At 39.7% G+C, this 1,153,433-nt stretch overlaps 13 protein-coding genes and 5 long non-coding RNA genes across 25 annotated transcripts; 9 read left to right on the top strand and 9 right to left on the bottom strand.

Moving 5' to 3' along the window:
* Positions 1–57,652: 57,652 nt before the first annotated feature.
* On the top strand, positions 57,653–58,923 carry LOC134215477 (uncharacterized). 2 transcript variants are annotated; one of them, XM_062694662.1, is made up of 3 exons: positions 57,653–57,782; positions 57,841–57,922; positions 58,010–58,923. In XM_062694662.1, the coding sequence occupies exons 1-3, from the start codon at positions 57,699–57,701 to the stop codon at positions 58,567–58,569; spliced, it is 726 nt and encodes a 241-aa protein (XP_062550646.1). In that variant the 5' UTR covers positions 57,653–57,698; the 3' UTR covers positions 58,570–58,923. The 2 variants fall into 2 exon arrangements, with proteins under 2 accessions (XP_062550646.1, XP_062550645.1); XM_062694661.1 differs by having other exon boundaries at positions 57,841–58,923.
* Positions 58,924–71,219: 12,296 nt separating this feature from the next.
* On the top strand, positions 71,220–71,628 carry LOC134215476 (uncharacterized). The gene is made up of 3 exons (XR_009980182.1): positions 71,220–71,307; positions 71,368–71,435; positions 71,498–71,628. It is a non-coding gene; the product is annotated as an uncharacterized LOC134215476 (long non-coding RNA).
* Positions 71,629–78,351: 6,723 nt separating this feature from the next.
* LOC134215475 (uncharacterized) lies at positions 78,352–78,693 on the top strand. Its single transcript, XR_009980181.1, has 3 exons — positions 78,352–78,439; positions 78,500–78,567; positions 78,630–78,693. It is a non-coding gene; the product is annotated as an uncharacterized LOC134215475 (long non-coding RNA).
* A 95,133-nt stretch (positions 78,694–173,826) lies between these two features.
* Positions 173,827–174,826, top strand: LOC134211190 (uncharacterized). Its single transcript, XR_009978962.1, has 3 exons — positions 173,827–173,928; positions 174,508–174,620; positions 174,695–174,826. It is a non-coding gene; the product is annotated as an uncharacterized LOC134211190 (long non-coding RNA).
* Positions 174,827–255,757: 80,931 nt separating this feature from the next.
* LOC134215473 (myrosinase 1-like) lies at positions 255,758–257,796 on the bottom strand. Its single transcript, XM_062694659.1, has 5 exons — positions 257,719–257,796; positions 256,883–257,663; positions 256,517–256,828; positions 256,220–256,458; positions 255,758–256,042 (listed from the first exon to the last, which is right to left on the bottom strand). Exons 1-5 carry the CDS (start codon positions 257,739–257,741, stop codon positions 255,796–255,798), a joined length of 1,602 nt encoding a protein of 533 aa, XP_062550643.1. The 5' UTR covers positions 257,742–257,796; the 3' UTR covers positions 255,758–255,795.
* A 41,572-nt stretch (positions 257,797–299,368) lies between these two features.
* On the bottom strand, positions 299,369–303,278 carry LOC134215472 (myrosinase 1-like). Its single transcript, XM_062694658.1, has 5 exons — positions 303,235–303,278; positions 302,858–303,056; positions 302,309–302,786; positions 302,156–302,250; positions 299,369–302,094 (listed from the first exon to the last, which is right to left on the bottom strand). The coding sequence occupies exons 1-5, from the start codon at positions 303,276–303,278 to the stop codon at positions 301,387–301,389; spliced, it is 1,524 nt and encodes a 507-aa protein (XP_062550642.1). The 3' UTR covers positions 299,369–301,386.
* Positions 303,279–314,216: 10,938 nt separating this feature from the next.
* Positions 314,217–316,186, top strand: LOC134215471 (myrosinase 1-like). Its single transcript, XM_062694657.1, has 4 exons — positions 314,217–314,437; positions 314,499–314,688; positions 314,746–315,318; positions 315,371–316,186. The coding sequence occupies exons 1-4, from the start codon at positions 314,397–314,399 to the stop codon at positions 316,151–316,153; spliced, it is 1,587 nt and encodes a 528-aa protein (XP_062550641.1). The 5' UTR covers positions 314,217–314,396; the 3' UTR covers positions 316,154–316,186.
* Positions 316,187–323,018: 6,832 nt separating this feature from the next.
* Positions 323,019–341,444, bottom strand: LOC134211178 (myrosinase 1). The gene is made up of 6 exons (XM_062687852.1): positions 340,912–341,444; positions 328,720–328,951; positions 325,150–325,722; positions 324,777–325,088; positions 323,449–323,687; positions 323,019–323,384 (listed from the first exon to the last, which is right to left on the bottom strand). Exons 1-6 carry the CDS (start codon positions 341,046–341,048, stop codon positions 323,138–323,140), a joined length of 1,740 nt encoding a protein of 579 aa, XP_062543836.1. The 5' UTR covers positions 341,049–341,444; the 3' UTR covers positions 323,019–323,137.
* An 80,397-nt stretch (positions 341,445–421,841) lies between these two features.
* Positions 421,842–539,708, top strand: LOC134211177 (neurotactin). Its single transcript, XM_062687851.1, has 5 exons — positions 421,842–422,524; positions 473,076–473,101; positions 491,158–491,233; positions 536,833–537,877; positions 537,946–539,708. The coding sequence occupies exons 4-5, from the start codon at positions 536,866–536,868 to the stop codon at positions 539,505–539,507; spliced, it is 2,574 nt and encodes an 857-aa protein (XP_062543835.1). The 5' UTR covers positions 421,842–422,524; positions 473,076–473,101; positions 491,158–491,233; positions 536,833–536,865; the 3' UTR covers positions 539,508–539,708.
* Positions 539,709–551,133: 11,425 nt separating this feature from the next.
* On the bottom strand, positions 551,134–564,613 carry LOC134211175 (E3 ubiquitin-protein ligase RFWD3). Of its 5 annotated transcripts, none has more exons than XM_062687850.1 (3): positions 564,448–564,613; positions 563,576–564,387; positions 551,134–552,903 (listed from the first exon to the last, which is right to left on the bottom strand). In XM_062687850.1, the coding sequence occupies exons 2-3, from the start codon at positions 564,153–564,155 to the stop codon at positions 551,387–551,389; spliced, it is 2,097 nt and encodes a 698-aa protein (XP_062543834.1). In that variant the 5' UTR covers positions 564,156–564,387; positions 564,448–564,613; the 3' UTR covers positions 551,134–551,386. The 5 variants fall into 5 exon arrangements, with proteins under 5 accessions (XP_062543834.1, XP_062543833.1, XP_062543831.1 ...); XM_062687849.1 differs by having other exon boundaries at positions 563,576–564,354; XM_062687847.1 differs by having other exon boundaries at positions 563,576–564,317.
* An 8,231-nt stretch (positions 564,614–572,844) lies between these two features.
* LOC134211174 (eukaryotic translation initiation factor 5B-like) lies at positions 572,845–1,065,368 on the top strand. Of its 3 annotated transcripts, XM_062687844.1 has the most exons (11): positions 572,845–573,357; positions 573,442–573,587; positions 644,410–644,532; positions 706,031–706,469; positions 706,531–708,887; positions 708,951–709,083; positions 871,571–871,647; positions 894,048–894,243; positions 896,836–896,943; positions 1,006,551–1,006,712; positions 1,064,737–1,065,368. In XM_062687844.1, the coding sequence occupies exons 2-11, from the start codon at positions 573,481–573,483 to the stop codon at positions 1,064,842–1,064,844; spliced, it is 3,810 nt and encodes a 1,269-aa protein (XP_062543828.1). In that variant the 5' UTR covers positions 572,845–573,357; positions 573,442–573,480; the 3' UTR covers positions 1,064,845–1,065,368. The 3 variants fall into 3 exon arrangements, with proteins under 3 accessions (XP_062543828.1, XP_062543827.1, XP_062543829.1); XM_062687843.1 differs by having other exon boundaries at positions 572,845–573,587; XM_062687845.1 differs by lacking the exons at positions 572,845–573,357; positions 573,442–573,587; positions 644,410–644,532 and adding an exon at positions 704,117–704,721.
* On the top strand, positions 575,044–579,058 carry LOC134215445 (uncharacterized). Its single transcript, XM_062694634.1, has 4 exons — positions 575,044–575,564; positions 575,772–576,122; positions 576,188–577,745; positions 577,811–579,058. The coding sequence occupies exons 3-4, from the start codon at positions 576,219–576,221 to the stop codon at positions 579,056–579,058; spliced, it is 2,775 nt and encodes a 924-aa protein (XP_062550618.1). The 5' UTR covers positions 575,044–575,564; positions 575,772–576,122; positions 576,188–576,218.
* On the bottom strand, positions 592,914–634,077 carry LOC134215425 (uncharacterized). The gene is made up of 3 exons (XM_062694624.1): positions 633,622–634,077; positions 633,099–633,370; positions 592,914–593,093 (listed from the first exon to the last, which is right to left on the bottom strand). Exons 1-3 carry the CDS (start codon positions 634,028–634,030, stop codon positions 592,914–592,916), a joined length of 861 nt encoding a protein of 286 aa, XP_062550608.1. The 5' UTR covers positions 634,031–634,077.
* On the bottom strand, positions 672,480–676,773 carry LOC134211173 (uncharacterized). The gene is made up of 5 exons (XM_062687842.1): positions 676,428–676,773; positions 675,377–676,367; positions 675,195–675,311; positions 672,802–675,011; positions 672,480–672,737 (listed from the first exon to the last, which is right to left on the bottom strand). Exons 1-5 carry the CDS (start codon positions 676,455–676,457, stop codon positions 672,660–672,662), a joined length of 3,426 nt encoding a protein of 1,141 aa, XP_062543826.1. The 5' UTR covers positions 676,458–676,773; the 3' UTR covers positions 672,480–672,659.
* On the top strand, positions 695,222–695,884 carry LOC134215470 (uncharacterized). The gene is made up of 4 exons (XR_009980179.1): positions 695,222–695,326; positions 695,387–695,452; positions 695,517–695,597; positions 695,791–695,884. It is a non-coding gene; the product is annotated as an uncharacterized LOC134215470 (long non-coding RNA).
* Positions 805,855–809,019, bottom strand: LOC134215469 (uncharacterized). Its single transcript, XM_062694655.1, has 3 exons — positions 808,899–809,019; positions 808,766–808,844; positions 805,855–808,707 (listed from the first exon to the last, which is right to left on the bottom strand). Exon 3 carries the CDS (start codon positions 808,610–808,612, stop codon positions 807,065–807,067), a length of 1,548 nt encoding a protein of 515 aa, XP_062550639.1. The 5' UTR covers positions 808,613–808,707; positions 808,766–808,844; positions 808,899–809,019; the 3' UTR covers positions 805,855–807,064.
* LOC134215468 (leucine-rich repeats and immunoglobulin-like domains protein sma-10) lies at positions 936,959–938,258 on the bottom strand. Its single transcript, XM_062694654.1, has 2 exons — positions 938,172–938,258; positions 936,959–938,112 (listed from the first exon to the last, which is right to left on the bottom strand). Exons 1-2 carry the CDS (start codon positions 938,195–938,197, stop codon positions 937,008–937,010), a joined length of 1,131 nt encoding a protein of 376 aa, XP_062550638.1. The 5' UTR covers positions 938,198–938,258; the 3' UTR covers positions 936,959–937,007.
* A 3,600-nt stretch (positions 1,065,369–1,068,968) lies between the features above and the next one.
* Positions 1,068,969–1,070,183, bottom strand: LOC134215467 (uncharacterized). The gene is made up of 4 exons (XR_009980178.1): positions 1,070,101–1,070,183; positions 1,069,748–1,069,971; positions 1,069,310–1,069,665; positions 1,068,969–1,069,198 (listed from the first exon to the last, which is right to left on the bottom strand). It is a non-coding gene; the product is annotated as an uncharacterized LOC134215467 (long non-coding RNA).
* Positions 1,070,184–1,153,433: the final 83,250 nt, after the last annotated feature.

Raw genomic sequence — 1,153,433 nt, 5'->3', positions numbered from 1 at the left:
TACTTACTATACGAGAAAGGCAAAAATATCCTACAGCTGCATATGCTAATATATTGTATAATTATATATACTTATGTAACCATTTTTGTTCAACTTTGTCTTTTTTCTTATTGGCACTACATCCCTCACTGGCGGCCTCGCTGCTTTGGGTTCATTCAGCACTCCCAAATATATCAACCGCAAGGTTTATAAGCCCCATTAGCGTTTTTGCGATCGTATATCATGCAGCTAACACGATGATATTTTAATGACCAGAGAAGTATACTAGACCCGGTATCGTATGCTGCAGGTGCAGGGGCTAAGGAAGGCCCCTTTTTGAACACTTCCCACAAATAATTATTTGTGTGCCTAATTGCAAAGATAAATTCGACAAAGCTTATAAATGTGTATCTTATTGCATCTAGCATCTAGCTGTAGGAAAAGTCATATTTTGCTCGTGCTCTCCTAAAGTTTCTTCACTCTAGTAAAGATTGCGCAAAATTATCAATTTGTGTAGTTGTGTATATATCGTACATGGTAAATGGATTTAAAACAATGTTACATTATCAGTGAATAAACCTTATCATTATACTTTGTTTATGGTTAATATAATGTTAATGTTTTATAATGTTTATAATTTTCTCATAATTCTCTACATGGGAAAATATAGAAATTGACCTACTTTCATAATGTTTCATTCATACCATATCACAAAGCTCTATTGGGGCTTCCGCACGCATTTTTTCCTGTCTATATATAGAACCATACGCGTATAAGCTCCAGCAGTCTCATGCTCCATCATTAATTATGGCATTTGTCACAAAAGTTCCAATTTATCATCGTAAGGAGATAGCAACGCTACAAGTGACATCTCACGCATCGTGTTCCACACATATGTATGTGATACGATACGGCAATGCAGAGAATCAGTTTTTCCTGCCAAGTATCAGAAACAAGTGGTTACCATCGTGAATAGCAGTTGCAGTGTAGATTGCAATGCAGCATTCATTCACTACGTAATATTACTAAATTTGGACTGTTTTATTCTATTCTGTCTTAATAAAGCGTATCCTCCGAAGAGTAAATGGGTAGATACTTTTAACGATTTCTACGTATCCTCATTTTCAAAAGCAGTACGTAAACCTTAAACGACACCAACAAAACAGCACAGGTCTCTTGCTACTTCAGGATTAGATCCGGGCTTTGTGTGGTGCCAATGTATAGCGTTTTCCTGTTATTCAATGAATACAGTGCAGCACATTGTGTACGATGCAATAGCACTTTATATGCGGATGTTTTGGCCTTTCGCAGCTTTCCTCACGCGTTTCGAATGCTGATATCCAACGGCAGCAAACATTGATAGCTGTTGACTATTGTACAGGGTGGGTATTTTTTCTGCAACGTTTTGATCTGCTAAGGCTCAACAAAGTATTCGTTGGATTGTCTGAAACAAAAAGAACATATGAAGTACCTGCCTAGAATTCGAAGGAATTATTATTTGCTCAATTTGACAGATTTTAAAACTTTGTTATAATCATTCTCCTATGGACGCTTTGTCGTTTCCTTAATGAAGGCCTTGTGCGTGGAATTTTTGACTTGTCGAGTTTCTTGGGGGTAGAGTCGATTATATTTGACCGTGCGAAAAGTTACGGAAGTCTGGATGAATGCCTTAATAATGTCGGTTAACCAAAAATTCTAGGACTCTGGAGGGAACCATATCGAAAAGAAGGGTTTGTTCTATTATTGTCTGGGGGTTTTTCTATAACTTATTATGCTCAAATTTGGCCTTAACATTATTTGCATTTCATTTTCATAAAATTTGGCCAACATTTCCCCCCTGAAAATAATAGAACAAAACCTGCTGAAGCCGTCATTTTCCCTAGCTTCTATAGACGATTGAACTAGAATTATGCTGTTCAGGAATTCTTACCAGTTTTATTCCTATTGGGCTATTTTGTGGGAGTCTTTTAAAGGATTAGTCTTATTCTTTATTTGGGTGTCTAATGGACACCGCTGGAATACAAAACATTGACATTGTGATCCATTCCGGTAAAGAAAGAAAGAGAAGGATCTTGAGATCTAAGTGTGTATAAGATTTTGACGTCATAGCCCTTCAAGTTGTCCTGATCATAGGCACTATTATTTTTGTATTTTTTGTATTTTATTGAGGGAAAAGCCCGCTGGAGTGGAGTTTGTCAGTTAAAAAAAACTCCTTCTCCAGTAGGCATAAAACCTCTTTTTTTTTCGGTATCAACAGTTAACAAACCAAATGATACAATGATTTCTTAAAACTAACATCATTATCACTAACACGTTAAAATCTTACATTATTATAATCACCTAACACTAAACAATAGTTATTGGGCAGAGGACAGATATCTGGTATACATTTTTTTCAGAGTAGACCGACACAAATTAAAATCGAACACATTATAACATTTGTTAAAAACTCTACACATACTGCTGACGGGCTCATTTTTACCATAATTTGTACGAGACAAGGGAAGACGAAAAAAGTTATGAGAACGGAGATCACGGAGACGAACATCAATATTAAGCAAACCGAGTAGACCACAACAATCAATGTTTGAGAGTAGCAGATCTGAGACGAATGATGCTTTGGCAACATCACGGCGTAAAGATAGTGGTTCGAGACCAATTAGCTTGCAGCGATCTTCGTATCTTGGTAGATTCTGAGGGTCACTCCAGGGTAAATGGCGTAGAGCAAAGCGTACGAACTTCCGTTGAATAGACTCGATACGTTGAATTCCGTTTTGGTAGTATGGAGCCCAGACTACAGCTGCATATTCTAAAGTTGATCGAACAAGTGAACAATACAGCGTTTTAAGGCAGTGTATATCAGAGAAATGCTTAGTGACTCTGAACAAAAAACCTAGGTTTCTAGACGCTTTGGCTGAAATAAAGGCTATATGATCCTTAAATGTAAGTTTCGAATCAAGCATAACTCCTAAGTCTTTCACAGTTGTATCTTTTCTTAAGGTAGTTCCGGAAATTTTGTAGTCGTATTGTACGATAGAGCGTTTACGAGCAAAAGAGATGACTGAACATTTTGAAGCATTCAGAACCATTCGATTAATGACACACCATTCAGCGAATAGATTCAGCTGCGACTGCAAGAATACGGCATCAGAATCACAATGAACTACATGGAATAATTTGAAATCGTCTGCATAGGAAACTTTGAGGCAATCGATAGAGAAATGTACATCGTTCAAATAAATTAGAAATATATACGGTCCAAGATGGCTGCCTTGAGGAATGCCTGACGTTACATCGAAAGAAGGTGAAAAATAATTGCCAATCTTGACAGACATTTTACGACCAACCAAGTATGAGTTGAGCCAATCTAATATGGTTCCATGAAATCCGAGTCGTTGTAACTTGGCAACTGCAATCCGATGATTAATTTTGTCAAAAGCAGCTGATAGGTCTGTATATATTGCGTCGACTTGTAGACGGCTTTGTAACGAGCGAGCGATGAACGAAGTACCTATAAGATCAGACCAAAGTGGAGGTCTATGACGCCGAAGTCTGATCAGAGATCAGCTAATGATCGATGAAAGCTAAATGCAGGGGAGCGATAGCGATGAGATAATGTCACGTCACGAGGTCACGAAAACATCGATAGAAGTTCGAATAGTGTATTCTCTAAATAGCTTATTTTATGTTCTGGTATAAGCTTCTCATTTATTTGATACGCGATTCCAACACTGAGCATTCTCCACTGTATGATTCCATGATTGATTTGGCTTTTAGAATTACAGCACCCGTCATTTTATCCCACCAAACATCTTTACATAAAACTTGAAAAGTCGAGAGCACTCTCATCACAGTGCAGTATGTCGTCGTTAGCGCCACACTATGGAGTACCTTGGAACATAATAACAAAACAACACGCTATGTACCTTCATAGACGATTGTCCATTTCGTTATGGTGTTTGGATATGGAAATAATGTTATTCTACCGTCCAGCCCCGAACCTTCAAGGAATAATAGCATTTTTGTGTCTCCACAGCTCGGAGAATAGAGATGTCGGAAAAAATGCAGTGATCCTTATTTATGCGCTGTTCATTCATCCGGTGGTGGTATGGCGTAGTTTTTATGTCATAAGAAGGCATTCAGTGCACCAGATGTACAACGAGGATTACAATCACTGGCCCATTCGAATGCAATGGCAGTTACCATTTGAATGCGATACCAATTACCAGGTGTATGTTATGAATAGCATTCTCCTTCTGAGGCAGCGGTTCACAACTTTTTACTTGAGAGGTACCCCTTCCAACTCGTGCTTTTATTGAGGTAACCCCTATTTTTCGCTGCAAATGATATATTAAAACGAACCTCAAACTAACGGGTAATATGGATTTCTAAAATTGTTTGACCCTTTATTTCTTGAAACTTACCAATTCAAATTAAGTTACAGAAAGGAGGCTTCCGAGCCTCTTGAAAGGCGGCTTCCGAGCCTCTTGAAAGGAGGCTTCCGAGCCTCTTTAAAGGAGGCTTCCGAGCCTCTTGAAAGGAGGCTTCCGAGCCTCTTGAATGGAGGCTTCCGAGCCTCCTGAAAGGAAGCTTCCGAGCCTCTTAAAAGGAGGCTTCCGAGCCTCTTAAAAGGAGGCTTCCGAGCCTCTTAAAAGGAGGCTTCCGAGCCTCTTAAAAGGAGGCTTCCGAGCCTTTTAAAAGGTGGCTTCCGAGCCTCTTAAAAGGAGGCTTCCGAGCATCTTAAAAGGAGGCTTCCGAGCCTCTTAAAAGGAGGCTTCCGAGCCTCTTAAAAGGAGGCTTCCGAGCCTCTTAAAAGGAGGCTTCCGAGCCTCTTAAAAGGAGGCTTCCCAGTCTCTTCAAAGGAGGCTTCCGAGCCTCTTGAAAGGAGGCTTCCGAGCCTCTTGAAAGGAGGCTTCCGAGCCTCTTGAAAGGAGGCTTCCGAGCCTCTTAAAAGGAGGCTTCAGGCCTCTTGAAAGGAGGCTTCCGAGGCCTCTTGAAAGAAGGCTTCCGAGGCCTCTTGAAAGGAGGCTTCCGAGGCCTCTTGAAAGGAGGCTTCCGAGGCTTCTTGAAAGGAGGCTTCCGAGGCCTCTTGAAAGAAGGCTTCCGAGGCCTCTTGAAAGGAGGCTTCCAATGCCTCTTGAAAGGAGGCTTCCGAGGCCTCTTGAAAGGAGGCTTCCGAGGCCTCTTGAAAGAAGGCTTCCGAGCATCTTGAAAGGAGGCTTCCGAGGCCTCTTGAAAGGAGGCTTCCGAGCCTCGTGAAAGGAGGCTTCCGAGCCTCTTGAAAGGAGGCTTCCGAGCCTCTTGAAAGGAGGCTTCCGAGCCTCTTGAAAGGAGGCTTCCGAGCCTCTTGAAAGGAGGCTTCCGAGCCTCTTGAAAGGAGGCTTCCGAGCCTTTGAAAAAAAAAGCTTTCATGCTCCTTAAAAAAGAGTTTTTAAGAATTCTTGAAAAGAGTATTCAGAGCTTCTTGAAGGAAGGCTTCCAAGCCTCTTGCAAGTTGTGTCTTCGAGGAGGGCAACTTCAGGTTAGCCAGTTTTGCCACGGCTCTGCGGAACAACACAGATTTCCGAGGGTGCCGATGCGTCGACATTGACGGCGGCTCCCGATAACCCTTCCGAATAGGAAACAAGGGGGGGGGGAGCTTCTTACGATAAACGCTCTTAAGATTTTCTCTCCGGATGCCAACTTTCCCTGCTGCTCTCGACAAGATCAGGTATCGCTTCCGAATTTACCATGGCTGGAAATGCTGCTACACAGGTTGAATTTAAATGACTTGCCAAAAGTTGAACAAGAACATGTTTTTTTCAATTTAAGTCGTCCAATTCGCGTTCAATTCAATCGACTTGTTTAATTCACTTGCGTTTTCTAAACTGAGCAGTTGAGTGAGTGGTAAGCGTGTATGCAAGACAACACATTTTTCGTCTTAGAAAATGCCGATTGAGGTTTACTCAAATGACATTTGAAAATGTCCAAAATATCCAAATATCTTATCCTCAAACTCGTCTCCGTCTAGTTTTAAACATGCCTGAGCTTACTGTTCACGCTAAAACCCAATTATTGCAGTTGTAGTAAAATTCTTCTTTATTTAAAACATTTTTTGTTCTACAATCATTTTTTACATGTACAGTGATCGGCCGGCTTGGCCCTCCAACTTCAATTTCAATTATTGTTGTTATTATTATTATTATTATGCTATTACTTAATTTTTGAAATATAATGTATCATGACGGCCTTTAGGAGGCGCTGGTGTGTTTTTTTTTAATTTGATAACCTAACTACTATGTACACTAATATTTACAATAAGAAATTTGATAACCTAGATTGGAACTAGCGCCCTAATTGGAGCCTGATCCGAATGCAAGCAACGGACCCTAAACTTTTCTTTACACTCACCAAAGCGTTCATGTAAGGTTTTTATTCCGCCCAGACGGTGGACCTCGGATGTTCTTGTCCTGGGAGGGGTGTTGAGGATCATCCTCAGGAATTTGTTTTGGACCCGTTGAAGTTTGAGGTGGTGGGTTTTAGCGCAGCTCTCCCAGACCAGCATGCCATATTCGATCATAGGAAGGATGATTTGCTTGTAGACAGCAAGCTTATTTTTCAGGGACAATGACGACCGGCGGTTGATCAAAGGGTACAGTAGTTTCAACAAGACGTTACACTTTGTCACCGTTTTGTCAACCTGTTGCCTGAAAATAAGCTTGCTGTCGAGGGTCAAGCCAAGGTAGCCGGCCTCATTGGCCCATTCCACGGTCGTGCCATTGAGGATGATTTTACAGTCCCCAGGCGGAACAAGTTTAGGGGATTTGGAGTGGGGGAAAATGATGACCTGGGTCTTCGCCGCGTTGATACAGATCTTCCAGCTGGTGAGGTACTCTGTCAGGGCATCCAGGCCTCGTTGGAGTTTTGCCACTAGCGCTCTGATCACTCTACCGTTGTAGACGATGGATGTGTCATCTGCGAACAGAGACAGAATGCCGCCTTCTGGAGGTTCTGGCATGTCGGAGGTGAACAGGTTGAAAAGCAGGGGCCCGAGGATACTGCCCTGGGGAACGCCTGCGACGATGTTGTGCGCATTGGAACTCGCTCCGCTGATTGAGACCCGGAATGTCCTTGCCGACAGGTAATTGTTGATGATTTTCACCAGGTAGCTGGGAAGATTGTAGCGTTGTAGTTTGTACACCAGGCCATCATGCCATACATTGTCAAATGCCTTCTCGACATCGAGTAAGGCCATGGCGGATGTTTTCGAGACAAACTTGTTCCGTCTGAGGACGTTGGTAACTCTGGTCAGTTGGTGTACAGTTGACCGGCCGCGTCGGAAGCCAAATTGTTCCTCGAGCAAGATGTTGAGATTTTCGGCAGACTCAAGTAACCGATGATGAATAGCTTTTTCGAATAGCTTGGATAACCCTGAGAGAAGGCTGATGGGTCGATAACTTTTGGGGGAGGAAGGATCCTTCCCAGGCTTCCGGATGGGGATGACTTTCGCTGACTTCCAGGACGATGGGAAGTAGCTAAGCCGGAGACACTGATTAAAGATCAGTGAGAGGTGCTCAAAGAACGGAGCACTCATGTGTTTGAGCTCGAGATTCAGGATGCTGTCGAAGCCTGGGGCCTTCATGTTCTTCGACGATTTGATATAGGCCGTCAATTCGTCAGCTGAGATCTCCAACTCCTCCGAGAAGTCGTTGGGAATCAAATGGATGTTGTTAGCATGCTCGTTGACGGCTGCTTCGTGTGGACTGACGATGTTCTGCCCAAGATTGTGTGAGCTGACGAAGTCGACCTATTTCAGCGACCTTCTCTGCAGGAGTTATCAAGCGATCCTTAGAGCCATTATTGTCTAGTGGGATCAAAGGTGGAATGGGCCGAGGCTTGGATTTTAGAATTTTGGTCATTTTCCAGAACGGCTTAGCATAATCTGGGAGAGTGCGGATCTTATTCGAGAAGTCGTTATTTTTGAGGTCCACCATTCTGGCCTTGATAATTTTGTGATTCGATTGCAGCGTGCCTTAAGCTCAGGCAGTCCAGTACGCTGAAACTGCCTGCGAGTGACATTCCGCAATCGAATCAAATCTTTGGTGAGTGTATCGATGTTTAAGGAGTTGCTTACCTGCCGAGCCGTCGGTACGTGTTGCTCTCGGGCCGCCGTGATCGCCTCCTCGATAGCGCACAGCTGGCGGTCGATACTTTCCGGCGTCTCCGGACGCACCTCGTAGTCGACGGTGTTATCGACGCACTGCTGGAAACGCTGCCAGTTCACTCGGTGGTAGTTCCGCCGTAACTGCTGGTGCCGATTGACCGAGGAGCCCAGTTCCGCCACCACCGGATAGTGATCCGAACTGAGCTCCTGGTATACAACCGGCTGCGAGACGTGGTCACTCAGGTTTGTTACGTAGAGGTCGAGCGTTGCGTGGGCACCGGACCGACTCAGCCGAGTGGGGGCATCCGGGCTCAGGATTGTGTAGTGGCCTTCCTCCATGTCGTTGCTCCAGATGGTGCCGTTTCGATTGCCGCGACTGTTGCCCCAGGCTTGATGTTTGGCATTCAAGTCGCCGGCAATGATATACTGGCCTTGCCTCCGCGTCAGCTTGACGATGTCCCTCCGAAGGGCAGCCGATGATCCATCGCCGGCTTTGGCTTGCGTTGGACAGTACGCCGCGATGAGCGCGATTGTGCCGACCGAAGTGGTGATTTCGACACCGATGGCCTCAATGACACTGAGCTGGAAACTTGGAAGCAGACGACAGTTGATGTTGTAGCGAAGAGCGATGGCCACACCACCTCCCCTGGTCGGCCGGTCGAGTTGCACGATGCGGAAGTCCGGGATGTTGATGTTCACCTCCGGTTTTAGGTGCGTTTCGGTGATGAACGCCACGTCTATTTCCTTCTCCTCAAGGAAATCCTTCAGCTCGATTGTTTTGCTCTTTAGCGAGCAAGCGTTCCAGTTGACCAGGCCCACCCTAGCAGCCATTTTCAATGATGAACATGCGAAGTGTGAAGACCTGGTCGAATCGGGTTTTGCAGCCGCGCAGTCGAGTGGCGAGCTGCGCGAAGATCGGCATCAGTTGCTCCGGAGTGTACAGCGGGGCAGATTCTTCCGGTGGGACGGCTTCGTTCTCCGACTGCCGACGGAACCCAGGAGGAGGAAGCGGGGGCCATTCGCTGGTGGATGGTGCCGACGATGCTGGAGCTTGGACCGATGCAGCTGCCGCTGCCAGTCGCTTGTGCGGCTGTAGCGGTGGGACTATTGGAATTACACGACGGGGAGCCGGGATAGCTGGAAAGTTCACCTCGTTGATTACAGGAACACGGTTCTTCTTCGGAATGGTCCTGGTGGAAGCCTTCTTCCGGATTTCCAGGAACTCGGCTCGCTTTGGGCAGCCCTTTGTGGTGGCCCGATGTTTGTCGCCACAGTTGGCGCATTTGGGATCGGCCACCTCCATTTTGTCGCACTCGTCAGTCGGATGGGGTTCGCCACACTTGTTGCAGCGCGGCTTCATGCGGCAGTTCCTGGTGCCGTGCCCGAAATTGAAGCAGTTGGTGCATTGCGTGACATCGCGGTGCACTGGCCGATATCGCTCCCAGTCAACGACGGTGTAATTTATAACGCCAACCAGCTTCAGGCCCTTCCAGGTAGTGGAACCGTGCTCCAGATGGATCAGGTAAAGCTGGTCGCGATATTTCCTCGCCTTGTCGTGACGAGCGATCTTGTGGACGGCTACTGGCTTCAGTCCGCAACTTTCAAGCTCTGCTTGGAGCTCTTCCTCCTTCATGTCGTGAAGTCCTCGCAGCAAGGCCTTGAGCGGCTTCGTGCCGGGGTGGTCATGAGTGTAGTACTCATACTTGTGGACCTCGAGGAACTCCACGACGGATTGATGATGGTCCCTGTTGGCCGGCATCACTTTCACGCCCTCGCTGCAGAGCCGAAAAGTACATTTCAGCCCCTTAGCGATCAGCTGGCGAATTTTTGGTCGTAAATCCGGCGGATCGCCCTTCACAAACACGAGCGGGCACTTCTCCTTCCGCTCCGGTTGCACCTGCGGCAGCTGCGATTGCTGCTTCTTCCTCTTTTTCGGCGGATTGCCGGCGTCATCAAGCGGCAACGGCGAGAACACGTTGCTCTGCAAAAGCTGCTTGGAGGGGTTACCCGCGCCTCCAAGAGCAGTGCGCTTAGGCACTTTTCCAGCGACCGAATCGGCCACCGAGTCTCCCATGACGGGTCCGGGAGAAAATAACGCCAACGCGACAAGCGAAAACGTAAACAGCGAAAGAACGAGAAAAAGAAAAAACACTTCGAAAAAATGCGCGAGCAAAAAACACGTCCGTACGTGTTGCTGTCTCGAACTGGAATGACCCAATTATTGCGAAGCAGCCATCAGTCTTATTCCCCAGTCTGCTGGCGATGCAAGCAACGCCCTTTTTTCCGAGCCTAGCATCATGATGACGACGACGATGACGAGGCGGAGCTTAGGTGCCAACCGTGTCGATGCCAACGCAAAGTGGCGCACGCCACGAGTGTTTTGTCAGTTATGTTTTGTAATTCAAAGTGATCAAACTAAAAAGAAATAGTTAAGAGGAAGAAAGTGGCCAGTCTTCTCCTTCATCAGACATCCTTCCAGCCGAGTTCATCTGAGCAGCAATCCACCCGAGGAGGAGCGATCCATTCAAGCCGGTAGCCGGTGTTTACAGTCCGTCGGCCATCGAGTTGTTGCTTCAGCGGACTTGTGGAACCCAAACCGCCCTTTTCAGGGCAAGGCACCTTCCACACGTTCCCGAGAAAAACATTCACCCACCCCGACGGCTTCCTGCTTGATCGACCACATTTTCTTTCCTGACGTGTCAGGACGTGTTTCTTTGTCGCGAGAGAGCAGGGAAGCAATTCCATTCATCGTTTGGTGACCGGATCGGCCTTGACACTTACCAAATAAACGTTTTGGAAATACAGGTTGTTGTCGCACGCTTTTGAGTTCCATCTAAATCAAAGGCCGAGTAAGTCAATCTGAATGTTTTACAATTACAATGTTTTTAACTTAAAAACTAAACTTAACTTAATTTATACTACGGGTACTATTCGTTACAATAGGAGCTATTCGTTACAATAGAAGATTGCAACGATTTTTGTCTAAAATTGGAAAATATTTTGTTGGACATTTGTTACAATGTCTCAATATTAGAAATTCTATTATTGGTATCATACAACGAAGGCAACTTCAGAATTATTTTCAAAATTTTATTTTGAATCCTCTGAAGTGCCTTCTTCTGGTATTGCAGCAACCAGTCCATATTGGCACAGCATACAACATGGCTGGTCTGTTTGTAAATCAAAAATTTGTTTTTAAGACAAATAAGAAGCTCTCGGCTTATGTGGGAAAATTTTTCATTTTTGCAAGTAAGTGGAGAAAATATTCAATCTTTTTTGTAATCTACTACAAATGACACGAAGGCTTCGCCCTTTGGCTGAAAGGCCCGTGTCATCTGCGAACAAAGATTTTTGACACCCTGTTGGTAAATCAGGTGAGTCAGAAGTAAAAATGTTATACAATATCAGCCCCAGTATGCTGCCTTGGAGTACACCAGCCTTTACAGGTAATCTATAAGATTTCGAATTCTGATAGTTTACCTTCAGTGAGCGATCTGATAAATAATTTTGGATGTACAGAGGAAAATTAACTCTATGGTGTCTCGACTGTTAAATATAAGTGATGGGATTCGGCTTTACAGTCTCAAAATTGTTCAAACAATAATGTGGGCAGTTAAAACATTATTGTTTGAACAATTTTGAGACTGTAAAGCCGAATCCCATCACGAGGAAAATGAAAATTCTTCAAATTTACAATCAAACCTTCATGCCAAACACTGTCAAATGCTTTCTTTATATCAAGAAGAGCAACTGCAGTCAAAAATCTTTCAGATTTGTTGGGTCGAATTAAATTCGTAACTCTTAATAACTGATGAGTGAGCAGCATAAATAGAATTGTCATTAATATGAAACATCATTGTATTTAAAATAATAATAATAATAACTATGGAAGTGCTGAATGGACACTAAGCAGCGATGCGCCAATGTCCCAGTGGGGGATGTGATGCCAATAAGAAGAAGAAGAAGATGAAATCGGAATCGGCTGGTCCGTTTCTTTCGTGGACCCATGGAATAGATTTTATTTCACAAACACATGAGATTTGATGAACTGCCTTAAAAACCGTGTAGAAAAGAAAAGTATAATGGAACATAATGGAGCTTTATTATGAAAGCCAAATGTCGGGATCTTTAGAGCCTTACGCGGAAATTTTCCAGCTGAGAAAAAATGGAGATGGCTTTTAATGTTAATTAATAATTCATTCTAAGACTGTGAACAATGGATTGTGAGCTGGGTGATGTTTTTTCATTCAGGGTGTCGTTAGAATACACATCGTAAGGAAGAACCAAAACAACAGGAAATGAAATATGAATTTTCTCACGTTAATTATAATCCTCAACTTAAGTGGGGGAAAATAATATGAAAACATTCTGATGTTTAATGGTGTGCGTGAAAGGGGCTATTCAATTACGCTCTGTCTCATGACTGGAACCATTTATCATTTTCATAGCGCACGTACAGGAAGTCAACAAGATAAAAGAAGCCACTTGACTTTCATATTCCATCAATCGTCGGTGAGCTCATGGTATCGAAGCCGCAGACATAAGAAAAAAACCCGGAGTGATCCCTCTGCAGTACGATTTTGATCTTTCATAAATAATAAATCGATATTTCTCTTAAAATAATAATCGCTTAACGTCATCACATCATACATATACGCTATAAATTTTTTGTAAAGGTAATTCAACTCCACACATGGCATTGGATGTGAAACACAAAATTATAGTCTAAATAACGTACCAGAAAAGCGACAAAAACTCCCCGAGATGCCTACCTCTATACGCTGCGTTTGTCGGTATCATATAAGCTATAACAAAGTGCATAACGCAAATTCTTTATCCTTTTTGGTTGTTTTCAATTGGCATACCTTCAAGATAAATGGGAAAACGCCAAAGTTGTTCCAATTTTGAAGCCGGACAAAAATCCAGCGGAGGCTTCTAGCTATCGCCCAATCAGTTTGCTTTCTTCAATAAGCAAACTGTTTGAAAATATTATTTCAAATAGAATGATGGTTCATATTAATGGCAATTCTATTTTTGTTGATGAGCAATTTTGTTTTCACCACGGGCATTCAACCACCCATTAGTTATTAGGAGTTACGAATTTAATTCGGCTCAACAAATCTGAAGGATTTCCGACTTACCTGATTTACCATTCTCCGAATGCTTCCAAAACTCAGTTTATAATTTTCCCACATAAGCCGAGAGCTTCTTATTTAAAACCTTCTAGCAGACATATGGTCATTATGAATGGGGTTCCAATTAATTGGTCTAGCGAAGCTAAATATTTAGGACTTCTGCTAGATCAAAAATTAACTTTTTAAAGTCACATCGAAGGCATTCAAGCCAAATGTAACAAGTTTATCAAGTATCTATATTCACTTATAAACAGAAAATCAAAACTTTGTCTTAAAAACAAACTTTTGATTTATAAACAAATTTTTAGACCAGCCATGTTGTATGCTGTGCCAATATGGATTAGTTGCTGCAATACCAGAGAGAAGGCACTTCAAAGGATTTAAAATAAAATTTTGAAAATGATTCTGAAGTTGCCTCCGTGGTATAGTACCAATGAACTTCATAGAATTTCTAATATTGAGACATCGCAACAAATGTCCCACAAAATAATTTCCAATTTTATACAAAAATCGTTGCAATCTTCTTTTGGAACGATTAGCTTCTTGTATCCTTAGTATAAATTAGGTTAAGTTTAGTTTAAGTTGAAAACATTGTAATTCCTAAATGGTTCAATTCAACCAGAGGAAAAATCCTGGCTGCCAGAGGCAATTGAAATTTATTATTAATAACTAAAAATGTTACATAGCAAATAAGGATGATAGTGTTAAGAAAACACGGACCACCTAGTCTAAAAGATGAATGCATGTATTAGATAATTAGCAAATAAAATTAGTTAAAAAAAAGTCAATTACTTATTTTAATAGCCATACAAGCTTAGCTTAGACTTACTGTACATATTAATGGTTGCTACTTTGTGAAGAATTACTTTTTTTTTCATAGTCAAAAAGAACTAAAAATCCAGATTTATCTACCAAGCAGTGGTAATGCCTTTTTCGTGAAATATGGAGGAAGTTTCGAAGTTGTAGGAAAAATCCAGTTCCCAAGGTCCATTAATTTCAAAATCTAGTTCCTGTGATGAGCTGGCGAATGAATCAAACTTTGGCTAAATGAAGCCATCGTTGGTCACTAGTTTGAAATCAAATAGATTACTTCCCTACCCTTTGCCGCGCTGATAAAAAATAAGCAATCTCCACGCTAGAGAAGGGCGGGCTCTCGAACTGATCAAAACATGTCCGGGTGGTAGGGTAAGGCACCCATAAATCACCTTGACGTCAGTTTTCGCTCATCTGCTTTACCACCTCCACTTTTCGCAAACTGTAGTTGTTGAGAACAGTATTTTATAATTGTTCAAGTATTTTATAATTGTTTAATAGTAGTATGAACGAGAAATTAAAATGGTATAGTAGGTGAGCAAAAATTGAGATCAGAGCCATTTATGGGCGTCTTCCTTTATTGAAAGGCCTGGACAGCCTCTAAGCTTTCTCGAAACAGGTAAATATATTGATCCAAAACAAGGAAAACAATGTTAACTTTAATACATATTATTTGCATTGATACTGTAGCTCCGTTGTTGGCTTGTACTTGTTTTGATCAGGCGCCTAGAAATGCATGCATGAATATTTGCCTGATACTCTACTGCCGATCGAAAAATACTCAAAGAAAATAATGGTAAACTAGGTACTTCTAAAATATTTATTGTGATAACTTTGGGTTTAATTCAACAAATCTTTTAATTCAAATTAACAGTTCGTTTTGCGGGAAAGATCAAAATACCCATTCAAACTTTGTTTCGCCACATCAATAAAAGTTTCGCAGAGACTTCTTTAAGGATCATAAATCAGAATAAGTGGAGTCCAAAATTCGATCAATCATCATGATAAAGAATATGACAGCGGGTAAAGCATGCACCCATAAATTCTGACTTTGATGTTATCTTGGGGGTCCATCGTTTCGTTAGGAAAGAATGGCCCGCAATAAAATTGATAACACCGGCATTGAGGCCATAACAATCCCGTTGCAGAAGAATTTTCTTGGAGCCTCGCAACACACATTATAATCTCTATCGAAAGTTGTCTTTTCATCGTTCAGATTCCATTGAATATATTTCCCACATAACATACCAAGGCTCGCAAGCTTAGCCCCAGAAAGCAACCCACGAGCCAATCGAGTTTGAATTCCACCGCCGTTGCCTCGCGGCATGAAGGCAGTGTAAGAATCGTCAAGAGCCATCAAATCAAGCTGAGCTATTCTCTTTAATTCAACGGAAGCGGCAGTTTCGACAAAAAATACAACCATGAATAAACGCAAATCTTGAAATTCACTTTGCCGCCCTCCCAAATCTAAATGGCATCGGATAGAAACAGGCAACGCCACTATGACAATAAAAGCTATATAATCCACCTAGGGGTAATGGTACTTTTTTGTAGTATGAGATAAACGTTTAGTATGATTGTGTAATTTGGGTTTTAGGTTTTAACTTGTACAACAACACAACCGTGTGTGAGGATTTATGGAAGTCTTGTTTACCATGCTATAAGACCAAATAATTGTATTAACCACATAAATATAAAATGATTATTGTAAAAAATTGGATGGAATTCAGAATAGTCACGAAACGCTCCAGAGTACAAAAATTGGTGATTTTCAAACCCCCTCCCCCTTCGTCACACATTTCGTAACAAACGTCTAATATTTTTGTATGGATCATCACGCCACCCCCTCCTCTCCCCTTGGCGTGACGTACTTTGTGAATGGCGCTCAAATATTTGTCATCATGACAAACAGTGTACTGATAGCTTAAGAATGATGCACGCATGCAATGATGGGAAGGACGAAATCCCCAGCGAACTTCTCAAAACTGGAAGTGGGCAGCTGTATCAATCGATTCACCGGACGAAATCGATCATAGAGTAGTAGTGAAGGCTTTAGATCTATTGAAGAGGGAAACGGCGAGAATAGGCTCAACCATTAACTCTACCAAGACAAAGTACATGGTTGCGGGTAGAGATCGAGGTAGACCTAGTGGCACAAACTAGTAGTGTTGGTGCTTGAAATTTTGGAAGAGTTTGTTTACCTTGGAATGCTTGTGACATGTGACTGTGAAGTGAAAAGACGTATTGCTGTGGCAACGAAAAAAATTGGGTCTGTATAAAACTCTGCACAGATTAAAATATGTTGTGATTTTAAATGTAATTTGGTGTTGCAATAAAAATAAATTTGCATAGACGTTACCGTAATTGTAACCTTTATTTTTCCACTCAGAAGATCGGGTACGGTTGGGTTAGAAATTCCGTTTGGTGCCTCTATTTATCAACAAATTTGAAAGCAAAAATTGATTTGTTCATGCTAGGGTGCTGTTCTTTTTGTATGTTTGTTTAAGTTTAGGTATAATTTTGGTCTAAGAGCATGTAATATCAAATGTTCTGTAACTTTTACTGTTGGTGTTGTGGTAAAGTTATATTGTATATAATTTGGTAATTCATATGTTTATATTATTGTTTGTATTTCATCAAACTCCTGTATGAAGGGCCAAAATGGAGTTGTTCCATTAGCAAAGATGCTTATGCGAATCCACGGGATGAGTAGAGCCCTCATTTCTTAGATTTGCCCAATAGATGTATAGAAGAGCCCGCCCTTTATCCACGAAATGTTAACAATAGAAGGTTGGCAATTCCACTCTTCCTATCCAAATTGCTTCAATCGCGTTATTGAATGGTTATTTTATATGTATATAATCATACAGTTACAATAAAAATAAAAATTCATATGATGGAATTTTATCACCAGATTTCCGTGCTTGAAAGACACATCTTTCATCGTTTTTCATGGATGAGAGTGATCCTTTCATCAGCATCATTATGTTTTGGAATGAATTGTTTTCTTCAAAATCGAGTCCAAAATATCCTGTTTAAAATCAGATGAGTTGTCCAAAGCTTGAACATGTAAATCTTGAATCCTAGGAAGATGGGATAAAAGAGGGAGCAGTATCAAACGCAATAATAAGCATGTTATTTTATATAACCTATTCTGCCGTTATACGCATAACTGTCCCATGTATATAGGAAATCCCAGCAAACATGGGAAAAATATGCGTATAATGGCAGTATTGCTGGATTCAGATTTTATGATACATACAAAATGTTAAATTGAGATATGCTAACCAAATTTATTATGTTGTAGATCGGTGCATGTTGATTGCGGCTGATAAAAATAAATTTAGAAGAGCGATCAAAGATCGTTGATGCTTTGAATGTAAAACGTGCCAAAGGCTTCGAATAACTGGATAAGTTTTTATCACTGGTCGTTGAGATAATTCTACTCCTTGCGATGCCGTTTTGTGCCGAATGTAATATGGATTATGCACAAAATCAGCATGTTGAACCGGCGAATCTTACGAACATAAAAAAAAAACTTTTTCCGTCCTGTTTCCTGTCTTTGACATTAACGTCAAAATTCGGACCGAAGTTGCTTCATGAAGATGAATATTTTATGCTCTGAAACAGATGAAATTGAAATAACCCGTGTAGACTCATTTTTCGTCCGATTGCCATGAAATTTTCAGAGAAGTAGCGTCATCATGTCTCTTTTTTGGTACATAACTTGATTTGACCATGGTGCTAATCCGGCCGGATTTATTAAGGGGAGGTCCTGGGTCAGGTGCAGTCAAAAATGGGCCATTTTTTTTAACCATTGATAAATGAACGAAAGTGCCTAGAATGTTGATGCAAACGTGGTCAATCATCATTGTTAAGCATCCGAAGTTAGTTTTGATACAATTGAATCACCAGGACATGGTTCCGGATGTTCCGGGAACCTGGTTCCCTGGGGTAGAGGACATTTTTCAAGTGGTGTAAAACCCAGTCTTGTGACATATCAAACTTCATAGTTTTGGAAGACAATCTCAATAGGAGGCATTCCACGGGGGCATGTCAGTCGATCCTGAGCGACCATTTCGAAAATATTTGAAACTCTGCACAGTTTTTCAATTTCATCTAAATCGTCATTTTTCGATATCAAATCTTCATATTGAGTCACGACTAACTTTTCAAAAGAGTGTATGTGAAAATGGTTCAAAAATATTTAAAAAGCTGCACAGCAAAAACGGAATGTTCGATTGTTATGATTTTTTCAGCAAAGTTAGACAACTAAATGGTGATTCTTAAGAAAATGTGCACAGTAAAAAAAATTTTTTGCCTTTAAAAATATCATTTTGTCACAAAAACTCAAATATCTCTAAACCCTATCTTTTTTCGAACATAATTTTTTAGAGAAAACGGTCCATTATATTAGCTATCTACCATAAAAATTTGGTGATGGTAAACTAATAAACAAAAAAGTTATGACATTTCAAACATTTCACAATTTTCACATTTAGTAAAAAAAAAAATTTTTCTGTGTAAGTTATTTCGAGAATTGCAGTTTGATGCAGATTTTATTGTTAAGGGACGTGATTTAAACAAGTTGTTTTCATGATATTTTGATTTAATTATTCATAGCATCTATAAGAAACTTAGACACGATCCAGTGTTGTGATCAAAAGTATTGATAGTGTCATAATTTTCATTGCACGTGACTGGCGAAAAATTCTTTTAATAGTGTTGAAACCTGTTGATAATAACGTTGATAGAAACATATCAGAATTGTTATTTTTAAGACAAAAGCTGCAAAATCAAAGATTTATATACACGTGTACGTCTATAGTTTACCTGCAAAAAATATACCTCTTAGAGAATAGACTTTATGATCGGGAGGAAACGGGTATCTTCAACAACAACAAATGCATGATAGGTACATACCATGACAATGCTCACGAAAAAGCAAAAAATTACTACTACTAAGGTTGTTAAAGATCTTATAGTAATTTTTTCTTCAGTCAAGCAAATGACACCAAACTAGTCAGTAAAAACTTAAAAGTGATTTTGTTTATTGAAATATTACGAACAACATGAGTAGCCGCTTTCTCAACTGTTGTAGGCCGTTTGATGGAAAAAAGTGTTCAAAAGAGTTACGAAATCTCACCGAAAGCACCATAGATAAACTGAAAGCGACTGGTTATGCTCCAATGTCCACATTGAATACAAATTTACGCATTTGCACGTCCTGCCGTCTAAACGTTGACAAAAGAGCAATCTGTATATCATCGGTTGAGCAGAGCGCAGGAAGTTCGAAAACGACAGCAACTGAGGAATTGCCAGATGTATCGACAACAACTGAGGAATTACCAGAAGTATTAAGTGCTGAGAGCCTTGCCACCGTACCATCAGCGAAATCTGTTTCAACAAATCAATCGGAAGATGAGTGTATCCAAAAGGTCAACATCGAACGCTTTAACGAGGGCATAGCTGGGATAAAAGTGACTCCGATTAAATGGAGTAAGATGGACTACGTTTATTACCCGGAGAAAAAATACCGTGAAATAAACGAAGCTGTACGAAGAAACCTCTTCAAATTAGGACCTGATGATGTGGAAAATACAGACTACGATGAGGTAATTATAAATATGAAGGAAAGGTTCTCGAATGCAGCCACGACAAGGAGAGAAAAATTATTGATTTTGTCGATGCTGCCAAGTTCGTGGTCTATTCAGGATGCCATTGATGAGTTCAAAACCAATAGAAATACAGTAAAAGAGGCAAAACAATTGAAGAATAACTGTCTTTCAACCAAAAATACTAGGTCTAGTACTGCATTAACAGATGAGACAAAAGAAATTGTAGTTCAATATTTTGAAGATGATGAAGTAAGTCGAGCTATGCCTGGTCAAAAAGATTATGTATCAGTAAAAAAAGATGGAAAGCGTCAAGCAATCCAAAAACGATTAATGATGACGACTTTGAAAGAAGCGTACACACGCTTCAAGGAAATTCACGATAATATTAAAATAGGTTTTTCCTCATTTGCAAGCCTTCGGCCAAGGCAATGTAAGCTTCTTTCCAATTCAGGAACACATAATGTGTGTGTGCACAACCCATGAGAATATTAATCTTATTTTACATAGTTTGAAAAGAATCAATTTAACAAAGGATATTAAAATGTTAACTGGTAGTCTTTTGTGTGAAAATACAACATCAAATTGCTATCTACGATCTTGTTCGGATTGTCCAGATTCTTCATCATTGGAAAATACTTTATTCGCTGAGTTTGAAGAAAAATATATTGATCAGTTATCATTTGAGCAATGGGTGACCACGGATAGGTGTGACATAGAAACTATTGTAAAACCTGTAGATGAGTTTGTGTCATATTTTTGCTTGAAATTAGAAAGTTTAATCCCTCACGATTTCATTAAAACAGAACAATCCAGCTTTTTAAAAAATACGAACAATACATTACAAAATGGTGAATTTTTAGTCATTTGTGATTTTTCTGAAAATTACAGCTTTGTATTGCAAGATGAAGTGCAGTCCCAATCACTGGAACGTACAACAAGCTACAATTCATCCATTCGTTATTTATTTTAATGGAAGTACGCAAATTGAACACTTAAGTTTTATTATAATTTCCGAAGATTTAAGACACTATTCAGTATCCGTAAACTTGTTCATTGAAAAAATGATTAACTTTTTACGCGTTGATAAGCATAAAGAAGTCAAAAAGATATATTTCATGTCTGATGGAGCAGCGTCGCAGTACAAAAATCGTAAGAATTTTTCGAGCCTATGTCAATTTAAATCAATGTACGGAATTGATGCAGAATGGCATTTTTTTGCTACATCACATGGCAAAGGTCCTTGTGATGCTATTGGAGGAACAATAAAGCGCATGGCCACAAGAGCAAGTTTAGCCAAAGAACGTGAGCATCCAATTAAAACTGCGAAAGAACTTTTTGATTGGGCAAATCGTAGAAAAGAAAAAGATTTAACCAAATTATCATTTTGTTTTACTACTACTGAAGAGTACGAAATAAAGGCTTCAGAGCTCAGCGAGCAATTTAATAACGCGAAAACGATCCAAGGAACCCAAAAATTTCACTGTTTCATTCCATTGTCGGAAAATAAAATTAAAGCAAAACTATACCGTGCGGGACCGAAACCCGTACAGCACCGAAATCCGTCCACCTCATGAGATATCAATAAATTAAAAGGGGTTAAAGGTAGTTAATGTAGAAATAATTTATCTTATCCTGTTCAAATTCTTGGCAGTATGCTTTTAGGGCATATCATTGGAAAGAAGGCTTTGAAATTAAAACAACAAAAATTAAAAACAAATCTCCACCCACCAAACGCGGAGTTTGTGCCGCCATTTTGTTTTCGGGTAGAGCATAATTGCACCAAAAGTAACTGTGTTTTATTGCTTATTGCGAATCATTACATAAGATCAGCGGAATACAAATCGAAGGGATCACTTCTCAAGGTACGTATCGAACTATTTACAGTGGTAGTTCAGTCAATCAGACTCTTTCAATTTAAATATTTATTTAAAAAATAGCTGTACGGATTTTGATCCTTTGATTCGAAATCCGTCCACGGTGGACGGATTTCGAATCAGGAGTAGTTGATTTAATACATTGTTTTATCATGTTTTTCGTAGTTTTTAATGAGTAAATGTGAAACAGTTCAAAAGTAGAAGCCTTCATGCTCCTATGTTGATGACAAATGTTTTATTTACATTCGATTCCTATTTTCTAATGAATTTTTCATATACTAAGGTGCTTAAGTGTACGGATCTCGATGCCCCACGGTACTCAAACTGTGCTGATAATAATTCAAAAGCGTTCGATATTTTAAAAAATTTGAATTAAAATAAATAAAAAATCAGTATTAATAAACTGTTTTCATGATATCATAACCCATACCAAAATTCAAACCCAAAACTCTTAGAGTTTCTATAACAACATTGTGTAACTGCCACATTTAATTTAATACTTAGGATAATATTAATTCATTTTTATTTATTTATACATATAATATTTATACATATAATATACATAATATCGATGAATACATAAATATGGAATATCATACAAACAACTTGTTTAACTCACGCAAGGCCCTTAACAATAAAATCAGCATCAAACTGCGATTCTTGAAAAAAATACACGGACATTTTTTTGTTTACTATATGTGAAAATTGTGAAATGTTTGAAATGTCATAACTTTTTTGTTTATTAGTTTACCATCACCAAATTTTTATGGTAGATAGCTAATATAATGGACCGTTTTCCCTAAAAAATTACGTTCGAAAAAGATAGGGTTTTGAGATATTTGAGTTTTTGTGACAAAATGATATTTTTAAAGGCAAAAATTTTTTTTACTGTGCACATTTTCTTAAGAATCACCATTTAGTTGTCTAACTTTGCTGAAAAAATCATAACAATCGAACATTCCGTTTTTGCTGTGCAGCTTTTTAAATATTTTTGAACCATTTTCACATACACCCTTTTGAAAAGTTAGTCGTGACTCAATATGAAGATTTGATATCGAAAAATGACGATTTAGATGAAATTGCAAAACTGTGCAAAGTTTCAACTCAATAGAAAATCATGAATTAAAAATTTTCTTAAATTTTGATGCTGTTGCTTGGAATCGCTCATAGATGAGTTTTTGAAAGGTTTTAGACACATTGGCCACGTCCGGAAATGTTCTCAGCTGCCTGACTCCTTCAGGGAAGCGATAAAATTTCGATTAGCACCGAAACCCATCTTGCGACTTATCAAACTCCATGATTTTAAAAGACATGCACAAAACATGAATTTTCGAGAGAATTTGGACACATTGACCGCGTTTGGAAGCGTTCCCGGGAACCTGGTTCCCGCTGGGAAACGGAAAAATTTCAATTAGCACCGAAACACATCTTGCGTAATATCAAACTCCATGGTTTTGAAAGACAAGCTCAATAGATGAGTTTTTGAAAGGTTTTGGAAACATTGGCCACATCCGGAAGTGTACCCGGGAGCCTGATTCCCTCAGGGAACCGGACAAATTGCGATTAGCACCGAGTCTCATCTCATCTTGCGACACATCAAACTCCATGGTTTTGAAAGACAAACTCAATAGATAAGTTTTTGAAAGACGCATTGTCCACATCCGGAATTGTTCCCAGCTGCCTGTTAGCACCGAAATCCATCTTGCGACATTTCAAACTCCATGATTTTGAAAGACAACTCAAACTTTTGGGCACATCGGCCACGTCCGCAAGTGTTTCCAGCAGCCTGAAGGAGCTCAATAGATGAGTTTTTGAAAGGTTTTGGATACATTGCTCCAGGCCGGAAGTGTTTCCGGAAACCTGGTTCCCTCAAAAAAGTGGACAAATCTTGATAGCACCAAAACCCATCTTGCGACATATCAAACTCCATGGTTTTGAAAGACAAGCTCAATAGATGAGTTTTTGAGAGGTTTTGGACACATTGGTCACTTCCGGAAGTGTACCCGGGAGCCTGTTTACCTCAGGGGAACGGACACATTTCGATTAGTACCGAAATCCAACATATCAAACTCCGTGATTTTGAAAGACAAGCACAAAACATGAATTTTTGAGAGATTTTGGACACATTGGCCACGTTCGGAAGTGTTCCCGGTAGCCTGTTTGCGTCAGAGAAACGGACAAATTTCGATTACCACCGAAACCCATCTTGCGACATATTAAACTCCATGGTCTTGAAAGACAAGCTCAGAGATTTTGGACACATTAGCCACACCCGGAAGTGTTCCCGGGAACCTGGTTCCCTCAAGAGAGTAAGTGTCCAAAACCTTTCAAAAACTCATCTATTGAGCTTGTATTTCAAAATCATGGAGTTTGATATGTCGCAAGATATGTGTTGGTGCTAGTCGAAATTTGACCGCTTCCCTGTGGGAATCAGGCTGCTGAGAACACTTCCGGACGTGACCAATGTGTCCAAAACCTCTCAAAAACTCATCTATTGAGCTTGTCTTTCAAAATCATGGAGTTTGACATATCGTAAGATGGGTTTTGGTATTTGGCAAGATTCGTCCACTTTCTTATGCTGGCTGTGCATGTGCTAAGACAAGACAAGACAAAATAGGCAAGATTTGTCCATTTTCTTGAGGGAACCAGGTTCCCGGAAACACTTCCGGACAAGGCCAATGTGTCCAAAACCTCTCAAAAACTCATCGATTGAGATTGTCTTTCAAAACCATGAAGTTTGATATGTCGCAAGACTGGGTTTTACACCACTTGAAAAGTGTCCACTACCCCAGGTTCCGGAAGCATGTTCTGGTGATTCAATTGTATCAAAACTAACTTCTGATGCTGGTCAATGTTGATTGACCACGTTTGCATCAACATTCTAAGCGCTTTCGTTCAATTATCAATGGTTTTAAAAAAATGACCCGTTTTTGACTGCACCTGACCCAGGACCCCCCTTAATAAATCCGGCCGGATTGGCACCATGATCAAGTAGACATGATGACGCTTCTTCCCTGAAAATTTCATGGCAATCGGACGAAAATGAGCCCACACGGGTTATCTCAATTTTCATTTCTAGGGCAGACCGAAACGGGTGGAGAAGAAAAATGTTTGGAGACTTAAACGGCCGGTACAAGCATAATTTCCCCGTGTTTGCAGGGTTTTCCTATATACATGGGACAATGCTCGTTTTTTCAACTTCCATCAAATGGACCCTCGCAGGAATTGCTGAATAGACTTTCCTATTTCAGCACCATATAAGGTTTTATAGAAAAATTGAGAAAAAAATTCAAGAAAAAAAGCTAGGTACTGTTGTAGCAATGTACTGCCTGTAATCGCATATTTGCTCCATATGGTTATCAAACCCAGTAAAGATTGGACAAATATGCGTTTACATTCAGTGTAGGGTTTTTTCGAAAATAAACCATTATTAATTTAAAAATGACCAGTGACTCGCGTTTCATTCTGAAATACAAGTTTCTAATGCTGCTGAATAGAGGCTAAAAGATAGTTCGCATGAACATTTCATCTTGAACAAGTCTTCATGGAAAAAATCGATGGAACCCCCCTTTTATGTTTTATCAGGTGTTGTTCCTCAGCGCATCCTTCATTGCATCTATCGATACAAACTTTACAAACAGCGAACGATCCATCGCTGTTTTATAAACCGTTTCCATTAGGGATACATCAGTAACCAACTGTCGCACAAATCCGGCAATTTCTACCCATGTTGGTCGGGGAGCGGTAGGCGGGAAACTAAATTGCACTGTATTGATGATCATTTCGCACATAATAATCGCCCGCAGTAGAGGGAAACGTACGTACGCAAACGATAAAACCAAAGCAAGAAACAAAGCTGCCGGGTAGGTACCTACTATGCCAGTTAGACGTCCGCGCGTGACGAGAGCAAAACAACAACTGACTGTGCAAGTTTTCTGACAGTACTTCTCATTCATTCAGTTAACTCATTTATTTAGTTAACATCTAAACAGATAACACTGAATCAACAATTTGACGCCACAATGCACGGTTCGAGGCCGCATCTCTCCATCCTCGGATACGCCCCACGCTCGCCAAGTCGTTCTGCACCTGGTCTGCCCATCTCGCTCGCTGCGCTCCACGCCGTCTCGTACCTGCCGGATCGGAAGCGAACACCATCTTTGCAGGGTTGCTGTCCGGCATTCTTGCAACATGTCCTGCCCATCGTACCCTTCAAGCTTTAGATACTTTCTGGATACTGAGTTCGCCGTAGAGTTGGGCGAGCTCATGGTTCATTCTTCGCCGCCACACACCGTCTTCTTGCACACCGCCAAAGATGGTCCTAAGCACCCGTCTCTCGAATACTCCGAGTGCTTGCAAGTCCTCCTCGAGCATTGTCCATGTTTCATGTCCGTAGAGGACTACCGGTCTTATTAACGTCTTGTACATGACACATTTGGTGCGGTGGCGAATCTTTTCGACCGCAGTTTCTTCTGGAGCCCGTAGTAGGCCCGACTTCCACAGATGATGCGCCTTCGTATTTCACGACTAACGTTGTTGTCAGCCGTTAGCAAGGATCCGAGGTAGACGAATTCCTCGACCACCTCGAAGGTATCCCCGTCTATCGTAACACTGCTTCCCAGGCGGGCCCTGTCGCGCTCGGTTCCGCCCACAAGCATGTACTTTGTCTTTGACGCATTCACCACCAGTCCAACTTTCGTTGCTTCACGTTTCAGGCGGGTGTACAGTTCTGCCACCTTTGCAAATGTTCGGCCGACAATGTACATGTCATCCGCGAAGCAAATAAATTGACTGGATCTGTTGAAAATCGTACCCCGGCTGATACACCCGGCTCTCCGCATGACACCTTCTAGCGCAATGTTGAACAACAGGCACGAAAGTCCATCACCTTGTCTTAGTCCCCGGCGCGATTCGAACGAACTGGAGTGTTCGCCCGAAATCTTCACACAGTTTTGCACACCATCCACCGTTGCTTTGATCAGTCTGGTAAGCTTCCCGGGGAAGCTGTTCTCGTCCATAATTTTCCATAGCTCTACGCGATCTATACTGTCGTATACCGCCTTGAAATCAACGAACAGATGGTGCGTTGGGACCTGGTATTCACGGCATTTTTGAAGGATTTGCCGTACAGTAAAGATCTGGTCCGTTGTCGAGCGGCCGTCAACGAAGCCGGCTTGATAACTTCCCACGAACTCGTTCACTAATGGTGACAGACGACGGAAGATGATCTGGTATATCACTTTATAGGCGGCATTAAGGATGGTGATCGCTCGAAAGTTCTCACACTCCAGTTTGTCGCCTTTCTTGTAGATGGGGCATATAACCCCTTCCTTCCACTCCTCCGGTAGCTGTTCGGTTTCCCAGATTCTGACTATCAGTTTGTGCAGGCAAGTGGCCAGCTTTTCCGGGCCCATCTTGATGAGCTCAGCTCCGATACCATCCTTACCAGGTGCTTTATTGGTCTTTAGCTGTTGAATGGCATCCTTAACTTCCCTCAAGGTGGGGGCTGGTTGGCTTCCATCGTCCGCTGAACTGACGTAGTCATCTCCTCCGCTGCCTTGACTTTCACTGCCTGTACTCTCAGCGCCATTCAGATGTTCGTCTGTCAAGATGCTCCCATCCAAGGATGTTAACGATCATTCAATATTTGCGTTCGATCATTTAGTAGTTTGTCAATAACTCATTCTAGAAGCTGAATTTCAAAATATGTTGTATGGTGGACTTCTAGTGCGCAGGTTTTTCTACAACTCTGCCTAATGGTTCGTTGTTTGAATTCCACTAGTAACGGAGTTATAGCTATAGTTTCAGTAACTTAGACTAAATGATAACAAAATTCAAATCATTTAGTCTAAGTTACTGCAACTAGCGCTCTAACTCCGTTATTAGTTGAATTCTAATAACGAACCATTAGGCAAAGTTGTAGAAAAACCTTCGCACTAGAAGTCCACCATACAACATATTTTGAAATTCAGCTTCTGGAATGAGTTATTGACAAACTACTAAATGATCGAACGCAAATTACTGAATGATCGTTAACATCCTTGCTCCCATCCTTATCCCGGCACATTTCGGCTCGCGGCACGAAGCCTTTGCGGGATGCGTTGAGCTTCTGATAGAACTTGCGTGTATCTTGAGAACGGCACAGCTGTTCCATCTCCTCGTACTCCGCTTCTTCCAGGCGGCGTTTCTTCTCCTGAAAAAGGCGGGTCTGCTGTCTCCGCTTCCGTCTATAACGCGACCGCCCGCGCTGCGTCCTTCTCCTCCAGAATCTGTCTGCACTCTTCGTCGAACCAATCGTTCCGTCGACTTCGACCCATATACCCGACGTTGTTCTCCGCTGCGTCGTTAATGGCTGCTTTAACTGTACTCCAGCAGTCCTCAAGAGGGGCCCCATCGAGCTCACCCTCTTCCGGCAACGCTGCCTCGAGATGCTGCGCGTATGCAGTGGCGACATCAGGTTGCTTCAGTCGCTCTAGGTCGTACCGCGGCGGTCGTCGGTACCGAACATTGTTGATGACGGATAGTTTTGGGCGCAGTTTAACCATCACCAGATAGTGGTCAGAGTCGATGTTAGCGCCACGATATGTCCTGACGTCGATAATGTCGGAGAAGTGCCGTCCATCAATCAGAACGTGGTCGACTTGTGATTCTGTCTGCATTGGTGATCTCCAGGTGAACCGATACGGGAGGCTGTGTTGGAAGTAGTTGCTACGAATGGCCATATTCTTGGAGGCGGCGAAATCAATTAGTCGTAGGCCGTTTTCGTTCGTCAGCCGGTGAGCGTATAACCCGCCAACCCGCACGTTTCCCGGGGAAATAAGATAGGTGGTTTAAGCACCACTCCTTTCGGAGACCACCTTCCAGATATAGGGCTGCCCGGCCGCTGAGACCCCCAGGGAATGGGTCTAATTACTCCCGTTTTCAGAGAGGGAACGAATCGGGTGACGTAAGACTGGTGGTGAAGACAATGAAGGGGAAAAGGGGAAGGGAAATCGATTTACTAGCGCAGGAATTAGGCGATTGCGAAACAATACTTACGACCTTTTATCATCACTGGAATCCTGCTATAAAAGAATAGGGAGTTATCGTGGTTGTTTCGGGGAACCGCCCCAGCAAAATATAATAAATAATAAAAATAAATTAACGACCGATTAACATGCTAAACTTTAACCAACTTTATTCTCGCATTGCATTCGGGATAGACTTTTACGAACAACGGTTCGCCTGCATTTATGCTACCAGCATTAACAAAACAACATATCACTACAAATGTTCAGAACAGATTCATTTCACATACATATATTTCTCTTCATGTTTCCATTCTCCTCTCTGCCTAGGCCTACTGTTTGCTTTCCCTTACTCTCTCTTTCTCTATCTAACCTCTGTCTTCATTCGGAGCGTGTGTTGAGTTCTATGCGTGCAGTGTGTTCATTCCGGGTCGGTTTAGGTGTGTGTGCTCAGAAGCGTGGCTGTCAGCGCAAGCGCGGGGACTAAGGACAGCCACGTGAAAGTTTCGATTGGCACGCTACTTACTGTTAGTTCTTCGGTAGCGGCGGGAACTGAGCCATGCGCATGGACTTATCTAATCATGCATGAGAGGAGTAAGGGAAAGCAAACAGTAGGCCTAGGCAGAGAGGAGAATGGAAACATGAAGAGAAATATATGTATGTGAAAATGAATCTGTTCTGAACATTTGTAGTGATATGTTTGTAACCCTAATTATCATACTTCTTCTCGTTTTATGGTGAGTGTGTAAAGAAATATTTTTACATCGTTTTGTATCATGGACAAATCCACCTAGCGGAGAATAGCGAAACACTTTTGAAATATTTCGGTATGAGGTGAATAATTTTAAACTTAAAAGTAGCGTGTTTAGCGAGAAGAGTAAATCTAGGCGAGTTAACCGAACTAAATTCAAAAAGTGGTAAGTGATGGAATTTTCCTTCTACAAATAATTACGCAATGCAGATATATTCAAACCAATGAAAAATCGTTTTCTCCGTGAGAAATTCTCTCCAAAGCTGATCATAAAAAAATACCTATTGTTTGAAAGGACAATATCAGGTAGTTATTGCGTATTAATTTTTAGGTTCAACCATATTCGTCTCGCGTCCGATTATTCTTTCTGGTGGAGTGTTCAAGCCGTTAAGACATTATTGTCGGAGTGAGATTTATATCAAAGTTATTTAAATTCAATTGTTCTACACATTTTATTACTAAAGTAGAAGTAAGTTCGCGATTTTAATTAGCTTTTTTAAGTAATTTTGTTGATTTTCCCAATAGTTTCCAGTAAATTTGGTGAGTTCGATAGGATCAGTTGAACAAGTTTTGAAAATTTGGTGAATAGAAAGGAAGTTGATCAGGTAAGCTGGTGAGCAATAGGCCGAGAGCCCATTTTGAAATTTTTCTACCACGTTGATCAGGCTGCCGCCCATCCAACGTGGGCAGTTTATCCAGGGTGGATTTTTCCGATCCAAGCCAAGGCAGGAACCAGTGTTTTTTTGGAACGAGCAACCAACGGTGAAGCTTTCGAAATTGTGGTGAATTCGGTGTGACCAGAAACTCGTCGCGCCAAGACGTGTGGTTTCGAGCAACGCATCCACTGCTCGACTCTCCACCAATACTAGGGACGTATTTACCCTATATGTTTCAACCCACGCACGAGGTGGTTCATCGCGTATCATCGCCATAAGCTCGTTAGGCCGGATATTTGCAGCGCCTGTTTCAACGAACTCGACATCGTCCGACGAGGGACAGGTTTTTCGACGAAGATCAAGGTCAGACCTATTAGTTCATACGTATGCGCAACGTATTAGGGCAAATTATTAAATTGAATAAAAAGACGTCTTCCGGTCCGTAGCCGGTCTATCTGATTGGAACCGAAATCTTTAGAAATCAGAACAAATTAAAGTGTAAAACTCATTAAATTTTCTTTTTGTTAAATAAGTTTTTTTGATTTCGTTGAAAATTGAATAAAATATTATTACTTCGAGTTTAGTTCGAACTTCTACCATACCGTGATCGTTCTTTGAAATTTTTGGAACGAAATTGTTTGAGTCTGAGATTAATCCTACGACTACCGCTCGGAGTTGGAGAGTGTTTAATAGCTAAATTTAATTTATCCTATTATTCCTAGTATTTTTGAAGTTGGTTTGGTTAATGTGCATCGCGTCGGTAGGGTCAAAATTGTACTTTTGAAGTTCTGATCAACTGTTTGGCCTGCCCTGATCAGGAGTCCCCATACCGGGTTATTGCAAGAGTTAGCGGCCCTTCAATTCGAAGGTGGCGCTTAAGCCGCTTACTTCGTGAAACAGAACAGATCGTTACATGTTGTTTTGTTAATGCTGGTAGCATAAATGCAGGCGAACCGTCGTTCGTAAAAGTCTATCCCGAATGCAATGCGAGAATAAAGTTGGTTAAAGTTTAGCATGTTAATCGGTCGTTAATTTATTTTTATTATTTATTATATTTTGCTGGGGCGGTTCCCCGAAACAACCACGATAACTCCCTATTCTTTTATAGCAGGATTCGCAGGTTCTTTCAGGCCATCCAGTGATGATAAAAGGGCGTAAGTATTGTTTCGCAATCGCCTAATTCCTGCACTAGTAAATCGATTTCCCTTCCCCTTTTCCCCTTCATTGCCTCCACCCCCAGTCTTACGTCACCCGATTCGTTCCCTCTCTGAAAACGGGAGTAATTAGACCCATTCCCTGGGGGTCTCAGCGGCCGGGCAGCCCTATATCTGGAAGGTGGTCTCCGAAAGGAGTGGCGCTTAAACCACCTATCTTATTTTCCAGGGAAACGAGCGGGTTGGCGGGTTATAAGCGCTGAACTTTCTAATAGTCGGTCTAAACTCCTCCTCTTGGCCAACCTGAGCGTTCAAATCTCCTATGATGATTTTGACGTCGTGGCTTGGGCAGCTGTCGTACTCACGTTCCAGCTGCGCGTAGAATGCGTCCTTATCATCATCAGTGCTTCCGGAGTGTGGGCTATGGACGTTGATTATGCTGAAGTTGAAGAACCGGCCTTTGATCCTCAACCTGCACATTCTTTCATTGATCGGCCACCACCCGATCACGCGCCTTTGCATATCGCCCATCACTATGAAAGCTGTTCCCAGCTCGTGTGTGTTGCCGCAGCTCTGGTAGATGGTATGATTACCTCTAAACTTTCGCACCATTGATCCCTTCCAACAAACCTCCTGCAGCGCTACGATGCCGAATCCACGGTCCTTGAGCATATCGGCGAGTATGCGTGTGCTCCCGATGAAGTTGAGAGATTTGCAGTTCCACGAACCGAGTTTCCAATCGCTAGTCCCTTTTCGTCGCAGTGGTCTTCGCCGATGGTTCCGGTCCGTACTCTCTTGTTGATTGTTCGTTGCTTATGGTTTTTTAAAGGCTGGCTTGCAGGGCCTGACACCAAACCCCCTAAATTTCCGGAGGACCATTCCTCCTTATTTCCGGTGGACCATGGTGCACAGTTTCTCTTAGAGTCCCTCGCTGGCACTCGGACGATGATCAGCCATCCCTAACATGGAGAACAGACGCTGTTGTGAGCCGATCCTGACATGGAGAACAGACGCTCAATAAGATTTGCACCTCCGGAGAGGAGCAACCCCCCCTTCCCTGTCAGCATACGACCATAGTTCCCACCGGGGTTGGTTACCCGATCTTCCCTAAGGTTGCTCGTATCCCGGCCAGCACCGCGGGGAGGTAGGGATAGGAGTTGCTGGGTAAGAGGCTAAGGACCGCGAGATGGGGTCTATTTTATTCCTTCAGGTACGCGAAGTACCAATGGTACGCTTTACCCAGCATTTGCCGTGCCTGACAGTACTTCTATGGAAACTGAATCAAATGCCCCCTAATGTCCAAGAAAACTGAAGCCAGTTGCTCCTTGTGTGCAAAGGCCAGCTGTATATCTGAAAAGAGCAACGCTAGGCAATCGTTCGTTCCTTTACCTTTTCTAAAGCCAAACTGAGTATTTGATAGTGATGCATTTTGCTCGACCCAATGGTCGACTCTTGAAAGAATCATTTTCTCCAATAATTTTCTCATGCATGATAGCATGGCAATCGGTCGGTATGAATTGTGATCAGACGCTGGTTTCCCAGGCTTTTGAATAGCTATTACTTTCACTTGTCGCCATTCTGGAGGTAATATTGTTGTACTCCATGAAACAGTTGTACAGGTCAAGTAATCGTTTTTTTGCGATATCTGAAAGATTTTTAAGAAGATTGAATTTGATGTTATCGCTTCCCGGAGCAGAGTTATTCGATGAAAGAATGGATAGTTCCAGCATTGAGAATGGTCCATCCAGAGAACCGGGATCAAGGGTTGATTCTCGAAATAGCGGCTCAGCTGGCACGGAATCCGGACAGACCTTTTTCGCGAAGTTGAATATCCATCGATTGGAATATTCTTCACTCTCGTTGGTGGAAATGCGGTTCCGCATGTTGCGGGCCGTTTTCCAAAGTGTTGTCATTGAGGTTTCTCGTGAAAGTCCCTCGACAAAACTTCCCCAGTAGCTACGTTTTTTAGCCTTAAGAAGATTTTTGAGCTTTCTTTCCTGTCTTAAGTACTCCTTAAACAGCTCAGACTTTCCGTTTTTACGGAAAGTCTTGAAGGCATCAGATTTCTCAGAATATTTAGTACATTCATCATCATCCCATCCTGGAGTGGCTGGTCTTCTTATGATAGACGTACTTGGAACCCATCGTTTCTGAGCTTCTAGTGCGCTTTTATGAATCAATTCTGTAAGAAATTGATACTCATCCAGTGGTGGAAAAACATCGGTTGACTCAGTACCAATTTTTACCGCCGATGCAAATTTTTGCCAGTCAATGTTTCTCGTGAGGTCGAAAGGGACATTAACTGGAGCTGATCTTTAATAGCCTCTTTTGATTTTAGTGACTATAGGCATGTGGTCACTACCATGGGAGAGGGATCGTAGCAAGCATCGAGCGCGGTTGGCTGCATTCAATTTCTTCTGTCACGTTTATTTTTTCCAAAAACCTAAAAATTTGTTTTTTCCAAACATCCAAAAATTTTGTTTTCATTACTTTACGGCAAACTAGAAGTGAAGAATTTCGTGTCAAATATATCATAGTGTACAGTGTTTAATCGTCCTTCCTGTTCAGAGCATTTACGACCCTGGATTGTGAAACGCACTTTAAGGATTCAATACTTATCCTGGCGTGAACTAGAAGCAAGATGCGCTTTCTTTCCTTCTTCTTGGAGAAGTATTGGATGTCTGGACATATCACTGTAATGTGTGCGGACCTGAATCATTTTATTTGCGGCAGGCACAGCAGCAGCCTCAAGCAGCCTGGACACTAACTGCTACAAGAACTTTCACAACAACGAACCCCACAAGAACCCCCGAATGAAGCAAAGGGGGATGAGCAGGGGGATTGAATGATGTCATACCTCGAATATTCCTGATGTGTCTTGTCCAAAACTGGAGCAATTTTGACAGTGGCTGAACTGGTGAGCACGTTCCAATTTCCTTTATCTCTTCAATTATACTTTATCAACTTAAAAATTGAACATTAAATACGTACAGGGCATCGTTTGCTTCTATTGCCGCGGATATTGTGGGAGTCCCAGGTATCCGGTTCACGCTTTAGTTAGCAACGGTGGCTCTTCTCGACCTTCTATTCCCCGAGTAGTTAGTACGAATAAGGGCGTCCTTGTGAAGTTTTGCTGTACCTGTTATGAACAACTAGCACATCCCATTCCCTGCACATTCTGAAGAAACCTTTCTTGCTTCAGAAGTGAATCCTTTTTGTAGTACTAGTCTTCGTAACAATAAGGGCACCATTACGGAGCATGAGATATGATCAAATTATTCGTAGTACTACTTCACCAACGCCCCCAGCTGGGTGAGGGGTAGAGGATAACACACACACACACATATAGGCATGTGGTCACTACCATGGAGATTTTGGAACGAACTTGTGTTGACTGGGTAGTTGAACTGGCATGTATTCATTTATTTACTAGTATTCCAACTGACTTTCTAATGATCTTATTGAAAAACGATTGAAACTGAAATTACTAATAACAATGGACAACCAACAAAAAAAAAGTTATGGAAATTATTGCATATGCCGATAGAGACTTGCCGGAGTACCTCTTACCTTAGATTCTCTTCAGAATTTCAGCGCTTTCAATATATTTTTAGGATTTTCTTAGGATTAGATTTTTCTTTTGTGGCTTCATATCGTTTCGATCAATTGCAAGCGAGATGCATTAAAATTCGGGGCCAAACGCAATAAAAAATACGACCACGTATCAACGAGGTTGAAAGCGAACCACGACAAGTCTAGGCAAACAGGCGTAGGAAAATGGTCAAAGCTAGATCGTAAAACTCGAAAGTCAAAGCTGACCTCCAACTCTGACTGTTTCGCATCGGTCCTGCACTCACTGAAAAGCACACAATAGTCTGCATGGAGCGAAAGAGTTTCAGTTGTTGGTATTTGTATTCATGATAATACCGTCCGTCCGCGTGTTTTAGTTGAGAAGCAATTGTCTGTAGATAGATTGCATTTTAGATTAGGTAGTGTACTGTTGGACTTAGATATATGACCATTCAGGAATTATACATCAGTCGAAAACTAATTAGGCATCTAATAAAAGTTCAAGTGAAATTAGTGAAATACTTGTTCTACTTTTTCTTTTTTCTTCTTCAGTGGTTCTACATTCCAACTGGAACTTGGCCTGCTATTCAACTTATTGTTCTTTTAACATTGGATGTTCATCATTTGAGTAGGTGAGTTTTAGCGTGTATTTTTATTACTCAAAAGCCTCCGTCATAAAAGCCTGTAGTCAGTTTTCTCCGAAAAAGGATCTATCGACAACGGTCGGTTCATTCTACCGAACGAAACGATATTTTACACGAGAAACAGATTGAATTCCGATGCAATGCTTCATATATTTAGAGTCATCAACATTCTCAAATAAATGAGTCAATGTCCGGAACATCTTAATGACGATGTTCACTGGGATCTCCTTCCCTGCGTGCAGCGAGAACCAAGATTTTTTTTATGTACAGGTTATCCGACTTGTCAATATCCCCAACATAGCCATCTTGGATTTTTGTATGGAATTTAGGCTCCTTTGTTTACGTTTTGCACTGAAAATGTATGTACCACACCCCCCCGCGCTGGTTATTCCCATCTACTGACGAATAACCTGTACATAAAAAAATCTTGGCGAGGACTATGACATGATGACGTTTTCTATGTCCTTCATAGAAATTATGTTCTTCTGTCAGTACTTGGAAAACACCGCTTTTCCCATAAGATATCATTAAACATTTCATCGACATTGACTTAAAATTTGAAAAAAAATATCAATGTCAAAAGAGCACATTTAACTTGGAAATACATTTCTATAAATCGTACGAGAAAGTCTTCAAACATTTCCAATGACTTCGTTCAAATGAATTTACTAAAGAATTTGGTTTCTTACTTCCCAACTTATCTGGAATTAAACAACAATTCGTAATGCCTTCAAAAAGCTTTTGACACGTTCAGTAAAATATTTATTTCATAAAAAAAGGTCGTTAGAAGTAGATGCCATTCCAACGCCATATCACCACAGCGGAAAAATTACTCTCCCATCATTAAACGCCAACTTGATTCGGATCTGTTTACACCCACGAAACATCGTTTCGAAAGCCATATATGCTCATCAGATCGTCGATTAACCACGCTGGAAATATATTTCCCAAGCTGTTACCCCATGAGCAGCACACATTAAAAGCTATACGATATCGGCCGGCCACAAGTATAGTTTCTTTACTATAGTCTGTCAGAAAAAATGCTGGAATTTAATTGAACTGCCATTTTTGTTATCCAATCGAGCATGACGCTATTGATTGGATGAAACGGCTGAAAAGAATCAAACCGGATGCAAAATAAATGGATAAATATAATTTCCGTAGTTTTGGTAATAAATCACATGTTAAGTAAGTGTATTCTACCAACATGCGTAATGGTTTCAGCAAATATCGCAATTGATGTTTCATAGCATTTTCTGGCACTGTTGAGTGTTTTCAAAATAGCAATAGTCAAAACGCCGAGATGGCTGTGGTGCTAAATGGATCCAATTTTTATCTGCCAGACTATAGTAAAGTAACTATAGCCACAAGCAGCAAATTATCACCCAGAAATAGTGCGAAAAAACAGCATGACCGGAAAATTCCAAGAAAAAAAACAACGGAAAGACAGACACAGCTATTTCCTTGTTTGGGAGGTGGATACAGATTCATACATATGTGCTTAAAGCTCCCATGAACGGGTCGTGTTATGTATCTGATGTCAGATCAATTGTCCCGTTAAAGAGCAACAGGCGAAATGTGTCACGAAAGTTCAACTCGGTATGGCATATTCCAGTTTCCAACGGTCTTGTCTTTCGAATGGTTCACTTAACCTCATTTTGACATTGTTTTGCACTAGATCTTGCTTTATCAATTTGCTTCAGTTGGATTGGTTTGGAAAGTAAGTGGAATTTGGAGAAATCGATGGACCCTACATTTTATGATTTTCGGATGATGAATGAATATATATTTTTGAGAGCTTAGGTCAGTGTTCGGGTTAAGGGACTAATTTGCAAATAGCTTTTATCCAAAGTCCATTACAATTCGAAATGTTTAATGAACATATAGCGCTTTAAGGATCCTATAACTTAGCCCAATTTTTAATGGAAATAATAGGAAACCCCACTGAATACAACTTCATTTTCATTTATTTAGTTTACATCTAAACAGATAATACTGAATCAACAAATTGACGCCACAATACACGGTTCGAGGCCGCATCTTTCCATCCTCGAATGCGCCCTTCGCTCGCCAAGTTGTTGTGCACCTGGTCTGCCCACCTAGCTTGCTGCGCTCCACGCCGTCTCGTATCTGCCGGATCGGAGGCGAACTGGTGTTTGCAGGGTTGCTGTTCGGCATTCTTGCAACATGCCCTGCCCATCGTACCCTTCCGGCTTTAACTACCTGTTGGTTACTGGGTTCGCCGTAGTGCTGGGCGAGCTCGTGGTCCGCCGCCATATCGTCAAAGATGGTCCTAAGCACCCGTCTCTCGAATACTCCGAGTGCTTGCAAGTCCTCCTCGAGCATTATACATGTTTCATGTCATGAAGACAAACGGTCTTAATAGCGTCTTGTACATGACACATTTGGTGCGGTGGCGAATCTTTTTTGACCGCAGTTTCTTCTGTAGCCCGTAGTAGGCCCGACATCCACAGATGATGCGCCTTCGTATTTCACGACTAATATTGTTATCAGCCGTTAGCAAGGATCCGAGGTAGACGAATTTCTCGATCACCTCAAAGGTATCCCCGCCTATCGTAACACTGCTTCCCAGGCGGGCCCTGTCGCGGTCGGTTCCGCCCACAAGCATGTACTTTGTCTTTGATGCATTCACCGCCAGTCCAACTTTTGTTGCTTCACGTTTCAGTTACAGTTCTGCCACCTTTGCAAATGTGCAGCCGACAATGTCCATGTCATCCGCGAAACAAATAAATTGACTGGATCTGTTGGGGGTATGTACCAAAAATGGGCGAAACTTTTTGCGCACACACATACACACACACAGACATCACCTCAATTTGTCGAACAGAGTCGATTGGTATATAATACAATGGGTCTTCTGTCTTCCTATAACGAATGGTTTGAGTTTCCAATCCCCAGCAGCTTAAGCGCCACTCTCGACAGGGAGAGGCTTCTGAGGCTGGTTTAAGAATCCGGCTGAGGCTCTTTCTTAGGGCGGGACAATAGACTTCCTCAAACACCCGAAATCACTCAGATCACTTTTGGAGTTATGGAAGAAACTGGCCAAATTAGAAACATGGCCAAAACCGGTACAGATACGGTTCCTATCTTGTGGTGACGTCACGCTAACGGATTTTCCTAATTCTGTTTCGTTTCCTTATAGCTAGATACAATATAATGAAATAGTCTGACCTTAGTTTTCTGCTTCAGACGGGCTCGGTGTAATAGCGTATCGCTTCGGATCCTTTTCAAAATTCACTAGAGATGATTTCAGCCTCAAGGGTACAGATGGAGTCTCACTCGTACTGATGGTTTTCGCACACGCTTTGACCAACGCACATCACCGTGACGTTTAGGCCCGTCATTGACGTTGGCCGATGATTGACGTCACTACGGAAAGCGGGGGGTGGTGTTACCGCATGGAAATCCCAATGAAAGCACGTTGTTAAGGGGATACTAGGGTACACTATCATTTTTGGGTTCCCAACGGTATGGTAACGGGTTTTATACACGCTTCGCCTGTTCAACGGTTATTACAATTAATGTCAACTACATTGCCTTTTGGAAGTAACTAGCTTACCTTCCTTAACTGTTAGTCACAAGCTGCACGTGACTTAGTTAATCGAAGGTACATACAAACTGACCTTACTGGAAACTATTTCAAAATGGTGACAAGAGATCACTCAAATTCTCATATTCAGCAGCATAAGTGCACTTACAATATAATCGTCACCGTTCTAGCTCACGTGTTAAGAGATAATTGCCAAATATTTCTGGTCAGTAAATTTAGGTTCGTTCAGGTCTAAGAGTCGGATAGAAATAGTTTGGGGCTTTTAAATTATATTCTGTCTACTCAATCCGCTATGTGACTATCTACTTTCAATATAAAATCGCTATTCTGTATTCACCCACCTCTTTTTCACACATTTAGGTCCCTCTCTGCTTCCCCCTTTTACTCCCCAAAAACCCAATATATTTCTTGTGTCGTATCGTTTTTTTTTTTTGACTTGGTAAGGCCTTGAAGCAGAAAATGGATTTTTTTAAATCCACTTTTAGACTACGTTCAGATTATGAGCTATATCACTTGATATAGAGCATCTTGACATCAGTGTTTGTACATGTAGTTTTCACTGGAAATAATGCATATGGCATCTCATGTCAAGATTCGCTATATCAAGTGATATAGCACATAATCTGAACGTACTATTAACTTATCTAAAAGAGATCAGAGGGGAGGTACTCACTTACATTTTTTTCGCGAAAGCTAGGTGGCCTCATTTCCCACAACGAGGTGGCGCGGCTGCATGCTGTTGAAAGCTTAATCAAACCAATATTAGAGATGCCTATTTTTTATTAGCTTTTATTCCTATAAAAAAATTGGTTCTGGATCGAACATAATATTATAGCCTTTACGTATACTTAGTACACGAGAAAGGTAAAAAGTAATGTGGTGGTTATACTTAAATAAACAAACAAACAAACAACTTTTATTTATGCCGCGAAGGCCATAATAAAATCGCTATTTTTAATAAAGATTCTTCGTAGGGGAAACTGGACACCCGTGATACCCGGGGACACAATAAGATCCCCCTGTTTTATCGAAAACTTATAACATTTTCACACAATATGAATATGAAATCACGAAACCCAGTGGTGCACTATTCAGACTAAGGCCGAAGTGGCCTGTGCGGTATATAAGAGTCTTCTCCATTCGGCTCGGTCCATGGCTACACGTCGCCATCCACGCAGTCTACGGCGGGTCCGCAAGTCATCTTCCCCCTGATCGATCCACCTTGCCAGCTGCGCACCTCGCCTTCTTGTGACCGTCGGATCGTTGTCGAGAACCATTTTCACCGGATTACTGTCCGACATTCTGGCTACGGGCCCGGCCCACCGCAGTCGTCCGATTTTCGCGGTGTGAACGACGGATGGATCTCCCAGCAGCTCACGCAACTCGTGGTTCATTCGCCTCCTCCACGTACCGTCCGCCATCTGCACCCCACCATAGATGGTACACAGCACTTTCCTTTCGAAAACTCCCAGTGCGCATTGGTCATCCACAAGCATCGTCCAGGTCTCGTGTCCGTAGAGGACTACCGGTCTAATGAGCGGCTTGTAGATTGTCAGTTTGGTACGGCAGCGAATTCTATTCGATCGGAGCGTCTTGCGGAGTCCAAAGTATGTACGATTTCCAGCCACTATGCGTCTCCGAATTTCTCTGCTGGTATCATTTTCGGCAGTCACCAGTGAGCCCAAGTACACAAATTCTTCTACCACCTCGATTTCGTCACCACCGATGCAAACTCGCGGTGGGTGTTTCACATTGTCTTCTCTTGAACCTCTTCCTATCATGTACTTCGTCTTCGACGTGTTGATGACTAGTCCGATCCGCTTGGCTTCCCTCTTCAGTCTGATGTAGGCTTCCTCCATCTTCTCAAAGTTACGTGCCATAATATCAATGTCGTCGGCGAAGCCAAATAGCTGGACGGACTTATTGAAAATTGTACCACTGCACAATAGGAAAAAAGGAGGTATTTTTGGCCAAATTATGAATCCTGCATAAAATGATGGTATTTATCATAATAACATAGATAGGAAAGAAAAATATTTTTTCTGAGCCTTCAATGGGGTATGGGACCAATTTTCGGCATAGTATTGATTTTTGTCATACAATATACAATATTCTACAAAACTAACGGAATTTTGTCACTTTTTTTGGCTTGCAATAAGCCCGTTAAATGCTGAATAAAATACTAATGGTCATATAAAGGGTTTAACTGTATATTCGTGTCACAGACAAATGGACGCAACACAGTTTTCCTAAAATGATCAAAAAAGCACTATTAGCTTCTGGTGTTGAAAATTCACTGAGTAGAACTTATTAAACCAGCAAAGGAGGGTAGAACAGATTCAATTAGCGTCATATTGTGACATCAACGAAATGGAATTTCATTTATTTGATATTTCATTAAGATTTCTTTCATAAATATAAAAACGTATTGTGACAAGGAGTTATTTAACACACTACTCATCCACCACGTTATGACACGTTATGGTTAAATCTATAATTCGCTTCTATAATGTAGTAATGTCAAAATTGTAAATTTTGAACCCCTTCCCTTCTCACTGCGTGACGCTTTTTATATGATAGTTGATTTTTTCTTGAATTAGGCGCAACGTTAAGACATAACCCTCCCCCTTAAAATGTTATGTAAATTGTGTTCGTCACCAATTTCAATTAAAGTGGCATTATTGAGTAACTCAGATGAAAATTGAAAAATAAGAAGTTTACCAAAACACCTGATTAATCCCCCTAGCGGTAATGTTATCTTTCTCGTACATTATAAGAAAATGTATTTTGGCCATAACTTTTGAGCCCATAGTCCGATCCAGCCTATTTTTATTAGGGAGCAATGGAACAACGTTCTCTGATGAATGAAACTCGTTGCGAGTAAATCGGTTAAGAGTAAGTGCCTAAAAAATAGTTAAGATAATTTTTGCTCACACACATACAGACATTCACACACACGTACACACAGACATCACCTTAATTCGTCGAACTGAGTCGATCGGTATACAACACTATGAGTGTTTGGGCTTTCTTTTAAATGCTTTTGGAGCGATCATATAGCTTCTACGTATACTTAGTATACGAGAAAGGCAAAAATAGGCATTTTTTAAAATTCATGTATCTTACAAAATGGTGAATTTGGGCAGAATTTTATTCATGGTCCTCAAAGCTTAAGAAATCAATAGTGTAGTGCATGATGTTTTACTGCGGGGTATTGCGGGGTACCAAACTGTTTTGTTCGTTAAATACTGCGTGAAATATGCTTTTACAAAACTACTAAAAAATAAATTCTAGACGGAGCTATTATTACATTATCAAGCCTATTGCATAGATCTGTTTAAGAGCTTTGTAACGATATATAAATATGTTACTTTTGAGACAAAAATATGGCAAAGCTGCCGGTTTTCCAAAAAAACGTAAAAATATCATTTCTAGGAGGGGCTAGTTTGAACGACCCCCACCCCTACCTAAAAAATCTAAAAAATAAAAACCGTCCTGATTATAAAAATATAGGTTATTAGCTGTGTGTTCATCACTTTTTACTCGCTCAAATCGAAAATTGGTCTTTTGGTAGTTTTGGCCAGTCAGCCAGCCAGTTTGGGGCTGTCCTATTGTGCACTGGTGTTAATTACTGCTCTTGGTAATGACCCAGTGCGGCGCTCTAGCCAGTGCCTCAACACCGTGTTTAAATAGCTCTCCTGATAGTAGGACAACCCCAGGGGCTTTGTTATTCTTCAGCCGGCCAATCTCCTTCTGGATTTCATGGAGATCCGGAGCCGGTAAAATTATGTCCTGCGCGAGTTCTCCCAGGTCCATCGCCATATCGCCATTCAGGTGTTCTTCGTAGTGCTGCCGCCACCTTTGGATCACCTCACGCTCGTTTGTAAGAAGGTTCCCGTTTATATCCTTACACATATCAGGCTGTGGCACGTGGCGCTTACGTGAGCGGTTTAACTTCTCATAGAACTTTCGTGTGTTATTGGCGCGGTACAGTTGCTCCGTCTCTTCACGGTCTCGATCTTCCTGATGGCGCTTTTTTCTCCGGAAAATCGAGTTTTGTCTGTTCCGCGCCCGTTTATATCGTGTCTCGTTCGCCCTCGTGCGGTGTTGCAGCAATCTCGCCTATGCTGCATTCTTCTCTTCCACTAACTGCTCACATAAGCCGTCATACCAGTCGTTTCTCTTTTCCGGAGGGCACCGTGCCAAGTGCAGCGGTTGCGGTGCTACCCATGGCGGATCGAATATCTCTCCAGCCATCTTTAAGAGACGCTGCGCCTAGCTGCTCATCCGTTGGGAGTGCCACTTCCAGCTGCTGCGCGTATTCTTGGCCCAATGTTAAGCCGCGGCGTCCGACTTCGACGCGTGTTGTACACCGTCGAGAGTTTTGAGCGCGACATACTGCAACGAGGTAGCGGTCGGATTAAATATTCGCACTGCGGCACGTTCGGACGTTCGTAATGTCGGAGAAGAATTTACCGTAGATTAGAACGTGGTCGATTTGGTTTTCCGTTTCTTGGTTAGGTGATTTCCATGTGGGCTTGTGGATATTTTTGCGGGAAATGAAAGTGCTTCGGACTACCATTCCGCGGGAGGCCATTCCGCGGGATTCCGCGAAGTTTATGCATCGTTGACCGTTGTCATTCGATACGGTGTGCAGACTATCCGGTCCGATGACCGGTCTGTACATTTCCTCCCTTCCTACCTGTGCGTTCATGTCACCGATAACGATTTTGACGTCCCGCAGTGGGCATCCATCGTATGTCTGCTAAAGCTGCGTGTAGAACGCTTCTTTCTCGTCGTCGGGTTTCCCTTCGTGTGGGCAGTGCACGTTGATGATGCTATAGTTGAAGAAACGGCCTTTAATCCTCAGCTTGCACATCCTTGCGTTGATTGGCTGCCACCCAATCACACGATGGCGCGTCTTACCCAGCACTATGAAGCCGGTTCCCATCCTGTCGCAACCTGCGAAACCTAGCGACTTGCAGTTCCATGTTCCAAGCTTCCAATCGTGATCCTTTGTTCGTCGCCTAGGTCTTTGCCGATTATATCGAGTCGCATTATCTCTTATATTGTTCGTAATTATTCGTTTTCCAGGCGGCTTATTGGGCATGCGCAAACCTCCTGTCTTGTCGGAGGGCCGTCGTGTCATGGCTGTTTAGCGTCCCACCTAACACCAGGATCTGGGCTTGTGCGCTTTGAGCGGCCACGGTCGCTTTGGTGGGGCCTATTTGCGGATACATGCAGCTTTTTATGGAGGTTTAAGGTCACTCCTGACGGAATCCAAAGTTCCAAAGTGCTCGCGTTTTCGGGGGCACATCACTCGATTCAGAGGCGGCGCACAACTGTCATTTTTGTTGATTTAGCTTTGCTGCGTCGCAGCATGCGTGAAATATTGAAAATGACAGTTGTGCATTGCTTCCGTATCGAGTGGTGTGCCCCCGAAAACGCGAGCACTTTTAATCTTGGATTCCGTCAGGTGTGACCTTAACAGGGCCCACTGTCAAACCCCACAACATCCTAGACAAGCCTCACAACTCGGAGATGGCCTGGGGAGGGATCATCAAGCCCTTGGACATAGTCCATGCTGCCCTGAATGGTTTGATGCAAGATTTAATTTTTGGGTGAACCTGCTTAAACTTCGGCAGTCCGATCAGGTCAAGTCGCCAAAAGGGAACGAAATCCTAGGATGATTGGTGATCGGGGAGACAGAGAAAGCTACCCAACCTGATATCTTCACGTGCAAGGTTTTGCTCAAATCGATTCACAGAACGATGAGATTTGTATTTATTTATTACATCCAACTGACCAAATATACTTGAGATCGTGATGTGACATTATTGAACAAAATACGTCTTATGCTTTATGTTCGTATCTCAGAGATATCTCCGAAACCCAATATCTGATGGTAAAAAAAATCAAAGCGTTCACTGGGAAAGCCATAGTTTTTATTCAAAGATGAAAGCGGATCACAGACGGCTGAGATTTTTATGTGACATTATTTTGTAAGTTTTCTATAAATACACTCAATACTCGTATTTCAAGAATATCTCTGAAACTAAATTTCCGATTGTAAAAAAAACAATGAGTTCAATAGTATAGCATAGCAAAGATCAAATTATGCAAATCGGTACACAGACGGCTGAGATCTAGATATGCCATTTTTGTAGAAGGGTTAAATTGGAATCTCAAGCCATGTTCAACTGTTTGTCTGGTACCATTCAACAAATAATTCATATTCGAAAGCTTCATTACTATTATTTTTCCAAACAATGTCATGTTTCTCAGTCGAACAGTAAATTCCGGTTATAGCTCATAACACCAAGACAAAAGGCCCATGTTAAGTGGACAAAAATCATTATTCAAGGTCCAGGAGTCGCAAAATTTTATTTCCGTTACATAAATAATTTATCGTTCGTATGAAATATCTTTCTCTCATCGACACACTCTTTTTACAAGCTTACAAGAATATATACTTCCGAGCACGCCATTCTAGTTATGTCAAATGAAATGAAATAGGCGAAAAAGAAATACCCCCATCATCAGTCCTCATCATAACAAATGACATCCCCCGTCAATCCGCTTTCGCAGTCCGCACGTGCTGCAACAGGAAACTCTCGGCCGGCGGCTATTTTTGGAAGCTACCATCACCAATCCTTGCAGTCCATCATTGTCCTTCCGCATGGCGGTGGTGGACGCTCATCGGCAGCGCTAAGCAGCGCTGGTCAAAGCACGCCCAGTTGCTGTAGACGCGGCCGGTCGATTTGTCATTTTTCGTAGTTCACACGACCGACCATACACTAAGCATGCTACTGATGGCGGCACTCTTGGTGGTCAGCGTCAAAATAGCACCATATAATGAAACATAACGCTTCAAAGGACACTTTAATACATAACTCTGTTGCCAGCTCAGGCCATTAGAGAATAGAGTCGATGGTCGACGTTGTATGATTTATGGCGTGTCCCCATGAAACTCCGCTCGCACACTTACGAAGACCAACCCAATTTAGTTCATGTTTCTGACACACCTTTACAAAGCATATTGACTGATGTTTAAATGTCATGGGCACAAATATTGTGTTGCTGTGATTGAATAGTGACAGTGGGTACAACTTTTATTTGGAAATGTTGACACTGGCACATGATATGGGCCTGGTCTAACTCAACCGGGTTGCAAACCGAGAAATAGGAACGATAATAAGGAAGTGGTTCACTGCTCGTTGAACATACAGTTTTCCGCAGCGTAACACCAACAACTAGTGGGGCGGGATGGGTGGCACAGTCATTGGTACGATGGAACGATTCTGCACTGCACTGGATGAGATGTCGCGTTTGATGTTAGAATACGTCTCCACTGCCGTTGGCTTCTGGTAGTTTCCCTTCCCGTGGAGGGTTTGAATGAATGGTGCCAATCTTAGAGAAAACACACATCCTGCAATTGACTGCCGCTCTAAAGGGTTTTGATATGCCAGAATATCAATCGTGTGTGCAATGTACCTCATTATGTGAAGCAGCGGGTTGGAATAATCTCAAATCTGAATTGCATTATTAGGATAAATTTACGCTGTGCACTTCGTTAAAGTTGGTCATGGATTAACAATGCCTATACAGTAGCATTAGGGTGTTTCGGGAAATTGACATTCAAATTTATCTCTCAAGCACACCACACTAGCTTTAAAGGATTCGCACATTTGCATTCGGATAAAGCATCGGAACAGTTCTAAACGGAACCTTCTCACATTAACCCTTTCCTTTCCATGGTAGCTGTAGAGCTCCATCAAATTTTGCACCTTCCAACTTTCTTTAAATTGCTTCAACAACGAAAAGTAATATTTGGTACACCTTTTTACATTCATTAGGCTATTATATAATCACGTTTTATGTAAAAATAGTGAAACTATTGAAAACAATCAAGTTACTTTTAATTTACAATCAAAAACCTTTATTTTAACGTTTTCCACTGATTTCAGCTATGTCAAATAACTTTTGTTCCAGCATTTTTTCCAAAGATGATTCCTTCTCATTGAAATCTGTTAAAAAAGTCGTGGGAAAGAAAAGGTCAATGCAAATTAATGGAAATAAACCACATGAAAAAAATATGTCTTGTTTTCATACAAAATGTCTGGCCGAGTTGTCATACACTTAATTAATTGGTTATTTAAATAAAATTCTGCTTTTTCATTTTACACCATTCAAACGATTTTATAATTTTAATTCACCAAGTGCAATCAATAGATGGATGTGTCACTTTTTAAAAAGTGTTTTCAATCCGTCAGAATACTGCACGCTAGAGCCACATAAAGGCGCAAAGAGAAATTTCACGGACGTTTTTTCTCTACTGGCCCTATGTGGCTCCAGCGTAAAGATTAAAATAACATTATTAATTTTTCAACCGGTGGCATGAGCGCCACTTTCGGAATTCTGAATTATGAAGAGAGTCGAGTTGCTTTTGCACAAATAATCTCGACTTCTCTTCTCAGGGGTCACTTAAACGGTTTCTGGCTGAAATCAAAGTTACGCAAAGTAAATTACCTTACTTAATTACCTTCCATCGATTACTCGACTAAAATTACATGATCACATCATCAGGATTATTGTTTTCTGGATGAACACAACAATGCAATGGTTCGGACGGTAACTGAAAAGCCTTGATGGCAGCAGGGACTATGCCCAAGGGCTTGATGATCTCTCCCCAGGCCACCTGCGAGTTGTTGTGCCTGTCTAGAATGTGGTGGGGTTTGACTGTGAGCCCTGTTAAACTTCTATAAAAAGCTGCATGTATCCGGGCTGCTGCATGGGCTCCGCCAAAGTGACCGTGTGGCGCTCAAAGCGCACAAGTCCAAGTCCTGGTGTTAGGTGGGACGCTAAACAGACCTGTGAGGACGGCTCTCCGACGAGACAGGAGGTTTGCACAGGCCCTATAAGCCGCTTTAAAAAAACAACCATTACGAACGACATAGAAGATAATACAACTCGATACAATCTGCAATTACCTGCAATGACGTATAAAGGATAAGGATTTTAAGCTTAAAACATGGAATTGCAAGTCGCTAGGCTTCGCAGGTTGCGACAGGGAAATCCATGGTTTCTCCGATGCATCCCTAGTTGCATATGTCATCTATGTTTGCTGTATTTTGCCGAATGATACGATCACAGTCAACATGCTCTGCAGCAAATCCAAAGTATTCCCGATTCCAGAAATGAGTATTCCACGTAAAGAGTTGCTTGGTCCCGGTTATTATCTCGTCGGCTCGTTAATGTACTGAACTATCCCAACTGCAAATATGTAACGTTAATTTATGGTGTTAGGTAGTGCTTGCTTGGTTGAAAAATCCGTTATCATATCTAGAAGTATTTGTGTGCAACCGAGTGACAGAAATATTGGAGAAAACCGGGATGTGCACATGGAACTACGTCAAGTCGAAAGAAAATCCAGCCGATCTAATATCCAGAGGACAAATCCCACTCATCTCAAGCAGCAATGAACTCTGGTGAAAGGGTCCATCATTTCTAAGCAAAGCGAAGTACCAGCCAGAACTTCCTGATGACATTTCTGATGAAGAACCTCCGGAAATAAGAAAGGCTGATATGATCGTCATCCCAGCCATCAAAGCAGAAACGTTAACTGTGTTTCCCAAGTTCAGCTCTTTTGAACAGATTCAGCGAGTGATTGCTTTACTCATACTATCGGCAAAAATCTAGCAACAATCGAATACTGCACCAACATCCTACAATTCAAGAACTCCGGTTAGCTCTCCATGTTATTATCAAGGTAATCCAGCATGAAGTTTTGGGTGATGAAATACATCGTGTTATATCAAATGAACCGTGTAAGAAGATCGCTGCTTTGACCCCAATCTACGAAGATGGCTATCCTTGTAGGCAATTATGTAGACTCACACGCATTCAGCTAGGGACTAAAGAGAGGTGTCACAAAAACACAGAGGACGTAACTATGGACGAACGTCAAAGACGAAACACAGAGTACACTGTGAAAAACGCATCATGCGAATCCATATAGGTGACAGACACAAAGTACATTGTAAAAATCGCATAATGCGAATCCATATAGGTGGCAATTTGTTGAAAATTAAGTAAAACACATATTCATAACCCCATTTTTATTGAACCTCACGTTGAGATTGAGCAAGAGTAGGCGAACCCGAACGTCAAGAACGAAACACAGAGTACACTGTGAAAAACGCATCATGCGAATCCATATAGGTGACAGACACAAAGTACATTGTAAAAAAAATGCATAATGCGAATATATATAGGTGAAAGTTTGTTGAAAACTAAGTAAAACACATATTCATAACCCCACTCTTATTTAACCTCACGATGAGGTTGAATAAGAGTAGCCGATTATCTCGAAGAAGTAAAAAGTCACCAAGCCATAGCTCCGGTTAGCACAGCGAGGGCTAAAATACTGTGAAGGGGGCCCTGGTGCTTCACAGGCTCCGTTTGCGGTTAGGTTCTTATTAGACCCTCCTAACCATTCATTCGTAGGCACGGTAAGCATAAAGCCGCATCACACCGATAATTAGGGGTCACCTGTATGGTGGATTTTTACCACTGGAACAGGCAATCCGTAATGTTATTCTTAGCCAGATAACCAGCTGCCGACACCACACGGCTATCTAGGCTGTTCGTGGACGTCAACTCTCAATGTGGCCGAACAGCCGGACGCGAGCTTTATCTTCTACTTCAAAACCGCAAGGCAATTAACGAAATTGTGGCTTCCTGCCAACCGAAAGAAATCTCCTGGAATTTCATCCCGCTCGAAGCTCCAAATTTCGGGGGCCTGTGGGAAAGCGCCGTGAAATCAGCTAAGTAAGGACTAAGAGGACACTGAAGACCGCTTATCTTTCTTTTGAGGAATACGCTACCGTGCTCAGCCAAGTGGAACCAGTAATGAACTCTCGACCTTTATGCTTAATATCGGATCCGGAAGCGGCAAACCTCTTCGCACTTACCGTAGTGCGAATATTGAATCCGATCACTATCTCGTTGCAATGTGTCTGCGTTCAAAACTCTCGACGGTGTATAACACGTGTCGGAGTCGTCCGCCGCGGTTAAACATTGGGCGGCTACAAGACGGTAGTCTAGGCCAAGATTACGCGCAGCAGCTGGAAGAGGCAATCCCTACAGAAAAGCATCTAGGTGCAGCGTCTCTTGAAGATGGCTGGAGAGATATTCGATCCGCCATTGGAAGCACCGCAACCGTTGCACTAGGCACGGTGCCCCCGTATCAGAGAAACGACTGGCATGACATCGAATGTTAGCAGTTAGTGGAAGAGAAGAATGCAGCATACCATACCATCGTACCAAACTGACTATCTACAAAACGCTTATTAGACCTATAGTTCTCTACGGACACGAGACCGGAACGATGCTCGTGGAGGACCAACGCGGACTTGGAGTTTTCAAAAGAAAAGTGCTGCGTACCATCTACGGTGGAGTGCAGATGGCGGACTGTACGAGGAGGAGGTTAATGAACCACGAGTTGCATCAGCTGTTTGGAAAACCATCCATCGTTCACAACGGAAAACCCGGAAGACTGCGGTGGGCCGGACACGTAGCCAAAATGTCGGACAGTAATCCGGTGAAAATGGAAACGATCCGACGGGAACAAGAAAGCGAGGTGCACAGCAAACAAGGTGCATCGATCGCAGACTGCGTGGTTGGCGACATGCAGCCGAGCTGAATGGAGAAGACTTTTATGCATTGCACAGGCCACTTCGGCCTTAGTCTGATAATAAATAAATAACCTTTTTATGTAATATTTTTTTTCGCCAAATTACGTTTTTGGGCAAATAATTTTCAAACTGATAACCAATTTTGTACAATTCGGTCCAAGCACGGGAATGGTTGACATTTCTTTTTACCATTAATTTTTCCATCCAATAACAAAAACCCAACTTAAGCATCACGAAACAGTGAAGAAAAAAACGATGAAGAAAAAAAGGTAAACAATATCGCGTACCAATTTTTTTTTGTTTTACTGTGCATGAAATTTGACTTGATAAAATGTAAGCAATCGAATCAAAGTGTTTTGCTGTACATTTCTCATCACTGATGCGGTCAAAAAGAATCCGCCTAGATAACTTTCGGCTTAACAGCATTTTAGGCCAATTGATCTATTCGTCCAAAAGGCTTTTTTGGCAAAATGACCAAATTAGCTGAACTATAGACGGGCTTGGTAGTCACACAGACAAACAGACGTAACACTAGAGAAATTTCCATCGACCATGACTTCAACGACCAATTTGAATTTGATCGATTGCGCATTTCACAACTAGAGGCGCTAGCGTCGTAATCCTTCGAGTTTGACATTTCACTCCAGCGCCTTCTGGTGACAATGTCATACGAAAAATTGTTTCGTGCAACATGCTCGCAAGATGGTGGTAGAGGAGCTGGGCGATTGATTTTTCTGAAAAATGTTCAAACTGTTACGTCTGTTTGTCTGTGGTAGTCATATGGCTACTGCTTCTGCCTCATACGCAGGAGGTCGTGGATTCAATCCCAGGTCCGTTTGATTCTCCTACTTTGTATCTTTCTTTAGACTTTTCATGTTCTAGCAATCGCTAGAAATGGAAATGGACTTCCATACCGTTTCCATTTCTATCCCCTACACGGAAGAAAAAAAGTACCCAAAATTGAGTATTTTTAAACTTACTTTTGAGTTATTTTTTCTCTTCTCTTTCATTCACTCTTTCTTTTGTTGTCAAAAACAAAAGAGCCAAACAATCCAACGACCCTAGTTCAATACGGGAAGCCAATTTTGAGTTTTATTTCCTGAGGTCGAAATTGAGTGAATTAAACTTACATTTGGGTAAATAAATTTTCCGTTGGGTACTTTTTTAACATGGGAGTAAAGGCAAACTACTTCGACCCCACTTACTCAATTTTGGCTTCCCGTACGGATGTTCGAGGTTGGGTGAATTAAACTTACTATTGGGTAGTTTATTTCTTCCGTGTATACCTTCAACTTGACATTCTAGCAGTAGCTGCTTGAATTGGAAATGAAAAAGCTTGTTTCCTATATCCAATTAAAAATTCCATCAGTTGCTTTCTTCTATCCTGAAAAACATTGGCAGCCCGGTAACCAAGACGAACCTCTGCCTTGAACCTAACCCAAAAATTCCAATAAATTCCGTATGATCTAGTGGCAAGTGCAGAGGTATATTCGGCTTGCAGTGGGCGAGTGATTACACCATCATTTCCTCCCCCTTCCCTACATTGACTTGCATTCTGACGTGGCAGGCGCCAGTATGACCTAAAAAATTAGATCACCAGTACTTGTACATTGAAGATGAGTGCTAGTCCCAAGCAAACATCTGTTGGTTCTCTGTGCAAGAACAGCTGATCTGGTCATAATGGAGTAGCAACTACGGGCAGTCAATCAAGCTCAAGCTCAGCAAGCTCAAATGACCAAATCAGCTGAATTAGAAGGTCGGCTGTATGCTAATTATTATTATTCTGTTCATGGCTTCAACAAACATTCGCTCTTCTGAGAAAAAAGCTCTTAGCTGGACCACCGAAGATGGCCGATGGTGATCGCATGTGACATCACCTCTGGCATACTCGGTACAATTTTAATAACAGACGTGAGGTTTCACTCGGTCAGCTCGCTGTGGGTGGCAATGTTTACATTATTTTGACAACTATTACAAACTTATAGCACTTTTGCCCACACCTTGGCTGAAGCATATCAGGAACAGCCTTTCCTAAATATTCGTGAAAATTGGAAAGAGATCCATTGCGCTCATTATTTTACATTTCAGGTCAAAAAAATGTGGATTTTATGTACAAACGATAGTTTAAACGACGCAGAATGCAATCGCAAAGTGACTCGAAAACAAAGTTGTATGAAACTCATAACAAGTTTCAAACATTAAATATTGAAATAAATTCATCTAACGCAATTCCCGGGTAGAGGTGAATGACAAACTAAGAACATAATAATAACTGATTTTGTTATGATATCTTATTTTGTTATTTTTGTGTAATTTGCAAATAGCTTCAAATATCATCTTAACATCTAATTTAGTTATGATAACAAAACTTGTTATTTCTTTGTAATTGCAAGGAACATCAGAATAACAGTTCAATAGCATATTTTACAATCATAACAAGTTTTGCTATCATAACAAAATTTGACATTCGTTACTTATTTGGATTGCCGACAGTTTATAATAAAACTTAATTGATTTTGATTTTCATGATTTGATCATGATTTTTACCATAATATGGTTCGTGGCTTGCGATGATTTTTTATTAATAGATAATAAGATAATAGATAAATAACTAGTCATTGCAGGCAGAAAAGACTCAACACATACAAACTTTTAAACTTACAGATTTTCTTTATTTCATAGTTTTCAACAATCATGTTTTCGATTTTATATGCATACAATATTTTACCTTGCTCTGCTTATAAACCTATAACAAATGATTAATCCACTTGTGTACGGACTTTACACTTCGATAAAAAAAAATATGAGTACTGCCAGGTAGTTTCAAGCACATGTTTATGCATTGTTCGATTGAGTTGTTTATTTTCATTACCTTGAAGATGTCGGTCAGTATGTAAGAATAAATGTTTTCGAACAACTTTTCACACACTAGCTGCTGACCAACAATATAAGTGGTATTGTCACAAAGAATTTCTATGATCCTATAAAAATCGCCGTTCATGAAGATCCACGAATCGTCGTACAAGAAATCTTGACATGTTCTACTGGTGCATAAACTCAAGCCCCTGATATGGGTTTTACTATGAGAACTAAATAAACTCGCGACAACATCAACATCAAATGTAAATGTGTTTTCTGGAATGTACACCATTTTAGCATCAAATTGAGCTACATTACGTGGCTTTGTCCACATTGTGTAAACCCATTCCTGAACACTTGAGTTGATATTCTTATTGGTACGATGACATAATTTGTCCATATAGTATTTGCGTTCAATCTGCACTCAAGGCTTTTTTGTTTCCAGTTCGAAAGCCTTGGAGCATTCCATTCCCTATCAATAAAAGAGAAAAAAAATCGTTATAATCATTAAAACAAAACTATTAAAAAAGAGTGAGTACCTGCTTCATAAGGAAACAACGAGAAATTATAAAGCGCTCCGAAGTTTCGAATAGCTCCGATCAAATGACTCAGTAAATGAACATTGTATGACATATTGGTTTTCCCGTATAACATTTCGAATCGTTTCAAAAACTCGTTCAGTTTTGCTTCACAGAAGGAAATAGTTGCATCGTTCAATTTTGGATCCAGGAGTTGGTAGATTGATGATGATAACAGCATACAATGATCCAAGTACTGTTGAGGCAAAATATCGATCAACGCTGGATATAAGTAATGGAGAAGGATGGGTTCCCATTCATTGGCTTTGTATTTCTTATGCTCCTTCAGCTGCCTTGGATACCTAGGAAAAGCAGTCGGAGGTTTGAAACTCAAAATGCGTTGCTCAATTTCTCCTAAATTGTTACCAACATAGAAGGGTTGCTTATGATTCTCACTTTCTGTCCACAAACTCCATAACTGTTTTATTACACCGAGCAAAACAGAGTGCATGTAATCAGGTGGGAAGCATTCAATCACGTCGAAATCCGAAAGAAATGTAAACACAGTTTTTCCCATGATTCCAAATTCTTCAACACCAGTGGCCGATACCTTGTCCTTAACTGTCTGGTTTGTGCGTCTTCCCGCATGGGACATTCGTCCAAGAAAGGATAACATCGCGAATGATTTGCTTTGATCTCTCCAGGATGCAGACAATAAGTGCAACCATACAATCCATTGTATTGTTTCATGTTCTGCACCTTGCATCTTGCTACTGAATCAACATTAACTTGTATTAATGAAACGGAATATGTGAAAGAGCCAATCGTGAGACCATCGTGTTCCAACCGCCGTAACTCGACACACAGATATTTGAATAATAAATTTGTATTGGGCTCGGCTTTTGCAAGCCACACACCTCCGAGAATCAGATTATGCTTTGAAAACCGCAAATTATTTAATGTAAGGCAGTTAAGGCAGATTATTTAATGTAAGAAATACGGGATACAGCGGTTTCTGAGTAGTACTTCGAAAAGTTGCTGCTCCATCGGTATTTGCACTCAAAGTTAGGCACGGTCGAATATCTTGCTGAATTATTTGTTGAGCAACTGCTCCTCGCATAGCATCTGCAATTTTATGCTCTTCTATGTAATGCTCGTATTCCTCAGTTGTTTTTGAATGTTCAATTACAAGCTCCCGAACTTGATCCTCAATAGGAATTGTAATGAAAAAATCCTTGGTCTTCGATCCGCAAATTGGACATTCTGAATCAGGTTTAGGCGATGTAGGTCCATAATCGAATTGGCAGTTGCTGCAGTAGACTATACGTGAAGAGTTGTAGGGGTTAGTTTGATAATGCGAAATGAACGACTGGAAAGTTTCAGGAAGCAATTTGACTCCAGAGATCATGTTGAGCAGTTTCAACAAATCTTCCACTGCGTTCCGTTTGCGTTAAGCTATGCCGTACATAGTAGTTGATAACCATAAACAGCACATCGTCTACAGTTAAGTTTGACTTAGCTGCGAACAATTTTCTGTTGCATGAGGAAATGAACTGAAAAAAAGTAAAACTATATCAAATTATTGAATTTCTTATATAATCGAATATTATCCTCATTAATATTAAAGTTTTATACTATACTAGTTACCAAGCAGTCTTGAAAAACAAATCGAAGTCTTCAAAACCGTAGATTTCATCAAGGCTGTACTGTAATCGTATGATTGTCCTACCTGTAATCGCATGATTGTCCTATATGAATAGGAAACCTATCAAAGATGGGACAACTATGCGGTTACAGGCATTGTAGTATTGTGCTTAAACACTAAGAATTTAGATTTGGATAAATTGTTAAAGGAATTTAATGAGTCATTCATTCTAGACGCGAATTTAACGTTCAAATTTCTCATTTTTTTGGTACGCCAAATAAATCGGCAGTTTATTAGTTATAAGTACAGATACTCACCTTGGGTAAATTTTCCGCCTCTTCAAACCCTTCACTAGATTGCTCATTTCCTGATAACTCTGATTCAATCTCAAATGAAACATACTCTGACAAATCATCTACATTCGTATCATTTCCGTGTTCATTCGATAAATCCCCTGTGATTGTTTCGACTGGTCCTGTACTTGATCCTCGATTAGCATCCACGAAATGATCTTCATTTACGGAGCGATCCTCACTGAACGCTGATGCAAAAGATCTTACTGCATTACTATTTTTGACTAGCTTTGGCTAAAAACATTTGTTGCGCATAATGCGCATCCAAAATTTGAACACTCATAACCGTATTAAACTTTGACAACCCTAAGTAAAACATAAGAGCAGAAAGTAGTGATCAACTGCTAGTGAGGAGGTGCACACAGAGTAGAAATTATTTGTTTCTATAATCTACCACCGAATTTGTAAGTTTTAAATGTTTGTAGCTGATTTCGTTTAATAAATTTAATTTTTTAGCTTTGTAGCTGACTTAAGACAATGTGCTTGTTTTTCATATCTGCTGAAAGAGTCGACTAATACTAAACCCTCCCACAACGGCAACAACATTGATGAACAAACAATAATATACAACAAATTGTAAGTCGTTGGTTTAATTTAAACGTACCTTTTTTACATATTTCTGACCATAAATTCCATCTACTAAATAAAACTGTCGTCTTTGCCTTGCACTCATAGCGGTATGATTTTTTTTCGATTCAATATTAAATAATAAATATGAAGATAGTATTTATTTCCCTTCTAGTTTTTTTTTACTCTTCAATCAGAACTCACTATTTCTAGTAGTACATGCGAAAATAATTAGATTTGAATATGAACACGTATGCTTTTGTTTACTATATAGCACATCACATTGTGTTTTCAAATGTATTTTAATAATGTCAAATAATAAAATTTATTGCTTTATTTACTAAGCAGTTTAAACTTTTTTTAAATTTATTTTACTAATTATAAAACTAAAGTTTTTTCAAAACCAAATTTCCATTTAGGATATTTTCTTGTATGCCAGCATACAGCAGACAACGATAATTATGCACAAACCACATAGTTTCTCAATGTTAAGTTGTTGGGATCTATAAACAAAAAAATAATTTTGATATTTTGGGCATTAGAGGTTTCGGCAATAATTTACCTTTCCCGTCAAACATTTTTATTTGCTCCATCGATTCTTCAATTTATTTAAGGTCATCTTTCCCAAAAAAAAACATATTTTTACCTCTCTAATTATTCTTTTTTAAAGTATAAGCAAATATAAAAATATAAAAGTCATAGACACAGACACATACGCACATAACCTCAATTCATACTTAAGACGATTGGTATACACTATGGGCTTCCAGTCTTTTTAACAAATCAAAAAAATTCTCGTCAAATTTATTCTTGCACTGATAATAACGATATCTGTGGTTTTCACCAACTCGAAAATCACGAAATAGATGGCAATAGTGAGCAAACGTCAAACCCAAACAAAACCGATTCGCAAAAAAGTGAACCCTTGGTCAACTAATGATTATTCAAATTAAGCTGTAAATCAACTCATATGTATAAATATATACATTAATGTTTTCACATTATGAGACACAGTACAACATTTCATCCATATACTATTTTCACATTTTTCCTAAGCTAATCGTGCTAGTGTAATCGTGGAGTACGGTTTGTTCTTCCGCATATCTGCATTTTTCCTTAAAATTCCGTTGAATTCTTTAGTGAATATGGGCCGCCCACGCAAAACTAAATCCCAGAAGATTGATGCTGAAAAAGCAAACGCAGCAAACATGCAAGATCTTGAGAAAATGGTAAGATTTTAAAGGAAATTAATTATGTTTAGAGATTCTAACCTCAATCATATTGTAGGTGAAGGAGCATCAGTCGCAAAAACCAGAAAAGAAGCGCCCCTGTTACAATACCAACAGAACACCGGCGGTGAAGCGAATCGGTAAAACTGATCCTAAAAAACTACTGCTACCAAACAATCCAGAGCAAATTGCTTCAACTTCTGCATTTCATGTACCAATGCTTCAAGTCCACATTTCCGATTCTCCATTGAAATATGCTGCACCAGCTGCGACAACTTCTGAAATTTCCGTCCATGATCCTCAAATCATCGCTTCTGGCAGCAAATCAATCGTAGTTGGTTCCGTTGGATCCGTATCATCGCATCCTTTGGAATCAAACAATGATGAAACTTCCTCCGGTATGGAAGTCGTGTTCCAAGGATTTTGTGAGGATCAGTCGAACGAGAATTCTGATCTCCTCGTCATTAAGAAGCTGCAGGAGGAAATCGATAAAAAGACAAGAGAAATTCGTTTGCTCCAAGAGGAAAATACAAAACGTCAATTCGGCAATAGTAACGGATCATCAATGACCAAGCAAGCCGGTAAACCACTTCCTAAAAAAGTTGTGCTATCCGATCCAATCTCGTCAACTGCTGCGTTCCATGTGTCAAAGCCTCAAGACTACATTTCGGATTCTCCATTAACTCTGCCCACTGCGACGGCATCTGAAATTTCAATCTACGTTCCTGAAACCATTGCTTCTGGAAGTAGGCCGATCGCAGTTGGCCTACGCATCGCATCCTGTTAGACCACCCAGCACTACTGTCCATAGTAATGACAGTTCTATAAGCAGTGAGGAAGCCATTGGGTTGTGTGACGAACAGTTAAACGAGAATTCCGATGAAGTAATTAGAAAGCTGCAGGAGGAAGTCCGGAAGGAACGTTCACTGAATATCCGGGTTATCCAACTTCAGAGTGGTTGTAGAGTGTTTACCAAAATTCGGATGACAGTGACTATCTGTTTACCAAGGAGTTGCTATTTCATTTATTTCCGGAAGGAATTGGCAATGCAACAGCGACTGGCAGAGCTTCAAACAACCCTAAAGGACGCTCCAAGGAAGCATCGGATCCTGAATGCAAAAATCAACCAACCGCTCAGCTAGATCCGGATAAGCTTACATACATTAGAGGTACGTCCTGAAATGCATTGCTGTACTAGGAATATTTTATTGATTCCTATACTGCCTGTAATCGCATAACTGTCCCATATGACTTTTCATCATTTTTAAGGTTTGATGACTAATGGTTATATGTTGGTTTATATTTGTATGCTTTTAAATAAAACTGTGTAATTTGTTCTAAAAATTTCGAAAAAAATGCAAAGTTGATTTGTCCCATCTTGAAAGTAATCGCATTTGAGTCCCATTGTGAAAGTAACCGTACAATATGTCCCATAAACATGAATTTTAACTGACTCTAATTCAGGAAGATTATCTTTTCTTGTTTTTATTATGACAAATGTTCTTAGAACTCTTATCTCGGCCAGCGGAAGATCAGAAAAATATATTAGCTCTTTTAGTGGAATGTATTCAACCGTCTAAGACGAATTAAGTACTCTCCATTTAATTCCACCAGTTAATTTTCGACTCGAGTCGAGACACTGAAGACGACCACACAGTTGTGGTCGAAATACGTATCTGCAAAGATAACGAAAATTAACTGGTGGAATTAAATGGAGAGTACTTAATTCGTCTTAGACAGCGGATGATGTTTAATGCCCGGTCATACCAAATTGAGATTGAACAGAGTTGAAACCCATTGGATATTATTTCCCAAAAGATTACTAAACACTTGATCTACCATAAGTCTATGCAAACACGTTGGGACAATGTTACATTATCTTTTGTGGATATAGTGTCCAGAGGATGGTTGACATGCTCTGTCGATTCACATGTTTCACAACTTTCAAATTCTCATTTCACGATCAAAATGAACATTTTTATAATTTGGCTATAAAACTATTCTAGAACTCTTATTACAAAAAAGTACGATGGCAATTACAATCGTTTTGGTGCATGTACACGACGGTAATGCGAAATACACGATTTGTAATTCTTGATGTAATTTCCTACAGAATTCAACGTAGTGGATATGCGATTACTTTCCCTACCAACAGATAAAGTAACCGTAAAAATAAGCTAAAATCATTTTAATAATGCAAGGCACAGCCTGTGTCTCATCGCGGGTGTTGTTCGGTAGTGCGAGTCTATTGTGTGGTGCCTACCTACGGATCCAAGGCGATCACTGTCGGCGAGCGAAGTAGCTGCTTCTGGCGACGCCAGTAAAGCAGGCTATTGTTTCTGCTGCTACCTACAGCAGCAGCACAGATAAGTGGCAGATTTTGTTTTATTGTTCTCCCTTTTGGAGCGGGACTGATTGAAATCAATTGAATTAGTTTTTTTTCTCATTATTTTTTTTTTCTGATTTGCTAATAGTTTTAAGTTAGTATAAGACAGAATTGTCCTTCCACCTCTCGGGGTGAGAATGGAAGCAGAGACTATGGGAGGTGGTGAGCCACCAAAAGAGGTTCGCACACGGTTTTACCAGGCATCTTCGCCTGGCCCTTGGGTTGTTTACTTTCGGCAGAAAGCGAAAAGCCTAGATTTTCTCGGCATCAAACGAGACTTGACGCGTCGTTTTACGAAGCTTGAATTCAGTCAAATCAACAGAAACAAGCTACGCATCACCGCACCTACATACCAGGTGGCGAATGAAATTGCTGGCGACAGGGCGTACAATATTGAATATTTAGTTTATGTCCCCTCGCGGGAGGTCGAAATTGAAGGTGTGATCAACGCAGCGAGCTTAACTTGCAAGGATGTACTTGCAGGAAAAGGTCGCTTAAAGAATGCTCCCGCAATCTACCGTGGATATCCTGGACTGCAAGGAATTGCATTCAGCAACCACAGTAGACGGTAAAAGGTATATTCTAAGTCAGGCTCGCTTCGGGTGACGTTCGCCGGTTCGATGCTCCCAAAATATGTAGATATCGAGAATATGTTGTTTCCGGTGCGTTTGTTTGTACCAAGGGTATTTAATTGTACCAACTGCAAACAATTAGGTCACACTGCCGAGTTTTGTGACAACAAACCACTTTGTGGTAAATGTTTCCAAAGACATAGAGGAGGATACCTGCCAGCAACAAGTCACAAAATGTGCTTATTGTGGTTTGGATCCTGCCCATGGTTTGCAAGATTGCCCGGTGTACAAAAGACGCACTCAAAAGTGAAGCGCTCGTTGGTACAGCGCTCCAAGCAGTCTTATGCGGAAATGGTTAAAGCGCAAGACACATCCGCCACTGCCACCGCAAAGACTGCTGCCGTTCAAGTAAGTGACTATTATGATTCCATCTCCATTGATGAATCGGACTCTGACGCAGCCGATATGGATGATTCTTCGAGGTACACGCGCCCGAAAAGAGGAAGCAACCGTCTTCCCCGGGATCGCGCCGAAAGAAATCAAAAGTCATCCATAAAGGCTTGGCAAAATCTGAAGGTAATGGGGGATTATTTAAAATCCCGAAGCAACCAGTCTTCACTGCAGATCCTTGCTGCTCTAAGACATTCCCGCCATTGCCTAAAACCGATGTTCCTAAGAAACATCCGGCTAGGAATATCAATGAAAACGAAAATGCTACTCGCACTTCCGAAAAGAGAATCTCGTCCAAGCGAGGATTGATATCCTTTAAGGACCTCGTGGACCGCTTTTTGAATCTTTTCAATATTCCGGATTCATTGAGGCCAATCATTGACCTCTTTATTCCAACAGTAGAAAGTTATCTGAAGCAATTGACTGTTTCATGGCCCCTTCTTGCAGAAATTGTATCTTTCGATGGATAATACGGCCATACAAGATACAATCACTGTGCTGCAGTGGAACTGTCATAGTCTAAAAAATAAATTGGACGTGTTCAAGTTTTTGATTCGCAATTCCGATTGTGATGTATTTGCTCTCTGTGAAACATGGCTTTCTTCTGAAGATGAAATCAACTTCCACGATTTTAACATTATTCGCCAAGATCGGGATGATCATTATGGTGGCGTTCTTTTGGGGATCAAAAAATGCTACTCCTTCTACAGAATTCCCATTCCGACTGTTCCCGGCTTAGAAATCGTCGCATGCCAAGTAAATGTGAAGAATAAAGACCTTTGCATAGCTTCAGTGTACATTCCTCCAAATACCTCTATTAATCGTCGACATTTTTGGAGCGCAGTCTCCCTTCTATCATCTCCAGTATTGATATTGGGTGATATGAACGCACATGGTATTGGCTGGGGCGAAACGTATGACGATTATAGAGCGCCTATTTTCTATGATTTGTGTGACGATTTCAATTTGAATATTTTGAACACTGGTGAAGTAACTCGAATAGGACCAAATGGTCAACAAAGCCGTATTGATCTGTCTTTATGTTCTAATTCACTATCGTTAGATTGCACGTGGAAGGTTATCCAAGATCCCCACGGTAGTGACCATATGCCGATAGCCACCACCATTAAAAGTGGCTATCAAGAATCTGAGCCAGTTAATGTTCCTTTCGATCTCACGAAGAACATTGACTGGCAAAAATTTGCATCGGCGGTAAAAATTGGTATTGAATCAACTGATATTCTTCCGCCACTGGATGAGTATCGATTCCTTACAGAATTGATTCATAAAAGCGCACTGGAAGCTCAGAAACGACGCGTTCCAAGTACATCTGTCATAAGAAGACCAGCCACTCCTGGATGGGATGATGAATGTACTAAGTTGTATTCTGAGAAATCTGATGCCTTCAAGGCCTTTCGTAAACACGGAAGGTCCGAGCTTTTGGAAGAGTATTTGAGGCTTGAAAGAAAGCTCAAAAATCTTCTCAAGGCTAAAAAACGTAGCTACTGGCGACGTTTTGTCGAGGGACTATCGCGAGAAACCTCAATGACAACACTTTGGAAAACGGCCCGCAACATGCGGAACCGCATTTCCACCAACGAGAGTGAAGAATACTCCAATCGATGGATATTCAATTTCGCCAAAAAGGTCTGTCCAGATACCGTACCAGCAGAACCGCTATTTCGAGAATCAGTCACTGATCCCGGTTCTTTGGATGGCCCATTCTCAATGCTGGAACTTTCTATGTCTCTTCTTTCATCGAATAACTCTGCTCCGGGATGCGATAACATCAAATTCAATCTTCTTAAAAATCTCCCAGATATCGCAAAAAGACGGTTACTTGACCTGTACAACTGTTTCATGGAGTACAACATCGTACCACCAGAATGGCGTCAGGTCAAAGTAATAGCTATTCAAAAGCCTGGGAAACCAGCGTCTGACTACAATTCCTACCGACCGATTGCCATGCTTTCATGCATGAGAAAATTATTGGAAAAATGATCCTTTCAAGAATCGACCATTGGGTTGAACAAAATGCATTACTCTCAAATACTCAGTTTGGATTTCGTAAAGGTAAAGGAACAAATGATTGTCTAGCGTTGCTCTCTTCAGATATACAGCTGGCCTTTGCGCACAAGGAGCAATTGGCTTCAGTATTCTTGGATATTAAGGGCGCTTTTGATTCAGTTTCCATAGAAGTACTGTCAGACAATCTGCACAGTAGTGGATTACCCGTTATTTTGAATAATTTCTTGTACAATTTGTTGTCAGAAAAACAAATGAATTTTACACTCGGCACTCTGACAACTTCCAGAAATAGCTACATGGGTCTTCCCAAGGTTCATGTTTAAGTCCCTTGCTTTATAATTTCTATGTTAAAGATATTGACAATTGTTTGGAAGGACAATGCACGCTCAGACAACTTGCAGATGATGCCGTGGTCTCTCTAAGAGGTCCAAGTGCAGCTGTCTTGCAAGGACCATTGCAAAGTACCCTAGGTAATCTGACTGTTTGGGCCAGACATTTGGGGATCGAGTTTTCACCGCAAAAAACTCAGTTGGTTGTGTTTACTAAGAAGCGGTACCCTGCTCAACTGAAACTAATGCTGTTGAATGATGACATCAACCAATCTTTATCTTCTAAATACCTTGGGGTCGTGTTTGATTCCAAATGTACCTGGAAACTCCACATTGAGTATTTGATACAAAATGCCGGAAAAGGATCAATTTTCTACGTTCTATCTCCGGAACATGGTGGGGTGCTCACCCGGAAGACCTCATCAAACTCTATAGAACGACTATTCTCTCTGTTTTAGAGTACGGCTCCTTCTGCTTCCTCTCAGCAGCTGATTGTCACCTAATTAAATTGGAACGAATTCAATATCGTTGTTTGCGTATTGCCCTTGGCTGTATGCATTCAACGCATAACATGAGCCTGGAGGTGCTTGCTGGAGTCACTCCTTTAAAGCACCGTTACTGGGAGCTCTCATTAAGAATACTCATCAAATGTGGAACAAGTAACACACTTGTCTTACACAACTTCGATAATATGCTTGAACTGGTTCATCGGTCAAGATTCTTAAGAGTTTATCTCAACTACATATCGTCAGATCTTTGTCTTCCATGTTATACTCCCCCTCGAGTTGACTTCACCAATGACAGTTTCTCAATTGAATACGATCTGTCCATGAAACATGCCATTCAAGGAATACCAGATCATCTTCGAAATCGTTCAATTCCTCCATTCTTTCTGAAAAATATGAACATGTCAATTGCAACAACAGATATTTCACTGATGGTTCTCGCATTAACGGATCCACTGGCTTCGGTGTTTTCAATGTAACTTCAACCACCTTCCGAAAACTTCAGGAACCGTGTTCGGTTTATGTTGCTGAGCTGGCAGCAATTAACTTCGCTTTGGGGATAATTTCCAATCAGCCCGTAGACCATTATTTCATCTTCTCGGATAGTCTTAGTTCTATCGAGGCACTCCGGTCGATGAAACCTGTTAAGCACGCATCTTACTTTCTTACAAACATAAGAGAGCAGATGCGTGTTTTGGTCGAAAGATCATTCAAGATTACCTTTGTTTGGGTCCCTTCTCACTGCTCAATCTATGGCAATGAGAAGGCAGACTTGCTAGCAAAGGTGGGCGCACAGGAAGGTGAGGTTTATGATAGACAATTCTCGAGCAACGAGTTTTTCCCATTAGTCCGTCAGAGTACTCTTCAAAGTTGGCAAAGAAATTGGACACACAACGAACTTGGACGGTGGCTATTTTCTATAGTTCCAAAAGTTTCTGGGCGAGCGTGGTTCAGAGGTGAGGACTTAAGTCGAGGCTTCATTCGCGTGATGTCGAGACTTATGTCTAATCACTATTCACTAAACGCACATCTGTACAGAATAAACCTTGTCGATAGCAACTTATGTAGGTGCGGAGCCGGTTATGATGACATCGATCACGTAGTTTGGTTCTACTCGGAAAACGACGTCTCCAGAGAGCAATTATTGGATACCCTAGTGGCTTGAGGTACACAACCCTTCCAGGAGATAAGAGGTGTTTTGGGGGACCGTGATGTGGTTTATAAATGCAAATATATGCAAGCCATTTATAGTTTTCCTTGTTCCTCTGACACAAAAGTCTAATACTTTTGTTTTTTCTTTTTCTTCAAAGTTTTTTTTTGTTTTGTCTCTGTCTGTCTGTCCCGTAGAGCGCCGTAGCTCTGGCCGTCCGGAAGATGCTCCCATTCGAACCATTCTTCGAGCACGACGACACACCACATCGTCCCCGACGCCAAATGACCGGATGAGCTGCTGAAATTCCTTGATTATGATGATTCCCTGATTCCCGAATCCTAATCCCCGTCCATCCTTAAACATTGTAAACCTAACCTCGAGTCACCACGAGTACGTTGGCTTATTTCCCTCTATTACTAATTTAATAATAAGATTATGTCGATTGTACATATCTCAAAGAAACGTGGCTCCGTAAAGTGTTATACACGCCTGAGCCTACCAAATAAACGAAATTGGAAAAAAAAAAAAAAAAAAAAATGCAAGGCACAGTAAAAGATACATATTTTTACACCACACTGGCGTGAAAAATGTTGCAAAAGCATTTCAATCAAGCAACGCTGAAGAAAATATTAATTAGATTTTTAATGATCTTTTCTCGATTTGCTATTTTTTCATATGGGACTGATATGCGGTTATAGGCAGTATATCTCTTTATATTTTTTAGATCGTTTTTACGAGCGGCGTCGTTTGCTTCAGGACCCAGTCGGCGTTGCTTTTGCGAAGGCCAAAACGATAAACAGGCTTGTCGCTACTGTAATTGCAAATAATCCATCATTGCGGAACAAGCAAAAGTGAAATCTTGAGATATGTGATCGTTTTGCTCTATTTGTGGCATTTTTAATGGATTCAAACTTTTTTTAACTTTGTTGTCACTAACGTAATTTGTTACATTTCAAAAAGATGTAAAGTCGACTGTTTTTTAATATTCATATAGGAAGAATAAATGAGATTTTCAAAAAAATACTGGTAATAACTTGTTTTATTATTGTTCAGTTATTCAAAACGAATAATTCAAGAAGCAATTATTTTGTTATTATCGAATAACTAAATTTGTTCTTATTTTGATTGTCCAGTGAACAACTAAATTTGTTTTTATTATGTTCTTAATTACTAAATAACAACAAAATAAGTTGTTCGCATTTTACAGGAATTTTGTTATTAGTTTGTTATTGCAATAGTAAAATATGATATTATTTAGTTATTTTCACATACAAAATTAGTTATTCATTTTGCTATTTTAGCACTTATATCAAACAAACTAATATCATATTGTGCTATTCAGTTATTCTCTTTTTAATAACAAGTTTTGCTATTCATTTGTTATTCTCTTCTATCCGGGTTCACCGCCACGCTACGTCACCGATCAAATGTTTTTCCCAGGAATTCGTTTATTGAATGAATTACCTACTTTGAACGTGCTTTTCAGTGGCGCATCAGGAGTAAACTTTCCTAAATAAGTATAGATCATTTATAATAAAATTTCACGAAATTAAACACTTTTATCGAAACAATATTCGATGGGCGTAGTATTGAACATTTCCTAGATAACAGGAACTAAATATTTTTCGAAAAAAGTTCATGCGTTTGAGGAAACTAACTAAATATAGATGTCCTTGGTAATACACATTTATGGATAGTTCCTTTTAGCTGTTTAGGCGTTTTGTTTGTTTTTCGAGTCTGTTCAAACAAAACACTAGTTTTATTGGCAATAGTATAGTGTATTATAGTGTAGAACATTTTCCACTAAAACTTTTGTAAAAGTTGAGTAGTATGTTTTGGTTTTTTATGGTATTGAAAAAATGTAGAAGAAGAAAATATGTAATATGTGTTATTTGTTTTCCGGAATAGTACATAGAAATCGACTATCTCGGAAAAATAATAATCTTTCAGCCAATTTATAACATTTGGAATTAAAGCAAAAGCCCCAATTCAAATAAATTCCAGATTTTTTTGTTTTTGACAACATGCGGTTAAATTTTGGTGAAATAACTCAATCAAAGCAATTCAGATAATACCCATTTCCCCGCCACCAGCGTATACAGAAAACAAGGTAGGCTCGTTAGAAAAATGACATTTCGAATGTGACGCATATTTTATCGCCACATGTTGGAGTACAAAAGTAAGCATGCTGCGACCGTAGAGTATCGTCTCGGTCCAGCTTATGCGAAGATAGCAGTGACGTCAAATGTTTACATTCAAAATGAATGTTTACATTCGTGATGAGCCTGCTGTTTTTTGTATGCAGTGCCCGCCACCAACAAATTTTCAGGATACGTCATTGTATTCGGATTATATACAAGAATATCCACAAATTACATAACTCGGTAGGTGTAGGTCAGTCCGAGCATCACAGCTTGTATAATATTTTAAACCTTTTCTACAGAATCCAGATCAAATGCATTGGCTTACGCAACAATTCTGTTAGAGTATACTATTCGTTATTTGCACCATTCTGTTGATTGTTTTCACAAGCTAAAATAAACCAACGCTAGTTTTTTTTCGAAAAGATTATTCAATCAATAACTGCTCCATGTGATATGTTCATTTGTCAGTGAATAAGTCCAGAATTGGCATTTATCCAGCAGAATCCGGCTTCATATATCTAAAACTAGAGTCAATACTTACTAATGTGTAGATGACGCTGGCATAGCTTCCTTTCCGAACTGTCCTATAAAGGCAACACGAGTGAAGAATGGCCATGATTTCCTCCCGTATCTGGTGAACGGAAGATTTTCCACAAATGCGCTGAACACAATGCCTCTCACACAATTTTCCGTTCACTAGGCAGCCGGCACTTCGACAATACTCCCACTTCTAAGAATTTTCTCAGCTGATGGTTGGCTTCAAGTGTTATTCAGCGGAATGAACGGCATCACTCAAAGCTTTCGCGGAACAAACCAAACAACTTTCACGCACGAATAACATCCGCTTAACTTTACACTCCGAATATTCACTTTGTTAAAATATTAAAGCAGCTTCCCCTCAATTGAAATTCCAGACACGTTGGGGATTCACGTGATTTCACGCATCGCCACTCCGTCGGAAAGGAGACTGTACCCTCGCAACGAACGGCTTTTGCAGCACTGCCAGTGCATATGCCGAAAGGTACCACGTGGTTAGTGCTGTTTGTGATGGTCTCACCATGTAAGCTTTTGAACGGTTCGGGGAACAGTTTTGCTACACGATTCCAAAGAAGCGGGCTTTGCCGTTGCCGTCGTTGCTGGTGAACTTGGTTGGTAGCAGCTGCAGTATCTGGAATAGTTGGGAAACGAAGTCATAGGAAACGCTTTGAGATGTTTGTTGAGTTCAGTTCTGCTAGGTGGGAAAATGTGTTTTTCATGAAATTTCTCCGGAACGTTGGCTACGTAGGTAAATACGGGTTACGAAGTGAATATAGAATTGCGAAAATTGAAACGTTTTTATGGTGAAAGTTATTACGGAAAAGTAAAACTAGTCTTCAACATATGTAGAAAAAAATCCTTTGATGACAACGTTAAGTGATACAGTAACATCAGACACTACTAGTTCCTTTTCCGGCGACTTAATCGTGTAATATTGTGTGCACCTCAAAGATACAGTATGTTGATAGTTGATTCGTAAGAGATATACCAACAATATTTCAAAAAATTAGGTATTTTACTGATTTATAATTGAACCGTTTTTGGCCAAAATGAGATTTTTATATATTCTAAATCCTTGTCCAAAAATTTGATTCTGGCAAAAAACACGAAAAAAAAAATTTTGTTCGGTCCACGCACTTTGAAGACCAATTATGGAGTATTTCTTACAATTTTTGCACTGGAAGTGTCCCAGGGTGTTGCGTTTTGCAAAAAAGTATTGATCAAATAATTCGAAGGATTCCGTTCCAATTTGTTCAAAAACAGTTAGTTGTTGTTTTCTCGGAATTGTGTAAAATGGATGTATGCAGTTTCTCAAACAAATGATTCATATTGGATATTGGAAAATACCAGATGTTGAGCAACGTGCGATTATATTTATTTTAGAATTATATAAATATGAACCACATTCTAATAAAAATGTGAACTATTCAAAATAAATTAGACAATAGAAATAATATATGTAGGTATGAAATGTTTGTAATAATGAACAGGGAATGCAAAACTACAATATTGCCAATGGCAACAACATTGTCCTTTCTTGTATGTGTCGGGACGAACAAAACTCGCAACAAGCGTTTGTCCAAAACTGCAACAGAATAGAACAACGATTGCCTCACGTGCAATCGAAAGTAGTCGCTTTTCGGTGATGTTAAAATGTATCAGTTATCAATTTTTAGACATCTGTTAACATGATTTATGTTTCACTTCTGAAATATACAAATTAGCGCAGTTCGAAAAGAGCACAATAATTTACCTTACCAACTATATTTGTTGCAGATAACATGGAATACATCATTGTCTCTATCCTCCGCAGATGAAGACAATTATCACTGTTCTCTTTTGTTGCTTGTTTTTTTGCATTTTTCAGCGATAATTATTGCAGGTTGCATTGAAATATGGATTATCGATGCCCTTCGACAATCACACTTTTTTATTGCGTATCATGAGTTGCCGAATTCCTTTTCTCGAATTCCACTAAACAATAATATTCCCGAAGGAAATAATTGTGTAAGCTGCACAACTGGCAACCTTGGCCACCATTTAGAAGGAGACAATAATGCAAGAAGTTGCAAAATGCGAAAATGTTCAAAACAAAAGCACGTGGTTCTCACACCGCTTGCATTCGTCTGGCATTCATCGTTGTCAAAATCCATTGGAATCGACACCGTTACACTTTTGATCACAGTTTGGAACCGTCACACTTTCAAACTGTGTTATTCGGTTTAGTGTGAACAGCGTAATACACTCTTTGATAATGGATCGTAATGTGCACAGATAGGCACACCAATGCCAGGTGGATTAATATGGGTTTTCTTTTTCCTTTGTCTTACTTCATTCTTCATTCTTTTTTCTTTCTTTTTCCTTTCTCCTTCCCCTTTCTTGCTTCTTCCTTCTTCACCTTTTTTATAAATCTTATTTGATCTTTTATTCTTCTTCGTTCGACTTTTTTCCTTCTTTCTTCGTTCTTCCTTTTTTCCTTCTTTCTTTTCCATCCTCCCTCTTTTTTTCTCCTTCTTCCTCCTTATACATCCATCCTCTTTCCTTCTTCTTTCATCCTTCTTAATTCTTCCATTTTCCTCCCTTCTTTTACTTCTTACTTCGTCCTTCTTTCTTCTTTTTGCCTTTCTCGTATACTAAGTATACGAAATGGCTATAGGACCGTTCCAAAACCGAACTTTTTATGGCTCGGAGACCCATAGTATTATACACCAATCGACTCAGCTCGACGAACTGGGGTGATGTCTGTATGTGGGTATGTGTGTGTGTGTGTGTGTGTATGTGTACAAAAAAAGTAATTCAAACTTTTTTGAACTTACCATTATCCGATTTTTCCACAACAAGTTGCATTCGACGCAGATTGTGGCCTAGTTACACCCTATTGAAAATTTAACCGATCGAACATTGCGTTCCGGAGTTATTAACAAAACATAGAAAAAAAATCGATTTTAGGGGGACCTTTGGTAAAATCTAAAAAAAAATCTAAAATCTTTTTTTTTCGGAATTTGCTGCAATGCATTGAAATTTTCCTGGAGTGCTATTTTGACCTATCTAATGTGTTTTTCTTATTTCATTTTATAACGCAAGAGAAAGGCATAACCAGCGCTAGGTGGATTAATCGGGGTTTTTCTTCCCTCTTCCTTCGTCCTTCTTTCTTGTTCCTACTTTCTTCTTCCTTTTTGTCCTACGCGCTACACGATCATAGGAATACATATGTTGGCAACCCGGCTCCTCACAATCCAACAGGGACCGACAGAGTGACATTCTAGTTGACAGTTGACATGACAGACCAATACAGTGAAGAATTTCTATGCGAGACTCTATGTTTAGACAGAACAAAACGTAACAAAGCAACAAGTTAAAAATTCTTATATCTAAAATTTGTGAATTTATTATTTCTAATTGATTAAAACCTATTGAACTGTAAGTAAAACAATGAATTAAAACAAAAACTACTATTAAACCTTAAAATTATACATGCAGATATAAGATAGACCCTAAAATATCGATTGTTACATTACGACGGAGAATACACGTGAAAGACTAATGTTGTAAGTAAACGAAAAATTAAATTATAACTCTAAAAGATAATTTAACTGTAATAAAATTACAGTTGATAGCATACTCCATTAAAAGACCGAGTTTGCTGTGAAGAAGTCCGAATCGTCTCCGCTCCCGTAACAAAACTATCAGAACATTATTGTTCTAACCTCACTTCCGTGAGCGGTTCGGGGTACATATCTGAAACCATGAGCAAAGTTGGTGGTGAGTCAACGGGTGGCAAAAATTGTCGGGGATGCAACGAACCGGATGAGGCGGATAGTCAAATGGTCCAGTGCGACGGCTGCAGTCACTGGTACCATTTTAGATGCGCCGGTGGGGGAAACAGTATTGCCGATGAGAGCCGAACATACATATGTGCCTTTTGTGCTGCATCGCCCGCACAGTCCGATGCCCCGTCGACTACAGCTAGTGCAAGGGAAGCCAAGTTGAGGCTCGAAATGCAACGTTTAGAGGAAGAGAAGGAATTGCGAGCTAGACTACTGGCGGAAAAAGAAAAGCAGGAGAAAGACATGCAGGAAATGGCAATGAGGATGGAGAAGGAAAGGAGGGAGAAAGCTATAGCCGATCTGATGGTCATGGAAAAGGAATTCCTCGAGAAAAGTACAGATTGCTGCAAGCTAGTTTGGAGGACGACGAAGAGGCGAAGAGCACCAGAAGTCATCGCAGTGTACGTCAGGGAGTGAGCAGAGTACAAGAGTGGATGAACGCACAGCCCGCAAAGACCCTGAGCTCCAATCCTGGGGGAATGGCCCCCACTGGGCTCACGTCCATGGCAACTAATGATGCAGATCCACCATCAGCACTGATGTTCAACCCAGGCAGCCAACCAGCGACTACAGCGGGTGAAATATCGCTTGTTACTAAGTATAAGGGCCTGATATCACCAGTGACAACGGTTCAGAACTATCAGCGAGAGGAAATAACAATATCTTCGAGAAGTGTACCACCAGCCCCCCTACAACAATCTACTCCTAGAAGTTCAGGTGCCGCTGGTTTGGTAACAACTATTACGGCTCAACCATCAGCTCCTAACAGGGTTCATACTAGCCTTCAACAAAGCATGTCTTACCCAGGTGCATCGACCAGTTCTGTAAGTAATCGACCATCTAATCTGACAGGTGTAGCCGGATATTTAAGCCATTTCTCAAATATGTAATACGTTACCCCAGGCAAGTGTAGCCTACCACCCTGTCTCTCAGTCTGTAATCCCAATTAATGTGAGTAGAGAGCCCGTTTCCGTATCGCCTAATCGTCCGTTGATACAGAATGGCATTTGCTATTCCTCTGCGCCTCAAAATTTCTCCACATTTTTTTCTGCTCCACAAATTGGTTCAAGACCGTTAAGTGCTCCGACAATACCGCAAAGTGGAATACCAGGTTCGTCTTCATTTCCTTATGGAATAAACTGTGGTGTGTACAATGCTTCTTCGCAACATTTTCCCGGGATAAGTGTGTCCAGTCATCAAGCACCCATTTTCTCCGTGTCGCAGCATTCCAGTGCGCCACTGCAGCTGCTACCAGGTCCAAATGCTCAACAACTGGCCGCTCGTCATGTGGTGTCTAAAGAACTCCCTACATTCTCCGGAAATCCTGCTGATTGGCCACTTTTCTGGAGTAGTTACGACACGTCCACCCAAATGTGTGGGTATACAGATGCAGAAAACCTTATGAGGTTGCAACGAAGTTTGAAGGGTGATGCTAGGAGAGCTGTTAGTTGTTTTTTGCTGCATCCGTCAAATTGGGGCCCTCCTTAGCCGTGCGGTAAGACGCGCGGCTACAAAGCAAGACCATGCTGAGGGTGGCTGGGTTCGATTCCCGGTGCCGGTCTAGGCAGTTTTCGGCTTGGAAATTGTCTCGACTTCCCTGGGCATAAAAGTATCATCGTGTTAGCCTCATGATATACGAATGCAAAAATGGTAACTTGGCTTAGAAACCTCGCAGTTAATAACTGTGGAAGTGCTTAATGAACACTAAGCTGCGAGGCGGCTCTGTCCCAGTGTGGGGATGCAATGCCAATAAGAAGAAGCATCCGTCAAATGTTCCGGAGGTGATGAACACACTGCACTCTCTATATGGCCGTCCTGACGCCATAATCCAAACGTTGCTGAATGAAGTACGTTCAACTCCAGCTCCAAAACCAGAAAGTTTGGAAACGTTAATCAACTTTGGATTGGCGGTGAGAAACCTTAGTGTACACCTGGTCACTACAAGACATGAGATGCACTTGGCGAATCCCATACTGCTACAGGAGCTTGTGGAGAAGCTGCCCGCAAATATTAAGCTTGACTGGGCTTTGTACAAGCAACGTGTACCAATAGCGGATCTACGAGCTTTCTCTGACTACATGAACGTTTTGATCACGGCTGCTAGCAGTGTAGCGACAATTGCGAATGCTGGTTGTCAGAAAGCTGATCGTTCGAAATGGAGGACGAAAGCGTTCGTAAACCCCCATTCTACGGAGGGTGCACGAGTAGAATGGCAAAGCAAGGAAGAAGGATCAACAGTAGGCGTGTCGGAAATAAAACAGGATCGTCCGTGTGCTGTATGTCAAGTTGCTGGTCACAAACCGAAGGATTGTGGTGTATTCAAACGAAAGAGTCTTGTTGATCGTTGGAAGTGTGCAAATGAGGCACGTCTCTGCAAAAGATGTCTATATCCGCACGGGAGATGGCCGTGTAAGGCCTCAACATGTGGCTTGAGTGGATGCCAACAACGCCACCATAGCCTCCTACGTCTGGAGGAACCACAAGTAACATAAACCATTACCTGCACTACTGCAAACACAGGAACCATATCAGTTCATCGGAATGCTCAAAAGGGAACCATCCTCCCGGTGCTTCTGCATGCTAATGATAAATCTATTCAAACCTTTGCTTTCCTTGTCAGTGGTTCTGATTCAACCTTGGTAGAAAGCGCTCGATTGGTGAACAACTTGGTATAGTAGGTAAACCTACGCCGCTATGCCTACAATGGACAAGCGGAGTAAAACGGATAGAAGAACAGTCACAGTGTGTTGAACTTTCTATCCCAGGATCGGGGTTAAAGAAACGATTCACTTTGAACGATGTGCACACAGTCAAAAGTTTGGACCTTCCTCGGCAGTCGTTGAGTTTCAACGATTTGCAAAAAGATTTTTCCCATCTCCGTGGACTTCCAGTGAAAAGTTATTACGACGCATCTCCTGGTATTCTAATTGGCTTAGATAATACCAACGTAAAAACCACTTTGAAACTACGAGAAGGGAAAACTGACGGACCAGTTGCAGCAAAAACCCGTATCGGTTGGGTGGTGTTCGGACGTAATCGAGAGTCCAGAGAAGAGCTTGGTTCTCATCGCGTTCTTCACGTATGTAGTGGACACAGCGATCACGGACTGCATGATCTAGTGAAGGATTTCTTCCGTGTTGAAGGCACGGGGGTCTCTACACCGAATGCTCTTGTGTCTACTGAAGATCGGCGATCAAAAGAAATACTCGAGGCTACTACCTTCCGTACAGCCAGCGGGCGATTCCAGACAGGGTTGTTGTGGAAATACGACCAGGTGGAGTTTCCCGACAGTAGGCCAATGGCAGAGCGGCGGCTACATTGCTTAGAGAAACGGTTACAGAAATCACCAGAACTATATTCCAACGTTAAGCAGCAAATCGCTGCATACCAACAGAAGGGCTACGCCCACATAACAACGGACAAAGAGCTGACAGAAACTGATCCAAAGCGGGTATGGTATTTGCCCTTGGGTGTCGTCATAAATGCTAAGAAACCAGAGAAAGTACGTGTAGTGTGGGATGCAGCCTCAGCAGTTAAAGGTGTATCACTCAATTCGGTCCTGTTGAAGGGGCCCGACCTACTCACGTCACTAACGGCTGTACTGAGTCGTTATCGTCAAAAACAGGTGGCCATCAGCGCAGATATAAGGGAAATGTTCCACCAGGTGGAAATCCGATCGGAGGACCGACAAGCACAGCGGTTTCTATGGCGAGACAGTCCGTCGCAGCCCATGCAGGTGTTTGTCATGGACGTGGCCACATTTGGCTCCACCTGCTCTCCATGTTCATTGCAATTTGTAAAGAACGTAAATGCAGACGATCACGCCAACGAATTTCCCAAAGCAGCAGAAGCCGTAAAAAAGAACCACTACGTCGACGATTACCTGGATAGTGCCGACACCGTCGACGAAGCGGTACAACTGGCGAATGAAGTGAGAGCAGTTCATAAAAAAGGAGGATTCGAAATTCGACATTGGCTTTCAAATTCAAAGGAAGTTATCCAAAGAATCGGTGAACGCAGCGAGGCCACGAGTAAGCAATTTGTTATCGATAAGTGCAGTGAGACAGAACGTGTGTTGGGAATTACTTGGCTTCCGAAAGAAGATGTTTTCTCGTTCTCTGTACAGCTGCGCGACAGCCTGCACCGTCTGGTTATCGAAGACGTAGTTCCAACCAAACGGGAGGCTTTGAGTCTCGTAATGAGCGTCTTCGATCCACTTGGCTTAGTGGCGGTGATTCTCGTTCATGGAAAAGTATTACTACAAGATATATGGAGAACTGGTGTTGACTGGGATGAACCCATCCACCCAGAAACGTTTATTCGGTGGAAAGCCTGGACGCAGATGTTATTGCGGCTCAATGATCTTAATATTTCCCGTTGCTATTTCCCCGGCTATGAATTCGGAACATACAACTCACTGGAGCTGCATACATTTGTTGATGCCAGTGAAGTTGCCTATGCAGCTTGCTCGTATTTCCGAGTTGTCGATGGAACCACCGTTCGCTGTTGCCTAGTTGCGGCGAGAACCAAAGTAGCTCCTCTCAAACCTTTGTCTGTACCGCGATTGGAACTTCAAGCGGCCATTCTGGGAGCTCGTCTAATGAAAACTGTTATTTCTAATCATACCCTGAAGATACGTCGGTCTATACTTTGGAGTGATTCCGCAACAGTACTGTCATGGTTACGATCAGATCCGCGGCGACACACACAGTTCGTGGCATTTAGAATTGGAGAAATCTTTGAAATAACAGACACCTAGAATTGAAGATGGATTCCGACGAAGTGGAACGTTGCGGATGAAGCTACCAAGTGGGGTGTGGTCCCAACATTGAACCAGACAGTCGCTGGTTCAATGGGCCCAGAATCCTATACGAAGATGAAACTCTCTCAAAACAAGAATTTGCTTCAGAGCAGTCTTCAAAGGAGCTACGAGCGGTGTTTGTGCATACTCATGTTATAGTGGAGCAAGTTATCAATTTCAAGCGTTTTGCAAAATGGAAGCGGCTGCTGCGAACGGTTGCTTACGTACGTCGCTTCTATAAGATTTTTCTGCGTAAATCAAGAGGAGTATCACCATGTTCAACACAAATTTTATGCCGCGAAGAACTGAGGAATGCTGAGTTCACCATATGGAGGTTGGTGCAATTGGATGTATATCCGGATGAATTTGCTATATTATCGGAAGCCCACAATGGACAGCTGAACCCGAAGTCGAAGATCAACAGAAGCAGCCAGCTTTACACCAGATCTCCAGTTATTGGTGAAGGTGGACTGATCCGGATGGAGCGTCGCATGAGAGAAGCTGATTGGGTTACCATGGAGGTGAAGTTTCCACTCATTCTGCCAAAATCAAACTATGTGACTTTCCTGCTAGTCGATTGGTACCATCGTTCATTTCAACATGCCAATGCAGAGACTGTGGTGAACGAGATAGTTCAAAAATACTCAATTCCAGCCTTGAGAGTGCTTGTGCGAAGCGTTAGAATTCGATGCAGTTGGTGCAGAGTTTACAAATCGAGAGCCGAAACACCGAGAATGGGACCATTGCCTGCGGTACGTCTAACTCCATATGTTCGACCGTTTTCCTTTGTTGGGCTGGATTACTTTGGTCCCATTATAGTGAAGATCGGTCGCAGTAACGCGAAACGATGGGTGGCCCTATTCACCTGTTTGACAGTTCGTGCGATACATTCAGAACTAGCCTCTAGTTTTTCTACAGAATATTGCAAAATGCTTATTCGGGCGGTTCATTGCTCGTAGAAGACCTCATATGGAGATATATTCAGAGCAGGGGACGAACTTTCAAGGCGCAAGTCGTGAACTTCGGAAAGAGATTCTAGCCATCAATAATTCTCTCGCGAGCACCTTTACTAATACGACAACACAGTGGAAGTTTAACCCTCCGTATGCTCCACATATGGGAGGAGCTTGGGAGAGGCTCGTGCGTTCGGTAAAAGCCGCTCTAAGCAATATGCCTGCTTACAGAAAGCCAGACGAAGAAACGTTATGTACCGTGCTGGCGGAGGCAGAAAGTATAGTCAACACTCGACCCCTGACCTATATGCCTCTAGAGAGCTGAGAGGAAGAAGCACTTACTCCGAACCACTTTTTACTTCTGTCCTCTTCCGGAGGAAGTCAACCAATGGTGCTGCCGGCGGATCCTCGTACTGCACTACGGTCCAACTGGAACCTCGTACACGTGATGTTAGATCATTTTTGGACACGATGGATCAAGGAGTACATGCCGGTTATTTCGAAGCAAACTAAATGGTTCGGTGAAGCAAGGCCTCTTCAAGTTGGTGATCTAGTTTTTCTCGTCCAAGAGAATACGAGAAACAGCTGGGTGAGAGGAAAAGTCGTGCGAGTTTACCCTGGGAGCGATGGACGAGTTCGGAAGGCGGACATTCAAACCACTACTGGAATCACTCAAAGGCCGGTGACCTGACTTGCTGTCATAGATGTTCGATACTGGTGAAGGTATAGCAGAAGAAACTTCGTGCAATACGGGCGGGGGCATGTTGGCAACCCGGCCCCTCACAATCCAACAGGGACCGACAGAGTGACATTCTAGTTGACAGTTGACATGACAGACCAATACAGTGAAGAATTTCTATGCGAGACTCTATGTTTAGACAGAACAAAACGTAACAAAGCAACAAGTTAAAAATTCTTATATCTAAAATTTGTGAATTTATTATTTCTAATTGATTAAAACCTATTGAACTGTAAGTAAAACAATGAATTAAAACAAAAACTACTATTAAACCTTAAAATTATACATGCAGATATAAGATAGACCCTAAAATATCGATTGTTACATTACGACGGAGAATACACGTGAAAGACTAATGTTGTAAGTAAACGAAAAATTAAATTATAACTCTAAAAGATAATTTAACTGTAATAAAATTACAGCTGATAGCATACTCCATTAAAAGACCGAGTTTGCTGTGAAGAAGTCCGAATCGTCTCCGCTCCCGTAACAACATATTTTGTTCAGCTTTGCTCGAGTGGGTTCTTTAATCAGCAATTGAAAGCTTAGTTCGCCTGACGAGCCCAATGGTCTACTGATAACCGCTTCTGCCATCAGGAGGTTGTGTGTTCAATACCAGGCTCATTCCTTTAAAAAAAATGGCATGGATTACATCACTTTTCTGGGTTAATTCTCGATCTATGCTTTAGTTTATCTGCCCTATCCAATACACAAAACTCCCTTCCCTTGGTACTGTGGGGATGCAGAGGTAGTATCGGTAAGGACTTGGTCGGCGCCGTTATTTATCCATATTTGTTAGCCGCCTAAAGTGAACCACACGGCCGGCTAGCGACGCTAATCGTCTATTCGCATGTGCTACGGAGTGTGGGTTCGATTCCCGGCCCGGTAAGGAGGAAATTTTCCATGATACGAAGAACTATCCACTGGCCCACTGGGTGTTATGTGTCCTGTCCGTTGTCTCATGCTAGGTGTTAAGAGTTCAGTCTGTACGACCTCTGGTCAGAGACGGTGTTTCTGTTTTTTTTTCTTTAAACGTGTACCTCGAGAATAGGTGGTAAATCCCAACCTATATTTACTTGGATCGTAGTGCAATTTACATCAGTTCTGAACAATCACGCAGTATCACCCTTTGACATGTACAAGTCAGTCTAAGCTAAGCTAAACTAAGCTACTCACTTCTCACTTCAAATATCTCACTTCTTACTTCACGTACTTCATAAAGAAAAAAATCAAATATCAAATCAAACTGCTTTCAGCCAATTGACCCTTTCGGCCAACAAACCCTTCTTTCTTCCTTATTTCTTCTCATTTCGTCCTACTTCCATTTCCTTCTTCTTTCTTGCTTATTTCCTCCTTCTTCCTACTCCCTTCTTCATTCCTCGTTCTTCCTTCTTCTCTTCCGAAGCTATTCACTTCTCACTCCGAAAATTTCCCTTCAAACTTCACACACTGAATTTGGAAACAAATTTCAACTACTACAACTACTACAATCAGCTTTCGGCCAATTCACCCTTTCGACCCTCTCCCTTCCGCCTTCGTTTTTTCGTTTATCTTCCTCCTTCTCTCTTCCCCATTCTACATTCTTTATTCTTCTTTTTTCCTTAATGTTTCCTAGTTCTTTCTTTTTCCTTCTTCTAACTTCTTGTTTCCTTCTCCTTCGTCCTTTTTCCGTTTTTCTGCTACTTTCTTCTACCTATAAATGCCGGAATTGAGCTTACCAATTTTTGAAAACTTGTGGATGTTTGTAATATAGTTTTAAAAAAAATACTTTTTTTCCACAATTTTTTTTCTGTAACAATTTACCTTAATTTGCATGTTTTGCCTTTCTGATACATTAGCATTAGCATTAGCATTAGAATTGATACTCATGTTTTACTTTTAAGATCCTTATCTAGAATGCTATCAGAAATTAAGAAGGGGAGTGGTCCTTGATTCCAGTCTTAAACAAAAATAACAAAAGCATGAGGATTACTACTCCTGGCCACGCCCATCTTCACCGTAACTAGGGAGAGGAAGGAAGTGTTGATGTGGAACTTACTTAACGAGACTTAGCGACACCCTCATAAATACCACGGAGTTGGATAATGAGGAAGGTATTCGTTGGGTCAGGATTTGCCTGGCAATGTAACACACCATGTAAAGGTGTCTACCCAGCGTTACGGGTTCATGTTTTGCCTTTCTGATACACTCCAAAAACAAACTTTTTATAGGAGACAGTTTTAAGTTTTATGAAAAATGAATAACGGACTTGGTGTAGGTACCGCTTCTGCTTAACTTTCTGTATGTGCTAAAAAAAACTTACGTTGTCTGTGCTCTGGAGTCATATTAATCCCAAATTGAAATTGCTTTAACTTTTTTCGGTTTTTGATTTTCTTTGCAGTATCGAAAGATAATTTAATTATCTTTCAGGACTAAGATTGATAATAGATTCTGTAAAAAAAGGGTGAAAAAACAGTGATTTTTATGTTAATTTTGCTTTTATCTGAAAATACTAACAATTTTGAAAAAGGTTATGCAGAAAGGGGTGTGCTTTGACATGAGGCATTGATTAGTTTAGAACTTGGCTGCTAGGACGTGGTAAATATGATATCATTATTTTAGACTAACTCAAGATATCCGTTGTATGGATTTTCTTCATTGTAAATATTACTATCGAACAAATTTGAAATTTGTAAAAATTATTTCTTTAGCAAAGTTCATCTGGTGGGAATGGACTGTCTTGTGACGGAAAAAAATAATAATAAATTTTACAATAAGGCGGCGCTAGTGTGCTTGCAATATTCTTGCAATGTGTGAAATATTATTCTAGCTTGAGATCCTTCGTACCAACACCCAAGTTGTATTTGGCAAAATTATCCAGGATGTCCAGGACTACGAAGCGGTGCTCAGTGTAATGATCACTTCTTCCAAGTGTCGGTGTTATTGAGCAGTTTTATTTGAGTATATTGTTCCATGTGAGATCTGATCTATTTTGATGCGAAGTATTTTTGGCAAATATGAATGTTGTGGTAGTAGACTCAAGTTTTCTTCTTTCTGGTTACACTTGTAGGTTCAAAGGCCTTAATTCCAAACAGTTCTTGGATGACGAAGAGAAAATATTCTGTGAACGCATTCTATTATTTGCATCGCTGTAGAAGGTTGAATATAAAGAAAAAAATTGGTAAACTTTACCACAACATTCATGTTTGCCAAAAATACTACGCATCAAAATACGTCAGATCTCACATGGAACAATATACTCCAATATAATTGCTCACTAGCGACGCCTCTTGGAAGAAGTGCTCGTTATACTGAGCACCGCTTTGTAGTCCGGGATATCCTGAAAAATTTGCCGAATACAACTTGGGTGACTATACCTGTGCGCCGGTCATATAATCGGCGGCGGTGGCGTTACGGCGGCGGCGGCAGCGGCGTGAACCGGCGTGGTTGAAAAAAAACAATGGCAAAAAAAAACAATTTTAATGCGGATTTTTGAATTCCCGTGGTTTTGATTCACACCGTACGAATCGCCCGTATTAAAATCGACTTCAGTGGATTAAAATTGTAATATTCTATGTTTGTCGATCATCAAACAGCACATTCCATAGTAAATTACCAGCGACACTAATAAATACCTAATCTCAAAATGTTATTTAAATTCAAACTCTTTTATTATTCTCTGATTTTGATGAATCAAAATTTAACAACGAATCCTGCTTCACTTTTCGTAACCGTTCGAGCAGTATTGAGAACCAGACTTCGGTGGCGTAGGACTAATTTGTTAATATTTTCTCTAAAAGTATTCCCAATTCAGGATTTTGATAAACTCCAGTCGATTTACTTATCAATATATCTACTATTCTTTGAGTTACATATACAATTGGCTGTTTGAGCGGCTGCATATCTGTATTGTTCACCTGATGTGACCCTTAGATCCTGGAAGGGCATTCACGATGGAGTCTATTTCGCGTTCTTGTATGCACAAATCCCAATAGATGATCAATATAACTAAAATGAGCTCTGGCTGAGTAAGACTGGGGCACGATGACCAACCAAATTGAATATTTTCTTCAAAAGTTGGTAAAATATGCCAAAAAAGTTCTTGGTGGAGTCCCTGAAGGGATTCGGAGGAAACTACGTTTTTTTCTAAAGTTCATTAGAAATTCCTTTGTAAAACCCTAAAAGAAATTCTGCGGAGGCTCATATAGGCAATTTTTCAAAAACCATTAAGGTTCTTGTTGGGAAATTCCTTTAGTAAAACCACAGGTAAAACCGTAGAATATTCTTTCAGGATTTCAGTCGGGAATTTATTAAGGAATGAAATAGCTTCCGAAAGAATTCCTAAAACAATTTCCGAAGAAATTGCTGAAAAAATCTTCGAAGGGGTTCAGAAAGCACTCTCTAAGAGAATAGCGAAAAGAGTTTATAAAGACATTTCTGGCAAAATTTTTTAATGAATTTTCGAAAGAACTTAGTGTAAAATACTTCTTCCGAACTTGGCCAACTTCACTATTGATCCCACGACTCACTTCCCATAAATCACATTAAGGAAATAAAAAACTTTGCTTAATGTAGACTCGTTTATTCGTCATAAGGAACAGAGGTTTGGGCACGCAGGCCTTGCTTATTATATGTATAGGTATTTTATAATTTTGCCCGGTAGAACCGACTTCAAAAATAGTTTACAAGGAAGGAATTCCCGCAGAAAATCAGAAAGAATCTTTTCAGAAAATTTCGAAGAAAATGTTCTTGGGAATTCCTAGAAGAATTTCCGAATGGTTCCCAAAAGCGAATTCCGAAGAAATTTTTATGAATTAATTTCTGAAGGGTTCCTGAAAAAAATCAAAAGAACGGAGAATGTTGTGACGGAATTATTGAGGGAAATGTCCCCCAAGCAAACTTTCAATGATTCCGAAGGAATCTGTAAACAATTTTCTGAAGGAATTTTTAGAGGGAATTACGAAAGAATTCATAAAGGATTCTATGAAGCAATTCCTAAAGCAATTTCCTAAGAAATTTTCAAAGAAATTTCCAAAAGAACGAATCCTAACGAATTTCCTAAGGTTTTCTTAAACAAAGGAATACGTGGAGGAAATTCTGACGTAATCCCTGAGGTAAATTTTAAGGAATATCCGAAAGAATGTCCGAAGAACTTTCTGGAATTCGTTTACGGAGGACTTTTTGTAGAACTTTTTGAGGTAATTTCCAAAGGAATTCCTGGACGAATCTTCAAAGGAATCTCTGGAGGAAATTGCGAATAAATTACTGGGATAAATTCCGAAGGAGTTCTTGAAGAAACCTAGGAATTACATTAGAAAAACCAGTAGGCATTTTCTCTGAAATTCTATTAGGATTTTCTTCGTAATTTCCTTTGAGAATTCCTTCAGAAATTCCATCATAAAATCCTTTAGGAATTCTTTTGGAAAGTATTTAACCACATTTAACCTTCAAAAAATCTTTTAGAAGTTCCTTTAGGAATTATTTTCGAAGATCCATACAGGTTCTCCCTTTAAAAGTGTATTTGGAAATTCCTGCACTAAACCCAACACAAATATCTTTAAAAACGCCTTAAAAATTTAACAGGGAACTCCTCCAAAATTTTATTTCCTAAATAATAAAAACATGCCGCCCGGAATTCATTCGGATATTCCTCCAGGGACTTCTTTAAAAGATTATTCGTAAAACCTCCAAGATTTACTTCGGATATTTCGCCAGATTTTTTTTCGGAAGATCTTCCAGGAGATCCTTTGAAATTTAATGAACATGAAGTTGTTTCCGATGTAGTTACTTATTGAATTTTCGAAAAAAAATCCAAAAATAAACAACAAACAAACAAAGACTTAAGGAAAGATGAAGGCATTTTCATGGAAATTCCTGCAGGAAGTTCCGGAAGAATTCCCGAAGCATGTTTTAAAGAAATTGCTGGAAGAAGTTCTGAAGAAATTCCTTAGGCAAATTTTGAATGAATTCCTTATGGATATCTAGAATAACTTTTCCAGCAATTCATGAAATAAATGCCGAAACAATTTCAAATGGAAAAATTTCCGAAGAAATTAAAAAAAAAATCCGAAGAGATTCTCAAAAGAACGAATGGAATTTTTTAAGGAATTGCTTAAGGTGACATGGGAAGCATTAACAATCATCAAATCGTCATCATTTTCATTATTTATTGTTTAACTTTTTTTTCTACAACAAATAGGATTTTGAAAAAGTATCATCGGCTCGTGCTTACTCGCAATCTACATGCTGATACATTTAAAGTTACATCAAACAACTGAGTCACCTTAAGGAATTTTCACAGGAATTGCTAAAGAAACATCCAAAGATACTTCTTCGAATATTCTCAGAAGTTCCAGGAATTTCACAATAAGGCTTTTACAATACAGTATTAAATAATTTCAAAACAATAAAATTAAATTTTCGTAATGTTTGAAAATACCAGACGTTTTAACTAAATAATTTGACAAAATACTATGCAGCGAGGCGACAACACCATAGGGTTACAATAGCTGTGAATAAGAAAATAAGAAGCGTTTTTAACTGATGCTCGTAATGTTTGCTCAGCAATATTTGCTTTGCTGATGCTCAGCAATTGGTTTTGTCAGTTATATTCAGAAATTGATTTCAAAATATAAATTACTTACTCGGGAGCCGGAACAAAAAATCGATAAAGCATAAAAATATTGTCAAAATAAATAATGTGCAACTTGACTTGAAATTTCTTAAGTGCAATAATTTTCCTGCACCAATGCCAGATCCTTCAAGAATGGGGACGCTTTGGGCATGTATTCAGGCCCCACAACAAACCCATTTTGCGAGTCACCTACAAGTTTGGGTGCCCGACTAAATGAGGCCTTGGCTTAACGCATTCCAAAGATCAGTTTAACAATTTATGCATTATTATACTAGATAGAGCCTCATTCAAACTCTCAAACTAATCAACCAACCTATTAATTAACCAAGACAATGTATGTCACTACACCGACTTAGAGACACCATCGCTTGAGGTAGATTTGAAATTGAATATTGACGAGATCCACCTTAACAACATTTATGAACTTCCATAAGACTAGTTTAGTACTATTCCAATTAACCTTACCACGCTGTATTTCTTCACAGATACGTATTTCGACCTCAATTATTAGGCCGTTTTCAGTGTCTCGTGCTTGGCTCGACTCGACTTAAGTTAATTGATTTTTTTTATTGCGATTAGTCACCGGCGTGGCAAAATTATGATCGGCGGCGCGCCGACCCAAAATCGTCGTCGGCGGCGACGCGAGTAAAACCACCGGCGGCGGCGGCGCACAGGTCTAACTTGGGTGTAGGTAAGAAGGATCTCTGGGGCCCTCCTTAGCCGTGCGGTAAGATGCGCGGCTTCAAAGCAAGACCATGCTGAGGGTGGCTGGGTTCGATTCCCGGTGCCGGTCTAGGCAATTTTCGGATTGGAAATTGTCTCGACTTCCCTGGGCATAAAAGTATCATCGTGCTAGCCTCATAATAATATGAATGCAAAAATGGTAACCTGGCTTAGAAACCTCGCAGTTAATAACTGTGGAAGTGCTTAATGAACACTAAGCTGCGAGGCGGCTCTGTCCCAGTGTGGGGATGTAATGCCAAAAAAGAAGAAGAAGAAGGATCTCAAACTTATAAACAAAAAAAGTTGTATGGGAAAAATCTTACAAGAGGGAGGGGGTTCGAAAAACCAAGAAAAAATACTTCCATAATTATTGAATGACCCCATAGCAATATTTCACACATGCAAGAATATTGAAAGCACACTAGCGCTGCCATACATTTGGTTGGCATGTGTACAAAAATACATATGAGAGAGTTAGTTCTGAAAATGTATTGCGAGCAGGGTAAAAATATTTCACAGTCAATGCAGTGAAAAACATGGATCTCAGTAAAATCTGCTGTCGCCTTCATCGCCGCCGTGGTGAGTGCGACTGGGTGCAGCCGAAAAATCATTTCCAACACCGACTATTCAATTTCGCATTCAGCCACTCACAACATGCTGACATGCTGCTCAGTTCGCGCCTTACCGTATGACTGTGAGTGGCCCATTTAAACGCGTGGTGATTTTTTTCAATTTGCTGGGTGAATGTGTACATTTTGCTGTGGTAAATTTCATCTTCGCGGCGCTGTGGGTGATGTGAGTTCTGTTGTTTACTTTTCTGCTTCTCCGGGAATGTGAGGTTGATTTCAAAGCAGGAAGAAAATAAAAAAATGATATAAAAAAACATCACCTTCATCCAGTGCTGCCGAATATTTACAACCCTGATTGCGAGAGATCGGCTGGTACCTGGTGCTGGGAATTTGGTTTCATCAGTAACCGCTAAGCTGCGGTGGACGAAGGAGGTCCTTCGTAGCTTAGTAGGGAAAGCACCTGTCATGCGAACTGGGGTCGTGGGATCAAAGCCCACCGAAGGGGTGGTTACCCTCCAATACCTTTTCCGAACTAAATCTATCACATGTTGTACATATGCATAATCAAGTTTCAGACAAAGTAACATTCAGTAGATTTTTCCCATATAAACTACAAGCTCGTTGATCTCTTACTTAGATAGACGGATCTGGCTGAACATTGTAGGGGAAGAGGCCCCAAAACGCCTTTCACCCCCCTGGGCAAAACGCCTTCTGGATATTCCATCATATTTATCGTATTTGGTATGGCCGTAACGAAACTAGACCTAAAATTATGTAGTTTAGGCAAAAAAAGTGTCATAATAAAAGATATGAAGGTTGGAAAGACCGAAATTTTCCACATTTTGATGAAACATCTAATATTTTGGCGAGGCAAAACGCCCTAAGTGGACTAACATACAATGTAATACGCGTCTCCACGCACTATCTACACTAGAATGCTGATTCGCCGACGTGTGGTGCGTTCTCAAAGAGCTGCCTGTTTGAAGATGTTTTGCCTCATGAGTTTTCCGTCAACGAAATATCATCACTTTTGTGGTCATATTATCAATATGATTTAGATTTTCCACAATTTTTAAATAGCATCAGCTAACTATATTGTTTAACTGTTGCATGAGGTAAAAATACCCATGAAAATCGTTAAGGCTAAGAAATTAAAGCAGTCTTTGCTTAGCTAGGGCATATAGTCTCTCCTTCCACTACTGCAGATTTTACAGCAGCATCTATACTTTCAGGGGGTATCAGTCTCTAAGAAATAATTTTAATTTTGGTCCACCTTAATGTAGATAGAATAATCAGATTCTTCTTCTTCTTCTTCTTCTTCTTATTGGCATTACATCCCCACACTGGGACAGAGCCGCCTCGCAGCTTAGTGTTCATTAGGCACTTCCACAGTTATTTACTGCGAGGTTTCTAAGCCAGGTTACCATTTTTGCATTCGTATATCATGAGGCTAGCACGATGATACTTTTATGCCCAGGGAAATCGAGATAATTTCCAATCCGAAAATTGCCTAGACCGGCACCGGGAATCGAACCCAGCCACCCTCAGCATGGTCTTGCTTTGTAGCCGCGCGTCTTACCGCACGGCTAAGGAGGGCCCCAGAATGATCAGATATCTAAATGAAATAGTGAAAAGATGCAACACTATTACGTTATTCAAACTATCGGTGTGACTAGAAGTGAATCGACAAAGATGGCTATTTCAAAAAATATCGATGTTTCTATTCAAGCTCTACCTAGTAAACAGCATTTAACAACAGTTAATTTGCTTTGTCAGTATGTTACACCGTACCTAGTTAGTCGAAGACACGGTGACAAATAAGCGACTTTTGTCATTGCAGAAGTTGAAATTGCTCCTTTATGATATGGTATGGAAATTAGATGGTCAACTTTGCAATTCAAAAAGAACCGATGACTGCTGCGCTCCAAGTCAAAGTTCCGAAAGGCTTTATTTTACTATTATGATCCCGTAAACATCAGCAGTACTTCATTCGACATAAAAGCCATTGTCCGCTGCTTTGATGAAGGTCCTATGAATCGGCAAATGAAGAGAATATACGACAACAGTATCTGATTTCAATAATTTAATCATAAGTGATGCCATAATTTTCTATCAAAAACTTCTATTTCCAAACAAATGAATGCAGAGTAGTTCCAATTGAGTTAATACATAGGCCGCAGCTCACTATCAACAGTTTGTTCATGGGACATTGGCTTTTCTCTAGGTCACGTAAAAACATTTCAACCATGAGCTATCTAACGGCTTGTATCAGTAAAAGCGGTATTCCTCTGGTGTTGAATATTTATAGCACTGATGAATCTTGAATTTCCTCGAAACACTCCAGCCGAGTAAGCACCCTAACCGGTTGTGCAAACATAGCCACTGTCATCGTGGGTTGTTTTTCAATCTACGAAAGCTTTCGGCGTGACCTTTTTTTCAAATCCTGTATTTTAAGTATCCTGTATATAAGCCAGAACTAACAGAGGGAGCTGACCATTCATGTAGAAAAAAAAGTACTCCAAGGGTGATGAACCAAATCAAAACAGTCAAACTGAGCCTGATAGAATATGGGATATTACACACATAAAACGTATATGTGGAGTGGGTGGAGTGAAAGCGGAATTACAGTTTGATCTCCTACTATGCGTATTATGTCATACTCTTCTAGGCATTTGGATGAGCTTGGATTGAAAAAATTTCTTCTATTGAATGTATTTGTCGCACACATAGTTTTTTCATATTTAAATTAATTGATGTTCGCCAATAAAACTTTATGGATTTTCTGCGGTGTTCCTACTAGATTACGTTATATTGTAGCATGGGCTAGCCATATGACGCTAACACTTCTGATTGAGCAGTCAATATCAACTCCTGCTTACTTTTTTTTATCAATCTTTCAAAAGTATATTGTTGCAACATGTCTAATTTGTCTTATTTAAAAAGTATCTGATGTCGTCCTTTAAGTGAGTTCGCCAGACGACAGTCGTCTGCAATAATGATTTTTCTCGAAACGTACATGTCAAAAGGGCATCCAAATTCGAAAATACATGTAAATTATTTATGCCTTCAATAATGGAAAGATTTTGTAGGGAAGTATTAAAAGAACAGTTTGAAAATCCGTTTGAATAAAAATTCGAGGGCTTTACAACGTCGTGTATTACGATATGCGACTGTACGGGAACCCCGTATAATAGGCTCTTCACTTCGCAGAATATTTGTTTTTTTAGTGTGAGCCAACAAACCAAAAACGAAGTGTGGGAGCGGAATTTGGTAAACAGCCGTGACAATAGACCTGGAGGGATTCATGAAAGAATATTTGCAGAAAATAATTACAGTTTGTTATTAAAGAAGAAGTATCAATAACATGTCCAAAATTCTATCAAAAAGCAATAACAGTGAATCAACTTCTACATAATAGGAAATAAAAACGATACTAAACAGACATCATAAATCACACAGGGAGACAGAGGGATTAGACAGGTTTGATTCTATTAGCTGGGATGGTTTTTTTTTTTATTTCTGAACCGTATGTGCTCAATTATGATATAAGCATTCATGAGCAGAATTGAGGAAAAAACTTTAACCCTTTATAAGGCAGAAAAAAATAATCAATAAATTAACAAAAACAACAATAAGACACAATATTCACATTGTGTAAAACTCAAATGAGTGTTTGAGCATGAGCATGAGCATGAGCATTATGACCGCACATTTCGTAGTTGCTACTCCGTGATTGACTAGAACTTGCGAAATTGTACAGAGAACACAATAAATGGGGCTTGGGACTAGCTACCCATTCTCAATGTACACGTTTCGGGAGCTCAAATATCTAAAGTCAATAACGGCGCCGGCCACGTCCTTACGGTCATATAGGAAGGGAAGGATTGTTAGTCCGACTCTCGTTGCTACTAGAGACCGAGAACACCTCTGCATCTCCACGATTGTCTTGGGATAGGATATCGTTTTAGTTACAAAGGATAATTTATCTGGATTCACTTCGGTAAGTGATGCGATCTATGGGATGGGAAATAACACTCTCGCTGTCTGAAACTTTCACTATCTGATTTATTCACTCACCCGCGAAAAGCAGAACAAAATTACGACGACCGGCCGATCGTTTTGCCTTCCGCACAAAGCAAAACTAAACTTCGACGACCGGCCGATCCGCTTACTGGAGAAACACGACCGGACAAGAAACAAACTTTCACTTTCTGATTTATTTACTCACCCGCGAAAAGCAGAACAAAATTACGACGACCGGCCGATCGTTTTGCCTTCCGCACAAAGCAAAACTAAACTTTGACGACCGGTCGATCCGCTGACTGGAGAAACACGACCGGACAAGAAGCAAACTTTTACTTTCTCTGTGTAAAACTCAAATGAGTGTTTGTTATACAAAAACAGTTAAAAACAATGAAAAATTGAAGGCAATACAGTTCCCACTGCCTTGCAAGCGAGGTTTTACCAACAAACATTTTAAATAAAAGATTTTTTCAAATAAGGTCTTACGTAGAAGAAATCAAAACGAAATGCGTTGCAGTCTTTCGTAAAGAATTTTATTTAAAAAAAACCCTATGTCATACAAAAAAAATGTTGTTTTTCTCCCAATGGGGGCTTTTGGAAAAAACCACGATGTCAAAATTAAAAAAAAAATAGCAAGAAAGGCAAATCTTTTTTTCAAGCATATCAATACATAATAGAGTGGGGCGTAGTTGTATGAAAAAAATAAACGCAAACCTCATCCAATCAAGTGAGATCAAGGTTTTTCTGAAATGTTTTGGAACTGAAAGATATCGAAAAACTCTGCTGAAAAGGGTACGTTGCTAGAACGGCTACAAAAAATGTTACAGCGCTCCGAAGATTGATTTTTCAAACCATACTTTCCAAATCAATGTTTCTGCCAGCACTACCGGATAATAACCTATGGTTGTTAGAGGGCAAAACTCTTCTTCCTTCTAATCCGGATTTTTGCTTTGAGAAATGATTCCGAATAACTCCCATTCGCTTCCCAGCCCTATAAGATCAATAATTAGGCCGAAAACTGTTTGACCGAATATACCATTTGGCCGAACAGACCATTAGGCCGAAAGTTAGCCGAATAGGTCTTTTGGCCGAATATGACATTTGGCCGAATAGTATACTTTGACTGTATACTATACATATTAGGGTGGCTCAAATTAGTATGGGAAAAACTTTTTTCAATTTTTTTGATGGGCCGCCCTCTTATTCGGTTCTATTTGATGCCCTGATGCTCTGGGCAAAATTTCAGCCAAATCGGTCAACGTTTGGGCAGTGCTAAACTAGTTAGAAGTTTATATGCAAAAATGTATGCAGAAACATCCCAAAACAGTGAATTGCAGTTGGAAGGCACAACTTACGATGAAGAACCCCTACAACACTCCAGTAAAATGCTAATATCTTTGCCTAAAAAACTCTAATCTTCTCGCGGTTTTCAGCATAACATTCTGTATTTAATTCTACAAGAACTGAATGAGTATCATGGTCCTTGATCGTAAATTGTACCGTCTAACTGCAAATCACTGTTTTTGGATATTTCTGCATACATTTTTCCATATAAACTTCCAACGAGTTTAGCACTGCCCAAACGTTGACCGATTTGGCTGAAATTTTGTCCAGAGTATCAGGGCATCAAATAGAACCGAATAAGAGGGCGGCCCATCAAAAAATTTGAAAAAGTGTTTTTTGAGCCACCCTAATATATATATATATATATATATATATATATATATATATATATATATATATATATATATATATATATATATACATACATATACTTATACTATACTGTATATGTATAAGTATACTTTGACTGAATAGGACATTTTGCTGAATATGACACTTATCACCTTGTGTATATATCAGTCAGTTAAAAATGTGCTCCCAAAACTGTATTACCTATGTCAATTATTATTGTTCAACTTTCGTTATTCAGTCAACGTCAAGCTGAAATTATTAGCAACCTGAATTGAAATTGTCTTCCCAAATTAACCTGGCTAATAATCACTGTTTTCCTATTCATTCCTCAGTAATTTTTTCTAGCAGTCCACACTTCAACCCCCGGGAACGGTTATAATGACTAGTTTTTTTTTCGACTTCTGAGTGGTAGCACTTCTAACGGAAAGCGCTACGTCCATTCAATGTTTGATACTATGTATACAAATGGCACAGATCATTCCAAAACCGTGGGGGTGTAGAAGTCGCAAAGTCAAGGTCAACCCACAAACAGTTGCGAAACGGGCAACACGAGAATATAGTTTGATAAGTTTCTATGCCGTTTCGGATAATTCACTGGCTGGCGGAAATTGCAAGCGACAGCTAGCAACGGAAGAGGGAGGTTTCGCTGAAATGGCGACCTAATAGCAAGCACTGTTAAAGCTCTTTTGTCGAAACGGACTATTATGGTGATGTAGCGAAACGGGTTCACCTTTCAGAAGGTGCACAACATATAAACGGTGGTGGGTTGTATTTCTTTTTTTGTTAGCCACTGTGATGGGAAATGTCGTTTCGTGTCATGCACAGATATATTTTGTAATTTTAAATGTATTTTCATTCTCATATTTGGGCATGCACGCACATAAACGTAATAATCAATTTTACATTTTTTGTTCAATCAAAATGGATTCAAACAACGCTTGCTTGTAAAAGTTGAAGCTATGGATAAAGTTATTAGCAAATTTGTCCCATGATACGAATTGACATTGATGTTTAGTGAAAGATGTACTTATTTATGATGTATAAATGTAGGGGAACTGCTCCTTGAATTCATACCACGTACCCAAATCAATACCATTCGAAAACAAAGAATCGGTGCGCAAAATGTTTTATTTATAATTTTTGTGATTTTTTTCAGCAGTGAGCACGCCGGATAACAACAAAACATGACACACATTGAGCCTAAATTGCCTGTTTTGCGAATGTTATTGATATAGGAGCATGCTATTAATAATGGAACAGATACCATATATAAGTAGTTAGCCACCATCCTAGCTGGCGTCTTGCTCTGTATGCGGTTCCACTAAAAAGTATGTTCAGTTTGCAATATAATTTTGAATTCAACATAATGCTTAATGAAGAACCAAAAATGGGGGTTGTGGACCTGTAAGCAGAGACTCTTACACGAAACCCAAAATGAGAAGCTCCGTCGACTGATTAACAAGTATTAGAGTATTGCTTTTATAATAGACGCGTACGACTAATACTTTTCTTCCTTGACTCCGATTGGCTACCACTTTATTACGCAGTTGTAAATACATTGGGGCCCTGATGCACCCTCCCAGCTCCATCTCATATATAAATATATTTACAGTCAAATCAGTAATAGTGTAAGAAAAATCTAGGAGAATATATGAAATATTGATTTTGCAGATAATCCTGGAAAGCTACTGTGCTCCAATACTTAAATTTGAAACATCAATTTCATCGTAAATTCAGATTATAAATAACTCTAGACCAACATTTGAAAAGGGCGTAACAGCCAAAATTTATTCTTTGCTATTCCTCGTCTACATACAAAGCTATATACGTAGAAAAAAATTGAAAAGAATATTTTTTGGCTGTTACGCCCTTTTCAAATGTTGGTCTAGAAATAATACTTTCTGCAAGCACAACATAATACGGTGGAGTTCGGTTTGAAGAATACTGTCCACGAAGTCGCCGACCCCTATCCGGTTCTCTGTTAAATATTGTTTTCGCTATTCTTTCTTCCGACATTCGCACTAAGTGACCAGCCCACTGAAGTCTGCCGTATTTTATACGATTCACAATATTTTCTTATATGTACACTTGATACAGCTCATATTTCATGCGTCTGCGCAACATATCATTTTCTAGCTTCCCTCCGAGTTTTGTACGCAGCACTTTTCGCTCGAAACCCCGAAAGCTCTCCGCTCAATGAGAAAAAAATTGTCCATAACGCGAATAAATTCAATATATCGGTTCTGGTACTGGTGGATTTGAAATTTTGACACAAATCGTAGAACTTTTTGAGGAATCGTGCAAACGTGGTTAAGTTCACTGTACAAAGCTGCAAGACCGCGCTTTAGCCTAATGCCTCTCATTTGTTATGTTTTCCGGAAGACCTTGGCATTTTGAGTAATAGATTGAAAATAATAGAACGTGGGGTAACATAACAGCAATGAACCGAGGTGTCAATAATTCTGCAACTTATCTTTTTTGTTTCTGATATGGAACACATTGAATTCTAAATCACCCAAGAAGTTTGATGCGTGGCATATTGCGATGCCACTGAAAGGGAAATGAAATATTCTGTTTTTGATACTGGCAAGTGGCTTTAATAAGACTCGATGTATTGCCAGTTATTTAAAAATAATCATATTTGGAATATGATGTATTAAATAGTTTTGTGAGAAAAAAACATAAAATGATTATTCTGATGAGTTTGAATGTTGCTTGGTGTTGAACTTAATCTAGAATTAAAAAAACACCTAAATAAAGAATAAAAAGAAAATTGAGTTTTGATCCTATGTTTGATTTTACAATGAATTGTATGTCTGGAAAAAATATGAATATTACAAGTTATTTGAAGTAGCATAATAAATATGTATGTATATGATGAAATGTTATTATTTGTTGCTATTCGTATCCTTTCTAAGTCTATGCCAGCGAAAATGGTACATAAACCGTTTTTGTCGATTTTGTGTTTGTTTCCACCAACGGCTTCTATTAGCAGAGAACTGGTAAAGGAATAACGAAAAAGTGATTCTTGACAATGACAACTAAATCTGGATTTATGCACTTTTTAATTTCTGGAATATATCACAACGGCAATTTCGTTGCAAGGAAAAGTGGTACATGTACAGTTTTACCCACTAAAACCAGCTTATTGAAAAGAAAATTTGACAACATGGATGTTTGCGCAAGGGATTTTAACCTTATTTTGAATTTCAAGATGGTTTACTGCCGAAAATAATTTTGTAAATGTACTTGTACCACTTTTACTGATACCTCCACTATTGGTACCGTTACCCTATACTGTCCAGAAATTCAGTAGTTTTTTTTTTTTACATTTCATATCCAAATTATTTCATTATTTGTATATCGCTAGAAACCATGTATCAAAAGCAAGTGATTCGGACAAGTGATGATATGTCAAATGGTAGACTCAAAATACGATAGTAACTTTGTAACGTAATTCAACGTTGTAGATTTGAACTAAAAACAGAAAGCTATACAGTATACGATTTTGTCACTCTCCGATTTTGTCTACCCCAGATTTTATCACGTTTTCGACCAGGTTTCATCACATTCCGATTTTATAACTTTTTCGACCCAATTTTGTCACCTCAGATAAAAATAGAAAATTTTAGCCGTTCTTTTTTGCAGTCTATTTTGATGTATACTTTTAGAAAACTCTAACAGATTTCGAACTTTGTTCGGAAAATAATTGAAAACAACATCAAGTCTATTTGTCCCATTGCTTAATTTCTACGCATAATTGTCTCGCGGTGATTAAATTCATAATTATGGCGGATTCTGTTATTTTATGTAGCAACACATATTGAAATAGCATTTTCTGTTTAGATCTTGCAATCTTAGCCTGTTGCACTGGTTTAATGGAAGGTTCACTTCCATAGATAAAGCATGTGGAGACATATGTCAATCGCAGTAGTCATTCACGAAATCATGCATTGAACGGGGCTGATATGCGTAGAAACCATAAAACAAGTGCTCTATTTCTCGGCATAACTGTCCCGCCAAACTATTTTCATGATCGTTGTCGCAAATTCTATTTGTGAGTGAAAAATAAGTATGATTTCAATGAAATGGAGTCTTCTGAATGGTTCTGTGATGTAATAATCTTATATTGCATTATGGTTATACGCCAGCAATGAAAATTAGTGTTCAATTTCAAATGCCATTTTCTCATTTGTCGTTTTTTGAAATTGTTACAAGCATGCGTAGAACGGCAGTATATTACTTCTACGTGAAGTTAAACGATTTACAATGATATGGAAATGCCAATATCATCTTCCAAACTTAGACGTACATGTTCCGTTCCGTATCCTAACGGAACTATCAATAATATACTTTCGCCGGTAATAATATGCCCCCCCCCCCTAAGGCAACTCCTTGATACCTTTTTTCTTCTCAACGCAATTTATGCAAGCTCTGTGTTATTTGGTAGTCCAGGAAGTCGTAAATGCATTGCCCGTGAGTGGTCATATAAAAATATTACAGATAACACGTAATAAAGCTTTTTTGAAAAGTCGTGAAAAAATGAATTTCAAAAAGTGCCTGGGCAATATGCCCTACCTCAACCAAAGACGTTTCGTAGCCCTTCATTAGTATTTTACCACTCCCATAATAATATAGTTACAAATCCTTATGCGCTTGACATTAAAAAACCAACATAGGTTCATTTAAACAGGTGAGATTAAATTTCAATATTTTCCATACAATTTGGAAGCAACTGCAGCAGGCTCGCTGCGCTTGTGTCCAGTTGGTAAGGGCATACCGTCCTGCCGACACTGGGGCGTTTTGGCCAGTGAAACATTTCAATTTCAATTTCCGACTTGGACGTTAATTTACAATGTTATGAAAACTCATATGTGAATATGTACGTTATGTGGAAGATATTGATTTGGAAAATGTATTGGAGGTAGTACTGTAGGGTCATGGGTTCGAGTCCTATCGAAGGGAAAGTGGTGATGTATTGGAGCATTTTCCAAATCAATATCTTTCACATAACGTACATATTCACATAAGAGTTTTCATAACAGTGAAACATGTTTTCGAAAATCGTAACATATTTGAAGATGGAAGCAATTTTATATCATATTAACCACTGATAAAAGTTATTTTGTTGCCCAACTGAGTGTTCCAGTGCAAGTTTTGCGGACAGATGCTAGAGTCACTCCAGTATGTTGAGCAAACATTCACATAGTATGATGGGTTTACAAATACTTATAGGTACCAACTGATTTTGACCCTTAATTAGTTATAGTTGCCTAGAAACCAAAGGGGGGCGTTTTGGCCAGGTGGGGTGCATTATACCGTCTTACCCTATGTCTTAGTTTGGAAGATGATATTAGCATTTCCATATCATTAAGAAATGATATGTTCCGTTCACGTATTGACGAATTTCGCGCCAACTCGACCAGCGGTTGGCAGCACCATCTCAGAATCGAATGAAACTTGGTGGGCATAAAGATATGGTATTTCTAAGCCAATCTGCATACTTAGTTTTTCGAAAGTCAAGAGTAACATTTGATGAGGGCCTAATTTTTTTTCATTATTTTTTTTTTAAATCGATGTAACTCTAAAATGACAAGACCTACAACAAAGTGTTGTATGGCGAACTATTGTGCAATTTCGTGAAGTTTTTTTTGGAAAAATATCCAAAACACAATTGAATGACAGAAGATCCGGACTAGAGTTCCCCCCGTAACGCCGGCTAGACACCTTTGCGTGGTGTATTACGGTGTAAGATCTACCATGGTTACAGTGTCAGCTACAGTCAAATCCTGACTCAACGAATACCTTCCCCAATATCTATTCCCGTGGTACTTATGAGAGTGTCGCTGAGTCGGGTGCCCCCATTAAGTAAGTACTACATCAACACTTTCTTCCCCTTCCAAGTTACAATGAAGATAGGCGTGGCCAGGAATAGTCATCCTCATGCTTTTGTCCTAGATTGAAATCAAGCACCAAGCCCACCTTGATTTCTGGTAGCAATCTGGGCAGGGATTTCAAAAGAAAAATATGAGTATCACTAGTGTCCAATCTACGAAGTACACCGTAACTATGCTATGTTATGCTATGCTTGAATGACAATAGTACCGGATTAGAGTGCCATGTCTAGGGACAAAAATGACCTATAATTAACCATAAATTGTTGTCTCTATCAATTTCTTTCCATTTTTGAGGCCAGCTCGACGAAAAAACACATAATTCCGTCTTCAAATTGGCAATCCTAAGCTTTTGCTCGCTTGGTTAACATGAGACCCAAATGTTGATAGTAGGTATCAAACTTGTTACAATCATTCTTTAACGATTTTCATGGGTAGTTTTACCTCATGCAACAGTTAATAAGAATTACTAGCTGACACCATTCCATTATTGCAATGATCAATTGTAAAGAAAGTGGTAGTATTATGTTACAGGATAACACTTTAATATAAAATGCTAGTTAGCTGGTAAGTTTCAGAAAACAACGCAGCACGCTATTTTTGATGACGATTTTTAATTATTTTTTTTCACATTTGCAATTCACTTCTATTTCTACTATGGCTCTACATTCCAACTGGAACTTGGCCTGCTTTTAAACTGAATTCTATTAGCATTTCCTCAGTTATTAATTGCAAGATTTTCTATGCCCTCCATTGCATGAGTATGTATCTTGTGTGGAATGGAAAGTACAATTGATACACTAAGCTCAGGGAGACGAGAATGTTTCCCACCCAAACATCCTAGACCAGAGCGACAATCGAACTCGCCATCTGCGGATTGGCAATCCTACGGCTTTGCTCGCAAGGCTAACTGGAGACAGCCCAATTCACAAGAAAGTAAGAAAAACTTCCCCTCAACTTACCCAGTTAGCACACGTTTTACTGTAAGATGCACCCAATCCAAAAGTTCATCAGCATTTAGCTTTGAAAAGAGCATTCCGAAATTCTTTAAAGATGTGAAATTTTTTGATTCTAATTCCATACTAGACGTACAGGCGGACAGTCCTACAAACTCAGGACGAAGCCTATCAACTGGAAACAAAATTATGCGCCATCTCATAAAAACGACTGACGAATGGAAATTAATGAATAGAAGAGCGTGTTGATGGAGGCAATGTAAATATTTACTTCCGTGTTTCTTTTTCGGATGCCACATCAAGGAGGAAAGCAAAAAGAGAAAAAACACGCTTGGTCCCGGAATCTGATCGGATTTAGTAGGGCCACCGACCGGGAGCACCAGGCATCGAATAGATAAAAAAATCGCTGTTTGCCGTGTTCTGTGCAAATATCCGACGACGATCAAGCAAAAACGTTTAGTAAGCAAGGTCGTTTGTTTTGTTTGTACTCCATCGGGGCGGTTTAGTTCAGCTGGAAATATATGCTGTCAGTGTTTGTAGCATAACCCAATTATCAGATTAGTAAATTTAAACAAAAATCTAGCTGAATATATTGTCTGAATTTAAAATTTAAAGACTTTTTCAGAGGGAATGGGGTGCAAAAATATGAATATTACAGGAATTAAATTCTCTCTAGAATACATTTCACAATATGAAATGTAATGTATTTTTTAGTCAACTTGTACATCCCCGAAAAAAAAAACATTATAACACCTTTATATTATATTATAACACAATCGCTATTTTTTACAAAATGGTCATGTTTAAGGCAGGATTGAAATATTTTACAGTCAATGCAGTGAAAAACATGGATCTCAGTTTAAACTACAGTCACATTCATTGTCGCCGCGTTGAGAAGACTTTTAGGTAGAGAAAAAAATCAATGCCAAAACCAACCATTCAATTAAGAATTCAACCACGCACAAGTCGCTCTGATACTGGGCTTTGCAGACGATATCGATATTATCGGAATTGATCGTCGTTCCGTTGAAGAGGCTTGATTGCTGAAGATAGAATTTGCGTTACTTGGAATTCTAGTGTCCTGCGTTAATGATGTTACTCGGGAGGTAAAAAGTCGAATCGCAACTGCGAATAGGGCTTATTGCAGACTTCGTAATCAGCTTAAGTCCTGTAGTCTGCGAGCGAAAACGAAATTTGCGCTGTGCCTTCATACGGCCAAAAAACATAGACGTTAAAGGAAGCTGATCAGAGGGCTTCCGGAGTGTTTGAGCATAAGGTGCCGCGGACAACAGTCGACGGTAAATAGGAGAATGACATTTTGTGGCGTCTAATGAATCACGAGTTATACCACGTGTATAAAGGGCTGGATATTGTTAAGCTTATACAACACGGCATATTGCGGTGGGTTGGATACATTGTTCGTATGTTGGAAGATCGCAAAGCGAAGATAATATTCAACAGAGAACCCGGAAGAGTCCGTAGGCTTCGTGGAAGGCTGCGTACACGATGGCTTTTTGCAGTAGAAGAGGACCTGAGGGCGCTAAACGTTCAAGGCGACTGTAAACGATTGGTCCAGGATCGAGTCCAGTGGAGGATGATACTCCATCCCGACTAGACGAGAATAGCTCAATAATATCAAATGTTGATAACATAGCAAAATGAGACATTGACATGATTGATATAAGAGATAAAAGTACGATAAGAGATAATAAGAGATAAAAGACGATAATATCAATATTTGATGCTGGGTCATTAGGCCGAAGGTCATTAGGCTGAAGGGCATTAGGCCGAATGGTCATTAGACCGAACGGTCATTAGGCCGAATGAGAACTGGGGAGTGAGAAGTGAGTAGTGCGAAGTGAGCAAGAAGTAGACCGGAAGAAGAAATAAGAAAAAAGACGGAAGATTTAAGAAGGAAGAAGGAAGAAGGAAGAAGGAAAAAAGAAGAAGGAAGAAGGAAGAAGGAAAAAAGAAGAAGGAAGAAGGAAGAAAGAAAGGTAGAAAGAAGAAGAATAAAGGAAGACGGGAGAAAGAAGGAAAAAGGAAGAAGGAAGAATGATAAAGGAAGAAGAAAGAAGGAAGAAAGAAGAAGGAAGGAGGAAGAAGGAAGAAGGAAGAAGGAAGAAGGAAGAAGGAAGAAGGAAGAAGGAAGAAGGAAGAAGGAAGAAGGAAGAAGGAAGAAGGAAGAAGGAAGAAGGAAGAAGGAAGAAGGAAGAAGGAAGAAGGAAGAAGGAAGAAGGAAGAAGGAAGAAGGAAGTAGGAAGTAGGAAGAAGGAAGAAGGAAGAAGGAAGAAGGAAGAAGGAAGAAGGAAGAAGGAAGAAGGAAGAAGAACCAAGGAAGAAGGAAGAAGGAAGAAGAAATAAGGAAGAAGGAAGAAAAAAGAAGGAAGAAGGAAAAAGGAAAAAGGAAGAAGGAAAAAGGAAGAAGGAAAAAGGAAAAAATAAAAAGGAAGAAGGAAGAAGGAAGAAAGAAGAAGGAAAAAGGAAGAAGGAAGAAGAAAAAAGGAAGAAGGAAGAGGAAGAAGGAAAACGAAAAAAAAGGAAGAAGGAAATTGGAAGAAGGAAGAACAAAGATGGAAGAAGGAAGATGGAAGAAGGAAGATGGAAGAAGGAAGATGGAAGAAGGAAGATGGAAGAAGGAAGATGGAAGAAGGAAGATGGAAGAAGGAAGATGGAAGAAGGAAGAAGGAAGAAGGAAAAAGGAAGAAGGAAGATGGAAGAAGGAAGAAGCATAAAGGAAGAAGGATAAAGGAAGAAGGAAGAAGGAAGCAGGAAGCAGGAAGAAGGAAAAATGAAGAAGACAGATAGAAGAAAGAAGGTGCAAGAAGGGAGAATGAAGAAGGGGTAAGGTGAGGAAAGAACTTCTCATTTTTCACTTTCTGCTTCGTTTTGCTAATTCGGCCTAATGGCCATTCGGCCTATTGACCATTTGGCCTACCCTAGCAGCACAATTCACGTTGATTTGGTTGAAATAACTCATATATGACCAAATTTAGTCGTATATGAGTAAAATAGACTGATTTACAACATGTGTGTTGCTCGGGTAATGACCGTTCGGCCTAATGGCCATTCGGCCTAATGACCTTCGGCCTAATGGCCTGACACCCAATATTTTGCACTAAAATATCATGAGGAGCTATTTTGGAAACTTTCAATAATGTAGGACTATAATTTAAAAAGAACTACGTGTTAGGCTATTTATCGAGGCATGAGTTTTAATTAACATAATTCAATGTTCATCTTGTTAATATTGAAGATAAACAAATTTCAAACCGATAAATCAAACTGTTTTCAGTTGAAATATATTTTAATGTTTCAATAAGCATTTTCAAATTGACATTCTATATGCCTTGGCTGGTGAAATAAAAAAATCATCACTCAGCCCCCATTTTGTTTGCGCTGCCGTCAGGGCCAATTATCTATATGCATTCCTTCACTGACATCGCTAAAAATATGTAGCTATCCAGCTTTTTACGCTAGCCATAATTTAACAAGGGGTGAATAGAATTTGACGTTTGCTGTGAACAAAATTTCCAATTACATCTTAGTAGCCATGCATTATTACCTTCCTACATTTCTGTCATATTTGTTTACTTCGTGGTGGACATCATTTGGAATACGAGAGGAATACAAAAATACGATATCATTTTAAAAAGTAATGAACTAATTTTAAAACTATTTCTAGGAAATGGAAACAACGCAGTCCAGCAGCCTCGCCAGCAGCAAAGAACTGCATATATTTTATTTGGAGAAAATTGTTATGCAATTGTTTACATTCCAGACATCCATCAGTTCAAACGATTTCATTCCATTCAAATGCAAAAATAACTCCAGCCGAAAATCCTTCCCTCTACCATGTTACCCTTACTGTAAGACTACTAAGCAACTTATAATGAAATAAAATGAAATATATTCATGACAGTGTTTATGAAACGAAACACAATCTCAAAGGTCTTTCGGAATATCCGGAAAACTTTCAAAATGAGAAATTTCTAGAAATCCTCATGACGTCTGAATAATTTCTAATGCTGAATGATTTTCTTTCAAAAACGTTCATTTGACCCTATGTGACACTTCCGAATATTAAAAAAATAGAAACAATTGTATTTTTACTATTTTTTGCCTTAGAGTAGTTTCATTGCTTAGAATAATTTTAATAGTATTCTAATAGTAAATAGTAGTATATGTCCAGTTTCGCAAGACACCAATGTTTGTAAAATCCTCAATCAATTTTCGTCAAGGACGCATAATTTGGCGCATAATCATTTTTTCATAAATTGTTATGGAAGACAATATAGCATAAAACCATGTGATTGTCTGGTTTTATTCATAAATTTATCATTTATCTTCGTCCTAGTGCCAGATGACTTCGACTTCACCTTCATTTAGGCCTTTGACTTCACCTGTAGCTTCTTATTAGGTGAAATTCTTAAAAATTCTTGCTACGCGAATATAAGTTGTCCTTGTTCCGGGAATTCCAGCCTGCCGTAGGCTGTAAGCGTATAAATGTAACTGGTATTCCCTGAACAAGTTAATATATTCTCAAATAATATTGAGGCAATGGAGCTCCAGACTGTAACATGACATTCGTGATTTGAAATTCACCGAGAGATCCATACAAACACACTTCTCAATGCCCAAAAAGCATATGCCAGAGAATGCCAGAAAAAATAAGAAGTTTTAAATGTATTATAAAATGAAAATACTAAATTCTTGATAGGAATTTTAAGGTGAACTTTCAAATTGATAACAAAATTATGACATTTCAACCAGCCACAGATTGCTAAGATCCATTTATAATGAAATTATAGTGGACACGGCAAGTGTCAAAAGGGGTGATTCAAAGCATTATGGCATCGTCGCGTAAAAAGCTGGATAGCAGAACGAAAGCAAGAAAATGTGCACAACACAAAGAATCTTGCGAGCAAATTCCCACCCACCCACGGATTAAAGATTGTTTCTCTTGAGATTATTTCAACCACTGTTACTTCCATTCAAGCTAACCAACACAACGATTAATTATAGATCATCCCCAACGATTTATTTATAGAACATTCCCTAATGAATTAATATTTCAGCTCCATATATATGTAAAATCTGCATACGAATCTTCAATCTTCGGTTTATGAACAGCAGCTAATATGAAGATCAAAAACGATTTCTTTGATTTTTTTTTGTTACAAATACCTATCTCATATTGAACCAGTAGTATCTTGTACAATAGACAACAAGTAAAAAATCCGTTGACCAGTTTTCATTATGGTCTTGGAAACGGGAAACACAGAATTAAAATATTGCTCGCGGTCTTCCCACTCCATATGGTCCATAGAACGATGACAAATGGCCGCCAGTTTTGAAATTTTATTCAAAACTGGTAGCGAAACCCGGGCACGGTTATTTTTCAGAACAAGGAGGTACACCCCCGAGCTTCTATTCACCATCCAGCGATTAAATAGGAATTGCTTTCCCCGGAAAATATCTGGGACATACTGGCGGACAGAGAGGAACAGTGTACGGGTCATTGCCTGCCATTAATCTCTCAGGATGAACATCTATCACCTCGGCTCTATACACCTTATAAGGTGCCCAACATTCAGAGTAAATAAGTACCGAGCCTTTGGTGGTTGGCCAGTCACTTATCAAAGTAAAGACTAAATGTTTTCTTTTTCTTTTCTGAGCTTTTTTTTGCATTATTAATTTAAATATTTTCAGGCATTTCGCTTCTTTGGATGCAAGATCCTGAGCTCGAGCAGTTGCTAGCACTTAGTTTTGATGTTGGATAATAGTGGAAACTATTCTGTTTTCTATTCTTTATTGTTTTTTGTCTGCAAATGCAGAAATGTTCTTAATATCATGTCTGTTTTTCTATGTTCGTCAGTAATAAGAAAATGTATTTATTTCAAAATATTTACTGGAGAATGAAAATTAATGAGCAAAAATACATAATGGTTTACGCACGGAAATAATTTCAACTATCTATTCCGGCAGTTGAGGTGTGCCTGGAATCCTAAGATGAAATACTTCCCCCAGTAATTAGACCAGACTTCCACGAACTTCGGCTGAGCCACCAAACATTCGCTTTGGCTAGCATTAACAGAAAATCTCTGTGCCATGTCGTGTACTAATAACCGGCGATTAACTATTTAGGAGGCAAAGTCACTGCTTTTGTTTGAGCTCTGCTGAACGATTGAGCCTGGCAGGAAATGTGTTGGCAGTGTTGTATAGCATAACCCGCATTCATTAGCTGTGGAACAAAAGGTTTTAAACGGATTCAAATAATCTGACTTAATATATTGCTGGCATCTATTTACTCAATTATGGTAGATGGTAGAAACTCAACATGTAATGTTCCTAGTCTTAATACAGTCGTGTTTCGCTGGTTAGAAATTTAATACATGGGTTAGTTTTTATTTAGGCCTCCGTCGCGTCTATTGGGCTACGACGCCCCATCTAAAAAGCACTGATGTGCCAACATTTATAGCAATTATTTAAAGCGAGATTTAGCATCATCAGACATATTTTGTAATGCCTTATTAGCAATTTACGTGATGACCCATCTGAAAAATGGTATTTGGTAGTTACGGCGAGTTAGCAGCCCAACTAGTGAAACACGACTGTACTATGATATGTTTTGTTAGGAGATTTATTGACTGCTGCAGCATTTTCGATCGAATAGACCTATGTACTGGGTATACAGCCACAGTAGCGTAAGCCAAACGGAAAAAAGATTTACAGATTATAAAAAAAATGGTATGAAATGAAGAAGATATACTAAACAACAACCTGCAACATGGAGAAGGTTAACAGATGCCTCGTCAGGAAGTGCAACGGCTGCCATCGATTTCGGAACCTGTATAGTAGGGTGGGCCACATTTATACGAAAAAAAAAATCAAAATCATTTTTTCGAGACGAAGAAAAGATTATAAATGTCACAAATGAGTGGGATTAAATGACTACGCCTTATAGAGGTAAAAGAGTAGAAAGTATGCATTTTTCCATATATTTAGTCGATGTTTCCCTTATAAACTTCATGCTTGTTGATCACCCACTAAGAGTTGACGGATCTGGCTAAAATTTCTACAGTAGCTTCTGGTAGCAAAAAACTTTATTTTCAGGGGATAAATCTCGAACAATATTTTGAATTTTTTCATATAGGGAAAACCGCTAAATATTGAACGGCTAATTTTGTCGCCTATTGTTGATCTCCCATAAGAAATGCACGTGCGTTCAACAATAGGCGAAGAAATTAGCCGTTCAACATTTGGCGAATTACCCTAAGTAAGCTCCACCTTACTGCATAGTCAGCCGTATTAGTATAGTATCTAGGTATCGAGTAGGGACCTTTATAAAGTAGTATGGCTGCAAGTCTTTTCTATACTTTAAGACACAAACAAAAACGATTACGCGTAGCGATAAGTTCGACATTTATAACGTGTGCAAATCCTTCAAATGTACAACCAACCAGCGGATGGCAAATTTTAATACAGTTCTGCATTTCATTCATTTATTTAGTTAACATCTAAACAGATAACACTGAATCAACAATTTGACGCCACAATGCACGGTTCGAGGCCGCATCTCTCCATCCTCGGATACGCCCCACGCTCGCCAAGTCGTTCTGCACCTGGTCTGCCCATCTCGCTCGCTGCGCTCCACGCCGTCTCGTACCTGCCGGATCGGAAGCGAACACCATCTTTGCAGGGTTGCTGTCCGGCATTCTTGCAACATGTCCTGCCCATCGTACCCTTCCGGCTTTAGCCACCTTCTGGATACTGGGTTCGCCGTAGAGTTGGGCGAGCTCATGGTTCATTCTTCGCCGCCACACACCGTCTTCTTGCACACCGCCAAAGATGGTCCTAAGCACCCGTCTCTCGAATACTCCGAGTGCTTGCAAGTCCTCCTCGAGCATTGTCCATGTTTCATGTCCGTAGAGGACTACCGGTCTTATTAACGTCTTGTACATGACACATTTGGTGCGGTGGCGAATCTTTTCGACCGCAGTTTCTTCTGGAGCCCGTAGTAGGCCCGACTTCCACAGATGATGCGCCTTCGTATTTCACGACTAACGTTGTTGTCAGCCGTTAGCAAGGATCCGAGGTAGACGAATTCCTCGACCACCTCGAAGGTATCCCCGTCTATCGTAACACTGCTTCCCAGGCGGGCCCTGTCGCGCTCGGTTCCGCCCACAAGCATGTACTTTGTCTTTGACGCATTCACCACCAGTCCAACTTTTGTTGCTTCACGTTTCAGGCGGGTGTACAGTTCTGCCACCTTTGCAAATGTTCGGCCGACAATGTCCATGTCATCCGCGAAGCAAATAAATTGACTGGATCTGTTGAAAATCGTACCCCGGCTGTTACACCCGGCTCTCCGCATGACACCTTCTAGCGCAATGTTGAACAACAGGCACGAAAGTCCATCACCTTGTCTTAGTCCCCGGCGCGATTCGAACGAACTGGAGTGTTCGCCCGAAATCTTCACACAGTTTTGCACACCATCCACCGTTGCTTTGATCAGTCTGGTAAGCTTCCCAGGGAAGCTGTTCTCGTCCATAATTTTCCATAGCTCTACGCGGTCTATACTGTCGTATGCCGCCTTGAAATCAACGAACAGATGGTGCGTTGGGACCTGGTATTCACGGCATTTTGAAGGATTTGCCGTACAGTAAAGATCTGGTCCGTTGTCGAGCGGCCGTCAACGAAGCCGGCTTGATAACTTCCCACGAACTCGTTCACTAATGGTGACAGACGACGGAAGATGATCTGGGATATCACTTTGTAGGCGGCATTAAGGATGGTGATCGCTCGAAAGTTCTCACACTCCAGTTTGTCGCCTTTCTTGTAGATGGGGCATATAACCCTTCCTTCCACTCCTCCGGTAGCTGTTCGGTTTCCCAGATTCTGACTATCAGTTTGTGCAGGCAAGTGGCCAGCTTTTCCGGGCCCATCTTGATGAGCTCAGCTCCGATACCATCCTTACCAGCTGATTTATTGGTCTTTAGCTGTTGAATGGCATCCTTAACTTCCCTCAAGGTGGGGCTGGTTGGCTTCCATCGTCCGCTGAACTGACGTAGTCATCTCCTCCGCTGCCTTGACTTTCACTGCCTGTACTCTCAGCGCCATTCAGATGTTCCTCGTAGTGCTGCTTCCACCTTTCGATCACCACACGTTCGTCCGTCAAGATGCTCCCATCCTTATCCCGGCACATTTCGGCTCGCGGCACGAAGCCTTTGCGGGATGCGTTGAGCTTCTGATAGAACTTGCGTGTATCTTGAGAACGGCACAGCTGTTCCATCTCCTCGCACTCCGCTTCTTCCAGGCGGCGTTTCTTCTCCTGAAAAAGGCGGGTCTGCTGTCTCCGCTTCCGTCTATAACGTTCCACGTTCTGCCGGGTACCTTGCTGCAGCGCAACCGCCCGCGCTGCGTCCTTCTCCTCCAGAATCTGTCTGCACTCTTCGTCGAACCAATCGTTCCGTCGACTTCGACCCATATACCCGACGTTGTTCTCCGCTGCGTCGTTAATGGCTGCTTTAACTGTACTCCAGCAGTCCTCAAGAGGGGCCCCATCGAGCTCACCCTCTTCCGGCAACGCTGCCTCGAGATGCTGCGCGTATGCAGTGGCGACATCAGGTTGCTTCAGTCGCTCTAGGTCGTACCGCGGCGGTCGTCGGTACCGAACATTGTTGATGACGGATAGTTTTGGGCGCAGTTTAACCATCACCAGATAGTGGTCAGAGTCGATGTTAGCGCCACGATATGTCCTGACGTCGATAATGTCGGAGAAGTGCCGTCCATCAATCAGAACGTGGTCGATTTGTGATTCTGTCTGCAGTGGTGATCTCCAGGTGTACCGATACGGGAGGCTGTGTTGGAAGTAGGTGCTACGAATGGCCATATTCTTGGAGGCGGCGAAATCAATTAGTCGTAGGCCGTTTTCGTTCGTCAGCCGGTGAGCGCTGAACTTTCCAATAGTCGGTCTAAACTCCTCCTCTTGGCCAACCTGAGCGTTCAAATCTCCTATGATGATTTTGACGTCGTGTCTTGGGCAGCTGTCGTACTCACGTTCCAGCTGCGCGTAGAATGCGTCCTTATCATCATCAGTGCTTCCGGAGTGTGGGCTATGGACGTTGATTATGCTGAAGTTGAAGAACCGGCCTTTGATCCTCAACCTGCACATTCTTTCATTGATCGGCCACCACCCGATCACGCGCCTTTGCATATCGCCCATCACTATGAAAGCTGTTCCCAGCTCGTGTGTGTTGCCGCAGCTCTGGTAGATGGTATGATTACCTCTAAACGTTCGCACCATTGATCCCTTCCAACAAACCTCCTGCAGCGCTACGATGCCGAATCCACGGTCCTTGAGCACATCGGCGAGTATGCGTGTGCTCCCGATGAAGTTGAGAGATTTGCAGTTCCACGAACCGAGTTTCCAATCGCTAGTCCCTTTTCGTCGCAGTGGTCTTCGCCGATGGTTCCGGTCCGTACTCTCTTGTTGATTGTTCGTTGCTTATGATTTTTAAAGGCTGGCTTGCAGGGCCTGACACCAAACCCCTAAATTTCCGGAGGACCATTCCTCCTTATTTCCGGTGGACCATGGTGCACAGTTTCACTTAGAGTCCCTCGCTGGCACTCGGACGATGATCAGCCGCCCCTAACATGGAGAACAGACGCTGTTGTGAGCCGATCCTGACATGGAGAACAGACGCTCAATAAGATTTGCACCTCCGGAGAGGAGCAAACCCCCCCTTCCCTGTCAGCATACGACCATAGTTCCCACCGGGGTTGGTTACCCGATCTTCCCTAAGGTTGCTCGTATCCCGGCCAGCACCGCGGGGAGGTAGGGATAGGAGTTGCTGGGTAAGAGGCTAAGGACCGCGAGATGGGGTCTATTTTATTCCTTCAGGTACGCGAAGTACCAATGGTACGCTTTACCCAGCATTTGCCGTGCCAGTTCTGCATAACAGTTCTGCATAAGAACATTATATAAACTATATAAAAATTTGGCATGTGCAATCACGGAAGATTTGCTTCCTAGAGTTTCCGAAGGAATTCCTTGAGGAATTGGTGTACGAATTTCCGGAGAAATTACAGGAGGAATCCCGACCAGTTATTCATAACAAAAATATATCACAATGTGTTACAAATAGGAATATTTGTAATAAGTTTGCTGTAAATTCTCTGTTCCGGATAAACACAATGTAATATAATTAATACGAACAGCAATACTTGTAACACAACCAGCAATGACTTTGTTCTTGTCAATCACATAATTTGGAATGAATTTAGTTATTTTCATCACTTCATATGTAAAACATCGAGGTATATTTTTGATTCAATTGAATATCTAGTAAGGTTTTTGTTCAAACTAGAAGCAATTTTCTTACAATTTTTGTTATTTTACCTACTAATGGTAAATGTTTTATAATAATCTCTGTTATAAAAATGCAATAACAGAATAACAAGTTCTGATATAAATTTGTTACCATCTACTGTTCGGGATGTTAATTGAAATACCTGAAGAAATTTCTTTAAGAGAATCCAGAAATGAATACTGAAGAAATTACTGCATTACCGGTGAAATTTCTCAAGAAAGTTACCGAGGAATATCTGAAGGTAAAATAAATCTGGCGTGATTTCTATTCATAAAGAAATTTCCGAAATAATCTCTAAAGGAATTTCGAGAAATTTTCGAAGAAGTTTTGAAAGGAATTTTTGAAGAAATTCGCAAAAAAAATCAGGGAAAATTCTAACCATACAAAATTTAGGAACTTTAGAATTCTTAGAATTTCTTCTTTGAAATTTCGAAGCATTATCTTTAGAAATTTCCCATGTCATTTCTGGATTTATTTTCGGAGTAAGTTCTTAATAGTTTTCCAAAGGAACATTTCGAGGAAATTCCGAAGATATTCTTAGATGAATGTCCAAAGGAATACTTGGAGAAATGTAATAACGTCCTTTTGGAATTCGTTCTTAAATTCCCAAGAAAATACCTAGAATCGTTGAGGAGATTCCAACGCAACTGCTGGATAAATTTTCGAAGAAATGGAATTTCCTATGAGGAGTTTCCCTACAATTTCTGAAGGAATTTCGGTATTAATTTTTAAAAGAATTTTTCGGAGGAACTTATTAAATAATCATTACAAGAATTTTCCGAAGAAATTCGTGGGAATTTTGAAGAATTTTCTGGATTAAATTAAGGAGGATTTTTCAGAAAATGTTTGGAAGAAATTTAGAATAAACTCATAGAGGTAATTCCGAAGGAATTCCTGAAAAAAATAAAGGTTTGTCTGAAAGAATGCCTGAAGAAATTTCTGGATGACTTACCGAATTCATTCATGGAGGTATTTTCTAAAGAATTATTTAAGGTATTTACGAGAGAAAAAATGTCTGGAGGCATGTCCAGAAGGAATTTCTGGATACATAAAATAACATAAATGTCTATGTACATTATGTGGAAGATTTTGATTTGAAAAATGTATTGGAGGTAACCACTTTCCTTTCGATGGGCCTCGAATCCACGACCCTCAGTCGAACTAAGGATCGTGGGTTCGAGTCCTATAGAAGGGAAAGTGGTTACCTCCAATACATTTTTCAAATCAAAATCTTCCACATATTCACATCTGAGTTTTCAGAACATAGTAAATTAATGTCGGGTGGTTCAATACACAGACAATTAACTTTGATTGAAATAAATTTCCAATGAATTGCTGAAAAAGTCCTAAGAAGAAGAGTAATGGATCGACTTTAATCTCGATTATTAGGGGAGTTTTCTTGATATGCAGTCGTGGCTCCAAAGTCTGAATACGGTTTTGTATTACTTTTCTCCTGGACTTATTCTGACATTATAGTTCTTATTACTGATTCCAAATTACAAATTATGAAAGAACCCATTACGCAAAAATTGCGGATACCCAACATTACCAAAACTCTGGCGCTGCCAGTAGTCGACCGGGAGAGTCCTGTCCTAAGGCCCGCACGTTGCGTTTGACAACTTGACACCAATAATGCTCATGGAGTACCAACGTGGCGGAGTAGTGGACGACCAAAATGCACTCGGAGTTTTCGAAAGAAAAGTTCTGCATATTATCTATAGTAAGATGGCGGGCGATACGTGGGGAAGACCACGAGTGGCATCAGCTGTTGGGAGAACCATTTATCGTTAAAACCACGAAAATCGGGCTACTGCGGCGGGCATAACACATAGCCAGAATGTCGGACACTAGCTCGGTGCAAATGGTTCTCAACAACGATCCAACGGAAACTAGAAGGCGAGGTACGCAACGTGCAACGAGCTTCCGTAGGCTCTGCGGTTGGCGACGTGCAGCCATGGACCGAGCGGAATGGAGACGACTTCAATGTACTGCAGACCACTCTAGCCTTATTTTAAGTAAAAACTGTAACGAAAATAAGTTATTCATTATCAAAGTGTTCCTACTCAAAAGCTCATGAGTTTGTTTTATCCTGCATTCGATATATTCACATGTCAAGTTTCAAATCAAATTTTATTGTGAGTTGAAAATTTGTTGTTTCTGATGTTTTGCAAATTGAAAGTGATAGTACAATTCGAGTTATGGACACATGGCTCCGTAAGAAGGGCATCGCGATGGATAATTTGACCAAGCGTGTCGCTATCCACCCCGCAAAGGTAAAAATTCATAGTAAACAAGCTTGGAGAAAACTACACGTTCGCTAACATGTCCGAAAAAGGGAAGAAAATCAAAATCAAGTGACCGGAATTTAGACCAGAAAGTAGTCAATTTTATAAAACGAATTGATTATATTATTATATTATATAATTTTATGAGACCTCTCACTACTCACTTCGCGCTTCTAACTTTTTACAGTGAGAAGTGAGAAACGAGAAGTGAGACGTCTCACTACTCGCTTCTCACTTTTTACAGTAAGCAGTGAGAAATGAGAAGTAAATAGTGAGACGTCTCGCTTCTCACTCAAAAAAGCGAAAAGCGCGAAGTGAGTCATTTTTGGCTAAATGGCCTATTTAGTCAAAAGACTTTTTTTTTGCAAAATGGTTCGGTCAGTTCCGTCTAGACCTGTATGCCGAAGTAGGGCCATTTTTACATCGGCGGCGGCGTCGACGGCAATGTTCGGAGACGGCGGCGGCGGCGTGAATCGGCGTGAAGAATTTTTAGCTGAGAAAATAAAATTCACGCGGCAAGGCATATCATGCCTTTTTTGAATTTTAGGGCTTTAATTCTACCATTTGATTGCACCTTGACAGATAAGTATTTCGACCTCAACAGTAAGGCCGTCTTTAGTGTCTCGTACTTATCTCGAGAGTGTCTCGTACTTGCCTTGGCGTCGAGTCAAGTACGAGACACTGAAGACTACCTTACTGTTGAGGTTGAAATACGTAAAGCCTGTCCACGTTAAATTTCGGACACCCATTATCCCACGCGATTTTTTAAAATTTTCACAAACCACTGAGGAGATCAATTTACACGACAGTTGAATCTCTCCGCTTTATGTTATTCTTTCATCGGGTTTTTCTTCTTGTCCAAAGAGATAAAATGGCTACAAATCAGTTGGACATTGTCTCAGTGTCCGAAATTTAACGTGGACAGGCTTTATTTGTCAAGATACAATCAAGTGGTGGAATTAAATGGAATTGTACAAACTCGTCTTATGGCAAGTTTCCTAATGAATTCCTTAAGAACTTCCTCCAAGAATACCCTTGAAAATTTATTTGAGTGTTTCTTTGATTTTTTTTCCGAAACTTCTCCAAAAGTTCCTTCATTAATTTAATTGGAAATAACTTTAGGGAAATTCTGTGCAACTTCCCTAACGGATTCTTTTGAGAATTTCATTCGAAAACTTTTTTAGAAATTCCACCACCCCGATGAATGAAAAATCATTAGGAGGTGTTTTTCATTAGCGTTTAAAATGATCTTCGGTAAAATTCAATTTTTTAAAAATCATCGAGGCTCATATATTTGGAATAGTATTTGTTTCAAAAGGCATGAGTTTTTCTGTTCATTGCCGATTAAAACGCCTGCCCGACTCTGCCCCATCGCATAAACGACATATGTGGGAAATACTATAAATTTGCCCTTTTTCCGCGATTAATCGTCAGAAATATTTTTTTCTAACTGGATCACCATCACGAATCGTGTATTTTGTCATTAGGATAATGATTTTGAATAATATTAAAAAGTAAAAGTGTTTATAAAATTCAATTACTAATCAAATTTCATTGATGGATCTTTCTATACGAAATAGACAAATAAATCATCACAGCAGGCTCTGGAATTTTGAACTTTTCAACAAGGTTTATCGAAATTAAGTGACGAACAACTTCTCTGAAGAAATCTCGCTTAACTTTTCAAAAGGTCCTAAGTAACATTTTTTCATGAATTAATTTGAATAGCGCAATCAATAGAACAACATGAAAGCTATTGATTGCAGTATTCAAATTAAGTCATGAAAAAAATGTTACTTAGGTCCTTTTGAAAAGTTAAGCGAGAAATCACGTTTTAAAAACGCTGTTTGACCGATTTGGCATATGGCACTTTTATGCGAATATCGCTTAAAATTGTGAATATTGACCAAAATGTCGGCATTAATGTATATCGGAGCTCCGGTGAAGACACCTATGGTAATTATTTCAATGACTGAGAGGTTTTTTTTTCATGTTTGGACAAGGGCGGCCCCAGTCAGTGTGTGGGGGTTCTCGTTTCTTGATGCACCTTCAAAATCACTTACCTACAGCAACCAATCGATTGTCCGAACCATGTGAGAATACTTCACTTGCTGCCGAATGGCTACACAATGGTGAAATTTTCACTTGAGTTCTTTGGATGCTGATGAAGGCCACATGATGATTAACAGCAAACCCACGCCCACGCCACGCTGAGACTGAATTATCGGCAGCAGCCACCACCGATGCTGATAATATTCCGTTGCGGCCGCTACCGGCGCCTTGTTGCTTATTTGTAACTCTCACCTGTACACGGATTGGAATCTAGAAACAATGGGAAGCAATTTGGTGTACCACATTATGCTCATAGGAGACCTCTGATTCCTTTGATAAAAACGTTATCTAATTGCTGCTTTAAATTTGGAATGACGTGCACAGAGTTTGCGAAAAGTTGATGACTTTCTTTTTGTCTCGGAGAGTCTCCGCGCTATATCTTTAGAAGCAGACAATTGAATAAACTTCCAAAATGTAGAAAACCTTCATATACCAAGCCTTAATATCCGCTAAGGTAGATACTTTCGGAGTCTAACTTTCGGATAGAATCCAAATGAGCATTTTGTCCCGGGGGTGCGTTGTGGGACATTTGTACTGTTATCTTGTTTCTAGTGAAGACTCACTTTGTCTCGCTTTTCCGGCTCAAACTTCCTCTATCGTATATTACACGGTGGAAGGGAAATCCCTGCTAAAATATGCGAAGAAGGTACACCAGGCTACAAAATTGTTGGGCTTTCTTTATGGTTTATTATCTGGTCTTTATGGTGCATTATTATCTAAACGCTAGTATGTCTCTAACTAACAAATTGCTGTTTTCGATTATTATTGACATGCTATGAATTTATGGAACGGTAACCCTTTATGTGGAAATGTGAATTAAAATCTTGCCCTGTACACCCGTGTTATCCATCCTCACGTAGAGCTGCAGAATAACATTCTCCAGGAAACGTTTTTCCGCTACCACACCGGGCTATAGCGAGCAGTGTTGTTGTTAGAGCATGGCGATGAGTGCGGGTGATGGGCTTAACTGTTTGTAGAAAACTTTTGAATTCGCTGAAAAGTATGACGAAGCATCATTGGAACATCGAGCGAAGCAGCTCCTTAGTGTGAATATCTTATTGAACGGTCATTAGTGCTAACGACTGGAGCGCGAAACTATTGCGGCAAAATTGACGCGCTGTGAGTTAGTGCTTCGTGAATGATTTATCGTAGAGGATATCTGTTTTGTTTCTTTAAATACTACTGAGATGATTCTTGGTTTTAAAGCGAAACGGGTTTCATGACACGGTTTAATGGTAGGGTAAGGGAGGTATTTTGGACCACCAGTTCGATGGCTCATATTTTGGACCACTAAGGGCAAATTCCTCTTGGTGGTCCAAAATAAAAGCCTTCGTAAGGGTGGTCCAAAATACATCCTTTACCCTAATTCGGAATTCAAACGTAATTTAACTAAATTATTCAAGTAATGATTGATTACTTCGTATTATGGTGTTCAAAGTTTGAAACATTGAAGTCTTTATATTTTTAGATTGTTGATTTTTTTTCGGTGAAAAACGACACGCACAATAACGTCAGTTATTGGACCACATTGGTAAACTTTTTTTTTCAATATCTGATGATGACTGAATGGAGTAAGCCGAAACGTTAATAAAAAACGGGAATTGTGTGTGTCGTTTTTCACCGAAAAAAATCAACAATCTAAAAATATATAAATTCACGGTGACCAAAATTCTACTAAAATTGAAGTCTTTTTCTTGGATAGAATTGGAATGGAATGGATTGGAATTCGTCTCATCGTAAAATACAGGATAATAACACACCAAATTCGTCGGTTCTCTTCACTGACATGCGTGCTCACAAAAACAAAAAACGTTCCAACTCACTTTAAATTCCCATGTTTGGCTATCCCAGGATGGCTATTAGAAGAACACCCGTTTTTTACATGGTTGGAATTTATTAATTTCTCGGTTAACCTGAATTTTCACTGCTTTTTAAGTATACAACCTGAGTTTTCTTTGACTTTCTTTATGTTTAAGAAAATTATTTTGAGCTTTTTAGTGGAATGTCTTCACTTGTCATAAGACGAGTTTGTACCTTCCCATTAAAGTCAAGACAAGTACGAGACACTGAAGATGACCTTACTGTTGAGGTCGAAATACGTATCTGTCAAGGTACAATCAAACGGTAGAATTAAATGAGAAGGTACAAACTCGTCTTATGACAAGTGTTTTATGTGTTTTTTTTTCGTGGGGTTAACTTTTTGTTTAATTAACAATTAAGGGCTTCGTGGCCGTGCGGATAGCGTGTTATGTGTCATGTCCGTTGTCTCATGCTAGGTGTCAAGTGTTCAGTCTGTACGACCTCTGGTCAAAGACGGTGTCCCTGTCTTTTAAGATCTCAATCGACTAAAACAGTTGATTCAAAAGTGTAAGATTGCTAGTGTCGCTTCTATTCCCGTGACCAACATCTTACTCTCATCGGCCTAGTAGCCAAAGAACTGGTACTATAAATGTCAAATTGATGTTGTTGGTGAAACAAAACACTCTCTACAACATGGAGACTAAAAACAGCAAAGTTCAGCTAATTGAAATATAATTTGGTGAAATACAATAAATGACTACAGCGCCACTAGCATTCTAGTACTCATTAGGTTGCCAATGAAAATGAAATTTTCGAATTTTAAAAAACGACATTGCTCACAAGTTTCATTACCCAAAAATATGACCCCATGCAAAATCGAGCATGATTTAGGGGTACCTAAAATTCATCAAAGTTTTGAAATTTTTATCACAAAGGGGAAATTATTTTTTGTTTTTTTGATGCCAAAGGACTCAAAATGCATGAAACTTTGAGAATTATTTTTTGGAAAAAAAGACTGTTTTAGGACTTCGAAAAAATGACTTATGGCGAAAACAATTTTTCATCGAATTTAAAAACCGGACGTTACGCAAACTCCATCGGACTTGATTTAGGGGTGCTCAAAATCTTGCTATCAAAATTTTGATTTTTTTTGTAGCTTGATCTTTACACGTTGTGTTTTGAATCCAGGCTGTAAAGCGTAATAATAACCGCGTAAAAATAAACCTCAGTGTAATAAGCAACCTCAGTGCCTAGCAATCCGATGATTTTCTCCGTAAAACTGATCTCAAAGGCTACAAAAAACTCAAAACTTTGATAGCAAGATTTTGAGCACCCCTAAATCTTGTCCGATGGAACTCAAATTTTGCATAGGGTCATATTTTAGGGCTAAGGAAATGTTTGCGTAACGTCCGGTTTTTAAATTCGATGAAAAATTGTTTTCGCCATAAGACATTTTGAGTCCTTTGGTATCAAAAAACAAAAAAATATTTCCCCCCTTGTTAGAAAAAAAAATTTGATTCATTTTGAGCACCCCTAAATTATGTCCGATTTAGCTCAAATTTTGCATGGGGGGATATTTTTGGCCACGAAAACGATTGCATATCGTCCGGTGATAAAATTCGAGGAAAAAAAATTTCATCTTCCTATGCAAAATTTGAGCTCCATCGAACTCAAATCTTGCATAGGGGCATATTTTAGGGGTTGGGAAATGTTTGCGTAACGTCCGGTATTTAAATTCGATGAAACATTGTTTCGCCATTAGTACCAAAACAGTCGATTTAAAAAAAATCTCAAAGTTTCATGCATTTTGAGTCCTTCGGCATCAAAAAAAAAAAAAAAATTTCCCCCTTGTTAGAACAAAAAAAATTCCGATTAACCCCTAAATCATGTCCGATTTAGCTCAAATTTTGCATAGGGCGATATTTTTGGCTACGAAAACGTTTGCATATCGTCTGGTGTTAAAATTCGAGGAAAAAAAATTTCATCTTCTGAAAAATATTCTAGGTCCAAAAATGTTCTAAGAGAAAAAATCAAATATTTTCAAAAAAAAATTAATCTCGCCGTTTCATGCATTTTTAAGTCATTTGGCATCAAAAACAAAAATTCGATTTTCTACTTTTATTTTGCCCCCCCCTTGGGAAATTTTTCATGGGTAAAAATTTCCAAACTTTGATGAATTTTAGGCACCCCTAAATCATGTCCGATTGAGCTCATATTTTGCATGGGGTCATATTTTTGGGTAATGAAACTTGTGATCAATGTCGTTTTTTGAAATTCGATGACATTTTTTTTTCCAAACATTCCATTGGCACCCTAGTACTCATGCTTCTACTACTAAACCAAAACAAACAGAACTTACAATTCATTGTAATCGATATGGTCACGTTGTCTTTGTCCAAAGAGGCTAATTTTTGAAAATTCAACACCCACTGAACACCCCATTGAACACCCACTACACGACAGCATAGGTTTCCCCTTTAACGTAAGTGCAATTTAAAAATGTCCTATCGGGGCTCATTTTTCCATACATTTTTGTTGGTGGTGAGTTAAGATTTATATGAAGTTAGCACAAAAAATAGCGCAAAAAATTGAAAATCCCCCGATAGAACATTTTAGTTCACCCACAACCTGCAAGAGGAGCTCATATAGGTACTCTTGCGTGGTGAGTGTTTCAGAGATACTACTTAAAACAAATCTCCAAACCACGTGTTACACATTAGACATGATGGCATTACTCTTTTTGAATTCTTTTATTTAGTAGGCTGGATAGCGGTTTTCCTAGCTCCATGTACTCATTCGACAATGAAACAGCTTGCATACCGGAAATACCAACGGTTTTCTTATGCATCACTACACTCCCTTAATTCCAAAGTGATTTGCATACATGCGTTTATAAACTAACATTTGGGTTATCGTTTTCCTTGTATGGTAACGTGTTTTTCCGAAACTTATTCCCGGATCCAGGATTGAGGAAGGTTTATTCTGTCGCATACATACTGCGATTTACTCAGATTGTTTTGCCATGAATCTACATTCTGAACATTTGTTTACAAAAGCACGTTCGCCCACATTGCAAATCACTCCGGAATTCCTCACTAAATGACGGTCCTAAATACTATCTTGTCGCTCTTGAACCACTTGACCATACCTACTCTGGTCAGTTTCACTCATCGGATGCCCGGCAATTTAAATTTGTTTTTAAACACAGCGATGCACTTCGCAGCCACCTCTTCGCACATGTTGTTTAATATCCATTAATTTTATTGCACTTTCTTCTCAAGCATCAACCCTGCAAACAACGCATCGTGGCACACCGTTCCCGACCAAGCTGCCCACCCATTTAAAAGTGCGCGGCAAACCGTGGCGTGATTTATCTCATCCCGCCGAAATCAGAACTCTATTCACACGAACGCACCGCAGCAGGACAGGACAGAGTGGGGCCGGGCGGCTACTGGACCGTTGCTTGCACGTGATGCTATTTTTCCTGGTACGGCGTCGTCTATTTTTACCACTTGTGCAACTGCACTCTACATGCACCTTAGCAGGTCATTGATGGTGATCCCATTTTTCCGCATTGCAAATGTGTCATTGTTTGTTTGTTTTCAATTTTGTGATTTATTTACATTATTCTTTAAAACACACTTCAAACATGTGTCTGATCACGGATTGTTTTCCCATGAGGGTGCGCGCCTTTGTTGATTTTTGCCTTCCGGGACGTTTCAGTTTCTCGAGGCTACTTTCCAACATCGAATTACATTCGAATCCACTTAGAGGATCCGATTCCAAGACACTGAAGAAAAGGACGAAACATCAATATTGCACAGTACGAACAAAACCTGTAAATTTCCGTTCAAGTAGATGTAACAAATCTGCTTCGTGTTAAACGACAGAAAGTTATAGGTTGTTTTAAATTTACACGTGCTGGAATTTTACAGTTCTTATTTTTATTTGAAAACAAAACAAAAGGAGCAGAGCATGGGAATCGAACATTGGTCTGCAGAGTAAGAGCCGAACTTGTTATCGTTTCGGGTATTTCCACTTCTTGAAATCGATTCGATCGTTTTGGTGATTTGATAATTCTTCATTAGGCTGAACGATAGCCTAAATTTACATGACACGGAAACTCCATCGAGACGGAATCGTTTGAGACTCAGTATGCTGAATGCATCACAGATTTCTCGCCGGAGGAAGCAAAAAACAAAGAGTTGCAGCGATGAAATGCAGCGTTATAAAGGCAGCTTTATTTTCATATGCGAAGATTCCGTTTAAGTTGACTCTTATATTAGTAAAATAGGTGCCAGCTGCGGTTTGCATGAAATGCAGTGAAGTTTGTTTTGATTTGTTTTGACAGTCACGTGCTCGCTCACCAAGGTTTCCGGTAGAGTCAAGTAAAATTAAGATATATTCAATTGAAATTTCAATGGATTTATCATTTACATCACAGAATCTTAAAATTATGATCTGGTACACATTCTGTTTCCGAATTTTACATTCAATTATAAATTCCGTCGTGGCTAATTTTCATAATGTTTTACTGTGTGGTATGTATAAAATGGAAGCTCCGAATGGAAATTTCGAAATGTTCCACGTAGTAAATAACCACATTAGTTTCCACAACATTATTGACAGTATACTGTATATATAATAATAATAATGTTTAAAACGCAAATGAAATAAATAATTTCCACAAAACAAAATAATTTTTAATGAACAAATATCCATTGCCCATACAAAGGAAAATTATGCTTTTTATGTTTCAAAGAAATTCAGTCTCTCGTACTTGAGTATCTCGTCGAAATACAAACGAAGATATCTGTAAAGTTACAAAGTTGTGGTATAAAATTGAACAGTGAATAAATGAATGAAAATAATATTATTAGGTTTCATCAACGCAGGAAACTCGTTGATTGAGAGTTTATTGGCTTTGATCTGTGATCGATACTACCTAAGCACAAAGTAGAAAAGAGCAATTTATGGAAACTGCATCTAAAGTTGTCTCGAACAAGGGACAAGCATGAAAACGTATAGAAGCTTTGAAGTAACCAGCGGGTCGTTGGAAAACAACATGAATTGAAATCATTGCACGGTGCCCTTAGACGCGAATATTATCGAACTTTCATGAACCTTCTTGGTGCTCTTATTCAAAGAAAGTCATAATAGAAATTTGTTGGCAGCACTACACACGTACATGTTATTGTTAAGCTTGTGTGTTAGTTGTTTGACAGACTGAGGAATTAACTGAATGGCAGTACAATCAAAACCATTTTTATACGGTCGAAATTGGATTGCACTAGTAAATTTTTGTTCACTGGAACCGAAAACAAACCTTCAAATTTGATTTTCAAAATTGACCGACATGATAGACTGACAACCACGAGTTGAGAGCCATAAAGAGCATCAGGTCGGTCGGCGGCCAAAAGGGCAGATGCGCACCCTTATTGATTGATTTTGTTGTCGTTTGATTGGAATGCCGTCGTATTTTAATTGATAATCAAATAGTTAAATTACTACACGTACAAAAAACGTGAACATTTACAAACAAATTTTCAAATTTGATCTAGACTATCTTTTGAAAAGGGCCAAACTTTTTTACTGATTTTTTCAAATGAATATACTCGAAAAACGACGCATTCTACATAAAAGTGTTATATGGGTGACTATCGCAAAATCAGTCAAACTTTCTAATAAAAATATTTACATACAATAAATAATACATACAAGACGAATGGCTGTCATTTGTAGAGATTGTAAACATGCAATAAATAACTAATCATGTTAGCCACTTTTTAATTGTTTACGTAAAAGTTGTACTGAAAAACGTACATTAACGACTATTTTAAGTTGATTCAAAATAATAATGGAATACGACGGAACAAAACAAAACATTGTGCATTCGGTAGCTTAAAACCGAATCTTTCAGATGGTGGCTGTAATGGGTCAAGTGATCATCACGACAGTCACAATGACACGGATATGACAACCACAACATCTGGAAAGTTTTTCTATCATTCATGCTGGTGATCACAGGCAAAAGAAGTGAAGTCATGGTGAGTGACCCAGAGCTAGTTGACACACTGTTCCACATTTGAGCATCACAATTGAGTACTTGACACATGACCTGGATTTTGTTATTGTTAGGCTTTGTAGGACTTCAACGGTGACACTTTGCAGCACTGTCCAAGACATTCCTGGTGTAAGGTCTTTCGTTCTACACGCGTAACAAAAAAAAAACAATTTGCCTTATTCAACGTCCTTCATACGCAGATTCTGTTATATGTACCACAATGGGTAAATTACAGGGATTTCTTGGATAACCGCGAACATCTTCCATACAAAAAATCTGTTAAATGTTCCACATTGGACCCATACAACGTTCAAAACAGGCCTGTAGATCATTGATAACGCGTGTAGATATGAAGGCCTTCACTTCAGGAGTATCTTAGATAACCGCGAACATCTTCCATACGCTGATTTTATTATATGTACCACAATGGGTACATTACATTTACAAAACATGCCTGTACATCGTTGGTTACACGTGTAGATTTAAAGGCCTCCACTTCAGGAATTTTTTGGATAACCGCGAACATCCTCCATACACATATTCTTTTCTATGTTCCACAATATACACACAATATATTCAGCACAGGTCAATATTAAATTAATTTACATATGTAACACGGTAGCACACCGCATAAAAAACGAATTTGGTGTACTTTTTTAAATAGTAAACCAATACCAACAGATTTGTTTGACAGCAATACATCGAATTTTGGAGTGGACGAATGAAAATTCTCATGGACGTAAACAGATTTTCGTAAGACTAATTTAAAAAAAATTAAGGGTATTTTTGATTGGTGATTCTCAATACACCATGATTTGTTCATTGTGTTAGTAGTACGCAATTAAAACTAGCAACTCTAAAATACTTGTTATATACAACTTAGTTAGAGTCAGTAGTTGGGCTAGCGTTTAAATTAGATTTTAAAACCACACAGCAAAAAAAAATTGACTTTTACTGGTAATGTAATCAACAAAACTAATGTAAATGCAGATCATATTATCGTTTTCTCAATGTAATTATGCGTTGAAAATCATGCACATAAACAGAGCATGAATTAAACCGTATAAATACATCACCATACCATTATTACTACACTCTATTAAAAACAATACTTTAATCACCCTGAAAATTAATTTATAGCCCATCAAGTTTACATGATATTATGTGAACTGAAACTAAAGATGGCCACGCTTGGAACGATCTCGGTAGAATGTAAACAAAACAAACAATTCCATCAAGGCAGCTGCAAATGCAGCGGGAAACCTTCGTTTTCGACCACCGTCATACTAAAGTGAAGATTTTTCATTACGACTACAAAGCTGCATTCATGATGCTGCATTTCATCGGTGTACTTCATCAGGCGTTTACTTAAATCGATGGAAAAACTTCAAATTCTTGCACTTCATCCAGTCAGATATTTCCCCTTGACGATGCGCATGCGCTTACTCAGAGCATGTAAATTTACATTACTTAGCCAGAACCCGATCACGACGGGTTCGATACTGTATGTTTGAATCGCCATAACTCAGAACCTGTTACTCTTTGGGCAACATTGGTTTCAAGAAGTGAAAACGGTAGAGTGGTATCAGAACGGGCCATCACTCTGCGGACCTGAGTTCGATTCTCATGTTAACCGTTTTTTATTTATATAGCATAAAATAGCACATGTAAATTTAAAACAACATATGATAAGTGATGTAAAGATAAAATGAAATGTAAATTTCTATCGTTTATCATGCTCCAATTATGTGCATGATATTTGATGTAAATGTACATGATTCGTTCGAACAGTGCAAGCACTACCTACTACGACGGTAATTAGCTCACTACCCTATAGGAAAAGGATACGTTTTTTTAATCTTTCATCGAGGAAATGTAATTTTTTTTCAGCAGTGAGCACGCATATTGACAAAAATAAGCGACGGGCCCTCCTTAGCCGTGTGGTAAGACGCGCGGCTACAAAGCAAGACCATGCTGAGGGTGGCTGGGTTCGATTCCCGGTGCCGGTCTAGGCAATTTTTGGATTGGAAATTGTCTCGACTTTCATGGGCATAAAAGTATCATCGTGTTAGCCTCATGATATACGAATGCAAAAATGGTAACCTGGCTTAGAAACCTCGCAGTTAATAACTGAATTAATGAACACTAAGCTGCGAGGCGGCTTTTTTTTTTGTTTCGCGATGAGATGAATATATGTTCAGTGAGATGGAGATTGGAACAGTTCCCCTACCAATTTGCGACAATATAAGTAGATTTCTCAATTGAGTATTGTATAGCCACCTACGATTTGTACAATCACATATGCTATGTTATGATACTCAATGGTTTAAAGATTAACCCATCACGGTAAATAAGGTGTTGTTTTCAATAGAGTGTAGTTAGAATGGTAGTGATGTAAAGTATTTATATTTATATAGCTTATTTCATGCTCTGTATAAGCGCGTGCTTTTCAACACACAATTACATTGAGAAAACGATTACAAGATCTACATTTACATTTGTTTTATTGATTACATCACCAGTAAAAGTCAATTTTTTACTGTGTAGTTAACCATTCACAAAACTGGTTCGCATTGATTTATATAAGCTTGAATTCCAATGTTTTTTCCAGCATTAAATTTTCCATAAAGCCAGTACATATGTTCACATATAAAAACGATCATTAACCCGATTGTTCTAGGGATGTTCGATTTATGTGAAGTAAACACATCTCGAGTATGAAGTACAAATCTGAGCTCTACATCATTCCGTTCATGTCGAGTGTATTGAGAAAATGCAAATAAAAAAACACTTCATCAATTACGTGCTGAGTCGCTTTCCGCGGGACGATCCGGGCAACTTTCCGTCATTCAGAAAGTACGGTGCATTGATTGACCTACAGTCATTCGTCATACCATCAAGTGACGCTTCGAAAAATGTTAATTTTTAACAGCATAACGTGCAATATCGATTGTGGTGAAAAGGTGGTGAAATATATACACGTTGGTTTGAAGCGTTTTCACTCAGCTCAAAAGATTAACTTAATCACGAATAAACATTATTTCAATAGATTCTCTATAAAATAAATTACATTCAAAATTTGGATATGCACGTAAAATTATCATACGTGTTTTTCAAAACTTATACCGTTTTGATTCATATCACAAACACTTAAGCATATTTTTTTCACTTATTATGAGACCTGAATTAAAATATTTTTCCAGGTCAATTGTTTCCATCGGGTAGCGAAAGAATAGAACTTTCATATAAGTGACTGATACTCATATTTAATGGATTGTAACTATCAATACTTAATAATTTGACTCTGCCAAACGTTGTCTCAAATGTCGAATACGCAAAGTAAAAACTGTCTAAAATTCCACTAAAATGCATTTCAACGTCATCTCATTGTCCTTGATCTGCACGCCTGCCGACGTAATTTTGCTTATTTATGCAATAAGATAAATCTCTCCATAAGACGAGTATTCGGTATATGAGTCTGTTCGGAATTTAAGTAAAAACGGTTTTTTTTTTAATCTATGATTTATTTGGAAGGCTCATTTGCCGTGAAGCGTTACGGAGCCGGAAGGGTTAAAACGGTAATTTACATTATTTCAACTGCAGATTATGAATGCTTTTTAAACAAAAGCTGGTGTATCTTTTGGAAAATTCTTGGTTATCAAAATAATAATAGAATAGAATCCACTTACCTCGGAAAACAACTTGCCACGGAGTTACTTATTTGAACTCACTACTCCCTCGCCCAACACTTTTCCGTTATACAACGTTTAATCCATTCAACTTGTCGTCAAACATCGAAACCATATACCTAGTTTGCATGATTCGCGACATCATTTCTATCATTCAGATAGTGCGTGTAACATCATAGCTCATCAACACAAAAACAGATCCGTTTCTTGTTCACAGCTTCCCAACTGAATTATCACTTTGTGCGATGGTCGAACGAGATAAGTCTCATATCCTCGCGAGGAAAATCACCACAATAGATATATAACATCAACTAACCAATATGACTATTCGAATCGAATCCCACGAAATTACTTCCGCTCGCTTTGGGCGCCACCGCTAGACTGACTGGCTGTGTGTGATTCAAACAGGAGACATCCTTGGCGTAGCGAGCGAGACACCGGCCGGGAGGGACACCCACAAAATCGTCACGTCGTCAACGCTATCACCACCGACTGCCATCACATAGGAAGCAGCACAAACGCAAACGCCGCATACAAAGCTTCCCGAATAAAAAACACCGGCTTTGTTTATCGGACCCGACGACGGAAACCACGACCTATCTACGAGAAGGTGGAATGCGATGGGAGCCTTAATTGAGGAAAATCAGCCATAAACGCGCGATAGCTCGGCTGCCGAATCAGAGAAAGGAATGAATTTTCCGGTCATGCCAGTTCGATGCAAACGTTCGCACGTGCAGAACATAGCTATCCAAAACGGAATGCAACAATGAGCCGAACAAATGGATGAATGAACGAATGCATCGCAACCGTCGGAAAAACTAAAGAGTGAAATGTGGAGGACTTGCGCAATAAGGACATGCATGAATCGTGGTGCTTTACATGTTCAATGTTCATGGCAGGGTTGAAATCGAAAATCGTCTTTAACAAACGGCAAATTCTTCAGTAATTAATTCAACTTCTTAATTAACTCGTGCTGAAAAAATCATCTTTTTGCAACTAGTTGCACAAACTACTATTGTATAATCTCAATATGTTTATAGCTCATGAATTATAACATGATCATGGTGATGACCTATTCACCTTTAATTAATTTGAATAACAGTAAGCCCGGGGGAATTTTTTTTTTTGATTTTTGGTTACTTGTTGTCAGACTTGTTTGCAACATTTTTTTCAGATTTTTGGTGACTTGATTTTCCACGATTTCGAATGCATCTCAACAAATTTCCGCAAACTGTCCGTCGTTACTGTAATCAATCTTGTAAGCTTCCTAGGAAAGCCGATTTCATTCATAGTTATCCAATGCTATCGTAGGCCGCCTTGTATTCGATAAACAGAACCTGTTAGCGCGAAAGTTAACCTGTGGTAGCATTTTTCAGGACGCATCAGGGAAGGTGATAGTTTGATAGCCACATGCTCTTTGTTGTTGCCAACAGTATCATAATTAGATTTTTTTTCAGATGGCAATCAGCCTGTTCTGTGAAACATTGCTGATTTTAATCTCCAAGACTCCTGAATCAACGGTAAATGTCAGTACTATTTGATTCCGAACTGACCATACCTACTACAAACTGTTTACATTCTTATGATAAAGTTTGCCCATTCCTTTCCTCGTTTATCCGAAAAAGTATTCGTAGTTCATTCCGATTTCCAAAAGAAACGTTCATTCCTCAAGTCAACCTAACTCTATCGCTGTAACTCTGATAGAATTCTCACAAAGAGATTATTAGTTACATTTTGCTACATAGGTACAAGTTAACGGTGCAAGCGCTATGCACACAAAACACATCACCACCACCAGTAAGTATTTCATTCTTTTGTTTTGGTTCCTCTTTGTGTGCTCTCGTCGAGAGCTGGGAACAAAAAGAGCTTTCCGCTTTCCGCGGTTCCATTCTTACCCATCTTGTAGGTATTTAGTTTCCGTGTATTTATGTTGTAGGGGTAGGTGCTAATATCGTCGTTTGTGAGTTCAAGGCATCACAACAACGCCAGCATAAACAAAGCTTCAATATAATGGAGCTGCGAACGGTAGCCGAAGCCAACTGGTGGACTATCAGGAGTGGTTGTATTCGAAAGCATTCCCAGTGGCCAGGTGATAATTCAGTTTTCCCTTCTTCGTTGGGTAACAAATTTGTGAATAAAATGGCTCGATATAGTTGAATAATTTTGAGCGAGCTTCCTTTGTTAATCTAACTGAAAAGTAGATAACAGTTCTGGATGCACGTTATTTTGAAGCTGCCACAGTATAAATTCGAAATTTGCTTAAACTTCCGTAACGGGTAGTTAGGAGAATCTATCGTAGAGTGCTTTTATGCCTTAGCTATGCCGATTTTCATGAGTGTTTCTACCTCATGCAACAGTTAAACAATATAGCTAGCAGATGCCATATTAAAATTTGTTAATTAAAATGAAAAGTGGTGATATTTCGTTGCCGGAAAAATCATGAGGCAAAACGCCTTTTAGCCGGCAGCTCTTAGGGAACAACGCACCACGAGTCGGCGAATCAGCATTCTGGTATGGACAGTGCATGGAGACGCATAGTACTTTATGGGTTAGCTCCACTAGGGCGTTTTGCCTCACCGGAATGTTTGATGTTTCATCCCGAGTACACGAAGATAGCTCAATATTATCAAATGAACCAGTGCCAGCGAAAGTGGTACATGTTACATTGAGTAAATTTTCAGGAGACGCATTTTCCCAAAAACATCTAATAATAAATTCATATTTGCAATTTTCTGCAGCTTAACTGCACCAACATGTTATGTCTGATGTGCCTGAAAATAGTAGTGAAAATTAATCGAAGTTTCTTGACAAATTTCAAGTTTATTGGAACAAGTTGCACATATACCACTATTTATGGGAACAAAATGAAACAGAAACCGAAAATCGTTGTCAGTAATAGTGGTACATGTACATTTTTCAAATAATTCTTAACCCTCAAAGATCCATGTCGAAGACCCATTTTTTTCAAATGGCTCGCATTCAGCACCTGATCGTCGGAATTACTCGCGGTTCGTTTGTGCTCAATGGGAATAGCTATATTTTTGCCCTGATACATTTTAAGACCGAAATTCTTGTTCAGGTCCGAATTATTGCTAAAAATAAGTGTGCGCGAGGGTCTTTTTCCCTGTAATTCGAACATCAACTCAATGTTCTGGCCATGTTTACGTCCGGAATTTACAAATCAACCATCAAACCATTTCTAAAACATATTTGACAAGAATTCTAGTCGATTTCGATAGTTTCATCATTTGAATAGGACATGGTTGACTAAATTCAGGGCCGGATTCAGGGGTCACAATGGTATAGTGTGGGCTACAAAACCAATTACAATGAAACATGCCTGCGGGAATTGACATGCAGCTATACAAGCTTTACAAATCAGGAGTTTTTAAATTTCCATTTTCAATTGAATGTGATCTTCTGAAAATCTTACCAGGGCCGGATTCAGGGGTCAAAATGGGGGACAGCAGCCACCATAGCACCAATTTCAATGAATCTGGCCATGCGACTGCTCAAACTTCATGAAAACACATTAGGAGCTCAATGAATTCTGTTTACAATAGCTATCTTGAAATTCAAAAAAGGATTAAAATCTGCTGCGGAAGCAATCATGTTGCCGAATTTTCTTTTTAATAAGCTGATTTTCGTTGGGGGGACTGTGCATGTACCACTTTTTCTGGCAACGAAATGACCATTGTGATATATACCAGAAAATAAAATGTGCATATCTTCAGATTTATCAAAAATCACTTTTTCGTTATTCCCTTACTAGAACTTTGCAAATAGAAGCCGTTTAGCTTGAGCTTGATTGACTGCTCGTAGTTGCTACTCCATTATGACCAGATCAGCTGTTCTTGCACAGGGAACCAACAGATGTTTGCTTGGGACTAGCACACATCTTCAATGTACAAGTATTGGTGATCTCATTTGTTAGGTCATACTGGCGCCTGCCACGTCAGAATGCAAGTCAATGTAGGGAAGGGGGAGGAAATGATGATGCAATCACTCGCCCACTGCAAGCCGAATATACCTCTGCACTTGCCACGAGTTCATGCGGAATTTGTTGGAATTTTTGGATTAGGTTCGAGAGGCAGCAGTCCGTCTTGGTTAACGAGCTGCCAATGTGATAGATAGGAGAAGGCAATTTATGGAATTTCTAATTGGATGTAGGAAACGAGCTCTATAGTTCATTTCCAATTTTAGCAGATTACTGTTAGAATACTGAAGTTGAAGGTATAGGAATAGTAATGGAAACGGTATGGAAGTCCATTTCCAGTTCTAGCGATTGCTAGAACATGAGAAATATAGAGAAAGATACAAAGTAGGATAATGGAACGGACCTGGGATTGAACCCACGACCTCCTGCGTATGAGGCAGAAGCAGTAGCCATATGACTACCTGCCCGATCGAAACAAGAGAAATCTCGCACTGAACTGGTAAACTTTATTACCGGTCGCGCAATGCAGAACACAATTATTCGGCCGATCGCGCGATCGTTCTGCTGTCCGAAACAAGAGAAATCTCGAAACAAGAGAAATTACTGGTTAACTTTACTAGAACTTTGCAAATAGAAGCCGTTTATGTAAAAACTCAAAATTGACAAAAATGGTTTATGTACCACTTTCGCTGGCACCGGTTCAAATGTCAATAAGAATGCAAAATGAGATATGAACCTGTTTGCAATAAGAGATAAAAGATCAGACGACAATATCAATATTTTAAACTAAAATATCATGAGGAGACCAAGTTATGCTATTTGTAATAAGTGAAGATTATTATGTGCCATTAGTATGTTCTTATCCATAGCATATCTTGATATTTAAATGATATTTTGGTGCAATTTTTATATATTGTTCACTGTTCTTTTAAGGTACACCGGGGCAAGTTGAAACGGTTTTTTCAAAGTTGAAATTCGAAGTGCTGTAAAAAAATCACCCTTCGATATATTTTGATTCCGTTTGCGGTATTTGCTAGTTCGGGCCAAAGATTATACATACAAAATAAGCAACCCCAACTAACTTTTTTATAAATATTTTGTATATTTGAATTATTTTTTATATACATCGTTTCAACTTGCCCCACGTATCGGGGCAAGTTGAAACACTGCGTGATATACAGACAAAAGCTAATTTTGCCTTATTAATAACAAAATGTATGTACTCAGTGAGACTCAAGAAGAACGAGGCTGTAAAGGTGACTATAATACTGCCAGGATTCGCATAAAAGTCCCATGTAAGTTTTTGACGATTTTGATTTTCTTTCAGTAATTAGCTTAAAATTGTCTCCTTTTTAAGAAAAACTGATAAAATAGTAGGCTTTGTTCTAGAAATTTGAAAACAAATCCCACTTTTGTTGTCTCATCTTGATATTTACTCTCATAAAAATCAGATTCCAGATTTTGATAGATATTCTTTTACACAAAAAATAAGCTTAAGTGTGGTCCATTTAATTGTGGGACAATTAACACGGATAAATACGGATCAAGAATATTATGTAAATTTTTTCGAAAGATACCAATTTTTTTCAATTTGTTAGATTTTTTTGTATTTCTCCATGTAAAACAAGTTTGATAAATTCAACGGCAAACTACTCAAGTCGGCAAAAATTACATGGGACTCTTATGCGAATAAGGGCAGTGTACAAAAAGGTCACAAGCGTATTTGCAGAGTGGAGAACGCACTACGCTGAAAATTTATCAAATTGATTTTCTCTACTGGTGTCCACTCGGATTACTATTCAGGATGCTTCGTTATTTTGTTCACTTGTATATTGCGCAGTTGATTAATTCGGCTGTGGCTTCTTCATAAATGCACATTAATTAACCAGCCATCATATCTCTCATAAACTCTTCGATTAGAGAAATAGACAGCTGGGGAAGTGAAAGGTGGAGTTAACGAAATGTTTACATACTCTATGTTTTATTTTTCTGAGAGTCAGTGCTCAGTAGATTAAGAATCTCAAAACTGCAGTTTAAACATGACCTCTTTTCATTCTAGTGGAGATTGTAGGAGGGTTGCATTCATGACGGAATGGGCGGAAATTTATTAAATTTATGTTCAGAAGTTTGCATGTTTTCATAAATTTATGTTTTTCGAATGTATGTATTTACGGACCGTGTTGAATTCTGAAAAAAAAATACTTTTAATTGCGAGGGTAACGTTTTGAATCGTTGTTTCAACTTGCCCCGCACCACGCATTTATATTTGCCCCGATGAGTTAAACATGTAGAGCAATATCAAACAATCAAAATACAAAAATTAAAACGGGTCTGTCATCGATTTTTCATAATCATTATGCTTATTCAACATTGAATGATTACCTACCGTGAAAATTTGATGAAAAAACTCTTCCAAACATAGTTTTGAGACCTGTTTCATTGGCACTTCAGATAGTTGGTTTGGATTTTGCAAAGGGCGAAAAATAAACAATGGCGGGGATTGCTTTTGAAAGCTGCAATCTTTCGGGAATGGCAGTCAGGAGGAGCGTTTAGGCGAGTAGTTTGTTGAAAAAAATAATCAGAGCATTCGGTCGTTTCCTATCTGAATTACAGCTTCCGTTTCAACTTACCCCGCATTTCAACTTGCCCCGGTGTACCTTATGTCTTATATCAATAAAGTCCATATCATGCTTTGTTATTTTGTTCATGGCTTCTGCCCGGGATCAACATGTGGAAAATTTCGGTCTTTCCTACATTAATTTATACTATTTTGACACTTTTTTCGCCTAACATAGGTAAATATAAGTGAATACACCAAAGTCGTTTTGCCCCCGGGGTAGGGGGGCGTTTTGGGCCGCTTCCCCTACAATCTTCGTATTTCAAATATTTACAGCCATGCGTTTATTTTGTTCTGCCTGAAATTCCTTTTCTTACCAGTTTCTTGCTTATGCTCTTTTCTTCTTCCTCACAGTATTCATAATTTTTCTTATACCTTTATCAATTTTCATTTTTCCGTATCCTTCAATATCTTTATTTCCCTCTCGGCCAATGTCCCTCTTCTTTCTTATGACGAAGGACTACGTCTGTGTTTTCTATACATTTTGCAATTACGAAAATTGGAGACCATCACGAAAATATGATAGACATTGAACGTTTAAATGTCAGCTGCTTGGATTTTGGATTAGATTTTCTATTTATTGGGGTCATTCTGATTTCCATTTATTAATTATAGATAATTGGTAAAAAGTTTAGAAATAGGTAAACCAATCAATCCCGTACATGCACCTCAAGGACAGATACCAAAATCAAGCAACTTGCGGGTTTGGATCTCATCCTCAGTTCGAACAAAATTTCACAAAGAGCGGACGCAGCCGGTCTACCAACGTTATCAAATTTTCTGAACTCGATGCGATTGTCTTTTGCACATTTTGAAAAGAGCTCTCAAATCATCCTCTTTCCCCATAAATCAAATTGTGATCCTGAAAACCCAACAAACAATTTTAGCTGAATAAGCTAGTTTTTCAGCTGAAGAAGACTATTTTTAATTGAATAAGCGCTCTATTAGCTTCCAATGTTTGTTGGGAAGGATCGATCTTCACATAATGATGCACATTTCATTCATTAATAGTAACCAAACAATAGCCCGAACCATATGTGAAAATTTTACTTGAATGCTGCCCGGCTAGAAGAGCATAACAGAAACTGGACACAATTTTAACATATTGTGATATTTATAACTTATTTTGATACAATTCTATTCTTAGTAGCCATTGTCTTTCAAATGTTCTAACAGGATTTTATCATAAGTCATATATGAATCGCCCACTACTTTTTGGGATTTCTAGACCCCCTTGCCTCCTCTGTCACGCTTTTTTGTATATCTGGTACACGTATTCTTCTTCTTCATCTTTGGCATTACGTCCCCCACTGGGACATTCCCGCGTAGCAGCTTAGTGTCTAATTTGCACTTCCACAGTTATTAACTGCGAGGTTTCTAAGCCAAGTTACCATTTCTGCATTCGTATATCATGAGGCTAACACGATGAAACTTGTATGCCCAGGGAAGTCGGGACAATTTCGAATCCGAAAATTACCTAGACCGGCACCGGGAATCGAACCCAGCCACCCTTAGCATGGTCTTGCTTTGTAGCCGCGCATCTAACCGCACGGCGAAGGAGGACCCCAACCTGGTACATGTACTGTCACAAAATCTTAGACCTCCTCCTAAAACCTTTGACATCATTTTTGAACGACCCCTAATATGATTTAAAAAATGCTCAACACCGAACTGCCCAACAGTAGGCAAATAAAATAGATGTAGCAAAGTCTCCCAGCCATAAATATCACAACGCTGATATAATTTGAAAAGGTTGGCTAATTTATAATGATGTCAGTTTCATGTTCTTGAAAAATATTCTTGTTCAGACAAAAACAAAAATCTCTGATTGTTGATCACAATCCGGAAGCCTATCACGACCTGTAAAAAAATCCAACTGAACATAAACAATATATTTTGTATCTGATTCTGTTGTAAATTTCTCACAAAATATGTTATTGTTATGATAAAATGGTAACTAAATTTGATAGTTTTTTTTTGTTTTCATTAGTGCAATTTTTGCACCATGTTTCTAACAAATTTTGCTATAAAAATGTAGTATAACATAATAACATATGCTGATATAACTTTTACTTAGCTCCCGGATAATTTGCTGGTCAGAAGTCATGCGGACCGATCTCATGAACCGATCTTTACACTCACTTGTAGCTTTTTAATACCGAGCAGACGGTAGACCTCAGAATTTCGTGTTTTGGAAGGAGTGTTGGGGATACTTAGCAACTTATTTCGAGCTCGTTGAAGTTGAAGATCGATCTGTGATCTGACCTTATCGTTGGGAGTCAAATGATTTGCTTCAAGCTTGCTTGCATGTAGATCGCAAGTTCATTTTTCAGGGACAATAACGACCGACGGTTGATCAAAAGTTACACTAGCCGGAAAACACCGGAAAATAAGCTTGCTGTCGAGGGTCAAACCAATATAGTCAGCCTCATTGACCCATTCCACTGCACTGACGTGCTGTTGAAGATGATTTAACAACCCTAAGGCGGAACATGTTTAGGGGATTTTGAGTGGGGGAAGATGATGACCTGGGTCTTCGCCGGTTAATACAGTTCTTTTAGCTGGTGAAGTACTCTGTCACGCCATCCATCCCTCGTTGGAGTTTTGTCACTAGCGTTTTGATCACTTTGCTTTTGTAGACGATGGATATATCTCAGAGACAATATGCTATCGTCTGGAGATTCTTGAGATGTTGGTCCTCGCCGACAGATAGATGTTGATAATTTTAACCAGACAGCTGGGAAGATTATAGCGTAGTAGATTGTACACGAGGTTATCATGGCATACATTGTCAAATGACATCGAGCAAAGCCATGGCGGATGTTTTAGAGGCAGACTTGTTCCGCATGAGGACGTCGGCAGCTCGGGTCAGTTGGTGCACGGTGGATCGAGCGCGTCAAAAACCAAACTATTTCTCGAGCAAGATGTTGTGATGTTCGGCAGACTCATGAAGCCGGCTGTGAATTGCCTTTTTAAATATATTTGATAACCCTGAAAGAAGGCTGATGGAACGATAACTTTTTGAAGAAGAAGAAGCCTTTCTAGGCTTTCGGATGGAGATGACTTTCGCTGCCTTGCAAGACGATGGGAACCCTAGCAGCGCATTCAAATTGCGGCACTAATTTTTGTCAAATGTGTGCTGCTCGGGAAGTAGCTTAGACGAAGACATTGATTAAAGAGCAACGAAATGTGCTCGAAAAACGGAGCACTCATGTGTTTGAGTTCGAGATTCAGTATGCTGTCGAAACCTGGAGCTTTCACGTTTTTCGATGATTTAATATAGGGCGTCAATTCACCAACCTGAGATCTCTAACTGTTCCGAAAAGTCGTTGTGAGTCAAATTGATGTTGTTAGCATTAAGCATATGCGGTATTTCGAAAAATTTCGTTTCAGGTGGTTCGAAACGAAATTCCGCGGAATTTCGCGGAATTTGAGCAAGGCGAAATCTGATTTCTTGATTTCGTTTCGTTTCGTAAAATTGCAAAAATTTCGCTAGAAAAAATTGGCTTCTAACGAAATTTAACGGAATTCCGCGGAATTTCGAAACAAATTTTAACTTAAACCAGATTTTATATTTAAAAAAAATTTTGGCTGCGCCGCCGAACAAAATCGTAGAATTGTTTTCAAAACTTTGGGTTTTACAATTTTTGCCTTTCTCGTACAACAAAGTTGTACCGAAAGGCTATAGGACTACTCCAAAAAACAACTTTTGATAGAAGGCCCGGAGACCCATAGTGTTATATACCGATCGACTCAGTTCGACGAATCGAGGTGATGTCTGTATGTGCGTATGTATGTGTGTGTGTATGTGTGTATGTGTACAAATTTTGTAGACACACTTTTTGGAACTTAGCATTACCCGATTTACTCGCAACAAGTTGCATTCGACGAGAAATGCGGTCCAATTGTTTGCTATTGAAAATTGGCCCGATCGGACATTGCATTTCGGAATTATCAAAAAATCATTGTTTTTTCTTCCTTGGATTTTTTTTTTCAAATTCGAAGATGAAAAAAAAAATTTTAGAGAATGGTGGGAATGCATAGTAATTAATGCAAAAACATGCAAAATGATAGAAAATATGCGATCTATTCCCCTAAAGTGCTTTTTTGACCTTTCTTATGTGATTTTTTCAGTACATTTCACGATGCACGAGAAAGGCATCATGGCCACTAGGTGGATTAATCTGGGTTTTTCTAATTTAGTCGACAAATACGTATGTAGTTTTCTTCTATAAAGCGTCTTCAGTGTTTCCAAGATTCAAATTTAAATTTGGTGATATTTTTTTACTATTTGTACAATATGAATGCGGAATCGATCGTTTGACGGCAGCTAGTCCGGGAGAACGCGAAGTTTCAAAAATCTACCTCGCGTTGCAGAAATTTGTTTAACCAGTGTGCAATCGATCGTGTTGATAATGATCACACCAGCCAAGGATGTTAACGATCATTTGCGTTCGACCATTTAGTAGTTTGTCAATAACACATTCCAGAAGATGAATTTCAAAATATGTTGTATGGTGGACTTCTAGTGCGAAGGTTTTTCTACAACTTTGCCTAATGGTTCGTTATTAGAATTCAACTAATAAACGGAGTTAGAGCACTAGTTGCAGTAACTTAAACTAAATTATTGGAATTTTGTTATCATTTAGTCTAAGTTACTGAAACTTAGCTATAACTCCTTTACTAGTGGAATTCAAACAACGAACCATTAGGCAAAGTTGTAGAAAAACCTTCGCACTAGAAGTCCACCATACAACATATTTTAAAATTCAGCTTCTGGAATGTGTTATTGACAAGCTACTAAATGATCGAACGCAAATTACTGAATGACCGTTAACATCCTAGTGTTGGGAGAACGTGTGGGAGAATGTGAAGTGATAAAACTAATGTCTGCATGCATCGAAGAGCACAAAATTATTTAGTGCGGAATCGATAGTGTTGTAAAAGCTTATTAAACGAAACACATTGATCTTGCGTTAGATTGATTTGAAACACAGTTTTCGTCTTCTTGTTTTCAAAATAACATTGTTTACAATAAATATTTAATCGCTTACCAAAGGGCTTCACATGAATTACCTTCTCAACTAACCTACGATTCCTTTCCCGTAGCACTCACGGAGATGCAGAGCATTCCTCGGTCTCTTATAACAATGAGTGTTAAACTAGTTTTCCGCTCCTAATCCTAAATTGACAGTAAGGAGCATCGTTAGGTATTGGTCAAGAATTGGAAACTCTGAAGCAAGTATACAATAAGAATAGCTTTTTTAATTTATAATCAATAAATTAATAATTTCATTTAATTTCTTAAGAATATTATTTAATTGGTGAGCTGTGCATATTTGCTGTTTCTCGGCCAATCATGATTAGCAACTACGATATGTACAGTTAATCAAGCTAAACTCTTCTTTGACTATTTGCACAATATGTAAGGAACATTGCAGATTTGTGGACATTTCTAGATCTTCGCATGGAATTTGCAAAAAAAAAAACCATAACGAGTTGAAAGATCATTAAAATTGATGAAAGCTGAAAGCTTTCAGCTCATACTGACCATAACAGCTGTTCTCATATGCCAAGGACACACAGACAATAGCTCAATTCGGCGAGCTGATTGTATATAAGACTATGGGTCTGTGAAATTCAGTCTGAAATACATATCTTTATGCATTTTAGAAAGGTGCACAGGATTCTTCTAATGAGCAAAAGTATGTTATATATATGTGGACGAATAAGAAGGAATCAGTTTTGGCTGTTACGCCTTTTTCAAATGTTGGTCTAGTAATATCAATTCTCAATCTGCGTATACGATACACCTGGCAGATGTGAAGACATAATTGAGTATCTCAATAAATAAAAACTCAGATAAATCCACCTAGGTGACGATGCCATTCTCGATTCAATCCCTTGGTTTTGCCTTAGTGTGATACACATCATAAATAATTGCCTACATTGCGGCTCTTTCCAACGCTGTAAGGCAAACAACCAGCCAACCCCATATGGTTCAACACACCATTTTATTCATAACTATTGAACGCAATGACCGATCGTGATTATATTCAATAGCGATCAACTAGGGTTTGTCCCCAACCCCGTTTTATGCAAATTGTTGCGAGAAAATCGGTTAAGAATTACTATATGGAGAAGTTGCTCATGTTTTTCGGTTATCGTGTGCACACACATACACACGGACAGACATGCATTTGTTCAGCTCGACGAGCTGAGTCGATTGATATATAACGTCATGGGTCTCCGAGACTGCTATAAAAAGTTCGATTTTGGAGTGAAATGATAGCCTTTCGGTACAACTTTGTTGTTCAAGAAAGGCAAAAAATAAATCTAAGCATTCATTTCCTAATTTTGACTTAGCTCAATACTATAAAACCATGCTGACAAGACAATATGTAGTAGAGTAGAGTGGGGCAAGAGTACGCACTTAGTTTTCAATCGATCATGTGGCCCTTATGAAGCAAGCTTCTGCATATCAAATCAGTGTCGATGATTCATATACTCTTCCTTTATGTTACCCAGTGGAAAAAATATTGAAATTATTGAGATTCGTTTTAGTAGAACCCTTATTGCAAGACAAGTGAAAAACGCACTCTTACCCCACCGGTGGGGTAAAAGTGCGCATCGGGTGGGGTAAGAGTACGCATTTATCCAATCATGTGCTTTAAGTATATATTAACACAAATAAGAGTTAATAACATTTAATTGATGTTTAATGAGCATATATTAGGGAATGTTTAAAGATAACGTAACTCTTAAAGGGGGAGGGGGTCCTAAAAATGTGCACCTTCATACGAAAAACCATTGTTTTTTTATATATACAAAAAACTACAGAGGTAAAAATATATATCAGGCTTCGCGTGGTGTATACAAAGGCATTTTCCTTAAAGAAAGTCCACCAATCACGTAACGTAAAATTTGGCTATTTCATCACCCCCCCCCCCCTTTTTACCACAATTTGTATGAATCCTCTAAAAATTATATGGATCGTCGCACATCTCACAACCCCTCCCAGCTAAACGTTGCGTAATTTATGAATGTTTCATGAAATTATCATTTAGATGAAATTGTGTTTTCGTACTATGTTTAGGTGTACAACAAGTCCTAAAACAATTTCATTATTTTGCTTCAGTGCTTTGTTCGCTAAGTCCTTTCTAACACCAAATTACTTTAACTTATCCTAAAACTTGTGATAATTTCAAATTCTGTCCCTTTTTTCTTAGTTGTGGATCTTTACGCTTTGGAAGAAGTCTTATTTCGGCCGGAGATACGGGTTTGACATCATAACTTGAAGATTCATATGCGTACTTTTGCCCCACCGGTTCCTGCGTACTTTTACCCCACAGTCCCAAAAACTATTCAAGTAATGGTTTTGACTTCTTGGAAAACCAACCGGATTGGTGTTCTGTACCATAAAGTACTCTATACAATAGGTTATCGAAATGGTATAATGTTCACCTGATTGAACGTATATATGGTAATGAAATACTAGTTGCGGAAATCCAATTATTTTTAGCAAAATGACCAAAAAGTTATCTAACTCCATATCTCCCTTGTTGTTTATTCAAATCGTTTACAATTACACATGATAATAGTTGGCCAGAATACCTGTCCAACTGATGCAGTGCTGCTAGTTTATCTTTTTTTATTACTTCAAAAAATCGAAAACGTACTCTTACCCCACGCGCACTCTTGCCCCACTCTACTCTATGCTTCAGCATAATTACATAATTCTTAAGTGAACTAAGGTTTTTAACGAAATTTTAATCCGTATATGAAAAATCCCACAATTTCTTTATTTTTATATACCTGCTGATATAAAACTGATATAAAATTGATCTGATTTGGGAGCACACGCTCCACGATGAATGCCTTTGAAAGCGGCACAAATGCTGGGGTATTGCTTATCGCCGATTTACCACATGCGGCGAGAATGCGGCGATTTATCACAGGCTGTCTCTTCTGTTATTATAACGCTATTGATCGCAAAACAGTTATATGACTTCGAGTGAAAGTGAAATCAGAATTGCGTATATAGTGTAAAACCAATTTAACAAAAATTCCGCGGAAAAAAAATTAAAATTTCGTTTCGTTTCGAAAAATTTCGAAATAAATGAACCTTGATTTCGTATCGTTTCGAAGTCTCGAAAGTTAATCTATATTTCGTTTCGTTTCGATCCGAATCAACATAGACATTTCAAATTTCGTTTCGTTTCGTTTCGTTAGGAAAAAGTGCGTTATCGCATACCCTTAGTAAGCATGCTCGTTGACGGCTGCTTTATGTGGACTGACAATTAACTATCAAGTTAACTATCAAGCGATCCTTAAAGCCAATGTTGTCTAATGGGAGTAATGGTGGTATGGGCCGAGGCTTGGATTTTAGGAGTTAAATTATTTTCCAGAACGGCTTAGCACAGTCTGGAAAAGCGCGGGTCATATTGGTAAAAATACCATTTTTGAGGTCCACCATTCTGGCCTGGATGAATTTTGTTAAGCGATTGCAATGTGCCTTAAGAGTAGGCAGCCCAGAATCAAATCTTTGGTGTGTGTATCGATGGTTAGGGTGTTGCCGAGGAGCCCACTTCCGCCACCACCGGATAGTGATCTGAGCTGAACTCCTAGTAGACTGTGAGATGTGGTCGCTGATTGTGATCTACAAGTCTATTGTCGAATGAACACCGGACTGACTAAGTCTAGTGGGTTAATCCGGGCTACGGTTCGTGTAGTGTCATTCCTGCATATTGTTGTTCCAAATGGTGCCGTTTCTATTACGGCAACTGTTGCCCCAGGCTTGATGCTTAGCTTTTTTTTTCTTCCTAAACAATGGAGGGGGAATCTGCTCAACAGACATCCTGGGTTGACCAGGAAGTGCGGGGTTAGGGATCACCGAGGGAGGCAGGACTACATTCCCGACCCGCTAAACCGTTTCCATTTGGGGCAGCAGGGACAGCAGGGACAGCATGATGTCCAAGGGCTTGACGACCCCTCCCCAGCTGTCTGCGAGTCAGGGAGAACTGCCTAGGGCGTGGTGGGATTTAGCAGTGGGCACCACAAGTGCCCGTAAGCGGACTCTATCAAAGCGACTGTGTGCCGCTTCAAAAGCACAAGCCCAGGGAGTGCCAATTGGCATGTGGAGTGTCCCTACTTCGGTAGGGTAGTGCGTGAGCTGCTTCGGCAGGGAGTGAGTGATCTGTTTGTGCTGAGGCAGGAGTGTCATAGCGCGTCACCGCTATTGTCACCTCGAAGCGCAGCAGAAGTCTGAGTATGCACTGCACATGCTAAGGTAAGAGTGTCGTAGCGTAGTATCGTTGATTGGTCCCTACATACCGCTATCGACACCTCGAGGCATGGCAGTGGAGTGTTAGAGTGAGTTGTGGAGTGTACCTACTTCGGTAGGGTAGCGCGTGAGCTGCTTCGGCAGGGAGTGAGTGATCTGGTTGTGCTGAGGCAGGAGTGTCATAGCGTGTCGCCGCCGCTATTGTCACCTCGAAGCGCAGCAGAAGTCTGAGTATGGACTGCACATGCTGAGGTAGGAGTCGAGGTACCCCATCGACACCTCGAGGCATTGCAGTGGAGTGTTAGAGTGAGCACCCGAAAAAGGGTCACATGGAGCGAATGGTCTTTGGAGAATCTGCTTCGGCGGCAGGGTAGCAGTGGGTTGTACCCACACACCTACAGTTGTGCACATGTGGTGCATGGGGAGTGTCCCTGCTTCGGCAGGGTAGCGTGTGGTCTGCTTCGGCAGTGGTGTGATTGATCTGCTCGTGCTGAGGTAGGAGTGTCGTAGCGTAATATCTGTAGGCCCAGGCAGTTACCGCTATCGACACCTCGAAGCGCAGCAGAAGTCTGAGTATGGACTGCACATGCTGAGGTAGGAGTCGAGTTACCTTCTCGACACCTCGAAGCATGGCAGTGGAGTGTTATAGTGAGCACCCGAAAAAGGGTCACATGGAGCGAATGGTCTTTGGAGAAGCTGCTTCGGCGGCAGGGTAGCAGTGGGTTGTACCCACACACCTACAGTTGTGCACATGTGGTGCATGGGGAGTGTCCCTGCTTCGGCAGGGTAGCGTGTGGTCTGCTTCGGCAGTGGTGTGATTGATCTGCTCGTGCTGAGGTAGGAGTGTCTTAGCGTAATATCTGTAGGCCCAGGCAGTTACCGCTATTGACACCTCGAGGCATGGCAGCGGAGCGCCCGGGAGAGCATCCAAGTAAGACTCAAATGGAGTGAATGGTGTGCGAGCACCCAAGTCAGTCTCGCGTGGGACGAGTGCCTGTGTGAGCGATAATGAGCGAGTACGCTTAGTACTGCCGTCCCCCCAGAAGTAGTACTGCGAGGTAGTTCCTGGGGGAAACGATGGTGGAGCCCAAGGGAGTTTAGTCGGTATTACCGGTATGGTGGAGTCCGACACTCCAGTACACTTCCGTGTGGTAGTTTGGCAACTACAATGCACGTGTACTGGGTTAGTGTGTAAATGCATTCTCCCTTGTAAAAAAAAACCGTTTCCATTGCCGCCAAGCCCATAGTCCCTTCGGTACAACCAGAAAGTAATGCTTCAAAGGGGGGCCAGTGCACAACGCACCCTCGAGGTTAGCTGCGTGTCCTTGCTGCACCGAACATCGTAACTCGCTTTTTTAGAAGAACACCATGGTATCGTGCCAGCGCGTTGCCGGCTTTCCAGGTGGCCTTACCACGCCCTATGTCCTCGGAAGGTGGGAAGGGTCGACTTCGCGCCTGCTTCCCTCTGCACGACTGGTATCAAGAATGATGATGCCGCGTGCACCCCAAATTGACCTTTCTGCGATAGGGCCTATTCGCCAGCACACAAAGGGACTTGCCGACGCGAGGCCTACGCCTGCCCCAGCCTTGACGAGGACCCCTTTCCGTCCTCGGGCTCGAAACCCGCCCGGTTGACCGACGCCGCGAATTGACGATACCATGTTGTTCTTCGCGCGGCCACTTGTTCGATAAAAGGATCGAGTTCGACCACAGAGCATGACCACCGGTATGACCCATGAAGTCGACTCCGATCCCTTGGACCACCTCTTATTTGCGCCTGAACTAGCCATCCTTGAGTCCACGCGCCACCTTCTGTGTAGCTCCGAGACGATTTGGGCGATAGCCGATAAAACGGTGTTCCAGCCAACTTCATCTTTACACATCCTCCGAACTAGGTTGTCCGGGGTAGTGTCCAGACCACATGTGGCAAGCATGTGGTCACGCATTGCGCGAAAACGTGAGCACACGAACAACACGTGTTCCGCCGTTTCCTCTAAACCTGCGCACACCAAACACTCGGGCGAGGCCGAGCAAGCCAGCTGCGTTACCTGCACTTTGATTTTGCAGCACGCTTAAACGCCGGGCACATCGAACCCCCATGGGGTGCTTGCTGTTCACAGCTTTGCTGGAACAAATCAAACAATTGGGAGGGTTCGTGCAGCATTGTGCCTTATGTCCCTCCAATCCGCAGCGTCGGCAGAGATTGCTTCTGTCAGGCCTTTGCAGTCCCATTGCTTGTGCCCCGGTTCCAGGCACTTGAAGCAAACTTCGGGTTGCTCGTATATGCCCACAGGGCATACCTACCATCCCACCTTGACGCTCCCTAACTTGACTACCTTGGAGGCGTCCGCTGCAGATAGCCGAACCAATGCTACCTGCGTCCCTGCCGCACCTTTCCGTAGCCGAACGGCTGCGGTGGTCGTCTCCACTTCACACTGTCGCCGCAGTGCCGTGACGAGCTCTTCGACTTCAGTGATCTCGTCCAGGTCTTTAACCCTTAGATTCACCTCCGTCGTGAGTGCCCTCACCTTGACCGTCTCGCCTAGGACCTCCTCACCCAACTTCTTGTAGGCGGCGCCCGTTTGCGAGACGCCCCGCTTCAGCTCGAGTATCATCTCGCCCATCCGGGTACGTCTTATTCGACGTACGTCGGCGCCGAGTTCATTGAGCTTGACGTCACTCCTCATCGCCTTCAAAACATCCGAGTACTTAGCCTCGTCCGCCGTGATGACTAGGGCATCGCCCCTGGAGCGATTGGCGCCTACCCTAGACCTCTTGCTACCCTCATTCGCCTGGGCCTTCTTTTCGGCCCTTGACGTCTTCGGTTTCCTCTTGTTCTTGACCAGGGTCCAGGAGGCGTCACCCCCCTCTATTTCCCTGGTCTGGTGCGGCTGAGAACTTTCAGCCTGCCGTAACCCCTTATCACCGTCTTTCCTGAGTGGACGGACCTTTCCAGGTCCTTCCTCCCCCGGTTTTGGAGGTACCTGACCGGGGTTCAGCTTCTCAGCCCCACTACCCTTGTTCGGGGTAGTAACCCTCCGCGTTTTGGAGCGGCCCCAGGAGCTCATCCCTGGAGACTGTCTCCCCTGTTTTTGTGGCTGCTCCGTTGGAGCAGTCACCCCGACGTACCCGCAAATACTTGAGCCTCAGTCTGGGTAGACTTTGGCACCACCGTCTTCGCTGGCACGCCTTCGGTCGATTCGACCTTGCCCGAGTCCGCGAATCCTTGGGCCTCAGTCTGGGTAGACCTCGACTCCACCGATTTCACGGGTTTACACTTGGCCGTCCCGACCGCCCTCTCCAGCTTGGCGTCCAGCATCGACTTTCGAAGTTTCTGCAAGCTCCTCTTGAGGTCCTTGCTGATATTATGCTTCGATGACGCAAAGTCGATGATGGCGTCCAGCTGTTCCGTCGCCACCTCGAAGGCCGAAAACCCATCGCGTTTGCGGTTCATCGCCTCCACAAGCCATGGGCCGTCAATAACCCCTACCGGCGTTTTTATAGCCGAGAGGAAGGTTGAGTGACCCACGCTGGCGCTGCGCACTGAGCTGCCGACTATTGCCTCTGGCCTCCTAGGCGGAGACCTGAACAACCCACCTCTTGCGAAGGGGTTGTCGCTTACACTACTACCACTAATTGAAGAATTGACTTGGTTTTCCATTTTGGTCCCACGAGTTGCTCGGGAAAAGAGGTCCACCACGCCAGAGCCCAGCATGACGCGGTAAGGGACAATTACTGTGGAGGGTGCCCAGGTACCCCACAGGCTCCGTTAAAGGCCTAGCTTATTATTTCACCCCCCTGGCCATGCATCCCCTCGGCACGGGTCGCTTGACGCCTTGGGATTAGGGGTTAGGGACGATGGTCGATGGTGCTTAGCATTCAGGTCGCCGGCAATGATGTACTGACCTTACCTCCGAATTAGTTATAGGCCATGTCCCTCCGAAGAGCGGCCAATGAACCATCGTCGGCTAAGGCTTGAGTTGGGCAGTTTGCTGCGATGAGCAAGATTGTTGTTGTAGCGAAGAGCGATGGCCACATCACCTCCCCTGGTCTGCAGATACAGTCTCACAATGCGAAAGTCTGGGATGCAGACGTGCACCTCCGGTTTGAGGTGAGTCATCTTGATGGTTTTGTTCTTGAGCGACCAGGCCCATAATAGCAATCAATTTTCGATTATGAACATACCAAGAGTGAAGACCTGGTCGAGCCGGGTTTTGCAACCGCGTTGCCGAGTGGCAAGCAGTAAGAAGATCGGCATCAGATTCTCCTAGGTGTATAGCACAGCAGGAACTCCACCGCTTTGGACAGTCCTTGGTTGTAGCCACAGTTGGCGTACTTGGGATCAGTCATCTCCACTTTATCGCACTCGTAGGTTGGATGGATTTCGCCACACGTGTTACAGCTTGGCTTGATGCGGCAGTTCCTGGTACCGGGCCGAAGTTGAAGCAGTTGGTGCACTGCATGACGTCTTGGTGGACTGACAGATATCGCGTGCAGTGTAATGATATAACACCGACAAGCTTCAAGTCATTCCAGTTGGGGGTTCCAAATGGACCAGGTAAAGCTGGTCGCGGTATCTCCTTGCTTTTTCGTCAAATATCGAGCAAAATGACGCGTGCGCGCGACAATCCAACTTGCTGTTATCTAGTAACATATTACCAATCGCCCCGCCCTATCAATGTTGCGAATTGGGTTTACCTTATTGAGAAATCATATAAATCATAAGAGGAGCGGCTTCGACTCGTATTACTTTCCTATGATAGCAGATTTTCCGGCGGCTGTTTCGGCAGTTGACGTAGCATCGGTGGTTGATGTAGTAGCTTGGTTGCTTTTAATGATTGAAAAGATGAAGTGATTCAATGGCTCAGGTATCAGGTATCAGAACGTCGGCTCAGGAGGCACGTCCCCTCAGTTTGGTAGATTTGTGCCATCGCCTTCACTGGCCTTTCTCATCATTTCTTCTTCTTATTGGCATTATATCCCCACACTGGGACAGAGCCGCCTCGCAGCTTAGTGTTCATTAAGCACTTCCACAGTTATTAACTGCGAGGTTTCTAAGCCAAGTTACCATTTTTGCATTCGTATATCATGAGCAATGATGTTATCGATCATTTAGTGATTTGCGTTCGATCATTTAGTAGTTTGTCAATAACTTATTCCAAAAGCTGAATTTCAAAATGTGTTGTATGGTGGACTTCTAGTGCGAAGGTATTTCTACCACTCTGGCTAATGGTTGGTTGTTTGAATTCCACTCGTAACAGAGTTATAGCTATAATTTCAGTAACTTAGACTAAATGATAATTAAATTCCAATCATTTAGTTTAAGTTACTGCAACTAGCGTTATAACTCCATTATTAGTTAAATTATAACAACGAACCATTAGGCAAAGTTGTAGAAAAACCTTCGCACTAGAAGTCCACCATACAAAACATTTTGAAATTCAGCTTTTGGAATGAGTTAATGACAAACTACTAAATGATCGAACGCAAATTACTAAATGATCGATAACATCCTTGATCATGAGGCTAACATGATGATACTTTTATGTCCAGGGAAGTCGAGACAATTTCCAATCCGAGAATTGGCTAGACCGGCACCGGGAATCGAACCCAGCCACCTTCAGCATGGTCTTGCTTTGTAGCCGCGCGTCTTACCGCACGGCTAAGGAGGGCCCCAATCATTTACCTGACGGAAAAGGAAGTGAAAAAGGGAAAGGAAGAGGAAGTCAAGTTAGAAAGGAGAATAAAACAGGTTTCTCGAGAAGGAGGATGCATTCAATAATACATACACACATTAAATTGTGTACGCAATGAAACGCGAAGCATAAAATATACTGGATAAATCACACAATGCGAATGCATATGATATACCATTTATAGGAAAGCCAATTATGTAGGCTCACACGCATAAAATAAGGGACTAAAGAGAGGTGTCACAAAAACACTGAGGACGTAACAATGGACGAACGTCAAAGACGAAACACAGAGTACACTGTGAAAAACGCATAATGCGAATCCATGTAGGTGACAATTTGTTGAAACTAACTAAAAACATATTCATAACCCCACCCTTATTTAACTTCATGTTGAGATTGAACAAGAGTAGCCGAAGCCGAACGTCAAATACGAAACCAAGAGTACATTGTGAAAAAAGCATTACGCGGATCCATATAGGTGACAATCACATAATACATTGTGAAAACGTATGAATCCATATAGGTGACCATTTGTTGAAACACTAAGTAAAAACATTTGCATAACCCCACCCTTAGTTAACCGCATTGAGATTGAACAAGAGTAGCCGAAGCCGAACGTCAAAGACGAAACTCAGGGTACACTGTGAAAAACGCGGAGAAGCAAAAGGTTAACTACGCCATATCTCCGGTTAGCGCAGCGAGGGCTCAATACTGTGAAGGGGATCCTGGTACTTCACAGGCTCCGTTTGCGGTTAGGTTCTTATTAAATCCCCTAACCATTCGTGATTGGAAAGACGTTTTGTTAAAATCTAAACTTTTTTTCAGAACTATCATGAAAGAGGAGAAAAGGATGGTGTGAAACTGATGTGAAATTTCACAAGCTAGGGTAAATCCGGGTGAGAAATCGATATTTCTTCAAAACAAACCGTTAAATTGAAACTCTAAATATTGTTTTTGATAGTTTGGGGATCCAACTACATAGTGTAGAAGTCATTTGCGGAACAACAAAAATCGGACTGTACTATTCACGATACAAACAAAAGTCAAATCCGGGTGAGATGCCACACCTCGCGGGGAGATGCCGCACGTGGGATATGTTGGAAAAATGGGATTAGAAATTTGTTTTGCGATAAACGATATTGTTCAGCAAAGCATTATCATTTATATTTGTATTTCAACCCAAAAAATAAACAATTTTATCACGTGAACAATTTCTCATTTTTACTGTGTAACAATACACAGTCGAGTATATTAGTCATTAATAGGATTTTATTTTATAGTTTTTCTCCCACAATCAATTGCACAAACCGTCAAAATTGCACATATTGTTTTTTCTATATTCACGACCTTATTTCAACTTGTCTAACATTACGATGGTCTTATATTCTTCGAAGCAATGTTTTTTATCCCTGGTTTTCTTTTGTAGTGTATCTGCTCTTTTATTTCTTATCATGTACTCATATTAATATCAATAGAAAACGAAGGATTGAGGAACAAATTGATCTATTTCTCATCATTGTGATGTTTTCAGTAGTGAGCGCGCATCTTCTTCTTCTTATTGGCATTACTTCCCCACACTGAGACAGAACCGCCTCGCAGCTTAGTGTTCTTTAAGCTCTTCTACAGTTAATAACTGCGAGGTTTCTAAGCCAAGTTACCATTTTTGCATTCGTATATCATGAGGCAAAACACGATGATACTTTTATGCCCAGGGAAGTCGAGACAATTTCCAATCCGAAAATTGCCTAGACCGGCACCGGGAATCGATCCCAGACACCTCAGCATGGTATTGCTTTGTAGCCGCACGTCTTACCGCACGGCTAAGGAGGGCCCCATGTGAGCGCGCATGATAATAATAAATAACGACAGAGTTTAAATCGAAATCGTTCTTTGTGCAAATATCTTCAATTTTGGAGCATAACATGAAAGGAAGAAAGAAGAATGAAGAAAGGAAAAAATATCCTAGGACGTCTGAATTGTCTGGGCAGAATATCCTCCTAATCCTTTGCAATATCTTGGTCTTTGTATTTCACATGATTTTCTCACTTAAAGTGCTGATAGTAGGTAGGTGCGGCATATCACCCTGATTTTCTCGCGGCATCTATACCGATTGTAAGGGATAGACACCACATCACTATAATTTTTACTAAAAAAGTAATTTGCTTAAAAACATAAGCTACAAGCGAGAGGATCCAAATAATGAAATAAACATGTGGGTTCATTAACATTTTCGCAAAACCGTACGAAAAATCATTATTAAAAATTGCGTTAGAAATTATCCGCATGAATAAAAGTGTGTGTGTCCTATTACAGTTTTGGCTGATAATAATGAGCAGTTACTACTTACGTTGTTGTTTTTACTACAAAAGACACACTTTCACATTTGTGCCAACAAATCAATTCTGTTCTACCAGATCTCTGAAGTGCGGCATCTATACCATTGCGGCATCTCACTCGGATTTACTTTAATTAAATTCAACCGCGTGATGGCAATTTTATTTGCATCGATGGCGCATGCGGTGATTTTGCGGTAAATTTTAGCGTGCCGTCGTCGACAACAGCACTAAAGTGATATCTTCTCGCATCATTCAGACTATCGCTTGGATGAAAAGGCACATGGCTTAAAGTAAATCAGTTATTTTCAGAAATGCAATTCAATAGAAAAAAGGGTGATGTTCCATGAATGTGATAATTTAAAAAAAAATCCGCGATGATTTCTAATCTAAAGCCTACAAAATTGCAAAAATTTATGTAGAAATAAAAAAAATGTCCTTAAATCAATGCGGTGCGGCAATGTTTGACGACATTTGATAAGCAAAATTACCGATCTCGAGTAACACAGGATCCGATCTACTAATAACAAATCCATTACATACAGCTGCGTAGCCCTACGTCATTTTCGCGTACAACCCTATCGATCCGCACCTTTGAGTTTTGTATCCCTTATTTTTACCTTTTCTTTATTTTGTTTGTAGCTTTCTTCTTCGCTTTTATTTTGTAATAGTCTACTCTACTTCAATGTATCAAAATTTCCACTAGTTTTAAACCAGCGTTAGAACAAAATTACTTTTATGGTTATGTAGCCACCAAACGATTCGTTCGGCCAAATACAACGAGGCCGTATTTTTACTCGTTTTTAATGTGTATTTGTTATATTATATGCATTCAAAACTATAAATTGAGAAAATATGTAAACATTAAAACAGTTTACACTGTCAGGAGGATGAATTCATGATTACTTATGATGCTGTAATACATTGTTCAACCAATCAATAAACCATCATGCTAATCAACCTTGTAACGAAGCGAACACCAACATCAATTACCATCCTCGATGGTTTACGCTGCCCTAAAAACCCATTCATTGTGAATTAGTGTCAGTTTCAATCCACCCTTGGCGATGATTGTTTCTTCATGCCTGCGATGAGCTTAAATTCCCATCGGGAAGGAAACGCTAAAATCATGGACTGAATCAACAAAGACCACGTTATGTCTTCTTACCGCCAGAACGTTTCCTCCCAAGTGTCAACGTGCGAAAAACAGAGCAAGGACGGCTTCATCAGTTATTTCAGCGCATCCCCATCCCCCCGGTCGGTGGCAGGGCGGCCCGCAGCAATAGCACCACCGCAAAAACTCGGACGTTGGTGCCGCGATAGTGTCGTTGTAGGATTCCGCCCTTTACCGAGAGCCCGCGGTTGGAATTGCATTATCCTTACTTTGTCCTTGTTTTGTTCCCGGTTGGTTTAGTGAACAGATATACTAACGGACAGTGAAAGCAGCAAGCGCGGTGGAGCACCGTGGCAGAGAGTTAATTAAAGCCTTTTTTATAGAAAAATAAAGGTCAAGACTATCGTAACTTTGAGAAATAATACTTCCCACTTGAAGATGGTGGAATCCATAGATATCTACAAACATGCAGTCAAAAATTTCAGCAAACAAGTTTCAATCATCTAAATAGGTAAATTCTATTCTAAAAGAAATTGCTCTATTTACATTTTCCACTCAATTTAGAAAATAAAATAAGAATGATTCCGATAACATATTATTGTTAAAATTAATTTCGTATACTGTGAACATATCGCATACACCCATCCAGTGACTGTTAGATTTTCTAACATTTCTGTATAAGAACCAACCAAAACCTGTATAAAAACTAGGCATATGCAAAATTGTTAGATTCTTATACAAAAATGTAAGTTTACAAACAAATATTGTAAGAAAAGCTTGCAAAATTGAAATGTCTCATACAGTATTTGTATAAGAATCTACCCTTGTCATAAGACGAGTTCTAGTATTTTCGCACATGCCCAGTTGTTATACAGGTTCTTATACAGAATTGTTAGAAATTCTAACAATCACCGGTTGGGAATTTGTTTAACACTTAAGTGTAGACATCTTTGCTTTAATCAAAACCGACTTAGCATTTTAATATTGTTTTGGCAACTTTAAACTTGCTTACAATAACAACATATTCTAAATGAATGCCAAATACAATCGTTGGAAGAGAATTGGTTATTAACATTTTCAGTTATTAAAATTGCAGATATTGCCAGGCTTGTATAAAGTTTACTCAACTGTGCGTTGATCATTCCAAGGTAAGTAAGCTGTTAGGAAAGCAAAAGTGACCGGTACTTTTACATGGACGCTCGCGAAACGTGCGTAGTAATCAGGGACGGATCTACAAGGGAGATAGAAAGCCGTGGCCTCGGATGGCATGATGTTCAGTGGAGACAAACATTGGTAGCAATTGTAATTATTAATTAATGCACAGTACTCGGATAAAGTCTGGCATCATAACAAAGGGGAAAAAAAAAATTGCTTTTCAAGGCTTGAGTCACATGCTGGGTTATGCACTATGGTGCCCTCAAAGATATTTTCTTTGGCATTTGGATGATTTGCTTATGGAACTTCATGTCACGATCAATATATTTCGTTCGATCCAGCTTCAGATTCGCAATGTATGCAAACTTGTGTTCATTTGATGATTTGTATTCAAACGTAAAAATAAAAAATAAAAATAATGCGTGAATTTTTCGATTTTTGTTATATTTTTGATGAAGTAGACCAAATTAATTCATTTACTTATCAAAGATCCGTTTAATTCATATTGTTCACAAAAAATAGAAGCTATTTAAAAGCCTTTTTTGCGAAGATCGCTTCTGAAATTCTTAAAATGTTCAAGTGTGCCTGTATTGCACGCTTATCCTTCTGGTACTTGCAGTAGTGATCCACCCACTTCATCGGACAAACCAATCCTCACCCTTACTGACTCCGCGAGTGCTTCGCAGCTCGCCAGAGTAAATACCTAAAGCACATCTGGATCCAAAGCGTCCTTGCCAATGCGTACCAGTCGACAACTTTTGTCTTGGTCCCGGGACATTGCGCTGTGCAGGCCAGCATGTCTGCGAATCGCTTAGCTAGAGTTAGCCACCAATGAAAGCGCTTTGCAACGATCAAGAATATCGTTAGCGAGGACTGGGAGAATCAGTGTCCGATTTCCACCCAACTGCGTAAAGTGAAAGGTACCACTGCACCATGAGACAATCTGTCACGTTAGAAAGACCAGAAAATTGACTCCAGACCAAAGACCAAATATCTCTCCATATATACGTACCGTATAAGGGAGGATCCATAAAGTACGTCACGCAAAAAATGGCGATTTTCGACCCCCCCTCCCCCCTTCGTCACACTTTTTGTATTAAACCTCTAAAATTTTTGTATGAGTCGTCACGCTGCTCGAAACCCCCCCTCCCCCCTAGGAGCGTGACGTACTTTGTGGATGGTCCCTAAAAAACAAACGCAATTCTGAAGATCTCATTGGTTTTCCTCGAGCCAGCTCTGGACCGACACAAAACCAGTAATCCAAACATTTATGCATCATCTGAATGGAGGAAGTGCAGAAATAATTCCCCTTACCAGTCACCAGAACCGTTCGTCTACTGTCGACCGTGTCCACACGACGACGTCACTATCGCCGTCACATCCGCTGCGGATGAGCATCTCTCGAGAGACATTTTGTTAACACTTTGTCGTTGTTCGTCGTCCTCGTACGTTAAGTGACATTGTATTTACAGAAGCATGTTGAGATGGTCACATTAAATGAATTTATGCTCGGCTAAATGGTTTCCCGTTACCCATTTGTGTGGCCTCGATTGCACCTGCTGCATTTAATAAGTTATATGCTGTGATGCTTTGGTGTCAGATATTTGGAAATTAGGCTAAACGTCTTTTGTTATTTGCTAAAGTGATTTCATTTACGGTCTTAAGATGAAGAGATGAATGAGATCACAAATGCATCACACGCATACATGTTTTGCCATGTTGTTTTTGGATACAGTGCAAATGTTTCTATTATGAAAATATTTGGGTAAAATGCCCAATAGTGGACCCCCAGGTAGCGGAATTTTGCTCTTCCTGTCATAAGGTTTAAAAATTTTCAACATATTAACTCTGCTTGATATCTAACAACAAGCTCTGCATCCCATTTTCACGATACATACATAAAACACCCAAATACACGACGTTATCCGTTGAAATTAACATTTTAAAGTCTAACTGAATTTGCCCTACACGGTTAGATGACTTTACCCATTAATGGGTACTGTGTTATTGTTGATATTATTCCCACCGTGAAAAATTCACCCATTTTCTTCAAAAAGCACCACTACTCATTAAAATGGGTAGTGGCACTTTTTCAAGAAAATGGGTGAATTTTTCATGGTGGGAATAATATCAACAATAACACAGTACCCATTAATGGGTAAAGTCATCTAACAGTGTATAGTAAACCCCCGGGGGGTCCATAATAGGAAATTGCTTCCCTATAGTCGACACTTCATTTGATTTTCATGTCCCGTTTCGGAACGTTCTTGGACCCCCCAAAATATTCCTATAATGGACACTCTCGTGTTTATTTGTTATAGAATTGTAAAAAATCATCTAATATTACTTTCCATAGCATTTCCAATGCATGTAATCAAATCATAGGACTGTAAGGTAGGTTCTCCCGATAGAATTTCATAGCAAAATGTTGACATAGTGCAGTAATCAGGGACGCCAATCTTGGTTTTACTATCAGTTGCATCGATGCTCAGTAGGCAGCTTCGTCATTGATTCGTGTTTGTTTTGATCAGACGCTCGGCAATGCAGGCACGAACATCTCACAGCATGCTGTCAAACTTCCACACGGTTGGAAAAAAGTACCTAATATTAGGTACTTTTCACTCAAATCGGGGGTTCAGTGTGGGAACCCAATAATAAGTAATTCTTTCTCGAAATTAAGTAAAATTAACTTAATATTAAGTAAAATATACTTAATTTTAAAAAGAAGCTAACCAAAAGTTAGTTAAATTTCACTTAACTTTTGTAAACATGAGATTACTCAACGTTGGGTTCCCACACTTTAATGCCCTTGTTGAGCGGTTTTGCTCTTCATTTTATGACAACAAAAGGAAGAGGGAGGGAGATGCAAGAGAAAAAAAGTACCTAAAATTAGATACTTTTTTCTAACCGTGCATACCAAATTTACCGCTCGATCCTCAATAGCCGTTTGATAATCGAGCGTAAAATATGAATATCTGCCGGGGCTGAAATGAATATTTTAAATTGCGGTTGATTTGCGCCGATAAATGATGACTTTATATACTAAACAGATATATATATTTTAGGATCTGACTTCAAAATGTTGAATCTATGCACCGCAGTATGAAATGATATTCATATTTTGAGATTTCAAATTGAATATCAATATGCCAAGCTGAAGATTCATTTTGACACCGCACAAAACAACGCTGACACCGAGAGTCGACGCTTGCTTCTGCTTGTGCACATGCCGTCCTATTCATTCGCACATTCAAATTCGGGAAGGACAAGCAACTTGATTGTGTGTTGGATGTCAGCTGTTTGAGTGTAGTTGAAATGACTTTTTCTGTCCCTGGCACTCTGGCAGTAATAATGCAAAAATGGCTGGAGGGTCCACTATTGGTTGGGGGTCCACTATTGGGCATTTTACCCTAGTTGTTCGTTCAACCAGAATGTAGGGGAAATTGGTGAAACAGGAGACGAATAAAGGATTACAATTGGAAGCTTGGAACATGGAACTGCAAGTCGCTAGGTTTCGCAGGTTGCGACAGGATAATTTATGGTGAATTACGTCACCGCAACTTTAACGCTGCAAGAGAATTGCTGAACAGAAACACAAATACCAAAGCTCTGGCATCAAAAACGAGCTGGGAACCGGCTTTATAGTGCTGGGGAAGATGTGTCCCGTTACGCTGGAATATGGATACTCTGACATAGTGCGTAACGGTATGAAATCGGTAATATCGCCAGACTCGGCACAATACTGAAACTGACAATATAACGATGACATTGATATTATCGCCCGTAACTTTGAAAAGATGGAGGAAGCCTTCATAACACTAATGGGTCAAACACAATAAATACGTTTGCGTGCGTTTTGACAGTTTTCTCATGGGAAAACTGTCAAAACGCACGCAAACGTATCAATTGTGTTTGGCCCATAAAGAGGGAAGCCAAGCGGATTGGACTAGTCATCAACACGTCAAAGACGAAGTAGATGATAGGAAGAGGCACAAGAGAAGACATTGTTAGCCATTCACCACGAGTTTGTATTATAGAAACTATAGGTTCCATAGACGAGCGCAGGAACGGTTGGGTTATTTCGATTAAATGTGTTTTTCCACTTTTTCACAGTGTACCACGCGAATTTGACGTCACACGCTGCGTTGCTTGGGTTGCAATAGTGACGTCATGCTCGTTTGGCTACACTAACTGACAGTTCGTTTGGCTACACTCGCCTTCGCCTCAGCTCGTCTATGGAACAAACATGTAGTTTGTATCGGTGATGACGAAATCGTGGAGGTTGAAGAATTCGTGTACTTGGGCTCACTGGTGACCTCCTATGACGATACCAGCGGAGAAATTCGGAGACGGATCGTGGCAGAAAATCGTACGTACTTTGAACTTCGCAAGACGGATCGAACAGAGTTCGCCGCCGTATTAAAATGGCTATTTACAAAACGCTCATTAGACTGATAATCCTCTATGGATACGAGACCTGGCGGATGCTCGTGGAGGACCAACGCGCATTTGGAGTTTGCAAAGGGAAAGTGCTGCATACCGTCTATGATGCGGTGCAGATGGCGAATTGTACGTGGATGAGGCGAATGAACCACGAGTTGCATCAGCTGTTGGGAGGTGGGTTAGGCGGGTAGACAGAGTTTCGGACAGTAATCCGGTGAAAATGGAAGAAGGCAACAAGCAATGTGGATCAATGGTTTGCGGACCCTCTGTAGACTGTATGGCTGGCAATTTTTAGACCGCATCGAACTTGATCTGAGAATATATAAATCGATACGTTGATATTCCTATGGATACCAAACGTGATATTGACAATGCTCTCGTATCTTTGACAAATTTAATTGTCGAAGCCATAGGCATTCCAATTCCTAAATTTGAAATTAAATTCAACTCCATTATTATTGACGATAACTTTGGCCAGATCGAACTATGAGCTTAAAAGTTATGGCCAAAACACATTTTTTAACCAAAAATGCGCAAAAAAATCACTGTTATCTGCGGAAAATGAGGCAGGTCGGAATACGAGTTCAGAAGTGACGGCCAAAATACAAACTTTTGTATGCAAAATACGACTCAAAATTTACTTATTTTACTTGACCGATTTCTTGTAACAAATTGCATTCGATGGCACTGTTCCATTGCTTTGTATAGACAATGATCTAGATGGGACCACAATCCTAAGAGTTTTAGCCGCAATATCATATTTCAAACTAAAACTATGTTTCAAAAACACATGTTAAAATAAAGATCTTAACAGGTTATATATTTTAAAGAATATTTTTGTGAATTGTGGATTCGCAATTTTTCTCAAAAGATTATCTGGGACTTTATTTTTGAACGACCCTTTAACCTGTTGATTGTTCTCTCCAATTATAATCAGCAACCGCAAATTAGAGCAACATTTCGGTAGCTCGGATGATGGAATTTCAATACTGTTTGTAGGGCTAATCTTTTATATAATAAAAATGAGTTGAGATTTCCTTCCTGACGATTTAACTCGTGAACGGGCTGACCAATTTGCAAATTTTTTTCCCTAATCGATTCGTTTTGGGATACGCAAGGTTTGTTTCTACAAAAAAAATGGTGAATTTAACGGGGAAATGTAAAAAATCATCTGAATACAATTTTGGGTCAGCTGTTGAGGAAAACAGAACAAACGCGCGGAAATTGATCTAGAGTGCGGCGCTGCAAATAGTTCATTGTGACATTTGCAACACCCGGGCAAAGCTGGGTCTCTTTCGCTAGTTAGACATAAATCAGAGTAAGCGATTCTTAGTCGATTTTTCCAGATTTAACCAGAACAGGTACCTATTTGGTATTTGGTGGAGTCAATACCGGTAAAATACCGGTTTTTGAAAATTTCAGGTATTCGGAGACGAGCCAGCCTCAGGCTGCCTAATAAAGACAAACAAAATCGGGTATTAAATGAAATACTTTTGATTTGGCCTTGAGGATGAGTAGACTTAACATACAAGTAGACAAACAACAAATGGCTCATCTCCCAATCCAAATTGGATTTTGTTGGCAATGTTGCCAACTACTGAAAATCCCCTCTCTGGTTCAACCGAAATTGGACGAATGATTCCAAAGCCGTCGAAAATCAGTGTCAAGTACTTACTCTTAATCCCTTCAGATGCATCTTCTTTGTACCGATCGTCAGTAATGGTCGTTGTCTCAGTTTCAACGATCGCATCAGGAATTTGCTTGCTGATCGACGCTTCAGGATTTCGTCCGCTAGCCTACTCAAAGTAGCTCTGGATATCTTGAAGAAAATCGTTTCTGATCAATTGCTTTACGGCGGAATTATTCAAAAAAGCAAAAAGATCGTGCAGAACCCACAGAAGCTTAAACAGGTTCGAGGGCTTAAATGATTTCCCCAGCCGTTGTTTGGGGTCAGCTACTAATTCAAATTCTTTTTCGAATTCAGAACGGACATATTTTTGCAGCAAATCGTTTTTCATAGGTGATCTCCGGAGAATAACTACTATGGCTCAGTGATGAACTCTAGTAAAAAGAAAAATCTCTTTAATAATTAAGCTTTATTATTACAATACTATGGCATGTACCTTTTTCACAATTTCATATATTGCGAGAGAATTCTGGGGGGGCATCGCACCCCAATTCCATTACTGTCGCCTCACTCGCATAGCCATTAATTCCTTGGTCTTTGAACTGCAGCAATGCAAGAACGAATATGTTGATTTCAACCATTTCAGTGCTCTAAAGCTGATATCAAGCGTTTTGATATTGTTTATTTCATTCTCCGGCGTTCTGTATACTTGTGACTATGGTCGGATATATTGGTACATCGTCGGAATTTCATTTCCATTTCGAATTCGATTCGGATGGCCACAGGAAATAAGAGGCTAGACCGCGACATTTGGGGTAAGTCTCCTGCCTCAAGCCATCTCCGGAGAGCAGCGCACTCAACGTCACGTGGATCTATTTTATTACTATCAAGGTTTACCTGGATTCTACGTGCTTCCTTTCCTGTAGTTGGATTATTTTAACTTTATTGTCTGTTATGTTACGTCATAGTTTCCTCTCGTCGACCACTTTTAGTCATTAACCACTTCTATTCTAATTTTTAAGTGTTAGTATTAGGTTTTAAAATGTTGAATTAAAATTTGCCATTGGAAGGTCCCACGACTGGACCTGAGGGTGGCCATCCTGCCCCTTCTCTCTGCCAAGTGCCCCTGGCCTTGGTCCTCATCGACGAGTGAAGAACTTGAAATTTAAAATTTCACATAAATAAAAGAAAAAAATCTTTTTTTTTTCGGTTGTTTCTTCCCATTTTTATTGCTGCTTTCTGAAGCTGGCCCGTCCACTGCCACCGCGATTGCGCGTTCTTCTGCTATTGTCTAGAGCGTTTCAAGCTGTTTGCTGTTTTGCCTAGTATACTATATATTAGGCTATATTTTTCTTTTCATTCCACGTTCAAGAAACAGGACAACAACTTTTCAAGTGTTGGTCTGACTTACAAGTAATGTTTTACTGAGCTTTATCCCATCGTAGTATACTCTACCTTTTCGATTACGAATGAATAGAACATCTGGAATTTCCACTTCGATATCCATAAAGAGTACACGTATTTCGGTTAGCATATCAAGCTTGAATTCTGGCGGAAATCGCTCTCTTACGGTATGTTTAATGTTCCCAAATTTGGATGACACAAATGTCAGGTCAGCATCGCTTCTTTGCTGTTGAAACGTATGAAAACAGACTTCTCATCAGAAATCTTGTATGCCACTTCCATCGTCGATCACCTTTGACCTTTGATGGATTTGATGAAGCTAACCATGTCTGCCACTGTAGGCTGAACGGCATCTCCTGGAAACACAAAGGCCAGCGTTTTTTACCGAGACAGTACTCGACATTTTGACCGGAGAAGAATACACAGATTCGATCAAAAACGGAACCGAAAACGATCTAACGAGTGAACAAAAACATCTTGTCTGATCAAAGTTTGATCGCTCACTAATGCGTGTTCGATTGTGCTATTTCTTAACCCCAATGAGAATCATTGGCTTAACCCCGATCAAACTACACGTTTCACCAGACATACCGTTTACCAAAATGAACCATGCTAAACTAACTACACACTAAATGTATCCAACATCCTAATGATTTCTCGTGAAAGTGCAGATGACTCGTCGGCTTCCATCAAAGCAAGTATCACGTCATAATTTTCCTACCCATTTTTTAATTGACCTGCATTTGGACATGGCCGGAGCTGTAATTGCTTAATTTTTGGTCACCTATTCTTACACATTGAAGACAATTTTAATCACAATAATCATCTGTTGGTTCTCTTCTCTGTGCAATAACAGCTGACCATGGCAATAACCGTGTAGCAACCGTGGGCGGACAATCATGCTTTGCTATCTGCTCTGTCTTCGCTTGTTTCGGTCTTCCATTGCAATCAAGGATTCCTCCCCTTCTGCATTTATGGTGGCAAACTGTATAAAAATTTCATACGAAACTTGAAAATCACTATCGTGCAATATTTGTAAATACTGCATGTCGGAGGATGAACCACTTCAGTTGTGCGCTGCGTCGTTAAAAATTTGCAAAATAATATATGGCGAGCCCACAACACAATAGAAAAATAAATGCCGCACCATAAAAGTCACCCTCGTTACCCAGCAGCATCATTAGTCAGCAGAATAACCGTTGTCATTTGTAGGGCAAAATTTTACACTCTCATAATATTAGAAAATGCTGGGTATCAAATTTGGCAATCAAATTACGCTGGAAAGGTGATAAACATTTATTTTTTTCTTCAGAGAAAAATGTTGGTATGCTAACCTGAACCCGAACCGAACAGCTTGTTTTGTTAGCAATTCTCCTACAATTTAGATTTGGCCAGTCCGAACCCAACAGATACATATGCTACATAGATATTAACTGTGAAGTATGTCTACCACGGATACAAATTTCATCCATTTGCTTCAAAAATATACATGTTTATTTCCAAAATGGTAATATGTTTGAATCAAACATATTTATTTTTGAAACTAAATTAAATCCCTGTTTGTATACATTCACTAGTGGGCAGCCCCTCGCTCGCTCTTGCAAAAGTAAACAAACACTCGAGTTCGGATCGGATCCGATCGGAAGCAGCAGAGGAGTAGAAGCAGATGTTTTCTTGCTTCCAAATTAATGATAAGGATGTTTTTTAGGTACAGAAAGGTAAGTAAATGAAATATGAACGTTTGGAATTGTGAAATCTGGTAGTCAAATCCTACCAGAATATGAAAATTGGTGGAATTGATATCAAAATATTATGAGTGGTCGAACCAAAACAATAATATCCATGTTTGCTTCAAACATTTAGCTGGTTGAAACAACTTAAAACGCACATTTGATTCAAAAAAAGTTTTCGTTCGCTTCAAATGCAACAATATGTTTGATCCAAACATATTTATTTTTGATGCCAGAACAAACTGAATTTATGTTTGGATTTACCTAGAATATGTTTGTTCTTAACGTAGTTTTTTCTGCGTGACATTTACATTCGTATCATGTGGCGACATATTATATGCTATAAATCGAAAAAATCTCACTCGAAAACTCCCAGACCACATTGGAAATCGAACTCATATTCACCGTAGTCTATTTTGTAGCTATCTAACTTTCTTTTGAGACACAGAAAGCTGCCATTTTCATTTAAGGACAAGCATCTTAGCGTCCACGAATAAATGCATTAGTATTGGTGCAATTAAAATTATGTTTGTGTGCGTGATGGCAAGATCCTTCGCCAATACATGTACAATATGCATCTGTCAAACATTATTTACATATCTTACCAAAAATCAATCCACCTATTAAAACCAAAACTCTTATTCAAAATTGTCTACCCAGACATTAAGGCGCATGTACAAGTTAAATTATATGGCAAATAATTGTGGTTCTGAACGAAAACCAATCCACCTAGTCAAAAAATACTGGAAGCAGCTGATAAAAGGCAAGTGCTTCCAACAAAATAAGATAATTTTAACGGCGAAAAAGTTGGAATGTCGATCGGTCCAGGAATTGCAGTATGAAATATTCTCGACTTATCTGATCTGATTTATTTATCTTTGAAAAGATGATATCAGAGATCGGTATAAAAGCGCCACTCACTCGTTTGAAACAATTTTGATTTAAAATATTAATTTTATTTCCCATTCGTTGACCGTCGAAATGGTGCCGGGACAAAAATTGGAAACAAATATTCTAACAGTTTAAAGATGTTTTTAATGGAAATGTTACATATTTAACATTCCAGATCACATTGATCAATAAATAAGTAAAACTACAATAAGGAAGAAGCTGCTAGACTGCCATGGTTCCAATCAGCACTCAAGATGGCTTCCATACATATCGGTTTGGGAATATGTGATACCAATGAAAGTTAATGGTAATCAAATAAACTTGATATTTCATTTTATTTCTGCTTTATTTTTGCTTTTTTCAGAAATGTCGTTGAATACATTTAGTGCTCATTCTAAATCTACTATAATAGGCGCAACAGTTCTAGCTTTTCATGTGAGTGGCATTTTCAAATACCCTTTTGCTCAAAATGAGTTTGAAAAATTCGGAAAATTTTGAGACAACATTTGAAAAAAATCGTCATCGTATTTGACCATAGTCTGCATGCTATCTGCGAGGTTGGTAGAATTACTGCGTAGCGGTACTGTTGTCTTCTGACGTGTCCGTCGAATGCGGGATGTGATCCTCTGGCCGCGTAGATGATACAAATCGGGATTCTATAAATTGTAACAATTAGTATGATCTGGAGAAAAAAAGCGTAGCTAAAATTAATACTTACTAAACAAAATCTGCCGTTCGTCTCTCAGTATCGGTAGTACCTCAGATAATGGTCGCTTATTGAATTCCAGCCGCAATGGTATTGGATCTAACGGGAAAGCGAGAACCAGTTCCAATGCAGGTGCGAATGACGAAAAACAGGAAACGTCTGTTCATAAAAACAAAACACATTATCCGCTTGCCACTATAGAAAATCAATTAGTTGTACTTACCTAACGGCATCAGATTTATTCAGCAGCATTCGATGAACTGAGGAATGAACAGCAGCAGGGCTTGGCTGGATATCCGCTTCATGCATCGCTGAGGGTTCCGGAGGCAACTGAAACTAATTTTCCAGCACAGCGATCTATGCGGTTGGTTGTGTGATATACTGCACTACCAAATGTTAACACACTTCACGAATGGTCCTCCACGGAGCCTGAAATATCCAGCCTAGTGGATCGTCGACACCGACCCATTTTGCTGACTGCAGTACTTTTCAACTAATATTTTGTTTACACTTTTGACTGATTGGAGCTAGCTAGGCAGTGTGTCCAGAGTTCCAGTTGTAAATAATTTCGTCTAAGAAAATATAAAAATATTCCGAGGCAAAACGCGTTTTCTTCACTTTTTATAGCATTCGCGCATAATCTGATAATCTGATATTAATATTGTTGATGTAAGCAGCCTTTTCTGATGATGCTTGAATATTTTAAATGAAATTAATTAGTGTAAATCTTCCATCACTGAAACGTGCCACTTTCCACCAATACCATTACAACAAAAGGGGACTGGCTATACTTGCATATTCGTCCCAAAGTAGAACGATCTAGCAAGGCTAAGTCTTTTAAGCGATCACTGGCAGTGCAGCTAACAAAGCAAAAATTAAATTTCGGTTTCGGCAGTGAAGAGAATAAATCGGCACGAAATGATTAAATTACGGCGTAAATCGAGTCAGTTTGTGAAGTGATCGATAGTTTAGAAGCATGCGATTGCTGAATATGTATTCTCGTTGTCAACGGAATAGTGAAAGTGGTTCAAAATAATGATTACATTTCGACTTTTCGTGCGGGAGTCTGGAGTGATGGAATGATGGTGAATCGATGACCTCATATGAATTCGCACAAATCAGAAGAAATATTGAACCGATCGGGGAGATTCGGTCATATTATGAAAGATGCGACATCTGAAAACATCAAATATAATACATAATGCAGTTTTATAGCAGGTAAGATGCTGAAATTGAGATTAAATTTGGTTACTCGAACTTGCAGTAAAGTTTTTGCATGTATGGGTAGAGTAGAGAAGGGTGAGGGGTGGTGAGGGGAAGCGATTCCATCTTGACTGCCATTATTGGACTCTGAGATGCTTGTCCTTAACGTTTTGGGTTTTTATTCGGTGTTCAACGAGGAAGCCAGTCACAACGAACATTAGGCTTTCATCACATCGGTACGGTAAATTGAATGAAAATTGGCTGCCGTTATCGGGCTCTATTGATTGCTTGAAAAGTTGCTTTCGCTTCATACAGTTTAGGCTTTCAACTACCTATATGCAAGGTAACATTAATTGTTTTATTTCTGTTGGTAGCGAGGACTAAATATCCTTAATTGTTACAGCTAGTGGCGCCGGGAGTGGGTGGGACAAGTAGGACATGTCCTACGCATGAAAATACCTGGGTAGGACAGTCCAAGCATTGTCCTACCCATGATTTTGGTAAGAACATATCATATGGATATAGGATCTAATTGATAATTTAAAATATCATTCAAAGGTAATCAGAGATTTGAAGGTTTCGAGGTGTCCGTACGGCCGTAATATCAAAGGAAAAAATACGAAAGGCTCCTCATGTGAGGATTTCTATTCCAAAAAATGCTCAATGATGTATTGAGATTTTCCAAGAAGTCTTGAAGTTTTTAATAGTTTCTGTTCTTCCATAAAATTGTTGAAAAAATTCTGCAAGTCAGGGAGTGTCAGACTAAGTGAAGTTATAAAATTGTATGAGATTTTCCAGAGCAGGTGAATTAACCAAAAGTTGGATATATAAACAATGATATAGCATAGCTTAATTTATCCTAGGTGGTTGTACTTGTCAATGGTTTCTACTCCGGATCAGATCAGAACTGGTGTAAATTGCACTACGATCCAAATGTATACAAATTGGGATCTACCATATTCTCGAAGGACACTTTTCAGCAGCCCTCAAATATTGAGCAATAACGTCGCCAGTCAGTTGGGAAAAGAGAAAAATGTTAGTCTATAGTTATTGTTGTTACTAAAGACCGAGAATACCTGTGCATCCCCACGATATCACAGAAAGTTTCGTTATTTGGTTAATTCGGTAGGATAGAGATCGATTATTCACTATGGAAAATGATGTATAGTCTATGCCATTTTTTTATAAATAGGGACGAGCCTGGGATTGAGTCCACGACCTCCTGGCTGTAGTTACTAGACTAGCGAACTTTTCCAAATGCTCAAAATCTAAACAAGGATATGCTAGGAAACCCTACAAATATGCAAATATGAAGTAGTTTATAATAATTGAAGCATATCCGGTTGTGTGGTCAGAGCTGGCATTTCCTCACACACTGCGCACAATGAGGAAACTTTAATACACACCACAGAGAGTGACGCTGATCCTCATCGTATAACAAAGCCAACACGATGAGTGAGGACGAAGATGAAGAGTGAGAGAATTATTCCGGTGAGAGTTGGACCAAAACAAAGTTGTGCCACTTGGTGCTATATTCTTAAAAATTATATTGTTTTCCATGATGCTCGCAGAAATACTTTGGAACACAAACATATTTCGGCGGGGTTTCAATGAAGTTTGGCGCTCCAAGCTAAAAAGTATAACATTGTCAAATATGGGTTGCATAAAGAAGAAAAAGAAGCCAAAATATGATATTTGAAAGGAATGGCACGGGAAAGCAAACGGTGAAATTTTGAAAACGCTTCTCAAAAATTCTAGAAGCAATTTAGATAAAAGCGGTTAGTGGTCGTTCACCTAAAGTGCCGTTCAGTGGGAGGAATAACATTCCAAAAGCCAGCTAAACCAAAAATATAATGTAGTTAAGTTTGGAAGATAATATTAGCATTTCCATATAATTGTAAAAAGCGTTTAACTTCACGCAGCAGTAATACATTCATCTTATCATTTTTAGCAAAAATATGTCATCCATATCTTATTACGCATAAATAGTATCAACAACTACGTTTAACTTTAGCAATGTTTACTTTTATTCTGTTCACCGTTCTATCAATACTCATTGAGGAACACGGTGTGTTTATTTCATTATTCATCCTCAACTCTTCGTGTCTGACAAATGCATTCGCTGCAGAGTCAAAACACAAAGAAGCCTCACTGCGTTGAGGAAGAGAAAAAATGAGCGATAATCGAAACACACTCTCTCCGGTCTTTTTGAGGAGTGCGAAAGACACGCACATTTCGACTACTCTGAGGAGTATGCCAGCCCGGTAGCAAGCCTATGAGAAAAACGGCTCTGGAAACTTGAAATAGTTTATTGAAATCTGTATGGCAATCACAAATATACCTACGATTTCATGAAGTATTAGAAGTTAAATATTTAAAATTCGGACAAACATAATTCTCGGGATTTCTAAAAATGTACTCAAACTTCTCAATAGTATTGAACACCCTGAAATATTATTGATCGTTCTTTCCTGGTAAATCGTAGCAATGTTTTTGGAAGGTACAAATTCCTAGAAGTTAGTAATAATTGCTTAATGATTAAATATTTTATAAAATTTACAGAAATCCATAACCACTTCTAGAAGTTTGTTAAGATGCTCGAAGATCTTGTTTTTTGTAAATGCTTTATAAACACTGGAAATGTAATGTTGCCTGAACCTTAGAGAGTTTTATAACTTATCTGAGGATGTTCGAGAAATCTCTTGTAATCCAAGATAATCTCCGGAAAGTCCATGAAATTCCCTAAAAGTATTCCATAGATTTGATACCTCAGTAATAGCTAGAACTTGTACAGCTCCGCTAGTTACTAGCTAGCGACAGTCTAAAATAATATTTCATCCAAGTTGAATAAGTCTTAAATCATTGGTTCAAATTTCATTTTTCTTTATGTCAGTAGGGTAGTTTCAACGTAACATAATATTTTTTTTTAAATGTATTTTCGACATGTAATGTGAAATACGAGAACTTTGTAATTTCTCTTATTTGATTTTTTGTCCTACCCACGTCTCGGAACGTGGCCGCGCCTCTGGACGGGATTGATTATTTTTGAATTTTTCACCCGGTTTGGAAATAAATAACATTTTCAATAGTTTGCCGTTGATAATGAATAGTTTTAATACAATTAGCAAATTGGTGGAAAGTTTCCGATTCTATTAATAACAAAATCTCGAAAATCCGTCGAAAGATAAAGTCGCCATTACCGTTTGAAATCTTACATGATTTCGTGACGGTCCCCAATTTGGAAATTTTCATTTTGCACCATGTATCCGAGGCTTCCCCTTAGACGTAGTTAACGTCAAAATGCGCGAACGAAAAACACGTCCGTACGTGCTGCTGTCTCGAACTGGAATGTGCCACGTGCGCGCGGGAGAGCAGTTTTCTTACAATCAATAAAGATGGCTCATTAGTCCCGCCTCTTTGTTGTCCGGTATGGCTGCAAATATTGTGTAACCGTCACACACTCACCAAAGGGGCGTGGCTACAGGTTCAACTTTATTGATTACAAGAAAACAGCTCTTCCGCGCGCGTGAGCCATTTCGTTCGAGAGCTCCTACCGTTCGCGGAGCTCCTACCGGAAATTTTATTCCCGGCGGTCGTCGTCATTAACATTAGCAGCTCTCAGTTTAAATTCTCTTGTATGATGTAGGAGGAATGACGGCTTTGGCAGGTTTTGTTCTATTATTTTCGAGGGGGAGGGGAGGGGGGAGGTTAGTTGGCCAAATTTTATGAAATTTGGCCACAATATTCTTTGATAAGCAAAGAATGTTTAGGCCAAATTTGAGCATAATTAGTTACAGAAAACCCCCTGACAATAATAGAACAAAACCTGCCAAAGCCGTAATTTCCCTTACTAACGATTGGCTACCATCAATGAAAGTAGCTCTTAAGTCACAACTTAAGGCGAGATGAATTTAGATCAAAGTAAAACTTAATTGCTTGGTGATAGCAGATTGTTTTCCGTCGGTAGTAGAATCACGAGAGCACGATTCAGATGAAGACTTATAATTTTGGTAGATAGTCATCCATGCGAAAACATTTTTGCAGCTTCTCCGTTTTACGCGCGCTCGTGATTCTACATACATACAAACATACAAACATACGATGATTCAACTCATCCATGAGTTTTTAGGTGCTGAAATGCCACGCGCGCGGGAGAGCAGTTTTCTTATAATCAATAAAGATGGCTCATTAGTCCCGCCTCTTTGTTGTCCGGTATGACTGCAAATATTGTGTAACCGTCACACACCCCCCAAAGGGGCGTGGCTACAGGTTCAACTTTATTGATTACAAGAAAGCAGCTCTTCCGCGCGCGCGAGCCATTTCGTTCGAGATGTCGCGGAGAGCAGACCGTGGTACCACACAGCAAAAAAAAATTTGTAATATCGCATCAGATTAGATGCACATCATCGCCGTCGTAAATCGTGTGTATTATTACATCTGTTTGGTGTAACAAAAAATGACGTAATTGGTATTTTGAAGCCAAAATGAAACGATGTAAGACGTAATATATTCGACGTAATGGAAAAAACGACGTAATATCCAGCCAGCAGAAACCTCGCATTCGGCGGCTGGATTAGGGGTGATCGGGAATTTTCTTTCATGATTCCAAAATCCTTTTTAAAAAAAGTTAAACTTTATTTTATTTTTTATAATTTTGCTCGTCAATATAACAAAATAAATAATTGAATTTGTATCACTATAACAAAGAATTTCTGGAAGTAGTAAAAGTACTCTATACAATATTGGCTTTCCGGTATATTCTTTTAGTTTTCAATTTTTATTTTTTTTATTCTTGGATTTTCAGTTTTCATGCTTAAAGAATAGTATTTTAAGATTTTTGGATTTTTAGTAGACCTGTGCGCCAAAAGAAATATTGTCGGCAGCGCAAAATTTCTTCAGGAATTTCTCCGGCATTTTCTCCTGCAGTTCCTTTCAAAATTCCTTCACGAGTTCTTTAGGAAAATCAACCAGAATTTCATCCGATAATTCCCCCAGGACTTCCTTTGGAAATTCTTCTAGAGTTCGATGAAGTATTCCTCCAGCAGTTCCTTTGGAAACACTTCCAAGAATTTCTCCAGAAATGCTCCCAGGAGTTCCCGAAATTTCTCCAGAAGATCTTCCGGAAATTTCTCAAGAAGACCTTGAGGACATTTCCCAGGAGTTCCTTCGACAATTCATGCAGAGTTCCTACGGCATGTCTGCCAGGCAATTCTTCCCGAAATTGATCCACGAGTTCCACTAAAAGTTACACCAAAACTACTTCGTATATACCTTCGCAAAAGCCTCCAGGAGCAGTCTCGGAATTCCTCCAGGAGTTCCTTCGGAAATGTCTCCAAAATTTACACTAGGAATTGCTCTAGAAGTTCTTCCAGGAATTGCTCCAGAAAGGTCCTTCAGGAATTACTCCAGAAATTTCTTCGGACGTTCCTCCAGGAAATCCTCCGGTCCTCCGATCTTCCAAGAATTCCTCAAGAAAGTTCTTCAAAGCATTTCTCCGGAAGTTCTTTCAGGAATTTCTGCGAGAGTCTGGAATCCTGCGGTAGTTTCTCCAAAAATTCCTGCGAAAGTTTCTCCAAGAATTCATGCTAAAGTTCTTCCATGAATTGCTCCAGAAGTTCCTCCAGTAATTGCTTCGGAAGTTCCTCCAGGAATTTCTTCGGAAGTTCCTACAGGAATTTATGCGGAAGTTCCTCCACGAACTCCTGCAGAAGTTCCTCCAGGAATTGGTCCCGAATTTTCTCCTGGAATTCCTCAGTAATTTCTGCGGAAGTTCTTGCAGAAATTCCTGTGAAAGTTTTTCCTAGAATTCCTGCGGAAGTTCCTCCAAGAACTCCTGCGGAAGTTTTATTTGTATTATTATCTTTATTAAGTAGACTTTCAGCCCTAGGCTGGCTCGCCTCCACGGAAGTTCCTCCAGAAATTCCTTCGGAAATTTCTTTTGGAAAACCTGCGGAAATTCCTTCAGGAATTCCTGTGGAACTGCCTCCAGCAATTACCTCGGAAATTCCACCAGGAATTGCTCCTGGAGGAAGTTCCGCGGAGGCGAGCCAGCCTAGGGCTTCTGGAGGAATTTCCTTAGGAATATCCAGAGGAATTTCTGAAGGATTCCTAAAAGATTTTCTGAGGGAACTTTTCGAGGAATATTGAACAGGGTACCTGAAGGAAATTCCCGTTTTTTATTTTTGAAGGAACTCATATGGAATTTTTTTGAGGAATTCGTAATTGATCTTCTTTTTACGAGAATCTTTTGAAGAATTCCCGAAGTTGAGTGGGAGGTGGTTTAATAGGTATTCCATGTAACTTTCCAAGATGTTTCTGTAGAGTACACGAGGTAATTTATTAAGAGAACTAAAAGAAAATTCTGGACCCTTCTGGAGGAATCCCTGGAAGAACTTCTGGAGCAATTCCTGAAGGAACTTCGGGAGCAATTCCTGGTGGAACATCCGAGGTAATTGCTGGAGGCAGTTCCACAGGAATTCCTGAGGAAACTTCCGCAGGTTTTTCTTAAGGAATTTCCGAAAGAATTCCTGGAGGAACTTCCGTGAAGGCGAGCCAGCCTACGACTGAAAGTCTCCTTTATAAATATAATAATGAAAAAAATCCGAAGGAATTCTTGGAGGAACTTTCGCAGGAATTCCTGGAGGAACTTCCGGAGAAATTCCTGGCGGAACTTCCGGAGCTATTCCTGGAGAAGCTTCTGGAGCAATTCCTGGAAGAACTTCCGCTGGAATTCTTGGAGGAAATTCCGCAGGAATTTCTGGAAGAACTACCGCAGGATTTCCTGGTGGAACTTCCGCAGAAATTCCTGGAGAAACTACCGTAAGAATTCCTGCAAGAACTTCCGCAGAAATTGCTGGAAGAGCTTCCGGAGGATTTTTTGGAAGAGCTATCAGAGGTATCACAGGAAATCCTCAAGGAACTTCCGCAGGATTTCCTGGAAGAAATTCCGCAAAAATTACTGAAAGAACTTCTTGAGGAATCCTTGGAGGATTCACCGGAGGAACGTCCGGAGAAATTTCTGGAGGAATTTACGGAGAAACTTCTGGATCAGTTCCTGGAGGAACTTCGGGAGGAATTCCTGTCGAAACTTCGGGAGGAATTCCTTGAGGAATTCGTGGAGGAAATTCCACATGAATTCCTGAAAAAACATCCGCAGGTATTCCTGGAGAAATTTCCGAAGGAATTCCTGGAGGACCTCCCGTAGGAATTACTGGAGGAATTTCCTGAGAAATTCGTGGAGGAACTTCCTAAAAAAAACTTGGAGGAACTTCCGGAGCAATTCCGGGAGGAACTTCTGGAGCAATTCCTGGTGGAACTTTCGGAGAAAATCCTGGAAAAACTTCTGGAGGAATTCCTGGAGAAACTTCTGGAGGAACTTCGGGAGGAATTCCTGTCGAAACTTCGGGAGGAAATCCTTGAGGAATTCGTGGAGGAACTTCCACATGAATTCCTGAAAAAACATCCGCAGGTATTCCTGGAGAAATTTCCGAAGGAATTCCTGGAGGACCTCCCGTAGGAATTACTGGAGGAATTTCCTGAGAAATTCGTGGAGGAAATTCTGGAGCAATTCCAGAAGGAACTTCTGGAGCAATTCCTGGTGGAACTTTCGGAGAAAGTCCTGGAAGAACTTCTGGAGAAATTCCTGGAAAAACTTCTGGAGGAATTTCTTCACGAATTCCTGGAGAATTTCCGCAGGAATTCCTGGAGGAGCTTCCACAGGAATTTCTGGAGTAACTTCCGTAGGAATCCCTTGAGGAACTTTCACAAGATTTCTTTGAGGAACTTCCGCAGGAATTTCTGGAGGAACTTTCACATGTATTTTTTGAAAAATTTCCTTGAAGACTTTTGCAGAAATTATTGGAGGAACTTCCTGAGGAATTCGTGGGGGAACTACCGAAGGAATTCCTGGAGAAACTTCCTCAAAAAACCTGAAGAAACTTCCGGAATAATTCCTGGAGGAACTTCTGGAGCAACTTCTGTAGGAACTCCTGGAAGAACTTTCGCAGGAATTTCTGAAGGAGCTTCCGCAGGAATTCCTTGAAGAACTTTCATAAGATTTCTTTGAGGAACTTCCGCAGGTATTCCTGGAAGAACTTCTGAAGGAACTTCTGCAGGAATTTACGAAGAAATTCCTTGAGGAATCTGAAAAATTCTTGATCGAATTTCCGGAACAATTCCTGATCGAATTCCCGGAGCAATTCCTGGAAGAACTCCCGCAGGAATTTCTGGAGGAACTTTCTGAGGAATTCGCGAAGAATCTACTGGAGGAATTTGTGAAACTTCCTCAAAAAACCTGGAGGAATTTCCGGAGTGATTTCTGGAGGAACCTCCCCAAGTAACCATGAAGCTATATATGCTTGTAAGAAACACAGCCCTAAAAGTTGACTTAAAGTGGAAAAGGGCAATTATAAGATCGAATTAATGACTCATTACTTTGACATGTTGAAATAAAGCATCAGTAGTGCATCGCTGCATTTGTAATGCTAATTTAGAGTATTGTTGTCTGACAGTTGATGAATAAATGCAACTTCGCATCGTTAAAACTGATCTAATGCAATTAGCATTTAGCATGCCGATTTGTGATTGATATATGTGCAATATTGTAATGCTTGGTGTTACTTGGGTCCTAGAGCAATTCCTGGTGGAATATTCGGAGGAAATTCTTGAGAAACTTCGGGAGCGATTCCTGGAGAATTTTTCATATTTTTCAAATTTCTTAAATTTTAAATTTTTCAAATTTTTAAACTTTTTAAATTTTTTAAATTTCAATTTTTAACATTTAAAGTTTTAAAATTTTTAAATTCTTAAATTTTTAAATTTTTAAATTTTTAATTTCTTAAATTTCTACTTTTTAAGATTTTTAAATCTTAATTTTTTTTAAGTTTTGATTTTTTTTAATTTTTAAATAATATTTTTTTTTTAATTTTAAACTTTTAGATGATTATACAAAAATGCCACAAATCGGCCATCTCGAAAACCAAGTGGTTTTTGCAATCATTTTATAAGAGGACGAATTTGAACCATGAAGCGGATGAGGAGTGAAACGATGGCAAATCATTTGTTTACTTATGTTGAGCAATCGACTTAAATTTCAGAACTGTACAAAAATGATTCCCCGGATAAAAATTTACAGTAACTTGTATGACATAACCCATTGAAATACAATAGATTGTGTGGCAAACAATACAAACTATTGTATGCTTATTGTAAAATGTTCACGGTTGTAAAAGATCTTTATTGTACGTACATTAAAATAACAATATATTTAAATGTTTCCGATATATTCTATTATATTTGTATTGTTCGCTTATGTTTAGTATTGCTCATCCAAAAACTAAACAAATTTTAAAAGTATGCGGTTTGGATGATCTGGAAATCCGTCTAATGTTATTGAATTAATATAATTTTGGAATATTTCATGGATTTATTATATTGATGAAATAACAATTGAAAACAATAAAATTACGATAGCTTTGTTTGTTAAATAAATTAAAATGTTATACCGATTCTCAAGTATATATTTTCATATTGCGAGTCTTGTTGCAGGTCTAGAAATGTTATGCAATACAATTTTGATTTCAAAAAAATGAAAGGGAACAAAAACTTTTGCTTATCATCTTATCATTTTACTCGGAGAATGGCTGGATTTATTTGAGCGTGTACAGTTTTGTTTATAATTAATGAAGAGATGAAAATAATGAAACTGTATGGTGCAGAAAGTGTCTTTTTCATTACAGTTTCTGCTGCTGGGCAAGCGGTAGATCACTATGGCTTCTGTACCGTGGTAAGTATCTGAAGTGTTGAAGCGCGTTAGAGCCACTTGACTGACACTTGTATACCTCCACCACAGTTCATTTCGTAGCCAACATAGAAAATTCCGCACTGACAGCCATAAGAAGAATCATGGGAAAGAAAGAGATAGATGCGTTCCACACTGACAGTTCCATAAACGACAAGCAGAAGAAACGAGTCTGCATCTACACTACGAAAACACAAGTGTAAAGTGTCAAGTAATGATACTGCTCACAAACGGTTTATACTCACCACCGGTAATCGTAATCTTATTCGCGAAGTCGAAGCAAATTCTGCTCTTCCCTCCTATGGGAAATCCCATTGCTATCTGTCAGAGTTTGAGTGAAACATGGCCGCCATCTCCTCCTCTCTGTTGCTCTACAGTAAAAACCCATAAAGAACTGTCATTGTTTGTGTGAAGAATTTTGCTTCGACTTCGCGAATATGTACTACAAAAGTTCAATGTACATAATGAACGCAGTGGTTCATCCCGAACAAAAAATAAATGAAAATTTTATCATCATACTACCTGATGACATGCCCGATAACATGTATCCTTGTTCCTTTACAGAAATGAAGCTTATGATAAATAAAATACTGCTGCTTGCTGGTCACTGATTCAAGATCGTTCAGTAGCTACCATTGGGCAGTCTCAACAACGCGATATAATAAGAACTGATGCAGGTATTTTTTTCTTTTCTTCTCGACGTATTTTTCTAATAAAACTGACATTCTTTTATAATTTACATTTTTCACAGGTTTATATCTATATGTATTGTCTATTCGGAACAAAGTTAGTACGCTTTTTAAACCGATGTTGGATTTTTCTCCAGATACAGGCAACCCACTTAACTTTGGAAGTAGTGCGCTGGGTTCGTCTAAAGATATGCTAAACAACCGAAGGAAAATAAAATAATTTGTAAAACAATTAATTGTATTGTATTTTTATTGTAATATTGGAGTATAATGTATTCTCCCGAGCAACACACATGTTCTAAATCAGTCTATTATACTCAAATACGACTAAATTTGGTCATATATGAGTTATTTCAACCAAATCAACGTTAATTGTGCTGCTAGGGCTAAATCCTGTTGTATTTCTATTGTAAAACAATAGAAACAGTAATTGAAAACATTTAAAACACAATGTTTTCTATTGTTTTGTCGCTCGAAATCATCCCATTAAAGTACCGTAAAATCAATTGTTTTGCTCCGAATTTTGTATGGAAAATTTTCGATTTTTTTATTGTAAAGATACATAACAACCCCCCTTTTTAATTGTAAAAGTCCCAATTACCATTCATTTTATCGTGGAAAACCATTATTTCTCATGTGATTTTATTGTCAAAATTCCATTACATTCAATGGTAAAAATTATGTTTTAAACGGTGTTGTAACAATAAAATTTATGATATTTTAATGATATTTTTTATCCGGGTCCGCCAAGTGTGGGCTTTTAAAAATGGGAGTAGAAAAACATTCACCACGGGATCAATTGTATAATCACCTTAATTTTACATTCTAGTTAATTATAATTAAATTTCCTTAAAATCTCAATTTATAATTTATAACTAGTGGACCCGACAGACGTTGTCCTGCATAGTAGACGAAAATGCGCGTTGTGAACTGCCTTTGCAAAATTCCAATACGAATCTAAATTTTAGATTTTTTCGATTTACTCAACCTTGCTCTCGATTTTTGCATGAGGAAATATCATATAAACCCGTCGGAAACTATAACGAACATGTCTGCAGAAGAAATGAACAAAATCCTTCCAGCCGTTTTCGAGTCATGCGGATACGAACACAGACCATTTCATTTTTATTATATAGAAAAGATTATCAATTTATATTATCATTCAATTATCAATCAATAATTTCCTTATAATTTTATGTATTAAGTAAAATAAGACGGCGAACTATACAAATAAGATGTAAGAATTTGGCTTTTTCTAACCGGCAAATAACAATAACAAATAACAATCAGGTACAAACTATTTTTTCACAGAGCCACAAACCATTGGGAAAATAACAAATAGGGGGAAAGACGGCTTTGGCAGGTTTTGTTCTATTATTGTCAGGGGAGTTTTTATCGACCAAATTTTATGAAATTTGGCCACAATATTCTTTGATATCCGACAATAATAGACAATAATAGAACAAAACATGCCAAAGCCGTCATTCTTCCTATATCTAGCGAATATTTTCCAAGTCAATTTAAACGTTTGTGCCTTAAGGGTGTTACCTGTTTTCTCGGATTGAAGCTGGTCGACATTGACTAATCGATTTGACTCGCTGTGCTTCACTGGGTCCGTTTACCGGTTCGGTTGATCATTATTTCACATTTTCCAGGCGCCCAGGCTCGTCAATGCGCTCCATTATTATTCTTGTTGATCTCGTTAATAATATAAATCACGAATGATTCTGGCGTATTTGTTCTGAAACAAGAAGCAACAAAAATTGAAAATGTGCTGGAGCTTTCGTGCATCGGAGATAATCTTACCTGTTGCTCTGTCTGGATTCGTTTGTTCTGGAAGTATTCCGATTTCTCACAAAACAGACTCCAGTCAATCGAGTGTCCGTGAGATGGCTACATGACGAATAGTCATCCTCAAACTTTTTCGCTGTCCAAAATTACTTTTTTTTTTCGAAGAACTCGGAACGAAATACAATCAAAATGGAAGGAAACTTATCGCCTGACTGAGATGACAGTTCTGATTCCGTTTCGTAATATTACATAGATTTAGCGCAATAATAATACATTTCAATGTAATATTTTGTTTGTTCTGAACAATAATGATGTGCAGCATTTTTAATGTAATAAAATACACAAGTAAAGAGGTAATTTAATGTTAGTTTAACGCAGCCATAAAATAATTTTCGCCAATTAGATTTTACGTTCAGCGTTGTACAATCCCATCGATATAACATGAAAATACGTAAAATATATTTTTACATCGAATTATTGGGTACGTCTTGCAAAGTTCCGTCACGGCATATTAATATTTTTTTTGCTGTGCACCTTCGGCATCGGCGGAGCTCCTACCGGAAATTTTATTCCCAGCGATGGTGTGGGTCGCGCGGTCGTCGTCATTAACATTAGCAGCTCTCAGTTTAAATTCTCTTGTATGATGTAGGAGGAATGACGGCTTTGGCAGGTTTTGTTCTATTATTTTCGAGGGGGGTTTTTGTTGACCAAATTTTATGAAATTTGGCCACAATATTCTTTGATATGCTATGATATGATATGAAATTTGATATGAAGTACTAACGATCGGCTACCATCAATGAAAGTGGCTCTTGGGAGCGTCCACAAATTACGTAACGCTTAGAGGGGGGAGGGGAGGTTGGGCGAAGTGTGACGACCCATACATATTTTTTAGATGCTTCATACAAAAAGTGTGACATAGGGAGGAGGAGGGGTTGAAAATGCCCAACTTTGCGTTACGTAATTAAAGGATCTTCCCTTAAGGGGACTCGGGGAGGCACTACACACCGTGTTATTTTTCCTATCATTTGTCTCTTTCTAACATTGTCACCTCGTAATTTTGGAGTGGCGTATTTCGGTTTTCAGTTGTTTGATGTAACTGTAAATGTATCAGCATGTAGCACGCGCTGGTGATACTTTTTCAAAATCATATTTGTTGTAGAAAAAAAATTAAGCATAATCAATAGTATCAATAGAATTGGCAAATTGCTGAAGGTTTTCCGAATCGATTGATAAGCAAATGTCGATAATAAGATTTGAGTCTTCCCCTTAGACGAAGTTTACGTCAAAAAACGAACAGTGGGTAATGTCTGTGACATAACCGCGAAGTGGACGTAGAACTTGACTTGACCGTGCCTTTGAAGATGTATAATATATCCAAATCTCTCGCGTCACCTAATTTGTATAAAAAAATCGGCAATAACAGCCCAAACATTATTTTAACAATTTTCATGAGCAATATAGGAAAAAATATCTCAAAAAGAAAAGCTCTCAATCGATTTTTCATCTAATAGTGGAATTTTTTGTGATTTATTTCATTATATGTCACAGTTCTTGTTATGTAACGGTTATGAAAAAATCTTGAAAATCTGCTATTCGCGTATAACATTTTATCTCTAGAGTATTTTAGAATTTTTAAGAACTCTTTAGTAAGTCTATCAATGGCTCTCAGAAGAACCGTATGCTTTGAAAATAAACATTTTCTATGTCCATCTGTTGCGTCATGTTGCAGTGGATTGTAAAACTAATGTTGGGTGCTCCGGGTGGAGCGCGAAACCAAAGCTGTCTTCATGCAGCGTATCCGCTTGACGTGTGCTGTTTCTTCAATGGAACCAGCGGGATACGAATTGCCTTAATGCAGCATGCGACGAACCAGTGACGAATGCCACCCAATTGCGAAAATTATTATTAACTCTCTTGGCCCTGATAAGGGCCGAAAATTAACTTCTTTCGGGGAACTGGTTGACCGAGGGGGTTTCTTTACTCGAAACCAAAACACACACACGCGATTTCTTCAAGAACATTGCAGTTCTTTCTCTTGATTTTCTTCAACTTGTTTCGGCCCGATACCAATGCCGGCCGGTCTCGGCTCTTCATTGATGCCGGCTAGTTTCGGCTCGACTCTGCTGCTGCTGCTGCCGGTATCTCCTCGGCATTTCTGCGGTGTCGGGTCTGTAGAATGGGCTGCTTCTGGAACATTTTCTGCGGCTCTACTGGCATGCTTTAGCTGATGGTGGCCTCGGCGCTGCCGGGCCGAAAAGCGGATAATGCTTGATGAATAGAATGATGTTCTGAACAGAATGAGAAGGAAAAATTGCGTCATCCTCTTTTATGGCTTATTTTGGTGCGCAGTTGCAGCTTATCCGCTAGCGTCTGCACCCATCAGAATCAAGCGAACAAATGACGCGAGGAACAAGCGGCACCCATATTTATAGGTTTCAGTGCAGTCGATGTTCTGCTTCGAAAACAGTTTTAGGCCTATTGAAACAAGTTTTTCGGGTCATATCAAGTATGAATATGAAAGGCGTACTTAAGATCTGTCGATTAAGGGGTTTTCCGAAGATATCCATTCACTGGGACAAACGCTATTATCATTCAAAATCTTTCAACACAGCGTAACGCGGTCGATTTAGAAATATTGAAATGACACCCGGTATAGTAAAGAGAGACGTAAGTCCTACGTCAAAATCTGTAGCAAACATCAATACTGACGCCATACAATTTTTTTAAGTCATAATGCGAATCAATTGTTTGCATGGTCTCCTTCCGATACTTGCTTGGGATTCAACTACCGACGTTAGCGTTGCGCTTTGAATAAAGTTCATCTCGGAACCGATTTCTTATTAAACCATCAACAGGAAAAATACGAAATTAGAGTCTCGCGGGAAAATTTCATGTTGTGCCGACAACATCCAAATCGTTGCAAACGCCACATTAGTGAATAAATTGCTGTAGCAATCTTCCGATGACAGCCTATGCTCGGACCGGCACTAATGCTATGGTTCCGTTACCGATGCCAAAAAATTCTCGCTTAACTTTTCAAAAGGACCTAAGTAACAATTTTTTCATGAATTATGTTGAATAGCGCAATCAACAGAACAACATGATAGCTTTTGATTGCAATACTCAAATTAATTCATGAAAAATATGTTACTTAGGTCCTTTTGAAAAGTTAAGCAAGAATTATGCTTTGTTCTATGAAGAAAGTTCGTCTAATATCAACGTTCTCAATCACTAAAATCACACAACTCCGAATTACGCTAGAAAATTTCACCGAAGAATTTTCCAGTTCCTAACGGTTGCACTTTAGGAAAATTATTTCAACTTAACCTTCCTCCCAAATATAATGATGGTCCTGAAAAGAACCGATTAATTGCCACTTATGTGCCTTATTAACAGCAGCCACTGGGCTGCGCGACCGTTATCTGATGATTCGGCTCAACGAACGCCGTCGATTGCCAGATCCGCCGAAGATGGGACACGGATGAAAATGATGTGCTGCTGCTTCCACGACCGCCACCACCACCGACCGAAAAAATTTCATCCGCACCACCACACCGCTGAGACAGCCGTTGTCACTGGGACCGCTTCTGGACGCCCTGGTCTGCTCGCCGTGACATCCAGAATGAAAATGACGCGCGCACGTGAAACACGGGGCTTTTTATACACAGGGAAAACGAAGCAGTGGATCAAGAGGCCTTATCAAGTACCTTACTGCAATCTGATGTCCGTGTTGGGGATTTATGAACGAAATTGAATTTTCCACCCGGTTTGGAAAGAAATAACATTTTCAATAGTTTAACGTTGATTATCAATAGTATCAATAGAATTGGCAAATTGCTGGAGCGTTTCTTAATCGATTGATAAGCAAATGTCGAAAATCCATCGAAAGATAAAGACGCTATTAGCGTTTGAAATCTATCCTAATTTCGTGACGGTCTCGAATTTGGAAATTTCGGTTTTACACCCTGTATCTGAGTCTTCGCCATAGACGTAGTATACGTCAAAAAGTCTCAAATTGGGAGTAACATTATTCTTGAGATTTCTGCAAACCCGTAAACAGTACTAAACATCCTTCAAAAATCTTGGACGATCATAACCTTTATTGGTAGATCATAGCGATGTTTCTGAAGATTTCTAAAGGTTCGAATTTCTAGAAGTCAGTGAAATTGCTTAAAACCATCCAATATTTTATAAAATTGATAGGAATCCATAATCACTTCTGGAAATTCATGAGAATGTTTGAAGACATGCTTTTTAGAAATGTTCGATAAACACTTGAAATGTAATGTTTGTCTTAATAGTTATATGGAGTAACTTATTTGAGGATGTCCGAAAAAATCTCTGAAATCCGCGAGGATCTCCGGAAGGTCGGAGAAATTCCTTGAAAGTATTATATAGATTTGAAAATCCAGTTTTTGTCCTACCCACGTCTCGAAACATGGCCGCGCCTCTGGTTACAGCTTATTGTTCTAGCTAGAAAAATGAATTAATCTAGTGCTCTGTTTGGTAGACGCCACGCATATGTCTTTTAGGCTGATACAAATATTAAAAAACAATTATGTCTCCCCCCTCAAATTTTTCTACCCAAAAATAATATTTTGAGGGGGCAACGAAAAAAAAAAATCGGCCAATTTTGAGGGTTTTCAGAACATTCTTTAACAAATCCGAGAAGTTTAAAAAAAAATCATTTTGATATTTATTTTTTACTAGTCGACCCGGCAGACGTTGTCCTGCGTAGTAGGCGAAAATGCTCATGTGAAATTCCCATACGAATCCTAATTTTAGTTTTTCACAATTTGCACAACCTTACGCGTAATTTTCGCATGAGGAAATATCATATAAACCCGTCGGAAACGGTAACGAACATATCTGCTGAAGAAATGAAGAAAATCCATCCAGCCGTTTTTGAGTTATGCGGATACGAACACAGACCATTTCATTTTTATATATATAGATTATCCCCCCCCCCTTGACCTTTCGGAAAACAGTAGAACATAATTTTAATTAAATATTTGTAAAGGTCTTATTTATATTTAAATTCAAGAGTGCATCGCCATGCTCCGACTCATCTAGAGTTATGAAAAATGTTAAACCATGTTAATGTCATTTACTTTTTTGGTATATTCTAGGTAATTTTTCTGTGCCGGTGTATTCCGAGGCACCAAAAATCGTCCGTCCACTTTTGTGACATATTGTAGACAAACACGTGATTTAGAATAAGGAGTCAGTTATTATTCTGCAATATTCCGGAAAACCGAGACCTTTGAAAGAAGGACTTACCAACTCTATCGCCTCATGCCGATTGCACGTGAGTTTTGAGGAAGGGCAGATACGATCTGTCGTAGTAGGGATGAGCATACCAATAGCAACATCAACAGAGATCAAAGAACTTCAAATAAATCTATACGACAAAAGAAAATCCATACCTTAAGCCAAAACTATTAAATATTTTGTTGTTCATTTCCTGTTTTCGAAACATCAGAACATGAATGTCAAGTTCTATTTTGCCGCATCACGATTTGCATCATTATATAGCACTACTGCATATGTTAGTAATCTTCATAAAAAATGTTAAGCATCATTGTCTGAGCTTGAGCAATATTTCTCGCTCAGTTTCTAGTAATATAAATTATCATCTTCCATGCCAGCTGGCCTCATAAAGAATGGAAGAAGCGTGAGTTGATATTTTAACCGTTGATCATTTGACATATAGCCCTATTTGTTTCCACGTTCATCCAACGTGTATATATTTATCATGAGAGTTGGCTCCATTTTAATCCTATGATTTACGCAAATCCTTATATTAATCTCATTAGTCGCCTTGATAAGAGCCGGTCGTAAACATCGATCGATATTTGTTTTCAATTAACTGCTCCTTTCTGTGGTATATTTTTTAATTGATTTATTTTTCATAGAACAAGTAGGTTATTACCATGTTTCTTTTTGCAAAAACTTCTGCAATGCATTCAAATGAACGCAAATAAATGTGAATTGATAGAAGCAACTGAATCTATCTTCCTAAAGTGAAGTTTTGACCTTTCTTATGTGCTTTTCTCGTTACATTTTATGATACACGAGAAAGGCACCAGCACCGCTAGGTGTGATATTCTGTTTTTTTTTTTATTAAAACCACCGTTAAATTAAAAGGATTGTATAGGCGTCGCATACTAATCATATTTCCCCTATTGATTGCACAGTCTTTCGCGGCACGAATTGGTAGGGCCTGCTTCCAGATGCATAAAGGTTTCCATAAAAGCTCAACATAGTCCACTGTCAAACCCAACTCATGGTTGGCAATCCCCAGCCCTCACAGTGCACATCACCAAGCCCATATGACTTATTGCCTTTGGCGAAAGTAATCTAACGTGAATTTCCTCACATATACTTATATTTTCTATGAAAGCGTTTAGTTTCTGAAAATTTCAATATACATTCTGATACTAAATCAAAAAATAGTTCTGCTTTGCTTTTGTTGAATTCATCTGAGATTTATTTTGTTGGAAATAAGAAACTCCACCTTCCAATAAAATTTGTAGAACAGCTAATCGCCATTCGTCAACATATTTTTGCATCGCTTTCCACCCGGTGACCATAAATCCGCAGTACATTCCAATGCAAAAGAGGACAATCTGCTAGGAAAAGAGTCATATCATTCCTACACTAACGATCGGATTCTGCCGATGGCCACTTTTCATTCTTTTGACGATGAGGACGACGATGATAGGAAGCCCCCAATCAGAAGAGCATCATCGAGCATGGTCCGTCCGGTGCTTCTGCGACCAACTATGCACGGTCGTTGTTATCATAGATACATCGTGCTTTTTGTTCGTGATGTGTATGAGCTGTGCTATGCACGGCCAAGAAGTAGGGATTTGCTAGCAAATGTGATTTTAATACCCGATTTATTATGCTGAGCACCAATGGAACAGACAGACGCTTTCCGGTGCAAACGATCGAAACATTCGCACTAAAGCGTTAAGCAGTGCAAGGAGTGATTGCGGAAATCTTCGATTTCGTATTTTGCAACACCGGGGACTGGTATGCGAGCATTATGATGGAACGACCATCCTGACGAAGTTCTTGTAAAATTGCTTTTCCTGTACTTTTTCTTACTTGATAACATCACTGGATCAATGCTGAATCTGTATGAAAACTTTTGCATTTATCAATTGCGTTTAAAGTTACTCCTATATTTTGTGTATATATGCCAAGAAGCTGACACATAGTTTGACGCACTTTATATTTGAATGTACACGCGATTTTTTCAATACATCGAATTTGGAGTCATCTGGAAGTATTCCTTTATCGGTAATTTTATGACCGAGATAGGTAACCTCAGTCCGAAAAAATTTACATTTGCTGGCATTAAGTTTTAAATTGTAATGCCTTAAACGCTCAAATGTTTTTCGTAAGTTATCAAGGTGATGATCAGCAGAACATCCTGTAACTACAATATCATCAATGTAGATGAACGCACATTCTGGAGTAAGTCCAGCCATTGCTATGTTCATCATTCTCTGAAAACTGTTGGGACTGATATTTAAACCAAAAGGTAATCGTTTAAACTGGAAATGACCCGAGGAAGTAGAGAATGCGGTGTACTTCCTGGATTCTTGGTCTAGTGGGATTTGATGGAATCCTGACATAAGATCAAGAGTACTGAAGTACTTTGCTCTTCCCAATTGGTCCAAAATTGTGTCTATGCGTGGTAGTGGAAATTTATCTGCTAATACCTTTTGTTTAGTTGCCTGAAGTCCACTACAAGTCTCCATTTTTTTGAACTATCATCAGACTTTTTCGGTACTAGGAGAATTGGGGAATTGTAAGAAGACACTGAAGGTTCAATAATGTCTCCATCCAGAAGTTTTTTCACCTGACTTTGAATTTCTTCTTGTTGCGAATGTATGGATTTATAATTTGGTATGTACACGGGTGAAGTATCCTGTAATGGGATATGCTGTGAATAAAAATTGTTGGTCGTCAACTTTTCTCCAGGTAAGCAAAATACATCAGAGAATTCATTAATTAAGTTTTTAAGTTTTGGTTTTACGCTGGGTAAGACTTGGTCCATGTTAATTTCTGAAAAGATTTTACTCAATCGTGTGTCCCGGTCCTTCTGAGGAACATTGCTCCCGTTTTAGGTTTAATGTAATCATCTAACAAGTCGATTTTTGGTTCAAAGTGTGTAATAGCCACTTGTTTGAAGGTGGTATTTACAATTTTTACATATGGAGCACTTTGTGAAACAATAGTGTTTGCACAGAACACTCCAGGAGGATTTCCTGTGATAATACTATTGATTCGGCTGTAACATTAAGATTTGGAAATTTTCTGACCACTTCGCATCTCGCTGGAATGATGATGCTGTTGTTAAATTTATCTTCGATTGGTACTGATACCAAACAATTATTGAAACTAAAGTTGAGCAACCAGTTCTCGTAGTCTAGGGTGCATCTATATTTAACGAAAAATCCCGACCTAATATACCGTCGGTTAATATCGGAAAGTCGTTCCCGACTATCTGAAGTGTATGTTCTAACGTTAAACCATTAGCGAAGGTTATACAGGTTTGAGCCTCGCCCACTGTATTGGTAAAACCTTCTGTAATGCCTGTCACTTTAAATATTTTGCAAAAATCAAATGGTTGCGTGGGGCTTAATTTTCTTTGTTTAATGATGGAAATTTCTGCCCTGAGTCTACTATAAATGTACATTTGGACGATTGGACAAACAGTGTCACAAAATTGGCTGCACTGGTGTTGATTGTGTATACTAATTTTGTGGGGTCATGAACTGACCAGGTGCCCTAAAAGCGTTATTTTGCATCGAGCCACCTGGTTGCATAACCGGGCCTCCTGGTGGCATCGTCAACATTCCTTGTTGTTGGTTTCCTACCACTGCCATCGGAGTATTGAATGGCATTGGCACTTGCATTGCTTGCTCCTGCGCGCTCGCTGTGAAAATGTTTCTCGTATTGAAATTTGATCTTCCGCGCTGGCAACGGTTATTATTATACCCGTAATACCGTCGTTGTGGCGGTTGATTGATTTGTGATTGATTAAATTGTGAGCGGTGTTGTTGCGGCCGACCGCCTCTGAAACGGTTGTTCGAATAATTTCTAGGGTAGTAATTTGAATCTCTATTGCTGGAACTTTGGTTTCTGTAGTTTCCGCGGTAGTTCCTAGAGTGTTGTCCTTGATTACTATGTGTATTGGCATCGCGTGTGTTGAACGAGAGTACCTGAGCATGTTGGTTGTTATTGTTTGAATTTTCCAACATTTTTTGTGTCGCATCTTTTATGTCATTGAAAGTCCCTGCTTTCAATATAATTTTATTATCCTGGGAGTTGGTACCATTAATTAGGGTTTCAACGCCCGTTTTTGTTGCCATGCTGTTTGCTAATTGCACGGGAATACCCTGCTCGATGTAGACCGCCTTCAGTTTGTTTGTAAGCGTGTCTACTTCGTCGCAAAAATTTTCTACAGATCCTTTCTGCTTAACCGCTCTCAGTTTTGCCACCACATTGTCTGGTGTGATTTTGCTAGCGCATCGTTGTTTGACGTTTTGCGCTAGTTCGTCAATTGTGTTGAGGTTTTCTGGTAATCCCAGCCTGGCTTTGCCAGTAAGACGTGTTTTCAAGAATTTTATGGCCCTGGGTACCATATTGTTTGCTGTTATCTCCTCTAACAAGCTAGTGGCATCCAAAATGCGTCCAGCCCTCGGCAGAGCTGTCGTACGGCTGCACGAGTGCTGTAGCAGTTTTGATGTCAAAAGTTTCGTTAGGTGTCTCGGAAGGCATGATTGAAATGGTGGTAGGGTTCTGCTTGCTAATTGGGGTTGGATTAGACGTGATGGAAATGGTGGGGAATTTTCCCACGTTCTGAAGTTTCCACTTAACCTTTTACAAAAAATTATCGAGTTTGCTACAGACTTTAGAGTAGGTTTGGACGGAGTGGAAATTTGCGTATTTTTCAAAATTTGTGTATTTTCTAAGATTTTGTACATTCCATGTATCGAGCCTTTAACGCTTGGTAAATTTTCACTTCGTCGTTCCACTGTGTATCCGAAAGACAACGCCTGTTTTTGTTTAAGACCGATTTATATTCATTTAAAAATCTTTGAGTATTTCGCCCTTTTCTAGTATTCCCTGTAGAGACCGAGGACGTTTTATATTCTTCAACAAATTTGTATGTTCCTTCTAACGTACTCATCTATCATTCTTAGTCTATTCATTTACTTTCAAATAAAAGTATTTTACATTTATCACAAATTTTTAATTGTCGTTGACAGAATTTTAGTATTGTTTTTCCACATCACACTAGTCCATCATTGCTTATCATATGAATTATAAATATATTCTAGCACTTTTTTTTTTTTCATACCTGTATGTTTTTCACTACTTCGTATAACGGTATCACTGCTACCACGGTTGCTGGCACCGGCAGTCTTCAGGGTGGTCAGGTTTGACCGTTCGTCCCTGACAATGTGTGATGTCTCCGCACTCGTTGTAGCGTCTCGTAGGGTGGTCTGGCTTCGACCGTTCGCCCCTTGTTGTGATGATTGGATGTTGCTAACTACGGCTGGCTTATTGCATTTCACTATCCTTCACCGCGCTGGCTTGCGCTGTCGCTATGATTATTTTGATCAGTTTTGCTTGTTCACTTTTCTTCTTTTGTTGTTTGTGTTTGTATAGCGCAATGATGATTGTGCGTGTGCACTTTTGTTCTCACTGTGTGCGTATGTTATTTAATTGGATCTCCGCCTGGGCGGCTTGTCGGATTTTCGCACTTGTGAACTTATTGTGGGCGCGTATACACATGTAAGCGACCAGTACGCCTAGCATAATAACAAACGTGCCCGCTATCACTCGCACTTCGATGGTGTTCTCATTATGGTTGATTATCGTGTCACCGAACCACATTTTCAGGCTTTGATTTCACTAATTTTCCGCTGATAACTATAGGTTGCCGATTATAAGTCCGGATCGCACTGAGCTACTTAGACACTTTGTACAAACAGCAAAGGCTAGATCGCCGATTAGAGTCACGGTTCGCCATTAAGTGGGCTCCTGCACGGGTGGTGATAACTTGAACAGATTCACAACACATCGGACAGCATGTCCGTCTGGATTTGACTTGAGTAAGAATGAACGTCGTTTCTTTATTGTATCTTTCTTAAATACTAGTTTACAATTGTCTTCTTGCGTTCAGGTACGTGACCCAAACACGTGAGTAGGTAAAATAATAATATAACGGTGTGGTGTCTGACATTGGAAGTGTGCTTAAGGTTAAGGCGTTTATTGTTGATGTTTATAATGTGATGTTTTGGGCAAAACCCGTTAGTGGGTTTGTTTTAGGTAAAACCGTAAAGAGTACTTTTCGTAGACAAATGACAATGACAAGATAATGGTAGCTAATTAGGTATTCGATAATTTATGCTAATGGGTTTATCCTTATTGCTGATTGTTGGATTTTCCTGACATGATATGCTAGTATGCTACACTATCAAGTATCAGATTGAATAAAGTTGATCCAATTAAGATCCCGCTCAAACAAAGTTCTCCTAGATTCTTGTGCAGTACGTTGAGATATAAGTATACACGAGCATCTGGCGCCCTGCTACTAAATTAGGAGAATATACGATAATGGTATAATTTGGCATCTTTTTACAAGGGTAATAACACTTTCTTCTCAATTGACTCTTGCACTCATATCCGTTGATGCTGACGAAGGTTGTTTATGTGGTTGACCGCATTGGAGGTTCCTTTCAAATCGAAAACACGATTATGGAAAGCTACATTGTGGGTGACTCGCGAACCTTTTCTGGGGCTAACTGCCAGTTAGTGGGACAGATTGATAGGTTCATTATGAAGTTTAATTCGAACCCAACTGGTCAATGCAATATTTTACTTAAAATTCATTATCCGGCATCATTTTACTGGAACGAAGTAGCATTCTTTATTCAATTCCCATTATGGGTTTCGTCTTCTATGTGAGTCCCAACTGACCAACAGAGCGATTCAAAATTCATCCTTTTCCCTACCTTACATCTTATTGACGACATAAAACGGGCTTGGAAGTCATATGGCCACTGTTTCTGCTTCATACCTGCGTATGATTTCCATACCCATTCATCAACGGAAAATACCGTTCGTTCTGATGACTCAGCTAGCATGTCTGCTTCCGACTTTGATTTTCTAAATGAACAATTGCATCACATGATTGATGCAATGTTCAAAGCAAATACCATACCTGAAGCTGTTCAGGTTGGTATAAAATTTACTTAAAAATTGTTATTGGACTTCGTTTTAATGGATCGAAATATTTTTTTTGAAAATTTTGAATTGGAATGCCCGTTCTTTAAAGGCTAAGGGAGGTAAATTATTCAACTTCCTATCAGTTCATAATGTGCACATTGCCATTATGACTGAAAAATATTTAAAACCTGGTATTTTCATCTAAAGAGATCCACATTATTTTATTTACCGAAATGATCGTCTTGACAGCACCTGTGGTGGGGTCGCCATTGTCATTAATAGACGTATCAAACATAAATTATATTCTTCGTTTGAAACCAAAGTTTTCGAAACCTTGGGAATTTCTGTAGAAACAAATTTTGGACAATTCTCCTTTATTCCTGCCTACTTGCCTTTCCAGTGCAATGGGCAGCAAAGGAATTTGTTGAGAGCTGATCTTTAAATTCTAACTCGCAACAAATCCAAATTTTTCATAATTGGTGACTTCAATGCCAAACACTCAAACACTCAAAGCAATTCCAATGGTAAAATTTTATTTGAAGATTGTTCTGCGGGATATTATACTATTCAATATTCCAATGAATCAACTTTTTTCTCTTCCAGTCGAAATCCTTCGACAATTGATTTAGTTTTTACGTATTCAAGTCAGCTGTTTGGCCAATTGGTAACTCATGCTGACTTTGACTCTGATCACCTTCCTGTGACGTTTGAAGTCTCACATGAAGCCATTAACAATCCAATCAGCTCTACTTTTAATTATCATAGAGCTGATTGGAATTTTTATAAAACGTATATCGATAGGAATTTTGAAGTTGATATTCCTCTTAATACCAAATCGATACTCGATACCTCTCGAAGCCAGAGACATTGCAATTCCTAAAGGTGAAAATAAATTCAGCTCCATTATTATTGACGACGATCTTCAGCTACTGATCCGTCTCAAATAGTGAGGCGAAGGCAATACCAAAGAACTCACGATCCCGCGTTGAAAGTTATTTGGCGTGATTTGCAAAATGAAATTAAAAAACGTTTCACTATTCTGAGAAATACCAACTTTGAGAATAATGTCTCGAAGTTGGATCCTAGTTCGAAACCCTTTTGGAAATTAACGAAAATTCTTCAAAAAAAAAAAACCTAAAAAGCCAATTCCAGCGCTTAAAGAGGGAAATAAAATTTTATTAACAAATGGCGAAAAGGCTCAAAAACTTGCTCAGCAGTTCGAGAGTGCCCATAATTTTAGTCTAGGTCTCACTAGTCCAATTGAGGATCAGGTTACACGAAGCATCGAAGACATTCTCAATCAAGAGAATGTGTTTGACCCTTCGTTTGGAACTAATTTGGATGAAGTGAGATCTATTACAAGAAAATTTAAAAATATGAAAGCCCCGGGCGATGATGGTATTTTCTACATACTTATCAAAAAACTTCCTGAGAGCTCTTAATCCTTTTTGGTTAATTTATTTAACAAATATTTCAATTGGCATACTTCCCAGATAAATGAAAAAACGTCAAAGTTGTTCCAATTTTGAAGCCGGACAAAAATCCAGCTGAGGCTTCTAGTTATCGCCCAATAAGTTTGCTCTTCAATAAGCAAATTGTTTGAAAAGATTATATTAAATGAAATGATGGTTCATATTAATGACAATTCTATTTTTGCTGATGAGCAATTTGGTTTTCGTATTTGGTTTGGTATTCAACCACTCATCAGTTATTAAGAGGTACGAATTAAATTTGACTCAATTTTTTTTAAGGATATTCGACTGGAGTTGCTGATATAGAGAAAGTATTTGACAGTGTTTGGCATGAAGGATTGATTGTAAAGTTGATGAATTTTAATTTTCCTCTGTACATTATTAAACTGATCCAAAATTATTTATCAGATCGCTCACTGCAGGTAAACTATCAGAATTCTAAATCTGATAGATTACCTGTAGGGGAGACTGGAGAAACTTGATCCCCTTTCTGATTTCCGATGTACCACAGCAAAAAAAAATGTAAACATACGCGATTTCCACACAGACTCTCTAAGAAAAATAGTATTTAACTTTACTGATGTATGACAGTACTTAAATTATTGTTGATATTGATACACAATCGAATTTTTGGAGTGCTATCAAAAATCGACTTTTTAAATATTCGGGGGAAATTGATCCCTCTCCAAGTACTTACTTTGATAAAATTAGAAAGGTGCCTTTAGATTTTTTAAATAAATTTCCATCAAAATACGCCGAAATTTCGAATTGCTGTGCGTATACATGAACGATTTTTGTTATTGAATTCGACAGCACACGCAATTTTGTACTTTCACTTGATTTCCTTTCTATGATATCTACGCATATCAATCATCAACTCTGTCAAATCTAAAAAAAAAATAGAAGCCTGGGAACTAATTTATATTTTTTTGAATTTGTGACTGTATGGGTGACTAATGGGGGAACAAGCGGCCCCATATTGAGGCAATAACTTCAAGTCCACAAATCCCAAAACTTTGATGGAATGTTGACATTTTCATCAGTACATTAAGCATATTTATAGGATTGTGCTGTGAAAAAACGAAAAAATTTGGTCATTGTTATGAAAAGTTGTTCAAATTTTGCGTGTCCAATAACAAAATCTTTAGGAAGGTCAAAACATACAAACCGCCCTGCAGAATAAATAAGGTTGTCAATTCAAAAAATAACTCACCATATAAAGGTCATTTGTCTAGAGGATCTATGCTAAAAAATACACTAGAAAAAAACTACTTTAGTTCTCGATAAAACCGGGGGTGATCAAGTCTTCCCGGGGATCAAGTCTCCCCACCTTACCCTAAGAGCTGATGTTCCCCAAGGCAGCATACTGGGCCCCATATTGTACAACATTTTTACTTCTGATTTACCTGATTTACCACCAGGGTGTCAAAAATCTTTGTTTGCAGATGACACGGGCCTTTCGGCCAAAGGGCGAAGCTTTCGAGTCATTTGTAGTAGACTGCAAACAAGTTTGAATATTTTTTCCACTTACTTGCAAAAATGGAAAATTTCCCGAATGCTGTCAAAACTCAGCTTATAATTTCCCACATAAGCCGAGAGCTTCTTATTTGAAACCTTGTAGCAGGCATATTGTCACTATGAATGGGGTTCAGATTAATTGGTCTAGGGAAGCTTAATATTTAGGACTTCTGCTAGATCAAAAATTAACTTTTAAAAATCAAATCATTCAAAAATCACTAATATTGAGACATTGCAACAAATGGGGCCCTCCTTAGCCGTGCGATAAGACGCGCGGCTACAAAGAAAGACCATGCTGGGGGTGGCTGGGTTCGATTCCCGGTGATGGTCTAGGAAATTTTCGGATTGGAAATTGACTCGACTTCCCTGGGCATAAAAGTATCATCGTGTTAGCCTCATGATATACGAATGCAAAAATGGTAACCTGGCTTAGAAACTTCGCAGTTAATAACTGTGGAAGTGCTTAATGAACACTAAGCTGTGAGGCGGCAATGTCCCAGTGTGGGGATGTAATGCCAATAAGAAGAAGAAGAAGAACAAATGCTCAGTAAAATAATTTCTAATTTCAAACAAAAATCGTTGCAATCTTCTATTGCAACGATTAGCTCCTTGTACCCTTAGTGTAAATTAGGTTGAGTTTAGTTCAAGTTTTAAACATTGTAATTCCTACATGGTTCAATTCAACCAGAGGAAAAATCCTAACTGCCAAAAATAACTGAAATGTATTAATAATAACTAAAAATGTAACATAGCAAATAAGGATGATAGTGTTAAGGAAATACGGAACACCTAGTCTAAGAGATGAATGCATGCATGGGCGTAGCTAGGATTTCGAGAAGGGGGGGGGGGCAACTTTTTTGGTCTTCTAAATCGTAGTTTTATAAAAACACATGAATATTAACACATGAAACCAAATCCAAACCAAATCGAAACAATAATGGATTTAAAAATGCGTGATTTATTGCTCATCAGATATTTTTAAATAAAGTGAGAAAAATATTAACGAACTTAGTATTCAGAAAGAATATAAAATCGGCTATAACAATTATTATAAAAATCTGGCATTCTTCCATAAGTTTAAGAAAACTAGAACCATACATCTGAATTTCAAAACAAGTCCTCTCTGAAATAATATTTATTATAAAATAGGCAGAAAAATCAATATGCAAGCTTTCTCCAGGAATTCCTTCGACAATTGCTCCTGGCAGTCTATCCGAAATTCTATCAGGGATTCTTTAGGAATGCCTCCAGCAACTTCTTCGGCAGTGTCTTCAGGAATTCCACCATAAATTTTGCCGGGAATTGATCCGAAAATTCCACCATTATTTACTCCAAGAAAATCTTCACGAACTTCTTTATAAGTTCTGCAGAATTCCCTGCAATAATTCAAATAATTTCGTGCTGTTTCCCATAATTTCCAAGAATAAGAATATTCCGTGGAAACTCCGCAGAATTGCCAGTAAACATTCCTGAGAATTTCACGAAAAATCTTCAAATTTCTTGTGTAAATTCCATAAAATTGTCTGTGAATTGTTTCGAATAATTTCTTGTGAAAATTTCAAAGAATTTCTGCAGAAATTCCACCGGAAATTTATACAGAAAATGAAATCAACAATGAAATTTTCGGAGGAATTCCTAAATTAATTCGCAATGAAATCCTGAATGAATTCAGGTGGAAACTTCAAGATTTCCACTGGAAGATCCTCCAGGAGTTTCTCCGAAAATTCCTACTGGAATTCTTCCAGGAGTTCCACCGGCATTTCCACCAAGAATTTCTCTAGGATTTCCTTCGAGAATTATTCCAGTAGTTCTATCGGCAGTTCTTCTGAAAATTCTTCCGGGAATTTCGGCAGAATTGGAATTTATTTTGGCTTCTTCAGGAATTTATTAGAATTTTCCACCAGAAGCTCCTCAGAGAATTTCTCTGCGAGCTCCTCAGGGAATTCTCCGGGAGGTCCTCTGATAATGATGATGGTCTAGCTGCAAACCCCAACAAAGGTTTCAGCTAGACGAGATTTGTCTATAAGATGAAATCTTTTGTTTCCGAGAATGTTTCTGGTAGTTTCCCCGGGGTTCCTTTGAAAATTCTCCCGGGAGTTTCTTCAGAAATTCTTCCAGAAAATTCCTTCGAGAGTTCCTCCGAGAATTCCACCAGCAATTCATCCGGGAGTTTCTCCGGAAATTCCTCCGGGAGTTCCACCAGAATCTATTCCAGGAAATTATTCAGCCTTTTTTCAAGAAATCATTTAGGCTTTCTTCAGAAATTAAGCTGGAAATTCCTCCCGAAGTTCTTCCGACAGTTTCTCTGGGAGCTCATCCGGGAGGTCCTCTAGGAATTCTTCTAGGAATTCCTCCTGAAATTCCTCCGGGAGTTCTTACGGGAGCTCCTCCGGCAGTTCCTTCGGGAATTCCTCCGAGAGATCCACCAGCAGTTTCTACGAGAATCCCTCCGGGAGTTTCACCAGCAGTTTCTCCGGGTGTTTCTCTGAAAAGGAACTCCCAGAGTAATTTCCGGAGGAACTCCCGGGGGATTTTCTATAGGAATTTCCGGAGAAATTATCAGAGGAATTCTCGGAGGAACTGCCGATGACACTTCTGGAGGAATTTATTGAAGAACTACAGGAAGAATTTCCGGAGGAAATCCTGGAGGAACTCTCGTAAGAATTCTAGGATGAACTCCCAAAGGGACTTCCGTAAGAATTCCAGGAGGAACTCCTGGAAGAATTCCCAAAAGAACCTCCCGGAGGAATTCCCGTAAGAACTCCCAGAGAAATTCTCCGAGGAACTTCTGTAGGAATTTGTAGATAATGCCTAAAGAAATGCTAAATGAATTCCTGGAAGAAAGCCTGATTGAATTCCAGAAGGAACTACTGGTGGAACTTCAGAGGAACATCCGTTGGAATACCCTAGAGGAAGAGAAAAAATATTTCTGAAGAAACTTCCGAAATCCCATTTCCCGTGAAATTCCTGCCAAATATCGTCCAGGAATTCCTGTGAATTTCCTGGAGGTATTACCGGAAAATTTCTTGGAAAAACTCCTGGAAGAACTCCCGGAGGAACTCCCACAAGCACTTCCGGAGGAATTCCCACATGGAAGTACTGAAATAATTGTAAGAGAAGTTCCTAAAGGATTTTTTCGAAAAAATATCTGAAGGAATTCCCAGAAAAATACCAGGACGAAATAAATGCAGAAATTCTCAGATGAAATCCTGAAAGTATTCCCAGATGAATTGCTGAAGAAAATCCCTGCGGATTGTTCCGAAGAAATTTCTGGAAGAACTCTTGGCAGATATCCGAGTAAATTCCGAGTGAAGTCCGGAAGGAATTCTAGTACACTTCCGCGGAAAATCTCCAGGAAAAATTCCTGAAGGAATTCCTGGAGAAGTACCTGAAGAAACTCCCGAAAAAATACATGAAAGAATTTCTGGGGAAATACTTGAACGAATTCCAGGAGAAATTCATGAAGATATTTCTAGAGGATTTCATGAGAGATATTCTGAAGTAATTGCGAAAAGAATTCCAGATTGGAATGCTAGATGATTTCGCTATTGAATGTTTGGAGGTATTCCCGGAAAATTTCCTGGAAGTAATCCCGGAGGAATTAAAGGAAATTATGGAGCTAAATCGGAGGATTTCCGTCATAAATTTTTGAAGAAACTTTTGGTAGAAATTTGGGAAGAAATTCCGTATGTATTCTGGACGAAACTTTCGAATGCATTCCTGAAGGAAATGCCGGATTCTTACTGAAGAGAGAATAGCCGAAGAAATATCTAGAAGTAAATCTTGGAGAGAAGAAAAGAAATCTTCAAAGAATTTCCTCGTGAATTTCCTAAAAAAAGATAAGGAGGAATTACAATTACATGAGAAGGATTTTCGAACGATTTTCAGAGGAATTTGTGGATAACTTTCCGGAGGAATTCAGAAGTTCCCAGGGGAGCTTCTAGAAGGATTTCAAGGAGAATTTTCGAGCCCGAAATGTTTCGAGTTGTTTTGAATCCGGTGTTGAACTTGGTGTAGATTAAAAAAACACCTTAATAAAGATTTGAAAAAAAAAATTGTTTTGAACTTTCATATATTATGGATCCTGGATGCCCTAAGTTTTGGGAATCTTTTGAATTTCAACCACCTATTTCTGTATATGATTGGATCGTAAAGTGCACATGTTTGAGGGAATTCATTTCAGTACCCGTTCAATCTTTCCAAAATTTAGGGGGGGGGGGGCGACGGCCCCCCTGCCCCCCTCTGGCTACGCCCTTGAATAATGCATGTATTATCAAATAAAATTAGTTTAAAAAAAAGAGATGGAATACTGCGTTGAAATTGGACAACATTGGGGAACGGTTCGGCACTTCATCTCATAGCTCCCATTTCCATCCCATCAAAAACAAAGCAATAAAAAAGAATTTAATTACGAACATGGCCTGTGCCACACGGCGTCGAACATTTAAAGTGTCCAGTCCAAGCAACCGACAGCGGTTTTCATAAGGAGTGAAATGTTGGCCATCACGCCAAGAGAGATTGCGCAATGCAAAGCGCTCGAACTTTTATTGCACAGATTCGATCCTCGAGATCCAAGTGGTATGGTAAAGGCACCGGACAGAGACAGGAAATTCCAGTATTGATCGTACAAGCGCACAATATAGTGATCGCAGGCAATAAGGGTCACGAAATCCTTTGGCGATTTTTATTACTAAGCCAATTTGTCGGTTTGCCTTAGAAATCACGTTACCATAGTGGAAACGGAAGGATACCCGAGCAAAGCTTGAGAGCAAAACGATAACTCGTTTTGATGTTGTGAAATCACTGAATATGATTACTTAATTTGATATCTTTTTGGTCGTTTTAACGGTAAAAATAACAAATTGTATAGCAAAAAAAAGCTTACTGTTCCTATTCCTGCTATCAATGAGAGCAAATCGAAAATAAATGATTCAAATCGAAAAAATTTTGATTACAGCAAAATGAGATCAAAATATGTAATCAATCATTCTAATTTATATTTGAAAACAAATTATGATTTCAATTTGATGTTAAAATCAAAATGTTTTCTCTATATGTTCTCATCATGTTTTCAGACTTTGCTCGGGTAGTGCGTCGTCAAGTATAACTCATAAATCCCTGATGTGTTTAACTCGCTCAAGAACAGTCCCAGACAGCACAGCATGTAATTATAGATGATAGGTTTTCGTCTTCTGCTGATATTGTTTGACCTTTATGGATACTGGGTGACAAGCAGTTACACACGCACCACCCCTCTGAACGGGTTAAAAGCATTTGTAGTTGAACGGTACACCAGATGGAGTGACGAAGGGATCCGACTTTCACACACAATTTTCGATCCGTCAGGTAAGATCTAAACCAATCAACACACACAGTGGAAACTCCCAACTTCTCAAGTTTGCCAAGAAGAATACGATGATCCACTCGGTCTAAAGCAGCTTTAAGATCTAAGTATACCGCATCCACTTGCCGCCCATTGTCAAAAGCCTCAATACAAGTTGCTGTAAATAATATAAAGAATTATTCTGTCAAGTTCTACTGCCTACAGCAGGCGAAGAGCGTGTCGTTCATTATGATATCGAAAGCTTTCGAACAAGTGGAGAGAGTGGTTATTTCTACGATAGTTGCTCACGTCGCATTTGTTTCCTTTCTTATGAACTGGAAAAAGGTATGACGACTTCCAGCGCATGTAAAACGTTCTGGTTCGAAGTGAAAGATTGAAGATTTTTGCTAACGGTGTAATAAGAGCATTCGAACACCGGCGCAGCAAAGCAGCGGGTCCACAAGTCCACAGCACAGCCGACGTTATCAAATGAATTGATGCAATCCCAATCCATTGCAAGTAGCATTTCATTCAATGCAGAGTAATCTGCTTTTCGGAAATTATAACTGCTCGAATCATGTCCAGACTCAAAGGTAATTGGCGGTACATACGACAACTCCAAGGTAAGCGGAGGATAGTTGAAATCAACAGGTGTCAGCGGTTCAAGAGCAAGGCGTATTACACAACTAGGTAGCACTGCATCGTTTGCCAGAACGAGATCAAGTACACGACCATTTTAATAAACGATAGAGTTGATCTGCATCAATCCATGAAAGTTGAATCCGTCCAACAATGCGCAACTGGATTCTGATAGGCGAGAACGTATCAAATCAACAGACGGGTGAGAACTGACGACAGCAGATTCACGAGCACAATTGAACTTAGATAAAACTGCGATTAGTACACCACCGTCATGGGTTTTACGGCTATTCAAAGGATTGCGATCAATTCTGAACACCGAGTAGTGGCGTCCAAAAAGCTGTGCGAGTATGGCGTCGTCGAGTCAAGTTTCGGTTAAAACAACAACATCGAAATCTCCTTCGCATACCGCCAAAAAGAAATCGTCGATTTTGGTACGAAGCATGCGAACGTTCTGATAGTAGATGTCCAGACCACCGTTTTCGTTGCTTATGTGGGAGTGCAGAGTACTGGAATGTTGAGGAGCATCATTTTCAAACGAAAGAAACGTGGTCGCGAGTTGTCTAGAATCAGGAATCTTGTCAGGAGATGAACTGAACGTGTTGAATGGAAACTTGCCAGATGAACGTTGTTGGAATTAACTTCGGTTAATTATGCGAATAGTGCGAGTATAATCGACAAGTAGATGGACGAACTAAAATAGTTGGAAAGTCTGATTCTCGGTCCAGCCTAGGATGTTGTCTGATGCGAAACATTCTTGGCTTCATGGGCATAGTGTATCCATTGCACTTACCGCTCAAGAAATATGTGTACTAGATCTGTTCACCATTTTCAAAAGTATTTCAGATTCAAAGTGCCAGCCCCCTATTTCAATGAGTATCTTAAATGGAGTCTCCTGACCAATTTTCAGCCAAATCCATGAAGATTTAGAGGTGCATCAAACGAAATTTCTGATTTTTCAGACTTTCTCGTAAAAATATCAGCATTCAGCATCAATTTAACTCCACATAATAAAAGGATTAACCGTTGATAGCTTCTTTAGACTATTATCTACCACTTTGTCGTTGATACTAGGATGTTTAGAGGGCTTATTCTATGACTTTTTATTAGATTTAGCTGAAAAAAATGCCTGAAAACCAGAAAAATAATTTTAGGTGCTTCTGGGGGTAGTATAAATTTTCAATATGTGCTCAATTCAATTTTTCCTTTCATTTCCTTCGAGTGTTGCGGAAGTTTCGTTCATACATCACTTTATTCTGAAAAATAAGCTTCGGCATGTAATAATGCAGTTTTCATGAAATACTCAACATTTGAATAGGGTAGTCAAGCAAGACCATTCCCCCATACTAAAACAAAGTTGACCATGATTTAAGAGCAATGTCATCCAGTATGCTCGACCCATTCGTATGTATCTAGAGTGGGCTATGCGGTAGTGTCAGGGCCAGCAGATCAAGAGGTTCACAGTTCGAGGCGCCGAGTCGATAAAGATTTTTTCTTGTCAAGTCTTATGGAAAATGCCATGTTTTCAATGACCTTTTGGGGTTGTTAACTACATTTGAATGTGATTCTATACCCTCCTCCTAGTTATTGCATCACTCATGCCACTGACTAATTTCAAACAACCTTCAAGGATTGAGATTATAATAATGCCACCAATTGTGAAGTAATGGTTTGTTAATGGGAGGGATCGATCCGGTTTTGTTTGTGCCATGAGTGTGGTACAATAACTAAGGAGAGGATAACCAATAAATCAAGATGTTTTTCAAACTTTATAAGATTTTTTTTATCACGTTCAATTTAAAGGAAGTTCCCAACCGCGACAGATTATCGACAACATGGAATTAGCCACCTGGCTTGATAAATAAAATATAGCGCCTCGAACCGTGGACCTCTTGATCTGCAGGCCCTGACACTACCACATAGCCCACTCTAGATCCATACCAGTAGATCGAGCATACTGGATGACATTGCTCATAAATCATGGTCAACTTTGTTTTAGTATGGGGGGAATGGTCATGCTTGACTACCCTATTCAAATGTTGAGTATTTCATGAAAACTGCATTATTACATGCCGAAGCTTATTTTTCAGAATAAAGTGATGTATGGACGAAAGTTCCGCAACACTCGAAGGAAATGAAAGGAAAAATTGAATTGAGCACATATTGAAAATTTATACTACCCCCAGAAGCACCTAAAATTATTTTTCTGGTTTTCAGGCATTTTTTTCAGCTAAATCTAATAAAAAGTCATAGAATAAGCCCTCTAAACATCCTAGTATCAATGACAAAGTTGTAGATAATAGTCTAAAGATGCTATCAACGACTAATCCTTTTATTATGTGGAGTTAAATTGATGCACTCAGACGATATTTTTACGAAAAAGTCTGAAAAATCACAAATCTCGTTTGATGCACCTCTAAATCTCCTTGGATTTGGCCGAAAATTGGCCAGGAGACTCCATTTAAGATACTTATTGAAATAGAGGGGTGGCACTTTGAATCTGGAATACTTTTGAAAATGGTGAACAGGTCTAATGTATACTTATGCAATGACAGGCATACAAAAGCTTTCAATTAATAATTAAGGGAATGCATACAGAACTTGAAAAGCACGCCATGTTCCCGATGGATTATAGATCCATTGAAAAAGATGAAGAAGATTTTAATAAATACAGTTGTGGATCTTGAGTCGATTACCCCATCGATTTGCCAAGGAAATGGAACTGAAAATTTAAAACATCGTTTCCTTTATTTTCTACCCTACCTGATATGGCAATTTGGGATTACGGGAAGCAAGGATAATCATGTAATAGATTCAACTTTGCACAATATGAATTCAGCCATCAGAAATGCGCTTTCAATATTGATATACTCTAAAAGTAGGTGAAATGCAGATTTTCCTCTCGCAAAGAAAAAGCAAAGCAAATTTTGTTAAGATTACTGGTCATCTCTGATTCTGATAAATCCATGGCATGAAATGAAAAGTAAAAAAAAAAATCTAATGCAAACCTAGCTGATAACCGATTCACAAGAAGCATTGCTTACGTTTCGGATTTACTACTGCTGATGTCACTGATGGCTTCTATCAATGATGATGGTTGAATGAATTGAGATTTATTGCGGAAGTAGCTATTGAGTGCAAGTTTTTTCATCGTCGATAGATCAAAAGATTAGCAATAGGAAGCCCTGCATGGAAAATATTGATGAGTCAAGTTTACTCGTCCAGTTGAGCTTCCTCTACAGCACAAAGCTTTATTCATCGATACATTTAAGTATCGAATAAAGTGCCCTCATGCAAAAGAAGATCTGTGTTGGATGAGCCTAGTTAACAAAAAACAATCTTTATGGTCTGAAACTGACAGTTATTTCTTTTTCAGATTACCTCCATTTCGGAAAACTGTATATCTGATATCGTAATTTGATATTGTTGGTTTCGTTGTTAAAAAGTATTGTACAGTTAATTACCAAATGCATATTTTACATTCTGAGTATTATCTCCCACATGGAAAAGAAAAATGGTTGTAACTATGCAATATATTTTTCCGTTTACAGGGCAAATAATCTAGTTATTCAACAATAGGTCAACAGGTCTTATCTAGCGATTTGTTATTTTCAAACATTGCAGATTTACAGATTTTCAGATAAATAAAGTGCATAATTCATAAATTGGCAATTTCGTTCTATTGCAAATATACAGCATTGACTGAATAAAAACGTTTCTTTAGAAGTGCTGATTTATGTAATAATTTGTGTTCTATACAGAGAAATATTTATTTAAAGATATGCTTATCCTTTTGAACTAAAACATTTAGTACACAAGTAAGCTAATGGATCGTTTTATTAGTGTAATTATCATTTCAATTTAATGTCAACAATGAAATTCAATCTGCTGTTTGGCATTGTGTGATGGTGTTACGTAGAGAAATACGTTCAGAAAGTAAAGGTAAATGCTTCAAATCGAGATACAATTATCGAACGATTCTTCCTAGCGAGTTATTATCAATTGATAATTTGGATACGTTATCGCGTGAGAGTGTTGTTCATCCTCGATTATTTGAAAATTTGATTTTTTCCATCCCTGCAACCTACTAATAATCTGCGGAGTTTTATGGTAAATTAAATAAAAAAACCCTGATTAATCCATTTAACATCAATGGTGCCTTTCTTGTGCATAATTTAAAGTAGTATTTCAGTTATGACTTTTGCGACCATCTTGCGATCAGAGCAGGGAAAGCAACTGCAATTTGACCCAGCATATTTGAGATCCTCCTTAAGACATTTTCTCACTCATTCGCTGGCTGCAAGTAAACAAGATTGCTGTGCATTTATGAGATATTAATGAAATCAATTTGTTCGAGATTGAAAGCGTTACGATGCGTTACGCTTCAAAGAATCTTCTTCTTCTCTTCTTCATTGGCATTACATCCCCACACTGGGACATTGCTGCCTCGCAGCTTAGTGTTCATTAAGCACTTCCACAGTTATTAACTGCGAGGTTTCTAAGCCAAGTTACCATTTTAGCATTCGTATATCATGAGGCTAACACGATGATACTTTTATGCCCAAGGAAGTCGAGACAATTTCCAAACCGAAAATTGTCTAGACCGGCACCGGAAATCGAACCCAGCCACCCTCAGCATGGCTTTGCTTTGTAGCCGCGCGTCTTACCGCACGGCCAAGGAGGGCCTCTACTTCAGGGCTTCAAACAATACATTGTTTAAAATCTGAATTTAAAACAGAAGAATCTTCTCATTGCAGCATGCGAATCGAAAGATAAGACTCCACCATTAATTAAAAATTGGACTTTGGCTGGACTAAATTGGTGGTGTCCAAAATGTGTACATTTGGGAGTCCAGATCTATTGCAGTGTCCAAAACGGAGAATATTTTCATTCTAGAAATTTCGATTTTTCAGCATTTTATAAACAACGTATTCTCACTTTAAATTTCTATTTCATAAATAAGACTTCCATCTGTGAAATGATGTGATTTACACTCATGTATATCAAACGTATAATTACAAAATATAAGAAAATATTGATAAGCACTTTCTCTAGGGGTCAAAAGTCGGACAATTGCCTTAATTTTTAAAAGCAATGGACAGGATTTCCTATCGAATGCTACTTGTTGCCAGCAAATCGGTTGAAAATAAGCGCCAAAAATTAATTAGTTTAGAACACACATACGTACACGCATTACCTCAATTCGTCGAGCTGAGTCGATTAGTATATAACACTACGGGTCTCCAGGCATCCTATAAAAAGTTCGTTTTTGGAGTGATCCTATACCTTAGCGTACACTTGGTGTGTACGAGAAAGGCTAAAACGATGTCGACATAACAGGACGGAAAAGCGTTAGTACTTGGATACACATTTTAAGGCGATGACATCCTAAAGCACTAACATAAACCTACGTAATGGCAGGAGGTGTGTAAATAACCGAACCGTCCTCCTTTGTGCTGGATTGAGAACTCTGAACGAGTCCAGACGACGCGTCCCACTTTCTCCCGAATGCATCCTTAATCTTGCCGTCATCAAGAAAGGAAATAATCTGAATCAACTAAGCCAAAGAATAGGATCTACGATGGCGGTGGATCAGCTGCAGCAAAATTGGTTCGTCTGCACTTTTTTTTTCACCCAGTTGCTTGTCCACTTCCTACGGATAGTTTATCGAAGGGAATCAATACCAAAAACTGTTTGTCGTTTGCAGTCGGTTACCACTGCTGGAACGTTTCGGTCGAAGTAGAGGACATTTGCCAGTAAGTGTAAGTATAGTACAAAGGAAAAACTTTTCGGTCACGTAAATGGAGAATGTTTGGTCATAACTTTTCCCGTGGGGTCTTACAATGAGCGAGTTGCTGGTTTCCACTTTCCAGACAGTGTGGGAGTTGGAGAGGTACTGCTTTATGATAATTTAATGTTGCTCTTTGTGACGACTGAACTGATAGATTTAAAGCGTCTGAGCTGTATATAACTCGCGTGAAACCCAACCGGCAATTATTCCCATTTAGAGTTATTAATCATTGTCACGTGGTTATCGTAGCATGACTGGCAATTATCCCCTAGAAGTTCTGATACGAATATATGTAGCTATTTCCAGACTATACATTTTTGCTTTTCTTGTAGAGCAAAGCTGTACCGGAAGGTTATAGGATCACTGCTAAACCGAATTTTTGATAGGAGGCCAGGAGATCGATTCTGTCTGTATGTATTTGTGCTTAAGTATGTATATGTGAATATTTACATATTTTGTGGATACTCATTTAAGAAACACGAGTTGGCCAATTCACTCTCAACAAGTTGCATTCGATGGGGAATTCGGTTCTACTGTAAGCTATTGATAATCGGCCCGAACGGACATTGCATTTCGGAATTATATAGTAACCCTGGAAAAAATTCTAGAATAGCCGTCAATACATAAAAATGAATGTAAACTGCCGGAAATAATGTTAAACAACAACCAAAAAGGCTTTTCCGATATTTCTAATAAGATTTTTCCAATGCATTTTAAAAAGCATGAGGCATCATCACCGCTAAGTGGATTAATCTGGGTTTTTATTTATTATAGCTGAGTATATAAGCCACCTCTGATTGATTTTCCAAGCATTATTGAATTATCAATATTTTATGAAACTAGTCCTATTTCATATTTGTATCATTGTTCCATTGGTGTTGATCTATTCGTGACTACGAAACTAGTTTCTTGACGCAAAACCTGATGGTTATTGTTGGGCTTTACCATGGAGGACCTGAGAGCCGTCAAAAACAAATTGGCACAGCGTTCGTAAATTCATCATTACCACGCCGATGGGTAAAAAACATTATTCATTGAAGCATTAGATTAATAGTTGCATTTTTTTGCACTATTGTAAATTTATAGCCACTATTCAGAAAGGTGTTTCTTGTCAGAAAAAGATATTTTCAGTCATGTTCAAATGACTCTATTACTATTATAATAAATAATGCAGCATTTATGATTATTTCCGATAAATTCTACATATGTATCGAAATCTTTGGATGACGACCTACCCACATATGCAAATAGCATAGTTATTTTAATGAAATTCATTTAAGTGATTTTTCAATTATTAGAGAGGCATTACTGTAAATACAATAAAACATTATATATTACTTATGTCGATCAGTTTTAGAATATGACAGCATGTTTTGGCATCTATTTTCAATTACGCATTTTAACCGTTCAGTTTAACAGTTTAGAAACAATGTTTATTATATGCACTTTGAAAGTTAATTTTCCTTTGCCATCATACAAAGCTCGTTGTGTGCTTATAAATAAACTTGTTAAACTCCGCGATTCAGCAATGACATTATTTAGAATAATTTTGATACACATAAAATCGATTCAAATGAACTACCTATTAACAATTAATTAATTTATTAACAAAAATAAATGTTTACACCCTATCGCGGCAGCTATGACAGAACACTTTATTATTGAAGAGCATGTTTGAATTTGAACCAAAGTGGCATTTTTGTTCAAAATTAACATCGAAATCGAATCGAAAATAAGCCAACAAATTTTCAAAGCAAGTTTGAGAAGATGATCGTGAATTTATACACATAGCAATGCTTAGAATGTTTGAGAAAAAATCTATTTTTTTGCTATCACTGAAATAGTGGAAAACGGGTAAGATTTCTCGCTTAACTTCTCAAAAAGACCTAAGTGACATTTTTCTCAAGAATTAATTTGAACATTGCAATCAACAGACTAATATGAAAGCTTTTGATTGCAGTACTCAAATTAATTTATGAAAAAATGTTACTTAGATCCTTTTAAAGAGTAACGCGAGATTTGCTTAGGCCATAAGTTTGGTTCACCCCCCAAGAATAGTATTTCCACTATATCCCACCCGTTTTAAATACAGGGAGCACATGAGTTTCTTTTTTTTCAACCATTTTATTTATTTGGTAGGCTCAGTCGTGTGTGACACATTGCGGAGCCGCAATTCTTAAGTATGATATCTTTATATTTGTATCTCCTTATCATTAACAGTTAGTAGGGAAGGGGGGGCGGTAAGACGCGCGGCTACAAAGCAAGACCATGCTGAGGGTGGCTGGGTTCGATTCCCGGTGCCGGTCTAGGCAATTTTCGGATTGGAAATTGTCTCGACTTTCCTGGGCATAAAAGTAGCATCATGCTAGCCTCATGATATAGGAATGCAAAAATGGTAACTTGGCTTATAAACCTCGCAGTTAATAACTGTGGAAGTGCTTAATGAACACTAAGCTGCGAGGCGGCTAATCTTGAATAGCAAAACAAGTCAACATCGTCAACAACAATTCAGTACATTAAGATTCCCAAAACCTTTCCCTTCCCTATATTTGTAATCCTTAATCTCGAGTAAGCCGCGAGTACGTCGGTTACCCTATCTAACTCTAGTATAAGTCTTGATAACTGTAATATTACCAATGTAAAAACAATCGTTAAAAAAAATCAAAAATTTCGGCTCCGTAACGCCCAATGGCAAATGAGCCTATCAAATAAACGAAAGATTAAAAAAAAAACAAATATCTGACGAGGATACAATGAGATACAAATAAATCCACATGTAATATAATGCTTTGAAGCTTATATTTTGAATGTGCATTGATGTGGCTGCCACTTTTTGCAACCTTGCGAGATATTTTGATGTAAAAAATCTGTATTTTTTTTGTGCGTAAATCTTGATTTTCCTTCTAACAATAGAAAATATTGTTATGATTTAGTAGCTGAATGCTTGATTTTTATGTGCTGAAAAAGTTTCTAGAACATTGGTAACCTCAAAAATTTGACCATGCAAAGTTATTCATTGTATACCAGCTATATGGTTAAATGACCTATTATGTAAAGTTGAGTCATATTTTGTTCGTTTCAATAGATAGACCCGTAGTGTCTTTGACAAAGTTTTTCTGTACATTATTTCTGACAATTTTTCCAAAGACGCCATTTCGTTTCAACAAATTTTGAGAAAAAAATTAAATTTCTATCTCACTAATTCACCAAACATATAATTTTCTCAAATGATACCCCTTGGTGTATGCAACATACTTGACGAACATACTATGCCATACTAAACATACTATGCCAAAAAGCTGACGACCACGTTTTTCTGGATTTTAACCACTGTGGGGTGTCGAGTAAGCTTCGAACCCGAATACATCCTAGACCGGACCGAGAATCAAACTCGCCATCTCCGGATTGGCAAACTTACGCCTTTGCTCGCAAGGCTTCTTCTTCTTATTGGCATTACATCCCCACACTGGGACAGAGCCGCCTCGCAGCTTAGTGTTCATTAAGCACTTCCACAGTTATTAACTGCGAGGTTTCTAAGCCAGGTTACCATTTTTGCATTCGTATATCATGAGGCTAGCACGATGATACTTTTATGCCCAGGGAAGTCGAGACAATTTCCAATCTGAAAATTGCCTAGACCGGCACCGGGAATCGAACCCAGCCACCCTCGCAAGGCTACAGGAGACCTATTCCTGGAGTAACTTTCGAAGGCATTCCTAGAGGACCTTCCGGAGGAAATCGTGGAGGATCTTCTGGAAGAATCCCTGGGGGAACTTCCGGAGGAATTCTTGGGAATACTTACGGAGGAACTCTTGCGATGACTTCAGAAGTATCCGGCGAACTTCTGGAAGAATTTCTGGATAACTTCCGTAGTATTCATCTGACGTTTTGGGCATATGTATTGTGTTCTTTCCGATGCTCCATTCTTTTGTAAAATTAGTCTTCAGTACAGATCCTATTTGTCACCGTAATTCGTTCCGTTGTGTGTGGTAGGGCGAAAATGTTAGTCGACCCGGCTTGCAGAAATGTTATGTGTACCTGTGTGTTTAGCGCAACCTGTACTATGATACAGCAAAACAACTTATACTGTGGCCTTTCATTTCATTTATTTAGTCTACATCTAAACAGATAACACTGAATCAACAATTTGACGCCACAATACACGGTTCGAGGCCGCATCTCTCTATCCTCGGATACGCCCCACGCTCGCCAAGTCGTTTTGCACCTGGTCTGCCGGTTGTCTCCTCGCCTCGTTCGCTAATCGATCAGCCTCGGTATTTCCAATCACGCCGGCATGTCCAGGGATCCAGCAGAATCGAACACGTTTGTTGCGGACCCTCTCTTCGACTTCCTGGATCCATGGGTGTTTTGATTTCCCGGACTCTAGTGCTAACAGGCAACTGGCCGAGTCCGTGAGAACCACGATCTCACCACCGACGTTGGGAATTGATACCGCTTTCTTCAAGGCATACACCTCCGCAGAGAAAATGCTGAATGCCTCTGGAAGGCTGAATATTCCTGCGAGGCCGGTCGAGTAAAATGCGGCTCCAACAGTATCTTCACATTTCGAGCCGTCGGTGTAGACTACTGACGACCTATGGAACCGGGTCGAAAGCAGCTGTTGAACAACTGGTCGGACTCTATCCGGCGGATCGCCAGCTTGCACATTTCTCTTCACATCCCACACAATCGACGGTTTTTGTGCGTGCTACACACGGTCGCTCTGCCTCACTAGTTGGCCGATAGCGGGAAACGCTGTTCTCGTAAGTTCGTGTACCCGGTCCGACGCTCGTCGGATTAACGGTAGAGTGCTGTTGTTGCTGTTTTTAGATAAAATCCGGATGGCCATCCTAGCGATGATTTGAACTGCCAGTAGTTCGAATGGAAGGGTTCCAGCTTCGGCCATGACCGAGCTGATCGGGCTGGTCACGAACGCTCCGGAAGCGTAACGAACCATTTTGTTGTATACAGGAGCGAGTGTCTGGCCCTCCTCGGCTCACTAGTCCAACTCCGTACGTCAGCTTCGAAGTGACTAGCGCCGAGCCGATCTGCAGTAACTTTGAACGATTGCCACGCGGCAGTTTTGTCCCGATCATCTGGAGAATCCGTAACCGGGAGTCGCATGCTTTCTTCACCGCTGTATAGTGCGGCTTGAAGGTTAATGTTCGGTCAAGAGTGACGCCCAGGATTCGCAGACGGTTGGTTTTCGGAATGGCAGTTTCGGAATGGCAGGTGATCTGCTTCTCTGGCTCTCGACGCGCGTTGGGGCTACAGTAAAACGTCTGCGATTTCGTCGCCGATATGGAGAAACCAACGCTCTTCGCCCACTTGTCCACAGCTTTAACCGTAGTTTGCAGTTTTCGGTATAAGCCTTGTCCTTTTGGCCCGCGTACCAGGATGTCGTCTGCGTACACAAGGATTTCGACGCCCACCGGAAGAACTCGAAAAATAGGCTGCATCGCAACGAGGAACAGCGTCACGGAAAGAACGGAACCCTGTGGTACTCCATTCTCCAGCGGATATTCTCCGGACATGTGTCCTCCTATAGACACCTGGAAGGTGCGCTCCGAGAGGAAACTCTGCAGTAGGTTAAGCATCCGACCACGTATCCACCAAAACTTTAAGGTTCGCAGGATGCCGTGTCACCAGGTGGTGTCGTAGGCCTTCGATAGGTCCAGGGACGCTATCAGACGTGTACTCTACACATGTGGAAGTATTGGCTTGAGAAATAGATTGCGAGTGATTTGACTATGCGTCCAATTTGGGAATCTCGAGCTCGTTCAGTAGCCGCTAGGTTGCGAAGGCCGACGGAGGTTCTTCGTAGCTTAGTTGGTTAAAGCACCAGTCTAGCGTACTGTAGGGTCATGGGTTCGAGTCCCATCGAAGGGAAAGTGGTTACCTCCAATACATTTTCCAAATCAATATCTTCCACATAACGTACATATTCACATATGAGTTTTCATAACATTGTAAGCTTTTCTCGTCTATAATTTTCCATAGCTCTACGCGGTCTATACTGTCGTATACCGCCTTGAAATCAACGAACAGATGATGCGTTGGGACCTGGTATTCACGGCATTTTTTAAGGATTTGCCGTACAGTAAAGATCTGGTCCGTTGTCGAGCGGCCGTCAACGAAGCCGGCTTGATAACTTCCCACGAATTCATTCACTAATGGTGACAGACGATGGAAGATGACCTGGGATATCACTTTGTAAGCGGCATTAAGAATGGCGATCGCTCGAAAGTTCTCACACTCCAGCGTGTCGCCTTTCTTGTAGATGGGGCATATAACCCCTTCCTTCCACTCCTCCGGTAGCTGTTCAGTTTCCCAGATTCTGACTATTAATTTGTGCAGGCAAGTGGCTAGCTTTTCCGGGCCCATCTTGATGAGCTCAGCTCCGATACCATCCTTACCAGCTGATTTATTGGTCTTTAGCTGTAGGATGGCATCCTTAACTTCCCTCAAAGTGGGGGCTGGTTGGCTTCCATCGTCCGCTGAACTGACGTAGTCATATCCTCCGCTGCCTTGACTTTCACTGCCTGTACTCTCAGCGCCATTCAAATGTTCCTCGTAGTGCTGCTTCCACCTTTCGATCACCACACGTTCGTCCGTCAAGATGCTCCCATCCTTATCCCGGCACATTTCGGCTCGTGGCACGAAGCCTTTGTGGGATGCGTTGAGCTTCTGGCAGAACTTGCGTGTTTCTTGAGAACGGCACAGCTGTTCCATCTCCTCGCACTCCGCTCCTTCCAGGCGGCGTTTCTTCTCATGAAAAAGGCGGGTCTGCTGTCTCTGTTTCCGTCTATAACGTTCCACGTTCTGTCGGGTACTTTGCTGCAGCGCGACCGCCCGAGCTGCGTCCTTCTCCTCCAGAATCTTCTGCACTCTTCGTCGAACCAATCGTTCCGTCGACTTCGTCCCATATACCCGACGTTGTTCTCCGCTGCGTCATTAATGGCTGCTTTAACTGTATTCCAGCAGTCCTCAAGAGGGGCCCCATCGAGCGCACCCTCTTCCGGCAACGCTTCCTCGAGATGCTGCGCGTATACAGTGGCGACATTAGGTTGCTTCAGTCGCTCTAGGTCTAGGTCGCGTCGGTACCGAACATGGTTGATGACGGATAGTTTTGAGCGCAGTTTAACCATCACCAGATAGTGGTCAGAGTCGATGTTAGCGCCACGATATGTCCTGACGTCGATAATGTCGGAGATGTGCCGTCCATCAATCAGAAGGTGGTCGATTTGTGATTCTGTCTGCAATGGTGATCTCCAGGTGTACCGATACGGAAGGCTGTGTTGGAAGTAGGTGCTGCGAATGGCCATATTCTTGGAGGTAGCGAAATCAATTAGTCGTAGGCCGTTTTCGTTCGTCAGCCGGTGAGCGCTGAACTTTCCAATAGTCGGTCTAAACTCCTCCTCTTGGCCAACCTGAGCGTTCAAATCTCCTCGTGGCTTGGGCAGCTGTCGTACTCACACTCCAGCTGCGCGTAGAATGCGTCCTTATCATCATCAGTGCTTCCGGAGTGTGGGCTATGCACGTTGATTATGCTGAAGTTGAAGAACCAGCCTTTGATCCTCAACCTGCACATTCTTTCATTTAACGGCCACCACCCAATCACGCGCCATTGCATATCGCCCATCACTATGAAAGCTGTTCCTAGCTCGTGTATGTTGCAGCAGCTCTGGTAGATGGTATAATTACCTCTAAACGTTCGCACCATTGATCCCTTCCAACAAACCTCCTGCAGCACTACGATGCCGAATCCACGATCCTTGAGCACATCGGCGAGTATGCGTGTGCTCCCGAGGAAGTTGAGAGATTTGCAGTTCCACAAATCGAGTTTCCAATCGCTAGTGCCTTTTCGTCGCAGTGGTCTTCGCCGATGGTTCCGGTCCGTACTCTCTTGTTGATTGTTCGTTGCGTATGTTTTTTTAAAGGTTGGCTTGCAGGGCCTGACACAAAACCCCCTAAATTTCCGGAGGACCATTCCTCCCGGTGGACCATGGTGCACAGTTTCGCTTAGAGTCCCTCGTTGGCACTCGGACGATGATTAGCCGCCCCTAACATGGAGAACAGACGCTGTTGTGAGCCGATCCTGACATGGAGAACAGACGCTCAGTAAGATTTGCACCTCCGGAGAGGAGCAAACCCCCCTTCCCTGTCAGCATACGACCATAGTTCCCACCGGGGTTGGTTACCCGATCTTCCCTAAGGTTGCTCGTATCCCGGCCAGCACCACGGGGAGGTAGGGATAAAAGTTGCTGGGTAAGAGGCTGAGGACCGCAAGATGGGGTCTATTTTATTCCTTCAGGTACGCGAAGTACCAATGGTACGCTTTACCCAGCATTTGCCGTGCCATACTATGGCCTTGTAACATGTTATTCGGCTATCTTGGTGAGCTTTCTTTTGTCGATAATTTGAATATCATGTTATTCAGGCTGTAGTGCGAACATAGTATTACGGTAAGAAATAGCTTCTATGCTAAGTGCGAAACCAATAGAAAGTATTTGGAATATTTCTACCACAAGTATGTACCATAAATGTATTAGATTTATTTCGATGGAGCCGTCGTTCCAGGATTCTTATATCTGCTCATCTTAAAAGTAAGTAAGAACTATATCTGAGATGGATTATTCGTAATATTCCCATGTTCTTTATTGTTTTTTTTTCTATTTTTTTCCTATTTTTGGTCTTTGCTTATATAGGCACTTGATTACCTTCAGCATTTTCACAGTAATTAAGGCTTAAACATTACAAGAACCTGCATCCAATAAGAAACATGGCCGTTGAAAATCTAAATCACTTTCTTCGGATTGATATCCAAACCCCTTGGCTCACAAAGCTAGCTGGAGAATCCAACCCATCAGCAGTGCTATTGTATAAACTCGACACGTTGTACAAATAAATCTCCGCATGATGAAACAACGACCATGCTTGGAAGGTAGAGACAAATACCTTCAGATGGAAATATGTTGCTTGTCTTAGCGAAGCACAGTGCTTGTAGATACTACACGCCTCGAAGGGAAAGAGTTTTTACCTATCTTCTTTTTTTCTAAGAAATTTTTGTCATTATGAATGAAAGCAATTCAATTCGCAGAAATTTGCTACCGAGTTAAAAAAATATTTGTGTTCAACTTAATTGAATGTATTTAAAGATCTTCGGACGTACATGATCCAAACAATAAATAAATTACTCATACTTGTTATCCTAACTCATATGCACATCTCTGAGCTTCAAATTGTAAATGATTGAATTATATTCAGACAGTCAACCTTACAGTCAATTCCATCGGTAGAGAAAAGTAACCTTATTCTGTCCATATATAAGCCTATAAGCCCTCCATATTCTAAAAAGAATTTAATTATAACCAATTATGTGCTCGATCTGAAATACATTCTTTGCAATCCACTGAGATGCAATAGCTTTATAGGCCATTTTTGTTAGCAAATTAAAGAACAGGAAAACGTTGAGACCAACTTCCGAAATTAATTTATCAATTTTGATCAGCTTAATGGCTGCGAATAATATATTATCCATCACTTTTTATTGATTCTTTTATTACCTTCTCACCAAGCCAACGAGAAGTCGAGCAGCGCTTTCGAACTTTAAAAATTCAATCCAGCATTATTTCATCGTATCATCGCACCCGATTGCTTTCCCATTGGACGTTTTTCAGTCAGTGGCTAAACGGACAATTTTTGGCCATCATCCAATTTCTCCATGATTGCCCATTCAGTTTCGTTTTATTGCAATCCAATGCTTCGCCCAAATGTGTCACACCAAACTGCACAGTGCAGCACAGCCACTGACTGCTGCGTAGACAAAGCAGGGGAAATAACTTCCGTTTTTGATTGCGCACAAGTTCGGAATAAAATATTTTCCTTTAATTGGGTTTGCAGCAACAGTTAGTGCAATTTCGCCTCATAGCTCCTATTGGTCAGAAATGCATTCCAAGTTGCCCCAAGCGGTAATAGATGGTTAGTTTTCTTAAGAAATAGTTAATATGGGTATGCGACATTACTAACCAGTTTGTATTTGTGTGCAAAAATCTGAAAATACTGTTTTCTGGATTTTTTTCAATACTGTTTATTCAGTAATCCCGCATCATACTGCTGAAGTATGGAAGGCCTCCATTATCATATCGCATACCTCAACTAGGTACTGCAGACAGATGCGAACAACTGAAAGTCAAAACCAACAAACACAGCCGCGCCACAGTCTAGACGTTCCAGAACGAGCGGTTTTTAGTCCCATCGAATCGGGTGTCGCCGGTGTCCTCCCGTGACGTTAGTCATGACTACTGCACCAACCAGCAGCCAGAGCTTGGGCAGACGAAAGAAAATTTACTACCCTACTTGCGACTTCTTCCTGCTGGTTGGGTGGCAAAACTTTCTGCCATTAGAACCGACGGAAAGCTTTCCGGTTCAGACCCAGACTGTACTACGTGAGATAAAATCCTGTTTTCTCCAGCAGTGCATCTGGTACTGTCATGCACCAGATTTCCGCATAACGAGAGAGAAATGCGGTTATGGAGTAGGGTTCAAGATCAACTATTTCCCAGATGCGGTTATATGCACAAGAACGCTTTACCTGTCGTGTTCGATCGAACTACTCTTTATACTCTCTTGCCAAAGAATGTATATTTATTAAATTGTAAAGCTTATGAGATTGCTTTTAGAGTTTTGAGAAATGTTTCAAATTTTTTCGAAACTTTACAACAACTAAGAATTTTCCTAAACAGGTGATCAATCAAGTTTAATTTGTTCCATCATGGCCGATTCATATGAAGCGTGTGTTGAAGCTCACTGTACTTGACAAAGAAAAATCTAAAACAATTCAAATTATCCATTTCCATCATGATTGTAGAATTTTGTGTGTTTTTCATTGGTAAAAACAGAAAATTGACTAATTATAGTACAGTGGATATGGCCTTTTGGGCTATCTGCGTGTGGTTTCATGTAAACAACAGCAGAGGGCAGCTGGTAGTGATAGTAGAAAAAAGTGCAATGATGGCAAGCAGTTTCGTTTATCAACATCTTTTAATAGCGTAGTATTTTTTTCGTAAAAGTTTATTTCCACATAGCAAACCCTATGGAAAAATATAACAGCGTGCGCTCAAATATGGATTTAACGTTCGAACTGAAATGTCGCACAGTTGTTATACCACCCGACAGGTTTCCGAAAAATTAGCTATTTATGTCCAGGGCTAATCAATACTCTTCGCTATACTAACAACACAGCACACCTTAATTCTTTTTAATTACCTTTTGGAGCGAATTGATTTATCGGAAAATAAGTGAAACGATGTGATGAAAATTTTAATATTTCCAACCCGAGTTTCCTTTCAGCTTGGTTAATTCTAAACATTGGTTTCAATTTTCTACCAATTGTTCACTTTGCTGGAATTTTGGTTACAGCTGACAGAAGAAGTGGTGTAGATGATAGCCAATGCAATGGAGCCAAGTAGTAGAGGAAATTCATAAAGGTAAATTTCAGCCAGCCACGGTTCCAGAAATTACAAGAGGAAAAATGTTTAGATTATTTGTTTATTTTCAAGTCAATCAAGTGTGTATGTATTTATGTATGTGTGTATGTATGTATGTGTGTGTATGCAAAAAAATGTGAAACACACTCTTTTGTATCAAGCCTTATCCGATTTGCAATTTTGACCTCTCTTATGTGCTTTTCTTGTTACTCTTATGTGTTTTCTTGTTTTATTGTTCTGGGTTTTTTATACAGTTTTAAATTAATATTTATATAGTCAAATAACTGCTTTGCAAACAATAGTATTTTAGTAACAAATGAATCAGACCATACAAAAACGCTAAATTTTTACTTCTACGTAGAAGTAATACTATTATTATTATTGTTTATTATTTATTCAGGCTAAGACCGAAGTGGCCTGTGCAGTAGAGTATTCTCCATTCGGCTCGGTCCATGGCTACACGTCGCCAACCCGGCAGTTTACGGAGGGTCCGCCAGTCATCTTCCATCTTGCCCACAGCGCACCTTTCTTTCTTGTACTCGTCGAATTGTTGTCTAGAACCATTTTCACCTGGTTACTGTTCGACATATTGGCTACGTGCCCGGCCCACCGCAGTCGTCAGAATTTCGAGGTGTGAACGATGGATGGTTCTCCCGGCAGCTGATGCAACTCGTGGTTCATTCGCCTCCTCCACGTACCGTCCGCCATCTGCACCACACCATAGATGGTACGCAGCACTTTCCTTTCGAAAACTCCAAGTGCGCGTTGGTCCTCCACGAGCATCGTTCAGGTCTCGTGTCCGTAGAGGACTACCGGTCTAGTGAGCGTTTTGTAGATTGTCAGTTTGGTACGGCGACGAACTCTTTTCGATCGGAGCGTCTTGTGGAGTCCGAAGTACGTACAATTTAAAGCCATTATGCGTCTCCAAATTTCTCTGCAGGTATCATTTTCGGCAGTCACCAGTGAGCCCAAGTCCACAAATTCTTCTACCACCTCGATTTGGTCACCATCGATGCAAACTCGCCTCACATTGTCTTCTATTGAACCTCCTCCTATCATACGTACAAGTAATACACTTACAGTAAAATCTCCATGAGTCGATGTTCTATAACTCGATATCGACTCATGGAAGCAAATTGTGCCACATTGAAAAAAAAAATGTTACTGTGATGGTTCCTTCAAACAGCTTTCCGAGTATTTTCTATTCCACATCTCGATATTTCCATGAGTCGATGGTCCCTTCAATATCGGCTCATGGAGGTTTGACTATATCATTAATAGTGTGCTAAATTTTTATTATGTGGGATTATTTAGGACTAGCAGCCGTTGTCCGGCATAATAGGCAGCCCTGCCATCCTGTTTAGTCACGCTTAGTCGACAACTAAGAAGCTTTCCCCTAAAGCAAAAATTTGTGTTGGTCTATTTTAGCTCATTAAAACTCAGATTCGCCTATATGGGTTTCAGTATGATGGTTACTATCAATTGTGTGTACAAAAATAATAAACCAATCGGTTGTTGTGTATCCGCGAGTACGACTTCGCACTTCCGGTGCTCATATGAGTCGCAGTTGAGCGCTGATAGGTGCCATTTGGCTGAAGGTCATTAGGACGAATGGCCATTTGGCAGAATTAGCAAAGATAGAAGTTCGTTCTTCACCTTACCCCTTCTTCCTTCTTCTATCTGTCTTCTTTTTCCTTCTTCTTCCTTTGTTTCTTTTTCGCTTTTCCTTCTTTCTCCTTTCTATTTCATTCTTCTGTGTTACTTATTTCTTCTCCCTTCTTCCTTCTTCTTTCTGCATTCTTCTTCCTTCTTTCTTCCTTCATTCTTCTTCTTTGTTCTTCCTTTTTTCTCTTCCTTCTTGATCTTCCTTCTTCCTCTTCCTTATTTCTTCTCCCTTCTTTCTTCATCCTCTTCCTTCTTTCTTTTTTCAACTCTTCCCCACCCTTCTTCTTTCTACTTTCTTCTTCTTGTTTCTTTCTTCTTCTTCTGTCTCCCTTCTTCTTTCTTCCTTCTTCCCTTTTCTGTTTCTTTTTTCTTTTTCTTCCTTGTTTCTTCTTCTTATTTCTTCCTTTTCACATCTTTCTTCTCAATTATTCCTTCTTTCTTCTTCATTTTTCCTTCTTCGCTTTTTCCCCCTTTTACCTTCTTCTTTGTTCATCCTTCCCTCGGCCTTCTTTCTTCCACCTTCTTCCTTCTTCCTTTTTCTTTTTTCCTTCTTCCTTCCTCCTTCCTTTTTCCTTCTTCTTTCTTCCTTCTTCCTTCATCTTTTTTCTTTCTTGCCCCTTCCTCAGCCTTCTTCCTTCTTCTTTTATCCTTGTCCCTTTTTCCTTCTTCCTTCTTCTTTATTCCTCATTCCTTCTTTCTTCTTGCTTCTTCCTTCTTCCTTCATCCTTCATCCTTCTTTTTTCATCCTTCTTCCTTCTTCCTTCTTCCTTCTTCCTTCTTCCTTCTTCCTTCTTCCTTCTTCCTTCTTCCTTCTTCCTTCTTCCTTCTTCCTTCTTCCTTCTTCCTTCTTCCTTCTTCCTTCTTCCTTCTTCCTTCTTCCTTCTTCCTTCTTCCTTCTTCCTTCTTCCTTCTTCCTTCTTCCTTCTTCCTTCTTCCTTCTTCCTTCTTCCTTCTTCCTTCTTCCTTCTTCCTTCTTCCTTCTTCCTTCTTCCTTCTTCCTTCTTCCTTCTTCCTTCTTCCTTCTTTCTTCTTCCATCTTCCTTATTCCTTCTCCCTTTTTCCTTCTTCTTTCTTCCATCTTCCTTCTTCCTTCTGCCATCTTCCTTCTTCCGTCTTTCTTCTTCCTTCTTCCGTCTTCCTTCTTTTCTCCTTCTTCCTTCTTCCTGCTTCCTTCTTCCTTCTTCCTTCTTCCTTCTTCCTTCTTTCTACTTCCTTCTTCTTGGTTTTTTATTACTACTTTATTTACCTGCTTCCTTCTTCCTTCCTCCTTCTTCTTTTTTTCTTCATCCTTTTTTCTTCTTCCCATTTCTTTCTACCTTCTTCCTTCTTCCTTTCTTCTTCTTCCCACTTCTTTCTTCCTTCTTCTTTTTTCTTCTTTCCTCTTCTTTCTACCTGCTTTCTTCTTCCTTCTTTTTTCTTCTTCCTTCTTATTTCTTCATTCTTTCGTTTTTTTCCTTCTTTCTCCCGTCTACCTTCTTTTTTATTCTTTCTTTCTTCTTCCTTCTTTCTTATTCCATTCTATTTACCCCTTTTGGTTTTCGAGACTATGACGAAAAGACAATAAAAGCCTGACATATTTAATATTAAATAACTGAGGAAATGCTAATAGAATACTAATTTGAAAAGTTAATTGGCCAAATTCCAGTTGGAATGTAAAGCCTTTGAAAAAATAGCTTTTGCTTTCGATATTTTCGTAATTTCACGAAACAAAATCAAAAAATCATATTTCTTTTTGCTCAATCACCTGAAACGATTTTTTTTTTTCAAAATACCGCATATTCTTATCTGAAAAAGATCGTTACTTTTGCTGCTCACAAGAGATTGGACGAAACATCTTTAGTAAAAATAAAACTGCTGTCAATGAGTGGAACTTGCAGACAACGTGCAATTGACCCCCAAAGATGTGGAACATCTGGCGATTTCCGTTAACACTAACTTTCCGTTTGCCAGAGCAAACGAACTTATTCTGGGGCTTAAACAAGGACACGAGGAAGTAGTGCAGCCTACAAAGAGCTGGCCAAGGGCGTGGAAGTGAGGTCCCTAGGTTCCGAAGGAGCTTTCCAGTGTAAACAGCTAGAGGAAGCTACGGATACAGAAGACTTTATCTCTGCGGTACGGGTACAGTACGGGGCAGGAATTGAGCGGGCTTCTGTACGACTTCAAAGGGGTCCTTTGGGCACACAGCTTGGTTCAAGTTACAAGTCCCAGATGCCAAGAAGGTCCTTGTGATCGGAAAACTGAGGTTGGTCAATATGCCCAGTTCCCGGTTGGTTTGTTCCAACCACCATCATTTAGTTGAAAACTATCAGCACTCAATCGAATCTGGTCACAAATCATGGAAGTGTAAGGGACCGGATCGTTGCAACCTTTGTCAGCGTTGCGGAGAAGAAAGGCATTTTCGCAAGCCGGCTGTTAGATAGCTTGGTGTCTTGTCTGGTTGGACCTACATGTCCTTTCGGTGGTGGTAATAAGAAGACGCGGTGCGCGTAGCACAGCTGAGTCTAAACCGTTGTGGAACTGCCCAGGAGCTGCTGTGGCAGTCGGTCTTTGAGCAATTTAGCAATCCGGTACGTGGTTGCTATGGTGTGCAGCAACCAAGGTTGATGAATTCCTGCCAGGTCCGTGGGTGGATGGTGAAGCTTTAGAGCCGATGCCCACGTAGCGGTTTTTCAACGACACGTGCACGCAGCGTTAAAATAACGCTGGTGTGCATCGGCGTGGTGACGCTGCGTTACCGCTTTTTCCCGGTGCACACCTGCGTCTTTTTGACGCCACGTGCACTCTGCGTTGAAATGACGCTACGTGGGCATCGAGCCTTAACCGTGGCTCTGGGACTGGAAGCTATCACCGGAAATCTTGCCAGTATGCAGAAGAGGGCCCTAGTAGTCCCTGACATGTTCAGGACAGCCATGTAAAAATATATCTGGTACGTGTAAAAGACTGAAACTGGTGCTATTACCTGAGCAAGAGAAGTAACCCGTCGATAGAGGATAGGCTGACCCCGTACCGTACACCAAAGGTACAGACGGCCTGTCAAGGTTTCGTGAAGGTAAGTCCACGGTGGACGCTATAACTGCAGAAGTAGCGATCCAACGATGTCGAGTATGCAATCAAAATCACAAGCTGGGATGCCAATCGTTACTGCGGTCGAGTATACCTGTGGGCCTTTATAACATTCTGGAACATTCTTTTTTTTTCTTCAGATTCGCGTACTATTATACCAGACCGATGTTGTTGGGAAGAGTAGTACTTCTTTCTTCCCAGGAGTCTAGTAGGGATCTATCCTAGACCCGTTTCTATGGAACTCCATGTCAATAGTCGAAGAGTCGATTGTCGAAGTGGAACTAATGGTGGCCCACGCGATCACCATAGGATGAGGTCTAGACAGCTGGGTCCTTTCTGGGCACTTTCTGCTCGTATGAGATATGCTTTTTATTCATTTTTTACATAGTTGTTTTAATTATGACGGTGATCAGTACACCCACCACCTTATTAAAAAACTGAAGGTTTAAATTTGAGCAAAAAGTATCCCAAAAATAACAGAATCATTAACTGTCAATAATTCATATCTATGAAAATAACACAGTTAGAATTTTTGTGCAAATTTACGTTTTTTTGTGCACATATTTAGAGCATCGAAGTACATACAAGTTAGATGCAGGGATTGAATACTTAAGAGAATGAACAAGTCTCTCACTTATCATCTCTGTATACATATACGATATGTAGCATACCGCGAGAGACTTTTTTCGCCAGCTGTCATGTTAGGGAACTAATTCGGGAGGTTATACCCCATGAAAAACGTCTTTTAGAAAGCTCCAAATGCGGGGACCACTGGCTCTGATGATGCATTTCAACTTGTTCTACACAGCTGTGCAGTAACCAACACGAAATGAGCGAAAACAAAGCGAGCGAAAACAAACCATTTTTCTGTGGGGGCTACCTATCCGATGTTTTTTGCACTTGTTTGTTACAAGTTTGATAAATTTGTTATCATGGCTTGTTATGATTCGGAACAGTTTTTGCCTCTCTTTTACCGTTGTTCGTTATCTATTGAAAGCGATTTCTGCAAACCCTGGTTAGATGTCAAATTTACATCACTTTCAAATTCAGTAAGGATCAGGGTTCGTAATGCTCACTCAATCTCAGGAGCACATGATGCTCCCTCACGAACATTTTCGGGGAGAAATCGCTTTTCGGGAAAGAAAAACAGCCTGGAGAGTTATAACAATTTTTCGCTCACTTCGATTGCCGCCACTCGTTGGTTTGCTCTTTTTCCTTCATATTCGAGTCTTTTCGTGGCATCATAAATGCAAATGGCAGTAGCTTATGTGGAACAAATAACTTAACGCTTTTATACAGATAGCGTGGGGGTGTGGCTAGAGTAGGCGCATCCCCACAGCTATTATTCTTACTATTCTGGGTTCGAATCCCGGCGTGGCCAAACAATTTTGTAATTGTTGTGCGATAATTCTCGCGAAAAGTGAGTGAGAGGTGAAAAGTGATGAAACGAAAAAGGTTTTTCATTGAATATGCAAGATTTTCGTTTATCTTCTAATGCTAAGTCTAAGGAAAGGTTGATGGGTGAAAGATGATTCTCAACATAAACAACGAAAATAGATTTTCCCATGGCCCGAAAAACGCTTGCTTTGGTCTCATTGAAACGAAAAGTCGAAACCCTGGTAAGGATAATTGAATTCTACACGTTTGATATGACTGACGCGTGTAATGGATGTTCGGCATTAGAAACAAAATTCGACAGAATAAAATCATTCAGTATTGATAGTCTCAATCAATAGAATATTAATATCAAGCGCTTAGATGAAAATTTAATTCTTTCGCTAGCTAATGGAAACTACTGATCTATTAAATGTATTTTAGTTCAATCAGTTATTGGCTTGAGAAATGGGTTGCGAGTGATTTGACTATGCGTCCAATTTGGGAATCTCGAGCTCATTCAGTAGCCGCTAGGTTGCGAAGGCCGACGGACGTCCTTCGTAGCTTAGTTGGTTAAAGCACCAGTCTTGCGTACACCCAGGTTTTTTTTACACGGTTGGAATTCATTAATTTCTCGGTTAACCTGAATTTTCACAGCTTTTTAAATACATCTTGAATTTTCTTTGATTTTTTGTTAATTTTTTCGTGGGGTTAATTCATTGTTTCATTGACGCTGAAGGTCTTAAACGACTAAAACCAAACCGTGTTAAAAAACCTGGGTGTACTGAGGGTCGTGGGTTCAAGTCCCATCGAAGGGAAAGTGGTTACCTCCAATATATTTTTCAAATCATTATCTTCCACATAATAATTATCGAATAACCCTGCTCGCAGAGCAAGATTACTTTTGACAGATATCGAATCTTTTCAAAGGATGTCTAATTGGAATTGCTGGGTAGCATCAGTCATTCTTATTACCGGGTGATTTTTTAATTTTTGAACTGTCACTTTTAAGTTTAATTCTCCAAATGAGACAGACCCTAAGTGTTCGGAATATGAATCAAAACGGTACTTACCTAAACAAATCAACACACTTTTTGGTTAACTATGAAAAAGATATATCAAGTTTTTCCTGACGAAGACCTTTTTTCAAATTCGTAATGTATGAAATGCAAGGTTTTTATCAACTTTTGTGATTGAAAAAAACATGGCATCGGTTTTTATTAAGTTACTAGCAGACCCGACGAACTTCGTTTCGCCTAAAATTGATTTATACTCTGCTTAGTTCTCGAGTTATGCACAAATTTATGTTTCATTTGTATGGGAGGCCCCATTTCCAAAAGAGGGAGGGATTTCGAACCATCCTAAGAACCTTCCCCGGCTCCAAAAACCCCTGCAAACAAATTTTCACGCCGATCGGTTCAGTAGTTTCGGAGTCTATAAGGTTCAGACAGACAGAAATTCATTTTTATGTATATAGATTTTAGAGGGAACATTTAAGTTATTTTAAGACTTTAAGTTGTATCAGTTTTACCGTCTAACGATACGCGGCGCTTTTCTTCATCGTAATACGTTTGGCTTGTTGTTTCCTTTTATGGTGCACCGTCGATCGTATTTAGTCTATAAGGAAATGTCTGCCACCCAGGAAGGTAGCATGTGCACAGTTTCCCTTGAACTTCACCTCGTGCATGTGCTTCCTCGCTGGTTTTGGTGTCAACGGGGGTGTGCGCTGCAGGCGAGGCTCTTCATGTTTATTTTTGCCATAGGATAAAGCCCTAAACATGCACACTTAAGATTGAATTTTTCTTCCAGCGACGAGGACGAATTGAACCGTTTGTCGAAAGGATATGAGGGATGGCTTGGGAGTGTGCAGATGGGTCTCGTGGTGGAGCACGTCCTAGCGAAAGGCAGCGTAGACAGGGAGGTATGAATCTTGTCATTATATTAATTTGATGAAGTCGGCGAACGTCGCAGACTTATGTCAGACAAAGGATCCGCTGACTTGTAGCAAAGAAAGCGTGGGAAACTGTCGCGAACGATGTTGAACGCTGGAACGAGCGATGAAGTATTTACGACGAGCATGTTGCATGTGCTTGAAAATAATTGCTGGGATTTATTATGCTCCACTGGCTACTGCGGAGAAACATATGTATCTTGGTGGCCATAAAACATGTGCTCAAGTGCTTCAATAAAGGGTCATTGCAGTACTGTGACATTAAATTGGATTTTAATGAGATTACCATTGTGCAAACATGACATCATATTCACAAGTGAAGTTAAAATCTCTAATGCATCTTAGTTTAACAATTAGGGATATGTTGAACGTAGCTGAGCCACACACTGTACATGGTATAGGATATACAGCCGTCATACGCATATTTGTCCCATGCTTGCTGGGATTTGCTATGTACATGGGACAGTTATGCGTATAACGGTTAGAGTGAGGCACTGTTGTACGAAAAAACGCAAACTTCATCCAATCAAGTTAGACCAAGATTGTTCTACAGCGTTTTTGACCCCATTTAGGTGCACAATATAGGCTTAATTGATTGCGTCGCCACTTTCTGCATTATGTTCGACATTTATATGAAGATTAGCATGGGAAATTTTTTATTTTTGCATAGAACATGAGTCCTAGTAATGGACCCCTTAACGACTGAAATTTACTTTAGTCGCTCCGCTGGATCAAGTCACTTAACAAATTGTAGTTCTATTGCACCAGATAACCATCAACACATAAGCAACGTGTTTCGTACATAAAACTAGCCAAAACATTCATTTTTATTACTAAAGCAAGAATTTGAAAATAATGTAACTTGTTTACGTATTATAGTTTCCCATTTGGTTTACATGTTCTATTTCCACGTGTTTCTTGTGCCTATTTCGAACCCCCTCTTGTGTGCTGGTAATGGACCCTTTAACGTATTTACATCTACAAATTATGTTGAGTCTTGGAATTAACCACATTTTTGTATCGCTGTAAGAATAATACACAACTTATATAATTCATTAAATAATAATTCATTTCATTTGAACATGTATTGGATTTCGGCTTATTTACTGTAATTGATCGCAACGGCTATTGTTTCCGGTTAATTCAAGTACTTATACATGTGTTTGTACGGGACAGGGTATAACATAGAAACGAATGAAATAAAACTCGTACTTGTAAATCAAACCACGAACCAAATCGATCTCGCTTGAAAGAACAAAGTTCACAATCGTAGTCTCGCTGAATATCGTCGAAGGTTTTCGCTGAAGAGAAGGTGCTCGTGGTCATCCAAAGGTCGTTCCAGGTAGCAGTTCCGCCTGCTCATAGTTTGCTAGAACAAATTAGTTAATATAACTAAATTCCTGTTTCCCATTTCATAACGAATGTATGGAGCTGCTGGCTTGTAACATGAAGCAGCTACATCCAACGGAAATTTGCAGGAAATAACCGTTTCCAGCGTTTAATGTGGGGCTTTGTCCAGGGGCTCCATTATACACACGGGGTCTGTTAATAGCATTCACTCACTCACTCCCTATTTGCTCCTGGTGGTGTAACGTTTTACGTTTATTTCGATGGAAATTTAAATAAAAATATTCAATTAGAACCGATAAAACAAAACTAAATTTTGAATTTTGTTTTAATTTGTGATCGTGTGTCGTGTTACATTTGTGTTCATAAAATCTGTTCGTTCCTGTCTCAATTTCAAGTTTATAGTATTTGTTATAAGCGCTCAACTCATTATGGCACGCATGTGAGCTGCAAATATGCGGCGAACTGGTGCCATGCCTCCGATCGCCATGCTAATCGGTTGACGCAATTTTATTTGAATAGGCTTTAGAATCAAATTGAATGACAGCTCAGATTTGAATAATTGAATAGTAAAATGATTTCAAAAGATTCAAAATTCGTCTACGGATCGGCTGGAGAGCAGAACTTCGCGAATAAAATACTTACGTTCAGTTCTTGAAAGTTTAAGATTTTGCTTGAGTAATTTTAGTTTAATTTGAAGGAAAAAATAGTGAGTGAGTTAAAAAAAAAGTGGTGTTAAATGTTCTGTGTTTTTCTTCCTAGCTTAGTGGACCGAGGTCCAATTGATTGCGTATTCTGCTCAGATATTTTTATTAAAGTGAATTAATACGAAAAATGCAATCAAATCTAATTTTGTTGAGTAATTCCTGAAATTTAATGTGATTTCGTGTTGGACACGCAGCGCCCTGCGCTTTTTTTTTCGTACGGCTGGATTTTCTGTCGCTAATCGGCGGCATTTATCGTCTCGTCGAGATTCCGTTCGTGGTACCATGACTTCGTCCGTCGACCGTCCGAGGACCGTCCGACCCATGTGCCAGCGACGGCCCGCCTCAAGTAGGTAGCCTAACGGAGGTGAGTGAGGTCGCTAAGTCAATCGTAGCGAATATTCCACGTCGGTCGTTAATTGCTGACAGAAAGGTCCATTCCGTTACATTTTCGGACCAGTGATATCATGAGTGTTAGTGTTTAGCGTGTCGTCAATTGCATGCCACGAACCTCGATCCTAACCAAAGGATAGATGATGCAACCCTCCCGCTCGGTGAACCGGATAGGTACGCGAAGCCGGGTCGCTTGGGTACGTCTATTTGGCGGAGCCGATCGTCCCGGGGAAATTCAGGACAAGTGCATCATCACTCTCTCCGATCGAAATCGGAAGCTTCCGTTCCAGCCGCCACTCACTCCGCACCTTTAGATCGGCCATATTGCACACGGGTCATCTCCATCGCTGCGCGCCAAATCGCAGTACGAACCCGCCGGTGGCCGCCATCGCGTTACCGCCATCATCGAGGAAACCGTGAGTAATTCTCGCTGAAACCGGGCCACTATTTGCACGAGGTTCTTAAAAATGCCTAAATTTATATTCTTTCGAAAGCTTTCGGCGAGTATATTAAGGATCCGAGTTAAATTCATCAGAAATATGATCCCATCTTTAGTTATACACGAAATCATTTTTATGGACCCTTCGATTTTTGTCAATTCTTGACTCACCAAAACTGTCATAACTCCAACATTTCTCAACCGATCATAGAGATCAGCATATCGTTGGAAAGAGGAAGAGTGTACCCTCAATTTGCAATAATAAAAATTCATGCAGTCATATTGAATTTGGCCTCCATCTTGGATTTCTTTTTAAAAACCATTTTTCCGCCAAGTTCGCAACCACCGATTTTTAATATTAATACATCGATGGAAAGCTTAGCTTATATTGTGCATTCTGTCTAAAAACCTCAGATGTATGTTTTTTCTATCAAAAGTTATGTACGATTTACCAATACCAAAACTCTTGAATTATTTAATACAATAACTTGAATACGGCTCCGTTATGCTCAAACTTTTGAGTTGAAGGGCTCATAAAATACTGTTATAGATATGCTTTTGATTTTTGAAACATATTTGGCTTAGAATAGTGTATGAAATCAAGGAACTGACGTCGTATTACCATATTAACCATAAAAATAATATTCGTTGGTCAGATGGCCCTTCAAAAAATAATTTGGGAAATCATACATAACTTTTGATAGAAAAAACATACACCTGAGATTTTCAGACAGAATGCACAATATAAGCTAAACTTTCCATCGATGTATTAATATTCAAAATCGGTGGTTGCGAACTTGGCGGAAAAATGGTTTTGAACAAGAAATCTAAGATGGCGGCCAAATTGAATATGGCTGCTTGTATTTTTATTATTGCAAATTGAGGATACACTCTTCCTCTTTCCAACGATATGCTGATCTCTATGATCGGTTGAGAAATGTTGGAGTTATGACAGTTTTGGTGAGTCAAGAATTGACAAAAATCGAGGGGTCCATAAAAATGATTTCGTGTATAACTAACGAGGGGTTCATAATTCTGATTAATTTAACTCGGATCCTTCATATACTCGCCGAAAGCTTTCGAAAGAATGTAAATTTAGGCATTTTTAAGAACCTCGTGCAAATAGTGGCCCGGTTTCAGCGAGAATTACTCCCGTCGCCATCGTCAAGACATTGAAGCCTCATCGCTCCCGCCGGCATCGAGTCATCGAGAAACCCTGTGCAGGTACGTTTCATTCATTTATTTAGTCTACATCTAAAAAGATATTTTTATCAACCGTTAGCAAGGATCCGAGGTAGACGAATTCCTCGACCACCTCGAAGGTATCCCCGTCTATCGTAACACTGCTTCCCAGGCGGGCCCTGTCGCGCTCGGTTCCGTCCACAAGATGTACTTTGTCTTTGACGCACTCACCACCAGTCCAACTTTTGTTGCTTCACGTTTCAGGCGGGTGTACAGTTCTGCCACCTTTGCAAATGTTCGGCCGACAATGTCCATGTCATCCGCGAAACAAATAAATTGACTGGATCTGTTGAAAATCGTACCCGGCTGTTACACCCGGCTCTAGGCATGACACCTTCTAGCACAATGTTGAACAACAGGCACGAAAGTCCATCACCTTGTCTTAGTTCCCGGCGCGATTCGAACGAAGTGGAGTGTTCGCCCGAAATCTTCACACAGTTTTGCACACCATCCACCGTTGCTTTGATCAGTCTGGTAAGCTGTTCTCGTCCATAATTTTCCATAGCTCTACGCGGTCTATACTGTCGTATGCCGCCTCAACGAACAGATGGTGCGTTGGGACCTGGTATTCACGGCATTTTGAAAGATTTGTCGTACAGTAAAGATCTGGTCCGTTGTCGATCGGCCGTCAACGAAGCCGGCTTGATAACTTCCCACAAACTCATTCACTAATGGTGAATGCTTCCTCCACCTTTCGATCACCACACGTTCGTCCGTCAAGATGCTCCCATCCTTATCCCGGCACATTTCGGCTCGTGGCACGAATCCTTTGCGGGATGCGTTGAGCTTCTGATAGAACTTGCGTGTTTCTTGAGAACGGCACAGCTGTTCCATCTCCTCGCACTCCGCTTCTTACAGGCGGTGTTTCTTCTCCTGGAAAAGGCGGGTCTGCTGTCTATAACGTTCCACGTTCTGCTGGGTACCTTGCTGCAGCGCAACCGCCCGCGCTGCGTCCTTCTCCTCCAGAATCTGTCTGCACTTTTCGTCGAACCAATCGTTCCGTCGACTTCGTCCCATATACCCGACGTTGTTCTCCGCTGCGTCGTTAATGGTAGCTTTTACTGTATTCCAGCAGTCCTCAAGAGGGACCCCATCGAGCTCACCCTCTTCCGGCAACGCTGCCTCGAGATGCTGCGCGGCGACATCAGGTTGCTTCAGTCGCCCTAGGTCGTACTGCGGCGGTCGTCGGTACCGAACATTGTTGATGACGCTGCGCCATTTTCTTGGAGGCGGCGAAATCAATTAGTCGTAGGCCGTTTTCGTTCGTCAGCCGGTGAGCGCTGAACTTCCCAATAGTCGGTCTAAACTCCTCCTCTTGGCCAATCTGAGCGTTCAAATCTCCTATGATGATTTTGACGTCGTGGCTTGGGCAGCTGTCGTACTCACGTTCCAGCTGCGCGTAAAATGCGTCCTTATCATCATCAGTGCTCCCGGAGTGTGGGCTTTGGACGTTGATTATGCTGAAGTTGAAGAACCACCGGCCTTTGATCCTCAACCTGCACATTCTTTCATTGATCGGCCACCACCCGATCACGCGCCTTTGCATATCGCCCATCACTATGAAAGCTGTTCCCAGCTCGTGTGAGTTGCCGCAGCTCTGGTAGATGCTATGATTACCTCTAAACGTTCGCTACATTGATCCCTTCCAACAAACCTCCTGCAGCGCAGCGCAGCGAGATGGGGTCTGGTTTATTCCTTCAGGTACGCGAAGTACCAATGGTACGCTTTACCCAGCATTTGCCGTGCCGACGATGATTAAAGATTATGATTAATGATTTATTCATTTTTATGATTACTGATTATGATTATCGATTCTAATATTTTTTACGGTGATTAACGATTATGATTAATGAATAATGATTATAAATAATCAAATTGAATTATTTGCATAGTGATCAATAATCTTGTAACCTTTTTTTCCAAATTGGGTTATTAAAAGGCATAAAAATTATATAATTATGATTAAAAATTAATGAATAAAATCAAAACATTTATGAATATGATTAGTGATTAATGATTAAATGTGAAATTCTATGATTAACGATTAAATCATTTGTTTGTGTGATTATGATTAATGAGTAATGATTAAATAACCCATTATTCATTCATCATGATTAAATCTATAATTTATCACTAATGTTCTGGTTTGAAGAACATCAAAGCCTCGCTCGGAAGACCGTAAGAAATTGGTTTGTGGTTTGCAAAATTACAATGCGCATCTGGAAGATCGGTGGAAATGGTTTGTGGTTTAGAAAACTATAAGACGTGTCTGAAAGGTGACCGAAAAAATCTATTGTAGTTTGTAAAACTACAAGGTGCGATTGGGGGAAATGGTTTACGATCTAGAAAATTTAGAAGTCCTGCGAGCATTGATTTTGATTAAACCAAATTTAGATCTCATGAAGCCACTTGGCGACGTGCATGAGATGATCAGTTGAGCTATGATACAACGAAATCTGATAGAAATTGAGAAATATTTAATGCTGTATTGTTCGAAACTGTTTGGAAAGCCAAATATATTATCTGGAAATTTATCTTGGAATGTACTGACTTAATAGCCATAGCAGGATTAGGTACCTGTAGGATCAGATATCTTGGTATTTGAAAAATTAATAAGGTTGCCGGATTTTACAAAGCTATTCGGAATTTCGAATTTATTATGCGTAATATTAGCTTAGAGTTATTGGCTAGCAGTACTAGTTGATGGCAAATGGTTGATGGTAGACTATACACGAAACTGAAAGTTAGATTAAACGTTCGGATTTGGATGGGATTTGGAATAGATTTGAATTTTGATTTGGATTGGATTAGGATTGGTTTTAGATTGTATTTGAATTAGATTTGGATTGAATTTACATTGGATTTGATTTGGACTAGCATGGATTTTCTTATCTTTATTATGTTGTTCTTAAATCTCATGAGTGATGAAGTTCAACACCGCTTAGTTTTGGATTGCATTTGGGTAAGATTTGGAATGTTTTTGGGAGAAATTGTCATTGTATTTGACAAACAAAAGAAGGCCATTGGTTATTCTCTAATCATCCAACGAAAGTATAAATCACTTTTTATCTTTCGCGATCCACAGTTTGGGAATCCACACTCTGAACTATTGTTTTTGCGTTTTTAATGAGAGAAGAAGGGAAATGTGCCACACAGAAACGATTGAGAATGTCCATTTTCTTATTAATAACAAGCAAAGAATGAAATGCTTCAAAAGATCTGACAGCAACCCAGCCAACAAATAAAATAAAACAACCATTAGCTTAAGGCAAAACAATGACATTTCTTCATTAGTATCAGACACAAAGCGCACCTTCCACATTGCACACTCCCACATTAGCTCCTTGCATCGGAAACACGACGCAGAGGGAATCGATTTTTTACCGGTGGTTGTTCAACTTAATCGATTTGCTTCCGTTGCTTACATTTGATACATAAGCTCATCAAGTCATCAGAGCATAAAAACAAGATCCCTCATTTTCACCGGTTAGCATCATACTATACAAATGGCACTAGAGTGACTCAAATTTCGACTTTTTCGACCCCTATGCTTAAACGATCACATTTGCCATTTTGGATAGATCCTGAACTCTGAGCTGATATTGTGGAAACTAATTTAACTATGCATACGTCATTTTAAGTGTCTATGAGTATTACTACGGAAATAGGTACTTTGGCAAAAAATAAACTTGTGAGGTCGCCCATTGACTATTTATAATAAATAAACTCTTCCTAAACTGAAAGACAGTCGTTGTTGCGGAGCGATCTTATAATTATTGAATGAGATATTAAGAAAAATAAAATGTCTATTTTATATATTGATGTTACTCTATTACGTGTTAATTTAAATTTACAGCAATTCAGTATTTTCTTGATAACTTTCTTTACAAGCATCAGATAGTTTCGCAACAACTTGGAAATTTTCAGTGATGTACATGTGTTCATATATTCTATTCGTTCAATGGGCAATGTTGCTGAACGAGTTTTCTCAGAAGTTACTATTACCATAGTCATTTTAATACTTACTTCAGATAGCTCAAAATCTAAGAAGACTACAGAAACGTCAAATGTTATCGTTAGAGAATAGGGGAGCGAAAAAGACAAAATTTGAATCACTCTTGTGCGCACTCACATGGTGACGAAAAGTGGAAACTCCATCGTTATCGTTCCCATTCGTCCTCTTTCAACTCTGCATCTTTGCGAGTAAATATTCATTGCGACTAGGCAACTTGTTGGCAGCCATTACCACAGGTGAAGAGTTGTTACCGGTAACACCTTTTCCAGTTTGAATTTCTCACAACCACTCAGCGAAGCTGCGATGCGGTCTAAAGTCCTTGCTACATACATATATGTATGAATAAGTAGTGCTTCTGTGTCAACAACAACTTCCTGTAGAACATGTCGAGTAAAGCCTCGTTCACCACGGTAATCATTTCGAATGTGCATTCAAATGCAATAACCATCATCAGTATCATATTTCTTTTCATTAGAGCGCCATATTTTTCCATGTTTTCCATCGTGGTTGTAGTTGTTAAAGAGACCGGTTCAAATGGGTTGATTCCCATACCGTATAGTTGAGAAATTAATTGCATTAATGTTTTTGTTAGTCTAATTACATGGATGATCAACATTTAAACTAAGATATTAAAAAGTGTTCACAAGTCAATTGATTCAAACACGAAGTAATCAAGGATATTTTTAATGACATAGGCAAACTATTTACGGTTCATTCAACGAGACAGTCTATTAGGCAACATGGTCTGGCAAGAACAGTTTGCCTTTCGAATTGAGTGCAGTTTGCCTTTTGAACTGAGTCAACACGTCGCTTGAGTTGTATCTGACATGGTGTATACTTTCTCTTTGTTTTGTAATTTTCCGTTTTGCAGAACCTGCAGATGGATGTTCCGTTTCTGGATGACTTTTTATCATAATCCGTGATTCTCCTCACTACCTGTTGTAGTTATCCGTCATAGAAGTTTTTTTTATCGATTGTGAGATACGTTTTAAAATCGGATAGAGCATGAACTGGATGACGATGGTAGGGAAGAATAGACCAATTTCTCACTTCCAATCACAGCCAAAAAACGAATAAATTTAAGCGTGTTCCGCACGAGCTCTCTGGGATAGACCTGTGCGCCGCCGCGCCACGCCGCCGCCGCCGGCACTTATTGACGTACGCCGACGCCGGTCAAGGTGTCGGCGGCGCGCCATACGCCGATTGGCTCCACGCCGCCGAATTTCGTATTTCACGCCGATGATTAGCCAACACAAAAATCACAGTATATAGTGCGTTTGCGTCTACCGGACCAAGGCAACCTATCAGGCATTGATTAAATAACTGTTATACCTTTAGCAGATTTATTGTTATCTCTGGCACTTTTACCGGCATTGGCGTGTTAAATGATAGGTCATCCAAGAACTTCTTGGCAACAGACCTCCGTAGACGAGCGTAGCGATGAACTCCTAATTTCATATGTAACTTCATGTGGAATAACCTCATTCTGGTCGCATTGGGTGGTTCATCATCTTTTTTAAAGATTTGAATATTACAGATCTTAATTGGTCTAGTACTTATATATGCGGCTACAAGTCAACACTATGAAAGTTGAACTTGGATTCCCAGTCTGGTAGGATTTTTTTAAACTTCCCTGAGCATGGAGTATCATTGTGATAGCTTCGTGATATGCGAATTCAAAAATGGTAATTTGGCTTCTGGAGCTGGAGCACGATGGGACACGTGATCCATCAAATTGAACGTTTCCTTCACTCCTCCTTGTACTTCAATTGCCAGAATTGTTCTAAAAAACGGGTTTTATTTATTTTTATAAAAAATTCCCAAAGACATTTCTTGGTTTTCCTGAAATAATGCCTAAAGGATATCCTGGAGGAAGTTCTGAAGGAATAATTGAAGAAAGTTCTTAGAGTTTTGAGGAATTTTTGGATTTATCCTCGTGGATAATTGCATGGAGAAAATTCTGAAGGAATTCTTAGAGGAATGTCCAACAAAATTTTTAAAGAAATTTAAGAATGTCGGCAATTTCTTTAGGAGTTCTCTTGAAATTTGTACGGAGATATCCGAAATTTCGTCCTAGAATTTTGGAAGCAAATGGCGGAGAAAATTCCGAAGGAAATACTAGACGAATATCCGAGGCAGAGTAGAGACACTTACGCGCAGATAGAGAGAATCTCCTTTCAACAGTGTAATCCAACAGACTAATAAATAAATACGCAATACTTTATTTTGATAAACAATACCCATATAATTTTTTTCCGAAGGAAGTCCTGGAGAAAATTCTGAAGGAATGAACCTGAAGAAATTGCTTAGAGTCTTGAGGAATTTCTGAATCCATCTTCGTAGTAATTTTTGGAGGATTTTCTGAAGGAATCCCTGGAGAAAATTTAGAAGGAATTCTTGGAGGAATGTCCGAAAAAAATCTTGAAGGAATCTAAGAATGTCGGTAATTCATTTGGAAATTATATCTGATATCTGAAAATTCGTCCTAGAATTTTGGAAGGAAATGGCGGAGGAAATTCCAAAAGAATTGCTAGATAAATTTCCGAGGAAACGGAATGCCTTATGGAATACCTGGAAAAGTTTCAGAGGAATTGTTAAAATAATTTCCGAAGGAATTTTTCAAAAGTATGTGTGTATGTACAGTTATCCATCATTCAGGCTTGAGTCTTGCTCTGCGTACGGCTCCACCCAATATTACAGTCGAATTTAAAGACCATTCTGCTTTCAATGCACTGCTGTATGAAGGGCAAAAAACGGAGTCGGCAGACCCGTAAGCAGAGATTCTTACGCGAAGCCCGCGGGATCTCCTTTCAACAGTGTAATCCAACAGACTATTAAATAGATTCGCAATCCTTTTTGAGCTTTTCGAGGGGTAACTTCTTTGAGGAATGGCGCGTCAAATCCTTTACAACTGTGGGGAGTGTACCCATCTACATGGGTAGAAATTTTTATTTCCAACTCCAAACAGATTTTTTGAAGCAATTCCTGATGGAATTGTCAAGATCAATCTTATTTAGAAGAATTTTTATAAGAACATCCAGAAGAATTTCTTAAGATATTTCCTAAGGTCCTAAGAAGTTCAGAAGCAATTCCTAAGGAAAATTTCAAAGAAAAAGCTGGTTTCATTTATGGACGTTTTTTGAAGGAATTCATGAAACAATTCCTGATGGAATTCCTGACAGAATTTTTGAAGGTATATTAGAATGAGTTTTTTGATGTCTTTCCGAAATAATTCCTGAATATATTTTCTTATTTAAGGTGTTTTTGAGAAAATCTGCAGAAATTTTCGATGGAACTCCTGCAGTAAATTCCCAAGAAATTCTTGAGAATATCCGAATATCCGCCATCTCGATATTTTGGTAGTTTTTCTTGGCATGTAGTCTTAATTCTGTAGTCAAAACTGAGTTTGTTTCACTACTGTCCAGATTTTCGAAAAAATTCTTATAGAAAATATTTAAATTTCAATAGCAATTTTCTTGAAACATCCACTAAAAATCCTTCATTTAAAATTCTGTTCGAAAACCTCTTCAGGTTCTCTTTTGGTTATTCCTTCAAGAATAGAGTCGGAATTTCCTCCAGGAATTTCTTCGAAAATCTCTTTAGAAAAGCCACAGGAATTTATATGGATTCAGGATTTATGGATTTATATTCATGCAGGGATTCCGACAGAAAACCTTCTGAAAGGCCTTTTATTTATTTTTCAGAAACTCATTTGGAACTTCCTCCAGGAAGTCCTTAGAAAATTCCTGCAGCAATATCTCCAGAACGAATCATAAGGAGGAATTTTTAAAGGAATTTTCGAAGAAACTCCTGAGGGAATTTGAGTGTTAAACTTATTGTCAATTTAAAAAAATAACACATAAACAAATATGTAAAAAAATGAATGAATTTACAAACAAAATTTCCGAAGATTTTCCAAAAGAATTTCAGAAGAGATTCCCGAAAGAGTTCTTAGACGAATTTTAAAAGAAATTTGCGGAGATCTATATGAATTTCTGGAAAAGTTGCTAAAGGAATTTCAGGGAGGAATGTTCGAAGGCATTCCTAAAGAAAATTTGGAAAAAAAATCCTGGAGAAAGTTCTTAATAAATTCCAGAGAGAAATTTCGAGAGAATACCATTAATATCTTCCTAAAGTTTCAAAAGAAATTGTTGAGGAATTACTGGAAGAATTTTTTTTAGCAATTCCAAAAACAAATTCTTGAAAGGAATTTCTAAGAAAAAAAATCCTAAGTCTAATTCCAAAGGTTTTTTTCAAAAGGGATTTCCGATTGTATTCCTAAATCAGTGTCCCTAGGTATTCTATAGTTCTTGAAAAATTTTCCATTGAAATTTCCTAAGAAATTCTTAAAGGAATTTTCAAAGGAACTCCTAAAAAAGTTTTCCAATGAATTTCTAAAGAAATTCCCAAAAGACTCCGTAAAGGAATTTCCGAAGCAATCCCTAAAGTAATTTCTAAGGAAATTTCTGAAGGAGCCTTTGAAGAAATTTAGGAATGAATTTACGAAGAAATACCTAGATAAATTTTCAAGGGAATTCTTAGAAGAAGTTCTGAAGGAATTCATTAGGGAACATCTTAATTAATGCTTAAAATTCCTTTTTCGAATTTTCTGAGGAATATATTGAGGAATTTCTGAACGAATTTATGGATTTGTATCCAAATTGCTTTCCAATGAACTTATGTGCTGTGATGCGACAATGTCCTAGTGGAGGATGTGATGTAAACTTTTTGCTCTGGACATACAAGCTACACCTATTAGGATGTTCACCCCATCAGTCTGACTGTAGCTAGTAATTGTACAAAAAATAATAATAAAAAGCATCATCTGGTTTGCTGCGTGAAACTTTTTTTCTCAACTCAAAATTCTTCACGCCGATTCACGCCGCCGCCGCCGCCGCCGGTGTAAAAATGGCCTTACGCCGCCGCCGTTCACAAATACTTCGGCGCACAGGTCTACTCTGGGAAAAACATAATACAACACTACTGATTGGGTGGGTCCCGTAGCGTAGTTGGCTACACGTTCGCCTTACAAGCGAATGGTCATGGGTTCGATTCCCAGCCCCTCCACCAAACCCTCGTCAGTCGCCAGATCCGCAGCCCATACGGTGGCGTTTGGGGTACGCGCCTTACCGTCACGGCTGCCTGATGACGACTGACAACTTGTTCTTCTCGGAGGCATTCCTCCAACGTTACCCGGATTAATGGCAACCGAACAATGCAACGAACATTGAATACACGACATGGACAAACGGACACAATAGACTCACGATGAGATGGACTGGCAACGACAACAATAATGGTAATGGAAATCTAAAAATAGATTCTGTGTGGATTCTGTAGAGCAGAATACCACAGTAGATCTCGGCACAGTAGCGGTTAAGTAACACAGAGTGCCTAATAAATAAATAAAGGAATAATAAAAAAAAAACACTACTGATATGCGATAGTCTATAAATTGTTGTAGTGATTGATATGGGTACAATTGATATAATGAAGTGCTGTCATTTTTTTTGTAATGAAGTAATATGGAAATGGTTGGCTACTGACACTACTGGAAGGTTGCAGCCTCACAGCGTAGTGTTCATTCAGCACTTCCAAAGTTATTACATGCGAGGTTTCTAAGCCAAGTTACCATTATTGCATTCGTATACCATGAGGCTAAAACCATGAGGCATTGCCTTTCTCGTATATCAAGATGTAACGAAAAATCAATATGGTATCCATGGAAACAGATTTTTTGATAGAAGACCCTAAGGGCCGATTTTCATATCTATAATGCCGTCAACCGTCAGTCCCATATGGATATGGATGCCGTATACAGATTGGATTGACTTGTCATTCCCGGCAGTATAGAGTAAGGGATGTATTTTCGACAAGGCGCCTGGAATTTTGCCAGAAACTTTTCGAAATACTCACTTTAGGAGTTTTCGGGAAATTCCAATAGAATGTTTTTAAACAAAATCCTGCAGGAACTTATGAAAAAAAAATTAAGGATGATTTTCTAATGAAAAAAATAGAGTAGTTCTCAGAGGAATTCCCGGAGCAATTCTTGAAGGAATTTTCGAAGAAATTCTCGGAGAAATTGTTGAAGGAATACCCAGAGGAATCATTGGAGGAATTTCCAAAGAAATTCATGTAGCAATTCCTGGAGGAATTACCGGAGCAATTCTTGCAGGAATTTTGGAAGAAATTCCTGGTGGCATTTTCGGAGGGCTTTCTGGAGGAAATACTGAAGGAATTTCCGGAAGAATTCCTGAAAAAAGTCCTAGAGGAATTCCCTAAGGATTTCCTGGAGGATTTCCCTGAAGAATTATTGGAATTACCTGAGGAATTCCTGAATAATATCTTGGAGGAATTCCCGGATGAATTCCTGATGGGATTTTCGAAGGAATTCCTGGAGTAATTCCCAAAGGAACTCCTTTTCATATTTCCGGAGGAATTCCCGGATGAATTCCTTATGAGATTTTCGAAGGAATTCCTGGAGTAATTCCCGAAGGAACTTCTTTTCATATTTCCGGAGGAATTCCCGGAGGAATACTTGAAGTAATTTCCGGAAGAATTCTTGGTGAAATTCTCGGTGGAATTCTTGGAGAAATTCTTGGAGGAATACTTGGAGGGATTCCTGGATGAAATTCTCGGAGGAATTCCCAGAGGAATAATTGGAGGAATTCCCGGATGACATCCTGGAGGTATTTGCATAAGATGCAATCCTGGAGGACTTTCGCGAGCAATTCCTGCAGGAATCGTTCTCGGAGGAATTATCGGATGATCTCCTGGCGGAATTTTCAACAGAATTTTTAGAGGAATTCCCGAGGGAACTCCTAGAGGAATTCCTGAAGGAAATACTAAGAGTATTCACAGAGCAATTCTTGGAGGAAGACTTAGAGGAATTACCAGAAGAATTCTTTGAAAAAAAAAAATCCCGGAAGAATTCCTGGTGGCATTTTCGGAGGACTGTGTAGAAGGGGCCGTCCAGAAACCACGTGGTCATATATGGGGGGAGGGGGGATTTGGAAAATGACCACGATAAGCCACATGGGGGGAGGGGGGTGTTGCTCTCGAACCACTTGGTTTTTTTTACACGAAAAACTTTTAATGAACAACAGGAGCGGTGTAAAAAATACAAATCATTAAAATTTAATCATTTAATCATTAAACGCAAAGCGCATCTTAGGGCCGATGCCCACGTAGCGTCTTTTCAATTCAGCGTTAAAAAGACGCAGGTGTGTATCGAGAAAAACCGGTAACGCAGCGTCGGTCGTAACGCCGATGCATATCTGCACTATTTGATCATCTTAGCCTTAGATCCTTTTTCCATAAAAAATAAACGAAAAAACAGGTTGCGATTCAGTCTCAATTTCCACAACAAAAATTTGGAAAGGAAAAATGGGAAAATATAAAAAAAATCCGCCGCGCCACGCCAACGCCGCAGATGGTTTTTGGCATCACGCCGCCGACACTTTTGCATCAGCGAACTGCAGCTACAAATTTGAAAAATATTCATGTTTTTACAATAATCCAAGAAAAAAACTTCAAAACAATTTCTTGTGGATATTCAGGAAAAATCCAGTAAAGAAATTTCCTGTATAAACTTTAACATTACTTCATATAATCCTGATAAAGTTCTGGCATTCAGAATGATTTTTGAACAATTCTCTCTGAAAAATTTTGCTACAAATTGTTAATGAAAAAAAAAACAAAACAACTCAGGTGTAAATTGCGAAAAATTTCCCTTAAAACTCCGAAAAAAATTCCATGTGAATTCTGTCTGAAAATTCAAAACAGTCCCGTGGGAAATACATATAATTTTCGGTGGAAAAAAATGTTCAAATTTTCATAATTTTATATGTATATATTTTTTCCTACTTTTTTACATTCTAATGAAATTTTCTACGACAAGTTCTTTCGAATCTTCACCAGAAATTCTTCTTTATTTCCAAAAGAAGTTTTTCGAACATTTTAAGGAGTGCACTTCAAAATGTTCAGTCTCCAGTTGCAGAGCAAAGGCATAGGGTTGCCAACCCGGAGATGACGAGTTCGATTCTCGTTCCTGTCTAGGATGTGTTCGGGTGGGAAACATTCTCGACATCCTAGGTATAGTGTATCCATCGTACTAGATACACAAGATATATAATCGTGCAATGGCTGGCATATAAAAGCTTTCAATTTATAACTAAGGAAATGCTAATAGAATATACTAAGTTAAAAGCAGACCAACTTCTAGTTGGAATATGGAGCCATAGAAGAAGAATAAGACTTCTAAATTTTACCTTTAGCTTTTTAATAAATTTAATTCTTCTGAATTTCCGAAAGATATTAAACAGCCAATGCCACATGAAACACTTTGATATTTCCGTTGATTTTTTGTTTTTGGATTTTTTTTTCAAATTTGGAATTCTGAAATGAAAATTCTTCGGAATACTTTTTTACGCCCTTTGTGAATTCTATCACATTTTTTAAAATTTTCCAAGTATTTTTTTATTCGAGGCATTGTTTAGAATTTCCAAGGAAGAATCTATGGATCATCTTCAAAAAAATCTTTGGATTTTCAAAAATAAATCTTTAGAATTCTCGAGATTGTTTTTTTAATTTGTACCATAAATTCTTCCAAAATTTCATCGGGAATTCATTCTTCTTCGGGAAGTCATTTTGATTTCTTTGTAGGTTCAGCTAAACATTGCAAAGATGCACGGGAAATGATTTAGAAATTTTAAGGAATTTTCACATCAGAAAATCCTTAAAATTTTGATTCATTTTTTTTAAGGAATTCCTTCAAAAGTACAATTTTTTCGTTATTTTCACTTGTAAAAACATCGGAATTTCCTCGGGAAATTCATTATTGGTGTTTCAGATGAACTATTTTCGATTTTATACTGGAAAATCTTAGGAATTTCCATCGGAAATATGAAAGCAAAACTGGAATTTCTACAGAAATGCTACTCAAAAGAAACAACAGTAGGAGGTTTTATTTGCATCTCTAAGATTACATATTAACTTTGTGATTCTCTGATAAACTTTTTGTTGTAAGAGTTCAGTTCAGATGCTTCGCTGAGGTTGATATATCTTAAGAATTTCCAGTACCTCCAGAGCTACGGAAGGTCCCAAATACTCTTAGGAATCTATAGGGATATTCAGTGATGAACTTTATAATTATTTTAAAAAATCACTGATAAAAAAATTAAAATAAAATAATAATATAGGGATGTTTTGGAATATTTCTAATTCATTACAATTTTTTCTCGGAATTTTTATAACATATTCGCGAGTCCACATTTTTTTGTATCCTCCTGATGCATCGAAGATGTACGAGTTCTAGATATCCTAATACCCGATACACATTACAACATGATAACATCATCAAAATGTTCGAATTCATGTAAATTTATGATTTCCATGCTGGATTTAGTTTGATTTTGAATCAGTTGAAATTGTCCATCTTCAAAATTGATCGGTTCAACCATATGTTTTAGTTACATAAGTTTTTTTTTTAATTTTTGTACTTGAAAAAAAAAACCACGTGGTCATAGGGGGGGAGGGGGGGTCTGCCAAATGACCACGATAAGCCACATGGGGGGAGGGGGGGTTGAAAATCTTCAAAAATATGACCACGTGGTTTCTGGATGGCCCCGAAGAAATACTGGTGAAATTTCCGGAAGAATTCCTGAAAAAAGTCCTAGTGGGATCTTTTTTTAGGAATTCCTGGAGGATTACCCTGGAAAATTCCTGGAGAAATTTCCTGAGGAATTTCCTAATGAATTCCAGGCGGAATTCCCTGAGAAATTCCTGGAGGAATTCCCTGGTGAATTCCTGGAGGAACTCTTGGAAAATTCCCGCTGAAATTCTTGAAGAAATTCCAGCAGAAATTCTTGGAAGAATTCCCGGATGAAATCCTGGAGGTACTTTCGGAGGAATTCCAGGAGCTATTTCCAGAGCATTTCCTGGAGTAATTCTTGAAGGAATTCCCTGGTGAAATCCTGGAGGAATTCTCGGATGAGAATATTTTCGGAGGAGTTCCCGGAGGAATATTTGAAGTAATTTCCGGAAGAATTCTTGGTGAAATTCTCGGAGACATTCTTGGAGGAATACTTGGAGTGATTCCCGGATGAAATACTTGAAGAAATAATTGGAGGAATTCCCGGATGAAATCCTGGAGGAATTTACGGAAGAATTCCTAGATATAACCCTGGAGGAGCAATTCCTGGAGGAATCGTTGAAAGAATTTCCGGAGGAGTTATCGGATGATCTTCTGGCGGAATTTTCGAAAGAATTCCTAGGGGAATTCCCTAAAGAACTTCTGAAGGAAATACTGGGAGAATTCACAGAGCAATTCTTGGAGGAATTTCCGGAGGAATACTTGGAGGAATTACCAGGAGAATTCTTGGAAGAATTCTTTGAAAAATTCCCTGAGGAATTCCTGGTGGGGTTTTTTAAGGAATTCCTGGATTATTTCCCGAAGGAACTTCTGGAGTAATTTCCGGAGACATTTCCGGAAGAATTATTGGAGAAATTTTTGGATAAATTCCCGGAGGAGTTCTTCGAGAAATTCCCGGAGAAATTCTTGGGGAAATTTCCGGATAAAATCCTGGAGGTAATTCCGGAAGCATTCCTGGTTGAAATCCTGGAGATCTTCCCAGTGCAATTCCTGGATGAATCGTTGGAAGTATTCCCGGAGGAATCGTTGGAAGTATTGCCGGAAGAATTATCGGATGATCTCCTGGCAGAATTTTCAAAAGAATTCCAAGAGGAATTCCCGAAGGAACCCCTGGAGGAATTCCTGAAAGAATTACTGGGAAAATTCAAAGAGCAATTCTTGGAGGAATTTCCGAAGGAATATTTGGAGGAATTACCAGAAAGTTCTTGGAGGATTTCCTGGAGAAATTCTTAGAAGAACTCCCGGAGGAATTCTTGGAAGAACTCCCGAATAAAATCCTGTAGGTATTTCTGGAGCAATCCCTGGAGGAATTGTTAGAAGAATTTCCAGAGGAATTATGGAATGAATTCCTGCGGGAATTTTTAAGGAATGCCTGGAGAAACTGGAGAAATTCCTGAAGGAATTACTGGAAGAATTTACAGAGCAATTCTTGGAGGAATTATCGAATGAGTTCCTGGTGGAATTTTCTAAAGAATTCACGGAAAGTTTCTGTAAAAATTTCTTTGGAATTTCCTGGAGGAATTTCTCAGTGTTATCTATTTAGATGTAAGCTAAATAGATGACTAAGATATATATATATATATATATATATATATATATATATATAAGTTACAAACCCTAATTCAACTGAAAACACTTCGACGGAAATCGCCGAAACATCTAGCTCATCAATAAACCAACACGAACAACAACAACAACAACAACAACAAGAACAACTGCAACATGCATCGGACAGACTACAGGAATTGGAGCAGCGGATCAAAGTACTTCGCGGAATTCCACATCAGCACGCGTCCGGTCTGTAGATAAGTCAGCACATTTCAGTTAGCAAGTCAGGCCTCTGTAAACCATTCGAAAATAAAATTAACTCATTCTAGTTTTACCCGTACCCGTGTGCACGTCGCGTTTTGTATTTTTCAAAAAACCTCTCCCGAAGTCCCTAAATGTAATTTATATATATCAACAACCCTGTTCTGCTCTTCTGGAGTCGTAAGATCCTGCAATATTGATTGGGTGAGTGTGATTTTAAAGGTTTTATTTCTTGAGAAATAATTTCTGTACGCAATCTGCAACGTATTAATCCATTTTTCAGGACATAATATACAGTTACCTCTGGTTGGATGCATGAAATCTCTGAAAATTTTAATAGCAAATGGTATACCGGATGTTATCCTTGTTATGGTTCTCCGAAATACCGAGGGAAAGATTTCGTCGTACGATTCCTCATTCTGTAAGCCTTCTTTGATAAGTATTTGGTTCTTGAAAATGTTCAAAGGTTTTTCAGTTAAATTAATCAAATTTTCGTTATCCGAATCTGCCGAGTGTACGGTGTCGTCGTCTGATGATGACTCTTCGTCCTCTTGGTCGTTTGCGTTTATTTCATGATTGTCATTATTTATGTTTTCTGGCATAATTCTAGACAATCCATCTGCAACGACATTCTGTTTTCCGGGTCGGTATTGAATTTCGTAATCGAATTCCTCCAACCTTAGCTTCCATCTGATCAATCGATCATTGGGAGTTTTCAAGTTCAGCGCATAAGTCAGTGGCTTATGGTCTGTATATAGGGTAAATTTACGACCGTAGAGATAGGGTCGGAAATACTTACATGCCCAATCTATGGCGAGAAGCTCTTTTTCTATTGTGGAGTATTTTTCCTCCGTTTTCGTTAGAGTACGCGATGCATAGGCGATTGGTTTATCCTGGCCAATAGGACCTTGGGATAATACTGCACCTAAGGCAAAATCAGACGCATCCGTCGTAAGAATGAATCTTCTGTTAAAGTCAGGATATTGCAAAATCTGACTGCTACTGAGAATATGTTTGCATCTTTCAAAAGCTGAAACAAATTCTTTTGTATGCGTAATTGTTTCGCCTTTACGAAGCTGTTGAGTTAAAGGCTTCGATATTTTTGCTAAATCCTTAATGAATTTTCTGTAATACCCAATCACACCGAGAAATCCTCGTAATTCCTTTTCATTCTTGGGTAATGGCCATTCTTGAATTGTTTTAATCTTATTTGGGTTGGGTTTAACTCCTTCGGGAGTAACCACGTGGCCAAGAAATGCGACTTCTTTGCGTAAGAACTCACACTTATCTAATTGAATTTTAAAGTTAAACTTTCGCAGTGTTTCCAGTATTTTCTTGAGATTTATTAAATGTTCTTGGAGGCTGGTAGACCAGACACCTGACGCCAATATGCTCCCTGAGGATGTTATCCATCACTCTCTGGAATGTGGCGGGTGCATTTTTTAGTCCGAAAGGCATTCGAACGAACTCGTAGTGTCCTCCATCGACATTAAACGCAGTTTTTTCAATATCTTTCTCGTGGACCTCTATCTGATGAAACCCTGAAGCAAGATCTAGGGTTGAAAAATATTGACATCTACCCAGTTTATCCAATATGTCTGTAATATTGGGTATCGGATATTTGTCGTCAATGGTTTTTTGGTTGAGCTTGCGATAATCAATCACAAGTCGCCATTTCTGTGTACCGGAAGCATCGGTCTTCTTCGGTACGATCCAAATGGGTGACGACCAGGGGCTACTCGACTGTCGAATGATTCCTTGGTCTAGCATCTTTACGATTTGTCGCTGCACCTCTTCCCTGTGGCAGAATGGGTAGCGATAGTTTTTAGAATATACTGGAAGATCATCTTTCGTATTGATTCGATGTCTAACAGCGTTAGAAAAAGTAAGCTTTTCATCGTTATCATGACATACTTCTGGGAATTGCGTCAAGAGGTTGATGAGTTTATCTTTTTCCTCTCCATTCAAATACTCTGTTCTGATTTTCTGTTTTATGGTTGGATCTGACTTTCTCTTCTTGCCAATCTTGTTGAGTGACTTGGAAGGAAGTATCTCCTCAAAATTGAGAAGTTCAGTAAACAAGGCTTCTTTATCGATATCGATATTTGCCTGTTTGTTATCCAGGTTCATCATTGGAAATGTAGCCGTACCGTTTTGAGCACTATGTACTCCAGACGGTATGATTATATTTTCACCAATGGAAATGTCATTTTCAATAAAAAAGTCTCCCTCCGTGGTTCTCACGGGTAGTTGCTTATAAATAATTTCATTCTCATGAAAGTTAATTTGTTCTTTCATTGGGAATTTTTTACTTAGGGGTATCCTTATGTCATTTATGAGCATTGTGTTGGATGCCGTTTCAATAACAGCACCCATAGATCTCAGTGATTCAAAGCCGATGAGGCCATCAAAGAAATCGTGAAATCTGAAAATAAAGAATTTCAGATTTGGTAAACCGTATATGAAATTTGCTAATGGATTTAGAAGCGTGAATTTGTCGGTCGTATGTGAACCGTTGATATTTTTTACCCTTTTCGGTGGTCCTAATTGAATATATTTTGCCGGGACTAATTCTGGTGCAATATAATTTTTATTGGCTCCCGTATCGATAAGAAATCTGTAAGGTCTACCAGTTTTCCTTTTGATTTCTAGATACGGAAGAAAGTTGTTGGTTATTCCTCTTCCTGTTTGTTCGTAGCTTCGCAAAAATTTAGCTCCTCTTGCGGTTCATCTGCTGGATCTGTTGCTGTAACATCACTATTATCTTCCTCATAGAGGTATTCGGCATATGGAAAATCTTCATGAATATTGACTTGATTTGGTCTTCTATAAGGAACGACTTGGTTTGAGAAATTTTGTTTGACTTGACCTGACGGATCGGGTTTAATATACGGCAGTGCCGGTCGAGATGGGCCCGGTAAAGCATGATTTACTGGCTTCGGTAAGTATGGCATAAAAGGTCTTTGCTGATTAAGCTGATTAGGAACAAATGATTTATTTTGTTGTGTTTGAATAAAGTTAGGCCTGTATGGCACTGCAGGCATAAATCCATACGGTCTTGGAATGTTATTATTTATATTTGGCGGAGGTTTTTTCAAAACATCAACTTGCTTTCTTTCTCGTCTTCTACGTAGCGCTGTTTCGTGCTCTGAAGCAACATTGTAAGCATCAGCGAGAGACTGAGGGCGGGTTGATCTGGTTAGATCGGAAGTTACGTCGTGGAGACCGTCGATAAACGCGTTAATCATGAGGGTGTCATAAGTACCCATGATTGCCTTTGCCTCTATAGGTGTATTGTTCAACAAGATTTTTGCGTTGATCTCTGTTAAAAGCGATCTGCAATTTTGATAAAATTCCAATACACTTTGGGCACCTTGTTTTAAATTTGTCATCCTCGATACAAGGATTGATAAATTAGTTTTATCTCCAAAATATTCAATGAGTGTTGATTTAATTTTGTCCCATTCTAGAGGTGTATGATTCGCAGATAAGGCATCATTTGCCTTGTCCTTGATTTTATCTCTTATTACCCCTAACCAAATGGGTACAAGAGGAGCATGTTCGTTTTGAGCTACACACGCCTTGGTCTCGTTAAGTTTTTCCTCAACAGAATCAACATGCGGTTTTCGTTGGGTGAAAGCTGTTGAGTATTCCTTTTAGCTATGTAGGTTTTATTTTAACCTGCGCTTAATCTTAATTTCAACTTAACTTAAACTTAAGTTGAATGATATCTATTTCTTTTGATCTAATATGCACAACACCAAAAACTTACACTAAATTGAAAGCATAAGGAAAGTCCATAAAATAATTAGGTTCAATCAGTCAATCTTATCCTTTTCGAGTAGGGGTGTACTGAGCTGAGTGCTGAGTGAAATTTTTCGGTGTTTTAGAATAAGTTGAATAATATAATCATCCTAAAAGCTTAAAAGGTGCATGTTGAACCATTCTCCCCATGTCATAGCGGTCCCAAGAAACGGTAATCAGACCAATGTTGTCACATCGCAGCATGCCTATGTTGTATACAAAAGCACAAGTTGTATTGCGACACAAATGACATCTTGCTACTCCCCTACAGAGGGCGACATAATGAAAAAGCTAAGGAATCAAACGCGGACAAATAAAAAAAAGCAAACTCAGTAATAAATTGAATTGTACAGAAGGTTTAATATATTTTTGAATATTGTAACCGAATGGATATAATTCTCGAACCTATTGGCATTGTTTTCTTCACCTTCGCTTATTCAGATTACGAGCGTTATGACATGATTAAAAGTAAGGGTATGCGATAATACACTTTTTCCTGGCGAAACGAAACGGAACGAAATTTGAAATATCTATGTTGATTCGAAACGAAACGGAACGAAATATAGATTTATTTTCGAGACCTCGAAACGATACGAAATCAATTTATCAATCATCAATTTAAATCCATTTATTTCGAAATTTTTCGAAACGAAACGAAATTTAACCTTTTTTTCGCGGAATTTTTGATGAATTGCTCATGTACGCAATTTAAATTAAATTTTTGGAAGTCATATAAGGCCGTTACTAAAATTTAATTCTATAAGTGAGCCAGCCTAGGGCTGCAAGCCTCTTTAATAATGAAATAAATAATAATAAAATTTAATTTAAATTATGCCCTACTGGTCTTCGAAAGATCGAGGGTGGGGGAGGAGCCGTGGATAATAGGAAACAATTAAAATGAAAAAAAAATCAAAAAACTCCTCGGATTTGTTAAAGAATGTTTTGAAAATCCTCAAAATTACCCGAATTTGTTTTGTTGCTCCCTCAAAATATTATTTTTGGGCAAAAACTTGTATTGGCCTAACTGTTATGCAACAAATAGAGTTTTAAGTAGTAACAGGAAAAGCAGGCGGTGAAGCGGTTTCAAAGGAGTTTATCGTGAAGCGTATGCCCTCGAATCAGTTTTATATCAGATATAATTCTGTTAAAACCCTTATTTCACCTTAAAATTAATTTATTATGCTAAAGCATACTTCATATCGTCATATAGAGGAGCAAAATGTATCGGCAATACAATCAGCACGTGCTATCAAAGGTTCGATAGCGAATCCGATCATCATCGACCGATCCACTTCAGAGGTGGCTAACCATCTGAAATTTGTATATCTCTCGCTTAGGATCATAGAGGCGTAACTGCGTTGATCGATGCTTTCTTTTTAACAACAATGCAGCGAATGTAGACCACAAACACTCATTCAAAACATACGGATTTGAGTAGTGGTTTGATGCCAATTTTTGTTCTTCTAAGTGCAAGAAACAGCTGCTATGGGCAGTATGAGCTGAACCTGAAGGCAATAATGAGTCTTTACTTTCAGAAATTCTACTGATCTTTCAATCCGTTCTGGACGTTGGCAAATTCCATACAAAGATCTAGAAATACCCACGACTCTGCAATCTTTCATTGCAAATAGTCAAACAATATGACAAAGTTCCAAACTTTATTAAGGACTGTATTTATATTTAGTTGATTGTTGAACTGAATATTGACTGTTATATCACAGATAAGTTATATGAAGTCTCTTCAATCCTCTAAAAGTTTTATTCTTACTTCAAATTGTAGTTTGAATGTAAAATGTTGCACATTTTGTTTTCCTTAGAGCCATCTTCATGCTTGCTTAACTATTGAACGGTGCTTACTCATGCGCTTACACTTGGTTTAAGGCCTAAGTGGAGGTGAAGGCCTTTTGCAAGAAAGAGGCGCCCAGAAAAGACTTCGTCAAGAGCGCCAGGAATCCACGACTTTGCCTGCTAGACAAAGTTATCAGTATAACTAATTCTTATTACGAACATTTACACTCTAAGCCAAAATTAAGTAAAAGATGCTTTTCTGTTGAACATTTCCAACAAAACACAGAAGACGTTTTCTAGAAGCAAATTAAATACATATTTGTCGACTCTTAATGTGGTTACGTAAATAGTAGGCGTCAATATAAAGAAACTTGTATTGGTAAGAAAATTATTTTAAGCGTTTAGTGGAATGTATTCACTTGCCATAAAACGTGTTAGTACACAGCACAAATTTGAAAACTGACAGCATGTGTTTAAATGGGTGTTGATACTTTTTAATCCGGAAAATTCCGAATTAGCGAGATCCGGACTAACGAGTCGTCGGACTAGCGAGGTCCGGATAAGCGGGGGGATACTGTATAGGTAACAAAATTTAAAAACAGCCTCTATGCTGTTTTTCTGCGGCGCAGCCGAAATTTTGAGTAATTTGAAGTATGATAATAGTTTAATTTAGTTTAGAAATTCCGCGGAATTCCGTTAAATTTCGTTAAAAGCTAGTTTTTTATGACGAAATTTCTATAAATTAACGAAGCGAAACGAAATCAATAATTTAGATTTCGTCAAGCTCAAATTCCGCGAAATTCCGCGGAATTTCGTTTCGAACCAGCTGAAACGAAATTTTTCGAAATACCGCATATGCTTAATTAAAAGTAGCTTGGTGCCATCGTTCATTCATCTCATTTTCATTTCATATGACATCACGTAAAATATTGTGATCCTATGTGGGCCATATTGTCACGCTCCATATCATTCTGGAGCAGGTCAATGAACTTCAAGAATCCTTTTGCCCTTTTTTTGGTTTTTATTGACTAAAGTGTAATGTCCAACAGTGGACACTCCAGCCATATTTACATTATTACAGCTTGAGGTGAAGGTTGGTTGAGTACCCAAAACAAAATATTGGAAATATTGGTGAAATAGAAACATTAATTTACTGCAGATTGGAGTCGTATTTATTACAAAATAGATTATTAGTAGGGTGGGTAAATAAATCGACCATGCGACAATACGTTCACTCCCACTCCATCGCTTGCTCACAGTGGCCGATGATGAAAAAACTTACTGAGCACAGACCGCTAAAAGCAATACTTCAGAGCCTTCATTCAACGAAAACCACGTCTTAGTTTATTGTTTAAACGATTAGTAATCGATTCCAATAAAAGATATTTTAGTTTCAAGATAAAGATTGTCGTTGTCGTCGCTGTCCTGACATCTTTTGCTGGCGAGGAAAAGGTGCTAAATGTCAATGAAGGAAAAATACATACGATTTGATAGTTCGGTACCCAACATGTTTCGGACAGCAGAACAAAGGGAACCGAAACGACAATCTTTATAATGTAACTAAAATATCTTTTATTCCAATCTATGTCGTAGTTTTCGCGTAACAACTAAACATGTAACAATGCTGATCCTTGTGTGAAAGATAGCACAAACGAAGTCAAGTTACTATGTTGCATTGCACGATTCAGAAGCTGGAATAAAATCGACTAATTATTGAAACGACCAATTAATATGCGATCCCTGTTGAGTGAAAGCTCCTGAATATTACCCCAGTCATATAGGCTTTCCCCTTGCTAGCACGCAGTGCGGAAGCGCCACAGTCAGTATTGTAGGATGCTGTTAACCCTTTATAAGGCAGACGAATCTTCTTCTTCTTCTTCTTCTTTCTTGGTGCTCATTTGGAGCCGTAGTGGGTGGCACAGCAGTCGCTATATTGCCACAGACGAATCTTAACAATCAATGAACAAAAACAACAATAAGACACAATGTTTACATGGTACTAAACTCATGAATGTATGTTTGTTATGCATTAATCAGTTCAGAAACATTGAAGAATTGGTGGCAATATAGTTGCCACTGCCTTGCAAACGGGAAACATTGGTGGCAGTATGTTTGCCACTGCCTTACGCAATTTCGGCAACAACAAAAAAAGTAAAAGCTTTTTAAAAATTAGGTTTTACGTAAAACAAATCAAAACAAGGCACAATACATTTTTAGTGAAGAGTCCTAGTTGGAAAAGGCATTATAAGTGAAAAAAATGTTTTTTGCGCTTTTGTTTCCTTGGAAAAAAAAGCAATTTCGTCAGAAATTCAAAAAACAAATATACAAGAAAAACATAAAAGTATCATCGTGTTAGCCTCATGTTATACAAATGCATAAATGGTAACTTGACTTAGAAACCTCGCAGTTAATAACTGTGGAAGTGCTGAATGAACACTAAGCTGTGAGGCGACAATGTTCCAGTGGGGGATGTAATGTCATTGAAGAAGAAGAAGAATTGATTTTGAACAAATATCGGGTCAATTTTTCAGGCCGATTCACACGTGCATTACATTTCCGGATTTTGTTTTTGATTTTTTAAATAGTAGGAGGCTTCAAAAAAATATGGGTTGTTTGGGAAAGTTGACCTTACAGGATATCTGTAAATTATCCGTACTACAAGACAGGTTTTTAAATATTTTTTGGAATAAATTAAAGAACCAGCATGCATTGCATGTTATTATAATAGGACTACATGAACCAAGCTGAATTTGTTCACATTAAAATGACCCCTGTATCCTGAGTTGTACGCCTTCGATCGTGTTGGAAAAAAATCACGATGGCCGCATGTTTCTATACAGATACTTTTCACACATTTTGACGATTGTGACATGATTTCAAATGTCTCGATAATATGTTCGGTGTTTTGAGGGCTGTTGATTTCAAGATAGACCATACCGAATGATAAATTCAATCCAAATCGGGTGAGTAGGAAGGCAATTCTTTTTTGTTCGGAAAACCGAAAAAAAGCATTCACAAAGAATTTTTTTTTTATACATGAAATTACGCTCAGTGTTCTCAGAATATACATCTGTTACAGCCTGCTGAGTTGTTACGCCCATATAGCTACCGATTCAGTCCATTTTTGTCTGTTTTTGATTTGTAGAAGCAAACTATCAAAATTTGAGCAAACTATCAAAATATTACACAAAGAATTCCTTCGAAATTTCTCTAAGAAATTTCTTCAGAACTTCATCCAGCAATTCCTTTAAAACATTCTCCGTGAATTATTTCAGAACTTCCTTCACGAGTTCTTTCCAAAAATCTTTCAGTAATAACATTCTTTCTGAAAATCTTTTAGTGTTTATTTTAGGAATTCTTTCAAAAAATTAATTAGTAACGGAAATAATTTTTAGATTATTTAAGAAAAAACTGGGAGAGCTCCCAAATGATTTTTGGAAGAGTTTTTGAAGAAATTCATGACAGATTTGGCGCAGGAAATTCAAAATGATTTTTTAATACATTTCCAAAAGAGAACCTGAAACGATTTTTGAAAATAGTTCCTGAAAGAAATGTTAAAAGAGTTTCTGAAAGTATTTCCAAAAGACCACCCAATCAAATTCCTTTGAAATTGTTTAGCAAATTCCATCAGGAATTGCTTGGTAAAATTCGTTGGAAATTCTTTCGAAGTTCCCTTCGGATATACCTTTCGAAAATCCTTCGCAAATTTCTTTTGAAATGTCTACAGAAAATGTTTTAAAAGTTTCTTCGAAAACTGTTTAAGAATTCCTCCAAACAAATTCTAAAAAATCCCTCTGAAATTCATTTACTGATTTCTTTGGAAATTTCTTTAGGCTTTGGAAATCTGCATAGAAATCTCTTCGGAAATTAATTTAGGAATTTCTTCGGAATTTTTTTTTTGAATCCCTTTGGATTTTTTATAGAAATAGCTTCGGAATTTTTTTTAGAAATTCCTCTAGGGGTTCCTTAGTAAGCTCCTTGACATTTTTTCCCTGAAATCCCATAGGAATTTTTTCAAACTACCTCAAGCAATTCCTCGGGTAATTCTCAGGGTAATATTTATAAAATTTCTCCAATATGTTTGATAACCTTATGAAGAATTTTTTTGACCATTTCCCTCAAGAATATATGAATCTCCGCAGAAATTGTCGTAGGATTTTACCAAGACGAGCTCGGTGGTTTTAGTAGGTTTCCTACTAATAATCCTTCCTCTTCTACAGCATTCGCAAGGACGTGGCCAGTGCAGATCTCACCTGTTGGAGAGTGCCTTGCTTTCATCTAAGATATAATGATTAGTCCCAAATCAATATCTGTGATAACGGATGAAAGTAATGCTACTCTCTTACAAAAGACTATGTTTGTACTACCTACCATTTGTAAGTATTTGTAAGTAACCCATGTAGGAAATTCTTTCAGGAACTTTACCAAGAACTAACTTTTTTGATTATTTAACCAAATTTCAGGAAAAATATTTAATTTGGAAAATATTCAGTCTCTCAAACATTGCTCAATTGTATATGTAACTTAAAAAAAGTACATACTTCAATTTTTTCTGAAATTTAGTGTAACAAAATCCTTTTGGAAAAAGTTATTAACTAATAAGTCCTGTGACACCAAAATCTAATTCTCAACACTGCTCAGGGGTCACGAAAAGTGAAGAAGAATTATTGATAAAATTTAATTCATTAAAATCAGGGAATAATAAAATAGTTTTAGTTTTAATAACATTTTGTAATCATTTACTGATTGGTGTCGTCAGAAATTGATGATCGGCAAACGTATAATATTGCAATTAACTGAAGTAGATTTTTATAAGGGTGATTATTTCAGTCATTGATTTTTTTCATACACGCCGGTTCACGCCGCCGCCGCCTCCGCCGATAAAAGCCAACGGCGCACCGCCGTGACGCCGCCGCCGGGGCAAAAGTGACCACCGTGCCGCCGCCGTCGATTATATGACCGGCGCGCAGGTATAGTTAATAGCTGCACGTCGCTACCTGTTCGATCCACTTTGCTCGCTGCCATCCTCCTCCGGATCGTTGTCGAGAACCATTTTCACCGGATTACTATCCAACATTCTGGCTACGTGCCGGTCCACCGCAATCGTCAGATTTTCGCGGTGTGAACGATGGATAGTTCTTCCAACAGTTCAAGCAACTCGTGATTCAATCGCCTCTTCCACCTACCGTCCGCCATCTGCACCCCACAATAGATGGTACGCAGTAAGCATATGCGGTATTTCGAAAAAAAATCGTTTCAGGTGGTTCGAAACGAAATTCCGCGGAATTTCGCGAAATTTGAGCATGGCGAAATCTGATTTCTTGATTTCGTTTCGTTTCGAAAAATTACAAAAATTTCGCTAGAAATAACTAGCTTTTAACGAAATTTAACGGAATTCCGCGGAATTTCGAAACAAGTTTAAATCTAAGCCATACTTTATATTATCAAAAATTTTGGCTGCGCCGCTGAACAAAATCATAAAACTGTTTTCAAAACTTTAGGTTATCAAAATTTTTCTAATAACACTTACTACATAACCCCATTCTAGGTCGACAAATACGTATGTAGTTTTCTTCCATAAATAAAACGGCTTCATTGTTTCCAAGATTCAAATTTAAATTTTGTGATATTTTTTTTACTATTTGCACTATGTGAATGCGGAATCGATCGGTGTTGCTGTTAATCATGGGACGGCAGCTAGTCCTGTAGAACGCGAAGTGAAAAAATCTACCTCGTGTAGCAGAAATTTGTTAAACCAGTGTGCAATCGATCGTGTGGATGCTGTTCACGCCAGCTAGTGTGGGAAAACGCGAAGTGATAAAACTAATGTATGCATCGAAGAGCACAAAATTATTTAGTGCGGAATCGATCGTGTTGTAGAAGCTTATTAAACGGAGCACATTGATCTTGCGTTGGATTGATTTGAAACACAGTTTTCGTCCTCTTGTTTTCAAAATAACTTCGTTTACAATGAATATTTACCAAGGGGTTTCACATGAATTACCTTCTCAACTAACCAACGATTCCTTTCCCGTAGCGCTCACGGAGATACAGAGCATTTCTCAGCCTCTTGTAACAATGAGTGTTAAACTAATTTAGTTCATTACTAAAAAGTTCATTAACTCATATGCTAAGGGCACACAGACAATAGTTCAGTTTGTCGAGCTAATTGTATATAAGACTATCTGTGAAATTCAGTCTGAAATACATATCTTTTTGCATTTTAGAAAGGTGCAAAGGATTCTTCTAGTGATATCTAGCTATATATTTGATATGCAAACTGTGAAGAATCGCGTTTCAAGCGACCGAATCGACGTGCAGTACTAACTTGCCCGATAACTACTGCATTTATAGAAGATCGCACTTGTCTCAACCGAATCAAAGCGCAATACAAGCGCATTATCCGCCGAATATCAAAAAGATATTTTTTTTCCTGTTCGAGACGTAGGTATAACACGCGCACTGCGCTTACTTTCTCGATGGCTACTCCGAAAAAGTGAAATCAGAATTGCGTTGCAATTTAATAAAAATTCCGCGGAAAAAAAATTAAAATTTCGTTTCGTTTCGTAAAATTTCGAATTAAATAAATCTTTATTTCGTATCGTTTCGAAGTTTCGAAATTAAATTTATATTTTGTTTCGTTTCGATCCGAATCAACATAGACATTTTAAATTTCGTTTCGTTTCGTTTCGTTAGGAAAAAGTGTGTTATCGCATACCCTTAGTACGCAGCGCTTTTCTTTCGAAAGCCCTCGTGTCCGTAGAGGACTACGGAATTGTGGATTCCAAAGTATGTGCGGTTTCCAGCCATGAAGCCATTTTTCAGTCCCAGAAACACACAATGTTTTATTTCCGTCCCACTGGTATTGCAATCTGCCTCTCAAATGACTTCTTGGATAATTGGGTTCAATATGTGGCATATAAGAAGCAAAACAGATTAGTTGCACAAATAAAATAACATTTCGATACACTACAGTTGCCGCAATGTTTTTGATATGTTGCAAAACACTTTGTGCTCAGCTGCAGTTCACTTTTATTTGCATTAGTCCCGCATATTCAATAAAGTTGTAGACAGAATTTCCAAAAGAATTGTTGGTGTGATAGTTAGAGTGAAAGGTATCAAATCTGAACGTCCATGATTTGATTCCTAGTTTATTTTCGTGTTTTTATTTTCGTTGTAGCCGCAAGATGTTGCAAATAGACTCCAACTTTTGCGCTTTTTGTGTTACAAAGAAATTTCACATACGACGCGCTGTGCATAATTCAGACCTTTGGTCACATCACAGTTACTGTTACTCATTGAGAAACAAGTGGTGCCGCTTGGGTATACTTAGATAAAGGCATAACATGTAAAAACCATTTAATGGCACAAATCGCGTGTCGAACCATGTATGATACTCTGGACCATGAGTCTGGTGGGATTTGAATCTCGCTTGATTTCAATCGTGTGTGTGGTTTGAGAAATTGAGTTTATCTCTTAATAAATTTGTTTAGCATTTCAATGAAATTGAAATAGCAAACTTATGTGCATAAACTGTGAGACCCATTATTTCGAATCAAGTTGCTTTAACTTTCAGTTTTAGTGCACTATAATAAGTGTAATTTTCATAATCTATTTATTACAAATATGTATGTATTTAGTGACTATTGTATAATGTATTGAGTTTCTTCGCTATAAAGACAAACACAATCCCTAAAGTAACAGCTACGAAATCGGAGTTTCTATTCCCATGTGAAGCAGGAATAATTACATCCGGTGCAGGTCTGTAGCTGTCATCAATCTTCCTAGTTTCGACGATCCGTTTGAAAACCTTTGCCGACATTTTGGCATATCGTGTTCGGTTTTGGCTTCCAAAGTCTACATAGTATAGTCCAAATTTGTACCTGCAAATAAACAAAAAGATAGAAAAAATATAAAAATATGCGTATCTGCAAAGTTGTTTGCAAGTGTTGTAATTGAATGAAATTTAAGAAATTTGTCTTCTACACTTCTAAAGTCAAACAAGATTTCATCAAATGAGACTTATAATAGATACGCGATGCAAGAATGTATTCACTTACGTGTATCCGTATCTCCACTCTAAGTTATCCATCAAGCTCCAAGCAAAGTATCCTCGAACATTACAACCCTCCTCTAGGGCATCCAAAACTGCATTCATATAGCCATTGTAATAATCCACTCGCTGAGTGTCTACGGTTCCAGCTTCCGTGCCGACACCATTTTCCGTTACAAAAACCGGAGGATTATTGTACTGCTCCTTAATCCAGACCAAAAGTTTTTGCAAACCGTATGGAACAACCTGGAACAGTTTAACAAATGTTGAACAAGATGTAACACAAAAACTTAAATTTGCATACACTTAGCCACGGGATCTGGACGATGGTCCAGCTTGGATCTACCGACACGTAAACTCCCATGTCATGCTCGTTCGATGGAACTGCGTAGTTGGCTCGATTTTGTTCGCCATTCTTGGAGGCCAACCTTGTAGTGTATGTGTTCAAACCGAAAAAGTCTGCTGTACCCTTAATCCGAAGAATTTCATCCTGTGTGAAAACAGGAAGTCTTGATTTTGCGAACCCTTGCTCTTTACTAAGCTTGGCAATTCGATCTTTCACAATGTGTGGATAGTCCCCTTCCGACGAAAATATAGGGTGAGAAAACCAACCAATCTATAATGAAGGTATTGAAATAATGTATTGAGCATGGGTGTAATAAGAACTCACATGGAATTGCAAGGCCCAGTCAGACGCCTCTAAATCATCTTCTGAGTCGGTGGCAGGCTCGTACCATCGAGTATCCAAAGAAATTCCAATAGATCCGTTCTGCTTCTTTTGAAACTCGTCCCAGTACAAATGAACTGCTTCGGCGTGTGCCTTCAACAGGTTATGGCCGCAGATGTAGTTCGCGATTCCGGGAATATTTATTGCCGGTGCTAAGCCATCTCTTCCATACGAATTTTCACAAATATGCCACGGTTCATTGATAGTTGTCCACCCGTGAACTCTGTCACCGAAATTTTCGAAAACTACTCTTGCGTATTCTTTGAAGTGATCCACAATATCGGACGTCAACCATCCTCCCAACTCGTGCAAACGCTGAGGCAAATCAAAGTGATACAATGTAACAATTGGCTCAATGCCGTTGTTCAACAGCTCATTGATTAGATTGTTGTAGTAGTCGATTCCCTTGCGATTCACATTGTTGCTCAGCCCATCCGGCAGAATCCTACTCCAAGCGATTGAGAAGCGGTAAACATCTACGCCCAACTCTTTCACCATCTCTACATCTCTCTTCCATAGATGGTAGCTATCGCATGCAACATCTCCCGTGCCCCCACCCACGATCATCTCTGGTCGATGATGCGTGAATTGATCCCAAATGGATTCCCCTTTTCCATCCTCGTTCCAACCGCCTTCGATCTGATACGCTGATGTTCCTACACCAAATTTAAAATCTGCAGGAAATTCCCGATCTGCAGAAACGTTTATCACTCCAGTTAGAAAACTAAAATAATAGTAAGTATTTTATTGGAAATTTTATAAAGTAATTCATCAGTTACCTAATAAGTAGTACTAGTATCATGGTGAAACTGCTTTATTGCTACACCGGCAGCTAACAACTGCCTCTTGACAGAGTGCTACATCACAGGTTTTATAATACCAGTGAACATAAAATAAACAAAAATAAAAATCGTTATCAGTATGGAGCTTGCAGAGATGTCAAGAGTGGGGCAGATGGCCCCCGCGGTTATATGCCTTTGCGGAATTCTCACATGTTAATTTTGTTTGAGCTAGCAAATCTTAATTGAATATTATGTTATGTAAAAGAAGTGTTGTAACGAAAAACAAAATAAAACAGAAATTTAGAATTTCACGCATACAACAAACAAATTATTTGCATCAAGCTTAGTCCATATGAAAAATGAGAAAACGGAAACGTTGTTTGTACTTCCATAATAAAATCCAGCAAACATGCGATCTCATGCTGTTTTTTGGCACCACAGCATCAGTTTTATTTTAATTAGTACACCCAACCAGCGTTTGTTAGATTTTCTTACAATTCTAATAAAAACATCATCTAATAGAATACCCTACGAGTTCATACAATCAGTTGATTGCAATGATCATTTAATTGTTGTTAATTGGGTTTCGACACAAAAAAAACTAAATAAACGTGCAAAAAACCATATTTAGTTTCGTAATAAGCCCGTAGTGAACACCAAACCATGCGGATGACAGATTTTAACAATTATGTATTAGAACCATTCAAAATCTATTAAGCTTTCTAATATTACATTGCAATCATTAATAGTAGTTTGTGCAACAAGTTGCAAAAAGATGATTTTTTCAGCACGAGTTGTACGTTTATCCAACGAGGCTTGCCGAGTTGGATAAATACAACGAGTGCTGAAAAAATCGAGTTTTGCAACGAGTTGCACACGCTATTTTTTGCAATGACGAAAAATGAACTTTAATTTGATAAATCTGTTCCAAAATTGTAGTCCACATGATCATTCTTGCCAATAAATTATGTTGCTCGGAGAAGAATCAGATTTCATGTTACCGTGCCACATTGCAAAGTTCAATGAGCCGTGAAGCGATAGATGTACATGCCTTTGGAAATTTTGGATGTCATGACCGCCAAACTATTCAATTTATTACGGGGCGCATAGAATACACTATTTGAGCACTTACCCAAGCTAATTTAACAAAATGTAGTCACGTAACGACTGTTCTGGTGTTGGTTTTTCATTATAGCACCCAAATGAGTGTTATAATGAATATTATGCAACCCATTTGAGTTGCATAATGTTCATTAAAGCATCCATTTCGTTGGTATGGAAAAGTAGGCCGTTTTATCACTCAAAGACGAACTGTAAACCAGATATTATGATCAGGAATTGCAAAAAAGATATTTTAGTTACCAGATAAAGATTGTCGCTGTCGTCGCTGTCCGGAACATCTTTTGCTGGCGAGGATAGGAGAGCTAAATGTCAAAGAAGGAAAATCCATACGATTTGACAGCTTGGTACCCCACATGTTCCGGATTGCAGAACAAAGGAAACCGAAGCGACAATCTTTAACTAACTAAAATATCTTTTCAATCATTGTAGGTATTAAAATCTTCCAATTCTTTTGTAGTTACAGTATCTGTATAGGCTGACCATACGTACCGTATTTAACGGAACAGTCCCGTTTTTTAGATCTTTTTGTGCTGTCCCGTTCCTTAATTTCCCCCGTTTTTTCATTGATTCTTCAAACAAATTCAATAATATTCAAACAAATTCAATATTTTGGCAGGAACCTTAAATCAAACATAGAAAGTGATTTTATGTGCGTCTTTATTCGAGAGATTTGCAGCCCTCGGCTGTCTCATCTCTCACCAAAGAAAGTAGACAAAACCCAAATGAAAAGGGGTGAAATGTTGCTTTTAAAGAATGCTATCTATGCCGTTCTGCATTTTCCTTTTATCGACTTTCCTTAACATTCCGCAACTCGCTTCAACTTTCATAACACGAGAACTCGCGTGTTGTAAAAAGTACAACAGTCCTAAAATCCGTTATAATGAAGCCAATTCAAATGATATCCACGTGATTTTTTCGGGAAAATAATGAAAGGGATATATACTCTCATTGAGGACATTTTTTAAGTCCAATGGATCTTCTGCTGGTCCTCCGGAAGATCCGGAACCAACGGAACACCGGTGAAAATAGTCCATCTTCTCAATAAATGGCGCAATGTTTCTTATAAAAATTCTAAAAACTCCGAAAAATAGTAGTGAAAAGAAAAGACGTCTAGCTTGGTCGGTGGTCCAGATGAAAAGAGGACGAGTGTTTATTCACTGTTTATCTCGAGAGCTCGAGGTGTTACATCAGTTACATTGTTTGACGTTTTATCAAGGTGTTTTAACTTAAGGTATGTACAATTATTAGGTGTTTGGTGTGGGTGACACAACAGCTGTCCCCCCTTGAAATTAATACAATAGTATTCATATAAAAAATCGGAACTTGAAATTATCAAATATAACCAAAATTCATTCGAACAATTCACTTTAAAAAAATTCATCACATCAAATTTTACTAAGAATAATCGAATTCCGGATCTTCCTTTCGCTGGCGAATCCTCTTCGATCGCCGTAGACACACGTTCGGCAAGTCTGCCGAAGTCGCGTTTCGTTTTCTGGCCTTTGCCGAAACCATAGGGAACCCCCTGAATGGTTCTTCATCAGAGCCGCTTCCAGCGTTAACTTCTTCCTTGTCCTCTTCGTGTCGTTCTTCAATTCCAGTTCGTTCTTCGACCGTAGCCTCTCTACCACCCGTACCGACTCCCAGCCACACGTTTTGTCTCGGCTGCGGAGTTTGCCCCTTGTAACACCTAAGCTGACTTCGGTGGGCCATGGTGAGAGCGCTTCCAATTGCTATCTGGAAAGTATTAATAGAAAAACGTTTGAGAAACGTTGCCTTAATCCATTTATTCGGTAAATGATGATGAAAATTTCGATACCATACAGTATCTCCTTTTGTCAGTGTGTCTAAACCGTCATTCGACTTTTTCGGCATATTAGACACATTTTTGTCATCATTTACATCATTTGGAGTCTGCGTTACTTGTAAATAGTTTCTATAGGTCTTTTTTGGATTCAAAAGGTCCAAAATCGTTTTTGGTTTGAAAAGAAATATTTTCTCTGAGGGAAATTGCCCATCACTCGATACTATATTATTTCTTTTATTCATTAGAAATAAGTTAATCTGATCCTCCAGATCAATATCTTGCAAGTCTGGTTCTAAAAGAAACTTTTTCAATACTGTTTTAACGGTTCTCACCAGCCGTTCCGCCTGCCCATTACTTGAGGGATTGTAGGCTGGACTTTTCAATACTTTTATTCCCTGTTTTTCAAGAAATGCTGTGAATGAGAATGAATTGAATGGAGGACCACCGTCCGATACCAGTACATCTGGTAAACCAAATCTAGCAAAATAAGCTACCAATTTCTTCACCACTTTTGCACAATCCGTGCCCCTCTTCATCCATTCTACTTCCAACCACTTTGAGAATGAATCAACAATCAGTAGAAAAGTGTGGTGAGAAAAATAAAAGAAGTCAATGTGAACTCGGCTGAAGGGTCTTGTTGTAGGTTTCCAGTTGGATAAAAATTTTGTTTTTGGTACTATTACCATACTTCCACACACATCACAATTCGATACATACTTCTCAATGTCTTTATTAATGCCAAACCAGTACACTTGCCTTCTTGCCAATTGTTTCATTTTAACTATTCCTGCGTGGTTGGCGTGTAAAAGCTTCAAAATTCCGTTTTGCATTTTATGTGGAATTACCACCCTGTTCTGGTACAAAATGCACCCTTCAACAATTTCCAAATCAGCTTGATTTGCAAAAACGTCCATTAGACATTTATCTAGCTTTTTTGGCCATCCATCACGCAAATATTTCATAAGTTGTTGTAAAAACTCGTCGTCCTTTGTCCATTTGGCAATCAAAACAAAATCAATGGGTAATTCATCACCAAAGTTTATACTTTTTATAAATTCATGATCTAACTCAATGGAACCTTCTGTTCTAATGGGAATCTCGAACAAAAATCCGCGTTTCCCATTTTTGCAGAAGGTCTGTACCGTATTTCAAAATCGTAAATCGAGAGTTCAAGTATGTATCGTTGGAGTCTTGTTACAAATATGGAATTTTTCCCTTCTTTGCCGAAAATCCCTATCAATGGTTTGTGATCAGTATAAGCAATGAACCTTTGCCCATATAAATATTTATGGAATTTTTTAATAGTACAAACCAAGGCCAAAGCTTCCAGATGAAGAATTGGGTAACCTTTCTGCGCGTCATTTAACGTAAAAGAAGTAAAACTAATAGGCTTTTCGATCCCTTCTATCACATGTGAAAATCACTCCTCCTAGGCCATAGCCTGAAGCGTCTGTTACTACTACAATGTCTTTTGATGGGTCATAAAATTCTAAAAAATTGGTATTAACCAGTGCGTTTTTGCTTTTTTGGAAAGCTTTGTCACAATTACCATCCCAAACAAATTTAGTATTTTTCTTCAATAGTTTATACAAATGGAATAACTTGATAGACATATGGGGCACGAAACGATTATAGTAGTTGATCAAGCCTAAATATGACTTTAGCTCAATCACATTTCCAGGAACCTTTGCTCTTTGAATTGTTGAAATTTTGTCTGGACTAGGTAGTAACCCATTTTCGCTAAGAATATGGCCCAAATAAGGCAATTCTGACACAAAAAATTTACATTTCTCAACATTTACTTTGATATTTGCATTTGCGAGTCTTTCCAAAACAAGAAACAATTTTTCACGACAAATCTCCAAGTTTTCACCTGCTATGAGTACATCATCAAGATAAACGTAAACGTTTATAATCCCTTCTAAAATTTGATCCATAACCTGTTGGAAAATCGATGCACTTGAGGAAGCCCCCTGGGGTAAACGATTATAGGTGAACAATCCCTTGATTGTGTTGATTACCATAAATTTCTTGGAACGTTCAGTCAATGCTAGCTGTGTATAAGCTCCCTCCAGGTCTAGCGTACAAAAAACTTTACAATTTGCCAATTTAGCGAACAAGTCGGCTGCCAAAGGTAAAGGGTAAGTATTTGGTATTAAAACTTTATTTATTGAAACTTTACAATCAATTACTAGTCTTATTTCATTATTTTTTTTCATAACTACAACCACTGGTGATGCCCATTCACTGGTCTTCACCGGTGTAATCACATTTTCTTTTTCTAGTTTTGTCAAATAATCCTGGACTTTTCCCCTCAACCGATAGGGTACATCATAGGCCCTTTTAAAAATAGGGACATCACTTTTTAACACCAAATCAGCCTCAAAATCTTTAATGGGCGTTGAAAAAATTTTCATAAAAACTTTCGCAAATTTGCTTTTAATTTCCCCAATAATACACTCTTTGTCCGTTGAATCTACCCTGTTTACAATTTGATCACTAAGAAAATTGTTCCTCCATTGAGGAAAGAAAACATCAAGCCAATTTCGGCCAAACAAGGGGATAAATTTAAAATCTGTGTTTAAAATTAAGAGATTTAATTTCATTTTCAATCCATTTAGATTCACTAAAGCATTTGTTTCCCCTTCAATTTTTAATTTTGACCCATTGACAACTAGCAGTTGCTTCTCACTCATGGTTAAAGGCTTTTTGAATAACGAAAAATATTGAGATTTTCCCATAACGGTTACACTAGAACCACAATCAACCTCCATTTGCACCAAGCAATCATCAATTGAGACATTTATAAGACATGGTTCACTTATTTTATTAAGAGACGCACCACACATACACTGCAAATCACCTGAATTCCATTCATCATCATCGCTGTCATTGTCAGCTCCCTGAAACGTCGACATTCTGCCCATTAAAGTGCTCAGGTCTTTCTCCGCGCTCGTACCCGGTTTCGCAACATCCACGAACTTTACTGCATCCCTTTTCATGTTCTTTAACCTAAAACATTTCCTTTTTATGTGTCCTTTGACCCCACAAAAATCGCACGTCATATTAGAGTAGTCTGTCCTACGTCTGTCATTGTTCCGGTAATTGAATCTAATTGTCTTTTGTGCATGATTGTTGTAATCTTGGGTACGTCTTATGTTAATGTATGGTTGTGTATTCCGGTTGTTTTGTCTGTAGGGCTGGAAACCTAATATTTCCCTAACTGGTATCCGAACTTGATTTGGGCGCTCCGGTGTTCCCACCGGACTGTCCCTTGCCGTATTATGAACCTGAAGCAGTTGATTTATCCGAGAACCCTGAGGAAACCCCGTGTTAATAGTTTTCGCATTGTCTTTTGCTATATTCCATGTTGTAATGAATTTGTCCATACATTCAAGGGTTGAGTTTTCCTCATTCAGAAGCCTTCGCTTCAATGCCTCATCTCTAAGTCCATGCAGAATTCTATCTTGAAGAGCAATGTCCTTAAACCCGCCAAAACCGCAAAATTTCGCTTGGAGTTTTACCGCTAAGACGAAATCCTCGGCTGACTCATCTGGATGTTGGACGCGATGACTAAACCGGAATCGCTGAACTAAATCTGGTTCGGTTTTGTCGAACATTTGTTTTATTTTATTCACTATTTCAGTGTAATTAACTGTCGCTAATGTTCCTTGCTGAAACACTAGTTTTAACTGGGAATAAACATAGGGTCCACACAAATTCATGAAATGCGACTTTTTTTGTACTTCTGACAATTCATTTGCCTCAAAAGAAAATTGCAGACGGTCAACCCAGTCTGAGAAGGAAGTTCCCTTGCGGTATGGTTCAATACTAGAAGCCATGCCGCCTGGGATTTGATTTGCAAACATGTTTAATTCTTTACAAAAGGAATAGAATGAATAAAAGAAATAAAATGGACAAAATAAATAAAATGAACAAAAGAAATATAAATTCTTCAATTATAGGCTCGCGCAATAAAAGGATCAAAAACGACTTACCCGTTCAGATGCTATTGGCTTTTGCCTAGGCCTTTGCCCGTGCCGACAATTGTCGCAGTTACCCTACACTGTGTTCTCCGAAAAACGACGTGACACTGATTTCCTACCGCGGAACTCCACCACTGCCTTTCGACGACAACGGTTTTTTTCTCCTCCGCAAAAACGTACGATGTTAAGCAAAACCAGCTACCACTGACTTGGTTATTCGGTGCCTTTGAAAACCAATTTGCAGATACAGTCAGCACCTCTCGCTATTGTTTGCCGCCGTTGCCGTTGCAGCAGGAAATTTCTCGAACAGATGTACAATTTTCGTCGTGTGGCTAGCTAATACCGTCGTTTCCGTCGTCGCAACGGCCAGATTCCGTCTTGTATGTCGTGATTTATGCCGTAGGCTGCCCTTGGCGTGCACCGAACAGAATTTTCAGCAAACGCTTCACTTGCACTTTTACAAAATGCCGGCTGATCCCGTTACCACAAGCTGCCGTCGACGTGCTTTTGCGTACCCGTTGTCGTTGATAAAAATCACACCCGTACTCGTAAAAGTGCCGCTTTGCGGTAATCCTTCAAACACACTTAAGCACTGCAATAAAGTCTATCTGTTGCCGTAGTATAGCAAAAACAGTAATCGTTTACTTAAACGGATTTAGCTTTTACTAATTATTCACTAGTCACTGTAAAAGTTTTCCCTCGTCGCCACTTGAAAAGAAAAGACGTCTAGCTTGGTCGGTGGTCCAGATGAAAAGAGGACGAGTGTTTATTCACTGTTTATCTCGAGAGCTCGAGGTGTTACATCAGTTACATTGTTTGACGTTTTATCAAGGTGTTTTAACTTAAGGTATGTACAATTATTAGGTGTTTGGTGTGGGTGACACAACAAGTAGTTTGTGCAACAAGTTGTTTTCAGCACGAGTTGTACGTTTATCCAACGAGGCTTGCCGAGTTTGATAAATACTACGAGTGCTGAAAAAATCGAGTTTTGCAACGAGTTGCACACGCTATTTTTTGCAATGACGAAAAATGGGTCAATATGGTAAATTTGTAGCAAAACGGTACAAACTGATTTACTCCATATGATCATTTTCACCAAATAAATCATGTTGCTGCAGAGAACAATCATATTCCATGTTATCGTGCCACATTACATAGGTCGACAAGTTTTGAAGCGATAGATGAACTTGCTTTTGGAAAATTCTGATGACATAGCCATCAAACTATTTCATTTATTACGCGACGCAGAGAATACACTATTTGATCACTTACCCAAGCTTGATCAGCAAAATGTAGTCATGTAACTACTGTTCTGATGTTGGTTTTTCATTATAGCACCCAAATGAGTGCTATAATGGATTTTATGCAACCCATTTGAGTTGCATAATGATCATTAAAGCACCCATTTAGTTGGTATGGAAAAGAAGGCTGTTTCATCACTCTTTGACGTACTGTAAACCAGGTAATATGATCAGGAATTGCAAAAAAATTCTTAATCCATCTATAATCCCATGCGTCAAGAAAAAAAATATTTAGAATTCTCCCACTGAACGGCGCTAATGTATATGAAAATACCAGTTTAGTTCGATATCTCGGGATCTGTGGGAATTAGAAAGTTGCCGTCTTCTACAAATTTGTTCGAGGATTGGAAACCAATATGTTGAGAAACTGAATAATTTAGAATTCAGCCGTCAGGCGGCGCTAGTGTATATGAGTTATTAGTTTGATTAGATATCTCGGGATCTGTGGGAATTATAAAGTTGCCGTCTTCTACAAAGTTGTTCGAGGGTTGGAAACCAATTTGTTGAGAAACTGATTAGTTCAGAATTCAGCCGTAAGGCGGCGCTAGAATATATGAGTTATTAGTTTGGTTAGATATCTCGGGATCTGTGGGAATTATAAAAATTGCCGTCTTCTACAAAGTTGTTCGAGGGTTGGAAACCAATATGTTGAGAAACTAATTAGTTCAGAATTCAGCCGTAAGGCGGCGCTATAATATATGAGTTATTAGTTTGGTTAGATATCTCGGGATCTGTGGGAATTAGAAAGTTGCCGTCTTCTACAAAGTTGTTCGAGGATTGGAAACCAATTTGTTGAGAAACTGTTTAGTTCAGAATTCAGCCGTAAGGCGGCGCTAGTGTATATGAGTTATAAGTTTGGTTAGATATCTCGGGATCTGTGGGAATTATAAAGTTGCCGTCTTCTACAAAGTTATTCGAGGATTGGAAACCAATTTGTTGAGAAACTGTTTAGTTCAGAATTCAGCCGTAAGGCGGCGCTAGAATATATGAGTTATTAGTTTGGTTAGATATCTCGGGATCTCTGGGAATTAGAATGTTGCCGTTTTCTCAAAAGTTGTTCAAGGATTGAAAACCAATATGTGGAGAAACTGTTTAGTTCAGAATTCAGCCGTAAGGCGGCGCTAGTGTATATGGATTATTAGTTTGGTTAGATATCTCGGGATCTGTGGGAATTAGAAAGTTTCCGTCTTCTACAAAGTTGTTCGAGGATTGGAAACCAATATGATGAGAAACTGAATAATTTAGAATTCAGCCGTAAGGCGGCGCTAGTGTATATGAGTTATTAGTTTGGTTAGATATCTCGGGATCTGTGGGAATTAGAAAGTTGCCGTCTTCTACAAAGTTGTTCGAGGATTGGAAATCAATATGTTGAGAAACTGTGTAGTTCAGAATTCAGCCGTAAGGCGGCGCTAGTGTATATGAGTTATTAGTTCGGTTTGATATCAAGGGATCTATTGGTTTTGGAAAGTTGCTTTCTTCTATAAAGTTGTTCGAGCATTGGAAACCAATATGTTGAGAAACTGTTTAGTTCAGAATTAGGCCATAAGGCAACGCTAGTATATATGAGAGATCAGTTTAGTTCGATATTTCAGGATCTTTGGAATTTAGAAAATTGCCGTCTTCTACAAAATTGTTCGAGGACTGGAAACCAATATGTTGAAAAACTTCTTCCGCAAGGAGGTGCTACTCCATATCCGTTCTTCGAATCTTGGGATCTGGGGGATTTAGAAATTATCCGTCTTCTACAAAGTTGTTCTGGGATTGGAAACCAATATGTTGAAATATTGTGAAGTTGTGATAGTAAATGTGAGACCACCAGTTTGAATATATAATACATAGTTTTTTTAGGTGAAATAGCTTCTTTTTGGCTAAATAAGACCTTTAACGACATTCAATGTTTTTTGAGATTGGCCACTCGTTATTATTATCAAAAACCTGATCATACTAGCCAGGATTCACATATATTTGCAGTACATCGAGTTTATTTATAATTTACAAATCTAAAGTGAAAGAAATATAAAGATATAAAGAAATTTAAAAAAACAATACATAGAGTAAGGCAACGTGCTCTGTAAGTACCTCAAGTAGGTATGGTACCTCATTGAGGTATTTTCAGGAATTCAGATGGCTATTACAAACACATCATACTTGTCGAATAACTTAACTCAGACAAGGTATTGATTTGGTATTCAATATCTCTCGAAAACCTGATGTGGTTATTATCATCAATGACTACTATTCAAGTATTATTATGATAGAATTTATCATTCACTGGTTTGCGTAATACATATATTTTTGGGCCATTATTATACCTTTGGCGAAAGTGGAAAATTCTATACAATATTTTATGGTAAAGAACATTGATTAACTTCCTGGTCATTATCAGAAATGGTTTAGAAGAAAATCGTTGTTCTAGGACGAACTGTACAAAACGACCATTCACGGACGTTCCATATTTGAGGAAAGGCTATCTGGTAGCCACATGCGGTTGATGCAGAGTAATAACTGTGAATCAACACTAAGACCACCATCAAAAATGTCAGCAAAAATTGCACTACTCTAGGACGGACCATCCAAAATGACCATTTTACGGATGTTCTAAACTATTCGGAAGGCCGTCTGGTGGCCACCTGCAGTCATAGCTGATTAAGACTTTGCAATATCTCCAAGATCACCGTCAGAAATGATTTAGAAAAAAAATTGTGCTGCTCTAGGTAAAACTTTCCAAAAGCACAATTTCTACGGTCGTTCCGGATTATCCCAAAGGCCATCCGGTCATAGCAGAGTAATGACTGTGAATTTCCTCCAAAATCACCGTCAGAAATGGTTTAGAAAAATTGCGCTGCTCTAGGACGAACTTCACAAAATGACAATTTTTACGGATGTTCCGAACTGCGAACTCCGAGCTCGAATATCACCGCCAGAAATGGTTTACAAAAAATTGCGCTGCTCTAGAATAAACTTTTCAAAATTACCATTTCTACGGACGTTTCGGATTATCCGGAAAGCCGTTTGGTGGCCACCCTCGGCCATAGGTAAGTGAGAACTGCGAATTAACTCCAAGGTTATTGTCAGAAACGGTTTAGAAAAAAATGCGCTGCTCTGGGACAAACTTTCCGAAATGATAATTTTTACGGACATTCCGGATTATAAGGAAGGCCGTCTGGTAGCCACCTACGGTTACAGCAGAGTAAGAACTGTGGAATATCTCTAAAATCACCATCAGAAATGGTTTAGAAAAAAATTAGCTGCTCTAGGACGAACTTTACAAAATGACCATTTTTAAGGACGTTCCGGATTTTCCGGAAGGCCGCTTGGTGGCCACCTGCGGTCATAGCATTGTGAGGAATGTGATTTAGACCAAACATCCTCATCAGAAATAATTTAGAAAAAAATGCGCTGCTCTCGGACGAACTTTCCAGAGCGACCATTTTTACGGACGTTCCAGATTATCCAGAAGGCCGCCTGGTGGCCATCTACGGTCATAAATGAATGAGAACTGCAAATTAACTCCAAGTTTACTATAAGAAATGATATAGAAAAAATCGCGTTACTTTAGGATGAATTGTTAATGAAATAAATAAATAATTCATTACTGGGCACTTTTCCCTGTACACCTGAGCCTTTCATTTAGCTATAGTTACCCGAGCCTTCTATAGAATCACTTTTATTATCTTTTCAATTGATGAAGAACTAATTTTTTGAGGAATACATGGTGGTTTGGTGCAAATTGGTCAACTGACTAAAAAGATATCTCATTTTTACTCAATGTGTTGTACCTACTTTTTACAACGGTGCGAGTCCCAGAAGGTTAAGGTTTTTAACAGTTTATGACAACAGGTGCTTTTCCGGGAGGTTTTACAGTTTCATTTGCATTTTTCATGATTTTTTCTGCTTATTCCGGAGGCATTGAAATTTGAATTGAACGGAATTAGTAACTTGGTTGCGTAGGGACAGACATTCTAATTTTCAGATTAAGTTCACTGCCGATTATTCTTTTTAAATCTTCCGAGGTAGGTAATTCTTTTTTGTTCAAATCTGCTTTACCACATATTTTTACCACATATTTGTTTGTCAATAACTCATTCCAGAAGCTGAATTTCAGAATGTCTTGTATGGTGGACTTATAGTGCGAAGGTTTATCTACAACTTTGCGGAATGGTTTGGAAGTCTTAGCAAGCTGCGGACAAGAGCAGACGTAAAAAATCATGCTGCTGTTGTCATTTTCGTGAATAATAACAAATGTTCAATAAAAGTGTGGCCAAATAGTTTGAGTGATTGGGCCAAAAAAAGCGAAGCTGTCAAAATAGATTCGAACAGAGAAAAGGAGGAAGAGCGAAAATTTCCAAGTGGTTCGAGTATACATTTGTCAAGCTATAGAATACATCGAAGATTAGTCTCACCAAAGGCCGGCATCGCGGCACGGTAGGAAGGTCTATATAGTGCTTGAATACCTTGAATACGGATCAAAATACTGAAGCTATGAGTTCAGGTGGACATCGCTATGGATGGCAAAAGGCTCGAAAGAAAAACATTGTAATATGTTTAACACCTTCGGTAAGTTCGTTCCTTTTTTCATGCATTGTTGGTCTGGCGGACTGTACATCAAAAAGTAGTAATCAGTAGTAAGCTGAAAAACTTTGTTCGCATCTAACGATGTTGGTAAACCTTCTAAATTTCTCAATTTTGGATACTTCCGTTTGCAGCTTGCACACCGTAAGCTCAATTTTCAAAACTCTGATCGTTTGCCTCTATTATCTCGCTTATCTTCGATATTTGAATCAGTATGCTGTTTTCGAAACAAACTTCAAACGGCCGTCTTATAAGCTCAAGTTTTTGAGTCTCGTACAACATCAAACGCATTTAAAATCGTGCTGTGCAACCATGTGGAACTACCTTTCGTAGCAAACATCGCACCAGAAATATCATCCAGTTATTCATAGTAGTAATTATGATGGGATTTGTCACGGATTTCACCATGAGTTCGCGTTCTCTTTATTGAGTATTGGTAAGGAATTCTTTAAGATATTGCCTCACAAGGTAATTGAATATTTCTCCTTTTTTATATATGAGACAAGCACTGCTGTAATCTTTATGACTTGAATGTCGGAATCCAATCGTTTTTCGAGTTCAAACTATCAAATTGCAAAGATATAGTTAGTCTCTTTGAACTTTGTGAATTACATTATTATCCGAAAAGTTTCACCAAAAAATAAAAGTTAATTGACCACGGAGGGGCTGCTGTTAATAATAATTTAGTTAGGCTTAAAATAAAATAACATGAAGAACATTCATTTAATGCATTTGATTCATAAAGAATAGGTTAACGATTTTAAAAACATTTCAAAGGACATCATTATCGCTACCTGTGCCATAGGCATGCCAAGATCACGCTGGAGGTGGCTGAGTTGTATCGCCAGTTCGGTTTAGGACATTTTTAAGTTGCATATTTTATTGGCATTCCTATGTGGGTGGTTTTATAAAGATATCATTGATTGTATTTACACAGGAGCACATTTCTTCTCTGAAGTTTTGATAAATGTTAGCGTGGCCCAATCTTTAGTGAAGCCTTCTGAAATTACGATTCTGATCATTGTTCTAGATTATTTCCCCTAGATAAATGCATGAAAGTGAGACTCATCGATCATTTCACATTCTAGTGGTTGATAAAAATAAGTGTATTTTAGGATTAAGTGCATTTGATGCATAGGACAGATGTATAATTTTCGTTTACTGGTTGACTGTTTTGAATTGTTGGACAAATTTGTTTTCATTAAATTCACGATGTTTCCATCTAAAAATCCAGACTCAGACTCTGATTCTGATCGTTCAGATTTTCTGTTTGCGTTTTATGTTGGTGGTATTTGACTTGACCAAATCTCTGAACGTTTTTGAAATTGATTGCCAATGGCAATATGCGACGATAAAATTCAACGTAGACAAAGTGTTGAATGGGTAATAAATTTCATGGTAAAATAGTTGTTTCTAATGAGTATGTTATCCAGTGCAATATCATAGAAAAGTGACTCATTTTTAAATATTGTAAATTCATTGAATAATTGTGCATTGTGTTATTCACTGATATATTTCCCAATTCGCGAAAAATATAGTGCTGGAATGTAGTGGATTATTGAAGGTTGATTGGAGCAAGACAAATCCGATTTACGAAGGTACATTTCACAATATATATTCATTCTGGCCTTTGCTTGCCTTCTATTTTGACTATCTTCAAATATTCCTTCTCAATGCCTATTTCAAATATATCTCTTTTGTTAAATATCTTCCTCTCTTTCCATTTTGTTAGTAGAAAAAAATTTGTTAAGCCTTTAACATAGCTGATTCATTGAAGAGTGGTAGAAATGTTAGTACCTATTAGGTTGGTAAGAAAATAGATCACAGTGAGTTTTTCTTAGATATGCAGATTGTTAGCGAGAATCAGAAGCTTTTGATCTGCTTGTGTGGTCGATATGTGAATAGATTTAATTAATCGCAATGCTGTACTTGAAACCATGCCTCAGAGACGTTTATTTAGGAGAATCAAATTTTCTGTCGGAATTGAGTGAAAAAAGTAGATAATGTTTGTTTGCTTGTTCCATGAAAGACAAATGTACAGCATTCAGAGTTCACGTGCAGTCGTGATTTATTTAGTAGGCAGAACGATCGGCCGGTCATCACGTAATTTGTTCTGCTTTGTGCGGTTAGCAGAACGATCGCCCGATCATCGAAATATGGTTCTGCTTTGTGCAAGTGAGTAAATTAAATAGAAAGTGAATATTTAGTTCGCGTCAGTAAGCAGAACGATCGGCCGATCATCGAGAATGTTGTTCTGCTTTGTGCGGTTAGCAGAAATATCGGCTGGTCTTCGACAATTTTGTTCTGCTTAGTGCGGTCGGTAATTCAAATAATTAGTGTTCGTTCGACTATGTTTTGAATTGATCAAACTACACGCTATACACGGCATACCGTTTACCAAAACGAACCCTGCCACAATGCCTAGCATAGCATAGCATAGCATATGTGATTGTACAAATCGTGAGTGGCTATCTTCTTCTTCTTATTGGCATTACATCCCACACTGGGACAGAGCCGCCTCGCAGCTTAGTGTTCATTAAGCACTTCCACAGTTATTAACTGCGAGGTTTCTAAGCCAGGTTACCATTTTTGCATTCGTATATCATGAGGCTAGCACGATGATACTTTTATGCCCAGGGAAGTCGAGACAGTTTCCAATCCGAAAATTGCCTAGACCGGCACCGGGAATCGAACCCAGCCACCCTCAGCATGGTCTTGCTTTGTAGCCGCGCGTCTTACCGCACGGCTAAAGAGGGTGGCTATACAATGCTCAATTCAAGCTCCATCCGGAATAAGGGCGAATGTCGCAAGAGAAGACTCTCCCCGTCTACCCCCTCCCCCTTAAACAAAAGTGACAAGCAGCAGATCTCTCTCTGGTTTATCACTTCAGAACGAAAGACAACAATGCGAACTTGCATTCTGAGGTGATAAACTGCAAAGAAACTCCCTGCCTGTCACTTTCATTCAAATGAGGGAAGTCGACGAAGAGAACCCTCTCCCGCGACACCCGCCCCCCCCACCAGACAGCTTGAATTGAGCAATCTACTGTATATTGTCGCAAATTGGTACTTGGGATTAGTACCTTTTCCTATACAGTAGCAGTTGTATACCTGGCCACGTCCTTACAATCACGGAAGGAAGGGAAGGAATGTTAGTTCAACATCTACTAGTGAAGATGCAGGGAACCCATACTACCTTCATAGATGTCTCGGGAAGGAAAGTTTGTGTTAGTGGGAAAGGTGAATAATAGGGAGCTCTATTCGACAATATAGAGCGTTTGTCAATAACAGTATATGCTGTAAAAGTAATAAAATATATTCATCAATTTACTTACGAACCGTCCTAAGGGAAAAACAAAACAAAACACAAAATTTCGGCAAATCGCGCGATCGTTGTGCCGTCCGAAACAAGAGCCAACACGCACTGAACTAATTAACTTTATTACCGGCCGCGCAATGCAAAACACGAAATTTCGGCAAATCGCGCGGACGTTCTGCCGTCCGAAACAAGAGCCAACACGCACTGAACTAATTAAATTTATTACCGGCCGCGCAATGTAAAACACAAAATTTCTGCCGTCCGAAACAAGAGCCAAAGTTCTGCCGTCCGAAACAAGAGCCAACACGCACTGAACTAATTAACTTTATTACCGGCCGCGCAATGCAAAACACAAAATTTCGGCAAATCGCGCGGTCGTTCTGCCGTCCGAAACAAGAGCCAACACGCACTCAACGAACCCTGCCACAATACCTACCCCATCCCAACATCCCAGTGATTTCTCGTGGAAGTGCAGATGACTCGTCGGCTTCTATCAAAGCGAGTATCATGTCAACATTTTCCTACCCATTCCTTAATTGACCTGCATTCGGACACGGCCGGCGCTGGTATTGCTTATTTTTGGGTCACCAGTTCTTACACATTGAAGATGATGTTAGTCCCAAACTTCATCTGTTGGTTCTCTGTGTAATTACAGCTGACCTGGCAATAACGGAGTAGCAACCGTGGGCGGTCAATCATGCTCATGCTCAACTTTGCGGAATGGTTTGCTGTTGGAATTCAACTAATAACGGAGTTATAGCGCTAGTTGCAGTAGCTTTAACTAAATGATTGGAATTTTGTTATCATTTAGTCTAAGTTACTGAAAATATAGCTATAACTCCCTTACTAGTAGAATTCAAGCAACAAACCGTTAGGCAGAGTTGTAGAAAAACCTTCGCACTACAAGTCCACCATACAACACATTTTGAAATTCAGCTTCTGGAATGAGTTATTGACAAACTACTAAATGATCGAACGCAAATTACTAAATGATCGATAACATTCTTGATTTAAAATGACATTTTAATTATATTCTTTCCTTGTACACATTCTTGTGATTCGCAGATTTTTGTCCATGAAAAAGGAATTTGGCACGGGAAATCAATTTTCCCACGCTATTGCTCTTTTCATATGTGCCTTATGACATTTTTCTTAGCCTTCTAATGTCCAAAACCGGCCTTTGGCAGGGTACTTTGACTATTGTTTGTTATTTTCAATTGTTTGGATTTTGAAAGTTTTTGATATTGGTCAATAATAAAATCCTTAATGCATATCTAAGAGCAGATCAAAATAAAATTTCACAACTTTTTTAAATATTGAAGGATGCGTAATTTTCTGTTCCTTCGTGGAAGCGGACAATCCTTTTGAAGAGTAAAATATTTGTAGTTCAATATTTTTCCACAACTTGATTAACTCTAAAATATTTGTAATTTCTTACACGGATGAAAATTAAGCCCCTAAATTTTGATTTCCGCAGCTCTTGAATTTTATCATAAGGTTTTTGACAAGCGCGTTTGACCCGTTTTTTTACCGAAATGATCTGATCAGCCTACATCTGTATAAAAAGCTTACTTTTTTGTAACGAAAGCAAGGATGTTATCGATCATTTAGTAATCTGGGTTCGATCATTTAGTAGTAAATCAATAACTCAATCCAGAGGCTAAATTTCAAATTATATTTCGTGGTGGACTTCTAGTACGAAGGATTTTCGACAACTCTATCCAGTGGAGGGGGGAGTGGACTTCACCCAACCCCTCCTCACAGATATTTTTTAGAAGAAGATTTTCGTTCAAACCCTCACTCGTAAAAAAAATCGGCTGCACCGCTAGATACAGCCTATAGTAATTACAAAACACTTTCAATGGACTAATGTAAAAGACCAAAATCCGAAACTATTTGAGCTTTTTTGGAGGTGCAGCCTATAATATATTGACTTTCAGTAAACAAATGCATCTTCATATCTTTAGCATTTCGTTTGATGTAATGTTGTCAACTGCTTATAAGGCGAGTTAGTGCTGTTTTAGATTGTAACCCGATTTGTCGCGTCAAGACCGAGACACTTAAGGTGAGCATACACCGAGTTCTTTTTTTACACGGGTGGGTTTTAGTCGACCCCATGAAAAAATTCAAGGAAAATTCAGGTGGTATTTAAAAAGTTATGAAAGATCAGGTTGACCGGAAATTAAAGAATACCAAACATGTAAAAAAATATTGGGTGTACTTTTATTGTGAAAATAGGGTAAATGATGTATTTTGGACAACTGAATATATTCTGCACTTTTGGCTATATTTTGCGTGTTTTTCTACTTAGCTCCCTTTGAATAAATAGGAATCATGTCTTCTTAACCATTTTCATTATCACATTTCTGATCATATTTACGTAACAAATTAGAGAAAATATAGCCAAAAGTCCAAAATATATTCAGATGTCCAAAATACCATCGTTACCCTACGTATCGTTAAGTTACAATAAAGTTATGGAATTAAAGTGCATTAAAGTCTTCTCCATTCAGCTCGGTTCATGGCTGCACGTCGCCAACAACGCAGTCTGCGGAGGGTCCGCAAACCGTCCTCTACTTAATCGATCCACTTTGCTCGCTATGCACCTCGTCTTCTTGTTCCCGTTGGATTGTTGTCGAGAACCATTTTCACCGGATTACTGTTTATCGGCAAAGCACTGAGTATCATATGCTGGCTCATGTTCTGTACATCAACCGTTTCCGATAACGTTGTGCTTTTTAGATTGGTTCAGTTAGTTTGAATTGAAAACGTTTTCAATGGTAACAATGTTCTAGGAAGATGAAGCAGAACTATAAACGAATTCACCCGACACAAAAATATTTGGAATCAAAACCATTTAAGGTACCATACTAATCATATTGCTTGATCATGACTTTAAACTACCGGGAAAATCTATTACTTTTATTTTAATTCAATGGATTTCCAACTAAATAGTCGTTTCTAAATTTATCATTGATGTGAGCAGTGAATATTTTGAGAAATTAAATTATTGTGTGACATCGAAAACGATTTAAAATTTTCAATTGAAGCCAAAATTCTGCAATTTTTATTTGCCCTTGGGCTTTAACATACATGGGGCAAGTGGGACATATTTGAACAACATTTTTGAAAATCTATTTTAATTGTTTTTAGATGGTTGTCTAGCGAAAAATAACTTCGTCATTCATATATCATATGGATCTGAATCAGATGCAGTTTGATTTCGTTGTTAAAAAGTATTGTACAGTTAATTACCAAATGTCTATTTTACATTCTGAAAATTATCTCCCCCGTAAAGAAGAGCAATGGCTATAACTATGCGATATTCTTTCGTTTACAGTGCAAATAATCTATTTATTCTACAATAGGTCAACAGGATTTGTCTTGTGTTTTGTTATTTTCAAACTTCGCATCAGATTTTCAGATATATAAAGTGCTTAACACATAAATTGGCTATTTTGTTCTGTTACAAATTAAAAACACTGCGCATCGCCTGAATGAAAACGTTTCTTCTGAAGTACTGATTTATGTAATAATTTGTGTTCTAAAAAGAGAAATATTTATTCATACGAAAACTGAATAAAGATTTGCTTATCCTTGCACCTAAAACATTTGATACCAAAGTAAGCTAATGGAAAACAAGACAACAACCAGATAAACGATAAATCGGCTGTTGTCTTGTTTTCATATCTGCTAACATTATAATCCCTTTCTTGTTGCAAAAATAAAGTTCGATATTCAACCAATCTCTATCCATGATCTGCAAATACTAATACTCAGAAATAATATGAACAGTATATTTACATTCCTCAAATAAGTTTCGTTCGACAGTAGAAAACAGAATAGGTCCCACTTGTCCCGTTTGAAGGGGTAAGTGGGTACTGAGGGTAAATTTACTACCAATATTTTTGTAATTGAATAAATGGCTTCCAACAGGCTTGTAAAATGTCATCTGCATGTCATTTGACTAATTTGTTCATAACTTTTTTCAGAAGCAAAATTTACTTCATATTTTTGGATGTACCCATAACGCTTGAGTAGGGCTATATTTTTGTCCAAGGGTACATTGCTCTAAATATAACATCTGAGGCTGGAGAGTGAAAACTTTCCAAAATGTCACGTGTCATTTGACATAATGTCATTTGAATGACATTTTGCCTCCCACGCCCCAGATTACATATTTACAGCAATGTCTTATTAGACAATGTTGTAGGCACATTAAAGGGCTATAAGTTAGACATACCACAAGAGCCGATAGCTAACTTCTGAACAAGTTCTGGAAATATTATACAAACGAATGCAAATGACATTTTACAACACTGCTTCCAACACCTCTACACTTCAACAATGGAAGTATATAATGATGTATCAGTGGTTAATGTTCGGAAATAACCTGTGTTCTAAGTATGCGTTAACAATTTTGCTGAACTAGCGTTTTTTAGGTCCCACTTGCCCCGGGGTACCTTAAAAAAAATTGGCGTTTTCTGAGCGTCTTTCTAACAAGTAATTACGCAAAAACTCTGTATCATTGAATTCAAGCGATGTGGGACACAAAGTCGGGCAGAAACAATGTTGAACGAACTCCATAACCAGCATCAGAGATTTTTTTTTAATCACCGTTTATTTGAAGGCTCAAGCGCTCGAAGGCTAACGGAGCCGAAAATCAATTGACATTTTTTTTACAATTTCATCTTTTGCTTCTTATGCTCGTATGTTAGTGTTGGGGAGCCGAAAAACTCGCGGCTTGGTCGAGGTTAAGGAGTACAGACAAAAAAATGGATGGGATAGGGCCTTGGGATTATATTGGTGTCCGTAGGTAGCGTTGACAGGGACAAACTGTAATGATACAAGCAAAACGTTTCTACCGAGCGGAGTTGGTAAGAACAAGGTGGACATGGCCCTACAAATCGGTAGAGAAGGGATTAAATAATGACGTTGATGCGCTTCAAGAAATTGTGAACAAAGGCCATGTAGGGGAAGTGGGGGTAACACGCCCATAGGGGTTAAAACGCGCCACCCCTGAATAAGGATAAATATCCCCATTGTGATTATTTTAAATAGTCTATACGATGAATCAACGAAAAATATTGCCATTGGATACATATATTTCATGATTTTTCTCTAGTTACACATGAAAAACTCGAAAAAATGCTTGTCATAAGACGAGTTTGAACAATCCCATTGAATTCCACCACTTAATTGTATCCTGACAGATACGTATTTCGACCTCAACAGTAAGGCCGTCTTCAGTGTCTTGTACTTGACTCGACGTACAAGACACTGAAGACGGCCTTACTGTTGAGGTCGAAATACGTATCTGTCAGGATACAATTAAGTGGTGGAATTCAATGGGATTGTTCAAACTCGTCTTATGACAGGTGAAAACATTCCACTAAAAAGCTCAAAATAATTTTCTTATCGAAAAAATGATTTTTGCGTGTTTTGATGCAATTCTAGCTCGGTGAAATTTAGTCTTTCTATCGCTGTTATTCATTGGTAAATTGAAAATTGAGCCATGAGCCATGCTGCTTACTCGTGTTCTTTATGTTCCACACGAAATCTTCGTCAAAATTGGTCTTAAAACGATTTGATGGGCCTTCAAACTTCTGAGGTCGGTGTGGGGCAGTACGCCCATGCTCATTTCGTTTGACCGAAACAGCTGAAACATTCGGTTAATTGCCTTAATGTAGGCAATTAAAATGAAAATCAGTACGATAAACACATGCGCGTTTTAACCCATCCACTGGCGCATCTCAACCCGCATGGTTTCAAAATCAATATTTTCGGTGCTTTTAAAAATCAAATTTCTGTGCAATAAAATGTACCATTAGATATCTGTCATCGGTAGTCAGTCGCAGATATGCTGTTCTTTACTATGCGCTGATGAAAACTGGCTGAAATGGTGGTTTTCATTGATAAAAATGGCATTTTCCTTAACGTGGGCGTCCTACCCCCAGTTCCCCTAGTCAAGATCAAGCTTTCCCAACACATCTCTAATGTCCTCATTTTCTAGCTTCCCTCGGGCCCGGAGGGATGCATATAAATGGAACCTGGCAATACCGTATTCGGGACAGTTCCAGACAACGTGATTGGTGTCCTGATAGCCTGCCTCTCAACCGCATCGATTGCTGTCTGCGAGCCCTACTTGATAGGAATGCGCGTTTAGCGAGTAGTGGTTGGACATTAGCCGACACATTACCTTAATAAAGTCTCGGCTAAAGTCCAACCCCTTGAACCAAGGTCTTTTCGAAACCTGCGGGAGAATGGAATGTAACCACCTACCCAAATCTCCTTCATCCCATTTTCGTTGCCAACTGAGCAAGACCTGCTGACGAGAAATTGAAAAAAAAATCATTAAAGGCGATTTGACGCTCGTATATATCACCTTCCATAGCGCCCACCTTGGCAAGTGAGTCCGCTCTCTCATTAACTGGGATCGATCAATGTGAAGGGACCCATACGAAAGTGATAGTGTAAAAGCGATTCGATAGAGCACTCAATGTGGATCGTATTTCGCTAAGGAAATACGGTGAGTGCTGTACCGGCCTCATTGAACGTATAGCCACTATTGAGTTGAGACTATCCGTAAAAATGAAGTATTGATCAGAGGGAAGAGAGGCAATTCGCTCTAATGCGTAGTGTATAGCTGCTAATTCTGCAACATATACGGAACAAGGATTTTGAAGTTTTCGAGCGGCGCTATGCAATTCGTTGAAGACACCAAATCCAGTGGATTCATTTATTTTTGACCCGTCGGTGAAAAACTTTTTTACGCAACTGACATGGCTGTATTTACTTGTGAAAATTGGTGGTATACACTCCATTCGGAGATGATCTGGAATTCCATTGATCTCTTCTCTCATGGTCAGATCAAAAACTACAGAAGAACTGGAGGAGTCTACGAAGTCACCACGATTGGGAACATTCGAAGAAGGGTCAATCTCCAGGCTCATGTACCAGTAGTACAGTGTCATAAATTTTGATTGGAAGTTTCGTTCGATTAGCTTCTCTATATTTTCAATGACCAATGGATTTAAAACCTCACACCGAATGAGGAATCTGAACGATAATTCCGCGATGCGATCTGATAAAGGAAGTACTCCCGCGAGTACATCCAAACTCATTGTATGAGTCGAGGTCATACAGCTTAACGCAATGCGGAGACAGCGATATTGAATGCGCTCGAGCTTCAATATATGAGTTTTCGCGGCGGCTTGGAAACAAAAACTACCGTATTCAATAACCGACAAAATCGTTGTTCGATATAGCTTTATCAGATCTTCCGGGTGGGCTCCCCACCACGTACCGGTAACTGTCCGCATGAAGTTGATTCTTTGTTGGCATTTCTGATACAGATGTCTAATGTGCATTCCCCAGATGCCTTTCGAGACCCCTAAGTACTTATGTGACATGCCTTTAGAGATTTTCTTACCCCTAAGATGAAGCTTTAATTTTGCTGGCGTATGCTTCCTAGAAAAGACAATCAGCTCAGCTTTCTCCGGTGAGAATTCGATACCCAGCTTCAAGGCCCAATTAGACAAATTGTCCAGAGTATCTTGCAATAGTCCTTGCAGATCGCCCGCCCCAGTTCCAGCAGCATCAGAGATAAAACATTGAAATTGCTTCATTGAACGCAATTCTGAAAGTAATCTCTGGAGTGAAGCCACAATCATGGGCGTAGCCAGGATTTCGAGAAGGGGGGGGCCAACTTTTTTCTAAATCGTAGTTTTATAGTAGTTTTATAAAAACACATGAATATTAACACATGAAACCAACTCCAAACCAAATCGAAACAATAATGATTAAAACAATAATGGATTTAAAAATGCGTGATTTATTGCTCATCAGATATTTTTGATTAAAGTGAGAAAAATATTCAGAACAAATATAAAATCGGCTATAACAATTATTATAAAAATCCTGCATTCTTCCATAAGTCTTATCTTATGCATTCTTCCATAAGTTTAAGAAAACTAGAACCATACATCTGAATTTCTAAACAAATCCTCTCTGAAATAATATTTATTATAAAATAGGCAGAAAAATCAATAAGCTTTCTCCAGGAATTCCTTTGACAATTGCTCCTGGCATTCTATCCGAAATTCTGTCAGGGATTCTTCGAAAATGCCTCAAGCAACTTATTCGGCAGTGTCATCAAGGAATTTTGCCGGGAATTGATCCAAAAATTCCACCATTATTTACTCCGAGAAAATCTTCACGAACTTCTTTACAAGTTCTGCAGAATTCTCTGCAATAATTCAAATAATTTCGTGCTGTTTCCCATAATTTTTAAGAATAAGAATATTCCGTGGAAATTCCGCAGAATTGCCAGTTAACATTCCTGAGAACTTCACGAAAAATCTTCGAATTTCTTGTGTAAATTCCTTAAAATTTTCCGTGAATTGTTTCGATTAATTTCTTGTGAAAATTTCAAAGAATTTCTCCAGGAATTCCACCGGAAATTAATACAGAAATTATACCGAAATCAACAATGGAATTCTCGGAGGAATTCCTAGATTAATTCGCAATGAAATCCTGAAAGAATTCCGGTGGAAACTTCAAGATTTCCATTGGGAGATCCTCCAGGAGTTCCACCGGCATTTCCAATTTCTCTAGGATTTCCTTCGAGAAATAATTCCGGTAGTTCTATCGGCAGTTCCTCTGAAAATTCTTCCGGGAATTTCTGCAGAATTGGAATTTATTTAGGCTTCTTCAGGAATTTATATAGATTTTCCACCAGAAGCTCCGCTGAGAATTTCTCTGCGAGCTCCTCAGGGAATTCTCCGGGAGGTCCTCTAATGATGATGATGGTCCAGCTACAAACCCCTACAAAGGTTTCAGCTAGACGAGACGAGTTTCTACGAGAATCCCTCCGGGAGTTTCACCGGCAGTTTCTCTCTGAAAAGGAACTCCCGGAGGAACTCCAAGAGTAATTTCCGGAGGAACTCCCGGGGGATTTTCTATAGGAATTTCCGGAGAAATTATCAGAGGAATTCTCGGAGGAACTGCCGGTGGAACTTCTGGAGGAATTTATTGAAGAACTACAGGAAAAATTTCCGGAGGAAATTCTGGAGTAACTCTCGTAAGAATTCTAGGATGAATTCCCAAAGGAACTTCCGTAAGAATTCCAGGAGAAACTCCTGGAAGAATTCTTAAAAGAACCTCCCGGAGGAATTCCCGTTAGAACTCCCAGAGAAATTCTCCGAGGAACTTCTGGAGGAATTTGTAGATAAATGCATAAAGAAATCCTAATGAATTCCTGGAAGAAAGCCTGACTGAATTCCCGAAGTAACTACTGATGGAACTTCAAAGGAATATCCGGTGGAATACCCTAGAGGAAGAGAAAAAATATTTCTGAAGGAACTTCCGAAATCCCATTTCCCGTGAAATTCCTGCCAAATATCGTCCAGGAATTCCCTGTAAAATTCCTGGAGGTATTACCGGAGAATTTCTTGGAAAAACTCCAGGAAGAACTCCCGGAGGAACTCCCACAAGCACTTCCGGAGAAATCTTCAAGGAATTTCCTCGTGAATTTCCTAAAAAAAAATTAGTGGGGGGTTTCTAGATAAGGTGGAATTACAATTACATGAGAAGGATTTTTGAACGATTTTCAGAGGAATTTGTAGATAACTTTCCGGAGGAATTCAGAAGTTCCCAGAGGAGCTTCTAGAAGGATTTCAAGGAGAATTTTTGAGTCCGAAATGTTTCGAATTATTTTGAACTTTCATATATTATGGATCCTGGATGCCCTAATAAGTTTTGGGAATCTTTTGAATTTCAACCACCTATTTCTGTATATGATTGGATCGTAAAGTGCACATGTTTAAGGGAATTCATTTCAGTACCAATCTTTCCACAATTTAGGGGGGGGGGCGACGGCCCCCCCCTGCCCCCCCTTGGCTACGCCCATGGCCACAATCATACAAGAAATTCCTGATGAAAGGCCTTCAAGGTCCACTCACGTACGCAAAAGTCTATCGACTAGTTCAAAAAATGGGACATACTCTTTGTGGGAATAGAATATCATCATAACATATATTCTGCGTTATCCAAGAAATCTTTGGAGTAAGGCCTACACGCGTAACCAAAGGTTTATCGACTAGTTTCAAAAGAGGTACGTGCACCTCGAGATCCTTAGAAAAAAATGTGATTCCAATATATGTTCTTTGTTATCCAAGGTCTAATATTGAACAAGCTATTTGTTGTATGTTGAATAGGGTCTCCAGCTAGCGTTGCGTACAAAAGCGTAGGATTGCCAATCCGGAGATGGCGAGTTCGCTTCTCGGTCTGGTGCAGGTTGTTTTCGGGTGGGAATCATTTTTGACTCCCTGGGCATAAAGCCTGTCCACGTTAAATTTCGGACACCCATCATACAATGCGATTTTTTTAAATTTTCACAAACCACCGAGAAGATCAATTTACACGACAGATGAATCTCTCCGCTTTACGTGATGCTTTCAGCATGTTTTCATTCTCGTCCAAATTGATAAAATGGCTACAAATCAATTAGACATTGTCCAAGTGTCCAAAATTTAACGTGGACAAGCTTTAGTGTGTTTATTGTACTTGCCACACAAGATACATACTCATGCATTGGCAGTCGTAGAAAGCTTTCAATTAATAACTGTGGAAATGCTAATAGAATACTTGAAAAGAATAGTTGAAAAGCAGGTCAAGTTCCAGTTGGAATGTAGAACCATAGAAGAAGAAAAAGTAGATGTTCTTTTCATATGTACAAAGCTATTCAAGAAATCTCTGAAGTAAGCCTTTAAGATTTATACTCGTAGCTGAAGATATGGCACATATTCCTTGTGGTACTTTGAAGAGGATGTGTTCAGAGCATATTTTCAAGGTCACATTTTATTCTAAGGACCACAAAGAGCATGTACCATATTTGAAACTAGTCGATAGACCTTTGATTACGCGCATAGACCTTAAGATCTCACTCCAGAGATTTATTGGTTACCGCAGAGCATACGGTGTGATCACGTTCTATTACAAGAACCACAAAGGGCATGTACAACTTTTAAAACTATTTGATACCCCTTTGGTTACGCGATCCTATGATCCTAAGGCCTTTCTCCAGAGATTTTTTTTATTTCTAAGATCTTACTCCCGAGATTTCTTGGACAGCGCAGAACATGTGTTGTGATCACATTCTATTCTAAGGATCACCATAGCATGCATGTGAAACTAGCCGTTAAACCGTTCGTTACGCGTATAGATCACATGGTCTTACTCCTGAGATTTGTTAGACAATGTAGACCACATGTTGTGATTACGTTCTATGCAAAGTTCCACAAAGAGCACGAATTACTTTTAAAATTAGTCAATACATTTTTGGGTACGCGTGTATACCTTATGGCCTTACTCTAGAGATTTCTTGCTTGTCCCAGAAAATATACTGTAAACGCATTCTATGCTAAGTATCACAAAGAGCATGTACCGTATTTGAATTTGGATAATAGACCTTTGGCTACGCGGGAAGACCTTGGGAACTTGATCCAGGGATTCCTTGAATGATTAAGGCCTTATTCCAGGGATTTTTTGGATAACTTACATACACTTTCTGTTCTCAGGAACGCTAAGAGCATGTAGCATATTCGAAAATTGTTGATAAGCCTTTGATATGCATGAAGACTTCAAGACCTTACTTCAAGGTTTTGTTGAATTAAAAATAGAAAGAAGCTGTAAATCTTGACAGGAGACAAAAATCATATGAGTTACCGTTTCCAAAACAGCCAAAATTATTCAAACCGGTTAAAATATGTTAAAGTTGTGAAAATATCAATTTCTGGGTACACATGTGTTTTTTATTTTGTAGGTAAAATTTGTTTTGCAATGTGTTTAAATGCTTTTGCCTATTTGCCTCCATGACATAAAATCCAAATTTAAGTGAAATCACATTGTTTGCCCTAAAAGCACAGATGGTTTTCAAAACATTGGTTGGTGTGATTCATTCTTTATTTCACCGTTTTTCTTTGCGACTGTCTGATGACTTTCGCTCGCCCGAAGATTCGTATGCTTTTGAACATGCAGCTTACTCTTCGCGAAGAACTATAATCATACTTACAACGAATGCAAGCATCGCATAGGTGACAAAAGCTATCTGAGACGCTATAACATGAAGTCTGTTTTCGTTAATACTATCCATTACTAGCGCCAAATTTGTAATTATGAACACACCAAATTTCTAATTTTCCATTGCTGTACTGCCTCCAGAAAAATCTGGATTACTGTAAACCCGATATTCTGTATTTATTTACTGATAGCTCAGTAAGGCACATGAGCTGTCAGAAGATGACAACTTAACAAATATTTGTTCTCTTCCGATAAGGATAAAACCGCACGTTGACAAAACTAGATTAAACTTATCGTTGATTAAAAAGTGTATATTTTTTAATAGTTGTGTACTCGGTTGTGTACACGGAGATCAATCTCCATCTATCTATCTATGTATCTCCAGTAGTGTCTGTAATCATGTAAGATTCAAATTTAAAGAGGACCAACAGCTATGTCTGAAAATGTAATTAGAAAATATCGAAAAAAAAATTAATAAAATTTGACCAATTCTTACGCATAAGTTGATTCATTTGTTAACTTCATTAGCCCTGAAGTACATCGAAATGGAACAAGTGTGTAGTACGTACCGAACCTTTTCGTCAGAGGCAGTTTGCGTTATCGCAGGGATGATTCCAATCTGCATAATCTTAGCAGAGGATATATAGTGCTACCAACGGAGAGGTACCAGAAATGTAAGGGAGACGGTGAGATTGGACTCTATGGTGAAGTGGCACCAAGAGTGGGACAATTCGTATAATGGAAGGTGGACCTACCGGCTCATCCCCAATGTGTCGACGTGGGTGAACAGGGAGCATGGAGAGGTGAACTTTCACCTTACTGAGTTCTTATCCGGACACGGTTGTTTCCGCCAATATCTGCACCGGTGTGGCCATGCGTCATCGCCATTCTGCCCGGCGTGTATCAACGTAGAGGAGACTCCAGAGCACGTGTAACTCGATTGTCCGAGGTTTGCGGAAGCACGTAGAGGAATGCCTGCCCTAAGGGCGGACAACATCGCAGAGCGAATATGTCACGATGAAGATACGTGGAATGCGGTAAGCAGAGTCGTGACGCAAATACTGTCCGAGCTGCAGCGTAGATTGAGAAGGGACCAGCAAATTAACGTCGGCTCGGATGAAAATCCAGCATAGTGAGCAGTGATTAACCTCGGGTCGTCGGAGCGCCGATGAACCGGAGGTCTTCTGCCAATCGGAATCATCGGACCAACCTCAGCACTCGAGCCAACCTGCTGAAGAAAGAAGAAAGAAGAAGGAAGTGCTTCGGGTATGTAGGGCACCGCCAGTGCGGACGTCATCCACCACCGGAGCTGTCGGACCACCTCTGCAACCCGAAGACGAAGTCAGCGCAATGCGCGAAAGCGTCCCCTGCGATAGCCGCCGGTAGTCACCGTCAGTGCGGAAGTTTCCTTCACCGGAACTGCTGGACCACCCTCGATGGCGGGGGAAGTCAGGATGATTCGAGTGAGGATGTTTGTGGCACGACCACCGAGGGATCGAAACAACGTGGCAGTGGATCTCAGCAAGCCAGTCGGCGAAGTAGCCTAAGCTAAGGAGAAGAAGTGCATGAGCACAGCCCCCCAATCCCAATATATTCTTCTATAAAAAGTTTGTTTTTGGAGCGATCATGTAGCCTTTACGTATACTTAATATACGAGAAAGGCACGAAGTAACCAACATTCTTCTACTGAATATTTGGGTTACATAACCGTCATGAAATAAACATTTTTCAGTCTTCAAGTTCAAATCTACTTTATGTGACCTTTAACATCTTTCTTTGCTTAACCTGTGAAACTGTCCTCTGGCAGTTACCATGTAATACTCTTGACATAGGAGCTGTGCCTTGGCTTTATGTTATATAGTCAATTATGACGCCACTAAAAAAATTACTTATGCGTGAGCAAAAGTTGAATTCAATGCTCCTCTTGCTTTGCAACTGATTAGTAAATGTCAATAACAAAATAAAGACGTGTTTACAAAACCGCATGGTTTTCTGAATTAAGGTGATTTGAAAGTCTAAAATAGTTTCCATCATCCAAGCTAGAAATATGTATAACATTACAAATAAGCACCATAGATACTAGAGAGTTTTCTAATAAAATTTCGAACATAATTTCAATAGAATTGAATTTGTTGAAACTGTACTGTGAGGCTTATAAAAATAGTTCTAAAATGCAGTATGCATGCTAGTGAGAGTTTAGTGGGTTCTAGATTATTAATATTTTTACTTAGTTCCTAGATATTTTAGGATTTGTGTCACCTGATCTAAGAAAGATGTCTTCTATTTATACATATACGTAATTCTGGAGGGATTTTCTTTCTTTTATGGTACTACATTACAACTGGAACTTGGCCTGCTTTTCAACTTAGTGAACTGTTACTTATTTATAAGATAGTCATTTAAAACACGCGCGTTTTTGCTCCACTAGTGGCGCGACTTATCTCGCATGATTTGACATTTTTCGGCGCACTTACCTCGTAAAAACATTTCCAGAAGGTTGTTCCCATTTGTATTCCTACGCAAAATGATCTATTTAACAATATTTGAATAGGGACACCACTCGAAGTGGAACCACAACCAGCATTAAAACTGGGTCTTGTCTCAAATTTCACATTGATCGGTTGGAATTAAAATGAGTTATGATTTAATTTGTTTTCGAAATTTGGCTTCCTTAAGAGCTTGGTCTTTTAAGTACTAATAAAAAGAGAACCGTATAACTTGTTGGTGGCAATAAAGTTTTGCACTGCCTTATAAACGGTTGATAACGTATATAAACATTTACAGTCCACGGTTTAACCATGCGTCCAATTTACCAAACCATATACGCTCAAATATAGTGGCCTTTAAAAATGCATATGCATTAGCAGGGGAAGTAAGATGTCCACGTTTAGGAAGATTTTATAAGACATTATTTTGGTTATGCTTCTTACTACCGGAAAAAGGTTATCAAATTGATCTTTTTCTGGCGTAGGAATTCAATTGAAAAGAACCTTCTGAAAAATGTTGTTTTTTTTTACGAGGTAAGCGTGCCGAAAAATGTCAAATCATGCGAGATAAGCCGCGCCACTAGTGAAGCACAAACGCGCGTGCTATGAATGATTGTCATATAAATTAGCTACGTTACACCCCGTACCCCACGCATTACCGGTTAGGGATCCTCAGAGCGTTAACGAATGAAGCTTTCAATGATTTTTTTTTAATTTGCTATGATCAAGGCATTCAACTCTTTGTTATCATTTTGATTGTAGTTCAGCAACTGGCAATAGCAGGTCATGGTAATAGTGCCACGTAGTGGCTTACTGTGCAGTGAACCTAATATTCTTCACCACCCATCAGCTTGTTAATAGTGCTGGAACAATTGAGACTACTGCAGTTTGCCACCCCACCCCCAACCCATTTGACAGTCCATCGTCTGACGAACACTGCACCGGACAGGTTGATTGATTTCGAGCCCTGATGAAGATCCAAACTTCCAGATCGAAACGTTAGCAAAGATTTAAGATTATAAACATTTTCATGTGACTGAAAGCCAAAAATCCTGATTCTATGAATAAAGATTATTATTAATTGTTGACAATAAATTATGATTATGGACACTGGACAACAAAATCAGAAGAAAAAATGTTTGTATTCACGATGCTGATATGTTGCATTTGTAGTTCTCGACGTCTAAAATCGACTGGTTACTGGGGTTTGCTGTTTGATTAGAAAAATTCCGAGATTATTTGGTCACAAAGTAGAAAGGGGATCATCGCTTCAACGGCGTTGAAGTCACTTGCATGCTTTCGTGTTCAGATTAGTTAAAATACACACAGTTATTACACACAAAAGTTCCGACTTCGGTAATTCGATTACCAAATTCTCAACAGCTGAACGGTCGGTAAAAATAAAGATTACCAGGCGATTTGTAAACTGCAATGGAAGTAGAGGCTGTCAAATTTACTGACGATTCAGTAACGTTTACCGAAATACTGACTGTAAAAGTGATAATTTTGCCAAAAAGTGTAAATTTTTCCGGACTAAATATTGGGTTTGTAAATTGCATTTTTTTATCTTTAATTAGAAGGATTTATTTTGATCGTTTTTTATTATCAGACTAAGGCCGGAGTGGCCTGTGCTGCACATGAAAGTCTTCTCCATTCAGCTCGGTCCATGGCTGCACTTCGCCAACCACGCAGTCTGCGGAGGGTCCGCAAATCGTCCTCCACCTGATCGATCCACCTTGCCCGCTGTGCACCTCGCCTTCTTGTTCCCGTCGGATCGTTGTCGAGAACCATTTTCACCGGATTACTGTCCGACATTCTGGCTACATGCCCGGCCCACCGCAGTCTTCCGATTTTCGCGGTGTGAACGATGGATGGTTTTCCCAACAGCTGATGCAACTCGTGGTTCATTCGCCTCCTCCACGTACCGTCCGCCATCTGCACCCCACCATAGATGGTACGCAACACTTTCCTTTCAAAAACTCCCAGTACGCGTTGGTCCTCCACGAGCATCGTCCAGGTCTCGTGTCCGTAGAGAACTACCGGTCATATAAGCGTTTTGTAGATAGTCAGGCGGCGAACTCTATTCGATCGGAGCGTCTTACGGAGTCCAAAGTACGTACGATTTCCAGCCACTATGCGCCTCCGAATTTCTCTGCCGGTATCGTTATCGGCGGTCACCAGTGAGCCCAAGTACACTAATTCTTCAACCACCTCGATTTCGTCACCACCGATAGAAACTCGTGGTGGGTGGCTTACATTGACCTCTCTTGAGCCTCTTCCTATCATGTACTTCGTCTTCGACGTGTTGATGACTAGTCCAATCCGTTTAGCTTCGCTTTTCAGTCTGATGTAGGCTTCCTCCATCCTCTCAAAGTTACGTGTCATGATATCAATGTCGTCGGCGAAACCAAATAACTGGACGGACTTCGTGAAAATCGTACCACTCGTGTCAATCCCTACCCTTCGTATTACTCCCTCCAAAGCGATGTTGAATAGCAGACACGAAAGACCATCACCTTGCCGTAACCCTCTACGCGTTTCGAAGGGACTCGAGAATGCCCCTGAAACTCGAACTACGCACATCACCCGATCCATCGTCGCCTTGATCAACCGTACCAGTTAATCCGGAAATCCGTTTTCGTGCATTAGCTGCCATAGCTGGTCCCGATCGATTGTATCATATGCGGCTTTGAAGTAGATAAATAGATGATGTGTGGGCACGTTGTATTCGCGGCATGTCTGCAATACCTGAAGTATGGCGAACACCTGGTCTGTGGTAGAGCGTTCACCCATAAATCCCGCCTGGTACTGCCCCACGAACTCTCTTGCAATTGGTGTTAGTCGGCGGCATAAAATTTAGGAGAGTACCTTGTAGGCGGCGTTCAGCAATGTGATTGCGCGGTAGTTGCTACAATCCAGCTTATCACCCTTTTTGTAGATGGGACACACGACACGTGGGACACGTGGCACGTTTTGATCGTGTTTTTTATAAATACTTGAATTTATACAATTGAATTTGATCATTGTTGTAATACATGGATAAAGTTGGCTCAAGTTGATATTATAAGGAAGGTTTCTTTCCATCCACGTAGGCTTCAGAACTTGGAAGCATTGGCACAACATAGTTATTGCAGACGCATATGGGCCCAGTTCCTTCCAACACCAAGCTCGACACATTTCGTAAAAGTCCACTAGATCGTCCACATAGTTGTTTGATAGGGCACCACTTGGTATAAGAACGTTGCCTTTGGAAACAATAGCGGGCTTGCGACACGTGGTGCCCCACATCTGGCTCCGCCAATGAGCTCGTCCACAAGAACCGAGCATCGGGGAACTTCCAAGCGCTTGTCGTTCTATCCATGCTGTTGAATTCAAAATCATGCCTTCAGAATAGCAACATGAAATACAATAAAATGTATACTTTACCTATAGAAAATGTAAAATACTTGCCATTTAATTGTCCGATGTCAGCTCTTCATTCCTTCCCGCACGACCGGCCATGAACAACGTGTAATATAGCATTCGAGATAACTGCACATTATCAAAATGGCGATTCTGTCATTTCACGCTTTGATGCGATGTTCAACAGCACCAATCGCCGAAAATTCAGTTGAATATCTTACCAACTTTGGTGCTCACAGTAATTCACAGAAATATCGGTGAAAATATTTACCGAACTCGTTAAATTTGAACTAATTCACATTTATTCGGTAATTTTTATTACAGATAAAAATTACCGAAAAAAATGTGAATTTCTAAAATACCGTCGAAATCGGTGAAAAAAATCACCGAACTTAGAACATCTATCTAAGTGTGTACGATAATAGTCTAAGTTATTACGATACTGAATGTCCCCATGAGTGTTTTTCAGGCAAAAATGGGCCTCGTAGGAGAAACGGTAGGGACACGGCAGGTATTTTCGTCTGTTCGTCATAGTCTCGAAAACCAATAAAAGAGACGCTTTTTTGTAAAACTCATACGTACCAAATCGTAAGCTCAGGAGAAACGTTCTGCTATAGTGGAGTTCTAGCAAATGTACGTTGCTTTCGTTGGTTTTAGCCCCTACGACGAAGGACGGAAATACCTGCCGTGTCCCTAGGTAGGGATTGTGAAAACTGTTCAGCAGCGTATAAGCAGTAAAACATATGGAGACGCATGGTTCATTTGTACGATGATTCATCTTGTGACTAAACTATTTACGCAAATGTCATCTAATCCGTTTTATTGAATAAATGAACAAGTGTGCAAGCATTTATATGAAACTTGTATTATGGGAAACCTGAACCAAATTGCATGTCGAGAAGTACATGTTCTTGGGTAACATGTCGAAAACTGCGATCAAGAAATCATCAGAAACATGATTTCGAACAGCAGGTTCCCGGGCATCTTCTAAGCGATTTTCACAATTTTTTCACGGTTGTCTTATCCACCTCGTGAAGTTTCCTGTAGTTTTCTAGTTTATTAAGTTTCTAGGGGCCTTTTTGCCGTTCGCGTATACTAAGTATACGTAAAGGCTATAGGATCACTCCAAAACCGTACTTTTGATAGAAGGCTCGGAGACCCATACTGCCGCTAACCGCAAATCGAGCACATCTGTATATGGGGCTCCATGTACAGATGTGCTCGACTTGCGGTTAGCGGCAGCATAGTGTTATCTACCAATCGACTCAGCTTGACGAATTGAGGCGATGTCTGTATGTGTGTGTGTATGTGTACAAAAAATGTGAGACAAACATTTTTGTACTTAGCATTATCCGATTTTCTCGCAACAGCATTCGACGCAGATTGTGGCCTAATTAGACCCTATGGAAAATTAGACCGATCGGACATTGCGTTCCAGAATTATTTAAAAAGCATTGTTTTTTTCCTCCATTTTTCCCAAGGGGACCCTTGGAAAAAAATTCAAAATATTTTTTTTTTTCAAAAACTGCTGCAATGCATTAAAATGAACGCAAATATTGAATTGATGGAAATAACTGAATCTATACCCCTAAAGTGCAATTTGTCCTATCGTATGTGCTTTTCTTGTTACATTTTATAATACACGAGAAAGGCACTATCACCGCTAGGTGGATTACTCTATTTTTTTTAAATCAGCTGGAGTACGGATGATTTCGATTTACAAAATTCAATATGAGTAAAATTTACCGATTAAGAGAAACTTCAAAACGAAAATCAACCCAGCTTGTTTCCCTAAAGCCCTTGCGTTTTTTATGCAGTCCAAATTAGTTTGATGAAGATGTTTTAGAGGTACTCCTAATTGTTTTGGAATTTAGACCATTTGGTCTGCAAGGTCAACTACGCCTGGTTTCAAACCAAAGTCAAACCCTGGTATCAAACCAAAACCGACGCTACACACGAGTACACGATGGTACACATCACGGAGCACGAGATTTAATTGGACAAAAGGTAAATATTCGGACAATCATTGTGTTCTACTGAACTTTTCCCAACACTGTTTATTAGCCATGCTGGGTTGCTTTCGGTTGGATACTAGAATGTGTTGACCTTGTAGACCAATTGAATTGAATTCCAGAGCAATTTAGAGAACGTAGAAAGATATGCTGTATTGATTTCAACTATATACAAAAGTTAGTTGAACAGGCGTACCAATTAATCAGAACTTCAGAGCAATTAGAAGAACCTAGATTATCTACATCAAACTAATTTGTTTTGCATATAATAGACAAGGGCTCTAGAGACTTATATGGACATTCTGGGTTGATTTTGATTGAATACCAGATGTAGTTGCCCTTGTAGACCAACTGATCTGAGCTCCAGAACAATTAGGAAAGTCTAGAACGTCTGCACCAAACTAATTCGAACTGCATATAATAGGCAAAGGCATAAGGGACTTGTGTGGACATTAGAGTGATTCAAATTTTGACTTTTTCGCTCCCCTATGCTTAAACGATGACATTTGATGTTTTATTAATCCTCCTAAATTTTTAGCTAATTTGGATGTAACTAGACTGAGCACGCGCAGTATCAAGTTTGTATGAAAATTACTATGAAAACAGTCACTTTTGTGGAAAACCGTTCCGATACGTTACTCATTAGGCTCTAAAAACATATAAATATGTTGCCAACATAGAAAATTTTGCAATGAAACTGATCGTCTTTGTTGCGAAACGATTCTATGCTTGCAAGACAAGTTATTAGGGAAATACTGAATCGTGGTAAATTCAATTTAACACGTAAAATAATAACATCAATATCAATAATGAGCATTTTTGTTTCATTAATAACTTTGCTTACAAAAGTCAAATCGCTTCGCAACAACAACTGGCCTCTCGCTTAGGAAGTATTCTATGAAAGCATCGTGTCGATTACATTTGAATAGTTAATGGGTAGCAACACGGAACAGTTTTTCACTTAAGTGGCAATTCCTATAGTAATTTCCATACAAACTTCAAACTGCGCGTGCTCAGTCTAGTTACATCCAAATTAGCTAAAAATTTAGGAGGGTTAATAAAACATCAAATGTCATCGTTTAAGCATAGGGGAGCGAAAAAGTCAAAATTTGAATCAGTCTAGTGGACATGCTAGGTTGATTTTGGTTTAATACAAGACGTAGTTGACCTTGCAGACCAATTGATCTAAACTCCAGAACAGTTTGGAGAGCTTAGAATATCTGCTTCAAACTGATTTAAACTGCACATAGTTCGTAAGAACATGCTGACTTGATTCCGATTGAATACCAAGCAGTAGACGTTTAGAAGTAGTAGACCTGCTAGACCAAATGATCTGAACTTCAGAACAATTTGGAGAACCTAGAACATCTGCATCAAACCAATGTAATACACAAGGACTTTAGGGACTTGCAGGGGCCCTCCTTGGCCGTGCGGTAAAACGCGCGGCTACAAAGCAAGACCATGCTGAGGGTGGCTGGGTTCGATTCCCGGTGCCGGTCTAGACAATTTTCGGATTGGAAATTGTCTCGACTTCCTTGATACTTTTATTCATCGTGTTAGCCTCATGATATACGAATGCAGAAATGGTAACTTGGCTTAGAAACCTCGCAGTTAATAACTGTGGAAGTGCTAATTGAACACTAAGCTGCGAGGCGGCAATGTCCCAGTGGGGGATGTAATGCCAATGAAGAAGAAGAAGAGGGACTTGCAGGGACACACTATGTTTATTTTCGTTTTGAAGTTCTTCTTAATCGGAAAAAAAATACTCATATTGAATTTGGTAAATCAAAGTTTTTTACATTTTTAATAATAGCATCCTTCCTCCAGCTTTAGTAGCTCAAATCAGAGCGATTTTAGTGCAGTAACAAATATATGATTGAATTTGGTTGTATATGACCAATAGAAATATGTCTATAGCTTGTGTGCTTCATGCGAGCTAATCTAGCATAAAAACCCAGATTAATCCAGCTAGCGTTGGTGGTGCCTTTCTCGTATTTAGTTAAGACACCAACCTTATATGGGGCTTATATGATTCGATGTACCATTTTCTTCATAACTTTTAAATGACCGATCGTTATCAAATTCAATAGTGATCAACAAGGGTTTGCCCCTTGTCGAATAAAACTTGTTGCGAGAAAATCGGTTAAGGATTACTATACGAAAAGTTGTCTAATGTTTTTTTAGCTTTTGCGCACACACATACAGAGATGTCTTACGCAGTTGGCAAAAAATCTGCTCTTTTATTTTTCACAATTTTTAACAATCAAATGAAATTCATTCAGTGAGTGCAACAGATAGATGGATATATGAGTTTTTTAAATGTCACTTCGATACGTCAAAATAATACACGCCGGAGCCAGGCGAGCGCGCGCACAGTAAATACACGGGCGTGTAATACACGCCGGTGTATTTGCTGTGCGCGCGCCCGCGTGTATTTGGCGTTCACCATTTTTTCAGATTGAAGTTACATTTCGAAAACTCAAATATCCATCTATTGGTTGCACTAACTGGATAAATTTTATTTGATTGTTAAAAATTGTGAAAAATAAAAGAGCAGAATTTTTGCCAACTGTGTAGGACATCTCTGCACACATACACACGGACAGACATGTGCTCAGTTCGTAGAGCTGAGTCGATTGGTATATAACGCTATGGGTCTCAGAGGCTTCTATGAAAAGTTCGTTTTAGGAAATGATAGCCTTTCGGTACAACTTCGTTATACGAGAAAGGCAAAAATAGGATCCCTAGAAACATAACAAATTAGCGAAATACAAGGAACTAGATGATGTAGATAAGACAACCGTGAAAGAATTGTGAAAATCGTTTAGAAGACGCCCGGGAACCTGTTGTTTGAAATCATGATGCTAATAATTTCTTGATCACAGTATTCGACATGTTAACCAAGAACATATACTTCCCATCAGGCAATCAGTTTCAGGTTTCAAGGTAATACAAGTTCCATGCAAATGGTTGCACACTTGTTGATTTGTTTAATAAAACGGATGAGATTAAATATGCCTAAAAATTCAGTCACAAGATCAGGGATTGAATCCAGAAGAGCATGGAAAAGTCACTCGATTTTCATATACGATATGTAGCATACCGTGAGAGACTTTTTTCGCTTAAATTTTTTTTTAAAAGCTCCAAACGCGGGGAGCACTGGTTCTGATGATGCATTTTAACTTGTGCTACACAGCTGTGTGTTTCTCAACCAAAATGAGCAAGAATCATTACTTCTCTATGGGGCTGCCTATCCGATTTTTTTTTCGCACTTGTGTACAAGTTTGATAAATTTGTTATCTTGGCTTGTTATGTTTCAGAACAGTTTTGACGTTGGACTACGTCTGTGTTTTTTATATTGAGGTCCATCTAAGCCGTTTCTCGATGGATTTTCAATTTTTTTGGACCATTCGATCAAGGATGAGTCAACGCTTCTTTGTATGTATTTGAAAATACTGATTTTTAACTATTTATTATCAATAATTGATAAAAAAGTTTAGAAATAGGTAAACTAACCAATCACGTACATGCATCACTAGCACAGACATCAAAAATCAATCACTTGCGGGTTAGGATCTAATCCTTAGTTTTAACAAGATTTCACGCAGAGCAGACACATCAAAGCGATCGCAGCGGCCCGAGTAGCACAGTTCACACTGATTTGATTGCAGCAACTTAAATGTGACCGAATCTGGTTGTATAAAAGTTACGTTAACTTCTCTACAACATGTCTGCTGCTTGGGGGAGCGGACACAGCATCACGGAGGCGCTAATAAAATTTTCAAAGAAAATCCATCGCATTGGTGGTGGTGCTCGATGTGTTGCTGCAGATCATTCAACCTCAATGAACCAGCATTTCATATGAAGAAAGGGTTGACTATAAAAATAGCACTGTTGCGATCCCGTGCCGCCAGTGCCGATGCTGAAAATTTATAACAAATTGTGGTGTCAGTTAGTTGGAAAGGAACATTGGGAAAAGAAAATTGGTTCTTCTCAGGACCAACATTTTATTAAAAGAAAGAGTTAATTGCGAAAATGGACTGTTTCGGTGGCATCGGGTTTGGCGTGGTAGTTTGGTTGCTGTTAGTGATTCCATCCATTAAAATTCACTACATCATCTCCCTCCGACGCGCTATCAAATTCGCTATTTACGATTGAGTTTTGCACTTTGAAGAAAGTTTATTTCGGATAGTCGGATCAACCTTCTTTTGTATAAAATCAATGAAGACGCCACCTCAGTGGAAACTTTCTACAGCAACCACCCATCGGTGAACGTCGCTCGGACAGACAGATGCCAAGAGATAATGTTTGGTAATATGGAGAAGCTTCGCCTTGAGTCAAATTTATGCTGTTATTCCTCGCAATAATACGCATCTAAGATAAACAACATCTCATGACCAAATTCAGAATCGAGAAAATTTCATAGGATTCTTAAAATTTGTCATTCTCCGAACGGTCCGTTGTCTGTGGAATCCCGATCGAAATGGCTCGCGCGCGCCGTAAAACAGCTTTCTTATATCTAATGAAGTAATTCCATTAGCCCCGCCCCTTCATTAATCGTTATGAGTGCACATTATATTTACACCCATATCAGCTCACAAAGAGGCGGGGCTTAATTTATTAAATACAAGAAAGCTGCTGTTCGGCGCGCGCGAGCCATTCCACAAGAGCGGTTCGACATTCAATGCAGCGGAGCGGACACAGCAGCACGAAGTGGGTGGCAGTGTGGTAATGCTGCAAATTTATTTCAACCTTTGGAGGCTTAGCGAAAAATCATCAAGTGGCGGTCGGACAGTCGCAACGCATGGTGTCGACAAGCGATTGGATGCAGTTAGTTATTGGAATGGGAATTGGGAAAAGAAAATTGGTTCTTCTCAGGACCAACATTTTATGAAAAGAAAGAGTTAATTGCGAAAATGGACTGTTTCGGTGGCATCGGGTTTGGCGTGGTAGCTTGGTTGCTGTTAGTGATTCCATCCATTCAAATTTACTGCATCATCTCCCTCCGATGCGCTATCAAATTTGCTAGTTACGATTGAGTTTTGCACTTTGAAGAAAGTTCATATCGGATTGTCGGATCAACCTTTTGCATAAAGACCTTTTTGGAGGGCATCATCCTCAAAAATTGACGAAATAAAGGAGAAATAAGTAGTGGCGTGAAACCAAACGGAAATACATTTATTTGCAACGTTTGGTTTTCGCCCGCGATGTAAGCGTACGTGGCAAAGTAAGGATTGTGATGTCCCCGACTGAAAGCCAGTCGAGTGCTTCAGCGGCCGATGAGTCATGTTAATTCCACGGTTAGAGACTCAAAGTCCATCCAACTGGGAACAACTATTCGACTTCTTGATTGAGTTGGCCTCCGAGCAGTTTGCTCAATGTTAATAAAACGAGACAAATTATTATGGCAAATACCATCATTTTCGAATAGCTACCTTTGCGTACAACCCGATTGGGCTGCACCTTTGAGTTTTACTTATTTTTTGTTTATATTTTTTGCTGGAAAGCGATGATAATTTGTATTGTTGTTTATATCTGTGAAAATAATCGGATGGTTTATTGTTTTGCAAAATCTGATTAAATTGATCACAATTAAATATCTTAAAGATAAATCGTCTAGCTCAAACCTTTGTAGGGGTACGTGGCGGGACCATCATCATCATCATCATCATCATCATCATCATCATCAGTAGCAAGCAATATAAAGCAAGATTATCTCTGAATGAAGAATAAACAAATAAGAAGGAAGGAGGATGAAGAAAGAAGGAATAATCAAGGAAGGAAAAGGAAAGAAGCATTTAAGAAGTAAGAAGAAGGAAGAAGAAAAAGGAAGAAATAAGAGGAAAAAAAGGAAGAAGAAAGAGGGAAGAGGAAGAAGGATGACGGAAGTAGCAACAACGAAGAAGGAAGAAGGAAGAAAGAAGAAGGAAGAAGGAAGGAGGAAAAAGGAAGAAGGAAGGAGGAAAAAGGAAGAAGAAAGAAGTAAGAAAGAAGAAGGAATAAGAAATAAGAGAGAAGAAAGAAGGAAGAAAGAAAAAGGCAGAAGGAAGAAGAAGATGGAAGAAGAAATATGGAAGGAGGAAGAAGTAAAAAGGAAGAAGAAAGAAGGAAGAGGATGAGAGAAAACGAAAGAAGGAAGAAGGGAGAAAAAATGAAGAAGGAAGAAGGGAGAAAGAAGAAGGAAGAAAGAAGAAAGAAGTAGGAAGAAGGGAAAATAAATAAAAAATGAAGGAAGAACGAAGAAGGAAGAAGGGAGGAGGGAGAAGGAAAAAGGAAGAAGGAAGAAAGAAGAAGGAAGGAGAAGAAGGAAGAAGGACGAAGGACGAAGTTCTCTTTTCTCAGTTTTCTTTTTTCTTTTCACTTTTCACTTCTTACTTCTTACTCCTCATTACTCACTATTCACTGCTTGCAATCTGAGGTAATTTTGTTTTTTAACTTTTCGGCCAAACGGAATTCGACCAAACGGAATTCAGCCAAACGACATTCGGCCAAATGGCCTGACACCATATATATAGTGCCGCCCTAATACTCATGTAGTAAAATATAAGTAACACAATAACCACTGAGGGTCGTGGGTTCGAGTCTCATCGAAGGAGAGTGGTTACATCCAATACATTTTTCAAATCAATATCTTCCAAATAATGTACATATTCACATATGAGTTTTCAGAACAATGTAACATAAAACAATAACCACGTTGACCAGCCGGTTCGATATTTTCTCAATGATATCAGCAACTGCTAAACCCAACCTGGCAATTCCGTGTAAGGCCGAGTACATACATTTAGTATCCTATAAACCCGTCGGAGATTACAATGAACAGATTTGCAGAACAAATGAAGATAATCCTTCCTGCCGTTTTCTAGTTACGCGGATACGAACACAGACCAACTCATTTTTATGTATAAGATTTTCCATCAAGTCTCGTTTGTTAAAGTTAAATGATTCATGAGTAAAAAACGGTATTTACAATACTCAATTTACTAGAAGAACTACTTAAAATAAAGTGATTTATTATTTCAGATAATGATGGACTCTAAGTGGTTATGCAGTATAGTTTTGTACGAAATATTTTTGAGGTAGCTCAATTTTGTTTACGGGACTCCCTCTTCCGTTTGACACCCTAATCAAAAAACTGTAATTTGGACTATTTAAGATGAAGAACCATGATATTGATTCAGTTCTTGCAGAATTAAATACAGAATGAAATGCTGAAAACCGTGAGAAATCATGAAGATAGAGCTAACACATGACACGTTACATGTTACATGCGTTACTTTGTTTTTAACAAGAATAAGATATCAACCCAATAATCACTGTCTGCGGTAAATTAAATGCAACATTGCAGACGTTTTAACAACATTTTACAATAGCAGATACTGATATAAATTATATAATAGACTAGACGATAAGCCAACCTTCATCCGTGCTGAATATTTAAGTCGGTAGTTTATTGATGTTCAGATGCAATCATTTCGACAGCAAAGTATCTGAGTATTGCTTAAATATAGCATTTGAATTGACAACAAACACTAACTGATAGCTAATTCTGTGCCATGCGCCGCCACTGATAACACCCTACACATTATCAGGGATATAAACCTCCGGCTCTGGCAAATATTCCAAATCAATTATTCTCGTTTTAATAATGTTTGCCAATACTTTCGCCGAGCTCTTTGCAATTCGTTTCCTCCCGGGGTCAGTGTAGTTCACATAGTATAGTCCGAACCGCTCAGTTAGCCCGGCCCGCCACTCGAAGTTATCCATCAAGCTCCACGCAACGTAACCCCTTACGTCGCATCCCTCACTCATGGCGTCCAGTATGGCACTCAAATACTGGTTGTAATAGTTAATGCGGGCCACGTCTTTGGTTCCGCCACGATCACTGACTCCATTCTCCGTGACATAGACCGGTGGGTTTCCGTATTCTTCTCGAATCCACGTTAACAAGTGGTACATCCCCTTTGGATAGACTTTAAGCCAATTTGATCCGGTATCGAGCCAGCTTGAGTCCTGATATCCGATTGTGCTACGATCATGATCGAATGATGGCACTCTGAAGTTGGCCGTGTTGTTATTATCGTTTTTGTAAACGATCGAAGTTGTGTAAGTATTGATACCGAAAAAGTCTGAAGAACCCTTTAGCTTGATGATTTCTTCGGGTGTGAATTTGGGGAGACGTGAACTTGCGTATCCTTGCTGAGTACTCAACGCATCAACTCGATCGATCATTACTTGGGGGTAGTTGCCATTGGTCCCATAAATTGGATGCATGTACCATCCGATCTGATGAAAAAACAGAAGGTAATGATGATTTACTTAATGCATACATACTGAAAATACTTACGTGAAATTGCATTGCCCATTCTGAGGCTTCTTTGTCATCAGAAGCGTCGCTTCGTGGCTCCGCCCATGATGAGTCAACCGTTATTCCGATGATTCCTAAATATTTTGAAGCAAAAATAATTATTGACATATCGAAATGATCTAAGCAAAATACCATTCTGAGATGATTGATATTGGGTTCTGTAGAGTTCAACAGCCTCAGCATGAGACAGAAGCAAATTGTGAGAACACAAATAACAAGGAACTCCGGGAAAGTCGTATCCCGGCGCCATTGAATCGTATTCGTAAGAATAAAGGCATGTTTGCAAAGGCTCGTTAAAAGTTGTCCACCATTTGACACGATCTCCAAAGCTCTCGAAGGCAACTCTCGCATATTCTTTGAAATGATCGACAATCTCTCTATTTGTCCATCCTCCCATTTCCTGCAAACGTTGAGGTAGATCCCAATGATATAATGTAACCATCGGTTCGATGTCATACTTAATTAGTTCATCGATCAAATTATTGTAATAATCGATTCCAGCCTGATTCACTTGATTACTAATGCCAGTTGGCATGATGCGGCTCCATGCCATCGAAAACCGGTACATATTAACTCCCAGTTCACGAATGATTTCCACATCGCGCTTGTACTACATTGTGAAACAAAATCGATGCATTTAACTTCCACTTCTCCACTGATTGTTATTCACATTTAACTTACATTATGGTAACTGTCACACGCTACGTCTCCATTTGTGCGATCAGCGATCTTTTCCGGGTAGTTGTGAACCAAGTGGTCCCAAATAGATTCACCTTTTCCGTCTTCGTTCCATGCTCCTTCGATTTGATACGCAGATGTTCCCACGCCAAATTTAAAGTTCACAGGAAACTGATTTTGACCGTAGACTACTGCAAAGAATCTTTGTATACAATTCGTGGACATATTAAAAGGAGTTTTGGGAAAAAGAGATTAAATACATGCAATTTAGACAAAAACAAATTTACTCAAAAACGTATTAAACATCGGATGTAAAAATAAAAAATAATAATATTCATCATTCGAATCAATGTGCCGAAGCTCAATAAGCAAGTACTCACAAACAACAACAAAACCAGAACAGCTCCAGTACTCTCATTCCCATATCGAGTATTAAGACTAAATGAAATTTATCAAGTACACCTAAATATAAAAGTGATAGGCTCAGCTATTCAATTGTGTGGAATATCTCACACGCTTGATTGACGCGCAATCTTACTATTATCATCTAAGAAACGGTTATAAATGCAAGATTGACATCCATGATTTGCAACACACGGTTTATAGAATGCAGTTTATTGATGATTCTGTAGAAATTATGTTAATTTAAAATATACAAATATTACAGTGCATATGGTCTACCATCACATTGCCGTTAACGACCTTATGAATATGTACATTTTTTAGAGGAAGCTTATCTATTATATGAAATATGGCATAACATATAAGACCACAGAGCGCATACTAGCACAATATATATGTAATCATGCATTGGTTGGTAACTAGTACTCTGAATTAGTAACAATGAAAAATGCATGCAGAACCCTTAGCTTACTGGTAAACTTTTTGAGAACCTTTCCAAGACATCAGAAAGGACTGTTTTAAACGATAATGTAAATTCTTTTGATAATCGACAAAAAGACCTATCTTTTCTAATTCAAATCAGCTTAACGATCGAGAATTAAAACCATAGAGAGTACGGTTTCACGCGGGGAAAAATATCGCGTAAATCAGTACGGTTCTTGAGATAATCACGGCGATTTAAAAAAAAACCGCTTTTAGTCCGACTTCAAAGAATATAGGATTTTCGCGGGAACAACAATCACGTTCTGGAAAACGTGACTGTTGTTCCCGAAACTGTGACTCAAAACACACCGTGGTCTTGTTAGCTCATGAATTTGTTAAAGTTTTTTTGCGTATGGACGTTTTTTAAACTTCTGGAGAGAATGAATGATTTTAATTTTTACTTTTCAACATCAATTCTCCTTCTCAAAACTTATCCTTCTTCTTTTTCCTTTTATTCTTCTTCTTCTTCCTCTTCTACTTCTTCAGGCCTTTGATGAAACCGTTGCATAATTCCTCCCAAAGCAGTTTGCCAGCCTACACGGAACATGTCGTCCAGGAAGACGCTGCGCGCTGTTGCGACTGAATCGAAGGAAATTAATTTCATAAATAGTCAATGAGATCTAATACTAACTAACTTCGTAATACTTCAAAGTAATTTTTGTCATTTTAATTTCATAATGAGCGCTCAAAATCTGCCAAAGTTGCCCAATGCTTCATCGTAGAAACTGAAAAGTTTTTTTTTATCAAAAATAAAAAAGTATTCAATCCCCGGTTCATGAAAAAGAAAAGTTTATAACTTTTAAAGCAGTTCTCCACCCGCACAAGGATCATGTCGTCCATAGACACTGTTGAACTGGCTCAAAAGACATTATATTTAAAATTTTGATAGATATTCTCTTCCATTATCTCATTCTTGTCTTTATGGTCAGAAGGTATGGTATGCGTTCGTTGAATTACTTTGTTTGTTTCATGCTTTTTGTACTATGTCAATATTATCAAACTCAATGTAAATTATGTCTTGTAAAAAGTGGAAACTGTTCGTGCATTCAAGTCTATTTCATTGTCATTTCTTTGATAAGGCAGTCTAAAACTATTATTATGTTTTACCAAGTAGCTTAATCGTTTCTAAACTAACTGTTATTTTATAGATATGTAATACTAATGATTAGTTGTGAGTCAGCTATAGGATTCCAAATGTCCTATTCGGTTGAATTACCCTTTCGGCCAAATGACCCTTTCGGAAAAATCATCCTTTCGGCCAAATGACCCTTTCGGCTAAATCATCCTTTCGGCCAAATGATCCTTTCGGCCAAACGACGCTTTCGGCCAAATGACCCTCTCGGCCAAATGACACTTTCGGCCTAATGACCCTTTCAGCCCAACGACCCTTTCGGCCAAACGACTCTTTCGGCCTAATGACCCTTTCGGACGAATGACACTTTCGGCCAAACGAACCTTTCGGTCAAAGGACCTTTCGGCCAAAATACCCTTTCGGCCAAACGACCCTTTCGGCCAAATGACCCTTTCGGCCAAATGACCCTTTCGGCCAAATGACCCTTTCGGCCAAATGTCCCTTTCGGCCAAATAACCCTTTTGGCCAAATGACCCTTTCGGCCAAACAACACTTTCGGCCAAATGACCCATTTAGCCAAATGACTTTTGGCCTCATGACTTTCGGCCTAATCGTCTGTTCGGCCAAACAACTTTCGGCCTAGTGGCATCCGGTCAAATGGCTTTCAGCCAAATGACTCTTCCCCTAGTTGGGATATAAGAAGGAATTCAGGCCAGAACTTTGGATGATGAAGGAGGTAGGAGATAAAACATAAATGAATAAATTGAGTTTTCTTTAGATAATATTCTGCTAACCAAAAAAAATCGAGTTCCCTTGCTTATAATTAAACTTCCCCACGGAGTTTCAAGAGAGGGGAAGCATAAGTGGAAAATAATATTCGATATCTCGTTAATCATTCGGCGGGGAATAAACAATCCAAAACTACAACTGTTTCAGTGCACAAAAGAAAGATGCCTTACCGAATAAGCACCCCTATGTCCAACGTATTAGTGACCTCTCCCCTGGCAACAGTTAATCGTGGGGATGCCAAGAATCTGGTGGGGTTTGACAGTGGACTCTGTTATAATTCTTAAAACGCTGCAAGTATCCGCAAGCAGGCCCTACCAAAACGACCGAATGCCGCAAAAACCGTGGGGTTGAACTCGACAGGACTGTGGTAAAATCGATTCCAATAATTATTAAATCCTTCCATGCCATTCAAATTATTAGACAGTTGGCTTGTTTGAATGATTAAAGTTAATTCAGTATACGTTGAATGCATGATTTTCCTCTGCGCGTTATTTTCGTGAAGCTATCCAAATTTTTCTTTTTCTCAGTTCTTAATAGTAAATTTTGCCATCAAGCTGTTTTTCGATGTTTCTCCATACATTTTTCCATAGAAACATTCAATGAGTTTAGCACCGTCTAAACGTTAACCGATTTGATGAAATTTACCAATTTTACCAAAATTAAAATAAATTTACCAAAAATATCAGTAAACGATGCCTTGTGCGTATTTAGTTTTAAACTATGCATACCTTAGACATGCTCACCATTCACCAATTCAATTTCTCTCCCTTTTTCCCTTGTCATAAGACGAGTTTGTACAATCCCATTGAATTCTACCACTTAATTGTATCTTGACAGATACGTATTTCGACCTCAACAGTAAGGCCGTCTTCAGTGTCTCGTACTTGACTCGACTCTCGGCTCGACTCAAGTACGAGACACTGAAGACGGCCTTACTGTTGAGGTCGAAATACGTATCTGTCAAGATACAATTAAGTGGTGGAATTCAATGGGATTGTACAAACTCGTCTTATGACAAGTGAAGACATTCCACTAATAAGCTCAAAATAATTTTCTTAACAAATCAATTTCTCTGTTTGCGTCTCTAACTTCCCTACCAAGTAGGCTGACCATACGTACCGTATTTACGGGACAGTCCCGTTTTTTAAACCTTTTTGTGCTGTCCCGTCGTAATCTAAAAAATCCTCAATTTGTCCCGTTTTTCATTGGTTCTTTAAGGCCGGAATCTGAGATCAAATACCTACAAAGAAAGTGTTTTTTTTTTATGTCTTTATTAGATAGATTTAAAGCCCTCGACTGGCTTATCTTTCAACAAAGAAAGTGGACGAAACCCACTCATAAAAATAGTGTGAGATGTTATTTTATTAGTGTTGTTTTTAAAAGAATTATATCTATGCCGTTTTGTATTTTCTATTGATCAACTTTTTTAAAGGTTTTTCACAGTTAATGACAATGTGAGCTTCTACGGGGGATTTTTTTCATAAACTTTCATTTGAATTATTTTTTCTGCTTATTCCGGAGGCATTAAAATGTGGCCAATTTCATTAGTGGATTGATCGAAATTAGTAACTTGAAAGGCAAGTATTTCCTGAAAATCCAGTCACACCTCAACGTCAATAAAATAAAGCGCAGGGAAAGACATTCTAATGTTCAGATTAAGCTAATTTCCGATTATTCTTTTTGAATCTTCCGAAGTAGGTAATTCATTTTTTTTTTTCCAATCTGCTTTACCACATATTTTTCAATCATTTGATTCGTTTCGAACAATTAAAGATTAGTCTTTCTGAATAATTTTGAATATTTCGAAATCATTCACTATAAAAAAACGGCGTCATAAAAAAATAATAGTATAAGGCAGTTTCAAACCGAGAAAAAATTTGGTCGGATTAAAGGCAATATTTATTGTCCGCACGTACTTTAAGGGTAGTTTACACATCAGGAGCTTGTCTCAAATTTCGCCCCCATGTGTATGGACGAGTTTTCTTTAGGATTCCGTTTATGAAAAATTAGAAATTCGACCTGTTTTAAAACACAATCAGGCGGAAATCTCCAAGAGTCCGAGCTGGAAACCAGACTATTGCCCATGTTTTTTTTTATCTTTCGCGACGAAATTACATGAGTCCCGACGAAATTGCATGAGTTTGGGAGCACATGGGAACAAATCAATGCACAAGATTTCCGAGGTGTGAGGCTACTTTTAGCGTCATTTAAATCAATTTTGATAAAAAAGGACTGTTAATGGACTAGATTTGACATCTTATGTGCCAATCATATTCAGGGAAATAATTCAAATTACATTTTATCAATTTTCTTTCCTTGTTGAGATTCTTATTATTCTTATCCTATGATTTGTGCCCACTTATATTTATGAAAAAGGGATTTGGCACGGAAAATCAATAATCCCACCCTATTGCTCTTTTCGCATTTGTCTTTTGGCATTTTTTCTAAAAACTATTTTTTCTTAGCCTTTAGCCTTAGTACTTCCTAAAACCGGCCATAAGCAGAATTGGAAAAGTTCTTGATATTGGTCAATAATAAAATCCCTAATGCATGTCTAAGAGTAAATTAAAATAAAATTTCAAATGTTGAGAGTTGCGTAATTTTCTTTGCCTTCGTGTTTTTGTCCGCGTTCCTCTGAAGAGTTAAATATTTGTAGTTTTTTCCACAACTAACCTTATGCAATATAAGGCTATGGTGGTGAATGATTCACTCTAAAATAGTTCTTATTTCTTACAAGGAAAATGAAAATTAGGCCCATAAATTTTGAAATTTCCAAAGCTCTTGGATTTTATTCAAGTTTTTTTTTTGACATGGGGACACGGCAGGTATATCCGTCCATCGTCGTAGTGGCTAAACTAATGTGAAGCTGCATTTTTCAACTTCGTTTTACAGATTTATTACAATTCATACAGCCTTACAAATATTTTCCATTTGTTTTGGGCTAAAATCTATGCGAAATGCATTTTTGGGAGATCCATTTTCCATTCCAACAAAAGCAACGTCAATCTCCTAGAACTCAACTATGAAGAACGTTTCTCTTGAGCTTACGATTTATTTTTGTTTTGTTTCCGATGCTATGACGAAAAAATGAAAATGTCCCGTTTTGCAATCGCGTTTGTCCCGTTTTATCACCGAAATGATCTGGTCAGCCTACTACCAAGGGAACTTTGATTATATCCCGTTTGGAATAATGCCGTTTGGCATAATGCCGTTTGGCATAAAGTCGTTTGACATAAAGTCATTTGGCGTAACGGTTTGCTATTAAAGCTTTGTGATTGATGAAAAACATGCAGCCATTCAGCTTAGTTGATTCTACTATAAAACTATAGACGCATGATTGTACAACGCAGCAAAAGAACAATAAAGAAGGTTCCTGTATAAACAGAAATATTTCAAATGTTGACATTGATGGCCAAAAGATATTTTAGTTACAAGATAAAGATTGTCGCTTTGGTTCCCTTTGTTCTGCTGTCCGAAACATGTTGGGTACCAAACTCAAATGGTATGTTTTTTTCCTTCATTTTCATTTAGCACCCTACCCTCGCCAGCAAAAAATATTCCGGACAGCGACGGCAGCGACAATCTAAAATATCTAATATAATAACTAAAATATCTTCTAGCCAGATACATTTCGAGCGCAAATAAATTAAACTAATAAATAAAACTTCCAGCATATTTACAACCCCAATGTTCCCAATATTAGAAAAATATAAGTCAATACCGTTTTTTCATAGTTGCTCTGGAAACTCGAAAATACCGTGGATAATCAAAATTCGGACACACTCAAACTTCGGACGCTTGAATTCGTATGGGAAATTTTCTGAAATATTTCATCGAAATGTTTCGTCAAGCTGGAACGGAAGGACTAATAGTTTTTGCTTGTTTTAGTATAGTTACATTTTAATAAGACATGTTGAAACAATGCGACGAAATGATTAAAAGACAGTCGGAGCTGTGCAGTGAGAATTGTTTTCAATAATTCTTCCCGTTACTGTGTAATCAGGTGTCCGAAGTTTGAATCTTTGTGTCCGAAATATGAATCCAACCCCGCCGGTGTCCGAGGTTTGAATCAAACAGAAGCCGGACATTTTCATAAATTGCAAACATTTTTTGCAATATTCTGCACGTATTAAATACGTGGTTCAAAGATGAATACTGATTGCAATATTGATTTAAACGGTGTGATTTAAAATGCGACTTAACAGGATGATTGTATATCAGAAAGTGCTTAAGCGTCCGAAGTTTGAGTTTGCACGGTAACTCAAATTCGTCTAGAGTGCTACTAAGTAGCAAATATAGCCACTACATGGGAAATAATTAGTAAAGCTTATGTTTATTAAAACAGAAAATTTGTTGGTGGCAATATAGGGAAACTGATCCGATCTGCAGCTCACTGAACATATATTCATCTCAACGCTAAATAAAAAAAAAATATGGCACCAATTCCGTCGCTTCTTTTTGTCAACATGCGTGCTCACTGCTGAAAAAAATCTCAAAATAATAAACAAACCTGATTTCTTTCCATTGCTTTGTTTTTGATGGAGCCATGAGATAAAAACAGGAGCAGGTCGCCTAGTTACCACTGTCTTATAAAGGGTAAATGCACTACACTTCACTACAAAGAACACTACACAGAAAAAAAAAACATAATTTTAATGAATATTTTGCCTCTGCCTTTCTACTGCGGATTTGTGGTTGCAAGAGTTTGCTGTGTCTATACATGAAATAATTGAACCTAGTTTTGACGATGCGTACAAGGTGGCGAATAATAATCCGTGTTTTTCTCTCAGTTCGTCGAAAAAGGCGCCAAAATCAACCCAACAGCCTTTAGGTGTTTATTATATGGTATTGCTATAGCGTAGTATCCTATATCTCCTGTTACCAAAAAGAATTGCAATCCTCCTATGCCACGATATTGAAGTGGTTATGCTTCCAGGCTCAAAACCCATCTGAGGATGGTTCAATCACGATTACAGAAAACCATAATCACAATGACATGCTAAATCACATAAAATGAACTGCATGACGCTAAAAATGATAATCAGAGCTAAACTTTATTTTTGTTTTGTATTTCAATCGAAGTTATGAACTCCGCATTATCAACGAATTGTTTGTCATCGACAGTTGATAACCTTCTCGCCAACTCTTGTCAAATAGCGTCAAAAATCCAATCGAATTAACTGGCGAAAATAATAACATATCATGATTATGAGTATAAAGGGTGAAAATTGAGCCTGACATTACGGAAAAATGCATAGGGTAAATGCCTTTAGAATAATTTATATCAGATATTAAATGTATAGGGTAAAACGACCTATTATGGAGGGGTTAAGCACCGTGTCAAAATAAAATTATTTAAAAAATTACCCGTTGGTCTTTTTCCATATTTCTGTAGTCGAATAGCATGCTCGTTAACTATAGTTTCGTAAACATTATGTCATTGTGCTGAACTTATGTTGTTTTGTTTTTATCACAATAGAAACAAACTACCGCAATAGTAGGACGCAGTTGCCTATCGTTGCGATATTTTTTGAAGGTCAGTCCTTTTGTTGCGGTATTGCGGTATTCTTATGAAGATCTATACCACGACAATAGCACTACCGCAATAATAGGCTCAAAGGATTCAAGTTTTCAATGAAAAATCTTGATTTTTCATCATTTTGAACGGAATTTTCTTAAACAAAAGCTGTTCTAGTTGGTAATTCAGAGAGTTTTAGCGTATCCACATTTTTTTAATGCTATTATATCTAGAATGGACTATTTCAACACTACCGCAACATAAGGATTAAGCATATGCGGTATTTCGAAAAATTTCGTTTCAGGTGGTTCGAAACGAAATTCCGCGGAATTTCGCGGAATTTGAGCAAGGCGAAATCTGATTTCTTGATTTCGTTTCGTTTCGTAAAATTGCAAAAATTTCGCTAGAAAAAACTAGCTTCTAACGAAATTTAACGGAATTCCGCGGAATTTCGAAACAAATTTAAACTTGAACCAGACTTTATATTATCAAAAATTTTGGCTGCGCCGCTGAACAAAATCGTAAAGTTGTTTTCAAAACTTTAGGTTATAATTTTTTTCTATTAACGCTTACCACATAACCCCATTCTTAGTCGACAAATACGTATGTAGTTTTCTTCTTTAAAACGTTTTCAGTGTTTCCAAGATTCAAATTTATATTTTGTGATATTTTTTACTATTTGGTCATGGGACGGCAGCTAGTCCGGGAAAACGCGAAGTGAAAAAATTTACCTCTCGTAGCAGAAATTTGTTTAACCAGTGTACAATCGACATTGTTGATGTTGATCACGCCAGCTAGTGTGGGAGAACGCGAAGTGATAAAACTAATGTCTGCATCGAAGAGCACAAATTATTTAGGAAACGGAAGCGATCATATTCTAGAAGCTTATTAAATGAAGCATATTGATCTTGCGTTGGATTGATTTGAAACACAGTTTTCGTATTCTTGTTTTCAAAATATATTTATATAGCGTTTACAATAAATATTCAGTCGCTTACAAAGGGGCTTCACATAAATTACTTTCACTACTAACCAACGATTCCTTTCCCGTAGCGCTCACGGAGATGCAGAGCATTCCTCGGTCTTTTATAACAATGAGTGTTAAACTTATTTTGCTCTCCTAATCCTAAATTGACTGTAAGGACGTGACCAGCATCGTTATTGGCCATGAATTGGAAACTCCGAAGCAAGTATAAAATAATTTTTTTTTTTTTGTAGCCCAAGAATATTATTTAATTGGTGAGCTGTGCCTATTTACTGTTTCTCGGCCAATCAAGATTAGCAACTAAGATGTGAACAGTTAATCAAGCTAAGCTCTTCTTTGACTATCTACACAATATGTAAGGAACATTGAAGATTTGTGGGCATTTCTAGATCTTCGCATGGAATTTGCAAAAAAAAATCCAGAACGGGTTGAAAGATCATTAAAATTGCTGAAAGTTCTTTACTTATGATTGTTTTCAGCTCATACTGACCATAACCGCTGTTCTCATATGACAAGGTCACACAGACAATAGCTCAGTTCGTTGAGCTGATTGTATATAAGACTATGGGTCTTTGAATTTCAATCTGAAATACATATCTTTGTGTATTTTAGAAAGGTGCACAGGATTCTTCTAAGAATTCATTTTCTAATTTTGACTTAGCTCAATACTATAAAACCACGCTGACAAGACAATATGAAGTATGCTTCAGCATAATTACATTATTCTTAAACGAAATTTGAATTCGTATATAAAAAATCCCACAATTTCTATATATTTTTATACTTACTGATATTAACTTGATCAAATTCGGGAGCACACACTCTACGATGAATTCCTTTGAAAGCGGCAAAATTTCTGGGGTATTGCCTTATCGAAAATGCGGTGGTTTATCACAGGCTGCCTCTTCTGTTATTATAACTCCATTGGTCGCAAAACAGTTATTTGACTTCGAAAAAGTGAAATCAGAATTGTGTACATAATCCGCGGAAAAAAAAATAAAATTTCGTTTCGTTTCGAAAAATTTCGAATTAAATGAACCTTGATTTCGTATCGTTTCGAAGTCTCGAAAGTAAATCTATATTTCGTTTCGTTTCGATCCGAATCAACATAGACATTTTAAATTTCGTTTCGTTTCGTTTCGTTAGGAAAAAGTGTGTTATCGCATACCCTTAATAAGGATATACCACAACGATGGGACGTTTTACCCTAGTACAAAAACGATCCGATCTAGGATATTTCCGAATATTTAGCATAGTAAAAAATATGACATTTAGGGTATATATGACTTAAACCTTGGCCTAAAATGCTGTGATTGAGCACATTTATCGTTGTAAAGCTTCATATATTAAGGCTTTAATAAGAAATTATGCCACAAGACTTGCACGCTATTGGTTATTACGCCAAGTAGTCAAAAGCAACAATAATTGGGCACTATCGCTTAGTTAAGCCACCAAAAATCTCAAGCGAAATGGACTTTATGTTCGGCAAATTTCTCTAATATTAGCTCTGGTGATGGATGCTTTTTCAGCCCATGAAAAGATTCCCTATATGCAGTAGCGTGGGCAATTATAATATGCTGCTACAAACTAAATTCGAATGACGAAATTTGGCATTAGGTGCTCCTAATATCGTGATCGTGTCCCTATACTAATGAAAATTGTGAATTTAATATGAATGCTGAAATAGTAATAGTGATTGTTATCCGTTCATCTAAAGCGTGAAATTAGGTAAGTGCAGAAAAACTTTATTGAGCAAAAGAAAAAACTCGTGCGCAGCCTGCTTGCTCAAGTGGCTGCTTAACAACCGAGTAAAAGTGATTTTTCACGCAAGTTTATTGTGTTTATCAGTTGCAAAAATGCATGAATCTAGCTTAATGTAACTAAAATACGCTTGATATACTTTTTTACAGAAGCAGTGGTAAATATCTCTCTATCTCTATCTATAACGTGATGAACCAACGTTACATCCCAGGCTAACATTACATACCGTTACCCTAAGAATAATAAAAGTTTAAAAATTCTTGGCACCACGGTGGCATTGTGCATCTTCGCCAATAATTAAAATGAAACCAATTTCTTTCATCAATCAACAATCAACGACGCTATGAATTAGCTGATACTGATTAAGATTTCCAACAATGGAGCAGCAGTACAAAGCTATCAGGCCGAGGCATTATTTAATTTTATCACGATTCCACGCTCCGTAGTAGCTTGTCGGATTGTCATTTTTTACTAATGATTTGTAGACCACCTGGTCAGTTGTGCTAAGACGGCAGCTCGGAGCGTTTGCGTTATGAAGTGTTTCGCGTTGGTCTGTTTGGTGCTGGCCGTTGGGTAAATAGTTTATTTAATCAATTTCTGCCGGACAAAATCGCTTTCAATGCTTCATCTTTAGCCTTGCCAATGGACAGAGAAAGTTTCCCGATGATTTCCTCTTCGGCGTTGGAACATCTGCCTATCAAATTGAAGGCGCCTGGGATGAAGATGGTAAGGGCGAGTCCATTTGGGATCACTTGGTGCATAATCATCCAGAAAAGATTGCCGATCAAACTAATGGCGACGTAGCTTGCAATAGTTATCATTTGGTAAGGTTTGAGATTATTTTTGCTTTTCATAGCGATAACGATAGTTTATATACACAGTGGCAGCGCGATGTTGAAATGATTAGTGATCTGGGCGTCGATATCTACCGGTTTTCATTTGCTTGGTCTCGTATCATGCCAACCGGAATAAGCAATGAAATTAACCAAAAAGGTGTAGATTACTACAACAACCTCATCAATGCTTTACTGGAAAAGAACATCACTCCGTTTGTGGTTTTATACCACTGGGATTTGCCCCAAAGGCTTCAGGAGATGGGTGGTTGGACTAACCGTGAAGTAATTGCACATTTTAAAGAGTACGCTAGGTTTGCTTTCAAAACATTTGGCGATCGTGTGAAATCGTGGACGACTTTCAATGAACCACTGCAAACCTGCCGACAATCATATGAGTGGGATGCAATGGCTCCAGGATATGACTTCCCGGGAATTCCGAGCTATCTTTGCACGCATAATGTACTGCTTTCCCACGCCGAAGCTGTTGAAGTCTACCGACAAGAGTTCCAATCAACTCAAGGTGGAATGATCGGTATAACCATTGATGCGTCCTGGTCGGAGCCCAATACTAATTCGACGGACGATTTGGAGGCATCAGATATTAACATGCGGTTTTTCGTAAGTTGAATCACATTTACTTTTTTCAATAACTTATATTTATCTGCATCAGCTCGGATGGTACGCGAATCCCATATTTTCCGCAGAAGGCAACTACCCGCAAGTGATGATTGATCGCGTAGGGAACAACAGTGTCGCGCAAGGTTTCACAAAGTCACGTCTACCGGTTTTCACTCAGGATGAAATAAACAAGCTAAAGGGATCTGCAGACTTTTTCGGTTACAATACTTACACTACTGCAAGGGTGTATAAAATTGATGACACTAATTCGGTTGGCTTTCCTGAACCTTCGTTTGATCATGATCGTGGCATAATCGAATATCAAGACCCTGAATGGCCGGAAACTGGTTCGAATTGGTTCCGAGTGTATCCACAGGGAATCTACAAAGCGTTAAAGTGGATTAACAAGGAATACAATAATCCACTAGTGTACGTAACCGAGAACGGTTACAGTGATCTTGGTGGAACCCGTGACGAGGGTCGTGTTAACTACTTCAAGGATTACATGAGTGCAGTGCTGGATGCCATCGAAGAGGGATGTAACGTCAAGGGATATGTTGCGTGGAGTTTGATGGACAACTTCGAGTGGCGAGCGGGGCTATCCGAGCGTTTCGGTTTGTACTTTGTGGACTACAACCATCCGAATCTGACTCGGGTTCAGAAATCGTCGGCCAGATTCTACGCCGATGTAGCACGAACGCATGTTATTAATATGGATTTGATGCCAGAACCGGAGGAGTACACTTTATATGATCCCGGTACTGGATCGATGATTGTCCCTACTGTTTCGCTGATTTTAACCAGCATTGTAGCAATGTTACGACATATGTTCTAGATAATTTTGTAAATAAATAGTTTCCATTTAAGACTTTGCTATATGTTTCGATTTTCGACAGTAACGTCTTCAACTATCTAAATTGATTAGGACAAATATACGAAATAAATACTAAGATAGTAGATGTTGAAGAAACGTTAAAAAACTTATTCTTCTTTCTGATTGATTGGTCCTTCGCGCTGCTATTGACATTTATTCAATATCCTTATGCTATAATGAATGCTTGGGACAGAGCAGACTATAGTCATTCTCGTCGTATGAATAAAGCGAAAATAATATGTGGCATTTCGTGCTGCGACGATGACTTTTGTCAGCCCTGCTTGGAAATCTTAATATGACCAATATCCTTAATTATCAAACCGACCTCAGTAAATATTTTCAACAGCTGATATATCGTTTAAAATATTTCCGCGAAATTACGCCGAAATTCGGTGGAATTATGGTTTTTCTCAAATATCCATAACAAAAACCGGTGAAATTTGAGGGATCTCAGTAATCGAATGCAGCATAATTGCCGTTGGTTGACAAACATTTGCGGATAGATCACTTTATTTACTAAGAGTGTTACGGAGTCATCAGCCAATAGGGCACTTCACGAACGAATATCTTTCTCTTTCGTTCTTCATGGAATTTGACGTTTACTGGCTTTGTTGTTTTCTAATTTCTTTGCAGCGAGAAAGAGACAAAGCAGTCCGTGCAGTGCCCTATGCGCAGTCGTTTAGGTGCTCCATGGTTATAGGCTGTCATGGCAGCCCGTGGTTTGCTTCATGGTCAATTGCACCTACCGTCGATTACAATTTGGAATAGTAACGGTGATTAGAACACATCCTTGTTTCACATAAGCCACGACCCGGATAGGTTCGGACAGGACCTCATTGTGCAGCACTCTACACGAGTCAGTCATACAGTCAGGTCATCCTTTTTGGCACCTTCACTAAGATACCTTGAATCCATTCGACCGAGAAAGTTGCAGTGTCCCGAATATTACAAAATAAACGATGCAGCAGTTGAGCATGGAGTCAGCTTTGAGCATCTCGGCTGATATGCAATCGACCGCTGGGACATTGTCGGGTTTCATGCTTTGGATGGCTGTTTGAATCTCTAGCAGTGATGTAGCTTTGATATTGACGCATCCCGAATAGACGAAAATAGCTCAAAAATATCAAATGTTGATAAGATAGCAAAATGAGATATGGACATGATTGATATAAGAGATAAAAGATCAGGCAACAATATCAAAAATTTGCACTGAAAAATCATTTAAATATCAAGTTATGCTATTTGTAATAAGTGATGAATATCATGTGCCATTGGTTTGCTCTTATCCATAGCATATGTTGCTATTTAAATGATATTTCGGTGCAAATTTTTGATATTGTAGTCTGATATTTTATCTCTTATATCAATCAAGTCCATATCATGTTTTGCTATTCTGTTCATGGCTTCTGCCCGGGATGTTATGCGTCGGATTAAAAGCAGATCATGTTGAGGTGGTAGTGGCCTGGCTGGCACTTGAAAAACTTGTTCGAAGTCCTCCAAGTCTGCGTAGCCGTTCTTAAAACCGTATTTTTAATTTAACTTTTTTATATATACCTCAAACATCCGGTATTCCAGTTGCTACACCTCTTAGCATATTTTTTTTCAAATTGCTTTCCTCCTCCCCTGGTCACGCCAATGCTAGTGAAGGAATATTACTTGAGTGCTGCTGCTGGCTGATCACACGATGATTAACCGCTATACTGCAGCAGACACCATCGTTAAGGTTGAATTCCCAGCACCAACCATTGGAAGGCCACCACCTTACTTATGGGTCCTACACCCAACCGGCGGTTGTTAGATTTTCTAACAATTCTGTATAAGAATCTAACAAAACCTGTTTAAGAACTGGGCCTATGCGAAATTGTTAGATTCTTATACAAAAAATGTAAGCTCTCAAACAAATATTGTTAGAAAAGCTTACAAAATTGTTAGACTCTTATACAATACTTGTATAAGAATCCAACAATTTTGCATATGCCCAGTTCTTATACAGGTTTTGGTAGATTCTTATACAGAATTGTTGGAAAATCTAACATCCGCCGGTATGGTATACACACCTCCAGTGGTGCAAAGAAACTTGAAAGATCTCCATCCTGAGCGATGTTCAGCTATCGCTTGAACCTGCGAATCCCGAATTCCTGTTGCTATCGGTCTCTGGTGACAACGACGATGGAGCTCGTTGTTTGAGATCCAGTTGTGAGGCCACCAAGCCTGAATTATATACCGCAGGCATATGCTGATGAACACCTGTAGCCGTTGAGTGTTCTCCATTGATACACACTATGTTTCGCTAGCGTATAACAGCATAGATTTCACGTTAGAGTTGAAAATTCGTATTTTGGTGCGATCACTTATCTGTCTGTTTTTTCATATATTTCTTAAACTCGCAAAGGCAGCTCTTGGAAAGCCACCACCGATGCTGATAATAATCCGTCGCGACCACTACCGGAAACTACTTAGCAAAACTGCTGTGTTCGCTGTGCGTGAAATTTTGTTTGAACTCAGGATTATATCCGAATTCGCATGTTGATCAGTTTTGATGTCTGTGCTAGTGATGCATGCAGAGGATTGGTAGAATTACCAATTTCTGAATTATTTTTTAATTATCGATGATAAATAATTGAAAAACAATATATTTGGAAAGCTATATGAAAGCGTTGACTCTTTCTTGACCGTCGGCCCAGGCGTCTATATCTTTCTCTGTTTAGCTTATAGGAAACACTTTTGTTAGTTTGTCACCAAAATACCAGATAAAAAGGCTCGAAATACATAGAACGATGATAAGTCTTGAAACGACTACTTCTTGTACTTCACTGCAATTCACGGTCTCTGACCGATGAATAACGCGTACTGAAGTTAATCCTTGTTGAGTGCACTAATGGTCTTCGCTGCCGCTGGTTACCACTTTGGGAGTTCAAATCTCTAGTTGTTAATCTCACCGGAGATGCAAACGCGAGTATAGAAGCATGCAAGGAGCATGTTTCAGCAGCAATCGCGCCGCATTGGCCAACGCTATCAACACTAGTCGATACCATCTCCTATTGAGCAGCAATCGCCATTCACAAGCTGATTTCAATCCACATTTGCATTGGCCGCAATCACCTTGTCGCGGCAATCAATCCGCTTTGGCTAACCGGCTGGCCGATGATGGTGGCCAGCCTGTCTAGAAATACTTGCCGGTCGGCTTAGCCAGCCACCCTTGTCCGCGACGGCATCGTTGCCATTCCCCATCGCCAGCGACGTTCGCTAGCCGACCGTACACGAGCCGCATTTGCCGGCCGCCATAGACAGTTGCTATCGGTAGATATCCTCGCCGGCCGGGATCACCAGCACCAGCAGTTTTCCGCAACCAAACGGAACTCATCGGTCGCATTCGCCAGACCTGTACCCCCCCGTTGACTGATCTGATATTGTCCCTGACGAAAGCGAGAAAACAAAATGGGGGCCGGTGATGCTTTTTATATTGAATCCTCTGAAGTACCTTTTTTCTGGTTTCTGGTATTGCGGCATCTAGTCCATATTGGCACAGCATACAACATGGCTGGTCTAAAAATTTGTTTGTAAATCAAAAATTTGTTCTCAAGACAAAGTCTTGGTTTTCTGTTTATAGTGAATATAGATACTTAATATATTTGTTACATTTGACTTGAATGCCTTCAATGTGATTTTTAAAAGTTAATTTTTAATATTTAGCTTCGCTAGACCAAGTAATTGGAACCCCATTCATAGCGACAGTATGTCTGCTAGAATGTTTCAGATAAGAAGCTCACGGCTTATGTGGTAAAATTAAAAGTGATCAGAATCGCAGATATGCTACTCCAAAGCATTAGCTTTTAGTAAGTGAACTTGAATTATAAATCGGAGAGAGATTTCTGATTTTCGGCCACCTGATTCCCCATAGTGCATAGAATGGAAGAGCAGAATTTACTCCGGCTGCGCGAATACACGTTAACTTTCATCTACTCAGTGACTAGGAAAAACTGTATTGCCTTACTTATATTCCGTCAAAAGCAGGATTACTTAAAACAATGAGTAGTCCCGCTTTTGACGGAAATTGGATAAAGTTGGATTCAAATTGGATTGGATTTAGATTGGATTTGGATTGGATTTGTATTGGATTTGTATTGGATTTGGATTGGATTTGGATTACATTTGGATTCAAATTGGATTGGATTTAGATTGAATTTGGATTGGATTTGGATTGGATTTAGATTGAATTTGGATTGGATTTGGATTGGATTTGTATTGGATTTGGATTGGATTCGGATTGGATTTGGATTGGATTTGGATTGGATTTGGATTGGATTTGGATTGGTTTGGTTGGTTTGGATTGGTTTGGATTGGTTTGGATTGGTTTGGATTGGTTTGGATTGGTTTGGATTGGTTTGGTTGGTTTGGATTGGTTTGGATTGGTTTGGATTGGTTTGGATTGGTTTGGATTGGTTTGGTTGGTTTGGATTGGTTTGGATTGGTTTGGATTGGTTTGGATTGGTTTGGTTGGTTTGGATTGGTTTGGGTTGGTTTGGATTGGTTTGGATTGGTTTGGTTGGTTTGGTTGGTTTGGATTGGTTTGGATTGGTTTGGATTGGTTTGGATTGGTTTGGATTGGTTTGGATTGGTTTGGTTGGTTTGGATTGGTTTGGATTGGTTTGGATTGGTTTGGTTGGTTTGGATTGGTTTGGATTGGTTTGGATTGGTTTGGATTGGTTTGGATTGGTTTGGATTGGTTTGGATTGGTTTGGATTGGTTTGGATTGGTTTGGATTGGTTTGGATTGGTTTGGATTGGTTTGGTTGGTTTGGATTGGTTTGGATTGGTTTGGATTGGTTTGGTTGGTTTGGATTGGTTTGGTTGGTTTGGATTGGTTTGGATTGGTTTGGATTGGTTTGGATTGGTTTGGATTGGTTTGGATTGGTTTGGATTGGTTTGGATTGGTTTGGATTGGTTTGGATTGGTTTGGATTGGTTTGGTTGGTTTGGATTGGTTTGGATTGGTTTGGATTGGTTTGGATTGGTTTGGATTGGTTTGGATTGGTTTGGTTGGTTTGGATTGGTTTGGTTGGTTTGGATTGGTTTGGATTGGTTTGGTTGGTTTGGATTGGTTTGGATTGGTTTGGATTGGTTTGGATTGGTTTGGATTGGTTTGGATTGGTTTGGATTGGTTTGGATTGGTTTGGATTGGTTTGGATTGGTTTGGATTGGTTTGGATTGGTTTGGATTGGTTTGGATTGGTTTGGATTGGTTTGGATTGGTTTGGTTGGTTTGGATTGGTTTGGATTGGTTTGGTTGGTTTGGATTGGTTTGGATTGGTTTGGATTGGTTTGGATTGGTTTGGATTGGTTTGGATTGGTTGGATTGGTTGGTTTGGATTGGTTTGGATTGGTTTGGATTGGTTTGGATTGGTTTGGATTGGTTTGGATTGGTTTGGATTGGTTTGGATTGGTTTGGATTGGTTTGGTTGGTTTGGATTGGTTTGGATTGGTTTGGATTGGTTCTGGATTGGATTTGGATTGGATTTGGATTGGATTTGGATTGGATTTGGATTGGATTTGGATTGGATTTGGATTGGATTTGGATTGGATTTGGATTGGATTTGGATTGGATTTGGATTGGATTTGGATTGGATTTGGTATCAATCTTTTTCGTAGTCAATAATAACCAAATAAAGGGACTCTTGGAATTTATTGACCAACTTCAGAATAATTCGGAGCATGGACATGTCCCAAGTAGTACACGCAACATCTTCCTAAAATCACTTTGTTTCTATTCAGTTTCATTAAAGGCATTGGAAAAACATCAAAGCACGAAAAAGTTGCATCAAGATGTCAAAAACGATCGAATTGTGATCAATGTTTCATTAAAATTGCAATGCAGTACGTGTTTGACATTTGGAAACAAACAAACAAGGAATACTGCACTTCATGTTGCAAACACGAAACAAAATCTATAAGTAGCATATTTTTTACCATGTAACTTCAATGCGTCTTTGAAAATTTAATTGTTTGTTAAAATTAAGTTGCAGATAAGTTGAATGTGTCTTCATGTTTAATTTAGCATCGTTCAACGTTTTGACAACTTACATTTTTTCCTGTGATGGTGCAATCAAGTAACAGAAAACCCGAGTACAAAACTTCATAATCGTATGGTTTTTATGGTGAGTCAACATGCAGTCCCTTCTGTGTGGCGCTATATGTAAATCTGACAGCACTGGTGATAACGCTTGACATTCACACCACCTACCACAATTATCCTTCATGCGTTACGGTTGTCAACGGCTCTAAGAGAAGGCATTCCATCGTCAAACGCGCGGCTTTCGAGTGGCAGCAGTGGAAGAGGTAAGACCGTGTGAACGTTGATGCGTGCTGGGTGATTCCTAGTTCGAAGCGCACACCTTCGAAGTGTTGAATGGTGCTGTGGTAGAGTGAAGGACTATCAATCACAAGATCCATAAATCGAATCCAGTTTTATATTTTTATTTTATTTTTTTTCCGCTGTAGAATTTTGCAACAATATTGCAATTTTACTGAAATCGAAGGATGTTTCCGTAGGCTCCACCTCTTGCGCTTTTTAGATTGCAAGAGAGCTATGTTTGGTGGCACATACGCAAAGATTGTTTCTTTCTGAATAGTTGCAACACAGTGAAATGTTCAGTAGTGAAACAATTTGTGCTGCTTGGGGTGGTCCACATAGGTTCTTTTGGCACGGAATATGGCCTGCAGCCGCCGGTGAAAAATTATTGATAAAAGCAAGTGGTTTTGAAAATAACTGATTTGTTACTTTTGTTCATGATCAGTAACGTATTTCTGTTCGGACGCATAAACTACACTATTCTATAAAAAATGTATTTTTATTGGAGATAAAAAAAATACACATAAATATGTACAGCTAGTTAAAAAACATGTCAAATACTGTCGCAGGCACAGATGAGATTCTCCGACTCAAATTACTTATTTGCTGTAAATCAGTTTCAGTGCAATTCCCACCATTGCCAGCGTCAAGTATATCACAGGGACCCTAATACTGCTATTTGACCGATAGGCCGATGGCGCTCTGATAATGACCTCCGGCGCTGGCCGGTAGCTCCAATCGATCCTATGAGTTCGCGCAATCTTTGCATAAACCTTAGCCGAAGCTTTTGGGGTTCTCGTTCGGTTAGGACTCGAAAAGTCCACATGATACAGTCCAAATTTCTCACTGTAAATATTGAAGATCAGATTGGATTTCGTTCACAGTCATAACTAAACAAAGCTGAACTCACGTATAACCAGCCTTCCACTCGAAACTATCCATCAGGCTCCAGGCTATGTACATCTGTACATTGCACCCGTCCTCAATGGCATCCAGCACAGCTTCCAGGTAGGAGTTGAAGTAGTCAATTCGCTTGACATCGTGGGTGCCGCCCCGGTCACTAACGCCATTCTCCGTAACGTAAATAGGTGGATTATTGTACTCGCGTCGAATCCAGTTCAGCAACTTGTTCATTCCCGTTGGTACCACCTGGCGAGGGAGGGTTAGAAAAAGAACAAATCCGATTCGGATATGAATGCCGAGATATGATAATAATGCGGTGCGTTTCAATATGGAAAATATCATTCGTTTGTTCAATGTTGCATCAGAAACATGCAGACGTAAAACTAATTAAGCAATACCGTCATCCATGAAAAACTGTCACGTCGAATTTTGTTGATTGCGATTTCAACAACTAGAGTAATACTCAACAATTAACATTTCACGCTAGCACCTACTGTTGACAATGTGCAAATTTATTTCAAATATTTTTTCTTGTCTATTTGTCTGTGCCTGTACTCTGCGAATAAAAAAATGTCTTGGGTGGTATTAAGGCAAACCACAATAAAGACGTAATTTGCCTATAAAATTGATTGCGTTGCTTGAATAGGATTGTAAACATTGATTGCCGCTAATTTGTTAATGCTTTTCGAGGCACAACAAGTGCTAAAATATGTATTGAGGGTAGGTATGTTGAAGAAAACAAGTTCTGAATGCAATTAAGGAAACCACGGGAACGTGTTTATTAAAAATTTCAATACAGGAGTGTCCAACAGCAATTCCTGTTATTCTTCTCTTTCGAACACTGCTACTTAGTTTTCTTTGGGGCTTTATTACAGTTATTAATTGAGAGCTTTATATGCCTACCAACACATGAATTATTCGTTTACTGCGGATTGATCATCCAAGACATTTTTATTGGTTCCACAACTCTTTATCAAGAAATCAAAATCGATTTTATTATCAAACTCTCATACGCGTGTAAGCTCGCCTGCGATTCGGCAGGGATACATCGTACTTGCAATTTTCGTGCAATTTTCAGCTCTTTTCGTTTTAAAAAGTTCATTGATTGTTCGAACTTTGACGAAAAGGAGCTCCCAAAACTCATGTGATGAAAGGGAAAAATACGATGGCATTTCTGATTGATGAGTTCGATTTATTTTATCGCGCGCTTGATTTGAATCGTTCATCAGTTTTGCATATTGAAGTTTTTCCTGATTCTGCATTTATTAGAAGCAATTCTGCAATTATTTAGAAGCATGGGGAAACGAAACGCTTGAAACTCGAGTATGTACTTACATGCAACCAAACAGAGCCGCTTTTGGGCCAATTTGGATCACTGGTCTCCACCACTCCCATGTCATGGTTAAACGATGGCACCGGATAGTTGGCCGAATTATTTCGATCATTTTTCCTCACCAGCACCGTTGTGTACGAATTGATACCAAAGAAATCGGATGTTCCTCTGATCATGTCTACTTCTTCTTGCGTAAATGTCGGTAACCTGGATTTTGAGTAGCCTTGCTGCTTGCTGAGCGCTGCTACTCGATCGATCATAATCTGAGGGTAGTCGCCAGTTTCGGAGAATATCGGGTGAGCAAACCATCCAATCTAAAAGTTCAAAATAACTGTTCAATGCGATGTAACTTATTTGAATGAGCTGTGAACCCACGTAAAACTGCAACGATTGCTCTGAAGCCGCTTTATCGGTATCACTGTTGGTCATAGGCTCCGGCCAAGAAATATCAGTTGTAATTCCAATCGAACCATGCTGCTTGGGCTGGAATCGTCTCCTATACATGTGAACCACTTCCGCATGGGCTTTCAACAGGTTGTGTCCGCAAAGATATGTGGGAATCCCTGGGAAATCCATAGCTGGTGCCATAAAATCAATCCCGTAAGCTTGCTCGCAAACGTGCCATGGCTCGTTAAAAGTGGTCCAGATTTTCACACGATCTCCAAATTGCTCGAACACAACTCGCGCATAATCCTTGAAATAGCCAATCAGTTCCGGGTTGGTCCAGCCACCCAGCTCCTGGAGCCGCTGTGGCAGATCCCAATGATAAAGCGTCACCATCGGCGTAATGTTGTACTTGTGCAACTCGTCAATCAATCTGCCGTAGTACCGAATGCCATTTTTGCTGACACTGTTTACGAACCCGCTCGGAAGAATTCGAGGCCAGGACAACGAAAACCGGTAAACGTCGACACCGAGTTCACGTACCATCTCAACGTCACGCCGCCACTGAAAGTAAACCACAAAACAAGCTAATTAATCACATCCCATTAGGCAAACCGCAGCGCAGCGCATATTCGCGGTAAACGGTCAGGGTAAGTCAACTCGATTAGACTCAACCTGGGTGCACTCGTAAATGGTCATAAAACCTGTCGTCACTATACTGACGAGAATGCCATTCATGACGCACTTAATTTACACACTTGAAATACCTTCCGTAGTGAGGGATGTAAGTGAGAAACATGGTCAAATTAAGAACAAGAAAAAACGTAGTGTGCTGTGGCCGCGAACAGACGTAGATTTTCACGACTCGTCATTTTTATCGGAAATTAATGAAAAGAAAATTTATTTGAAGAAAAATTAAGTTTCCCGGTCAAGTGCTCCCTAATGATTGGATAGTTTTTGTTGATCGCAATTACGAGCAACGTCTATAAAGGCTCTATCCAATCGATTTTTAATGCTACATAGCGAAAATGAATTTCACGGACATCGCGATACAGGTTCCAGGTGAGTATAGGATGCGTATCAGCAAATATCTCTCGAACCGGATCCATTGAACCTGTGGTCTGAGGATGACAATATTATCGCAAAGAAGGAAAGCCGTGTTTTGTATGCAGTCGAAATCTTGATTGAAGTGCATCCTAAATCAAGCGTTACACCTGATGTCCAACCGAACATGTCCATCGCGATGCAAGCATGTCCCATCAAGAGCACATTTTTAAGGGTAATTTGATTCCGTTCGTTGGTTGCGGAAGGAGATGGTATGTATTTTTGGGACCAAAGTAAGTACCTATTTCACTATTTTAGCTATATCACTGAATATAATGCCTCGATAAAAGAAAGTTGTAAAAAAAAAGATTGTCAAAAAATCCTAAAGAAAAATCCGCTCAATAAATCACAAAATCATAAATTGTGTGGGAACGAACTCTTAGTAGAAGAATTGTACTATAGTGATTGGTGGAAATAGCTGAATGTCTGATATATTTTTTCTACGCTGGGCCCAGTCGTCCAATGAATGTCAATTAAACGCTCGGGCTCGAAGATCTTCCAATACGCAAGAGACTTCCACCTGGACTTTTATACATGGAACATTAGGGCGGACCAGCGAAGCCTTCAGCATAATGTAGGATTGGTATTTACTGGCATCGAGCGGCGGATCATCGGAAGATTAAAAACTTGATCACATCCGTCTTCACCTATGTAGATAAGGAGGCCTTAGTAATTTTCATTCAAAATTATTCCGCTGAGATCAAACCATTATATTTTTGCGTTGTTAAACGTTTTAAGTTTGAATAATTTTAACAGACATAAAATCGTGTAGTGTCATTTCTCACTCTTTTGCATGATTCTATCTCAAGCGTACCATTTAAAACTAAATTTACTGAATTTTACTTTAAATTATTTTACCATTTTCATTTTGTGAATGGAAAATGGATGGAATGGAAATGTGAATGGAAAACTAACTGTGTTTATTAAAAAGGAAGGATTTGTTTTCTATTTTTTCCTATAAGTTACTATACTTCTGCTTTGCTGAATAATTTTACGTTTCACTCACTTTTTTGTAACACTGTAATACCTTACTCGAATTTTCACCGCATCTTAAAGCACCTAAATAATTTATACTGTCAATTACTATTATTAGCTCAAACCACTCAATTCGTTCTTCAAACCCTGAGCACGGTAAATAGGTAACGGGCGGCGGCTGAGTTTTACAGTATGTCAATGTATTATTTGTCAAATCCTACTAGAACCGTATTTGTCAAATTCCTCTAGTATCGTCGTCTTTTGAGGCGTTAGAATTATTTTACGTTCTATATTTGTATTTCCCTTTGCCCAATAAGTGTACACTTCTTCCAGCACTTATTTCTAGACTTATTTCTAGAGCGTTATACAAGTGGCGTGGCTTTATAATTATTTCAAACTGAAACAGGCTTCCGAAATGAAAATGCTTACAAATAATTTTAATTGATTGAAAGATTGGTTAATTTTGATATGGGGTAGGCGGTATTTTAGCTCGACTTTAACGAATAAGGGTGAATTCGAATCCTAAAAAATAAACGTTTTGAGTGGGTATAGAGATTCTTGACGTTGCTTTTGCTTTCGAGAAATTAATTAAAGGTATACAATTATTGGAAAATCTTTAAATATTCCATTTTTGTACGCAAAGCAAAATTTGATTTACAAATTTATATAAATGTTGTATTTTGTTCCCCCAAAAATGTTGTGATTTTATTAAAGCATACAGCCCCTATAAACACATAATAGCCCCATCTTTGCTGAATTTCCTATTCATTAGGAACAAACATGTGATTATGAGCAGTATGTTTGTTATAAAACGAGGTTGTTATCAGAACAAATAATACAGGTATTTTGGAATTGGTGAACTATCTATCGGAAGGATATAGATACTATAACATAATAATTTAACTTGATTAGGAAATAAATAAGGGGAAGGGGAGTGTAATAAACTTTCTTTTCTTTCTCGTTTCAGAGAGCGAGCATTGGCGCTTAAACCTAGGCTAATTAGCCAGGGCAAGTTTAATAGCTTTGCCCCATCCCAGGGAAATCATCAATGGAGTGACATAAATTTCTTAGCATGGTCACTTCCAACGTTCGTTCAATCTTATTATATCATTTGCTTATAATGATATTCCTAAACTATATCCCTACCCACCATCCAACTCCTTGACATCTATGAGGGCGTCGGTGAGTCGCTGGCCTCTCGTTAAGTAGATGTCATATCAACATTTCCTTCCCTTCCCTAGTAACGGAGAAGATGGGCGTGGCCAGCAATGATAGCTTTCATGCTTTATCATTTTAGACCCCCAATTGGATTGCTATTAATTCCCAAATAGTAATCCATAAGCAGTTGGGGTAAGAAAGTTAAAGAATATACATGACAGCTATCAGTATGCAATCTACGAAATACTCCGTTACAACGCAACGCAACGCAACGCAACGCAACGCAACGACATGGTCAAATTAAGAACAAGACCTGAAACTCACCTGGTGATAACTATTGGCACTGATGTCTCCATTACTACCATCTTCGATTTTATTCGCAAACTGGTGGGTCAAGCGATCCCAGATTGACTCGCCCTTGCCACCCTCGTTCCATCCGCCCTCAATCTGGTACGAGGAAGAACCCACACCAAACCGGAAATCGTCCGGAAATCTCCTTGTGAGTTGTGCATTTGCATCGCTACCGAACGATAAAAGCAACCCTATGGAGATCAATCTGAAATTGAAAGATTAGTTTTTAATCTACAGGGAGTTTGTTGTTTGCTTCCACGAAACGATCTACATCGGAATATCACCTCGAACGGGATCGGTTAATGCTATGTCAACAAGCTTCGACAAATCACTTTTAATGTATGCAACTGAATATGAGAGTGGTTCATGAAAGTCAGATTACCAATGATTACTTCTGGTCTTAGTAGTGATGAATAATAATGTTTGCAATGGTTTGAAACAGGTGTGAAATGTTGAACTGTTGAACAGGAACTATTGGTTGAGGGTTATTAGAACATCAGAACACATTCACACCCAAAATATTGTTTAGTCTAGTCTCGTCTACACATGCACAGCCCGTTCGTAAATAATTGCTGGTAAATGATAGTTTCATCATAAATACTTTTCTTGTTAATATTAATGACATATTCACACCAAAATATTGTGAAGGAAAATATCAGATCCTCCAAGTTAAGTGCTCTGCTATAGGCGCTTCAGATGTGTTACTACAGTGGAGGAAATATGTGTGTACAACATTTTCACTAATGTTCACACAAAAGCGGTGTACATATAAATGTGGTGTACGTTACAATTATTTCATGCTGAAAAAGTCATAAGCAACCAGAAAGCATTCAACTAACATTCATTGCAATGCGTTGGTTTAGCCCATCAACATCCATATGTTAGGCAAAGCTCGCTAAATGTTCATAAGAGCTTATTTATTTACTTATTGTTTATATTTCGTTCCACACCAAACAGACTAAAGTATCTTAATCCTATTTTTGAAGACAAGTTTACTAACAAGCAAGAAAAGAAACTTCGACACGAACATTATCAAATGGATTCACACCATGCTTGTAAAAAAAAATCTCTTCAGAGCTGGGAAGTTCGTCTCTTACAGTATGGGCAACAGGACCGGATTTAGCCGGAAGGGGGCCCGGGGCCGACGGTATGTGGGGGCCCCAAAATGTACAAAAAAGGTTGGTTTTGGTACATAACATGTGTGGTGGCCCGGGGCCACAGCAAACCGCCCCCCCCCCAAAAACCCGGCCCTGATGGGCAACAAAAGGTTGCCCTCAATGAGGGGTCCTCTCACCACTAATGTGGTCCTTAGTTGTAGATGATCTTCTAGGAAGCTAAGAAGAAGAATGTTTCGAGGTTGTAGGCTTTGCTGATGATTTTGTCATCATAGTGAGGGGAAAATTCGACAATATCATTTCTGAAAGAATGCAATGGGCTCTAAATTTTACCCAATCGTGGTGTATTCAGGAAGGAATTAGCATTAAGCCGTCCAAAATTGTAATTGTACCATTCACTAGGAAAAGGAAACTTGATCTAAAAGCTCTTGAGCTTGGAGGACTAGAAATTGAGCTTAGTGAACAGGTCAAATACCTGGGAGTCATTCCGGATTCTATACTGAAATGGAACGCTCATATTGAGTGTTCGATCGCAAAGCCAACTAGTGCCTTCTGGATATGCTCTAAAACATTTGGAAGAAAATGGGGCTTAAGACCAAAACTGATAAAGTGGATCTATACTTCCATTATTCGTCCAAAACTGACATATGCTGCTCTTGTATGGTGGCCAAAAACAAAAGAGGCTACTGCACAGAAGAAGCTAACAAAACTGCAAAGGTTAGTGTCCATCCTATAACGGGAGCGATGCGTAGCACCCCTTCAAAATCGTTAGATGCAATTCTAAATCTGCTACCATTGTATGAATTCGTGCAGTTAGAAGCGGAAAAGAATATGCAAAAACTTAAACGATTGAAGTTATACGATTAAAATTCTACACAGATGGTTCAAAAATAGAAACAAAAACGGGAGCATGAATCTTCGGCCCTGGGATAGCGATCTCAGTGGCAATGGGAAACTATCCAACGGAGATTTTTTTTTATAATGAAATGTGCTAATATCTGTGTAAAGAGGAAATATAGATATGCAAATATTTGTATTTTCACAGACAGTCAAGCAGCACTCAAAGCATTGAGTAGCTTTCAATGTACGTCAAAACTTGTCTGGGACTGCATTCTTTCATTGCGAAAGGTGTGCCAAGAGAACTCCGTAAATCTGTACTGGGTTCCAGGACACTGTGGCATTGGAGGAAATAAAAAGGCAGACGAGTTAGCGAAACGAGTTTCAAACGCACAGTTTATTGGCCCAGAACCTTTTTGCGGTATATCATACTGTACCATAAAAATGGAATGGAAATCCTGGGAAGCACAAAGGTTGATGACCAACTGGTTGGTTGCCGAAAAGTGTGTTCAATCAAAGAGATTTATAATTCCCAATGTTAAGGTAACCGAAAAGCTCTTTGCACCTTTACGGGCCTAATAACCGGACACTGCCCGAGCAGATATCACTTGAATAATGTTGGCCAGATTCAGTAAGGGAAGATGCATTAATTACGCAACGCAAAAATTGGGCATTTTCAACCCCCTCCCCCCTATGTCACACTTTTTGTATGAAACATCTAAAAAAATTATGGATCGTCACACTTTGCTCCCCCCTCCCCCTCTAAGCGTTACGTAATTTGTGGACGCTCCCAATGATATCTGTCGTTTCTGTAACATGGAACGTGAAACCTCGGAACATCTTCTTTGCAGTTATGGTGCATTGTACAAGGGTAGATCTAAATTCCTAAATAGTGGCTTTATGCAACCAGGAGATATTTGGACTGCAAATCCTGGAAAGGTAGTGGGTTTTTATTAACTTAATTATACCGGACTGGGAAAATACGCGTCTTAGGTTGTTTACTTGACAAATGGTGATCAACCTACAAGATGCGAACACATAGTTAATAGTAATCAGGGGTATACCACAAAAGTTGAACTCAATGGACGCAGCCCAACTAACATTTTAAGTTTTATAAAGGTCATGAAAACCATTATCTACCTAGTTCTACTTAGTTCGAATCGCGCCGGGGAATAAGACAAGGTGATGGACTTTCGTGCCTGTTGTTCAACATTGCGCTAGAAGGTGTCATGCGGAGAGCCGGGTGTAACAGCCGGGGTACGATTTTCAACAGATCCAGTCAATATATTTGCTTCGCGGATGACATGGACATTGTCGGCCGAACATTTACAAAGGTGGCAGAACTGTACACCCGCCTGAAACGTGAAGTAACAAAAGTTGGACTGGTGGTGAATGCATCGAAGGTAAAGTACATGCTTGTGGGCGGAACCAAGCGCGACAGGGCCCGCCTGGGAAGCAGTGTTACGATAGACGGGGATACCTTCGAGGTGGTTGAGGAATTCGTCTACCTTGGATCCTTGCTAACGGCTGATAACAATGTTAGTCGTGAAATACGATCTGTGCTTAGAACCATCTTTGGCGATGTGCAAGAAGACGGTATGTGGCGGCGAAGAATGAACCACGAGCTCACCCAGCTCTACGGCGAACCCAGTATCCAGAAGGTAGCTAAAGCCGGAAGGGTACGATGGGCAGGGCATGTTGCAAGAATGCCGGACAGCAACACTGCAAAGATGGTGTTCGCTTCCGATCTGGCAGGTACGAGATGGCGTGGAGCGCAGCGAGTGAGGTGGGCAGACCAGGTGCAAAACGACTTGGCGAGCGTGAGACGCATTCGAGGATGGATGGAAATTGTTGATTCAGTTTTATCTGTTTAGATGTAAACTAAATAAATGAATGAATACGGAAGGGATTTCTGTTGTCTGGATCACGAAAATCTGTGTGGCTCCCAAGGATGCAAGTGATTTTCAGATAGGGTCGGAGCTTTGTCTAACCCCATTCGGATAGTCGCTGATGTGAGGCAAGGATGCATTTTATCTTCATTGTTACTTCTCAGCGTAATCGATAAGATCTTGGTGGGTGCGATTGACTGTGAACCATTTATTGAGCTGCTTTGGCAGTTTATTGTTGTGGAACATCTAGACGACTCTGATTTGGCTAGTGATTACGAAACGCTTTATTAGTACTGCACTGTACTCTTTTATGCGGAGTGGGTTCAACGAGCTGACCGTATGCTTATTTGTGGCGGGTCTCACCATCAATGTCAGCAGGATCATGTGGCTACGTGTCAACGGGAACAGTCCCTCAAACTTTGCTGTAGCCGGACGATCGAAGGATATCAATATATTGACTGTCTGATATCATCAGATGGTGAAATTAAGATCGACATGGAAGTACGAGCCAGAAAGGCTGGGGCTACCTTCCGAGTTTTCGAAATATTTGGAGACCCAACCGGATTGATCCACACACACCAAAATTCGAATGTACTAATCAATCGAGAAACGTGTGGTGAATAGCCAAAGACAACGCAGATGATGTCTAAAATTTATAATTCGGACGGCCTTACAGCTGGATATCGTGTTCCGAGCAAAATAAAAGCCTTCAAATACCGACAGAGGCGCATCCACGTTCCAAGTCGTGGGTAGGACAAATACGAGAAATGACTATTAAGGCAACAGTTATGGTGTTGAAAAATCGATGCAAATTTTACATGAAATCAACTCTGAATATCGAAAATTTGGACTCCCGGGTAGAATCCCCATAAAAGTTGTGAAATTTTCGTTGGTCTTCAGGACAAACATAGTATTTCCAAATAGCAGGATTGATCATTTCACAGTTGCCAGTTGCTCTTTCAATTAAAACGATGATGATCACAGTCGATCACTCGCAATGTCCATTAAAAAATTGCAAGTTGTAACGATTCGGGAGCTATACTCCATGATAAGTGCTTTAAAACAACCCCAATTGCGGGGGACACTGGTTCTGATTATTAATTTCAATTTTTTTATACAGCTGTGCGAAAAAATATGGTCCTAAACGGAAAATGAGCGAAAACGAAGCGTTTTATCATAACTTTTCTGTGGGTCTGCCTATCCAATTCTGTTTTTCATGACTTACAATGATTCATAAATGTTTCTGCCTCTCTCGTTGTTTGTTATCTATTAGGAGTTATTTTTGCAAACCCTGCGTACTCCACATACCACAGAATCAAGCTTTTTTGATAGAAACGACGCGTACTACATGTGCACAACGATCCGTCAAGCACAAATTATTTAACTTCATTGTATCGTGATTCAAGACAAAAACAACCTACTCATCGCTTGCCCGGTGACTGCTGCAGTCAGAGTAATTAGCTCAAGAACTTTTGGAGAATACTAAACTAATTTTTGCTTTAGAAGTGTTTCCAAAATTATTGTTGAAATTTTTTTTTCTCAGTCATCATGTACATGAAATTAGGATTTTTTTAATTTGGTTCATTCGAATTTCTGTTCCTTCCATCTTTTGCCTATCCGACCTCTAGTCATTTCTCCTTCTTGTCTCCCATTTTCTTGTCTCACTGCCCATTCTGTAATGCTTCTGATTTTTGAAAATCTTTACAAGCTTCCAGCAGAGGTTATGGATCCCACAAATTTCTTCAAATCTTTAATGGTTTCAAGCAATTATTAATAATATTTGAGGTTTATTAACTTTCAAAATTTGTCATGGACCTTGACGATTCAATATCAAGAGATCATACCCCTTGCGAACCATATTCCATGCGGGCTTAAGGATGATTGTGATTCCATAGATTTCAATAAACCCTTCCAGGCTTCTTTTTCCCGAGGACTTCTAAAAATCCATTTAAACTAGATATGATTATAATAAAATGCTGAAAATGTTGTAAAATTTGAAAAAATCACATCTTTAGATTCCTATAACTTTTGCTAATCCTCCAAAAACTATGAGATACTTTTGGAATTAAAACGCAATTCCTGGGCTCGTTAAGAACAATCAGTGGACTATTTTTTAGGATCTTAGAAACATCTATGACTACGGTTTATAGTCTGGATAACTTTGGAACTGCATTTGTTAACACAAAAACTACATACCGTAAACTGTCTAACGTTTGATCAAATTTTTAAGACTTGGAAAATCAGACCTACCAGACAGTATTGCAACTAAATAGTTACCTAGGTGATATGTTCTTACCATAATCATGGGTAGGACAATGCCTTGACTGTCCCACCCAGTCCTACTTGTCCTACCGACTCCCGGCGCCACTATGTCTATAAATGATATATTTCGTACCAAGATAAAAACAGTGATGCATAAAATTGAAACAAATAAAAGTCCACGATAAAAAAATTTATGACGCGATACAGAGAATACACTATTTGAATACTTACCCAAGCTAATTCAGCAAAATGTAGTCATGTAACTGCCGTTCTGATGTTGGTTTTTCATTATAGCACCCAAATCAGTGCTATAATGGATATTATGCAACCCATTTGAGTTGCATAATGGTCATTAAAGCACCCATTTGGTTGGTATGGAAAAGTAGGCCGTTTTATCACTCAAAGACGAACTGTAAACCAGGTATTATGATCGGTATCGGCCTTATTAACACAACACAAATCAAAAACAAATCGCAATCCACAAAACGCAGAATTTCTGGCGCCATTGGTTTGCGTGCAGTGTTGGTAAAAACTCAAAATCTCAAAACTCATGAATGATTCAAATCAAGCGTGAGTTGAAACGCACACAACTCAGCTAAAATCTCATGGATAAGTTGAATCATCCATTTGAATCATCGTAAGTTTTCTTTTGTTCTCCTTCGTTAAAAACAGTGAATTGACGATTGTCGCATAAAATATTAGACACTCTTCCATTATAAGCAATAAATTTTGCGTTTAAGCACGAAAAATTCAAGCGTGTTGTATTCCTTTAAAATCGCAGACGATTTCGTTCGCACGGGAGGGCTCGTTGATTGAGATTTTTGAGTGATTTTACCAACACTGTTTGTGTGTAGAACATAATTGCACCAAAAGTAACTATGTTTCAACTGTAAATTGCCATTAAAAAAGTAAGCTAGGCAGAATCTAAATCAATAAGATCGCTTCTTAAGGTGCGTATTAGCCTATTCGCAGTGGTAGTTTAGTAAAAATTAATCTGCTTGAATTTAAAAATTTGTTTTAAAAAATGGCTGAACGGATTTCGATTCTTTGATTTGAAATCCGTCCACAGTGGACGAATTTCTGTTCAAAAGGTGTTGATTTAATTCATTATTTTATCATGTTTTCAGTAGTTTCTAATGTGTATATACGTAAAACTTTAAAAGTAGAAGCCTTTGTACTGCTGTATCAACGAAAAACGTTTCATTTGAATTCGATTCCTGTTTTCAATAGTAGTTTGTGCAACTAGTTGCAAAAAGATGATTTTTTCAGCACGAGTTGTACGTTTATCCGAGGAGGCGTGCCGAGTTGGATAAATACTACGAGTACTGAAAAAATCGAGTTTTGCAACGAGTTGCACACGCTATTTTTTGCAATGACGAAAAATGGGCTTTAATATGAAAAATCTGGACCAAAATGGTCTGATTTACGTTTTATCACAGAGAACAGACGTTCATCTTCATTCGCGTGCTTGTGTAAAAGTTTGAACTGGTCATTTTAAAGTATGTCGTTATGCCCCCGTTGCGCGGTGCTAGTGTGCTGGTAAATATGGTTGAAATTTGCCGTATTTTACTTTTTAGCGCAAGTGTTCACTCCGAATTGCTTCTAGGCTCGCTCCTAGATGGCAGCACTACATTGTTTATGTAGTGTATGCCAACGCCATCACTTAGTGAAATTGAGTTTTTATGTCGGGCAGCCTGCGTTGGCGGCGCTGAGGTGCGATTCAAATCTTTACACATGTTGTCAGCGCGAGATTCCACTGGACTGGCAACGCTTGTCCATACACTACCACATAATATAGATATAATAGTACCTAGAAGTTTCGCTCTACAGCGACCTGTCAGAGAGATGATGCGGCATGAGGAGAAGATTGAATGTCTATTGAAGAAGAATGAATTATATGAAGCTTGATTGAACGCACTAATTGCTACAATTTGTTATCCTAAAAATCTATATATCTAATGTTAGTAAAATCTTAATCTAGTGTTAGTTAACAGTTGAACTTGAAACATTTATCATTGTACGGTAAGAATTAATTATTATGAGTGAAGAATGCTGAATTTCTAATTAAATGTATCTCTCAAATTAGCTTAGCCTAAACAAGCAGCAACCGATTGATTACGGCCTAGTTGAACTTAAAATTATACGAAAAGTTAGTTGGTATGTACCACTCATCTACGTTCGAATATCTAAAGTTAGATCTAACAAGTGACCATGAAATAAAATGTAAATTTCATCAAATGATCTTCAGGTATCCCATGCAACATCTACCGTCAGAGCATCGATTGTTGCCTGACTCCAAGCGCGTAGTAAACGTGAGTAGAATAATTTCTAGCAATAGTATTTGTAAAGTGATTTAAAACTCTCTCCTCCTTATATTAGGAATTTTATAATCCTTCTTGGAATAAATATACGGATTAAAAATACGGAATCTGCTTTGTTGTATGGTGAGCCAACAACACACGTTTTAAACGAAATTTTGTTCGAGCATCCATGTCTGTTCTCTGTGGTTTTATGATAAATCTGGCCAAAAAATCATGTTGCTGCAGAAAACAAACAGATTCCATGTTATCGTGACATATTGAATGCTCGACATATGTACCATATAGCGATAGATAAATCTGTCTTTGGGGAATTTTGATGTCATGTCCATTAAACTATTTCATTTATTACGCGACACAGAGAATACACAATTTGAACACTCACCCAAGCTAATTGAGCAAAATGTGGTCATGTAACTATTGTTCCAATGCTGGTTTTCCATTATAGCACCCAAATGAGTGCTATAATGAACTTTTTGCAATTCCTGATCATAATACCTGGTTTACAGTTGACATTTGAGTGATGAAATGGCCTACTTTTCCATACCAAAGAAATGGGTGCTTTAATGAACATTATGCAACTCAAATGGGTTGCATAATATTCATTATAGCACTCATTTGGGTGCTATAATGAAAACCCAACATCAGAACAGTAGTTACATGAAACCATTTTGCTGAATTAGCTTGGGTAGGTGTTCAAATAGTGTATTCTCTGCGTCGCGTAATAAATTAAATAGTTTGATGGACATGGCATCAAAAAATTCCAAATTGCGGGTACATCTATCGCTTCACGGCTTATCGAACTATGCAATGTGGCACGGTAACATGGAATCTGATTGTTCTCTGCAGCAACATAATTTATTGGCAAGAATGATCATGTGGAGTAAAGTAGAGTGTACAATTTTGGTACAGAACTATGAAATTTAAGTCCATTTTTCGTCATTGCAAAAAATAGCGTGTGCAACTCGTTGCAAAACTCGATTTTTTCAGCATTTTTTCGGCAAGCCTCGTTGGATAAACGTACAACTCATGCTGAAAAAATCATCTTTTTGCAACTTGTTGCACAAACTACTATTATGCAACCCATTTGGGTTGCATAATGATCATTAAAGCACCAATTCCATTGGTATGGAAAAGTAGGCCGTTTTATCACACAAATGCGAGAGACTTTTTCATATACTAAGGTGCTTAAGTGTACGGATTTTGATGCCCCGCGGTAATGCAATGTACCGAACTTGGGAATCGTTTGAAGGTAGTAATCATCAACCATCATCAGAAAGCAAAGTTATGATTTTGAACAATTTGTTTTAATGTATCCTAACTTGAAAATTAAGACAATTATTCAGTATCAGAATATCTACAATTTAACTACAAATCGTACGTAATCAATTAGATTACTAAAATATTCAATATTCGGGTAGAAAAAAGGAATAATCACTGTGGGACATCAAAATCCGTACACTTAAGCACTCAGTACGTGAAAAAGGGTTTGGAAAATTGAAAACGAATGCAAATGAAACGTTTATCAATGATACAGGAGCACGAAGGCCTCTATTTTCAAACTGTTGCGCATTTTCACATTAGAGATGACAAATAATATGATAAAATAATGAATTTAAGCAACACCTTTTGAACCAAAATCCGTCCATCGAGGACGCTTATGATTTACGACGTTTAAATTTGGTGTTAGATTTGTTTGAAAATAGAAAAAAAAAAGCCCAAAGACACTAAATTGACTTGAGCCACCTAGAAATGTCATCCAAATTAGCTCAAAATTTTCCATAAGGCTTATTTCAGCATAAAAATAGTGATTTTGGGCTGACCGGTTGAACTTTCGATACTTCTTAAAAACATGAAAAAAACTCCGTCATGTTATTATAACGTGAGTTATTTTATTTATTTATTTTTGTAACGCGTTTCACCTTTAAAACACTGATCGGCAAAGATAAAAAAGTGGTGGAGAACAAATAACTGCAAACTCACCCACTCAGAGCAATGCCTGTCAAAAGTGGGTTCATGGAACTCGACATTATCGCAATATAGAACGCATGATTTATGGTGCGCCTCTGCAAACCTGCGAACTGATAAATTTTATTATGCGGACTGTCATGCGAAAGGCAAATCATTGTTTAGGGATGCTTGTCAGAAGCATTTATTTTGAATTGTAGTGGATGCAATATAATGCTTATATTAAACACTCAAACGCTAACAGGCTGCAATAACTTTTTCATTAGGAGAAGACTATTCGTTTATAGAGTCAGCTTTGAGTGTTCACTGAAGAAAGGCGATCTCTGCTAAACAAAAAACTAAAAATACCTACATAATTTTATCTCAAAGTAATTTAACTGGTAACACATATTGAAAATAGACAATTAACTTTGTTTTAATAAACTCATTATTTCAATCAAATAAGTCTAAATTGTTTTACAGAACTGAAAAAAAAAAACATTATTAAAATATGTGTGAGAACAACTACAGTGATTTTGAACGACTTTGAACGGCGCATATTGCATCCTTTTCGGAATGTAAAATTGGAAATAATGTTCGTGTTGTTCGTTGAACCTCATAAGACATGCATTCACTGTAAAAATACGCACTTCCTTTTTTAATTAATGATTCGTTCAAAGAGCTCAAAGAAAATTTAGTGTTGATTTTCTCGTGAATCAAATTTTATTTGCTTATTTCACAGAAAAGGTTTTTTTACACGGTTTAGTTTAAGTCAATTAAAACCTTTAGCGTCAATTAAACCACGTCACAAAAATATTCACAAGAAATAAAAAACAGGAAGCTGTGAAAGTTCAGGTTAATCGTGAAATTAACGAATTCCAATTACGTAAAAAACCTGGTGGATCGATATTGAGCATGAATTTTTTTAAGCTTTATTAAGGCGTTTTTTAATTCTAGATTAAGTTCAACACCGGAATTAAGCATGAAATATCGTGTTACTAAAGCAAATAAATGATATTTGTAGTAATGTCAGCATCTGCTTTCTGTCAAAAGATACGTTGGGGTTCCAATAACCTAACGGTGCCCACAACTAAAACGGTTTTCCTATTCATATACAGAATTTAGCAAATTGAGTATGTCCAACAAATATACTACCCACCAAGATTTAACATTAGAATTAATATCCCAAAACATTTATTGAAATTCAAAATAGATCTCAATGGCCTTATTATATTTTTTGCGTTCTAGCAAACACAAATTTTTCAATGTTGTTTCAATTATTACATATAAATGTTTTCTTACGTGACAAGATCGGATTTGTCTTGTGTTTCAGGTTTGTTTAAATTTAGATTACAACATATTCAAACCTTCTAAATCCCATGCCAAACTATTCCCAGCCACAAAGCCCCTTTCGTTTTCAATGGTTTCGACGCATGCAATTTATCTAATTTGTTCAGCCAGCAAAAGTTCCCATTCACATTCCACCCATCACGCAGAGCATCCAATTGTTTGCCCAGCCTAGCAGTCAAGTTCATTACCAATCAACCTGTTAAAACCACACTTAATCACTGACTGGTCGGCAGAACATGCACGTACACCTCCACACTACTAGGCCAAGTCCAGCAGCTAAGCGTCGCATCGGTTCAGAACGAAGAGACGCGTGCTACAAACCGGCACAATTATGTTCAACAAACACTCAGGTTAGCACTCGTCTGACCCCCCTCTGGGTTATGCCGCAGTGGCTTCAATTTAATTCAGTGGCAAGTTCAATGCGATTGCGTCCATCATCGCACTTACATCACATGGCAGTAGCACCAATCTGTTGTCACTTGCATGCTTGATCGGTGACCAAACCGGGATGGTAAACTCCGTAGACTTCGCCGGCGCTGAGGCTGCTGCTTCTGCGAGGAGGCACACTTCGTTAGACTTTGCATTCTACTTGTTTCGTTAGAGTTTGTAGAACGTGAGTACGCCAGCAATCAGTTCTATCACAGTCGTAAATCTTCTTCAAACACTGTCAAAACACTTGTTTTATGGCTTCTTAACACCTTAGAAGTTGGCACACATTCGGAATGAATATTAAACTATTGCACTTCTTTCACACCTCTCGTTTGAATTGGATCGCCACCGAGATTCAGCGATAACAAAAATCGTTGATATCAAAGTCTGCAACCGTGGAGTATTGCACTGGTTTGAGGGACGAACAAAATTTCACGGCTAAAACACACCGATGACGACGGCGGTTATTGCTCGCTCAGTGCTTATTAGTTAGGTGGGCTGCCCGGCACCTGTGCAGCCCAATAGATACGAAAAGATACTAAACACTGCGGCTGAACTCGATGAGGTATTTATATGACGGTTTAACCGAACGGTGATGCTGGAAGAACGGCTGTGGATTGAGATATTTTTTGCTGCTCTTGCTTTCATCCTATGTCTGGACGAAACAAACGCGTAAGGCTCAGAACGTACTGCCCACATGTAATAAGAATAAATCCTCGCTTCAAAGCTAAAAGATCAGTTCACCACAATGAATAACTCGTTCTCGGGGATATATAGAATACCAGTCCGTGGTTCTAAGCCAACGTCAACGGTAGCACGTGCTACTGGGAATGGGAATTTCAAAAGGTATAATCTGTGCTGTCGCCTTAATTAGTCACCATTACAAGGGTTTCGATCATCATATGGCCAATAGTGTTTCATATTAAAACAATAACACCGTATTGAAGGTCTCATCATACTTACAACAGAACTCAACACATCTGTCATGTAATTTGAGTCAAAGGTCAAATTTGCTGAAAAGCGACTTGATGTTGTAATCTGGGTCAGTATACGAAACTGATCGTAATAAGGAATGGTACACATTTTGCATTCCAGTTCACATATATTATTATGCTATACAATGCACAAATTCCTACATTTGGTGGGCATCGAAAGCTTCCAACTGTGAAAGTGCATGGTGAATACTCATGCGAGAGAGCAGTTGAACCGGTACCAGCAAAAGTTTTCTGCAACTCAATTGTACCGACATGTTATGAGTGATATGCCTAAAGAGAGTAATGAGAAATTATTTGAAGTTTCTTCACAAATTTAATGTTTATTAGAACAAAATGCCACGGAAACCAAATGATTCATGTACATTTGTAAAATGGTTCTAAATGGAAATGATCCATCGTGAAATTCAAAATAGTGTAAAAATCTGTTTCAGAAACACCCATATTGCCAATTTTTCTTTTAAATTAGTTAATTTGGATAGGTGGAATGCTTTAAATGGCAACGATATGGCCATTGTTATATACCAGAAAATGAAATGTGCATCCAATTGTAGTTATCAAAAATCACTTTTTCGTTTTTACCTTTGTAGATCCTTGCAAACAGAAGCCTTTTTTGTAAAGAAAATAAAAGTCAACAAAAATGCCAACAACGGTTCAGTAGATGAGGACATGAGAATAACGTTGCAACGAAAGGTATGGTAATGAAGAAGGAGATGGATTTTTGCCTTTCTCGTACAACAAAGTTGTACCGAAAGGTTATAGGATTACTCCAAAAACAACTTATATTTTTTGCAAGGGTTAAAGGCTATTGAAAAATCTGCGCGACAGACACCTGAGCATCCACACTATGCTCGAAGGCCGGGTTCCTACCCGACCTGCTAAAAATGAGCCTCCCGGGTCTCTTATCCTCCTTGCCTTGATCCCCCCGGGACCACGGGTTGCTGCGCCACCTTGAGGGGGGGGTGTGCTCATGCACTTCTTCTAAAATTCCGGCCCCTAGCTCTTGCTTAGGCTAGTTCGCCGACTGGCTTTGCGGAGATCCACTGCTACGTTGTCTCGTCACTCTTTTTTCAGGCACTTATCCTTAACCGTTTAACCATTCGACGCAGAATTCTGTCCCATCCTATTGAAAATTGGCCAGATCGGACCATGGGCTCGGAAGTTATGGACAAAATACAATTTTTTATTTGCACGATAACCATCGCCGCTAGGTGGTTCAATCAGGGTTTTTTAACATGGTTGCAATGCGTATTAAATTATGCGAGAACATGCAGAATGATAGAAAACATGCGATGTATTCCTCTAAAGTGCTTATTTGACCTTTCTAATGATTTTTTTTTCAATACATTTTATGATGTACATACGAGAAAAGCATTATCACCGCTAGGTTGATTATCTTGGGTTTTTATTCTTCTTTTCGGTGATTTTTTTTAATTTTTTCATCAGTCCCCTTGAAGATAATGGACAAATTCGCCAAAATGTTCTTAATGTAATATGTTGAGTGTTTGAATTCTTCAGAGGAAATCAACTAGACATAATACGGTTCGTTTAAGAGCCAGTTCGCGAGAAGCGCGACCCCCTTTCCAAGGGAGGTTGCAACGATGTTCTCCTATTTGGATGAAATTTTCAGGGTTTGTTCATATATGTAAGAGAAGGCATTTTGCAAATTTTCAGATTTTTTCATTGAGGGGAAGTGGGGTAAAACGGCCCTTCAAAATTATTGTTCAAAATCGCCAAAACCAAAAATGCAATAACTTTGGCAATGAGTGACCGATTTTATTTAAATTTTACACGCTTTTTCTACTCAATTAGTACTTTATACCAAGAGGTTAATAGGGTTATAAAGTTGTTTACTTTAGGAGAAAATGGACTTTTTCGATAAAAAATGGTCGTTTTTCCAAAGGGAATATTTTTCACCAACAGATCTAGGATAAAAAACTAAACCCGTAAGGCAATCAAGGAACTAAAGAGCTTTCATCTCATATATAATTCAGAAGCGCCAACTCAAGAATTTCTAAGAAAATCGCAATTTTCTGCAACACTGTTTATTCTTAAGAAAATTCGCACAAATTTCGACCCTACTTATGTTGATGTTTTCCGATCTGGTGAAAACTGTCCAAGCTTTTTTGTCTAAGTTTAAATTAAAAATCAGAATTTTCTATTAGGGGAGTGTAGAGTAAAATAGTCCTTAAAAATAAATGTCAAAAAATACATCATTTTTTATGTGAGTTCTAGCAGAAAATACATAAGTTTAAAAACACTATTTCTTCTTCCTTTCAATTCATCTATATTTTTCGTCTTAATAGATACGTATATCCTTCGCTGATCTATATTAGATAGCAAACTATTTGCAGAACAATTTTCAACAGAAGTAAAATAGGACCAAAATAAGTTCCTTAAACATTAGCACGTCTTTCGCAAACTGAAACAAAAATGAACGAATTCGGCGAACGTGCTTGTTGATATTTTTTTTAATAAGCTATAATTAATGTGGGTACCGGTAGTGATGTTGCTCTTACATCTATGCGAAAAAAAAACAATTATTCTTAACGACAAATGAGCAATTTCGGTAAATTGGGTAAAATAGCCTTGTAAAAATAAAATGTCAAAAATTCATAAATTTTTATATGTGAACTCAAGCAGAATATACATCAAACTTATTGAAACTTATTTCAATGCGCCGACTTAAGAACAATCCATTAAAATATGAGTTTCTGCACATTGCACTGTTTGTTTGCAAGCCAGTTTGTGAGAATCGCAACTCCATTTTATCGATGTTTCAGCATCTGGCTGAAACTTACAAGGTTTATTTCTATATGTAGATGAAACTATTTGGCAAAATATTGGGATGGGGAGAGAGGGGTAAAATAGATCTCCAAATATAAATAATATTACAAAACAAGATAATCGTAACCACACTTCTTAGATTTGATTATTCCGACCCAACTGGCAACTATTCTAGTGATTTTGCTAGTTTGCTTCGAAATTCTTCCAAGCTTAGTATTTTTATGGTTTTTTATCTGTCAACAATTAAATCCTTCACAATCTCTCAATCTCAAAAAATAACGTGAACTGGTTAACTAGTCATGTCATTTCTATAATATTCCGGCGGAGGTATTGTAAACTTAGCGCCGTCTTAAACTCCCGTTCAAAAATATTGTCCCACCAAAATATATTCCCACCATTTCCTCCATATATGAGTGATGTCTTAACTGCAAGAACGATGGTTCAAGAACGACGTAAAGCACAATCCAATGCTTTAGCTAGTTTCCATCCATTCGGAAGTGTGAACATTTGTTTTGGTACTTCAACACGATAGTCTATTTCTCGGTGAAAAAAGCAATACCCAAGTACTACTTCTTAGCAAACCACACCTTATGGTTGGTTGGAAATATGTTCATTTAAGGCTAGTAAAGATTTCAAGAGGAAAAGGCTGATATTTAAGGCATCCTTTTTACAATCAACTATACAGTCTTGTTGAGATACTCAAGCACTTTCAGGTGGTGTAAATTAAGCCGAGAATAAAACAGTTTTGCTTGGTAATCTTTTAATTAATTCATTAAGCGATCTACAATTTATATACTTTATCTATGAGTGTAGAAACGTGTATCCTAAAATTTGAAGTATTTTCATGAGGGGTGTGTTTTCAAATCGTCAGACAATTGATACTCTATCCTATTCAATAGTATACACATTACATTGTTACGCTCTCCGTGTAAAAAATCAGCTCGTTGTAGAAAAAAATGGTTTTTCCCGTATTGTGCCAAATGAATGCAACTTTGTTAAACTTTGGAGTGTTTTTCACACAGTTGTGTAAACATAGAATCGAGGGTATTCCATTACCTATGAGATAAAATTGTCCAACCCTTGAAAATATATACACCCAATTAGAACTGGTATAGTCCATTCAGTCAAACATTTCGTTTAGATTGTATCTCTGTAATATTAGCTAGCAATTTGAAGGTTAGTAATTAAAAATGTATGAATGGTACACGGTTTGACGTTTTTGCACAATAAACCTGCAGAATTTGGTTTAAATTGATAATGATGGAGGATGAAAGAGAGTTATGAATACCGCACAATCGTTACAAGCTACAAAAACAAGCCTATGGTAACCTGATGCAAGTAGGTACAAAAGAAAAATATAATCTGAGAAGCAGCTCCACCAACAAGCTATGTTTAAACGCCACGAAATTGCTCATTTGTCGCTAAGAATTTTTTTTTTGCGTAGCTGTAAAAGCAACATCAGTACCGGTACCCACAGTAATTGTAGCTGATTCAAAAAAAAAATCAACAAGCACTTTCGTCGAATCCGTTCATTTTTGTTTCAGTTTGCGATACAGGTGCTAATGTTTAAGGCACTTATTTTGGTCCTATTTTACTTCTGTTGAAAATTGTTCTGCAAATAGTTTGCTATCTAATATAGATCAGCGAAGGATATACGTATCTATCGAGACGAAAAATATAGATGAATTGAAAGGAAGAAGAAACAGTTTTTTTAAACTTATGTATTTTCTGCTAGAACTCACATAAAAAATGATGTATTTTTTGACATTTATTTTTAAAGGACTATTTTACCCTACACTCCCCTAATGGAAAATTCTGATTTTTAATTTAAACTTAGACAAAAAAAGTTTGGACAGTTTTTCCCAGATCGGAAAACATCAACTTAAGTAGGGTCACAATTTGTGCGAACTTTCTTTTGAATAAACAGTTTTGCAGAGAATTGCGATTTTCTTAGAAATTCTTGAGTTGGCGCTTCTGAATTATATATGAGATGAAAGCTCTTTAGTTCCTTAATTGCCTTACGGGTTTAGTTTTTTATCCTAGATCTGTTGGTGAAAAATATTCCCTTTGGAAAAACGACCATTTTTTATCGAAAAAGTCAATTTTCTCCTAAAGTAAACAACTTTATAGCCCTATTAACCACTTGGTATAAAGTACTAATTGAGTAGAAAAAGCGTGCAAAATTTAAACAAAATCGGTCACTCATTGCCAAAGTTATTGCATTTTTTTGGTTTTGGCGATTTTTGAACAATAATTTTTGAAGGGCCGTTTTACCCCACTTCCCCTCAATGAAAAAATCTGAAAATTTGCAAAATGCCTTCTCTTACATATATGAACAAACCCTGAAAATTTCATCCAAATCGGAGAATATCGATACAAGAGGGGGTCGCGCTTCTCGCGAACTGGCTCTTAAAGGTAGACGTTCGATTGATTTTATTTTTCCATTATAAGTTTACGGGAAACCTACTGGAGACCATTGAAGTTTACACCTGCGCATGCGTAATGTATTCGGTATCCAATCGGTGATCGATATGGTAACTGAGAGAGAACAGGAGAGTAATGATCGGAAAGTCGGAGAAGGCATGTATCGGCCGGGCCTTAGCAACTGGCATGAAACGGTCGATCTGAAATATGATCATGGACGGCTTTGGCAGACCATCCGTAACTGCGGCAAGATGCACTACGACACCAATAATGTTAGGCGACCGGTAATCTGCCCATGATTTCATAGTTGACGTATCAACCATTCAGAATTTCAGCGAATATGACTGACTATGCGTTTACAAGGGTAACTTAACCGCTGTAACATCGATCCGATGCATGATCCAAATCTAATTTAAGTGTCTACGGGTTCAAAGGCGTTAAATTTGTGATGTTTGTCCGTGAATCATTTCAATTACATCGGAAGCAATTGTTGATACGTCAACTATGAAATTATGGGCAGTTATGTTTAGCTGATATACAGAGTAGTGTTTATCCAAAGGAGTTTAACATTCACTGGAATGGTCAGACTGCCAGAGCTTGGCCGTTCTCGTAGAATAGTAGGCGTTATGAGTGGTGTCAAGGGCAAGATGTGCATAGCATAAAAATGTTACAGATGTAATGTAATGATGTAACAAAAAGGCTCCATTCGATTCATTCCAATTTTAGTTCACTTTTTAAAATTACGGGTCGTTATTAATATGGAGCTTGTATCAAATATTGCGTACAAGAAAAAGTTGGATGTAAAATTAGAGGCTATACTCCATTGCACAGTGACGTCACGCACGACTTTTGACAGGTACTGGTCCTGTTGTTTACAGACGACTTTAGATTAATTTTGAGATACTTTTATCATTCTTTGGATTTCCTGATCGATAATTACCTAAACTTATCGATAATTACCTATATTTGAATGCGGAATATACAGAATGTCTTCAACATCGTGAAATATGAAGATTTAATATGGATAAAAAAAGTCCGAAACGTAAACAACAGGACTAGTATCTGTCAAAATAGTGAGGTTAGGTTTGCCGCGCGCAATGACCTATCAAACGCAAAATGGTGGTGGTATTGCGAGTAGGTGCTATTATTCGTGTCGGGTAGGTACTTACAGTTCTGATTTTCGTAAGTAATTTACCTTTAATACCAGCTAAGGCCTATAGGTAGCAGCTGAGACGAAACCTGCAAAGACGCCTTTTTTTCCTTGTTTTGACACTTAATCTTCTTTTCATCACTGTTGATCATCGATTCTCAACTGCTTCCTTGAGTATTTCACCTGAATCCCAGGTAGAATCTCCTGAGCACAATAAAAGTGTTTGTTATTTATGGATTTGTAAACTTATTTTTATAAAGACTTACCTATCGGGAATAGAACACGTATTCATAGCTGTTCAATATTAAGCTGTCCGGCTAATCTAGAATACTTTACAAAGAGAAAAAGTACTCGTAAAACAAAATCATTCGGAATACTTTTTAAGGGATACCAATACTTTCACACAAAAAGGTGCTGGTTGCATCTGACAATTCGTGACAGCGCTTGCTGGTTGCAGATGATGTTACATTTTTTCCTCTTTGCAAGTCCCGTCCCAGGGTAGCAGGCACGTCGCTGTGTTGTCGTGGCGACCTCGATTGAGATGGTGACCGACAAAAACCGGTTGTGTGGGGGTGTCGAATGTCCGATACGACCGGTTACGGGATCGGTTAGCGCATCGTCAGGTCAAACGGAGAGAACGACACCGGAAATACCGGCTACCAGTCCGTTTTCTGGATGTTCTTTTGTGGTGGAAGTGGGGTGCTGATCAAGACTGGATAGTAACCATGGATATTGTTTCCCGGGCGTGAGTTTGGGCAATCACTCTGGCAATGGTAAACTTTCCCTTTGCAGATACTGCTCACTGTCTCAGTAACCACGTGTTGACGGATGGTGCTAGTGAGGCAGAGATCTTTTCTCGATGACCATGCACTCTGTGTAGGCCCTTAGTAGCACGCAGCTACGAGGCAAAAGGCACACACATGGGATCGCCCCTTCAGTCTGACCTGTAGCCGACGTATTAGGTATTAACTTCACTGGCTACGGTATGCACAGTAAGGTCGAAAATAGCTATACGGGTAAAAATCCGTTCCCGGAAATGAGAAAATAATTCATGATTTCATGAATCCAACACGTTTTCATTTTATGAAAATACACCATGAATATAAATCATGATTTCATGATTTATTTTCGCGTAACGCAACCAATGCGTTACGATTTGGTTGTTGAGATCGAAAAATAAAAAAAAAGTTCAACAGGGGTTTTGAACTCGAGTACACCGAGTGAGAGTCCGGCGTGTTACCTTTCAGCCATTCTCACTTCTTGGGAAGGGGGTGTTCGAAGTATAACCGGTTATAGATTTTGTCGACTGTTGAAGATTGCGTAGTACCATGAATAATGTTCCTGAAACCATGAATTATAATCATGATTTCATGATTTCATGATTTTTTATTCATGATTGTGGGTATGCATTTGTTTCCGTGATAGACGCCGCTCCTTACAGAATACAATGCTCTGTCCTTCCCCACTTCACCAATCTTCCACACAACGGTGGAACGTGGTCACGGCGGTGACTATAACATAGAACGAATTAGCATCCAATTATCACCACAAACCAATTATTTAGCTTTTACCTCACGTTTGACTGCTTTTCTTGCACCGTTTTTCTTCGGTATTTTGTTTTAATTTAAGACTCACTTTCCTAGTATTATCAATTACAATTAATTACATGTTTGCTTCAATTTTTTTTCTTATTGCTTAATTTGTACTAGTTTTCTGCACAACACGACTCACTATTTGTCAGCTCCAGAACCAATTTCTGTATTCAGAAAATAGCTTTCAGATAGAATACATTAATGTTACGAGGTGAACCAGCCCAGGGCCGAAAACCTCACTAATAAAGATAATAATAATAACATTTAACATGTCAAGTTTACTTTTTAAGATTTAATTCATCTTTTTCTTCTTCTTCTTCTTCTCCTTATTGGCATTACGTCCCCACACTGGGACAGAGCCGCCTCGCAGCTTAGTGTTCATTAAGCACTTCCACGGTTATTACAGTTTGCATTCGTATATCTTAGCCTCATGATATACGAATGCAAACTGTAATAACTGTGGAAGTGCTTAATGATACTTTTATGCCCAGGGAAGTCGGGACAATTTCCAATCCGAAAATTGCCTAGACCGGCACCGCGAATCGAACCCAGCCACCCTCAGCATGGTCTTGCTTTGTAGCCGTGCGTCTTACCACACGGCTAAGGAGATTTAATTTATATTACTTTTAAATAGGCTTTACTTTTCACTAATTTGGATCTGAACTCACTGCTAAGACTTTTTTCCTTTGAAATAGACTTTACTTCTCGGCGATCTGCTCGGGAAAGAACCCGAGAAACCTAGAAATCCATAATTTCATTATGCATTATGACAGATGACGATATACTAATGCTAAAACATATTATCCTTCCAGTAATGTTTAGTGTTTTTTTAAAGATAGATCGCCAATTTAAAACATACACGCAATATACCCCTAATCAAGCCTAAAATCAGATAACGTTAAATATTATCAAAATCAGTTTGTAACCTTAGTTAAAATTTATATTAGTGTAAATAACATGAATGCAAACACTAAATAATTTTGGTCATGAAATTACTTCATTTACTCCTATGTGCGTCGGCTGTTGAATATTTCAAAGTTGAAACGATTAGTGGCTCAGCCACTTTATCTAGCGATTGTAGCAACTAATCGTCAACATTTACTCAAACTTATACATACGCATACTAAAATTCTATCTCCACATGATAACTGGGAATATGCTAAAGAACGCATTGGTCATTAAGAAGTTAGCAACAGTGCAACCAAAAACATGAAAATCATCGTTCTTGGCTTCGCCCATTAAATGGAATTTTGCATTAATTTCACGAAAAACATAGCGACCAGGAGGGTGAAACGGCTGTCAAACTACATAGATAACCCATCTACCTCACATCGTTTTTGGTACTCTCGTTGTTGGTACCCAGTTTTTGGTTAGTTCACCCTAATAAATGGCATAATAGAGTAAACGAGCTCTCTGACCTAAGTGCCTATTTTCGATAACTATTGAATTATATACCATGATTTCGATAAAAACATGCAATTATGTTGATTTTTTGTACAGTAAACATTAGTATAGATGAAATGATGATCGATTCCATCAATTGAGATAATAAATCATCGAGGAAGATCGGTGTCGGTGTCGGAGGTCGGTGTTGACGGAATAGTCGGTGTTGGCGGAATACCTGTTATAGAAAACACATGTTGGGTACTGAATTTCAACGCAAAACATGGACTGTTTGATAAGAAAATTATTTTGAGCTTTTTAGTGGAATGTTTTCACCTGTCATAAGACGAGTTTAAACAATCCCATTGAATTCCACCACTTAATTGTATCCTGACAGATACGTATTTCGACCTCAACAGTAAGGCCGTCTTCAGTGTCTTGTACTTGACTCGACTTGTCGAGTCGAGTCAAGTACAAGACACTGAAGACGGCCTTACTGTTGAGGTCGAAATACGTATCTGTCAGGATACAATTAAGTGGTGGAATTCAATGGGATTGTTTAAACTCGTCTTATGACAGATGGACTGTTTGACAATTGAGTGACTAAAATGTTTGCGAATAAAATGAAAGGTCCACCCAACAGTTAAAATACGGAATGAGTTCATTTTAACTATTGTTATTTGAAACGAAAGACAGTGACTGATGTTGCATATGGGATCCCCAGCCGAATGGTAATAGAAGTACAGTTTTTTGACTTGTGCAATATCATTCGATAATTTATTCATTGATTTTGTTCGCATCAAAAATATATACACATAAAAAAACAATCATGATCTTCAATCTGGTCATTTCAGGTATTACAATATTTGATTTTGTTCGCATCAAAAATATATACACATAAAAAAACAATCATGATCTTCAATCTGGTCATTTCAGGTATTACAATATTCGTCGCCCGTTCGCAAGAGGCATTTGATTCAGCCCAGCTTCCAAATTCGGTTGAAATATAACTAGATTATCGCCGGCACCTGTTAATAGGTCTTGCTCCAAGCGTGCTTGAATCACTCCTACAGTATTGTCAGAGCCGAAGTCCGACCGAGTACAGATATTCCCGGAGGCATATTCACGTCGTGTATCGTGTGTTTCTCACATCCCGGAATGGCAACCGGCCGACACTAAGACACAAACTCGGTATCGCATCTTTTTTTCCGTTTCCGTTTCAGAAATCGTCATCCCTGAAGTGTCGAGAACAAATTCTTGCATGATCGCTGAAGAAGCAATCAGTCCTACACAATACTTCCATCCAGCGAACGTTTCTTTTGGGATTCGTAGGAATTCTGTTGAGACACAATTGCGATAAGAAATAGAAAATATCATAAAATGCGATGAGATGAATGTTCAGTGTTCAGAAATGTTCAGTGAGATGGGAGATTTTCAGGAGGAACTCACTGAAGAACATACTGAACAATTACTAAAAGAACCTTCTGAGCTCGCTTCTGAGGGATTCCTGGAAGACCTCCTTCTCGAATAACTTGCAAAAAAAGCAGTAGGATTTTCTTTCACGGAAAATCCATAAATATTGTGGGCTCCAGCGGGCGCCGGTGTGTATCGCTTCTCATTTTTATTGATCTATTATTGTAATTACTTCTATTTCCCTTGCTAATTGATTCCATACGCCGAAATTGTTCTAAAAAAACAGATTTTCTGCCATTTTTATCAATACTTAAGTGACCCTGTATAGAAATTTAGCAACCCAGTATGGGGCGCTAAATTTGGAAACTCGCGGCTAATTTTGAGTTGCGTTCTCATTTTACATTCCCCTTTAGATACTACCGGTGTAGAAGTGGGTCCCTATACAGGGCCCGGAAATAGCAATAGGGACCCAGATGGGGACTCCCGTGGAGGTGCTCTAACAGACCTAACTTACAAAATCATTCGATTTATGGGATATTTTTGAACAAACTTTATCACTTCAATTCAATATTACGTATTCATTATCGAACTGCCATGGAAAAATGAGGAAAATTTCTTCATTTTCACTTGTCATAAGACGAGTTCGTACTATCCCATTTCTTCGTTTTACTTAAATTTAACGATTTGAGATTCATTCACCATACCCGTAAAATTTCCGTTCAATCCGTTAAGACCAGAGCTTTAAATAATCGAATGTTTTGGGTGATGCCATTCGGCCTTCTTTGTCAGCCGCACTTCGTAACTAGAAATACTAGAATAAGAGATCGGCGAAGACGCCATTTTGTTTCCAATCGAACCGTCAAAAGCGGTTCCATTTCGACTTGTTTACTTTTTGCATCCATAAGAAGCAAGCAAAAAGTTCAAGTGCTGCCAGTATTGTTTTCACGATTTCATGCATTTTCATACGTTGCCATTTCGACAGTTTTTCACTCCGCCGGTCTCTGGTTATAGGGTTGCTATTCGTAACATATTCATATTCGGCTGAACACTAAAGGATACTTTTAGCGCCTAAATTCAATATAATCAAGGTTAATTATGTTTTACTCGAACGCAGTGACCATGCTCAGCACCAATCATTTGAATGAATCTCTGAAGAAGACAAATTAGTAGGTTTTGAATATTCATATTTGAATCATATGCTTGAGAAACTGCATGTATTTATTAACACAATTCTAACTATTTGTCAAAAAATGGCACCGAAGATTTAATTTCTTCGATACAAATCAATAGTTTTTTAAGTACTCGCGTTTTCAAGGGCACACCATTCGATACGGAAGTAACGCACAACTGTCATTTTTATTTTTTCACGCATGCTGCGACGCAGCAAAGCTAAATCAACAAAAATGACAGTTGTACACCGCCTCCGTATCGAGTGGTGTGCCCCCGAAAACGCGAGCACTTTGAAACTTGGATTCCGTCAGGAGTGACCTTAATGATCTGATTAAGACAAAACAAACAACCATGCGTTCGCCGCTATTTCACAACCCGAGCAGGAGAATTTGGGTCAATAATACCTAATTCTGTTATTGATACCATACGCTGTTATGGACTAACCCTGCATAAGAGGTAAAAAACCAAAGGAATAAAACCAAAAACTAGTATGCGCAATACTTAAGCCATAACATACTCAGTTATTAAATTGAATTTCAATACTAAATGCATAACCAATTATTATTCGTTTGGTATTGAAATATCTAAGCATGTTATGCCTCAAGTATTCTGCAAGTTTTTGGTATTATTTTTTGGTATTTATGCAAGGCTACTTCAAACCAATTTCTGTTATCGAGGTCGTCGCTCCTGCTCGGGACTGAGTCATTTTAAGGACAAGCCTTTCGGAATCCAAAACGAAATGCACTCGCGTTTTCAAGAGCACCCCATTCAAAACGGAAGCAACGCACAACTGTCATTTTTATTATTCTACACATGCTGCGAGGCTCCCGCAGTACCTTCCAGCGAAACGGAGTGGAATCGATAATAGATGTAACATTCTGCAGTACATGTTTGTCCGGTGTCCTGCAGTGGAGGGTTGACGATGGCTATAACCATAGTGACCATCTGGCTATCCAGTACAGGATAAACAGCGAGCAAAAGAGAGGAAGTCGGGGAGCCACTCCTCCTACAACCACTTCGACAGTAGAACCTTCAGTGAAGCTTTGCGCTTGGAGGAAAACACGGAAAGTTTGAGTGGAGATGAACTGGCTGCGGTTCTGTCACGAACGTGCGACGCTACTATGCCGAGGCAGGCATACTGGTGGAGCGAACAAATTGCAGCCCTTCGAGCAGCCTGCCTCCGGGCTAGAAGAAAAACGCAAAGGACACGCTCGGCGGAAGTGAGGAGGGAACGCATCGAACAATTTGAAGCAGCGAAACTGGCTCTAAACAAGGCCATCAAAGAAAGCAAGAAAGCCTGCTTCGATAGATTGTGCTAGAGCGCCAACTCGAACCCATGGGGAGACGCCTATAGGGTGGTGATGGCCAAAACAAGAGGAGCGCTGGCACCTCCCGAGCACTATTCCCGCACCACGGCCCAACCCATTGGCCGCCAGCAGCGAGAGTAGGAGCAAATGATGAAACAGTGGCGAGGGTGACGGTAGAGGAGCTAATGACGGTGGCAAAGTCTCTCGACTAGAGTAACGGACGGGATCCCGAACATGGTGTTGAAGGCAGCCATAATAACTAATCCGGACATGTTTAGGTTAGCCATGCAGAGGTGTCTGGACGAGCGGACATTCCCAGATATATGGAAGAGACAGCGTTTGGTTCTGTTACCGAAACCTGGTAAGCAACCAGGAGACCCCTCAGCGTACAGAAAAATCTATCTAATAAACACGGTAGGGAAGCTACTGGAGATGTTGATCCTGAACAGGCTGTCTCCGTACGTTGAGAAGGTAGGAGGATTATCGAGCGAGCAATTCGGCTTTCGGAGAGGCCGCCATCGAATGCAAGCGGCGTGGTATACGTTACTGCGCAGTAATAACACTCGATTTGCGGAATGAATTCAACAGTGCGTGCTGGATGGAGCTCGCGAATTCGTTGCTTCGGCTAGGAGTACCGGTAGGGCTGTACAAGATTCTGGGAAGTTACTTTCAGAATCCAGTATTGATCTACGAGACAGACGGAGGTGTCCCACAGGGATAAATTTTTTGATCCATTGCTGTGGAACGTGATGAACGATGGCGTGCTGAGGTTAAAGCTCCCACCAGGAGTCAAGTTGGTGGGATTCGCCGATGACGTAACCATGATCGTGTACGGAGAATTCATCGTGGAGGTTGAATTGACTGCAGCCTATTCGATCAGTCTTGTAAGGAATGGTTGCGCAGCAAGAATCTCCAGCAGGCGCAACATAAAACGGAGATGATAGTCGTAAACAACCGGAAATCGGTTCAAGAGGCGACAATTAGAGTCGGTGGCTGCGACATCACCTCCAAGAGATCTCTGAAACAATTGGGGGTGATGCTCGACGATAAGTTGAGCTTTAAAAGTCACGTCGACTACGCCTGCAAGCGCGCGTCGGCAGCGATAGCGGCACTATCGAGGATGATGGCGAACAGCTCTAAGCTGTGCTCCAGCAAGCGCAGGTTTCTGGCAATACTACGATACGAAGGTGCAGCCTGGCAGGAGCTAAATGGCACAACGAATAAGGTGAGAGTTGAATGGCTCAAGGCAATCGAAACTCGGTTATCGGAGTAGGCTAGTCCAACGCCGGGACCAGCTGAGTAGATCGTGGCGTGCGAATGCATCGGCTCCGGGTCGTCGGGGCACTATTGAACCGGAAATTATCTCCACCCGGAATCCTTGGATTGACCTCGGCACTCGTTCGGTCACCCATTGAGACGGGTCGTCGGTTAAGGGGGAGCTTCCGACGTCGGGGAACACCCCGTCGGAGTAGGACTGATTCACCACCGGGGACTATCCGAGTAGTTCGCGACCAAGGCGTGAGCTATATGACTCAACGGTTAAGCAAGAAGCTAAAAGGCGCAGTGCAAGGGAAATCGGTTAATCGGAGTAGGCTAGGTCCACCGCAGAAGACCAGTTGACTAGATCGTAGCGCGCGAATGCACCGGCTCGATCCGGAATCTTTGATCTGACCTCGGCACTCGTCCGGTCACCCGTTGAAGTGAGAATGTGCGTATGACTTGAGCGGATCTATGAACATGCTAACCAGGTGAAACGCACGTAGCCAGAATGTCGGACAGTAATCCGGTGAAAATGGTTCTCGATAATGATCCGACGGGAACAAGAAGGCGAGGTGCACAGCGGGCAAGGTGGATCGATCAGGTGGAGGACGATTTGCGGACCCTCCGCAGACTGCGTGGTTGGCGAAGTGCAGCCATGGACCGAGCTGAATGGAGAAGACTTTTATGTGCAGCACAGACCACTCCGGCCTTAGTCTGATAATAAATAAATAAAAACCAGGTGAAAGTATAGTGTTGGTAATGTAACAGCCTTCCACGGATGCGGGTCGTCGGTATCGGAGGAGCTTCCGCCGCCCGGGGACTCCCCGTCGGAGTAGGATAGATCCGCCGCCGGAGATTATCTGAGTAGCTTGCGAGTACGTTGAGAGCTAAATGGCTCTAAAAAGAAAAAGAAAATAGATGTGGTGCTGAATGGCACAAGGAAAAAATAAAGGGCTCATAGACTCAACGCTTTTGTGTGCTTGCTAGCACCAACAAGGGAGCCAAAGGGCTCAGACGTAGATCAAAACATCGAAGGGTAAATCAAGTAACTTTCTGTTACTTGGGTGGATTTAGTGGGTTCGGTGGTCTGGCCTTCTGCCTACCGCGTCAACTCCACTCCCTTAGTGATAATTTCAAGTGTCTGTATGCAAATTTGCCTTCATTCCTCTAAATAAAAAGAAACATGCTGCGACGCAGCCACGCTGGAATGATAAAAGTGACTGTTGTGTGTGGTTTCCGTTTTTAATGGGGTTCCCTTGAAAACGCTAGTGCATTTCGTTTTGAATTCCAAGAGGCTTGTCCATAAACCACGGCCCATTTGTAAACATATTTTAAATACGCTTGGAGTCACAAAACTTTATTATTTTGAATAGGAGATCATTGAGAAATGCAGCTGGTTTTGTAAATTTTTCTTCTGAACGATTAAATGGTTCAGTATTCTTGATAATATTGACCAAAATATTTGAAAAGCTCGAATGATGCATTTTAGACTGTTCTCCTCTACAAGAGCGCCATTGCTCGCTCTAGTGTGCTTTCTAATTGGTGCTGATAAAGAAACAATAAATAAGCCCATTTTATTCAAAACAAAGTGGTGTGTCGCTTTAGTAACTGATCACGTTTTCTACTGACCATTCCTAAGTTCTATTCACAACCGGTATGCAAATAAGCGGCAATTCCAGACATTTTTGTAGAGGTTTCCAATTTAATGGTAATACGATTTAGTTTTCTGCTAGGTTTTGATAGCTTTATAGCAGACTGGCACGGGAAACCTAATTTCATTTCGTTGTTCAACTTGACCAATGTTTTTTTTTTCTGGAAAATTACGCACCGAAAAATGCCCACGATTTGTTGTAAATCCATCTGGCGTTTTGGTATATTTGGAAGAATTTCCATAAAAACTGCGGATGGAATTCATGGAAACGTTATTTCCTTGATAATCGATACGTTAACACATCGTGGATACCATACTCTACGAACCGCAGCCGTCGATCTTTATCATAATGAAAATAATTTAAAATTTAACTGGAAAGTAATACACAAATACGGATTTCTCACAAAGCCAACAAGACCCATCAATATCTATAACAATAAATCTAGACCAACATTTCAAAAGGGCGTAACCGCCAAAATTTAATCTTCCCAGTTCCTCGTCTATATACATAGCTATTGGCTATTTTAACATAGAAGAAATGGAAAGACGATATTTCGGTGGTTACGCCCTTTTCAAATGTTGATCTAGAAATGATGAGCAATATGCGTCTCGCACGCAACATAGACACGGCATCGTTCATTCTCTCAGAATGGGGAATATGCGGCGACTAATCAGCCTAGATGCTTATTCGGTAGAATAAAAAAAGGAAGTTTTCTAATAGAGAACCGATCAATAAGCTAATTAAAATAAAATTAAAATAAAAGTTCAAAGGAGAAATATACGTAGCTGCTGCATCTCATGTTCAACTTTTCACTTTAAAGTTCTATCAACAACCGGTATGCAAATGAGCGACAGTCGCAGAGATTTTTTTTGAGGGTGACGATTTTTTGATAACCCAAAACGGTTCGGTTTTGTGCAATCTTCTATATAGCTGGGAATTCTTCTTAATACCTGAGCAAACTGCTATTTGCATTCGACAAGCAGAAATGCGATATAACCCATCCGAACTAATTCAACCTAGCGAACCATACCGGTTGTCGGAAATAAAAAAAATATGAATGAATTTTTAATTTCAAGTTTCGTTTCTGTTGATCGTGATTTTCACACGCCTGTGAGTGAACATCTAAACATTCCTAATTATCTCTACATTGACTTGGGTTTGCAGATCAAATTTTGAAACATTGTAAACAGCTGAAACTAAAAGCCGGTGATGCAGACAATTAACTTTGATTGATCCCTTAAGTGGTTTGGTGCCCGAGAAACATTCAAATGTTAAATGGACCTATTTTCATGAAATAATTTAATACAGAATATCAAACGTGCCAATAATATTACCATAATTAAATATACTAAAAGTAGAGTGGTCTTTCTTTTTTAAGTCAATAAATGTTCACCTGTAATAGCTTATGAGTGGCTACTTGAAATTTTTCCACTTTTTCCCTGGAATAGCGAAACATCATTAACATGTTAGCAGAGAAACGATGCAGTTGATCTTCTTCCTTTGAATAATGGCTTATATCCATTAAAAGGTGGTACATATTTTATCTAATTTAATGATGAAAAAGAACTGGTTCAGCATACTACAGTGCATAATGCTATGAAATCCAAACTGTTGGGGTTTTCCAGATCAAGTAATATACACAAGGAGACATCAGCATCCATAGCATGTATAAACAAAATAGATAATGGAACGCTTAAATTGATAATTTATAATGAAACACAACGTTGAGGCAGGTTGATGTAAAAACGGAACAAAGTTGCTTCAATCGTTCCCGCCTAAAACAAAGCACAAACATCTTTCGCTCCACACAGCTTCTCGCTCAGCAAAGTAAACTTATGATGCTTGAAACGTGCTCGCCTCAATCATCTTCCACCTGTCAACGCATTACCCTATAATCTCATCGAATTGACGAGTGCCGCTTCCGACCTTCAACACCTTTGCAAATCGCATGTCGTGGATGTTACGTACACTGAACCGTCGCACGCCGTAGTATCCGGCATGGAGAGACACAGCACTTTCCAGCTAGTATGTTATTTTTCTATTATGGAATCGATTAAAAGAACAATCATGTTCCCAAATTAACATCGATCGATATGCGGGATTGTGCCAGCTTTTGATCATGTCAGGCCCCAGTAATGTTGTGGTTCCGATTGTCTATGACTAGGCAGTTGTAGAGGAAGGCTCGATAATGAGGCAATTAAGTCAAGGCATGCCTTAGCCCAACGCAGCTTCTCCTTTATTCTCAATAAACATACTTCCCTACAAATAAATGACTACTACCCAAAGCGTTACTTCTTGGTTTTCTCTCACTACAAATTGATCGACATCCACAATTGTATTATTTTTTTAACGATGAGGAAACTTGTCAGCTGCCATTAGGTCTCCTGGTGGATTACATGCTATCCTAAACTAAATATACATAATCAACATGTTTAACATGAATTATTCGCATCCGTCTAAAGATTATTATTTAGTTTAAAAAAAAAGATCTTTTCATTACAGGCTGTGTAGACTTTTAAATAGGATATCACCAATAGGCTCTGGTAGAGCCCATTTGTCTAGCCTTCACAACGCAAATGTACACCCAACTCTATCATGGGAATTTTTGTACAATCACCTCACTTGCTAAACTGGTTTGCGGCTGTCAAACATTTAGAACATTTAATATTTCCACATAGTTTGGGTACTTCTGTTAATATAAAAGAATCACAGATAAAAATATTTTGTAATTTGAAATGCATGTTTATGCTTATACTATAAATGTAACATGCAATACGAACTTACTGCTATTAGAAGACAACACGAATTGAATTAACGCCGTTTGTAAAATACATCTTGTTAAATTTCCAACACTTTTTGCTGTGATAGCAGAGGTGGGATAATTATGAATATATTGCCTAATAGCACCTCACCAAACTTAATGAAGTAACCGGGAGCCGGGCTACAAGAAACTTGATATGCAATGACTGACATTGGCATAACTAGTGGGAGTTCTAAGGGGTAACTTGTGCTTTGCAATAATGGAATGATCAATTTTATATTGTTTCCCATGGGTCTCATAGATGAACAAAATGTATACAAATGGCACAAGCTAAGTATTTATCGCCTCACCTCACACCTCAACATATACGGAACAAAGACTTTTACGTTTACACTGAATCCAGTGGATAAAATTGTTTGTTGTTTTAATTTGTTTTTGATCCGTCAGTGAAAAACTTTTTGTCGCAATTTCAAGGATCTCTTCTCTCATGGTTCGATTAAAAACTACAGTTGAACTGGATGAGTCTAAGAAGCAATCACGACTGGGGACAGAATCATAAATTTCGATTGGAAGATACGATTCGCTTCTCAAAATTCTCAATTAATAATGGGTTTAACACCTCACAACGAACACGGAAACAGAACAACATTATCCCGACTGGGCCGGATAAAACAAGTACTTCCAAAGCATTATCAACCTACACATGGCTGAAAGGAATTGTCTACAGGGAATTCTGCGACAAAAGATCTGACGAAAATTTTTGGCCGTCGATCCACTTCCAAGGAAGTTTTGGTTATGGAGTAAGCAGTAGTCAAGCCACACCGGGACGTATACTTGCAGCAAGCTTCGAGGATGGCCCTATTCCTCTCACCACAGTCGAGCCTTCCCCGCCAGCGACAAGCAGCCGTCCCGGTCCTGTGTGTGAGCTGGGAGATGGGTTCTTCCGAACTCCATTTACAGGCAAGTAACGAATTAATTCATGCATTTCTGTCCCTGATGTAATCGTCGCTTCCAGTCGACGTCAATCAACAAATCACTCGTCATCTACCTCCATAAACTGTACATCTTTGGAACGCAATCACGAGGAAGACTTTCCCTTATCTGGCTTCACCGAATATTATAACGGCCATTTATCGTCCTGCTTTATCACGCTTGCTTTTTCCCATCGCCACCGAGCTGAAACCGGGACGCACATCTTCCGCAAGCCGTAAGGAAGCCCCTATGCATATCAGCGCCGTCGTACCTCCGCTGCCACTGACCTGCAGCCGTCCCGGTCCTGCGTCTGAGTTGGAGGATGGGGTCTTCCAAACACTGGTGTTGCTGGACTCCTTAATAGCTACAGCGTAGCCAGGCTAACCCAGATTAATAACGTATTGAACGAAAAGCTTCGCACGTTGGACCTGTGCTTTGTTTCCATCCAAGATAAAGCACCCTTTATTTCGGTTCGGTGGCACCTTGTCCTCTTGTAAAACATGTTCCTAGCTACCAAGATATTGGAAGCTTTCAACATTCTCCACTGGTTGCCCGGCTATTGTGAAACTGGAAGGAGTCACCGTGTTTACATCCAACGATTTGGTTTTGTTGACGTTGATGACTAAACCTGCCGAAGAGGAGCGCTCGGCAAGGTCGTTGAGCTTACTCTGCATATCAGAGCGCCGTTGCGCGAGGAGTGCAACGTCATCAGCCAATTCGAAGTCGTTTAGGTGCTCCATGGTTTTAGGCTGCCATAACAGCCCGCGGTTTGGTTCACGGTCAATCGCATCTACCAGAATCTCATCGATTACGATGAGGAACAGTAACGGTGATAGAATACATCCTTGCCTCACACCAGCTACGACCCGGATAGGGTCGGACAGGACCCCATTGTGCAGCACTCTACACGAAAAGGCCTCGAACTGTGCTTTGGTGAGGCCGATGATTTTCTCAGGAACCCCCTTGCGTCTCAGGGCGCCCCACATATTCTCGTGATTGAGACGGTCGAAAGCTTTTTCGTAGTCAATGAATACCAAGTAAAGGGACTCTTGGAATTCGTTGACCTGCTCCAGAATGATGCGGAGCGTGATAATATGGTCCACACAGGATCTTCCGGCACGGAATCTGCCTTGCTGCCGCCGGAGAGTCGCATCGATCTTCTCCTGAATCCGGGCTAGGATAATTTTGCACAGAACTTTGAGAACGGTACACAGCAACATAATGCCTCGCCAGTTATCGCATACAGTCAGGTCACCCTTTTTGGGCACCTTCACTAAGATACCTTGCATCCTGTCGAGGGGAAGTTGCGGTGTCCCAGATATTACGAAATAAACGATGCAGTAGTTGAGCGGATGTCATGGGGTCAGCTTTGAGCATCTCGGCTGATATGCGGTCGACCCCTGGGGCTTTATTCGATTTCATGCTTTGGATGGCTGTTTGAATCTCTAGCAGTGATGGAGCTTCGGTATTGACGCGTGTTATACGTCGGATCCTAGGCAGATCCTGCCGAGGTGGTGATGGCCTGGATGGCACTTGAAAATCGTATCGTTGACGGCCTAAGACTTTGGCTCCTCTGGTTTTCGCTTCTCCAGTTCTTCAACGAAGGACCGTTTCACCGTAGCATCTTCCAGTCGGCGTGTGTTGAATCGTCGTCCAACTCTTTCCTCCTGCCGACGAATCCGCGCAATGCGCAGGCGTATTTCGCCGATGAGGAGGTGATGATCAGACGCGATATCGGAACTACGTTTATTCCGTTCATCAAGAAGGCTCCGTTTCCATTTTCGGCTGATGCAGATGTGGTCGATTTGATTTTCTGTAAAGCCGTCACGGGAGACCCACGTGACCTTGTGAACCGGTCGATGAGGGAAGAGCGATCCCCATCTCGTTATTACCACAAAATTCTGCGAACAGCTCTCCGTTTTCGCTCATTTCTCCGAGACCATGGAGAAATGACCTCAGACCTCATTTCTAGGAGTCATCTAGGGCCTCTGATATTCCTGATCTTTTTCAACGATGTACACCTCGTTATCAAGCAACACATCTCATTCATCCTCGACAAAGCATCCAGAACTAAGGAATTCATTTTCAGAGTTTCAAAGAATTTCACCGACATATACTGTTTAAAAGCTCTTTATTGCTCTCTGGTGCGCTCGACTCTAGAGTACTGTTCTGTTGTCTGGAGTCCGTCTTACAACAACGGTGCTGAGAGAATCGAATCTTTCAACGCCGTTTCCTTCGATTCGCGATTCCTAGGCCACCTTGGCAGGATCCGTTTCGCCCACCGAGTTACAAAAGCCGATGTTAGTTGATCAACTTGAAGCTACTTCGCTCAAGGAGAGATGTCGACAAAGCCATTATGATCGCCGATACCCTGCAGGGACGAATCGACTGTGGAGCTATGTTGGAACAAATGAATCATTTGTTTGAGAAACTGCATAAGTCCATTTTACACTATTTCGAGAAAACAACAAAGAACTGTTTTTGAACAAATTTGCACCGAAACTTCGGATTTCTTCGATACAGATCAGTAGTTTTTGCCAAAACTCAACACCTTGGGACACTTTCAGTGCAAAAAATGTAAGCAGTACACCCGATTCTTTTTTTACACGGGGGATGCGTTCCGTGTAAAAAAAGTTTTCAGTTCAAAATTTGAAAATCCGTGTAAAAAAAGTTTTATGATTTCTCGACGAATCATGCAAAATGGAGCAACTTTGCAAAAATTTTGTATGGGATTTGTGTAAAAAAAATCCGTGTAAAAACAGAATCGGGTGTACTCCACAATTGCTCTTCAAAGTACATAGACATATGTAGTTTCTCAAACAAACGAAAAAAAAATCATACATTCCTGAACAAACATTTTTTTTCGTATTTTTTGCCAGAATACGTATTTTTGGACGAGGATTCAGAATGTATAAAAATCTCATTTTGGCCAAAAGTGTTTCATGCAGTTTCTCAAACAAACGGTTCAAATAGACCTGAACGTCCAGCTACACATGCTCCGTAACAGCCATATGTGAAGGCTGCCCTTTCGTCGTACAAATTATGGCATGCATGGAGCTATTTGTGGCCTACAGCGCGTCTTCAACAGAGTCGCATCACTCTTCGATGTCCATGTCACACGGAGCATCTTACGTCGAATATTTTCATCGTTTTTCGCAGACATAAACAGACGAAGACAATTGATTTTTATCTATTGCGTTTATTTGACAGGCTCAGGCGTGTATAACACTTAACGGAGCCGAGATTTTATGATATTTACAATCGATATCATCTTATTATCAACAGTTAGTAAAGGGAAAGGGTATAGACCAAGATACTCGTGGCGACTCAAGGTTAGATTGCGTAATTTCAGGACGGACTAGGTTGGGATTTAGGTTTGAGGTATTACAGCTGCTCATCCGGGTATTTGACGTCATTAACGGTATAGCGTAGCGTCGGGCTCGAGTTGTGGTTCGTCAGGGAGCATCTTCCGGATGGCCATAGCTTCGAATTACACAGAACAATAAGACAAAAACAAAACAAAAACGAGAAAGAAAAAAAATAGGGGAATTAGACTTTTATGTCAGACGAGCAAAGAAAGGCATAGATGGCCTGCATATAAACCACATCGCGATCCCCCAAAACACCTCTTACTTCCCTGTAGGGTTGTTTACCTCGGGCCACAAGGGTATCCAATGGTTGCTCTCTGGAGGCGTCATTTTCCGAGCAATACCAAACTACGTGATCGATGCCATCGTAACCGGCTCCACACCTACATATGTTGCTATTGACCAGGTTTATTCTATAGAGGTGTGCGTTTAGTGAATAGTGATTGGACATAAGTCTCGACATCGTGCGAATGAAGCCTCGGCTTAAGTCCTCACATCTGAACCATGCTCGCGCAGAAACTTTGGGAACTATGGAAAACAGCCACCGTCCAAGTTCATTGTGTGACCAAATCATTTGCCAATTTTGAAGAGTACTATGACGGACTAATGGAAAAAACTCGTTGTTCGAGATTTGTCTATCATAAACTTCACCTTCCTGTGCGCCCACCTTTGCTAGCGAGTCCACCTTCTCATTGCCATAGATTAGGCAATGGGATGGGACCCATACAAAGGTAATCTTGAATGATCTTTCGACCAAATCACGCATCTGCTCTCTTACAGTTGTAAGAAAGTAAGATGTGTGCTTAACAGGTTTCATCGACCGGAGTGCCTCGATAGAACTAAGACTATCCGAGAAGACGAAATAATGGTCTACGGGCTGATCGGAAATTATCCCCAAAGCGAAATTAATTGCTGCCAGCTCAGCAACATAAACCGAACACGGTTCTTGAAGTTTTCGGAAGGTGGTTGAATTTACGTTGAAAACACCGAAGCCAGTGGATCCGTTAATGCGAGAACCATCAGTGAAGTATCTGTTATTGCAATTGACATGTTCATATTTTTCAGAAAAAATGGAAGGGATAGATATTTGTCGAAGATGATCTGGTATTCCTTGAATAGCGTGTTTCATGGACATAGACGAAGACAATGACAATGCTTGTTTTAATGTTTTATACCTACTTTGCATTATCTTGACAACATCTTTTCATGTACACTTTTTTCCAAATACTCTACATCATTGGGGCCAAATGTAGCCTGTTGATGCAACAACAATAAAGAAAGAATAAAGTACTTCCAAACTAGACGTTGGTGATTAGCGGCAGCGTGGGTCGGCGTGGGCTTATTTTATGCATCAAAAGGAAGCTTCCAGGAGCTCCCCTGAAGTTCCTCCAGAATATTCTCCGAAAGTTCTTCCTGGAATTCTTCCGGAAGGTCCTCCAAGAATTCCTCCAGAAGTTCAATCAGGAATTGCTCCGGAGATTCCTCCATAAATTCCTGCGAAGATTCCTCCAGGAATCCTACCGAAGATTTCACTAGGAATTTCCTACTGGAATTCCTCCGATGATTCCTCCAGAAATTCATCCAGAGATTCCTCCAGGAATCCCTCCGGAAGTTCCTTCAGGAATTCGTACAGAAGTTCCTCCAGGAATCCTCCAGAAGTTCCTCAGGAAATTCATCCGGATATTCCTCCAGGAATTCGTCCGGAAGTTTCTCCAAGAGTACGTCCGGAAGATCCTCAGGGGATTCCTCCGGAAGTTTCTTTAAGAATTTCTCTGGGAGTTCCTTTAGAAATTCCTCCGGAAGATCCCCCAGGACTTTCTCCGGATGTTTCTCCAGAAATTCCCCCGGAAGTTTCTCCAGGAATTCCTCCGAAAATTCCTCCAGGAATTCCTCTGGAAGTTCCTCCAGGAAGTTCTCCGGCAGTTCTCCAGGAATACCTCCGGAAGTTCCTCCAGGAATTCCTCCCGAAGTTTCATCAGGAATTCTTCTGGAAGTTCCCCCGGTTGTTTCTCCAGAAATTCCTCCGTAAGTTCCTCCGAAAATTCTGCCAGGAATCCGAAATCTCCTCCAGGAATTCCTCTGGAAGTTCCTCCAGGAGAAAGTTACTCCAGCAATTCATTCAGGAATATCTCCAGAAGTTCGTTCATAAAATACTCCAGGGTTTTCTCCGTAGTTTGTTAAGAAATATTTCTGAAAGTTTAATCCGAAAGTTCTTCCAGAAATTGCTCCGGAATTTCTTCCGGGAAATCTTTCAGAAGCTCCACCAGGGATTCCACAAGGTTAGATTTTTTTTCACAGATACAAGGAATGTTATTGATCACTTCAAGAACTATCGTAAAGTTCCCTTTGAATCCCTCTCAAAATTCACGTGGAATTCCTCTATATAAGTTCCTTCAGGATTTCTTCTGTAAATTCATGAAAAAAAAAATTCGGGAATTTTTACAGTTATTTCTACATAAATTGCTTCAAAAATGGATTTTTTTCGTAGAAATTTTTTTCGGAGAAAAAACCTATGGAGGTCCTAAAAGATTTCATGATTTTTTTTGTAAAAAATGGTATTTTGGCCATAACTTCCGAGCCCATAGTCCGATCTGGCCAATTTGCAATAGGAAACAATGGGACAGAATTCTGCGTTGTGTTCTGCCCTATAGTTGCATATTAACATACGATCGATTTTATTTACTTCTGACCCCACCTGGTTACTCCGATGAAAATCGAGTCTGGGATCAGAATAAGCTTTGACTAAAATTCACATAAGACAGGCCTGAAAAAAACAGCATGTTATTGCTATCAAACTTGTCTAGTGCGAATTAATGTCATAAATTTAAAGGTTGATTAAGCAGAGTTGTTACTTTGCGAGCTAAACAAAAACCAACGAAGAATGCTCGCTGACCGAGGCGAAGAATGGATCACGCAGCACACTGGGAGCCCGTTGTCCCGGTTTAATAAAATATAAGGGAAGTAATGGCATTATAAAATACACTGCTTTTTTGCAAGTAAGCTTGGTCTTGATGGTAAAATACAATACACGTAGAACAGCTTCTTCAAAATAGGAAAATAAAATGGAGAAACGTGTTTTGTATGCTACTTTTTTGTGCCATTGTTCCGTTTCCCAAATGTGTACAGGGTGAGGAAATGTGAGCTTATAAATATTTTATCTCCAAGTGTCCTTCCTGACAATATAAGAACAAAATCTTAAAAATCAGAACCATGCATCGTTTTGATTCATATTCCGAACACATAAGCATATTTTTACTTCAGAGGTCTTTATGGCATATTTTTGTAAATCGATTGTAAGTAGGGTGACCATATGGTATCCTAAAGGAGGACATGTCCTCCTTTTTCAACAAAAATCAGATGTCCTCCTTATGCAATAAAATGTCCTCCTTTTTGGATATTTTGAGAAAACAATCGCATGGTACGTTTCTTGAATATGTGAAACAAAGAGCAGCCGCCATGCCATCCATAGAATGGATTAGAAATCTGAACAGTTTTGAGTTTCTTTAGTCTAAATATTTACAGTTGAGAACTTTGTGATACACTTAACGGTATCATTCTCATCTACATGTCTTAAATTGTGATTTTCAAAGGTATTCAAGAAAAAATTCTCCACTGGTCTACTAAGCATCTTGTGTTCTGTCCTAATAGAAACTAATGTTCGGTCCACGATCTATTGCTAAATGTTCAGAATTGTATGTGATGAGCTTTACTTGTTAAAATTCTGTGGATATACAAAGCTTCAGTCTGTACGTAAATGCCGAAGACGGTATTATAAATAAATACACGCAAAAAAAGCGTTCCCGAATTCGTGAACCAGCAGAAATACACCGTGATTTAATTCATGAATTCGGGAACACCAGTCACGTTTTTCAGAAAGTTCCAGAAAACGTGACTATGCTCCCGAATTCGTGACTGTTGTTCCCGAAAAAAATACACCGTGAACTCGTTAGTTCACAAATTCATGAACGCTTTTTTTGCGTGTATGCTGAAAATGTCAGCATAATAATATTCAGCATGTGTTCACTGTTGATTTTGAAATTAGTTGAAACTAAAATCTAAGTTGACGCTAAAGTACATGCAATTTAATAGTAATATTCTCCATCTGGAGATGTAATCCTAATAAAGTAGAAGAAAATATCTTGTTTTCTAGTTAAAACAAAATGTTCCAGGGGGAGACGATATAGCCATGCCATTTTGTAACTTATTTGCATTGATATTGTTTGTTGGGTTGCCTTGACCAACAAAATTCTCATCCAATAAACTTTAGTGTGCAAACTTCAAACAAATATAATATCCTTAATCGATCGATATTTTTTTATGTCCTCCTTTTTAACGAAATGTCCTCCTTTTTCGATACGATTCGGGTGAATTGTCCTCCTTTGGAAAAATTACATATGGTCACCCTAATTGTAAGAAATAAATCAAAAAAATAAGCAGTGTATTTTCATCCATGGAGGAACTAGGAGCCGATAATTACCTTAAACGATTGAAACCGTGAGCAGGGATTGAACTTATCATTTCAGTATCATTTAGTATTCACCCAAAAACTCATTCCAGTAGCTGAATTCCGAAATGTGATGTATGGCGGACTTCTAGCATTATGTTTCCTCTACGACTTTGTCTAACAGCACATTACTCTATGCCCAATATTTACAGCGTAATCACGGTATAAATATTAGCCATAGAGCAATGTACCCAGACAAAGTTGTAGAGGGAACATAGCGCTAGAAGTCCGCTATACAACACATCTCGGAATTCCGCCTCTGGAATGAGTTATTGGCTGAATACCAAATGATAATGAAATGATAAGTTCCCTGCTCACGGCATCAATCCTTTAAGGAAATCATCGGCTCCAAGCTCCTCCATGGATATGGTACAATGGCTCCTAGGTCTTCCAAAGAAAAGGTACAGCATGTAGCATTGATTAGACTGATTGTTGAATGATCTAACGATGTGTGTGGCTTAGTACAGGCCAAGTCAAGTCAAGTCATGACTAGACTTAGATGTAGGTCAGAAGAGTTTGAAACCCAATTGGGCAAAAAGTTTTGTAAAACCTGGTTCAACGTTCATGTGTTCTTTCTGGTAATTTATTTAAAAATGGTTGTCAGTACGAGGTTGGCAATATTTAATATGTACTGTGAATAAAACGAAAAATCAAGAATAAAATTTTGAAATCTAATTTATACGTCTATTACGCAGTGCAAGAGAATTGCAACCCCACGCTGATAACCGTTTTTAATTAAATTACTTCTAGAATTTTTGAGAAGTGTTTGAAAAATGTTCTCATATTCTTCCCCGTGCCAATTTTTCGAATGCGCGATATTCTGCTTCTTCTTTTTCTTGCAACGCCAAATCGCCAATCCTTCAACATACAAGAATGAAGCAACAGTTTCGGAGCTTCATTTAAACAAGCGTGTTTGCTGTTGAAAAATATTACAAAAATGTGAGCTATTAGATGAAGAAACAAAATAGTAACTCTACACGTAACTCATGTTCATTAAAACTCATGTTCATTAGAACTCATGTTCATTAAAATAGTTCACAAGACGCTGAACACTGAATTGATTGAGCATAATGATCAAAGTTTGAAGGAAACATTTACGAAAAATGAAAAACAAATAACCCTAATTGAAATGTGCTGCTCGTACAGTTTATCCAATGCGTACCACTCCATTTTTTATGTATATTTATTAGGCGAATAAGACAAAGAAAAATCCACTTTTAAGATTAATGGCTCCAACTCGGCTCGACTTTATCTGCAGAACTTTCAGTCCAACAGCACTTGTTTACGGGGAATTCCTTCTTCACACAACCGCAAAACAACTGAAGAAATAACAATATCGAGACCAAGGAACAACAGCGCGTGCTCACGGTAATTTACAATCACTCTGATTAATTTTGATTGCCAAAGGAGACCGGATGATGTTGATGCTGATAAATGGACATCTGAGGTTCATAACCGCCACTGATCCGGACCAACGATCAATTAACTGAAAAAAAAAGTTATGTATGACACTCCACTCCAGTTAGTCTTCCGAGCAAAGGCATAGGATTGCCAATTCGGAGATAGCAAGTTCGATTTTCGGTCCGGTTTAGAATGTTTTCGGATTGGTAACATTCTCGACTCCCTGGGCACAAGATACAAACACATGCAATGACGGGCATAGAAAAGCTTTTAATTAATAACTGACGAAATGATAATAGAAATAGTTGAAAAACAGGACAAGTTCCAGTTGGAATGTATAGCCATGGAAGAAGAAAAAGAAGACATTTTGATTCTCGATCCCGGTTGAAGATGTTTTCGAGTAGAAAACCTTCTCGTCCTCCTGGGCATTGTGTATCATTTTGGCTTACCATACGAGAAACATATGCATGCAGTTGCACGCGTAGAGAAGCTTTCTATTAATAACTGTTAGAATCCTAGTAGAACACTACTAAGTTAAAAAGCAGGCTAAGTTCCAATTGAAATGTAAGGCTATTGAAAAAAGAAGGAAAAATGCTAGAAGGAAACAATTTTGTGTATACGTTAATATCACAAACTAATGATACGTCACAGTTTCTAAACAAAAGTGATTTTTTTTATACATCGAATATTTTACCGCTGTGTATTTTTATTCACGACATAAATATAAATAAAAATAGTAAACAGATATAGGAGAAGTGATGAAAATATCTCATTGACGAAATCTCCTTCTCCATCAATCATAGACAGAATTTAATCATTCATTTTTTTTGAATCTTTGGCCTGAGACTCAAAATAAAACCGCGCTCACAATATAGGTTACAATGCTGATTGTATCGAAGAATAATATGAAGAAACTTTGTTTTAATGAAAGGTTATATCATCTGTTTTTTTTTTCGAACAGCAAAATTCTACTGAAATGCAACAATTTTTATATGAACACCAAAGTGATAAGTTTCGTTTTTTTATTTGATTCAGATCTATTAATTAAAATGAGGCGTGTGTGTATTTTGTTTTCATGCAGATTTGCATATACATAGTTACCTTACACTCTCACAGTGTTGTCATGTTTCTGCCTTAACTGATATTAGCCTATCAAGTAAGCATACGCTGGGAAAAAGGAGTTGACTGTAAAATTTGTTTAAAATCGGTTATAGTTGTCGAAAGTTATGACGAAACACACCAACGATAAATCTCAGTGTATTACGAGTAATATTAGATACATAGAATGAACAGCGCGGTAGAACAATTAGAATCATTATACACGTTGTCTATTTCCAACTGAGGGCATTATCACCAATAAATGGATAAATTGGGGTTCTAAATATTTGCAAAGTTTATTAATTTATTAAACCATTCAAATGAAATTACATCCGACTTCGTCATTACGTAAGCACGTGCATCGTTGCATAAAACCGTAAACATCCACCATCACGACTGTTGCTAATTTCCATTGACCCTTTGGAACGAAGTGTGATTTCTCAGCTCAGCTCAGTCCAGCCGTGGTGATGTAAAAGTATCGTATCATTCGGAAGAGCTTAGGTCACGACATTCAGGACATTCTCGCCGAAATAAGTGTCGCAATTCCTGTAGTAGGTACACCTGTTGCAGCCAGCTTCCAGGAAACTGGTTTAGCTCTTAATCTGCTGCCAATATCGACACCGGTGGTATAATTAAATTGATTTATTATAACGATAGGCACATGAAAAATTCATTATCCTCTCCGAGCTAACCAGGTGATAATTTACAAAGATCGGATACTTTTTGTTTGTCTATTAGCAGTAATAATAAATAATGCTTCTGAACGATTAAACCGGATCAAGTAATGCAAAACAGATTGTTTGAGAAAGTTGTCTAGTAAATGAAAAATCTTAGTTGAACACTAATTGAAGTAAATCGCCACCATCTCTACCGCAAAATACTATTAATATGGCTGTTATGGTTCCCATTTACAGCTTCCTTGATTATTTTAATACAGTTATGCTGTCCACAAAAGCACTACTGCCACATATAGATAGGTATTCAAACAAATATAGGACAGTTATGCTTGTTATGACAGTATGGAGGTTGATTGTTTTATGAACTTGGTAAATTAACCCTGAAACGGTCTACGTACAGTAAGGTTTTAGCAGGCGTGAGCTCTTGACTCACAAAGATGGCACCGTATATACCCACGAATATACAAACGTGACTTTTCGACGTGAAATTTAAAAGCCTTCAGAAACAGGGTGTTCGCGTTACGATGGAATTTTTTTCTTTTCTCGATTTTTATTTGTACAAGTGGTTTCTAGTTCCGTGGACCGGTAATACGACAGTTTTTAATCTGAACACTTTTTAATTTGAACCCCGTTTGTTTGAACATCATTCAAATTAAAAGTAGTTTAAACGTCATTTAGCACGTGGAATCGAGAAAAGAAAAATGGAACATCGCGAAACGGAACGCAGAATCGCAACAAACCAGCAAAAAGAGCAGCCAAAAACCAGTTTTTCTTATGCAAATAGAGTAACCAGAAATGCAAAATAAAAATTAAATGAATGATGTACCGTTCAAATTATCGGGGGTCGGTATTTAATTCCTTGTTCGCAAACTCAATATAATTGAATGTACATATTACGATAAACACCACATTAGTTTGGAATTCAACTACGACGCCAGCATATAAGAAATACCTTTTTGGCTATATTTCAAAATCCGTAAGTGGAAGTCGTGTACTAAGTTGTTCGGGCGATCAAAACATTTCAGATAGAGCTTAGACCGCAAGTCAACTCCGGTGTATAAGGAATGCCTGGTTGTGTTGGATATCTCGAAATCCGTTAGATTTAGAAAGTGGTATTCACGAGGGTTGTTCAAGTGGTCAATTGGAAACCATTTAAAGTGTTAGGGTCGGCGTAATAAAATTCCTCAAAATTTAGCTTAACAACGGATCACGGTCACCGTGATCCATAGACTCTTATTTGAAATGCCTTCAACAATTGATCCATTCCAGGTCAGACTCGAATCGAAGGCATTTCAAAAATAGTTCACGTCCTTTGTGATTCAAAGACCCAAACTGCATATACTTACTTTACTTATGAGTCCTGTGCATTCCAAGTGGTGCAAAGGGCCGATTTGAAAATTCCTGAGCGATGTTCACCCATTGCCTTCACCTGTTGCCAGGTTAGATTTCGATCGATATCTTTTATTTCTTCCTATTTTCCCGTAAATAGGCTAATTCCAGAATACGCTGCGTTAGATAGGCTGGAACAGGTATGTTGATAGTCAAGTTTGCATTTTTCATCATCAAAATTATCTTAAAATTTATTCAACAAGGCTAAATTTTTGTTCAACTATGGTTTTGCTATTGCTCATCTTTCTATTCTGACCTGGTTTTAAACGGAAATAGAAATCTGGAAGTGTAGAATCTTTGGTCTGGATCTACATGTATTCAATTGAATCTTAAAAATTGCATGTAACAACTGACGAATTCCACGCAGAATGACACGTAAATAACGAATTTTTAACATGATCAGAAATTCTTGCGGTGGATCCGAAGGCCCGTGATTTACATCGAGTATCCGAGTCAATAAGTCCTACGTCAATATACTGGAGTGTTTTCACTCTAAAGCAAGCATTTCATGAGAAAATTACGATATGTATCCAACAAAATAAGCTCTCAGAAAATGAAATTAGGGAGAAAAATGCTTGTATTCAACAGAATCGAATAGCAAATCAGTCTCGAAACATTACTTTGATAACGTAAACATTGATATGATAAAAAATTTAGAAGTATAATAACATCAGAATTCCTTCATTATAATTATAAATGACTACCTTATAAGTTTTAATCAACATTTCAAAACGACTTATCTGCTTTTGTAAACAAAGATTCAAACGTCGATTTGCCGAATCTGAGAGCACTCTCACGCAAACCAACACCATCAACACATAGGTTAAGGCTTCTGCTATCTGATGATGGTCTTGGTTTGCGTGAGAGTGCTCTCTAATTCGTCAAATCAACGTTTAAATCTTTGTTTACAAAAGAAAATTTTGTATTGATTTAGCCTTTTTGGATTTTGAGAATGACTTATAGAAATGCTGTGTTCTATCGATATTTAATCAAGTTTGATCGCTTTTTCAAATTCCTGCTTATTTTCGAGTGTATACACTTACCTCATTTCACCGTATTCGGTAAATTTTACCGAAATCTCAACAGCAGAACTGTTCGGTAATTTATTTTACAGATTTTTTGTATTTTTTTCCATTGCTCAACTGTCAAAATCACCGAAAATCAGTTAAATTATTTACCGAACAGTTCTGCTGTTGAGATTTCGGTAAAATTTTACCGAATTCAGCGATTTATTTTAAGTGTGTATGGTCAAACAGAAGTCGTAGGAGCTTTGAGCAATGTTCCTAAATTTTATCAGCAATCCTTACTGCTTTTACAATATTCTGACAATTTCGAAGAGTCCTACAGAATGCTTTCATATTTTCAGGAGCTTTTGTGAAGTCTATGCGAATTTTTGGGAATTCTTGGTAGCTTCCTGCAATTTACGCAGATTTATAGGTACCAGTTTACTGTCGCTTGTCGAATAATACTTAAATATTATGCATTTTAAACACACTAAACTGTAACAAAAAATGGACAGTTCAGTTAAGAAGCTTAAGATTTGCCAAAGTGCTGCAAAAATATAAGATCTATCGAATACAACTATGGAAGACCCCTTTGGGAAGATAGGTTTACTGAAAATAAAGTACTAGCTTGTCATTTTACAGCAAAACACTGTTAGATCTAACTGGTTTTTATTGCTGTTGGACTTGGTAGAGAATACATTAGACATATGGACATTCTTTAGGTAAAAATAGATAATGACTCATCAATAAACCACCCAAGTAACCAAAGGTTTCTTTAAAAGTACGTTTTTCGATTAATCAGCGTGACTGAAGTGGCTATATAGCATTCTAAGCAGCCTAATTTTTAAGTCGTTAAACGAACCTGAAAGTTCCTTCTCGAAGTTATAGATCCTTCTAAGCATCCCAAGCAGCACCCGCAACATCTTTCAAATAGCTGCCTGTTTCTAATATAATGCATTGAAGGCACTGTCAATACACCGAGTCACATTTTCAGTTTCAGAAACACACAATGTTTTATTTCCGTTTAAGTTGCGTTGCAACATGCCACGCATCTGATTTCTTGGGTGATTTGGAATTCAATGTGTTTCATATCAGAAAATAAACAGAAAATTGCAGACTTAATAACACTTCGGTTCATTACTGTTACGACAATGTCTCTGATATGTTGCATAACACTTTGAGCTCAGCTGAGCAGTATTTTATTTATGACACTCCCCACTTCACAAATTACGTAACGCTGAAGGGGGAGGGAGGAGGTCAAGCCGGGCGTTACGATCCATACAAAAAAAATGAAACCTCCCATACAAAAAGTGTTACGAGGCGAAGGGTGGGGGTCCAAAATGACCAAATTTAGTGTTACGTAATTTTAGAAAGAACCCTAAGGTACAATGAAGTTGCCTTGACTGACCTGTTTATGTAGTGCACTTGTAGCAGAATCTCTAAATAGAATTGATGGTGTGATGGTTATAGTAAATGGTTACAAATCTCAAGGTCAATGGTTCGATTCCCGGTTGGTTTTTGTGTTTTAACTTGCATTGTAGCCGCAAGACATTGCAAATAGGCTTCACCTCTTGCGCTTTTTGTATCACAAAGAAGTTCCAAATACGACGCGTTGTGCATAACTCAGACCTTTAGTAAGTCACACCACAGTGTTGTTGTTACTCACTAAGAAACAAGCGGTGTTGCTTGGAATAGCATTGTTACAGTGTACTTGGTAGATTGGACACTAGTGATACTCTAGTCATGTTTTTCTTTTGCTATACTTATTTAGTTTGCTATCAGAAATCAAGGTGGATGTGGTTCTTAATTTCAATCTAGAATAAAAATCACAAAAGCTTGAGGATCTTCACCGTAACTTGGAAGGGGGAGAAAGTGTTGATGTAGTACTTACTTAATGGGAGGCCCCCGACTTAGTGATACCCTTATAAGTACCACGGCATTACGTGACTTATGTGGCTGGTCGATGGAAAACACCTTTGTGGCTAATCCATCAACACTAAGATGTAGATGCGGAACGGTTTCTGTGCCCAGAACCTTTTAGAGATAAGAAAGAGCTGCAGGCGAAAGTATCTGTCAGTAGCCTGCCATGCAATAAACGGAATTCCCAAACTTTTGGCCGATGCATACAATGCACTTGAGTAAACATTTTGATTTTTTTAAATAAAACAATTTTTTTCCGCCGAAAAACCATAAATGCTCCTCAAAGATTATTAAAATTGGGTTCCATTTCACTTTTCATTTCGAAATTTTGTGGGCTCAATTTTGAGAAAAATCAACATATTTTTTATTACATATTTTAGTACATAAAAATCTACAAATCTACAAATCTACTCATATTATTTGTATCGAGCTAACAATACCCGAAATCGGATGTAAGACGGCGGAAATACGACCAAAAACTTTTGCCTATATTTTTCGAGGGTGAACCCAAACTATTGGCCGGGAGTGTGTAGTAGAAACAAGCTAGCTACAAATATTTAATTAACATTCTATCCTATTGGTCTCCGGAGTCCGGAAAGTCAAGGGAGGGATAATAAAAAATATATACACAGGATTCTGTTTTTACACGATTTTTTTCGCTCGTAGTTTTGATATTGTGACTTTAATGTGCCACCAAAGTCTTTGCAACATGTTTAAAAAATCCTAAATAATTTAAAGAAAAATAACATAATTAATATGCGATAAGCATTTAGGATTAGCGCAAAATGAAAAAATAAAAAAAAACTTCTCAGATTTGTTAAAGAATGTTTTGAAAACTCTCAAAATTATCCAAATAGGATTTTGGGGCAAAAAAATCCGAGGGGGGAGAGATATAATGGTTTTTAAATATTTGTATCGGCCTTATAACGCTTCGAAGATTAATTGTTCAACCCAATTGCAAGAAATCAGTTTTTTCCTGCCACTGCCACTGCCGTAAATATAGTATAGTTAGAGGGCAATACCCTTATTCCTTATCCAGATTTTTACTTGCATTAATGATACCCAGTAACCCCAAAAAGCACCCCAATCCAATAAGATAAATAATTTTGAAATAACATTCTGTTGAATTATTGGTTCAGGTACTTTGGCAGTGCTGGAAGAATAATGGATTTTGCATGTGGGTTAAACAACCAACCTGCGAAGCGTTTTAATACTTTTTTTTACGTTCCAGTAACGTATATTCTTCAGCAAAGTTTTCCGGAATCTTTTTTATACTTTCACGCAATGCATCACTTGTTTTACAATGAACTGGAACATCAAGGAGTAAAAATGCGAGAGTTTACGTTTTCCCATACCAATTTCCATACAAACGTCAAACGCGATGCAGAAAAATCCTTAATTTGATCTGTTGTTTCATTGATTCTCCAGAAGAGTTCCAATATTTATTTTAAGTGGACGGAACCCATAATAAATATAGTTAGATTTTTGCTATCTCTGCTGTAATATATGTTCCATTGATTTGATTGTCTCCAAATGTTTGACAGTTGATGAAAACAACAAGTAAAACAAGAATTCCTCAGGAATATTTTTTTCATCCAGGTGCAGTTCAATTAACTACTTCAGATTTAATTTTTTAAATTTGATTCTTTTTCGATAAATATTTTTCTTTAGAATCCTCCGGAGTTGATTACTTATTTTTTTATCTTCGTTCGAAATTTATAAATTCCACAGACTAATATTTAATTTAGGTAAGATAGTTAAGATAATTGTAAATCTTTTCAAATCTATCTAAATCAAATATTTTTAATTTTTTTTTTCTTTAATTAATTTTAAATATTTTTGAATCATTTACTGCGATAAAATCAACGATGTGTACAAATTTCAAAATAGAAAATTTATAATCAATTAAACAATCTCGAGTTTAAGGTAACCTCACAAGAAAGTTTCTGTCGACTTTTGTTTTTTTGTGTGCATATTTTGAAAAAAGGAAACATCAATAACAAAAATTTCCCATCACAATAAAAAGAAACAACTAAAAAATAAGAATTTGGCTCAGTATTTCCTACCTATTAGGTGATCAACAATTGGGTGATTTATTTGACAATTCAGTATGTATGTTGTCTTTCTTCAACGTTGCGATCCTTATTGGATCTTTTTCAAGGATTCTGCAATTTGATTTCAACATTATAAACATTAGCAACATAGTATAACGTTAACCCATTATTGAGTTTGCTGAAAGCATCATAGATTTCTCGTTGAAAGAAGCAAAAACTATAGAGTTATGAAGATGAAATGCAGCATCATAAAGGCTGCTTTGTTTTGCGAAGATATCCATTTTGGTTTATGCTTAGGGGAAGTGCACCGGTTTTGGCCAACTTAGTGCCTAATTTGAAAAATACATATTTTTCCAAAATAATCGATCAGTTAAAAGCAGCGTTGAATCGTGAGGGATATATCTCTTGTTGGAACTAATAAAATCCTCCCGAATTGCTTTATTTTTGGAGTTATTAGCAAAATTGGCCAAATTAGGAACATGGCCAAAGCCGGTACAGTTCCCCTATATGAATAAAATTAGTGCGAGCTGCAATTTGCATGAAATGCAGTGAGGTTTGTTTTGATTTCTTTTGACAGCCAAGTGCTCGATCACTGAAGTTTCCGATAGAATCTTGTAAAATTGAGATATATTTAATTTGATTTCATTCATGAATCATTTGATTCACAGAATCTTAAAATTATGATCTGATGTTGATTCTGTTTCTGAATTTTACATTCAATTATGAAATCCGTCGTGGCTAACTTTCATAATATTTTGTGCACACACACATATACACAGACAGATGGACATTTGTTCAGCTCGAAGATCTGAGTCGATTAGTACATAACATCATGGGTCTCCAAGCCTTCTATAAAAAGTTTGATTTAGGAGTGAAATGATAGCCTTTTTCGGTACAACTTTGATGTACGAGAAAGGCAAAAATGTGTTCCTTCCTATGTCAGGTATCCATTACAGGGTTCAATCGATATTTTCTGCCTTCAGGTCATGAGATGATGTAAGTCAAATTAAGAGTTGCATCATTTTTTGTGAGCGATTTCGTGTCGATTGACAAGGAACAAGAGCAACTTAGGTAGTCACGTTCTAATTGAAAATATTACCCAAGCATGATCTGCTGACATCATGATTTACCGATGGAATCGTTGCTATCCAATTTCAAGCGAATGTGACCAACATAGTTTATAGCTGCGCAACCACTACTGGTAGCGTATGAAAGCATACATATGTAGCGTAGCATGTACTGAAAGCTTCTCGATTGCATACCTTGAGGGAAACAAGCGAATTGCATGCAACATACATATAGCTATTCAGCAAAGCTTCGGACGTCTCTAATACACCCAACCAGCGGATGGCAGATTTTAATACAATTCAGTATAAAAACCTTGCAAAATCTGTAACAAAAAAAATGACATGTACCTTCAAATATTCAAGATTTCAAAATAATTGTATTTTATACAGTATTTGTATAAAAAGCTTACATGTTTACGTTTCACGTACAACAAAGTTGAACAGGTTGAACTGAACGGCTATCATTTCATTGTAAATACAAGCTTTTTATTCAACGCTCGGAAACCCATAGTATTATACGAAAATCGACTAAAATATTGCCCAACCTTTCATAAAGTAATTCTTAGCCAATTTTGTCGCAACAAGTTACATTCGACAACGATTGACGACAACGATGATAACGATTGACCACTGTTTTCCAAAGTTATGATTGAAATGGATTATTCGGAGGTAGAATTACTTATAGGTAAATTTTTATCAGAACCTTGCAGAAACAATAATGCCGAAATCTTGTACAGTGTAATTGTAAGAAAGTATGCTATGAAAGTTAAACGGCTCATTAAGGTGAAACTGTCCAGAATCCAGGAAAAAATCTCGAAAAAAATTACCTCGCTTTTTAGAGTCACCAATCCCAACAAAGAAGCAACGGATAATTGTTATGTTTTTATTTTGGCTTTGCTGCATCGTAGCAAGCATATTAATAGAAAATGACAGCTGATCATTACTACAGTATTGATAGTGGTGCCCATGAAAACGCCAGGTGAAAAAAATTTGGATTCCGAAAGAGTTCGTCCTTAAGCTGTTGAGAAATCAAAATTTGAATTTATTGTTATTATTTTTGGTGAAACCTGTGTACATTTGCATACATATTTCTACTCTTGTTTCTAAAGTAAAAAAAAATGGGTTTTAAACGCTCTTAGAGACTGCGATTCACTCTTCAAGCATGCTATAAAACTAAAAATCTATTGACGTTACTAGGGTATGTTAGTATAATTAGTTATGATTTTTTAACCGTTCTACCAATCAGGCAGTGTAACTTGCACCGGGAGTTAAAGCTTCCCGGAGAAAAAACATCGGTACGCATCTATACGGTATTGTTTGATGAAGGATTCACCTTTTGCCTGGCAATGCCCATAACACGCACAATGCAATTCCTTTCGTCCCCTTCTCGTATTTTACTCACTTCCTTCAATGTGGCACAAACATCTGCCTACCTATGGCCCAGCGCGTGTCGCAATGTCGAATGGCATAACCGAATACATTGCGTTTTATCTTCCCGCTGCTACCGTTCACGGATGGATAAAAATGATTTGTGATAAACCAAAATTAAGTTCAGCAACGCTACCATTGAGTCTCCAATCTATCATGTGATTCAAGAATCAAATTCTTTGTTAAAATTCAATATGTAATATACGTGGAAATCGTTCTTATAAGTCAAGGCAGATAGGAGTGTTATGCCGGTGTCAACCAGAAAAAAGCCCATGAAAATGTGGAATGACTTCCAGCATAAACTTAATCCCTTTTAACTTCATATCACATTATGAACAGACTGTTACTGCGACATGCAAGAAAAATTCCCTTTGAAATGTGATACTACACCTATCGTCTACTGCCCTAATTAACATTTGAAATGTACCAATCAAAAAAAAAATTGGCGCCTAGAAGACACACACAAAGCTATGGTGTGGCTGAATTTTAATACTTTAAATGCATTACTCTCACAGTTCAGCGGTAGAATACGTAGGATAAGACCATACAGAGAAAAGCTGGGTTGGATTTTCGAATCTGGTCTAGAAATACTCTAGATTTTCCTATCGACCAGCAGTTCTCAACCTGGAAAGCATGTAGCCCAGGAAATATCTTTGCTCTTCTTAGAAGCTACCTGAGTGGAACACGAATAACAGCCAAATGCCCGATCAGAAATGCATGGTTAAATTATAACTCAATTCAATCAGTGATTGTTATTAGAAACAACGTGTCTTATAAGTAGATAAAAATTTGTCTTTCGTCTGTTTAATTTCATATAAAAATCATAACTACATTAGTTACGCATATTTTCACGAAATAATACTATTTCAGAGATGACGAATCGTGGATGCAAGCAATATTTATGCAGATGTTCTAGGTTCTCAATACAAGCAAATGGCAACCCATGATGTCCATACAGGCCTTTAGAGGCCATGTGTATGATTTACGATCTAGAATTTAGATATTCCCACACCAGATGTTTTAAGTTTTCCAAATCATTCTGGAGTTTGAACCAATTGGTCTACCAAGTCAACTGGGCTCAATACAAAGTCAATAGCAATCCATGGGGTCCATACATGCCCTTAGAGCCCATGTGCATGATTTAAGAATTGTATATGTCCAAAACGGATTAAATAAGTTCTCTAAATCAATCTGGAGCTCTGCCGAATTGGACTTGGATTAAATCAATCTGGAGCACGATACAAAGCCGATAACAACTCATGGTGTTTGGTCATTGGTGATTCAGATATGTCCAAACCGGATATTCCAAGTTCTCCAAATCATTCTGAAGCTCAAACAAATTGGTCTACCAACACAACTGGGCTTGATACAAGCTTAGCTCAGCAGCACTAGTTCAAGTTAATTTCAACGCCAACGAGAATAATCGTCGTCTTGATTTTTGCTTCATTAGCGATCAAAGCAAAGCTATATCTTCATCGATTGCACCTGCGCCACTAGTGAAATCAGTGGCACATCACCCGCCGCTGCTCGTCATGGTAAACCGCGATTTGAAGCATGATTTCAACGACTCCCCCCAATGCCCCCTGGTGCCCCCAATACTTCTTATCTTTCAAGCATCTATCAACAGTGGTACATTTCCTGCTTGCTGGAAAACTGCGAATATGTTTCCGGTACACAATAAAGGCAACAAACGTGTCATTAATAAATAATTATCGTAGTATCACTTCTTTAAATGCAGTTTCAAAATTATTCGAGCTGGTGGTTGCAAACCATTTCTCAGCACCCGGGCGATCGACAGCTACTAACTTGCTCGGCTTGACTTCCTATATAACCGATAGTATGGTTCAACGTGCATAGACGGAAGTGATCTACATGAACCACGATATGATGAAGAAGTTCGGCATTAACGGTTGTTTTCTAAGATGGTTTCGTTCATACCTCACACACCGTAAGACTGTTGTTGCAATCGGAGATTGCCTCTAAGCCTCTTTAAAGTAGGCTTCTAAGCCTATTGAAAGAATCATTCCGAGCCCTTTGAAGGCAGGTTTCTGAGCCTCTTGTAAGGGGGCTCCCAAAACTCTTGAAAGTTGGCTTCCGCGCCTCTTGGTAAAAGGCCTCTGAGCCTCTTGAAGGAAGGCCTCCAAGCCTCTTTAATGGCGGCTTTTGAGCCACTCAAAAGGAAGTTTCCTTGAATGTTGAAAGAACGCTTCTGAGGCCTCTTGAAAGGAGGCTTCCGGGCCTCTTGAAAGGAGGCTTCCGGGCCTCTTGAAAGGAGGCTTCCGGGCCTCTTGAAAGGAGGCTTCCGGGCCTCTTGAAAGGAGGCTTCCGGGCCTCTTGAAAGGAGGCTTCCGGGCCTCTTGAAAGGAGGCTCTGGCCTCTTGAAAGGAGGCTTCCGGGCCTCTTGAAAGGAGGTTTCAGGCCTCTTGAAAGGAGGTTCCTGGCCTCTTGAAAGGAGGCTTCCGGGCCTCTTGAAAGGAGGCTTCCGGGCCTCTTGAAAGGAGGCTTCCGGGCCTCTTGAAAGGAGGCTTCTGGCCTCTTGAAAGGAGGCTTCCGGGCCTCTTGAAAGGAGGCTTCCGGGCCTCTTGAAAGGAGGCTTCCGGGCCTCTTGAAAGGAGGCTTCCGGGCCTCTTGAAAGGAGGCTTCCTGGCCTCTTGAAAGGAGGCTTCCGGGCCTCTTGAAAGGAGGCTTCCGGGCCTCTTGAAAGGAGGCTTCCGGGCCTCTTGAAAGGAGGCTTCCGGGCTTCTGGGCCTCTTGAAAGGAGGCTTCCTGGCCTCTTGAAAGGAGGCTTCCTGGCTTCTTGAAAGGAGGCTTCGGGCCTCTTGAAAGGAGGCTTCCAGGCCTCTTGAAAGGAGGCTTCCTGGCCTCTTGAAAGGAGGCTTCGGGCCTCTTGAAAGGAGGCTTCCGGGCCTCTTGAAAGGAGGCTTCTGGCCTCTTGAAAGGAGGCTTGGCCTCTTGAAAGGAGGCTTGGCCTCTTGAAAGGAGGCTTCGTAGCCTGTTGTAAAAGAAGGCTTCGTAGCCTCTTGTAAAAGGAGGCTTCCGAGCCTCTTGAAAGGAGGCTTCCGAGCCTCTTGAAAGGAGGCTTGGAGCCTCTTGAAAGGAGGCTTCTGAGCTCTTGAAAGGAGGCCTGAGCCTCTTGAAAGGAGGCTTCTGAGCCTCTTGAAAGGAGGCTCTGAGCCTCTTGAAAGGAGGCTTCCAGAGCCTCTTGAAAGGAGGCTCTGAGCCTCTTGAAAGGAGGCTTCCAGAGCCTCTTGAAAGGAGGCTTGAGCCTCTTGAAAGGAGGCTTCTGAGCCTCTTGAAAGGAGGCTTCTGAGCCTCTTGAAAGGAGGCTTCCTGAGCCTCTTGAAAGGAGGCTTCTGAGCCTCTTGAAAGGAGGCTTCTGAGCCTCTTGAATGGAGGCTTCCAGGCCTATTGAAGGGAGACTTCCAAGCCTCTTAAAAGGAGGCTTAAGCTTCTTGAAAGGAGGCTTCTGAGCTCTTGAAAGGAGGCTCTGAGCCTCTTGAAAGGAGGCTTCTGAGCCTCTTGAAAGGAGGCTTCTGAGGCCTCTTGAAAGGAGGCTTCCGAGCCTCTTGAAAGGAGGCTTCTGAGCCTCTTGAAAGGAGGCTTCTGAGCCTCTTGAAAGGAGGCTTCTGAGCCTCTTGAAAGGAGGCCTGAGCCTCTTGAAAGGAGGCTCCTGAGCCTCTTGAAAGGAGGCCCTGAGCTCTTGAAAGGAGGCTCCTGAGCCTCTTGAAAGGAGGCTTCTGAGCCTCTTGAAAGGAGGCTTCTGAGCCTCTTGAAAGGAGGCCTGAGTCTTGAAAGGAGGCTTCCGAGCCTCTTGAAAGGAGGCTTCCGAGCCTCTTGAAAGGAGGCTTCCGGGCCTCTTGAAAGGAGGATTCCGGGCCTCTTGAAAGGAGGCTTCCGGGCCTCTTGAAAGGAGGCTTCCGAGCCTCTTGAAAGGAGGCTTCCGAGCCTCTTGAAAGGAGGCTTCCGAGCCTCTTGAAAGGAGGCTTCCGAGCCTCTTTAAAGGAGGCTTCCGAGCCTCTTGAAAGGAGGCTTCCGAGCCTCTTGAAAGGAAGATTCCGGGCCTCTTGAAAGGAGGCTTCCGGGCCTCTTGAAAGGAGGCTTCCGGCCTCTTGAAAGGAGGCTTTCGGGCCTCTTGAAAGGAGGCTTTCGGGCCTCTTGAAAGGAGGCTTTCGGGCCTCTTGAAAGGAGGCTTTCGGGCCTCTTGAAAGGAGGCTTTCGGGCCTCTTGAAAGGAGGCTTTCGGGCCTCTTGAAAGGAGGCTTCCAGGCCTCTTAATGGGAAGATTCCAGGCCTCTTGAAAGGAGGCTTCCAGGCCTCTTGAAATGAGGCTTCCGGGCCTCTTGAAAGGAGGCTTCCGGGCCTCTTGAAAGGAGGCTTCCGGGCCTCTTGAAAGGAGGCTTCCGGGCCTCTTGAAAGGAGGCTTCCGGGCCTCTTGAAAGGAGGCTTCCGGGCCTCTTGAAAGGAGGCTTCCGGGCCTCTTGAAAGGAGGCTTCCAAGCCTCTTGAAAGGAGGCTTCCAAGCCTCTTGAAAGGAGGCTTCCAAGCCTCTTGAAAGGAGGCTTCCAAGCCTCTTGAAAGGAGGCTTCCAAGCCTCTTGAAAGGAGGCTTCCAAGCCTCTTGAAAGGAGGCTTCCAAGCCTCTTGAAAGGAGGCTTCCTGGCCTCTGGAAAGGAGGCTTCCGGGCCTCTGGAAAGGAGGCTTCCTGGCCTCTGGAAAGGAGGCTTCCGGGCCTCTGGAAAGGAGGCTTCCGGGCCTCTGGAAAGGAGGCTTCCGGGCCTCTGGAAAGGAGGCTTCCGGGCCTCTGGAAAGGAGGCTTCCGGGCCTCTGGAAAGGAGACTTCCGGGCCTCTTGAAAGGAGGCTTCCGGGCCTCTTGAAAGGAGGCTCTGGGCCTCTTGAAAGGAGGCTTCTGGCCTCTTGAAAGGAGGCTTCGGGCCTCTTGAAAGGAGGCTTCAGCCTCTTGAAAGGAGGCTTCTGCCTCTTGAAAGGAGGCTTGGAGCCTCTAGAAAGGAGGCTTCGTAGCCTCTTGAAAGGAGGCTTGTAGCCTCTTGAAAGGAGGCTTCAGGCCTCTTGAAAGGAGGCTTCTGAGCCTCTTGAAAGGAGGCTTCTGAGCCTCTTGAAAGGAGGCTTGGAGCCTCTTGAAAGGAGGCTTCTGAGCCTCTTGAAAGGAGGCTTCCAGGCCTCTTGAAAGGAGGCTTCTGAGCCTCTTGAAAGGAGGCTTCTGAGCCTCTTGAAAGGAGGCTTCTGAGCCTCTTGAAAGGAGGCTTCTGAGCCTCTTGAAAGGAGGCTTCCTGAGCCTCTTGAAAGGAGGCTTCCTGAGCCTCTTGAAAGGAGGCTTGAGCCTCTTGAAAGGAGGCTTCCTGAGCCTCTTGAATGGAGGCTTCCGAGCCTCTTGAAAGGAGGCTTCCCGAGCCTCTTGAAAGGAGGCTTCTGAGCCTCTTGAAAGGAGGCTTCCGAGCCTCTTGAAAGGAGGCTCCTGAGCCTCTTGAAAGGAGGCTTCTGAGCCTCTTGAAAGGAGGCTTCTGAGCCTCTTGAAAGGAGGCTTCTGAGCCTCTTGAAAGGAGGCTTCTGAGCCTCTTGAAAGGAGGCTCCTGAGCCTCTTGAAAGGAGGCTCCTGAGCCTCTTGAAAGGAGGCTTCCGAGCCTCTTGAAAGGAGGCTTCCGAGCCTCTTGAAAGGAGGCTTCCGAGCCTCTTGAAAGGAGGCTTCCGAGCCTCTTGAAAGGAGGCTTCCGAGCCTCTTGAAAGGAGGCTTCCGAGCCTCTTGAAAGGAGGCTTCTGAGCCTCTTGAAAGGAGGATTCTGGCCTCTTGAAAGGAGGCCTGAGCCTCTTGAAAGGAGGCTTCCAGCCTCTTGAAAGGAGGCTTCCTGAGCCTCTTGAAAGGAGGCTTTGAGCCTCTTGAAATGAGGCCTCCGAGCCTCTTGAAAGGAGGCTTCTGAGCCTCTTGGAAAGAGGCTTCCGAGCCTCTTGAAAGGAGGCTTCCGAGCCTCTTGAAAGGAGGCTTCCGAGCCTCTTGAAAGGAGGCTTCCGAGCCTCTTGAAAGGAGGCTTCCGAGCCTCTTGAAAGGAGGATTCCGGGCCTCTTGAAAGGAGGCTTTCGGGCCTCTTGAAAGGAGGCTTTCGGGCCTCTTGAAAGGAGGCTTTCGGGCCTCTTGAAAGGAGGCTTTCGGGCCTCTTGAAAGGAGGCTTTCGGGCCTCTTGAAAGGAGGCTTTCGGGCCTCTTGAAAGGAGGCTTTCGGGCCTCTTAAAAGGAGGCTTCCGGGCCTCTTGAAAGGAGGCTTCCGGGCCTCTTGAAAGGAGGCTTCCGGGCCTCTTGAAAGGAGGCTTCCGGGCCTCTTGAAAGGAGGCTTCCGGGCCTCTTGAAAGGAGGCTTCCGGGCCTCTTGAAAGGAGGCTTCCTGGCCTCTGGAAAGGAGGCTTCCGGGCCTCTGGAAAGGAGACTTCCGGGCCTCTGGAAAGGAGGCTTCCGGGCCTCTGAAAAGGAGGCTTCCGGGCCTCTGGAAAGGAGACTTCCGGGCCTCTGGAAAGGAGGCTTCCGGGCCTCTGGAAAGGAGGCTTCCGGGCCTCTTGAAAGGAGGCTTCCGGGCCTCTTGAAAGGAGGCTTCCGGGCCTCTTGAAAGGAGGCTTCCGGGCATCTTGCTTTCGAAATTCAATTAAATTTGACTGAATTTTACATGCAAGAACAATTTAAATTTATTTCGATTTAAATAAACAGTAAGATAGATTGATTGTTACGCTTATTTGCATGCTCCAAATATGTGCATGAAAATACATAAAAATCACAACATATTTTTATTTGTGAATGCTTCCGAGCTACTTGGAAGAAGGCTTCCGAGAAACGTAGAATCCAATCCTCCTGCAACGTGGCAACCGAGCTATTCGAAAAAAAGGCTTCATGCCTTTGGTGTGTGTGATGTCAAAATCGAATTTTCAAATATTTTCAAATCACTCAAGAGTTCAGATGAATTGGTCTACAAAGTCAACTCGATACAAAACCGATAGCAACCCATCATATTCAGGCTACTATCGGCAATGCTATAGATTTTGTTCCGACCATAGTTGACTTGCTAAACAAATTGGTCTGAACTCTGGTATGATTTTGTGAACTAAGATCATCGTTTTTTACACATATTTAAATCGAACACCATGGGTTGTTTTGATTTTGTACTAAGCCCAATTGACTTGACACTGGTCTGAGCCCCAGACTGATTTGAAAAACTCAGAATAATGGATTTGTAATATTCAAAATGTAATTATGCGCATGACCTTTTAAAGTCTATTGGGCAGGGTTTGCAGAAATCGCTCTCAATAGATAACGAACAACGATAAAAGAGAGGCAAAAACTGTTCCGAATCATAACAAGCCCTGATAAAGATTTTTTTTATGTATACAGGTTATCCGACTTGTCAATATCCCCAACTCAGCCATCTTGGATTTTTGTATGGAATTTATGCTCGTTTGTTTACGTTTTGCACTGAAAATTTATGTTCCCCCCCCCCGCGCTGGTTATTCCCATCTACTGACGAAGTCGGATAACCTGTACATAAAAAAATCTTGGCCCTGATAACAAATTTATCAAACATGTATACAAGTTCAAAAAAACAGAATCGGATAGGGAGCCCCCACAAAAAAATTGTTATTCTCGCTTTGTTTTCGCTCCTTTCGTGTTGGTTACTGCACAGCTGTGTAGAACAAGTTGAAATGCATCATCAGAACCAGTGCTCCCCGCATTTGGAGCTTTCTAAAAGAAATTTATCATGGGGTATAGCCTCCCGAATCAGTTCCCTATCATGACAGCTTGCGAAAAAAGTCTCTCGCGGTATGCTACATATCGTATATGTATACAGAGATGATAAGTGTGAGACTAATTCATTCTCTTTAGGATTCAATTCCTGCTTTCGGGACATCATGGGTTGTTACTTGTTTTAAACCGAGACCAGTTGACTTGAAAAATCTATTTGTTGAACCTGATTGCCAGAAACAATGGATTGCTACACTGCCGTAATCTGGAAAAGTGACGTAACAGCCATTTTACAACATGCATGTTTTCCATTTTTCTGTTAAAGAGCTCGATGAGTAGTACTCATTAACACCATTTTTGGAAAATGGCGTATACGTCACTTTTTCAGATTACGGCAGTACAGGGTACGTGCCAAGCACAGTTGACTTAAAGGATGAATTGGATTGAACTCCAGAATTATTTGGAGAACTTAGGATATCCGGTTTATACATATCTAAATCGTAAATCATGCGCATGGCCTCTAAGGGTTTGTATGGACGGACACCTTCTTCTGGATCATGGACATATCTAGAATTTAAATCATGCACATGGCCTCTAAGAGCCTGCTAAGAGCTGTTGGCTTTGTATTGAGCCGAGTTGACATGGTTGATCACTCAAGAATGATTTGGAGGACTTAGAAAATCCGATTCAGACATATCTGGATCGTTAATTTTGCGCATGGCCTCTAAAGGCCTGTATGAGCACCATTGGGTTGCTATTGGTTTCGTACCTAGTGTAATTGACCTGGTAGACCAAGGCTCTGAAATCCAGAATGGTTTGGAGAACCTAAAACATCTGTAGAAATATAGCCTGCATTCATGATTCGTCATCTTTGGAATAGTATTGGGTACATTTCTGAGAAAAAACAGAAATTAAATCGTTCATGCGCGATATTCGTGTGCAGTTTTCATCCATATGAAAGTGGCCAACTGACGATCCTTCCTCCGACGATTACAGGATGTCGGTGTGGCCGATCAACAATCTAAGGTCAGTCGAAAAATTTATGATCTGACGATTATTTGGGTATATAAACATGTGAATTTGGCTGAGAAATTCCTAAGATATTGCCAAGTCAAATCCGGGTCAAAATGACCCGAACACCATAAGTGTGAGTTATTTTGAGCACTGTAGGAAGGTTAAATGCGTTAGAAAGTCTTAAAAACTTAGTTGATTTGTATAGGAAATCATTGTGAAATGTAGCTAGTTTCGTGAATTTTGCATCTGCACGTTGAAATGGTTCGTTATTGTTGTTTATATTGGTGAAAACATCGAAAAGACGTAAGGCGTGCATTTTGGACTGTTCCACTTAAAAAACTGTACCAATCAAAAAAGGTTTGAGATCTCAGCTTTGGAGTAAAGCTACTTCAAAACATGAAGCGACAATAATTTAAATTTTTTTTTTGGGTCAACACGATTCATTCTTTTACACAAACTGATGAATGGAAGACTCGTGCTTGTTTTACAATCAATGATCTGTAGTAACAATCTGCCATTAGGTACTCGCATTATACATACCAACCATTTAATCATTCATTTAATTTTCACCAACCATCACGACAAACGCAACACCACCACCACTACTCATCATCATTGCCATCGGGCGAGAATTCAAATTTGGACCCTTTGTTATGCTTTAGGGATTTATTGTTGACAATCTCAACTGGGAATAATCGAATGGATGCTGATGACGGTGGACATATACAGGAACGGCATCGTTCATTGAAGTGATGACCGTGAAAAAGTGAATCACCGGCTGGGTCGGCTGCCTACACGCACTTCGCGTAGATTCATATGGGTGGAAAAGGGATTTCAATGCATGGGGTGAGGCATTATGATTCACATGCGATGAGATCATTGTGATTTACCAGAAGTTGTATTAGGGATATAAGATTTATCAATGATGTTAGATAAAACTCAAACTTTGAGAACCATGAAAATATTATGCTTTTAGCAATGTACCACACTTTTGCACCAATGAATACACAGAAGAGTATTTCATACAAACTGTTGTTTAATTCTACCATAAAAATTTCAATTTTTCAAATAAATTACCTTAAAAATTTCACTTTTAATAGCTTTAAAAGCCGCTGTCACACATGTAAAGATAACACTACACGCCAAAAAGCAATTAAATTGTTCACCTCTCCCTATACGAAATGGACAACCCATGAAAGTGCAATCGTCTGGTTGCAACAGATTTTTGTGCAAGGAAACCATAGCTAACCAATATTGGCCCAAGCCAGTTCCCGATTATTGTTCTTGACCAATGATGCATGTCTTTGCTGTTGGTCGTTCTTTATTCCACATTAAAGAGGTGCTTAGGTGCTTCCATAATATGAACCAGCACCACTCACAACGTTCGATAGACTTCGATAGTTTCCAGTTTGTTCCCCCCGGATGTTACACTTACTAATTTGTTTGTGTGTTGGCTCTTTGTCTCACCAACGAGCTCCTTTTATTCCCAACGGCAGAAACGCCCGCCCTACACAGTCTGTCGAATTGGGTGTTCGATGGCACCACCCGACCCGTCTAAACATCAATCAGGCAAAAATATTGGAATTGCTGTTTGAACAACGCAGGGTGCATGGCGGTGAATCATCATGGCAAGTGACCTTTAACAAATTGTTCCATATTCATATTAGCGTGGCGTTATAAGCTGTTCTAAGAAACCTAATCTTGTCCAATAAAATAAACGATGTTCAATACTGATAGCCACATAACCGGGAATCCAACAAAACATTCATTTCGCAGTAATATACGTCCACCATGGAATACTAATGCAAGTAGAAACAGTGTTCGATTGTACTCGCGGTGTTTTGAGATGGACGTGATGGATACAGTTCATTGTCACCATTATTGAATAGTGCCTGCAGGAGTAATAAAAATAAATGAAAAGAAAACAATAATAATGGCATATCTGATCGTGTCCCATAATCAATTGCTACGTGCTAATATAATCGAAATAATCGAAAAACGGCCTACGACTTATGATCAAGTTGATGGACCTCTAGAGGCATGTGGTATTCAAAATATGTTACTTTCCATTTTCTTTTTGTTCTATGCTATAAGATATGTCAGATTCAGCTTAGTTTGGATTGGTTGCACATATCTATTAATTTTTGTAGAAATAGTGTTATTGAATATAAATAGACTATAGCAACAAAAGATATTTTAGTTACTATAGATAAGGATTGTCGCTGTCGTCGCTGTCCGGAACATCTTTTGCTGGGGAGGATAGGGGATCTAAATGTCAATGAAGGAAAAATACATACGATTTGACAGTTAGGTACCACACATGTTTCAAACAGCAGAACAAAGGGAACCGAAGCGACAATCTTTATCTGGTAACTAAAATATCTTTTATAGCAACTAATTAGAAATTTGTAAGTAGGCCTTGACTTTAGACAGCTAAATAAATGACATTCTGTCAAAGACTACGATAAAAACTGGATGTTTTATTAGCTTCTACAATTTCAGTAGTGGGATAAGATGATTGTACGACAATTCCCCGAATAACAATTCCCCGAATGCAATTTCCCCGAATGAAATTTCCCCGAATAACAATTTCCCGAATGTACCAATTCCCCGAATGTAACATTTCCCCGAATTCTTTTTTGATGCGGCACAAGGCGATGGGTATGATTGCCGATCCGGAGGTTGCGAGTTCGATTCTCGGTTCGGCCTCAGATGCTTCAGGGTAGGAAGATACGGGAAAGCTTTCAATAACTGTGTAATTAATAATAGAACACTACGTTGAACAACAGGCCAAGTTTCAGATAGAATTTAGAGCCATTTAAGATGAAGACAATGCACTGAAAGAAGGCAATGCTTTCTATGAATGAACGCATTTGGTCTGTATAAGACGAAGTAGGAGATAATGCTTTCTATAATGAGTTTGCTCGGTATGATGAACGCATCTGCCCGGTTTAAAGCCAAGGGAATGTCTTCTTAAATAAACGCGTCTGTCCAGTATAAGACAACGGTAGGAGATAATGCCTTCTTTAGATGATAGCATCACCCGGTATTAGGGGAAAGGAAGTGATAATGTCTTCCTCAAATGAACACATTTGCCCGGTATAAGGCAAAGAGGATAGATTGCCCCTTCTTTAAATGAATTCGTTTGTCTGTAATAAAGTGAAAGAATGATACAATGCCTTCTTCAAATGATCGCGTCTGTCCGGTGTAATGAGAATGGAGGAGATGATGCCTTCTTTAAATAAACTCGTCTATCCGGTATAAGGCCTCTCGAGACAGAAATTCTGTCTGCAATAAAGAAAGAAGAGGAAATAATTCGTTTATTAAGCAAGTAGCTCGCTTACCAGGTATAAAAAATGAATGATATGGAGCAATTATATGTTTCAAACCTGCTGCTATACTACACCACACTTATCTAAGAAAATGCCCATTTGTTTAATATAGCATTCTGAAAAACAGGATTCTTCCAAAGGTCATTCTGAAAAAGGTATAATCCATCAAAAGTCATACCGCGAAAGTTACAGTACGCCTAACACTATATTTATTTTATAACACACTATATTTTATAACACTATATTGAGAAGATTAATTCGGCAAAATGTTTTTCGGTGATATATAATACATTCAATACATATGCGTAATAAGGGATCTTATATATTTTTTTCCTTATTCTGGCCGAATTCGCCTGCATCCAAATAAGAGATCAGATTAGCCCTTATTCTCATGCTCAATTTATTCATCTTTGCATTATTTCGAGCTAACGCCTATTTTTGAAGGACCACATCCACTATTTCCTTACTTCGTAAAAATTCCTTTTTTTAAAGAACATTCTCCATTATCATATTCAGGGCAGATATATGTTATTAAATAACGAATAACATTCATTATCTGGTGTAACACCCACTGAAGAAAAGACACATTTACCATTGCATTATTCCGAGCACATACATTTTTTTCAAAGAAGGAATCACATTCACCATTGCCTCATTCTGGGTAAACGCATTTTTTTGGTTTACGAGGATTTACATCTACCATTACCTTATATCTTTGAAGAAGGTTTATACGGGAAAGAAGTTTAATTCCGAAGATAGGAAAAATATTTACCAAAAGGCTTTCAATCGAAATTGCAGTTTGATACTATTTTAGGAAAAAAAACTACCCTAGAAAACACTGAACTCTGACATCTTTATAACTCAACAACACATCTTGGAGGATCAAGAACATCAAATACTACCAAAGGCTATTTAGCTGATAATCTCCAATAAAACATTCTTGAACGTATCTTTGAACGCATACAATGGATTGCGAAGATGTGTTTGCAAGAGGTATTTTATTTTCAGGGAATTGTTCCATTCGGGGAAATGTTGCATTCGGGGAATTGTTACATTCGGGGAAATTGCATTCGGGGAATTGTTACATTCGGGGAAACTACATTCGGGGAAATTGCATTCGGGGAATTGGTTTTCGGGGAATTGTCGTACAATCGGATAAGATCCAGAAATCGATTTTATGATAATTGATAATTGCGGCCATATAGGAAAAGATAAAACGATAATTGAAATTAAAACCCAGATTAATCCACCTAGCGGTGATGGTGCCTTTCTCGTTCGTTCAAAAGGTTTGGAAAAATCTAAAATAACACTAATATGTGGATTGGTATCATTTTTCATATTTGTTTATATGCATAGAAAAAATTCTCGCCAAACGCAATTTGTTGCAAACAAATCGGATGAGCATAAGAGCAAAAAATTGCATTCTATTTTGTAGTTTTAAAATTAGTATTTTCTCCATAACTTTTGACCCAATTGTACGATGCGGCCAAGTTTCTATAGGAAACAATGGGACAAGATTCTGCGTGGAATGCAATCTGTTGCGAGCGACATGAAAAGCACACATATTGCACATCTATCACAGTAACTTTTATATGACCGGATTCAGTTACAATATGGTTACTGCAACCAGATTTGTTGAACTTGTGTTGCTTGGGGAATAGATGAAGTCTAAGTGCTAAAAAGTGAGCTAGACTTTTTTGAACTCTTTTTCACAATAAATAGTAATTTCACCATAACTTCTAAGCCCATAGTCCGATCTGGCCAATTTTCAGTAAGAAACAATGAGACATTCTGCGTCGAATGCAATTTAATGCGAGCAACTCGGTTGAGGAAAAGTGCCTGAAAAATGAGTAACATTTTTTAGCGATTTTGCCATAAAAATGGTATAATTTTAGATCCCATAGTCCGATATGGCCAATTTTCAATAGGAAACAACGGGACAGGATTCTACGTCGAATGCAACTTGTTGTGAGCAAATCGATTGAGGATAAGTGCCGGCAGCCCTTACTTTGCACCGTTCAATGTGGAAAAACGATCCATAAAAAAATGAAAAACGATCCATAAAACATCTGAATGTTCCATAAAACGCTACCATAAATCCATAAAATAGTTCGAGAGATTCCATAAAGAATATTTTTATGATCCATAAAACTTTGAAAAATGATCCATAAAACTTTGAAAAATGATCCATAAAAACTATATATTGATCCATAAAATTTCTAATTTGCGCAACTTATATCCTGATGATGATCCATAATTTCAGCCATATGATCCATAATTTTGGTCATATGATCCATAATTTTGATAATGTGATCCATAATGCTTGGAAAGAAGGCCAATGAAACTATATTAATTGATCCACACATTTTATAAAATCTATGGATCATTTATCAAAATTTATGGATCATATCACCAAAACTATGGATCATTTGAACAAAGTTATGGATCAGATGGACAGAATTTTGGATCATATAACTAAAATTATGGATCATATCATATTTCTGAAATTATGGATCATCATCACAATAAAAAATGCGCAAATTTGAGGTTTTTTGGACCAAAATATAGTTTTTTTATGTATCATTTTCCAAAGATTTATGGATCATTTGTAATAGCAAGAATTGTATTGTTTTTCTTGGCCATGTTAATGGAACATATTTCCCAATTAATTGTGAATGAAAATTGAAAAAATGAGTGACATTTTTTACGCGATTTTTTCGTATGAATTTGTATTTTGGCCATAACTTTCGATCCCATAGTTCGATCTGGCCAATTTCAAATAGGAAACAATGGGACAGGATTCTACGTCGAATGCAACTTGTTGCGAGCAAATCAGTTCAAGGTAAGTGCCCGAAAAATGAGTGACATTTTTTAGGCGATTTTTTCGTATGAATTTGTATTTTGACCATAACTTTCGATCCCATAGTCCGATCTGGCCAGTTTCAAATAGGAAACAATGGGACAGGATTCTGCATCGAATGCAACTTGTTGCAAGCAAATCGGTTGAGGATAAGTGCCCGAAAAATGAGGAACATTTTTTACGCGATTTTTTCGTATGAATTTGTATTTTGGCCATAACTTCTGATCCCATAGTTCGATCTGACCAATTTCAAATAGGAAACAATAGGACAGGATTCTGCGTCAAATGCAACTTGTTGCGAGCAAATCGGTTGAGGATAAGTGCTCGAAAAATGAGTGACATTTTTTACGCGATTTTTTCGTATGAATTTGTATTTTGGCCATAACTTCTGATCCCATAGTTCGATCAGGCCAATTTCAAATAGGAAATAATGGGACAGGATTCTGCGTCGAATGCAACTTGTTGCGAGCAAATCGGTTGAGGATAAGTGCCCGAAAAATGAGTGACATTTTTAAGCGATTTTTCGTATGAATTTGTATTTTGACCATAACTTTCGATCCCATAGTCCGATCTGGCCAGTTTCAAATAGAAAACAATGGGACAGGATTCTACGTCGAATGCAACTTGTTGCGAGCAAATCGGTTGAGGATAAGTGCCCGTAAAATGAGTGACATTTTTTACGCGATTTTTTCGTATAAATTTGTATTTTGGCCATAACTTCTGATCCCATAGTCCGATCTGACCAATTTCAAATAGGAAATAATGAAACAGGATTCTGCGTCGAATGCAGCTTGTTGCGAGCAAATCGGTTGAGGATAAGTGCCCGAAAAATGAGTGACATTTTTTAGGCGATTTTTTCGTATGAATTTGTATTTTGACCATAACTTTCGATCCCATAGTCCGATCTGGCCAGTTTCAAATAGGAAACAATGGGACAGGATTCTACGTCGAATGCAACTTGTTGCGAGCAAATCGGTTGAGGATAAGTGCCCGAAAAATGAGTGACATTTTTTACGCGATTTTTTCGTATGAATTTGTATTTTGGCCATAACTTCTGATCCCATAGTTCGATCTGGCCAATTTCAAATAAGAAACAATGGGACAGGATTCTGCATCGAATGCAACTTGTTGCAAGCAAATCGGTTGAGGATAAGTGCCCGAAAAATGAGTGACATTTTTACGCGATTTATTCGTATGAATTTGTATTTTGGACATAACTTCTGATCCCATAGTCCGATCTGACCAATTTCAAATAGGAAACAATGGGACAGGATTTTGCGTCGAATGCAACTTGTTGCGAGCAAATCGGTTAAGGATAAGTGCCCGAAAAATGAGTGACATTTTTTACGCGATTTTTTCGTATGAATTTGTATTTTGGCCATAACTTCTGATCCCATAGTCCGATCTGACCAATTTCAAATAGGAAACAATGGGACAGGATTCTGCGTCGAATGCATTTTGTTGCGAGCAAATCGGTTGAGGATAAGTGCCCGAAAAATGAGTGACATTTTTTGAGTAGTTTTGCGCACACACACACACACACACACACACATACACACACACACACACACACACACACACAGACATCACCTCGATTCGTCGAACTGAGTCGATTGGTATATAACACTATGGGTCTCCGGGCCTTCTATAAAAAGTTTGTTTGGAGCGATCATATAGCCTTTACCGTATACTTAGTATACGAGAAAGGCAAAAAATATATTAGTTTGGCTCAGCAGCATGAAAAAAATGGTAAATCTTTCATTAAAAATTGTCTAACATGTTTTGCCTTTCTCGTATACAAAGTATACGGTAAAGGCTATATGATAGCTCCAAAAACAAACTTTTTATAGAAGGCCCGGAGACCCATAGTGTTATATACCAATCGACTCAGTTCGACGAATTGAGGTGATGTCTGTGTGTGTGTGTGTGTGTGTGTGTGTGTGTGTGTGTGTGTGTGTGTGTGTGTGTGTGTGTGTGTGTGTGCGTGTGTGTGTGTATGTGTGTGTGTGTGTGCGCAAAACTACTCAAGCAATGTCACTCATTTTTCGGGCACTTAACCTCAACCGATTTCCTCGCAACAAGTTGCATTCGACGCAGAATCCTGTCCCATTGTTTCCTATTTGAAATTGGCCAGATCGGACTATGGGATCGAAAGTTATGGCCAAAATACAAATTCATACGAAAAAATCTTGTAAAAAATGTCACTCATTTTTCGGGCACTTATCTTTAACCGATTTACTCGCAACAAATTGCATTCGACGCAGAATCCTGTCCCATTGTTTCCTATTTGAAATTGGCCAGATCGGACTATGGGATCGAAAGTTATGGCCAAAATACAAATTCATACAAAAAAATCGCGTAAGAAATGTCACTCATTTTTCGGACACTTAACTTCAACCGGTTTCCTCGCAACAAGTTGCATTCGACGCAGAATCCTGTACCATTGTTTCCTATTTGAAAATGGCCAGATCGGACTATGGAATCGAAAGTGATGGCCAAAATACAAATTCATACGAAAAAATCGCGTAAAAAATGTCACTCATTTTTCGGGCACTTATCTTCAACCGATTTACTCGCAACAAGTTGCATTCGACGCAGAATCCTGTCCCATTATTTCCTATTTGAAATTGGCCAGATCAAACTATGGGATCAAAACTTATGGTCAAAATACAAATTCATACAAAAAAATCGCGTAAAAAATGTCACTCATTTTTCGGGCATTTATCTTCAACCGATTTGCTCGCAAAAAGTTGCATTCGACGCAGAATCCGGCAGCCCTTACTTTGCACCGGGAAAGCGATCCATAAAAAATGAAAAACGATCCATAAATAACATCTGAATGTTCCATAAAACGCTACCATAAATCCATAAAATAGTTCGAGAGATTCCATAAAGAATATTTTTATGATCTATAAAACTTTGCAAAATGATCCATAAAAACTATATATTGATCCATGAAATTTCAAATTTGCGCAATTTATATCCTGATGATGATCCATAATTTCAGCCATATGATCCATAATTTTGGTCAAATGATCCATAATTTTGATAATGTGATCCATAATACTTGGAAAGAAGGCCAATGAAGCTATATTAATTGATCCACACATTTTATAAAATCTATGGATCATTTATCAAAATTTATGGATCATATCACCAAAACTATGGATTATTTGAACAAAGTTATGGATCAAATGGCCAGAATTATGGATCATATGACTAAAATTATGGATCATCATCACGATAAAAAAATGCGCAAATTTGAAGTTTTATGGATCAAAATATAGTTTTTTATGGATCATTTTCCAAAGATTTATGGATCATTTGTCACATGTTCATGGGAAAATAGCAAGAATTGTATTGTTTGTTTTGACCATGTTAATGGAACATATTTCCCAATTAATTGCTAAATTTTAGATTAGTTATGGATCGAAAAATTATTCTTTATGGAATCTCATTAACTATTTTATGGATTTAGGGTAGCATTTTAAGGAACATTCAGATGTTATTTATGGATCGTTTTCCAGTTTTTTAAGGATCCGTCTTTATCGTTTATATGCAAAAGCATGTTTTGCCGCAGAATCCTGTCCCATTGTTTCCTATTTGAAATTGGCCAGATCGGACTATGGGATCGAAAGTTATGGCCAAAATACAAATTCATACGAAAAAATCACGTAAAAATGTCACTCATTAATCTGGGTTTTTTATGGAAAATCGCTAAAAAATGTCACTCATTTTCCAGGCACTTTTCCTCAATCGATTTGCTCGCATTAAATTGCATTCGAGGCAGAATATCTCATATTTTCTTATTGAAAATTGGCCAGATCGAACTATGGGCTTAGAAGTTATGGTCAAATTACTATTTATTATCAAAAAGAGTTCAAAAAAGCCTAGCTCACTTTTTTGGCACTAAGACCTCATGTATTCCCCAAGCAACACAAGTTCAACAAATCTGGTTGCAGTAACCATATTGTGACTGAATCCGGTCATATATAAGTTACTGTGATTGATGTGCAATATGTGTGCTTCTCAGGTCGCTCGCAACAGATTGCATTCGACGCAGAATCTTGTCCCATTGTTTCCTATAGAAACTTGGCCGGATCGTACAATTGGGTCAAAAGTTATGGCGAAATATACTAATTTTAAAACTTCAAAATAAAAAGAAATATATACAATACAGAAAAAAAAACCTTGTATATATATTAGGGTGGCTCAAATTAGTATGGGAAAAACTTTGTTCAATTTTTTTGATGGGCCGCCGTCTTATTCGGTTCTATTTGATGCCCTGATGCTCTAGACAAAATTTCAGCCAAATCGGTCAACGTTTGGGCGGTGCTAAACTCGTTGGAAGTTTATATGGAAAAATGTATGCAGAAACATCCAAAAACAGTAAATTGCAGCTGGACTACACAAATTACTATGAAGAACTATGATACTCATTCAAATCTTGGAGGATTCAATACATAACGTGATGCAGAAAACCGCGAGAAGATTCGAGTTTGCCCGGCTAAGTTATTAGCATTTCTATGCAGTGGGGTTTGAGCAAATTTCGTTTCTTTTACCTTTGAAAAGAAATAAATTCACCCCTTCAACACTCCAGTAAAATGCTAATATCTTTGCGTAATAAACTCTAATCTTCTCGCGGTTTTCAGCATAACATTCTGTATTTTATTTTACAAGAACTAAATAAGTATCATGGTTCTTGATCGTAAATTGTACCGTCCAACTGCAAATCACTGTTTTTGGATGTTTCTGCATACATTTTTCCATATAAACTTCCAACGAGTTTAGCACTATCCAAACGTTGACCGATTTGGCTGAAATTTTGTCCGGAGCATCAGGGCATCAAATAGAACCGAATAAGAAGGCGGCCCATCAAAGAATTTGAAAAAGTGTTTTTTGAGCCACCCTAATATATATTTGTACTAGTCTACGTCGGTTGACGAAATAAATAAATAAATAAATTTAGATTTTTCCAAACCTTTTGAACGAACGAGAAAGGCACCATCACCGCTAGGTGGATTATTCTGGGTTTTTTTATAATCCTTCTGATAAAAAATTATAAATAGGGATAAAGGGAAACAGCCTTTCGAAACTTTGCAGATAGACCATTATGGTCCAGTGAAGTCACCATATTTACAAAAAAAAACCCAGATTAATCCACCTAGCGTTGGTGGTGCCTTTCTCGCATTTAGTTAAGACACCAACCTTATATGGGGTTTATATGTCGAGCTGAGTCGATTGATATATAATACTATGGGTCTCAGAGGCTTCTATAAAAAGTTCGTTTTCGGAGTGAAATGATAGCCTTTCGGTACAACTTAGTTGTACGAGAAAGGCAAAAACAACTTAATTCACCGAGTGGTGAGACTGCCTTTCTCGCATTTAGCCAAGACACCAACTTTATATGGCGCTTATACAGTTCGATTCCATTTTCTCAATAACTTTTAAATGCAATGGTCGATCGTTATCATTTCAATCGTATCGTATATCGATTCAATAGTGATCAACAAGGCTTTGTCCCCTGTCGAATGCAACTTATTTCGAGAAAATCGATTAAGAATTACTATATGAAAATGTAGCTAATGTTTTTCGGGTTTCGTTGCACACACACACATACACACGGACAGACAGACATTTGTTCAGTTCGACAAGCTGAGTCGATTGGTATTTAACATCATGGATCTCCGAGGCTGCTATAAAAAGTTCGATTTTGGAGTGAAATGATAGCCTTTCGGTACAACTTTGTTGTACGAGAAAGGCAAAAAAATAGCAACGGAAACCACAAATTTGGATGAAGTCATTTATCATTTAACTCAGTATATTCAATTTAACAGTAAACAAAATCGTGTAATAACAGATAGAGGTACTTGTTTTACTTCTGTAAAATTTAATGCCTATGTTAAACAAAATTGTATTGAACACGTGAAAACTGCAGTTAGGACACCAGAAGCAAATGGGCAGGTTGAACGAATTAATAAAACTCTTTCGCCTATGTTAGCGAAAATGTGTCAAGATAACTTTATGAAATGGGATAAGCATTTGACAAGAGTGGAATATGTTTTCAACAATACTTTCAATAGGTCCATTAAGAATTATCCAAGTGTATTGTTATTTGGGATCAAACAAAACTCTACTGATATTGAAAAGAACAATATCGAGTCGTATTGGCACGGCAAATGCTGGGTAAAGCGTACCATTGGAACTTCGCGTACCTGAAGGAACAAAATAGACCCCATCTCTTGGTCCTTAGCCTCTTATCCAGCAACTCCTATCCCTATGTCCTCGTGGTGCTGGCCAGAATACGAGCAATCTTAAGGAAGATCGGGTAACCAACCCCGGTGGGAGCTATGGTCGTATGCTGACAGGGAAGAGGGGGGTTGCTCCTCTCCGGAAGTGCAAATCTTACTGAGCGTCTGTTCTCCATGTCAGGATCGGCTCACAACAGCGTCTATTCTCCATGTTAGGGGCGGCTGATCATCGTCCGGGTGCCAGCGAGGGACTCCAAGTGAAACTGTGCACCATGGTCCACCGGGAATAAGGAGGAATGGTCCTCCGGAAATTTAGGGGGTTTGATGTCAGGCCCTGCAAGCCAGCCAAAAAACATAAGCAACGAACAATCAACAAGAGAGTACGGATCGGCGAAGACCACCGCGACGAAAAGGGACTAGCGATTGGAAACTCGGTTCGTGGAACTGCAAATGTCTCAACTTCATCGGGAGCACACGCATACTCGCCGATGGGCTCAAGGACCGTGGTTTTGGCATCGTAGCGCTGCAGGAGGTTCGTTGGAAGGAATCGATGTTGCGAACGTTTAGAGGTAACCATACCATCTACCAGAGCTGCGGCAACACACACGAGCTTGGAACAGCTTTCATAGTGATGGGCGATATGCAAAGGCGCGTGATCGGGTGGTGGCCGATCAATGAAAGAATGTGCAGGTTGAGGATCAAAGGCCGGTTCTTCAACTTCAGCATAATCAACGTCCATAGCCCACACTCCGGAAGCACTGACGATGATAAGGACGCATTCTACACGCAGCTGGAACGTGAGTACGACAGCTGCCCAAGCCACGACGTCAAAATCATCATAGGAGATTTGAACGCTCAGGTTGGCCAAGAGGAGGAGTTTAGACCGACTATTGGGAAGTTCAGCGCTCACTGGCTGACGAACGAAAACGGCCTACGACTAATTGATTTCGCCGCCTCCAAGAATATGACCATTCGCAGCACCCACTTCCAACACAGCCTTCCGTATCGGTACACCTGGAGATCACCACTGCAGACAGAATCACAAATCGACCACGTTCTGATTGATGGGCAGCATTTCTCCGACATTATCGACGTCAGGACATATCGTGGCGCTAACATCGACTCTGACCCGCCTTTTTCAGGAGAAAAAACGCCGCCTGGAAGAAGCGGAGTGCAAGGAAAGGGAACAGCTGTGCCGTTCTCAAGAAACACGCATGTTCTACCAGGAGCTCAACGCATCCTGTAAAGGCTTCGTGCCGCGAGCCGAATTGTGCCGGGATAAGGATGGGAGCATCTTGACGGACGAACGTGTGGTGATCGAAAGGTGGAAGCAGCACTACGAGGAACATTTGAATGGCGCTGAGAGTACAGGTAGTGAAAGTCAAGGAGATGACTACGTCAATTCAGCAGACGATGGAAGCCAACCAGCCCCCACCTTGAGAGAAGTTAAGGATGCCATCCAACAGCTAAAGACCAATAAAGCAGCTGGTAAGGATGGTATCGGAGCTGAGCTCATCAAGATGGGCCCGGAAAAGCTAGCCACTTGCTTGCACAAATTGATAGTCAGAATCTGGGAAACTGAACAGCTACCGGAGGAGTGGAAGGAAGGGGTTATATGCCCCATCTACAAGAAAGGCGACAAGCTGGAGTGTGAGAACTTTCGAGCGATCACCATCCTCAATGCCGCCTACAAAGTGATACCCCAGATAATCTTCCGTCGTCTGTCACCATAAGTGAATGAGTTCGTGGGAAGTTATTAAGCCGGCTTCGTTGACGGCCGCTCGACAACGGACCAGATCTTTACTTACTTACTTACTTATGGATCCTGTACACCTCCGGTGGTGCAAAGGGCTGACTTGAAAGATCTCCATTCTGAGCGTTGCCCGGCTATCGCTTTAACCTGTTGCCAGGTTAGATTTTGGACGACTTCTTTTATATCTTTATTGAGGCTTCGCCGCCATGAGCCTCTGGACCAGATCTTTACTGTACGGCAGACCAGAGCTTTACTGTACGGCAAATCCTTCAAAAATGCCGTGAATACCAGGTCCCAACGCATTATCTGTTCGTTGATTTCAAGGCGGCATACGACAGTATAGACCGCGTAGAGCTATGGAAAATTATCGACGAGAACAGCTTCTCTGGGAAGCTTACCAGATCAAAGCAACGGTGGATGGTGTGCAAAACTGTGTGAAGATTTCGGGCGAACACTCCAGATCGTTCGAATCGCGCCGGGGACTAAGACAAGGTGATGGACTTTCGTGCCTGTTGTTCAACATTGCGCTAGAAGGTGTCATGCGGAGAGCCGGGTGTAACAGCCGGGGTACGATTTTCAACAGATTCAGTTGATTTATTTGTTTCGCGGATGACATGGACATTGTCGGCCGAACATTTGCAAAGGTGGCAGAACTGTACACCCGACTGAAACGTGAAGCAACAAAAGTTGGACTGGTGGTAAATGCCTCAAAGACAAAGTACATGCTTGTGGGCGGAACAGAGCGTGACAGGGCCCGTCTGGGAAGCAGTGTTACGATAGACGGGGATACCTTCGAGGTGGTCGAGGAATTCGTCTACCTCGGATCCTTGCTAACGGCTGATAACAATGTTATTCGTGAAATACAAAGGCGCATCATCTGTGGAAGTCGGGCCTACCACGGGCTCCAGAAGAAACTGCGGTCAAAAAAGATTCGCCACCGCACCAAATGTGTCATGTACAAGACGCTTATAAGACCAGTTGTCATTTACGGACATGAAACATGGACAATGCTCGAGGAGGACTTGCAAGCACTCGGAGTATTCGAGAGACGGGTGCTTAGGACCATCTTTGGCGGTGTGCAAGAAGACGGTGTGTGGCGGCGAAAAATGAACCATGAGCTCGCCCAACTCTACGGCGAACCCAGTATCCAGAAGGTAGCTAAAGCCGGAAGGGTACGATGGGCAGGACATGTTGCAAGAATGTTGATTCAGTGTTATCTGTTTAGATGTAGACTAAATAAATGAAAAAATGAAATGTATTTTTGAAGATACGTATCCAACCACGGTGGTTAACTTTCTTCGCTATTCTGATACTTGCTTGGACTAGAAAAAGATCACTTACCAGGCATGACAGACTCGCATCAAATATCTACTTTCAGTTCGCACCAATGAAGTTATGATCATGATTATCCAATTCCATATACCTACCTCGCTTGTTCTCGCATCGGTCAAGACACAGTTGCAGTGAGCGATACCTACTTCACTCCATGGGCGTAGCCAGGATTTCGAGAAGGGGGGGGGCAACTTTTTTGGTCTTCCAAATCGTAGTTTTATAGTAGTTTTATAAAAACACATGAATATTAACACATGAAACCAAATCCAAACCAAATCGAAACAATAATGATTAAAACAATAATGGATTTAAAAATGCGTGATTTATTGCTCATCAGATATTTTTAAATAAAGTTAGAAAAATATTAACGAACTTAGTATTCAGAAAGAATATAAAATCGGCTATAACAATTATTATAAAAATCCTGCATTCTTCCATAAGCTTAACAAAACTAGAACCATACATCTGAATTTCTAAACAAATCCTCTCTGAAATAATATTTATTATAAAATAGGCAGAAAAATCAATATGCAAGCTTTATCCAGGAATACCTTCGACAATTGCTCCTGGCATTCTATTCGAAATTCTATCAGGGATTCTTTAGGAATGCCTCCAGTAACTTCTTCGGCAGTGTCTTCAGGAATTCCACCATAAATTTTGCCGGGAATTGATCCGAAAATTCCACCATTATTTACTCCAAGAAAATCTTCACGAACTTCTTTTTAAGTTCTGCAGAATTCCCTGCAATAATTCAAATAATTTCGTGCTGTTTCCCATAATTTTTAAGAATAAGAATATTCCGTGGAAATTCCGCAGAAAACATTCCTAAGAAATTCACGAAAAATCTTCGAATTTCTTGTGTAAATTCCATAAAATTTTCCGTGAATTGTTTCGAATAATTTCTTGTGAAAATTTCAAAGAATTTATCCAGAAATTCTACCGGAAATTTATACAGAAATTATACCGAAAATGAAATCAACAATGGAATTTTCGGAGGAGTTCCTAGATTAATTCGCAATGAAATCCTGAAAGAATTCCGGTGGAAACTTCAAGATTTCCACTGGGAGATCCTCCAGGAGTTTCTCCGAAAATTTCTCCTGGAATTCTTCCAGGAGTTCCACCGGCATTTCCACCAAGAATTTCTCTAGGATTTCCTTCGAGAATTATTCCGGTAGTTCTATCGGCAGTTCCTCTGAAAATTCTTCCGCGATTTTCGGCAAAATTGGAATTTATTTAGGCTTCTTCAGGAATTTATATACATTTTCCACCAGAAGCTCCTCCGAGAATTTCTCTGCGAGCTCCTCAGGGAATTCTCTGGGAGGTCCTCTGATGATGATGATGGCCCAGCTACAAATCCCAACAAAGGTTTCAGCTAGACGAGATTTGTCTATAAGATGAATTCTCTTGTTTCCGAGAATGCTTCTGGTAGTTTCCTTGGGGTTCCTTTGAAAATTCTCCCGGGAGTTTCTTCAGAAATTCTTCCAGAAAATTCCTTCGAGAGTTCCTCCAAGAATTCTGCCAGCTTTTCATCCGGGAGTTTCTCCGGAAATTCCTCCGGGAGTTCCACCAGAAGCTATTCCAGGAAATTATTCAGGCTTTTTTCAGGAAATCATTTAGGCTTTCTTCAGAAATTAAGCTGGAAATTCCTCCCGAAGTTCTTCCGATAGTTTCTCTGGGAGCTCATCCGGGAGGTCCTCTAGGAATTCTTCTAGGAGTTTCTCCTGAAATTCCTCCGGGAGTTCTTACAGGAGATCTTACGGGAGCTCCTCCGGCAGTTCCTTCGGGAATTCCTCCGGGAGATCCACCAGCAGTTTCTACGAGAATCCCTCCGGGAGTTTCACCTGCAGTTTCTCCGGGTGTTTCTCTGAAAAGGAACTCCCGGAGGAACTCCCAGAGTAATTTCCGGAGGAACTCCCGGGGGATTTTCTATAGGAATCTCCGGAGAAATTATTAGAGAAATTCTCGGAGGAACTACAGGAAGAATTTCCGGAGGAAATCCTGGAGGAACTCTCGTAAGAATTCTAGGATGAACTCCCAAAGGAACTTCCGTAAGAATTCCAGGAGGAACTCCTGGAAGAATTCTTAAAAGAACCTCCCGGAGGAATTCCCGTAAGAACTCCCAGAGAAATTCTCCGAGGAACTTCTGGAGGAATTTGTAGATAAATGCCTAAAGAAATGCTAAATGAATTCCTGGAAGAAAGCCTGATTGAATTCCCGAAGGAACTACTGGTGGAACTTCAGAGGAACATCCGGTGGAATACCCTAGAGGAAGAGAAAAAATATTTCTGAAGGAACTTCCAAAATCCCATTTCCCGTGCAATTCCTGTCAAATATCGTCCAGGAATTCCCTGTAAAGTTCCTGGAGGTATTACCGGAGAATTTCTTGGAAAAACTCCTGGAAGAACTCCCGGAGGAACTCCCATAAGCACTTCCGGAGGAATTCCCACATGGAAGTCCTGAAATAATTCTTAGAGAAGTTCCTAAAGGAATTTCCGAAAAAAATATCTGAAGGAATTCCCAGAAAAATACCAGGAGGAATTAATGCAGAAATTTCCAGATGAAATCCTAGTATTCCTAGATTAATTGCTGAAGAAAATCTTTGCGGATTGTTCCGAAGAAATTTCTGGAAGAACTCTTGGCAGATATCCGAGAAAATTCCGAGTGAAGTCCGGAAGGAATTCTAGTACACTTCCGCGGAAAATCTCCCGGAGAAATTCCTGAAGGAATTCCTGGAGAAGTACCTGAAGAAACTCCCGAAAAAAAATACTTGTAAGAATTTCTGGGGAAATACTTGGACGAATTCCAGGAGAAATTCATGAAGATATTTCTAGAGGATTTCTTGAAGGATATTCTGAAGTAATTGCCAAAAGAATTCCAGACTGGAATGCTAGATGATTTTGCTATTGAATGTTTGGAGGTATTCCCGGAAAATTTCCTGGAAGTTATCCCGTAGGAATTAAAGGAAGAGTTCCGAGAGGAATTCCCGGAGAAGTTCCTAGAAGAATTTCCGAAGGAATTTCATATAGATTTACAAGTGAAATTATGGAGCTAAATCGGAGGATTTCCGTCAGAAATTTTTGAAGAAACTTCTGGTAGAATTTTGGGAAGAAATTCCGTATGTATTGTTGCGGGAGCTATTGGCTGGTGGCTTCGAACCGATGCTTACAGCAAATAAAATACATATTTGTAATTCATTAGCTAAAAAGCTGAAATAATATATTTATTGATAGTTATTTACATAATTAGAAATAATGTAAACTCACAATTTCGGTGATTTGTCTGAAGCCGATTGCCTCCTTTCCAACAGAACCTCCACACTCGCTAAACAAGAGGTTTTGTTGTCATTCCTTACACATCTAAATTGGTTGATTTATAGCTAGGGGTGAGTATTATGCAATGAGGTGCGAAATGTAACATGTATTCTTGACGGAACTCTCGAATGCATGCCTGAAGGAAATGCCGGATTCTTCCTGACGAGAGAATAGCCGAAGAAATATCTAGAAGTAAATCTTGGAGAGAAGAAAAGATATCTTCAAGGAATTTCCTCGTGAATTTCCTAAAAAAATAGTTGGAGGTTTCTAGATAAGGAGGAATTACAATTAGGGGAAACCGCCAAATGTTGAACGGCTAATTTTGTCGCCTATTGTTGAACTCCCATAAGAAATGCTCGTGCGTTCAACAATAGGCGAAGAAATTGGCCGTTCAACATTTGGCGAATGACCCTACGTGAGAAGGATTTTCAAACGATTTTCAGAGGAATTTGGGAATAACTTTCTGGAGGAATTTAGAAGTTCCCAGGGGAGCTTCTAGAAGGATTTCAAGGAGAATTTTTGAGCCCGAAATGTTTCGAGTTGTTTTGAACTTTCATATATTATGGATCCTGGATACCTTAATAAGTTTTGGGATTTTTTTGAATTTCTACCACCTATTTCTGTATATGATTGGATCGTAAAGTGCACATGTTTGAGGGAATTCATTTCATTTTCATTTCATTTTCATTTTTATTGCTTTCCATTAACTTAAGACAATGTCTTTTATGTTTAAGATTTATGATGATAACATGAAGTGCGTCGTTTAGAAGATTTGAAAATAAGTTACTTCTTTGATTGACTTCTACATTGATCTTAACAGGATCAATTCACTAGCTGATAAACTGCTTTCTTGAATGCTGATATCGAAACGAGATTTTGTACACTTGATTGTAAACTGTTCCAATTATAAATACTTCTGACAAAAAAAGAACGCGAGTAGTATGCCGTCCTAGATCTCGGCATTAAAAACTTTATTCTTTCCACAATTTAGGGGGGGGCGACGGCCCCCCCCTGCCCCCCCTTGGCTACGCCCATGCTTCACTCCCACAAATTGCACGCCGAACGGTATCCCCAGCTGGTGAACCATCCAACGGGGCTCTTTAAAATTTAAATTCAAGTTAATGCTTCCGAAAACAAACGAAAACAGTGGGAAATCGATATTACTGCGACGCAGCCGGTGCGGTGTGTTCTGCATGTGCTTTCCAGCCAGGCTATTCGATCCGAAAAACCCCGTTTCTTAAGCATTTTCGCTTTGCTGCGGTGGTGCGAGGATGATTCACACAGAGCCAGAAACCCAACTGCCACTTTGCATGAAATGAACACCCCATGCCCGAGTATCATCGGCTAGTGGGCCAGTACATGGCAGAATAAGGTGTACTGAAAATACATTATATTGGAAAACAAATTTCTCACGTGACAAACTAAAGCACTTTAAACAATTTATTTTGAAGATTACTTAAAATGTTTAAATGTTATTAAAAAATAAAATAGGTGGTTGTCATTCTCCCTCAAAAACTTCCCAACAGTAAAGGTAAAACAAATAATTATGAGCTTTAATTTTGTTTTTTTCTGAATGTTTTTGCTCATTTCGACTGTAGGACAAAATGTCAAAATCTTCAATTTAATTTATTTCTTTTTATATAATTCAATTTTTTACAATTCTTTAATTTACAGTTTTTTTTTATTTTTTTAAACCCCAGGTATATTTAGTAGAGTGGGGAATCGCGGTTCAAATTAATGGTGTTTCGTAGTCATTCGGGGTCCAGAATTTAGGCGAATTTAGGCGAATCCTAGAGTTCTCAGTTCATCATAAACCAAGTGGCACATTGTGTTAAAGTATAACAAAATAATGCCGAAGGATTTTGCTTAAGAAGATACGTTTCTGGAAAGTCCGCAAAAAAAAATTATAACGCTTCGAAGTTTGAATGTTCAAACCATATGCAAAAAAAAACGTTCATTCTGCCAGAACTGCGTGGACCAATAATTTTACTGATTGTTATTTTAAAATTATTGATCTTATGGGGCTGGGGAATTAAATGGAGTTATTCCGAATCATTTCTCGAAGCAAAAATCCGGACAAGAAGGAAGAAGGGTTTTTCCCTCTAACAACCATAGGCTGCCTGGTAGTGCTGGCATAAACATTGATTTCTTGCACACGGTTTGAGCTTTACAAAATGTCAACTCTTCGACCTTTTATCCCAGTGACCTTTTGGCTTTCTAGCCTCTAAATACAAAATATATTTTCAATGTCCCCAATAATTTGAAAGTTTTCGATTAAAGGTACGCAATACCTCTTGTACTGACATGCCCTAACGTAGATGTACTGCGCGTCGGTATGAACATTGAACATTTTATCAAACCATAAAGCCAACACCAAAATAAAGCGTGGGTTTGTTTTTCTTTCTCGTGTAAAAAAAAACATAATAAATGCGATGTTGTGGCTTGTGGATAGAATCTGCCGAACATTAACATTAATAGTCCCACATACCAGGTTCTCTTGATATTGAATCTATGATCGTGTAATTTTATCTTAGATGAAAGCAAGTTTTAAATCATATCTCATTCACATGCCACATAGTGATGTGATTGAAATTATTAGAAGCCCATACGGGTCACAGTTTTTCTTACTGCGGCGAGTCACCCTGTCCGAAATCGTTCACTCATAGTGTCCCATCCACACATGGGGGAAATTGTATATCTCGTGACTCGTTCATAGCACACCAAAAGACCCGGTGTTTGATCGTTCAGAAATAAAACAATTTTTATGTTCCTATGAAGTTACCTTCCATCTCGTGCGTTTTACGCTATTCTTTTCCAATTTTTTTCCTTTGCTTATTATCCAAATAGAAAACCACGTTGTAAGTATTGGTACATTATGCTCTTTTCCTCCGTTCTGCTCTTTCTCCAGCGGACAATCTTCCACTTCGATAAACATTATTGCTGGCACAGCATTATGCTACAGGACGATCCAAGTGGTGGTGGTGAGTCCTGACAGTTCGTTATGCTGCAACAAAAGCGCAAAACAAACGCATCTCACCACGACTACCGCCCCAGAGTGGCTTGTGTTGAATAGATGTCGGTTGTACTTTCATGTGCTATGGTCGCGAGTTCCTATACCTGATCTTATGCTCTGCGACATGCTGTGGCAAGCGCGAGAGAAACGAAGCACATGGAAATTCATTTAGCATCGAAGCTTTCAATGTTTTGAGTACAGTTTGAAGGTGTGATGTACGTACAGTGAATATTTGTTTATGCGGCAGAGCCTAACACTGTTTATTTATAATTGCTTCAAAGGAAATGTAGTTTCTTTTTTATCAAAGTTCGTTATAAAAAAAACCTTTTTCCATAAATGGATCAAATGTTTTTTAGTTTTATTTACTTCAACTGTGCAACTCTTGGCTCATGCATGTTAACTGAACATTCATTGACAACATATCAAGTTGCCTAACAATGTTCGCTACTCCCTCACGTATAGTTGAGAGGAGCAAAATGGCCTCATTCATAAAATTACTCATATAATATTTTGTAGGACATTTATTAACAAATATTACCATTACAATTCAATATTAGGTAGTTATTCATTATTGAGCTGGAATAAAAAAAAGAACAAAATCCTTTCATTTTCACTCAAATTTAACGATTTGTAGAAATTTTCACTTCACCCGCCAGATTGTCGTTCAATTAAACAAAACAAACAACCATGCGTTCACCATTATTTTACATGCAATTGAGTCATTTTGCACCACCATTCGGGCGTTTTGCCCCGGGCCCATTTTTTAAGCCTATTTTAAATGGTTTTTTAAGTCATAAAAACCTTGTTGTTTTGAAAAGAAGATCATTGTGAAATGTAGCTTATTTTGCACATCTTGCATCTACACGTTGAAATGGCTAGATATTCTTGTTTATATTGGTGAAAACAGCGAAAAAGCTTAAGGGGTTCTCCCCTACTTTCATTTCATTTATTCAGCTTACATCTAAACAGATAACTGTAACAGATCAACAATTCGACACCACAATACACGGTTCGAGGCCGCATCTCTCCATCCTCGAATGCGCCCCACGCTCGCCAAGTCGTTTTGCACCTGGTCTGCCCACCTCGCTCGCTGTGCTCCAGGCCGTCTCGTACCTGCCGGATCGGAAGTCAACATCATCTTTGCAGGGTTGCTGTCCGGCATTCTTGCAAAATACCCTGCCCATCGTACCATTTCCCCTTTCCGGCTTTAGCTACCTTCTGGATACTTGGTTCGCCGTAGAACTGAATGAACTCGTGGTTCATTCTTCGTCGCCACACATCGTCTTCTTGCATACCGCCAAAGATGGTCATATAAACCCGACTCGAATACTCCGAGTGCTTGCAAATCCTCTTCGAGCATAGTCCATGTTTCGTGTCCGGACTACCGGTCTTATCAACGTTTTGTACATGACACATTTGGTGCGGTGTTGAATCTTTTTTGACTGCAGTTACTTCTGGAGCCCGTAGTAGGCCCGACTTCCACAGATGATGCGCCTTCGTAATTCACGACTAACATTATTATCAGCCGTTAGCAAGGATCCAAGGACTAAATCATCGACCATCTCGAAGGTATCCCCGTCTATCGTAACACTGCTTCCCAGGCGGGCTCTGTCGCGCGCGGTTCCGCCCACAAGCATGTACTTTGTCTTCGACGCATTCACCACCAGTCCAACTTTTATTGTTTCACGTTTCAGGCGGGTTGTACAGTTCTGTCTCCTTTGCAAATGTTCGGCCGACAATGTCCATGTCATCCGCGAAATAAATAAATTGACTGGATCTGTTCAAAATCGTACCCCGGCTTTACATCCGGCTCTCCGCATGACACCTTCTAGCGCAACGTTGAACAACAGTCAGGAAAGTCCATCACCTTGTCTTAGTGAGAATTTCGAACCAACTCGCCCGAAATCATCACACAGTTTTGCACACCATCCACCGTTGCTTTGATCAGCCTGGACAGCTTCCCGGGGAAACTGTTCTCGTTCATAATTTTCCATAGCTCTACACCAGCGGTTCCCAACCTGGGGTACATGTACCCCTGGGGTACCTTCGCTGGCCCTAGGGGGTACCTCGGACAAAAATGCGTAATGGCGGACATATTACAATTTCATTCAAAATTCATTGATAAAGTTTTGATAATTGTGTATTTTCTATTTCAAAAATTTATATTGTACATAATATGTAATGCGATTTGACAGCTCCTTATTATTGGTTGTTATTCCTTCGCGTGTAGTTTTCGCGCGACGTCGTCGCGTAGAAGCGTCTACTCTGGCCGGCACCTAAATCCCAATTGACACAACCAGCACAATGTATGAAGGGCTGCGGAACAAAAGATCAAACGAACAAAAAGTCGAATGAACAAAATGATTTTTTTTTTCACTATAACTCGGTTGCTTCGTTGCAAAAGGGTTAGAAACATCCTTTTACGCATCTCGGAAGCCTTCTTCTAAGCAGCTCGAAGGCTTCCTTTCAAGAGGCTCGGAAGCCTCCTTTCAAGTGGTTAGGCTGCTTTCTTTCAAAAGGCTCGGATGGCTCCTTTCAAGAGGTTCGGAAGCCTCCTTTCAAGAGGTTCGGAAGCTTCCTTTCAAGAGGTTCGGAAGCCTCCTCTCAAGAGACTCAGAGGCCTCCTCTCAAGAGACTCGGAAGCCTCCTCTCAAAAGACTCGGAAGCCTCCTCTCAAGAGGCTCGGAAGCCTCCTCTCAAGAGGCTCGCAATCCTCCTCTCAAGAGGCTCGCAAGCCTCCTCTCAAGAGGCTCGGAAGCCTCCTCTCAAGAGGCTCGGAAGCCTCCTCTCAAGAGGCTCGGAAGCCTCCTCTCAAGAGGCTCGGAAGCCTTCTCTCAAGAGGCTCGGAAGCATCCTCTCAAGTGCATTTCTAGATGCTCGAAAGCCTTTTTTCAAGATGCTCAAAAGCCTCCTTTCAAGATGCTTAAAAGCCTCCTTTCAAGAGGCCCCGAAGCCTCGTTCAAAGAGGCTTGGAAGGATCCTTTCAAGAGGCTCGGAAGCCTCCTTCCAATAGGCTCGGAAGCCTTCTTTCAAGAGGCTCGGAAGCCTCCTTTCAAGAAGCTCAAAAGCCTTCTTTTCTAGAGGCTCAAAAGCCTCTTTTTCTAGAGTCTCAAAAACCTCCTTTCAAGATGCTCGGAAGCCTTCTTTCAAGAGGCTCGGAAGCCTTCTTTCAAGAGGCTCAAAAGCCTCCTTTCAAGAGGCTCTGAAGCCTTTTCCAAGAGAATCGGAAGGCTCCTTTCGAGAGGCTCGGAAGCCTCTTTTCAAGAGGTTCGGAAGCCTTCTTTCAAATGGTTAGGTTGCCTTCTATGTTGCTTGTAAGCCTCCTTTCAAGAGGCTCGGAAATCTACTTTCAAGTGGTTCGGAAGCCTTCTTTCAAGAGGCTCAGCATCCTCCTTTCAAGAGACTCGGAGCCTCGCGTCAAGAAGATCAGAATTCTTCTTTCAATAGGCTTGGAAGCATACTATCAAGCGGCTCAGGAGCGTTCTTTCAAGATGCAACGGAAGCTTTCTTTTTAGTGGTTTGAAAACCGCCTTCAAGAGGCTCGGAAGCCTCTAATAAAGAGGCGCGAAAGCCTACTCTAAAGATACTCAAAAGCTTAAAGGAGCTTCCCTTCAAAAGGGCTCGGAATTATGTTTTCAAGAAGATTGGAAGCCTACTTTCTAGAGGGGATACCTCAAATCATGCAAAAGTTCGAAGGGGTACCTCTCAAGAAAAAGGTTGAGAACCGCTGCTCTACACGGTCTATACTGTAGTATGCCGCCTTGAAATCTATTAACAGATGGTGCGATGGGATCTGGTATTCACGGCATTTTTTAAGGATTTGCCGTACAGTACAGATCTGATCTGGTCGAGCGGCCGTAAACGAAGACGGCTTGGACTCATTCACTAATGGTGACAGACGACGGAAGATGATCTGGGATATTACTTTGTAGGCGGCATTAAGGATGGTGATCGCTCGAAAGTTCTCACACTCCAGCTTGTCGCCTTTCTTGTAGATGGGGCATATAACCACTTTCTTCCACTCCTCCGGTAGCTACTCAGTTTCCCAGATTCTGACTATCAATTTGTGCAGGCAAGTGGCCAGCTTTTCCAGGCCCACCTTGATGAGCTTAGCTCCGATACCATCCTTACCAGCTGCTTTATTGATCTTTAGCTGTTGGATTGTAATAGGGTAAGAAATATTAGAAATTGGGCAATCCACTTCCAGCGTGCGTTGATGACAGATATGCAAATACCATTCATATAACGATTCGGTAGCCAACATTGACTAGTGAATAGCAGGCCATGACTTTCTCTTTCTCCTCGTCGGACACGAACGGAGTTGCACGCTCGGTAGGACAGCACACAGTGGGGAATTAGGCCGCACATTTGGCAATCCAGCCAGGTTGTTGCTGGTTGAAAATTATTATTTTGTAAGTAGGGGAAATTACGGCTTTGGCAGGTTTTGTTTTATTATTGTCAGGGGGTTTTTGTTGACCAAATTTTATGAAATTTGGCCACAATATTCTTTGATATGCAAATAATGTTTAGACCAATTTTGAGCATAATTGGTTATAGAAACCCCCCCTGCCAATAATAGAAGAAAACCTGCCAAAGCCGTCATTTCCCCTATCCTGTGGGCGTAATTGGGAATTTTTTTCATCGGTTTCGACTTCGAATGTCGAAGACGCTCTAGAAGAGCGTCGGATTGAATGATTTGCTCATCGGTTTCGACTTGTATTGTCGAAGACGCTCTGGAAGAGCGTCGGATTGGATGATGTGCTCATCGGTTTCGACTTGTGATGTAGAAGACGCTATGGAAGAGCGTCGTATTAAATGATTTGCTCATCGGTTTCGACTCGTGATGTCGATGACGCTCTGGAAGAGCGTCGGATTGAATGATTTTTCCTTCGGTTTCGACTTGTGATGTCAAAGACGCACTGGAAGAGCATCGGATTAAATGATTTGCTCATCGTTTTTGGTTTGTGATGTCGAAGGCGCTGGAATGAAAAATATGGTGTTTCTCGTCGGTTTCGACTTACAAAGTCGAAGATTCTCTAGAAGACCGTCGATATAAGTTATTTGTTTGCTCATTAGTTTGACTTAAACGAGTTAAAGTGTCGAAAGAACTCTGGAGAAGCGCCGAAGCAAATGATTCGTTTTCTCACCGGTTTCCACTTGTAATGTCGAAGGTGCCAGATTGAAAGGTTTGTTGTTCTTATCGGTTTCGACTTAACATTATTTGTTTTCTTATTAGATTATCGGATTGTTGCAGCTTTTGATGGTGAAGGTTGTGTCGAAGAGGGGCGGATTGTTCGCGTCAAAGAGACGTTAATACGGTGGACCAGCAGAATGCAACTATTCAAATTTGAATTTCAAATGTGTTGTGTGAGAGTGCCGGACTGATTGGCTGATTAGTTTGGATAGCCCCTGATATTGTTTTGACTTTCCCATTGGAAGGCCATCAAATTGTATTGGATATGGTCTGCTGGGTCGAGTTCTATTGGTTTTGGATTGCAATGCTGGATATATTTGCAAAAAAAAAGAAAGAAAGAATACAGCTAGAGGATCATTTACATGAAATAGTTGACATTTCAGAAGGCTAATAAACCCAGATTAATCCATCTAGCGGTGATAGTGCCTTCCTCGTGCGTTAAAAAAATGTGTTTTGGTCATAACTTCTGAACGCATAGTCCGATCTGGCCAATTTTTAATAGGAAACAAGAGGGCAGGATTCTGCCTATTGTCCGACCTGTCCGATCCGACCAATTTTCAATAAGAAACAATGGGGCAGGATACTGCTTGAAAGCAACCTGTTGCGAAGAAATCGGTTGAGGGTAAGTGCAAAAAAAGTGAGCTAGACCTTTTTACGCGCTTTTTTATGAGAAAAAGTATTTTGGCCATAACTTCTAAGCCCACAGTCCGATCCGGCCAATTTTCAATAGGAAACAATGGGACAGAATTCCCCGTCGAATGCAACCTGCAAGTAAATCGATTAAGGGCAAGTACACAAAAATCAGCTAGACTTTTTGCACTTTTGGTGCGCACACACACATACACATATACACACACACACAAACACACACACAGACATCACCTTAACTCGTCGAACTGGGTCGATTGGTATATAACATTATGGGTCTTCGAGCCTTCTGTAAAAAGTTTGTTTTTGAAGCGATTATATAGCCTTTACGTATACTTTTTTTTTGACCAGGTTGAACCACTGCGTCCATTTCATTGAACTTTTGTAGTATACCCGTGTCATTTGTTGCCTTTGTGCATGCCTTTCTGCTCCATTTCTATTGAGAAGAAATGAAGTAGACGTTTTTTATTCATATATTTCTCAAGCTTAATGTAAGGCCTCTTTAGATTAAGGTTATACCCTTCGAAAAATGGCTTACACCAACTCTCAAAGGCGCGCCCCTCAATCAGTTTCGGCTCAACAACAAGCGGGATAATACTGATTTTGACCATGCATCGGTACTGAATTTCAAAGTTCAAGATTGAGTTACGTTTTTATAATTTACTTCATTGACTCCATCCAAAACTGTGCAAAAAATGGATCATCTAAAAGCAAATTATAGTCGTTCCATACTCTTCCGACCATCACTCATAAGTATTAACAAGAATACTTAGAACTAGAGCATAGTGTGGTAGATCTTACTCCGTAATGCACCACGAAAAGTGTCTACCCAGCATTACAGGCTCCGTTAACTGTCTGGCTAATTGTTTTACCCCCCCGGCCATTCATCCCCTCAGCACGGGTCGCCTGACACCTTAGGATTCGGGGTTAGGGACGTCATATTGTCAGCTTCAGTGTTATACCGAGCCTGGCGATATGACCGGATTTACACCGTTACGCACTTAGGGGCCATTCTCAAAGTAAGTCACGCTCTTAGGGGGGAGGGAGGGCTCCGATCAGCGTGACAACTCATACAAAAATTTTAGAGGTTCAATACAAAAAGTGTGACGAAGGGGGGAGGGGAGGTCGAAAATCGTCAATTTTTGCGTGACGTACTTTATGGATCTTCCCTTAGCTAGGTTACCATTTTTTGCATTCGTATATCATGAGGCTAACATGATGATACTTTTATGACCAGGGAAGTCGGGACAATTTCCTATCCGAAAATTGACTAGACCGGCACCGGGAATCGAACCCAGCCACCCTCAGCATGGTCTTGCTTTGTAGCCGCGCGTTTTACAGCACGGCTAAGGAGGCCCCCATTATGCTAAACTATTCCTCCTTATTTCCGGTGGACCATGGTGCACAGTTTTACTTAGAGACCATCGCTGGCACTCGAACGATGATCAGCCACATGGAGAACAGACTCTGTTGTCAGCCGATCCTAACAGGGATAACATCCCTGTAAGATTTGCACCTCCGGAGAGGAGAACCCCCCTCCCTTCCCTGTCAGCATACAACCATAGTTCCCACCGTAGTTGGTTACCCGATATTCCCTAAGGTTGCTCGTATCCCGGCCAGCGCCACGTTGAGGTAGGAATAGGAGATGCTGGGTAGGAGGCTAAGGACTGCGAGATGGGGTCTATTTTATTCTTTCAGGTACGCGAAGTACCAATGGTAGGGGTAGCGGGGGTAAAGTGAACAGGCGGGGTAAAGTGGGTAACGGCTTGTTTATCCCCTGTTTATGAATTTATCGTATTATTTTCCATGCTACACCATAAATTAAGCATTTCATGCTCTCCGAGCTATTTCAAATCATGAAATATCTATTTAGCAGCTAGATTTTAGCAAAATTCTGCGCGCTTTCGCAAAATGCTAGTTTGATGTAATTTCGGCACTGTTGCATTTAAGCCATGAAAACTCTGACTTAGTATTTCTAAACCAAAATATCGTTCACATCGTTCATTTTGCTTGTTATGAATCAGAACTGGTTGACGGAAGATAATTTAGGTGTTTAGGTGTTATTTGAAAAATATGTAGCTATGGGGTAAATTGGTCATGTCGCCTGGGGGTAAAGTGAGCAATGTTATGACAGAGAAATGGATACAAACTAGCTCAATTTTCAACCTTAATTGGTTCGATTGACAGTGGGATCATCAATCAGGGGGTTAAGAAAAGGGGGATCTGTTAATTTACGCTACACATACACATTTTCGTACAACTTCTACATTCCTGAGCGAATATTTCCATACGACGCACCTCGTTCATGGAAACATCCATATCTCAGATGTTTGTCATCCGATCTGTGATATCCATATATCAATAAACTCAGTAAAAGCTCTAGTTTCTGTAAAAGAGTATAACAAGGGTAAACATTCCATTCATTTGAATAATATACGCGCACAAAATCTAGCATTTTTTAATTGCCCTAAAATAGTCCAGAACTTCTCCTGCAGCCAGAACATGATTTTTCACCCATTTTTCAAAACTAGATGAATTTCCTGCCAAACCATGTCAAAACCAAAGGAACCTGGTAATATTTCACTGAACAATCGTCAATTGAATATTAAAAAAATTCCCGCCCTATAATTTTGACCAAGCCCGGTACGTCTGTTTGTCTGTGATAAAACGAAGGGTTTATACCTGTCAGGGAACATTTAGAATATTATTAAGAATATGTATCTAGTTTGAAATATTTTGATCGACTTATTTGCTTTATTTACAATATTGTTCACTTTACCCCACCGTCTGACCATTTTACCCCGCCCAAAATAAAATTGAACTATTTTGGACTAATTTTAAATGATCAAAATAAAATATTGATTTTTTTTTCAAATTTTTTTAACAACAGGCTTTGTTAACCAATAAGATAAACTTGGATACACCTGCATTGAACAATACAAATTCTTGATAGCCACTTGATAATCAGCAGCAGTTCTTAGGGTGTCCAATTTACCCCCACCACCCTACGCTTTACCCAGCATTTGTCGTGCCTACGTTCTTCATATTATGCCCCAAAACCCCATGTTTTCCACCTAGTTGCCTTTCTAGTTTAATCTCTGCTTTAAAAAAATCACAGCATTAGCCAAAATTCAATAATTTCCTTCTCAAAACAAAAGAAAAAAAAAATGACTTTTGGAGGAAAATACAAGCTTCCAATAGAACTTTGGCAATAATATGAATGCTTGGCGTTTACCTCAGATATAGAATCGAAAATTGCTTTTTTGGTATTTTCGAAAGGGTGTAAAGCAGTTTTTTATGATTTGCTCAACCGAACGCAAACATTTTTTTATAAAAAGTATGAATTTTGTACCTAGTGGGCCGCAAGCAATATGGGTTTCTGCTAGGTGTGTCCCATATAGTTTTGGAACCTTTGCTCTAGTATACTAAATACAAGCAACTTATAATAAACTTATGCCGTCCAAAGTTCAACCCTGCATTTATGACGAAGCTTTCGAGGCATCCTTTCGTCTTTACAATGAAAAGCTTCAAAGCATAGTCGGAGCATAAAAAGAGCAATCCTCCCATTTTCACTGAACATAGAGAGAGTGAGAACCAAGCATATCGATCCAGCAGGCAGCAACAGCTATGCCCAACGCATGCACTGCTCAATGCTCACGCTATACATTACTACCATCAAACACCCATCCGCCGCAGCATAGACAACGGGCGGCGTCGGTTTCAAGCGGTTTAGTTTATGTTTGAACGTTGTTTACTGAGGAACACGATTCTCCCGCGGTGAAACTTGCTCGCTGTGCTGTGCTCTTCCCCAAATATATCTTCCTGTCTGTATATGCTTCGACACTGTAGAGTGTGCACAGCGTGAGTGCAGTGGAGGAAAAACTTCGACGGCAATCGCTAGAGAAGGGGTCTAATTTTCGGGACGAGCGTCGCTTCCCTTTTTTTCGGGATTTGGTGGCAAAGCCGGAGGAATACTTATGTTCTTAAGGATTCCGCCGTTTTCGGCAAATCGTGAGAACAGCTAGATTTGTGTGTGTTTTAGATGAAAGGGGGGTGAAAAGGGAGAAAAGGATCTCTGGATTGGTACAGTGATGGAAAGTGTGCGTGTGTGAAAAATCCGCTTGTTTCACAGTTTTCTTACGATTTCGTTTTAAGAATTCACCTTTTACGTGGAAAACCAGTATTGAATTGCTTTTACATCTATCACTGATCAATTACAAAGTGTGATAAGAAGCAAAGTGATTACCATTCAAGTGAATTTTGCTGATACAGCTCGTTGTGAAGAATATTTTATACTCCATGCTGAACGATTTGCGAAAAAGGTAGTGCGTAGTACGATTCACCATCTGGCACCATTCGTTCATTCGGATACTTCCACTCGTAAGGGATTACTCAGCACAAGAACCGATTTTCCGGCCGGTAAGTACAGAACAAAGAGAAAGCTGATCCAAGCTTGGGTGCCATTGCCATGGAAAATAGTTATGAAATATTAGAATGCCGGGTACGCTGTTTCACCATGGTTACTATTTACCGAAAGGAATGAAATGTAAGAACGAGAGCGCACTGAAAAATCTACAATATTTTGACGATGGTGCAATTTGAGGTGCATTATGCGCAAAAGGCGCGCGCACGGGGTATGATTACATCGAGCTTCCCCGAGCGTTGCATCTTTCGGTCAGGGAAAAAGAAAAAAGGAATGTACCTATATTGCGAGGAACGGAGAGAGAATCAAGACATGGAAAAAGTGCACTTATCGATCGATTTGAGTGCCAAAGATTTCCCTCTGACATTTTTCCCTCACGTATTTACTGCTTGTTCGTATAGAATAATTACTCCAATAGCACGAATCTGTGGAAGCTATTGTGGGAAACAGTGAACCTGGAGTTTAAGATCTTCAACAATCATACTCCTAAGATGAAGTCCGTATTGTCATTTTGATAATTTGTCAAGCTTTAGGAAAATAATATTCAAGTTTCATTTCTGAGATAAAAAAAAAACTTTGATGCGCTTAACTAACAAACAACCTTCAGAAATGTTATATTCTAAATGAAACCTTAAATCCCATACTAAAATTATAAGTAAAAAAAATTTAGTAACCTTTTAAGAGCTTGAAATTAACCAATTCATCAACCAACCAGCGGATGTCAGGTTTCCTTACAGTTCTGTGTAATAGACCTTACCTGTTTGCAAGCTTTTCTGATACCTGTAAAAGAAGCTAAGATTGTTTGCATAAGAATCTAGCAATTCCACATTCCTTGTCTAATTATTAAATAAATTTTGATAAGCTCTTATACAGAATTGTAAGAAAATCTTTGGTTGGGTGTTTGCATATTTACATATTGTATGTAAAAACTGGCAAAACTCATATACTAACCCCACGAAAAAAATCAAAGAAACTTCAGGTGGTATTTAAAAAGCTGTGAAAGTTCAGGTTAACCGAGAAACTAATGGATTCCAACAGCGTAAAAAAGCTGAGTGTATGTATATTTGTTGTTTTTTTTTGTAAGTTTGATTTTCCACATATTCAAAATTTTATTGTCCAAATAAACGACAAAAAAAACTAAGACCATTGCTTATTTATTTAAGATTTTCTCAACTAACTGATAAGTTACTTTATAAATTAGCGAGTGTAGATTATCAGAAAACGCATTTCGTCCTACCACATTGTTCGATAAATTACTGTACATATTTGTACAGGTTTCCGTGGAACGTTCGGCTGCTGTCCGCTCTCATCGTTTTCCTGGAGGAATAGAAAAACTCATGAATCATCGAGCTCTGTTTGGGATATGCAAACGAGCGGCAAATCATTCGTTCGCGCCGGAAAGCACCCCAAGAACCAATTGTTGCGCGTGTCGAACTATTCAATACTAAGATTGAACCATTTCCAACATATCTTCTAAGCCTAGATACACATATTGGCTGCTATAAATAACAGCACCACACCAAAGAAATCGTTCATTTTTCACGATATGTACCGTGCCTTGGCAAAAACCAATCATGCTTCTGGGATTTCCCTACTCTCGGATTCCCTCTATCCTACTATTCAACACAATAATGCTCGAAATTAAATATTTTCATGAGATTTAGTTAGTGCACTGTTGATCATGCGTTTGGGAACGAAGATAAATAAACTGGCGAAGGAAAAGCTGCAGACGGTGGAGTCGTAGTCAGAGTGGAAAATAGAACACTAGTGCAATTGGGAGGCTGTAAAAAGTGCATAGAAGCAGTCTTTATTTTAACACCACTGAGTTTAGTTTTTCACGAAATTATCATACCATACCTTAGTTACCCTCGAAAAATGGTCGTGGTTAAATCGCATTCCCAACATAAGATAACTGATTAAAACTGAGCCTCGGGCTGCCCTGTTCCAAACATGGAACGAACCACTCAACAATTTACAAGAGAGGACAATGTTGTTGTCATAGGCAATCACTCGGTTTTATATTCGCTGATTAGGAGATATTGTTATTGGCATTTGCAAAGGCACTAAGTAAAACTCAATTACAAAAGTCATCTAAAATCATGTCCTTGAAAAAGTAGTTGTAGCTTGATCATGATATGACCGTACACTTCGTATTTACCACTCCGCGATATATTTTTTGGTTCTTCTTAGTTATTATTGGTTCAGTTCAGAGTGCCATCGTCAACGGAGCTCAGTATTCGATATCCAGTTGTGGGCCAACAATGCCACAATTACAGGTATACCTCGATTATATGGACTTTTTCGATGCAAAAAAGTCCATATAATCGAATTTTCCATATAATCGAAGCAAATTTTTTTTTCTCGAAATTTGTTTTACACGATGAAATAAGTCTTAAAAGTTGAAAGAAAATATCCATATATTGCCTTACAGTCTAATCCGCATGTTTGGGCTCATTTTATGATAACTCAGTAGATTATGATTTTCTATAAGAACGTAACCTTTTTCCAGCCGCTGGTTTCTAAGATTACGTTAGTAATGAAGACTTCACGCAGCTCCATGTGAGCACACTAATATACTTATTCACGAATTCTAACTACAGTGCCTTCCTGTTTCAGCAACAAAGCAAACACTGGGTGGTCGAGAAAGGTATATGTTAGATTCAAAAACTGGCTTTATATAGAAGGACTGACACTTGTCCTCTTTTGATTTGATCGCAGCAAATTGAAACCGATGGAAAATTTTGTCCTATTGTCTCCTATTGAAAATTGGCCGGATTGGATTATGGGCTCAGAAGATATCGTCAAAATGCATTTATTTATGCAAAAATCGCGTAGAAACAGTTTCACTTTTCTGACACTTATCTTTAAAGATCTCCTTGCAACAAGTTGCGTTTGATTGATATTCTTAAAAGAATTTAAATCAATGTAAATAAGGGCCCTATCCACGTATCAGTAGTGTCATTTTTGCAGAACCAATAGACATTTCCCGCCAAAAATGTATCTCGTTTTATTGTCTCAGTCAATTCTTTGACTTATTTAAACTCATATTTTAGAATAAAAATCGGAAAAGTGCCGCGTTTGATGAATTGGAATTGGCCTTCTTTTAATTCAAAATCGGGCGAATGTTAGCCAAGCTTGGAAACCAGTACTATTCGTCAAAAAGTATGGGTTCTTCGGGAAAGTTGTCAATTGAAAATTGAAAATTGAAGAATCGATTGAGCGAATAAAAATGGTTGATGGGAAAGGTCAATTGCACAGTGCACCTACACCTGCTAAGTGGAATATTAAAGGATAAATTGTTAGGGCTATTTTGGACTATGTTCGTATATTAAAGCAGGGCTGTATTTTGCAACGGGTTTTAAAATTCAAAACGACGCACAGTAGCGGACCCTCATAAAAATCCCGGACAAAACTTGAGATTGCATTCAAAATTTCACCACTATCGCGCTGTTGTACTTTTGTACAACACTAACGAAAATACATCGCTCACATTACACAGCATGAACGAGTTTGCATGAGCGTTTCAGGATCACGCTTTTGCTGAACGGTTTAGCAGCAATTGATTTAAGAACTGCTAACAAGAACATTCTAAAGATATTCAATTTCTTTTCCTACCGTTGAGCGTCAGTATAATCCTTAAGCCTTGTGCTGAACAAATGTGAATACCAGGATATTCGACAACATTTATTTAAACATAAAGACTGCTCGAAAAGTTTCAGTTTTTACATTCAAATAATAAATAAGTTCGTCCAGAAGAAATAATACCAGGTTTGAAAACCATTTGGAACTTTATGTATCACATATTAAAATAAACTCTTCCAGTTTCGTGGATATACCTAAAAAAATCAGTCCCAGTGGGTTCGACTTGCTGGATGATGAAGCATCATCCTTCTATACTTAATTCCATGCACCAAAAGCAAAAGGTTGGAAGCAAAGATCTAACAGCTAAATATGACAATCTCATCTTATCACTTGCTCCGCATACTGTCAGTCTGACAATTCACTTCACGTTTTCGTATGGCAGAGATCACCAAAAATACGCATTATTTTTCACCACCTTTTTGTAAGGACGTGGCCGTGGCTGTTGCAGATTAAAGAATTGTATATTTATCATTATATACAATGAAATTTTCCAACGCGAAAATGGTGAATCAATCAAGTCAATCAAACATATGACTCAGAGTGCATCTCCATATATAACATCATAACATGCCTTACGGGCCTTTATTTGTCCCAATGTACCATAATAAATATAGAATCAATGTGAAATATGACTTACAATATTCAACATCTTTTTAAAACCCCAAAACACAAAAAAAAATTGGGCGAAAAAAAATGTCCATAAAATCGAGGTTAAAAGTCCATATAATCGAAGTCCATATAATCGAGGGTCCATATAATCGAGGGTCCATATAATCGAGGTAAACCTGTATAGACCATAGACATTGTATCGAATATTGGTACGTTAACTAATGTTATTGGAGCTCCAAATGCATCATAAACTCGCAAAAGCAGTCGTTGCTTTCCTGATCCGTGATACTATGCCGATCTTAGTTCCATCATCTGTTGCTAGCTGGGTGCCAACATAGTGAAAGTTTATTCGACATTCTCCACTGCTTGCTTGGCCACTGTAGAATTGGAGTAGTAATACCTGATAAAATCCAACAAGTAAGCTTTTCTGATGACGTTGAATGTAAACATGCCACAGAGGTTCAGCCTGGTCTTTGAACTTACTATCCACATCAGTTGCGCTAGTAGGGTACCATACTCAACCGAATCGGAATCACAAGAATAATTTAACCATCGAATCAAAATCGTTCAGATGCTTCATCATAGTAGGGAAGACTCAGGAGACTTAAAACCCTGTTTCATTTACGATGTATTACAGACAAAAATAAATAAATTGATTGCACAAACTCTCTGGAAAACGATAGTCTGTGAATAGTTGTTCTTATTTGCACAAAATCGATTCCTGATCTCTCTCCTAGCCTAGTAGGAACTTGCCTGATACTAGTAGAAAGGTGCTCACTATTTTGAACAGTTTTTCTTCAATACATGTAGATTTTCCGACTCACTGTGCGTATCAATGAGCATGTTTTGTTATGGAATTCGACAGTACATGCAATATTTTAATTTAAGGTAGACTTGATCCTAAGTAATGATATCCATTCATACTTAGCTAACAACTTGAAACCTAAGTATTCTTAAATTTGGAAGCATTTTTATCAGTTTTGTATATTTACGGCTTTGTATTGTAAAAAAATGATAGTATTTGGTCAATGTTTGGAAAAGTTATTATTTTTTAAATCTTCATTAACGAGAATTTTGATATTTAGCCAGTATTTCCGAGATCCAAACAGGGGCATTAACCACCAGGGCAGTGCCAGAAAAATGAACCAAGGCCTAACCACAGGGAATACCAAATACATGTTATGTCTTAACCTTACCACAAAAATATCCAAAAAAGTGACTTGCACTTGAAAATAATTTAAAATTTAATATATGGTTGCTTATGGATGTGGCTTTCTCAGTCTGAGGATAATCAAAACGGCTAGATTTTGAAATTACCCGACGTTTCGGCCGAATGTATTTGGCCTTTTTCAAGGGAAATTATTTGTCAATCGAGAACGAAAAAAGGGTTGACAAATAATTTCCCTTGAAAAAGGCCAAATACATTCGGCCGAAACGTCGGGTAATTTCAAAATCTAGCCGTTTGGATTATCCTCAGACTGAGAAAGCCACATCCATAAGCAACTTTAATTCCAGTCGACAATTAACAATTTAATATATTGTTTGAAGTTAAAACAGGTGGGCATGGGGTCGAAGACATCATGACGATAGGACAAGCAAATAAAATTGAAAGTCCTTCCTTTATTGGCATTCGCCAATAGTACTATAGTGCCAGCGTTATCAGCTATGATTGAACGATCGGAGTACTTCGATTCGCAACTCAGCTACATAGGGCTTCCGAGTTGTCACCTATCTTGAAACGTCTCGCGAAGGAAGGAGTGCCAGCTCCTCGCCCCATAACAATGCACATTGGTCACTAGAAAGAGACAGGTGAAGGCCACTGTGTGCATAAGCTCGTCTTCAATAGCAATGGAGGTTGCTTTACGGCAGATGGTCACCAACAGTACAACACCTTCGAAAAAAGTACGCTTCTGCAACCGAAGCGACGGGACTGCGTGAGAGATCCAGGACCATACGATTCTCGGAACTCTCACTCACTCATGTATCCTCAGCACCCCCTAGGGGTACATAGGGCCAACGTAAAAGATCTCCATCCTGGCCGGCTGCTCGCTTCAGCCTTGGCCTGGGCCCAGGTCAGATTCCTGTCGACTTCCTTTATTTCCAAGTTGAGGCTACGCCGCCCAAGCCCCTGGGTCTGCCTCTGCTGCGATGTCCTGCTAGCTTCCAGTCCAGCGCTTACTTGCAGATTTCATCTCCGCTCTTTCGTAATGTTTTTCGATGGCATTCGAAATTTGGTGCGTTGACTAATCTGATTGGATCTCTATACATTTCTTAAACTCGCAAAAGCAGCCCTAGCCTTCTTGATCCGTGCTCCTATGTCGATCTTGGTTCCACTTCCTTCTCCGCTGCTTGCCCGGCTACCGTGAAGTTGGAGGGGTTGTTTGTGTTTACATTCCGTTCGGGCGGGTCGTTCAGCTTATTCTGCATATCAGAGCGCCATCTAAACAACTTCAATTTGAGCGATGTGCTAGTAGAGCAATATCATCAGCCAAATCGAAGTCGTTTAGATGCTCCATAGTAATAGGCTGCCAGAGCAGTCCACAGTTTGGTACACGGTCAATCGCACCCACCATGATATCGTCGATTACGATGAGGAACAGTAGCGGAGATAGAATACATCCTTGCCTCACTCCAGCGACTACCCGGATGGGGTCAGACAAAGCTCCGTTATGCAGGACTCTGCACGTAAAAGCTTCGTATTGCGCTTCGATGAGGCCGACGATTTTATCCGGAACTCCCTTGCGTCTAAGGGCGCCCCACAGATTTTCGTGGTTCAGACGATCGAATGCTTTTTCATAGTCAATGAATACCAGGTAGAGGGACTCTTGGAATTCGTTGACTTGCTCCAGAATGATTCGGAGCGTGACAATATGGTCCACACATGATCTTCCTAGGCGGAATCCTGCCTGCTGCCGTCGGATAACTCGTAGTATAACTTTGCACAGAACTTTGAGAACAATGCACAGTAACATGATTCCTCGCCAATTGTCGCACACAGAACGATCCCCCTTTTTTGGAACCTTCATTAAGACGCCCTACGTCCAGCCAGCCGGAAAAGTTGCGGTTTCGCAGATATTGCAGAATAGTTTGTGCAACATTTGCGCAGATAGCATGGGGTCAGCTTTGAGCATCTCTGCTGAAATGCGATCGACCCCGGGAGCTTTGTTGGATTTCATGCTTCGGATGGCTGCTTCAATCTCCTGCAATGATGGAGCTTCGGAGTTGACGCGGGTAATGCGTCGCACCCTTGGCGGCTCATGCCGAGATGTTGATGGTTGGTCGGGCGTCGAAACTTGAAGAAGTTGTTCGAAGTGCTCGAACCAACGTTTCAGCTGATCAGTTGGGTCGCGTCTTTTACCGGTATCCTGGGATTCATCCTTGCTCCACTCATGTGTCGTGAGATATTGTAGAGGAGGCGAATATCGCTAGTTTTTTTTTTTTTTTTTTTTAACTAATTTTATTTGCTAATTATCTAATACAGGCATTCATCTCTTAGACTAGGTGTTCCGTGTTTTCTTAACACTATCATCCTTATTTGCTATGTTACGCTTTTAGTTATTATTAATACATTTCAATTGCCTCTGGCAGTTAGAATTTTTTCCTCTGGTTGAATTGAACCATGTAGGAATTACAATGTTTTCAACTTAAACTAAACTTAACCTATTTTATACTAAGGGTACAAGGAGTTAATCGTTGCAATAGAAGATTGCAACGATTTTTATCTAAAATTGGAAGTTATTTTGTTGGACATTTGTTGCAATGTCTCAATATTAGAAATTCTATGAAGTTCATTGGTACTATACCACGGAGGCAACTTCAGAATCATTTTCAAAATTTTATTTTGAATCCTCTGGAGTGCCTTCTTTCTGGTATTGCAGCAACTAGTCCATATTGGCACAGCATACAACATGGCAGGTCTAAAAATTTGTTTGTAAATCAAAAGTTTGTTCTTAAGACAAAGTTTTGATTTTCGGTTTATAAGTGCCTAGGCACTTAACATATTTGTTACATTTGGTTTGAAGGCCTTCAATGTGATTTTTAAAAGTTAATTTTTGATCTAGCAGAAGTCCTAAATATTTAGCTTCGCTAGACCAATTAATTGGAACCCCATTCATAGTGACAATATGTCTGTTAGAAGGTTTCAAATAAGAAGCTCTCGGCTTATGTGGGAAAATTATAAGCTGAGTTTTGGAAGCATTCGGGGAAATTTTCCATTTTTGCAAGTAAGTGGAGAAAATATCCAAACTTTTTTGCAATCTACTACAAATGACACGAAGGCTTCGCCCTTTGGCTGAAAGGCCCGTGTCATCTGCAAACAAAGATTTTTGACACCCTGGTGGTAAAACAGGTAAGTCAGAAGTAAAAATGTTATACAATATGGGCCCCAGTATGCTGCCTTGGGGACACCAGCCCTTACAGGTAATCTATCAGATTTAGTATTCTGATAGTTTACCTGCAGCGAGCGATCTGATAAATAATTTTGGATCAGTTTAATGATGTACAGAGGAAAATTAAAATTCATCAATTTTACAATCAAACCTTCATGCCAAACACTGTCAAATGCTTTCTCTATATCAAGAAGAGCAACTCCAGTCGAATATTCTTCAGATTTGTTGAGCCGAATTATGTTTGTAACTCTTAATAACTGATGAGTGGTTGCATGCCCATGGCGAAAACCAAATTGCTCATCAGCAAAAATAGAATTGTCATTAATATGAACCATCATTCTATTTAAAATAATCTTTTCAAACAGTTTGCTTATTGAAGAAAGCAAACTGATTGGGAGATAACTAGAAGCCTCAGCTGGATTTTTGTCCGGCTTCAAAATTGGAACAACTTTGGCGTTTTTCCATTTATCTGGAAAGTATGCCAATTGAAAACATTTGTTAAATAAATTAACCAAAAAGGATAAAGAGCTCTCAGGAAGTTTTTTGATAAGTATGTAGAAAATACCATCATCACCCGGGGCTTTCTTATTTTTAAATTTTCTAGTAATAGATCTCACTTCATCCAAATTGGTTCCCAACGAAGGGTCAAAAACATTCTCTTGATTGAGAATGTCTTCGAAGCTCCGTGTAACCTGATCCTCAATTGGACTAGTGAGACCTAGACTAAAATTATGGGCACTCTCGAACTGCTGAGCAAGTTTTTGAGCCTTTTCGCCATTTTTTAATAAAATTTTATTTCCCTCTTTAAGCGCTGGAATTGGCTTTTGAGGTTTTTTAAGAATTTTTGTTATTTTCCAAAAGGGTTTCGAACTGGGATCCAACTTCGAGACATTATTCTCAAAGTTGGTATTTCTCAGAATAGCGAAACGTTTTTTAATTTCATTTTGCAAATCTCGCCAAATAACTTTCAAGGCGGGATCGCGAGTTCTTTGGTATTGCCTTCTTCTCACATTTTTAAGACGGATCAGTAGCTGAAGATCGTCGTCAATAATAATGGAGTTGAATTTAACTTCACATTTCGGAATTGCAATGCCTCTGGCTTCGACAATTAAATTTGTCAAAGATACAAGAGCATTATCAATATCACTTTTGGTATCGAGAGGAATATCAACATCAAAATTCCTATCGATATACGTTTTATATAAATCCCAATCAGCTCTATGATAATTAAAAGTAGAGCTGATTGGATTATAAATGGCTTCTTGTGAGATTTCAAATGTCACATGAAGGTGATCAGAGTCAAAGTCAGCATGAGTTACCAATTGGCCACACAGCTGACTTGAATCCGTTAAAACTAAATCAATTGTAGAAGGCTTTCGACTGGAAGAAAAACAAGTTGGTCCATTGGGATATTGAATAGTATAATATCCCGCAGAACAATCTTCAAATAAAATTTTACCATTGGAATTGCTTTGAGCATTATTCCATGAACGGTGTTTGGCATTGAAGTCACCAATTACAAAGAATTTTGATTTGTTGCGAGTCAGAATTTGAAGATCAGCTTTCAACAAATTCTTTTGCTGCCCATTGCATTGAAAAGGCAAGTAGGCTGCAATGAAGGAAAATTGTCCAAAATTTGTTTCAACAGAAACTCCCAAGGTTTCAAAAACTTTGGTTTCAAACGAAGAAAATAATTTATGTTTGATACGTCTATTAATGACAATGGCGACCCCACCACAGGCGCTGTCAAGACGATCATTTCTGTAGATAAAATAGTTTGGATCTCTTTTAATGGAGAGTCCTGGTTTTAAATACTTTTCAGTTATAATGGCAATATGCACATTATGAACTGAAAGGAAGTTGAATAATTCATCTTCCTTACCCTTTAGAGAGCGGGCATTCCAATTTAGAACTTTCACACAATTATTTGGATCCATTGAAACGGAGTCCGATAACAATTTTTTGTGTGTACTTTATACCAACCTGAACAGCTTCAGGAATGGTATTTGCTTTGAACATTGCATCAATCATGTGATGCAGTTGTTCAGTTAAAAAATCAAAATCGGAAGCAGTCATGCTACCTGAATCGGCAACATGACCGTTATTTTCCGTTGGGACATGGGTATAAACCTCATTTTGAGAAGAGAAATTTGGTCTACCAGCAGCGATGTTTGCATACGTAGGTACATTGGAAAAATTGGAATTTACTGAAGTGCTTGCTACCCGATGACGAGCGGCAAAATTTGTTTGTGAATTGTGGTGGGTATGAATTGCTCGACCGGTAACCGGTTTCGAAATTTGAGCGTTTGAAAAATTTCTACCCGTCGAATCTGGGATCCGATTGGAATTTCCGTCATCAATTTTGCACGGGAATAGAGATGTCGCAAATTAATCGATTACTTCGATTAATCGATTCATCGTTGTGATAATCGATTAATTTTGAATCGATTATTAACCAACGATTAATCGATTCAATAATCGAGATGAATCGTGAGTAATCGATTAGTTACTAATCGATTAATCAGAATTTTAAGACATCATAAGGATGTCGAAAATTAATTGATTATTTCGATTAATCGATTCATCGTTGTGATAATCGATTAATTTTGAATCGATTACTATACAATGATTAATCGATTCAATAATCGACAAGAATCAAGAGTAATCGATTAGTAACTAATCGATTAATCGGGATTTTACGACATCTCTACACGGGAATTCAAAACTTTTTTGCGTGAAGGGCATTCCCAGAAATTGGATTTATGATTGCCCCCACAGTTTGCGCACTTAAATTTATTGGAATCTTCTCTCACAGGACATGCGTCCTTGGCGTGAGAGGTTCCACCACAAATCATGCATTTAGCATCCATGTGACAATGTTTGGTTCCATGACCCCACTTTTGGCACTTACGGCACTGGGTAGGGTTTTGGAAATTTCCCCAGACCTGCGGAAATGTTCCCATGTAACACGGACATGAGACATAATACAGGCCTTTTCCAAACTTTTCATATTATTTAGTTCACTTTTGTTAAAATGAACTAAATAAAATTCTTGAGAAATGCCCCTCTGGGAAGTACCAGAGTGGGATTTCTTTTTCATCTTAATTACTTGGACTGGTGAAAATCCAAGTAATTGAGAAATTTCAATTTTAATCTCATCCAGTGATTTATCATCACTGGGGAGACCTTCAAGACGACTTTGAACAATCGCTCAGTTTTGTCGTCGTATGTGAAGAATTTATGGCGCTTCTCAGTTAAATAGTGAAGAAGACGTTTGCGATCGTCAAAGGATCCCGGCAAAACGCGGCAGTCACCCTTCCTAGCAATCTGAAATGAAACCTTGATCCCCTGAAGGTTACTCAAAATCTCATTCCGGAAGCCAGAAAACTCGGCAACAGATACCACAATTGGCGGAATCCTTTGCTTTTTCGCATGAATCGAATCACCTGGGCTAGAGGTAGATTCGATTTGCTCAATTTCATCATTAATCAAATCGAACTGATTGCTCAGTTCGATTGGAGAAGAATTATTTCCGATATTAGAGTTAGAAGGAATATCTGAATTCTCCAGCTTCCTTCTATTTTTTCCGCGCTTGGGCAGGACGGTCTTGAAACCTTGTTTCTTTGGAAGAAGCGGAGAATTCAGAGACTCCCCCTTCCTCTTGTTTTTGTTAATACTCATTGCTGAGCGTGGAGACGTGACCTTCTAAGAGGTTTTTTCCCAGAACGGTGTCCCTGCAGGATTACCACCGCTTGTCGGAATTTTACTTCCGCAAACGGGTCCAACGCAAAACGAAGGCACGGGTCCTTGCAAAGATCGTAACGGGATCAGTGGGTACAAATAGCGCTAAGAAGCACCGTTGAAATTAAAATAGCTTCGGGTAGTATTAAAAACTTCCTTCCGCAAAGAGAGAAAGAACCGCACAGCACGAAAGCACGATGCGGTCTGGAATATCGCTAGTTGTTGCAGCTTTCTCCCCTTCGTCGCGTCGGCCAGGGCATCCACCAACGCTCGATTGTCCCGTCTGCACCAGCGTTTAACTTCCTTCTGTAGAGCCGAATACCATTGACGGGACTCGTACTTGGCTGCTCTATCGCGGCCTTTGCTTCTCTGCGCTCCTCGATTTTCCGCCAGTTTGCATCCGTAATCCACTCCTTCCGCTGAGTGCGCAGCTCACCCAGGTTGTTTTCGTTTGTTTCAATAAAGGCATTCTTGATGGCCGTCCACTGCTCCTCTACGCAGCCACCTTCCGGAACATCCGCGGCCCGAGATCCAAGTTCTTCAATAACGATCTCTTCACAGCTGGATCTTCTAGTCGGCGTGTGTTGAATCGCCGTCCGAGTCTCTCCTCCCGCCGCTGAATCCGAGCAATGCGTAATCGGATCTCGCCAATTAGAAGATGACTAGCTGTATGTACCCGGCCTTGCTCGGAATTGCCAGTTTGATTCGCAGTTTTTTCACAATCGTAAAATGAATAAACCAATTGGTCAAAAGGATAATTGTGTTTTCTCATTGATACTTCATTATTTGATAAAAAGAAGGCAAATTTCATTTGAAAACATTGACTGATTTTGAAAAAGGGATCAAACCCAAAATCGCCTTATTCCGGGCAAACGTCTATTAACCCATCATCGTCGTCTTCTTAATATGAAGAATGTGTGTTCCAAATTTGACTGAAATCGGCTAAGGGGAGATCAGAAGTTACACTAAGGTGATTGATAGCTGAACAATGCCAGTCCCTCCACAACCTTCCCGTTTTCTAAATATCATATCAATAATGTTTGTTCCAAATTTGGTTGAAATCGGGCAAGGGGTACAGAAGTTATGTTGAACATTGGATCATTGCATACCTTGCTTTTATTCATTAATCTTTAATCATAATCATATAATTTTTATACCTTTTAAAATTTGGAATAAAGGTTTTCATTCATTCAATTTGATCATTCATAATCATTAATCATATCGATCGTTAATCATTAATCATACACATAGTGTGTCAACATTTGATCACGATCGGTAATCGTTAATCATACTCCAACGGTTTTTTTGGTCATTATTCACAATCGTTAATCATTGTCAAAAATGAATTTAATCGTTAATCATTATCAGTCATCATTGTCAAAAATGAATAAATCATTAATCATAATCTTTAATCATAGAGTTGAATGATTTAATCATTTAATCTGGTTGGAATTGGTCCTGGGGGTTAGGAGTTACACTGAATTGCTCGTTTTCTAAAGACAACCCCTTCCCCCTTACCCTCCCTCTTTTCTCAATGACCATTTCACCCCCTTTGTTATCTTCTCCTTGGGATAGAGAATGTGTGTAACAAATTTGGTTGAAATCGGTACAGGGGTTCAGAAGTTAAACTAAATTGCCCGTTTTCTGAACAATACCCCTCCCTCCAGACTCCCCCCTCCCTTTGTCCAAATTATTCTCCCACACACTGAGTTGCTCGTTTTCCAAAGACAACACCTCCCCCTATACCCTCCCCTTTTTCCCAATGACCATCCCACCCCCTTTGTTAAATTTTCCTTATGATACAGAATGTGTGTACCAAATTTGGTTGAAATCGGTACAGGGGTTCATAATTTACTTTGAATTGCCCGTTTTCTGAACAAAACCCCCTCCCTCCAGACCCCTCCTCCTTTCCCAAATCCCCTCTCATATGATCGCCTCCTCGTAGTGAATATGTGTACAAAATTTGGTTGAAATCGGTCCTGGGAGTTGAAAGTTACACAGAATTGTTCGTTTTCTGAACAAAACCCCTCCCACCACCCCTCCCCCTTTTCCAAATGACCATCCCACCCCTTTGTTAACTTCTCCTGAGGATATAGAATGCGTGTACCAAATTTGGTTGAAATTGGCCAAGTGGTTCAGAAGTAGTTAGCGAACATACATACATAGATTGGTTTTTATATATACAGATAACCAGATGCGATGTCAGCGCTGCGTTTATTCCGGACATCAAGAAGGCTCCGTCTCCATTTTCGGCTAATTCAGATGTGGTCAATTTGATGTGACTTTGTCCACTAGTTGATGGAGAAAGAGCGACCCTCCAATCACCATGTCGTTATTGCCACAGAATTCTGCCAACAGCTCACCGTTCTCATTCATTTCTCCAAGACCATGGCGTCCCATGACACGCTCATAGTCCGTGTTGTCGGAGCCGATCTTCGCATTGAAGTCGCCCATGTAGATTTTGATGTCACCATTCGAAACTTTATCCACGACGGCATTCAGTTCACTGTAGAAATTCTCCTTGTCCCGTAACTCGGCAACATTGGTCGGCGCATAACATTGGATTATCGTGAGGTTCCTTATCCGTGTTCTGAATCTGGCAATGATTATTCTCTCATTAATTGGTTCCCACTTGATGAGCGCCGCCTGTGCATGGGCATTAAGCAAGAAACCAATTCCTCGGTGCCGGGGAGCGTTGTTCCCTCGAAAACCGGAATATAACAATACCTGTCCCGATGGTAGCTTGTGATCTCCAAAGTTTGGCCAACGGACTTCACTCAGTCCCAGGATTCCGAGCTTCATGCGCCGTGCCTCGCTGGCGAGTTGTGCCAGCTTACCTTGCTGAGCTAACGTTAAAACATTCCATGTTCCAACGCGTGTTCTTTGTTTCATGCCAAAAGTAGTCGCCGTTATATCAGTTCTCGATCTTTCTTCGTTGGTTTCTCGAACGGTTTGTTAAGTTTCGGGAGCAGTAGGTTGTTAGCCTAAGGTCCCTATCCACCGGAATGGGGCTGCCATCTTAGATATAGCTTTCGGGGAAAAGCATTTCGTACTCAGCCGTTGGAACAGACGGTCGATCAGTCAGGTCAAAATTTGTTTAAAGTTCCACCCAACACCAGGACTAGACTGTATTAGTGATAAATATAAACTTCTAATGACTTCCAATTCGCCTTACGAGTAAAAGTGTAGAATTTCTAATCCTGATATTAGCGAGTTTGATTCTCACTAACGTGGTTACCTCCAATACATTTTCCAAATCAATATCTTCCACATAACGTACATATTCACATATGAGTTTCATAACATTGTAAATTAACGTCCAAGTCGGGTGGTTTAATCCCCGGAAATAGGCAATTAACTTTGATTGAACTCTCACTAACGTGTTTTCGAATGGAAACATTTTCGACTCCCTGAGAAACCATTGAACTTACCACACAAGATAAATGCTTTCATAAGCCAAATTATCTTTACTTGAGCTAAGTTTTTGGATGTAACGCTGGTTCGTCATGCAAATTTATCAATAATTCAGCGATAACATTGTTTTGTAGAAATATTTATCACTGCTTCTTTGAAAAAAAGTGCGTCAAGCATATTGCAGTTGCTTTACGCTAGATTCATGCACTTTTTCTGATAAGCCCAATAAACTTGCGTAGAAAATCACTTTGACTGTGCAATCATTTTTTCTGAACGGCCTTACCAATTTTCGCACATTACTTAGATGAACGGATAAAAATCATACTATTTTAGCATTCATTATTTACAATCGATTTAAAGTGAAAATACGGGTAACCCCGTTAGGCATAAGTACGTTAAGCATAATGGACGTTAGGCATAAAATGACCCAAAGAACAGCTTATGACATAAGGAAGGCAGAATTATGCCAAACGTCCATTATGCCTAACGCTTGTTATGCCTAACGTCCATTATGCATATCGTACTTATGCCTAACGTCCTTATGCCTAACGTCGCGGATCCGAAAAATACACCGACCTTCCATGGGCTGAAAAAGCATCCACCACCAGAGCTAATATTAGGAAAATTTGCAGAACATAAAGTCCATTTCGCTAGAAACTTTTGATAGCTTAAATAAGAAATTGTGCACAATTATGTTGTTTTGACTACTTGGCGTAATAACCAAAGGTAAGCTAGCCATCTGGTGGCGTAATTTTGGTTATATCTTCAATATATGAAGATTCACAACGATAAATATGCACATGCATAGCATATTAGGCTAAGGATTGACCCATATACCCTATTGTGAAAGATTCAATTAAAAATGTATTTAGTTAGAGATAGATAGCATCTGTGCTTATTAAGATTAAAGTTTATCATATGATAGGTATACAAATCCTTTAATTCATCCATGATTGTTCCAAATTCAGCTTTATTTGTGACAAAGTTCGTTGAACCCCCAACCGTTTTATGTCGGTCGGTTACTGAATAATGAGTACAGCCTCCCCTGTCCGTCTACGTGAGAGAAAAAAAAGAAGTAAAATTTGCGCAAAAGGGGAGGCACAACTCCTGAAACGACGAACGAGGGGATACTTACTTACTCGCATTACATCATCCACTGGCACTGGATATTTCCGATGGTGGCGGCCGGATGGTGCGGGGCGACGCGATGTAGCCTCCGGGATAATAGAAACGGAGATTCCTAGCCAGTGATAACATCAGTCAGTTAGTCGCTGGAGCTGCTAAGATCGGGGGAAGTCATCTTTCATTCCAGTGCGGCGTCCGCATTTCCCGAGCAAAGCAACAAGAATGGGGGAGAAGAAATTCGTTAGAGCTAGCTCGGGCCTGTGAAGTTTCAAATAATTACCGAGCCCAGTTGGGTGTCTTGGAGCTCTTTCTACACCTAATCAACAGCATTTTGGGAACAGCGGCAACAGCCGTAGTCTAATGATACAATCAACTACAATCTCGGACAAAACTATGTCAAAAGTTGTCCAAATAATGAGTAGGATAATGTTTGTGATTTTGTTTTGCTTATCTTTCAAAGTTAATCGTTGTGCGTTAACTATGTCCGTCTAAAGAAGAATAGATCGAAATCAGGTACAGTTTTGTGAAAAGTTTTTCAGCGGGCTGCATTGCTTTTAATGTTTACTACGATGTAACTGTCGTGGGCAGTTTTAATGTGAAATTTGATGATCGTATGTTGAAGTATCTTAACACTGATCTACACGTGATCTTATACCCAAATATCCAACTACATGCCTTGCGTAAGACCATGCAATTGTTGCAGACTTCAATTCGTTGAGGATCATAAATTTTAGAATGAATTGTAAAATTTGGTATAAATTAAAATTGATCATTCATATTAAGCCAGATAGTTGCATTTCTATTTCTATGTGTAAATTAAAATTGAATGATTTTTTTTAACTAAACTAGGCACAATCGAAGAAAGTTTACACTTTGGATCCGTAAACTTTCCTACTGTTGCTGTTACCTGAATTTAGAAAAATAATACAGGTAAACAGCATCTCAGACCTCGTATCGAATTAAATTTCTCCAACTACATCACGTTTCTGCATTATGCTTAGATATGTTACCTTTGCTTATCCTTGTTAGAGACACGACCATGAACCCAACACAAACAATCAGTATCAGATCGACCGACATCGAACTGAGGATTCTGTCCGAATGGAACCCTAATGCCACATACTAATGCGTTCACCCATTTTTTTTGTTGGTGCAACGCTCACATACACACACATACTCCCGAATTTGATGTGAAATGGTGTGTGACAGAAAGCCTAATAAAATTTAATGCCTCAACAGTCTGCCTGCCTATTTGTGGGATGCCTACCATGGCCTATGCATGGCAGCAGAGCAGAGAGATCCAGCATAGAGGCTGCTGAAAACTGTTGCCACAAGAAAAATGTGGTGCGAGGGGATACTATCCGGCTTCGGTCAGGATCAAGGCTATAAACATGGAAGGGAATGAACTAGGTGAGAGGAAAAAATCAAATTAAATACATGGACCAGAATTCAGAGTTTGAAATAATCGAAAATGTTTGGTGAAGTCCACCTTTCTTCACTTGTCAGCTCACTTCCAGACACATTCATAGTCGGCTCTGGGCTGTCAATATTCGAAGATTTATGAACATTCTGCAAATTAATAAACTATTTCAAAACTAAACACGATTTGAACGAGTATAGTAATGTAGAACTGTATCCGATTTTCAACACAGAGGCACTTCCAGCGGTAGACGACAATAGAAACGAGGCTAATATGTAATTGTTTTCTCTGCACAGAGTAAGCATTCTCAGTAATAGTCGAATTAATGAGTCGATGGAGTAGTAGTCTGATTGAGTCATTCTATGTTTAGAATAAACATCCGATGTTTTTAAAAAATCGCACCGGAGTAGATTTATTAAGTTGAATATGTTAAGGTCTGGATCAGATAGAACGAGCAATGTTGAAAATGAAAACGAACTAGATTCGATAAAGACAAGGCGACTTTAATATGAGTCAAAAATAATGTTTAGATGGACATAATACAAAGTTCTTCAATCAAATTTTTTTAGTAGTTTGATGAACTAGCTTGTGGCACAATTTGCGTTTTGTTACCAAGTTTTCTATGAGCAGATAAAACAATAAATCAATATTACTTTTTTCGTGATTGTGATTGTAATTGAACGAACAGGGTGATATGGTTAATACACATTTTAAAATGTTTGACAATGTAGATTTAATTGAAATTAAAGATTACACTGGAACCGTCTTTAACGCGCTTCGTTTTTGCTTTTGCATTTAATAAAAACATTCAGTTTACCCTACGGAAAATCCACAAAAAATCAAAGCAAAATCACATGATATTTAAAAAGTTGTAGAACTTGAAGTAGACTGAGAGATTGATTAAATCTATCCGCCTGAAAAGTGACCCTAGTGTAATCAATAGTGCTACGAAATATAAGAATTTAATCTTTTTATACAGATACTATATTAAAACAATATTAAATTGTAAGATTTCAATACAAAAATTGTACACAGTTTCCGTAAGTTTCTTATGCAATAATGTATGTAATGATATCTGCCATCCACTGGTCGGGTGTAGGTTCTTCGAATTAAATCTCTCACATGCTGTGGTCTAGAAGATGAAATTTAATTCTTCTAAGAGACGGGTTTCATGATTTCAGTTGAACTCCAAAAGTTGTGGTAGGTGTGGTGTGATGCATATTATCTACCAAAAAATATCACACGGAGAACCGGCCGAAAACAGAAGACAGAAAGCTACAAAAGAAAGTTCCATGAGCAAAAAAGCAAACGTCAAATTTTAAATGTCGGTTTGTTTCTCTCGAGCACAATCGTAAAAAAGGGTGACTGTAACCAAGTAACAAGCTCCCAAAAGGTCACTTGTAAAAATGCCATCCCGAATTTCACTTTCTTTTGTACAAATTGCTCTCTCCGGTCACGTGCAGGTAGTTTATTCAAAATTGACAAAAACAGCACTTTCACTTCCTCACCTTGATCCCGGGTTCCGCCTTCCAAAAGTTGTCATTGCTCACATTTTCAAATTGTAATTTCATTAGGTATCAACCGTGCTCGAGGGAGTTGTTTTAGAATCCATCATGACACGCTTTTCGCCACCTCCACCCCGTGCCGGACCACTATTTTATATTTGTGTATCCTTGACAGAGATTTTCACCGCGCCTGATCCACTTTGATACCGAACACGAGTGCTTGCAAATCCTTTGGTGCTGTGTCCTGCCATCATGGCATTGGGAAATTTGGCGGGAACACGATCTTCCAACGAGAAGCGCCCAGCAATGCAGTGTAGGGTTTCTCAAAATTTATGGCGGTGGGAAAATCCACCGTAAAGAATGCTCTTTAAATATTGCAGCATGTAATAATCGTTGGATTTCAATTCAACTCTCGGGTGCCTTTTATGCTAGTTCTAGTCCAGGACGACCACGATAAGGATTCAGCAGCGGCAGGGAATCCCTTTGATTAAAAATGTATTTCCCAAAAAGTTACCCCTTGTACGAGCAACGGTCGTTTGATGTGGGGTGCCGTTCTTGGATGGTAGAGCAATGCTCGCTGCGTTTGATAGCAGATATTTGTACTAATATTGTAGATCCCAATCTCCATCTAGTTTAGACTAGATGAGTGCATGTGATTAGATTAGATAGAACTTACCCTACTCTAAAGATAAGATCAAGAATAATATTTAGATACAAAAATCACGCAATAAAGAGCAATATTTATCGTTGTTGGCATAAGAAAAACAAAAATTTTGGTGGGATATTTCGAATATTGTGGTTTGTTAAAACCATTGAAAATAGGGCTACTGCTCCTGGACTTCATCTCATAGCTCCGATATTGGTCTCACAAAAAACGAAGCAATGGAAAGGTATTTGGTTTGTTTATTATTTTTGTGATTTTTTTCAGTAGTGAGCACGCATGTTGTTAAAAAGAAGCGACGAAATTGGTGTCGTCTTTCTTTGTTTCGCGATGAGATGAATATATGTTCAGTGAGATGGAAAATGGAACAGTTTCCCTATATATTTTAGAGTGTTTTAAATGTAATAATACGCGTCTGTTTGTGTTATTATTGTTCGACTGCCAAAATAATATTAATCTCGTGAAGTAACGCAGAGCCGCATACTGGCGGAACCAGCAATTATAGTGTGAATGGCATTTGTGTTATTACACCCAACCATCGTTTATAAGATTTTTCACAATTCTGTAGAACAACATTCCAAAATCTGTATATGAATCGGGCATATGCGAAACTGCTAGATTCTCATACAAATATTGTATGATACCTCATCTTTTTACCTAACTTTTCTTACGTTACCTGTGTAAGACCTTACATTATTTGTATAAGAGGTTCTATTACAGAGTTATAAGGAAATCAAACATCTGATGGTTGATGTATATTTATATCATCTACTAAATAAAGGTCTCGGAATCGCAATAGTTGCCTTAGATGTAGTAAGACTAATAGCCCTATATAATATGAATATTGAAAAATCTGAAAGATCTCACCAAATTAGTCTTCATTGTTGTTTTAGCAAATGTCAATGTTTGTTAGATTCGTACACATTTTCACAATTTTCATAAGGTAGTTTAACTAAGCGCATTGAGTTCTCCGTATATAATGTAGCCCATCCACGCAAATTGTTTATCAACCTAAAATGAAAAACCAAAACATATTTACAAACTAGTTTTAATTTTTTTAGATCATTACTCATTTTTCAGCCATACTCTTAGTCAAAAATGAACTTCAAATATCTTCACATTCAGAAATACCGTTTGGTAGCACAGCGCCGAATTCGTCCCGTCCGGTGCAATGGATAACGAGAACAAGAATTCACCCCAATCCTTATACATGCAACCGATCATAATAGTCTCATTGCTCACCAACACACTTTTGTGTGGAGAGACAAAAACACCCTTCCCGGTGATTAGGGCGCTCGCTACGTTCGCTTACCCAACGATACAAGAGCTCTTCTGCAGCGCAGAAGGGATATGCATTTTGTAGTTGGCTCAATCATTTGGAAATAATCGTTCCGAACGTTTTCCATTTTCCAGAAGCCTGAACGAGTTTATCGAGCACAATCAGGGTCGGATCCGAATAGTGCTTTACCTTTGACATCCTTGCTTGCTGCATAGAATGCGTCCGATATGCCACAGTGTCAGTCTCAGTAGCATATCTATGGTATCATCTACCGGGTGAGTGAGTATGGGGCTGTGGCTACCGGAAAGAGTTCAACCTTCTGGCATTGAAAGCCTTCCTCGAGAGGATAGCGTCTCGTACATAGAAGGGCTCTCAAGAGGTGGTGAAAGCTGACATTATTTAAAGTCTAGGCTAAACCACTTGGCTTCTATTCAAAACAAACAAAGTCTCAGCAATTGCTGGGATGAGATGTGTGCAGTGCTGTGCATCAATTCAGTGCGGAAGCACATCAATTTCAAAGGGAAAATACAGCCGATTGGCATTCTAGCCAATCAGGGTTTCCTTTGTAACACTCAATTTCATTTGATCGCTTCGAAAATTAAGATAACCTTTCTTAGATCTGTATATGTTTATTCGACTGGATTGAATCACATTTGCCTCTAAGGTTGGTGATAGCAAATATTTCGTAGAGCCTAATAATATATTTTTTCCAAGGATAAAAATCAAAGTTTTCGGTCTATTTTGTCAAACTATCGATCATCAATAATTATTGAAGTCTCCGCGTAGTAAATGGTGAAATGTAAGATGGATGAAAACAGCATTTTTCTTCCGTCAAATACTTTTGCCAGAGTCGCTTCAATATGATTCAAGAATGTGAGAATGGGTGACTCGTTCAACTACTTAGAATGCTTGTAGAGCAGATAGAATGTATTTGAAGACAAAAAATTAATAAATTATAAGAAACCTTTTTGGAGAATTTTGCTCTCCGACCTCCAGATTGTCGATGATCTGATCCATCGATGAGCGATGATCCATTCTCACCCTCTAGGCACATTGTCACCCCCGATGATGGTATCGGGAAATCTGCTCAATAGAATCAATAAAAGGTTCTTGGGTGATGCTGGACGAGGCATAAATATAAGACCTCACCAGGTTTTCGGAAAATATCAGTAAATTAAGATAAAAGCAAAGGAAAAGAAAGGTATCAGTTATAAAACAGGTCCGTCTATTAAATACTATCTATATGCCGAAATAAGCCTATTGTTCAGCCTGATAATTTGGATAAAATTTCAAGTCAAGTAGATAAACGCTCAAGTCAATTTAGTGATGTGGGACTATTTCAAGTTTGACAACAAGAGATATAGATGCCTAAAATTATCACAACCTGTAAATGAAAGCTTTTGGTGAACTCTTGAAGTTTTGAAGAATCACGTTTGCTTAACCTATACAGAAAGGTTAGGATCATTTTTGAGTGATTTTCAACATGTATAATATACATATTAGGGTGGCTCAAATTAGTACACCCAACCGGCGGTTGTTAGATTTTCTAACAATTCTGTATAAGAATCTACCAAAACCTGTATAAGAATTGGGCATATGCGAAATTGTTAGATTCTTATACAAAAAAATGTAAGAAAAGCTTACAAAATTGTTAGATTCTTATACAATATTAGATTCATATAGCAATTTTGCATATGCCCAGATCTTATACAGGTTTTGGTAGATTCTTATACATAATTGTTGGAAAATCTAACAACCGCCGGTTGGGTGTATGGACAAAACTTTTTTCATTTTTTTTGATGGGCCGCCCTATTATTCGGTTCTATTTGATGCCCTGATGCTCTGGACAAAATTTTAGCCAAATCGGCCAACGTTCGGACGGTGCTAAACTTGTTGGAAGTTTATATGGAAAAATGTATGCAGAAACATCCAAAAACAGTGAATTGCAGTTGGACGGCACAGCTTACTATGCAGAACTATGATACTCATTTAGATCTTGAAGAATTAAATACAAAATATTATGCAGAAAACCGCGAGAAGATTAGAGTTTGCCCTGCTAAGTTATTAGCATTTCTCTGAAGTGGGGTTTGAGCAAATTTCGTTTCTTTTAACATTAAAAAAATCACATTCCAGTAAAATGCTAATATCTTTGAGTAATAAACTCTAATCTTCTCGCGGTTTTCAGCATAACATTCTGTATTTAATTCTACAAGAACTAAATGAGTAATGAGAACTAAATGAGTGGGACTATTTCAAGTTTGACAACAAGAGATATAAATGCTGAAAATTATCTCAACCTGTTAATGAAAGCTTTTGGCGAACTCCTCAAGTTTTTAAGAATCACGTTTGCTAAATCTGTACAGAAAGGTTTGGATCATGTTTTAGTGATTTTCAACATGTATGATATACATATTAGGGTGGCTCAAATTAGTACACCCAACCGGCGGTTGTTAGATTTTCTAACAATTCTGTATAAGAATCTACCAAAACCTGTATAAGAATTGGGCATATGCGAAATTGTTAGATTCTTATACAAAAAAATGTAAGAAAAGCTTACAAAATTGTTAGATTCTTATACAATATTAGATTCATATAGCAATTTTGCATATGCCCAGATCTTATACAGGTTTTGGTAGATTCTTATACATAATTGTTGGAAAATCTAACAACCGCCGGTTGGGTGTATGGACAAAACTTTTTTCAATTTTTTTGATGGGCCGCCCTATTATTCGGTTCTATTTGATGCCCTGATGCTCTGGACAAAATTTTAGCCAAATCGGCCAACGTTCGGACGGTGCTAAACTTGTTGGAAGTTTATATGGAAAAATGTATGCAGAAACATCCAAAAACAGTGAATTGCAGTTGGACGGCACAGCTTACTATGCAGAACTATGATACTCATTTAGATCTTGAAGAATTAAATACAAAATATTATGCAGAAAACCGCGAGAAGATTAGAGTTTGCCCTGCTAAGTTATTAGCATTTCTCTGAAGTGGGGTTTGAGCAAATTTCGTTTCTTTTAACATTAAAAAAAAAATCACATTCCAGTAAAATGCTAATATCTTTGCGTAATAAACTCTAATCTTCTCGCGGTTTTCAGCATAACATTCTGTATTTAATTCTACAAGAACTAAATGAGTATCACGGTTCTTGATCTTAAATTGTGCCGTCTAACTGCAAATCACTGTTTTTGGATGTTTCTGCATACATTTTTCCATATAACCTTCCAACGAGTTTAGCACCGCCCAAACGTTGACCGATTTGGCTGAAATTTTGTCCAGAGCATCAGGGCATCAACAAGAACTGAATAAGACGGCGGCCTATCAAAAAATTTGGAAAAGTGTTTTTTGAGCCATCCTAATACATATGCTTAGCTTCTATTTTTTAAGAATTGAACAGTACTCAGCAATTCCATTTCAAATTGTCTAGATAAGAACAAGGAATACTAATATAATCAATTTGCGTTGATTCATAATAAATTCTAGAGTTTTGTAAAACCGACTATTGAGGAAAATAGTATTCTTAAGCACTTCAAAGCTTAAAAATCAATTGAACCTAAACAAAATGAAACGCAATGTTCATAAGACTCATAAAAAGCTTTCGTTCACAGATTGTTGCAATATTTTTTGGCGTTTATATCTCTTGTTAGATTTTTTCGAAACATGATAATAATAAGCTCAAAAACACAAAATCGATTTGGGCTACCCTGATTTTCAATCTATCCCGGAAAAATTCATAGCATTTCTTATACAGGGTGTTCAATAAGTTCGAATACACTTTCAAAAAATGTTTAAAAATTGAGATTAAATTATTTCTTTTTCCGATTGCATTTCATTGGAAGTATTGTTTATAAGGAACGTTTGTAACATTTCTTTTGGAATGACCTCTATTTTGTACTTCTTTACGAGCTTCAAACGTTTCTAAAACCCATCGCAAGCGGCACGCACGGTCCCCGGGTAGAAGCCATGAACAGAATAACAAAACATGATATGGACTTGATTGATATAAGAGATAAAAGAACAGGCAACAATATCAAAAATTTGCACCGAAATATCATTTAAATATCAATATATGCTATTGTTAAGAACAAACTAATGGCAAATGATATTGATCACTTATTACAAATAGCATAACTTGATCTTCCCATGATATTTTGGTGCAAAATTTTGATATTATCGTCTGATATTTTATCTCTTATATCAATCATGTCCATATCTCATTTTGCTATCTTATCAACATTTGATATTATAGAGCTATTTTCATCTACTCGGGTCTGCATGGGCATTTCGTTCCAGATTTTGAGAATTACGTCTTGAACTGGCCCAAGTTACTGACCTTGTATTCGTACAGCTTTAACATAATAAAGGACCAAACAAAAAAGTTACGAGGGTTCAAATCCGGGAAGCTGGGAGGTCGCAATGTTTTGTCCAAAAAGTCGATGAAATTGTCCCCATATTAGGCTAAAATCGCAATTTCCGTGTATAAAGGGTTATCGTCCTATTGGAACACGTAGGGCTCATCTCCGTCTTATTACCGGGTCACTGGGGGCATCAATCGTCCCCAAAACCTCAGTTTTGTAGTACGCCTCAATGATTTTGGCCTTCAAAAACGGCTATTTATGATGCCCCAATCCATTTTCAACGCGCATAATAAACAAACAACAAGTGACAGAATGTCAACACCACACACATCCGATAGCGTATATATACCGTTAACGCTGACACCAATACTTATACAAAATATGTACATTGGGCTTAATTGGTGGCAGTGCGTTGGTCAGAATTTTGGTCGGCAGCGGCGGCGTTTTCGGCGTCACGTCGAAAGCCATTTTAGCCGGCGGTGGCGGCGGCGTGAATCGGCGTAGCGATTTTTTTATTAAGTTTCTTTAAGATTTTTTTTTGCTTTTTTTCGGTATATTTTCATGAACATGAGCATTTGTATGATGTCCGTGCATGTCGTAGTTGCTACTTCGTGATTGATCAGAATAATCGTGATTGCACAAGGCACCAATTGATGGAAGCATGGAATTTGTTATCCAACCTCAATGTGCTCAGTCCGTGAGCTCTATTGTGCATTTAGACCAAAACTGTGTGTATGACGCTGATGAACTGGCAGCAAGGGACCATTTCCGACGAGATTCACACGGAAAAATGAAAAAATATGCAACACTGCACGGTGTTATCTGTCACAAAATCGAGCTTGGTTTGTCGCTGACAAAGGCACTAGCACCAAATTGAAGTTCGGAAGTCGATTTCCACACTTCCGAACGCTGTTCCGACAATGTGTTGGTAGCAAATTCAAATTTTGTTCTGGCGTTCATGATGTCGGAAGTAAGTTCGGAAGTAAAACGTTGGAAGTCGGAATACAATTTAGTACCGGCGACACAATAGTATTTTAAAAGGGCCGATAACGGCGCTGGCCACGTGCTTACGGTTTATCGGGGATGTGAAGGAATAGATGATGCAATCACTCGCACACTGCAAGCCGAGAACACATAGTTCGCCACTAGTTCATGCGGAATTTTATTGGAATTTTGGGTTAGGGGTTCTATGGCAGAGGTTCGTCTTGGTTACCGGATTGCCAATGTGATAATAATGAAAGAGTGTAGGTGGTGGTGTATATGCTTTTACTTTTTAGCTCATTTCGAATTCCACCAGTTGCCTGCTAGAACAAGTCAAGTTTGTAGGTATAGGATAGAAGATTGCTAGAACATGAGAAATATATGGAAAGATACAAAGTAGAAGGAATGGAACGTGCCTGGTATTGAACCCAAGACCTCCTGCGTATGAGACAGAAATGGTCGGGCTTCAGCCAAAACACACCAAGCGCCAATGAAAAATCACCGATTTTTCTGTCCAAACTTTCTTTTAGCAGATTTAGTTGATCGCAAATCGTATAAGATATCCCTCAACCCCATAACTAAGGATATTCTACTGCAAATGTACACTTGAATTGATATGAAACTATTTCCGTTGTCTTTTTACGAACAAAATATTACAAGTCAGTCGAAAAGCCGCTTGGTGCGGTTTGGTTGAACCCCGACCAAATGGTAGTCATATAACCACCCAGCCCATTTTGCATTTTTCCGGTGTATTTTCAATACATTAACGGACAAATCTTTCAAATTGAGCCTTTAAGTTTTACCAAAACATTAATTTGGAAATTATTTTCGGCAAGAGATTCTTTGGAATTTACATGAGAAATTGTTCCAAATTTCTACAGCAAAATGTTCGGAATATTCACAAAAGGTTCCTGTTGAGTTTCTGTTGAATATTTTTTCGAAAATTACACAGAAAATTATTCATAATTGTAGTAGAATGCGGCAAGTAGAATGGGTGTTCTAACGTTGGCTTGCTCAGTCTAGAATAATTAAGTCGGCTAGTTTGGCATGGCCATCGTTAAAACAGAAAGTTCTTCAGAATATCCGCCGGAGACTCTATGAAGTTTTCAAAAGAAATTCTCTGATATTTTCACGAAAACCGCAAGTCAATTAACTGTAATTCCATAGTTGTAACATTTTTGCAGCTATCGGACCGGTGCACTTCAAAACATTGTCAAAGTCGATGCTGCAAAATCAGGTGCACTTCTATTGCAGCTGACATCGACTGACAACCGTTTGATGTCTAGAATGCGTTGCAGTTATTGAACGGCACTAAATAACTGAAACGTAAACATGTTGCAGTTAACTAACCACTATGGTATTGTGAATAAGAAATTCTTGGGAAATTCCAATGGCTGAAAGCAAAATACGGCCGAACTGGTAGTTTGGCCGAAAAAGTCGTTTTTCCAAACACCTCCGTTGGCCGAAATGGTCATTTGGCCGAAAAGAAAATGCCGTTTCGCCTAAATGGTCGTTTGACAGAATGGGCCATTTGGCAAAAAATTTTGTATGGCTCAACGGATCATATCGCCAAATGTCAATTACTGAACGGTTAATACGGTCAAAAATGTCCACCTTATTGTCAAAATATCATTGAACGAAATTTCGTAACTTCTCTACTGTGTAAGTCGATTTAAGCCAAAAGTCTTCTAACCAAATCCCATTAAGCCGAATTGACCGTATATTCACATTTTTATTAGGACGAAAATAGTTTGTCCGTAAATGTAATTTGGCCAAAAGCGACATATAGCCGAAAGGGCCATTCAACCGAACTGTTAATTCGGCTGAAAAAAATCTTTAGACCGAATAGTTCAATTGATCAAAAATGCCGTTTGGATGGAATGGTCATTTGGCAGAAAGGGCATTTTCTGGCAAATTACCTGTTAGGGCAAACAACAAACAATCAAATTACCATTTTGGCCGAATGTTCCTTTCGGCTGTATGTCCCTGTCAGCCATACTATATTTTTGGTCAAACCATTTTCGACCTAACAATAGTTTCAGATAAGCCTGAGGTGATGCAGCCCAGGGTCGAAAATCTCAATAATAAAGAAATAATAAAAAAGGTTAAAAAATGTTGTTCAATTCTCATTTGACAAAAAAGTGTATTTACATATTATTCGTTCAGTAAATTACATTTAGCCGTATGCCTTATAACATTTTCGGCCAAATGGCCAAAAGGCATTGTCGCCTAATGACTTCTGTGGCCAAACGATCGTTTCGTCTTGTTAGGGCAAACGGCTTTTTCGGCCAAATTATTAGTTCGGTCATCTGGTGCTTTCGGCAAATCGAATTTCCCAAGAATTTCTTATGGACAATGCAAATAATTTACTGTACAAATCCAAAGTAAATCCTTTAAAAAAATCGAGCAGAGTCTACGTTTCCGGATTGGAAATTGTCTCGACTTCCCTGGGCATCAAATGTATCATCGTGTTAGCCTCATGATATACGAATGCAAAAATGGTAACCTTGCATAGAAACCACGCAGTTAATAACTGTGGAAGTGCTTAATGAACACTAAGCTGTGAGGCGGCTCTGTTCAGTGTGGCGATGTCATGCCAATAAGAAGAAACGATAAATCCTTCGCAATTTCCAGACGAGTTTTTTTAGTTTTTACGGAGAGCTTTTTGAAAGTTGAATAAGAAATTGTATGAAATTTTCAAGAAATTGGAATCTACACAAAAAATTCTCTATAGTTTAAATTTCATGATGTAGGGATCAATCAGGAAATTGTATGGCAATTCCACAGAATCTTCGGAATTTCCTTTGGCAATTCTGCGGTAATTCAATTTGAATCGGGTCTTCCAAAATTATAGATCAGCGGCGTTAAAAACTGTCGGCGGCGGCGCACAGCTCTAGCCCAGATGCAAAGAATAAAATATGTTCATAGTTTAACTTCTTGGTCATCCAAGAAAATCCTGGAGTAAGGCCTACACGCAATCTACACGCGGAGTAAGGCCTCCAGATCCATCGATTTGTTTTAAATGTGGTATTAACTCTAAATGGCACAAATATTTTTATTCTATGCACGGTTTCTTTCTAGGGTTTCTTGATCTGCAGCCAGAATTGGTTAGCAAACGAGTTCTAGTTTATGAGGAAAGCATTAAACACATAACGAAAGTAAACGTCACATAAAATGGCAAGTAGTAGACAAAAAAAGCATTTTCAACAAACCCCCGAAAAAAACGGAACATCTGTGGTACCGGTGAATCGATCTGGGATTTAGAATAAGGACAGAAAACTAGAAGAGTTCCTGCGTCCGCTGGTTCTGGTTTTATCAAAATCAAATAATTCCATGCAAAGTTATGCTAATATAAAATTCTTCGATTTTTTGCCTATTTCAACATTATTGTCTAACCCCTGTGCTTTAAGGTGCTATCGTCATGCTGATTAATTCACTAAATAATACTTTATCGGCAACGTCGAAGTGAACATCGCTTCTGCTTACGCTGCCACAGTCCAGTTGTCAACAACTGGAGTCCATTGTGTAAAGCCAGTTCAGTTTCCGTTATTAGGATCTTAAGATGACTACATCTGAGGAGGGCCATATGTCGCAGCTACTGATTGATGGTCGAGCGTTGGACAGACGTCCCCCGTAACACCAAACGTTGAGCACGTCTTCCAATGACTGGACGGACGAAGATTAGTGAGGATGTTGGGAATCGGACCCATGACCAAATTGAATTGAATCCTCTGTCCACGGCTGCTGAAACCAGATCTCTAAGTCAACTAATGGAATATCCGGTTGATTCGATTCCGCCTAGAGGTGCGCGCCACCGACGCCGATATGTTAGCATTGTTCAAAATCTGTCACGTCACTGACAAATTCAAATGTGTAGAAGTTCGATGAAATGCAAGAATAAATTCCGAAAAATATCAATTCGAAATTCCAGAGAAATTTCGTTGAATTCTCCTAATGATAATCCGTGAATATTTTGATGCTTTCCTTGAAAATTTCATGCAATATCTCGTTGAAATTTCGAAGAACTTTCAGTAAAATATGAAAAAAAAATCTCGTGAAAATTCTGAAGAATCATCCGTTAAAATCCAAAATATAAATTTCTGCGCAATTAAAAAAAAAACTCGTTTCAATATAAAAGAAATCTTAGGAAATTCCAGTGATCTTCTCATGAAGACTTTGGATAATTTTTCACGAAAGCTACAAAGGTTTACCCGCGGGAAACCCGAAGATTTTTTTTATTGAAATTCAAAGAAATTCCGAACTCTTTGCAATATAAGCAAAAAAAAAATGCTATGAAAAATCCGAAGAAATTCAGAAAATTTTGAATAGTTTCTTACGGAAATTCCGAACCGTTTCCTGTAGAGAATCCAAACGACTTTTTTGCAACACCTCCAACCGCCCTCCCCCCCTAAAGAGTCTACGTGGCTTAGGGACAGCCCTTTGTATATTGCATGGTTTCATTTCACGTCCACAAAAATTACCTTGAATTTCGTCTGCAATCTTGGATTCCAAAATAGCGTCAAATATCGATTTTCAAATTCAATTCATTGATCTCGATTGCTAAACATCCATATTGCATGATTTTATTGCTGAATTCCCTACGAAATTGCCACAATTTTTTTTGTTCGGCCGTCTTGGATTCCAAAATAACGTCGAATAACAATTTTTGAAATCTATTCATAAATCGGTAGACACCCATATTGCATGGTTTCATTGTTGAGATCACTGCGAAACTGTTCCAAACTTGAATTTTGGATTACAATATAGCGTCATATATCGACTTTTGAGTTCTATTCATCGATCCCGATGGTGGCGTGGTTATAGTGGGCGCTCTAAACATTTCAAAATTGTTTTGGGATCCCGTGGCGGTCCTTAATTTTGGGAACATGCTTATAAAATTTATTTAGAGAAGCGACGACGGGGAAAATTTAGTGGATCAAAATTAAATTATCCGGCAAGCCGGCGCTCACGAACTTATCACCCGTCATTTTATCGGGATAAAAATGTTGTGTGAGAATACTTCCTCACAGGGGAACATGCAAAATCGCACTCCACTCAAGGGATTAATCGTAGGTTTATATTCATATGATTGAGAATTCCGAAACCTGCAACAAACTAATTAGCATTCGATATGCCATTACATTTTACTGAATTTTACAATCAAGTACATTTTAAATTTATTTCGATTTTAAGTTTGATTGAATATTACGTATAATTGCATGCTTCAAATATGTGCATGAAAATACATTTGAATACATTACATTTTCACAATTCACAACATATTTTCATCTGTGCACTTTATTGTAACTTAGGTTCAATATGAATGATGAAATAAGATGAAGAACCGGAACAGTTACACAATAGTTCTCAATCTGACGATGCTCAGTCGGTAGCATTTAAATGTTACATTCGTCGTTATAAATATGATCAACTATCTAGACATATAACAGATTTTCTAAAAGCGAAAGGGTTCAACGACCGACATCTCCATACCCATACATGTAATGACCCAGACAACGTCTATGAAAAAAATATATACCAAGTTGGCACGCCTAGGCGCGAGAAAACTCACCATCATTCTTTAACGAGCGAAAGGAACGGTCAATCAAGAATGATTAATTTTACGATGTGCGACCCTCGCGTCCAATCCTCGGCTGTTCCGAAATCCATAATTGCCTTCAAAAGGCTGAACCTGAAAGTTTACGATAAGCGAAGGGGCTCCCAACGGAGGACGCGACGGTAGTTACTGGGTTGTTCGAGGAGGTTTTTGCTTTACGCTACACTTAGTCAAATTGGAATTAGCATCGTAATCTGATATTTTATGACCTTTGCTTCCGGGTATATGAAGTGCTACCGATAAAAACAGATCGTAAAACTACCGTCATCTGTCGGATGAGTTGACTATATCGAAAGAAAAACAGATGAATTGCGCATCCCATCAGAAATTGATATGATTTTCATGAAGAATTTTCATAAATGTCTTACTGTAAAATGCATTGCAAAACCAAAACAATCCAAAAATAATTCCCGAAAATTCTCAACACGTGGCTGCTTGCGCCATCCATCACCATCTTGCATATGCATCGTTAAAGGAAAAATATGACCCAGATCATGCCGCATTCTTATTGTATGTTTATCTACAATATTCGGAGCCAGCCGAAACCCGATCGCTACTAGGTTTGATGGAAGAATAACAAACAATCGTCACTTGGCCCGCTGCAAATAGACTTCCCATAGCCATGTGTGAGCCAAACTTCAATAGGCCGGCCCTACTCCAAAATGACTATAGGATCGAATGCATCTCTATTTTGACAATCCTCATCCGCTGTGCTACCAGAATCAGAACACTTGCCGGGAGCAGCGATAATTCTTGTTCTATCTCCCGAGATGGCAAGATTCCCGCTAAAAAGTTAAATGACACGTGACGAAAAGGGGTCACGCACCAGAGTGTTTTTTAGAAAATTATTTTGTTCGATGGAAACATGTTTGAGTAAATTTAAGGCGGAATATAATCAAAGTGTTGAAAAAATGAGATAAAAATTAATTAATTTTACACAATTTCAACGCATTGTGGCCAATGTCGTACTGAGGAGAAAGCGTGGCATGTTAAAAAGGAGCCAGTATATTTCGAATAACAATCACTTGAACTTTAAATAAAAATTAATTTCACAAAACAGTATCAATTCAATTAATTAAAATTTAAAATAAATAATTTCACAAGTTCGAAAAGTGAAGGTGACGTCAATATGTGTTTTTATCAAACAAAGGTTTATACAGTAAGGTCGATAAAAAACGGTTTTATCACGTTTTCGATCCGATTTTATAATGTTTTTGACCCGACCTTGTCACTCAAAAAATTGAAAATTAACTCGTTCTTCTTATTTTTGAAAGTAATTCTGCAAACAACAATAATTTACATGAAATTACTTTCACTCTACCTTCGCGTTCGAAAGTTATGGCAGAAACACTATTTTTAACATATAATATGGATGGATATATCGATATCATATTAGAATAGATCAAAAGATAATTCAATCTACCCCTATGTTTTAGTAAGCAAAAAGAAATATTGCGATTGTAGTCAATCCAATTCATATCTCCAAACAATAAACCCGGTTCGTGGCCCCTCATTTTCAAACGCACTTACATATCGGGTATTCCAAATTTCAACGGATCAGGTAAAGTAACTTCTCATTAAACAATTACCACACCAGACTGCTCGGTTTTCTGTTAGGCTTTCAGCAGGCAAAACGAAATGGAAACCGCTCGGAAACCCGCTGCTGTATAGGCTCGATAGAATTCAATCGTAAAATTGAATCAACCGTGTGCTCTCGCTACTCCCAGCATATATCAATTCCAATCAGCGTGTGATGCACGCCTGTCAGAACGAACGGGACTTTAATCGATATTACAGTTGAGCAAATAACCCAAGAATCGTTTTCCTCGTTCAAACCCGAGAAGCACAGATCGTGCTCATGTCTTTTCTCGACTGGTAATTTTAAACGAATTATTAAAATATGATTAATGATGTGTTTATGATCCAAGGTACAAGACGACGAACGTGCCCGGAGGAGTTAACCCTTTTGCGACGAACTTAAGAATTTCGGGGCTCAGTATAGCCAATGAATGTCAGGCAAATTTTTAAAATTTTAGCAGATAAACCAAAAGCTTTAAATTTGGTTTCTGACGTCAACGTCATTTTTTGTTAGATTTCGGATTTCATTGGAACAAAAAACTAGGTTGAAATATTTTTAATCAAGTGCATGACCAACGAGTATTCAAGGGTTAATTTACGCAACGAAAAAAAGGCAAACTCTTTCGAGACTAATGTCTGTGCAATCGAATGAGAAGATGATATTGAGAAGAAATAGAAACGAGAAGCGTTTCTTGGGTTTTTTTTTCTCGATAATTCACTACACAACTTACTTTTTCTCTTTTTATGTTCGACTTAATTTCTGGATCATCAGCTGGTATTAGGAATAAGTAAGTTGGTGGTAGGTACATAGTGCGAAGAAAAGAGCCCAGTAGAAGTGAAAAAAGGAGATGGTGAATTATTATCTCAAATAATTTCACGTTGATCCCCCGGCTTCCAGCACACATGAGAGTGAACATAAGAAAAGAAAAATTAATTCACCTACAGGGATGTAGTGATGGTTTTCTTATCCTGATTTACTACTCACTATGGTTTCATTGTATCACAGTCTCTTATTCAAAGGCGTTTTGTTTCAAAATCAATTCTACTCAAGGATTAACACAGAAAGCATTTTTAATTAAAAACAATGAAAATAATTTAAAAAAATAGTCGACTGAAATCATTCTCTGGAACATCCGGAAGAATAAAATATGCACTACGTTACTGAATTGCTCAAGAACCGTACCTAATCTGGTTTTTAGCTAAAATGGTCCTATATTCAAACCTTCTGTCTAAAATTCGATTTTCATTGAATGAACTTAGGCCTTTTCACTTCAGTTTCATGTATGAGATGGACCAAAAATGAAGCATAAAAACAAAACGAAAATAATGGCACAACAATACGCTAAGCGAACAAAAAGAAACGGAGAACGTGCAGCATTGCCGACATATCCATCGGATGTTCAGACGTACATATGTTATGTGCTGTTATGCAACACAGAGTTCTTTTAAGCAATTCCAAAATACGGACTGGTGGGCTCTTTAAAACCGAATCGTGACGCTCAATGTACCGAGAGGTATATGTAGCAAAAAAAAAATACAGGTAGGCTAAGAAATCCAGTGGATACAGAACACACAAGCTATGTAATTTAACAATTCCACCCCGTTTACGACCTGAACTGGATTTTATTGCAGCTGCCTCGCAGTACCGCCATGATCATCATCGCACTGCCTTTGATGGAATGATAACCCGAAGGTCGTGTCCACCGTCAGATCCCGTGCTCGATGGTAAGGAGGCTCATTGTTGAGCAGTTTATTTTTTGTTTTACCTGCAACCTGAAAAAAAGATATGAAAACAAATCTATACATCTGCCTGGAGTGAACTTGAAACGCTCTGGTTACTCCGTGAGTGCTCAGAACGCTCAGTTTGTATGAATGTTTAATGCGGTAGGAAATAGTGAGGTCTAGAGTGAGCAAAGGTATTGGACTGAAGGTCCGGCGGCAACGAGATCGATTCTCGGACCGCCTTAGAATCGGTGTTTTTCATCCAAATTGATGCTGAATCCATCAATCAATTCTAAACGTAAATGTTTTATTCAATCAAACTGAAATTTTCAAACTATTCCAAGTAATACATGTAACGAAATTATTGCTCCACAGCATGAACAAACCCACATGTTACGTAAGTAAGCTAATAGTGCATTGTATAATTTATTGCACTATAAACTACCAAAATGTACCCAACAGCAAGTTCTAATTCTACACCGATCATACCTTCGCGGACCCGATATTAGACACATGGCATTCAGCGAACGAACCTCCACCGTACGTTGTTGAGTAAACAACGATCATTATTTCCAAACATGGGACTCCAGTGGAGTTTTCGCCTTCCCAAATCACCGCTCACGACCATCACTCACACAAAAGCACGCCTCGGTTCAGAAAAAATCGTAATTCGTGCCAACTCTGACAGCCCGGCTTTTTACGTGCTCCCGGATTGGAACGGGTAAATGGGCAACAACAAGAACCAAACATTTTCGGTATGTTCCGAGTGCCGGTGCGGTGCCGGCAAGCAGATCAGTTGGGGAGAGCATACCTACACTAATGAGTCACAGATGGAGCTTACATTTGTCACGGTTCATGGTCCGCTGTGCACGAACTGTTCCGTTGGGCTGAAAGAGCGTGTGCCCGCCGTTTATGACCAAACCTGTGCGCGCCCAGCATTAACTGTCGGCTTATGGGCTAACTCGACCATCATCCGCCCGCCGCCGATCCGTTCGATGATGTTTGGATGGAATGGGGATTTTGTAAGTCGGTTTTGTTCTGACGTATCCTTGTGGGGCGAATGATGGCGAGAAACTGATTGATTGTTGCACAACGAGTGCAATATGTTTTGGATGAACCGTCACGTTAGATTAAATAATGGCTAGCTATTACCATTCGTGACTTTTCATTAAAAGCGATATAAAACATAGTGCTTGATTAAGGGAAAAGCAATATGCACCGTACCGTTAGAATAACAAAAACAGATAACCAGAATAAGAATAACAATGAAAACGATGTCAGAATTTGAGTAGCAATTTACGTCTATTTCAGCTATCTGGCACATTCAAATAGCACAGAGACCATTCAAGTAATGTTAATCGATTGCTTGAAAATTGCTACACAGAAAAAAAATATGAAAAGTAAACAGCGCGTAACATTTGCCATGCGGTAATTTACGCCATTCTTCGCTGAAATGGTCTTCTTCCTAAAAAGATTGCTTACAACTTGCATGCAATATAGACTATTCACGTTAAATATTGTATACATTTAGGCTATATCCCGTGTGGAATTACGCTAATAATGACGTTCCATTTATGTGCATGATTTTTGACGTAAATTTCAGTGGATTTTTCTATCTGTGTATGAACTAGCCGAATCAGCTCACATCCATGCTTTACTCAATATCATCATTATGGTGAGTAGTAAGGGAAAAACAACTTTTGGGAACATTACATGCAATTCAATTAGCCGACTATTTGATAGTTTGCTAATAGTTACTATAACAGTCAATATAGGCAAAATGTGTTATTTACAGGTATCTGGCAACCCCAATCCTACCCACTACGTTTGACAATAGCCAACATCTTTGAGTTTCCCATTGTTCTATTGAAATTGGGTTTCCCACTGCCAATCCTATTTTGTAAACAAACCACTATTCCGAAGTGATTTTTTCCAAATAGACGTAATTATTTTTCATAATTTTTCAAGAACTTGTGCGAAAGTATGAATGCTATTTTAACAAGAATATTGACGCCTTTAATAAATTTTCATATTTCAATGGGCATCAAGCGCTCTACTTCGCCAAAATATCACGATACTCAAAATACATTTTCAATGGCAGGTTTCAACGATTATGATTACGCCTTCGTATTAAATTAGTCGATGATTTTGATGCTGGCATCAGAAACATGGCCGCTTCGCAGACCCCTGGTTATTTACGAATAAGAACTATCAAGCACGCCCAGCTCCTACAAAATGTGATGCCAGTTTGTATGTTGAAAGCGGCGAAAAATTAGAGGTTTGTCATGACATGACTCTTTCCAGTAGAATGCAAATAACTTCGCCGGATAAACTACAATCTTCTACAAGCTGCTTTCAGCATACGAATATGTTAGAATTTTGTATAAGCTGGGTATGCTTTATAGTTCTTATTTACAAATAACGCTAGGAAGTTTCAAAATAACGATTCACGCTATATTTACTGGCTTTTTGCGTATACACTTCAAATGAGTCAATCAATACTCAAACGTTAACTGATTAAGATAAGTTTTGAACATAGCAACAAGAGGACGTCCCACAAAAAAAATGAAATAGTATTTTTTTAGCCATCCTGTTCATTATAGGGGCAGTGCACCGGTTTTGGCCAACTTAGTGCCTAATTTGGCCAACCCTGGAAAATACATATTTTTAAAAATAATCGATCAGTTGAAAGCAGCGTTGAACCGTGAGGGATATATCTTTTGATGAAACTAATGAAACCCTCGCGAATTGCTTTATTTTTAGAGTTATTTATTATTATTATTTGTTACCACCGTCTCGAAAGTATTAAAAACTATTCTACAGACTGCAGCTTAACCTAGAGCCACATAACATATAGGCATCTTTGCCGTGGAATGTGGTCCTTCCATAATTTTGAAACGCTAGCGAACCTAGCGGTGGAAGTCAAGCTTTACTGAACAACGCGCATTAGACAGAGCAGCATCGCATGCTTTGCTGTCTCTTTCTTTCGCCTTGGATATACGGGAGTGCCGTTCGTCGATTGTTGATACACAAAGAGCCCACTTCGAAACTTGCTGTTTGTTCTATCATGCCTATCTGTTTTGTGCTAGAGCCCTAATCATATTTTTGAACACATTTTTTGACATATTAAAATCAAAAACATCACTAACACTGTTGAACAAACGAAGACATTGATCAAATGGGTTGTTGTAACTATACATTAGAGTGGGGCGTCATGGTCATTTTTTCAAATCAATGGTTTTTCGAAGCCATTCTGGGTCCTGAACAACTGTGCAGAATTTGGGACCGATTGGTTGCTTCCTCGCTTTCCGCATCGCGTTTGAAGTTTGTATGGAAATTAGTATGGGAGAACGTATATTTTTGCATTTCTACTACTAGAGGTTTCAGTTCATCGTAAACCAAGTGGCACATTACGTTAAAGTATAACCCAAAGGATGCCGAAAAACTTTGCTGAAGAAGGCACGTTGCTGGAACGTCCACGAAAAAAGTTAAAACGCTTCGAAGATTGAGTGTTCAAACCATATGCAAAAAATCATTTATTCTGCCAGCACTGCCGAACTACGTGGAGCAATAATTTAACTGAGTGTTATTTCAAAATTATTGATTTTATAGGACTTTGGAGCTAATGGGAGATATTCGGAATGAATTCACAAAGTAAAAACTCCGACTAGAACGAAAATGGGTTTTGCCCTCTGACAATTACAGGTCGTCCGGTAGTGCTGGCAGAAACATTGATTTCTTGCATATGGTTTAAACAATCAATTTTCGAAACGTAATAACATTTTTGTAGACCTTCCAGCTGCGTACCCTCTTCGGCAAAGTCTTTCGGCATCTTTCAGGCTATATGCTAACGTATTGGGTAGCGTGATTGACGATAAATTGAAGCCGCTAAGAGAAAAAATGTAAAAAAGAACGTTTTCCCATACTAATCTCCATGTAAACTTAAAACGCGATGCGGCATGCGAGGTCGCAACCAATCGAGCCCATATTTTGCACAGTTGATTGGGGTCCCAAAACGATTCAGAAAAACCTTGATCTCACTTGAACTTCGGACGAAGTTTGCGTTTTCCCATACAACTGCGCCCCACTCTACTATACATGGTTCTGCGGCGTCTAACGAATAATAGCTCTCGCTCTCGCAGTTGTCGAGAAGGAGCATAAATAGCTACGTTATCCAATAATTGAATGCAGTCGAGATTTCCGTTCAACAAGTAGTAGATGAAAACTCGTTGCATGTTGGTTAGCCTTGCAGATAGCGTCTCCAATGCAATGAGTTTGCAGCGGGCCGTGTAGTCGGGCAAATTATCTGGGTTCGACCATGGTAGTTTACGAAGGGCGTATCGGATAAAGCTACGTTGCACTCTCTCAATCCGAATAATATGCGTTGTGTGATATGGGGACTACACGCATGCTGCATACTCCAAGATGCTGCGTACATATGAACAATACAGCGCTTTAACTGCATAGATATCATTAAAGCTACTGGTAATGCGTCGAACAAACCCAAGAGCTGCGAAAGCCTTTGCGATAGTAGTACTTACATGTGTATTAAACCGAAGCTTGCTGTCAATCATTACCCCAAGGTCATGAATAGTCTCGACGCGTTCCAAACTATCCAATCCTACCGAATATACAAAATCCACTCGAGACTGTCGACGAGTAGATGTGATTGACTCACACTTTTTGATGTTCAATTCCATCCCGTTATCGATACACCTCAACCTTAACTCTTCAATGTCAGCTTGCAGCGCGCAGCAGTCTAGGTGAGACCTTATGATTCGGAAAATTTGTAAGTCATCGGCGTATAGCAACTTTCCAATTTTTAGTCGAAAACATAGATCGTTAATAAACAAAACAAAAAATTGCAAAATTGGCCAAATTAGGAACATGGCCAAAACCGATACAGTACCCCTACATGTTTTCAGATCCAACAATTCCCCAGAACCAAAATCCCCAACTCCCCTAATGTAACAATTGTCCGAATGCAATTTCCCCGAATTAAACAATTCCCCAAAAAGTTATCTTTTGTCAATCATTGCGATTGACTAATGTGCGTCCGAATGTGATTCCTTCTTTAGAAATAATGCATCTGCCCAGAATAATGCAATGATAAATGTGATCCGTTCTTTATAAATAGGTGTCTCCCCAGAATAATGACACAGTAAATGTTATTCCTTGTGACGATTCATTTGTTTATCGGCTTTATCGGTAATGTGTGGCAGTGAAACAGCACTTGCCGTTTACTATAAAGAAAATATCCAATTGCTTCAAAACCATCAAAGTAGGCTCAATTAAAAAAAAACTACTGGCAGTCACATCATTAGCAATCAAAGCAATCGGACAAAACACATGCAGTGAACAATCAGTGCATTTTATTTTCCAAGTGGCTCCTACAGAAAAGATTTTCGATATGGTTTTGATGCAGAATTGATGTTGTGGGCCCTGGTAAGCTCTATCCATGATTGCTTGACCAAAATCAGTGAGTGATGTGAGTACTAGGGTGCCAATGGAATGTATGGGAAAACTTTGACCATCGAATTTCAAAAACGGGTAGCATGAGCATTATGACCGCACAATTCGTAGTTGCTACTCCGTGATTGACTGAACTTGCGAAATTGTACAGAGAACACAATTAATGGGGCTTGGGATTAGCTACCCATTCTCAATGTACACGTTTCGGGAGCACAAATATTTAAAGTCAAAAACAACGCCGGCCACGTCTTTACGGTCATATAGGAATGGAAGGATTGTTAGTCCGACTCTCGTTGCTACTAGATGCCGAGTATACCTATGCATCTCCACGATTGTCTTGGGATAGGATATCGTTTTAGTTACAAAGGATAATTTATCTGGATTCACTTTGGTAAGCGATGCGATCTATGGGATGGGAAATAACACTAATACGAGTTAAAAGCTAAAACATGCACGCCCGGTGGCATATGAAAACTGAGGAGATTCGCGTTTTGGACGGCCGCACGGAAGCGCAGCACTCTGTACTCACTTGCTCGTTACCTACAGCAAACTATTGAAGAACGCGCTTTTTTGACCGCGCGCGACATGCGCATGAGCCACCGAACACAAGATATATATTTTATTTCTTTCCCGACGACTAAAACACGCACTGCACTTACTTGTTCATTGGCTATTCTTATTACCGGCCGCGCAATGCAGAACACAATATTTCTGCCGATCGCGCGATCGTTTTGCTGTCCGAAACAAGATAAATCACGCACTGAACTCCATCGAATTTCGGGTAGTGCTCAAATGTTTCATCTCCACAAACAAAGTCCGCAGCTCAAACGGATTTCGTTAAGTGTTTGACCAAAGCGGTCAAATTTTAACTTTTTCTAACAGAGTACTTCGTCTCACTAGTCACTGTAGTGAAGTGAGTATGGTGCGGTTTCAACCAAAGTTAACGGGCCAATACTTTGGTTCCTTAATAGGCAAAAATAGAGCATTGTAGATCGACGAAGTACTCATGCCTTTTTTGTTCATAAAAAACCAATTAAAATAATATTTTTTTACAAATAATCCTGAGAAGAGGAGAAATGCATGGCAGTGAAACAGCATTTGGCGTTTACTCGGATTGTATTCTTTAATTTCTCGGTAAACCTAAACTTTCCCAGCTTTTGAAAAACCACCTGAATTTTCTTTGATTTTTTGTGATTTTTTTCGTGGGGTTAACTCATTGTTTTATTGACGCTGAGGGTCTTAATCGACTAAAACCAAACCGTGTAAAAAAAACCTGGGTGTAGTGCGATTTGATCATCAACAATTTATGCATGTTCATGCCGGATGGCTAATACCCGAAATGTAGGCAAATTACTGTTAAAGTGCAATTTCAACATTAACTGGCGAAATTAAATTTTCCAATAGTTAAATGCATTAAATCAATTGTTTACAATAGTTGTATATAATCTCATAGAGTTTACTAATCGATTCATATCAAAATCTCCGAAATCCGTTGAAAAACTGCTGGCTCGTACCTCCTGACCTCTTTTCGTTACCCTCCCAAATTTAAAACTTTGGAATGACCCCCCTATCGTACCGAAAGACGCAATTCTACGTCGAAAAGAACTGGGTGTATGAAGAAAATATTCAATTGCTTCTAAACCATCGAAGAAAGCCCAATGCTAACCACAACTGACAGACATTATCAACAATCAAAGCAATTAACAATCAGGCAATGTGCCGACAAAACACATGTAGTGAGAAATAAATGGCATAAGGTGTTCCAAGTGGCTCCCGCTTGCCAGCAATGGTTATAAGACTGCTCAAATCCGATAAACAAATTATCATCATCATAATCACGGTCGTAAAATCTGTTTAAAGATGTTATTCCTTCTGTATATTTATCGAAATATGACGAGGTTGTGATGCCTTAATCCTCTCATGAAGATTTTTTTTCCGTAGATATAATTTATAAATTTGCATTTTTTCACTGGATCCGGCCAAAACTATTTTTGTTCGGATGTTTTAGGTCTTTCAAACAAATCCTTGAATGTTTCAGAAAATATATCTAGAATCAAAATGACCTAAGCTGAGATATTTTTCCAAAAATGCATATCTAGGAGATCCTAGGTAACACAAATTAATCGAGTTTCGAATAAACGAAAAAAATTATTTCAAGGTCTCCAGAACGTCCTGGAGTACAGAACTTGCAATCTACCAGTGCATTCAAGCCCTGAACGATGTATCAGTGCATCGCTAAACATACCAGCAGGTCCATTGAGTTGATAAGATTTCACTTATAAGTGTTAAAAACTACTACAGACCTTTTCGGTTCACCAAATCGTCCTGGAGTTTAGAAGATGTGATCTATCCGATCAACCAAGTCATGTACGATATATCCGTTCAGCGCTAAGCATTCCGGCAGGTACATTGAGCCGACAGTATTTCACTCATTTCTTTCACAAACTACTACAGACCTTTTTGGTTCTCCAAAACGTCCTGTAGTTTAGAACATTTCATTCATTTATTTAGTTAACATCTAAACAGATAACACTGAATCAACAATTTGACGCCACAATGCACGGTTCGAGGCCGCATCTCTCCATCCTCGGATACGCCCCACGCTCGCCAAGTCGTTCTGCACCTGGTCTGCCCATCTCGCTCGCTGCGCTCCACGCCGTCTCGTACCTGCCGGATCGGAAGCGAACACCATCTTTGCAGGGTTGCTGTCCGGCATTCTTGCAACATGTCCTGCCCATCGTACCCTTCCGGCTTTAGCTACCTTCTGGATACTGGGTTCGCCGTAGAGTTGGGCGAGCTCATGGTTCATTCTTCGCCGCCACACACCGTCTTCTTGCACACCGCCAAAGATGGTCCTAAGCACCCGTCTCTCGAATACTCCGAGTGCTTGCAAGTCCTCCTCGAGCATTGTCCATGTTTCATGTTCGTAGAGGACAACCGGTCTTATTAGCGTCTTGTACATGACACATTTGGTGCGGTGGCGAATCTTTTTCGACCGCAGTTTCTTCTGGAGCCCGTAGTAGGCCCGACTTCCACAGATGATGCGCCTTCGTATTTCACGACTAACGTTGTTGTCAGCCGTTAGCAAGGATCCGAGGTAGACGAATTCCTCGACCACCTCGAAGGTATCCCCGTCTATCGTAACACTGCTTCCCAGGCGGGCCCTGTCGCGCTCGGTTCCGCCCACAAGCATGTACTTTGTCTTTGACGCATTCACCACCAGTCCAACTTTTGTTGCTTCACGTTTCAGGCGGGTGTACAGTTCTGCCACCTTTGCAAATGTTCGGCCGACAATGTCCATGTCATCCGCGAAGCAAATAAATTGACTGGATCTGTTGAAAATCGTACCCCGGCTGTTACACCCGGCTCTCCGCATGACACCTTCTAGCACAATGTTGAACAACAGGCACGAAAGTCCATCAACTTGTCTTAGTCCCCGGCGCGATTCGAACGAACTGGAGTGTTCGCCCGAAATCTTCACACAGTTTTGCACACCATCCACCGTTGCTTTGATCAGTCTGGTAAGCTTCCCAGGGAAGCTGTTCTCGTCCATAATTTTCCATAGCTCTACGCGGTCTATACTGTCGTATGCCGCCTTGAAATCAACGAACAGATGGTGCGTTGGGACCTGGTATTCACGGCATTTTTGAAGGATTTGTCGTACAGTAAAGATCTGGTCCGTTGTCGAGCGGCCGTCAACGAAGCCGGCTTGATAACTTCCCACGAACTCGTTCACTAATGGTGACAGACGACGGAAGATGATCTGGGATATCACTTTATAGGCGGCATTAAGGATGGTGATGGCTCGAAAGTTCTCCAGTTTGTCGCCTTTCTTGTAGATGGGGCATAGAACCCCTTCCTTCCACTCCTCCGGTAGCTGTTCGGTTTCCCAGATTCTGACTATCAGTTTGTGCAGGCAAGTGGCCAGCTTTTCCGGGCCCATCTTGATGAGCTCAGCTCCGATACCATCCTTACCAGCTGCTTTATTGGTCTTTAGCTGTTGAATGGCATCCTTAACTTCCCTCAAGGTGGGGGCTGGTTGGCTTCCATCGTCCGCTGAACTGACGTAGTCATCTCCTCCGCTGCCTTGACTTTCACTGCCTGTACTCTCAGCGCCATTCAGATGTTCCTCGTAGTGCTGCTTCCACCTTTCGATCACCACACGTTCGTCCGTCAAGATGCTCCCATCCTTATCCCGGCACATTTCGGCTCGCGGCACGAAGCCTTTGCGGGATGCGTTGAGCTTCTGATAGAACTTGCGTGTATCTTGAGAACGGCACAGCTGTTCCATCTCCTCGCACTCCGCTTCTTCCAGGCGGCGTTTCTTCTCCTGAAAAAGGCGGGTCTGCTGTCTCCGCTTCCGTCTATAACGTTCCACGTTCCACATCAGGTTGCTTCAGTCGCTCTAGGTCGTACCGCGGCGGTCGTCGGTACCGAACATTGTTAATGACGGATAGTTTTGGGCGCAGTTTAACCATCACCAGATAGTGGTCAGAGTCGATGTTAGCGCCACGATATGTCCTGACGTCGATAATGTCGGAGAAGTGCCGTCCATCAATCAGAACGTGGTCGATTTGTGATTGTGTCTGCAGTGGTGATCTCCAGGTGTACCGATACGGGAGGCTGTGTTGGAAGTAGGTGCTACGACTGGTAGTTTAGAACATGTGACCTACCGGAACAACCAAGTCCGAAACGATGTATTCGTGCATCGTTAAACATTCCAGCAAGTCCATTGATCCGATAGGATTTTAATCGTTGCTTTTACAAGCTACAGTGGGTCGGCTTATGGAGGGCCGATATCGAGTCGTGGGAGCAAACTATAAACAAAAATACACGGAAGTTTGCTTTCTCAGTCTGGAGAATCAAGAGTCGTATTGTCCAGAAAAAACCACAACCCACGTCGGTCGAAACGTCGGGCAAGTAAAAAACCATCGCCCTGTTTCTCCAGACTAAGAAAGCCAACTTCCTTGTATTACATCTTATCCAGTCAAAACACACCCTTCCAATAAACAAACATATTTTCTCGCTTTCGCTGCTGGTACCTCTTAACTATTTTCTGAGGAACTTCTGTTTTATATCTCGATATATGCTTAAGTGAATAATCCTTTCATTAGCGACTGGGGGGTCGAGGGTCGTCATTTTTGGTTCTTCAAAACGTCCTTGAATTAACCACCACTTTTATATGAAACTCCATAGAAGTTGAGTGGTTTTACAATTATTTCCAACTGAAACGTGCCTTTTCAGTAAATGTGCATACAAAAAATCATCATTAATTAAAAATTTGGGATTTTGAAATCGAGATTTTGATCCTCAAACATGAACATTTTGTACGAAAAACAGCGAACGCTTTATAATTATTTCCGGGGTTGTATCCATTGAGTTTACATGACTTCAATCATTACTTGTACAAGCTACTGTAGGCCGTTTTGGTTCGCTAAAACATCCTGGAATTCGTTATGTTGGATGTAATTATCCAAGTCCGTGAAGACAGTGGTTTTATGCCAAAAAATTCCGCATCTACATTCAAATGGACATTGCTCGACTCAAACACCTCCTTAGTCATTGTGCATCTGGTAGATATCATGATCTTTACTCACTTTTTATTGTTCCGGATGGGGCATATGCCGATGATGAGATTATTGCAATAGCCTTGGCTGATTTGCTCAATCGCCATCTCGTATTAAAAACAAATGGGTTTACGTTATGGACATTCGCTGATTAAACCCCCGATTCGGTAAATCGATGATGAGCACATGACAAAAGCGTTGGTTGGTGCGAGAGACACTTTATGTTGAGCTTGAGAACGTTTTGGAGTACCATGAACATCTCGTATTCAAGAAAATTGGGTAAACAACATGATACTCACATTCTTATTGGACCGGATTGTGTTTATGCCGATGAAGAGAACATAAATCGATAAATCTTTTGAGTACCTTGAACATATCGTAATCAAGAAAATTGGGTTTACATGTTACGCATATGCCTATGGGACTGGATTGGGTATATTCTGATCTAGTAAGTACCTTGAGCTAAACTCGAGAATGCTTTTGAGTATCTTGAACATTGCGCATAAGCTTATTGAACTGGTCTGGGTATATGCCGATGATGAGGAAACTGCATGAGGCTTGGTTGATCTGATAGATACTGTGGGCTGAACTCGAGAACATTGTGTAGAACTTTAAGCGTCTCGTATTCCTAAAAAATGGTCACTGGCTTAACGTTCAGGATGACTAAAACTGAATTTAAAATTACCAAACAAGATCCAAATATTTCAGCATGCTCTCATGAGCAAAATCTTCCCAAGATTTCGCGTATCTGGGGATCCAGGGTATAGTCAAACTTGAACTTCGATGTTTTTCCTTTGAAGCCGACATCCTAATGAACAATTTTGCTGAAGAAAGTGACAACCCAACTATCTTCTCTCAGATAAGTATGGTGTAGAATAGCAGCTTTTTTAAATTATAATTCCTTCATTCCAAAAGGATGGTGTTATACCCGGCAGACATGTGCATTTGAAGGCGGTATTACCACTCCCCTTTCACTAATGCCGGCCATGCTTTCTTCTACTACGCATTATACCGGGCAGACGTTTTCATTTGAAAAAGGCATTATCCCTTTTCTTTTTACTGGTTAGTCTGAGTAAATAGAAAAAATAACCACCATTGATAGAAAGTAAAGCCCTAAGTCCAAGTCCATAAGTTGATGTGTAATGTATAGAGGATCGAGGTGTTGGATTCTTCTGATCTTATCACTTATAAAGAAATACTTAGACCGACGAAAAATAAACACAAACTAAAAGAAAGCGAAATATCTGAACTGATTTCAAAGAATTTTATTATTAGTAATCATTTACTTAGTTTACTGCTCCTGGACTTCGTCTAAAAGCTCCTATGTTCATTGTTCATCCCATCAAAAACAAAACAATTAAAAGGAATATGATTTGTTTTCATATTGTGTGTGTTTTTTTTGCATGTTGGTAAAACGAAGTGTCAAGATTGGTGCTGTATTTTTCTCATTCGCAATGAGACGAACATATGTTCAGTGAGATGGAATTGAGAACAGTTCTCCTATTTGCAATTACACCCAGTTTTTTTTTACACGGTTTGGTTTTAGTCGTTTAAGACCTTCAGCGTCAATGAAACAATGAGTTAACCCCACGAAAAAAATCACAAAAATACGAAGAAAATTCAAGGGGTATTAACGAGAAATTAATGAATTCCAACCGCGTAAAAAAAACCTAGGTGTATTAGCCTTATGCAGTTAGTAATAATTTAACTGAAACATATCCAATTAATCTAATGACACTATTGAGGCATATTTTTCGAATGTTGGATTCATGTAACTTCACCAAATGTCAAATTTGAATGTTTGAATTCAAAAAAACATTAGAATATTATTTACCAAAAAGTGAACATGTTTCTATAATTGACAATGGTAATCTATTAGAATTAACAAACATAAAACTTTCAAAAATAAACACTTCCATTCGCCAAAAAAAATCACGGCTCTATGTACTGTTGCCAATCAAAACCAATCTATCCTAACAATACTTGAATCAGTAATTATGGATTAACTTATACCAGCCACAGGGAATTCCATTTAACAACTTGATAGAGTATCTCGGACTTATTCGCACGCACTTCCTCATCCACCGCAACCCACTTAACTTTAAATTCGAAACTACTGTTGGTTCCTAATGTTGCCCGACGGTCTGCCGATAGCGAATCGATTAGTTCCATCGAATAAGGTGCGTTACTATGCGGGACGGGCGGTTTCCACCGTACGTAGTCTTCCAAAGCTTCCCTATATCCGACCTCCTTCATTCCCAATCGGCAGTCGAAAAAAAACCAATAACGACATAAAAGAAGAAAGTTCTCGTTTGGCAAACAACTTCCGTTCTCGGTCGTCCACGGGAACACGCATACCAATCCCCCAATAAGCGAGCGTAAATAAATTGAATTTCCTCATTACTGGTGCAAGACGCTTCCTGTTAGACTTCCCCCCCTCGTATAGACAGAAACGAAAAAAAAACGAAAGAAAAGTTTTGGGGTCCCCCCTAACCTAGCAACGAAACAACGGCAGCGTCCCCCGTTTACCGGGTTCTTGATGGTCGCAGCCTGAACCTGATGCAATATACCCGACGCGACGCGGCGGTGGTGGCTTGCGGCGCTGACTGGGAAGAAGGTGGATGGAATCACTCAGGCGAATAGTCGTCATATCATAAGCATATAAAGGAACCACACGATTCCGACGGTTCACTATTATGTTATCGGATAGCGGGCGGGCCTTCCCCCACTTTGAAACGATTCAATAGGTTTCACTATGCTAGAAACCAGGAAGGCACTGAACCTGAAGTTCAGACGTGAACAAGGAACCCTTCTCCGCTTAGCTGCAATAATGGAACCAGTATGGTTCGATCGGATTCGAACAGTGCAATGAACATAAAGAAAGCGTCGCAAACCGTCGTCTGCAGAATAATGTTTGCCGGAAATGCATCAGGAACATTTAGTTAGATGCAAAAGCTATTCAATATTGTAAACCGGTGCAATCCATTGTTTAGCATCTGGATTTTGTAATACATAAATTTGCACATTCATATAAAAAATCTTGAAAATATGGATTGCTTTACAGAATTATATTTAAAAAGAACTTTTTTTTTGTTCTAGTTGTTTTGTATCTGACTTCTCTGATATTTAACAACAATTCAAATAATAATCATGTATTTAGTAACTAGTATAAAAAGTATAAATATTTAGAATAAAAAGTTTGCAAACTACAGGCATTTGTCGATAGATCGTATGAAAAATAGCAAAATGTCTTTTTCATCGTTTATTGCGTATTGTCTTCTGCAAAATTACTGCAAAAAACATGTCACAAATTATTGGGTATCTAGCTTAACGAACATTAAAATTTCCACCATAATTTCATGTTTACACAATGGCATTTCTGGCATTTAATAAAACACACATTTTGTAGTGTGTGTTGGCAAATATAAAATTCAGCTAATAATTTCTTTTTATGTGTCTTTTCAGAACCTCAACAATTGTCTTCAATAGTGGTAAGTAAAAATAATTGAAACTTTAATTTATAGTGTGAAAAGGGTTGACAATCAAATCGCATATTGCTACAAGAACGCAGAACAAGTAGAGTAAAATACCAATAGTGGATTTTTTAGTTGAATAATGAATCTCCTGAAAGTTTATAATACAAGCTCCCATGTCCATTGGAAAATAAATTAATTAAACTCCAACTATTGAAATGATTTGCACTACAAGGCATTCATAAAGTATTGAAGATTCAAGAAACACTTTCAGTTGAGGATACGAGCAATTGGCCTTATACTATGTAACCAGGAAAGTTGCATTTGCCATCTGTCTAACATTACGAAATTGTACACAGCCCCGCATTCAGTTCCGTTCAAAAAGTTCATTGAGCACCGTCGAACATGCAAGTCTTCATTAGCAGGGAAATGAGATTTCCAGACACGAGCTACGACCGGAGGGAAAGTGACAGCAAAACATTGCCTGATAAACAACATCGATCGTGAACGGCTTTATTGCATTGCCCCGTGGGTTATGCACAGGAGTAAAATCACACCCCACCAACCATATCGCGCGTGTCCATCTTCAACCGGCAAAGTCAGCAGCAACAAGGGAAAAACACAATACCGGCAAGTGCAAACGGCGATTCTCCAGTGCACCTGATGGATGCTGGTCTAAAATGCATTGCATGACCACAAATCGTCGGGCTTCCGGATATCTGTATGACAATCGCGATTTTTCATAGAATTATCACTAACATAATACAATTGTAATAGCACATGGTTAGAAACTAAACCTCTGAAATAAAATTCACATATAATATAATCCAAAAACGAAGCCATCTAGCCCAACTCTACTTCAGTTTGTCTGCTTGATGGTGGATTTCTTCATTTCTGTCGGTCAACAAATTTGGAAACCAGAATTTTATGAATTTTACAACAAACCAATCGTAAGCAAAAAATTGATCGACATCTGCATTTTTTAGTACTCATAAACCATTGTCCTCTGCCATTACAATTCAACCAAATTTTCACTTGTTTAAATCAAACATTTTTTGACATTATTTCAAAATATGGTAGACGCCTATTGGACCACCCACCCCCAGTCTAAAAGTCTACAGCCACACATGCAACCCGGCATGCGGCAAACGTAATTATTCTGACGGGACCGGAAAAAGGTGGAAAACTAATGGCCAAGTTCAACACAGATACAAAAAAAAGCGAAAATGGTTCAGCCACGGCGAAAGAATGATGATGGCGCGATGAAACGATAGAATGGGTTATCGCACTATAGGATTTCGGGCGGTCATTAATCGAAAATGTCATGTCTTCCGAATTATTTTAAAATATTTTCTCTCCATTGTCAATACTCTAATTAAGAGAAATTCTGAATTTGAAGTCTCTAGGTGCACTAGTTCCAAAGATATAAGGTGTCAAAGTCAGAAATGGGTAAAAAAGTTAACAAATTTCCTGAAAAATATTTTACTTTCAACTATTTATTGAAATATTTTCTTAATGTTTTTCTTTAATGTTAATACATCATTACAAAGGTAATTGTATAAGCTTTAAAATGGTATGCAAAAACTAATGGTTACATTGTGAAAAAAAAAATAAAAAAAAGCGGAAACAAAAATTTTTTCCCAAAACCACGCTATTTTCAACTTTGATAGTGAAGAACTTTTTTTTCCTCAGAAATCCCCGGGTTCTTTTATGATGCACATCAAGGACGAAGCTTCGACTAAAATTTCCCGAAATAATTTCTTGCCAGTATTTGCAATTAACAGAGTTAAATCACTTTGATTTTTTTTCATTTATTTTTTTAACTTTGTTTTGCCTCTCTCGTACTCCAAGGTTAATGCTCATTCCAAAAACGAATGTTTGATAGAAGGCCCGGAGATCCGTAGTGGTATATATCAACTAACTCAGCTCGAAGAATTGAGGTGATGTCTGTATGTGTGTGCATGCGCGTCTGTATGTATGTGCGCAAATCGCCATTTAGACGCTTATTTGTGTACGATTTTCTCGCAACAAGTTTCATTCGACGGGAAATCTAGTCCCATCGTTTCCTATTGAAAATGGGCCAGACTGAACTATGGGCTCAAAGGGTATGGTCAAAATACATGTATTGGTAATAACTTCGACTTTATTTATAACAATTTTTTAACTTTTCAAAGGAGTGAATGAATAAAACCCCCAATACAATGCAGCACAACGGTAACGGTAACGGAATTTATATATTTCCTGTCAAATTTTACTGGTTCCGTCGCCATTCCGCTGAATTGCGTTTGGGGCTTGAGTGGTTTGAGTCATTTCCTAAACCTATTTTTCTGAGCTATTCATTAGCTACTGATGGAGAACTAAATATGAGGTTTCATAGTATGTAAATATTTATAAATCTCATGGAATCAATAATTCCCGACATGTTTATTGCAAAAGTAAAGACGAACAATATCTTAGTTAGTACGGAGAGTATGAAATTCTTGCTAGTGTTCATGAATGTCTGGCTAAAGGTAGGGAAATATTTATTCACTCATCTACACTTTGAGGTTCACTGGCTGAACAACCAGCGGAAAGTCAATATAAAAAAGAAGAAATTTAGAACTCATAATGCAAGAAAATGATCAAGAGAGGCAAATGTTGACATTTTTCTTCGTGCCTTACATGAATCAGATCTATTTTAAGCTCGATTTGGATAACGAGGAGACATTGGAAAAAAATTCACTTAGTTATTCTTATGCCATGCGTAATTTTGTAATATTTGAAGATTTTTAAAAGTTCTTTATCCTCTGATACTTTAGATGAATTCATGTCATCTTCCATCGTTGATGGAATTGAAGAAAATATCATTAAAGATTTAAACCTTCACACAGAAAAGAATGATGCTATATATAACTTGTAGAAATCATGAAAACAAATCAAAAATAATTTAAATAGTGTTGTTATTCAAATTGAAAGAAATTTGCTTTTCTGAACAATGGAGCATTGTGGAATGAATGAATGTTCACATTTTTGAGAATATATTATTCTCATTTATTTTTGAATAACTTGTACAAATGTCATGGGATTGCGATTTCTAATTTGCTAATACCCTTTTTCAAAAGTTATTTCCAATTCTGATTCTTTAAGAAAATTGTTTAACTATTTTTTAGTGGAATGTTTTCACTGTCATAAGACGAGTTTAGTAAAATTCCATTTTATTCCACCAACTCGTATTAGTTCTACATATACGTATTTCGACCTGTTAGGACGTCTTCAGTGTCTCGTACTTTACTCGTTCTTGACTTCTGATTCTTTGATTAACATTTAATGCTTTAGGATCCTTCAGAACCTAGTACTTTGTCAAACAGATTGTTCTAAATACAAATTGTGAGGCATGAGAGTAAGAACAAAAAAATATCACCGAATGTCATGAAATTAATGTCTTTTAACATTAATTCGGTTCTCTCGCCGCCAACTTCAGATTTAGAGCAATGAAAAGTTATTAGATTTATTGGTAGGGGAGGCGTTTTGTTACTTTCTTCCCACAAAAATGATTACCTTCCGCAAAAATATACAAAATATATAGACGACAGTCCACAAATGAGGATGGAGAAGGGGGAGGGTTCATGATGTCCATAAATTGCTGTACTTAGTTTTTGTACAACCCCTTCCTTCTCCTCAAGAAAACATATAAAATTAAACTTCCTAAATTGGATTGCTTTGTCACGTTAATCGAATTTATGAAAAAAAATATTACGTAATTCATAGACGATCCCTAAAGGGGGGGGGGGTGTTAGAAATTATATATTCATGCTATTTCGACCATACACAGCTAAAGCAAAGTGGAAAATCACTTGAAAAGTCCAATTTTATTTTTGACCGCTCGCTTGTAAGGGGATCCCCCATAGTGATATCGGTGGGTCGCGTAGGAGGCGAATTTGCAAAGCTATGTAGGTACCGAGCCGCGTCGCGTCGTCGTGTATTGTGTTGGCATGGTTGACATCGAACTTGAATTAGTTCGATTGCGATGGGGCGGCAATGACTGCGACCTACGGATTGAATGGGGATTGTGGAAATGAGGGGGTATACGTAGTAGCGGTGGATGTTATTCAGAGTCGCGCAGTGATTTTTCGTGATGACATCTAATCCGAGCAACAAACACGTTTGTTTTTATCGCTCCAACTGTTGGTTGGCTGGTCGGGGTCTTCCGTAGTTCAGCGGTAAAACGTGCGATTCACAAGATGGTCTTACTGAAGCCATCTGGGTCTGAATTCCGGACCGGTCCAGAGAATTTTCGGAAGTTAATGGCTCAGAAAGTTCACAATCAAGAACTATGAGTGTTTAATAAAGTGTAAAAGCTACGGTACGGGAATCTCCTTGTTGGGTCGTCATTAAAAAGAAGGAGAAGTAAGAAAACACATTGGATGATCGGCATCGTGTTTATCGTCAACGTTGGTGGCAGTAAGTGCATCAGGTACGGAAGCAAATTTACCGATTCGACATGATATCGTTTGATCAAGGTGAGCATGGCAACAATGCTGAATTGCGAGGAAATTATTCTCAGTTCAACTAGTTTTTCATTGCATAGAAACTCATCAATTATTATTTCGCATAGAATATCGCAAAAAAAATTGCTACCGCTTATTAGGTATTAGTTATTTCCGGCCGGGTGTTCGTTAATTTAGGCACGATTATTCAAAAAGAAATCACAATCGAAATCAAAATCGAATGCTGCATATTTGTTCAATCAAGAATCGTTTCGAGACAAAACTAGTTTTTTCACCGGAGGAAACCCCGAAAGAAAATCAAAGGAATTTCTTGAGAGAAATTCCGAAAAAAAAAATTAGAGACAGATTTTTCTGAGGAAATTCCAAAGAAGTTCTCAAAGTAATTAAAAAAAAACCGAAGAAATCCCAAAGCATTCACCGGCATAAGTTCCATTTCCCGGAGGAATAATTTCCCGAACAAATGCCAAAGAATTTGCTGAATCAAATGCCCAGAATGAGAGTCCAAACAAATTTCCGTCGAAATTCCATAGAGTTTTCCGTGGAAATTAAAAAAAAATCCCATTGAAGTTCAAAAAATCAGGAGGAAAATCCAAAGAATTTCCTGGAGGCAATTCAAAAAAAATTCCCGGAGCAGATTCTAAAGAACTTTCCGGAGGAAATTCAAAAAAAAAACTTCCCGAAGGAGCTCCAAAAGACCTTCTCGGAGGAAATTCCAAAGAATTTCCCAGAGGAAAATTCAAAGAATTTCCCGCAGGAAATTGCAATGAATTTCCCAACGGAAATTTCAAATAAAATTCCTGAGGAAATTCCAAAGAATGTCCTGAGGAAATTTCGAAGAATTTTCAGGAAATTTAAAAGAATTTCCCGGAGGAAATTCCAAAGAATTTTCGGGAGGAAATTCAAAAAAAAAAATCCAACGGAAATTCTAAAAAAAAAAATCCGGTAAAATTTCCAAAGAATTTCCAAAGAATTTCCCCACGGAAATTCCAGACAATTTCCCGGAGGAAATTCCAAAGAATTTCCCGGAGAAAATTCCAAAGAATTTCCCAGAGGAACTTCCAAAGAATTACCCGGAGGAAATTCCAAAGAATTTCCCGAAGGAAATTCCAAAGAATTTCCCGGAAACAATTCCAAAGAATTTCCCGGAAGATGTTCCAAAGAATTTCCCGGAGAAAATTCCAAAGAATTTCCCACAGGAAATTCCAAAGAATTTCCCGGAGGAAATCCCAAAGAATTTCCCGGAGGAAATCCCAAAGAATTCCCGGAGGAAATCTCAAAGAATTTCCCAAAGTAAATTCCAAAGAATTTCCGGACGGAAACTCCAGAGAATGTCTCGGAGGAAATTCCAAAGAATTTTCCGGAAAAATTTCCAAAGTATTTCCCGGAGGAAATTCCAAAGAATTTCTCGGAGGAAATTCTAAAGAACTTCCCGGAGGAAATTCCAAAGATTTTTTTCGGAGGAAATTCCAACAATTTCCCGGAGGAAATTCCTAACAATTTCCCAAAGAAAATTCCAGCAGGAAATTCCAATGAATTTCCCAACGGAAATTTCAAAAAAAATCCTTCGGAAATTCCAAAGAATTTCCCGACGGACATTCCAAAGAATTTCCTGGTGGAAATTACAAAGGATTTCCCGGAGGAAATTCCAAAGAATTTCCCGGAGGAAATTCCAAAGAACTTCCCGGAGGAAATTGTGTGGCTCCAAATGGCTGCAGCGAAAATGCGATGACAGCAGCCCTCCATCGGTGCGTGTGCACGCCACCGAGATCGGACGAGAAGAGGACGAGTCATGGCTTGTTTCTCACCGATTGACACGCTGAGGTGGTAATATATAATCACACGATGGTAACTTACTCAAACCCCACATTCCCCTTCTTCTCTCTCAAAAAAAGGAACAAAAAATCCTTTAGCATAGGAAAAGTGTTTTTTTAAGTAATTTTCGTAAGACGAAGTTGAACGTTGAACATGTTTCATTTGAAAACTGAACTCCAAAATAAACTTGACTTAATTACGATTTTAAATTGCAGGACAACGTTGTTATGATATTGATCTCTCAAGACACGTAATAGATTGCAGCAATAATCCAAATAACTTATTCTGCCCAATTAGTCCAACTATCAGCCTCGTGTATAGTAACACCACCAAGCTGACCTCAAACATGTCGATGTTAAACTTCCGAACAACCGCCTAGAAAATGATATTTATTTAAAAAAGATAGCGATACCTCAATTTTAGATTTTTGGTAACAAGTACTATTATCCAACAACTCCAAACTAATAGCTTTGTGAAAGCTGGCAACGTTATTTTAACTTCGTGAATTTCGGATATCTGATTCAACGGGCAATTCTGCTATGACTACTAAGTCAGTGAATCTCAAAATAAACTTCAAGATATATAATCCATTTCGCTTTCTAAACATCTTTGTCGCATATTATAGTTCTCCATATCTCTCAGATTTCGTTAGAATAAGCTAAACTTGTGGTCTTATGTACATTGTCAATTGTATAAATTTATGTTAACCAAAATCTATACTTCCCGGACTCACCCTGGGATTTTCTAGATTGTCAACCCTTTTTTTCGGCAGTCTCTCAGGCGCGCTTTACGGTTTTCCAAGCCACAATCCATTTTCCAGCGGTCTCCCAGACGCGCTTAGTGATTTTCCAAACCATTTTCCAGCGGTCTCCCAGACGCGCTTTGTGATTTTCCAAACCACAATCCATTTACCAGCGGTCATCCCGACTCGCTTTGTGATTTTACAAACCACAATCCATTTTCCAGCGGTCATCCCGACGCGCTTTGTGATTTTCCAAACCACAATCCATTTTCCAGCGATCTCTCAAACACGCTTTGTGATTTTTCAAACCACAATCCATTTTCCCGCGGTCTCTCTAACACGCTTTGTGATTTTTCAAACCACAATCCATTTTCCAGCGGTCTCCCAGACGCGCTTTGTGATTTTCCAAACCACAATCCATTTTCCAGCGGTCACTCTAACACGCTTTGTGATTTTTCAAACCACAATCCATTTTCAAGCGGTCTCTCTATCACGCTTTGTGATTTTTCAAACCACAATCCATTTTCCAGCGGTCTCCCAGACGCGCTTTGTGATTTTCCAAACCACAATCCATTTTTCAGCAGTCTCTCAAACACGCTTTGTGATTTTTCAAACCACAATCCATTTTCCAGCGGTCTCTCAAACACGCTTTGTGATTTTTCAAACCACAATCCATTTTCCAGCGGTCTCCCAGACGCGCTTTGTGATTTTCCAAACCACAATCCATTTTCCAGCGGTCATCCCGACTCGCTTTGTGATTTTACAAATCACAATCCATTTTCCAGCGGTCATCCCGACTCGCTTTGTGATTTTACAAACCACAATCCATTTTCCAGCGGTCATCCCGACGCGCTTTGTGATTTTACAAACGCTTTGTGATTTTCTAAACCACAAACCATTTTCCAGCGGTCGTCCCGACACGCTTTGAGATTTTTCAAACAACAATCCATTTTCCAGCGGTCTCCCAGACGCGCTTTGTGATTTTCCAAACCACAATCCATTTTCCAGCGGTCTCCCAGACGCGCTTAGTTGAAATGGTTGTGATTGCTTTCAAACCATTAAAATTTGTTGAAATACGGCGTAGTTTTCACTCGCGAGGAAATCGCAACGAACCGTCGAGATCGCGATCAAAACAATAACAATCCGTCATTGAAGGATTGGTGACGTCTGTCAGGTTTGACAACTCGCCATTGTTTCTATCAACGACCAACGTGAGCCACTACGACTTGTATACAAGTATGGATGAGAAGCGCTATAAATGCTTACATGGAATATTTCATTGCGATTTGAAATACAGTGTTCCCAGTTATACTATTGAAATTATTTATCTAGTAGTCAATATGAATTAATATAAATCGCTATTACACTATGAACGAATGTAATGACCTGGCTTTAGAAATACACTAATGTTATCCACAAACCAAACCAAAAACTGTGTTGAAGTTTAACAAAATTAAATACTGTATCTTTTCGCATATTAGCCACTTGAATTCAACTCACCTTTTGAAATCAGCGTCAGGATACGAAAAAAAAACAACCTGGTAGGATCGCCAAAATGTGTGGCTCCAAATGGCTGCAGCGAAGAGATGACAGCAGCCCTACATCGGTGCATGTGCACGCCACCGAGATCGGACGAGAAGAGGCTTGTCATGGCTTGCTGATCACCGATTGACACGCTGAGGTGGTAATATATAATCACACGCTGATGGTAACTTATTCAAACCCCACAGAAATTACAAAGAATTTTCCGGAAAAAAATCCAAAGAATTTCCCGGAGGAAATTGAAAAGAATTTCTCGAAGGAAATTCCATCCCGGAGGAAATTCCAAAGAATTTTTCCGGAGGAAATTCCAACAATTTCCCGGAAGAAATTCCTAACAATTTCCCAGAGGAAATTCCCGCAGGAAATTCCAATGAATTTCCCAACGGAAATTTCAAAAAAAAATCCTGGGGAGATTCCAAAGAATTACATGGAGGGAATTCCAAACAATTTCATAGAGGAAATTCCAATGAATTTCCCGATAAAAATTTGAAAGAATTTCCCGGAGGAAATTCCAAAGAATTTTCCGACGGAAATTCCAAAGAATTTCCCAGATGAAATTCCAAAGAATTTCCCGGAGGAAATTCCAAAGAATTTGCCGGATGAAATTCCAAAGAATTTCCCGGAGGAAATCCCAAAGAATTTCCCGGAGGAAATTCCAAAAATTTCCCAAAGAAAATTCCTGCAGGAAATTCCAATGAATTTCCCAACGGAAATTTAAAAAAAAAATCCTGATGAAATTCCAAAGAATTTCCCGGAGGAAATTCCGAAAATTTCCCAAAGAAAATTCCGAAAATTTCCCAAAGAAAATTCCTGCAGGAAATTCCAATGAATTTCCCAACGGAAATTTCAAAAAAATCCTGAGGAAATTCCAAAGAATTTCCCGGAGGAAATTCCGAAGAATTTCCCGGAGGAAATTCCAAAGAATTTCCCGGAGTAAATTCCAAAGAATTTCCCAGTGGAAATTTCAAAGAATTTCCAGATGGAAATTTGATTCTAAAGAATTTTTTGATGAAAATTCCAAGAAATCTCCCGACGGAAATTCCAAAGAATTTTCCGGAGGAAATTCTAAAGAATTTCCAAAGAATTACCCGGAGGAAGTTCCAACAATTTCCCGGAGGAGATTCCTTACTATCATAATATGATTCATAAGTCTATCGGGGTTGGCTTGATGCAATCTCCGCTCATAAATCACGGCAGGGAGGCGTTGAAAATTCGGTGTTAATTGTTTTTCATCGGAGCGCGGTACGGTTAGAAACCAACAACGACGTACCTGCTAGTAGATAAATCAATCCCCAAACTAGATCAAATTTCTCCGTACAGTGTGGGTCGGTTTCCGGGGCAAATTACTTTTTTTTGTTTATGGAACGATAATAGGAATCGCCGACATCAAGCTGGTTTGATTGTTTATAATGATGGAATTTAGTGAGTCTTCAGATCTAAAATCATGTTGTGTCAACAATATTTCCTTAAATTTGGAACATTCACTTCTCCTTAGGAATCCAAATATAAAATGTAGCATTCCAGTAAATGAATTAAAAAAATTATATCGTACTTAACATAATTTCTGGCGCTATTGCAGCAAATGTTTGCTCAACCCGATATATATTTTTCGTGGCCTATTGTATATTTGAATCTATTAGTTGGCTTCAATGAAACACAATGGTCCATTCACTGGAACTTTGCAACAGGCCCTCAGCATGACCCCACCACAATAAATCACGTGACGCAGTATAGTAAACGTTTTCACTAAGCAGGCGGAATTCATAGTATACTTTTGGCGTTGGAGTGCAGGAAATAGCGCAGTGAAACTACATATCTCGCGCTTAGTTTCATAGGGGCGTAACTGTATTGATCGATTTCTCTTAATCGATTTTATATTTTGTTAATAACTCAATAGTTTCAAAAGCTACAACCGTGATTATTGATTCTGGTGCAAGATATAATCATCCTTTATCACACCAAACCATTAAATCATCTACAAACTAGCGCAATTTGGCACAATAATTAAAAGAAAACATCGACGAAGAGAAATCGATCTAGCCCCTATGAAACTAAGCGCGAGATATAAAGTCAAGTATCGAATCGTATTTTAGTATTGTAGTGGATTCCAGTCTAACACAAAAACTAAAAATGATTGATACCGGTTAAACCTATTTTTGCCGTAATATTTGCAAGGAATGAAGTATTGATGTAGTACTCAATTAACAAGAAACGAGTTATTCTTGGTTTTGCCTGTTCAATTTTTAATTAAAAAAATGCGGGATAAGCGAACATGATAGGCGATAGGCTCTACAAGTTAATTTTTATTGTAGGTCTTCACGAGAACAGTTTAAATCGATTCTCCGTTGTGTCATATTCACATAACCGGATGGATATGTTCCAGATTTATCAATAGATGGAACGATTTACCTACTGGATTTTCCTACCGTATTCAGTTGAAAATATTCGTTCTCGTGTTGCACCACTCACGTTGCTCCTTTCATCCTTTAATATTACTTTCCATCTGAACCATGATGAACAAATAATGGGAGAAGTTTCCACCGCCACGGATTGGAATAAAAACGCAAAGTTTTCACTTCTCTATGCTACAAGAACAGCGGTTCTCAAACAATTGAAACTTGTTACACTATTCCAAGTGCAGTGCAGTATTGAAATATACCACAAATATGCAAATATATAATCACATAGACTCCCGCTTATTCCCAACACCAACAAATCCAAGTGTCCATAATTCACAGATTGTGCAACACTGTCCCTCTTGTCTACCACATCTGGAGCTGACATGCCAGCAGCAAACAGTCAGTAGCAGTTGGAGCCGTGGCATACAATCATAAACTATACTTTTTTCTACTGGCTGGGATACAAACCGTCGTTGTCAGACAAACTGAGCCAGCCTCTGCCCTCCCCGTTCCCCCCTGGTAGTGACCGGGAACGGAGGAAAAATAAACTACTTCAACAGCTGAACCCGGGAAACAACATGCTTCCTCGAACCATAACCGCGCGACGATTGCCAGGTTGCTACAGAGCCGAGGTTGTTGTTATCTTTTGGACCGAAATGGCACAAATAGCAGTAGCAGTAGCATGAGGGCAGCAGCAGCACTCCACCGACCGCCATCAGAAAGAGAACCAAACCATATTTGCAGTTCGTGCTGCAGCAGCTAATGGTGTTCCTGTTTTTGCTCCGGGTTTATTGACCGGATCTTGTGGATTGTTTGTTGTCTTCGAAATCGAGCGCTTTCACGTGGCGGCTGGCTGGTGGAGTGGTGGCACAGCATGAGGGAGCTGCTAGTGATCTATCTTGGTTATCTTTCTTCTCTGGTTAATTTGCGAAGATTATCTCGGTTGATTTTTTTTTCTCTAATTTCCTAAAAAGGTAGACGAGTTAGTCGAGTTTGCCATTATTCCGGAATGACCTAATTATACCGAATGGGCATTAATGCCGTATTGATGTTTTCTATGTTACGGGTTTATTTGAATAGATCATGCAGGCTTAATGAATGTTGTATGCAGACCATAATGCCAATTCTTCTTATTATTATTGGCATTGCATCCCCTACTGGGACATTGCCGCCTCTCTACTTAGTGTTGGCCAGCTTGGCCACTAGATTCCTTGCTCAGACAAAACTTCAACATAATGTGTCATAACAAATCCACCTGACATTTACACTGACCCACAATCATGGGTCACACAAGTAGGGGGTGATTCAAACTATTTTTTGAGATATCTATCCACTATTTTTTTAGATTTAGTATACCTAGTGAGCGGCACCCAACCTTTTCCTTGAGAGGTACCCCTTCGAACTTTTGCATTCATTGAGAAACCCCCTATTTCTACCGCCGTAATGAAAATTAGCGTAACTAACAAGATATATAAAAAACGAACCAGAAAACTAACGGCATATGGCTTTCCCTCAAGGCCACCACGTAACCCTATGTACCAAAATCAACCTTCCGAGCCTCTTGAAAGGAGGCTTCCGAGCCTCTTGAAAGGAGGCTTCCGAGTCCAGGGTGACCACTCTAGTCGACAAAATAAATTCCCGGGGTTTTCCCGGTTTTCCCGGTAGGCTTTTCAAAATTTTCCCGGAAATTTTTAAAAGTTCCTGAGAGGGTTTTGATTATGTAAAACAGTGTATAAAATGTACAACATTATGTTTAAGTATCAATTCAGTTATTTAATAATAAGCATTGAATTCTAACATTCTAACAGGCTCTTGACTTGCTGTAAAGACTTCAAGTTCCAACTGCTGTTTTGTCCGAAAAACTTTTGAGATATTGATTGCACTCTAGAAACTATGTGGCAAGAAAATAATGAAAAGCGCACACAACGGTTTCGTGCAATACTGCCACAACTCAAAATACTTAATTTTTGACATTTTGATTGCAAAGCACAGAAAACAGTATAAAGTTTCACCTGACAAAGACCCAGGTCGCAATTCACAATGCATCAAAAGTTGCTTATTTTGAAATTTGACGATTTCTAAAAAAATGTACCTATACCTCAAATTTATTGCCTTTTTCAAGTTTTTCTTATTGAAACACATAAAAGTAATCCTAATGTATCAACACATGCAAAAATATCCATGGAATTCGAAATATTTACAAAAAAATAAAAGTTTTTTTTATTGAAAATTTTTAACGTTGTTTCTGAACATTCTCAGATTTCGAGTTGTGCCGGAGTTGTGCTGGAAAATATATTCAAACAATTACAAAATGGTTCATTGATGAGCCATTAAAAAAATACCTAAGAATGTTCATATGTTTAATGTTTTCTCTACTTTCTCGCATTGAAAGTCTAACCATGTCTAACAGCACCAACAGCCTGTTCGATCTAACAGTCTTTTGGTGTAAAAGGCAAGCTAAGACTTTATTGGTACCTGGAAATCTGCGTAAATGCGGGAGGCTCCCAAGGAATTCCAAAAATTCGAATAGACTTCATAAAAGTTCCTAAAATATGAAAGCCTGGAAAAGTCTGGAATTTTCGCAATTTTATCAGGATATTTATTGTAAAAGCAGTAAGGTTTGCTGATAAAATTAAAGAAAATTATTTAAAGCTCGTAAGACTTTTTTGAACAAACACTTGAAAATAAGCAGGAATTTGAAAAAAAGCAATTAAACTTTTTATAGCGATTGAAGACCTAGCATTACCGTAAGTCATTACCAAATTCCAAAGAGGCTAAATGTTGGTGAAAACTTATAAGAAAGTACCGCCATCGGGGGTGACAATGGGTCTGGGGGTGAGAATGGGTCATCGCTCTCACCGGCAGCCTGGAGGTCGTAGAGCAAAATCGTTCAAAAAGGTCTCTTATATTTTAGTCTTCTTGCCCTCAGATACATTTAATCCATACTACAAGCATTCTAAGTAGTTGAAATAGTGACCCATTCTCACCCCCGTTTGACCCATTGTCACCCCCGACGACGGTACATAATTAAAGGAATTCTAATGAAATTATACTACTAAACATTTAATCAAATCAATATTTACTTAATCAAAGCATTGTTTCGGGACTGATTTGCGATTCGATTCTGTAGAATGCAAACGTTTCCCCTACATATCGTTAATTTCTCAGAAAATGCTCGCTTTAGAGTGAAAATACTCCAGCGCTCCTGCGGCTCTGGCGTGCTTCTATTTGACAGATTGGTATGACCTTGAATATTAAAATTCAAATATCCCTCTATTCTTCTTCTTCTCCCTCTATTAGTTGCACTGAATGAATTAAGAATATATAATCGTTTAGATGGTGTAAAATCAAAGAGCAGAACTTTTTGCACAAAATGTAGGACAACATTGTTTGCCTTCCAAGGTTTGTTTACAAAATAAGTTACGCCCAAATCGCAAATCTGTCTTGGTTTGTAGATGCTTTTTTCTCATAATTCATTTCAAATATACAGCCTCGAATTCGAGAATTCAAGTGAAAGGAGGCTTCCGAGCCTCTTGAAAGGAGGCTTCCGAGCCTCTTGAAAGGAGGCTTCCGAGCCTCTTGAAAGGAGGCTTCCGAGCCTCTTGAAAGGAGGCTTCCGAGCCTCTTGAAAGGAGGCTTCCGAGCCTCTTGAAAGGAGGCTTCCAGGCCTCTTGAAAAGAGGCTTCCGAGCCTCTTGAAAGGAGGCTTCTGAGCCTCTTGAAAGGAGGCTTCCAGGCCTCTTGAAAGGAGGCTTCTGAGCCTCTTGAAAGGAGGCTTCCAGGCCTCTTGAAAGGAGGCTTCTGAGCCTCTTGAAAGGAGGCTTCCAGGCCTCTTGAAAGGAGGCTTCTGAGCCTCTTGAAAGGAGGCTTCCAGGCCTCTTGAAAGGAGGCTTCCGAGCCTCTTGAAGGAGGCTTCCTGAGCCTCTTGAAAGGAGGCTTGAGCCTCTTGAAAGGAGGCTTCCGAGCCTCTTGAAAGGAGGCTTCCAGGCCTCTTGAAAGGAGGCTTCCGAGCCTCTTGAAAGGAGGCTTCCGAGCCTCTTGAAAGGAGGCTTCCGAGCCTCTTGAAAGGAGGCTTCCGAGCCTCTTGAAAGGAGGCTTCCGAGCCTCTTGAAAGGAGGCTTCCGAGCCTCTTGAAAGAAGGCGTTCTGAGCCTCTTGAAAGAAGGCGTTCTGAGCCTCTTGAAAGGAGGCTTCCGAGCCTCTTGAAAGGAGGCTTCCGAGCCTCTTGAAAGGAGGCTTCCGAGCCTCTTGAAAGGAGGCTCCGAGCCTCTTGAAAGGAGGCTCCGAGCCTCTTGAAAGGAGGCTCCGAGCCTCTTGAAAGGAGGCTCCGCGCCTCTTGAAAGGAGGCTTCCGAGCCTCTTGAAAGGAGGCTTCCGAGCCTCTTGAAAGGAGGCTTCCGAGCCTCTTGAAAGGAGGCTTCCGAGCCTCTTGAAAGGAGGCTTCCGAGCCTCTTGAAAGGAGGCTTCCGAGCCTCTTGAAAGGAGGCTTCCGAGCCTCTTGAAAGGAGGCTGGCGAGCCTCTTGAAAGGAGGCTTCCGAGCCTCTTGAAAGGAGGCTTCTGAGCCTCTTGAAAGGAGGCTTCTGAGCCTCTTGAAAGGAGGCTTCTGAGCCTCTTGAAAGGAGGCTTCCGAGCCTCTTGAAAGGAGGCTTCCGAGCCTCTTGAAAGGAGGCTTCCGAGCCTCTTGAAAGGAGGCTTCCGAGCCTCTTGAAAGGAGGCTTCCGAGCCTCTTGAAAGGAGGCTTCCGAGCCTCTTGAAAGAATGCTTCCAAACCACTTGAAAGAAGGCCTCTGAGCCTCTTGGAAAAGGCTTCGGGTCTCTTGAAAAGAGAGTTCTGAGCCTCTTAAAAGGTTTTGTTGAAGACGGTACTTTATGTGTCATATGTTCTTGTTTTCATCCCAGTAGCTAAAAACTAAAACAATAAATTTGACATTCAAGGTACCGACCAAACCTTTTATGCAAAATCCGGGTTACTATGGTTAAATCATGTTGATCACAAATTCAGTATGGGATAACAACCCTAGTAACATATTGGTTTTATACTGGTTTTATAACACTCTTGTAGAGTAAATTTTGGTTTCCAAGAGCGTTATAAAACTTAAAATGTTACTTGGGAACACCTCTAGTATTGTACCGCTCATAATAAAATCTACTCCTACGCTTATTTTTAGTCGCAACGGAAAATGAGCGCAAGATAGTCGCCCAAGAAAAACATACCTCCAGAAAAAAGCTACTTTGATATTTTTGAAAATTTGGCCGCCACGTGGTGGATTCTGACGGTGAATGCTTTGATAGCACGTGCTATTTGTACTGCGGATAAATTTTACACATCTATGAGAGCCTTGGAAAATGATCACGAAAGTTGTCATTTTGTTGCAAGGCATAATATTCTAATACTTATGCATCTACTGTCACACTAATATAAATCATTTTCATTTGACCTACATGCAAAGTGGAGTGACTTATTATTGTTACAAACTGACCCAGAGGTCAGGAAACAATTTTCAGTAATTGAATGAACTGCTCTTAGAAAACCTAAAAAAAATCTTACTTCCGTCGATATTTCAGTTTGAAAGTATTTCAAAGTCTCATTTGTAGGTTTGTGTGGAAAATCTACATTTTAATTGCCTAAGACATTCCTATGAAAATACTTCTACTTCTAAAAATTCTTCTGAATTTCTACATGAGTTGTTTTATTAGGAAAATCTTCCAAAACTTTTCCTGTAAGTCCATCGGGAAATCCACCAGAAAATCTTTCAAGAATTTATCTAAAGATTGCTCAAGAGATTTAAACCAGTAATTCTTTCGCTAATTTCTTGAGGAATTTCTACAAGAACTTTTCCAGGAATTGCTTATCTAAATCTATCAGAAATTCCTTTGGATATTCGCACAACAAAATCCACCGTGACAACTGGAAAAGTAATTCGTCCCGAAGGAATTCTTGGCGAAACTTCCGGGAGAACTACTGATGGAACTTCCGGAGGAATCCTTGGAGGAACTTCTAGAGAAATTCCTAGCGGAACTTTCGGAAAAATTCTTAGGGGAACTTTCGGAGAAATTCCTAGCGGAACTTTCGGAGAAATTCCTGGCGGAACTTCCGGAGAGGAACTTCCGGAAGAACTACTGGCGTAACTTCTGGAGGAATTGCTGGATAAAGTTCCGGAGGATACTTTCTCGATACTTTCGGAGAAATTCCTGACGAAACTTCCGAAGGAATTCTTGGCGGAAATTCCGGAGGAATTCCTGGAGGAACTTCCGAAGGGAATTCCTTGAAGAACTTCCGGAGGGAATTGCTGGAGAAACTTCCGAAGAAATTCCAGGACGAACTTTCTGATGAATTCTTTCGGGGACTTTTGGAGAAATTCTTGGAGGATTTTTATTATTCTTTGTTAGAGTGTTTTTTTTCTAAAATTTTGAGTTAATCACTAAATTTTTGGAGGAACTTACGAAGAAATTTCGGAGAATTTTTAGAGCATGAAATAAGTTTACGCCGACCCATGCCACCGCCGCTGGCAGAAAAAGAACTATCACGCCATCGCCGATATAATTTACATCAGCGCACGGGTCTACCAGTAACACCACGAAAGTAATAACAAAATATCGACCTTTCATGACACACAAATGGTTTCAAGAAGGGTCAGTAAGTTGTCTTACAGATCAAAGCCTGATATAAGTGTGGAAAGTCTGAGAAGCACCGTCATGTTATGATAAAACGCCCCAAGCAGCATACTTGTTGTTAATGAGCTACTGTGACCTATGTACGACTGAATTCAGTCGTATATGAGTTGCTACAACCAAATCGGTCAAACTTGTGCTACTCGAGACTTTGTTCCCACTCTAATGCCATTGGTGCATTTTAAACCGTTCCCACTGCCAAATTTGCTTACCTTCTGGCTCACATGGTAGTGGGGTGCTCTCGAAGGCCTTTCTTCATAAATGTATTGTCAGTAAGGGTTCCCGCTAATGAGTGTTTGTCTACATCGGATTTTAATCATTTTCGTATCATTATTTTTCCGTACCTGCAACATTCAAAACTTAAAAAGTATTCCAAAACGAAACAATCTATTAATTTACCTTTTTCTCATCGTATATTCCAGGTTGTAACGGCTCTACGTGTGTCGATTCCGTGCGTTTCCGATACCGTGCACACGCACAGTCTTGAAAACTAAAAAGGTACGTTATAGCCAAATTTTCATTCGTTTTTAAATGGTAAGAAACCCCATTATTATATTCATCGCACTGGAAGGTTAGTGCCAACCACAAACCCTTCTCCACCCACAATAGCATCGAAATCCAAATAATTGATAGTTGTTGTGAAAGGGGCCCAGTTTTTGGGTAAATTCATTAACGTTCGACGGTTATTTTTTATTGCCACCCATTTCACAGGTCCGGAATTTGAATATCGTTCCTTTCTGCTAGACCCACAACCTAGATAACATCTATCGGTGAAACAGCCATAACTGCACGCACTGGGTTGACCACGATGATGTGGTAACCCCGCAGCCAGCCCAACTAGGGCTCGCTCGAAACTTGTTGACAGAAAGTAACCGATTTGAAGTTTATTCCAGTCGTTTCTTCCGAACAATGACCCAAAAAAAGTGAACATCTGTTTTGCGTCAACGAACACCGCGAGGGCAAGGGGGGAGTATTTTACGGTCGACGACGCGTCAGCTACTGCCCTAATAATGATGCCTTGATGGCCAAACGGGTACCTACTGCCAGGAACTGCGGGAAGCGTATCAAGAATTGTAGTGTTTTATGTTAGCTATCTGTGTTGAGGTACATGAAAATTTCTCAAGTCATGATGATGTTTCACACCTAGATTGAGTCGAAGGGTAAAAAAGGGAAAATCTATCAAACATAAACGATCTGTGTGTAATATGCATGTTCTCGTGCGTCAAGGCAGATTTACATAGAGTGAGGGTTACTTAATGGCATATAAAAAGCAATTAAAGAGCTAACACCGACTCTGGTGCGGCAGCTTATGTGCCAAGAAGGTGGTTTGTAACACGCATTTCTTATGAAACAACTTCCAAGTAATTCGACTAACTGTAGAACTCTCAACCATGATGCATCCACTTCAAGCGACAGCCCTGCGTGATGATGTACGCATAGGAGGAGAAAGCACCACAGCCAGCCTAGTAGGAAACCCAGTTCACGTCCCTCAGAGACTATTAAAGCATAATTGTAATGATTTATTCACGGCACTAGGTGTTGGCCGCGGCATGGTTGGAAGCGAGCCGCGCCGTACTTGAGCACATGCTGATGGCCTCCATGTGCGAGACAAACTCGAGGGAGTTCTTACTCCATACAATCTACATCGTCGTGCATACTACTATTACCGTAAAGTTACACTACAAGTTGTCGCCAGTTGTTGATTCCTCAGTCCGCCATCCTCGAGGCACAACTGAAACTTTCGGAACACTCCAATTTCAGTACAATATAGCGACAAGTTTTTTGCCTTTCTTTTACAAAATCATCATAATCACGCCATGCTTCTAATGGCTCCCAAGACAAACATGCCCCCCTACTCATGTCCGTATATCATTCAGATACCCACTATCCAACAACGGTAGACGACGGGCACGGGTGTACAACACGATAGTCAAGCAAGCCAGCGTCGTCGTACTTTTAGATTCTGCTTTTCGCGATTTCAGCGAAATACAAAACGTTACTGGGAAACGATTTGGATCGCAATCTGTTTGAGGTTGTCCGGAATATACCACACACATGGACTGCGGGGCCTTTGCATGAAGTAGGTACCTCATCCTACCTCCATCAGCCAGCCTGGACGGTATCAGTGTCACTTTGATGAAATGGGGATTTGTTTATGCGGTGGAATTTCTTAACGGACTTTTTTCTTCTTTAGGGAGCGTGTAATTTCCAGTGTTTACGTTGATATGTGAGGTCATTGCTTTGCACGCGTGGTATGCGACTTCTGGTGCTGTCATAAGAAAGCTATGTAGGCATTAGGAAAATTTGTTTTTCTTTTTCATGACATAGCATTACACCGTACTCATTACCTGGAACTGATATTGCAATCTAATGAAATAAGCTAAACAAAATGTAGATTTTTTAGTTCATTACGTCTATGAGATTACATTTAACATTAAAACTGGACAAATTGAGCGATTTAGATAAGATCTAAGAAATTGTTTAAATTAAATAAATTGTTCAATTGTTAAAATCAAATAAATCAGCCAACTACACACAACAACTTATTTTCAAATTTTATAGCTGTATAATTCAAAAAAATAATAGGTCAGTCAATTAATCTTAGAATTTATAATTAGATTGATTGATGATTAACCAATTATGTCAACCATTCGAAAAAAAACTGGCAAAATTTGTCATCTAGCTCACCCTTTTCTTTTTGTGTTTTGTCTCAATGTTAATAATCCTAATTTATTTCTGGAAAACATTATAAAATTTTCTTCTAGAAAATTATGCTCAAACATCATTGATTACTTTCTTCGAACTTATGAATGAATCATCCACGCCCCATCCGCTTCTACCGATTCCGGTTTTGTCAAGAATTCCAGATTAATAACCTCGCCATCCGCGGCGGCAAGGGAACAGCTTCACAACATAGTCAACAACAAAGCCCTTCCCGTTCCGCTGCACCACCTGACGTACATCCCAAACTTCCTTTAAAGTAGAGCTCTTTCTCTCTGCGCTTCCTTCCAATCCTTCTGTCGGGATGCCGCGCTGCCGCTTCGGAAACCAGTCTCAATTGATTTTGATTGCACGGTGTCGTCTTAACCCGTTTTCTTTAAATAACCATTTCCTCCTTGACTGTGTTGTCTGGCAGTTCTTTGTGCACTGGGAGTTCTTTTTTTTTCTCTTTCAACGTTCATGCATACCCATTTGATACATTCCTTTCAACCATTCAGCAAAAAAAAATATTTGCATGTTGGAGGTATGATCCCGGTCCCGGTTGCGCTGTCGTTGTTAGTGCTGCTCCGTTTATTGCCTTTATTATGTCGCGCGAATCCGATTTGAGTGGCGTTGCATAGGTATGTGGAAACACTCCTGATCATAAGACTGCGGTCATACTAAGAGGAGTCTATCCAACTGTAGTAATATCGTACAATACATAATTTACCGTTGATAGTGATCCAAGGTTTGGGCAGACGAACAATATTACGAATCAACGAAATAAGTTCTTCGAAATTAGTTCAACCAAGGTATGTCTTAATTGATTAACCAGATAATTACAATCATACAAAAGTGTGGTGATTACAAACTTAGGGCCATCACAGTACTACTACCGATCCCCATGTGGCAAAACAAGGAACCAGGTTAGGTCAGAGAAGAAAAAGATACGAGTGTCGACTTTTAAGTAACCTTTTTCGAGATTATGCTCTCCCGCAGCAACAAACATCCCCACGTGCCTCGGCATTGCATTGGTTCGCAAAATATGCTTCAAAATTGTCCCGGTATTCCAAAACTGGCAGAAATTGCACTGCCTGCAGCAGCGTGCTCTGGAATCCATAAAAGGACTCAGAAGTGACAGACGTGATACAATAAATATACAAACAGAAAAAAAACCCGCCACATCCAAAAATAAAACGCATTGCTCTGGGGTAATCTTGTCAGTCGGGTGACGGTGGCCTTTTGGGAATAATTTTGATCTCCTTTTATGGATGTCGTCTTCGTCGTCGTCGACGACGACGATGTTGGGCAATTTATGATATATATGTATGTATGAATGGTTCGCGAATATTAATGTGCACCAAACAATGTTGCTACACATGTTAAAACTACCCGAATCGGGTAGTTCCAATAATTGATCTACATTGGGTGCGACATAATGTGGCACATTTCTGTACTGTTTATGGAAACAGATACCAGTTCGAAGAGATAATCTTTTTTTATTTTTTCCTATAAGAAACACAACAAAAAGTTGCCATCGTCACACAAGCTGCACTGAAAACTTCAAAGATCACTCACAAGACGGGATTCACAGTACTGCATACAATTACGGTATCAATAGTGGAAGGTTTAGTAGATTCACAAAGGGATTTTTTTAAATCGTTAATTATGCGAAATTTGCCGATTTTTGATAATTAACTAATTTGTTAAAAAAATGAAATTGATGTTGTTTAACATCACCAACTACCAAAAATTGCTTGCACCACTAATGGGTACACTGTTCTTTTAGTGGTGGTAAAAATTAATTTTGAGGGTCTCCAGTAGCCCTGCGAGCAAATAAGGCGTAGGATTACCAATCCAGAGATGGCGAGTTCGATTCTCGGTCCGGTCTAGCATGTTTATCCATTGTACTTACCACACAAGATTACAATTGACAGGCATAGAAAAGGCATAAAAAAGATTTCAACTAATAACTGAGGAAATGCTAATAGAATACATACTAAATTGAATAGCAGGCAAAGTTCCAGTTGGAAAGTAGAGTCAAAGAAGAAGAAGAATAAATTTGGTTCCCATAATCGTGCAATCCATTGATTTCATATGAGACTTTCTACTATTAGTACAGTTGCTTCCCTAATAGGTACTATATAGAGATCAGTCGACCTTAAGGTGGTAATACAACAAAGCCACAAATCGGCCATCTTGGAAACCACGTGCTTTTTCTAGTGATTTTTCAAGAGCATGAATTGAGAGAACCACAACGCCCATGGAGATGAAACATCCGTGGATCGTTTGCTTACTTATGCTAAACAATCGACTTTAATTTCAGCATTGTACGAACATTATTACGCTAGATTTGAACTTTTCATTATATGAGTAGAAACCGTGTGGTGAATTGGAAATTCACCTCTTGGCTTAATTGTATAATCACCTTAAATGTCGCTTGGCCGAACCGAACGAGTCATTCGGCTAAAAATTACGTTTCGCTAAACAAGTCATTTGGCCAAAAATGGCATTTAGTGATACCACCAAAAAGCTCATTTGGCCGAATATGAAAGATTTACTAGAGGATTTTTTTGTGAATTTCTAATACAATTTCAAAAGGTATGTATTTCTTAAAAAAAATCCCATACATAAAACAAATCTAATGAAATTTCTAAACCCAAAAAAATCTAAACCTAAAAAAATCCGAATAAATTTCTAATTCTCGAAGGAACTTCCGAATGAAATCCCAAAATATTTTCCGTAGGTTCTAAAGGAATTTCGGAAGGTATTTCCTTAAATGTACACACCGAAAAAAAATGAGAGGTAAACAGCGCGTAAAATTTGTCATATGGAAACTTACGCTATTCTTACTTACTTACTTACGTTGAAAGGGTCCTCTTCCTAACAAAATTTCTTACAACTTGCATGCAAGATAGACGATTCACGTCAAATATTGTATACATTTAGGCTATATCCCGTGTGGAATTACGCTAGTAATGACGTTCCATTTATGTGCCATTACACCCGCACTTCAATTATTCTTATTTGTTCGTTTCACTAGAACTTATTTAAACATACTAGAATACATTTTAAAATGTATTCACAAACCGAACAAAAATTCACCTCGGCCCAAGAACTTCTAGCCGCACCGTGCTGCCAAAAGGCCTTCATCGTTAATAGGAAAATTGTCTAATATGTTGACGTTATCATGTTATTTATAGTTCTCTCGATTTTAAAAGGTGAAATAAATATTGTTTTAAAGTATTTGGAAGAAATCTGGATGAGTGTATATATCTTCGCAACCAAATAAAAATGATTATGAATAATACCATCTGGCATCTTGTTGTCGTGGAACGTGCATATTTTTGTTTACATCGCATTTTCTACCGTCCCGAGAGAGAATGAGAGTAAAATGTTGAGAGATTGAGTGAAATTTTGCTTAGGCCGGGAACTGGTTTTTTGTATGCCGGATTGGGAATCGCTATGACTGAAATGAGTGCTGCATCTCGTTAATTTAAATCAAATAAAAGCTTCTTTGAACGATATTTAGCACGAATAGCTATTTTTTAAGCAGAAGTGAACCCCAATGCAGTATTATACAGCCTACAAATTTCAGAAAAAGTTGCTTCCTGTCATAAATATCAATTAAATAATGCAGTCGTACGCATGTTAGGCCGGGAATGGGGTAAGAAACCCTATTCCTGAACGAATTGCCGATGGTTTTCATAAAGAATCTCCCGAAGGAATTTGTTGTGGAAGTTTTAAACTGATTTTTCGAATTTTCGAAGGAATTACCGGATTCATTTCCGAAGGATGTTACGAAGAAATTCATAGAATAATCATCCAAAAAATTTTGGAAGGGCTTTCAGAATGAATTACTGGAGAAGTTTTCAAAGGAATAAAACGTTAGGCCGTTACTGCCGAACCGAACGGGTCGTTTCGCTGAAAATGACCGGGCCATACCACCGAAAAATTTATTTGGCCTACAGTCGAAAGGGTCGTTGAGCAGTGAACAGCGGATTTGGTCAAACGAGTCACAAGGTCATACAGTCGAAAATGTCATTTAACCGAACAGATAGTACCCCGAAAAGGATTTAACAAAAATTACATTTATCCGATTCGATCGGAAAACTCGTTTAGTCGAAACGTCTTAAGTACATATCACTTCTCAGTTCTTACTTCTGATTTTTCATCGTGACGTGCTAGAAAAGATAAGTGAGATGTGAGTAGTGAGAAACAAAATGTGATAAATGAGAGTGTTCAACTTCTTCCTTCTATAGACACTCTCAGTTGTGGAGCAAGTCATTTTGCCGAAAGAGAGGTTTGGCGAAACAAAGTATTCGACCCAAAATGCTATGACGGGCTTGGTGGTCATATGGCTGTCACTTCTGCTTCATACGCAGGAAATCGTGGGTTCAATCCCTGGCCCGTTCCATTCATAAGAAACGCGACGCGAGCGAGACAAGACATAACACTTATAGTTCTTACAATCGTCAACAAGTTAAAATTTACCGGTCAACCGGTCGACAGATAAGGTAAATTTTAACTTGTTGACGATTGTAAGAACTATAAGTGTTATGTCTTGTCTCGCGTCGCGTTTTTTATGAGTGTCGTGTCGTTCTTACGTTATGAACAAACCATAAAAATTGTTGTTGCCCGTTCCATTCCTCCTAGTTTGTATCATACCATATACATATTTCTCATGTTCTGGCAATCGCTAGAACTGGAAATTGGCGTGCATACCGTTCCCATCTTCTGTCCCTATAACTACAACTTAATTAGTTCTAGCAGGTAACTGTTAGAATTCGAAATGAGCGAAAAAGCTCGTTGCGGCATCCAATTAGAATATACCACCCTTTCATTACTATCCATTGGCAACCCGTTAACCAAGACAAACCTCTGCCATAAAACGTAACCCCCAGATTCCAATAAAATCCCACATAAACTCGTGGCGAGTGCAGAGGTGTTCTCGGCTTGCAGTGGACGAGTGATTGCATCATCAATTCCTTCCCACCCCCGATAGATCGCGAGGACGTGGCCAGCGCCGTTATCGATCATATAAAATACTAGAGCTCTCGGATTGTGCACATTGAGGTTGGAGAGCAAATCCCATGCTTCCATCCGTTGGTTCCCTGTGCAATTGCGATTGTTCTGGTCAATCACGGAGTGGCAACTACGAAATGCACGATCATCATGCTCATGCTCATGCTCACAAAGTATTCGACCCAAAATGCTATTTAGTCGCAAATGACTTCTAGCCAAATGAGACATACGAATGAAAATGTCTTGTCACCAAACATGTTATTCGGCCAAAATGAAACTTTGCCGGGCCAAAATGAAATTCAGCCGAAAAGGTCATAAGACCAAATATGTCATTCGGGCGAAAATATTATTTCGTCTAAAATATAATGCCGAACTGGTCCTATAGTTGAAAAGGTCATTTGGCCGAACAGGTCACAAGGTAATACGGTCGGAAATATCATTTTGCACAGATCTACCGCTGAAAATCCCATTTAACCTATATGTCAGTTTAAACGACCAGTTCATATGGCCAAAAATATTGTTTGGACGAAAAACTAGGCGAAGAGAGAGCAAGAGATGTTTTGTCGAAAAAATCTGTTAGACATAACAAATAAAAACAAACCCTTTACAAATGATGTAAACTCATATAGAGCAGACTACACTAAATAGGCTAAACAAGTCAAGACAAGAAGTTTTGTGAACTTTGTACTGATAATTTTGAAGTATGTCGTTACATCCCTGTAACGTAGTGCTAGTGTGCTAAAAAATTGATAGAAATTTGTCACATTTTACGTTTGGCACTAGTCTCATGGGTGATGCGATAATATGATGCGTTGACTAATTTGGACCAGATCTTATTGATAGTTATCGACCTTCTTCACTGCTTGCCGACTACCGTATTAATGTTGGAGCGTTTGTTCGTGTAACGATCTTGTTAATGATGCCAGTTCACCGAATAGTTGAAAAAAAATTTCACATTGTGATATAATTTTGCACAAATGAGAAGTGAGAGTTAAATAATGAGAAGTGAGCAGATGGAAGTAGTGAAGTGAAGTGAACTGAGTGAGAAGTTAGAACTGAGAATTGAGATGTAAGACTGCTCACTTCTCATTTACCAATTATATAAGAAACCGCATTCGGCCAAATTTATCAGCAAATTAGCACTGGATCACGGGAATAAGAAGACATATGTACTTCAAAATGACCAGTGCAAAGAACACAAGATTATCGGGGTCGGGGTTCAGCCAAACCGCACCAAGCGGCTTTTTGACTGAATTGTGATATTTTGTTCACAAAAGGAGAACGGAAAGCATTTCAAGTCAATTCATGCGTAAATTTGTTATAGGGGATCCTCAGTTTTGGCGTTGAACGATGTCCGACGTGATTTGTGATTAAGTGAATTTGTTACACGAAAAGTTTGGCAAAAAAATTGGAATTTTTTTATTGGCGCTTGGTGTGGTTTGGCTGAACCCCGACCATTTGTTCTCTGCGATGTTTGCACAACTTGTTTTGTAATATGTTTGTTTTCATCTGGTCTGGACTAAATCGGCTTATTTTCGAAAAAAAAACTGAACGGCTTGAGTTGAAATAGATTATGCTGTCAATCGACCTATTTAGTCGAATTTATGGTCAAGGCTATACATTTGTTTTCGGCCAAATTACATTTTCGGCTATATGGACCGTTCGGCCAGCTAGCCTTTTGGTAAAATGGCTTTCTCCGGGTATGATTCGTGCGACCAAATATGTATGGCCCTGCGACCATTCCCGGGCAGAAGCCATGAACAGAATAACAAAACATGATATGGATTTGATTGATATAAGAGATAAAAGAACAGGCAACAATATCAAAAATTTGAACCGAAAAATCATTTATATATCAAGATATGCTATGGATAAGAACAAGCCAATTGCATTTGATATTGATCCCTTCTTACAAATTATGTCATGTTGATTTCCTTATGATATTTTAGTGCAAAATATTGATATTTATCTCTTATATCAATCATGTCCATATCTTATTTTGCTATCTTATCAAGATCAGTGTTGGTAAAATCGCTCATAAATCTCAATCAACGAGCGCTCCCGTGCGAACGAAATCGTCTGCGATTTTAAAGGAATGCATCACGCTTGAATTTTTCATGCTAGAACGCATCATTTCACTCATTTGCTAAAAAATCATTTTGGTTTAAAAACGCATTTGAAATCAATTTAGGGGCAATTTATTGCTTATACATAAAAGAGTGTCTAATATTTTATGTGACAAACGTCAGTTCACTGTTATTAACGAAGAAGAACAAAAGAAAACCTACGATGATTCAAATGGATGATTCAACTCATCCATGAATTTTTAGGTGCTGAGTTGGGTGCGTTTCAACTCACGCTTGATTTGAATCATCCATGAGTTTTGAGATTTTGAGTTTTTACCAACACTGATCAAGATTTGATATTATTAAGCTATTTTCGTCTACTCGGGTGTCGACCAAATGACCTGTTAAGTCATATGACATATGCAGGGTTGTTACGGAGATCCTGAAATATTTTCCGCGCCAAATCCGCGCCGACTAAAATCAAATCCGCGCCATTTTCGCGCGACATGAAACCCATTCCGCGCCAAATCCGCACGATCCAGATCAAAATTCTAAGCAAATACACGTTAAATGTCTTCTGTCTTCTGAGCGTATTCTCAAAAATTTCTTTTTTTACAATTATTACTGATTTTAAATATGATTTAAAACTGCAGCATATGTTTGTTTCAAAATGCTAATAGGACTAATAAACCGGCAGTAAATATTACAACCCTTCTGAATGGCCTTATTCGCCACTAGAAGTACTGAATCCAAGAGAACAAGAACTAAACAGTCAAAACTATTTGCATAAGCACCGCTTTTTGGATTAGATGATGGCTTTGGCATAATTTGTACCGTTATTATCAGTTTTTTTTTTTGTTGATAGAACTTTATAAAATTCTGCACAAGGTACGTTTATTACAAATGAATGTTAAGGCCAGATTTGATCATAATTGATTAAAGATAAACGTGCCAAATATTAAAATATCTGGCAAAACCGCAATTTTCTTTAAAGTAATTAATTAGGCAGCTTTGTTGTAGTTATTGATCACAAGACAAACTTGCTTAGATATTAAGGAATTAGACAATGAAGCTCCGTTTTTAAACAAAACTTCTGTGAAACAAATATTTGAATTCATATCAAGAAACAAATAATACAAAATCTAACATAGTTGCTCAAGCTCCGTTGATTTTTAAGTCAGAATCAAGTTTAAATTTCTTCCAGAGGAATATTTTTAGAAATTTCAGAAGAAATTTCTTTTGAAATACGGCAGAATAATTTGCGTAAAGTCCAACAGAAATTAGTCCGTTATTTCTCCTTCAATTCTTGTAACAAGCTTTTCTAAAAATTCACGCAGTTTTTTTTACCATTCTTACTGGAATTTCATTTAAAAACTCCGAGAACTCCTGTAGAAATTCATTTTTCGTGCGCCGATTCATCCCAAAGATTTCTGCGGGTCATCCTCCGGAAATTTTCATGGGAATGTTTGCCGAATTCCAACTGCCCTTGGATCTTTATCTGAAGTGCAGAAGTTGCTCCAAATTGTCTGTGGATATTCTTCCGAGAACATCTGTGGGAATTTCTCCGAGTATTCTTACAAAAATTCCCTGGGAAACTATTTTGTAATTCATTTGGGAAATTTGGCGTGAGTTCAAGTAAATTCTCCACAAATAACCTGCGGAATATCTTCAGAGCTTACTTGCAGAAATCCTTCATGATTCCTACGGAAATCGCTTTAGAAATTCTTGCAGAAATTGATTAGTGATTTCCTGCGGAAAACTCCAGTTCAATTTTTGAGCACTTATTAAAGAAATATCTGTGACCATCGCTATAACTCTTGTAAATTCAAGACGGTATTCTTTTCGATTTTCTATAGTCATTCCTGCGGTCACCGCTCCAGGAACCTCCTCCATATATATAATCTTTATAATTTTTCGGGTTTTTAATGCTGCAGAAATCCTCTTTACGCTGTGGAAATTTATTTGCAAGGAATATATACAAGGATCATCATAGGGTCCTTGTGGAAATTTCTTTAGGAAGTTTCTTCGTTTTCTTTTGGCAATTCTGTAAAATACCACCGGAGTTAACCGAAAATATCATAAAAAAAACCGCCAGAGCCCAGAAATAACTTTTGAGAATCATCTTCTAATTTTTGATCGACTTTCTGCGGAAGAAATTATTAAAATGAAGCATCAGCATTAAATCACAGAACATTTTTATGTTTTCAATTGTTGTATAAACCTTCATTCGTACTAGATGAATGTTATAAAGGAAATATAAAATATTCCAATATTATGAAAGAATTCCTGACGACTTTTGAAAAATGATATGCTGAGTGGTTCATCGTAAAATAAACAACCAATCAGAAACTGACAAATATCTTGGAATTACGAAGAAATTGACAAGATGAAAATGGGTGCTCATGTCCTTCAATAGACATGGTTTATGTGCGTCGTGTTTTAGAATGGATTAAAATGACAACAAGTGGCGTATCTCTCCTCATAACATTTGTTTAAATGATGCTTGAGAGTGTAATGCATGCCATTAAATAAGGACTTGGACATATCCAAAAAATAATGTTAATAAACTTGAAACGTAAATTTGTTCTCAACAACATTTGGTAATGAAAATAAAGCCCATCTAGATAGGCATAAACGTTTTTATGATAAAACTAATTTTCAAATAAACTTCCTTAGATTTTTTCTTAGAAATTTTCACCTAAAACTAAATCCGCGCCAAATCCGCGCGAAACCCTAAAATCGTTATGTAAATCCGCGCCAAATCCGCGAAAACCACGAAATCCGCGAAAATCGCGAAATCCGCGTAGTCGTAACAACCCTGCATATGAGCCGCATTTTGTACCAACCTCCTACTTACCTTAACAGCTAAGCGGCATGTTTGGCCGAATCATCTGTTCAGCAAAAAGACATATTCAACCAAAAAGTAATTTTCAATCAAACGACACAAACCTCTCTTTCGATTAAGTTTTTAAGATGACTTTCGGCGTAACGTGTTATTTGGCCAAGTGGCATTCGGCCGAATGACTTTCTGTCAAACGAACATTCCTTCATATGTATTTCGTAAAAAAAAGATGGAGATATGGCTTAGGTATCCAGATATATGTCCCCAGCTAGTAATCCTGAACCAGTTCGGGTGCCTAAAACTGACCAACAAGGCTCAAAATAAAATGAAAGGCAAACACAAGGGCAAACATGTGCTTGTATTTTTCTCGATATGTTTTTTTAAGTCGAACTGTGCGTACAACTAATACCATTGGTGATGTTGGACAAAAGACTCATAAAACAAATGTCAGAAACAACGTCCTTAGAGTTCCGGAATATTCCGGAAGTGGCCAGAGGAAGTCTCGACACAAAAAAAATATAATCCTACATTTTTTTCATGAAGTTTGATATTTCGCATGCTATGTTCTTTAGAAAAACTGTATACAGGTCTTTCACATGGTCTCTCAAGAATTGGTCCCGGAATGTTTCCCATAATTCCAAAGATATCCAAATTGATAAACTCTTAGTTTCAGTTTGACCTTCGCCAAAAATGCCGATGAATCATATGACTTATGCTATATTTGAAGATATTCTTTATATGTCCCCCTAGATATAGCCCCAGAATTGGTTCCAGAGTGCACAAACCTGATCATTAAACTTACAAATTCAAAGGACGATGTTGGCAACAAAGATAAACAAAAAAAGTCAAAAATTTCCTAAATAGCCACCGACAGACTCCACTGGCATTCCGTATTAATACGGAACCGTTAGACCAACATGTCCATGTCCTCTAAAACTGTAATAATGTTTGGTTTACGTCTGAAAAGTTCATTAAAATCGGTCAAATATTGAATGATTTAGATCAAAAACATCACCAACATTTGGATGCACAAAGAGGTTGTGGATGCAAAGGTTAATAATGAATATAAAACTTTTTATAATAACCTTCGAAGATATTTTTAAAGCGAATAAAAAACTTTGAAGAGAACTCATGGGAAATAAAATTACCCACTGCAAAACAAATCATAGATAATAATCGAATGAAGTCTCTGAAGGACTGAGGAAGCAAGAATCGCTGAATTTCGGTCAAAAAAATACCAAGATCTCGGCTGTTGGAATCTTGGCGAAAATTTGCTGAGGTCGGCAAAATAATTTGAGTGTATATTGAGGTTTTAGAAAAGGTTGTTGCCCTCAGTCTCCGAAGCCGCAACGGAGATGAGTACTACGTGATCCATCCCTAACGGCAAACCTGTTCCAAGCCTCATGTCATTAAAATATAACTTACTTGCTGGACAAAACTTTGTGGCCTCCTATCTCCCCGAATATGAATCCTTTCCACTTTTTTGTTTAATCCTATTAGATCTCGAAGTTCAAGACGAAGACTCTCAAAATCTTGGGCGAAATGTGCATGCAGTCTGTGTGTGCCGCTTACGACGGGTTCGAGAAGCTCATGGAGCGTAGTAGCGTATAACTTTCTTTTCTTGAACTAAATACCTTTGATGGGATTCGAACATTACATCTCTAACTCTTGCTCGCTTTATCCAGTGTTGGAAAAAATTCAAAAACGATTTAAATCAATCGTGAGTTAAATAGAAACGCACCCGAATCAGCACCTCAAAGTTTATACCTAAGTTGAATAACCCATTCGAATCATCGTAGGTTTTCTTTTGTTCTCCTTCGTTAGAAAACAGTAAGCTGGCGTTCGTCTCATATAGATATAACAATGGATACTATTGCGTTTATAAACAATAAATTGCCACCAAATTTATTTTAAACGCTTTCTGGAGCGAAATGACTTTTTTGGCAGAGTGAAATTAACCGTTTTAGCATGAAAAACTAAGGCGCGATGTACTCTTTAAATTTGCGCAAACGAGTTTGTTCTCGCGGGAGGACTTGATGATTGAGATTTGTGAATGATTTTACCAACACTGGTTGCATTAGTAATCCACTCTTTCCACATTCACCCAGGATGACCTTTAAGTAGTTTCATTTAATACTAGCAGACCCGACGAACTTCGTTTCGCCTAAAATAGATTTATTCTCTGATTAGTTCTCAAGTTATGCAGAAATTTCAGTTTCATTTGTATGGGAGCCCCCCTTTCCAAAGGGGGGAAGGGTCTCGAACCATCTCAAGAACCTTCCCCGGCTCCAAAAACCTCTGCATACAAATTTTCACGCCGATCGGTTCAGTAGTTTCGGAGTCTATAAGGTTCAGACAGACAGAAATTCATTTTTATGTATATAGATTCCGTCTCTAAGATTCCGTCTCCATTTTTGACTAATGATATTGTCGATTTGACTTTCAGTATGTCACCCACGAAAGACCCACGTGAGCAAGATTTCTTGGATGAAACTCTGTAAAACTTTTGGATATTTTTTCAAGAAAATTCCATTGAATGTCTTTCCTGCCTTCGAAGGAGACCTTGACATACAATTTTATATTCGCGGAATTTTCTGAACAACTCCTGAAAAAAAAGTACTTAGTACTTAAGAAAAATTATGTTGAGCTTTTAAGTGGAATGTCTTTACTGTCATAAGATGAGTACAATCCCATTTAATTCCACTAAAAAAAACTTGTAAATCATAAAATATGTAACAAGGTTTCTATGAATCCAATTCAGTACCCTATATAGTGTGAAATGATGTTGGAGTGAACCCACAATGATCAATTTTACTTTGCTGCTCAATTTGCCTCCGGATTATGATTGGCATTTCTTTGTTTCATATTATGTTTCAATGCAGCATCGGTGATTCATTACACATCTCTAGCTTGAAGTGAGTGTCAAAGTCAGCACGTCCGTCGTCGTGTTCTCGTTGCGTGCTGGAGTTTCTCGACACAATTCCCGGGAGCAGAAAGTGCCTTCTCCTCAGTTTCTCCTCCTTCAGGAACTTCAACCATTCCATACCCGGTTCAAGAGGCCCAATTGAGACGATAATTGCATTGAATGCACACGAGAGATGCACACGAATCATCGCGACTAAATTACAAGGCTGACTGCGGGCCGCGACTAGTGGATGTGTCATGGACGGTGCGTGGAGCTCCGATCGGCATCAACCGGCAACATTATGTTACAAAATCTTTTCCACTTAGCCGAGAGCGACAAGACGACATGCTGGAATAAATCCAAGTGCCGGACCGGGTTCGTCGAACGGTTATGAGACGAGCGGATCGAGTGTACACAACACAAAGTGTATGAATTAATGTGACTAAATTGTGAATGGGAGAACGGCAACGTTTTTTCCTCCGGATCCCATGCCCAGAAAGGGGTCCAAAATGCCATCTCCTCTAGGATGTAGGTTTCATGTTTCTCGATTGTAGTAGAAGGCCGAAATTCTGGGTCGGTGGGTAATAAATAATCGTAATTCATTTATGATTGCCCATAATTATGAGCTATTCTTGGCGGTCTCTATGTATAGAAGCAAGCAATGAAACGATGTTTGTTATTTGATTCAAATGGAAAATCTCAGCGTTAATGTGTTTTCTGTGCGGGCTTTGATTTCTCCCTGTGCTGGAAAATACATAAAATTTACTTAAACTCACATTTTGTTACACAGATAACATGCGATAGTTAGGTGTAAATGTAAAAACAGTACAGAGGATTCTGTTTTTACACGATTTTTTTTTCGCTCATATTTTTAATTGTGTGACTTCAATTTACCACCAAGACAGCATGTTTCAAAAAACCCTGAATAAATCAAAGAAAAATCACACGATAATTAATATGCGTTAAACATTTAGGAAGAGTGCAAAATTCAGAAAATGTTAATCGTGTAAAAACAGAATCCAAACATTTTTTATTTTTTATGCTTTCTGCCTTTTCACTGCAGTTAATTAATCAAAGGTTTAAAAAAGAATAACCGGTGTTGTTAGTGCTTTTTTTTATATAAAATGCATATAGAGTGATGACTGATTTAAAAACAGCAACTTTTCAAATTTTTAACGAAAGCCTGCTTTTGAATCTTTGATTTTGGTGGCGATTCTGAAACGTTGAACTTCTTATTGTTTAAAAAATCAATTACATTCAAAGTTTCTTTATGTAAGCCCCCTATGCTGACAACAAAACCCCATCATTGTCAACTCATCACTTTCATGCATAACCTTTTGCTCTTTCCACTCAAAAGAACTGAAAGTACCGCTCGTTTGGCACTGTATAGAATACGGTAACTGCAGCATAAGCATCGCCCGGACGAGTCAAAAACCTATCGAATTACCATACCACCATGAATGATCGCACCATCTCACTCGAGTCGTCCTCTTGTCTTGCGCTGTTTGTTGAATACGTACTCAATGAACGGCGCATCACCAACAACCGCCATATGCATCCATGGCATCGTCGGCTTGATGGATGACGGCACGCGCTCAAGTGAAACATTGAGCGTTGATCGTTAATGATAGTTTTCACACCCGTCCCCACCGACCCGTTATTGCAGGACAGGTCTCAGATCTCTGGATGATGGAAGTACGTAACGCGCAAAAAAGGGATTTCAGTTGTTATTAGTATTCATTACCATGCATGTGCCCGGCAGGATGGATCGCATGGATAAAAGAACGCGGTGAAAAAGCCATAACAGTCACCTCGACAGGTGTACGATAGTTTATGAACGCCGGCAACGGCGTACCATTAGCGGGAAATCGTTCCTCCGTTGGATCAGTGTAGCACAACATCGGAAATATGATATACCGGCAACAACGTTGCGAAGCACTGACGATCGACGGCGGGAGTAGATTTCAGTACAGCAAGTGTCCTAGATGTTTACCTTGGGGTGTAAGTACTGAAGACGACAAACTCGTCGTAAAATTGTAGTTCTTTTCCTATTCCTTTAACCCACAGATGAAATTCGATCCCAAACGAGTGGAACACGTTTCATTTTCCGTTCGATGTACCGAGCTCTCCAGGAATCGCCAAGCTTCTGGCTCAGACACGGTGTTGAGTCATTTACGTAGCTAGGTATTTCCTTCCTCAGAAATTGAAAGGAAAATAATACCTCAAATAATTAATGATTTCTTTGTTCAAAAATCACGTAGCATTATGTTTAATCCTGAGCTCAGACTGGCGAAATCAAAGATTTGTAATTTAATTGGATATTTTCATTTGGAGATCCATCAGATGTTGAAGCCCACAACGCAAAGAATTATGATACAGAAATTGCAAAGAATCGTATGCCTTCAATAAGAACCTACTTTCGGAGCCGAATTCCTACCTAAAATTGATGCATTTCAACTCAACAGGCGGACGTGAACCTCGGACGCTGAATAATTCGCGAGTAGAGTAATTAATCCTTAGCTGATTCATAAACGTGCGTCGAATGTACATCGTACTGCCCATGGATGCTGGATAACTCCCTAAGTCACGCCAATGAGCACTACCCAACTACACCGCTGTATTTCGCTCTACTGACTGACTGACTGACTAGCTATAAAACTAGAACCTGCTTCCCCCGTATTGTATGATCGATGCCTTATTGGCATTGTAACAAAACCGCATAAAAGAGGGAAACTACAAAGACAAGCCGACACCGAAACGCATAATGTTTCAGTGACAAATCAATGCTCATTAGTGGCGGTTAAAAAGCGCGTCCCATTCATACAATAGATGATGACGAATTGAAACAGTTGAACCATTGCATCGTATGATGACTATGGCTGCAAAGAATTCGAAACGACTGTCTCCTTCTAATATCTATTCATACATATGAATAGGTCACGAGCACAGTTTAATGAAATTTTAACGTCCCTCTCGTCACGAGGTCAGACTGGACATCGCTCAAGTTAAATTCCACTTTAGCCAGAGCTTGTAGTACACAGTACGTGGCATGTTCGAATGCCATTCAGTGACCACCCCGCGATACCAAAGCCCACCTACGTTCTGGGTACATTTATTTGTCACTTCCGTGAACCATTATTCTTCGTAAACTATCATTATCTAACGACGATCCCCAGAAAAAAAAACACATCCACATGTGTCGTCGTAGACATGTTCTTAAATCATAAATTTAATCACATAACATACCATTCCACGTATAATTCCTCTTTTCATTCGCGCTGCCATCCACCGTTTCGGTCCACTGCGATCATGTGGACCGATCGATGTTTAGTCATCCGAGAGCCTATTAAATTAGACAAAATTGCTTCCACTCCATTGTAAACATTCCTATATAATGCGATCGCGTTTTGACATTGGACTTTCTTTTACCTTATTTTACATACTCCTTCCTTCCTTTCAAAATAAGGGAACTAGTCCCCTCGGGCGAGCTTAATCGTTAACGCCACGATTAGCCGCATGGAGACGTGAGTAGATCCAGAAGTTCGAATGATCGGGTTTTCCTTCGCTTGGATGCGCTTCCGTAATATAGAGATTGATACTACGGTAGATCGTTGTTCATGATAAGGCGTCGTCCGGGTGTTGCCCGAATTTAGTGCGATACCATGAGAAATTGGAACAAATTCAAGCAAAAGATGCAATTAATGCTTCTTGAAACTATTGAGTAATTTATATAAAAAACGCTTGAAAAAAAATCCAGCAAGCATTGTAGGAAAAATCTTAATAAACACTTATCGCTTTGGTGATCAATATCATGATACCCAAATAATTTTAATTCGTTTTCTATTTATTTTCGAACGGATATTTGAACGATTCCCTTCGGTTTGATAATTCGTTTGGTTTGTACCTTATAAACCAAAATTGTTCCCTTTGATAACTGTAAATGTTGGATAGGTACACAAATATCCGTACTTCACAGATAGAAAAATCCACTGAAATTTACGCTAAAGATCATGCACATAAATGGAACGCCATTATTAGCGTAATTCCACGCGTGCTATAGCCTAAATGTATACAATATTTGACGTGAATCGTCAATATTGCTTGCAAGTTGTAAGCAAACTTGTTAGGAAGAGGACCATTTCCACGTCGAATAGTGTAAATTTATGCGTCTCAAGTTTTACGTGCTGTTTACTTTTCATTATTTTTTTCTGTGTTATTAAAAACGTTTCAAATACGGTATTGATTAGCAACTTTTTCAAAATAAAGGTTCCAGAAACACAGTAAGCATTAGTTATTATTTAACAAATAAGCTGTGCTTCTGACGTGACGGTAATGCATTTATAGTTATGGAAATTCTAATATCATTTTGAAAATTTCATTACCTACTATGATAGAAATAGAATATTAAAAGCGAAAATATAGTAGATTTGATAACTCCACGAGCGACAATTGGGAAATTTATGATTGGTATCGTCATAAATCAAATGACCATTTCTTTGAATCCTTTTGATCCTGGCGCGTATTTTGTTGTTAAAAATATTATATTCTCGCTTAACTTTTCAAAAGGACCTAAGTAACATTTTTTTCATGAATTAATTTGAGTACTGCAATTAAAAGCTTTCATGTTGTTCTGTTGATTGCACTATTCAAATTAATTCATGTAAAAAATGTTACTTAGGTCCTTTTGAAAAGTTAAGCGAGTATTCATAAATATTTGTATTTTGATTGCTGCTCTTTCATACCGTTTTAGCAGGACAAAATCGTATCGATCGCGCGAGCTATCGGCGCACTAATCAGAAACACGATCAATTGCGCACTAATTAATTTACAAACAGAGTATAATGGATCCATGTGAGCTGTTTGTGTGCTAAGCAGAAAGACAATTGAACGCGTACCTAAATTAATTTATATTTTATATTGCAAGTTTTGTGCCAAAATATGTTCGCATCAGTTTCTCCATAAATGGATGACGTCTGAACTGCAAGAAAGAGCTTTTTGGGGTGTGAAAAAGGTGCAAGAATAATGTTTTGGATTGTGCTTTTGCTAATTTCTATACAATTGGACGTGTGAGCATTTGTTTTGGTACTTTGACAAATTTACACGGTAGTCTATTTTTCGGTGAGAAAAGTAATAATAGAACAAAATTGGACTGCAGCCACTGGGTCAACCTCTACTGCTATGTCCTGGCGGATTCCAATCCAGCGATTGCCTACAGATTTCGTCGCCACTCTTTCGTATGTATGGCCGAGTCACGTCCATATACAGGGGATGGACAAAATAATTAGGATAGGCAAATTTAGGGTAAAATTAGATGTGTTGTAACTATCTTAGTTATCATCCGATTTTGACAATTCAGGCATGCCTGAACTAGAAAATTAATGCAGTTTGACGGTATGTCCATGGAACCGACTATGGCCACCGGATTCCGGAAATATTCCGGGTTTTTCGGAGGTAGGTTCAAAACCGTAAATTTGAGGTGGATATTAGCAGAAGTTGTGGTTAAAAATTGAATAATATTAGTAACCACAAATGAAGTAGAGCTCTTGCTGATTGGAATCATATATTAAGATTTGGAATCGGACCAGAATCAAGTGAGATATGGCCATTTCTTTAAAATCGGTTCCGATCGATACTTATCAAAGGGGTCAGGCCACAACTTCATTTGAATTTCGCTTTTTGATAGATCGTCTACTATGATTTTATTCTAGAAGGCCTTTAATGTGTCCAGAATGAAAAACCAATTGAATAAACGAATCCTGGAGTCGCTGGGATGTCCCCGGGGAACCTGTTGAAGGGGACATTTTAGTTTTACCACCAAAACCAGTCGTTCGACGGCTCTTTTTTCATGGTTTTCGATCAGGAAGCGAAGTATGAATATAAAATGTTCAATTTACGGTTCTGACCGCTTCCAGGACCTACGGATTGGCCCCGGGGAACCTGTGGAAGGGGACATTTTAGTTTTACCACCAAAACCAGTCGTTCGTCGGTTCTTTTTCATGGTTTTCGATCAGGAAGCGAAGTATGAATATAAAATGGTCCATTGACGGCTCTGACCGATTCCAGGATCTGCGGATTGGCCCCGAGGAACCAGTGGAAGGGGACATTTTAGTTTTAGCACCAAAACCAGCCATTCTACAGATCTTTATTCATGGTTATCGATCAGTAAGCGAAGTACGAAAATAAAATGGATCATTGACGGTTCTGACCGCTTCCAGGACCCAAGGATTGCTCCCGGGGAACCTGTGGAAGGGGACATTTTAGTTTTAGCACCAAAACCGGTCGTTCGATGGCTCTTTTTTCATGGTTTTCGATCAGGAAGCGAAGTATGAATATAAAATGGTCCATTGACGGCTCTGACCGATTCCAGGATCTACGGATTGGCCCCGAGGAACCTGTGGAAGGGGACATTTTAGTTTTTACACCAAAATCAATCATTCGACAGCTCTTCTTTAATATAGGCAAAGTATTAATATAAAATTGGCCATTGATGACTCTGACCGCTCTTAGGACCTACAGATTCCCCCCGGAAACCAGTGGAAAGGAACATTTAAGTTGCAGCACCAAAACCAATATCTCGACGGCTTTTTTTTCGTGATTTTTGGTCAGAAAGCGAAGTATGAGTATAAATTGGACCATTAATGGATCTGACCGCTTCCAGGACTTACGGATTGCCCCCGGAGAACTGTGGAAGGGGACATTTTAGTTTTAGCATAATGGTAATTTTTAATTCATATTTCGCTTCCTGGTCGAAATCCATGAAAAAAGAGCCTTCGAATGACTGGGTTTGATGCTAAAACTAAAATGTCCCCTTCAACAGGTTCCCCGGGGTGCAATCCGTAGGTCCTGGAAGAGGTCAGAGCAGACAATGGACCATTTTATATTCATACTTTGCTTCCTGATCGAAAAACAATAAAAAAAGAGCCGTCGAATGACTGGTTTTGGTGGTAAAACTAAAATGTCCCCTTCCACAGGTTCCCCGGGGTCAATCCGTAGGTCTTGAAAGGGGTCAGAGCCGTCAATGGATTATTTTATATTCATCCTTCGCTTCCTGATCGAAAACCTTGAAAAAAGAGCCTTCGAATGACTGGTTTTTTGGTAAAACTAAAATGTCCCCTTCCACAGGTTCCCCGGGGCCAATCCGTAGATCCTGGAAGCGGTCAGAGCCGTCAATGGACCATTTTATAGTAATATTTCGCTTCCTGATCGAAAACCATGAAAAAAGAGCCGTCGAATGACTGATTTTGGTGCTAAAACTAAAATGTCCTTATTCACAGGTTCCCCGGGGACATCCCAGCGACTCCAGGATTCGTTTATTCAATTGGTTTTTCATTCTGGACACATTAGAGGCCTTCTAGAATAAAATCATTGTGGACGATCTATCAAAAAGCGAGATTCAAATGAAGTTGTGGCCTGATCCCTTTGATAAGTATCGATCGGAATCGATTTTAATGAAATGGCCATATCTCCTTTGATTCTGGTCCGATTCCAAATCTAAATATATGGTTCCAATCAGCAAGAGCCCTATTTCATTTGTGGTTACTAAAATTATTCAATTTTTAACTACAACTTCTCCTAATATCCACCTCCAATTTACGGTTTTGACCCTACCTCCGAAAAACCCGGAATATCTCCGGAATCCGGTGGCCATAGTCGGTTCCATGGACATACCGTCAAACTGCATTAATTTTCTAGTTCAGGCATGCCTGAATTGTCAAAATCGGATGATAACTAAGGTAGTTACAACACATCTAATTTTACCTAAAATTTGCCTATCCTAATTATTTTGTCCATCCCCTGTATGTATACTCTCGAATTTATGTTGATGTCGGATTCTGAAAGCATCGTCGATGGAGCTCAGCATTCGAGCTCCAATTCTCGGTTACTTATTCAAAAGGACGTAAATGTGATTTTGTTAACAAAGATTCAAACGTCCAGGCTGACAGCACTCCCACGCAAACCAGCATCACCAACAGGTAGCTAAAGCCTCCCCTTATCTGTCTGTGGCAGGGTTTGCAGAAATTGCTCTCGATAGATAACGAACAACGATAAAGCAGACCCCACACGACGGAAAAAGTTTGACAAACTCTTGATTATTGAAGAAAAAGATTGATGGTGTGAGTGCGAACCCAAAATATTGAAGTAAATATTGAGGGAAATCAGAAAAGTTTGATATTCCTTTCAATATTTCCCCTCATCTCCCCCCGCAGTTTGCCCACAGGAGTCGATGACGGTTGAGTGTGTGCGTGTTTTGTGCGTTATACCGCTATTTGATTTGTATTAGTTCAAGAAAAAATTGAGTTTTTCTTCAGCTACGGCCATGCCGGCTAATCAGTGAAAATATTGAAGAAAAGTTTGATGAAAAGTTTGACGAAAAAAGTATTGTCAATATATGCCTCGTGTGGGGTCTGCTTAAAAGAGAGGCAAAAACCTCTTCGAATCATAACAAGCCATGAAAACAAAACTATCGCACTTGAATACAAGTTGAAAAAAAAAACTGATTCGGATAGGCGGCCCTACGATAAAACACGTATTTCTCGCTCATTCTATGTTGGGGACCATATTTTTTTGCATAGCTATGTAAAACAAGTGTCAATGCATCATCAGAACCGGTGCCCCCGCAATTTGGGATTAAGAAATGTTTCATGGGTTGTAGCCCCCCGAATCAGTTCATTATCGTAATGGAACATACACACAGTCAAGCAGTTTGACCAACATTGACTCCACCTCTCGTTTTTTGTTCAAACATGCATCAAGTTTTACCAACAGCGGCACGAACATTCAATTTATTCGACCAACAATATCACACACGAACAACCGAAGCGCCAACTTGAGCACCAACCATCAAAAAATATATGGGGGTTTGTGCAACTTCACTACAAATGCTCAAACAAGTTCGGCGAACTTTGACTCCGCCCCCAACAACTCAAACCAAAATCAAACCGTTTTAATTTTTTCCAACCGAGCCGCCAACTGTCAAATGGTTGTTCGAACAACTTCACACACGTTCGAACAAAGCAGCAACCGAAACGTTTTCTTGGGGGCGGAGTCAATGTTCGTCAAACTGCTTGACTGGTGTGTACGTTGCATAACAGCTACCGAAAAACGTCTCTCACGGTATGCTACCTATCGATAGTGTATACAGCCATGATAAGTGAGAGATTTTCTCATTCTTCTTTGGATTCAAACCCATCTGTGGTGATGGTTTGCGTGGGAGTGCTAGCAGATAGGTCAAATCGACGTTTCAATCTTGATAACTGAGCAATAGGCTTTTGGTTTTTGAAGCTTTTCCAGTACATTTATAAAAGGTTTATTGTTAGAAATAAGAGCGCTAATAAAAGTAGCTGGCTTTGGCGATTGCTTTCAAAAAAAGGCATTAGAAATTAAATTAAACATGTAAACCAGCGGTTCACAACCTGGTGTACATGTACCCCTGGGGGTACCTTCGCTGGTCATAGGGGGTACCTCGGACAAAAATGCGTAATGGCGGATGTATTACAATTCCAATCAAAATTGATCGATAAAGTGTAATGTTTTTAATTTCAAAACATTGGCTTGAACATAATATGCATGACGATCAATAAATCAAAGCCTATTGAATCCTGCCCACTACAACACGCTCAGTGGATGAAGGACTGTGGACAACATATCAAAAGCACAAAACGTAGAAAGAACAAATTAAAAAAAAAAGTTCAATGCTATCTACTTGATTGAAGAGCATAACAAAAACATAACACAATTTTAGCATATTGTGATATTTATAACTTATTTTTATACAATTTTGTTTTTAGTAGCCATTATGTTTCAAATGTTGTAACAGGATTTTATCGTAATATGATTTAATAAAAAATACAATTAAAATAGATGTAGCAAAGTCTCCCCATCATACAATATTACAACGCTAATATAACTTTTAAATTTGTAATGTTGTTTGTTTCTAAACAATATATGTTGTATCTGATTCTGTTATAAATTTCTAACAAAATAAGTTATTTTTATGATAAAATTGTAACAAAATTTGATAGTTTTTTGTTACAAGTTGTGTAATTTTTGATAGAAATTTAGATATTTTAACAACATCCTGCACAATGTTTCTAACAAATTGTGTTATAAAAATGTTGTATAACGCAGAGGTGAACCAGTCAAGAGCTGAAAGCCTCTTTAATAAAGAAGAAAAAAAAATGTTGTATAACATAATAACAGATATTGATATAATTTTGATATGACCTTCTAGTCGGGTCCTTTCAAGAGGTCCGGAAGCCTCCTTTCAAGAGGCCCGGAACCCTCCTTTAAAAAGGCTCGAAGCCTCCTTCCAAGAGGCCCGGAAGTCTACTTTCAAGAGGCCCGAATAGCTCTTTTCAAGAGGCCCGGAAGGCACCTTTCAAAAAGCTCGGAAGCGTCCTTTCAAATGGCCCGGAAGCCTCCTCCCAAGAGGCCCGAAAAGCCCCTTACTAGAGGCCGGAAGGCTTCCTTACAAAACGCTTGTAAGCCTACTTTCTAAAGGTTCGAAAGCCTCGTTTTAACAGGCTCTGAAACATTCTTTTAAGATGCTCTGAAGCCTCGAAAGCTCGAAAGCCGTTATTTAGGAGGATCGGAAGCCTTCTTTCAATAGGCTGGGAAGCCTCCATTCAAGAGGCTCGGAATGTTCCAATAGTCATGAGAGTCCTGAGGAAAGCTTAATCTATAAACTTACGGAGTAATAAAAATTTTACGCAACCCTTTGGAGAACCATAAATCCCGTTAGGTTTCAGATCCATTTTTCGCACATGTTATGAGTTATGCTTTTCAGCAAAAAACAATAGGGGGTACCTCCATTAATGAAAAAGTTCGAAAGGTTAAGAATCGCTGATGTAAACTATTCACAATTCATTCAAAGAAGTTATTATCTCCTCTAGTGGCTTTATAGTGTTTTATACCGGGTCCCTTTTTTGTGCTGGACAAGTTATTTGTGAATACTCCCGATTCTGTTTTTACACGGCCGTGTAAAAAAAATCCTATACAAAATGTTTGCAAAGTTGCTCCATTTTGCATGATTCGTCGAGAAATCATAAAACTTTTTTTACACGGATTTTCGAACTGAAAACTTTTTTTACACGGAACGCATCCCCCGTGTAAAAAAAGAATCGGGTGTAAATGTATTTTTTTTTGAAAAATGATACTCTCCGAAAATTCTTGGCAAATTTATTTTCGATGAAATGTAGTTTTCGGGCAAATGATATTTTAGGGGAAATGTTATTTTCAGGCAAAGGTTATTTTCGGAGAAATGTAATTTTCTTTCGGGAAATGTTATTTTCGGGGACACGATATATTTTCTAGGAAATTTTCAATTCTTTTTAAAGACAGGAGCACCGTCTTCAACCAGAGGTCGTACAGACTGTATTCTTAACACCTACTAATGTAATGAGACAAGGTACAAGACATTCAACACCCGGTCCGTTTTTCGATCACGAAAAGCTTCCACCTTTCCGGGGTGGGAATCGAGTCCACACTCCCTAGCACATGTATCTATAGATCCGTACTCTCTTGTTGATTGTTCGTTGCTTATGATTTTTTAAAGGCTGGCTTGCAGGGCCTGACACCAAACCCCCTAAATTTCCGGAGGACCATTCCTCCTTATTTCCGGTGGACCATGGTGCACAGTTTCACTTAGAGTCCCTCGCTGGCACTCGGACGATGATCAGCCGCCCCTAACATGGAGAACAGACGCTGTTGTGAGCCGATCCTGACATGGAGAACAGACGCTCAATAAGATTTGCACCTCCGAAGAGGAGCAAACCCCCCCTTCCCTGTCAGCATACGACCATAGTTCCCACCGGGGTTGGTTACCCGATCTTCCCTAAGGTTGCTCGTATCCCGGCCAGCACCGCGGGGAGGTAGGGATAGGAGTTGCTGGGTAAGAGGCTAAGGACCGCGAGATGGGGTCTATTTTATTCCTTCAGGTACGCGAAGTACCAATGGTACGCTTTACCCAGCATTTGCCGTGCCGTATCTATAGATATATGGTCTATAGACCAGCGGTTCTCAACCTGGAGTACATGTACCCCCTGGGTTACCTTCGCTGACCCCAGGGGGTACCTCGGACGAAAATGCGTAATGGCGGACGTACCGTGGACTCCCGGTAATATGACCGTTTTGAATCTGAACACTTTTTAATTCGAACCCCGTTCGTTTGAACGTCGTTCAAATTAAAAATGGTTCAAACGTCATTTAGCACGTGGAATCGAGAAAAGAAAAATGGAACCTCGGGAATAGGAACGCAGAATCAAAACAAACCAGGAAAGAGAGTAGCCAGAAACCAGATTTTCTGATGCAAATAGAGTAACCAGAAGTTCAAATTTAAAATGAACCCCGTTAATTTGAATGAGGTACCACAGATAAACAGACGTAACACTTGTGAAATTCTCATCGTTCACTAAATTACTGGTCAATTTTTTTAATAATTAGTTGGCCAATCGATAACTCGTGGCGCACTCATCAGATTTGCTCGAATTTGACGTATGCTCACTACCGCCATCTAGTTCATGATTTGCCTAGCTTAGTGAAAACAACAGATAGTGTGTATACGACGATGAATTTAATGAGTAAATGTTCAATGTGTTATGTCTGTTTGTCTGTGGAGGTACCGTTCAAATTATCGGGGGTTAACGGTATTACAATTCCAATAAAAACTTATTGGTAAAGTATTAATAATTGTATAAATTTATATTCCAAGACTTTGTTTTGATGCATAAAGCCTTAAAAAAAAACTCTTGAAAGCCTTTTCTACGCGGTTCGAATGCCTCCTTCCAAGTCGTAGGCCTGCTTTTGAAAGACTCTGAAGACTCCTTCCTAGAGGCTCGGAAGCCCTCTTTCAAAACGCTCAGCAACGTCATTTCAAGATGCTCAAAGCCTCTTTTCAAGAGGCTCGAAAGACCCCTTTCATGAGGCTTGAAAGCCTCCTTTTAAGAGACTTGGAAACCTTTTCAAAAGGCTCGGAAGCCCCCTTTTAAGTGACTAGGAAACCTTCTTTCGAGGGGCTCGGAATTCTTCTTTCTGCCAGCCCCCTTTGAAGTTATTCGAAATGCTTATTCAATTAGTGTACGACCCCTAACGTGCATAAGGCTTCGGAAGCGTTTCCGTATGAAAACAAACCCTATCCCGTCTGCACGCGTGCAAGAGAAAGATGATAAAAGTCAGATAGCCTTATTATGGCTAACGTCACGCAACTTTTTTTATGTCTTTGTTTACGAGACTTTCAGTCCTCGTTTCAGACCTCGTTTCGGGAATCACGCAAATTATGACATTTTATCCTGATTGTTTTTTGTTCGCCTTCCATCTCATTCGCAAAACTTTCGTATAAGAAAGATAGTGGGTTTATGCGAAATTTTGAAATATAATTCTATGATAAATTCCACAGAAGGGTATAGTGTGGAAAAGAGTCCACGAAATGAAATTGTATACTATGTGATATTGGGCGGTAGTTTTAGTTTTTAGTTTTAAAATTTTAGTTTTAAGACGCTAAAACGCTAGTCTTCGGAATATGAGTCATGTTCAGAATTTGACCCATTCGGAATACTGGCATTCGGGGTAGTGGAGTAGAATCAACGATGCATTCTAATATTAGTTTTTCAGATAATTGGTTCTATGATTTGAAATTCAACATAATTACGGATTCTGGATTTCTGTTCTTTAAAATACATCCAAGTTATAAATGAACACCTACGACACTAAGGAGATTATTTGTAAATTGAAGATAAAGGCAACAACAGACCTTATCTCAAGGTTCTTAGCTGAAGTCGGGCATATTTCGCGGCTTTTCGGGAATTAGATTTGAAAACTAAAACCTAATCGATTCATTTGGTTTGTGAATCATTAAAATCGATTGCGAATTATCATTTTTTTAATGTAATTTTGAGAGCATAAAATGTATAATTAACTATATTAGAAAAATGATGGATCATGAAGTCTGTACAGATTTTTGGAAGTACATAGAAAGCACAAAAATATATAGGATAGGAATTGGAACATTGGAACATAATGTTAAATACAATTTCAAAACCTTGTAAACTGAAGAGCCTTCCCCCCACATGCATTACCCAAAAAATCGATTTTCGACTTTTCCTTACAACTCCCCCTCCCTTGGGAAAATTTTCATGTGTAAAAATTTCAAAACTTTGATGAATTTTAGGCACCCCTAAATCATGTCCGATTGAGCTCAAATTTTGCATGGGGTCATATTTTTGGGTAATGAAACTTGTGAGCAATGTCGTTTTTTGAAATTCATGTCATTTTCATTGGCACCCTAATATGCATAAAGCATCAATCGAATGAATCTAGTTCAGTTCTGATGCTTTTTACCGCCGAACAGTCACTAAGTGTAGAAAGTGTTCATCACCCAACAATTAAGAGAAATCCCATATCCAAAAAAGAGGTTACAGGGTGCAAAACCAACAATGACACTATATGGCCCGCCTTGCCTCTATGGGGTAATTAAGGTTACACGACCCGCTTAGCAAGCAAGAAACCCTTCATCTGACACACTCTCTTAAATGTTCTGTACTTTGTCAAGCAAGCCCACAACGACGACGGCGAGCTCTTCTCTTCTGCACGAAGGTACGATTGAAGCTGGTACACTAACTCGAGGAATTCAGTGGAACCCACGCACTCTTCGTGCGAGGGTGGACGATCTTGAAGAACATGAAAAGAGGGAAAACTAATAAGAACGAAGTCTTTAACGGGGAGAAACGTATAAATTACGACTCGATTTGAGGTATGCGCGCTTTGTGCGGCTCCTAATGGATGCTTGGTATGAAACGTTGAATTCCTATCTCAGACTCCAATTTCCAAGCACGTTCGTAGGGAAGACGCAGGGCTCCGTAGTCGAGGTAATCGATTGAGTTATGGTCGATTTTTATAGACAGTAATGTTGGGTGATGTTGCGACATTTACGATGCTCGATTGAAATACTCCATGTCGACTGCAGCAAGCACTGGTTGTTTGATTAGTTTTCGAATTGAATGGGATGTTGGAATGGCTCAGAATACAATTGAGTACGGTTTACGGCTGAGGAAGTACGCAACGAAGGTTACTTAACTTTTATTACTCGTAATCCAATTACATGCATGGCTTTAGGATTTTTCTACAGTTGACAGATAAATGTGAAACAATTATTACCGAAGTCACCCCCTATCATGCTGACGATGTGTTAATTAGCCAAGCGATTTTACACCTTCCCTTTTACTCAAATGAAGCATTAATGCATTCATCGCGAATAGGATAAGCAGCAGCATTCACACTGGAAACATTCAATGCTAAATGCTACTCGAAATACTCTATGAATGTGCTAACGAGCGCAATTTCTGAACACGATATCACACAGCTTGATGGTGGAATAAAAAGCTTTTAACGTCTGTGCAACAAGATTTTTGTCATTCTTCACACGATCCGAAGACATTTGAAATTACAACAAAAAGACCAACCACAAAGCTGCAGTTTGCTGTTATGTAGTACAATGCATCTATGCAACCATGAATCGTTCCAACCGCATGTATTGACCAACGTATATGCATCCGGTGTGGCGACAGTTTCTCATGACAGCTCTCCTCCTCGTGCGAAGGCATCGTTCGTTAGAGGGTGCCGAGTCCCCAGCAGCCGGACTCAGAGAGCTGTCGATTGTAATCCAATTGAAACGTGCCGACTGGGCGATGAAGTTCATGGGAATCGGACGAGCTCTTGAAGATAATTGAATCACAATGGGTCGTATTTTTGGGGAGTCAAAGTTCTTGATCCGTACCAGTTGACCAGTAACGGAGCGGTCCAGCTGGGTGGAGTGCGCTGGTATCATGGTTGCTGTGCAGGTTGAATTATTAGTTTTATGACCCAACTGATCATTGAAAGGTTTTTATCATTGAAATTTGGTGGGCTATATGACGCAGCCGGGACTGATAAGCAGTCAAAGATGATGACTAAGGGCGCTGTCGTTGGATTGATTAATCTGTTTTTTATTCAATCAGTGCCTCATCACTCTGGAGGCAGAACACATGTGCTCATGAAAAGTGCTACAGGCGATGATACGATTGAATACTAGGTCCATAGAAGTTATGATTCAGAATGCGATGTACAGAAAGCCGACTATGCGGGTGATCTTAATTGAATCAATCAATAGCTGATAGATCACAACTTGTGATGAACCTGGTCGGATCAAGCAATGAACAAATTTGAGAGCAATGACGATAGTTTTATGTAGTTTTGATGACGCACTATGTATATAGTTGTAGTAAAACTAACGCCTAAACGGTTCAATAAGGCAAAAGTAACAAAAATAATAAAGTGATTCTGAAATGTTTAAAGAATCACTTTAATGTATGTGTGTGAACTATACGATATAATGTACCCACATGTTAAGAGCCAGTTCGCGAGAAGCGCGACCCCCTCTTGTATCGATATTCTCCGATTTGGATGAAATTTTCAGGGTTTGTTCATATATGTAAGAGAAGACATTTAGCAAATTTTCAGATTTTTCATTGAGGGGAAGTGGGGTAAAACGGCCCTTCAAAAATTATTGTTCAAAAATCGCCAAAACCAAAAAAATGCAATAACTTTGGCAATGAGTGACCGATTTTGTTTAAATTTTGCACGTTTTTTCTACTCAATTAGTACTTTATACCAAGTGGTTAATAGGGTTATAAAGTTGTTTACTTTGGGAGAAAATTGACTTTTTCGATAAAAAATGGTCGTTTTTCTAAAGGGAATATTTTTCACCAACAGATCTAGGATAAAAAACTAAACCCGTAAGGCAATTAAGGAACTAAAGAGCTTTCATCTCATATATAATGTAGAAGCGCCAACTCAAGAATTTCTAAGAAAATCGCAATTTTCTGCAACACTGTTTATTCTTGAGAAAGTTCGCACAAATTTTGACCCTACTTAAGTTGATGTTTTCCGATCTGGGGAAAACTGTCCAAACTTTTTTGTCTAAGTTGAAATTAAAAATCAGAATTTTTCATTAGGGGAGTGTAGGGTAAAATAGTCCTTTAAAAATAAATGTCAAAAAATACATCATTTTTTATGTGAGTTCTAGCAGAAAATACATAAGTTTAAAAAACTGTTTCTTCTTCCTTTCAATTCATCTATATTTTTCGTCTCAATAGATACGTATATCCTTCGCTGATCTATATTAGATAGCAAACTATTTGCAGAACAATTTTCAACAGAAGTAAAATAGGACCAAAATAAGTGCCTTAAACATTAGCACGTCTTTCGCAAACTGAAACAAAAATGAACGGATTCGACGAAAGTGCTTGTTGATATTTTTTTTGAATCAGCTACAATTACTGTGGGTACCGGTACTGATGTTGCTTTTACAGCTATGCGAAAAAAAACAATGATTCTAAACGGCAAATGAGCAATTTCGTAACGTTTAAACATAGCTTGTTGGTGGAGCTGCTTCTCAGATTATATTTTTCTTTTGTACCTACTTGCATCAGGTTACCATAGGCTTGTTTTTGTAGCTTGTAACGATTGTGTGGTATTCATAACTCTCTTTCATCCTCCATCATTATCAATTTAAACCAAATTCTGTTTATTGTGCAAAAACGTCAAACCGTGTACCATTCATACATTTTGAATTACTAACCTTCAAACTGCTAGCTAATATTACAGAGATACAATCTCAACAAAATGTTTGGCTGAATGGACTATACCAGTTCTAATCGGGTGTATATATTTTCAAGAGTTGGACAATTTTATCTCATAGGTAATGAAATAGGGGTCTCCAGTAGCCTTGTGAGCAAAGGCGTAGGATTGCCAATCCGGAGGTGGCGAGTTCGATTCTCAGTCCGGTCTAAGGTGTTTTCGGGTTGGAAACTCGAAACTCTCGATTCCCTGGGCATAGTGTATCCATTGTACTTGCCACACAAGATACATACTCATGCAATGGCGGGCATAGAAAAGCTTTCAATTAATAACTGAGGAAATGCTAATAGAATACTAATTTGAAAAGCTTGGCCAAGTTCCAGTTGGAATGTAGAGCCATAGAAAAAGAAGAAGAAGGTAATGGAATACCCTCGATTCTATGTTTACACAACTGTGTAAAAAACCCTCCAAAGTTTAACAATGTTGCATTCATTTTGCACAATACGGGAGAAACCTTTTTTTTCGACAACGAGCTGATTTTTCACAAGGAGAGCGAAATAATGTAATGTGTATACTATTGAATAGGATAGAGCTGATAGAGGGATAGAGTATCAATTGTCTGACGATTTGAAAACACACCCTTCATGAAAATACTTCAAATTTTAGAATACACGTTTCTACACTCATAGATAAAGTATGTAAATTGTTGATCGCTTAATCAATTAATTAAAAGATTACCAAGCAAAACTGTTTTATTCTCGGCTTAATTTACACCACCTGAAAGTGCTTGAGTACCTCAACAAAACTATGTAGTTGATTGTAAAAAGGATTCCTTAAATATCAGCCTTTTTCACTTGAAATCTTTGCTAACCTTATATGAACATATTTCCAACCAACCATAAGGTGTGGTTTGCTAAGAAGTAGTACTTGGGTAGTAACAGCTTGCAATACTTTTTGAGAAATCTATCTATTGCTTTTTTCACCGAGGAATAGACTACCGTGTTGAAGTACCAATGTAACAAACAAAGTACCAAAAGAAATGTTCTCACTTCCGAATGGATGGAAACTAGCTAAAGCATTGGATTTTGCTTTTCGTCGTTCTTGAAGCATGCATCGTTCTTGCAATTAAGACGTCACCATGGAGGAACTGGTGGGAATATATTTTGGTGGAACAATAATTTTAAGACGGAGCAAAGTTTACAATACCTCCGCCGGAATATTATAGAAATGACATGACTAGTTCACGTTATTTTTTGAGATTGAGAGATTGTGAAGGATTTAATTGTTGACAGATAGAAAACCATAAAAACACTAAGCTTGGAAGAATTTCGAAGCATACTAGCAAAATCACTAGATTAGTTGCCAGTTGGGTCGGAATAATCAAATTCTTGTATCTTTTTTCGTAACATTATTTATATTTTGAGATCTATTTTACCCCTCTCTCCCCATCCCAATATTTTGCCAAATAGTTTCATCTACATATAGAAATAAACCTTGTGAGTTTCAGCCAGATGCTGAAACATCGATAAAATGGAGTTGCGATTCTCACAAACTGGCTTGCAAACAAAAAGTGCAATATGCAGAAATTCATAATTTGATTGATTATTCTTAAGTCGGCGCACTGAAATAAGTTTCAATAAGTTTGATGTATATTCTGCTTGAGCTCACATATAAAAATTTATGAATTTTTGACATTTTATTTTTACAAGGCTATTTTACCCAATTTACCGGAATTGCTCATTTGTCGTTAAGAATAATTGTTTTTTGTTCGCATAGATGTAAAAGCAACATCACTACCGGTACCCACATTAATTGTAGCTTATTCAAAAAAAATATCAACAAGCACGTTCGCCGAATTCGTTCATTTTTGTTTCAGTTTGCGAAAGACGTGCTAATGTTTAAGGCACTTATTTTGGTCCTATTTTACTTCTTTTGAAAATTGTTCTGCAAATAGTTTGCTATCGAATATAGATCAGCGAAGGATATACGAATCTATTGAGACGAAAAGTATAGATGAATTGAAAGGAAGAAGAAACAGTTTTTTTAAACTTATGTATTTTCTGCTCACATAAAAAAATGATGTATTTTTTGACATTTATTTTTGAAGGACTATTTTACCCTACACTCCCCTAATAGAAAATTCTGATTTTTTATTTCAACTGAGACAAAAAAGTTTGGACAGTTTTCACCAGATCGGAAAACATCAACATAAGTAGGGTCGAAATTTGTGCGAACTTTCTCAAGAATAAACAGTGTTGCAGAAAATTGCGATTTTCTAAGAAATTCTTGAGTTGGCGCTTCTACATTATATATGAGATGAAAGCTCTTTAGTTCCTTAATTGCCTTACGGGTTCAGTTTTTTATCCTAGATCTGTTGGTGAAAAATATTCCTTTTAGAAAAACGACCATTTTTTATCGAAAAAGTCAATTTTCTCCTAAAGTAAACAACTTTATAACCCTATTAACCACTTGGTATAAAGTACTAATTGAGTAGAAAAAACGTGCAAAATTTAAACAAAATCGGTCACTCATTGCCAAAGTTATTGCATTTTTTTGGTTTTGGCGATTTTTGAACAATAATTTTTGAAGAGCCGTTTTACCCCACTTCCCCTCAATGAAAAAATCTGAAAATTTGCAAAATGCCTTCTTTTACATATATGAACAAACCCTGAAAATTTCATCCAAATCGGAGAACATCGTTGCAACCTCCCTTGGAAAGGGGGTCGCGCTTCTCGCGAACTGGCTCTTAAGCAATCTATCATAACAGGATTTTCAAAATAGAAATATGTAATACTAACCCAAATTCCAACCAATAAATTATAAATTTGTTGTATAGAAAATTATTTTATTTTTAATTCCTTATTAAAATGTTTCAAATGCGTATTTCAACCTCAGCAGACACGAGCAACCTTCATTTGAAGTCGATACACGTTTCTGTAATGTTACAATCAAGTGGTGGATTTAAATGGGAAGGTACTTAATCGTTTTATAACAAGATGTCAACGTTTTCATAAAATATAAAAACAAGTAGGTACATCGGAGTTTTAAAACGGGCTTAACAATGGTTATCAGTGGCGTAGCCAGGGGGGTGGTTTTGGGCATAAAACCCCCCCCAGAGACAAAATTTTCAGAAGAAATTTTTTTTCCGAAAAAAAAAATGTTTGGAAAACCACCCCAGACCAATTTTCTGGCTACGCCACTGATGGTTATTATTATTATTTATTCAGACTAAGGCCGAAGTGGCTTGTGCGGTATATAAGAGTCTTCTCCATTCGACTCGGTCCATGGCTACACGTCGCCAACCACGCAGTCTACGGAGAGTCCGCAAGTCAGCTTCCACCTGATCGATCCACCTTGCCCGCTGCGCACCTCGCCTTCTTGTGCCCGTCGGATCGTTGTCGAAAACCATTTTCACCGGGTTATTGTCCGACATTCTGGCTACGTGCCCGGCCCACCGCAGTCGTCCGATTTTCGCGGTGTGAACGATGGATGGTTCTCCCAACAGCTGATGCAACTTAACAATGGTTAACCAAACCCAAATCGTAATTGAGCAACGTCAGGTCCCCTTCATTCCCCTAGTTTACTATTTACATTTTTTACTTTATTGATGTGAAATTTGGTTTTTACAACCAGTTCTTCATCCGTCTGGAAAGCTAGACGGGGAGGGGCCCGTACACGCTAAAATCAAACTTGTGATCCCCGAATACAATGTATGTATGTATAATAAGCAAGGAATGTAATTGTCGCTGAAAAATGCAAAAAACAAGCGACAAAAGAGAATAACGATAACTCTTTGTCCCCATCTGCAGAGGATAAAGACATTGTTGCGTTCCATTTTATTTGCAACAAACATGAAGAGGTAATTGTTGTGAACTTTTCAAACTGCGATAACATGTTTATTTTAGAAGTAAAACGCAAATCATGTCAACAGATGGTTAAGTTTATGTCTAATCTATGATAACTGATACTAATTTAAACAAAAACATCATCGGAAACCGACTACTTCTCAAAATGCGTGGCAGGCGATAATTGTCCTATTCTGTTCGGTTTGGGACAAACGCTTATTGCGAGTTGAGTTTGTCCCAACATTTACAAGACGGGATAATGTCGTTGTCATTGGCAATGTTGTTATTTTACATTCCTTGATAATAAGACAATTATAGCTATTTAAATTAAACCCGACTAGAAGGTCATATCAAAATTATATCAACCTATGTTATCATGTTATACTAAATTTTTATAACAAAATTTGTTAGAAACATGGTGCAGGATGTTGTTAAAATATCTAAATTTCTAACAAAAATTACACTACTGGAAACAAAAAACTATCAAATTTTGTTACAATTATGTCATAAAAATAACATATTTTGTTAGAAATTTATAACAGAATTAGATACAAAATATATTGTTTCTGTGCAGTGGCAAATTTTTACAGTTCGTGATACGTCTCCAGATTGTGATCAACAATCAGAAATTTTTGTTTTTGTCTGTACAAGAATATTTTTCGAGAAATTGAAACTAACAAGATTTCAAATAAGGCAAAAGATTAATCTTTTCAAATTATATCAGCGTTATGATATCTATATGGCTGGGAGACTTTGCTTCATCTATTTTAATTGCCTACTGTTGGGCAATTCGGTGTTGAGCATTTTTAAATCATATTATGATAAAATTCTGTTACAACATTTGTAAGATAATGGCTACTAAGAACAAAATTGTATCAAAATAAGTTATAAATATCACAATATGTTAATATTATGTTCAGTTTCTGTTATGCTCTTCTAGTCGGGAAGGAAATCAACAAAATCAGCAGCTTAGCATTAACACTTAAAATTGTTCAAGATATTTAAAAGATAATAAAAGCTAAAAGACATGGACAATTTTTTTTTATTCGTATATTTGTTTGGTAGGCACTCTGTGTTCTTAACCGCTACTGTGCCGTGATCTACTGTGGTACTCTGCTGTACAGAGTCCACACAGAATCTATTTTTAGATGTCCATAATTCGTTGTTGTTGTCGTTGCCAGTCCATATCATCGTGAGTCCATTATGTTCATTTGTCCATGTGGTGAATCCAGTGATCGTTGCTTTGTTCGGTTGCCATTAATCGAAGAACGTTGGAGGAATGCCTCCGAGAAGAACAGTTTTGTCAGTCGTCATCAGGCAGTCGTTTTGGTGAGGCGCGTTCCCCAAAACGCCACCGTATGGACTGCGCTTCTGACAACTGACAAGGGTTTGGTGGAGGGGCTGGGAATCGAACCCATGACCATTCGCTTATGAGGCGAACGTGTAGCCAACTACGCTACGGGACCCCCCCCAACATGGACAATTTGTAGAGATAAAATGACCTGGTTACCGTTGGGGAATATTCCTGCAGAATCCATATTCCAGCAATCCATGGATTGATACGCTGACTCTGGGCCTGACGACTATTTGAGCGCTGTTTTCCGGAGGTTTGGGCAACGCTAATTTGAGTACAAGCTGGCCTTCAACTGCCTTGTTTTAATCGTTCTTGGTTTGGTTGATCATGAAAAATTCACTTAAAATCACACATGTCTGGACTAGTGTTCGGAAGCGTGAAGCGAATAACAGACCGCTTCCCGAATAATCCAAATATTTTCAAATACTTTAAATAAAAATTCGATTGGATGGCAGAAGTGGAATCTTGCGAAAAGAGAGACTATATTTACCTTTTTAGGGGGGCGAAAAAATGGGGCCCTTCTCCTCCCTGACCGTGGAACTGGAGTTGGACACATTTTCCGATCACTGAAAGGGTGGTTCTTAGAACCCCTGATGGAGGCCAGGGGCCCCATTCACATCCAGTGGTGGGACTTACATCCGGATTGGGGTGCACGGAAAGCACATGTTGGCAATTAAATTTAGAGGAACAGCCTCCCGTCCTGAAATAAGAAGACGAGGGCTGTTGGCGTCATCAGCCAGAGCGTCAGAGGAAATCCCATATTTTGATCAAAGGACGCCGTAGTTCGGAAATACGTGTTCAACGGAGTTTAACACTCCCCAGATTTCACAAACGATCCGGAATTGACCACCGCCGAAGTTGTGTGAAAAAGCGGATTTGGCCGGTACGGAGAAGGAAATTGCTATGGATAACGTACCAAGGTACTGTTTACCCTTTACTTTGCAAATTGCGTTTGTTTGGAAAAAATCCACTGATCGTCCCGGTCCTGGCTGACCAGGACTCCAGGATCTGCTCAGTTAGGGGAACCGAAGTGTTGAAGCGTTCCCCGGTATTCCACAATGCCCCGGGATCCTGGTTGTCGACTGGTTCGCGTTGGTAAGGATGGCCTGAATCCAGGGTTGCCTCGGGTGATCCCTTTGGAGCTACTTCTCTCCTAAAACGTCTCACAATGCAATTAAGTGATTTATGTTGGCTATGGAGAAGTGCCTCGCTCCTTGCCAGTGTACACGAGCCACAGAGAGGAAATCAACGCCGACCACAGTGTGCAGAATCCGATCCCCATAAAGAAGGAAAGGTACTCTGTTTTCCCCGGATATGGATACGGCGAAAGTAGCGACCGGTAGAGCTATACAGGTAAGCTCCAGACCGTACAGTAATCTGCTGTCGATGATTGCTTGACCGACCCTAATCCTACGACAACTTTCATTCACACACCTGAAGTGAGACAAGAAAGTTCGGCCCCTGTCGATGGACACTCCTAGTATATGAACAATCTTCTGTTCCAGAGGAACTTTCAGAGGAATACCCGGAGGAACTTCCGGAGGAATTCCCGAAGGAACCTCCGGAGGAATTCCCGAAGGAACCTCCGGAGGAATTCCCGAAGGAACCTCCGGAGGAATTCCCGAAGGAACCTCCGGAGGAATTCCCGAAGGAACCTCCGGAGGAATTCCCGAAGGAACCTCCGGAGGAATTCCCGAAGGAACCTCCGGAGGAATTCCCGAAGGAACTTCCGGAGGAATTCCCGAAGGAACTTCCGGAGGAATTCCTGGAGGAGCTTCCGGAGGAATTCCCGGAGGCACTTCCGGAGGAATTCCCGGAGGAACTTCCGGAAGAATTCCCGGAGGAACTTCCGGAGGAATTCCCGGAGGAACTTCCGGAGGAATTTCCGGAGGAACTTCCGGAGGAATTCCCGGAGGAACCTTCGGAGGCATTCCGGGGGGAACTGCCGGAGGAATTCCCGGGGGAACTTCCGGAGGAATTCCCGGAGGAACTTCCGGAGGAATTCCCGGAGGAACTTCCGGAGGAATTCCCGGAGGAACTTCCGGAGGAATTCCCGGAGGAACTTCCGGAGGAATTCCCGGAGGAACTTCCGGAGGAATTCGGAGGAACTTCCGGAGGAATTCCGGAGGAACTTCCGGAGGAATTCCGGAGGAACTTCCGGAGGAATTCCGGAGGAACTGCCGGAGGAATTCCGGAGAAACTTCCGGAGGAATTCCCGGAGGAACTTCCGGAGGAATTCCCGGAGGAACTTCCGGAGGAATTCCCGGAGGAGCTTCCGGAGGAATTTCCGGAGGAACTTCCGGAGGAATTCCAGGAGGAACTTCCGGAGGAATTCCAGGAGGAACTTCCGGAGGAATTCCAGGAGGAACTTCCGGAGGAATTCCCGGAGGAACTTCCGGAGGAATTCCCGGAGGAACTTCCGGAGGAACTTCCGGAGGAATTCCCGGAGGAACTTCCGGAAGAATTCCCGGAGGAACTTCCGGAGGAATTCCCGGAGGAACTTCCGGAGGAATTCCCGGAGGAACTTCCGGAGGAATTCCCGGAGGAACTTCCGGAGGAATTCCCGGAGGAACTTCCGGAGGAATTCCGGATCAACTTCCGGAGGAACTTCCGGAGGAACTTCCGGAGGAACTTCCGGAGGAATTCCCGGAGGAACTTCCGGAGGAACTTCCGGAGGAACTTCCGGAGGAATTCCCGGAGGAACTTCCGGAGGAATTCCCGGAGGAACTTCCGGAGGAATTCCCGGAGGAACTTCCGGAGGAATTCCCGGAGGAACTTCCGGAGGAATTCCCGGAGGAACTTCGGAGGAATTCCGGAGGAACTTCGGAGGAATTCCCGGAGGAACTTCCGGAGGAATTCCGGAGGAACTTCCGGAGGAATTCGGAGGAACTTCCGGAGGAATTCCCGGAGGAACTTCCGGAGGAATTCCCGGAGGAACTTCCGGAGGAATTCGGAGGAACTTCGGAGGAATTCGGAGGAACTTCCGGAGGAATTCCCGGAGGAACTTCCGGAGGAATTCCGGAGGAACTTCCGGAGGAATTCGGAGGAACTTCCGGAGGAATTCCAGAGAACTTCTGGAGGAATTCCTGGAGGAACTTCCGGAGGAATTCCCGGAGGAACTTCCGAAGGAATTCCAGGGAACTTCCGAAGGAATTCCTGGGAACTTCCGGAGGAATTCCCAGGAACTTCGGAGGAATTCCCGGAGGAACCTCCGAATGAATTCCCGGAGGAATTCCCGAAAGAACTTCCGGAGGAATTCCCGGAGGAACTTCCGGAGGAATTCCCGGAGGAACTTCCGGAGGAATTCCCGGAGGAACTTCCGGAGGAATTCCCGGAGGAACTTCCGGAGGAATTCCCGGAGGATCTACCGGAGGAATTCCCGAAGGAACTTCCGGAGGAATTCCCGGAGGAACTTCCGGAGGAATTCCGGGGGGATTTCCGGAGGAACTTCCGGAGGAACTTCCGGAGGAACTTCCGGAGGAACTTCCGGAGGAACTTCCGGAGGAACTTCCGGAGGAATTCCCGGAGGAACTTCCGGAGGAATTCCCGGAGGAACTTCCGGAGGAATTTTCGGAGGAACTTCCGGAGGAATTCCCGGAGGAACTTCCGGAGGAATTCCCGGAAGAACTTCCGGAGGAATTCCCGGAAGAACTTCCGGAGGAATTCCCGGAAGAACTTCCGGAGGAATTCCCGGAAGAACTTCCGGAGGAATTCCCGGAAGAACTTCCGAAGGAATTCCCGGAAGAACTTCCGGAGGAATTCCCGGAGGAAATTCTGGAGGATTTCCCGGACGAACTTCCGGAGGAATTCCCGGACGAACGTGGTTTTGATATCATATGTTGACGTTTAGCTGCTTTTTAATTGGGTTTCGCCCCAATTACCTAACCCCTAACGAAAAAAAAACCATCTAGCGAACGTGTACTGAATAAGTGTCATAAAAAAATTGTATTTAAAAAACTCACCAAATAAACGAAAGATTATTAAAAGGTATACAGCTGTTTGCGCTCCACGCTCGGCAAGTCATTCTGTACCTGAATACTGACATGTTGTGTTCTACAAAGTTGTAGCGCAGCTTATACCAATCAATTCTGCTAAAAAACTTTTTCGGCAGCTCTTAAGTTGGCTGCTTTAGAGAAATTTTACCTAATTGGATTAAAGTGTACCTCCAAAAAACGGTATTTTTAATCTACTTTTTTTGTTTTAGATTTCTTGAAAAAGTCGTCTTCAGGTGGCTTTTATAGCTCAAAAAATGCAACTTTTGATGGGTAAACATGTTCAATATCTTTTTCCGATCAAAAGTTATAATCGTTTTTCTGTCAAAATTACATGTTTTTCATAAGTTGATACCTCCAATTAGGGCAGACCAAAAAAAATTTATTTACACGGCATTTGAAAGAGAAATTCATATTCTTTATTATGCCAAAAAATGGGGATTTTTGGTAGCCTTATGATGGCCTTACTATTTCGAACAATTTTGTAGTTTCTTTCAGTTTTTTCTAAAAAAAATATAATTTTGGCGTAAAATTCATCTTTGCGCGTAAATCTGTATCCTGGACCATAGTGCAGTGCTTCAAGAATTGGTGAATTTTTTTCTCGTACATACAAATACCCACACAGCCTTACATAAATTCGTTAAGCTGAAGTAATAACAGAGCTTTTTTCTACAAAAATTCCAAAACAAAACCAGTTCTACATGTTTTTGGTATAAAAACAAAAATTAAAAATAATACGAAGTTTTTTTCGCTTATGCGAAATGGTCATAATGTGAAAAATTGAATCTATTATAAAAATGTCGGGTTCCACTCATGAATTACGTCATTCTGTAGGTGATAAAAGTGGTTAGATTGTGTAATAAGCTGATGCATCACATACATAAGTCGGTAATACGAGAGCAACCCACACTTCACTTACGTTTTCTTCTAACTAACGATTTGAATCAGTTGTACTTTTTATGAAAATCTTTGACGCATGAAATTCCATGTCATTGGATACTCAATGGATTTTTACATTTTTATTAGACTGTTCAAATGAACAAGTCCAACGAACCGAATTAGGTTCCTGGTCAAACTTCGACAAAAATCTTAAAATTCCAGTAAAACCTCATGCATCTAATTTTGTAATATCATAAAACGATCAGACCAATTCGTCAGCTGTGAGTCATACAATCATTGAGCTAAGATGAGAAGGTCAACGCATTTAGTAAAATGAACTTCGTATTCTGGAATTAGTGCTTTTAAACTAATGCATTTTCACATAACTCTGCTGTTATCATCTTCCATATACCCTGTCCATGGTCCGCTGTCCAATGACCCGGATGACCCCAACTAAATCTCGAAGCCACTACAATTCCATGTGTGTTTATTTTCGATTCTCATATCTAGGTAAACATACAAAGAACACATTCTGTGGCATCTAGTGAGAAAGTGTGAACGAAGCATAACAGTTTGCCCTGCTTGTCGGTTTAATTAGGGGATCATGGTCAAGAATGGGATCGTTGAATGAATAGATACTTCGATAGTAGACTATTGAATTTCTCAAACCTTCCAGAAAAAACTATTAACAAAACGAAATGGAATGTTTAATCCAAATCGAGCAATTGAGAAAATGTCTCGATCGAAGAAGTTTTCCCAAAATTAATCAATAAGTCCTGATTGTTAAAAAAAAATGATCCTTCGTAAACTTATAAAATTATCGTTTTGTTAGTTTGTGATAATTATGTATGAAATTCATTACATACGAAAATGTGTGTTGTACACACAATTAAAACTTCTGATTTAACAAATGAATTTGAAATACAAATTGTTAGTGACATGACCCGTTACTATCCCCTACATCGTGCATCGTAGAAGCAAGTTCCTTTTCATTTCAAGGAGCCCAATACGGCCGACCCGACCGACAGTCATTACCGCCTTCGAGACAAACTGCCTTTCGCCTTTCTCGGATTTGTTTTTCTCCGTAGTTTTTCCCAGCCATTCATTGGCCATAAACAACCACTTGAAATGGTTTATTCGGTTCTATAGAAACAAAAAAAAACCGTCGGCGTGCTGGAGGAACATGCCTATGCCATAAATAAACGACGAAAAAGACATCTCAATCGTTTAAAATACATCGCCGTCGTTCGTACCTCCGCATAAAAATGCTTTCCTCCGAACATATGGCCCCTATTCACTCACGTCGAGTGAGAAAAATGTTACCTCTTCCTATTTAGCAGATGATCCATTCACACTTCACCTTATTAGCGGCGAAACGCGCTCTCTACAAAAGTCGGTTAGCATAGGTGAGTGGGTGTCACCTCGCATGTAAAAGTAAAGTAGGTGGGTAGTTAGTCATTCCTTGGCGTCGATGCTCTCTTCCTTATGGGGGGGTGGTGCTTTCCCCGCCGACAATGACAATGGTAACAATGCACGTGTGAAGGGGACCAGGAAGGGGCTTGTGCTGAAATTAACGCCGCCATGCAATGCATTATTGGAGGAATGCTGGCTCCGTTTTCATTCTTGTATGTAAATTAACTCGTTGTCTTGTAGGGCCGCACAATAGATGGTGGTGATTGCCCTTTGTGCCTATTCGGGAACGGACAAAAGGTGTGAGATATGCGGTAGATGAAGTTCGTATGTCGAAATTTCGAATGAAGATAGGACAAGCTGTCACCAGTGAACATGGCAATGCTTTCATTTCTCATCTATTTACGGACATTGATGATCTATGTTCGTAGGAACACGCAGAGGACAAGGTCAATGAACTTAAACATGGTATTCAAGGAGTTCATGAATGATCGCATTTACTAATGGAAATTGCAATTGAATTCAGTTTTGGGTTTAAAATATATGGATCATTCGGCACAACTTGGCTATACCCGTGGCCTAGATATCCGACGTAAACAGTCCAGAGGTTTTCAACAATGTCATGATAATCGATTCCGCCACGAATCCGATTGGATTAATGTTCGCCATAATCATTGAGTTGAGAAACATTAACCAACTACCATCAGCTATTGCATTCTATAAAGCACGTGCGGAAGGTTTCTGTTGTTTCATTTATGAAAATAGTCACGATATTATGATGGAACCTTATGACTAAGTTCGCATCATAGAAGAGATTTTATGCGCCAGTGTACCGGTTGCCAATTGCCTGCGGAACCGGTAAAGGGTACTCAATTTAGAAGTTCGAGGCGTCAAGAGCAAGCTTGAGATAAATATTAAATTGAACTTCAACCGCCAGCTTGGTGGAGGACGGTAATTAGGGTTACCAGTGAAGTTGATCTATATTAATTAATTTTGTAGTCGTTGGAAATGAATAACAACTGCATCAGTACTTTAGTTAATAAAAAGATTGAGATAATTCAAACTATATGGTGATCTGGTCACCCGATTCTGGCGATAAATGGAGAAAGAGAAACAGAAAGAGTTGCACTTAAGTATCGCTTGCTACTGATTGCTTGGTTTATTCCTGGCTCTTCTTTATATTTAACAACTTGCAACTTACAAGAGCTCGGAAATGGGAGCATGCTAGAAAAGGCCATCAATTTACGTGCATTGCATCTTGCAGGGTAATCTGGAATAACAGTTATCAGCCTTGATTTTTGCCCTCGCTATCTTTCTTGCTCCTTGACTACCCGTGTATCGAACTGCCTTACACGGCGGAATCTATTGAAATGAACTACTCTCCAAATCCATTTAATTCATAACAAAACCATCGTCGACAGAACAGCTATATTCAATAAACTTTTTCCATTTTCTTTTGCCATTTCCAGATTTCACAAACCCGTTAGGAGTTATCGATAACAATGGGTGAAACAGACGAGAAGGATACTGCGCCGCCAACGGCACCAACGGAAAAGTCCACGACCGAAACGCCTGTTGTCTCCGAACCCCACCCAGAATCGGAAGCTGATCCGAAGGAAACCGAGAAGCTACTGGCCAACCGCGAGGAAAAAACCGATGGCAAAGAAACGGAAAAACCAGCCGACGATAAAAAGAAAAGCAGTGAAAACGTGAACGGTAACGAAGAGATCATCAACATCCCGGAAGAGGCTTCAACCGAAACAGTCAAAGTGGAAGACGAGAAAGCCAAAGCGGACAAACCGAACAAGGTGCAGGCAGAAGAGCGGGAAGTCAAGCCGAAAAAAGTTCCAGCTGGGGCTTTCAAACTGCCAGGTTTCTTCAACAAGGGCAAAGCCAAGGAAGCCGACGGTGCCGATAACGAACTACTGGAGAAACAAGAAGCCGATAAGGACGCAAAGGCAGCGGAAGCTGAAGAAAAGCCCAAACGGGCGGGATTTTTCGCAAACTTAAGGCTGCGCAATCCCTTCGCAAAGAAACAAGCCGAACCGGTCCCAACCGATGACACCAAGACAAAGCCCGACGAGGAAGAGAATGATGAAGTGACGGCTGAGGCCACTGACAAAAAGCCCGAAGAGGAAAATGCAGTCGAAAAGAAGGAGGAAGAAGCGGAACAAGCACCTAAGAAAGGACTGTTGGATGCACTAAAGGTTCCACTGGCCAGTATAATTCCGAAAAGGTTTAAATCCGGAAACGGCGAAGGAGAAGATGATCTGGAACTTGGTAAGAGACCGAAGAATCGCGCCGGCCTGGCATCGATGGAGACGCTTGATGACTCACTGAAAGACACCGAAACGAAAGACACCGTAGATAGCAAACCGGGTGCCAATGGAACCGACTCAGAAGCGCTGGTAAAGCCCGAGGAAAAGAAAGACGCTGAGAAGGATGAGGCCGACGAACCGACTCCGTCCAAGTATCCCTGTTTTGATCGCATCCGGAATTATAGATGCACAGTTGGTAAGTTAATAGTCATAAGCATTTCATAAGCATAAATAAATATCTCAAACCACCTCCTCTACTTCCAGACGACATTGCCATCATCACTGGAATTGTTGTATTCCTGCTCCTGCTCGCCTTAATCATTGCCTTCACATTCATCGGTAAAAGCGAACCAATCACCGCTCCAGTTCGGGACGGAAAGTACATCGAAACGGTAACGTCGTGTGGAAAAGTTGAAGGCGTGCTAGAGGATGGCGCATTTGCATTCCGAGGAATCCCATACGCCATACCGCCGGTAGGCCCGCTCCGTTGGAAAGCCGCTCAACCCATCGACAATATTAACTACTGCTGGAATGAAACGCTTAAGGCTCACAACGCTACACCGGTTTGCTGGCAGTTCTACGCTGACGGAAAGGTTGATGGTGCCGAAGATTGTCTCACTCTTGACGTAATCACTCCCCATGTCCGATACGATAATCCACTGCCAGTGGTTGTACTGATTGGAGCAGAATCGTTCACCGGAGATTCGCCAGGAAAGTTGCGTCCGTCCACGCGTTACGCTCGCGCTCGTGACGTGATCTTCGTGCGTCCAAACTTCCGTATGAACGTGTTCGGCTTCCTTGCTCTTGAACAACTCACAAAATCGTCTCATCCACCAACCTCGGGTAACTATGGTCTCTCGGACGTGATTGCGGCTCTCAAATGGATCCAGCTCAACATCATCCATTTCGGTGGCAATCCGGAATCCGTCACCCTATTCGGACATCGTGCTGGTGGAACGATCGTTGCCGCTCTAGCTTCATCCAACAAGACCTCCAAACTGTTCGCCAGATCTTGGATTTCCTCGGCAGCCTCTATCTATCCTGGAAACCCTCTACCCGAGTCAGAGAAAGCTAACACTGCTTATTTGGGTCGCATCAAGTGTGAAGATGCTGAATGCCTTCGGGATAAAGAAGATGAAGACGTCCTCGATGCTGTTCCTGACACATGGAGAAGAATCTTCCCAGACCTGCCGTCCGTTGAAGAGAACGCTACCGCAAATCACGAATGGCTCGTTTTGGACGGACACATTCTCCAACAGCACCCGGCTGACGTATGGAGCGCGGAAACTGGAAAGCTGAAGTACGTGATCGGAACAACATCTCACGAAAGTCACTCAGATAAATTGCATCTGAAATACACCGAATGGACACCAGAACTGGTTACAAAACACGTCAATGAGAGTAAAATTGGCGAGCTCGGACTAACCGAGGAAGCCCTCAAGCGATACAATGCCACCTACCAAGGACTAGTTTCCATGATCTCTGACATCCGAACGGTCTGTCCGTTATTGACAATCTCTCAGAAACTACTGACGTCTCAGTTCTACGTCGTAACGCAAACCGGCGGCGAGCTTGGTATTGCCAACGTTGATTCAGACGTCCAGGCTATCCTCGGCCGTTATGAGCCAAAAACGCCGGAACAGAGACGGTATGTCTCCGCTATTCAGCAGCTGTTCTACCACTACGTTTCGCACGGTGAGATTAAATCAGAACTCCGACGGAAACTGCTCGATATCGGGCAAGACGCACTGCCAACATACAACAGTGAGAATTGCGATTTCTGGATCAAAAACGACGTCGTTCCACGTTACGCGCGGCTAGACTAAGTTATGACAAACGTGTAGTGAGTTGTTCTAAACGGGCGTAACGCCCAACAGAACCAGTTATTTAATGTATCGCTCCCTGTATCTCGTTTTTATTTTCGAACTGCATCATAGAGCGGGACCATTGCATGGAAACCATAGACCCAGGCCAAATACTGGACTGTTTTTGCTGCTTCCTGCGTGAAGGAAAGCTTTTGATACGAACAGATATTTACAGCTGCCCATTTTTTACGGGCTGAACTTTTCCTCCTCTTAAAATCCAGTATTAGCGAAATATTATCTAATATACTAAAAAATTCGGTTCGTTTCAGAACGACAACATATTGACCAAAAATAAACACGAGTAGATTTCACACAATTAATTGATACGCATACTCGAACACATTTAGGACAATTTTTGAACAATATTGGAGCCTTTCCTTCGCTACAGAATTCATTAAAGTAAAGTATGATAAAACAACGGAAAGTATATCAAGAAGATAGACAAACGTAATGACTCAGTTTTTTATAAATTGACACTCAGACGACGAACCCCAGACACCAACCTTCCTTATTTCTGATACTCATTTTGTCTCAAGAGAAAACGAGTACCGTGAGCGTTCCATATTCTGCGCGGCTCCTAATTCTGCGCACTTTGACACTAAAATATTTTTTTAAATTTTCTTTACTGTTATTATTATATTTACTCACATGTCATCAAAAAGTTGGGAATTTATTGTTGTCATGGGCAGATAATAAAGCAATAAATTAGCGTTGATAACGGGAATATGAAGAAAAACAAAATCGGTAAAATCGAAAAATGTCAAAAAATAGCCTCCTTAGCAGCAGCGCTAAAACGCACGTAAACAATTTTTCTCGAATTTGAGCAAAAAAAGAGAATTGGACTTATTTTTTTTAAGCGAAGTGCAAAAGCAGATTATTTGTTGCTTCAATATGATGAAAATCGGCTTTCAGAGTGTATGCTCTATCTTATAGAAAGCAATTTATGTTGCGCAGAATATGGCACAAAATTTACTTTCTGTTCCTAATTGTGCGCGCGGAATGGATAGGTACAATAAAACTGGCTTGTCAAGCCAAATTGGACGTAGCAACTGTTTTGGCGGGGAAACATATTTCAAAATGCTGGAATAAAACCAGAAGAGCAAAAAAATGCGAAAATAGATTATCCGGAAAGAAACAAGGGATATCTGCTACTTGGCCTTGCGCAACACAGCTCCACTGTCGTTGTCTAATCTAAATGTGTATATCACGTGACTAGCACGAATAATTTTCCCTGAAAAATCGCGTTGGATTACATTTATTTCCATTCCATATAAATATCCGATTTGACGGAATAAAAAATTGCCTTTTCACCAAAGGCGAACTTTAGTAAACAAGGCAAAACAGTGACTTGACCATTGACATGAACACAATAACGGATCTGGAAAGTTGTCCAACGGAAAAATGGATCGTCGAAAGCAACTTGTGGCAATGGCGAGCAATCGGATAATGAACTTTAAAAATGAATAAGATCTTTGTACACATACATCATACACACATACACGCACACACAGGCATCATCTCAATTCATCGCAGCTGAGTCGATTGGGTTCGCCAGGTCTTACATATATTAAAGTTCGTTTTGAAGCGGACGTTTTTTCGTATACTTAGCGTACAAGAACGGTAAAACGAGGTAAAACGCTGTAGTCAGATAGACTTTAGGAAACATACATGGTACTAAAAAAGGGCAAAAGAAATGAAATATTTGTATAAATGTTCAAAACCATTTCATAAGACAAAAAATTACCCAAACTGAGTTGTTTTTATTGTGCGCCGAATTAGGAACATTGTGCGCAGAATATGGAACATTTCAAAATATGTGCGCAGAATTAGGAACCATATGGCAATTTACAAATCGGGTAATAATATATGTTCTTAGTCAATTTAATCAAAATTTTCATGACTCATAGTCTTCTGTGGATTATAGTTACACAACTTCTACATAAATGTATTCATAAATCATTATGATTTCTCGATAACAACAATTTTATTTCGAAATTTTCTTAAATGCGCAGAATATGGTACCTCCACGGTAGATAATATTCTGCTAAATAAGAATTTGGTAGCTTTGAAGACTATTCAGGTATTCTCGTTCCACTGACTAAAGACGAATTTCACAAAAAGCAGCGTGGCCTATCTTCTTGATATATAATCTTCGAGTAGACTAGAATTATCCCCCATAAACAGCATGTTTCGACGATAGTTAGTCCCCAGAATGGAACAATTACGACGCATTAAAAGCTTATACAATGCAATGGCTGTAAAAAGTTATAGCTTTTAAATATTACAATTATGAGACATATTAAAATCGTAATATATTAAACAAATCTCATTAATTTATAGTAAAACAAAGCGAGAAGAAAGTGAAATAGATAACGGCAGTTGGTAGTATTCTCCAAAGAAGAGGATTATTTTCTGTTAGTAGGAAAACAAAATCTCTCTCGAAAAATGGACGGAAACGGTTTATCTAAGAGCAGTGTCGGTACGCGAAAAAAACGTCGGTTTAGTTCGTAGCGCATATTGTTGTAATTTATACTTATGAATGTAACTTGTAATTATTGTGTACTATTTCGCGCATGTTTAGTTCCATGACAATTTAGTGATTTTTTTTAAGTAAGGCATCTCCTCAGACTTGTCCCTCCTGATTGGTAGTCACGCGGTAAGGCAATAGTTTTAAAATGGCGCAATCACACATACGTTCAGTGCATTTCACATACCTATTCATTAATTTTATATTAGAAGGTGGAAATTGAAAAAGTACAACTGATCAGCAGTCGGGTTTATCAGACCTTCTCATCCACACAATTTATTAGCTTACAAATCTTTAACAAACAGCAACAATAGCCATTGGTACATATATTGTTTTGTGTGCATAACGAAATACTCAGCTCAATGAAATAACCTCCAAAAGAATTTTCCACCGGCACCCTGGACGGGTATACATCTGTATAGGGCTAGTGTGAAAGAATACAACAAAAAATCCATATAGAATATGAAGAATGAAGAAATACAATAAACAAGGAATGCAAATGTGTAAAGAGGTCAGAAAGAAAAGAATAGAAATATACATTCATCATTTTTGGATTGTAAGAAACCATTTTTGCGTTATTATTCAATGCCGAAAAAAATGTTTTTCACTTATTGCAAACTTTAACATGCTTTGCTCAATGAGCTCTGAACAGCCATCATCACACCAGGATCCAGGAATCCGGATTCAGAAGAAGATCGACTCTCCAGATGCTATGTGAACTATATTTTCACGCATGATACTGAACTGCATCATTCTGAGAGCACGTCAACGAACTTCAAGAGTCCATTTTTTTTTGGTTTTCACTGACTACGATAAAGCTTTCCACCGTCTCAATTACGAGAATATGTAAAGCGCTCAGAGACACAGGGAAATTCATGCTAAAACCGAGGTCTGGTAGGTGCGATAGATAGTGAATTTCTGGTAGGTGCGATTGATAGTGAACCAAACAAAGGGGCTTCTCTGGAAACCTCTTGGACACCCAAACGACTTGCTAAATTGACTGATGGCATTGCGCTTCTAGCTCAACGACGCGTGTATGTTAAAAGAAGTTCACCGGAAAGCTTTCAGGGTTTTCGAGTGAAAAGTGCTGCTTACAGTACTCGGTGGGAAACTAGAAAATGGCGCGTGGCTCAGACGTGTGAATCACGATCTGTATTAAATGCACTAGAAGAAAATATCGTAACAATCGTATGATCTCCGGCAGATTTCAGTGGGCTGGCCACTTAGTGTGTATGTCGGAAGAAAGAATAGCAAAACAATATTCAATAGAGAACCGGATAGATGCCGACGACTTCGTAAAAAGTCACAAACACGCTGGCTGCACGATGGAATCGGACATGGGGACTCTAAACGTTCGGGGCAACTGGCGGAACATCTCCCTAGACCGACGATTATGGAGCTCTACAATACGCCAGGCATAACAAAAAGAGCACAGATATTAAATAGTGCCTATAATATTCCATTCTATTCGTTAGAAGTACGCTTAAATGATCCAGATGTATTATTTTTTTTGTCTTTATTAGGGAGACTGTTAGCCCGAGGCTGGCTCGTCTCCGAATGTATTACTTGTTTTTCATACCTCAGTACAAAAGAGGTTATAAATGTTAGAGTTAACGAATCGTAGCAACCATAATCTAATGATGTAGTCTATATGAAATGAAGGGAACCAATAAATTAGTATTTAGTTAACCGTCATTCAGTTCAGTCGAACTGTGTTTGTCTTCCTATGTCAATAGACCCCATCTCGCGGTCCTCAGCCTCTTACCCAGCAACTCCTATTCCTACCTCATCGTGGCGCTGGCTGGGATACGAGCAACCTTGGGGAAGATCGGGTAACCAACCCCGGTGGGAACTATGGTCGTATGCTAACAGGGAAGGGGGGTTTGCTCCTTTCCGGAGGTGCAAATCTTACTGAGCGTCCCTTCTCCGTGTTAGGAGCAGCTCACAACAGCGTCTGTTCTCCATGTTAGGGGCGGCTGATCATCGTCCGAGTTCCAGCGAGGGACTCAAAGTGAAACTGTGCACCATGGTCCACCGGAAATAAGGAGGAATGGTCCTCCGGAAATTGAGGGGGTTTGGTGTCAGGCCCTGCAAGCCAGCCAAAAAAAACGTACGCAACGAATAATCAGCAAGAGAGTACGGTAACCATCGGCGAAGACCACTGCGACGAAAAGGGACTAGCAATTGGAAACTCGGTTCGTGGAACTGCAAATTTCGCTACTTCATCGGGAACACACACATACTCGCCGATATGCTCAAGGACCGTAGTTTTGGCATCGTAGCGCTGGAGGAGGTTTGTTGGAAGGGATCAATGGTGCGAACATTTAGAGGTAATCATACCATCTACCAGAGCTGCGGCAACACACACGAGCTGGGAACAGCTTTCATAGTGATGGACGTTACGCAAAGGCGCGTGATCGGGTGGTGACCGATCAATGAAAGAATGTGCAGGTTGAGGATCAAAGGCCGGTTCTTCAACTTCAGCATAATCAACGTCCATAGCCCAAATTCCTGAAGCACTGATGATAACCTAGGATAGGATGTGACAAGTAGTCAGTAAAAATCGTACCGATTTGCTGACCAAATTTTGTACCAAATTAATTTGGCTGCACTGGCGACCACCTCGTCAGAGCAACCGACTAAAAAGCAGCAAGGCAGTCTCAAATGAGTTGTCACATCCTATCCTAGTTCCTATTCCAATAGGTTATGGGTTCCAGTTACAATAGGCTTTGCGCGATACAAAAGTTTTCTTTTACCATCGGTTCGGAAAGTACTGGAAGTCATGGAAGCAAGCAAGATTTTTACTGCGTATGGAAATTCAAGGCGGAAATGCTGCTGACTCGAGAGGACTTGTGGAAGTACCTTGAAGATGCCGCTCCGGAGCCGGTGACAAACGCATGGAAGGGTGGAGATCGCAAAGCAAGAGCGACCATAGCACTGTTAGTTGATGATCAGCAACATACCCTGATACGCGATACGAAGACGGCTAAGGAGGATAATCTTAAGAAACACCACGAGAAAACTTCCCTTTGCTCGAAGGTTGCGGTGCTGAAACGGATTTGCAACAAAACGTATAAAGACGGGGACGACATTATTATTATTTATTCAGACTAAGGCCGAAGTGGTCTGTGCGGTATATAAGAGTCTTCTCCATTCGGCTCGGTCCATGGTTACACGTCGCCAACCACGCAGTCTACGGAGGGTCCGCAAGTCATCTTCTACCTGATCGATCCACCTTGCCCGCTGCGCACCTCGTCTTCTTGTACCCGCCGCCGGATCATTGTCGAGAACCATTTTCACCGCAACTCGTGGTTCATTCGCCTCCTCCACGTACCGTCCGCCAACTGCTCCCGACCATAGATGGTACGCAGCACTTTCCTTTCGAAAACCCCAAGTGCGCGTTGGTCCTCCACGAGCATCGTTCAGGCCTCGTGTCCGTAGAGAACTACCGGTCTAATGAGCGTTTTGTAGATTTTTGTTTGGTACGGCGGCGAACTCTATTCGATCGGAGCGGAGTCCAAAGTACGTACGATTTCCAGCCACTATGCGTCTCCGAATTTCTCTGCTGGTATCATTTTCTGCAGTCACCAGTGAGCCCAAGTACACAAATTCTTCCACCACCTCGATTTCTTCACCAGCGATGCAAACTCGAGGTGGGTGGCTCACATAGTCTTCTCTTGAACCCTTTCCTATCATGTACTTCGTCTTCGACGTGTTGATGACTAAGTCCGATCCGCTTAGCTTCCCTCTTCAGTCTGATGTAGGCTTCCTCCATCTTCTCAAAGTTACGTGCCATAATATCTATGTCGTCGGCGAAGACAAATAGCTCGACGGACTTATTAAAAATTGTACCACTCGTGTTAATCCCTGCGTTTTACCTTCGTTTTACCGCTTCCAAAGCGATGTTGAATAGCAGACACGCTGCGCGTTTCGAAGGGACTCGAGAATGCCCCTGAAACTCGAACTACGCACATCACCCGATCCATCGTCGCCTTGATCAACCGTATCAGTTTATCCGGAAATCCGTTTTCGTGCATTAGTTGCCATAGCTGGTCCCGATTGATTGTATCATATGCGGCTTTGAAGTCGATAAATAGATGATGTGTGGGCACGTTATATTCGCAGCATTTTTGCAATACCTGACGAACGGCGAACACCTGGTCTGTGGTAGAGCGTTCACTTATAAATATTGCCTGGTACTGCCCCACGAACTCTCTTGAAATTGATGTTAGTCGGCCTTTAGACCTTTAGACGATAGACCTTATGAGGACGTGGCCAACGATTGATCATTTAAATACTAGAGCTATCTGATGTTGGAGAGCAAATCCCATGCTTCCATCCATTGGTACCCTGTGCAATTGCGATTGTTCTGGTCCATCACGGTTTTTTTTATCTTGAGCAAGGATAAACGGAAATCTACAAACAGACACCTGAGGAGGTTAACTCAGGTAGTGTGGGGATGGAATCACCCGACCCACTAAAATCAAAACCCTTTCGCCAGTCCGTATCCCCCGGCCCGCAATTAAGCAATACATCAGAGGAGGACTATTGAGAACGCGCACGCCTATGCTAACGCACTCGACGTTATAACGCAACATCGACTTCAAGGGTGGTAACCTTACCACGGAGTAGCAACTACAAAATGCACGGTCATCATGCTCATGCTCATGTCTATTTTCATTACTTATCACATTCAATGGTTAATCGACAATACAGTGTCCTTCCGCAAAATCCGTGAATATAATCAATTCATGAAACTCATTTTGTTTGATCTGAATGGCCACCGGAGATCCTTCGGAAGATCCGCCGAGCATCTATAAAAGTAATCAATTCATGAAACTTATCCTAAAAGATCGCGGTTTATAGGAGTAAATTTAATAATTTTGTATTCTGAGCAATATTAATTATTGTGAGGCATACTCATGAATCTAAGTGGCCAGCGGAGGTCCCCCGGAAGATCTGTAACAATGTGTTCCTCGTCGAGCGCTGATGCAATATTTGATGCATCCAGATCGAAAAATAGCCGCTTATGGCTTGAACCGCTTCAAACCGCAGCTAGAGGACGAGCTCGTGCAGGACATACCTAATCAACATGGAACAACGACTCTTTGGATTTACACCCTGCGACTTCATGAGCTGGCGGTTGAGAACAAAATTAAACATCTGTTGAACACCGAATCACAACAAGCCAATGAAGATTGGTTACACGGTGCTGGGAATTTGGTTTCATCAGTACCCGCTAAGCTGCGGAGGACGACGGAGGTCCTTCGTAGCTTAGTGGGGAAAGCGCCTGTCTAGCGTACTGAGGTCGTGAGATCAAAGCCCACCGAAGGGGCAGTTACCCTCCAATACCTTTTCCGAACTAAATCTATCACATGTTGTGCATATGCATAATCGAGTTTCAGACATAGTAATTATTTTCCACTCCGAGCAGTTTTTTTTTTGTTGGGGCGTAGAACCACTGCGTCCATTGAGTTGAACTTTTGTGATATACCCCTGATTACTCTTAACTATGTATTCGCATCTTGTAGGTTGATCACCATTTGTCAAGTAAATAACCTAAGACACGTCTTTTCCCAGTCCGGTATAATTGAGTTAATAAAGCCCACTACCTTTCCAGGATTTGCAGTCCAAATATCTCCTGGTTGCATAAAGCCACTATTTAGAAATTTTGATCTACCCTCGTACAATGCATCACAACTGCAAAGCAGATGTTCCGAGGTTTCACGTTCCATGTTACAGAAACGACAGATATCATTCTGAATCTGACCAATATTTTTCAAGTGATATCTGCGCGGGTAGTGTCCGGTTATTAGGCCAGTGAAGGTGCAAAGAGCTTTCTTGCTGAGCTCCAAGAGCTTTTTGGTTACTTTAACATTGGGAATTACAAATCTCTTTGATTGATCACACTTTTCGGCAACCAACCAGTTGGTCATCAACCTTTGTGCTTCCCAGGATTTCAATTCCATTTTTATAGTACAGTATGATAATACCGCAGAAAGGTTCTGGGCCAATAAACTGTGTATTTGACCCTCGTTTCGCAAGCTCGTCTGCCTTTCCATTACCTTCAATGCCACAGTGTCCTGGAACCCAGTACAGATTTATGGAGTTCTCTTGGCACACTTTTCGCAATGAAAGAATGCACTCCCAGACAAGTTTTGATGTACATTTGAAGCTACTCAATGCTTTGAGTGCTGCTTGACTATCTGTGAAGATACAAATATTTGCATATCTATATTTTCTCTCTACACAGATATTAGCATGTGCAGGATAGTTTCCCATTGCCACTGAGATCGATATCCCAGGGCCGAAGATTCCTGCTCCCGTTTTTGTTCCTATTTTTGAGCCATCTGTGTAGAATTTTATGGAACCGTCCCGAACAGTGGAACCTCCAACTTCCCAGTCCATACGTGATGGCTCACGTATGGTAAGGAATGTCATAGTTCTCCACAGGTTTCATCCAGTCTCCACTCATATTCATCACTGGCCCATATTGAAAATTTTGTGAGGTACCGCCATCGGGGGTGACAATGGGTCTGGGGGTGAGAATGGGTCATCGCTCTCACCGGCAGCCTGGAGGTCGTAGAGCAAAACCGTTCAAAAAGGTCTCTTATATTTTAGTCTTCTTTCCCTCAGATACATTCAATCCATTCTACAAGCATTCTAAGTAGTTTAAACAGTGACACATTCTCACCCCCATTTGACCCATTGTCACCCCCGACGACGGTACTCAAGTGGCCCACTAAATCGCCTGACTTGAATAACTTCAATCGTTTAAGTTTTTGCATATTCTTTTCCGCTTCTAACTGCACGAATTCATATAATGGTAGCAGATTTAAAATTGCATCTAACGATTTTGAAGGAGTGCTACGCATCGCTCCCGTTATAGCAATGGACACTAACCTTTGCAGTTTTGTCAGCTTCTTCTGTGCAGTAGCCTTTTTTTGTTTTTGGCCACCATACAAGAGCAGCATATGTCAGTTTTGAACGAATAATGCAAGTATAGATCCACTTTATCATTTTTGGTCTTAAGCCCCATTTTCTTCCAAATGTTTTAGAGCATATCCAGAAGGCATTAGTTGCCTTTGCGATCGCACACTCAATATGAACATTCCATTTCGGTTTAGAATCCGGAATGACTTCCAGGTATTTGACCTGTTTACTAAGCTCAATTTCTAGTCCTCCAAGGTTTAGAGCTTTTAGATCAAGTTTCCTTTTCCTAGTGAATGGTACAAATACAATTTTTGACGGATTAATGCTAAGGTCTTCCTGAATACACCACGATTGGGTAAAATTTAGAGCCCATTGCATTCTTTCAGAAATGATATTGTCGAATTTCCACCTTACTATGATGACAATATTATCAGCAACCTCGAAGCCTACAACCTCGAAACCTTTTTCATCTAAGCTCCCTAGAAGATCGTCTACAACTAAGGACCACATTAGTGGTGAGAGGTGGTGGTTTAATACCCGGCATAAAGGCAATTAACTTTGAATGTACTAATATTTACGGCTGTTCAACCACATTGATAGTAATCGGAAGGCTAATGTCAATCAGCAACCCTTATTTTATCTCTATTTGAGGTTTAATAAGAATGTTCAGTCAGATAGATTTTGTTAATTTACGTTTATTTTACAACTCGTTTATCTTGCATTACTTTCACTGGTATTAATCCTAATGTGCCGGTTGGCACTCATGTTGTTGGGCTTGTGCGCTTTGAGCGGCACACGGCGCTTCCCAGTCAACATAAAGTCGTACATGGTGCAATATACGAAGCTAAATTGGAGACGATATACATACATGTTGTATGGAGAAGCACCTCTATAGCCTCTTCTTTAGCATCCTACACGACACCTTTTACCCTGGGTTTTTCTTTTCAATGAAAAAGACAACCAAAATAAATGTTCATGTTTTGTCCACTTTTATCATATGATTTAATATCAATATCGAATTTGTTTCATAACATTTTTAAATACATTTTTCGTAGGATAAATGTTTGAATAAGTAGTATTTATACGATGTAATAGTTAAAAATACTTAAGGCGACCTTCTTGCCCGGGTTCCCCTACCTCTATTTATTAGTAAAATCGAGTATCCAGATAGTTACTAGTCACTTGGCATTTCAGTTGGTCGAATGATTTAATGTGCTTAGGACGGATTTCGGTCCCGTACGATACTTACCAACAACTCTGTTCGGCAGTACAATTATTTTGGTTTACTGTTAATTGTCGCTGAACACAGAACAATAATAATTCTTATCAATTATTGGCAATTATTGTCAAAGAATCTGCAAAATAAGCTGTCAAAAAATCCATCAGACGGAGAGAGGTCGTGAGCATTTTGAGGGAAGCCGATCACATATTAAAGCTAAATAAACAAAGGCAACAAACTACATACATAAAAGATCCGGCAATACAATAGAACCTGCTTCTATATATTTAAAATTCAATTGAAACTACAGACAATATAATACCATTTCACTAAAAACACTAAAGCAAGTCGATTTCGAAAATAGACTCAAGTTAAAAAGTGTACCAATAATATATTATTATCGTTGCTTATCAAGCTATAATATACAAATAGCTTAAAGTTTGGAAAAATAACTGATTTTTTACATTAAAAATACTAAAACGGTTGTTTGTTCAAAGAAAAGGTAATAATTATGAATATATTTAGGGTCTGTCTCATTTGGATAATTAAACTGAAATTAAAATTAAAAGTGACATTTCAATAATTATCAAATAATCCTGCTCGCAGAGCAAGATTACTTTTGACAGAATATATCGAATCATTTTGCATCGATGTCTTATTGGAATTGCTGGATAGCACCAACCATTCTTATGATTGGGTTAGTTGCTAATTTTCGAACTGTCACTTTTAAGTTTAATTCTCCAAATAAGATAGAGCCTAAAGGTAAATGACCCTTTGATAGTAATATTTATAATTCTTTTTATGACTTTTCTTAACAACAAAACCACCAGATGGTTCATTTTGATTTTTCATGTGTATACATTTTTATTGCTGTCATCCATTAAAATTCTCTAACCCTCTCGAAGCAATCGTATTCGTATGAATGGCTTTTTATTTGTACGAATGCAGTTATAAAAAAAACTCACTCAATTAACCTAGAAACAGTGGTCATTATTGATTTGGTACTTTGCTTTTTGTGAAGACTATGTATAATACGCGGATCATCACAAGCGAACAAAATGGAAAACCGTACGACAGTTCACCGTTTCATGCACTGCATTAGAAAACTCAATAACACAATCGCGCTCTTGTACTTACTCTGTTTCTCCAAGTGGATAAAAACTACTCAGAATAGGCCCGGTACACGCGGCACTTGCTGTCCGAAAGTGCTGCCAAGAAGACCTGGTTCGAATCGTAAATCGGACAGAGATCCCACAGTACATCGGAAACCGGAAGACTCTGCACTCGATCGCTCCCTTTGCTGGCGCTCCAGGTAGCCAGTTGGCGATCGTCCTGTAGGTAGGCCGCCACCAGAGTATTATTTTTGTCCAAACTGATTTGGGCACTGCGAACCATGTTAGGCTCAACGGAGGAACCGAAAATGGTGTGAACGATATGCAGCGCACATATCGAGTCCAATTTTACCAAGCTTGCAAGAATGTAGCGAGCCCTCGAGTGACGACTGCTAGGTCGGGTGGTTATCATGATATAGCCAGTGTTTTCGCAATAATTCATGGCAGTAAACGGGCCATCTACGTTGAGTCGTGTAGACTCGACCCTCTGGGCTGCTGTGTATTCGAAGAACCAGCAGGATGTGAGTTTACAAACGAGGAAGCCACCGAAAGGAATTGAACTACTCGACGAAACCGGACAAATGTTTATAATTGGCGAGCAATCGCCCTCCGTGCGGAACTCTTCCACGAACTGATTGCTGTTTCGAATATCGTACACGTACACTGCTCCAGATTGAGTACCAAGGTACAGGAACTTACTTCTCTCCCGGTCAAAGGCACAGGACCACACGTTTGCATCCGATGGTGTGAAAGTCACAACCGAGCGATTGTTAAACGAAAATAGCTTTACACAGCGTTCGCTCGTAGCGGCAGTAAACAGATCATCCTCGACGTCTATGCTGATGTCTCGGATCATTTTACCCGATATATGAAGCACCGACGAATGCTGGAATGTTGGTATATCTACGAACTTAATTGAATAGCCGGGAAAAAGATTCTGGGTGGACTTTTGTGAGATCAACAAGTGGTGACGTTTGCTTCCATAGGCCATTACCCTACACCCCGGTTCACGGCATAGATCGATAGTTTTGTCCAAGGCAATTTTGTAGTTACGCAGCCCCTTAGCAACACTAGCAACTTCCCCCATCAAGGAAGCGTTCGTTCTGAGCTCACCTCGTTGTTCGTAGTCTTTTAATTTTAAACGTAACTCGTTTGCCAGCGTTCGTTGCAACTCCAACTCCATACTGGCCACTTGCAGCTCAACTGCCAGCTTACTTACTTTCATCTTCTCCTCCTCTACTTGATGGCGCAGTCTCATTTCCTCGGAATTGTCCACCGCTTTCACCGCTTTGGCATACAGATGTCGTATGTCCCTGAGATGGGCCTTCGTTTTGCACGTGGCACACGATCGGCTCTGTACCGGATTGTCCTGCAGCCAGCGTTTGATGCACATGTACCCAAACAAGTGTCCGCACTTGAGTGATACCAATCGATGCTCACCGGTCAGGGTCCAGCTGTCCAGGCAAATCGAGCAGATTGTTCCATCGTCATCGTCGTCGTACTGCGGATCCACTGTGGGTGGCGGTGGAGCTGGTTTCTGCGGGGTCACCGTTCGTCGTCGTTTACCTGAAAATATTGAGCAAACATGAGTATTGGAAGATTTAAAGAAGTTCAGTCAAAGTGGTTTTAGTGGTTTTTCATTGCGGACGTATAATAATGTATGTTTAGAAAGTAATTTCAGTGCAATCGGATGAAGAGTGACGTCATTCAGACGGTCGATTCCAGCTCTCTGGACTTGTGAACAATAGAAGTAGGCAATATAGTTTAGAAGTGTCATCATAATCAAAACTAAAAACACCAAGGCACGCTCTTGGCTCATGCTCTTTTCAGAATGCATCTATGGCCCTATAGTTAAGCTTTAGCCTAGTTAGTTACTTTAGCTTTAGCCTAGCTTAGCTTAGACTGACTGTACATATCAATGGTTGCTACTCGGTGATTGATCAGAGAGCTGGTGCAAATTGAATTTCGATCCAAGTTATTTACTTGGGGTTTACCATCTATTCTCGAAGTGCACGTTTCAGCAGCTCTCAAACACAGAGAAACAGACGTCTCACGAAAAGCAATCTAAATCATCGTAACCGAAACGTTATCGCCCAATGCCAAATTTACTGTATGTGGTCAAGCGGCAACCAGATGGTGATAGTGTGCAAACGTCAAACACAAGCAATATCGATGGAAGCGCCATCCGTGGCCGACCGACCACCTATAGAAAATTCAATTCACCGTTGAAAAACTGATCGATGAAGCATGCGTTGAGAGAGACATCTGCTTTCCTGTGTTTCAAATGTAGATCAATAACGGCGTCTGCCAAGTCCTTACAATCAGTTGAGGAATGAAGAGAATGTTAGTGTTATTGTTGCTACTAGAGACCGAGAATTTCTCTACATCTCCACAATAACCACGGGAAGGGAGTTGTGTTGAAAAGTGATATCAATCGCAATAAACAATCAATCGCTCAAAGTAAACGATTGTTATTTTAATTTGGACTAAAACGCTAACGCTATACACCCGCTATTGCTATCGAATTAAACCAGGGTCGACAGCAGGCCGGTCGCGACACCTTTAATGATTTTTCAATTGCTCATCCAACGCTAGGATAAACAATCAATCGCTCAAAGTGGGCGATTTATATTTGAAATTTGGGTAAAGCGCATACGTGATACATCTCTCGGATGTCCCGCTGAAAGCATTCCTTCGTTCCCGGAAACCGATAATCACCGACACTAAGGGCACAAGTAAATCAGGTCCTTTCAGCAACATTGAACTTCTCCTCCGTCGCCAGATGTGCATAGCCTTTATCCAAATAGTCCACGATCTGATTCCGAATCTACTGGGATAATTCCGGCTTCCTTCCAGGCTTCTCTCCAAATGTTTCGCTCGTTCTAGGGCCATGGAATAACTATCCGAGAAGTGAAGTCCCGTCTCAAATCGACCACTAATTCGTATTGCAGTCCGCTCAAGTATTGACCGAGCCCAAGCGGCTCCTCCTGCACGCTTACTACCAATTCCTCTAGTGCATAGTGGTTCTTTAGTAGCTCGTGGATTTCCTCATTTGACACTGTCTGGTGATATCCCAAATAGCTCCCTACAGCGCCGAGTCGGTTTGGATGGAGTTGGATGTTAATTGGAGTTTGGAGGAGTGGATGTTAATTGCTCCTATTAGGATTCATGGACGGCCGTCGTACGATGTGATTTCCAAGCCCCGTGTGTGTTCATACTCCATCATCAAATCTTCAGCATTCAAGGCTTGATGAGGCAGAATCAGCTTCTCGACTGTGTGAACCATTTGCAGCTACATCTTCCCATTATTCGGCGGACTCACTGCCGAAATCCAGATCAAATGAAACTTCCATCTATGAAATGGTGTACTTTCCGCCTATATCAAACGAGCCATTTAATACATATAAGCAGATATCGGTAAGAACTTCCTCTAGGGGTCCAAAATGGAATATTTACCCTACCTGCTCCGGACGTCCGTAAAACTGACGAAGCTTTGCGATTATGCGTGGAACGGATTTTGGGAAGATAAGTTGGCCACGAACCGATTCAAGCCCCGGCCCTTCAAGCAGCCTTGGAGTCTCACCAAATTCTCCACGTCTGAATATCCGCAAGCTTTGTGGGACACCCGATATGCTCCGAAGAAGAGCGGCAACTCTTCGGGTTTCCCAGAGAAATTGGGAAGCTTCTTGGTTAAATCACTCCTAGCGGCCAATTGAGCCTTGCTCGAGCCTTATCGCGATCCTTATCCTTATGCCCCAGCCCGTTTGGTATTGTCACGTTGCTTTCTCTTTCGATTTCCGCATCACTTCACTACTATCTGAATGATTTTCTTCGACGGCTTAGGCTTTCTGGGCATATAGCTTCAGGTTTGCTTCCGTTAGCTTGCCGATAGCCGGCTGACGCAATGACGTCACCTTTAGGCCGAATCCTCCAGAAAAACCTTCTCGCGTATCCACTTCGTTCTTCTTTCGGTCATTGTCTTTCTCCGCTTCCTTCAACTCCCGTTCCACAGAAGACATCTGTTCCTGACGGGCTTGTTCCATCCTTTGAATGCGGATTAGATGTTCCTTCTTCTCCGGCAGCTCTCTTTGGAAGTGCAGGTTCCTCATTCTCCTTCTCGCGAAGCTCTCGATCCTGTTGTAGCTCCTTTTCTCGCGTTCCATGACCATTCTCCGTTTCTTTAAAGCATTCTCTATCTCCATCTCATTCTTGCGTAACAGACGCTCTGACGTGTGTGTTCATACTCCATCATCAAATCTTCAGCATTCAAGGCTTGATGAGGCAGAATCAGCTTCTCGACTGTGTGAACCATTTGCAGCTACATCTTCCCATTATTCGGCGGACTCACTGCCGAAATCCAGATCAAATGAAACTTCCATCTATGAAATGGTGTACTTTCCACCTATATCAAACTAGCCATTTAATACATATAAGCAGATATCGGTAAGAACTTCCTCTAGGGGTCCAAAATGGAATATTTACCATACCTGCTCCGGACGTCCGTAAAACTGACGAAGCTTTGCGATTATGCGTGGAACGGATTTTGGGAAGATAAGTTGGCCACGAACCGATTCAAGCCCCGGCCCTTCAAGCAGCCTTGGAGTCTCACCAAATTCTCCACGTCTGAATATCCGCAAGCTTTGTGGGACACCCGATATGCTCCGAAGAAGAGCGGCAACTCTTCGGGTTTCCCAGAGAAATTGGGAAGCTTCTTGGTTAAATCACTCCTAGCGGCCAATTGAGCCTTGCTCGAGCCTTATCGCGATCCTTATCCTTATGCCCCAGCCCGTTTGGTATTGTCACGTTGCTTTCTCTTTCGATTTCCGCATCACTTCACTACTACCTGAATGATTTTCTTCGACGGCTTCGGCTTTCTGGGCATACAGCTTCAGGTTTGCTTCCGTTAGCTTGCCGATAGCCGGCTGACGCAATGACGTCACCTTTAGGCCGAATCCTCCAGAAAAACCTTCTCGCGTATCCACTTCGTTCTTCTTTCGGTCATTGTCTTTCTCCGCTTCCTTCAACTTCCGTTCCACAGAAGACATCTGTTCCTGACGGGCTTGTTCCATCCTTTGAATGCGGATTAGATGTTCCTTCTTCTCCGGCAGCTCTCTTTGGAAGTGCAGGTTCTTCAATCTCCTTCTCGCGAAGCTCTCGTTCCTGTTGTAGCTCCTTTTCTCGCGTTCCATGACCATTCTCCGTTTCTTTAAAGCATTCTCTATCTCCAACTCCTTCTTGCGTAACAGACGCTCTGCGTCCATTTCCTGTTCCAGGCGCTTCTTTTCCGCTACCATGGCTCTGATTCTTTCTTCCACGGACGAAGGCAGAACCCGAAAAAGGGGCTCGTTGGATTTCACTCTTGCCCGATCCGAATCTTCTGGGGCCTTTTCTTCTGCTTCTGGTATGCTTGGGAAACCGCTTGGCAGACACCTTCCGGATAGAACCATTTCTTGTCCTTCTTTGCCGCTGCCGTAAACTCCACGCAACGGAAGTGGAACCAATGCTCACAGTTGTCACACCCGATCATCTCCTCGTTCTGCATTGAGAATTCTCCACAAGCTTTGCAGGGTGTCGTGATGAAGTTCATGTTGAAGTCGCTCACAGTGGTAAGGGTACCCTAAACTCGATATAAGATTTTTGAGTTTGTTCGGATGAACTAAATAAGTTCCATTAACTTCTTGTAGCAGCTGGTCTTTGTAGCAGCTCAAAAACTGAAATGGTTTTTTGCCTTTCTCGTATACAAAGTATACGTAAAGGCTATAGGATCACTCCAAAACTGAACTTTTTATAGAAAGCTCGGAGACACATAGTGTTATATACCAATCGTCTCAGCTCGACGAATTGAGATGATGTCTGTATGTGTGTGTGTAAAATGTGAGACACACTTTTTGGTACTTAGCATTATCCAATTTGCTCGCGACAATTGCAATAGACGCGGATTGCAGTCTAGTTGTTTCCTATTGAAAATTGGCCCGATCGGTCATTGCGTTCCAAAGTTATTAGAAAAACATTGTTTTTTTGCCAAGGGAAAAAAATTCAAAAACGGAAAACATTTTTTTTCAAATATTGCAGCAATGCATTCAAATGACCGCAAATGGATATGAATTGATGGAAAAAGTAAAATCTATCCCACTAAAGTGCTATTTTGACCTCTCTTGTGTTTTTCTTATTTTTTTAATGCGCGAGAAAGGCACCACCAACGCTAGGTGGCTTGATCTGGGTTTTGCCTTTCTCGTATACTAAGTATACGTAAAGGCTATAATTTCACTCCAAAACCAAACTTTTGATAGAAGGCTCGGAGACCCATAGTGTTATATACCAATCGACTCAGCTCGACGAATTGAGGTGATGTCTGTTTGTGTGTATGTATGTATGTGTGTGTGTGTGTGTATGTGTGTATGTGTACAAATTTTGTAGACACATTTTTTGGAACTTAGCATTACCCGATTTACTCGCAACAAGTCGCATTCGACGGGGAATGCGGTCCCATTGTTTGCTATTGAAAATTGGCCTGATCGGACATTGCATTTCGGAATTATTGAAAAATCATTGTTTTTTCCCAAGGAAACCCTTGACTGTCATTTTTATTTTTTTACGCATGCTGCGACGCAGCAAAGCTAAATCAACAAAAACAGTTGTGCGTTGCTTCCGTATCGAGTGGGGTGCCCTCGAAAACGCGAGCACTTTGAAACTTGGATTCCGTCAGGAGTGACCTTAATCACCTTCAATTCACCGTGTTGAAAGTGGTAATAAACACAAAAACAAAGCAGATATTCCACACTTTCATGCCCTGTCACGGGACAAATATTTTTTGAGGTTTTTGTAGGTTGCCATTCATCCTTCGCGTTTCTATAGATACTGAAAGGGGCAGGGCAGATACAATGAAAATAAATACTAAGGTATGGAAATTCATATTTTGTGTGCGTGCCTTTCGTGTATGGCGAAAAATCTTTCACTACTACATTCTAACGAGCTCCCATAAGAAGCCGTGCAAATATGTACTTCACCATTTGCTGTTTACATTTTCTATCATCCACTAATACACTTGCATTTGGTCTTCTTCCTCACCTTCTATATATGCTCATTGGTGCAGATATGTAAACATCGCGTGACATCTCTCATTGAAAATGAGAAATTCTAGTACTGGCCATGGGTTCGATCCCCACCCCCACCACACCACCCTCAATATAGGGTAAGTCTATTAGACTATAAAAGAAAGTTAAAAGTCTACGGACGTAAATATAAAAATAACAACAATAATGAAGTCTATGACACATTTAAAAATACAAAAAGGTCGATAAAGAAAAACCCATCTGATGGGCCTTTTCACGAGACTTTTAAAAACAGCTGATTTCATCGTCAATTGACAGTTCTTCTATGAAAGTGACAGCTTCGGACTTGCAGGCTTGTTCAGCGATTGTAAACAAGTGCAGTCTCGGCAGTGTCACATAAAAAGGCCTATTATAAACTCTACAGAGTATAATCGATAAAGAAGAACAACTCTGCTTGTAAACTCTTCTGCGACAGAGTCGCCTCGCAGCTTAGTGTCCATTAAGCATTTCCACAGTTATTAACTGCGAGGTTTCTAAGCCAGGTTACCATTTTTGCATTCATATATCATGAGGCTATTGGGGCCCTCCTTAGCCGTGCGGTAAGACACGCGGCTACAAAGCATGACCATGCTGAGGGTGGCTGGGTTCGATTCCCGGTGCCGGTCTAGGCAATTTTCGGATTGGAAATTGTCTCGACTTCCCTGGGCATAAAAGTATCATCGTGCTAGCCTCATGATATACAAATGCAAAAATGGTAACCTGGCTTAGAAACCTCGCAGTTAATAACTGTGGCAGTGCTTAATGAACACGAAGCTGCGAGGCGGCTCTGTCCCAGTGTGGGGATGTAATGCCAATAAGAAGAAGAAGATCATGAGGCTAGCACGGAAGGAGGCTAGCATCATTATGCCCAGGGAAGTCGAGACAATTTCCAATCCGAAAATTGCCTAGACCGGCACCGGGAATCGAACCCAGTCACTCTCAGCATGATCTTGCTTTGTAGCCGTGCGTGTTACCGCACGGCTAAGGAGGGCACCAGGGTTGTAAACTCTACGGAGTATAAATAAGAATAGGTTGGACATATGGCCTGCGTTGCCGGTCCAGTTAGGTGGGGGTGCGCAAAAGAAAAGCACCTCTCACTAGAACAAGCAGAAGAAGAAGAAGAGGGTTCGGCTATTTCACCACCTGCGGGCGTAACACTATGTCTAGCGGTTTTAACACGAGGATAACTTTCAGATTTTTCACGTGCGTTGTTTGATTATAAGTCAAAGCTTTCTTTTTACAGAAGGTAATTCGGAACCAATTTACGATTTGAGCGTACATAATTTCTTAAGCAAACATACCTGTTAAACAAGTTTTGCCTTTCTCGTATACTAAGTATACGGTAAAGGCTATATGATCGTTCCGAAAATGAACTTTCTATAGGAGGCCCGGAGACCCATAGTGTTATATACCGATCGACTCAGCTCAACGAATTTAGGTGATGTATGTTTGTGTGTATGTCTGTGGACAAATAAATCTCACTCATTTTTAAGGTACTTATCCTTAATCCTTTGCTCGCAACAAGTTGCATTCGACGCAGAATTCTGTCCCATTGTTTCCTATTGAAAATTGGGCGGATCGGACTATGGGCTTAGGAGTTATGGTCAAAATATATTTTTTACATGAAAATTTCTCATTCATTTTTTGGCACTTATTCTCAACCGATTTGCTCTCAACAAATTGCGTTCGACGCAGAATACTGTCCCATTGTTTCCTACTGAAATTGGGCGGATCGGATTATGGGCTCAGAAGGTATGGACAATTTTTTTCATACAAAAAGTCACTCGAAAAAACGAGAAAGGCACCATCACCGTTAGGTGGATTAATCTAAGTTTTTTTTATATATTGTGTGTATCCGATAAAATTAGTTCAATTCTATCAGATAAAAGAATTAGTTTTTGAGCAAGAAGCTTGCATTCTATAGAATCCATAAAGCAGTCTTTGTTTACAAAATAAGTTATTTCCGAATATGTAACATGGCTGGATTCACCACCATTCGGTTTGAGAATGATTGAAACTGATTTTGAAAAAGGTTTGAATCTTCGAATCTATTTATCTGGATAAAGATCGAAATATTATTGGCATACAAAAATCGCGGTTTAAAACACAAAACATGGCACGCGGAAAAAAGTTCAAAATCTTTATTTTTGCTTGATTTAGGGGAACAAGGAGCAATATGGACAGTGGACACCCTAAAGTTTTAATAAGGTGATTTAAATTGAATATAATTTGGATTTCTAGCAATTACATGATGCTTATTCTTCTTCTTCTTCACCGCACGGCTAAGGAGGGCCCCCAATTACATGATGCTATTACTCGTCAACTACCAGTTCTGTTTTGAATCGTATTGAAAATAAGGCAATTTCAATCAAAGGACGATTTTGTAATAGTTAATTTTTCACTACTCTCGGGAAGGTAGCGGGGCAGATTGGACACCTCCATGGGGCAGTATGGACACTAGGGTGGCTCAAATTAGTATGGGAAAAACTTTTTTCAATTTTTTTGATGGGCCGCCTTCTTATTCGGTTCTATTTGATGCCCTGATGCTCTGGACAAAATTTCAGCCAAATCGGTCAACGTTTGAAAGCTTCCAATATCTTGGTAGCCAAATGGCGTCAGACGGCGGTACCAAAATCGACATAGGCGCACGGATAAAGAAAGCAAGGGCTGCCTTTGCGAGTTTAAGAAATATCTGGAAAAACAGGCAGATAAGTGAACGCACCAAAATACGAATTTTCAACTCTAACGTGATATCTGTGCTGTTATACGCTAGCGAAACATGGTGTGTATCAGTGGAGAACACTCAACGGCTGCAGGTGTTCATTAACAGATGCCTGCGGTATATAATTCGGGCCTGGTGGCCTCACAACTGGATCTCAAACAACGAGCTCCATCGTCGTTGTCACCAGAGGCCGATAGCAACAGAAATTCGGAATCGGAAGTGGGGCTGGGTCGGCCACACTCTACGTAGGGGCGGAAACGAAATCTGTAAACAAGCATTAGACTGGAACCCAGCAAGACATCGCAGCAGAGGCAGACCCAGAGGCTCATGACGGCGAAGCCTCAATAAAGAAATAAAAGAAGTCGACCGAAATCTAACCTGGCAGCAGGTTAAAGCGATAGCCGGGCAACGCTCAGGATGGAGATCTTTCAAGTCGGCCCTTTGCACCACCGGAGGTGTACAGGATCCATAAGTAAGTAAAAGTAAGGTCAACGTTTGGGCGGTGCTAAACTCGTTGGAAGTTTACATGCAAAAATGTATGCAGAAACATCAAAAAACAGTGAATTGCAGTTGGACGGCACAACTTACGATGAAGAACTATGATACTCATTCAGATCTTTAAGAAATTAATACAGAATATTATACAGGAAAGGAAAGGAAACAAACAGAGTTCCCCGTTGAATGCAACCTATTGCGAGTAAATCGGTCAAGAAAAAGTGCCTAAAAAAGTAAATGAGTTTTGTCCGCACAGACATACATTACCACAATTCTTCGAGCCAAGTTGATTGGTATATGACAGTCGGCCCTCAGGGCTTTCTATCACAAATTCGTTGTTAGAGTGAACATTTAGCCTTTTCCTTACACCTTGATGTATGAGAAAGGCAAAAAGGTTCCAAAGTGGGTCTGACGGTCGTTTGGAACCACTACTGAATAAGTTGAGTTATTAAAATCCCGCTCCGGGAAGAAGTGGTCGATGGGCAGAATCGCTATCAAAATTCTTTTAGCTATCAATTTCAATGCGCATTGGCCATATTAAAACAATAAAACTGCTTTCGGGATCGATGAGTTTTTATTTTTCATTGATACCGTCAAAATCCAAATCAGTTTAAATTTTTAGTTATTTTGATAATTTACGTTACTCAACAGATTTAGCGCGTCTTCAATCATAATTGTAGGTTGCCCATTAGAGTTTTAATATTTTGTGTATAATTTGATCGTTTCAAAATGGGGAGCTCATCTAGCCCCATTAGAGATAAATTATTCAAATTTTATTAAGCATGGTCAAACATTTCACTGTGAATATTTTAAATAACCCTAAAATATTCTTTGAAGTCATATAAAATGTGTGGTTGGTCAAGATTTTCATTTAAAAATGTTTGTTTTTTAAAACTATATTTTCTAATGCTGATTTCATATAAGAAAACCCAAGTTTTCACCAACTTTTGCTAATTCATCTGTATTTCAGATTCATTTTATTTTTATAATATTTTTTCAGTGTCAAGTCTTTTGTTGGACTATAGTTTATTAAGCCATCAGTACACTGTTTGTCAAGATGACAAATATTTGTGATGGCAAATAAGTTAGCCTGAAATCCAAGTCGATTTCTAATCAATCTGATAGATGTCCGGATAAACTTGGCAAATATTTGTCAATATGACAAACAGTGGACTGCGGGCTTGCGGGGTAATTTAGAGAGAAAAAGGCATAATAGCGGTAAACTTAAAGGGGTGCTTTTCTTACCCCGGGTGGCGATGTTGCCCCGTTCTACCCTAGTTGATGACCGAACTATTTGCCATCGGAACTATTGAGATCCAACGCTATAGTGAGTCTTTCGATGGTTTGGAGACACTACTGGGGCTAGTTAGGTCAATGAAACCCAGAACTAAAGTGGGTTGATCGATGTTCGGAATAGCTGTTGGCATTAATCAGATCATGAAAAATTGATATCTGCTGTGGCTTGGTCGGTAATTTGAAGCGACTATTCATCCAGTAAAACTCAAATGTAAAGTGAGTTAATCGATAATGGGAATCACTATTAGACGATATCGGATCAAGTGAAGATTGTGAATAAAATCGCTAACGAATTAATCAGATCTAGGGAAATCGGAGTGGGTCGTTTGGTCGATCGTCGGAATCCTCATTGGAAGGAGGAGGGTTAAACAATCGGACTCCGCACTAGTATCCTATTCAGGCAGCACCAAACGCCACCAACAGAAGACATTCTGCTGTTATATTACAACCTAATAGATCATTTCCAGGTTTCTTCTAATAATAAAGTATAAACTTCAACAATTTGAAAACTAATTGCTTTTACATCAATAATTACAAGATGAGCCCCTCTTTTGAGAAAGATGGTCAATGCCATCTAATGCTAAAAAATATGCAACAATACGAATAAAAATAATAAGCTTAATACGGTACTCACGACTTATTGGCGTTTCTGGCAGGTACCTATTACTAGACGGACCAGCTTGAGGTTCCTGTGCATGAGCACCCATCCGCAAGGTATCTTCAATCAGTACTATCGGGCCTTCCATCATGGCAGCAGTCGCTGCAGCCGACGCTGCTCTATCCACGTCATCTTCTGCTCCCTGGTCATCATCCTGCTCTTGGAGGATTTCGATAGTTGCCTGAGCCTCCGGGACGGGCTCCACCATCAAACTGCTGTTCAATATCACCACAGGTGACAGGAAACCAGGCTGATGGATGCGGGCCAAATCAATTTCCATATTAATCGTTGGTTGATTGATAAACATTGCTCCCCCAGGATCATCCTGGGAAGCAGCATTTTCCTGTTGCACTTCTTCAACTGGAACCAAATCCGCTGGAACATACTCATCCTCCAACACTTCCTCTTCTAGCACCTCAATTTCTCCCTCGTTCAAATTATCGATATCCTCCACTTCTTCGGCAGAACTCGTTGGATGAAGCCTTACTGGGTCTTCCTCGAACAAATTTGATGAACCTCCAGATGTATCCGCATCAGCTTCTGCTGCAATTTCCATTGCGTTCCGTTCCACTGAATTGTTCAATTGAAACAGACGCAATTCGGATTGTTGTTACCAGCGGATACCAACAGTTGATCCGCACCCCCATCCAAATACGCACTCATTCAAGAGACGCACAAACTGTTTCCCTGTTTTGTTGTTCGAGGAATCAGCTGCTAGCTGTTGAAAGAAAAAAAAACAAAAAACGGGTCACTGACTGCATCACAAATCAACGCAGCGAAGCAGGTCCCTGTCAGAGTTTATTGCACGATACTTTAACAATTCTGTCACAAAAGGAAATCCTGCTTACCTTGGGGTTGCAGTGGCAAAGGTTTTTGTTTGAAAACTTTGTAGACGCACTAGATACTAGATGTTACTTCTCAGCTGCACACGAATATTCACGCTCCTGAGCTGCGAAGAAATTTATGCTGGCAAACAGTCGTAAACAAAGAGTTTGACGCGTTTGACGCTGGCTCATGACAGCAACATTTTTTGCTGTTGATGATGCAAGCATAAAAAAAACTTTGAAAGGCAAAAATAGGTACGGCTAACCACGCTAATTCAGGTAATTTATGAATAAATCAAACTTGAAAACATTCTTTTCATTCGCTCAATCGATTCTTTATTTTATTTGCTTTCAAGCATTCAAGCAAAAAAAAACTTTGAAAAGCAAAAAAATAGGTACGGTTTACCTCGTCAATTCAGGTAATTTATGAATAAATCTGGCACGGCAAATGCTGGGTAAAGCGTACCATTGGTACTTCGCGTACCTGAAGGAATAAAATAGACCCCATCTCGCGGTCCTTAGCCTCTTACCCAGCAACTCCTATCCCTACCTCCCCGCGGTGCTGGCCGGGATACGAGCAACCTTAGGGAAGATCGGGTAACCAACCCCGGTGGGAACTATGGTCGTATGCTGACAGGGAAGGGGGATTTGCTCCTCTCCGGAGGTGCAAATATTATTGAGCGTCTGTTCTCCATGTCAGGATCGGCTCACAACAGCGTCTGTTCTCCATGTTAGGGGCGGCTGATCATCGTCCGAGTGCCAGCGAGGGACTCTAAGTGAAACTGTGCACCATGGTCCACCGGAAATAAGGAGGAATGGTCCTCCGGAAATTTAGGGGGTTTGGTGTCAGGCCCTGCAAGCCAGCCTTTAAAAATCATAAGCAACGAACAATCAACAAGAGAGTACGGACCGGAACCATCGGCGAAGACCACTGCGACGAAAAAGGACTAGCGATTGGAAACTCGGTTCGTGGAACTGCAAATCTCTCAACTTCATCGGGAGCACACGCATACTCGCCGATGTGCTCAAGGACCGTGGATTCGGCATCGTAGCGCTGCAGGAGGTTTGTTGGAAGGGATCAATGGTGCGAACGTTTAGAGGTAATCATACCATCTACCAGAGCTGCGGCAACACACACGAGCTGGGTACAGCTTTCATAGTGATGGGCGATATGCAAAGGCGCGTGATCGGGTGGTGGCCGATCAATGAAAGAATGTGCAGGTTGAGGATCAAAGGCCGGTTCTTCAACTTCAGCATAATCAACGTCCATAGCCCACACTCCGGAAGCACTGATGATGATAAGGACGCATTCTACGCGCAGCTGGAACGTGAGTACGACAGCTGCCCAAGCCACGACGTCAAAATCATCATAGGAGATTTGAACGCTCAGGTTGGCCAAGAGGAGGAGTTTAGACCGACTATTGGAAAGTTCAGCGCTCACCGGCTGACGAACGAAAACGGCCTACGACTAATTGATTTCGCCGCCTCCAAGAATATGGCCATTCGCAGCACCTACTTCCAACACAGCCTCCCGTATCGGTACACCTGGAGATCACCACTGCAGACAGAATCACAAATCGACCACGTTCTGATTGATGGACGGCACTTCTCCGACATTATCGACGTCAGGACATATCGTGGCGCTAACATCGACTCTGACCACTATCTGGTGATGGTTAAACTGCGCCCAAAACTATCCGTCATCAACAATGTTCGGTACCGACGACCGCCGCGGTACGACCTAGAGCGACTGAAGCAACCTGATGTCGCCCTCTTGAGGACTGCTGGAATACAGTCAAAGCAGCCATTAACGACGCAGCGGAGAACAACGTCGGGTATATGGGTCGAGGTCGACGGAACGATTGGTTCGACGAAGAGTGCAGACAGATTCTGGAGGAGAAGGACGCAGCGCGGGCGGTCGCGCTGCAGCAAGGTACCCGGCAGAACGTGGAACGTTATAGACGGAAGCGGAGACAGCAGACCCGCCTTTTTCAGGAGAAGAAACGCCGCCTGGAAGAAGCGGAGTGCGAGGAGATGGAACAGCTGTGCCGTTCTCAAGATACACGCAAATTCTATCAGAAGCTCAACGCATCCCGCAAAGGCTTCGTGCCGCGAGCCGAAATGTGCCGGGATAAGGATGGGAGCATCTTGACGGACGAACGTGTGGTGATCGAAAGGTGGAAGCAGCACTACGAGGAACATCTGAATGGCGCTGAGAGTACAGGCAGTGAAAGTCAAGGCAGCGGAGGAGATGACTACGTCAGTTCAGCGGACGATGGAAGCCAACCAGCCCCCACCTTGAGGGAAGTTAAGGATGCCATTCAACAGCTAAAGACCAACAAAGCCGCTGGTAAGGATGGTATCGGAGCTGAGCTCATCAAGATGGGCCCGGAAAAGCTGGCCACTTGCCTGCACAAACTGATAGTCAGAATCTGGGAAACCGAACAGCTACCGGAGGAGTGGAAGGAAGGGGTTATATGCCCCATCTACAAGAAAAGCGACAAACTGGAGTGTGAGAACTTTCGAGCGATCACCATCCTTAATGCCGCCTACAAAGTGATATCCCAGATCATCTTCCGTCGTCTGTCACTATTAGTGTACGAGTTTGTGGGAAGTTATCAAGCCGGCTTCGTTGACGGCCGCTCGACAACGGACCAGATCTTTACTGTACGGCAAATCCTTCAAAAATGCCGTGAATACCAGGTCCCAACGCACCATCTGTTCGTTGATTTCAAGGCGGCATACGACAGTATAGACCGCGTAGAGCTATGGAAAATTATGGACGAGAACAGCTTCCCTGGGAAGCTTACCAGACTGATCAAAGCAACGGTGGATGGTGTGCAAAACTGTGTGAAGATTTCGGGCGAACACTCTAGTTCGTTCGAATCGCGCCGGGGACTAAGACAAGGTGATGGACTTTCGTGCCTGTTGTTCAACATTGCGCTAGGAGGTGTCATGCGGAGAGCCGGGTGTAACAGCCGGGGTACGATTTTCAACAGATCCAGTCAATTTATTTGCTTCGCGGATGACATGGACATTGTCGGCCGAACATTTGCAAAGGGGGCAGAACTGTACACCCGCCTGAAACGTGAAGCAACAAAAGTTGGACTGGTGGTGAATGCGTCAAAGACAAAGTACATGCTTGTGGGCGGAACCGAGCGCGACAGGGCCCGCCTGGGAAGCAGTGTTACGATAGACGGGGATACCTTCGAGGTGGTCGAGGAATTCGTCTACCTCGGATCCTTGCTAACGGCTGACAACAACGTTAGTCGTGAAATACGAAGGCGCATCATCTGTGGAAGTCGGGCCTACTACGGGCTCCAGAAGAAACTGCGGTCGAAAAAGATTCGCCACCGCACCAAATGTGTCATGTACAAGACGTTAATAAGACCGGTTGTCCTCTACGGACATGAAACATGGACAATGCTCGAGGAGGACTTGCAAGCACTCGGAGTATTCGAGAGACGGGTGCTTAGGACCATCTTTGGCGGTGTGCAAGAAAACGGTGTGTGGCGGCGAAGAATGAACCATGAGCTCGCCCAACTCTACGGCGAACCCAGTATCCAGAAGGTAGCTAAAGCCGGAAGGGTACGATGGGCAGGACATGTTGCAAGAATGCCGGACAGCAACCCTGCAAAGATGGTGTTCGCTTCCGATCCGGCAGGTACGAGACGGCGTGGAGCGCAGCGAGCGAGATGGGCAGACCAGGTGCAGAACGACTTGGCGAGCGTGGGGCGTATCCGAGGATGGAGAGATGCGGCCTCGAACCGTGCATTGTGGCGTCAAATTGTTGATTCAGTGTTATCTGTTTAGATGTTAACTAAATAAATGAAATGAATGAATAAATCAAATAAATCGTCTGCAAACATGAAAAACCTTCTTTTTATTTGCTCAATCGATTCTTTATTTTATCCTATCCTATCTAACCTTTATTAACTATCCCGAAGAACCCATATTTTTTAACGCCTCTAAGTATTTTTAAAATTTGAAACAAGAAATCGAAAAAGTGCTGTTTTTCAAGATTGGCCTAACATCTGCCCGATTTTAAACGGATATCCGGTGAATTTTTCAGAACGGTTCACACGTGCAGCACTTTTTCGGTTTTTGTTTTCTATTTTGAAAATAGTTAGAGGCTTTCGAAAATATGGGTTCTTTGGGAAAGTTGACCTTAAATAAGCCAAAGATTCGACTGAGACCGACCCGGTGACAAGCGCGGTGTCATCATCATCAATAGACATAGACCGCTGTCATCATTGAAACGCAGTATGAAAAAAAATTATAGCCCAGGACATCCTGGCTACGATGTGGCGATGGGCAAAACAATAGGATGTCAGTAGCCTGACTGAGACAATAAAACGAGATACACTTTTTGACGGGAAAGGGTCAATTGAAATATGTAGCCTGTTCAGACTTTTTTCTAAAGAGTCATATAAAATCAAAATAAGATGAGTACATTTTGACATAAAGATACTCTTTATCATGTCATAAAACTCGTAATCTGAATAGGCTATAAGAAACCGTTTTCGCTGAACTTCGGTGAATTATTTAAATAATATTGAAAATTTGGTAAAAAGAATCACTCCGAATTTTAAAATTTTGACTAGCAACCCGCATAATGAAAAACGACATACCATGCAGTCAAAATTACATATGCGTTATAAGATATATTGTCACTATTCGCTTCATTGTTAGCATACAATTTTAAGCTTGATTTACCATACCAACCCTACATCAACACTTACTGTTAATACGTACCATGCTGTCGATGTGTAATTATATAGTTCTTCAATTGTACATCTACCAACTGATGTATGGTACATCGAAAATTTTGTTCGGAAAAACGACCGGATTTAAATGTTAATTATACTTAACCGCCTATTACTCAAATGGTCATTTGGCCGTTTACAATCTGAGCTACTGTTGAAACAGTATATGAGACTGTCCATTTATGGTTAACTACTATTAGTGAGACCATCGATACAGTAACACACACACCAAATTTTTTTCGCCGAAAATCAGCATAATTTTGCTGAATATTGCCGAGCTGAATGATCAGCAAACGTTTCAGCAAAAACGAATTACTGAAAATTTCAGCAAGGTGAACTGTCATTACTTTTGACAACTTTTTACTGAATATTCAGCAAATTCGAAAAGTTTACTGAATATTCAGTAGGTTTGACCAATGAAAGATTTGACAGCATCATGCTGATAATATTCAGCAAAATGCATCAAATTGCTGATATCATCAGTATTTTAACCACGCATGAATTGTTTATAAAATAGAATTTGTTTTTTCCTCTCTTATGATTATTTATTTGTTGGAACTAATTGAATTTAATTAATAATCTTATAATTATAAATACAAATTTTCTGACCCTGCATGACTTTTTTTCTGGCATGGCCCAAATTGCATGACGCGACGTCCTCTTCAATTTGTTTTAATTGCCTGGAAAATATTTAAAATTGATTTTTTATTTGATTGATGATAATATGCTTCACTAATTAAAATAGGGGGAATGACGGCTTTGGCAGGTTTTGTTCTATTATTGGCAGGGGGTTTTTTATGTCTGACTATGCTCAAATTTGGCCTGAACATTCTTTGCATATCAAAGAACATTGTGGCCAAATTTCATAAAATTTGGTCGACAAAAACCCCCCTGCCAATAATAGAACAAAACCTGCCAAAGCCGTCTTTCCCCCTATATGCAATGTGCTTAAACTAATTTAGAAATATGCAATAAGGCATTTTATGAGACAGATCGAATCAGCTGGTTTTCTCGTGTTTATCTACTTTGACAATTAGTGGGAGCCCGTTTGTTTGGTAATTTCGCGCTGAACATTCCGATGGGTCCCATCATCAAACCGACATGTTTTACTTTTCGGTTACTGGGGCTTTAGATCAAAGTTTTTCAAATGATTCTTGAAATGTGTCGTTAGGTTATTCATACCATTGCATTCTGAGCATAAAATGTTGAAGAAAACATGAATGAAAAGTAAAACGTTGCAAACAATATTTTGTGTTCGGACCTAATGGAATGTTCACGTAGAATCATACCAAAACAAAACATTGAAAGTAAATAAACGGGCCACCGCGAAACGTCTCATAAAATACCTTATACTTACAGAAATAATGTTGGAAAATACGGAATAGGTGGTGACATAACAATTATTAAATCTTTGAAAGCCAAACTCAAAATGGGTGCTTTTTCAAGAATGACAGTTGATCGGATATGCTGAGCAATCAGTAAATTGGAAAAGTTTGCTGATTTTTAGTAAATACAAATTAAATTACTGACATTAGGACTGACATTCAGTAAACTTCAAAGTTGCTGGTTGCTTTTCAGCAAAGTACTTTGCTGAAAAACTTTTTAAGAAATTGGTGTGCATATTCTCTTCAATTATAACAGATGCGGTCTAAGTATGGTCCATGATTATGCGGGAAATTAAATTGAACTGATGAGCAGTATGGGAACCAACTCTATTTCAAAAAGATCGAAAATTTTGCTCATCACAAAACATCGAAACGGGCTGTGCGACGAAAGCTTCGGTTACAAGGCAGAGCTACCAGGATCGTTAAAATTTGTCAAAAGTGAAATAAAACAGTTACTCCTTTATGCTACGTTTTGACAGGGCAAGTGAATTGAACAACTCAGTTGAATTCAATTGACTTGCCAAAAGTTGAACATGTTCAACTTTCTTTTCGTTCAAGTGAGTTGAATTAAGGTGTTTACACGTTCCATTCGCGCTCGATTCAAGCGACTTGCTCAATTCACTTGCCTTGTCTAAACGTAGCATTATTTGCCATATCTCGGGAACTTTTTCAAATCGGCGTATGTAACATTTTGATCAAGCTGAGAAAATGAGCTTGGAAGTTTTCAGAATTTATTTTTATTCCTATTTAGAAACTAAACATTTTTATTGCAATTGAATACACCTCAACGATACATTATGAAAAGGTTCATCGTCACTGACCCTGAAATCTACACTGCGTGTGAACATTTCAGTTATTTTGATAAAAATATATGTTACAACGTTCTGCAACAGATAAATCACATACGTCGTTTTGATACGTCAGCATGACCGAGGTCATGCTACTTTCGTCGAAATGTTACGCTGCTCCGTACGCTGCATTGTTGATACATCGAAATGTTGCGTCAAGTTGAAACGTTTCACGCACATGCGACAAAAAAATTGCAACACTTACAACACGACGTAACAACATTTGCTGCAGAAAAACAACGTAAAATGTTTTTCTCAACGAAAATCAGAATATTCAAACAACATGTTTAATTTTGAAATCAGTGATGAAAAAGTACAAGCAGACGCATGTTTTAAACTATTTAGTTGTTCGAAAAAACTTTTTAAAGTACATTTTCTGCTAAGCGGTGTATGTGCAATATTTTCAACAATGATGTTACACCGTTTTGAAAAAAATTGATTTACATTTTTAAAAACACATTTTCATGTAGCTTTGAAGATATACACATTTTTAGATGAATTTAATGCCATATGCTGTTAAAAACGGGTTTGTTTACAATTTGCGACATACGCCGTTTTGAAAAAGTACCCGAGATATATTACAGTCGGGATTCGCTGGTTGGGATCTTAATACTTGGGTCACTTTTTAGTTGGGCCTCCGCTGGTTGGGCCATGACCCAACTAAAAAGCAACCGTACGTCAAAATTCAATGTAAACACGGAAAACGGGATTGGGCGTCACTGGACATCATTTGTGATGTTCAAGTCGAAATACACGTGTTCAAATGGCTGTCAGTTGGCCCAACTAAAAAACCGAATTCGTTAGTTGGGCCGAGGTCGTGGCCCAACCAGCGAATCGCGACTGTATTATAGATAGGGGAAATGACGGCTTCGGCAGATTTTGTGCTATTACTGTCAGGGGCCTTTTGTTGACCAAATTTTATGAAATTTGGCCACAATATTATTTAATATGCAAAGAATGTTTAAGCCAAATTTGAGCATGAATCGTTATAGAAAATCCCCCTGACAATAATAGAACAAAACCTGACAAAGCCATCATCTCCCCTATATCAATTTTGACCGATTTGACTTTGACCATATTTCATTTTTAGCAAAATGTACTTCAATATGGAATTGAGGAAGTAAACTTTCGATTGTATTCCGGAACGGTTAGATTTGTCGTTCTTCCCATTGAGAAAAGTTTTGCTCAAAAAGAAGAACAACAAAGTCGACGCAATAATCATACAAATTTAAATTATGTTTAAAGGGCAGTGGAACCTTATCCCCCACTTAAGTGGGGGTTCATCAGGAATTTAATAGAATCGAGCGTCAACTATTGATATCAATTACATAGTGATTTAGCACAAAACAATTCTGGCACCACTTGTTCTGACGCTCCGATTGCAACTTTCGGAGGATAAGCTTTGAAAACAATCATCCCCAAAATCCTTCTTCAGTCTTCGTTGAACTTCGGCTCGGTGCGGTGTCTTGTATTCGGTACGGTCGTTATCAAGGATACGCAGAAAAGAAACATCCTTCATCGGATTCTATTGTTTTCAGTTTGTCCGCAAACCGGCTTTCTGATTTTACTCTGGAGTGAAGTACAGTGCAGATAAAATATTACAATCGAGGGTGTTTTATTGATTATACCGATCGTGGGGTCCTGAATAATAATTTAGTTAGAATTATTCTAATTATTACTGTGTACATCGCTGTAAGTTCCGGCTTCAGTAGGACGGAACGGAAAAAACGGAGTAGGGAAATACACAAGCCAAGAAGAAGCCTACCGCACAAAGAAAAGTTCGCTTTCTGAAAGTGCCCGTTCCGGTTTTTATTGTTAGTGCGATTCAACATCCTATAAGCCAAGAATAGAGTGTTAAACGATAATAGGCTAGGCACTGCGTGCTCCGTTCAGCTTCATTCTATTGATTACCCAGTGAGAAAAATAATTATTTCGGTGCGAATTTTTAATTAACACGTTCTAAGGGAATCTACCTAAGGAAAACAACAGAAAATAAAAATAATGTCCAACAATATCCAGATTACGACCGACGACAAGTCAGCAACTCTTGTGGGAGGCATGGCAACGACACCAACCAAACCAGCGATGACCGGCATTCCATCGAGCCCGTCGCATCTGCAGCTTCCATCGCCGATAATTACGCGCCGAACCAGAACCGCTTCCACGTGAGTTATTTTGCGCTTTGATTTCCTTCTAGATAGGGTAAACGCCCGAGTGTTGGGCTAGGTTTGCTGAAAAATATTAGAGCGTATATTTTTTGGAATATTTATTTCAAATCTTCTATAACATATGATTGGGGGTTAAAAGCCAAACGCAAGAAAAGCTTTGTTTCGACGATTCTGATCCCGAAATAGCTATCTTTAGGCTATAAGCCGTAATCACGGTTTACGCGAGAAATATCCCCTCGGGAAATACTTTGAAATTTTCTCTGGGAATTCTTTAGAATTTCTTTGGGAGTTTTCTGGAGTTTCCTCAGTATTTTGTTTGCTTTGAAAAATCGTCTTTTTGTTTGGAGTTTCCTCAGATTTCTTTTTTTTTTTTAATTTCCACGGGAACTTCTTTGAATTTTCCTCAAGAAATTCTTTGGGATTTCCTCAGTTTTTTTTTATAATTTCCCCAAACATTCTTTGAAATTGTTCTCGATAAATTGTTTGAACTTTCCTCGGAAACTGGCTGTTAGGCTGTTGATGTATTGATTGACCATTAATACGATTAAACAAAATCCATTTGATCTACCATCAGAGACATCACGATCATCAGACACGATGTCAGTCAGTTTCCGTTGTGAAACGAAAGATGAGAGGTCACAGATGGCTAGGAAAAAGCAAAACTCATTACAAATCTTTGCATTTAGAATTCGGTGTTAAACAATGTGCTAAACGTAATTGAATGCTAGCTAAAAGTCAATTAGGTGGTTTCTATAGATAGTGGAATATATAGATGAGCGAAGATAAATCCTCTGTCTCCAAACGAACTGTCAAACGTGTCTCCAAACGAGCATGACGTCACGATTTCAATGGAAATGTTAAGGGCTGTAACGTCATATGCGCGTGTGCACGGTCAAAAAAATCGACTCAGTCATGCTTTCGCTCATCTATAGATTCTACTATCTATAGTGGTTTCTACCGAAACCGCCATAAATACCATAAACGATTTTAGCCCTGGTGGTCGTGCTGTATCCTTTGTGGTATCCAGATTGGTATTTTGCAAGCGGTGGAGCAACTTGATTGTCGGTGATTTGAGCTAATATTTTTTCTAGCACCTGACTGCCCTTCTACGCATAGTTGTCCCATGTTAGTTTTTGTGGATTTTGACTTTTCACCATAGAGTCTATTTTGATGTATAGTCTTCAAGGAATGTAATTGTCGCTGAAAAATAAGCGACAAAAGAGAATAGCGATAACTCTTTGTCCTCATCTGCAGAGGATAAAGACATTGTTGCGTTCCATTTTATTTGCAACAAACATGGAGAGGTAATTGTTTTGAACTTTTCAAACTGCGATAACTTGTATATATCAGAATTAAAACACAAATCATGTGTACAGATGGTTAAGTTTATGTCTAAGCTATATGATAACTGATACTGATTTAACCAAAAACATCATCGGAAACCGACTGTTTAGGATTAGCAATAAATGTAAAACTAGCTTTACGTTAGGTCAACTGGGAGATTGGGGGAGAGAAATATCGTTTGATATATTTACTCATATTGCTCACCAACACACGAACCTACTTCTACTCTGCTGTTAAAATAAAATAAAGTCAGTTGATAATCGTTGCCCAAATAAAACAGTCGCTTTAAGATTAAAATTCTAGTAGTGCCAATAAAGTGGACTTGTTATTTGCTCGCCGTATTTGATTGGGTGTAACTTGGTGTCCGGAAGTGCTAGTGAGTCAGTGCCGTTCGAGTAGGGTCCTCTGAGGCCACATCCTGCCACTCCCGAGCCGTTGGTGCAACATAAACTGGTGCCGTGACCAGGATTGTGGCAATAACTTCCGCGAAGACATCGCCGATCGTCTTTGCATCCGTCCGCCGGACAACGAAGCCGGACTGACTCGCCATTTTCGACGCCGATCCAAGGACAATACCAGCTATTCAGTCCTTTGTCCTGGAACCGATCCGACGCCATCCCAGTAGTCCTGGTATTCAATCTACTGCCATTGACCTGCATGCTTCAATAGCCTATTGTTGCCGAGTGACGCCAACTGATATTTGGCCACCGTGTCATCTGGTGCTTCGACTTTCTGCAACAGTTCCTGGGATTTTATGAAATACAAGGCCTGTTGAGATCAGGCAGAAGGTAATTGCCTGTCCAACTAATGTATTTCGTTTTTGTTGGTGCTTTTGAGATTTTTATGCTTTGCATGTGCATGCCGAATCGTCGCTGAGTGATCGAAGCAGTGAAGTGAATCACCGACCCGCCGAGCTGCGAACGACTTTAGTGCCCGAACGTGCTTCTTGTGATCGCTACCACGCCGTGGTAGGTGCATCGTCCCGTTCCTTTTGAAAAGCTACGAACTGTGTACCAGCAGTGAGGCCTGTGATTGTTCGTGCTTGAGGAAAATCGCTCGTGACGTCCGATAAATTGGCAACTACCTTGCTGTGACCACGCCGTAGTCCGCATCGTGATCCATCCATACTCCTTCTGCTGTGTTGCTGCTCAAAATAAATTTACAAGGCATTGAATTTGCCTTGGTCAGGTGAGAACCTTTCCAAGTGGTAGTCCTGTTTGCGCCAGTGCTTCTTGGTCTTTTTCGTTCGCCAGGTTCTATTCTTCGGTGCATCGTTCCTTCAAGATGGCCGACGAACGTCGGAAGCAGGTGCTGATATCCCGTCGCACCACGTTGCTCGCCTCGCTAGGTCGTGCGGAGCAATTCATGACGCAATACCAGGAGGAACGGGACAAGCTCGAGGTGGATTTGCGATTGGAAAACCTGGACGTGCTCTGGCAGGGGTTGGAAGAAGCTCAAACCGAATTAGAGGACACAGAGGAGGAAAATGAAGGCATGGTGAGAAATTTGACGTACCGCTCTAACTTCGAATCGCAACTCTTCAAAATAAAAGCTTTTCTACGCTCTAAACTTCCGGCTCCTATTTCTATGCAAGCTAATCTCCCTCAAATTACCGCTACTGGGGCTCCTTCCACTCTAAAGGGTCTAAAACTGCCTACTATCTCATTGCCTGAGTTTTCCGGGGACTATAAAGACTGGCTAGCTTTTCACGATACGTTTTTGGCGCTAATTCATACGAATTTGGAGGTGGCAGACATCCAAAAATTTCATTATTTACGAGCTGCTGTTAAGGGTGAAGCCGCTCAGCTCATCGAGTCGATTGGGATCAGTGCGGCCAATTACCAGCTGGCATGGGATGCTCTTGTCAACCGTTATGCGAACGAATACCTGCTGAGGAAACGTCATGTACAAGCTTTGTTGGACTGTCCGACGATGAAGCGAGAGTCTGCATCCGCCCTGCATGCAATAGTTGACGATTTTGAAAGGCATGTGAAAATTCTTGGTCAACTAGGTGAACCGGTGGAGTCATGGAGCACCATGCTGGAGCACATCTTGTGTACACGGTTGCATGATGACACTTTGAAAGCGTGGGAAGACTATGCGTCCACTTTGGATACTGTTACCTACAAGCACCTTGTCGAATTCCTACAGCGTCGTATGCGGGTCCTCGAATCGATTTCCGTCAATCAGCACCATCAACCAGAGCCAGCGCAGCCCCCAGCCTCTTTCTCCAAAAGGTCATTCCCGATGAAAGTTTCTTCCCATGCTGCCGTCGAAAGTCCTTCCCTGAAATGCTATGCTTGCGATCAACGTCATCCGTTAATCAAGTGCTACAAATTCGACAAGTTGCCGATCTCCGAGAAAATGAGTCTCATTAATTCCAAACGCCTTTGCCTCAATTGCTTCCGCAACGATCACCTCGCGCGAAACTGCAATTCCAAGTACAGTTGTAAAGTTTGTCAGAAACGTCATCATTCGCTCATCCACGCCGCCTATGTAGACCATTCCAACAGATCCAATGCTGCTACTCCGTCTTCGTCGAGCGCTTCCACATCTTCTGTGCAAACCAACGTAGCTACCACCGAATCAGTTCCTCTAGTATCAGCTTCCACGATAGCAGAACCCGAAAATCAAGTGTGCAGTGTGCCGATGCAAGGTTGTGGAAGAAACGTCTTCATGCTGACAGTAGTTCTGAAAGTCGTCGATTGTTATGGTCAGGAACATCTGGCGAGAGCATTGTTGGATTGTGCATCGCAGCCGAACATCATCTCCGAAAACATGGCGCAGATATTACGTTTGCCAAGAAGTAAGGTGAATGTTTTGATTCTGGGGTGGGTGAAAAACCGCAACTAGCTCGAAATTCGGTTTAAACTCAGATTCGCTCCCGAAAAGAAGAATTCGCTATCAACGTCGATTTTCTGGTCCTTAAAAGTGTCATTCCAAAACTTCCCACACACGATGTATCAGTTGACGATTGGAATTTGCCTCAAGATTTGTTCTATGCCGATCCAAACTTCAACAAAAGCGCCGGAATCGACATGATAATAGGCAACGAACTTTTCTTCTCTTGCTTCAAGTCGGCTGCTAGGATCCACCTGTCTGATTCATTACCGCTGTTAGTAGATAGCGCCTTCGGTTGGATAGTCAACAATCCCAAAAACTCCCGTGAAGCCACAGCCTGTTCCATTACAGTGATGTCCTTGGTATCCCTCGAAGAAAGTCTGGAACGTTTTTGGGAAATAGAAGAGCTTCCAACTAGGTCCTCCTACTCTTTGGACGAGAAGAAATGTGAGGAAATATACGCATCTACGGTCCACCGGAACTCCGAAGGGCGTTATGTCGTTCGCCTTCCAAGGAAAACCAACTTCCACGAGCTTGTAGGAGAATCAAAAACAGCCGCACTACGGCGATTTGAGCTGCTCGAGCGTAGGCTCGACCGCGATTCCCACCTGAAAGAAGAGTACCATAAGTTCATGCAAGAATACTTGGACTTGAACCATATGCGGTTGGTCTCCGATGAAGAAGAAAGTTCGAGACAATGTTTCCTACCTCATCACCCTGTGCTGAAAGAGTCCAGTTCGACGACAAAAGTACGTGTCGTCTTCGACGCATCCGCCAAAACATCTACTGGCTACTCCCTAAATGAGGCACTTCTTGTAGGACCTGTAGTGCAGGACGATATCCACACCATATGCCTCCGGTTCCGTACATTTCCAGTGGCTTTGGTAGCTGATGTGGCGAAAATGTATCGCCAGGTTTTACATCATTCCGACGACACACCATTCCAGCAAATCCTTTTTCGCTTCAATAGATCTGATCCTGTGCAAACGTATCGTCTTCTTACCGTAACCTACGGCATGGGGCCGTCTTCATTCCTAGCAACTCGTACCCTCTTGCAACTGGCCGATGATGAAGGAAAAGCATACCCGCTAGGAGAACCAGCACTCCGAAAAGGATTTTACGTTGATGACTTCATCGGCGGAGCTCATTCCGTAGAAGAAGCAATCCAGCTGAGGACCGAATTGGGAGAATTGATGGCAAAGGGCGGATTCTGTTTACGAAAATGGACCTCGAACAAGCTAGAAGTGCTACAAGGACTAGAAGCTGACCAGATCGGGACTTAGTCTACAATCAAATTCGCTAAAGATCAAACGATTAAGATCTTGGGGATAGCTGGGACCCCAAGCCGATGTGTTTCGTTTTGAGACAACGTTACGACCAACGCACGGACCGATCACGACCGGTCAGCTTATCCGGAATTTCGCAGCTGTTTGATCCGCTAGGAATAGTGTCACCAGTATTGGTTCAAGCAAAATGCTAATGCAGCTCTTGCGGTTGCAGCGATGAAGTATCCAGCACAATCGCCGAAAAGTGGGAAATTTACATCCAACAACTGCCAATGCTGAACGACTTTCGTGTGCCTCGTCACGCTTTATTACCACATGCTGTGATTTAACTGCACACATTCTCCGATGCATCCGAGTCGGCTTACGGTGCATGCACGTACGCTCGTTCCACCGATTCATATGGGCACATTGTTGTTAATCTCCTGGCATCAAAATCCCGCGTTGCACCGTTGAAACGCATCACACTTCCACGACTGGAACTTTGTGCTGCTGATCTCGCACCGAAACTCCATACCAAGATCGTCGACGCACTCCAAATCGAAATATCTGCTTCCTATTTTTGGTGCGATTCCACCGTAACTCTCCAATGGATTTGTGCGCCACCCAACACCTGGAAGACATTTGTTGCCAATCGTGTCTCCTCAATTCAATCTGCTTCCCAAGGAGCACTCTGGAACCATGTTGCTGGCAAGCAGAATCCGGCCGACCTAGTCTCCCGAGGCATGGACGTCAACGATTTCATCAATTGCGAGGAATGGAAACACGGACCGAATTGGCTTTCCCTACCAGAACGAAACTGGCCTAGCGGAAAAGTAGCAGAGTATCCAAATGATGGGAAAGAACGCCGAAAACTCATTGTAGCTGCAACAAGAAGTGAATCAATCGTCAACCCCTACTTCGCCAGATTTTCGTCGTACACTGGAATGATCCGCATCACCGCATATTGTCTGCGGTTTTTCCGCAACTGTCGTGAAAAAGCTCGCACACAATCCTCCAACGTAAACCTGCAGCCCAACCGAATGCTTTCATCAGCCGAACTCAACGCTACGCAAGCTGTACTCATCAAGCTAGCTCAGGCGGATGGATTCAAGGACGAACTAAAAGAGCTTCACAGTGGTAACGCAATTTCGAAAAAGTCGCCGCTTCGTCGTCTAAGCCCCATACTTGACCCTGAAGGCATAATTAGAGTGGGAGGGAGATTGAATTTGTTAGAGCAACCGTATATAATGAAATACCTTATCCTCCTTCCAAATCCTCACCCCTATACACGCCTTCTCGCTACGTTACATCACCTACGGTTAATCCACGGTGGCGGCCGAGTCACATTGGCCTCCATGCGCGAATATTTCTGGCCCATCCGAGGACGACGATTAGTGCGCAGCATCATACATGCCTGTTTCCGCTGCACCCGAGCAAGTCCCGTTCCCGCAACGCAGCAGCTAGGACAACTTCCGATTCATCGCATACGACCCAGCCGTCCCTTCTGCATCACCGGCATGGACTTTGCCGGCCCAGTGTACCTGAAAGCAATCCACAAACGAGCATCTCCAGCGAAGGCCTATATTTGCATCTTCGTGTGTTTTAGCACCAAAGCCGTCCATATCGAGCTGGTCGGAGACCTCTCCACATCAGCATTCCTGGCAGCATTCCGCAGATTTGTGTCTCGTCGGGGACGACCTACCGATGTCTACTCCGATAACGGGAAAAATTTCGAGGGGGCAAAAAACGAGCTGGAGCACATTCAACGTTTCTTCTTGGATAGCAACCAAAATATTCACTCCTTCTGCGCGAATGAATCCATCACCTGGCATCTGTGTCCACCAAAAGCGCCGCACTTTGGTGGACTATGGGAAGCGGCCGTAAAAGTCGCCAAAACGCACCTGTACCGACAGCTGGGAAATTCTCGGCTGACTTTCGAAGAGATGACGACACTGCTAACCCAAATCGAAGCGGCAATGAACAGTCGACCACTGGTGCCTCTATCTGAAGACCCGAACGATTTATCGTGCCTCACTCCTGCTCACTTCCTAATCGGATCAACGATGCAAGCGATTCCAGAGCAAGATCTCACCAGAGTTTCCATCTGCCTGCTCGACCGCCTTCAAGCTACCCAGCGAACGTACCAACAATTTTGGCATCAATGGCGGCGCGAATATTTGCAAGAGCTGCAGCTGTGTGTGAAAAATCACAAGCCAAATGACGCTTTTCTGCCCGGTCGAATGGTGATTCTTGTCGACGAACAGCAACATCCAGTGAAATGGCCACTAGCTTGCATCGTAAGTATCCATCCTGGCCACGATCAGCTGACGCGAGTGGTGACCTTGAAGACTTCCCGTGGTATCATCAAGCGGCCAATTACAAAAATTTGTCTGCTTCCTTCCTACAACGATGGCGACGACGAAACCGTTCCGGGAGACAACAGCGAACGAAATAATCCTGATGCCGAACGAGATGACAGCGACACCAACAACGGAAAGCAGTAGAAGAAACGTCAAGAAGAAAGGGAAATTAGTTGACAGATTGTTTTGCATATAGTTAAGCACCGTACACACTTTGTTTTTTCCTTTTTCCTGTTGTAATTTTTAGTAGCGGGTATGCACAGTGGGAGAAATTGAATTAAAAATTTAAAATTAAATTATTTCAAGGTGGCGGCGATGTTTAGGATTAGCAATAAATGTAAAACTAGCTTTACGTTAGGTCAACTGGAAGATTGGGGGAGAGAAATATCGTTTGATATATTTACTCATATTGCTCACCAACACACGAACCTACTTCTACTCTGCTGTTAAAATAAAATAAAGTCAGTTGATAATCGTTGCCCAAATAAAACAGTCGCTTTAAGATTAAAATTCTAGTAGTGCCAATAAAGTGGACTTGTTATTTGCTCGCCGTATTTGATTGGGTGTAACTTGGTGTCCGGAAGTGCTAGTGAGTCAGTGCCGTTCGAGTAGGGTCCTCTGAGGCCACATCCTGCCACTCCCGAGCCGTTGGTGCAACACCGACTACTTCTCAAAATGAGCGGCAGGCGATCATTGTCCTATTCTGTTGCAGTTTGGGACAAACGCTTATTGCGAGTTGAGTTTGTCCCAACATTTACAAGAGAGGACAATGTTGTTGTCATTGGCAATGTTGTTATTTTACATTCCTTGAGTTTTAGAAAACTCTAACAGATTTCGAGCTTTGTTCGGAAAATCATTGAAAACATCAAGTCGATTTGTCCCATTGGTTATGTTCTACGCATAATTGTCTCGCGGTAATTCATCATTATGAAGGATTCTGTTATTTTATAGAACAACACACATTGAAATAGCATTTTCTGTTTAGATCTTGCAATCTTAGCCTGCTGCACTGGTTTAATGGGGGCAATTTGTACAATTCTCATTCTTTGCGACATAATCACTTCAACTACGTGGCAAGTTCACTTCCATAGATAAAGCATGTGGAGACATATGTCAATCGCAGTAGTCATTCACGAAATCATGCATTGAACGGGGCTGATATGCGTAGAAACCATAAAACAAGTGCTCTATTTCTCGGCATAACTGTCCCGCCAAACTATTTTCATGATCGTTGTCGCCAATTCTATTTGTGAGTGAAAAATAAGAATGATTTCAATAAAATTAAGTCTTCTGAATGGTGCTGTGATGTAATAATCTTATATTGCATTATGGTTATACACCAGCAATGAAAATTAGTGTTCAATTTCAAATTCCATTTTCTCATTTGTCATTTTTTGAATTTGGTACAAGCATGCGTAGAACGGCAGTGAAGCTCTAGGGTTTTACAGGGTAGCCACTCTTCCGGAAAACCCGGGAATTTGAAATCACCCGGAAAAGCCGAGAAAACCCGGGAAATTTATGAAGTCAACGGAAGTTTTCCCTTTTTCCTGACATGTATGTTCATGTTCGCTAGGTACTTTTCCACTGTTTAAGTGACTGGCCGGTTGCACCGACCTCCTAGTCAAGCGCACGCAGCGATGTAGCCATAAGACACTTGGCATCAAAAAAAAATTCAATTTCCAAAGAGATTTCAAGTAATTTTTTTTTAAAACACCAGATCTCGATGTTTCATGCATTTCTTATGGAACGTACACACGGTCAAGCAGTTTGACTAACATTGACTCCACCTCTCGTTTATTCAAGCATCCATCAAGTTTTACCAACAACGGCACGAACAATCAATTTATTCGACCAACAATATCACACAAGAACGACTGAAGCGCCAACTTGAGAACCAACCATCAAAAAATATATGGGGTTTTGTGCAACTTCACTACAAATGCTCAAACATGTTCTGCGAACCTTGACTCCAACCCCGACAACTCAAACCAAAATCAAACCGTTTTAATAGACCAGTGCATGATGACGTAGGTTGACAGTTCACAGAGCTTGTTTACAGGGACTTAGTCTCTGGAGCAGCTTCCGGAAAAACTGTTCTGCGATTAATTAAGAATTTTGATGTCTGCTGTGATTGATTTATGGTAGGACTCAAAGCATATCACTAGAATATTCGGATGAAAATGATTTTGAACGAAAATTACGGATTTTTATTTCCAGCTGATCGATTTTAATTCTAACACCTTGTAAACAAGCTCGGTGAACTGTCAAATAATTGAGGTTAAGTCAAGATCTTGCATTGGTCGAATATAATTTTTATTTTATCATGGCTTTGATTTTTTTACATTAGAAATGTTGATCAACTATTGAAGTTCATACTTTTGTTTTATTTTGGTAACTAGTAGGTACACTCATTTTTACGCGGTTGGAATACAGCAATTTCTCGGTTAACCTGAACTTTCACAGCTTTTTCAAAACCACAAAACCAATGATAGTTTTGCATTATTTATTGGTCGTCTTGGTTACTGTGAATTTACAAGAAAAGAGACCGAACTTTATTTATGTTGAATCAGCTAACATAAGGTAAACATAACTGTGTTTACCCTACCCTGCCCATGTACTTCAATAGACGATGAAGTATTAAGGCAAGGTCGACGAATATATATTATCGAATAGGTACATAGAACTGTTTTGATCGATTGGAATTGCCTGGCAATGTGTAATTAGTAGAACCTATACTTTGCGAAGGTTACGCTCTACCTATGACTTGCAAAATTTCTGTGCCTAAAGTTAGAACATTTTAACCATTTCAACAAATTGCATCTTGCTACAATGAAATTTGAATGCACATTTATTTATATACTTGTTATGGCCACAAAATTTTCTAACATAATTGCAATTATTCCAGATATTGGGAGAAATGTTTGTTATAATAATAACTTTCTTTCGTTTGAGATGAAAACCATAAAGATTGAATTACAAATTGTTGATTGAGAATACAACTTACAAGCTAGAAATATTTTAATGTTAACAAATATTTAATTTTCATCACGTTCCTCTAAATCAATTGAGTTGAAAACAACCGAATTTCACGTGACGCAATAAATGGTACTTCCCCCAAGCCATTCCGTACATCGCAAAGTAGCAAGGTGGAAAGTACATTTACACAAATATGCTGCAATCTTGCTCTGTTGTGTGTCAAATTGGAGTTGGATAAACATGTGCATAAACGCAGGAAAACAAACTGGTGTCTGGCTTTAGTGATCCCACACGTACGACCTCGTCGCCGGATAACACACATCCATAGCATACCGAACAGAACGATTTTTTCTCGTGTAGGTACGCTTCAGAAAAGTTGGACCGGCTGCTTGAAGAGTAGGGTGCAGCGTTTTTAAAAATAATCGATTGACTCTAAGTCATGGATTGAGTCTTAGTCTAATAGTTTGCGCGTGGAACTCTACGTATAAAAGTTTGCTGAACATTCCATCCTGTACAACAATCTAAGGCCGATTATTAGAAATTTACAAAAATCCTTATAGTTAAAGACAAATGTCCATTATAGGCTATTCAGACGATTGTTTGCGATTGATAAAGTGTTCGTTGGTATGAAGAGTAGAATACATTATAACCAGTTAAAGTCAATTACATATAAATTGACATCAACTTACTTCATATCATATGGTAATGCTTCTAGTTTGATATTAGGTTAATAATGAAAATCTAACCAGGTAGTTGATTTCAAAGCAAAGCTTAAAAAATCATTTTTTTTTGTGAATATCATCCACGAAGAAATGATGTCCTGGAAATTAAACACACTTTTCATGAATGAAGTAATGGATAACAAAGTAATGACTCAATATTCAACTTAGGGCACGTTTAGCGTTAATTGCTATTGTAATCAAGGGCATAGAAGGCATTTTTAGAACTAAGTACATGGTTGAATACGAAAACAACAGCCGACCTAGAAATGTTACGTTGGTTTACTGTAGTATTGATTTTATATTTGTCAATGGACATTAGAGACACTCATTATTGACTTTGTGGAAAACGAAAATCCCATCCAAAGCAATCGTTTAAAAAGAGAATAATATCAAATACGAGAAATGAGACACACCCTAATGTACAGTTTCAGCTTGTTTCGGCATAAAGGGCAGACGTTGGTTTGTATACTCACGTTAAAAAGCTTTGAATTATTGACGAACATGAAGTCACTGTGGAGGACAGCAACGTAGCTCCGTCCGTATTTGTTAACATATATCAACAGCATAAAATTAAAACAATTATTCAATCCAGTTGCACTTCATGGCATGACTATCGAAGTAAACTTATGATAAACTATAACTAACTGAAAATATGCGTTTGCTTACTATCTATGATCTAATTACATCATCGGTCATATGTTATTTCTGTGATTTTTCCTTATTCTAATTAGACCAGAAATAACATTCTCCTGTTTTGAACCAGCTGCTCAACTCTGCCAGAGCTCTATTATGGTTTCGATACAATACCGCTTCGATGGGGTTCAAATATTTACTTGTTTCACCTCCAAGCGTAGGTACCATTCCCTTCCAATATTACATAATAGCAAATACCGTTCACAGGTCGATGCCGAACATGTGAAATCATGATATTGTCTAAAGTCGTAGATCTTGAAAACACATAATCTTGACAACTGTTTTTTTAACAAGCTGCTAATGTTTATTAAATTTCTAATTTCTAGGAAGTAAAAAAAACCTAATCAAGTGGCTTAGTATTCAAAGACTCAGTATCCAGTAAGTTCCATCAAATGCGTAAGAAGTATACAAGTTTCATCTTGTTGTTCGAACACAATTTACTCAAAATTGAAATTCATAATCAATAGTCGGTCTGAGTATTCTGTCTGAGATGGTTTCAATTGCCATTAATTAAAAATTCCTCAGTATACCCCAAATAGAAGCCTCTTCCGAATTTGAGCCTAAACGGTGCTATGCCAACAAATGACGCATGCCAGACAACTCATATTGGACTGATTGTTTCGAATTGTTATTGTGTGATAATATTCTCCGGATGCCTCAACCCCTTCTGGTGAACACATGTGGAACGAATGCTCCCTAGAAAATGTAAGTAGGTTATTCGATAGTGACCACCGAACAAACAAACGTGCATAGCCGGGAATGTTTGTTGTAGCGGTATGCGGCCCTGCTGATGTGCATTTTCGATATCGGTGGTTTGGCTTCTACACGATAAATGGTCCAATCTTATCGAAGTGAACCGTAATTATGGCGGGATTAATATGTAGCTCAATTCATTTTATTTGGATGCTTTTTACGATGTGATAATTACTGAAATTCACCTGATTGGTAGTACAATGTGTCACACATCCCATTTTTTGGATATTTTATCTCTATTGAACCGATCATCACCAATTTTTTGTGTTGATTGAGAGGTTGTACAATACAAAATCACAAATCCTCCATTTCACACAGTAGAAAATAAATGCAAATCTTTTTAGCCTCAAGTTTTCACTCTCGAGTTTATCTTTAAATGAAGATTATTATCAATTGGTGGAAATAGCATAGACAAATTGCTGGAAGACGAGGCTCCAAACGGATGCATAACAGACAAAACTTAGTCTTCCACAATAATTGCTAAAAGATGGAGTAGCTGCGTAGCTGTATCGTGCTAAAAGCCTTATAAAGCTCGATGGTGAAAAAGCTTCTGGTCACAACCTAGTCACAACATTCGTGCTTTAATGATTAGTTAACTAAATCGATACATATTTTGTAAACAGAAAAGATATCTTAAAATGTAGATAAATCCATTTTATTCATAACTATTGATTTATTTCATCAAATTTCATCGATCGTAATCAAATTCAATAGTTTTATCCCCTGTCGAATGCAACTTGTTGCAAAACAAATCGGTTTAAGATTACTATATTAAACGTTTGCTAATGCTTTTCTGATCTTGTGAACACACACATATACACACAGACAGATAGACAATTGCTTAGTTTGTCGAGCTGTGTCGATGGTTGTATAAAACTATGGTTCTCCGGGCCTTCTATAAAAAGCTCGTTTTTGGAGTGAAATGATACTCTTTTGGAACAACTTTGTTATACAAAGAAAGGCACAACGTTCGATATTATCACTTGGTTTGGGTATTCGTTATTCGTGTCAAAATCTTTGTTTTTTTACTCTAATGCAGCGGTTCTTTTTCTTGAGAGGTACCCCTTCGAACTTTTGCATGATTTGAGGTACCCCCTATCGAAAGTAGGCTTCCAATCCTCTTGAAAACATAATTCCGAGCCCTTTTGAAGGGAAGCTCCTTTAAGCTTTTGAGTCCCTTTATAGTAGGCTTCCGCGGCTCTTTATTAGAGGCTTCTGAGCCTCTTGTAGAGAGGCTGCCGAGCCTTTTGAAGGCGGTTTTCGAGCCACTTAAAAGGAAGCTTCCGTTGCATCTTGAAAGAACGCTTCTGAGCCTCATGATAGTATGCTTCCAAGCCTATTGAAAGAAGAATTCTGAGCTTCCTGAAGCGAGGCTTCCGAGCCTCTTGAAAGGAGGCTGCCAAGCCTCTTGAAAGAAGGCTTCCGAACCACTTGAAAGTAGACTTCCAAGCCTCTTGAAAGCAGGCTTACGAGCCTCTTTAAAGAAGAAAACCTAACAACTTGAAAGGAGGCTTCCGAACCTCTTGAAAAAAGGCTTCCGAGCCTCTTGAAAGGAGGCTTTTGAGCCTCTTGAAAGAAGGCTTCCGAGCCTCTTGAAAGAAGGCTTCCGAGCATCTTGAAAGTTGGTTTTTGAGTCTCTAGAAAAGGATGCTTTTGAGCCTCTCGAAAAGAAGGCTTTTGAGCTTCTTGAAAGGAGGCTTCCGAGCCTCTTGAAAGAAGGCTTCCGAGCCTCTTGGAAGAGGTTTCCGAGCCTCTTGAAAGGATCCTTCCAAGCCTCTTGTAAGGAGGCTTTTGAGCCTCTAGAAAGGCTCTTGAAAGGAGGCTTCCGAGCCTTTAGAAAGGCTCTTGAAAGGAGGCTTCCGAGCCTTTTGAAAGGAGCCTTCTGAGCCTCTTGAAAGGAGGCTTCCGAGCCTCTTGAGAGGAGGCTTCCGAGTCTCTTGAGAGGAGGCTTTCGAGCCTCTTGAGAGGAGGCTTCCGAGCCTCTTGAGAGGAGGCTTCCGAGCCTCTTGAGAGGAGGCTTCCGAGCCTCTTGAGAGGAGGCTTCCGAGCCTCTTGAGAGGAGGCTTCCGAGCCTCTTGAGAGGAGGCTTCCGAGCCTCTTGAGAGGAGGCTGCCGAGCCTCTTGAGAGGAGGCTTCCGAGCCTCTTGAGGGGGGGCTTCCGAGCCTCTTGAGAGGAGGCTTCCGAGCCTCTTGAGAGGAGGCTTCCGAGCCTCTTGAGAGGAGGCTTCCGAGCCTCTTGAGAGGAGGCTTCCGCGCCTCTTGAGAGGAGGCTTCCGCGCCTCTTGAGAGGAGGCTTCCGAGCCTCTTGAGAGGAGGCTTCCGAGCCTCTTGAGAGGAGGCTTCCGAGCCTCTTGAGAGGAGGCTTCCGAGCCTCTTGAGAGGAGGCTTCCGAGCCTCTTGAGAGGAGGCTTCCGAGCCTCTTGAAAGGAGGCTTCCGAGCCTCTTGAGAGGAGGCTTCCGAGCCTCTTGAGAGGAGACTTCCGAGCCTCTTGAGAGGAGGCTTCCGAGCCTCTTGAGAGGAGGCTTCCGTCGAGTGATAATATAGTTTCTCCGTCGAATGAAACTAGTTGCACTCGGATCAGTCAAGTCCTTCTATATGAAACGTGTTTAACAAAAAAAAATTCCTGGTGCTACACACATCCACACACAGACGGACATTTACTCAGTTTTTCGAGCTGAGTCGATTGGTATATAACACTATGGGTCTCCGAGCCTCCTATCAAAATTTGGCTTTTGGAGTGAAATTATAGCCTTCTGGTACCGTGCGGGACCGAAATCCGTACAGCACCGAAATCCGTCCACCTCATGAGATATCAACAAATTAAAGGGGGTTAAAGGTAATTAATGTAGAAATAATTTATCTTATCCTGGTCAGATACTTGGCAGTAAGATTTAGGGTATAGAAATGGAGAGAAGGCTTTGAAATTAAAACAACAAAAATCAAAAACAAATCTCCACCCACCAAACGCGGAGTTTTTGCCGCCATTTTGTTTTCGGGTAGAGCATAATTGCACCAAAAGTAACTGTGTTTTAAATGCTTATTGCGAATCATTACATAAGATGAGCGGAATACAGATCGAAGGGATCGCTTCTCAAGGTGCGTATCGAAATATTTACAGTGGTAGTTTAGTCAATCAGACTGCTTGAAATTAAATATTTAGTTAAAAAATAGCTGTACGGATTTTGATCCTTTGATTCGAAATCCGTCCACGGTGGACGGATTTCGAGTCAGGAGTAGTTGAATTTATTCATCATTTTATCATGTTTTTAGTAGTTATTAATGAGTAAATGTGACACACTTCAAAAGTAGAAGCCTTCATGCTCCTGTGTCAATGACAAACGTTTTATTTTCATTCGATTTATATTTTCTTATGACTTTTTCATATACTAAGGTGCTTAAGTGTACGGATTTCGATGCCCCACGGTACAACTTTGTTGTACGAGAAAGGCAAAAATCATTTTGTTCCTTCGACATCTTGTTCGTTTGATCTTTTGTTCCGCAGCCCTTCATACATTGTGCTGGTTGTGGAAGGCAGCATTGAATTGGGATTCATTGATCGCATTACATATTATGTAAAATATAAATTTTTGAAATAGAAAATACAAAATTATCAAAACTTTATCAATGAATTTTGATTGAAATTGTAATATGTCCGCCATTACGCATTTTTGTCCGAGGTACCTCCTAGGGCCAGCGAAGGTACCCCCAGGGGTACATGTACCCCAGTTTGAGAACCGCTGCTCTAATGCAACTATTCGTTCCGCGGATTATCAACGACTGCAATGTGGAACAAATAAACCTCACTTCAATAAAACTTTTATCGGTTACCATTCTGATGGATCCAGTCTTAGTCTTAGTTGTGTGTCTAACGAAATTTTTAGCACTTGGAAGAACATTTTTGACTTTTGGCTGACGTAGATGTTTTTAAATTTCATATAAAGATGCAGCTCAATCGGATTGTATGAAACGTAGGACTACGTAGCTATACGAACTGGATGGTATTTGTCATCATAGTTTGTGTCTCTTTATTAACATTGAGCTAAAGGTCATACGAATCAAGAAGCAAAGAAAACAGCTCCCGGTTGGATGGACTTTGAGTCTCCAACCGTGGAAAAGGGACACGACTCATCGGGCGCATCGCTGCTGAAGCCACTCGTCTGGCTTTCAGTGGAGGACATCAGAATCCCAGAAGACATCACCCTCAAAAATGTTCGAAATAAAGGAAAAATGAGCAGAATCGGAAGCGGTGCGAAACGAAACGCAAATATATTTTTTTACAACCTTCGGTTTCCGTCCGCGTGTATCGTTTTCTATGGCGCCGGTGGAAAAGTGAGAGTAAGTTCAAGAATTAATTACGCACAATCCTTTTCAGGTCTAAAACTATTTATCCAAGAAAAGGTATTCTTGATTAACTTTTCAAAAGGACCTAAGTAAATTTTTTTCATGAATTAATTTGAGTACTGCAATCAAAACCTTTCATATTGGTCTGTTGATTGCAATATTCAAATTAATTCATGAAAAAAAAATCTTAGGTCCTTTTGAAAAGTTAAGCTAGTATTGACCGTTGGGAAAAATCTTCACCCAGACAAACAGACTATTCGGCTTAAGTTTTCGAATATATCTTTGTAAACGACAATGATGTTCCTGAGAAGATCCTTTATTTTTAATAATACGCCTTTTCAAATACTAAAGCAGCTGAATAAAATGTTCCAGTAAGGTGGCTTCATCGTCGGCTGTCGTCGGCGGAAAGTTGAATTTTCTGCTCAATTCTTTGGTGTTGATTCTGTTAGTGATTGGAAATGAAATCGATTTTTTTCGGGCCACCATTTTATCCACAACAAAATTGATCCGAGATAAATTTTCTTCATGATGCATTCTGTTCAGAAAATGCTGGTCCTGAGGCGAACCAATTTCCTTTCGCCAATGCGCCTTTCCAATTACTAACTGAAACCAAACGCTTGTCGGAATCTTGCTGTGCTGTCATTGTGGCCACTCGATGACTTTTCGCCAAGACGCCACCATTTGGAATAAATTTTCAGCATCGCCACTGGTGGCTCGGGGCTGCAAAAGACGCCCTTTTGGTAATCAACCCTTTCTTTACATAAAATGCTGGTTCGATGAGGTTAAATGATCTGCAGCACCCACGCCGACACGACCACAACCAATGCGATGGTTTTCCGTTGGAAATGCTACCAGTGCCTTCGTGCTGCTGTGTCTGCTCTGTATGAAATCTTGTTCGAATTGAGGATTAGATTCAAACGCACAAATTGCTTGATTTTGATGTCTGTGCTTGCGATGCATGTACGTGTTTGGTTTGGTTTACCAATTTCAAAACAAGGTAGAGTGTCCAGCCCTCTATATGGGTTACCTTTTACATATTCTCGTTAACCCTGTGCGAAAAAAAACGTTAATTCTCTGTGTATAGGAAAATAAGGTAGTTATGGTAGGTAAAAAACCCAGATTAATCAACCTAACGGCGTTGATGCCTTTCTCGTGCATCATAAAATGTATCTAGAAAATAACATTAGAAAGGTCAAAAAAGATCATCACTCTTGAAAAAAAAATTAAGTTTGATTTTTTTCCAAGAAGGAAACTTTGGAAAAACCATGATTTTTCAAAAATTCCGAAATACGATGTCCGATCGGGCCAATTTTCAATAGTAAACAATGAGACTGCATACCTTATCGAATGCAACTTGTTGCGAGTTAATCGGGTAATACTAAGTTCTAAACAGTGTGTCTACAATATTTGTACACATACACATACAACCATCACCTCAGTTCGTCGAGCTGAGTCGATCAGTCAATAACACTACAGTTACTGTATAAAAATTATATAAAATTTTGAGATTCCAATACGATGATTGTATTAGAATCTTCCGAATTTGTATATGATAAAATGTTATTCAGATTTTGTAAGGATTTTTATACAGAACAAACTGTAGTAAAATTTGCTATCCGCTGGTTGAGTGCGGGACTGGATGGATGGATGGATGGATCCGAATCTAGAAAGCAACCTCATCATATCCCGTAATGAACGGCCACTTAATTGACATTTCCCTTAGCGGTCGAAGCCCAGTTAAAAAGGGTTCATAATTCAAAGCATTCGAAGAAAGCTCAACACCACCCACCAAACCAAAATCATGTAAGTACACACTGGTCTTGATTTAGTATCAAAAGGCTAATTTATTCAACAGGTTTATATATTCTTGTTTCACTCGATTGTTCCATATTTGCAATTCATGAATCTGGAAAATCGTTGCCGACAGGAAAAGCGAACACATAAATCACGTGGATCATTATGTAGAGAGCACCAACGTGGAGCATTCCCAACTAAACATAAAGTCCCATGGAAATCCAATCACAGATTCATCCATTCAAATTCCAATGCTCTGAAGGTAAATAAAAATAAACCGGATCAGCATCATCCCCACTGGCGATGTTGCAATGAATGATGACGGACTGGTGATGAAATGCACTGCAGATGTGCTCATCCGTTCGGCTGAACGGTTTGTGTTTACACGACCCATCGCCGCCGTTTTCGAAGACCTATTGACGGGTGAAGTAGAGTCCTTCGTTCTACCGCATAGTGGTAAAAGCAAAACTGCGAAAAGCTTTTGCTGCTCTTCAAAAATAAAACGCCTGTAAAAATTAATGATTGCACGGCCGTATTTTTATTTTGGTGAGGTATCATAGTTGAGTAGTGAAATTTCGCTCCAAATGTGTATAACGATACAATTCAATGCAGTGCTTGTGGGATAGGCCTGATTTAACTCAAAAGCTGTTTCATGGTACTCGTATGCTTAATATTTCGGCTTCTCAAACTAAAGTTTGAAACCATTTAACCTGAAAAATTCAACTTTTCAACACACATGGAAACATAAAGCAATCAATCAGTATGATGGCCAATTGTCGGATTGTAATATGGACCAAATCAACCACAAAATTGCGAAAATCTGTAGAGCAACTTGTTCTACCTAATAATCCCCTGACAACAAAGCTAAGAAAAAATCATCACTAAGTGGATTTCTGCTCAACTCGAATAACCTCCTGGGGCACCGACTAGGCAGAGTAAGATGGAATTCGCAGACGTAAACAGAGTAAACGACAAAATCCAATCGCTTCCGTTGCCAGCCGACCGGCCCGGTTCGGTGCCGGTGGAATTTCGCTGAACAAAAGGTAATTTCTATTCTTACAAAATCTTCAACTAGACTGTGGAGAGGATGTTATTCATCCTCGCATGGGTGGTCTCTAGTGGTCGTTAGAATTAGATCAAGTGCTGTACCTTGTCGTTCACACTATGTTTGCACAACCGCAGCGGAAATTGGAGTGACAGATTCTCAAGTTCACAAGAATGATGCAACATAGAATGGGCATATTGACGAGCTACATCCTGCTGGAGAGCACGTGTGTATGAAGCTTCAGTACCCACCTTTGTTGTGCTCAACGTATATTGTTGATGTCAAATTGCTTTTGACGCCTGAGCTGCCGGTCGGTCTGTGCTGGCTGATTGCGTGCTTTACTCTTAGGTGACGAATGGAAACTGTATTTGGCTTAGTCACCCCAGTCAATCCGCGCTTTCTGGTGTGTATATAGCTGTTTCCGTTTCTTCCTATTTGTGCCAGCTACTATCTCTCTTGCGACAGCCAGAGGCTACGGCGGCATGACGGGGCTATTGGAGCGTGCTTTATGGCATGGGAATGTCGTGGTACCGGTGCTACAATTTATCGAAGCCGGTGCGTGTTATTGCCGCTGAACAGCGAATAGTAGGAAATCAAGCTACATGCGACATGTATGGGGTAGTATTTTGTAACTTTTTTTCGCAAAGCTCATGGTTTCCTGCTTAGCTACTGAGTAGTTCAATAAAATTTTATCTTCGAATGTTATTAAGGGGCAATAATAGAATTTGGTCATAGTACTATATTTTTACAAATGCTGAAACGCGATTTATTAACCCATGGTTATGCGAAGTTGTGCCAAAGCTACCTTAGTTAACGACATCTGCTTCTTCTATCGCTCTACATTCCAACTGGAACTTGGCCTGCTTTTCAACTTAGTATTATGTTAGCATTTCCTCACTTATTAATTGAAAGCATTTCCATGTCCGCCATTGCATGAGTATGTATCTTGTGTGGCAAGTACAATTGATACACTATGCCCAGGGAGTCGATAATGATTCCAACCCAAAAACATCCTAGACTGGACCGAGAATCGAACTCGCCATCTGCGGATTGGAAATCCTAAGCCTTTGTTTGCAAGGCTTACTGAAGATCCTTAGTTAACAACATATTTTTGTTTCTTCATATCACTAAGCAATCCGAAAATCATCTTCAAGCAAAATACTTTAACTGTGGAAAAAAAAGATTTTTTGCTTCTTGATTTGTTTATACCAATACAAACAAGCAAGAGATATTAACTATTTTCGTTCACTTTTCTCGCCTCGATCCAACGATATGCTGACATAAGATCGGTTGAGAAATGATGGAGTTATGATAGTTTTGGTGAATCAAGAATTGACAAAAGTTGAGGGGTCCATACAAATGATTTCTCGCGCTTAGTTTCATAGGGACGTAACTGTATTGATCGATTGCTCTTAATCGATTTTAAATTTCGTTAATAACTCAATTGTTTCAAAAGCTACAACCGTGATTATTGATTGAAAAAACAAATATTTTGTAAATTTACATTTATTATGGAGCGTGAGAAGAAACTCAAAAATTCAATATGGATTATAGTGGATCAATTGAGGATCCAATTTTAAATTAAAATTCCACGATCATAAAAAAAAATTTAAATCAGATCTCCACGAAAATTGAATTTGTTTTGATTATTGTAATGTAATAATGCGTCAAATAATTTACTTGTCTTTGATTGTCATTACTTTTTTCTGTGATAAAATCTCGGCTATGATAATTGCCTTCCTACTCTAACTCTAATTCTATGAGCAATAATCAAACATGTGTATGTGAAATTTTCAATCTTTCCCTCGATTAACGATCATTTTGTAAACAAAAATGGGTAATCTCAAACAATTAAAACTTAAGTATTATGTTCACTATTAGACAAGGATACAGTACTTTTTCACATTTTTGCTCTTAGCGGCTTCAATTTATCGTCAATAACTTGACCCAATACTTTAGCATATATTCTGGAAGATACCGAAAAACTTTACCAAAGAATGTCCGTAGCTGGAAGGTCTACAAAAAATGTTATTACGCTATGAAAATTGATTGCTCAAACCATATCCAAGAAATCAATGTTTTTACCCAGGATTCCTTTTTTTGGGGGTGCTCTGACTTGTCAATATCCCCAACTCAGCCATTTGTATGGAATTTATGCTCGTTTGTTTACGTTTTGCACTGAAAATTAATGTTTCCCCTTGCGCTGGTTATTCCTATCTACTGACGAAGTCGTTTAACCTATACATACAAAAGGGTCTTGGTTTCTGCCAGCACTACCGGACAAGCTATGGTTGTCAGAGAGCAAAACTCATCTTCCTTCTTGTCGGAATTTTTATTTTGTGAAATGATTCCGAGTAACTTTAGCTGCATTGGCCATTAGCTGCAAAGCCCTATAAGATCAATAATTTTGAAATAACACTCACCCTTAGTTTTTATTTCTGCAGCTCGGCAAAAATCCGCACAGCCGTGCGCCAGCAAAACAAAAAACTGATATTCCGGCAAAAATGTGGTTTGTTAGCTGATTTTCGGCAAATTATTTGCTGATTCTCAGTAACTTTGACAGAAATCTCGGCGAAAAACATGTTTGCTGGGGCACGGCTGTGCGAATCTCGGTAAAAGTTCAACATTTTGCTGAGATCCCGGTAAAAAAAAATTAAGTGTATAGGTTATTTTTGGTTTACGATGCATTGAAAGCTCTAGAAGTAAAAATGCAAAAATATACGTTTCCCCATACTAATTTCCATACAAACTTCAAACGCGATGCGGAAAACGAGGAAGCAACCAATCGGGGCCCAAATTCGGCATAGAATGCCTTAAAATACCATTGATTTGAAAAAATGACCATGACGCTCCACTCTAATATTCATATATAGCACGTGAGGCGTTAGTATGGTTATTACAATAGTTGAACGTAAATGTTCTTCTTCTATATACATAAAAATAAATTTCTTTCTGTTTGACCCTTATAGATTCGGAACATGTTGAAATGAAAATTTGTATACAGGTTTTTTTGCGGCCGAGGAAGGTTCTTAAGATTGTTCGAGACCCTTCCCCCTTTGTAAAGGGGGGCTCCCATACAAATGAAATACCAATTTGATCATAACTCGATAAATAATCAAGCAAGTGGGACCAAATCTGCCATGTGGAAGTTTTGGAAGGAAAGATATGATTCTGTGGCGGTTCGAAACCCCCCTACTGGAAAGGGGGGCTCTCATTCAATGGGCCAGAAATTTCTGCATAACTCGAGAACTAACCAGAGAATAAATCAATTTTAGGCGAAACGAAGTTCGTCGGGTCTGCTAATATACAATATATTTACAAAAATTTTTTATTTATTAACATTTGGGTTAATCAAAATGTTATGCTTTTATATTGCTCTATATATTTGCACAGAAAATAATTCAAGATTTTCCGACAATTATCCAACTAATGTATACTTGAGACGATTTAGTCTTCAAGATAATAGAGGACAAGGGCGTCTCGTGGACTTAAGGTACACCTGTTCTACCATCCTGCTAAAAATATGAATCAAGCAAAATGGTTTCAATTACAATAAACCACGTATTAATTTCTTTTGATCCAAAAATGTTTTAAATTAGGTTGCACTAAATATTTTAAACTCTCGCAAGTCGTCCGAAATCTAACTTGGTAACTGTTGGCGATAACTGCACTTCAGAATAGAGATCTTTCAAATCGTCTCTTTCCACCATTCAGGGTGCACAAGACCCATCGCCGCTAACATTTAAATTCTCACATATTTTTTTTATGAAAGAAATGTTTTTAACCTTTATTAGTAATTAGTATCATCATTTGATGCGACCCCAGATTGTGGTGACAAATGAGTCACATTTCGAAGCTGGAAAGTTTTTCAGTTATTTTTTTTTTTCAAATTTAGTGGAAAACTAAAAACTTTACCTTTTTCTCCATGTTGATTGATTTTGCTTCGTTAAAAAAACATTATTATTGATGTCTCTATTGAAAACTCAAACATTAATTCAGTAGGGTAACCGTGCCCTTAGTGGAGGTAGCACCAATAGTGGAGGTAGTGTGGTTTTAATGAGATTTATCATATTTATACACTTTACAGGCCTGGTAGCGGGTCACTTTTTAGTGACTTGGTCACTTTTTTCGGGTCAGTCACTAAAAAGTCTCTTTTTTCGGGTCAGTCACTAAAAAGTCTCTTTTTTCGAGCTCAAGTCACTAAAGTCGCTTTTCTCGTAAAAAGTCACTATTTTCAACTATTTTGATCAAAATCCAGGGATTCGTTATGGGCGTCGTTGTAGAATGAAAAAAACATTTTTTACAATTATGAAGCTTTAAATATGTACCAAAACCCGTTGGCGAATCTGGGGAAAAAAGCCAGGAACTTGTTAACCTAAAAGTTGCTCTCAACGTCTTCGCGGCTTGAAAGTTCAACTAAAACTTTTCAGCTTCTAAATAGTGATTAATTGGAGACGTTGTATGTCACTATTCATGATTTTGTATGTTGTGACTGACATGAAAGATGGGCTTAACTTTCTTAGCGACATCTACTGCGATCAATACTTGAGAATATTTCAAAATAAATTCTGATGATAATTTGGACATTAAAAATTCTATAAACTTTGCAGATCACAATAAGAAGATTCGTTTTTAATTTTTTTTTGTGATTATGACTCACCAATACATTTGTGATTTTGTATTTCAAAGAAACTTTCGTTTAAGGTATTTTGGAACCCAAAACGAATCTGAGCCTCTGGCAAGAATCCGTGCTTTGGTTTATTCAGTATAAATACAATTACTATGCAAATATTACGGTTGTTATGGAATTCTTATAGCCTGTTGAGGTAACGATTTATAACTTGAATTAAATGATGTGATGATTTTATGCTTTTAAATCACAATAAGGTGTATGAACTTTGACATCAAAATACAAAGCTTGGCAAAACTCCTCGATCTCGCTATAGTTAAATGAAATTAGAAATGATGAAGCTTGTGGCCTGATTAGGCTATCAAGGTTTAATATGGTAGTCTTTCGTTATCTCACAAAACTTTTGGGATCTATAAAGAAATGTTATGGTTAGTATCCTTAAAACGTATTTCCAGTCATTCGCGAATTCAGCTTTATTTAGTTTAGACGCATTTTAGTGAAGTGTTCGCTAATTGGGGTGAAACCAAACTGAACAAACAATGATGACAAAATCAAATGTCAAATCGCTTTTGGTGGGATCGATACATGTTGGTAGTTATTCTTTGTTCAATGGAGTAAGTAATTAATATTGGCGCAAACTGACACCATTCCATTTTCTCTTGGTATAAAAAGACCCATATTTCGAACTTGCGCGTCGTTTCTGTTCGAGGTTCCACGATGAGTGCTCACGCGGACAGAATGATGGCGTTGGTAGCGGTCCCAGCATCGATGACGGTGATTTCTGCATCTGTAGCGGTTCAGCGGCAAACCATCGAGTGGCTATTGTCGGTGCTAGAGGCACTCCATTGAAATTTTCTCACATGGTTTGGTTTTGTTGCAGTTAATTGGGAAGGTACATTATTGAAAATAAATCGGTTCTTTTCATAGCCTCAATTTTATAGAAGAAAAGCCGAAACAAATTTTCATCATAGTGCAAATCATCACCGCTTATCGATAGCAGGAATTTGACTTCGGCAGCAGAATCACAGGCGCGCGTCGGACAACTGAGTGGTTGATTCGGAAGACCCATTATTGGAAATGAATCGGTTCTTCTCTGGACCAACATTCTATACACCTTCTCTTGTAGCCTAGACGAATTTGGTTCAAAATGAAAGTTGCCGTCCATAGCAGAATCAAAAGCGCGCGTTGGAGGGAGATGCTGCAAAAATTTATTCGCATGGATGACATAAATATCAATGATGTAAAATTTGATCTCAATAATCTGATTTGGTTTTGTTGCTATAAATAACTAAAGGCGCACTATATAAATAATTCGGTTCTTTCCAGACTCACAATTTTATAGAAGAAAAGGTTAAACCGAGACAAATTGTCTTCAAAGTGCTAAACACAATCGCTTGGTGACGGCAGAAATTTTTCGTCGGCAGCATAATCACGAGCGCGCGTGAAAGCGAGAGGTTGCAAAAATTTGTTCACATGCATAAATGTACTTCACCTTGTACCTGTCGTGATTGTCACAGACGCCATCGTACGTAGCGAAACAAGCAACCGATAGTCCGAATGTTGCAAACAAATGGCTTGCGCGCGCGAAAAAGCAGTATTCTTGTAATCACTTTGGAGAATATTTGTCTCGGTTTAACCTTCTCTTCTATACAATTGTGGTTCTGGGAAAACCATTTTTTCCCATAATGCGCCTTATCATACACTAACAGCAGCAAAAGCAAATCAGAATCTTGAGATCAAATTTCACATAACTGATGTCATTCTTTATTCTTTATTTGGAGCAAGGAAAAGCACGCTTGAGTAGAGCCAAATCCCTTCTTCAAACGGGCGCAAAAACTCCACTTCTCTTAATATCAACAGAAATTACAATTTTCAACAGATACAATATTTCTTAATTCATTCATTCATGCGAATAAATTTTTGCAGCGTCTCCCTTCGCCGGCGCGCTTGTGATGCTGCTACGGACGGCAACTTTCAACTTTGGGTGCAAATTTTATGAGCAACCTTAACACTCACCAAAGGGTTGAGCTAGAGGGTTTACTATATTCATTGACTATAAGAAAGCTGCTTTCACGCGCGCACGAGCCATTTCGTTCGAGATGTCGCGAAATACGGCGAGCGGTCCCAGCATCGGAAAGGAAGAAAATTGCATTCCGACCGACAGCGTGGGTCGTGTAGTCGCCGTAATCAGCATCAGCATGGCGACGATGGCGTCTGTTGCGGTCGTGGCAGCAGCGCTGTGGATTACATTTCTGCAACTATGGAATCTGAAGTACCTTCGAATGGCAATCAGTGGAAGCAGCTCCCAAGCCACATTTTCTTGTAAATCCAAACAATTTAGTGGTTTATTTTAGTGATTTGGAAGGCGCATTATTGGAAATTAATCGGCTCTTCTCAGAACCACCATTCTCTACAAGGGAATGTTGAGGCGAGACTAGTTCAAAGTACAAATTAATCGCTCAGCGACGGCAGAAAGTTTCCGTCGGTAGCAGAATCACGAGCCCGCGTCAGATTCGCGTGGTGGATTCAGTTGTAGTCAATTTATGTGATGAACTTATTACTTAATAAAAAATCACAAAAATAAAGACAAAAAAAGTTGTAGTCAAGTGAAACTTTCTCTCAAGATTCTCATTTGGTATTGCTGCTGTTTGTGATTAGGAAGCGGCATTATTGAAAATAAATTAGTTCTTTATTTTTCTATACATAAGAAAGCTGTCGCTTTGTCGCTTAGTCGCTTAGTTACGGTAGAAACATTAATTCAAACGATGTGCTTACGTTGGCTACCTTGCGGTCGTGTCTTGTACACAACCCTTCTGATTTTTTGTCTTTATTAGAGAGATTCGGCCGGCTCATCTCTGAAGCATTATTTGTCCATTCCAGAATAATGTGTATAATTGTGATGAGATTTATATCTTTTAAATGCTATTTTCGATTTTAGCAATGATCTTCGAAATTTTGCAAAAAGGTTTCTTAAAACTCGAATGTGTGATTCGCAGAGATAGAAATACCCGCATCTTGAGCTAAAAAAAAATGTACACGGTTGAGCTTTTCAAAAACGCAGCATACTCACGAAACTACTGCCTACGATTTTCTGGCACTTGGTTTGTTCGCGAATATGTGGCAGAGCCAAAACAATAAGCAAGCAAAATTTTGAACGCGAACACACTCGCAATCTTTCACGAACATTTTTTGGGGTTTGTTTGCTTGTTTTCTGTGCGAGTAGAGGCTGCGGTAAAATGTTGCCAAAAGGATGTTTGCGAGTTCGTTTGCCTACTTCTCGCTTTGAGGGGGAGGTCATAGGTTAACACCGCTTGTTATTCTTTACCATAAACTTACAGACAAGCAGACAACACTCGAAAAATTCTCATCGAACACTGATTTACTGGTATTGGCACCGATGGTTGAGTGGCGAACGTGCCTGCCTAATCAAACCGGGCCTGGGTTCGATTCCAATCGATCCCGTTGGCATTTCGAGTCGGAAGTCGAAAAAAAATCTTTATTATTTCGTCTGTCAGACTCTTATAGACTCTGAAACTACTGAACCGATTGGCGTAAAAAATTGTATGCAGGGCTTTTCGGGGCCGGGGAAGGTTCTTAAGATGGTTCGAGACACCTCCCGCTCTAGAAGGGGGGGGGGGGGGGGGGGTTGGTCTCCCATATGAATGAAACACATTTCTGCATAACTCGGGAACTAATCAAGCAAAAGTCTACTAAATGACATCGAATTGCATTCCATTCCATTGTATTCCTATCAGAATCGCCGTCTTCGACCAAAGGTCGTACAGACTGAATACATTTAGCACCTACCATTGAACTTGTCACTAAAACTAAACCACTATTACTGGCACACCGACCCTATTACGTCTGTGATGAGCCCATAAAGTGAAAACTTGGAGTGAAAGTAAATAGTTGAAAATTGAATTATAGCTGTACAGTTTTGGAATCCAAATCAATTTCCCAAGTAAAGTCAGCGACGATATTTCGTAAGTTCCAGCTCCCACACCCCATGTTTTTTTCCCGTCGTCCGTATTAAAAGCACGTATCACATTTCAAGTGTATTCTGAGGTGAATCAACCTAGGCCCGAAAGCCTCAAATAATAAAAAGAGAAAACCATTTCAAGTGTGACGTCACATGGCAGTATAATTAGCTTCCACATTTTGTCAACGTGCCCAGTACCTCGATGGGATCGATAAAATCCGCTCCCGATAGGAGGACAATTGAAGATATCAACCGCATCGTTGCCGCTGTTGTCCTCGCCGGTCGTTGATATTAAGTGAAAGCGATAATTAATTAATCGTTTTCCCCCATTATACTGTCACCGTCTGATACATGAACGTCCGCCGATGGTTACCTAATTAAAATGGGCCACATGAGGTGTGGAAAAAAGCCAATTCGTGACTTTGACACTTTCTTCCGAGGGAACTCTGAACTCGGCTCTTATCGATTCTTTCTTCCGGTCGCCGCAAATAAAAATGGAAGGATTCGTCTGCGAAGAAATCAATGGAAACGAAATGAAACGCGCTCCATCGTACCTTATTCCGTGTTAATTCTGGCGGACTAGAGCTGTCATGCAGAGCGCAAACGATGGCGCTTTTGTGGGAATATATCCTTTGGCAGCAAAATAAACTCGTCATAAAAAAATAAAATATGAAATGAAGAAAATTTGGTTGAAGCATTTCGCAAACTAAAAATAGTATTTTTTTTATTAAGATTGTAAAAAAGACAGGTGATTTTCAACAAATATTATCAATTCTCCTTAAGGTCGGGGTTCTGCAAAAGCCGCACCAAATGCCTTTGACTAACCTGTGATCGTAAAAACACTTTAAGTTATTCATATCAGTATTTTGGTAGAAGAACATCCGATACGGTTTGTAATTAGTATAAACTGCTACTCGTGAATTTAGGTAAAAAATAGAATATCTTTTATTAGTGGTTGGTATGATTTGGTTGAATGTTCCCGACCTAATAAAACAGAAATGTGTTCTGCTATATTTTATTCTTGCTATAGTTTTTGCTTCAAATTTCTGAAGATGCGTATATATTTAAGCTATATCCTTCTGCCGTTCGTTGTTGGTGACACCGGAAGGGTGCCTCCGCATGAGTAGAAGTTGCTGTTTAGTAATTGGGTTTCGTGTTTTAGCTTTTGTTTTATAGCGCCATTGACCTACCGGAACACAATATCCTCGAAGGAAATGATTAACTGTCTAATTGGAAGCGTGGAAATTGAATTTTATGGAAGCAGTTTCAGTTCAACATGTCGAAGTTTCTGTTTTTCGGATAGGTGTCTTGAGGAATAATGATTCTCTAAGACTACTATTAAGGTTTGATTTTTTGACTTTCTTGTTTTATTTAAAATACGAGAAAGCCATGACGTTTTCTTATTATAAGCAAGCTATCCTTATTTTCTTTGTATCAGCTGTTGTTACATCCCTTACTAAGGCATTTGTATAGTTATAGTTATTGAGTAAAATAGCTTATTATCCAAATATGAGAGCAGCAGAGTAGTATGAAAAATGAAGGTAATATTCTTGTTTTATACTCTTTTTTCGCATTTTATATAACTTATACTAAAATAAATCTTCAACCGAATCATTCAATTTTCCAGAAAAAAAGGCACACGCATTTTCCGGATAAAACAAACAAACCTTCCGAAAATTGAATCGCTCACTGTCGCAAACTGCTGGCCAATGGTTCCACAGCTGCGATCGGAAACTTGTTTGTCAATTCAATCAACAAACCGAGAGTTTTCTTTCGTTCTATATATGTCTGTGGGCATGTTATTGGGCGGCGCCATATGGAGCGGCGATCATTGATAGACGGTTCTATTTCATCTATTTTCAGACACACAATTCGCCATATAGCGTAGTGAAACAGTTTGCTGCTTCTACGTCCGGGCGGTGGTGGGAATAAATATCGCTTAAAAGTGTCATATACACACGTTGATGTTGCACATTCGTCTACTGCTGCTGCTCTGCCATGATACTGCATGAACTTTAGCTAGTCATATGTGTGCTATCATGAAGGACCCGTAGGCTGGTGGCCTCTTGTTTTGTTTGTCTTTTCTACTCGTACTCGTACCTACCGAACCATGCTTGCAGAATATGAAAAGCATAGATATTCTATTTTTTACATCGTTTTCATTATTTAACTGAAGATGGATGATATCCATCATAAAGGGATTTTTTCTATTCTATTAAATATTCATTCGTCTGTCATGTTCAAGTCGAAGATAGAAGACAAAAAATCGGGTTGCTTTACATCTTTTAGAATTCCGAAAAACAGCTAAATCTAACGGAGCGATTCCAAGCAACAGCATCAAAATTTAAGAAAATTTTTAATTCATGATTTTCTATTGAGTTGAAACTTTGCACAGTTTTTCAATTTCATCTAAATCGTCATTTTTCGATATCAAATCTTCATATTGAGTCACGACTAACTTTTCAAAAGGGTGTATGTGAAAATGGTTCAAAAATATTTTAAAAGCTGCACAGCAAAAACGGAATGTTCGATTGTTATGATTTTTTCAGCAAAGTTAGACAACTAAATGGTGATTCTTAAGAAAATGTGCACAGTAAAAAAAAATTGTTTTTGCCTTTAAAAATATCATTTTTGTCACAAAACTCAAATATCTCAAAACCCTATCTTTTTTCGAACGTAATTTTTTAGGAAAACGCTTCATTATATTACCTATCTACCTTTAAAATTTGGGGATGGTAAACTAATAAACAAAAAAGTTATGCCATTCCAAACCTTTCACAATTTTCACATATAGTAAACAAAAAATAATTTTCGTGTATTTTTTTTTCAAGAATCGCAGTTTGATGCTGATTTTATTGTTAAGGGCCTTGCGTGAGTTAAACAAGTTGTTTGTATGATATTCCATATTTATGTATTCATCGATATTATGTATATTATATGTATAAATATTATATGTATAAATAAATAAAAATGAATTAATATTATCCTAAGTATTAAATTAAATGTGGCAGTTACACAATGTTGTTATAGAAACTCTAAGAGTTTTGGGTTTGAATTTTGGTATGGGTTATGATATCATGAAAACAGTTTATTAATACTTATTTTATACTTAAATTGATTCTTTTCAAACTATGTAAAATAAGATTAATATTCTCATGGGTTGTGCACACACACACATTATGTGTTCCTGAATTGGAAAGAAGCTTACATTGCCTTGGCCGAAGGCTTGCAAATGAGGAAAAACCTATTTTAATATTATCGTGAATTTCCTTGAAGCGTGTGTACGCTTCTTTCAAAGTCGTCATCATTAATCGTTTTTGGATTGCTTGACGCTTTCCATCTTTTTTTACTGATACATAATCTTTTGACCAGGCATAGCTCGACTTACTTCATCATCTTCAAAATATTGAACTACTATTTCTTTTGTCTCATCTGTTAATGCAGTACTAGACCTAGTATTTTGGTTGAAAGACAGTTATTCTTCAATTGTTTTGCCTCTTTTACTGTATTTCTATTGGTTTTGAACTCATCAATGGCATCCTGAATAGACCACGAACTTGGCAGCATCGACAAAATCAATAATTTTTCTTTCCTTGTCGTGGCTGCATTCGAGAACCTTTCCTTCATATTTATAATTACCTTATCGTAGTCTGTATTTTCCACATCATCAGGTCCTAATTTGAAGAGGTTTCGTTTATTTCACGGTATTTTTTCTCCGGGTTATAAACGTAGTCCATCTTACTCCATTTAATCGGAGTCACTTTTATCCCAGCTATGCCCTCGTTAAAGCGTTCGATGTTGACCTTTTGGATACACTCATCTTCCGATTGATTTGTTGAAACAGATTTCCCTGATGGTACGGTGGCAAGGCTCTCAGCACTTAATACTTCTGGTAATTCCTCAGTTGTTGTCGATACATCTGGCAATTCCTCAGTTGCTGTCGTTTTCGAACTTCCTGCGCTCTGCTCAACCGATGATATACAGATTGCTCTTTTGTCAACGTTTAGACGGCAGGACGTGCCAATGCGTAAATGTGTATTCAATGTGGACATTGGAGCATAACCAGTCGCTTTCAGTTTATCTATGGTGCTTTCGGTGAGATTTCGTAACTCTTTTGAACACTTTTTTCCATCAAACGGCCTACAACAGTTGAGAAAGCGGCTACTCATGTTGTTCGTAATATTTCAATAAACAAAATCACTTTTAAGTTTTTACTGACTAGTTTGGTGTCATTTGCTTGACTGAAGAAAAAAATTACTATTTATAGATCTTATAAGATCTTTAACAACCTTAGTAGTAGTATTTTTTTTGCTTTTTCGTGAGCATTGTCATGGTATTGTTGTTGAAGATACCCGTTTCCTCCCGATCATAAAGTCTATTCTCTTAGAGGTATATTTTTTGCAGGTAAACTATAGACGTACACGTGTATATAAATCTTTGATTTTGCAGCTTTTGTCTTAAAAATAACATTTCTGATATGTTTCTATCAACGTTATTATCAACAGGTTTCAACACTATTAAAAGAATTTTTCGCCAGTCACGTGCAATGAAAATTATGACACTATCAATACTTTTGATCACAACACTGGATCGTGTCTAAGTTTCTTATAGATGCTATGAATAATTAAATCAAAATATCATGAAAACAACTTGTTTAAATCACGTCCCTTAACAATAAAATCTGCATCAAACTGCAATTCTCGAAATAACTTACACAGAAAAAAAATTTTTTTTACTAAATGTGAAAATTGTGAAATGTTTGAAATGTCATAACTTTTTGTTTATTAGTTTACCATCACCAAATTTTTATGGTAGATAGCTAATATAATGGACCGTTTTCCCTAAAAAAATTACGTTCGAAAAAAGATAGGGTTTTGAGATATTTGAGTTTTTGTGACAAAAATGATATTTTTAAAGGCAAAACAATTTTTTTTTACTGTGCTCATTTTCTTAAGAATCACCATTTAGTTGTCTAACTTTGCTGAAAAAATCATAACAATCGAACATTCCGTTTTTGCTGTGCAGCTTTTTAAATATTTTTGAACCATTTTCACATACACCCTTTTGAAAAGTTAGTCGTGATATGAAGATTTGATATCGAAAAATGACGATTTAGATGAAATTGAAAAACTGTGCAGAGTTTCAAATATTTTCGAAATGGTCGCTCAGGATCGACTGACATGCCCCCGTGGAATGCCTCAATGTGTATTTGGTCACGATTATAATCCATGGAATAATCCATCGAAGGAAGATGACTAACCATTGTGATATACTTATTTGACAGCATTATTGCGTCAAAGTATCTGATCTTATATACAAAAAATGTCACTCTCCTTTAATTAGTTCTCTAACAACATGAGCAATATAAATTGTCAACACTATATTTGTTTGACACATCATTAGACCACCGGATCGTATATGAGAAAATAAACATTTCCGTTGATGTTTGGTGGAGATATGAGGTAATTTGTATTTCTTAACAATTTTTATGTAGTTTTACATAAAATTTTATTACGATTTAAAGGTTCGTTATTTTAAAAACTATTGCTCGTGTTGATTCTTCAAATAATAAAAAAAATACTAGTACCGATTTGTTTTCCTGGAAAAAAAATCATAGATTTTTGTAAGAATAAATTTATTACAAAATATGCTGCTGGGGCAAGTGTGCGCAGTTAGTTAATTGTCTTCTTAACGGGTATTGATTGACCATCATGAAAATAATTACAATAAATACAATGTTCAAATGAAAGGCTCACAATTTTAAAGAGACTAATCTAGCTGAGCAAAACCTTGACCAAATGGTTCATGAATAGTTGCCGTTTAATATTATAGTGAACACGGTACCAAAATTGTAACAATTAATATGGAAAATCAGCCAATCTTTCTCGTGCGCACTCTTGCCCCGCGAAATGCGCACACTTACCCCAGACACGGGGCAAGTGTGCGCATTTGATTTTTTGCATAAAACTCTCTTATTCTCAAATTCAAATAGAATACCTTAGGAATGAGAAGAAGTTAAGACAATAACATAGGATACATACTTGTTACTAAATCAAACTTTCAAAGCATTCATATCGAAAGTTATTCTGAAGCAAACGTTAGGTGCGCAAACTTGCCCTGCTTTTCTCTACGCTCAGTTTCCATAAGTACTTTGTCATTTGACAATTTCAAAATTGGAATGAAATTATCATTCCGTCATCAAGATACAATAACATACGCATGCCTACTTGCCATTAACCATCAGCCCTTTAGGTCTTGCGTTTGAGTTGGGAGACTAGTTAGTCTAAACTCCTATTTCAGGCAAGTTTGCACCTATTTTGAATATTACGCCGTAAGTACTGTATTTGCATAGGACAAGGAATGATTCTGCTACTGTAATTCTTGTGCAGAGCGGAGCAAATTTTGTAACGCCCGCTATGTAAAGTAAATGGAGATGTCACATTTTCTTTCGGAAAAAGTAGAAGGTTGTATCCGAGACACGACCGCCAATTGGACGTAGGATTACGTGAAGTGTAGAAGATTTTATTTGGAAATTCTGAAAATGTTCCTTGGTGCTGATTTTCGAAGATGGGGCTATAAATTCAATCTGGGTTGGAATATCCTCGGTATGTCGCATATCCTGGAAATAAATGGGCGAAAACCCGATTGTTACTATAAACTCATTTCGGTTCATAACTATAAGCACAGTATTAAAGAAACAGAAGATCGATAAACAACAGCATTAACAACAACTTCCTCCATGAATATTTAGTGGCCCTGAAAAGGGCCGTTTGTTTATGTTGGCTTCTAAATCATTAGTTTAATTCTGTTTAATTCTAAATCATTAGTTTTACCTCGGGACACCGCAAGAATCGACAAAATAGGCCGGAAGATTAATCCTTATTGACAGACAGATATACATAATTGACAGATGCATTCGCATTTAAAATGACTGTACCAAGTACAATAAGACTAAAGAAAATATAAAAGATGAACTGAAAAATTATGGCCAAGCGTTCTATAAACAACAATAGCATAATAGTATAAAATTCAAGTAGCATGTGTTTAGGATATATTTATACAAAACAAACTATCCAAACATTTAAATAAATCTTAACCTTATGTCATAAAAATCCATTTGTTTATATTTTGCGATTCGCTGGAATCTAATATGTTATTGTTCCAAATATGAAATTCAAAATTCAATTGAATCAAATATTAAACAAGTAAAAGACACCGTAGATTTAATACGACCAAATAATTCATTAAATAATATTTGAGGAGCTCCAACTATTTAACTCAAATTTAATCCGAATCATACTCAAATTCAGCTAATAAGTAAACATTTGCAGCATATATTTCAAAGTACTTGAAGAACTTCAGCCGTAAAAAGTACTTACCATGTTGTCAATGCTACATTTATTGAAAATAATATATAAATTCTGTGTAATAACAATGTAATACATGCGACGACAAGCAAAGAGAAATTGAGGTAAAATAGAAAATATTCGTTGATAATTTAACATTTATAGATATAATTAATATATAAAATGATAGAATGCAAATTTTCTATACTGTCATCATAGAATTTGAAGATTAGTTCACATTATTGATATATATTTACTTATTTGCTGCTAATAATAACTCCCAACCTCGAGTTGAGGGCCCTTCGCCAGCGTCCCAACAGGTAGCCGATGACGTACTACCTTTGGCCGCTTTCAACTTGGCCCGATAACTCCGTGCCCGATCAGCGTCCGTCCTTGGAAGCTTTGAGAGTGCGTCCGATTGTTGATCCCTTTCACGCTTCCTGGAATCGCGTTTATACTTCGCTGCCAAGTATTGCGACATCGCACTGTATTCACTAGTATCGAATAAACTTCTTCTAAGCACAACTAATGTTTCTCAGTTCACCGATGTGATACGAGACACTAACTGTATATCGAAAAAAATCTGAAAATTGCATGAAAAATGTTGATGAGAAAAGGTTTATTCCAGGAATAACCCTGTTTAGTAGGTGCTGGGGTTAAAGATGATATTCGATTGAAAATTTACTCAACTGTTAGCAATTTTCATATTTATTTGAATACGGCGTTGTTCTGTTGCTCTCAAGCAATTATGAATTGCACTTTGAAGAAAATTCGTCTCAACTCAAACTTCTCCCATGTAATATGATGGTTATGATAAGAACCAATTTGTTTTCCACAATACGCCTATCCAATCACAAGCAGCAACAAAGCTTATGATTTGTACATTGACAAATATTTGTCTCGGCTCAATCTTCTCTCGTGTTAAATTATGATTCTGAAAAGAACCCATTTGTTTTCAGTAGTGCACCTTCCCAATCACAAGCAGCGACAAAACCGAAGCAGAATCTAGAGAAAATTTCATTTCATTGCTACTGACCCCAATGTCAGCCACTCGATAAGTTACCGCTAAAGCGCGATAGACACCATCCATGCGAATCAATTTTCGCAGCATCCCCCTCCGAAGAACGCTTGCGCTGCTGCCGACGCCAAGCGATAATAATTTGCACCTTGAAGAAATAAAAGAAGAAGAAGAAGAAGAGCCCCTGGTTATGTACAAAAGCACTAGCATCGAACGAAAGAAAGGCGGAGCAAGCATTATAATTTGCACATTGAAGAAGTAAAGGAAGAAGAAGAAGAAGAAGAAGAGGCTCTGGTTATGTACGAAAGCACTGGCACGAACGAAAGAAAGGCGGAGCAAGCAAGCCGATGCCAATGATACGGCTCCCAAAGGGGCGGGGCATCGAACTCCATGCAAACGTATTCTGACCAGCCGAAGTCTGGTTTTCTCGGAAAATCGGCAGGACAATTACATCGCAGCGCCAACCAGACATCACCGGCGGTGGAAAGGCTGAGGAGAAGGCAACAGCACTGATGGTTGCTACGGGCGGTGGCAGCAAGGCTCAGAGAAACATCATCGAAGGCGTCGAGCATTATAAACAGCCTCGTAAACGACATCTTTGTGCGTGTCGAGCTGGCCAAACCCGCCGTTTCGGAGGGTTCCAAAGTCGTCACCAGTAAATTCACTAGGAAAATGAACGAGGAAGTATTTTTTTTATGTCTTTATTAAGGAGACTTTCAGCCGAGGCTGGCTCGTCTCCGGAAGGAACGAGGAAGTAGCTTCATTTGAAACGGCCCTTTTCAGGGCCACATTCCCACTCAAAGAGGAGAGGAATTTTCGTACCGCGCACGCCGGAAATCAAAATTTTGAAATTAATTTCCACTACTGAAGGCACTGTCAGCCAATTTATGATTTGCCGCTGGAACACGATAGACGTCATCCATTCTAATACATTGTTTTGCAACGTCTCCATGCAAGGACCGCATGGGCTGCTACCGACAATAAATTTTCCCCGTCACCAAGTGATTATGATTTGCATTTTTTGCAGATTTTTGTCTACGCTCAACCTTCTCTCGTGTAAAAAATAAACAGCAAGTATACCGAAATCAGAATCTTGGGAAAATCTCATTTGACTGCTAACGCAACTCAATGATGTGAGACGTCATCATTGTTTACTTCTCGCACTTTTACTGCTACCTATTCTTACTTTCGACCGTCGCCAAGCGGTTATGATATGCACTTTGAAGAAAATATTTCGGCTCTACCTTCTCTTGCGTACAATGGTAGATTTGACAAGAATCGATTTTGATCCACAATGCGCCTTTCTAATCATTCATAGCAAACAAACGATAGTCCGTATCTTGCGTAAAAATTTTACTTTTCTGCTAAATAGTCACTATTAGGAAAACATTTTCAGTGGCGTAACTGGTATCCGGGGACCGTAATCGTTGCCATTTTTGCAATCAACTCTTTCTTCTCATAAAATTTTGGTCCTGAGAAGAACCGATTTTCTTTCCACAATGCGCCACTAACAGTAACTAAACGATAGTCCGAAGATTGTTGCTTTTGGCGATGTTCTCGATGTTCCGTCTCTCGATGTTCCGCTTTCTGCTGAGACTGCTGCTACGGGCGTCATCGTTGTGCCCGTTCTCCGAGAAAATTTAATTGAACTGAGAATTGGAGTCGAGCCCGTAAGTTGCACGATTTTGATGTCTGTGCTTGCGATGCACATACGCGATTGGTTGGTTTACTGATTTTTCAGTGCCTAGTAAAATTCAATTTTTCAATAGTTTAGCACCTTGAATGCATTTTTTCGATAGTTGAGCAAAATCTTAAAGAGTTCGTCGATCGATTAACACCAAAATCTTTAAAATCGGTTGAAAGACGGCTAAGTTATTAGTCCAAACTTCCTGACCACTTTTCGTGACGGTCTCAGATTTGAAACTGCAGAATGACCCCCCTATGTTCCGGAAAGACGTAATCCTACGTCAAAAATATGTCTCCCCAAGAAAAAGTGACATTTCTCCCATACTTGAACAGCTGTTAAATTTGATTCAATAACTGAAATTGAAATTTTCCATTAGGGATAGGCCAGCGTGACTATATTAATTGTTCACTGGTAGATTCCCCATACGGCTTTGAGACAGTTCGTCGAATGACATTTCGTCGAATGACTTTTAGTCGAATGGAATTTAGTGGGTCGAAGGGACATTTAGTCGAATGAGTATTTGGTCGAATAGAAATTTCGAATGTTGAAAGCGAATTCCAGTCGGTGATAGGCAATTAGTGAAATGGATAATACGTCAATAGATTTTTGGTTATTTGAAAAAATAATCCACAAGATGCATGGATAAGCTGATTAGAAGAATTCAGTGAACGAGAGGAAGTTCAATCAGCAGCGGAAGAAACAAATACGCAAGCTAATGAGTAACGGAAACTTCTGGAGACCCAGGTGGATTATAGAAAATTTAAAAACCAATAACAAATAGCAAAATATTAGATACTACCTACGAGACGAGCAAGCCTTGGGCTGAAAGTCTTGCTAATAAAGACAAAAAAAAAGATAATACTAAATACCCTCTATTCTATTTTTCGACACAAGCTCAAAAACCAATGATTTCAATGTTATTTTGCCAATACTTCATCGTAGTCGGCTTTGGAACATTTCGTTGATTGACATTTAGTCGAATGACATTTAGTCAAATGACATTTCGTCGAAAGGACGTTTAGTCGAAGGGACATTTAGTCGAATGGAAATGGTTTTCTTACTTTTTTCATTGTTACTCTTTCTTCCACACAACATTTATACAAAAATTAGTTCAGTATATAAAATTCTCTTCCAACCATAATTCGTTAATTTCTTCTTCTTCTTCTTCTTCTTCTTCTTCTTCTTCAATGGCTCTACATTCCAAATGGAACATGGCCTGCTTTTCACCCTTCTATTTGCATTTCCTCAGTTATTATTTGAAAGCTTTTCTATGCCCGCTATTCTTCATGCCTGCCGTATCCTAACGGAACTATCAATTCTTTCTTCCTCTGATTCTTTCATGAACATGTACGTCTGAGGTTTGGAAGATGATATTAGCATTTCCATATCATTGTAAATCGTTTAACTTCACGTAGAAGTAATACACTCAAATCAGAATCTTTGCTCCTTAAAAATACTAGCCATGAGAAAATGTCAAACTCGTTGTTTTCGGATTGGCAAACCTCTTCTCATAAGGCCAACCGGATATCCCATACTGCATTATTGAAAATATTACTTGAATTAATATAAACAACTATGTATACTGAACAGATTCAACTTTCACCGAGAGTTTTCATGAGCACACTCCCCCACAAGATTCGTGGTTGGAAACAATCCCATTTAAATTTACCGTGACAGGTGATTGTGGTTAACAACCAATTTACAACAGTGGAATACAACATGTTGAAGCACGATATATATTGGTTGATACCAGCAGTTGGTGACACGTTCACAGCTTCAGAGTGTTTAAATTCAAATTAATACGACTTATCCGTTTTTTTTTGTCACAATATTTATTCATGTCTGCTTATAACCTAATTGATTAGAAGTAGTCTGCATGTTCGAATGAGCTTCCGAAGGGTAATTTTCCGATAAATATTTCATTCACTAAATATTTACAATCGATAGCAACAAACAAAATGGGCTTCCAAAAATATCTCGGTCGAATGGAACTTTAATAATGAAATTACCCTCCAATATCATGTTGCGTGACGCATGTAATGAACTTTGTTAAAATTGAATCACACTCGTTCTGGGCGCGCCCCGCCCAGGTTCATATTAATGTGAAGTGCCTGTATATTGCTTTCACTTGAGTGCGCTCCTCTGACTGATAGCTTTTATCAAATTTCGATGAAGTGTAGTTAACGATAATATGCTTCGAGCTGATTCCCATGAGCGAAATTAAGTCACAAGTTACAAATTGACTACTGCTTCGACTAATATGGGTGTTGTTTCATATCAGATTCTCTAATGTTACATAGTTGCTATCTCATTTGTGATGCCATAATTATATATATAGAAATATGTTTATAATTAATTGCCTATATCTTACATCGTAATGAAATTGGATATATTTTTATCGAATAACCTATTTTTAACCCATATTTTTATTTTCAGACTTGGTAGCAATAGAACGCAGAACAAGCTCATTTCTATTCGAACGAAATATATTTCCCCTCTCATACATTGTATCCAATTGAGATGTCATCGTTTACCGTTCGTTGCTAATTCAGAGTTGTGATGTGCGATGCATAGATCTATCATCTACTGAAGTAGCCGGCTATAGCCGAAAAAGGAATCTTTTTTTAGACTATGCCTTGCGTCATTGGTACAAATATAACTATCCCGTATCATACATTCAACGAAATGCGAGCAAAGCTGCAAACTCTAATTAGTAGATAAGACGTCGGACTATTTCGCCGGTGGTGGTGGGCTAGTTTTCGTCGGTCGAGGGCATTTTGTCTGAGTCCTTTTCTATTATGTATGATTTTCATTCACTGGTGCAGCAGTGATAGGTCATAAATCGAATTGATTACGTTTAGATGTACAACATGTCTCGAAAGTTAAAAATGTCTTAATTTCTACGGTTTCTATTTATAGCACACCAACAAATTTTAAAGCATCGGCATACTTATCTGCCATTGATAAGTTGACCGTAAATCGAAAATATCTTGATTTAGATTCTTTGTCATACTTTATGTCATGTGAATACTTACCTGCATGCCGCTATAAATAGATTCGTGAAATAGAAAAAGTTGTGGATTCTTCTCGTTTGTTTATACCATAATTTGATTTTGAGATAAACAGTTCGTTCGATTTAGGAAGGGGATTATACAGGGTATCGTCTCCCTTTTGAAAAACACATGCTCTAATGTCACTGAAAAAGTCACAAAATAAAAAGCAAAAGAATTTTCGCTTTGATTGTTTGCTTTCGTGTATGATTATTGAATAACATTTATTTGTACATGAGATTGAATCCAAAAACAGTAAACCTATCATACGAAGCAACATCGAAGAACAGTCATTCATATTATTACGGAACCAGGCAAGTGTTTATCAGTCGGTGCTTATTCTCTAAGCTGAACGCAACATCCTTAGTCTCACAAAAGAAATTAATTCTACATAACGCTTTCCGCCAAAAAAGTAATAAAATCTCATATTGCTAGCCAGCCGTAACTCGGTAAATAGCCATGAAAAATTATCTCATTCAAATTGGGAACACCTCCCTCGTTGCAATCTTTGAAGTACCTATCTTTTGCCGTTCCTTCAACTTTGAACTCTCCAAACTGAATGCTCTACCCTCCGTAGGTGGCGTGTTGAAAAAGAAAATGCTTGGGAAACTAATGATTTTTTTTATATTATAATCCGGAATAAGCGGCTGCCATGCCATATCCGTTGGAGATATTTGTTGGAAAAAGTGATGTGAAGTCGATTTTTGACTAAATTTTCCATACGAAGCATGTTACAGCTATTGTAATAACATCAAAATATGCTTGTCGGAGGAATTCATTAGTTCATTCATACTCGCCTCCATCGGTTGACGTTTAGGTTGTGACAATAGTTCGAAGACGGTGAACAGCCCCCGCTAACTTAACCACCTACTAATTTTTATGAAACTTTTCATTTTTCGTGAATGGTAACTTTTTACTCATCTTCCCGTATCTTAACCTACTCAAATTAACAGTGTCTCGTTCACACAGGGTGCAAAAAATGCTTCAATGAAATTCTGTGCATTAGGATTTGTGCTGGATAATGATAATTTATACGATACAAATTGCTTCTGCTCTTAGTTGGTGTTGGATTGCGTAGGTGTGCTAAAATTAGCGCACCAGCGACTCTTGTTTGCAAAAAAAGGTTTTGCCCTTTTGAAATGTGCCGAATTAAGGAATAACACCTTCTTTCTTTTCCCTCTTTCTTTTTTTCTTTTCTTTCTTGTTTTTTTATTCCGTCTTCCATCTTTTGTTCTTCTTTCTTGCTTCCTTCTCTCTTTTTTCTTCTTCCTTGTTACTTTTTAATTCTTCTTTCTCCCTTCTTCCTTCTTTCTTTCTTCTTTTTCGAAAAATCGTGCGTTTGTAAATCATCGGCGGAAAAATAAAATTCGGCCGGTTGTGAATTAGCTGTGATTTATATAAATGGATATCTAAAAATATAGGGTGAAAAGTGAAAAGAGTAGAAACACAATTCAAATTTAATGAAAAAACAAAAGTTCACTTTGGCGTAAGGCTGAAGATTGTGTTTCCTTAATGAACTGAAGTATTTACCTGTTTTTTACCTGAGCTTAAAAATTCTGAGCTCATTGTCCAGTTTATAAAAAGTGTACGTGATGCCGGAATTGCCGCTTAAAATATTGTTCGCCGAATCAAAAAGCTATGACCAATGAGCAGATGCACTCTTTGGATGAAGTTCGAATTGTCCTACTTTCCCGTTGTTCACCCTAGCACCGGACAGACCTCAAACGGCAAGGAAATTTGGTGAGCATATTCCAATTTGTCTTTTGGTTGGCTTATTATTTTTGACTATATAACCATTTGAATTTGAAATAATGGTATGGTATTTATGATCGGGTACAATCTGAAAACATTTCCAAGCATTTGTTTTGATTATAATATACTTAGTAACATCAAAATTCTGTACGTGACAAATTACATATTGTTATAACTTACTTCACGTAGGAAGGAAGTTATGTATTAAAGAAATTCATGTAATTCTATGTTTCTATAGACATAGTTGTATTTGATGTTGAAATTGGAATAGGTAATTCTCTCATTCCAACATATTTCATTCAACTGACGTTACTGCTATCAGATTGATCGGAACCTATTTTTTATATTGGCTATATAAGCTGTCCAACATAATTTGAATAAATAGCACAATCGTCGTTCCAAAAATCACGGTCAGATCAAATATTCAGCATCCCTATTATGCAAAAGGTGATAGATAATACGGTGCCTGATGAAACCACCATATACTACAAACGCACAGCTGGAAGTATGCTCTTTTGGGCTGAAATACGCTCTTTTGCGGGAGAATGAGACTGTCCGCGGAGGGGGTAGAATTTGATGCATAAAAAGGATTTTTTTTTTTTGTCTTTATTTTTGTGATTTTTTATAGGTTTTTTATAAGGATAAGTTTTACACACTTTTCCCGTTTTTATGCATAATGTTAATCATTTGTGAGTAAAAATAGTCATAATTGTGCATAATATTTGTTCCTTTTTGTATGTAGTCCCGTTCTCCCAAGAAAGAGTGTACTTTGAAGTCATAATTGAATTCTTTATAGTCAAAAGAGCATACTTCAAAGTCTTTTGTGTGTAAACTTTTTTAGCAGTACAAGGTGTATAAAGCTACAGAAAGTATTTGCAAGCATATTGCCTTCAGTGAACTTGTTAACCCTTAAATGCGCAATGTTGTTTAAGAACAACTAACAGAAAATACGTTGAATATGAATTAATTAATGTTTATTTACGTTAAAAATATTTCCGACGATTTCTAAAAAATCGCCTTGCGCCTTAAAGGGTTTCAATAAATGTAAACTAGGAAACAAGTGTGATAATGAACTATGATCACCGACGATGAACCGATGTGTCCCCTCATAGAAAATAATTCAAATTTGCTGCCGACGGCACCATGGTGAAAAATCATCGAACCCTATCGCGACCTTCATAATGGCTCGCGAAGTTCTCGTAACTCAACCGCCAACCTACATGTATTAACATTACAGTGGAGTTGTGTCTTGACTAATTTAACAGGAGTGATCGATCGCCCGAAAAAGCAAATGACCGTTAAAATGTAGTGGACAATCTCAGAGCGTTAGTGACACGTCAGTTCGTCGGTGCTATGATATTCTACGATCTATAGCATTTATTACATTCTACCTTCTACATATATAATTTACTTCATGCGAAATTGATAAAACTTACTATTTTCATTTTATAAATTGTATTCATTACATGTAGATTAATTACACACAATATTTTGTATACGTATTCTATTTCTTTGACTGCATTGCGGAACGAATGACATAAGCCAATGTCTACCATTTCCAACCCTAAATCCTGGTTATAATTGGAATAGTGCTTGAAAGATCGTGTTAAAGTGCGCGTCGGTTCGGTTCAAGTTACGCATTTCTCGGTATTCAAAAGTTACCAAGCTTACATTGTGCGAGATTTTCTTTTAATTGCGGGACAATCCAGGTAATAAATGGAAGTTGATACAGTTCTTCAGTGTGTGTCGGTTCGGTCGTAGAAGCGCGATCGTCAGTATGCAGAAGCCACTACATTGTATTAGTTTTTCTTTGTCGCGATACCATGAAGGTAAAAGAGTTTTTAAAATAATGTTCACTTAAAAAAGTAGAACAGTCTCGAGACCACAGATTTTTGTTCTGCTTTTGCGATAAGTTATTCAAATAATTGAGTGCGCGATCGGACGTGTTTGTTTACAACAGAACGGTCTCGAGATCACGGACTTTTGTTCTACTTAGTGCGGTCAGTAATTGAACTAATTAGTGCGCGATAGTCAAATTACACGTTATACACAGCATACCGTTTACCAAGACGAACCCCGCTACATGCCCTACCCCATATTTTCCAACATCCCAGTGATTTCTCGTGGAAGTGCAGATGACTCGTCGGCTTCCATCAAAGCGAGTATCACGTCAACATTTTCCTACCCATTCCTTAATTGACCTGCATTCGGACACGGCCGGCGCTGGTATTGCTAAATATTGGGTCACCAGTTTTTACACATTGAGGATGATGTTAGTCCCAAACATCATCTGTTGGTTCTCTGTGTAATTACAGCTGGCCTGGCAATAACGGAGTAGCAACCGTGGGCGGTCAATCATGCTCATGCTCATGCTCTTCCTTCTTTCTTTCTTCTTTTTCTTTTGTTCCTTCCTTCTTTTTTTTCCATCTTCCTGATTCCTTCTTCCTTTTTCTTTCTTCCTTTTTTTATTCCTTCTTCCATATAGCTTCTTCTCCTTATTCCTTCTTTTTTTCTTTTTCTTCCTTTTTCTTCGCATTATTGGCATTACATCCCCCACTAGAACATCGCTTCTTAATGTTCATACAGCATTTCCACAGATGATCCGCGAGGTTTCAAAGCCATAGTAACTTTTGCATTCGTATATCATGAGCCTAATACAATTTTTTTTTTATGCCCAGGAATGTCAAGACAATTTTCAAACCGAAAATTGCCTGGACCGGCCCCGGGAATGGAACACAGCCACCCTCCGCATTGTCTTGCTTTATAGCTCCGCATCTTACCGCTAGGCTTAGGAGGGCCCCCTATCTTCCTTCATCATTTTTATTTCTTTTTTCTTTCCTATTCTTTCTTTTTAGTTTTTCATTGTCCTTCTTCTTTCTTATTTTTTTTTTACTTTTTGCCTTTTGCGTATACTAAATATACGTAAAGGCTACAGGATCACTCCAAAGCCGAACTTTACATAAAAGGCTCGAAAACCTTCTTCTTCTTCTTCATTGGCATTACATCCCCACACTGGGACATTGCCGCCTCGCAGCTTAGTGTTCATTAAGCACTTCCACAGTTACTAACTGCGAGGTTTCTAAGCCAGGATATTATTTCTGCATTCGTATATCATGAGGCTAACACGATGATACTTTTATGCCCAGGGTAGTCGAGACAATTTCCAATCCGAAAATTCCCTAGACCGGCACCGGGAATCGAACCCAGCCACCCTCAGCATGGTCATGCTTTGTAGTCGCACATCTTACCGCACGGCTCGAAAACCTATAGTCGACGAATTGAGGTGATGTCTGTGATGTGTGTACAATAAATGTGAGTCACTTTTTTTGTACTTGGTCTTATCTTATTTGCATTCGACGCGGAATCTTGCCTAATTTTTTATATTGAAAATTGGCACAATCATTGTGTTCTGGAGTTATTTAAAAAAAAACATTGCTTTTATCTCCATTTTCCCCCCTTTGATTTTTTTTTTCAAATCGAATTTATTTTTATTTTTCAAAAACTGCGGTAAGGTCACTCCTGACGGAATCCAATTTTCAAAGTACTCGCGTTTTCACGCATGCTGCGACGCAGCAAAGCTGAAAAAATAGAAATGACAGTTGTGCGTTGCTTCCGTATCGAATGGTGTGCCCTTGAAAACGCGAGTACTTTGAAAATTGGATTCCGTCAGGAGTGACCGTAAGATGCACGGCTACAAAGCAAGACATTACCTTTATTGCAATTCAAAATTGTGTCTATTATGTCTAATGACTTGTATTCCAAATGGTGTTATATCAAATGACTTTATGCCAAAATGAACCAGACCTTCTGCATACATAAACCGCGTTCAATTTTGCAAAATTCTTATCTAAATGTCAACATAAAATCTCATTTTTTCTGAATGCTACGGTACAAGACAATATTTGTGTATTTTTATTTATAGAAATGTATTCGCTTTTGATTGGTATCAAACGTACTAAAAGATGTATATAAACAATTCGATCAATCGTTTTCTAATAAATGAAATAAACAAAGTTGTACGTTCGCATAAACTTATTTCAATCAAGTTGTATCTATTTTTTTGATACTGTTCAAAAATCTTTGGTAACTGTAGCATAGCATAGCATAGCATAGTTACGGTGTACTTCGTAGATTGGACACTAGTGATACTCATGTTTTTCTTTTGAAATCCTTATTCAGATTGCTATCAGAAATCAAGGTGGGTGTGGTCCTTGATTTCAATCTAGGATAAAAATCACAAAAGCATGAGGATTACTACTCCTGGCCACGCCCATCTTCACCGTAACTTGGGAGGGGAAGGAAGTGTTGGTGTAGTACTTACTTAACGAGAGGCCCCCGACTCAGCGACACCCTCATAAGTACCACGGAGTTGGATATTGGGGAAGGTATTCGTTGGGTCAGGATTTTCTTGTAGCTGACAATGTGACCGTGGTAGATCTTACACCGTAATACACCACGCAAAGATGTCTACCCAGCATTACGGGTGTGTTCAAAAATCTTTGGTAACTGTAATGCAAAAACTAAAGAAACACTCCTCATTTACCGGTTTAGAGTGAATCACATTTGTGATGATGTACTCTCAATTTGCATAGCGAAATTAAGTGTTTCCGGTGTTAGGTACAAAGATTGATGCAAAGCGCAAAGGTACTGGATAGAATGGTTGGTTACCCTTGCAAGCCAAGCCATGAGAAAGCTTGAACCAACAGGGCAGTAACTCTTGAAAGGAGCATTTGCCAAAGTGGGGTCTATCGATCCGAGATAGGAAAGTTCTTCCATACCGTACCTGATGGAAAAGTGCACAGATGCTTGTCGATTGTAAATTGCAATATATCAATGAACGTACGAACCCACTTTATTTGCGTTCGAAGCTAATGGGGAGAGCCCAACATGCCAAAGTTTGCCGCAAAAGTAGAAATAGTTCGTTATCGGTGCAAGAGAAATTTTCCGTAGACTTTCAGTTTCTGTGGTTAACTTGCACTTTGAAGGTAACAATATTCAAGTCATAAATCGAATCATCTATTGACTTCCTTTTGTCGTTTTTCTTTTATGATTCCTCAGAAGTTTAGCACTCAACGTTATTACACTTGTATACCATTAAAAACTAGTTTATTGTCAGCTATTTCTGTACTTTGAAATTTTCTAACCTTCATGATTTAGTTTTTATTTACTTTAAAGCACCACTGCCCCGGGTAACAAAAATGTAAATCCCCACGAATTTGTAAGCGTGATTTACACTACAGCATCTTCCGCGGTGGCATTGTTTTGCTGCTCACAAATGGTCTAGACTAGGCTCCATCATGTACTGGGAATTATCATTAATGGACGGCACGTGCTGAAACCGGAATTCCGTCCCGGCGCATAAAGGTGTCTAATTTTTCTTCAATTAGGACCATCCGGCGGAAGCAAATGTCTGGGAAAATTTGCGTCGCGGGGCTTGAATGAAAAGTTTGCTTGTACATCTACAATAGGGTAAGGGGACGTACACTAATTACGTAAGCACTAATGGGGGGAGGGGGGGTCTGCCATTTTCTTACGTTCCATATAAATAAAAAAATATTTGTATGGGAAAAATCTTACATGCGGGGGAGGGGGGTTGAAAAACCCAGAAAAAATGCTTACGTAATTAGTGTACGGCCCCTAATGGGATCCTCATACTAATGTTTTGAGGAACGGAATCGACGCTGTTTAAAAACACAATTTTGAACACATATTGCCCTTTTTGGGGTTTAATTTCCTAACACCACAATTGAAAACACATTTCACATTGTTAACCTTTTAACGGCCGGAGTAGAGGCGAAGCTCGCTGAACGTCCACAAGAGCTGTCCTGGACGCTCGTATAACAGGGGTTAGAATGTTAAAATTAGGATCTGATACTGCAGATTGGTCTATTGCATCATTTATCTATGAATAGATCGATTGAACTTTATGATGAGATAAAATTAGAAACACGTGTAGCAACGTTCCCATATTTTCACGGAATTTATGATTGCTTTTTCCTTTCGTTGTTCAAATCAAATGATTCAGTCATCAGGATTAGATATAGGCACTAACGTTGCCGGCGTGTGCTCTGCGACAAACAGAAATTAAATTGTCATTTTGCGGAATAAGTTTTTACCTTTCTCGGATGAAAAATTTGCTTCGAAAGGCTATATGTTCGCCTCCTACAAAAAATTGATAGGAGAATATTTATATAAAAGTGGATATTTGTATTAGCAATCGGAGGGCATTTTTGGTGACGATAACAGGAAGGTAAGAGTATTAGCATGGAAAGTGAGCTCTTTTCTGATCTTATTTTATTATTTTTAAATTTAACACGCAATCAATCTTTATTCAACGGAAAGTTAATAATTGCATGATGGTTGGCCAATGTTTTCAAAAGTTTTCGCAAAAATGGCTTTTCGATTATCAAAGATTTGTGACTGCACTCAACCAGCGACTGTTATATTTTCTAACAACTCTGTATAACAACATACCAAAACCTTTATAAGAACTGGTTATTCGTATATTGTTAGGTGCTCCTTGGTTATTGATTTCCTGGTCGCAACTACTACGTGGATCGAGTTTTTTTAATTTTCATTCCCTTTCTGCCAACAACAAATGAATGATGTCTGTGTGTGCCATCGAATCAGAAAGGTTATTGTCATGGCCACTTAAGGAAGAGCAAGCTGACCAATAGATGGATAAATCGGGGTTTTCATTGGTTACTACTGACACCTGAGGAATATGAGATTGATGCTAAACGAATTTAAACCGCATTTAGGCTTTCCTTGGCTGCTACAATGTAGGCTGACTCGTCTAGACCGGACTATTCAATTTCGCATCATTTGATTTCTTGTAGTGATTCACCTTTTTGTGTCTGTAGGTATGTATTAACTTTGACGGTCGTATGTTTTGCCGCTTGCTTTTTTTTGGTTTTGGTTTTTTGGCTTTGACTTTGACTTGATCTTATTCAGATGCATCTTACTAGGCTGTCTATTAGGGTGGCTCAAAAAACACTTTTTTAAATTGTTTGATGGGCCACCCTCTTATTCGGTTCTATTTGTTGCCCTGATGCTCTGGACAAAATTTCAGCCAAATCGGTCAACGTTTGGGCGGTGCTAAACTTGTTGGATGTTTATATGGAAGAATGTATGCAGAAACATAAAAAAACAGTGATTTGCAGTTGGACGGCACAATTTACGACGAAGAACTATGATACTCATTCAGTTTCAAGGGAATTAATTACAGAATGTTATGCTGAAAACCGCGAGAAGATTAGAGTTTTTTAGGTAAAGATATGAGCAGTTTACTGGAGTGTTGTAGGGGTGAATATATTTCTTTTCAAAGGTAAAAGAAACGAAATTTGCTCAACCTCCACTTGAGAAATGAGAATAACTTCGCCGGGCAAACTCTAATCTTCTCGTGGTTTTCTGCATCACATTCTGTATTAAATTCTTCAAGATCTGAATGAGTATCATAGTTCTTCATCGTAAGTTGTGCCATCCAACTGCAATTCACTGTTTTTGGATGTTTCTGCATACATTTTTGCATGTAAACTTCCAACGAGCTTAGCGCCGAACAAACGTTGACCGATTTGGCTGAAATTTTGTACAGAGCATCAAGGCATCAAATAGAACCGAATAAGAGGGCGGCCCATCAAAAAAATTGAAAAAAATTGTCTATTTTTTTATCTGACATTCTGACATCTGACTTACTGAGGAGGAATTCTTAAAGAACTTTCGGAGGAAATCTCGGAGGAACTCCTAGGGGAATTTCTATAGGATCTATCAGAGGAATTTCCGCAGGAACTTCTATACAAATTCCCGGAGGAACTTCCGGAGGTATTCCCGAAGGAACTTCCGAAGCAACTTTCGGAGGAATTTCCAGGGGGAACTTCCGGAGGAATTCCCGAAGGAATTCCCGGAGGAACTTCCGGAGGAATTCCCGAAGGAATTCACGAAGGAACTTCCGGAGGAATTCCCGAAGGAACTTCCAGAGGAATTCCTGAAGGAACTTCCGGAGGAATTCCCGAAGGAACTTCCGGAGGAATTCCCGAAGGAACTTCCGGAGGAATTCCCGAAGGAACTTCCGGAGGAATTCCCGAAGGAACTTCCGGAGGAATTCCCGAAGGAACTTCCGGAGGAATTCCCGAAGGAACTTGCGGAGGAATTCCCGAAGGAACTTCCGGAGGAATTCCCGAAGGAACTTCCGGAGGAATTCCCGAAGGAACTTCCGGAGGAATTCCCGAAGGAACTTCCGGAGGAATTCCCGAAGGAACTTCCGGAGGAATTCCCGAAGGAACTTCCGGAGGAATTCCCGAAGGAACTTCCGGAGGAATTCCCGAAGGAACTTCCGGAGAAATTCCCGAAGGAACTTCCGGAGAAATTCCCGAAGGAACTTCCGGAGGAATTCCCGAAGGAACTTCCGGAGGAATTCCCGAAGGAACTTCCGGAGGAATTCCCGAAGGAACTTCCGGAGGAATTCCCGAAGGAACTTCCGGAGGAATTCCCGAAGGAACTTCCGAAGGAACTTCCGGAGGAATTCCCGAAGGAACTTCCGGAGGAATTCCCGAAGGAACTTCCGGAAGAATTCCCGAAGGAACATCCGGAGGAATTCCCGAAGGAACTTATTGGTAAAAGGCTATTTTTATTTCGCTCAGTGGAATAAAAGTTTTATTTCGTTCATCGGTCTTCACGTTAGTCAACTTTTCCTTCTCAAATGCGCAATTTTCTTGCAAAATCTCTGCTTCTTTACCTTTTCATAACGTTTAATGATTTAATCAACAACAAGCTGATACGGTACCGATGACCTCGCATTCTAGATGATGATAAAACACATGTATGGATAGTTTTTTCTCGTCATGTGTTGATCCTGCTAAAAACTTTTTCAATTGCGAAAATATAAAAGTCATACGAGCTTTCATTACGAAACTTTCTAGAACTATTTTTTGTTTGGCTTCATCTGGGGCGCTAGGAGATAGAGTTGTTTCAGTATGATTTAATTCTTTGTATTGTGTTTCTTCTTCAGTATGTATCAAACCTACGCTTGTTGACTAATTAATGAGTTTCAACTGATTACAGAGTATTCCGACTGATGCATTTCAATCTCGAAATTATTCTTTTGATGAAGTTTAAAGTAAAATTTACTGCCCCAATCTAAGGCCTATGTAAAAAAAACAGTTTGATATTTCTATTATTATGATCTTTTGCGGATCAATCAAAATTGAGATTCAAAGCTTAAGTGGGGATGGATGATTGAAAAATGTGACGGTATATACAAAAAGTACATAACAAAGTGTAACCGAAGAGAAAAGGAAGTTGGAAAATATTATATGAAGTGGACATCCTGTTTGACTACCCGCTTCGAATATTCTTTCAACGAACAGTTGTTAATCTCTCCTTTTCATACCATCCCGCGAGGCTCAATTCAAGCAATTCACTTTTCTATTGATGTCAGATAAAAATAGCTTCCTCGGATGAAACAGCAATCTATGGCCTCGAGCATTAAACTTTTTTCGTGTCATCCCCAATAAAACAATCAATTACATTTCCCGAGATAGATTGTCGCTAGGATTGCCGTAAAATGAAGCATATCAAAGCCGCTGAGGGCCCTCTGATTAAAGTAAGACGCTTCATGCTAATTGTTGCTAAAAGCAATGCAAATTGCGCTGTCTGTTCCACTTAGCCCACGGAAAGCGACACGGAATTGTTTTGCAATAAGGACGAAAAATCCTCCTCCTGGCACGGTTTTTACGAATATTATGCAATTTCGCCACTCACTGTGCTTCAAACTCGTTTATCTGTGTGTGACACACAAGCAGTGACATATCGCGAATCCTTGCCATGTACATAATATGACTTTACTTTTATTTCCTCCTTTAATCTTGACTGCCGTCCAAACCAGACATAGCAACGAGGTTTGAATGAGTTTTTGCCAATTGGGGTGACGTCAAGCGACAGCAAACATATAAACTGACCATTATGCACAGAATACGGAAAGCATTGGGATTTGGTGCTGCTGTACCCAGCCACGCAGGGGACCATTGGATGCCACCCGTTTGATGTGCGTGTTTCCGTGGATGGAGCACGCGAATGCTTCCGAATTCAGTATCGAATTGAGCGGACCGACCGGCAAACAGGATTATCGTTATGAATTATTCAGGAAACGTGACGGTGCACGAAGGATGAGCAGTGTCACTTAAATTTGACAGGTTTTGAGCGTACACGGTAGCATCTACTGATAGACGTAGACGAGTTGCTGCATGGATGGGGGAAAATAATTGAATCAATCTTGGTTAGGGTAACCAACCGATTTTTGAACACACGGAGTGCTTCAAACAAACCACATTGAGAAGCCTTATTAAACAAAATTCATGTAAAATATTGAAAATAATACGAAAGATGAACCTGCAAACAGATTTGGTAACTCTATCTAGATGAATTTCATTTCCATGTAAATAATAGTTGGATGTGATCAACTTGGAGGCAACATGATGCAAATAATGTAATACTCGTGTATTTGGTTACGTGTCATCCTTACTTTGAGAATAAATTGAATACGAAATTTCGCATTATCGTCTTTGTCAATAGCGCAACAAAAATCAAATTTAAAAAAATACAGGTTATACCTTTTAAACCCAATAGGGCATTTGATTCAGCTGTAACTTGTAGACAGGAAACCAAATTTCGTTGAAACGTTTCCCAGCTAAATAAAATTAGATCTGTTGAGTGCACTAGTTGACAAGCAAGTACCTTATTTCTATTTTTATGTGTACCGTAAGCAACATGACACAAGAATATAAAAATGAATAATAATGATGTCAACTGTGGAAGTTATTATGATCAAAATGAATGGCTGAATGTCTTTGATAGATTCAATAACGCAAGCTGAAAAAACATATTACCTTGATGTCGGCATCATAACATAATTTCAATTTTCGTTTGACATAAGAAAGTTCTTAGAGTTAATAGACAGATAATGTTAAGTCCTGTCACTTCAAGCTCCCACTCTATCACTTGTTACAAAGTTTATCATTAGCGAAAAAATAATGAATCCCTTTCGGATTTCAGGCACTGCCAACGACAGCTCATAATTGTGCTATTTGCACAACAGCTCGAACAACAACGTAAATTGAAAAACTATTTCAATCGTCTCTGGCAACGTTGCGTTTCCGGCGAGTTTATGGGAAAGTCGTTCTTTATAAAAACTTCCACTCGCACAGCTTCCCTTGCAATATGTAGGGTTGTTGCATTTGCATAGTGTAGCCAACCGACATCGCCGCCGTCGTCATCGTCCTCTCTAGAAAAATTTGCTCTAATGGAGCAAGCACAATAGAGTTCGACTTCGGGGCATGCCGCGTTTGTCGCGTTTCCCACGGGTAAGCTTCCTCTACGAGCTTTATCAGCTCAGCACGTTATGGATGGGCTCTGTTAATGGTAGCTGATGTCGTAGATCCTTCCATCAAGTGCACCGCCCACACATTCACACCCCCGGTACAACGAAATACCGCCAGGTAACTAAATGGGGGACATCATTCATTGCATAAGTAAGTACATCGCCGTCAAACGCCATGCTATCGAGACAAGCAAAATGGTCATAGAAAGAAAAAAAAATGGAAGTGCGGCACGGGAAGCAGCCCTTGGTGATGGTGATAAAAACCACTCATTTCCTGTAGGATAGATCCTTCAGGAGGAGCGTACAACAGGCAGCACAAGCAAACTGAACGTGCATCACTACTGTTTTTGCTCTTATTCTTTGCAAAAACAGTTGGAAGTTCAAACGATAGAAGCATATGGTATGAAAGTAGACGCCCTCCGTTTAAGTTTGTTCAGTAAAATACATTGCCAACAAATGATCACAACATTGATGCAACGACTTTAAAATAGTACAAACTCACCTACCCACTTACTATTGAACATGCGTTCAAAAGATTTGGTTAGGAAAAACGTCCTATCGTTCACTTGTCAGTTTGTACACGAGTTTGTACAATCCCATTTAATTCCACCACTTAATTGTACCTTAACAGATACGTATTTCGACCTCAACAGTAAGGTCGTCTTCAGTGTCTCGTACTTGACTCGACTTCGTTGTTGTATGTCCTATTGTTGCGGTGGTTAAAATAGTCCATTCTTGATATAATAGCATCGGAAAGAGTTATGGATCCGCTAAAACTTTTCTAACTAACTTAACACACCAAAGGCGAGCAAAAGCTGAAGGATTGCCAATCCGGAAAACATCAACGTAAGCTTAATATGAGCAACAACGGAGAGCCACCAAAATATCAATCAAAGCAATCGTGGAACTTTGCCAGCAGTCAAAGACATGTGGTCATCCATCACGGACTGGAGTGGAGTGACAGTTTTCCAGCAGACTTTCGCTTGCCTAGCAGCAGGATTTTCTCCACAATTCCCATCAGCATCCGAAAAGGATTCTCATCAGCATCCGAGAGGAATTATCAAGAAAATACGAGAAGAATTCCCATTGGAATCTCTGAATAATTTCATTCAGAATCATAGAAACATTCCAACTAGAATAAAAAAAAAAAAAATCTTTCGGTTTCGTTAAGGGATACCCTTAGGAATCTGTGGGAGATACCCTCCGTAATCCATGAAGGATTTGCTTCAAAATCTTCCGTTAATTTACTTCGGAATTCCTTGACGATTTGTTTAAAAAAATACTTTGACGAATTGCTTCGAAATACCTCAACGAATTGAATGGAAATCATTTGACGAGTCGCTTCGGAATACATCGACGGTTTGCTTTGCTTCGGAATTCCTCGAAGATTAGTTCGGACTCCTTCGATTATTTACTTCGGAATCCCTTGATGAATTGCTTTAGAATCATTCGACGATTTGCTCCGGAATCCCTCAACGAATTGTTTCAACCGAACCTTCAACGGCCCATAAATATATAGCAGTCCCATGTTTGCTTGATTTCCTATCTACATGGTACAGTTGTGTATTTACAGGGTTGTTACGACTACGCGGATTTCGCGATTTTCGCGGATTTCGCGGTTTTTGCGGATTTGGCGCGGATTTACATAACGATTTCAGGGTTTCGCGCGGATTTGGCGCGGATTTAGATTTAGGTGAAAATTTAATGAATAAAATGCTAGATCTAAGGACGTTTATTTGAAAATTAGTTTTTAGTCTTTTTTGATGGACTTTATTTTCATTGGCAAATGTTGTTGGCAACAAAACTTACATTTGAAACCTATTAACGTTATTTTTCGGTTATGTCCAAGCCCTTATTGAATGGCTAGCATGTATTATACTCTTAAGCAAAGGCTTAAATATTCGATTGTTTTTTATGAAGCCCATCGGCCTTCTTTGACACTTCACTTCTAAACATATTCATATTCGGCTCTGTACCATACTCAGTGGTAATCATTTGAATGAATTCATGAAGAAGTAAACTGAGTAAGTAATTCTATGTTTTGAACAATCAAAACACGATTGAAAGTGATATATTTTATGCTCTGCTCTAAAGCATTCTTTAAACAAATGTTATAAGGACAGGGACGCCACTTGTTGCCATTTTTAATCCATTCTAAAACATCACAAATCATGTCTATTGAAGGACATGACCTGAACACCCATTTCACCTTGGACATTTCTTTGTAATTCCGAGATATTTGTCAGTATTTGATTGGTTATTTCTTTTACGATGAAGCACTTTGGCATGATACTTATATAATATTTTTTTAAAATCTTTTCGTCGAGCATGTTTTCAGTGTTGAAAAATTTTATATTGTTTTCATAACATAACATTTTAGAATGGTTTATTCAACAATTAAAAACATAAAAAAGTTCTTTGATTTGGATTTGATCCATATGCTTCATCAGCGATTCCACGGGAAAAGAATAGAGTTGAAAAAAAAGTTGTCCAATTTTGCTCAAAATCGCTTGGTATGTTCTTCATCGAAAATAATTAGACCCGTATTTTTTTATTTTTTTATTAGGGTGACCATGTTTGATATAGGGTTACCAGAAAAATCGCTATTTTTCGAAATTTTTTATTTTTAAAAAATCATAACTTTTGAACCACTGGATCGATTTGCAATATTTTTTTATGGATAGAAAGCTTATTACTTCTAGTTCTTACTAAAAATTTTGGTTTGATGTATTGGTGTACTCAAATTTGCTCAAATGGTCAAAATATTAGTTTTTTTAAGATTTTTTAAATGTTGGACCACAACGACTATATATTTTTATATTTTTTTATGAAAAATCAAATATTTTTACATAACATATCAAAAAATTAGAAATGTTCATCGAGCCGTTTTTGAGTTACATTTTTTTGAAAATTTCAAGTTTTCTGCCCATACACACATGGAATGAATGTTCAGCGATTCCACGGAAAAAGAATAGAGTTGAAAAAAAAGTTGTCCAATTTTGCACAAAATCGCTTGGCATATGTTCTTCATCGAAAATAATTAGACCCGTATTTTTTTTTATTTTTTTTTTATTAGGGTGACCATGTTCGATGTTCAATGTTCAATTAAAACTCAGCATTTAATTTGAATATTTTTATTTTTCATAATTCATCAAAAAAAAATATTACATAGCAAAATTCTTACAATTTAACACACTTTTCTTCATCTGAAAACGAAAACCGTTTCACGATAATGTAATTTTCATTTTGTGGCTTAAAGTAATGAAACGATTGTGTCCCAGAGATTTGTTTTACACGAGTATAACTTTTCTTTATTTTCTTTTCCATTGCATTGTAATCTTTTTCCGAGAAAAACTCGTAATATATTTTGGAATCTACTTTAGAAACAGGTCAAGAGTAAAGTTCGTATGCAGTTGTAATATGATGGCCTTGTAAACTTGCTTTTGAAGCGTTTCGCTTTAGAACATCTCCTAAAGCGTCACAAGGCCCTTTTCCATGGCAAGTGGCAAAAAAGTTCCACTCTGCTTTAAGACCGAAGTCTTTTTACATGTGGCACAAATTGAAAGCAGTCATCTTATTTTTGTATTGACTGCCTGATCCATCAGAAAAAAATGGATATTTTTCAGGTAAGGTAGCTTTTTTTTTAATGAAATTCACACAATTTGTTATAAACAGCCGAACGGCAACATGGTTATGTTTAGTAAATTCTGCGATTGCTATGAAGCTTGTAAACTTTAAATTTTGTGCTTCATCCTTATAATATATGGCAAAAGGATGGATTGTGCATTGAGCGTTTGCCCAATGAAAACCTTGTATAGCGTCCTGAATAACAAAAGAGTAATTTTCAGAGAAGTCAGCAATTATAATGCAATCAGTTGCTTCCAAATTAATTTTAAGTTGTTTTAAGTAGTTTCCTTGTTGCTCTGCATTAAAATTATGTGGAGATAATTCGCTTAATTTTTCTAAAAATGTTTCCACATACTCTTCTGCATCCATTCGCATTGAATTTAAATGACAACGATCTGTTTGCTTCCATTGTTTAAATTCTAAGGAATCGACATTTTCAAGAAAATTCATCAGGTCATTCTCCAGTGTCTGCGTACCCGGCAATGATCACAGGTTTTCAACCAACATTTCTCTGTAGGATTTTCACAAAGCATTTAAAAAAACAAGTCATGATACGTTTTTAAATGGTTATGAATAAGTTTCTTGTCCTTAAGGGTTTTAAACATTAATTTAACATTCTGATGATAAATGCATACGCAGACAGTATGCGTTCCACTTGAACCAGCTAGAATACAATCTTTTGGGCGGCTGCTGGAAAACATTGAAAATCCAATTTTAAAAGTAAAATATTGCTCTTTGAAAATTGAATAAATTTCACGAAGGTTACATAAAAATAACCATGCACTTTTTCTCCTGCCATATTTTCAACAACGAAATCCCTTTTCCCAGGACATGCTCTGCTTATCTCGTCACTATTATAAAAGTCCCTAACTACAGTTAGAGTATCATCGCTCAAAGACAACATATTTACTCTGGTCTCCGGTGTGCTCATAAAACCTTTTTCAATCTGTAATTGCTTTGCACGTTGAGCAGTTCGTTGCGAAACACCAAATTCTTGCATCATTTTGTATGCAGTCCAGGATTTGGGAAGGGAAGTTAGAATCCTATATCGATCGTTTCTGTCAGATATTTCATCAAATTTTGCCTTCATTTGTTGAAGAATTTCCTGACCGTCTCCGGGTTTCTGGGCACCAGCGCTACCAATTGATTCAGCACTCGTTGATTCCAAAGAAAACAAAGATTCTGAAAACAAGATGGAAAAATAACTATTAGTTAGGAGCATGTTTCTTCATATAATGTAATACATATTGTATTCGATTATTCTATTGCAACAATGATAGGCAACTGCTCTACAAATTGAGCTACTAGGTCGGATTAGGTAAGATTCTACGGAACTGATGTTTTTTCAATTTTCTGAATAATCGAGTACAACTAGTATAACGTAGCAAATCATGATGTCTGAATGAACAAAAAGAAGAGATTATTCTACTTACCAACACTAGGAACAGCGTCAATTTCCGATGATCCAGCGGCATTGGGATCGATTATTTCGAAACCACCATTATTGATGTTTGCTGGTGCGGCGAAATTGTTCACTCTAGATGGTCCCGCCACGGCGAAATTATTGGTGCCTGATGGTCCGGCAACGGCGAGATCATCAAGTTTCGATGGTTCAGAAACGGTGAGTTCTTGATTTTCACATTCTATATTAACTGCACTTGGAGCTGCTGGCTCGTTTCCTTTCTTGATAATGCGATAAAGTCGGCAATAGCAGGTATTACAAATGTAGGAACAGCTTTTATCCAATTTTATTCTCCTTTCCGCTGCATAATCATACAGTTTAGGAGTAAGTTTCCTGTAACAATTACTCCAAACATGGCAATTTGAGCATTCGTGCTTCATTGTATTAAACGTTTCTTCAGTAAGGCAACTGGACAATTTCACTGATTTTCTTGGCTGACATATACTTTATCTTATAGACCACTTTTAAAAGTCCCTTTGGGTATCATTTAGGTAGAGTGAACAAGGAAAAGGAGACAGATGAATCATAATCAAAAAATAAAATACAATGAATTACCTGCATCAAAAATATTGAAAACATATAAACAAAGCAGGTAATCTATTGTATGGATCGCTGAAAACCAACCTTTTTGAAAAACGACTTATTGCTTTGCCGATTTTAGAGAATGAAGTCATCAATAACAACACCAGACTATTCCGATTGAATTATTTTCAACTATTGCGATTCGTAAATTCTTCTAATAAACGAGACCAAACAAACACTCTTGAATAACATTTTCATACTTTTGATTTAATTTGAGCTATTTGAAATAGTGGAGAATAACGTTCATTCCATGTGTGTATGGGCAGAAAACTTGAAATTTTCAAAAAAATGTAACTCAGAAATGGCTCGATGAACATTTCTAATTTTTTGATATGTTATGTAAAAGTTTTTGAATTTTCCTAAAAAAATATAAAAATATATAGTCGTTGTGGTCCAACATTTAAAAAATCTTAAAAAACGAATATTTTGACCATTTTAGCAAATTTGAGTACACCAATACATCAAATTTTAGTAAGAACTAGAAGTAATAAGCTTTCTATCCATAAAAAAATATTGCAAATCGATCCAGTGGTTCAAAAGTTATGATATTTTAAAAATAAAAATTTTCGAAAAATAGCGATTTTTCTGGTAACCCTATATCGAACATGGTCACCCTAATAAAAAAATAAAAAAATACGGGTCTAATTATTTTTGATGAAGAACATACCAAGCGATTTTGAGCAAAATTGGACAACTTTTTTTTTCAACTCTATTCTTTTCCCGTGGAATCGCTGTCATTTTAATAAGTGCTACCGCAGAAGGTCGTTGAAAAATAAGAAGATGATTTGCAATATTTTTGAATAACTCCGATGGTATTTTTACAAGATTATCAACAGAAAACGAAGAAACCCCCTAAAGAAATTTCTAACAAGGACCCTATGAGGATCCTTGTATAAATTCCTTGTAAAGTTATGGATGAGGATCCTTGTATAAATTCCTTGTAAATGAATTTCAACAGACTAAAGAGAATTTTTGCAGCATTTAAAATATGAAAAGCTATGAACTAATTTTTGGAGGAATATCCGCGAAATTTATTCAATTTGTGCCAGAATTTCTAAGCGATTTCCGCAGGAACTCATGAAGACATTGCCGCAAGTATGCTCTGAAGATTTTCTGCAGGTTGTTTTTGAAGAATTTCCTTGAACCTATGTCAAAATTCTCAAATGAATTTCCAAATAATTCCCAGGGGAGCATCGGTACAAGCGGCTTCTGCAGCAGATCCGAAAGCAGTTGGATTTCTGCAAACATATTTTTATTACTTGCCAAGTTTATCTATAATCAATATTGCTACACCAACACGAAGAAAAATTCTTAAAATTTTAAGCGAATATATCATTGACAAGTGCAATGGATTAGTAGATATGAATGAGCTGAATTTTCTTTTAGATATCGTACTTTGAACAATTATGTAAATATTTATTTCTAATTAACTAAACGACAAATAAACGCTTAATAATAAAAAAAAATCTGACCTGTACATTCTTTGTATGTATAAATCTTGTGCCGAACTTCGATCGACAAAAAATCAACTGACAATAGCGAAACAAAACCATCATCTAGAGTGGTTGTAATACTATCTGCGGGTTGCTTAGTATATAGAGAAAATGCTAATAGAATATTAAGTTGAAAAGCAGGCCAAGTTTCTGTTGAAATGTATAGCCATTGAAGAATAAGAATATTATAAAAAAAACTAATCTGAAGAGACGACGTTCAGTAAATTGCGATAAAAAATTTATATTTCACGTGTATTTGCTCATAATTTAGTTCAAAATCGCGCGGATTTGGCGCGTAATGGATTTTATGTCGCGTGGAAATGGCGCGAATTTGATTTAGGTTGGCGCGGATTTGGCACGGAAAATATTTCAGGATCTCCGTAACAACCCTGTATTTATGGGCATTCGAACATCGACCTGTCAGGGAGAGTTGAGGAAAAACCTTCGCACTACAAGTTCGCTATACAACACATTTTGAAATTTAGCCTCTGGAATGAGCTATTGACAAACTACCAAATGATCAAACGCAGATTCATTTAGTAATCGATAACATCCTTGATCCCTGCAATATTCCAGTTGGAATTCCTGAAATATTCCCATCGGAATCTCTGGAAGATTTCCGTCGACATCCCGGGAGGACTTGAAATGCTTCCTTTCGGACTCCCTGGAATATTCCTACCCTAATCCCTGGTGGATTGCCTTCAAAATCCTTTGTGGTTCCCTTCGGTATGCTTGGAGGATTTCCGTCGAAATCTTTGGAGATTCTCGTCGGAAAGCAGGAACAATTCCGTCGGAATCACTAAAGGATTCTTATCGAAATCTTTGAAGGAATGTTGCTATTTTTTAGTTTGTGATAGATAGAATATTTACGAAATATGCAAAAATATCCACTAACTACCGATGGGAACCTTTCGGCGATCCGTCACATACTATATTTTGAGTATGCAGGGCAAAGCCGACCAAAACTACACTACAAAAAATACGTGCTTCAGAAAAGAGAATAAATATGGATGAGTGTGATTGATCCACAAATGCCTTAGGTGGCTGGACCGTCTTCATCACATTACCACTAAGATAACTGAATGAGGTGGTAAAATGGTCGATAATTTTTGAAAGGAAACTCAAAACAGAGAAAATAGATGAAGGGGCTATAGCCCCCTCTAGGCATCGGAACTAGTTACGCCATTGGGAAACAAATAAAAATCATGAAATTAATAAACATTAATTTTCAGATAAATTATGAAAGCTCTTCAAGTGAAATGTCTTCAGCTGTCCAAGACGACACTTGTCATAAGACGAGTTTGTACAATCCCATTTAATTCCACCACTTAATTGTACCTTGACAGATACGTATTTCGACCTCAACAGTAAGGTCGTCTTCAGTGTCTCGTACTTGACTCGACTTACGAGACACTGAAGACGACCTTACTGTTGAGGTCGAAATACGTATCAGTCAAGGTACAATTAAGTGGTGGAATTAAATGGGATTGTACAAACAAGTGACAAACAAGTGAAGACATTCCACTAAAAAGCTCAAAATAATTTTCTTAACAAAATGTCTAAGACGAATTAAGTACTTTCCTTTTAATTCCACTACGTTTTGTCTAGTCATGTATGAGACACTGAAAACGGCCTCTTAGTTGAGGTCGAAATACGTATCTGTAAAGATAACAAAACGTAGTGGAATTAAATGGAAAGTACTTAACTCGTCTTAGACAGTTGAAACATTTATTACCAAAGTTATAAACTATTTTTTGTAAAGTCTTGAATAACTATCATTCGAAAATAATATGTCTGGCAATAGTGTGGGTCACTCAAATTAACCTTTTGGTAATAATGACACAAGTTGTATAAAGCGAAGTTTCCCAAAGTGGTGGGTCGCGACTTCCCAACTTTGAGAAGCTATGGTATAACAAGTAAGTATAGGATTTTTTCAAGCATCGTGAGTATTTCATGGCTTCTTAAGTTGTTACTGACTTATCACGATTCACTACTATGTTAGTTGTATATGAAATATTTTTTTAATAAATCGATTTCCCCACTGTATTTCTGAAAGTTTCAGAATTATGAGGTTGTCCTTTGTTTACTAATTAAGCTTAAAATAATAGCGATAGCTAAAAAGGAAGAACGAATAGCCCTCCTGATTTGTAAGGTCAAGCATGTTTTTGACGGACATCTCTCTTTGTCTCCGGATTCATTAAAAACAAGAACTTTTTTTTAAATAACCGAGTTTTGATTGTTTTCTAAGCTAAGTATTATTTGTAAATCATGCCGTTGTTTTATGATTTGATTAGGTGGATTATATTGCTCTTACATCTATTGTATTTTCTTTGAGCTGTTTGTCGTCAATTTTTGAACGCCCAATCCACTACTCTTCTTAGCCGTGCGGTAAGATGCACGACTGTAAAGCAAGACCATTTTGAGGGTGGCTGGGTTCGATTCCCGGTGCCAATCTAGACAATTTTCGGATTGGAAATTGTCTCGACTTCCCTAGGCATAAAAGTATCATCGTGTTACCCTCATGATATACGAATGCAGAAATGGTAACTTGGCTTAGAAACCTCGCAGTTAATAACTGTGGAAGTGCTTAATGAACACTAAGCTGTGAGGCGACAATGTCCCAGTGGGGGATGTAATGCCAACAAGAAGAAGAAGTATATAAAGTAAAATAATCATCATTTATCGGTCCAAATCAACGACAATTTAAAATTTTATTCCAGCCCCGGTAGATTTTCTACTATTGAGGATCAGGCGGCAAATTTGGTACGGAAGTTTGACAGCATGCTGCGAAATATTCGTGCCTGCATTGCCGAGCGTCTAATCAAAACAAACACATGTCAATGATGAAGCTGCCTACCGAGTGTCGATACAAGTGATAGTAAAACGAAAGTTTCCGTCCTTGTTCAAAAGTTTCAAAATATGATAATAATTTCAGATGATTTTTTCATGGAAACCGATTAATCTAAAAGGAATTAGTAGAATTCATGAGAAGACTGTGAATGAACTTTTAATTTATTTTGTTCAAAAAGAAAATCTGGTGTTCTGAAAAAATTTTTGGAAATTGAAATATTTTCAATAATTTTGAGATTTTTTTTCAATTCAAACTTTTTACATAGAAAATAAAGAATAAGTTCCATAACTTTGAAAATTCTGATCTTGCAATATTGGATGAATATTTAAATGTGGTGAAAATCGGCATGAATAAACAATCTTGAAAAACAAAATTCTAAAAATTCACAATTTTAACTAGTGCGATTTAGGAAAGTGTTTTTGAGCAGTGAAAACAAAAATTTGGGTATATTGTATTTGGTTATTGTATTTGGGCTAGATTGTTTTATTGTATGAACGAACTTCCTTCTGGAAGGAGATTCTCTATTCATCCCGTGGATTCGCATAAGTGTCTCGGCTTATGGAACCACCCCACCCATTTTTAGCCCTTCATACAGGAGTGTGATGAAATACTAACAGTAAAATAAGAATGATCAAATCGTTTGTCAGATATGACCAGTGCTACTGGCAGGTGCCTCGCTACAATAGATGGTAGTATCATCATCATCATCATGGCCAAAGCAAAACCCAAATTGTTTTTGATGCTATTATATTCACAATCGACTATTTTAATACTACCGCAACATTAGGACATACCACTACGATAGGACGTTTTACCCTAAACAATCTCGAAAAACAAAATTCTAAAAATTCACAATTTTAACGCAATAGGTAAGATCGATTTAGGAAAGTGTTTTTAAGCAGTGAAAACAAAAATTTGAGTCTTAGAGGGAACATCGACAATAACATTTTGAAACGATTTCAAGGGATTGGCAGAGCTATTTTTTAGAAGATTATTTGAGAAGCTAATCCTGTCTTGATGAATTGAAGGGAAAATCTATGCCTAAGTCACTTTAAAAAGAAATCAAAAGTTATATAGGAATTTCTTGAATTAATTGGTCTGCCAAACTACACCAAGCGGCTTTTTGACCGGGAATCTGAAAAGCGATTTTAAATGGACCTCATACAATGGTGGGCAAAAGCTTTCAATCAATAACTGAGGAAATCCGAGGAGACTATTTTTTTATTTTTTTCATTAAAATATCAATTTTTACTACCCATTTCTTTTGCCATCGCTCTTATTTATTCTGTCCTTTCCTTTCTTCTTTATTTTGGATTGATATTTCCCATGTTCTCCTTGGTATTTATGTGAACACAGGGCTAACGTGAAAAATCTGCATCCTGGTCGGTTGCTCGCTATAGCTTTAACCCAAGTCAGATTCCTGTCGACTCCCTTTATTTCTTTTCGCTAAGGGAGCTTCAATAATTTTTCTTTATTTCTTTGTGGAGCCCTTAGGTCTGCCGGATTCTAGTCCAGCGCTTGCTTACAGATATCATCATAGCTTTTTCGTAATGTATGTCCGACTGACCTTCATTTACAATTTTGAATTTCTGATTTTTGATGGCATCGCCAATGGAGCTCTGCATTCGAGATCAAGTTGTGAGGCCCCAAGCCCGAATAAAAATATGACATCTTTTTTTAATAAATCGATTTCCCCACTGTATTTCTGAATGTTTCAGAATTATGAGGTTGTGCCTTTGTTTACTAATTAAGCTTAAAATAATAGCGATAGCTAAAAAGGAAGAATGGGGGCCCTCCTTAGCCGTGCGATGAGACGCGCGGCTACAAAGCAAGACCATGCTGAGGGTGGCTGGGTTCGATTCCCGGTGCCGGTCTAGGCAATTTTCGGATTGGAAATTGTCTCGACTTCCCTGGGCATAAAAGTATCATCGTGCTAGCCTCATGATATACGAATGCAAAAATGGTAACCTGGCTTAGAAACCTCGCAGTTAATAACTGTGGAAATGCTTTTTTCTTCTTATGAGTTCCGAATTCGTTTTTGTATAGAGATCTGATTTCATTGCGTTTGGCATTTTCGAATTTCACCTTTACACAGGGCTCTAATCAGTCAGAGGGTTCAGCAGATCCACCAAATTCGTATCCGCTTCTTTCCTTAATAATCAACGCTCTGGAGCTTGGAGATTCATGTCGTCGGCTTCGAAAACCAGCCTAAGGTTGAGTTACAATTTACTCCATTGACTCCATCCAAAAGGAGCAAAAAATGGGTCATCTAAAACCAAATTATAGTCGTTCCATACTCTTCCGACCATCACTCATAAGTATTAAAAAGAATAGTAAGAACTAGAGCACAGTGTGGTAGATCTTAATCAGTAATGCAACACGAAGAGTGTCTACCCAGTATTACAGGCTCCGTTAAATGCCTGGCTAATTGTTTCACCCCCAGGCCATTCATCCCCTCAGCACGGGTCGCCTGACACCTTGGGAATCGTGGTTAGGGATGTCATATTGTCAGCTTCGGTGTTGTACCGAGCCTGGCGATATGACCGGATTTACACCGTTACGCACTACTTCAAAGTATCCATATCCCAGCGTAACGGGACGTGGAAGTGCTTAATGAACACTAAGCTGTGAGGCGACTCTGTCCCAGTGTGCGGATGTAATGCCAATAAGAAGAAGAAGAAGAACGAATAGCCCTCCTGACTTGTAAGGTCAAACATGTTTTTGACGGAGATCTCTTTTTGTCTTTGCATTCATTAAAAACAAGAACTTTTTTTCAAAATAACCGAGTTTTGATCGTTTTCTAAGCTAAGCATTATTTGAAAAACATGCCGTTGTTTTATGAGCTGATTATTTAGATGGATTATATTGCTCTAACATCTATTGTATTTCCTTTGAGCTGTTTGTCGTCAATTTTTGAACGCCCAATACACAAGTGAATCACACCATATATTGTAAAATCTTTATCTTGTGCCTGAGCCAGTTGCTTGAAAATAATGAGGAAATTTCTCGAGGATCTCGAAGAGCAAGGCATTCTCAAGAGTTTCTAATGGAACTTATTAACGGAACTTATTATCTTCAAAAGTTTTGAATATATTCGTTATTAAGCAGGGACAGAAAAAGTCTGTCTGTTGTATTTATGTGTACACAGGCCCAACGTGAAAGATCTGCATCCTGGTCGGTTGCTCGCATTAGCCTTAATCTGGGCCCAAGTCAGATTCCTGTCGACTCCCTTTATTTCTTTTCGCTAAGAGAGCTTCAATAATTTTTCTTTATTTCTTTGTGGAGCCCCTGGGTCTGCCGGATTCTAGTTCAGCACTTACTTGCAGATATCATCTCCGCTTTTTCGTAATGTATGGCCGACTGACCTTCATTTACAATTTTGAATTTCTGAATCGATTTTTGATGGCATGCAACCATCTGTTGGTTATCTGCACATGTGCAAGAACAGCTGACCAGGTCATAATGGAGTATCAACTGTGGTTGGTAAACGGAGCTCAAGCTAAATAATAAGTGTTAAGGTGGGTTAGACATCCTTATACTGCCGTAAAGGTAGAAGATTTGGCCAGGAAGCCATGATCGCCCCGTAAGAGATTTTGATTCATTCAGCTTAGGGTGAGTCCTGGATTTTCCTTAATGTTTAGATGGTTGAGGAGAGGACTTTTTGTCTCCGGAATTGGTCCATTCATCGGGAGGAAATTACCCAATGGTTGAGCTGTAGAGATGGAAATGGACATCTTCCAAACTTGGATGTATATTTTTATGATAGAATTAGAGGCGAAAGTAATAGTTTCTGATAAAAACTGATATCACTTCACTGCAGCTCGTATTCTACCACGTGCGGAAAAGGAGTCTATCTACGACTACCGGCTCTTAGTTTTTAAAATAAAATCATCATTTAATCGAATTGAATTTTATTTCGCAGTATCTGTTTACTCTTTGCGTCCTATTCTGTCAAAATGTTATTGTACTTAAGATCGAAAACCCATGAAACATTATATCTAAGAATCATATTAAAAAGGGTGAAATCCTTTTCGACTGGTTACATACATTACATATTTTAACGTACAAGCTGTATTTCTGGAAACACATTTAAATTTCACACTCTCATACATAGATGATATCTCTACAACGTTCTCTGCATTCATTCTTAACTTTAGGATGCACGTACGCTGCTGGCAATTTTTCCTAACCACTCCGTTGCCTACATTTGAGCTCTGGATAATAGAGCCGCACAGATAAAAAACAGATTTTTGTAGCACAATACCTTCAGAGCAGAGTTGTAGAGGTGAGGTATGTAGGTTAGAGAACACTTGTTCTGTGAGCATGTATGTTACCTACGTGAATATGAAGCCAAATAAAGCTCTGTTTTACTGTTGTTTTATGACGTTGGACCTTTTTCGTTCTATTTGAAACTCGCATCAGTGGGTTTATGGGTGACATTTAGGGCGAATCTGAATGCTGCGGCTGATATGAGGGATTACTATCTACAGGCAATCGTGCTTGTACCACCAAATTTGGGAGGCTAACACTACGACAAATGCTCAAATTTAGTAATATTCTTCATTATTGAATATTTGATTATTTTGTTTTGAGTTTTAATAAATTCATACCAGTCATTCATTCGAATCAATCGATTCCGTTGCTCCCTGATCGTTCTGCATCCCATACTACATATTATGGCACCAGCTTTACCACGCCAGTAAACACATCTCACCTGTACGTGTCGTGTTTATGAATCGGATGCTGACAACAGAATCAAAGCTTTTGTGAATCCATTAAATTATCCCATAGCTACCTAGAATGGCCACCTGCCAATCAAAGTGTTTGTGACGCCAGACTAATTGCATTCTGCAATTAATTCGACGAAACCATATTCTGATTTCGGTTGGTTGTGAACGCTGAATAGCAAGCAATGATGTAGGTTTTATGACGAAGCAATTGCCACGTTGGTCTCTCTTATTAGGGTAAAGTGCCCAATAGTGGACCCCCAACCAATAGTGGACCCTCCAGCCATTTTTGCATTATTACAGCACAATGTAAATATTTTGCTATGAAATTCCATCGGGAGAACCTACCTTACAGTTCTATGATTTGATTACATGCATTGGAAATGCTATGGAAAGTTAAAATGGATGATTTTTTACAATTCTATAAAAAATAAACACGAGTGTGTCCATTATAGGAATATTTTGGGGGGTCCATAATAGGGAAGAAGAACGTCTCGAAACGGAACATAAAAATCAAATGAAGTGTCGACTATAGGGAAGCAATTTCCTATTATGGACCCCCAGGGGGTCTACTATAGGGCGAATTCAGTTAGACTTTAAAATGTTAATTTCAACGAATAACGTCGAGTATTTGCGTGTTTCATGTATGTATCGTGAAGAGGAGATGCAGAGCTTGATATTAGATATCACGCAGAATTAATATTTTGAAAATTTCCACTCCTTATGCCAGAAAGAGCAAAATTTCCCTACTAGGGGGTCCACTATTGGGCATTTTACCCTATTTACCACTTCCCAGTTTAGTTTTCATGGTTTCGGTTTTCATGCCTAGTTGTATTTAGGCAGGTTGCATCATATGGCCGCATAGCCCAGAAGGGGAAAGTCGAGTAAATGTCCTAGATTGAATCGGGATGCGAACTCAGTCAAACACTTTATGAACTGCTTTGTAACCGTGCATCTGATCTACGGAAGGCTTCGTGTGCTTGATTTTTCAAACAAAAACACCTACTAAATGAGATACAAATATCGCAATCTAATTAGAATTTATTATACGCACACGCAATACCCACATCAATATTGATCATTATTTATTCGCTCGTTATTTTCAGTTCCGACCGTGCCATGAGGAATCCCATCGAGGAAGGAAAAGTAAAATCATTCAGCAGGGGCAAAGGTCACGGTTTCATCTCGCCCAATTCCGGCGGTGACGACATTTTTGTGCACATCTCAGAGTAAGTCTTATTTATGGGTTTAGATGTATTGTAGTTCGCTTCGCAACAATGGTCCACCGCAATTCGATTCGATGTCCAGTCTATTATGTTCATTGTAGATCGAAATGGATATGTTTTGTAATTTATTTCTTTTGGGACCGTTAGTCTTTCTTTATAAGCCGTTCAAATAATCGACTGATTCAATTAGGATTTGTATTGGCCATAACCATCATATAACGTTCCTGTATTAACTAACACCGTAAAAGATGGCTGTTTATTATTCAAGCCCATTTCCCATGCGATACGAAATGATACAAATATAGCGAATTAAATTCTATTTAGTCCACATCTCACGTCAGCGTTATCCTAAATGAAATCTTATTTTTCTGTCTCTTCTGCCGATTTTTTTTCTCCTAATTAATCGATAGCATCGAGGGCGAGTACGTGCCCCTGCCGGGTGACGAAGTGAGCTACCGCCTGTGCTCCATTCCGCCCAAGTTCGAGAAGGTGCAGGCCATCCACGTGCAGATCACCCATCTGACGCCGGAGAAGCACAGCAAGTGGGAGGAACGGATGTCCCCGTGCAAGTCCCCGGATGGCGCCCGGCTGCTCCACTAGGATTGGGCCCGTTGCTCGCAGCACGAATCCGTTGCGGCGGGCTGCGAGCGGCACTTTCTCCAGCTCCCGCCGTAGGGATTTAGCGTGATAGTTCTAGCGTGGATGTTCCGGCCAACTGCTGAAGGGGAATTTAGTGAAGCGCGACATTTTTTTCTCGGATTCGCTCCGTACGTTAATATTTACTGGAAGCTATTAAAGTTCGTTTGATTTTCATATTACCTTATGATGGGTTTTGTTTTTGCCATAGGATGGTTCTTTTCAAGCTTCTGAATAAAACAGCTAATATGTAGGTAAGTATATTAGATAGGTGATTTCCAGTATTAATTCAACATTTCAAAACCACTAGATTGAGATACAGGAAACGATATTCGATGTCGGAAACGTTATTTTGTTTAATATCTATAATATCCACAATCTCAGTGATGATCGGTTAATAAGCTTGGCTTGAAAGAATAATACGCATTAAAATAAATTGTTTTTGCTATCTAAGTGTGTATGGAATACACTGTGTTTAAAATCTCTTATAAAAGAACTTGTTAATGACCTTATGTAGATCATAAATCTAATCGGGGCATATTTTGCATTTATGACTCAAATGAAAATGTACCTCACGTAACAACTTAAATAATAAATACAACAATCACAGAAATTGTTTGAAATAGTTCAGCTAGAATTATCTAGTGGCCTTCATAATTGAATAATAAATAACTATATCCTAAAACCCACCAACTTCAGACATCTCAACAAAAATGCTGGATGAAAATTTATCAAATAGTATTGCAAAATCACACGAGAATTTTGGAACTTTATATCTGTTTAGAATTGCGCACGCATTTTTAGGAAACTATTCATTATTTTTAAAAAGAAATCCAAAAATCCATAGAAAAAAACATGTTATGTGTTTTGTTTTGATATATTTAGCTAAGTTTATTTTTTCCCGCGAGCTCTCGATTAGACCATTGATCTACAATAAGTCATTTTGAAAGACACATCGTGATAACCGCGGATATCAACAAAAATATTAAAACAGCATATACAACATGTCGCCATCTATTATGCTATTGAATAAGTTCAACGGTTTCTATTTGTATTATCTTCAGGAGAGTTGGTCGGTTACATTTCCAAAATAAAAACATTGAAACATGAAAAATTGATGCCAAATTCGACTGTTTGCAGCTCTCCCTGGCGATAATTGAAAGTAAAGCTGTTTAGATATTTTTAAGTTGTTTATTTCCTTTGTGCTTGTTCTGGGATATTTAGACTGGAAAACCCTCATTTTTTTATGAACGCACGAAATACATTTTTTGTCAATCATGGTTTTAAGAAATTTAATACAGTGTGAGACTAATAATTCTATTATATATTTTTCATCAATGCCAATCAACTTCAATCGATTAAGAACTAAATAAAACAGTCGAGGTTTATCTTCGCATATGTTTTCGGTATGATGCAACAATTGATTTTCTCAAGTTAAAGTCACTAAAGACAGAATATTTTTTAAATGGAGTAGACAGACTGAGGATTAATAGGTTCAGTCTTACATGCAGAAAATATTTGATGCAATGACACAGATTACGTGGATTATTAAGCTTAGAATCATTTCCCAATAAGCACAAATATTATTCAAGTGGTGGAACTGAGTTCCCATTCTCACCACTTCAAAAAATAATAAAATAAATAACTAACTTCCAGCTATGAATGGCCGTCTTTTTTTTTTTTCTCTAGGAAATTTTATTCAATTTCTACCAAAAGAAGGAATTAATAAAACTATGACTAGTCCCGCTTTTGACGGATTTCGTGTAAAATTTCCTTGAGGAAAACAAAAGAGACGGAAATACACAGCTCAGTCACTGAGCAGGTAAAAGTTAGCGAGGAAATTTCAAAGAGGAGGAGGAGGAGTTTCCGAAGAGTTTTCCGAGGTAATTGCGAAAAGTTTTTCGAGGAAATTTCGGAGCGTTTTCCGAGTAAATTCTGGAGTTTTCTGAGGAAATTTCGAAGCGTTTCCCGAGGAAATTTCGAAGAGTGTCCCGTGAAAATCGCAAAGCACTTTGCGATAAAAGCGTTTCCCTAAAAAAAATTTGAAGAATTTTGCTAGAAAATTCCGAAGTATTTTTCAAAGAAATTTCGAAACGTTTCCCGAGAAAATTTTGAAGAGTTTCCCACGGAAATTCCGAGGAGTTTTCCAAAAAAAATCGGAGCAAATTCCGATGCGTCTCGCAAGAAAATGCCGAAGATTTTTTCGAGAAAATTTTAAAGCATTTTACGAGAAAATTCCGAAGAGTTTCCCAAAGAAAGTTTGAAGCATATCCAGACAAATTTTCCGAGAAAATTCCGTAGAATTTTTCGTGAGAATTCCTAATTGTTCTACGGGAGTTTTTATAAAAAGATTGGTAGAAATTCCAAAAAATATTTTAGTTGGAGCTTAAAACAATTTTTCGTGGAAATCTCAGAGGAAGTTTTCGTGAAAATTAAAAACTTTTTTGAAATCCCGTGGAAATTCAGAGATTTTTGGGGTATCTCAGAAAAACTCCCAGATGGAAATCAGAGGAATACCCAAGCAAAAGTCATTGGAATATCCAGACAAAAAATCAGAAGAGCTTCTAGTCGAAGTTCTGAGGATTTTTGTTTGAAAATCAATTTAGAGAAATTTGAAAAATATCCCTTGGAAATTAAAATGTAATTTCGGTAAGAATTCAGATGAGATCGCCATCCAAATTAAGATGAATTTCTCATGCGAACTCAGAAGAAATTCCTTTGGAATGGAATTGTAGTGGAATTTTAAAGGAATTTCCAGAGGAAATCCAGAAGAACTTCACTGTTTAGTTTAAAAGAAATTGAAGAAAAAATCGACGAGTAATTAAAAAACTATTTTGCAAAAACTTGAAAGAATTTTCCAGCAGAATTAAAAAAGAATTTCTTTAAAAAGTTCAGACTATTTTCCGGAGAACAACACTAAATTTCCCCCAAAAGTAAAAAAACATGATTTTTTTTGGAGATCTTTACGGTTTTCTAAAACGTCCTGAAGGCTTCCGAGTCTCTTGAAAGGAGGCTTCCGAGCCTCTTAAAAGGAGGCTTTGAGTCATTTGAAAATAGGCTTTCAAGCCTCTTGAAAGGAGGCTTCCGAGCCTCTTGAGAGGAGGCTTCCGAGCCTCTTGAGAGGAGGCTTCCGAGCCTCTTGAAAGGAGGCTTCCGAGCCTCTTGAAAGGAGGCTTCCGAGCCTCTTGAAAGGAGGCTTCTGAGACTCTTTAAAGGAGGCTTCTGAGCCTCTTGAAAGGAGGCTTCTGAGCCTCTTGAAAGACGGCTTCTGAGCCTCTTGAAAGGAGGCTTCTGAGCCTCTTTAAAGGAGGCTTCTGAGCCTCTTGAAAGGAGGCTTCTGAGCCTCTTGAAAGGAGGCTTCTGAGCCTCTTGAAAGGAGGCTTCTGAGCCTCTTGAAAGGAGGCTTCTGAGCCTCTTGAAAGGAGGCTTCCGAGCCTCTTGAAAGGAGGCTTCCTGAGCCTCTTGAAAGGAGGCTTCTGAGCCTCTTGAAAGGAGGCTCTGAGCCTCTTGAAAGGAGGCTTCCGAGCCTCTTGAAAGGAGGCTTCCTGAGCCTCTTGAAAGGAGGCTCTGAGCCTCTTGAAAGGAGGCTTCTGAGCTCTTGAAAGGAGGCTTCCTGAGCCTCTTGAAAGGAGGCTTCCTGAGCCTCTTGAAAGGAGGCTTCTGAGCCTCTTGAAAGGAGGCTTGGAGCCTCTTGAAAGGAGGCTTCTGAGCCTCTTGAAAGGAGGCCTGAGCCTCTTGAAAGGAGGCCTGAGCCTCTTGAAAGGAGGCTTCTGAGCCTCTTGAAAGGAGGCTTCTGAGGCTCTTGAAAGGAGGCTTCTGAGCCTCTTGAAAGGAGGCTCTGAGCCTCTTGAAAGGAGGCTCTGAGCCTCTTGAAAGGAGGCTTCTGAGCCTCTTGAAAGGAGGCTTCTGAGCCTCTTGAAAGGAGGCTTCTGAGCCTCTTGAAAGGAGGCTCTGAGCCTCTTGAAAGGAGGCTTCTGAGCCTCTTGAAAGGAGGCTCTGAGCCTCTTGAAAGGAGGCTTCTGAGCCTCTTGAAAGGAGGCTTCTGAGCCTCTTGAAAGGAGGCTTCTGAGCCTCTTGAAAGGAGGCTTCCGAGCCTCTTGAAAGGAGGCTTCTGAGCCTCTTGAAAGGAGGCTTGAGCCTCTTGAAAGGAGGCTTCTGAGCCTCTTGAAAGGAGGCTCTGAGCCTCTTGAAAGGAGGCTTCTGAGCCTCTTGAAAGGAGGCTCTGAGCCTCTTGAAAGGAGGCTCTGAGCCTCTTGAAAGGAGGCTTCTGAGCCTCTTGAAAGGAGGCTCTGAGCCTCTTGAAAGGAGGCTCTGAGCCTCTTGAAAGGAGGCTTCTGAGCCTCTTGAAAGGAGGCTTCTGAGCCTCTTGAAAGGAGGCTTCTGAGCCTCTTGAAAGGAGGCTGGAGCCTCTTGAAAGGGGGCTCCTGAGACTCTTGAAAGGAGGCTTCTGAGCCTCCTGAAAGGAGGCTTCTGAGCCTCTTGAAAGGAGGCTTCTGAGCCTCTTGAAAGGAGGCTTCTGAGCCTCTTGAAAGGAGGCTTCTGAGCCTCTTGAAAGGAGGCTTCTGAGCCTCTTGAAAGGAGGCTTCTGAGCCTCTTGAAAGGAGGCTTGAGCCTCTTGAAAGGAGGCTTCTGAGCCTCTTGAAAGGAGGCTTCTGAGCCTCTTGAAAGGAGGCTTCTGAGCCTCTTGAAAGGAGGCTTCTGAGCCTCTTGAAAGGAGGCTTCTGAGCCTCTTGAAAGGAGGCTTCCTGAGCCTCTTGAAAGGAGGCTTCCGAGCCTCTTGAAAGGAGGCTTCCGAGCCTCTTGAAAAGAAGCTTCCGAGCCTCTTGAAAGGAGGCTTCCGAGTCTTTTGACAGGAAACTTTCAAGCGTCTTAAAAGGTGGCTTTTGAGCCATTGGAAAATAGACTTCCGAGTCCTCTTGAAAGGAGGCTTCCGAGCTTCTTGAAAGGAGGTTTCTGAGCTTCTTGAAAGGAGGCTTTCAAACATCTTGGAAAGAGGCTTCTGAGCTTTTGATAGCAAGCTTTTCAAGCCTCTTGAATTGAGGCTTTCAAGCTCATTGGAATAAGAATTCCAAACCTTTTGAAAAAAGGCTTCCGACCCTCTTGAAAGGAGGATTTCAAGCCTCTTGGAAGGAGGTTTTTGAGCTTCTTGATAGGAAGCTTTCGAGCCTCTCTTACAAGTTGCTCGGAAGAAGGCTTTACGAATAGCTTCGAAGAAGGCTTTTGCAACGAAGCTACTAAGCTTTTCATAGATTTTGATAAACTGATCGCATCGCCATGCCTATTATGAACAATACAATGTTTCGAAATCAAACATAAAGCAATTATCAAAACTAAATATAACTTTTTATTGGAATGGTCATTCATCCGCCATTAAGCATTTTTGTCGGAGGTACCCCCTGGGGTACATGTACTCCAGGTTAAGAATCGCTGAATTCTACTCGATCAACCAAATCATGAAAGATTTATCTGTTCAAAACTAACCATCCCAGCATATCCATTTAGCCGATAAGATTTGATTAATTACTTTCCCAAGCTACTGTAGACCTTTTTGATCCTCCAAAACGTCGTGGAGTACAGAACATGATCTACCCGATCATTGATCACAGAACATTGATCTACCCGATCCAACCAAGTCCGGAACGATGTATCCGTGCATCGTTGAACATCCCAGCAGGACCATTGATTCGATAGGATTTCACTTATTTATTTCACAAGCTTCAGTGGATTCTCCTTGAGACTCAATGTAAATTCGTGGAAGCATACGGTTTTATACTAAAAATATTTGCTCGGTTACTCTGCCTTCCTTCGTTATGCGGTAAGATGCGCGGCTACAATACAAAATTATGCTGCAGGTGGCTGGTCGGTGGCTTCCGGTCGAAGTCTAGGAAATTTTCTCGTATCAAACTAATACAAAAATGATATCTTAGCTACGAAACCACGAAGTTATTAACTGTGGAAGTGCTAAATGAACACTAAGCTGCGCTATGGCAATGTCCCAGTGGGTGATATAATGCCAGTGAGAAGAAGAAAAAGAAGTTACTCTGATGATCCGTTCGACTATTTTCGAAGGAACTACTGTTCACATTTATGAACTTTTGAACTCAGTGGTTCCACGCCCCAAAAAGTCTATTGCTGCATTCGAATGGACCTTCCATCGAACATTGAATGTGGGAAAAGCGCTTAAATGACCAAAAATAGTCTTCTTCAGAAGAAAAACTAGCTGATTCAGCTAAAATTGTTTGTTGGGATTGCTCGACACAAACACTTCCTTAGTCATTGTGCACCTGGTAGATAACTGCATCTTAACTCAAAATCATTTTGGAAGAGATTTGAATCACATGCTTATTGAACCGGATTGAGTGTATACTTGATGATGGGAACATTTCAACAGACCTAATTGTTTGGTAGATACCTTGAACTGAACTCGAGAACGGTTTGGATTACCATGAACATCCCGCTTTCGAGAAAATTTGGTTCATATTATGCGCATTTGCTTATTGATTCAGTTTAGGTATGTGCCGGTGATAAAGACATTGCAAAAACCTTGATTGATCTGTTAGATAACGTGGGCTGAGCTCAAATAAGTTTTGGAGTGCTTTGAACATCTCGTGTTTAAAAAAAATGGGTTTACATGATTATACTTATTGTACAGGATTGAGTATATACCGACAATGAGGACATTCCAAAAGCCTTGGTTGATCTGGAAGATACAATGTGCTGAACACGAGGATGTATTGGAGTATCTTGAGCATCTCGTACTCTTGAAAATTGATCACTGGCTTGACGTTTAAAATGACGTTTTAAAGTGTTCAACATTATCATACAATGCGGTATACGACTCAAATATTTCAGATTCATTTGCTTGCTGTCAGAAGCGAAATCTTCTCAAGGTTTTGGATATCTGGGTCTTCAGGGTATAGTCACACTTAACCTCCAATATTTTTCCTGTAAAGCCAATATCCTTATGAACAACTTTGCTGAAGAAAGCGAGGACTTAGTTCTCTTTAGTGATTTTACACAGCCAATCTAAAATGTTGGGCATATATGAACCATCCGTCCCGAAAGGGTTTAAGTGGTGTATCTCCAGGCAGGAGACAATCGAAACCGTATCTGTATATGAAAATCTTATTAATAAACTAATCTCTGAACTTTAGGTAACTATGTAATCATACCGAAACATGTACGAAGAATCGTTCAAACCTGCAAATACCTTTTTCTTTATGCTAAGCTCGCTCTGCGTCAAATAATCGTATTATTTCAAATTAAAGGTGCACAAGCATTTTATCGCACAATGCAAATTCCATTATTTATCTTTAATGCTGCTATTCGTAATAATTCTTCTACCTCTATTTTTCATGATTTTTTTCCCGAACCGAACTTAACTTAACATACATATTGAAACAAATGATGGATTCGCTTGTGATCAAGTAATTCGTTTTGGATGATATAACTCTCCAGCAATCCCACAACACGTAAATTATTCAACGAAATTGGGAAGTAGATCGCATTAAATAATAACTGAAGGAAACAGATAAAAAAGGTGTGCCTAGAACGGTTTTTGAAATCTTTAAATTTAAACCTATGCGAAACATAACAGAGATAAAAATGGTTTCGATATCGGAACAAATGTAGACGAAGGGATAACCACGGATGATCAAACAAAACAATAAGAATCGAAGAATCACATTAAGGAAATGTAGACCAAAATTTCGTTCAATTAAATAGAATAATGATAAATTGACGGCTCAGTATTAACTATTTCAGGTACAGTACCACACATTTGTAATCCAAAGTAACACATTTGCTTAAAAGCAATCAGCACCAATAAATCCCTCACACTGTTGATGTCTAACCGTGCCAGATAAACGTCAAGCCAGTAATACCGCTACTAGAGTAGAAAACAAAAATAACAATTACCTCATCCACACATTTGACTAAATATGAACCAGAAAAAATCCAAACAGAAAATGCGTACGGATGAATGGAAAACGCTTCTAGTACATATGATAGAAATGGAAAGTTCTCACCCAGCCGTCACAAATTCCAGTGTTAGTAATCTACACACCAATTCAACCAATCAGGAAGCCTCGTTCACTGTACGAATATTTTTCTTCGTACATCAAGAGCAGTATATACCGTCAGTAAAGTAAGCGTATATTTTGTCATATAGGATTATAGATACACATCCGTATGTAGCCATCCGTAAGTAATATTGTAAACTCAAAAGCCTGCATAATTCATTCAAATTTATTTTAACAACATCAAATATAAATCATCTTTGTCTGACCATACTAATTGCAAAGCATCAAACATGACATTCGAACTACATTTTCAACAATCAGCTTTATAGCCTATTCAGATTACGCCATTTATCATAATAAATACCGTGTTAAAGTGGAGAACAAAAATTAAATGTATGAGGATTGGCATCAAGTTATTCTTTATCATGAAATTTATTATCATAAATGGTGTAATCTGAATAGGCTATAAGAATAAACAACTTCCAAATTAACGCCCGCCGACCGGAAGATATTGAAACCACAGGAACCAACAAAAAAGACGTATCCTAGTTTGCCGCTTTTCCGCACGAGCACAAATATCCTTAAAGCTGCATCGCACATATTTTTTGTTCCGCAACAGTGACGTGTTTCATTAATTAGATTGGTAGTGGTTTAATTATGAATTAGTTAGCGGGTCTACAATCCTTTTGTTCAACATCTATCAAGAAACAGTTACGGAAAATTTATTCATCTATCGGTTTTGGAATACTTTACATTTACACCCACTTATGTCCCCAAAATAACTCGCCATTCATCACCGAACGACGACGAAGTGCACAGAGGCAGACCATTAAAAAGTTGTCCATTATTTTCGGCATTCTGCGAATGACAAACCATTTACTGTTCGACATCCAAGAGAAGAAGGGAGTTATGAGCTCGCTCAAACATGATTACAAACCAAACGCAACGTTGTGTCGTGCAAAGAAAACAGATTCCTCTGTTGTTTAGGGTCGTCAGCATTAAACGAAATTGAAAATTAATTGATACTATGGTATATTTGTATTGTTCGTTGAACTACAGTAGGGATTAATGTTAATTGTTCTAAGCAAATGAAAACTAAACAAAATCTTGTAAGTGGTGCATATGCCCTAGTATGTGCGGATATTGAATACATTTACATTTGAGATGTAGTCTTGCAGAACGTGTTCTTTTATTCAGCTAAATACTAATCCGAAACCCAAACCGAATACACTTTGATCATAGTAAAACAAACTTCGTCCTCGAACATATTTCATCGCGTTTGTCGTTTTGCTTGAATTCAATGTCTTTTTTACTACCAAGATTTGATTCATGATCTGTCAGAGTAAATAAAAGATGCCCTTTTCCATAACGGTAGATTTGATCGATATTTGATCTAGATGGGTAGGTATTTAAATTTTTGGATTGAGACGACGAACTTGAAGATTGGCTCTTATTGCAGACGACGAAATGCTTCCTCAGCAAATAACGGATTGTGTTCTAAATGAAGGATCTTTCGTATTTTTTATGACGAAAATCTGAAATCTCAGGCTTTGATATTATGAGGATATTTGAACATGATTCTTTCACTTCGATTTGATCCTGTGGAGAGCGGTCGCAGCTTAGTTCTGTTCCGTTCCGTGCTCATCTAATTTTGGTGTGACATGAGAGTGCTAAGATTAAAGCATGTGTAATCGTATTAACATAAGTTATATACACCCCTATTCTTGTTTACGGACGAATGAAACTTTCGAACGAATGCGATTCGTTCGAACCGTTTCCCCATTTGATTTTGCTGGCGTAAACGAGAATGCGCATCAACTTTCGATTTCGAACTTTCGAAGCGCGTTCGTACGTAAACAAGAATATGGGTGATAACTTTGCGGAAGACACCACGTGTCCATTTCATTCTGGTGGAAAAATAAATTTCTCAACTCACTTTTGGGGAGATTAATCATCAAACTGTTTTTATTAAAAGATGCGCTCCTAAATATGTTGAAACTTCTGTAAACAAAACCGATATCCAAAATCAACGCTTTTCGAGTTTTTGTATTTCGATTGTGAAAATGACGAAATAAAACACTGTGCAGCCCAAGGCTGGCTCGTCTAGTCGTGAAGCATCTTGCCCTTTTGTTTTCCGTCTCTAAACTTTATATTATTTTTTATATTATTTTTTATATTTTATTTGTAAATCCCTTAAAAGGAACATGTTCCACTGGGATTTATATCCGTTGTTATTGAATTTCTATCCTGTCTATTAGATTCGTTTTTCTTTCTTGTTTTAAGCACACAAATAAAATTATTTTGTATTTTGTATTTTTATGCTGTCCAGTGTGTGCTTAAATTAAATTAGATGCGTCCATTTCCAGGGGGCTCCCAGTGAGCTTCTTGGTGTGGGGGATAGTGGAGGGCAATTAAAAAAAAAAAAAAAAAAAAAAAAAAAAAAAAAAAAACTTCCTAATAAATTGAAAAATTTCGAAGAAAATAAAGGAATTTGGTAAAACAATTCTAAATTCGGAAAGTAACCTTAAAGCAGGGCTGCCCAACGCACGGCCCTCAGCTCTATTTTTTGTGGCCCGCGGCATGTAAGAAAAATAACCTCATAATTGACTCGCCAGCTAATCTACCTGGCTCCAGAAGTTTTTTTTATTATTCATGTTTCAATATGTAAGTTTTAAATCAAAGCTCGCGCTGCGTTTGCTTACTTTGTTCGCAAAGTTTAACTACATTGAAGGAATAAAATCTGAATCCAAGCATTCTATGAAATGTGAACGGTTGTTGACTTGATGGAAATGGAATGCATTTCGGTTGTTGTTGACATCGTGTCCTAAGGAAACATCCTCCTTCTGTAACATAGCTTGCGTGGAACATGGTGACGAGTATAAATTCTCGCAGAAGATTTGAAAGCTATGTAACGTGAAAAAGCCGTCAGCTTTATATTCTATTCTTTCGCAAGCGATGAAAATACCGTCGTGATAAACGTGGAAAAGGTGGCTGTCTTCATGGTCATTTTTGAATGACAGATAAATTGGCAGGTTTATTCCCGATGCTGGGAACAACTAACGGGGAAAACCTGAGGGCTGTAGACCTGTGTAAAGGACTTTTTTGCTCCTTCGAAAACTTAAGTGACCTTACGATTGATAGAGCACCAGCAATGACAGGAAAGAACAATGACGTTGTGACAATTCTAAGCAAGGAAAAGCAATCACATAGGTATGGCGACATTTCCCCGCATTCCATATTCACCGAAAGAATCGATATGCGAAAACGATCAATATTCCTCAAGTATCAACTTTATCAACGTTAAGGAACTCAACCCCCACCAATTAATAAATGATGTTGACAGAAATAAAAGCCGAGTACGGAAGACTTGCTGTATTACTGCGAATTTCATTGACTAAGCCTTGGTGCCATCCTTGAGAGATTTTATTCTTTTCGAAAAGAAAATGGCACTATTTCTACAAGATAAAGGAAAACCGCTGCCCGAGCTGAACGATCCTGAATAGATGAGTGACTTGGCTTTTCTAGCAGATATCACCAAACATCTCAACGACTTGAAATCTGGTACATTTCTCTCATCCTGTTGAAAACAGTTCATACAAATCTTTTCCATATACCGGTAAATAACGGAATTTCCATTTTTTACATCCGGTAAATGGTGTGAATAGATTAATTTATGTTCCAATTTATAAAAATATTTAAAAAGTTCGGTACAAAATATGTTCTGGCACGCCAGCAAGTGTTAAGGGTTGGACAGGCCTGCCTTAAAGTCTCGAAAACAAAACAAAAATAAGAAAAGAAAGAGAATTCCAACAAGAATCCTGGCATTACGAGGTAAACTCTCTTACTAGTGTTCTGGGAATCTTAATAAAATCTTGTTGGGCTACAAATTTTCTTTCAAAAATGCAATAAAACCCTGAGTCCTTGAACGTGAAACATTTTGATAATCTGGGGAAGTTCTTGAATTTATGAAACAAGAATATTCTGAAGAGAAATCTTATTCCTTTTTTTGATTCCGTGGGAAATTCTTAATTTCGCATGGTATTCTTCTTGTTCATTGGCATTACATCTCCCACTGGGACATTGCCGCCTCGCTGCTTAGTATTCATTCAGCACTTGCACAGTTATAAACCGCGAGGTTTCTAAGCCAAGTTACCATTTTTGCATTCGTATATCATTAGGCTAACACGATGATACTGTTTATGCCCAAGGAAGTCGAGACAATTTCCAAACCGAAAATTGTCTAGACCGCCACCGGGAATCAAATCCAGCCACTTTCAGTATAGTCTTGCTTTGTAGTCGCGCATATCTAACCGCACAGCTAAGGAGGGCCCGCAAGATATTAAATATTGAAAAAAAAAATCTTAGACTATGATAAGAATAATAGGCTTTTTGCAACAACAATTAGAAGACTTTGATAACAATCTTGGAAAAACAAGAAACTGTCTATATGGGTTTAAAGTAACTCAACCAATACATCTGTAGCACTGACTTGAAACATAGATTTTCATAACAAACTTGCCATATAAGAAACAATCCAGATGTTTTCTTAATAATTCGTGGAAATGCAAAATAATTTAGCGAGGAAATACAAAAAATAGGAAAACTTTCCATTGACATACGGAAGAAGTTCCCATAAACAGGGCTGGTAGCGACAAATGCCGTTCAAAATAGTGACTTTAGTGACCAGCGATAACGAAAAAGTGACCAAATAGTGCCTTTCAATAGCAGAGAAAGTGACCAAATAGTGACTTTTGTATGAAGTTTTGAACCGGGTATAGCTCTACAAGTTGCATTAGCATTGTAACGGTATAATTCATAGATAGTAAACGTGTTTTATTTTCGAAATCCTTATCTAGCACGCTATCAGAAATCAAGAAAAGGCAAAAACAACAAAAGCATGAGGATTACTACTACTGGCCACTAGTGATGAACTTTGTTTAAACTTAAAAATCACTTACATAAAGATTATAAAAAAAAATTAAAAAATGATGCTGGCCACGCCCATCTTCATCATTAAGAGGGAGAGGATGGAAGCAAGAGTTCAGTGACTGCGACACTCTCATAAGTACCAAGGAGTTGGATATTAAAGATGGTAATCGTTGAATCAGCCAGAAACTGGCAATGTGGCCATGATGATACCTCATATTAAGTAACACACCACGAGAAGGTATCTACCGGGCGTCACGGGAATGGGTTGTGTCACAAAATAATTACAACAACATTTTTTTTGTTTGATATTAGCTCGAAGATTTCTGTATAAAAAAATGATATAAAATGATCTAATTGATTCCTAGCTGGTGAACTATTTGGATTCACAAAGCTTTGGTAGGACCATTTGTTTGAAAAATATAAAGTAATTTCAATAATGAAGTAATTTTAAAAATATGGTATTACCTGTTATTAAACTATGGTTTAATAACAAATTTAAATGAAGTTTTTGAGATATTGTACTCGACGTGGCATTCAGATGAAATTTTGAAAATCCAATAAAACGATGGTCCTTTATTAGAAATCCAGAAACTCTAATAAACTTTAATTTCTAAATGGCAGACTTTGATATTAAAGTTAATTAAAAATGGGTGGCCAAATTATCTCGAGTTAAAAAAAACTTTCAAATCTAATTAATTTTTTGTTTTGTTTTAGGTTTTAAAAATCTGACCAATTCATTCACCACCACATTCTTTTTTTGGGTACACTGACCCCGCAATCGTGGACCACAAACTTAACAAATGTGTAAAACGGAGTGAGTAATTATTGTTACAAAGTGATCCATATATGTGGGGTCAGTGCATCTATTCTTATTAACAAATACAGAATCTTTTTAAAAAAATGTGATATTTCTGAAATAATTTCAATCAAAAAGTTTTGAACAACTACCACGTTTGCCAGAATTACTTCTGACATAACTTGCCCTACAATATTTTTTTCGCAACTTTTCTGGAAGGGTCACAAAGCAGATTTAACAATCATAAATGTATTTAACAACCATTCAACAATCATAATGTATATTCAATGACGCCCGTATCGCTCATTATTCTTCCTGACGATGAGAAACATCAAACATTATTGTCATGTAATGAAATTGAGGTTGTTCCCTATCTTTTACACCGGCGGGTATTAACGCTCACAATCAGACGTGGTTTTGGTTCCAATACTCCTCCGTTCTGTACTCTTTACTTGAGGTTAGCCTTTCGCATTTTAACAAATTCCATTCGTGAAAAAAAATCCAAATTAATCCACCTAGCGGTGACGATGCCTTTCTCGATTAAATCAAGATATACTGAAGGTGGTAACTTCGTTTTTTTTCAATTCCTATCTAGGGGGAAAGACGGCTTTGGCAGGTTTTGTTCTATTATTGGCAAGGGGGTTTTTGTCGTCCAAATTTTATGAAATTTGGCCACAATGTTCTTTGATATGCAAAGAATGTTTAGGCTAAATTTGAGCACATATATATTCATGCAATGCAGGCTTCCAATTTATAGCTGTGGAAATGCTAATAAAATACTAAGTTGAAAAACAAGCCAAGTTCCAGTTGAAATGCAGAGCCATTGAAGAAAACAAAGATGACTATAAATTTGACTAATTTGTTGGATACTCTAAAGTAAAGTTGGGTTATGTCTGCTAATATTCCCTACGACATTTTCGTAACTGAACTAAGTATTACTCTGAAGCTCTTCCTTACCCCCGGGAGACGACAAAACAATATTGGTCGAATCCCACGGGGTCTTAAATCAATACAGTCTTCATTGATTTCAGTTCGCAGCCATGCCGATTGCTCGATCCAGCAAACGTAAATTTTCGTTCCTTTTGTCATATTATCATATTGTGCATTGTACATAGGGATGAATCTGTAAACATATAGATTGCTGCAATATTGCGAACAAGGTACTAAACTATTCCAAAACCGCATTCCGGTCACGGCGGCTGCAGACCAAATGACCCAATATAAAACCATTATCAGCCGACTGCCAACTACGAAACACTAAACTGGTTTCATATAAGATGATGGTGCTGAAAGGCGCATCCAGCGCATCCTTTCTGTGAGTACGATTGAAATTTTGAATTGATTTTGAAATTTCTTCATGGCTTTTGCAATTCTGTATACATAGGGCATATGTACTAATGTAGTTTTTCCTGTTACGGCTCCGAGTTATCTCGCACTGTTCCGAAGATAGGTGTATCAATAAATAGGTATACATCTTCAGACTGATTGATGCAATTAGTTGGTCGATTTGTGGTTTGCACTAATGGGCCTGCCATGTCATTATTGATAAGCGGTTATCCATGTTCGTTGACCACGTGGAATTAAATACCAAGGTAAGGTATATTCATGGAGTAGTATTTTATCAGCCAACTATAGTGATGATGTTTAGTGGCAACCGTTTATATATGCCTGATATGCAAAACGTCTTTGTTTCAATCCAAAATCGTACACTACTTTTCTATTGTTAGAATAATCTCCATATTTTATTTGTAGGTACATTTGAACGAATGTATAGGAGAGCAGTTTCATTTTCAATCTTATTATAACAAGTTCAAATAGGACTATTTCGTGGATTCTCAAGGCAGCATATACTATATGCTCTCTAGCCTAGAACCAGACAGTCACTGGTCAGAGTCGGTACATCAAAGAGATCCCGACCGTTTTCTTCTTATTGGCATTACATCCCCCACTGGAACATTGCCGCCTCGCAGCTTAGTGTTCATTAAGTTCTTCCATAGTTATTAACTGCGAGGTTTCTGAGTCAAATTGCCATTTTTACATTTGTATACCATGAGGCTAACACGATGATACTTGTATGCCCAGGGAAGTCGAGACAATCTTCATCCTGAAAATTTCCTAGACCGGACCGGGAATCGAACCCAGCCACCATGGTCTTGCTTCGTAGTCGCGCATCTTACCGTACGGCCAAGGAAGGCTATATAAACTTATTTAAATTACATAATTGGCACAGCAAATTCTGGGTGAAGCGTACCATTGGTACTTCACGTACCTGAACTCAGGCAGAAGCCATGAATAGAATAAAAAACTTGATATGTACTTGATTGATATAAGACATAAAAGAACAGGCAACATTATCAAAAATTTGCTCCGAAATATCATTTAAATATCAAGATATCCCATGGATAAGAACAAACGAAAGGCACATGATATTGAACACTTCTTACAAATAGCATAACTTGATCTCCTAATGATATTTTAGTGCGAAATATTGGTATTGTTGTCTGATCTTTTATCTCTTACATCAATCATGTCCATATCTCATTTTACTATCTCATCAACATTTGATATTATTGAGCTATTTTTGTCTACTCGGGAAGGAATAAAATAGACCCCACCTCGCGGTCCTTGGCCTCTTACCAGCAACTCCTATCCCTATCTCCCCGTTGTGCTGGCCGGGATATAAGCAATCTTAAAGAAGATCGGGTAACCAACCCCGGTGAGAGCTATAATCGTATGCTGACAGGGAAGGGGAGGTTTGCTCCTCTCCGGGGGTGCAAGCCAGTGAGGGACTCTAAGAAAATTGTGCCCCATGGTGCTTCGAAAATTTAGGGGGTTGGTGTCAGGCCCTGCAAGCTTTTAAAAAAAACATCAATAAATAATCAGCGAGAGAATACGGACCGGAACAATCGGCAAAGACCACAGCGACGAAAAGGGACTAGCGATTGAAAACTCGGCTCGTAGAACTGCAAATCTCTCAACTTCATCGGGAGCACACGAACGCTTGCTGATGAGGTCAATGACCGTGGATTCGACATCTTAGCGCTGCGGGAGGGTTGTTTGAAGGGATCAAAGGTGCGAACATTCAGAGGTAAACATACCATCTACCAGAGTTACGGCAACACGAGCTGAAAACAGCTTTCATAGCGATGGGTGATATGAATGAACTTTAGCATCAACCTCCGTAGCCCACACTCCGGAAGCACTGATGATGATAAGGACACATTCTACGCGCAGCTGGAACGTGAGTGCGACAGCTCCCCAAGCCACGACGTCAAAATCATCATAGGAGATTTGAACGCTCAGGTTGGTCAAGAGAGGGAGACCGACTATTGGAAAGTTCAGCGCTCACCGGCTGACGAACGAAAACGGCCTACGACTAATTAATTTCGCCGCCTCCAGGAATATAGCCATTCGCAGTACACTCAGAAATAAAATAAATCCATAAGGGGTTTTAAATTAATCTTTGTATTAATTTTTGACAGTTATACATTACATAGTATAAAAAGTATACTATCTGAAATTAAAACTTATACTTAAACAGAATAACGCAAAAGTATATTTGATTGCATACTGTCTCCTGAAAATTTTTATATTTTTTCAATTTACCTGAATATTGTTGATGCGTTTTTTTCAAGCCTACCGGGAAAATATAAAATGAATTGAGAAAAAACATCCACATCGATATAAACGTGAGCAACTTTAAAGAATAATGTGTAACAAGACATTATGTATTCCGATTATTCAATATTTTCTTGTAGAACCATTCAGCGAGAAGCAGGTTCGAAAAAACAACCGTGGCAAATCTTGTCCTTACGGGGTTGATTCCACCAAAGCATCGCGCCAGTATTTCAATGATGACAACGCCAGCGCTGGAACAAGCAGGAGCGACCGCATCCCATGTAGACCACTCGGACAACACCATGGCATGTCTGCTCATTGACACGGCCCTTATGCTATCACAAATGATACGTGAAACTTTGGCCAGCAGTGAAAATTTCGACCACCGGAACTTACTGGCAATTATCACCGATGTTCCGATATTATTCCGGATTATTCCATTGGATCGATCACTACCCTGGAGAGCGAGAGATTGCATCAGGTTATTAAGTACTGGCTGTGCACGCGTGGAACGTTGACACGCACAAGGGCATGCACCGGTGTCCCGAAGTATCTGGATTGTCCTACCATGCCTGAAAAGCAACAGGTACTGAACAACAACCATGGCAGTTTGCACATGATATCAGAACTGCACTACACATAGCGTCGGAGCGAAAAAATGTACTCCAGCACCTGCGAATATTCAGATTGGAAAATCGGTCATCATCTTGTTTACATCCAGTTTTGCCGGAATATTAATGTGGCTTTGGTAAGATAACATCAATTTTCTGAGTTTGTTCATTACTAATTCATATCTTTTATCCCTAGATTGATGAGCTCGAAGCGGAGGAGAAATGAAGTGACCTATTTACACTTTTTATCTGGTGCTGCGGTAAAAACGACATCGACAAAGACAGCCATGCTCCGGATCAAGAAAAGCCGTACGCACCCACTTTCAGCTCAGCCAGTCAATCAGCTATTGGCGTCGTATCTCCTGGTGATTCCTGCCTGTTTCCAGTGTTAACCAACAGAATAAACACCGCTACAGATAACGACGGATTGCCGAAAATGTAGCAGTCCCAAACTCACGAAGGAACAAAATTTTGTACTTTTAAAATTTTCGCCTCCATTAATCTACGGGCTAATCAATTTATTAAATCATAAGTGGTCATACAGCATTTTAATAAAATTTAATAAAAATAATAAACATTCTTATTTTATCTTTTAGAAGAGAAAAAAAAAATAAACTAACATAACCTAGAAAACATACACAAATCCAAAATAAACTAAACAAAGTATAAAGCCTACCTATACTAGCGAACGATTTTTTCAAAGTTATACTAACGCAGTATTTTTGGAACGAATACGAATTTGGGGTCAACCAGGCGAATAGCCATTTACAATGACTTTTAATCTATTTAGTATACATTTTTTCCAGAGTGTAGACCTGTGCGCCGATCTATTGCGATTCTTTTCTTAAATCCGCAACCTGGCGCGCCAGTTTACGCGCCGGCTCCCGTGCGCCGAGTTGTGCGCCATGCAAAAAGTAAATAAAGCAATGTCAAACAGATATGATCTTTTGGCGCGGTTTTTCACATTCGCTTTTAAGGTATGCAACATATTATTGTCCCTTGATAGATAATTATTCTTTGGTGGAATAAACGGTTTTTTTTTAATTTTTTACATTCATTGCTACTGCGTTTGGATCAGTATACTGTAGTAATAATTCCCATTAGGTAATCGTGTGTAATATGTGATGCAATATTTTGCATTTCCGTAATCGAGGTACCACAATATGAAAAATACCTTAGCGGCGCACAATCGAGAGAGACAGCGATGCTATAAAATATAGCAAAATGCTATAAAATCTCGAGAAGCATAATACTTTGAGCCGGCGGCGCACAGTGTGCAAATTCAAGCCAAAAAACGGACGCAATTCAACCACGGTATGTACATATCTGGAGATTACCTTAAAAAAATCACAAAAATCCAAAGAATCTGATGGTGCCGACTCCTTTGCCGTTAGAATACTGGAAGTGTCCTTTTTTGTCCAATTTTCCCTACAAATAGAGGATTTTGCTAATGCATATATTAACATCAATCGAAAAGACAGGGAAAACCTTGACTTGTGTTATGGAAATATCATAATAGGCCATCCATATATTTTTGAACGTGGATAAGTGTCTCATTTTGTCTAATACCCCCTATAAAATGCTTCAGATGATACACATTTAAGATTCGAGGAGATCATCAAATGAGTTACTGTCAGTTACGGAATTCAGGGCGATCAAATAGTGTTATCCTCGGACAATTCACTGGGAATATGTTTAGTGTCTCTTTTTGTTTGATGCCCCCTATAATTTAAAAATATTTTCAAAAGTATAACATCAAATTTTAGGAAAATGTACTAAGATCCTTGAAGACTATTGTAGGTATATCAAAAGGCTATTCCTTTTTTGCATGCTTCCTTCAGTGTCTAATTTTGTCCAATATCCCTTATACGTTGAACCGTTTTTATTCAATTTGTCAGAACACACAAATTGAAAGCTCGGGAAAATTTTGTGGAAATCGGCGCATTATCTGGACAATGAAATGTGACTTTGCCTAGGGGGTTGAATAGTGTCTGATTTTGCCAAATATCCCCTATAGTTAAATTAAATTTTAAAATCAGCTAGAGCAAATCAAATAATAACTCTGAAAATTATATTAGCATTCTTGCTTACTTAGTGGACATATTAAAGAGAGTTTTTTTTCTTTTTTAGAGTACATCGTCCAGTGTCTCATTCTGTCTAATACCCCCTATGGCCTATACATTGAAATTCTTTTAATGAGTTTTCAGAAAATAATTTTCCAGAGTTCCGAGAGAAGACATTTTTCAGAAAGGGTTTCTTAAAAATGGTACCAGGAGAGTTTTCTGGTCTGGTACCAGTTATTAGAAAAAGTGTTCGCTAATATTTCTAGCTCTTTTGTGTGAAATGGTTCAATGATGGTTTTGTCATTGTCAGAAATGCTGTAATAATCAATCACCGATGGCACATAACATCAAAATATCTGCATCAGTAATAAAATCAGATTTCTTCAAAAAAATACCATATCCGCTGAATCAGTGGCGTTGCGAGAAAAATTTATTGTGAGATAGGAGGGCACTTCTGTATTCAGTTCAATCAAACAACTAAGAGTATTGCTTCTGATCGGTATTGTGTCCTCCGTCGATCAAATACAATCTTTTCGTTTCCTAAGCTTCTTTCGAGCAATTTAAAAAATAAACACAACGTATCGTTTTCTAATTTTCACGAATAATTAGGAAGAACTCGTCCGTACCGACATGGAATAAAAATGGATATTCCAACATTTATTGCATCCCAGTTCATATAAGAATTTCTTGGAGTATAGGTCTTGACCTCCTTGATAGCTGCTAGCTTTATTCAATTTTGCTGCACATATGAATCGACCTGAAGAATTGAAATGATGTTGTTTCAAGATCGGGCAAATATTAGACCAAGCTTGAAAAACTTCTGTTTTTGTTTTATTTTTTTTTTAATAATGAGCGGCGTTAAAAATAGCTTCTTTGGGAAAATCGATCTTAAACAAACTGAAAAAATCGATTAAGCGTTTAAACATTTTTTACGGTAAAGATCAATTTAAATCAAATTAAGTTTAAATTATAACCACAGACAAACAGACGTAACAGCTTGAACATTTTTCTGAAAAATCCACCGCCCAACTCCTTTACCACCATCTTGCGGGCATATTACCACAGACAAACAGACCTAACACATTGAACATTCACTCATCAAATTCATCGTCAATTGAACACTAACGACATCTGTTGATCTCTGTTAGTTGGGCAAATCACGAACCAGATGGAGGTAGTGAGCAAATGTCAAACTCGATGAAATCCGATGCGCGCGCCACTAGTGACCGATTGGCCAACTAATGATTTTTTGAATTGGCCAGTAAATCAGTGAACGATGGAAATTTGACGAGTGTTATGTCTGTTTGTCTGTGATATTACACTAAACAATGTTTCGTATGACATTGTCACCAGAAGGCGCTGGAGTGAAATGTCAAACTCGAAGGATTACGACACTAGTTTCACAGTTGTGAAACGCGCAATCAATCAAATTCAAATTGATCGTTCAAGTCATGGCCGATGGCAATTTTTCTAGTGTTACGTCTGTTTGTCTGTGTTATAACTAAGAACATGTTCCATATCTGTAGACCTGTACTCCAATTCTTGGACTACTTGGATTCCTTGTAATGAAACATGCATTCAATTCAAAGCCAATTTTATTCAAATGATAACTAAGAGCATGTTTCATTCCTAAAAGAAGCCAATAGATCTTTTCTTATGCGTATAGACCTTAAGGCCGATACTTTAGGGATTTCTTGCATTACCTGGAATGAAACATATGTTCAAGGTATGTCCAATTTGATTCATGAATCGCTAGGAATATTGATATATGGTCAGCTGGAAGCATGTACCATACCAAAAGCTCAAAATATATTAGAGGTGTGAAAGCCTTAGCTCTAGAGAATTCTTGAAAGCACAGCATAGTTACGGTGTACTTCGTAGATTGGACACTAGTGATACTCATGTTTTTCTTTTGAAATCCTTATTCAGATTGCTATCAGAAATCAAGGTGGGTTTGGTCCTTGATTTCAATCTAGGATAAAAATCACATAAGTATGAGGATTAAGGGGCCCTCCTTAGCCGTGCGGTAAGACGCGCGACTACAAAGCAAGACCATGCTGAGGGTGGCTGGGTTCGATTCCCGGTGCCGGTCTAGGCAATTTTCGGATTGGAAATTGTCTCGACTTCCCTGGGCATAAAAGTATAATTGTGTTAGCCTCATGATATACGAATGCAAAAATGGTAACTTGGCTTAGAAACCTCGCAGTTAATAACTGTGGAAGTGCTTAATGAACACTAAGCTGCGAGGCGGCTCTGTCCCAGTGTGGGGATGTAATGCCAATAAGAAGAAGAAGATGAGGATTAAATACTACTCCTGACCACGCCCATTTTCACCGTAACTTGGGAGGGGAAGGAAGTGTTGATGTAGTACTTACATAACGAGAGGATGGATATTTGGGAAGGTATTCGTTGGGTCAGGATTTGCCTGTAGCTGACAATGTGACCGTTGTAGATCTTACGCCGTAACACACCACGCAAAGGTGTCTACCCAGCGTTACGGGGACTAATGCTCCAGAGAATTCTTGAAAGACCTGAAACATTTGGCGATAACATATCCACCACAAAAGTTCAACTAGTGGACGTAGTGGTTTCTTGCCCAAAAAAAAATCCAATATGGGTCTTTGAATTGCCATAATAATGTATCACATTTAAAAGAATCCAAAGACCCATGAACGAATATGATGCGTGATTTCATTGCTTATACTGAGTGAAATGATTCGTAATGGGAGAAAAACTTATATACTTTTGTAAAGGTAAGGTGACCAGACGTCCCGCGTTTCGCGGGACAGTCCCGCATTTTCGCCATTTGTCCCGCGCTGAAAAGTGTCCCGCGAAATGTCCCGCGTTTCACTTATTTCAAGATAATGTCCCGCGAAATAAAGAAATATTGAAAAAAATAGCAGTAATTTAGTAAACGTTCTTCAAGAGCTTATAAAATTTTGAAAAATTATCTTCCTTCCCGTCTCCCACAAAATTATGACTGTGGTAGTGCAACGCCAAGCGGCAGCACAAGCACTCACTTTAAACACGTGTTTGTTTTTGTTGGTTTTCAATTTTATTTCGTCCTAAACTCTAGCGATAAAAACAATAACAATGCTTTTAAAGTGAAGAACTGAAATCATTTGTTTGCTCTTTGTAACGGAACACCCACCATACTTAACAATCATTTTTTTCCCTGAAGAAGACATCGAACCCGATGCCGAAACGTTGGACAAAATTTAAAAATATGTTCTAATAAATCAATAGCAACATAAAATAACAATGCTAATTTAGCTCAGATTCTGACAGTTCTCAATGCTCGATTGGCTCAAGATCTCTGAATGTAGGATCCCTAGCTTAACAATTTCAACTTACATCGTGTTCGTATGTCGTTATTATTTCAGTAAAAACTTCACTTGAAATCTGAGCAAGTTCGACGAGTTTTAAGTAGCTCGGATTTTTTTGTTTCAAGCTTATAGAAAAATTTATAATAAATCGTCTGTCAGTTTGCGGGGAAAAATAAAAACCGAATTGTATCTCACATGAAATGAAACTTGAAATAGCTCAGCGTAGCCGATTTTTATAATAAAAAACCTGAGTAAGATGTAGAATATTAAGTAAATTTGAGCGCTGTACCTAATTGCATAAATCGAATAATACGATCACTATGAATGTTAGCAAAATGAATCATGTAACCAGTATAAATAAGTTTAACCTTCAGGAATTCGAACCGTTGTAAAAAGTTGGACAGATTAATTCACAACAGAGGTGGGATTGCGTGATTGATCCAGGGCCAAGTGAGTCCCAGAGGGGTTTATCAAATTTTAAAGTTTTGACTTAAGCACGTTTTTGAATAAAAACAAGGATTTAAAAAAAATTGTCCCGCGCTGGCACAAAATATATCTGGTCACTTTAGTAAAGGTAAAGAAGAAGAAAAGAGTGATGTTGATGTTAGTGATTAGTTCGATTAGTTAGTGATTAGTGACCACCTGAGCAACATCGCTTAGGAACGTCTGTGTGATGATGAAAAACGGGAGGCTCATAGAAGCCAATATGCGCGGGGTACAGTGTAGATTAATAGCAAGGGACAGCTGCCATTGTAACCACCATGAAAAAAAAGTATGGGTCATAATAATGTATCGCTCTAATTCGCAGCACCTACTTCCATCACAGCCTTTCGTATCAGTGCACGTGGAGATCACCACTGCACCACAGAATTACAAATCGACGATGATGGACGGCACTTCTCCGACATTATCAACGTCAGGACATATCGTGGCGCTAATATCGACTCTGACCACTTTCTGGTTATGATTAAACTGCGCTAAAAACTATTGGCAGACAAAAGTGAGGGTAAAAATGAAGGATCATCATTCGATAAATTGATGATTGCGTGCGTTCTATGCACGGTTTCTTGTGTTTAAAATGAGAGCAAATGTTTGATAATGAAAACCCCGCTTTGATTCTTACAATTGAAGAGAGCGTAAATTTTGATTCCAGTTTTGAAATTTTTCGAAACCTAACCTAATTTTGTGTGGCCAACAATGTTTGGTATACCGACGGCCGCCGCGGTAAGACCTAGAGCGACTGACGCAACCTGATGTCGCCACTGCACACGCGCAGCATCTCGAAGCAACGTTGCCGGAAGAGGGAGAGCTCGATGGGGCCCCTCTTGATAACTGCTGGAATACAGTTAAAGCAGGCATTAACGACGCAGCGGAGAACAACGTCGGATGTGGGACGAAATCGATGGAACGATTGGTTCGACGAGGAGTGTAGACAGATTCTGGAGTAGAAGGACGCAGCGCGGGCGGGATAAGGATGGGAGCATCTTGACAGACGAACGTGTGGTGATCGAAAGGTGGAAGCAGCACTACGAGGAACATTCAAATGGCGCTGAGAGTACACCCAAGTAACCAAAAGCTCCTTTTAAAGTACGTTTTTTGCTCAATCAGCTCAGTCAAGCTGATTAAGCGAAGCACATGCTTTTATAGGAACTTTTGGTTACTTGGGCAGGCAGTGAAAGTCAAGGCAACGGAGGAGATAACTACGTCAGTTCAGCGGATGATGGGAGTTAACCAGCCCCCATCTTGAGAGAAGTTAAGGATGCCATCCAACAGCTAAAGACCAGTAAACCAGCTGGTGAGAAGGGGTATCAGAGCTGAGCTCATGAAGATGGAAAAAGCTGGCCGCTTGCCTGCACAAACAGATTGTCATAATCTGGGAAACTGAACAGTTACCGGAGGAGTGCGAGGAAGGGTTCATATGCCCCATCTACAAGAAAGGCGACAAGCTGGAGTGTGAGAACTTTCGAGCGATCACCATCCTTAATGCCGCCTACAAAGTGATATCCCAGATCATCTTCCGTCATCTGTCACCAATAGTGAATGAATTCGTGGGAAGTCGACTTCGTTGACGGTCGCTCGACAACGGACCAGAGATTTACTGTACGGCAAATCCTTCAAAAATGCCGTGAACATCAGGTCCCAACGCACCATCTGTTCATTGATTACTAGGCGGCATACGACAGTATAGACCGCGTAGAGCTATAGAAAATTATGAACAAGAACAGCTTTCCTGGAAAGCTTAGCAGACTGATCAAAGCAACGGTGGATGGTGTGCAAAACTGTGTGAAGAATTCGGGCGATTACTCCAGTTCGTTCGAATCGCGTCGGGACTAAGACAAGATAGACTTTCGTGTCTGTTGTTCAATATTGCGTCTTGTCATGCGGAAACGGCAAATTTGACAGAAAATATATGGGCTAACTGTCAAATTTTCCGTTTCCGTTCCGTTGTATTGCGTTTGGGGCTTAACAGCCAGGGTACGATTTTCAACAGATCCAGTCAATTTATTTGTTTCGCGGATGACATGGACATTGTCGGCCGAACATTTGCAAAGGTGGCAGAACTGTACACCCGCCTGAAACGTGAAGCAACAAAAGTTGGGCTGGTGGTGAATGCATCGAAGACAAAGTACATGCTTGTGGGTGGGACCGAGCGCGACAGGGCCCTCCTGTGAAGCAGTTTTACGATAGACGGGGATACCTTCGAGGTGGTCGATGGATTTGTCTACCTTGGATCCTTGCTAACGGCTGATAATAATGTTAGTGGTGAAATACGAAGGCGCATCATCTGTGGAAGTCAGGCCTACTACGGGCTCCAGAAAAAACTGCGGACAAAAAAGATTCACTATAGGCTAGGTGTACCAGTTGCGGCTATAGCACCAGTTGTCACACTAGTGCTCAAGTTCATATCGATAGAGCATATTCATATGACACGATACCTTTGATTTCCTCTAAAACAAGCAAAGCAGAATTGTAAAAATTGATTTTGCTTAATTTTTAACGTCCTTTGCACCAGTTGTCGCACTAGTGGTCCCAATTTGGCCAGTCCCATAAGAAAACAATGGGATTTGCCAAATAAGGAACCAAAATTAAGAATAGTGCCACAACTGGTGCATGCGTTCCTATTATGGATTATTCAATTTTGAGGATAATAACAAATATTATTGTGGTTTTCACAGCTGTTCTAAGGAGCATGAAGTAAAACCTTTCGATTGAGTTTTTTCTCTATTATACAGTGCCACCAACCTTGTAGATTGCTATTTCAGTTCAGTGGCATAGAGAAAATATCGTTTAAGGTCTTTTACACTAAAAAATAACATCTCCATGGTAGTTTGCGCAATGAAAAACGAACAAAGCGGCGTTGTATTGATTCGATGCGCTCCGATCCATTGTTGTAATTAGGACACCAGACCGCCGAGTACTATTCCAACGTCGTTCGTACGAGGAAGCAGTAGAGTGCCTTCAAGCAACACAAAGCCAAGCGTTCTGGCCGCTTTATCGACGACAAAGGATATGTGCTGGGCAAATGTAAGTTGCGAATCCAGAAGAACTCCCAAATCTTTCACGCAATGCACTCGGTTGATGGTCGTGTCGAGAAGAGAGTAACTAAACCGGATCGGCTCCTTCTTTCGTGAAAAAGTAATTACCGAACATTTCGCCGGGTTGACCACAAGGGCAGGGCATGTTGCAGGAATGCCGGACAGCCACCCTGCAAAGATAGTGATGGCGTGGAGCGCAGCGAGCGAGGTGGGCTGAACAGGTACAAAACGACATGACGAGCGCGGGGCGCATTCAAGGATGGAGAGATGTGGTCTCGAACCGTGTAATGTGGCGTTAAATTGTTGATTCAGTGTTAACTGTTTTAGGTGTAAAGCTAAATAAATAAAATAAATTGTAGAGCAAGACAACTCGGACTCGAATGGACTCGGGCTTCGAATAGAAACTAATCAAAGCAGTTGTTTAGTAATGTATATTTAATTATAAACGTGAGGACAATATAAAAGCCAACCTTGGTTAGTGCACTTGATCGCAATAGGCGAGTAAGAATAAATTAATAACAATAAACTATATCTACTTATTAATTTGATAGTCTCAACCAGGACTTAACATGCTAATGCTGGCAGCCTTTCGTTTCAGTACAATCCATTGTCATGTCGACCACGGTAGCGAATGTGCACCGGAATTGTAATCTTCTCGTTCTCAATGTAAACCTGCAAATAGCAAAAAAAAAGCTTAGTTCATTTTTTTTTATATTAAAACTGCCTTCCGCCGTACCACAATAACGATCGGTTGCTGCGGCTGTGGGCCCGTCTGGAAATTAACATTTACAATCACCTCCTGCCCGGGTCGGATTTGGCCTTCCATGGGCGAGAACTTGAACAACGGTCGGAAGTTGGAGTTCAGTTCAAAAAATTGAGTCGTATAGAAGTTACTTTTGATCACAAACTGTTTCGTGCGTTCTGCGGCCGTAAACTCCAGAAAAGTTGGTCGAACACTCCACGATTCACCGCTTTGCCGTTTCGCCGATTGCAGTGCCGGCGAGATGTCATCTGGGAGGCGAGGTGAGCCCCCGTCCGAAAGACACATGGTTTTGAACAGGGCACTGCTGTCCTCCGTGAGGGTAAAGTCGATCATAGTTTCGTCCAAAGCCCGGTCGACCGTCAGGACCAGTTCGTACTCGCGAAAAGTCAGGAAAAGCTCGTGAACAGTTTGGAAAAGATTCTCGGAGAAGCATTCCAATTCACTGAATTCAGATTCGTTCGGAATAAATTCGCAAACGGAAGCCAGGGGAGAGAAATTATCATCTTGCAGGTCGTTCCTTTTGATGAGGCTGATTATTCGGCGAATGCGGTGCCGAGTCGCTTCATCGCCCCAGATGATGTGGAGATTCGTGATCGAGAGGACGTCGACTTGTTTTTGAAGAATTTTTGCGATTTCCTGACGACGAGGTTTGAAGCTGACATTGATGTGGACGTACGTGTTCGGTGGAATGATGACCTTTTGTGGTTGAACGAATACTGCAGTGGCCAGGAAGGTTTGATCCACTTTCTTCATGTCGATGGCAACGCGAGCGAATGCAGGAAGACTTCCTTTGTTGTAGAGCGTGAAGGACTTCTCGAGAGGCCGCCCAAGATTGCGAGCCTGGCCGAGTTCCAAATAGGGTCCAGTGGGGCCTTTCTGGATTCCTTCTGCACGAATAGATGCCTCACCACCGTAGCCAAATAGAGAAACTGAGCGGTGAGCATAGTTGTCATGTGGTGGCAGAAAGCTGAGAAGTCCAACAGCAGGACCAATTACGGTTGGACAAAAATCGATGGTGACCGTTCGACATTCCTGGCTGTGTAGCGTTAGCACTTGCTCAGTTCCGCATAACTGGAAGCCTGGCCCTGTAATGCTGGCTTTGATGATCAGTTTCTTGTTAGACATATTTTTGATTTGTAACGATTTCTTCTCACTCTTCCTCAGTTTCGTGCTTGGCCAGGACAATTCGGAGTGGGTGGCCTTCAGTGGAAGAATGCCATCCTTATGACTGAATTCACTGCTGGTAACCGAGCACTGTGAAGCGGAACGTGCAGCCCCCAAAGTATTATATCTTTTCGGGGATTTAGAAGGCTCCGAATAGGTAGCTCGATTCATTTCTCGTAAATCCGAAGAAACAGCCGATTTGGGCGAGGTGAACGGAGACTTATCGCTCGGGTAAACGTCACGATTCCTGGGCTCCGGTGAAAGAAATGATCGGTTAGTTGACTTCGGCTGCGATCGTTGCGAAGGGATGGAACTTTTCGGCGTTTCGTTGTGGACGGTCATGTGACTGGATACTGCCTTCAGTTCCGCAATATTTGTGGGGGATCGAGATCGTTTTTGATGTATCTGTGCAGCTTCCAAACGTTTCTCTTCGGCTTCTATGAGCTCCTTACGTGTCGCAGAACTAGATCTCCGTTTACGGCTCGGTTTCAGTGGTGGAACTTCTAGTTGAATCTTTTTCTGACACTTCGGAGGCTCATGGATAACTGGAACAAAAGAATGTTCCTGTTGATCTGCCGTCGATAATCGATATGTGTCCAGAAGTGGTTTCTTCGCAGTCGAAATATTGTACGTTCCATCGATTCCATTCTGAGTGCTTTTAGCTGCTGAAGGAGGCGCGGAAAGATCTACCGGGCTCGATGTGACCAATCTAGGATCTTTCGGAATGAAAGCTGATGACTCTAGGAGAGATTCGGTAAAGCTTGCAGTATCGGAAAGATTACCATGCTGTGCGGTATGTGTTTTTGCTTTCTCCAGATCACGCATAAAGGACGGCGTTTGAACAACTGACGCCAAATCGGTTTTCAAAGATGCGGTTTTATGTACCGTCGTCGATGAATGTGGCTTCGGAGTTGTTGGCATGCTCGGCCGATTTTTCGTCAGTTCACCAGCTTTTCCTTTACTCATGTGTTGAATTTTGTTGATAAATTCCGTTGGCGAGTCTTCAAGTTTTATCGATCCTGTTAACAAAAAAAAAAATATTACTTAGTGCGCAAATTTGTTTAGTGGCTTGTTTTTTGCAAACTGGTGCCAACTCGTCTTATGGCAAATAAGCTTTTTGATGTTGTTGCTCCTGTGTCTATATGGACAATTAGCACAAATCAAAAATGGACTACGAATGAAAAAATGAATTTGACATTTACCAATAGCCTTCATTAGTTCAGAAACGCTAAGCGAATTTTCTTTGTCAGTTGTGTTTGAGATCGATTCCGCATTCCGTCTTGGTTTGGCAGGAGTCTTTCCACCAGATTCACAAGATCCTAAAAAATCATGGATTATAGCGATAACATATTATTAACCTATATTACTATCGCTTAAAACATACCTAAATTACTCAAATCTACTAAAGGAAGTGGCGTTCGGCGTGGAGGACTCGTTTCCGAAATCATGCCATGCAAGTCATCCGACATCTTGTTGAAATATTCACCTACCGAGCAGAAACTTGTATCTTCAACGCGAGTGGCCTGCAACGGTTCCACCTGTCCTAAATATCCCGAAAAGCAGGAAAAATCAACGTGATTTTTCAAGTTTCGTGGCAGCTTCGGTCGATCTGCATGAGATGTATTTTTTGTCTTTATTTCTGTGTTCAACTGTGGCAAAACAGCATACTCTTGCTCCCACGCCAGCTCATCGGCAATAAGACGCGATTGCTGACTTTCTGCCGGTTGAAAACTGATGTCCTCCAGCTGGGTCAACTCCTTCTGCATCCAACTGCTTGCAAAGGGAGGTGCCGCACCGGTCGCGGGCAAATCCCAAAAGTCTTCCTGAGCGCTTTTCGACACATTTGACGACAGAGATTCTCTCATAGCTGACAGGCGGCTCATATCCGCCGTTCTCGGTAGACTCACATCCGCTCGGTCATCTGACTGGAGCAAATGCATCGCCAAATCGTGGGAATTCGACGCCCTACTACTGTACATGCCACTTAGTTCCCGGACCTCTGGAGCAATACTTTCGTTCAAAATAGCATGGATATCTGGTGCCATCTGCTCCAGTGGAAGTTTTCTTCGGGTCTGTTCCGAAGATAAATGCTTTATAGAGGAACTAGCTGAAATTTCATTGGGATCGAACGATAGCTTCTGAGGCGTGGCTTGCACATGTATTGTTTTATCCTCTTCAAGTTCTGTAATGTTTATGGTTCTACACTGTCTAGGTTGAAGCATAGATCCATTGTCACTTCTCGTATCATCCCAATCTTGCGTTGGGGGCGAGGCCACGAACCGATTATTTCTAGCAATACTTTTTCCGTTAATTGGACTACGCTCTCTCATATCGTCAGCTTTCTGCAGCGTTTGAGCTGCTAGATATCTTTGTTTCTTGAAAAAAGATATACACCAAGGTTATTTGACCACGATCGGGAAAGAATTTGAACATACCTTCAAAGCATCTAGCGCCCTCGAATCCATGATTCGTTGTTCCAACGGTCCTATCTGATGAATAAGGAACAATGAAGTTTAAACTGCACTCTCAATCGGAATTGAATCCAGGAAAATAAATCGTGATTCTGCATAAACCAACTTCACTCAAATTTAATCTAATATCGACAATAAACGACGAAAAACTGAAGAAAATAATTTTCTATGACGAAATTAATGCAGCGATGGCGACCGTTTCACACGGAAATGTGTTGATGGTTTTGAATTTCCCTCTTTGTTTGCGTTTGTTTTGATTTGCTTTATTCTATGTTCAGACCTTTTCAGTCTATGAACCTGAACCTATCTTGATGGCGTTTCTCTTGTCGATAATTTCTAAAATATGGTATTTACACTGTATGTACACGGATAAAAATTTGAAAGCTAAAAATATTAAATCCTAATCTAAAACTATATTCGGTCTATCCACTCATTGCTTCGCATAATTCGGCGTAAAGCTATGAGTGAATACTATTAATTTAATCTTTGAAATGATTATTCCTTTTTTATCTAGCGATGATTAAAGTTAATTAATTCAATAAGACGATCCCCACCGATGTGTATCCAAATGAGTGTCTAGTATAGGAACGAAATGCGATCATATTTTATTTATGCACTTGTTCTCGCACCGGTTGTTTCTATCAAGGTTGTTGAAGTGCAATCATGCTTCGCACCGGTGGTGAATATCCGGTTGCTATTGAGGCAAACACGGAAATAAATAAAATCAGGAAAAAATATTATTTATTTTCAAATCTTTCAGAACGCACTCCAACTTTTGTAATATAAATATGTGCGTAATGCATTTTGTGATTATCAGATTAGCTAGACACACATCTGCTAGATGGCGCTAGCTTATATGCAATAGTTTAGTAAGGTGGATATCTCAAGATCTATAAAACTTAGAAAGATTTTGTCTTCTACAAAGTTGTTCGGGTAGCCATAATATTTATGATGGAGACTAGTTCAGTTTGGAATTCATACGCATAGCGGCGCTAGTGTATGAGAAATAGCCTGTTAGGTTAAATATTTCTAAATCCGTTAGAGTTAGAAAGTGGCCATCTTCTACAAAGTTATCCGAATTATCTGTTAGGTTGGTTATTATGTAAGATTTAAAACGGTAGTCAAAACCAGAAGTTTAGATTGAAACCACAATACTCATTGGCGCTCGAGTTGAGTCGAATCGAGTCAAGTACGAGACACTGAAGATGGTCTTACTGTAGTATCTGTCAAAGGTACAACCAAGTGGTGGAATTAAATGGAATTGTACGAACTCGTCTTATGGCAAGTTACTTTGTAGAATACGGCAATATTCTGAAAATTCCAGATTTTGAGATATTTAACCTATCAGTTTATTTCTTATACACTAGCGCCGCTAAGCGATTGTGTTTAAAACTAAACTTGCTTGCATCATGACGGTTTTCACCACCCGAACAACTTTTTGGAATACGGCAATATTCTAAAAATTTCAGTTTTCGAAATATCTAACCTAGCAGTCTGTGCTAGCAGGTTATTTCTTATACACTAGCGCCACCAAGGGTTATATCTTAATCTAAACCTGCGTTGATCATAATGGTTTTGACCACCCGAACAACTTTGTAGAAGACGTCAATTCGATAAAAATTCCAGATTTCGTGATATCTAACCTATCAGGTTATTTCATATGCACTAGCGCCGCCAATCAGTTGAAATCCAAACTAAACTGACCTCCATCACAATGGTTTTGATGATGAGTACCCGAACAATTTTTCAGCAGACGGCAGATTTTTTATTTATGGGTTACTTTATATTTCCGTGTGATGGTTTGGCAACGGTTGGAGCGGGTCGCCAAATTTGCCAACTCACTATTCACCGAAGGTTGCGTTTACATTTCCCAAACCCGTTTACCAACGACCGGTGCGAGTTCGCGTCATGATAGAGGTTGCTATTTTGGCTTTATTTACGCACTGGTGGGGATCGTCTAAAAAGACTATTCTTTAAAAACAAACAATTTGACGTTTCAAAAGTAGAAAAAAAACTGCATGTTGTTTCAGAGACCATTTATATACTTTTTATTAAACCGCAAATATATAGGCGCATATAGGTCACTTGCACTTCGATTCCACCATCGAATACAATTACAGCACAGTGGTGGATTGCGGTTACTGATCGAAGCGCGTTGAAGGATGAACTAGCCGCCAACATGATCGCTGATAAGTTTATCTCCGGCAACGGCAAAACCTCCGAACAACTCCGAAGGTACAAAATTAAGTGTCCCACTGCCGCGCGACCCGGTTTTCGCCATTATTCTTCGCTGCTGTCGTGGCGGGATCTGAATGAAGATTCCAGATCATGAGGATTGAAATCTGTGGAAGGGGTAAACTGGTTAGAATTTTGGGGAAAAAATAACAGAACAAAACTCACCTATTAACAAGCGGATAAGAAACAAATAATTCGAGCTCCAATCGTCCGTGACCGTGACAAACTTGTTGACAATTGTCAATCGTTACAAAAAGCGATCAATTTCAACATTTCCGCACCATCTAATATGGCCCGGAAAACTTATTAAAATTAAAAATAATGTAGACTGCTGCCATTTTTAAAACTCGAGAAAAAGTAAATATGTTTTCCAAGTCACAAGATTAAAAACGATCATTTGAAATGCATTTGAAAGCATAAATTTCGAAAAATCATTGTAAAAGCTTAATTTGTAGGCGTTGAAAATATTAAAAATTGAAAAAGGTTCAAACGGATTAAATAATAAGCTAATTAGATTTTTCTTTTTTATCCGTGTACACGCTCATTTGGGTCTACTCAGGGTCTGTCTCAATTGGATGATTAAACTCAAATTAAACTTAAAAGTGACAGTTCAATAATTATCGAATAACCCTGCTGGATGAGCAGGATTACTTTTGACAGATATCGAATCATTCTCGATCGATGTCTTATTGGAATTGCTGGGTAGCACGCAGCCATTCTTACGGCCGGGTGATTTTTAAATTTTCGAACTGTCAGTTTTAAGTAAAATTAAATTTGATTCGGGAAATGAGACAGAGCCTCAAAAGTAAAACACTGGCAGCAAAATAATAATTACAGTAGACGTTCGATAACTGCAAGTCATTTAACTGCAATGCTTTTTAACTGCAATTCGATAGTTGCAACAGTTTTGCAGTTATCGGACCGCTAAACTTCAAACTGATGTCAAACTCAATGACAGCTGCATTGCGCTGCACATTTGGATGCACTTTTATTGCATCTGACGTCGATTGACAACCGTTTGACGTCTAGAATGCGTTGCAGTTATCGAACGGCATTCGTTAACTGAAAAGTAAACATTTTGCAGTTATCGAATGGCTACTGTATTGTAATTTATAATTATTATTTTGCTTTGTAATCATTGTAATTATTGTAACAATTCAAGTTCTATCTGGAATAAGGGCGAATGTCGCAAGAGAGGATTCTCTTCGTCGACTTCCCCTCTTTTTAATAAAAGTGACAAGCAGAGGATTTCTTTGTGGTTTAGCACCTCAGCACGACAGGAAACAATGCGAACTTGCAACAATTATTGTAATATGCATCTGCGTAATTCAGTCGACGTACCTGAAAAACCGACGTAGAGCCGAAATTCGTATGTATTTACATCTACATCGTTTTGGATGCTATATTACATCACCTGAAAATTACACCGAAACAGATTTATTATTTTCCTCTACACTGATAAAAATCCAATTATATCCATTATGTGTGGCACACATAAATTTTGACTAAAGCATTTTCGGTTTGGAAGTCCCGACTTCCGAATTCACCCTTGGTGCTACACCGACAATATGTGGAAACCACATAACCCTCATTAACTAATAACCTTTATGTGGATTCTCCTATAGCGGGTGGTTATTAACGCACACATAAAATTTATTTGTACACTAGTCGTTCGGTAACTGCAACATGTTTACTTTTTAGTTAGCGAATGCCGTTCGATAACTGCAACGCATTTTAGACGTCAAATGATTGTCAATCGACGTCAGATGCAATAAAAGTGCATCAGATTGTGCAACGCAATGCAGCTGTCATCGACTTTGACATCGTTTTGAAGTTCAACGGATAACTGCAAAACTATTGCAGCTATCGAATTGCTTATATGACTTGCAGTTATCAAACGTCTACTGTAATTTCTTTTAGATTTTTGCCAATGAAAATATGTGGATTTTTGTTAGAAGGGAATCCTCTAGAGATCCCTAAAAGATTCGCTTTGGAATCCTTAAATGATTCGCTTTGGAATCCTCAAAGGCTTCCCTTTGGAATCCCTAAAGGATTCCCTGTGGAATCCGTAAAGGATTCCCGGTGGAATCCCTATTAAGAATTCCCTGTGGAATCCCTAACGAATTTCCTCTGGAATCCCTAAAGTATCCCTCTGGAATCCCTAAAGGATTTCCTTAGATCCCAGGATTCTTTTTGGAATCCCTAAAAGTTTCGTATTGGAATCCCTGAAGGATTCGCTTTGGAATCCCTGAAGGTTTTTTTTTTCGGAATCTCCAAGGGATTCGCTTCGGAAAGGAATTCTGTCTTAGTCTCTGGGGTATTCCCGTCTAAATCACTGAAGGATTTCCTTAGGAATGGTTAAAGGATTTTCTTCGAAATTCCTGAGTTCCTGAAGAAATTGGGTTGTTTAGGACTATCGATGTTTTTACATATTCTGAATCTGCAGGAAAAACTGAGCCTAACCCCAAGTTTTCAGACTTTTTGGAGCCCCGGAACTATTTTTAATTTGCATTTTAAATTCATATGGGACTAAAAATTTGTTCTTATGCTGCATACACGAAAAAAAAACTTCATAATGAATGTATTCGGCAAAACACATACATTTTTGCCATTGTGGTTTCTTAATGGAACATATGTCTAATTGCAATGAAAGCAATGCAGCATTGCATAAGATAATCATAACATGAAACTTATACATTTCATGTCAAATGCTAATAAACATAATTAGAGATTTCGAATAGTCCATATAACGTCAATGCATGATTTTGATTTGAGAAATAACAATAAAATCAATGGGGGTTTTCTAATATCAATTCATTTTTATTTTAAAATCTTGAAATCTATTTCAATCCGAAAATCGCACGACTTAAATTTAAATAAAAATTTTAACGCGTTGTTCCGGTTGATACTGTAACGAGATCGGAGGAATACACGAACTGCAACCATCTGGTGTCGATATCGATCAGTCGGGTCATACTGTCCGTATATGCCGCAAGCAAATCGTTCGCTAGTTTACATATGTGTGATATGGAAACTCCACCTGTGTCACTGGTTAACTCTCCGTACTACCGGTCGACTGCCGGATGGTCTCGTCCAGCGAACCAGTTGCGACTATATGCCTCTAAACAACATTACCTTCCTTCATATTTTATTTCTTTACGCATAATTTGGACCGGTACCTAGCTTGCGTGTCTGCATATCCCAACATATTAACATGTTTCCGTTGGATCTTGACACCGCCATGGACGGTGATCGACAACGCAATCGCCGCACCGACGAACCATCAGAATTTCGTTTCTTGATTGCTGAAAAAAAAAACAATTTTTCTTTCGATAAATATAATCACTTGATGCCCATTCATTTTCCTTTATTTAGTTTACATCTAAACAGATAACACTGAATCAACAATTTGACGCCACAATACACGGTTCGAGGCCGCATCTCTCCATCCTCGGATACGCCCCACGCTCGCCAAGTCGTTTTGCACCTGGTCTGTCCATCTCGCTCGCTGCGCTCCACGCCGTCTCGTACCTGCCGGATCGGAAGCGAACACCATATTTGCAGGGTTGCTGTCCGGCATTCTTGTCCTGCCCATCGTACCCTTCCGGCTTTAGCTACATTCTGGATACTGGGTTCGCCGTAGAGTTGGGCGAGCTCATGGTTCATTCGTCGCCGCCACACACCGTCTTCTTGCACACCGCCAAAGATGGTCCTAAGCACCCATCTCTCGAATACTCCGAGTGCTTGCAAGTCCTCCTCGAGCATTGTCCATGTTTCATGTCCGTAGAGGACAACCGGTCTTATTAGCGTCTTGTACATGACACATTTGGTGCTGTGGCGAATTATTTTCGACCGCAGTTTCTTCTGGAGCCCGTAATAGGCCCGACTTCCACAGATGATGCGCCTTCGTATTTCACGACTAACGTTGTTGTCAGCCGTTAGCAAGGATCCGAGGTAGACGAATTCCTCGACCACCTCGAAGGTATCCCCGTCTATCGTAACACTGCTTCCCAGGCGGGCCCTGTCGCGCTCGGTTCCGCCCACAAGCATGTACTTTGTCTTTGACGCATTCGCCACCAGTTTAACTTTTGTTGCTTCACGTTTCAGGCGGGTGTACAGTTCTGCCACCTTTGCAAATGTTCGGCCGACAATGTCCATGTCATCCGCGAAGCAAATAAATTGACTGGATCTGTTGAAAATCGTACCCCGGCTGTTACACCCGGCTCTCCGCATGGCACCTTCTAGCGTAATGTTGAACAACAGGCACGAAAGTCCATCACCTTGTCTTAGTCCCCGGCGCGATTCGAACGAACTGGAGTGTTCGCCCGAAATCTTCACACAGTTTTGCACACCATCCACCGTTGTTTTGATCAGTCTGGTAAGCTTCCCAGGGAAGTTGTTCTCGTCCATAATTTTCCATAGCTCTACGCGGTCTATACTGTCGTATGCCGCCTTGAAATCAACGAACAGATCGTGCGTTGGGACCTGGTATTCACGGCATTTTTGAAGGATTTGCAGTACAGTAAAGATCTGGTCCGTTGTCGAGCGGCCGTCAAAGAAGCCGGCTTGATAACTTCCCACGAACTCGTTCACTAATGGTGACAGACGACGGAAGATGATCTGGGATATCACTTTGTAGGCGTCATTAAGGATGGTGATCGCTCGAAAGTTCTCACACTCCAGCTGGTCCCCTTTCTTGTAGATGGAGCATATAACCCCTTCCTTCCACTCCTCCGGTAGCTGTTCGGTTTCCCAGATTCTGACTATCAGTTTGTGCAGGCAGGTGGCCAGCTTTTCCGGGGCCATCTTGATGAGCTCAGCTCCGATACCATCCTTACCAGCTGCTTTATTGGTCTTTAGCTGTTGAATGGCATCCTTAACTTCCCTCAAGGTGGGGGCTGGTTGGCTTCCATCGTCCGCTGAACTGACGTAGTCATCTCCTCCGCTGCCTTGACTTTCACTGCCTGTACTCTCAGCGCCATTCAAATGTTCCTCGTAGTACTGCTTCCACCTTTCGATCACCACACGGCTCGTGGCACGAAGCCTTTGCGGGATGCGTTGAGCTTCTGATAGAACTTGCGTGTTTCTTTAGAACGGCACAGCTGTTCCATCTCCTCGCACTCCGCTTCTTCCAGGCGGCGTTTCTTCTCCTGAAAAAGGCGGGTCTGCTGTCTCCGCTTCCGTCTATAACGTTCCACGTTCTGCCGGGTATCTTGCTGCAGCGCGACCGCCCGCGCTGCGTCCTTCTCCTCCAGAATCTGTCTGCACTCTTCGTCGAACCAACCATTCCGTCGACCCATATACCCGACGTTGTTCTCAGCTGCGTCGTTAATGGCTGCTTTGACTGTATTCCAGCAGTCCTCAAGAGGGGTCTCATCGAGCTCACCCTCTTCCGGCAACGCTGCCTCGAGATGCTGCGCGTATGCAGTGGCGACATCAGGTTGCTTCAGTCGCTTTAGGTCGTACCGCGGCGGTCGTCGGTACCGAACATTGTTGATGACGGATAGTTTTGGGCGCAGTTTAACCATCACCAGATAGTGGTCAGAGTCGATGTTAGCGCCACGATATGTCCTGACGTCGATAATGTCGGAGAAGTGCCTTCCATCAATTAGAACGTGGTCGATTTGTGATTCTGTCTGCAGTGATGATCTCCAGGTGTAGCGATACGGGAGGCTGTGTTGGAATAGGTGCTGCGAATGGCCATATTCTTGGAGGCGGCGAAATCAATTAGTCGTAGGCCGTTTTCGTTCGTCAACCGGTGAGCGCTGAACTTTCCAATAGTCGGTCTATACTCCTCCTCTTGGCCAACCCGAGCGTTCAAATCTCCTATGATGATTTTGACGTCGTGGCTTGGGCAGCTGTCGTACTCACGTTCCAGCTGCGCGTAGAATGCGTCCTTATCATCATCAGTGCTTCCGGAGTGTGGGCTATGGACGTTGATTATGCTGAAGTTGAAGAACCGGCCTTTGATCCTCAACCTGCACATTCTTTCATTGATCGGCCACCACCCGATCACGCGCCTTTGCATATCGCCCATCACTATGAAAGCTGTTCCCAGCTCGTGTGTGTTGCCACATCTCTGATAGATGGTATGATTACCTCTAAACGTTCGCACCATTGATCCCTTCCAACAAACCTCCTGCAGCGCTACGATGCCGAATCCACGGTCCTTCAGCACATCGGCGAGTATGCGTGTGCTCCCGATGAAGTTGAGAGATTTGCAGTTCCACAAACCGAGTTTCCAATCGCTAGTCCCTTTTCGTCGCAGTGGTCGGGTTCCGGTCCGTACTCTCTTGTTGATTGTTCGTTGCGTATGTTTTTTTAAAGGCTGGCTTGCAGGGCCTGACACCAAACCCCCTAAATTTCCGGAGGACCATTCCTCCTTGGTCCCGGTGGACCATGGTGCACAGTTTCACTTAGAGTCCCTCGCTGGCACTCGGACGATGATCAGCCACCCCTAACATGGAGAACAGACGCTGTTGTGGGCCGATCCTGACATGGAGAACAGACACTCAGTAAGATTTCCACCTCCGGAGAGGAGCAAATCCCCCTTCTCTGTCAGCATACGACCATAGTTCCCACCGGGATTGGTTACCCGATCTTCCCTAAGGTTGCTCGTATCCCGGCCAGCACCACGGGGAGGTAGGGATAGGAGTTGCTGGGTAAGAGGCTAAGGACCGCAAGATGGGGTCTATTTTATTTCTTCAGGTACACGAAGTACCAATGGTACGCTTTACCCAGCATTTGCCGTGCCATGCAGTCGGTTAATGCATACGGTTACTTGGGGATTTTCAGCAGATAACAAACCCGTTTGATTTTACCATGCGCGCAGTAAAAATCAACTGTGGTCCCTGTGGATTGTTGTCATATGAACTGAATCAGTGATGAATTTCTCTGAAACCATGGTTAATTTAACTGAAATTTTATAGTAGTTTCGAAAACAGTAGTCCACGAAATAGTAACTTTTATCATGGAATTTTTTTCTGTGAATAGTTACCCTTAGAGCATCATTATCGGTCGCGAGCATTTTAATCACCCGCGCAGCGCTTTCATTTTAGTTTCGTCACTCGTTTCCGTATCGGTCACTATTTTCGGCTCTCAATTTGGTTGCTGTATTCCGTACCGATGACGTTTGACAGTTGACAGTTCATCAAATAGCAGCGCTCTTATCGCGCTACCAAATTTCACCTGTCACCTGTCAGTCGCGCTACTTTTATAGCAGCGCGTTTAGTAGCGACCGGTAAAGTGTCAAGTAATGATACTGCGCTGCCAAACGGCTTAGGACCGATGCCCACGTAGCGGTTTTTCAACGCTGAGTGTACGCGGCGTCAAAAAGACGCGGGTGTGCATCGGGAAAAAGCGGTAACGCAGCGTCGCCGCGCCGATGCACACCTGCGTTATTTGACCGCTGCGTGCACGTGGCGTTGCTCTAAATAATCGATAGACTTTATGCAACGTACACACCAGTCAAGCAGTTTGACGAACATTGACTCCGCCCCCAAGAAAACGCTTCAGTTGCTGCTTTGTTTGAACGTGTGTGAAGTTGTTCGAACAACTATTTGACAGTTTGGCGGCTCGGTTGGAAAAAAAATAAAACGGTTTGATTTTTGTTTAAGTTTGAGCATTTGTAGTGAAGTAGCACAAACCCCCATATATTTTTTGATGGTTGGTGCTCAAGTTGGCGCTTCGGTCGTTCGTGTGTGATATTGTTGGTCGAATAAATTGATTGTTCGTGCCGCTGTTGGTAAAACTTGATGGATGTTTGAATAAACGAGAGGTGGAGTAATTGTTGGTCAAACTGCACGCAAGAAAATAGCCTCATTAAATGTATGAGTATCTACACATACATAACTCAAAAAATCTAATTCATTAATTTTATCTGTATCTCATGTATATCATAATTATGCTCATACATAAAATAGGTTTCGCACATACTTTATATTTGTTTTGCCTATTAGAAGTGTGTCCCGCATTTATACCCCACCAGAAAGTTACCGGCTGAAAAACAAACATGGTGGGTGATGTTCCGGAGCTTGATGCCGCAGAAATATAAGCAATATTTTGGATTTCAAGGTGAGTTTGCTTCTCTTTCTAATTAAATTTCGTGTTATTATAACAATAATAAAGGTGAACTCGTTGCAGCATCGAAACCTTATAGTGTTAAATGGCGGATATTCTCCTAGATCAACGTGAAAAACAGCATCTTAAGCCCGATAGAAATTATAAGGCGTTTCTTTGACTACAAAATTGGATTAGTCTTTTGTTGTTCGGCGTTGAAAGCAGTGCGTTTCGGATTATTAACATCATTAGCCCGGTCGAGGCTGCAGTCCTGCAGAAATCTAAGGTGGGTTTAACCAAGTTCCAATGGGAGAAGATTCTATAGCCATTTTTTCTTCAGATTGTGAAAATTCGGAGCCCGGAAGATGCAGCGAATTGGCCAGCGAAGCTTCAGTAGCCAAAGTGTGCCATCTCCATTGATAAAATTCTCCATTGGACAAAGAGTGATTTTCAGTTTATATACCCACGAAACCGAAGATCTGATTTTTTTTTCGTGTTTTCATGTCTCTGAAGGCCTCGAGGTCGTGGCGGGTTGGGTTGATATCTCAGCCTACATGTAATCTGTGTTTATATAGAGGAATTGTACCGGTTTTGGTCATGTTCCTAATTTGGCCAATTTTGCGAATAACTCTAAGAATAAAGCAATTCCCGAGGGTTTTATTAGTTCCAACAAGAGATATATCTCTCACGCTTCTACGCTGCTTTTAACTGATCGATTATTTTGGATAAATGTGTATTTTTCAGGGTTGGCCAAATTAGGCACTAAGGTGGCCAAAACCGGCGCACTTCCCCTACTTTGTAATGAAATACATAACCAGAATAATGTTTTTTCAAATACTGTGATTGTTTAATTTAAAATAACGAAACAATGCAATTCGGCACGGGCACGAAAATCCAGCAGTAAGAATAATTTGCTTTTCAAATATATTTCATGAACAAGGTTTTTCAAGAGTATGTGCCAACTCTATGGATTTAATAGAAACGCATATTGGTGATAATTCATATATTTCACACATACCTTTCATGAGTATAACCCCATTGCAAAAATCCATGTGGGTCGGCACATGAATTGAAGGGGCTATTTTTCCTGCGTGATGCTTGACCGTGTGTACGTTCCATAACGGGTTGCAGCGATTTCGATGTAATATTCAACAATTTTTTTTTGCTGTGTGTTAATCGACACGATTAGCGCACCTCACTTTGGTCATTTTGACCCACTATCCCCAACAGCCAACGGTGAGTGTGATAGGAGTGCACTCAACTGATAAGATACTTCTGCACTCATATGAGAGTTGGCGCGAAAGGTAATAAAAACAAAAAGCGAAATAGGATAGACAAAACTCGTTCAACGTTGTTCAACATCTTTCCACGCATTCCATAGAATATTAGTAAATTAATTAAGATACCAAGTGAATTAAACCATATAAATATCGGTAAGCTAATTCCTTATGAATACAGTGATAGTGAAATCAAGATTTCTCTCTAAAAATTAGGCTACGACCAGCTATAGTGTATCAGCATATGTGCTAAGGTAGTACACGATTTTGCTATCAGAACCGGTGAGAAAATTACAAAATTTCCCACATTATCGAATTAAACATGAATTATACCGATATCATACAGCTCGATTTGCGCATACCCGTAAACTAGAAGTCCATCCGGCTCAATTAGTACCCGTAGCGAAGGCCAGTGAGGACACTAAACGTAAGTGCAAAATATGATTTATATAATGTTAAGCTCTAAGGATACTACTATGTTGTACCCGTCTTCAGGGGTTCACAAGGCCACTTTCACGGTACATTTTACCCAAGCCTAAAATTGTATGAAGATAAATTCATGCTGATGAAGAATTTCATAAATCTCGTGTAGTAAATAAGTTCTATGTGTCTTCTAATAGGAAAATTATATTCTCCAATTCATCAACGGATTACGTGCGTATCAAACTCATTTCCGTGACGGAGAATTATAATTCCGGAACCTCTCGTTGAAACGACTTTCAACATAATATAATTTTCGTTTACGGACGATTAGTAACGATTCGAGCGTGATGTCTAATCGCGGTAGCACTAAGTCGGGCGATAAGAAGGACAAGGGTGCGCGCAAAAAGTCATGTGATGGTGGTGCGGTAGGTGGTCAAAGTGCTGGTGCTAGTGAGATTCCAGAGGTGGTAGTTGTGGATGAAACTGTGGAAGGATTTTCGTGCAAGACGTGCAGAGGAGCGGATACCAAGGAGATGGTCCAGTGTGACAAATGCGACGGGTGGTTCCATTTCTCCTGTGTGGGTGTATCCGGAGACATCGCCGACAAGAGCTGGAGTTGTACTAACTGCGTTACAGCGACATGGGTCCAGCGAACTAAGGCGGCTTCGGAAAACGTCGCCAAGCAGGATGACGACAATCGGGATCGCAGGTCAACGAGAAACCAGCCAATCGGCAACATCGCAACAAGCACGCGCACGAATCTAGTGATTCCTGCAGCAAATGGAGTTCGAACATCCACCTCACCCGCGATCGGTCAAACAAAGACCGATCAGCAGAAGCAGCAGTGGGAGTTTCCTGATGGAAACAGTCGGAGTGTGGACCTTCCGGTTGTGGACGCCGCCAAAGCATTGTCAGAGTGCTCCATTTCGTCATCGGAGAAGTCGGCGGTAAAACGTGCAAAGCTAGGACTTATGCGACTACAGGAAGAAAGAGAATTTCAGAAGCAGCAGGAAGAGCGGCGTAGAATCGCCGAAGCGAAAGCAGCGGATGAGCATCGTAAGTTCCTGGAAGAGAAATACCGACTGCTAGAAGAAGCGTTGAGCGAGAAGGGGTCAAGAAGGAGTGAGAAAGGATCGAAGAGCCGCAGCGAAACCTCGAACCGAGTGGGCGAATGGGTACAGAGAGCATGTCAAGCACAGCAAATTGAATCGGAAGCGGATGGTTGTCACAGAGATAACCTACACCGCCCCCTTGACAACACGGAGCCAACTCACCCTAACGGGCGGTTCGAACAGCAACGCATTCGTTTCGAATCAGATGCCCAAGCCGGATTCACTAGTAATGCGGAAATCGGTCTGCGATCCTCCCAATTCCAACAATTTCAACCGGCAACCGTAGCTGCAAGGCAGCCATCGCAATCAAGATTCTCCAATCACTTCCGTCAAGGACAGCCTTCTTATCTAGTAGGCAATCCATACAGCTCAACGATAAGGCCGCCATTTAATTCTACTACCTTCGATGGACAAGTCCTAGCTCCACCGGCCTGTTCTACTGGAGTTCACCAGTCGAACCCTCAAAGCGGCATCCATGCCTTTCCCGGATCTTTTCACGAGGAGTCTCGAGACGAATTCCAGCTTTCTCGGTCCCAAGTGGCGGCCAGACAAGCCGTTCCCAGGGATCTACCAACGTTTTCCGGGAATCCTGAAGAGTGGCCGATATTCCTGTCAATGCTCAATCGTACGACCGTGATGTGTGGGTTCACCGAGGAGGAGAACTTAGTTCGGCTACAGAAAAGTCTGAAAGGGAAAGCTTACGAAGCTGTAAAAAGTCGTTTAATGTTCCCCGGGAACGTAACAGGCATTCTGTCTACCTTGAGGATGATGTTCGGGCAACCCGAAGTCATCATTCAGTCGCTGATAGGGAAGGTGAGCGCTCTACCGGCTATCAGGGAAGACAAGTTGGGCACACTGGTCGATTTCGCCGTACACGTACAAAACTTCTGTGCCACCGTAGACGCGTGTGGACTGCAGGAGTATATGTACAACGTCACGTTACTTCACCAACTGGTTAGCAAGCTACCACCATCGCTCAAACTCAATTGGGCGCAGCATCGTTTAACGGTGCCTACAGCTAACCTGGCGACTTTCAGCAGCTGGATCTACGCCCTAGCAGAAGCCGCCAGTGTCGTCACGTTTCCTCCGTCGATGCAGTCTGAAAAGCTTACCAATAGCGAAGCTCGTGGCTCCAAAAAAGGTAATGCGTACCTCAGCGCCCATTCCGAGACACCGTCTATCGAGGAGAATAAGAAAACTTTGCTGAAGGAAGATTCGACCTCAAAACCAAATCCGGCGAAGCAGGGTTGCCCAATCTGTAAAGAAAACTGCAAATCCGCTGACAAGTGTAGGCGCTTTTTGGAACTCTCCCGAGAATCACGCTGGGCTGTTATCAGGGAGTTCGGGTTCTGTCGTACCTGTCTTCGTACGCATAAAGGGTACTGCAACGCCAAGCCATGCGGCAAAAATGGGTGTACCTACCGGCATCATGAGCTGCTGCACAACGATTCAAAGGCGAAGCCTCAGAACGACGCAGTCGTGGTAGAAAAAGGGAGTGGACCGTCCGCTCCACTCTGCCCGAGTCCATCCGGATGCAACAATCATCAATCGGCTACCAGCTCAGCATTATTTCGCTATCTCCCTGTCGTACTGTACGGGAAAACTAATGTAGTTCACACGTACGCCTTCCTAGACGAGGGTTCAGAGCTTACCCTGCTCGATCAAGACCTTGCTGATGTGCTCCAGCTAGATGGTGTTGAAAGACCGCTGTGTTTGCGGTGGACCGGGGGAACTGAACGCTGTGAACCGGATTCCCGAGCCTACAATCTTCAAATCACTGGAGCCAAGGTGGGAAGCAAGCGGTTTGATCTCAACGATGTGCGAACGGTGAAGGAACTGAAGCTACCGCAACAGACGTTGGATATGACCAAATTCTGCGAGGAGTATCCACACCTCCGAGATTTGCCGATTGATTCCTATCGAGATGTGCAGCCACGTATTTTGATCGGAACAAAGCATGCTCATCTGGGCCTCGTCTTGAAAAGCAGAGAAGGAGAGTTTGGGCAGCCGATCGCAGTGAAGTCACGGTTGGGCTGGACAATCTGTGGAGGACAGGGCGATGGGCGCGGAGCAAATCTACACCACTACAGCTTCCACATCTGTCCATGTAACACAGAAGCAGACAAGAATCTCCACCAAGCGATGAAGGAGTACTTCTCTCTTGATAGCCTCGGAGTTACCAAACCGGACAAACTGCTGCTATCCGTCGAAGATCAACGTGCCCTCACGCTGCTCAATTCGCTCACTCACCGACGGAATGATCGGTATGAGTCCGGGCTATTGTGGCGATATGATGACACCCGCCTTCCACATAGTCAATTCATGGCGCAGCGGCGACTCCAATGCTTGAACAAACGGATGGAGAAGGAACCGGATCTGCAGACGACTCTGCAATCAAAAATCGAAGAGTATCTAGCAAAAGGCTACATCAGGAGGCTCAGCGAGGAGGAAATTAGCCGGAAAGTGCCTCGCCGATGGTATGTAAAATTTTTCTCGTAATCAATCCAAACAAACCTGGAAAGGTACGAATAGTGTGGGACGCGGCTGCTAGCGCCCACGGCATTTCACTTAATTCAGCCCTTCTCAAAGGACCCGATCTACTGTGCAAGCTTCTCACGATCCTTCTTCAGTTCCGGGAACGTCGCATCGGACTCACCGGCGATATCAGTGAAATGTTTCACCAGGTTCAAATCCGCGAAGAAGACCAATTCTCTCAGTGTTTTTACTGGAAGAACGAACGTGGTGAAACAGAAGTGTACGCCATGCAGGTAATGACATTCGGGGCATGTTGCTCTCCAACTACTGCGCAGTTCGTGAAGAACACCAATGCCGACCAATTCGCAAATGAGTATCCAGAGGCGCATCAAGCCATCATAAAGTCCCACTACGTTGACGATATGCTGGTCAGCGTAGACTCCGAAGAGCAAGCCATCCAGTTGGCCAAGGACGTAAGATATGTTCATCAGCAAGGCGGATTCGTGATTCGAAACTGGATCAGTAACTCGAGGAAGGTTTTGGCAGCACTACACGAGGTGGGCATCAGCGAGAAATGTCTTGATCTGTCCTCCGAACTAGCCACGGAGAAGGTTCTAGGCATGTGGTGGAACACGACCGATGATGTTTTCACTTATAAAGTTGGATGGAATCGATACGATCCGGCTCTGTTAGGAGGTGAACGAAGGCCAACGAAGCGGGAAGTTCTACGTGTCTTGATGACCATCTTCGATCCGCTAGGGCTGATTTCTCATTTTCTGTCGTATTTAAAGATCCTGCTGCAACAAATATGGCGATCCGGTGTACAATGGGACGAACATATCGACAACGACTCCTTTGAAAAATGGCTTACCTGGCTGAAGGTGCTCCCAAGAGTTGAACGAGTGAAGATTCCCCGGTGCTACAGTTCCCAGTACCCTACAAGGGAAGCCGACGAAGTGCAGCTACACACAATGGTAGATGCCAGCGAGAACGGCACGGCCGCCGTCTGCTATCTTCGCTTCGTACGCGACGGATACTTTTCCTGCTCCATTGTCGCAGCCAAATGCCGAGTTGCCCCACTGAAATTCACTTCGATACCACGATTGGAACTCGAAGCTGCCGTGGTTGGTGCACGGTTATCACGTACCGTCCAAGAGGCGCTAACCTTCAGGATCCTTCGTAAGCTGTACTGGTCTGATTCCAGAAACGTTCTTTGCTGGATCAACTCGGACCATCGGCGATACAGCCAATACGTCGGCCACAGGATCAGCGAAATCCTCGAAATATCCGAAGCACACGAATGGAGATGGATCCCTGGCAAGCAAAATCCTGCAGATGACGCCACCAAGTGGAGTAGTCTTCCAGAATTGTCATCTGAAGATAGGTGGTTCAATGGTCCCGACTTTCTTCGATGCCCTGAAGATGACTGGCCGGAACCGCACAATCACAAAGTTTCGACCGACATTGAATTACGTACATCGCTCCTGGTACACCACACTCTTCCGGAGTCAGTGCTCTGCGTCAACAACTTCTCGACTTGGGAGAGACTTCGCAAAATTGTCGCATACGTCCACCGGTTCGCCGATAATTGCCTCAACAAAAGCCGAGGATCACCTACAGCAACCGGTCCATTTGAAGTGAAGCAACTCCTGAAAGCCGAACGTACCATCATTCGACTCTGCCAACAAGAATCCTACCCCGATGAGATGACGACGCTGCAAAACCCAACCAAAAGACCCGAAATCACGATAACCGTTCAGAAATGTAGCCCATTGTATCAGTTGACACCCTGGCTGGACGGTAACGGAATCATGCGCATGCGAACCCGCATTGCTGCATGTCACTACGCTACTGATGATGCGAAGAACCCAGTCATTCTTCCACAAAAACACCACATCACCCGCCTGATCGTGGCACACTACCACCGCAAATACCATCACCAGAACCATGAAACGGTAATAAATGAAATCCGGCAGAAGTATCGCATCCCTCGCTTGCGTGTTTGTTATAAGCAAGTGCGTAAGGAGTGTCAGCAGTGCAAAAACCAGCACGCAGTTCCAAACCCACCATTCATGGCGGATCTTCCGCCCGCCCGCCTCGCAGCGTTCTCAAGACCCTTCACGCACGTCGGGATTGACTATTTCGGTCCAATCGAAGTCACAGTCGGCAGAAGAGTGGAGAAGCGGTGGGTAATGCTTGCCACGTGCCTGACTATCCGAGCGATCCATCTAGAAGTCGCACACTCCCTTAGCACAAGCTCTTGCATTATGGCTCTCCGAAACCTCATGGCCCGCCGCGGCACACCACAGAAGGTCTACAGCGACCGCGGTACGAACTTTGTAGGTGCGAATAGAGAGTTGACGCAGATCAACGAAGCCATGAACGAGCGCGAATTCATGAAGGAGCTCGGTAGTTTCGGAATCGAGTGGGTCTTTAATCCGCCTCTCACACCACACATGGGTGGTAGTTGGGAGCGGCTGATCCGCACTGTCAAGAGCAATTTAGCTGTCGTGTGTTCGTCGGCAAGGCCGTCCGACGAAGTATTGCGAAATTTCCTGACCGAAGTTGAGAACACCGTGAACTCCCGACCCCTCTCTCACGTGCCGATAGACGACGAATCCGCTCCAGCTTTGACACCGAACCACTTCCTGCTCGGTTCGTCCAATGGATCGAAGCCTCTGACCGACCTCGATGACAGTACTACAGCAATCAAGCAGAATTGGCTGAGGTCCCAGATCCTGGCAAATCAGTTCTGGAAACGGTGGATAACAGACTATCTACCAGAAATCACTCGTAGGAGTAAGTGGTTTCAACGTCCGCAGCCGATTGCCGTCGGCGATGTCGTGGTCATTACTGATCCGAAGCTGCCACGTAATTGTTGGCCGAAGGGGAAAATCATCGCCACCAATGTAAGTACAGACGAACAGGTGCGGTCCGCAACAGTGAGAACGTCAAGTGGGATTTACGATCGACCTGCGACGAAGTTGGCAGTTCTGGATGTTCGGTGCGACGGTGAGTAGGCCAACCCACAGTTGGCGTACCCGGGGGGACTGTTAATCGACACGATTAGCGCACCTCACTTTGGTCATTTTGACCCACTATCCCCAACAGCCAACGGTGAGTGTGATAGGAGTGCACTCAACTGATAAGATACTTCTGCACTCATATGAGAGAAATAGGATAGACAAAACTCGTTCAACGTTGTTCAACATCTTTCCACGCATTCCATAGAATATTAGTAAATTAATTAAGATACCAAGTGAATTAAACCATATAAATATCGGTAAGCTAATTCCTTATGAATACAGTGATAGTGAAATCAAGATTTCTCTCTAAAAATTAGGCTACGACCAGCTATAGTGTATCAGCATATGTGCTAAGGTAGTACACGATTTTGCTATCAGAACCGGTGAGAAAATTACAAAATTTCCCACATTATCGAATTAAACATGAATTATACCGATATCATACAGCTCGATTTGCGCATACCCGTAAACTAGAAGTCCATCCGGCTCAATTAGTACCCGTAGCGAAGGCCAGTGAGGACACTAAACGTAAGTGCAAAATATGATTTATATAATGTTAAGCTCTAAGGATACTACTATGTTGTACCCGTCTTCAGGGGTTCACAAGGCCACTTTCACGGTACATTTTACCCAAGCCTAAAATTGTATGAAGATAAATTCATGCTGATGAAGAATTTCATAAATCTCGTGTAGTAAATAAGTTCTATGTGTCTTCTAATAGGAAAATTATATTCTCCAATTCATCAACGGATTACGTGCGTATCAAACTCATTTCCGTGACGGAGAATTATAATTCCGGAACCTCTCGTTGAAACGACTTTCAACACTGTGTTTGTGGATTTTTATTAGGCTTTGATCCGATTCGTGAATCAAAATCAAATAAACTTGAAAGTTACAGTTCAAAAATTTCCAAATAACCCTGCTCGCAGAGCAAGATTACTTTTGACAGATATTGAATCATTTTAATAGATGTTTTGTTGGTCTTGCTTGGTAGCACCAGCCATTCTTCTGAGCGGGGGATTTCATAATTTCCGAACTGTCACTTTCAAATAAGTTTAATTCGATTTAATTCACGAATCGCACCAAACTTAGTGTGGTGACCGCTGTCTTCCATGACGTGGCAATTGGGCGGACTTGGTGGGACTAACTGGACGACTCAGACTGACGATCCGGATTTTCACACAGAATGAATGCTTGAACGAGTTTGATGAACTAGCGAACTGGACGGACTGGACGGACTGGATGGAATGGACGGGCTGGACGGACTGGACGGAATAGACGGACTGGAAGAACTTGGTGTGACGGATCCGGACTTCGAACACCAGAACACCAGAGCTTGATGGACAGACGACCTTGACGGACTAACGACTTTGGCGAACTAACGACTTTGATGGACAGGCCAGACAGACTTATTGGACTTCCTTAGTGATCGAAGAACACTTCTTTGTTTTACGTTCGTCCTCTACAAACTCTCTCTCAAAACTGATTTATTCAATTTCTTTCCTGACCCGACTCCTAAGATAATATTGAACTCGTAATTGAACATTAAGTGATTGCTACGTTTTTTTAATGCTAATCTTATTCTCTACATCTCCCTCTTTGTCTACTCTCTATTCATATATTGTATACATAAACATGTCATTGTATTTCGTCGGCTTACGAACTGATCGTTTAGGTCTCTCCATTTTGCTTGAGCATCCTTCATCCACAGTTCTTGTTGGTTGCTCAGCTGTATCATCCTTCTCTCGGTGTACGTCCCCATAAACTTCTCCGTTTTCAATCTCATCTATTGAAAAAAATGCATATATATATTTACAAAAATAATTTCAAATAAAGCTACAAGATACTAATGTTATTGAATGTTATACCCGTTCTATAATCATTCCTTATTTCAAGTTGTAAATCGTCCATTCTTGAATTATCTGAATCATGTTCTGTTAGCTCGTACGGTACCAATTTCACATCTTGAATTTTCCTTACGTACTGTACCCCGCGATCGCTTCTTATTACAATTTTTCCTCCTTCTCTTGATATAACTGTGTATCTATCTTGCGAAAACGATGGATCTGTTTTACTTTTCTTCTGGACTGCAACAACAACCTTATCTCCAATTTTTATTTCCGATTCCTTGGCACCTCTGTGATAATCTGCATATTGTTTGCTTATCAGTTTCGCAACGGCATCCTTTTCTCTTATATCTTCTATATCTGGTTCATTTGACTTTGATTCCCAAAGTGCAGGAAAAATACCCCTATGTTTCCAACCAACTAATAGCTCGAACGGGGTGATACCCAATCGAGAGTGTTGTTTAGCCGTATTATGTGTGTGAACGTAAATTTGTAGAGCATTTTTGCAATTCTCCTTTTCCTGCTTGGCTGCAGCTATTGCTTTGATCAGTCCTTGATTTTGTCGCTCAACAGCACCGTTCGACTGTGGACTCAAAGGAATGGACTTTCTCACTCGAACGCCTTTATTCTGCCAATAATCCACGAATTCTTTGCTCTGGAATGGAGGACCGTTATCGCTTTGAAGCACTAAAGGTAGACCCCATACGAAAAATATTCTACTAAGCGCAAGATTGGTACTAGCTGCATCCGTTGACTTCATTTCTACCACAGACAAGTATCTCGAATATGTGTCCACTAGTACTAGAAACTCTCCTGATCCACAAAACGGCAATGACAAAAAATCGACCTGGAGAATTTCCCAAGGTCCTTCTGGAAGACGTCGACTAGTCAATGGTATTGGAGGATTTTTTTTGGATAATGTAAGGCATGTTTCGCAACTTTTGATAAAAGATTCAACGTCTTTGCTCATTCCTGGCCACCAGAAATATTCACGCATCATTCGCTTCATAGCTGCTGTACCAATATGGCCGCGATGTGCTGTTTGAAGTGACTTCTTCCGTAATAGCTTTGGCAATACGATTTTGTCACCTCTGAAAATTTTTGGGCCCAATGTGCGTAGTTCCTTTGCATGAGTTTCAAATTGCTTCATATGACCAGGCCAATAATTGCTATCCAGAGCGTCACGTATTGCAATCATTTCTTCATCGTCTTCCGAATGCTGTTCTATGTCCTTCCATGTAATCTCAAACGTCCCTGCTTCCAAAGCATAGAGAATATGTTTGTCGTTGTCTTCGTCGAAAGGTTCATCGCGTTGTGTATGTTTGATTAAACGAGATAATGCATCCGCAACATTTGAGTGCCCAGGTACGTGTTTAACCTCGAAATCATAAGATTGAAGCCTGAGCGCCCATGCTTCCGCTCGTGACACTGCACGTTTTCCAATTTTTATTCCATTTCCGAATATAAACTGGTTTGCCTCTGAATCCGTCCTGATAGTAAAAACTTACTCATCAGGTAGAAAGAAAATCTTTCAACTGCCCACACCATTGCCAGCGACTCCTTCTGCGTATGAGGATATTTTTTCTGACTCAGAAAGCGATTTTGATGCACATGAAATCACTCTTGGGATATTGTTAGCGTCATACTGCATTAAGACAGCTCCTAACCCAATAGGAGAAGCGTCTACAAAAGATCAGTTCTATCTTCGCTTCGAAAATATCCCAGTTTTGAATTGATTTCAACGCTTGAGTTTTCAAATATACGAATTCATTATTTTCAGCTTGACCCCAGAAGAATTTATCTGATTTAGCAAGATTCCTCAAATTTTGAGTTTTGTCTGCTCGTTGCAAAATAAATCTTTCTAAAAATTCATCAATCCCAAGAAACTTTTAACCTCCGACTGGTTTTCTGGTGTACGGAAATCTTGAATTGCTTTCAATTTTTCATCATCGGCCCTAAGACCATCTTTCGATACAGAAAATCCAAGGAATTTTACAGACTGTTTCCCGAAAGCACATTTTGACTCATTTATGAGAACTTGATGTTGATGCAAACAACGAAGAACCTCCTTCAGATTTTCGTCATGTTCTTCTTTAGTTCTCCCAAATACGAAAATATCATCAAGATAATTACGGCAACCCTTGCATCCCTTCAGTACAATAGTTTGAAGAATTTCTTGAAAAATGTCTGGAGCGTTGCATAAACCAAACGGAAGTCTTCTATACCGGTACGTAGCGTTTCCAGCGAAAAAATTGGTCAAATGCCTCGAGTTTTCATGTAGTTCGACATGAAAGAACGCACTCGTAAGGTCAATCGTAGAAAAGTAAGTTGCTCCATTCAAATCTGCCAAAATGTTTTCTAATGTAGGCATTCTGAACGGTGTACGAATTATGCTTTTATTCGGTCCCCTGAGATCAACAACCAGTCGAATATCATTTTTTCCTTTCGGTACGACCAGTAACGAAGAACAAAAAGATTTATCCATCGTTCCATCAACAGGTTCAATAATTTTCATGACAAGTAGTTCTTTGAGTCGTCTTTCTGTTTCTTCTTTGAATGCCGGAGGAATGTTCGTAAAAATATTCCTTGATGGAGGCCTGTTTTTATCATACGATAATTGCACAGAAGGTATATTGAATTTTGGAAATTCCCCTGAACATTTTATCGCTCGTATTTCTCCTGGAAGTATCCTGAGATATTCAAGGTCTTGTGAGGGAACAATGGGAACATTTAGGCCAATTTGTAGAACACTGTAACGAATTGAAGTGTTTCTTCCTAATAAGGGCCTTCCGTTTGCAATGGCGTAAAATTTTTCCATCAAGCGCGGTCGTTCATCGGATATAGACAGTTCTGCTACAAATGTTGCAATTACTGGAATTTCTCCCTTTGATGCATAAGCTTTTAGATGTTTATCAGAGCCCATTTGCAAACAATAAATAGAACTCAAATAATATTTCTTCAAAGTCAAGAATGTTGCTTGATCTACCGTGTTAACTTCTGCCCCCGAATCGATTAAAAATGTAACTTGTAATCCTGCTACGAATCCGATCACCTCTCCATTATTAGACCCCAGTTCAGCATTTTCCAAATGACATATTGGTTGCTGCAAGCAACGAAAAATAATGGTAATACATCTCTACTAATAATGAACTCATCAACGCATATTTATTTTATAAAAGAAACAAAAACAAGTTTTTTAGATTCAAAAAATTATTCGGAAATCAAATCACTTACTACTTCCATTTCTTGATCATCACTGTCGAAATTTTGCTGAGAAACTGCAGCAATCCGTCGAACTTTTGGATCAGGACCTTCTTTCATCTCTGGCAAATTTCGTTTAGTGGTCTTCGCAGATCGACAGGCACGTTCAATATGCCCTTTGACCTGGCAATTGCGACAAATTTTCTCTATAGCATGACAATGTGGCGCCGCGTGGAACGTGCTCGTACACCTCCAACATGCTTTTCGATCAGTTGAACTCCTTGTTACTTCGTTTCGGGAAACAATTCTTGCTCGACTGTTATGTCTTGCTGTAGTAGAAACATCTCTTAGAAAACCCTGATTGCGAAACGGAACCCTTGATGTATGAGAATGACTGTCCCTTGCATTCTGGTTAAAAGAAACAGCAGCGATTTGCTTAAAATTCTGGTGGTTTTTCACATATAATTCCTCATTAACTTTTTCCATCTCAACGGCTTTTACTTTATCCAATAAATATGCCACGGATTCTCCTTTCCTCAAAACCTTTCTACTAATAGCCCTGATGTTTGAAGTAATGGCATGGGATTGAATGGTTAACGCGACATTTTCCGCTAGTTGTTCTTCATCAAAATCACATAATTTAGCAGCTGTTATTACACGCTTAACGTAAGTTGTATCTGCCTCCTCCAAATGCTGTGTTAATGAGCGAAGCTTTTGACGTTGCATCAGAATATAGCTACGTGATCCAAAATAATTCTCCAAGCGTTTGATAGCATTCGAGTACGGACTAGTTACAGGATCGGGCATTCCGTTTATATTAACAGTAGCACTGAACACATCCAGAAGTTTCGGGCCAGCCTTAATTCTAAAAATATTCATTTTTATATGTTCGTCAGCAACACCAATAAGTTCCATCGAGGCTTCTAAAAGATCCTTCCACTGCTCAAAACATTTCTTATCAATTTCTTCATCTCCAATAGCAGATTTACATTCCGATACATTCAATGATGCAACGGATAAGTTGTTCATTGAGGTTTGTAAAGTTGACTCATTCATTCTTAACTGGTTCTCTCGCAAAGTAGAATGTCTGAACTGTAGGTCATCCTCATCAGATTGAAACGGTGAATTTTCAAAAACGAGTTTTCTGTAGACTCAACTTGTTTTAACTTTTTGATAAAATGTATTGCGTTTCTTTTCAGACTTCAAGGCTTTCTCCAAAAGTCGCACCTTTTGTTTCAGGGATTTGGCTTTTTTACTAGAAAGAAAAGAACCAAATCATAGCCTTTATCAACGTTGGTTTTATTGAATATTAATTTCAATTTTCGAGGCCCATAATATTTTTTTTTACTTATTTTTCAAATTGTAGATATCACTAATGTTACAGTGATAAAAAAATGTAATTAATTTAATTTTTTAATCATATAATATGGTTTGTGTTCTTTGTGGATTTTTATTTAAATATTGAAATACACTAAATCAGCCAAGGTTCTCATTTTTATTTTGACCCATATGGAACAAACTTTCATTAGTTTCAATTTTCGCAAAAACCTAAAATATCCTGCCACACGATGCACAATGCACAATGCACAAGACTCATTAATCTACACAGAGATTTCCTTTCCAAAAATATAATCCGTTCGGAGACTCACGAACCCACACGGAAGCTTTCTATTATATCCGGTTTTGAAGTCCACTCAGAGACTATAATTCCCACACAGAGGATTAGTAATTAATTCCTACTAAAGTCCGCTCAGAGACTCACTAACCCATACGGAAGCTTTCTATTATATCCGGTTTTGAAGTCCACTCAGAGATTATGATTCCCACACAGAGGATTAGTAATTAATTTATACTAAAGTCCGCTCAGAGACTCACTAACCCACACAGAGGCTTTCTATTATATCCGGTTTTGAAGTCCACTCAGAGACTATAATTCCCACACAGAGGATTAGTAATTAATTCCTACTAAAGTCCGCTCAGAGACTCACTAACCCACACAGAGGCTTTCTATTATATCCGGTTTTGAAGTCCACTCAGAGACTATGATTCCCACACAGAGGATTCGTAATTAAGTCATGCCAAAGTCCGCTCAGAGACTCGCTAACCCACACAGAGGTTACTTTTCCAAAAAATAAATCCACTCAGAGACTTACAAACCCACACAGAGGCTTTCTATTATATCTGGTTTTGAAGTCCACTCAGAGACTATGATTCCCACACAGAGAATTAGTAATTAATTCATGCCAAAGTCCGCTCAGAGACTCACTAATCCACACAGAGGTTACCTTTCCAAAAATTAAATCCACTCAGAGAGAATTCACACAAAGGCTTTCTATTATATCTGGTTTTGAAGTCCATGAAGGGACTATGATTCCTACACAAAGGATTAGAAATTAATTCATGCTGAAGTCCGCTCTGGGACTCACAATCCTACATAGAGGTTTCCTTCCTGAAATAAGAGGCTTACAAACTCACTCAGAGACTTTCTATGACATATAACTAGTTTTGAAGTCCACTCAGAGACTAGTGAACCTACACTAAGGATTGCTATTCAATACACGAGAGTCCACTCAAAGATCAACTAACCCTCACATAAGACAACTTAAAAAATAATAATGAAAATTCACCTAACAAATCACTGATTCACATACAGTATAACTTTCTATGGCATATTTATTTTATTTAATTAAATCATAGCTTTTCGCAATTCTCCGCAATATTATAGGGGAACTGTACTGTAATCATTTCATTCAGAAACATATAAACTATAACAAGTTGAGAATACATTGAACAATTCACTCATACACAACACAACTTTTAAACAGTATGTTTTATGTCACACTCGTATCGAATATTTTAGCTAGAACAAATATGTTGTGCTTATCATATGTAAACCACAGGCGAAAAATCAGAATATAGTATTTGAATAATTTTGCACCAAAATATACACAATCATTATGAAACCAATAATTTTGATTTGGAATATATTCTTTTCATTGAATTGCTTTGTCGTTTAGATATAAACTGTGTCAATTGTGTTTTATCGCCACATATCATGTCATAAGTTGAATACCGTTTAGATTTTTTTTCACGAAACGCTAATCATTGAATTAACTGGAACTTGAATAATGTAAATAGCAACAAGTATAAAGCAATTACAATTAGAAAACAGAAGGGACAAAATTTTTCATTTCCGCATACAAGAGAAAATTTTCCATGGTAACGCCAAACAAATTTTATAAATTTTCGAAAATTGAAATTTTTCAAATCATAAACGACGTACCACTCTTTCTAGGTACATATTTTTAATATTTTCAGAACTAAAATGTATGTTACTCACTTTTTGGGAGCACTTGCGCCAATGTGGTGACCGCTGTCTTCCATGACGTGGCAATTGGGCGGACTTGGTGGGACTAACTGGACGACTCAGACTGACGATCCGGATTTTCACACAGAATGAATGCTTGAACGAGTTTGATGAACTAGCGAACTGGACGGACTGGATGGAATGGACGGGCTGGACGGACTGGACGGAATAGACGGACTGGAAGAACTTGGTGTGACGGATCCGGACTTCGAACACCAGAACACCAGAGCTTGATGGACAGACGACCTTGACGGACTAACGACTTTGGCGAACTAACGACTTTGATGGACAGGCCAGACAGACTTGTTGGACTTCCTTAGTGATCGAAGAACACTTCTTTGTTTTACGTTCGTCCTCTACAAACTCTCTCTCAAAACTGATTTATTCAATTTCTTTCCTGACCCGACTCCTAAGATAATATTGAACTCGTAATTGAACATTAAGTGATTGCTACGTTTTTTTTTAATGCTAATCTTATTCTCTACACTTAGTATAGGTGTAGGACCTTTAAAAATGTTCGTCTAGAATTTTTTTCAATCCCGCCTTCCATCGTAAACAGAACACGCACACAACCACAAATCCAAAACATCAGCTGTCATCTCCATGCGAGGTTACTGTCAAAATTGCGTTTCTTTTGAGTCTGCGGTATTCTCTTTTGGCTGATTTGCTGCTGGTGCAAACACATTTTTTCGGGCTCTTCAATCGGTGTTAGTTCGTGTGGTTTTTGCATTAAATATCCTCCTGGATAGTCGGGTTGCTTACGTGTGAGGTGTGATATTCTTTGCAAGCCATTTTCCTAGTAATTCCGTCTGGTAAGTTCCGTCGCCGGTGGTCGTCGTCGTCGTCTCGGTCGCGTTTCGTCGCGGAGTGCTGTGCGGTGTGGAAAAGTGATTGCGTTGCGTTTCTGTCTGCGCTCTTCTCCGGCTCGTTGAAAGAGAGGAGGAAGAAATCCCCACAGCAGCATCAGCATCCTTGAAGCTGTGTGCTGCTGCTGCCAGCGATATTTGCGAAGTGAACTTGAATTTTTTGTTGTGTCCTCGAAGGAACCGGCCTGCGCTGCCCCTGCCAGTCAGTCTCTTCAAGCTGAGGCCCCTCGGAAGTAATCGTCGTCGTTGTGCGCATTGTTGGTGCCGGAGGTGTTTCCTGCTTCCGAGTTCGAAACCGTGCAATAAGCGATGGGTAAGGCGAAGAAAGGCAAGAAGGATTCCGCCGCCGTGGCCGCCGCTGGTGAGGATAAGTGAGTATTTTTAGTGGGTGGGAGATTTTGCTAATGTCAGGTGTATTCAGGTTTAGTTTTGTTTTGTAAAGAGGTTATGCCAAACGTTTCTGATTTACGTTTTATAAATGATTGAATAATATGTAGAAGATACATTGTTTCGAAACACAAGTTAACCCAATCTGTACCTCAGATAAATGGATCAGAAACATCGACGACAAAGTACATGATGAAAAGGAGCTCATGAGCCACCGACCTCGAATTTGTATTAGTGGTTAAGAAATTAAGGTAGCCGACAATAAAGGCTCACTGGAATTTGTACGAAAATGTCGAAAGAATTATGCATGCTGTAGTCAGAATGTTTCAATATCCAGTTGAAATGTATTGCAAGTTAGCAAAGTAGATGGATATTTTATTGGTGCAAGGAATGTTCTGTGCGGAATGGAGAGGATTTAATGTTTTTCCATGTCGCTAAAATTGAGACTCACTTTTTTGCCCTGGACTGGAAGTCTCTCTAATAATGAAAAAAGAAGAATTAGACAGGCAATGCTCTCGTTATAAAAATTGCAAAAAGAATAATTTCACATGCATTGCGAATTTTTATAGCAATATCAGCAAGCAAACGAAATGCTGATATTCGCAGACCAAACTGATGGAAAATCATTCAAATTGTTCAATCAAAGTTAATTGCCTATTTCCGGGGATTAAACCACCCGACTTGGACATTAATATACAATGTTGTGAAAACTCATATGTGAATATGTACGTTATGTGGAAGATATTGATTTGGAAAATGTATTGGAGGTAACCACTTTCCCTTCGATTCAAATTGTAAAAAAGTACCATCGTATTGTAATTGTAATTGTAATTTTTATTGGGTACGACAACTTTTTAGTTTACACTGTACATTAAGTCAAGGAAGTCTATATAATACATTGGAGCTAATTGTAAGCCATTTTGAATAAACTAAGATTGTAGAGAAAAAGGTGAATGAGTACCTCAATCCACATCAACAGAAATATAAGTACCGGGTAAATGTCAAGATTTCCAAGACTTCTTTAAAATGTTTGGTATGAAAACAAATTCCATCTTCTCAGTGCGCGTGCAAGAGACAGATGATTTAACGTCAGGAATCGCAGAAATCCTTATTGGGGACCACATCCCGTGACACGTTTTTCGAATTGTAAACAAGCCTTAAAGGCTCCCGGCCCAATCAAGATGTGTCAATGAATCGAATAATAGCTATTTTTTCTATTTCATGTTAACCTGTTATTTAGAAACAAAACTGTATTATTCAGTTTATTAACATTTTCTTATAACCATATTTCAGTTCCGACGTCGAGGTGAAGCAAACCGAACTAACCGAGACGGAAGTGGAGAACAACAGCAAGAACGAAAGCAAGAAGAAGAAGGAGAAAAAGTCTAAGAAGATCGAAAGTGATGGCGAAGCGGATGATGACCTGGATGAGGTTACCGAAGCTGTCGAAAAGCTAAAAGTCAGTGGAAAGCAGGAAAAAAAGAAGGCTTCCAAAAAATCATCCGCTAAAGATGATGACGATGAAGATGACGGCGGTGAAGATGAAGAGGACACTAAAAAGTCCAAAAGTAAGAAGAAGAATAAGGTTGCTGCTGGAGGACCGGTGGGATTTTCTCTCCTGATGGCCGATGATGATGGCGATGAGGAAGTGCAGGAAACTCTTCGTGACGATGATGATGATGATGACGATGCTTCCAAAAAGGGAAAGAATAAAAATGGGAAGAAACAACAGGTAAGGCTGGAACCGTCCATAATCATTGGTTCAAGTTATTCAAAAGGTTTCTGCTTTTCAGACTAAAGATGTGGATGAAGAGCCTTTACAAAAGGGCGGCAAGAAGGGAAAGAAGGGCAAAAAGAAGAAGGGCGGTGACAGCGATGATGAAGACATTGAAAAAATGCTTGCCGAACTGCAAATGGAATACTCCGGCGTGAAGCCTCCCCCCAGTGATGAACCTGCAGTCCAGGAACCGAAGGAAGTTGAAAAGAAGAAGGACAAAAAGGACAAGAAAAAGAAGGAGGAGACTCCTCCGGCAGACGAGGCTGATCAGAGTGAGGAGAAGGCCGATGGGGAGGTTCACATTAAAACGGCTGCCGAGAAGCGAAAGGACAAGAAAGAGCGCCAGAAAAAGGAGGCTCAGGCAGCCAGACAGCAGGAAAAGGAAGCCGAGGCTTCCAAACCAGAACCGGCGAAAGAATCGAAAGAATCCACTCCTGCACCAGAAAAGGATGATTCTGGTGCTCCGGCTACTGGTGAAAGTAAGAAGAAGAAAAAGAAAGCGAAGAAAGAGGAAGGTGCAGAGGTGGCAGCCGATGAGAAACCGGCGGAAGCGCCTGTGAAACCAGCTGATGGCGCAAAAGCTGGAGAGGCTGCAAAAGAGGGTGATAAGAAGAAAAAAGGACCCAATAAGGCTGCCATAGCTTTGATGCAAGAACGCTTGAAGGCGATTCGCGAAGAGGAAGAACGTATGAAGCGCGAAGAAGAGGAAAAGCAGCGCATAGCAGAAGAGGCAGAACGTTACCATCAAGAACAACTTCGCTTAGAGCAGGAGAAGAAAGAACGTAAAAAGCAGAAGGAAAAGGAGCGTAAGGAACGTCTGAAGGCCGAAGGTAAGCTTCTTACCGCCAAGCAAAAGCAGGATCGAATGAGGGCGCAGGCTATGTTGGAAGCATTGAAGGCTCAAGGAATAGAAATTCCGGAAGTTGGTGTGGAGAAGAAGGTCCGTCCTGGCACACGACTCCGTCCAAAGAAAAGGGATGACGCTAACAAAGAAGAAGAGGAAGAAAGTAAGGAATCTAGTCCAACCGAAGAGGAACTGAAGGCCGAAGCACTGAAAGCCGAGGAAACTAAAGATGAAGTAAAGGATTCGTGGGACGCTTCTGACAGCGAGGAAGAAGAAGAAAAAGAGCCAGAAAAACCGGCTGTGAAGGAAACATCAAAATCTGCGTCAGCTTCCAAACAACTAAAAAAAGAAGAGTCGGTTGAAGATGATGACGATAGCGAGTCGGAAGATGATGATGATTCTGAGGATGAATCAGACAGCGAGAGTGACTCGGAAGAGGACGCACGCCCAGAGGCAGAGAAGATGCGTCAACGAGCGATGGAGCGTATAGCCAAGAGAACGCAGGATGCCGAGAAGAAGAAATCGTTGGATGTCCTCCGCGCGGCCGTTGTTTGTGTCCTGGGACACGTAGATACTGGTAAAACTAAAATTTTGGACAAACTTCGTCGTACAAACGTACAGGATGGCGAAGCCGGCGGAATTACCCAGCAGATCGGTGCCACCAACGTCCCAATCGAGAACATTAAAGAGCAAACTAAATTCGTTAAAGGCTACAACGAGACCACTTTTAAGCTGCCAGGCTTACTGATCATAGACACACCCGGTCACGAGTCCTTCAGTAATCTGCGGAACCGTGGATCTTCTCTTTGCGATATTGCAATTCTTGTTGTAGATATTATGCATGGTCTTGAGCCGCAAACCATTGAATCAATCAATCTCCTGAAATCTAAGCGAACGCCATTTGTAGTAGCACTCAATAAGATTGATCGTCTGTACGACTGGAACACTATGAACCGCAAGGACGTTCGGGATATTCTCAAGGCTCAAGCTTCCAATACTCAGTTGGAGTTCCAGCAACGCACAAAGGACGTCATTGTTCAATTCGCCGAGCAAGGTCTCAACGCTGCCCTGTATTATGAGAACCCAGACCCTAAAAGCTACATTTCGTTAGTTCCTACCAGTGCCATCACCGGTGAAGGCATGGGAAATCTCCTTTTCCTGATCGTGCAATCATGTCAGAAGCAGTTGGCCAAACGTTTAATGTTCAGCGAAGATCTGCAAGCAACAGTGCTCGAAGTTAAAGCAATCCCTGGTCTTGGCACGACTATCGATGCCATTCTGATCAACGGTAAGCTCCGTGAAGGGGAAACCATGATTCTGGCTGGTACGGAGGGACCGATTGTAACTCAGATTAAGGCCCTGTTGATGCCACAGCCCATGAAGGAGCTTCGGGTGAAGAACGCCTACATAGAGCACAGGGAGGTGGTGGCGGCCCAAGGTGTGAAGATTGCCGCCAAAGAACTTGAGAAAGCTATTGCTGGTCTGAATCTGCAGATAGCACAAAAAGCGGATGAGGTGGAGATATTCAAGTGAGTGATACTTTGCACTGATCACGGATAGTTATTTTAAACCTATGTCTATGTCCATTTTAGGGATATTGTGGCACGAGATTTGAAATCGGTGCTGAGCAGTATTAAGCTTAGCGAACGTGGCGTGTATGTCCAAGCGTCAACGCTCGGTTCACTGGAGGCGTTGTTGGAGTTCTTGAGGACTTCTAAAATTCCGGTGAGTGCATATTATACTAGTTTGGTTTTGAAATTCAGAGTTTTATGTCGGTAATGATAAATTCGGGTAGTTTGATTCGCTTTGACAAGCAATTCATATGTAATACGGTTTGCAAAATAAGGTTCTTTCATTTAATTCAGTAGGCACTAATGGCTTTACTATAGTTTAGAAAAATAGTGTTTATCGAAATTAGAAATTAAATTTGTTTAAACGTTGAAGAAAATCGCGTTGGCACATCGACAAATTATTAAACAAACCAAAGGAACATGAGCTGGTATGCATTGTACGGCTTCAGAAATACTCAAACGATTGCTGCCCAAGATAAGCGCTAGATAGTTATCAAACAAAAAACAAAAATCCAGAAAAAAACATACTAAATTTAAAAGCATTAAGTTGTCACATCATGATGTGATGCGTTGATTGCTGAGATAGCATCTGCTATTTGGGTACTGCGGATAAATATGGGCAGTTATGTCGCTCGGACACCAGAATAAGAGAAACGGCAAATATTAGTGGTCGTTGTTTTAAAATTAAACGATATCTCGTTTCACATAAGAATTATTTATTATTATTTACTTAGAATAAGGCCGGGGTGGCCTGTGCAGTAGGGTGTCCCAAAAAAACACTATGTTTGAAACGTCATGGTGCTCAAGCCTTATATGAAAGAAAATCGCATCTGGAGCTTTTCTGTAGAACAAAATTCCAAAAAATAGTTTAGAGGCTCCGACATAGCGATTTTTGAAAAAGCTGTTTTTTGTACTTATTGTCATATATTGGCTATATTCGGCTATATTTTAATCACTTTTTTAATCGTTAAATAATTTTTCTATCTAGAGAGTAGGAGGTTGAGGATTCGAGTCCCTCCAAGACACGTGGATTCTTTTTCGCAAATTTCATATCAATTTGTCCATTTTGAAACATGTGCTGTGCATATGCACAGCCAAGATATTTAACAAAAAAATGGTTTTCGTACGGCGGAGTTGCCGAATAATATGCAATTAATTAACGATATTTTAGTTTCAAAATACGTTTTCATCAAAAGTGGTCACTTGAAATATACTGCTGCTAACCGCAAGTCGAGCACATCTTTTTATTGGGGGCTTCATATACAGATGTGCTCGACTTGCGGTTAGCGGCAGTATAGTCAGCAATTCAAATTTATAAAGATGTTTTTTTTAGGGAGACTCTCAACCCGAGGCTGGCTTACTTACTTGATACTTGATGGGCTACAGCTCTTCGATGAACCTACGCCGAATGGAGTATCCTTCTCCACTGGACTCGATCCTGGGCCAATCGCTTCCAGTCGCCCAGAACATTGAGCGCCCTCAGGTCCTCTTCAACTGCAAAAAGCCATCGTGTACGCGGCCTTCCACGAAGCCTGCGACCTCTTCCGGGTTCTCTACTAAATATTATCTTCGCTTGTCGTTCTTCCGGCATACGAACAACGTGACCAGCCCACCGTAGTCTGCCGTGTTGTATAAGCTTAATAATATCCAGCCCTTTATACACCTGGTACAATTCGTGATTCATGCGACGCCGCCAGATACCGTTCTCCTGTTTACCGCCGAGTATTGTCCGCAGCACCTTACGCTCAAACACTCCGAGAGCTCTCCGATCAGCCTCCTTCAACGTCCATGTCTCATGGCCGTATAAAGCCACCGGAAGAATCAGAGTAGTATACAGCGCGAGTTTTGTTTTCGTTTGCAGACTACGGGACTTAAGCTGGTTACGAAGTACGTAATAAGCCCTATTTGCAGCTGCAATACGCCTTTTCACCTCGCGGGTAACATCATTATCGCACGTCACTAATGTTCCAAGATACACAAATTCTTCTACCACTTCAAATTTTTCACCATCCAGCACTATTTCGCTACCACCACCACTAATGAACCCACGTTGATTGGCAGCGACCATGTACTTCGTTTTGCTGGTATTGATCGTGAGTCCAATCCTCGCTGTCTCCCTCTTAAAAGGCGCAAAAGCCTCTTCCACGGCACGGCGATTGTTGAGTGAAGTTTGATATTTTGTGAAACAGGCAACACAGGTTATTAAATTAATGTACATACCTCCATACAGAGGCAAAAGGATTTAATTAGAATAGTTTAGAGCGGCGACGGAGACTGTGGCTCGTAGATTGAAGTGAAACTAGTTTGTAAGTTATTTCATATAAATAATAAGTTCAATAATAATTCATAATTGCATAATAAATTTCAGCTTTGGAGCTGTGTGAAATGGACACTGCTATCAAAACTGTTTCTTTCGAGCCAGAAAAAATCCGTCGCAACATTCTCCAAAGAAACTATCTCTGAAGTGGGGAAGACTCGCCATGGATGAGCTAAAACGAAAGCTTGCACTGCTTGAGGAGCAGAACAAAGCATGGCGGACGCAACAGGAAGAAATTGAGAAGAGAATCCGGCTGGATTACGAGTGCAAATTAAAACAATTGAATGAGGATTACGAGAGAGCGGCATCGGAAATCGATTTAAAATTTGGTGCACGTAGGGCAGCAATAATATCAAAATATTGCGGACAAAGGACCTGCGAAAAACCGGCGAACGAAGAAAAACAGCGAATTTCTTTCAGTGACAAAACAAAATCACTCCATGAATTCGATAGAAAATTTTGTTTTGGTGCCGCAGATTCCCTCCAAACTGCTACTCATCAAACACAAACGTACATATCGCAAAAGAAAATTGAAATTAAACCGGTAGGTCAAGCGCTGCAAAGCCGTAGAGATGCAGCAACGATAACCGTGCGCCGTCTAGACCATCGAACGAGCTCCGATGAGTACATCAGTTCGTACACCGCCGCACAGAATAAGGGCAACAAAGAATTCGTTTACGCAGGAGCTAAGAACGATTTGGCGTACGATTCAAATCAAAGCTGTTTATTTGGCGTATTGAAGGAAAGTGTGAAAGAAATTGTAGATCGTTTTGGAAGAACAAAAACTTTTGATCCAGGCGGGACGGATAAGGGAATAGATTTCAAGTGAAGTTTAGAAATGCGCAATAGACCCGTTTTGCTAGTTTCACGGGTGGGAGTGTTGAGTGAAGTTTGATATTTTGTGAAACTGGCAACACAGGTTATTAAATTAATGTACATACCTCCATACAGAGGCAAAAGGATTTAATTAGAATAGTTTAGAGCGGCGACGGAGACTGTGGCTCGTAGATTGAAGTGAAACTAGTTTGTAAGTTATTTCATATAAATAATAAGTTCAATAATAATTCATAATTGCATAATAAATTTCAGCTTTGGAGCTGTGTGAAATGGACACTGCTATCAAAACTGTTTCTTTCGAGCCAGAAAAAATCCGTCGCAACAGCGATCAATTCCGATAATATCGATATCGTCCGCAAATCCCAGGAGCATATGCGATTTTGTGATAATGGTACCGCTTCTTTGCACACCAGCTCTCCTTATCGCTCCCTCGAGCGCTATATTGAACAGTAGGTTCGAGAGTGCATCACCCTGCTTTAATCCATCTAAGGTAACAAATGACGTCGATATTTCATCCGCATTTGATCCGTCGTTGATCGGCCCTCACGAAAACCTGCTTGGTATTCGCCGACGAAGGACTCTTCAAGCGGTCTCAATCTGTTGAACAGAATACGGGACATAATTTTGTACGCCGAATTAAGGAGGGTTATTCCTCGGTAATTGGCGCACTCCAGTCTGTGCCCATTCTTAAAGAGAGGGCAAATGAGGCCGTCCAATCAGCTAGCAGGCATTTCCTCGTCTTCCCATATTTTCGACATAATATGGTGCAGAACTTCGTAAAGCTGCTCACTGCCATGTTTGAGAAGTTCAGCCGGGAGCTGGTCCTTCCCCGCAGCCTTATTGTTTTTCAGCTCTTTGACAGCTTTTTTAACCTCATCTAGTGTAGGTGACTCCACAGCTTGTCCATCGTCGCTAATATTTATTCTGTTCTCCGATGCACCGTCACTTCCTCCATTCAACAAAGTCTCGAAGTGTTGCTTCCACCTGGCAGCCACTTCAGTTTTATATGTCAGCAAATTCCCTTGTTGGTCGTTGCACATGACGGGAGATGGTTGCAAGTTTCACCATTTGGGTGTCTCCAGGTGTGCTTTCGGATGTTCTTTCGTGCAAAGTAGGTGCTACTGATGGCCATCCCTCTGGCAGCAGCAAAATTGACTAGCCGTAGGCCGTTGTCATTGGTAGCGGAGTGAAGGCTCTCCCTACCGATTATGGGACGGAAAAAGTCCTCTCTACCGACCTGAGCGTTAGCGTCTCCGATAACAATTTTCACGTCATGCTTTGGGCACTCTCCATAGGCTTTATCAAGACATTCATAAAACGTGTCCTTCACGTCGTCGGATTTATCGTTTGTCGGTGCGTAAACGTTGATTAGGCTGTAATTGAAGAATTTGTCCCGTATCCTCAACACACAGATTCGTTCGCTAATGGGTTTCCACCGCATCACTCGCTTCATCTGCTTGCCCATCACTACGAAACCAACTCCATGCTCTGCTTTTTCACCGCCGCTGTGATAGATGTTATACTTGAATACAGTATTGGTCGTGGGGTCCACGGCTCGGAATTCACGTTCTCCGGATCTAGGCCATCGGACTTCTTGAATAGCAGCCACGTTCACTCCAACCTTCTGCAGTTCACGAGCCAGAAGGCTCACTCGTCCAGGTTCATTTAGGGTCCTGACATTCCAGGTACCGAGTTTCCAATCATAGTCCTTATTTCGTTGCCGGGTCGGTTGCCAAAAATAACGTTCTCTTTTTCTTCTATCTCCATTTTTCGTGCTATTTGAGAGGCTTCAGTAAGCTACCTTACCGGGGTCGCGTTACCTACATCGCGATGATGGGGCTGCCACCTTAGGTATAGCTGACGCGATACAGCATTTCGTTAATCAGCCGCTGGGTACCAGGCAGACGCTGTTTGAGCCGCACCTCCTGGTGAACAGACGCTCGAGGCGTACCTTCTCACTCTAGCTGATGTCAGAAGGACAACAGTGCCCAGGCTGCACTACCAGCTAAGTACACAACCCTTAGCTGGCGGTCTTTTGTCATCGGACGACCCGTGGAAGCGTGAGATAGGGACTTGTGGGGACCAGAGCTCTGTTGGGCGCTCCTTCCTTGATGTCAACCCACCACCCGAGGCTGACTCGTCTCCTTATAAAGATGTATTGCCAGCGCCGAAATCAAGGATTAAGCTATAGGGTCGTTCAACAATGATGTCACAGGTTTTAGGAGGGGAGGGGGTCTAGGATTTTGTGACAGTTTATATACTAGGTATACAAAAAAGCGTGACAGAGGGGAAGGGAGGGTCTAGAAATCTAAAAAAGTAGTGGACGTCATATTTGAATCATCCCTATAGAAAAAGACAAATTTATCTATTCTTAAACCATTTAATAACTCAACTGACTATGGGTTGGTACAATGGTAGAGATATGCTTGATTTCCACATCAACATGTTATATGGATTAGTTTTAGTTTTTACTGCTATTCCAATTTCTCAAAGACTTCCGAAAACGGTTACAAGGGTTCAGTTAAATAAAGAAAAAAAAAACAAAAATATCATATCGAACAAGTTATTTAAAAATCATGGATTTTGATACCAACATTTTGTGAATCGGATTATTTCAAATTCTAGCTAATACATACAGGGTGTCTGCAAATTATCGGTACAACAAGACAGGTTTTTAAATTTTTTTTGGAATAAATTAAAGAACCAGCATGCATTGCATGTTAAAATAGGACTACATAAACCAAGCTGAATTTGTTCACATTAAAATGACCCCTGTATCCTGAGTTGTACGCCTTCGATCGTGTTGGAATCACGATGGCCGCACGTTTCTATACAGATACTTTTAACACATTTTTGACGATTGTGACATGATTTCAAAAGTCTCGATAATATGTTCGGTGTTTTGATGGCTGTTGATTTCAAGATAGACCATACCGAATGATAAATTCAATCCAAATCGGGTGAGTAGGAAGGCAATTCCTTTTTGTTCGGAAAACCGGAAAAAAAGCATTCACAAAGATTTTTTTTTATACATGAAATGACGCTCAGTGTTCTCAGAATATACATCTGTTACAGCCTGCTGAGTTGTTATGCCCATATAGCTACCGATTCGATCCATTATTGTCTGTTTTTGATTTGTAGAAGCAAACTATCAAAATCTGTGCGGATAATTTGCAGACACCCTGTTTAGCCGGAAGGGGGCCCCGGGGCCAACAGGTTGTGGGGGTTCGAAAATGTACAAAAAAGGTTGTCATACATGATATTCCACATAACCGGTCCAACGATCGATCCCTGTGGAACACCTGCTGACACTTCAATTGACTGCTGACCAGCGTTGGTGTCGACTAACAATATCCTATTCTCAAAATAGCTTTTCAGAATCCTGCACTGATAATCCGGAACTCTCAAACGATGCAGGGAATCAGAGGATTCAGAGGTACAGCTACTGCTCGTCCACTATTGCACCGGTTTGCGGTTGCCGGTTAGCATAGTCCTTCTGGGCATTGTTACGTCACATGCTTGTCTTAGGACATCGGATAACTCATCACCACTAGGGCATAGAGTCCGATTTTCTCACCGTAGTAATTCTTCCAGCAGTTCTGGGTCGTACTAAGAGGTACGTCATCCAAGATCAGATTTACTGACCCGTCTTGTTGTTTATTTTGGGGGTATAGCTGACCATAAAACGTATTTCCTGATGGTCATTAGCAATACACCCTTCGTGAACTCTACATTCGTGAACTCTACATGGGAGCCCCCCCTTTCCAAAGGAGGGCGGCGCCTCGTACCACCTTAAGAACCTTCCCCGGCCCCAAAAACCTCCGCATACAAGTTTTCACGCCGATCGGCTCAGTAGTTTCCGAGTCTATAAGGTTCAGACAGACAGAAATTCATTTTTATGTATATAAATATAAAAAATAAATAAAATATTTAAATATATATATGTAGAAGATAAAAAGTGATCAGCCGGCTTGGTCCTCCAACTTCGATTTTTAAATGTTTTCAATGTTAATTGACATTTTTTTTTTAAATTATAATTTCTATTTATTATGACGGGCTTTAGGAGGCCCTAGTTTTTTTCTTCCCAAGCAATGGAGGGGAAATCTGCTCAACAAACATCCTGGGTTGTCCAGGAAGTGCGGGGTTAGGGACTACCTCCAACAGCAAACGAGGGAGGCAGGACTACATCCCCGACCCGCTAAACCGTTTCCATTGCCGCCAAGCCCATAGTCCCTTCGGTACAACCAGAAAGTAATACTTCAAAGGGGGGCCAGTGCACAACGCACCCTCGAGGTTAGCTGCGTGTCCTTGCAGCATCGAACATCGTGACTCGTTTTTTTAAAAGAACACCATGGTATCGTGCCAGCGTGCCTGCCCTAGCCTTGACGAGGACCCATTTCCGTCCTCGGGCTCGGAACCCGCCCGGTTGACCGACGCCGCGAAAGCGACGATACCATGTTGTTCTTCGCGCGGCCACTTGTTCGATAAAAGGATCGAGTTCGACCACAGAGAATGACCACCGGTATGACCCATGAAGTCGACTCCGATCCCTTGGACATCCTCTTATTTGCGCCTGAACTAGCCATCCTTGAGTCCACGCGCCACTTTCTGTGTAACACCGAGACGATTTGGACGATAGCCGATAAAAAGGCGTTCCAGCCAACTTCATCTTTACACATCCTCCGAACTAGGTTGTCCGGGATAGTGTCCAGACCACATGTGGCAAGCATGTGGTCACGCATTGCGCGAAAACGTGGGTACACGAACAACAAGTGTTCCGCCGTTTCCTCTAAACCTGCGCACACCAAACACTCGGGCGAGGCCGAGCAAGCCAGCTGCGTTACCTGCACTGTGAATTTGCAGCACGCTTAAACGCCGGGCACTTCGAACATGGGGTGCTTGCTGTGCACAGCTTTGCTGGAATAGATCAAACAATTGGGAGGGTTCGTGCAGCATTGTGCCTTATGTCCCTCCAATCCGCAGCGTCGACAGAGCTTGCTTCTGTCAGGGCCTTTGCAGTCCCATTGCTTGTGCTCCGGTTCCAGGCACTTGAAGCAAACTTCGGGTTGCTCGTATATGCCCACAGGGCACACCGACCATCCCACCTTGACGCTCCCTAACTTGACTACCTTGGAGGCATCCGCTGCAGATAGCCGAACCAATGCTACCTGTGTCCCTGCCGGACCTTTCCGTAGCCGAACGGCTGCGGTGGGCGTCTCCACTTCACACTGTCGCCGCAGTGCCGTGACGAGCTCTTCGACTTCGGTGATCTCGTCCAGGTCTTTAACCCTTAGATTCACCTCCGTCGTGAGTGCCCTCACCTTGACCGTCTCGCCTAGGACTTCCTCCGCCAACTTCTTGTAGGCGGCGCCCTTTTGCGAGACGCCCCGCTTCAGCTCGAGGATCATCTCGCCCATCCGGGTACGTCTTATTCGACGTACGTCGGCGCCGAGTTCACCGAGCTTGACGTCACTCCTCATCGCCTTCAAGACGTCTGAGTACTTAGCCTCGTCCGTTTTGAGGACTAGGGCATCGCCCCTGGAGCGATTGGCGCCTACCCTAGACTTCTTCCCTGGTCTGGGGCGGCTGAGAGTTCTCAGCCTGCCGTAACCCCTTACCACCGTCTTTCCTGGGTGGACGGACGGACGGTACCTGGCCGGGGTTCAGCTTCCCAGCCCCACTACCCTTGTTCGGGGTAGTAACCCTCCGCGTTTTGGAGCGGCCCCCAGGGAGCTCATCGCCTGGAGACTGTCTCCCCCGTTTTTGTGTCTGCTCCTTTGGAGCAGTGACCCCCGACGTGCCCGCGAATACTTGAGCCTCAGTCTGGGTAGACTTTGGCACCACCGTCTTCGCTGGCACGCCCTCGGTCGATTCGACCTTGCCCGAGTTCGCGAATCCTTGGGCCTCAGTCTGGGTAGACATCGACTCCACGGATTTCACGGGTTTACACTTGGCCGTCCCGACCGCCCTCTCCAGCTTGGCGTCCAACATCGACTTTCGAAGTTTCAGCAAGCTCCTCTTGAGGTCCTTACTGATATTATGCTTCGATGACGCAAAGTCGATGATGGCGTCCAGCTGTTCCGTCGCCACCTCGAAGGCCGAAAGCCCATCGCGTTTGCGGTTCATCGCCTTCACAAGCCATCTATAACCTCTACCGGCGTAACCTGGTTGATGGTTAAGTGACCCACGCTGGCGCTGCGCACCGAGCTGCCGACTATTGCTTGTGGCCTCCTAGGCGGAGACCTTGCGAAGGGGTTGTCGCCTACACTACTACCACTAATTGAAGAATTGACTTGTTTTTCCATTTTGGTCCCACGAGTTGCTCGGGAAAAGAGGTCCACCACGCCAGAGCCCAGCATGACGCGGTAAGGGACAATTACTGTGGAGGGTGCCCAGGTAACCCACAGGCTCCTGTCAAGGCCTAGCTCATAATTTCACCCCCCTGGCCATGCATCCCCTCGACACGGGTCGCTTAACGCCTTGGGATTAGGGGTTAGGGACGATGGTCCCTTTGGTCGCACCCACTCACTCTAGCTGTTGTCAGAAGGACAACAGCACTACAGCTAAGTACAAAATCCTTAGCTGGCGGTCGATTGTCATCGGAAGACCCGTGGAAGCGTGAGATTGGAACTTGTGAGGACCAGAGCTGTGTCGGTCGCTCCTTCCCAGATGTCAACTCACCATTTCGCAGCCCGGCGCTAGTGTATTTTCAAATTTGATAATCTAACTACTATGTACACTAATATTTACATTGAGAATTTGATAACCTAGATTGAAACTAACGCCCTAATAGCGGCCTGATCCGAAGCTAAGCAATGGGCCCTAAACCGATCGTTACACTCACCAAAGCGCTCGTGGAGAGTTCTGATACCAGCCAGACGGTGGACCTCAGAAGTTTGTGTCCTGGGAGAGGTGTTGAGGATCATCTTCAGGAATTTGTTCTGCACTCTTTGGAGTTTGAGGTGATACATGGGGATCATGGGGAGGATGATTTACTTATAGACAGCAAGCTTATTCTTCAGTGACAATGACGACCGGTGGTTGATCAAAGGGTACAGTAGTTACAGCAAAACGTTACACTTCGTCACCGTCTTGTCAAACTATTGCCTGGAAATAAGCTTGCTGTTGAAGGTCAAGCAAAGGTAGTCGGCCTCATTGGCTCATTCCACTGTCGTGTCATTGAGGATGGTTTTGCAGTCATCAGCCGGAACAAGCCTGGGGAATTTCGAGTGGGGGAAGATGATGGTCTGGGTCTTCGCCGCGTTGATACAGATCTTCCAGCTGGTGAAATAACCTGTCAGGACATCCAGTCCTCTTTGGAGTTTTGTGCTCGTATGAATCGTCCCCTGTAGACGATAGAAGTGTCATCTGCGAACATTGACAAAGTGCCTTCTTGAGGTTCTGGCATGTCGCAGGTGAACAGGCTAAACAGCAGGGGCCCGAGGATACTACCTTGCGGGACGCCTGCGACGATGTCGTGCGTATTGGAACTCGCTCCGCTGATTGAGACCCGGAATGCCTAGCCGACAGATAGTTGCGGATGATTTTCACTAGGTAGCTGGAAATATTGTTGCGATGAAGTTTGTACACCAGACCATCATGCCATACATTATCGAATGCCTTCTCGACATCAAGTAAGGCCATGGCGGATGTGTGACATGCTTGTTCCGTCTGAGGTTACCAACGTCCAACGTCGGGTCAGTTGGTGTACGGTTGATCGACCACGTCGGAAACCAAACTGCTCATCGCGCAAGATGTTATGTTGTTCGGCAGACTCGAGTAGACGGTGGTAAATTGCTTTTTCAAATAGCTTGGATAACCCTGAGAGAAGACTGATGGGACGATAGCCTTTTGGAGTGGAAAGATCCTTCCCAGGCATCCTGATGGGAATGACTTTCGCAGACTTACAGGACGATGGGAAGTAGCTGAGTCGCATACACTGATTGAAGATCAGCAGAAGGTGCTCAAAGAATGGAGCACTCATGTGTTTGAGCTCGAGATTTAGGATGCTGTCGAAGCCTGGGGCCATCATGTTTTTTGAGGATTTGATATAGGCCGTCAGTTCGCCAGCTGAGATCTCTAACTCCTCCGAAAAGTCGTTTGGAGTCAGATGGATGTTATTCGCAAGCTCGCTAACGGCTGCTTCATGTGGACTGATGATGTTTTGTCCAAGATAATGTGAGCTGACGAAATGGCGACCTATTTCGGCTGCCTTCTCTGCAGGAGGTATCAAGCGATCATTAGAGTCATTGTTGCCTAGCGGGATCAATGGTGGAATGGGCTTGGATTTTAGAATTTTGGTCAACTTCCAGAACGGCTTAGCACATGATCTCTAGCGTTAGTGAACCAAGAGGCCCAATCCACTGCTCACTAGGGTTCCTATTATTGACCCCTTTTTGTGGTACCGGTACTACGGTACTATGAAATACCTGGGAATATACCGGCACTAGAGTATTTTTATTGATGTTGGATTTTTATCTGAATAATTTGCTTGTTTCACCTTTAATTTAGAATGACTTAGATGTACGTTCAGTACTGTATGGTATACTGTTTCTGCGAGCGGTAATGGCCGCTAATTTTCCTGCGGATTGCTCCACACATCATGTGCAATAGACCTCCACAAACGCCAATTTAGAAATTATCCCACAGACAAGTTAGTGTCCATTATAGCTCTCGGAAAATTAGATTGAAATTTTTTAGAATTGTCCAAACTTATTTTTCAAATGCAGATGTGTTTTAAGAGGATGTATTATTTTTTTTAGTAAATAGCATAACTTAGGAAATCAATTTCTAAAGGCCGTTTGTTTGAGAAACCGCATAGGTGACACTTTTGACCAAAATAATACTTCGAGATATTCTAAAACTTTGCTGACAAAAGCACAACAAATACTGGCACATATACTATATATCTGGAATAAGGGCGAATGTCGCAAGAGATGATTCTCTTCGTCGACTTCCCTACTTTTAAATAAAAGTGACAAGAAGCGGATTTCTTTTTGGTTTATCACTTCAGAACGATAGAAAACAATGCGAACTTGCATTCTGATGTGGTAAAGTGCAAAGAAATTCTCAGCTTGTCAATTTTATTCAAAAGAGGGGAAGTCGACGAAGATAATTCTCTCTTGCAACATTCGCCTTTTTACCAGATAGAGCTTGATATAAGCTATAGCATAGCATATGTGATTGTACAAATCGTGGGTGGCTATACAATCTCAATTGAGCAATCTATTGTATATTGTCGCAAATTGGTACTTGGGATTAGTAACTTTTCCTATACAGTAGTAGTTGTATACCTGGCCACGTCCTTACAACCACGGAAGGAAGGGAAGGAATGTTAGTTCAACATCTACTAGTGAAGATGCAGGGAACCCATACTACCTTCATTGATGTCTCGGGAAGGAAAATTTGTGTTAGTGGGTAAGGTGAATAATAGGGAGCTCTATTCGACAATATAGAGCGTTTGTCAATAACAGTAGGAGGACAAAGTAACCTGGATTTTACAAATGTTTCGCATTATATACAAAACACGCACACTTATTCACCGAACATTATAATCATTATAAGAACCAAAAACTCGGATTTTACGAATGCTCTAAATCCTACCTGAAACACGTCCGATCACGCACCAATTGTTTACTCACTCGGCCGCGCGAACTATCTGCTTACTGAGCAGAAACACGACAAAACAAACACTGACGGCCGCGCAATGCAGAACACAAAATTCCGGCAAATCGCGCGATTGTTCTGCCGTCCGAAACAAGATCCAACACGCACTGAACTAAATAACTTTATTACCGGCCGCGCAATGCAAAACACAAAATTTCGGCAAATCGCGTGATCGTTCTCATTGAGCTTGATATAAGCTTTAACGCATAAATAAGGAAAAAAACTAACGGGGTGAATTTTTTTTCAATCAGATCCCGTAAACGTATCTCATGTAAAACTTTATTCTTAGTCAACTGCTGCAGTGCCACTGAATTTATAGCACAAAGTTTTTTTGAGCAAATTGAAATACAACTGCTCAATTTTCCATTGAATTGCGGTACTCAATTCAGATTTTTTATGCATGTTTATGCAAAGTGAAGTTATAATTCGAAATCGAGATTTTGAAGAAATGTTTAGTCGCATTTCTCCATATTTATATTTTATTCCAATAGACCTGTGCGCCGCCGCCGCCGGTGGTTTTACTCACGCCGCCGCCGGCGATTTTGGTTCGGCGCGCCGGCGATCATAATTTTGCCACGCCGATGACTAATCGCAATAAAAAAATCAATTAACTTGAGTCAAGTCGAGTAAAATAAGAGACACTGAAGATGGCCTTACAGAGACGAAATACGTATTTGTAAGACAATACAACGTGGTGGAATTGAATGGAAAAGTACTAAACTCGTGTTATGATTGTTGTTGTTAGTTAGTTGTTAGTATGTTGTTGAGGTGGAACTCGTCAAAAATCAATTTCAAATCTACCTCAAAAGACAGTGTGGTGACAAACATTGGATAATGAATTGGGTGGTTGATTAGTTGTGAATTTGAATTAGGCTGTATCTAGTAGATTTAATCTACTAAGTAGAATAATACAAAAAATGTTGAAATGGTCTTTGGAATTCGTCTAAGCCAAAACCTCATTCAGTCGGGCACCTAAATCTGTAGGCAGTGTTGTCCTACACTCTGTGCAAAAAAATCTGCTCTATGATTTTACTCCATCCAAACGATTTTACAATCTTAACTAAGTAAGTGCAACTAATAGAAGGCTATTTGAATTTTCTAAATGTCCATCGTTGGTCCCCAGCATGCTTACTATCAAGGGCCGCACAGAAGTTTTGAGCTGTTGAAGCGGGCCGCAGTATATTTGCAACATTTGTTTTTCAGTTCATATTGCATATTACAGAATATTGTATATTTAAACAAAATATTGTTTTCCTGTGAATGCTTTTCAAATAAAATATGTACTCGTAAGTATATTCTACAGGCTTTATCGCGGTAGCTGAGAACACGAGAAATTGGTTTTTCGCTATAGCTTCGTTGACAGAAAACATTCTAAGCTGTTTTTATCAAATGATCAAATGACCGATTTTATGCTGGAGCTTTATTGTTCACTATAACTTTTCGTAGCAATAATAACGAAGATGTGCTGAGAAAAACCTTATTGGGATTGAGAGCAAAACTCGAGCTTTACAAACAGAATCCTTCGGGAATTCTAAACAGAATCCGTTTGGTATTCTAAATAGAATTCGTTTGGGATTCTAAACAGAATCCGTTAAGGATGCTGAACAGAATCCGTTTAGAATTTTAAACAGAATCCGTTTGGGATTTCAAAGAGAATATTTCAAGAACAGAATTCCGGTCGAGATTCGGAGCAGAATCCTTGTTTCAAATTTTGAAGAAGTCCATTTTTGATTCTGTTGGAAGTTTCTAAACAGAATCTTTTTGCGATTATGAAAAGAATTCAAATGGCATTGAAAACGAATCCATAATCAAGGTAATAATCCAGCAAAACTTCAGGTAATTTCGCCAAAATTTAACTCATTAAAAAAAGTGTTCTTATTACGGAGCAGTGTATGACAAAATTATTTTCACCTATGGTTCAACCTTCAGTTCCTTTAAATTAGCTTCATTATTTGTATAATTCCTTCCAAATTTGCCACTCTGCATAATATATTTTGATAACATCAAAGTACATTCACTGTCGGCTTAAAAAAATATCTTTGAAGTTATGAAATCATAATGATAAAACTATTCACGAAATATGAATCGCCCTGTCCATGGATAAGGGGCTTGACGTTGATATTTCAAGTGTCTTAAAAAGATTTTTATTTTATTTTTATTTTTGTTGTTTAATAGAGTGCTTTTTTCAAACAAAGGTTAAGTTCAACACTAAATTAAAAAATTAAGATGTTTTTCCATTTTTTATATCTCCTTCACAAGAATATCGTTATTTTAATGGTAATGGTTTGAAAATAAGCTCCGTAGAGAAACTTTTATCACATCTTACTTAAATAAGGTCAACAGTTATACCAAACACTTGAGGTACCATGCCTCCAAGTTAACTAATGGTTAGTGTCGCACGATCTAACAACAACTGCCTATTGGTAAATTTGGAGGTGCCGGCAGGGCTCAGTAGGGGTCTTACTAACATAACTCTAATACTAACAAGAACCTGAAACAAACGCTTATCCAAATAGCATACATCTATTTATACTTGTAGTAGTAGCTAACAATAATTCATTTTGTACCCGTATAGCTGAAGCAGAATTTTAGTAGTGAAAAGTAGAATTTGTAGATTTACTAATTTGGCATTGGAGATAGTGAATGTATCTATTATATCTTCTCGATCTTTTTATTTTAGTCTGTCTAGCTGCATGGATCAACGCAAAAAAACTGTTTCTCTCTTCCTTCTATTAGGTTAGTTAGAAAAATTAGCGGATATATAGGGGACATGACTTAGTGTTTCTCATATTAAGACAAATTCGCTGACCTTTACCTTATAATAAAATAAATGATCGATAGTAAAATAAATGACTGAAATTTAAAGATAAGGTACAGTGGGGCAAGTGGGTAAAGGAAATCGTATATTTCATGTTCATCAAATCATAAAAGTTGAATATAATATTGAAATTGATCATATTTATGACATAACGAATCATCTATCCAATCTTTATATGCCTACGAACAAGATCTTTGAAAAATACTTTTAGGATACAACATATTTGGAAAACAAAAAAATCGATTTCAATTTTTCACTTGCCCCACGTGTGGGGTAAGTGAAAAAAATGATTTTTAAAGAGTATTTTTCAAAGTACAAATTTTCTGTTCATATATTTCATGCAAATGATATACTGAATAGAGCATAACTGTGATTGCTTTTTGACACTTCATGAAAGTCAAAGGGCACTAGTGCCTCCATTAAATGATTTTTAGGTTTTCTTTACTTGAATTTTTTTAGGTCTATTATCTCATCTCCATTTGTGTCTAACACTACTTTCTGTTTTAGGTTTGTAGTAAGATAATAAACCTTGGCGATTATGCAGAGAAATTATCTTTGAAATATTCATCAACCCTTGAATCATATTGTGTTTCAATCTACTTATAATTTCAGTAGAAGTCTACATTAACAAATAAATAAATTTTATAAATTTCAACTAAATAAATCATAATTGTTGATATATTTGCAATAGTAGTGATTCTTGTATTTAAGCCATTTAAATAAAAAAATTTCACGAATTATTTATCAAACATGGATTATTTAAAACACTGACACGCTTGGCACTTTGTATTCCTGATTTACGTTACGTATCACTGTAATAATCAAAAGCCTTCAAATGAGTTCGAATTGGTATCATTTGTTTATATACGCTTAATAGAAATTATTTGTGTTTGGAAAAATAGAGAAATGCATTCAGTGTCGGTAAATTTTCACTTGCCCCACCCATGGTAAAAAAAAGCAAAGCAATAAAATATTTTTTTTCAAAATTTATGATGTTCATATCAATATTTTTGTGGCTGGAATTCAAAACTACAAAGAAAACCAACTTATCAATGCACTAATTGAATATGTTATGGAAACCAACATGAAAAATATTTGTATTTATTGACACGCAAAACAACTTGTGCAAAAGATAAACTTGAAAGGTTAATAAACTTTTACTCTCGCATGTTGAAATGGTTCATTATTTTATGTTTCACTTATTCACCGCATTGATTTGAATGGCCTTGTATGATTGTGAAGTGAAATTGAAAAATTATGTGCTTCATCAGTGAAATACTTGCGTTTTTTTCACTTACCCCCTTTACCCACTTACCCCACTGTACCTTATCAGATAAATAATAAAAAACGAAAATAAATACATGACCATCGGTGGACAGAAAGACTAGAGACAGAGTTCTGTTTAGAATAGTTAATTGAGACCATTGCACTCACAAGATAGAGAATAACTAGTACCACTATTATTGCTACAAGACTAATAACTTGACCACTTACGGAAATGAGGATAGACCATATGATGCGTTCATCCACTATTATATTGAATATTGTATACCCTGAATCTGAATAACTGAATTTTAGACCTCATTATTTTAATAAATAATAAAGGTTTGAATATTAGAAAAGGGAATAGAACTTGACCAAAAAAGCAATTACGGAACAACTGGACAGAAATTTTGTATAATGATCACTATTAGACTACTGAAACTTTAACATATGACATTACTGTGACTGATAGGATACAATTAACTCGACGACGTATTGACAAACATCCGATACTCAACCGTGTTAAAATAAGGGAAGCTCTTCAATGTGTCCATTTATTACAATAGTACTTTTAAATTAATCTATTTTGAAACTACCCTACCAGAATGATATCATTACATCTTTATTCGAAATTGTTACTTGGAAATGGCAACAGTACCACCCGTTGTCAACATAGACTACTATTAGGTATTGAATGTCGGCTCCAAGTAACTAATAATTAAATTTACATGTTAACTACTTATTCAGAAAACATCTATGTACATGTTGAGCTTCCATTATTTGTTCGGTTTATAATTGACAGACTGTAGATAGAAAGAATAATGTATCGGTATGATCACAATACAAACCCAGGCCGCAGTGACCTAGTGAGCAACATAGCTTGAGTCGTCTGCTAGTATTGTGTATCACATGGAGAGCCCAGCTGAGATACCAGTCTATTAAGACTACAACTGGTCAACTCTCGAAAAAAAAAAAAAAAAAAAAACTATTCACGAAATATGAATCGTGTTTAAACATAATAATGAAGTGAACTTGGCAGGCTCCCGAGTACACCGAAATGTTGGAAATGATAAAAAGCTTTTCCTGTCATAAAATGCTTATCTTTGGGCCACATGTAGTGTATTCTCAGAAATCCTTCGCGGGCCGCAGGAAAAGGCTTAGAGGGCCGCATGCGGCCCGCATGCCACACTTTGGGGATCACTGGTTTAGATGGAGTAAAATCAAAGAGCAGAATTTCTTGCACAGAGTGTAAGACAACACTGCCTGTAGGTGACTCGCAAATTATGTTTGTTGTGGCACATAAGCTTTTGTGAAGGCTTGAATACATCCGCAAAGCGCCAAAACCACTTGATATATTTCCTAGTAAATTCCTCCAGATATGCCTCCGAAAAGTTTCAATAAAAAACCTTGGAAAATTACTTTATGTATTCTTCCGGAAATGTCTTACAAAATTTCCCCGAAAATTCTTTCAGAAATTACATTACGGATTTCTTCAGAAAATCCTTCACGAATTTCTTCAGGAAATTCCTTATGGAATGCATACAAAAAAATTGTTTCAGTAATTTCTTCGGCAATTAGGGTAAAGGATGTATTTTGGACCATCCTTACGGGGGCTCTTATTTTGGACCACCAAGAGGAATTTGCACTCAGTGGTCCAAAATATGTGCCGTCGAACTGGTGGTCCAAAATACCTCCCTTACCCTATCCTATGAATTCTTCAAATAAATTCTTCCAGAGATTGCATAAGGGATTTCTTCCAAATTTTCCTAAGGAATTTCTTCAGAGCTTATTCCAGCAATTCCTTTAAAACATTCTTCGAGAATTCTTCCAGAACTTCTTGCAGGAATTCCATCGAAAATGCTTTCAGGGGTTCTTTACGAAATTCTTTCAGTAATACCTTCAGATTTTTTCAGTGTTAGTTGTTTAATTTATTTGTTTTATTTTTTCAAAAATTCAATTAGCAACTCCACCGAAAACTATTTCATGATCTAATTAATTTTCAATGGATTTCCTGGAAGAAATCTAAGAAGGAATCCGGGAGGCTTTTCGAAGAAACTTTTAAAGAAATCCCTGGTGAAATATCCAAAGGAATTCTTGGTGGAGTTTTTTTTAGATTATTCAAGGAATTTTTTTTGAGGAGCTCTTAAATGAATTTTTGAAGAAGTTTTTGAAGAAATTCTTGGAGGGTTTTGTGCAGGAATTTCTAAATATATTTCCGAAGGCATTTTTAAAAGAGAGCCTGAACGGATTTTCGAAAATAATTCCCGTTTGAACAACTTTAAGAGATTCCCGAACTTCTCACAAACCACGTAGGTTGAATTTTCACATTTTCAAACCCACTCCCCTTTTCCCCCTAGTAGACTTTTCCAAAACCCCTCCCCCACCCCCTTGAAGTGTACGTAGACTTTTTCAAATTTAACAAAATGTCATAAGTGATTGGAAAAAAATTGGAAATTAACCACGTTTTCAGCAATTCAGATAGGGGAACTGTACCGGTTTTGGCCATGTTAATAATTTGGCCAATTTTGCGAATAACTCCAAAAATGAAACAATTCGCAAGGGTTTTATTAGTTCCAGCAAGAGATATATCCCTCACGCTTCAACGCTGCTTTCAACTGATCGATTATTTTGGAAAAATATGTATTTTTCAGGGTTGGCCAAATTAGGCACTAAGTTGGCCAAAACCGGTGCACTTCCCCTATACAAATCCATTTTCAAACCCCTTTGTGAACACTACAGTAAAATTCAAATTTCAAACCTAACAAAATCAATCTGAATAAAATCCAACTCAGTATCAATTCAAAATTCAAAACGAAATCAAATTCAATCCTCTGTCCATAGCTCCTGAAACCAAATCTCGAAGCCAATTAATTTAATTTCTGTTGGATTTGATTCCTCCTAGAGGTGTGCACCACCGCCACCGGTACTTGCATAGGCGCGCCACTGCTTAAAATCTGTCACGCATCTGAACTATAATTCTTCATGCCGGTTCAAATTTGTAGAAAACCAAGAATTTTCAGAATTTCGAGTTGAAATTCCGAGAACGTCAAGTCTACATTCCAAAAAGTTTGTCGTAGAAATTCCGTAGAATTTCCCGATTGATAACCTTCAAAGTTTCCAGGTAATACTCCAAAGAACTCTCCGTGATAATTCCGATATTTTTCTTGAAAATTCCATTCCGTTGAAATCTTAAGATTTTTTTCTAAATTCCAGAAGTTTTCCCGTTAAAATGTCGAGTAATTTTCCGCGAAAATTTTGAATTATTTCCCGTTGAAACCACGCTAAAGATTTCCTACGATATTTTGACATTTCTCTTGCAAAGTAGGAACGATTTCCTGAAAAAATTAAAAAAAACCCTATGGACATTCCAAAGAGTTTTCCAGATAATTTTCGGTGGAAATTATGGAGGATTTCAGTTGAATTTGTGGTGAATTTATCGTAAAAAATAGAATAAATTTTCATGAAAATTACTAATGCTTTCTTACAAGCATTGCAATAATTTTTTAGTGAAAACTTAAAGAGTTTTTTTTTTGGTGGGAAACTCAAATAATTTCTCGTGGAAGTTTTCAAACATTTCTTTCGATAATTCCAAAGAATTTTCATTAGAACTGCCGAAGAAATTGCCTTTAAATTTCGAAGAATTTCGCTTATATGTATGTCCAAAGAATTCCTCGCTAAAATTCCAAGAATTTCAGAAATTAAGAAAAATTTCCCGGGGACTTCCCAGAAAATCTTCAGTGGAAATTCTGAAGAATTTCTCACGGAAAGCTCGGTGAATTCCCCTTAAAAGTTCCAAAGAATGTCTTTTGGATATTCCAAAATGCTTCCTTTGTAAATTCTAAATAATTTTTCCTCGAAGTGCGATATAATTCCCCGTGGAAATTCTAAAGAATCACTTGTAGTTTCTAAAGAAGTTCCTGCCGAATATATTATAGAATACTTTGGAGAATTTTCGTGCTCAACACAGAAGAATTTGCTGTTAAAATCATGAATTTTTTAAGCCGTTGTTAAGACTATTACTTCAGTTAAATCCATAAGAGATTCGAGAGATTATTTCGGTAAAGTCTTGCAAAAAAAACGGAAAAATCGAAAAAAAACCAAACAAGTGGACTTCGCACAAAGCTGCTGTATGAAATGTTTTCCGAAAAAAATAAATAAATAAAAAAAGTCTAAGTAGACGTAAATTCTCAAAGGAATTTATGAAGACATGTCTAATAGAATTTCAGAGGAAATGCCTACTGGTATTTCTGAAGTAATTCCTAAATTTCTCCAGGATTTTTTTTTTGTAATTCTCCAAAAAAATCCTGTGGAGATTCGTCCAGGAATTCCCTCGGATATTACCTCAAGAAGTTCTACAAAAACTCCTCCGGAAACGAATTCCAGAAAGTCTTTCGAATATTCTCTCAGCTATATTCGGAAATTTCTTTCAGGAATTAGTTCGGAAATAGTTCCTTCAGAAATTTGTTTAAGAAAACCTTGGGAAAATCGTTAAGGTGTTTTCCCGAAAATTCCTCAAGAAATTCTTCTAAGAACTCTTTTGGAATTCCTTGAAAAGTTCTAGGACGAAATTTCCTTAAGAATTCCTGAACAAGTTCCTGAAGGAATATCCGTAGAAGTCCCTGCAGGTTTTTTTCAAAGTAACTCCTGAAGAAGCTTCTGACAGTCTTAGATATCTCCGAAAATTCCTTTGGACATTCCGTCAAGAATTCGTTCAGAAATTCGGATATACCTTCTGAAAAACCTTCTTTTTGAAATATCTACAGAGAATGTTTTAGGAAATTGGAAATTGTTTCAAAATTCCAAATCTCTAAAAACTCCTTCAGAAATTTATTAACGGATCACTTCGGAAATTTCTGTCAGCTTCGGAATTTTGCTTTGGAATTTCTTTGAAAATCAATTTGATATTCCAATTTGATATTTTTTTTTAGTAATTCCTCTAGGAGTTCCTTAGTTCCCTGACAATAATTGTTCCTGAAATTCCCATAGGAATTCTTCCAAAACTACTTTAAGCAATTTAATATAGAATTTCTCAGGGTAATCCTTTGAAAATTCCTCCAGAAAATTCTTTTGTAACTTCCTGACGCTACCTACAGACACTGACAAATCTAGCTCTGTACACATCGTTGATTCGTCCAGTCGTCCTGTACGGCCATGAATCATGGACGTTAAAAGATGCAGATTATCAAATTCTCAAAGTGTTTGAGTTGAAATTACTGTGCTCAATACTTGGCAGCGTGGTGGAAAATTAACCAATGGAGCAGACGAATGAATGAACCACGAGTTAAACCAAGTATGCAAAAATGCAGACATAGGCAGGTTGATAAAATAAGGCAGATTACAGTGGGTTGGACATGTAGTGCGTATGCAGGAAGTGAGACCAGAAAAAGAACTTGCAGAGAACCTGGAACAGGACGTTGACTCTGGGGTGTGCAATCGAGGAAGATGCGGAAGCAGCCGCTGATGCATTTTGGAAATACTGTTAGGAATTCCTTCGAAATGTCTGTGGGGATTTGCACAAAATTTTCTTAAAAGGTTCTTACTACACTTTCCAACACTACTTCAGGAATTTTCCCGGAAAGTCCTTTAGAAAATTCTCTTAGGAATTCCATCAGAAAATAGTTCATTCTTTAATAAATTTCCGAATGAATTCCTGCAGAAATATTTTATGTTTTACTAAAGGAATTTCCCAAAGAGAACCTGAATGGATTATTCTTTCTAAAATAGAAAAATTCTGCAGACATTGTCATAGAATTTTACGAAGGAATTCCTAATGAAATTTAATGAGAAATGCCTGTAGCAATTTAAAAAATCATAGCTTTTCTCCAGAAATTCTTTCAGAAACTCCACCAAGAGCTTTGTTGGCATATTTAGGCAAATTTCAGGAAAATATTAGATTTTTTCTGAAACTTAGTTATTTTGAGATCAAAACGACTGAAATGTATCTAAATCCTTTTGAAAAAAGTTATTACCTATTTGTTCTATGACACCGAAATCTAATTCTTAAAACTCTGGGGTTACGAAAAAGTGAAGCAGGATTTATTGTTAAAATTTGATTAATCAAAATCAAAGAATAACAAAACAGTGGTAATTCAAATAAATAACATTTTGAAATCATGTATTGATTAGTATCGCCGGCAATTGACTATTTTGAATGTGCTGTTTGATGATCGGCAAACTCAGAATATTGCAATTTTAATCCACTGCAGTCGGTTTTTATACGGGCGATTCCTACCGTGTGAATCAAACCACGTTAAATCCAAAAATCCAAAATGATTTTGTCATCCACGCCGGTTCACGCCGCCGCCGCCGCCGCCGATAAAAGTCAACGGCGCGCCGCCATGACGCCGCCGCCGCCGGGGCAAAAGTGACCACCACGCCGCCGCCGCCAATGATATGACCGGCGCACAGGTCTATTCCAAATACATACTGGTACCTCGGTACCGGCTCTCATTGGTGTTTGGTACCGGTACTACCCCAACCCTCGTTATCAGGCGATGACACTATCTCCTCCATGGATAGGGTACCTCCCGCAAGTCCAGATGGTCACTATTCCGGACTTTTCCGCAACCTAACTGCTATGTTTAGCAGGGATGCGGTACGGGTCGGATAGCAAGGCAACATCAGTCTCGTGCACCGACTATTGTAGGTAGCAGCGCTTGCGCTACCTCGCAGTGGTTGAGATTTAGCAATCCTAGATTACTTGCATGACCGAGCTCGTATGGAAGCCGGACAGGCCTGCAGACCGGATGGGTGTTCGTTGTCTGTGGCAGGACCACAGATCAAACACAAGGCATAAGTCCGCATCGAGCCTGGCAGGTGTTAGCTTTGTGACCTTCAGGTGATTGCACGATAGCTGCTACAATCCAACTTTAATATCGCCCTTTTAGTAGATGAAATACACGACTTCTTCCATCTACTCCTGCCGAAGAATCTCAGCCCACCAAACCTTGGTAAATTACCCATTGCAACGCTCTACCCAGTGCCTCACCACCGCACAGTGGCGGGCCCTCATAGAAATCCCGGACAAAACCTGAGGTTGCGTTCAAAACTTCACCACAGAGTAATTTTGAAACGTTGAATTCATTTTGAGCTTAAAATGGTTATCCGACATACTTTATGTTATCCAAGGGCTTCCGCAAGCTCAAGCCCTAGGATCTAGAACAAAGACAGCGTCCTCATTCCAACATTGCACCAGTCAATTTCCCGCCTTGGCGTAGCTATGCGCAATTCACCACACTAACCACCGGAAAGTAGACAAAAATAGATTTTAATACATAATACCAGATCTTTTCGATTCTTTCCCAAAAAAGTTTAGCCAAATTTCATTTTCTCATACATATTTGTTCGGGAGACACTTTACGGAATGAACTTCAACAAGACACCAAAAATTTAATTCACAAGCTACAATCAAAAAATTTTGGAACTAGCTCATTAATATATATGCTAAATTAAAATAAAATATGGGCTTCACGAAAATCACGAAATTTTTTTTTAGGTTTTGTCCGGCTTTCTGCCACTGTGCACCGTGTGCAAGTAGCTCTCCTGGTAGTAGGCAAATATAGGAGTAGCTGAGCATGTGGCTAAGGATTACTCAATGGGGTCTATTTTATTCCTCCAGGTACAGGTACAGGAAGTACCAGTGATACGCATTGACTAGCATTTCGTGAATAATCTTATCCTGTTACTGGACTCTAAGGCTTCGAAGGTACAAACTTGAAACAGAGTTCCTTAGAGACCAGGAAAGGTAGAATTCAGTTCAGAAAAAATATAGGTAGGAAGAACCCAAGAAAAAAGCATTTGATACTTTATTACTAAGTTACACGTATTTCAGAAGAATAATCAGTTTTGAAATCAATGTTTAGTTTTTCTTGTAGTTAATGTTAAAAAAAATAGTTTAAAATGGCCCTTAGAATTGCATTCCAAGAAATAGTATTACGAGATATCAAAATATCTACAAAATTGAGAACAAAACTACTTTTTAACTTTTACTTTCTTCATAATTGTGTGAAAAGCATACGAGAAGAGCTAACGGTAAATGTAGTTAGTAGGTATTAGAACACGTGGATATAATTGCAGGATAACTTTGAGCACAATCAAGGAAGATTCTTGTTTTTATACACATTTTATCCACATTCAAAATCCCGCATGTCTATTTTCTATGTGGAAGTCGGCTATGGATTAGTAGACACAGGAAGCTTTCCAAATAACAGTGCAAATGGTCTGGTGGCACAGTAACCGGATTATGTGTAGGTATGTGCTCGATATAAAATTAAAAAAAAAAAACTGCTGCATCATGTCATTCAATATATTGACCAGCTTGAGTTACAAGAGCGCACTTTGGACGTAACGTGATCCATCTTCATTATTTTCGTTGCACTTGCATGTGCTTTGCCAAAGTAGCTTCGGTCATCACTCTTTTTTAATTCATAATTCGTGCCAGCCAGAATAGAAGTAGCGGAGCTTCTTCGTTGACGGTGTTGTTTGATAGCATCAGCTTTGGAAACGTTGATACACGAGTAACACGACAGACAAAGAACAAAAAAACATGAAACTGCTGGAATGCACCTAAGCCGATTTGAATGAGATAATTTTGCCGAGAGACTGCTTTTTTGTCATCATCTTTCTTCATATGTTCTCTGGTCCCTTCTATATGGTGTGCTCACCTTCAAGCGGATTAAAATGTTAGATAAACATTATATTTGTCCCAGCTGGCTACTGTTTAAGCTACTGTTTGCCGGATTTACGCAGCCAAAAGAACGTGGTATTTTGGAATGGCGGGAAGTTAAAGATTCTGATTCATTTTACGGAAGAAGCAATTGTGGCTGGTGGATATATAGGATTATGAGCATGATTGATTTATGTTACTGTAATGCACATGTCAAAATATATTGAGGATTTTGTCCACTATTGTTGTAAAATGCATTTGTTATTACTTTCCTATTTCCGAATTATTTTTTTCATGTCCAAACTTATTTTGGGCCGGATGCTATTTGATCGGATGTTATTAGACCGAGTGAGTCGTTTCTTTTGGGATGTCAACACAAAAGTCCTAACGTCATAAAAATATATTCTATGCAGTGATAGGACATGTAAAAAAAAGTCATGGGATTGCTATTTCTTCTTTGCTTATAACTTTTTTCAAAAGTTATTTACAATTCGGATGTTTTGATCAACATGTAGTGCTTAATGGATCCTAGAATTTTGTCAAACATATAATTGTTCTAAATATAAAGTATGAAGCACGAGATCAAAATTTTACATTAATGTCATTTGGCACTAATTAATTCGACTCACACGCCGCGAATTTCAGATTTAGAGCGATGACATGTAAGAACGGAGGTGCAAATCTTATTGAGCGTCTGTTCTCCATGTCAAGATCGGCTCACAACAGCGTCTGTTCTCCATGTTAGGGGCGGCTGATCATCGTCCGAGTGCCAGCGAGGGACTCTAAGTGAAACTGTGCACCATGGTCCACCGGAAATAAGGAGGAATGGTCCTCCAGAAATTTAGGGGGTTTGGTGTCAGGCCCTGCAAGCCAGCAAAAAAAAACTTACGCAACGAACAATCAACAAGAAAGTACGGACCGGAACCATCGACGAAGACCACTGCGACGAAAAGGGACTAGCGATTGGAAACTCGGTTCGTGGAACTGCAAATCTCTCAACTTCATCGGGAGCACACGCATACTCGCCGATGTGCTCAAGGACCGTGGATTCGGCATCGTAGCGCTGCAGGAGGTTTGTTGGAAGGGATCAATGGTGCGAACGTTTAGAGGTAATCATACCATCTACCAGAGCTGCGGCAACACACATGAGCTGGGAACAGCTTTCATAGTGATGGGTGATATGCAAAGGCGCGTGATCGGGTGGTGGCCGATCAATGAAAGAATGTGCAGGTTGAAGATCAAAGGCCGGTTCTTCAACTTCAGCATAATCAACGTCCATAGCCCACACTCCGGAAGCACTGATGATGATAAGGACGCATTCTACGCGCAGCTGGAACGTGAGTACGACAACTGCCTAAGCCACGACGTCAAAATCATCATAGGAGATTTGAACGCTCAGGTTGGCCAAGAGGAGGAGTTTAGACCGACTATTGGAAAGTTCAGCGCTCACCGGCTGACGAACGAAAACGGCCTACGACTAATTGATTTCGCCGCCTCCAAGAATATGGCCATTCGTAGCACCTACTTCCAACACAGCCTCCCGTATCGGTACACCTGGAGATCACCACTGCAGACAGAATCACAAATCGACCACGTTCTGATTGATGGACGGCACTTCTCCGACATTATTGACGTCAGGACATATCGTGGCGCTGACATCGACTCGGACCACTATCTGGTGATGGTTAAACTGCGCCCAAAACTATCCGTCATCAACAATGTTCGGTACCGACGACCGCCGCGGTACGACCTTGAGCGACTGAAGCAACCTGATGTCGCCACTGCATACGCGCAGCATCTCGAGGCAGCGTTGCCGGAAGAGGGTGAGCTCTATGGGGCCCCTCTTGAGGACTGCTGGAGTACAATTAAAGCAGCCATTAACGACGCAGCGGAGAACAACGTCGGGTATATGGGTCGAAGTCGACGGAACGATTGGTTCGACGAAGAGTGCAGACAGATTCTGGAGGACATGGACGCAGCGCGGGCGGTCGCGCTGCAGCAAGGTACCCGGCAGAACGTGGAACGTTATAGACGGAAGCGGAGACAGCAGACCCGTCTTTTTCAGGAGAAGAAACGCCGCCTGGAAGAAGCGGAGTGCGAGGAGATGGAACAGCTGTGCCGTTCTCAAGATACACGCAAGTTCTATCAGAAGCTCAACGCATCCCGCAAAGGCTTCGTGCCGCGAGCCGAAATGTGCCAGGATAAGGATGGGAGCATCTTGACGGACGAACGTGTGGTGATCGAAAAGTGGAAGCAGCACTACGAGGAACATCTGAATGGCGCTGAGAGTACAGGCAGTGAAAGTCAAGGCAGCGGAGGAGATGACTACGTCAGTTCAGCGGACGATGGAAGCCAACCAGCCCCCATCTTGAGGGAAGTTAAGGATGCCATTCAACAGCTAAAGACCAATAAAGCAGCTGGTAAGGATGGTATTGGAGCTGAGCTCATCAAGATGGGCCCAGAAAAGCTGGCCACTTGCCTGCACAAACTGATAGTCAGAATCTGGGAAACCGAACAGCTACCGGAGGAGTGGAAGGAAGGGGTTATATGCCCCATCTACAAGAAAGGCGACAAACTGGAGTGTGAGAACTTTCGAGCGATCTCCATCCTTAATGCCGCCTACAAAGTGATATCCCAGATCATCTTCCGTCGTCTGTCACCATTAGTGAACGAGTTCGTGGGAAGTTATCAAGCCGGCTTCGTTGACGGCCGCTCGACAACTGACCAGATCTTTACTGTACGGCAAATCCTTCAAAAATGCCGTGAATACCAGGTCCCAACGCACCATCTGTTCGTTGATTTCAAGGCGGCATACGACAGTATAGACCGCGTAGAGCTATGGAAAATTATGGACGAGAACAGCTTCCCTGGGAAGCTTACCAGACTGATCAAAGCAACGGTGGATGGTGTGCAAAACTGTGTTAAGATTTCGGGCGAACACTCCAGTTCGTTCGAATCGCGCCGGGGACTAAGACAAGGTGATGGACTTTCGTGCCTGTTGTTCAACATTGCGCTAGAAGGTGTCATGCGGAGAGCCGGGTGTAACAGCCGAGGTACGATTTTCAACAGATCCAGTCAATTTATTTGTTTCGCGGATGACATGGACATTGTCGGCCGAACATTTGCAAAGGTGGCAGAACTGTACACCCGCCTGAAACGTGAAGCAACAAAAGTTGGACTGGTGGTGAATGCGTCAAAGACAAATTACATGCTTGTGGGCGGAACCGAGCGCGACAGGGCCCGCCTGGGAAGCAGTGTTACGATAGACGGGGATACCTTCGAGGTGGTCGAGGAATTCGTCTACCTCGGATCCTTGCTAACGGCTGACAACAACGTTAGTCGTGAAATACGAAGGCGCATCATCTGTGGAAGTCGGGCCTACTACGGGCTCCAGAAGAAACTGCGGTCAAAAAAGATTCGCCACCGCACCAAATGTGTGATGTACAAGACGCTAATAAGACCGGTAGTCCTCTACGGACATGGAACATAGACAATGCTCGAGGAGGACTTGCAAGCACTAGGAGTATTCGAGAGACGGGTGCTTAGGACCATCTTTGGCGGTGTGCAAGAAGACGGTGTCTGGCGGCGAAGAATGAATTACGAGCTCGCCCAGGTCTACGGCGAACCCAGTATCCAGAAGGTAGTTAAAGTCGGAAGGGTACGATGGGCAGGGCATGTTGCAAGAATGCTGGACAGCAACCCTGCAAAGACGGTGTTCGCTTCCAATCCGGCAGGTACGAGACGGCGTGGAGCGCAGCGAGCGAGATGGGCAGACCAGGTGCAAAACGACTTGGCGAGCGTGGGGCGTATCCGAGGATGGAGAGATGCGGCCTCGAACCGTGTATTGTGGCGTCAAATTGTTGATTCAGTGTTATCTGTTTAGATGTAAACTAAATAAATGAATGAGTAGTTTTCTACAACTAACCTTATTCAATAGGAAGTTATAGTTGTGAATGTTACACTCTAAAATATTTACACAACTCGTTACACGGAAAATAAAAAAATATCCTTGAAAATTTAAAAATTGCAATATGTCAGCATTGAATAAGAATTTTCAAACTCTATATATTTGATAAAAATCAAAAAATAATAGATTCAAGAAATTATTTGATTGGTTAAAAAAATGAAAAACAAAATTCTAAAAAATGAAAGTGTGAAATTGATAAAACAGCGAATTAAAAAAAAAATAATGCCCAAACCGTTCTTCTTCTTCTTCATAATGGCATTACATCCCCGCACTGGGACAGAGCCACCTTGCAGTTTAGTGTTCATCAAGCACTTCCACAGTTATTAACTGCGAGGTTTCTAAGCCAAGTTACCATTTTTGTATTCGTATATCATGAGGCTACGTGCTACGCTAAGCTAAAATAATATTTCATATTGATCACAAATTTTGACCTTGATGAAGCAACTTACAATTCAGTGGGACCTTCAGTAAGTACCCAGTCATACGGCCTACGGCTCCGGGATTGTTCAACAAGACCTGTACAACTAAAGGAATTTTCTCTGGCCATCCGGAAGATGCTCTCTGGAGAACCATAACCCGAGCACGACGCTAAGCCAAACCAGTCATGACGTCATATACCCGGATGAGCAGCTGAAAAACCTCAAACCTGAATCCCAACCCCGTCCATCCTCAAATTACGCAATCTAACTTTGAGTCGCCACGAATATCTTGATCTTTGCCCCTTCCCCCAAACTAACTGTAAATAATAATAAAATGGAATGGAATTAATAATCAGCTTTCGAATTAAATAAATTGTTTACCTTGAATTCAATCAATTTCACCTCCTATACTCAATGCTCCTGCTATTGTCCTAGAGGAGTCCCTATGGCATTGAATTATTGTTAGAACGGAATAATATGGACGTAAATCCGGGTAACTTACCTCCCGTCACAACTATGAGAGTTTACGAATGAATTGTAGAATAAACCTGGATAACCAATATCATAAATCGACGAGACCTATTGGAGTGTTGCTTCCAATCTACCCAGAAACCTGCATGTCATTATCCTTTCAACCTTTAACGCATTTTTCCTTTTCTGACATTTCGTATTCAAATGAGGTATCGCTATCTAGCCTACGCCACCGGTGTGGGTGGCCGTGATGTCAATCCGTTCGCTGTGGTAACACTTGCCTTCTACCGGGCAAATGCATCTCTCAAGAAGAGATCAAATCTCCCCTTGCCTTAATGAAAGCAAATGCCCGAATTGAAAGGAGGAGTCATTTTTTCTTTTGACATCTGCCTTAAAAGAAGGGTTCATCCCAAGCAGCACGCGCAACATCTTTCAAATAGGTGTTTGTTCCTAATAAATTGCATTGAAGACACTGGCAATACATCGAGTTACATTAAAGCCACTTCCCAGTTTCAGAAAAACACAATGTTTCATTTCCGTTTAAGTGGCGTCGCAATATTCTACCCATCTGACTTCTTGGGTGGTTTAAAATTCGACGTGTTTCATATCAGAAACAAAACAGAAAAGTTGCAGAATTAATAACACTTCGGTCCGTTGCTGTTACGACAATGTTTCTGATATGTTGCAAAACACTTTGAGCTCAGCTGAGCAGTATTTTATTTTTGACAGTCCCCTGCATGTTCCGTATAAGGTACAATGAAGTTACAAATGACTTTGTTGTTTATGTAGTGCACTTATAGCAGAATCTCCAAATAGAATTGATGGTGTGATGGTTATAGTAGAAGGTTGCAAATCTCAAGGTCCATAGTTCGATTCCCGGTTGGTTTTTGTGTTTTTATTTTCATTGTAGCCGCAAGATGTTGCAAATAGGCTCCACCTCTTGCGCTTTTTGTGTCACAAAAGAGTTCCAAATACGACGCGTTGTGCAAAAGTCAGACCTTCAGTAAGTCACACCACAGTTGTTGTTACTCACTGAGAAACATGAGGTGTTGCTTGGGATATATTTCCTTGCCTCAAACCGGTGAAATGCCTGTATTTTAAGAATGAGTCATATCCTCGCTAGCCTTCTGCCGGGAAAATGCATCTTTTAAATGCACTCTACGAAAAAAATGATCACATCTTCCCTTGCCTCAAATCGAGTAAATGTCTGAATTGAAAGAAGGCATCATATTCTTTCTTGTCTTAAAGTGAGCAAATACCCGAATTGAAAGATGGAATAAAATCACAATCCGTTTTCGATAATTATTTTTACTCATAGATAGGGAATAGGCGTAATGAAGCTTTACTTTGCCATTGAAAAGCTATCCATATAGAACGGAATTATTTTAATTTCTAGACAATTTTGACAAAAGAATGATAATAAAAAAGACTGAACACACTAACGTTTTCCACTCTTTAAAAGACATAACTTTCATTGTGTGTGAGAGAGACAAGCTCGGTGGTCTAGTGGCTACAGTACAGCTTTTGTTTTATAAGCCGTGGGTTCTGAGTGATCTGCTAATCCTTGCCCCAGCAAGACATACAAATTGGTGTACATAAGATACTAACCAGGGATCACCACTCCCGACGCACTAAAACCAACTCCTTCTTTTCTAGTCATTTTTCCTCCTTTTTATGTGAAGTTTTAAATTTTAAGCTCTTCACTCTTCTCCTGTCATTCCCACGGCCCGTAATTAAGCAATACTTCGGGGGATGACTATTGACTACTGAGTACACAAGTGCACGTATGCGCCTCAACTTTCCATCACCTGTGCACAAAGACACGCTGGCACCACATGTGCTCCTACACTCTCCCGCTTATGCCTCTCGAATGACAGCAAGGCTTTCACGGGTATTCTTCAGGAGGTACCTCATATTGACACCTCGCGAAACACGCAGTCCTCACTCCGTTTTGCAACAGGGTAGCAACTATTGTCTACCAAGCCGGAGGCGACCATAGGGCGGTGGTTCCCTATGCCACTCACTATTTCAGCCATCCCTTTACGTCTCCTATTTCTGAGGAGCCGCAGAAGTATCACCGACCCCCCCCCCTCCCCACATCACTCGTGCCAGGCATAGCGAGACTTTACTCATTCTGTCGCTGACAGGCCACACTACAGCCTAGGGCCTAGGCAGTCACACTGACCACACGTATTATGCGAGGCTTACTTGTGTGTACGCCCATACATTCGGTCCCTCACTCTGTGGGGGTATTACGTAAAATACCCACAGTTCTATTTCGCTTGAACCACATGTGCACCACTTGGGGGTGTGCGAAAGTGCGAATGAATAGGACGGCATGTGCATCAATGACAAAGATGTCTACTGAGTGTCGATGCAAGTGATAGTAAAACGAAGATTTTCGTCCTTGATTAGAAACATAGAATAAATACTCAGTTTTCTAATTCATAGAATCACTCAAATGACTTTTACTGAGAATGGTCACTACGTTAACCCTTAAATGCGCAATGTTGTTTTAAAACAACGAACCGAACATACGTTTAATGTTAATGATTTTAATGGTTGTTACGTGTATTTTCGACGATTTCAAAAAAATCACCTCCGGCGGTGTGTCGTCTGTCTCTTTCCGTCCTCCGGAAAATTGTGATGGTGTTAGTACAACACTGGGCAATATCACAAATATTCATTCAAAAAATACGGATTTATGTAGTGGTGTGTTGCCAACCTTCATTCCCCCTTAAGGGTTAACTATCCTTGACTTAATCGACTTTTGGCGCTAAAAGTGCATCTCAATTGAACGTCGGGATCAGAGCTATGACCACATTTATAGACATTTATTAGTTTGCGAAATATAAATACTCACAGATTTATATTTATTCGAGATTTGACAGAACACAATCGAATATAAATATTGAATATGTTACAAAGTGAGGTGATAAAGAAGGCCGATAGGCTCCGCCGAAAACAATCGATTATTATATTTTAAAACTCTGATCATTATCATTATTCAAATTCCAAACAAGCAGTTCACCGCAGAGTCGGCTATCGACGGAATCGTTACGATTGATTTTTTCAGCAGCCGTCACTGCACTGCCGTTTTCGCTCGCTGATCAAACCTGACAATTAGAACTAAACCTGTGCATTATTTGACGTCAGTGCTTGCGATGCACGTGTGGCTGGTTGATTTACCGAAACCGAATGCAAAATTGGTAGCAAATTTCTAATAGTAAATACATAAAAGTCAATATTATAATACATTAGATGAAGCGTTGACTTTTGCTTGATCGATTGGTCCAAGAAAATTGATAATCCATTGCCAACGTGTGAGATATTAACATTAACATATTTTCGTGGCGCTTTTCGATTTGCACACCGGTGTAGAAAACACATATGCGGTCCCCCGTCAATAAGGGACCAGCAGTAAAAAGTGTGGCCAACAATCTCCCGTGCACTATGTTTACGCTACTCATCACTGAGTGGCGATACCGGGGTTCCTATCTGTTTTTTAAACCTGCTGCTCTATGTTTTTGAAATCTTCACCATGAGCTCATGGAAGAATGGTAGTTGGAAATCGATAGAATCAGGAAAATCAGGTGTCTCGCAAAATTATGGAAATTACGGGTTATTACCATCGTCTTGCAGTAAAGTGAAGAGTTTTTAGTGGGATTCCAATCGAAAGTCCATCGACTCGGCAACACAATCTACGCCTTTTTGTGTGTATTTGTACAGAATTTTGTAGACAAACTTTCTGAAACTTAGCATTGGCCGAATCACTCCATTCGTCGGGGAAACGTGTTCTATTGTTTGCTATTGAAAACTGGTCAGATCGGACTATGGGTTGATATGTTATGGCCAAAATACTGTTTCTTATGCGCAGAAATTGCTAAAAATCACTCACTTATATATTTTTTGCTAGAATACATATTAATAGACGAAGATTCAGAATATGTAAAATAATGTTGGTTAAAAATGTTACATATGCAGTTTCTGAAACAAACGGTTTATCAAGTCTTTAGTGCAAAATATCACCGATTCATGTAAACACTTCTAAATTTTTGTCATTTCAATTCGAGTTACAATGATATGGAAATGCTAATATCATCTTCCAAACTTAGACGTACATGTTCATGATAGAGTTAGAGGCGGAAGTATAGAATTGATAGATTCGTTAGGATACGGCAGGATCCTAACGGATCTATCAATTCTATACTTTCGCCTCTAATTCTATCATTAACATGTATGTCTAAGTTTGGAAAATGGTTTTAGCATTTCCATATCATTGTAAATCGTTTAACTTCAAGTAGAAGTATTAATTAGTCAATTCGAGTGCTTTTTATATCGGGAATTGGATTAGTGACATGTTATCATTACGAGATTCCTAGTCTTGTGTTTCCTAAATTAAAATTGGTTTAATAAAATACACATTGTGATCATCATTTTTATAATCTTTAATGCAATTCTTTCAATTTTCGTTTTACCGATTACCTCTTTTTCTCTTCTTTTCCAGGTAAGTGCGCACCTTTCCCTTAACTTCGTAATAAAATACGCCACACGCCGTGGGTTAGGCAATGAGGTAAGCACGAATGCTTCTATATTTGTGCCACGAACGTGCTCTCTGTGCAAATATTAGGTCTAGCAGCAAAGTATACCGAACGCCCCCGTGCCGTTTCGTTTGTTAATATTCTCATTTCAGAATTACGCATTGTGCACAGCACACCTAATGTGTGACCGGCTTTCGACGGTAGCAACGCGACCGGAAGTCGATAGCTCCATTTAGGTGGCTCCGGCTCGACTAATTCGGGCATGCAGTCGTCGCGCTGCTAGTGCTGGCGATGCCTTCCTACCAATTTTGCATATTTATAAGTAGTGGAAACCCGATTCAAAATACCGGTTGCCATTGTTTGTCCATCGGGGCCAAATATTTGATCTACTCTAAATGATAAGCACAGCGGGCCCCGTCAGTAGAGAGACTATTTTGGTTAAGCCCTACCCACCTGAGCTGCTGCTGACGACACCAACTTGGGATTTAAGCGCGGGCAGGGAAAGCGCAATCTTGCTTGGAGGAATCGTGGTTCGATGAACGAACGAAAGCTCCGGCCGCGTGTCTTGTCTTGAGCTGCCATCCATGTCGCAGCAAGGCAGGTTTTAATTGAATGAATGCGGAGTGGTTTTATGAATGGAAGACTCGCTCACGCTGCTGGTTGGTGCCAACTGTGAATCAACTTGGCACGGCGACTCGACTCGAAGATATAGGTACCACGCAGAACGAAAAGGTTGTTGAAAAAAAAAGCTTGCGGATTTGAATATTTACGAGGTGTACTTCCTCCGTTCGACCCGGTTTATTCTGCGTGTTGCATTACCTTTGGTACAATAAAAGTATTGGTATGATGGGCGCAAGATTTTTTAGCCACAGTTCGAATGGGTCTAGAATCAGGTTATCCATCATAATAGAATTACACACTCATGGATAAGATGTGTGTCATGTGATGTCACGTGTGACATGAGATAACCCTCTCATGCCCTAGCTCACTAGTTCAAGACTTTTTTTTTGTAATTTTAAATTAAACAAAATGCCAAAAGATTTTAATTTTGGTTAATAATATAGACGTACGTAAATGCTTGAACAGTTTGAAGTTCAATTTTAATTCTACTTTTGAGCAAATGGTGATTTTAAGATGTTTATTGCCAAAAACAAAACATGATTTCAGTATTTTGAAAATTGTTTTGAGCAACAACAAAAATTTGGGAAGTTTAAGCGAAATTCAACTTTCAATTAACTGAGTTATGAAAAGATATTAAAACTAGGAACTTTTCTTAAAGGAAGTACATAAACATCGCATCTCAAAAATGGTTTGGCTGTACATATGTAATACTATGTAGATAAAAATTTTCAAGAAAAGTAAAGCCATTTTGTAGGTGAGTCAATTGTTTTAGATCGTATGTGCAGAGATGGCTGCAGCTCAAGCCATTTTTTGTGCAAGCAGTCAGCAACGGCTACACGGCAACCCGTGAGGCACGTATGCATTAAGTAACCAACAAGCACTGTGGCGAAATTTCTGACACGTTTTGGATTAATTTCACGCAAGTCAAATTCACTGCAAGTGCATAATTATGGAAGTTGCTGCGGTGGCTTCTGTGGTACCTACGTCGAAAGGAAATGAGCCAGACACAAAATTAGCAATTTGGTAGTCGCAAAAGTATACACACGCATCGACAGCGTGCTAACTGGACCGGTTTCCGGTTTTGTGTCATATTAAGGGTTGATTGAGTGAGTTTGAGGTGATTGTTTGAAATTTTGATGAATGGATTTCAAATATGTGTAGCGTCAGTGCGGTTTACATTGTCAGTTACAAATTTTATAATCACTTTGCATTATTGATAGAGTTGTGGAATCATGGTGGACAGGATTTTCTGATGGCTGTTGTTTTTTCGTGGAAGTCTATGAGTTCACTTTCGACCCATCCCATTTCTAGTTTATGTTTTTCTTTTGATGCTTAAGTTTAATAAATGCTAGTGGATGAAAATAAAAACTGGCTTTTTGGGGATTCTTAGATTACGATAAGTGAGCATGAGCGTGATTGACCGTTTGCGGTTGATATTCCATTACTGCCAGATCAGTTCTAATTACACAAAGAATCAGCAGATGGTACTTGGGTTTAGCAAACATTCTCAGTGTGCAAATACTTACAATTTAGTAAGGCGACAGTGTTATCCAACACCTTATGCAAACAAAATCTGATTTTTTATTTTTTGCAATCTCAACGATTATAATCTTAATTCAGTAAGTGCAACCAATAGAGAGATATGCATATGTATTTTATAATTTCGATGAGATACGTTACTCAACAGTTTATGGAGAAATTTTACCACCATAAGCAACTAGTCAGCCAAAATTCCAAGAGCAATTTTTTTTTCATTAGTTTGTTCATGTGGAGGTTCACTCGCCGTATTCAGCTGTACAGAGCCAAAAACATTTTCTCTATTATACTACAACAGTGATTATTAAAAACTATTAACACTTTCATTTTGCCACGAAAACTTTTTCGCGCAGACGGTGTTTCAACAATCATTGCAGAATCTGTTTTCCGTGAACACTGGTCAGAGCACACTTTTTGATCGCATTCTCCTTTAGCCTTGACCGCCGTCGCACATTGGGGTAATTTGCCAAGCTATCCGGAATAAAGTTGATTCAAATACACTTCCATATTGTGTAATCCCAACATAAAATCTTACGCAAATTTTAAATAGTCTCGAAAGTTGTGAAACATTTTAAGTTATATCTATAAAATGCAAGTTATTTCCAGGTGCGAAAATCTTTCCATCTCATTTTCTAAGCGTATAGATTTCGACTAATTTCATGAAAACTAACATTATTTATTTATTTATTCAGACTAAGGCCGAAGTGGCCTGTGCGGTATATAAGAGTCTTCTCCATTCGGCTCGGTCCATGGCTACACGTCGCCAGCCACGCAGTCTACGGAGGGTCCGCAAGTCATCTTCCACCTGATCGATCCACCTTGCCCGCTGCGCACCTCGCCTTCTTGTCGAGAACCATTTTCACCGGGTTACTGTCCGACATTCTGGCTACGTGCCCGGCCCACCGCAGTCGTCCGATTTTCGCGGTGTGAACGATGGATGGTTCTCCCAACAGCTGATGCAACTCGTGGTTCATTCGCCTCCTCCACGTACCGTCCGCCATCTGCACCCCAGCATAGATGGTACGCAGCACTTTCCTTTCGAAAACTCCGAGTGCGCTTTGGTTCTCCACGAGCATCGTCCAGGTCTCGTGTCCGTAGAGGACTACCGGTCTAATGAGCGTTTTGTTGATTGTCAGTTTGGTACGGCGGCGAACTATTTTCGATCGGAGCGTCTTGCGGAGTCCAAAGTACGTACGATTTCCAGCCACTACGCGTCTCCGAATTTCTCTGCTGGTATCATTTTCGGCAATCACCAGTGAGCCCAAAGCGATGTTGAATAGCAGACACGAAAGATCATCACCTTGCCGTAACCCTCCGCGGGTTTCGAAGGGACTCGAGAATGCCCCTGAAACTCGAACTACGCACATCACCCGATCCATCGTCGCTTTGATCAACCGTGTCAGTTTATCCGGAAATCCGTTTTCGTGCATTAGCTGCCATAGCTGGTCGATTGTATCATATGCGGCTTTGAAGTCGATGAATAGATGACGTGTGGGCACGTTGTATTCGCGGCACTTCTCAGTACTTGGCGAATGGCGAACACCTGGTCCGTGGTGGAGCGTTCGCCCATAAAACCCGCCTGGTACTGCCTCACGAAAACTAAACTAACTAACATATTCAATATTATTTGTGATTGGCTCTGTTAATGCCATTTTTGCTGAATATTTATCTCGAATAGTTTTGTAACAGATGATTTGGGCACCCCTATTGATACAATTCTACTTTGAATCCAATTCTGTTTTATTAGTGTACGAGTGATCGCTGTACACCTATACTTATCATTAGCGTTTCCTTGTGAAACATATGAATAGTAGTGATCAAGACGATTGAAATTGCGTTCACCTAAAAATATATGAATACGAACCCATATTGTAATCTGCAACACTATTGAATAGGAAGCGTATAAAAGTCCAAAGTGACAGTTAGAAATAGGCAGTCTGTGGGAGTAGCTGAAAGTCAGTCGCCACATATCACATGGCTAAACAACAGCAATAGTTAGTCAAGTGCCCTAGCCAAACCAGCATCTCCGACTTTAGCTCCTGGCGCTAACTGGCTCCAAAACAATAAGATAAAATAATAGGATAAAAAAACAAAATTATCATACAAAGAATTGAGACGTCAAGCTAAAAATGATTGAACTGTATATAAAAGTACACTGAAGTCGGTTTATACACGAGGGATACGTTCCATGTAATAATATAAATAAATTCTTAAATCTGCGTGAAAAAAAAAACCGCGTAAAAACGACTGGTACATCAAAAAAGGATTTTTCACGGTTTTTACGGCGTTTTCGATCTTTTTTTAAAAAATCGCATTAAGTAAACTCCGCGTGAAAAATGCGTATGCGTAAAAAGCCACCCTAGTGTAAACAAAATCATTTCGTTGGATGTGTTTCTTCTCGGTCGGCTGGTAGAGGAATTCACGAAGAATTATGATGCCTCAGAACAGAAGGTGAAATCAACGCGATGTTTGAATGGTTTAACTAACTTTTTTTTTTTCTTAAACATTCACTCACTCACATTATTACACATTCACATATTCGCCCACTCTTTTTTTCTCATCTACTTTCTAATTGATTCTCTTACTCATTCACTTATAACCTCTAACTCTTTCACTTTTTCACTCAATCACATTCTCACTCAGTCACTCGCTTATTCAGTCACTCAGTCACTAACTTACTCACTCACTTATTCACTCACTCACTTGCTCATTCGCTTGCTCATTCACTCACTTATTCACTCAATTACTTACTCACTCACTCACGCACATGGTAAATCTGCACCCTTATTAACCTTGCCGTCCCTAACGTCTGTTTTTGAGGTCTTTCAAAAATTAAAACTGTTGTAAAAACCACATTTCTTGATTGATTCCTTCGAAACAAGTTGCATTCGATCCGAATAGATCCTAATTTATGATTCATAGTGGATTTTGGTCAATCCTTAGTACGGTTCTAGAATTATTCCAGAATCCGTTGGGGTGAGTTGCCCCCGGATGAAGTGGTCATTTACAATTGTAACTCAAAACAGATCGTGTGACACCTCATACTTCATGATTTCACAAAGCAGTGATGCGAATGACATTTTCAGGGTTCTTGGGTTCATTCCGGCCACATCAGTCATAATCCGGGAGACCTCCAGAATGAGTTTTTCCTAAATTAAGTCAAAGTAGGTCGTGTGACACCTAAAACTTGATAATTTCACGAAACAATGGTAAGAATAATATGTTAAGGGGTTTCTGGGCCACTTATGTTCAATCTGGTCACATCAGCCACATTCCAGAGGACAGATAAGGCATTTTATAAATTGAGTCAAAGTACGTCGTGTAACACCGCAAAATTCGTGATTTCACAATGCAATGATGAGAAAGACTTTTTTTTATTATCTGGTTTTATTATCAGCCCGAGGCTGGCTCGTCTCCATTGATGAGATAGATATTCTTAGGGTTCCTGGGCTACTTGGGTTCAAATCGGTACAAAAGTGGCACAATCTGTACTGCCGCTACCCGCAAGTCGAGCACATCTGTATATGGAGGCCCATATACAGATGTGCTCGACTTGCGGTTAGCAGCAGTGTAGGACTCACGGAATGGTTATTTCCTAAATTGAGCCAGAAAAGATCATGTCACACCTCAAACATCATGATTTTACAACATTAAAATTATAAAAATAACATTCTAATGGTTTCTAGGCCACTTGGGTTCATCCCGTTCACAATCCAGGTCTTCGGATTCCGGCTGCAGTTTTAATTTTTGAAAGCCTTTAGAAACAGACGCCAGTGACGGAGAGGTTAAAATTGAATCTACATGTGTCGTGTGACACCTCAAACTTCATAATTTCATTAAAAAATTAGAATTGAAATGAAATTAGGGTCTCTTGGCCTGTTGGGTCCAATCTGGTCACATCGGCCAAAACCCAGGGGTCATACGGAATGCCCATTTCCCAGATCAATTAGACATGATTTTACAAACCATGCTGAAAATTATATTTTAGGTCCCCTGAACAACTTGGGTTCAATCCAATCATATCGGCCATATTCCGAAGGATCTGTGGAATGGCCTTTTTATAAATTGAGTCAAAGTACGTCGAGTGACACCTCAAACTTCATGATTTCACGATGGGATTGATATTTTCAGCGTTCCTGGGCCACTTGGGTTCAATCCGGTCACATCCGCTTCAATCTGAAGAACCTGCGGAATGGTTCTAACAGGTCGTGTGACATTGCTTCATGGTTTTACAAAGCAATGATAGGATTGATATTTTTAAGGTGCCTTGGCAACTTGGGTTCAATCCGACTAAACTTGGCTTGATTTTGATAACCTGTTTTGATTCAATTGAACAAGTTTTTTTTCAGTAGGTTTTACAGATCGCAGCCAATGTGACCAAATGACCTAAAAGCCGCAAAAACAAAATTTATTCCATTGTCTCATGAAATCATCAAGTGGCACACGTCCCATTTTGTTTGAATTCGGTCTTCGGATTGTGGCCGATGTGACCGGATTGAAACCAAGCGGCCCAGATACTCTCAGAATATTATTTCCATCGTTGCTTTGTGAAATCATGAAGTTTGAGGTGTCTCACGACCCATTTTGACTGAGGTTCCCTGAATTGTGGCCGGATTGAACCCGAGTGGCCCAGCAACTTTAAAAATATCATTTAGATCATTTTACAATGTTCTGAACACTTGTGCATTTGTACATTATGTGGAAGATTTTGATTTGAAAAATGTATTGGAGGTAACCACTTTCCCTAAGTATACCACAATAGATCAACTTAATGGTCGCAGTGGTTAAAATCCCAACAAAAAAATCACTTTCCCTTCGATGGGACTCAAACTTATGACCCTCAGTACGCTAGACTGGTGTTTTATCCAACTAAGCTACGAAGTACCTCCGTCCGCCTTTTCGCAACTTAGCGGCTACTGTATGAGCACGAAATTCCCAAATTGGACGCATAGTCAAATCACTCACAATCCATTTGGCAAGCCAATCCTTTCACATATGTATAGTACACACATTATAGGAGCGTGAGTATTTATTGTCCTTCTGACATCAGCTAGAGTGAGAGGGTGCGTCCTGTGGGGTCTACCTAGGATGTGGTGGGGTTCGACATTGGGCTCTGTTGAACTTCTATAAAAAGCTGCAAGTGTCCCCAAGCAGGTCCTATCAAAGGCTCAAAGCGCACTAGCCTAGTCCTGGTTTTGGGTGGAAAAAGGACTCCACATTTGAAGTCTATGCTTACCCAATTTTTTGGATATTTCCAAGTCATTATTGAATGCATTATACTCTTGAGCAATCATTCAACAAGCATTATAAGGCAAAGCAACAAGCAAAAGCTTACTAACTTTGTTTCTCTTAGAGAAACTTTCACTGTAATTTCTGTAGCGATGACCGCATAAATCTTTATGTAAAATTCCGTGAAAATTCCGCATTGAATTTGGGAAATAATTTTCGGAAGGTTTTTCTTAGGAATTCACCAAACAATATCTACAGGAATTCTCAAAAAGATTTCTACCGGAATTCATGAAAAATCCGCTTGTATTTGAAGGAGATTTTTTTTCAGGGATTCGCGGAGAAGTTTTTATAGTAATTGACGTGCAGTTTCCGCATAAATTCTTGAAAGACAGCAGGAATGTCTACAAAATATTCTGCCTTGAATTTATGGTATGAAAGAATATCCGGAAGTTTTTGTGCTGACATTCGCCATCGGATTTCTTTTGGAATTTCCGTTTGAACTCCTGAAGAAAAATTTCACAAGGATTGAAGTATTTTCTGCACAATTTTCACAAGGTTTTCCACCGAAAATCAACTTCCACTGAAATTTCTGAAAAAAATTCAGAGTTTTCCAAAGCAATTTCTGCATCAAATTCAAAATTTTGGATCACATTTTACGAAACTTGAAACTTAGGAAACTTATGTTCGATAAAATTCATGTTATATATGAGTTAATATTTTTAATGAAACCGAGATCAGGGTCTCGAAAGAATAAATGGCAAATGGACTTATGTATTTAAATTTGTTTCAATTAAAAATGTTATTTTTAATTATTAAAAATCGTATTTTAAAAATGTTATCATAATTTTGGATTCTTTAAGTTTTTTTTCTAACAATTTTTCCTTATAAAGATTCATAAGCTTTGTGATTCCAAATAATTCTCTGTCTAGTAATTGATTAGATCATTTAATTTTTTTTTTCGAAAAACCGTGTTAATTTTTCAACGTGCCAAAACGAATGTTCACACGTCTAACTACATAAAAATGAGCGAAAGCCCAATCCAAAACATCGTTCTAGCACTTTTTTATACTGTCTTGCAGCTGAATCATCTATAAGATAGTAAAAGACGGAGCAAAATTTGTTGTATTTCATTCTGCCTTTTTCATATACAAACTGCAATTTCACGAAAAACTTCGAGCTCATGTTAAACTTTATTACCACAATGCTGTAGAGCTTGCTTCAAAATCGTTGTTGAAATTATAAGCATGGTTTAGTGTAACAACTTGTAACTCGTTACCTGCTCCCAGGGAATCAATATTCGAGCAACGCCTAACAATATACCCTTTGTCGTCAACAGAGTTTGTTACTGACAAACGCACCTAGCGACAAACCTTTATCAGAACCCGAACACAATATGACAAGAATCATTTGCCTGGCATGCTCTGATATTCCCGAGATGCTAAAAGAATATTTCGATTCAAGAATATTTCCATAAAAGCAGAAACTATGATAGCATAAAACCGAAATTTGTTCTAGAAATAATGCAAAATAACGGGATGAAAAGTTAGCAACAAGATTGTCTTCTTTTTTGTTGCTGACAAAATTTTTCGAATCTTTGTCATTATTATGTCCGACAAAAACAAATCTTTGTCGTTGGTTCTGTTTTGTCGCTTGTTTCGCAAGCGCATTTCAGAAAAAATGATTCCCTGCTGCTCCCGTGTGTTGCGGAATAAGGTTTACCATGGTCATATTGCTAGCCTCTGGATGTCCCAACGAATATCTTCCTCAATATCCAACTCTGTGGTATTTATGATGGTGTCGCCAAGTCGGTTGTCCCCTGCTAAGATCCATCCTCTCCCTAGTTACGATGAAGATGGACACGGTCAGCAGTAGTAATCCTCATGATTTTGTAATTTTTGTCTTCTCTTGATTTCTGATAGCATTCTAATAAGGATTTGAAAAAACATGATATGCCTAGTTTCCGATCTACTACGAGTTACACATTAACAATACGAATGCAACTCAGCTCACTTCCTGATTAGTACTTTATACAAAAGTCACTATTTGGTCACTTTTTTCGTTATCGTTGGTCACTAAGTCACTATTTTGAACGGCATTTATCGCTACCAGCCCTGCCAAGGAGGTGTGGCTCCAACAGCGTCCGTTCTGGCATCCAGCGTCTGAGTATGGAATACTATTCCCCGGAAGCTATACCTAAGACTGATTTTACGGCGACGACTGTTAGCGCGAAACAACGGACACGAATAGGAACATGGAACGTTTTAACCCTAGCCCAGCAGGGTAAATAGGCACAACTTGCCAATGAGGCACGCCACATGAAACTTGAGATCCTGGGACTGAGTGAAGTCCGTTGGCCAAACTTTGGAGAACACAGAACGCCGTCGGGACAAGTTCTGCTATACTCTGGTTTACGAGGTGAACACGCTCCCCGGCAACGCGGAGTTGGCTTCCTACTAAGCGCTCAGGCACACTCTGCGCTTATGAAGTGGGAACCTATAAGTGAAAGGATAATTTAGAACACGGATCCGAAACCTTACTATAATCCAATGTTATGCGCCAACCGATGCTGCGGTCTGCAAGACAAAGAGAACTTATACAGTCAACTCAATGCCGTCGTAGATAGAATTCCGAAGGGTGATATCAAGATCTGTTTGGGCGGCTTCAATGCGAAGATCGGATCCGACAACTCGAACCATTAACACATTATGGGACGCCATGGTCTCGGAGAAATGAGCGAAAACGGATAGCTGTTCGCAGAATTTTGTGGTAATAACGACATGGTGATCGGGGGATCGCTCTTCCCTCATCGATCGGTTCACAAGGTCACGTGGGTCTCCCGTGACGGCTTTACAGAAAATCAAATCGACCACATCTGCATCAGCCGAAAATGGAAACGAAGCGTTCTTGATGTACGGAATAAACGTAGTGCCGATACCGCATCTGATCATCACCTCCTCATCGGCGAAATACGCCTGCGCATTGCGCGGATTCGTCGGCAGGAGGAAAGAGTTGGACGACGATTCAACACACGCCGACTGGAAGATGCCACGGTGAAACGGTCCTTCGTTGAAGAACTGGAGACGCGTGCTGTAGATATTCCGGAAGGTGGCAGCGTGAAAGACCAATGGATCGCCATCAAGAATGCCTTCATCGCCACCAGCGAAAACAATCTGGGCGAACTGCGCACCCAGAGAAAACAATGGATCACCGATGAGACTGGAGGAAGATAGAGGAGCGAAGAGAAGCCAACGCCTCGATAGAACAATCAAAAACCAGAGGAGCCAAAGTCTTAGCCCGTCAACGATACTCGGATACTTTTGAGAAGGGAGCAAAACGCTCATGTCGACGGGACAAGCGAGCGTGGGCAGACTCTCTGGCCGACGAAGGAGAGAGAGCCGCCGCAACCGGGGACATTCGCCTCCTCTACGATATCTCACGACGCTTAAGCGGGGCGAAGATGAATGCAACGATGCCTGTGCAAGACGCGTATGATCAGTTATTGACCGACCCAACTGACCAGCTGAAACGCTGGTTCGAGCACTTCGCACAATAATTTCAAGTGCCAGCCAGGCCATCACCACCTCGGAACGATCTGCCTAGGATCCGACGTATAACACGCGTCAATACCGAAGCTCCATCACTGCAAGAGATTCAAACAGCCATCCTAAGCATGAAATCGAATAAACCGCAACTTTCCCGGTCGAATGGATGCAAGGTATCTTAGTGAAGGTGCCCAAAAAGGGGGACCTGACTGTATGCGATAACTGGCGAGGCATTATGTTGCTGTGTACCGTTCTCAAAGTTCTATGCAAAATTATCCTAGCCCGGATTCAGGAGAAGATCGATGCGACTCTCCGGCGGCAGCAGGCCGGAAAATCATGTGTGGTATTCATTGACTACGAAAAAGCTTTCGACCGTCTCAATTACGAGAATATGTAGGGCGTCTGTAGGGGGTAGGGGTCTCCAGTAGCCTTGGCTTATGATTGCCAATCCGGAGATGACGAGTTCGATTCTCGGTCCGGTCTAGGACGTTTTCGGGTTGGAAACATTCTCGACACCCTGGGCATAGTGTATACATTGTACTTGCCACACAAGATACATACTCATGCAATGGCGGGCATAGAAAAGCTTTCAATTAATAACTGAGGAAATGCTAATATAATACTAAGTTGAAAAGCTAGGCCAAGTTCCAGTTAGAATGTAGAGAGTAGAGCCATTGAAGAAGAAGAAGATGTAGGGCGCCCTGAGACGCAAGGGGGTTCCTGAGAAAATCATCGGCCTCTTCGAGGCACAGTACGAGGCCTTTTCGTGTAGAGTGCAGCACAATGGGGTCTTGTCCGACCCTATCTGGGTCGTAGGTGGTGTGAGGCAAGGATGTATTCTATCACCGTTACTGTTCCTCATCGTAATCGACGAGATTCTAGTAGGTGCGATTGACCGTGAACCAACCGCGGGCTGCTATGGCAGCGTATAACCATGGTGCACCAAAACGACTTCGAATTGGTTGATGACGTTGCATTCCTCGCTCAACGGCGCTCTGACATGCAGAGTAAGCTCAACGACCTTGCCGAGCGCTCCTCTTCGGCAGGTCGTCAGGTTTTGTTAATCAACGTCAACAAAACCAAATCATTGGATGTAAACACGGTGACTCTTTCCAGTTTCACAGTAGCCGGGCAACCAATGGAGACTGTTGGAAGCTTCCAATATCTTGGTAGCCAAATGGCGCCAGAAGGAGGTACCAAGATCGACATAGGCGCACGGATCAAGAAAGCAAGGGCTGCCTTTGCGAGTTTAAGAAATATCTAGAAAAACAGGCAGATGAGTGAACGCACCAAAATACGAATTTTCAACTCTAACGTGAAATCTGTGCTGTTATACGCTACCGATACATGGTGTGTATCAGTGGAGAACACTCAACGGCTGCAGGTGTTCATCAACAGATGACTGCGGTGTATAATTCGGGCCTGGTGGCTACACACATTCTTCATCAGTAATTGTACTGATCAGGCTTGTAAATATTCGGCAGCACTGGATGAAGGCGATGTTTTTTTATTTCATTTTTTCATTTTCTTCCTTCCTTTAAATCGATCTCACATTCCCGAAGAGGGAGAGAAGTAAACAACAGAACTCACATCACCCAGTGTGCCACGAATATGAAATTCACGAATGTGTAGTTTGATTGTTCAATTCGTGCTACTTTTAATACGCAGTTTTGTTCATTATACTTATTAGAGTGGGGCGCAGTTGTATGGAAAAATGCAAACTTCGTCCAATCAAGTGAGAACAAGGTTTTTCTTAATCGTTTTGGGACCCCAATCAACTGTGCAAAATATGGGCTCGATTGGTTGCAACCTCTCATGCCGCATCGCGTTTTAAATTTACATGGAGATTAGTATGGAAAAAGGTACTTTTTTACATTTTTGCTCTTGGCGGCTTCAATTTATCATCAATCGCGTGACTCAACGTTAGCATTTAGTCTGGAAGATGCCGAAAGACTTTGCCGAAGAAGGTACGTAGCTGGAAGGTCTACAAGAAATGTTATTACGTTTCGAAAATTGATTGTTCAAACCATATGCAAGAAATCAATGTTTCTGCCAGCACTACCGGACGACCTATGGTTATCCAAGGGCAAAACCCATCTTTCTTTTTGGCTGATTTTTTTCTTTGTGAAATGATTTCAAATAGCTTCCATTAGCTCTAAAGCCCTAAAAGATCAATTATTTTGAAATAACACTCAGTTAAATTATTGGTCTACGTAGTTCGGCAGTGCTGGCAGAATAAACGATTTTTTGCATATGGTTTGAACACTCAATGTTCGAAGCGCTATAACTTTTTTCGTGGACGTATTTTTCTTCAGCAAAGTTTTTCGGCATTCTTTGGGTTATACTTTAACGCAATGTGCCACTTGGTTTACGATGAACTGAAAGCTCTAGTAGTAGAAATGCTAAAATACACGTTCTCCCATACTAATTTCCATACAAACTTAAAACGTGATGCGGAAAGCGAGGAAGCAACCAATCGGTCCAAAATTCTGCACAGTTGGTCAGGACCCAGAATGGTTTCGAAAAAACATTGATTTGAAAAAATGACCTTGGCGCCCCACTCTAATACTTATTCTTTCGAAATGTAGAAGTTTTGGGCTTTGGGTAGCTCCCGTCGGAGTAGGCCGAGGCACGATTTTCCGCCCTGCTTTTGACGTAGAATTACGTCTTTCGGTAAAACAGGGGGGGGGGGGGGTCATTCCAAAGTTTCAAATTTGAGACCGTCACGAAAAGAGGTCAGGAAGTACGAGCCAATAACTCAGCCGTTTTTCAACGGATTCCGGAGATTTTGGTATGAATCGATCAATAAACTCTCTAAGATTCTGTACAACTTTTGTAAACAATTGACCAATGTTAAAATTGCACTTTAACAGTAAATTGCCTACATTTCGGTTATTAGCTATCCGGCATAAACATGGATAAAATGTTGATAATCAAATTTCGCATCCACTATCGCACTATACGTAATTCTACGTTCAATTTGCGGTCAAATGTTTGATACAACCCTCTACTTTTTATTCAGAAGAGAAATTAACTAAGAACTTTTTAAGCATGTAGCTGGAAAACGAAGTGAAATTTTATCCATTTCTAAATGTCTTTACTTGCTATCACATGCTACAGTTTGAAAGCCTTGATGTTCAGATTTAAAAAAAAACGGGCCGTGTTGAAAAATACATCAAGTTACCCCATTTGACGGTATCGTTACTTGTATTAATCATTTTTGCATTCCTATAATCATTCAAGTTTAATTCGCAGCAATAGAAATGAATGAAATATGGACCATTCATCACCAGAATGAAGATTCCAGTTGAATCTGAGGAATTTATTGATGAGTAAACAACTCCACTAATCAAAATCTGTGTGCTGAAAAAATAAACGGAAATCCATCGGGAATAATTTGGTTTTGATAGCAACAACTTGCCCATACAATACAATGTAGTCGGTTGTTTATCTTCGACCATGCCAACGTCAAACGTGTGTCATATTTCACACATTTTCTTATGATCACTTTACACGATCCAGCTGACGCACAAATTCGGCTTGCCACCTTCTGCGTGTGGATTCACAATCAAACGCCATGGCCAAAATTCATATTTTTATGATCCGACTCGTGGGGAGAAAGGTTGAATTACTTTTGTCATTTGCATTGCGATGTGAAACCCGAGGCCGTTCAGTTACCGGCCTTGAGCTTTGCCAGAAATAAGGAACACCATTGAATCAGCTCATGTTTGACATTGATCGGTCGATAGGTCCACCTACGCAGCTGTATTAAGCAAAGTGTGTGCTTGAAATTTTGCACATTGTCATGCGTAGTCGTATTTTGTAGATGTGCCATCAGATGAGAAAGTATTGGATGACTTCAACAAGAATAGTCGTATAAATGAAACATATGGATAGCTTTTACACAACTGGATCACTACTTTCAATCGGTTGGAATCTTATTTGTTTTGTACGATGAAATCAGTGTTGTGTTGTGTGTGTTGTTTATGTTCTTCTTCTTCTTCTTCTTCTTCTTATTGGCATTACATCCTCACACTGGGACAGAGCCGCCTCACAGCTTAGTGTTCATTAAGCACTTCCACAGTTATTAACTGCGAGGTTTCTAAGCCAAGTTACCATTTTTGCATTTGTATATCATGAGGCTAGCACGATGATACTTTTATGCCCAGGGAAGTCGAGACAATTTCCAATCCGAAAATTGCCTAGACCGGCACCGGGAATCGAACTCAGCCACCCTCAGCATGGTCTTGCTTTGTAGCCGCGCATTTTACCGCACGGCTAAGGAGGGTTTATGTAATGCTCGTATCTAATTTGTTTAACTCAATTTGTTTAACTGAGTTGATTGGTATATTTAAAACTTTTGTAGTGGTTTCTCAATACTTGATTTACGAGAAAGACAAATCGTATCATCGTATTAATCAAATATTGATATTGAAGGTCAAAACCAATATCGCTCTTTTGACGGAACAGTCTCCGAGTTTGCTTTCTCTGACTGACTTTTTTTGGATCCATCCGATGGCATGCTGTTCATTATGACGCGCACGATAATTGTCCATTCGTTCTGCTGATTAGCAGTTTTATTCGAGCGAATATTGGTTACTTTGTGGCAGAACAGCCCGTCGTCTGTCGTCAACGGGTTTAGCGCCTAATTATCGACCCATTATGACCTAAGCTTCAAAGCATCTCAAGCCCAGGGAAGACAAACTTCATAGTTGAACTGTCGTCTGCAGCGAGCTAAAACAGAAATAATTGAAACGTTATTGGGACGTGAAGCTAAAAATCTACTTTTATTTCTTATTGTTAGTTGCAGTCGAAATTTTATTATCTCAAACAAAACATCAAACACTAAAATATCTGTCATTGTAGCTGCGTTTTATGAGCAGCTTCTTTGCCAATACAATTTGTTAATCAGCACGATTGAAAAAGTGCAATGCGTTGAAAAATACCGATATGTAATCCTTAAAATTAAACACCACATGTTTTAGAAAATTTCTCTACATCAATACAAACAAACTTCACAAGAAAATTCCCCTATATTGGTTGCCATTCAATTTTCAAATTTTAGTATTTAAAAAAATAATTTAAATTCATTCAGCTAGACCGAACGAGAACCCCGCCTTTACGCCTGACCACTCCCCTAGTCGAAGTTGAATTTCGGATCCGGCATTCAGCGGTCACGATCATCTTCGCGCAACCAAATATAAACCCGCGGTGGTGGTCTGGATTTTTATGAATGAATATGAATTATTCACGATTAAGTGGTAGTATGTTTATTATTTTACTCGTCGCTTGTGCCCGGTCTGGCCCAGCTGTGTATCGCGCGTTATTAATATTTAACGTGGCTGCGTCGTTTTGTGCGCCAATTCGCAAACATCTGCATTTTTTCTCGATTTCCTTTCGGGTGATCACAATAAAGTATCGAGTGTTATCGGTTTATTTTTTTCCTCCTTCCAATAATTAAAGTTTTTGCCTTTCTCAATTCTATGAAATATCGGTCGGATTAGCATTGAATTTAAGGCACAATCCAAAGTGTTTCAATTGTTTCTTATTTGAACTGTTCTTCTTTGGTTCCCATAATTTGCGTAAGTGTTGTTTACACCTAGGCTTGACATGTGAAAACATGATTCAGCAATTTGAAGGAATAGTCATCATTTCTCGAAATTTTGTAGGTATCATCACTAATCACATGGTTGTTGAATTCCAAGTTTATGCCAGCAAAAAATAGAACGTAAATGTGGATGTCATTTGGCTTATATTATACCAGAGTTTCGATCTAATAACAGCGTTATCACCATTAGAACGATAAATTGTTCCTTGTTATGGATTTCCGGTTTTGATTTGTATACTCCATTTTGAATTGGAAACAATGTCGTTTCTAGTTTGAACCAATTTCATCCGCTTTGCTATTTTTTCCTGTCTTTATGTCTTCGACAAAGGGAGCATCCCGTCAGGCGTGGTATCTAATTTGCATGCGTGAGTGGTTTATTCCGTAGACTGAGGTGCGACGATTCAGTCAAGTACCTACATATTTTTTTCGCCAGTCTTTAATTGGGATTAGCTCCCACACAACTGGTTTGGTAGCCTCAGACTTGACAGCAACGACATGGATTTTCCACATTCCTGCAAGTTTGTGTCTCTCTTCCCTTGCGGTGTACACAAGTGTGACGGACGCCCCCTCTTTTGCGTATCTTCCTTTAGGAGAGTTACAAGGGAGGGGTGTTCAGAAAAATGGGAAAAATTTGAATCCTTTGATCTTTGATGATCTTAAGATTTATAATGAATAACAGTTCATAAGTACCAACAACATCAAATTTGAAAATTGTATATGCGAAGGATTGTCAATCGGATCTCTACTTAACTGCCCTTAAATGCATAACTGTTCCATGTAGATAAGTAATCAAGAAAACATGGGACTGTTGTGCAGGGTGGCTACTAAACCGGGAATTTTTTGGGACAGGGAAATAACTGGGAGTTCGGCTGGTAATAAATTATTTTTAAGACGATTGTTTGTACTTTTCAATTTTTTTTATTTAATTCGTTAAAACTCTTCCCACCAAATCAAAACTTTATGTTATCTTCCAGCAACAAATTCACTATTAATACTGTCCATTAAAATTTGATTTGATTTTTGCTTCAAAATAGCATGATTATCAATTGTAATGCTCACAGATGTATCAAATAATAAAAAAAATGAATGGCAGGGTATAGAAATTTAGAACCTGGTGTGTGTGAACGGAAGGAAATGCTTACGAAAGCCTTTGATGACACTTGACACATTTCTGGAACTTCGAATGCAGTTCTAATAGTTCGTTAAACATACGGAAGTCTGCTGAAAATTATCAGTAATTTACGTAAGCATGTTACAATTGTGGAAAACTATATTCGAGTGTTTTCAAAGCTGTAATGCAATCCTAACATCTAATCTGAAGTGATTGGCCGTCTCATATTTCGTGGAACAGTCGCGCTTTTTCACCATTTGTTCACCTGAGAAAAGATTCCCGCATTTCACTTATTTCCAGATCAGAACAGAAAAATGGAAAAAATAGCTATTTCTCAGAAAGAAAGCAAAAAAAAAACATGTTTGAAGATATATTGAACTTGAAAAAAAAAAATTGTTGGCTATAGCAAAAGTTTTGTAAGATTAGAAGGTGATTTAGACAATATTGGCACCCTCTCACATTTGAAATCTCACACCTCAGTAAAACAGTATTTTGGCCCCATATGCCTGAACTTGGACGGGTTTATTGATTTTTTTATGCTGAAATCTCTTCAATCCTGTAAATCTGACGAGCTCGGTGGTCTAGTGGCTACCGCTTCTGCCTTATAAGCAGGAGGTCGTGGGTTCAATTCCAGGCTCGTCCCTTTCCTACTTTGTATTTCTATCTTAGTTCTTTCTGTATTTCACGTCCTACCAAAACGATTCCTACTGTTATAACCTTCCACACAATCCCAAAACCTCCTGTGGCACCTATGAGAGGTCGTAGAGTTCTCTGCATCTTTCTTAAGTAGGTGTCCAACTAACCATCCTTCCCTTTCCTCAGCATTCGCAAGGACGTGGCCAGGACAGATCTCGACTATTGGAGGGTACATTGCTTCCATCTAAGAGATAGTGATTAGTCCCAAATCAATATCTGTGGTAACGGATGAAAGTGATGCTACTCTCATACAATAGTCTTGGCTTGTACCACCTACGAATTTGTGCGAATTGCTCAATGCTAATGCTAATGCTAATGCTAAATCTCTTCAATCCTGTAAATCTGTACATGAAAAATCGTTATCAAGATACCTGATGTGTGAATCTTTAACCTGAATAAATTCTGACAACAGTTGGCAGTCGTCGACATCCACACTGCGACGCACAATCAAAAGCTCCTTTATTGCATCTGAAGTCGGCTGACCGTTTGACGTCTAACATGCGATGTTTAACTTATTTTAGAATTTAAAAAAAGACGATAATAAAGGAGAGAAAAAAGTCTAACATGATATGATATAATGTATAACTTCTACGTGGAGTTAAACGATTTACAATGATATGGAAATGCTAATATCATCTTCCAAAATTACTGTCTTACTATAGAGTAGTGGAATTAAATAGAATAGTGCAAACTCGTCTTACGACAAGTGAATACATTCCACTAAAAGCATAACATAATTTTACTTGCCAAAATCATGTTTTCAATACAATTTTTCATTATTCTTTTGTACTAATGTTAGTTTTGGGGAACCGAAAGACTCGCGGTTTGATCGAGGTTATGGAATACAGTATTAAAGGATGGGGATTCAGGGTGCTTAAGTAAAATTACTAATTACGTAATTTACGTAATTCTACGATGCTGATGTTCACATAGATGACATTCTTGACCATGTTTCAGTTCTGCAACGGGACGAACAAACATTTTCTTGGGAGACAACAACGAGAGGAGGACATACGAAAGGGAAACGACAGACATTAAAATGGACAACAAGAGGAAGACATTCGTGATGAGGTACGACAGATAAGAGGATGGGAGGACTATGATAACAGTTTTACATCAGCAACATTGAAAAATTGGTGGACAAGGGACACGTAATCGAGATCAAGACCCACCAACACTTCCCTAATAGGCTTTGGTTGTTTTCTTCGGACCCGGAGATGTCCTGTTCGAAGATCTGGGGCCACGATGCTCCTCGCACATGGTGACCAGCGAACCGGGAAAACCGGGAGAACCGGGAAAAAACCGGGAATTCAAAATCACCGGGAAAATGTCGGGAAATATGCGGGAAATTTAATAACCTCCGGGAAAATTTTCAAATCTGCATTTGTCTCTCTGTAAAAAAATAGTGCAGTAATCTCAAACATCATGAGAGAATTGGTAGACTCATTCGCTCATTCCATTCTATTTCAGAGTTTACAAATTTCTAAAGTAGCTCACGTATTTATGAAGACTCTAGATACCCCATTCAATCAAGTTGACCAAAGTTGATTTTTAGACATAGTAATAGGCTGACCATACGTACCGTATTTAACGGGACAGTCCCGTTTTTTAGACCTTATTCTGCTGTCCCGTCATAATCTTAAAAATCCTCAATATGTCCCGTTTTTCCATTGATTCTTCCAAAATAAAAAAAAATTTAGGCAGTAATTTAAACCAAATACAAAGAAAGTGAACGAATCCCATGAACGAAGTATGAGATGTAATATTATTTGTGTTATGTGTTATGTTCTATTTATGCCGTTATGTATTTTGCATAAATTGATTTTCTTAAGGTTTTTCACAGCTAATGACAACGGGAGATGAAGAAATGAAGCGCGGGGATAGACATACTGATTTCCAGATTTAATTCATTTTCGATTTTATTTTCTTGCGCGGCAGGTCTTCTTCTTCATATTGGCATTACATCCCCACACTGGGACAGAGCCGCCTCGCAGCTTAGTGTTCATTAAGCACTACCACAGTTATTAACTGCGAGGTTTCTAAGCCAAGTTACCATTTCTGCATTCGTATATCATGAGGCTAACACGATTATACTTTTATGCCCAGGGAAGTCGAGACAATTTTCAATCCGAAAATTGCCTAGACCGGCAACGGGAATCGAACCCAGCCACCCTCAGCATGGTCTTGCTTTGTAGCCGCGCGTCTTACCGCACGGCTAAGGAGGGCCCCTCGCGGCAGGTATTTCTGTTTTTTTTTCAAATCCAATTTACTACATATTTTTCAATCAATTGATTCTTTTCGAAAAATTAGGAATCATTCAAAGTCTTTCTAAATAATTCTGAATATTTCGAAATCATCTACTGTAAAAAATCGACGACAATAAATAAAAATTTTAATCAGTTGAGCAAATCGAGTTTGAGGCAGTTTCAAACCGAGGAAAGTTTGTACGGATTTCGGTCCTCACGTACTTTAAGGCTAGTTTACAGATCAGGAGCTTCTCTGCAAGTTTCGCTTCCATATGTGTGGGCGGGATTTATGGGATTCCGTTGTAGGAAGTTAGAGTTTCGGCCCGATTCAAAATACAATCCGGCGGAAATTTCCGAGAGTCAGAGCTGTAAACCTGCATATAAATTAGCCGGGATTCGTTTGACTTTTCGTGACGAAATTGCATGAGTTCCGCTCTTTTTTCCACGCCCCTTTATTTGTAGTATTTTTCCACAATTAACTTAATACAAGAGAAGGTTATGGTGATGAATGATTCACTTTAAAAAAAATCCTTTAACTTTTTACAATGAAAATGAAAATTAGGCCCATAAATTTTGAAATTTCCACAGCTCTTGAATTTTCTCATAAGGTTTTTTGACACGTCCCGTTTTGTAAGTGCGTTTGTCCCGTTTTTTCACCGAAATGATCTGGTCAGCCTACATAGTAATTAATTACAACTCCGGGTTACTTTTATACCCGAAACATGAGCAATCAACTTTGATTGCACCGATTTTTAATTATCTCAATCTATTCCTTTTAGGTTCTCCAATTTGTCCAAATAAATATATTTGGTATTCCTCCTCTTTTATTTCAAATATTGAAACATCTCCAAAACCATTCAAAAAAGCTAAAAAACACCTTCTTTTTCAACAATAAACCTTGTATTCAACAAACAAAAAATCAAATTTGTCTTTCACGATCCTCATGATGCATCAAAGAGTTTTGACGATGGAAATTTGATTCACAGTTACACATTATATTAGTCCGTAACATCATATGAGGTTTAGGTTCGATATTCTTGTTTACGGACGAACTATACTTTCAATCGTTAACAAGAATATGGACTTTCGATTAATAGAACATGTTCTTAGAAAATAAGGTTTATTATCAAATTGTGGAATGGTTTGAATGATTGCGATACAGAGAAGATGTTTAAACATTTTATTTTTTTTATATTTTTCGATATTTTTCTGCAGAATCGCAATGTCTAAATAATTTGTCATGAGTTCATACTTACTAGAATAAAAAAAAAACAAACTAATTAAGTGAAACAATAGTATTACTTAGCCAGCAAAACTCACTCTTTTACATTTAATTTTGTAGTTGCAGTATAATTGTTCATAGAAAAAATTCTGTTTTTGAATTTTTTTCTAATACTTTAATTAATTTCTTTTTTAATACCGGGAAATTTTCCATAATACCGGGAAAAAACCGGGAAATAACCGGGAATTTGAAATTCAAAATTCACTGGCCACCCTGGTCGCACGCCCACACGACGTGATCAATATCCTAATAATCCTCGCCGCAAACACAGAGATTGCCTTCCGAGAGCTCCACTTTGAAAGATGTGCATTTAGAGTGTAGTCTAATGTCCAAGACGACACATGGTTCGAATGAAGTCTCGTCCCATATTCAATTTTTTGAACCATGGACGCTTCGATACCTGCGGGCGAATTGAATACAGCCAGCTACCCAACTCCCTATTTGTCCATTTCTGTTGCCAGCTGTTCAAGGTTTCCTTACTAACTAATGTGAAAAATTCATCGAAGGTGATTTTCCGATCATAAATATCACCTTCCATAGCGCCCACCTTAGCCAAAGAGTCTGCTTTCGTTGCCATTATTATTATTGTCTTCATGAACGAGGTTTTCGGCCCTAGGCCGATTTACCTCGTGCCAATGTTGCCATTGCATGTTACCATAACATACCATAACAAACATGAAAATAAAAACTTTTCTTGATATACTTTCTTTATGGAAGGCTTTTCTGTGTTTTGTTTTGTTTTCAGCTATGGATTACGGGAGAGTGTTCCCAAACCGACCCTCGGTCCCAAATTGCGGTCCCTGCCGCAATACTACTAATTTGGATGTAGGCAGCGATCTTTCAAAGTTGTGTTTTTCGGAGTTTCCGAGCCATATTGTGCTTTGACTACGTCATATTGTGTATGATTTGATTTTTTGGCTAATCGGTAAAATATTTCAAGCGTGTATCACGAAATTGAACGGTAAGTTATCCTTATTGCTTATGGTCTTGGCTATGTTACACGCTTCTTAGGTTAGGTCGTATGAGGTGGTAACGACGTTCCATTTTGCGAAAAAAGTCGGAATTGTCCGAAACTGACCGGCTAGCAGTGGCCCGAAACCGAAACCGGATTGAAAAAGGAAAAGAGAGTGAACGAGTTTCTAAATGATTTCGTGATAGATTATTTGCTGAGATGGGACAAAAGGGGGAAAAAGAATTTTAGGGTTTGCAGAAATCGCTCTCAATAGATAACAAACAACGATAAAAGAGGGGCAAAAACCTCTTGGAATCATAACAGGCCATGAAAACAAAACTATCGCACTTGTATATTGCGGATTTTTCCCTTCAATAGACTCACAGTCAAAATAGTTTGTCACATCAAAATATTCTCCCCCTGCATTATTTTCACATACACTGTGTAACAGATTTTTGGTTTTTTTCTCTGATAGCTGATGATACTGATGATCTAATAAAAAAAATATTACTTTTCCATCAATTAAAAAGAAAATATTAGCAGAATTGTGGTGTTATCTGTTGACCCTTTTTTTAATTTTTTGATCGGGAAATAAAAAAAATTAGTTCAAAAATGTTGTCGTCCAGTTTGACAGATCTGTTGTTTATGTTTGTACTGCCTCTGAAGTTCTCCAGTTCGATCAGCTGCTTGTTTCACATTTATCTGAATTGGTAGTGATATTTTCTAGAGCTCTGAATGTTTAATTTACTTCAAATAGAACAAATATTTTAGGAAGGAACATGGCAAGCAACTCTCCATTTTTAAAGATTTTCACCAATCTACCGAAGAAGCAGTAGAAGAATGCCTAATCGACTACGATTTGGAGGAATTGGAAGAGTTTGAGGATTCAGGAGAGCAAGGTTGGCAGCAGCAAACCCTTTGAGTGGAAGCTAACAGGGCAACTGATAACACCACGATTTGTTTTTCTATACATTTCTTGTGTACAAACGACAATTCAAAAGACAGTCGTCAGGAACATACGTCGCCCGTTGGGAAATTTCGGCAGGAAGCAAACTTCAAACTACACTTTGGATGAATTGAACGAAGAAAAGAGCAACATACTACAGAGTTGGCGGGGCAAGGATATTTCCCTGTTTCTTCATATTTATTCCATTTAAATTAGCAGTCGATCAGTGTGGAACTCTGTCAAGGACGTCTTGATTGATCCTGCAGAAAAGGATCGATTTGGTGCTGCTAAGACTCATGCAGTATTTGAACTTGCAGACGAATTGAGAGCTTCTTACTGCAACAATATGACCCCGCCCATTTGAGAGAGACCATGAAGGATCATCCACCGCGGCACTTGGCTCATTCGTTTCGTGCCAAAGAAGGAACGCGTGTGGAAGCAATGCGTCGGGAATTGTACGTAGCGTCAATAATAGTTTTCATGAGGAAATTGTTGGTATACGTCAAGTGTATAATGTCCTGAAAGCCGGATTTCAAAGCGTTGACGCAACTATGGAGATATTTAAACAGCGTATAGAGGCATTAGAAATTCGCGATAAGCTGAGTGTATCTCTTATCGGAAACTTCTGTGAACGTACAAAAAGCTATACAGGGTAAAACGTTGAGCTTGGAGATAACCGACGTTGATAATACTGATCATATGTGAATAACGATTGAAATTGGATTCGAAACATTTATTTTTATTTTTCAACTGTTATACAGCAATAAAATCTTAAGCTGAATTTAGGATTCATTCAACTGATATCTCGTACATCAACTAATCCCTCTGGGGCAGCGTATGTTGGGTCAAACTTTCCCCGGATATATAACCACATTTTCTGAATAATTGGTCATGTCGAATTTATCAAATGAGTTTGTTATTTCTGCAATAAACAACTTAGTATCCTGGTTACTATTCTCTTGGTAAAAGTGTTGCATTCTTTGTTTCGGTTTCGGACCATGGGGGGTCAGTTTCGGACCACCATTTTTGAGAATGTCGAAAACACTTTACCCTCTGTATCTCCCAACTTTCCACAGCCGCACATACAATAAAGCCCCGATAATATAGAATAATGTCCCCGCTACAATATAGACTACGAAACTTGCCCAAAACATCTTTTATCGCAACATCATAGCCTCTGCCATTTAGGGGGTCGGTTTGGGAACATTCGGGGGTTTGATAAAACACGTTTTTCTCGCTCATTTTATGTTGGGGACCATATTTTTTTCACACAGCTGTGTAAAACAAGTGTAAATGCATATTCAGAACCTGTGCCCCCCGCAATTGGGGCTTATTAAAAGAAATTTATCATGGGTTGTAGCCCTCCGAATCAGTTCATTATCGTAACAGCTACCGAAAAACGTCTCTCACTGTATGCTATCTATCGAGAGTGTATAAGTGTATGATAAGTGAGAGATTTTCTCATTCTCCTTTGGATTCAACCCTGTTCAAAACATAGATTTTATTCAATTCAATCCAAGTTTTCTGAATTGCTTAATAGTTTATGACTTCTAAGAATCTCATTTTTGCGGATATCGAATTGTTTCAACAAATAACTACGAAAGGTGGAAGAAGACATTCTTTTAGAAGAATAAATTGTGATGAACAAAAAGCAAAAGCTAAAAAAAAAGGTCAAAACAGTGAAATTTTTAAGATTAGTAGTAATAATTAGATCACATTATTTAGTTCTTCTTCAATGGTTTTACATTCCAACTGGTACTTGACCTGCTTTCAACTTCAATTTACTTTACATTCATGCAGTAGCCGCTAAGTTGTGAAGGCCGAAGGAGATCCTTCGAAGCTTAGTTGGTTAATGCACCAGTCTGGCGTACTGAGGGTCGTGGGTTCGAGTCCCATCGAAAGAAAGTAGTTACCTCCAATACATTTTTCAAATCATAATCTTCCACATAATATACATATTCACATTTGAGTTTTCAGAACATTGTAAATTCTTGTGGTCCAATACCCGGAAAATAGGCAATTAACTCTGATTGAACTATTATTTGCGATTTGTATGGCATTTCCACTGAAAATACTGAACATAATAAAAATTGTTCTAGATCCCCCGATTGAACATTTTAATTAACCTATGACATGGAAGAGTAGCGTTCATAGTTTCGCATAATGAGTATTTCAGAGTTACTTATTTTTATGAAATATAATTTTTCTACAGAGACACCGTGTGTTAGCCAGCTACGGAGAGTACATAATATTTATTTATTTTAATATGTATGTCCTAATTTAGCAGTGACTCTTGGTTGATGGAATGGTCCAATGTACCCAGGTACATTGTCTTGAAGTCTTACGTAAAACAAAGATAAAACAAATGATGATCAAGCTTATGAGTTGACTCAAATTTCTATAAATTAAAAAAACATATGTAAGGTTGTAACCGTTAACTCGTTGGCTTTGCCGCAGATGCTGCAGATTGGGCGCAGCGATAGAGATCGAGCTCGAGCGATATGGCCGAGACTAAAAATGCGGAGGGAGTTGCGGCTGGACGGAAGGCTTCCGATTTCGGAATCGAGTCTGGAATGGTCGGGAATAACCGTTCCCTCAAGCTAGTAGCTTCCTTTCCCTAACGACCCGGGTTCGCGTATCTTTCCGGTTCACCGAGCGAGGACTAAAAGGAAGACAACTAACTGCCGGTTCGGGTTCGGTCCAGCGTACGATTATTGGCGACGTACGGGGACCGCACTCTCGGGAATGATCCCCGGGAATTGGCTTGGGGATCTTACCTTCGACGGTTGATTGGCGACCGCCGAGTTTTCGCATTTTGACGAGCGACTTCACTCCTCCTCCGTTTAACTCGATGTCCGTTGGACGAAATGGCGGGCCCTGTAGACGCCACACGTAATCCCTTACCCGACTCCGGTCGAATACACAAAATCCAGCCCGTACCAAAAAGCGCTATGCGGTTTTTGTACGTTTCACTTAACTAACACGGTGTTCGCGGAATTCAAAAAACACGTCCTAATGACGTCTGCTACGTTAACTTTTAGTCAAACTAGCCAAACTCAACTTTAAATACTGAAAAACTTCGTAGCCTACTCGCAAACACTTCTAATCACCAGCCGTTCACTTAGCGAAATGATCGAGTTCTTGTTTGAATTTTATAAAGAAACTTATCCTTTTGAAAAGTCGTCAATTATTTTAAATTTGCGCCAAATAAATTTGAAATGGCGATAAAGAGTGCGCGCCTTCGGTGAGTCGATAAAAACAAGCACATGAGAACACCAGAGTCTATTATATAGAGTTGCGCAAAGAGGATCTTCTTACACTTATTCTGAATGATCTTCTTGTTATTCTGTTTGCAACTTTCATTTTTGTTCAACCCTTAAAGTGACTTCACGGGAGTGTTCACTGCTAAAGCTTTTTTAATTCGATAACCAAGTCACCCACAGAGTGCAAACACGTGAGTTTCTTTTTGCTACTTTATTGGGGGGTGTATTGAAGTTTTTTGAAGCTGTTTCTAGAACAAATCTAATACATTTCAATTCATGCGTTTTAATTCGCCATAATAATCATTAAGCGATAACAATACTTCCGCCTTACCAACAAGCATTTGTTTACTTTGCTCGATAGGTAGACGGTTTGACAGTTCAATAGGTAGATTTGGCTTCACTCTTTGCGTAACTCTATATATAATAGACTCTGGAGAACACTACAACAGTACATGATCAATTTCTATTTGGATAATAATTTAGTCCAGACAGTCGTAATCAACATACAAATAAAAATTTCTTTTCGTCCGGTTTGCAAGTTATTTACATAAAGTAATGTTTCACTATTTAATTAATTCCAAATAATTTTAATTTATAATTTTACTTAAAAAGAGAAAAACGTCATAAATTACTATTTTGACTTAATTAAAATTTATCGAAAAAACGTAAAACGTTACAAGGTTCAACTTTGTAGAACATTCTTCATAAGACGAGTTTGTACAATCCCAATCCCAATTAAGTGGTGGAATTTCAATGGGATTGTACAAACTCGTCTTATGTCAAGTGAAGACATTCCACTAAAAAGCTCAAAATAATTTTCTTAAGAACATTCTTGTAAATAATAAACCCTTCAATCGACCGACCGTGTTGTGGTCCGTGCAGCGTGTAATTCAAAGGTCATTGATTCCGCCTCAGCCGTTATCGAATTTACAGGGATGACAACGGAGCCGCCAGAAGCGAATTGGACCATTTTATTGTAGGTGGGGTAAGAACCTGCAGGGCAGTGGGTTCACTTTTTCAAATCAATTCTGCGGTTACCGAGGTTGACCCAACATGCTGCACACATTTTCGATTGCCACGACGATATCTGGTCCCGATCATCCTCAGAATTCGCAGCCTAGATTCAGATGCTTATTTAATTATTCGCCCGTGAATGTTAGGGTTTCAATCACCGTTATACTTGAGACTCGAAATTTTATTGATTTTTGTAATGAGGGCCAGTGTTGGTAAAATCTCATATTCTCAAACCTCATCGGCGATTCAAATCATGCGTGAGTCAAATCCCATCAGAATCATGACCCACAGAATCACTCATGATTCGAATCGCGATTTGCATCATTGCATGATTTTCACGTGTTCTTCATTGTTGAATGCATTGAATTACCTTGTTTTGCTTAAAGCAATAGCTAATAAATCCATATGTAAACAAAATAAACGTTTCGATTGCGTTTTGGCACTTTTTAGTGAGAAATTATTTTTTCGGCGAGAGAGCGAAGCTATGCGATTCTGTCCGAGAAACTCAAGCGCGATCGCAAGCGAGTTGGCTCGTGCATGAAGCCTCGATGATTGAGGTTTGAGTATGATTCTACCAACACTAATTAGGACTCGGCTGCAATAGAAAATGTGCGATTCCGACGTTGATTTTACCGAACCCAACGCTCTTAGCACACCTATCAAGAGCGGTTTGGAGTTTCAGTGTGATATCGTATTTTCAGTCAGGTATCGTAATGTCTTAGGTTTTGACCATAAAATATGTTTGTCCACGATCGACAAAATGAGAATTAACACCTTGGCACGCGTGCTGGCGCATGCTGGGCGTCCGCCCAAATCTAGCTGGGTGACCAGTCAACGGTTCATAATCTGCTCAAATAGCTTCATCATGCAGTTGGTGAACGAGATTGAAAAGCAGTAGATCCGGTATCATGGTAGTTCGAATTTCGCCGGGTAGCAGTGAAATCACCAGGGTTGAACTGGTTAAGACGCTAGAGGAAAATATTGAAGCCATATCAGGTCGGCATTTGTTAAGAACCCACAGAAGTTCAAGGTATAATTGATGTTGTACACATCAACGGTATTCGCCTTCTGCTCATCTATCGTTGGAATATTCAGCCAGCTCTTCCATCTCCTCACTTTTTCACTTCTTATTTCCCACTTTCCACTGTGAAAAGTGAGGAGTGCGAAGTGAGAAATGATAAGTTGGAGATGAGAAAAAAATAAGACGTGAAACGTCTCACATGTCACTTCTTACTTCCCATTTCTTGCTTCTCACTTCTCAATTATCGTTAATTGCTTCACACTTCTCACATTCACTATTGCTCTGCCAAACGATATTTTTTCAGCGAAATGACTGTTCGGTAAACGATATTTACGGTCGTAAAATCCGTTCGGTCCAATGAAATTTTCCGACCATATGATTTGTTTGGCCAAATGACACTTTCGGCAAAAAACAATCATTTTGGCTAAACGACATTCTCGGCCCAAGTCCGTTTCGGCTGGATCACATTTTCGGCCAAACGGAATTTGCAATCATAAGACGCGTTCAGCCGTATGACTTGTTCGGCTAAATAGCTTCTTCCACCAAACGTCTTATTCGGACAACTTGTTTTTGGCCTAATTACCGTTTCGGCCAAATGGAATTCGGCTAGATGACTTTCCGTCTAATTTGTCCTTCAGCCGAATGGCTTTTGGCCAAACGACCCTTCCCCTAATTTTTTGATATTCTCATATTCTAATATTTGAATTCTAATACCTGATAGTCAACTGGGGTTCAAACCAGGCTATCGACATTCTCATATAACTTTCGTAACTTGAAAATAGCCACCATGTGCCAGGCACAGTATGCAGATAGACCGCTGCCAGTTGCATGAGATGTCAACAATCGGCAACAACTACAATGATTTTATACGATAATAAAATATCCACGACAAAAAAAGCATTATTTACTTTTAAATTCTATTTATGCTGCTCACGTTGAAATAGAGCAAAACAAATTGTTGATCTCGATGCAAGTAAAATCAATAATGATCGTATAGATTATGTTTTGAATTAATTAAATCCATTCATATTTAATGTAGGTATACCCCTGATTAAATTTTCATATTGATCAAAGCTGACATTGGATGCTTCATGGAGTTACGCCTTTTCAGTTTTGACGTGCGTTATCTGGTGTTGGCTACGCTAAAAATGACCTCGTAGCATGGGGCTGGTTTAAACCGATTGAAAATATTTTCAAAATGAACATCTCTAGCTACTCCCAGCACATCCGGTGTTGTAACAACACTCGTGACCAATTCAATAAATCTTCATAAGTCTGAAAGAGCACTCCTTCAATAAATGAGAAAAAAAGCTGCGCTCCTTCTAATCGAAATAAAAGAAAATCAACTCAATCGGTTCCAAATTCTAAAATTCCATTCATAACTTTGACTCGACTCGACTCAACGACGACGACGACGACGACAACGGTGAAGAGGAACACTGTTGTCGGTGGTGTCTCTTGAATCGTCTTCATTCATTGATGTGTAGCCATATAAGAACGCACGCACCGTTCCGCGGGTGCCTTGGGTTCAATAAAAATGAAAATAATAATCCCATAATAAAGGAACGAACCGACGAGGACGAGATATTCAAATGTCATCTGCAGAGTGTGGATCCCATCGATCGTTTCACGCCGCCTTGCTCCATCGGTGCCCTCTTTTTCATCTCCTATGAGCGGTCGTTGCACAGTGGTGTCTTTTTGAAGATAAATAAAACCCATTATTTTATAATAAAACCCAATTTTTTAAATTGAATTTTAGTTTTAGAGAATTATTTTGCATTTACAGCCTACTTACTGTAAAATTATGGATTAGAATTATTAAACTTTTTTTTTCAATTTCTAACTTCAGATGTAGATTCTATTTTGTAAATATTAGTTAGAGATAAATCTTTGTAACTTGCTTCAAAATTTAGAATGTAGAATACATTTTCGATCAGATCATTTTATGCACTATTTTGTCAGATTTTTCATAGTACCATTGTGTTTGGTGGGCTTGGTGGCAACGCCATATGGCAAGTGTGGGATACCAACCATCAACGACGATGGAGACGGTGGCTGGGCCCGGTAACAAACAACAGTTACACGTACGATGACAACCGATTTCACTATCTTCATTCGGACGCGGGAGGCGAGGAATGATCAGTTGGGCGCGATGCTGTAGGTTTTCCAGTTTTGCCTCCGCAAATGTTTGCGCCATTTTCGTGTAATATTGTCGTTGCCTACACCCGTCTTCGATTGCGGTGGGCACATCATCATCATCATCGTGTCGAGGCGGAAATGGATGGTCGGTTGGAATTTTGAATCAATTCAGCGGATGAAATCCGGTTGTGCGTTGGTTTTCATATTATATTTTTATTCTTGTTGCCACCTTCCATCGTTGCAGGTTGATCAGAAGTTTGTGGGTCGACGCTCACTGGTAGAATGTTTGATTGTGATATTTATTTTGCTTGCGTAGGTTAAGCTAAGTGCTTCAGCTCCGTCACTAGCAGAAACGTGTTTTATATGCCAAACAGAACACGGAATGGCGTTTAGGTAAAAGAGTTTTCTGACTATTTGATTGTTAACAATATTTATAAAATATTATCTGCTGAAATAATATTGAACAAGCTATATATGTTGCTTTTCAATTGCGCTCAAGTGTTTAAGAATTCGATTAAGCAAGAATGAGTCTGATCCAATGTGTTTTGACGATCAACAGAATTAACGATAGGTAATCATCGATATTCGAAATTTGATTCCAAACCTGACGTTTAACCCTAATGCAAGCCGGAGCCGAAATGGCTCACCCACGAGACGAATCGTGTTACATGGTGGCATTGAATGTAGGTGATGTAATCGGTGACATGGCTTTTAGTTCCAAACAACATCTCCAGGAAATTGTAATGGAATGAAATCCGATATCAGAAATGTATTAGAAAGAGTGATTAGTACGGGGGAAAATCTGGGACGTCAGCGCTTATTGTTCAAACCCCAGACAGACATTTTAAGAGATTTGAATGGTTCCCACTCCCACTCCATCCGCCCGGTGCAGTGGAACGTCCGAACGCATGAGTCAACCCGCGAGCACGTTTTGCCGCTAATAGTGCGCCCCTCTCGTTGAATGAAATCGATTTTCATTCATTCAAGCCCCCATTTTTCATTCAGTTTTCTGAGCAGTCTGTTAGTGGTAGTGGTAGTGCTGCCTTCGAAATACAGCAAGCATTGGCGACGGCTGGTTAGTCTTCGCCCGCATGGTTTTCCTATTTTAGGTTGCTTTGAAGTTTTCATGAATGGATGCATTTTCTCCCCCTTTTTGGCTTGTGGTGTCTCAATTAAATAGTTTTACACCATTCATACATATTCAATCGAAACAGAATGAGTGTTGCTGTGTTGCGGTTTGTGACCTTTTGTTGCGCCTTTGTGTCTTTGTTTTTTTTTCGGTCGAGAAAGTTGTGAGAATTGATGCTCTAACCCAGTCTTATGATAAACAATGAATTGTAAATTTGTAATTTTCTGTCAGTATAAAAAAAAGGTTGTTACTGTACTGCTAGTAGTGGCCGAATTTTAGGTTATGGGTTACCTAATTCTGGAACTCACAATGACTAGTTATACAATTTTGGCCTCTAAATAGGATGTAAGTAAATATAATATTAGGTCTGTATGAAATGTTTGGTCACATAAATACATATCTCTTTTTATTGTTATCGACTTACCTTTTGAACACAGTGTCATAATCCGATGGAAACCGATGAGCCAAAAATAAAATATTTGGTCAAGAAACTTTTCAAATAATAAAAAAAACTTGTGAATATAAGGATCACATGTATCTTTTCGCAGAGAATATGCTGTTTATGGTCAATTGCCTATTTTCCGGGTATAGACCACCCGACCTGGACACTATCCACTTACATTGTTTGAAAACTCAATTTGCATATACAATGCACTATACTACTAGTACTACATACAGGTCGGACTCGATTATCCGGAGTATCGATTTTTTTTTCACTCCGGATAATCGAATCCTCCGGATAATCGAATCGCTAGAAAAAAATCAAATCTGCAATTAAATGACGAAAAAATTATGTTTTATTGTATTTGCATTGGTGTAGTCAGAAATTATTTTGGAAAAACCCTGATTAATCCGCCTAACGGTATCCGTGATTTTCTGGTATACAATGGAAAATAGTATTTTTGCCATAACTTTTGAGTCTATAGTACGGTCCAGCCAATTTTCAATATGAAATGATGAGACAAGATTCCCATTTGAATCGAACTTGATGGTTGAGAATAGGTGCCAAAAGAAATAACTAGACTATTTACGCACTTTTTGTACAGAAAATAGTATTTTAGACATTATTTCTGAACCCAATGTTTGATCTAGTCAATTTTCAACAAAAAGCTATGAAACTTTTGAGTCAATTTTCCGATCTATCCATTTGTCAATAGGAAACAATATAAAGGCTCCCCCAGATCGAGTGATTTTTTCGCCTCGACGGCAAAAACTAGTCGTCGCGATTTTATCGTTGGGCTGCTGTAGGCAATGTTCCAGTTACTCTTCCACTCCAACGGCGACAGAACCGCATTCGCCAAGCGTTAGAATCGCGTCGCAATTTTTCGGTCAAGTCACGTGTGTTAGGAGGGGGAACTTAATAAGATTTCCCGTTAAATGCAACCAGTCGCAAGCAAATTGGATAAGGATAAGTGCAAAAAATGGGCCCAATTCGCCGACCATAGATGATCGGTATATAATTCTATGAAGCTCCGAGACATCTAAAATATGTTGCCTTTCGGTATACTTTGTGCCGGAGGGAGATAAAAAGGGGTCTTTTGAATCAAATATTAGGCAATGATCCGCGCATCAAATAACCATTTACAGGTCCTTGCAATCTCTTCTTGGTAACGTGTTTTCGTTTCTTGCTGAAGATTTTCTCCTGGAAATTCGCGATTTTTGCGTTACGTAACTAATGGATTATTCCTTAAAGGGCGATATTCTGCAAGATAAATTCCTTTAGGATAACTCCAATTGAAAGGTCATTATTGGTGCTGATGGAGCATTTTGACTAGTTTTGCATCATCTTCAATGGCAATTGTACTAGAACGAAGCGTTTTATCACAACGTCGGTGGGGGAAATATTTCTCTGCCCCTTTTCTCGCATTTGTATCAGGTGACGAGCAATTTGTTGTCATCATATCAAATAAAGAAAAAGCCTTATGCTTTATGTCCATCGTCGTTAATTATAAATTGAGAGCGAATTCTGCAACCAATGTTATGCATCCAAACACATCGTTTCATGGTGGCAAGGCTTCCACGGAAATGTTTTTTTTTCTTTCTTTATTAGGGAGACTTTTAGCCCGAGGCTGGCTCGTCTCCGACCACGGAAAAGTTCTTGAAGCGAGAAGTTTGTGAACATGTTCTGAAGAAAATAATTGATTCATCCAAATAAAATAAATATGTAGAACAACCCTATTTCAGTCCCTCCCATACAAGCTACGTTCATATTTCTTCATATAATTCTATTTTGTATAGTAGTATAATCATTTGAATTCATGAAGTTGATATACAAGCCTATAGTCAAATTTCAATATACAAAACGACCCCTTTTTCAACCCCCTCCCAGAACCTAGCTACGCCATATTGTTAAAATAATCATAGTGTATATTATCCTACTGAAAATAAAAATTTAGAATTAAAAAAATTTGAAGAAAAAAAAATACCCCGGAAAATCGAGTCTCCGGATAATCGAGTCCGACCTGTATTCCATTTTCTAAAAAAAAGTATTTTATGCAAAAACTTTTTAAATAAAAAAAGTCCTATACAAGTGTACAAAAATGGCAAAAAAACTTTAAAAATGTTAAGTGTGTGTGAAGTGAGAAGTAAGAAGTAAGAAGGGTTTGTAGTGGGAACCAAGAAGTGGTAAGTAAGATAGCGAGTAGCAAGGTAGGAGGAAGAAGAAAGAAGGAAGAATCAAGGAAGAAGAAAAAACAAGGAAAAAGGAAAAGAAAAGAAGGAAGAAAGAAGAAGGTAGAAGATAGAAGGAAGAAGGTAGAAGGAAGAAGGAGGAAAGAAGGAGGAAAGAAGGAGGAAAGAAGGAGGAAAGAAGGAGGAAAGAAGGAGGAAAGAAGGAAGAAGGAAGAAGAAAGAAGAAAGAAGGAAGAAGAAAGAAGAAAGAAGAAAGAAGAAAGAAGAAAGAAGGAAGAAGGACGAAGGAAGGAGGAAGAAAGAAGAAGGAAGAAGAAGGAGGAAGAAGAAGGAGGAAGAAGGAAGAAAGAAGAAGGTAGAAGAAAGAGGAAGAAGGAAGAAAGAAGGAAGAAGAAAAAAAGAAGAAAGAAGGAATAAGGAAGAAGGAAGAAAAAAGGAGGAGGAAGGAAGAAGGGAGAAGAAAGAAGGAAGAAAAAAGAAGGAGGAAGGAAAAAGGAAGAAGGAAAAAGGAAAAAAAGAAGATAGAAAAATTAAGAAGGGAAAAGGAAGAAGAAAGAAGGGAGAAGAAAAAGGAAGAAGGAAGAAGAAGAAGAAGTAAAAGGAAGGAAGAAGGAAGAAAAAAGAAGGAGGAAGGAAGAAGAAAGAAAAAAGAAAGAAGAAGAAAGAAGGAGGAAGGCATAGAGGGAAAAAGGAAAAAAGGAAGAAGGAAAATGAAGAAGAGAAAAGGAATAAGGAAGAAGGGAGAAGAAAAAGGAAGAAAGAAGGTAGAAAGAATAAGGAAGAAGTAAGAAGAAAGAAAGGAGGAGAAAGAAGGGAGTAGGAAGAAAGACGAAAGAAGAAGGAAGAATTTCTCTTCTCTTTTCACCTTTCACTTCTCACTTCCTACTTCTTATTTCTCACTCGTAATCTGAGGTCAATCTGAGGTCAATTTTTTAAACTTTTCGGCCAAACGGCATTCGGCCAAATGACCCGTTTGGCCAAACGGCATTCGGCCAAATGACCCGTTCGGCCAAATGGCCTGACACCGTTCGTACTATCCCATTTAAATCCACCACTTGATGTAATTTTGACAGATACCTATTTCGGTCCTCAACAGTTGCAGCCTTACTGTTGAGGTCGAAATACGTATCTGTCAAAGTGACAATCATGTGGTGGAATTAAATGGGATAGTACGAACTCGTCTTATGGTGATTATACAATCAAGCCATGTGGTGAATTTTAAATTCACCACACGGTTCTCTACTCATATGATCAAAAGTTCAAATCTAGCGTAATAATGTTCGTATAATGCTGAAATTCAAGTCGATTGTTTAGCATAAGTAAGCAAATGATCTACGGATGTTTTTATCCCCATGGGCATTGTGGTTCTCTCAATTCGTGCTCTTGAAAAATCACTAGAAAAACGGGTGGTTTCCAAGATGGCCGATTTGTGGCTTTGTTGTATAACCACCTTATGCAAGTGATGTTTTACAGGTTTCGGTGAATTTCACCAAAATCACAACAGCATGATCTTTCGGCGATTAATTAACAGATTTTCTATGATGTTTGTTCAATTGTCAAAATAATCGAAAATCTGTTAAACTGTTTGCCGAACAGTTCTGCTGTTGAGATTTCGGTGGAATTGCTATTTATGTTTTGTGATTGAGCTTTGCAAGCAAGCGGTTACTAACCGTGGAAGTGCTTCACCATGCTGTATGTTGGCAATACCCCAATCAACAATCGCCAGTCACCCACTCGCATAATTGCCATGCACATTTTTTTTATCAGGTCACCGTTGCAACATTGCATTTGGTTTAATTATCACCATCTAATAATTGAATTCTCCGCCGTCCCTCCACTGCACTGTTCCCCCAGTCAGTGATCGCCTTCCCGCAAGTCGGCCCACACAAAAGTGCTCGTTGTAATTACGCTAATGTTGGCTGTGTGCAATGCAATGCAAGCGGGGTGCATCGGCCCGGTTGGCTCTGGTTGTGAAGCGTAACCCATGTACACCAGTGTGCAAAATTCGATTTAGACTTTTACATAACAGCTCAATCGAACGAACCGGGTACTAATTATCCACCGAATGGATGGCTAATTTCCAGACTCAATTTATATCTAGCCAGATCGCTGGCCCAGCTAGCTGCTGTGTTGGGTTGGATGGTGTAGCAAAAGTAGCAGCTTCCGCTCAATTCAATGAAAAAAGCACGTGTTCGTTTCACAACCAGACCAGCGCATCCCCAATCCGCACCCATTTGTTGTTAAATAGCTGGGTATATAGACATCATCGTGACTCGATCTCGTTCGATGTGTAGGCTGCAGTTTCATTCAAAAAGATTCCCATTATGTTACGAAATCGATAGGTCTGCTTTATGTCAGCTGTAGTTTTTGAATCAATTCGTGTGATTTGTGCTGCGATTGGCTTAATTTAAAAATATGTATCTCCTGGATTCAAATTTACATTGATGAAGTAGGTTCATTTACGAAAGTTTCTTCTTAATCCAATGGAAAGTTCGCAGTTTAGGATAGTACAATCAGTCCGGTCCGACTGACACCGACGGCTTCCAACGTTGCGTAATATCTTCAATTGATACCGTAGATAGCCTAATATGTCATTTTCCCGAACTTTACGGTGTTCAATTTCGCCGTGCTCGAATATGAAAAACTTAGTGTACAGAAGAGGATCGTTTGTGTTAAGCAAACACATTAATTGTGTTAATAATGTTTAGTAGGGTATCCATTCATGGTTTGAACTAGTGCGAAATCGCTTGAACGTATTCTTCGAAAAATTAGTTCTTTATCAATTGAGAAGATAATAAAAGTGTTTCGTAAGAAGGCTCGGGTAAATATAGCTAAATAAAAGGCTCAGGAGCACGGGGAAAAGTGACCAATAATGAATTACTCGGAAATCCCGGAAGATCGTAAAAATGGTCATTTTGGAAAGTTCGCCCTACAGCAGCGCAATTTTTTCTAAGCAATTTCTGACGGTGATCTTAGAGTTAATACACAGTTTTTACTCTGATATTACTGCAGGGGGCAACAAGACGGCCTTCCGGATAATCCGAAACGTCCGTAAAAATGGTCATTTTGCGAAGTTCGTCCTAGAGCAGTGCAATTTTTTCTAAACCATTTCTGATAGTGACCTGGAAGTTAGGCAATGCTCTTTACAATACAATATTGTATAGAGTTTACCACCTTCACCTTAGGTATAATAATTACCGAAGATTATACTACACTAACAAATGAATGATGAGGTATTTTATAATAATACTAAAATAGTAGTCATTGATTGCATTAACGGCATCAGGTATTCGAGAGATATTGAATACCAAATTAACACCTCTTCTAAGTTATTCGACAAGGATGCAAGGGCGTAGCCAAGGGGGGGCAGGGGGGTGCCGTCGCCCCCCCTAAATTGTGGAAAGATTGAACGGGTACTGAAATGGATTCTCTCAAACATGTGCACTTTACGATCCAATCATATACAGAAATTGGTGGTTGAAATTCAAAAGATTCCCAAAACTTATTAGGGCATCCAGGATCCATAATATATGAAAGTTCAAAACAACTCGAAACATTTCGGGCTCAAAAATTCTCCTTGAAATCCTTCTAGAAGCTCCCCTGGGAACTTCTGAATTCCTCCGGAAAGTTATCCACAAATTCCTCTGAAAATCGTTCGAAAATACTTCTCATGTAATTGTAATTCCTCCTTATCTAGAAACCCCCCACTAATTTTTTTTAAGGAAATTCATGAGGAAATTCCTTGAAGATTTCTTTTCTTCTCTCCAAGATTTACTTCTAGATATTTCTTCGGCTATTCTCTCTTCAGGAAGAATCCGGCATTTCCTTCAGGCATGCATTCGAGAGTTCCGTCAAGAATACATACGGAATTTCTTCCCAAAATTCTACCAGAAGTTTCTTCAAAAATTTATGACGGAAATCCTCCGATTTAGCTCCATAATTTCACTTGTAAATCTATAAGAAATTCCTTCGGAAATTCTACTAGGAACTTCTCCGGGCATTCCTTTCGCAATTACTTCAGAATATACTTCAAGAAATCCTCTAGAAATATCTTCATGAATTTCTCCTGGAATTCGTCCAAGTATTTCCCCAGAAATTCTTACAGGTATTTTTTTGGGAGTTTCTTCAGGTACTCCTCCAGGAATTCCTTCAGGAATTTCTCCGGGAGATTTTCCGCGGAAGTGTACTAGAATTCCTTCCGGACTCCACTCGGAATTTACTCGGATATCTGCCAAGAGTTCTTCCAGAAATTTCTTCGCAACAATCCGCAGGGATTTTCTTTAGCAATTTATCTGCGAATACTTTCAGGATTTCATCTGGGAATTTCTGCATTAATTCCTCCTGGTATTTTTCTGGGAATACCTTCAGATATTTTTTCGGAAATTCCTTTAGGAACTTCTCTAAGAATTATTTCAGGACTTCCATGTGGGAATATCTCCGGAAGTGCTTGTGGGAGTTTCTCCGGGAGTTCTTCCAGGAGTTTTTCCAAGAAATTCTCCGGTAATACCTCCAGGAACTTTACAGGGAATTCCTGGACGATATTTGGCAGGAATTTCACGGGAAATATTTTTTCTCTTCCTCTAGGGTATTCCACCGGATGTTCCTCTGAAATTCCACCAGTAGTTCCTTCGGGAATTCAATCAGGCTTTCTTCCAGGAATTCATTTAGCATTTCTTTAGGCATTTATCTACAAATTCCTCCAGAAGTTCCTCGGAGAATTTCTCTGGGAGTTCTTACGGGAATTCCTCCGGGAGGTTCTTTAAGAATTCTTCCAGGAGTTCCTCCTGGAATTCTTACGGAAGTTCCTTTGGGAGTTCATCCTAGAATTCTTACGAGAGTTCCTCCAGGATTTCCTCCGGAAATTCTTCCTGTAGTTCTTCAATAAATTCCTCCAGAAGTTCCACCGGCAGTTCCTCCGAGAATTCCTTTGATAATTTCTCCGGAAATTCCTATAGAAAATCCCCCGGGAGTTCCTCCGGAAATTACTCTGGGAGTTCCTCCGGGAGTTCCTTTTCGGAGAAACAACCGGAGAAACTGCCGGTAAAACTCTCGGAGGGATTCTCGTAGAAACTGCTGGTGGATCTCCCGGAGGAATTCCCGAAGGAACTGCGGGAGGAGCTCCCGTAAGATCTCCCGTAAGAACTCCCGGAGGAATTTCAGGAGGAACTCCTAGAAGAATTCCTAGAGGACCTCCCGGATGAGCTCCCAGAGAAACTATCGGAAGAACTTCGGGAGGAATTTCCAGCTTAATCTCTGAATAATTTCCTGGAATAGCTTCTGGTGGAACTTCCGGAGGAATTTCCGGAGAAACTACCGGATGAATTGCTGGTAGAATTCCCGGAGGAGCTCTCGAAGGAATTTTCTGGAAGAATTTCTGAAGAAACTCCCGGGAGAATTTTCAAAGGAACTTCGGGGAAACTACCAGAAGCATTCTCGGAAACAAGAGAATTCATCTCATAGACAAATCTCGTCTAGCTGAATCCTTTGTTGGGGTTTGTAGCTGGAACATCATCATCATCAGAGGACCTCCCGGAGAATTACCTGAGGAGCTCGCAGAGAAATTCTCGGAGGAGTTTCTGGTGGAAAATCTATATAAATTCCTGAAGAAGCCTAAATAAATTCCAATTCTGCCGAAATTCCCGGAAGAATTTTCAGAGGAACTGCCGATAGAACTACCGGAATAATTTTCGAAGGAAATCCTAGAGAAATTGGAAATGCCGGTGGAACTCCTGGAAGAATTCCAGGAGGAATTTTCGGAGAAACTCCTGGAGGATTTCCCAGTGGAAATCTTGAAGTCTCCACCGGAATTCTTTCAGGATTTCATTGCGAATTAATCTAGGAATTCCTCCGAAAATTCCATTGTTGATTTTATTTTCGGTATAATTTCTGTATAAATTTCCGGTGGAATTCCTGGAGAAATTCTTTGAAATTTTCACAAGAAATTATTCGAAACAATTCACGGAAAATTTTATGGAATTTACACAAGAAATTCGAAGATTTTTCGTGAAATTCTCTGGAATGTTTACTGGCAATTCTGCGGAATTTTCACGGAATTATTCTTATTCTTAAAAATTATGGGAAACAGCACGAAATTATTTGAATTATTGCAGGGAATTCTGCAGAACTTATAAAAAAGTTCGTGAAGATTTTCTTGGAGTAAATAATGGTGGAATTTTCGGATCAATTCCCGGCAAAATTTATGGTGGAATTCCTGAAGACACTGCCGAAGAAGTTGCTGGAGGCATTCCTAAAGAATCCCTGATAGAATTTCGGATAGAATGCCAGGAGCAATTGTCGAAGGAATTCCTGGAGAAAGCTTGCATATTGATTTTTCTGCCTATTTTATAATAAATATTATTTCAGAGAGGATTTGTTTAGAAATTCAGATGTATGGTTCTAGTTTTCTTAAACTTATTGAAGAATGCAGGATTTTTATAATAATTGTTATAGCCGTTTTTATATTCTTCCTGAATCCTAAGTTCGTTAATATTTAAAAATATCTGATGAGCAATAAATCACGCATTTTTAAATCTATTATTGTTTTAATCATTATTGTTTCGATTTGGTTTGGATTTGATTTCATGTGTTTTTATAAAACTACGATTTAGAAGACCAAAAAAGTTGGCCCCCCCCTTCTCGAAATCCTGGCTACGCCCATGGGATGCTGTATTTGTAATAACCATCTAAATTCCTGAAAATACTTCAATGAGGTACCATACCTACTTGAGGTACATAGGGTAAGACGGTATAATGCGCCCCACCTGGCCAAAACGCCCCCTTTGATTACTAGAAAACTATAACTAATTAAGGGTCAAAAACAGTTGGAACCTATAAGTATTTGTAAACCCATCATACTATGTGAATGTGGAAGTATTTTTGTATTGCACAATGAAAATAATAGCAAAATACAAAAAGTTACAGTTTTGATGTAACTTTTCATGTTTGTTTGCTCAACATTCTGGAGCGACTCTGGCATACTGTCCGCAAAACTTGCACTGGAACACTCAGTTGGGCAACAAAATTACTTTTCTCAGTGGTTAATATGATATAAAATTGCTTCCATCTTCAAAAATGTAACGATTTTCGAAAACATGTTTCACTGGCCAAAACGCCCCAGTGTAGGCAGGACAGTATGCCCTTACCAACTGGACACAAGCGCAGCGAGCTTGCAGCAGTTGCTTCCAAATTGTATGGAAAATATTGAAATGAAATTCACACCTGCATGAATGGACCTATGTTGGTTTTTTAATGTCAAGCGCATAAGGATTTGTAGCCTTTTTATTATGGGAATGATAAAATACTAATGAATGGCAATTAAACGTCTATGGTTGAGGTGGGGCGTATTGCCCAGGCACTTTTTAAAATTCATTTTTTCACGACTTTTCAAAAAAGCTTTATTACGTGTTAACTGAAATTTTTTCATAGGACTACTCACGGGCAATGCATTTGCGACTTCCTGGACTACCAAATAACACAAAGTTTGCATAAATTGCGTTGAAAAGTAAAAAGTTATCTAGGAGTTGCCTTAGGGGGGGCATATTATACCGTCTTACCCTACAGTGAACTTTGCCTTACTCGTCTTTTCCTTGCCTTAGTATGATCAGTTTCTTGATGATAATTTCGTTCATAATAACAAGTGGCCAATCCCAACAAACATTGAATGCTGTCAAAGGTCTTATTTAGCCAAAAACAAGATACTTCAGCGAAAAAAGCTAGCTTATTTAGCATAGATTGTTTGTTAGGATGTGATAGGAACGCGAAAGACGGAATTATAATTGGATGTAAAAAACAAGTTTTTCCTGCATTTCCAATTATAACAGTTACTGCTAGACTAGTCAAGTGAAAGGTACAGGATTGAAATGGAAACTTTACGGAAATACATTACCTGTTCTAGCGATTACTGGAACATAAGGAGTATAGAAAAATATACAAAGTAGGAAAATGAAACGAGGCTGAGATCGAACCCACGGCCTCCTGCGTATGAGGCAGAAACGGTAGCCATATGACTATCAAGCAAACTTTTCAGAAAACATTGGTTTTGAAATCCAAAATAATTGTAAATGACGGCACTTTTAAATTCCACATGTGGATGTAATTCAAACTGAACAGTTTTTCAGTATATTGGTTTTAATCCTCTAACAGCTGTGTAGAAGACGGCCACTCTTTAATATCACAGATCCGGGGATATACAACCAAACTGGTGGTCTCACATGCACTAGCACTACTCTGCGGATGAATTTTAAACTAAACAATTTTTCAACATATTGGTTTACAATCCCCGAACAATTTTGTAGAACAAGGTAATTTTCCAAATCTCACAGTTCCCGAGATATCGAACTAAACTAATCTCTCATATACACTAGCGCCACCATACGGCTGAATTCTGAACATGTTGGTCTCCACTGCTCGAACAACTTCATGAAAGACTGCAACTTTATAAATCCAACAGATCCCGACATATCGAAGAACTGTTCATAAACAGTAGCGCCTCCTTGTGGATGAATTCTAAACTAATCAGCTTCCCAACATATTGGTTTCCAATCCTCAAACAACTTTGTAGAAGATGACAACTTTCTAATTCCCACAGATGCCGAGATATCGAATCAAACTAATGACTCCTATACACTAGCGCAGCATTACGGCTGAATTCTGAACCATACAGTTTCGCAACACATTGGTTTCTAATCCTCGAACAACTTTGTAGAAAATGGCAACTTTCCAAATCCCAAAGATTCTGAGATATCGAACCAAACTAATCACTCATATACACTACTTCGTAGAAGACTGCAACTTCCTTAATCCCATAGATCCCGAGCGCCACTACCCGATCAAGAATGCATAACAAAATTATAACAAGGGGTGTTATTTATTTCAGAAAAATATTGTAACAAAAAGTGTTATAAATTTTGCTGGTTAGTTGTTAAAATAACAAAAATTATATCAAAAATACCTCTAGCCGTAACATAATTAAAACAGAGGTTGATAGCTTCATATCAACATTATAACAAACGTTGATATAATTTTTCTGTACAAAAATCTACTTTCAGGGGGGTCCCGTAGCGTAGTTGGCTACACGTTCGCTTTACAAGCGAATGGTCATGGGTTCGATTCCCAGCCCCTCCACCAAACCCTCGTCAGTCGCCGGATCCGCAGCCCATACGGTGGCGTTTGGGGTACGCGCCTTACCGTCACGGCTGCCTGATGACGACTGACAACTTGTTCTTCTCGGAGGCATTCCTTCAACGTTACCCGGATAAATGGCAACCGAACAATGCAACGATCAATGGATACACGACATGGACAAACGGACACAATGGACTCACGACGAGATGGACTGGCACCGACAACAATAATGGTAATGGAAATCTAAAAATAGATTCTGTGTGGATTCTGTACAGCAGAATACCACAATAGATCTCGGCACAGTAGCGGTTAAGTAACACAGAGTGCCTAACAAATAAATAAAGGAATAAAAAAAATAATAAAAATCTACTTTCAAGGTAATTGCCTACATCACGGATAGAAATCTGGTACGCTACCACGCCGGATTTCCATCCATAATGTAGGCCAGAGGTTCCCAAACTTTTGGATATGCGACCCACCTAGCAGAATCCCATATTGCTTGCGACCCACCAGGTATTAAATGCATTGATTTGTGAAATTAGATAAAAATTAGTTCGCGTAGGATTGGACAAATCATAAAATTACACAAATTGCTTTTTATCCCATCATTGTATTTGTCAAAATTTCACCATTTTTTTAATTGGATGTGGATTGGATTTGATAGGGGTTTGGATTGAATTTGAGTTGGATTTGGGTTGCATTTGAAATTTATTCAGATTGAATTTGATTTCGATTTCGAAAATTGGATTTGAATTAGATTTGGATTGGATTTGAATTAGATTTGGATTCGATTTTAAATAGATTTGGATTTGATTTAGATTGGATTCGAATTGGATTAGGATTGGGTTCGGGGCTAAGATTTGGATTGTATAGGACTTCTTTCTACTTGCCCAAATATCGTAAAACAAAAAAAGGCCGTTGACCTCATCAGGTTTGTTGTTCTTTAATCATCCAATCATTACCTAGATCCTAATTCAAAATATGGAATAGATTTGTGGAACAAAATTATGAATTAAGATTTGTCTTTCGCGACCCACCACTGCACAGCCCACGACCCCCCTGGGGGTCGCGACCCACAGTTTGGGAACCTTTGGTATAGGACTTCTTTCTACTTGCCCAAATATCGTATAACAAAAAAAGGCCGTTGACCTCATCAGGTTTGTTGTTCTTTAATCATCCAATCATTACCTAGATCCTAATTCAAAATATGGAATAGATTTGTGGAACAAAATTATGAATTAAGATTTGTCTTTCGCGACCCACCACTGCACAGCCCACGACCCCCCTGGGGGTCGCGACCCACAGTTTGGGAACCTTTGATGTAGGCAATTAACTTTGTCTGGAGGGAGGGGTATTGATCTGAAAACGGGCAATTTAGTGTAACTTCTGAACCCCTGTACCGATTTCAACCAAATGTGGTACACATATTCTCTATCCCAAGGAGAAGATAACAAAGGGGGTGAAATGGTCTTTGAGAAAAGAGGGAGGGTAAAGGGGAAGGGGTTGTCTTTAGAAAACAAGCAATTCAGTGTAACTCCCAACCCCCAGGACCAAATCCAACCAAATTAAATGATTAAATCATTCAACTCTATGATTAAAGATTATGATTAATGAATTATTAATTTTTGAAAATGATGACTGACAATGATTAACTATTAAATTTATTTTTGACAAAAATTAACGATTATGAATAATGAAAAAAAAAAAACCGTTGGAGTATGATTAACGATTACCGATCGTGATTAAATGTTGACACACTATGTGAATGATTAATGATGAACGATCGATATGATTAATGATTGATGATTATGAATGATCAAATTGCATGATTTGCATAGTGATCCATAATCGAGTAACCTTTATTCCAAATTTTAAAAGGTATGAGAATTATATTATTATGATTAAAGATTAATAAATAAAAGCAAGGTATGCAATGATCCAATGTTCCAGCATAACTTCTGTATCCCTTGCCCGATTTCAGCCAAATTTAGAACAAACATTCTTTTTCTTAAGAAGGCGAAGATGATAGGGATGATATTTTGAAAACGGGAAGGTTGTGGAGGGACTGGCATTGTTCAGCTCTCAATCACCTTAGTGTAACTTCTGATCTCCCTTTAGCCGATTTCAGTCAAATTTGGAGCACACATTCTTCATATTAAGGAGACGACGATAGTGGGTTAAGGATGGAAAAGGGGAGGGTGTGGGGGAGTTGTATTGTTTAGTTATCGATCAACTCAACACTTCATCGAAATCATGGTTTGCCCAGTGAAAAGCAATGATTAAAGTGTTTCCTTCTGGATGGTAAATGTGATCATTTCTTTAAAAATAGACGTTTTTCCGGAATAAGGCATCGGTGTATGTTTTTCCTTCTTTAGAAATAGACGTTTGCCCGGAATAAGGCGATTTTGGGTTTGATCCCTTTTTCAAAATCAGTCAATGTTTTCAAATGTAATCTGCCTTCTTTTAATCAAATGATGAAGTATCAATAAGAAAACACAATTATCCTTTTGACCAATTGGTTTACTCATTTTCCGATTGTGAAAAAAACTGCGAATTAAACTGGCAACTCCGAGCAAGGCCGGGTAATACAGCTAGTATCAAAATAAAAAAAATAGAAAATAAGATTACTTATCACATAACTATAGAAACGAGCTACATTTTTTTGTTATTATACTTGTTTTAAGTAATTTTTGGGCAGCCTATTGTGAGTCTAGTCTAGTCTAGTCTAGTCTAGTCTAGTCTACACATATACAGCCAGTTCGTGAAAGAATCCTGGAAAGTGATAGATTCGACTACATCTATCACTTTTCTTGTCATTATTTATCTTTGAAGCACATCATAGATGTAGTTCAAACATAAAAGGCCTATTGTGCAGCGTTGCTGAAAATACCTGTGAAAATCTTGATTACACGATTAAACCATAGAACGGGGACATCTCGTACCAACCGCTCCGTTTACATTACTAGATGATGGTGCTGAATCGTTGGGAGTGATTTAGCTAAGATGATTAATGTTCACTCCTTGGGTCCTCAACGTCTTGGGATGGGACACAGTTTTTAGTCTAGTGCCCTGGCTTGTACACTGATGGACAAAAACATTATATGAATTCATGAGTATTATTATGAAAACATAACGATGACTTTTGGTCATCAATGCACATATAAGCCTAGGTTCAAGCGCCATTACTCGCCCTCTGAAACGAGATAAAAGGAACAAAAACGATAAAAAAACAAGCGTAATTCTAATAAACTAATAATATTTACATATTTACTTACAATAGCTCCATATTTTCTATGCTTTGAATCGTTATCTTTATTTTGATTATCCCAAATATTCACTAGCAAATATTCACATTCATATTCAATATTCAATGTTCATTTAAAAATAGTTGGAGACGTAAAAAATATTGGTACTTTAGGAAAGTTAGAGATTCTCAAAGGGTTACTACCGAATTGCATTCACATGACCTGCAATACTCACAATATGGGATTGCTTGGCGAAGTTTGGAGAAAAAAGTCTCGCAACGTTGATCGTCTCGTGGCATGTTTCAAATCTATAATTTTTAGGCAGCCTATTGTGAGTTCAAAAATTAATGTTGATTTAATTTTCAAATTTCGGCAAAAAATAAATGTAAAGTCATCTAAAAGTGATGTCATCCAGCAGCAAATTTAGTCAAGATTAAGATAACTAACACACAATAACTAATTGTGATAACAGGAAATAATGTTTAATTCATTTTTTTGAAAATGGTGGAACTGATCAATGTTATCCCGGTGATCAATAATCCCCCGGATTACGTTATCTATCTCCTTTATTATTTTCCGAAAAAAATACGTTGATATCATTTTAATTGGCTTCAATATAACGGATTTTCGGATTGTTGTACTTTTCACAACAAGCGCGTTCTCGTGTTATGAAAGTTAAAGCGAGTTGCAGAAAGTTAAGTAGTAAAATTGAACGAATTAAAAACGTCCTGATAGTCCAAGATAGTGGCAGAGTTTGGAAAAGCTCGTAAAGCTTACAATATCTAAAGCAACATTTGAAAAGGGTGTAAAAGTCGAAATTTATTCCTTCTGATTATTTGTCTACATGTACAGGGGTTAGACAAAAAGGTTGAGATAGGTAAAATTATGTCGAAATTCAAATCATCATAACTTTGCGTACAATAATCCGATTTTGATAAAATTAGAACCATCAAAAGCGGACACTCTTCTAGTATACTGTCCCCCTGCAAAACCTGAGATTGGTCCCTGGCCACCGGAGATGTTCCAGGTTTTCCGAAGTTTTCCAATGTTCAAGATGTATTTTTTCCACTGCTTGTCATTTTATGTGACGTTTACTTTCATCATGTTTTAGGCTTTCTCCAAAAACTAGAACTAATATGCCGACCAATGGTGGCTGTAGATCTAGAATCCATCAAAACTACGCAGAGATATGGCCATTTCCGTAAAAACGGTACCGGGAATATGATTAAATGATAACAGATCCGAATAATGCAAATATGGGTATCTATCTTCATGGCTTTGCGAGACGATGATTACAGAAACATTTCCAGAGTGATAGTGTTCACTGCCACCCTTAAGCAGGTTCCAAGGGCCTTCCAGGAGGGACCGGTTTTGGCACCGTCTGGAACTATGCATATGGGTGTCAAAATTCATGTTTTCCCAAGACGATGAATATAGGATCTTTATTAAAGATACATTATGATGACTGTAAGACTCTCTGGCCAATTTGTAACAGATTCCGGGTGTTCTGCGAAAGTGACATCTGTTCAGGGTATATGGCCAATCTGTGACCGTTTCCACGGAAACGGCCATATCTCTGCGAATACTTGACGGATTTTCGATCTGCAGCCTGCTTTGGTCAGCATATTAGTTCTAGTTTCCAGGGAGAGTATAAATCATGATGGTAGTAAACGTCAGATAAAATGACAAGCAGAAGAAAAAATGCATTTTTAACATATCCTTGAAAAACCCGGAACATTTCCGGTGGCCAATGGCCAGTCTAGGGTTTTGCATGGGGACAGTATACTAGAAAAGTTTCCGCGTCCGAAGGTTCCGGTTTCATCGAAATCGGATCATTCTACGCAAAGTTATGATGATTTGAACTTCGACAAAATTTACCTATCTCAACCTTTTTGTCTAACCCCTGTATGTGGGCGAAGAATCAGAAGGAATAAATTATGGCTGTTACACCCTTTTCGAATGTTGGTCTATATTATCAAAAGCTATGTACATTTTAACACGATTTTTCGAAAAATTCATATAAATCTATGAATTTGTCGATTTTTTTTTCAAGTTTTCTCGCTGAAACAGACAAATCTAGTCCTTTTGTATCAACAGAAGGGTTTGTACTTTCGTCGTACTCTTCTTCAAGAGTTGACAGTTGCTGATCTAAGGAGCAGAGCGACGTCATATTTTCTTGGGTGATGGCATTCATAGAAATATCGTGGAGGGTTTTCTGGATAGTCCGCTCTTTCACCTCAATTTCATTACGCAAGAACAAAAGTTCATTGATGTCGGCCATTTTATCAAATCGCGCGATTCACAGTATGGATATACGAATTCGGTTTTAATACGATTACTTTTGCACTTCACTTTCGCTATGCAAATACTTTCCTCTTCTCCGTGAACTCCAAAGAAAATTATTTTAACCAACTCTTACGAGCTATTGTTGCTGGACCGTTGTTGATGGTATAATGATCAATTGTGGCAATCGTCAGATTGCCAACAGTGGTTGTATCAATACTCTGATTTTTCTACTTCTACTTCTTTATTACATTAGTTGAGTATGTACTCATATTTTATTCCATCAATATGGAAACAGTATTACATTTAGCGCACTATCCAAATTTTGGCACTACGGAGCTGGTTAGTTTTTTCGCTAAGACAATCAAATCAAACAACAAAGACTTGCGCTGGCTGGCGGGACGGGTGCCAAATGAGACGGTTTTAAGTCAACAAGAGCAACATTATGTGGGCTACCTTTTTTTGTCTTTCTAGATGAAATAAATTTGTTCGAGTCAGATGAAAATAAGAACTGTTCTCCTATATAAAAAACAACATGTTATACATTTTACTTCTGAATTGAATTACAGTCAAATGTAAAAAACATATTTGGGTTGCTGTTCAAGTAGTTATTCTTCAAATTAATATGAAATCATCAAATTTTCGATTTCATTTTAGATTGTAAAAAAAATCCGCGAGCAGCAACAGCTCGAGTAGCCGTTATGTAAGCCCCGTGAGTAGTCGTCGGTAAGTGTCGACTGGTTGGATCTGAGGCGCAATTGTCAATGAATGCAAGTGAATCCGTACAATTTCGTTAGTATCTTTTCTTCGTGCCGAGATAGATGGGGCTAATAGTAGCAGCAACAGCAGCTGATTGTTAGTGCACCGAGTAAAAAGCAAGAAAAAACAACACAAGCATGTACCCGTAGTTACTATGTAACCTTCGCCGGCTTCGGCCCGGAATGCGCCGAGTTGTGTTGTTACTAACTCATGAGAAGAACCCTGCTAAGTCTATATACTCACCCATTCATTTGTGTCTCTCGAGCTCGACTCATTCATACATTTCAGTCAGTTCGTTGGTGTATTTTTTTTTCAATCGTCGTCGTACCGGCATCGACATCCGCTCACATGTTTTCATTGATATTTTTCACGCTATTTGCCACCGGCTCTAGTGATGGCCCGGTCGGTGGCGGGCGAGAAGCAGTTACTCTCCGTATGTGTAGATTACGTATAAAGACAGTAAGACGTTTGTAGCCTAGATGCGATTGATTACACAGATATCGACGGAAGTAGATTACTTAATAGAGAAACGTAACAACTCTCATACACACGCACACAGAAAGTAGGTTTTCAACATGTTGTAATGTTTTTGCAGATAGATTATGATTCACAAGTTATAAATATTGTTAATCCCGTGATGATCGACAGCTAATACACGTTTTTGGTGATAATACTATTGTTCGATTCAAGTTAAACGTAATTTGGTGATTATACTATTGTTCGATTCAAATTAAACGTAATGATAGAAAGCAGAATTATAGCAAATATTTATTTGAGATTGGTGACAAGTTCAAAGAAATTAAAGAATTTCCAATGTTTGTTTGCTTATTATGTCTTGTTAGACAAGCAAAGAATGAGTTAAAACAACAAGTAACTACTATTGATTCTAGTGCACTCTCTATCGGTTTTATTGTTTAATAGATTGATTGAAGGCGCTGCATAATGTTTCAAAAGGCGACGGGTTGGTAGGTTGGTATTCAAAGTCTTATGCGTTTTTAAATACAGGGAAAATGCTATGGAATATGATTATCAATAATTACATAAGGGTGAGAGCAGGGTTTGCAGAAATCGCTCTCAATAGATAACGAACAACGTTAAAGAGAGGCAAAAACTGTTCCGAATCATAACAAGCCATGATAACAAATTTATCAAACTTGTATACAAGTGCGAAAAAACAAAATCGGATAGGCAGCCCCTACAGAAAAATGGTGATTCTCGATTTTGTTTTCGCTCATTTCGTGTTGTTTACTGCACAGCTGTGTAGAACAAGTTGAAATGCATCAGAACCAGTGCTCCCTGCATTTGGAGCTTTTCAAAAGAAATTTATCATGGGGTATAGCCTCCCGAATCATTCCTCTATCATGACAGCTTGCGAAAAAAGTCTCTCGCGGTATGCTACATGTCGTATATGGCGAACGTGTAGCCAACTACGCTACGGGACCCCCTTAATCAAGCGCTATATTGAGCAGTAGATTCGAGAGTGCTTCACTTGATTTCGATCCGTCCAACGTTATATGAATCAGCCGTATCAATTTCGCCGGAAAATCAACCATAATTTTCCATAATTCATTGCGTTTCACTGAATCGTACGCCGCCTTGAAATAAATAAACAGATGATGTGTCTGCAAGTTATACTCCCGGAATTTATCAAGGATTTGTCTCAGGGTGAACATTTGACCCATCGTTGATCGGCCCTCACGAAAACCTGCTTGGTATTCGCTGACGAAAGACTCTTCAAGCGGTCTCAATCTGTTGAACAGAATACGGGACATAATTTGGTACGCCGAATGAAGGAGGGTTATTCTTCGGTAATTAGCACACTCCAGTATGTGCCCTATCTTAAAAAGAGGGCAAATGAGGCCTTCCAACCAGCTAGCAGGCAATTCCTCGTCTTTCCATATTTTAGACATAATATGGTGCTGAACTTCATAAAGCTGCTCACTGCCATGTTTGAGAAGTTCAGCCGGGAGCTGGTCCTTCCCCGCAGCCTCATTGTTTTTCAACTCTTCAATAGCTTTTCTAACCTCGTCTAGTGTAGGCGACTCTACAGCTTGTCCATCGTCGCTAATAGCTAATAGTCGCTGTTCACCGATGCACCGTCACTTCCACTATTCACAAAGTCTCGAAGTGTTGCTTCCACCTGGCAGCCACTTCACTTTTATCTGTCAGAAAATTCCCTTGTTGGTCGTTGCACATGACGGGAGATGGCGCTGTCTTTCTTCGCACGCCATTGAAAGACTCATAAAACCTCCGCATATCGTTCTGCTCCATTTTTTCCTGCGCCTCACTAATAACTTGTTCTTCGTACTCTATTTTCTTCCTGCGGTGGGTTCGTTTTTCGGCTGCTCTTGCTTCCTTGTACCGATCTCTATTCGATCGGGTACCCGACACCAACATCCGGCTTCTGGCAATTTTCTTCTCGTCTGTCACTCTCTGACACTCCACATCGAACCAACCCGTCCTGGGTCGCCTCTGTGCAGTGCCTACCACTTCTCGTGCTGTTGTGCTCACCGCTCCATGAATCGACTCCCATAGATCGTTGATGTTGTCGCTAACGTTGATTGTACTTATCCGTTCGTCAAGCTTCTGGCGGTACTCAGCCGATACTCCTTTCTCCGACAATCTCTGGATATTGTAACGCATCGTTCGCTGTGATCTTTCGTTCGATACAGTTGACAACCGTGATCGAATTGTACTGACAACGAAGTAGTGGTCAGAGCAAATATACTATATTAACAATATGATTCACTCTCACGAAATTTTGGCGACACCGCATGTGGCGCCATCCGTGCTCAAAAGGATCGATACACGCTGAAACGAAACTATCCAAAATATGAGGATCGGTAAACACACACACTTTAAACTGTCATCACAACAAAAAATAGGGATGTCTTATGTTTTTTATGCACATAATCGATTAAAGTTAATCGAATACCAACGGAAAATCAAATGTTGTGGCAAAATTGTGGTAGACATTTTTTTACTAATATGTATAACAAATTAGATGTTGCGCGTTGAACCGCCAGTGCACCATATCGATACACGGTGAAACATTTGGAAAGTTAAGAGGTTGCTGTTGAAGTTAATACTTAATATTCTGCATTCACATCTCGATTTATACTCGCTCTCTGTTCTCACACTTTTTTGCCGGTTTTCATTTTACATTGACTCAATTCTGCAGCTCGTTTGGCTGCCATATATTTTTAATTTTTTGTTGTTTTAATTTTAAAAATATTTAGAGGCATCAAATAATACGGTTCTTTGGGAAATTTGACAATAAAAAAGTCAAAGAATCGACTCAGAAAAAACAAGGTTATACTCAAGGACGGAAATCTTCGTTATACTATCAGTTGCATAGACGTTTTGATCAGACGCTCGAAAATGTAGGCACGAATATCTCGCAGCATGCTGTCAAACTTCCATACCAAATTATCCGCCCGATCCTTAACAGCCGATTGATAATCGAACGTAAAAAATGAACTTTATCAAAATTCAAATGACTATAACTCTGTGAAATATCAATAGATTTCTTTGGTTCTGCCAGGGTTCGAAAAGAAAACTCATCTTGTTTTGGAAAATTTATGTTCAAAGCACTGAATACCGGCAAGTTATGTTATCGATCATTTAGTAATCTGCGTTCGATCACTTATTAGTTTGTCAATAACTTACTCCAGAGGCTAAATTTCAAAATGTGTTGTATGGTGGACTTCTAGTGCGAAGGTTTTTCTATAACTAACAAGTCGATGTTTGAATTTGACTTATAACGGAGTTATAGCGCTAGTAGCAGTAACTTATACTAAATGATAAAAAATTTCAATCCAAAATTTCAATCATTTAGTATAAGTTACTGCTACTAGAGCTATACTGCCGTAATCTGGAAAAGTGACGTAACAGCCATTTTACAACATGCATGTTTTCCATTTTTCTGTTAAAGAGCTCGACGAGTAGTACTCGTTAACACCATTTTTGGAAAATGGCGTAAACGTCACTTTTTCAGATTACGGCAGTATAGCTCCGTTATTAGTGAAATTAATTGAATGAAGTGTTGGGCAGAGTTGTAGATAAACCTTTGCTCTAGAAGTCCACCATACAACATATATTGAAATTTAGCCTCTGGAATGAATTATTGACAAACTACTAAATGATCGATAACATCCTTAGAGACCGGAGAAGATCAAGATTTTTAGTCACATTCTTGTTGGATTCACTGCTAATTGATGATTGGGAAGCCGCTAGGCCTGTGACAAATTGCCTTCGGTGAAAGCATGAATACAAACCCATTCATAGATATAAAACTGAAATTCTAACTCAAAAGGAAATTTAAGCATTTAAATGAAGGGACTAGAAATATTAGTTTCAATATTACGCTAACATATATTGATTATATTATTAAAATGAAACAAATTTAGCAAACAATATTTGGTAGGTGAAGTTACGGATACCTTCCTGCTTAACTAACATCAAATACATTTTTCGAGAAAAGTAAAAACTGTTGAGAACACCCGCATGTGATGCAAACTTTCTGGTGGTTTACTAAAAACTAAACATTGCTTTCCACGCATATATGTTAGCACCTGGATGCTGGCAACTATGGATAAAAAATCTTGCGAAAAACTAGCTAATGCTTGCTATTATTTTCGACCCAAAAGAAATTGAATCAATATTTTCTAACGCGCCGCAAGCATTTTCTTATATGCGGAACAGCTTCATTTGGAGCAGTCGGATCAAAATTTATTTTTCTGTATTATCGAAATAAGTGTAAAAGAAAAAAAAATCGATCTGTTGATGATCGATTTATTCAAAAAAGTATGGACATCCCTGCACTCTCGTATGAAAACTTTTCAACAGTATGACTGTCACTGTAAATTGGCAGGAAGATTTGCTAGAATAAACAAGAAGAAAACACGTTTAGATTCCTCTTTGCTCGCTAGATGATGTTGTTATCACCGGCAAATGGTTCGCCATTTCGTTGTATGGAAAAGCTCGAAGTGAACCATATTGTTAATATAATATATTTGGTCAGAGTCAATGAATGTCCGCACATCGAAAACATCCGAGAAATGGCGCCCATCCACCAGAACATGGTCTATCTGATTGCAAGTTTCACCATTTGGGTTTCTCCTGGTGAGCTTTCAGATGTTCCTTCGTGCAAGGTAGGTGCTACTGATGGCCGCAAAATTAGAACAACTTCTTCCAATAATGACCAAATGATATCATTTTTTCACAGCACAAATCCATAAATATGCTAAATGACCTTCATTGATAAAAATGCCATCATTCCACCACAATTTCAGGATATTTGGATTTTAAGTTGTTGCTTCAATTTGAGCAGACTTTCCTCATTGGGCATCCATATAAAAATTTGTCTAAAAAATTCAAGAAAGTTCAATTTGTTCTCAAGCGGCTATTTTTTTTGTAGATTTGACAGATGTGATGAAGGGTTTGCTCTAAAAAACTCAAAGGTGCAGCCCAATTGGGTTGTACGCAAAGGTGACGTTGAACTACGTAGCTGTATATAATGTGAAGGTTTTCGAATTTTCTGTTCGATGAGTCCAAAGCAAGCGTTTTTCAAGCCCAAGGTGAATCTGTTTTCGTTTATTGAGTGAGTATTACGAACCCTGGTGATGTATATTATTTTTAGACCAATATTTGAAAAGGACGATGAAAATAAAATTTTCAAATAATCGGGGATGAGTAACCAGGGTGTCGACTACCTGGAAAAACCTGGAAAGTCAGGGAAAGTCAGGGAATTTCAATTTGGGCCTGGAATGTCAGGGAAAGTCAGGGAATTTCGATTGAGGTCAGGGAAAAAATCACAAAACATAATATTGAAAATTTATAGTGATTTTTTTTTCGAGTCGACAGTCGACAGTCGACAGTCGACAACCATTTTCACTATCAAGCTATAAAAAAATGTGACCGTTGGCAGTCTCTAGACTAAAAGTTTACTCCGGGCCTTGTATTCCATGGTAATCGAGATTGTTTCTATTAATCTCTAAGCAATAACACAGGTTTCAAAGCCATGTTCAAATGGTCACTGTTGAAGACTGATACAATTTTTTTTAAGCCCGCTTTAATATTTTAGATTATTTAGTTTGAGTGGTTTTGTGTCAGAGTCGTTTTGATTTATCAGTAGCGTTAGAGTCATATTCCCTTTAAACAAAAGAAGTTTTGAAAGTTCGTTCAAATACTTAATCATCAATCGCGAGAGTCTGATATTGGGATATTGGAAGAAATGCGATCTATCTTGATAAATATAACTTGCTGATTAGTAACCAACTCTATCATATCATATTACCTTTTGATGAAAACGCAGCGCCCAATTTTTCGAAAATTGTCTAGACTAAGCAGTCTAAACTGAATCAATTGGCTTAAATGTGCCATAGTTCAGAACCGATCCACAAATAATCATCAATAATGTTCAACCTACAACCAACAGCTAGATATTTAAAGGCTTGTTGAAAGAAAACGCCGAATACTATCTTTGTGGACCTTCGATAACACTCCACAGCATCGGCATCATCTCCAAACAAGATTCAAGGGTAATGTTTTAAAAACACTTCGTGAACTTTCATTTGATGATGGGCTTATAAAGTCATTGGTCGATCCTCACGTCCTTAGGTGGTCAAATTACTATATTGGTGGTATATTACTATAGAGAATGACAGTGGATTGAAGCATCGTATCATCTACCTCATGTACGTAGGTGGCGATAATCTCAATGAAACGTTTGCTCGATACTACATAGGGGAGACTAGGGAGACTTGATCCCCTTTTCTGATTTCCGATGTATCACAACCAAAAATAAATAAACATACGTGATTTCCACACAGACTCTCTAAGAAATATAGTATTTAATATTACTGAATTACTGTTTTTGATACACAATTGATTTTTTGGAGTGCTGTCAAAAATTTACTTTTTAAATTTTCGGGGGAATTGATGCCTCTCCAAGAACTTGCTTTGATAAAATTAGAAAGGTGCCCTTAGATTAAAAAAAAAACTCCGTCAAAATACGCGGAATTTTTAGATTGCTGTGTGTATACATGAACGATTTTTGTTATTGAATTCAAATTTGGGGAGACTTGATCCCCTTTTAATGATATCTACGCAATAAATAATTTTTCCTGCACACCCTTCATCAAATCTGTCAAATCTACAAAAAATTAGAAGCCTGAGAACAAATTTATATATTTTTTTAAATTTGTAATTGTAATGTTTCAGTTAAACATTCGTCGCTTTTGATGTTTATAAAACAATTATATTAGGAAATATTCTGGTTGATCTTTGAGAATTTTGTTCATTACTTTAGTAAAAATGCTTTAGTATATTTTGTGAAAACAATAATAATTATTATTCCCTTCAGTAATTTTTCTAAATTACTTCAGAATTACCACTGAAACATAAAAAAAATCCCAAAGGATTTCCAAGAGCTCGCTCAATAGTTTAATCCTGGAACTCCTTGATGAATGTTTAGTAGATTTTTTGCAAAGCTCCGTTCCAAAAACTGTGTAGATTGTATGGTGTTTACTCAAATTTGAATTGTAATGTCTTCGTGGAAGAATTCATACAAAAAATATGCCAAGGAATCTTCAAACATGTTTCCACGAGTTCTTCAAAAAACTCCATTAGATGTTCCTTATAAAGTTTCATTGCTTGTTGTACTTGTCTGATATTTTTGGCAAACAACTAAAAATCGATCAAATAAATTGAGTAGGTGTAGCTCCCCTTAGCATATGAGACTAGTTATGCCACTTCTTTACGAACATGACCATTTTTTTATATTTTTCCATGGGACCATTGGCAAAGGCCACAATCGACAAATATTAAACGACCTGAATATAGTAAGTATTGCATGGTTAGAATGTTTTGGGCTGTAAGTGCTGCATAAATTTATGTGAGCTGTAGGGATTGAATTATTGATTATCTGGAAGATTGCAGTGTCCGTGACTATTTTTAGAAGTCCATTAATTCCCCAGAGACTGAATAAGAATTCTTACCCCTTATGTATTATTCAAATCCAGTGGAGGTTTCTTGATGTCCACAAAAATACCTAACCCGTAAAATTTTGTTTAACGGCACTAGAAGGATTTCTAGAAGCTCTCACAATTGTTCAAAAGTCGTGTCAAACGAGTCGTGTCAGTAGTCTTAGAGGTCTATTGCGACTCCAGAGAGTCCGTGTGAATTCCCAATGGTGGATGATTGCACCAGAAAGTTTATAACGTTGGAGCAAATTTTGGAAAGATTTGAATTATGAAAACCTTTCAGGAGTTCTGCTTGGGGCTGCTTGGATGATCCAGGACCTAAATTCTAAATTCTACATATCCTTAATGTTCTGCTTCAGAAGTGATTAGGCTTCCAGTAACTCATATGGACAGGAATCAAACATGCAGAGATTTTCATATGCTTCTATGAATTGAAAAAAAAAACACATTTTTCATACCTGGAATTTTTCGAGAAATGGTCTGGAAAGTCAGGGAATTTCATTCTCAAATTTGAGTCGACACCCTGGTAACACTCTTAAGCGATCACATATCCACATTATCAATCGTTAAATCTCGCTAGAGGCTACGAATCGTTCGATATTGTATTTTGATTCGAAGCATTGGAAAATGCTACTTTATGAACTCATTTTCCTACATAACAGCAAAACACAATGCCAAACATCCGATTGAACTTCATTGTTGACATTAAATAGGTTTTAGTAAGGTTTACATTTGAATGATAATCGATTCCAAAATTTAAAAAGTTATCGCCGAAGACAACTCGCCTACTTTTCTCACCTGATAATTCCAATAGTTATCGATCTTATGAGAATGATTCAGCACAACGTTTGCGTTTACTCTGGCAGACATCTAGGAAGTTTCCAAGAACGCATCAACTGCAGCAGCGTAGAAGATTCCGAGCCCTTCTACGGGCATCCATAGAGGTAAGCGAGAAGCTGCCGTCAAACGCCCCCAAGCTATCGAGAGAAAACGGGCGGGTAAATTAGCGGATATGAACTGCACCAGCTAAAAGCCCTGTAAGTTGCTTTAATTTGACGTCTATGCTGGCTTGAGGTTTTCAGTTAGCCTTGCGAACAAAGGCTCAGAACCCGGAGATGGCGAGAAAGATTCTTGATCCGATCTAGGATGTTTTCGGGTGGGAAACATTCTCGACACCCTAGGCATAGTGTATCCATTGACTTTGTCACATACTCATGCAAAGCTTTCAAGTTATAACTAAAGAAATGCTAATAGATTAGTTGAAAAACAGGCCAAGTTCCAGTTGGAATGTATTGCTATGGAAGAAGAAGCTTGCGATACACTTACGAGATTGACTGATTCACCCAAACCAATTGCTAAACTGTTAGCAAGTTTTCAATAGTAAATAATCATACATAAATATTGTAATACACTGGAGTCGGTTTTCACGCGGAGGATATAGGCCGCGTAAATTAAAACAACGTAAAAAACCGCATTAATCCCGAAATATGTCTGAACAAACCGCGGAAATCCCAAAATTCGAATGAAAAAAATCGCATAAAAAGCGATTCGTGTAAAAACAACCGCGTAAAAAACGATCTAAGTGTACATCGGGTATGAAGCGTTGGCTCTTCCTTGATTGAATGGTCCAAGAAAATTGAAAATCCATCAAGAAACGGCTGAGATATTAACGATCAAAGTCTATCATATTTTCGTGACGTTTTTAGATTTTTTGCAATCGTAAAGTGTACCCCAATATAGAAAAGACAGACGTAGTTCTACGTCAAAATATTTATTGAGTATCATAGATATCATGGAAAGGCGATCATCAAGTCTCCTCAATTTTGAATATTGCATGCGCTGTCAAATTCCATAGCAAAAATCATTCATGAATACGCACAGCAAGTCGGAAAACCTGCGTATTTTGGAGGAAACATATTTAAAAGTTCAGAGAGCATGGTCCTCATTACAAGCAGGAGGTCGAGGGTTTAATCCCAGGCTCGTTGTACATGAATCTCCATAATTTTTGTATCGTTTTCTACTAAAACGATCCGTACTGTTGTTCCTGTCGCACTAAAAATTCAAAAAACGTCCTTTTCACCTATGAAAAATCGTAGAGTTCTCTGCATCTTTCTTAAGTAGGTGTTCAGCTAATCCAATGATCGAAATTTTCACTCATTCTCACGAGAAGAGGATGCTCATTCACGCAGATTTTCGCCGAGAAATAATTTTTAGAAAAGAAAAACAGGTGTGAGGAGTGATAACCATATTTCGCTCACTTCCAGTGGCGTAAAAATTTGATTTGCTTGCCTACTTGAATACTCATAGTTTTGAATTGTTCTGCTTTTCACAGATATTGAGTAAAATTTCCGTAGGGTTAAAAGAGAGGGCAATACAAATTAACTTAGTCGCTAAGTAGATAAAAGTTAGCGAGTACGATTTTCGTTTCTCTTCTGAGTTCGTTCTAAGAGAAAAGAGTGGTGAGTGAAAGATGTTTTCCGCCACAAATTACGAAAGAAATATTCTCCTTCGACCCAGAAACGCCTGATTTCGTCTCATCGAACGTGCAACTGAAATTGGAAGTCACTATTTGGTCACTTTTTCTGCAACTGAAAGTCACTATTTGGTCCCTTTTTTCGTCAGCTTTGGTCACTAGAGTCACTATTTTGAGTGGCTTCAGTCGCTACCAGCCCTGTAGCGGAGAGAAGGCTTTCCCTACCGATTATGGGACGGAAAAAGTCCTCTCTACCGACCTGAGCGTTAGTGTCTCCGATCACAATTTTCACGTCATGCTTTGTGCACTATCCATAGGCTTTATAAAGACATTCATAAAACGTGTCCTTCGCGTCGTCGGATTTATCGTTTGTCGGTGCATAAACGTTGATTAGGCTTATGGAATTCACGTTCTCCGGAATAGCAGCTACCTTATTTAATAAGTGACGGGTTTACCCTCTAGGTCATTTTTTTTCCCAAATTCACCATAAGTCAATACTGATTTAGGAAGAACTCAAAATCTTAAACCTCGCGAACAAGGTTTACAGAAATCGCTCTCAATAGATAACAAACGAAGATAAAAGAAAGGCAAAAACTGTTCCGAAGCCATTAAATCAAATTTGTCAAACTTGTATACGAAAAAACTGAATCGGATTGGCAGCACTCACAAAAAAGTGATTATTACCAAATGAAGAATTGATCTTTTTTTAGGAAAAGAATGATAGTTTCTTGGTTTTTAAAATGGTTTGGTTCTGTATAAAAAAGAATTCCCTGTACAAGCCGACTCAAAAAAATTGAAAAGCCATACGAGAAACTTTATATTTTCATGAGAAAAGCAATTGTAATGAATGAAATGTTTTGTCCCTGTACAAGCCGACTCAAAAAAAAAATGAAAAGCCATACGAGAAACTTTATATTTTCATGAGAAAAGCAATTGTAATTAATGAAATGTTTTGTTTCTTTGTTCTATAGTTTATAGTTTCAAAGTTCACTTAGCGTTTAAAAGATCAACCATATTAGGACTCGTCTTCATGAAGTGTTTTGGATAGTTTTTTCGTAACAGTTTCATCTCTGTACTGATGTTCCACAGTTATAAAATAAGCGAATAAGCAAAATAAAAGATTTATTACTATGATTGTTGCGGGGAAAAGAATAAATTGTCACCGGGTCGTCAGCAGCATTAACGCGATATTGCGTTTAGTACAGCTTTAAACTGCAAGTAGATTTATTAGGCGAAAATGTTCTAATTATAAAACGAGATAATATTCTTACACTTTCGGTGCTTCCTTTCGGTTAGGAATATAATCAGCTTTTCCCTGCACATCAAATAATTCAGAACGATGGCACATAACTGCAATCAAATATCATTAATTTTGAGCTAAAGGTATTTAACTTTGAACCTAACCGATGTTCTATGTTCTGCTAGACTTCTTCAGCTAGTATCATAATCAATATGAATAAGCACTGCTTGATTATCGATAACAATGGTGTTCTCGTTCAGTTATAAAGTTTATATCTAAATCTCCCTCGTATCTCTTGTCAGATTGGATTGTCAGATTGGTTGTCTTCACAGTTTCTCATGAGTGGTCGCAATCTATCAACGGCAGTGTAGCCAGCGGCAACATACTCCCCCCCGTAACACTGGCCATCGGTTCCAGTTTTACCATGCTAAATATTGAGACTACGAACGAACCTTTTTATACCATTTCTGACTTCGATACCTACAAACCAATACAATCTTCAAAACTTCTATACACATTGTCACTTATTTCTCAAACCCGCTGTCGGCTTAGCAATGATTTTCGTAACTCCTGGAAAATTTTCTCTATCAATAACATATTTGTGATCAAACAATTGTCAATCAGCTCTAACTACATCAACAAGATTGCTCGGACATGCCTACCTAGTATGACTCTACATTGTTTGCTTCCACTACTTTTTCGTACATGCTCACATGAACCTAGAATATTCATCAACTTCTTCTTCACAACGACGGGGTTTCCTGCACCAATAAAATCATTGGTTTGTCTCTTCATTACTGGCGTCAAAGATCAATGAATTCGAAGAATGATAACTGCCTCTCTTATACATTCACAATCCCATGCGAGTTTCAGCACCAATCGCCTCCTCAATATCTTCTTTTGTAGTAGGCAGAGTAACAATGAGATAGAAATTGATAACAGGTTTTTGGTGATTCCATAAATTCTGTGCCGACTCCGACCAGAACATGCAGTCCAAGGTACTGGAGTTACTTTCTCATCAATTAAAAGCTTTTTAGCAAACGTATATACCACAAACACGAGCTGAAGGATGGAAGGTATACATTTTCTCTGATTTCCTAGGCCCGTACATAACGAGTGTTACACGAAACAGTGAATGATGAAACTGCTTCCCTTCCAAATTCTTCTCGAGAATGTGTTTGAAATAGCTTCAATACGTTTCCATCGAAGCACTGAACGGCTGGGGATTTCATATTCACAGTTGTTACATATATTTGCATCCTCACAGTTTCTTGTGCCGGATTCCAGCTACTAAAAACGCGTTTACAGATTAGCCCTGTTTCACAACGATTATCGATTGAGAGTGCTTTAATTCTGCCACGTCTTCGGAACAAACGTCCACGTTCTTTGCAAACATCACCCGGTTCATTTTGCTCTCGTTTCTCTAAATTACTTTTACCAGTGTTGTTTAATCTCCCGGCACACACATTCATATCAGTAAAACAAACTCCAGAAAATTCATTGGTATATGGGGCCACCGTACTCGCGAATTCAACTAGTTCGTTAATAGAGCTAACAACTATTTCAAATTTCACTTTCCAATAATTTTGTAGACAATTTGTCCATTTCGCTTCTACATAGCGAGGTAACCTTCCGACTGAATCCATTAGAGGTTGCAGATTTATCGAATGGTAATCTTGTCCCGCAGCTTTCGTTTGGTTGCACAACAAATTTACGCCCGACACAAACTCGATGAGCAGTTTTGTTTTTCTGGATTTCGATGTTGGGACCGAACGTATTCTACCCAATGACACTTTCATCAGTACTTCTGGGCGCAATTGGAAACCAATACTCGGGATCATCGATAGTTTACTTAGCAAAACTTGACTTGCGATCAAATTCGCTAGACAAAATATATCTCTAGGTATGCGTTGCGTCGGAATAACAGTGGATAATTGCGTCCGAATATTATCCCTTCTGGATGATTTGATGTCGAGCTGAATTACATTCACTAGCGTGAGCGTTGTAGATCCGAAACAGATCGGGTTATTCTCGGTCGCTAAACTGTATATCTTCGGATCAGTTTGAGGAAACGCGCTAGTCTTGTGCTGCTGAATCCCGTTCAAATGTAACTGACCAAATGAAGAATGTATCAATCGATGTTCCTTGATATGGGTTAGTTCTGTTTCTGCATGGTTGAATAGATCTCGTTCTATTACATGGCTAGTGTCGACCGCACACCACACAGGACGCTCCACACATTCTGGTCGCAAACTGGGTTGAATGTCTACTCGAATGTGGTAGGTTCCCTTACGGCGTAATTCTAGCTGATGCTCTAGCAGCTTATACTTCTCATGTAGAGTTCTTCTTTCTTGATCCAGTGATCTTCTCTCGGCCTCCCGCTCACGCTGTAGGATTGCGCGCTCTTCTTCCAGCTGCTGCAATCGCAAAGCAATGAGAGCTGATTTACTGCTTCGTGAAACAGGTTTGGCAATAGGTAGACACTTTCGACACGTCCACGTGCGAGTGGCTATAGGTGTAGTTCTTTCAGTACAATGCATATGCCAGCTGGTATGGCATTGTTGGCATTGAATTGTTTTAACGATGTAATCGGAGCGCGAGGATGTAACGCAGCTTCCATTTAGGTTATATTGTGGCCCAATCATAGCGAAAGTTTTAAAGTATGTTGCGGGGAAAAGAATAAATTGTCACCGGGTCGTCAGCAGCATTAACGCGATATTGCGTTTAGTACAGCTTTAAACTGCAAGTAGATTTATTAGGCAAAAATGTTCTAATTATAAACGAAATAATATTCTTACACTTTCGGTGCTTCCTTTCGGTTAGGAATATAATCAGCTTTTCCCTGCACATCAAATAATTCAGAACGATGACATATAACTGCAATCAAATATCATTAATTTTGAGCTAAAGGTATTTAACTTTGAACCTAACCGATGTTCTATGTTCTGCTAGACTTCTTCAGCTAGTATCATAATCAATATGAATAAGCACTGCTTGATTATCGATAACTATGATGTTCTCGTTCAGTTATAAAGTTTATATCTAAATCTCCTCGTATCTCTTGTCAGATTGGATTGTCAGATTGGTTGTCATCACAGTTTCTCATGAGTGGTTGCAATCTATCAACGGCAGTGTAGTCAGCGGCAACAATGATCGTCTCCTATCTTGAAGCATTTAGTCGAGAAAACTCCAAAATCTGAACCGGGAAAACCGGGAATTTGAAAATGAAAATTGTGTGGCCACCCTGTTAGGGTAAAAGTTCCGATAGTCGTGGGTGCTCCTATAGTTGCGGTAGTATGGTATACTTAAAACTTACAAATCAATCGCAGCAACCCACACTGTCAAACAGTTAGTATATCTGTCAGTTTCCGAACCGAGCCACAATATCTTTGGTAGCCTTCCAAACTGGTAAATATCATCAAAATACCTTAACATTTTTTCGTCTATACACCAATAGTTGCGGTAGTGTTCCTATAGTTGCAAGTCCCATTAGAAAACAATGGGATTCGCAACTATAGGAACGCAAATTAAGAAATATCGCAACTATTGGAACATTTTACCAGTAATTGGAGTTGTAATTTTAGGCTTGAAAAATGAATTCTCTTCCACCACAAGTATTTTATTATTAAAACAGAAGCGGAGAGCTTTCGAATACATATTAAAGGTAAGTGAAATTAGATTCGATATTATTCTGGGAAAATGAATAGTGTTGGAACGTGCTTAGTTTCTCCACTATTGGAACATTTACCCTATCACAATTCTACAATAAATCGATTTCGCTCAAGATGAATACACAGCTAGGTGTTGCAATGTGCTTAGTTTGTGGAAGAGAAGAAGGCGGGGGTGAAAAATTCATTTTCAGTGCAAAACGAAAACAAACCGGCTGGCTCTCCCATACTAAAATCCAAGATGGCTGAATCGTGAATTCGGCAGATTGGAACACCTAGTGGTGTATTCATCTTGATTCCGCTTCTTCCCGGAATGAATCATTAGGTTAAAAAGGCATTTTAGGTCAACCGTTTGATAATGGATGTAGGTAAATAATTTCAAACCAATAAATTTGAGAGTAAATAATCCTCACTAGGGTAAACGATCCGTTAGTCGGGAGTGTTCCTATAGTTGCGGTAGTGTTGGTTTTACAAATGCTACGTAATTAGCGCAGCAACCCATGTAACCCATCAATTTGTTGACAAGTCAGTAGACGAAATAAAATGAAACAAGTTTGGAATTCCCTCAAAATCGGTAAAGTATCATCAAAATACCATATCTTTTTCTCGGCTTTGCACCAATAATTGCGGTAGTGTTCCCATAGTTGTGAGTCCTATATGAAAACAATGGGATTTGCAACTATAGTAACACGAATTAGAAATAACGCAACTATTGGAACATTGCTCCAGTACTTGGAGGTTCTATTTTAGGTTCTATTTTGGTGGAAATATATTTAATAATTGGGGTCTCCAATAGCCTTGCGAGCAAAGGCGCAGGATTGCCAATCCGAGGACGGCGAGTTCGATTCTCGGTCCGGTCTAGGATGTTTTCGGGTTAGAAACACTACTTGCCACACAAGATACATACTCATTAGGGTGGTTCAAAAAATCGATTTTGCTCCACAGTGCTCATCTGATTCTTTACCATGTTCTTAGTGTCCTCTGAAAATTTGAGCTCATTTGGATTAAAACTGATTTAGCACAAGCCGTTTCAAGTTTGCATGCAAATTAGTATGGGGAAATTTATTTTTTCATTATACTGTTAATGACGTTTCCCCATTAAGCGCAGGTTAAAAGAAAACCTACATAGCTAAAAGGGATACTCAACAGCTTTCACCCAACGAAAACCGCATGTTGATTAATCGTCCCAATAATTAGTAATCGATTTTAAGACAGGTTGCGAATCTTTAGTCATGATCGTTAAAATTCTTTGAGGGCATCACTGAAATGTGCAGTGCAACATAGTAGCCTGAATTTGTGTGTGCTATCTTTCACGCCACGAGCAGCAATGTTGCCTGTCTATGAGTTATGCAATTAGCTCCAGAAAACCACGGTATAGATTAAATTCGATTACTAATTATTGGAACGATTAATTGAGATGCGGTTTTCACTGAGTGAAAGCTGTTGAGTATTCCTTTCAGCTATGTAGGTTTTCTTTTAACATGCGCTTGATTGGGAAGCGTCATTAACAGTATAATGAAAAAATAAATTTCCCCATACTAATTTGCATGCAAACTTGAAACGGCTTAGTTTTAACCCAAATGAGCTCAAATTTTCAGAGGACACTCAGAACATGGTAAAGAATCAGATGAGCACTGTGGAGCAAAAACGATTTTTTGAACCACCCTAATACTCATGCAGTGGCGGACATAGAAAAGCTTTCAATTAATAACTGAGGAAATGCTAGTAGAATACTAAGTTGAAAAGCAGGCCAAGTTCCAGTTGGAAGGTAGAGCCATTGCAGGGTTGTTACGACTACGCGGATTTCGCGATTTTCGCGGATTTCGCGGTTTTCGCGGATTTGGCGCGGATTTACATAACGATTTTAGGATTTCGCGCGGATTTGGCGCGGATTTAGTTTTAGGTGGAAATTTAATAAATAAAATGCTAAATAGGAAGTTTATTTGAAAATTAGTTTGATGCAACAAATTTACGTTTCAAGGATATTAACATTATTTTTCGGATATGTCCAAGTCCTTATGCTATGCTAATGCATGCCATTAAATGCATTACACACCCAAGCATTATTTAAACAAATGTTATGAGGAGAGATACGCCACTTGTTGTCATTTTTAATCCATTCTAAAACACGACGCACACAAACCATGTCTATTGAAGGACATGAACACCCATTTTCATCTTGTCAATTTCTTTGTAATTTAAAGATATTTGTCAGTTTCTGATTGATGATTTTTTACGATGAACCACTCAGCATGATATATTATACCTATCATTATTCAAAAGTCGTCAGGAATTCTTTCATAATATTGGAACATTTTATATTTCCTTTATAACATTCATCTAGAACGAATCAGGGGTTTATACAACAATTGATCCTCGTATAAATTCCTTGCAAATAAATTTCCACAGCGTAAAGAGGATTTCTGCAGCTTTAAAAACCCGAAAAATTATAAAGACATTTTTGGAGGAATTTCCTGGAGCGGTGACCGCAGGAATGACTATAGAAAATCGAAAAGAATGCCGCCTTGAATTTACAAAAAAGTTATAGCGATGATCACAGAAATTTCTTCAATAATTGTTCAAAAATAGAACCGGGAGTTTTTCGCAGGAAGTCACCAATCAATTTCTGCAAGAATTTCTAAAGCGATTTCCGTAGGAATTCATGAAGGGATTTCTGCAAGTAAGCTCTGAAGATTTTCCGCAGGTTATTTGTGGAGAATTTACTTGAACTCACGACAAAATTCCCAAATGAATTACAAAATAATTTCCCAGGGGAATTTTTGTAAGAATACTCGGAGGAATTCCCACAGATAATTTGGAGCGACTTCTGCACTTCAGCAGATTCAAGGGCAGTTGGATTTCTGCAAACATTTCCATGAAAATTTCCGGAGGATGACCCGCAGAAATTTCTGGGATGAATCTGCGCACGAAAGATGAATTTCTACAGGAGTTCTCGGAGTTTTTAAATGAAATTCCAGTAAGAATGGTAAAAAAAAATCTGCATGAACTTTTAGAAAAGCTTGTTACAAGAATTGAAGGAGAAACAACGGACTAATTTCTGTTGGAGTTCTGTTGGAGCAAATTATTCTGCCGTATTTGAAAAGAAATTTCTTCTTAAATTTCAAAACATATTCCTCTGGAATTTTTGAAGGAATTTACGCTTGATTCTGACTTAAAAATCAACGGAGCTTGAGCAACTATGTTAGATTTTGTATTATTTGTTTTTTGATATGAATTCAAATATTTGTTTTACAGAAGTTTTGTTTAAAAAACGGAGCTTCATTGTCTAATTCCTTAATATCTACGCAAGTTTGTTTTGTGATCAATAACTACAACAAAGGTGCATAATTAATTACTTCAAAAGAAATTGCGGTTTTGGCAGATTTTTAAATATTTGAACTAAAAAAGAACTTGAAGAGAAGACGTTCAATAAATTGTTATACAAAAATCGACATTTAACGTGTATTTGCTTGGAATTTAGATCTGGATCGCGCGGATTTGGCGCGGAATAGATTTCATGTCGCGCGGAAATGGCGCGGATTTGATTTTAGTCGGCGCGAATTTGGCGCGGAAAATATTTCAGGATCTCCGTAACAACCCTGCCATTGAAGAAGAAGAAGATAATTAATAATCTTTCTTATGCACTCTTGAGGTAAGTGATATGAAGTATAGACTTGATGTGAAGCAATAAATAGTGGTGGAACGACGTGCTTATTTCCTCCAGTATTGGGTCTTTTACCCTACTGTAAAGATTATGGCTATACAAGTCCGAACGAAAAATAATATTTATTGTTGTAAGACCTGTGGTACGTTTATTGACAATTATCCAGTTGTTGTTTTGATTTCTACATCTTATGGTTAATTTTAAATCATTTTTAATTAAGATAAATTGTGTCCATCATCTCCATATTATATTTGACTATGTTTAATTGCTGTGTTATTTCTTTCTAATTACACCGATAAGTGGTTTTCGTGGAAAACACCAATATACATCAATATACATAACGTCCGTCAATCTTGGCGAAGAATTTTAAATTCCCCGTGTACATTACGGATTACCATACAAAAATGCAAATTCAGCGTTTCGCCGGCCGTACGTACGTGAGAGCGAATCAAATGTGTTCGAGCGAGCGCTGTTTTTGATCCGTTCATTCCGTTGTTGGTCGTTGCTACATTCGATACCTACCTCTACTTGGTAGGCGGGTTGGGTAGGTAGGTAGCTCGAACCGCGAACGTGCCGGTGCCGCGCGCGGTGATATGTGTAGTAGACCGACGTGTGTGGGTGGCATCATTTCCGGTGCGAGAGCTCTCAGGGTCACTTTGTAAATAACTTTTTTTTTCTCTCGACCACCTCCTACTTCTCTACGCTGCTGGCTGCTGCTGGTGCTGTTGCCGATGCGCTGGCGGTGTTCCATTATAGAAATCATACGCGTTTCTCGTTGGTTCGTGCAAATATCGAAATGAAACCACGAATAATCCCCCTTCTCCTACGTTCAATGGAGATTGGTGTCGATGTGAGAGCGGTAATAATGACAGAGGCGAGTTGTCTGTGATGCTTGGTCGTTAGCAGTTAAGTTGTAACTGACAACAAGACATCTATGATACTGACACATTGATCGAACAGTTTAATTAATAATTTGCAGGAATCCTCCGATGATTCTACAATGTACATTAGACTGGCCCAGCTTAGTATAAGGAGAAAAAAAGGTTGCACATTGTACATAGGAAACATGCACCCATGCATTGCCGCGTAGGAAATATCAAAATCAAATATTTCGTTGTGTTCAGAGAATTTGAGAAAGAAATGTAAAAGTATATTTTCAGCGACCCTTAAATTTGTGACTTTAGACTTCTAGGTAGACGCATAACTCCATTAAACGATCGACCGGTTCTGCAGCAGTAGCTACTGCAACAACCACTTCGCCACCATTGATGATGACGATAATGATGATTTACCTCATCATATATGCACAGTTATCCACGGTCGCGTTTCTCCAGGACTCGAACGAAAAAAAATTCCCATGGATCCACTCACTCACCTCCAGTCAATGTGCTCTAAAACATTCCTAAGTGGTGTACTTAGGAACAGCTATCAGAGCATCGGCAGAATTGAACGGAGAGCGTGCAACTCGGCAGAAGTGGATTTCCCGCGATCCAACAACCAGAACACGATTGACTGGTTGTTTTCGCACTACCTGCTTATTTTATCGTGACCTCGAGCTAACTCGCGCGTTGTTATAACTATCCCCGATGCAATTGGATGCTCTATGGTAGTGGGCTATGTTGCTGACTGACCGGCCCGGTTCCATCCAGCCAGATCACCAGACCATGCATGCGCGGGATGATCCCTTCGGCTGAGGCCCGGTGGGAAAAAGTTCTCTCTGCACGCATTGCCGACTGGTTGGTTCATTTATCTCGGGGCCGCTGTTGCGTTATAGTTCGGTCGTTTATCCCGTCCGTCCATCATCAATTCTACTATCAGTCCGACATACCGACAGACAGTCAGTCGAAACTCCATCGAAGTGCAAAACCAGCCCCAAAATATTTATGCATCCGCTGATTGCACTGAGTTGGATCGTTCCGAGAACAAGTAGATAACAAGATTTTTGATTCTAGTGTTTTGACGCATTAAAATATATTGTTATTGCGTGTGTTCGGCGCCATCCAGTCCCACGCAGGTTAGAGCTCTAAACAAATTGTTTGAACTAAAATACTCTAATTGAGTTTTTTTTTACTTATGACCGGTGAAAGAAATATACGGAATGAGATATTGCGAAAAAAGATTCGGCTGCCGGTAGGACTTGAACCCACACTATTCCATTAAGTACACGGACGTCGGGTAAAGATAAAAGGTGTGAAATGCTGCCAAAGTAGATTCGATTGATATGGGGAATTGACTAATATCCCATCGTTACTAGCTGTTTATGGAACAACTTCTCGCAAGGGCGGCTGTTGTATAATTTATAATGCGTCCGCGTACGTAATGGAATAGTGTGGGTTCAAGTCCTACCGTCAGCCGAATCCTTTTTCGCAATATCTCATAAAAACACCTTCAATGGTAAACTTAACAATGTGCACATAAAACAAAACATCTTCCCAAAAAAAGAAAAAAAAATCTGACTTTCCTCACAAGTCATAAAACAAGTATAAGAACAATATATTCTCTTCATCTCACAACTACTAATAAGCAGTCTATCTAATTTTGCTTTGTGTCTTTGACGTGTTTATGAGATCGTGCTATATAGGACTTGCAAATAAAAAAGGAAATAGAGGATCAATTCGTAATTAGAGCATTGTCCAAGTTTCATGTCCGTAAAGGACTACCGATTTTATTTGCGTTTTGTACATGACACATGGATGTGCAAGCTGAGGATTAAAGGCCGTTTCTTCAACTATAGCATCATCAACGTGCACTGCCCACACGAAGGGAGACCCGACGACGAGAAAGAAGCGTTCTACGCACAGCTGGAGCAGACATACGATGGATGCCCACTGCGGGACGTTAAAATCGTCATCGGTGACATGAACGCACAGGTAGGAAGGGAGGAAATGTATAGACCGGTCATCGGACCGGATAGTCTGCACACCGTATCGAATGACAACGGCCAACGATGCATAAACTTCGCAGCCTCCCGCGGAATGGTAGTCCGAAGCACCTTCTTTCCCCGCAAAAATATCCACAAGGCCACATGGAGATCACCTAACCAAGAAACGGAAAACCAAATCGACCACGTTCTAATCGACGGTAAATTCTTCTCCGACATCACGAACGTCCGCACTTACCGCAGTGCGAATATTGAATCCGACCACTACCTCGTTGCAGTATGCCTGCGCTCAAAACTCTCGACGGTGTACAACACGCGTCGAAGTCGGACGCCGCGGCTTAACATTGGGCGGCTACAAGATGGTAGACTAGCCCAAGAATACGCGCAGCAGCTGGAAGTGGCACTTCCAACGGAAGAGCAGCTAGGCGCAGCGTCTCTTGAAGATGGCTGGAGAGATATTCGATCCGCCATTGGTAGCACCGCAACCGCTGCACTTGGCACGGTGCCCCGGATCAGAGAAACGACTGGTATGACGGCGAATGTGAGCAGTTAGTGGAAGAGAAGAATGCAGCATGGGCGAGATTGCTGCAACACCGCACGAGGGCGAACGAGGCACGATATAAACAGGCGCGGAACAGACAAAACTCGATTTTCCGGAGGAAAAAGCGCCAGCAGGAAGATCGAGACCGTGAAGAAACGGAGCAACTGTACCGCGCTAATAACACATGAAAGTTCTATGAGAAGTTAAACCGTTCACGTAAGGGCCACGTGCCACAGCCTGATATGTGTAAGGACATAATCGGGAACCTTCTTACGAACGAGCGTGAGGTGATCCAAAGGTGGCGGCAGCACTACGAAGAACACCTGAATGGCGATGTGGCAGACGAAGATGGCGGTATGGTGATGGACCTGGGAGAACGCGCGCAGGACATAATTCTACCGGCTCCGGATCTCCAGGAAATCCAGGAGGAGATTGGCCGGCTGAAGAACAACAAAGCCCCTGGGGTTGACCAACTACCAGGAGAGCTATTTAAACACGGTGGTGAGGCACTGGCTAGAGCGCTGCACTGGGTCATTACCAAGATTTGGGTGGAGGAAGTTTTGCCGCAGGAGTGGATGGAAGGTGTCGTGTGTCCCATCTACAAAAAGGGCGATAAGCTGGATTGTAGCAACTACCGCGCAATCACATTGCTGAACGCCGCCTACAAGGTACTCTCCCAAATTTTATGCCATCGACTAGCACCAACCGCAAGGGAGTTCGTGGGGCAGCACCAGGCGGGTTTTATGGGCGAACGCTCCACCACGGACCAGGTGTTCGCCATTCGCCAAGTACTGCAGAAATGCCGCGAATACAACGTGCCCACACATCATCTATTCATCGACTTCAAAGCCGCATATGATACAATCGATCGGGACCAGCTATGGCAGCTAATGCACGAACACGGTTTTCCGGATAAACTGACACGGTTGATCAAAGCGACGATGGATCGGGTGATGTGCGTAGTTCGAGTTTCAGGGCATTCTCGAGTCCCTTCGAAACCCGCAGAGGGTTACGGCAAGGTGATGGTCTTTCGTGTTTGCTATTCAACATCGCTTTAGAAGGGGTAATACGAAGAGCAGGGATTAACACGAGTGGTACAATTTTCAATAAGTCCGTCCAGCTATTTGGATTCGCCGACGACATAGATATTATGGCACGTAACTTTGAGAAGATGGAGGAAGCCTACATCAGACTGAAGAGGGAAGCTAAGCGGATCGGACTAGTCATCAACACGTCGAAGACGAAGTACATGATAGGCGGAGGTTCAAGAGAAGACAATGTGAGCCACCCACCGCGAGTTTGCATCGGTGGTGACGAAATCGAGGTGGTAGAAGAATTTGTGTACTTGGGCTCACTGGTGACTGCCGAAAATGACACCAGCAGAGAAATTCGGAGACGCATAGTAGCTGGAAATCGTACGTACTTTGGACTCCGCAAGACGCTCCGATCGAATAGAGTTCGCCGCCGTACCAAACTGACAATCTACAAAACGCTAATTAGACCGGTAGTCCTCTACGGACACGAGACCTGGACGATGCTCGTGGAGGACCAACGCGCACTTGGAGTTTTCGAAAGGAAAGTGCTGCGTACCATCTATGGTGGGGTGCAGATGGCGGACGGTACGTGGAGGAGGCGAATGAACCACGAATTGCATCAGCTGTTGGGAGAACCATCCATCGTTCACACCGCGAAAATCGGACGACTGCGATGGGCCGGGCACGTAGCCAGAATGTCGGACAGTAACCCGGTGAAAATGGTTCTCGACAACGATCCGACGGGCATAAGAAGGCGAGGTGCGCAGCGGGCAAGGTGGATCGATCAGGTGGAAGATGACTTGCGGACCCTCCGTAGACTGCGTGGTTGGCGACGTGTAGCCATGGACCGAGCCGAATGGAGAAGACTCTTATATACCGCACAGGCCACTTCGGCCTTAGTCTGATTAAATAATAAAAATAATACATGACACATTTGGTGCGGTGGTGTATCTTTTTTGACCGCAGTTTCTTCTGGAGCCGAGCCTGTAGTAGGCCCGACTTCCATAGATGATGCGCTTTCGTGTTTAACGACTAAGATTATTATCAGCCGTTAGCGAGGATCCAAGGTAGACGAATCCATCGGCCACCTCGAAGGTATCCCCGACTATTTTTGTAACACTGCTTCCTAGGCGGGCAATGTCGCATTCGCACTTCGTCTACAAGCATGTACTTTGTCTTCATTCACCACCAGACCAGTCCCACTTTTGTTGCTTCACGTTTCAGGCGGGTGTACAGTTCTGCCACATTTGAAAATGTTCGGCCGACAATGTCCATGTCATCAGCGAAACAAATTGACTGGATATGTTAAAAATCATACCCCGGCTGTTACATGACACCTTCTAACGCATTGTTGAACAACAGGCACGAAAGTCCATCACCCTGTCTTAGTCCCCGGCGCGATTCGAACGAACTGGAGTGTTCGCCAGAAATCTTCACACAGTTTTGCACACCATCCACCGTTGCTTTGATCAGTCTGTTTGTAAGCTGTTTGCACAACATCTATCGTCACTTTTATCAGTGTTGTAAGCTTCGCGAGAAAACTGTTCTCTCCATGTGAAAGCAATGCTCGGAAATGCCTTAAATGAGAGTGCACCAGTGCACAAACCGTATCCCCAACGAAAAATAAACGAGAATGAAGCGTTTTATCATAGGTGGGATTGTTTTTCGAAATCATATGGTTTGCTCTTACAATACGCTTGTTTCTTAAAATTGTAACGATTTTGAACAAAGTATGTCTTTCTTTTATCATCTCTCATTCTCAATCATTACAGGAACCCCGGGTCTGGACTGGAATATGATAAGTTCTTATATAGAAGATTATGTACAAAATAGTACAAAGTTTCTGATTAAATGATCCCAGAAAAGTGACCATCATGCTGCCTCATTCCGCTCGGGTCAATTGCAGTGCCTCTAACTTTGTGCACATTGGAAATATTTAAGCCAGGGCCAGCCTGGGGCAGCCATGGCAACAACAGCGCAGAGAATCGACTCTGTCAGAATTGATCTGCCGAAGAGTCAAACATTCGAAACGAATCGCAGACGAACGGACGAGACAGACAGCCAGGAGGGGGCTTGCTCATTATCATCATCGTTATTATTACAGACGGAGCTGGAGCGTGGTGGTGCGTTCTTTCTATCCGCTCTGCTGCTGCATGACGGGAATTCGAAGAATTTCTCGTGCTTTCGATTCCTGGCAAAACTCGTGCGTTTCGTATTTGGTTAAATTGTTTTCGACTTGGAAATGAGATGCACTCTTCCCGAGGGCAGAAATCGAGATGTTTCCTCATGGCCGAACAATTTAAGTTGTTCGAAATGATCCGCCGGAAGGGAAGAAATATACACGTTTACCATTCCCGATTGGTAGAATCTGCAGTTAGTTACACGTTGTGGTACACTTCTGTTAAAAATAAAGGAAAAATAATCTAACAATCACAACTAAAATGAATCGTCCCATGTAAAATAAAAGGTTTTACTCAAACAATATTGCCCTAAAAACTAGGGGTTGCAATTGGCAAATCATGCAGTATCTGAAAGAAGCACAAAGTCAGTGGGCTTCACAGCAAAAATATAGCAGTTCCAAACTCTTTATTTACGACGTTGAAAACGTAGCCATAATATAAATCTTTGATATCTTATATAGGACTATACATACTGAGTTTTAAATTGTTTGGATAGTGTATAGATTGAAAAGTGTATATTGATTTGTTTTGAGAATCATTAAAAGCATTTTTACCGATTTACCGATATCTGGACAGCAAACCCCAATATGGTAGTAAAGTTTATTGAAACGGTAATACCAGATTGGGGTACTTCGCATCAGGAGACAATAGCGGTAACTCGCTGATTTGAGTAGATGCAATACTAACAAGGGGTATACCACAATAGATCAACTTAATGGTCGCAGTGGTTAAAATCCCAACAAAAAAAAAGACTAATATTTTAAATTTTGAGAGCACGTAGAAATGAATTTAAACTACTTAAATAAAAGTGAAACATCGGAACCAGACCGTTCTCCTCCAGTGATTTGACCAGACTCCGGCTTCCATAATTCTGTCGCCGTTCCCACACTCGTTCCCCTCGACGACACACAACAGCGCAACTCAGTTGTAGCAAAACAATTGTTTTCGTCTCGTAACTCTTCACCCCAGTTCTGCTGGTGAACACAGAAATCAGCTAGAAGGTTTCCTCTGTACCACTTTTGTGTACAACTTTCAACATTAGATTGCTACTTCCGTTGCCATTGGGGCCCGTCGAAGATTTGCGTTTGCGTCACGAGCTTTCCACGATCGTAAGAAATACGAAACGCGCCATAAAAACTTGTCCTTCTGCGTTGCGATTGGCCGCAAACGATGTGGTTTTGTTCCCCCAACATCCAGCCAACACAACAGTAGTGCCGTGCGTTCGAGCGGAAATAAACTTTCATTCATAAAACTCTATCGAATTTGATCGTAAATTTAGTTTACAAGAACCATTCACAAAACTCTTCAAACGAGGAACAGAAACTGGGGGATGGTGAGACGGAGCAGCTGGTTGAAATATAACAGCGCTGCGTCACAGTCCCGCACTATGCTAGTTTTTACGATTTAGTTTCCATTCATAACATTTTTCCCTCATTGAGAAACATTCCCTTGGAAGCAGCACACCAAGACCAGCAAACAATAACGAAAACAGCAATCTATTACGACCCTATCGTATTATTTTTTCCTTCGTGATCTAATATTTTCGGTTCAGTTCGCTGCTGTACGCATTTCTCCTTCTAGAAGATTTCTCCTCTGCTCTGGTGTGGTGACAGCCACACTCGAATGATGATGGGTGGACAATATTTATGGCTTTCTGAACAGACGTCGTCGAGTGCCAAAAGTGCTCTGCTTTCATAAAGAAAGAAAAAAAAATCGTTTGTGAATGAAACACGAATCGCATGTCTAGACTACATGTCTATGGATGACCACCATGATGTGGCATGTGCGCATTTCGTAATGAGTTAGTGAGTGAAAGCAAGGAAAAAACAGCGGGCCCAAGAAAGCGTTGATCGTCTAAATGCGATTTATAAAACATATTTCATCAGGAGATTTACTTGTCTTTGATGTCGGGTGTCAAGATTAATTTTCAGCTTTGTGAAATTCTAACTTTTCAATGACCAATATATTTCACCGAATAAACAGAACCGTATCCATAAATCTCGCACGCGTTGAAACAGAGTAGCACGTAATTTACGGATATAAACAAGCTGTGAATATAAAAATACAAAATGTTCATGAACGGTGGGCCTACTCAACATTTTCATAAGTTGCACGTCATTATTCAAGCTAGTCATATAATCACTTTAGTTAATATTTACAATAATTTACCAAATGTAAACGGTGCATTTATATTTCAAAAATGGTCTTTTAATTTTTTGAGTCAAATTCAAATATCCTAATTTTGAAATTTAAATTGGATCAATAATACGATCAATATTTATGAGCAGATGTTAGAACAAAATGGGGACTAGAGTTTGGGTGTACCAATCATCGCCATAGTTAAGAACAACTGTTATTAAAAATATCAATAAAAAGCTTGTGGGTAGTGTTGATATATCAAGCGGAAAGCGTCCCTTCCTGCTCCTTAAAAGTATGCGATGAGTTCTACTTACGAATTATAATTTTTTACCTTCTATTTTGTGCTTATGGGCTTCGTGGCCGTGCAATTAGCGACGTCAATCGTCTAGACGCATGTGCTATGGAGTGTGGGTTCGATTCCCGCCCCGGTAAGAAGGAAACTTTTCGTGATCGAAAAATTCTCCACTGGTCCATTGGGTGTCCTGTCCGTTGTCTCATGCTAGGTGTTAAGTGTTCAGTCTGTACGACCTCTGGTCGAAGACGGTGTTCCATAGGCTAATTATTTTTAACTCACTTAGTTACCGTAAATTGCTGCACCTCCCTAATTTGACCGATTGTGACCCTTAGTCGTGCTGATTGATGATATCTTAGATTTGTGATAATTATAAAATTGTTTTTAACATCTTTTTGTGGTGTAGGGAACTACAACTATTTTCACAAGGAATACAATTGATGGTCAAATTTCGCTCAATTCAAATCCAATATAATAGTACAGGGAATGAATCTTTATTGAACACTTACTGCCTATCGGCTCGCTACACTGGGGATATAGATACTTTTGAGCAGTGTGTAGCGGTGTAAATCTGGTCATATTATCAGGAGCACTTCAGTGGAGCTAATAATATGACGTCCCCTAACCCCCTAATCCTACGGTATCAAGCGACCTGTACCAAGGAGATGCATGGTCTGAGGGATGAAATACAGAGCAGGCCGCTAACGGAGCCTGTGGGGTACTTGGGCACTCTCCACAGCATAGCTTTCCCTTACCACGTTATGGCGGAGTTCTGGCGTGCCGAAACTAATTTCTCGCGCGATTCGTGGAACCAAAATGTCGACCAAACCAAAAAAACAAATTTGAGTGGAGAGAAAGAAGCATCTGACGAGATCAAGATGGACGGAGCTACCCTGACCAGTCATTACGGAAGTGATGACCAGTCACAAGGAGAGTGGAGGCCAGAAAATGGAGGTGATTACAGACGTAACGGACGTAATCATGTCCTTTCTGGACAACGGCGGGAAGTACAGCAAGGACCTTAAGAAGTCCGTGCTGACCCTCTGCAACATGGTTGTAGAGGCAAAGCAGGAGTGGAAGTCCTTGCTGCAGGCAAGTAAGGAGGCGGAACGAAAGATCCGCCAACTTACCGAAGAGAAAGAGTTGGCAGTGAGCCAAGCGGTGGAGGCCGGGAAGGAAGCCGAATCGAAGATTCGAGGCCTTACGGAAGAAAAGTAGCTGGCAGAAAGCCAAACTGCAGAACTCCGCAGACGCATGGATGTTACTGGAGCAACTCCAAAGCTTAGTAAGGTCAGTATGGCAACCGACCTGAAGGGAGCTAGCGCCATGTCGGTATTGTACGAGAAGAAGACTACTAAGATCCGTCGGAAGGCCTGCCTTGGAGGGAAGTTGTGAATCCCAAAAAGGCGAAGAAGGAGCGAAAAGCGGCAGAAGAGGTGAAGGCGCCATTGCAATGCATTGGCCAAGAAGAGGAGTGCCCGTAGAGGAAAGGGCACACCTTCCCATGGTCATTTCAGGAAGGACAGAGGCGAAGCTATTATCGTCCAGGCTGATGGTAAGAGCTATGCTGACGTTCTGAAGGCTTTGCGGGGCGATAAAAAAACTCACTGGCCTAGGAGATGATGTCAACTGCATCCGCAGAATGCAGAAGGGCGAGATGATCCTCGTCCTGAAGCGGGATGCTGCGTGGAAGAGTTCCGCGTATAAAAAGTTGGCAGAAGAGGTGCTGGGTGATGCGGTTCAGGTGAGAGCCCTGTGCCCAGTAGAGGTAATCCAATGCCGAGGCCTGGACAAAATTACCGAAGCCGGTGAGCTAGCTGCACTGACAGATCAGTGTGGCGTTAAAATCCAAGATACCGCGATTCTATTGCGGAAAGGTTATGCTGGAAGCAGGTTGCCTCAGTCCAGGTACCTGTGGCTGACGCCAAGAAGGTACTGCATAAGGCCAAGCTGAAGGTGGGTTGTTGGGTATGCTCAGTGAGCGCAAACCAACAACCTCAGGCCTGCTTCAAGTGCTTCGATTACGGACATAAGTCATATGACTGCAAAGGTCCTGATCGGAGTCGGCTTTGCCGGAGGTGTGGAGCTGAAGGTCACAAGGCTCACACCTGCCAGGCCGCACCGAGGTGTTTGATCTGTGGTCCTGGCACAGACAACAAACACCCATCCGGTGGGCAGGCCTGTCCGGCCTCCAGACGGGCTCGGTCATGCAAGTAGCTCAGCTAAATCTCAACCACTGCGAGGCAGCGCAAGCGCTGCTACAACAGTCGGTACACGAGAATAAGACTGATGTTGCCTTGCTGTCCGACCCGTACCGCATCCCTGCTAAACATAGCAGTTGGGTTGCGGATAAGTCCGTAATAGTGATCATCTGGACTTGCGGGAGGTACCACATCCAGGAGATAGTGTCATCTCCTGATGATGCGGGTTTTTGTTATAACAAAGGTAAACGGAAGTTACTTTTGCAGCTGCTACTGCTTCAAGATGGAGCATAGAGCAGTATACTAGGGTGTTAGATAATCTTGTAGCGAGACTAACTGGTCTTAAACCATTAGTTGTAGCAAGTGACTTCGACGCGTGGGCAGTAGATTGGGCCTCTCGGTTCATTAACGCTTGAGGTCATATCCTGCTAGAGTCTCTAGCGGTACTGAACGTAGGCCTGCTGAACGGGGGCCAAGCGTCAACGTTCAGAGGACAGCATGGCGAGTCATGCATCGATGTGTCCTTCTGCAGCGCGGGATGGACGGTGAAGCCTGAATGGAGGGTACACGAAGGGTATACTGCTAGTGGCCATCAGGAAATACGTTTTATGGTCAGCTATACCCCCAACAGAACCACAAGGCGTGTCAGTAAAGCTGATCTAGGATGGCGTAGCTCGCAGTTCGACCCAGAACTGCAGGAAGAATCACCACGGTGGGAAATTCGAACTCTAGGCCTTAGTAGTGATGAATTATCCGATGTCCTAACAAGAGCATGTGACGTGACAATGCCCAGGAGGACTATGCCAACCGGCAACCGCAAACCGGTGCACTGGTGGACGAGCAAGATAGCTAATCTTCGCAGAACCTGTCTTAGAGCTAAAAGAAGGTTGCGATGTGCTAGAACCGAAGCGGACAGGCTAGAAAGACGCCTGGTGTTCCAAACAGCGAGCAGAGCTCTTAACTACGAAATCAAATGTAGTAAGAGAGCCTGCTTTGAAGAGCTGTGTAGGATAACCAATAATACTCCATGGGGGGATGCATACAAGATAGTGATGGCTAGAACCAACAGCTCACCTCCTGAGAAATCCCCGGAGATGTTAGCCAGGATCGTTGAAGGTTTGTTCTCGAAGCATGACTCATCGGATAGGCCAGTCACACCGTACGAGTCAGTGAACGTGGTACCGCTAGCGACTAACGATGGGCTTATCGCCGTTGCCAGAAAACTTAAGCTAAACAGGGCACCATGGCCAGATTGTATTCCTAATCTGGTCCTTAAGCACGCGATTCTTGCTGCTCTAGATATGTTCAGGAGCTGCCTCCAACGATGCATGGACGAAGGAAACTTTCCAGATCGTTGGAAACGGCAGAAGTTGGAGCTATTGCCTAAGCCTGGGAAATCCCCGGGAGAAGTGTCAGCAGGTGTTCCATAGGGATCGATCCTCGGACCGGTTCATGTATGACGGAGTATTACGCTTAAGTCTCCCTGCTGGTGTGAAAATAGAAGGCTTTGCGGATGATGTAATGCTAGAGGTCACAGGCGACACTCTCGACAAAGTTGAATTGAAAGCTTCGTACGCGATTGACAGAGTCGAAAAATGGCTCAACTCAAGGAGGTTGGCGTTAGCACATCAAAAGACTGAGGTTGTTGTGGTGCATAACCACCATGGGTTGCAGCAAGCGAGGATAAACGTAGGGACCTGCACAGTTAACTCCGTGAGATCATTAAAGAAACTGGGCATGATGATCGACGATAAGCTCAATTTTACGAGCCACGTCGATTGGAAATAAAATCGCAAGCGCATACCGCACCATATCTTATGAGACGGTGTGTGTCATTGCTGGGATGATGCCGATAGACATACTTTTGGAGGAAGATGTGGAGTGCTTCAACGACTCGGAGCAAGTCCGACGTGTCAAGAGAGCAGCTTCTTTGCTCAAATGGCAAAGAGCATGGGACACTGCACTCAAAGGTTGTTGGACCCACAGACTGATTCCGGAGGTATCGAATTGGATTAGTAGGAAGCATGGTTAGGTCAACTTCCACCTATCCCAGGTGTTATCTGAACATGACTGCTTTAAAAAGTTCCTGCATAGGTTCGGGTTCGCGGAGTGCCCGGAATGTGTAGGTGAAGTATCATGTGATGCTTGCATGCCCGCGATTCGATGTTGAACGCAATGCCATGCTGCTTGTCAGCGGCATAGATACAATTCTGGACAACCTCGTTGAGAGGATGTGTCGGGAAGAGGTTATATGGAATGCGGTGAACACAGCGTCTCAACTGATTATGTCGAACTACAGCGCTAGTGGCGTCTTGAACAAAACCAGCAGCTGCAGTAGAGACTACTGTGATGCAGTGAACACCATGCTGTCCCCAACAACATTAACGTCGCGGGTGTGCTGTGAGGACCTCCGTATGTAGATATAGAGGACATTGCGGTTCACGCGTGGCGTTTGTTGTAGGGGTGCTTTCCCCTACGCGGGTTTATGATACAGACTGATAGGTTACTATCATAGCTTGCGATCGACAGGTGGTGAGGTTACCACCCTTGAAGTCTATGTTGCGTTGAAACGTCGAGTGCGTTAGCATAGGCGTGAGCGTTCTCAACAGTCCTCAAAAGTCCTCCCCTGATGTATTGCTTAATTGCTGTAAAAATGGACAGTTCTATATCCCTTCTTCCATCTATCCGTGAATCATGAGAACCTTGTACGTACTTTTACTTGGATTATCCTACCGTCACTGGACATTATTGGCTGCTTCCTCGAACCCAACACATTCGTTTATTGCTTTCCACTACGTACACGAAGTCTCCTGTCTTCAGGGCAGTACTTGCGCAATCCATTTGATTCTCTGATTTAACGATGGGATACTCGTTGCCACATTTCGCTTGTGTGTTGCTGTGACCTAATGTATTCGCCCCTAAGAGGTATACCCCGTTAGGCATAAGTACGCTAGGCATAAAGACGTGAGGCATAATGGACGTTAGGCATACAATGACCCAAAGAACAGCCCATGGCATAAAGAAGGCAGAATTATGCCAAACGTCCATTATGCCTAACGTACATTATGCCTAATGTGCCCCCCCTAAGAGCTTTCCCTGGATTGAATGTCGTAGGCATGATCTGTGTCTCGTAAGAAGAGAATTCTCTAAGAGAAAGGTTCGTGCTGAGGGTGACTGCTAATTTTTAACAACTGTTAATACTTCATTGATTGAGCTATCCCCCGCTAATTTTCAACAACTGTTAATACTTCATTAATTGAGCTATTCCCCCTGTCAGAGACAAATTTTTCAGAAGTAGATTTTCGTTCGAACCCTCACATATAAAAAAATTCGGCTGCGCCGCTGTGTACTACCTATAGCAAATATATAGTCCTTTTTAACGAAAAATTCAATGGACTAATGAGAAAGGCCACAATCCGAAAACTCTTTGAGCTTTTTTTTAAGGTGCTTCCAGTGAACAAATGCATCTTCATTTCTCTAACGTTTTGTTTGGTGTAATGTTGTCAACTATTTATAAGGCGAGTTAGCACTGTTACTGCTGTTTTAGATTGTAACCTAATTTGTTCCGTCAAAACCGTGACACTGAAGACGAAAATACTTTTAATAGGGGAACTGTACCGGTTTTGGCCATGTTCCTAATTTGGCCAATTTTACGAATAACTCCAAAAATAAAGCAATTCGCGAGGGTTTTATTAGTTCCAACAAAAGATATATCCCTCACGGTTCAACGCTGCTTTAAACTGTTCGATTATTTTGGAAAAATATGTGTTTTTCAGAGTTGGCCAAAACCGGTGCACTTCCCCTACATATCGTTAAGTTACAATAAAGTTATGGAATTAAATGGTACGACGTCCATCATCGTCGATTCAATTACAGATTCCTGACGACTTCATTTTTAGTTTCTGTTGATATCTAGTGATGCACAAGCAATCAAGCCATTTGGTCGCGGTCGAGTTATTAACGTTCCGGACGGGAATAGGGGGTGCTGCCCAAATGGTCCCGCTCCCTACTTTCGTTCCCGCTCGCTATACAGTAGGCAATATTTTCAAAAAACATACGGCTTCCAAATGCCGAATCAATTGAATTGGTTATTTGTGTTGGTAGGCAAATGTTCATAGTTTCATGAATATGTTCATGTTGTAAGCGAATTCAAAAATTACATACTTTCAATTCAACAACTCGCCTGTCAACATTCTAAATTCAATTGCATGTTGTTTGCAGGTGTGTAACTGGCATCGTGTGCAGCCCCATCTCCGAGGCCAGTTGCCACCCAAAGACTCGGCTCGGTACGCTCACGTACACTTCAAACCGGAAGAGAAACAAACAAACAACATGCATGGATATTGTAAGAAATTATGATTCTACGGAGAAGATTGTGTGTATCCAGGAGCCGACCGGGCCGATGATGGAACCGAACTCAACGGCCAGATATAACACACAGTAGTCATAAACAATCACCTGAATGAATGCCGATCCCGCCGCCATCCAGCAACGGTAGCCTGAGCGTGAGGAAGTTCAACGCCGGCGACGATCGAAGATGTGCACCACTCACGGATGTTAATTCGTATACAAATGTACCTTTTGTATGGTACTGTCAGAAACACACGAGGAAAATAAGTAGCAGCATTCACACACGGCCCTCCTGCCTTCGCCCGCCGGAAGATCTGCACCGCGCACCGGGGTATGATGGCATTGCACACGTTACACGCTTTAATGCTTCGCTGGTCATTTGTGAATGAAATTCCGGAACGCCATCATACGTGTCTTAGCATGGCTCAGCGACTTCTCGAGGGTGTACGGTATGATCTTTTTGACGATTCTGCCGTCTGGCGACAAGAGGTTTGCCGAAAGGCTGAATGTTCATTTTAAAATTGATAGCCGGTAGAAGACTGGAATTGCAATTCACATTTAATTCATAGTTCATAACTTGATGGTATGCAACGTATTCAAGAAAGCTATTCGCCTGCAATTTCCTGAAATTGTAGGGTAAATATACAATAGTGAATTGAAGATTCATTTTGTGCTCACATTACACTAAAATTCTACAAATTACTATTGACACAATGCCGATCGCTCGTATATAAGCAAATGTTCATTGTGCAACCATTGCTTCATTAGTATGTTTGTCAACTATCGCATTTAGGAAAATACAGAGAAAAGTACGTGGTTGACAAGACCACTAATTTGTGGCTTTGTTGTACATTAGCCATGTACGTGTAGGTTCTCAAAAACTGCATAATGGGATACACTGTACATGAGCCTTATACGACATCATTTTGTTTGTTATTAATCAAAGGTAATTTCTTCGTGTGAATTTATATTGTTTACCAAGTTTACCATGCGATTCTAAGTGGAATGCAATGCTTGTTGCATACTACTAATGAATTCATTAAACTTACGAAAATGTATTTCATGATTCGCTGAGAAATCAACTGCTTTTCACCGATCTTCTTAGCTTCAATAAGTTGATTAAAATGTTTCTAATTTTGTGACGCCGATTGGCAGGAATTTTAATTCACTTATTGTTGTACATTATCCAGTATCAGATTAAAAATATACGCAATAAATAATAAAAATACATGTAACACTGCATTAGCTTTATCATCATTTGATTTCTCGAATAATTTTAAATTTGAAATTTGATTGAATCAATTGTTCTATAATGAACGAAAAAGTTAGGTGGATAGACTAAAGGTTCGGATTCGTCTTGCTACCTACTATTTATGCTATATGGAGATATCTCCCCCTTGCCCACCCATGGGAGACACCGGTCGTCGGCGGCACAGATATATTGTTCAGATTCTTTTGATATAATGAAGCGGTAGGTGTTGTCAAGCAAGCTATAGAATGGAAGGCGATTGTCTTAAATGTCTGCACAGTGGGAAGTTATTTTTTTCCACGCCAGTTGGTTGAGTGGCAAACCATGTGATGGTTGCTGATATTTTGCTTTAGATACAGTTTTTACGTTTCGTACGGTTTGTATTTCACGACGTTCCAAACCGGTGAACCGTGTATCCCTATTCACTAATGGAATGTCTGGTAGTTTTATTGACTGATTGTACGTTTAATTTGATCTTTAGCGAAAGTTTTTACCTTTCTCGTATACAAAGTATACGTAAAGGCTATATGTTCGCTCCAAAAATGAACTTTTTATAGGAGTCCCGGAGACCCATAGTGTTATATACCAATTGACTCAGCTCGACGAATTGAGGTGATGTCTGTGTGTGCGTGTGTGTATGTGTGTGCGCAAAATAATCTCACTCATTTTTTCAGACACTTATCCTTAACCGATTTACTCGCAACTTGCATTCGACGCGGAATCTTGTCCCATTGTTTCGCATTGAAAATAGGCCCAATCGGACTATGGGCTTCGGAGTTATGGCCAAAATATATTTTTTTACGAAAAAAATTCTCACTCACTTTTTAGATATTTGCTCTTAGCTGATTTACTCGCAACAAGTTTCATTCGACGCAGAATCTTGTCCCATTGTTTCATATTGAAAATTGGACAGAACGGACTATGAATTTGGGAGCTATGGCTAAAATACATTTTTTTACAAAAAAAAATCTAACTCACAAATTGCATTCGAAGCAGAATCCTGTCCCATTATTTCCTATTGAAAATTGGCTGTATCGGACTATGGGCTCAGAAGTTATGGCCAAAATACTTTTTTTCATACCAAAAGTGCGTAGAAATTACTCACTCGAAAAAAAACGAGAAAGGCACCATTACCGATAGGTGGATTAACCTGGGTTTTTTTTTTAATTTCTATTTATTTGTTTTTTTACTACTTTTATTCGCTAATGCCTATTACATACATTCATCTCTTAGACTAGGTGCTTCGTGTTTGAATCACACTTTCATCCTTATTTGCTATGATACATTTTTAGTTTTTAATAATTAACACATTTCAATGAACCATGCAGGAATTACAATGTTTTTAACTTAAACTATACTTAACCTAATTAAAGCTAAAGGTACAAGAAGCTAATCGTTGCAATTGAAGACATATTAATTGGAACCAATATGTCAACATATTTTATATGGTAAAAATATAAGCTGAGTTTTGGAAGCATTCGAGGAAATTTTCCATTTTTGCAAGTAAGTGGAAAAATATCCAAACCTGCAATCTACTATAAATGACACAGGTAATCAATCAGATTTCGAATTCTGATAGTTTACCTGAAGTGAGTGATCTGATAAATAATTATTAGGACCAGAGCTTTATTTGTCGCCCTTTCCCAGATGTCTCACCATTTCGTAGCCCAGATCTTATACTTTGCACATATTAGGATGAAAATTCATGCCAAAAAATCTTTACCGTTATCTGTTGTTTACATTGTATTTGGTGAGACGCGAGCTAGATGGTTTTAGTTTTTGAAGCTCAGTGAACAAATTTTACAAGTAAACAAGTAAAAAGTAAGGAAGATCGAACTTTTCCTTGTTTTGTGTTCAATCAAATCCCAAAGTATCAAATTACTGAGATGATCGACCAAATGTTTGGTAAAGTCAAACATACTTCTTCCAAAGCAGTTTTCAGTGTGCTATATCACCATCGAGTTGCAAAAAGTGTTGCTCAAAAGTCATGAAGGTTTGCGAAAAATTCAAATCGATTAATAGTGTAGTAAAGCAAAGAACTTATAATTTGAATCGCTCCAATGTTTAAACAGGTTGAGCATCAGGATATTATTATCGCATACTGTTAGAATACTTTATTTCTTAATGCTTTTTCAAGACGGAATTTAAATAATTATGAATGCATCTTCGTGTTCCCAAGCCGGTGTGATCGCTTCATGCACCGTAGCTAATTACAATCCATCCAACCACGCCTTTACATTTCCTGAAGAATGCGGCTCTTATCGTTATCATCATCGACCGGATGGACAAATAGCATCGCATCAACGCACGACGTTGACTTACTGAAACGAAGAAAAATAAAACAATGTGCTTACGTATAAAATGCATTTGATTACCGTTTGTGCAAGGGGAGAAAAATAGTGTACGAAATCCCTTCACTATTTTCTGCATATAATAATGAGCGGGCTAAGTCATAGTACGCAAATCCAACATTTGCTGGGGCATAGTTTTCTTCTCTTTCTCAAAAACTATTCGTGGGAAGGAGTAGAAAAGCACTTTTCCCTGTCCTTGCACCTTACACCACTTTTGTCGTTCCGTCGTTGTCGTCGTCGCCATCGGCATAGTCACCGCACGGCCGCCGCCGGTCGCCGCCACTATAGTTTCGAGTGAGCGATTTGTGTTTGTGCGTAGAGTCTGTTGAAGTTAATGGCGTAAACCGGTTCCAGTACCTCGCTGCGTTCATTCATTATTCATGAACTGAATGGAATAAGGCGCGCACTGCCGCGCGGCTTCAGATACGAGTAAGTACAGTCCCTTCCCGATTTTGGCAACACGACCGGATTTTAATGTTGCCAAAATGGGGATGTTGCCAAAAACGGGAAAAAAATTTCATACAAAATTTCAATTTTTTTTTATTTGCATGATTGAAGCTAAATACTTAGAATATGTACTACAAAGTATGTGGAGTGTGTTTTAATGATGCACGTCCATCATAATTGACATTTTTGCGATATTATTCATAAGTCGGAGATTGTAGTTTAATCAAAATTGAAACAAACTCGAGAATGGTGATCAAACGATCATGTAACTAATCATAATACAAATTCAATAATAAATAATATTTGAAATTAACAATATCGTCGGCCACGTCCTTACAAAACTTTGTGGTGATAAAAAAACGTTTCTATTGTAGTCCATTGAAGTGCTGACTTAAATCTGACATCTCATATAAATTTTAGTCCACCAAAAATGCTTGTTTTTATCATAATTCATTAAATAAATCAAATAGCAATCCGACGGATACAAGATGACTAAATGTGCTACAAATTTCGAATTCTTATGTAATGGATTTTGATGGAGGCAAACTTTCTTGTGGTCGGTGAGATTAAGAGTAAAGTTCTGTGCACAATTTTCGCTGACATTATGGAAAAAATGAACGCCAGGCATAAGACGTTCCATTATTGGTTTAGAAAATGGTAACGGAAATCTGCGTTATGCACATTGGTCAAGCGTATCCAATGTAGTGTGAGTATGGGTTAACTACACTCGACTCACTAAACCCAAATCCCTTTGCATTAGTCAGTCTCCTGGCACTCAACCCAGGAATGTTTCAGGTGGCAATGGTTGATCCATGAGCACAATGGGCACCTCGCACAACGAGTGACAATGTGGCCAAGTTGAAGCTGGAAGACCATTTGCGGCATGCCACCTCTGACACTCGACCGCAGTCAACCTACGGACAAATTGGTGCTCGTTGCAGGTCATCGCACTTTAGTTCTCCATGCACTACTTTCATTATTATAACTTTGAAAAGATGGAAGAATCCTACATTAGACTTAAGAGGGAAGCAAAGCAGATCGGACTAGTCATTAACACGTTGAAGATGAAGTAGGCTCAAGAGAAGACAACGGCCGTCATGGCGACAAACTCAAGGTGGTTTAAGAATTCGTCTACTTGGGGTCACTTGACCTACGATAAAGATACCAACAGACAAATTCGGAGACGCAACGTGGCAGGAAAGCGTACGTACTTTGGACTCCAAAAAATACTCCGATCGAATAGAGTTTGCCGCCGTACCGAACAGACTCCCTCATTAAACAGGTGGCGGTAGTCCTTCTTGGACACGAGATCTGGACAATGCTTGTGGAGGACCAACGCGCACTTGGAGTAAAAATGGTTCTCTACACGAATCGTTGGCACAAGAAGGAGAGATGTGAGATGCGATCTAGGTGGATCGATCAGATGGAAGACGATTTACGGACCCTCCGTAGACTGCGTGACTGATGACGTACAGCAGTGATGGAGACGACTGTTATGTACCGCAGAGGCCACTCCGGCCTTATGCTGAATAAATAATAATAAAACCACATGTGACGCATAACTCTCCTATCGAAGCAGCTAGAATTACACCAGCAATCTCAGGTGAACTTCACAGGAGGTACTCCAGTTCTGATACTTCGCCATCACAAACAGAACACTCGAGAGCAGGCATGAAAGTGTGAGTGAGCATTGTGAGCATTGATCTATTGCAATCGTAGTATCCACAGCCAGCGGGTGAACTGCCTCGCTCAGATGGATGCCAAACAACGAGTACCTAGAAGCGATCGTTGCTGTGATAAACAATGAGCAACACCGTCTAACAAGCCAAGCCGTGGTGAGGTATCCATGTAAGCAACGATTTTTGCGTTTGTACACCCGCTTGCTCTAGTACAATGAAACCAAACAATCAAACCCATGATGTGGTTCTGCTTTATTCGCTCTTCTTTCAAGGTGTTAAGATAGTCGAGAGAAAGTATCAACGCCTATTCTGTGTGCTAGAGTTCCAGACTCATAGTGGTTTCCCATTTTAGAATGCTTGAATTGCTTCTTCTATCAGCGCACCGTAACGACGTTCATTGTTGTGTTACCAAGTGATTCGCTTCACTCAATAGGCTTCCATTGGTGATCGTTGAAGATCATTAAACGGTGAATCATCGAACGTCCAATTTCAAAGATCTTAGGAAGCTCATAACTTGCCCCGCGACAGAGCATCAAGTTGGCTTAGATTTTTTCTCATGATCTGATTTTTTTCAATGCCTGCTCGAGAGCCTTACGGTTACATGTTACCAAACTCTTACCATTACTGTTGAACTGTTGGCAAACATGCTGGAATCAAAAGGCTCGTTATGCAATTGACACATCAGGAAACTGAAAAGCCAACAGTGTTCTGATATTAAACGCTAGACAAATTTGGGTCAATTTTAAAAAATAAGACTCTTTGAAATAAAATGTAGCAGAAAGACGGATAAAACGATAACATGAAAGTTATCTGATACCTGAAAAGAGGCGCATAATGAGGAAAACGACTTGAAGCTATAGACTATTAGAAAATCGAATGTGCTAATCACTAGCAATTAAACCAACTGGGGCTTGATTGCTCCTGGATCATTCATGCAGTATCGGTTGCATTGTGATGTAAACAGCGGGCTTCGCTTAATAGGTGTTGTGCTATGTACAACGGTGTGAGTCAGCTTATCAACGACAAAATAAGTGAGGATGCCAAAAAATACGACATTCCACGGTGGGCTGGTTAGATTTAGGTAGTGATAGGGGCATGGAAAACGTGAATAAAGAGAGCAGAAAAGTTTCAATAGAAATTGTTTGCAATGAGCGGTGATACGAGTGGTGGTTCATTATTTCAATGAAAGTGCTCACTACACGTACAGAGCCCATAATACGCATATAAACCTTAATGACATGCACTTTTGGTTTTGTTTATCCTATTACATATTAATAAAAAGGTTTTAGCTCTAAAAAGTAATAAAAACAATATTTTCGGGGTTGTTGCCAAAATCGGGAAGAAAATGTTGCCAAAAACGGGTGTTGCCAAAATCGGGGGTAGACAAAAACGGGTGTTGCCAAAATCGGGATGGGACTGTATTGAGAAAAAAAAACAGAACCTCTGCCATGTACGCGCAAAATCGAGGAAAAAACTTACAACCCTCCTGTCAAGAGACACGGTTACAAAGGGGAAGCCAGAAGGGGCGCGGTGGAGAAAACTGCGTCCATTCATAAGTTTCTGAGTGGGTTTCTTGAAAGGTGAAAAATTATCGTCAACCTATCCACCTATGATTGCTGCAATTTTGTCATACGGGATCTGTTACTGTTTGTAAAAAGTTGAACTAATTAATTGCAACAAAAATGTTCCTTGAAAACATGTTCTTATATTTTTTTATAGAACATACTACAAAATATCTAGGAATTTTATGATTTTTGGTTTGTGTACCATCAACACATTTTAAAGATAGTGTATATAAAAACCTGTGCATTATTAAAAGCATGAACAATACTTTAGAAAAATAACTGCTATACAGTGGCAATTCTGAGCGATATAATGGTTTTGTTTAGATAAAGATATTTATTTTGAGGATAAAGATAAGATAAGCATTCCGAATGGGCGTGAAGATTTTGACCGTGAAATTTGACTGGGTGACTACACTCTTTAACATTTTGGCTGATGGGACTTACATAAAGTATGTATTGGTGGAAAATAGCACAGCCAAACTTGTCTGAACGTTTTAAAACGTGTGAGTCACCTAGTCGGAAGAAGAAAATTTCGAAGTTTGCCAAAAAATCCCAATCCGACAGGCGATTTGTGTTTGCTGTGAAATGTGCATTTCAACCATTACTTATGGAACTATAAATCGGCACCAACATTTTCAAACGGCGAAACTGCTTTTGTAAATATCAGCTTCTCATGTCGCTTGTGGGCTAATCTGAGCCCACCCACTCAATCCAACACCACTGATGGAAACAGAGAACCCTCTTCTTTCATTAAATGCCGCTGAATTGCGTGGGTGGACACAAATCAGCCCACCAGCCGCGTAAGAGGCTCTTGTTGACAAAAGAAGTTTCGCCCTTTTGAAATGCTGGTGCCGATATTCAGGGCTGTTCTGTCGTAATCTGACGCCATTTTCCAAAAATGGTATTAACAAATAGTACACATCGACCTGTTTAACAGAAACATGGATAACTAGTATGTTTTAATATGGCGCACACGTCACTTTTTTAACCGTTGCTGATTTTAGGATTTTCTTGTGAATCAATATGGTAGACACTTAGGTATGGTTAAACTTAAGTTATATCTTTCTGAGCTCGGTAGTCGTGGGTTTAATTCCAGGCTCGTCCCTTTCCTACTTTGTATTTCTATCTTAGTTCTTTCTGTGTTTCACGTTCTCCAAAATCCACACAATCCCAAAACCTCCTGTGGCACCTATGAGAGGTCGTAGAGTTCTCTGCATCTTTCTTAAGTAGGTGTCCAACTAACCATCCTTCCCCTTCCTCAGCATTCGCAAGGACGTGGCCAGGACAGATCTCGACTATTGGAGAGTACATTGCTTCCATCTAAGAGATATAGTGATTAGTTCCAAATCAATATCTGTGGTAACGGATGAAAGTGATGCTACTCTCATACAATAGTCTTGGCTTGTACCACTTACGAATTTGTGCGAATTGCTCAATGCTAACTGAGATCTAGAGCTGACCATTTTTACATTGCTTTGTTTCCAACTATTGAGCTCTTATTTACCCAAGTAAATATAGACCATTTGTGGATTTATTATTGATGATAGTATTTAAAGTTTAAAAATTCTATAATTAAAATTTTAAGACCTGGGCCAAATGTGCTATTTTAGGGGAACTACCCCGTTTTATATCTCATTGAATATATATTCATCTTTTCGCCAAACAAAGAAATACAGCACCAATTTGGTTGCTTCTTTATACTGACATGCGTGGTTACTGCTGAAATAAATCACAAATATAAAAAAACAAGTCCAGAAGCAAAAACTCTACTAAAAGAGAGGAGGTACTGCTAATACGTCAACGAAAAAGTACTCAATGTTTTGGCACCAAACTCCGAATCTAAGTCAAGTTTAATAATATAATTTCTTAGAAAATGAAAACCAAAGTATAAAATAATGTTTATTGAAATATTCCTCTGGAAATTATTTTTGCGAACTTTTTTAAAACATTTACATGTAATACGGCGAAATTTTCTAATCTAGAATGCATATCAGCACCACTGCTGATTGTGTAACATTTAATTGCCATTGCCGTCTGGGAATGAATGAAAGTAATTAGGCTGATACAAATATTTAAAAACAATTGTGTCTCCCCCCTCGGTTTTTTTGCCCAAAAATAATTAATTTAAGGGGCAACAAACAAAAAATCAGACAATTTTATTCAAAACATTTTGTAACAAATCCGAGAAGTTTTATTGTTTTTTTTTATTACCTTTCAGAGACCAGTAGGACATAATTTAAATTAAATATTTGTAACGGCCTTATTTTTAATTAAATTTTTGTTTTCATCAGTGTAGTTGTTTTTTTTTCTATTTCTGGGATGTATTTTCCTCTCGAATTTTTCTTCAGAAGTTAGAGCAAGATAGAATATAATATTTGTTGAAAGATATAAAACCTTCTACAAATGGAATTCTCAATGAACAAAAGTATACTTTGGTAGTGATCCTTTTCTGTTTCTGTCGACCTCTCATATGACCTCACGAAGCACATCGATTGGGGCACATATGCGGAGGCCATCATTGATGGCGTAATGTCGATAAAAACACTTCCCCCGCGAGAAGAGTACGAGTTTCTATCCCAGTTGATCCTTGACAGCGCTCTTCAGGCACAATGCCGGCCAGCACTAGGAGCTTCGGTTCGTAGGAAACCACACAGTCCGTGGTGGGATGTCGAGTGTACACAACTTTATCACAAAAAATCCGCCGCGTTTAAAGAATTTCGGAAACATGGTTCGATCGTACTTCACAAACGGTACATCGTGCTCGAGATCAAGTTCAATAAACTGGTCAAAGCAAATAAACGCGGATATTGGCGCACTTTTGTTGAAGGTTTATTGCGCGAGACCTCAATGAAAACTCTGTGGACCGTCGGGAGAAGAATGCCCAACGCGTCGTCCGTAAACGAAGATCGTGAAAGTTCGTTGTGGTGGATACTCGACTTCGCAAAGAAACCGGTGAGGCAAAAGCTACGTGATGCTTTTGCTAACAGGGATGATATGGATCGTCCATTTTTGATGATTGAATTCTCACTTGTTCTCCTTTCATGTAACAATTCCGCTCCAGGGATGGATAGAATCAGGATCGATTTGCTTAAAAACCTCCCAGACGTCGCGAAGAGGCGCTTATTGAGTTACTGAAGTGCAACATTGTTCCGGATGATTGGAGGCAAGTGAGGGTGATAGTCATCCAGAAGCCCGGAAAACCCGCGTCGGATTATAATTCGTATCGCCCAATCGCGATGCTGTCCTGCATTCGGAAGATGTTGGAGAAGATGATTCTCTTCCGGCTAGACAAATAGGTTGAATCGAATAGTTTTTTGTCAGATGCACAATTTGGTTTCCACAGGGGCAAGGAAACGAACGATTGCATTGCTTTCTTCAGAAATTCAGCTTACTTTCGCTAAAAAAGAGCAAATGGACTCAGTGTTTTTGGGCATTAAGGGGGCTTTTGATTCAATTTGCGTTGATGTCTTATCCGAAAAACTCCACTCGTGTGGACTTTCACCGATTTTGAACAATTATTTGTACAATTTGTTGTCAGAGAAGCGTATGAGTTTTTCTCATGGTGACTCGGCAACTTCACGAATTAGCTACATGGGTCTCCCCCAGGGCTCATGCTTGAGCCCCCTACTTTACAAGTTTTACGTCAGAGACATTGATGAATGTCTCATGCCGAATTGCTCGTTAAGACAGCTTGCGGATGACTGCGTTGTATCCGTTCCCGGGCCAGCCACAATTGATCTGCAAGGAACATTTCAAGATACTTTGGGCTACGTCCACTTGGGCTACGAAGCTGGGTATCGAATTCTCTCCGATTACTCCGACAACTGAGATGATTGTCTTTTCAAAAAAACTTAAGCCGGCAAAGTTCCCGCTAAAACTGATGGGTAAGACAATCACTCATAGCATGTCTTCTAAATACCTCGGGGTCTGGTTCGACTCGAAATGCACCTTCGGGAAGCACATTTGTAATGGTGATTTAGCGTACGACCCCGAGCCTGGCCGATACGATACGATACGATACGTTGCACATTTCAATGTTGTCGTTAATCCCTTCCGCATGTCTTCCTCTCGTCGTTGTCTCCCAAAAAAGTTTGTTTGTCCCGTTGCATATGTGAAACATCGCGAGGAATGTCAACTTTGTGAACATCAGCATCGTAATTACTTAAGCACCCTAAAATCCTTTCCTTTCCTACTGTATTATTGTGTTCCCTAACCTCGACTAAACCGTGAGTCTTTCGGTTCCCCAAAACTAACACTATGTATAAGAATCAAGAAATGTATTGTTAAATCTGATTTCAGCTCCGTAACGCTTCACGGCAAATGAGCCTTCAAAATAAACGAAAGATTAAAAAAAGTATACTTTCTTGTCGAATTAGACAAAATTGAGTTCCATTCCATTCGATAAAAATACACTGAAAAATAAATTTAGTTTTCCTGATTTTGGACGATTGGTAGGGAACATAAATAATCAAAGTTTTTTTTTGCAAATCGACTATATATTTGATATATTTGTTTTTTTCAATGCAGAATTTGATTTTTGAATACATACACACAGACATCACATCAATTCGTCGAGCTATGGGTCTCCGGGCCTTCAATAAAAAGTTTGTTTTTGGAGCGAACATTTTACTTTTACGTATTTCTAGTACGACAGCCTACTGTAAAAATGTATTATCATATGAATGATTGATCACAGGATGTTCAATTAAGTATTCTGCTTTTAAAATGATTCGAACTCCTTTTCGAATGAAAATGATTCCTATCCGGAAACCTTACGAACGGTAGGACAAAATTAATGACGTGGAAGTGGTTTTCATTGAGTCGAAACTTAACAGTTTTCTACCTGTACGCAACTCTTACGTGCGGAAAACTTGTTTTTTCTTGGTTTTATTTTCCCATCGCCTTTAACGCAACTAGCTTGTATTTGAGGACTAAAAATTAAAGTTAGTGTTTCCTTTCGTCCTACGTCACGCCATTCATCAATGTTGCTGTGTTTTTGCCGCTACTGGGTGGGGACTGCTTGATGAGTGACCCAACCCGAATTTCGATGACGGTGTGCGGTGGCTACGTAAGCGAAGCCGGACGACTACGGGCGGTAGCTGCATAAATGCGCCAGCAGTAAAATCATTCCGAAAGTGGTCATTTCCATTGACCAAGGCGGTGATGATGGGCTTCGCAAGCAGTTTTGCACATCGAACAGTGAACTCGATTTACGCACTTTAATTTTCTTTGCATTTATTTTTTCTTGCTGACGGTTGTTAACGACGACGCGTTGCACTTTTAGTTAACTCTGATACGGGGGAATCGTAATGGGTGGGTTGGAACTGGGCGTTTTATTTTTCGAGGGCAGTGAACTGCAGGCCAGTTGTTTTAGACGGATTTGAGACCGAAAGGAACATAAAAAAACATTTCCAGACATAAAATTCGGATGTTGATTATTCAATTATTCATAATTTAATTCGTTGTTGAATGTTTTCGCATTGAATCATTTATATCACATTCGATTTATTTTAAACTGATTAGAATTATTACCTAAAGAGAGCAACATAGAGCTATTTATTTTAATGATAAAATCACCTGAAAACTCACGTTGAACAGATATTTTATTCGCTCATCGCAAAAATATTCCAATATATTGTTTTGTATCTTACTAACATATATTCTTGTATTTGCAGGTACGTTGAAACAGTGATCGAGATTGGTGAGTTATTATACTAAATACGACCAATTGACATGAGCCTTTTCATCAGTTATAGTGATTTTACAAAAAAATATCCACCCCTTCAATGTCGTTTATTTCAAACGACCCGCTCCACAATTTAAACGACCATTGTTTATCTTTCTCACGTGCCTGAGATTCAATATCATTGAATCCGATGAATAGTTGTTGTTTGAATTTTTCGAATTGATGGCTTTATAAGTTGCAATTTTATCGGTAAAGAGTGGAATGGGCGAAAATTCAGGTATCCTGAATTTCATGCCGTGAAAAAAGTCACGAGACAAAATGATCTGACCCATCCACCGAGAAAGTTCATCCAAGTCGTACAGGTCACCCACCGTAAACAAGACAACCGGCGACAGCCCGAGCACCGCCGTGTATTTTGGATTACTAACTGTCATTAATGCCCCCAGTGACATCATTTCCCCAGGGACGTACACCACTCTCTCGGTCACCTTAACCCATTGCGTTGGCGCAGCTCGGACAACGATCCCCCGACCACGCGGGCAAGTTATGAAATGGCATAACCGCGCTTCCCACCTTGCGTTGTGCACATTATTATTCGATTGATCGGCGTCAACGCACGCCGACAAATATTGACGGCAAATTCTTTTGTCACAACTACTAAATGTGCACACTGTGCCGGCGATGGTCGATGATGATGGACGTGACCGGACTTGGCGTCCGGTCATCTCTTCAACTCTTTGCGCGATTGTTCTCCCGATCACGCCACGGTGATGTTGACCACTGTTGGGCATTCGTGCCGCCGAAGATAGATCGTCTGGGCGATGCGTACCCTAACTGTCGATTATCCACAGCAGGGGTTTCCTTTCAACTAGGTCCACTTTCGGAATTTTGAAATGATAGTTGATGTTGGATATTGGAAATTTTTATTATCTTAAAACATATCAATATAGTGACTGTGTGACCCGGGAATGGACCAAGACTGGAGCTTTAGCCCTGAGACTGCCAAAAAGCTCGAATTGATTCACCTAAGGGTGTTGGTGTCGAAATTGTTTTAGCTTTTTTTTTTCAAATAAAATTGTGTTTTTCCTTATTAATAGTCCGATCTGTTCAATTTTCAATAGGAAACAGGACTCCACAGGTACGTTATGCCGTCTAGTCCATTGAATGGACTGTCAATGTCAATCATCTGTAACCCGCCACTTAGTAATGGTTGGGAACCCCTCATACATCGCAACCATCACAGACACCGGATCCATACAGACAGGCACACCATAAGCCGCTGAATGGGTACTTCCGTCCGGTTTTCTCGTTCGGTTATTGTTAGTCGATGGCCGGTCTCTATGTGTGATGGAATCCGATGAGCAAACCGATTGATGGCCGCCGGTAGTAGTGACCGGCAGAAATAATTAGACCGCACACGCTCCCAGCATGCAATGTCCGGTCCTTGAGTACCGGTTTTGGATACACTTCCGATCATTTTGCCTCTTTTATTCATCGCGGATTGTCGGTCGGTGCAGCGATTTGCATTTAACGTGGTAGGGCGCAGGGTGAGGCGACGTTAAAATTTAATGTGCTCTTCTATTTGCGGCAGTCATTGGCCGCTCAGTGGCTCACGCAACTTTCCACCATCCACTGCGACATCGTCGTATAAACCGGTGCTGCGGTGGGGAATCAACTCCGGTCATAAGTGGAAATTTAACGGTTTTGAACCGATGGGCTGTTGGTGATACGGTATACCTGATGATTATTAGGTGGTAGGAATTCTGGCGGGCCGATTACTGGTCCAGAGGAACACGTAATATTGAAGTGCTTTCGGGCTGAAAGACTTTCAGGCTATGTTATTCCAAAGAAAATCGCCTTATCAAGAGACCAATAACATTACCGAATCTCAGGCGAGAGCATCAGCTGCGAGTCGTGCGAATAAATGTGAAGTATGTAGAATGTAATGTTGCGGGCAGCAGGGACTATGTCCAAGGGCTTGACGATCCCTCCCCAGGCCATCTGCGAGTTGTGGGGCTTACCTAGGATGTGGTGGGGTTTGACAGTGGGCCCTGTTAAACCTCTATAAAAAGCTGCATGTATCCGCAAGTAGGCCCCACCAAAGCGACCGTGTGCCGCTCAAAGCGCACAAGCCCAAGTCCTGGTGTTAGGTGGGACGCTAAACAGCCCTGACACGACGGCCCTCCGACGAGACAGGAGGTTTGCGCTGGCCCAATAAGCCGCCTAGAAACCCAATCATTACGAACAATATAAGAGATAATGCGACTCGATATAATCGGCAAAGACCTAGGCGACGAATACAGGATCACGATTGGAAGCTTGGAACATGGAATTGCAAGTCGCTAGGTTTCGCAGGTTGCGACAGGATGATCTACGATGAATTACATCCCCGCAACTTCGACGTCGTGGCGCTGCAGGAGATTTGCTGGACAGGACAGAAAGTGTGGAAAAGCGGGCATCGAGCGGCTACCTTCTACCAAAGCTGTGGCACCACCAACGAGCTGGGAACCGGCTTCATAGTGCTGGGTAAGATGCGCCAACGCGTGATTGGGTGGCAGCCAATCAACGCAAGGATGTGCAAGCTGAGGATTAAAGGCCGTTTCTTCAACTATAGCATCATCAACGTGCACTGCCCACACGAAGGGAGACCCGACGACGAGAAAGAAGCGTTCTACGCACAGCTGGAGCAGACATTCGATGGATGCCCACTGCGGGACGTCAAAATCGTCATCGGTGACATGAACGCACAGGTAGGAAGGGAGGAAATGTATAGACCGGTCATCGGACCGGATAGTCTGCACACCGTATCGAATGACAACGGCCAACGATGCATAAACTTCGCAGCCTCCCGCGGAATGGTAGTTCGAAGCACCTTCTTTCCCCGCAAAAATATCCACAAGGCCACATGGAGATCACCTAACCAAGAAACGGAAAACCAAATCGACCACGTTCTAATCGACGGTAAATTCTTCTCCGACATCACGAACGTCCGCACTTACCGCAGTGCGAATATTGAATCCGACCACTACCTCGTTGCAGTATGCCTGCGCTCAAAACTCTCGACGGTGTACAACACGCGTCGAAGTCGGACGCCGCGGCTTAACATTGGGCGGCTACAAGATGGTAGACTAGCCCAAGAATACGCGCAGCAGCTGGAAGTGGCACTTCCAACGGAAGAGCAGCTAGGCGCAGCGTCTCTTGAAGATGGCTGGAGAGATATTCGATCCGCCATTGGTAGCACCGCAACCGCTGCACTTGGCATGGTGCCCCCGATCAGAGAAACGACTGCTATGACGGCGAATTTGAGCAGTTAGTGGAAAAGAAGAATGCAGCATGGGCGAGATTGCTACAACACCGCACAAAGGCGAATGAGGCACGATATAAACAGGCGCGAAACAGACAAAACTCGATTTTCCGGAGGAAAAGCGCCAGCAGGAAGATCGAGACCGTGAAGAAACGGAGCAACTGTACCGCGCTAATAACACACGAAAGTTCTATGAGAAGTTAAACCGTTCACGTAAGGGCCACGTGCCACAGCCTGATATGTGTAAGGACATAAACGGGAACCTTCTTACGAACGAGCGTGAGGTGATCCAAAGGTGGCGGCAGCACTACGAAGAACACCTGAATGGCGATGTGGCAGTCGAAGATGGCGGTATGGTGATGGACCTGGGAGAACGCGCGCAGGACATAATTCTACCGGCTCCGGATCTCCAGGAAATCCAGGAGGATATTGGCCGGCTGAAGAACAACAAAGCCCCTGGGGTTGACCAACTACCAGGAGAGCTATTTAAACACGGTGGTGAGGCACTGGCTAGAGCGCTGCACTGGGTCATTACCAAGATTTGGGAGGAGGAAGTTTTGCCGCAGGAGTGGATGGAAGGTGTCGTGTGTCCCATCTACAAAAAGGGCGATAAGCTGGATTGTAGCAACTACCGCGCAATCACACTGCTGAACGCCGCCTACAAGGTACTCTCTCAAATTTTATGCCGTCGACTAGCACCAACTGCAAGGGAGTTCGTGGGGCAGTACCAGGCGGGTTTTATGGGCGAACGCTCCACCACGGACCAGGTGTTCGCCATTCGCCAAGTACTGCAGAAATGCCGCGAATACAACGTGCCCACACATCATCTATTCATCGACTTCAAAGCCGCATATGATACAATCGATCGGGACCAGCTATGGCAGCTAATGCACGAACACGGTTTTCCGGATAAACTGACACGGTTGATCAAAGCGACGATGGATCGGGTGATGTGCGTAGTTCGAGTTTCAGGGGCATTCTCGAGTCCCTTCGAAACCCGCAGAGGGTTACGGCAAGGTGATGGTCTTTCGTGTTTGCTATTCAACATCGCTTTGGAAGGGTAATACGAAGAGCAGGGATTAACACGAGTGGTACAATTTTCAATAAGTCCGTCCAGCTATTTGGTTTCGCCGACGACATAGATATTATGGCACGTAACTTTGAGAAGATGGAGGAAGCCTACATCAGACTGAAGAGGGAAGCTAAGCGGATCGGACTAGTCATCAACACGTCGAAGACGAAGTACATGATAGGAAGAGGTTCAAGAGAAGACAATGTGAGCCACCCACCGCGAGTTTGCATCGGTGGTGACGAAATCGAGGTGGTAGAAGAATTTGTGTACTTGGGCTCACTGGTGACTGCCGAAAATGACACCAGCAGAGAAATTCGGAGACGCATAGTGGCTGGAAATCGTACGTACTTTGGACTCCGCAAGACGCTCCGATCGAATAGAGTTCGCCGCCGTACCAAACTGACAATCTACAAAACGCTAATTAGACCGGTAGTCCTCTACGGACACGAGACCTGGACGATGCTCGTGGAGGACCAACGCGCACTTGGAGTTTTCGAAAGGAAAGTGCTGCGTACCATCTATGGTGGGGTGCAGATGGCGGACGGTACGTGGAGGAGGCGAATGAACCACGAATTGCATCAGCTGTTGGGAGAACCATCCATCGTTCACACCGCGAAAATCGGACGACTGCGATGGGCCGGGCACGTAGCCAGAATGTCGGACAGTAATCCGGTGAAAATGGTTCTCGACAACGATCCGACGGGCACAAGAAGGCGAGGTGCGCAGCGGGCAAGGTGGATCGATCAGGTGGAAGATGACTTGCAGACCCTCCGTAGACTGCGTGGTTGGCGACGTGTAGCCATGGACCGAGCCGAATGGAGAAGACTTTTATATACCGCACAGGCCACTTCGGCCTTAGTCTGATTAAATAATAATAATAATGTAGAATGTAATAGTGAAAATGATAAAAAATTTTAGCGTTTTTTAGTGAGGACATGTTTTTAACTTAGGACTTAAATATGGGTACCACAACATTCTTGCATCATTCCTTTACCACATTCTGTTTGGTGCAGTTGCCAACGAGAGAGCTGCCGTTGTGTCTGCATAAATGCATTAAAGCAGGGAACACAATTTTGTTCTCATTCCATGCTTGATGAAGGTCGGAAACAGTAGTTGCGATAGCTGTGGTGTTGGCTCCGATCGCCCATCGCATCGCGGAGCTTACTTGGTGATCGGAGTAGAAGAAAGTCAACTCTATCGGCATAAACTATAGCAACGGCCGTGCTTTCTGTTTTGTCTCTGGAGATTATCTGCGCAAGCTTTAGATTGTCGTTTTCTGTCTGCCGTGAGAACTTCAAAAGATCGTAAGAAAGCAAATTGCAAAAAAAATCGACCCTTTTTAGTGCCATCACTAATAAAGATTTACTATAGTTATCTTCCTTTGCTTACTCAAAGAAAAATAAATTACATTGATGAAACGAAATTTGATTGAAAATATTTACTTCCATTCCTTCGATAAAGGCAATATCATAAAATGCGCATTAGAATTATGGTGATGATATCCATTTTAGATTAAAAATTCTGCTGACAAATGTCTTTGCTGGCAAATATTTTTTGTGAGAAACAATAGTTTTATAAACATTATTTCATATTCTGCTTTGTAGCGATTGGCCATCGATCCAGATTCACGGCTAGAGGCACCGTCTTCCATCGTATGCAAGCCTTGTTTACATTGAAAATTTAACTTTCATAAGATACGGATTGTAGTTTTATAACTACTGTAATATATTTAAGTGATTCGAAACGCTTGATCGGCCCATTCAGGGCCGTTACAAATCGAGAAAAGAGTTGTTTGACATGTAGTTTTCCTCACATGGTTAAGTAATAAATATTGTTTATTTTAAAAGATTCAAAACTAGTGTCTGCTAGTCTCGTCGCATTTAGTAAACTTAGAAATGAAGATGAAGAAGGATGGAGAAAGCAGAAAAAATACAAATAAGCAGCAAGAAGATGGAGGAAAGAAGAAAGACGAAAAAAGAGAAAAGGAAGCACATACTTCTAACTTCTAATTTCTCCCTTATTATTTGACCTAATGACCATTCGTCCTATGAATTATTCAGCCTAATGGTTGTTCCAACGACCATTCGACCTAATGGCCTGATACCCCATTTTGGTAAAACGTGAGACACAGAAAGAACTAAGATGGAAATACAAAGTAGAAAAGGGATGAGCCTGGGATTGAACCCATAACCTGCTGCTTATAAGGAAAAAGCGGTAGCCATTAGACCATCGGGCTCGTCAATTAAGCTTAGTGTAGACTCTTCTTAACACAAAAAATCTCGAGAAATTCACATAATTGTTTGATATTAGACTGCTCGGCTATTTTCAAAGTGACTCTTGACTTAGATTTTAATTCCTTGAACTAGTTCTTCACTCTTTTAATCACACATACCTAGAGAGTCCATCCTGGGACGAAAAATCCCGGGATTTACAAAATTTCGGGATTTCCCGAATCCTGGGAAATATTTCTTGAAATCCCGGGACTCCCGGGACAAGCATACCTTCTTCTTCTTCTTCTTCTTCTTATTGGCATTACATCCCCACACTGGGACAGAGCCGCCTCGCAGCTTAGTGTTCATTGAGCACTTCCACAGTTATTAACTGCGAGGTTTCTAAGCCAAGTTACCATTTTTGCATTCGTATATCACGATGATACTTTTATGCCCAGGGAAGTCGAGATAATTTCCAATCTGAAAATTGCCTAGACCGGCACCGGGAATCGAACCCATCCACCCTCAGCATGGTCTTGCTTTGTAGCCGCGCGTCTTACCGCACGGCTAAGGAGGGCCCCAAGCATACCTACCTACAATTATTTATTATTTATTATTTATTACCAGACTAAGGCCGGAGTGGCCTGTGCAATACATAAAAGTCTTTTCCATCCAGGACGGTCCATGGCTGCACGTCGCCAACCACGCAGTCTACGGAGGGTCCGCAAATCGTCCTCCACCTGATCGATCCACTTGCCCGCTGTGCACCTCGCCTTCTTGTGCCCGTCGGATCGTTGAACCATTTTCACCGGATTACTGTCTGACATTCTGGCTACGTGCCCGGTCCACCGCAGTCTTCCGATTTTAGCGGTGTGAACGATGGATGGTTCTCCCAACACCTGATGCAATCCTTGGTTCATTATCCTTCTCCACGTACCGTCCGCCATTTGCACTCCACCATAAAAGGTACGCAGTACTTTCCTTTCGAAAACTACAAGTGCGCGTTGGTCCTCCAAGAGCATCGTCCAGGTCTCGTGTCCGTAGAGGACTACCGGTCTAATAAGGGTTTTGAAGATAGTCAGTTTGGTCCGGCGGCGAACTCTATTCGATCGGAGCGTTTTGCGGAGTTCAAATTACGTACGATTTCCTGCCATGATGCGTTTCCGAATTTCTCTGCTGGTATCGTTATCGGAGGTCACCCAAGTACACGAATTCTTCAACCATCTCGATTTCGTCAGCACCAATACAAACTCGTGGTGGGTGGCTTACGTTGTCCTCTCTTGAGCCTCTTCCTATCATGTACTTCGTCTTCGACGTGTTGATGATTAGTCCAATCCGTTTAGCTTCGCTTTTCAGTCTGATGTAGGCTTTCTCCATCCTCTCAAAGCTACGTGCCATAATATCTACGTCGTCGGCGAAACCAAATATCTGGACGGACTTCGTGAAAATCGTGCCACTCGTGTCGATCCCTGCCCTTCGTATTACTCTTTCCAAAGCGATGTTGAAGAGCAGACACGAAATACCATCACCTTGTCAAAACTCTCTACGCGTTTCGAAGGGACTCGAGAATGCCCCTGAAACTCGAACCACCGACAAACCGACGTGCCTTCTCATATACAATTCTTCAAAATTCTTGGCAATTTATTTCACTAGCTCCATCTGTGCGATGATTTACACAACAGCTTTTACATGTGTGTGGGCAAACTCGAGCATGCACTCTTTAATGAATTTTATCAGCTATCGAATAATAATCAATATTCGGGTTCACATTCCATCTGAGAATGTTTATCATAAAGGTCAATATTTTCATGCTAGAATTATATGATCAAGCTAAAACGCTTTCTATAGTGATGGAAAAGCATTTTTACAGACGATTATAGCATTGTGAAGGGATTTTCAATTAGGGTTTATTTTAATTAACATCGCTGTGTAGATTACTCAGAGCGTGCTTATGATGTTTACACCGAACGTTGGTCGATTCTCGCGCATTTTCTCTTCCCTTTTTTTTGACTTCTTTTGTCAAATGATTGCATATGTCAGCAGTGACAGAACGAGTTACTACACTGCAAGTAAAACGGCGTTCACTTTTTTTTTGCCAATTTTAGAATCAGTCAGGCTCGTCGGTTTGTCGGTGCTCGAACTACGCACATCACCCGATCCATCGTCGCCTTGATCAACCGTATCAGTTTATCCGGAAATTCGTTTGCGTACATTAGCTGCCTTAGCTGGATCCGATCTATTGTATCGTATGCGGCTTGAAGTCGATAAATAGATGATGAGTGGGCACGTTGTATTTGCGACATTTCTGCAGTACTTGGCGAATGGCGAACACCTGGTCCGTGGTAGAGCGTTCGCCCATAAAACCCGCCTGGTACTGCCCCACGAACTCCCTTGCAATTGGTGCTAGTCGACGGCATAAAATTTGGGAGAGTACCTTGTAGGCGGCGTTCAGCAATGTGATTGCGCGGTAGTTGCTACAATCCAGCTTATCACCCTTTTTGTAGATGGGACACACGACGTTTTCCATCCACTCCTGCGGCAGAACCTCATCCTTCCAAACCTTGGTAATTACCCAGTGCAGCGCTCTAGCCAGTGCCTCATCACCGTGTTTAAACAGCTCTCCTGGTAGTTGGTCAACACCAGGGCTTTGTTGTTTTTCAGCCGGCCGATCTCCTCCAGGATTTCCTGGAGATTCGGAGCCGGAGGTTGCTTGTCCTGCGTGCGTGCTCCTAGGTTCATTAGGCCACCGTTGTCTGCCATTCAGGTGCTCTTCGTAGTGCTGCCGTCACTTTTGGATCATCTCACGCTCGTTTGTAAGAAGGTTCCCGTTTATGTCCTTACACATATTCCGTTGGGAGTGCCACTTCCAGCTGTTGCGCGTAGTCTTGTGTCTTGTAGCCGCCCAATATTTAGCCGCGGCGGACGACTCTGACGCGTGGTGTACACCATCGAGAGTTTTGAGCCCAGCGCAGACATACTGCAATGAGCTAGTGATCGGATTCGTAGATTATCCTGTTGCAACCTGCGAAGCCTAGCGAGGGGTCGTACACTTATTACGTAAGCACTTTTTCTGGGTTTTTCGACCCCCCCTCCCCCCATGTAAGATTTTTTTCATACAAAAGAATTTTTATTTATATGGAGCGTAAGATATTGACCGACCCCCCCTCCCCCCATACGTGCTTACGTAATATGTGTACGGCCCCCGACTTGCAGTTCCATGTTCCAAGCTTACAATCGTGATTCTTTATTCGTCGCCTAGGTTTTTGCCGTTTATATCGAGTCGTATTATCTTCTATGCCGTTCGTAATGGTTGTTTTGATGTTTTTAAAGGCGGCTTATTGGGCCTGCGCAAACCTCCTGTGTCGTGCCGTCGTGTCAGGTCTGTGACTTGGGCTTGTGCGCTTTGCGCGGCATACGGTCGCTTTGGCGGAGCCTAGTTGCGGAAATATATGGGAAAATGCATACTTTCCACTTTTCTATCTCTAGGTGGCGCTGTGGTAATTTAATACTGCTCATTAGTGATATTTACTATCTTTAAATTATTACGAAAAGGCTCCCAAAAACCGCGAGTGATTTTGTCAAAAAACAAAAAAGTTTTACCTAGATGAAAAAAGTTGAAAAAATGAAATACTCCCCCGAGGTGAAACGCTCCATCCAACAAATTCGCATACAAAGTCGATCGGAGAAGGTAGTGAGCCCTAATATCGTTAATTTCAGTCAATTTCAAAACTAGTATCGAACAAACCAAGTTAATGGAAGCAAATCGATCCGATCGATTCTGCATGTAGAATAGTTAGATGGCGCGTTTCGCCCTGGCTGAAAGACCAACTTTTACTCTACATTCTATAACTTTTTAATTATTTGATAAAAACACTCGTGGTTTTCGAGAGCCTCTTCACAATGAAGTAAAGATTATAAATGTCACTAATGAGCGGGATTGAATGACTACAGCGCCACCTAAAGATAAAAAAAGTGAAAAGTATGCATTTTCCCATGTCGTTTTTTCCCATATAAACTTCACGCTCGTTGAGCATCCACTTAGACTTGACGGATCTGGCTGGCTTACAGTAGTTTCTGGGAGCAAAAAACTTTATTTTCAGTTGGTATACGTCAAGAAAAAATGATTTTGATTTTTTTCATATAAGTGTGGTCCACCCTATTGCGGATACATGCAGCTTTTTATAGAGGTTTAACTAGGGTGGTCTAACCGGTAGTACCGAAACCGGTAATACCGGTATTACCGTCCAATTTTGAGTACTCAAAATACCACACGGTGTGTTTGTCCGAAGAGGCTTATTTTCAAAAAATCAGTATCTCTAAAACACTCACTACACGAAAGTATAGGTTTTCCTCTTTCACGTAGGTGCATTTTTAAAATGTTCTATCGGGGGTCATTTTTCCATACATTTTTGGGGGGGTTAAATCGGCTATCATTTGAGATTTCTATGGAATTTGCACCAAAAATAGTGAAAAAAATTAAAATTGTTCTAGATCCCCCGATAGAACATTTTAGTTTACCCACTATATGAAAGAGGAGAGCATCTACTTTCACGTGGTTGGTGTTTCAGAGATACTGATTTTTGAAAAATAATGTTTCCCAATATACACACCGTGACCAGTATTAGAGACGGAAAATACCGGTATTTTCGGTATTTAAATTTTGCTAACAATATGAAAAATCTCGAATAGTTTTTACCAAGACACGTTGGAATAGCATGTTATGCATGCTCGAACGGTTATGAGTTGAAAGGGAGCTTTTCAAAAACTTTGGTCATTTGAAGGTTCAATCCAAATTCAGCTTCAGTGATGATGATTATTTGGCAATAGGTGGAATAACTCATCCCCTCTAACCTGTTCAAGCTGCTCTCGAGCAACTCTGCTGTGAGTTCTGCACTCTACTATATGAAATCGACGAGGTGCTCCATTTTATGTTGGAGCAATAATCAAATCAAGCGACAGAATTTGCCGCCAACTTATTCGATGCTCTCGAAGCGAATCCAAGAGCAACGATCAGAGTTTTATTTTCGTTTTCAATAGGGGGTTGGTAACGGAAGGGTTAAAGATATTTAGACAAGATCTTGAAGCGTCTAATCATTCCAGATGCGATAGTTGGAGAGACTGCAGCTCGAGAACAGACTGCAGCACCGGTGGCAAATACGTTGACACCAGGATTCTTGCAAGCGATCCGTAAAGATTTTTTTTTATATATCTTTATTAAGGAGACCCCACGACTAAAATTCTCAAAATGTTTGGGGTTGTCAAAATCGGGCCAAAAACGTGGTAAACTCGCGGGTAGACATAATCGGGGATTTGCAAAATCGGTTTAACACTGTATTGAAAAGCATTTGTCATATGAACTTTGTAGCGAATGCCAAACAACAAAAAAAAGGTGAAATTTGATTTTTTTGTGATATGTTTGTAAAATATGTTTGACTAAGTTTACTTGCTTTCCCTTGATCAATAATTATTCAAATATGATCAATACATTCATTCAACCTTCCAGTTTATCGTTCCATCTTCATCAACTTGGTTTAGTTTGACTGTTTATAAGCCATTTTCATTTTATTTGTTAGATACTGTACGGTTACAATGTTTTTGCGAAAACAAGATCATCTTTCATTTTTACTCGTTATCTCCTAAACTGATAAATAGATCATAAATTAATGAATTAGAACAATTCCTGCATTGTAATTGCTATTATAAGATAGCTATGCTTATACAGGCAAAACACTCTATATTTAGTTAATCGTATACAAACACATTTCCCATTCAAATATGAAACTGGAAAAATAAATCAACCATCAGCATGCATTCGAAAGAGTTTCTATTGCACTTCGTATTGAAACACAAATGTGCGCCTGTCGTGATGCCGTTGCCACTTTGCCACCGTTGCGTCGATGATGATGCCAACCGCCGATATAAACCTGTCCCATCCGGGAAGCGCTGTAGCTTGCGTCCATCCGCTCTTTCATGAATTTATGTTTACTGACTACCCAACACGCTTCACCTTTCCTCTCTAATGATATGCATGCACACGGTGCGTTAGTCCCTCATCAATCCGGCACGCGGAGGCAAACCAAACAAACCGGGAGGTTCTGGCCATTTGAGTTTCCTTTACCCGTTGACTGCCGGCAGCGGCACACGTACCTCCCGCCGAAGTCAAAGTCTACGCATCCAATAATAAATGCTGAATTAATTAACTCGAAGAGAGCCAGCGAATTTCCGATTGATTTGATGATATCAACGAAAATTCATGGAACGTCAAACCTGACGCGGCTACATATCGAGTTACTGTCGACTCAACCAACCGATTCGGCTGCCACGGACGGACGACCGACGGGCAGTATTTCATCTAGCAAAGGAAGTTGGATCAAAATCGCGCGGGCCTCCGGTTTTCCTTGACAAGCGAATATGACACATCAGCAAACGTCAGCATTTCCCTTCGTTGAATGGCCAACGGTGATGATGATGGTGACAACGACTACGTCGATTGACGATCAAGGAGAGGATGACCTAGATCCAATTCAAGCGCATCATTATCTCTCCTTGCATATGCTGCGGAACGAAAATAAAAACATCGGCCGGCTAGTGCTCCCTCTTTTGGGCGATTTGTCCTTTACATTTGCGCACAAAACGAATGTTTGTGTACTTACCTTTGAATTAATAGTCAACAAACTCATTACCCTTGTCAATAAACGAGGAAACATATGTATCAGAGCAAGTTATTGGTTCATATATCGTACTCGTACTCGTAGATTCTACGATAGGGTAAATGTGCAACATTGGGTAAAGCTGTTGAAACCAGTTTCGCAGAGGTACAAATATACAGTACAGTATGTACTGTATGTACTATACAACAACAAGAAATTCTACTTGATTGTCGAACTAGTGTGACTTAGCAGGACGGTCTCAACCCCGATTCAGCTTGCGGATTCTCTGGTTGACTGTCCATTCAATAATAGCTCAAATTGATTTTAATATGATGGCTATAAATTAATTCTTAATAAAAGTCGTATTTCAAAACGAAAAGAACGTCATAGTCGCTAGTTTGAAAAATATTGTTTCAAACGAAACTGGTACGTGCACCCTATTATAAGCAAGCGTAAACGCGAACATTCACACGCCAAATTTTCATCATATATTTTATTGCATACAAAAGAAATTTTCCACACCGTGGACAAGTGTGGATCTAAACAACAAATTGACCAATGATAATATATTCCCCTTTCGTAAGTCACTGCCAGTCACGATCAAATAGAGCTCCCGAATCTGAAACGTGGTGAAACGGATCTCGCCATCTTTGCGTATTAGGCGGGAATTATGCGGCACAGTATGACAAACAAGTCAGCCCATCTACAGCAAACCAGCTGTCAGCAGCGATCGGTCGGGTTGGGCGGCCGGCGGTGGCGATGGTGGTGTGTGCTGCAATCGTCGAACAAATAAAGCATCACGACCGACCGGAAGTTGCTAATAGAGAGACAACTCAACGGCGGATGTGAATAAAAATGAAGGAAGTGTTGAATTTATCACGCGCTTCACGCTCAAATCGTACAACCGGCCGGCTTATGCGTAGCCGGTTGGAATTTTTGGGTGAAATTTGAAATAGCGGATGAAAGTTCAGATAAGATTGGATTTACATTGATTGGGTTGGGAATATCGATCTCTTCATTTCCCTGGTAACGCCATTATGAAATAACATCAAACGTAATTATCACCGAATTTGTGAATGGTATTTTATTTAACAACATTTATTCACTTTCCTGTTATTGGTTTATCAATCGAAGACCATTTCAAGTGTATCTTGTCGTAAAATATGTTGAACATGCACAGTCAGTTCTTTGTGAGCGATCTTATGATCGGAAAAAGAAACAAATGAATTCCGTGGACTCCATTTTTTCTGGTACGGCAAGGTGCTTTAAAGCCGTAATAGTTCAAGTTTCCATATAAACTAAACTATAGCTGCTCAAGTTTTATGGTAATCTACCCGGCATTATCTTTTGTGATTCCCAGTTTGCCCATCGAGTATAGAGGACGCATTGAAAAACTGATGTTAGGTATGGTAATGGATTCGACTCAAGTGTGTTTAATCAATTTTCAGCATTTTGAATCAGACATGCAACAAATCTTGCTTGGAGGCAGTCAATGTTAGATGAGCTTACGCCTGAAAAAGAAGTGTATTCTGCAATCTGCAATGGTGATGCGTTTTGCGTGTTTCTACATCTCTATGGTTTTATTCATTCTTGCCGGGATCGATTTGCGTCGAGACAAGAAAATTTAAAATAAATCGGTTACCAACGACCAGTTCCTTGCACAAGACAGTGTATGTAGAAGAAGGAAACACGGGGTGAGTGTTGTGGAATGCTATGTCTCTTTTATGGAAAGTTGTTTTTACCAATTTTGTCAACAACGCACTAAAATGGGGGGGTTGAAAATAACGAGGAATCTTGACACGACTGACGAAGCTGCATTTTGCTGTATGGCTGGCACAAGCTCATTCACCAGTGGAAACACTCCGACCGACCGACAGCGCTTATGAGCCGTGCCAATTTGCAGAGGGTGTACAAACGTACACTGCCATTCAGGGTTCGCACATTTTCCTCGCCCATTCATACGGCGTTGTCGTCGTTGTCGTTGTCGATACCAAACGGGACACGGCCGCCCAAAGATAGACACGTTGGCTCTCAAACCAGATTCTCTATGGTAGGTTGGAGCAATGTCTGAAGTAGGTTGTAAAAATGCTTTAGCTTCGTTTAGTAGCGGCACTCCAGCACATATGGGCACTTCACAGAAACCTAAAATGAATCAAATCGAGCGGAATCGATGACATTTGTTAGCTGGCTTTGTACTGTTTTGCTGATCCGTGCTACAACGCTTTGAACGTACCATTTTTTTCATTCAATTAAGTTATAGCAATGGATCACTCCATCCTATTGTATCTTCTTATGTTTGAATTCTTTGACTAGCAAACATTCACAAATTTAGTCGTCTTCAATGAAAAGTTCATTTTTCAATTTATCCTGAAGCCACGCTTAGTGCATGGAAAAGGCAAATATAAATTTGTTTTTTGCCTTTCTCGTACAACAAAGTTGTACCGAAAGGCTATCACTTCACTCCGAAAACGAACTTTTTATAGAAGCTTCGGAGACACACTATGGGCACACTCAGCTCGACGAGCTGAACAAATGTCTGTCTGTCTGTGTGTATGTATGTGTGTATGTGTGTGCACAAAAGCTAAGAAAAACATTAGACAACTTTTCATATGGTAATCCTTAACCGATTTCCTCGCAACAAGTTTCATTTCACAGGGGGCAAAGGCTAGTTGATCACTATTGAATTTAACGATCGACCGTTGCGTTTAAAAGATATAAAGAAAATGGTAGATCGAACCATATTCACTATATAAGGTTGGTGTCTTGGCTAAATGCGAGAAAGGCAATATCACCACTCGGTGAATTAAATTGTTTTTTTATGGATACAAAAATTGAAGAATGTGTAAGCGTAACATAAAACAAGTAAAAGTTTCCCTTATTTTTTTGTTTTCAACTTTTAAAAAATATACTGCTGTGACTCAAATCCCGAACATCACTCATATTCCTGGCCTATTTACGTCCTTAAAGTTCCATCATTTTTTTGTACTGAGAAACAAGATTACAAACAAATTCAAGATCCCATGGAAAGAATTAAACGAATAAAGCTAAAAACATGTGAGGTCTGAGGGAAGGGTTTTCCGTTAAAAAAGCACGTGGTAGCACTCTCTGAGAGAAAAAAATACCCAATTCAGCCCACCAGAATGACGCAATCAGTGTCGTCAAAATTATTTCATCATTATGCAGTAAACAATTGCTTTAGAATTTTCCGTAAACGGAGAACAAAAGGAATTGGCTACAATGGGGAAGAAATTTATCACTCATGCAGTGGTTCGGTGAAAGAACAATCACGCAATGAGGAGATCAAAATAAACAAACTCCGGCTGGTTTTGGAAAATGATAACATGAGCCGTTTCTAGAACGACATTAGAAAATATCGTGAGAGAATTTCTGTACAAGGATTCCACACATGCTTTGAAAATAACACAAATGACATAAATAAGACAAATAAGACTGGAACTCCTCTGGAAAATCCTCTGGGAAGTTCCTCCGGGAATTCCTCCGGAAGTTCCTCCGGGAATTCCTCCGGAAGTTCTTCCGGGAATTTATCCGTAAGTTCCTCCGGGAATTCCTCCGGAAGTTCCTCCGGGAATTTCTCCGGAAGCTCCTCCAGAAGTTCCTCAGGGAATTCCTCTGGAAGTTCCTCCAGAAATTCCACCGCAAGTTCCTCCGGGAATTCCTCTGGAAGTTCCTCCGGGAATTCGTCCGGAAGTTCCTCCGGGAATTCCTCCGGAAGTTCCTTCGGGAATTCCTCCGTAAGTTCCTCCGGGAATTCCTCCGGAAGTTCCTCCGGGAATTTCTCCGGAAGCTCCTCCGAATCCTCCGAAGTTCCTCCGGAATTCCTCCGAAGTTCCTCCGGGAATTCCTCCGGAAGTTCCTCCGAATTCCTCCGGAAGTTCCTCCAAATTCCTCCGGAAGTTCCTCCGGGAATTCCTCCGAAGTTCCTCCGAATTCCTCCGGAAGTTCCTCCAGAATTCCTCCGGAAGTTCCTCCGGGAATTCCTCCGGAAGTTCCTCCGGGAATTCCTCCGGAAGTTCCTCCGAATTCCTCCGGAAGTTCCTCCGGGAATTCCTCCGGAAGTTCCTCCGGGAATTCCTCCGAAGTTCCTCCGAATTCCTCCGGAAGTTCCTCCGGAAGTTCCTCCAAATTCCTCCGGAAGTTCCTCCGGGAATTCCTCCGAAGTTCCTCCGAATTCCTCCGGAAGTTCCTCCGAATTCCTCCGTAAGTTCCTCCGGGAATTCCTCCGGAAGTTCCTCCGAATTCCTCCGGAAGTTCCTCCGGGAATTCCTCCGGAAGTTCCTCCGGGAATTCCTCCGGAAGTTCCTCCGAATTCCTCCGGAAGTTCCTCCGGGAATTCCTCCGAAGTTCCTCCGAATTCCTCCGGAAGTTCCTCCGAATTCCTCCGGAAGTTCCTCCGAATTCCTCCGGAAGTTCCTCCGAATTCCTCCGGAAGTTCCTCCGGGAATTCCTCCGAAGTTCCTCCGAATTCCTCCGGGAATTCCTCCGGAAGTTCCTCCGGGAATTCCTCCGGAAGTTCCTCCAGGAATTCCTCCGGAAGTTCCTCCGGGAATTCCTCCGGAAGTTCCTCCGAATTCCTCCGGAAGTTCCTCCGGAATTCCTCCGGAAGTTCCTCCGGGAATTCCTCCGGAAGTTCCTCCGAATTCCTCCGGAAGTTCCTCCAATTCCTCCGGAAGTTCCTCCGAATTCCTCCGGAAGTTCCTCCTGGAATTCCTCCGGAAGTTTCTCCGGAATTCCTCCGGAAGTTTCTCCAATTCCTCCGGAAGTTCCTCCGGAATTCCTCCGGAAGTTCCTCCGAATTCCTCCGGAAGTTCCTCCGGGAATTCCTCCGAAGTTCCTCCAGGAATTCCTCCGAATTCCTCCGCAAGTTCCTCCGGGAATTTTCCCGGAAGTTCCTCCGGGAATTCCTCCAGAATTTCCTCCAAGAATTCCTCCAGAAGTTCCTAAAGGAATTCCTCCGGAAGCTTCTCCGGGAATTCCTCCGGAAACTTCTCCGGGAATTCTTCCGGAAGTCCTTCCGGGAATTCCTCCGGAAGTTCCCCCGGGAATTCCTCCGGAGGTTCCCCCGGGAATACCTCCGGAAGTTTCTCCGGAATTCCTCCGGAAGTTTCTCCGAATTCCTCGGAAGTTCCTCCGGGAATTCCTCCGGAAGTTCCTCCGGGAATTCCTCCGGAAGTTCCTCCGGGAATTCCTCCGGAAGTTTATCCGGGAATTCCTCCGGAAGTTCCTCCGGAAGTTTCTCAGGGAATTCCTCCGAAAGTTCCTCCGGGAATTCCTCCGAAAGTTCCTCCTTGAATTCCTCCGAAAGTTCCTCCTTGAATTCCTCCGGGAATTCCTCCTTGAATTCCTCCGGGAATTCCTCCAAGAATTCCTCCGGAAGTTCCTCCGGGAATTCCTCCGGGAATTCCTCCGGAAGTACCTCCGGGAATTCCTCCGGAAGTTCCTCCGGGAATTCCTCCGGAAGTTCCTCCGGGAATTCCTCCGGGAATTCCTCCGGAAGTTCCTCAAGGAATTCCTCCGGAAGTTCCTCAAGGAATTCCTCCGGAAGTTCCTCAAGGAATTCCTCCGGAAGTTCCTTCGAGAATTCCTCCGGGAATTTCTCCGGAAGTTCTTCCGGAAGTTCCTCCGGAAGTTCCTCCGGGAATTCCTCCGGAAGTTCCTCCGGAAATTCCTCCGGAAGCTCCTCCGGGAATTCCTCCGGAAGTTCCTCCGGGAATTCCTCCGGAAGTTCCTCCGGGAATTCCTCCGGAAGTTCCTCCGGGAATTCCTCCGGAGTTCCTCCAATTCCTCCGAAGTTCCTCCGAATTCCTCCGGAAGTTCCTCCGGGAATTCCTCCGAAGTTCCTCCGAATTCCTCCGAATTCCTCCGGAAGTTCCTCCGGGAATTCCTCCGGAAGTTCCTCCGGGAATTCCTCCGAAGTTCCTCCGGGAATTCCTCCGGAAGTTCCTCCGAATTCCTCCGGAAGTTCCTCCGAATTCCTCCGAAGTTCCTCCGAATTCCTCCGAAGTTCCTCCGAATTCCTCCGGAAGTTCCTCCGGGAATTCCTCCGGAAGTTCCTCCGAATTCCTCCGGAAGTTCCTCCCAATTCCTCCGGAAGTTCCTCCGAATTCCTCCGAAGTTCCTCCGGGAATTCCTCCGGGAATTCCTCCGAAGTACCTCCGAATTCCTCCGGAAGTTCCTCCGAATTCCTCCAGAAGTTCCTCCGAATTCCTCCGAATTCCTCCGAAGTTCCTCAAGGAATTCCTCCGAAGTTCCTTCGAGAATTCCTCCGAATTTCTCCGGAAGTTCCTCCGGAAGTTCCTCCGAAGTTCCTCCGGGAATTCCTCCGAAGTTCCTCCGGAAATTCCTCCGAAGCTCCTCCGGGAATTCCTCCGGAAGTTCCTCCGAAATTCCTCCGGAAGTTCCTCCGAATTCCTCCGAAGTTCCTCCGGGAATTCCTCCGGAAGTTCCTCCGAATTCCTCCGAAGTTCCTCCGAATTCCTCCGGAAGTTCCTCCGAATTCCTCCGGAAGTTCCTCCGAATTCCTCCGAAGTTCCTCCGAATTCCTCCGGAAGTTCCTCCGGGAATTCCTCCGGAAGTTCCTCCGAATTCCTCCGGAAGTTCCTCCGAATTCCTCCGGAAGTTCCTCCGGGAATTCCTCCGGAAGTTCCTCCAGGAATTCCTCCGGAAGTTCCTCCGAATTCCTCCGGAAGTTCCTCCGGGAATTCCTCCGGAAGTTCCTCCGGGAATTCCTCCGGAAGTTCCTCCGGGAATTCCTCCGGAAGTTCCTCCGAATTCCTCCGGAAGTTCCTCCGAATTCCTCCGGAAGTTCCTCCGAATTCCTCCGGAAGTTCCTCCGGGAATTCCTCCGGAAGTTCCTCCAGGAATTCCTCCGAAGTTCCTCCGGGAATTCCTCCGGAAGTTCCTCCAAATTCCTCCGGAAGTTCCTCCGGGAATTCCTCCGGAAGTTCCTCCGGGAATTCCTCCGGAAGTTCCTCCGGGAATTCCTCCGGAAGTTCCTCCGAATTCCTCCGGAAGTTCCTCCGGGAATTCCTCCGGAAGTTCCTCCGAATTCCTCCGGAAGTTCCTCCGAATTCCTCCGGAAGTTCCTCCGAATTCCTCCGGAAGTTCCTCCGGGAATTCCTCCGGAAGTTTCTCCGGGAATTCCTCCGGAAGTTCCTCCGAATTCCTCCGGAAGTTCCTCCAGAATTCCTCCGAAGTTCCTCCGAATTCCTCCGGAAGTTCCTCCGGGAATTCCTCCGGAAGTTCCTCCGAATTCCTCCGAAGTTCCTCCGGGAATTCCTCCGGAAGTTCCTCCGGGAATTCCTCCGGAAGTTCCTCCGGGAATTCCTCCGGAAGTTCCTCCGGGAATTCCTCCGGAAGTTCCTCCGGGAATTCCTCCGGAAGTTCCTCCAGGAATTCCTCCGGGAATTCCTCCGGAAGTTCCTCCGGAAATTCCTCCGGAAGTTTTTCGGAGAAACTTTCGCAGGAATTCCCGGAGGAAATTTTTCCAAATATTTCCATATAGTACATTCAATTGAAAGCACAAATACCAATCAAAACTATCAAAGAATCAATAATATACCTGAATTCTTAAATTTAATTATACTCCAAGTACCATACAAACATGATTTGAATCACTCCAAAATGCTGATAATTTCGCAGATCTAAATCAGCAGTAAATTATTTAAGGGAGCTTGCTATTCCACACTCCCAATCTACTTGACTTTTCGAATTCCCCGGATGTTATCCCAAAACATATCCGAATACATAAACTTATACTGTAATTGAAAATCAAGGAAATGTCGCTCTTCATATTAACACATCTTTATTACGAATCTACGAAGCACCCAACTACCATCTCTATCTATGCTTTATATTACTTTTCTGAAATGAGTTTCAAATCTTATTTCCATTTACTCCTTGATGATGATTTTGTTGTTAGCACATATAAAACCATAACATCCTAAAGAAAGCTTAATTTCGTCTCGTCCATTCTAATGATTTCACCTCCGCTTTCCTTATATAACGACTCATTATCGATACTTCAATCTCCACGTTCTTATAAATCTTGTCTAGTTGCTTCTTAATTTTTCTCTGTTTTACGAGATCATCACCCAATCAACAAAATCAATTTAAGTCCAACTACCTTTTTTAGCAAAACAAATTTTAGTCAGATTATACAATAACTTCTGTTTATAGTTTTATCGTCTAATAATTTGCAATAATTTTGTGATTGTTAGTATTTGTCGGTGTAAAACCAGTCGTATTCTAATCCAATAGGGCAGAGGCACTGCGTAAAAAGCACTTATGTCTTCAAAATCGCTGTCAAAAAACAGAATAGAACAAGGTTATGTACAAGTCAAAAAATCATTGTGTAATCATTGTTTTGCTTACTGAGCAGCACAAGTAATCGGTAAAGTTAAGCACAAGTAATCGGTTCAAGAGGATTCATGACAATGCTAAAATCAACTTTACTACTGAACCCCTTCCTTTCACTACTCCCGTTCAAATAAACAATCACCCACTCTGTGCGATTGATTGTTTACCCTGACAATAGATAAACAATAAAACATCTAAAACCAGTGCGCGTCGTATCGTGTTTTATCTAGTACACAGAACAATCGCGCGATCACCAAAATGTTCTGTTCTGCTTTGTGCCAATAATGCTGAATGTTGTATTTTGAGGCATCCGTTCGTATTAGTACAGTAGAAGTAACATAGGTCACATCACTTTCCATGGTGAATCCAGATCTATGTTTCTGATTATCCCACCCAACTAACATAACCTCCCTCCCGTGGTTATTGTGAAGATGCAGAGATATTCTCGGTCTCTAGTAGAGCAACAATAACCACACACTAACATTCCTTCCCTTTCCCAACTGACTGTAAGGACTTGGCCGGCGTCGTTGTTGGTCAATATTTGCGAGCTGCTGAAACGTGCACTTCTGAAACGTCACTCCCCTTCTTGATTTCTGATAGCATTCTAGATGAGGATCTCAAAAGTAAAACATGAGTATCACTAGTGTCCAATCTACGAATTACACCGTAACAATGCTAATGCTAATGCTGCTGAAAAGTGCACTTCGAGAACAGATGGAAAATCCCAACCACTATTCACTTGGATCGAAGTGCAATTTGTAGTTTAGATCAATCAGAGAGTGGCAACCATTGATAAGTAAAGTCAGTCTAAGCTAAGGTAACAAAAGTTGTCACACTATTGCCAAACTGAAAAATATATATAATATATAAACCTATATGAATTTATGAATTGGTTTTCTTATTCGGTTAATTCTTTTTGAGCTTCTACCAAACTAAAATCAGTAAACCGTTCTCGTTTCATATTTGTTATTAACCAGTTCTTTGTTCAACAAATCACACATTAATTTTTTCCATTCCATTTGTAAGCTATTCGATACACACTGAACCAAAACAATTCTTTCCACTATTGCTAGCACGAAATTCGTGCAGGACTAATTTCCAATTCCGAAGAAGCCCTCGCTTTTCGTTTGTAATCATAAATCAATTTATGCTTCTTTCACCCAGAAAGCCACGCGCTTAACCCTCTGTCTGTTTCATTCTGATCAATTTTACTCTAATAACTTACCAATTTTGTCCATTTACTGATATGGGCTGATTTGTTAGCAATCTTTCAGACTTGTTCAGCTCTCTACGTATTACTCACAAATATTCTGAACTACATTCATCACAAATAAACATGAGGCAAACACCTCGACGACAGACAACAGGTCAATCAAATAACATTAATATTGTGCGTCTTCTGCCGCTTGTGTCACATAATGTAAAAGTTGTGACGCTCACTTTCATGGTGCCGCTACAAGTTTGAAGCTTTCCCTGGCCGTTGTTGTCGTCGTCGTCGATGCTGCAGCCGAAACGGTGATGGGGGAACCAGAGGGGCGAATTCTGACGCAGATTCAGCAACGTCAGGCACGTGGTGACACTCGATGAAAGTCATTCACCCTATTTTGGGGACCATCATCCATTAGATGACACTTAGCAGCTCCTAAATTTAGCGCATGGAGAAGTTTAAATTGTTCTGATTTCAGGGTTGCTCTTAATTCAAGATTGAATCTAATTAAAAAGTACTTGGGTGGGGAGCTTCCGCTTGATAGAGAACGTTTTTACTGCCTGCCAATAAAATCAGGCTTTCCCCTCCCAACGACGTTCTACCCAGCAGCATGGATGTGGAAAGGACCATCACCATGTTCATTGACGTCATCGGTTGCTGTTGTTCCGTCCGTATGTTTGTATATGTCACATCGATGACCTTCATCCGCACCCTTGAGCGGTTCGGCTTCCTTTTTCGCTTTGTGCAAAAAAGCGTGACGCCGGTTCGTCCTTTTCCGGGCTTCCGGATGTCTTCCGTCCTGTTCCCTGCCCCTGCATCCGCTTGCAGTGAAGTGGAGTGGTCAATGGAACGGACTCCCGCTCGAGAACAATATCGTGTTGCTTGTTGCTGATGAAGGTTAAATTCTTTGTGCTTCGCCCAACAGCTTTTTCTCAATTATTTGGTGTAATCAATTTCGATCCACTTTATTAAACTTACGGGTAATATTTATTTTAGGTAAGTGTACTGTACGTTTTATGTCTGATTGCGTATATTTGTTTACACATAGCATAATAATCATTCAATGTGCACTGATGAAAAATTCCAAATCTCGATTCGTATTAGCGATTCAATCGAATCATTTTTACCTTTCTCGTATACAAAGTATACGTAAAGGCTATATATTCGCTCCTGAACCAAACTTTTTATAGAAGGCCCGGAGACCCATAGTGTTATATATCAATCAACTCAGTTCGACGAATTCAGGTAATGTCTGTGCTCAAAACACGTGCAAAAAACTCACTCATTTTTTAGGACTTATCCTCAACTAATTTGCATACGATGCAGAGATCTTTCCCATTGTTTCCTATTGAAAATTGGCTGGATCGGACTATTGGCTCACAAGTTATGGTCAAAATATATTTTTTTCATACCGAAAACGAGCGCGTAAAATTTTCTCACTATTTTTTTTGCATTTATCCTACCTGATTTGCTTGCAACAGACTGCATTCGACGCGGAATCCTTTTCCATTGTTTCTTATTGAAAATCTTCATCACCGCTAGGTGGATTAATCTGGGTTTTTTCCTGTAAGTTTAATATAAATGGAAATTATTTGCTTTCACGAAATTATATTGTTTAGTGCTGGTTCATTAACAAGCAAGTTTGAGCTGTAGCTATTTAGCTATTAAGATCAATTATCTGTAGTATTTGAAGTACAAACAATACACATCTCGCGCTTAGTTTCATATGGGCGTAACTGTAATAATCGATTTCTCTTCGTCGATGTTTTTTTTTATTATTGTACCGAATTGCGCTAGTTTGTCGATGATTTAATGGTTTGGTGTGATAAAGGATAATTGTATCTTCCACCAGGATCAATAATCACGGTTGTAGCTTTTGAAACAATTGAGTTATTAACAAAATATAAAATCAATTAAGAGAAATCGATCAATACAGTTACGCCCGTATGAAACTAAGCGCGAGACATGTAAATAAAAACATAACCCTAGTATCATTTTGGTTTTATACTGGTTTTATAACACTCTTGAAGAGTAAATTATGGTCTTTAAGAGCGTTATAAAACTTAAAATGTTACTTAGGAAAGGTCACTTTGGATTTAACCATCGTCAACCATACACTGCAGATCACCGGCTTAACTGCAGAATGTTACGACTATTACCGATTCCACTTTGTTCCGCTGGAAGGTACCCCGGGAGCCGTCGTTGCCGATCGCCGATCGACCATCTGAGGGAATTGACTATTTACCGACACCAGCTAAACCAGACAGTTATAGTTAGACAGCACATGAGACAAAAAACGAACAAATCACTCTCTCCTAAAGAATACGCTAAACCCGTGTCAAAACGTCTGATGAATATTAAAACACGTTTCAATTAGATGAAACTGCATAGCCGCTTAACTCATATTTATAATAGGGTTACTGCTCCTGGACTTCATCTCATAGCTCCGATATTGGTCTCATGAAAAACAAAGCAATGAAAAGGTATTTGGTTTGTTTATTATTTTTGTGATTTTTTTCAGCAGTAAGCACGCATGTTAGCAAAAAGAAGCGACGAAATTGGTGCTGTATTTCATTGTATCGCGATAAGATGAATATATGTTCAGTGAGATGGAAAATGGAACAGTTCCCCTATATATCGAAATCTTGATCAATCGATTTTTCAACTTCATTTTCTATGTATGAGATAACTGAACATTTTTTTTATCACGGAGTAATTTTTTTTCAGTCCCATTCATTACCTAAAACATTGCTTGTTTTGATGGCAATGTTTGAGTTTTTTCGACCTTCGACTTTTTGTCTCTTTCGACTGGTGACCATCTGGTCACATTCCTAGGCTCCCTGGGATGCTAGTTCCCTAGGGGGAGTGATCACCTTTTGATCAATATTGAAACAAGGCTTGCGACATATCAAACTTTATGATTTGGCAAAACAAGTTAATAGGAATTTGTTCTAAGTGTATTTGGTCATTCTGTTCACATTCCGGGGCGCCCTGGAATGCTGGCTCCCTGGAGGAAGTGATCACCTGTCTTGCGACGTATCACACTTCATGATTTTGCAAATCAAGTCCATAGGAATGTGTTCTGAGGTTATTTGGTCCATCTGGTCACATTCCGGAACACCCTGGAATGCAGCCAGGTTTCAGTATTGATCAAAAAGTGGCCACTTCCCCCAGCCAATCTGCATTCCAGAGAGTTCCAGAATGTGACCAGATGGACAGCATACCCTTAGAATAATTTCCTATGGACTTGTTTGGCAAAATCATGAAGTTTGATACATCGCAAGCCAGGTTTCAGTCATGATCGAATCCCCCAGAGAATTAGCATTACACAGCGTTCCGGAATGTGACCAGATGAACTAAATACATTCGAAACACATTCCTATAGACTTTGCAAGAGCGTGAAATATAATACGTCGCAAGCCAGGTTTCAATATTGATCAAAAAGTAGCGACTTCCCCCACACACTCAGTTTTTATTTCTGCAGCTCGGCAAAATCCGCACAGCCGTTCGCCCAGCAGAATAGCAACTGATATCCCGTCAAAAATGAGGCTTGTTAGCAGGGTTTCGGCAAATTATTTGCTGATTTTCAGCAACTTTGACAGATATCTCGACGAAAAACATGTTTATTGTGGCTCGGCTGTGCGAATCTCGGTAAAAGTTGAACACATTGCTGAGATCCCGGTAAATAAAATTAAGTGTGCAGGGAACCAGCATTCCAGGGTGTTTCGGAATGTGATCAGAAGGACCAAATGCTTTCAGGATACATTCCTATAAAGTTGATTTGCAAAATCATAAAACGTCGCAAGCCAGGTTTCAGTAATGATCAAAAAGTGGCTACTCCCCCAGGGAAGTAGTATTCCAGGGTGTTCCGGAATGTGACCATATGAACCAAATACCCTCACTGCCGTAATCTGAAAAAGTGACGTAACAGCCATTTTACAACATGCATGTTTTCCATTTTTCTATTAAAGAGCTCGATGAGTAGTACTCGTTAACACCATTTTTGGAAAATGGCGTATACGTCACTTTTTCAGATTACGGCAGCTCAGAACACATTCTTTTAGACTTAATTGGCAAAATCATGAAGTTTGTTACGTCGCAAGACAGGTTTCGGAATTGATCAAAAAGTAACCACTTTCTCCAGGGAACCAACATTCCAAGGTGCCCCGGAAGGTGAAGAAAATGATTAAATATCCTTAGAACAAATTTCTATTGACTTGTTTTGCAAAATGATGAAGTTTGATATGTCGCAAGCCAGGTTTCAGTATTGATCAAAAAGGTGGTCACTTCCCCCAGGGGACCAGCGTTCCAGGGTGTTCCGGAATGTGACTAGATGAACCAAATACTCTCTGAACATTTTTTTATGGAGCTGATTCACAAAATAATGGAGATTGATACTTCGCAAAATAGGTTTCGGAGTTTATCAAAAAGTGGTCACTTCCCTCAGGGAACCCACATTCCAGGGCGCCCCGGAATGTGACCAGATGTACCAAATACCCTCAGAACACATTCCTATGGACTTGATTTGCAAGTTTGATATGTCGCAAGACAGGTTTCGGAATTGATCAAAAAGTGGCCACCTTCCCCACGGAACCAACATTCCACGGCGCTCCGGAATGTGACCAAATGTACCAAATACCCTCAGAACACTTTCTGCCGAGCTTGTTTTGCAAAATCATGAAGTTTGGCATGTCGCAAGTCAGGTTTCGGTATTAATCGAAAAGTGGCCACTTCGGGAACCAGCATTCCAGGGTGATCCAGAATATGACCAGACGAGCCAAATACACTCAGAACACATTTCTATGAACTTGTTTTGTGAAATCATGAAGTTTGACACGTCGAAAGACGTACTAAATACTAAATTGGAAACCAGGCCAAAAGTTCCAGTTGGAATGTAGAGCGTAGAGCCATAAAAGAAGAAGAAGAAGAAGCTTCGACCCTTCTCAAGAATTGACTTAAAGTCAAAATAGTGAAATAATGTTGCAAGCTATGGTTTCGGTCATAAACAGGGTTCTTATATCAGGGTTCACTCACTTCGACAGTAGATGGGAGAGATTGGCGCGGGGGTGAAAAATTCATTTTCAGTGCAAAACATAAACAAACTCGGTGGCTGCCCCATACAAAAATCCAAGATGGCTGAATCATGAAATTGGCATACTGCAACACCTGTTTGTATTCATCTTGGTCATAAATACTGCTTTTGCATAAGTACAACAGTATAAACAAATACAGAACTAATATCTTGTAAAAAAACGTCATTTCCAAAAGAACCGTTCCACTGCACTGGAAGGTTTGACCGCAGGTTGCCAATTAGTGTTATCAGATCCTCTCTTCATAATTTTCCTATCAGGTACTTGGGTTCTGATTAATATTCAAGTTCAAACTCTTTATTTTTGTCCGTTGCTTTTCAGTAAGTATATTACTGATCAAATATTTTGATTGCATAGTAAAATTTTATACCCGTGATAGTTGTTGTAGTGGCAAACCGAGCTAACTTATATGGGAGGACCATTTCCTATCGAAAGTTCAACCAATTGCGACATGGAATCCTTCCTAGTATGTATGAGATGACATCATGAACAGGAATAAGTTGTGAATTTATTCCAATTTATTAGTTCTACGTTATGGTTAGCTGGAAACGGTGATCTTGATATGTCAGAAACTTGCTTTAAACTAGTATGCAAAATCAGTTAAGATAAGCAAAATTTTACACGAGTGATCTCTATGTTTTCTTAGAAGGGGTTCCGTGGTTCCATGAACAGGGTAAAAATTTCAATGCATGTGAATGAGTATCGCTATCAACAGATCAGTTTCATCAAATATTTTAGTTTTACACCTTATGGGTGTAGGCTTCCAGCAAATACCTAACCATGCAACATATAAACGAAACAAAACTTATGCTACATTCTCTTTTCGACGATTCAGCGTAGGAAAAGTGGGAGTAGTATAAGTACCGAAGCCAATTAGCTTATCCTACACGCACGGCACCTTTTTTCCGAAGAATTCATTATAATTTGGTCTATTTATAGACTGGCAAACCTGAACCCGTTACTTTCCGGAAAGGGTGGCGAAACAAGGTGTGCGTATCATTATGCAGATTACGAAAAAGCCATATCTCTACAACCGTGTGGGCTTATCGTTTCAAACTTGGGTAGGCACCAACATACCACGGGATTTACAGCTGCTGGCGGGCATGCTAGATTCGGCCCACCTGTCAGCCTACGTTTATTAATAACTTTCATGTGGCAAGCTCGTAACCAGTTGAAGGCAAACCATGGAACTCTTTCATTGGTTTGCATGATGAGGCGAAATGCATCTAATTTGCATCGAAATGAATAAACCAAAGATACCATCTGATCGATTGCTTTATAATAGCTATCTGTAGTTACTTTTATAATAACAAATCAAAAACAATTTACTTTCATTGACGATTTAATTTGCTCAACTGAAACGGAGGGGAAAACATGTAACTTATTTAGTTTATTAATTTCTAAAACATGCATTTCTGCCTTAGACTAGGTGCTCCGTTTTAATCAACACTAAGCATTTGAACAAGATGTATAAGGCTGAGACGCCAACGATTTTTGTCGTACATTGAGAATATTTTAATTTAGAAATTTGTTCCAATGTCTAATACTAGAAATTTTATGCAAGTCTGAAGTCTCAAATGGTGTTTTATGCACATCTGAAGCTGGATGGTGTTAAATTTTTTTCGTAATCCAATTTTTTTCTCAATAGTTTTGTTTCCCTTTTCTATTTAAAAGTGAATATAGACACTTAGTGCTAGTGTATGCTCTTAATGTTGTGTAAAAAATATTGCTATATAACTCATGTTTATTCCTTTCTTTTTGTTTCAGTACTCTGGAATTCGAATTGGCCCTGTCGTGAAACGTGACGTGATGAAGGCTTCGACTATGTTAGAGCATGAAAATCAGTAAGTATACAATTTATTCGATTTATTATAGGTGACCCTTATCTACCTTTCTGATTTAAGACATTTTATTTATCTACCATATTTAAAAATTTATCAGCTTCAGATTGTGATACCTGTGGTATGATATACCGTTTTGACTAAAATCCCGAACTGACTCATATTCCGAACACTCGTCACATAGAGATTTAACTGAAACATTTCGTTATACACTACCCGTCAAAAGTATGGAAGCGCAAAAATAAGTATTGCAACACCTACTTTGAATATTGCAACACCCCCAAAAAAGTTTAGCATCACTTCAGAACTCCCATATTCCCATCGGATCTTTTCCATTTAGAATAATGGGACCTTCAACAAAATTGTTCACGACGATAAGTGCATTAGGCCGGACGTCAATTTAGCTCCCTGGGTGCCTTGGCCACCGGGTGGACATCCAGATGCTCCGGATTCTGGAACACGTGTGAAGTCACAATTTAATAAATGCATTCATTCCAGCGAGATGCGGTTTTCATCATCTTTCGTAATCGCAATATGACAGGAAAATCAATGCTGACTGACGTTTGCTTGACCAGTTAGTGGTAGCCTCCCACTGATTCTCCGGGAGTTCCGGAACATCCGGTAAAGTGGTAAATTATTAATATTCGTCCCAGAAAGCTGCGATTTTTTCTAAACGGTTTGTGGAGGCATTGTGAGAGAAAAATCAATGAAAGCATCACTAATTGACCCCAGGTGGTCTCTCAGTATTCCTCCGGAAGATCCGGAACAGCCGGCAAAGTGGTCAATTATTAATATTCGTCCCAGAAAGCTGCGAGTTTTTCTAAAAGCATTGTCAGAGAAAAATCAATGAAAGCATAACTAATTGATCCCAGGTGGTCTCCCAGTATTCCTCCGGAAGATCCGGAAACATCCGGTAAAGTGGCCAATTATTTAAATTCGTCCCAGAAAGCTGCGATTTTTTCTAAACGGTTTGTGGAAGCATTGTCAGAGAAAAATCAGAGCAAGCATCACTAATTGACCTTAAGTGGTCTCCCTGTGTTCTTCCGGAAGATCCGGAACATCCGGTAAAGTGGTCAATTTTTAAATTACGTCCCAGCAAGCTGCGAGTTTTTCTAAAACGTCTGTGGTAGCATTGTGAGAGCAAAATCAATGCAAGCACCACTCATTGACCAGTGGATAATCCAGTGAAGTGGTCATATTTAATGGTTTTATAATGCATCCCAGAAAACTGCGATTTTTCCTAAACCGTTTGTACGGGCAAACCTCAATGAGTCGATAATGAAGACTCGTTTAAATATCGAGACGTGAAGTAGAGAATCATTGAAAATCTGTTTGAAGGGACCATCACAGTAACCCAGAATATTTTTTTCAATATGGCATATTTTGCCTCCATGAGTCGATATCGAGTCATAGAACATCAACTCATAGAGGTTTGACTGTAATAGTAATGCAAGAGTTAAATCAATGCGAGCATCTCCCATTGACGCCTGGTGGCCACCTAGTAATCCTCCGGGAGCTTTAGAATATCCGGAGAAGTGGTAAATTTCTGTAATTCAACTCAGAAAGCTGCAACATTCTGAAAATCGCTTGTTGTAAAAATGTCAGAACTAATTCAATATAACAACCAGTCGTTCTCCTCGGATGGTCCTCTAGAAGTTCTGGAACATTCGGTGAAGTGGTCCATTCTTTTAAATTCGTCTTAGTAATCCTCCCTCGTAAGTTAGATGTAGCAACATGAAAGCAAAATTTCACTGAGTGGTCCTCAGGAATAGACCTGTGCGCCGCCACCATCAAAATGAATTGTATGAAAATTTACCACGTCCAAATATTTTTTACAACGCCGATGGCTATTGTAGGCAGTAGGATTATGGATTTCGAACTTTTTTCCAAAAGAGCATTAACAGTAAAGTCAAGTTCAGTTTTCCAGTTTCGTCTAACTCCTGTCAGAAATACATATTTAACACCATGTTCATATGACATTTTTCCACTTCTAATGATGCAGAATATAATCTCATTTCCGATATAGTTTATAAATCGGAATCACCCAAAATTATTTCAAACAATTTTGAAAAAATTTCTTCAGATTCAAATCAGGAATATCTTCGAGAATTTCTTAAGAACGTTGTTTAAAAAATCCTTCAGGAATTTCATTATGAATTCTTTTAGGAACTCCTTCAGATATTCGCATAAAAATTCAATCGTAAAATCTTTTCTGGAAGGGAATTTCCGGAGCTATTCCTGGATTTTCTTGAGAATACCTTGAGAAATTTTTGGGGAATTTCGAAACGAATCTATAAAGGGATATCTGGAACAATTCTCCACGTAATTTCCGCAGAAATTCCTGGTCATTTTTGGCAGAATTCCTTGTGGAATACAAGCCCTCCTTGTGGAAGAAAAAGTGGGAGCATTTCTGGGAGTATTTTCAGATTAACTTCTTTATGATATTGCAAGAGTATTTCCTGAAAATAAATCGTGAACGGTTTTCTGGGTGATTTCTGGGAATTCCTGAAAGAACTTCTAAAAATTTCCAAACGGTTTTCTGGCGGAATGCGGAATGCGAAATTTCAGGAAAAATATCGGAGATCGGAGATAGGTGGGCTTAAAAGAATTCCATGTGTATTTAGAAACGAATTCAGAGGAAATTTCTGTATAGTTCTCAAAGTAATTTATGTAGAGATTTTGGGGATTTCTGGAGTAGGTCCTAGTGGAATTTTCGGACTCCAGTGGAGTTTCCGGAGGAATTCCTGCAAAAATTTCAAGGGATTTCTTGGAAGAACGGACGGAAAAGCATTTGGAGGAATTCCTGGAGAAACTTCCGGTACACTTCCTGAAAAACTTCCGGAGGTATTCTTGGAGGAAATTCTTGAGTAGTTCATGGAGGAACTTCTTAAGGAATTTTCCGGAGGAATTCGGAGGGACTTCTGGAGGAATTCCTAGAGGAACTTCTTGAGGAATTCCTGGAGAAACTTTCGGAAGCAGTCCTGGAAGGTGTAGGATCTTCCGGAAAAATTCCTGGAAAGAATTTCTGGAGGAACTTCCGAATGAATTTCTGGAGGAGCTTCCTGAGGAATTTCTGGAAGAGCTTCCGAAGGAATTCCTGGAGGAACTTCCGAAGGAATTCCTGGAGGAACTTCCGAAGGAATTCCTGGAAGAACTTCCGAAGGAATTCCTGGAGGAACTTCCGAAGGAATTCCTGGAGGAACTTCCGAAGGAATTCCTGGGAGCTTCCGAAGGAATTCCTGGAGGAACTTCCGAAGGAATTCCTGGAGGAACTTTCGTATGAATTCCTGGAATTCCTGGAGGAACTTCCGAAGGAATTCCTGGAGGAACTTCCGAAGGAATTCCTGGAGGAACTTCCGAAGGAATTCCTGGAGGAACTTCCGAAGGAATTGCTGGAGGAACTTCCGAAGGAAATCCTGGAGGAACTTCCGAATGAATTCCGGAATTCCTGGGAGGTCTTCCGAAGGAATTCCTGGAAGGTCTTCCGAAGGAATTTCTGCAAAGTCTTTCGCAAGAATTCCTAGAAGGACTTCCGGAGGAATTCCTACAATTTTACCACAATCGGCTTAGAAAAAGTCGCAGCTTTTTAAGACGAGATTCAAGAATTGGCCACTTCACCGAATGTCCCGGATCTTCCGGAGGAACAATACGAGGCCACTTGGGATCAATTAGTGATGCTTGTATTGATTTTTCTCTGGCAATGCTCCCTCAAACCGTTTAGAAAAAGTCGCAGCTTCCTGGAGCGAATTTTAAAAATTGACCACTTCATCGGATGTTCCGGAATTTGCGGAGGACCACTGGGAGGCCATCTGGGGTCAATGAGTGATGCTTGCATTGATTTTGCTCTGATAATTCTGCCACAATCGGCTTTGAAAAAGTCGCAGCTTTCTGTGACGAATTTCAAAATTTAACCACTTTACCGGATGTTCCGAAACTCCCGGAGGACCACTGGGAGGACGCCAAGGGTCAAGCAAGCGTCAATCAGCATTAATTTTTCTGTCATATTGCGATTACGAAAGATGATGAACATTTGGCATGTCGCTAGATTGAATAGATGTATTAAGCAATGACTTCACACGTGGTTCAGAATCCGGATAATCCGCGGTCTACCTGGTGGCCAGGGCACTCTAAAGAGCTAAATTGTCCTCTTTCGCAATGCACTTATCGCCGTGATAAATTTTGTAGAAGGTTCCACCATTCTAAATGTAAAGGATCCGACGATAAATCTTCACGAATATGTTAGTTCCGGAGTGATGCTAAACTTTTCGGAGTGTTGCAATATTCAAAGCAGGTGTTGCAATACTTATTTTTGCGCTTCCATACTTTTGGCGGGTAGTGTATGTACTTGCATAAATAAACTAATAAATAAACGCGATTTTTTTTTAGAATTCGTCGAACATATTTTTAACGTAAACAACCATTAAAATCATTAACATTAAACGTGTTTTAGGTTTGTTGTTTCAAAACAACATTGCGCATTTAAGGGTTAAGTAGGCCTACAGATCAAGGTCATTATAATTGTCCAACAATGTGATAACGTGGGAATTTTGTATCAAAGTGTTCGGAATTTGAGACAGTTTTATTTTACAATGCTTGTTCGGCATTTGAGACAATAATGTTTGGCAGAATAAAATAATTCAGTATTGATAATTACAAACAATAATATATGATTTTCAGGCGCTTTTATGAAAATTTTATTATTTCGCTACCTGATGGAAACAATTGATCTAATAACATATTTTGATTCATGTGCCATAAAGATCTATGAAGTGAAAAATCTGCTTAAGTGTTTGGAATATGATTTAAAACGGTACATTCCATAGTTCATATTCACTATTGAGCTAGTTAATATTGGACTGTCAAATTATTTCTGGTTTCAAAAATGTAGAAAGCCAATAAGTATTTCTATGAAAGGATTTAGCTAAATCTCATAATCTTCTATTCTATCAAAACAGGAGTCACCCTATTTTTTTGTTTTCTGCTTCTCTTATGACCCCCGCAACGTTTTCCATGCTAACTCATTACAAAATAAAATTCAGAAAATAAAAACTTCTAAAACCAGATTAATCGTTGTGATGTAAGACCATAAAATCGAGATACATATCTGTCGTTCAGTTAGACAAACATGAACATGTAAATGGATTTTTGGAACCATTAGCGACTTTTTACTACCGCACTTGAAATTTCCGATCCCCGATTGAAGGAGACGAGCCGACTGGCACGATTGCTACGGCATACACGACAGGGACCTGGCTAAAACTCCTCACGTCGACACAGTGCGAAAGCGTCTTGAACCGTCATTGATTGTAATTTAATTACCCCTACGTACGTTTGCCAGTGGTGTCTACGTACTGACACGCTTTGCTCGAAGATAAGTGCACTTTTATGGCGGTGTGCGCGATTGTGGTACCGGATGCAGGTTTATGGTCCCCGTCCGTTGTTCAGTATTTAAGTCACAACCACCCACCCCTCAGACGGTACGGCTGTCGGTCGGCGGCATCGTCGTTTTGTGACCTAGCAGTTTTGTTTCTGTGGTTGTCGCAATTCGGAACATCTAATTTGATCACACATCTTACTGCAGTTACACTCGGCACAGGAGAAGTGTGATTAAATTCCACACCTATAAAGGAACTGTTCTGTTTTCCATCTCACTGAACATATATTGATCTCATCGCGGAACAAAAAGTTACAGCACCAATCTCGTCGCCATCTTTTTTGCTGTTCTGCAAACATGTACGCAAAAATAGAGTGGCACTGCTGAAAAAATCACAAAAATAAGAAAAAAAATTAAATTCTTTTTATTGCTATGTTTTTCGTGGGATGAACATAGGTACTATGAGATGAAGTCCAGCAGCAGTATTTTTTTTTATTCCTTATTAGAGTGATTTTTCTTAATTTAGAGTTCATCACTAAATCCTGGAGCATTAGCTCTATATATATTAGAGTGGGGCCCTCCTTAGCCGTGCGGTAAGACGCGCCGCTACAAAGCAAGACCATGCTGAGGGTGGCTGGGTTGGATTCCCGGTGCCGGTCTAGGCAATTTTCGGATTGGAAATTGTCTCGACTTCCCTGGGCATAAAAGTATCATCATGTTAGCCTCATGATATACGAATGCAAAAATGGTAACCTGGCTTAGAAACCTCGCAGTTAATAACTGTGGAAGTGCATAATGAACACTAAGCTGCGAGGCGGCTCTGTCCCAGTGTGGGGATGTAATGCCAATAAGAAGAACAAGATATTAGAGTGGGTCGTCATGGTCATTTTTTCAAATCAATGGTTTTTCGAAGCCATTCTGGGTCCTGAACAACTGTGCAGAATTTGGGCCCGATTGGTTGCTTCCTCGCTTTCCGCATCGTGTTCGAAGTTTGTATGGAAATCAGTATGGGAGAACGTATATTTTTACATTTTTACTTATAGATGTTTCAGTTCATCGTAAACCAAGCGGCACATGAAGTTAAAGTATAACCCAAAGGATGTCTAAATACTTTGCCGAAGAAGGCACGTTGCTGGAACATCCACGAAAAAAGTTATAACGCTTTGAAGATTGAGTGTTCAAACCATATGCATAAAATCCTTTATTTTGCCAGCACTGCCGAACTGAGTGTTATTTCAAAATAATTGATCTTGTAGGACTTTATAGCTAATGGGAATTATCCGGAATCATTTCACGAAGAAAAACATCCGACAAGAAGGAAGATGGGTTTTGCCATAGAAGTACGTAGCTTGAAATGTTATAACGTTTCGAAAATTGATTGTTATAACCATATGGAAGAAATCAATGTTTCTATCAGCACTATCGGACAACCTATGATTCAATACCAAATTTTCAAAACGACTTATCTGCTTTTGTAAACAAAGATTCAAACGTCGATTTGTCGAATCTGACAGCAGTACCACGCAAACCAACACTATCAACAGGTAGCCGAAGTCTTTACCTATATGTTGATGGTGTTGGTTTGCGTGGGAGTGCTTTTAGATTCAACAAATCGACGTTTGAATCTTTGTTTACAAAAGCAGATAAGTCGTTTTGAAAATGTGGTATTGAATCATAGGTTGTCCGGTAGTGCTGACAGAAACATTGATTTCTTCCATATGGTTATAACAATCAATTTTCGAAACGTTATAACATTTCCAGCTACGTACCTTCTTCGGCAAAGTCTTTCGGCATCTTCCAGACTATATGCTAACGTTTTGAGTCACGTAATTGATGATAAATTGAAGCCGCTAAGAGCAAAATAGTAAAAAAGTACGTTTTCCCATACTAATCTCCATGTAAATTTGAAACGCGATGCGACATGCGAGGTTGCAACCAATCGAGCCCATATTTTACACAGTTGATTGGGGTCCCAAACCGATTCAGAAAAAAAACCTTGATCTTACTTGATCGGACGAAGTTTACGTTTTTCCATACAACTGCGCCCCACTCTAATATCCAGCCCTTTATAAACATGGTAGAACTCGTGATTCATGCTTGTCCCCTTTTGAACTTTTACATTCATTGTTGTCTGAAGGGTTCCGAGCCTCTTTAAAGGAGGTTTCCAAGTCTGTTGAAAGAAGTATATATATTTTCTCTTTGTTGATTTTTTCGGTGATAATATTATCACCGATAAAAATCAACAAACAGAAAATATAAAAACTTACAGTGACCAAAATCCCATCAAAAACTGTTAAAAGAACGCCTCCAAGCCTCTTGAAAGGAGATTTCTGAACCTGTTGGAAGGAGGCTTCCGAGCCTTTTAAAAGAAGGCTTCCGAGTCTCTTAAACTCTCATACACTGTGCTGGTTAAGGTGGGTAGGGTTCAATTGGCTTTGATATACTGATCGCCATGCATATTATGTACAATACAAAGTTTAGGATTTAAAAATATACAATTATCAAAAGTTTGTCAGCAAGTTTTTATTTGAATTGTAATACATCCGCCATTGCATATTTTCGTTCCATGTACCCCCTGGGGACATCGAAGGTACTACTAGGTTGAGAACCGCTGATATATGTGATTCAAAAGTTTAGATATAGTGAACGATAGCTGAAATTAGATTTAAATTTTAGATTTAATTAGATTTTGAATAATAATTTGATTGGATTAGACTTAATAGTACTTTGCACCTTTAAACGTGCAAAACGATCCATAAAAAATGAAAAACGATCCGTAAATAACATCTGAATGTTCCATAAAACGCTACCATAAATCCATAAAATAGTTCGGGAGTATCCATAAAGAATAATTTTAAGATCCATAACTACGCTAAAATTTAGCAATTAATAGGAAAATATGTTCCTTTAGATGTGGTCAAGAAAAACAATAAAATCCTTGCTATTTTCCCATGATCGTATGACAAGTACTCCAATTCCAAGTACTTCGGAAAATGATCCATAAAAAAACTATATTTTGATCCATGATTGGTGTGGTGGCGAATCTTTTTCGACCGCAGTTTCTTCTGGAGCTCGTAGTAGGCCCGACTTCCACAGATGATGCGCCTTCGTATTTCACGACTAACGTTGTTGTCAGCCGTTAGCAAGGATCTGATTAGACGAATTCCTCGACCACCTCGAAGGTATCCCCGTCTATCGTAACACTGCTTCCCAGGCGGGCCCTGTCGCGCTCGGTTCCGCCCACAAGCATGTACTTTGTCTTTGACGCATTCACCACCAGTCCAACTTTTGTTGCTTCACGTTTCAGGCGGGTGTACAGTTCTGCCACCTTTGCAAATGTTCGGCCGGCAATGTCCATGTCATCTGCGAAACAAATAAATTGACTGGATCTGTTGAAAATCGTACCCCGGTTGTAACACCCGGCTCTCCTCATGACACCTTCTAGCGCAATGTTGAACAACAGGCACGAAAGTCCATCACCTTGTCTTAGTCCCTGGCGCGATTCGAACGAACTGGAGTGTTCGCCCGAAATCTTCACACAGTTTTGCACACCATCCACCGTTGCTTTGATCAGTCTGGTAAGCTTCCCAGGGAAGCTGTTCTCGTCCATAATTTTCAATTTTCCATAGCTCTACGCGGTCTATACTGTCGTATGCCGCCTTGAAATCAACGAATAGATGGTGCGTTGGGACCTGGTATTCACGGCATTTTTGAAGGATTTGCCGTACAGTAAAGATCTGGTCCGTTGTCGAGCGGCCGTCAACGAAGCCGGCTTGATAACTTCCCACAAACTCATTTACTAATGGTGACAGACGACGGAAGATGATTTGAGATATCACTTTGTAGGCGGCATTAAGGATGGTGATCGCTCGAAAGTTCTCACACTCCAGCTTGTCGCCTTTCTTGTAGATGGGGCATATACTGCCGCTAACCGCAAGTCGAGCACATCTGTATATGAGCCTCCATATACAGATGTGCTCGACTTGCGGTTAGCGTCAGTATAACCCCTTCCTTCCACTCCTCCGGTAGCTGTTCGGTTTCCCAGATTCTGACTATCAGTTTGTGGAGGCAAGTGGCCAGCTTTTCCGGGCCATCTTGATGAGCTCAGCTCCGATACCATCCTTACCAGCTGCTTTATTGGTCTTTTGCTGTTGAATGGCATCTTTAACTTCCCTCAAGGTGGGGACTGGTTGGCTTCCATCGTCCGCTGAACTGATGTAGTCATCTCCTCCGCTGCCTTGACTTTCACTGCCATTTGAATGTTCCTCGTAGTGCTGCTTCCACCTTTCGATCACCACACGTTCGTCCGTCAAGATGCCCCCATCCCCCCCCCTTGCACATTTCGGCTCGCGGCACGAAGCCTTTGCGGGATGCGTTGAGCTTCTGATAGAACTTGCGTGTTTCTTGAGAACGGCACAGCTGTTCCATCTCCTCGCACTCCGCTTCTTCAAGGCGGTGTTTCTTCTTCTGAAAAAGGCGGATCTGCTGTCTCCGCTTCCGTCTATAACGTTCTGCCGGGTACCTTGCTGCAGCGCGACCGCCCGCGCTGCGTCCTTCTCCTCCAGAATCTGTCTGCACTCTTCGTCGAACCAATCGTTCCGTCGACTTCGACCATTATACCCGACGTTGTTCTCCGCTGCGTCGTTAATGGCTGCTTTGACTGTATTACAGCAGTCCTCAAGAGGGGCCCCATCGAGCTCACCCTCTTCCGGCAACGCTGCCTCGAGATGCTCCACGTATGCAGTGGCGACATCAGGTTGCTTCAGTCGCGTACCGCGGCGGTCGTCGGTACCGAACATTGTTGATGACGGATAGTTTTGGGCGCAGTTTAACCATCACCAGATAGTGGTCAGAGTCGATGTTAGCGCCACGATATACCCTGACGTCGATAATGTCGGAGAAGTGCCGTCCATCAATCAGAACGTGGTCGATTTGTGATTCTGTCTGCAGTGGTGATCTCCAGGTGTACCGATACGGGAGGCTGTGTTGGAAGTAGGTGCTGCGAATGGCCATATTCTTGGAGGCGGTGAAATCAATTAGTCGTAGGCCGTTTTCGTTCGTCAGTCGGTGAGCGCTGAACTTTCCAATAGTCGGTCTAAACTCCTCCTCTTGGCCAATCTGAGCGTTCAAATCTCCTATGACGATTTTGACGTCGTGGCGTGGGCAGCTGTCGTACTCACGTTCCAGCTGTGCGTAGAATGCGTTCTTATCATCATCAGTGCTTCCGGAGTGTGGGCTATGGACGTTGATTATGCTGAAGTTGAAGAACCGGCCTTTGATCCTCAACCTGCACATTCTTTCATTGATCGGCCACCACCCGATCACGCGCCTTTGCATATCGCCCATCACTATGAAAGCTGTTCCCAGCTCGTGTGTGTTGCCGCAGCTCTGATAGATGGTATGATTACCTCTAAACGTTCGCACCATTGATCCCTTCCAACAAACCTCTTGCAGCGCTACGATGCCGAATCCACGGTCCTTGAGCACATCGGCGAGTATGCGTGTGCTCCCGATGAAGTTGAGAGATTTGCAGTTTCACGAACCGAGTTTCCAATTGCTAGTCCCTTTTCGTCGCAGTGGTCTTCGCCGATGGTTCCGGTCCGTACTCTCTTGTTGATTGTTCGTTGCGTATGTTTTTTTAAAGGCTGGCTTGCAGGGCCTGACACCAAACCCCCTAAATTTCCTGAAGACCTCTCCTCCTTATTCCCGGTGGACCATGGTGCACAGTTTCACTTAGAGTCCCTCGTTGGCACTCGGACGATGATCAGCCGCCCCTAACATGGAGAACAGACGCTGTTGTGAGCCGATTCTGAAATGGAGAACAGACGCTCAGTAAAATTTGCACCCCCGGAGGGAAGCAAACCCCCCCTTCCCTGTCAGCATACGACCATGGTTCCCACCGGGGTAGGTTACCCGATCTTCCCTAAGGTTGCTCGTATCCCGGCCAGCACCACGGGGAGGTAGGGATAGGAGTTGCTGGGTAAGAGGCTAAGGACCGCTAAGGATAATTTTGGTGATATGATCCATAAATTTGATCATATGATCCATAACGCTTGGAAAGAAGGCCAATGAAGCTACACCCTGGTTTTTTTTTACACGGTTTGGTTTTAGTCGTTTAAGACCTTCAGCAGCGTCAATAAAACAATGAGTTAACCCCACGAAAAAAATTAACAAAAAATCAAAGAAAATTCAGGGGGTATTAAAAAGCTTTGAAAGTTCAGGTTAACCGAGAAATTAATGAATTCAAACCGCGTAAAAAAAACCTGGGTGTATATTAATTGATCCATCTTTTTTTTAAATTATGGATCATATGGCCAACTTTATGGATCATATCACCAACATTATGGATCATTTGAACAAAATTATGGATCAAATGAACAAAATTATGGATCATCATCACGTTAAAAATTGCGCTAATTTGAAGTTTTATGGATCAAAATATAGTTTGTTTTTATGAATCATTTTCCGAAGATTTTTGGACTACTTACTCATACGTTCATGGGAAAATAGCAAGAATGTTATTTTTTTTACCATGTTAAACATGGAACATATTTTTCTATTTATTGCTAAATTTTAGCTTAAGAAAAAGATAAAATGATAAAACAATTCTTTATGGAGGTTTCCGCACTATTCTATGGATTTATGGTAGCGTTTTATGAAACATTCAGGTGTTATTTACGAATCGTTTTTCATTTTTTATGGATCATTATTGTTTCTATGCAAAAGTAAGTTTTGCCAGTAATAATTTCCTTGTTGAGGACAGTTGTAGAGCAAGCTTTAAGAAATGCTCTTCGTCTAGCAGTCTTAATTTTAGAGAATTCTCCAAACATTTTAAAATAGTAGAGTTATTTTAGAGATTCTGATTAAAGTTTGATAGAATTTTTCGTAAAAGTTCAATAGCAATTCTTGTGGAAATCCAAATATTGTCTCATGTTAATTCAAGAGTTTCCCTTGAAAATTCAAATTAATTTCCAGTAGAACTTAAAAAAATCTATAGAAAATTAAAAGAATTCAATTTAATACTATTCCCTGGAAAAATCAAGTGAATTCGTGGAAGTGTTTCGTAAAAATGTTGAGGAATTTAAGAAGAATTTCTCATGAAAATTTGAAATCCTGTCTGTATCAATTTAAAAGAGAGAGAAATTTCTTTGAAAGAAGCCAATGTTTGAATGTCATACAGTCATACCTCGATATAACGTAACTCAATTTTTATTTTCGTTACGTTATATCGAGGTTACGTTATATAGAAGCAAATTTTTTTTCCCAAATTTTTTTTTAAATCTTAACCTAAAAATTTATATAAAATAAATTTTAACCTAAAACCAATGTTATTCATCCAGCAGGGTGTTCCAACCTTTCTTACTTAACTTTTTTTTTCAAATTAAAAAAAAAAGTTTTCTGTTTTTTCTTAGATAAGCAATCTATTTTTTTTCTTAACCATTTTTTTCATTTCTGTTTTACTTTTTACATATTTACTTTTTTATCTTAGAATATAGCTTTAATCAGTATTACTTAAATGATTTAAAAATAAAAATAAACCTAAATTTAATATAATTCTAGAAAACCATTATTCATGAAAGTAGAACTCAAGTTCATAACAATTCACAAACCAGACCGCAAAACAACATTTCTGCACTGAAGTCTTTTTAGTGCTTTTATTTTTAATTACGATGTCCATGATAACTCGTTTACATATTCGTTATCATTTACAAAACTCGCAGATTGTGATCCCAGTGAACACAAGTATATGCTGCATTATACGATGCTGAAGTGGAGGCGATATACGTATATATTGTATGGGGAAGTACCGATGTGGCCTCTACTTTAGCATCTTATGTGACATCATATACGATCTTGTGTTGACTGGGATGCTTCTTCCTGCGTTGACATTGACTGCCTTGTGTTGTCACCGGCATAGTCTCGGTATGCTATCTTCTCATCAATGCTTCGCAGTGTGCCTCTTAAGACTGACAGTGGTACATCATCCTCATTCTCGACTTCATGGAGCATTGTAAATAATATTGTAAGATTTGCGAATCGAGTCAGCTGGAACCTCTCACGCTTTGGCGACCAAAAGATTTTCTATGATGATCTTCTTCACAACCACAGTAAGATGTCCCTTACATAAGATGGGCTATGGTATGTTGGTCAGAGGAGGTGCCCGCGGACTCGAAAATATACGAAGCCACTCTGATTAATCTCTAAAAACGTGCTGACCAACCATGTAGAGAGGGGGAGCACCCAAATGGGAGGCTTTATGGGAGGCCTCCAGACCTCTCAAACTCGTAGTGCGACTCTTAAAGTGAGTAAGGTTGTGCATGATGCCATCCCAAAACGTTAAGTGCAGTAGTCCCACCGACTGAATTTCATCGGTAGGACAACCGTCCCTGGTGGGAAATGGCCATCCCTAAAAAGCCGAAAATGAAAACAAAGTGGGCCGTAAAACAGGTGGCAGAGGAGGTAGCTGCGGCAAAGAAAGAGGTGCTTGTAGAAGTAGGCTATTATGACGGAGTTACGTGGATGTCCCAAAGGCCATGAGAGGAGAGCAAATACTCTCTGGTCAAGTAGAATATGTCAACTGCATCCATAGGGCAGAAGGGTGAGTTGATTTTCGGGATCCTGTCCAGAAGAGCTCGGCGTACAAAAACTTGAATGTAGAGAGGCTGGTTGATAGGATTCATGTCGAAGCCATATGCCCAGTTGAAGTCATGTAAGGGTTTGGATGAAATGACTGAAGCCGGTGAACTGGTCGATACATTAAAAGATCAGTGGAGAGTTGATATCCAGACCATAGCTATTCGTTTACGAAAGAGCTATGCGGGCACGCAGGTGATGAGCCTATATGTGTACTCGTCAGGTACGTCTGGCGGCAGCCAAGAAGTTGCTCGATAAGACCAAGTTGAAGGTAGGATTGATGGTATGTTAGGTGATCATACACCAACAACTTCTGGTCTGCTATAAAAGCTTCGGCTACGCTCATAAGTCATTTTATAAGTGAACTTCGGCAGGTAACGTCGTTTAGTACTGATTCTCAGCCAAATATTTACTGTATCTCAGCAACCAAAACGTCACTTTTACCTAGATCTCGGCAAAAATAATGTTTATTGAAACTCGGTGGTACCCGCCTAGAGAAAATTCGTAGAGCTGAAAATTTCTCACTTCATCGAAAGCACACGCATACTCGGCGATGTGCTCAAGGACCGTGGCTTCTACATCGTAGCGCTGTAGGATGTTCGATTTAAGAGATCTATAATGGTGCGAACGTTTAGAGGTAATCATACCATCTACCAGAGCTTCGGCAACATACGCGAGCTGGGAACAGCTTTCATAGTAATGGCCGATATGCAAAGGCGCGTGATTAATAGGGTGGTGGAAGATTCATGAGAGAATGCGTAGGTTGAGGTTCAAAGGCCGGTTTTTCAATTTTAAGACCAAGACCATAATCAACATCTATAGCCCATACTCCGGAAGCACTGATGATGATAAGGATCCATTCTACACCAGCTGGAACGTGAGTACGACATCTGCCCAAGTCACGACTTCAAAATCATTATAGGAGTTTTGAACGCTTAAGTTGACCAAGAGAATAAGTTTAAACCGACTTTTGGAAAGTTCAGTGCCCACCGGCTGACGAACGAAAACGGCCAACATAGCCTTCCGTATTGGTACACCTGGAAATCACCACTGCAGACAAAATCACAAATCGACCACGTTCTGATTGATGGACGGCACTTCTCCGACATTATCGACGTCAGAACATATCGGGGCGCTAACATCGATTCTGATCACTATCTGGTGATGGTTAAACTGCGCTCAAAACTATCCATCATCAACAATGTTCGGTACCGACGGGATATAGAGCGACTGAAGCTAGCTGATGTCGCCACTGCATACGCGCAATATCTCGAGGCAGCATTGCTGGAAGAGGGTGAGCTCAATGGGGCTCCTCTTGAGGACTACTGGAATACAGTTAAAGCAGCCTTTAACGACGCAGCGGAGAACAACGTCGGATAGTGTTGCCGGAACGATTGATTCGACGAAGAGTGCAGACAGATTCTGGAGGACAAGGACGCAGCGCAGGCGTTCGCGTGGGATGCTATAGACGGAAGCGGAGACAGCAGACCCGCCTTTTTCAGGTGAAGAAACGCCGAGATGAAACATGTGTGCCGTTCTCAATATTCACGCAACTTCTGTCAGAAGCTCAACGCATCCCGCAATGGTTTCGTGCCACGAGCTTAGATGTGCAGGGATAAGGATGGGAGCATCTTGACGGACGAACGTGTGGTGATCAAAAAATGGAAGCAGCACTGCGAGGAACACTTGAATGGTAAGCAGCTGGTACGGATGGTATCGGAGCTGAGCTCATTAAGGCCCGATGCCCACGTAGCGTCGTTTCAACGCTGCGTGCACACGGCGTTAAAAGGACGCATGTGTGCATCGGGAAAAAGCGGTAACGCAGCGTCGCCGCACCGATGCACACCTGCGTTTTTTCAACGCCACGTGCACGCAGCGTTGAAAAAACGCTACGTGGGCATCGGCCCTAAGATGGGCCCGGGTGGGAGGAAAGTTATCAAACCGGCTTCGTTGACGGCAACGGATCAGATCTTCACTGTACGGCAAAACATACAAAAACCTCGTGAATACCAGGTCCCAACGCACCGTCTGTTTATCGATTTCAAGGTGGCATACGACAATATAGCCCGCGTAGAGCTATGGAGTGTTATGGATAAAAACAGCTTCCCTGGGAAGCTTATCAAACTAATCAAAACAATGGTGGACTGTGTGCAAAACTGTGAGAAGATTTCGGGCGAAAACTCCAGTTCATTCGGATCGCACCGGGACCGCACATTACACTAAAACGATTTTCAACAGATGCAGTCAAAAAGAAAAATTGCAAAGATGGCAGAACTGTACACCCGCCTAAAACGTGTAGTAACAAAAGTTGGTCTGGTGGAGAATGCATCGAATATAAACTACATGCTAGGTGACGAAACCGAGCGCGACAGGGTCCGCTTGGGAAGCAATGTAACGATAGTCGTGGATACCTTCGAGGTGGTCGATGAATTCGTCTACCTTGGATCCTTGCTAACGACTGAAAATAATGTTGGTCGTGAAATACAAAGACGCATCATCTGTGGAAGTCGGGCCTACTTTGAACTCCAAAAGAAACTGCGGTCAAAAAAGATTCTCACCGCACCAAATGTATCATGTACAAAACGCTCATAAGACCGGTAGTCCTCTACGGACATGAAACTTGGACCATGCTCGAGGAGGACTTGCAAGCACTCAGAGTATTCAAAAGACGGCTGCTTACGACCATCTTTGGCGGTGTGCAAGAAGACGGTGTGAGGCGGCGAAGGATGAACCACGAGTATGCTCAGCTCTACGACGAACCCAGTATCCAGAAGGTAGCTAAAGCCGGAAGGGTACGATGGGCAGGACATGTTGCAAGAATGCCGGATAGCAACCCTGCAAAGATAGTGTTACCCTAGATCCGGCAAGTACAAGAAGGCGTGGAGCGCAGTAAGCTAGGTAGGCTGACCATGTACATAACGACATGGCGAGCGTGGGATTCTTCTATGTCTGTTGAGGATGGTCGGTCATATAGTGGCCTAGAATTGAAAAAAATATTGTTATACTCAATGAATCACGTATATAATGAAAACTGTTAAAAACGGGAGCGAAAAAAAAGTTACGTTATATCGAGGTAAAAATTACGTTATATCGAGTTACGTTATATCGAGGTTACGTTATATCGAGGTTACGTTATATCGAGGTATTACTGTAATGTTTTTTTTTATGAAATTCGGAGAAATATCGAAATCCCGAATTTCCGGGAGGTTCTTTTCACAAAATTTATAAAATTATGAGAACATAAAGGTGCAAAGACAAAAATCACCACGCAGATCCCTGCCGCTGTCCGTGAAATTAGCTTCCGGTGTGATGTCGAAAACGCTGGTGACCCCGTGACAAATTATGAAGAATGCCGCAGCCGATGATTTTCGGACCGGCTAACACTTCTATACCCCGATACCAATATTATCCTTATAATGTTTTTTGTTTTGCATTTGATTGAATAATGTTATTTACACATCCTCTAAATATTATGAGTACTGAGTCGACTAAATGGATATTCTGGGAAAGGGTTTCAAGTGGTCGTAAACTTATTTGAAAGAAGCCCTGGTATATAAAAAATCTTTTATCTTTTCGGAAACATGTTTTTATGAGTTTTGCGTGGATGGCCATTATCGAATGTTTCAAGCAAGAATTTTATTCCACAGTGCGTGTGGATCCCGGAACTCGTAATCGAAATTTTTTTTTCTCTGGAAAAATCAAATCATCGAAGGATTTCTAAGCGAAACCTCCAATGATTCCGAAGCAATTTGGCGAGGAATTCCGAAGCAAATCATTGAGGGACTCCGAGACAAAACGTCGAGAGACTCCGAATTAAATCTTTAAATGATCCCGAAGGTAATTGTCGAAGCATTTTGAAAAAAATCGTCAAGAAATTCTGAAACAAATCTTCGAACGACTTCTGAGGAATTCCATTGCAAATAAACGAGAGATTCTGAAGTAAATCCTCTATTGATTATAAACAGATTCCCTAGGATATCCCTCAACGATAAAGAAAGGAATCCAGCGTAAATTATTCTGGATTCCGGTTAGAATACTTCGATGATTCTGAAAGGAATGAGAATTCTACACGGATTCTGATGGGAATTCCTCTCAGATTCCGATGAGAATCCTTCTCGCATGCTGATGGGAATTATGGAGATTATCATGCTGCTAGAGTGCTAGGCAAGCGGAAGTCTGCTGATAAACTGTTACTCCAGTCCGTGATGGTTGACCACATGTCTTTGACTGTTGGCAAAATACCACGATTGCTTTGATTGATATTTTGGTGGCTCTCCGTTGTTGTTCATATCGAGATTATTTTGATGCTTTCAAATCAATTAGATATTGCCTTCCCATAATTAACACCAAGTGCAATTTCACTGCCACACAGGAATATTTCTCAAAAATGAGAAATAAGTTCACTTGTCTTCCACTCATTTCATTATGATAGGGTGAATATAGGAGATAACTCTTTTGTCTTCAAACTTTTTCAGTAATTCATTATGCTGTATTATAAAAAGTTATATCACTGCTAACTATCTTTTCAAATCCTAGGGAGGGGGGCTCATTTTTCTCTACGGAGGGCTAAGCCAACTACCTCCCCTCGGCCCCCAGCTCCCCTAATTTACATTAATGCACAATAGGAAAAAAGGAGGTATTTTTGGCCAAAATTATGAATCCTGCAATAAACAGTGGTATTTATCATAAAAACATAGATAGAAAAGAAAAATATTTTTTCTGAGCCATCAATGGGGTATGGGACCAATTTTCGGCATAGTATCGATTTTTGCCATATTCTACAAAACCAACGGAATTGGGTCACTTTTTGGCTTGCAATAAACCTGTTTGATGCTGGAAAAGATACTAATGGTAATATAGACTGTTTATTCGTGTCACAGACAAATGGACGCAACACAGATTTCCTAAAACGATCAAAAAAGCACTATCAGCTTCTGCTGTTGAAAATTCACTGAGTAGAACTTATTAAACCAACAAAGGAAAGTAGAACAGATTCAATTAGCGTCATATATTGACATCAACGAAATAGAAATTCATTTGTTTGCTATTTCAGTAAGATTTCTTTCATAATTATAAAAAAAAGTATTGTGGCAAGAAATTATTCAACACACTATTCATCCCACACGTTATAACACGTTATGATTAAATCTATAATTCGCTCCTATAATCTGGTAATGTCAAAATTGTAAATTTTGAACCCCTCCCCTTCTCACTGTGTAACGCTTTTTATATGATAGATGATTTTTTCTTGAATTATGCGCAACATTAAGGCATAACCCTCCCCCTTAAAATGTTATGTAAATGGTGTTCGTCACCAAATTCAATTAAAGTGGCATTATTGAGTAACTCAGATTAAAATTGAAAAATAAAAAGTTTACCAAAACACCTGATTAATCCCCCTAGCGGTAATGTTGTCTTTCTCGTACATTATAAGATTATAAGAAAATGTATTTTAGCCATAACTTTTGAGCCCATAGTCCGATCCAGCCTATTTTTAATAGGGAACAATGGACCAACGTTCCCTGACGAATGAAACTTGTTGCGAGTAAATCGGTTTAGAATAAGTGCTTAAAAAAGCGTTGAGACAATTTTTGCTCACACACATACAGACATTTACACACACAGACGTCACCTCAATTCTTCGAACTGAGTCAATCGGTATACAACACTATGAGTGTTTAAGCATTTTTAAAAGCTTTAAGAGCGATGATATACCTTCTACGTATACTTAGTACACGAGAAAGGCAAAAATCGGCAATTTTTTAAATTCATGTATCTTACAAAATGGTGAATTTGGGCAGAATTTTATTCATAGTCCTCAAAGCTTAAGAGTTCAATAGTGTAGTGCATGATGTTTTACTGCGGGGTACCAAACTGTTTTTTTCGTTAAATATTGCGTAAAATATGCTTTTACAAAACTACTAAAAACTAAATTCTGGACGGAGCTATTATTACATTATCAAGCCTATTTCATAGATCTGTTTAAGAGCTTTGTAACGATATATAAATATGTTACTTTTGAGACGAAAACATGACAAAACTGTCAATTTTTCCAAAAAACGTAAAAATATCATTTCTAGGAGGGGCTAGTTTGAACGCCCCCCACCCCTCCCTAAAAAATCTTAAAAATAAAAACCGTCCTGATTATAGAAATATAGCTTATAAGCTGTGTATTCATCACATTTAACTCGCCCAAATTGTAGATTGGCCTTTTGGTAGCTTTGGCCACACCTTTATATGAGGTTGTCCTATTGTGCAATGGATGGATGTTTCGCAATGAAATAAACGTCTGGATTCTAAGTTACTCAAGCTCTGTAAATTGAACAAACAAGACTCGATTATTATTTAAAGAGTCTTTAATAAAATATAAAAAATAGGAATCAATGCACTATGAGGAAAAGGGTGGCCATTAATCGACAAATTTACTATCTCCAATTTGTCTAATTTATATATCATATGTAAGTATATACCCTAGATAAGAGAATCGTAAAATATTGAAGCGCTATGTTTATTCAGTCAAAAGATATGGGCTGGCGAAGTGAAAAAAGCGGATAAAACTAAAAAATCATTCCTTACTTTGATTTGTATGTTATGAAGTCAATTTATCTTCAAATATAAGGTTTCGTATGCCATTTCAAAGCCTAAAACCTTGATAGTTTGGTTTATTTTGCACGCAAAGATTAATATCAAAAAGTTGTAGAAGAAAAACTTTAATTATCATTATTCTTCGCTATAAAATGGTTCCGCAAACCTAATGTCCCCAAATGTCCCGTTATCTGTAAATTGGTGATTGAAATATAACCCTAGTACCACCTTTTAGTGAGTGATTTGCTTGCGCATATTTGCGCTTTTACGAGAACGCTGCAATCAAAGTTTTCTTGAAAATTGTGGTTTTTATTCTCTGTACCTCGTAATGATTAGAAAAATAACAACATTATCACTAGAAATATGATTGTTTGCTATTTTATGCATGCTGCATTAGGAACAAACAAAAAAAAATTAAAAAAAGGTTTTTTTTCATGTGTGACATGTTTTGAAGGGTTAACGATGGCCCTTAAAGGGTTAAAAAAGGTTCTTAAATATTCCTTCACATAATATATGTTGCATAGATACATTTTTCATTAAAAAATATTTTTGACCGCAAATTTGTATAAGAATTCACCATAGTGCAATGGGGCAGGATTCCCCGTCGAATGCAGCTCGTTGCGAGTGAATCGTTTCGGATTAGTGCAAAAAGTGAGCTAGAGTTTTTGCGGTCACACTCATACACACAAACACGCACACATACACACATGCACAGACAAAAAATTGTGGAAATTCAAATTTGCATAATTTTGCTTATATTAATTAAATTTTCATAAAACCTGGAACCATTGGACGCAGCCATTCTTTTAGTTTACTGTTCTCATCCTGAATCTAGGGTAGTCCACGGACAACAGAGATGTTCCGGGTTTTCCGAGTTGTTTATAAACGTGAACTTTCATATTTTTATGGTTTCCTCAGAAACTAAAATTAATTTACCAAACAAAATGCTCGCTGCAGATCGAGAATGCGTCAGGAATACGTGGAGATAAAAGCCAACATATATTTTATTTCTTCTATTGAATAGGGGCTTACAATTGTTTACTTGCTTTAGCCGCTACAGTTTTTCCTACAAAATTTGGGTTAAAAGACAGATTCACCATCTTCGTACGGACTGAATACACTTAACACCTAGCATTTGATAATACAATACCCATTGGAAAGATGGAGAATGTTTTGCTTACTAGAGCACGATAATGCGTTTAGACGACTGAAGCCGCTAACCGCACGACCACGAAGCCACAAAACTAAGAAAATTAGGTAGCACATTATACCCTACCGGCGCATCTTATACTGTCTTCCCCTAGTAAGCGCATCCACTTTACTTAAGTGAGACAATTGAAATATTTTAAAAAGCCATTTGCTGTCTTCAAATCAGAAGCTCATTTATTATTGACGATTAATTTTTACGATGGGCTGCCTTCGCTGGCAATGAAGGCGAGCCAATGCGCACTGCAAGGACATGCACTAGAATATCACGTTCGTTGGTTATTATTGTTTTTATTTATTTGTGGAAGTAGTTGATGGCTGCCAACGTTGTCGGTTGCATTTACAAGTGGTGAAATGTGACATTAAAAAGCCATCCTGAAAGTGGTGTTTTATAGCGTATCCGTTGACATTGAGCCGATGTGAAACCAATACTTAAGGAATTATGGGTTCATATGCCTGAGAGTGGCTTCGCTGCTAAGTGGATTGTAACTTTGGAAAATTCACAAAAAAAATAAATTTTCTTGTGATTAAGTTTCACTCAATTTATTAATAAAATCACATTCACTGGCCGACATTTCTTATAATGATGCTGTCTCTATTGCAGGTACGCAACGATTCTCGCATTCGACGTCAAGGTGGAACGCGACGCTCAGGAACTCGCTGACAGTTTAGGCGTGAAGATATTCCAGGCGGACATCATCTACCATCTGTTCGACAAATTCATGGCCTATCGAGAGGAGATCAAGCTGCGCAAGCGCGATGAATTCAAGACGATTGCCGTGTTCCCGTGCAAGCTAAAGGTGAGTGACAAGACAACTTTGGATCTAGTCGGTTTACAGGTTTTTGTGTCAATTGAATGCAGTTCATTCACGGATTTAAAATAGGTTTAAATGTCCAATGAAAATATTAGCTGGCAGGCAAAACTTGATAACTATTCAACCATGCTTTGGAAAAGCATGAAATGAAACTTTGATTACATTCATTACCAGGAAACATGGGAACGGATTTAATGAACATGATCACGTACCTAGAAGATAGTTGATTATGATTATGACGCTGCAATCGAGCCGTGAGTGCTGGGCTCGTGCGGGGATGTAACATCCTGTGCCGCGAGTGATGGCACACGTTGCTCTTTGATCGTTAAGATGCAACAGTAAATGGTCGCAACTATAGGCCAGACCGGTAGCAAAATCTCCACTCATTGCTAGTGTCTACGGTTGATGAGATGATATAAATGCTCGCACCAGGGTGCCATGACCCGTAAATGACCACATCCTTCGTAGAACCTGTTCAAAAACTGTCTAATGAAAGGCAGTAGCAGTTAAATAAAGCCATTAGATGCATGACGTAATTGTTTAACAGTTAAGGAGCCTCACCAGTTACGATGTTTATAATAATTAGAAACCCAGACATGATTTTAACCGTAATAAACAGTGGTGACGTGCATTTTTTAGCTAAATCCTTGAACTACAACTTTTCAAGGTTAATAACGAAGCAATGCTAAACCTAAATTGAATAATAAAAGCACTTTAATATTTTTTTTTAAAGAAGCCATACAGTGAGGACGTTGGTTTTATATGAATATTGATAGCCAATTATTACGAGTTTATGCTTATAGCATCGTCTTTAAAATGGGTACTGTTTTAAAATTTTGGTGTTAATTAAATACGACTGTTTTGTTTTTTGGTCAACAAACTACACATCAACACATGTATAATAATCAATTTGAATTAAAAATCAAATTTATTGTTAAACTTATAGCCTTTATCCGTATCCTCTTGCTTAAACCGCACACGTAATTTTATGCAGTTATTTGACCATCTCTAGAATGCTCTTTGCATACCTTGATGTCCTATGATAAATAAATTCAATTTATCCATGCAGGATACACAGAACATTTGTTTCAATCTGATGAACTTTGATTCCAACCGTCAACTATTCGATTCTGCTTGAACCTGTATCCAGAAAGAGAGAGATAGAGAGATAGTCATACCCGTCGGTCATTCCTTCAAGGAGAACGGAAGTGGCGATTATCGTTCATCATTTAATTGGTTTTTCGTTATTTATTACTGGTCATCGTTGTGGTTGCCACTCGCGCACGATGATGATTATCGTGCATTATTTTTTGCACCGAACAAACCCACTTGAAAATAAATATTGCCGGTTTGTTGCGTTGGTTGATTTATGATTTCGAAACAGCGATCGGCTGCGTAACTTGAAACCCCCATGCTAGCTCAAGTTGACAGGATGCAGTCGGTCGTGCAATCCGTTGATTCTTTCAAATCCAACTTGGACAAGCGTTTCCTTCTTTTGTGTGTTTTGAAATTTTGTGACCATTGGGTCTTCTATTTATGAATCTGAATTTAGGAAACGTAAGCAATACAAAGGTAGTAGCGTGATTCAATCTTTTTGATTTCCTCCACCGACCGCCGTTGCCGTAAACCAGACGCGTATACAACCGGGCCACGATACAAATCTTCGAACCAGTTTATGGTTGTTAATTAGACATAATGAAAAAGGTATCAATTTACAACGGCTCTACGACAGGCGTAGGGACGAGGGGGTTGTGTACCCAAAGTGAGCTGCTGGAACAAAGGCGATCCACGTTAATGACTTCAAGATCAACCAGAAGTCGAACAGAATCCAGTGGGACCATTGTCGCGTCGTTTCAAGATCATGAAAAGGACGGGAACTTTGACGTCGAGAAACACTTTAGGTACCCGTGGCCGTGTGTCGCCCGTGCGCACCTGATTAATGCTGTTTCTGTATAGGTACCCATATTTATGTTGGATCAAAGGTTTAGTGACAACAAGAGCGCAGCGTGAGCATTCATGGAGTGGGGTGAAACAAGTCATTAAATAATATATTCAAAGGAAGATGGCTTTTTACGATATCCGGTCATTATTTAACAATGGGAAAAAGGGTGAGGTCACCGATAACTCGCATCCTTGTTTCCTCGCTTAAGGCTTGTTTTGGTATGCGTTTTTACGAGGTTGTGGTTTTATGGTTTCCACATGTTGGCCAATTTGTATAGAGGTTCCATCCGATTTTGGCAAAATAAGATTTTAGCAACATTCAATTCTGTTTCGGTAAAACTTTTTTCTAGCAACCTACTATTTGATTTTGGCAACATTTTTTTAACCGTCTAAGACGAGTTAAGTAACCGGATGAATACATTCCACTAAAAAAGAGCTTAAAATATTTTTTCTGAACATTTTTTTAAATAATTGTTTTAGGCTGTTTTGGCTGTTTTGCCGATTATTTTTGACAATGTTACATATAAATTTCGATCGAGTTGCCAAAAATCGAATAGGAGCTGAAATTGTTTGTAGATTCGTAAGCAACTGTGTTACTGTTATTGATTTTTCGTTACTGTTTTGGTGTCGTTACAGATTTTACCCCAATTCGTGTTCAATTCTCGTGATCCTATTGTGATAGGTGTCATAGTTGAAGCTGGAATCGTGAAAGAAGGAACGCCAATTTGTGTGCCAAGTAAAGAGGTGAGTACTTAACATACACTTCATGCTATTTCAGGATCAGCTGTACATTTTGTAGTCGGGATGGTCAAATTGTTTACATGGCAACATTTGTATCTCCAGTACAGTAGAAAAAGTTAAATTTACTGGGAACTAAACCGAGGTTCTAATTGCCATAAACAAGAGTGTCGAGAATAGTCGGCATCTGTCAGGTCTGAAATCCATCCATCATTGATCTCCATTTTTGAGGTCAAAAAGGTTATCTTTTTGCGATAAAAACCTGTACCGCAATCGTGTTTTGTATCAGATCTTCTGTTATTAAAATAAAAATATACGTTTTCTTCAGTGAGCATTCATTTTGAACATGGTTTTTTTTTTCTCCAAACTCATCAACAATACTACCCAACCAGCGGATGGCAGATTTCAATAAAGTTCTGCTTATGAACTTTGCAGAAACTTTTAGAATTTTGGCATATATAATTTCGGAAGATTTAAATACAACTCTCGTATTGAAATCTTGCAATTTGTACCCAAGCCCATTTTTAAAACATATTTTAGAAGCGTTAGAAAGTCACGAAAACCTTTTTATTTTTCACTAGCAGACCCGACGAACTTCGTTTCGCTTAAAATTGATTTATTCTCTGTTTAGCTCTCGCGTTATGCAGAAACTTATGCTTCATTTGTATGGGAGCCCCCCTTTACAAAGAGGGGAGGGGTCTCGAATCATCTTAAGAACCTTCCCCGGCCCAGAAAACCTTTGCATACAAATTTTCACGCCGATCTGAACCGAGTTTCAGAGTCTATAAGGTTCAGACAGACAGAAATTCATTTTTATGTATATAGATTATTAGACTTAGGCCGGAGTCACCTGTGCAGTACATAAATGTCTTCTCCATTCAGCTCCGGTTCATGGCTGCACGTCGCCAGTCACGCAGTCTCCGGAGGGTCCGCAAATCGTCCTCCACCTGATCGATTCACCTTGCCCGCTGTGCACCTCGCCTTCTTGTTCCCGTCGGATCGTTGTCGAGAACCATTTTCACCGGATTACTGTCCGACATTCTGGCTACGTGTCCGGCCCACCGCAGTCTTCCGATTTTCTCGGTGTGAACGATGGATGATTCTCCCAACAGCTGATGCAACCCGTGGTTCTTTCGCCTCCTCCACGTACCGTCCGCCATCTGCACGTACCACCATAGATGGTACGCAGCACTTTCCTTTCGAAAACTCCCAGTGTTCGTTGGTCCTTCACGAGCATCGTCCAGGTCGCGTGTCCGTAAAGAACTACCGGTCTAATGAGCGTTTTGTAAATAGTCAGTTTGGTACGGCGAACTCTATTCGATCGGAGCGTTTTGCAGAATCTAAAGTACGTACAATTTCATGCCATGATGCGTCTCCGAATGTCTCTGCTGGTATCCTTATCGGAGGTCATCAGTGAGCTCAAGTACATGAATTCTTCTATCTCCTGGATTTCGTCACCACGAGGGTGGCTTACGTTGTCTTCTTTTGAGCCTCGTCCTATCATGTACTTCGTCTTAGACGTGTTTATGACTAGTCCGATCCGCTTAGCTTTCCTCTTCAGTCTGATGTAGGCTTCCTCCATCTTCTCAAAGTTACGTGCCATAATATCTATGTCGTTGGCGAAACCAAATAGCTGGACGAACTTATTGAAAATTGTACCACTCGTGTTAATCCCTGCTCTTTGTATTACTCCTTCCAAAGCGATGTTGAATAGCAGACACGAAAGACTAGAGTTTCCCGACCATTTTTACTGGAGATTTGGAAAAAACATTTTGAGGAAATTCTTGTATATCCCGGGAAATCCCGGGATCCCGGGAATTTTCGATGTTCTTAAAAACATTTTTTTTGTTTAAAAAAAGTTTTTTTTTTCGAAGTTTAGGGGAAAGTTTATATTTTAGAAAGATGATACAGAATTCAAATGGAAACTAAATTCAATTTCAATTCAAATCGATTCTTGGTTGGACTTCAAAAAGCAAATAATATTTGCGTTTGTAATCGGAAAGTAGGGTTTCTGGAACAAATGTTCGCCGAGTTCGAAAAAACGCGTTCGCTGTCCGTCGAAGTAGGCTTGATTGTTTGTATTATATATTGGATTTAGACCATTTCTAAGTTTTCATTCAAGCAGCGTATTTTCTGTGGCAATACTAGGTAGTGTCAGACCCCTCGCTGCAGACGGAAGATGCGCAGTGGAATCGCACTGGGACCATAAGCTCACGAGTCACAACGAAAACACAATAGTAGAGTTCCCTATACTCCATTGCAGGTTACTGACTGATACTTCTACCAACAGTTACAGCTCCCCCTATTCATCAACGGGTTATAGGCCCAGGAATGGTTCCAGATCTACAACTTAGTGTCAATAAAGTAGTCCCACAGACCAACTAATTAAATACCGTCGTTGGGGACAATGGGTCTGGGGATGAGAATGGGTCAACACCTTCACCGACAGTCTGGAGGTCGGATGACAAAATCGTTTAAAAAGGTCTCTTATAATAAAGTTTTCTTGTCCTCAGATATATTAAATCTATTCTACAAGCATTATATGTAGTTGAAACAGTGACCCATTGTCACCCCCGACGACGATAACTAATTTTTGACGTAATCGCAGTACGGGATCCATGAACCGGTTGCATAAGTCGCGTAGCGCCGTGGGATCATGAATTGGCTGCGTTAATCATGGGTAGCGTCGTACCGAATTTATCGGGGCAGGTCAGCAAAAGTCTAAAAAGAGCTTTAATCCATCACATTCAGAAGCTGATCAGCAGAAGTCCTGAAGGAACTCGGACCAAAACATAAACATAGGAGACGAAGAGCTCAGGATGACTAGCTCGGTGTTAGGAGGGCCGAGGAGATTAACAAGGCGTGCACACTATGTAATGAAAAATAAATTACGCGTAAAATAGATTCGGAAAAAATGGATAAAATAGGAATACAAATATAAACTTTATTTGATGTATTAAAACTATTTTCACATCAATCAATGAATTAAATCAATGCTCCAAATATGTGCATCAAAATGAATGTAAATTTTCAAAATGTTTCAGACTGTGCAGAGAACAGTGATGGGAAATGTCAAAAAAATGTCATGGCATTGCTATTACTAATTTTCTTATAACTTTTTTCAAAAGTCATTTACAGTTCGGATTTTTCGATTAACATGTAGTACTTAAAGGGTCCTTGAACTTTGTCGAACAGATCATTGTTCGAAATACAAAGTGTGAGCAGTAAGAGCGAAATTTAAAAAATATCACTGAATGTCATTTGACACTATTTCGGCTTTCACGCCGTCATTATAATATTTAGAGAAATTACCTGTTGAGAAAAGTTTTCGGGTCCTTTAAGGGCTACATGTTTGTATGAAAAACATAATTGTAAATGACTTGTGAGAAAAGCTATTAGCAAGTTAGTCTCATGACATCGATATGACATTTCCCACTGGCAGAGAAACGCTGAAAAATGTATCGGATAGTGTGCGACTCCCCGTTGTAGACGGAAGATAAGTAGGAATCATGCGCCAGTTAGATGTATCTGCTCTTTTGTAATATCATGGAATATTGTTAGCTAGCGATATATTGTAGATAATTGTTGTTTAAATATAAGAGAGCTGCAGTTGCTGGCAGAAGTCAGTCAGTAGACCGCCATAGGGTAAAGAAAACTCTAGTCTTGTGTTTTCTTTGTGTGGGAGTTCCCCTTGGCGTTGGGCGTTCAATGCAATTTAAAATTTTGAGCATGAACACTATTAGTAAGTCTGAATTAAAAAAAAATTGTCCCGGGTATCCCGGGATTTTCGGGATTTCAAAAATTATATCCCGGGAATCGGGAAATTCCGAATTTTCCTAAATCCCGGGATTTTTCGTCTCGGGATGTCCCGGGATGGAAACTCTACGAAAGACCATCACCTTGCCGTAACCCTCTGCGCGTTTCGAAGGGACTCGAGAATGCCTCTGAAACTGAAACTCGAACTACGCACATTACCCAATCCATCGTCGCTTTGATCAACCGTGTCAGTTTATCCGGAAATCCGTGTTCGTGCATTACGGTATAATAAATACATCCTTTCGACTTTTAATTTGATTTTCCTTGTCATATGATGAGTACTCGAGTCGAGTCAAGTAAGAGACACTGAAGACGGCCTTACTGTTGAGGTCATAATACGTATCTGTCAATGATACAATCAAGTGGTGGAAATAAATGGAAATATACGAACTAGTCTTATGCCAAATAAAGACATTCTACTAAAAGTTCAAAATAATTTGCTTATCACAATAAAGAGATGGTACAGTGAGAAGAGCAGATACAAAAAGTGCTGGAAGAGTTTTGCAGTGTGCTGTGGCCAGACTTGCGTTGCTGGATGTTGGACAGTCTGATGACTCAGAAACGGAACTTCAGTCGTCATGCGGGGGAAGATGTTCCCAAAAAATGATGGCCACGAAACAGTTGAGAGCAAAGGCGCATCTACGTTCTAAGTCGTGGGTAGGTCAAATACAGATAGAAATGCCAATTTTGGAAACAATTCTGGTATTAGCATTAGCTTTAAGCGATTCGCACAAATTCGTGGGTGTTACAAGCCTAGACTATTGTATGAGAGTACACCAAAAAATAAATCTTACAATAACTTTATAAAGTTTTAATTCAAGAAATATGAGCTTTGCATACAGATCCTACCTGGGCTGCATTCAAAAAATACAAAATTGTTAGATTTCAATACAATGATTGTATTGACATCTTCGTGAATTATATATAACAAAGTTGTATCCAGTTTCTGTAAGGTTCTTGTGCAGAACTGTGTTAAAATCTGCCATCCATGATTGGGTGTAGATATCACGTCAATTCTTAGGGCTTCATTGATTGGTATATAAGTAACACTGAGGGTTTATGGGCCTGCTATCAAACTATTTTTTTTAGCTAACATAAAGCCTATTCATTTCATTTCGGTCTATTAGAAACGCAAAACTGTATTAATGATTTATAATCATCCAATATTTTTCTTGATATTTTGTTATAATTAGTTGTTGGAAATTTCGTTCTTATGATTATATTGGCTTCGAATCAATTTGGATTCTTCAGTATATCCAATAAATCAAACCATTAAAATATCCAACAATCGATTTAGATTTTGCTTAATAATTCCATCAAACCTTGTTGGAAAGCAACCACTTGATTCGAACCGAACCCACACCGTGTTTCATATGCCGGTCAATGAAGCTGCTCGAATAGGCACTGCACTGGTGGTGACGATGGCGCGACGGGGTAGTCATTGTTGTCGATGGCATTTACGAGACGGTCCACCACTCATCTCTTCCACTTTGTACTGTGAAGCTCCAAGCGTTTTATTATTATCTCAGCTTCCAGTATAATTTATTATATCCGGTCCATTTACAACCCTTACTTTTTCCTACTTGGCTTCGGTATAGGAGTTTCAGCGCTGGTTGGGGGGCAAGCAGTTTGAGATAGAAAGTAAGAAGTGTCAGCTCCACAGCTGGATCATGAGCTTATGGTGCGGTTCGATGGAGTGCTGTAGTAAACTATATGACGGGCGTTTGGCAGTAACAAAACTGAAATGGTGGGCAGTTACCATGATTCGATTTAAATGCAAAACATCATGAGCAGCACTCGATTGATAGAATTCGAATAACAAATTCTAGAATCTCTCATTTCGTACGTCACATCTTGGCAAACGTGGGGGTTCAGCTCTGTTTGCAATCTATCTAGGTTGTCAGATAGCTAAGTTCACAGTGTCAGCGACAGCCACTGTGGCACAGGCAGACATTTGTTTAGTACAGATGGTCAAAAAACGATAAACATGCGAAGTGAACAAATACCCAATAGATCCACGAATGACGATCAGCTTCTTATCATTTCCTCGCGTACTATGAAAGATAATTTTAAATATCACATTGAATGTACATGTTTGACCAGCAACATTGGTGTAAAACCCCACCGTACGTGTTTTTTTAACGTCTCTGACATGGAAGAGATAATTTATTGCCATACCGTAGGAAGACGAGAACGCCCGCGCGCGAATTGGGAGCCCTCTCTATGTGCGCTGTGGTGGATACCGTATATAGATAAATCCATAACTCGGTGTGCTACTGCGCTGGCGAGGCAAGCCCGTGCCGGGCAATTTGTAGTGTTTTTATTTTCGCGAAATTTGAACCGTTGACGTCAGTGATTCCGTAAATATTTGATTCCGCTAGTAGCCGGTTTGCAAGATGATGAAATATTGCTAAGACTATTGCCTTTATGTTCCGGAGGAAGTATAACGTCGTGTAGTTTTGTTATAATGAGGTCAACTGTGACTTTTGTCTTGATATTTTTGTATTAGCGCTTTAAACATTGACTGTGAGTCATTTTTTTTATAGTTAAATATAATACAGGTAGTATTAAGCTCTAATAGAGGCAATACACTGCACATTCCTGAAAAGATGTTCTTTTACGAATTTGGAAACTTTTCATGCAATTCTGTTTTACCAATTTTGTGAACAAAACTATGCATGTCAAATGCCCAAATGTTTTTACATAATGCTTACGCATGAGTTAAAAAAAGATGCCAGGGTGGAGGAAAACATCTAAAACTAATTATTTTGGCAAATGAAAACAAGAGAAAATTAATAGAAATAAAATCGTAGACGACAATTGGTACGAATTGCGTATCTGCAACTACACACGCTCACTAAAAAAACACACGCAACCTTAGCCGGTAGCAACAGTCCGAATAATAATGTTTCCGCTCGTTCGGATTCTAGGAATTTTAATTATTATTTACATATACAGGAACCACTTGGGTATTCGAGTAGCTAGATAGACGAGACATCGAGCGGGCGACAATTTTATGAAGACGTCAGCGAAAGACAGCTTAGGCAACACACTCGCACAGTTGACACCTCGCCGCTCGTGCCCCACGCAATCGTGGGCAAAGTCCTCGGTGGCCACAAAGGTACTTACTTAATATTATATACTCATTGCGTAAATGATTCTTGACGCTCGCCGCTTTCTATGGTGTAATTGAATGGCAGCAACATAAAATTTCCATGAAAAAATGAGAAAATGAAAATTCCATACAAAGTTTTTAAATTACCTGATGTAGGAAATGCGGGTAATTATTTAATTTTAATTCTAAACAAAATAACCGATTTCATGTCAAAATTACACTTGAATAATTTTAAAAATAAACGTATATATTTTTTTGGATATTTTTTAAATTATTTCTATATCGGAATTGATTGATTTTTTATTTTATTTTTATTTTTCAATGAGAAATCTCGGGTACTTATTCAAAAGGACGTATGTGATTTTGTAAACAAAGATTCAAACGTCGATTTGTCCGATCTCATAGCCCTCCCACGCAAACCATCACCATAGACAGATGAAGGGAGGCTCCGGCTACCTGTTGGTGTTGTTGGTTTGCGTGGGAGTGACATCAGCTAGGACAAATCGACGTTTGAATCTTTGTTTACAAAATCACATACGTCCTTTTGAATAAGTACCCGAGAAATATTGACTGGACGGGTTCATGTAGTTCGGTGTTCAAATAAGAACGAGTATTACGATATTTCTGTATTATTCGAATCGTATCAAACGACCGACACCGAATCATCATGAGTGTGTCCACGTCTCCAAAAACTGTGTAAGTCATCCGATCTATCCATATCACGTGGATTTCCGATGAACGGCTCCCGTTTACACACCGGCAGCCAAGCGATATAGCTTCGCGGAAAAGCTGGAATTTCAATTGTCAGCACGTTTCCTGTTCGTGACTTTAATTTCCGATCGCGCATGAGAAGTGGGTATAAAGTGAGCTAATAGTCTTCTTCGTTCTCGTTTGCGCTGATTGCCTTCTTCTCCATTTACGATCCGATTCGGTCGGTTGGCGGTGAAGCGGTTCTTGGAAACCCTTTGGATAATCTACGCAGTTTGTTCCAAGCAGGAACCATAAATATGTAGACGGGAAGTTAGGAAGTGTTGGTTCCTCTAAAAAAATATCCCATATAAGAACGGAGAAAAATCTTAGGGGGTATTGGGACCAATCGTTAACTGTTCAAGTAGCATTTATCTTTACTAAAAAGTAAACATTTGCTCCAGATATCACTACAACAGTTAACAATTTTAGGACTAACTCATGAGGGTTTTGATTTTTAAAAGTTTCCATGATGACTCAATTACGAAATATGCCAATCAAATTAGAACATCCTAACTATTTGAACATGTTTTGTTTGATAATGTGTGTTTATGGCTTTGATATTTCAGTAAACTTTTTGATTTGGAAGACACTTTACACACGTATTTCACATTACTTCACTTTGCTTACGCATTCGTATTTTAGTCCATCACCCAATTAGAGTGAAGCGGAGCAAGTTTGCGCACGGGGTAAGAGTGCGCACTAGAGTTCTTTAACAACATGAGCATAGAAAATTATCAACACTATAGGGGAACGGTTCGGCACTTCATCCTATAGCTCCTATTTCCATCCCATCAAGAACAAAGCAATGAAAAGTAATTTGGTTTGTTTCTTATTTTTGTGATTTTTTTCACCAGTGAGTACGCTTATTAGCAAAAAGAAGCGACGAGTTTGGTACTCTTTTCTTTGTTTTGCGATAAGATGAATATATGTTCATCGAGATGGAAAATGGAACAGTTTCCCTATTGCTTGAAACATGATTAGGCAGACGGATAGTATATGGAAACATAAACATTTCCGTTATTGTTTCATAGAGATACTAGGTAATTCGTATTCTTGGCAGTTTTGATGTAGTTATTGCATAATTTGTCAATATGATTTCAACACTTAGATTCGCTGTTTTAAAAATGTTCGTTCGTGCTGATTCTTCAAGTAAAAAAAGTTGCTTGTATCGATTTATTTTGCTGGATAAAATTAATAGATTTTTTAATAAAAAAAATTAATAAATTCATTTAATACAAAAACTACTGCTGAAATCAGTGTGCACTTCTAATTTCAACATTTTAAGCGCTCAAACGTACAGTCAAACCTCCATGAGTCGATATTGAAGGGACTATCGACTCATGGAAATATCGAGATGTGGAAGAGAATTTCTTTGGAAAGCTGTTTCAAGGGACGATCACAGTAATCCAGAAAATATTATTTAATATATGAGTCGATATCGAGTCATAGAACATCGACTCATGGAGGTTTGACTGTATATTAATTGCCTACTTAACAATTGTCATAAAAATATTCACAATTATTACAATTTTCGGAAAAAGGCCCTCAATTAAAAAAAGAAAAACTTTCATAAGCAGTTAACAGTAGTGGACACGGAACGAAAATTATTACAATAATTATGGAAAATCAGCTAATCTTTCTCGTACGCACGCCCGCCCAGACAACCACACATCGCATAAGAATGTGGTGCGAAGCTCATCAGTTTATTTATAAACTTTCCCGCACAGTAGGCTATTTTGCGAGTTTATTCCAGCTTCATGTGTTGACATCGCATATCCCTGCAAACAAACTCAAATGAAATCGGATTATCTGTCAAACAGAGTTTGTTATCACAAACTACATCGTAATGTATAACGAACAAACTCGCATGAAAATCGTGCATATCGCATACACTGCCGTGCAACATCGGATAAGAAATACACATATATCGCCTCCACTTTTGTACGCAAAAAGCGTTTTCGCGACTGGTAAGCGATGAAATTTGTGTGCATAGGCATCGCATAATAGAAAAACAATTCTATTATGCATGCATTCTGGTTGTCTGGGCTTGCAATGCGTACACATAAACGTATGTTGCTATTAAACTTGGATGTGCATGCAATTTCAATTTTTTTGGGAGAATTGATCTTCTATTTCTATCTATTCCACAAGAAACTATAATCAATTGATTTTCCCTGTGATGATTCAAAAAAATTATATTGATATTTCGTAAAACTGACCAGCACTGTTGTCCTTTATGTTACTACCGATTATTTTGCAATTCTATTGCTTCATGCTGTAGAAAAATGTTTGGTAAATCTATAGAAAAGTTATTCAGATTATTTATGATGACCACTAAAAAGATCTCACCATCAATGTGGATATAAATACAAAAAAAATAAGTTAAATGTTGGTCTTCAGCGAGCCTAATGTAAATAAAATACCAGAACAAAACTATTTCAGGTTTGGAACATAGTGTTGAACTTAATCTAGAATTAAAAAAAACACTTTAATAAAGATTAAAAATAAAGTTTTGAAACGTTGTCGTGGTACAGTCCTATTTTTATTTTGTGTTGTTTCAAGCTAAAAGAAAAATGTACCAAATCATTCAACATTATTTAAGTTTTTTCTTCTATCGGAATTTCAACAAGTTGACTTCAAGTACTTCATGACTTTTATCCCCAAATGCAACGGAAGTCGCGAAATCTCCATAGAAGAAAATACTGTATGCGAAGGTGCGTCCACCAAATTGGGCTCAGTGCCTACACTACCGGTCATAAGTTTAGAGCATGTCAAAATACTTTGCACTCTACTGTGTACTTATGCAATTTAGAGTGGGGCGTCATGGTAATTTTTTCAAATCAATGGTTTTTCGAAGCCATTCTGGGTCCTGAACAACTGTGCAGAATTTGGGACCGATTGGTTCCTTCCTCGCTTTCCGCATCGCGTTTGAAGTTTGTATGGAAATTAGTACGGGAGAACGTATATTTTTGCATTTCTATTACTAGAGGTTTCAGTTCATCGTAAACCAAGTGGCACATAACGTTAAAGTATAACCCAAAGGATGCCGAAAAACTTTGCTGAAGAAGGCACGTTGCTGGAACGTCCATGATAAAAGTTATAACGCTTCGAAGATTGAGTGTTCAAACCATATGCAAAAAATCATGAATTCTGCCAGCACTGCCGAACTACGCGGAGCAATAATATAACTGAGTGTTTTTTTCAAAATTAATAATTTAATAGGACTTTGGAGCTAATGGGAGATATTCGGAATGATTTCACAAAGTAAAAAATCCGACTAGAAGGAAAATGGGTTTTGTCCTCTGACAATTACAGGTTGTCTGGTAGTGCTGGCACAAACATTGATTGGCAGAAAGCATTGAAACATTGAACATTTATTTCCTGCATATGGTTTAAACAATCAATATCCGAAACGTAATAACATTTTTTGTAGACCTTCCAGCTGCGTACCTTTTCGGCAAAGTCTTTCGGCATCTTCCAGGCTATATGCTAACGTATTGAGTCACGTGATTGATGATAAATTGAAGCCGCAAAGAGCAAAAATGTTAAAAAGCACGTTTTCCCATACTAATCTCCATGTAAATTAAAAACGCGATGCGGCATGCGAGGTCGCAACCAATCGAGCCCATATTTTGCATAGTTGATTGGGGTCCTAAAACGATTCAGAAAAACCTTGATCTCACTTGATCGGACGAAGTTTGAGTTTTTCCATACAACTGCGCCCCACTCTACTATGCATCCTTTCTGCTTTGATGCATTCGTTTGCAGACGATAGTAAGTAAATATTGGACCTCAGACATTTGGCACAATATACAATCTAAATATTATATGCTATAAATTTACCAAAAAAGTACACCTAAATATTTAAACCTCAAATTTTTAAAACGATAAACGCTCTGAGTTTTTGATTTAAATTTAAATGCATTTCTAAAATTTAATCGTTTTCAATTTTAATTTTTAATCGTTTTTGATTTTGTATTTTTCCGCTTTTTTGTACTACGCAGGTTTGATAGAAATTCGTTGAAAGTTTTCCAGAAGATCTGGAAGAAGATTTTTACTATTTCAATATATTTAGTGAGTAGTCAGCAGTAAGTTACAGACATCACGAAGGAAAAATTCAATTAGTCGATCCAGCAAAAATAGTGATTTTGAACCTCTCTTCCTCCTCCCGTCATGGACTTTATTTTAAATATATGAAATTGTATATGATTTATCACGCTTCTCCTTTCCCCTTTTACCGTCATGTAATAAAGTACATTGACGATTGATTTCTTAAATACATTTCTAGCTCTTTTTGGATGCAAGTTAATGTAGGGAAGGGGGAGGAAATGATGATGCAATCACTCGCCCACTGCAAGCGGAAAATACCTCTGCACTTGCCACGAGTTCATACGAAATTTTTAATGGAATTTTTGGGTTGGTGTCCGAATCATTAAACATCTTAATCTAACTTTTATTTGGTAAGATTCAAATTGTTTTTTGAATGCAAAATATTCCACATTTTCTTTGGCAACATTCCTTAGACTTGTGTTGTAGTAAATAAAAGTCGTCTATTTCAGCTTGGTCCATGGCTGCACGTAACCAAACACGCAGTCTATGGAGGAGGATCGGCAAATCGTTTTCCACTTGATTGATTAAACTTACACACCTCGCCTTCTTTTGCCCGTCGGATCGATGTCGCGAACCATTTTCACCGGGTCACTGTTCGACATTCTGGCTGCGTGCCCGGCCCTACGCAGTTGTCCGATTTTCGGAGCCTTTACGAAGCCACTGTTCTTTGTGAAATGTAAAAATTCGTACTTATTATAGAGGTTAAGCAAATATAGCTAATTTGTTTGCTTTGCGAAGTATTCGTATGATATCAGTCAAACATTCGAACGGGTGACAGACTTGTACTTGTCCTGAGTAGAGGTGTGCGCCGGTCCGATATTCGTCGGCGGCGGCGTTTGTCAGGATTTTGGCGGCGGCGTGAATCGGCGTGGCGATTTTTTGATTGAATTTCTTTATGATTTTTTTTTTGCTTTTTTTCGGAATATTTTCAAGAATATTTTTTTCCTTTAATGAAGAACCGAGGGAAGGGAAGAACCTTTTAAATTTTGCAAAATATAACGAACTTCTCATAAAAATTCAACAAGTTTTTCCAAAATTAGGAAATTATTTTCGGATTTTCCACGGAAACGACTTTGAAGTTTTGAGAAATCTTTGGAATTACTAAGAGAAGCTCTTTAGAATTACCGAATAAAATTGTTTGGAATTTCAGCAGAGAATTAGTCGTAATTTACATGAAAAACTTCAGAATTGCACGGAAAATTGTTCTTAACTTCTACAGGAAAATCTTTGTAAATTCACCGAAAGCTTCTGTTGAGTATTCTCCGAAATTTGCATTATTGTAAGAGGGTGCGGCTGGTAGACTGGTTGTTTTAATGTTGGCTTTCTCAGTCTAGAATAATTATGACAGCGATAAACGGTAAGTTCTTAAGACTTTCCGCAGAGACTCTAAGGAGTTTTCATGAAAAATTCTCTGGAATTTTCACGAGAAATTCTGCGGAAGTTTAACGGATACTTCTTTAGACTTTCCGCGGAGGATTGTTCAAAATGTAGATTTCAATAAAAAAAACTTTGGGTTTCAACGGAAATTTTTTCGAAATTATTGGATTTCTACGGAAAATTCTTTGTACAATAGACGTTCGATAACTGAAAGACATTACACTGCAATGCTTTAAACTGCAATTCGATAGTTACCTCAGTTTTCCGGTTATCGGAAAGCTGAAATTCAAAACGGTGTCAAAATTGATGATAGCTGCATTGCGCTGCATAATCAGGTGCACTTTTATTGCATCTGACGTCGTCTGACAATACTTGTTTGACGTTTAGAATACGTTGCAGTTATCGAACGACTAGTGTATTGTCCATAATAAATTCTTGGGAATTTCCATTGGCCAAAAACGACATACGGCTGAACTGGTTATTTCGCCGAAAAAGTCATTTGCTCTAACAGGTCGTTTGACCGAACAAGTCATCAGCCCGAAAATGCCGTTTGGCCGTAATGGTCGTTTGATAGAATGAGTCATTTGGCCGAAAATATCGTTTGAGCCAACCAGATGTCAATAACTGAAAGAGTAATTTAGTCAAAAATATCCAACCGTTTGGCCGTTTGGCATAATGACATTTACGGAGAAAGGGCCTTTTTGTCAAACGACCGTTGAACGAAACTTCGAAATTGACCGTTTATCCGAAAATGTTATCAGGTCGAGAATAGAAATTTAGCCTGATGATTTGGCCGAAAAAAATCGTTCAACCTAACAGAACATTCAACCGAAGATGCCGTTTTGTAGGAATGGTCATTTGGACCGAAAATGTCCTCTTAACAAAACAACCCTTTCGGCCAAACGGCATTTTCTGTCAAATGACCTATCCAGCTAAACGTCTTTCTGGCAAAATGACCATTGAAAATGTATGCCTGTTGTAGAGATTTATAATATGTAGTGCTTAATGTGTATTGCTTAATTGTGTAAATTTGTTTGAAGATTATTCTTTATGTATTTTTAGCATTAGCATTAGCATTGAGCATTTCGCACAAATTCGTAGGTGGTACAAAACAAGACTATTATATGAGAGTAGCATCACTTTCATCCGACACCACAGATATTGATTTGGGACTAATCACTATCTCTTAGATGGAAGCAATGCACTCTCCAACAGTCGAGATCTGTCCTGGCCATGTCCTTGCGAATGCTGAGGAAGGGGAAGGATGGCTAGTTGGACACCTACTTAAGAAAGATGCAGAGAACACCAACCTCTCATAGGTGCCACGGGAGGTTTTCGGATTGTGAGGGAGGTTATAACAGTATGAATCGTTTTGGTAGAACGTGACACACAGAAAGAACTAAGATAGAAATACAAAGTAGGAATTGAACCCACGACCTCCTGCTTATAAGGCAGAAGCGGTAGCCACTAGACCATCGAGCTCGTCGATTATTCTTTATGTATTTTTGTTCACAATACGTTCAATAAGATTAACAATGTCGGTTGAATTAAGCAAAAAAGAAATAAAGAAATATGGAATTAAGCCAAACGACACTTTTCAAAAAAGGTTTGCAGAAAGGACATTTTTGAGCCAAAAGGCTCTTTCAGCCAAATTACAATTCTTATCAAACGGAATTTTTGGTCAAATAAACAATTTTCCTTGATAAATCCAAAAAGCTCTTCTTGGTAATTCCGAAGAGTTCTCGAAACTTCCGTGAAAAATCTGAAAATAATTTCCAAAAGAATATTCTGGTAAATCTTGAAGAATTTTCTGGGGAAGTTAATCAAACTTTTGAGGCGAAATTCAAAACATTCTCCCGTTAATGTCTTGAAAATATCCAAAATGACCAATTCAACTGAACGACACTTTCGACCGAATGTCTATTTCGGCCAAATGGTACTTTCGTCCAAACGACTATTTCGACCAAAGGGTATATTTGGGTAGTAAGCTATTCGGCCAACCGATTTTTTCAGCCAAAGGAACGGTTCGACCGAATGACATTCTCGAACAAATAACTTAAGGCTAGATACCCTAGCATAGTCTGGAACATAATGAGAGCATATAGAAAACATATTTTGATTTTGACATCAAATTGATTCATAATTTGTTTTCAAATAGGAACAGGGTGGCCACTGAAATTCAATTTTCAAATTCCTGTTTTTCCCGCTTTTCCCGATAGATTTTGTCAAATTTTCCCGGTTTTATTTAACTTAAAAAAATCTAGACAAGAGTTTAAGATATAATAAGGTGTTTTAATTTTTGACCAAACCGGAGAAGAGTTTTACATAGAAGCAACTGATAATTTGTAACGAATCTTTGAAATAGACACAACGTGTTATGCGAAATGCTTCATGAACAGGCACGCTTCATGGCCATGTAGTTAGTGTTAACTGGCTTTTTATCAATACGGTAATATCACATTGGCACCTAATTAAAAATGGTTTAATTCTATTCTTAGTTCCAATACCTACATAAATGTTGTTTCTTGGTTGCAAAACTTTCGTAAGTATCGGACTTTTGTAGATATATCCAAAGGACATTGCATGGCAGTCCAGTGTAGTTCTTTCTTCTTAGTTAGAGCATAATATTCACAGAAAGCAGTAAAAACGTATAGTATCCCTTAGTATAGCCGAAATATTTTTAATGTTCAGCTCCCGGTTTAATCTTATAAAAACTGTTTCAAGGAATGCCTTCCTGAGTAACTGATGAAGCTTTTCAAATTATTGCAAAATTATGTGAGGAAAGCAGGGTTCGGATTTCTCACTCACGCATCAACAAATTTCTTCACCATCCACTTTATCCGGAGAAATTACAGTGCGATAAATTCCGACACAATCAATAGTGCAAAAATTGTTATCCTTCTTCGGATGTTTCGCGAAAATCATATATCGCTCAGCATCCTCGTCAAACTGATTACATCTGACGATGCACAACGATAAGTAGTAGGTTTTCTTTAAGCTTTCAATCAGATCGTGTGGTGGTGTGGTCATAGTGGATGCTCAAAACTGTTTAAAATTGCTTTGGGTTCGAACCCCTGTCACGACCCTACATTTTTGTGAAGATGCTTGTAAATCTTATCTGGATAAGTGGCGAGAAGGAGAATTCGGAGGCACATACCTAACCAGTCAGTGGGTGTGTGCTGCAAAAAAAAGCTAACCGCGGTGGAGGTTGGTACTTGGATTCTGATGGCTTTTCCATAAACTGGACCTTTAATTGGTTTTGTTGTGTAGGGGTTATCACGCCTATCTATAGAGTAGGAGGTTGAGGGTTCGAGTCTCTACAAGACAGGTGGATTCTTTTTCGCAAATTTCATATCAATTTGGCCAAGATATTTAACATTACGAGACGAGCCAGCTTCGGGCTGAAAGTCTCGATAATAAAGACAAAAAAAAAGATATTTAACAAAACAGATTTTTCTGCTATACGTTTTGTTATTTTAACCGTTAAAACGACCAAAGCTTTTAAGCTTTGCTCCGGTAGGCTTCTACGAAATAGTCTTTTCGGTTAAACTACATATTCGGCAAAACTTTCAGCCTTGTGATCTTCCGCCAAATGGCTTTCTGGCGAACGACTCTTTTCCGTTCAAAAATTAAATTTTAATGATATTTTTTTTCGATTTCAACAGGAAATCCTTCACAATTTTCACACGAAGTTTTGCTTAGTTTTCACGGAGAGCTTTTCGAAATTTTAGCAAGAAATGATATGAAAATTTAATGGAAATCATTGGTATTTTCACAAAAAAATCTTTGAATTTTAATCGTGATGTTGTAGAGATCTAACAGGAAATCATACGGAAATTCCACTGAATCTTCGGAATTACCACTGATTTTTTTGACGTAGAATTACGTCTTTCGGTAAAATAGGGGGGTCATTCCAAAGTTTCAAATTTGAAACCGTCACGAAAAGAGGTCAGGAAGTAAGAGCTCAGCCATTTTTCAACGGACTCTGGAGATTTTGGTATGAATCGAACAGTTAACTCTCTAAGATTTCTTACAACTATTGTAAATGCATTTAACTATTGAAAATCCAATTTCGACAGGTAGTGTTCAAATTTCACTTTAACAGTAAATTGCCTACATTTTGGCTATATCAATCCGCAATGAACATGCACAACATAATTGAATCTCGCATCCACTATGGAACTATACGTAATTCTACGTCCAATTTGCGGTCGTGTCTTTAATACAACCTTCTACTTTTTCGGAATCTTCAAATTTAAATCGGCGTGGAAAATTATAGATCAGCGGCGTGACAAATTTAAACCGTCGGCGCGCCGGTGCAAAAAATGTCGGCGGCAGCGGTGTGCCAAAAACTGTCGGCAGCGGCGTGGCGTGGCGGCGCACACCTCTAGTCCTAAGTACCTCTAAAGATACACAGGGCCAACGTAATATATCTTCACTTTGGTCAGCTGCTCTACTCGCTTCAATCTTGATCTGAGCCTATGTCCGATTTCATTTATCGTTTAGACTATTGTGCTTCTGTGCTTGCATATGTTGTGATCTCTTGCTGGGTTTTAATCTATGCCCTTGATAACAAATTTCATCTATACTGGCGCACAAAAAATGAATATTTGAATTTTTATGCGCTGATTTTTCGGATTGGATACTCAAATATATTCGTAAAGACAGTGCTAGACTTCTATCCATAGTCATAGGTCAATCTTAGTTCAACCGCTCGACGCTCTTTGGCTACCAAGGTATTGAAAGTTTTCTACTTTTCACTATTTGTCCGGCTACCGTAAAGTTGGAGGTATCAGTGCGCCGTTGCTTATAAAACGCATTTGCAAATGTTTTGATGGGCCGCCAAATTCTATTCTTTTTGATGCTGATGGGAGGTGCTAAACTCATTCTACGTTTTTAATAAACATATTTATAAATGTATCGGAAATCTTTATTTTGAAGCTAACTAGCATTAGTTATGATTTACTATGAACCCAGCTTCTACAAAATTTAATAAATACTCGAATGCTGAAAACATCAAGAAGATTAGAGTTTAGCTGGTGAAGTTATTGGCATTTTCTGTTTATTTCTGTGTATTACACCAATAGACTAGATATAGTCCCATTGATGATTAAAAAACATTAATACAATATCACATCACTAGAAGGGGCCCTCCTCAGCCATGCGGTAAGATGCGCGCCTACAAAGCAAGACCATGCTGAGGGTGGCGGATTGGAAATTGTCTCGACTTCCTTGGGCATAAAAGTATCATCGTGTTAGCCTCATGATATACGAATGCAGAAATGGTAACATGGCTTAGAAACCATGCAGCTAATAACTGTGGAAGTGCTACATGAACACAAAACTGCGAGGCGGCAATGTCCCAGTGGGGGATGTAATGCCAATGAAGAAGAAGAAGGTAAAACTTTGTCAAGAGGTTAATTTTTTACGTGTTCTGGTCGGTAAAAAACGTTGTGAAGATGTGGCGGAGAGCATCTTGCGTCAAGTGGAAATCAAAAACTGACGCCACTCTATTGAAAATACGCTGCAAGCCATGGAGTGCATTACGTAGGCCATAGTTTGTTCGGAAAAAAGAAGTCCTAGCATTCCTCAGATGTCGAGTGCAGGAGAGTGTCACAATCGATTCTTAGTTGCAAAATATTGGCGACGGTTGACGTCCTGTATACATCCCTGCAGATAAGCAGAGGTTCTAAGCTAATTGGTTGACAGAGACTCTTGTACCTAGGAAGTTTTAGCGGCTCTTTCCAAGGAAGGTAGCGGAGTGCATATGAAATAAATCCACGTTGAATATAATGCCTTTAAACAGTAGATGTATGTGATCACAAATCTAAGGATTTTGGATGATGAAGAACTTATGAAAAATTATCCGAGTCAGTCTGTAAGTTTGGAATGCAATAGAACAACGATATCTTTTGCATAGTGCACTGTTTCAATAGTCGCTCCGCAAAAGTCGAGAAAAAGTTATGATCGAACCTTGTTTCGGGTTGGGTTGGTTATTTGAGTCAGACCCTCATTGTTTGGCGACGTGCAACTATGGGCCGAGCGAAATTGGGACAACTTGTGTGTAGTCACAGGCCATTCCGGCATTTACTTGAATAAATAATAAGAAAAGTTACGATGTGAACCGTAACGGTGATAGAATAAACACTCTTCAACATTGCCACCTCTTGGAACATACACTGCCCTCTCGCTGCTGAATCCGAGAAATCAACGTGGATTTGACCCAGCAATTTCTCAGGAATTTCTAAGCCAAACTCATACGTCCATATACCGTCGTCGGGAGGGGGTGAAATGAGTCAGCGCCCTCACCGACAGTCTGGAGGTCGGATAACAAAATCGTTCAAATATGTGTCTTACAATTCAGTTTTCTTGTCCTCAGATACATTAAATCTTGTCTACAAGTCGGCTACACCCACACTCTGTAATCGATGGTGGTAGCATCGACTTTTGTATGGACGAGAATGGCACATCAACACAATTAATTCTAACACTATTCCCTATCGAAAATGTGCCACAAACCATTTCTAAGGTGACGGAAAATGGGATTTAATGAATATTCCTGCTGCTGTGCCAAACGATTCTAGAGTTCAGACCCCTAGTCCACCAGGTCAATTACATTTGGCACAAAACCGATTTATTATGTCCATACAGGCCCTTTGGAAACAGATACGTTCAAACACGGTGACTAATGAAGTAGAAATAGTTGTGTTACTTCACGCATTGAATTATTTTGTTATTTAAGATTGTTTTCATGCATATATGCGGAGCATAAAAATAAGAGTAAAAGTTAGGATTTGTTTTTGTTATTACAAATAAAATTAATTTGAATTACACTGTCTTGTGTACCTTGTGCTCAAACTACTGTATTTTCAAACTATTGTAATATATTTTACATGTCGTGACCAAAAACTTCTGATCTGCGGTGTATGTACCATTCTATTATTTTCTGCTGGAGTAGATTGTCTGTGTTTGCCGCACGCAGGCACACGTGTTTTTCGATATGGGGATACGCCTATTGAAAATTTGCATACCGGCTCGCGACGACTGCGGTGACAGAATTGTGTAGGCTATTTGCGAAAATGTATGAGCGATAGCAGTAGTATGATGATTTGAAGCCATCGCTAAAGCACATGGTCTCCTTCGCCGGCCGATTTCTGTTTCCAAGGGGTGTTGGCGTATCATCGGCATCTAACTAACGGTAGGTAATGGTTTCCTGCATATATTTTTTTTTGCAAACGCGTATGTTGCAATTCAGTTTGCGAAATTTTATTAGGGCACGCAATGTGGTCTGAATTTGGAAGTGAAGTCTGTTACATTTAAAGGAGGTCACGGTGTATCTGTCCGAAGAGGCTTATTTTCAAAAAATCAGTATCTCTAAAACACCCACTACACGAAAGTATAGGTTTTCCTCTTTCACGTAGGTGAATTTTTAAAATGTTCTATCGGGGGTCATTTTTCCATACATTTTTGGGGGGGTTAAATCGACTATCATTTGAGATTTCTATGGAGTTTGCACCAAAAATAGTGAAAAAAAATGAAAATTGTTCTAGATCCCCCGATAGAACATTTTAGTTTACTCACTATATGAAAGAGGAGAGCATATACTTTCACGTGGTGGGTGTTTCAGAGATACTGATTTTTGAAAAATAATATCTCCCCATAGAGACACCGTGAGGTATTGTGATATATAGGGTAAAACGTCCTTTCGTTGTGGTATGTCCTAATGTTGCGGTAGTGTTAAAATAGTCGATTCTGGGTAAAATAGCATTAAAAACATTTGTCGACTCTTCAAATCAACGACTAGAACAGCTTTTGTTTGACAAAATTACGTTCCAAATGATAAAAAATCAACATTTTTCATTAAAAATTTAAATCCTTTGAGTAAATTATTTCGGTAGTGCTAAGGTTCTATTATTGTGGTATCGATCTCCATAAGAATTACAGGCAACAATAGGACTGACCTTAAAAAAATATCGCAACATTAGGCAACTGCGTCCTATTATTGCGATACTTAGTTTTTATTGTGATAAAAACAAAACAGCATAATTTCAGCACAATTGACGTCATGTTTACGAAACTATAGTTAGGGGTCGTACACTAATTACGTAAGCAATTATGGGGGACGAGGATTCTGAAATTTTCATACGATCCATATAAATAAAAAATAATTTGTTTGGGAAAAATCTTACATGAAGGGAGGTGGGGTTTGAAAAACCCTGAAAAAATGCTTACGTAATTAGTGTACGGCCCCTTAACAAGCATTGTATTCGACTACTGCAATGTGGAAAAAGACCAACAGGTAATTTTTAAAGAATTTTTGAAATCAATTTTGTTTTGACACGGTGCTCCCCTCCATGATAGGTTTTTTTTTCGCTTTCGAGACTGTAACCCTACCGTATTTAAAAATTCATATTGCATCATATTTGAACATTGGACGTAGACTTATTGTCTATGAAATGCGGCTTTCTATATGTTAAAATCAAGTTTTAACAGTTTAAAACCACGATTCGAGAACATAACTGTGATAAAAATGGTTTTAAATCACAAAAATTTGAAAACAAAAAACTCTCGAAACTCGATGTCTTAAGTTTTGACTACAATTGCACGCATTGCTCCCACTCCCACTCCCACGACGAGTTATAATTTTTGTTCTCCGTAATTCAAGATTATTTTCATCTAATTCAATTATTGTGACATCTGGAAAATGGTTCCATCAATTAAACCGTCCGCTCGCAAATCCCGCCTTGGTAGGAAACACTTTGTTCCGGTCACATAGCATGTACAGGAAAAAGGTGCGTGCCTTCGTCACCGTCATCAGCAGTCATTTGCCATAATTGCCGCTTGTGTGGAACTTCTTTCCTTCCAGAACGTGTTCTTAAGTAACAAACTGTTCTTCATGGCTGGCAGCTTGTGTCGTTTTTGCTACGATCGTAAATACATACACACGCCCGTCCGACCGGCGGACCATCCGTTTTGCCCTGCCTCGCCGATCCCCTGGCCCTTCGAGCGCTTACGCGACTCTCAGTCATTCACTGAAACTCGCTGCGCCATTCATTCATTCCACGTTCGTTCCCGCCACATCGTAGATTTGAGTTTCATTCATAAAATTACTTCAGCAACAGCACAGCAGAAACAGCAGCAGCAGGCAGGCATTAATTTTAACTTCCTTCCGGATTTCCGATGATGTTTTTTCTCCTCTGCACCGCGCCACCTGCCACTACTTCGCCTCTTGCTGTCTTCCTTCGCCGACTCTTTCGTTGGGGTTCGTCATGTTCGTAATACGATTAGAACAAAAGCTGACCAAAGCCACCTTCGGGGTTATTGGAATTGTTTTACTATCAATTTTTAATATCTGACTGGTTATCGGTTTTCATATTTTTGATTTAATGTAATGATTTAAGAACGGAGACGAGCCAGCCTCGGGCTGAAAGTCTCTTTAATAAAGACACAAAAAAAAAAAAAAAAAAAAAAAAAAAAAATGATTCAAGAACTCACCTAATATTTCCTATAATTATTGAAACCATGATTAAATTAATTAAGTTAAAGATAATTAAGTCCACGAATTATTCTCTGTAAATGGATTTCGTACATTTTGAGAGAGAGTTTTTTTCTGTTAAGTTCAAATCTGACTACTAGCGAAAATACATCTTCTTCTTCTTCTTATTGGCATTACATCCCCACACTGGGACAGAGCCGCCTCGCAGCTAAGTGTTCATTAAGCACTTCCACAGTTATTAACTGCGAGGTTTCTAAGCCAAGTTACCATTTTTGCATTCGTATATCATGAGGCTAGCACGATGATACTTTTATGCCCAGGGAAGTCGAGACAATTTCCAATCCGAAAATTGCCTAGACCGGCACCGGGGATCGAATCCAGCCACCCTCAGCAAGGTCTTGCTTTGTAGCCGCACGTCTTACCGCACGGCTAAGGCATATTTCAGCCAAATCCAAATGACAATATCTACTTATCATCACTTTATTCTTATTTCCGATAAGGTCTATAAATCGAAGTCATTGGATAACGACCTACCCATAACTGCAACTGTGTTAAAGGTATCTTGGATACTAGATCCTTTGCAATTATGCTCGGTCATGCATTAGAACACTTTCAAAAAAATCCACTTGACATTTAATCTTTCTTCGAGAATTTGGAAGCGATTAGATTTCGGTCTGAAATTATTTAAGAATTTCATTTAAAATTTGTTTGAAACCTGGACATTCAAAAAAAAAAAAAATTCTGGGCTGTCTTTAAAAATACTTCTGTTTCTCTCCTGGAATTTTTTGAGAAACTCTTTTAGGTATGCCTTTGAAAATTCCTCCTGGAAATTGAGAAATCGAGCCAAAATTGCTTCAAGAATTTAACCAAAAATGTTTTCAAGGATTTAAATCAGGAATTTTTCCTGGAGTTTCTTCAATAACTCCTTCATTAACAATAACGCCCATTAAATAATCTATTCGAAATTCAACTAGAAATTCCTTCAAGAATGTTTATCCAAAATCGTCCAGGGATATAAACCAGGAAATTTTTTTCAATTTTTTTTCCAAAAAATCCTCTAGGAATTGATTAGGCTTTTTACGATATTCTAACGTGAATTTCATCAGAAATTCCTTCTGAAAGAAAAATTTCTTGGAACAGTTCTTTCAGAAATTTTCTGACTGATTCGGGGGAAATTCTGAAATAAAAAATCCGGTAAGATGTATAAGGATTTTTTGGCTAAATTATTCTAGAAATTTTGGGACAAATACCTGGAGACATTCTTAGGAGCGAGATGAATACACAGCTAGGTGTTGCAATGTGCTTAGTTTGTGGAAGAGAAGAAGGCGGGGGTGAAAAATTCATTTTCAGTGCAAAACGAAAACAAACCGGCCGGCTCTCCCATACTAAAATCCAAGATGGCTGAATCGTGAGTTTGACACATTGGAACACCTAGTGGTGTATTCATCTTGCTTAGGAGATTTCCGGCAGGAACTCTCGGTAGATTTTGTGGAGAAACTTTTTAGGATTTTTCAAAGACCGAAGAGGGGGGCGGAAGGGTATAAGGTGAAGGTTCACTCTTGATTTTCCAAAGAATTTCCGAAGGAGCTCTTGGCAAAGTTTTCGAAATAATTTTCTAGAGGAATCAAAGAATGGAAATCCAGAGACATGTCTTTAGGAAGCAACGAAAGAAACCTTCAAAAAATTCCAGAACGACTTTCTGAAAGCATTCTAGGTAGAATTTCTGGGAAAAAGCTGATTCCGCGTTATTTTCTGAAGAAATGTGCATAAGATTTCCTGGAAATAATTTCCAAATTGAATTTGTACAGACAGTTTTCCCAGGTGAATTCCCTGGGGTAGGTGGAAGTTAGAGTTTAGAGGAATTCCATGTGAATCTGGGAATAATTCAAATGGAAATTTTGGAGAGTCGTCGAGGTCATTTCGGTAGAGTTCTCGAACAAATTTATGAAGAATTCTTGGGGGAATTTCTAGAGGAACTCTAGGGAAAATTTCTGGAGAAGTTCCTTTAAGAATTTCCTAAGGAATAACTGGAGGAATTTCTGGGAGAGTGATCGTGTTAATTTATAGGAAAATTTCCAAGTGAATTTCCGTGGGAATATTTGAAAGATTTTTTTTCTAGGTATTCATGGAGAAATTTCATGGGAAAGATTCGGAAGAATTTCTGGAGTAACTGCTAGCGGCATTTCGAATTACATGACCTGAGCATCCATTGTTAATTAAAACCATAGGTGTGCAGAGCGTCTGCTCTCCTTATTGCTCTCTTGGGGGCATCAAAACGAGATTTCGCCACAAGATCAGGGCAGTCAATGTTATTCTGCACAGGTCAAACACGAAGAGCCTCTGAAGAAGCAATCTCATACTTATCAAAGTAGGAGACTCACGAATTAGCAGCGGTATATGAGCACCGGTGGCAGCTCACGTTGATTACGTCAGGGGAGCCTTCGAAGCTAATTAAGCTTTCTGTACACGTTTTATTCTAGATATTTGCGTGATACCGAGACCATACGACTACGCCATACTCCAGAATGCTACGAACCAACAATATACACAGCGTCTCGAGGAGGAATTCCTGGATGAATGTTTTTATTTCAGGAATTACTGGAGAAACAGTCGAACGAACCTCTGGAGGTACGTTCGAAGGAGTTACGCCACCGCCACCCCTGCTGGCTGATAATGATCTATCGCGCTGCCGATAGCTATTTCTATCCAAAATATCAAACGAGGCCGTAAAAACTGGGTCTGATGTAATTTTCAACCATTTTTCCGTAAGCTTTAATCTTCTATATAATTAAAATGAGTTAAGGTTTCCTTCCTGACGATTTAACTCGCGAACGGCTTGACCGATTTGCAAGATTTTCTCCTTAATCGATTCGTTCTGGGATCCGCAAACGGGGAAATGTAAAAAAAAAACATTTGAATACAATTTTAGGTCAGCTGTTGAGGAAAACAAAACAAACGCACGGAAATTGATCTAGAGTGCGGAGCTGGAAAAAGTTCATTTTCACATTTGCAACACCCGAGCAAAGCTGGGTTTCTTTCACTAGTTCTTAATAAATTCATCATAACATTGGTTCAAACCTGAGAGCTCAAGCTACAGCGGCAAATAGGACAAAAATGTTGCAGGGGTAAATAGTACAATTTTTGGTTTGCATCTTTATAGGAAGAGTTATTTATCACATAGCATGTATGCAGGTAAAATGAACATTTTTATCAAATTTACATAAATTTATTATAAAAGTTGTGCAAATGTGGGGCGGAAATTGAAGAAAAAAACCATATAAAAAAACCAATATCAATCGACTCAGCTCGACGAATTGAGATAATGTCTATCTGTGTGTGTATGTGCTGTGCGTGTGTGTATGTATGGTGTTAGGTGGATTAATCAGGGTTTTGTAAACTCAATAACTAAGGTAAATGATGTATTTTGGACATTTGAATATATTTTGGACTTTTGGTTATATTTTGCTTGTTTTTCGACTTAGCTTTTTTTAAATAAATAGGAATCATGTGTCTCTTTGGCCTCTTTCATAATCACATTTCTAACCACATTTATGTAACAAAATAAACAAAATATAGCCAAAAGTCCAAAATATATTCAGATGTCCAAAATACCATCGTTACCCTATTGTTGATATAAAATATAGAATAGAATAGCTTTTTGGATTTTTTTTGTCATCTTACGTAATAATTATTAACATATTTTTATTATAAACCACCACCAAAATAGGGTAAATCACTACTTGGGCCTATGGACCCGATTCCCGGCTCGCTGCACAGAAAACTAAGGATTTACACTTTTTGGAAGCTGTAGGTTTATGGTTGATAATTTAAAAAAAGTCTCCCATTTATTTCGCACAATACTCAATATTTTTCAACCATTTATTTCACTCCTTATTGGTCCAATTATAGATAATAAAAATGTACATTCCGAACAATCACTCTCCGTTGCTACACCACTGAGCCGGAGTGAATCTTTCCACTTTTACAAAACGGTATTTTCATATAAACACCTACCTGAAAATCGTCACAGTTCTCGATAGAATCATTGCTTCAATCTGTTCATCACCACACAATAATTCTAAACTCACGCACTTTAATCTTTTCTATTTGTTCGTTTCACTAGAACTAATATAAACATATTAGAATACATTTAAAAATGTATCCTCAAACCGAACAAAAATTCACCTCAGCCTAAGAACTTCTAACCGCATCGTGCTGCCAGAAGGCCAGGAGTCTTTTTTAGTATGAAGAAAAAAACTTCAACGTTCATAGGAAAACTATCTAATTAGTTAACCGTATCATGTTATTTGTAATTCTCTCGATTTCAAAAAGTGACAAAAATAAAGTTTTTAAGCGTTTGGAAGTAATTTGGATGAGGGAATATATCTTTTCAATAAAATAAAAATTATTATAAATAATACTATCTGGCATCATGTCGGCGTTGAACGTGCTTAATTTTTGTTTACGTCGCATTTGCTACCGTCCCGAGAGAGAATGAGAGTAAGGTGTTGAGAGATTGAGCGAAATTTTGCTTAGGCCGGGAACCGGTTTGGAAGTGGGCCGGAAATGAAATCGCTATGACTGAAATTAGTGCTGGACCTCGTTAATTTAAATCAAATAAAAGCTTTTTCAAACGATGTTTACCAAGAAAAGCTATTTTTAAGCAGAAGTGAACCCCATTCCAGTATTGCACGGCACACGAAATTTAGGAAAAGTTGCTTCCTATCATAAATATCAATTAAATAAGTCGCATGCATGTTAGGCCGGGAATGGGGTAAGAAACCCTATCAGTTCAATTATCGTCAAAACATAAAGTTACTGTATTAAATGTTGGACATTCCGTATAAAAATAGGCGTTTTTGCTATCACTATCAACAGGGTAATAACAATGTGCAAAATACAGCCATTAAAAGATTTTTAAATTTCCAGAGGTGAATCAGCCAAGAGCTGAAAGAAAAAAAAAATAAATTCAAATTGATATCGATACTCTTCAGGAAGAAACTATGCACAGTATAGAAAAACTGACTCATCTCGTCCGATCTACGCATCTCAGGCAATCAATGAGGGGAAGAACGCTGTAGCAGCATTCCCCGTCCGTACTTCCGATTTACTTCCGAAATGCGCACGCTCGCACGATTTAGAGATGATGTTGAAGAAATTTCCCATAAATTTTCTACTTCCGCACTTCGCTGCGCAGAATAGAAAGGCAAAAGAAAAGAAGAAAAAAGATCAATTTTTTACTTCCTACAGCTCTTAGTAGGGTTTGCTGCGCTCGGTCTCTCTATTCCGGAACGGAAATAAATACTTCCGGATGTTATTTTTTCTGCTTTTCTATTTCGCTGTTTGCTTCTTCTAGCCGCAACCAACGAAAGGTCGGCCGGCCGGCCGGCAGGCAGGGGTTTCACTTTTCTTGTAACTATTTTTGCCTCTCTTCGCCGCCGCCAGCAGTGCTCTTAATGAATTGGTAAAGTGCTTCAAATATGTTTGTGGCATTTGCCCCTTTTCCCCCTTGCTTTAAGCATCATTCGCAGCAGCTGCCTCTGGCTTAGGACTAATCAGCATGATCCGGGAAGAGTTCTTCTAACCAGCTCGAGCTGATGGGAAAATGACGGTTGGAATAGAGATTGCCAAATGCATTCATATGTTGAGAAATAATTCGTACGTTAAGGCTAAGCATGTGTGTCTTATATGTCGTACATTTGATACTGCCTCGTTATATTTCAAAGTACTGTCGTGCGGTGCTTCTTTTGACTCCGAGGGCTACTTTGGGTTTTTGATTTTCTAAAAAAATAAATGAAAAAAATACTAAATTTGAAACAGAAAGTTGCCATCCAACTATCCACAAGGCACCCAATGGTGGTATTGGCAATTTTATAGTAATTTACGATATAATTCTTGTTTCAAAATGTCCGAAAAAGCTCCCGCACGACGGTACCCATATTCATACTACCCAAAAGAGTGCAATTAAAATCATATGAACTGTTTCTTATTTTGTAATTTCTTCAGTAGCGATGTTAGCAAAAAAAACTGACGAAAATATTTTCTAGTTTGAATTTTTCATTGGTTTTTATCGGTAAACTGCAGAAACATTGCTCAAAGTTGAAGGAAGCCGAAAGCAATGAAGTATAGAACCGAATTATATCGCAAGCGACCGACGAGTATGATATGTTTTGTTTATTAGAAGGTGAAAGAATGCAGAGGGCCATCAGAGAACAATATTAATTGAAATCGCAGTTATTCTGTCTAATGTGCATCTAAGAACGGCTTGGATAGTAGTTACTATGTACCAATGAATTTGTGATAGATAACATATATATCTTAAAGATACGACATCTTGAAAAAAAAAGTTGGACGAACCCCTTTTCCAATGTCAATCATACTCCCCGATCCGGATCTAGCGGAAATGCGTGCAAATGTTACATTCCGGTTTTCATCTGAAATTTATAAATGGAACGATAACATTTGGGAAACTTGTTACACCTACTTGATTGCCCTTTTTATTGGAATTATGTTACGGTAGTTTGGTGGGAAAGAGAGTAGGACTTCGTTCACCCAACCAGAGGATGGCAGATTTTAATACAATTCTGCATAAGAACCTTACAGAAACTGTATAAAGTTTTGGCATATACAATTTCAAAAGATTTTAATACAACCATTAATACAGTATCTGTATTAAAAGCTGACATTTCTTGTATTAAATTAAAACGTTGCAGAATTGCCCAAGATTTTATACCTATAATAAAGATTAAAAAAGTATCTACGGTATTGATTGCAATGCTTCAGAAGGCGAATGTGGTGATGATCGTTCTGCGTTATTATCTATTTCACGGGCCATTACATTCTAATCAATGCACATTAATATAATCATCTTTCAAGATGAACTACTATGGCGCTGTGATAATTGATTGATGTATGATGGTCCATCGATATAATTCTTGCTTGAGGAAAATGTAATTCTGAGCTGGAATGAGTTTACGATCTGGGAGTTGACTGGAACCTATATTGACTCATAGATGGAGGAAAGTTGTGTAAATTTTGGGAATTGCCTACACCCGGAAATATTTATAAAGCATTCGCTGATTTTCATACAAAATGGTCATGTTTGAGTATCAAAATTTCGATATTTGGCATCCCAGCCTAAAATGACCAGAATTTCCAATTCATGATTTTTTTTTGTATGCATGCTTACTGAAAAGGCACGTTTTAATTGGAAATAATTATGATCCCACTTTTATATATCCAACGTGGATAATCGTACAACTCGTGCTGAAAACGTCATCTTTTTGCAACTAGTTGCACAAACTACTATTATCCAATCGTGTTGTCGATTGTTATTAATAAATAACGGCTACGCAGTCTACGTTTCAATCCTTTGAGACTAAGCTGCCGTTAATTGAAGATATCCCAAGTAACAATTCTTTGGCCGTTGGGTTTTATATGAATTTTATTATGGTCACGAACAATGCTAACGAACAAAGGTTTTATATCACTCTCGAGATATCCATAAAACTCTTATAAACCATGTTTTAAAACTAAACTTTTTGTAAGCTTTGAAGTTTTAATAATAGTTTTATTATTGCTTTCAAATGCGTCATAAAACTAGTTTGGGTCACTGCACAATGGGGAAATCCGATTTCAAAGGTGGAAAAAATTGATAACTTTCTTCACGAACAACTTACGGAAGAGATCAGGAGCCTACTCGAAAGGGAATTTTGCAAAGAATTCAGTGAGTGCTGTTTCATGGACGTGTAACGCTTCTGTATGTAGTTATTGAGCTCGTTTTGCCCTAATGCCCCATATATTGCGAGTTTCCAAACTATTTGTCATTTTATCTTTAAGACATTGTTCTAAAATTGTGTTTATCTTTTCACTGTGGATCCATAGAAGGGCACTAAATATATTTTGTTGGTAAAAGTTGGAAATTTAAGGGATTTTGGGGTCAAATAAGCATCAAAGTGCATTTTATGTGCAATTTCTATGTATTCTGTAAAAATAGTAATATTTGCAGATAAGTGTTGATATTATTGTCCCAAAGTGTTGAACAGATATTGACAAATGTTTGCTGAACGAAAATTAATTAAATAAATCGTTTACAAATGTTTTATTTGATTATTTGTTGAGTAAAAAACGATTTTTAAAAACTTTTGAATAACACCGATGCCAAACATTTCCAAACCATACCCGATAGCACTACTAAACAAGAATAGTCATCTGTTATGAGTCTTGATGTGATCATAGATAGGAGGTGATGGGAGATACTCTTTTTTCTTACCTTTTTGCCCAAATTCCCCTATAAAATAATATAGCTCAATGATTTCGAGCAAGGAAATGATGTAGTAATGTTAATTTAGTCGATATTTTCCAATGATATAATAAAAATAACGAATAATCATATAATTCATTAAAAATATTGAATTATAGGGGATTTAGTGGTCATACAGCTCATTTAATGTAATTTTTTAAAATAGGATAACATTTTTCACAGACGACGCACATAGATGATTAAGGGCTTATTCGAAAGGGAGTTTTCCAAAAAATTCAGTTAGACATGTTTTGTAGACGTGAGACACTTCTGTATGTAGTTATTAAGCTAGTTTTGCCCCAATGTCGCATACATCACAGTTTATCATATTTTTCGTGCTTTTATCTTTCAAGTATTGTACTAAAGATGCCTTCTTCTCTTCATTATAGATTCATACATAGCACAATACATATTTTGTTGGAAAAAGTTGGAAATTTAAGGGATTTTGGGGTCAAATAATCATCAGTGTGCATCTATGTGAATTTTTCATGTATTCTGTAAAAAAAATAATACCCAAGAAATCATTTGCACTATATTACGTCAAATAATCATTTAGGGTTAATATACGGTGGTTTAAAAACATGTAAGTATTGAAGTAGCTCCTAATATGGTCAATTTTGGCAAAATCTACAGCATCAATGTTACTCCATCATTACTTAACCCAGAATCATTGAGCTATATTATTTTATAAGGGGACTTTGGGTGAAACGTCATGAGAAAAGAATATTTCTTATTTACTCCTATCTATTGTCATATCGACTAATATATTTACTCTTATCTAGTTGTGCAAACGGGTATGGTTTGGGAATGATTGGCATCGGCGCTTTTCAGAAGCATTTAAAAAATCGTGTGTTACCCAATAAATCACAAAACAAGACACTTGCGACACTAACTTCATTAGTTATTGTTTCGCAAACATTTATCAATGCCTGTAGAACATTTTGGGAGAATAATAATAATTTTATTATTTACTATGTCTGAAACTTGATTATGCATATGTACAACATGTGATAGATTTAGTTCGGAAAAGGTATTGGAGGGTAACCGCCCCTTCGGTGGGGTTTGATCCCACGACCCCAGTTCGCATGACAGGTGCTTTCCCTACTAAGCTACGAAGGACCTCCGTCGTCCACCGCAGCTTAGCGGGTACTGATGAAACCAAATTCCCAGCACCAGGTACCAGCCGATCTCTCGCAATACATTTTCAGAACTAACTCTCTCAAATGTATTTTTGTACACATCATGTCAACCAAGTAGGATGAGTATTTAGTATTGTCCGGCTCCTACACACTTGCTTCATCAGCAACGGCGCTCAATGAAGTAGGGTTGTGTGAGGTTGTGCCAGTTTGGTCGTCAGATCCCAACACGACCACACAAGCGAAGAGAGATCGCCACTCGAGATCAGTACATTCAAAGTTCACTTCACTTTGAATGTACTGATCTCAGTAACGATGAAAAAAATTCAATTATATAATAATTCCACTCCGGGTGGCTTAATACCCGGCATATAGGCAATTAACTTTGAATGTACGAATTTTATTATTTTTCACAGAATACATGATAAGTTCACGTAAAGTGCAATTTAGTACATATTGAACCCTAAAATCCCTTAAGTTTCCAACTTTTTCCAACAAAATATGTATAGTGCTATGTATGGATCTATAATGAAGAGGAGAACACATCTTTAGTACAATAATTGGAAGATAGAAGCACGAAAAATATGAGAAACTGTGATTATGCGACATTGGGGCAAAACGAGCTTAATAACTACATACAGAAGTGTCTCAAGTCTACAAAACATTTTTCTCTGAATTTCTTGGAAAACTCCCTTTCGAATAAGCCCTTAATCTTCTATGTGTGTCGTCTGTAAAAAATGTTATCTCATTTTGAATAAAAAATTACATTAAATGAGCTGTATGACCCCTAAATCCCCTATAGTTCAATATTTTTAATAAATTATATGATTATTTGTTATTTTCATTATATCATTGGAAAATATCGACTAAATTAACATTACTACATCATTTCCTTGCTCGAAATCATTGAGCTATATTATTTTATAGAATTCGGGCAAAAGGTAAGAAAAAAGAGTATCTCCCATCACCTCCTATCTATGATCACATCAAGACTCATAACAGATGACTATTCTTGTTTAGTAGTGCTATCGGGTATGGTTTGGAAATGTTTGGCATCGGTGTTATTCAAAAGTTTTTAAAAATCGTTTTTTACTCAACAAATAATCAAATAAAACATTTGTGAAACGATTTATTTCATTAATTTTCGTTCAGCAAACATTTGTCAATATCTGTTCAACACTTTGGGACAATAATATCAACACTTATCTGTAAATATTACTATTTTTTACAGAATACATGAAAATTGCACATAAAATGCACTTTGATGCTTATTTGACCCCAAAATCCCTTAAATTTCCAACTTTTACCAACAAAATATATTTAGTGCCCTTCTATGGATCCACAGTGAAGAGATAAACACAATTTTAGAACAATGTCTTAAAGATAAAATGACAAATAGTTTGGAAACTCGCGATATATGGGGCATTAGGGCAAAACGAGCTCAATAACTACATACAGCAGCGTTACACGTCCACGAAACAGCACTCACTGAATTCTTTGCAAAATTCCCTTTCGAATAAGCTCTTGATCTCTTCTGTAAGTTGTTCGTGAAGAAAGTTATCAATTTTTTCCACCTTTGAAATCGGATTTCCCCATTGTGCACTGCTTTAGAACTACTCAACGTTACTCGATCTATGCGTTATGTCGAATTTGGAAAGCAGTGTTGCTGTATAACTTATACGTGAATCATGCAATAAGACGCATAATGAGGTTAGCGTTATCCTAGTTAAAGAATTTGCCCTTGTTACATACACACATATTTGATTCCTACAAATTAACTTAAAATACGAAAATACCCTATATTCGTAGGTTCACTAATTTCAGGATATTACTAGCATTCGTAGATTTCTTATACGGAACCGCAAATCCGCCGAGAGCTTTAATTTCCACAGATTTGGCATCGTTGCCCGTAGGATGTGCTTCCAGCCTCAGCCACTATGCTGCATGTTATCGAACTGAAGGTCATCTGTTGTAGGGAAGTGTAATCATGACAAAGTTTTATAACAAGTTTAAAACGGTCATGAAGAAATCAAGGAGAAATATTGAGGTTATCACAAAAGCCATTGAGCTATTTATCGCCAGATTTTTTGTATTCATTAAAAGGAATGTCGCATTGTAGAAATAATGATCAACGTCATAGCCGTGATTGAAAAAATACATCATCTTCTTCTTCTAATTGGCATTACATCCCCACACTGAGACAGAGACGCCTCGCAGCTAAGTGTTCATTAAGCACTTCCACAGTTATTAACTGCGAGGTTTCTAAGCCAGGTTACCATTTTTGCATCCGTATATCATGAGGCTGGCACGATGATACTTTTATGCCCAGGGAAGTCGAGACAATTTCCAACCCGAAAATTGCCTAGACCGGCAACGGGAATCGAATCCAGCCACCCTCAGCATGGTCTTGCTTTGTAGCCGCGCGTCTTACCTCACGGCTAAGGAGGGCCCCAAAAAAATACATCAATAATGATCAAATAGACTATTCTTTAGTGGAATTAAATTATTTCTGAGGTTTTTTGATAATAGCACGGTTACTTTATTACAAACTATTTTATTTTAAGCAGTTTGGAAAATAATTTAATATCCTATTTTCATGTGATTATTCGATAATTTCGAGGCGCGTTGATTATAAGCTTCTAAAAACTTAATATTCACGAAATATTTGGTTGCGCATGTCATTCTGTTGTATGAATCACTTAAATAATACTTCATTTTCAACATCAACCATTATAAGTAAAATCAGAAGCATTATTTTCCACACATCAGCTTTATATAGGGGATATTGTTATCTAGTGAAAATAAAAACAAAAAAGCAATGGAACGACAATAAATATAGTCCATAATATGAAATTGAAACAGTTTTATTGTTACTCTTATGATGGTCACGACAACCTCTTATAGAGTATCAACAAATTCAATACAATTTTTCATTGCAGTTTACTACTCTTAATGCGGTTTTCATAACTTCTTATAGATTGGCCGGAAGGGTATCTTAATGATGTTATGAAGAGGTTTTGGTGGAGTCATTAGTTTTTTTTTAGCAACTTGTCATGAAAGCCTAGAGCATGATAAATTTTAAAATGTTACTTGGGATGTGACAAATTTGGTTAAAATACGAAATCGAAAGATCTGGACTAATCACTGCTCTCTGGACGAAATCAATACATCCATCATCCGACAAGACCTAATGCTGACCGTAATTAAATAAATGGGCTACTCTTTGCTGGTTGCATTTTAATTTTTATCATCGGGCACTCCTGTGCCTGCTCCATCGTATTCAAGTATGAGAATTGATGTATCTTTGTTTTTGTACAACAGATAATTCATTATCTAAGCATAGTAATAATTGTTTTCGGTGAGCAGTCAAACAAAAAAAATCAATAATACGATACTGACGATCGCTTCCTAAAATTGTCGCCGGTTGATGAGTAAGCATAGCTGAAATGCGTAAGTCAGTCATATAATCGAAGGCACGTACGCACGGCACTTTGCCGGTTGCTAGCAAGGAAACCGACCGGCCCGTATGAACACTTCACCAGTGTTAGACAGCCGATTTGGGTGGTTCTTCTCTAGAATGTTAGCTGGCTGGCTATGGCTTCTGTAGAGAGGCGAAGCGCGATGACGGCGTTATTTACTTTGTCGGTGTTTAAATTTTAGTTCCGGTTTTAATTAACACACCCCTGCCCCGGTGCCGGACGGACGAGAACCGAACGCGTGTTTACGAGGTGTGGGGTTTTTGGATGAATGGAATTTGTTTTCGTCAGGGAAGACCGGTTCACGCAGGCTCGAACAGAGTCGTGACAGTTTACCACTTGGGGTAGCGCATGGAAGGTTGTTTTCTGTGGAAGAGCTTCCAAGCGTTTCTTTTTGTTTATGTTGCACGAGCAGCGAGAAATGCATTTTTTTGTCATTCTTTTATTTTGTTATTATAATGGAGTTAAACATTCGTCATTTATCCGGAGTATAAAACACTTATTTTTACATTTCCTGTTTCACAATTGGCAGTCAAACATTCTTCATAATGTTTCATAATCCCTGTGTAAACCAGACAAATTTACTTACAAATTTTTTGGCCTGTTTTTGTTATCCTTTCTAGTCCATTTACAGAATGCTAAAAATGTACCCTTAGCAGATTGTAAACAAAATCTGTACTTTTTATTTCGCGATGTAATGAATTGTTACAGTGGAATGGATAATTTACCTGTCCTCTCAAAGTAAAAAAAAACTTGGAATCACATCATCATCCTAAGCGAAAATGATCCAAGAATGTACACAACAAATCCTGAAAGTACCCAAAAGTCTGTAGTTGTACAAAGCACTCCAAATAAGGTAAAATGGTTCTAGTACCGATTTGTTATAGAATAGTTACTGCACCCGAACAGACGAAAATGGCTCAGAGTAATAATGAATCTTGATGTGATAGCAAAATGTGATATGGACATACATTGTTATTTAAATGATATTTCGGTGAAAAATGTTGATATTGTTGCCTGTTATTTTATTTATATCATCCAACTTCATATAATGTTTTGTTATTCAGTACGTAGCTTTTGTCCGGGCAGCCAATTCAACTAGTATTGTGTCACTAGGGTAACGACACTTTTTGCATTCCTTCACTAACTCTGAAGAATAGCACTAAAAACGCAGGTACCTATAGACCATTCCGATCATTATAAATACACTAAGAAATAGTCGGCAATTGGAATGGCGTTTGATATTTCATGAAAATGTCGATTCGTCTTATAGATTACATCTTACTCTTTCACATGATATATTAGCTTCGATTTTTTGGCTGAACATTAAAAAAAATATGTAATTAATTGTTAATATGTAAAAATATGTTAAACATTAAAAAAAATAGATTATTTTTGGAATGTGTTTTTTCGTAAATTACCTAGAAAAACCCAGATTAATCCACCTAGCGGCGATGGTGCCTTTCTCGTGCATCGTAAAATGTACTGAAAAAATCACATAGGAAATGTCAAAAAAGCACTTTAGGGGGATAGATCGCATATTTTCTATCATTTTGCATGTTTTTGCATTAATTATCATTCTTGAAAAAAAAATTTTTTTTTTCGATTTTGATTTTTTTTTCCAAGGGGGGACCCTTGGGATAAAACAATGTTGTGTCAATATTTCCGAAATTCAATGTCCGATCAGGCCAAGTGTCAATAGCAAACAATGGGACCGCATTCCCGTTGAATGCAACTTGTTGCGAGTAAATCAGGTAATGCTAAGTTCAAAAGTGTGTCTACAAAATTTGTACACATACACACATACACACACACACACACATACATACATACACACAAACAGACATCACCTCAATTCGTCGAGCTGAGTCGATTGGTATATAACACTATGGGTCTCCGAGCCTTCTATCAAAAGTTTGGTTTTGGAGTGAAATTATAGCCTTTACGTATACTTAGTATACGAGAAAGGCAAAACGTATAACTGTTAAATCAGTATAATTTTCAATACAGATGCATAAAAAAGTCTGTCTTGTTGCATTAACGACGAGATTTGGTTGAAAAATGATTTCAATGACCAGGAATTTCCGATTTCGGAAATGGAATAATTCTGATGAGTATGGATATGGCTTCAGAATCAGACCCTTTTCAAGTACGAGATATCTTGGGGTTTGATCTGGACACTAATGACACAGACCACATTGATCCAAAAAGTAAAAAACTGGTTTAGTGAAAACGAGAGCTCGAAATAATTTTAAAAGGTTTTTTTTGGGGCTAGTCGCATTTGATTTGAAATTGTTCTAATTCTCGTCCGATTGCAATTATTTAATTTTCAAAATCCATAACGCTTGTTAAATGAGTGCAAAAAACAGATCGAAATAGAAATATGAAAAAAATTATGTTATAGCTGAAAACATATTGTGCAAAATCCTCAAAACATAAAATAAAAGTAAAAATTCATAGAACATGACAAATATTCGAAACATTCTTCGAAAACTCGATGCTATATGAAAGTAAATAAAAGTTTGGGCCATATGTAACCATAAAACAGTAGATTACTTGCAAAAAAAAATGGAATTATTCAATAAACAAAGTGTATTTATTATTATCGGAACGGTCTATAAACGACTCCATATATATAGCCGGGGTTCTGCCAAATCGCACCAAGCGTTAACAAAAAATTAGTCATTTTTCTCCCCAAGCTTTCGCTTAGCAGATTTAATTGATTAAAAATCGTATTCCCACTACCCCTTAACTAAGGATATTCTACAACAAATGTGTGGATGAATTGATATGAAATGATTTCCATTATTTTTACGATCAAAATATCACAAGTAAATCAATAAGCCGCATGATGTGTTTCGGCAGAATCCCTACCAAATGAGATTATTGTGTGGTGCTACCGAGCTGAATTGAAAAGTTTTGGCTCATTCTGGTACGCGTCCTTTATTCAGAGTTAGATATTGTATGCAACTCAGGTGTATCGATTGTACCATACCGAGTAGGGTGGCTCAAATTAGTATGGGAAAAACTTTGTTCAATGTTTGTGATGGGCCGCCCTCTTATTCGGTTCTATTTGATGCCCTGATGCTCTGGACAAAATTTCAGCCAAATCGGTCAACGTTTGGCCAGTGCTAAACTCGTTGAAAGTTTATATGGAGAAATGTATGCAGAAACATCCAAAAACAGTAAATTGCAGCTGGACTACACAACTTACGATGAAGAACTATGATACTCATTCAGATCTTGGAGAATTTAATACAGATTGTTATGCAGAAAACCGCGAGAAGATTCGAGTTTGTCCGGCTAAGTTATTAGCATTTCTCTGCAGTAGGGTTTGAGCAAATTTCGTTTCTTTTACATTTGAAAAGAAATAAATTCACCCCTACAACACTCCAGTAAAATGCTAATATCTTTGCGTAATAATCTCTAATCTTCTCGCGGTTTTCAGCATAACATTCTGTATTTTATTTTACAAGAACTGAATGAGTATCATGGTTCTTTATCGTAAATTGGGTTGTTTAGGGGTATACATGTTTTTACATATTCTGAATCTGCATAAAAAATTGAGCCTAACCCCAATTTTTCAGAATTTTTGGAGCCCCGGAACTATTTTTAATTTGCATTTTAAATTTATATGGGACTAAAAATTTGTTCTTATGCTGCATGGGCCAACTGTCATTCTATGGATGTTAGTGTCATTCTATCGATAAAAATGGCTTATTGTTTGCTATACAAAAATGAAAATAAATGGTTTACAAACAAAATAAAAATATGTTGGAGATCAGAAGAGCATGCTCTTTATGTTAAACTATAAAAAACCTCATATTTTTCTCTGCTCAACAACCCAATTGTGCAGTCCAACTGCATATCACTGTTTTTGGATGTTTCTGCATACATTTTTTCATATAAACTTCCAACGAGTTTAGCACTGCCCAAACGTTGACCGATTTGGCTGAATTTTTGTCCAGAGCATCAGGGCATCAAATAGAACCGAATGAGAGGGCGGCCCATCAAAAAATTTGAAAAAATGTTTTTTGAGCCACCCTAATACCGAGACTCAACAAACAAAATTGGAAAGTAAAAGCTGAGCAAGCAACGAAAATAAGCCTTCCCGGATTGTGTGGAACTACCAAAACTAGAGGAATATAAAATCCCCAGGGCACACTTTTCAACACACTTTCTGCAAACGATACAAAGGCCGAAACAACATAAAAGCAGGATTTTGTTTAATTGACAAACAACCGTCGTGTCCTGCTCGACAGAAAACGGTATGCGCGGGAAAGAGAGAGAGAGAATAAAAAGGAAACAATGAATGGCGACAGCGGAGAATAACTTTGAAGCTTCGTGATGAGGCCGTCGACCGGAAGGCTTACCAGGGCGGAAATCCTTTCTTCCGGTCTGGTTGCCTGGAACTCGAACTGAGACGACCAAACAAAACAACAATTTTATGTTTTTACAACTTTATTATGCTAGCACCATAAACACATCTCGCTCAGCTGTGCATATTTATGTTACGTGACATTCGTAGACTGTTCAGCTCATACAGTTGGGTTGTCTTCCTGACAAGTTCGTTGCTTGCTGCGCTGATTTCCTTTGAAATTAGGTTCAGAAAGCCGATTCTTATTTGTGCAGAGATTAGTCTTTCATCGATGCTTTGCATTTGTAGCCTTTCAAGTCGTAGGTTTTGCGTGAGGTTAAAACGATTTACTAATTTGTCGATTCCATCGGGTGCACTCAATGCCATTTGCTCCAAATAATTCTCGTGACAGACCACTTTCATTGGGGCCAGGTGCCTCTTAACTCGTTTGAACATTAACAAGCTGTTGACTTGCATTTGTCTACCGCAGTTCCAAGGATTATAATTCAAATCAACTTCCTCGATGGTAGGGAAGCTCCGTTCCAATGAAAACGTATTCAGCGTTGAAATCTGATTCATGGAAATGTTGAAATCTTTGAGATCCCTCATGACAACATTATTACCAAGATCAAAATGCACAATGTTGTTCCCGGCTAGCACTAACCTTCTTAAAGAAGGCAGCTGCAAATATCCACGGAAATCGATTTCCTTGATCAAATTATTTCCTAGGTCCAATGTTTTCAAACGTTTCAATTTGGAAAACATATTCCAACTGACACTGGTTATCAGATTGTTGTTCAAGCCAAGGATTACTAGCGTTTGTATTTCGCTCACAAACGTGGCATCTAGCAGCTGATTATAATTCAGCCGCAGCATCCAAACCTTTAACTGCGCTGCCGAATCAAATTCCACCGTTCTAATTCTGTTGTGAATGATCTCTGCGTATTCCAGAGTATCCCGTAGGAAAAATCGCTCCACTTCCGAATGGGTCACGGTTAGTCTTTTAGTTTTGTTGCTCATGCGAGAAGCAACAGCACGGTCAAAGTTCCGAATAGATCCGTAGTTGATCTCCAAATCCACCGGCGGAAAGAATACTCGAAACAGGGTGGTTTCATTGTTGATGAAAACATTCTCCAAGATGCAGTTTTTCTGAACTGTGTAGACTCCGAAGTCGATTCGTTTGCAGTTGAACAGCCAGGTGCTAGCGGTATGGAAGAAGATTATGAAAGTCAAAATGGTCCTAGAATTCAAAAATAAGGTTAGGTTCAATGATGGATTTTATACTTTTAAACCAGTTACGTAAGGATGCTGCTTTGCAAATCCATTGCAAGCTGGCCGACGAGTAGTTATATTCTGTATGTTTCGATTAGAGAAGGTCTTATCAGTAGTAATACAGAAATCAGACTAGCTGATCGCCAATGTTCAAGCATTCGGTGAATTTCTCAATCTTTGCAAATGTAGAGAACGATCGTTTAATCCTAAACATTATTCTTCTAAAATTGAGTGCGAATAAAATCCTAGTCAATTTTACTTAGTCAATATGGATTGGTTTTATTTGCTTTAAGTTTGATTAAGTTGTGATGGCAATAGAAGAGAGATCATTGTTGCCTTCACTATTATTTATTTGCTCAGACTAAGGCCGGAGTGGCCTGTGCAGTGCATAAAAGCTGAATCGGTCCATGGCTGCACGTCGCCAACCACGCAGTCTACGGAAGGTCCACCTGATGGATCCACCTTGCTCGCTGCGCACGTCGCCTTCCCGAGTAACACACTTGTTACAAACTGGTGTCTGTGACTTCTATTGGACCAGATTAAGTCATTTAGAAGTTGCTGTAACCGAATTTATTGAATTGTGCTGCTAGTGTTCTTGTGCCCGTCGGATCGTTGTCGAAAACCATTTTCACCGGATTAGAAGAACCATTTGGGCAACTTCTCTATTCCCGTCCCCAATGTCTACAACTCGGACGCATAACAACCGTATTACTTGGGCTATAAGTACATGGCTAGTATCTCCAGGTTTGCAGTGATATACAGAAAATCAAGCCATTTGATTGGATAACGCCTGAGTAATGAACACTAAGGAATATGAGTGCTGTCTAAATAATGCTTCTCTCTTATCGATTGAAGAATTGTTTTTCTGTTTGATTGTTTTTTTTTTCAATTGATGAAATAACAACAGCGTGTGCCAAGCAGTGATGAACATAAAAAAGGACACACCAAGGCACCAAACCAGACTCAACACAAATAACAATAATTAAATAAATTTAAATTCAAATTGATATTATAATAATATTTAAAAGAAAAGAAGAATATCAAATTTAATAAAAAAATGAACAGTATAAAAATTTAAAATTAATTTTAAATGTTAAAATCCCAAATTCAAAATTTTAAAGTAGTCCGATTCGAATATTAAAAAAAAACAGTTGTGTCGTCCCCTCGTATTTTTTGCCCAAAAATAATATTTTGGGAGGCCAACAAAAAAAATCAGTTTAATCAAAGTTAATTGCCTATGTTCCGGGTATTAAACCACCCGACATGGACATTTATTTACAATGTTCTTAAACTTAGATGTGAATATGCACATTACGTGGAAAAGTTTGGTTTGAAAAATGTATTGGAAGTAACCACTTTCCTTTCGATGGGACTCGAACCCACGATCCTCAGTACGCTAGACTGATGCTTTAATCAACTAAGCCACGAAGGACCTCCGTCGGCCTTTTCGTAACTTAGCGGATACTGAATGAGCCAGCGGCTACTGAATTTCCAAAACATTCTTTTACAAATCCGAGGAGTCTTTTGTTTTTTTTTTCATTTTTGTATTTATTTTTTATTATCCCCTCCTCGGCCAGTGGGACATGATTTTAATAAAATATTTGTAATTGTAACGGCCTTGAAAAAAATAATATTTGGAAATATGCATTGAAAACTGCTAATAATATTTCGAAACAAAAAATAAAAGTAAAACATCAAAATCAATAATTAATATCTAATAATTGAAAAAACGAAATAAATTTAAAATAATACATAAAAATTTAAAATCAATAATTTAAAATCTATAGGGGAACTGTACCGGTTTTGGCCATGGTTTTATTATTTCCAACAAGGGTTTTATTATTTCCAACAAGGGTTTTATTATTTCTCTCACGCTTCTACTGATCAATTATGTTAGAAAAATATGTATTTTTCAGGGTTGGCCAAATTAGGCACTAAGGTGGCCAAAACCGGTGCACTTCCCCTATACATAAAAATGTATTTCTGTCTGTCTGACCCTTATAGACTCAAAAATTACTGAACCGATCAGCGTGGTAATTTGTGTACAGGGGTTTTTTGGACCGGGGAAGTTTCTCAAGATGGTTAAGATCCCTTCCCGCTTTAGGCATGTGGAGGTTTTTGAAGACCAGAAATGTTTCTATGATGGTTTGAGCTCCTATACAAATAAAAGACTGATTTCGAGAACTAACCAAGCAAATGGATCCAGATTTGGCATGTATAGGAAAAAAAATTTTTGAAGTTTTCTGTGCCAAATGAAATAGAATCGCAGGGCAAACATTAGAACTTAAATTGTGAATACAAAATAAATGTTTGTGCTAACTAATTCATTTTGGGCGAGACAAAGTTTGACGGGTCAGCTAGTAAAAAAATCAAATCCCAAAATTTTACAATCAAAGTTTAAAATTAAAATCAAAATTTAAAAATCATTACTCAAAAATTTCTAAGTTCAAAATTTGAAATTTGAAAAAAATCACAATTCAAAAATTCAAAGTCCAAAAGTCAAAATTCAAACATGTAAATTCATTTCCATATTCAAAAATCAAATATAAGCTTAGCTTAGCTTAGCTTGATTGACTGTACCCATTGGCCGAGAAACAATTGAATAGTTTTCTCGAGTCTAGAAAGCTTCTCTCACTGTACGTACATGCTTCGGAGTTTCTTTAATTTATTTATTTTGGAGCAGGGAAAAGACCGCTTGAGTAGGGCGGAAAACCTCCTCTTCTTTTCATATTCTCAGAGATTACATTTTCCAACAGATACAATGTTTACTTAAAACTATTACAATTTGCAGATTCTTAGTACTAAATATCCTGACTAACATTAAACTAGAGTGTATTAGTTTGGGGGCGGCAAGTATTTTTCCGAAGGTTGAAGCGAGAGATATGAAAATCAAATTCAGTTGCACAACGATTAAAAATGCGGCACATACTAGTGAATGGTTCATTATGTCCATAATTTGTGCGTGCACCCTGGAAGATCAAAAATGAATTGAGTCGATGCTGACGGTAGGGAACATTTAGATTAATCAGGGAGAGTAAATGTGGGCAATCAATTCTGGATTGTAGAAGGTCCGCCAGAATAATTCAAGACCAATAACGATGCCGGCCACGTCCTCACAGTCAATTAGGATAAGGGGAGGAATATTAGTTCGACACTCATTGCTACAAGAGACCGAGGAATCCTCTGCATCTCCATGAGCGCACTGGAAAGGAATAGTATGTTAGTTGGGAAGGAAATATATTGGAAATCGCCTTGGTAAGCGACTAATTATTTCTTTTGAACGACGTTATATTCATGAAAATTAAAAAAAAAACGGAAAAGCAAAGCGTGTTTTACTTATTTTCCCGAAGACTTATTCGATATTTTAATTACTTCGCGATGCCAAAAACACGCACTGCACAACGCTTGCTCTATGGCTACTGCAAACCTTTGAAAATCGCGCTTGTTTCGACCGGAGCAAAGCGCAATACATGCGCATGAGCCACCGAACACAAGATAGATATTTAATTTTTTCCCGACGACTAAAACACGTACTGCACTTACTTGTTCTATGGCTACTGCAAATTATCGAAGATCGCGCGAAGATCGACCGGAGCAAAGCGCAATACATGCGCATGAGCCACCGAACACAAGATAGATATTCAATTATTTTCCCGACGACTAAAACTCGCACTGCACTTACTTGCTAGATGGCTACTGCTAACTCTATACTCAAAAATCAAATTTAAGAATTAAAACTTACAATATTGAAAATCAAAATTTAGTAATCAAAATTCATACAAATTCCAATATAATTCAGAATATTTCAAGCTTGAAAATCAAAATTCAAGAATCAGAATTCAAAATCCAAAATTAAAAATTCAACCAAATTCGAAATTCAAAATTTATAGTAAAAACCCTGATTAATCCACCAAGTGGTGTTGGTACCTTTCTCGTGCATTAGATTTACCAATTTTTTTTTAAGCGTGTCTTGTATATAAATATAGTATTTTGGCCATAAGTTCTGAGCCTATTTTCCTAGGTATACGAGAAAGGCAAAAATTCAAAAATCTACATTCAAAATTCGAATAGGGTCTGTATTCCAAATCAAATAATCAAAATCACAAAATTCAAAATTTGAAGTTCAAAATAAAAACCCAGATTAAGCCACCTAGCATTGGTGGTGCCTTTCTCGGATTTAGTCAAGACATCAACCTTATATGGGGCTTATGTGATTCGATATACTATTTTTTCATAATTTTTTAACGCAATGACCGATCGTTACTTAATTGATACTTGATGGGCTACAGCTCTTCGATGTACCTACGCTAAATGGAGTATCCTTCTCTACTGGATTCGATCCTGGGCCAATCGCTTCCAGTCGCCCTGAACATTGAGCGCCCTCAGGTCCTCTTCAACTGCAAAAAGCCATCGTGTACGCGGCCTTCCACGAAGCCTGCGGCCTCTTCCGGGTTCTCTACTAAATATTATCTTCGCTTGACGTTCTTCCGGCATACGAACAACGTGTCCAGCCCACCGTAGTCTGCCGTGTTGTAGAAGCTTAATAATATCCAGCCCTTTATATACCTGGTACAATTCGTAAATCATGCGACGCCGCCAGATACCATTCTCTCGTTTACCGCCGAGTATTGTCCGCAGCACCTTACGCTCAAACACTCCGAAAGCTCTCCGATCAGCCTCCTTTAACGTCCATGTTTCATGGCCGTATAAAGCCACCGGAAGAATCAGAGTAGTATACAGCGCGAGTTTTGTTTTCATTTGCTGACTACGGGACTTAAGCCGGTTACGAAGTCCGCAATAAGCCCTATTTGCAGCTGCAATACGCCTTTTCACCTCGCGGGTAACATCATTATCGCACGTCACTAATGTTACAAGATACACACGTTCTTCCACCACTTTAAATTTTTCACCATCCAACACCATTTCACTATCACCACCATTAATGAACCCATGTTGATTGCCAGATCGTGAGTCCAATCCTCGCTGTCTCCCTCTTAAAAGGCACAAAAGCCTCTTCCACGGCACGGCGATCAATTCTGATATCGTCCGCAAAACCCAGGAGCATATGCGATCTTGTGATAATGGTACCGCTTCTTTGCACGCCAGCTCTCCTATTTAATCGCTCCCTCGAGCGCTACATTGAACAGTAGATTCGAGAGTGCATCACCCTGCTTTAATCCATCTAAGGTAACAAATGACGTCGATATTTCATCCGCAACCCTTACACTTGATTTCGATCCATCCAACGTTATACGAATCAGCCGTATTAGTTTCGCCGGAAAACCATGTTCAAGCATAATTTGCCATAATTCATTCCGTTTCACTGAATCGTACGCCGCTTTGATATCAGTAAACAGATGATGTGTCTGCATGTTGTACTCCCGGAATTTATTAAGGATTTGTCTCAAGGTAAACATTTGATCCGTTGTTGATCGGCACTAACGAAAACCTGCTTGGTATTCGCCGACGAAGGACTCTTCAAGCGGTCTCAATCAGTTGAACAGAATAGGGGACATAATTTTGTACGCCGAATTAAGGAAGATTATTCCTCGGTAATTGGCGCACTCCAGTCTGTGCCCTTTCTTAAAGAGATGGCAAATGAGGCCGTCCAACCAGCTAGCAGGCATTTCCTCGTCTACCCATATTTTCGACATAATATGGTGCAGAACTTCATGAAGAGCTGCTCACTGCCATGATTGAGAAGTTCAGCCGGGAGCGGGTCCTTCCCCGCAGCCTTATTGTTTTTCAGCTCTTTAATAGCTTTTTAAACCTCATCTAGTGTAGGTGACTCCACAACTTGTCCATCGTCGCTAACATTTATTCTGTTCACCGATGCACTGTCACTTCCACTATTCAACAAAGTTTCGAAGCGTTGCTTCCACCTGGCAGCCACTTCGGTTTTATCTGTCAGCAAATTCCCTTGTTGGTCGTTGCACATGACGGGAGATGGCGCTGTCTTTCTCCGCACGCCATTGACATATCGTTCTGCTCCGCATATCGTTCTGCTCCATTTTTTCCTGCTCCTCACTAATAACTTGTTCTTCGTACTCTTTCTTCTTCCTGCAGTGGGTTCGTTTTTCGGCTGCTCTTGCTTTCTTGTACCGATCTCTATTCGATCGGGTACCCGACACCAACATTTGGCTTCTGGCAACGTTCTTCTCGTCTGTCACTCTCTGACACTCCACATCGAACCAACCCGTCCTGGGTCGCCTCTGTGCAGTGCCTACCACTTCTCGTGCTGTTGTGCTCACCGCTCCAAGGATCGACTCCCATAGATCGTTGATGTTGTCGCTAACGTTGATTGCACTTATCCGTTCGTCGAGCTTCTGGAGGTACTCGGCAGATCCATCCGCCGACCGATCGTTATCAAATTCAATAGTGATCAACAAGCCTTTGTTCCCTGTCGAATAAAACTTGTTGCGAGAAAATCGGTTAAGGATTACTATACGAAAAGTTGTCTAATGTTTTTCGGTTTTCGTGTGCACACACACACATACACACGGACAGACAGATATTTGCTCAGTTCGACGAGCTGAGTCGTCATGTATGATGATAGCCTTTCGGTACAATTTTGGGTTGTATGACATTCGCCAGAAAGTCATTTGCCAGAAGGCATTTTGCCAGAATCAATTTGCCAGAATGGACCATTCCCCAGAAAGCCGTTTGCCAGAATGCACCATTCCCCAGAAAGCCATTCGCCAGAATGCACCATTCCCCAGAATTGGTCATCTTCTATTTGTTTAAGAAAATTATTTTGAGCTTTTTAGTGGAATGTCTTCACTTGTCATAAGACGAGTTTGTACCCGAGTCGAAGTCGAGTCAAGTACGAGACACTGAAGACGCCCTTACTGTTGAGTTCGAAATACGTATCTGTCAAGGTACAATCAAGTGGTGGAATTAAATGGGAAGGTACAAACTCGTCTTATGACAAGTGGCATCTTCTATTTGCCATTCACGCGTTTGCCCAGTATGCACAATAATTCATAACGCCATGAAATTTTGGCATATCCCATAAGCCAAATTATTTTGCAGTTACTTGGCTGTCAAACATTTCCCGCTCTTCGAATTTCTCTTTCCATGCTCCATAAGGGCGCATAAATGCGTGAGACTCTACATGATTTTACGATGGTTTACATACATCCTGCTCCAACTAGCTGCTGAGTCTCGTGAAATTTCGTAACGAGTGCTTTTTAGTTGTATTCCTACTAATTTTCCATTTTTTTTTTCCAATTTTCCAAACAAAACTCAAACTAAGTTTTTTTTCGCATAATAATAACAATACTTTTCAATATAAGATCTTAAATGAACATAACCCCAATCTTCAATGCTTGGCTCCGGCACAATAGAAAATATTGGCTTCAGTTTGACAACCAAATCGAGTCTATTCGCACCATACAGGTGGGTATGATACCATCTCAAAAAGAAGGCGCTTGGCCGGATTAAGGCAATGGTGAATGTGATCCCTTCTTTAAAAGCAGGCGTTTGCCCGGATTAATGAAATAGACGATGTGATCCCTTCTCAAAACAAAGGAGCTTGCCCTGATTCAGGCAATGGTGAATGCGATACCTTCTTTTAAAGCAGCTGCTTGCCCGAATTAAGGCTATGGTGGATGTTATTCCACCATATATTAAAAAAGTCCTTTGGCAGGATTAATGAAATGGAAGATGTGATTTCTTCTTTGAAAGTAGCCGCTTGCCCGGATTAAGGCAAGGGTGGATGTTATTCCTTCTTTAAAAATAGGCGCTTGTCCGGATTAAGGCAATGGTGGATGTGATCCATTCTTTGAAAATAGGCATTTGCTAAAGCAATGGTGGTTGGGAACATTTTTTTTAAAGAACGCGCTTGCTCCGATTAAGGCAAGGGTAGATGTTATCCCTTCTTTAAAAGTGGGTGTTTGCCCATGCCCGTGTTTGAATATGGCAATTATGGATATGATTCCTTCTTTAGGAGTAGACATTTTGCATTGCCTAGACTTTTTTTTTGTAGATATAGCTTCTTCAATAGCCGTCCAGTATGGTTTAAAATAATATTATCCAATTGTAGGTATGATTCAATTTTTAAAATGAAGTCTGTGTCTGGAATGAGGCGAAGAAATATGATATCCATTCGTAAGCAGTTTGTTTGGTTTTAGACAAACATTATTGTAATTTTTGACAAATAGTATCCATAAACTGTCTAATATGTTAAATAATATCTTTTATGAAAATTAGTTATACCGAAAATCCCTTCATTAGTAAACAATGCCAAATTCCCGTTAAGCAAAATTTCCTTCTTAATATAATTATTTTTCTATTCTTCAGCCACCAAAATAATCCGAATCTCCAGTCTTACTATTTCTGGAGAATGGTACAATCTGGCAAATTACATTCTGGCAAATTGTCTATTCTGGGGAATGGCTTTCTGGCATATGGTCCATTCTGGCAAATGGGTTTCTGGCAAAAATCATTCTGGAAAATTGATTCTGGCAAATGGTTTTCTGGCAAATGTCATACAATCCAATTTTGTTGCACGAGAAAGGCAAAAATTCAAAGACAAAAATTTAAAATTCAAAACTCAGATTTCAAAATTTAAAAGAAAAATTTCAAAATTTAAAAGAAAAGTTTCAAAATTCATAATTGATAAATTCAAAATTTGACGTTCAAAATTCAAAAATTTAAAATTAAAATTTTAAATTCAAAATCCAAAAATTCAAAAGTCAAAATTTAAAATTTTAAAACCAAAATTTAAATTTCAAAAACCAAAAAATCAAAATTCAAAGTTTAAATATTCAAAAATTCAAAGTTTAATCTTAAACCAAAAATAAAATTTAAACATTAAACCAGGCATTGCAATATCATCTGAGCACAAAATATTATCTTTGCTTGTGCAATGATGTTATCCTTAATCAGAGAACACACTGAAAAGATATTAACATTTGAGCATTCAATGATGATCCTGATGATGAGTGCATTTTGGTGTTTGTTTACGTTATGAAAGTGATGCTCCAACAATAGTTGTGAAAAAATGTTTCTCTGAGTCGAACATTGAACTTTGTTTTTACTAAAGGGATAGATAACTTAGATCAAAAACCCATAATTTCATCAGTATGTTTGCTGTGAATATCAAATGATGGGATGGTTTGCAATGCCTGCATACTAAAAAATTATCAATATTACAAGTGTGACGTTATTGAAAAAAAAGCCCATGACATGAACTGAATCGTATAATTCTCAATGCCAGATGTTTTAAAATTACATGTCATGAAACTTAAACTCAGCGCTCGGTGCGACGACGCAACTAACGCTCAAGTAGTCGATGATTTGATGTTGTAAAATGTTTATTCAGTACAAAGCGCGTAACCTGTTATACATCCATCACCCCTTTTTCAAGAAACGAAGATAGTTGAGTGGTAACGTGTTAGGATTTTACTTACATTCGATTCTCGTGCTTACCCTCATTTTTTTTAAAAAGAAACTGGTGATATAAAATTGAAATATGACCTAATTACACGTCAAAAGTGACGCTCGGATATGTCAATGCACTATGGCCCAGGATATTATGGTGCTACCAAAAAATAGGGTGGCCCATCATATAAAAAAATTAGAAAATATTTTTTTTCATTTCTCGGAATACTGACATGTTAAATTTCGCAAAGTTATAGCGCAGATTATTCCAATAAATTTTGCTAAAAAAACTTTTTCTGTAGCTCTTAAGATGCCTGATTTAGAGCAGTTTTACCTAATTGGATTAGGGTGTACCTTAGAAAACCGTATTTTTGATCTACTTTTTTTGTTTTAGATTTCTCAAAAAAGTCGTCTTCGGGTGACCTGCAAAAAATGCAATTTTTGTTGGGTAAATATGCTCAATATCTTTTCTGATCAAAAGTTATAATGGTTTTTCTGACAGAATTTTTTTTTCAAAAGTTGATGTCTAACCGGAGGCCGGGCAGCCCAAAAAAATATGTTCACACGGCACAAAAGATGCATTTTCGGCCTAAAGTATACTTTTAAGAAAAAAAAATTGTTCTACAAAGTTGTTCTGGATACTTGGGCCCTTATTATAGAGTTATCGAAAAATAGGGTAGGCTATTTTATAAAAATGTGAAATTTTCTTTTCTTTTATTTTGCGGAAGATTGACATAAAATGTTCTACAACATTGTAACGCAGCCTTTTCCAATCAACTTTGCTATATAAACTTTTTATGTAGCTCTTAAGCTCACTTGTTTAGAGCAATTTTACTTACCAGGATTAGAGTGTCCCTCAAAAAACAATATGTATGATCTGCTCATTTCAATTTTTATTTTTCACAGATGTCATCTTCTGAAGACTTTTGGAGCTTTTGAAAACATGACTTCAGTCAAATTGGTAAAACTTGAGATAAAAAAATAACAAATCTCCATTTTTTTGACATAATAAAGAATATGAATTGCTCTTTCAAATGCCGTGTAAACATATTTTTTGGGTTTGCCGTAACCGGAAATATCAACATATGAAAAAATGTAATTTTGACAGAAAAACGATTATAACTTTTGATCGGAAAAAGATATTCAAAAGTCACCCGAAGACGACTTTTTCGAGAAATCTAAAACAAAAAAGTAGATAAAAAAACTTTTTTGTTAGGTACACCCTAATCAAATTAGGTAAAATGCTCTAAATCAGCTTTTTCAGCAAAATTTATTGGAAAACTTTGTAGAACATAATATGGCAGTTTTCCAATATGATGATTTTTTCAATATGATGATGGGCCACCCTATTTTTTGATAGCACCATAACTTGTTTTTAGGTGTGTGCATTGAGCATTAAACACTATTGAACATTAAACAGTATTTTGAATATTTGTGTAATATTAGGCAATCAAAATTGAAATAATAATTTCTTAACACAGTATCACTCAGGAATTCAGGATAGTAAAAACATAGTATGAAAACTTCATATGGTAAAAGTGCCTTTATTATGGACAAAAGAGAACCTATGTTTATTTTTTGTTTGCTTTCTATGTTAAACTGTGTAAGAAAATAGCTCTTCATCCAGCTCTGCAATTTATCCGTTCTTATATCACTGACAGAATGCCAACTTCATTCATAGAAAATTTATATGAAAAAACTTTATATGAATAATCTCAGACATTAAGGTGAAGGTGGGTTGAGTACCAAAACAAAGCTTTGAAAGTATTGGTACAATAAAAACTGTCATATACTGTAGTAGTATTGGTGACGTATTCATAAAAAAACAAAGTAGGGTGGTTCAAAAAACGACCCAGCACCACCACGCTCACTCGATTCCGTCCCATGCTCCGAGTGTCCTCCAAAAACCAATTTGAACAAAAACTGGTTGAGCGCAAGCCGGTTCAAGTTTGTATGAAAACTAGTATGGGAAACTAAACCTTTTATTACACTGGCTACAGTGCCTCCCCTCCAAACGCTGGCGAAAAGAGAACCCACATAGCTGAAAGCAACATTCCTAAGACTTCACTGAACGAAAACTGCACCGCAGGAAAGATCCATTGATTACGTAACGCAAAAATAGCATTTTATACCCCACTCACCCCCACGTCACATTTTTTGTATGAAGCATTCGCCCCTTGCGCGATTATGTAGACTAGACTAGAAGTATCTGTGTGATAGATATCACAGACAAATTCTGGGTATTTTATTGAATTGCACATTTCACTGATGCCTTCTGAGAAACCTATCTTCATGCTAAAGATTCGCAACCTCGCTTAAAATCGACTCCCAACTATTGGAACGACCATTCTATATGGATTGTCTATGGAGTTGAAGCTCTTGAATATTTCATCCAGTCATATGGTCTCCCCTTCTCGCCATCGCCCAATGACGGAGTGCCAGAATCAGAATAATGTTAAATTCAACCTCACCATATCAACTGTCATACAAACCTGAAACGACCTGTGCACGGTAAGCCTCTAATCAAACTAGCCCAAACCATCGGATGACACCCAAATTATAAATCATAATCGACTGAGCGTAGCGGAGCAAAATTATTTTTTGAACCACCCTGTTTATTAGTTTGCTGCTGCCGGTGCCGTTGTTTACATTCACTCCTCGATCAGTTTTTAATCGTTTTTTTTCGGGCAAAAATAGCAGTTTATATTAAGTTTTCGGTTTAAACAAGTGACTGATTTTGAAAATTGATGTTTAATTTGCATTCCATCAACATTTCGGGGTGTTCATGTGCGGAGAAGTGAGTAAAAACTTGATATTTTCAGTGCCCTTTGAGAAGAAGTGAAGTGCAGTGATAAACCCACCAAATCGCGAATGGCTAATAAATTGGCACGAAACTGCTGATTTATGATATTATTCGAGCCGAAATACATAGGACTCTTTGGATAAACATGTTCATTATCACGGGAAGTGAATAAATATGCTGTGAACAGGTTAGTAATTTGAATATTAAACTTTTGTTCGATGCTGTTCGAAGCATTCGAATGCTGGTGGGAGAAGGGTGCGGGAGGTGTAGGGTTGACCCGTGGAAGGTCCGGTGCCATCTTGACTGCCATCGTGGTACTCTTCCAACTATGTCCTTAATGTGCACGTCCATTACCAACATAATTTAGTAGGAAAGGCACATTTGCTTTTACAAATTCCAATAATTTTTTTTATTGATTTATTTCATAGGCTCAGGCGTGTGTAACACTTTACGGAGCCATGATTCTTTGTGATATTTACAAACAATATTATCTAGTATTATTAACAGTTAGTAAAAGGAACCAATGTGCTCGTGGTAACTAGGATTAGGTTTACAGTGATTAGGTATGGATGTGGAAGTTAATTTTCTTGCATAAAGTGCTTATAATATAATTGTTCTTTCACACCATATTTTGATAATATTTAATCATTTTTTTCTTATTTCAGGTATGTCCATCAATGTTGTTTATGTAAGTAGTACTTGAACATGCTTCACAAACTATATTTACTCACCGAAAGATACTTTGAGTTCGAAGTTAGTATCCTCTAACGGGAATCGCAAACCCTCCACATCAGCTATGGTAATGTCATGCATTTGCCAATTAGGCAATTTGAGGTCTCGTTAGGCATACATATACGTTAAGCATAATGGACGTTAGACGTAACGCACGTTTAGCATAGTTATGGCCAGTGTTGTAAAATGTCATTTGCATTCGTTTGTATAATTTTTCCAGAACTTTTTCAGAAGTTTTGCTATCGATACCTGAGGTATGTCAAACGTATAACGCTTAAATGTGCCTACAACTTTGTCTAATAAGACATAGCTTTAAACATGTAATCTGGGGCGTGAGAGGCAAAATGTCATTCAAATGACATTATGTCAAATGACACGTGAAATCTCCAGCCTCAGGTATGGTTATGGCTTCTTTATGCCATGAGCTGTTCTTTGGCGCATTATCTCTTAAGTCCGCTGTGCCTAATGGGTTATACCATTCCAATTCACAGCTACATACTAGATAGAATATTGTTGGTGCAATCGGTTTCAAGCTATCTATAATGAAATAATAGAGTACAATTTGAACAGTAAAATGTTTTCATAAATCTGATTCTAACGAATTGATTTTTTTCGATTGCTAATTGACTGCTCTTCGAACATCAATTCTTATTTTGATTACTGTAGGACCAAAAATTGACAATAATTATGGGTTTATTTATCATTACACGCCAGATATCACTTTCATCTACACAATCGATGGAGAAAAGACCTTTTAAGCAGGTTGAAGGATGCACCTTATCCATCCGGTCGCCCCTTTCGCTTTTGTGATCACCATCGTATACGTCGATCGAAATCCTATTAAAAAGAACAAGATGTTTCGTTTGTAATGTTGTGGACTTGTGGTGCAAGCGAGTATGTACATATGTAGGCATTGGTTTTCGTTCAGGGCTTCCAAAGGTTTCAGACGCGCCACTACTAACTGGCCGACCAAGCCGTGCGTCGTCGTGGGCCGGACGGTCTGGTGTCCTTGTTTGTGCTCATTCATAGCTGGCGTGGCGGCTACGGCCACGAAGACAAGAAATCGAGAACGGGCGCGCGTTATAAATTATTTTTAATTTGGTTCTGGAAAGTCTTAATTGGACAATGACACGTAATAATCGGTTTGGTTGTGCGACTAGAATCTTTCCAGAGATTGTAGTTTCTCCATCGATTAATTGCATGAATGATAATTAAGAAGCTTTTTTTCATACGAATCTAAACATGTATCTAAAGTTTCAAGTTTTCGTTTCATCATAAAAAATCATCAATTCGTTCCAAGCCTGCGGAGAATTTTTGAAAATTGCTTCAAAAAATCTACATTTTTATATTTTGACGCTACAAGCATTATTGTCTCACATTGCATGATTTCATATCCATCTGCTTATACAGTTATGCTGTTATGGGCAGTATTGCTGAAGATAGCAGTCTAAAATTTGATGAAATCGAAAGAGATCAATTAAGAATTTAAAAGAAAGTCCGTTGATCATAGCAAAATCCTCCGATATAAAGTAATCCAATCTAATTTATATGTTTGTCCATCCCCATCCGATTTCCTGTGGCTTTGAAGTTTCAATTTGAATCTGGAGTGAACGAACGTCTTTCCACAGAGGAAGGAATCAAAACTATAAATTAATAACAAATTTCAAGATTGTTTTTCCCGTTTCTCCTCCTCATCGCAACTTAAGCACCTTTTTTTCAACAGATCATCACTTTGCCTAATTTGGAGATCGTCGCCATCGTCATCCTCGTTACCATTCATAAGCTTCTATCCCGCTGTCCATAAGAGAGAAAAAAAAAGCCAGATCATTTGTGTTGTTTTTGATCTTTTCCCTTCTAGACATCTTTTAAGAACGGGCTTGGCTTCCTTTCGTGGGTCGATAGCCGGTACACGTCCTACTACGTAGTATCTTTGTGGTGTAACACAAAGAAGAATATGAGTATTGATGGTGTAGATGGTCGGTCAGTCTCGAGAAAAAAAAAACTCGATTCATTCAAGATTCAAAACGGAAGCATATAAACGTTAATTTGGGTGTTCCTGTTCTAAACTCAACCAGCGGATGCCAGATTTTCATAAACTGTTGTATAAAAACTTTGTAAAATCGGTGTACAATTTTGACATATAGAATTTGCTAGATCATTATTCAAATATTGGATACAATAAATGTAACTCTGCATGCTTTTTGTGCTTTTTTCCTATACAATGAATTCAATAACTCTGCAGTGTATGCTTAATACAGAACTATGGAAACTTCTTGTTGGATTAAAATTTTCGGATTAATCAATAACAATCAAGTTGTACTAAAATCTGTATTTTTACTTCAAAATTATTACATATTTTTATAGCAAGAAAAGACAAAGTTTGATAGAATACGATATATGTATGTCTGTACAGACTATTTCCATTTCATACGACTTTCATGCACTTATTCGCTTTGAGACATATACGTTGCGTATTGACGCGGTTTGTATACCATTAGTTCGGTTACAACCTGTTACTGCATTCATAATTTATTGCAAAAATCGATGTATTGAATCGATCCACAATGTTTTCTGTCTTGACTAATTAATTTATGTAGATCGCCGTTCAAAACATTCATAACGATTTTTTCTATAATCTTATGTAGTCCTAAGTTTTCTGTTAGATGCTAGCTCGATAAGTCTCGCGTTGGCCCATTATGGTTTTATGATGTGCTGTTGTGGGTATGGTCGCCGACTATTTCATCGCTTCTGCTTTTGTCGTCGTCGTCGTCGACATTGGCTTGGTTGTGAATATAATTCGAGCCAAATAATAACCGGAAATATGACATCATTTTTACACAGTACTTATTTGCCATGTTTGCGTTGCGTGACTCTGCATAATGATTAGGCCGCAACCGCCTCCGTAACGCCAATCCCAGTCGATGGTTGTTGTCACCTACTGAATATACTGAGACTGTCGTGCTTTATTGAAGGAACTTGTCTTCCCAAATAATTGTCATTAAATTTAGCAAACATCTCTGTGTTGTCGCTCATTTTTTGGAGATCGAGTTATTTGCACCTCGGACTTGAGAAAAGTATGATATGCACTGTTTAGATATAAGAGATAAAACAAAACTTAATCTTTTTTAAATCTTCTCACTAATCTATATGTTAATCTATTCAATTATGAAATAGAATAAAGAATTCAGAATATAATTAATATAACTTATCCGATCTTCTTCCAGGTTCATTCAAGATTATTGAAAAAGTGATCTATTCTCGATTATCTGAATCTATCATCAAAGAAAGGCAAAATACATAGACCACAAATTAATTCTCTTAGTAGTAAATGCCTGCTTTTCTCGTATTTAGTCAAGTCACCAACCATTTTAGGGCCTTCCTAAGCCATGCTGAAGGTGGCTGGGTTCGATTCCCGGTCCGGTCTAGGAAATTTTCTCGACTTCCCTGGGCATAAATGTATCATTGTGATAACCTCATGATATACGTATGCAAAAATGGTAACTCGGCTTAGTAACCCCGCAGTGAACAACTGTGGAAGTGCCTAATGAACACTAAGCTGCGAGGTGACAATGTCCCAGTGGGGGATGTAATGTCAATTAGAAGAAGAAGATGGGCACGATGGGATTCTAACCATAACCTTGAACTCAATCAGAGTGATCGTTTCAGATTTGTATTGGCTGGCAGCCACATATTTTTGTTGATTACATCCATTAAACTATAAAATAATTGCATAACTTCAAATACTATTTAGATTAGTGCGAGCCTTCAAATATATACAATATACAATCCCAAATGCATTCACCGGACATCAGTACGTCGTTATCAACTAACGAAGCAAACAATTCATTCTTATCGCGATGAAAAGGTTTGAGTCTCATAAACAATATGCTTATCTTTCTGGCATTGTTTTTGTTTTTTCTAGGCTGTCTTCCTGTCCTGGCTTCAACCTATAATTCATTGACCATCCACTTTTAACTTGTCACCAAGAGAAAAAAAAAGAGATCCAAATGACCGCTTAATTCCCATCCTAGAGAAAGCCAGAAAGCACTACTTAACTTCCAATTTCCTAGATTTTGCTTTCAAATTCAGGTATCGAGGCATCGAAATGAAGCGATATAAATCGTTACAAATAGATTAGCTTATAGCGGGCACATTTAATTACCGAAGCGAGCCCGACTCAGGGCCCGGGCGTGCAGTCGGTCCCAAGTTAAATGGGCATCTTCGAAACTTGAACTGGAAGGAAATCGTTAATCTTTTCCAACCTGAACCCTAGCCCTAGCCGGGAATCGGGATCTGTCCGGCGGCCGGGGTTCATACATCAGCAGTAGTTAGAAGCAGCAAACGGCGTTGGGCAGGCTCTTCATCTGCGTCCCACTGAGCTTGAGCGCGCGCGCGTAACGAATCCAGTCATTGGTATTAGATGAAGCGATGCGATGCAGCAAGCGAGGTGAAACAAGGTTTCGTAATCTATTCTGATGATTAAAATTATACAGTCCGTTTCCTGTTTGCGCCACAATTTGAACGAAAGCAGTTCTTGACCCGTGGGCTGCTTCGCCGCGTTTGTTTGGGCTGTCGGCATATGCAGATTTTGTAGTCGGATTAGAATTGTGGAATAGAATTTTATCAATAAGCAGAATGTTTCGATTATTTTGTATCAGAAGTAAGCAATGTTTTTCAACAGAAGATAAACAATATTAAATGTTTGTCTGAAATTCCAGCAACTGCATTTGAATGGTTTTCAAATTTGATCACATCTAAAAATTAGGACATTCAAGTGTTGATCCGAGACTCAAACGCAACCACTTTCTGCATTGCTGGATTTGTTACAATGTGTCTTATCGTGGAGCTGTGGATGACTCCCATATAATTCTTTGTAACAACTAAACATATATATGCTTCTTTAGTGAATCGAATTGAATAGAATTTTCCACATACGACTATGATTACATACTGCACGTGTGCGAATTTCTACCGGACTGTCATATGTTATTCATGTTATTTAAAGTCAATAGCGATCCAGCATAGTGTTTGCTTTCCCACGATGATAAAATTCTGTCATACAACCAATCGCACACATATGGCCATGGTGACTTGTCATAACTCGCTGTATCTTTCACTTTTATACAACGACCATTAGGTGTATCAATTCTGATAAGAAATGTCAATACTTTATGCAAAAGCAATATTAAAAAAGCACGTTAACCCAAGCGACAAAGGGCACGGCAGTGATTTTGCAATCAAATATTCCTACGAAAAGATGCATTGAATGAACGGAAGCATTTATATGAAGTATTTTGAATTTATTTGACACTTTCTGCGAGAACCGATTATTTTAAACTATCATAGATAAATTTTTTGAGTATAGACGTGGCTGACTTAATATATATTTATTTGTAATAAGACATTTTACAATAGGGACACGGCAGGTATTTTCGTCTGTTCGTCATAGTCTCGAAAACCAATAAAAGAGACGCTTTTTTGAAAAACTCCTACGTACCAAATCGTAAGCTCAGGAGAAACGTTCTTCTATATTGGAGTTCTAGCAAATGTACGTTGCATGTCCCTAGTTAAAATAAACAGAGAAAAGAGCACGCTTCAGAAAACGATTTTTAATGTTCTGAATCGAGTGTATGGAAATAAGCAAATGTTGATCGTGTAAAATTTTCGCATATTGTTGAACACCCATTTACCCATATTGGCCGAAACATTCGAACGAATCCAATTTATAAAAGAATGTTCAAAAGTTTATTCGAATGCATACTAGAATACGAATGATTAACCTTTCCGTCCCCAACGTCTGTTTTTAAGGGCTTTCAAAAATCTAAACTGCTGTAGAAATCGCATTTCTTGACCGATTCTTTCGCTTCGAAGCTATCCACAGTACGATTCCAGAATTATTCCAGATTCCGTTGGGGTCAGTTGTCTCCGGAATAAGTGGCCATTTACAATTTTAAGTCAAAACAGTTCGTGCGACACCTCAAACTTCATGATTTCACAAAGCAATGATCCGAATGATATTTTTGGGGTTCCTGGCCCACTCGGACTCAATCTGGCCACATCGGTCACAATCCGGGGACCTACGGAATAACCATTTTCTAAATTGATTCAAAATAGGTCATGCGACACCTCAAACTTCATGATTTTACAAAGCAATAATGGAAATGATATTTTTAGGGTTCCTGGCCCACTCGGATTCAATCCGGCCACATCGGTCCCAATCCGGGGACCAACGGAATGGCCATTTTCTAAATTGATTCAAAATAGGTCGTGCGACACCTCAAACTACAAAGCAATGATAAGAATGATATTTTTAGGGTTCCAGACCAACTCGGATTTAATCTGGCCACATCGGTCACAATCCGGAGGACTACGGAATGGCCATTTTCTAAATTGATTCAAAATAGGTCGTGCGACACCTCAAACTTCATGATTTCACAAAGCAATGATGGGAACGTTATTTTTAGGGTTCCTGACCCACTCAGATTCCATCCGGCCACATCGGTCACAATCCGGGGACCAACGGAATGGCCATTTTCTAAATTGATTCAAAATAGGTCTTGCGACACCTCAAACTTCATGATTTTACAAAGCAATGATGGGAATGATATTTTTAGGGTTCCTGGCCCACTCGGATTCAATCCGGCCACATCGGTCACAATCCGGGGACCAACGGAATGGCCATTTTCTAAATTGATTCAAAATAGGTCGTGCGACACCTCAAACTTCATGATTTTACAAAGCAATGATGAGAATGATATTTTTAGGGTTCCTGGCCCACTCGGATCCATTCCGGCCACAATCCAGAGGACCTACGGAATGGCCATTTTCTAAATTGATTCAAAATAGGTCGTGCGACACCTCAAACTTCATGATTTCACAAAGCAATGATGAGAATGATATTTTTAGGGTTCCTGGCCCACTCGGATTCAATCTGACCACATTGGTCACAATCCGGGGACCTACGGAATGGCCATTTTCTAAATTAATTCAAAATAGGTTATGTGACACCTCAAACTTCATGATTTTACAAAGCAATTATGGGAATGATACAAGGGCGTAGCCAGAGTGGGCAGGTTGGGGCAAAACAACTCGAAAAGTTTCGGGCTCAAGAATTCTCCTTGGTATCCTTCTAGAAGCTCCCCTGGGAACTTCTAAATTCCTCCGGAAAGTAATCCACAAATTCCTTTGAACATCGTTCAAAAATCCTTCTCATGTAATTGTAATTTCTCCTTATCTAGAAACTCCTCACTAAATTTGTTTTTTTTTAGGAAATTCATGAAGAAATTCCTTGAAGATTTTTTTTCTTCTCTAATTTTTCCTTCTAGACATTTCTTTGCTATTCTTCCAAAAAAACCTCCGGCATTTCCTTCAGGAATACATTCGAGAGTTCCTTCAAGAATACAAACGGAATTTCCTTCCAAAATTCCGCTAGAAGTTTCTTCAGAAATTTATGACGGAAATCCTCCGATTTCGCTTCACAATTTCACTTGTAAATCTATAAGAAATTCCTTCGTAAATTCTTCTAGGAACTTCTCCGGGCATTCCTCCAGGAACTCTTCCTTTAATTCCTCCAGGATAACTTTCAGGAGTTTTTCCGGTAATACCTCCATAAATTTAATAGCGAAATCCTCTAGGATTTCATTCTGGAATTCTTTCCGCTATTACTTCAGAATATCCTTCAAGAATTCATCTAAAAATTTCTTTAGAAATTTATCCAGGAATTCGTCCATATATTTCCTCGGAAATTCTTCCAGGTATTTTCCCGGGAATTGCTTCAGGTACTTCTCCAGGAATATCTTCAGGAACTTCTCCCGAATTTTTTCCGCGGAATTGTCCTGGAATGCTTTCCGGACTTCACTAGAAATTCACTCCAGAATTTCATTCGGATATTAATTTGAGAGTTCCTCCAAGATATCTTTCAAGAGTTCTTCCAAGTATTTCTTCAGAACTATCTCCGGAAATTCATCCGGTAATTTCTTCAGCATTTCATCTGGGAATTTCTGCAATAATTTCTCCTGGTATTTTTCCGGGAATTCCTTCAGATATTTATACAGAAATTCCTTCATGAACTTCTCCAAGAATTAGTTCAGGACTTCCTTGTGAGAATTTTTCCGGAAGTGCTTGTGGGATCTCCTCCAGGAGTTTTTCCAAGAGTTCCACTGGGAATCCCTCCAAGAACTTCACAGGGAAATCCAGGAGGATATATGGCAGGAATTTCACGGGAAATGGGATTTCGGAAGTTCCTCTAGAAATTCAACTCCGGGTATTCCAACGACTGTTCCTCTGAAAATTTCTCCGGGAGTTCCAGCAGAAGCTCCTCCGGGAATTCATTCAGGTTTTTTAGAATTTATCTACAAAATCCTCCAGAAGTTCCTCGGAGAATTTCTCTGGGAGTTGCTCTGTGAGATCTTTTGAGAACTCTTCCAGGAGTTCCTCCTGGAATTCTTACGGAAGTCCATTTGGGAGTTCATCCAAGAATTCTTACGAGAGTTACTCTAGAAATTCTTCCTGTAGTTCTTTAAGAAATTCCTCCTGAAGTTTCTCCGAAAAAGCCTCTGATAATTTCTCCAAAAATTCCTCCAGGAGCTCCTCCGGAAATTACTCCAGGAGTTCCTTCTTAGAGGAACACTCGGGGGAACTGTCGTAGAAACTTCCGGAGGAATGCTCATAGAAACTGCCGGTGGATCTCCCGGAGGAATTCTCGTAGTAACTGCCGAAAGAGCTCCCGGAGTAATTTCAGGAGGAACTCCTAGCAGAATTCCTAGAGGGACTCCCAGAGAAACTTTTGGAAGAACTTTGGGAGGAATTTCCAGCTAAATTTCTGTGAAACTACCAGAAGAATGCTCGAAAAAATTCTTGGATAACTCATCTTATACACAAATCTCGTCTAGCTAAAACCTTTCTGGGGGTATGTAGCTGAGCTGGATCATCATCATCATCAGAGGACCTCCCGGAGATTACCTTCAGGAGCTCCCAGAGAAATTCTCGGTGGAGCTTCTGGAGGATTTTCTATATAAATTCCTGAAGAAGCCTAAATGAATTCCATAAAGAAAGCTTGGATGAATTCCCGGAGGAAATTCTGGAGAAAATCCCGGAAGAAGAACCCCCGTAGGATCTGCCGATAGAACTACCGGAATAATTCTCGGAGAAAATCCTGCAGGAACTCTTTGAGGAACTCCAAGAGGAATTTTCCGAAAAACTCCTGGAGGATGTCCCAGTAGAAATCTTGAAGTTTCCACCGGAATTCTATCAGGATTTCTTTGGGAATTAATCTAGGAATTCCTCCGAAAATTCCATTGTTGATTTCATTTACGGTATAATTTCTGTATAAATTTTCGGTGGAATTCCTGGGTCCCTGGATTTTGACCGATTAGGTCGGAATTTAATCCGAGTGGGCCAGGAACCCTAAAAATATCATTCTCATCATTGCTTTGTGAAATCATGAAGTTTGAGGTGTCGCACGACCTATTTTGAATCAATTTAGAAAATGGCCATTCCGTTGGTCCCCGGATTGTGACCGATGTGGCCGGATTGAATCCGAGTGGGTCAGGAACCCTAAAAACATCATTCCTATCATTGCTTTGTAAAATCATGAAGTTTGAGGTGTCGCACGACCTATTTTGAATCAATTTAGAAAATAGCCATTCCGTTGGTTCCCGGACTTAAAATTGTAAAAAAACGGAATCTGGAATAATTCTGGAACCGTACTGTGGATAGCCTCGAAACTAGTATAAATCTAAAATTGGGATCCATCCGAATGGAATGCAACTTGTTGCGAAAGAATCGGTTAAGAAATGCGGTTTTTACAGCAGTTTGGATTTTTGAAAGCCCTCAAAAACAGACGTTGGGGTGGGAAAGGTTAAGAACAAGAACTTTTTTTTTTTCAAAATTACCGGAATTTAATTTTTGATCGTTTACTAAGCTATGTATTATTTGTGAATCATGTCGATGAGAGGAAAATTTAAGCCTAAGTCACTTTAAAAAGAAATTATGTTTCTGCTTTTTCTGTTCTATCAAAAGTTATTTAGGAAATTTTTGAATTAATTGCTTGGCTGTCTGTAAAAAAAATTTGCAGCCCTGGCTGCTGGCTCATCTTTGAAGATTCTCTGTTCTACAGAGTCCGGCTATTGAAATGCTACATTAGAATAAATAGACAAATTGATCAAAACAAAGATATTACATTTCTATTTCATTCAATTTCACAAGAAAACATAACACTTTTGGAACACTTTTGGTTCACGGTTAAAATTCATCTATTTGTCCTTGAGCTTAACTGCTCGTCGTAGACGATCGAAGAACGCATTGTACGAAGCCCGCAGGTGCTCTTGTGTTATTTTATTAGAGGCCACCAGATGCAGCTTCAGGACTTGCACAAAAAACATTATGTTTTAGAACAGCCGCAGCCTCCAACATACTTCAGACAGTGAATTTCAAGTTCCTCCAACCGGGAAAAAAACGGGAATCTGAAAATCGATTTAAAATGGACACCCACATATGATATGTTATTATGTTATACTAAATTTCTATTTATATCAAAAATAACTCTAGATGTATCAAAAAGCTTTCAAATTTGTTTCAATTGTATCCCAAAAATTCCATATTTTGTTATAAATTTTAGTGCAAAAATTACTTATTTGTAACATAATCAGATACAAAATATACTTTTTACTGTGCAGTTTGAAAATGTTGTTTGAAATTCTTGTTGAAAACAGGTCTTGAGTATCCAGATTTTTTTTTTGTTTTGTTGAGCAAGACTATTTTTCACAAACTTAAAACTAAGCCCATTACAAATTAGGCAACCTTTCAGCGTTGTTATATCTATTGATAGGAGACTATGATATATTCATTTTATTACCTACTTTTAGGAAATTCGATAAATCGTAATCAAATATAATGTCTTGTTACAACATTGGAAAGATAATGGTCACAAAGAACAAAATTGTATCAAAATAAGTTACTAATATCTCAATGTGTTAAAATTGTGTCCTGTTTTTGTTATGCTCTTCTAGTTGGGTTAAGTGAGATTCTCCAGTTATGATGATAGACAAACAGAAAATGACACCAATACATTAACAGAATTCAACTTTAATTTCTTATTGTCAATGCACAATGGTCCCAGAGTCGAATCTAGCAAGACAAAAATATTTGCGCCAAAACTATTAGTTTTAGTTATACAGTGTCTTTCGAAAAAAAAACATATTTTTTTGTAGATTTTTTTTCCCATGTTTCCATTAATCTTTCGGTAAAGACTTGTGCAATGTTCCACAAAGCTGTAGAGCAATCAATTTTGAGCAACTTTGCCGAAGAAACCAGTTTTCTATAACATATAGTTTACAAGTTATGAGCTTTTTCAATAAATGCGTTAGGGCGGTCCCTAAAAATCGGTTTTCTTTCCGGTTTTCTTTTCTTCGGTATCCTAGCACGAGGTGAACCGAGAAAATGCTCTACGTTTCATCTTATATGTAGGTAGTATTGAATAATACACCTTTAGCGTCAACGAAACTATGAGTTCACCCACGAAAAAAATCACAAAAAATCAAAGAAAATTCAGCTGGTTTTTCAAAAGCTGTGAAAGTTCAGGTTAACAGAGAAATACCAACCGTGTAACTGTGGGTGTACGTCACTCAGAAATGTTATTTTTGTTTTACGATCCTACCTTATTTTAGTTTCATTATTGCGGTAGCGCCATTTTTTTATTCGTATATTTATTTGGTAGGCACTCTGTGTTCTTAACCGCTACTGTGCCGGGAGATCTACTGTGGTATTCTGTTGTACAGAATAAAAAAAAATGTTGTGGAATAAAAAAATAACAAGGAAACAAAAAAAAAGGTCCAGAATGAAATTATTTCATGGAAAATTTTAAATTATAATGGGAAATAATAGCAAATAATGCCCAGAGAAAGCAAAGAATATAAATATTAGTAACAGATTTATCCAGTAGTGAATTTAGTACAAACTTTATTAAATTTAAAAAATATTGGAGCTTATTTTTGTAGGAATTTTTGTTTTTTTCTTTTTAGAAAAATGCTGTTTTTGCTAATGAACTCTAAGTAAACTGTTGAATCCATAACACCAAAATTGTTCATAATCCATAACACCAAAGCACTGCTAGGATTGTTTCATGACGTTCTTGCATAGGCTCGGAATCGCAGACTTCCCGGACTACAGAATACTTAGGTGACGTCTGAAGTAGGATCGGTGGAGCACGCCATATAAGGCATGCCCACGATCCTAAAATTATTGGAATGCCATGCTACTTGATAGCGACCTCGGACAAACCCGTAGAGAGGATGCAATGGACGCTAAACTCGCCCATACAAGAAATATGCGCGGATGAGCTGCGGAGGTTTCTGTATAGTCGTAAGCAGGTCATTTCGGCACATGGACGGCGATTGCTGCCTGGGCGCTTCCCGACCCCCACACGATCTGAGATGTCTTCTCAGGTGTCTGGTTGCAGATTTTCGTTTACCTTACTTCAAGCAAAGGTACGATACACTGAAAATAACCATGCTTTTCGAGAGTTGATTTTGTAAAAGTAATACATTCTTCCAAACATTCTCAAAATAAATCTCTATTGCTTTGTAAAAATAGCTTATCAAAGTTACACAATACATAGGCTGTATAACAAATTGGTTTCCTTCTCAGCCCCATATACATGTGGTATTTATAAACTGGGATCCAATCGTCACACACTCACTCTCGTGTTCTAAGCACTTTTTGGGGGACGTAGGGCCAACGTAAAAGATCTCCATCCTTGAATTGGGGCCTGATTCCTATTGGATTCATTTATTTCTTTGTTAGCGATTCGTCGCCAGGGGATCCTAGGTTTGCTCCTGCTGCGATGTCCTGCTAGATTTCAGCGCTTGCTTGCAAATTTCGTCTCCGCTCTTACGTGGTGTTTACTGGTTTTGGTTTTCGACCTTCTCCACTGTTTTCCCGGCTACCGTGGAGTTGGAGTTGTTCACATCCAATGATTCGGTGTTGTTGATGTTGATGAGGGGAGCGTTCAACCAGGTCATTCAATTTACTCCACTGTTGCGTTAGTACTGCAGTAGTCATCTGGGTCGAGGTAGTATGATTGCTCTATGGTGGTGGGCTGCAAGAGCGGCCCATGATTTCGTCGAATTCTATGGGCAATATCAAAAGAGATATAATACATCCAGCCTTGCCTCACTTTAGCAATTATATTATGACGGACTCTGGATTTTGTCTAGACCTCTCTTGCTTCTAGGGACGCCCCTCAGTTTTTCGTGCTTCAGACGATCGAAGACTTTTTCGTGGTCAATCAGTACCAAATGGAGAGACTCTTGAAATTCATTGACCTGCTCCAGAGTGGTGCAAAGCATGGCAGTATGGATCTCACATGATCATCCGGGCGGAATCTTGCCTGGTACTGTCGAAGAATTGTGAACCTTTCCCAATATCTGAATTAGGATAAGTCGTTAAAAGTGGTCTTAGTGATCGAACCAATGTTTCAGCTGATCAGTTGGATCGGTGAGTGACTGACATGTCTTGTCTTTCTCTGGCACCCACGGATTTGTCCTTGCTCCAATCAGGCGTCGTGAAATATCGTAGAGGAGGCGATTATCGCCGGTTGTTGCGGCTTTCCTACCATCGTTGACCGGGGAGTCAACCCGCGCCCACTTCTCCCGTATGCAGCCAACAGCGTTTGACTTACTTATCTAGAGCCGCTTTTAGTTGTCAGGACTAGTATTTGGCTTCTCTGGAAATGGATCAGCTGAAAATGGAGACTGTGCCTACTTGAGTTCGTAATGAAAGCAGTGGTGACATCTCGTTTGACTATCATCTTATAATTGGCAAGATTCGATCACGCATTTTTCACGGGAGAATTCACTCGGGTGTCGATTCACCATAGACCGACTAGAAGATCCAGCTGTGAAGAGATCGTTCGTTGAAGAACATGGAACTCAGGTAGTGGATGTTCTGGAAGGTGGCAGCGTAAAATAGAAGTGGGCGGCGAAGAATGCTTTTATCGAATCCGTGGGATCAACTTGGATGAGCTGCGCACTCAGCGAATAGACTAGAGATTGAGAAGCGTATAGAATCAAAGGCTGAGGAACGGGAAGAATCAGAGGAGTAAAGTACGAGTCCCGTCTACGGTAAGTATCTCTGTAAGTGGGAGTCGGGCGTTGCTGCAGATAGGGCAGGCTAGCGTGGGTGGATATCCTGGCCGATGAAAAAAAAGATGGCTGCAACAACCGAAGATTATCGCCTCAATAAACTTACTTACCTGGAAAGCTGAAATGTTGGTTCGATTACACTGGATTTTATTTTTACGCGATTTACATTTTCTCAATTTTCCACTCATCCTAAATGTTTAACGCATATTAATTATCATGTGAATTTTCTTCGATTTATTCTGGATTTTTTGAAACATGTTGCAAAGAGTTTGGTGATAAATTGAAGTCACACGATCAAAAATACAAGCGAAAAAAAATCGTGTAAAAACAAAATCCTGTGTACTTCGGACCAGAGCATAAAATAATCACCTTCACGAGGCAACTTCGGGCCGAATATTGACAAACATCGCATGACTATTCAAAACATAGAATGACTTACTCGGTTTTCTTCTTCACATATTCATTCATTTGATTGGTACTGAGAATGGTCACTGCGTTTAAAGAAAACATAATTGGCCTTGATTATGTTGACTTCTGGTACTAAAATTGTCCCTCAGTTCAAAGTAGGGGTCAGATCTATGTGAGTAATTGTTGAAATCATCATTTAAGTGTTTATTAGTTAGCGAAATCTAAATAAATACTCACAGACTGATATTTGATCGGAAATTGTCAATGTTCAGTCGAATATGAATATGTACGAAGTGAGGGTGACAAAAAAGGCCGATGGGCAACAACGAAAATATTCGATTATTTCAAGCTCTGCTTCGGACAGCTTCTTCAAGTCTCAGCCAGCGTTCTTCAAAAAGCAGCCATCCGAAGCAGGAAATCTAAAGGCGCCCCCAAGGTCGATTGGAAGTTGGTGGAGGAGGCCCTATGCTGTCTGTGATGTCTGCCTGAATCATAAAAATCTGTTTGGCGCCCAGAGATGCAAGGGGTTTTCAAATAGGGCCAGAGCTTTGTCTGACCTCATCTGGGTAGTCGCTTATATGAGGCAAGGATGCATTTCATCTGCACTGTTACTTCTCAGCATAATCGAAAAGATCTTGGTGGGTGCGATTGACCATGTACCATACCTTGCTTTGGCAGTTTATTGTTGTGGAACATCTAGACGACTCTGATTTGGCTAATGAACACGAAACGCTATATTAGTACTGCGATGTTCGTTCGTGTGTGCTTGATAAGCTGACCGTATGCTTCTTCGCGGCGGGACCACCTTCAACGCCCGCAGGACCTGGTGGTTGAGTGTCAACGGGAAAAGCTCCTCAAACTTTGCAGTAGCCGAACGATCGGAGGACTTCAATATGTTGACAGTCTGATATCATCAGATGGCGAAATTGAGATTGACATAGAACCAAGAGTCATGAAGGCTAGGGATACCTTCGCGAGTTTTCGAAATATTTGGAGACCCAACCGGATTGATCCAACACACCAACATTCGAATGTACTACTCTATCGTAAAACGTATTGTGTTTAGGCAAAGATAACGCAGATGATGTCTAAAATTTATAATACGAACGGCCCTACAGCGCTACAGCTTGATATCGTATGCCGAGCAACATGAAAACCAAATACCGATAACAATAGATGTTCGAAAACGTGGATGGAAATGGGTCGGCCATATATTGCAAAGGAGCTTATACGGAATCTTTAAGGATAGGATGTCGATACAGATAAATGCTCGTATTTTCATTTAAAATACTCTTGGGAACACATTTATGGTCTGTAAATATTATATTTCGTATCAAGATAAAAACAGTAATGCATAAAGTTCAAAACATTAAAAAAATAAAAAAACTATAAAAAAAATTTTTTTTTCACCCCCTTAATATTTTGGAAAATTTGAAGGGGGGGGGGTGACATAATAAATTTAATATTTGTATCGCCCTAAAACGCTTTAAACAAAAAACGCTCTCTCAGTTTTCCCACCATGAATGAATAAAAGTGCGAGCTTTCGAATAAAACCAATAGATTGAAAATCGGTTTGCTCCATTTTGAAATAGGGGGAATGACGGCTTTGGCAGGTTTTGTTCTATTATTAGCAGGGTTTTTTTTTTTAGACTGACTAGTCTCAAATTTAGCCTAAATATTATTTGCATATCAAAGAATATTGTGGCCAAACTTTATAAAATTTGGTCGACAAAAACCTCCCTGCCAATAATAGAACAAAACCTGCCAAAGCCGTCTTTCCCCCTATATTATACTCTTATGAAAAAACATGTTTTTCATAGAAAAACTCAAATAACTTGTTTGTTATAAGAGATATATCCAAGGTTCTTTACCAAAAATGTGCGTCTTCAAAAGTTCTTAAAGTGCTTGGAACTTTTTGCGAGAAATGGATGTATAAAAAGTTATGGGAAGAAAACCGATGTTTAGGGACCGCCCTAACGTATTTATCGAAAAAGCTCATATCTTATGAAAGAAAAATTGATTCTTACCACCCTGATTTCACTATATAGAAAAAAAAACGTCAAAAAATATATTTTTTTCCCCAAAGACACTATATATCTAAAACTAATAGTTCAGGTGCAAATAGATGTGTCTTTCTAGATTTGACTCAGGGACCATTGCAATTGTGCCATGAGAGCATTTCATTGCGAATAATAGAAATTGCTATGCTAATAAAAGAAATGTGAAAGGTTACTTTTTAATTACAAACTTTGTAATGAGCACCAATCACCAAGGAAGAGCCTATAATTTTTTACCTTTTGAACTTCGTCCGTGTTTTGGGGTAAATGTTCATTATTTATTTATTTTATTGATTCAACTTCATCTGCTTGATGCTTAATGAAGTGTGACGAGGAAAAGCCAGTTTGAGTAGACTAACATCTTACTCAAATTGGCATAAAAACCTCATATCTTTTCAAAACAGTACAGTACATAAATAAGATTTTACAAACAAACAAAGAGATTGAGTCAAAGTTATACTAAAATTAACTTATAAATATTTGAGGTCATCCTGCCTTATCAAACGTCGTCGGGGTTCTCCGGAATCCGTGGAAATATGCTCAGCGATGGTAATTATCGAGAAAAGAAAAGGCATCAAGTAGAACGATTCTTCTTCATAACTAGCATTGGACTGCAACTCACCTATTCAATAGTGATGGTCCCCTTTCCTGAAGTTTGCGTTGAAATGTAGATGCAGAACAGTTGAAGTCAAAAAGATGAAATACTACGTTGAACCTTGCAGACATGAATCGGATAGGGTCGTGAAGACCATACACAGCGCGACGGGGCTGTAGCTGCAGAAAATCACGCTACCGAAGGTTCCTCTCAGGGGCATATAAGTTCAGCTGGCCTAATATTTCCATCGAATCTATATCTCCCAGCAAGATTTTCCCAACGAAGCTCACTTGACTGATAAATCTTCTGTATTCCAACGTTTGCAATCCTAAGAGGCGACATCGATCTTCATACGGTGGTAGGTTTGTCGGGTCACGCCATGGAAGTCTGCGTAGGGCTTTTCTCACGAATTTTCTTTGTATTGCTTCGATTCTGGCAATCCAGTTGGTGTGATATGGGCACCAGACAACTGAACTAGTCTCCAAAATTGAACGGACTAGTGCACAAAACAATGACCGTAGACATAGAGGATCACGAAATTCGTCGCAAATTTTGAAGATGAACCCCAGCTGTCTATTTGCTTTACTTATCATGTGTTCATAATGTAGACGGAATGATAAAGCTTAGTCTAGAATGACTCCTAGGTCACGAATGTGATCTACGCGCTCCAATCGTTGGTTCAAAATTGTGTAGTCACAAACTATAGGATTTAATTTCCGATGGAATGTTATCACATTGCATTTCGCTATACTTATGGTCAATTTGTTCCTGGTACACCAATCTGCGAATTTGTTGATCAGACCCTGTAATACGTGGCAATCTTGTATGCAGTTTATCACAAAATATAATTTCACATCATCCGCGTAAAATAACCGGCAGCCCGGTGGCAGTATATCGGCTAACTCGTTGACAAAAATTGAGAACAAAAGTGGTCCTAAGTTGCTTCCTTGAGGAACGCCAGACAGATTTGAAAAAAAAGTCTGACGATTCGCCACCAATCAATACGCTTATCATTCGATTTGTAAGGTAGGATTCAAACCATCGTATAAGGCTGGAAGATATGCCGAGCTTGTCAAGTTTTGACAGCAATATTTCATGATCAACTCGATCGAACGCAGCTTTTAGATCGGTATATATTACGTCCACTTGTGATCCAGCGTCTATGTGTCGTATGCTAAATGAGGTGAATTGGGCTAGGTTCGTGGAGACTGATCTTTTCGGGTAAAAACCGTGCTGCTCCGGAGATATATAGTTTTTGCAGCAAGCAAACAGTACATCGTTGATGATAATTTCAAAAACCTTCGAACACGCACATAACGAGGTAATTCCGCGGTAGTTTTCAATGTTTTGTTTATCACCTTTCTTGAACACTGTCAACAATCACTTGTAACAGACACAACATTTGGTTTAAAACAACAGAGTTTAACACACATAAAATATATTTTTGCGATAACACTTCAATAACAACACTGATTACATCGCTTGCGCTTTATATTATTTAGAATCTGATTTTTTTTTTAAATTTCTCCTACTAATTTTTTTTGCAATTTTTCATTAATATCACATATGGAACAAATCTTTCATCAAAAGGATCTAACGTTTCAGCAAAAAGGCTATACAGTATTCTTTTTTCCATACACCATAAAATGTTGAGGGAACTGTGCACTATAATTGCCGGAATATGTCTGAAACACGTCTCTCGAAATAATGGATTCCTCGGGTTCATCTATTTTTGGTTCCAATTTTCAAGTTTGTGTCAATATTGACGGTCATATAGTGCAAACAGATGCTCGTTCTTATCACTACCCAGGGCAATGCTATGGCTTGGAGCTCGTACGGTACGTTTCTTACATGTAGGGGCAAGGCTTATAACTCGAGAGTTGTGCTCACTTGTCTGCTAGGAATTACGTAAGCAAGCCCAGATGAACGTTAGGAAATAGGGTTCTCTTCAACCTACGCGCGTGCGGTATTGCCTTAATAGAAATTGCGTGGAGGCATGTTTTCGAGAAGCCTTCTATAAAAGAGAAAAAAAAATCGTTAGAGGAAGCAGCACGTGGGGAACTCCGATGCTGTAGGTAAACACCGTTGTTGCTCTAATGTGTGGCGGGGGCGGAAGGAAAATGTTTAAAAATTATAAAGCAATTCTCGCTCCATTCTTCAATGCACGCCTCGTCGTCGTCGTTGAACTTTGGGCTTGGTTTACGGGAGGTTTTCGAGCGTGGTAAAGAATCGCAGTTCAAGTCGCGTCGAAACTGCTCTTCGAGGCAGACAGCATGACGACACTCCTCGGCTGTATGTGCCTCCGCTGAATGAAGACGAACGCCATGCTCATACGAACCAAACTGTATGCCTCTTCTTGTACAATGCAATTCAGCAAAGGTGGTAAGTAGAAAGCCTTCGCTGCAGCTTTTAGACGCCAGAAAAAATAAATAAGAACTTTAATTCACTTTGTGTAAATTGCTCCTTTTGCATAAAAACCTTAGCGAATATTTAATATACGATAAGCAACCAAACTTGAATAACATACTGCCGCGATTCGCTTAAGAGTTCCATGTCAATTTTTGACGACTTTGATTTTCTTCCAGAAATAAGCTTTAAATTATCATTAACTAATAGAACTTTTTAAATAATAGGCTTTGTTCTAGAAATTTGAAAATCAAAACCCACTTGTGTTGTCCCATCTTACTATTTAATCGCATAATAGTCGCATTCCACATTTTTATACACTTTTGTACAAAAAAAACATAATTATGGTCCATTTGATAGTTTCATAGCAATGTATACAGATAAAGAATATGATGAGAAAATTTACAGAAAGATTGCAGGTTTTATCAATTTATTAGATTTTTTTGTATTTCTATATGTAAAACGAGTTAATAAAATTGAACGGCATATGACTCAAGCTGGAGACGCTTTTGCGAATCGGGGCAGCATATCAAGTATATAATTTTTAATATACTTTCCCGACAAAGTTGTTGACTATTTGTTCAATGCTGTAGGTTGGAAGTGTATAAAATACATTTCACGAGTGAGCAAGCATTGAGTTGAATTTTCTATTTGTTTCAAAGTTCCGATCGTCCAATCCACGTTCTTGAAATCTTTTGAAAAAGAGAAACAAACCATGTGTTCCAAGGTTCTTTTAATCTAAATACAGTATACTGCTCTTCTGAAAAAACTGTGGGTAATCAGCTCCCACGTCAATCAATGCGTTGACCCAGCTGACTATCATCTATGTCAGTAGTCACACCCCGAAAACTGTGAACCCTATGCCCACTTCGCCGTCAATGTAGATGCTGACAGCCATAATCTAATCCCACATATGTGTTGTATATACACACCCGCACCATACAGACATGGTAAACATATTCATGAACTAATTAATTCCCACGCATTGTTTTGCATGCATGTTTTGGGAAAGGCGATATGTTTCCGAAAATTGCGTAGAATGACAACCCCGGAAATTATGGCTATTTTCTACAGTCTAGTACATAAAAGAGAGCATGCAATATGGATGGCGGCTGTTGAAAGTCGGCGTTCTAAATTATGTTCACAGATAACGAGCTGTGAATCGAACTCTGGGAGAAAATTGGAACAAACGCTGGATACATTACCCACATGTTTTTTCAGCTTCCCATAGATCAGCGGTTCTCAACCTTTTTCTTGAGAGGTACCCCTTTCGGAGTTTTGCATCAATTTAGGTACCGTCAACTGGGGGGAAGATGATCATTGAGGTGAAGATGATCATTTGATGTGTCAGTCAAAAGTGCCATTTTTTTTTATGAAACGATAGTCAACAATATTCTCCGTTCAAGTAATGTTACCGCTAGGTAGAAATCCGAGTTTTTCGATTATAATCATGAAAATGTATTTTGTGGAAGAAAGAGAGAAATAGTCATAAATGACGCTATTTTCGTTTCAAATACTGACTTCTTAGACTTCTTTACGTAGTAAATTCAACATTCATACAAATAACCTTGTGTATTTTGACTACTAGTTCATAATGGTTTTAGTAGAGCTGTCTTGATCAACTTCACCCCAAACCAGATTATTAAAAAAATGTGTGATAATTTAATTTATTTTAATAAATGCGAACGCATTTCAGAAAACTAAAGTTGTTGATTATTGCAACGTATAGCAGTACATGTTTTGAAAATATTTGTTTCGATTTAAAATGTAAACACACATTGTTATTGCATGTTTTGTCTTAAAAATGATCATCTTCCCCCCAGTTGACGGTACCCCTTTTTTTGCTGTGAAAATGAGGCCGATTCAAATATTTTTGATCAAAAATAATAATATTTTGAGGGGGCAACAAAATAAAATTTGGATAATTTCTAGGATTGTCAAAATATTTTTTAAGAAATCCTAGAAGTTTTTTTTTCATTTAATAATTATTTTTTTATTATCCTCGCCAAACTTGACCTTTTAGAGACCAGAAGGACATAATTTAAATGAACCTTTTGTCTGTGCTCTGGGGTGAATATGATCTCAGGCCACTTTGAGTGGCTGCCATTCTTTTAGTTTTCAACCGATTCTCCTAATTCTTGGTAGTTTGGTAAAACTCGCCAAGATCTGCCTCTTAGGTGCAAATTCGCTTGATAAATCTTGAAAATATGCGCTACAGAGTACTTTTTTCCGGGCCTCTTGAAAGGAGGCTTCCGGCCCTCTTGAAAAAAAGGCTTCCGAGCCTCTTAAAAGTAGGCTTCCGGGACTCTTGAAAGAAGGCTTCCGGTCCTTTTGAAAGGAGGCTTCTGGGCCTCTTGAAAGGAGGCTTTCACGCCTTTTAAAAGGAGGCTTCCGGGCCTCTAGAAAGGAGGCTTCTTGGCCTCTAGAAAGGAGGCTTCCGGGCCTCCAGAAAGGAGGCTTCCGGGCCTCTAGATAGGAGGCTTCTGGGCCTCTAGAAGGAGGCTTCCGGGCCTCTTGAAAGGAGGCTTCCGAGCCTCTTGAAAGGAGGCTTCCGGGCCTCTTGAAAGGAGGCTTCCGGGCCTCTTGAAAGGAGGCTTCCGGGCCTCTTGAAAGGAGGCTTCCGGGCCTCTTGAAAGGAGGCTTCCGGGCCTCTTGAAAGGAGGCTTTCGGGCCTCTTGAAAGGAGGCTTTCGGGCCTCTTGAAAGGAGGCTTCCGGGCCTCTTGAAAGGAGGCTTCCGGGCCTCTTGAAAGGAGGCTTCCGGGCCTCTTGAAAGGAGGCTTCCGGGCCTCTTGAAAGGAGGCTTCCGGGCCTCTTGAAAGGAAGCTTCCGGGCCTCTTGAAAGGAGGCTTCCGGGCCTCTTGAAAGGAGGCTTCCGAGCCCCTTGAAAGGAGGCTTCTGGACCACTTGAAGGAGGCTTGCGGGCCTCTTGAAAGTAGGCTTCCGAACTTTTTGAAAGAAGGCTTCCAAGCCTCTTGAAAGGAGTCCTACGAGCTGTTTAGAAGGAGGCTTTCGAGAAGCATTTGAGCTTTTCGGAAAATAAAACTTCATGTCTCCTAAATTGAGGCTTCCGAACGTGTAGACTCTAAACTTTAGTTCAGAAGCATATTCTTAACACATAATTCAACATTTTGATTCAATCAGGTTGATTGCATAGATTTTTATAAATTTATTCATTCGTCGTTCTGGCCTTTTGGTGTTTTGTCCCACTGTCCTTCATCCACTGTGGTGATTGTGTAGAGAAGGATTCAACAGTCTTGAGGTTACTGATCGCCATGCATATTATGTACACAATTTTGAAATTAAAAAAAAAAACATATGTTAAAACTTGAATGATTCAAATTGATTAAAATCCGCCATTATGCATTTTTGTCCGAGGTACCCCCGGGGCCTGGGAAAGGTACCCCCAGGGGTACATGTACCCTAGGTTGAGAACCGCTGGTCTATAGACAGATACTGTAAGAAAAAATTGCAAAATTGTAGAATATTTTCCAATGTTTGTATTGCAATCTAACAATTTCGTATAATTTCGTAAACAATTTTTGGTAAATTCTTATAGGGTAAAATGCCCAATAGTGGACCCCTAACCAATAGTGGACCCTCCAGCCATTTTTGGATTATTACAACACAATGTAAACATTTTGCTATGAAATTCCATCGGGAGAACCTACCTCACAGTCCTATGATTTGAATACACGCATTGGAAATGCTATGTAAAGTAAAATTAGGTGATTTTTTACAATTCTATAAAAAATAAACACGAGAGTGTCCATTATAGGAATATTTTGTGGGGTCCATAATAGGGAAGAAGAACGTCCCGAAACGAAACATGAAAATCAAATGAAGTGTCGACTATAGGGAAGCAATTTCCTATTATGGACCCCCAGGGGGTCTACTATAGGGCGAATTCAGTCAGACTTTAGAATGTTTATTTTAGCGGAAAACGTTGTGTATTTAAGTGTTTTATGTATGTATCGTGAAGAGGAGATGCAGAACTTGTTATTAGGTATCAAGCAGAATTAATATGTTGAAAATTTCTACTCCTTATGACGGAAAGAGCAAAATTCCGCTACTAGGGGGTCCACTATTGGGCATTTTACCCTACTACCCATAAATGCATAACAGCCCCATAAGATAAGAAATCAAGCAAACATGGGACGGTTATGAATTTATGGGCAGTATATAGCATTATAAGAAATTCCATCATTCGATTGTTTATAGAACTATAGAACATTGTTCAGTGCCAATTTCACAACATCTGTTTCTGTTGCCTTCCTTTCCAGGTGAGTGCAATGATCTTCGATTCCAATCTACGAAAGCTTCGTAGGAAGTGCGATAACTTCTATGGACAGTTCAGGCTGTAAAAACGCTCTCTACGATGGATACAACCTACTCGAAGCCACCCAATGAGCAAATCGAATGGCAAAGAATCGAAAGCGCAAAATCGAATATTTCATTCAGCAATAACCAGCCATACATTTGCATCACCAAATTGTTGCACATTAGCGTAGGAAAAATATATCGTTCAATCTCCCTTCTTCCTCTCATTATGAGATCTGACTGAACGAACATTTAGCCTCACAAAACCACCCAGCCAACGTATCAGGTAATACAACCTACCACTTCCTAGATATTAGGAGAACGGCTTTGGCGTGGTGGTTTGAATCACAATCTTGCGTGGCTAAGAGCTTCACGTAACCGTTATGCACCACACACTCGGTTAGGCTGCACTGTACCGATATGTCGTTGCTTTCAGCTGGGTGGCACGAGGCTAGGCACTGCTGGCGCAACAACGACTGCTGATTTCAGGATTGCAGCATTAGAATAATGATCGTTTCAGTTCAACCAGTTTCTACGGCGGACGGTGTGAGCCCAACGCGGCGACATGGAAGACATTCGATTCGAGCTCTCCGGGAAAGGCGTTGAAAAATATTTCGAGCCCACACGTTCATCGGCTAGGCGAACGAACGAGCTCATTCGCAGCCTCCGCAAAGTATCGTTACATACATAAACAACATCGACACCACACGTTGTTGTCGTCGATGTTTGCCAGTGGATCGAACTACGTGATATGGATACTTACTTACAAACCCGTCGATAGACAGAGGGGGATTAAACACGTTACCGCACTATCAATGCAGAGCTTTGTGTAACTGCATCTGAATATGTTGGATAAAACCACATAATATAATTTGCGTTCAAGCGAGAGTGGATCTAGCAACATGTTGGATCCATTCACAATTTCATTCATTCATGGTTTTGGTAGGATTGTAAATGTTACTAAGTGGTTTATCAGCAATGATCACTAGAAGATATTTAGGCCAGTGGCATATTCCAAAAAAATGTGGTGATGGGGAGAGAATGTGTTGTTTTAAATTGCATCGTTTAAACAATTTCAATGATTTATTTCCGAAACTAATGAAATTTACCCAACTTTATTTATATTTGTCTTGGCTGCCAATATTTTTGCGTGTTTTTAACTTTTTCTAGTCAATTTTCACGAATGTATGTTATAGACTCAAAACAATTCTGAATTCACGTCATATTTTTTTCCATTCTGAAATAGGGGAGACCGTTGCTGGTAGGCCTAGTTTTGCCTTCGGAATGTCTGTTGGACATTCTGGTTAGACTTTTCGAAAAACGGTTTTCGCTGCCATAAACATAGGGGAAGAGGTGGTAAAATGAACAGGGGTGGTAAAATGAACAGTTGGTTATATTTATATTAAAACACTATTTTGGCGTATGTTAATCATGCACACGTTTTCCTCGAAATAAAATAAGGTACCTGAGCTAATATTTTGGTTTTGAGACCGAACGAATAGCTATTACTATCCAAAATATCAAACGAGGCCGTAAAAATAGGGTCTGATGTAATTTTTTACCATTTTTCCGCAAGCTTTAATTCTCAGTAAATTCATAATAACATTGATTTGAACCGGTTCTGACCACAGTGGCAAATAGGACAACCTTCACAAAAATGTTGCAGGGGTAAATAGTAAAATTATTGGTGTGCATAGTTAGAGGAAGAGTTATTTATCACAAGGCACGTATGGGGGTAAAATGAACACTTGTATCAAACTTTCACAAATTTATGGTAAAAGTTGTGCGATTGTGAAGCGGAAGTTCAAGAAACAAACCATATCAAATAACCAAGAAAAAACTTTGAATATGTAAATTTAATTAAAAAATAATTGATATTTTAAAACTTTTTTCCTTCTTTTTATTATTTTGATAATTAAGAGCTTTTCAAAAGTTATACCAGATTTTTCAAAAGGCTCTCGTAATCTCAATTAGTTGTATATACAGTGCCAGAGTAAAAAAAGAAAATTAAATGTTTCAAAAGGGTTTAAAAAGCGATGTTCATTTTACCACCAGGCAGTGTTCATTTTACCCGCACTATTTTTGTACATACGAAATTTCGATGTTTTTTATTTCGATGAAAAACTATATAAAACAATGTTTATTAGCGAAAAAAAATGTTCAGTGCAATAAGAATATGAGTTAAATTGCTGAACCAAGTGGTAAAACTAGCAAATTATCCTCGTTTTATGATTGAATTCAGCGCAAGTCCTTAACGTGTTCATTTTACCACCTGTTCCCCTACATGCTTTGAGCACATTTGTAATTTTTTTCTTCGGTGAAAAAATCTCAGGAAAAAAGTTGTGAACAAACAAATGCGGTGGGAAACACACCAAATCTATCAGTGGAAAATTTTTATCAGTGGAAAATAGGTAGTGTGTATAATTTTGTAATACACTGGAGTCGGTTTTTACGCGGGGGATACGTTCCGTGTAAATCAGAACCGCATAAAAAACGACTTCACTAAAAATCGTTTTTTTTTGTGGTTTTCACGTGTTTCCTAACCTTTTTTAATAAATCTCGCTCTAAAAAAATCGCGTAACTCCCAAAAACTCGCGTAAAAAACGACTTTTAATCAAAAATCGGGTTTTCGCTATTTTCACGCGTAACCAACGGTCTATCGATCTGTTTCAAAAATGGTGTATGCTCCTTGTGCTAGATAGAATAGAATGTGTACAAAGAATAACTTCTTGGCTATCAAAAAAAATCTTGGAGTAAGGCCTTTTGATCTACACGCGTAACCAAAGGTCTGTCAACCTGTTTCAAATATGGTGCATGCTCCTTGTGCTACATTGAATAGAATGTGTACAAAAATAACTTCTTGGCCATCCAAGAAATTCCAGGAGTAAGGCTTTTAGGTCTACACGCGTAACCAAAAGTCTATCGACCTCTTTCAAATATGGTGCATGCTACTTGTGGAACATAAAATAACTTCTTGGCTATCCAAACAAATCTTTGAGTAAGTCCTTAGATCTACACGCGTAACCAAAGGTCTGGCGACCTGTTTCAAATATATTGCGTGCTCCTTGTGGTACATGAAATAAATTCCGAGATGCGCGTGAAAATAGTCACGTAAATAGCGACCCGAGTCAGGGACGTTTTACGAGTCAGACAGGAGAGCGCCATCGGTCCTCGACTCCAAGACTGACTGCCACAGCATCTACTGGGCAGATGCACAGTAGTTAAGATTCAACTGTGTTACTTGTATGGTTTCTTCTTGTTTTCTTCTCCGAAAGGACACGGAGGTCTACCCATAACTTGATTACATGCTTGCTTTTTGCTGGCGCAGATGGACACTTTGGTGCCTTATCGCATTCCTGCGCCTTGTGCCCTTCCTAACCATCATGACGACACAGGTTGCTACGGTCTGGGCCCTTATAGTCGTAGGACTTATGTCCGACTCTAAGCACCAATAGTACCTGTTCACTGAAGGTGGCTGAAGTTTGCTTATTGAGCATACTGACCTAGCTGAGTGCACTGAACATATATTCATCTCAACGCAAAACAAAGAAATACAGCACCTATCTCGTTGCTTCTTTTTGCTAACATACGTGGTCACTGCTGAAAAAAAAATAACAAAAATAAGAAACAAATCAAATTCCTTTTCATTGCTTTGGTTTTGATGAGATGGAAATGGGAGCTATGAGATGAAGTGCAGTACCGTTCCTCTACATACTGAACAGATTTCAGTGATTCTGTTAAGAAGTTCCAAAAACAAGGAAGTATAGAATACCAAATAATTTATACTGAACTTGAAACCCAATTTGACTCATTTTGATCTTATAATAATGAAGCATGCCAATATCAGACCGCCTGTTGCTTTATCAGAAATTATGTCAATTCTCGTTCGTATTACTACATCAGCCAACCGGTCTTTCGCATGTCTCAAAGCCAGACAATGGATGCTATATCTATCGCATTCGGCAAGCCATTGGAAAAACACACATCCGTTATCAGAGAACAATCATCCCGGGAAGACAAATGTTTCTTTTTGCCAAACAGGAGAACGAAAAAAAAAAGATTGCAACAAATTTCGTTTATGGTGTCCGGGACACATTTCGCATAAAAGAAAATTGGATCTAAGGCCTGCACAATCACCGCCCGGCCCAGCAACCGATGACGATGGCCAATTGCTTTCTGCACAAGGGCGAAAGACAAAAGAAAACAAGAGCGTTCGATGAAACAAAAACAGCAACCGGAAGTTGTTCAAAGAAAAGCTTCGCGCGCAGTAAAATGTGTTTCTTTTTTCGCCATTCATTGTCCGATTCTTGGTCTTGGTGCCTGCCGGCTGGCCGACTGGCCGGATGACGGACGGCTGAAGCGACGATGCACGAAAGCAAAAAAAAAACAACTTTGAAATTGAGAACTTTTGTCTGCGATAACGAAAAACAGCAGAACACGCAAAGGCTCGACAACGACCGACGGCCAGACGCATGATATAATCAAAATTGATGGTCCCTTCGGCTCCCTGCGATACCTGAACTAATAATGGCTCCGACAGCCGGATGACACTTGAAACAAAAACATATGTCTCCCGAGGAGAGATTCTTATCGTGACAGCGGCGACGATCGGTAGCGTCCGGTCCAGCCAGTCAGCAGTTGTGGTGGATGTTGAGATCTGAGGTCTGCTAATTAAATAAGCTACCTTTTTTTGTCTATGATGTGTATTGGACATAAAAACTGTTTATAGTTCCTTGCTTATCGGATTTGCAAAATTGCAAACTACCTGTGGCAATATGAAGAGTTTGAGCTAAAAACATCAGCAGTAGAGTGATTTTGTTCTTTAAGTAAAATATGTATGAAATGTGAATTTAGTATGTTTTATAACACCTTTTTTCATACTTGTTTGCAGGTGTATCACGCTGAACGAGTGCCATCAACGTTTATCCTTTTCTTCATAGGCTCCCACTTCATAAGCTAGGTTGGGTATTTTGCGATAATGTGAGATTTAAAAGGACGAAAAATCTTGTACAAAGTTTTTTTTATATTAATTAAGAGAGACTTTCAGTTCAGGGGCTGGCTTGTCTCTATGTATGGATGGTAAGAACCATTGCAATGACAGTCCTGGTAGCGGGTCACTTTTTAGTGACTTGGTCACTTTTTTCGGGCAAGTCACTAAAAAGTCTCTTTTTTCGACCTCAAGTCACTAAAGTCACTTTTTCTCGCAAAAAGTCACTATTTTCAACTATTTTGAAACTATTTATTTAAAAAAAATTAAATAAAGTTTTATGTATCCATCGGATGATACTTTGATCATGGCGGAAATGAAATTACGGATCTTGGGAAAATGATCGCTCAGAAACTTCGATAGTCATTTAACTCGCTGCTTTTATTGGCATTTCACCAGTAGCCAACTAAATGTGTTTTATGTCACAATTTATAAATTGGTATACTGTCATGCAAGCAGGAGACCTGCCGATTCCAATTTTGTTATAAAGCTTAAACTTTATACAGTAGGGAAAAGGTGGGAAGATTTGATTCCTTGGGAGACTTAATTCTCCACTATTTTACCGAGAGCTATATTGCCGTGAATTTCATATCTGTCCCATCTTTGCTTGGTTTAGTATTGTTATAGCGTATTTTTATTATAGATCCTCTAGACAAATGATCGTTATGCGGCGAGCTATTTTTTGATTGACAACCTTATTTACTCGATTATTTACTGTTTTTAAGTGGCCACGCAAAATTTGAACAACTTCTCCTAATAATGACAAAATGCTATAATTTTTTCCACAGCACAAAGCCGTAAATATGCTAAATGATCTTCACTGATAAAAATGCCAACATACCACCACATTTTCCGGATAATTGGATTTTGATTTGAAAAGAAAATATAAATTGTTCTCAACCATTTTTTTTTTTTGAAGATGTGACAGGTGTAATGAAGGGTTTGCTCTAAAAAAATGAAATAATTAATATTGAGCGTCTTAGGGGGAAATGTTACAAGGTTAAAAAATTTCAAACTTCCATTTACTTCCACTATAATCACTAATGTATCGTCAGATACGTGTATTTCATTTTCTACTTGAAAACTTCTTCAGTGTTTTGTTATCGACTCGATGACAAAACACTGAAGAAGTTTTCAAGTAGAAAACGAAATACGTATCTGATCATACATTAGTGATTATAGTGGAAGTAAATGGAAGTTTGAAATTTTTTAACCTTCTAAAAAAATATTTTTTGATTAGGTATCAAAGAGAGAGAATCAAGGCTTCCCAATTTTGAAGATTGCATGTGCTATCGAATTCCATAGCAAAAATCGTTCATGAATACGCACAGCAAGTTGGAAAATCTGCGTATTTTGTAGGAAAAATATTTAAGGCTCGTTGTACCTGAATCTTCATAATTTTTGTTTCGTTTTCTACCAAAACGATCCGTACTGTTGTTATTTTTGCACATAAAATTCCAATAACTTCCGTGGCACATATGACAAATTGTAAAGTTCTCTGCATCTTTCTTAAGTAGGTGTTCAGCTAATCCAATGAGCGTAGTTTTCATTCATTCTCACAAGAAGAAAATGCTCATTCACGCAGATTTTTGCCTAGAAATCATTTTTCGGAAAAGAAAAACAGGTCTTATAAGTAATAACCATATTTCGCTCATCTCCAGTTGCGTGAAAATTTGATCTACTCGCAAGACTACTCTTTGAGTAGTCCTGCTTTTGATTGATATTTAGTAAAATTTCCATGGGAATAAAAGAGAGGGTAATAAAATTTTACTTAGTCACTGAGTAAATAAAAGTTGGCGTGTACGATTTTCGTTTCTCTTCTGAGTTCGTTCTAACGCACCCCAGACGACGGAAAATGTTTGACAAACTCTTGATTATTGAAGAAAAAGATTGATGATGTGAGTGCCACTGATTTGCCGGCTCAGTGAAATCAGTGAAAATATTGAAGAAAAGTTTGATGAGAAAAGTATTTTCAATATATCTCTCGTCCGGGGTCTGCTTAAGAAAAAAGAGTTGAGTGAAAGATGTTTTCCGCCAAAAATTACAAAAAAAATTCTCATTCGACCCAAAAACGCTTGATTTCGTCTCATCGAACTTACAACTAAAACTGAAAGTCACTATTTGGTCACTTTTTCTGCATCTGAAAGTCACTATTTGGTCCCTTTTTTCGTCAGCTTTGGTCACTAAAGTCACTATTTTGACCTGCATGGGTCGCTACCAGCCCTGCAATGAAAAAAAGTTTTGTTTAGAATTCAACCACTTGGCGGCGCTGGTGTGTAAGAAGTTTTATCCTAGGTTAGGTATCTGACAATCTGTGAAATTTAAAATATTTCATTTGTTTCAAATGTTTCATTCATTAAAATGTACACAGTTTTACTTTACTTTTAGTTTGCAAAGAACCTTAGATGTAAGAACCATATTGATGAAGGAAAATTTGGAATTCAACCGTTCCATGGCTCTAGTGTGTAAGGAATTTTCGGGAATCAATTCTGAAATGCGCGTGCAAAACGAGCGACAAAAGCGAACCAATGACAAAGCTTTGTTTTTGTCGGATATAATAATGACAAAGATCCGAAAATTTTTGTCAACAACAAAAAAAAAAACAAACTTGTTGCTAACTTTTCAACCCGTTATTTTGCATTATTTCTAGAGCAAATTTCAGTTTTATGCTATCCTAGTTTCTGGTTTTATGGAAATATTCGAAAATCGAACAATGATTACTAAATTAGCATCGTACTCTCGGAAATATAAGAGCATGCAAGGCAAATGATTCTTGTCATATTGGGTTCGGGTTCGGATAAAGGTTTGTCGCTAGGTGCGTTTGTCAGTAACAAACTCTGTTGATGACAAAGAGTAGGGTAAAGTGCCCAATAGTGGACCCCAACTAATAGTGGATCCTCCAGCCATTTTTGCATTATTAAAGTAAAGTAAAATTTGATGATTTTTTTTATTTATATAAAAAATAAACACGAGAGTGTCCATTATAGGAATATTTTGGGGGATCCATAATAGGGAAGAGAACGTCCCGAAACAAAACATGAAAATCAAATGAAGTGTCCACTATAGGGAAGCAATTTCCTATTATGGACCCCCAGGGGGTCTATTATAGGGCGAATTCAGTCAGACTTTAAAATGTTAATTTAAACGAATAACGTCGTGCATTTGAGTGTTTTATGTATGGATCGTGGAGAGAAGATGCAGAACTTGTTATTAGATATCAAACAGAATTAATATGTTGAATATTTCTACTCCGTATGACAGGAAGAGCACAATTTCGCTACTAGGGGGTCCACTATTGGGCATTTTACCCTATATTGTTAGGCGTTGACCGAATATTGATTCCCTGGTCGTTAAAAAGGACATTTCACAATCTAAAATTGTGAAAAGTAGTCGTTTTATACAAAATTCCACGGATGATAATACTGCCGCGATTCGCATAAGAGTCCCATGTCGATTTTTGACGATTTTGAATTTCTTTCAGAAATAAGCTTAAAATGAACTCATCTTTATGAAAAACTGATAAAATAATAGGCTTTGTTCTAGAAATTTGAAAATCAAAACCCACTTGTGTTGTCCCATGTTGCTATTTATTCGCATAACAGTCACATTCCAGATTTTGATACACTCTCACATAAAACATCAATGTAATTATAATCCATTTAATAGTTCCATAGCAATGTATACAGATAAAGAATATTATGCCAAATTTTCAGAAAGATTGCTGGTTTTATCGATTTATTAGATTTTTTTTTTTAATTTCCCCATGTAAAACTAGTTTGAAAAATTCAACGGCATATTTCTCAAGTTGAAGAAAACTGACATGGGACGCTTATGCGAATAGGGGCAGAATAATGGGTATTGTAAATTTAATTAGTAATTGAACCGCTAGTACCTTGTAGATGGTGTTCAGCAATGTGATTACCTAGTGCAACGCTCTAACCAGTGCCTTACCAAAAATCTAGTGGTAATGATTTATTGTGTAATGGAGAGGTAGAATTCGAATGATTGATCTTAGTTCTAAAAAGTTATCAAGCAAATGCATTGTTAGGACTCTACAATTTCAACTTTTAGCTATACTTCTCAATTCATGCAATGCCAAATTGAATACAAATTCATATACTGCAACGAATGCAAAACAGTTTTAAATGCACACGGCGTATCCTCTACTACTCACCAAGGATAGTCTAGGCTTCCTTTTCTATCGTAATTTTTAAATTCATTTCCTATATTTGTCTATCACTTGTCAATCCTGCTGCACCTTCAATATTGAATATAAGTCTTCCGCTAAATGATATACCAAAAAATAGTAAGGTTGAAAGATTCGGATTGGATTTTTTTTTGTATTTTTTTCTCCACCATTTCATACCATGAAAATGCCCAACCACTTCTTCATTACTATCATAAAATAAATATCAACGACTCAATAAAATGTAATTCTAGGTGGAATAGAATCACAAAACATTCGAAAATTACTGAAAATTTTAAAAAATCGGTATATTTTATCTTATAATTCCTGTATTTCAGAAACGGTAGCACTTAAAAAATAGCGTACACAATTTCCATTGGAAATTCTGTAAAATGTAAAAAAAATATTTTGACCATTTTTAAAAAACCAACTCATTGATTTTTTTTCTTTTTTTTGTTGGGGCGTAGAACCACTGCGCCATTGAGTTGAACTTTTGTGGTATACCCTTGATTACTCCTAGCTATGTATTCGCATCTTGAAGGTTGATCACCATTTGTCAAGTAAACACCCTAAGACGCGTCTTTTCCCAGTCCGGTATAATTGAGTTAATAAAACCCACTACCTTTCCTGGATTTGCAGTCCAAATATCTCCTGGTTGCATAAAGCAATTTATTTTGCTTTCTTGTCCATCATTTCTCCATTATGACTCATAGTGCAAAAAAGTACATGTATTATCTGCTACAACATATCGAAAAATAAAAAATATTGAAAAAATTAAATGCTTTAGCCAAGCAAGCCTTTGACACAGCATAGTGTGATTGATTCACACTCTATACAAATCCGCCCAGCCCGTTGTTGGGGCATAGAGTGTGATGCTCTCAATTAATAAACAAAATAGGGTAACCGGCGGTAATGTTGGTCCTGGATGTAACATTGGCTCATCACGCAAATTAATCAATATTTCAGCGATAATACGTCGATTTGTAGGAAGATATTAACCACTGCTTCTTTAGAAAAGTGTATCAAACATATATCTGCTTCATAACTCTAGATTTATACACTTCTTGAACTATTAAAAGCAATTATCTTGCATGAAAAATCACTTTGACTCAGTTTTTTAGCAGCCATGTTTCGTTGACTTATGCAGGCTGGCTGTGCTAGGGTTTTTCATTTGCCAAATAAAAGAGTTTTCTGAATGAACATACCTGCTTTCGCACATCAGATGAATGGATAGCAACCACACTATGTCAGCTATCATTTTTATTTCACAATTTCCATTAGTATAGCGATATAATTAACCAAAACTTTTTTGGACAATACTGGGGGCACCCGTAGCCAAATGGTGGCATGCGCTTTCGATTTGTAGCACTACGTTAGTATAGGTGAAACTCTAAAATCAAAACATTCTCACCAATAACCCGTACTGGAGAAAATAACCGAAAGCTGCAGATAGAATATCCGATGCTTGCGATTAGGTTGCTAAGAATTTTTTGTTAAAACAGGTTAATCCACTTAGCGGTCGAATCACGATATAATCGCTTTCATTCGCAGAACATACCAAAAATAATTGCCTACCTTATGGCTTCCAAACACGATTCAAGCAAAAGCGATTCAAGCATCAACCTTTCGTGGTTCGATACACCATTTTCTTCATAATTTCGCAAATAAATGATTCAATTAGTGTAAGAATATTTAGTTTTATCATCTTTCGCACGAATCCTACAAACATTTTCTCATTTAATAATGGAAAGATACAATGGATCGTATATTTCATTAGATAAACTTTCAACTGCATTTCATTTGAATAGTTTCAAGCCAAATTACTTGACAAATACCTTCATCATAATTTAGATTTATTATTGCTTGCAAAAAGTATTTTGATCTGTAAAATGAAACCGAAAAACTATTCTTTCAACTCGGGATGTAGAAACACGTGAGAGTTTTGAGAGGATTCTCAACAGCTGATCGATATAGAGAGGAGTGGAATCAAACGCACGTACCAATCATAAAACTTCAATGCATGCAGAGTTAAAAACAAGCATCCAATAATTTTATTTATGAATAATTGTGTAATAATATCAGGTAGTTGGCACAGTTATAACTTTTTATGCACAGTACAAAGCAAGGAATTGCCTAGAATAAGTTTTACAATTGGCTTTCTTTAGTAGTGCGTTATGCATCATCCCCACCTAAAGCGTTGTTTACGTTTTGGAAAAAAGTTTCTTGGAGAGTATCGCAAGAGCGAGAGCAACACAACTGCCATGGTTTCAACTAGCAGTAAATCTCAAAATTATGCGGCAGCCAATAATTAACGTATGCAATTTGTTTGAAGGCACAACATGAAGGCTAGAACATGTAGCCTTTTTGCAAGTGCAGTTTTTAATACAGTCTTCATTTTTTTAAACTTCTACACTTGCAAATATGGTAAATATTTGGGAAATAAATGATTCATATAATAGTATTTTCGTTAGCACGTCCTTGGTAAGCGTGCTATTGGGGGAATCTGAAATGCACTCTCACAGTCAGTGTGGAAGTATTTTACATGCAACCAATTAGAATTCACGCTCAATAAGATGATTTGATTTTCTCTATTTGTTTGCATGCTGCCTTTGTTTAACGCAAGCAAAATGACTGGTACTACAAACAGCAACCCATCTTTATCTCTCGTATGTTCGAAATCAACACTCACTCGTCCCAAGTGGGCTGAAAAATTATCCACCTGATAGGGACAAGCATGCCGACCTTTTGTCCATTTCTCTCGAGACTTTCGCTGGTTTAAATGAGATATTGCGGACATTCATCGTCGTTTTTTGCTATTTGGCGTCAAAACCAAATGTAAGCAAGCTGGCTGGTGGAATAATTCTAGTTGGAAATGCAATATATGAAGATTTATAACGATAAATGTGCTCAACCGCAGCATAATGGGCCAAGGTTTGAGCCGTTACCCCTACACTCGCTTGACTATGGATATACAACAGTAAAGCACATGTGAAGATTGGACAAATCAAGCATCCGAAAGATATTCAATTTGCAAAAAAGAGCTAACTGCGGTGGAGGTAGGTACTGGGACGCTTATGGCTTTTCCGCAAACGTGACTTTTAAGTGGTCTTGTTGTGTAGGGGTTATCACGCCTATCTAGAGAGTAGGAGGTTGAGGGTTCGAGTCCCTCCAAGACACATAAATCCTTTTTCGCAAATTTCATATCAATTTGTCCATTTTGAAACATGTGCTGTGCTATATGCACAGCCAAGATATTTAACAAAAGTATGGTTTTCGTACGGCCGAGTTGCCGAATAATATGTAATTAATTGAAAAAATCGTTTTTGAGAAAAGTTTTTTTTTGTCTTTATTATCGAGACTTTCAGCCCGAGGCAGCAGAAAAGTTTTATTTTCAATGATTGAACAATTTTTTTTCACGGTGTATATTTAACCGTAGATTTAAAGGAGCAAAAGGTTGAACTATAGGTAAACATAATGTATCATACACTGCTCCTTAATAAGAATGCTTTTATTTTCCAAAACAAGTTAAATTTTGGCAAAACCTAACTGAAATATTGCTAGAGTACACGGCTAAGGAGGGACCATCCTTAACCTTGCGGTAAGACGCGCGGCTACAAAGCAAGACCATGCTGATAGTGGCTGGGTTCGATTCCCGGTGCCGGTCTAGGCAATTTTCGGATTGGAAATTGTCTCGACTCCCCAGGGCATAAAAGTATCATCGTGTTAGCCTCATGATATACGAATGGCTTAGAAACCTCGCAGTTAATAACCGTGGAAGTGCTTAATGAACACTAAGCTGCGAGGCGGCTCTGTCCCAAGGTGGGGATGTAATGCCAATAAGAAGAAGAAGACTACCTCCAAAAAAACGTTGCCTGTCAACGTACTTTACGAAAAATATTTAACGAATTCAAGAATTTTTCATTACTTACAATCTCGAATAGATTTTGTTCATTCTATTCTGTTCATAGTTCCAAATGGATTCTGTCCAGAATACCATTCGAATTCTTTTTCAAAATTGCAAACAGATTCTGTCCAGAACCTTCAAACGGAGTCTGTGCAGGATCCCTTATAGATTGGGTTTCGAACGGATTAGATTCTGTTCAGAATTTGAAACGGACTTTATTCAGAATTCTAAACAAATTTCGGACGGGTTCTGCTCCAAATCCTAAACGTGATTCTGTACAGAATCACGAACGGATTCTCCTCAGAATTCCAAAAGAATTCTGTTTAAAATCCCAAACATATCTGTTTAAAATCCCAAACTGATTTTGTTTAGAATTCTAGACGGATTCTGAATAGAATCCAAACGAATTCAACTTAGCAACCTGAGTGGATACTTCTTTCGATATTTGCTACAACTAGTTATAGTTATAACCTTAAGCATGAAAAGAAACATAAGATCAAACTCACAGAATCGGTCGACATATGATCAATTGGAGAAACAGAGAGCTTAGAATATTTTCTGCCAACTGATATTGCGAAAAATCAATTTCTCGTGTCAAGTCCGCTACTGCAAAAACGGTTTTGCTGATCTCAACAAGTCAAAAAGCATTCGATATTCAATTAAATTTGATTGAATTTTACAAGCAAGCACAGTTTGAATTCATTTCGATTTAAAAGAACTGTTATATCGATTGAATTTTGCGTTTATTTGCATGCTCCAAATATGTGCATGAAAATAACTTTAAAATCACAACATATTTTTATCTGTGTAGACTAAAAGTCAGCAACGGCGATAAAACCTTTAAAATGAAATGACTTTTCAAGTTCAGCTTGTCGCCTTTCTTGTAGATCGGGCATATGACCCTTTTTATTTTACTCCTCTGGTAGCTGTTCTGCTTCCCAGATTCTGACTATCAGTTGGTGCAGGCAAATGGCCAACCCGGGCCCATTTTAATAAGCTTCCGGGGCCATCTTGATGAGCTTTCGGGCCCATCTTGATGAGCTCAGCTCCGATACCATCCTTACCTTCCCTCAAGGTGACTTCCATCGTCCGCTGAACTGACGTAGTCATCTCCACCGCTGCCTTGAATTTCACTACCTGTACTCTCAGTGCCATTTAACTGTTCCTCGTTGTGCTGCTTCTACCTTTCGATCATCATACGTTCGTTCGCTTAGATGCTCTCATCCTTATCCTTGTACATCTCGGCTCGCGGCACAACGCCTTTGCGGGATGCGTTGACATTCTAATAGAACTTGCGTGTTTCTTGAGAACGGCATAGCTATTCCATCTTCTCGCACTCCGCTTCTTCCATGTGGCATTTCTTCTCCTGAAAATGGCGGGCCTGCTATCTCCGCTTCTGTCTATAGCGTTCCGCGTTCTGCCGGGTCACTTGCTGTAATGCGACCGCCCGGGGACGCTGAACTTTCCAATAGTCGGTATAAACTCCTTTTCTTGGCCAACTTGAGTGTTAAAATCTCCTTATGATGAATTTGGCGTTGTGGCGTGGGCTGCTATCGTTCCAGCTGCACGTCTTCTTCTTCTTATTGGCATTACATCCCCACACTGGGACAAAGCCGCCTCGCAGCTTAGTGTTCATTAAGCACTTCCACAGTTATTAACTGCGAGGTTTCTAAGCCAAGTTACCATTTCTGCATTCGTATATCATGAGGCTAACACGATGATACTTTTAAGCCCAGGGAAGTCGAGACAATCTCCAATCCGAAAATTGACTAGACCGACACCGGGAATCGAACCCAACCACCCTCAGCATGGCCCTGCTTTGTAGCCGCGCGTCTTGCCGCAAGGCTAAGGAGGGCCCCAGCTGCACGTAGAATGCGTTCTTATCATCATCACTTCTTCTGGAGTGTGGACTATGGACGTTGATTATGCTGAAAATGAAGATCCGGCCTTTGATCCTCAACCTGCACATTCTCTCATTGATCGGCCACCATCACTATGAGAGCTATTCCCAGCTCGTGTGTGTTGCCGCAGCTTTGGTAGATGGTATGATTAAACATTCGCACCATTGATCCCTTCCAGCGCTACGATGACCTCCTGCAGCGTTACGATGCTGAATCCCCGGTCCTCGAGAGCATCGGCGAATATGCGTGTGCTCCCGATGAAGTTAAGAGATTTGCAGTTCCACAAGCCGAGCTTCCAATCGCTAGTCCCTTTTCGTCGCAGTGGTATTCGCCGATTGTTCCTGTCCGTATTCTCTCGCTGATTATTCGTTGCTTGTTTTTTTTTTAATCTGGCTTGCTGTTGTGCATACGATCATAGTTCCCAACGGGGTTGGTTACCCGATCTAAGGTTGCTCGTAATTCAGCCAGATCCACGGGGAGGTAGGGATAGGAGTTGCTGGGTAAGAGGCTAAGGACCGCGGAATGGGATCTATTTTATTCCTTCAGAGACAAGTACCAATGGTACACACTTATAAAGAGTTCAAGAGTTCGGTAAATAAAACTGCCGAAACTCCGGTAATTCTACAAATTACATATATTTCGGTGATTTGACCTGTGTTGTCGTAGCATTTAGCTGAAGTTCGGTAAACGGTGTTATCTGTCATCATTTTTACTGGAAATATGGTAAAACTAAGATAGCGCGGATTGAACAAAATAGCTGAACTTTCGGTAATGTAAAACGTCAAACTCAAAGTCCATCGTGATTCATGTTCACGTGCTTGTTGGTAGGAGACATTTTTTAAACTTTACATTTTCCTCCAGCTGTTATTTGAGAAACTCGCGCTTTAAAGTGAATGAAACCAATAGTTTGGGTGAGTAAATTATGATTTCTAACGACATAGATCATAAATAGGTTTAAATTTTTCTATGTGTACGCATTACCGAGCATTGGCCATGTCAAAATTCCTGCTATTTTCCTATGATAACACACAATCCAATCCATATTGATGCTTTTGGGAATTTTGATATAATTGGGAATATTTTGATCAACAATAAATCAAGTTTGTTGATTTTTTAACGTGAATATGATATTTAATTCTCTTCATACGATCCATAACATGTAACTTACCAATCGATATAATTTAAGTGTCCAACTTTCCAATCATTATGGAACATATTTTTGTATGGATCATTTTCCAAAGATTTATGGATCAAGTGTTATACGTTCATAGGAAAATATCCGAAATTGTATTATTTTTTTTGTCATGTCTAACGGAACATATTTCTATATGTCATCTAAGGTATGGATCTCAAGATTTTTCCATAATGAGTGCTCCTAAACTATATTGTGGGACAATCAGGTGTTATTTACGGATCGTTTTTCATTTTTCATGGATCGTTTTCTACATTTAATGGTGGGTACCATATTTTAGTAAGGGTTGTTTCCATATTTTAGTAAACTTTTTATTTTCTAAGACGTTTGGGAAGAATTCCAATCTCAAAAGGTTGTTCATAACTGTATGCATTACTTGCATTGTTAAATTCCAAACCCTTGTATGATTGTTTTTAATTTTTCATATTTATGTTAGTGTTTACTTTACTTTTCATTATTTTTTTTTAGCACAAGTACTTATTTAATTTTAAAAGATATTTTCGTACTCAGTAGACAATCTATACTCGACAAATGATCGGCATTGATGAGCAAGCATTTTTATGAATGAAACTCACACCAGTCAGTCCCGACCTCTACGCCATCCATATCCAACGAGTAGTGCGTGAGTTTTTAGTTACCGTCACATGGTGTTGGGTAGACTGTTGAGCGACGACGTGATAGGGTTGTTGTGTAACTGCTTTTCGCGTACGGCCGCATTTCAGATTCATATAGGGGTGCTGCTCGACGCGTGAAGGAAAACGACTCTCTACTCGATATCGGGGTGGTGGGAGTTTGTGCGCTTAGCAACAAACCACGACGGTGACGACGACGACGAATCTTTTCTGGTTGGTGGTTTCATTCATGAAATGCTATTTCATTCATGCATCGTGGTTGGTTGCGGTTACAGGCGACCGAAGAAAAAAAAAACACAGGGGTAGGAAACGGTATGTTGCAACCAAATGCGGCGATAGAATAGAAGGGGTACTGAAATGGACAGCCCGCGGGGATGGAACAAGACTGAGGGTAGCTTGAGATTGAGCGGAAGGCTCAACACAAGAAGCAGAAAAGGCAGGTGACGGCGATCTGCAACGGCAGTGTCCATGCTTCATTCATAGCTTTGCGCTTGCTAAATACGGAGGTTATAGGTTTGTGAATGAAATGCGCATTTGCTAGTGTGATGAAATGGTCTTTGTTGATTACGTATTTTGGTCGGTTTGAACGTACGATGAGTTATTATGTGATATGTTACAAAACATCATAAACCACATTATGTGAAAAAGTTCATGTAGACATTTGACATCCGATAAAAGAATAATGGAACAACCAATAGTTAAGAAATCCAAGAAATTGGACATAAATTCCATTAAATGCTATGAAATGTTTGAACCCGAGGCAGCACCCAAAACTTAATTTGCATAGTTTTAGTAAATTGAATTTCTGACTCGAGAGGTTGGTTTGCCATCACCGCTAACATAGAATCGTTCTTTAAATTGAACCAAAAAAGACGTTGGAAAGAAAACAGCCGTCAACCAACATCCACAACAGGAAACGCTGAATGAATGAATGAATTTAAATTATGAATGAAAAAGTTTTGCTATTTCTGCCCCACAATCAACGAACGACGGATGGATGGACGCACACACTACAGAATGCTAGCTCTGTGGCTGCCACCGGCGTCGCACCCTGCCGTTCCTCCTTGACGTCGACATTGTCGCCAGCCAGCATATGCAGAAGGGGAAGGGGTTTTTCCTGTCTCTCTTTCTCTTCAGCACTTTTATGTAGAACGGGCATGACTTGATTGCAAAACTCAAATTCATCGACCCCGGTTCGTTTTTGTTTGTGCGCTGTTAGTGGTTTCAATAGGCTTCAATATCCTCCGCATATCTCGCAACCTTGTTGTGCCACATCAGACGTCCAGAATTGGATTGATTGGCTTAGATTGGTTTTGGAAACGGTTGGAATTCCTCGCATCGATTGACCGGAATGGGTGTCTGGTTGGCAACTCCTGGCTGAAATAATGATCTTAGAACTTCACGAGCATCGCCAGTAATAGATGGTGTGTGGCATGTTCTGATCCACAACCGGATCCATTACGATTATAACAGCTCCTCGCTTCTATATATGGACATCTATGGCAGTTATTCAGCGGATACTGGCTCATTGATGAACAAGTGCGGGCATCCGGGACTGCGGCGCTGTTCGGTGTAGTCGAGCCTGAGCGAACCTCCGCTGCCGAGTCCAACCTGCACGATTGGAACGTGGAGGAAATTGTTCAAAATTAAATAAAATACACGATAGCAACCAGTGCAGATTGAAGCTCTAGCCGTCCCAGTAAGAGGAGGAGAAGGAATAACATTGTAATCAGTTAGAAGCTGGAGCAACCAGCGCAAGAGCTGGGTACTTGTAGCAGAATGGCAGGAACCGCAGTCTAGGTGAGATGGATATTGGCTGTAGCAGAATGCAGCGATGCCAGATAGAATTATGATTTTAATTATTACGCAGAAGTTTACCATTTTACATGTATTGATTTAATTTTTTTCTTCATTATATGTAAACTTCTGCTTTTGAAGAGAACTTTATTCGAAGAATAAAGTTCTACTCATTGAGGCATGCTTGCCACGCTAAATTGTGTTACTCGAATGAGGATAATAGTATCTTCGTAAAAAAACATCGATGATAATATTTCGAGTGGTTAGAAAGCTGTGGATACACTGTCAAACGTATTTCTGGATCTTCATCAATGTTTTCACTTCTAAATAAATTTCTTGAAAAACTGCAGAAAGCAGATATATCTCACGAGGGCAAAACCAAAGAACTCGCGAGTCGCTTTGAGAGTTATTTGGCGGGATTTGCCAAATTAAATTAAAAAACCCAGATTAATCCACCTACAGTGAGATTTTGACCCTTCCTTAGTTATAAGGAATTTTTTTCCAGACTCCAGTATTTAAAACGAGATAAAACTACTCAGCTTCCCACGGCGATTTACCCTTAAAGTGACAAAATAATTGCCTACCCAAAGGCGGATGTCTTGGGTCGAGTGACAACTTAACGAATGATAACGTACTGTACTTCATGCTGCCTATCTATAAGGCGCTCGTCGGATTGAATAACTATTGTGACATGGTTAGCAACTATCGTAACGCTGGTTGCATATATTGTACTCGTAATTTACAGAGACCTCGATATTAATTAATCCAGAACTAACTAAATCAGTCATTGATCTGAGCGAAACTCAATAGCGTTCAATAATAACATATATTACACCGTATGGATGCCTAATTTGGTAAAACTAAACTTGTTCAATACCTTAAAAATGAGCGAGATTTTATGGTAGTAAATTTCAGAATTTGCACACATACATGTATGTGTGCATGCATTCAAGTGATCTATTAATGTCTCAAAACATGCTCACATTTGCTATCTAGCTTCCACTGAAGAAATTTTTGAAATCCCTTTCAATTTTTACGTTTTTGCTTTTCTGAGAAGATTTTTTTGTACATGCTTCTATATGTTCCTCAATAAAAATCATTTGTTTCTTTGAAACAAATCAGAAAAATAGGCATAATTCCATATCATATAATTTGTTATAATTATATTTTCAATGTCAAAGTGAATTTGTTCCAAATACCATACATTTTATTTAATAATTAACGAGATTTCTTGATAGATTAATACGTAACACACCTGCGTAACGCATATAAAGTGAAATTATAGACACTTCCGAAGGAAGGGTCAAAACGTTTCGCTATTCTGAGACATTATTCTTAAAGTTGGATCCCAGTTCGAAACCCTTTTGAAAATTCTTTCAAAAAAACCCTCTCCACTTACTTGCAAAAATGAAAAAATTCCCCGAATGCTTCCAAAACTCAGCATATAATTTTCCCACATAAGCCGAGAGGATCTTATTTGAAACCTTCTAGCAGACATATTGTCACTATGAATGGGGTTCCAATTAATTGGGCCAAAGAAGCTAAATATTCAGGACTTCTGTTAGATCAAAAATTACCATTCTAAAATTACATTCAAGGCATTTAAGCCAAATGTAACAAATATATTAAGTGTAGACACTTATAAATAGGAAATCAAAACAAAAACATAACATTTTTTTTTTTCGAAATATCACTTTTCATAACATGTAGAAATATGGTTTAGGGTAATTTGGCAGAATGCTATTTAGACGAAAGGGAAATGATAGGCTGAACGCCATTTGGCCGAATGCCGGATAGTAAAAAAATTGGGCTTCCTTATTAAGAGAAGTGTTTGATGTTTAAAGATGTTTAAAGTGAAAAGTGAGAATTGAGAAGTTGGAAATGAGATGTTTAAAGTGAGTACAGAGAAGTGAGATGTGTGCTGTAACAAGTTAGAAGTGAGTAGTAGGAATGAGAAATGAAAAGTGACAAATTAATGATGAGAAGTGAGATGTGTTGGTTGTGAAGTGAGAAGTTGGAAGTGAGTAGTGAGAAAAACAGAAGCAAGAGATGCCTAGTGAGAGAGGTTCAGAACAGAAAAGTAAATAGTGAGATATAGGATAGAAGAAAGAAGACAGATTGGAATAGCAAGAATATGGAAGAATGAAAAAAGAGAAAGAATAAGTAAAAAGAAGAAATGAAGTAGAAAGGCCGAATAATGAAGAAGAAAGATATAAATTAGGAAGGCAGAAAGGAAAATAAATAATAAGGATGAAACAAATAAGAAGAAATAAGAAAAAACAAAAGAAAGAAGGGAAAAAGAAGAAGGAAATTGGGAGGAATAAATACAGTGTTGACCAGATTTTGTCACTCCCCGATTTTGTCTACCCCCGATTTTTTCACGTTTTCGACCCGATTTTTACACACCAAAAAAGTTTGAAAATTTTAGTCGTTCTTTTTATTATCGTAAATGATAGCGCAAACAACAATTATTTTCATGAAATAACTTTTATCGCCTGTGGTTTAATATGAAATACTTATAAGTACCGGGTGCTATAAGCATTTTCGACAATAAATGACGAGTACCGTTCATGCATTTTGCCTGTCCAATGCTTAAACTGATTCATATTTGTGAAATAAATTAACAAAATGAATTATTTTTCTATTTTGTCACATGCCATATTTTATTGCTACAAAATTCAAGGGGGAGTTTAAAATTGGGATATTACTGTATAAGGTTGAAAATGTTCAATTTTTACCTCACCCCTTTTTTGATCCTCTTCTCGTTCTTTGGTCCTCAGCAGTGTTGTCCTACACTCAGTGCGAAAAATTCTGCTCTTTGATTTTACTCCATCTAAACGATTTTATAATCTTAGCTAAGTAAGTATAACTAATAGAGGGATATTTGAATTTTCTAATGGCCATGTCAAACTATTGAAAAAATGCACACCAGTGCCACAGGAACGCGCGCACTGAAAATACACTGGAGTTTTTTCACTGCAGTGTATTTTCAGCGCGCGCGCTCCTGTTGCTCTGACGTGCATTTTCTGACACTTTGATATGACATTTAGAAATTCAAATATCCTTCTATTAGTTGCCCTTACTTAGTTAAGACTATAAAATCGTTACGATGGAGTAAAATCAAAGAGCAGATTTTTTCGCACTGAGTGTAGGACAACACTGGTCCTAAGTTCTTACTTCTCACTCTTCTCACTGTTCACTTCTCATTTCTCACTTCTCATTTCACTATTGTCACTTCTCACTATTTACTTCACATTTTTCGCTCTTCATTTTTCACTTTTCACGCCTCACTTCGAATATCTCACTTCTTAATTCTCACTTTTTACTTTTCATTTTTCACTTCATACTTTTTACATATTTCTATCTTCTCACTTCTCAACAATTTCCATTTTTAACTGCTCACTTTTCACTTCTCAATTTTTACTTTTGACTTCATACTTCTTACCTTTCGCTTCGCACACGTTTTACAATTTACCTCACTTTTTACTTTTCACTTGTCACTTCACACTTTTCACTTTTGTACTTCTCACTTCTTACTTTTCACTTCTCATTTTTCACTTCTCACTTCACAGTTCTCACTTCTCAAATTTCTCATTTATCACTTTTCACTTCTCAATTCTTATTTCTTAGGGGTCGTACACATATTACGTAAACAATTTCCCTGGGAAAACCAACCCCTCCCCGCTCCACCCATGTAAGATTTTTTTCATACAAATGATTTTTGGTTTATATGGTGCGTAAGAAGACGACAGACCCCCCCTCCCCCAAAAGTGCTTACGTAATATGTGTACGGCCCCTTACTTCGCACATCTCACTTCTTACTTTTCACTCCTCACTTTGCACTTCGCATGTCTCACTCCCTATTTCTCACATCTTATTTCCTATGAGATGTGCAGAATGTCTGATTCCTCACTTCTCGCTGCACATTTTATGAATTCTTACTACTCACTTCTCATTACTCACTTTTCACTGCTCACAATATAAGTTTAATTTTATCTTTTCGGCCAAACGGTATTCGACCAAACGGCATTCGGCCAAATGGCTTGACATCGTATATATTGTGCATGTGAACTGATTCTGAGAACTTCGAGTTAGTGAGGTGAAAATGCTTTGAAAAATTACTTCAACTTAGAGAATATCGAGTAAAGGAGATATCGACTTAAGGAGGTAACGCAATACGCTAAATTCAAGGGACCTTGAATTTCATCGAGTAAGGAAAATATCGAGTTACAGAACATCGAGTTAGGGAGAGTTCACTATAATTAATAAGTTGATCTGCTAATTATATGCGAGTGTATTTAAAAAAAATCGTTTTGTACCGTGCGCGTTATACGATAAAGCGTTTTTGCAAAGCTGCGTCTAAACTTGCATGCCATCATGTTTCATTTATTGTACCAAAATCGTTTGGCACCTGTACACACATAAAAACAAACGTACTGACATACAGACATTTGCTCAGTTCGTCGAGCTAAGTCGATTGGTATACAACACTTATGTGAGTGAAATGATACACACTTAAAATAGATTTCGCTGTTCGGTAATTTTCTTGACGAAAAACTACGGTAAACCAAAGAAATTACAGTAAGTTCGGTTATCAAAATTATTTTTACCGAACATCAGTAAAATTTTACCGAACAAATTGTAAATCCAAAATTATTTGACAGAGTTCGGTAGTTGAACTTACAGTTTGTTCAGTAAAATCGAATTATCGCCGTACATTGTAAAATATTTACCGAATAAACTACAAAACAAATGAGTATTACAAAACTACGGTAAAGCGATAAACTGGCAAAGTCAGTTTTGTTTGAAACATTGTTGCTTCGAAATTTTCCATCGGATATCCGAAATAAAAACATGTTAAAAGGTGGAAAAATAACAGGTATGTCTTTCTTGGAAAATAAAGTAAAGTGACCACTAACGCAATCACATTTTTTCAGCTTATTGCGGCTTTTACTTTTTCCAAAACCGGGACCTTTTGAAACGAAAATTATTCATCTTAATTTCGATGATGGAGGATTGTCACAAGTTTTTTCAAGCCGAAAAAATACATCCCGCAATTAAACGACAAAACGCACCCAATATCTGATATTTTATTGGGGGAATTAGCCGTGTTTTCAGGATTTTGCGGTTTGAATAAAAAAGTTTTGTAATTTCCCTCGGTTGTGCCCGTTTCTGATATGATGTTTTTCTGTTTACCCTTTTGATTAAATAAAAAACGAATAAACAAAAGTCATGTTTAAAAACTATAAGTGTATTCATATTTTATTTTGTTGCTACATTAAACACAAATAATTTCATTCAAAACGGATAAAAGTACCGAAACGTTCGGTAATCTTGATTTTTGAATTACCGAACGGTACGGTTGTTTTTGACAGATCATCACAAAGTAAAACTACCGAACGTTCTGTAATTTTTTCGTTTACCGAACTGATTACCGTACGTTCAGCTGTTGAAAGTTCGGTAAAAAATTACCGTATACTGTAAAATATTCTAAGTGTGTAGCCTTTCGGTACAACTTTGTTGTAAGAGTAAAACGAAAAGATGAAAGAAGGTCTCGAAAAATTAATACGAAACTACGATCAAGATTATGGTAAAAGCTGTAAAGATGATTTGACTGAAGTCGCCATGCCATTTATTTAAACCAATTGGTAATTGTGCATATGAGCAGTGTTGGTAGAATCATATTCAAATCTCAATCACCGAGGCTTCATGCACGAGCTAATTCACGATTCTGTAGGGAGAGCATCGCACATGTGTTTCTCGGACAGAATCGCATCGCTTCGCTCATTCGTCGAAAAATGATGTCGCTCTAAAAGCTTCAAATCGCAATCAAGGCGTATGTTTTGTTTACATATGGATTTTTAAGTTAATTCAACAATTTAATAATGAGAACCCGTAAAAATCATGCAAATCGCTATTCGAATTATGAGCGATTCTCTGGGCCATGATTCTGATGGGATTTGAGTCACGCATGATTTAAATCGCCGATCTGAGATCTGAAAATTTGAGATTTTACCAACACTGCATATGAGTTTTAAATAAACTTGTATTGAGTAACAATTTGCTATTGAAATTGAGTTCGGACTGGTGTCCTGTTTGGGTTAATGGCACTCGAAGTACTTAGTGGCCTTTCAGATAATGGAATTATGTCGTGTTGTAAAGTTCTTAGAACTAGAGTTCCGGTCTAGCGGGTTGGTATATTTTTCTTACTCGCATGGGTTGAAAAGATATTTAATTATTTATTATAGTTGTTTCAGTTTTCCTTGTTGATTAGAGAAACACTCAGGGGGTTTCAGTTATGGTTTGCATACATACGATCAACAAGTGGTTAGGGTTCTGCTAAACCGCGCCTAGCGGCTTTTCAACAAACTTGTGATATTTTGCTTGTAAAAAGAACAAAAAACAATATTTATACCTATTTATGCGCTTTTTTTTTATACAGAATATCCTAGATTACAGAGTAAGTCGAGAAGTGATGGTTCGTCCTTTTCTCTAGAGATGAGGTGAATTCGTTTCTATAATATTAAAATGGAACAATTGACCGATTAGGCATCACTGCACCCCTAGGTTGGCAAAAAGCAAGACAGTCTGTAGGAAGGCACAATAGGGCAGCCGAATATAATGGAGTGGCCAAAGTTTTCGATTTGGGCGTATAAAATGTGATTAATGGACTGGATATCAATCGTAGCAGTCATTGATAGTGGAGTTACATATTTTCGGGGTAGAAAAAAAAATGGATTTTATCCCCGATGTGATTTCAGTGGTCCGAGGAGGTGGTTTTTGTGGTCCGTAGAGGCTATTAGGAAGTGATGCAATCGAGTTGTCCCGCCCGAGTACCATCGCAGATCAGAACCGTTCAAAGCCAACACGAAAGCGATGATGACGCCGATTTATGTGCAATTCGTCTAACAATAGCTGTATGTCGAATTATTAGCTTAGCTTAGACTGACTGTACATATCAATGGTTGCTACTCCGTGATTGATCAGAACTGGTGCAAATTGCACTACGATCCAAGTGAATAGTGGTTGGGATGGGATTTACCAACTATTCTCGAAGTGCACGTTTCAGCAGCTCGCAAATGTTGATCAATAACGGCGCCGGCCAAGTCCTTACAGTCAGTTGGGAAAGGGAGGGAATGTGAGTGTGTGGTAATTGTTGCTACTAGAGACCGAGAATACCTCTGCATCTCCACATTTACCACGGGAAGGAAGTAGTGTTAGTTGGGTGGGGTAATCAGTAACATAGATCAGGATTCACCATGGAAAGTGATGTGACCCATCCCAACCACTATTCACTTCTACACAGCAGTATTAGCAATTCCTTAATTTGTTCAATTGTTCATTCTTTGCGAGAATAAACAATCAATCGCTCAAAGTGAGCGATTGTTCATTTGAATTTCGGATTAGGCGCCCGCGTTATCATTTCATTAACGTAAGAAAAGTAAAAAAGAAATGGAATTAAAATTGAAAATAATTGATAGTAATCGGAAAGCTAATGTTATTCAGCAACCCTTATTTTATCTCTATTTGACGTTAAGTAAGAATGTAAATTTACGTTCATTTTACATGACGTTTATTTTGCATTACTTTCGCGCGCGTGTGTGTGTCACTTGCTTTGACCAATATACCGTAATCAGGATCTCACTGGTTTTAATCCTGATGTGCCGGTTGGCACTCGTGTTGGGCTTGTGCGCTTTGAGCGGCACACGGTCGCTTCCCAGTCTACGTAAAATCGCACATGGTGCAATACAAGATGCTAAATTGGAGACGATATACATACATGTTGTGTGGAAAAGTACCTCTATCGCCTGCACTTCAGCATCCTACACGACACCATATACGATCATGTGTTGACTGGGTTTGGTAGGGCCTGCTTATGGACACATGCAGCTTTTTGTAGAGGTTTAACAGAGCCCACTGTCAAACCCCACCACATCCTAGGCAGGCCCCCTAACTCGCAGTGGCCATGGGGAGGGGTCGTCAAGTCCTTGGACATAGTCCCTGCTGCCCCTAACAATAGCTGTATGTCGAATTATTGTGCCAAAAGGTTCAAAATGGTCCCTCATAGAAATTACATATTCGCGTTTTTTTATTAAATGGACAACTCTGCCCTATTTTCGTCTTAAAATTAACATATTTATCTTCTTCTTCTTATTGGCATTACATCCCCACACTGGGACAGAGCCGCCTCGCAGCTTAGTGTTCATTAAGCACTTCCACAGTTATTAACTGCGATGTTTCTACGCCAGGCTAGCACGATGATACTGTTATGCCCAGGGAAGTCGAGACAATTTCCAATCCGAAAATTGCCTAGACCGGCACCGGGAATCGAACCCAACCACCCTCAGCATGGTCTTGCTTTGTAGCCGCGCGTCTTACCGCACGGCTTAGGAGGGCCCCAACATATTTATTCATCGCTACAAAGCTGTTGAACAGTTCTATGCAATAGGCAATTGAAAGTTTTTCTATGTCCGCGATTGCATGAGCATGTATGCACAAGATACACTATGCCCAGGGTGTCGAGGATGTTTACCACCCGAAAACATCTTTGACTGGACCAAGAATCGAACTCGCCATCTATGGATTGGTAATGCTATGCCGCAAGGCGTAGTTCGACGAATTGAGGTGATGTCTGTGTTTGCGTGTGTGTGAATGTTCGTATGAGTGTGAGCAAAAAAATCCTTTTCCAGGCACTTACCCTACATCGATTTACTTGCAATAAACTGCTTTCGTCAGAGAATGTTGTTCCATTATTCCTAATAAAAAATTGGCTAGATCTGACTATGGGCTCAAAAGTTATGGCCAAAAATCATTTTTGTACGCTAAACGCGCTCAAAAATTCATTCTTATCAATACACTTATCCTTAAGAGCTGAGCAGAATGGATACGTTTGCGTGCGTTTTGACAGTTTTACCATGGGAGCTCAGCTCTTTAGTCATTGAATGAAGTGTGTTGAATAACTCCTTGCCACTATAAGTTTTAGTATTTTAAAAGAAATCTTAATGGAATATTCAATAAATGAAATTAGATTTCATTGATGTTACAATATGCTGCTTTTTGAATTGTGTGTACTTTTGACAGTCTAAGATGTAACACCAGAAGCTTATAGTGCTTATTTGATCATTTTAGAAAATATGTTTTGCGTCCATTTACTGTGACTTCAATATACTATTGAAGTCTTAATATGACAATTAGGATTTTATCCACCATCAACCAGGCTTATTGCAAGCTAAAAAGTAACCAAACTCGGTTAGTTTCATAGAATACTGAGCGAACCTGCCCGATCTCGCTCGGGTTTTGTTGTCAATCTGTCAATCATTTAGTTGATTGCAGCGTCGCACTCAATTTCAGTTCAAGCTTGATGAATTTCTTCAGAACTCATGAAACCGGTGCATCTCGACAATTTTCCAACTTTCCCCATCAAATTTATTATTCCTACATATCATATATAAACACAGCTGATTCCAAGACGAACCGGCCAGTGAGAAAATCTTGAAAATCGGTCCATGCATTCGTGAGTTATATTGCCTCAAGGGAAACGTAATAGATAAAAAATTAAAAATAGATAAGAAGAAGAAGAAACTAGCCGAACGTACCCTGCGTTGCTCGGGGTTTGGCACTCTAGATTATTTTTTAAGCAATCGTATTGGGCTTCATCATAACTCGCCTCATAACACTTTCCCCTTAAATCTCACTAATTCTTTGGAAAGATCCACAAAATACGTCACGCGAAAATTGGGGATTTTCAATTGTATTTATTAAAACAAAAGAGCTCAAGAAAGACGGATCAATTGTTGAGGAAATTTTACAAATCGGTCCATCCGTTCATGAGTTATATTGCCTCAAAGGAAATGTAAACTCATTTTTATATATTACTAGTCGACCCGGCAGACGTTGTTCTGCATAGTAGGCGAAAATACGCGTTGTAAACTGTCCGTTCAAAATATCCATACAACTCTTGGTTTTAGTTTTTCATTATTTCCTCAACTTTACTCGTGATTTCAGCATGAAGAAATATTATATAAACCCGTCGGAAATGATAACGGACATATCAGCTAAAGGAATGAAGAAAATCCGTCCGGATACGAACACAGACCATTTCATTTTTATATATATAGATAAAGAAGAGATGACAAAAATCGATGCTATTCCGAAAATTAGCACCATACCTTATTAAAACCACAGAAAAAATATATTCCTTAACTATCTATGTTCTTATGACAAATACCATCATTTATAGTAGGATTCCTAATTTTGGCCAAAAATACCTCCCTTTTTCCTATTGTGGAAGGGTATAAGAATATGGTGTTGGGGCGCACAAGTGCCCCTCGGTATGTGTCTAGGGCTCCACTTGAAATAGATTTAAACAAGTTCGACGTCGGCCCGTACATTTGAAGCGGAAAACAATAACAACTGTCAAGGCGGAAATGGCTCTTGTCCAATCAATTTCGTTCCCGCCTCATAACCCATTCTCCACCACTCCATCCAAGATTACGACGATTGGCTCAAGTGAAGTGAATCGTGACGAATTCGTGATCTCGTAAATGGAACGTGTTGTTCGGTTTAATGACAGTATACATCCGATATGGAGCGATGGATATCTTTTCTTTCTATTCTGAAGTACACAAGAAGCCAAAAAGAACACGCCGAATTTGTTTCCACTTTATGGGTTGTACACCTGCTCATGGGATGATGATGGAACGGGCAATGAAAAGTAGCAAATTTGTTGTTGGCTTCGCAGCTGAGTGTGTCGGCATACGAAAGGAAGTGTGCCACCGGAAGTAAATTCTTACCGAAAGCAAATTCCGGGAAAAGTTTAATCAGACAATAGCTTGGTTTTATATTACCAACTTGCGGACTCGGCAGACGTTGTCCTGCATAAGAATAAGAATGTTATTTTTTTCGGTGACGTTCCAAATTATGCTAATTGAGCATAATTGAATAGAGCTTGAAATTTATACTCTACAGCCAAGTCCTCTGTACGACAAACCATCCGTCAAGTGTGCTGTGGGATCGTGGGTTTGAATCTCACTAAAAGATACTGGTTGCCTTCAATTCAATACATTTGTCAAAATCCAATCCTCCACATGCAGTGCATATGCATATCGATTTTACAAACATTGTACCGTTTTGACTCAAATTCCGAACGTGACTCATATTCCGAACACCATTTTGGCTTTTTTTTTCTCCATAGGATCTTGAATTTGTTTGTAATTTTGACCCTCAGTGTGGAAAACCGATGAAAATTTTAGTTTGAGGGCTCTAAAACGCCAGTAGTGTTCGGAATATGAGTCATGCTCGGGATGTGAGTCAAAACGGTAAATAATGTTCACGCCGGATGCATATTGTTGCTTTGTTCTGCACTCAAAATTGTGTACAAAATCAGACAAATTCCAAGTACGGAAAGAATTTATTATTAATTGAACCTACGAACTACTGAGCATGAAAGCAGAAGCAGTATCCATTAGACCGCCTGGCACGTCATACCTTCTGCTAGTATGAATTGACTATTATAAGATCCTACCCCAAAACAAAGAATCTATTTAGACAATCAGATTATCCGACAGTATCCTATTTACGCCCATGCAACCAACTATAACCCAACTAACGTCAACGGTGTTTTCCACACGTTTCATTAATACTTACTTCTGGTCCCCACCGAAAACTCTGCCCAGCCCATACCATATTCGCCACGGTGCTGTGGAGCGATTCTGTTGGCGTTTGTTCCGCGAGCGAAAGCGAAGAACTTAGCCAACCATTTGACAGCTTACCAAAGGGGTTATTTAGTTTTCTTAATTATTTTGGCAACTCGTCAACTTTCAATGTTAATAAACGGGATCGACCGACCGACCGAATGGCAATGAAGAAGGGGATGGCCTACCACCAATTTGCGTCGTTTTCCGAGAAAAATGCTTCCTACTCGAAGAACAACAACGCCGGTAAACTTTTGTTTTTTTGTGCTTTGAAGGGTATAGTAATTAGTTGAAAATACTATTTATCGATAGAATGAATTTGAACAATTACATTTGATTATTATTGTCTTGAAAAATGCATTTATAAGCCACGCATAATAGATACGTTTGGGTACTTTTTGACAGTTTTCCCATATGGAAATCACAATGAGTACGTTTGCGTATGTTTTGATAGTTTTCCATGGGATAACTGTCAAAACGTACGCAACAGTATCTATTGTGCGGAACTCTTAATTCCGTCTTCAATATCTGATACCAATTAAACAGCAATTGACAATAGGATGCAGTATGCATGACAGGGATTCACCGGACCTATAATTCATAATGAATGTACGGTAGAAAGAAGATTGGTAATCATCAAACATGAGTGAAGAATAAGGATTGCGTTTTGGACCTTTTAACAGACAGGAGCCAAATTTCTTCCCAATAGGTAAGCCTGTACCTGGTTGTCATGAGAACAAACGGGTTACTCAGTAGACAACCGGGCAAAGAGGATTTCGTTTATTGTTTTGTTTGCGAAAATTGCCAAGAAAAACTGACGACAGCAAGCGAAATGATAAACTGCTGCGCCTCACCGGGAAATGGTCATTCAGCGAAATAACAAGTTTTCTAGCTAGGATGACGGAAGAACAGCACAATATTTTGCAACTACAGAGATCTATGATGGTTCTGTATCACCGTCGTCGTGTCCGTTGTCATCCTAGAAAAAAAAAGAGCTCTTGGCGCGGACGATGATGACGGGCATGTGTCGCAGAAACTCACGTGAAATTTTTCACATACTTTCGTTGTAATACCGATTGTGGGACGAAGGGTGAAGTCGCTGGTCCGGGGACGAAACTTTGACGTCCGTTCGGATGTTTGTTGTTGGCGAGTGGAAGAAACGCTGTCCTAATTTAGGAGATGACATCTGGTAGCAATATAAGTTCGAGCTGGTGCAGCAACATAGACTAATAAAAGTTTTCTCCTTTTTCTCTGGTTTCTCTACTTACAGTTTGTTGACCTGGGCGTGGTGACGTCGGTTGAAGCTAATCACAAACAGATTGAGACCGCCCGCAAGGGGCAGGAGGTGTGCATAAAGATCGAACCGCTTCCGGGCGAGACGCCCAAGATGTTTGGAAGACATTTCGACGAGAACGATATGCTAGTTAGTAAGGTAAGCGATCTTTAATTACTATTATACAATTTTAACAGGGGTTGATTCGTAGAGTGAATTATTATCAAAACAAATGAATCATGTTTCTTCCAATTTATTTAAATGAAACGTTGTACAATTTTCAGCTGTTAATTTTATTTACTGATTTTTCAATGATATACACTACATTGCCAGTATTAGTACAGGGGGAAAAAGCGTTTGTTATTAGCTAAAATTAAAAAGTTCTAAGGCGAGTTTCATTTGAAAAGTAGTTCATAATGGAAAGTAAAGTGAAGTAGTATTTTTTTTTCATTTGAGAAGAGGACATTAACATTGAATCTCCCTTTATAAGGGATCCTGCTTATGCCAGGTGGTTTGGAGTAGTACTGCAAGAGGTCGTGATCTTCATAAGACAGAGCAAAGCGCCTTTTTCTATCGCAGGTGACCAAATGAAAATCTAGACCAACATTTGAAAAGGGCTTAACAGCCAAAAATTGTTCCTTCTGATTCTTCGACTACATATATATAGCTATATATGTGGACAAAGAATCAGAAGGAATAAATTTTGGCTGTTACACCCTTTTCAAATGTTGGTCTAGACATATTCTTTGATCAATTTCACATGAATGGTAGTCATGAAAGGATGTTATGATTTATTTTAAAATTGATATTTTTGTAGCATGCCATTCATCCTTCGTTTCTGTAGATATTGAAAGGGGTAGATATGTAAACATCGCGTGACATCTCTCATTGGTAAATGAGAAATTGCAGTACTGGTTTGAAGGGTTGACTTGAAACATCTTTATTCAAGAAGCGGGTGACATATATTTTACAATATGTATAATAGTTCCGCCAAATCTGTTTATAATTTTGGAATAAAGTAATACCCCGATTTTAGCACCCCCTGGTGAAGGTTATAAAACAGGACTCGATTATCCAAAGTGTTGAAAGAAAAATTCACTCCGGATAATCGAGCCACTTTTTTTGTCGCAGAAAATATAACTTTTGTTCAAATAATCTTTATTCCAGTAAAATAAAAGCTTAGAAAATATTTCGTTAGTTCGTGCATGGGTTCTGACGGTTTTGACCAACGTTAGAAATGTGCGCCGATCCGCTAATCGTCAGCGGCAGCGTTTGTCATAATTTTGGTCGACTGCGTTTTCGGCGTCAAGCTGAATACCATTTAGCCACCGGCGGTGTGAAGCACCGTGGCGATTTTTTCTATTGCGTTTGTTACCTAAAGATTTTTCAGAATATTTTCAAGACATTTACAGGAGATTTTTTTTATTTCCGCCGTAAAAATCTAATCTGTAGGAAATAATTTCAAGCTTTTCGGATTTTGGATTTTCGACGGGAAATACTCTGAAGTTTCCTCAAAGATTTCTTTGGAATTTTCACGGATAGAATTTCCACATAAAAATTGGTATTTGTAATGGTTTTTTTTAATTCACCGGATTTTTTTTCAAATTTTAACCATTTCCCTGGTTCAGATATTCTTTGGAATTTCCACTTTCTGTCACTTGCTGAACAAGTAATACGGCCAAAAATGTCGACCAGGAGGGTTTGTGGCCTTTCGGTCCTTCTCGTCGATTGACGAAAGTCATTCCATGCCATTTGACCGAATAACATGTTAAGGCAAGAGTTATCTTAAGTACGAGACACTGTCGAGTCAAGTACGAGACACTAAAGACGACCTTTCTGTTGAGGTCGAAATGCCTATCTGTCAAGGTACAATCAAGTGGTGGAGTTAAATGGGAAGGTACAAACTCGTCTTATGACAAGTGAAGAGTTATCTAGCCAACTTCCATTAGGGCGAAACGGTTTGGCCGAAAAAGTCATTTGGCTGAAAGCGACTTACGGGCAAAGTGGTCATACGAACCACGAACTGATAATTTGGCTGAAAAAGTTGTTTTCCCCAACAGATCATTTGTCCGAAAATGGCGTTTGCTCGAAAATGTCGTTAGGCCGAACGAACCAAAAGGCTGAAAATGTCATAGGACATAAATATAACCTCATTCGGACAAATGGCCCTTTCTGCTAAATGAGCATTTCGACCAAGCGATATTTTTGAGCCAAATGAACTATTCAGCCGAACGGTTTTTTTCCGACAATATGAGTAGTTCGGCCAAACAACACTTTCGGCCTTATAACCGTTTCGGTCAAATAACATTTTCGGCCAGATGGCCCTTTTCCAAACGACCATTTCGTCCAAAACGTCATTTGGTGCTAAATGACCAGACTTTTTCGGCAAAATGACCTGTTCTGCCAAACGACGGCTATCTTTCCCAAATGATTTTCGATCAGACGAGTTTCGGTCTAATGAGTTGTTCGGCAATGACATGTCCGACCAGCTTTAGGCTTTATGGCCTTTGACCAAACGACCCTTTGAAGCCAAATATTTTAAGGGAGCTTAATTTTCTTTGAAATGAAGTGAAATTCTTTGAGGTTTAATGGGAAATTCTTTGAAATTTCCACAAAAAAAAATCCAAATGGAATTCTTTAGCCTTCCCACAAGAAATAGTTCAAAATTTACACGGATATTTTTTTAATATTCATGGGAATTGTTCGGAATATTCTGGAATTTGCACCTAATTTTCTGGAAAGAGTGCCTAAATTATCCATAAATTCCACGGTAAGCTCTTCCAAATTTTTAACGGAAAGTTTTCTTACTATGAGTATGGAGCTGGTGTTGTAATTCATACATAACCACCTGTGGTGGTTAGCTTTTTTTTCATATAAATATTCCAGAGGAGCATTTGGTGGCATGAGTTCCAATACCAACGCCGTACTCAGAATGAACTTACAAATGTTTCTAAAAAATCGGTGCTTTGAAATGAAGTTCATGAATTTGCCATCTTTAGAATGTTTGATTGTGGATCCCTTAGAAAAGTGAGAAAGGCACTATCACCACTAGGTGGATTAATCTGGCTTTTTGATATAAGTCTGGCACATATAGGGTATATTACGGCTGTGTTTGCCTTGATTGTGTGTTATGTTGTGCTGTGCCAAGCATTACTAATACTTTTATCTTTGTATGATGGGTAAATATATGACTCCGGATAATCGAGTCATTTTCTCCGGTTAATCGAGCCCCGGATAATCGAGCTTCCGGTTAATCGAGCCTCCGGATAATCGAGTCCGCCCTGTATGAATCATTTTATGCCTTGGAAAGGCAAAATGCATAAAAGGTACCCTTTATTTTTTGTCGAAAATGCTTACAGAATCCTTCACAGGTACTCAGAAGTAATTCATAATAAACTACAGGCGGTGAAAATTATTTCATGAAAATCTTTGTTGTTTGCGGTATTATGTACGAAAATAAAAAGAATAAAAAGGAAATTTTGGGATGGCAAAATCGGGTCGAAAACGTGATAAAATAGGGACGTGATAAAATCGGGTCGAAAACGTGATAAAATCGGGGGTAGACATAATCGGGGATTGACAAAATCGGGTCAACACTGTTTGCGTTGCGTTGCGTTGCGTTGTAACGGAGTATTTCGTAGATTGCATACTGATAGTTGTCATGTATATTCTTTACCTTTCTTACCCCAATTGCTTATGGATTTCCATTTGGGATTCAATGGAAATCCAATTGGGGGTCCAAAATGATAAAACATGAAAGCTATCATTGCCGGCCACGCCCATCTTCTCCGTTACTAGGAAAGGGAAGGAAATGATGATATGACATCTACTTAACGAGAGGCCAGCGACTCACCGACGCCCTCATAGATGTCAAGGAATTGGATGGTGGGTAGGGTATGTGGTTTAGGAGTATCATTATAAGCAAATGATAGAAAATTTGTGGAAATACGTTGGGAGTGACATTGCTAAGAAATTTATGTCACTCCATTATCCTTGCCGATGATTTTCCTCGGATGGGGCGAAGGTATTAGCCTTGCCCTGGCTAATAGCCTAGGTTTAAGCGCCTTTGCTCGCTCTCTGAAACGAAAAAAGAGCAAAAAGAAATTAAATTCCCCTCCCCTCCTGATATGATAATGATTTTGATCAACAAATGAATTCTAAGTGGATGAATAAATGATCAAACGGCTGCAAACAAGCCTCTATTGTCGTAGCAGAAGTGATTCAAACGCGATCGACTGTTGTTCAAATTCGATACACATCATCAATAACAACACCAGACTATTCCGATTGAATTATTTTCAGCTATTGTGATTCGTAAATTCTTATAATAAACGGGACCAAACAATACCCTTGAATAACATTTTCATACTTTTGATTTAATTTGAGCTGTTTGAAATAATGGAGAATAACGTTCATTCCATGTGTGTATGGGCAGAAAACTTGAAATTTAAAAAAAAAATGTCACCCAAAAACGGCTCGATGAACACTTCCAACTTTTGACATGTTATGTAAAAATGTTTGAATTTTCATAAACAAATATAAAAATATATAGTCGCTGTAGTCCAACACTTCAAAAATCATAAAAAAACGAATATTTTGACCATTTTAGCTAATTTGAGTACACCAATACACCAAACCAAATATAGTAGGAACCAGAAGTAATAAGCTTTCCATCCATAAAAAAAACATCGCAAATCGATCCAGTGGTTCAAAAGTTATTATTTTTTTTAAATAAAAAACTTCGATAAATAGCCACCTTTCTGGCGACCCCATATCAAACATGGTCACCCTAATGAAAAAAAAAAATAAAATACGGGACTAATTATTTTCAATGAAGAACTCTATTCTTTTCCCATGGAATCGCTGTATATACTATATATATAAAGAACATTTAAAATATAAATTCATAAAAAGCAAAACTATTTTAAATCGATAAACTATTTGAAGCATAAAAAACACTAATATATATGAAGCGCTACACTATGGAGAAACGCACGAGTTCATCATGCTGACGTTGAAAGAGGTCAAAAGAGTTTGAAAAAAACTTTTCATATAGAGACTATTTCCGCCATCCGCACATGTTATGAAATTTTCATGGGGTATTCGACACTTTTTAACAAGATGCGACAAAAGATGGGCGGGTTTTAGGTGGTAGATTTTCACTAATTCAGTGACATAATTTACGTATTTTTCTTAAGCTAAAATCATTCCCAACCTTTAGTTACATGGTATATTGCAAATGAAAACTATCCACCAAATAAGATGTTTTCACCCATTGTTCACTGCACTGTTCACCCAACGAGAGATTTGAGAACAAATGACGATAAAAATGCGGTAAATATTGGGAATTTTAAGAAAAATATCTTTATGATTGTGATGATAAACTGCCATGAAAAATAATGACACGTCCATCATTTATGTCTCGGTTGAAGTGTAAGGGGTTTTTGGAGATTTACTGCAGTTTCCTTGTTCCAGAAAATAAAATGTAGAGGAAGAGGGAGGCTATTAACGTACGAGAAGCACGAACAATCATCGAGTGACCATCATTTTCATCATTGATGCTTCCCCAAGTAACCTTAAAAAGACCGATTTACGCGTGAAATAATCAATAGACCCCTACGAAATACAATTAAAAAATGTGTTACTTATCTTGAATCTATGACCAGAATAGTTTCTGGAATGCTCCATCCATTCCATCACTTTTTCGTGCTTTCGGCGTTTCATAGACGTTGGAAAAAGAAACCATCCTTCAAACGCAAGATCGACACTTATTTTTTCCTCGCCCGGTCATCGTCCTTTACATCACTCAACTTGAAATTTGTTAGCTTGAAATTTGTGACAATTGACAATCCGGATGAAATTTTTCGCGTCCGTTTTCAACCGCAACCTACTTCGATCTCCTGACAAAATCGGGTCAACACTGTATACAAAAATGCCAATATTTTTTTACACGGTTGGTACCGCCATCGGGGGTGACAATGGGTCTGGGGTGTGAGAATGGGTCATCGCTCTCAACGGCAGCCTGAATGTCGGATAGCAAAATCGTTCAAAAAGGTCTCTTATATTTTAGTATTCTTGCACTCAGATACATTCAATGTATTCTACAAGCATTCTAAGTAGTTGAAATAGTGACCCATTCTCACCACCATTTGACCCATTGTCACCCCCGACGACGGTATTCATTAATTTCTCGGTTAACCTGAATTTTCACAGCTTTTAAATACAACCTGAGTTTTCTTAGATTCTTAGATTTTTTGTGAATTTTTTCGTGGGCTTAACTCATAGTTTCATTGATGCTAAAGATCGTAATCGACTAAAACCCAACCGTGTAAAAATAGAACTGGGTGTAATTGTGTAAAACCTATACATTTTTACATAAGAATCTCGCAAGAATCTATGCCTAGATTTTACCCAGAATTGTTAAAAATGCTGGTGGTCCAGGCTACCGCTTCTGCCTCATAAGCTTCCTACTTTGTATTTTTTCTTTGTTCTACCTGTGTTTTACGCTCTACCAAAACGTTTCCTAATGGTACACAGTTGAATCATTTAACAGATTTCAGTGAATTCTGTTTCATTCCACCGAAATCTTAACATCAGAATTGTTCGGTAATAAATTCACCGATTTTCTGCGATTGTTTCCTGTGTTCACTATCAAAACCACCGAAAATCTGTGAAATTATTTACCGAACAGCTCTGCCATTAAGATTTCGGTAAATTGCTACAGAAATCTGCGATTCTTTTTAAGTGTCTATACCTCTTATACTAACAATTCCATAACCTCCAGTAGTACCTATGAAATGACGAAGAGTTCTCTGCATCTTTCTTTCAAGTAGATGTTCCCTTCTTCAGCATTTGCAAGGTCGTAGCCATGACAGGTCAGTTTGTTGAAGAGTGCATTAAAGTGTGTTGCATAAATGCAACAATGATCCAATCGCTTAAAAGATAATCATTACATAGTTATTATGAGTTTTCTCCCTTCTTAGATGCGCGGCTACTAAGCAAGACCATGCTGAGAGTGGATGGGTTCGATTCTCGGTGCCGGTCTAGTCGATTTTCGGTTTGGAAGTTGTCTCGAAAAACCTGGGCATAAAAGTATCATCATGTTAGCCTCATGATATACGAATGCAGGAATGGTAACTTGGCTTAGAAATCTCGCAGTGGGGGATGTAATACCAATGAAAAAGAAGAAGGGTTTTCTCCGTAAGATAACTTGCAGAGTAGTATAAATTCCTGATGGAATATTCTTTTGGTATCACCTTCTTGAGAACGTGTTAGAAAACATGAAATTTAACATTAGCTCCGATAGGAAGATCTGCTTAGCTTAGCTTAGCTTAGACTGACTGTACATATCAATGATTGCTACTCCGTGATTGATCAGAACTGGTGCAATTTAGTTTTTTAACCTTTGGTCACCTTTATGGATTCCATTATTGATATTTAAAAGTTACAACATTTAGGGTGGGTGTACCAATTGTCGCCATACTTAAGAACAACTATTTTTTAGGAAATAAGTGAAAGGCATGTGGGTGGTCTTTATAAATCAAGCGAAAGGTTTTACTTCCTGCTCCTTAGAACAGCTGTGAAAACCACAATAAAATTTGTTATAATCCTCAAAATTGATTAATCCATAATAGGAACGCATGCACCAGTTGTGGTACTATTCTTAATTTTGGTTCCTTATTTGGCAAATCTCATTGTTTTCTTATGGGATTGGCCAAATAGGGACCACTAGTGCGATAACTGGTGCAAAGGACGTCAAAAATTTAGCAAAATCAATTTTTACAATTATGCTTATGAACTTGGTTTGCAGTGATTTGATTGGCCATTTGACATATAAAGCACTAGTGCGACAACTGGTGCTATAGCCACAATTGGTACATCTAGCCTATGTAAGAAATTGAAAAGAAAGGAGGTTTGTCATTACCTTCCTTATGCGAAATTGGAACACACGTATTTTAGGTGAATTTGACATCTCAGAAAATTGGCATAAAATAATCGCCGAACAGCTCCACTGCTGAGACCCCGGTAAAATCCACCGAACTCCGTGAAATGAGTCAATCGTGTAAGGGCGTAACTGCATCGACCGACTTCTTTTTATCGATTTTACTGTGATTAATGCAACAACAGTGATTGGTGCTTCTGGTGCAAGATGCAGTCATCCTTTTTAACACCAAACCATTAAATCTTAGGTTAACTACCGAAATTCAATACATTGATTAAAAACATTGACATTGAATGCATAGTATAAGAAAGTCGAGTCAAGTACGAGACATTGAAGACGACCACACAGTTGTGGTCGAAATACGTATCTGCAAAGATAACGAAAATTAACTGGTGGAATTAAATGGACAGTACTTAATTCGTCTTAGACGGTTTAATACATTCCACTAAAAGAGCTTAATATATTTTTCTGATTGCATTGATAAATGAGCGATTCCAAGCAACAGCATCAAAATTTAAGAAAATTTTTAATTCATGATTTTCTATTGAGTTGAAACTTTGCACAGTTTTTCAATTTCATCTAAATCGTCATTTTTCGATATCAAATCTTCATATTGAGTCACGACTAACTTTTCAAAAGGGTGTATGTGAAAATGGTTCAAAAATATTTAAAAAGCTGCACAGCAAAAACGGAATGTTCGATTGTTATGATTTTTTCAGCAAAGTTAGACAACTAAATGGTGATTCTTAAGAAAATGTGCACAGTAAAAAAAAAATTTTTTTTGCCTTTAAAAATATCATTTTTGTCACAAAAACTCAAATATCTCAAAACCCTATCTTTTTTCGAACGTAATTTTTTTAGGGAAAACGGTCCATTATATTAGCTATCTACCATAAAAATTTGGTGATGGTAAACTAATAAACAAAAAAGTTATGACCAGTGTTGTGCTGAATCATTATCAGACGATAATGATTGCAATTTTCATGTGAAAACTTTTCACGTGAAAACAGTAGGCGAGTTGTCACCGGCGACAACTTCTCAAATTATGTACTCAAACGATAAAAAACACAGAATTTTCATTCAAACATTAATCTTTACTATGATCAACTAATTGTCAACAGTCCAGTTATATCTTCTATTTGGCGTTATGGTTTCATGGTAGTAAGGAAAAAGTGATCAAAATGTAACGGTAAGTGCTTCAAATCAAGGTACGATTTGCAAACGATTCTTAATCGCTGGCGAGTTTTTATCACGTGATAATTTAAAAGTAAGATCGCGGGTGAGTTTGATCATCCTCGATTTTTTGAAAATTTGATTTTTCCCAACCCTGGTTATGACATTTCAAACATTTCACAATTTTCACATATAGTAAACAAAAAAAAATTTCCGTGTATTTTTTTTTTCAAGAATCGCAGTTTGATGCTGATTTTATTGTTAAGGGCCTTGCGTGAGTTAAACAAGTTGTTTGTATGATATTCCATATTTATGTATTCATCGATATTATGTATATTATATGTATAAATATTATATGTATAAATAAATAAAAATGAATTAATATTATCCTAAGTATTAAATTAAATGTGGCAGTTACACAATGTTGTTATAGAAACTCTAAGAGTTTTGGGTTTGAATTTTGGTATGGGTTATGATATCATGAAAACAGTTTATTAATACTTATTTTTATTTATTTTATTCAAATTTTTAAAATATCGAACACTTTTGAATTATTATCAGCACAGTTTGAGTATAGTTTTGCTTTAATTTTATTTTCCGACAATGGAATGAAACAGTGAAATTTTTGGGTTCCTTGGATCGTTTTCGCGTTATTAAATTGCTCGCTGAGCTCTGAAGCCTTTATTTCGTACTCTTCAGTTGTAGTAAAACAAAATGTAGTTGTAGTAAAACAATCACACGGCTGTTCGGCCACATTGAGAGTTGACGTAAAGTCAATGTCAACTTCTCTCCACGAACAGCCTAGATAGCCGTGTGGTGTCGGCAGCTGGTTATCTGGCTAAGAATAACATTACGGATTGCTTGTTCCAGTGGTAAAAGTCCACCATACAGGTGACCCCTAATTCTCGGTGTGATGCGGCTTTATGCTTACCGTGCCTACGAATGAATGGTTAGGGGGGTCTAATAAGAACCTAACCGCAAACGGAGCCTGTGAAGCACCAGGGCCCCTTCACAGTATTTTAGCCCTCGCTGCGCTAACCGGAGCTATGGCGTAGTTGACTTTTTACTTCTCCGAGATAATTGGCTACTCTTATTCAACCTCATCGTGAGGTTAAATAAGAGTAGGGTTATGAATATGTGTTTTAATTAGTTTTCAACAAATTGTCACCTATATGGATTCGCATTATGCGTTTTTTACAATGTGCTTTGTGTATGTTACCTATATGGATTCGCATTATGCGTTTTTCACAGTGTACTCTGTGTCTCGTCCTTGACGTTCGGCTTCGGTTACTCTTGTTTAATCTCAACTTGAGGTTGAATAAGGGTGGGGTTATGAATGTTTTTACTTAGTTTTTCAACAAATTTTCACCTATATGGATTCGCATTATGCGTTTTTTTTTACAATGTACTTTGTGATTGTCACCTATATGGATTCGTATTATACGTTTTTCAAAGTGTAATCTGTGTTTCGTCTTTGATGTTTGGCTTCAGCTACTCTTGTTTAATCTCACCTTGAGGTTGAATAAGGGTGGGGTTATGAAAATGTTTTTTTTTTACTTAGTTTTTTTTCAACAAATTGTCACCTATATGGATTCGCATTATGCGTTTTTTTTTACAATGTACTTTGTGTATGTTACCTTTATGGATTCGCATTATGCGTTTTTCACAGTGTACTGTGTGTTTCGTCCTTGACGTTCTTTTTTGGCTACTCTTGTTCAATCTCAACGTGAGGTTAAATAAGAGTGGGGTTATGGATATGTATTTTACTTAGTTTTCAACAAATTGTCACCTATATGGATTCGCATTATGCGTTTTTTACAATGTACTTTGTGTATGTTACCTATATGGATTCGCATTATGCGTTTTTCACAGTGTACTCTGTGTCTAGTCCTTGACGTTCGGCTTCGGCTACTCTTGTTTAATCTCAACGTGAGGTTAAATAAGAGTGGGGTTATGGATATGTGTTTTACTTAGTTTTCAACAAATTGTCACCTATATGGATTCGCATTATGCGTTTTTCACAATGTACTCTGTGTCTCGTCCTTGACGTTCGGCTTCGGTTACTCTTGTTCAATCTCAACGTGAGATTAAATAAGAGTGGGGTTATGAATATGTGTTTTACTTAGTTTTCAACAAATTGTCACCTATATGGATTCGCATTATGCATTTTTTTTTACAATGTACTTTGTGTGTGTTACCTATATGGATTCGCATTATGCGTTTTTCACAGTGTACTCTGTGTTTCGTTCTTGACGTTCGGGTTCGGCTACTCTTGTTCAATCTCAACGTGAGGTTCAATAAGAATGGGGTTATGAATATGTGTTTTACTTAGTTTTCAACAAATTGCCACCTATATGGATTCGCATTATGAGATTTTTACAATGTACTTTGTGATTGTCACCTATATGGATTCGCATTATGCGTTTTTCACAGTGCACTCTGTGTTTCGTCTTTGACGTTCGTCCATTGTTACGTCCTCTGTGTTTTTGTGACACCTCTCTTTAGTCCCTAGCTGAATGCGTCTACATAATTGGCTTTCCTATAAATGGTTCCATTCTCCTTTCCAACTTCACTTCCTCTTCCTTTCCCCTTTTCACTTCCTTTTCCGTCAGGTAAATGATGAGAAAGGCCAGTGAAGGCGATGGCACAAATCTCCCAAATTGAGGGGAACGTGCCTCCTGAGCCGACGTTCTGATACCTGATGGTAGTAAGGAAAAAGTGATCAAAATGTAACGGTAAGTGCTTCAAATCAAGGTACGATTTGCAAACGATTCTTAATCGCTGGCGAGTTTTTATCACGTGATAATTTAAAAGTAAGATCGCGGGTGAGTTTGATCATCCTCGATTTTTTGAAAATTTGATTTTTCCCAACCCTGGTTATGACATTTCAAACATTTCACAATTTTCACATATAGTAAACAAAAAAAATTTCCGTGTATTTTTTTTCAAGAATCGCAGTTTGATGCTGATTTTATTGTTAAGGGCCTTGCGTGAGTTAAACAAGTTGTTTGTATGATATTCCATATTTATGTATTCATCGATATTATGTATATTATATGTATAAATATTATATGTATAAATAAATAAAAATGAATTAATATTATCCTAAGTATTAAATTAAATGTGGCAGTTACACAATGTTGTTATAGAAACTCTAAGAGTTTTGGGTTTGAATTTTGGTATGGGTTATGATATCATGAAAACAGTTTATTAATACTTATTTTTATTTATTTTATTCAAATTTTTTAAAATATCGAACACTTTTGAATTATTATCAGCACAGTTTGAGTATAGTTTTGCTTTAATTTTATTTTCCGACAATGGAATGAAACAGTGAAACTTTTGGGTTCCTTGGATCGTTTTCGCGTTATTAAATTGCTCGCTGAGCTCTGAAGCCTTTATTTCGTACTCTTCAGTAGTAGTAAAACAAAATGATAATTTGGATAAATCTTTTCTTTTCTACGATTTGCCCAATCAAAAGTTCTTTCGCAGTTTTAATTGGATGCTCACGTTCTTTGGCTAAACTTGCTCTTGTGGCCATGCGCTTTATTGTTCCTCCAATAGCATCACAAGGACCTTTGCCATGTGATGTAGCAAAAATGCCATTCTGCATCAATTCCGTACATTGATTTAAATTGACATAGGCTCGAAAAATTCTTACGATTTTTGTACTGCGACGCTGCTCCATCAGACATGAAATATATCTTTTTTACTTCTTTATGCTTATCAACGCGTAAAAAGTTAATCATTTTTTCAATGAACAAGTTTACGGATACTGAATCGTGTCTTAAATCTTCGGAAATTATAATTAAACTTAAGTGTTCAATTTGCGTACTTCCATTAAAATAAATAACGAATGGATGAATTGTAGCTTGTTGTACGTTCCAGTGATGGGACTGCACTTCATCTTGCAATACAAAGCTGTAATTTTCAGAAAAATCACAAATGACTAAAAATTCACCATTTTGTAATGTATTTTTCGTATTTTTTAAAAAACTGGATTGTTCTGTTTTAATGAAATCGTGAGGGATTAAACTTTCTAATTTCAAGCAAAAATATGACACAAACTCATCTACAGGTTTTACAATAGTTTCTATGTCACACCTATCCGTGGTCACCCATTGCTCAAATGATAACTGATCAATATATTTTTCTTCAAACTCAGCGAATAAAGTATTTTCCAATGATGAAGAATCTGGACAATCCGAACAAGATCGTAGATAGCAATTTGATGTTGTATTTTCACACAAAAGAATACCAGTTAACATTTTAATATCCTTTGTTAAATTGATTCTTTTCAAACTATGTAAAATAAGATTAATATTCTCATGGGTTGTGCACACACACATTATGTGTTCCTGAATTGGAAAGAAGCTTACATTGCCTTGGCCGAAGGCTTGCAAATGAGGAAAAACCTATTTTAATATTATCGTGAATTTCCTTGAAGCGTGTGTACGCTTCTTTCAAAGTCGTCATCATTAATCGTTTTTGGATTGCTTGACGCTTTCCATCTTTTTACTGATACATAATCTTTTTGACCAGGCATAGCTCGACTTACTTCATCATCTTCAAAATATTGAACTACTATTTCTTTTGTCTCATCTGTTAATGCAGTACTAGACCTAGTATTTTTGGTTGAAAGACAGTTATTCTTCAATTGTTTTGCCTCTTTTACTGTATTTCTATTGGTTTTGAACTCATCAATGGCATCCTGAATAGACCACGAACTTGGCAGCATCGACAAAATCAATAATTTTTCTTTCCTTGTCGTGGCTGCATTCGAGAACCTTTCCTTCATATTTATAATTACCTCATCGTAGTCTGTATTTTCCACATCATCAGGTCCTAATTTGAAGAGGTTTCTTCGTACAGCTTCGTTTATTTCACGGTATTTTTCTCCGGGTAATAAACGTAGTCCATCTTACTCCATTTAATCGGAGTCACTTTTATCCCAGCTATGCCCTCGTTAAAGCGTTCGATGTTGACCTTTTGGATACACTCATCTTCCGATTGATTTGTTGAAACAGATTTCGCTGATGGTACGGTGGCAAGGCTCTCAGCACTTATTACTTCTGGTAATTCCTCAGTTGTTGTCGATACATCTGGCAATTCCTCAGTTGCTGTCGTTTTCGAACTTCCTGCGCTCTGCTCAACCGATGATATACAGATTGCTCTTTTGTCAACGTTTAGACGGCAGGACGTGCAAATGCGTAAATTTGTATTCAATGTGGACATTGGAGCATAACCAGTCGCTTTCAGTTTATCTATGGTGCTTTCGGTGAGATTTCGTAACACTTTTTTCCATCAAACGGCCTACAACAGTTGAGAAAGCGGCTACTCATGTTGTTCGTAATATTTCAATAAACAAAATCACTTTTAAGTTTTTACTGACTAGTTTGGTGTCATTTGCTTGACTGAAGAAAAAAATTACTATAAGATCTTTAACAACCTTAGTGGTAGTAATTTTTTTGCTTTTTCGTGAGCATTGTCATGGTATGTACCTATCATGCATTTGTTGTTGTTGAAGATACCCGTTTCCTCCCGATCATAAAGTCTATTCTCTAAGAGGTATATTTTTTGCAGGTAAACTATAGACGTACACGTGTATATAAATCTTTGATTTTGCAGCTTTTGTCTTAAAAATAACATTTCTGATATGTTTCTATCAACGTTATTATCAACAGGTTTCAACACTATTAAAAGAATTTTTCGCCAGTCACGTGCAATGAAAATTATGACACTATCAATACTTTTGATCACAACACTGGATCGTGTCTAAGTTTCTTATAGATGCTATGAATAATTAAATCAAAATATCATGAAAACAACTTGTTTAAATCACGTCCCTTAACAATAAAATCTGCATCAAACTGCAATTCTCGAAATAACTTACACAGAAAAAATTTTTTTTACGTAATGTGAAAATTGTGAAATGTTTGAAATGTCATAACTTTTTGTTTATTAGTTTACCATCACCAAATTTTTATGGTAGATAGCTAATATAATGGACCGTTTTACCTAAAAAATTACGTTCGAAAAAAGATAGGGTTTTGAGATATTTGAGTTTTGTGACAAAAATGATATTTTTAAAGGCAAAAAATTTTTTTTACTGTGCACATTTTCTTAAGAATTACCATTTAGTTGTCTAACTTTGCTGAAAAAATCATAACAATCGAACATTCCGTTTTTGCTTTGCAGCTTTTTAAATATTTTTGAACCATTTTCACATACACCCTTTTGAAAAGTTAGTCGTGACTCAATATGAAGATTTGATATCGAAAAATGACGATTTAGATGAAATTGAAAAACTGTGCAGAGTTTCAAATATTTTCGAAATGGTCGCTCAGGATCGACTGACATGCCCCCGTGGAATGCCTCAAATAATGGTTCAATCGTGTTAAATAGGCACTCCGAAAGTAAAAATTAATAAAATTCAGACAAAAATGACGGGAGCGAACTTGGCGCACTACGATCTCATGAGCTCCGATAGAAAGATCTGAGGAGGAAAATTCGAGATGAACGTCCGATGAAACTTATTGGAGAATGTATGGGGAAACGTTTGAGAACTCTCAACTGGATCAGAATTTCAGTATTATTGAAGCCCCAGGAAAATATTTCAAATGGAATTTGGGAATTCGATGGATACACTGTTCAACACATTTTTGCAGCTGCTTCAGTGTTTTCCCTTCTGAACGAATATCTTGACGAACTTGAGAAAATAATCTGTTGGAAAACTTCGGTTGCCTACCGAACGAAGTCCGAACCAAAAAATTGAAATGTTCAAAATTTTCAAATTTGCCAAATTGGCAATATTTTTTTCTGATATACGAACTCAAGTTAATTTCTTCGCTAGTGGCAAAGTTGTTCGTCTAGCTTTCCATTGGTATATTAACGTCGGCGTAATATCAACTAGGGCCAAAGTTATGAACCAAAACCAAAGGGTGTCCATGACCTTTTCCTCTAGTTTGAATCAGAAAGAAAACATCCGATTTAAAAGGTTTCTGAAACCAAAGGCTTAGGCATGTTTCTCGTTTTTTTTTTCAAATCTAAACATATTTTTAAAAACCTAGATCTAATTTGTAATGGTTAAATTAAAATTAAATGAAAAAAAAATCTCTCGATAAAATCTCTCTCTGAAAAAACTGAAGATTAAATTGGGTTTTTTGCCTTTCTCGTACAACAAAGTTGTACCAGAAGGCTATAATTTCACTCCAAAAGCCAAATTCTGATAGAAGGCTCGGAGACCCATAGTGTTATATACCAATCGACTCAGCTCGAAAAATTGAATAAATGTCCGTCTGTGTGTGTGTGTATGTGGATGTGTGTAGCCCCGGGAATTTTTTAATGTTAAAAACGTTTCATATAGAAGGACTTGATCGATTCGAGTGCAACTAGTTTCATTCGACGGAGAAACTTTCCTAGTTGGACACTATTGTTTTTGTTTGTTAATAACTCATTCGGTTTGAATAATATTTCTATTTTTCTTTAAACAAATACGCTGTTTACATGCACATTTTAATCAATTTAGCCGTGACGCAATCCATTACTCTCATAGTTGAGTAATTCTTAAGTAGCGAGATATAATCGCATCAAAGCTTTTAACCAGAGTGTAAAATAATCGATTTTTTTGGTGAAGTCCACCTTTCTTCACTTGTCAGCTCACTTTCGGACGCATTCATTGTCGGCACTGGACTGTCAATATTCGATTGAATATTAGTCATTGAATATTTATGCACAATCTACAAATTATTAAACTATCTGAATTCTAAACACGTTTTAAATGAGTGAAGTAATTTATCACATAGAACTGAATCCGATTTGCATCCGTGAGGCACTTTCACCGGTAAACATCAATATAAACAATGCTAATTATGTTTTTTTTCTGCACATAGTAAACACACTCAGTGACAGTCGAATGAATGAGTTCGTGGAGTAGTCGTCTGACTATTTCATTCTATGTTTTGAATAATCATGCGATGTTTGTCAAAATTCGGACTGAAGTAACTTCATGAAAATGAATATTTTACGCTCTGCTTTTAACCGCCAAAATGTAGGCAATTTACGTTGCATTTACCATACTAATTCGAATTCAACACATTGAATCGAGAAAGGCATAATCACCACTGGTGGATAAATTTGGGTTTTTTTCCATTAGTTATGCTTCCTTGAATGCTTCTGCTTCTATGTTTCTATGTTTCCGCAAAAGAAATCCTAGAGGGTACCTCAAGCAATATCAAGGCCTGAACACAAAGGTTGAGAACCGCTGAACTAAGAATTCGCAGTGTCCACACACATCACAAGAAATTAACTTCCATTTACATGGGATGCCATTCATTTCAGTTTTGGCTGATTTCATAGATCTAATTAGCGCAGTTTCTGGACACTTAGGGAAATTTCACAATTTTGTAGGTACCCCAACCCCACACTCGCCAAGTCGTTCTGTACTCGGTATGCCCACCTCTCTCACTGCGTTTCACACCCTTTTGTACCTGCCGGGTCGAAAGCGAACACCATGCTGTCCGGCATTCTTGCAACATGCTCTGCCCATCGTGCCCTTTAGCTACCTTTTGGATACTGGGTTTGTCGTAGAGTTGGGCGAGCTCGTGGTTTATCTGTCGCCGCCACACACCGTTCTCTTGCACATCGCCTGAACCTGTGTACGCGTCTCTCGAATACCCTGAGTGATTGCAATTCCTCCTTGAGCACGAGTCTCATGTTCCTAGAGGACCACCGGTATTATGAGCATTCGAAACAAGATACATTTGGTGAGTGTGTGAATCTTTTTGATCGCAGTTTTTTTCTGGAGCCCGTAGTAGGCCCGACTTTCACAGATGATGTGCCTTCGTATTTCACGACTAACATTATTATCAGTCGTTAGTAAGGATCCAAGGTAAGTGGATTTATCGACCATCTCGAGGGTATCACCGTCTTTCGTAACACTGCTTATCAGACGGGCGCTGTCGCGCTCGGTTCCGCACTAGCATGTTGTTTTTTTTTTTTTTTTTATTTTTAACTATCATTTATTTGGAAGGCTCATTTGCCGTGAAGCGTTACGGAGCCGGAATCATGTATTTAAATACAGTTTATTATGATTCTTATACACTAATGTTAATTTTGGGGAACCGTAAGACTCGCGGTTTGGTCGAGGTTAGGGATTACAATAATATTGAAGGAAAGGAAGGGAATTTAGGGTGCTTAAATTAATTACATATGATGTTGATATTCAGTTGATATCATTGGCGATGTTTCACATCTGTAACGAGATAAACATTTTTGGAAGACAGCAGCGAGAGGAAGACATACGAATGGGATTAAACAGTAGACAACAAGAGGAAGACATTCTTAAAGGATTACAACAGCGAAAGGGATGGGTGGTCGACGATTACAGTCTAACATCAGCCACTTTTAGAAAACGGTGGACAAGGGACATGTAGTCGAGATCAAGACCCGCCAACACTTCCCTAATAGACCTCGGCTGCTTTCCTCGGACCCGCAGATATTCAGTTAGCGCAGATCTGGGGCCACGATGCTCCTCGCACGCCCACACGACATGGTCGATGTCTTGGTAATCCGCGCCGCAAACACAGAGATTGCCTTCTGAGAGCCCCACTCGAAAAAGATGTGCATTTAAAGAGTAGTGATTGGACATTAGACGGCACATGGTTCGAATGAAATCTCGTCCCAAATTCAATTTTTTGAACCATGGTCGCCTCGATACCTGTTGACGAATTGAATACAACCATCTACCCATCTCCCCATTTGTCCATTTTTGTTGCCAGCTGATCAAGGTTTCCTGACGAACTAATGAGAAAAATTCATCAAAGGTGATTTGTCGATCATAAATATCACCTTCCATAGCGCCCACCTTAGCCAAAGTGTCCGCTTTCTCATTGCCCGGAATCGAGCAATGAGAAGGGACCCAAGCCATGGTGATTGTGTAAGACCGTTTTGATAAAGCACTCAAAGCTTTCCGTATCCCATTCAGGAGATACGCTGAGTGCCTAACCGGTTTCATTGACCGAACAGCCTCCAAGGAACTTAGACTGTCGGTGAAGATGAAAAAGTGGTCAGGAGGTAGGGATGCGATTTGCTCGAGTGAATAGTGTATAGCTGCTAGCTCAGCAGTATACACGGAACAAGGCTCTTTGAGCTTAAAATAGGCGCTATGGAAAACGTTAAAACCACCGAGACCGGTTGAGTCATTCGATTTGGACCCATCTGTGAAAAAGCTTCTCTCCTGGCTGGCGTGCCCGTATTTGCTTGCAAATAATGGAGGTATTACCTCCGCACGAAGGAAATCTGGTATTCCATGAACCTCCTGTTTCATGGACAGATCAAATGATACAGAGGAACTGTAGGAGTCTAAGAAGTTAGCACGATTGGTGTCAACCGAAGATGGGCTTACCTCTAGCGTCATATACCAGTGGTAAATACTCATGAATCGAGATTGAGAATTTTGTTCAAGCAGCTTCTCGAAGTTGTTAATGACCAATGGATTGAGAACCTCACAACGGAGGAGGAACCGTAACGATAATTCCGCGAAACGATCTGTCAAAGGAAGTACTCCCGCAAGTACTTCTAAACTCATTGTATGAGTCGAATTCATACAACCCAACGCGATACGGAGACAGCGGTACTGAATCCTTTGAAGCTTCAGCATGTGAGTTTTTGCTGCGGACTGGAAGCAGAAGCTACCGTATTCGAGAACCGACAGAATTGTTGTTCGATACAACGTGATGAGATCTTCGGGGTGCGCTCCCCACCATGTTCCGGTTATTGTTCGCATGAAGTTGATTCGTTTCTGGCATTTTTGTGTCAGATACACAATGTGCTTCCCGAAGGTGCTTTTCGAGTCGAACCAGACCCCGAGGTATTTAGAAGACATGCTGTGAGTGATTGTCTTACCCATCAGTTGAAGAGGGAACTGTGCCGGATTATGTTTTTTTGAAAAGACAACCATCTCAGTTTTCTCCGGAGAGAATTCGATACCCAGCTTTAAAGCCCAAGTAGACAAATTGTCCAAAGTATCTTGCAATGGTCCTTGCAGATCAACCGCTGTTGGACCCGAAACGGATACAACACAATCATCTGCAAGCTGCCTTAACGAGCAATTTGGCATGAGACATTCATCAATATCTCTTACGTAAAAATTGTAAAGAAGGGAGCTCAAACATGAGCCCTGGGGGAGACCCATGTAGCTAATTCTTGAAGTTGCCAGGTCACCATGAGAAAAACTCATACGCTTCTCTGACAACAAATTGTACAAATAGTTGTTCAAAATTGGTGAAAAACCACACGAGTGGAGTTTGTCGGATAAGATATCGACGCAAACTGAATCAAAAGCCCCCTTAATGTCCAAAAACACTGAGCCCATTTGCTCTTTTTTAGCGAAAGTTAACTGAATTTCTGAAGAAAGCAACGCAAGACAGTCGTTCGTTCCCTTTCCCCTACGAAAACCAAATTGCGTATCTGACAACAAACCATTCGATTCAACCCATTTGTCTAGCCGGAAGAGAATCATCTTCTCCATCAGCTTCCAAATACACGACAGCATCGCGATAGGACGATATGAATGACAATCCGACGTAGGTTTTCCGGGCTTTTGGATGGCAATCACCCTCACTTGCCTCCAATCATCCGGAACAATGTTAGACTCCATGAACTGATTGAACAAATTCAATAAGCGCCTCTTCGCGACGTCTGGGAGGTTTTTGAGCAAATTGAACCTGATTCTATCTATCCCTGGAGCTGAATTGTTACATGAAAGGAGAGCAAGCGAGAATTCGATCATCGAAAAAGGGCGATCCATATCATCCCTGTTAGCAAAAGTATCGATCACGATCTTCGTTAAAGGACGACGCGTTGCGCATTCTCCTTCCGACGGTCCAAAGAGTTTTAATTGAAGTCTCCCGCGACAAGCCTTCAACGAAAGTACGCCAATATCCGCGTTTCTTCACTTTCACCAGCTTCTTGAACTGGACTTCAAGCGCGACGTACCGTTTGTGAAGAAGAATCGACCCGTTTTTCCGGAAATCTTTAAACGCAGAGGATTTCTCACGATAGAGTCATGTGCACTCGATATCCCACCACGGATTATGTGGTTTCCTACGAACCGAAGCTCCTGGCATCGGCCGGCGTTGTGCATGGAGAGCACTGTCAAGAACCAACTGAGATAGAAACTGGTACTCTTCTCGTGGGGGAAGAGCTTCTATCGACTGTATGCCATCGATGATGGCTTCTGCATATTTTCCCCAATCGATGTGCCTTGTGAGGTCATATGAGAGGTCGATAGAAGCAGATTGATAATGTCCATTGGAAATTAAAACTTCGATCGGCAAATGATCACTACCATGGGGATCTTGGACCACCTTCCAAGTACAGTCCAACGATAATGAGCTCGAACAAATGGAAAGATCTAGACGGCTATCTCTTGCTGGAGGTGCCACTCGTGTAACTTCTCCTGTATTCAAAATTGACATATTGAAGTCGTCGCAGAGGTCGTATATCATTGTTGAACGGTTGTCGTCATACAGTTCCCCCCAGCCTGTTCCGTGGGAGTTAAAATCTCCCAAGAGCAACCGCGGCTCGGGCATAACCGAGCAGATGTGCGAGAGATCTCTACGAGATATCGCGGTGTTTGGAGGAAGATATATCGAGGCGATACTGAGGTCTTTTCCCCGAATAGTCACCTGACATGCGACAGCTTCGGTGCCTGACATCGGAACAAGATCGACTCTATAGAAGGAGTGTAGTTTTTTGATCCCTAACAACACCCCTCCATGTCCATTTGCCCGATCACGGCGGATGATGTTAAAATCAGGAAAATGAAGGTTTGCATCTGGTGTTAGCCACGTTTCACATAAAGCAAAAACATCGCATTGTAATTTATTAACTAAAAATTTAAAAATATCTAATTTCGGAAGAATACTTCGACAGTTCCACTGTAAAATCGAAATCATCTTACCCTCATTGACTAAGTTAGTCATCGAAGGATACGAATGACTCGAGGAGGGGCATTTTTGAAGCCAGCTGCTTCAGGAGAGGAGTCAAAATAGGAAGAACTGCTTTCACCATCTTCTTCACGGGGTCGGAAGCATCAAAGAAGTTGAGAATGAGATCCACGATGCCAGAAAGCGTGAACATTGGAGCGCTCAGATGTTCTTCCGTTCGCTCTCTATGCTCTCCTTCTGGCTGAGAAATCGAAACAAATGGGGCATCTGGGATTTTAGATGTCCCCGGAAGCGGTGGAAACTCTCGTTCATCCCGATGTGGAATCACAAAAGTTGAACGTTTTTGAGTTCCACCTGCTTTGAATTGACCATGTTGGAATGGGGCTCACTTTGGGGCTGTTTTCTAGGCTTTCTCGAGGGTCGCTGGCTTTGTTTTACTCGTTTCCTCGTTGAGCCTTTGAAAACAAAGGGAATCCCATTTCCAACTTCAGAGTCAGAGCTGCCTTGATCGTCCAGAGGAAGAGACGAATAGATGGTGTCAGAAACAACCGATGAAGCGGCCTTTCTCAGCATCTCGGCGTAGCTTCGACGAGAACGCTGCTGAAGAGACCGTTTCTGGTGAATTCGCATCTGTATGTACGTCGGGCAGGCTTCGAGAGCATGTGGTGGGCCTTCGTTGCAATAAACACATTTCGGCGCCGTCTTGCACGCGCCATCCACATGCTTCTCTCCGCACGATGCACAGCGATGTTTATTGCAGCAGTACTGAGCGGTGTGGCCCAGCTGCTTGCAATTAACACAATTCATCACCTTCGGTACATACAGCCGAACAGGTAAACGAAGTTTGCCAATCACCACATAGTCAGGCAGTGCGGACCCGGAGAATGTCACACAGAAGGAGTCTGAAGGCGAATAAACTCGCTTCTCCCCCTCCTGCGACACTGAATGCATTTGCTTGCAGTCCAGAATCTCAACAGAAGGCAGCGAAGCATTTTTGAAACGGCCAGAACCTTGTTTCAAACTCTCGCATGTCATGCTCCCCCCCGTGATCACTCCCGCGATTTCACACACTGCTGACGGGAGATAGACCTTGTATTCAAGAGTGAAAAGCTCAAAGGAAGCAATCTCGTTGGCCTGTTTGCGATCAGTACAAGTGACGCGCAACTTACTAGACCCAACCATGTCAATGGTTGTGACAGACGAAAAACGCTTTTCCAGATCTTTGCTAATCTGACTGATATTTAACCGTTTGCCTTTGGGTCGGAAGAAAACAACGTAAGGCCCACTAGCGTCGGGAGGGTAGGTCTTGTGGCGGGGGTTCGTGGGGGAAACATCTGAGTTGCTAGTGTCCATTAAGTTTTTTATCGGTGCACCAGAATGCAATGAAGCATCAGACAGGGAATACGAAGTACCCCCGCCATCATCGCCTTCGTGCATTGCGGACACGGGGTGTGCCGCTGCAGCGAGGCACGCACAATTCTAAACTAGACACTTATCACAGGGACAGAAAAAAACACACACACGAAGGTAATGTTTGGAGACACGGGGGGAGGCGAGTGAAAAAGAATTAAAAAAAAACTAATCAAATAAAACTGGGAGGATGGGGGAAACAACGAGAATGGAAGGATGAGTGTACTTAACTCTCTGGATGCTGCTTCACCAGACTCTGTTTCTGCAGCGCACACCGGACCGTCCGTCGCGTGTGTGTTGTGCCACTCTTCGATCTCGCACAGCAGCTGGATGGTACAAGCCGCGGGGGGCGATGGTACGGCGGCGATTGTTGTGTTCGATGGTTGATGATGGTGTTAGATGACGAACGGAGCTCACCACCACAAGGGACTATCGGCGTGGGGCGATTATGTTTTTTCGCGCGTGACGATGGACGCCGAAAATATTCACTAATAAATCACGCTGATTTTCGCACTAACGGAATAACTTTCAAATTCACGCTAATAAGGAACCTTTCCTCTGATTTTCGGTAAAAACCTTAAATCGTAAGGAAAACCCGAAAAAGGAACGGACCGTACGCGGACTATCGTCTGTCTCGCACGGATGCTCGACGTGGAATGAGCAGCATGTTGTTTGTCTTCGACGAATTGACCACCAGTCCAACTTTTGTTGCCTCACGTCCCAGGCGGGTGTACAGCTCTGTTGCCTTTTGAAATGTTCGGCCGACAATTCCTATATCATCCACGAAACAAACAATTTGATTTGTTCTGTTGAAATATGTACCCCGGCCTTCCGTATGACACCTTCTTGCGCAATATTGAACAGCAGGCATAAACGTTTATTACCTTGTCGTAGTCCTCGGCGAGATACGAACGAACTGGAGTATTCGACCGAAATCTTCACAGCAATTTTGTACACCATCCATCGTTGCTTTGATCAGTCTCGTAAGCTTCCGGGGTCCACTTTACGCTGGGATATGGATACTCTGAAGTAGTACGTAACGGTGTAAATCCGGTCATATCGTCAGGCTCGGTACAATACGGAAGCTTTTCGTGATGCATTACGGAATAAGATCACCAAACTATCCAGGCAGCACAACTTGTTTCACTATTGAACATTTCACTTGGAAAGAAACAATCTTTGCGTATGTGCCATCAAATATAACTCTCTTGCAATCTAAAAAGCGCAAGAGGTGGAGCCTACGGAAACTTCCTTCGATTGAAGTAAAATTGCAATAATGTTGCAAAATACTACAGCGGAAAAAAAAAATAAAATAAAAATATAAAACTGGATTCGATTTATGGATCTTGTGATTGACATTCGTTTACTCTACCACAGCACCACTCAACACTTCGAAGGGACTGCATGTTGACTCACCATAAAAACCATACGATTATGAAGTTTTGGACTCGGGTTTTCTGTTACTTGATTGCACCATCACTGAAAAAAATTGTGAGTTGCCAAAACGTTGAACGATGGTAAATTAAACATGAAGACACACTCAACTCATGTGCAACTTAATTTAAACAAACAAATAAATTTTGAAAGACGCATTGAAGTTACATGGTAAAAAATATGCAACTTGATGATTTTGTTTCGTGATTGTAACATAAAGTGCAGTATTCTTTGATTGTTTGTTTCCAAATGTCAAACACTTACTGCATTGCAATGTTAATGAAACATCGATCACATTTCGAACCTTTTTGACATCTTGATGCAACCTTTTCGTACTTTAATGTTTTTCCAATGCCTTTAAGGTCACTCCTGACGGAATCCAAGTTTAAAAGTGCTCGCGTTTTTGGGGGCACACCACTCGATACGGAAGCAACGTACAACTGTCATTTTTATTATTTCACGCATGCTGCGACGCAGCAAAGCTAAATAAACAAAAATGACAGTTGTGGGCCGCCTCTGAATCGAGTGGTGTGCCCCCGAAAGCGCGAGCACTTTGGAACTTGGATTCCGTCAGGAGTGACCTTAGAAACTGAATAGAAACAAGGTGCTTTTTGGAAGATGTTGCGTGTGCTACTTGGGTATGCTCTAATTCTTACTATTCTTGTTCAAACTTATGAGTGATGGTCGGAAGAGTATAGAAAGACTATAATTTGTTTTTGATGACCCATCTTTGCACCTTTTGGTCAATGGAGAAAATTATAAAAATGTAACTTAATCTTAGCCTGGTTCCAAAGCCGACGACATGAATTTCCAAGCTCCAGAGCGCTTATTAATTAATAAGAAGCGGATACGAATTTGGTGAATCTGCTGAACCCTCTGACTAACTAGAGCACTATGTAAAGGTGAGATTTCGAAATGCCGAACGCAATGAAATCAGATCTCTGCATAAAACGAATTAGGAACTAATAAGAAGAAGCAAAAATATGTTCGAACTTCAGTATGTACTGATGCATGGTCAAAATCAATATTAACACACTTTTTTTGAAACCGAAACTGTATAACCCATTTCTCGAAGGGTATAAATAGCGGTATCTCAATCTGAAAAGGCCTCACATTAAGTTTTAGAAATATCTGAATAACAAACGACTACTTCATTTCTTCTCAATAGAAAAGGAGCGGAAAGACATGCACTAAACAAATGACACGGGTATACTACAAAAGTTCAATGAAAATGGATGGAAGCATTCTCCACATTGAAGTTGCCCATACAGATCTTGATACCATCCATCGAATTTCTATCTACGACGGCTGTAGAAGTTGTTAGCTTTATTTCCAAAACATTTTGTCTGTTAGCTTTCTGTGTGGGTTTTTCTAATATTATCAAAGTTTCGGAACAGTATAGGTTTATAGTGCAAGGTTTCTTTATCCACCTTATCTATTTTCTCACGAGTTACAACCACTGACGTCAGGACGTCCCACCACATATTAATCATACCTACCCATAAAAACATCGTCCAGTTACTACAGTTTTACGTCCCGTCCTACAGAAGCCGTGGCTAGGCATTTTTCATGCTAGGAAACGCCAACGGCACCGACTGGGATTGAACAAAGGCCTTCCAAAGTCGAACTTTCTTGGTAAACAAACATTTATGTCGTAGTGCATAAAGTAGAGTTTGTTGCCAGTTGTTAGTTTCATCTTTGTTGAGATTCGAAAAAATGTGTCTTTAACATTAATGTTCTCTCTTTTTCATCAGCTTATCTCTAGACACATTCGTAGTCAGCTTTGCGCTTAACAAATTAAGTTGTTTAAGTTAGAATAGTTTATTAAGAAGATTATGTTATGTATTGTGATAAAGATCTCCCCCTTTTCTATTTTTGCTTCTTTGTGTCTCGTAGCATTTTGAGTTTCTCCAATGTCCAAGATGCCAACAAGCACGGTGCTGTAAAAATATCACAAAATTAACACATTAAATCACATTGAACTTTTTTGTTCGCGAGTTTGAATATGTAAATAGTATGAGTACATGAGCATTATTAATATGAGTACCCTATTCTTCATAAATCAATGCAGTGTTGAATTTATCAAAAGCGCCAAATGTATCTACCTACTTAGCAATGATTACTTCAAAATAATCTATTTAGTCGCGTTGGTTGCCTGACGGCAGGTTGGTTAGTTGGTGACACAATCGACCAATTCTCCGTCTACGGCACACCACATTAACCAGACCAAAATGGTCGTGCCCAATTTCGTCCAAACGACTCGATTGCAATCGTGGGCCCGTTTCGCCGCGGTAAAACTTGCAGCAAAACTTGAATGAAGTTATATCGCCGCTGCCATGAATGAATGGACGTAAAAAATACTACTCCCACTAACTGGGTTGCTTAGCTAATCGAGGGTAGCGCGCGTTGGCGATTCTATGTGGCTCATTCGCTCACGTAACCTGGCGTGTTTGCGCTAGGGTGTATCTTATTTTGTCCTTCTGTACTTACCATATGGCATAGGAAAGCTGGGTTTTTTATCGACGCTTAATCGGTAATTCACCATAATTGGATAGTTGGAAACTTTCCGCAGAACCACTTTCGACATATAACTGAGATCCGGTCTAATTCCCCACCTGATTTATGATCGTCAAATGTCCTATGTCCATTTGGTTTGAGGATTGGCCATTGTGTCAAACAATTTTGGTAGCGCTTGGCGAGTTGTTATTTCTTTAAACGAATCAGTCGTCCTCATTCCAAAGAGGACAACACAATATCACGTGTCATAGGGTAAAAGAAATATTGTTGAACTTTCTTTAAAATTTTGCGAAACCTAGACATTTTTAGGCGATGACTTTTGCGAAAGTGGCTAAGTTTCTCCGAAAATTGCAAATGTAACTAATGCTTTGAAAAGCATTTTCTCAAAACTAAATTAAATGTTTGAAAATAAATAATCTAAAACACAAATGATCTTTTTACTAGATGCTATGTAGATGCTAAACGAGGAAAAGTTTGAGTTTCAGTGCCATTACCCTACGTAATGTTTAATGAAAATTAGCTGGAAATCGATCGCCATTTCCTGTTTACCCAGCATTATTATTGTCTTGCTGCCGAAGCATACGGCGTACGATGATCAATGAACCCAAACCGGGGACGATCATTAATTCTACGCAAGCCCATGGACGATCGCGACCGTCTTAGGCCATCCCCTTACCACCGCGATCCCCTCCCATTATCTATTCAATTCAACCTTGCCTAGCTAGCAAACGAAGGCGAAGTTTTTTTCTTTCGCGTAGGCACTTAAAAAAATGTTGTCGCAAAACGTGGCCACCACGCCATGTCCATAGGCCACCCGAAGCGGATGTACTGCTTTTTATACGGCGATGACCCGGGATCTGCGCATGTTTTCATTAGGTTGGCCCAAAATCTCCAAAGTCCATTTATTTCAGCTTTCAGCTTCATGTCTTCCACTTAAAAAATCTACTCTAGATATGTTTTATTTGCTCAAACCTTAGTTGACAGGAAGAGCTACCAATAATTATAAAACTGGAGGTTGATTCGTTGAACAATATCATAAATATGGGCCAGCCTAGTTTATCATTCATAACTACGATACACAGCATATTTCATCCACGCAAAAGTTTAAAATGCTGTGGCGGTTCGAGAAGGCAAAAATATGTGTGACAACGCAAAATATGGCGCGTACGAGGCAACAAGAGTTGCTCGAAGGTGATTGTCTTGCTGCCTGCCTGCGAGTTGTCTCTGGTTAACCTAACCCAATATGACTGCGGAGGAGTAGGGTTTCGTTTTGTGCTTTATGAGTGAAATAAATATTAAGGCTTTTTTTACGAGTCCGTTACGGTGCCGTCTCCACTCGATTGGAAACAGCTTTGGAATAGCCGATGAAGATGTTCATTCACGCGGAAGGTCATCAAACCTGACAGCTATGGGAGTTTTGTAATGGATTAGGGATTTTGGTGGACGGCAGAAATCATAAAAAAATACAAAAAAAATGGTTCATTATAATATTAAGATATTTCTTCATCAACGATAAGAATATATACAGAGCACCAATATTGCCAATTGGTAAAAAAAAGTCTGATAGGGTAATACGACCTGCCATGGAGAAATTTACTGCCGCTAACCGCAAGTCACTCCCATCTGTATATGGAAGACATATACAAATGTACTCGACTCGCAATTAGCAGCAGTTAACCCGAGCAAAGCTTGAGAGCAAATCGATAACTTGTTTTGATGTTGTGAAATCGCCGAATATGTTTAGTATTTACTGATATGTTTGATATTTACTGTTTACTGATTGATATCTTTTTGGTCGTTTCACGGTTAAAATAACAAAATGTATAGCAGAAAAATCTTACTGCGACATCAAATCAAAAACTTTTCTTGCTATCGATAAGAGCAAATCGAAAACTAAATTTGATATGTGTTCCGATTATAAAATGAGTGCACAGTTTGATATCAGTTCATACAATTTTGATATCTACAGCAAAATGAGATCAAAATATGTAATCAATCATGATGTCACATGTCAAATTGGCTTAATTTTTTTTAATAAACTGTTAAGTAGTCGGGTAGAATAGTCTTTAAATAATTTCAGAATTTTTGTTGGTTTATTTTTGTTACATACAATTATAACCGCCATAACAGGATGCAGTTACCTACACGACGTGTGTATGAGAGTCCATAATGGTAAAAAATGAACGTCACTAAAACATTCACTACGTGAAAATGTATTTATAATTTCGTGACTATTTGAACGAAAATCTACCGAGGGATCCAAAACAATTTTTTTTCTTTCTGAACAGAGCTTTTAAGTTGGAAAACCATAGATTATATTATTCATCTCGTCCCCTTTAAAGTGAGATTCCTTGAATTTTATTATTCTAATCACCATATACAACTAAAAGTATCATCGTGCTAGCCTCATGATATACCTACCTAATTGGCTACAGCGTCGTATTGTAGAGCTCCATAATCGTCGGTCTTGGGCGATGTTCCTCCTGTTTCCCCGAACGTCCAGGGTCCCCAGATCCGATTCGACCGCGTGCAGCCAGCGTGTTCGTGGCCTTCCACGAAGTCGTTTGCCCCTATCTGGTTCTCTGTTGAATATTGTTTTCAGTATTCTTTCTTCCGACATTCGCACTAAGTGACCAGCCCACTGAAGTCTGCCGTATGTTATACGATTCACAATATTTTCTTCTTTGTATACTTGATGCCTGCTAGCTGGTTGGACGGCCTCATTTGCCCTCTCTTTAAGAAAGGGCACAGACTGGAGTGTGCCAATTACCGAGGAATAACCCTCCTTAATTCGGCGTACAAAATTATGTCCCGTATTCTGTTCAACAGATTGAGACCACTTCAAGAGTCCTTCGTCGGCGAATACCAGGCAGATTTTCGTGAGGGCCGATCAACGACGTATCAAATGTTTACTCTTAGACAAATCCTTGATAAATTCCGGAAGTACAACTTGCAGACACATCATCTGTTTATTGATTTCAAGGCGGCGTACGATTCAGTGAAACGGAATGAATTATGGCAAATTATGCTTGAACATGGTTTTCCGGCGAAACTGATACGACTGATTCGTGTAACGTTGGACGGATCGAAATCAAGTGTAAGGGTTGCGGATGAAATATCGACGTCATTTGTTATCTTAGATGGATTAAAGCAGGGTGATGCACTCTCGAATCTACTGTTCAATATAGCGCTCGAGGGAGCGATTAGGAGAGCTGGTGTACAAAGAAGCGGTACCATTATCACAAGATCGCATATGCTCCTGAGATTTGCGGATGATATCGATATTATCGGGATTGATCGCCGTGCCATGGAAGACGCTTTTGTGCCGTTCAAGAGGGAGACAGCGAGGATTGGACTCACGATCAATACCAGCAAAACGAAGTACATGGTCGCTGGCAATCAACGTGGGTTCATTAGTTTTGGTGGTAGCGAAATGGTGCTGGGTGGTGAAAAATTTGAAGTGGTAGAAGAATTTGTGACTTGCGATAATGATGTTACCCGCGAGGTGAAAAGGCGTATTGCAGCTGCAAATAGGGCTTATTACGGACTTCGTAACCAGCTTAAGTCCCGTAGTCTACAAACGAAAACAAAATTCGCGCTGTATACTACTCTGATTCTTCCGGTGGCTTTATACGGCCATGGGACTTGGACTTTAAAGGAGGCTGATCGGAGAGCTTTCGGAGTGTTTGAGAGTAAGGTGCTGCGGACAATACTCGGAGAACAAACAGGAGAACGGTATCTGGCGGCGTCGCATGAATCACGAATTGTACCAGGTGTATAAAGGGCTGGATATTATTAAGCTTATACAACACGGCAGACTACGGTGGGCTGGTCAAGTTGTTCGTATGCCGGAAGAACGTCAAGCGAAGATAATATTTAGTAGAGAACCCGGAAGAGGCCGCAGGCTTCGTGGAAGGCCGCGTACACGATGGCTTTTTGCAGTTGAAGAGGACCTGAGGGCGCTCAATGTTCAGGGTGACTAGAAGCGATTGGCCCAGGATCGAGTCCAGTGAGTCCAGGGTATTGTACGCAGCACTTTTCGCTCGAAAGCCCCGAAAGCTCTTCGGTCCACCCCTTTTATTGCCCATGCTTCATGTCCATAAAGAGCCACTGGTAGAATCAGAGTTTTGTATAGAGCAAATTTCGTTTCCGTCAGCATGCTGCGGGACCTAAGCTAGTTACGAAATCCGTAAAAGGCCCTATTCGCTTCACAGGGAACGTCATTGTCACATGTCACAAGCGTTCCAAGGTAAATAAATTCTTCAACAACTTCAAACACATCCCCATCAAGCACTACCTCAGCACCAACACCACTAGGTCTTCCTCTATCTCTACCTGCCACCATGTACTTTGTCGTAGAGTTAATGGTTAAGCCTATCCTCGCCGTCTCCCTCTTCAGTGGGACAAAAGCCTCCACTACTGTTCTGCGATCGATTCCAATAAGGTCGATGTCGTCCGCAAAGCCCAGGAGCATATGCGACCGTTAGATGATAGTGCCGTTCCTCTGCACGCCAGATCTCCTAATAGCGCCTTCGAGTGCAATGTTGAACAATAAATTTGAAAGTGCATCACCCTGCTTCAATCCGTCTAAGGTCACAAACGAGGTTGACACTTCGTCTGCAATCCGAATACTTGATTTCGAGCCATCTATCGTTACACGTATCAGTCTAATAAGTTTCGCCGGAAAACCATGTTTACCTGACAAGCACCTGAGAAGTTGGATATTGTAACGCATCGTTCTGTTGTTTTGTGAATTCGTGACGCTGGAAAGTCGCGCCCAAATTTCTCCAATTACAAGGAGAGTCAATGTTCTGACCTACATCACGTTAAAGGGGCTGCCTTCTCGATGCCGATACGATGCAGCACGATGTGCACAGTTTTGTTCAAAGTCCCTCGCTGGCACTCGGACGATGATCAGCCGCTCCTATCATGAGGAACAGACGCTGTTGTATGCCGATCCTAACATGGAGAACAGATGCTCTATCAGATTTGCACCACCGGAGAGGAGCAAATTCCCCCTTCCCGGTCAGCATAGGACCATAGTTCCCACCCGAGTTGGTAACCCGATCTTCTCTAAGGTTACTCGTATCCCGGCTAGCGTCACGAGGAGGTAGAAGTAGGAGTTGCTGGGCGAGAGGCTAAGGACCGCGAAATGGGGTTTATTTTATTCCTTCAGGTACGCGAAGTACCAATGGTACACTTTACCTAGCATTCTCCGGGCCTTAAAACCTCATTCAAATAAAAATCAGATCAGAAAGTTCTTTTTAAAACCATTCCACATAGGAATGCCGGGAAAATATCCAAACTTAAAATCTCCTGAACCGAACCAGGAATACATCTCAACCACATCGTGGTCTTGGCATGCTTAGTTCGATAATAATATCTATTAAAATGTGACAAAGCATCATTAGGTTTTCAGAAATCGTTATGTCTTAAATGTCGGAGTTCCATTGTTTTTAGAGATCAAACAATCAATCTGCAAACTTTCATATATCTGAATTATTTTTGAATTTAGCTAATTTACATTTAAATCCAAAAATACCAGTTGATTCAACTTTTGTGAAGCGGTATTGTTTGCTAGACAAATGTTGAATTTAATAACTTCGGCTCCGTTATGCTTCTTTGCATTTTTTTCAGTTTTAAAATCAAATGCTTTTCCTTTTCAGTACTGAATCTGCATGACAATTAGTTGAATGCTTCAAAAGTTTCGCTTGTTTTTTATGTATAAATTTTGAAAATTTCATGTATTAATCGGGAAATCTAAGGTTGGTGATGGAGAATCGCGAGTAAGTTTGTTATTTACGTGTCATTCTGTGTAGAATCCTATGGTTTTACGTATAGAGATTTTAGGGCAAACATACAGCCTTTCTAAACACTTTGATGTAAACATTTCTATGGGTAATGGTAATGGATTCGCAACTGGGACACAAAATTATGTAAAACAGTTGCATGCAAGAGGATTTGTCGAACAGAAGTAAAGCAGAAAACATCCCACAGTCATATTTCAAAGCTTCAATCATATCAAATCAAATTACATTTCATGTATGTACAAATGTATCATACATTAAAACACAGGGCAATCTATTTAGGACATCATGAATAATTAGTCAGCCACAGCTCGTTCGATCGACACCATCATTCGAAAGCAAGCAGAGTTTAATTAAATTTTCATTTAGAAAACATATCCAAAGTGCACTCACCGGAGTGCATTCTAGCGCATCCGATGACCCGGAGCAAAGTGCACCATTGACGTCATCGTCATTTGTGACCGTGCGCTTTCGGAAAACAGCGTTCCTAGCGCCGCCGCGCCAGTCGGAGCGGCACGGAGTGACACATTTCTATTGACGTCATCGAACTCGGAACCAGCAGGGATGCGGTCACGTATAACCCAGTTCCGAACCCCACTGATGCTTCCGTACATAAATTTCCGTCTCTGCCCGCGCGGGGCTACTCCCTTATCGGTGTCATCGGATCATCGGCGAGGACGATGATGCTGTGAGCAGTATCAGTAGTGCCTTTGCGATGCAGAAATAAGGTCATCGATCCCGGCGCATGGTTTCCCATTCATCCATTCATTCATTTATGGTTGCAGGAAGAGAGTGCCACTGCACTACTGCATCTGCGCGCATCCTTGCATGATGTCATTCAAGGTAACTTGTTTGTTTTTTTTTTGCTTTCGTCGTTAGTTGATTACGGCCAGGTTATAAATTTGCACCGCACAGGTGTGGTAAGGAAAATGTAGACCGGAATTACGTCATTTTGTTCGTTCGTTCGAATACAAATGGCTGTGGCCATTAGGGAATAAAATAAAAGAGCTTCCAAGCAAAATTATGTGATGTGATGAAATTTATTCATCTACTCATCAAATTGTTTTGGACGGGGGTAAATTAGATTGGCAGGCTTACAAAAATTAATCAGTTTAGCACGGACTCCACGAACCATGATCTTTGCTGGTTCTACATTTAATGCAAACGCAATACTCGTGAAGTTAGAAATGTTAAGTAAATTATTTTGTGTTTGCTTCTCCGCCTTTATATCAATCATATCGCACTTTCGGATATATGCAAAAAAAAATTATTATTATTGTCTATACTCTTTCAGCCTTTGGCTGGCTCACCCTGAGACAAAAAAAATTGCTTTCTGATATGGGTAATTACCTATAAGCAAAGTGTTGCCACAAATGTCCGGCAAATTGAATTGCATGTAATGCTTCATGAAAATTTCGATGCATCCTACAGATTAAAAAATAATCGTGTTGTAATGTTTTCGCTTTTTTTGCGTCAGATTGAGAAAATATTTTAATTTTTGGTCCGATAATTTCGTTTGCGCAAATGTATCATTTTTAGAACACTTTTTATAGAAAAATAATCTAGAAAAGAACGTATAGTTGTAGATCAGTTGAATTTGCATTACAGATGTATATAAATGATTAATAAAGACGTGGATTTAGTTTCACATGTTGTTTTTTTTTCGAAGATACAATTTCGGAAGATTTGCAACCGTTCGCGATAGATTTTTATTTGGAGCTCACAAACTTAATTTGTTGTGATTTAAATTTTGATACCTAATTAAGAAAAACGTTGATTAGTCCACCTAGCGGCGTTTGTGCCGTTCTCATGCATTCTTCTTCTTCTTATTGGCATTACATCCCCACACTGGGACAGAGCCGCCTCGCAGCTTAGTGTTCATTAAGCACTTCCACAGTTATTAACTGCAAGGTTTCTAAGCCAGGTTACCATTTTTGCATTCGTATTATCATGAGGCTAACACGATGATACTTTTATGCCCAGGGAAGTCGAGACAATTTCCAATTCGAAAATTGCCTAGACCGGCACCGGGAATCGAACCCAGCCACCCTCAGCATGGTCTTGCTTTGTAGCCGCGCGTCTTACCGCACGGCTAAGGAGGGCCCCTCTCATGCATTAGACGTACTAAAATAAACTTGAGCGTTATTTCTTAGCATGTTTTTTCATAAAAATCGTATCGTTGCGAGTAAATCGGTTGAGGCTAAGTGCTAAAAAATGAGTGAGTTTTTTGGCTCACATACACGCAACATACACACATACATACACATATACACACGCTCATCCAGACATCATCTCAATTCATCGAGCTGAGTCGATTGGTATATAACACTATGGCTCTCCAGCCTCCTATAAAAAGTTTGTATTTGAGCGAATATATAGACTTAAGGACAAGCATCTCGGAATCAAAAACAAAGTTCAAAACAAAAGTCATTTGCATTATTCCACCCATGCTGTGCCGCAAAGCCGAAATAATAAAAACAGAAGCTGTTTGCTGCCTCGTATGGAGTGGTGTGCCTTTGAAAGCATGAGTGAATTTAGTTTTGGATTCTGTAATGCTTGTCCTTAACGTATACTTAGTATACGAGAAAGACAAAGAATCTGAAATGGGTTTATGTACGGAAATATTTATCAGCATCGGTCACTTTCAAAATCCTTCCCATATGAAGGAATTACGCCAACGATATTTTATTTATCCTAAAATACTTCTGTATTTTGTTAGTCTTAGCCCAAACGCCAGTTCGTTACTAATCCACCCAACATCATACCTACAATCAGTCTTCTTTTCAATGCAGGTCTGGTATAAGAAATTTTCAGTGCTAGAAAGGCCAGTCGGATATTTCCGCTCAGCCGAATAGTGATTTCATTTCCACAGTTAAGACCTGCGAGGTTTCTAAGTCAACTGCCACTAGTTTTCAATATTAGAACACATTTAAGTGTGATAAAAAGTCTCTTCAATAATTGAAAAGCAATTCACCTCGGGCGTAACACGAATAAAGCAACTTTGCTTCGTAACATAGATAGAAGCAAATTTTAATATTTTTGAACATTTCCATAATGCACGCAATGCTCATAACAGTTAGACAAATCGTACCGAGAGCTTTTATAGCCATACAGCCAGTAAACTGGGCGCGTCGTGTCGCATAGTCGTCTCATTAAAACCGTTTCCAATTCAGCTGAGTGTTTTACGTTGCCTTGCTTCGGCGGTCCACCAACGCCACCCCGGCTTATCGCCTGCCAAAGATCATTCAATTAATATTTAGCATTCATTGAATACATTTTGCCGGGCTTTATAGTATAAATTAATTATTACTTTATTGTAATTCCACCATCGTCGTTGTCGTCGTCTTCGCCGTCATGGCTGCGTGCCTACGGCATGGGATATGTGCGTTAGGGTGCGCCAACATGATCTTTTTGATCCCGGTAATTGATGATAGAGAAATTCAGCTTTCTGTTGAATTGTCGTGATTAGAGAGAATTCCTATAAAGGAATAGTAGTAAGAAAAATCTTACTACTTTAGTCAATAATCGTCAGTTATAAGAGCATGGTTATGTATATTTTGGAATGATTTTCATGATACAAAAAAACATATTATGGTTCGAAGAGGCAATATTGGATATAATAAAATTGCTATTCCAAGGTGTGGTTTCGTTCATTTTTTTGTTATTTATTTCGGCAAATTTCAACTTTAGATAAAATTTTCGTTTTTTGCTCATAATCGTCGTCCCAGTCTAATGTATATGTAGATATATTAACAACGCAAAATAATTCCCGCACTAGAGACGGGGATACAAAGAGTGAGAGCGCGGAAAATAAAAGACAGATATTGAAAAGAATGAGGTTCTCCTACGCGCGACGTCAGACGAATAACGAACCGGTGCCATATTTAACAAGGCGGTGACGACGGTGGTGGCGTGGCCGAAGGTCTCTTCTCCTTAGCTTTAGGTCCGCCGACCGACCAAGTCGTCGTCGTCGTCGGCGGAACTCACTGCATTTCATCCGCTCACTCGATCCGCCTAAGTAAATGGACCAAGACTGAAGGCAGGATATGAGTATGAAATTAAGCTTAAAGTGATTTGCATTCACTGTCAATTATGACTCCTTTTATTCACGCTATCCATCCCTTGAAGCGCGAGATGTAGCGAATCACGCGCAGATGGCTGTGTCGCGTCGATCCATTTGAGGGTCCAGCTCTCACTGCAAAACATTGGTTCTCAATTTCTTGCAAGAGGAAAAATGTCGCCAAAAGCTTCCTTTTCTGTAATTTGGATACCCTGGTCTGATTAGTATACTACGGATACAAGGGTTTGGGAAGAATTCGATTTTGATGCAGATAAGAGTTAAGATTCGGGTTGAATTTTGATTGAGTTTGGATTCGGATTGTATTGGATTTGATTAGCTTGAAGTTGAAATGGGTTTGGATTGGATTTCTATTTAATTTGCATTTGATTTGACTAAATCTAGACTGGGTTTGGATTTGTTTCATATTGTATTCGAATAGGGCACTGCACGGAAATATATCTTTCTCTTTCGTTCTTCATAAATTTTGACGTTTACTGGCCTTGTTGTTTTCTTATTTCTTTGGAGCGAGAAAGAGACAAAGCAGTCCGTGCAGTGCCCTATAGGATTTGTATTTGGATCTAGGATAGGATGTGCCAACAAGTCATTAAAATCGTACCGATTTTCTGTCATTATCGTACCGGTTGCTGATTGGGTGAAAATGACAATCGATTACTTCGATCGGCGTTGGCACATTTTCAGAAAGGTAGCTTATTGTTAACTTAGCCGTGTTGCTGGTGCATAAAATTGATATCCATAAAAAAATATGCAAAAGTTTTTTTTGTTGATTTTTTGAGTAAAATGAATTTATGCTGGACTGTAATATGCATGACTCTCGAAGGTTATGCTAATTTAAAACTCGATTTGAAGTATCATTGACCACACTTTAACCACTTCATTCTGAAACTCATCTAATTCCACGTAAAAACTTGATTATGTTAGTACGTAACATCTTTTGCGATGAATGATGGAAAAAATGAGCGAGAAAACAAATTTTTTGGCGGATTTAATAAACAAGACAGTCAAAATTGAATTGTCACATTCTGTCCTAGATTTGAATCAAATAAACTAGGGTAGATGTACCCGTCCTATAGCACCTGTTTTCGCACTAGTGCATTATACACCAAATGGCAATCACAAAAATCACTTCACCACAAAACATTTTCTGATCTGTGAACCATATTTATATGACACGATAACACCTTTAATCTCCTCCAAATAAAAAAAAACATAATTGTAAAAAATAAGTTCGCTTAATTTTTGTCGTCATTTGCACCAGTTGTCGCACTAGTGGTCCCATTATGGTCAATCCTATAAGAAAACAATGGGATTTAACATAATAGGAACCAAAATTAAGAATAGTGTCACGGAGACGAGTCAGCCTAGGGCTGAAAGTCTCCTTAATAAAGATACAAAAAAATATAGTGCCACAACTGGTACATGCGTTCCTATTATAGATTAAACAATTTTGGATACTATCACGAATTTTAATGCGGTTTTCACATTTGTTCTAAGAAGCTGGAAGGAAAACCTCTGGCTTGACATATCAACACCACCCATATGCCTTTTATTTATATTTTTAAAAATAGTTGTTCTTAACTAAGACGACGATTGGTACACCCACCCTAGAGTAATCGGATAATTTGCAATATTTCTACGCCGATTCGTTTTGTGTAAAGCCGTTAAAACACACAATGTTGGTGATTTATAACAGAACCACGTGTACGATCGATGGAAGCAGGATTTTAATTGGATGCTGTATATACGGGTTTCAAGGCTACCTTCAATGGTGTTGGTCATGGAATACTCCTGCGTAAACTGCAGAAGCTCGGGGTATCTGTTGGACTTATCGATTTGTTTGAATTGTATTTGACCGGAAGTTCAATGAAAGTAAGGCTAGGTGCAGCGCACTCTAGGACTATGTATTTCAATTACGGCTGTCCTCCAACAAGGAGGTAATTTAGATCCTCTCTTGTTTTCCCAGTTTATCAACCATGCATTGCTGTTCTAGTATTACCTCAAGGGAAACAATTCTTCTAAGCTAATGATATGAAATTTATTCCATTATCAAAAACACTGTTTGGAGCTACAGTATCTACTAGACTCAATTAAAGAATACAGCAAGCGTAATCTTCTCAAGCTTATGTGGCCAAATGTCAATATATCATATACCAGGTAAAGACAGCCGATTATACTTTGGTTGGACATACTTTGGAGCGCCTCAACATAGTCAACGATCTTGGAATCTTGTTGGATTATGAGCTAACCTTCCGCCCTCATTGCGAAGATGTGATAGCTCGCGCAAATAAACAGATTTGTTTCCTAATGCTCAGGTTTGCTGATGGGTTCCGCGAATCGTTGTACCGTTTTGTATCCAAATCCCGAACAGATTCATATTCCGAACACTCAACACAAGGAGATTTATCTGAAATATATGAATAAACGAATTTTCTCGGCAGTCGTACACTGCCTATGATCGCATATTTGTAACAATCGACAAAAGTAGGCATGGGAGAAATCGAACGATGAAGTTTGTAATATGCATAAGTACACAAATCTCAAAGATTTTCTAAAAATCCCCAAAAATTGCACAAAACCTGTATCTAGTTGGAATCTTCGGTAGAAACATTTCCATTACTTGGTATTTGAATGCCATCTATTTTCGAAATTTTTTGTACACAGCGCATGGCGTACCGGCAATAAAGTTTTCCAGTGTTACGGTTATGCGGTCACTTTGCTTAATGTTACAAAACAACTTGGTAGTTTTTTCGAGTTTTTCGGAACAAACTTTCTTATTTCACCTGGTCAGCTGGAAGAACTAGCAATTTGGAGATGATTCATGAGCTTATCTCAAAATCGACAAAAATGCAAATGTTACAAATATGCGATCATGGGCAGTACAGATCAAGGACGTTGGAATTGTCTAACAATGTGAAAATGTTGAATTTTTTGCATTTTAGTGTATATAAGGTGGTGTGCGGAATTTGAATCAAAGGGTTCGGAATTTGAGACAATTTTTACTATGCGTGTTCGGCATTTGAGAAAAAACGCTTATATGAAAGCTTTATTATTGCGTTACCCGATGCACACTATTGATCTATTATAATATTTTAACTTATCTGCCATAAAGACCTCCGAAGTGAAAAATGTGCTTAAGTGTTCGTAATATGAATCAAAACGGTGCCGGTGCCAGAGCGTTAACATAGGCGTCGTTAGTTCCTTCAATTGAGTGGAAGAAACAGCCGCTATGGACATTTTTTAAATCAATTCTCCGATCGCTATACGAGCACGATGTTAATACAGCTGATTTCGGTCACCGATTGAGCAACCATATCCGTGAATAGGTAGCTAAAGCCGGAAGGGTACGATAGGCAGGGCATGTTGTAAGAATGCCGGACAGCAACCCTGCAAATATGGTGTTTGCTTCCGATCCGGCAGGAGCGCAGCGAGAGAGGTGGACTGACTATGTACAGAAAGATTTGGAAATAATATTTGTAAATAATGTATTAGTTATATTGTTCTAACTGTAAGAAACTGTACGTTTTAAGAAGATGCATAGTTTAGAGATCGACTAAGGAATCAGTAATTTTCTCTTCTTTTCTCATCTGATTTGAACTGCATTAAATTTTGATTGGATTTGTGATAGAATTTGTGTACAGTTCTGATTAGATTTGGAAGGAATTTCGATTGTATTGCATTGGCATAGGATTTGTCATGAATATGGATTGAAGTTTTAAAAACATTTGGATTGTATTTAATATAATCAAATAATTATTATTTTGGTATTGGATCTACATTTTTATTGGATTAGATTCGGAGTAGGATTGGCTAGTTGGATTATTATTTGATTGAATTATTTTATATCATTTTTGGATTTAAATCTGATTTGATTAGAGTCGAATTAAATTTGAATTGGCTTAAATAATTGTTAAAATTGTTTTGGATTTAGATTGATTTTGTATTGGAAATAAACTGCATTTGGCTGAATAGTTTATTTTTAGTCATATCTGATATAGCTGCAACTTGACAAGGGGAAAATTTTGGTAGACAATCTAATGTGCATAACAAAGTACAAGTAATTGACTTGATTTTAAAACCCGAACTGTCGACTGTCGAGTTGTAAGCGAATGTAAGGTATGTTTAAGGTGAAACTGTCCAGAATCCAAATAAATTTCACCATTTTTCAGAGGCACCAATCTCAACAAAGTAGCAACGAATAACTGTCATCATTTTATTTTAGCTTTGCTGCGTTGCAGCAAGCATAGAATAACAATATGACAGCTGCTTGTTGCATCAGTGTTGATAGTGGTGCCCTTGAAAACGCGAGGTGAACCAATACTGGAAACCATTTCCTACTGTGCAAAGCAGAAATCAATCTTCCGTATTTTGCCATTACCCCTGTGAAACTTCAAGTATGCCTCAACCTCAGGCCATATGCAAATATGCTCTTACTGGTATGTAGAATATTATAAACCTTCAATTTTTGCACAAAAGTTTAGTCACTAGGAGTTGATGAAACAATAATGCACCATGCGTCTCCCTGTGTAGTGAGGGAAGAGACATTTCTCATTTGTTATTTAATAAAGAGAAATAAGAAATGAGAAGTTGGAAGGGGCACATGAGAAGTGAGAAGTAAAAAAATATGAGTTGTAAGAAGTGTGAAGTGAAAAGTGAGAATCGAGGAGTGTTTAGTGAGAAATGAAGAATAAGCAGTATAAAGTGAAATTAAGAAATGAGTGATAAGTGAGTTGGGAACCGCGGGAAATGAGAATTGAGAATTGATAAATGAGACGTGATTAGCGAGGAATTAGAAGTGATGTGTAAGCGGTCAGAATTGAGAAATAAGGAATAAGAAGTGGAAACTAAAAATGAAAATTCAAATCAAATTTTATCCTACTTCGTGTTCTATTTGCTTCTTCTTTCTTCCTTCTTTATTATTCTTCTTAATTCTAATATTTTGTATTGTTCTTAATAAAAAAACAAATTTTAACTATTCAACCAAACGAAACTCGGCCAAACGGCATTTGATCAAATGACCTTCAACCGGATTCTGAATGGATTTAAACTAGAATTCTCGGGTACTTATTCAAAAGGACGTATGTGATTTTGTAAACAAAGATTCAAACGTCGATTTGTCCAATCTGATGGCACTGCCACGCAAACCAACACCACCAACAGGTAGCCGAAGCCTCCCTGTCTATGGTGATGGTTTGCGAGGGAGGGCTATCAGATCGGACAAATCGACGTTTGAATCTTTGTTTACAAAATCACATACGTCCTTTTGAATAAGTACCCGAGAATTGGATCAGATTTGAGTTGTAAATTATATTGGTTGGATTATATTTGAATTGAAGTGTTTGAAGAGTTGATCTCGATTCTCATCGGATTCAGATTGGGTTTGAATTGCTATTGTTTTGAATTTGGATTAGATTTGAACTTAGATTTCATGTGGATCGAGTTTTAATTGGATTAGAATCGGATCAATTTGAATATAGATCGCATTCGCATTATGGTTTATTGAACTAGAATCTGGTTGGAAGTGAGAAAGCGGAAGAAACGAATAGAAAGCTGTGAGGTGAAAAAAGTGTGACAAGTGGAAAGTGAGTAGTGGGAGGTGTGATGTGCGATGTGAGAGGTATAAATTGAGAAGCGAGGAATGAGATATTAGCAGTGAGAAGTGAAAATCATTAATAAGTATTGATAAGTGGGTTGTTAATGATAAAAAATGGAAATTAATAATTTTTCCTTCCCTCTTTTTCCATTTTTCAGTTTCTCTTCTTTCATTTTTTCTTCCACTTTTTCTTTATTCTTCACTAGCTGACGCGTCGAACTTCGTCTCGTCCAAAACTCATTAGTTGGCACCAACTGAATGAATGAATATGTCAGAATATTTATATACATTAAGAAACCTCTTTCTCGAGTGAAACAACGAAGTATTCTGACGCAGCAAATGTAATCACATAGTGAACGTCCAAACTTCTTTTTCTTTCCCTCATGCCAAAATTGGTTCCATTTGCTCGATTAGTTCTCGAGTTATGCAGAAATGTGTTTCATTTATATGGGAGCTCCCCCCCCCTCCCTTTTTAAAGAGGAGAGGGGTCCCAAATATTTCATTAGAACCTTCCTGGCCCTAAAAATCCATGCATACGAATTTTTAGGCCGATCGATTTCGTAGTTTTGGAATTTATAAGAGTTGTACAGATAGACAGAAATTCAATTTCATTTTTATAGATTTTTCCAACTTTCTTCTATTCCTCCGTACTTTTTCCTTCTTCTTGTTATATAAACAAACTAGCTGACCCGGCTGTCTCGCCAAAAATTGATCAGTTTCCTGATACAATTTTTGCAAACACAATTTATCTAGAAAACAAATCGGTTATAAATAGATGGTCGAATTTTAAAAATTTTATGCCAACTGCACGAAAAACCATTTCATCGAAAAGATTGAGTTTTGATTTTAATGTTCGAACCATTCAATGATTCTGCCGGGCAACCTATGGTTGTTTGAGGGCAAAACCCTTCTTCCTTTTTGCCCCAATTTTCACGTTGAGAAATGATTCCGAATAACTTCTATTAGCATCCCAGCCAAAAATCAATAATTTTAAAATTACATTCAGTTAAATTATTGGCACATGTAGTTCGGCAGTGCTGGCAGAATAAACGTTTTTTTTTGCATATGGTTTGAACAAGCAATCTTCGAAGGGTTATAACTTTGTTTGTGGATATTCCAGCAACATACCTTCTTGGCAAAGTTTGTCGGCATTCTTCGAGTTATACTAGTTATACGAGCGTTTTGGGGCCTCTTCCCCTATCGAAAAAAAACTTTGAATAAAAGAATATGACCATAATGTCCCACTCTAAAATATATAGATTTCAACTATTCGACCCAATGACGTTCGGCCAAATGGCCTTTTCAGTCAAATGGCATTCGGACAAATTACCCTAAACCGAATTCAGAATTGATTTGAATTAGAAGTGGATCTGATTTGACTTACAGTTAGTTTATGTTTAGATTTTATATGAATAAGATTAGGATATTATCTGGATTCTGATCGGATTTTAATATAAACTGGTATTGTATTGAATTTGGATTGGTCTGGTATTGGATCTGTTTTGGATTGGATTTGTGCTTTATTTTGATTGATTTTTTATTGGATTAGTTACGGATCAAGATTAGCTTTGCAATAGTTTGGTTTTAAATTTAATTTGGTTTGTATTATTCAACTAGAACTTGGTTTGGGCATGGATTGTATTTTGATGGTTTGGTCATTCTCGTACATCAAGTGCACTTAAAGGCCATTAGGATCACTCCAAAGACGGAATTTGTCTGTTCGCTGTTCGACAGTTCATTGTTCAAATTGTGCTAGGTACCAATTCCAATCCCAATTTACAGTAATTAGCACAAAACTATTGAAATTTATTATCTTTTGGTATATTAAATAATACTAGCTAGATATTTTTTGCGCGTTTGAGACACTCTGCTTAGACTCTTCGAATTGTACACATGAACTATCCCCGCAGAGGAACATGAAACGAAGGGTACGAGCACGTGGACGGTCTCTATCGAATTGACACTTGACTTCGCTGCGATGGTATATACTTGAATATTAATCACAACAGCAGCAACGATCAACCCCAATGCAGGACAAGTGTGCAATACCGAGAACGGCGACAGCTACAAATGGCAACAGATCGTGCCACGGTCCGAGATGCAGTTTTGATTCGAACATACGCTTCAGCCAAAGAACCTATTGAAATCAACCGCGACAAGCGGGCCGATTGATGGACAGAGTTGAGTCTTTCCGATCCGTGGCTGTAGACTGAGCCGGTCGGTCGCTGATGGCCTGCGTAGGAAGTTGATCTGACTGGCGCTGACCATTTATGGGACATTCGTCGCCATTGGACTCTTCGATCGGACTCTCCGACATCAACCTACGCCCTGATTGGGACACCAAACTCGGACAGGAAACTGTTGCGGGGGCTTTTTGCTTTCGAGACAATGTTAATACTTTGCATAACATTTTCTATCGATAAATTATTAGAGGACTTTATTGGGTTGGTGCCAGTTTGCAGCGTGACTAATTTTTGTTTACCTTTGGCCGATTTTGATCTGACGTTGAAAGACAGTGCAATTTGTGTTCGCTTTAGAGCTTGAGTTAGTGTGATCATTTAAACCAGAGTCGCCAGGCAATGAGTGCCAGTTAGAAAAGAAGAAAATCAAGGGGGGCCGACATACATGGCTCGCGAGCGATTTGCTAAGGTACCGAGAAGTGCACTGATTAGATCTTCGGAAAACAAATTAATGAGGTCGTTAGGTGTATTTATTTGTAGTGCTGCCTCGAGGCAAGAATAGCTTGTTCTATCAATCTTGATTTGAGGATAGAAAAATAATGTGAAATTCGTCGCAATGAAACAAAATTCGTATACAAGAAACAATTGAATGAGTATTCAAAACTTAGCATAACGACAGTCACAATAATCGAATTTTTTCAACATCCTGAGAATAAAAGTAACCAAAATTGTTCAGTAAAAAATATGTTTGAGCTTTGATTAGTGTTTTCAACTTTATATTTGGTTCCTCCACTTGATTGTACCAGATACATATTTCGACCCCAACAAATGTCAGATAATTCAATATATGTATAAAGATTTCACTGAAATCTAACATTTTGCTATAACTTTTCCAGCTAGTGTTTTTCCATATATATTCCATCGCGAATTACTATATCCATAAAACATTATAATCCTGCAAAACAATCGGCAGCAATTTCTGTTTCTCGGATATTTATATTTACCATCGAGAAAGCAAAACAATCTTCGATATTTGGGATTGAAGGCACATGGTTTCTAAAAATAGCCACCAATCGAACCCTCCCATTCCCCGATAGCAGTCCTTTGCCACCCGACCTCCACGTAAATACACGAAACCCATCCGATACGAAGGTTGATTTCTGCAAACAGGCCTTGTATCACACAGCATCCAAGGACGTTCACCTCGGATGCTGTACCTATGTGGCAGAAACTCGCATCAGCGCTGCTGACCCACTTTCACATGCTTTTCTCTCCCTCTTGCGCGGTATGCGCCTGCCCACCGCCCATCATACGGTTCCTCCATGCCGTGGAAGGTTTTTGCTCTCCAGGATTTTATCGATTTTCGCATCCCATAGTACCCGTTGCCCAACAGAGCGGGCCTTCGGGATCGGGAAACCACATTTGGGAAAGCGAACCGTGCCTCCCGCGTTCGAGCCTACCAATTCCATTGACGTCACGCAGTTCCCGGGACAACATAGGGAACCCATTCACAGGGGCGGTTATTTACAGCACTCGCATATATGTACCACTGAGGAGGACCCACTTATTCCCGGTTTCAGGCGTTTTAGTATGTCCTATTTTTAACGTGGTTTCGGGAATCCAGGCACCAAACTCTCCTTGAGTTTTATATGCTTCTTATTTGGCCTACAGCCATGTCCATGGAGTGGGCTGGTAAGGAGGTGTGTTGGGATGAATCTATTTTTAGCTTCAATAACAGTGATGACGTCAAAGGAATTATGTGCCTTTATATATCGACATTGATGTAGAAGGACAAACTAAGGAAAATTTGATGTTGGAAAAATTATGAAAATTGGGTGCTGGTTGAGATTGCTAAACCTAAACTTGAGATTATTTTTTGTTATTCAGACACTATATATTTTATACTTTTCAAATAAATGTTGATAATGTTTGCTTACCTTTCACGTAATTATTGACTGACAATTTATAATATGTATAGCTTTTATGTTTATTAGAGTGGGGCGTCATGGTCATTTTTTTCAAATCAATGGTTTTTTGAAGCCATTCTGGGTCCTAAACAACTGTGCAGAATTTGGGATCGATTGGTTGCTTCCTCGCTTTCCGCATCGCGTTTGAAGTTTGTGTGGCAATTAGTATGGAAGAACGCATATTTTTGCATTTCTACTACTAGAGGTTTCAGTCCATCGCAAACCAAGTGGCAGGCAAGTGTTTTTTCCTTTTTTGTGGCTCTACTTTTCTACTACAATACAATTTGTTCTGCCTTCAACTCAATCTTGTTAGAATTTCCATAATCATTAATTGGAGGCTTTCCTTCCCTTCCATTGCATGAATGTTTATCATGTTTGACAAGCACAATGATACACTATTGCCAAAAAGTTAAAAAAAAGTAGAGATTGTTTCCTACTCTAAAAGAACGAACCCAGTATCACTATTCTAGTAACGTAACGTAACTAGAATTCTAGTGTAGGTGTAGTGCGTAGTCGATATAGGGCACTGCACACCTAATTGTGGCCCAACCAGCGGACGTCAAAATAAAAAGTTATCCAAGTATTATAATCCTGTTACCTGAAAATTTCAATTAAACAACGTTCGAAGAAAGGAAAATTGAAGTCGTAAAGCATGAATTAGGGGAACTGTTTGGCACTTCATCTCATAGCTCCCATCAAAAACACAACATTGAAAAGGAATTTGATTTGTTGCCTATTTTTTCAGCAGTGAGCACGCATGTTAGCAAAAAGCAGCGAGAAGATTGATGTTGTATTTCTTTATTTTGCGATGAGATGAAATATATGGTCAGTGAGATGGAAAACGGAACAGTTCCCCTATATTCCATAAATAATTCTAGAAAAAGTTTTATTTTCAAAATTCGAAGATATTATTGGAATGTTTTCTTATTATCTCTTCGAATAAGAAAACATTCCAGCATTCCATCGAGAATCTTAAACAATATATCTAAAATTTCTTATGTTTCTGCAGAATAACATAATTTAGAAAGTCTAAAAAGCCACCCATCTAGTTCAAAATAGTTTCTGTTATCGAAAACGCTTTGCGAAATAAGATACTAAAGAGAAATTTCTGATAACTTTTAAGGATCATTAGAATTTTTTACTTAATTTCTAAAGTTGCTAAAGAAATCTCGCTTAACTTTTCAAAAGGGCCTAAGTAACATTTTTTCATAAACTAATTTGAGTACTACAATCAAAAGCTTTCATATTGGTCTGTTGATAGCAATATTCAAATTAATTCATAAAAAAATGTTACTTTGGTCCTTTTGGAAAGGTAAGCGAGAAATGCTCCATTTACTAATTGCAATGGAAGTGATTGGAAGAGAAAATCTGAAAAATATATGTTAATTTAACTTAACATTTCAAAACGACAATACAAGTCGTACGCAGGGCTTGGTGGCCTTGCACCACTACTTCTGCCTCATAAGTAGGAGATCAAAAATTTGATCTCTGTTGCTTACCCATTTCATATTAGATAATTTCGTTAATCATATAGTTAAATTTCTTTGAAAATTAAATTCTCATTGCTAGCTAGTTGGATTCTAAATATAGAATTGCTATAACAATCTGCCTTTTACTTAGTAGCAGTAAATAAATATAAAAATAAATTGGTATTCATATGTACCGCCATCGGGGGTGACAATGGGCCTGGGGGTGAGCATGGGTCATCGCTCTCACTGGCAGCCTGGAGGTCGTAGAGCAAAATCGTTCAAAAAGGTCTATTATAGTTTAGTCTTCTTGCCCTCAGATACATTCAATCCATTCTACAAGCATTCTAAGTATTTGAAACAGTGACCCATTCTCACCCCCATTTGACCCATTGTCACCCCCGACGAAGGTACTCGTATAAGGATGATATTACCGCTATTTTTAGACAGACCTCATACAGGTACGAATATGTGAGGTTGTTGCACGGACAGCGATGATGTAAGTGGGCGTGTGCCTGGTATAGGAATCCAATAGCATTCAAATTCTAATTGTAAAAAATCTATTTCATAAGATTTCACTTTATTATTTTCCCTTCGCTTTAGTATTTGGAATTGTTATTAATATATCCCCATCCCACATATCTCATCACTTACAAAAGTGAATCCAGGTATAATATCATTTCTTATCAACAAAATATCCTATCCTTAGAAGATTGTGGATTTTTTTTTAATCTTTATTTAGGTGTTTTTTTAATTCTAGATTAAGTTCAACACCGAGAAGATTGTGGAGATACAGAGGTATACTCGCTCTCTAATAGCAACAAGCGTCGAACTAATAATCCTTCCTTTCTTTGATGACCGTAAGGACGTAACCGGCGTCGTTATTAAGTTAGTAAAATGCAATGAATTTCAGAGATTTGTACATTGAGAATGCTAGCTCAATCCGACCCAAGTAGCACACGAAGCATCTTCTAAAAACCACCTTGTTTCTATTCAGTTTCATTAAAGGCATTGGAAAAACATCAAAGCACGAAAAAGTTGCATTAAGATGTCAAAAACGTTCGAGTTGTAATCAATGTTTCATTAACATTGCAATGCAGTACGTGTTTGACATTTGGAAACAAACAACCAAGGAATACTGCACTTTATGTTGCAAACACGAAACAAAATCATCAAGTTGCATATTTTTTACCATGTAACTGCAACAATATTGCAATTTTACTGCAATCGAAGGATGTTTCCGTAGGCTCCACCTCTTGCGCTTTTGATTGCAAGAGAGTTATATTTGATGGCACATACGCAAAGATTGTTTCTTTCCGAACAGTTGCAACACAGTGAAATGTTCAGTAGTGAAACAAGTTGTGCTGCTTGGGGAAGAACCATTCAATTGATTCCTTGTGCAATTTTCGCAAGTTCTAGTCAATCACGGAGTAGCAACTAGGAATTGTACGATCATACTGCTCATGTTCATGACAATACAAGTCATACGATTCGATGCGTACAAAAGAATTTTGGTAAAGTTCTAAATATGCATAAAAGTTTTCTATTCTGAAAGAGGCACAAGTGGGCCTGGTGAGGACCAAGCGCCCTCTGTGTCCCCTCTAATTTACGCCTGTGCCAATATCAAACCCGTCTCTGTGTCCGGCATAATAAAAATCGAATATTTTCTAGGCATCAATGAATGATACACAACAAGCGTACTGTAAATGATTAATTTATTCAACTTACCAAGAAAATGAAATTACACATGTTACAGAATCTGTAGCTGATAATAGAAAACTAAAATGATTACCATTCGTCTTCCCAAAATTAGTGCAATGTGGCATCTGGCATCTAATATTTTTCTCCTTTCATTCGTGGAAACAAAGCGCAGGGGCATATTCATGTTTATGTTTGACATACATATACTGCTTGTGATCGCATATCAGTCCATATTCTTTTGCCATATTTGCCAACATTTAGTACAATCATATTTTACGCAACATTTAATCAACAAAACAAAAGAAGCGTTCAAATAGCTTACTCATTTTTTATGCACTCATCCTCAACTGATTTGCTCGAAACAGGATGTGTTTGACAGAAAGTTCTGTTCTAATGTTTCCCTATCAAAATTTTGCCGGGCTAGTTTGAACTATGAGTTCCTAAGATATGGCAAAAAAATATTCTTTGTATGCAAAACGCGTCCAAATAGCTCACTCTTTTTTAAGATTTTTTTTGAGAGACATTAGCATAAAAAATCTATTTCGAAAGTCCCAAGAAGTCAATTATTTAAAAAAAAAATAATTGAACGCATAGTGTAGTTTGAAGGCAGAAGATAGCTGAACAAAGAAAAACAAGTAAATAGTGATTAATTATTTTAGTGATTAATTATTTTAGAGCGTCTTAGGGGAAATGCTACAAGGTTAAAAGACTATTATTCTTCCATTTACTGCATTTACTCTGCAGTCGATAACAAACACTGAAGAAGTTTCCAAGTAGGAAACGAAATACAGTCGCCTCTCCACATCTCGATATTGAAGGGACCATCGAGATAGGGAGAGATCGAAGAATGGAAGGAAAATTGAAATGGGTACTAGATCCAAAAAAGCTCGTTGCTACGAAAAACGACAACAAAACAAATGTCGTTTCCTGTTATTGATGTGTTTGTTATTGTCCAAAGATGGTCTAGTAGCCTAAAAATCTGACCACATCGACATAAGGAGAGTGAATCCTGAACAAAATATGATCAGAACCCATCGAGATAGAGCACGGTGTCTCTATGGGGAGATATTATTTTTCAAAAATCAGTATCTCTGAAACACCCACCACGTGAAAGTATATGCTCTCCTCTTTCATATAGTGAGTAAACTAAAATGTTCTATCGGGGGATCTAGAACAATTTTCATTTTTTTCACTATTTTTGGTGCAAACTCCATAGAAATCTCAAATGATAGTCGATTTAACCCCCCCAAAAATGTATGGAAAAATGACCCCCGATAGAACATTTTAAAAATGCACCTACGTGAAAGAGGAAAACCTATACTTTCGTGTAGTGGGTGTTTTAGAGATACTGATTTTTTGAAAATAAGCCTCTTCGGACAGATACACCGTGAGAGAGATATCGAGATAGGGATGTTATCGAGATGTAGAAAGCCCAAATGTATGTAGATTGAAGGGACTGAGGAAACCATCGACATAGGGAGAGATATCGAGATATAGAACATCGAGATGTGGAGAGTCGACTGTATGTATCTGCTTGTTGATACATAAAAAAGTTAATAGTGGAAGTAAATGGAAGAATAATAGTCTTTTAACCAAGTAAATAGAATGGATAGGAATGGAATGGAAACGGAAGCAGGTGAAGATAGAAAGACAACAGGAAGATAGAGAAAGGAATGAAGGAAAGAGCAAAGAAGAAGAAAGAAGGATAAAATAAGAAGTTAAAAGGAAGGTAGAAGATATAAATAAAGAAGAAAGGAAAGAGGAATGAAGAGGAAGCTTGTGTAATATTCAGCCGGAGAGTTGCGTATTATAGTATTGCCAAATGGTATTTGGCTTATGTGCGTTTGGTGCTGCAATTAAATTTTTTAATTGCACAATTGACTTTTCAACCCCTAGCAAAGTCGGGTACAAAAAGCTAGTATTAATGTAAATCGATTTCGTTGATGCTACATCATGACGTTTATTGAATCTGTTATTCCTTCCTATGGCAGATTAAGAAGTTCTACTCAGTGTATTTTAACACCAGCAACTATATGTATGTGACTTAAATAAACTCTATTGAAACCTTCACATAGCCATTAGGATTTTATCCACCATCAAATCGGTTTATTGCAAGCCAAAAAGTTACCTTAATCCAAACTATGTGAGTGATTGTCGTTAATGATTGGAAATGTGATATATTGGAAATTAATTGATTTTTTTTCTCAGAACCACAATTCCAGAGAAAATGTAAATCATAATCGCTTGGCGACAACAAAAATGTATTCGCATGGATGGCGTTTATTTTAGATTTAAGCTGTTAGTGATTGGAAATGCGCATCATAGCAATCAAATAAATCGGATCTTTTCAGAACCAAATTTTATACAAGGTAAGGTTGAGTCGAGTCGAATTTTCCTCAAAATGCCAAACATAATCGTGGCAGAAAACGGCAGAAAGTTGCCGTCGGTAGCAAAATCACAAGCGCACGACGGAGGGGACACTGCAAAACTTGGTTCATGGATGCACTATGGGGCATCCCCATACAAGAAGGCGGACAAAAATATTTTCTTCTTTTTTTTCGAACTTGATATTTTTTATGTTCCTTGGGAATCTGAAAGAACACATCTCAAATACGATCCCCAACTAAATATCTCCACGAAGAAATGCGGGGAAAAATGGTTGACTTTTAAAGTTTCAAATATCTCTATTTTTCGTGGCACGGTCATCATGCTCATTGCTCATTGCTCATTCAAATATCTCTATTTTTCGTATTTTGGTTTTTAAATCTATTCCTTTATGATATCACGATTTTTGTTAGTACGATATGAAAGCTCTTCAAATTATCTTTACAATGCTATATATAAACCTTAATATCGTATCAGAAAAAAACTTTCAAAAACTATGAAGTGGAGCAATATTTTGAATAGAAAACCCGCGTTGTTTACCTTTACTTAACCGTTGTGTGGTCGGCAAAAAACACCCTTTACAGGCCGGCAGGGTATCCGGGTACCCACGGTACTAAAATGCTTATATCTCTGGAAATTCACAACCGATTTCAACAATTTTGGGCTTATTCGATTCCTAATCTTCTCTTATATCAAGATGCTATAAGGGTAACCGATCCGGTCAATTTGATTCCTGGATAATCCAGATTACCAGGAACATGTCCTGCATAAATGATACTGATCGTGAATTTCGGTAGCTAATCAGCAATATGAGTATATCAAACTTCTTGAAATTTCATCAGTATATTGATTTTTATTGATTTGGGTCCATCAGAAGTGCAGACTTTCGATTGGCCCTTCCAGAACAGGTTCATAGGGGTCAAAGTTGGCCATGAACATTGTTTAATGGAACATCAACAATATGGGTATCAAACTTCTTGAAATTAACTTTTGCGCATGTCCTTCATGATCCTAAGTTCACCAGACAAGTTGACTCCGGAGTGGCCATTCTGGAACAGGTTACCCGGGAGCCGGGGTTGGCCAAAACCCCAACAATATGGGTGTCAAACTTCTTGAAATTGTCTCAAGTGTTTATTTCTCATCTATTTGGGTTCATCAAACAAGTGCCAATTCCGGAATAGGTTCCCTGAGGAGTCAAGAGTGTTCATAAGCATTTTCACAGCCGCATTTTGTTTTAAATCAATTTTTCTAGCAATGTAAGTGCAAAATCATTGCAAGGACCAATCTTTGACGCCGGGTGACCAGCAGGAGACCCACAAATCCACTCTAAGATTCCGGACACTCGGAGATATCGATTCCAGAAATTCTTCTAGACAGATGTGACTTTTCATAAACCGTTTGTTTTAACAACCAATACATGCACTACTTATTGATCCTAGGTGGCCTCTATCCGTTGTAAAGTAATGACAATTGACTTCAGGTGGACACTAGGAAGCTCTGGATCGTCCGGAGCAGTGATCAATTCTTGAAATTCGTCATTTGTTGTGAGAGCAAAGTTAATGCAATGGCTACCTGGTAGTCCCCGAATGGTTATCCAGAAGTGCATGGACGTCCAGAGCAGTGGTCAATTATTGCAGTTCGTTCTAGAAACTTTAGAAAATCGTTTGTAATAGCAGTATAGAAGCAGAGTCTTTGCTCGCGCTTAGAATCATAGGGGTGTAACTGTATTGATCGATTTCTTTTCATCGATTTTAAATTTGCTTCAGGTGGAAAATCATTATTTATTACAACCATGAACCTTCGGCAAACTACAGCAACTCACTACATTGATAAAAATAAAATATCGTCGAAGATAAATCGATCAATACAGTTACGCCCCTATGATTCTGAGCGCGAGATTGCGAATATCATTCATTGATCCTGAGTGGCCACCAAGAAGTCCTCCTGAAATACTGGAACCCCCGAAGCAATCGTCATTTCTTACACTTTGTTTTCTACAGTTGCGTAATCGTGAACCATTTTTTGTAACAAAGTAAAAAAAAGAGAAGGAGAAGAGACCTATTCCGAATATTCGTTTTATATTATGAGCGCAACAATGCTGGTCTAATCAGTTTCGTCGTTCCAGTTTCAAAATCTACCTGTCTACCGTGAAGGCCGATCAACGACGGATTAGATGTTCACCTGAAGATGATCCTTTATGAATTTCGGGAGTACAACTTGCAGACTCACCATCTGTTTATTGATTTCTAAGCAGCGTACGGTTCAGTGAAAAGAAATTAACTGTGGCAGATAATGTCTGAACATGGTTCTCGGGCGAAGCTGATTACGGTGATGCGTGCAACGCTTGATGGCTCGAAATAAAGTATTCGGGTTGCAGACGACGTATCAACCGCGTTTGTGATCGTGTAGAGATTGAAGCAGAGTGATGCGCTTTCAAATTTATTGTAAATATTACACTCGAGGGGGTGATTAGGAAATCTGGCGTGCAGAAGAATGGCACTATCATCACATGATCGCATATGCTCCTGATCTTTGCGGACGACATTGACTACATTGGTAACAATCGCAGGGCAGTAGTGGAGGCTTTGCCCTAATGAAGAGGGAGCCGGCGAGGATAGGCTAAACCATCGATTCTACCAAGACGGAGTACATGGTTGCGGGTAAAGATAAAGGTAGACCTATTGATGTTAGTGCTGAGGTAGTGCTTGATGGGGAAGTTGTTGAAGAATTTGTTTATTTTTGAACACTTGTGATATGTGACAATGACCTTTCCTGTGAAATGAAAAGACGTATTGCTGCTGCGAATAGGGACTTCCTCGATTATTGGAAACGAAATTTGCTCTGACTCGTAGTGATGTAAAAAGAGGCGGACCGGAAAGTTTTTGGGGTTTTCGAGCGAAAAGTGCTACGTACAATTCTTGATGGGAAACTAGTAAAAGATGTGTGGCACAGACGCATGAATCACGAGCTGTATCAAGTGTATAAGGGAGGAAATATTGTGAATCTTTTAAAATACGGCAAACTCCAGTGGGCCGGTCACTTAGTGCGAATGTTGGAAGAAAGAATAGCGAAAACAATATTCACAAACACGCTGGCTGCTGCACGCGGTGGAATCGGACCTGGGAACCCTAAACGTTTAGGAAAACTGGAGGAACATCACCCAAGATTGACAATTATGAAGCTCTACGATACGTCAGTCATACGTTATATTGCTCTCATTTTGATGCATTAATCGTTTTGTGAAACAGTACGGTTTACGAGGATGAATTTAAAAATTCATAACAAACCACTGTATTCTTGGACGATTTTCAAGAATGTGTCTTCACTCCGGGTGTTTCGGACCTTCAGTGCCACTTAATGACCAATGTCGGAACTCCTCCCTCCACCCCTCCCTAATCAACATTTCTGTTAACTCGTGCAATCGATTTTGGCCGTTATTATTGTGGATGTGACAGAGTTTCAGCTTCCTACTATGAAAATTCATTTAGATATCGCGAATTGAATACCAAAAAGGTACCCGGGTACCCAGCCGGCCACACAAGGGTTAACTCTGATAACTAATATATAAAAAACTATAACTCGTAGGGACCTGAAACTTTGGGATTTTCTTATCTTGTGTATCTACTTTCGAAAAAAATGATGAAAAAAGATTAATGTCCGCCTAAATGGTAGCCAGAGGCCGTACACACTGAATACTTATCACTTAGCGTTAGACAACGAACAAGACACTTTCACACAACACCCAAAGGACCAGTGGAGAGTTTTACGCTTTACGAAAAGTTTTCTCCTTACGGGAATCAAACCCAAATGCGCTTAGTCGACTGATGCTGCTAACCACACGGCCACGAAGCCCAGTTTTTGTTGCTGTTAGTAATTGGTATAAGGGGAGAATTTTTAAAAATAAATCGGTTCTTATTAGAACCACAATTTTATACAGCCAAGTTACCATTTGTGATGCATTCGTATATCATGAGGCTAACACGATGATACATTTATGCCCAGAGAAGTCGAAACAATTTCCAAACCGAAAATTGCCTAGACCAGCATCGGGAATCGAACCCAGCCATGGTCAGCTGTGTCTTGCTTTATAGCCGCGCAACTCACCGCTAGGCTAAGGAGGGCCCACGACGGCGTTGGGGGGCTTCCCAATTAGGAGAGAATAACAAATTTATATCATATTGTGTTACTAAGTTCAACAGTTTTTCTAACATAGGCTGTTATAAACTTGGTTCAGGATGTTGTTAAAATAACTAAATTTTCTAACAAAACAATGAAACATAACTAATTCTGTTATAATTTTGTTAAGAAAAAATGTGATAATAATGTATCATAACTCGATTATATCAACGGTTGTTATAAATAACTGATGTTGTTACAATCATGTTATAATCTTGTTTTGCCTTCCTAGTCGGGTTAAGTGATTAGAAAAGCATTAATGAAAATCAATCGGTTTTTTTCTAAGACCGCAAGCTGACCACAAAAGAAAGCGGATCCGAAAAGAAATTTCTTTAAAGTACAAAGCACAATCGCTTGGCAACGACAGAAAGATCAATCGCAACAATATCCTTACGTTGTCCAACATGCGGTCGTGTATCTGTCTTTTTTTTGTTTTTCACCAGTTTTTCTGCTAAATAGAAGTGCATCTCGGCACCTGACTAAAAACCGGATTGGTCATCGTGTCTCCCATGCTCTGTTAAAGCGGACATAACGCCAACGCGATGCTTCACTTTGGCAGTATAATCTTTTTCGTCTTCTATGGCTGCACATTCAAACTAGAACTTGGCCTGCTTCTTCAAACTTAGTCTTCTATTAGCATTTCCTCATTTATTAATTGAAAGCTTGTCTATGCCCACCATTGCATGAGTATATATATTGTATGGCAAGTACAATGGATACATTATGCCCAGGCAATCGAGAATGTTTCGCACCCGAAAACATCCTAGACGTGGACCAAGAATCGAGCTCGCCATCTCCGGATTGGCAATCCTACGCCTTTGCAAGCAAGTCCAACTGGATACCCCATATGCCAATATAATACTGAGTTGTATATTTCCACTGTTCGTGCTCATTGGCTTCTCTATTACTGATGAGCTATTTCTGAACTATTTACAAATTCCAATCTATTTTCTGCCTCTGGGAATTAATTTCATAGATCCAAACCCATGATTAGCATAAAGCTGTGGGACGCTCAGAACACATCCATCGAAACTAGTCGAGGCAATTTTCGCTGTGCGATGACGTCAATGCTGTGTGAAAACTCCTGTTTGACCTATATTTGACAGGGTGGGGATTTGGGCACGGGAATCGAGTTTCACTAGGAATATACCACCCTCCGCCGAACTCTAGCGATGCCATCCCTCGCCACCCATTATTTGTGGAACAATGAACTGCGCAGTATCCCTTGCAGCAATTGCTAGAGTGTTGGTGCTATTCCATTTTTCCTGTACTTGGCTAAAATCAATGAAAATGTAGGTCATTCACGCTGGCCACAACTTTAGTATGAATGAAAATTGCAGTGAATGAATTGCATTGATCGAGCGATTTTTTTATTAATGGAAATTTTCGTCTATTTTCTATTTCCAGATATCCCGTCAAAGTATTGATGCCTGCAAAGACTACTTCCGAGATGACCTGCTGAAATCAGACTGGGCCCTAATGGTGGAGCTGAAAAAGACTTTCCAAATTCTGTAGTTCCGTAACGTATTTCTTCTATTCTATTACGTTCATTTTCCATCATAATGTGGTGTTGACTCCTGCTCCTGGAAGGATGGCATGTCCTTGCATATCTTCCTATTTTAAAGGCATCACTTTGTTAGAATCGATGTTGAAGCACGTGGACATCCTTAAAGGCATAATAGTATAAGAACGCATCTCCCGCGAAGTGATGAGATAAAGTTTAGTGAACGTTTTCCAATGTGTTTAGTCATAACAATCAGCTGATGTAACACTGATTCCCAATCGTTTTACTTAACACGGCTCTACTGCTAGGTATTCAAATAATCAATTATTTAATATCTTTTTTTGCAGGTAATTTAGTTGTTTTGAAATTTTCCAATAATTTGTTCATGTAAGCCGCTGCCGTTGGCTTCTCCTATCTTTAGGAATAACTTGTGATTTATAGCTGCTTTTTGAATGGATGACAGTAAGTGTTTATTCAGGTTCTAAAACTGAAAGTTATTGCACATAAGATCTTGTAATAAAATAAATCAACAAAATCCGCTTAGGTATTCTTTGTCGAAAGAACATAATCCTTGAATGTTTAGCAATCGGTGTTTACTATCAGAACTGAGCAGTGCGTAGTATATCTTATCAGGCGAAGAATATGTTGATACTTCGTCGGCTCTGATATTGCATAGTTCAGCGAACTTGGTGCTCCGCGATGAAACAGCAGAAATTGTTTCATAGCTGAGCTTTTGCTGATAAATCATAACATGGGAACGATCGCAACCGAAGAGTGATGAAATCTTGCATCAATATTGTTATGACAGAAGATCAATATATACATAATATTTAACTTCACGTTCGGTTGATAAAATAGTCTTGTCGGGCAGTTGCGAACGAAAATAGAACCCATTGTTGTTGGAAATCAACGTAGCGCGAGGAACTGTAGCCCGATCGGATGGTTAGCCATGGTGGATTGGTAACGTTAACGTAGACGATAGGACGTTCACCGACAGCAGATATGAGACATCGCTTAGGAATTGTTTTTGTTTACATTTGACAGTGTGCGAAATATTTTCCTCCTTATTCATATGCTTTGGCGATTTAATGTTTGGTGGACTTTCTGTCTGACCAGTCAGTACGGCGTAATTGAACTCTACAGTATCAGTTATTAGGTAAGTATTAAGGTATTATATCTGCTTAAATTTACTTTAGCGGTGATGGGATTTACTCGTAAGGCGATAAGAAAACAAAAAGCATTGATAATAATTTTTATTATGCACATTCATTTATATTTATTATAGCTTGTTCCACAATCAAAACGTATTTTTCCGTATCGCACTTAACTTTACCAGAAAACGTGAATTTTAGATTTTTTTTTCTTCAAGAGGTACCAGTTCGTCATATACCAAGTGGTACATTGCGTTTTAAAGCTCATCCAACAGGATGCAAAAAACGTTGCCGAAGAAGTTACGTTGCTGGAACGTTTACAAATAAGGAAGGTAAATCGCTCCGAAGATTGATTGTTCAAATCATATGCAAGAAATCAATGTTTCTGCCGTCACTATCGGGCTTCTTATGGTTGTTCGGAGGGTTAAACCTATGAGGGACTTAGAGAAATAATCCGCAGTATTCGTTTTGGGCTGCTCTTGCTTCTTTTGTACCGTTCTCTTTTCAACCGGGTAACTTCATTTTCTTCTTTAAGCATATACAACTCTTAAGGGAAGATTCATTCATTACGTAACGCAAAAATTGGTCATTTTCAACCCACCTCCCCCCTATGTCACACTTTTTGTATGAAACATCTTAAAATTTTGTATGGATGGTCACACTTCGCCCAACCCCACACCCCTCCCCCCTCTAAGCGTTGCGTAATTTGTGGACGCTCCCTAAGTAATGCGTACGCTTTTTTCTGGCCTCTCACTGAGTATTGTACGCAACACCCTCCGCTAAAAAAACTGAAAGCTTTCTAGACTGCCTCTCCACATGTCATGTCCGTAATTGACCACCGGAAGAATTAATGTATTATGAAGAGCGAAATTCGTTTCCGAAAATGGTGTGTTCCATGGAAACGACGAGACACTGTGACAGGAGGAAAATTAAAATATTTAAAACCCTATAAATTATGGAAGACTGACAAAGACCTGGCACGAATTTCAGAACCAAAAAATGCGAATACAACATACATCATACAAAAAACTGGATGAAGGCCGGAAATAGATGATAATTGCTGAAAAAAGATTGTGATTGCGAAAAACTTTCAAAAACGGTTGGAATACAAAAATTTGTTGGTTTTCCAACATTTTAGATCAGTTTAAAGATAGGTTTTCTATAAAGAAATGCTACAAATCGGTACGTTATTTATAAAAAAAAGTTATAAAAAAAATCAGTGGCACACTAAACTTCGATAATAATCCATTTTTATACAGCGTGTGTAATCTTTTAGTCGATACAGTTACCGTTTTTTCTCAAATTCCGAACATGGCTCATATTCCGAACACTGGCTTTTTTGGCAATCGGCAATTTCGGCTTTATTAGTGTAATTTTTTCCACAAGATCTTGAATTCGTTTGTAATCTTGATCCTCTGAGTGAAAAACGAACAGTGGGTAATGTCTTTGACATAACCGCTAAGTGGACGTAGGACTTGACTTGACCACCCAAGTAACCGTAAGCATTAACTCTAGGCTTTAAATCAGCATTAAAGGTGCTTCAAAGCTTTATAACAGCCCTGCAAATGCATTGAAGTTTTCATCTAGCATTATATCTGCATCGTTAATGCTGCAAGATCAAATGTTTATTAACATTAAATTAGCATTACATTGGCATTATATGCGTAATAAAAGCAGTGTTTAATGCAGTCGAATATTTTGGTAGAAAAACCAGTTGGAATTTCTGCATGTAGTAGTGAGAATTTCCTCGGGTGAATGTATCACCACCACAACTACAATTTCTACCGATAGAAAAGCGACAATGGTTAAGAAAGCTTCAATTGGCCATAATTTGTGCATAATGTTGTAGTGCTTGTTTGGTTTCATCGCCAAGATCGGTTTGACAGTTGTAGTACCGGTACTTTGGCTGCTTGCTCCAGGTTCGAGACCCATATGAGGACATTCTACGGCATTAACGTCGAAAAATTGGCAAAACACAATATCATCAGATCTAATTTGCTATATATAAATCGAGATTTAAATAACCTGAATCACCAACAAATAATGGTGGAAAAGATTATTTTTTGTTTTGCCTCAATTTCTCTAATTCGTGGTGATTCGGCAGTTGTTTATTATAGGCAGCTGATCAGCTGCTCGCAAAAGCTCTTCAAAAGTGCGCGAAAATTTCGCTCGAAATAATGAGCGAAAAAATCCGAAAAAATCTGACGTTTCTCTCTTCATCTTATATTAGCATCACTAATGCAGCAATTGAGCTTTCGCCTGTGCATTATAATAGCATGCTAATTCGCCTTTTCCGGCATTATATCAGCATTGTATCTGCCCTCAAAGCAGATAAACATTAAACGGGTAGCATTACGTGTAGTTATAAAACTGAATTAAAGCAGCATTATAATGCATACGGTTACTTGGGCATGCCTTTAAGATACATAATATGTCCAAATTCTCACATCAACTATTTTGGATAAATAATCGGCGTTGCATCCCGGATAAAAAATATCATTGAAAAACCATTAATTTTGCTGCTACAGCACCATCTAGTACATAATAATTACCATTGATTGTAATGGAAATTTCACAATAAAATTGCATTAGAATTTATGGTTTTGCACGATAAAATTAATGGTAAATGGGACTTTTACATAAAAAATAGGGGTTGTTATGTATCTTTACAATAAAAATTTCGAAGTTTTTTTCATACAAAATTTAAAGCAAAACAATTGATTTTACGGTTCATCAATGGGATGATTTCTATGGACGAAACAATAGAAAACAATGTGATTTGAATGTTATTCTTCATATTTTTTATTCTTCTACCATAAAAGTACAACAGCAACCTAGGTTTTAGATTAAAATTCACTTCAGTATTACAATAGAAATACAATACAATTTAGTGTTTACAATTTATTTTACTAACAGAGCAAAATATCACATATCTTGTGAAATGATTCACTTTACAATACATCATTGCACTTTGTAATATTGAATTGAGTGTGACGATATTTTTTAATGATGAAAATCATTTTTTGCATCTCACAAGAAATGTAAATTTTCCCTCTTAATAAAATAAATTGTAAAACAAAAAATTGTATTGTAAAATATGTACGATTTCTAGCCACGTTGCGTCTCCGTATTTCTTGTACTCATGCTGCCGATGATGAAATTGTCCCACCAAAAGGTGATGTAACCGTGGAAGAGGTACCAAAAGCGCGGGGCACTGGAATCGAGGAGAAAAATATAATGAAAACATGAAACAATGAAATGTAGAAAGCAAATCTAAAGTAATAGTAATGTATTAGTGAATACACCCAAAGTTTATAATGCTTACAGCGGCATATTAGGAGTTAACTCTCTGAAATCATTATCCAGCTTTCCACGAGCGGTAATGGCCGCCAGCTTGCCTGCAGGTTAGTCTCTGATTTGACGTTTGTGGAGGTCAACTGCACCCACCGCTCCAATGTGGTATATAATAAGGTTCTGATGAAGTGAATTCAAGGCTTCCCTCTTCAAAGCATTCATCATGCTTTTGGTCGGAACTACATCCAGTTCGCTATAATTCGATTCTCTGTGTTGATTTCATCCTCCGGTTTGGAACCTCTGGGTAAATGAGAGTCGGATAAGGCGTCTTGTCATGATACTTTGCCAATCGATTGACCAATCCTTAGCTCTGAGCATCCGTGTAAACTATGAAACGGTAAGTGAATTATACAATAAACTACACTGTTTCTAGCGAATTGAATTGCTAAATAAAGTTTGCGTAACTCACTGCCATCCCTGTCGCAATTCAATAAAAAATATTCATGACAGACACACTGAGGATCAATCCACCTGAATCCAGTCGAATGTGGCTTAGTATGACCGGCTCGCGCCTGGCCGAACTGCGACGTCTGAGCCACCGGTTAGCCAATCCAAATCCAAATCCAAATCAACCGAAACTAGCCGGCTTATCCGCTCCGAAAGACAATTTGTTATTGTTGTTTCCAAACAAAGCTGAAAACAGATTAAATTGTTAACAAAAACGTTCCCACCTGCTTCGGTGGTGAAACTCAAGAACCCTCCGGAAAGGATATGAATGATTTCCTCCGTATCAAAATCATGATGATAACACTCAATACTCACCATTATTACGGATAAGGCGGCCAATGATCCGTCGCTGGCCTACTATTAGAATCCGCAGTAAAAGAAAAAATTTATGCACCATGGGGACGATTCAAATATGACGTCCACTACTTTTTGAGATTTCTAGACCCCCCCTCCCCCCTCTGTCACGCTTTTTTGTATACCTAGTATATGCAGTGTCACAAAATCTTAGACCCCCTCCCCCCCTAAAACCTGTGACATCATTGTTGAACGACCCCATGCCACTTTTTTCGTTTTTTTACAACATCATAAACAAACTGTACACGCTCAAATAAATTCACTCTTTCTCCGAGTAAAATGAAAGCAAAAGTTTTAGTCATTTTTTATATACAAAAAATACAAGTTATTCATAACATGAACATACCAAGACCCACAATAAAAAAATATAGGGAAAAATTGGAACAACTTTTTGTTTCATTTAATAATGAAAGCTATTGTTATTTTATTGTTGTCCATTGTTTTTTCATTAATATAATGAATCAATGGAATATTCTTAAATTATGTTGTTTTTTCCCTTATGAATGATTTTCTGATCTCCCAGATAGAATACTTTAATAATTTGTTTTGTTTTTGAATACCCAATACAAAACATAAGCGAACAATAAAAATATAATAGGATGTATCGGTAACATTTAAATTTACTGTACTCGTGAAGTAAGTACAATAAAAAAAATTTCAACTGTGAAAAATCAACAATAAACGTACAATAGGTTGTATTATTTATTATACAATCTATTGTATTTTAATGGATTATGCCATACAAGGTACTGTAAATTTTTATCCGGGATACCATTCCTTGGCAAAATCTTCTCATCAAACCGACAAAGAAATCAAATCTACCTCGAACAAGAATCATCAAAAACAATTCAGGAAGTATCTGTCCGGTCACGGAGTATTAGCCTCGACAGTGGCAACCTTCCCACTGAAGGACTGCCTGAAATAAGCCACAAGTTGGCCCAGCAGGGGATCCTAATCCGTGCGATAGCGACTGAAGGAGAACATTATTTTTAACTCTTAGAGCCTTGAAAAAGGCTGTTTGCTTCGGCTAAGTCCAAAAAGTAAGAAAACGATCTTTTCAAATAACCGCGAATTTCTAGTGGTGGTATAAAAAAGACTGAATGCTCTGCGAGCGAATGCACTTTTCTTTTATACCTTATTTTGAATCTTCTCTGCTTCCAAATTGGTGGGCCAATCAGCCAGTGTCTTGTATCCCGCTCAGTGTTGTAAAATGTCATTTGCATTCGTTTGTATAATTTTCCCAGAACTTTTTCCAGAAGGTAGCTATCAATTTATGATGTATGACGAACTTATAGCGCTTAAATGTGCCTACAACTTTGTCTAACAAGACATTGCTGTAAATATGTAACCTGAGGCGTGGGAGGCAAAATGTCATTCAAATGACATTATGTCAAATGACACGTGACATTTTGGAGAGTTTTCACTCTCCAGCCTCAGATGTTATATTTAGAACAATGTACCCTTGGACAAAAATATAGCCCTATCCAAGCTTTATGAGTACATCTAAAATTATGGAATAAATTTGGCTTCTAAAGAAAGTTATGAACAAATTAGTCAAATGACATGCAGATGACATTTTACAAGCCTGATCCCGCTTCTTTGTCAGCCAAAGCGTCATCATCATCAACGCGTTCGAGAAGGGCTTCTTCTTTTTTACGCTTGTTGCTCGCTGCTGGCGTCTATTTCTTAACGGGACTTTTCGCTTGATACAGGCCAATAAGCCGGGCAAGCGAGCTTAGAATTGCAGTTCAGGTGAGAAGTACGTGTTCTTTTCTGAGACAACATTGTTAGTAGTAGATGGAAGAAAACACCAGGACATGGGATTCCGGGTGAATAGATTTAGAATTGGTAACATGGGACGATCATTCAGTCACGTTCGCTTTGTGTGCGGTCAGTATCAAACAATGTTTATCTAGATATTTCTTGATCAATGTCAAAAAATCCAACATTTGATGAAAAATCGATTGATAGTTTATTAATGTTTGAGCTGTCATCGGTGTTTTTTTTAAACTAAATATCCAAATATTATGTGAGAGATTTGGACATCTTTTTTTTTAGGCATGGTCAAGCGAAGTCCTTCGTCCACTTCGCGGTTAAATCAGAAAAATTATTCACTGTTAGTTTTCTTGACGCTATTTATGAAAATTACGCATAAAATTTTATCACTAGCAGTGGCGTCGCGTGGAATAATTGGGAACCTGTTCAAAAATGTTCAACAATCAAATATCATTCTTAATAACACGTCAGCACGTGCGCGGTGTGGCGCCACTCGTCGCTAGCACGCTTTGTTGCCAAAGGCAACTTTCTTGCAACAAATGGTGCCCTACCAAATAACTATGACTGGCGTCACCAGTGACCAGGCTTGTAAATTGTCATCTGCATGTCATTTGACTAATTTGTTCATAACTTTCTTTAGAAGCAAAATTTCTTCCATAATTTTGAATGTACTCATAACGCTTGAGTAGGGTTATATTTTTGTCCAAGGGTACATCAAAGGCTGGAGAGTGAAAACTCTCCAAAATGTCACGTGTCATTTGACACAATGTCATTTGAATGACATTTTGCCTCCCACGCCCCAGATTACATATTTACAGCAAAGTCTCGTTAGACAAAGTTGTAGGCCCATTTAACCGCTATAAGTTCGTCATACAACATGAATTGATAGCTACCTTCTGAAAAAAGTTCTGGGAAAATTATACAAACGAATGCAAATGACATTTTACAACACTGGCAGTGACCATCGGAAAAATATCTTTATAAAGCTCAAATTTCGTTGTTGGCCGTTAGCAAGGAAAAAGCATCATGAAACCATTTGATAACCAATAAGTTTTCATTGAAAGAGTAGGGTTATGCACATCATTACAGCTAATTTGAGCCACATATGAGACATCCACATGCATAGACATCCTCGAAATATATGAACTTGAACAAACAATATTGAAATAGAAGAGAACTACGTTCAAATAATTATGCTGAACCAAGCTGCTCCCCACGAACTAAGTCAAATATGTAACTGTTGTTACTACTGGCATTCGTATCATCTGTAGTTTTGTATTCCGCGCATAGTTGAACGACAGAAGAAATTTTCTTTTGCTCGTTCAAATTTGAAGTTGAACGAGTTGCAACGAAATGTGAGAAGGCGTCGATATTATGCTCGCAGTGTGTTGCAGCACTTCGTTCCCAAACAGACGAATAGAGAGAAAATTTTCCTCACAATTCTCTCTCATATTTTCTTCTTCGTTCACGTCGTAAACTTGAACGAACTGCGACGCCGTTTCGTTGCAAGGTTTGTTGCATCGCTTCGTGTTCTACATGTAGGCGGGCAGAGACAAAAAACACTTGTTTTGATGCAGGAGTGTCTTTTTGTGCATTGGTAGGATACAGACAACCAAACGCCTGAATACAAAAAGGAAAGCTACATGTTTGCCTATGTTTCAAATGTGTTGACTGGTTCAGAAACAAAATTGAACGTAGCTGTTGCAACAGCTCTCTGTTTTCTGCCAACCGGTGCAACTATGTTTTTGAACACAAGATCAAAATATAATCTTCATTAGTTGGCCTACCTGTGCAATGAACAGGTTGAACAGGCCGACCAGACGCCACTGATCACTAGGATATTGGATTTGGCACCCAAGTACAATTTTTATCCCGAGGGTTATTGAAAGCATTGATATTGATCTCTATTATTGGCTCTCTGAAGAACCGTTTGTTTTTTGGACATACATGCTGCATCATGTGGCTTTTCTTCAGCCTGTCTCGGCTCATCACCGATGCCGGCCGGTCTCGGCTCGACTCTGCTGCTGCTGCCGGTATCTGCTCAGCATTTCTGCTTTGTCGGGTGTGTAGGGTGGACTGCTGCTGTACTGGCTAGGTTTCGGCTGATGATGGTGGCTTCGATGGTGTCGAGCCGAAAAAGCGGTCGGTGCAGACTTCATTCCCTGCTAAAAGGTGTGAGTGCTGTTCAATCGATGATGCGGTTGCTTCGCTTGTCCCGGTCAGAATGAAAGTTTTTTTTTTTCTTTATTAGAGTGATGGTCAGAATGAAAGAAAAAAATCACGTTGCGCTATTTTATGGCTTCTCGGCAGACCCAGCGGCTGCTCATTCGCTGGTGTCTACACCAATGAGAACGTGGTAATGGAATGATGCAAGAATTATGCGGTACCCATATTTATAGGTTCCCTTGATCTCAATGTTTTTCATTGAAAACAGTTTCATGCCTATTGAAACAAGTTTTTTCGGGTCTTATCAAGCATGGACATGAAAGGCATACTTGAAATCTGTCGTTTGAGGGGCTTACCGCAGAAATCCGTCAATTGAGACGAACGCTATTAACGTTTAAAATCTTTCAACACAGCGTAACGCGGTCGAAGAGACGTAAGTCCTACGTCAAAAACCGATGGATGTTTCAGTTTTTGGGCGCTAAACGCCAGTGTTCGGAATATGAGTCATGTTCGGGATTTGAGCCAAAACGGTACAACCATGCTCGAATCTCCGATAACGGTTTTTACATCGGGATATGGATAATCTCCATAAGCTTTATCAAGAGATACATAAAACGTGTCCTCCAAGTCATTGGATTTATCATTTGTCGGTGCATACACCCAACCAGAGTATGTATATATTTTTTACAGTCTTGCATGAATTCCATGCACAGATTGTCAAAAGCTGAGGTTCAGCAATAGATTGTATTAGGTCAATAACGCAATCCATTGCATTAGTTTTCCGGTCACGATAAAAAAGAACTAGGTATGTGTTTGTATCTACATAGAATCTATTTTTAAACTTCCATCGAGGAACGATTCTTTACATACTTCTCCAACCTTAAATTGCTTACGAATCTAGACCTCCACCAAGCTTAGCGCTTTTTGTTTTGGGTGTAGATGTCGATTTTTAGGAAGAATTTGCCCTCAATACACAGGTCCGTTTGCAGATCGGTTTTCATCTCATAACTCTCTTCTTTGCTTATCTATCACGAAACCGGCTCCATGCTTACCGCTGCTGTGCTGGTGCTGGGTCAATAGGCCGAATGGTCATTAGAGTCGAATGAGAAGTAAGAAGTGAAAAGGGGTTATTGCAAAATAGGAGGTAAGACATGGGAAGTGAGAAATGAGAACTGATAAGTGAGAAGTGGTAACTGAGAAGTGAGTAGTGAGAGGTGAAAAGTGAATAGTGAGAAGCGAGAAAGCGGAAAATGAGAAGTGAGAAGAGAAATGTGAGATGTGGGAAAGGGGGGAATGAGAGATAGAAAGAAAAAAGGAAGAAGGTAAAAAGAAGAAAGAAGGACAAATGAAGGAGGAAGAAGGAATATCAAAGAATGAAGAAGGAGGATGGAGAAGGAAGAAGGTAGAAGGAAATAGAAGAAAAAGAAGGAAGGCGGATGATGGAAGCGAGAAGGAAAAAGAAAGAAGAAAAAAGGAAGAAGAAGGAATAAAAAAGGAAGAATGAGGAAGGATAAATGGAGAATGAAGAAGGAATATGGAAGAAAAAGAAGGGAAGAAAATAGAATAAAGAAGGCAAAATATAGCAAAAGGAGGGACGAAAGATGAATGAAGAGGAAAGAGGAAGGAAGAGGAAAGAAAGAAGAAAAAGGAACTTCTCCATTCTCACTTGTCACACTTCTTGTTCGGCCTAATGATCATTTGGTCTAATTGCCTTCGGTCTAACGGCGATCGGCCTAATGGCCTGATACCTGCTGTGATAGATCATGTCGTAAGGTCCTGATAATCCTGGTACCGGAGCCGGGGCCCCCCCCCCCCCCCCCCACGGCCACCAATAAATACGGCCCTGACTGTATAATGCTAGATTAAACATGAGTATAAGTAGACATTAAAATTGCTCTCAGATTCTCTACTATGGAGAACTGCGAATCTGTAAGAACTTTAATGATTGAACGAAATAATGTTTTGGTCAATTCGGTGACCTCCTTAAATCCCAATTTTATTTCAAGATTTAAAGACGTTCTCGAATATTGTAAGGCGATACAATATTTTTAAAATAGATAACCGAATCCAACTTGTGAATATTTGCACTTTAAACTGTAGTACACGTTACAGTTAATTCGATAATTATCGATAAATCAACGAATACTCGATAACGATAACGTTAATTCATCTTATTTTCAACGAAGCATTATCGTAAAAGTGTTATCGTTATCGAAGTTGGCGTTAAATTAACGACGATAATTTATCGATTAACAACCCTGCATAAGTCGATATCGAGTCATAGAACATCGACTAATGGAGGTTTGACTGCATTGATTGCACCCACAATTCGCCAGGATGGATTGCTACGAAAAAAATTGGGAAGCTCTGGGATAAACTTTAGGAATTGGCCATTTTACGGATGTTCCGGATCTTCCAGAGGGCTTTCCGATGACCGCTGAAGGATTAAAATTGCCAAGAAATGGCTCATACAAGTTAGCAAATACTGTTGGAATCATCAGACCATATATTTGCAAGCAATTTTATGTTTCATAAAACGAAACTAGAAATTAGGTGCCAAATTGAGAAGCTCAAACAGTACCTCTTTAGTACAGGTGCCCCGTTCAAAACTTTTCGTTGATCATATTATTTATTACTAAATAATCTGATTGCCGGGGAGTTCTGGATTTTCTCCCAAATTCAAGCCTGCACGGTGGGCCTGGCCGTTTTAATACTTGTGTCATATTTATGATATGCTATAAATATTAATGCAGACAAGAAAATGCTCTGGAATACAACCGACATTTCCAGGATGCTTTTCAATACTGGCTGTGCATGTGCTCAGACAAGACAAGACAAGACAAGATAGTGATGAAATCTTGGGTCCAAATGGACCCCAATGCACAAAGTGTAACTTTTTTTCTAATGCATTAGGAAGGTTAAATTGTCTCTAAACAAAAAAAATCGCAAAAAAAACTTTTCGGTGTGTTAGTTTTTCTTATTCCTCAAATAAGATGCTCTAATAATAAAAACCCATACCACAAGACATCTAAACACTCGTTTTCGAGTCATATATCTAATATGTTTAACAACAGCGCTGCACCTGGACCAACAAACAGTATACACGGAAAAAAATATCTAGAAAAAATAATGATAACTAAACTATGCACGGAGAAACTAAATAATAGATCAAAAAGTTAAGCTGAATTTTGCGGAACATTTTTATGAATATCTTTAGCGTTAGCGTTAACGTTGTTACGGTATACTTCGTAGATTGGACACTAGTGATAATCATGTTTCTTATGGAATCCTTATCCAGATTGCTATCGGAAATCAAGGTGTTGAATTACCCTTGATTCCAATCTAAGATTAAAATGGCATAAGCATGAGGATTACTACTCCCGGCCACGCCCATCTTTACCGTAACTAGGGATAGGAAAGGAACTATTGATGTAGAACTTACTTAACGAGAGGCCGCCGACTTGGCGACGCCCTCATAAGTTCTACGGAGTTGGTGGTTGGGTAGGGTAAGGTAGGTCATGGAGGTTTGCCTCAAGCTGGCAATTCGACCCACAGACTATGTTGTTTACCTGTTTTTATTTAAACTCTTGCCAGCCGGCTGTCGAAAGAGTATGCTAATATCGATTTTATTTACAGTTTATTCTTTAAGTAATTTACAGGCGATTTCTTAACCTCAATCTATCAACAACTATCCGTTGAACAAATCTAAATTTACCAAATTTGTACTTTCTGCTCAGTGAGCAAAACGATTCTTCTAGGGACCGACCGATGATTCTACTAACCGCACAAAGTAGAACATAATTTTCGATGACCGGCCGATCGTTCTGCTTATTAAAAAAATAACCACTGGGCGCGAATTGAATCTTCACTTACTAATTATTGTCGGCGTAGCACCAAATTAAAATTTGGAAGTATGGACTTCCGAACCGAACTTTCTTCCAAAGTTTTATCTGTTAAACTAAACTAAGCGTTATTTAGCGCTTCTTTGGGTGAATACAGTGCACTATTTCCAAAGACGGGTATTTTACTTGTATCTTGAGAAAAATCTATCTTCGGTAGAAAATGTCTACTAACTCTGTACCGGATAGACAATAATTTACGCAACCGCATTTAGGGTTAAGGCAGGTATTTTCGTCTTTTCGTCATAGTCTCGAAAACCAATAAAGGAGACACTTTTTTGACAAACTCATTCGTATCAAATCATAAGCTCAGGAGATACGTTCTGCTATAGTGGAGCTCTAGCGAATGGATGTTGCTTTCGATGGTTTTAGCCCCTATGACGATGGACGGAAATACCTGCCGTGTCCCTAGCAGAACATAATTTCGTCGGTCGGCCGATCGTTCTGCTAACCGAACAAAGCAGAACAAAATTTGCGAAGACCGGCCGATCTTTCTGCTTACTGAAGAAAACACGACTAAACGCGAACTGAATTTTCACTTTTGATTTTCTATTTCGAACTTTATTTAATCAAAATATAATGATGCCTATACGTTCACACTGCTTAATAAATGTTAAACTGCGTTGCAACAATAGAAGACATGAAAACAGTAATAAAATAAAAGGGTGAATGATACTTATCTTTTCTGTGCATGATACTTAGCTTTTCCAAACAAAAGATAAAAGATACCATTTTTTCAGGAATACAAGCATCAGTTTAGCTTGGTATACTATGAACTCCGCGGTTGCTAACATCCGAAGCACCAGCTTTGGAATCTCCAGAGAAGAACTTCATAAGTCGCCGGACAAGATTCTCCAATAATTTACATTAACTCCAGTAATCTATTCATGAAATACTAAATTAATCGTTCACCTGGGGTCTCTGGCTAGACCGCTATCCCTTCCCTAGCACCACCGTTTCTCTCCACCAACTCACATGCACTTCATATACATTGGAGAACTAAATTTGCACTCAATCTATTTCTTCGGAATCTGTGAGAGAAAAATCACTTGGTTTAAGCGGAACAATTCTTGTCTCGGCACATATTCCACATGCTTCACTTGTAGAATGTTAGCACTCGCGTATCCGGAAGGAATAATATAAAGAAAATAGTTTAAAAAAAAAAAGAAAAAAAACGTTTTGTATTAAACAAAAAAAAAACAAAAAAACGCGCCGCGGACACCCGTGGAGTCTCCACGATTCATTACAATTTTCATACAATATTCCTGCAAAAGCTTCCAGAGAGATCTCATCCCCGCTTTGCTGGTTTCCACCATTGAACATCACAAATTAATGATTGCCGACACTACATTATTATTTTTGAATCATGCGGAAATGATCAGTTGAAACCAGACGAAATTCAAATTTCAACACCCGGCGAAAAATTCATTTTTATGAATACCCTTAGATCCACCTAAAACTTATATATGCAAAAAACGAGCAAGAGTTGCTGATGCTAATGACATAAATAACAGCTGCTACAACTTGCCATTCTGAAAGAATTACCCGTTTAAAAATCCTGTTTAAAAACGCTAAAAACTGATATAGCTCTTTAAAATGAAAAGATAGCTATTTGCGCTCTTTTACGACAAAATGTTTTTTCGAAGCACTTTTAACTTTGTAAAACATGGAAATGGAATGGAAAAATGTAAAAATTAATATGAAAAATGTATAGCGCAAATATGAATTTTAAGAATTAAACATTGACTCCCTGTTATAACTTTGTCTACTTTAGAGATAGAAATTTGGTGTCTTCGACAATGTGTTTTGTAATTGTCATTTCTACAATGTCCTAAAATGAAGTGCTCTTAAAATAAAGACACACTCCAGAAGAGTCTCAAAAGTCATCAAAAGTCTCCCAAACACTAGTTTCACCGATAATACCAATGTCCCATTTTTTTTCAAATTCATCCCACCGTGCGCCGCTGACTAAAATTATGACATACGCCGCTGCTTACGATTTTTGGACCGGCGCAAACTTCTAACTATCGGTTAAATGAGCGTTTTGTATATAGTCAGTTTGGTACGGCTTCTTCTCTTCTTCTTATTGGCATTACATCCCCACACTGGAACAGAGCCGCCTCGCAGCTTAGTGTTCATTAAGCACTTCCACAGTTATTTAACTGCGAGTTTTCTAAGCCAGGTTACCATTTTTGCATTCGTATATCATGAGGCTAACACGATTATACTTTATGCCCAGGGAAGTCGAGACAATTTCCAATCCGAAAATTGCCTAGATCGGCACCGCGAACCGAACCCAGCTACCCTCAGCATGGTCTTGCTTTGTAGCTGCCCGTCTTACCGCACGGCTAAGGAGGGCCCCACAGTTTGGTACGGCGGCGAACTCTATTTGATCGGAGTGTCTTGTGAAGTCCAAAGATTTTTCCTGTCACGATGCGTATCCGAATTTGTCTGTTGGTATCGTTATCCGAGGTCACCAGGGAGCCCAATAATTCTTCAGCCATCTTGATTTCGTCACCACCGTTGTCCTCTCTTGAGCCTTTTCCTATCGTGTTCTTCGCCTTCGACGTGTTGATGACTAATCCGTTTTGCTTCCCTCTTCATAAATCATAACTCATGTAGCATTTTTCCATCTTCTCAAAGTTACGTGCCAAGAGATGAGCCAGCCACGGGCTGAAAATCTCCTTAATAAAGAATAAAAAAAAAAACAGATTGATCACCATAGCGGCGATGATGCCTTTCTTGTATATCGTAAAATGTATTGCAAAAATCACATAAGAAAGGTAAAAAAATGCACTTTAGAGGAATAGATCGCATTTTTTGTTTTATTATTTTGCATGTTCTTGCATTAATTACTATGCATTGCCACCATTCTTGAAAAAGATTTTTTTTTCAATATTGAATTTTTTTTCCGGAGATCCGGGAAATCCAGAAGTTATAATTTTACTTGACTTGCAAAATGCTGAAGTTTGATACTCATGTTGCCATAGTTTGTGGTATTTTGAAAATTGCTTATTTTGATGCTTTCGGATGCCTCAAGGGCCTCGCTACTGACCTGAGTTTGGCCAATATCTCCAGAAGCATGTCTCGATGTCATAGTCTTACTTGTCTTGCAAAATGCTGAAGTTTGATACCCATATTGTCATAGTTTGTGACATTTCGAAAATGGCCGATTTTGATGCTTCCGGAGGCTTCCTCAAGGGCCTCGAAACCGACCTCAGGGTTACCAACGTCCTCACAATCATATCCAGATGTCATAATTCCACTTGTCTTGCAAAATGCTGAAGTTTGATACCCATATTGCTAATATGGAGCATACAATATTGAACTGGCCATTTTGGGGCCGGTATCCAAAGGGTGGGTGTTGGTGGCTATTTCTGGAACAGGAGTCATCATGATTTTTGATTCTGATATAATCCCTATATACAAATCTACCGAAATGGTATAAATAGGGACGAAATAAACGTCACGTCACGTACTTATATCCCCAAAAAAGGAAGTTGTGGTCAAATTTACTGCATCTGACCCACCGGAATAACTCCGGATAGCAAGACCACATCATAAGTCCCAACATGTATTCTGAATTCTAGAGCCGTATGAGCAGAACAGTGATAAAACCAGGCCAATATAACTTAAATTGACGAAATGGCAGCAATTTGAATTTTTTTCCATCACTCAGGCCGATACGGGTTAAAAGTGCTAATTTATTTTTGTTTTGTGGAATTTTTCTAATTGTTTATGGAAATTTTGCATTATTTGTGCAAATTTTATATTTATTTATTGGTAGCTGGTGTCGGAACATAGTCTCGAAATCACTTTCCATTTCACACTATTACTATGAGACTATGTACCTTACTTTACTTACTTATGGATCCTGTACACCTCCGGTGGTGCAAAGGGCCGACTTGAAAGATCTCTATCCTGAGCGTTGCCCGGCTATCGCTTTAACCTGTTGCCAGGTTAGATTTCGGTCGACTTCTTTTATTTCTTTATTGAGGCTTCGTCGCCATGAGCCTCTGGATCTGCCTCTGCTGCGATGTCCCGCTGGGTTCCAGTCTAATGCTTGTTTACAGATTTCGTTTCCGCCCCTACGTAGAGTGTGGCCGACCCAGCCCCACTTCCGATCCCGAATTTCTGTTGCTATCGGCCTCTGGTGACAACGACAATGGAGTTCGTTGTTTGAGATCCAGTTGTGAGGCCACCAGGCCCGAATTATATACCGCAGGCATCTGTTAATGAACACCTGCAGCCGTTGAGTGTTCTCCACTGATACACACCATGTTTCGCTAGCGTATAACAGCACAGATTTCACGTTAGAGTTGAAAATTCATATTTTGGTGCGTTCACTTATCTGCCTGTTTTTCCAGATATTTCTTAAACTCGCAAAGGCAGCCCTTGCTTTCTTGATCCGTGCGGCTATGTCGATCTTGGTACCGCCGTCTGACGCCATTTGTCTACCAAGATATTGGAAGCTTTCAACATTCTCCATTGGCTATGGCCCGGCTACTGTGAAACTGGAAGGAGTCACCGTGTTTACATCCAACGATTTGGTTTTGTTGACGTTGATGACTAAACCTGCCGAGGAGGAGCGTTCGGCAAGGTCGTTGAGCTTACTCTGCATATCAGAGCGTCGTTGCGCGAGGAGTGCAACTTCATCCGCCAATTCGAAGTCGTTTAAGTGCTCCATGGTTATAGGCTGCCACAACAGCCGCGGTTTGGTGATAGAATACATCCTTGCCTCACACCAGCTTCGACCCGGATAGGGTCGGACAGGACTCCATTGTGCAGCACTCTACACGAAAAGGCCTCGTACTGTGCTTCGATGAGGCCGATGATTTTCTCAGGAATTCCCTTGCGTCTCAGGGCGCCCCACATATTCTCGTGATTGAGACGGTCGAAAGCTTTTTCGTAGTCAATGAATACCAAGTAAAGGGACTCTTGGAATTCGTTGACCTGCTCCAAAATGATGCGGAGCGTGACAATATGGTCCACACAGGATCTTCCGGCACGGAATCCGGCCTGCTGCCGCCGGAGAGTCGCATCGATCTTCTCCTGAATCCGGGCTAGGATAATTTTGCACAGAACTTTGAAAACGGTACACGGCAACATAATGCCTCGCCAGTTATAGCATACAGTCAGGTCACCTTTTTTGGGCACCTTCACTAAGATACCTTGCATCCAGTCGACCGGGAAAGTTGCGGTGTCCCAGATATCACGAAATAAACGATGCAGTAGTTGAGCGGATGTCATGGGGTCAGCTTTGAGCATCTCGGCTGATATGCGGTCGACCCCTGGGGCTTTATTCGATTTCATGCTTTGGATGGCTGTTTAAATCTCTAGCAGTGATGGAGCTTCGGTATTGACGCGTGTTATACGTCGGATCCTAGGCAAATCATGTCGAGGTGGTGATGGCCTGGCTGGCACTTGAAAAAGTTGTTCGAAGTGCTCGAACCAGCGTTTCAGCTTGGGTCGGTCAATAACTAATCATTCGCGTCTTTCACAGGCATCGTTGCATTCATTTTCGCCCCGTTTAAGCGTCGTGAGATATCGTAGAGGAGGCGTATGTCCCCGGTTGCGGCGGCTCTCTCTCCTTCGTCGGCCAAAGAGTCTGCCCACGCTCGCTTGTCCCGTCGACATGAGCGTTTTACTTCCTTCTCAAGAGCCGCGTATCGTTGACGGGCTAAGACTGGCTCCTCTGGTTTTCGATCGCTCTATCGCGGCTTTGGCTTCTCTTCGCTCCTCTATCTTTCTGCAGGTCTCATCGGTGATCCATTGTTTTCTCTGGGTGCGTAGTTCGCCCAGATTGTTCTCGCTGGAGGTGATGAAGGCATTCTTGATGGCGGTCCATTGGTCTTCCACGCTGCCACCTTCTGGAATATCTGCAGCATGCGTCTCCAGTACTTCAACGAAGGACCGTTTCACAGTGGCATCTTTCAGTTAGCATGTATTGAATCGTCGTCCAACTCTTTCCTCCTGCCGACGAATCCGCGCAATGCGCTGGCGTATTTCGCCGATGAGGAGGTGATGATCAGACGCGATATCGGCACTACGTTTATTCCGTACATCAAGAAGGCTCCGTTTCAATTATCGGCTGATGCAGATGTGGTCGATTTGATTTTCTGTAAAGCCGTCACGGGAGACCTACGTGACCTTGTGAACCGGTCGATGAGGGAAGAGCGATCCCCCGATCACCATGTCGTTATTACCACAAAATTCTGCGAACAGCTCTCCGTTTTCGCTCATTTCTCCGAGACCATTGCGTCCCATAATGCGCTCATGGTTCGAGTTGTCGGATCCGATCTTCGCATTGAAGTGGCCCAAACAGATCTTGATATCACCCTTCGGAATTCTATCTACGACGGCATTGAGTTGACTGTAGAAGTTCTCTTTGTCTTGCAGGTCGGCAGCATCGGTTGGCGCATAACAATGGATTATAGTAAGGTTTCGAACCCGTGTTCTAAATCTGGCAACGATTATCCTTTCACTTATAGGTTCCCACATCATAAGCGCAGAGTGTGCCTGAGCGCTTAGTAGGAAGCCAACTCCGCGATGCCGGGGAGCGTGTTCACCTCGTAAACCAGAGTTTAGCAGAACTTGTCCCGACGGCGTTCTGTGTTCTCCAAAGTTTGGCCAACGGACTTCACTCAGTCCCAGGATCTCAAGCTTCAAGGCGTGCCTCATTGGCAAATTGTGGCAATTTACCCTGCTGGGCTAGGGTTAAAACGTTCCATGTTCCTATTCGTGTCCGTTATTTCGCGGTAAGAGTCGTCGCCGTAAAATCAGTCCGTATTCTTTCATTATCGGATTCTCGAACAAATTGATGCTTCGGGAACAGTAGGTTGTTGGCCCAAGGTTCCCTATCCATCGGGATGGGGCTCCCATCTTAGGTATAGCTTCCGGGGAATAGCATTTCATACTCAGCCGCTGGATGCCAAAACAGACGCTGTTGGAGCCGCACCTCCTTGGTGAACAGACGCTCGGTCAGTCGGGTCAAATTTGTTTAAAGTCCCACCCAACACCAGGACTAGGCTAGTGCGCTTTGAGCGGCACACGGTCGCTTTGATAGGGGGACACATGCAGCTTTTTATAGAAGTTCAACCAGCTAAATCAGACAGTTATAGTTAGACAACACATAATACAAAAAACGAACTAATTACTGTTTCTCTGTAAAAGACACTAAACCCGTTTCGAAACGTCGGGAGAATAATAAAACTCGTTCCAATATAGTCATATTTCTGATTGAACGTTACAGTCGACCCCACTATAGTAAAATCATTTCATAATATCTTATTAATCAACCTGAAATGTGTCGACTCGTTTCTGTCAGTTATGTTTGCAAAAAAAATCTGTGAAATAGTTGAACCGTTAGTTTGGTTCGATATAAGTTGAAAAATAATTTGTTTTGAGATAAGTTTCAAGAGTGAAATGGAATATTGGTCATTATGTAGATGAACTGGAAGAAAATATTCATGAGGGTTTAATTCACAACATAACCTTATCAAAGTATTTCACACTGCTCCCATAATATCTACTTGAGCCGCCCAAACTTCCCATGAATGATAATGTATGTTGTGTATGTTTGTCTCATGTCGCGCTGCCGACCGTTGTTGTTGGAGAACTTAAACCGACGGACATTCTAATCCCACGTTAATTCTCTCTCGTTTGAAGCGACTTCCGTCGTTTCGCTGTTCACCCCCAGTGCCACGAACATCCGTCTCCCGTTCGTGGACAGAAGCGCACTTCGCTCGCTACATAAACGGTGGCATGATCTCATCAACGGCTCAAGCTCCGTGCCCGACTACTGGTTTTCATCTATGTATGTGCGCCTTTCTTATGCTCCTGACTTTTGATGGTCAATCTTCCTTTGGCCCGCCTCCCGTCCCGTCAATCCCTTGGCTGACGGATGAAATCAACCTGCCATGCGATGATGTCTCGGCGGATGAACTTGCGGATGAAAACGACACGGACATGCTCGTCCGTTGCCGTTGGTCGCGGTCGAGCCCAGCAGGAGGAGCGGAACCCGATGCGGAGTAGAAGTGACCAACGAGCGCGCGGTGAAGGAAGAGAAATCGAAAAGAAGATTGATTATACCTCTACTCTGATATCAGGCTGTTGATATCGGAGTGAATGAGTTGTAGCCCCGCTCGCACTGTCTCGGGGAACAGGTTGGTATCCAACTAGCAATCCAACAATTCAGCTGGCGTGCAGCATCCCGAGTACTAAAACCGTACCATGACGTAGGCAGATGGTTTACAAACAGCATTTCCATGTGAATCTGATACACGCTCTCTACGCAATATTTGGTAAAATCGTTCCTATCCGAACGTAATCAGACCCGTTTCCTTATTTTCCATAAATGGATTTTTCCATAAAAAATCAACTTCACTTCATGTATAAACCATAGCTTTTCAGATTATTTTTTCTTGTTTCACTTTGTTCTCATGCGTGCTCGCATTATTATAAGAATCTGACAGTTGGTATAGTACATTCAAAGTTAATTGCCTATATGCCGGGTATTAAGCCACCCGGAGTGGAAATTAATTACTATGTCTGAAACTTGATTATGCATATGTACAACATGTGATAGATTTAGTTCGGAAAAGGTATTGGAGGGTAACCGCCCCTTCGGTGGGGTTTGATCCCACGACCCCAGACTGGGGTCGTGGGATCAAACCCCACCGAAGGGGCGGTTACCCTCCAATACCTTTTCCGAGTTGGTATATTTTTTCGAATTTTCCGTTGTATTCAAGATTTTTAGGTTATTTAATTCATCTTGGTTGTATTAGCTTTGTATATGTATGTCTCTATAGTAACTTCAGTTTTAAAATTTGCTCTATTTAAACAAAAATTATAAAATTATTTTTTTTTTTTAGATTTTTGAATTCTACAGTGCTTTTGTGTTCATAACAATAACAAGTGTCATCCATTACATTATTTACATTTGAATTTGGTTTCAATTGTGTATTGATCTATAAAATTAACCATCTTGGCCAGTCATGAGAAAGACAGGTGGCTGATCGGTGTTCCAGCCATCCTGATATAATTTGCTGTCCAGCATTTGCTATTCGCTTTCCAGCAAAATCTCCTAAAAACGCCTATGGATAACCACTAGCAGTGGTTCAGATCATGAAGATCATTTCGAGGCCATCGTTTTTCGTGTCGCCGCGCGTAATCTTTCTCCTCTGTGTTCGCCTGTCTCTCCCCTGCTGACTCTCTCGCTTTCTGATGGCTGGCTGATGGACGGACGTGGCTGTTAGGCTGGTGCCTGCTGGAGACCGGATGCAGTCGCGCAGTAGCTGATGGCCGAATGGTAATTATCGTGTAACACATCGCCGCCGGTAGCCAGTGGACGTCGCATCGCACTCGGCCGATCGGTCGTCAGTCAAATCCGATCATCAAGAAACAAAATAACCCATTCAGAGGAAAGGAAGAAACGTAATAATGTGTGTCGAAGCAAGTGGTAAATCAGTTCGAATAACCTGAAGCAGGATTTTCCAGTTCATCGAGTCACAAATTGACTGTGGTGGAATGGAGTTTAATATATCTAATAGCGATATGCAAATCTAGATATAAATGCATAACATTGGATTGATTGAAACACATATAGAATTTAGTGTCTTCCATTAGGATGGTATTAATAATGATTTACCTAATATGACGACAAAACTGAACGTCTGTTCGAAGTCGTCTCGAGAGGTCTCCCCAGAGACGATAAAATATTGGATGAGATCGAAATTAAAATTGAACAATTACATACTTGGATTTGCACCAGTCCAAGTAATTAAAATGAAGAATAAATCTCATTCTGGTTCTATCCAGAGGGGAATTTCCCAAAAATTTTATTTAGTTATCTTTAACAAAAGTGAACTAAATATCATTAAAAGTTTATGAAAACCTTGTAGTATGTCCCATGTCCGAGTGCAGGAAAGTGAGACGTCTCACTTCTAACTACCCATTTCTCACTTGTCACTGTGTAAAGTGAGTAGTACGAAGGGAGGAGTAAGACGTCTCACTACTCATTTCGCGCCTCCCTTTTTTTACAGTGAGAAGATAAAAATGAAGAGTGAGAAGAGAGACGTCCTTCTTCTCATTGCTAATTTCTCACTTTTCAAATGACCTATTCGGCTAAATGTCCTATTCCGCCAAACTACCCTTTCGGCCTAATGACCCTTTCGGCTAAATGACCCATTCGACCAAACGACCCTTTCGGCGAATCGACCCATTCGGTCAAACAACCCTTTCGGCCAGATGGGTTTCGGCCTAATGGTCTGTTCGGCCTAGTGGCATTCGGTAAAATGGCTTTCGGCCGAATGGGTTTCGGCCAAATGACCCTTCCCCCTTTTATCAAGTGAATCCTCGTGGAACAAATGTTTCCTTTTTTTGCAAGGGAATTAAATCTACTACTTTCCTCAATTTGAACTATTGTAGTTATTGTAAAAAGTTAAATTGTTCTCACCGTTGAAAACTTTTACACTGTTAGTTCTACAAATGATACGTTTTCAGCCGTTGGTTTTTTTGCCCCAAATAAAATGCAAGTTTCTAGTCGTATATACTTATTTTTTATGGAAATTGCTTGAAACCTATTGCGAATTCTCCTTGCGGCAGGAGTATATAAATTGCTGATCAAAATATAACGATTGACTCGCGTGCTTAACATTGATTACCGTGTGCCGTCAATTCAATGGCAAGAAGTTTACGATGAAATTGAAACAATCGAACGCATTGTCGTTATTTATTGAAGGCAACTTGTGGCGCGGCGTTTAGCAAGCATCCACATCACACCCACATCACGAATCGAATAATTTCACAAATAAAATCAGCCACCTTTCAAACGACTCCTCGTCGAATTCTTCACCGGTGACGTAAATATTCATACGTGTGATGACCACTTGTTTTTTTTTTGTTTTCCTCAAGCCCGTGCACACCGGATTCGCTAGGCCATCTATGTACGGGAACTCTTGAAACGAATTCGCAACTGTAATTGTCGCGAATCGCGATAGCCATTTTGGCACCACATTATTGCCCGCGCCACTTTCTTCCCCTTCGCGGACGGACTACATTGGCCTTCTCGCTGAAGGTGTTATTTAGTTTGTACACACTTTGTCATAGGGGATGTTCACCTACACAGTGCACACTATGCAGATTCGTTGTAGTCTATGTCACACTTCTAAAAGTAACACACGGATTGTGCTTACCATTAAAACTATTTTGATCAACTAATGTGCCCAACAAGAAGAATAGATTCCGTTCTATTCGATAATAATGTAAGTAAACGGAATTTGATAAATAGAGTATGAGTCATTTCAAATTTCAATTGCGGCTATTTGAAAAAAAAAATCCGTGCAACTTTATGAAACAAACAAACCCACATTGTAGTGTGGGTGGAAGAACGTTATAAAACATTTTTGCCTTTCTCATATTAACAAAGTTGTAACGAAATGCTATACGATTACTCCGAAAAACTCACAATATTTTCTTCTTTGTATACTTGATACAGCTCATGATTCATGCGTCTACGCCACACACCGTTTTCTAGTTTCCCTCCGAGTATTGTACGCAGCACTTTTTGCTCGAAAACCCCGAAAGCTCTCCGGTCCGCATCTTTTAACGTTCATGCTTCATGGTAGAATAAGAGTTTCATATAGAGCAAATTGCGGGACCTAAGCTGGTTACGTAATCCATAGAAGGCCCTCTTCGCAGCAACAGTGCGTCTTTTCACTTCACAGGAAACGTCATTGTCACCAGAGTCCAGAGTCACCAGAGCTCGGAATTCACGTTCTCCGGTTCTGGGCCATCGGACTTCTTGAAAAGCGGCCACGTTCACTCCAACCTTCTGCAGTTCCGAGTTTCCAATCATAGTCCTTATTTCGTTGCCGGGTCGGTTGCCAAAAATAAAGTTCTCTTTTTCTTCTATCTCCATTTTTCGTGGCATATGAGAGGCTTCAGTAAGCTACCATACCGGGGTCGCGTTACCTACATCGTGCTGATGGGACTGCCACCTTAGGTATAGCAGGCGCGATACAGCATTTCGTGATTCAGCCAGGCTGACGCTGTTTGAGCCGCACCTCCTGATGAACAGACGCTCAAACACGACGGATCTAAGTAATGAATGAATAATTAGAGAACAACAAACTTACGAAGTCAATGGCCTTCTTTTGTTATCCGAGATTTTAGCAAATACAATTCAAATTCCATTCAAATACAATTCAAATCTATCCCAAATCCAATTTACATTCAATCCAAACCCAATCCAAATTCAGTTCAAATCCAATCCAAATCCGTACATTTTATCCAACTTTTAGTCTCGCGTATAGTATACCATCCATAAGTACACTTCAGCATATTGATGTTGACCTTGCAAATGACGTTTATCTTAAATTTCGCAAAATCTGAGATATTATACCAAAATAAGAATCGTATAAATAAGTACTGCTATCCAAAAAACTCCAAACTAAACTAATGCATAATAAATTCGAGCTTCTGACTAGCTTTGTGAAATCCGGCAACCTTATTAATTGTTCAAATTCCAAAATATCTGATCCTACAAGTAATCCCGCTATGGGTACTAAGTCAGTGCATTCCAAGATAAATTCCCAGATAATATATTTGGCTTTCCGAACAGTTTTGTAGCGTAGAATATTTTTCCATTTCTCTCAGATTGCATTATATCACAGCTCAACTGGTAGTCTTATGTGCACTACCGCAGCCAAGTGGCTACATGAAGTCTAAATTTGTTTTTATCAAAATCAATGCTCGCAGGACTTTGACATTTTCTAGATCGTAAACCATTTTCCGTTGGTCTTTCATTTCCAACGAACCTTGTAATTTCACAAACTGTGAAACATTTTTCGGCTACCTTTCAGACACGCCTTATGATTTTCTACGCCACAAACCATTTTCCGACGGTCTTCGAGACGCGCCTTGTGATTTTGCAAACTACAAACCATTTTCCGACGGTCTTCGAGAAGCGTCATGTGATTTTGCAAACCACAAACCATTTTACGACGGTCTTCGAGACGCTTCTTGTGATTTTGCAAACCACAAACCATTTTTCGATGGTCCTCCATTCACGCCATGTGCTTTTAAAACTAGAATAGGGTGGGTGTACCAATTGTTGCCATACATAGAAACAACTATTTTTAAATAAATAAGTAAAAGACATATGGGTGGACTTTATATATCAAACGAAAGGTTTTACTTCCTGCTCCTTAAGAGCCCCGCACATAGCATACGTTTGCGTTGCGTTTGACAGTTTTCCCATGGGAAATGTGTCAAACGCAACGCAAACGTATCCTATGTGCGGGGCTCTTTAGAACAGCTGTGAAAACCACAACAATATTTGTTATTAACCTCAAAGTTGATTAATCCATAATAGGAACGCATGCACCAGTTGTGGCACTATTCTTAATTTTGATTCCTTATTTGGCAAATCCCATTGTTTTCTTATGGGATTGGCCAAATAGGGACCACTAGTGCGACAACTGGTGCAAAGGACGTCGAAAATTAAGCAAAATCAATTTTTACAATTATGCTTTGCTTGTTTTGGAGGAGATCAAAGGTGTTATCGTATCATATGAATATGCTTTATCGATATGAACTTGGTTCTATAGCCAACAACTGGTTCTATAGCCACAACTGGTACATCTAGCCTAAATCATTTTTCACAATTTAACCATATGAATTCAACTCACCTCATGAAATGAGCGACAGGATCCAAAAAATAGACTGGTAGGATCGCCAAAATGTGTGGCCCTAAATGGCCGGCACGACATTCTGTGACAGCGACTCTCCGTTGATGCGTGTGCACGCCACGGAGATCTGGCTGGAAGAGGCACAGTCATGGCTTACTGCTCGACACGCTGAGGTGTGATTCTATAAACACACGCTGGAGGCATTTTACTCAAACCCCACACAACTCCCTTGACATAGTGTATCCTTTGTACTCATCACACAAGACACATAGTTGTGCAATTGATCGACATAGAAAAGCTTTCAATTGGTTTACTCTGGATATAATTATAGAATTGGTGAAAAGCAGGTCAAGTTCCAGTTGTCTTGTAAAGTCATTGGAGAAAAAGAAGATTGCCTGGGTTTTTTTATTTCTAAATGAGGGGTCTCATTGTGCCCCACGGAAACCTGTTTAAAGATGGTAGGTCCGTTGTCAAACCATCCTATGCCCTAATTACTCATCAGATATTGTTTCCGAAACAAATTCATGAATATTGATACCCACATTGCTAGGGTTTCTTCAGAATGAGTTTGTAGCCAATTTGGGGCCATCCTCAAAGTACGTCACGTTATTAGCGGGGAGGGGGGCTCCTAGCAGCGTGACGATTCATATACATATTTTGGAGATTTCATACAAAAAGTGTGACGAAGGGGTTGACAATCGTCAATTTTTGCGTGGCATGCTTTGTGAGTCTTCCCTCGAGGCCCTACGGAAACTGGTTCCAGGATGCCCGGTTCGTTGTCAAACCATCCTATGGCCTAATAACTCAAATTATCATGCTTCCGAAACAATTTCATGAATTTTAATACTCATATTTCCAGGGTTTCCTTAGAATGAGTTTGTGGCCACTTAGGCCCCACGGGAACCTGTTTCTGGTATAACCGTTCCGGGATCAAATCATAAGATGGTCATGTAACATAGTTATGTTATATTCTTTAAATTTTCAACGAAATTCATCAGTCATGACGCAAGAAATCTTTATTTGGTTGAAAATATAACTTCAATTTATACAAACTTTGGGACTTGGCCCAGTGAATCCGGAATTCCGGTTGCCAGGTAATCCAAATCGGTTCTATATCACATGTATCGAATTGTAGGTATGTGAATCTAATAGTGGTGCCAATGGTGTGTACACCCAGGTTTTTTTTTTTACACGGTTTGGTTTTAGTCGTTTAAGACCTTTAGCGTCAATGAAACAATGAGTTAACCCCACGAAAAAAATCACAAAAAATCAAAGAAAATTCAGGTGGTATTTAAAAAGCTGTGAAAGTTCGGGTTAACCGAGAAATTAATAAATTCCAACCGTGTAAAAAAAACCTGGGTGTATGGGAAAAATTTGACCATCGAATTTCAAAAACGGGTAGTACTCAAAAGTCTCATCTCCTCGAAAAAAGTCCCTATGCAAAATTTCAGCTCAATCGGACTTCGTTAAGAGTTTGACCAAAGCGGTCAAAATTCGACTATTTTGAAACACGAAAATTTCCCGATGTTTCATGCATTTCTAAAACATTTAGCATACAAAAAATCGGATTCGGATTTTTCCTGTAACACAAATTTTCGTGTTCAAAATAGTCAAACTTTGATCGCTTTGGTTGAACACTTAAAGAAGTCCGATTAACCTGAAATTTTGCATAGGGACTTTTTTTCGAGGAGATGAAATTTTTGAGCACTACCCGTTTTTGAAATTCGAAAAGTGGATTTTCATTGGCACCCATTGGATTCCATAGCAACCCAAATCATCAAAATCGCTGAAAAACTGACAATATTATTATTATTTTAAGTCCATGGGTACCCGGGTACCCTGTCGGTATCGTACGGGTGTTTTTATCGGTAACAAAAGGGTTAAAACGCACAATAGCCTTTTCCACTTCTCTGCTAACTACACCAATGATGTCGATGTCATCCGCAAAATAAAGGAGCATGTATGACTTGTTGATAACTTGTTGATATTGCACCCACCAGAGCTATGTTGAATAGAACTTTAGAGAGCGCATCGCCTTGCTTCAATTCATCTAACGTCACGACTCGAATGTCTCATCAGATATTCTGACGCTTAATTTGGACCCATTCAGCGTCGCACAAATTAGCCTAATAAGTTTTGCCGGAAAGCTCTCTTAGCATTTAATGCCGCAGTTCGTTCCGTTTCACGGAGTCGAACGCTGCCCTTAACTTCACAAACAGATAGTACGTCTGCAAGTTGTATTCTGCTTCGTAGTTAATCGTTCTTCTCGAAACCCGCGTTGATAGTCGTCGACAAATGTCTCCGCAAACGGAGGCAGTCTGGAGCGTTGGTGGCTCCACTGCCTGTCCATCATTCTTAATTCTGATTCTTTTTGTGCCCTCTCTGTCCGATTGTCTAGTTAACGTTAACTTAAAGTGCTACATCCACATAGAAGCCACCCCTGCCCTGCTCGGTCGGTCAACAGATTCCCGGAGCTGTCGTTGATCATGACTGACCGGTGCGCTTTTCTTACGCATGTTGCTGATCGTTTTGTAGAACGTTTCTGGTACAGATTCCCTCTGCCTCCAAGAGTACCTTTTCGTCATATCCTTGTTTCTGACGCCGGTGGAATTCTTTTCAGCTGTCTTTAGTTCTTTATACTGTTCTCTATTTTGGCGTTCAACCACTACGAGCATGCGGTTTCCGGTCTTTTTTTTTCTTCCTAAGCAATGGAGGGGGAATCTGCTCAACAGACATCCTGGGTTGTCCAGGAAGTGCGGGGTTAGGGACCACCTCCAACAGCAAACGAAGGAGGCAGGACTACATCCCCGACCCGCTAAACCGTTTCTATTGCCGCCAAGCCCATAGTCTCTTCGGTACAACCAGAAAGTAATGCTTCAAAGGGGGGCCAGTGCACAACGCACCCTCGAGGTTAGCTGCGTGTCCTTGCAGCACCGAACATCGTGACTCGGGTCGACTTCGCGCCTGCTTCCCTCTGCACGACTGGTATCAAGAATGATGATGCCTATTTGCCAACACACAGAGGGACTTGCCGACGCGGTGCCTACACCTGCCCCAGCCTTGACGAGGACCCTTTTCCGTCCTCGGGCTCGGAACCCGCCCGGTTGACCGACGCCGCGAAAGCGACGATACCATGTTGTTCTTCGCGCGGCCACTTGTTCGATAAAAGGATCGAGTTCGACCACAGAGCATGACCACCGGTATGACCCATGAAGCCGACTCCGATCCCTTGGACCACCTCTTATTTGCGCCTGAACTAGCCATCCTTGAGTCCACGCGCCACCTTCTGTGTAGCTCCGAGACAATTTGGGCGATAGCCGATAAAACGGCGTTCCAGCCAACTTCATCTTTACACATCCTCCGAACTAGGTTGTCCGGCGTAGTGTCCAGACCACATGTGGCAAGCATGTGGTCACGAACAACACGTGTTCCGCCGTTTCCTCTAAACCTGCGCACACCAAACACTCGGTTTCTGGTCTGGTTTTTCTTATTTGTCGCTAAGACATAGACAAATAAACTGGGTTCAATCGAAGTTTATTGCCTATATTCCGAGGATTAAACCACCCGACCTGGACATTAATTTACAGGGTGCGGCAGAAAATAATGCGAAAATTGGTTATATTTCTTTTAAATCCCATTTGAACTGCTCTAAGCAATAATCTCAACATTTTCGAATTCAGCTATCATTATAAGGTTTTTTCAATCAAATTTACTGAATGTGTGCTTTATTTCTTTTAATAATGCCGCCGGAGCTAGAACATGCCTTTCGAACCTAGTCCTCCGACATCGACTGCCATATGCATGTTATGGCTGACTTTAGGGTCTTCACACAAGGGTGCGATGGTTTGCAGACTCGTGTTTCAACATTCGCCCCAATCGTATAACCCAACGGATCAAGATCCGGACTGCTAGGGGGCCACAAATCTTTCGACCAAAATATCATGTTGTTCTTCAGCCATTGTTGGGTCGATTGGACGTGTGACATGGCGCTCCATCATGCTGTAGAACAACGTTTTGATCCTCGGAGAATTCGGCCTTCCCCCAGGGAAGCACTTGGTTCTTTGAAATACCTACCAATAAACAATTCGGTGTTGATTATAACCCCAACATCAATGACAACAGGCGGCAGTTTCAAACCGTTGGACGCCTCCAAGCCAAACATCATAACACCAACCGGATTGTTTTGGAATTCAAACTTCACTTTCTCCAGAACATCCGCAATTTTCTTCGGTGAAATAAAAAAGTCCGTGCGGCCATTGGTGTCAGCATCGATGCTGAAAAGCTTTCGCGTCGGAAAACAGGATTATTTTTTTTCCTTCTTTAACCAAGAAATCGTATTTCCTATACCCGGTCCTTAATCAAGTGGCGTTTCACTGAAGCTTTGGAAGGTACATGCAAGTCTTCTTTGGTGGTTTTCGCATGGATTTCTCAGACATTTTGACTTCCTTGGAAATTAATTGCATATTATTCGGCAACTCGGCCGTACGAAAACCATTTTTTTGTTAAATATCTTGGCTGTGCATATGCACAGCACATGTTTCGAAATGGACAAATTGTTATGAAATTTGCGAAAAAGAATCCACGTGTCTTGGAGAGACTCGAACCCTCAACCTCCTACTCTCTAGATAGGCGTGATAACCCCTACACAACAAGACCATTTAAAGGTCACGTTTGCGGAAAAGCCATCAGAATCCGAGTACCAACCACCACCGCGGTTAGCTCTCTTTTTTGCAAATTGAAAACCATGTTTTTGTTAAATTTCTTGGCTGTGCATATGCGTGTCGGTCTTTCACCGTCATTAGTCGTCTGAGTACACGCGACCGCTTACGTAAGGCAATCAAACTCATCAAATGCTTTAGCCAAGCAAGCCTTTGGCACAGCAGAGTGCGATTGATTCGCATTCTATACCAGCCCGCCCAGCCTGTTGTTGGGAGGCATGGAGTGCGATCCTCTCGTTTAATAAACAATGTGCACTCGCTTGACTGTGGATATACAACAGTAAAGCACATGTGGAGATTGGACAAATCAAGCATCCGAAAGATATTCAATTTGCAAAAAAGAGAGCTAACCGCGGTGGAGGTTGGTACTCGGATTCTGATGGCTTTTCCGCAAACGTGACCTTTAAGTGGTCTTGTTGTGTAGGGGTTATCACGCCTATCTAGAGAGTAGGAGGTTGAGGGTTCGAGTCCCTCCAAGACACGTGGATTCTTTTTCGCACATTTCATATCAATTTGTCCATTTCGAAACATGTGCTGTGCATATGCACAGCCAAGATATTTAACAAAAAAAAATCCTTGGAAATGTTTCTGGTGGAACGCACCAGGTTGCGAGCAATCTTTCCACGAGCCGATTTGATCATCTTCGGCATACGTGCAAATCTCGGACGTCCACTTCCCGGCTTTAGCTGCTCAGACCCATCATACAGAGACATTTTGGCGATAAACTGTGGCCAAGAGCCATCCTATCACCATAGCAATCTCATTCAACGTCCTCTGGGCGAGCAACAAACTAGTTATCACTTCTTTTGGATAAATTTTTACAAATTTGCAACACAACAATTACAATCTCTCGGTGCGGCATTTGAAAGTAAACATAAACAAATATACTTTCAACGAAAATTAGATACTAGCTACTCGAATTAACCCAATATTCAAGTTTAAACATTTTCGCATTATTTTCTGCCGCACCCTGTACAATGTTATGAAAACTCATATGTGAATATGTACATTATGTGGAAGATAATGATTTGAAAAATGTATTGGAGGTAACCACTTTCCTTTCGATGAGACTCGAACCCACGATCCTACAGTACGCTAGACTGGTGCTTTAACCAACTAAGCTACGACTGAGAAAGAATAAAAGTAAGTATTAGACTTCGCTGTCAGACGGGCAAAGAAAGGCATGGATGGCCTGCATATAAACTACATCGCGATCCCTCAAAATTCTTCTTACTTCTCTGTAGGGTTGTGTAAATCGGGTTATCCTGTTTTCCTCGAGCGGTAATGGCCGCCAGCTTGCCTGCGGGTTAGTCTCTAATTTGACATTTGTGGAGTTCAACTGCACCCACCGTTCCGAGCATTTTGATCAATGTGGTATATATGAAGGCTTGAATTTACTTCATCAGCACCTATCTTATATCCAGGCTCGCGGAAACTGGATAAGGGTATCCAATAGTAGCTCTCTGGAGGCGTCATTTTGCGAGCAATACCAATATACGTGATCGATATCATCGTAACCGACTCTACATCTACATAGATTGCTTTCGACAAGGTTTATTCTGTAGAGATGTGCGTTTAGCGATTGAGCATAAGTCTCGACATCACAGGAATAAAGCCTCCACTTAAGTCCCCACCAGTCGTAATTGATCTGGTAGACCAACTCCAAAATGATTTAGAGAATCTTCAACATTTGAGATCAGTTTAGGACAACTTATAAACTTTGGGTATGCGAAAATCAAAATTTGACTAAAAATGCCTGAGATATTTTTAAGTCGAATGATCCGTATAACCTTCAGGAAAGGTCAAGAAAAATGTTTGTACTTACACATTCACATTATATTGACCCGGATCCGGATGGAGTTAATTTGAAAAATAAAACATAATCCTAGAGAAACCTGCATATGTATTAGCATTTTTATGATCAGGATTTATTATTATAAACAAAATATATTATATTATAATCAACATTTTTTATAGTTTATGCTAGAAACCCTTGCATGTCTTATTGTAGTTAGTTCTTCACTACATCCCAATTGATTGATTTCCAATCGATCCATACCCATTCTTCATTGATATTCCAATCAAGAACCGTTTCGATTTTAGGCCTCTCAGGTTGATCCTTTTATGGGAATGGAATTTATTCGCACCCGGTTGGTGTGGGCTGTTCACGCTCATACTGTCTACCTGCCCGGCCCACCATGCTTCGCATCGGCGCACTGACTGCTGGTTATAGATCCGTCAACGATTGTTTTCAATAAATAAGAAGTCCCGGAGGGCATTCTGTTTATACCAACCGGACCCGGTGTACAGATAAGTATGGGCGACTGGATGTCTTTTCGTGGCTTGTGAATGCACGGTTCTAAAACGGGAAAGTCAACTCTACAGTTAACGTGAGCGGAATGGCTTATTTTGAGCTTAATGCCGATGCTGAATTGACAAGAGAATTGAATTCAAGAAGGTAGCTTGTTTTTCTAAATGAAATTTGCTTATGCCTTACGTAGCAGTTGTAGCGAGCCGACGCAAGTGGACTACTCGGTTGACATTAAAAAAAAACACCGTCCGTCCATCGTCAGTAGGAACAATTTGTTCTCGTTCCCAAATGACCGCAATCATGCGTGCGGTCTGTCATTGCATGCAAGGGAACGATATTCAGATGTAGGTCTTCTCCGCTCCGGTAGTTGGTTTGAATCGCGTAAACGAAGTACATCCTTATTATGCTTAGTTGATGGCAATGACGGTGACGGGTTTGTGAGCTGACGAACGATCGACGGTACGGGATCGTTGTTGTTTGCCATAGCTAACTTTATATCCGGTAAACATCGCAGAAGTGTATGTTAGTAGTTCCAATGCTGTATGAAAAAATTGAAACAAGCTAATTAAAGTAAATTTTGGAATTAGTATATTTTTTACAATCAATTAATCCATAATTTATTATCGTAGCAACTTGATCAACTTCGCGGCATGAACCGCGTTTTGATGATCTGCCTCGGGTGACGACTTATCGCTAAATATATATTTTTTATTGTATTGACTAATGGGTAAACTGCCCATTAATATTTAACAGTCCCATGTTTGCTTGATGTCCTATCTACATAGGACAGTTACGCATTTATGGACAGTAAACATACATGTTGAAGTGGGAATCTCTTAGGACGACGAAGTAACAAGTAATTAAATAAAACTGCATCAAACTGCATATTTAAACATCCAGATTGTTGCCTCGAAATCACAAAAGCTGTCATATCAGCAACGATCAACTTCCATCAATCTTTCCCGTCGGGAGCCCCGACAGAGCGATCATCCTCCGAGACTCCGAAAGCCTCCACTTTGGCTACGGTATGTGACCTCGAGAATAGCATCGTATACAACTTTTCGCGCGACGTTGTCTTTCCCGAAACGCCTAATCTCGAAAAAATGGGATGCACATGTGGCCCAGATGTTGTTGTTGCTGCTTCTGAACTGCCGATGACTGTCGATGATGCCTCGAGGAATGCTATCCGCCTCGATCGTTAAATCCAGAAATGTACATGCCAAAAATTAATGCGCAGTTTTCGGATGTTCCCGATCCCCGTTGATAGCCCCGAAAAATGCTATCCGTCTGGAAGTGGTGCTGAATATGCTAATTCAAACGTACCATAAAATTCTTTCGGATTGTTCTCCTCATGTTCTCGTCGTAGTACTCTTATTCCCGTTTTCGTTTCGTTTGTTTCAATGCCAAATCACATCAAATGAAACATCCTGCACCATCGTCATAGCCTGGGTTTAACGAAACAGAACATTAATTGAGGGCAAATTCAAAGTGTGTTTTATGACGGTTACAATTTGACACCTGTATGGTAAATGCAAACCACAATAAGAGGAACAGTCAAGTGTTAAGACTAGCTAAAGTTTTTTGATCATTGACTTTGTTGAAGGGCATCTTGAAGGTCGATTTAAAAAAAAAATCTGGAGATTATTTATTTTCCTTTTTCGTATACCAAGATGTACCGAAAGGGATGAGATCGTTTCTGAAACGAGATTATTTTGAATGGATTTCCAAATGTAATATTCCAAACTACTTAGATCTAATAATTAGGACATTTAGTCTATGCATGGACAACAACAATTTCTGAAAACCGTAACGTTCAACTTTAAACTTTGTCACGTATTTAGTGTACAAGACAGTAAAAAGGTTTTAACGTACCTAATCTCAAGTAACATTTCAAGTTTTATTCCACTCTTGGAATGGTTTTCAAGATCAAATCATAAGAACTAATAATAAAACTAATTATTACACGACAACCTTCTGATGACCACTATAGGAGTAAGATATGGCCAAGTGGCTCTCTCTAGATAACCACTATGAACCTCTTATAAGAGTATTTGGAAAACCCTTTTTGAACCACCTGCAAAAAAGAGAATTTGGCTGTGACAGCTGTCAAAAATTTTGCTTTAAAAAAAGGAAAAAAAATCCGGAGAAATAATAACAAAATGGACTGATGATTAAAATCATGATGAGGATGTCAACAAAATAATATATAGAGACACGGCAGGTATTTCCGTCCATCGTCGTAGGGGCTAAAACCAACGAAAACAACGTACATTTGCTAGAACTCCACTATAGCAGAACGTTTCTCCTGAGCTTACGATTTGGTACGTATGAGTTTTACAAAAAAGCGTCTCTTTTATTGGTTTTCGAGACTATGACGAACAGACGAAAATACCTGCCGTGTCCCTATTCAAATAAATATTTTCACTCAGGTTTGTTTTTCAATGTACTTTCTTTGAAATAAGTTGCGCGTTCGATTTTATTGTGGAAGGTATGTGAAAAATAAGATTGTATACCACGCGCCGGCAAAATAATGTAGTTTAGTGCTTTAAATTGAAAATAATTATAACATCAACATCGTTAATGTCCATTTAAGGCTAGTACGCTGCTGAAAAGTACTGTGCAAATAGATAAGACACGGAATGGTTACGGAATGATTCCGCTACAGAAATTCCGTGAGCAGTACGGAGCTGAAAAGTACAGATAATTTCGTAACGCTCATAAGGCCTGCTGTCTAAAGTAAATGGAGCTGTCACTTTTCCTTACGGAAAAATATTTCGTACCATTATTCCGTAAGGTACAAGTGACATTTCTCCCATAGTTCTATACTGAATCACTTCTCCTTTTTCCAATATGGCCATCTTGAATTCCGAGCAGAAAAATATTGCTCTTATTTTACGCCGTTATTAACTCTTTGCAATTCAAATATTTTTATTGGGGTTATTCATTTGACAACATTACGACTTAAAATTGTGGGTTTGGTCGAGCTTTGAAAATATGTCTTATTAAGCTCTTCAGCACAACCGTAGAGTTGCTCATAAGATCAATCGGCATTTGACGTTTGAAGCGTTTCCAACAGATTTATGAGAGGTTTATTGATAGTTATAAGAGCGCCAGTAAAACTGAGAAACTAGCCGTGGCGATTGCTGTCATAAATCCAATATAAGAATTAAATAAATCCAACAAGCAAGGAAATTGTTACTTGGGATGAGTACTACTCGATATTCATTTTCAATAATCTAACCTCTGATCAATTTCTATCTATATAATAAAATTGAAATGGTCTGTGTTTGTATCCGCATAACACGAAAACGGCGGGATAGATTTCCGTCATTCCTTCAGCAAATATGTTCATTATAGTTTCCGACGGATTTATACTTACGATATTTCCTCATGAGAAAATCTTAGAATGGGATACACGAAATGACGGAGCAAACTTGAAAAGCGACTGCTTTCTACTAAGGTATGTTAAGAAGTTACTATTTGGAAAAATAACAAACTGCTAGTAACTAAGGTAAGGAGGGTGGGGAGGTCGTAGCTAGGAATATCAAGATGGCTTAGAGCTACTTAGATACCGTGGGGCATCGAAATCCGTACTCTTAAGCACCTTAGTATATTAAAAAGTGACAAGAAAATAGAAATCGAATGCAAATGAAACGTTTATCATTAATAAAAGGACATGAATGCTTCTACTTTTGAAGTGCTTCACATTTACACATTAAAAACTACGAAAAACATGAGAAAATTATGAATTAAGGTGATTATAGAATGAAGCCCGTGGTGAATTTCAAATTCACCACACGTTTATCTACATACATTTCCAAAATCCCAAATCTGGCGTAATAGTTTTCGTACAGTGCCGAAAAACAAATTATGATTGTTCAGCATAACTAAGCAAACGATCTACCAATATTTCAGCCCCATACGCGTTATGGTTCTTTCATCTCGTGCTCTTGAAAAAATATTGGAAAAGCACGTGGTTTACAAAATGGCCGATTTCTGGCTTAATTGTATAATCACCTTAAATCAACTACTCCTGAATCGAAATCCGTCCACCGTGGACAAAGGATCATAATCCGTACAGCTATTTTAAAACTAAATATTTAAATTGAAGCCGACTGATTGAACAAACTACCACTGTAAACAGTTCAATACGTACCTTGAGAAGCGATCCCTTCGATTTGTATTCTGCTTATCTTATGTAATAATTCGCAATTAGAAATTAAAACACTGTTACTTCTGGTGCAATTGTGCTCTACCCGTGGAAAAATGGCGGCAGAAACTCCGCGTTTGGTGGGTGGTGATTTGTATTTTGATTTTTGTTGTTTTAATTTCAAAGCCTCTGTTTCAATACCCTAAAAGCTTACTGTCAAGTATCTGAACAGGATAAGATAAATTGTTTCTAAATAAATTACCTTTAACCACCTTTAATTTATTGATATCTAATGAGGTGGACGGATTTCGGTGCTGTACGGATTTCGGTCCCACACGGTACACCTAGGGCTTCCATTCCCGGAAACGATTTCCCGGGAAATCATATTTCCCGGGATTCCCGATTCCCGGGATTTATGTATCAGTTTCCCAAATTTGGAAATAAACATACTAAAATATTTTGTAATAATTGTATTATTTTTTCTTAATTTGATGATAACGGATTTTGGGGTATCAATTACATTTTTTTATTAGCATCATCTCACTATTTGTTTTCCTTTTGAAGTTTAAGAATTTAAGTTATACTGAAAATGCTACAGAATCATACGGTGCATTCCAACACGTGTTGAAGAGAGGCGAGACAAAGAACCAGTTTATATATCGTTCGTTTATTCAGTAGGTCCATACGTCGGTAAGCGTTGTGAATGTGAAGTCGAATTAAAAATTTAGTGTCTGTGGTGAAACAACAGAGCTACGAATGTTCGCAGATATTCAGGCAATAGCAGTGACCGCTTTGGCAGGTTTGTCCTATTATTGTTAAAGGTATTTTAAGACCTTCAATCCTTTTTGATTCAATTCCCGAACAGACTTATATTCCGAAGACTCGTTTGTATTTTGAGATATTTCTGAAATATTTCATTTGAATATTTTATAATATTGGTGAGCTGACAGATCTTGATGGAAAAACAGATTTCAGGTCTTTACTATGCGATCATTACAACTGTCTTACAACAAATACTCGCAAAACGTTTACAATTTGATGCGTTTTAGGTGCTGTTCGGTATTTCAAGCAAAGTTTTCAAAGGAAGAATTCTCATTTCGAATATTTCATTTATCTGCTTTAAATACATTCAAAGTCGAAAACGTGTTCAAATGGACAACATGAATAAAAATGGCTTATCCTTCAAAGGTGACCAGAATATTCTACATATGCACTAAAAAAAAGTCGTCGAATTTAAGAATAATTCATGTTAGGAAAATTTTGACGATATGTAATAGAAGAGAATCTCTCAAAGCCGTCGTTGTCCAAAAACTGAATAAAAAATGCGGATGCAACCTGAAAAAGCTTTAAAAAAATATGGAAAAGTAGCACATAGCGGAGCTCATCAGGACACTGCAAATCTTACTTTTGAGCCAGAGCAGATGCTGATACCTATGACATGGCGAACGTTTTGTAGAAGGAGTTAACGCTTTTCGAACTGAACAAAAACTTTCTCAGGCTTTCAACAACTTGTTCATCATTTGAGGACAAAATAGCAAGAATCACTGATGCAGAATGTATATTTTCGAAATCATATTTTACGACAAAATTTAAACTACGATTTTGAATTTAGTTTCGAGAGTTTTTTTTATTTCCCGGGATCCCGGGAAGTCATTATTTCGTTTCCCGGGAAGTTGATTCCCGGGAAAAATGGAAGCCCTAGGTACACCTACACCCCCTCTCAATCAGATAATCCAATCATCATTCGCAGGGTCTTGAATCGATTATGATCCAGAACCTTCGTGAAAATATCTGCCAATTGATTTTGCATTTGATATCAATATGTTTAGTACGTTTTGTTTTCAGGTTATTTGCCATACAAATACAACGTCGATTGTCCTCATACATTGTGATGAGTATGTTCGATTTTTGTAGGTCTTCAAGTATCCGTTTCAACTAGAGAGATTCGGCCACTGCTGCACTGAGCACGATGTACTCCGCTTCACTAGACGAGGTTGCAACAGTGCTCATAGTGGCCATTAATCGGAAAATTTATTATCTCCAATTTGTCTATTTTATATATCACTAGCTTACCCGACGAACTTCGTTTCGCCTTAAATTACTTTATTCTCTGATTAGTTCTCGATTTATGCAGAAATTTGTGTTTCATTTGTATGGGAGCCTCCCTTTGCAAAGAAAGGAGGGGTCTCGAACCATCTTAAGAACCTTCCCCGGTCCCAAAAACCTCTGCATACAATTTTTCACGCTGATCGGGTCAGTAGTTCCCGAATCTATAAGGGTCAGACAGACAGAAATTCATTTTTATGTATATAGATATGAAAGTATATACCCTAGATAAGAGAATCGGAAAATATTGAAGAGTTATGTTTATGCAGTCAAAAGATATGGGCTAGCGAAGTGAAAAAAGCTGATAAAAATTAAAAATCATTACTTACTTTGATTTGTATGTTATGAAGTAATTTTTTCCCCAAATATAAGGTTTTATATACCATTTCAAAGGTTAAAAATTTTATCTTTCCGATAGTTGTGTTTGTTTTCCACATGAAGATTTATATCAAAAAGCTGTAGAAGAAAAACTTAAATTATCATAATTCTTTGCTATAAAATGGTCCCGCAAACCTAATGGCCCCAAATGTCCCCTTATCTGTATATGGGGTATTGAAATATAACCCTAGTACCATCTTTTAGTGACTGATTTGCTTATGCATATTTGCGCTTTCACGAGAACGCTGCAATCAAAGTTTTATAAAATAAATGTGGTTTTTAGTCTCTATACCTCGTAATGATTAGAAAATGAACAATATTATAACTAGAAATAAACAGTTTTCATTGTTTTTCATTAAGGGTTAAAAATGGCTCTTAAATATTCCTTCACATAATATATGTTGCATAGAAACAGTTTTCATTGAAAAAATATTTATGGCCCCCCATTTGTATGAGAATTCTTCATAGTGCAGTGGTCTGCTTCTTGCTGCACCAGATTACCGAGGATCCAAATACTTTGTAAAGATAGCTACTCACTAATTTCCGATCTTCTGTGTCGGACGCCTAATCGACATCAACGTATCCAACCAAAGGGTTGCTTGTTGGGTCCCGCTTGAAATTTAGCTTCATTTTAATCGTATCTTACAGTTGCAAGTATCGAACAATTCGTTTCAGGGCTTGCCAATATTCAGTGGTCGGTTGTTGCTGAAACGCCCCAAATATCCGACAGGATAACACATTTCGGGTCCCACACTTAGCATTGGGTACATCAGTGATCCCAGTAGCTCACGATATGGTTGGCTTGCATCCGGTCCACTTCGACTAAGCGTGAGGCCTTTCTCCATTGATGTACGAGCTGGATTACAGAAATTGCTCCACAGCCAACAAAATACCCGGAATGGTGCCTCACCAATGGCTGCCTTTCGAATTCGTGGATTTCTGATTACGATTGGAGTATCAATGCTATTTGTTTCTCTATCTCATCATCGGTTTCGTTTGACTTGTCATCATCGGATTCATTTGATAGCTCATCGTCGGTATTGTTTCACTGGTTTACCTGCTCAAGTTGTCAAGTAACTTCTGGCTCTTCGTTCTTGCGTTGTGTCTTCTTCATCCCCCTCTTTTTCGTAAGTATATTGCACTATCAATAGCGAATCTTTATTAGCTTATGTTTCAACTTCATACGGAAAACGACCTTCATCTTTACGTCACAAGGCACAATGATCTTTCGACGAGTTCGGTCCCAAAGCCGATAACCGTTCGGCGCATAGTCAACCATCACAACTTCAAAACTTTTAGCATCTAATTTCTTTCGTTGCTGTCCAGGTATCCATGAAAATTCTCTGCACCCGAAAATTCGAAGCTTCTCCAGATTGGCCTTTACTCCCATCCATAACTCAGCGGGAGTCAATTGAACCGACAGAGCATTCGTCGTACTTCGGTTCACCATGTGGACACCGGTTAACGCTGCTTCACACCACATACTTTTCAACATTTTAGAATCCAAAAGCATTGAACGTACCTTTTCAATCAGCGTTCGGTTTAACCGAAATAAGCAACTGTCGTCTCAATCTGGATGCCTTTATTCTTATACCATTTCTTTGCTCGGTTGATCCGTACTCTGTGCCTCGATCCACTGTTAGATTTGAAATGTTTTTGCCGAAAGCTGAGGCTGTGACCATCGCTTAATGTTCTTGGAATCGCTCAAAAACATGGTTCTTCTTTTTCAGCACATAGATAACCGAGAAGCACATAGATAATCATCGATGAATGATACAAAATAACGCGATCCATCCCATGCCGAGGGGTCATTGGGACCACAGACGTCCGAATGAATCATTTCTAAAACACTAGCCGCTCGTTGACGTGTACCGTTGAAGGGCTCATGACGTTGCCTTCCTTGCACACGTGGTTCGCAAAATCCGGCTTTGTATCGATACCCTCCACCATGTTGTGTTGCATCAGCTTCGAGATTGATTGTTGGTTTAGATGTCCTAGTCTACAATGCCATACTTCCCTAACTTCTGCTTGGCATACATTAGCATACACAGATAGAAAAAGTTGTTGAAATTCACACGAAAGTAATGCACATAAGGGGCGATTCAAATATGACGTCCATTACTTTTTGGGATTTCTAGACCCCCTCCCCCCTCTGTCACGCTTTTTTCTATACCTAGTACATGAACTGTCACAAAATCTTAGGCCCCCTCCCCCCCTAAAACTTGTGACATCATTTTTGAACGACCCCTTAAAGGGAATGCCAAAAAGAGCGTAAATTTAAGCGATTTTATCGCCTGAATGTATGCAATTGCCATTGCATTATGTCACTTTTTATATGATGTATGCTATAGAAACTTACATAATGCTGCAGAAATTGCATACATTTGGGGTGTACTTGTTGGAAAATGTCCATGTATGCCCAAAATAGTTTAATTTTACATGTCTTTATTTTTTACGCGCTTCTTATTTTTCATTATTTTTTTTTTCTGTGTAACAAGCATTCAATTTGACTTCCAACTCGTATAGACTGCCATTCAGGTACACCGTAGCAATAGTCGTGTCATCTTTCCGCAAGGTAGCTTGTCTATTACAGAACAGTACCGTTATACAAGCCTTGGCCAGCTCCATCACGGACATCAGGTTGTCTCTTAGTTCTGGTATGTATGTACACAACTTCATTAATTTTCATTTGGACGCCTTTGTTACCCACACCTTCAATTTCTTCTGTGCTTCCAAAGTTTCACCATCCTTCGCAATGTTGATGATGATTGGACTTGACAGCTTGCTCAAAGATTAAAAGACTGCAGCATCGTTCACAAGGTGTTTGCTCAATCTCGAAGCACAAATATCTATCACAGCTTCGATGTTCACCTGCACGACCAGCCATAAGCTTACCACCTTGCTTCCACATCCAGTAGCAGAATTCACTTCACAGTGTTTATGCTGGTAGTCCTTCTTCATGTGCTTTTTCTTGCCGCACTTATAACACTTACTTCTTGAATCGATCTGCTTTCTTTTCACCAGCAAACGCGGTGATCTTCTCGTTCGAGTCGTCTTGATGCCTATCGAGGAGCTTCACCGCTTCGCTCAGAAGCCGTTTCTTCACCACGTCTAGAGATAGCTCATCGTCACCAAGATTTTCCAGAGCAGTTACCACCACACCAGATTTCTTAAGATCCGCTCCTGCTACTCTCAGTTGCCAGATCAGATCATCGAAACGCACCAAATGGATGCGCATGAATTCTTCTTCCTTTATCTTCAAACGCCTAAGTTGCTTCTTGAGAAGCATCCCCACTCAGGGTATGTACCACTCTCTTAGCGTCCGCAGATATGTACGTACACGAAAACTCTAATTATGGAAACCAGGTCCTCCATGGAATTGAAGAATACTGTGAACTGATTTTTTACCTTCTCTGTTCTCCATGTTAGGAGCGGTTCACAACAGCGTATGTTCCCCATGCTAGGGGTAGCCAATCATCGTCCGAGTGCCAGCGAGGTACTCTAAACTAAACTGTGTACATCATGCTGCATCGTGTCAGCATCAAGAAGGCAGCCCCTACAACGCGATGTAGGTAGCGTAACCCTGGTAAGGTAGCCTACCGAAGATTCTACAGTTATCAAGAAAGGCAAAAATAGAGCAAACGGATTGATTCAACGGCAACAGACCCGGCAACGAATAAAGGGCAACGATTGGAAAGTCGGATCTTGGAACGTGAGAACTTTGATTGAATCCGCACGTGTTGGGCTCCTGGTTCGAGAGCTGCAGAAGGTCGGGGTGAGTGTGGCAGCAATCCAGGAAATGCGGTGTCCCAGAACTGGAGAACGTGAATTCCGGGCGGTGGATCCCATAGCGAACACTTCATTCAAGTACCACATCTACTATAGCTGCGGTGACAGAGCAGAACGAGGAGTTGGCTTCGTGGTGATCGGGAAGTAGATGAAGCGTGTTATCCGGTGGAAGCCGATAAACGACCGCATTTGCGTGTTGAGAAAGAAGGGCAAATTCTTTAACTATAGCCTGATCAGCATCTATGCTCTAACAAATGATAAGCCTGATGACGTGAAGGATGAGTTCTATGAAAGCCTTGATAAAGCCTACGGAGAGTGCCCATCACACGATGTAAAGATTATCATCGGGGATGCAAATGCGCAGATCGAAAGAGAAAGTTTCTTTCGCCATGTCATTGGTACGGAAAGCCTTCATTCCGCTACCAACGAAAATGGTCTGCGACTTGTAACCTTTGCTGCTACTAGAGCAGCGGTTCTCAACCTTTTTCATGAGAGGTACCCCTTCGAACTTTTGAATTAATTGAGGTACCCCCTATTTTTTGCCTTTGGAAGGAAGCTTCCGAGCCTCTTGAAAGGAGGCTTCCGAGCCTCTTGAAAGGAGGCTTCCGGGCCTCTTGAAAGGAGGCCTCCGGGCCTCTGGAAAGGGGGCTTCCGGGCCTCTTGAAGGGAGTCTTCCGGGCCTCTTGAAAGGAGGCTTCCTGGCCTCTTGAAAGGAGGCTTCCGGGCCTCTTGAAAGGAGGCTTCTGGCCTCTGGGAAGGAGGCTTCCGGGCCTCTTGAAAGGAGGCTTCCGGGCCTCTTGAAAGGAGGCTTCGGCCTCTTGAAAGGAGTCTTACGGGCTTCTTGAAAGGAGGCTTCCGGGCCTCTTGAAAGGAGGCTTCCGGGCCTCTTGAAAGGAGGCTTCCGGGCCTCTTGAAAGGAGGCTTCCGGGCCTCTTGAAAGGAGGCTTCTGGGCCTCTTGAAGGAGGCTTCCGGGCCTCTTGAAAGGAGGCTTCGGGCCTCTGGAAAGGAGGCTTCTGGCCTCTGGAAAGGAGGCTTCCGGGCCTCTTGAAAGGAGGCTTCCGGGCCTCTTGAAAGGAGGCTTCCGGGCCTCTTGAAAGGAGGCTTCCGGGCCTCTTGAAAGGAGGCTTCCGGGCCTCTTGGAAGGAGGCTTCCGGGCCTCTTGAAAGGAGGCTTCCGGGCCTCTTGAAAGAATGCTTCTGGGCCTCTTGAAAAGAGGCTTCCGGGCCTCTTGAAAGGGGGCTTGTGGGCGTCTTGATAGGAGAATCTTAGAAGTAGGTTCGCGAGCCTCTTAAAGGGAGGCATCCGAGCCTTTTGAAAGCAACCTTCCGAGCCTCTTAAAAGTAGGCCTCCAGACATGGTGGCAGTCAGGTGTAAGGAGCACTTCGAAGATTTGTTGAACGATGAAAATGAAGGTGTATTAAGGAGCAGGATGGACATAGTCGGCGACGGTCAAGATGTGGAACTACCAACGCTGGACTAGGTAAAGACGGCTCTAAACGAGCTGAAAAACAGTAAAGCTGATGGGAAGGGCGAAATCCCGGTCGAGCTTCTCAAACACGAAAGTGAGCAGCTGCTTCAATCAATCCACCACATTATCCAGAAAATATGGGATGATGAAGAACTGCCTGCCGGCTGGTTGGATGGCCTCATATATATCTATAAGATATAGAGTGTGCCAATTACATAGGGAACTCGGCGTACAAAATCCTGTCGCGTATCCTGTTTAACAGACTGAGACCGCTTGAGGAGTCCTTCGTCGGCGAATACCAGGAAGGTTTTCGTGAGGACCGATCAACGACGGGTCAGATGTTTAGCCTGCGGATGATCCTTGATAAATTCCGGGAGTACAACTTGCAGACTCACCATCTGTTCATTGATTTCAAAGCAGCGTAAGATTCAGTGAAAAGAAATAAGCTGTGGCAGATAATGTCCGAACATGGTTTTCCGGCAAAACTAATTAGACTGATACGTGCATGGCTGGATGGCTCGAAATCAAATGTTCGGATTGCAGCCGATGTGTCTAGCTCGTTTGTGACCTTAGACGGATTGAAACAGGGTGATGTACTTTCGGATTTATTGTTCAACATTGCACTCGAGGGCGCTATTAGGAGATCTGGCGTGCAGAGGAACGGCACTATCATCACACGGTCGCATATACTCCTGGGTTTTGCGGACGACATCAATCACATTGTAATCGATCGCAGAACAGTAGTGTATGCTATTGTCCCACTGAAGAGGGAGACGGCGAGGATAGGCTTAACCATTAACTCTACCAAGCCAAAGTACATGGTGGCAGGTAGAGATAGAGGAAGACCTAGTGGTGCTGGTGCAGAGGTATTGCTTGATGCGGATGTGTTTGAAGTTGGTGAAGAATTAAATGTTGAGTATTTCATGAAAACTGCAATATTATATGCCGAAGATTATTTTTCAGAATAAAATGATGTATGGACGAAACTTCCGCAAGGAAATTAATGGAAAAATTGAATTGGGCACAAATTGAAAATTTATACTACCCCCAGAAGCAAAAAATATTTTTCTGGTTTTTAGGCTATTTATTCAGCTAAATCTACTAAAAAGTCATAGAATAAGCACTCTAAACATCCTACTATCAATGACAAAGTGTCAGATAATAGGCTAAAGAAGCTATTAACGACTAATGCTTCTATTATGTGGAGTAAAATTGATGATTAATTATTTTAGAGCCTTTAGAGTCTTTTAACCTTGTAAAATTGATGCATTCAGACGACATTTCCATAAAAAGTCTAAAAAATAAAAAATCTCGTTTGATGCACCACTAAATCTCTATGGATTTGGATGGAAATTGGTCTGGAGACTCCATTTGGCCGGGGTTCTGCCAAATCGCACCAAGCGCCAACAAAAAATTACCCATTTTTCTGCCCAAGCTTTCGATTTGCAGATTCAGTTGATCATAAATCATATCGGATATCCATCAACCCCATAACTGAGTATATCCTACATCAAATGTACGTATCAATTAATATGGAATAATTCCCGTTTTCCTTTCACGAACAAAATATCACAAGTCAGTCGAAAAGCTGATTGGTGCGGTTTGGCAGAACCCCGACCATTTAAGATACTCATTGAAATAAAGGGGTGGCACTTTGAATCTGGGGGCAGCAGGGACTATGTCCAAGGGCTTGACGATCCCTCCCCAGGCCATCTGCGAGTTGTGGCGCCTGCCTAGGATGTGGTGGGGTTTGACAGTGGGCCCTGTTAAACCTCTATAAAAAGCTGCATGTATCCGCAAGTAGGCTCCGCCAAAGCGCCCGTGTGCCGCTCAAAGCGCACAAGCCCAAGTCCTGGTGTTAGGTGGGACGCCAAAAAGCCCTGACACGACGGCCGCCGACGAGACAGGAGGTTTGCGCAAGCCCAATGAGCCGCCTTTAAAACTTATCATTACGAACGATATAAGAGATAATATCACTCGATACCTCCGGCAACGACCAAGGCGACGAATAAAGAATCACGATTGGACGCTTGGAACATGGAACTGCAAGTCGCAAGGTTTCGCAGGTTGCGACAGGATATTCTACGATGAATTACATCCCCGCAACTTCGATGTCGTAGCGCTGCAGGAAATCTGCTGGACAGGACAGAAAGTGTGGAAAAGCGGGCATCGAGCGGCGGAATAACCAAACGGAAAAAAAAAAATAACGGAAAACCAAATCGACCACGTTCTAATCGACGGTAAATTCTTCTCCGGCATCACGAACGTACGCACTTACCGCAGTGCGAATATTGAATCCGACCACTACCTCGTCGCAGCATGTCTGCGCTCAAAACTCTCGACGGTGATCAACACGCGTCGGAGTCGTCCGCCGCGGCTTAACATTGGGCGGCTACAAGACGGTAGACTAGCCCAAGACTACGCGCAGCAGCTGGAAGTGGCACTCCCAACGGAAGAGCAGCTAGGCGCAGCATCTCTTGAAGATGGCTGGAGAGATATTCGATCCGCCATTGGAAGCACCGCAACCGCTGCACTAGGCACGGTGGCTCCGGATCAGAGAAACGACTGGTATGACGGCGAATGTGAGCAGTTAGTTGAGGAGAAGAATGCAGCATGGGCGAGATTGCTGCAACACCGCACGAGGGCGAACGAGGCACGATACAAACGGGCGCGGAACAGACAAAACTCGATTTTCCGGAGGAAAAAGCGCCAGCAGGAAGATCGAGACCGTGAAGAGACGGAGGAACTGTACCGCGCTAATAACGCACGAAAGTTCTATGAGAAATTGAACCGTTCACGTAAGGGCCACGTGCCGCAGCCCGATATGTGTAAGGACATAAACGGGAACCTTCTTACGAACGAGCGTGAGGTGATCCAAAGGTGGCGGCAGCACTTCGAAGAGCACCTGAATGGCGATATGGCAGACAACGGTGGCGGTATGGTAATGAACCTAGGAGCACGCGCGCAGGACATGCGACTTCCGGCTCCGAATCTCCAGGAAATCCAGGAGGAGATCGGCCGGCTGAAAAACAACAAAGCCCCTGGAGTTGACCAACTACCAGGAGAGCTGTTTAAACACGGTGGTGAAGCACTGGCTAGAGCGCTGCACTGGGTGATTACCAAGGTTTGGGAGGATGAGGTTCTGCCGCAGGAGTGGATGGAAGGTGTCGTGTGTCCCATCTACAAAAAGGGCGATAAGCTGGATTGCAGCAACTACCGCGCATTCACATTGCTGAACGCCGCATACAAGGTACTCTCCCAAATTTTATGCCGTCGACTAACACCAATTGCAAGAGAGTTCGTGGGGCAGTACCAGGCGGGATTTGTGGGTGAACGCTCTACCACAGACCAGGTGTTCGCCATACGTCAGGTATTGCAGAAATGCCGCGAATACAACGTGCCCACACATCATCTATTTATCGACTTCAAAGCCGCATATGATACAATCGATCGGGACCAGCTATGGCTGCTAATGCACGAAAACGGATTTCCGGATAAACTGATACGGTTGATCAAGGCGACGATGGATCGGGTGATGTGCGTAGTTCGAGTTTCAGGGCATTCTCGAGTCCCTTTGAAACCCGTAGAGGGTTACGGCAAGGTGATGGTCTTTCGTATCTGCTATTCAACATCGTTTTGGAGGAGTAATACGAAGGGCAGGGATTGACACGAGTGGTACGATTTTCACGAAGTCCGTCCAGTTATTTGGTTTCGCCGACGACATTGATATCATGGCACGTAACTTTGAGAGGATGGAGGAAGCCTACATCAGACTGAAAAGCGAAGCTAAACGGATTGGACTAGTCATCAACACGTCGAAGACGAAGTACGTGATAGGAAGAGGCTCATGAGAGGTCAATGTGAGCCACCCACCACGAGTTTCTATCGATGGTGACGAAATCGAGGTGGTTGAAGAATTCGTGTACTTGGGCTCACTGGTGACCGCCGATAACGATACCAGCAGAGAAATTCGGAGACGCATAGTGGCTGGAAATCGTACGTACTTTGGACTCCGCAAGACGCTCCGATCGAATAGAGTTCGCCGCCGTACCAAACTGACTATCTACAAAACGCTTATAAGACCGGTAGTTCTCTACGGACACGAGACCTGGACGATGCTCGTGGAGGATCAACGCGCACTGGGAGTTTTCGAAAGGAAAGTGTTGCGTACCATCTATGGTGGGTTGCAGATGGCGGACGGTACGTGGAGGAGGCGAATGAACCACGAGTTGCATCAGCTGTTGGGAGAACCATCCATCGTTCACACCGCGAAAATCGGAAGACTGCGGTGGGCCGGGCACGTTGCCAGAATGTCGGACAGTAATCCGGTGAAAATGGTTCTCGACAACGATCCGACGGGAACAAGAAGGCGAGGTGCACAGCGGGCAAGGTGGATCGATCAGGTGGAGGACGACTTGCGGACCCTCCGCAGACTGCGTGGTTGGCGAAGTGCAGCCATGAACCGAGCTGAATGGAGAAGTCTTTTATGTGCAGCACAGGCCACTCCGGCCTTAGTCTGATGATAAATAAATAAACTTTGAATCTGGAATACTTTTGAAAATGATGAACAGATCTTATCTATATTGAATTTCCAATAAACGCTCCTAATTCCATAAGGATGGCATTGTTCAAAAATTTATTTTCATTGTATTGTTCAAAACATTATTTTCATCAATGACACAACTCTGATTTGACAGTTAGGCACTACGTCCTGTTAGGATGATGAAAGCATTTCCAAATACGTGGCGATTTCGAAGTCCGATTATTATTTCGTATCTGGATAAGGCTCCCGTATTACATCTGCTACGCTTTGCCGCTTGATACTCGGCACTGTAAAGCCGTACCTTGAGCGTTTCACCATTTTTGTGATTCAACCATTTATTATTCATCGTATATCAACGTTGCCCAACGTTGGGGTGTGCCCATAATTAACGGTACAATCAGTATCAAAACTAAGAACTCGTATTGTAATTCAAATTTGAATGCAGCTTGGTTTCCGATTAAAGTCCAAACACTTTTGTTGCCGGTGCGCTCTCGAGTCCTATTTATGAAGCAAACCATTCAGTCAGCGCGCACCGTTCTCCAAACCGGCCAATGGGCGATTATCATAAACGTTATTGTGCGCGGCGCGGTGCGTCCAGGGGCTTAGGCTTTATGCACCGGGGCCAGTGAATGGCCAATGATTTTGAATGTCTCTGACTTGCCTCTATCTGGGGATATTTTCCTAAGCATAATGTAGTGGGAAGAGGAGGAATCGGTACGAAAATTTATCATAAATAAATATGAAGACAACTAACATCCAATCGTGGCCAGAATACTGAATCAGGGATTTATTTGTTTATTAAACCTTCGAAGCCTGGCAGCTTTATTGTATACAACAACTCTGGTGTGCTACTGGAAACCAAATATGAAACCTTCGAGCGTATCCACTCAATAGTGATTTTTTATGTATCTTATTCTTTTTACCTCAGTATTTGCGTTTTTCGCCCAATATTTTCCTGTCGCATGAGACCATGTAGACGGCCATGCCTTGAGGTCAATATTGCGCGTTAATTTCAGGATAGTTCTGCACACTTAATTCTCTGTGCGTTCACGATGAAATTATATGGAGTTAATACTCCTGGACATCATCTCATAGCTCCTATGTTCATCTCATCAAAAACAAAAACCCCAAAAAATCATTTTGGGATTCTTTAGCAATTCCTTCAGAAATTTTGCAGGTCATTTCTGAGCAAATTCTTCTAGAAATGGAATGCACACGAAAACTATTTGAAAATTATATATGTTTGAAATTCTTCCGGCAATTCATACAGAAACCTGTACAGAAATTTCTTCCGAAAGTAATATATTTTTTTCCTGGTTCAAATTTAACTCCTGGAACTTCTTCCACTAATTCTCCTGCCTTATCTTCTTCGAGTTCCTCCAGGAGTTTCCGCAACAATTATTTCAAAAACTCCAAAAAAAATTCGGAAAATGTTTCTGAAATTTATTTTGAAATTCCCCCAGAAATTCCTTATTGTAACCAGCTATGGGAAAACTCACTCACTCACACGAACCCACCAATCTAAAATCCCAATCCATCAGTGAACACACGATTGCAAAATGAATGTAACCCAACCCAACGGCCAACCAACAAACGATTCATACCTACTGAGTATACCCCTCCCCCCTAGGAATAAACGAAACCACAGATAGTGCGAAAAGAAATCGAGAGATGAGAATGAACCGATGTGTATAGTCTTGGTAGGGTTTGGGTCACCGTGAACTTTTATATCGTTAATTTGTTGATATTTTTCGGTGAAAACTAAACACACACTTTGCATAATTTTGCATAACGTTTCGGCCTACTGCTTTTCAGTCATCATCAGATCTAAAATTTATTAAAACAATGTTAACAATTTTCATTTAAAAAAATACAAAATACAATTTTCATCTACCCACTTGCAATTAATCAAACGTTCACCACCAGTGTGGTTTTCAAAATTTTAGGCTGAAAAGCAGTAGGCCGAAACGTTATGCAAAATTATGCAAAGTGTGTGTTTAGTTTTCACCAAAAAATATCAACAAATTAACGATATATACGATGTGTATAGACTAACGCAAAATGAACTCCCCCAATAAATTATGACGTTTGAGCGGGTCGCATAATGAACGCAAAATGAACTTTTGTTCGAGAAGACGACCCGCACAAATGTCAAAATTCATCGGGTGAGTGAATTTGATGAACTCCTGCACAGGTCTATAGAGATGAGTGACGTTTAACGCTCGCACACTGATGTGCAATTCAGCATATGTAAATACATATTTGTTTTCCTTCTGCTCATAACCTCAAAATTGATCGAGTCGTCACAATGGTTGCGAAGGAGTCAAAAAATATATGGAAATATACTCATTTTTACCCAAACTTTGCTGAGTAGCACCATCTAGGAGTGTTTGTTTTCCTTTTATCGTCACTTATACATTCGGACGTGAAAATCTCAATTGAGTGCAGCAGAAAACACTGAGTTGGACTCAGAAGATTGATTCAATTTAGACTCAATGATTCGTTTTGCGGCCTGAATCTTTCTGCCGAATCCTCACTCACCACTCATTTGCGATTTCATTCGTATGCGAACCGAATGTAAACAAACACTCGGCTATGCATCATTCGCTATCGGTGGAAAAGATTCGGTGATGAATTTTGTCTGTTTGTTTTTGGCACGATTAGTGTTAATGTCGAATTCGTTTTTAAACCTGGGTCAGTGCCAACCCGAACCCTGAATAAAAAAACATTTTCAGTTCCATCTGTCATTGGATATGTTGGTGTGCGTAGCATCGTGTTTGTTTTGATCCGAAACATATGATCCACGACATCCAGTGCACTGGCAGTGCGTTGGCCTTGACTAATCAGATCACGATAAATAAAAAAAACTAAGTGCGTGAACTGAATTTCACGGATAGTAGAATTTACTTTTGGGTGGATATAAGTATTTAATTATATACAAAGTGATATATCATCTTCCGTCGTCTGTCACCATTAGTGAACAAGTTCGTGGGAAGTTATCAAGCCGGCTTCGTTGACGGCCGCTCGACAACGGACCAGATCTTTACTGTACGGCAAATCCTTAAAAAATGCGGTGAATACCAGGTCACAACGCACCATCTGTTCGTTGATTTCAAGGCGGCATACGACAGTATAGACCGCTTAGAGCTATGGAAAATTATGGACGAGAACAGCTGCCCTGGGAAGCTTACCAGACTGATCAAAGCAACGGTGGATGGTGTGCAAAACTGTGTGATGATTTCGGGAGAACACTCCAGTTCGTTCGAATCGCGCCGGGGACTAAGACAAGGTGATGGACTTTCGTGCCTGTTGTTCAACATTGCGCTAGAAGGTGTCATGCGGAGAGCCGGGTGTAACAGCCGGGGTACGATTTTCAACAGATCCAGTCAATCGAGGAGGACTTGCAAGCACTCGGAGTATTCGAGAGACAGGTGCTTAGGACCATCTTTGGCGGTGTGCAAGAAGACGGTGTGTGGCGGCGAAGAATGAACCACGAGCTCGCCCAGCTCTACGGCGAACCCAGTATCCAGAAGGTAGCTAAAGCCGGAAGGGTACGATGGGCAGGACATGTTGCAAGAATGCCGGACAGCAACCCTGCAAAGATGGTGTTCGCTTCCGATCCGGCAGGTACGAGACGGCGTGGAGCGCAGCGAGCGAGATGGGCAGACCAGGTGCAAAACGACTTGGCGAGCGTGGGGCGTATCCGAGGATGGAGAGATGCGGCCTCGAACCGTGTATTGTGGCGTCAAATTGTTGATTCAGTGTTATCTGTTTAGATGTAAACTAAATAAATGAAAAAAATGAAGTATTTAATTATATTCAATAATACCGTGAAAATTTTTATACAAATAATTCCGTATTGAATTCATGTAGGTAAACAAGATTTTTTATTCTACAAAAAATCATCTAATAAATCCTGTATTGAAATTTCAATCACTATTTTTTTTCGGAAAATACTCAGAAGCGTATAATAAAAATTCTCCAGAATTCGCTATTTTTTTTCTTCGCCACCCCTCCTGATAAAGGTAGCATCGGAAAAATTTTCCGCCGGATTTTGGGCCCCGTGCATTTTTAATTTTCAAGAATCTCCCGCAGGAATTGCTCAAGGTACTTCCGGAGGGATTTATGTACGAAACTTGCAGATCAATTTCTGAAGGATTCTTCGAGTAAGTTCCTGTATTCCAGAAGGATTTCCTGGATTTCCAAATTAATTCCTTGAGCAACTTCCAGAGAAAATCCTGGAACAGTATTCAAAGATATTCCTAGAAGAATTTCCAAAGGAATTCATCTCGAATCCCTTGGAAAAAAATATGGAGGAATGTCTGAATAATATCGCCACTGAATGCATACAAGAATTCAAGAAGGAATTACTGGAAGAATTACTGAAGTAATTTCTGGCAGAATTCCCGAAGAAAATTCTGAAACGCATAAAAGAGTTTTTGGAAGAATTTCAAAAGAAATTCTGCATAGGGGAAATGACGGCTTTGGCAGGTTTTGTTCTATTATTGTCAGGGGGGTTTTTGTTGACCAAATTTTATGAAATTTGGCCACAATATTCTTTGATATGCAAAGAATGTTTAGGCCAAATTTGAGCGTAATTAGTTATAGAAAACCCCCTGACAATAATAGAACAAAACAAGGGGAATTCCCAAACTACATAATACCATCCACTGACCTAATTTAGGACACAATCTGTGAGGAAAAACCTGAATGAACTTAGGAATAACCTACCCTACAATTATTTTTAAAACTGAATCTAGACAACAGTACCGGATTAATTTCTTAACTTAAAACTACAATAACAAATATCACAAAACTCCAAAAAAAAAGATTTTAAACGCGCATTTTAAGCCGTTACAAATATTTTGGGGGGCAAAAAAATAAAATTCGAATAATTTTGAAGATTTCCAAAACCAGTAGGACAAAAAGTTAATTAACTTTTTGTCCTACTGGTTTTGGAAATCTTCAAAATTATTCGAATTTTATTTTTTTGCCCCCCAAAATATTATTTTTTGGCTAAAAAATCCGAGGGGGGGAAACAAAATAGTCACGGTGTGTTTGTCCGAAGAGGCTTATTTTCAAAAAATCAGTATCTCTAAAACACTCACTACACGAAAGTATAGGTTTTCCTCTTTCACGTAGGTGCATTTTTAAAATGATCTATCGAGGGTCATTTTTCCATACATTTTTGGGGGGTTAAATCGGCTATCATTTGAGATGTCTATGCAATTTGCACCAAAAATAGTGAAAAAAATAAAAATTGTTCTAGATCCCCCGGTAGAACATTTTAGTTTACCCACTATATGAAAGAGGAAAGCATCTTCTTTCACGAAAACATTTATATTTTTCTTTCAAAATATCAAACACTTTTCATAACATGTAGAAATATGGTTTAGGGTCATTTGACAGAATGTCATTTGACCTAATGCCGTTTGGCCGAATAGTTAAAATTGATATCCTTATTAAGTGAAGTGAGGAGTGAATGATAGTAAAAAGTGAATAGTAAAAACTGAGAATTGAGAAGTGAGAAATGAAATGTTTAAAGTCAGAACTTCTCACTTCTCAATTTTCTCTTCTCACTCTTCTCACCTTCCACTTCTCACTTCGCAGTAGGGGGTTAGGGATGTTAGGGATAGGGATGGACGATAGGGGGGTTAGGGATGCTCTTTGGAAAAGTGGGAGGATGTGGGGGGAGGGGTATTGCTAAGTTATCGATCAACTCAGTGTGGCTTCTGAACCCCATGGCCGACTTCAACCAAATTTGGAACACACACATCTTGAAGAGACGATGATGAGGGGTTAGGGATGTTCTTTGGAAAAGGGGGAGGGTGTGGTGAGGAGGGGTATTGCTAAGTCATCGATCAACCCAGTGTACTTTCTGAACCCCTTGGCCGATTTCAACCAAATTTGGAACACACATTCTTTATCTTAAGGCGACGACGATGGGGGGGTTAGGGATACTCTTTGGAAAAGGGGGAGGGTGTGAACCAAATTTGAATCCAATATTGTCTGTCCTAAGCAAAAGATTTTAGTGGATGTGGTTAGGTCATTGTAAAAGGGAGAGGGTGTGAGAGCGGGGTATTGTTTAGTTATCGATCAATTCAGTTTAACTTCTCATCCCATTTCCGATGTCCACCAAATATTAGACCATATTAGACTGTTTTTTGAGATTGGCACGATTTTGAACGAACATCGGGTGAATTTTTCAGGCCGGTTTACACGTGCAGCACTTTTTTGGTTTTTGTTTTCGATTTTAAAATAGTTGAAGACTTCAAAAAATATGAGTTTTTTGGAAAAACTGACCTCAAATTAGCCAAAGAATCGACTGAGACAATGAAACGAGATTCAATTTTCGACGGGAAAGGTCAATTGTTACCCTTCATCGGAATCATAGTTTGCCCAGTGAAAAGCAATGATTAATGTGCTTCCTTCTGGATGATGGATGTGATTGCTTTTTTAAAAGTAGGCATTCGCTCGGAATAAGGCAATGGTGGGTGTGATCCCTTCTTTTAAAATATGCGTTTACCCGCAATAAGGCATCGAGGGATGTTTTTCTTTTTTTAGAAATAGGCGTTTGCCCGGAAAAGACAATGGGTTTGATCCCTTCTTCGAAATCAGTCAATGTTTCCAAAAGTTTTCTTTTAATAGGGGAAACTGGACACACATGATCCCCACTTTTTGTTTAGGATATTTCTCGATGTAACATGCACAGATTTGCACGCTTCTTGATGGACTTGATAGAGAATTTAATTAGTTATTCAAAAACGTCATTGGAAGCAATTATTTGTTCATGAAAGTTACCAAAAAATCGATTTTGCCGAAAGAAAACTTTTCAAAACTTGCGGGAGACTTGATCCCCATGTAGGGGGAAATTGATCCCTTTAGGAGCTGAACATGTTTAGGTTCTTCCAAGTCTAATGAAAGGTTGAATTGGTCTAGCCTCAAATCCTAACAATTCTGCATAGTCTGTCGTAATATCAGTCGTGCGAAAATTAAATATTGTTGGTATTAAGCAAGGCAAGTATTTTGGTTCTCGAATAGAGTAATAGTAATAGATAGAATGTCTGCTATAGCAACAAAATTGGCATGGGGATGATGATTTATCCGCAAACCATTCACTCCACTAAAAGACAGTGGTCATAACACGACAACCATGTGTTCCCAAGAGGATCTCTCTTTGTGATTGATACAGTTATGATACCAAAAATGGTTGATCAATGCATAAATATATCTTTGTAATTTTAGAATCTTATTATTCTATTAAATCTCTGAAAATTGGCAACACAATACCTGTTTTGGGACCGATAAGAAAAAGACTTTGATACCGCCATTGGAGGTGACAATGGGTCTGAGGGTGAGAATAGGTTATCGTTCTCACCGGCAGTCTAGCGGTAGTAGAGCTAAATCGTTCAAAAAGGTCTCTTATATTTTGGTCTTCTTGCCTTCAGATGCATTCAATCCATTCTACAAGCATTCTAAGTAGCTGAAACAGTGACCCATTCTCACCCTTATTTGACCCATTGTCATCCCCGACGACGGTACATCGAGATCGCCAGATTACTATCAATACCACAACCGTGATCATACCAGGATGTTGACTTCATACACCAATATGGTACTGTCACGCATCATCATTTTTGTAGTGCGTGTTTTTAATACACAAATGCGATTTCTCTTAAACGACTGACCAAAAGTTGCTGAATGAGCCTATTATCAAAAATTCTTTAAGAAGATTTACAAATAAATGGTGATTGTAAGCAAACTTCTCTTAGATCAAACGGAAAAAAAATAATATCAGATCGAACAATTCTGATTCTAAGCCCTGTGATTTGTTGAGTATTTTCAAAGCTTAATTTACACTCTTTTTCATTGAAAATAATGTTAAAATGCATTTAATAAAACTAAACTAAACTAAGTATGTTCAACTACATTTTGCTCTGTTTAATGAAATAAGGCCTCAAGGCTTCAGGCAGAAATTCAAACTGCGCGTGTATCATCTGATTGACAACATTAAAGAGAAATTAAATTTATTTATACTTTTTAACTAGAAAAGAATTTTAACTAATCAATTACTTAGGTACATACAATACAATAATATGGGACGATATACAACAAACGCCTTAATATATGCAATATCGGGATCAAATGTGTCCAAACTGTGGGGGATCAAGTGTGTCCATGTTGAATATTTATCTTGTTTTGTTTTTTGTATTCAATGGTAAATAAGTAATAGTTAATTGAATGAATTTATTCAATTCCGCAATAATAAAATTTTGTCCAGTGAAAATTTGGTACGTTTTGGTTGGACGTATTCAAAGTTATTAAACTTTTCTCCTTTAAAGAAAAAAAGGATTGAGAATGCTTAAATAATAAAACCTCTCTAAAACCCATATACATGAAGTAACTAAAACCAAATGTTAAAATGTTAATCAGATTCAATAATCTATCTAACGGATTCGTTTGCACATATCACTGGTATAAAAATGTGATTAGTTTTCGAGAAAACAGAGGGGGATCATGTGTCCCCGGGGATCAGGTGTGTCTAGTTTCCCCTAAAATGATGAAGTATCATTAGGTAAACACAATTACTCTGTTGATCAATTGGTTTTAACATTTTCCTATTGTGAAATCAAATAGCAAACCAATCTGGCAATTCCGAGCAAGGCCGGGTACATAAAGCTAGTATTGATTTATTTATAAAAATTTTGTTTTTTTTTCTTTTTTTGTGGAGCATTTTGATTTCTTTATGTAAAAATCTTCTTTTATAATTGCTTTTAAAAGTGCTAATTTATTTTTGTTTTGTGGAAAGTTCTCATTTGTTTATGGAACTGTTACATTATTTGTGGAATTTTTGTTATTGATTTATTTAGAATGGATTGAATGTATCTGAGGGCAAGAAGACTTAAATATAAGAGACCTTTTTGAATGATTTTTCTCTCCGACCTCCAGGCTGCCGGTGAGAGCGATGACCCATTCTCACCCCCCAGACCCATTGTCACCCCCGATGGCGGTACCTTGATTTCTTTATTGGCAAATCCTTAATTTTTTATTGAAAAATCTTAACTTATTATTGGTGAAAACACCTGAAAAGTTTCGTTTCTTGTTTTCATATTTAATTAATGTTTTCAAAACATTTTTGGAATTCGACACATTAGATCTTGAGGTCAAAAAATGGTGAGGTGGGTGTGGACGCCTACTTCTTGGCTCCCTTTGGCATGACCCATTGAGTAGAGATCGTTTCATGCGGTGAACAGTCGATTTAAAAATCATATTTGACGCAGAGTAGTGTATAAAATCAAGGAACTGACCTCGTAGTATAGTCGTTGACCATATGGGTCTTAAACATATTTTTCTGTGTAAATTTCTCATAACTTTTGATAGAACAAACCTGAGATTTTTGGACCCAAAGCACAATATAGGCTTAGCTTTTTAACAATGTATTCAATATCAAGTTTTCAAAACGATTCATCTTGTAAACTCCCGCAACTGCTCTTGTAAACTCCCACGCTTGATGATGGTTTTGGATTGCGTGGATTTGCTATCAGATTCGTGAAATCGACGTTTGAATCTTTGTTTACAAAAGCAGCTAATTTGGTATTATATCTATTTTCGAAATCGGTGGTTGCTGTTTGGATCAAGCCTTGGTACACCTGGGTTAATATATCGTATACGAATGCTTGTTTCGTTTTACGCTTCGTGATTCTCACTTATGAATACCAGGTGATAAGTCTTTTTTGGACGACCCCTTGGAATGTTATTAATCGTGTATGCACGAAAAGCTTGAAAGAAGAGGGAAAAACATTAAGCCGGGTAAACCAACAATCGATCGATATCAACATCAGCAAATAGACATGATGCTCCTCGTAACACCGGTAGCCGATGGTCGATATGTCAGTCTCCCGTGTTTCCCTGCTGCATGATACTGCACTCTGTGCAACGCACCGAACCGAGCACAAGCGATTCCTTTCCGCTCCCTAAGCTTGGATTTTGGATTTGATAGTTGCGCTATGCTTGTTTATTGTGTTACCATTTTAAGGCATGATTGGGATAGCAGCAGCATTTCTTCTTATTCGTAGGCTAGGAAGTATTTGCATCCTGTACCTTTGATAATAACATTGATCTTTCTTTTTACATGTAATATTTTGTCTTGCTATCCATATCCTAGCTTTCCATCAGATGCTCGATGGGAGCGAAGAGAGTGGTCAAGGAGGGAGCAAAGCCTGCTATGATAGAAGTATATTTCGAGTCCGTAAAAAAAATTATTGTGTTTGCAGCAACGTTTATGATCATATTCCAAAGACTCATAGATGAGCCAAAACAAATAGCACATGACTATCTGCTCAACCCACTTCCAAATTTCCAAGGGTTTACATAAAATTTCGACTATATTTTCTAGCTGACTAAAGTCATAAAAGCTACTTCTTGCTTCCAAAAGTTTTAAAAAGAACTGTAAGCAACTTCAACTTCGGAAAAAGTTCAAAAGGTGCTCTTAAACAATTATAAAGCTGGATATTAGTTCTTCTATCCTTTTTATCCCTAGGTTCAATCATAAAGTATTCAAACAAGTTTACCACGAACAAAAAATTTTCATGTTTGTACTGAAGTTGTTTCAAAATAAAATATTCATTATTTTCATTTTCAAATTTGGCAAAAGGCTTAGATAGCCAACAGTTGGCACTTTCCCCTACCTACAAAGCAAGGACCTTTGTTCAAATAAGCCTAACTGTATTTGGCCTTGAAATTTAATACAGCTATTATTCTCTCAATTTAGCATGTTTCATACAACTGACGTTGCTTCGTTACTACTAGATTGGAATCTATTCTCTCTGTAAGGCTCATAAGCAACACTTAAATAGTTTGAATGAAGAGTACAATCACCGTTCCTTAAATCAAGGTCAGAATCAATAACACCCATTTGAAAAAAAGTTCCTAGAAAGGATACTCACAACGAAATATTATTTCAGCCGTTTGAACCTTCTACAATTGATGAATTTGATGATTCTACACGCGCTGCTAAAAAACGTCAGCAACGCGAAGCATTTGGGAAAAGAAAACCATCCTCAATGCCGAAACATTCATTATCTTGATCGTTTCCGTCGTCGCAAAAACACAAAGTTCACCGTAGTATTAAAACACAAATTAATTGAGTCATCCACGCACGTTCGCGCAGTTGATCGCGACTTTCTTCAATCATCTTTCAATCAACCATGCCGCACCGATCGTTCACTTTGTCTTACACCATCAATGGCGGCCACCGACAAAGACGGATATCCGCTGGGGTGTGGCCCGTGCTTGGTAGTACGAGAGCGATGTCCAACAGCAGTAATGTACGACCTAATATAGTAGCGGCGTTTTCTCTTAGCTCATGCAAATTTCCTCCTACGCGAAAACAAAAGTAGGTTCTCCTTCACATATGCTAATGTGGTAATTCGAGTTGGACATGAAACAAAGGGATACATTCCTTCACGTTCGCCAGGCATTACCCTAGAGGTTCGACTGAAATGAAAATATGAAAAGGAAGTCCCGTACGGGAGAAAATATGCCGAACTCAATCGGGTTAGAGCCAAGTATTTTGATATTTCAATGGTTCATAAAATACCGTAGTAAGTTTATGAAGTGGCTTATTAAAAATCACAGAAATAAAACTAAACAAATTATGAGGTAGCTTAATCTTGGGTTTACCTATTTAGCGACACTGGCTAGAAGTTTTTCCATAGATAATTCTTCTTTATCTTCTCGGCGCCTCGAACCGTGAACCTCTTGATCTGCAGGCGCTGACACTACCACAAAGCCCACTCTAGAGTAGATCCATACTAGATCCAGTGGGTTGAGCATACTGGATGACATTGGTCATAAATCATAGCCATCTTGTTTAGCATAGGGAGAATGGTCTTGCTCGACTACCCTATTCAAATGTTTAGTAGGTATATCATGAAAACTGCATTATTACATGCCGGAGATTATTTTTCAGAACATAGTGATGTATGGACGAAACTTCCGCAACACTCGAAGGAAATGAACGGAAAAATTGAATTGACAGTGGCAACTATATTACCACCAACAAATTATATGTTTTTTTTTCTGTTTATTAACAAGACCTCTACTTATTATTTCCCATGTAGTGGCTATATTTGCAACCTAGTAACACCCCAGATGAATTTGAGCAAAAAAAAATGAAATGTCAATTTGAGAACATTTTTTTACGAACAGATCGTAAGTTTCGAGTGGAAGAAAGTTTTTCAGTTGTAATTCGTTAAAAAACGACAAGTGTATAGTTTTTCCCATTGGTATTAAACATTTTGAATCACCTGTGATATATGGCGTGATTAGCGTGAAAAATGCTTTGCCTTTCTTGTATATTTGGTTTTTGGATTTTTGACGAAATTGCGGGAACAGAAGTGCAAAAAAAATTTACTTAGGGGCTGTCCACATACCACGTGGACAGTTTAGGGAGGAGGGGCGGGTGTGGTGAATGTCCACGGTTCATACATTTTTTGGATAATTTATATGAGCAATTGTCCACGCTGGGGGAGGGGGTATCAAAATCTGACCAAAACCTGTCCACAGCCCCTTATAATGAATTTTCCGACTAGGACTCTTCACTAAAAAATGTAACGAGCCTAATTTTGATTTGTTTTACGTAAAACCGTATTTTTTTTTTAATTTTACTTGTTTTTGTTGTTGCCTGTTTTCTCGTTTGCAAGGCAGTGGCAACTATTATAATATTGCCACTAATTTTTCAATGTTTCTGAACTGTTTGAGGTGATTATACAATAAAGCCAGAAATCGGCCATTTTGTAAACCACGTGCTTTTCCAACATTTTTTTTTCAAGAGCACGAGATGAAAGAACCATACCGCGTATGGGGCTGAAATAATGGTAGATCGTTTGCTTAGTTATGCTGAACAATCATAATTTGAGTTTCGGCACTGTACGAAAACTATTACGCCAGATTTGGGCTTTTGGAAATGTATGTAGATAAACGTGTGGTGAATTTGAAATTCAAATCAATTTGACATTACCTAAGTGTCCGAAATTTAACGTGGACAGGCCTTATTGTTTAGATTCGTCTGCCTTATAAAGGGTTAAAGGAGACTGGAGGAGACTTTTTTCATTCTTTTGCCGAGATCCGCACAGCCGAGCACTCGGTTCGACACTTTCTGCTGATATATCAACTGAAAAAGTAGTTTGTTTAATGCGGCACTCAAGGGAGCCGCCGTAATCATACGTCTATTTAGCCGATGTTTCAGCAAACGAACTTAAACCAAGATTTGCACAGCCGAGATCAGTGAAAAAATTTAAGTGTGAAGGTTCCGTGGTGGATTTGAACAGACTCCGCTACATTCCGGGAACCTGCACTCTTAAAAATATTGAATTTTACATGTGACTTAATTATCATAATACCTTAATATTTAATGATGTAAACAATAAACTGACTCAATTATATCTAGCGCTTAGTTTCATAGGGGCATAACTGTATTGATCGATATCTCTTAATCGATTTTATATTGTTGTTATATTGTTTATAACTCAATTGTTTCAAAAGCTACAACCGTGATTATTGATTCTGGTACAAGATACAATCACACCAAACCATCTCAAACTAGCGCAATTCGGTACAACAATAAAAAGAAAACATCGTCGAAGTGAAATCGATCTATACAGTTTTTTTTTTGTTTATTACCAGACTAAGGCCGGAGTAGCATGTGCAACACATGAAAGTCTTCTCCCTTCAGCACGGTCCATGGCCGTGTCCACCGCGCAGTCTGCGCAGGGTCCGCAAATCGTCTTCCACCTGATCGATCCACCTTGTCCGCTTTGCACCTCGCCTTTATTGTTCCCGTCGGATCGTTGTCAAGAACCATCTTCACCGGGTTACTGTCCGACATTCTGGCTATGTGCCCGACCCATCACAGTCTTCCGATTTTCGTCTAATAAGGGTTTTGTAGACAGTCAGTTTGGTACGGCGGCGAACTCTATTTGATCGGAGCGTTTTACGGAGTCCGAAGTTCGTACGATTGCCTGGCATGATGCGTCTTTGAATTTCTCTGCTGGTATGGTTATCGGAGGTCACCAGTGAGCCAAAGTACACGAATTCTTCAACCACCTCGATTTCAACCACCAATACAAACTTTGGGTGGGTGGCTTACAATGTCCTCTCTCGAGCCTCTTCCTATCATGTACTTCGTCTTCGACGTATTGATGACTAGTCCAATCCGTTTAGCATCGCTTTTCAGTCTGATGTAGGCTTCCTCCATCCTCTCAAAGTTACGTGCCATAATATCTATGTCGTCGGCGAAACCAAATAACTGGACAGACCTCGTGAGAATCGTATCACTCGTGTCGATCCCTGCTCTTCGTATTACCCTTCCAAAGCGATGTTGAATAGCAGACACGAAAGATCATCACCTTGCCGTAACCCTCTGCGCGTTTCGAAGGGACTCGAGAATGCCCCTGAAACTTGAACAACGCACATCACATGATCCATCGTTGCCTTGATCAACCGTATCAGTTTATCCGGAAATCCGTTTCCGTGCATTAGCTGCCATAGCTGGTCCCGATCGATTGTATCATATGCGGCTTTGAAGTGAATGAATAGATGATGTGTGGGCACGTTGTATTCACGGCATTTCTGAAATACATGACGTACGGTGAACATTTGATCTGTGGTAGTGGTAGTGATCCCTGGTCATTACCCAGTGCAGCGCTCTAGCCAGTGCCTCACCACCGTGTTTAAACAGCGCTCCTGGTAGTTGGTCAATTCCAGGGGCTTTGTTGTTTTTCAGCCGGCCGATCTCCTACTGGATTTCCTAAAGATTCTGAGCTGGAAGTCGAATGTCCTGCGCGCGTGCTCCTAGGTTCATAACTTTACCGCCACCATTGTCTGCCACATCGCCATTCAGGTGCTCTTCGTAGTGCTGCCGCCACCTTTGGATCACCTCACGCTCGTTTGTAAGAAGGTTCCCGTTTATGTCCTTACACATATCGGGCTGTGGCCAGTGGTGGAAATACTCGCTTCACGAGTAAGAAAAAAGTGTAATTGGGTAATTTGGTAGCAAAAATGCCACACTCGCGCGAACCTACTGCCTGCATTTTTCTGGCGCTTGCTTTGTTCGCGAGTACGGGCAGAGCAAAGACAAAAAGCAGGGCAGTATTTTGTTCGGAGTAAAAATCAAGGTCGCGAGTATCTGGGATTACTTCGAATTCAATAGATAAATTTGACTTGACATAAACACAATAACAATAAACAATTGTGTTCTTGCTTGAACATTAGTGAGAAACATGTTCACAGGTTGTTTTATGACTTTTTGCAAATTAACCCGAATGACTCGCGAAGCTTCACGAACATTGTTCGGGGTACGCTTTTTTATTTTCTCTGCGAGTACACTCTAACTTTCACCTACTCAGTGACTGAGTAAAATTGTATTGCCATCTCTTTTCTTCCCACGGAAATTTTAGTCATTTTCCGTCAAAAGCAGGATTACTCATAGTTTTGAGTTGTCCTGCTTTTGACGGAAATTGAGTAAAATTTCCGTGGGATAGAAAGAGAGAGCAATACAATTTACTTAGTCAGTGAGTAGGTGAAAGTTAGCGTGTAGTAGGTAAGCAAGAAGAAGGCAAAACAAATGTTCGCGAGACTTTTGCATTGCCTACTTCTCGTTTTGTGACTAAGGTTCACAGATTTCCACCACTGACTGTGGCACGCCTTGCCCAGCACTATGGAGCTAGTTCCCAGCTTGTTGGTGGAGCCACAGCTTTGGTAGAAGGTAGCTGCTCGATGCCCGCTTTTCCTCACTTTCTCTCCTGTCCAGCAGATTTCCTGCAGCGCTACGCCGTCGAAGTTGCGGGGATGTAGTTCATCGTAGATTATCCTGTCGCAACTTGCGAAGCCTAGCGACTTGCAGTTCCATGTTCCAAGCTTCCAATCGTGATCCTTTATTCGTCGCCTAGGTCGTTGCCAATTATATCGAGTCGTATTATCTTCTATGTCGTTCGTAATGGTTGTTTTTAAAGGCGGCTTATTGGGCCTGCGCAAACCTCCTGTCTCGTCGGAGGGCCGTCGTGTCAGCGTCCCACCTAACACCAGGACTTGGGCTTGTGCGCTTTGAGCGGCACACGGTCGCTTTGGCGGAGCCTACTTGCGCATACATGCAGCTTTTTATAGAGGTTCAACAGAGCCCACTGTCAAACCCCACCACATCCTAGGCAGGCACCACAACTCGCAGATGGCCTGGGGAGGGATCGTCCAGCCCTTGGACATAGTCCCTGCTGCCCCCGATCTATACAGTTACGCCCCAATGAAACTAAGCGCGTGATATGTGGCATTTGATATAATTGAAAATTAGATTTACAACATTTGACTTTACACAACTGACAATTTATTTGTACGTCAATCTTTGAAAAATAACTATTCAACCTAAATCTAAATGCACGATGCTGTAATAATATGTCCTTGTTTGAATTTTGTGTTATACTAGATGTAATTTTACATGTTCTTTGACTTTTATGGTGCCGTTGTGCAAGCATGGAAAATCTTTCCTGAGTCTAATTTGCCGGCTCAAGACGTTGCGATGAATTTATCAAAAAGATGAATTAATAAAGATAAAGTGCACAGGAATTGGATTCAGAGATACGTTTTTTTCGCAAGCTGTTATGATAAAAAACTGCGTCGGGGGAAATACTTTATAATAAATATCAAGAGCTCAGTTTAGAAGGTACCCGAGCTTATAATGCATTATGGCTTGTTCTACACAGCTGTGCGAAAGAATCATGGCACCCATTGGAGTTTCAAAATGTGGCGTACGATTTTTCCCACAACTTTCTGCTATATCTACAAAGATGACATGGTTCCCCCGAAGAAGTGGCCACTTTTTTATGTAATCTGATTTCTTGATTGCAGTATTCGACATGTTAACCAAGAACATGTACTTCCCAACATGCAATTAGGTTCAGCTTTCCCTTGATACAAGTTTCCTACCAAAGCTTGCACACTTGCACTTTTTTATATTTTTTTATACGATAACAGCTCTTCGATGAAACTACGCCGAATGAAATATCCTTCTGCACTGGACTCGATCCCGGGCCAATCACTTCCATTCGCCCTGAACGTTGAGCGCCCTCAGGTCCTCTTCATCTGCATAAAGCCATTGTGTACGTGGCCTACCACGATGCCTACAACCTATTCCGGGTTGACTACTAAACCACACTTGTACTATTTGTATATTTATTTAATAAAACGGATGTGATGAAATTTGCATAAAAAGTTTAGTCACAAGATAAAGCATCGCACAAATGTACCATGCGTCTCCATATGTTTTTATGCTTGTTTGCTGCTGCTAAACAGTTTTCAAAATCCCTACCTATCGTTTTTCCTGTGAGGCCTATTTCTGCCTGAAAAACACTCATGGGAACATTCAGATTCGTAGTAGCTTTGATTGTCGTAATAACTTAGTATTTTAAATTATACGGACATGCAAGTGTCTTCCCACTCAAACATAAAACGCCAATAACCAGAGCCAATTTTTGAGGTCGAGAACTCACATGCCACACAGGAGCATCGCGAATAAAAAAATTACTGTCGACCAGTGTTATCAATGAATTGATCATGTCAAAATTACTGGTGCCCCACCATTACCAGAACTCTGGCTCCGCCAACGGTGGAATGTGTATGAAACAAGCATCATATGAGTTTTATCATTGACAAATTGATTTCATATAGAAAATAGATAACGCCGTTGAAACAAAGCGATGAAATTCCATTTTTAGATGTAAAAAGTTCCATCCATTGAAACCAGTGGGTAAAAGCATAAACCCTCACCAATTCGAAGGTGACGGAATCGATTGAGGTACTACACTTTCTAGCGGACATAAATCCAAACATAATGATTTCTGATTATCAATAGAGGTACAGCGTTTTTCTATTTTTAGTCATTGTCCTGCATATAGTTGTACACGAATGAAGTAACACGACATGAACTTTTGAATGAAAGGAAATCCCATTGATAAGAATTCATTGACGTTAGCAGAAACAAAAAGCCAAATAATTGAAGTGACAAATGACTGGCAATTTATCAATTCAATAATGTAAACATGTGTACCGCCTTAGTGACCGACCATGTACAGGAAATTATAATTGATAAAATCGAATGCATTTTGATGTTACAAAATAAATCAATTGACAGGGAGTTCCCGTTAACGGATACGCAACTCGATGTGACGTATAAATTGATGTTCTCTAGGTTTAACGGTCAATATTCTGAGCACTCGCGATAAAGCGGGCTATTAACAGAGCTGTAATAATAAAACTCATCATAATCACCATCAGATACGCGAAGCTGATAGTCGGACACGAACAAATACCTACGTATTGCTTTATCGCATCCTTCTTAACAAACGGAAGCAGGTTCTTGTCGAGTGATTTGCTCTCGTTATCAGTTTGTCGTTGCCAAACAGGCTTGCTCTTTTTCATGAATGAAGCCACTTCCTGCCATTCATATCTAGTCTTTTATGAGCGAGCGAAAGATTCGCGGACTAGGTTGAGATTCATTCATTATTTTTAGCGCTGGCCATATTTGTAGGTCTCACTGTTTTTTTTATTTTCGTTAAAATAGACAACAGTGCTTATTATCTTCATTCATACAAGCACGTCACATATTCCACGGCAGTCGCTCAAGAAGGCAAGATAATTTTAACGCTCATAGCAATTCGTTTTAATGTCATACAAAACAGATAATACTTTACAATGTTATGAAAACTCATATGTGAATATGTACGTTATGTGGAAGATATTGATTTGAAAAATGTATTGGAGGTAACCACTTTCCCTTCGATGGGACTCGAACCCATGACGCTACAGTACGCTAGACTGGTGCTTTAACCAACTAAGCTACGAAGGACCTCCGTCGGCCTTCGCAACCTAGCGGCTACTGAACGAGCTCGAGATTCCCAAAATTGGACGCATAGTCAAATCACTCGCAATCCATTTATCAGCCAATACTTCCACATGTGTATTGTCCACGTCCACATTAGAGGAGCGTGAGTATTTAGAATGTCTGGCGGCTATACACATTCTTCATCAGCAACGGTACTGATCAAGTGAGGTTGTGTAAGCTATTTGCCAGTCGGTCGTCAAGCTCAGACCCGACCGCATTGCGTAGGCAAGAGCACGCAACTCAAGTTCAGTTCAATCAAAGGTAATTGCCTATTTCCGGGGATTAAACCACCCGACTTGGACGTTAATTTACAATGTTATGAAAACTCATATGTGAATATGTACGTTATGTGGAAGATATTGATTTGAAAAATGTATTGAGGTAACCACTTTCCCTTCGATGGGACTCGAACCCATGACGCTACAGTACGCTAGACTGGTGCTTTAACCAACTAAGCTACGAAGGACCTCCGTCGGCCTTCGCAACCTAGCAGCTACTGAACGAGCTCGAGATTCCCAAATTGGACGCATAGTCAAATCACTCGCAATCCATTTATCAAGCCAATACTTCCACATGTGTATTGTCCACGTCCACATTAGAGGAGCGTGAGTATTTAGAATGTCTGGCGGCTATACATTCTTCATCAGCAACGGTACTGATCAAGTGAGGTTGTGTAAGCTATTTGCCAGTCGGTCGTCAAGCTCAGACCCGACCGCATTGCGTAGGCAAGAGCACGCAACTCAAGTTCAGTTCAATCAAAGGTAATTGCCTATTTCCGGGATTAAACCACCCGACTTGGACGTTAATTTACAATGTTATGAAAACTCATATGTGAATATGTACGTTATGTGGAAGATATTGATTTGAAAAATGTATTGGAGGTAACCACTTTCCCTTCGATGGGACTCGAACCCATGACGCTACAGTACGCTAGACTGGTGCTTTAACCAACTAAGCTACGAAGGACCTCCGTCGGCCTTCGCAACCTAGCGGCTACTGAACGAGCTCGAGATTCCCAAAATTGGACGCATAGTCAAATCACTCGCAATCCATTTATCAAGCCAATACTTCCACATGTGTATTGTACACGTCCACATTAGAGGAGCGTGAGTATTTAGAATGTCTGGCGGCTATACACATTCTTCATCAGCAACGGTACTGATCAAGTGAGGTTGTGTAAGCTATTTGCCAGTCGGTCGTCAAGCTCAGACCCGACCGCATTGCGTAGGCAAGAGCACGCAACTCAAGTTCAGTTCAATCAAAGGTAATTGCCTATTTCCGGGGATTAAACCACCCGACTTGGACGTTAATTTACAATGTTATGAAAACTCATATGTGAATATGTACGTTATGTGGAAGATATTGATTTGAAAAATGTATTGGAGGTAACCACTTTCCCTTCGATGGGACTCGAACCCATGACGCTACAGTACGCTAGACTGGTGCTTTAACCAACTAAGCTACGAAGGACCTCCGTCGGCCTTCGCAACCTAGCGGCTACTGAACGAGCTCGAGATTCCCAGACATTCTAAATACAAATACATACATTCTAAAGACATTCTAAATACTCACGCTCCTCTAATGTGGACGTGGACAATACACATGTGGAAGTATTGGCTTGATAAATGGATTGCGAGTGATTTGACTATGCGTCCAATTTTGGGAATCTCGAGCTCGTTCAGTAGCCTCTAGGTTGCGAAGGCCGACGGAGGTCCTTCGTAGCTTAGTTGGTTAAAGCACCAGTCTAGCGTACTGTAGCGTCATGGGTTCGAGTCCATATCTTCCAATATCTTCAATATCTTCCACATAACGTACATATTCACATATGAGTTTTCATAACATTGTAAATTAACGTCCAAGTCGGGTGGTTTCATCCCCGGAAATAGGCAATTACATTTGATTGAACTGAACTTGAGTTTCGTGCTCTTGCCTACGCAATGCGGTCGGTCTGAGCTTGACGACCGACTGGCAAATAGCTTACACAACCTCACTTGATCAGTACCGTTGCTGATGAAGAATGTGTATAGCCGCCAGACATTCTAAATACTCACGCTCCTCTAATGTGGACGTGGACAATACACATGTGGAAGTATTGGCTTGATAAATGGATTGTGAGTGATTTTACTATGCGTCCAATTCTGGGAATCTCGAGCTCGTTCAGAGCTCGTTCAGCGAAGGCAGACGGAGGTCTTTCGTAGCTTAGTTGGTTAAAGCACCAGTCTAGCGTACTGTAGCGTCATGGGTTCGAGTCCCATCGAAGGGAAAGTGGTTACCTCCAATACATTTTTCAAATCAATATCTTCCACATAACGTACATATTCACATATGAGTTTTCATAACATTGTAAATTAACGTCCAAGTCGGGTGGTTTAATCCCCGGAAATAGGCAATTACCTTTGATTGAACTGAACTTGAGTTGCGTGCTCTTGCCTACGCAATGCGGTCGGGTCTGAGCTTGACGACCGACTGGCAAATAGCTTACACAACCTCACTTGATCAGTACCGTTGCTGATGAAGAATGTGTATAGCCGCCAGACATTCTAAATACTCACGCTCCTCTAATGTGGACGTGGACAATACACATGTGGAAGTATTGGCTTGATAAATGGATTGCGAGTGATTTGACTATGCGTCCAATTTGGGAATCTCGAGCTCGTTCAGTAGTCGCTAGGTTGCGAAGGCCGACGGAGGTCCTTCGTAGCTTAGTTGGTTAAAGCACCAGTCTAGCGTACTGTAGCGTCATGGGTTCGAGTCCCATCGAAGGGAAAGTGGTTACCTCCAATACATTTTTCAAATCAATATCTTCCACATAACGTACATATTCACATATGAGTTTTCATAACATTGTAAATTAACGTCCAAGTCGGGTGGTTTAATCCCCGGAAATAGGCAATTACCTTTGATTGAACAGATAATACTTATCTTTCTATATGACTGTTTGTTTTACTATTTTTGCTTTTTTTGTCATTTAGTGTACTTAATGGCAAAGTCGTTCCATTGTTCCAAGGTGGCATTTTTTTACTTAAAAAAAGTGGCTTAGAGACTGCGATTACATTCATTATTCTATTTGTTTCGTTTACACCAATGGGACAAACATGAATTTATTCAATAGTGAAAAAGTTATCATCCGTTCCAAATTTAACCAGCTAAATTGATTATGTACCGCTAACTGCAAGGCCACGAATCCCACTAGTTCATTGATAGCATATGTTCAATTTATAGGAAATTGTGTTTCATTAGGAGATAGAATAAACCAAAAATCCAGTTGAAATCGTAATATTTAGTTCTGATCACTATTCAGAAAAAAAAAATCCGTGGTTTCGTGATCCGCAGTAGCTTGCCCATATTACAACATATGTACCACGATAAGCACGGGGACGAACTCGCGCGCGCAAACTGCAAGATGAGAAGCAATTTTTCAATTTATTTTCATTTCATTCATGTTGTCCATCTCCGTCCGGCCGGTCATGGCTTCCATCCGCTGAGAATATTTTTATGCAGATACATAGCAGGGCATCCGAGCGGCAGAGTCGATCAAGCCGACTGGATGCAGTCAGCACCAGCGAACGAACGCGCTTCCATTTGGCTGCGTGACCATCCATCCATCCATCCATCCATCCGATCAATCAAGCCCGGGCCGGACCGCGGGGTACCTCGGTTTCAGTTGGTGGGTATACTGAGAGCAAATCTCGCAACCAAGCGACCGAGAGATGCAATGGAGATGCCATTCCAATGTGCCGTTTCGCGCGCGATTGCGCTATTATTTTTATGCGGATGAGGTCGCTTTATTTGTCGCGGTAAAGTAGATCAATTTGGACTGACGAGCGGTAGCGTTGGCTGATCGTGGATTTTATATGTGAGGATGTATGTTGTGGTTTACAGGGGCGTCACAGGGACTTTGCTATCGCGTTTGTATTAGTTATGACAGGAAGACGTGTGTTTGGAAGCGAATAGCCATTTCAGGAATATCTGTCCCCAATTCATCATGTCAAATCCCCATAAGCGAATGCAGACATTAATTCATATAGATGTTTATTTTACAAATATTCTTACATTTTAATTTTTGTTATCATAAACGTTTGAACCACAACGTAATATTTTATTTTTCATCCCTCAATGCCCACGACATGCTACTGAATAATCTAAATGAGGCTTCAGTGACCCATTGAATATGATTCTTTCGTTGGAGTTCTGCCTGAATTAGATGATAAGCGCACGGGTTTTGGCCATCAACATAATTTTATCTCACCGCGGCTCCTCCTCACAAAACGTATAATCGGTACCGTACAACGGAGTGAGATCTATCTACTTTATACAGCTTTCACAAGAGCTTCAAAAAAAAGTTTGATTTTTTGTAAACTAATACCATAGATATAATTAATTGGACTTGTTTGTGAAACTGGCGGAAAGTTGGAGGGATATCGACTTGAATTCTTCCATATTTATTATTGCCATTTAATTTTTCATGTTTCTGGAAAATAAAAAGTATGTTTAAATCGTGGAAAATTGATAAAATAACAATTTTCGCCTGAATAATTCTCACGCCATGCGATTTTCAGTCATTGTTTTTTTAGATTTAAAAATAAAAACAAACTAAGGAAAGGTTACCTTGACATCAGTGCTAAATCTTGTTCTAAAGGCCGATCATAAATTATGAACTGATTACTTAGATGACATTTGTGGGTACCGAGGATCGCCCATAGCGTGCGCAACTGGAACCACAAAAAAACGCCAGTTTCATATTGATTGTTGATAATATATTGCTAATACTTTGCAAATATGCAATGAAAATTCATTTCTCCTCCATTTACTTAATTGCAATATTTGGAAGCTCGATGTGTACAGAGTGCGTGATGAATTTTTGCAGTAAATTTCAAATCGATCAACCGTCTAAGTGGAATCAAATGGAAAGTAGGGGAGGAGGTTCGGTTGTGGGCACCGTTCGGTTATGGGCACCCCTATGTATCTTTTGACAGATAAGAGATGCTGTCATTCTGACAACCGTCATTTGTCTGCTATAATAGCATGATGTATCTCCGGTTTTTTTTACTGTGATGCATACCAATAAGACGTAAATCAATGAAAAATTGAAACCCATTTTCCTAAAGTGCTATTTTAGAGCTTTCTTATGTGATTTTTTCAACATCCTCCTTAATGCACCGAGAGAGGCATCATCACTGCTAAGTGAATTGATTTGAGTTTTTTAGTGTCTCCTGGCTTTTAGAATGAATAAACTATTCCTTGTCTTTAAATCTGGGTGGTTTTTATTCATGCTTTTTTATTTTTAGCTAAGCCCACAACCGAACCACAAAATGAAAATTTCCAAAAATGTCGAATTTTCTAAATTGTCAATTTTTTTTCCAAATCGATGAAATCATACTAATTTCTTTGCTAGTAGTAAGGTTATACGTTTAGCTTTCCATTGCTATGCAAATGTCGGCATAAGATCAACCAGGGCCAAAGTTATGGACCAAACAAAAAAGTGTGCCCACAACCGAACCTCCTCCCCTACTAAACTCGTCTTACATGGTTGAATATATTCCACTAAAAAGGGCTTAAAATTTTTTTCTCTTCAAATCGATATTTCTTAGGTAAGATCCATTAATTACGTAATGCAAAAAATGGCCATTTTCAACCCCCTCCCCCTGTCACATTTTTTGTATGAAACATTGATTTTATTTGTATGGATTGTCACACTTCGAGCAAACCCCCCTCCCCCTCTCTTCCTTATGATTGCAGAAGAAGATTCAGACTTATCTGGTATTCAGACTTATGCCGGTTTGAAGCTCCGAAGAAGCATCTATCGAGAAAATTAATAGGGTTTAGCAAGATGTGGGGTTTGGAAAAATGCCTTCAGCATGCGTTAATAGATTCACACATCAGCGTGTCAATCGGCGAGTAGCAAGCCATGATTTTGCCCCTTCCAGTCAGACCTCCGCGGTGTGCACACGCATCTACGGATAGGGTGACCATATGGTATCCTAAAGGAGGACAAGTACTCCTTTTTTATTAAAAAAAAAACAGTCGAATGAATAACCTTTTCTATAAAATTTCCAGTTTAATGAACTATGCTGCAACAGAGATCCATTCGCAAATTAATCGTGTTGCACTCATTTGCTGTTTTTCTTTTTAAGTTTTCGAAAACCAGAATAGAAACTGGTTTTTCTGATCCAAATGTAGTAACCAGAAGTTCAAATTAAAAATGAATCCCGTTAATTTGAATTGAGATTGCTGACAGCTCACTTCGGCTGGCCCAGCTGATTCCAAACTCGATGAAAATAATAACAAATAGCCGTCAGAACAGTCAACCCAGATGGTGCAATTGTTCACGACCTTGCATTTCCAGTCACAGGGTTTAAAATTTGATGAATTTTACCAGGTGGGATGACTGAGTTGAAGTTTGTTTGTTATTGTTTTCATCGAGTTCTGCGGAAGAAACCCAATGATAATAAAATGGTTATCTGTTTTTGCGTCGGTTTCACACCGGGCTTAGCAACCTCTATGAAGTAACGTTCCAATATGGTAAAAAGAAGGTGTGGAGGAAGTACATACTTGATGGTATTAGTAAGCTAAAAATGTAAACAAAATTTGAGGGGAAATTATGTGACGTCACACCGTTCCATCCTCTCATGAACCTTCATGCTTACGAAATGAAAATATTATTGGCAAGAGCAAATTATGAACAGCATCGGCAAATAATAATAATCTTCTCAAATTATAATAATCTGGAGCTCAAATTATAAAGCTTTAAATAAACGCACTTGTGCCGTTATCCGCGAGGCATATTGTTTTTCAGCTCATTATTGTAATACAATCCTAATTATCACACATGTTCTGCTCTCTGCGCTGCAAAGTGATTAATAAGATGGTTAATATCCTCGAAATCCTCAGTAATCTGTAATAAAATCAAACATTATTAATTGAAATATAATGAGCTTCGCTCACCGCGAAATATTTTCCCATGTTATTGTTTGGATAACAAAAGGCTGGTTGCCCCTTGATACGATGGTACGCTATGTGATGCTAGGAGGGGAAGTCGAAGAAAATTTTATAACAAACTCTGTGACGTCAGCCGTCGTCATGTAGTTAAAAAGGTTGCTAAGATGCAACATAAACGACGCACAACTACTTGCAAATGGCTGTGTAATACACTAAATGATCTCCTCACCTTCTTTACATCATATTGGTAACGTTCCACTATAAAATTAATGTAAATATCAAAAATTGAATGCTTGAGCTACAGTAATACAGGTGTCGAAGATAGCAGAAGAATCGGAATTAGGAAAAATGGATTAGAAAAAATGCAAATGCTTTTCAAAATTTTCTACGAGTAAACACACATTGATTTACATTTGGAACACATCGCACGGTACGTTTCTTGAATATGTGAGACAAGGAGCAGTCTCTATGCCATGCCTAGAATGGAATAGAAATCTGAACTAATCTGAAAGTTGAGTTTCATTAGTCTAAATCTGAACAGTTTTGAATTTCTTCAGTCGAGAACTTGGTGATACAGTTAACGATATCATTCTCATTTACATGCCTTAAATTGTGATTCTCAATGACATTCAAGAAAAAAATCTAGTCTACTAAGCATCTTGTGTTCAGTTCTTATAGAACTTAATGTTCTGTCAGATATCTATTGCCAAATGTTCAGAATTATATGCGATGAGCTTTTCTTGTTAAAATTCTGTGAAATATCGTTGAAAATACAAGCAACATTTGTACACTGTTGATTTAAAAAATAGTTGAAGCCAAAATCTTACCATTACAAAAAAGGTACTTGCAGTTTATAACTGGAAAGGGATTAATACAGAATATAACGACAGTTGGAAATATTCCATCTAGAGATGTAATGCTAATAAAGTAGAAGAAAATGTAGTATCTCCCAGCTAAAACAAATTTGCATATGCCAGCGAATAAGTGTACGAGGTGGAGGCGATATAGACACATTCCTCTATTTGAGTTCACGCAAATTATACGTATATGGCCTCCACTTTGTGCACTTATTCGCATTGATATACAATCTCTTGTTTTTAAAATCAAAAATCGATCGATATTTTGTGTCCTCCTTTTTAACCAAATGTCCTCCTTTTTTGCTACGATTTGGGTCAATTGTCATAACTTCGTTCCGGCCATTTAGGGCCACACACAAGGAATTTCCGAATAGTTTTCCAAGAAATTTACAAAGCTTTTCCCGAAGAACTTCCGAAGAGTTTTAGAGTTTCCGAGGAAATTTCAAAGCGTTTCCCAAGCAAATTCCGAAGAAATTCCTAAGGGGTATTCGATCAGCTGCCCGAATAAATTTTAAAGCGTTTCCCAAGGAAATTCCAAATAGTTTCCCACGAAATATTCTAAGAGTTTTTCGATACAATTTAGAAGTGTTTCCCGAGGAAATATCGAAGAGCTTTCCAATGAATATCAGAAGAGTTTTTCGAGGAATATTTGAAGAGTTTTTTTTAGGAAATTCGATGAATTTTCAGAGGAAATTCCGAAGAGTTTCCCCAAAAAAATTTTCGAGGAAGACTTGAAACGTTTGAAAGAAAGAAATTTCGAAGAGCTTTCCAACAAATATCGGAAGACCTTTCGAGGAGTTATGCCACTCAGTGCGGTAGGCAGATACTACACTGAGCCACATCAAGTGATACGTGCTCTCCAGTTACTGGTTACCCCCAGAGCTCTCGCCCAGGACGGGCCACCGTACCTAAGAAAAGATACGGCAACGCCTGCCAGTAGCCTACGTTTACTGGCACACACCTTGGAACTGTAGGACATCATCCTCGATAATGCTTCAACAGCAGTCGAAGCCCGCTTGCACGCATAGTCGACATGCCTGCTTCAAACTCCGCTTTGACGCGATCGCGACTTCACCCACATAAATCACTGCATGTTGAACCCACTTACAGAACCCCGTCATACATGAGATTCCACATTACCAGGCCCAGTATTGAACCTTGCGGAACTACTGCGGTAATAGGAACGCTTCTGTTACCAGCATCGGTCTCGTATAATAGTACACGGTTCTGAAAATAGCTTTCCAAAATCCGTGTTGCGCATAAAATTGCGCGTCAATTTGAACATTGCAAAAAGAGTACAATTGCTTTAAACTTGAGCAGCCCTAAGCCATTTAATTGACTGCTATAGTATAGCGCGTAGAAAAATAAATTGTAAAGGCAGATACAAAATCGATTTGCGATAGTGAGGAGGTGTCTGCATTGATAGAAATAATAAATTTCTTATAATCTGTTACCGAACTAGTAAGTAATTAGTAATTAGTATTGTTCAGTTGTATCTGTTTCTCTGTAATAAATGTTTATTTAATAGCTTTATAGCTGACCCCAGACATATGATGTCTATCCGTCTGCTGGAAGAATCGGCATCCAACAACACTTCCCACAATCGCAACAATCCGGTACAGACTAAGCCGGTGTGAAGTTGACCATAGTAAAACAAGGTGGTTTTTTATAAAGAAAGTAAGGTCCAACTGTTAATACTCAAGGATGTTAACTAATTACTATTTTATAATCAGAAAAACAGTTCGGGCCAGAAAGTAAAGCACGTGGCTCGAAAGTAAGATTTATATGCTTTCTCATGGAATATGATTTTAGGTAGGATTTTGTAACCTCGTTACACAACTTGCCCGTCGTGTCTATAAGACAGATTGGTCTATACGCAGATGGGTCGCTCGGCGGCTCAATTTCTGCTTTTACCATCTATCGGGGAATTTACACTCATCAAGGCATCTCTGCATAGCTAGCCTGAACATGTTCGGGTTCACTATGATTGCTGCCTTGAGAACGCTGTTCAGAACTACCTCAGGCCCTGGAGCTTTGTTCGTTACCAGGGATTTGGCCCTCGCGAGTAAGTCTTCGTTCGTTACCGGAGCCACCATTTCGGCCGCACCCATATTGCCTTGGGGTGCAGGAGGCCAGGGACTTGTGGGTCAGGACGGGAAGAGTACCTTGATAATACTCGCCAAACCTATCCAGGGAATGTTCAGGGGGTGACCAGCGCCCTTTTTGGTCTTGGCTATCATGTAGGTGTCACCCCACGGATTCGCGTTGGCAGCTTTGTATAGGTTATCAAAACACGCACTCTTACTGCTCTTGATGTCCTTGTTAAAGGCCAGTTTCGCAGCTCAAAACACTTCACAGCGGTCCACTCTTTCATCCTCGGTGCGGGTACATTGCATCCTTCGTCTAGCCTTGACGCAGGTTGATCGAAGGGCCGCAATCTCGGCACTTCACCAGTATACCAGGCGACTGCCATTTTTCGGCAGAACTTTCCTCGGCATGGAGGCGTCGCATGCACGTTATAGGACAGCTATCAACGCATCCCCGCTTAGACCTTCAGTATTGGCTTCTAGTCCCAGGGCCTCGGTAAAAACTTGGCTGTCGAAGTGTTTGGTCATCCACCCACGGACCTGCCATGGATCCTTCATCCTTGGTTACGTCAATTCATGACTGGAGCCCGTTCCTCGTGGACAAGCATCATTGACTAGCACTGCGGCGAGCTTTCCTAGCGCCTCTAGTAACGCTTGACCCCTTCGATTGGTGCAGTGGCTGCCCCACTCGACTGCCCAAGCGTTAAAATCTCCTGCTATGACGACCGGCTAACGACCCACTAGGTCGGACGATAGCCTGTCGATCATCTGGTTGAACTGTTTTAATGGCCACCTTGGTGAGGCATAACAGCTACAATAGAACACACACGGGAACAAATCCATTCCCGAAAATGGGAAATATGACTCATGATTTCATGAATATAGTGCGTTTTCATGTTATGAAAATACACCATGATTACGAATCATGATTTCATGATCTGTTTTATGATCCGTTGTGATAACGCATCGATGCGTTACGGTTTGTACTGCCGAGGGCAAATCATAAAGACGGCTCCCGAATTCATGAGTCATCTCACCTGAAACCATGAATTTGACTCATGAATATGGGAGCTTCGATCATGATTATGGACTCAATTCGACATCGAACAGCTGTAGTTCGACTCATGATATTTCTGGTTGATTTAGAAACGTCAGATTTTTTTTATTATTATTTATGGCAGTCCTATGGAAACATATAAATTTCTTTTAGTGGATTCTCTTATATTCACTAATATTGCGCTAATATTGTCAGGCGTTTTAAAAAGGTTCACTAGAAAATTTTTATTGAACGATTTTTCATAATAACTACGATTTGTGGAGAAGAATATCAGAACCGGCATCTCTATAATCGTTCCTTAACAACTAGCTTTCACAGAAATGCATGGCTCCAAATCATATTCGAATATAGTTTTGTGTCGTACACTTTTGCTAAGCTTCCCAGTGCTTGATGCATTTAGACCCATGATAAAAGATGCTCTTCATGTAAATCTCCAAGAGTTCTCATGGTTATAAAGCATGTATCTATAACCTGATGTGCAAAAATCCAATTGTGAAAGAAATAAAATTCAAACTCATGATGTGATCTACAAATAAAAGATTTAAATATATGCATTTTCACTTACCAGCTACCGTAAGTATAAATTGTTGGTTTATCCCTAGCCCAGGTCATGGAAATTAGTAGCCCAAACAAAACTGCGAGTGTTAAATTCACAACGAACCTTTATTTACGTCATGCAATTGTGCAGAATATTTGATCACTTACAAACCTGTTTTTTAATTTCTACGAAAGCCAAACGTTATGAACGCCAAAAATTTATTAACGCAATTCGACTGATATAAGTAACGCTAGCCACAATTATGAATTACGGTCATGTCTGTGGCTGTTATGACTCATGATTTAAGTTGATTCGATCATGAAATCGTGAGTCAAAATCATGATTTCATAAAAAAAGATAGTTCATGAAATCATGATTTCGAAATCATGAAAACGGAAACCGATTTGTTTCCGTGCACCATTGACCTTGGCTATCGCGACACCCTCAGCAGAGGAGTGTAGTACCTCTTGAATCGTGTAACGCCCCGTCGTGCAAATTGCCGCCGCTCGCATGCGCTCCATATTTCAGCACCAAGATTTATGTCCTTATTTGTGTGTGTTTTTTTAAATTATATGATTTTTTTTAAATATGATAAAAGGAGGGGTTGGAAGAATCCCCCTTAGCGCCCAACCGCGGGGTCGCTCCAAGGACATTAAACATATTAAAATTTGGCGAAAAAAGACTTATTTGAGTATTTAGCCTATTTGCAGCGATTTCAATGCTTGCTTTCGATATAAATATCCGCTAATTAATTTTTATCGTTGGATGATTTGGTAAGATCAGGTCCCCGGCCTTGCCTTGGTGCGTCTGACGCCTCGCACGTCCTCGCCCAGTGCCAAAAGACTTTCGGCTGCCCGCATCGATTTCAGGACTTCAACGGTTTTAGCCTTGTTGGTTTTGACCAGCAAAGCCTCGCCTCTGTCCTTTATTTTCTTCTTTGCGGGTCGGGATGCGTCCGTCTTCCGCTTAGCCCTACTAACCAACTGCCAGGGATTTTCGGTCCCTTGTGCCGATTGCACAGGCTGGCTGTAGCCACCTTAGGCTCGACGACTTGTGCTTTATTAGTACCTTTCACCATCTTTTTTGGCCGAGAATTTGCCTTCTCGGGTCGAGGCCTCTCAGCCTCCATCGCACCGCTACATCTACTAGTCGACGTTTCGACTTGGTGGTCCCTCGTCGCTTGGCGATGCATTCTACGCCGCCATCTGATTGCCAGAGGCATTTCGAACCAAGCGCAGTCGTAGTTTCGTTTGCCAGCAAAGCGAAATCTATCGCCTCTTGGGCCATAGTCGCTCTTCCTAGGAAGGAGAAGGCCTCGGTCTGCATGACCTTGTCAGCCTTCTCCCTTCCAGCCACCCGCCTGACGAGCGCTTGCTGCTCCTGTCTTGCGACTCGAACAGCATCGCGGAGTACCAGCAAGCTGTGTTTCAGCTCCTTGCTGATATTCATCCGCGCGCTCGTAAACTCGATGATTTCATCGAGTTTCTCAACGACCACCCGCATCCCGGGTAGTGGCCCGTCGAGAGTACTGATAGCCGTGCTATCTCTCACCTCCATCGCAGTGACTCCGGTGCTGCTGATAGCAGCCTCCGTCTCTCCTGTCTCCACCCTTATGGGAGGAGACCTTGCGAAGCGGTTCACCACCTCACCTACTGCTTCCTCAGATGTTTTTTGTTAGAAGTACTCATTTCGATTGGGTCCCCCTTGTTGCTACTGCCGAATTCTACTGGAGTAGTCACCTTACGCGATTCAATTGTTATCTATACATCCCTTGCGATATGCAGGGAGGCCATCCCAGGGTTGCCACTTTCGTGTTCAGAGAAGGATCAGCGCATGTCAGGAAAGGGCATCTGAGCTTACTCCCACCCAGCAGGCAAAGCTTGGTGGCAGGATTTGACTTCGTGCTACAAGGCCCGCCACGTTTTTAAGAGACGGAAGACAGTCAACCAACAGCACACTCGTCGTTTCGAGTAAGTGTCACCCGGCTCTACTAAGAGAGTAGAATGTACACGGTTGAGTGCACGACTTTGTCGATCCATATTCCACACGTCTTTTGGTGAATTCGTGAGGAACATTACTTCCTTAGCATTCCAGAAGGAGTTCAATTACTGCAAATGAGGGTCAAATAACCTATTCTAACCCTTCGTCACATTCGAGAAAGACGTTTGCCTGGAGACTCATCCGAACCAGCCGAAATCATACATACGGTGTCAAAGACCTGAACATCTCCAACATAAATATTTGGATGTGACTATGCCGAATACATATCGAAACTGCAGCAACATAAGCAGCTCCATCCCCACCGAATGAAAAAGTATTTACCGATACCGATTTCACCTACGTAAATCTACTTCCCAAAGATTACCTCCTCATCTAACCAACTATCCCTTGCCCGTGGCGCTCACGGAGATACAGAGGATTTCTCGGTCTGTAATGAATGTTGAACTAATTTCCCTCTCCTTACCCTAAACTGACTAGGTATGTGATAAACTTATAATAAATTTAAAAAAAAACCATAGAAATGAAGTATGTTTATAAAAGCTAGACCAACATTTGAAAAGGGCGTAACAGCCAAAATTTATTCCTTCTGATTCTTGGTCTACATGTACAGCTTTATATGTAGACGAAAAATCAGAAGGAATGAATTTTGGCTGTTACGCCCTTTTCAAATGTTGGTCTAGAAAGAACTAAATTGACTGTGAAGACGTGGCCTACATCGTTTTTGATCTTCAATGAAACTCCAATGCATGTAAAGTGAGAATAGTTTTCTAATCGCAAGTAGGCTATTCAATTGGTGACCTGTTCTTATTTGTTGTTTCTCGACCAATCACAAATTGCAACTACGAAGTGTACAGTCAATCAAGCTAAAAGCACTGAATAACGGTAATAACCTTAATACTTTTCTATCACAACATTAACGCTTCCAGATAAATATTACTTTTTGTGAAAGAATCCTTCCAAAAATTCAGAAAATTGTCGAATTTTCAGCTATTTACATGCCTTTGAAAAGGTAGTACTGCCACGCACATTGTACAAGTTTTTCTAGCGAACAAAGAACATGAGAAAAGTACACGGTGGGCTATTTTAAGCATGAAAATGTTTCGAAAACTCTCATAGGAATGTTTTGGTCCAATGTACACAAAGGTGATTGGAAGACCAAGACCAAATACACAAAGCAACTCAACAACAGGATCAGAAGCAGCATCCGGAAAATCGATGCTAATATTTAGTATTCTAAGTTTGAAGATTAAGGTATCAATTATTTATATAACATATATCAGAATGAACTGTACTTCTTTGTAGTTTTCTTCCCGAGCTATTATTTCCATTCCCACTATTTAGTGGCCACCCGCTAAGTTGAGACACTGTAGACGACCTTACTGATAAGGACGAAATTCGTATCTGTATTGTATATGCATTCCTAAATGCTTATTATTCTTCTTCTTATTTGCATTACATCCCCCACTGGGACATTGCCGTCCGCTACTTAGTGTTCATTCAGCACTTCCACAGTTATTAACCGCGAGGTTTCCTAAGCCAAGTACCATATTTGCATTCGTATATCATGAGGCTAACACGATGAAACTTTTATGCCCAGGGCAGACGAGGAAATTTCCAATCCGAAAATTGCCTAGACCTTCACCGGGAATCATACCCAGCCACCCTCAGCATGGTCTTGATTTATAGCCGCGCATCTTACCGCTAGGCTAAGGAAGGCCCCTGTTTATGTTATGCTTTTATATGATAATAGTAATTTAATACGAAATAAAGTGCATACATAAGGCTTATGAGATCTTCTGACTAACTTCACCATAGTCTACGGTGACATGAAAACCAACAGCAACCACGAGGCGCATACTGCCTGCATCACACTGTCCAAAGGAAGCAGAGGTCAAATTAGTGCAATAAAGTGGTTGAATTGTCACAGCGACTGCCGGTTCATCACGGGGCATTCTTCAATTTGTGGTGATAAGCAATGATTACGCCTGATGCTCGGAACAGACAGTTTGCTTTTTGTTTCGCTGTTGATGGACTTTTTCCAATTTGGAAACATAGGACAAGGTGGACGAGGAAGGCCATGGTCATATTTTTTGCAGATTTTAAACCCACTCATGCCCAATGTGGATTATCTTGATTTTTTCTGACCCCCTCCTCGTTTTCAAGCACGTGATTTTTTGTGCAAAATTGAAGTTTCATTAATATATCGAAGAAAAAAACAAAATTACCATCCTAAAGAATCGTAATGGTACTCGACATATTTTGGTTGCTACTTTTTCCTCTTCTTATTGACATTACATCCTCCACTGGGACATTGCTGCCTCGCAGCTCAGTTCATTAAGCTCTTCCACAATTATTAAGAGCGAAGGGTTTCTTAGCACAATTTTTACATTCTTATATCATAAGGCTATGATACTTTTATACCCACGGAAGTCGAGAAAATTTTAAACCCGAAAATTTCCTAGACCGGACCGGTAATCGAACCCAGCCACCTTCAGCATGGTCTTGTTTTGTAGCCGCACATCTTATCGCACGGCTAAGAAAGGGCCCTTTGGTTACAACACATCGAAATAAACTATTTTAAATTTGTCAATATTGGAATCATGTTGGAATGTAATTCGCGTATGTGTCACGATTTTTAGATGTCGCATACCATATTTTGACGAATCTATGAACAATCTGTACAATAAACATGAAATGGTCTGTGTTAGTATCCGCATAACTCTAAAACGGTTGGATGGATTTTCTTCATTCCGTCAGCAGATATGTTCGTTATCGTTTCCGACGGGTTTATATGATATTTCCTCATGCGAAAATCACCTACTCAGGAGCAAATTTGGAAAAACTAGAGATTCGTATGGAAATTTCGCATGGGCAGTTCACAACGCGCTTTTTTTCTACTTCGCAGGACAACGTCTGCCGGGTCGACTAGTGAACGATAAAATAAATAATAATAATAGCTATTGTTTTTAATCAACTTTTAATTGAAAACGCCAAAATAGTCAATCAAAACCAGTGCTGATGTCGAGACAAATGCAGCTGACCAAACCGAAATTATTTCCATCTGCCCAACCTTCGACGGCGGATGTGTTTGAGCAGATAATTTAAAAATGATTTATCTTTGATTTCCACGGAATTCGTTCACATCCTTTTTCGCAACGCTGACGGGCGTAACCCGTTTGGTAGCTCGATAAGTGTTCTGAAATTAGTCCGGCCCCAACAACGCCAACTGATATGAAATCCTGTTGTACTTTTTTTTCTTGCCTTCGCCTTCCGCTCTGTTACGCAAAAACCGTCGTGATTATCTTCCTATGGAGCCGTTTCCTGGCTCTCCTGGAGCTAACACAGCCACGCAGTGATGAAGGTGACTGAGTGCTGGGCACCCCGCAGCACTTCTCTGTTGTTGGTATAGTGGTGCAGCGAAAATTATATGTTGTCTGCACTTGCTTTAATCCTAGTGTTTTCTTTCTCTTCGACCGGGTCGATTTCCGGTTAACCGATGCCTATAGTTGGGACCAGAGTGTATCCTTAAACCTTGTAGTGTAATTATTGGAACGTTTTAGTGGTTAATAAAATGTAGATGTCGACAATGAATGGGTCAACCAAATAATGGTATCATCTAAAACGATGACGATGTAAGTCAATATTAATAGGCAAAACAGATAGACATCATAGAACAAACTGCAAATTTCAAAGTAGGCTTTTTGTGTCCAAGGCGAAAGAAAGAAACAGAAAAGCATGCGCTGCTACTCTGTCCAATGCGCGTTGTTCAGTAAAGCTTCACTTCCACCGCTAGGTTCGCTAGCGTTCCAAAATGATGGTTGGACCACATTCCATAGCAAATATGCCTATATGTTATATGCTAACAATCAATAGAGATGATCTTTGGAACAATTTTTTTATGATTGATACTTGAACAGGCGTACTTCGACAACTCATACTTTCGAAGGACGCATTTGAATTTAATTTAATAATATCTTTCAAGATGCGGTTTTTGTTATTTTTTTGAACAGATATTTTTGTACCAATGGTACCACTTTGCACATAGCAACCATGTTATCATTATATTTATTTATTTATTTAATTATTTATTTATTTGTTTATTTATTTATTTATTTATATTTTTTATTTTTTTTAAATTTATTTATTTATTTATTTATTTCTTCATTTATTTATTTGCGCTACTCTAATGGCCAGGTTAGAGTAAATGCGATGAAATTAACCAAACATAGATGCTCATAAACGCGGTATCTGTTATCGGAAAGTAATCATTGATGAGTGAAGCTTTCATAAAACCGATTGTGCTCCTACTTTGGCTGGGTAGGGCACAACTATCAACAAGCCCCTGGTTGCGGCTAATGGTCAACCGATGAGCTCCATGGTCAGTGTTCGCTTGTTTGTGCTTGTGGAAAATTTTGTTGACCTGGACTAGAATGGGATCCATTGTGCTTGAAGTAATGGCGTGGTCTAGTCGTGTCTGACAACAAGCGGAAATCAGGAGGAAGCATTCATGGGGTTGTGATAACTAGTATTGAATCTCTTTGATTATTAATCGCATTCATTTGTAAAATATGAACAAATGTATATTTAACGTTCACCAAATTAACATTTCAAAGCATTATTGTTTGTAGATTATATATTTAATGAGACTATGTAGGCTATATAGTTTTTAATAAGTTTTATAAATGTGTTCCGTAATGAGAGTTCAGTCGTAGCATGCGACGAGATAGGAGGTGCTTTTGAGTTTTGACACTTTCTTGTCGGAAACAAGTGTTTGTAGTTTTCATTCAAATGAGTGATTTTCGTAGTGATTTTAAGATAATTGAAAATTACCTTGAAGAAACCGTTGGAATAGCTAATCAAAATGAAACTGGTGAGGATGTTCCTTGACATACTCGCGTGATTTTTGAAAACGTCGTAAGCCCAAAAGAGAGGCTCTCTTTGTTTACTTTCTCTTTTGATTATTACGAAGCCATACTAACATTTACATTGGATTTTTTCACAGAGATCCGAAGAAACTGGCTTTGTGCTGTGCGTGCTGAGGTGAAAATATTGTAATATATACAAAACTAGCTTCAATATTAGTGAAAGAGAGCGTAATGAAAGAGAGTCTCTCATTTGGACATACGACGTTTTCAAAAATCTTGCTAGATATGTTTTACACACCGTATTGATTTATTTCGATAGATTTGGGGCAGTGTCTAGCTCTTTTCATGCTTTTCATAACGAGTGGCGTTAAGTGGAATCATGCGCTTGTACTATGAATTCTCAGGTCATTATTTCTCTAAAATTTCATGTGCGTCCATCAGTACTAAGATTTTCATTTTCATTGAGAGCGGTCTATCCCGCTTTCAAAGAAAATATAAACAATGAAAGGCATCCTGTCAAATTTTCGCGGATTTTTATTTCATGAAAGCACAACAAACTATTGCAGAGCTGTTTCTCCCGTTTCTCCTTCAATAATGTTACTTCTAACTCTAAAATGAGGAAGAATATACCGTGGGGGACCGAAATCCGATACAGCACCGAATTCCGTGCACTTCATGAGATATGATTTAATTGAAAAAGGTTTAGGATAATTAATTATTGAATAATTTATCTAAACATATTCATATACTTGACAGTAAGCTTTCAAGTCAATAAGATGAACAGTAGGCTATGGAGTTAAAACAACATTAATCAAAAACAAATTGCCACCCATCAAACGTGGAGTTTCTGGCGCCATTTGTTTTCGAGAAGAACATAATAGGGGAAATGACGGCTTTGGCAGGTTTTGTTCTATTATTGGCAGGGGGTTTTTCATGACTGACTAGGTTCAAATTTGGCCTAAACATTCTTTGCATATAAAAAAATATTGTGGCCAAATTTCATAAAATTTAGTCGACAAAAAC

Source organism: Armigeres subalbatus, chromosome 2 (genome assembly GCF_024139115.2).
Source record: "Armigeres subalbatus isolate Guangzhou_Male chromosome 2, GZ_Asu_2, whole genome shotgun sequence".
Lineage (NCBI taxonomy): Eukaryota > Metazoa > Arthropoda > Insecta > Diptera > Culicidae > Armigeres > Armigeres subalbatus.
This window is presented reverse-complemented; position numbering and strand designations above follow the sequence as displayed.

What these genes read in the sequence shown, in the direction of transcription:
- LOC134215477 (XM_062694661.1), top strand. Translation starts at nt 57,699, where the DNA reads ATGGGCCGCCCACGCAAAACTAAATCCCAGAAGATTGATGCTGAAAAA. An exon ending in TGCAAGATCTTGAGAAAATG is followed by an intron (nt 57,783 to 57,840) that starts GTAAGATTTTAA and finishes ATCATATTGTAG; the next exon opens with GTGAAGGAGCATCAGTCGCA.
- LOC134215473 (XM_062694659.1), bottom strand. Translation starts at nt 257,741, where the DNA reads ATGATACTAGTACTACTTATTAG. An exon ending in ACTGGGCCTTGCAATTCCAT is followed by an intron (nt 256,829 to 256,882) that starts GTGAGTTCTTAT and finishes CCTTCATTATAG; the next exon opens with ATTGGTTGGTTTTCTCACCC. An exon ending in GAGTGGAGATACGGATACAC is followed by an intron (nt 256,043 to 256,219) that starts GTAAGTGAATAC and finishes GTTTATTTGCAG; the next exon opens with GTACAAATTTGGACTATACT.
- LOC134215472 (XM_062694658.1), bottom strand. Translation starts at nt 303,278, where the DNA reads ATGGGAATGAGAGTACTGGAGCTGTTCTGGTTTTGTTGTTGTTT. An exon ending in TTCTGGTTTTGTTGTTGTTT is followed by an intron (nt 303,057 to 303,234) that starts GTGAGTACTTGC and finishes TTGTATACAAAG; the next exon opens with ATTCTTTGCAGTAGTCTACG. An exon ending in CGTGTGACAGTTACCATAAT is followed by an intron (nt 302,787 to 302,857) that starts GTAAGTTAAATG and finishes TTCACAATGTAG; the next exon opens with TACAAGCGCGATGTGGAAAT.
- LOC134215471 (XM_062694657.1), top strand. Translation starts at nt 314,397, where the DNA reads ATGAAGTGTTTCGCGTTGGTCTGTTTGGTGCTGGCCGTTGG. An exon ending in TGTTTGGTGCTGGCCGTTGG is followed by an intron (nt 314,438 to 314,498) that starts GTAAATAGTTTA and finishes CTTCATCTTTAG; the next exon opens with CCTTGCCAATGGACAGAGAA. An exon ending in CTTGCAATAGTTATCATTTG is followed by an intron (nt 314,689 to 314,745) that starts GTAAGGTTTGAG and finishes TTATATACACAG; the next exon opens with TGGCAGCGCGATGTTGAAAT.
- LOC134211178 (XM_062687852.1), bottom strand. Translation starts at nt 341,048, where the DNA reads ATGCAAAGTCTAACGAAGTGTGCCTCCTCGCAGAAGCAGCAGCCTCAG. An exon ending in AGCAATCGTTGCAGTTTTAC is followed by an intron (nt 325,089 to 325,149) that starts GTGGGTTCACAG and finishes TTGAACTTTTAG; the next exon opens with ATTGGATGGTTTGCTCACCC. An exon ending in GCGGCTCTGTTTGGTTGCAT is followed by an intron (nt 323,688 to 324,776) that starts GTAAGTACATAC and finishes CTCCCTCGCCAG; the next exon opens with GTGGTACCAACGGGAATGAA.
- LOC134211177 (XM_062687851.1), top strand. Translation starts at nt 536,866, where the DNA reads ATGGGTGAAACAGACGAGAAGGATACTGCGCCGCCAACGGCACCAACG. An exon ending in GAATTATAGATGCACAGTTG is followed by an intron (nt 537,878 to 537,945) that starts GTAAGTTAATAG and finishes CTCTACTTCCAG; the next exon opens with ACGACATTGCCATCATCACT.
- LOC134211175 (XM_062687850.1), bottom strand. Translation starts at nt 564,155, where the DNA reads ATGGAAATTGCAGCAGAAGCTGATGCGGATACATCTGGAGGTTCATCA. An exon ending in GCCAGAAACGCCAATAAGTC is followed by an intron (nt 552,904 to 563,575) that starts GTGAGTACCGTA and finishes CAATATTTTCAG; the next exon opens with GTAAACGACGACGAACGGTG.
- LOC134211174 (XM_062687843.1), top strand. Translation starts at nt 573,424, where the DNA reads ATGTCCAACAATATCCAGATTACGACCGACGACAAGTCAGCAACTCTT. An exon ending in CGAACCAGAACCGCTTCCAC is followed by an intron (nt 573,588 to 644,409) that starts GTGAGTTATTTT and finishes CGTTATTTTCAG; the next exon opens with TTCCGACCGTGCCATGAGGA. An exon ending in ATGTTAGAGCATGAAAATCA is followed by an intron (nt 871,648 to 894,047) that starts GTAAGTATACAA and finishes TCTCTATTGCAG; the next exon opens with GTACGCAACGATTCTCGCAT.
- LOC134215445 (XM_062694634.1), top strand. Translation starts at nt 576,219, where the DNA reads ATGGCCGACGAACGTCGGAAGCAGGTGCTGATATCCCGTCGCACCACG. An exon ending in TACGTTTGCCAAGAAGTAAG is followed by an intron (nt 577,746 to 577,810) that starts GTGAATGTTTTG and finishes GTTTAAACTCAG; the next exon opens with ATTCGCTCCCGAAAAGAAGA.
- LOC134215425 (XM_062694624.1), bottom strand. Translation starts at nt 634,030, where the DNA reads ATGAAGCACGAATGCTCAAATTGCCATGTTTGGAGTAATTGTTACAGG. An exon ending in TGACGCTGTTCCTAGTGTTG is followed by an intron (nt 633,371 to 633,621) that starts GTAAGTAGAATA and finishes TCTTGTTTTCAG; the next exon opens with AATCTTTGTTTTCTTTGGAA. An exon ending in TGAGCACACCGGAGACCAGA is followed by an intron (nt 593,094 to 633,098) that starts GTAAATATGTTG and finishes ACCCGTCAATAG; the next exon opens with GTCTTCGAAAACGGCGGCGA.
- LOC134211173 (XM_062687842.1), bottom strand. Translation starts at nt 676,457, where the DNA reads ATGGATTCGAGGGCGCTAGATGCTTTGAAG. An exon ending in GGGCGCTAGATGCTTTGAAG is followed by an intron (nt 676,368 to 676,427) that starts GTATGTTCAAAT and finishes TCTTTTTTCAAG; the next exon opens with AAACAAAGATATCTAGCAGC. An exon ending in AGCAACCGATCGTTATTGTG is followed by an intron (nt 672,738 to 672,801) that starts GTACGGCGGAAG and finishes TGCTATTTGCAG; the next exon opens with GTTTACATTGAGAACGAGAA.
- LOC134215469 (XM_062694655.1), bottom strand. Translation starts at nt 808,612, where the DNA reads ATGATTGGGCCACAATATAACCTAAATGGAAGCTGCGTTACATCCTCG.
- LOC134215468 (XM_062694654.1), bottom strand. Translation starts at nt 938,197, where the DNA reads ATGGATTTGCAAAGCAGCATCCTTAC. An exon ending in TTGCAAAGCAGCATCCTTAC is followed by an intron (nt 938,113 to 938,171) that starts GTAACTGGTTTA and finishes TTTGAATTCTAG; the next exon opens with GACCATTTTGACTTTCATAA.